We start from the raw sequence: 1,029,691 nt of genomic DNA on the forward strand, positions 1-1,029,691 counted from the left end.
TGGAAAGGCGGGAGTGCTAACACTTGTGCACTTTATTTCACGGGAGCCGGGGTTAAACGGCCACCCTCACCTCCCCGCCCACGCAAGGACGACCTCGGCGAAACTGACATCCCAAAGCCCACATTCCGAGAACTGTTGGCCAACAAAGATGAAAAGCGTGCAAGGGGTGGAGCCTGAGAATCAGATACCGCGAGAAGTGGTCTCCTGAAGAGGCTCCGACAAGCGCAGGCGCACTACAGCTCCCGCCCCTGCCGCAAAGGTGGCTGCCACTGGAGAAGGCGGAGCCGGGCCGCTAGCATAAAGCTCGCGAGATTTGGACGCGTCACTGCACCTCCTTCCGGTCAGGAACCGGAAGTGCAGTGAGCGGGGCGTCTCTGGCGCTGGCTCTGCTGTGGCACCGCGCCGCTGGGCCCGGTTGCTGCCGCGGCTCCTCGGGTCCCGTTTTGCCTCGCCTACTCTGGGCCGAGGTGATGGGGGACTCCAAGGAGGCTGGGGCCGAGTCGCCGCCGGCCGGGGCCGCTGCTCGGGGAGGGCTCAGCCTCCTGTCCCAGGGAGAATCCGAGGAACCTTCAGCACAGGTGAGTCCGCCCTGGGGCGGGACCTGCCGGGCTCCGGGGGCTTCGGGCCCGCTTCGCCGGGGAGGGATGTCACGGTTCCCGGCGGCTTCGGGTGCCTTCTCCGCGCCTCCCGGGCAGTCCCCCAAACGGAGTGGAAGCCCGCGTGTCTGTCGTCAGGTATTCGGGTTTTTGCGGGCAAGTTACTCCTATCGCAAGCAGTTCTGGCTTTCCACTTGGCTGTAACCGAGAAGTGAGTTAGAGACGATCTCCGCTCTCAAGGAGCGAACCCGTAAATACGTGGTTCCAGAATGTGACACAGTCATGCAAAGCTGGAGGGCAAAGAGAGGGTGTCGGGGGCTGGGGGGAGCTCGCCGACATGGGAAGGAGATAATCCTGGAAGGGTTGCAGAGTGTCTGCCGGGCCGAAAAGGGAGCGCGTGAAAGGTTAGTGAAATCGGACACTGAGCTTGCTTGGTGTGCGAGTGAAGAGTGTGAGGAACCCCCAGCGCCTTCCTATGAAGTTAAAGGTTGAGAGAGTGTGTGTAATGAACTGATGACTCAGTTACCAAACGTTTGCTTGACAACAAAAAAAGCCCCAGGGATTCCTGGCTGGTTCAGTCCGTAGAGCATTTGACTCTTGATCTCTGGATCCTGAGTTCAAGCCCCACGTTGGGCGTAGAGGTTTCTTAAAAAAATGAAAACAAAAAAGCCTCAGATACCGTGTAACAAGCTACTTTCTAAATGATATTCAAGTGAAAGTAATACATCTTGAATAATGAGCAGAGATTTTATCCAATCTCACATTTCATTACTGTAACGCTATTGACTCTTCCTGGGTTCCTGCTTGACCACTGTCTTAGCTGATAACCGTAAACATTATACTCACTGACTCTTGTTTTTCTTTGAAATTATGTGAAAAACAGCTAAGTAAATGCTTGCGTTTCTTGCCATTAGAAACATGTAGCACATAGTCTTGTGAAGCCTGACGTGGTGGGATTTCTTTTTCTTTTTTTTAAAGGTGGCATTTTAAATTCCTAGTAGTGTCATTAAAGTTTCGTCCAATGTGTTAATTAGGGATCAGCTTTATTTCTTGGAGGCAATGAAGTGAAGAGCCGAGCTGTGGTGAAATACTCTTCTGCCCCTCCTCGAACAGCATTTGCACGCCTTGAAGAGAAAACAGACTTGAAACTCCCACCTGCCAACTGGTTGCGAGAGAGTGCCAAACTAGGGCCGGCAGGAACTACCATTCTTGGCAATAGTAAGAAAAGCAAGCCATTTTCAAGGTAAATATTAATCAGTGGCGTTTTTACCTGTCTCCCAGCAGCACCCCCCCCCCCCCCCCCCCCCCGCCACCCCGAACTCTAATATTTGCTTTTTCAGTTTAACTTATAATGCTCATCATCTTGGTGAGATTTCCCTTTAGGAAGAGGTTGTATTTGACTTTCAAAGTCCTCTTCCCCCTCCTAGAGGGCTTATGTTCCAGTCTGAAGATATTAGTTGCGAATACTTCTTTCGGGTCTGCATCATGTTCTCAACAGATCTCAGTTTTAGCCACTAAAATTCAATCAGCTGTTTTATTTTTAGCCAATCTGCCTACCTTTTGACTATGTGGATACCAAGCATCAGGGGTGGCACCTGAGGAGGAAAACCCTTAACACTACCTAATCTGTCCTGGGGAGTTTTCATTAAATGGTGCTGGATTATTTGGTCTGAAAAAGCCTGATGTAGAAACCCAGCATGTTGGGTGACCTACACTCTGACACTTGCTGAGTCAGTTGCTGGAAATTCTGCTGATGGTATTTAAGGGAGAGAGTGGCCTGGATTCTTACAGAGAAATCTCTACTAACATGTAGACTATTTAATGTGTAGGATTCTCTTATTTTTCCTCTCTGTGATTGAACCTAAAATATGTCCATATAACATACAGCAAGAGCCATAAATGCATTAATACCTAATGAGTTCTGGGGCGCCTGGGTGGCTCGGTCAGTTAAGAATCTGACTTCTTGATTTTGGCTCAGGTTATAATTCCCTGGTTAATGAGATTGAGCTCTGGCTCCACACCCAGCCCAGAGGAGTGTAAGATCCTGTCTCCCTCCCCCACCCCCTTTTGTCCTTCCCCCTGCTGGATTTCTTTCTCTCTCTCAAAAAAAAAAAAAAAAAGAAAACCTAATGAGTTAGTAGTTTAGAAATCATCCTAATGCCTCAGAAGGTAAAAGTTGTGTTCGCAAAATGTTGCAACATTATTTATACTGGCAAAAATTTGGGAGTAGTCCAAATACCTTCCTCTAGGAGAACGACTTAATAAATTATATGTCAACACAATTAAATATTATGAAGTAATTTAAATTTTAGTTACATCGATTGTGTGCGAACAGTGCGTTGAGTACTTTATATGTTTATCTCTTTTAATTCTCAAAACAGCCCTTTGAGTTAGGTTCTGTTAACTGATTTTTAAATGGAAAAACTGAAGCTTAGAAAGGTTAAGTACTTGCCCAGCCTGCATGGTAAATCATCAGCATGTGAAATGAGGTGGTCCTAGGTAAGTATTCTGAACCTCTGCCGCTTACTAACTGAAATGTGGCGACCTCAGCTGCTGTTCAGACTTAGAGATTATAGATGTGCCTCACGTGGTACCTGACACAACATTTTTTTTCTTTTCTCCTTCTGGCTGAATTAGTGTCAGGTTCTGGTTTTTTTGTTGTTGTTTTGAAAAAGTAGTATTGATTGTATATCCCTAGCAACACAATCCTAGAGACTAAAATCCTGATAAATGTTTCTGTTTATATTTTTCTTATCTCCCCACCTAAAAAAGAACAGTATCTTAAGGTGTTTTTGTTTGGAGGTTTTTTGGGGATTTGTAATTACAAAAAAAAAATTAATTTTTTTCTAGATGTTTCCTATTGCTTCTGACAAGTATTACTGTATTCTATCAAATCTAAGACGTGATTAAGTCGCATCATTGTTCTGTGTACCACTAAGAAGGAAAGGCTACTCCACTCTAATGGCTGTAGGCAGACTGATTTCAGAGATGGTAAAATGTGGAAAATGTGTATCCTGGGAGTGATGAAATACTGTATTATAAACTCCTACTTATGTCGTCATGGGCATGACGGTTGTGGCCTTTGTTCCCCCCATTAGCTTTGGAATGGCGTACGACTTTATTGATTCTGTGGGAAATGATGTGGATGTCGTTTCTGACTCTGAAGTAAGTGTCTTTATTGGGGACTGTAGTTGGGGTGTTTATGCCCGGGATTTGTAGCATGCTGTGTTCTGTAGCCTTGAAAAATTACTGGTGAAATAAGGTACAGTCATCTGATTATCGAATATCTCTTTTGTTAATAAAGTCATGCTCGGCCACCTCTCCTTTCAAAAAGGAAGGAGCAGTGCCCAAAACACTGGCAGTGGCAATATAGTGATATTGGTGGTTGTATTTTTATAGTAGCAAGTATAGGTGATTATAACGTTTGGGATGATTTATATAATGTTACCAATTGAGAATTAAAAATGGTACTTAGAACAGAATCTCCCACTCCTTAGTTGGGCGGTTTTATTTGATATGCTGAAAGCCTAGGTCCTTGTGAAAGTGTAACCTACACCCTTAACTTTAGGAAATTCTTTTGTGTAAAAATAAATCTTTGACTGTCATTTACATTAACGTAGCATGACTGGTAAAGTGTAGGTGATTGTGTTTGTAAAGCTCTGTTTGCTGTATGTTTGTATTTAGCTCTTCGTGTCCAGTACAGTTTGTATAATGTTAGGGGAATGAAGTTTATTATGCTTTCAAACCATGAAGATTTGAAAGAGCTCAAGTCACAGTAATAAGGTCTTTTTCTTAAACTGTGTCTTCTCTTAATTTTTCAAAGAACATAAAAAAGCTCCTGAAGATTCCCTACAGCAAATCCCACGTGAGCATGGCCGTACATCGCATCGGAAGGACTCTCTTGTTAGACGAGTTAGATATTCAAGAGCTCTTTATGAGATCGTCTCAGGTAATACTTTTTTGTGGAAAAACAACCATTAAAGCATTATTTTAATCCAAAGAAAGGCTTGGGTGGGCACGCAGTCCAGCACTTCGGCAGCTAAGAAGTAAGATGTTGCGCAGAATGTAAAGAAGCTTTACTAAAGAAAAAAATAGAAAAGAGAGTGAACGAAGAAGAAACTTCCTGGTAACCAACAGCCAGGAATCTTGCAAGGAAAAGGGAGGAAGCCAGTGAAGAAAGTTGTGAAAAAAATGGAAATTTAAGGGAATAGTTAAAATTTTTGAAAGATCCTTTGATGTCTCCATTGAAGAGACTCTCATGAAACATGACTGCTGGGAAATGTGAAAAAGGTTAGAAGTTCTTCCAATGAAGACATAGTTATTGGAATTAATTGGTTTGCTGAAAGCAGAGCTTCTCAAACTGTACCTTGATAAATGCCTATTCCCAAACCCCCCATGTGTTGATGGTGGATACTTTTTATATAAAGCGTAATAGCAATGTTTCAGTTTCTCAAGGCTTGCGGTCCGTTTCTGTACTCAGACTGTTGGCCGTTCAGTCTGTACGCGTATGCTTGCCGCTGGTCAAGCTCTCGGGACGTGACAGTAAATCACAGTGGTCGTTTGCTGGCAGCTTAGAGTTTTGGTGTTGCAGACACATACGCAGATAATTTCAGTGTGGTATACACACTGGGGCTTATTCCAGGTACCGAGGAACGTGTTACAAAGAAGAATCACTTGTCTTAGCCTGGCTCACAGAGAAGAGAAAGACAGATTTCCCAAAAGAGGTGATAGACGTTGAGTCTAGAAAGATAGTGTTTGAGTATGTGTTTAGGAAGTAGCATTCAAAAAATAGAGTATTTCCTGTAAAAGAGTAGCGGGTGACAAATTGTTTTGACTACGAGTTTGCTGTATTTATCGTTTTCTCTTGTCACTCAGACTGGTGACTGGACGTGGCTGAAGGAGTTTTATCAGAGACTTATCGATCAGAAGTGGCAGAGGAAGAAAAAGAGCAAAGAGCACTGGTATCAGAAGGCTATTCTTTCCAAGTTTTTATATTACAGGTACTTGGCGACTTGTTTGCATTTCCCTTAAGGAAGGGGAAACTGATCCGAAATTTAATTTTAAGCTCGTAAAAGTAATAATTGAAGTTTTGCAACTGGGGTATTGTTGACCTTGCAATGTCTCGTCTTCCTTTTTGTAACGGGATTTATACTTGATCGTGGGCTTTGGGTTTTAAAAGCTGGTAGACCGTTCCGTGAGGTTAACTTTAGTAACCGTGCGATACTTTTTCTGACTGGCCAGTATCAATGGCGATGGAGCTGCTCAGCCCGTCCCCTCTGCTGCGGAACAGCAGGGACCGTCCAGTTCAGATCAGGCCACTGACTCCGATGGGGCTTCCTGGCCCGCCCCCTTTGAAATGCCTTCTTCAGTCTCTGAGGATCCCAGTGCTTCCAGTCAGGTTAGTTAGTCCTTAGATGTTAATTCGGTAAACTCATTTAAGAAGACAAAACCGGTGATCTTGTTAATAAAAATAGATGAATGGGAGTAAAAAAAAAAATGCTCTAGTTTATGGCCTAAAATTAGGAAAAATACTTTTTTCAGACTCTCAAGACAGAATCTACAAAAAATACTATGAATGGCTAGATCAAATTTTTTAAGTCACAAGATTTAAAAATTTTTACCAGCATTTAAAGTAGCTTGCCAGTATGTTTATCAGTACCAATTATCTCCTGGAAGTCCTAAGGGTAGTATGTAATCTGGTATATCTTACACTTTAGATTTATAATAAATGCCTGTCAAATATTGAGACTCACAGGCCTGTTTGTAAGTGAATACTGACCTTCTTATCTTAACTTGTAGATTGTTAAGCGTCAGACTGCCCTTAGGATTTCCTGGATGAAGTTCCTGATACGTAACCTGCGTTAACGTTGTAAAGCTTTTAGAAGCAAGAGAGAGTAGGGTGTCTGTTTTGTGTCTTATTTTCTGGGATTCTTCTTATTTCTTGTTTAGTCTTTTTTACTGTGTCTATCAAAGAATAAGGTAACTGCAGAGATGTAAACTGTGCATGTCTGTTTTTAGGAAAATGTACTCACAAGGTTGAAGAAGATAAAGTAGGATTTTTAACGTGGTAAATTGTGTTTTTTCTCTTGTTCTATACTCCCAGGTATTGAACGTTATTTGTCCAGATTGGTGCTATCCTCCCAAACTATAGGGTACAGGAGGCAAATAGATTTAACTTGATGTGAGTTTTAGTAGGTTTTAAGATGGAGAAAGCTAATTAAGTTATGTAATGTATTTTAAGTTTTTTCCAAAGGCAGGCAAGCTATAATGAAAAGGAAGGAAATCATTACCGTGCAAGTTCACATGGTGCTGACCTCCAGGAGGTGAGGGTGTTGTGTACATGAGAAGGGGCTGGGTGCTTCGTGCCAGCAGGGTCCCATGTTCTGACCTGCATAATGATTACATGGATATTTTGTCTGATAGTTAGTCCTTCTACCATCGGATTTTGTTTATGCACTTTCTTGTATGTGACTGTATTACACTGACAGAGTTTTTAAAAACTCGTCGAATGTTCCTTGACTTCAAACCCCACACATTACAAAAGGACCACATAACGGAAATACCTAATCTGCCACCCATCTGCTCGTCTCCCAGCCTCCTCATTCTGTCCTTCCCTTGTTTAAGGCTCACTGTGAAAAGTCAGGGAAGCTTTTGAGAATCTATAGACTTGTATGTGGAGGAAGCGACCTGGCATCTGCTTAATGCCTTTTACGCCGCATACTCTGTGCCGTGTGTATCCGTATGTGTGTACGTGCACGTTTTTTTCATCCTTGGAGCTTTGTGTGTATTAAGCGTTGGTGGTATCGTCTTATAAATAAGTAAACCAAAGTTTGTACAAGAGGATGTTTGCCCGCGGTCACAGCTGGTGAAATCTGAGTGAGGATCTAAACCCTGAACTTTCTGACTTCAACCTTGCAGCAGCACCCCACACAGCATCCGTGTGCTCCACGCGTGTTTAGAAGGGCCCTGGGAGCAGTAGGATTATCTGATTATCCTGGCCATGGCATGGCCCTGAGCACTGCTAGCCTGCCATAAAGATATTCTTTGACAGAATATTTGATACAATATTACACTGCCTAAATTTCAAATTTAGAGATTTTTGTGTGTGAATTCTTGTTCCCAAAACAAACCTTGCTAGTTTGAGGCCTGTGTTAAGCAGGATGGAGTTAAATAGGTGTCTGGGTGGCCTTGGAGCCAAACTTTGAGAACGTTATAACCTAGAGCCCGGACTCCCACTAAAGCTACTACCTGACGAGTACAATTTGGGGATTTGGTCCAGAGGTTGATAACTTGTCTGGATAAACAAAAAAGTTTTGAAGTTCTTTTGGGACTCTCGAAAGAGATTACAAGACGCAGCGAAAGCAGTCAAAGTTCTCCCCCACTGCCACCCACCCCAGCCTCACTGCGCTTGTGGTCGAGTATACGCACTTCACGGGCAGGTGCTGAGCCAATGAGCGCGCACGTAGGCCAAGAGGTAAATTCATAGAGCAAGCAGTGCACGTGGCACGTAAGCTTTCCGAGCTTGGGATCTGTTGCGGCGTTGACGGTAGTGCTTGAGGCAGTTGTCCCCAGTGGTTGAAATTTGAGTGGTGGACTGAGTTGCCAAAGATTCCTCTGCCTCAAATTTTTTTTTTTAAAGAATATATTCCACAGATTGTATTAAGAATAAAACGTATTCGGAGATTAAAGAAGTTTGAGAACATCGGGTTTTATAGAGGGGAAGTTGATTTTTCTACTACAGAATCTCTTAGAGGCTTTTTTTTTACATAATAGGCATTGTTATTCTCCAAAATCAAGCCTGTAGTGAGCGGCAGGCTTCAAAGCATCCTCTGGAAGTTCTTCACCGAGTATCCTAGGGACTCGTATTCTGTGAAGCACACATTAGACAGCAAAACTAGAGGCTGTTCTGATGACGATGTCTCCAGGATAATACGGCTGAGGGTCGCCTGGCTGGCTCAGTCAGTAGAGCATGCAACTCTTCATCACGGGGTTGTAAGTTCAATCCCCATGTTGGGTGGAAAGATTACTTAAAAATAAAAAAAAAAAAAAAAACCTATATATGTATATATATGGCTGAGGGTGTTTTGTTTTTTTTTTTTTTAATGTTTTTTAACGTTTATTTATTTTCGAGAGACAGAGTGAGAGCAAGGGTGGGGCAGAAAGAGAGGAAGACCCAGAATCCAAAGCAGGCTTTAGGCTCCGAGCTGTCAGCACCAAACCTGACACAGGACTCGAACTCACAAACCATGAGATTATGACCTGAGCCGAAGTCAGATGCTTAACCAACTGAGCCACCCAGGCGTCCCATATGGCTGAGGTTTCTTAAATACTTTAAATTCAGTAGAGATGGGGTGGGCTGAAAGAGCAGTGGTATTCAAATTTATCCAAAAAAGAGAAAAATGTTAAACCTTTGAAAGCTGCAAACAATCTTTAATCTTTATTTGAGATCTAAGTGTGATTGGCTTATTAGAATAGCTGTAATACTTAAGAGCTGAAGCAAGCCACCCAGTGGTGAGAGTTAATGATTTGTAGTAGCTTTAATTCACAAAAATAGATTTGAGGTTTATGTTTTGAATGTTTAGGTAATAACTCTTTAAAAGTAGGCCGTTTGTAAGAAATGATGGCAGCGGAGTCACTCCTATCCTTGCACTTTTCACAGGGAAGTGAGCCTCTTGAACCCTCATACATAGTGGGGCATGTGGCCTCAGCACCCAAAGAACAAAACCTGACTACTTTATTCAATGACGGGGAGAACAGTCAGGTATGCTTTCCATGGTGTCCGAATCGAGACACCTAATCCCCAGTCTACTTTGCCATTTAAAAACTAGTCTGAATTGGAATTTGTAGGGGGAAAAAAATCCACTCGATCCTGAAAATTGCTTTCTAAACATCTCTGTGATCTTCTAGCTCTGTGACTTTACTTTGTCTTCTTTACCTTTTTCTAGTCTTTCTGTGACTCATGGGGGGAAATTATGGATCTCTTGTTTACTATGTAATAGTCTTTCCCATTTTGTTTTAAATCAAAGGGTCTTAAAAACGATTTCGTTCGGAACATCTTATGGACATTTGAAGATATACATATGTTAGTTGGCTCCAACATGCCTATATTTGGAGGAGGCAGATACCCAGCAGTCAGCCTACGTCTCAGGTAAACCAAAATGATACTCCTTTAGTGTCTGTGTTTCATCTGCTTTCACTAAATCTCTTTGGGCATTATCACCTTTCTCTGGGTTTTTTACCTTCCTCCTGGGCCCCATGAATTGAGATGGGCACGGTAAGGAAGAGGGGTGCTATCATCAGCAAATGCTGAAAGCCCTGTAGCTGGGTTTTCATTCCAGTCCTTAGTGAGTGGAGTTGGAGATCTGTTGCACAGGCTTAGTCTTCTGTCTGAATGTATAACTTGTAAGAATAGGCTATCATTAGTCAAGGGGATAGTTTACCAGCTTCCTACTAACTGATGGTGAACACTTGAGTTAGTACTCCGGAGATATTTTGGCCAGTGTGAATTATAACTTGGGCACTATTATACACGGGTGGTTAGTCTTTCACCTCGGGTTGTATGAGGAGCATGCTGTAGGCTCACAGTCATCTGCTATCGTATTTACTTCTACTCTTAATGAAAACTTGTATGGATTCCTGTTAGAAACTCAAGCGAAGCTTATGGAAAGATGTTAACACGCCACGTGAGCTACATGTGTGTAGCTCATCAGAAAAGAAAGCGTATGTGGCATTTTTCATCTGGGGAGAAATGGTGGAAGTCAGTCTCAGGTGGTTTTATTATGGAACATCTCAAACTGAATAATTGGAATTGTGTATTTCTAGGGACAACAACAAGCCGATTAATGTGCTAACTGGAATTGACTATTGGTTGGACAACTTGATCTGCAACGTACCAGAGCTTGTGATGTGTTTCCATGTAAATGGAATTGTACAGGTAAGTAAGATACAGTGTGACTTTTCTAATTTTCTCTCAAATGCAAATGGGTGTGGAGAGTACCTCGCCAAATTTCCCGAGGCCCTTAAATACCAGGCTGTCTTTTCAGCAAGGAAGATGGCTGTAAATAAATGAATAAGCGTTTTCACATTTGAGTGGGTGATAACAGAATTCCAGATATTACAGGAGTATAATTTTACAGGTAATTTGTGGGAAGGTCATCATACGTGGAAACCTACATCTGTAATCATAGATCTCTGATTTTAACGCCAGGCACTCATAGTAGTTAATTACCTAAAAGTGTCTGTACAGTGGAGATATTTGTACACTGAACAGCTATCTACTCCGTATACGTGGAGTTTTAAGGAAAGACTACAGCAATAGTGTGTAAAATCAATTGCTTATATAGCAGATTGTTATGGAGCTGGTGGTATTAGGCACTTTATCCCCATTGCAAATGTTGGGGGAAAACCACTACCCAGAAAGGTAAAATACTAATGGGAAATAGCAGGGTGCAAAGGAAAAGATAGGAGACCATCGATTATGTGTTCGAAGTGCAGTACACACACAGAAGTCTGGGTGATCGGGGAAGGTGAGATCACTTCTGTTTTGGTCTAAAAGAAGGACTTCCTGGAAGAAGTGGCCTCTCAACTGGGTCTTGAATGATAGCGTCTCGGAAGACAAGAGATGAATGTTCTAAAAGACTAATGTAAGGTGTAAGTAAATGAAGGGATTGATGATAAACACAGCTGGGGGACACAGGATTCACGTAGCAGAATGGCAAATAGATTAGAAAAGCTGGGGTCAAATGATGGAGAGTCCCGGATTCTGAGTTAAGAAGTGTGGGCTTGGTTCACTTAATAATCTGGAATCTGTGAAGGCTTTGTGTCTGGGAGGTGAAATTCGTTGTGTTGGAATCATAATTTGGAGAAGGCACGAGAAACAGACACGGAGGACTTGGAGACAAGACTGGGGAGCCTCGCGTTATCGCAAGCACCAGGATGGACTTCTACAGAGGGAATACTCAGAAGTGACAGCAAGAATGGCTAGCATTTACTGAGTACTTGTTTTGTTCCAGATACCTTGTTAAATGCTTTACGTGCATTACTCATTTGATCTTAGGTGCTCGAATACCATTATTCCCTCTTGATGAAGAGGGAGACTTGAGGATCAGGGCACTCAAATGAGTCGCCCAGGGCCACATTGCTAGTTAGCGGTGGTGCCAGTATTTGAACCTGTGTCTGGCTGAGGCCATCCTTTTAACCATTGTGCTCCAACCCAGGGGCCTGTTAACACACTTGCTTGGGTCCCTTAGTGTATCAGGATAGGTGGGATCTGTGTATCTGTCAAAGAAAGGAAAAGAAAGGGGGCGCCTGGGTGGCCTAGTCGGTTCAGCGTCCGACTTCGGCTTAGGTCATGATCTCACGGTTCGTGAGTTCGAGCCCTGCCTCGGTCTCTATGCTGACAGCTTGGAGCCTGGAGCCTGCTTCAGATTCTGTGTCTCCCTCTCTCTGCCCCTTCCCCGCTCATGCTCTGTCTGTCTGTCTCGCTCTCTCTCTCTCTCTCTCTCTCTCTCTCTCTCAAAAATGAATAAACGTTAAAAAAAAAAAAAAAAAGAAGAAAGGGAGCTTGTATATGATTCTGATCTGCACCCTCGGTTGGGAAACACTGTACTGTTACCCTGAATGGCAGCCTTTAAGGAGAGGCTGGGGCAGGAGGGGGAGGTGCGTCAGAGGGAATCCCAGAGCCTGGGGACTAGAATAATGGTGGTATCCTTGCCTGAGATGGGACATTGAATTGGTTTAGGTGAGGAGGGGGGTCTCTCTGTGATCATGTGTTCTGCTTGAGGAAAGCATCGAAATGTCCGTGAGCATTTTGAAGTTGCAGGCTTTAGAGAAGGTGGGGCTAGAAAGAGAATCTGAGGCGCCATCTGCTTGGATACTGTTGAACTTCATCACCATGGGAATCTTCACCTCCAGTGTTGGAGCCTTTCCCCATGTGGGTGAAAGGGAAGGGGGCATTCAGAGGGAACGAGATCCCCAGTAGCACGGTGTACGATCCAGGAGAAGAGCATCTTAAGGAAGGAAATTACAACTTGGGGCTTTAGGTGAACGAGAGGGATGAAAACCAACCTTGGGAGACTGTTGGTCTTATTTTCCAATTGCTTTGGAGTTTCTTAAAGTGTGGTAAGAGGCATTTAGGGAAGTGTGAACAGAAGAGAAGCTAGAAAAATGGAGATCCTTTAAAAGTCGTGGTAGTCGTGTCCACGCAGCCTGTGCTCTCCCTGCTGCCTCCCAGCCCCGTCTCCCTGTCTGCAAAGGGGTAGAGTCTGTAGCCTCAGGGAAGAGGACGGTCTACCGAGGAGACTTTCCAGGTGAGTCTAGTGTCTGGGGGGGAAGAGCTTGCTGGGTGAAGTCCGCCTTGTCTGCCACCCTCCCGGTGAAAACCACTAGGTGGAGAGAAGAAAGGGTGTGCTATGAGCTGCTGCACGTGAGGACCGGAATAGGATCACGCCTAAACCTGTGGTTCTAAATCGGTGGTGATTCTCGCTTGAGACTCACTCCTGTGGCAACCGACGGCATTGCCGACAGGTGGGTCCCATTTCCTTCAGAATGCTGGAGCCGTAAAAAGATGGAGAACCAGCGGTTGAAATTCTTCCAGGCTGCAGAGATCTCTGACTGCAGGATCTATGTATTTGGTTCCTTTTTAGTAAGAGAAGTGTTGCCGTCTAGGTGTTTTTCTGAAAATGTATTCTGTGTTTTGCAGAAGTATGAAATGATAAAAACAGAAGAGATTCCCAATTTGGAAAACTCGAACTTCTCTACGAAGGTCATAAAAGACATTGCACAGAATATTTTATCGTTTCTGAAATCTAATTGTACCAAAGAAGGACATACCTATTGGCTGTTTAAAGGTAAACGAATTCTTGAATGACCAATAATGATTGAGTGACTCCAGTAAACTGAGGTTTGTTTTCCTTTTCAGCAAGTGGGAGTGATATAGTGAAGCTCTATGATCTCACTACTCTTTGTGAAGAAACTGAAGACAAGTACCAAAATCCGTTCACAATGCCGGTGGCTGTTCTCTTATATAAGTGAGTGCTTGGATAAGTAAACCTCATTGAATTTTAAGGCGTATGGCCACACTATCTAGGTTAAATCTTTTAAATACCCTTTCGGTTTTTGTGGCTTAAGAGACGAAGTATGTGTGTATGTATACAGACTCTGTCAGTGTCCACTTGTAGGGGATGAATGCCATATTCAAAAGATGCGGTAATGGTTTCTTGTATTTCTCATACTATTAGAAGGTAGGAGGAGTATGCTTATACTTGAGTCTTGCAGAGAATGAGGAATGGGTGTGAAATGATACAAATATTTTTCTAGGGTTGCTTGCAACATGATGATGAAGAAGAATCAAAATAAGAAACACTACGGAACTATTAGAACATTGCTTCTTAATTGTGTTAAGTTGTTGGACAAAAGCAGACATCCTCAAGTAAGGTTAACGTTTACGTGTTCTTTGAAAACAGTCTAGCATTCTGATAGAGAATTGTTGCCTACACATTAAAGCTGCTTAACGCATAGTCTGAACTGCCCCATTACGGCAGCCAGTAACCACATGTGGCTGCTGAGCACTGAAAATGTGCTTCATCTGAATCGGGATGTGTTTTAAGTGTAAAATACACATTGAATTCCACGTGTTGTGTGTACACGTTGCATGTTGAAATGATCATGTTTTGTGCAGTGGAACAAATACATTAAAATTAATTTCCCCAGATTTGATTTTTTATAATTTAGGCACTAGAAATTTAAAACTTCCTATGTGGCTGGCTTCCATTACATTTCTCTTGGATAGCCCTGTTCCCTAAATTTAGGACTCCCGTAATGTTCACTGAGTAGTGCTGTTTTTTCCTTTTGTCTTACCACGTCTAGAAGGTAGAGAAACTATTTTACGGTATTTACAGTATCTTTTAAAAGATCCATTTACACACGTGGACCTTGTTATCACTTTGTTGTGTAAATTAGGTTCGCACTCCATACTTAAATGTACAAAGCCTCTCTCAAAACAATCGTTGAGCCGTGTGCCCCACGATTTCCCATTCTCTTTACCCTCTGGTGTCTGAATCCGACAGCGGCTTTGTGGTTACTGCTAGTTGTATCCCATTTACGTTAGAAAAAGTTGTGTCATGTGCACTTTTTTTTTAAAGGCCCAAGTTAATTTTAATTGTCGCCACATCCAGTTTGACTATAAAAGTTTACCCTAGAGATTAAACCAAGAGAACTTTTTTTTGAAGAAAAGTGGCAAAATAATTTCTGACTTAAATATTTAGTTGATGGAGGTGGTGATATTTTGTGGAAATTGGATAGTTTATGTGAAAGTTGGAAACTGGTGTTAAAATTATTGAATGTGATCAAGAATTAACAACAAATAATAGAGTGGAATAATAATGGTAATACATAAACACTAATTTTACAAGATGCCCGGATGGACTTTTCCTTCATTAAGCTAGTGGAGGTTTTTTCCCCCCTAGAACCAAGGATCCTGTAACATGTATTAGTTGCTTATTAAAACCCTTATTAATTCATAGCTTATAAAGAGAAATTCTGGTTTCTCAGTTAATATGGAGTGTTCTCTTGCTAATACTTCAGTTAAAACACTACACACGTGAAAACTTTTGTCACCAGTTGCCCCCTTTTTTAAGAGGTGGGCTGGGGATGGAATAATTTCGGGAAATAAACATACCAACCCAGGGAGATTTTTATGGCAGACCTTTGACTTGGGACCAGTTCTTTCTGAGTGTAACGGTCTGGTGGAAAAAGCCTGTTGCAGACCTCCAGAAATCTATTAGTACAGTAGTAACATTCATTCTGCTTTAGAATGCTCAGTTCTGATGACAATCACACACATTTCCTTTTGTTTTTTTTTTCTTTTTGTAAGATTATTGCTTCAGCCAATTACATGCTTTCAGAACTTTTTCAATTAGATGAACCTAAAAAAGAAGAAAGTTCAGAATCTCCTTTAAATGAAAATTCTGATGAAAGTTACAGTGAAGAGGAGGAAGAGCTGGCAGACAGCGATGAAAATGGATCCTATGGCACCGGTTCTGATCCATCAGATGATAACAAAGCAGTAGCTATCATTAAGTCTGTTGGAGAATTGTCAGTTCCGGAGAAATACAAATCCATTCATCAAATCCGAGTAAGCGTTTTTGTTAAAGTTTTACCAGTGGTTAATTGAATACAGCTAGCCTCTCAAAAGAAGGCATTACTTCGGGAGATCCTTTATGGTCCAGGGTCAAATTTGTAATTGCCCCAGGGTAACTGATCCAACATGCAGACCGATGGCGGGCAACGTGCAAATCGCACATCAGTATACTAATTTTTACGTAGGAGACTTTCCTTTGCAGTGACCAGCAGGTAGTCATGTCTCCTCACTAGGGTCTTCCTTCTCCGTTTCTGGGTTGCTGGGAAACTGCATATATTGCTTGGTGAACGTAGAATAAGTAGACAGGAGGTGGCTCATTGGTCCATTTACGAGGAACCCGGTACCTTATCCCAGGGCGACAGGACTTTTTCAGTGGCTGGACCATGTCAGCTCGATTGAACGTATCTCTGTCCTGGTCAAGGTCTGGTAGACTCAGTGACTGGGCCATGTCAACTAGGTTGGACATACCTCTGTCCTGGTCAAGGTCTGGTAGACTCAGTGATTGGGCCATGTCAACTAGGTTGGACATACCTCTGTCCTGGTCAAGGTCAGATCGACCCTAACAACTTCCCACCCTTCGATTTCTGGTGATGTGGATTGCATTGACTATTCTTCTACCGTCAGTCTTTCTCCAGACATTAGAATGAAGTTTCTGTTTTCTGAATCGTAACTACCTTCCAGTCCACCCTGTGATCAGATCCAAGTCAGCCTTAAAAGACACTGGCTATTCGCTGAACTGAGATATGGTCCTATTTACAGATCATCTCTTAACGTAAGCTCAGAGTTTAAACTTTCAGGTGGAAACGTTATATCCAGGGAAGCTTTTAGAGGACCTCGCTGTCTCCATAAAACATTGCCTAGCTTTTTGACTTCCTGCACTCTCCCTCTCCTTTACCTTCCCCTCACCACCTTTTTTCCTGCCTCAAGCTCGTCAGGATCATGCCCAGTGGAGGCATCTGCCATTGCTTGTGCTCAGCATGTCCCGGAAGTCTGCGTGGTTGCCTTTTTCTAAGCCTTAAATCCTGATGAAAGTGTCGCTCCTTTCAGAGACCTGGACCACTCTAGCTAAAACCATGCTGTATTTTTCTGTCCTTCATGGAGGTAGTGATCTGTCCCTGAGGTTTGTGTTTGTTTCCTTTCACTAAAACAGAAGCTCCCTGTAGGTATGGACATTCTTGTGTCTCGAACACATAATGGGTGCTCCGTAAATACTTGATTAAATGACCGTGGGAAAAGTTACTGTCCATCCGAGTTTTCGTGCACTTTCAGCTTGAACTCCACAGTAGAATTGAAAAAACTGTTTTCTCTGATTATGAACAGAACTTCTGCAACCAATAATTTTATGTATTTGGGGAACTGTGTTGTAAAGACCCTGGATTTATGGGTCTTTTAATTAAAAGATTTTAAGTAGATGATAATTAAAGACGTAGTGATACGTTAGTTGACTTTTTTTTTTTTTTATACGTAGACCGTGATTTTTATTGCTATCCGAGGCACTCAAAAATACAGTCATGGTATTCCTGTAAACGTGTCTTTAGTGAGCCTTGCCTTATAAAACGTACTGTTTGAAGTACAGTCAGCATGGCTTCCACGCCTCCGTTTCAGTCTCCTGTGTCTGTGGACAGATTACTTCACATCTGTGCTCGCTGTAAAATGAGAACAGTGATTCCCGCGTTGCAGGAGTCCCCAAAAGTGACCTGCCTCGCAGAGGCCCCTACACGTACTATCACTTAGTAGATGTAGGTCATTAACTGGTTCTGCTCCTACTTAAGCACATAAATTATACGCCGAGACCACTGGCGATCCTCGTTAACTTACTGCCAAATTGGGGTACTGTTAACTGCGTGTTGCCAAGTAGCCGTGCTGACCAGGGGCCACATTGCCCTCTGAGATGGGGTACGCATTTACCTGAAACATTACGTTCTTGCTGTGTCATAACAGAATTATGTTTAAAACTTTAAGAATTGAAAGTCACATACACTTGGGAAGATCTTTTCATCAGGCAAGATTTTTGTTGATGCTTATATCAATTTAATGTGCAGTTAAGGCGGCACGTTACCTCACGAAGCTGAATGCGTAAGCAAATGTTGAAGTTATTGACGTGTGGAGTTTTAGTAATTCCCAGGAGCCGAGAGCTGTGGAATTTGTCATGGGGGCAGCCTACTAATCACTTGAAATGTCTGTTTCTGAAGCCCAGTTGCACCTTTCCGGTTTGCCATGACACCGAGGAGCGCTGTAGACTTGTGCTCAGCTATGTTCTGGAGGTAGGCCTTCGTTTGGTCTTCACTGTTTCGGTGAACTTGCACTTGGTATGCACATAGCACTTGTTTGTTGGTGACTAAAGTCTATTTTCAGAGTGTACATTTTCCTACATGTGTTCAGTGCCTTGTATCTCGTTTATAGTTGACCTTTCATTATGTGTGTGATAACTGTTTCTCCTTGCTTAAAGGGGCTAAAATCTGTGGATAGCAGCATTAAAAAAGAAAGCGACCTTCCTGCAGCTGACCCCAACACCCCGATCCCATTAAAATATGAAGATGAGTCCACAAGGGGGGGTCCTGAGGGTCTGGAGAAGCAGATGGCCTTGTTTTTGGACAAAAGTAAGTTGGATTGATGTGCAAATAAGGACTCTTCTATAGAATGGTGTACTAGTCCTTTATCAGTGGCAGACTTCTGTCAATTAAGGCATTCATTGGAAGGAATTCAGGAAAAGGATGCCATGTGAATGGAAAGTAGGGGGAAATACCGTTTCATTCAAAGTATAAAACAGAGGATAACTTTGATCCTTTATAGCTACTCCTAATAAGTTCTGCTCCTTCCCCCTGCAGCAAAGAGCTGATGCCTTCGGCCCAGTAGGGTTCTCCTAAGAAATGACTTCAGTTAAAGCAGCTGAGTGTTGAAGAGCAGACTTAGGAACCAAACTGCCTCGCTTCAAATCTTGGCTTTGCTAGGGCAAGTTCCACTTCTTTGAGCCTTGTTTTCTCTCCAACTGGAGACAATGGTGCCTGTTTTAGAGGGTTTTATATGGATCAAATGAATTAATACATGTCAAGTGCTTAGAGCCGCGGCACATGTAAGCCCCATAGAGTTGTTGGCTGTTGTTACCCCGTGGTTCTTGAATAAACCAGAAAGGTCACTTATACGTTGTCTGGTTGGTTCCTCAGGGAAGTCACTTCATGAAGAGCATGTGGACTTTTGAAAAGTCTTGTTTTGTTTAAAAAATGTTTTGGAAGCCTGTGTGTATGAAATACCAAATGCTTTCCTGACTTTTCTTCTCTTCACGAACATAAGTTGTAGGTGGGGAAGTAAATTTATTTCCCTAGAGTTTATGTAGTGCTTGCTGTGTGCCAGGCTTGAGCCCCTTTGCAGTGAGAACACCAGGACTTGAGACATCGCTGCCTTTTTTATGGTATTTTTTTTTTTTTTGAAATGCCTTTTCTTCCTTCCTTTCTCCCCAACTCGGCTGTTGAAAATCCCATTGATGTATGTTCAAGATCTTTACGCACCCGTCTCTAGTCAGAATTGATTCTCTTAACCACTTTATCCTTGAGCACTTAATTTTGTCTTCTGCTATAGTTAGTTGTGCCGAATGGTTTTCTGCGTGCACACCAATATGGTTGTGAGCAAAAATTGTGTCGTCTTCATCTCTGGTGTTCTCACAATACCTCAGATGCAGAAAGTTCATGCAGTAGCAGAGGGAAAAGAAATCCATGCATTAAAAAAAACCATAATAGAGATTGTGCCTTCATTGCTTTGAAAGACTTGTGTCGTTGCTGATCGAAAAAAGAGAAATCTTGAGGCTGAGAGACTGGGGAGGGAGGGTTCCTGCAGCCATTTTGTTTTCATCTCTGTACTTGCACTTAATCGATTTCGCTGTGGTTTATGTTAGCAGCCCGTCTGCACCTCTACTCTGGGAGATCTTCAAGGAAGGAGGCCATACAACAGCATGTCACTGTTGCTGGTGCCTAGGACAGTGCTTGGCACAAAAAATGACCGTTTGTTAGATGAAGAAGATAGTAATAGGCTGGACTTTAAGTAAAGAGTGTTCCTGGGAGAGGAAATAGTCCACTGCGGGGGGTGGGGGGGGTGTGGAAAAAATAGGCCTCTGTGTAGGCAACAAGCAGTAACTTGACTTTGGCCGATGGGTAGTAGGGGTGGAATACTGCGGAGGCAGACAAAAACGTCCTGTAGGAAGTGGGGCTAAGGTGCATAGACAGGATTTAGTAAGTGGTGAGAAACCATTTCAGTGTTCTAGAACAGGGGTTCCACCGCAATTAAAGTTTGTTTTAGAAGGGTAAACTTTCTGGCCGGTTGGCATGTAGACTGGAGAAAGGACAGGCCAGTCATGAGTTTAGTTACATGTGACCCTGAAAGAGAATGACAGAGTTAACGGCTGCAGGGAGCAGAAAGCCTTCAGAAATCCAATGAGGGTCCATTGAAACACTGCCATTATTCTCTATTGTTAAGTAGTAAAGCACAGTATTTACCGGTCTTGTTGTAGTTATGGTACCTAAGCCTGGACTGTTTCTGTCAAGAAACAAATTATTTTTTTATGGTGAGACTTAGGTTCAAATAAAACGTGCTGCCTTCTCTCCCCCTCTCCTGTCATAGTGGGCTCCCTTCAGAAGGGTAATTATTCCAGTCAATCTGGAATGATCCCTGGTTCTTGGCAACATAAAATGAAACTCCAGCTGATTCTCAAGTCATCAAAGGCCTATTATGTTTTGTCTGATGCTGCCATGAGTCTTCAGAAATACGGAAGAGCGTTACGATACATTAAATTAGCTTTGCAGAGCCACGGTAAGTTGCTGTAAATTAATATGTTTAATAGGCATTGGGAGGGAGAACAGAAAAGGCATTTGAATCACAATGGAATTTCACTCCTGTTTCTGTTGTAAAACTTAATTTTGAAATAACTTTCTGTTCTTGAGTCTGTTACTCAGGATTTTATTTTCTGCTCTGAGTGGTTAATTATCCCTTCCTTTTGACACCCAGGAAGCCATATGTAACGTAAGAAACTTGGGTACAGTGGTACAAAGCTTTCAGCTAGTAACAGATTTTCTTAATATTCATCATATTAATTTTTCACGCACCAGTGTCTTTTCTCTTTCCCGTCCTTTCTGCCTAGATACTTACTGCTGCCTCTGCACCAATATGCTTTCTGAAGTGCTGCTGTTTCTTTCTCAATATTTGACGCTCTGTGGTGATATCCAGCTAATGCTGGCCCAGAACGCAAACAACAGAGCCGCACATCTTGAGGAGTTTAATTATCAAACAAAAGAAGACCAGGAGATCCTGCACAGCCTCCACAGGGAGTCCCCGTGTCAAGGTGCGCCGGCCAGGCGTGTGACGCGCACCGGGCTCTTTCTTGGGTCCAGCATAGGTGACCGGGGTGTGTCCGGAGAGGTGGCGGAAACGTTAGCGTTTCAGTGTTGCAGTTCTGTTGTTCTGCTCTCTTAACTTTAAAATCGAGTGGGATTCCGTGTGTATTTGTGCGTAAAGTGGTTTCGAAATCGTTCTAGTTGTAAAATTAGAAATTCTCAAATAACGATAAAATAAGCTCTAAGACCGTTGTGTTGACCTTTTACTCCTCTTTCCGTCCAGGTTTTTCTAGGTGACCTTGCAGTCCACTAACCAAGCCATGATTTTCTTTTGAAAAGGAATTAACAGTTGGTAAAAGGGAATGAATTACCTTCTGAATGATTTCCAGGGGCTCAGATACAGAGATCATTTTTTAAACTCCGTTCGTAGCTGACTGTCTTAGTGAATATATATATATATTTCTTTGTTCTGGAGTTGCCAGATATTAAAACTCTGAAATCGGAGTATTATTCCTAGCGGCTGTATCCCTGCTTCTTTCGGTACAGTCGTCAGCACACTGCAGTTAGGGCAGTAAGTGAGCCAAGAGATAAGTCCTTTCACTTACCATGGAATTGTCTTCTTTTGCTCCTGAAATGTTTACTTGATATCCACCTCCCAAAAACTTTTGGACATGTAATATCTAGAGAAGTACATTGGGGAGAAGTGTAGTATTTCTTCATTTTTTTGCCCTCTCTCTTCCCCTTCTTTCCTTCTGAGTTTCTCAAATGATCATTTTATTTTCATAGACACAGTGAGAAAACCTTCAGTGTGTTTTTACCACTCCCATCAAATTAATTTCATTGAAAACACTTGTTGGTGAGCGTGGCATTCTCTCATGTTCCGGTGTTAACGGCAGTAGCACTCCCTTTTCCCCTCTTGAATCTTGAGCCCTGCACTTAAGTTTACTCCATTCCCACTCCATAGCACGCTGAAGTCTTTGAGCTTAAGTCTTTGAGCTGGTAGTTTCTTCAATGAGTTAAACTTACATCGCAAGCCATCATGTGCTTAAATAGCATCTGGTAGCAATCAGAGCTTTATTTCAAGAACTATTTCCATTGATTAAAAAGAAAAAAAAAAAGATTTACTCTGTATCCACAAACAACTTTAGGCTTGTACCAGTAAGCAGGTGTACTTGGTAAAATCCAGGTCTTGGGAAGTTTTTGGTATTTTTAGGGAAATATTTCTTTATTCAAACATTAATATCCCAGGAAAATATGGTTTTTTAAATAAAGGATCTTTACTTTGAAACTTAAAATTTTAGTTGCATTGATTGAATCTTAGGTTTATACAGTATTATATTTATTTTGTGGTCTTAAAAATGTGAGATTATGTAGATACTAAGGAAGAAGGGTTCATGTGACTCACGGTGATTTTTTTTTTTTTTAAGGATTTGCATGGGCAACTGATTTGTCTACAGACTTAGAGAGTCAGCTTTCAGTTAGTTGTAAGTGTTACGAAGCTGCTAATGAAATCTTGCAATTTAGTGACTTAAAAAGCCAAAACCCAGAACACTATGTACAAGTATTGAAGAGAATGGGTAATATCAGAAATGAAATCGGTGTGTTTTACATGAATCAGGCAGCTGCACTGCAGAGTGAGAGAGTAGGTGAGTATCTCTTTGGAGTCCTCTCTTTATTGCCTATTCTAGTAGAAAATCATGCTGGTTTTGTGGTTTGGGCAAAGAATTGTGGCATTTGATTTTATGTATAAAGGGGTGCTCTCTTAAAGAATCTTTTATTCTTAAGTTCTCGAGAAATAAACAAAAAGCCATTGCCCTTTGAGAGTCCTCATTTCCATGTCCTCCATTCTGCATCTGATCCGTTCAAAAGTGAAGCACACAACCAGCGATGCTAGGCTCTCTGCTGGGTATGTAACTGAAACCTAGTTTCTCTTCCGTGTCAGGAAGCCAGATAGAAATGTAAATCTTTGGAAAATGCCATGAGCACAAGTACAGTCCAGAAGAGTGGGGACAGAGGTTCATTGAAGATGTGAGGTTCTTGGAGGGCTTTTGGGGAGAAGGTGTGGTTCGAGCAGGTTGGTACATGATACACAGGATGTCGGCAGGCAGATATGGGAAAGGGGGTGCTGTCCACACAGAGTAGGCAGCCTAGAGAAGGAGCCAGAGGTGGCACGGTCCAGTGGGTGGCGAGAGTTAGTAATGCAGGGGCCTTGTGTGATTCAGGCACAGGATAGTGGATTCAGCTGGGCCCATATCGCGTTTGAGATACCAGCGGACATGTGAGCAGAAGGTCTCGCTCAGTTGTTGGACTTAGAGCTATTTGGGATAGCAAGACGCAGGTTGAGGAATCGCTCAGATGGAAGGTGGGGGGATAGTTGGAGCCATGAGAATGATGGAAATGTAAAGACTGGACCCAGTGTGAGGAGGCAAAGAGCTGAGAGGAATGAGGACAGCAGGTAATCCGAGAGTGAGAGAGAGTGTGAGTGTGTGTGTGCGCATGCGTGCGGTGGTGTGTGGACTGTGCTTGGCACTAGAGATACAAAGGTTCATGGTTTTTACAGTGTTGCCGTATTGGGAGGTTTGGGTGGCTCAGTTGGTTAAGCGTCCAACTCTTGATTTCAGCTCAGGTCATGACCTCATGGTTCATGAGTTCAAGCCCTGTGTCGCTGTTAGTGCGGAGTCTGTTTGGGATTCCTCCCCCCCCCCACCCTCCCCCCCGACTTGCACTTGTAAAAATAACTTTAAAATTTTAAAAGGAAAATGTTATCATATGTATATATTTTAATGTTTATTTTGAGAGAGAGCTAGCAGGGGAAGGGGCAGAGAGAGAGGGAAAGAGAATCCCAAGCAGGCTCCCGGCTGTCCGTGCAGAGCTGACACAGGGCTTATCCCAGGAGCCGTAAGATCATGACCTGAGCCGAAATCAGCCGTCTTAACTGATCGAGCCACCCAGGAACCCACATGCGTATTTTTGATTGAGAAGTAAGAACCTGTGCTTTTAAGGTGCGTTTGGAGGAGGAAGTTGGTGGTGAAGGAGCATCAAAGCGATAGAAACCTAGGAGGGTTGGATACAACACACATTACGCCTCTCATAACTCCATGGGACCATGTGTTTTGAATCTTCATAACATTGTGCTTTGTCAGATCATTTTATTGGCGTGTTTTATTAAGAGTGAAGAAGGGCCACGTTTTCATATTGTGTTAGTCTGCTCAGGCTGCCATAACAAAATAGCATAGATCGGGTGGCTTAAACAACAGAAATTGTATTTCTCACAAGCTGGAAGCTGGAAGTTCATTATCAAGGTGCCAGCAAGGTTGGGTTTTTCTGAGGCGCCTCTCTGTGGCCTGCAGATGGCCACCTTTTAGCCATGTCCTTAGTTGGTCTTCTCTCTGTGCAAGCCCTGGTGTCTGTCTCTCCTCGAAAACCACCAGTCATGTTGGATTAGGGCCCATCCTATCCTCCTCGAGCTGTAGTTGCCTCTTTAAAGGCCCCGCCTCCCAATACAGCCACACTGGGGGGTATGGCCTCACCGTGAATTTGAGGCGAGTGAGGACGACGATAGCAGCTCAGCCGCTCGCTGTGGTGACTCCACTTGGCTGCTTCCTTAGCTGTCCTGTCCCTGCCCTCCTCCCCTCGTCCTTCCCTGGGACACACGGGGTTTACACTGATGTCCGCTTACGTGTGGTTTTTTTCTCTTTTGTGTGAAGTGAGCAAGAGTGTGTCTACTGCGGAGCAGCAGCTGTGGAAAAAAAGCTTTTCTTGTTTTGAAAAAGGAATTCACAACTTCGAGTCAATCGATGATGCTACAAACGCTGCCCTTTTGTTGTGCAACACGGGGAGACTCATGCGAATTTGTGCGCAGGCGCACTGCGGTGCCGGTGATGAATTTAAGCGGGAGTTTTCACCGGAAGAAGGCTTGTATTATAATAAGGTAACACACCTGCTTCCATGTCGGGCGTCGTCCACTTCCACCGAATCGGCCCTCGGCTTTGCCGTGGCTCCAGGGAAAGACCATACGTCTAACGAGAGCTGTGGCGATGGTGTGTGATGAGACAGTCACGACGCTTAGAAACCGACCCTAGGATGGGGAGAATTTAGTATAGAAGCTGGCGTGTTGAAAAGACGATCGGTGGGTTGTGTTGGCATAACCAGAGAAGACATCAGGTGGCAGGCGGGGTAAAGGCTGACACGAAGGGAAACTGGGAACGTGCCAGGAGAAGATGAAGGAAGAGCCTTCGTGAGGAGACGGGACGGGACTTGCCTCGCACGACACAATAAGCAGGAAACAGAGTAAACGATGGACACGTGTAAACGTGTAAAAAGAACGGTTTTTAAATGTATAACAGAAAGCAGAATTGAAAAGCACACCACAGTCTCTTGAAAACATTTGTAACCTATGACGGATCAGAGGTTAATAAATCCTTCATATATAGGGAAGAGTTAAGAACCGTTGAAAATAGGGGCGCCTGACCGGCTAAGTCGGTAAAGCACACTACTCTTGATGTTGGGGCTGTGAGTTTGAGCCCCACACTGGGCATGGTACTTACCTCAAAAATAAGATAATCATGGAGAATAAACTGCCCCAATAGAAAAAAAGGCAAATAATCTTGAACAAAAAATGGGTGCACGTTAAAAAAAAAAAAAATGGTTAAGATGTAAGAAATTTCAAATTTTACATTTTTATGAAATTTAAAAATTGAGTTTCTTTTGTCTATCAAATTACCTGCAGCGTAGGAGAGGGGGAAGGAACAGGCGTGCTTCCTTAACAAGTACTTCAGAGCTCTCAGAGCATGCTAGTGAAGCATGGTCACGGCATGCGAGGTTGTAAAGGGAAAGTGACTGTATTTCAGGGTTTTTTTTCCCACTTTACAGATACACAGAGAGTAGATAGTTACAAGACATGTAGAAATTATTGCCGGGTGGTGGAATTAAATGTGATTTTATTTGCTTAAATGTAATGAGCATGCCTTTCAGGCAGGGGGCGTGGGGGGCTGCTTTTTTGTAGTCAGGTAGCAGCGATTTTTTATCCTTAGACTCTTCTAGTTATTTTTTCTCGTTTACTAGTTATACAAACAAATTTTCATTTAAGAAGGAGAAAAACCAGGGGCACCTGGGTGGCTTAGCCAGTTGAGCGTCCGACTTCAGCTCAGGTCATAATCTCTTGGTTTGGGAGTTTGAGCCCCGTCGGGCCCTGTGCTGACACCTCAGAGCCTGGAGCCTGCTTTGGGTTTTGTGTCTCCCCCTCTCTCTGCCCCTCCCCTGCTCATGCTCTGTCTCTCTCTCTCTGTCTCGAAAATACACAAACGTTTAAAAAAAAAAAAAAACTATAAAAAAAAAAAAGAAAGAAAAACCAAAGGAAGAAAATGCATCCTCATGCATGAGCAGAAGTCAGAAAGCATCAAGGCTTAGGGACTTGCCATGGAAACGTGGACTGGCATGCGGCCAGCCACTTTGAGTAGCTTTTCTTCATTGAAACCGTTTCATAGATCGTTTTTTCCTTTCATAATATTGCCCTTCTGTAAGTTGTCCCCAGATCAAATCAACTTCTGGGTGACTTTAAAGGATATTTTATTTGATTTTATTTTTTTAATTTTTTTTTTTTTTTAACGCTTATTTATTTTTGAGACAGAGAGACAGAGCATGAACGGGGGAGGGTCAGAGAGAGGGAGACACAGAATCCGAAACAGGCTCCAGGCTCCGAGCCGTCAGCCCAGAGCCCGACGCGGGGCTCCAACTCCCGGACCGCGAGATCGTGACCTGAGCCGAAGTCGGCCGCCCAACCGACGGAGCCACCCAGGCGCCCCAAGGTTTTATTTTTAATCTGCTGCTGGCATAGATTTAAACTGAGTGAGAACTGTGTCTTTCCCTCCCTGCACAGGCTGTTGATTACTATTTGAAAGCGCTAAGGTCCCTGGGAACGCGAGACCTACACCCAGCTGTTTGGGATTCAGTGAATTGGGAACTGTCCACTACTTACTTTACTATGGCAACTCTCCAGCAAGACTACGCGCCATTATCTAGAAAAGCTCAAGAGCAGGTAATAATACTTGCTGGGCTATGAAAGAAGTCTGCAACTTTCAGCCTTTAACAGATACTGAACATATTTTCCTTAACAAGCAGTATTTAAATACTTTTAAGATTATAGGCTTGTCATTGTTTTCTCCTCCCCCTTAAAAAAAAACCCAGATCGAAAAAGAAGTCAGTGAGGCTATGATGAAGTCCCTGAAACACTGTGACGTGGACTCCGTGTCCGCTCGACAGCCTCTTTGTCAGTATCGAGCTGCGACCATCCATCACAGGCTGGCGTCCATGTACCACAGTTGTCTGAGAAATCAGGTACTGCCTTTCCAACCTCAGTTCGATGCCAAGTCCATTTAGAAGCGTTCTGGGTGTTGGTCTTACATTTCAGTGTGTGTTTGTGATGCCGTGTGTTCTTTTGGCTGCTTTAAAATAATTTGGAGTGTAGGTAATTTTTCCCTCTTGCCTGCGCTGCATTTTTTCCTCTTATAAGTTGAGTGGGTATTAGCTGACCCAGTTAGGTCTCCTCTGTGTGCTCCCCCTCCCTGCTGAGTGTCCCTCCACACCCACCCAGAGTAACTGCCGTCCTGGACTTTTCCGTTATGTACCCTGTTGGACCACTTAAAACAGTGTGTTTACATTTTACCTGGTTGTGAACTTTATAGATCAAATCATACTGTACACAGTCTTCTGTGGTTTATTGCCTTTCCTTGGACATTGTGTTAGTGAGATTCCTTCTGGTCAGTGCATTTTCTAGTTCAGTAGCGCTCATTTAATGACTGTACCACAGTTTGTTTATCCTCTCTGTGATTCCTGAACTTTTGGGTCGTTTCAGTTTGAGGCTATTAGGAATAATCTGTGATTGTTTATTATTTTTCATTAATTATTGATAGCTGTGAACAGCCTGGTACATGAATCCCGGTACTCGGATGCATGAGTGTCTTAAGAATCCGTTGCAGCCCAGGTTGATGGTGCATTCCTCCAGAGAGGTTGTGTGGCTTCTACCAGGAATCTTGTGTTGGAAGTTTCTCAGGGATGTTTTTTGTTTGGTTGTTTCCCCTCCCCCCCCCCTTTTTTTTAAAATTTGTTTGTTTTGTTTTTTTTTGCTCAGGACCAAGATAATTTATCTTGCAGTCCCTTGGGCATAGGCTGCGTTCTGGGTACCCTCAGCCTGAGAATATTGTCCTTTTGAGGTCCAGCTTAACCACAGAGGATTTCTCTTCATGTTCCACTGTCCCTGGACTCTCTGGCCCTTGCCCCGGGAGGTCCTAATCAAAATTCAGGCGTGTCCAGGTGGCCTAATATCCCCAAGGCAGAAGCAAGCCTTAGCGTTCCAAGACCACGTGATGGGGAAAGAATTTTCTTTTCAGCACATGGTGCTGGCACAGCTGGATGTCCACATGCCAGAAGAATGAAGTTGGACTCCTACCTCACATCGTATACAAAAATTAACCAAAAGCGAATTAAACACCTAAACGTAAGAGCTAACACCGTTGAAGACTTCTAGAGAAACAACACTAACGTTTAGTGATCCAGAGACTTAGTTAAGTAGTTATTGTGAAATAACTGAAATACTGTGAAATAACTCAAGGCTTAGGATTGTTTTTGATTCTAGGTTGGTGATGAACATCTTAGGAAGCAGCACCGGGTGCTTGCAGATCTTCATTATAGCAAAGCTGTTAAGCTTTTTCAGCTTCTGAAAGATGCTCCTTGTGAACTACTTAGAGTGCAGTTAGAAAGAGTGGCGTTTGCAGAGTTTCAGATGACCAGTAAGTCTTACGTTTTCATTTCTCGTGTTTGTGGGCATCGACTTAGTGTGGGATCCTCTTAGAGTGAGGCAGACCCGGGGATCTCTCTTGATTATAAATAACGTTTTCTTTTTAATTTGCCATAGTTGATGACTTTGGGTAGGGGCCAGAAGTCTCTACGCTTTTTGAAGTTTAGAAAATGGATTGGATTACGTTCAGTGACCTATTTATTTCATAGAAATAGTGAAACGTAGCCCCCGCTCCCTTATTTGAAGAAATGGGGCAAGTCAGTTGAGACCATCAGAGATTAAATCCTCACGACCGACTTAGGAAGGGAGAAGCGGTGGTAACGGAGCAGTGAACCCCTTGAAACACGGTGGGTACGGGCAGCGGTGGATTGTGGCAGCAGAACTGTGGGCCCGCGCAGGGCACAGATCTGTGGGAAGGGAAGGGCTGGACGAAAGCGAGCGCGCCCTCTCTGTCCGGGCTCAGCCACAGCAGGGAGCAAGCTGCTGCCGCACACAGAGGGTGTTTGCCGCGTTCTCTCACTCGCGCCCACCTGCTCCCTCGTGCAGAGGGGTCCCTGGAGACCTAGCTCTTGTGCGGTAGAGACACACGTTCATTTGAAGTACGGCTGCTCATTTGGTTTTCTTTCAGTTGTTTTCTTGTATAAAATTAAAACAAATGTGCTACTTACCCACGTGGAGGACTCTTCCAGGGGAGTGTCCCCCGAAGGATGCACAAGGAAGTCGCGGCACTGCGGGCGGGTGGCCGGGAGGAAGTCTCTCACCCGGCTCTGGTTTAGACTTGGCGCATCTGTGAAAGCATGGCCGGTTCAAAGCCGGTTTTAAAAATCCTGTTTACTGAGAGTACGTCTGTTAACCTTTTGCCATCCTACGGCAGGATTAACCGCCACACTCTCTGGGAGTGGGTTTTGGGTGACCTTTCTTGATTTACATCTTCGAATTTTCTGCCATGTTTGAATTCCTTGGAGAGAGCAGGCGTCATTTTCATAAGAACAGTAGACAGTGGGAACAAATTTGCTGAGATAGGATAAGTATGGTTAATTTCCCTTTAAAAATTGAGTACCAAAAAGAGAGAGAGACAGAGAGAGCGCGCGCGCCCGCGGGAGGGAGGGAGAGAGAGAGAGAGAGAGAGAATAGAATAGAATAGAAACATTTGCTTCCAGCTGGTTTCTTTGCCTTAACACTCAGGTCTTTCAGGGAGATTGGGTTGTCACCCTCACAGAACCAAATGGTACAGCAGGGAGACCGTTGTGATTTTTGCTTTGTCTAGGGATAATTACTAAAAGCTGGATTGAGAAAACCTGTTGAGATTCTCATGAGCTACCTTTACGGGATTCGAAAATCAACGTTCAGTAATACATTGACATTGGAATGGTTTCTAGATTTATATTGAAAGGGATGATCATTTTGTGCTTCATACTGTAGGTCAGAATAGCAACGTTGGAAAATTGAAAACACTATCTGGGGCTCTTGATATAATGGTGAGAACTAAACACGCATTCCAGCTCATCAGAAAGGAGCTTGTAGAGGAATTTGACCAGGTAAATGGAGAAGTATTTATCTTTGGTTTTTGTGTGCCTTAAGCTAAATGGTGAATGTATATGGTGGGCGTATGGTGGGGGTGAGGTATGTATATTGTGTGTGTATATGCATATATAAACGTATGCATACATATATGTGCTTTGCATAAAAACACATTAACAGTGATGTATTATATTTTCTTGGTGGAATTATTAAACTCTTTAAGTTGGAACTATAGCTTTGTGTTAAATACTTTTTTCTTTAGCCACGTAGACCTTAGTAAGGCTCTGATAGTGTAACGTCTCTGTTTTCTTTTATGGTTTTTTTTTTGTGTGTGTGTGTGTGTTGTCTTTTTTATCATTGTTCTGGTTTTGTTTTGTTTTTTTTAAAGGAAGTTACTGGTTGTTGGTTTTTTTTTTTTTAAGTTTTTTTTGAGAGAGAGAGCAAGTGCCAGAGGGGCAGGGAGAGAGTGAATTCAGAGCATCCCGATGCGGGGCTCAAACTCACAAACCGTGAGATCGTGTGAGTCCAAGTCAAGAGTCCGACACTGGGGGCGCCTGGGTGGCTCAGTCGGTTAAGCGGCCGACTTCAGCCAGGTCACGATCTCATGGTCTGTGAGTTCGAGCCCCGCGTCAGGCTCTGTGCTGACAGCTCAGAGCCTGGAGCCTGTTTCCGATTCTGTGTCTCCCTCTCTCTCTGACCCTCCCCCGTTCATGCTCTGTCTCTCTGTCTCAAAAATAAATAAACGTTGAAAAAAAATTTAAAAAAAAAAAAAGAGAGAAAAAAAAAGAGTCCGACACTGAACCGACTGAGCCGCCCAGGTGCCCCTGTTGTGTTTGTTTTTTAAGAAAGAGGCACGTAGCTCTTTTATAACTTCCGGTAAACTGCCAGGGAGCAGTTGAACGATGAATGGGCTTCAGCAAGCTCCTTGGAAAGCATCTCTGGTTTGCCTGGCTTTCCAGCATTCATGCCACCTTCTGCTGGGGCGAAAAGCTTCCCCGAGTCCCCATCGCACGCCAGCCTGTCCAGCCCCGTTCTGTCACACCCCGTCGAACATCCGTTTTCCTCCTGCTCCGTCAGTGTGCACTCGGGGGAAGTAGGTTTCCATTCAGGATTAATTCCTACGTAAGAGCCTGTTAGGTGTGAGACATTTTCTCGGCTTTTAGTCTGTCGGATGATCTCCAGGATGAGGGACTCGTCAGGGCCCCTGCCACCGACGGGCTGTGCCTGGGGGAAAATGACCTCGGGTCTGCTTTTGGTTTGTTTTGTTTTTTGGCTAAAACGTTTACTGGGTGGACAGCACCGCAGCCCCATCCCTGGGTGCGGAGCCGTAATCGTCCGCTAGCTGAGGTGAAGTGACCTTTTGTCGTTGGTAGCCGAAGAGTGACGAGAGCGCTCCAGCTGCTGATCCTTCGCCTGGTCTCAGTCGAGAAGAAGTGATCAAGCTCCTCAGTATATTTGAATCTCGGTTGTCATTCCTTCTCCTTCAGTCCATCAAACTGCTGTCTTCAACTAAGAAGAAAATGAGGTAAATGGAATTGTTCTCTGGAAGTTTCTTCTCTAGCACCTTACTTTGTAGAAAGGTAATTTCTACCGACCCCGGGAAAGGATAGGTTGTATTTGTTCTTGTTTTGTATGTGGGCGACCAGGGATTTAAGTGGTGCTGTGACCTGTTAAACCAGATGAGACTCCTCGCAGTGTGGCCTATGATCCAGCGAAACTGTAGAAACAGATCTTGCTTCCAAGAGTAAATACCCTATTGGTTTTAATATTTGCCCTGAGAGACATGAATGACCCTGGAATGAAGACCTCGACTGTTTCTAGTAACGCTTCTGAGCATTGTCTTTAAATGGGAAGTCAGGACTACAGTTTTGATACCCGGCACCAAATGCACCAGTAGGAAGGAAGCAGATGACAGAATGTCAGGATCCTTGTAATGCCCAAGAACTTGGTGAAAACAGTGAACGTCTCGGCAGAAAATGTTCTTCTACACCTGTATCAGCTTATACGATTCTGTTGTTTTACCAGACTTCTTATATTGGCATTATTAATTTAACTTGGAATTCTAGCAGTGAGTAGTGGATCAGGAAGGTAACATAAATAATGTCTTTTTTTATTAATTTTTTTTTTAATGTTCATTTATCTTTGAGTGAGAGAGACAGAGTACGAGCAGGGGAGGAGCAGAGAGGGAGACACAGAACCCGAAGCAGGCTCCAGGCTCTGAGCTGTCAGCACGGAGCCCCGACGCGGGGCTGAAATCCACAGACTGGACTGTGAGATCATGACCTGAGCCGATGTCAGACACTTAACCGACTGAGCCACTCAGGAGCCCCAATAATGTCTTTCCTTTTAAAATATACGTACAATCTGGCCATATTACAAAATTTGGAAAATAAGGGGAAAAAAATCATTCATCTTAACACCTACATTGTCCGTTATCCCATGCATATTTTACCAATTTATAATCTTCAGATACAGGTAATTTTTGTCTCTATATTTACTTTATTTTTTATTATTATTATTTTTTTAATGTTTATTTATCTTTGAGAGAGAGGCAGCAGGTGAACAGGGGAGGGGCAGAGAGAAAGGGAGACAGAGAATCTGAAGCAGGCTCCAGGCTCTGAGCTGTCAGCACAGAGCCCGATCTATATTTGTTTTAATGTATACATAGTAAAATTTACTTTTTGTGGCATACAGTTCTTCAGGCTTTAACAGACACTTAGAGAACTGTGTCTCCTGCCAAAATCACCATCCGGAACCGCTCTGTCACTTCAAGAATTCTCTTTTGCTGCCTCTTTGTGGTCAGCCGCAGGATTTCAGGGAGAAAGCGTGCTGTCTTTTACCATTAAGTGTAGCATCACCTGTGGGTTTTTTATAAATGCCCTTAGTCAGGTTGAGAATGTTCTGGGGTGCCTGGATGGTTCAATGAATTAAGCGTCTGACCCTTGGTTTCAGCTCAGGTCATGTGATCTCACAGTTTTGTGAGTTTGAGCCCCGTGTCGGGCTCTGCTCTAGCTGGTGGCACGGAGCCTGCTTGGGATTCTCTCTCACTGCCCCCCCACCCTGCCCTTTGCCCCTCCCCCACTCACACTATCTCTGTCTCAAATAAACTTAAAAAAATTTTTTTTAAGTTGAGAATGTTCTCTCTGTTCCTAACTTTTATCATTAGTGGACGTTGAATTTTTGTTAGATGCTTCTGGTCTAAGCATTGAAATGACCACATTGTTTTCCTTCTTCAGTGTGTTAATGTGGGGCTCATTGAGAGTTTTTGTTTTTTGTTTTTTTTTTAAGGTTAAAGCAGCTTTGCATCCCTGATATACACCACACTTGGTTGGGATTCATCATTCTTCTTAATATCCCTGGGGTTTCGTGTACTAATAATTGATTTTTGTGTGTGTTTGTGGGATGATTCTCTCCTGTTAGTGGTTTTGTCTGCTTTTGGGAGTAGAGCCTGCTGGCCTCATGAAATCAGTGTACCCGTGTTTCCTCATCTGATTTTTAGAAGTGTAGAACTATTTCTTCCCTAAAGCTTTGTTAGAATTTACCAGTGAAAGTATCTTAACCTAGACTTGGCTTTATTGAAAATTTTTCACAAAGAGTTTAGCTTCTTTTCATAGGTAAAATTTTCTGAGTGAATGAAAGTCTTTTGTCAGATGTATAGGTTCTATTTTGTCTATTGTCAGATGTATAGGTTCACAGTATTCACTTATTATCCTGCTAATGTCTAAAGGTGTTTGTAGTGCTAGCTTTTTTTCATTCCTGATATTGGCAACTTTGATCCCCACCCCCTTGGTCAGTTTGGTTAGGAATTCATCGGTTGTATTGATTTTTTTTTTTTAATTTTTTTCTAATGTTTATTTATTTTTGATAGAGCATGAGAAGGGGAGGGGCAGAGTGAGAGGGAGACACAGAAACAGAAGCAGGCTCCAGGCTCTGAGCTGTCAGCACACAGCCCAATGCCGGGCTCAAACTCACAGACGGTGAGATCATGACCTGAGCCGAAGTTGGACCCCCAACTGACTGAGCCACCCAGGCGCCCCTCCCCCAGCAGTTTGAACCTGTTGTTCCTGGGTGCCTTGTGATGGTTTCTTCCCTCTTCGGTGTTCTTATTTCTCCTGCTCCATTGTCTCCTGTTTCTCCGTGGTTCCAGCTGTTCCTGTGCTAGACTGATCTTCTGCATACCTGTTATGTGTTCCCTTGCCTTTGCACCCTTTTTCGGGGCAGCAAGGGTTCAGTGTGATTTCTATTAACCTATCTTCAGGTTCGCTGATTCTTGATTTTAGTCACTTACAGTTGAACTTGTTGAAGGCATTCTGTTTACTGTGCTCATTTCTGCTATTCTTACTGGGTTCTTTGTGTGGGTTCCACCTCTCTGCTGAAGTTAGCCAGTCTGTTCTTACGTATTGTTTTCCATTTGAGCCTTTTGACATAGTGATCCCTGTCCTTCTAAATCCCCTGTCGGAGAGCTCCAGCATCCGTGTCATCTGAGTCTGGTTCTGCTGTCTTACACGTGTGGTTTCCTTACCTTTCTCCATCTCTTATTTGTGGGAAACTGGACATCTCAGACTGAGGGGCATCATTTTCATCTCTCAGGAGTTTTTACACCTTTAGGAAGGGGGGTTGAGTTCAGTTTCCTAGTCTGGAGCGGAGCTGTGATTGAGATTTTTTTTGTCACTACGGTTACTTTTTCACGAATCACAGGCTTCAAGTTCTCGAGCAGTGCCTGGGCTTAGTGTGGAGCGGGTCTCCTGACGTCTTTCTTACCGTCTACTCCACCTTTCGTTTTAGCATTTTCGTGAGGAAGGTGTGTGGTACTTCAGAGAGGCTCTGTCTGCACCCTCTTAGCTCTAGTCCAGAGTCCATGTTCCGTTCCTACTTGTCCATCCGTGCGTCTAGTCTGTGTGGCGGGAAGGGCGTTGGCCAGGCCTTCTCCTTTAGTTTGGGTAAACCTCTCTTAGGCAGAAACTGGGTCTCTGAGTCTCAGCGTTGGGCCTCACACTGCCCCTGCCCCAGGGGAAGAGTGTGCCCACCTCCCCCCCCACCATTCACTGCTCTGTCTGCATCGACTCTCACCAGTGCCCGAAGGCTGACATGCCTTATTGCCCTCCTCTCCCTCCTACCCGCTCCGACTCCACCCTGCAGATTAAGGCTTGCTTTTTTTTTTTTCTTTTTTTGCAACTTGATTTTATTTTTTTTTTAATTTTTTTTTTTTTAACGTTTCTTTATTTTTGAGACAGAGACAGAGCATGAACGGGGGAGGGGCAGAGAGAGAGGGAGACACAGAATCTGAAACAGGCTCCAGGCTCTGAGCGGTCAGTACAGAGCCTGACGCAGGGCTCGAACTCACGGACCGTGAGATCGTGACCTGAGCTGAAGTCAGCCGCTTAACCGACTGAGCCACCCAGGCGCCCCTGTTTTTATTTAATACAATTTATTGTCAGATTGGTTTCCATACAACACCCAGTGCTCATCCCAACAAGTGACCTCCTCAATGCCCATCACCCATTTTCCCCTCTCCCCCATCCCCCATCAACCCTGTTTGTCCTCTGTATTTGAGTCTCTTATGGTTTGCCTCCCTCCCTCTCTGTAACTTTTTTTTCCCCTTCCCCTCCCCCATGGTCTTCTCTTAATTTTCTCAGGATCCATATATGAGTGAAAACATACGGTATCTGTCTTTCTCTGCCTGACTTATTTCACTTAGCATATAATACCCTCCAGGTCCCTCCACGTTGCTACAAATGGCCAGATTTCATTCTTTCTCATTGCCAAGTAGTATTCCGTTGTATATATAAACCACAGCTTCTCTCTCCATTCGTCAGTTGGTGGGCATTTGGGCTCTTTCCATAATTTGGCTATTGTTGGGAGTGCTGCTATAAACGTTGACCATTCCCTGGAGGGGAGGATCTGGGTGGGGTTGCCTGCCCCTCTTGTAGCCGTAGCTCGTCCTGTTGCCCGGCCCACACGAAGGGCCTTTTTTTAGGACTCTCACCAGGTTTTTTATGTGAGCATCTGGTGGGGTCCTTGAAGAAAAGCCTACAAGGCCAGGTGACCTCATCCTATACCTGCAGCTCCCAGGGCCCCACGCTCCCTCCCTCGGCCTCTCCCGGCTCGTTCACTGTTGTAGCTAAATCCTTGGCAGTTGCGGCGTGCGCCGCAGGCCAGGACGTTCTTCTCCCTCTCCCTGCCTGTCCTCAGTCTGCAGCCTCGGTGGCCCAGCAGCCCCAACCCTTTGATAGATCCCAGCAGTCCCGAAGTCCTGAAGTGGTAGTTTGTCCTGCTCTGTGCTGTTGGGTTTGTCCTAAGCAGAAACGCCTCCAGTAAACGCTTTCAAACAATCCTCTGTGGCCTTGAGGAGAGCGTCTGTGGGGCGGAGCACTCCGCGTGCGCCTTCTCCGCCCTGTCCCTGCTTCTCAGCAGGGGGTGGTGGTCCGGGCAGCGGTTGGCAGACACCCCACCTTCTGAAGAACCAGAGGAGGAGAAGGCGGAGGGGACCGTGCATGTGGGGACACACGCAGTTGAAAAAGTTAGCGCCTCTCCTGTTTAAGGGAAGCGGGTAAATCTTGAAATGTTTTACCGGTTTCCACAAGGTGGCGACATAAATATGTGTGAGAACCACCAGCTCTTTGTGGGTTTTCGCAAATTGGTGGTCTGAGTAGTTGGCCAACGGGTGACCGTTCCGTCCTATGGTACCTTTTGTAAACATACCTGTCCTCTCCTCTGTGTGTGGCCTAAGTAGTTTTATTTTAGTGGAGGGTCTTCTGACCCGTCTTCTCAGGTTATTAATATCCTGTCAAAAAAAACCGCTTAAAGTTTTTGGGTAGGATGCACGAAGTCCTCTTCCTCTAATTTGTGTTAATTTTTTCAAAATGTATTGAAGACTGTTAAATGTGGTATTTGTGTGCATACAGTTACCATGTTGATAGGGCTCCAAAACAGACTGGTTCCTAAGTCAGTGTGTCTCTTGTGTGTCACTGGCTGGCACAGGAGATACACGTGACTTTATTGCTAGGAGGGAGACCTGTGCTGTGGCCCTGCTACCTCACCAGGAGTCCGGGAGCGTTTCTGTCCGCAGTAAAAGGAGATCAGAGCTAGACTTGAAAAGAAAGGAAATGCTAGTAGGTTTCTGTTTTGTTGATTATTTTCTACCCACCCCACCTGTGCTTTAAAAAAAGAAAAAGAAAAACTGAGCTTAGTAGTTAAAAATCTTAATTGTTTCGGGTGTCTGGGTGGCTCAGTTGGTTAAGCGTCGACTCTTGGTTTCGGCTCAGGTCATGATCTCGTGGTTTCATGCCCCACGTTGGCCCCACATTGGCTATACGTGGGCAGCACGGAGCCTGCTCAAGATTCTCTCCCTCCCTCTCTGCCCCTCCCTCACTTGCACTGTATCTCTCTCTCAAAATAAATTTAAAACTCTTCTAAATAAAAAATTTTAATTTTCTTTGAATCCTTTTATGACAATTTCCTCTTATGACAACCATATGGTTCTGTTAGAAATGTTTTTTTGGTGGGGGGGAGTGGGGCTGGGGCCTGGGTGGCTCAGTCGGTTAAGCGTCCGACTTTGGCTCAGGTCATGTTCTCATAGTTCGTGGGTTTGAGCCCCGCATGGAGCTCTGTGCCAGCAGCTCAGATCCTGGAGCCTACTTCGGATTCTCTGTCTCCTTCTCTCTCTACCCCTCCCCTGCTCATGTTCTCTCTCAGTCTCTCAAAAATTATGCGTTAAAAGGGGCGCCTGGGTGGCGCAGTCGGTTAAGCGTCCGACTTCAGCCAGGTCACGATCTCGCGGTCCGTGAGTTCGAGCCCCGCGTCGGGCTCTGGGCTGATGGCTCAGAGCCTGGAGCCTGTTTCCGATTCTGTGTCTCCCTCTCTCTCTGCCCCTCCCCCGTTCATGCTCTGTCTGTCTCTGTCCCAAAAATAAATAAAAAAAAAAAGTTGAAAAAAAAAACTATGTGTTAAAAAAAGTAAAAATGCTTTTTTTTTTTATGTTTATATTTGAGAGAGAGCGTTTATGTGAGTGGGGGTGGGGCAGAGAGAGAGGGAGACAGAATCGGAAGGGGACCCCAGGCTCCGAGCCATCAGCACAGAGCCCGACGCGGGGCTCGAACTCACGGACTGCGAGATCATGACCTGACCCGAAGTCGGACGCTTAACCGACTGAGCCACCCAGGAGCCCCCAGAAAGGAGTTTAAATTTCTTATAAGATTATCAGAGGTTTTGCAAATGTCAACCCCAGCCCAGAACTAAAACCTAGCCATCTTAGGCCCAAACTGTACATAGTGAATGCATTTTAAACAATCACTTTACTGTGCCATGGGTGGTTTTGAGAGGAAGAGAGATTTGCCTGATTAAAGAAGTTGGAATAAGAGGGAGAAGAGAAATGAGGTTCTACAGAGGGTTCTCCAGGGAAGACCTCCCCACAGTCGCGTTACATGTGTGCTTGTTAACAGGGCTGAGGGGTGTCAGGCTCAGCACGGAGGAGGGAGGAAATCCTGGGTAGCTTTCCAGGCCCCAGGCTGCCCCAGGCTGGATTTTCATCGTAGCATATCATCGGACATGCTGTTTTCTTCTTGTTTAACGCACCCCCCCCCCCCCCCCCGCCCACTGCTACCTCAGTAGCCCGCAGATGCCGTGAGCACAGGGACTCTGCTTGGTGTGTTTTGTTCACGGCCACGAGCAGTTCCCAGTACATAGTAGGCACTCAGATATTTGTGAAGAGAATGAACCTTGTTTTTAATTGACGTATTGAAGTAAGTATCTAAAAACGGGCCTGGGAACAGTGACTGCGAGAAGGTAAGCACGGAATAGGCCTTAACGGACCACCCGCTTCCCTGTGGGCAGTGACGGTCTGGGACTGCTTATTTGGGTTTCTTTCTGGATCGTCGGTGGACCTCACTGTGCACTTCTGTTTTGTTTTTGTTTTAACGCGGCAGTAATGCTGAAGAGGATGTAGTCCTCAAAACCAACAAGCAGATTTACTCCCAGCTTTTGAGAGCTACCGCTAACAGAAACTCCACTCTTCTGGAAAGGATCGACGTCCTCATCCAGTTGCTGGATCAGCTTGCTCGCGGCGGCAGTGGCGGCCAGTGAGTCGGGCCTGAAGCTCCGTCCGCAGAGACGCTGTCAGTGCCTTCTGCTCTTGGGGGCCGGTTTGTCCATTCGGTGCTTCGTGTCATTAAATAGGAGGGAAAGACTCTCCTGTCACTAAAGACAGGCACAGCAGTGGAAACACAGTTCTCTTTTCCCGTCACGGACACATCGTGGTTGAGTTCTTTGCTTCATTTGAAGTGGAGGCAGAACCAGACTGAGAGCCCCCGGCGTTGGTTTTTCAGAGACATACGTGGTGCCTCCGTGTTCACACCCTTGCTGTGATGCAGCTGCACTTGTAAACAGGTTTCAAGTCTGTTGGGCTCCATGGGTTTAAGACAGAATTATTTTGGATGATGTTACCTTGGTCAGGGGAACTTGAATCCAGATGCCTTTAGTGGTTCAGGTGGGTTCAAGAAACATCCTGTCTCTACGGCGCTTCCCGGTCGCACGGAAGGCGGCCCGCCCTCCCCCCGTGTCGCGGGCTCCGCGGTGTTGAGTTCGGGGCGTGCTGTGAGAGCGCCCGCTTCTCTCTGACTGGCTAGGACAGCTGATCGAGGATAGGTACTGCTCCCTCTTTCTTTCATTGTAAACTGGAAACTGTGAATAAGGTAAGAAAACTATTTTGAATAAATAAATTATTTATTTAAAATGTCTGTTATTTTTCCTGAATTTCACATTCTGCACTTTGAGTTTTGATTTGAACTGGTTTAATCAATCTTCCAAAGTGAAGATTAAAACATTAAAAATCTCTGCCATTCACCGCATCGTCACAGAACGGGACGCTGCTTGCAACCGTCACGCACGGCTCTCGTCTGGGCACCTGTGCGAGCTCTGCTTTCTCCGTGCCCACCTCGCGCTGCCTACCTGCCCTGGCACCACAGCCTCCGTTTCAAGGAAACGGAACAGAAATCGGGCATGCCGTCTCCCATCGGGTTGAAGGCTGGGACGTGTAGACGGGAGCCCGCTCTGCCGCCACGTCCGTCGGCCTGGCCCCGAGTGCGGGCTCACCCCTGACCTTCAGCGCCTCCCGCAGCCCCTGCGCCTTGGCCAGTAGTCCCTCCGCTCAGTGGCTGTGCCCTCTGGAGGAATCTGAACCGTACCGGAAAGTTGTCTGGAATAAAGCTGGCCCTTTACAAAGTGCTTTGTCGAAAGCGCGCCGAGATATTCAGGTGTTTTCCTTGGCGGTGAGTTGACACCTGTCCCAGCTTGACGGGACTGTCGCTGGCCCTGTCCTTTGTCTACTTCTTTGTTATCTGGTTTGCGTTTCCTTGGGACAGATGTGTATCCGTTCTCAAAAACCACTGAGGCATTTAAAGTTTTAACTAAGTCGTGAAACAGATGTACAAAAGCAGACATCGTCCGTCGGGACAGCCGTCCCTCCGCTTCCCCTGCGGCGAGTGCTGTCCTCACTGGTCCAGCCCGCACACTTCCCCTGAGAAGATCCGGTTTTGAAGTAAGCTGGCATCAGGATGTCGCGTTCCTGGTCTTGTCTTCCGGCCTCTCCTTGGCTGAACAGCCTTTTAGTCGAGGAATATTCGTTTCTAAGCAAGAAGATGGCAATTCTAGCCGTCTTCACTTGTCGAAACAATAATAGGAACGTTCCCTACAGGGGGAGAAAAAAAGTCTGTCTAAATGTTGTAATTTGCTGATTTGAAATGAGTGCTTCTTAAAGTGCTTGAGCTTTGGCTGGTAGGTGGGCAGAATTGGGCTACTTGTGGCCTGGTCATTGAGACGACTTGTTTTTCAGTTAATTTCAGGGCAGGGATGGAGAGAAGGTGCCAGGGCCCTGGGGCTGGAGTCAGAGTCGGGGGTCACCAGCAGCCACTGCGTTGACCCTGCTGAGAAGGACACAACGGTGCACTTCAGTTTCTAGGACTAGAAATGTGCAAACTAGTGTGGGCCTTGGCACTCCAACGGAGTTGTGAAGATGGAGAGAAATGCGTGGGGAAACCTTCCATACGCTGTCCGTGAGGGAAACGTAAGTTACCACGCCAGCAAGTGTGGAGCACAGTAGTGGAGCTTTTCCGATGAATCCCTATGTTTTCAGGGAGCCGTATCTCCTTCCGTGATTGGATCCTTTGGCCACGGCTACGTTCCCATCCAGCCATGAAATCGGTACAGGGGTGACGGGTGGCAGAAGGACAGGGATGTGTCAGGATTTGTTTTTTTTTAACCTTTCCTAAAAATGTCCTAAAATCATTCGGTAATTTTTTTTTTTTTTTTTTTTGCCTGTAAAACGGACTTCTAAACCACGTATTTGAAAAGTTCAGGTAATAGCTTTTTCCACTGGGTTTTAGCCCTATTTGTTTCGGTTACTAAAGATCTGGTTTATTTTCTTTGTAAAAGACCCGACTTTCTCTCAGAAGAGAAATCCCTTTCTCCACTTGCCTGTTTTTCTCCTTACATGTTCAGGGTGGAGGCATGGACGTCACAAATGTCAAACCACCTCCCTGAGATGGGCTGCTTTGGAAATAAGCCATTTGAAGGAAGCCAAGGCTGGTGCTGTTTGTCCTTGGCATTAACCACTTTCCAGTACGCATTGCCTTTGAGCAAGAAAACGGAGTTGTGTGCGTAGGAGTAATAGGCTGAATCTATATTTCTGAAAGGATGGTTTTGCGGCTCTATTCCTGGAAATACCTCAGTAATCTTCATTGGATAAGAATCAAGTACTTGATTTCTGTTGACATCAAATGCAAACACCTGCAAAGCAAGTAAGAAAGTGAGACCGGCATTTCTGAAAACCATTGATTTTTTAGATTAATTTTAGGAATGAGCTAAGTAAATCTGTAGCTTTGCACCAAATTCTCTGGGCTTGAATTTCTTAATTTTCCACATGATGGGACCCGCCATGGTCCTACAGGGCCGAGGCAATTGAGAACAACTTTTAACAACTTGGCCCTCTGACAGACCTCAGGGGTGATAGAAGCCACACCAAGCTGGAAAGCCTCTACTTACGAGGGACTCTTTGAAGAAGTAAATTAACTGTTTTCCCCGGTCATAAAAGGCAGTGTCCAGAGGACTTGGAATGCCAGGAAATCCTTCCGAAATCAATCTGGGGTAGCTTCTCCCTTGTTCATCCTCTGTGTAGGCCTGATCCTTGTCGCTGTCGTATCTCCAGTACTGATTTCCTGAGAGCCAAACAAAACATTCTTATATGGCTTATTACCATTTAATTATGGACGACAAAGAGGCCCACTTTCAATCTAGGTCTCCGCCAACTGTGATGTTTCGCCATGACCCCAGAAGAAGGCAGGACCTCAGCATCTGAGTGAAGCCTCCACTCAAGTGAATGATTCTCCAGGTCTTGAATTACTTCTAGATCGGTTCTGACCATCATTGGCGCTATTAAGATGTTGGTTGCCTTTTGCAGGGCAGGCCGGCCCCCTGGTGCTCCTCAAAAGCAAAAACAAAATGACAAATCGTACGGTCTTTTTCACATAAGCATCTTCTGTTTTTTTCCCTTCTTCCTATGTAGTCTCATGATCTTCCTTTTACGTGTTAGGATCCCAGGGGTTGCCGTGAATCGTTTTCCCACCATAATAAATATAAGCCCTCTTTTTACAGAAAACAATCACGATGCTTATGATCAGGTCTTTTAAAGATTTTGTTTAAGTAATCTCTACACCCAGGGGGGGTTAAACTCAACCCCAAGATCAAGAGTCACATGCTCTACCAGCTAAGCCAGCCAGGCACCCCAGCTTTTTGTCAGGGTTGTAGAATTCTGCAGTTCGACTACCATCTCGGTTGTACAAATGAGGAAACCGGAGAAGCACTGAAGCACTTCATCCGGATTCACGGCCCAGGTGGGACCGGTGCGGCCCGAGACTCCCTTATCCCACCCCAGCGACTCGACCCTCTGTCCTGTGAAGGCACAGCTTGTAATGTTGCTCTGTTGCAGTTCACGATCCAGATGCCTCGTTCGTGCTCTGAAACAGCACAGGACTCTTCTGGACTCTCCTTATTAGTTGCCCATCCCGAACCCTGGCATATGGTCAGCATAAAACAGAATAAATCCACTGAGCTAGAGGTTTTGGTGTTCACAACCTACGTCACCTCACAATCAGTTCCGTTCCGTAGCGGCCGCCCACGCGAGCTCCCCCTCGCCCTCGGCCCCTGCTTCTACCCCGTCCCCAAAAGGTTTGCCTTTGAGAGAAAACAGTGACGTTTGTCCAGCCAATGGCACAGTTCACTCTAACTGGAATATTTGAATTTAAAGTATTCTCGGCCAGTTAAGAGGTTTTTTACAGCTCCGAGACTAAAATACACGTGTTATTACAGCAGTCCCCCACGATGACCTAATTCTGTAACGAAGAGTCTTTGTTGCCCGTGGAAGCTCTCGTCCAGGACTTCTTAGGACCCTGAGAGATGTGCTTCCAACTCTGAGAGCCCTGAACTAGACAAGTCCGCCCTGGGCAATTTGTTTCTGTAACTGCACTCCATTCTTCCTTTGTGCGATGTAAAGAAAATTAAGGCCAGATTCATGCACTGGTTTCTTGCGGCAAAATCTGCACACAGCTTCCTTTGGGTTTGGCTCTTGCCTCTCTGACTCCTGAGCCATTTAAGGCCAGAGGGTCCTATTGCCAGGGCTCAGGCAGACCGAGGGCACACGGCTTACCTCTGTGGCAGTTCGGGGAAGGGAAAGAAAAAGCAGCCACAGAATCTTGTTTGTGCTTATTAGACTCCGGGCATTTGGTTTGCAAACAGCCAGCCTCCGTGACACGGGCAGAGGCCCCCGGGCAAGGCGGCCTGTAAGGGGAGCGGCCTGTCTTCTCTGCGCATCCACTGACCCCAGACCCCCGCCTTGGTCTCTGCCTCCCAGCAACACGCTGATCCTCCCTGCTCAGAAACTGCCACCGACGCCTCACTGCCTGCTGGCTGAAGTCCAGCCCCCGGCCACGGTGCTCGAGGCTCTCGGGGCTCAGGCTGACCCTGTCTTTCCAACCTAATCTCGTCCCGTGTGAGTGCCCTGCCCCTGCACCCCGCGGCTTCAGCTGTCTCAGACATCTTTTCCCCTCCCTCTAAAGCCTTGCTTCCACTTCCTGTGTCTTACACCCCACCCCTCACCCCCGTCCACACTTCCCCCATCACACCCCCGCTGTCCCGGCGGGGCTCCCGGGGTCCCACACGGCCTCTGGGTCTGGATCAAAAGCCCTGACTTCTGGGTGGCTCCAGCCTCTGGTTCCAGGTGGCCGTGGTCACCTTATCTGCTCTCCTTCACCACAGACTTCTAGCGGGGGGCTTCTAAGGCTCCTCCTCTCCAGAGGAAGGGTTAACTAAAACTGCTGTCGGGGGGGCCCCTTTCTTATAGGTCTCCGGCAACCACCTCTGCCTGGCACAGCCGGTTCACTCATTCATTTGTTCATGTGACGCATTCGGCGCCTTCATACCCTGTGCTCAGAACTTACAGTCCGTCCGGTGGGACAAGCCAGTCAGGTGAGTCACTGCAAGAGCACTAGAAGATTCCCTGGCACGGGGCTCAAAGCCCTCGTTCCGAGTGCGCCTGTGTGATACAAGAAATCGAGCCATCCGGGAGAACCTCTACCTTTAAAGAAATAGCGCTCGTCTCTTCTCCACGTCCAGAGGTGGACGAAAGCGTCTATGTTTTGTGTTGGGATTCCGCGCCAGCCGCTGAGGATTTGGATGGGGTCCCCGTAGCGTGTCCGGCTGTTTCGATTTTCGTAAAGCCAGTACCAGCCGTTGCGGAAGAAATACGTGCTAAACCTCATCATCACTGCCCCGTATTGGTTTCTCTCTTTGCGAATCCAGTCAAATGCGGTATCAAACGATCCTTCACATGAACCTTCGGAAAAAAAAAAGTCCCTTGTCACCTGGGGCAAAAACCACCTGTTGCTACTTTCACGTGTGATTCAAATAGAGACCATTGCAAAGCTGGAGTTTTCGATTAAACTTTTTTTTGTGTGTGTTTATTTTTGAGAGAGAAAGAGCGCGTGCGCGAGAGGGGGAGGAGCAGAGAGAGCGGAAGACGCAGAACGGGAAGCAGGCTCCAGGCTCCGAGCTGTCAGCACAGAGCCCGACGCGGGGCTCGAACCCACGAACCGCGAGACCGTGATCTGAGCTGACGCTGGACGCTTGACTGACTGAGCCAACCAAGCGCCCGTCTCTTCAACGGTCTTAAAGCAAGACGCCACACAAGGCTGGAAGTAGGCCTGCCCGGAGGTGGCGGGGAGGGGGCCTGCAGCACTGCTGGCCCACGTGGGCTGTTCCGGCTCATCTTGGTTCTCTCAGAGGTTTTCTCAGAGGCGCTCCCGGGCCTCTAAGTGTCTCCATGCGGATGCTGGTCATGTGATCACCTTCACCACAGCTGATGCCTCCTGACGGCTGGCCTGACCTCATTAGAGGCAAGAAGCTTGGTTCTGGGCACACACCAGAGTAAGACCGCCTCTGAGGGAAACACGTGCCGTCCTGGCACCGCTTACTGTCCCCAGAGGCCCAGGGCCAAGAACATAGGGTCGAGTGGAACAGAAGGGGGGTGGTCTCTGTGTTCGGTGGAAAAGGGGAGGGCAGCTCGCTTTCCCTTCAGCCTCCGGGCTAAGCCATTAGTCACTTCAGTTAACTAACCACTCACACCTTAGCCTGAACAATTAGAGGTGAAAATTGATCCTCCCTGCTCTTTGCTTTGGGACGGCAGGAACCTTCTCCCTGGGGCACCTTCTCCCTGGGGCTTCCGGGATCTGTAGCTCCCGGGGGAGGGGGGAGGCCACCCCTTGGGCGGCCCAGTGCTGTTTGGAAAACTGCCAAGCCCTGTTCCTTCCTCCCAGAGATGTGATGTAGCACGCGAAGCAGAGGCCACAGGAGGGAATATCCATGCCGGTGGCCACCTGCATCCCCGAGCTAGAAGGCAGCTACTGCTGGGTGCTCTTGGAGTCGTACTGTTCCGTGCTCTTGGGGGGCCCGGCCTCCCGATAGGGAGCGGGGTCCTGTTGAGTGTCCTCTGGGAGCTCTGAGGAGGATCTCCCAGAACAGTCTTACCGTACAGCTTCTGAATGGCTTTTCTGTCCGACCAGTCCAGCTCAAACGCAGGCTCCTGGGGAGTATAATTCGGCCGCATTATGGATCCTGTCCTGTACGTGTGAGGCAGGCCGAGTACGTGGCCAATTTCATGGACGGCCACCTAGAAGGGGACACAAACCACGGGTGCGGTGCCGACCGTGGGCGGCCGAGCGCCTGCCAGCGGCGGGCCTCGCCAAGGGGAAGGGGGACGATGGTGAAAATCGGGGAACCTTCCCAGAAGGCTGTCCGCTCTTCCCTGAACTCCAGCCCACCCTGTACCGCCCTCTGCCCGGTCACTCCCCGCGGCCTGAGACCACTTACTTTGAGAAGGCTGATGCCCGCATCACTGCTGGGAGGCGTGAAGTGCTCATCATCGTCAAAGTGGATGTCGCCCAGGCGCCAGGCGTGTGCAAACTCCTGCCCGCTGCCATCAAAAACCCGGGGACAGCCCAGGTGCCGGCCTGGCAAGGGGACAGGGAGCACAGACACGTTCCCCAAAACGGTCACGGCCTCGAGGAGCTTGTAGTCCAGGAGCGGAAGCCACAACTCGCCTGCGCCACAGCGTTTTGAAGTCTAAACACTAAACACGCAGATTCTGTGGGAGCCCAGAGAAGGGTGCGGGGCATGGGGGTGCTATCAAAAGGCGAGATCTGAGTTGGATCCTAACAGCGGACGGGTCAGGACAGGAAGAAGGTGCAGCCCAATGATTACGTCCCCTTGCATGAGTGCTGGGGACTTCTCACAGCAGGGAGTCAAGGGAGTCAGCAGGGCAGCCCCTAGCACCCCTCGATCCCAGCGGGGGCGCCTGCAGAGAAGTTACTTTGTCCAAACCCACCTGGCTAGGAGGGGTCAGTGCCCTGGCTCGTACCCTGCTGAGCTCGCTCCCTGCCACAATGCTCACTGGGCTGACCTGCTCCAAGACCAGCAGTGAGGGGCCTTCACTGATGTCCCTATGTGACTCCCCCCCCCCCCCCCCCCCCCCCGTCCTGTGCAGGGTGGCGTGCCCGCACCCTTCCCGGTGAGCTGTACTGAAGCGCCTACACAGGGTTTACGACATGACCACGCCGCCGCCAGGGGCCATCTCGGGACACCCCGGGAGGCAGCGGTCCTGGGACCGCTGGACAGGTGACCAGGGCGGGGCTCCCTATGCTAACCGGGCCCTGCCTGCGGCCGTGGGGGCCAGTGACCGGGAGCCCAGGGTTGGCTCGCCGTCTTCGCCCTTCTCACCTCGTCCGAACCCCAGTTTTATGTCCACCGCGGCCCCGGGGGCTGTGAGGTCCTCCCGGAAGTCCAGCGGCGTCACCTCGCTCCACATCCTGAAGGCCAGTCTGAGGATGTGCCGCTGCTCGTCCACGGACAGCTGGCCGCTGGAGCCCTCCCCCAGCAGCCGCCACGTCAGCGTCCTCTTGGCGAAGGCCCGGGTGTCCCCGCGGGGCGCGGCGTCCTCGGGCCGCGGACTCCGTGGCGGTAGCGGCCGAGCGAAGCGCTTGGGCCGCACCCGGGGCGGCGGGGACGCCGGCGGCCGCGTGTCGGGGACGCCGCAGCGCGGCCTGTTCATGGCCGCCAGCGTGGCCGCGTCCAGCCGCCCGCTCGCAGGCAGCGCGTTGACCTTCTGGAACCTGCGCACGGCCTCGGCCAGGGTGGCGGCCCGGGGGCCCGCAGGCGGCGCGGCGGGGCCGGGGGTCCGGGAGCCGGGCCCGGGGGGCGCGTCGGCCCAGCCGTACTTGGACAGGAAGCGCTGTGGAGAGAGGCCGCGAGCGGTGGGGCGCGGGTGTGTGGGGTTTACGGAATGGGCAGGCGGGGTGGCCTGTGTGTCGCTACGCGTGTCTGTAGCCACGGGGCGTGGTCACCCGTGTCGTGTGGCACGGCCAGCCTGTGGTTATGGGTCGTTTGCGGGAGGCCCTTCGCCCCCGACCTGAGGTGGCGTGGGTGTGCACGGACCTGCGTGTGCGCGTGCCTGCGCATGCATGTGCCCAGCTCTGCACGTGTCCTAGTGTGCACATGCTTGCGTGTGCGCGGGTTTGCACGTGCACGGGTCCGCCGGCGCACGTGCCCCTGTGTGCACCTGCCGGCGTGTGCACGTGCCTGCGTGTGCTAGGGTTCACCTGTGCGCGTACCCCCGCGCACACCTGCCTGCGTGTGCTAGGGTTCACCGTGCACGTGTCCGCCCGCGCACGTACTCCCGTGCCGCTGGTGCCGGGGCTCCTCCTACCTGCGCGGCGAGGACGTCCGCGATGGGCTGGGCCCGGCGCAGCGGGGGCGGCTCCAGGTCCGAGCGGTCGCGGCTGTGGAACAGCGGCTCCGGCCCGGCGGCCCGGGGGGTAGCGAGCCAGCAGAGCAGCAGGCTCCGACGGAGGATGGAGGCGGCCAGCATGGCCCGATCAGCACGCTGCCCTCCGGCTTCCCTCCCGTCTCCCTCCTGGGGCCCAGGCCCCCGGGGATGCTTTTATAAGCAGCACCCCCGCTCTGGGGAGCCGTGCGTTATCCGAGGCCTTCGCAGCCAGGTCTGAAGTGTGCCCGCCGGGAGGCCCTGGCCCTGCTGCCCTTTGAAGACCCCAGGAGTGCCCTTCTCGTTGGGGTGAGAATGTTTGCCCCGTCCTCAGGTAATTACATCCTGCCCTGGCAGCCTCATGTGGATTCCGTTTCTGTGGTGACGTGCCCCCGGGCAGGCTGGCTGCCCCGGGGAGCAGTGGAATGTTCGCGAAGTCCGGGGGTCCTGTCGGTAGAAGTGCAAAACCTGGCCGCCAACCACCTGCTGTCGCTCACTGCACCTGCGGCCTAACTACCCGATCATCAGTTTGCTCACAGCGTGGGTCCTTTTTTTTTCTTGGCGGGCCTGGGTTGCAGATCTTGTTTCTCCGATCTCTTCTTGTTCCTTGTTATACAAAGGATGCTTCATCAGTATGGGAAAACGTAAAATTAAAAAGTACTGAGAATCAAGGAGGAAATCCAGTGATTCAGAGGGTGACGTTTGATGAACATTCTTGCAGGTACACGTATTGTGTACGTTCACGGGGAAGTACGTGTGTATAGTTTTACGTAAACCGTGTTCTCCATTAGCTAAAACTCGGTGATTCGAATGTCACGGGCAGCTTCGGTGTTTGTGAACGTAGGCGTTTGTCTTCCTAGCAATGGCTGTGTGGTGTCCTAGTCTGTGGGTCAGGGATTTTTATACGAGGGTAAACTAGGATCCCTGGAGGTTCTAGAACTGGCCCCTCTCAGTTCACCCTCACAAAGGAGTCTTTTGAAGGAGGGGAAGGGAGGGGGTGGGGGGTGGAGGGTGGAGAAGAAAATATTAAGCAGGGCCAGGCTCAGCTGCCTGGACCTTGTAACTAGTCACGTCTGGAGAGGCTGGGAGACGTGAGTAAGGCCCTCCAGGCACTTGGCTGCAGGTGAGAGCTTGGAACGTCAGTGTCAAAGGTCTGAAAACAGCAAGTGTGCAGGTGTGGGGCTGGCCCTTAGCTACTCATTCATCAAATCCTCATGACCGTTTTAGGGACAGGGAACCTGGAAATAAACGTGGTGGACCCATTCTTTGCCCTCAGGGAACTTTTTTTTTTAATATATTTTTTTTAATACTCATTTATTCTTGAAAGACAGCACGAGCAGGGGAGGGGCAGGGAGAGAGGGAGACACAGAATCCGAAGCAGGCTCCGGGCTCCGAGCTGTCGGCACAGAGCCCAACGCGGGACTCAAACTCAGGAACCATGAGATCATGACCTGAGCTGAAGTCGGACGTCAGGCACTTAACCGACTGAGCCACCCAGGCGCCCCCATGGAACTTCTATTCTAAGTGGAGGAGACAGACAATAAACCAAACAATGAGTGAAAAATTCAAATAGTGACAGGAGCTAACGGCATAAATCAGAAAAGCGAATGCTTTGGAGGTGGGGAGTCCATATTAAGATGGGCAGGAGAGACCTCTTGTAAAGATGAAATGGAAGCAGTGAAAGAAAAGAGAGACGCTGTCACGTGTGACTGGGGATTCATGTGTGGTGTGGACAAAGGAAAGGACAAGTGCAAAGGCCCTGAGGCAGGATCCGGCGGAGTAGCAGAGGGCCGGTGGAAGGTCAGTGAGGGGGAAGGGCGAGGGGGAGGTGAGGATGGAAAAGAGAGGGTGGATGGGAAGATGACGAAAGACGTGGAGGTCAGGTAAATTGGATTCTACCCTAAGTTCAGTGGAGATCTTTTGAGCAGGAGAGTGACTTTATTGATTCGTTATTTAAAGAATCCTCCTGGGGTGCCTGGTTGGCCCAGAGGACCAGGCGATTCTTGATCTCAGGGTTAAGTTCGAACCTCATGTTGGGTGTAGAGATTACTTAAATAAACTTAAATCCTTCCAGTTGCTCTATGGAAGATAGATAAAAAGGGGTGCAGCCCAGAGGCAGGTGTAGACGGCACCGGCTGGCCTGGCACTCCTTCCTGGGTGTTCCCCGCCCCAGCAGCCCTTCTGTGCCAGGTTGGTCTGTCTGATGGCCCTGTAGCCCGAGACCTGTCACGGGGCTCCAGGACATTGGCTTTCCGAGGCAGGGCACAGTACTAGGCTGTGACCCAGCGGGATCCGTTCCTAGTGAGGTCCCAGGAGCGGGTGTTTGGCCTCACACGGGGGCTGCGGCGGCGAGGCCAGCACCTGTGACATCAGGGTGTTGTGCTCAGTCAGCTCCGGTCAGCTTGGAGTCCTCTGGGGCCGGCCACGCACCAGGTGGGGACACAAGAGCGAGCAGGGTTGGGGGGGGGGGGGATGTGATTAGAAACCCTCCCAGGGCTTCCCGGGTGTAACCGGAAACCCACCGAGGGAGGGTGACGGGGAGAGACGGAAGAAGGAGGCCCCTCCGGGTCGGGAGGTGGCAGTTTTAATAAGCGAAGGGAACGTACATTCCAGGTTCGTCCTGGGCAGCGGGCGGGACTAATGGATCCCTGCACCTGCCCGCTGGATCTTGAAAGCTTATCAAGAGGCTCTACCTGGGCCGAGTCCTGCGTACCCTGTGGGTGTTTTCAACCCCATGTCACCTTTCAAGGCTGTGTCCTCGGAGCAGCCGCCGGGAGCGGGAAAGGCAAGAGGAACAGAACCCACGTTCCAGGGACTGGGAGGGGTGAGGGGCCTCCGGGTGCCTGGTCCCGCTCGCGGGTCAGTCGGCAGTCACGTCTTTTAGATGACCTTCTCCAGCAGGGCCCTTCTGGTCACTAAGGGCGGCTTACCCTCAGCTGTGTCCACAGATCCCCACCCCCACCCCCACCCCCGACTAAAGCCCTCTCCCCGTCTCCTACCGACGTGATCTCCCAGCTCCCTGAGCCGGCACCACTGGGGTGAGAGGACTCGTGGTCACCCCTCTGGGAGGAGCCTGGCGGAGGGGAGGGAAGCCCGGGTCCGCAGTCAGGAGACAAGTGTGGTTCAGGGTGTGGAATTTCTCATTACCCTCACCCCCACTTCGCACACTCAGAAGCAAGCCCCAGGCACCCTGTATAATTCTGTGCGTGAAGATCCTACTGTGGGTCTGCACAAGATAGACGCGATGGGAAGCAAAGCAAAGCATCATCCTGCCTTAAGACGGAGCAACAACCCTCTGTTATCACATTTCCCCGGGCAGCTTTCACGGTTTCAATGCTGGCCTCGTTCTCTGTTAACTTCTAAGTGGCCTTCCGAGCGGAAGGCCCATCCGAACGCTTCTGTAAAAAGCGAGGAGGGTGAAAGGCAGGCTCGAAATGACGCCAGGCGGCACGCAGGCCCTTTGCCCTTCGCGGAGCCGGGCGGCTGCCGGTCCCCACGGCCGCGCCCACGAGGTCCGCTCTGCTCCCGTGCGTGATTCCCACGACAGGCCCCGTGAAGCTCCTCTCGCCTCGCCTAACTAGACCTGGCCTGGCAGGCGCTCCGTTTCTCGCCATCAGGACCCCTGCCGGAGCCGGCGCCCCACTCCGGTGGCTTCTCACTGCGCGGTGTCCCGCCTGCCAGAGTTTTTGTCAGTTACGTGCTGGTGTGTGTAGAACGTATATAAGCACATACAGTAAACCCTTGGGTCGCGAGGCACTTGTTCGGCACCTGTGTCCGCAAGACGAGCAGACGTTTCGAATCGATTTTACCTTGATGAACGAGCGAGGTCTTGCAGTAGGAGCCCCATGATCGCAACTGAGCCAGTGGTGGTTCTCTCTCTCTTGCTCGCTCGCTGTGGGATTATGGGTGATCATCTCCCACGCTCAGATGCTCGGCCTCAGGCTACAGCTTTTGTCAGAAATCGGTGATTTTTCGGATCGTTGGAAGGTGCCCACAGCTGGCGTTAGTGTATCTTTTTGTCACTTCAAAGCTCCTCTGGACGGTCCTTTGCTTTTCCAGACAAGAGTGAGCTTAGGCACGCTTTGCTTCACTCTAGGTCATTGGACAGGTTCCCTGTTAAAGTTGCACGAAAAGAAAAAGAACCCATTGAGCCAACAGACGGCAGTGATTCCGTTAGAGTGAAAGTCGTCCTACACAATAACCCTCCTCTCTCTTGTCCCTCCCACACCAGCCACGAAGGTTTTCAAAGGGAAGTGCAGGTTAATTTACTTTTTTTATATTTTGTGTCTTCTTTATTATTTTGTATTACAGTATCGCAGTTCTTTTTACCTGAATATTTTTGGGTTGTGGAACGAATCATCTGAGTTTCCTTTATTTCTGCTGGGGAAATTCGCTTTGATGTACAAGTGCTTTGGATTATAAGCAGGTTTCCGGAACAAACGAGGCTCGCAAATCAAGGTTTCGCTGCGTGTAACTGTGACACGTCAATCACGTGTCCATTTACACGTGTCCCTCATATTTATCAAAATAGTTCACGTGTCTGTATATGGTGGACGGTGAACACACATCTGAATAAATGGCTACACAGTGTTGCCCGTGTGGCCAAAACCAAGTGTAAGGGCACTGTTCACCTTCCCACGTGATTGTGGTTCTTTTCTGTTTTTTTTTTTTTTTTAAATTGAAATCGCAAATTGTGTTTTCATTAGAAGATCAATCCTAAATGTTTTCTCTTGGGGAAACAAAAACCTGCGAAGGCACAAGATTTAGAGCAAAATGTTTCTAAATGTTACGCGTTTCCCGGGAGGCTGACATTCTGAACATGGAACAGAATGGAGAACTCTGGATGAGTGAGTGCGGGTGTCCCGAGAGCTGATGTCACACAGCCTGGGTTCTGCGGGGTCAGAGAGACCCATCAGTGACTGTTCACCCAGCAAGCTCCGGCCGGAGACGGGGCATCGGAATGTCAGGTCTTAAAACGTGCACGACAGCTGTCCGTGAAGATGACAGTGGGATCGTTAGGGCTTTCTGACGCAAGGGTCTTGTTCCGGGACATTGTTCTTTTCTGCTGTGGTGTGCGGTTGGCCTCGTGCAGCTCAGGGCCCCGGGACTCAGGGGTTGTTGCTTTTTCTCTGGGAGTGTTCCTCTCCCCGATCTTCAAAGCCTTTGAGTAGACTGACTGGCTTCGCGAGGCTCCCAGTGTTTGATGAGCTAAATCGCTTGCTCCAGGTAAAGTGGATTTTGAGGAAATCAGTTAGCTTTAGCAGGGAAAATGGCAGAGAAGAGCGTGCGATCTACAGTACAGACAGGAGCGGCGGGCTCCCCGTCGGTGTGGGACACTCCTTGTCTCTGAGCTGGGGGAAGGGTTTGGCTGGAGGCTTCCAGAATCTTCTGAAATGTTCAGGTGTCGTGATCCGGTTGTCAGTGGGAGGACCGGAAACGTTTTTCCCCCTCAAGTATATGTCATTTACGAAATGGGTTTGCATATTCTCAGCCCCTTACCGCGTGGCATTTTGAAAAAAGACCTTCCCTTCATTATTCCCATGGGAGAGTAAAAAAAAAAAATTTTTTTTCAATGTTTACTTTTGAGAAAGACAGTGCAAGTGGAGGAGGAGCAGAGAGAGAGAGGGAGACACAGAATCGGAAGCAGACGCCGGCTCTGAGAGCACAGAGCCTGCCGCGGGGCTCGAACTCATGAACCGGGGAGATCACGACCTGAGCTGAGGTCGGACGCTTAACTGGCTGAGCCGCCCAGGCGCTCCCTGGGAGATTTTTAAGCCTGATGTACGGTGAGGGGTCAGTTCTGGCTCTGAAAGTGCATACACCTGTCATGGGCCCGGGTGTTTGGGAAACCAGTTGCGCGAGGATGGGCCTCTTGTGACTTAGCAGCCTGGGAAAAGGAAAGTTCTTCCTGCTCCCCGACCTTCTGCCTTCCTGCTCTCTGCACTGGGCATTTCAGTGGATTTCCATCACGAATAAACCTTCTACCCCCATGGCTGCCCCCCCGCCCCGCCAAGTTCACGCACGTTTTAAACGCATGGAGGGCTCTGCGGCTTGGGGCTCGTGGTTCCCCGGCCGAAGGGGGCGTGCTGAGGTGGCCGCGTGGGAGGGAAGCCACGTTCACTGCTTGCCTGTGCTTCTCTGCCCAGGTGGGTGTGAGATGCTCCGAGATCATGATGGCTATTGATTTGGAGATGATGATCGCATCGGCGTCTGCTTACTGATGGCCGCCTGGGTGCTGATGTGCTGTTTCCTCTGTCTTTGCTGCAAAGTGTCCAGATCGCTGGAGTGGGTGGGAGAGGCGGAAGGGCAGAGAGGTATGTGTACTCGATGGTGTGATGTGCCCTGCTGACGGCCTCCAGTTGTAAGAAACGGGCTTTAAAAAAAAAAGACACCTAATCTCACGTTTATCATAAAATCTCCGAAGGGAAATAGGACAGTGGCATCGGCACAAAAGGCAGGTGACTTGGAGAAGGCCATCCGGGGACTCGGCTGTCACCTGGCTCCCTACTGTCCGGCTCCCAGCAACAGAGCCTCAGAGAGCGGTCCTATGGCAGGGGTCCGGAGAGGCGGCCTGGGCCGCGTCTCCCGGCCCCAGACGATCACGTCTGCCATCCTACCAGAGACGCCTCTAAACTCAGACGTAGCAGTAAGTGCTGAACGGTATTATCTTATTTATGAGGATATGTGACACGCTGCTTATCCACCACCACCTCTCGAGGGAGCTCCACGGGGTTCCAGAAGCAGTTTTCTGAGCTGCGGGGGCACACGGCCAGGGAGGCGGGAGCTCACCCCCTCCCGACAGCTGGGGAATTGCAGCCCAGAAGGCACGAGTGAGTCTCAGGAGGTGGCAGGCAGTACACGGGTGACGGGGAGATGGGGCTCCGAGAGGGTCACTCCGCCCCCCGCCGGGTGCCATGCTCCCCCCACCCCGAGCTTCCTGGACCCTTGGGACTGTTAACTTGCTCCCTGTCCCCACAAAGAAGGCCAGGCACGGTCCATCGTGGAAGGGCTGGTTCCTGTCCTCACCCGGACACCCTACCTGAGTGGGGGCAACTTTGCAGGAGTGTGGGGGGGGGCGGGGTCAGGGGCCGTGTGCACACGGGACAAGGGGGCAGGGCAGCAGGTGGGTCAGAGGCAGTGACGTCGTTTTCTGGTGTATCGTGCAGCAATCTGGCGTGGCTGTGACCTCCAAGCTCACGGTCAGGGGGCCGCCTCGCCCAGCCCGCACGACAGCCCGGTGTGGCACAAGCCGTGCCCTCCAGTTAAGGCGGGTTTAGCCAGCTAAGTGCGGGGGGTGGCGTTCTGTCCGAGGCTGGCCTCAGGACATTGCCCCGGCAAGCCCGGCGTGGTTGGCACAGCTTCCTGGCAACTGCGGGCACCCGCACGGCCGGGGCAGAGACCTCAGGGAGGCTCAGTAGGCGGGCCTCGGGGCTCCTTGGCCACAGGGGCTGCCGGAGGGCACCACCGCGCTGCCTGGGGCCGGGCTCTTCCCCAGCAGAGAAAAAGGCTCCTTGAGAATGGCAGGGATTCCGAGCTCCTGACTCCAGATTTGACCTTCTCATCAGAGAGAAGCGGTGGGACGGATTCTGGCCTGTTTTCAGAGAAATGACTGCGGAGGAGAACCACGGGGCCACCGCGGCACCTGCAGAATTCTTGTTCAGGTCACGCCAAGACTTAGAGAACTAGGTGTTCCCGGGTTCGTACTCTTCTGCTAAGGTGACTTTGATGTGAGGTGGCTTGTGAACGCTGCTGGTCTGGGCCTGCGTGCTTACGTACACGAGTCCCCTTTGTCCGCCAGTCCCCCGCCAGCCATGTGACCCTGAGCAAGTCCTGCGATGCCCTGAGTCTCCGTTCCTTCCTCGGAGAAATGGGAATAATAGTGGCGTCCGCTCCTCAGGGCATTAAGAGGAACGGGGACAAGGGGCAGAGCCCCGTGTGTGGGGCTGTGGCACGCGGGAACCGCCCACTATCGCACGCCTTCCAAAGAGACAACGGGCGGGTAACGCAGTCCTCTTTCCTGCACCAGCTCCCATTACTGAAAGACAGACGGAGGTTTCATTCAACCCCCCCCCCCCCCAAGTTCCCGGCCAAGATTTTAAAAGCAGAAATAAAGTTGGGGGTAGATTTCTGAAGCCTCTCTGCGGGGCACTGTGCCTGCAGATGAACCCTTCTTAAATTTTTTTTTTATGTTTATTTTTGAGGTGGGGGGGTGGGGAGGGGCAGAGAGAGAGGGAGACACAGGATCCCAAGCAGGCTCCAGGCTCCGAGCTGTCGGCACAGAGCCCGACGCGGGGCTCGAACCCACGACTGTGAGATCATGACCTGAGCCGAGGCCGGACGCTTCACCGACTGAGCCCCCCAGGCGCCCCTGGACAAACCCCTTCTAAGTAAACTGAACGCCCCCCGCCTGTCAGATGCCCGGCCTGACCTACGCTGCGTCTGGTTTCCGAGGGAAAGGACCTCTCCCCATACGCGGACCGCAAGTGTCCACAGCGCACACAGCAGGAGCCTGAGGGTCCTTTTTAGAAGACGAATGAAACTACTTCCTACGCGGCAGATTTCATCATTCCCACCAGGGCCGGCGGATCTCAGGACGTGGGCACATCGGTTTCCTCGGCGAACACGGCTTTGCGTGAAAACAACAGGCAGCAAGTGACAACGCAGTCAGCTCGGGGAGCCGGTGCTTTATTTGGTTTCCTTCCTGCTGCCGGAGGAGCCCCGGCCGGGCCTGGGAGCCGGGGGCGCCGGCCAAGCCCGACGCCAGCCCTGGGGCCCACCCTGCTCCCGGTGTCCCCGCGGGTCCGCGGAGGCATGAGGCAGAAGTCCGGGGAGCCCGCTGATGCCTGGCTTCCCCGCAGCAGTGGTGGTGCGGTGCCCGGGTCCGGGACAGCCGCGCGGCCGGAAGTGCCAGTGACTCAGCAGCCGGGGGCCTGAAGCGCCAACCTGAGGCCCTTGGCCAGGGCTGGTGGCGTGGGGCTCTCGGCCGTGCAGCTCACAGGCAGGCCCTGGGCGGCCAGCGCACGGGCGGTGCTGGGGCCGATGGCGGCGAACTGCAGGGGGAGAGAGAAGGGACCTCAGTGCACCTGCAGGCCGGGCCGGGAGCGGGAGGGCGGTGGGGCAGGGCCTGTGGCCTGTCCGGACGCCACTGCTCACCCGTGAGCTCCTAACGTGTGTGCTCACGCCTCCCGATGGGAATCCAGCCCCACACCCGTGCAATGCCTGGCCTGCACAACCTCCTTACAGCCTCCCCGCCAGCCTGCGGCTCCGGTGCGGGGCCGGGGTGCCAGACCCCGGCACTGGTGCGCGCCGCCTTGGCCACACCTCCGCACGCCTGGGTGGGGCCCAGTGGAGCACAAAGTCTGGAAGGCACCCGGGGCACGCGGGGGCCCCGACGCGACGCCCCCAGGAAAATGGAGCAGTCGAGAGGCCGGGCCCTGGAGCCAGAGGGGCAGGTTCCCATCCCAGCTCCGCAGGATCGTGGCCGTAGCAAGTGACCCTCCCTCTCTGGGCCTCTGTCTCTTCGTTTGTGAAACAGCAAGGTGAACAGGCTTCGTCGGCTGCCGTGAGGGTCACTTGGGGCAGCGTGTGTAACCACTGGCGCCCGGCACCAGAAGTGCTCAGTGACCACCAGCGGCTGCTGGGAACCCTGGTGTTGTTCCCGACTAGAAACTCCGACGGCACGAGCCTGTCGGGATGCCGACACAGAGCGGCTGTGAAGCCGCGACGCTAAGTGAAAGAAGCCGGCCCTGAAATCCCACAACAGGCAAGTCCGTAGACACAGGAAGTCGGCTACTGGCTGCCAGGCCACCCAGGCACGGCTACCACGTCCGGGGGGGGGGGGGGGGGGGGGCGGTGTCGCGCAGGGGGACGAGAACCGGATCCCAGCCTCTAAAACGGTACCCGCTCACTCCGTGCCAGCCGCTAACACTGAGCGCTTGAGGGTCTAATCTTTTTAATCTTCTGTCCCCAAGAGTCAGACAACGTTCTCTTTCCCCAGCGACCTAAATGCAAGTCCTGGGCCTCCCCGAAACTCACCATATGACTTTGGCAAGTCATTTAACTTCTCTGGGCCTCAGTTTCCTCGCCTGTAATAAGGACAAAAGTCCTGATTCTGCTTGATTTCTACCCCTGGAACGGTGTGAAAATCCTACGAGATATTGCCTAGAAATGTTCCGTCAACGGGCCATGGCTCATGTATCACCGAGGCTAACAACGTGGACTCAGGCTTCCTCGGTTCAAACTGTGGCTCTCCCTTCTTCCTGGGAGACCAAGGGCGAGGCGCACAACTCTGAGCCTAACTCCAGCTGCAAAATTGGGAAACGGTGCCGACCCCGCAGGTGTGCTACGAGACATCCTGTGATACAAGGGAAGAGCCCTCACTCCGCGTGAGTTGGGACAGTGCTGGCAGCCTCTGTCCCGGGGCTCCAGGTCACCTCCGCCCTCTCCTCGGTCCCGCTGCAGCTGGCTCAAGAGCATTCCCATTACCGGCCCCCTAGGCCTGGTGATACGTGTAGACTCCTGACAAACAGAGCCCTTAAAATGTGGGACTTTCATCCTTTGAGTTAAAAGACACGAAAAAGGGGAATGGCTTTTTGAATAGATTCCAGGATGAATTCCAAGATGCTTAGATGGGAAAATGGGAAAGGATGCTCACGTGCATGCCAGGCTCTGGCTAAGGACTGACTTGAATTTTCTCATCGAATCCTGAGACTAATCCATCAGGAAAACCCCTTACTCGGGGTTTTGCTTTCTGTGGTTTCAGTTACACACGGTCAGCCGCGGTCCAGGACCAGATGACCTTCCGTGTCCCGTGTGGTCAGGTCCGGAGTAACCTCATGCCTCCGTCATTCACCCCCCTCTGTTCAGCACGTAGGCCTTTCTCATCTCTCGTCCTCACAAGAAGGGTGTGGTAGAGGAAGATATTTTGAGAGACCACGCTGACAGAACTTTTATTACACTGTATTGTTAAACTTTTATTGTTATTGTTGTTAATCTCTTACTGTGCCTAATTTATAAATTACACTTTACCACAGGGATGTCTGTGATAGAACAAAACCTAGTATATTAGGGTTCTGTATTAACCGCAGTTTCAGACATCTGCTTGAGGGTCCTGGAACGTACCCCCCACGGGGGGTGGGGACTACTGTATACACCTGTACAGGCCACAGAGGGATAAGCATCATGTCACAAATGAGGAAACAGGCTCTGAGAGGTTAAGTAACTTGTCCAGGAGCACCAGCCAGGAAGCGGTGCTTGGGAATTCTAGAACCCTGCCTTTCCAGTGCTCCAGAGCTGGCATCAGGGTGTCTCCTGGGTCAGGAGTGCTCTGACTTTACACGGAAGCTCTAGGATAATTAGTAAAAATTTTTAAAAATCCGAAAAGACCAAAAGCCCACTGAATACCTCACCTTGATTCGACCAATGTTGTCACCAGATAACTCTTGAATATGCTTGAGGCTGTGGGTGAGGCCAGAGGGGCTGAAAAACGTGATGCTCGCTGGGATGCCCTGCAGGGAGGAAAGATCAGCCTGTTGTCGTAGGCCAAGGGGAGAGAATGTTCCCCTAGTGCCGTAGCTGGGCCCTCGGGCCACATGAGGCAGACCCGAGGATCCACAGCAGGAGGGTCCCTGGGGGACGTGGCCTTCTCTGCTCCCTGGAGGCCGAGTTCACGGGAGGCCTGTGTAGAGAGCAGGGTGCCATTGGGGAGGCTGGACGCTGCTCCTCATGGTGCTGCCGGCCGGAGGACAGGGGCCTATGGACCCACATGCCCGGCCCAGTGGACAGTGTGCCTCTGCTCATGTGGCCAAAGTGGCACTGATCAATAAGGCAGCAGTCCAGCCCAGCTCCCTGTCCGCTCTGCACCCCTTCTGAGGACGCAGAAGACAGGCTAGCTGTGTGGCCTTTCGGTTTGCACTAAGGGGACATCCAGAACCAGCAAGGCATCTAGAAGCCTGTCCTAGGAGAGGGACGGGAGATCTTACTGAAAACAGGAGTGGAAAACCTTGACTCAAACAGGCGCCGCCCACTCTCCTGTCTGAAGCCTCCAAAGGTCCCTGTGACCTCCCAAATTCAACATAGACCCCTCCGAGGGCTTTGTGGGCCTTCCCAGTATGGGCCCAGCCTCTGCCCCTATAGCTCCGCCAGCCCCCTGCACAACATCAAGGCCCCCAGCTGCCCAGGCTTACTATGTCTGGGATGCCATGCATATGGCTTCGTGTAAATTATCTCCTTTAATCCTTACAAAAACCTTAAGAGAGCGGTCCGGTCCCATTTCACAGAGGTGGAGATGAAGTCACACTGCTGGGGATGGGGGAACAACGTGCAGGTGCCCGCCCCGCTGGAGGTCTCCTGGGGAGCACCACGCACCTGCTGAGAATAGTAGCTGTGGAGGTTCACCTGGATTCCTGGGTGTGGGACCTTCTGATAGACGATGATGCTTTCCATGGGAATCCCTGGACACGAGCAGAACCAGGAAACGGGCTTTATTACACGAGGAAGGCAGCGGGGTCCCTGCTCTGCAGGGCGGTCCGTGCAGACGGGACAGCGCAGCACAACTCTCCTGAACAAGCAGCCGGGAGCTGAGGTGCAGACCGTGCCCGGGCGCCCGGCCGGCCCTCGGCAGCCCGTGATCCTGACCCCCCGGCCTAACGTCCTCTGCCGTTATTCCCGGTAGCGTTCAGGAGACAGAGGACGACACCAAAGACACACGATCTCTGCTTTAACGCAGGGGGAATCGTTACTGGGTCTAAGATCCTCCTGGGGAATATTCTTTACGTGGGTCACTGGAGATCGAGGACAGAGGGCGGGAAGAGGAGACCCGCGGCGCCACGCATTTCTTGCCTTTGGAGAGCCAGGCCTGGTGCCACCTAGCGTCACAGCGGCCCTGGGCGGCAGGCTCTGTGGTTGTGCTCATTCCGCAGGCGGGGATGTGGACACGTGCACCGCGTGTGACCTGCCCTTGCTCACACAGCTAATGAACAGCAGAGGGAGAGTTCAAACCTGGCTTAGTCTCTCCTGAAGTCTGCCCTCCAACCTGCCGTTGACCCTCTGCTCTCAGACCCGCCCGTGACAGAAGGTGTGCGGGCCACACCCCCTCTCCCCTGCCCCGCCCCCGCTGCCCCAGCACTTGAGTGGCTGGGGCTGACGTGCCGCCGGGGCAGAGGGCTGGTCTCTAGACCGTGACAGTGGAGTGGCGAAGGCTCAGTGACACTCTGTGGGCTCCTGAGGGGCAGCCCGCCACTGCCCCCACCCCTGCTGCGGCCTCCTCTCCCCAGGGGGCTCTACGGGGCTGACCACAAACACTGACCACGAAGGCTCCCGGTAGACCCGAGGAGGCGGACAAGGGAGGAGGTGACCACGAGCCCCAGGGCATTCTCATCACCTTTGTCCTTGAGCATCTTCGGCAGGATTTCCCCTTTGACGGTTCCACAGGGAAACAGGAGAGGCAATGCCGGTGACTCCCCTGCAGATAAATAACCGGACTTTGTGAACGCTTTTGAGAAGGGGGTGCGTCTGCACAGGGGTGGGGAGGAGCTGCTCCGGGCCACCCGGCATCTGAGTGGGAAGAAGCGCTGACCTTGCCGTAGGAAGATCACAGGAAGTTTGGCTGAGGCGCTCAGAAAACGGGCGTCTCCACAAGCCGGGAGCCACCCCCCCCCAGGCCCCTCTGGCCCCCCGGTGCTGACGAGGCGCCTGAGCAGCAGGCATGAGCTCTGCCTGTCACTGGAGTCAGAAGGCCAGAGGCTGGGTGGTGTCGGCACTGCAGACGCCCCCCAACTCGGGAGGAGCCGTGGAGGCGACAGAGGTGGCTGGAGCCAGGGCTCATGCCCCCGAGGTGGCAGGGTGAGGGCAGCCACCCACGGCCCGGCAAGCACCCCCAAACAGAGACAAGCTGCAGGCCTACTGTCCCCATCAGAACGGCGGCCACCCGGCCAGGGGCCCAAGGGGCTGCTGGGCGGCCATGTAGGGGCCCCGTCTGCTGAGAATGGCCGGGCCTCTCACCTCCGCTCCCCATGTTCGCTCTAGGAAGACCTAAGGGTGTGTTCAGTTCTAAGCTCTCTGCAGAATCGTGAAGACGGCGTGAAATCCAAACACCAACTCGAGGTAATACCAGCCAAGGAACCAATAGGCTGTCACATGTTAGAATCCTCCCCATATGTGAACATTTTCATAGAACTAACCATTTCCCCCCTATATCCATCCATCCATCCAGCCATCAATTGGAAGAAGTTTTAATGGCTGTTCCTTATGCACACTTCTATATCCATAGACCTCCCTGAACACCTCTTTGGAGACTGCAAATACAGGAGGGAGCAAAGCAAGTTCTTTCCATCTAGCACCATCTCCATGAACACCCAGTTAAACAACAGGAATAACTGTAGACTTCTTTTGAGTTATTAAATAACTATATATTGGTGAATGTTTTCTTTGAACTGTTCTGTAAATATCAGCACTGATATAAAAGAACATAAGGAATGGGGAAAATTTTTAATGTAGATGATAAATGCCCACTGATTTCTTTTTTCCAGTGTGAAGAGATGTTACATGCATGACACGTCCGATCCATAAAGGCATATTTCCAAAGCCACGTTCAGGTGCTATTTTCTAAACCAGAGCCCAGGCATCCCTTCAGCGTCTGTATCTCTGTGGGTGTTAGGTGCTGGGGCAGGATTCCAGGGGCCAAAGCTTTCCCACAGACCCCAACTGCCTGTTCTGGGCGGCTTCAAGAATCCAGCAGGGAAATCATGGGCCCGCCTTGTCAGCAAGCCCAGCCCTAGCAGTGTGCAAGGGTCCTTCGGAAGATTACAGAATCTGCCCTTTGAAGCATCTCTTCTGAAAGTAGCAGAGTATTGAGCTGCTCATATGCTCATATTCTCTGATTCTTGGCCACTAACAAGGGAGATGGGAGCTTAGCATGTGTGTCCTAGAAGAGGACAGACGCCTGTCTTTCCAGGGCCTGGAGGGCCAGGCTGCACAGGCCCAGTCAGCCCAGCTGCCTTCATGAAAACCTGAGGCACCATTATCCAGGGAGGAAGACCACCACTGTCCTGGTTGAATCCTCTCCTGCTGCTGAGCGGAGATCTACCACAACTATCCTTCCTGGGACCTAACCCCCTTCGAGCCAGTGGCAAAGAACTCATTCTTTTCGGGGGATAAGTTTATTGCCTGCAGAGTTTTAACACAAATAGGCCAACGCTAAATAGGTTAACGCCGAAGCTGTCTGATTTCGCAGAGGCGTGACGTGTTTCCTGGGACGATAAGGAGAGATGGGGCCTGGCAGGGGTCTCACCCGACACAGAAGACACAGAATGGGGACTCACACGGCTCCGAGGCTGTCCATCCCTTTAACAGGAAGGAGGCTGGACTGCGGGCTGTGGGGGCTGAGGACAGCAAGGGTGCTGGAAATCCCAGGAGAGGGTTGTACGGTGGGATGGGGTGGGCGGGGACTCCGTAAGTAGTCGCTGTAGTGATTAAGGTAACAAGGCTGATTTTTTACAAATGCCATTTCACTGGAGGACACATGAGTGACTATAAAGCTCCAACAGTTGCCGGGTGAGCAGGGATTTCAGCCTCCTAGGCGCTGCTGTGAGAAGCAGGCCGTGCGGGCAGATGCTCATGGTGCGGAACCCGGACAGTGAGGCTGATGGCGAGGAAGGAAGAGCCGAGCAAGTCTGCGAGGCTGCGGGAGCTGTCTGCCTGCCAGCGTCGAATCCAGAGGACATTTCAAATAGCTGCGCTCCCCTCTGACTCAGGCGGACCCTCTCTCCTGCAGAATGTTGCAACTGTCTTCCCCCTTTTACCGTTTTAATTGCTGCTCTCTCTTCCATTAGAGGAGATACCCTGGGAGGGCAGAGTTTTCTATCATAACAGTGAGCTATCTGGTACACGTAGGTGGCTCAGTTGGTTAAGCGTCGGACCTGTGGTTTTGGCTCAGGGCATGATCTCATGGTTCCTGGGTTCAAGCCCCACATCAGGGCTCTCCACTCTCAGGGTGGGATTCTCTGCGCCCCCCTCTCCCTGTCCCTTCCTCTCCATCTCTCAAAAAAAAAAACAAACCACACACGACAGATGAAATGAGTTCATAGCTTTAGTGCTCACAGTGGTGTCTGTCACAGAGTAAAAGTGTCAACTAAGGTAAATAAGCAATAACTATGAACTGGCCTGTTCACTCTAAATACTGGAAGTAGATTCTTAGCTTTTCAAATCAAGCTTCAGATCTTACTGGGGAAGGAAATCATTAATGCCTTGGTAAAACCAAGGTTAAAGTATTAGCAGTCAAGAAGGATTCTTATGTGGTATTCTAATTGCGAATTAAAAATTTATTAGGACACACAGGCATGCCGGTAATGAACGAGAAGTCACAAAGGCTTTGCAAAGAGTGTGGACCCGTGTCTGCTGAGATAAGGGCAGAGTAGGCTCCTATCTACCCTCACGCCGTGAGGCAGTTAATTGAAACACCAGTGTGATATCTCAGAAGTGACACGGATCCTTCCTGCCTTGTGTACGCAGAGCAAGGAACACCAGCTTGATGGCTTTGCACCTGATGATGAAGAATGACTCAATTTCCCTCCGTCTCTTTCCAGAACTAGTGCATCAGCTGTGAGGACGGCCAGATGGTCTGCCCTGGGAGCAGGCGGCAGCCACCTGTTCCATTAAGGAGTAATTGTCGTGCCACCCACAGAACCCATCATGAGTCTTCGTAAACCAAGGCACTTGATTCCACGGGGAATGCCAAGAGCTACCGTTCACAGTGATTTCTACATGAAGACATTAGAAGGGCTCGGTTACCACTTAATGGTGACCATTATCCCCTGAAAACATCAGAAATAAAAAGCCTGGAGTTGGATCCTTCTGGAACATATGCACCCACACTATGAACGGCTGGGGAAGAACCCAATCGTGACATTCTTCTCGCCCCAGAAGAGATGAGGCTCAGTGACCCTCGAAACAGTGCCACGGGCCTGAGGACCCCGAGGTGCCTGGGACCGTGCTCACCCTTGGACCCCGGCATAATTCCCACTGCTGTTTCAACACCTGGCTGGGCAGCGGTGGGCAGCGGCACACCCATGCTGATGCTAAAGGGCTTCTCAGCCCCGACAGGCCGGCCGGCATTGGCCAAGCCCTCCCCTGCCTTGCCCTCCACGTGCCCTCCCGTCAAGCTGGAACAGTCCAACAGCATTCGGCAAACACCGTGTGGGAACACCTGTGTGCCAGGCCCTTTGCAGGGCTGGGGGGGGGCACCAGGGAGGAGGCGACACAGACCAGCGACCCTCACAAGGCCGGAGCGGGTTAAACAACAGAGGAGATACGAACGGCATGTGTACAGTGAGCAGGTGCCCGAAAGAGGGCTGGGGTCTTTGGGACAGTAATGGGTAGAAGGAGCACAGCCTATGGCAGCCCTGCCGTGAGGGGCTGTGCTTAACGGGAACTACACGAGGGACGGGACGTCCACGGGCAGCACCGTTGGGGGAGGGGGGGACAGGCAGAGGTGGGAGGGTTGTGCAGGAGGCTGGACGGGACAACGTGCCGGGAGCAGCCATGGGACCGGCCACTAGAGTTGTGGGCCCTCGACTGTCGTGTCTGAGAGCCCCCGAGGCACCGCGGTTCGGGTGGCGTGGTGGATCCCAGACCCGAGGCAGGAGGCCCCGCGGTGCTGCCCTGGGACAGGAACACAGTGCTGGGTGCCCGGTCCTCCTCCCCGGCCCAGGCCAGCACCTGCTTCGACCAGGCTTGGGCCCAAAGGGTCACTGGCTTAGGGTCACATCCATTGTCCCCGGGGCTTTTGGGAGTGTCTGGGAAACACACTCCTTTAGTAAGAAGAGCGTTTCTCCAAACTTAGACCTCACCGAACTAAACGGAAGAGCAGGGCTGGGGTGGCTGCGACCAGAGAGGAAGGGAGCACCCTCGGTCCTGCTGCCCTGCTCCCTGGCCCCCGGGGGGCCACCACGCTGGCATCTGGCACGTGTTGTCTCTGCGTACGTAATACGTCGTTGTGCTGGGCCCGTGACGTGGGGTGCTTATTCGACCCGCTTTTACCAATGGGGAGGGGGCCGGGGCAAGTGTCTGCAGCTGGGTTAGGCTGGGGGGTGGGGGAGATGGTGAGGAGGACTGCCCTGCGGGCACCCCTTAACTTTCCCGCCCCCCTCGCTCCAAGTTCCCCAGAAGCTTTACTTCCATCAAGGGTGAACCCCTCACGGAAACGCAACATGTCTGCAACCAGCGACACCTACAAACGGCGGCCACACGCCGTCCGGGGACGTGCTCGTGGGGGTGGGGGCCGCTCTGAGGAGGGGAATTCAGAGAAGGAAGCAGCCCCTAGGAGAGAGGAGGAGACACAGACACAGGGACGGTGCCCAGCGGCACCTGCCTGCCTCCACTCCCTCTAGAATCACCGCAGATGGTCTCCCTGTACTTGTCGCCAAATATTTTGTTTTGTGTAATGTTCGCATTGTCCCGAGTCCTTTGGTGGAGGGGGCGGAGAGACTCGAATCTCAGACAAGCAGAGACACACATCGGGACCAGGAGCCAGGGGTCCCAGGAGTGGCTTGCACACGGCACACCAACCCCCGTCACCACAGAGGATGCACAGGGGAGACGGGCCTTTCCTGGGGCGACGGTTGCGAGGCCAAGAAGCCAACATAAATAAATGGCCTTCACTTGGGGGTGAGCTTTTTCTACTTACTGGAACAAATGTATTCTGCGAGCTTTTCTGCATTTCCACAGCTCTCTCCTTCTGTGTCCAGGCCGATTTTATTCACTGGAAAACAACCAAGAAATGCATGTTTTCACATGGCTGTCGAAGACCTCTGTTCCCGTGTTGTTGATATGCGAATACAAAGGCACGTGCTTTACGAATCACAGAGAAAGTCTCTCCTGAAGGCTGGTACCAGAGGCCCACGGGCACTGTCAGAGGTGAGGGTGCTGGGTCCTGGCCCCACCTTTCCTGGACGTGTGACTTTGGGTCACGCCCCCATTCCTCTGCACCCCACTGAGCTCATCTACCAGACAAGACGCCAGCCATGTGGGACCCGCTTTAAGGAATCCAGGAGAGGGTGGGAGCAGACCACGGCCACCTAAGGCCTTTCTCATCAGCCAGTAAGCAGGTGGTGAGCATTTGGGATTTTTTACTTCTCACAGGCCAGAGACAGCCCTCCTGTTGTTAGGGAGACAAGGCCAGCCCCCATCCAGAAAGGTGTCGCGGGCTGACGTGGCCAGACTGAAATGGAAGGGACGGCGGGAGAGGTTTCATAGTGACCCGCCGACGGGGACCCACGGCACCGCGAATGCGGGTCATCTGGGGTGAGGGGCATCCCAGCTGCTTTGAGAGACCGCTGTCACGAAGGGAGCAGAAGCAGACACCCAGGCTCCCCCCGCCCTTTGCCACGCGGGGAACACTGGCCACCGCGGAGGATGCTGATGTAGGAAGGGCCAAGGGCACAGCTCCGTCAGCTCCCATTACCCGTTCACAGGGTGTGGGCCTTCCCGGACATGGGTGCTGTGGGCTTTCCACTTAGGCCACGAACTGCAGCTTTAACGTAAGCACCATCAGCTTTTAATTTACAGGTCATCTCAAGTGTCCTGAGTCCGGGGGACAAAAGTCACATGCAGCTGTGAACTCTGCTCAGGTAGAGCCCCTCTGAATGCTGCACGGCCAGCCCAGGCTGGGCCACCTCCTCTGATTGAACTGGGGAGGTCTCGGTTCACCAAAAACCCTGAAAACCTCCCAGGAAGTGAACTGGGACATAAGTACTTAGTGTCGACATTCATACGCTTTCTTCCTGAGTTAACTAGACAAGAGGAACCAGGCCCAGAACTTGGCCTCTCCCATTGCAGCCTGGCTGTGCGGAGCGAGGCCTGACGCATTTCGTCCCCGCACAACCCTGGGACGTCTGGTCCCGAGAGGAGGCAGCTGGGACCCTGAGCTGTCCAGCGCCTGTCCTCTCTGTCTCTGCGAGCACAGGGACTGGGCTGTGCGGCCTGCCTGCAGCCCACAGGGGCTCTCAGTAAAGATTGGGTGGGGAGGTGCCTGGGTGGCTCAGTCGGTTAAGTGTCCAACTCCCAATTTCGACTCAGGTCATGGTCCCACGGTTCGTGGGTTCGTGAGATTGAGCCCCACATCAGCCTCTGTGCTGACAGTGTGGAACCTACTTGGAATTGTCTCTCTCCCTCTCTCTCTCTGCCCCTCCTGTGCTCTCTTTCCCTCTCTCAAACTAAAAAAAAAAAAAAAAGATTAGGGGAATGAATGTTTGCCAGAAGGTCTCAGGTCATGATCCCACGGTTCGTGGGTTCGTGAGATTGAGCCCCACATCAGCCTCTGTGCTGACAGTGTGGAACCTACTTGGAATTGTCTCTCTCCCTCTCTCTCTCTGCCCCTCCTGTGCTCTCTTCCCCTCTCTCAAACTAAAAAAAAAAAAAAAGATTAGGGGAATGAATGTTTGCCAGAAGGTCTCAACCCCTGAGGCGGCAGGGCTGGCTCAGCTCTCAGGGGTACGAGCATTTCAGCCAGCACCTGGGCCAGGCAAGGCCACCTTCAGGGCCTCCCCAGGTGACAGGGACAGTGCAGCTGAAGCTTATTCACAGTGGGGGTGGAACAAGCCAGTTTGATCCTGGACAAACCTGCCATCATGTTGTTTACATTTAGGAGGTTGAGGCAAGGACTGCCACAGCGCATCCAGTCTTGGGGGGGGAGGGGGGGCTCTTGTAAACCAGGGGGTGAGCCCCCCCTGCTGGCAGAGGCCTATGGCGAAAGGTACCGTGTGGTTATGTGAAGGTAAGACAATTCTTAGTGCGAAAGCACATCCGTAAGAGTCAGCACATGGGCTTTGAAGACATTTTAACAAGGTTAGGGGTAAGAAGACCTCAGTATTCTCCCAGAATGAGTGGGAAAACAGAGCAATGAAAAATACTAAAAAAAACAGATAGGGTTTAAAAGTGGAAGGACGTCTGCGTGCTTAGGCCAGTGGGTCATGGTCACTTTGGAAAATGCAGTCAGGGATTTGAACGATGTCTGTACCACTTGCTTTTCTTTTTTTTTACACGTTTGTTTTTAAAGTTTATTTATTTATTTTGAGAGAGAGAGAGCATGAGTGGAGACGAGGCAGAGACGGAGACAGAGAATCCCAAGCAGGCTCCGCACTGGTAGCAAAGAGCCCGATGCGGGGCTCAGTCCCACGAACCACAAGAACGTGACCTGAGCCGAGATCAAGAGTCAGATGCTTCATCAACCGGGCCACCCAGGCACCCCATCTGTACCACTTTCGAGGCGTGTGACTGGTAAATCACACCTCCTCTCTTAGGCTTGGTTTTTTTAAGTCAGGAAAATGGGCTTAGTAAGACCTTCCTTGTGAAAAGACATACATAAAGTGCACGGCGCAGTGCCTGACGTGCGACGGGGACGCAGAAATGGCAGTAGGACTTACACGAGTAGGTGTAGACGGTAATTCTTTCTGACGGTGCACATACACACCTCAGAGTGAAGTTACCTTACACAGCGTCTGTCCGAGTCCTGAGTTGTTCAGTGCTAAGCTGTGTTCCACGGAGGAATTGTTCCGGGTCGACAAGGCCAAGTAATGAGGGCCACTCAGTGGCTCCCAGGTACCAGACTGGCAGTCAGATGGGGGAGCTAGGGGACCCCACTTCTGGGCGGCCAGGGAGGCGGCTTCCCCCCGGGGAGGCCGGCTGACCCGCAGGGGATCAGCCCGCAGCCAACCAATGCTGCTTTTTCGATACAAATGGAAATCTTATTAAAATAAGCAGAAACTTTCCAACCAAAATGACGTTCTCAGAGGTTTTATGCAGACCAACAACAGACTTACAAAATAGTCTCCATCTATTAGTAGTTAATAATATCTACAGGATTGTGAGTCAAGTCAGTATTTATGAAGAGACACAGACACGTTTCCCTGATGGACCTTGACTACTTGCTGCTCACCGGACCCGGTTTCCATTTCCACTGTGAGACACATCCCTACCTTTCCGTCTCCTGCCCTGATTCACAGCTTCTGGGGGGAGCCAGAGGGGCTCCTGTGAAAAGGCTCCCAGTCACCTCGGTGTTCACACCCCTGTGGCATCCCCTCCCCTTGGGTGTGGGCTGGACTGACTCCATTCACACAAAAGGAAGGTGGCAGAAGGGAGATAGTGTCACTTGCAAGCCTGATTATGGAAAGACTGGCTTCTGGCTTGGATGCTCTCTTTCGCTGGCTCTTGGACTGTCTCACAGCAGGGCCGGGAGGTAGCCCTTTAGAGAGGACCACGTGAGGGCTGGGGGGTGGATCCACGTGCAGGGTCTTGGAAGCAGAGCCCCCGAGTCAAGCCTCGAGGTGTCTGCGGCCTGGTGACAGACACTGAGCCGGAGGGACCCAACTAAGCCATTCCCAGATTTCTGCCTCAAGGAAATGGTGAGCAATTAGATGCTTGTTGTTTCTAGCCACTACGTTTTGGGGCAATGGGTTACGCAGCAGATGATGACTAACACACGGGCCTGGATTCCTCCGGCTGTCAGTGTTTAACGTCCTCTAACTCTCCAGTCTCTTGGCTGAGCCTCAGGATCAACAGAAACATCCAGGCGTTCAAGGAAGTCCTCTTCCCTGCACCTGCCAGAGAGAGCTCCTTGTGCACATTGTGTCTGCAAAGTGAACTAAGAAGGTTCCAAAATTGGGTGATTGACTTTCATGTTAAGACCGATTGGTTTCTCCAAAGAGATTTTTTTTTCCCTTCTCTTTCAAAGTAATCTCTGCGCCCAGTGTGGGGCCCAACAGAGCCGGCCAGGGTCTCCTCTCCCAGGAGATTTTTTTTACAGCTGCGAAATTCGAATTACATCTCTCCTCTGGTCATAATGTTTCTAGCATTTAGAACGCGCCCTTTTCCTTCACAGCTGAATGAACCGGGAGCAGGCTGGGGCCAGCGGGTCCCCATCGGACCAGGCCCTGCTGCCTGGGCCACACGGGATGCTGGCGCACGCCTGCCAGCTCCGTCTCGGCTTTCTCTTCCCGTGTCACCGCTTCCGCTGTGGGGTTTTCTTCTCACTTGACAGAACAGTGAGATGCAAAGCACGAGACCAGACTGAAGGCAGCACGAGAATCAAAATGGAACAATTTACAAACACACTGTCTTTGATGGTCGGAAATTGCCTCTATGATTTGCTTCCCTCTTCTACTTCAGAAAAGAGCGAAAGAAGGAGCAAGCCAAGTCTTAACTGATTGGGGGGGGGAGTGGGGGCGGTTTCCTTGGCAACCAAGGCCTGACTCCCCCTCTGCTGATCTGCAGGACTCCCAGGCGCAGGTCGCACTGTACTGAAAAGCTAAGCATCAGCTCTTAATTAGACAGGCAGCTCGCAGCTGGTGTCCGCCTTACGTCGTTTTGTTCTCTGGAAAGAGGGCTTTTCATTTTTAAACTACTTTCACTCATGCCGCAACTTCCCCCAGTGTTTCAAAATTCATTTGGACAAACTGAACTGTTTTGCAACAAAGCTGTACATTGATTTACTCATAATTGCTAAGCATTGTTTAATGCTTTAAAAAAAATTTTTTTTTTAAACGTTTATTTATTATTGAGAGACAGAAAGACACAGAGCATGAGCAGGGGACGGGCAGAGAGAGAGAGGGAGATGCAGAATCCGAAGCAGGCTCCAGGCTCTGAGCTGTCAGCACAGAGCCTGACACGGGGCTCGAGCTCACGAACTGTGAGATCATGACCTGAGCTGAAGTTGGTCACTTAACCAACTGAGCCACCCGGGCACCCCTAATGCTTACTTTAAAAGAAGTTTTTTTAACGTCTATTTATTTTTGAGAGAGAGAGAGAGGGACAGAGAGAGAGGAAGACACAGAATCCGAAGCAGGCTCTAGGCTCTGAGCTGTCAGCACAGAGCCTAATGTGGGGCTCAAACTCTCGACAATGAAATCATGACCTGAGCTGAAGATGTATGCTTAACCGACAGAGCCACCCGGGTGCCCCAAATGCTTAATTTTTATGTTCATTTGTAAGGTTGACTTTTCATGATTCACTGTTTACCTCTGTGCTTTAAAAATAACATATGGGGCACCCGGGCGGCTCAGTCATGATCTCAAGACTCGTGAGGTCGAGCCCTCCGTCGGGCTCCGTGCTGACAGCTCGCAGCCTGGAGCCGATTTCAGATTCTGTGTCTCCCTCTCTATCTGCCCCTCCCCCAGTCACACTCTGTGTGTGTCTCCTTCAAAAATAAACATTAAAAATTTTTTTAAATAACAATTTCAAGACTGGATAATGTTGAAAGTATTTTAAAAATGATAAACACCATTGTAATACCACCATCTGGAGATAAATACCTTTAATGTTTGGCTATTTCCTTTCAGGTTTTGTTCTTACGGTAGTAAAAATACATAACATAGAATTTACCATTTTAACCATTTGTAAGTGTATAACTCAGCGGCATTAAGTACGTTCACAACCACCACCAGTATCCACTTACAGAACTTCTTCATCCTCCCAAATAGAAACTCTACACCAAATTAAACAATAATTTCCTACTTCCCCTGACTCAGGCCTTGCAAACCTCTACTGTAACTTTGGTCTCTTTGAGTTTGACTGCTCTATGAGCCTCATATAAGTGGAATCGTACGGCATCATTATCTTTTTGCATCTGGCTCATTTCACTTAGTGCAATGTTTTCAAGGTTCTTCCATATTGTAGCATATGTCAGAGTTTCCTTCCTTTTTTTTTTTTTTAATGTTTATTTTTGAGAGAGAGAGAGAGAGAGAGCTCGAAAAAGGGAGGGACAGGAAGAGAGGGAGACAGAGGATCCAAAGCCACAGTGTGGGGCTCAAACTCATGAACCATGATCACAACCTGAGCCAATGCCAGACATTTAACCAACAGAACCACCCAGGCACCCTTCCTTGCTTTTTATGTCTGCATGATGTTCTGTGGCCTGCATATGCCACATTTTATCTCTCCATTTATCTGTCAATGGATATTTGGGTTGTTTCCACCTTTTGCCTGTTGTGACTGATTTGGTTATGAACATCATACTCCGGCAAGTATCTCCGTGAGGCCCTGCTCCTTTCAGGCTCCTTGGAGGATAGAGAGGACTCTCTGGTATAGTATAGTCCCTGCATTTTTTGATTAAAGTGAAATTATATCAGATATCTATCTGTATTGCCTCCTGCTTTTTCCTTAATGTTATATACTATATCTTTCCTATGCTATAAAAATCCTTCAAAATCATTTAAAAAGACCCCCTAGCCTCTCTGCTCCCCCCTCTCCTTTTGAACATTTCGGTCCGAAGGCCCTTAGGTGGGGCAGAGTAACGTGAGTGTCATTGTGGAGGAGTGACTGATGTGGGGTGTGAGAAACCCTGTGAGGGTGGGGCCAGGGGAGACTGATTCCTTACAGGGACACTGGTCAAATAGGTAAATGTATTAGGTTTTTCCCTGTCAGAGATGGGGGCCACAAATATGGAAGTGAAAGACCCAGAATAAGCCCTGTGGTGTCGGACTGTAATTGGAGGTGGTGGAATAAACTCATGGTTTCCAATATAAATGAGTATATGTGAACATTGGGATGTGTGTGTGTGTAAAATTATGTATTCCCTGTCTCTGTGTGCTGAAAATGACTGTGAGCAGTGAAGTCCAAGGGTGATGAATACACTGCTGCTCTCCACTAATAGGAACCCTGGTTCTTAGGGAAAATGCTTGATTTCAGGGCTGTGACAGGAAAGGCAGAACATACCGGGAACATCTTTTTGTACCAGCAAAGGAGGAAGTATTCAAAGAATGATGGGACATGCCAAAAGGACACAGAAGTCACCTTAAAGGGGTTGCCAATGGCCACATCAGGGATAATTTGAGCAATAAAATAAATAGACTTAGTAATGGGTTGTAATCTTTAAATGAGGAAACCACGAATCCATACGGATATAAATAAGTAATTGAATAAATTGAAAGTGTGATGACAATTAATCAGGGGCACCTGACCGGCTCAATAGGTACAACATGTGGCTCTTCATCTTGGAGTTGTGAGCCCAAGCCCCACACTGGGTGTAGAGACTACTCAAGAAAAAAAGAAAGAATACATTATCATATATTCTCAAAGTACCTCCCCACAAAGCACTTATTAATTTCAAGGGGAAAAACAGTAGCTTCACAGTGGAGAAGCCTCACATCACCCAAATCAAAGGATGACAAAGGACATTCCCAGTACGAGAGCAAATTGGAATGATGGGTAAGCGTCAAGGAGAAAAACAGCATCGCTTGTGATATTCCTGCCAGACATATATAACCTGAATGAATGTAATGATGAGAAAAATATCAGACAAACCTGAATCGGGGGACCGTCTACAAAACAAATGGTCTGTACTCTGAAAGTGTCAAGGTCACAAAGCCAAAGACAGATGGAGGCATCGTTTCAACCTGCAGGCAACTAACAAGACCTGACGAGATGTATGACGTGATTCTGAACTTAACCCTTCAGCTATGAGAGATGTTAGTGAGAATTAGGAGGTACCAATGTATGTGTGTTAATTTCTTAAATTTGATGGTTGTGGCTATACAGAAATGTCTTTGTGGGGAATCTACACTCAAATATTTGCGGGTGATGGGGGCATCATGTTGGCAACTTACTCTCCAGGAGTCCAGGAAAGACTGAGTTCTTTGTATTGTAAGTTTTCTGTAAATTTCCTTCCAAATAAAAAGTATGTAAAAGAAGAAGCTACATAATCATCACATAGATGATTACTGTTTCCCTATTGGGGGCTTTCCTTTTTTCACGACTATAACTAATGCTAGGATATAGTCTCACATAAAAACCACTTCAAGGGTACCTGGGTGGCCCAGTCGGTTGAGCGTCCGACTTCGGCTCAGGTCATGATCTCACAGCTCATGAGTTCGAGCTCCATGTTGGTTTCCGTGCTGACAGCTCGGAGCCTGGAGCCTGCTTCAGATTTTGTGTCTCCCTCTCTCTCTGCCCCTCCCACACTCATGCTCTGTCTCTCTCTCCGTCAAAAATAAACATTAAAAAAATAATCATAAAAATAAAAACACTTAATTTCTATTTTGGATTATTACCTTTGTCTAGATTTATCAGAAAAGGGATTAGTGGGTCAAAGGGTACAAACCTTGTAATAGAGCTTTTAAAATTTTTTCTTATTTCTTAAAGATTTTATTTTATGGGTGGGGGGATGGGCTAAATAGGTGATGGGCATTAAACTTGCTGGGATGAGCACTGGGTGTTATATGTAAGTGATAAATCACTAAATTCTATTCCTGAAATGATTATTGCATTGTATGTTAAGTAACTTGGGTTTAAATTAAAAAAAGGAAATTTAGTTAAATTGAAAGAAAAAAAATGAATTTCAATATGGGGACAAACCCAATGCAGAACGCTGTGTGAGTTTATAGGGTCCTGCCCTGAACCCACTACATAAGCCTAGTCAGAGTTTTCTGGAGCCAGGGTACCATGCCTCTTAAGCCGATAACTTAGGCACCAATGAAAAATTCAAAATTTCCATTGTAATAGAACTTAAGAACTACAGTGAATAAATATTTAATAACTGGAAAAAAAAGATTTTACTTCATTTTTTTAAAGTAAGCTCTATGCCCAACATGGGGCTTGAACTTACAACCCTGAGATCAAGAGTCCCATGCTCTACCTACTGAGCCAACCAGGTGCCAACGTAATAGAGCTTTTGATACATACTGATCAAGTATTTCTGAAAACATATGAACCAATTCTCAATGCTACTTAGCAATATTTGAATATATTTGTTTCACTGTACCCTTACCAGCGGCATTCTATACTTAACTAGTTATTTGTAAATTTAATAAGCAAAAATCGTATTTTGAACTATAGTGTTTTTTTGTGTGTTTTTCTTTTTTTTTAAATAAACAAGGCTAAGTCATTGCAGAATGAAAAACCCTTGGTTTTCTCTCCTGTACTCTCTGCTACTACCATAGTCATGCTTCGGTACTCTGGTTAGCGAATGTGGGTTGGGTTGGATCATTTGCTCACAGAACTCAGGCAAATGGTTTGCTAACTATTGCCCACTTATTACAAAGGATATTTCAAAGGACACAAATGGAAGAGATGCGCAGAGCAAGGGGGGCGGGTGCAGAGTGCTTCCACACCCCCTCCAGGTGCACCACCCTCCCAGCACCTGTCTGGGGCACCATCCTTTTGGGTTTTATGAAGGTTCCATTACACAGGCACGATGAATTACATCACTGGTCGCTGATGATTAACTCAACCTCCAGCCCCACTCTCCTCCTTGCAGGTGGGGGAGACAGGAGACCACCCTCTCTAATCCCAAGGTTGCTTCCCCTGGCAACCAGCCCCCCCATCCTTTGCAGTTTTCCAAAAGCCACCTCATTAATATAAACTCAGGTGTAACTGAAAGAGGTCTGTTATGAATAACTTCATCTTTCTTATCACTTAGCAAATACCAAGGGTTAAAACCTCCTAAAGGAGCTTTGTGCCAGGTACTGGGACAAAGACCAACAAATACATAATATCGCAATAATTCTGTGGTGTTTTCCCTTTACCTGGATTGCTTACCTAGAGAAGACGTAGCACTTCCAACCACGTACACTGACTTAGCATTCCACTTTTCTTTCAGAGAGTGTTTCCAGACTGTAAAACATGGAATGATATGTGAGCTGCAGATATCATGGTGGCCATTTGCACTGTTGCCCGAGGCTGCCTGTTCATCCTAAGACGCTTGTGAACAAGGCAAACTATTAATGACCAAATATAAAGAGAAGCATCTCAAACTAAAATTCCATTTTTATTCTGTTCGTATTCAGCAGGCAAATTTTTAAAAATCACCTTGGTAAATGTTTCAGTATGCCTTGAGTAAAATATTAACTCGTTTCCACAGTTGGCACTAGAAGCATTTTTAGTGTGTACCAGAGAACAAATATGACTTGAAGAATTGATTTGAAGGGTGACATTAAAAATTTAAAATCCAGCGGTGCCTGGGTAGCTGGGTAGGTTGGGTGCCTGACTCTTGATTTTGGCTGAGGTCATGATCCCAGGGTCGTGGGATGCTCTCTTTCCCTCCTCCTCCTCCCTTACTCACAGATTCTCTCTCTTTATCTCTCTCTAATAAAAAAAAATTTTAATGTAAAAATCTAGACTTACAGTTAATAAAAAAAAATTTTATTAGTCACATCTACACCCAACTTGGGGCTCAAACTCATGACCTTGAGATCAAGAGTCGCATGCTCTTCTGAATGAACCAGCCCCTAAAAATTTAGACTTCTCAAGAAAAAGTCACTGGTCATTGAAAGGTGGCAACTTAATATCTAATAAAGCAATAAAACTGGTTTTATTTGGGACCTAAATCTAGAAGCAGTCAAGAAGCTGTGACCTCCGAGGAGAGGACTCCTGTTTCCATTAGGTCAAAGAAAGATAATAAATTTCAAGTTCAGAGCAGACACACTTTAATGGAGAACACTACCATTTTATGACAAAAACAAACATCTCTAAATGTGGATTAAAGACCTACAAAGAGAAAATGGGTTGTACGAATACATCAGGCCACTGGGGGTTCAATATTGAGCAGTGTTCAGTATCGAACACTTTTTTAGAAGACAAGAAAATATGCGCTCTCCCTTCTTAGAATCCAGTTATGAGCAGAACTCTCCCTTATATTTAAGTGTGACACAACCCTTTGCACTCCCATTGGAAATCTCCTTTTCTTTTATTTACCTCTTTTTAAAGATTTTTATTTTTTTTTTAAGAAATCTCTACACCCAGCATGGGGCTTGAATTTACACCCCACTGTCGAGTTGGATGCTCTACCGACTGAGCTGGCCAGGTGCCCTGGGGGTAATTTCTTTTGAAAAAGTAACCGGAGATTGAGTTTCACCTTCTTTCCTCCCCGACCCATGTAAATAATATTTATCTGAAAATTACCTATCTCATGTGAGCAAACCATTCTCCGAGCCTCATAGCTGATATTTCTCTTTAGCAGGAGGTGAATGTGTATACACCATCAAGAAGGTGATTTTTTAGCTTATAACCGAAGCCTAATTAACTGTAGAGAGACAATAACCATTCACCACTGCCACTTATTCCCCACTAGCCTGCCATGTGCCAGGGAACATCCTGAATGCTTCTTTTTGGGAGACTGGTAGCTGAAATCACCGGTCTACAACTTACAGACCCTGTGGTCTTTGCAAGCTTCATACCCTCTGCTCTTCAAGCTCTGGTGAGTCATATTCTACCTCAGGGGTAAAGCATTTAGTATGGGGTCTGGCACAGAGAAGGCACTTGGTAAGTTTAGCTAGCTAGTAGTTAGAAGTGATGATCCTGGGGGCACCTGGGTGGCTCAGTCAGTTGAGCATTTGACTTCAGCTCAGGTCATGATCTTGCATTCATGGGTTCAAACCCCACATCAAGCTCAGCTCTGTGCAGACAGCTTGGAGCCTGGAGCTTGGAGCCTACTTTGGATTCTGTGTCTCCCTCTCTCTCTGCCCCTACCTTGCTCGTGCTCTCTCTCTCTCTCTCTCTGTCTCTCAAAAAATAAAACTAAAACGTTAAAAAATTAAAAAAAAAAAAAGAAGTGATGATCCTGGGATGGAAGGATTATTTATTATGCCCACTTTACAGACAAGGAAAGCAAGGCTCAGTGAGGTCAAGGAACTCGCCAAGGACAGAGTGGCCATCTGAACCCAGGCCTAACTTGCCGCAAAGCCATTCTGTAATGACCCCTGACTGCTGCCTCCACTGCTTAGAATAACTAGGGCTGGTCACGCCTGGGTCTGAAGCCTGGCTGTGCACCGACTGGTTCCATGGCCTTGGATAAGCGCTTCCCAAGCCTCAGCTTTGTCATCTGTAAAACAGGACCACCGTACATATGCCTCTGGCCAGCAGTCTAGTGATAAATGAGGTAACAAATGGAAAGTATTTAACAGGGCCTGGTACGCATTAGGCATTCCACAAATGTTGGCCACAAAGTGGTCTGACTGCAAAGACTAACGTGGCTGTTCAGTTTGAAACCTGGGCCCTGTTCACATGTTCTGATGGCGAGAGAAGGAGGTAGGAAGAAGGGTTTAAGGGATGGTCCTGTCATTAAGTGCCTGGCATGCACGGACCATTTTCTCAAAGTTGTTGGGTCTTCCCATCATCCCCTTGAGGAAAGAGACTGCAACCAGTATATGCTGAGGACAGAGAGGTTCACCTGGCAGGTGAACTACCCAGGGACTGGGGACTTCAGGAGCCAGCCCTGTCACCTGTGTCCCAAAGCAGTATCTGTGACACGGCGCCACTAGGCGTAGTGGTAGAAGGCTACCGGGTTAATGTGTCACTTTGTGTGGGACATTAAGAGTCAGCTTATAAGGAGAAAGGTCATTTTCTGCTTCCTCCAAAGTTTACACGAACGTGAAGTGACTTGGTACCTGAATACTTTTTTGAACTAAAAGTCATTGAGATTTTTCAAACCTGAAGGGCAGCTATTTCTGGAATCTGATATCCCCAGTGGGAAGAATTGGAGTAAAGTCCAGTGGAATTCACAACAGTGTCTCCCCTACCTTTAGGTTTTAGGTTTGTTTTTGTTTTTGTTTTTTGAGAGCAAGAATGCTAGCAGGGGAGGGGGAATGGAGAAGGAGACAGAGAATCCTAAGCAGACTCCACACTCAGCGCTGGAGGCCCATGCGGGACTCAATCCCACGACCTGAGCCAAAATCAAGAGTCAGGTGCTTAACTGACCGAACCACCCAGGTACCCGCCCTCCCCCCACCCCCACTTACCTTCAGTTTTATTGTCTTTCTCCAAACACAGTTCCACTGCTTCCACTGCTCTGGGGCTGGTAAAAATGAGGCCCCCGTAGCCTTCAGGATGAGACAGCTGCACACCAAGCAGTAACAGAGGCGTTTTACATAAAGATCAAGTTCAATATTTCCCAGAATTCCAATGTTTTACAAGAATAAATTCCATCCATCCATCCATCCATCTATCCACCCACCCACCGGTCCACTCAGCACCTGTTGGGAGCTTACTAAATGCCTGGGACTGTGCACCATTCATGTGAATTCACCATTCATGCACTCAGGCGAATGCAGGTGAATTCACTGTTCATGGCATTTCCCTTGAGCAGCTCACCATCTAGGGGAGGGACAGGAAAGAGAACTGTAGGGTGGCAGGTATGACAGGTGCAGAGAGGGACAATCTGACCCAGCCCGTGCTTGGGTGGGGTGCAGGCAGGAGGGCAGATTGGACCTGCGTCTGTAATAAAACTGGAATCTTCAAGGGGCAATCTCCATGCCGAAGCACTGATTTTCAAAGATAATATGATAAAATCTACTAAACATTGCCGTTTTTACCTAGTCTCTCCCTAAAATCTGTGAAAGTACCATGTGAGATGGTGGGGTTATTGTCATCTCATAGATGAAGACAAAGCCTAAGGAGCTGGCCCAAGGTGAGTGGCAGGGCCAGGGCTCAAGGACATGCCCGTGCCCCTCCTCGCTCCGTAGGGGGCTTCATGAGGGCTCTGGAAGGCCCCCAGGGAGCACGCTGGCTGGTGGAGATGGGAGATGACCGTGTGGAAACTCTGGTATCTGTGTGAGCACAAGTCGAAGACGTGATCTCAAGCGATGAGGCCTTTGGTGCCTTTCGGGGCTGCTTATGGAAGAGCATGTCTCTTGGGGCCCTGCTTACATGGTTCCCTCAGCACTCAGCCCAGTGCCTTGGACAGAACAGATGCCAGATGGATGTTTGCCGGGTAAATTACTGAATGAATAATGCAGTATTCGGCCCAAATCAAAAGGAAGAAACAGGCTTCCGTACAGAGCTGCTGGCAGGGTTGTGCTGCGCACAGCAGGAGGGGTGACCCTGGTGCTCACACAGGTGTGGGGCCCGGGAGCAGGGCTGGGCACCCCAGTCCCATGGAACCTCCCTGGCTGTGGGCCTGCGTGTCTAGAAAGGAGCTCCAGGGGGAGGCGCCCCGAAGGCGCTCTGCCCCTGGGGCCGGTTGCACACTGATGAGGTGGCCTGAGCACTGAGTCTTTGATCTGAAATGTTTGTGAGTCTTTCCTGAGGCTTTGTCCAGCAGGATCTACGACGGCATCACCGGCAGCAGAATGGACGCCCTGCGCAGCAGCCTTCTTATTGCTGGAGGCCTCGGCCGAGTGGCCCAACCTGGGGCCTGGCTCTAAAACGGGATGGTAACACCCATGTGGCGCGTGGTCAGGGCGGGCGGGTGAGTGGGAGGGCAAACTGGAAGGGCCCCACTGCTGAGAGCCCCCTGCAGCCTGCTCTCCCGGCCCCCACAGACCCCACCTCCGGGACAGGGAGGCTTTCTGGGGGAGCTGGTGGGGACTCACAGGCAGTCCAAGAGCCACCTCCCCTGGGGCCAGGTGAGGCTGGGCCACCCCTGTTTCAAGTTTGCTAGTGAAATGCGGGGATGGTGAAGAAATCCTTCCGGTTTGGGTGGGCAACGATTCTACAGAGACTCAGAAATTATGGTACTCGGACACTGACAGACCTTACCTTCTCAGAAAAACTGGAAAGAGACAAAAACTCAAATGATAAAACAGGGATCAGAGTGGCTTCAAGTCCATATAATCCTAGTTCCTGCAAATACAAGAATATAGTTCTGCATTGGCCAGGGTTGTGTGGAAAATAAGGAAAGGGTCACAGTCACGACTTACTTGGTGTCGGCCCTGTAGAGGGTTAGCAGATACCCGCCCCCCCACCCCTCACCCTCGTAGTAAGACAGTGTTAGGCCTCGCGGGACCAGGAGCCTCAGGCACTTACCCTGATATATGGATCTTGGCCACAGTCATCCTCCTTAGGGTCTTTTAGTAAAAGAACCTTCATTATCGCCTGGCAATCCTTACAGGGTGCTGTGACAGAGCAGGGAGACAGATGGATCCTAATTAGAGCTCAAGGACTCTTCCTGAGCAGTTATCGATGGGACAGAAGCAGGGGAAGAAGGTAATCAACTGCTGGCTGAGGGGAACTGTCCCTCGCCCACAATGACTTAGCGTTCATGTGCTTGTTCCTTCTGAAGACCCTGTCGCTGATAAGGCCAAGGGACAGCATGCTGGCACTTGATATCACTCGGAAAGGCAGATGGAAGCCATTAGGGAAAGCCAGTGTCCGGGCCACACATTTAAGGCTCATAAAGAGAAGCAATGCAAATTTGGGGTCGTATTGTCAATAATAGAGAAATTATTTTAAGGAAATAAACAATTACTTCTGTTTCAGGGTAAACATACTAAATAGTTCATAAGCTCTTTAGGAAATAATTATATTGACCTTTCTCCTTTTCAAATGATGGGTTATAAATGTTGTCAAATATTATGAGAAACCTTTCAAAAGTCATCTAACGACCTGGAAAATAATTCGTTGATATGTATCAAGAGCCTTGTATATTTCATACTCTTCCTTCCTATAATTTCACTGCTAAGAATAAATACGAAGGCACTACTCATAAATGTGTGCAAAGATTAACATGAAGATGTCCATCTTGGTATTTTTTTTTTTTTGAGATATAATTGACATAGGACACTGTGTAAATTTGTAAATGTCCGGTGGTTAGCTGTTCATTTGATACATTTCTATACTGCAGTGTGATGACTACAGTAATGGCTTTACCGTGCCTCCTAATTATCTTTTTGTGGTGAGAACAGTTGAGGTGAACTCTCCTGGGAACTCTGAGGTTTATAATACAGTATTGTTGACTATAATCACCATGTTGTGCATTAGGTCTCCAAGACTTACTCCTCGTCTAGTGGTGAGATTGTATCCTAGTATTAACAACGGGAAACAAAGTAAATGTCCAACGTTGAGAGAATGGTACATCATTAGATGAAGTCATTAGAAGAGTCATTAATAACTTAATTACATGGATCACCAAGTAATGTTAAAAAAATAGGACGCATGAATAGTGTGACTTTATTGATCTCATATATACATATATATGAAAGAATATGCATCAAAATACTACTAATAATTATTCCTGGGGGGCAGGTTAGGGTGATTGTTTTCTTGTTTACCTCTTTCTGTATTATCCACGATTTTTTTTTTACAATAGACATTAAATTCTTTTGTATCAAGGCATAGGGTGGGGGTGGAATTTAATATGACTACCCCAAAGGCCTCAAAATAAATGCTGCTGGAGAAGTGTGGAATAAATCCTGCCCGAAATGTGGATTACTATCCCGTGAGTAGCATGAGGCCCACCAGTTACTTACTAACCACTATACAAGTGGTTGGTAACAGTCAAACAGCACATATTGTTTCGAGCAGAAATGTGTTAACTTTGAGAGCCATTACTTGTTATTACTGAATAGGTTCCGGAACATTATAATACCTGCGGGGCGTCTTAAGGAAAATCTGGCTCAAAATGAATTGCTTTGTATCTAAGCAACCAACCCTGGGTGAACAAATAATAATTATGAAATCAAGTTCTAATTACTGCTGCCACTGAGCTGTTAGCTACAGAGACTGAGGAAGTAGGCAGGATTGTTTCTATTGTTTCCTGAGGTCGTTTGGAATGTGTCTGTCTTTTGGGAAACCGGGAACCCGCCTTTCTGAGATGGTCATGCTCACGTGTCAGCCCGGCTAGGATCTAGTCCCCATTTATTCACGAGCGCTGACCTAGGTATTTTGGAGACACAATAAAGTCTATCATCAGGTGGCTTTTAGCCAGGGAGATTATCCTAGATGATCTGGGAGGGCCTCCTCCAGTCGGTGGAAGGCCTTAAGGGGCACATCCCCGCCACAGTTGTAGGCTCTGGGGTATGGAACCCCAAGTTTTCCAAGTGTTGCTTTCAGATTCCAGGAGCCAGTCTCTCACAAAAATGTTTCTATGTTGTTCTCAGGCAGTGACACCTGGAATCTGCCTCAGGGGCATTAGGTCTGCATTATTTACTGGGGAAGGGGGGACAAGTTCAAGTACTACCAAGTGCTATAAGGTGATGTAGGAGAGTTGACCGGATGCTGATAGCTGGTTGCCTCCCCAGGGCCACCTCTGAGATGGCGTCTTAGTTGAGATCAGAATGACAATGGCAGTGAGGAAAACTGTTCCAGTGTCAGGAAGGGGCCGGGCATGTCCCCAGGAGAGAAGGGTAAGCGTGGCTCCAGTGCGAAGGACAAGGTGGACTTGGGCCCCACGAGAAATGGGAATCCACAGACGGGTTGCAGCAGGACCAGAAGCGATGACACTGGTTCGCGCTTTAGAAGGGTCTCTGGCTTCCGTGGCGGGGATGACCACCCAGGACACTGGGCAGTGGCGCCATTAGGAAGCGGCTGGATCGGGGATTCATAGTGAAGACAGAGTTAACAGGGTGCAGTGACATAATTCAGGGTGAAACCATCTGTCCGTGGCCTGATGGTTGCCGCTAGGCGAAAATGTCTTTCTTTGAATCCCACCTAAGCTTGAGGTGTGTTCAATGTAATCCTATCAATGAGGCAACAAATATTTCTAAACAGTTACTGTGTACTAGGCACTGGGGATACAGTATGATTCCTGCCTCATCTTTACTGGAGGATAAAACTGACATTTTACACGTAAAGACGATGACAAAGTCGGTGTAATAAGCATAATAAGCACGACAAAGAAAAAGTCAAGATGCCATGGAGGCCTAACTGGCCATGTCTTACTTGGAGTGGCAGGTGTGGCCAAGGTCGCCACTGGCTCCCAAATACCCAGTCTGCCCTTTTCTCTCATAGAAATGGACTCCCTTGTTGTTAACAGGGCAGGGCACGTGGTTGCCCCAAATGAAAACGTGCCTGGATGTGGCCTGGTGACTGGGTTCTGGCCCTCAGGACACAAGCGGAGGGCGGGGGGGGGGGGGGGGGGCGAGGCACACACTTTGTGGGTCCTGCCCTTAGCGGGAAGTGACACGCCCCTACTCTCTCCCCCTGCCTCCCTGCCGGCTGGAATGTGGATGGGAATGTTCTGGACCTTTCCTTGGTCTGGGAGAAGTTGCAGTAATGCCATTCTCTAAACCCTGATGATTGGAGAAAGAAAGCCATTTAGACAGAAGCCATTCCAGGCACAGAAGTCATCCCCCACGTGTAGGGCAGCTGATGCCATGCACACGAGTGCCTGTGGAAACACCTGCACCTCAGCTGCCCCGTGAGCCAGGCCTCCCCCTGGTGACCATTTCCTCTGCTAAGGGCAGTGTCTGTCACCCAGTCCCCAGGCCTTTGCTGCAGATCCTTTGGCTCTGCAGGACCTCTTGGGACTCCCCCTGTCCACTCCCCTCCACCCCCACGCCCTGTAGACCTTTCTCTGAGCCCTGGGATTCTGCCCTGGGCCGAATGTGCTTAATATACAGTGAATGGTACTAGCCAATTAGTGGGGAATCTATTCTCGAAACATGATCAACTTTAATTCTTAAATGACTAAGAAAATGAGTGATGTGTTAGCAGGACTATCTCTGTGCACTTATCAGGTGATGGGTTTCTCACTGAACTTGATGACACGGGGCGCTAGCCGGGCACAGAATCATCAGCAGTGGTTTCTCCGAATGTTGCATTAGAGGTGCTGTGAGCACGGGCAGAGAAGGAATAAGGGTAATAATCTGATTTTTAGTTCTCAAGGCCAGTAGCACAGCTCACGGAATCTCTTAATGGTTATTATCCCAGAGCCATCAATTTTATTACCTAAGACAACCACAGAGAAGGACCCAGAAGATATATTTTCTCTATTTGCGGTGGGTAGATGGGCTTTGCTTTCGCGTGTCTGCGTTATTAATCTAAGCACTCTGTACCAGAGTGATACTTTTTATTTTCTGTTCTCCCAAACACTGGGTGGGGTCTGCAAAGGATAGGAGAGGCAGCACAGCCTAGGCGTTGGGAGCACAGCCTTGAGAGCCAGCCCGCCTGTCTGTGAATGCCACCTGGCTCTGCCACTTGTCAGCTCAGGGACTCTGGAGGAGTTCTGTCCTCTCTACGGCAGCTTCCTCACCCATAAAACGGGCCGACCTCATCGTTTACATACAACTGAAGCATTCAGTCAGTCTTTGGTGTATGGTAGGTGCTCAGTAAACGTGTTAGTGGCCATTGTTATGTCCTCTGAGTCACTTGGCACCCGGACAGCTTGGTAACGCCGAGGTTTGCCCCACTCAACAGAGGAGAACAAGATCACATCGTGGGCGGTAAAGCTGGCATCAGATCCCTTGCCCCCCAGTCCTGTGCCTGCTCTGTGATACCACACTTCCCGCCTCCTGTTACCCTGCAGGAGGAAAGGGCGAGCAGAAATGAGAAAGGGCCAGGAGAAGTAAATCTGTCAATAAGAACCTTCCCACTCCTGTCGAGATCAGATCCAAACTCCCTGATACGACCCAACGAGGCCCGGCAGGGTCCAGCCCCGGGGTCTCCACTCCTGCCTCTGCACTCCGGCCGCCCCAGACTTCTGTCTCTCAGGCTCGCCCTCCTCAGGGCTTCTTGTGCCAACTCCTACCCGCAGGGCCTGGGTAGGCGTTGGCAGGCGAAGTGGGGAGGCGTCCCTTCGGATGCGTTCTGAAGGTGGGGCCAACAGCATTTACTGGGGCTGGTGCAGGGTGGAGGAGAGAGGAGTTGGGTTTATAACCCGAACAGCTGGAGGATGGGAGCCCTGTCGGGGCATGTGAAGGGATGCGGACAAAGATTCATTCGGGACGTACCGTGTTTGAGGATGCCCGTTCCACACCCGTGCGCCTCAGCCCATTCGTTCGTGTGCTGTGAACGGCCTACAGGCATGCCTGCGGGCTTGGTCCTCTCGGCCCCTGGGGCAGCTGGTGGGGCCCAGGGCAGCCAGAACCACGGCAGCCCCAGCCAGGGCCGGCCACCTTTACCTGGGAACTGTACACCTCATCTGTTTACCACGATGTGCTGTACGAACGTTAGCATTTACTAGGTCTGCTGCAGTGGTAAACGAGTCGGAGAGTCGTGGCACCAAATGCCCAAATGGAGAAACTGGGTAGGCAATCTGGGCTCAGGGGGGAGTCGGGTCAAAGGACAGGGATCTGGGCGGTGTCAGTGTGTAGAGGGAGTCTTCTGAAGTCCCGGGACCTGGGTGACGGGGGAAGGAGGCCCAGGTCAGAGCCCTCCAGCACCCAGGCAATGCCAGGTCAAGTTGGGCAGTGGGCAGGGGAGACCCTAGCAAAGGAGAAGGAAGACACCTCTGCAGAGTGGAATCCCATCGATACCGGAATTCCAAAGACTCGGGGGGCTAAACAGCAGACATTTATTTGCTCACAGTTCTGGAGGCTGGGAGTCCAAGATCAAGGTGTTCTCACGGTTGGTTCCTGGTGAGAGCTCTCTTCCCCGCTCAGGGGCGAGTGCCTTCTGGCCGTGCTCACGTGGTCTTTCCTCTGTGCACAGAGAGAGACTGCTGATGTCTCCTTTTCTGTAAAGGACACTGGACCCACAGGATTAGGCCTCCACCTGGTGGCCACTGTATTAGGGCTTGACCTCCCAGTGACCTCATCTAATCATTACTGCTTTTTTTTTCTTCCTTTTTTGAATAGGCTCCAGGCCCAAAATGGGGCTTGAACTCATGACCCTGAGATCAAGAGTCACATGCTAGACCGACTGAGCCAGCCAGGTGCCCCTCTTCAATACCTCTTTAAAGGCCCTACATCCAAGTAAAGTCACATTGGGGATTAGGGCTGGAACATATGAATTGGCGGGGGGGGGGGGGGGGGGGGCGGCACAATTCAGTCCATAATAGAGCAAGTGCCAGAATAAAGTGGAGGGAAAGATGTAGGTACAGGAAGGGAAGATGACTCAGTCTTGCTCTGAGGAGGAGAAACAAGGCCATCACTGGCAAGGCAGGCAGTGGGGTGGAGAGACGTTGCAGGGGTACCTCCCCACCCCAACGCACACGTACGGGAGATACCAGAGCCGAGGCAGGCACCGAGCGGGCAGTTCCGGATGATGGGCAAGTCAAAGAGAACCATGCGATGCGCTTGGGGAGCAGCTGAGCCTGGTTCTTTGGCAGGACTTACTCTTTGGAGTTCCTGGTGTGCCGCATTCTGCCTTGCTCACCTTGCAGAAGCTCCTGGATTTTACCAACAAGGGGAACTAAGAAAGGACCGGCTGGCCTTCCAGGCCAGAAACGTGGCTCTCATCGAGACAGGGAGGGGCTCTGCAATCCTACTTTCGTTTACCCAAGATACACTGAATCTCTTCTGTGTGATGCTGGGAACTGGGTGCTGGTTAAGGGACAAATAACACTTAACACCCACTCTCAAGATGCTCCAAGGCTGGTGGGGGGAGACTGACAACCACAGAATTGTGAGCTAAGTGTCGACAGAGAGAGAGAGAGAGAGAGAGAGAGAGAGAGAGAGAGAGAGAGAGAGAGACTGACTGAGAGAGAGAGACAGACACACACACACACAAGTACTGCCTACCGCAAACTGCCAGCACTCAGAAGAAAGGCTTTAAAAGTCTGCTTCTGGGCCCAGGGCTCCTCTGACTCATAATTCATACTCTGCTGTGGCCGATGACCTAGGATGATGTGTGCACATTCCAGCTACTTTGTATGGAAGGTCTGGTGACATTAAAACAGGAGTCCAGCAGCAGGTTGGTGCCGAACAGGTTGGAGATGGGTGAAGCCAGCTGAGATGCTTTTGTTGACTAGAGCCTGGAGTATTCTAGGGATTGGGGCGGCGAGGGGGGGTTCTCAAAAAATGAACGATGCCCTTCTCGGCGACGTGCATCTCCACACAGGCTCCTTCAGTTGTTCCCATCAAGAAGTTCACATACCCGTCATCCGGTCGCTTGCTGTGGAGAGCTAGCAGTGAAATGGTAGATCCCTGCCTGAACTTGGGCTGTTAGGCTTTGAATCCAAGATTTATGTGCCGAAGTCCTAACCCTCATCCCTCAGAATGTGACCTTATTTGGAAACAGGGTCCTTGCCATGTAGTCAAGTTAAAATGAGGTCATTAGGGCGGGCCCTAATCCAATAGGGCTGGTATCCGATGACAATGACAAGGGGAGAGGCGGGCGCGCGCGCACACACACACACACACACACACACACACACACACACGCACTGGGGGAAAGACCTGTGAAGATAAGGCTGAGATCGGGGCGAGGTATTGACAAGCCGAGGGATGTCAGATGGCCAGAAAGCCACCAGAACGGGGGGGTGGGGGGGGTAGAGGCACAGAGCAGATGTCTCCTGACAGCCCTCAGAAGGAACCAACCCTAATGACATCTTGGTCGTAGAATTCTAGTCTCTACCACTGACTTTTTCCACCGTATATACCGCATATACTGCCCAGTTTGTGGCACTTGGACACGGCAGCCTGGGGAGCCAGTACAGCCTCAGGAATTCTACTATCCCTGCATTTGTCCCGGACCAAGTTGAAAGCTCCCTGCTTGAAGAAACTCCTGCTAACCTGCCTCGCAGCAGGAATAGGAGGGAACCAGGAACAGGAAACAAGAGGGGCTATTCCCAGGCTTTTAAATAAGGAGGATTGTACCTGAGCCGCTCTGGACTTTGGGAAGAGGCTCGGGGGAGGGGAAGGGGTTTGCGCTGGGGGGGCGGAGGCCTGTGTTCTGGTCTAGGCTGCTCTGCTCTTGGTCTCAGGCCCTGCGATCGTGCAGTGGACGGGCCCTCTGGACTGCTGGCTGTTTGAGGGACTTCCTTCCCCACAGTGGATGCTCGGTAAATATTAGTTCACACTGAGGGAAAACAACACTTCAGATTTACCCAGCATCTCCGGAACAGGGGAAATGATCTCTTTTCCTTACACAAACAGAGAAAATGACTTGATCAAGACCACTTTGCTGGTAAGAAAGAGCCAGGTTCTCGAACTCACACTTTCTAGCTGTGTCCTGCTGCTCTCTCAACAGTAACAACAGCTGCCCTTTTATTAAGCACTTACTCTGTGTTATTTAAGGGGCCAAGCATTTTACATGGCAGGATCTCCACCCCCATTTAGACCAGCAAGGTAGGTATTATTATCCGTATTTCACAGAAGAGGAAACCAACACTCTGAAGGACTGAGCAATGTACCCATAGTCACACAGCACAGCGAGTGGCAGCGGTGGAATTTAATCCAGGCCTACCATCTCGGCTCTTTTAAGATACTCTACTCTACACCCTGACCATGACCTCAACCTGGGAGCTAGTCTGAGGGTGCAAGTAAGGCTTTTCCCCCGATCTCTTGTCAAAGCCATGCCTGCTCACCGTGGAAACTTTGCAAAATACCAAAAAGTATAGGTCCTCAAAAAACAGTAAACGCAGAATTATTGTATGATCCAACAGTTCCACTTCTGGGTATATACACCCCAAAATTTAACAACAGGGACTTCAACAGGTATTTTTATGTCCAAGTTCACAGCATTATTCACAAGAGTCAAAAGGTGGTGGCAACCCACGTGCCCACCAATGGTCAAATGCATAAACAAAATGCGACATATACGTACAGTGGAGTATTATTCAACCCTAAAAAAAAAAAAAGGAAATTCTGACACCTGCTACAACATGGATGAACCCTGAGGACTTTACACTCAATGAAATGAGCTGCCATAGAAGAATACACATTATATGATTCCACTACAATAGCCCGAATTCATAAAGGTAGAGAACAAAGTGGGGGTTTCTGGGGCCCGTTGTGCGGAGGGTAGGAACTGAGGAATTACAGTTTAATGGACACAGAGTTTGGTTTTTGCAAGATAAAGAAGGTCTGGGGATGGATGGTGGTGATTGTTGCACAATAATGCGGATATACCTGGTGCCACTCAACCGTATACTTAAAAATTACCCATGCTGTCTGAGCGCAACTCTGTTCGTACACTGGCACCACGCCTTCCGAGTCTTTTTTCTAATTTGAGCCTTGTGATAGGTGTTTTTTTCCCCCCCTACAGCTTCCTGTCTTGTACGTTACAGGAAGATGTTTTTACACAGCTGTGGGACCCAAAGGGGTCATTTTAAGCTACCCCATCAGATGTGAATTCCTGATATGCGGGTCTGCCAACATCCATATGGTGGCCTGGTAGCGGAGACTCTCAGGAAAGACGAAACTTACAGAAAACAGTCATGGGGACTTGGGCTCTGGCAACCCTTACGTCACCCTGACTCCATTTCCTGCTGCCGAAAGATCACTGAGAAAGGGTCTGCTTAACCCTCTGGGCAGTAGCCACCTCACTACTAGGGGCAGTGCCTTCCATTTTTAGGGTCACAGCTCTCCAACCCACTTTCCTCATTTTACAGAGGAGAGAATGCTTAAACCATAGACCTTCTGCTCAGAAAGCTGATGTCTTCTTCAAGGACCTTCTTTCCGAGTCATCTTTACAATGGCTGCATACTGGTGGTCCAGGTGAGAAATCTGATTAGGAGCTGAATTTTATTTGGCACAGGTGTTAACAATCAGGATGGACCTTGTAAAACTCCAGAACCCCGGGGGCTCTTGCCACATAAAGATCTGACAGCACTGGGCGGGGAGATCGACTGGGCCACAACCGGCTGCAGCAGCACCATAGTCCCCTCCACTCTCTATTCTCTCAAAGTAGGCTCTGGTCTGTAATTCAGATTTCCCCACTGGACCCGAAGCATTGAAGGTTAAAGACACTTTCGGGTCCAGAAATGCGCTTCAAGAGCGTTGGCTAGGGGCAGGGCTTAGGGGGGGATTCGTTCAATCGCTGACATGGTTATGCCACTGACGGTGTTGGGGTGCCCCCTCGGGACCGGGCCTGAGCCTGGCGCGCGGGCATCTGTACGCATCCGGCGACCTTCCGTTCGGGGCGACCGCTGCCCCGGAGGCCAGGGACCCTCGCCCAAGCCAGCAGCGGCCTCGGAGCTCCGCTCGCTACTCGTCACCCTCCCGCTAGGCCTCGGTGTCATCGTCGGCACCGTGGGCGGCGACACCTACCTCGCCGGGCTGCAGAGGCCCGAAAGGCTAGGGGCTGGGGCACTCGGCGGGCGCCCCGTCGGGGGCGGTATCTCGCGGTGCCAAGGAGCCGGAGATGCAGCTGTGGGAGCTGGGAGCCAGGTGGGAGGCCCCCTCACCGCGTGGCCTCTGCTGCCATGGAAACGGTCTGTGCGCGGCCGCGAGGCACCAGCGGCGCGGCCGGGGTCTGGGAGCCAGAGCAGCGCACAGCTGGAGTTCGCGCATGCGCACCGGCGCCCAGGCCCGGGGAGGTGGGGCCGAGAGGGGTCGAACCACTGAGCGAAGGGGGTGGGGAGCGTTGTAGGGAGTAAGGGAGGATGGAGGCGGGGGAAGGAAATGCCAAAATAGGACCCCAGACTGGACTCGACTCCTAGGTATCAGGGCCGTGGAATCCAGCAGGGGCTCTGAGGTTGACACCGACTCAGCGCCGAGGTTCTTCGTGGTCTCTCACCCCCTCGACCTGCATGGGTGGGTCCGGTAGGGCGGGTTGGAGGGAATTGCGCAGGCGCAGTGAGGCTGGTATCATGGCGTCCAGGGCCAAGCGGCGTGCCTTGGGTAGTGGGGCTCCGCGGGTTCCAGGTGTTCCGGTCCCGCGAGACGAGGAAGAAGAGGAAGATGAAGTGGAGGACGAGGACGAAGACGATGAAGACAGTGACGAAGAAGAGGATGAAGACGACGAGAGCGTCGACGAGGTGAGAACCACAGTCGACCCCAGCTTGGTTTACGGCTGGGTTCAAACTTTCTGGCCGCCAAAGCCTTGTTTGTGACTGTGAGCTGCTCGGAGTAGCGACCTCCAGTACCTGAGGGTCTCTAAGCAGAAACTGGAGATGATAAACTAAGTCTTTTTGCACATGGCAGACACGGAAGTTATTTTCAGAAGTCCTACTCCGCCGGGTCGCCCCCCCCCGCCCCCACCTCTCCGAGAAAACCCGCCGCGACACTTCTCAGTGGCTTTTTTTAATTTAGTTCCAAAGCTAAAGCCCCAAACCCGCAGTAGACCAACAAGGGCCTGCAGTTTTTTTTCTCTGCCCACCCCGCGGTCACTCCGGCCGGCTCTTGTTCCGTGGCTCACTCACAGCGGCCTTCTTTCCTTGAAGGCCTTCTGTCCGTTCTACCAAGACCCGTATCAGAGGCTGGTCTTCATCCTGCAGTGTTTTCCATCCTTGTTTAGATCTCCCCTAAACAGTGTTTCTGCCCCCGGGGCGCCTGACCTTGTTCCGTTCACCAAGTCCGGGTGATGGGTTCTCCTAGAACTGGGTTCCTGTGTTTCAGAATAGCTCCTACCGTGCTGCTGCTGGACATTATAGGTACTTAATATCTGTTGAATGAGTAGTTAGGATTGAATGATCCTTAAGAGCACTGAATGCCCGATGGATACCTAAAACTTAGTAACGCCCAAAGCAGAATTTGCATTTCATGCTCCCGCTTCTAACCTTTGCCCTCTTTCTATAAATGGCCCCCATATTCGCCAGTTGCTCAAACCCAGTAGTTTAATTCCTCCCTTTTGTCATCCTGCGTCCAGTCTATCAGTAGATCCTGTTAGCTTTATCTTTGTATCCAGACGCTTTTCATCATTGATTCTCCAGCATCTTAGTGCACACTTCATCACCACCTGCCTGGACTCCTTCAGTAGCTTTTTTCCATTCTTGTTCCTGAACCGTCTCTACACCTGAAGCAGGAGAGATCTTTTATTTATTTTTTTTACAAGATACTGGGAATGCTAAGTACCATATTTTGAAATTTATCTTTTTTTTTTTTTTTTTTTTTAAATAATCTCTAAGGCCACGGGGCTCAAACTTACCACCCTGAGATCAAGAGTCACACGCTTTTCCAATTGAGCCAGCCAGGCACACCCAGGGAGATCTTTTTAAAATGTAGGTCTATTCCCTCTTCCTTGTTCAGAGTATTCCAGTGACTTTCCATTTCATGAATAAGAAAATCAGAAAGGCAGCTTGAGTGGCCACAACAGAATAATCAAGAGTGATGGGAAATCAAGTCAGAGGTAAACATGAGTCAGAAGGGTGGATTCAGGGTTAGGGCTGAGACTGGCGTGGGTATATGATAAATCTTTTTTTTTTTTTTTAACGTTTGTTTATTTTTGAGACAGAGAGAGACAGAGCATGAACAGGGGAGGGTCAGAGAGAGGGAGACACAGAATCTGAAACAGGCTCCAGGCTCCGAGCTGTCAGCACAGAGCCCGACACGGGGCTCGAACTCATGGACCGTGAGATCATGACCTGAGCCGAAGTCGGCCGCCCAACCGACTGAGCCACCCAGGCGCCCCGGGTATATGATAAATCTTGAGTGAACAGAGCTTTCTCTTACGAATTAGCTCTTTGGCCCCTTGCCTTGAATGTGGTCTCACCTTTTTTCACTTAGAGCTTTAACTGGCTATTTTGCTAACTTTGGGTTGTAGAAATCAGTGCTTCTTGCATTAACATGGATAATCTGTTGCACTCTGGTGGTTAAAATCAATGTGGTAATCGTCATTGCCATAGTAGTATAAGAAAATAGGCATTTTACATATACCATTGGAGTATAATTTGTTGCAGTGTCTTTGGAGGACAATTTGACGGTATCTATCAAAGTTTAAAATTGTATGTATTCCCTGATTCAGTAATTCTACTTGTAAGAATTTATCTTCTGATAATAATGATAATACATGCTGTTCCAGGATCTGTATACGTTGTATTAACTCATTTAACGTTTATGTCAACTCTGAAGTTGGGAATTGTCACCATTTAAGACTGAGGACACACAGAAAGTTTAAGACCGCAAGTGTAGTGCAGTCTATGTAGGGGAAAGAAGAAACAGGAAATAAATTTGGTGATGTGTTGAAAACTTCCTGAAAGATTAACTTACTATTGGTAGTGACCTCTCAAGAGTAGGAGTTGGGGGGTGGGTAATAAGAGTTCAAGCCCTAATCTCTGTGGTCTTCGTAGTGTTTACCAATGACCTGTATCACTTTTTGGCTGAAGAAATTATAAGGCTTTCAGGGCAGTTCCGCACACTTAGTGGATAGAGTCCTTTATTTGAAGGGGGGGGGGGCCTTTTAGTTTCTGAGATGTTCACTATCCACAGCTCATTACTGTGATGAAGAAATCCATGGGAGTTATTTTTGGAAATTCAAAATCTGCCTTAGATCTGTTTAAAAGGAAGGAAGTGTTTGTGTGTGTGTGCACGTGCGCACACTCGTAGGCAATAAGCCCGATTTAAAAAGCAGAGTGATTGGCTTTGAGGCGGCTGGCAGAGATAGAAAGTGGGTATGCGAACTTCAGGAAATGGGTGGGGGTCCTGAAAAGATGAGAAGAAGAGCGCTAGGCACGTTCAGTGCTCCCGGCCGTGTGGTTGGGGCTCTTGTTCATGCTTATTCGAGACCCTCAGAGGATAGCTTCAGCAGAAAGGGGAGTTTGTGGTAAGGGTGCAAGGGCATCGTAGACCTCCAAGGGCAGGAAGTAGCTGGGCTTCTGGAACCAGCTGGGGAGCCTGGGATGCCGTGGAGAACACGAAAAGTCTTTCACGTTTGTCTTTGCTTTACTGCTCTTTGTTGCATTCAAGATATTTGGTTCTTTTTCTGTTCCTACTCCATATAGCAGAGAATAGAAAATCAACAGCTTCTGAGATTTGTCGTATTTCGTCTTAATTCTAAATCCTGTCACTTGGGAGTGAGTGGCAGGGCTCTGTTTTACAAAGATGGGCCGTTTGCCCTGAAACCTGGCGGTTGGGGAGGCCGTTCCCAGGGAAAGTGGTGCTGGGCACATAATCCATCGGGTATCTGTAGCAGTGGGGCGGCCAGTAATAGCCTGGGACAGATGTCTGAGGCTTCTGTCCAGACGAGAAAATAGAAAACAACACCGGAAGGGTATTGTTTAGAGAAGTATTCCTTTATAAGGAATACCTGACTAGTGATGAATTGTTTCGTGGTTTTGTTTGGAACACCCTCCTTCCCTCCGGGTTTTGCCGCTCACATCTGGCCGAACCTACCTCCGAGGGTCAGGATTTGACGTTTATAAACTGACCTTGATATCCAGCCCTTGGCAAATTTGAACAGCCAAGGGAATGCTTAAATATAGGCACAGGCAGGGTGACTAGGCAAAAGCACGTGTGACTTTCCTCCGCGGCCTTCTCCGGCTAAGACCCAAATTCCAGAACCTGCTAAACTTGGAAGTATGTGGGAAAACACTATTTCATCAGAGCCCCCAAATAAGTGTGTCACTTAGCAGGCAAGGTATGACACAGGACTGACCTTGTGGCAGTTTTAAGTCTAAGCCTTCTCACTAAAAACCAGGCCTGATGTTGTCATTGTTTTGCAGAGGATCAAGGAGCCCAGCCACACCCAGCTTCCTTTAGTCTCTTGCACTCACTCACCGATTTCCTCCTGCCTTGGGGCCTTGGCGTGTGCGGTTCTTGGTGCCAGGAACTCTTATCCTCACCCCCAGCTCAAGCATCCCTTCTTTTTTTTTTAAATTTTTTTTTTTTAATGTTTATGTATTTTTGAGACAGAGAGAGACAGAGTGCGAGTAGGGGAGGGGCAGAGAGTGAGGGAGACACAGAATCCGAAACAGCCTCCAGGCTCTGAGCTGTCAGCACAGAGCCCGACGCGGGGCTCGAACCCACGAACCGTGAGATCGTGACCTGAGCCGAAGTCGGTCGAGCGTCCCTTCTCTAAGGGAAGACTTTGTTACCTGTTTTCCAAGCTGTTATGGCACCGTGCTCCTGTGTTTTATAGCACGTATAGCTGCAACCTCACATTTATTTGCATTCATGTTTTCTTCAAGTCTGTATTCCCCCCTAAACCGTACCCTCCACGAGGGCGGGACCATTCCTGCCTGCTTTGCTTACCTCTCCATCGTGAGTGCCTGGCACGGTGCTTGGTACGTGTGGCACTCGGTCAGTACCTGCCAAGGAAATGAAGCGTAGCCTCGGGGCCGTGGGCTGAACCGAACTGTAGGTCCTGCCAGGGACTTTTGAAGTGATTGTGCTCTTCCTTCGCCCTTGCAGTCAGGTACATAATTTCTCCTTTGCGGCTGCTGTGGTGGTTTTCTGTGGGGCCGACTTGCTCTACTTTGAAACTAGCTCACTCAGTTTTTTGTTTCTCAGACTTTTGTGTCAAATGAGGAGATAGTGTGAAGGTGCTTTGTAACCTGTGCAGATGGCTGTCTTGGCACTTTTCTTGCCTCCTTAAAGCTCAGGCAGCGATAACACTTTCTTTGCGTCCTTTTTCTGGCATGTTCTGTAGATAGACATAGAGCCCAAAAGAATGGAGGGAGCAGGAGAAGAAAAATCTGCCGAGTAGAAAATAATGCCTGAATTATCTTAGGAAGTTATGTGTGATGACCTATTTTGTGTGTTATTTACAGGAAGTGAACGTTGAATTTGAAGCGTATTCCATCTCAGATAATGATTATGACGGAATTAAGAAGTTACTGCAGCAGGTATGGTCTCTGACTCTACACAGAACTTTGCTCTTCTGAGAAAATCCAGGCCATTCAAGCAACGCCAACTAGGTCAAATTCCACCCTTTATTTTAGAATTCCGTTCCTGTCCTCTGGACCCTGCAGAGGAGGAAGAATGGTTTCCCTTCTTTACCAAGGCTAACAGACCCTGTTTTTTTGCCTCATTAATATGTTAATAAGTATCTGTTGTCGTAAAATCTTTTCCTTTTCATGTGCTAACTACTTGAACAACTCTTCTGTTTTTCTCTAATTCACATCCAAACTTGGTGGGGTAGAAGTTTTGTTTTGTTTTGTTTTTTAAGTTTGTTTATTTTTGAGAGAGACTAAGAGACTAGAGCAGGGGAGGGGCCGAGAGGGAGGGAGGGAGGGAGGGAGGGAGGGAATCCTAGCAGGCTCCACGCTGACAGCAGAGAGCCTGATGCGAGACTAAAACTCCTGAACCTCGAGGAGATCATGACCTGAGCTGAAGCAGGACGCTTAACCAGCTGATCCACCCAGGCTCCCCGGGGCAGAAGAATTCTTGCGGAAGAGTCTGTCCAGAGTGCACCAGCTGGTGCTCCAAAATCCATGCTTTGCTTCTGCTTCCAGTCTCCCTTACCCCGTTTAAGGTGGCTCCAGTGTCCTAGTCACATTCTTTGGCCTTATGTCCTCCTTCTCCTCTCTCTTTTCCCCTCTTTTGTCTCCTTCTCTCCCACACCTCCTGTATTACCACTGCCTCTTACATTTCAGTGCTTTTAGCTTGGATTCTCCTGGGCTTTTCCTTTCCTCCTGGGTTGTCTTTGTGGTCACATCATGGATATTGCATTATTTGAATGTGGATATTAGAAGTTTTATTAAAATTTTTGCTTTGATTTTCATTTAAAGTAAGTATTTTTCTCCTTTTAGCTTTTCCTGAAGGCTCCTGTGAACATTGCAGAACTAACTGATCTCTTAATTCAACAAAACCACATCGGGAGTGTGATTAAGGTAAGCGGGACAGTTATGTTTGTTCTTATCAAATTAGTTCTTTGGTCTGTTAAGATCCTCCTGGTGTTTAGTTGGCAGGCCAGGGGCTCAAACTGGAAAGAGGTGTAACTTCAGGAAGAGAGACTGGTTAGAAGCCATTCTAGCAATTTCCAAGATTATTGAATGCAGGTACCCAGGAGTGGCAACGGATGGTGAGAGAAGTGGGTGATTCGGAGGGTGTTTGGGAGATGAGATGTGATGGGGTTTCGTGAGTGGCGGGAAAGGAGTCGAGGGTGGCTCCCAAGTGTCCGGCTCGAGTGACCGAGATTGCAAACATGGAGGAGGAGGAGGTCGGGAGGGAACGTGAGCTTGGGAGTGCACATGTCATGTTAGGTTTGCCTGTGACACAAGCACATGAGGTGTGAGCCTGAGACTTGGCCCCTCTCAGCAGATGGGCGCTTGCCAGGGAGGGCGCAGGCAGACCCTGCTGATGCCACCGTTACTCCGGAGCAATTGGCAGAGCCCGAGGAGGCGCCTCCGGTGGGGGCGGGGGTGGCCTGGGAGGGAGCATTTGGCAGGAGGGTGAATCCCACCTGTGCGCCCAGCCCCTGGCGGTGCCTTCGGTTACCTGTAGCTGCCTAAGTGAAGTGTCCGCAGTTTAGTGTCTTAGAATAGTAGGTCGTCTGTGTAGCCCATTTGGACAGAGTTCAGTGAGGACAGCACACACCTGCTCCGTGTTGCACTAGCCCAAGAGGGTCAGGGGGGCTGGAGGGTTCCCTTTCAGGATGGCCCCCTCACACGACTCGCGGGTTAGTGCCGGCTGTCCACTGGGAGCCCGGCTGGGACTGTGGGCTAGGGGCCTCCCTTCCTCTCCAGGGCGGGCCCTATGGGAGTGGAGATGTGGCCGTTGGTGGGAAACATAATCGCTACAGTGAGGGTAAGGTCTGGGCTTTGTGGAGAATAGCTTCACAGCGTGAGACTGTTTGTTCACCTGATCCCTCAGACAGGAAGCTACCCAGAGCAAGACTCTGTAAGTGGTGTGGAGTGGCTTGCTTCGGTTTTCCGTCTCGTGTGCCTTTTCAGTCTGGGGGATACGTTACTGACCCTCCTCTACCTTCTGACCCTGTCCTGTGACCTTCCAACAAGCAGTCGCTTTTATCCTTGACACCGCTTACTGTGAGTGACGGGATTCAGCCCTCCCTTGGATGATTTCACAAATAGCCCCATGGCTTCCGCGGAGATACTTGAGGTGTCCCAGGGACAGAGGTTTGTGTCCTGAGGAGAGGACTGCCCAGAACTTTCACTGGAGCCTCTGGGACTGGGGACGTGATTTAGACTTTTCTAGAAAAGACGGTCCGTCTGTTAGGCTGTGGAGGCAAAAGGGCGGTGGTGGGGGAGGGCCATGAACTGCACTCGTGGTTTGTGTAGAGGCTCCGCTTGTGGTGGAGTTGCTCAGGACATAGGTGCTAAGAATTGTTTTGAACCAGGAGGCTTCAGGGGTGAAGGGAGGCATGCGGGGGGGGACTGTGAGTGGGCCAAGCAGATGGGGGGCTCTTGATGGGGGGGGGCATGTGGAGGAGACCGAATGGGATTGGGACTCCAGCCCCACAAGAGGCACCCCCATGTGACGTTGATGGTTGACGGCCTGTCAGGGAGGAACACTGAGCATGCTCCAGGGAATGCTGACTGCTTATGAGCCCAGTGACCATTTGGGGGTTGTTTTTTTTGTGTTTTTTTTTTTAAAGTAATTTTGGTGCTCAATCTGGGGCTTGAACTCATGACCCCGAGATCAAGAGTTGCATCCTCCTCCAACTGTGCCAGCCAGGTGCCTCCGTTTTGGGGATTTCTTAGGATTTGACACTGAAGGTTCCTTTTTCGTCCCCTGGCGTTCCATCGGTCGGTACTGCGTGTTTTGCCACGGTAGCTGGGAGACCTTGAAAAGCGGTCTCGGGTTGATCTTAAGGGACCAAGGCTGGCATACCTACTCTTTTCTTTCTTTCCCTCTCTCCTTCCTGACCAGACATGGCCGGTCCTCTCACGGGCTGTTAGTGCCCTGAGTTACCTTCTCAGTCTCCATTAGTGTATCCACGTGATTACCTGAAACATCTCTCACCTTGGCATATAGTTTTATTTCCTAGGCCTTTGAGGCCTTACCTGAGCCACCGCCCCCTTCCTTGTTCCCGCAGGAAGAAACCGGTGGTCGTTTACAGCCCGGGCCCGCAGACGTGCAGGCCTTAAAGCCTGGTGGCCCCTTTGCCCGTCTCCTCCGCCCCGCTCAGCGTGGCCGGGCCCCTTTCAGTCACTGAGGTGTGACTTCCGGTGCCCACAGAGGCAGGTCCTGCTGTTCTCCACTCTCGCCCGGCGGCACCCTGCCACCGGCGGTGCATCTGCTCCCTCGGCCTCCCCTCCGTGAACCGGTCGTGCTGAAGCGGGTGGCAGAGCCCTGTAAGCCCCTTCCCATGGGACGGTTTCCAGGACAGCGGGCAGCTGTGGGTCCCTGCTGTCCTTCCGGGGGAGAGCAGCAGCCTCCTTCTCATTTTGTTCAGCACATGGTCCCCAAGGACTCAGTCCGTGCCGGACCCCGCGCTCGGTACTGGGGATGCGCGGAGAGTTCGCAGCTTGAACAAGCAAACAAGCAGCGTGAGGCGGTCCGTGTGGAGGGCGCGCTGAGGCCGGCAGGGGAAGGGCCGTCATCGAGCCGGGAAGTGCAGGGTAGAGGCCGGCATTTCATTCTTAGTTCTCGGTTCTTAATTCATTTCCCCTCTGGCCCTTCCTCTCCCGCGCGCGTGGTAGGTGTAAGTGGCACTCAGGCCTTGTCCTCCTTCACCAGGGCTCCGGAGTGTGGCTGTAGGTGAGCCAGTGTCGCTAGGGCTGGCTGCAGCCGGTTTGCTTGGAAGACAGAGTGGCTTCTTTCAAGAGGCTTTAATTGTTCTGGGTTTTTTTTTTTTTTTCTTTTTTTTTTAACGTTTATTTTGGGGGGGGATGGGGAAGGGGCAGAGAGAGAGGGAGAGAGAGAGAATCCCAAGCAGGCCTCTGTGCCGTCAGCCCAGAGCCTGACACGGGGCTTGATCTCACGAACCGTGAGACCGTGCCCTGAGCTGAAGTCAAAAGTCAGACGCTTAACCTACTGAGCCACCGTATCTAGCATGAAGAAACCTGGAGCAGGAAGGGATCATCCACGGTGTAAAACAGGAGAACAGAATCGAGGGAGGTGAGCTGGTAGGGCCACGGCCACACGGTGCTTAGCGTGCGATGCTTCCCTACGGTGACGACAGCCGAGGAAAGTTTGTGAAAACCGAAAGAGGACTTCGTATTCTGCTTCTTCCCAAACATAACAACTCTCATTGCTTTTTCAAACAGCAAACGGATGTTTCAGAAGACAGTGATGACGATGTGGACGAAGATGAGATTTTTGGATTCATAAGTCTTTTAAATTTAACGGAAAGAAAGGTTAGTTTCACTGGATGACTGTTCATTAGACCGAAATCGCTTGTATTTAACACACGATGATAGTTTTTTATATCAGATAGCGATGCTATAAGGGTATGTGCCCTTGTGAAAGCTCACTGTAATCTTTTTTTAATACGAAAGTGTCTGTGTTACGAGTAATCTATGCCGTTCAGGGCCTTGAGTCCCTGTGGCGTAGAGAACCATCGGGCACTGGTGGCCTGGTGTCGGTATTGACACGGGAGCCGATGGTGCTGCTGTCCCTGCGGCCCTTGCTTTGACTGTGAGGCTTCGTTGCTTCCTGCCGCGGAGGGCGCTTCCTCACCTTCGCTTGGGTTTCCATCCATCTCTTTGTTGACGGGAGTTCTGGCCGAAAAGGGAAAACCGGCTGTTTACGGAATCAGGTGCAGGTTACACTTCACCTTCAGGTTTTAGATGGATTGGAGTTGCCATGCCAGTGTGTGCGTGTCCGTGTGCCCCTCTCTCACCGCTGCTCACGGCCGGTACGCAACCTGGGTGGCGATGCTTCCGCAGTCAGCACTGAGGAAGTGTGGGAGACCGAGGACGTGGCGGGAAACGCCTTTGCCGTGAGACAGAAGTCACAGCTCTCACTGTCACGTCGCCTTGTCTTTGCTTTGCAGGGTACGCGGTGTGCTGAACAAATTAAAGAGTTGATCCTGAGCTCCTGTGAGAAGAGCTGTGGGAAGAGCTCGGTTGAACAGCTGGACGCGCTTTTCAACGACGCCTCCAAGCCCGTGGGCTTTCTCCTCAGCGAGAGGTTCATTAACGTTCCTCCTCAGATCGCGCTGCCCATGCACCAGCAGCTCCGGTAAGAGACCGGGCCGCGCGCCTCTGCACGGTTTTTCCCCGGTGGGTTCGGCAGAGTGATGCCAACCGTGTGTGTGTGTGGGGCGGGGGGCAGCTGGAACAGCCAGAGGGGAGGCCGTGTCCCACCAGCCCTTGATTACTTGCGGCTGTAGTCTGAACGGCCTTACGAGATTGACAGGGGTACAGGAGCAGCTCATGTGGCCTTCTTACCCGTTGGACTAAGGTTTCCCCCCTCTTCCCAGATTTCTGTAGCACGGGTGAGGTGCCAAGCGATGTGCCAGTGACGAAAACTGGGTACAATTCCTAGATTCCACAGGGACGTTTTGTAACTAAGGAAGCGGTCCCGACACCGTGTGTCTGGCTTCTCAGGGTTTGTTGCTGTCGTGTTTTTATATTACGGGGGGGTGGGGTGTAGTGTTAGGTTTCCACCATTTTAACTGTAAGCAGGGCTCAGGCTCGGCATTGACTGGACCTTGAGGTAGAGCGGGGCGGAAACACAGACCGGCCCCCGTGCCGCGCAGACGCCCCCGCTCCGGGGCCACGGCGCTCGCGCGCTCCCGGCGGTGCTTGGCGGGAAGGGAACTGCCGGCCACGAGGACCCCCAGCTGCCGTGCGACGGGCTTCTGCCGCGTGTCCTTTGTCGCGCTTCGCCTTTTTTCTGATCCGCTGGAGCTCGTGTTTGTTTGGGTTCACGGGAGGGTGATCTCCCTCCTGATCCTCTGTTAAGGCAAGCCAGAGGCTTTCCATCTTTGTTCAGCCAGATGCAGAGGGACACTGTGTAGTTTCCAGAAGGAAAAAAGATTTAGGCTGCATTGCCACGCCACAGACTACTCTAGAATTTAGGGCACCTGTGTCCTACCGTGCCCTTTGTGCAGCAGGTCAGGAGTGAGTTCCAGACTCTAGTGCCAGGAGCCTAGTAGTCACCTGCTCCGAGGGCTTTGGTTATGGCTCTGTGCCTTTGTGGCTTTTTGTTAAATATCTGTCCTTAAAAATGCACCTTCTTACATGTTGATGTCGAGTGAATCTGAGACTCGTTATTTACCGTGTATCCACAACTCAGCATCATCTGACTCATCAGACTACTTACTATAAAACACTGCTGTAATTAATGGAAAGTGCAGTGGACTACAGAAATAACACTCGGTGCTTTAGAAGTGTCCAGACCTAACGTCGGTTCATTAAGCCTGTGTCAGACACGACAGAACCCACCGAAGAGGCCTCACTGGTTTTCTCTGTGCTCTGGTTCGTGGATTTCATGGATTTCACCTGACTCAGCAGGCAGACCTCTGTGTTACACCTTTTAGGAAAGAACTGGCAGAGGCACACAGAACGAACAAGCCGTGTGGAGAGTGTTCCTTCTACCTTCTGATCAGCAAGACGTTTGTGGAAGCTGGAAAAAACAATCCCAAAAAGAAATGGAGCAGCCAAGAGAAAGATGAGTTAATGTTTGCAAATGCAGAGGAAGAATTTTTCTATGAGGTAAGACGGGCCTGTTTTCACCTATTCGTTTAGATGTCAGTAAGGATCTTCTTGACAATCAGCAGGATTTGTTGCTCTCCCATTTATGTCAGAGTCCTTTGAGTATGGCCACTCTTCCTCCATACTGGCAGCAGCTGGCAGCTAACACAGGGCCTACACCTAGTAGGTTCTCAACAGGTTAAGTCGCCAGCTCCCCCTGGCCCCGTTGGTGACGAGCCTGGGGAGGAAAAAAGCTATGAACGCTCAGTGGTGGTCAGGCACTTACAATATGCTGACTAGAAGATGTTTAGTTCTAGAACCACTCCGTGAGGTAGACGTTAGTCCTGGTTTACAGATGGGGACGTGGAGTCCGAGGGAGATGGGAGCCATTATCTGAGTCACGCAGCTGGTGGATGTGGAAGCGAGGGCAGGCCCATTCTCCCCCATGATGGCTCACACGGCTTCTCCCTGCCCTCAGTCCTGGATGTCCTCCCGCTTTTGGGCTTTCTGGGACTTTCTTCCTGTAAAGGTATATTGTGCTACGATGGACCACCAGACACCAGAGAACATGCTTTCTCACCCTGACCTCGTCTCAGTGTTGAATCTGAAGGGTAACTTACTTTCCTGGATTAGAGGATATCTGTCGCTATTAAAAAGACACCCACTAAATACTAAAACACTACCAGATTCAGCACTGCCCTGGTTTTTCAGGAATAAATAGTGAAAATGTTTAGGCCTAAGCAGCACCTTAGATAGATTGTTTCAGGGAAGTATGTATGTATGGTTGGTTTAAGATGGCCTGGTTACGCAGACTTCCCTGTCGTCACACGACAGCTTTATGCCAAGGGAGCAGCCAGGACAGTGAGGAAAGACCAGTGTCTGAAGACCGTGCTCGTTAATTGTCAGACGTTAGGAGTCTTTCTTTGGCTTTGCTGTTGCAAGATTATTTTGAGAATCAAATGAGATCATGAATACGAGCAGAATTATAAATACTGATAAATGATGGTGGCAGTACTCTCACTTAGCTGCCGTTCCCCTCATCGCGATGGGGCACCACTCTCCTCGCTCCTCCTGTGAGTTAGGAATTTGGTAAGCATTTTGTAACTTCTGCCTGACTGCCCCGTCTGAGCTATTTCTGTGTTCTGCTTCCGTTCGCCGTCATTCTTAAACATGTACCAAATACTATTCCTGGCTGCCACGTAAATGAGTTTTGCCTTTAGGTTGGCTGAATTTTTAACTTAATATATTTGCTTTAGAAGGCAATCTTGAAGTTCAACTACTCGGTGCAGGAAGAGAGCGACACCTGTTTGGGAGGCAGGTGGTCCTTTGACGACGTCCCGATGAAGCCCTTGCGAACTGTGATGTTGATTCCAGGTGACAAGATGGACGAAATCATGGGTGAACTGAAAGAGCATCTCTCTCTCTGACCCGTTTCCCATGGGCAGCAGGGGGCTGGTTTTCGTTTTTGTAAAATTACCAGAAAACAGCTCAGATTTACTGAAAAACTCATCACTTTATTCAGATTAAGGTCCTCTACAAAAAAGTAGGGTTCTGTCACCTGTGTCTGTGACACATTTACAAAATAGCCTTTTTTAAAAAAAAAAAATTTGGTCGAATTACGAACGGTTGATGAAGAGCTTTTCCAGTAAGAAGGAAAATGTGGAGTAGTAATTTAAAGAACTCAATAAAAACTTCCATTTTTTATTTTTAAATAATGTACAAAGTGTAACTCTTTTCGAGACTCTCTTGTGTGGGGTATGATGTCCGTATTCAAGTTGAAGGTCCTCACCTTGCTCCAGTGGATCAGCCGTGCGGCCCGGCTGGGGTACTGGCTACACAGCACGCTCTAAGGGGAAGGTGCAGACGAGTCACTGCAAGGCGCACCTTTGCTCTGCGGTTTCCGGGCACTTCTCACACATGTTCTGTTCCTTCTTCGTTGTTGACATGGGTGATAGGTGATCCATCACCTGGTGTAGAATATCCTTACTCTCACTGGGAGGCAGGTTACTGAAATAGTATTGCGGTGCCAGTTGCATAAATCTGTGGAAAACAGAGAAATGAGACTCCTTTCTTCTTTGGTGAGAGATGCCAAACGTTACGAGTGGGTCCTTCCCACCCCCGGAGAATCTGCTTGTGGAACTGCTGTTTAATTTGAACTCCTCAGTCTCAGTCTGCTTTTGGAGAGCAGATACTTCCTGTGGTATGCAGGGAACCAGTCCAGCTGCGTTTCTAGAATCTCTTCTCTAGGGTTATGCCACACAGTGGAAGACGCCCACCGCTAACCGCCAGGGGAAACCCGTACTCGCCCTAAGGCCCATCATCACAACACGTCACATCGGGTGTTTGGGGAGCACTCCGGGTGAGTAAGAGAGGGAGTGTCTTTGCCTCTTCCTCTTATTAACTGATGCCACTCCGCACCCAGCCACTGGCTACTTTGGGTTCCTGCCTCGCACGTCACTCTGTCCGGGTCCAAGTGTACGTTCAGGTGGACCCAGCATCTGCAGTAGCACCCGGGAGAGGATGCACTCCTGCTTAAAACTCTCTAGTCGGTTCCTACTGCACTTAGGATAAATTCCAAACTCTCGTGTGGCCCGGAAGCCCTCCACCTCTGGGTACCTGCCCGTCTTCCACCTCCCCCCTTCACCCCTTCCTTCCCCACCAGCTCCAGTCTTGCCACATCCGTTCCGAGCGGTGGCTAAGCCGTTCCTCCTCAGGTTTCCGCCTGCAAACACCACTACTCTGTACCTTTTTGTTCCTCTTAAGATACTTTATACTTTGTTTTGTACTTCTACACTGTGTTCTTTTTTAAATTTTTTTTCTTAAGTAATCTCCACACCTAGCGTGGGGCTTAAACTCACGACCCCAAGATCAAGAGCTGCATACTCCACCACGGAGCCAGCCAGGCGCCCCTCTGTGCTGCATAGTTTATGCTGTGTTCTCAAAGGCAGGAACGTTTAGATAATCATCCACAGAGACCTGCCATTAGTAAGTACTCTCCATGGAAATTCAGATTGGTGCCAGCATAAACTTCTACCCGAAAATGTAATAAAAACTAAATTTGTCATTTACTCAGGTAGGAGTTCAAAAGAACCCCTTTTTTGTCCATTAAACTTACAGTTCAGGAGAGATTTCTGAGGTAATCCTGATGTAGTTGTTCTCTGCTATGCTGAACTTGTGGAAGAGAACCCACTCTGGCATCTTCTTGGTGATGGAGTAACCGGACCGGGGGTGCAGCTGGGCAACCTGCTTGTGGGTCAGCATCAGGTAGTTACCCGATCCGTCCACATCCCGAGCAATCTACAAGGCAGAGGTTTTAAGAACAAAGACTTTGTGTTAATATGGAGATTGACAGACAAAAATGTTTTCTTTTAAAGATTCCTGACTATTTTGGGGCGCCTGGGTGACTCGGTCGGTTGAGCATCCGACCCTTGGTTTCAGCTCAGGTCATGGTCTCAGGGTTCATGAGTTCGAGTCCCACATTGGACTCTGTGCTGACAGCATGGAGCCTGCTTGGGATTCATTCATTCATTTTCTCTCTCTCTCTCTCTCTCTCTCTCTGTCTGTCTCCCCGCCTTCCTCTTCTCTCCCCTCTCTGCCCCTCCTCAACTCACTCTCTGTCCCCTTCAAAATAAACTTAAAAAAATCTTTATGTAAAAAAATTCCAAAGTCTTTCATATAAAACAGTGAAAACTACAAATCTGCCACCCAAGTTTCCTATTTTCAGATCTAAAAAATAAGCCAAAACTGTGTTTTGCCCAAAACTTTGAGACAGTGACGATACTAACTTTAGTATGGGCAGGGCAGCAGGTGAAAGACAGCAGTGCTACAAATGTTAAATGTTTGGGTCAAGGAGTAACCTTGCCACGTGACGGGCAATGTACTCAAACGTCAGGTGTTTTGTGCTGGATGTTCTAGCTCATCTGACACAGTAACGCTGATGTAGGGCCTTTTCCCACACAGGTGAGGAAATCCACGTTGAAGTGCCGTGTTTTTTTTTCTTTATGAAGACTAGAGTTTGAGTGGAAATACCCCAGTGTTTCTCTTACTATGATGGGAAGAGCATGCTTACACCTGTAACGTGCTGTAATTTAGGGGAGCTACATTCGGCAGCCTTCATTTTGGAAAAGAAAGAAATGAGATGTTATCTTTATTTCTTTGTTGGGTATTAGTATCACCCGTTAAGTATGAACTAATTTGTGGGGCACCTGGTGGCTCAGTCGGTGAAGGGTCTGACTTGGGCTCAGGTCATGATCTCATGGTTTGTGAGTTCAAGCCCCACGTCGGGCTCTGTGCTAACAGCTCTGTGCCTGGAGCCTGCTTCCCATTCTGTGTCTCCCTCGCTCTCTGCCCCTCCCCCGCTCACGCTCTGTCAAAAAATGAATAAACGTCAAAAATAAAATATGAAATCATTTGCAAACCGGTGAAGTGAGGGACTGTGTCTGATGTTCAGCCAAAAAGTGTTTTAATAACTTCCCCTCTGTAATGAAGAAAGACCTTTTGTCCTTTTGGACCAAGTGAACATACTCTGTCTTGGTCCTTCAGTTCCCTCGAGAAAATGTATATTTAAATATTAAATCTTTAGTAACCTAGAGGATTCTCGGTTTTATTTTACTTTTTTTTTTTTTCAATGTTTATTATTTGTGAGACAGAGACACAGCATGAATGGGGGAGGGTCAGAGAGAGAGGGAGACACAGAATCCGAAGCAGGCTCCAGGCTCTGAGCTGTCAGCACAGAGCACGACATGGGGCTCGAACTCACCAGACCATGAGATCATGACCTGAGCCAAAATCGGACGCTCAACCGACTGAGCCACCCAGGTGCCTCTATTTTACTTTTTATTTATTTTTGGGACAGAGAGAGACAGAGCATGAACGGGGGAGGGGCAGAGAGAGAGGGAGAGAGGGAGACACAGAATCGGAAACAGGCTCCAGGCTCTGAGCCATCAGCCCAGAGCCTGACGCGGGGCTCGAACTCCTGGACCGCGAGATCGTGACCTGGCTGAAGTCGGACGCTTAACCGACCGCGCCACCCAGGCGCCCCTCTATTTTACTTTTTTAAATAAAATTTTATTTGAGAGAGAGAAAGAGCCTTCACGCATGTGTGCGGGGGAGGGGCAAAGAGAGGGAGAGAGAATCCCAGGCAGGCTCTGTGCTGTTAGTGTAGACCCCAGCGCTGAACCCACGAATGGTGAGATCATGACCTCCAAATCAAGACTAGTATGCTTAACTGACTGAGCCACCCAGGTGCCCTGGTTTTCGGTTTTAAAGTTAACATCAATCAAAGAATTATCCTAAGTGAGAGATTCCTAACCGAATCATGGGAGATTTTGTAAAGACCCACCCCGAAGACGGCCCTCCCCGTTCTCACCTGCATGAAGTAGCCGGACAGAAGAGCTTTCTTTATGTTCAGAGCGTTTTCCTTGGAGCCAAAAGCAGGTTCTGCGCAGGGAAGCTCGATTCGCTTGACAATTTCTAAGAGTTCAGCTCGGATGACATCCGCCATCCTGAGTGCGCAGCAGTTGAGGAAGTAATCGTGACACCACTTTTCAACACAGTCTGGGAGGGAAAGAGGAGTAAAAGAAATCACTTGTCATAAGCTGGAAGAGCCCAGGCCGGGAACAAGGCATGATCTCCCGTGTCCTCTGGACTCCTCCCCTAAAGAGGTGGTCACCTAAGTGACTGGGAGGGAGGCTGCGGTGGTTCCGGGACCCCGGTGAGCTCCACGAACCGCATGCTGCTGGCACTGACCAGTGAGTGGGTCACCCTTCGTCTGCAGCTCTGAAGGGGCACAGGAGGCTGGCCCCGACTGACACCCGTCTTGTGTACACGGCAAGGATATACGAGGCCCTAACGTTTGATCCAACTAAGGAGAAAAGCATACGGTAGAAGTCCCCTGAGCCGTGAAACTCTCTCTGCATGTTTATAAGAAAAGGATCACTACTGGGCCGAGTTGGAAATCGTGGGAAGCTCACCTTCCTGCCCTAGCTGCAAATTTGTATTACAGTTCAGTCACCTGTTCAGTGTGAAGTTCTTTCGTGCCACCTGCAGTCACTTAGGGTGGATCCGGCATTCTGCCTTGCCCTGGTGGTGCCCCCGGCCTTGGCACAGTGGGCAGAAGAGCCCGGCCGTGCACTCAGGCCCACTCAGCGCGACAAGAGCACGTACTTGGGCAAGCAACGGCCACCCACCCCCCTTGCTCTCAAAAGAGGCCACCAAACTCCCCGGATCTTTTCTGGCTCCACCGACAACTTTTTCTTGTCAGCTGTGAAAAATGAGTCCCCCACTCTACAGAATTCTGCCATTCAAGCGGCTGTCCTGTCTTCCAGTTCACTTCCCATCCTATCGGAGCAAAGGAGGTATAAGATGCTTCATGGAAAACGAAGGTCCCCTTGCAGGAAGGGAACTCACCGGCTGCCTTCGGGGGCCCAGCCTTCACCACACCACCCTAGCCTGTCGGCCCCTCGGGCTCCTCTTCCTGCCTTTATTAATGCCGAGCACTGGAGTTGCCCACGTACGTGTTTCCAGTTCCCTTTCCACTGGGTCCCTCTCCTGGAAACCCATGCACTCGTCCTTTCACATCAGGACTTCTGCCTCCGCTTTCACACGCGCCCTTCTGCTCTTTGCACAAGTCCCCTCCCTCCTTGACCGACCTGTGGCCTGGTTCTCTTCTCCGGCCTCCTGCGGCACACCTGTCTACTCTTCCTGTTATCTGGAGCGGGGATGTGTTCGGCTTTGTTCTCCATGTCTGTGTTCTCTCTCCATCTAGCGAGTGTGCGAGTCAGGGAATGCACAAAGCACAGCTCTGACCCAAGGGCACTGAGAGATGGCAGTGCCCTTCTCTCCTCCCTGCACCCTGGAGGACGGGAGCTGTACTGTGCAAGACTCTGGGTCCTCACGTCATCGTGCCCAGGCACAGCAGCCAGTGCGTTTAGGGACTCGGGCGCCATCGGCTAGGTGACCAGCAGGGCCGGAGAAGGTGAGTTACCAGCTCGGTTTTATTTGGGGAGGGAAGGGTGGTAACGAGTAGGTTTCTCAGAATCGCGAGCATTCACTTACGTTCGCTGGTGGAATTCAGAGCCGTGTCCTGGTAGGCCTTGTAAATGTTGATGAGGGTAAAGTGATCTCCTTCAGGATGTAAAAATGTCTTCCAACAAGTCAAGGCAGCCTCCTCAGCTCCACGCGGCAGATTAGAAAAGCAGTTGGGAGCTTTAAGACACAAGAGGTCACGAGGTCAGCAACCCTGGAGCCCGCTTCATGACCTTAGCACAACGCAGAGGGAGGGGCTCACGACTGTGTGCAGAACCGCTCCTGTCTGCTTCCCTGAATAAAGGTTATTCTTGCTTACTTAGAAGTCAAAGGGATGTAGGGCGAGTTCTCATGAATGTGTCCCTCCCTTTTCACGTTTGCTTCTCGCAGGTCTGGTTAGAGAGTTAACAGCCTGCTGGTATTACCATCAGAGCAGGGGCACCCGAGACGCTTCGAGGGCAGTGGCTAGAACAGGATGGGAACTTTGAGGTCTAACGCGGCACGGCCTATGGCCTGTTCTGCCAGTAGAAGAACAAACTAAAACCTATAAACCAAGAAGAATGAAGGTGGTAGGAAATAAACACCTAATTCTTTGGAGGAGAACACTCCCAGCAACGCATTTTTACTTCAATGTCTGATTAAGAAATTCACTGGGGTTTGATTTTTTCTTATCAAGATAATCCTTATAACTTTCTACTTTTCAAATCTAGTAAAATACTTCATTATCACTTCAAAAGGTGAAATGGATTACTGCCTCTGTTAGGTACTTCGTAAAATACTTCAAACGGACCTGATTTAACTCTGTCCCCGGGACAGCCTCACAACACGGAAGAACAGCCCTTCAGGGGTACCTGTCACCATGGCGGCGATCGTCAGCATCTCCTCTACGCAGTCGAATTCACAGGACGCTAAGATCGACTTTGAGAGTTGGGGGTCAAGAGGAAACTCCGACATGATGATCCCAAACTCAGAGAGGTTCCCGTCATTGTCCAGCGCCGCCAGGTAGTCCAAGTCTTCCAGAGCCTGCATCAGACTTTCCGGCGCTAGCCAAGAAAAAATCAGCAGCAGCTTACGTCATCTACAGCCAAGAGGGTGTAATGTACTGGACCTCCCTTCCCGCACGAAACAACCATACGGGGCAAAATATGTGAAACAACCATTTACGAGACAACGGACGTCAGGCCGTGAAGGACAATGATTCCTGAGAGGGGGACACTAATGAAGTGAGCCCCGTGGCTGCCCAGCTTAAGGCCTGGGGAGAGTTTCCCGCCTGCAGTGCCAGCGGGGACCCAGGTGGGGCCTGCCAGACTCCCTGAGTTATAAAGATGGTGCTGAGCGTGTGGGGAGACTCAGGCAGCCAGGGCCTGCAGGTGGGGGAACACCTGACAGGAGAGAGCCATAGAGAGACAGGACTCAGAAGATCTCTGAAAGGTCCCCTCGATGCATCGGCAGAGCACGTGTAAGAAACTACGTCAGGCCGCAACAAGAACCATCCAGACAATTAGACAGACAGTGCCTGATGCTCACACGGGATCTAGGATACTGTCCACTTCTACCCACTGGGCTGGGAAACCTCACAACTCAGGGGCCCTGGGCAGGAGACCTGGAAGGGACGAACTACCCCCTGGACGTGCACCGCTCCACTCCGCCGAACAAACAAAACCAGGATCTGGAAGGATCATCCTGCAGCCAGGATAAAGGTCAGGCATATTTATAGGAATACAAAATATCCAATACCCAACACAGCAAAGTGCACAATGTCTAGCATCCGATAAACAATTATGAGGCATGAAGAACAGGAAGCTCCAGTCCCATAATAAAGAGAAAAATTAACCAAATGAAACTGACCCAGGACTCGGATGACAGAAATAGTAGACAAGGATGTTAAGAGCTATTTGCCAGTGCACAGATGGACAGAAGGCTGATTTTCTCTGTATCTGTGTTTCCCCTTTAAATTTATATAATGTCAGTAATGGTGTGTTCATTATATATGCTTAATCTCCACCAAAAAAGATAATCCACCTATTCAAAACAAGATATTCTTGCCCTTGTAGAATAAGATTATGTTAATAAAAAATACACGTGTTTTTCACCTCTCTAGTAGGTGACAAAGCAATAAAAGCCACAGAAAGAAGCAAATCACACAGTATTAAGCTGCTATCACATTCTGTCCCCGAAATGGAAGGATTTTTGAGCACGACTGGATAGCTTTCCTTTGTCTGAACTCCAGCATGTGCCCGCTGAGGAGACAGACCGTGGGGACCTGAGAGGCAATTTTAACCTACTGGCATCAGGGAGTTCGCGGTAACAGTAGAAATTTCCTTATTTGCTGTTCAAACACTGCTAAGCTACTTGTCAGAATTTCAGGCAACTCGCGTGACTCAAAAGCCAGTCCGTCACCAACTCGGATTTGATAACGTCCCCTCTTTCCTAACAAGACAACGCTGAAAACGCCGGGAGACACTACTGTGGGTTTTGGCAAACAGCTCGCTGCGGCTGCCCGCGATTCAGCGCGTCTCCAGTCCTTTCACTGCAGAGCAGAGCAGGTGACGGGCCTGCTCTCGGCCTGTGCCACCTGGGCTGCAGGCAAAAGCAGTGGCCCCAGCAAACGTGCCCGGACCTGACATAGGTTGGAGCACAGTTTTCATTCCCAGCTGGGAGAAGAGAAGTTGAACGTCCCTGTTGGTTTGGAACTCTGTCACTGAGACTGACTGCGGAGCACAGCAGGGCTGCCCAGGAGGTCCCCCACCCTCCCTGGGCCCTGACGCCTCGGTCCCGCCTGGGTGCCGCACGGAGCTCTGGCGTGCTCCTCATCCGTTCTTGGGGACCCCCAGGCAAAGAGGAGACCTCGAGAAGACGGTCCTGGGAAGGAAACAGATGGGCTGTTGAAGGAACAAGTCCGAGGGTTCTGTCAGTGAGCCGTGAGATGGAGGAACAGCTGACTTGCCGGAGAAGGTACGAGAAGCGGGAAGGGAAACAAGCCTCGCAGATTAAACGCAGCTGGAGGCGTGAGGAGCTCACTTAGTTACAGAAAATGGTGTAGGAACAGTTCCTATAAATCAGCGACACTGGTGCAGTGTACATTACAGGACCTTCAGCAACTGTCCCTGTAAGCATCTGGCTTCACGACCAGGCTCTGTCCCCAAAAGGCACTGCTTGTCCCCGTTTTTATGCCCTGCGGTGGAGGCTGCACATGGGATTACCGGCAGAAATGACTTCTTAATTCTGCTCCCACCCTCACACCAGAAAAAGGGTGTTCCTGAGGCTTGATCATATTAGAAGCAACAAGTTAATGAATGTAGATTTTACAGGTGAAGGAACTAATAATGAACCGAATAGAATTTACCGATATTGCATGCCACGCTTTAAGACCTGTCCCCAGTGTGGCTCCTAAAATTGTCTTAGCTAAAGATCAGGCTTAGAAGAGGCTCTTTGTGGCAGTGTCGCTTAAGTGTGACCCATGGGAAATACTGCTAACAGATGTCTCGGGCAGAACAGGGCAAGGAGCCTCTCCCGGTAAGCGGTCCCCAAAGCCAGGGCCGGTCCCTCTCCTCCTGCCACACTCCTTACCCTGCTTTCTATCCGGTAAGGATATAGCATCAAAGTTCAATCGGAATCATTAGAATCGGAAAGGATTTTCGAGACAGGGTGGCCTCCACTGGTAAACGGAAGAGACCCATTTTCAATGCCACACCCACTCCTTTCTGGCAGGAGCCGAGGTCCTCTGTACCCAGCCTTGCTGTGGCCGGGGCTTTTGGGCAACGGCAGTGCCCGCCTGGCACCGTCTGCAGCATGAGGCGGGGGCGGCCTGGCCCCTCCAAGCTGACCTAGCTGTGTGCTCAGACTTCTCACACGCCCCTTCTGCCCCTGACCGTGCCGTGGAAGGAGACCCAGACGAGACAGCCACGGGCACCTCCGTCACTGCCACCCCGGCACAAGCCTAGTGAGGGACCACGAGGGGAAGAAAGGAGCCGAGGCTGCTCTGTTGGCTGTTTGCTGACTGACTTACTCCCTTATAAGGATGACACTCAACTCATTCACTCGCTTCCTCCTAAGCCACTCATGGCTTCTCGTGCGGCTGGCACTTGCAAGGCCCTGGGGGCAGGTACACACGTGGACGGGCTCAATCGTGGCCTTCCAGAACTGGCAGTCTGAGGAGGGACATCGACACAGAACCCAACAATCCCTTTCCAATGTGCTGGGAATGCGGTTTTACCTAGGAGCGTGCCTCCACTCCCAGAGAAGCATGTGAGCTGTACCGTGTGACCGCCTCCTACACTGCCACCAACCTCCACACAGGGCTGACCGGTTCAGGGTGGGCCCCTTCTCAAACAGAGCCGATGACTCTATGGTGGGAGTCTTAGGAGTCTGGACCCAGAGAAACCGGGATTTCCAAGGGCTGACTCAGGACATTGTAAGGCTCGAGGCAGAACATGGCCAACTTTCTGCCATGTGGACTGAAAAGAGAGCAAAGGAGAAGAACCACGAGAGAAGGACATGGTTCGTTGGAGCCATGTTGGGCTCTGCGCGGAAGTGTGGAGCCTGCTTGGGGTTCTCTCCCTCCTTCCTCCCTCTCTCTCTGTCCCTCCCTCTCTCGGCCCCTTCCCTGCTCGCACTGTTTCTCCCTCAAAATAAAAGAAACAAGTAAACGTTTTTTAAAACTGTAGCTTCTGGTCCCAAGTGGTTTTAGGACTGGGACTTGGGCATTGCGTATGCTGCAAAGTCCACAGAAGGAAGAGACTGAGGAATCAGATGGCTCTGGGTTGACACCATAGACTCTCAAGTCAGGACTTTTAGGGAATAGGTTAAGAGTTTGATTCTGAAAATAGGAAGGAAACACTTCTGCTTCCCTGAGTTTCAAAGGACATGCTCATAAAGCCTGGCATTTGCCTACTTCCTACCCCCTATACACTATACACGGCACTTTTGCATAATCTCATTTAAATCTCTTTTCCCCAAGTTCATTTATTTTGAGACAGAGAGAGCGAGAGCACACAAATGGGGGGGGGGGGGGAAGAATCCCAAGCAGGCTCCACACCACCAGGGCGGACACTGATGCAGGGCTCAGACCCGCGAACTGTGAGATCATGACCTCAGCCCAGATCAAGAGTCGGACACTTAACCAACTGAGCCACCCAGGCGCCCCCTCATTTGAACCTCTTTGTAACCCCCTGACACAAGAGGGCAGACACTGTATCCTCATGCTACAGATGAGGAAAAGGTAAGTGACCTGCCAAAGGCAGAGGCCTGAGCGGCCCAGTTCGGCGAAACGAGGATGTGAGCCCAGGCCTCTGCACCTGCAGCACGCCTCCTGGCTCCACGTCCAAGCTCTGCTGTGACCCACCGCGATTCCTCAGAGGCAGCCTGGTGCTGCCTCCCAACGCCTGTGGTCTGGTATCTGCTTTTCCCACCGTGGAAACCGCTTTGTGTGCACCCGTCCGCAGCTTAGGGCCCACGTGCCTGTCGCAGAGTGTGGGTAGGAGTCATGCAGGTGGTGACAGACATAGTATTTACCGTGTGCCTGTGCGTTTCTTAAAATTTTTTTTAACGCTTATTTTTGAGAGAGACCAAGCATGGGCAGAGAGGGAGGGAGACACAGAATCCGAAGCAGGTTCCAGGCTCTGAGCTGTCAGCACAGAGCCTGATGTGGGGCTTGAACCCACAGCCTGTGAGATCATGACCTGAGCCCAAGTCGGACGCTTAACCGACTGAGCCACCCAGGTGCCCGTGTGCCCATATTTCTAAGGCCCCACGCATGGCAACTAATTCATCTTGACAATTCTATGAACCAATTACTCTGATTACACTCCCATTCAGATGAAGAAACAGACCCTGAGAAAGTGACATAATGCTGGATGTGACACAGCGAGCCAGGGGAGCGGGACTGGAGCCCTGGCAGTCTGCTCAGGAGCCTGAGCTTTCAGTGTCCCTCTGCCCTGGCTCCCCAGGGACGGCCCGCTCCCATGTCTCGTCCCAGCTTAATCGTGCACCCCCGAATGCCCCTTTCACCCTCGAACGCCCTGGCCTGGCTAACAAGTCACTTGCTCACAGGACCTATGAAGAGCCTAACGCGGATCAAGAGCTGAAAATGCTTCCTTCCATTCTGCGCCTTACAAAATCTCTCCCATTCTCAGCTTCGCTTTCTGAAAAACTACTTTGTTGCTTCCAGCATCTTCCAAGATCCTCATTCAGCCGCCCCTGGGTGGTTCTACTTTATCTGTGCCTCTTTTTCCCATTCCCACCCGGCCACCTGAACACTGCAATAAACTCCGCGTGGCCTCAGACACTCATTCACAAACCTACGCTGGGCCTTCCTGCCGGGATGGCGCCAGACCACCTGCTCACCTCTGGGGCTGTCTGGGGGTGGCGGGCAGCGGACGGAAGCGTCCTTGGCGAGGCTCTGAGTGCCACTGTGAGCGTGGAGTCTGCAGCCCACACTCCCTCTGTTCTCCTCTCAGTACAGACTAATGTGTAAAGACCCTTCTGCGAACCCCGAAGCAAAATACCATGTTTCCAGTGAACATAGAGACCTGCACACGTGCTTCTCCAGTGTGCGCACAAACAGCTTTACCGTGGCGGCCAGAGTTCCAGAAGATCCTGATTTCTTGACGCCTGACTCCTCACCGCAGATCAACCCAGTGCAGCATCTTTAATCCCTCTTTCTGCCCACACCGATGCTGGCCTCTGCAGCCCCGACTTTATTCTGTCCCTGCGTGCTCTCCCGTTTTCTTGAGCTCTCATCCTGCACATGATGTCTGGCAAGTCTGTGTGTAGGGGTTCATCTCTCCTAGATCATTCTGAAGCCAGTGGTCTGGCCACCCCCAAAATGGGTTCTGCCTCCTGATACACAGATGACCTCTGATGTAGCCCAGTGCACCGCAGCTAGTTTGTCTCCAGTTGCTGTGCGGGTGCCATCGCCTTCCCGGAGGAGGAGACGTGGTCAGTCGGTCCGACGCCTCCGATGCAGACTGCCAGTGATGGCGTCGCTCATGATGGAGGCCAACAGTCAGCAGCACTAGGCAGGAAAAAACAACTGGTTCTTTTTTTTCTTTTTTAAGAGATCAGTATCAAGGGAGTTCAGTGAATAGCCGGTAGCCTAGTTATGCCAGATTCAGTTTCACATGGCTCATGAACCCTGAAAAGGGTAACACGTTTGCTGCATTTGCGTATTTCAATTAGCAGCTGAATTAATGCAGCAGCTGCAAGCGTCATCTTTATTTCCTTCTAAAACGATGAGTCAGACTTAGTCCACAGTTCTCTTTTCCCCGAACACAGCAGAACACGGGTGTGTGCATGCTGTCAGGAGACAAAAAGGAGCTGCCCCCCAACCCTCTGTCCCCAGTTCTCAGCTCCAGGCAGCGCAGCGGGAGGCTGGCGGGAGGAAGCGGGGTCTGCCCTGCTGCGGTTTGCCGTCTGCTCTTTGGAATCTTTGACGTTACAACGCCTGCTTTTCTTCTCCCTTCCTGGCAAGGCCACCAGACACCTACTGTCTGGAACGGGAAGATACCCGGGGACCCGACACGTGGTGACTCTGGGGCCGGAGCGATGAGTGGCGCAACTGGAAGAGTGGGTTTCAGAAACGAAGCATGTCTCTGCAGAGCTCGGTGCCCGGAAGCTCTCGGCAGGGCTCACTGTGGCCGCCAGGCTCTGACAGAAGCCGAGCTGTCTGAAGCTGAGGTCACCGTGAGAAACCTGAGAAATGGGGGCGCGTGGCCCAGACCCTCGCTTGCTTCCTCAGCGACCAGAGGAAAAGCCGGGAGAAGGACGGGTGGCCGTTTGACAGCCCCGGGGTGGAGGCTACCGGGATATTGTCCCCCCGGCCCCGTCGGACTCCCCACGATTCCCGTGACCCCACACTGTCCAGTAAGACAAATGCGCCGAGCCGAGGTCGCCACACACACTCTACAACCTTGCGTCCCCAGAGCTCCTCCTGCCTAGGCCGGTGCACCCAGCAGACACGCATTCCTCGCTTTGGCCGGTGACCCAGGAGCCGGGCCCCAGGAACGCTCTTCTCAGGCAGGGAGGCCGGAAGCCAAGCAAAATTGGCTCACGTCCCCCGAGGCCCGCGGGAGGGTGGCGCCGCGTGGCCGCCACCCAGGTGCTAGCCCATTTTCCCAGGTACGTTTCCTCGATGCACATCCTACTCCGACTTCTTCTCTGTCCTGTCTGCGTCTCGGCTCCTCTGCTGCTCACCCTGGAGAAGGTCTTCCCGCTGCCCTGTGCTCTGGCACCTGCATCCTCTAGGCCCTTAGGGAAGCCAGTCTCCCTCCCAAGGACAGCCTCTCCGGGGGCTCCGTGACCCCCCCCCCCGGGTCATGGTGGCTTCCAGGGGCCCCGCACATGGTCCTGCAGACTTGGCACAGTGGGCAGATGGGGCAGGGGCACGGACACTGCAGAAGAGCTGTCCGCAGTCCTTCTTCTGGAAGGACAGAGAGCTCCCGGGAAGAAATGGCTGCAGAGGAAGTAGACGGATTTCAGAAGGAGCAGCTCGGGTCCCTCTCCCTCCTGGAGATCCCCCTGCTCCTTAGGTGAGAAAGTCTGCACTGAAAATCTAAGACCCCAAAGGGTTCCCCAGAGTAATTGATTTTTCACGGTGTTTACTGGGAGAGTTTTGTTGTAAAACTCTGAAAGGCTCCAGGGAAGGACGCAACACTGGTGCAGAGTAAGGTGCACCTGCCGGGCCCTCAGGGTGAGGAAACTTCTGGCGATGCTCCTGGGGCGCCCTGAGGCGGCAGGTGCCGCTGGTCCCGCCCACGCCGACTTCTCACACCCTCCGCACAGGGCCGCGCCACTTAGAAGGACAAGCTGTCTCCACTGTCGACTTTGCACCTGTCACCTTTAGAGCACCTTCCTCTTAACCCACTCCAAATCCTACCAGTCATTTTCGGAAATATTTGAGAAAGAGTTACTCTAAAATAACGTACTTCTCGGGGCGCCTGGGTGGCTCAGTCAGTTGAGCATCCGACTTCGGCTCAGGTCATGATCTCGTGGTTTGTGGGTTTGGGCCCCATGTCGGGCTCTGCGCTGACAGCTCGGAGCCCGGAGCCTGCTTCGGATTCTGTGTCTCCCTCTCTCTCTCTGCCCCTCCCCTGCTCATGCTCTGTCTCTGTCAGTAATAAATAAACGTTAAAAAATAATTTTAAATAACGTACTTCTCAAGTGCTTGTAAATCCTACCAGCACTGCTGGATAAATGACAGAAAAACAGGAACAGAGAGAAAACATCCCAAACAAAGAAGAAATTCCACTGTTTCCAAGTATGCTCTCTGCTCTCTCGGTCTTTTGTGACTCTCTTGTGTGCATGTGATACAGAACCCGGATCAGTAGGTTGTCATCCACCGCCCCCCCCCCCGCCCCCCACCTGCCACCGTCTGATACACATACTGAAAATTTCAACCACTGGCCTAAAGTGTGAAAAAAATTAAGGACGTTCTTTTTATCAAAGCACAAGTGAACTAAGTTATCAGTGAAGAGCAACCAATCCTTTCAGTCAGGACCCTCCATGGGGGACTCACGTACCCACTCTGTTTCGGTGAGGTCAAGCTGCTGGTCCGAGAACAAAGCAGCGGTTCCCAAGGTAAAGACGCCTGGACGCGGGCAGGGGGCAGGGGGAAGGGGCTGCCTGTGGAAGAGGCCACTCTCGGGCTGGGACTGGCCACCCCTGCCCAGCCGCCCGGGCTCCAGGGTCCAGATCATTCTCCAGTGTCAGGGCAAGAAGTTCCTACAGGTTTGTCGAAAAATGACCTCAGAGGACATGTGCCTCTAACGGGGACAATGCTTGTACGACCAAATCTCCACGCGCCTGCCTGTGCCACTGAGTGCCACCTGCTCTCAGGCCCGGGCCCGGGCAGGGGCACACGTCTCCGCCACGTCTCCGCCACGCGCCCCGAGAACACTCGAGCACACAGCTACCTGGTCTGTTGATGAAGTCACAGTGGCCTAAGCCCGCGATGTCTATTCTCTTCACGAACAGCACCATGCTGGTCAGGTTCGCCTCCTGCATCTCGGCTGGCTTGAGCGGCCGCATGTCTTTGGAGGCGAACTCCTCAGAGTACAGACGGAAGAGTTTTCCTGGAAGAAACCAAGGGACATGGTTACGATGGCTCCCGGTCGCCTGCCTCCGGGGATTTGCAGCCGTGTTCGTGGCCATGGTGCTACCTGGAGAAGACGAACCGACAATCTGCTTGCGTATCTCCGCTTGGCTTTGGCTGATGGGCTGCGTGACGAGTGAGTTCGCTCTGATTCTAGGGTTGTACACCTGTGAACGGAAACACAGCATCTTTAGTATCACATCGCTCAAGATTTCGCGGGCTCGCCGGACCGGAGGGGACTGTGTGGTCCAGGGCGCTTTGCGAAATGCCCAACTACAGACTCATTTTCTCGGGATGACATTTGTTATTGTTTCGCTTGCCCTGAGAGAGAAACGGCTAGTGGCTTGATAAATGGATTTAGAGACTGTCTGCTTTCAGTGTAGGTTCAATAAACACAGGGCCTCCACACCATCTCCTGAAATACTGGTGGTGTCGCTTCTCAAAGCACGACCCTGTGAACGATGACGGATCGTCACACGCCACACAGGGAAAGGATGATCACCCACCGGTGCTGTGTCTCTTCAAGGTTCCATTCTAGTTGTGATCTCAGCGGTCTGACCTTGACAACAGATGCTGAGCCCTCCCAGTGCTAGGGGCTCAGACAAAAACGGCATATGGCACCAAGCGGGATTTTTCCTACGGGTGGTTTGAGGGGGAAGTGACAGCCCTGGGTTCTCTGAACGGTGGACGAATTCAGTTAAGAGCCCAAACCGGTTCCCAGGGAGCCTTCAGAACGGCTGGAATTGCTCTGTGACAGTAACATACTGCGGGGACCCAGTTTCCTAAAGGGGTAAAAGCTACGTAAACCTCTAATGATGTGAAATGGATCAATACCCTGGTACGTTTCTTTTCAAGTTCTTAAATGCTATGATTCCTTAAGTTCCAGTGTCTTTGAGAGTTTGAGATAGTCTACTTCCATTTTCCTAATTTTTTTTTTCTTACAGGTAGTTATAAAAGTATTTTTAAAAATTTAGGATAGGATTTCATCCTGTCAATATTAAACCCAAAATCTGATAAAATTAAAGCCAGTGTACTCGAAACTAAATTCTGGTAAATCACCAAGATGCTAATTACTTTGAGAAAGGGGGTTCCTCCAAGACACTCAGACGATGTACATAGGAAAAGACTGGTTCAGGAGTCGGATCCTTTGCCTTGCTAGCACCTTAGCTGAAGAAAAACCACTGACAAGAGGAGCCATCACTTTTCTGCTTTAGTAGCTGTGTCTTTTCTCAAAATGTTTTCCTCTGGCACCTCAATTAGCGTGGGGATTACCGACAAGCTAACGAAAGTCAGTAGTGGGTAGGCAAGACTGGTCACCAGCCGCGATAATCCTCCTGTGTGCGCATGGGCAACTCAGAGACTCATCAGATCGCAGAGTTCATCCTCACTTCCTGCTCGATACAATGGCAGGAACCCAAGAAATGGATTCTCGATGCTCATCAGCAGGCTATTTACGCACGTGACAAGAATTTACCTTTCTCCTTTCCACACCCACGTCGATGACAAATTTGACTGTGTTACTCCAGATCAAAGACTCTCCAGAGCTAGTGGTTAGCACCACTCTCCTCTGATAAACTTGGCATCTTTTTTCTGTTTCCTCATTTGGCTTGAACAACGCACATTTCTCTTCTGGGTACAGAGGAACCACCACCAGCTCCCCTAGATCTGGGTTCAAGTTAGATCCTTCTTGACAGACAATTTCATAGGCCTTTTCAATATCCTAAAGTAAAAAAAAACATCATCCATGGGAATAAAATATGTTACAACTTCATCACTTTAAAAAAAGATGTCTAAGTTAAATAAAACTACAGGCAAAAGGTACATAATGTATGCAGGGGAAAGAAATACCTGTGTTGTGGTCTCTGTGAATCATTACATGAAAAGAAGACCCGACTAGATGAGTACATTTCTTTGAGGAAGTTAAATGTAACTTATAAACAATTTCATTGCTTTTTGTCCAAAATGGTCTTCCTCTTGGGAAATGTACTGCCCGTGCCTTTTTATGCATTTATCTTATTTTTCTAGATTGATGCAATTTCTCATATCCATTAACAATGACAGGTAAACAGAAGCTATCCTCATATTGATGGTGACGCATCACTGTGCTTTAATGGTGGAAGAACTAAGAATTCTAAAACAATCTCTGGGTCTGTAATAAAAGCATATACACACCCATTCTGTAACCAGGGTTTCTGGGTCACTGACCCATTAGCCTTTAAGATCATGTAAATGGAATGAAGTCGGCAGGAGACAGTCACTGCTGATTTACACACTGTGGCATGATTCAAGCATGTAGAAATATCCTTTTAAATTGTTTCACTGACAGATGTATTGGGGGAAGAAAAAGTAAGTTATTGCCCCTAAAACTACGCATAAGTAAGGGGGCAAAATGCTCCAAAGGCAAGGCATTTTAGATACTATTTTTCTTTTTTCTTTTTTTTTTTTTTTAACATTTATTCATTTTTGAGAGTGAGAGAGACAGAGTATGAGCAGGGGAGGGGCAGAGAGAGAGACACAGAATCCAAAACAGACTCCAGGCTTCGAGCTGTCTGCACAGAACCCGACGCGGGGCTCAAACTCACGGAGTGCAAGATCATGACCCGAGCCGAAGTCGGATGCTCAACCGACTGAGCCACCCAGGCGCCCCTAGAGAGTATTTTTCCATTTCTCAAATACAACTAGATTTTTAGGACCTCAAATAAAAGAGGTGTCATTTAATGTAACTCTTAAACCTTTGGAATTTACGTTTCTGAAGTTTCTACTTTCTTCAGGGCCCAGCTAACCAACTACCGAACGGAAGAAGTCTCATTTCGTTCATCAGATTGCACTAAAAATCTACGCGAAAAAGGTGACTTCTCGTGACCACTAAGACTTTTGAAGACCTAAGACCTATTCCGTTTTCCAGTGTCCAGCTCGTTCTCCTTCCTTCCCTTCATCTGTAGAAGAGGGTTGAGTTGACTCAGGGTTTTGTAGGGGACACATCTGCCTAGAAAGATGGCATCACAGGTCTCTAAGGCCTGGGGAGAGCAGTTTGAAAGTGACTCCCGGGCCTCCAGGAGGCCCCAGGAAGCAGGGCAGAGGCTTCCACGGGAGCAGCTGTCAGGGACACCCTCCCGTGTAGACCCCCCTGTTCCGCACAGAGGTGGCGTCCTCGGGGCAGATTTCTACCAAGCCAAGAGAGTACCTGCTGATCATAATAAATGAAAACTTGCCAGTTGGAACACTCAGAACAAAATGATTTCTCCGTATTTCTAATTCTGATCACATCACCATTCCACGTGCGGACAGCCTATTAGAAATTACCAGGAGGAGGACAGAGATGTGAGCTTCGTCTCCTGCCCCTGGCTGCTGCTCGGCCCCCCAGGACAGGCCCCATTCCATCCCTCCCGGATGACCCCCCCCCCGCCCCGCCGCCCCTGAACAGGCTGCCACAGGCGTTCCTGGAGCTGGAAAAGGAGGCTGATTCCAGCAGCCCGCTTGTGGGCAATTATTTTTCAAAATAAACCTTCCAACTGCACTCAAACATTTCTTATTCTCTTCGGATACTCTTTAAAAAGTGATTTGGGCCACTCAGTTTTTATTTGCTTCCCATTGCTAAAGCTTTGTGGTTGTAGGTGGGTTCTAAGGTTGAGTTTTGTTCTGAATGGAGAATGAAAAAAAGAAGAAAAGAACTCTTCAAAAGGGAAAAAAAAAAGCAGAGCAAAATAGACACTGACAGTGTGCACAGTGTAGGCGCTTCAGGCTCAGCTAACAAAGGATTTGAGGCCATAACCTGCAGAATTTGAAGGAAAAAGACAGCTTAAAATACTGTTCACTTTTTTTTTTTTAATTTTTATTTTTGAGAGAGAGAGAGACAGAGTGCAAGCAGGGGAGGGACAGAGAGACACAGAATCTGAAGCAGGCTCCAGGCTCCGAGTTGTCAGCACAGAGCCCAAAGTGGGGTTCGAACCCACGAACCGCGAGATCATGACCTGAGCTGAAGTCGGACACTCCACCGACTGAGCCACCCAGCGCCCCAAAATACTGTTTATTCATTTCCTTCTTACTCAATGTGTCTGTGCACTTACCCATGTGGGGCCTTCCTGAGTCACCTGCAAAGCCACGGAAAGCACGGTGACACATGCAGGGAGATCCCCGGCCCCAAGACGAAAAGGCCCACAGCGACGCAAATACGCAGGGCATTTCCCAGAAAACCTTCCAGGCGACAATGCCGTCCTGTTTAAAGCAGCACAGCAATCTGGCTGCTGGCACCATAAATCCCAACTTCATTTTCTACTTCACGTATTTCACTTTTTTTTTTTTTCAGGTTAAAAGTTAAAGGATAAGGAACTATAAACACTGAGGGCTCAAAGTCTCAGTTGAGTGTCAAAACACAGGACAGCCTGTGACGATGGGGATTAATTCACAGCAGGTTGAGGTGCTGAGCGAGCGGTTACAGACAACGGGAGGTACCCAATGCTCACCAACCCAAAATGTGTGAGGGCATTTCTACAATTTCCACTGTATCTCTTTAGGGGTGCCTGGGGGGCTCAGTCGGTGGAGCGTCCAACTTCAGTTAAGTGTCCAACTTCGGCTCAGGTCATGATCTCACAGTTCGTGGGTTCAAGCCCCGCGTCAGGCTCTGTGATGACAGCTCGGAGCCTGGAGCTTGTTTCAGATTCTGTGTCTCCCTCTCTCTCTCTGCTCCTCCCCTGCTCAAGCTCTGTCTCTTTCTCAAAAATAAATAAACATTAAAAACAAATTTTTTTTTAAGTAATAAAGTTTATTTGAGAGAGAGGCAGCATGAGTAGACGAGGGGCAGAGAGAGAAGGAGAGAGAATCCCAAGCAGCGCAGAGCCCCACGTGGGAGTCAAACTCAAAAAACCGTGAGATCATAACTTGATCCAAAACGAAGAGTTGGATGCTTCACGGACTGAGCCACGCAGGCGCCCCTCGGTGATACATTTCTAATTACTCTTTTGAAACCATATTTTCCAGAATCCATGTGAGATCTTTCTCATCCTTTTTTAAAAGGACCCCAGTGCAGGGAGAGAGTCCTCTGGGTGGGCTAGACATTATACTTTCCCGCTAACACTGCAGTGACGACTGGAGGGACATCTGTGGGATGGGTAGAGGCCTCGTCTCCGGCACACGGCCCTGGTCACACGGGAGACAGTGAGAGCATGACGGGAGTCGGCGTGCATCTTCCCTCCCGAGACCATCTGGGGCAGACGGACACTCGGCCTGAGCCTGGTGTCAGCGGGTCAGCTCTGGGGACCACGGGCTGGAGACCCCCAAGCCGCCCCCGGGGCCCTCTGTCCTCACCGCCTGGGACTGCAGAAGCACTTCCGTGCTCTCCTTCCAGAACACGTTTTGTTTACCCTGCCTGCGTGTCTTCTCAAGTATTTAAAACAGGCAAGCGTTTCAATGGCGACTCAGCAAACTGAAACCCGTACGTTAATTATTAACAGCCTCGCCACAGGGTCAAAAGGCTCCCCCCTAAGTAACCCAGCTCCGCCCTTAGGTCAGAATATTACTTACTTGTTCACAGGCCAGAAAGACCACAATGTCTCCCTTCTCACCAGACTGGTGAATTTCAAAGATAAGGCGTAAAATGGACTCAAAAGACTCCTTCTGGGCCCCGCTCAGGTACACAACCTCCACGGGGTGCTGCTTCTTCACTTCTATGAGAGGCACGTTTCCGTAGTAAGACATGAGTCTGCTGATCAGGTGAGGGGAGGAGTTAATTATAAGCTTCAGTTCGGGTCTCGCCATTAAAACGTCCTTAAGAAGGCCAAGTAACACATCCGTGGCAATGCTTCTTTCGTGGACGTCGTCTAAGATGATGACCCCGTAGCTACCCAGAAACGGACTGGACATCATCTCTCTCTGCAACATGCCGTCAGTGCAGTACCTACAAAGAAGAGGCGGTCAAGTTAGCGGCTCTTGGGAGACACCAGACGACGACTCCTGCCGCCACCACAAACGCCTTTGCCGTCCCCTAACTCACTCAGGAGTTAGTGTGATAGAATCACAAGTTACTACTGACTCTCGTCCAAAAGCAAGTTATTTAAATCTATGCCTCTCCCATCATGTCAGACGAATTATCTATCCCCTTCTCAGCAAATTCCCTCCTCTAAGCACCGATCTTCTAGGAAGAAATGTTCCCCGCCAGGAGGAGGCAGTGTGTGGGTTTTGTACATAACATCGAGGCTTAAATAAAAAGGGGAAGATGGGGATTTATTTAAAACTCCACTAGACTCAGCAAAGCCTGGCCTTCCAGATTATATAATGCTAAAGGAACACTAAGGCTCAATCCTAAAGCTATATGGACCTTCGATTTTCCCTATAGCACAGAGATCTACTTCCTACCTTGTGTTCATAAGATCGCATACACAGTGCTTAAAAAAGCACTGTTCTGATGACTATGTAAAAAATTATATATATATATATATATATATAGACACTGTTAAAGTTTCATCAAATGCAGTTTATATTTAAATTCCTAATACAAAACTCCTGAAGGCTAAAAATGAAATCTAGAAAAGTTTTATTAGTAGTTTCTGAAATTAAATATATTGAATTTGACCTTGAATGAAAATCTGAGTAATTCTTTTAAAACCTGTGTTCTAGAGGGTCCATATTTGAAATTTATGTGTCATTCTACAGAACATCTTCATACATAGTTCAGAAAGACTATTCTAGGTATATAATATTTAGGTATATCTACGGTTTCAAAAAGGGCCACCAAAAAAGCCTAAAGAAGAACTAAATTGTTACATATAACGTGGGTGAGGGGGGAAGACAGTGGTAGGCATAAAGATTGTATTTACTAAGTGTCTATTACCTACCTAAAAGATTAGATACTAAGGGGTTACAAACAAAGTGGAAAAGACCATACCAAATACAGGACCTTGCCTTCCATAATCGGTAGTTAACCTTAAACCCTCTCATTCAAATAGCCATTCACTCTGAGCTTATTAAAAATTATGGCTAGAATTAGATGTCTTGCCCCCGCAGCCCCCCTGTGAACAGGGAGAGCAGGCACCCCATCTCACGGACGGGGAAGCTTAAGCACAGAGAGGTTCGGTGGCTAGTGCGGGGCTCAGGTGAGCAAGTGGCAGAGACACGCATTTGACAGCCACGTCGCCTCCTTTTCAGAGCACGGAAAACCGAGGGGGAAAATGGGGGATTGCTTTCTTTGATCGGAGGGGGCTTTGCACTAGCTGTGGCCTCTTTGCTGCCACTCCCGCTCTGTTAGCCACAAATCAGAGTATCTGCTGACACCGCACCGGCTGGGGGCTGGGGGCCGGGGGAGGGGGTGGTCGTCAGGGTGGGAAAGAAAGAGCAGTCTCCCAGCAACAAGAAAAACTGCCAAGTGAGGATAAAAAGGCAATGTGAGGGCCGGGCCCCCCAGCAAAGGCAGCAAAAGGGGGCCAAAGCGGGACCCCAACTCCCATCCACCTCCGGGATACACCTGCAGTTCAGCCCCCCTGCAGCCGAGAGCTACTTTCCAGAAAGAATGCTACATGCACGTAAGAACGAAACAAATGTCAACATAAGTTGTAGTTCTTCGTGCGGCCGCCAGGATTGAATGCTTGGGGGGCGGGGGCTCTGCCTTACAATAATCCCCTAGAAGCTACGTCCCAACACATAATAGACGTTTAAACGGGGAGATGGGTCTTCCACCTGCTCTGACAACATTGTTCGATTTCTCCAAAATTATTTATCTCCATGGCTTTCTTAAAAAAAAAAAAAAAAACTTAATTAAATTTACACTTGATCCATAAAAGATAAAAATACTGTAATACTTCATTTTGGAAGTAACTGTAACCGAGAGTCCCTGCCAAAACGTTTCCAGATGGCATTAAAGATATAAAAATACATACATTAACTTTAGAATATAGTCAGAGCTGTCCTTTAGTTACTACCGCGAGCATGTGAAAGGCCACTTCAAAATGTGAAGGGTAAAGAATCAATCTGTCAAGGTCAGGGACCCTTTACTCTTTCTCGGGGACGTAGGTCCTGCCCTGTCTGCCACCGGCAGGGAGGTTTTTACCTATTTCATCTGTATCGTTTACAGACCATTTGCATCATAGAGTTTATGCCTAGGTACTAATTTGAGGCCCTGGCTATCAAAGCAGAAGGTGACGAGCCTATCTTCGAGAGGTTCAAGTCATAGCGCTGTTGACGGAAAGATCCCTCCTGGTTTAACACTAGCCTGACGCCCTGCGTCCTCTGTTTTTGAAGATAAACACTTGAGGGGAAGTGGCTCAGCACCACGCAAATGAGTCACACGGGCTTTCTGAACAGGAGAAGTCCCCAGACTCTTCCACTGGAGGATCAGGGCCCTCTGGCTGGCTCGGGGAGGGCACCGCTCCTTCCTTCCACTGGCAAACTTGCTGATGTGAGATGCTGGGGAGTCCGAGGAGGAGCACGCTGGGACCGCTGTCCCATACCACGGCACCGAGCACCGCGTGTGCCCCCTCCCTGCTGGGGCAGATCTTCTCCCCCCCCCCCCCCCCCGTGGGCCCCACAAAGGAGTTACAGGTGTGCAGATACACTGTTCCCAGCACACTGGTCTCCCCGGCCCTCGGAGCGTCCAGGCCGCGCCTAGCACGGCCGAAGCCCACGGGATGGCCAAGCAGCCTTGACCATGTCCTTGAGGTGCTGCTAACTACTTTCCACGTGGGCTGTGATGCAAAACTCCTTGAGCAACATGGCCTCAGGGGAGGGCTCTCCCCCCACTTATCCTTTCTCTTGTCCCTTTTCCTCTGTGTGCCAAGCCCTTGGAGCCCCCGGGGCAGAGGATATCTCCCGATAAGTAGAGATAAGAAGAGGTCCCCCTCTCGCAACTTGTGGTGGCTGCTGAGAAGACTCTCTGGAACCGGGGAGGCTCCGACAAGTGCGGCCCGGAGAACACCGGTCGAACCTGCCACGAGGAAGGCTGGAATCGAGGAGAGTCCGGCAAGCACCGAGCTTTCTAACTGACACTCCAGGAGCGGGAGGGAAGCCTTCCTGGAGGAGGTGACCCTTCGCGGCTGGAGGGAATCCGCCCCGCCCGGAAGAGGCGTGGGCATGCCAAGCACAGGGCGCGTGGGCACACAGAGAACCACACGGACTATGTCAACCCAGGTAACTGGTACCGACCCGTCCCGGGGAGGAGCTCGAGAAGCATACGCCGGATGGTCTCTGGGTCCAAACGAACAAGGTCGTGGCCGTCCCCCGCGGGTTACGGGGCGACGTGGGAGGAGTGGAGGCGGGGGCACAGCAGAGCGACCCCCCACCCCCCACCCCCCAACACCGACCTCAGGATGGTCTCGCTGGCGCAGCAGTTTTCAAAGGGGATCACGTAGCCGACTTCGTGCCCGATGTTAACGTCCATCTCGTCTGCCACCCGCAGGGCGAGCTGCACGGCGCTCTGGGGGCGGACCTGCGTGCACACCACGCCCCCGTGCTGGTAGCGGACGGACAGGCAGTACTCGGCGCACCACTGGGGAACCTTCAGCGGGGAAAGAGGACACGGGATCAGCCTCCTCCGGAAGGAACTCGCGCTCTCCTCCGCCAGGGAAACCGCGGGTCGTGCGGCGGGGCTGCAACGCACCCGGGTTAGGGACACTGAGGCACAGGGTGATTCCTGGAAAATCACTGAATAAAGTTAGGACCAAACACGAGGTTGCAGGGGCTGTGAGAGTCTGACCACTTCCAGATGGGGGGAGAAGAAAAAAAAAAAAAAACACAACATAAAAATCAAAGGCAAAGTTAAAAAACAAACACACACATTTTCAACCTCAGCTATGTTTCTGAAAAGACTAATTTTTCTTCCCGTTGCAAGAAAGCTCCATGAGACCTATGGCTTCTGGTATCGACTACTGTGTCTTAAGCAATGGAAATATTAAATAGCACCTCTGTGACTCCAAATTAAAGCATTTACATTTAAACCTAAATGGCCGTAACAAAATAACCAAATAAGCCTCAACATATCCCTGGTAAGAGAAGCTAACGTACACTAGCATTTATCATATACAATGTAAAATGAGCCCGGGGAGCTAGTCAACCACTCCATCCAGGTTTGGAAAGAGTCGATTCCGACGCTGCTGCTGAGTCATTTACACTAAAAATCCATCTACTGTATCAAGTTCGTTTGTGCGAGAATTAGTATACTAGAAAGTACCTGTTTCGGGGTGCCTGGGTGGCTCAGTCAGTTGAGCGTCCGACTTTGGCTCAGCTCATGATCTCGCGGTCTGTGAGTTCGAGCCCCACGTCGGGCTCTGTGCTGACAGCTCAGAACCTGGAACCTGCTTCGGATTCTGTGTCTCCCTCTCTCTCCCTGCCCCTCCCCCGCTCATGCTCTGTCTCTCTCTCTCTCTCTCTCTCTCCGTCAAAAATAATAAACATTAAAAAAAAATTTTATAAAAAAGAAAGTACCTGTTTCATCTGTACGCTATAACCTGAGGTGCTATCAATAAATAATACTTTGTTACATGTTTTTTTCTTCTTTTTAATGTTTATCTCTTTGAGAGCAAGGGAGCACCAGCAGGGGGAAGGGCGGAGAGAGAATCCCAGGCAGATTCCCCACTGTCAGCACAGAAATAACACAGGGCTCAAAACTTCTGAACCATGAGATCACGACCTGAGCTGAAAATCAAGAGTTGAATGCTTCACCGACTGAGCCACCCAGGTGCCCCGTGACATGTGTTTTTAAAACAGATCATTCTAAGAGTGTTTTTAATTTTTTTTTTAACATTTATTTAGTTTTGAGACAGAGAGAGAGAGAGAGCATGAGCAGGGGAGGGGCAGAGAGAGGGAGACACAGAATCTGAAACAGGCTCCAGGCTCTGAGCTGTCAGCACAGAGCCCGATGCGGGGCTCGAACTCACGGACCGCGAGATCATGACCCGAGCCGAAGTCGGACGCTCAACTGACCATCACCCAGGCGCCACTCTGAGAGTGTTTTTAAATAGCTCTAAGATCTTTAGAGGTTTTCACATGTTTAATTATTTTGAGGTTTGCTATTTACTAGACCCGTCATAGAACTCTTAGATTATAATCCTCACTGTAATTTGACACTCGGCCAGAAATCATCAGTACCTCCAAAATGAGCCAGTGCTGCGCACTGCAAATCCCTAAACGTCAACACTGCAAGTGTACTTCCTCCATTTAAGATAGGGGTCAGCCTTGTTAACAGGTTGAAACCTAATCAGTAATTAATGGGTTCAGTGCCCACTCTGTCCTATGGAAGATGAATGTTTAAGGTACCAGCCTCAGGAAATCTAGAATCAAGGCACACGAGGAAACAACAAGGCACTACAGGGGCCAAAGGCCAGCATTCCAGGTCTGGTTTGTTACTAGTTTGTTCTGGTTTTGTTTTGTAATCTCTACACCCAGTGTGGGGCTCAGACTCACGACCTCAAGATCGGGCATCGTGTACTCTTGCAACTGAGCCATCCAGGTGCCCCAGCTAGTTGGTTATTTGTAAGTCACAATTTCTCTAAGCTTCAGTTTCCTCTCCATAAAATGGGTTGCACAGAGGAATTACCCTTCAAGTCTAAGCTCCTGGGACGTTTTCTACACAATGCTTACTGTGCCCGTGCCCCCCAGAGGCAGAAGACCCCCTAGGGTGCTACCCAAGACCACACATGGCTCACACGTCCTGCAGCTCCTGGGCTGTTCCTGGTGTCCACCCACCCCGCTAGACCATGAGCCAGCCCTGGGAGACCACAGGCTGTCTCTCTTGGTCACCAAATAATTGCAAGTCATTTTACTCAATAAATTTTTGATGAATAAACAAATTCCTTATACTTTCCAAAAATATTTTATTTTTATTTATTAAAAAAATTTTTTTTTTGAAATAGAGAGAAGGCGAGGGGGGCAGAGGCAGAGAGAGACAAGGAGAGAGAATCCCAAGCTGGCTCTGCGCTGTCATCACAGAGCCCGAGGTGGGGCTCCATCCCATGAACCGTGAGATCGTGACCTGAGCTGAAATCACGAGTCGGATGCTTAACTGACTGAGCCACCCAGGTGCCCCCGAAATATTTCAAAAGCCCACGGTTCTGTATACTCTACCTTGAACTGCTCACCATCCCAGGTCACCTAAAAGGGAATTCACATAAAATTTTCTGTCTCCCTCATTCCCCAGCAAATAATTTTTAAGTCCCTACCAAACCCTTACTTTTTTTAAACCTGATTGCCTTCATGTCGGGATCCACTCTCCAGGTCGCTAGCTGAGACTCTACACAGCATTCTTGTGAAAACGTATTAAAACCATTTGTTTGAATTTTTGTGTCTCCATCAGACTGGAGAATCCTTAAGCTGGACATGTGTGGTTCATAATTTCCCCAATACTTAGCAGAGGACCTGACACATAATAGACATAATAAATATTTGGATGGATGGCTAGTTAAGGGTATCATCATAATAGAAGGACGGGAAAAGTCCTGGACTCAGAACTCAGCATGGGAGAGAAGTAATAAAACCAAGGGACGTTAACTGCAAAGGAAGCTTGAGCAGTACTCACTAGCAGACGAACTGCATAAGAAGAAACAAATATCCGGGGCAACTGGGTGGCTCAGTCGGTGAAGCGTCCGACTTCGGCTCAGGTCGTGATCTCACGGTTCGTGAGTTCGAGCCCCGCGTCGGGCTCTGTGCTGATAGCCTGGACTGCTTCGGATTCTGTGTCTCCCTCTCTCTCTGCCCCTCCCCTGCTCATGCTCTGTCTCTCCATAATAAATAAATGTTAAAAAATTAAAAAACAACAACAACAATAAAAAAGAGCGCAAGACTGACCACACACACACTGTGTTTAATGTAAGGACGTTTGCGGACACAGCCCAGTGACTAGATGAGCACAAGTCGTGGCTAATTGCAGGGAACCCCCTCAAACGTGGCTCTGACCGCGGACCACGCACAGCCCCCTCGGGAACAGCCACACGCAGGGAGCAGCAGTGAGCGATGGACACGCCGAGGGAAAGGAAACAGGGAATCATCTGGCCCGTTGTGTACAATTTCTCTGGTCCTACACACCTTCTGGATCACTCCAAGCCAGCTAGGGCTCATCGAAAGGTTTGGTGCCTTAGCAAATTGTGGACATTTCATGATTTCAAGGGACGCCAAGAAGACTGCTTCACAGGGCACGCCCGCCCGCCGCCCGCACCTACAATAAACCCCGTGCCATTCCTGCCCGGATTCTGATCCTCGGGAAGTGGCTTTGGCTTTGTCCTAATATACCTTAGCCTCTTACCAGCGAAGTATGCACCTGTTCGAGATTTCATTTCTCTCTTCCACTGTTTCTCTGTGGGAGAGAGTCCCCCTACCCCCCCCCCCCCCCCCCCCAGTATTAAGAACGTATCTAAGTTGCAAGTGCCAGAACTTGGAGCACTTAAGTACCCGCACCCTTCCATCCATCATTTGGCTTTACTCCTTCCAGAGAGAAACACTGAGTTCTAGGCCACTGTGTGCCTTAAGTATCCTTTTAGAACTTGGCATAAGCTGTGCAACCTGGTGAACAAAATAGGAAACTGCCCCTCTGACACATGAATAGAAGAAAATAAAATAAACCCATCTACAGATTGATCTGGGAGTGCGGGCAGTAGACAACACCCAAATTCATACATTTGGTCTAGAAACTCGCCCTACTAGAAATTATGACTGCAAATAGTTTCATTCTGAACTCACCGGACAACCGTTTCAAACTCCCTCAACCCAGGTTTTGAATGCCATTGCCCGGACTGCGTGACGTGCCACACGTGTGAAAGCCCGAGCCGGGAAGCACGTCTCTGTTCTGTCCCAGAGCCTGGCTGGGCCGCCTCTGGGCCGGGCGCGGTGGGCCATCAGTGCCGCAGTGCGCGGTGAGAACGTGCGTCCCCGGCTCTCGTCTCCTGCCTGCAAGGAGATCCCCGGGACGCTGGCCCAGGTGCAGCATGAGACTAGGTGAGGACTCAGAGTCCTCTGAGTAACCAGAGTCTAATCTACCTCAAGGCTCCATCAACGCAAGTTAGTACTGGACTTCTACGCTGTACAAAGTCACAAAGGGAAGAAAAGACACTCTGTATTCCAGGCAGCGGGCACGGAGGCCGGTGGCTGGACCTGGGAGAGCCGGGACCCGGGGTCCTCGGGGGGCCCGATCCGGCAGGCCCAGGACAGCAGCGGCAGTGGCATCCGTGTGCGGGCCCACGGCTGCCACTGTGGCGAGAAGACAGCCACGTGAATTACATCCGTGGAGCACCTGCTGTCCTTCCACCCACTGGCAGAGATGGTCTCACCTCATCGAATGGACACATGCAGAAATGAAGTGAGCCAGACACGGCTCTACCCCTGTTAATATAGCCTAGTCCCGAAGGCCTCCGAGCCCTCAGGTTATGTCACTCACCTGTCAGCGACAGCCTGGTTCCCCTTCTGCTCCGTAGGACCACGGAAGGCGCAGCCAGAGCCATGGCTCCGATCGCTCACTCTTATTCCGGTGCCAGAATCATAGGGACCCAGAGTTGAAAGGCACCTAGAGGACCTCCGATTCACCCCAAGGTATGCATCCCTACAGAAACATTCCCGCAAAGTGACCACCCCTGAGCACGCTCCTAAGGCCGCCCCAGGGGACCCACCATGTCGGGACACACTACTGAGCAGTGGGTCCCCCGCTGAATTAAATGTCACACGTCCCTGGATACCATAATTTGTATGTATCTCGACGGTGAGTGAACACATGTAGAATGAACCAGCAGAAAATGGTGGACAAGTTTGCTCAGTTACTGGGGTGGAGATGTTCTATACCATAGAGTTTCTGAATTTAGGTTAAATCTCAGGTACATCACGCTTACTCCCCTCACTAACTCGTCCACCTCCTGGGAAATTTCAGGACAAAAGCCAGAAAGCGAGAAGCAAAGAGAAGAGACAGTTCTAAAAATATTCCGTTCTCTGTCGGGCTTTTGCATAAAGCTGCCCCCAGAAAAGGCAATAGGAAAAGGTCCTATAAATGTATGAAAGGTTGTCCTATTTTTCCCTCGGGCAGTCACAAAATGCCAGCCGCACCGGAGAGAGATGGAACTTTTTGGACCCTGCAAAATGTCTGTGGTCCTCTTTAGAAGGCTTGGGTCTAAAGACAAACTCTTGTTTGAAAGGCTGAAACTCTGAGGAACCAGAAAATCATCTCGGAAGCTAACAAAAATAACCGGGCTGTTTCCAGACCGAGAAAACAACCGATGCTCCCGATACGTAATTTGGTTTGGAACAGGCCCACTTTCCCATCTATTTAGATTTCCCATGCTACTTAGATTTCTCTCACCCCGAAGATACACACCGACTTCCCGATGAACAGAAAACAAGCATTATTTGTGAAAACGGTTGAGAAGTCGAAGACAGCACGAGAGACCATTGCTAGCTATCGACGTACCATATTCCACGGTGTAGGGTGACAAGTCTTGCCTTTAGCGGTCGCAAATTCTAAAAGAAAACTCAGAGGGTATATATTTGGTGTTTTCCTAACCAAAAGAGCGGGCTAAAGCAACTCTGAAACTGCACGGAGCGTGCATTCCAGGACTGAACAAGTAACGATACCACGTATCGTGATCACGGGGCAGGTTCCTCAGGGTTAGAGAAGGGAGTTATTCAGAAGCAGCAAGGCGGGCCACAGCGAGCCCTGTGCTGTGCAACTGGCATCAGAGGCACCGGCACGAATTCATGGTTTTGGAGACTCGGAGAGACAGAGATAAAGACGGAAATACAAATGCAGAGAAAGAGAGCTACAGACAGAGAAACAGTTACAGGGGGAGACGGGGAGGTGGCACACATACCCACACACCTGCCTCCTAGCTCTGTTACCTGACGGGGCCTGGAAGCAACGACGAGCTGATGGCAACGCCACTTGGTGCCCAGATCTTGATTTCTAAGTACAGTTCTCCACCTAAAGGGACCAGGTCTCCCTGAGGAAAATGGCTGTTTCTTTTTTTTTTTTAATGTTTGTTTATTTTTGAGACACAGACAGAGCATGAGCGGGGGAGGGGCAGAGAGAGAGGGAGACACAGAATGCGAAGCGGGCTCCGGGCTCCGAGCCGTCGGCACGGAGCCCGATGCGGGGCTCGAACTCGCGGACCGCGAGATCGTGACCTGAGCCGAAGTCGGACGCTCCACCGACCGAGCCACCCAGGCGCCCCGAAAATGGCTATTTCTAAGACTGGAACAGGGAACACACTAGATGGGCCTGTCACGTGTTACGGGGCCAGAGAGCAAAGAAACGCGCCAAGAATGACGGGGACCGTCAGAAGGACGCAGAAGTCATCCCGCAGGCCACGTTGGGGACAATCCGCGCAACAAAATAAATGGGCTCGGTACCGAATAAGGAAAGAATACTTGAGCCCACACTGAAACGAATAAATGAGCAAATAAACAACGAAGAGGAAGTTTAGCTTTACAGAAGAATTCCGAATGCTAAACGTAGAAGGAATGTCAGAATTAGAAAAGTCACCACTTCGGTTGGCACCTGGCACCAGTGTCCTACTGTCAAAGAGTAATCTGAGGATAGTAACACCAGCAGGTGCACGTGTGACGAGAAGCGTACTTTACGTGGTCTCAAATTGCCTCCTGTATCTTTTACTTCCATTTTTTTAAATGTTTTTATTTATTTTTGAGACAGAGAGAGACAGAGCATGAGCAGGGGAGGGGCAGAGAGAGAGGGAGACACAGAATCCGAAGCAGGCTCCAGGCTCCGAGCTGTCCGCACAGAGCCTGATGTGGGGCTCGAACCCATGGACTGTGAGATCATGACCTGAGCCGAAGTCGGCTGCTCAACCAACTGAGCCACCCAGGCGCCCCACTTTCATTTTTTTTAAGTGAAACACTGACTTTTTAAAAATTCCATTGTGTAAAAACTCTTGAAAATATCTCACAGAAGACTTCTGCAAAATGCTCGTCACAACACTTGGGAAAAGCAAAACCCCGGAAGCAACCCAAATGCCCATCATCAGGAGAAAGGATATATAAACTGCAGTAGATTCAGGCAAGGGGCTACCCTCAAAGGGAAAAACAAATGAAGCCCAGCCATAAAGCATCAGGATCATTTGTGGTTCTCAAAGCTCAGTTTTGAGACTGCCAGCATCACCCGCAGGTTTGTTAACCATGCCAGCTCCCCTTCCCCCACCTATTGGACTAGAAACTGAGGCCGGTCAGGAGGGTGGGAAATGGCAGGTGGGTTTTAGGAAGCCTCCAGGTGAGTCTGATAGGCTCAAGTTAGAGAGCCACTGTTGTGGATGAATGTCAGTAACACCTGGGCAGGATGGGCTGGTGTCAGAGCACAATAATATGTCCCTTTACAAGTGAAACCTGGGGACACCTGGGTGGCTCAGTCAGTTAAGCGTCCGACTTCGGCTCAGGTCACGATCTCGCGGTCCGTGAGTTCGAGCCCCGCGTCGGGCTCTGTGCTGATGGCTCGGAGCCTGGAGCCCACTTCGGATGCTGTGTCTCCCTCTCTCTCTGCCCCTCCCCCACCTGTGTTCTGTCTCTTTCAAAAATAAATAAATCTAAAAAAAAGTGAAAACTGGCTAACCAGGATAACAGTGCTCATAACCAAAAAATATGGTAAGTCTATAAAAAGAAAAGCAAGAAATAATGAATCCAAGTTACTCCGTGGAGGAAAGAGAGTAAAATATGGGGAAGGCAGCCTCTGAGAACGACGGTGTTTTACTTCTTCAATTAGGCAGTGGGTACGAGAACCTCCTCACATCTCTTTTTTTTTTCTGTTTTATTTATTTTTGAGAGAGCGAGCAAGCAGGGGAGGGGCAGAGAGAGCGGAGGACAGAGGATCGGAAGCAGGCTCCGTGCTGATAGCAGAGAGCTCGATGCGGGGCTCAAACTCACCAACTGTGAGACCACGACCTGAGCTGCAGTCAGACGCTCAACCGACAGAGCCCCCCAGGCGCCCCGCATCTCCCCACCTCCTCAAGGATGGGGAATGATGGTGACTTTACAGCGAAGCACAAGACAGCCACCACCCTACCGAGGCACCAAACTTCATTAGCATCAGGGACAGAACCGTTATGCCTCCACAGAGGCTGCACCGAGGAGGCTGCCACAGCACCTCCACGGTCTTCTTGCCGCAAACGCACAACTGGAATTTAATCCTAAGGAAACATCAGACAGACGCCGGCTGAGGGATGTCCTACAAGACACTCTTCCAAAATGTCAAGGTCAGGAAGGACAAGGAAAACCTGAGCCCTTTCAGACTATAGGTGGTTAAAGAGAAATGACCATTGAGTGCAATGTACTTTGGATTCTAGACCGGAAAAATGTTTTTTTTTTTATAAAGGACATTAAAAAAAAGGAGGTGAGAGAGGGAGGGAGCCAAACCGTAAGAGACTCTTAAAAACTGAGAACAAACTGAGGGTTGATGGGGGGTGGGAGGGAGGGGAGGGCGGGTGATGGGCATTGAGGAGGGCACCTGTTGGGATGAGCCCTGGGTGTTGTATGGAAACCAATTTGACAATAAATTTCATATTTAAAAAAAACAAATAAATAAAAATAAAGGACATCAGTGGGAAAATCGATGAGATTTGAAAGTCTGTAAACTAGAGCATCATGAAATGTCAATTTCACATTCCTGACTTGGATCATTACAGTGCGGCTGTGCTCTGTTTTTGGTAAATATTTGCTGAAAGATTTGGAGGCAAAGGGCCTCGTATCATCAACGTTTGAAGGGTTCAGAATAAAAACTGTGCGTGTCTGTAGGTGTGTATGTGTGTGTGAGTGTGTGTGTAGGTGTGGGTGTGTATGGGAAGAGAGAGAATGGTAAAGCAAATGTGGTGAAATATTAACATCTGGGGAAGCTAGGTAAACAACATGTGGAAAATCCTTGTCCTATTTTTGCAAACTTATTCTAAAAATCTGAATTATTGCAAAAGAACAACTTTAAATCATTTTTCAATTTTTTTAACGTTTATTTCTTTTGAGAGAGAGAGACAGAGAAAGAGGGAGACAGAGGATCAGAAGCAGGCTCTGTGCAGAGCCCGATGCGGGGCTCGAACTCACCCTGAGAACTGTGAGATCATGACCTGAGCCGAAACCAAGAGTCAGCCGCTTAACCAACTGAGCCACCCAGGTGCCCCCAATTTTAAATAATGTTCAACTTGCCATTTGTCCACAGTAACCAGGAATATTATTTCAGCAGGAGCTTCTTGCCGACATGCCAAAAGCATTCATTGTAACAACGACTCACCCTAACGAGTAACAGTTCATAGCAAACCCTTGACATTGGCAGCTAAGTGAAAGAAGAACCACCTCTTGTCCAGCCTTCCTCCCTTCAAGTTAGAACAAGTAAGCCCCAAAGGTAACAAACAACCTGAATGTGGCACTGTACTGTAGAAAGTCCTCTTATAATTCCAACTCAGAAAAGTATGTGACATTAGTTAGACAAATTGTCCAATCCCTCTGGGCCACTGTCAGATCATCTTTATGGTCTATTTTAATTCTCATTTTTCATAAGAATCCATGCATGAATTTTATAACAGAAATATTGCTTGCTTTATAATTTAAAGGTAAAATATAGATGCCACTAAAATCAGATCTAGAAGTTCAAGCAGAACAGCGGCCTGGACATTATACATTTTTCATGAGCTATTTACCCTGATCGATCCCGAAATGTATGACCTCAGGCCAGGATGATACGTGACCACTTCCTTATTTCTCATAGTCTGGAAAACAAAAATTTTCTTGTGCTGTTGGATTTCTGGAGCTTAACCAGCTGCACCAACAAGCATGTCCAAATGCCTCGATCATCAGACTGCTGGACATGTAAACAGAGCAATCAACCCCCAAGTCTATGACAAGCAAATGACATTGATCTCATCTTTTAAAATATGTAATGAAACAATTTGAATGGATTTTTATCTACCATTCTAGAGAAAATGTTGTGGTACGCTAAACACAATCAACACCCGTATATAATTAACTGTTATTCAGCTGGCTTTAATAAATAAAACTAGGTAAGTCACAACTGCTGTGTCTGAATTGCTAACGCTTTGTTTTGTTTTGTTTTGTTTACATTGCAATCCAGGCCTATCTCCAGAAACAAGAAAAATCCCAAATACAAAATCTAGCAGCACAGCTACAGGAACTAGAAGCAGAACAACAAAGAAACCCCAAACCCGGCAGAAGAAGAGAAATAATGAAGATCAGAGCAGAAATTAGCAATACAGAACTCAAAAGAGCAGGAGATCAATGAAACGAAGCGTTGGTTTGTTGAAGAAAGAAACAAAATTGATAAGCCTCTAGCCAGGCTTCTCAAAAAGAAAAGAGAGAGGAAACAGATAGAAGAGAGAAATCACAAATAGATAAAATCTCAAACGAAAACGGATTTGTCACAACCAATCCCTCAGAACTACAAGCAATTATCAGAGGATACTGTGAAAAATTGTATGCCAACAAACTGGACAACCTGGAAGAAATGGACAAATTCGTAGACGACCAGATTATTACTAAAACTGAACACCGTGCTGTGACACTATAATTACTTAAGTGACACAAAAGTACCCCACATAAGGCAAATGGTATTTCGTAGCGGCTACTCACCTGAGAGCTCTTGCCACATTTGGCATCTCCTGAAACGATCACAATTTGATTTTGAAGCAGATTCTCCATAAAGGAGTATTTTTCTTTCCATATTGGCAGATCCTCTCTTTCTTTTAGGAGTTTGTAATAACGTGACGAATAAGGCAATCCATCAAAAGGGTTAAGTTCCAAGTCCTCGCAGGCCAAAACCCCCTCCTCATCCCCATCGCTGGAATCAAGGGATTCTGGGAAATAGCGCTTCTCGGACGCAGAGTTGGGACCTTCCAGCTCTTTTTCTTCCATCTCGTCCGAGAGGGAGCTTAAGCAGCTGGCATCCTACATCGGGTTCCTCCGACAATCACCCACCGCCAACAGGGTTGAAAGTCCACGGACACAGACTCCGGTGTCCTAACTGCCAAGACTTCAGTCCGTGGTCTGGGCAAGTTGAGTGCCTCAAGTCTGCATCCGGTCGCCTCCGCTGGGTCCTTTACGGTCCCGGCTCACGAAGCACTCTTGAGCACGTTAAATGACAGTCAGTAAACCACGCTACCAACAGACAAACAAAGAAGGAAAATCAGACATAAGGTGTTCAGGAGAAAAAGCACCGGTGTTCAAAACAAAAGCGTTAACTGGTTTTTTGTTCTTCTTTCCTGGGAACTGGCTACTGTCTGTCATTTCTGTGGCCTATTTGAAAGCCGAGGAATAATTCAAGGTTCGCTCTTCAAGTTGGGGCAGCTGCGGTTTCCTCCCCGCCGGCCTGGAGACGGTGCCACGCTGGACCTCGTGCTCTCGGCCTGACCTCGATCACAGGTCCTGACAGCAAAAGCAGCAACCAGGGGATGCGGTGGCCATTAGGCCCCACCACAGGGTCTCTAACGCCACTACGAGAGATGCTGGGCCCTGCGACAGGGAAGACTGTCAGGGCCCAGGGGGTGATCCCCTAACACTGGTTACCAGTCTCTCTCTCTTTTTTTTTTTTTTTTTTTTTTAGTTAAGAAACCCTCTAGTTTAAAAGAGAGTATTTTTTTAAAACTTCATTTTCCATTTGCCTGTGCCAGTTGACAATGTCAGGCGAGGGAGGTGGATTTCTTTTTTTTTTTCCATTTGAGGCTATCACTAGCTTTTATTAGTAAGGTCGTGTCTGTGGAAGCGAACCAGAAATCTCAAGCCTGTTTCTTGAGGTTCCAGGGTCTGCAGCCCAAAATGTCAGACTCAAGAGGCAGTAAAAAGAAAACATTTATTTTAAACGAAGAAGAGAAACTCCCCCGGCCAGGACAAATCGACACCAGTAACGTATTCCCTACCTGTCAGGTAAGTGATCTTCCACTCAGGAGTGATTTTTAAAAAAAATCCAAATCAACATTGCTGAAAATAAGCGTCTTTTCACATTAAGCAGGTGAACACACGAAAAAGTCAGAAAAACTCATGTAAAAAAAGAGCAGAGCATAAAATGCCGTTCATGATACTGTCAGTGAAATTACTCTTTTTATAGCACTCCATTTATCCTCACTATTGCTTTAGACTGTTGGGGCTCAAAGGGCCAACTCCTCAACGTACATAATAAAAAAGGCTTCCCCAATGGTCAAGCCAGGCTCCAGGGAAACAGTCAAACACTCCAGAAGCCCCTGCTGAGTGCCTTCTCAGGGCCTCCATTAATAAACCAGCCATGAGACACACACATAAGGATACGTTTGGGGTCAGGACCAAGAGTTTTAAAACTCACACAAAAATAGGCCAAAGGAGGGAGAAACTAATAACCAGAGGTGGGGGGAGGGGGGCGGGGAGGGGAAGGATGTTGGAGCTCCTCAAAGGTAGAGTTCTTCAAAATTCATTCTGGAAGCCATTGTTTCCAAATTAAACTGGAGTTACAACGATGTAATAACACAAATGTAACATGGATTAACGGCCCAGCTCTTTGCCACCCCCCTATGAGTGGCACAGAATAGATCCAAGAAACACGATGGCTTGAGATCACAGGACAAGCTAACGTTGAGAAGGTATCCAAGAATCAGAAAATCCCAATGCTTAAGAGAAGTTAACATTTAGTTTTATGTTCAACTTTTGCTTTATTCTGATTAGAATCCCTTCTAGGGGGTTCTCGTTTGACAGGTAATTTAAATTGTTGCCATGACCGATGATTGTTGGAGGTACTATTTCTGAACTGTTTTACTTCAAAAAAGAAAAAAAGCACAGCTATTATTTTTACCAGATATACACCCCTGAAATGCTTCTCTTAGTTTTACAATACTCCTTAAAGATGAAATTATCTTGTACTGAGAGTCACATTTATAAAGGATCGAGCGCTTCAAACCCCCAGGGAACAGTCAAGTTTTCTGAAGAGTCATCTTTCTAGAGATCTCAGGGTCCCCTCGCCCCTTCACCACACATACGCTGTACAGCTCTATCACCCATTTCTCTGTCACGGTGAATTCAAGATGGCGGCAGATGCTCTGCCCCTGCTCCCCTGGAGAGGTGGACTCGATTTCCTCTCCCTTTACTCTGAGCTGGCCCTGTGAATCTCTGCCGTCAAAAGAAGGCAGTCAAGTGATGCTGAACCACTTCCAAGGTATTCACATGCCTGAATCACCCCCGTTGGAGCCGGCTGTTATTGGGTGAGACGCCCAAGCCACGTGAAAAGGTCAGTGGGAAGAGACCAAAACTGGGCTTCTGCTGACAGAAAGCACAGGTATGTCATGTGGGTAAGCCACGGATAGTGCTCCATTCAGGTCTCCAGATGCCCACAGGCCCAGCCAACACAACAGCCAGCAAAAGCAGCACCCACAGGAACCCAGTCAACCCAAAGAATTGTGAGAGGGAACACAGGGTCACCGCTCCTGGAAGCTACTACGTTCCAGGGTAGTTTGTCGTCTTGCAGCAACAGATAACCAAAGCTCTGCCTACTAAAACGATCTAACTTTCTCTTCATGACTCAGGGTCACCATTACGTCAGTTCCTAAACAGAATGATGTCCTCAGACTTCCCTTAAGCGTCCACGGGTTAAAGGCCAGACTACTGGTCTGAAGAGCCACTTTTCTGCAGATTCAGTCCCCACGTCCCACTTTGGTCAGTGAGCTTGCCCCGTGAGCCCCCCCCTCTGCTTTTCTAACCTGCTCTCCTACCTGGCATGTTAGAAACCAGTCAGGCTTGTTTGACAGGAAGACCTGTCAGGTCGAGTCCTCAAAGGGTTCTATGTTGACTCCAGTAAGTCTGAGCAAAGCTATGAAGTCTGTGACATCTATTTTCACTGCTCAGATGCACTTCTTGCCGCTCTATAGTTCAGAGTTCGGGATTTCGACGGGGCAGTGGCTGAGTCTTCAAGATGGAGGACACCTCTCTGCATTTATCCTGCAACTGACATGAGCCGTGTCAATATTTTCTGGGATATAATTAAATACACATACAAGAGATCCATGTTTCGGCCTTTGGCAAATTTAGTAATACCATCCTAAGTAAGGGAAAACAAATATGGTAGGTTACGTGCCACTCAAAATAAAATTTAGTAAAAATTGTTCTGTTGCCAGTAGCAACTATGTTGCACTCCAAAGAATCTGAGAGATTGGTAATTTGCTCCTTTTCAAAGCTATCTTACCTATAAACTGGGGACTGCATAATCTGTCAAGGACCGCCCTTTGAAGTGAGTCTATTACAACTTTTAAACGAGTACTTATTAAAATACTACAGACCTAACGTAACACGAAACCACCTCAACAACAAAGAATCAGAAGTTGATGTAAGAGGAGCTACATCTTAGTCATTCAGATGCTTGGCTCTGGTGCAGTAATTCTAGAAATACAGTTCACAGAAACGGAAAGATAAAGTTTGCAAGGGGCTAAGTAAAACAAGGTCGTGAAACCTGTCCGGAGAAACTCTGGTTTAGGTTTCACAGTTCAACGCTCCTCTTCTGCATTTTTCTCCGTGTTCAATTTACTATAAATGTATATTCCTCACACCGATCAAATTCTCAGATGTACAACTTTAGGACTTCATGGAGATCTAAAAGGGCCAGTGTGGTCTCATCCGGTCTCACGGCTTCAGTGCCATCCACACATGGGGGACTCTCACTTATAGGTCCTGTTAATCCTGGCTCTTAAACTTCAGTCTCCTGTGCTCAACCACCGACTGGTCACCTCCACCTTGGATATCTGACAGGCATTTCAACACGTCCTAAACCGAGCTCCGATGTTTACCCCAGAGCCACAAACCGGGTCCTGCCCTTCTCGATGACTTCCTCCCTTTCAATGGCTCAGACCCAAAATGCTGAAGTTATTCTAGATTTCTCTTTATCTCAAATTCCCCTGCCTACAAAGATGTGCACATCCTAATCCCTAATCCCTGGGACCTGTAAATCTGTACTTTGCATGCCGTCTTCGTGAAGACGTCATGAAGCTACAGACTCGAGACAGGGAGCCCACCCTGGTGAATCCAGGGTCATCTTGAGTCCTGAAATCAGACGACCTCTCCCAGTTATAGTCAGAGGGAGACAGGACTATGGAAGAAGGGCCAGAGGGATGCCGTGTTGCTGGCTTTGAAGATGGAGGGAGGGCCATGAGCCAAGGAGTGACGTGGGTGGCCTCTGAAAGCTGACAAGGAAGTGGATTCTCTCCTAGAGTCTCCAGAAAGGTACACAGCCCTGCTGGTCCCTCGGCCTTAGCCCGGTGAGGACCTTGATGGACTTCTAACCCACACAACTGTCAGATCTTAAGTTACCACTAACTGCGGCGACTTGCCCGACCACCCGATCACGTCAGTCCTACTTCCAAAACGCCTCAAGCACTGTGAGCGGCTGGTCACCTGGGCCGCTACAGCCTCGTGACTGGCCTTCTGCTTGCACCCTTAGCCCCGCTGTCACTCCTCAACCCAGTCGCAGCGACCCCGTTCAAGTCAGCTCGTGGTTCCTCTGCTCAAAGTCTCTACCGGCTTCCCGGCTCCTGACTCCAAGGAGAACCCCAAACACTTAACAGGACTGATGGGCCTGGTGGCTCGGTGGCTCCGGATGGGCCTGGTGGCTCCGCCCTCATCTCCGACTGTCCCCCTCGCTCCCCCCACTTCTAGCCCCGTGGCCCCCTCCGTGTTCCTCGGACACCCTGACTTGTGCGGGCCTGGGGACGTCATGGCTGTTCCCCTCTCGAAAGGCCCTTTCCGCAGGTGTCCCCACAGCTACCACCCTTTCTTTGTGAAGGTTTTCTCACACGCCCACCCGGCGAGGGCTCACCGGCCACCCTAAACTTTGACCCACCCCCCCCATGACCCAGACCCACTTCCTAGCCTCTCTTCCTGCTTTGTTTTTTGCCCCTTCATGCTCACCACCATCTAACAAGGTATGTATTTTTACCTGCTTACCTCGTTTCTGGTGGAAGGCCAGCACCACTCAGCAGAGCTGTGTCTCTCTTGCTCACGGCCGTCTACAGCACAGTCCGCATGCTAAGCCTGTGTAAATATTGGTTGAGTGAATCATGTTAGCACTTCAGAGATATTTTTGTTCAGCTTCCCAAGTTGCCCCACGTTGTGTCAGGGACAAAGTCCTTCAAAGCGCCTCAGGATCTGGTTCCTCCCATGTGCCTGGGCCTTCATTTCATGCCGAGATGCTGGTGACAAGCTATTGTCACTAGGCTTCCAGGTTTCTAAAGGCTCTGGCCCGAAATGCTGGTGAATTCCCAGGTTCCAAAACTGAAACGTTTGTACGGGCTCTTGGTTTTCCCTTGAATCACACACCCAAGCCACAGTTAACTCTTGTTTCCACACCGAAGGTGGGTTTCTCTCGAGCCTTTCCGAAGAGTCGCCGAGCTGCCCTGAGTGGTGATGGAGGTGCACACCATGCTTGGGGCAGGCCCCTGACCTTCAGAGCTCCCGGAGATGACCAGTACTGGGGAGCAACGTCCTTCTGGATTAGGAAACTACTCAACCATCTGTGCTTATTATCCTTTCCCCACGTTTTGACTCTCTCTACTCAGACTGTTATCGGAGCGCTACCTACCCTCTCGGGTAATTTCCACAGTCTGAGCCCACATACAGTGGGTGCTCAGTTAGCGATTAGAGGCTGAGCAGATAATGACCGAATCGCTTTCTGTTCTTCAGGGATCTTCCACTTTTAAGACTAACATCTGTTTCATTACAGGTACTATTCATGATCTAAAAGGTTCGCCCTGTCCTCAGGTTTTCTCATCCTCCACGCCTAGATTTTTGGTCTTTCGTTCACTTATTCGGCCAGTACCTGAGGGCCCACCAAGTGTCTGTCCTGTAGACACAGTGGTGCCACAGAGACAACAGGCAGGTTTGGGTCCTGTCCTCAGGGAGCTCACCGTCCCTCGAGGCAGAGCACGGGGTGTGAAACACGGATGGTCTGGGACACGCGGACTTAGTCTTATGGTCAAGGAACTAAAAGAAGGAGGATGGGGCGCCTGGGTGGCGCAGTCGGTTAAGCGTCCGACTTCAGCCAGGTCACGATCTCGCGGTCCATGAGTTCGAGCCCCGCGTCAGGCTCTGGGCTGATGGCTCAGAGCCTGGAGCCTGTTTCCGATTCTGTGTCTCCCTCTCTCTTTGCCCCTCCCCCGTTCATGCTCTGTCTCTCTCTGTCCCAAAAATAAATAAATGTTGAAAAAAAAAATTAAAAAAAAAAAAAGGAGGAGGATGTGGCTGGTACCTGAAAGGAGAGAGAAGGTTCTGGTACAGATGCGCTCACAGAGGAGACGTGGCCACGTCACCAGAGACTCGATGTGCTACAGAGATGGCGTTTTATTTTAAGTGCCATGGGCCAAACTCACCCGGTCATTTCTTAACCCAAACTTTTATGTTTTACACTTCTGGTTTTCTTTATAATTCTCCTCCTAAATTTGATATATTACTCTATTTGTTAATACTAAAAATTATAATTTTCTTAAAGTCATTAGTGAATCAAGTTGTAGGAGAGCTGGTAACAGTTGAAGGCAAAGGGCAGAATGGAACAGAGAGTGGGGTTACGATCTGGCTTAGCAAGCAGGGCAATAAATCATTTTCACATAAAAAAGTCTTAAGATTAAAAACTAAATAACATCTCTTGAGCATTTTAAATCATTTTCCCATAGTCTATGAAAATAGTCTGTTCTGTGTGATCTAATTTACAGCCAGTCCCTTTCACATCCACTCTTTAGAAAAAGGGTTGTGGGAGAAAAGGGAATGAACACACACACACACACACACACACACACACACACACCCCTTACCTTTCAAAAAATTATTCTTTTTATAGGACTCCCAAATCTGTTGTGACCCTATTTGACCCATGAATTTTTCTTGAAGAATCACTGTTAGTTTGTATCGAAACCTTAAAAATAGTTTAGTATCTATTTAATGTCTCTTCGTATTCTGTACAGCAGTAAATGTTTTATTACTAATATATTTGCATATAGGATCAAACAGAACCAGTCATAAAAAGAAAAAAAAAACCCTAAGGATGAATCTTCTATAAATACTAAGCTTCATAAGTTGTGCTTTTGTCATTTGTATCCCCAAACTCAGATATTCCCCAGTGTCCCAGATTTCGGGATCTCCTAGGAGAAACACTACCCTTGATAAAGTGAGCTCTGATCTCTATTATGATAGTCTAAGGGCTGAAAAATAAAAAGTATTAATTCTGGCCATTTACGGGAGCAGCGTAGTAAAAGGAGACCTCTGTCTATGCGGAATCTTTGGAACCAAGCTGTAACACTAATGCAAACACTCAGAACACGCACTCAACACGTTTACTCGGATTTTCATTTTGCCCTCTTGCTCTAGGTTCACGGCAGACTTCCTAAAGTCAAGATCCATTTCCAAGCCCTCTTTACAATTCTATGAAATAAGACAGAAGGCTTTGTACAGATGTGATCAATAAATATCTGCCGAACTAATAAACAATATCCTTGTAACCCATAATTATAATGTTTAGAACACAGAAGGCTAATGAGGCATTACGAGTGACTAATAACTGTCTTCAGGATAAAAGGCTATTATTTTTTAGAGAACAGGATCACTGATCCAACATTCCATGCCAATTCTATTCAGAATGCTTATTTGTGGCAACATAAAGAGCTTGCACCGCATGTAAATCAACCCATTGCTTCCTTCATTGAAGAAGTCTTGCTATTAAAAATGTCAGCTCACCAGAACAGTATGATTAGTGCCACAGTCTACTGACATCTGGCACAAGCCCCTTATCTCACTGCAGACCAGTAACAGTCCGTGGATGGACACCGGTTCGCAGACCACACTTTGAGAAGCACGGTTCGATACTGCTACTAAAGTTGGACCAGTAACAATAATGGTAATGACGATAATTCTATCAATTAGCCTTTATAGAGTGTGCTTATTGGGTGACAGATGCTCTAGGTACTTAAACACTTTGTATGGATTATTTCATTTACACTCTTAAAGACCCCATGAGGGTTCACTTTATTATTTCCATTTTTCAAGTGGGGACATTTAAGCCATCAGAGCTTTAGTTAATTTCTCCGGCTTCTAAGAGCTCATCTGTGGCAGAGCAGGTGCGTGAAGTCGGGAAGTCTGATCTCAGCTTCACCTCAGTTAAGTGTCAAGCGGGTGCCTGACCGTGTTGTGCCACACTGCTTCCGGACTGCACACAAGAACACGGGCTCATGCCGGAACACTGTGGGCTGAAGAAACACTTGACGCTATGGGGGATGTCAGGCAGGGTGGTCTGGAAGAAATACCATACAACAGAAAATGTGTAGTTCCCTTATGGAAAGAAAAACGTTGAAGATGTTTGAAAACCATGGTTGTAATCGCCCACGTGGAGTTACAAATATTTAATATGTAAACTTTATCTCCCAGGCCTGTTATACTTTAATTGACACAACGGGCTTATCATTACTAGGACTTTTAGAAGGTTACCCCGTTGTTTGCTTTTGTTTTAATTGGCTCGGAGCTCCCCAAAGCACATCCCTTTGGTTTCTAGCATCTACTTGAAACCTTTCTTGGACGAGATAAAAGCTAAACATTTATTAAAAAAAACAAACAAACAAAAAAAACTTTACTGCCAGACTTCTAACAAGTTGACTTTGTTTTGATCTTAAGTAAGCAAATTAAATCAACTGACTTTAAAAACACGCCAATTTCAAAAATGATTCACTTTTAACTCAATATTGGTTCATTCCAAATACTGCTTGGGGGCGCCTGGGTGGCTCAGTCGGTGAAGCATCCGACCGGCTCAGGTTCATGATCTCGCTGTTCGTGAGTTTGAGCCCCGCCTCGGGCTCTGTGCTGACAGCTCGGAGCCTGGAGCCTGCTTTGGATTCTGTGTCTCCCTTTCTCTCTGCTCCTCCCCTGCTTGTACTCTGTCTCTGTCTCTCTCAAAACTAAGTAAACATTTAAAAAAAAATTTTTTTTAAGTTAAAAAAAAATACACCTTGAATAACCAGTCCTGTGCAATTAATATAAGAATCCTATGTTCCACTGGTAATTTAAGTTTTTTTTAGACTTATATACAGGAAGATCTCCCAAGCGCAATCAATACTTACGTATCATAACAACCTATCACTTCTTATATGCAAATTCAGAAAGGGTTTTATTAGAATCTCAAATGACTGGGCCATTTCATGCTTTCAATATGGCTTTGTTTTACTGAATAATACTCTAGAAACTAATATCTGAGTAAAGGTCTGCTAAAATATTAATTTGGCTTATTTATGCAGTCTAGTTAGATATCTGAGCAAACGGGTGAGATCTAGTAAAAGCTGAAATCTTAAGAACAGGTTACTGCAGCCTTCACTAGGAAGTTAACATTGTTATTTTACCTCCAACAAATACAAAAGGAACTTACACCCACCTTTTTGTAAAGACCGGATTCGTTTGGGGTATCACCATAACTCCTGAAGCTACGTTTTGCTTGAATTATTCCAAATGGAGATTGTGAAAAACCACAAATATCAGGAAATTGTCTTTTCTTAACAAAGTAATGGATAGTCACTTTTCAGTAACTTGAATAAACCAATAATAGTTTGATAAACTGTGTCATGCATTCTATGGCAGGTGGAAGAGAAGAGAATTATTCCAGGCAATGCCAATGCATGAACCCCTCAAGAGTAGGGATTCTGTTTTATGAATCCTCCCACATTTTGAGCTTCCTTTTTTGGCCACGCCTCTTTCATCCCCTTGGGTTCTTCCCCTGCACCCACCGCATGTCAAATAACCGTGCACCCCAGGGTTCCATCCTCGACTCTCTCTTCTCGTTCCACATCCTCTCCCGGGGGAAAAATCGTTCATATTTTCGCTTCGATGACTGAATGCTTCATCTCAAGTTCTACCTTAATCTCAGACTTCTTTCTTTAGGTCCTGACTTACATGTCCAACTACTAGTTAAGGGACATCCCCAGTTAGAACATGGGCATTCAAAGGAACTGAACTCATCCCGTCTGCACTTCTCACACTCCTTAAAAATAGAAAAGCCCTCTTTCCTTCTTTGGTGTTCTGGATTTCAACAATTAGCAGAACAATTCCCCCCATCACCTGGGCATCATCCCTCTCCACATGGCTTCTGCCTCTTCGCATCCTACAGCCCCAAACTGGCTGTTCGGACCTCTCTCCCTATTCATGGCCCTCCCAACTGCCACTGTGATTTGATCATTTCTTCATGGGATTACTACAAAGCCTCCAACTTTGTTTTTTTCTGCCTCTAGTTCTGGCTCTCCACCAATCTGTCCTTCACATGCAGCCAGCGGCCCCTTTCAAATGAAGAAGTGATCACGTCACTGACCCAAATCCTTCTCATTACCTTCACGATAAAAATCTCACTCTTTGGGTTCTTTCTGATTTAATGCCTATCTGCCCCTCAGCTCCACTTCCTTCTGTGCTCTTCTAGTAAGTTCTCTCTGCTCCAGCCACAATGAACTCCCGCTTAGAGTTGCTTTCCTGTGCCTCTGCGCCTTTGCCCAAGCTGTTCCTCTGCCTAGGAAGCCCTCACACAATCCGTCAGTCATTTCCTAGTCCCTTCACGAAGGGCGATCCCCAGGAAGGACCTAACATGTTACGGATGTTCCATAAACGTTTGCTATACTCCTGCAATGACAACCATTTATGTTTAAGGAGTTCTTTACAATATAGGAGATATTTTCACTCACATCTATAATCACATTTAATTGACTTTGATTTTCAAAACTGGACCGTGAAGACAATCACTGCAGATCTCATTCTCCCCAGTTATCCACGAGGAAACATGGCTCCGAACTTTCCAAAGTGGCATAGCTCAAAATTAACGCAATCATCCCTGACTGAAAGCTTGTCCTTTTGTATTATTATCCTAAATTATGAGCTGAAAACCCACGATGAGCTAAAAGGGGGTACTGGACTTAGCTCCCCAAATGTTTAATCAGAGGCACAGCCCCAGGCACATCAAATGACAGAAAACTCTACAAGGGCGTATAGTACAGGGCCCGGTGCCAAACTGGCTAGTGCCCCCAGTAGGCGAGAGACAAGTGCATTTTGTGAGCATTAGCCTAATCCTGGAAGACTTTCCAGATGCGGGGGCAGCAGCATGGGCCTGATGCCCAATTACACTAAGAATGAGTCAAAACTGAAAGAGCATTCCTTGAATCCAACTATTTGAGTGCGGACCTCTACAGGTCTGAAGGACAAAGAGGAAACAAGCAGACTCAAATCTGTTTTCCTTGACTGAACTTTTGTTAAGTTTCAGAAACGAGTGGAGATGGGGGCGCCTGGGCAGCTCAGTCGGTTGAGCATCCAACTTGGGCTCAGGTCATAATCCCGACTGTGTGTTGATTTTAGGGGATAGTGTGCTTAGGGGAGAAATAACTGGCTGAGGGGGTGAAAGTGGGGGAGGGAAAGGTATAAACACATCTAAAGACGATTCGTGGGTTGGAGCCCTGTGTCAGACTGTGTGCTGACAGCTCGGAGCCTGCTTCGCATTCTGTGCCTCCCTCTCTCTCTGCCCCTCCCCAGCTCGCAGTCTGTGTGTGTGTGTCTCTCTCTCTCAAAAATAAATAGACGTTAAAACAACTAAGACAAAAAAAAAAAAAAAGTGGAGAAAAAAGTACCCTCCCTCTGGCAAAACAAAAAACAAACAAAAATCCAGTAACAAAAATGAAAACTTCCTCTGACTTATGATCCTAAGGCTAGGAAACAGCAGTAATTTGCTTTTCTTTCTTTAAAAAAAAAAATCATCCTATTTGCATTAAATAACGTTAACTTCCTATGACCATTATGTTTACTTTGAATTGCTGCAGCTGAGAGATTGAAGTAAGGAAAAGAGAGGCTCTGTCTGTCCCTTCACTGCCACCTTATTCCCTGGTGACAGTGCTTTGGTTTGCTATGTTTAGTTAAGCCATCAGCAAAGAACATAATGTAACTATTCTATCTAATTTGATGAGCTTGGCAATTTCATTAAAAATCAGGACTTTATTGTTTTGCGCCTGGCCACCAATTACATCCTGAGCAGGCCAATGAAAGAAATAGAAAACATGTGGCCGGAAATCCCCAAAAGGGGCAACCAATACCTTTACCGTTCATCTCAACCCCTATCCCCTTAGCAACTTTCTGACCTCAGGATAATGAAACATATCCCTTTATCTAAAGCAATTTCTCTAAAACGCTCTTTTCACTCGTTGGACAAACACAAGGACACCGTACCAGGTGCTGGAGGGAGAAAGAGAAATGAATGTTGTCTTTAGATGTGTTTATACCTTTCCCTCCCCCACTTTCACCCCCTCAAGCAGTTATTTCTTCCCTAAACACACTATCCCCTAAAATCAAATGTGGCTTTTCACAGTTGCCAACTATTACCTGAAATATTTCAATGCAAGATTTCCTCAATGTCAAGTTCACAGCTACTGATAAAATCATTTTTTCCATACCGCTAAGCATAAAGTACTTTTCCAACACACATTTCCATTTTTCCAACCTTAAAATCTGCACGCAACCACCAAACTCTTGAGTCCTTGTTACTTCAGCATGGAGATCTACAATATTGTTTCTTCGTTCTTTTTAAATGCAAATACCAAATCCTTTCCTGTTTGAGAAAATACAACCCTACCTCTTTTATGTGTTCATAAAGACCAGGTTTTTACCACTCTCTTGTCACTTTGATTATGATATTACTAATGGACACCGCTATGTTGGTTTCTTGGATGAAAAGACCAATTCACAATGTTGCTAATGGTTTGAACACTAGCGTTTGCAAACACGGGTACTCCAGAAGCGCTGTTGACCTTAGATGCCTTTCGTCTGAAAATGCATCCCCTGTCTCTAAGTTTCAGGGAACAGGTAATTAAGGTGCCATGAAGTGTTTACTTTCCAATCTGAATTTATTACTTCAATATTTTAGTTCATGAGTTATGGGTTCTGTAGAGATCACACTGCTTGTCAATATCCACGCATAAACCTTCTAGCTTTGACAATTAATCTGAAAAAGGCCCAATACAGTCCGAGAGAGGAACAGCCTAGTTTGGTGGAACATAATAAACGTCCACTCCCATCATAGAATATATGCTTCTCAGGTTCAATTAACCTCTGAACGATTCTCTTTCTAAGAGGAAAGCAATTTACCTTGGCGTCCTTGTCATCTACGGAGTGGAAATCTCTCTAGTGGCAAAGAATGAGTAATGGCTTACACGACCCAAAAAGGGCTCTCTTCATTTCCCTCCGGTGCTGTCTAGAGCAGCGGTAGGAACTGGCAGAGGAGCCATAATCGGCAGATACGAGCACGAAATCAATCATGCAGTTTCCACCCGCCCGCACTTGCCTTCTCAATCTTTTTCCTGCCTCTCCTCCATTTTTCTTCCCTCTTTAAGGCTGCTCGTTTTTCTTAATCTTTGACTCTCTCTCCTGGTTGTTTGCATTTTTACAACCTACCAGACACAATCTCCTGTGATCCTCAAAGCTTCCTTAACAGCACAACGGGCACCAGGACTTCAAAACCCACTTATTAGGATACTATTGTGTGGGATAACGTTACGTTTGTTTAACAGCCCTCTAAAGTTTTGGTACAAAATATGTGGACTCCGCAGCTCAACCGAAAACGGGGAGGACTGAAATAAACACACACACACACACACACACACACACACACACACACACACACGATCCAACCGGAAAGATCCAACCCCAGGCCCACTGCCTGAAATGTGATACTTGGGATGACAGTGCAATGTGGGGCACCGGAATTCTCCTGGGTTTCATGATTCCAGGGACACACTTGGCCCACCGCCGACCACAGAAAAGGCTCTCATTGGCTTTACGCTTCCCATAAATGCGGCCCCGGGGGACCACCCTCCCCGGGCCCGGCCGACGCCCCGGCTGCCCAAGGAGCCCCTGTTAGGAGGGCTGGGGTGCCACGGTTCGCTCCTGCCGCTGACACGCGGGCTGCGGGAGGCAGCAGCGGGGACGCGGCCCCCACCCGGGCGGTTCCAGGAGTGGGGGCGGGGTCGTCCGGGGCCAACGGGCGGGCAGGGGGGCCCCGGGGGGCGCGCGGAGCCCCGGCGGCCGCAACAGGTGCGCCGCGGCCGCCCACCCGCCCCTCCCGCCGCCCGGCCGGCCTTTACCTGCAGCGGCGGCTCCCGAGTCCGGGGAGGGAGGCCCGGGCCCGGCCGCCCTTCCCAGCCGGGCAGGCCGAGCTCGCCGGACGCACGGACCGACGGACCGACGGACACCTCGGAAAGGAGACTGGGGGCCGGAGGCCCCCGCCCCGAAGGCCCGGGCACAGACCCCGCCGAGGGCGCGAGGGCTACTGGGGGGGGGGGGTGGGGGGCGCGACCGCCCGACCGGGCCTCAGGGGCAGAGTCTCCAGCCGACGACCGGGTCGTCACCCTCGCTCGGTGCCCCCGGCGACGCGCGGGCCCTTGGGTTCGCCCGCGTTTCTGGGCGGTTTTGGTCCCTCCCTCTCGCCGTCCTTCTGGCCCCTCCTCCCCGCCCTCCGGGTTGTCAAGGCAACCCGAGCGACGCCGGCCGCGGCGGAGAGGCGTTAGGAGGGGCGGCGCCGGGGGCTCGGCCCTTGGGGGCCCGGGAGCGGCTGATCATGGAGCCCCAGAGTAAGGGGGCCCGGCGGGGCGGGCCGGGGCCTCTCGGGGGCAAGGGTGGGCGCCCCGGGCGCGGTCCGCCGGCTTTTGACACGGAAACAACGGTTCTCCCCCGTCGCGCTTTTCTCTCCCGGAGGGAGCAGAGGGGCTAAAGCCGCGGCGGGAGGCCCGCGGGGTCAGGAGCGCCGAGGGAGGGCGCTGGGAGCCGGAGGGACGCGAGAGCTGGGGAGTGTGGCCCGGGGGAGGCAGCGCCCCCGCGGCGTGCTTTCCTGAAATTGCAACCGAGCAAATCCGTGCACTCTCAGGACCACGCTCGTTGTTGTCATTTTAGTTTAGTCCGTTTCGCTGTAAAGAGCCGTCCTGCTTCTAAAACGTCAGCAACTGAGCAGGCAGCGAGGCTGGGTCTTGCATTTAGGACGGAGACCCCGTCCTCCCCCGCCCCCTCCATAGTCGCTGATTTAAAGGAGAAAAAAATGGGGCTTTTGTCCAAGCTTATTCGATTCATCGCTAGGGGTCCTACGAGGTAGGACTCTCCAAAACCAAACAAAACAAGAATCCTTTTCCCGTTTCCCACATTGTTTGGCAAAAGGTGGGCAGTCTGGAGTGGCGAGATCTAATACGCGCTCCGACTTATCTGGGCTCCCCAGCCCCCAAACCTCTCTAGGGCCGTTGTGCTCTGTCCTCCTTTTCCAAGCTAATGCCTTGTTGCTCCTTTTGCTCTTAAAACAAGAACAGTGTTTTCTACGGACACTTGGAAGGCCTTAAACCTTTATAGAAGGATACATCCCTTTTGACTCTCAAAACCAAGTCGTCTTTTCTTGGACAATTTGAGAAATGGAAGTAATCAGACCAAATCATTCTCTGGGAGAAAGGCTGGCATTTAAAAAAGTCATTAGTTTCCAGCAAGAAGGTTTTAAAGGTTGGTTTCCTTTCTTTTCACTCATTTGCTGGGGCAAAGCTTACAAGTTGTGAGTTACAGTTGCTTGAGTTGAATTTATACACTATTTCTGCCATTTGCATGTATCTCACTGGATGCTACGTCTTTAACGCAACTTGTTGAAAGATGCTGAATGTGCAACAGTGCTAAAATGTTTGCGGTCAAACTGATGCTGGGCTGTGTATGTTCTCTGTTTAGGGAAGAGATGAAATGCAATCTGTCTTTTAGAAACAGCCCCTCTATTCCTTCAGATATATGTTATTGTTTAAATGTGTGAAGTTTACATTTCACTTAATTCAGTGCTCACTGTCTTTATCCACTCACTCATTCATAGTATCTATTATGTTCCAGACACTGCTCTGGAGATCGGGAGTGGGACGATGAACAGGGCAGTGGTTGGGTCATCCCAGGAAAACCCGGGAGAGACCCGGGGAACAAACCTCGCCTCTCTGAGGTCTGAGACGGGTGGAGAGGAGATGGACAGAAAGCTTCTGGGAGGATGTGATAGCAGGCCTGCATAACGACCCAGTGAAGGGTAAGGGAAAAGGGTGGACGCAGAGGGAACCCCTGATATATAGGCCCTGAGACTTGAAGGGTGGTGTGGGTTTGAAACTCAAGAGTAGGAAGATGAGTAAAGCTGTAGCCAGGAAGACTTGGGCGTTACAGTGGTGTAGAAAAAAGACAAGTCTGGAAAAGCCAACAGGAGCCAGATCATGAAGGCTTTATAAAACTATGTAGTAAATGTATTATGTGTATGAATTATACACTTACATCCCGTCGCATTGGGTTTTGAGGTGGGTGGAAAATTTTTGTTAACTAATCCGTGCCTGGGGAACAACTGTACGTTTATTCCTTTCCACATATTCTTAAATGCTTTTATCAGTTTAATGCTTTTATCAATTTAATGTTATAATCCAAACAATCACCATTTACCTTAGGAAATTTTTTTTCTTTTAAGATTTTCTTTTCTTTTTTATTTTTTTTTTAATGTTTATTCGTTTTTGAAAGACAGAGAGAGACAGAGCACAAGCAGGGGTGGGGCAGAGAGAGAGGGGGGCGCAGAATCTGAAGCAGGCTCCAGGCTCTGAGCTGTCAGCACAGAGCCCGACACGCGGCTTGAACTCGGGAACCGCGAGATCATGACCTGAGCTGAAGTCAGATGCTCACTGACTGAGCCACCCAGGTGCCCCAAGATTTTATTTTTAAGTAATCTCTACACCCAAGTTGGGGCTCTGACTTAGAACCCCAAAATCAAGAGTCACATGTTCCACTGACTGAGCCAGCCAGGTGTCCCAGGAAATTCTTTCACAGTCTAATGAGCACCCTTTTGGGTAAATATTTACTAAATCATTTGCTGTTAGTTAATATTTAAAGGACACCATTAAACGAATTTTGTTTTTTAAGTTTATTTATTTTGAGAGAGAGAGAGAGGAAGGGGCAGAGAGACAGAACACAAGTGGAGGAGGGGCAGAGACAGAGGGAAAGAGAATTCCTAACAGTGCAGAGCCTGATGCGGGGCTCAAACCCACGAACCTGTGAGATCATGACCTAAGCCGAAATCAAGAGTTGGACACTTCACTGATTAAGCCACCCAGGCACCCCACCATTAAATGATTTTTAAGGTTCCTTTTAACTTCAAAATTCATACCTAACTTTCAAAATTCAGATTTTACCTGAAACTCACAATATTTCATCCTCTCAAAGATATTGGAGAGCACTGAAGATACACTATTAAGTACTGTAATTATCTATAACTACAATTAAACTATTGTCAGTATGATATTAACAATATGTTGTCATTATCTAAGAAATTGTAAGCCTTGTGTTTACATGACACCTTTTGTTAGTGATGGGTTTCAAAGAACATTTTACAGCTACAGTTGAATGTACCATCAGTAAATTGATTGAAAGGAAGGATCCTTCTTAATTGCTTTAAGGATCAGACATATACCCAAGGACACCCCAAGGAACTGCGAGAGTCAGTCTTATCCATTCTGTTTCCACACACTTAGGTTTCTATTACTCTTCAGAATGACCTTTATTAACTGAATCATTAAAATCCAATAAACATAAACTCTTCAGACCTCACAACTGGTTCATACTCTGGCCATGGGCAGAGGAGGACAGGGGCTACCACTATTATACAGAATAATAATAAATCAATGAGCCGAGAAATGACTCCCCAGGGTAATGGCAAATTAAGTTCACAACCTTGGGCTGTTCAGAGTGGTTTTGGCTCTTGGCTTACACATTTACATCTTTAATTATTTTCTTCCTAAACTAACTACACTGTTGGAAAGATAACCCACGTATGAAATAACATGGGAAATATACATCAAATTTTTTTCTTGATTTGTTTTTAGAAAATATTGAAGTTCAACAGTACTGTCTCTTTCCTAATTTCCTAGTGAGTGACAATACCAAAAGGTAGCTTTGGGGTCCTTACCCTGGCTTTCATGATCTTTCCTAACTCCACCAAATCACCCTAAGCAGACACACAATCGGTGTTTATCAAATGCAACATCAGGATAAGCCCCCAGCTCCCACTTAGGACCCTGTTGAACTGCCTACTCTCTGTATAAAAAAATCGGGGTCCAGTTTAGACCAGGCAGCAGCTGACTGACACATACCTGCCCTTTAAAAGAAGTGCTCCATGGGGATCTAAGTTCTTCCAATGACTAAGAGACTGAGGCATTCACTGAAAGGACTGAAGCCTTCTCCAAACCTGTTTTTCTACTGGTCTATCATCTTTGATGGGGTGACACCATCTTCCCAGTCATTCCAGCTGGAAATGCAAGAGTCATCCTTTACTCCTCCATTCCACTCACTACCCCTCGCACCACCCCACCCACCAGCGTGCCTGTTTGTTGCACCTTTAAAATACACCCGAACGTGCACCTTCCCCTCCCTGTTGGAATCACCGGATTCCAAGCCACCATCTTGCCAAAGCCATGAATGGAGGCTTCCCTGATATCTGCAGTTCCTCTCCTCTGCCCCGTCTGTGCTCTACCTGGAAGCCAGAGTGACCGCTTCAAAATAACACGTTACCTCGTGCCACTCTTCCGCCAAAAGCCCTCTAGAGTTGTTGTAATGATCTAGTTGCTTCTTCAAACCCACCAGGTGTATGATAGATAATTATGCTTCAAGCGTATGGGTGTTTTACTCCCTTAAACATAACAAGCTCCTTTCAGGGCGGTGAGTCTTTGCACAAACTTTTCTCCCCTCCTGTTCTGAGGGTGTTCCGACAGGTCTGACTCAACATCCTCTGGTCTAAGCTTAGCCATCTCCTCCTTTTCTTCTTCTTCTTTTTTTTTTTTTTTTTTAAGATTTCTTTTTAAGTAATCTTTATACCCAACGCAGGGCTCGAACTCAAAATCCTGAGCTCAAGAGTCACAGGCTTTACTGACTGAGCCAGCCAGGCGCTCTATAGCCGTCCCCTCATTGAATCCCTCCCTTACACCCTAAAGTAGGTAGTGCCCCCTTCCTCATGTTATTCCTACCTTTGCGGTTTTTCTCTTCCTGATCGCGATTGTAATTCTTGTGTTAATTAAAAAAAAAAAAAAAATCTGTTTTCTCCACCAGATTGTAGGATTGTGGAAAAGGGCCCTGCCTGCCATTCTGGCCCTGGTGCCTGACGGGAAGTAAGCCCCGAAGAAGCATTTATTGAATGGCTGGCACGGCTGTTAACAGCTGAATGCCTTATCTAACTTTATTTCCTTGAGAACGAGGTGTAGTTAAAAGCAAAAGCCATTTTGCTCTGCCACAGAAAGGGCTGTGCTCCAGAGGAATCTGAAGTGGAGATTGTTTCAGGTCAAGTTCATTCAACTCAGGCGCTTGTAAATGTTAGCTTGGTTACACACACGGCCTTCCTTTTCACCAGCCTCAAGGAGACGTTTCGAGAATCTCATTTTATCCAATAAAATTAAGGAAATGGGCAAGCCATCTTATTTTTGAGACCAAAGGCTCCCCAGATCATCCACCCAGCAAAATCTGCTCACTGCCATGAGATACTGGTGTGTTCATTACCTAAGAGACTGGTACGAATTTAACAGTAATTACATAAGCCCAGGAACGTTTGTTTTAAAAATCTGTTTAGCAGGGTTTTTTTTTTCCTCAAGTAGTCTTGACCCCTAAAGAATATTAATTCTATCAATTAGGTTGTAATTTAAATATTATCATTAAGAAATGCACATATCCCTCTCTCTGCCCCTCCCCCCTCATGCTCTGTCTCTCCAAAAGAAATAAATGTTAAAAAAAAATTAAAAAAAAGAAATGCTTATATAAATCAAGTTCAAAACTTAGAAAAAAAAAACAATTTCAAAGCAACATCTTTTAAATAGCTGTAGTTTCAAATCCCCATCAAAAGGCTAAAATCATGGCAATCCTGACCTCCGGATGCTCAGCCAGCCCCGGAAAGGGGGCAGATCGACTTGATGGTTGCCGCTGGGTCGCACCAGGAGCTCGGGTTCACCTCAGCATTATTCCTCGGCCAAGTCTATTCCTGCTAACTTGGATTTTACCTCCTCTGGACGGGAAAAGGGAGCGCTGTTTGGACGCACCTCCTCGCCTCCTCTCCGGAGGACCCGCCCGGTCACACCCAGGAGCAGGGCGAGCCAACCAGGCTCCAGGAGGGGTTTGTGCACACCCGCATCAACCCGGAATGGCCTGAATGACTCATGGAGGACCGAAGGTGGTGCGAACTCCTCACCCAGTAAACAACTCACAACCCTGTTCTTGCATTTTTGTGCTCGCAGAGCTGGTGACAAGCCAGGGGCGTAAATGCTTATGGTTGGGAGCCTCCAGCTGCACTGGGGGGTTGGGGGGGGGCATTTCTCTCCTGGGAGGTTGAAGGAAGGGAGGAGGCATTCCTTTCTCCTAGACCCCAGGTGCCAGTTCTTGTAGCTGTGCCCCGTCCCCTTTCAGGTTGTCAGGGACCCTTCTCTGGTCTTGTGTCTTAGGAACACGGTGTCTCGTTCTCCTCTCCTGCCTCCCAGTCTCAGTCTGGAATGCACTCACTGCCCACCCGTCTATTGGTTAAAAAACAAGTCTTGGGGCCCCTGGGTGGCTCAGTCGGTTGAGCGTGGGACTTAGCTCAGGTCATGATCTCACGGGTTCGTGAGTTCGAGCCCCACGTTGGGCTCTATGCTGACAGCGCAGAGCCTGGAGCAGGTTTCGGATTCTGTGTCTCCCTCTCTCTCTGCCCCTCCCCCACTGACACTCGGTCTCTCTCTCTCTCTCTCTCTCTCTCTCAAAAATAAATGCTTAAAATTAAAAAAAAAAAAAAAAAGTCTTGCAGGGGCCTGGGTGGCTCAGTTGGTTAAGCATCCAACTTCCAGCTCAGGTCATGATCTCATGGTTTGTGAGTTTGAGCCCCCCACCCCCACCCACTCCCACATTGGGCTCTCTGTTTCTTAGCACAGAGCCGGCTTTGGATCCTCTGGCCCCCTCTCTCTACCCCTCCCCCCCCCAAAATAAACATTAAAAAGAAAATTTTAAAAACGGAAAACAAGTCTTGGACTTCACTGTCTCTTGGAAACTTTGCCTATTTCCCATGTCCCAACCTAAATCAGAGTGACTTTCTCCCTCTTGGGTTCTGGGTCTGGATTTTATTAATACTTTTATTATTCTAACATGTTGTAACCAATATATATCTCCCATTAGAAGTTAACTTGAAATGGATCGAGAGATCAAACATAAGACCTGAAATTTTAAAATTCCTGGAAGAGTGGTGCTGGGTGGCTTGTTGTTAAGTGTCCAACTTCGGCTCAGGTCATGATCTCATGGTTCGTGAATTTGAGCCCCGTGTCAGGTTCTGTGCTGACAGCTCAGAGCCTGGAGCCTGCTTCAGATCCTGACTGTGTCTCTCTGCCCCTCTCCTGCTTGCTAACTTGCGTGCGTGCTCTCTCTCAAATATAAATAAACATTTGTTTATTTTACATTTATTAATTTTTGAGGGACAGAGAGAGGCAGAGCACAAGTGGGGGACAGGCAGAGAGAGAATGAGACACGGAATCTGAGGCAGGCTCCAGGCTCCGAGCTGTCGGCACAGAGCCCGACGCGGGGCTCGGACTCCCGAACCGTGAGATCATGACCTGAGCCGAAGTCAGACGCTTAACCGACTGAGCCACCCAGGTGCCCCAAGTTTTCTGTTCCTTTTTAAAAAGCTTTTGAGGGGTGCCTGGGTGGGTCAGTCAGTTGTGTCTGGCTTCAGTTCAGGTCATGATCTCATGGTTTCTGAATTCAAGTCCTGCTCAGTGTACAGCCTGCTTCAGATCCTCTGTCTCCCTCTCTCTACTCCTCCCCCACTCTCTCTCTCTCTCTCTCAAAAATAAACATTAAAAACATTTTTTGAGATAGATACTAACCTTATTGTTTTTCAGCCTACTTTTTCAAATATGTGCACTGAAGACTGTGAATTTCCCTCCAAGCCCAGATTTAACCAAAGTCCCCACGTTTTTATCTTTTGTGAAGTTGTATTAAAGCATGACGTGCGCAAGAAAGTGCCCGGTATTAAATATACAGGTTGATGAATTATCCCAAAGTAAACACACCTGTAACCAGCTGATAACCACACTCGTAACCCAAATCAAGAAACAGCTATTAGTTATTTCAAAGCTTGAGTCTCATAATATTGCCTGTTCCTTTAAAGTTCATGCCGGATCATTCCAACACCTGAATCACTTATAGGTTCGTCTCTCTTTTCTGTTTTTCAGTTGTTTGGTCACGTATCTTGGCATTCCTGTTTTGTTTTGTTTTTGTTTTTTTTTATTGAACACTCAACACTCTTTGTGAAAATCGTAGAGGTCTTGGTAGTCGTTATCCGTAGAGGATTTCATTTACTTTCGTCATCAGTTAATTTAGCTGAGGGTGGTCTATTTTCAGTTTGCATTTATTCTTAGGATGTAGCCATTTCAGGGATCTGAGCTGAAAACTCGGGGTCTTTACTAGTGCCCTTCCCTTTCAGCAGGCCTTCTGGTTCATTTTGGCTCCCAGCACCTAACACCGCCCAGACTTCTGCTCTTCTGTGGTCAGCAAGTTCCTCAAGTGGGTCTCAGGGGGCTCAATGGCTGTGCTCCCTTTTCTCTAGGGAGAAACCACCCCTTAAGCCTTGGTTGTTTGGGGGGAATTCAACCCAGTGTTTTTGTCTCCCAGCTCAGTGCACCCGTTCAAAGCTCTGCGATATTGCTTTGTGTTTGTCATCCACGACCCAGTGATGATTTAGCAAATGCCAAAGGTCCAATGTAGGGGGATGTATGGCCAACTTCACTATGAGTTAACAGTGCAGAGCCTGCTTGGGGTTCTCTCTCTCTCCCTCTCTCTCTCTGCCCCTCCCCTGCTCGAATGCCCCTCTCTGTCTCTCTGTCTCTCAAAATAAATCAACTTAAAAGATGGGGCGCCTGGGGACTCAGTGAGTTGAGTGTCCGACTTCGGCTCAGGTCATGATCTCATGGTCTGTGGGTTCGAGCCCCACGTCGGGCCCTGTGCTGACAGCTTGGAGCCTGGAGCCTGCTTCAGATTCTGTGTCTCCGTCTCTCTCTGCCCCTCCCCAATTCCCACTCTGCCTCTCTCTCAAAAATAAATAAACTTTAAACAAAATTTAAAAAGAAATGAAAAGATCTACGTCCTGATTTCAGTGGCTCAGATAGTTGTAATGATAGAATATTTCAGGGTTAGCTTGTCCCCTCTGTGAATTGTGAGGTGGGCTTTTCAGCTTGGACGTAGTCTCCTTGGGCACTATAGCTACATGAATATGCACCTTGTCCTAACTTATGCTTATGCATTCTGTTCTGTGTGTGTGTGTGTATGTGTATTATTTTTTTTTTTTGAAAATGTTCAGAGCCGTGGAACAGTTCAAAGTCATACAATGAACACTTCCATACTCTTCACATGGATTTGACTGTTTACATTATGCCAGAGTTGATTTTTCTCTTTCTCTTCCTTCCTAGATACACACACACACACACACACACACACACACACACACACTTTTTGAACCATTTGAAAGATGCACACACCATAATACTTCAGTCCTCAACACTTTAGCATGTTTTTCCTAAGAACCAGGACATTTTCTTCCGTAACCACAATGCCACAATAATACACCCCCAAATTTAACATTGATACAATAATATTATCTAATGTTCCGTCCCTATTCGTATTTTCCCAGTTGTCTTAATGTGCTTTATGGCTGTTGTTGGGTTTTTTCTTTTTAAATGATCAGGACCCTTTTCAGGATTACACTTGGCATTTAATTGTCTTAGTCCTTCAGTCTTCTTTAGAGCAGTCTCCGTATTTTTTTGTTTCTTTCATGACACTGATATTTTTGAAGTGGCCGGGCCGTTTACCTTGTAGAAGGTTCCGTGCTGGATTTGTCTGATTGTCGCCTCGTGGTGTTTTGAGTCAAATATTTGTACCAGGAATGTAATGTTACACAGACGACGCTCTGTCTCTTTCGTTGCGTCTTATCAGGAGGTCCGTGATGTCAGTTCTGTATCCTGATACAATGTCACTGCTGCCACCGAAACGGAAGAGACGAATGTTCTGGAATGAAAGGTACTTAGGAGTTGGGGAATCAATCCGTTAAGAAGACAAAGACTCGTTTCTCAAGGCTGCTGGGACTGATGCTGCAGAAGCCGGTCAATTTGGATTGCTTAAGCCACAGCTTGGCTCTTCTTACAGGTAGAGGGTGGCAGGTAGTATGAAAATGAAGGACATGCCCCTCCTCCCTGAGGCACCTTCTAGCACAAGAGAGACGCGAACATGTATGAAAGAATTTTCCAGTGTGATGGGAGAGAATATTTTTCAGCTTAGGACTAGAACCCAGATGTGAGCATGGCAAGAATAGTGACTCAGGGGGTTCGTAAGACCCACTCTCCATGTTTTTATTTTCACTGCTTCCCAGTATGTACTTACGATTCTAATTACGTCTGTTTCCTCCTTGCCTTCCACATTCACCGGAGTCATTCACATTTCTATTCCCTCCCTCATGTTGACTCACCGGAGCCCTACCCTGCACTGCCCCGCAGGACCTGTGGTAGCCTGCCTCCAAGATGGCTCCCTGTGAGCCTTCCTGCCTCCTGGTGTTCTCACCTGTACCCTGCCTCACTGTGCCAGAGCGGGTCTGTGTGACCAATGACATATGGCAGAAGTGGTGTGTCACTTCCAAGATTAGATTATAAAAGGCTGGGGCTTCTGTCTTGGGCTGGTCTTCAATTTCTCTCTTTCTCCCTCCCTGCCTCTCTCTTTCTCTCTCTCTTTCTTTCTTTCTTTCTTTCTTTCTTTCCTTCTTTCTTTCTTTTCTTCTTCTTCTTCTTCTTCTTCTTCTTCTTCTTCTTCTTCTTCTTCTTCTTCTCCTCCTCCTCCTCCTCCTCCTCCTCCTCCTCCTCCTTCTTCTTCTTCGATCACCTACCAATTGCCATGTCATGAACACACTCAAGCATTCTATGGGGAGACCTACATGGCGAGGAACGGGGCCAAGGATCAGAGAGGACTGACTCCTGCCAAGAGCTCAGCGAGTGAGCTGGTGGGCAGATTCTCCAGTCTCAGCCAAGCCGGGAGAGGACAGCAGCCCCAGCTGTCAACTTCACCGTAATCTCTGAAGAGACTCTGAGCCAGACCCACCCAGACTGAGGCATCCCAGACTCCAGACCCTCAAACACTGTGAGACCATTATTTATATATGTATATGTGTGTGTATATATCATATATCATATATATATATATATAATCATATATACGAGCATATTATCTATACTACATTCCTCTCTGTTCTGTACTTTCCTTTTTTTTCACCTAACGTTATATTTTGCTTTCTTTTTATTACCATGGTTTCTCATACTTTAAACAACTATATAATATTCCATTCTATAAATTTGCCATAATTTATTTAACCAGTCCACCACTGATAGGCAGTTTGTCTTTAGTCTTTTGCTACTGTGATAGGGCGAGTAAAAACATGTCAACAGCTTAATCCCCTGAACCTGTGAATGTGTCCCCTTTCATGGCCAAATGGGCTCTGCAGCTGTGATTAAGTTAAGGGTGGTGAAAAGGGGAGAGTAGCCTGTATTATCCAGGTGGCCCCCATGTAACCAATCACAAGAGTCCTTTTTTTTAAAAGGGAGGCAGGAGCTTTAAAGTCAGGATGAAGGTGTGAGCGGCGCTTCGGGTGATAGAAGGTTGGAACCAGAGAATGTGGGTATCCCCCAGAAGCTGGAAAAGGCTCGGAAATGTACTCTCCCCTAGAACCTCCGGAAAGAATAAGCCTTTGATTTTAGCTGGGCAAGACCCATTGTGGACTTCTGGCCTCCAGAACTGTAAGGTAACGAACTTGTGTTATTTTAAGCAGCTATGTTTATGGGAGACGGTTACAGCAGCCGCAGGAAATGCACAGCCACTATTACGATTATAAACAGAGGTGCATTGAATTATCTCGTACATTGCACATTTTGCATTTTGTGCAAGCATACTTGCAAAAGAAATGCCTAGATGTAGAATTGACCAAAGGCAGTGTTAATTTGGTTCAGTCCCACTTCCAATGGTAATTTTTGTGAGAATGTCTTCCACAGCCTCTCCAATGAGTGCATAAACTTTTGGATTTTTACCGTTCAGCAATTGAAAAACCCTAATTTCTTTGAACGAGCTAATTATTACTACGTACTCCTCATCTGCACACCATATTTAGAATCTCCGTCAGAGGTAGGACTAAGCCCTTGTTTCTATTTTATTCCATGCTGTTTGCCTGTGTCCCTCCTATTACCTTACATAGAGCGGGTTCTCCTCATAGAGTGATAAAAGGATGTATATCCAAAGGTATCCATTCTACAATAGTGGGCAAGAAACGTTATATAGAATTCATTTTACCCATCTTTCTATCCAACAAATACCACATATAAAAACATTTTCTCTGTTTTGGACAAAAACATCCTTCATGGTAACCGTTGCTGAGTGTAGAGTTAAGGAATGGTTGCCTGCCCTCATTGTGTCCCCTGCCCCCCTTTTTTTGTTGCTGTTTGACTGATGGATGGAAGGTGGGATCACCAACGGGTGGCCTCCCCCTGCCTCTGTGCCCCAGACAGCTACTGCAGACCTTTCCGCTTTAACAGCAACACGATCCCCGCTCCTGGAGGTAGCCCATCTTATTGATTATTTGCACAACAGCTAAAACTTGTTTGTGCCCTATTTAAGGATGCACAGCCGCGCCGCAGACTGTAACCTTCTGGTTTTCCGGTAAAGAATGAAACCTCTAGAAACTTCCACCTCCTTCCTTCTCTTAGCTTGGGAACGGTTCCTTAGGTTTCTCCCTATCTATTTACACTGCCAGTGTCTTTCCTGTTTTTGAGACCTTAAAACTTCACAGAACGAAAAAGCTGTCCCTTTTCTTAAAAAACGTTGGAGGCTTTTCGTTGTTTTACATTCGTTTCTTTTGTTTATAATGTAACCCGGTTGGTTTGAAATTTAATTAAAAACGTTGTTTGGCAAAAGTTCTGACCGGAGAAATCTCCTGGGTCATCACTTAAGCTGTTAGCTAAAACTTAACTACATAGCGCTTAGCCTCAATGCGAATCAGTGTGCACATTCAGAATTTTCAAAACTTGCAAGAGACCACAAAGCTTAAGTATTTTTTTTTTTAATGTTTATTTTTGAGAGCGCTAGAGGGGGGACGAGGCGGTGGCCGAGCTGTCAGAGCGAGCGATGGGGCGAGGACGCGAGGCAGAGAGCAGACGTAGGGAGTGACGATAGGATCCGGAGGCGGCGTGGTTCCCAGTGCTCCGTGAGCTCGTCCATCGTCAGCACACCGATACGATGGGGAACGTGGGTGACGCGCAGGGAGAACGTGTGATGCACGGCAGTGAGCACGGAGGCGTGTTAGCAGCGCGAGCGAGGTCGGGTCTGTTTGTCCCAGCTGTTTTTGTAGAGCTTTCTCCCGGTGATCGTGCTGGCCACCACTGCTTCCAAATGGCATCTCTTCAGCTTGAGTTAATTTTAGATAAAGATGAGCTAATATCGGGATAAGCCCTGGGTGTTGTATGTAAGCCAGCTTGACCATCAATTATATTAAACAATAATAAAAAGGAAAAAAAAATGAACTAATGTACAGACATGTGGTCGTCCCAAGGACATTTAAATTAGCATTCGAACTAGTATTTCTAAACTCCCTGCCTCCCCACTACAGTGTGGGACACTACTCTTCTCCCTTAGGAAATCAGTTTCCTATGGACGGTATTTTTCCCCCCAGCACAGAATGTATAACAGCCCTCATTCTTCTGTGATGTAACCATCTAAATTCCCATTGCTTTTTCGTTTTCCAAAGCTCCACTGTGCCTATTTTTATGCCTTAAAAAAAAAATTCTCTGTAATCTCTTATGTGGTAATTTCCACACCCCACTCCCTGCCTCAGCTAGGTGGTAAGCCCCAGGAGTACAGGAATCACACCTGCCTGTTCACTGTGTCACCAGCATTTTCGCAGTGTGGACACTTCGTTAGGGCCTTAAGGATTGAGTAAGTAAATGGAAGTGTGGGCAGGATTGAAAACGTCCAAGATTAGAGAAAACTTCTAGTGCTATGGATAAAGAAACATTGACCCAGGGCAGTGTTTCTTTACCATATTTTCATCATTTTTCCTCAGGGAGAAAAATTCTGAGAAAAATTAAATACATTGAAGGGAATTAAATATTCAGATAATGTTGAGTTTTGAAAGGCCACTGTAATAGCTAAGATTCCCCCCACCCCCACCTCCAGGAATTAATTTGGGACCTGTCGTTCAAGTGGAAGGTCTATGATTTGAGGTCTGGTCTCCTGTTTCTCTGTGGGCTTCCTTTTACTTCCTGAAGGTTTGATTGACCGTAGAAGGGTAGGGGAGGAGGGTGGTTGTCCTCAGAAGTGTGGTTTGCAAGCTCCTGGGTTGGGTGAGGCATGGAGGTGAAATGAGAGAATTTCTGGCAATGAACTTGTATCCCATCTGCGGGAGGTTTGGTGAGAAGGAGCCAGGGAGACTGGAAGCGGTTGGCAGAACCTTGGGAAAGACTGGTGGATCCAGTTCTACCAGGACTCAATCCAGGAATATTAAACTTGACAACGATGCAAAAGTGGCTTTGCCCTGTGTGGGGAGAATTACCCCTCTGGGGGACAGATTCATCTACGTCCCCTGTTACCACTGGTTCTGTTCAACTTAGTGTGAACCAGGCTGTGCAAGACAAGACTGGAAAACCCAAAAGGGCGTGATGTGAACGTTGCATATTTTTTTCCCACCGAAGCACAGATTTTTTTCCCCCTATAATTTATAAGTGACTGGTGTTTTCAAATTTTAGATTGCTCTCTATTAACTTCACAGTTTGTAATAACTGTGATTAGCCGTTTGCTTCTTTCCTCGCGGTTATACTATTTTGTTCCTCTGGGCATGAAAAAGGAATGAGAGGTTTTTAAATAAGATTTTTATCAATGGAAAGTAGGAGCTGTGTGCATTTCCCTCACCGAGGTTTGTGGAGAAGGTAGTGTAAAGGACAACCTTTAGGGACCCGGGGCAAACTATATTGATTGTGTAATGTGTATATTTGGGGGGGGGCGGGGAATCTATAGTTAAAAAAAGCTTGCCACTTCATTATTTATAACAGCCAAAAGATGAACAACTCCGGTGTCCATCATCAGATGAACAGATAAGCAAAGGGTTTATACATAAAACGGGATACGTTTCAGCCTTAAAAAGGCAAGCGGGCTACAGCCTGGATGGACCTTGAAGACCATACGCCAAGTGAAATAAGCCAGTCACAAAAGGACAAATGCTGTCTGATTCTACTGTCAAAGGGCAAAAATAATTTAGGAACGCTTGTCCTTTGTTTAAGAGCAAATAAGCCACCGAGGGGGGACTATAGTGTCTCTCAAGCAGTGGGATACTCTTCCTGAGGGATTTTGGGCGAGAGTGAGTTTTATAGAGCTTTAGAGGAACCATGCAGAGCAGGGCGTGATTGGCTGGGGTGCATAGGTGACCTTATTTAGAAAGCTCTAGGAGGAAATAAGTAGAGCCCAGACCTGGCTCAGCGTTTGGCATTTCTGGTCCAGTGGGAGCACTTACTGGAACACAAAAGTTTGGTTTGCTGATCTGGCACCTGGGGCTGGAAATTTAGTTCTCCTCTTCCCTAGGGCAGTCAAATCCATAGACCTAGCATGTAGAGTAGAGCTTGCCAGCAGCTGGGGCAAAGGAGGGGGGTGCTGTTTGGTGGCTAAGCGTAAGATTTTAGCTTAAGATTAAAAACGGAAGTTGTGGAGACGGGTAGGAGTGACAGTTGTATGGTAACGCGAGCGTGCAAAACACCGCTAAGCTGTATACATACAACGGCTACAGCGGGGGCGCCGGGCTGGCTGAGTCGGTTGAGCGTCCGGCTCTGGATTTCAGCCGAAGTCACGATCCCGGCGTCATGGGCTCGAGCCTCGGGTCAGGCTCCACTCGGAGCGCGGAACATGCTTAAGATCCTCTCGCTCATGACATGAGCTGAAACCGAGAGTTGGATGCCTAACCCACCAAGCCACCCAGGTGCCCCGACGGTGACTAGAGTTTAGATTTCTCAACCGATCGAGTCAACAGACAGAGGACGTTGAGACCATGTCTCAGAGTGCAGGGGAAGCCTATAGACTCGGGCGGTAACTGCTGCCTCTTGCACAGAACTGTGCTTTAAAAAAAAAAAAAGAAAAAAAAAATTCCCCCTTTTTATAGAAAATCAGGAAAATATGCGTAAAAAACTTTTGCCACTTAATGGGAGAAACTTAAGCTAAATAATGTTTGGCATCTTCATCCTTAAATGAAAAGATGATTTAAAAATCCCTAAGATTACTGCTTTGTAACTGATCAGCACAGAACCATTGAAACTTTGGATGTTCAAGAAAAACATTTTTAACTCCCTGTGTTTTGTCCCCTTGCCGAGGGGCGCTGGCGAACATAACAAGTAATTTCGGACACTGAACAGACTCGGTACAGGATGCAGGAGAAGAAAGCCTTACATTTAGTCTGTACGTTTTGCCTTTTATTTTTCTGGAATTCAAGTGCAGCCTGAACCTTGAAATCTCTGGCCCCTGAGTCCCTCAGAACCGCGGTGGTACGTTCGCTCAGTGGTAAAAGTGAGATGTGACTTTGGTGTAAAAGTGAAATGTGTCCTGATAGCCATTTTCATGAGACACCTGGATGAATTGTTTTTCAGCCCTCCCTATTCGGTAGATTTATTAAGTAGAAAATTTCAGGAAGGTTTTGTTTGTTTTTTCTGAAAATGTTTTCCAGGGTAAAACTTTGTAATCTTTTTTTCTGTCTCCTGGAGTAGTCCTAGTAATAAATGCAGCTACTAGGGAATGATTGTTTTTGGGCAGAAGGCCATATAAATACTTTGGGTTTTCTATGTGACTTATGTACAGGGTCAACAGACACCGCTAAGACCATCATCCTAAATAGCAAATGTGTCCGAGTTGGGCTCGGCCACTGTGGTTGCTGTGGGCCCAGAGCGAGCCCTGGGAAGCAGGTACGCCAGGGAGCAGTGGTGCAAAGCCTCCAGCGATGGTTTTGCACGCTGCTTGCCAGAACTCCAGTCTATCAGCAGATTAAGGCTTTGGTATTAGGTGAGGCTTTTTGGTTAAGGCTTGTATGGGTTTATATCCAATTAAAAATCAGCTTGCAATGTATTAAAGAACCCTGTTTATTTCAAAGCAAATTTGGGGGATGCTTCCTTACATATGTCCACTTTTGTTCTTTCGTGGTGCTACGTACTAATTTCACGGCCCATCTGATTATTTCCTCCATGAATCAGAAAATCCTTGTGTCCATCTCCCTGCTTCCCCTCTCTTGATCTTGGCTGCCCTTGGCCTCTTGCACTTAACTGCGAAGTCGATTCTAAAATTTGTATTTTCACAAAAGTTGTTGGGATTTCCATTGGGATTAAATCGATAGGTCATTCTGCGGAGAGCTTCACGGTAGCGAATTTTCCAATCTCCGAGCTTCATTTAGTTCCTCATTTCTTATGTCTGTGGTACATTCTAAAATGCTATGATTTTCTCCATTAAGGCCTGACACGTTTCATAGATTGATTACTAGTTTCATTGCATTTTCAGTGCTATTGTAAATTGTTTGAACTGTTAACATTTGGTTTTTTAAAAACGTGCATTATTTTGAGAGAGCATGCGTGTGCATGCAAGCTGGGGAGGGGCAGAGAGAGAGGGGGAGAGAGACAATCCCAAGCAGGCTTGCATGGTCAGCACAGAGACCGACATAGGGCTCAGTCTCGTGAACCATGAGGACATGACCTGAGCCGAAATCAAGAGCCAGATGCTCAACTGTCAGAGCCACCCAGGCGCCCCCAGTAATTTGTCGAAAGACAAGGAGCTGATCCATTTCATCTAGTCTGTAGGCTTTCTAAACAAAGTTCTTTTTAGTAGTATCTTTTATCAGTCTAATGTCTGTAGGGCCTGGAACATGCCCCCTTTCTTTATTCTGGGTGTTGGTAATCTGTGTTTCTCCCTTTTTCTTGTTCAGTCTGCCTAGAGCTTTAACCATTTTATTTCTTCAAACAACCAGCTTTGGATCTCGTTGACTTTTCCAATTTTCTGTTTTAAATTTTACTGATTTGTCTTCTATATAGTCTTCTGCTTGACCTGGGGTTTATTCTGCTTTTCTCTGCTTGATGTAGATACTTAGATGATACTTTTCTGATGTAATAACTTAGTGCTATAAATTTTCCTCTTAGCACAAATTTGGATAAGTTGATTATGTTTGTTCAGTTCAAAATATTTTCTAGTTCTCCTTGAGATCTCCTCTTTGACCCACACAGCCTTTACAAGAACATTGTTTAGGTGTGCCTGGGTGGCTCAGTCGGTTAAGTGTCTGACTTTTCCCACCCCACCCCCCCAAATTTTAATTTAAATTCTAGTTAGTCAACATACAGTGCAATATTGGTTTCAGTAGTAGAATTTAGGGACTCATCACTTGCATACAACACCCAGCGGTCATCACAACAAGTGGCCTCCTTAATACCCATCACCCATCTAGCCCATCCCCTGCCCACTTCCCTCCATCAACCCTCAGTTTATCTCCATGGTTCAGAGTCTCTTGTGGTCTGTTTCCATGCCCTCCCCCCCACACCCTGCCCTTTTACACTATATACAAAATCCTAGAGGAGAACACAGGCAGCAACCTCTTTGACCTTGGCCGCAGGAACTTCTTACTAGACATGTCTCTAGAGGTAAGGGAAACAAAAGCAAAAATGAACTACTAGGATCTCATCAAGGTAAAAAGCTTCTGAACAGAAAAGGGAACCATCAACTAAACTAAAAGGTGGCCTACAGAATGGGAGAAGATATTGCAAATGGCATATTGGATAAAGGGTTAGTTATCCAAAATCTATGAAGAACTTAACACACTCAATACCCCAAAAACGAATAATCCAGGTAAGAAATGGGCAGAAGACATGAATAGATGCTTTTCCAAAGAAGACTTCTGGGAGACACATGAAAAGATGTTCAACGTCGGTGATCATCAGGGAAATACAAAACCACAATGAGATACTATCTCAGACTTGTCATAACGGCTAAAATTAACACGAGAGGCAACAGGTGTTGGTGAGGATGCAGAGAAAGGGGAACCCTCTCTTGCGCTGTTGGTGGGGATGCAAACTGGTGTAGCCGCTCTGGAAAACGGTATGGAGTTTGCCCAGAAAGTTAAAAATAGAGCTACCCTATGATTCAGCGATTGCACTAGTAGGTATTTATCCAAAGGATACAAAGATACAGATTTGAAGGGATACATGCGCCCAGTGGTTAGAGCAGTATCATGTACAATAGCCAAAGTATGGAAAGAGCCCAAATGTCTATCGACTGATGAATGGATAAAGAAGATGTTGTGTACACACACACACACACACACACACACGCTGGAATATTACTCAGCAATCAGAAAATTTTTTTTTGCCATTTGCGATGATGTCGATGGAGCTAAAGCGTATTAGGCTAAGTGAAAGAAGTTAGAGAAAGACCAATCCCACATAATTTCACTCATACGGAATTTAACCAACAGAAAAGATGAACATATGTGAGGGGAGGAAGCGTCTGACTCTTGAATTCAGCTGAGGTCTTGATCTCAGGGTTGTGAGTTCAAGCCCTGTTTTGGGCTCCCTGCTGGGAGGGAAGCCTACCTTAAAAAAGAGAACAAAAAGGGGGCACCTGAGTGGTTTAGTCAGTTAAGCATCCGGCTCCTGATTGGTTAGATTGAGACCACATTGGGCTCTGTACGGACAGCATGGAGCCTGCTTGGGGTTCTCTCTCTCTACCCCTCTCCTCTACTTGTGTGTTTTCCCTCTCTCAAACGAACAAACATTAAAAAAAATTTTAACGTTTCTTTCTTTCTTTCTTTCTTCTTCTTCTTCTTCTTTTTTTTTTTTTTTTGAGAGAGGGTAAGTAGGAGTGAGTCAGACACAGAATCTGAAGCAGGTTCCAGGCCCTGATCTCTCAGTTGTCAGCACAGAGCCTGACATGGGGCTCGAACTCACGAACTGCAAGATCGTGACCCCAGCCGAAGTCGGACACTCAACCGACTGAGCCACCCAGGTGCCCCTGAATAGACACTTAAAAAAAAAAGAAAGAAAAGGTACATTGTTTAATTTCCATGTACTTGGCAATGTTCCAGAAACATTTGTTGGTTTCTGGTTTAATTCTGTCACCAGAAAATGTACTTGGCTTGATTTCAATTGTTTAACATTGGTGGGGTTGGTTTTATGACCTAGAATATAGTCTGTTGGTTGCATCCTGCCCTAGTGGTAATTCTTCCACGTTTTGACTTTGTCTCCGTTTGCTTGCTACTTAATTTGCTTGCTATTTCCTTTTTAGGTCCTTGAGCCATTGCCGCTCATATTTTGTCTAGAGTTTCTCATTGTAATCAGGGAGAAGGATGGGCTGTCACATGAATCCCGCATCTTGGCCAGCACCATAAACTCTCAACACACTTTATTTTTTTTTTTATTTTTTTAATGTTTTATTTATTTTTGAGACAGAGACAGAGCGTGAGCAAGCCGGGGGGCAGAGGGAGAGGGAGACACAGAATCGGAAGCAGGCTCCAGGCTCTGAGCTGTCGGCACAGAGCCCGAGGCAACACTCGAACCCACGAACTGTGAGATCATGACCTGAGCCGAAGTCGGACACTCAACCGACTGAGTCACCCAGGCGCCCCAACACATTTTAAAAATACCTTTTCATCCACATTGAATAACAGCAGGCCTATAAGTATCTTTTCTTACACTTCCCTTGTTGGGTTTTGGTATCAAGGTTATTTTTATTTTAACCTGATAAAATGAACTGGGGAGTGTTTCTTCTTTTTCTATTCTCTGAGAGAGTTTGTTCGTTTTTTGTTTTGTTTTGTTTTGTTTTTTTTATACTTGTATGTTTCATGGACCATTTTGGTGAAGCCATAGGAACATGGAAATGTTAAGGCAAGATTTTGACTACTGATACAGTGTGTTTGCTATGTAGAAAATTTGTCAGTTTTTCTACCTTTTTTCTGGAGAAATTGTTTTTCATCTATACAATCTATTGGCGTAAGATTATAATTGCATATTATCTTTTGGAAGTCTTCTGATCTAGAGTATGATCCTCTTTGTGTGCTGTTAATTTTTTTTTTCCTTGCTAACTCTTGCTAAAGGTTTGTGAATTTTATTCTTCTTGAAGAACCGATAGTTAGCTTGGTTGATTCTATTATGGGTTTCTTTTGTATTTTGTTCATTTCTGTTGTGTCTTTCCTGTTTCTTTGGGAGTTTATCTTGTACTCATCTACTGACTGATGCTTAGTTCATTGATTCTACTTTTCAGTGTTTTTCTAAAGTACATGTTTAAGACTATAAATTTACTTTTAAGGATGGATTCGGCTGTATCCCACAATTTTTAAATTTTTAAAAATGTTTTTATTTATTTTTGAGACAGAGCATGAGCAGGGGAGGGGCAGAGAGAGAGGGAGACACAGAATCCAAAGCAGGCTCCAGGCTCTGAGCTGTCAGCACAGAGCCCGACGTGGGGCTCGAATTCACGTACTGTGAGATCATGACCTGAGCTGAAGCGGGACGCTTAACCGACTGAGCCATCCAGGCATCCCATACAGTTTTTGATAGGTAGAACTGATAATGAATTTTCCTTGTAATTTGATCTTTGAACTATGGGTTACTCATAAGTGTGTGTCTCAATTTCTAAAATGCGGACCTTCTCACTCTTTGTTTCTCATTGTTAGCTTATTGTTAGAGATTATGACCTGTATTCTGCTTGTTTAAAATTTCTTTGCCACTGAAATATGTGGTTAATTTTTTGAAATTGTTTCACACTTACACGAAAGGAAGTCTCTTTCTGCTGTTGTTAAGATACTGTGTTCTATACGTGTCCATTGAGTCTTTTTTCGTAATTTTGTTAAAATCTTCAGTATCCTCTATTTTTTACTTTTTGTATTGCCTATGAGATGTTAAGTCTCCCACTATGATTATGGATTTGTCTATCTCCTCCTATTCTGTCAACTTTGGCTTTCAGTTTTGGGACTATATTTGGGGCATAGGATTTCAAATAATATGTTTTTTTTTTATAATTTGAATTCCAATTTATTAATTTTTTAGTGTTTATTTTTGAGAGAGAGAGAGAGAGACAGACAGGGAGTGAGTGGAAGAGGGGTAGAGAGCAAGGGAGACACAGAATCTGAAGCAGGCTCCAGGCTCTGAGCTGTCAGCACACAGCCCGACGCGGGGCTCGAACTCACGGACTGTGAGATTATGACCTGAGCTGAAGTCGGACGCTTAACTGACTGAGCCACCCAGGTGCCCCTTGAATTTCTATTTAAATGTTTTCCTTATTGATGTATCCTGTCAACTGTGCAAATGATTAAAATAGCTACAGTGGCTTCAGCTACGCTCTACTGTGCGTGTGTGTATGTTACATGTATATTACAATATTCTTCAACCCTCCTTTATCTTTATATTTTAATGTTTACTTATATTTGAGAGAGAGAGAGACACCAAACGCAAGTGGCAGGGGGGCAGAGAGAGAGGAAGACAGAATCCCAAGCAGGCTCCAGGCTCCGAGCTGTCCGCACAGAGCCCAACACGGGGCTCGAACTCACAAGCTGTGAGATCGTGACTTGTGCTGAAGTCAGACGCTTAACCAACTGAGCCACTCAGGCGCCCCATGTATCTCTATATTTTAGATCAGACTCTTGTAAACAGTATGGGATTGGATTTAACAATTTTTAACTGAATCATTTAGTCAGTTTGCATTTATTACCTATCCTGCTGTTTTTGGATCCTGTCTATGTGGTTGTTTGATGTGTATGGTACATGTTTGATCATCTTGTTTTATGTTTTCTACTTGTTTTCCCTCTCCCCTGATTTCCTACCCTCTTTGGACTGGGTGGGGGGGATGTTTTTTCTTCTCTAGTCATTTGGAAGTCCTCTGTTTTTTAATTTTTCAGTGGCTATCCTACTAATCTTAAACATGCATATTTAAGTCCTGAAAGTCTCAAGTTTACCTCCTGGGTGATACAAGAACTTTAGAATACTTTAATTCCTCTGGAGTTATGCTATTATAGCCTATCTAAATTTATTTCTTCGCTTTCCTCTCATTTTGAGACAATGTAGATTCACATTCAATTTTAAACAAATAATACAAGGAGATTCCTGCACTCTTCACTCAGTTTCTCCCAATGGTAACATCTTTCAAAACTCAAATACAACATCAGAGCCAGGAAACAGACAGACATGAATGCGATCACTGATTTTGTTCAGGTTTTACCAGGTTTACATGCACAGGTGTGTGGGTGTACTTTGTTCTCTGCTCTAGCACATATAGGGCTATTGTCCAGATCGAGAACAGTTTCATCAGAAAGATCCTTTGTGCTGTCCTTGTTTAGCCACAGACCCTTGCTTCTCTAACTCCTGACAACCAGGAACCTATTCTTCACTTCTAATTTTGTGTTTTCAAGAACTTGATACAAATGAAACCATGTAGTATCTAATCTTTTGAAATTGACTGTTTTCATTCAGCCTAATTTTCTTGAGATTCCTTCAAGTTGTTTTGATCTATTTTAATTTTACCATTGTTGTTTTTATATTTCGTTGGAAATTACTTTTATTGTTTTACACCCTTCATATTTACTTTTAGCGACAGGTTCACTGTTCTTTTACCTTGTTGCTCATTTCTTATATCACTCGGGGTCTCTTTCTTCCTGCATGAAATACATCCCTTAGTATTTGGTTTCTTAATGGTCTCCTGGGGCAAACTGCATAACCTTCTGTGCCTTGTAAGGGGTTTTTATTTCATTCGTGTAATTTTTTTTTTTAAAGGAACTTTTTAATTGAAATATAAGCTACATATAGGCAAGTGCATACAGTTATGAGAAACATACAATTAAGATGATGAAAGTACAACTGGGTGAATTTTTACATAGTTAATATAAAAGAAATGGAGTATTACCAGCACCCCCACAAGCCTCTTTTATGTTCCCTTCCAGTTGCTACCTTCCTCTCTCCCCCGCCCCCAATTCCCATCCCATCCCTATAGGATAGTTCTGACCATTTTTGCTTTTTATAAATGGAACTTTGCTTTTTTTTGTCTGTCTTCTTTCTGTCAGCATTAGCTTTGTGAGGCGCATTCATGGTGCTGTTCATAGCAGTGGCTCGTTCATGTTGTATACATTCATGTTCATTGTTGTATAAATTCCATTTTAGTAATATTCCATAATTACTCTGCTGGTGGTAGAGATTTGGTTGTTTCCCCTCTGGGTCTATTATAATCAATACTGCTGTGAACTTTCTTGTACATCCCTTTTGGTGCACATGTGTATACTTCTGTTGGCTACATGCCTGGGAGTGGAAGTGTTGTTTTGGAGAGTACATTTAGGAGATCTTGCTAGATTTTTCCCACACTGGTTATGTCAGTTTATGCTTCCACAAGTGGTGTATGACTGCATCAGTTGCTTCCCATACGTCCCAATAATTCCTATTGTGTCAGCTTTAAATATGGTTTTAATTTAGTCATTCTGTTGGGTATGTAGTAGTGTCTCATTGACTTAGAATTTCCACGATGCCTGCATAGGTTGAGCATCTTTTCATATATTTTAATATTGGCCGCTTGGATATTCTCTTTGGGGAAGAGTCTGCTCATGTGTCTTGTCTCAGTTTCTCTTGAGTTGCTGGTATTTTTAAGTTTTTTTTTTTTTTAAATTATTCTATTTATTTATTTTCGAGCCAGAGAGAGAGCAAGCAGGGGAGGGGCAGAGAGACAGGGAGGGAGAGTCCCAACCAGGCTCTGTGCTGTCAGTGTAGAGGCCGACGTGGGACTCGAACCTACAAACTGTGAGATCGTGACCTGAGCCAAAACCAAGAGTGAGATGCTTAACCAACTGAGCCACCCAGGTACTCCTCTTTTTATTATTGATGTGTGGGAATTCTTAAATCTACTCTAAATCCAAGTCTGTTGGTTAGATTTTCTTAGTGCTTTTTCATTCTCCTAACTGGTACTTTTTCATAGAAATAGTTTTAATGTAGTCGAATTTATCAGTCGTTTCCTTTATGGTTAATGTTTTTGGCATTCTTGATAAATTTCTTTTGCCTCCCTGTTTTTACATTATTTTTGTTTCCCTTCCCTTATGTTCATCTGTTTTGTCTCTTAAATTCCTCATATGAGTGAAGTCATACGATTTTTTTCTTTCTCTGACTAATTTCACTTAGCATGATACCCTCCAGTTCCATCCATGTAGTTGCAAATGGCAAGATTTCATTCTTTTTGATTGCCTTGTACCCATAAATACAGAGAACAAACTAAGGGTTGCTGGAGGGTTTGTCAGAGGGGGGATGGGCTAAATAGGTAAGGGGCACTAAGGAATCTACTCCTGAAATCATTGTTGCACTATATGCTAACTAATTTGGGTGTAAATTTAAAAAATAAAATTAAAAAAATTTCTTTTGCCTAATCTGAAATTATGAATATATTCTGTTAGGCTTTAGAAGCCTTTTCACATTTACATCTATAACCTGGATTTTCATGTAGGGTACACATTTTTTTTTTTTCATCTGGCCAATCAGTTGACTTAGCGCTGTTGTATTAAAATGACATCCTTTCTTTACCATTCTTCAATGTCCCCTTTATTATAAATCAGGCACCATAGACAGAGATGGGTGCTTTTAGGGCCTCTGAGACCTTTACTTGATTTGTCTGTAATTTGTTGTTGTTGTTTGTTTTTGTCCTGGGAACAAGAAGCATAAAACACAGGCCCTGCTCTTAAACTGCTTACAGTCTAAGGTAGGAATCCCTTAAATTACTAATTTCAACATGATGTGGTGTGGAAGCAAACCGTGTTAAAACTGTGCTCATGTTTATGTTTTTAGAATTAGTCTGTTAAGATTCACTTGAGTGAAGAAATTCTATAGGAAGACTGTTCTCATAACTGGAAGGTATTTTGCATTTCATTACTTGGATTGTCTTCCTAGTGCACCATACATGAATATATCCCTAAACATACATTGTTTAGTTTTACCTGTTTGGTTTTACTACGAAATGGCATTAGTCCACATGTATTCCGTACTGGTTTTGTTACGGTTCAATTTAAGCTTTTAAGACTAATTACATTTTAGTGATAGAATTTCCAGCAGTCGGAAAAATTTTGTGCCAGATGGTTTCCATTAAATCGGTAGTTCCTAAGATCTCATATACGGCATCATTTTAGATGGTATTAAGGCCAACATTTAAAAATGATCACTCTATATTTTCATAGTGTCTGTTGGTTAAAAGCATAGTGTTGGTTTTCCAATTACTTCTAGCCCCAAATTTCAAGTCAGTGTAAGAACATTTAGGTCAATTTTCCAGGTGGTAGATACTTTGTTCTTCTTTGTAGCGTGGCAGAAATGTGAAGTGGTGTGGGATACGCTTGGATAACTGTGCCGCATTCAGTGCCTTTCCTGGCCCAGGGAATGAGGGAGGAGGATTCATCATTGTTGCCTCCTTTTGGTCAGGGCCACTCTGCAGTCAAGGCGACGTTGCTTCCTAAAAGAAAGTTACCGTTGGCTGGGACAGCAGCAGCACACTGGGCAACACCATGGAAGAGGTGAAGTCTGTCTCAGGTTCACTGCTCTTCTTAGGCTGCGAATGCCTACTTGCCAACTCAGCATCTTGGGGATGCACGTAATTCAATGTCAACAAATCTATGATTTCTCGGATTATAAGGTGAAGTCCCACCCGTGTCTGGTGGTACCACCCATCTTCTCTGACAAATGGAAAGATAAAGGGTGGTATCAGGCGTGCTTGTTGGGGCTTTGGATTGAGAGGCTGGCGATCATACTATGCGCCGTATCCTGAGAAGGGCTTCAGTTCCAGAAAGAGTATGTAGCCAGGAGGGTGGGTTTCCAAGGACAGAAGAGCAGCAAAAGGCAAGGCGTAGAGCCAGAGTTGGGGGTGGAGGCGAGTGAGCCTGGGGAATATTCCTCATCCAGAGCGAAAGCGCCAGGCCATAGTACATTTTATGGTGGTAAGTGGGGCAGATTTTGTCAAGTCGCACAGTCCTCTGTCTCTGGGGAAGAAGCAGGAATCCACAAGACCTGACCGTGCCTGTGGGAGAAGAAGAAGCACCGATAGTCCGGGAGAGTTCCACAGGAGTTCAAGTGTGGGAGGGTATGAGGATGAACTATCCGTGACAGCCAAGGACCAGGCTAGAGGAGAGTTGATCTGGAGAAAAAGTAAAGTTCATTTTTTAACCTGTTAAGTTTGAGGCGACTGGGGCCCATGCAGGAGGCTGGGATGAACAACAACAGAAAAGCTAAGTGACCGTGCCAGGGGCATGGGGCCTTACCAGGCTGGGGACAACAGCCCAGAGCTGTCGGGGAGAGCGTGGGAGAGAGACAGAATGGCTGATTCTGCACATGGCTAAGGAGAAGGGCAGAGGCCACAGTTAGTGACGTTGCTGGTACAATATGGTCTTGTACGTAGCATTTCGTAAATATCTGTTGAAATATTTTTGAAATACCGGTGCAAACACTGGATGGCAGAAATTTAAAAGGTGTAGTGACATTTGAACTTCAGGAGGTGGCGCTTCTGGTACACTTCACCTTGGAATATGGTTTTATATGCGGAGGTAAAGGAAAACCTTGCAGCAGTCAGTCGACTTGAACTAGAGCCCAGCTCTTTACTTCTCAGCCTCCTACCTTGTATGGCTGCTGCTTAGTATATAATTTTTAATAAGCATGGCTTGAGTTCCCGCTCCCACCGTAAATTAGAAATCAGCAATGGCTGTTTAAAGGCTTATCAGTGCAACTGGAGGCAACAGCTGGCAAGCTGGCTTGGAGGGAGGAGACTGGAAACAAACTAAGTTGGTGCTAGAGTACCGTATGTTGCGAAAGAAACGGGCATCTTTCAGACTGTGTGAGTGTGGCAGGGGTGGGGGCAGGTTATACGGTTATATGTCCAGTCGCAGGATGAACAGCGGGCCAGGTCCTAGCTGGTGCTGCATCTTTCCCACAGTGTTGAGTAAAGGCTGAGAGAAACCTAGCCCTGAGGGAATCTAGCCATAGGCAGGAAGTATGGCGGTGGTGGGCAGGCAGCTGAAGGCCTCAGGGAAGCCCGGCTGTTCGTCGGGATGGAGTTGTGGGCAGAATTCTAGTCTCGGATGAATCAAGGCTGATCCTAGAACTCAGTGGATGGAACAAAACTGACTAGAGGAGAAGAGTGGGGGAAGGGCCATAGGAGGGCAGCTAGTACTGATTTAGCACTTGTGTACTGAGCTCTGTGCCAGAGCACCCAGTAGCTGGAAGGTGGGAGAACCAGGATTCCATCCCAGTGTGTCTCCAAAACTCAGGCTCTTCACCCCCAGGCCACAACAGTGGCTGGAACTGCCCGCTGTTGCAGCTTGGGTACAGTTGATGCTGGCCCTGCAGGCACACTGCCATGGGTCTTACTGAGCTGTGGATCCCAGCACCATGCAGCTTCCCCCTCCGGGGCAGCTCAGTGCTGGAGTCCAGCTGGGCCGAGACCATTTGCCCAGATCCCAGGTCTCCTCTGCATGGGCGTGTGTGGGCAGAGCTTCTCTCTTCTTGTTTCACCAAAGACCACTTCTCTTCTAATGGAGATAACCTGTCATGGGGCATCCCCCTTCCCCCACCCCCCACACCCAATTCGTGACTTTGCTAAAAGTCCTCCTGTTTCACTCTGTGATTATCTTCTCTGTAATCTTTATTGCATATGTCCTCGTTTTTAAGGGGGGGATTATCCAATTCTTCCCTCCCTGCCCCATAGAACTCTAAGCTTCATGAAGGCAGAGGCTGCAAATCCCAATTATACAAAGAATTGACACAATTCCACTGAAAGAAAAAAAACCTGATTAAAAAATGGGCATTGCAACTGACTAGGACTTTTCTTAAAGAAAATATACCAGTGGCCGACGGTTATAGGCCTACCTCGGAGATATTGTGGGTTTGGTTCCAGACCACCACAATGAAGCAAATATTGTAATAAAACAAGTCAAAATAATTTGGGGGGTTTCCAGCGCATATAAAAGTTATTTTTACCCTATATTGGAGTCTATTAATTGCAATAGCATTGTGTCTAAAAAAAAAAAAAAAACCAACAATGTACATAAATCAATTTAAAAAATACGATTGCTAAAAAACCCTAACCATCATCTGAACTTTCAGTGAGTCTCAGTCTTTTTTTTTTTTTTTTTCTGGTCCAGATCTTGCCTCAGTGTTTCTGGCTGCTGACTGATCAGGGTGGTGGTTGCCTGGGGTGGCGGTCACAGTTTCTTAAAATAAGACGATGAAGTTGGCCGCATTGGTTGACTCCTCTTCCTTTTACAAACAATCTCTGTTGCATGCGGTGCTATTGGACGACATCTCACCCACAGGAGAACTTCTTTCAAAATTAGAGTCCGTCCTCTCCAACCCTGTTGCTACTTTATCAATTAAGTTTATGTTCTATTCTAAATCTTCTGTTGTCCTTTCAACAGTCTTCACGGCATCTTCACCAGGATCAGACTCTACCTCAAAAAAACGCTTTCTTTGCTCCTCCATGAGAAGCAACTCTTCACCTGTTAAAGTTGTGTCACGAGATGGGAGCCGTGTAGTCCTGTCTCCAGGCCCCACTTCTAGTTCTGGTTCTCTTGTTATTTCCACCACATCCTCGGTCACTTCCTCCGCTCAAGTCTTGAACCCCTCAAAGTCATCCAGAGGGTTTGAACCAACTCCTTCTAAACTCCTCTTGTGACATTTTGACCTCTTCCCATGAAGCACCAATGTGTTTAATGTCCTCTAGATTGGCGATGCCTTTCCAGAAGGTTTTCAACTACCGTTGCCCAAATTCATCTGAAGAATCAATGTCTATGGCAGCTATAGCCTCATGAAATGTATTTCTCAAATAACGAGACTCGAAAGTCAAAATTACTCCTTGACTGATGGGCTGCAGCCTGGATGTTGTGTTCACAGGCATAAAAACATTAATATTGTCCATTTCCAGCAGAGCTCTTGGGTGACCTGGTGCATTGTCGAGGAGCAGTAATGTTAGGAAAAGAATCTATTGGTCTGTTTTTTTGAGCAGTAGGTCTCAATAGTGGGCTTAAAATATTCAGTATACCGTGTTGTGAACATGTGCTATCATCCAGACCTTGTTCCATTTATAGAACACAGGGAGGAGATGTAGCACAATTCTGAAGGGCTCTAAGATTTTTGGAATAGTCAATGGGCATTGGCTTCAACTTAAAGTCACCAGCTGCATCAGCCCTTAACAAGAGAGTCAGCCTTTCCTTTGTTTTATTTTTTTTTAATTTTAATTTTTTTTAATGTTGATTATTGAGAGAGAGAGAGCGCGAGTTGGGGAGGGGCAGAGAGAGAGGGAGGCACAAAATCTGAATGAAGCAGGCTCCAGGCTCTGAGCCATCGGCACAGAGCCTGATGCGGGACTCGAACCCACGAACTGTGAGATCATGACCTGAGCCAAAGTCGGCCACCTAACTGACTGAGCTGCCCAGGCACCTAGAGAGTCAGCCTTTCCTTTGAAGGCTTTCCATTGACTTCTCTCCAGCTCTAACACAAACAGTCCAAGATGGCATTTTCCTCCAACAGAATGCTGTTTTGTCCGCACTGTAATTTGTTCAGTGTGGCCACCTTCGTTATCGTAGCTAGACCGTCAGATGAGTTGCTACATCAGCACTCACGCTTCACCTTGTATTTTGATGTTATGGAGACCGCTTCTTTCTTAAACCTCATGAACCGACTTCTGCTAGCTTCAAACTTTTCTTCGGCTTCCTCAGCTCCTTGTTCTGGATTAGGCTTTGGCTTGGGGCAATGTTGTGGCTGGTTTGATCTTCTGTTACCACTAAAACTTTCTCCATGCGGGCAATGAGGCTGTTTTGCCTTCTTGTTATTCATGTGTTCATCAGAGTAGCACTTTTCATTTCCTTGAAGAACTTTACCTTTGCATTCACAACTTGGGTGTTAGGCTGAAAGCTAGGACTCTTGTGCCAATCTTGGCTTTCAACCTGCCTTCCTCATTAGGCTTAATAATTCTAGCTGGTTGTTTTTTTTTTTTTTTCCAAGTTTTATTTGAGTAATCTTTACACCCAATGCGGGGCTCAAACTCACAACCCCAAGATCACACATTACATGCTCTACTCACTGAGCCAACCAGATGCTCTGGTCATTTTAGTTTTTGATTAAAAGTGTGAGATGTGGGGCACCTGGGTGGCTCAGTTGGTTGGGTGTCTGACTCTTGATTTCTGCTCAGGTCATGATCTTGCGGTTCGTGGGTTTGAGCCCCCCGTCGGACTCCACACCGACAGTGCTGAGCCTGCTTGTGATTCTCTCCCTCTCTCTCTCTGCCCCTCCCCTGCGCATGCATATATGTTCTGTTTCTCAAACCGGTTTTTAAAAGTGAGAGATCTGTGACCCTTCCCTTCACTTGAACACTTATAGAGGCTTTTGTAGAGTTGGGCATTAATTAGCCCAGTTTCAGTATTGCTGTGTCTCTGGGACTAGGGAGGCCCAAGGTGGGGGGGTGGTAGAGAGAGAGAGAGAGAGAGAGATAGGAACAGCCAGTCATTGGAGCAGTCAGAACACACACAACATTAAGTTAACCTCAGTTAAGTTTGCAGTCTTAGATGGGCGTGGTTTGTCATGCCCCAAAATAAGTGTAATAGTAATACCAAAGATCACTGATCACAGATCGCCATAACCCATGTAATAATCATGAAAAAGCCTTAAGTATGGTAAGAATCCCCAAGAAGTGAGACACGGAGACGTGAAGTAAGCAAATGCTGTTGGAAGAATGGCGCTGATAGACTTGCCTGACACAGCCTTGCCACAAACCTTCCATTTGGAAAGACCACCGCCTCCCCCGCATCCCCCACCCAAACCCTCAGTATCTGCAAAGCGCAATCAAATGAGATGCGCTTGTATGTGGAAAGGTGCTCAAAGTCACTACTCCTCAGGGACATGCAATTCGAAACTGCAGTGAGACAGCACCTCAGACCTGATAGATTGGCTGTTATCAAAAAAGACCAGAGCGAGCAAGCATTGGTGAGCATGTGGAGGAAAGGGAATCCTGTGCCCGGTTGGTGAGGACATAAACTGGTGCAGCGACAATGGGAAACAGGATGGAGGTTCCTCAGATTAAAGAGGCCCCTGGGTGGTCCAGTTGGTTAAGCATCTGACTTCAGCTTAGGTCAGGATCGCACAGCTCATGAGTTCGAGCCCCACGTCGGGCTCTGCACTGACCGCTTAGCCTTGAGCCTGCTTTGGATTCTGTGCCTTCCTCTCTGCCCTTCCCCTGCTTGAGTGCTTGTGCTCGCTTGCTCGCTCTCTCTCTCTCTCTCTCTCTCTCTCTCTCAAATGAATGTTGAAAAAAAATTAAAGGAAAAAAAAAAGAAACAGCAGGGCACTTGGCTGGCTCAGTTAGTAGAGTGTGTGGCTCTCAGGGTTGTATGTTTAATCCCCATGTTTGGTGTAGAGATTACTTAAGAATAAAATCTTAAAAAAAATCCAGCAATTTCACTGTTGTGTACATATCAGAAGGACACAATATCACTATCTGGAAGAAATGTCTGCACCCCCATGTTCATTAGAACATTATGATAGCCAGACACGAAACGACATAAGCTTCCATTAACAGATGAGTGGATAAAGAAAATGTGCTATATATTTAAACATACAGTGAAATATTCGGCCATGATAAAGAAGGAAATCCTATCCTTTGTGACCCCATGACTAGACCTTGAGAGCATTTTGTGAAGTGGCATAAGTCTGAGAAAGACAAAGATTATATGATCCCACTTGTAGGTAGAATCTGAAACTGAACTCCCAGAAACAGAACAGGTTGGTGGTTGTCAGAGGCATAGAGCTGGGGAAATGGATGAAGGTAGTCAAAGGTATAAACTACCAGTTAGAAATCCTGGGGGTGTAATGTAGGACATAATGACTATAGTTCACTCTATCACATTGTGTATTTGGAAGGTGTTAACCTTCTCATCACAAGAAAAATTGTAATGATGGGAGATGGTGAATATGAACAATCTATCCATTGTACTCCTGAAACTAATACAAGGTGAGGTCAATCATATGCCAGAGAACTAGGAAAAAAAATACTATTTGATGAATGAATACATAGATGACTGTCTTCAATTAACTTTGATGAGTTCTTAGTTGCCATGTAGGTTATTTGATCACAGTCCTGTCTTCTAAGCTGCATTCAGCATGGGAAGAGACTACAGGCTTGCTAGGAACTTAAGTCCCATTCAGGGGCAGACCTAGGTTTTGTGAGTTCTGGAGCTATTTGGGGGGCCCACTTTGAGAAAAAGAATGGGAGTTATAGTCTATGTGCTGCCGAAGTCGGCACCAGAATGGAAATTATGAACATGAAATTGGTTATGAAGGTGTATACTTACTTAGAATGACAGAAAGCACAACTAATTAAAGATATAATAAAGCTGCCCAAATAAAAAATGCCATAGAAATCCAGAAGGAATAGCATTTTTATTAACTGTTATTTCTGTTGTTTTTCTTACATGTTCTGGCTGCATGATAATGTATCACCTTTTTTGTATGACCGTGATCTTGGAGTTTTGCGGCTAGAACAGAAAGATAAGTTAGTCTTTCTGTTAATGTGGTTATTCAACTTCTTGTTCTAAAATCATTAGACTTTTTGCTTAATGTTCTTGCTATAACTGTGTGTGTGTGTGTGTGTGTGTGTGTGTGTGTGTGTGTGTGTGTTTTAACCTAATGAGGGTCACCAGGAGGAGAAAGTTTTGTATACTTTATCTTCTCTTACACACCTAGTAGCTAGCACGATTGATTGGCGGTAGGTTTTCAATCCACAGGAAGCCACCATGGTCCTTCTTCCTGGAGTAGCAGGTGTACTTGTTAGTATATACATTGAAACACTTTTATTGTTTAATATAAAATTTTTTTTTTGAGAGGAAGAGCAAGGATGATTGGGGGAAGGGGCAAAAGGAAAAGGAGAGAGAGAAATCTTAAGCAGGTTCCATGCCGTGCATGGAGTCTGATGTGGGGCTCAATCCCATGACCCCGGGATCGTGACCTGAGCGCAAACCAAGAATTAGCTGCTAAACAGACTGAGTCACCCAGGTGCTCTGAAACATTTTTATACTAAAATAAAAACAGGAATATCATAGAATGGAATGAAAAATACATTAGTTTTTAAAGCTCAAAGACTAGATTTCATAAGGCTATAATTTTGAGTTCATATCTCAACACTTTAGAAACCAGATGACAATCTTAGATTCTCTTATAGTGCTTCCATTTGTGTTTAGATTTACTTAATGTAGTGATTTTTTTTTTTTACTTCATTACTTAACTGGAATTTAAGACACTTTTTATTGAAGTACGCCATAGACACAGACATTCAGGTTATGGCTTACTGAATTTTCACAAAGTAGACATACCTGTACATCCAGCACTGAGGTCAAGAAACAGAACTTGAGGGGTGCCTGGGTGGCTCCATCGGTTAAGAGGCCGACTTCAGCTCAGGTCATGATCTCATGGTTGGTGGATTCGAGCTCTGCGTGGGGCTCTGTGCTGACAGCTCAAGAACCTGGAACCTGCTTTGGATTCTGGGTCTCCCTCTGTCTCTGTTCCTCCCCCCCTCTCTCTTTCTCTTTAAAACAAAACCAAAACCAAACAAGAACTTGACCACCATCCCAGAAGATCTCCTTACAGTCCCTTGCACATACAACCTCCACTCCACTGCCTCGATTTCTAACAGTATGGTTTAGTTTTGCTTGATTTTGAACTTTAAGTAGAGCCGTTCAGTCTGTATCAGTTTGCCTCTGGCTTATTTCCCCCAGCATTATATTTATGACTCCTTTGTATTGTTGTGCATAGTAGCAAATCCTTCTTTCTTACTGCTGTTTCTTTGTCTGAATATACTACAACTTATTTGTCTGTTTCACTGTTGGGCATTTGGATAATTTTTGTATCTGGGCTACACAAATAAGTACTATGATCCTTCTAGTTCATGGCTTCTTGTGAACATGTGTCTGTGTTTGAGTCTAAAACTAAGTGGAATCGTTGGGTCGTAGGGTATGCATGTGATCACCTTTGGTTAGACACTGCAGTCTACACACTCACCAACAGTGTGTGAGAGTTCCAACTCCTCCGCCTCTTCACTAGCACTTGGTAGTGCTTTCTGTCTCTCTAATTGTAGATTTTCTGGTACCCATGTAGTGGTGTTTCATCATGGTTTCAATTTGCACTGCATCTTTTATAAAGGATCGATGGTTCAGAAAAGATTCTTCTTTACAACTTGTTTTGGTAATGTGAAATTTTCAGCATTGTTATTAGATTTGGGAAGACCTCTAAGGTTTATTTTATGCATGAACTTTAATATTTCAGGAAATTTTCAATACATAGATTCTAGATGAATAAACTGTGATACACCCACACAATGGAGTGCTATGCAACCATTTTTAAATGTTTAATTATTTTTGAGAGAGAGAGAGAGAGAGAGAGAGAGAGAGAGAGAGCAAGCGAGAGCAAGCCAGGAGGGGAGAGAGAGAGGGAGACAGAGAATCTCAATCAGGCTCTGTACTGTCAGTGCAGAGCCTGGTGCAGAGCTTGAACCCACGAACCGTGCTTAACCAACTGAGCCACCCAGGTACCCCCCCCCCCTTTTTTTTAAAGAATGAGCTGTGTGAAATGTTAAGGGATAATATATTTTTTTGGCAAATGTTAGGATTGTCTGCTAAAATGACATTATATTATACCTTATAGAAACTGAAGACAAATTATCATCAGAGTCTCACAATGTGGTTACTAGAAGATCAACCTACAAACATCAATGGCTACATTTCTATATACTAATAACAAATTGTGAGGAAGCATAATTTTAAAATGCCATTATTATATACACTTCAAAGAACGCTAGGAATACATCTAACAAAATATGTCCGTCTTATATACAGAAACTTTCACAACTTCATTGAAAGCCTGAGACTCAAAAGTATAAAGGCTTAAAGGTAGTTAGGCTGAGAATTGTAAAGTGACCAATTTCTAATCAAAATGGTGCTGGCTATTGTATCAATGAGTGTGTGGGGGGGAATCCTATGAAATTGGATTGTTATCTCACTTTATATGTAAAAATCAGAACCAAATGGATTAACGGCTTAAATGTAAAAAGGGCAAAACTTTAAAACATTTGGAAGAATATGTAGGAAAATGTATTTCTAAGCTTGGGATAGGAAACAACTTCTTTCAGAAAGGTAGATCATAAAGTCAAGAAATAAGATACAATCTTGCAGAAATTCCACGTTTGCAACATCAGACAAAGGATTAGCCTCCAGAATATATAAAGAATTTCTACAAATGAATTAGGTATAAGCAACCAATGGAAAATAAACAGCGTATAGAAAATGAACATTTTGCAGAAGAGGGAACAATTTTTTTGGCAAATAAAATTACATGGAGGCATTGAATCTCTTTGGTTAACAAGGAAATAAAAAGACTGTAATGAGATGCCATTTTACATCTATAGGATTGGTGATAATAAAGAAGTCTGATAACATGTTGGATAGACTATAGATCAACAATTCTTATACTTGTAAGAGCGGAAATTTTTATAATCAGGTTGAGAACCAACCAGAAATAAGGGTGGACATTTATTTACCTACGGACAAGCAGACTTTATTCCTAGATCTAGACTCCTGAGAAGCTCTTGTATGTGGATACCAGGAGACCAAGAATGTTCATAGCTGGACTGTTCACAGTAGCAAAAACCTGGAAAAAACCATACGCCCATTGTCAGAATGGCTAAGTAAATTATGGCATATTCACATGATAGATCATAATACAGCAATGAAAAGCTATTCACAACTTGATAAATCATAATAGCAAAATTCAATGAAAAAGCAAGTTTTAGAAGACCATACAGTTTAATATCCTCTAAAGTTAAGATAGCAGCAAAACTAAGTAAGTAGGGCTTCATATAAACAGTGTTAAACAGATCATAGGGCGGGGGTGTCTGGCTGGTCAGTCAGTGGAAGATACTACTTTTGATCTCAAGGTCATGAGTTCAAGCCCCATGTTGGGCATGGAGCCTACTTAAATAAAAAAAAATCCTAGGAATAACAAACACAAATCGGTGGTCTTATCTCTGGAGGATTAAGGGATGGGATGGAGACAGCACACAAGTCAATCCCTGGTATTTGTGCTTTTCTAAGTCTTTCGCTGGTGGTTACTTTACAGCATCTGCTTATGTTTATATATACTCTACATACTCCAGTGATACCGAGGGTTACCATGATGAAAAAAGCAAAATTACTAAGAAAGATTTGGTCTTGAAATATATAAACAACCACCAATTAGAAGAGAGAATATAGGAAAGGAACTTCCTACGTGACGTTCCAGGAATAAATCTCATCGGAAACCTGCAGATCTATGTGAAGACAATTTTGAAAGTCTACCGAGAACCATAAAAGGAGACCTGGAAATGGAAAGGCTTTTTTTTTTTTTCTTAGAAAAACTTATTTCATAAAGGTGTCAATTCTCCTTGAGTCTATAAATTTAATGCCTTATGAAGTTTCTGAAGTTTTTTTTTTTTCTCAGCCTAGATAAGTTAATTCTAGAATTCATATGGAAAACAAAAATAAAAGTGACTAGAACTGAATAGAAAGCTTAGTAAACCTGCCTGGTACAGGTATATGAATGGACATAAAGGCCAATGAAGCAACCAAAAAGGACAAATAGACTATTTATTGAAGAAATAATTATTATATGCTATATATAATTATTTCCAATCAGGGGTGACCTTGGGATTGTTCAATATGTGATATTGGGGGAGCCAGATAGCCATATTTAAAACCTAATTTCAGGGGCTCCTGGGTGGCTCGGTCGCTTAAGCGTCTGACTTTGGCTCAGGTCACGATCTCACGGTTCGTGGGTTCCAGCCCCGCGTCGGGCTCTGTGCTGACAGCTCAGAGCCTGGAGCCTGCTTCAGATTCTGTGTCTCCCTCTCTGTGCTCCTCCCCCACTCATGCTCTTTTCCTCTCTAAAAAATAAATAAACATTAAAAAAATTAAAAAAACCCTAATTTCAGAATGATCCGAGATTTAAATGTTGAAGAAGTAAATATAAAAAAAAATATGAAATTCAAAAATAACCTAGGAGTGGGAAAGATCTAAGTGTGACTCAAACTACTGAAGCTATAGATGAACTTGACTGTCTAAGGAAGAAAATGAAACTGTGTAAAAACGGAAAGGTGGAAAAATGTTAGTTCATCTTACAAAGAACTTAATATGTGAAGGATTTAATTTGTAAATTGAATATGTAAAGAATTTCTACCATTAATAAGACCGATTATGCAATAGTAAAATAGGCAGAAGTTTCAAATGGACATTTTGTATATTTTCTAAAAGCAAAGGCAAATGGCTTTTAAACATCAAAAAAATATGTTCTATCTTAAAATGTTCACTCTTAGAGAAATGGCAATTAAAATAACAAGAACTGAAAAATTAGCAAATGAACAACCCAGTTAAGAAATGGGCAGAAGATCTGAACCGACGCCTCACCGAAGAAGAGCATGAAAGATGCTCATGCTCGGATGGAGAATAAGCAAGTGAAAAGATGGTCAGCATCCTATGCCATTAGGGAATTGCAAATTAGAGTGCCAATGAAGTAAAACCAAAACAAACCACTTCATACCATTAGAATGATGAAAATCCAAAACTCCAATAATACCAAATGCTGGTGAGGATGTGCGGTGACAGAAACTCTCCGTCGTTACTGGTGGGAAAGCAAAATGGTGTGGCCGCTTTGGGAGACGTTTTGGCAGTTCCTTATGAAACGAAACCTGCTTTCACACAGTCCAATCACGCCCCTGGGTATTTACCCAAAGGAATTGACAACTTATGTCCACGTAGAAATCTGCACGTGGATGTTTATGGGAGTTTTGTTTATAACTGCCAAATTTGGAAGCAAATCCATTTGGCAGGTGAATGGATAAATACGCTGTGACGTGTCCAGACTATGGTATGTTATTCAGTGCTAAGAGGAAATGAGTTACTAAGACACGAAAAGTCACGGAGAAACCTTCTGGGGGCGTGTTACTAAGTGAAAGATGCTGATCTGAAAAGACAAAACCATGGAGACTGTAAAAGGATCAGTGGTTGCCAGGGGTTGGGGGAGGGAGGAGGGATGAGGAAGGGGAGCCCAGAGGATTTTTAGGGCAGTAAAACCGGCAAATCACGCTGCATGACACTGTAACGGTGGTTACACTTCATTCTACATTTGTTCAGACCCACAGAATGTACGGCATCCAGAGTGAGTCCTAATGTAAACTATGGACTCTGATGACGACGTGACAACGCAGGTTCATCAGTTGTAACAAACGTACCGCTGTGGCACCGGATGTTAATAGTGGGGAAGGTGTGCACATCTGGGGTCGAGGGTGTGTGGGAACCCTGTACTTTCTGCTCCATTTTGCTGTGAACTTAACCCTGCTCTAAAAAACCAGTATATTTAAACGATGACAAGAAGATACCATTTTGAACTCCTCTAAATATTTGGCACCCTGTATTCCTGAGGGCAGGGGAGTAGGGATGATTTTTGCAGGGGCACGGAAGGAGCGTCTTATCGATCCAACTTAAAAATGTATAGTCTCTGACTTAGCAATTGCACTTCTAGGAATTTACCCTACAGACCCATTCCTAGGTGAGTGAAAATGTATACGAACCCAGGAAAGACATTGCGTCACTATGTATAACAGGTAAAAGACTGGAAACGTTCTAAATGTCCTACCCAAGGGATTGGGTTAAATATGTACATTCATAAAATGGCATCCTTGTAGGTATCAAAAGAAAAAGCAGAAGGATAATTCAGTCTCTGGTTGATGGCATGAAAAATGTTTGGCAGAGTTTTCGCTCTGCCACGCGTTAACTGGTGATGCCGCGTACGTTTTTGAGATTTTGCTGTCCAGTTTACTGTGATTTCCATCAGGTTTCCTTCCTGTGGAATCATTTCACCTTTTTGTGGGCCAGGGCAATCACAGATACTCAGTATTAAATGGTTTGTCCTCGAGGTGTTCATGATAGTAACAATTGTGAATTTCCTTTGTTTTTTTAAAATGAGAATTTAGCAAAATATTCAGTATTTTCCCAATCTTCCTATGATTCACTTCTCTTCATTAATTGGGTTATCAGAAATCCAGAACCTTTATTTGAGATTTATCCCTGCCATTTAATCAACTGCTGTATTGAGATCTAAAAATTTTTCTCTTACAAGTTGCTTCCTAATGTCAAAAAAATTTCTGTTAATTTCATTGCTCCTTTTTAATCACTTATTTCATACTCTGATAATTTTATACTTTTCTTCTGTACATAATGGATTGGAATCCTTCCTCTATGTCCAAATCTGAAAATTTTAATTTACTGAACTAGTCTAAAATGACTTTTCCAGATTGTAGTTAAGAAGACATAGTCAACCTTTCTTAATTTTTACAGCCTTAAAATATTTAAAAATCTACATATCATAAAGTATATCTTTTACATGTTTATTTTGAGAGAGAGAGAGAGAGAGAATGAATGAATGAATGAATTAATGAATGAATGAATGAATATATGAATCCTAAGCAGGCTTCGCACTGTCAGTGCAGAGCCCAATGTCGGGCTCAATCTAACCAACTGTGAGACCATGACCTGAGCCAAAATCAAGAGTCACTTAACCAACTGACCCACTCAGGTGTCCCTAAAGTATGCCTTTAAAAAAATGGTACAGTCCAGTGTTTTTTTGCTCTCTGTCTCCACAGTTATCCCTATTCTGGACATCCCTTATAAATAGAATTATACAATATGTGGCCTTTTGTGAAAACTTTAACTTTTTGAATAAAGTCATGTCTTGTTTTCAAAGTTTTCTTCTCATAGAAAATATATTTCAGAGTGGTTGAAATGTCCTTGTACTTTAAAATGTGCTGTAGGGTGCCTGGCTGGCTTGGTCAGTGGAGCAGGTGACTCTTGATCTTGGGGTCGTGAGTTCGAGCCCCACGCTGGGTATAGAACCTACTTAAAAAAAAAGTTCTAAAATGTTGTGCTGCAAGAGTTCTCTGCTTTGTTGGTAATGGGCAAGCCATCTCACTTAAAAAATCCTTAGACTTAAAAAAACAATCCAATTTAGCGTAGGTGTTTAAAATACTGCATCTAATATAAGAAAGAATAACTGTTGGAAAATCCCAAAGTAGTCAGCAACTTCAGGAATTGGGAGGATCTCTTCCTGATGTGATTTATGGATTAGTTTCATCCAGAATATGTTGTAAATGCTTGCTAATGTTGTTGAAGGGTGCTTGAAACGGTCATCCTTCCTGAGAGTGACATCACTGATTGCAAATGTGCAACGTGGGTTACGGTGGTCCAGAGCTTCCGTGAGTCTGAGCGACTGCCAAAACTGCATTTGAATTCTTCTTGTGTGTGCCTTAATTCCGGAGGAATTTTGGCAGACAGGTTAAAATTTGGTTTCCTGCATAACGAAGTGGGGTTTTTTGTTTGTTTGGGGTTTTTTTTTGTATCTTAGAGTAGTATACACATAATGGCATATGGGAAACAATTCTCTACTGCAGAATTGGCATCAGTAGAGGGTTATCTGATGTCTGGTTTTTTTTCTTTTAATTTTTTAACGTTTATTTTTGACAGAGAAAGAGCACGAGTCAGGGAGGGGCAGAGAGGGAGACACAGAACGCGAAGCAGGCTCCAGGCTCTGCGCTGTCAGCACAGATCCCGATATGGGGCTCGAACCCACGAACTGCGAGATCGTGACCTGAGCTAAAGTCGGAGGTTTAACTGACTGAGCCACCCGGGCGCCCCTATCTGATGTCTGGTTTTGATTTCTCCGTTCATTTTGTTCAAGTTTTCCCTTATTTTGATTTTTCGTGAGCTGTTTTGGAAAAATAAGTCAGTGTTGTCCTTTCATTTTGACAGTTTTCCAAGCACTCGTGTGAAAACAGATCAAATCTAGCAGTTTGAGGGTTTCCCCATATTCTGAAGGGCGTCACTTGTTACTGTCTCTGATGGGTAGTCCTCTTTGATTTAACAATTTAATACCCTCAACTACTCCTTTTAGTATGTCAGAATAATATCATGTGTTCTTTCTTGTCTGTTCTTCAAGGCAATGGTAAAGCACATTTTAATTTATGTGTAATCCAAGGAAACATAGCCTCCTTGTGTTCTGTAACATCTGATTTCTGAGAGTTCTTAATATATGTAATTCTGACAACTTACCTGGTGTAGGTAATGGGTGTCTTGTTAAAAATATTTAATCTCAATTAAAAAACCCCTAATACATACATTCATCTGTTGTGGAACAGACTAGCCAAGATCTCATAACCATTTCATCTTGAAATTTGTTTTAGAATACCTATTTGAGAAGCATTTTAACAGATTTCTTGTTTTGATTCTCTGTAAATTGAGATCAGGATTTGGCAGGCGAAAAGCTGGCATGCAGAGTATATATAGCAGAGGCTGAGAGTTCACGCTGCTCAAGAAGTCAACACATTTATTCACGTGAGGCTGTGCTGACACATTGTTTTCTCTTTGGAAATTCTGTTTTGTGTTTGATTCTCCTAATCTTATCTATTCTGTTGTTCTTTTTATTATCAGGATTTTCCGGACTATTAGGATTCTTTTTGAAATAACTTAAATGGGAGAGGTTGTTTTTTCTAGCATTTTGAACATCCTGCCAATTTTTTTGTTAATGTTTGTTTCCTTTTGATAGAGACAGAGCACGAGTAGGGGAGGGGCAGAGAGAGAGGGAGGCACAGAATCCGAGGCAGGCTCCAGGCTCCGAGCCGTCAGCAGAGAGCCTGATGCAGGGCTCACACTCACAAACCATGAGATCATGACCTGAGCCGAAGTCGGATGCTTAACTGACTGAGCCACCCAGGTGCCCCCAGGGTCCTGCCTATTTTTATTCTTTCAGTCCTCTCTTTAGTTTCCAGTAGGATCCTTACTTTCCAGTGTATTTGAATTTTGGAATGACCAGTAACCGTAGAAAATAGCAAATGTATCTGAAATTAAGGCAAACACAGGAGCAACACAAATGCACTTAAAAATTGCCCACCGTGTTCAATCGAACCCCATAATTATGTGATCAAATTATTCTCCTACAAATAGTGAATTATTGATGGGATGTGTGCAGGAGTTTTTCACTGGAACATTTGTTTCTTCAGGCTACTTTGCTGTATTGGTGGCAATTTTGCATGCTGTTTTGCCTGGAACTGTCAGACTCTGCGGACGGGATGCCTCGGATAAGTGGAGGTGTGCATAGCCATGCACGCAGCCTCCTGTTCAGTTCTTCTTGCTATTTGAAGTAAGGCTTTGTGCTTGTGTCCCACAAGCCAAGAACGCTGACGTTTCGTTTCATGTGATCTACTGCAAAGAGAGAAAAGTATGGTGTGTTTAGAATTTGTACACATGGCTTATTGGGTCTATTTCTGCCAGGTGAACACTTTGGTTTTAATTAGTTATCAACAAGATCCACATCCCCGGCTTCAGATTTTAAATGTTGGATGTTTGGGAGAGTTTTCCGCAGACTAGCTTCTGGCTCTCTCCACCTCACCCTCTTTCCCTGAAGGGCCCATTCATAGGGCAGCAGCCCTGCTCACCCTGAACTGTGTGATGGGGGGGTGAGTCCCGTAAGAGCATCCCCGGAAGTGACCGTTCCGGGGGGTGGGGGGCTAACATTACCACCTCACTGGTCCACAAGAGTGACTTTGAGCTGCATAAACACCTTCCCAAACCAAATGTGTTTCCAGCTCAAGGCCCCTTTGCTAGAAGGAATACCGGTCCCTGCAATACCACCAGACCTAGGGGAGGTGGGCGGAGGGGGAGTTGGAGTAGGAAGAGGGCGCTCTTCTAACAATTTGGAGTTCTGACGCCATTTGCAGATTTTACCAGAAAACGTCTTGCCATGTGAACACATTGCTAAGACCCCTTGCAAGGGGCACATGTGCGTACGAGACCCCAAAGATTTAGGCTTCGTGAGCTTTGTAGTAAACGTCCCTCTGGGTCTAATTATTTCATGGCTTTGGGACCCCCTCCTAAGTATTTAATAAATATGGGTTCATTTGGACAGTGTTTGTCTGTTGGGCCCACACCATGTGCAGAATCGCCAGTGTGAGCATTTTGTGGGGGCTGCCTCTGTGCCAGGGAGGCTCTTTCCTTCATGCTGTCCCGGCCGCTGCAGTAGCCATCTGAGTCTGCCCCAGTGTTAGTGCGGTCAAGGTGCCTTAGCCCAGCCTGGGGAGCAAAGGAAAACCATTTTCTGTAGCCAGGGAAGCCCCTTCGATGACCAGATTCCTGGGTGCTGTGATTGTACTGGGTATAGCTGTGCCCCGCTCTTGCATCTTGGTGGAAATCTATCACCTCATGAGGACAAAGGTCCACATCAAGAGTATTGGAATTTGGGGGCAGACGTTCTTTGGTCCTTTTTCCCACTGGATCCAAACTACGGCTGATGACACACGCGTTTACGAAGGTCTTGCTCAGCTAAGAGCACTTTCCTGAAGCTTTCTGTGCCAATCTAGTTAAACGGTCAGGCCCACTGGCCAGTGAGTAGGCCGAGAGTCGACCTTTCTGGCCCAAGGGCCCCACTGCTAACTCAAAAGCTGCTTTAAAAGAGGTTTGAGGGGCGCCTGGGTGGCTCAGTCGGTTAAGCATCCGACTTCGGCTCAGGTCATGATCTCACGGTCCGTGAGTTCGAGCCCCGCATCGGGCTCTGTGCTGACGGCTCGGAGCCTGGAACCTGCTTCAGATTCTGTGTCTCCCTCTCTCTCTGACCCTCCCCCCTTCATGCTCTGTCTCTCTCTGTCTCAAAAATAAATAAAACATTAAAAAAATTAAAAAAAGAGGTTTGAAATGTTTATACTCTGTGAATACACTGAAAACCTCTGAACTGTATGCTTTAGATAAATGAATTTTATGGTATATCAATTCAATCTCAATAAAGCTGTTTAAAAAAAGTTTAACAAAAAGTTCAGTCAGGCTGCTGAGTCGTGAGATAGTACCAGCAGAGACCAGAGGCGATGTCCACACGTCTCCAGAGTAAGTGCCTGATGAAGTGGACTCGGCAAAGGGTAGGGTGATGGCCCTGTGGGATATTGGGCAACTTTACCTCCACAGAGATGTCTGTAGAAAATGCCAGGTTCTCTTCTCCTCAGCTGCTGTTTCAGGGCGTATCTTACCATCTATTTCTAGGGTGGTTCTGAGACTTGGGTATATGCTGGAATCACCTGAAGCCTGTAAAACTCTTGAGGCCCCAGCCTCAAGAGTTTCTGCTTCAGTAGGTCTGGGTCAGAACGGAGAATCTGCATTTCTCACAAGTTTCCAGTGATGAGCCGGGAACCACACTGGGAACCACTTGGCCTATGGCTGCCAAAGCTCACTGTCCTGAGGTGGGGGGTGGATGGCTGCTAAGTCTGGCCTCTGCTGGGGCAGCTCATGGTTTGCATCAGGCTCTTGGTTGAAGTGGAATCTCCAAGAGGCCCCCCGGATCCAGCGGACTGGTGGGAGCTGAGGGCTATCGAGTGATTTTCAAACGGCTCTTCATGCCCCGTTAGTAGAAAGGAGCTGCCTCGGGGCCTCTGGGAGATCTGGGAGGCTGTGTGGGTTGTGTGGGTGGTCTTCAGACCCCTCCTTGCCTACTTTTCCACCAGATCAGCTCTGTTCTTATGCCAAGTGTATTGGGATCCTACAGATGAATTTGTTTGAAGAATGAGTTCCATTGCATGGGCAATAGTATCTATGGTAACAATCTGGATTCTGGGCTCTGGAAGAGGAGGGCTCCGGAAGATTCCTCTGAGGGCCGGGTTCCAGGGAGCCAGCAGGACCGGGATGCCCCTTGGTTGCCGACTTGTACGCACTTTTCCGTTCCACGTAGAGTCACGCCTCCATATCCAACACAGCTTTGTGATTAAGAGCTCGAGTCGGACAGAGGAGGGTCCAGCCGCTCCCGGTCGAGTGTCCTCCTACCTCCGGGAGGTGTCTGTGCCAGATCTAGTCTTTCTTTTGGGCAAGGATTCTGCCATCATCCACGGGTGTTTGTGAGCCTGAGATGAGACTTGCTCTAAAGCCCTCAGCACAGCATCTGGCTCAATGTCAACACTCACACAAGTATGAGTATTGCCATACTGGTTTGGTTATGTGGTGAAAAGTATAACGTTATTCTAGAATCAAATAATTACACGTAAAATCAATATGGATTCCATATCACAGAAGAATTTCAATAGTTAAGGGATTTTTTTTCTCCTGTAGTGGGAAAAAATGGGTTTTTAGTTTTAAAAAATAGGAAAACTAATTAGAGCAACGGGTAAAAAATAGTTGAAAAGGAATAATTGCTTGAAATGATAACATTAGCAGAAATCACTCTGGTACTTTTTGTCACTTGTTCTGCTTGACAAAGGATTTCATTGAAACACTTGTAATACTCCTATTTGCTATATGTATCTTATTTTTTTAATGATGTTTTAATAAAAACTCCTGCTTCATCTCAAGTGATTATTCAGCTCCCAGACAAATTCAAGTTCATTCCAAGTAAGAAAGAATATATGTTCTACAGCAAGGCAACGCTGGGGCTTGGGGACAATTACTCAAGGAATATTCAAGGAATTTAAGTCTTGAGTTTTTTATTTAAAGGAAGTATGATCAATTATCCTGTCTCTGGCAGAGTGCCATGTGAGGCCACATTCTTATTTCTTCACATTTAAAGTTCAAATCAGGAGGAAAATGGAGATACAGTAAAACCTTGGTTTGCGAACATAATTCGTTCCAGAAACACGCTTGTAATCCAGAGCACTCGTGTGTCAAAGTGAATTTCAAGAACCATTGGCTCAGTTGTGATCATGTGGGGTTCAGTGTGACGTCCTAGTCATATTGTGAGACATCACCTATTAAGTTAAAATGTATATCAATTTTATATTTATATATATGTAATAAATATAAATATAAAATAAATATATATAAATAGAAAATATAAAAATATAAAAATATAAAATATAAATATAAAATAAATATATAAATATAAAATATAAATATAAAATATATGTAAATATAAAATATAAATATATATCAATATAAAAATATATATTGATATATATTTTGTATATATTATATATATATATAAAAGTACTGGTTTTAAAATGTTTGTACTTTTTAAAAATGTTTGTTTAGTTTTGACAGAGAAACACAAGCGGTGGAGGGGCAGAGAGAGAGAGACACACACACACACACACACACACACACAGAATCCGAAGTAGGCTCCAGGCTCTGAGCCATCAGCACAGAACCTGATGCGGGGCTTGAACTCACGAACCTATGAGATAGTGACCTGAGCTGAAGTCGAACGCTTCAGCAACTGAGCCACCCAGGTGCCCCTAAATCAGTAGTTTCATAGTAATTTTTTGGTTGGAGGAGGGACATCAGCCAGGGTGAGGATTGAATATATTTGAAAGGGGATTCAAAGTGTTATTCTGTTGAGGATTTCACTGTAGAAAAGTGAAAAAAAAAATCAGAGGCTTTAAGTTTGTACAGAAAAGAAAATTCTTTGGAGATTTCTCTTGCCTGCTCTACTGTTGAGCCATCATCTATAATGCAGGTTGTACTAGCATAGAAAATGGGAACGAGTAGTCAGGTTGACTTATGTATGAGCATGAATAATCTTTAGTTTTCTTTCTTTCCCACTTCAGGTCAAGTTGAAATTTTTTACTCTAGACCAAAGGCCTTTGTTGGGTTTGCAGAAAATATAGCACAGGTGCATGGGCTGTGATATACTTACTGTATATGCTTGTAATGGTCTGAAGTAATTATAGCAATTTTCGTGTTTCACACTTATGGTCAGGTCTTTTGAATAAATTTAAAGTGGTAATAATTACAAGGGCGAAATGATTGTGTGGTAACCTGTGGGTGTGTTCATTTAGCAATTTTTTTTGTGCCAAAAAATTGAAGGGACTCGCTCAGGCTCCTTAAGAAAATATATGGCACACTAGAGGGAAGATGGTTCTAGTAAACCATTATGAAGGAGAAACGGGAACGCATCGTGAACTTGTGTATCTGGGTGGCATAGAACTCACCAAAGTCTTCAGGTCGCGCTACGCGACATTATGGGTGGGAACCTTATGAGCTGTACTTCTGCCCCTGCCCTCTGTGCCGTCACAGCATAGGTTTGTTCTTCATGTACTGTCAACCCCACGAGACCCTGTTGCTCGCTTTAGGCAGATGATACCTTTACCCACATGTGTGCCGTTTTTAGCATGCTTTATTCCTTTGCGTAGACCCAGATTTTTGTCTTGTATGATTTCTCTTCTGCCTGAGAAATTTCCTTTAGTGGTTTTTATAGTTCAGGGTTGCCGGTGATGAATTCTTTCAGCGTTTGTTAGTCTAAAATAACCTTGATTTTGCTCTTATTTGATAAAAAAATTTATTTTTATGTTTATTTTTGAGAGAGAGAGAGTGAGTGAGTGAATGTGAGCGGGGGAGGGGCAGAGAGAAAGGGAGACATGGAATCTGAAGCCGGCTCCAGGCTCCGAGCTGTCAGCACAGAGCCCCACCCTGGTCTCAAACTCACGAACCACGAGAGCATGACCTGGGCTGAAATCGGATGCTCAACTGACTGAGCCACCCAGGCACCCCTTCCTTGGATACTTTCTATTTTGTGATTGCCTAGATCATTTCTGAGGAAAGGTCCTCTGTCCTTGTTTGTTCCTCTGGGTTGGTCCCCCACCCCCACCTCCACCTATGGCTGCTTTTAAGATTTTTCACTAAATTGCTGGGTACGTGGGTGGCTCAGTTGGTTAAGCGTCAGACTTCGGCTCAAGTCATGATCTCACAGCTCATGAGTTCGAGCCCTGTGTCCGCCCCTGTGCTGACAGCTCAGAGCCTGGAGCCTGTTTCGGATTCTGTGTCTCCCTCTCTCTCTGCCCCTCTCCCACTTGCGCTGTCTCAAAAATGAACAAACATTAAAAAAAAAAAAGATTTTTCACTGAATTTCAACCATTGGGTTAAAATCTACTTGGCACGGTTTTCTTAAGTTTATTCTTCTAGGGGTTCTTGAAATTCTGGATCTGTGGGTTTATGTGGGAGATCTGTGGCTATTATTTCTTCAAATAATTTTCTGCTTATTTTCTTTCCCTCTTCTTCTTGAACTGCAATTACCTGTAAGTTAGATACTTGATGTTTTCCTTCAGTTCACTGATAACCCTGTTAATTCTCAGGGTTTTTTCTGTCTACACTTCATTTTACCATTGAAAAAAAAGTTTTTATTATTTAAGTAATCTCCATACCCAGCATGGGGCTCACAGCATGGGGTTCAAACTCATGACCCCAAGATCAAGAGTCTCACACTCCATTGACTGAGCCAGCCAGGTTGCCCCATTTTACCATTTTTCAAATTGCTATGTCTCCTAAGTTATTGATCTATTTTTCTGCCATGTACCATCCGCTGTAAATTGTATTCAGTTTATTTTTCATTTCATATTGTATCTTGAATTTCAAACAAGTCCAGTTAGGCATTTTTTTTTGGTCTTCTTTCTTCATCACGCTCGTGTTTTTATTTTCTTGAACACCTAGAGCATACTTCTAGGTCAGTGTACTGCTTATGAATTCTATTATTTATGTCATTTCTGGGTTCATTCCTATTGATTTTTCTCCCTCATTATAAGTAATAATTTCTGCTTTTCATATTGGTGATGCCTTTTTCTAAAATAACTTATTTTTTATAATCTAGATTTACAAAAAAAAAATCACAAAGCTAGTACGTGGTTTCTACATAGCCCACACCCAGTTTTCGCTATTAAAGTCTACACTTTAGTTATCTTTCCTTAGTTTTTACCAGATGCCTTTTTTTCCTCCCATGATTCCATCCAGGATACCACGTTATATTTAGTCGTCTGTCTCCTTGCCTCTTTAAGTGGTGGTGGTTTTTCCAGACTTCCCTTGTTGTGGATGACCTCGGCACTTTTGAGGGACGAGGGTGTTCTGTAGAATGTCCCTCGATGGGATTTATCCAACGTTTTTCTCAAGATTAGGTTGAGTTTATGGGTTTGGGGGCAGAAGACCAGGTAAAAATGCCATTTTTATTGCACTGATGTCTCGCTGTTGATGTTAATTGTAACCACCTGGGTGGAGTAACGCTTCTCAGGTTTTTCCATTAGAGTCCCCTTCGCCCCTCCTGTCCCTCCTGAACTTCACAGATCACCAGGAACGAGCAGTTATAGTCACCTCCTCCAGGGCGGATCTTTCACAGAAGTTATCTGGAGTCCTTCCGCACGGGAAAACTGTTGCTTCTTTCGCATTTGTTGATCCATTCGTATCAGAATGGACTCATGGGTATCTCTACTTTGGGTTATGGACCGTACTTCCATAGTGTTGCTCAAATGTTCCAGCTTGAGTCATTGGGAGGTTTTCATTTGATGCCTAGGTCTCTATGGCATATCCTCACCATTGTGGGCTCTTTGTTGGTTTTTAACCCTTAATTTAATTTCCGGTGCTATAAGATGCTGCTATAAGACTCATCTTGTATGCTTCCTGCCCCGTTTCTAGAACCAGCCCTTTCTCCAAGGGGTCCTGGTTTCCTTAATTGAAGAATGGCATTAGAAACCAACATCTAGGTAGTGCTTGTGTGTGGTTTCTTTTCTCTTTTGATTTGAGACTCTGCATATTTCAAAGTTACCTAGGGTGGAACCCTTTCCCCCTACCCATCAATGAGGTGGTTGCATACATTTGTAACAGAATTAAAGACTGTTTTGTCATATTCTGCATTCCATCTTGGGAATCTCCAACTATCTAAATGATTAAAAGTGCATACAGGTGCATGTGGGTGGCTGGGTGGGTTGAGCATCCGACTCTTGATTTTGGCTCAGGACATGAACCTAGGGTCATGGGATCGAGCCTCAGGTCTGCCTCTACACTGAGTGAGCCTGCTTAAGATTCTCTCCCTCTCTCTCTCTCTCTCTCTCTCTCTCTCTCTCTCTCTCTCTCTCCCCGTCTCCCCCACTCACACGTTCTCTCTCTCTCTCAAAAAAATTTTAAAAGTAGAACGTGCATACGTTAAGCTTTGCTGTTCAGTAAAGTCCTACAGTTTTTGACAAGTGCGTAATATCATCCATCCACCTTTACAGATTCACAAAGAATAGTTTCACTATCCTAAAAAATCCCCTGTGTTTTACCTATTCATCCCTCCTTCCCTCCCCTGACCCCTCTGGCAACATCCTATGGGTGTATCCTTTTGGGACTGGCTTCTTTCTCTTAGCAGTATACATTTGAGATTCTTTCCATAGCTTGACAGGTCATTTCTTGCCTTGTTGAATAACATTCCCCCGTAGGGCTGTACCATAGTTCTTTATCCATTCCCCTATTGAAGGACCTATAGCTTCCAGTTTTGAGCATGAGTATACCTGTTATAAAGATTCTCACACACGTTTTTACGTTGACATAGGTTTTCGAATCAACTGGGCAATTACTTAGGCTCTTGATTGGTATATCAGATGGTAAGACTATGTTCAACTTTGAAACACCCAAGAAGCGCACCCCCCCCCGCCCCCAAAAGCGCTGCCAAATTGTTTTCCAAAATGGCTGTACCAACAGCAGTGAATGAGCATTTCTGTTGCTCTAGGCTCGTGTGTGGTATTGTCAGGGTTTTGGATTTCATCTATTCCTGTAGGTGTATAGTGGTTCTTTTTAATTTTCAGTGTCCTATTGAGTGATGTGGAGCGTCTTTCCGTATGCTTATTTGCCATCTGTATGTCATTTTGGTGAGATATTTTTAGATCTTTTGCCAATTTCGGAATTGTTTTCTTAATGTTGAGCTTTAAGAAGTCTTACTATATTTTGGATACGAGTCCTTTATCTGATAGGTTTTGCAAATATTTCCAAATGCCTTCATTTAAAAAAAAATATGTAATTTATTGTCAGATTGGCTAACATACAGTGTGAAAGTGTGCTCTTGGTTTTGGAGATAGATTCCTGTGGTTGATCGCTTACCTACAACACCCAGTGCTCATCCCAACAAGTGCCCTCCTCAATGCTCATCCCCCATTTTCCCCTCCCTGCCGCACCCCCGCCCCTGCCATCAACCCTCAGTTTGTTCTCTGTATTTAAGAGTCTCTTACTGTTTGCCTTCCAACATCTCTGTTTGTAACTATTTTTTCCCCTTCCCTTCCCCCATGGTCTTCTGTTAAGTTTCTCAGGATCCACATAAGAGTGAACACATATGGTATCTGTCTTTCTCTGTATGACTTATTTCACTTAGCATTAACACTCTCCAGTTCTGTCCACGTTGCTGCAAATGGCCAGATTTCATTCTTATTGCCAAGTAGTAGTCCATTGTATACATAAACCTTTGTATGTATAAAGAAGATAAAATCTTCTTTATCCATTCATCAGTTGATGGGCATTTAGGCTCTTTCCACAATTTGGCTATTGTTGAAAGCACTGCTGTAAACATTGGGGGTACATGTGCCCCTGTGCATCAGCACTCCTGTATCCTTTGGATAAATTCCTAGTAGTGCTATTGTTGGGTTTTAGGGTAGTTCTATTTTTTTTTTTATTTTTTAAGAAATTTATTTATTTTCAAGAGACAGACACAGTGTGAGTGGGGGAGGGGCAGATAACAAGGGAGACACAGAATCCGAAGCAGGCTCTAGGCTCTGAGCTGTCAGCACAGAGCCCGACGCGGGGCTCGAACCCACGGATGACGAGATCATGACCTGAGCCGAAGTCGGAGGCCCAACCGACTGAGCCACCCAGGTGCCCCAGGGTAGTTCAATCTTTAATTTTTTGAGGAACCTCCGCACTGTTTTCCAGAGCGGCTGCACCAGTTGGCATTCCCACCAACAGTGCAAGAGGGTTTCCGTTTTTCCACGTTCTTGCCAGCATCTGTTGTTTCCTGAGTTGTTTATTTTAGCCACTCTGACCGGTGTGAGGTGGTATCTCAGTGTGGTTTTGATTTGTATTTCCCTGATGATGAGTGACGTTGAACATCTTTACATGTGCCTGTTGGCCATCTGGATATCTTCTTCGGAAAAGTGTCTATTCATGTCTTCTGACCATTTCTTCACTGGATAATTTGTTTTTCGGGTGTTGAGTTTGGATACTAACTCTTTATTGGATATGTCATTTGCAAATATTTTTCCCCATTCTGTCAGTTGCCTGTTAGCTTTGTTGATTGTTTCCCTTGCAGTGCAGAAGCTTTTTACCTTGATGAGGTCCCAATGGTTCATGTTTGCTTTTAATTCCCTTGCCTTTGGAGATGTGTCAAGCAAGAAATTACTGCAGCTGAGGTCAAAAGGGTTGTTGCCTGCTTTCTCCTCTAGGGTTTGGTTGGTTTCCTGTCTCACAGGTCTTTTATCCATTTTGAGTTTATTTTTGTGTATGGTGTAAGAAAGTGGTCTAGTTTTACTCTTCTGCATGTTGCTGTCCAGTTCTCCCAGCACCATTTGCTAAAGAGACTGTCTTTTTTCCATTGTATGCTTTTTCCTGCTTTGTCAAAGATTAGTTGGCCATATATTTGTGGGTCCGAGTCTGGGTTCTCTATTCCATTGGGCTATGTCTCTGTTTTTGTGCTAATACCATAGTGTCTTGATGATTACAGCTTTGTAGTAGAGGCTAAAGTGTGGGATTGTGATGCCTCCCGTTTTGGTTTTCTTATTTCCATATTACTTTGGCTACTTGGGGTCTTTTGTGGTTCCATACAAATTTTAGGATCGTTTGTTCTAGCTTTGAGAAGAATACAGGTACAATTTTGATTGGGATTGCATTGAATGTGTAGATTGCTTTGGGTAGTATTGACATTTAACAATATTCTCCCAATCCATGAGCGTGGAATGTTTTTCCATTTCTTTGTGTCTTCTTCAAGTTCTTCATAAGTTTTCTATAGTTTTTAGCATACAGGTATTTTACATCTTTGGTTAGGTTTATTCCTGGTATTTTATGGTTCTTGGTGCAATTGTAAGTGGGATTAATTTCTTGATTTCTCTCTCTGTTGCTTCATTGTTGGTGTATAGAAATGCAACTGATTTCTGTACATTGATTTTGTATCTTGCGATTTTGCTGAATTCATGTATCAGTTCTAGCAGACTTCTGGTGGAGTCTGTTGGGTTTTCCATGTAGAGCATCATGTCATCTGTGAAAAGTGAAAGTGTAACTTCTTCTTTGCCTATTTTGATGCCTTTTATTTCATTTTGTTGTCTGATGGCTGATATGAGGACTTCCAACACTATGTTAAACAACAGCGGTGAGAGTGGACATCCCTGTCGTGTTCCTGATCTCAGGGGGAAAGCACTCAGTTTTTCCCCATTGAGGATGATATTAGCTGTGGGCTTTTCATAAATGGCTTTTATGATGTTTAAGTATGTTCCTTCTATCCTGCCTTTCTTGAGGGTTTTTATTAAGAAAGGATGCTGTATTTTGTCATGCTTTTTCTGCATATATTGACAGGATCATATGGTTCTTATCCTTTATTACTGTGATGTATCACATTGATTGATTTGTGAATATCGAACCAGCCCTGCAGCCCAGGAGTGAATCTCACTTGATGATGGTGAATAATTCTTTTTATATGCTGTTGAATTTGATTTGCTAGTATCTTGTTGAGAATTTTTGTATCCATATTCATCAGGGATATTGGCCTGTAGTTCTCTTTTTTTGCTGGCTGTCTGTCTGGTTTTGGAATCAAAGTAATGCTGGCCTCATAGAATGAGTCTGGAAGTTTTCATTCCGTTTCTTTTTCTTTCTTTCTTTCTTTTTTTTTCTTTTTTTTTGGAACAGCTTGAGGAACTGCTTTAAATGTCTGGTGGAATTCTCCTGGGAAGCCATCTGGCCCAGGACTCTTATTTGTTGGGAGACTTTTGATAACTAATTCAATGTCTTCACTAGTTATGGGTCTGTTCAAATTTTCTGTTTCTTCCTGTTTGAGTTTTGGTAATGTGTGGGTGTCGAGGAATTTGTCCATTTCTTCCAGGTTGTCCAGTTTGTTGGCATATAATTTTTCATTGTATTCTCTGAAGATTGCTTCTATTTCTGAGGGATTGGTTGTGATAAGTCCATTTTCATTCCCGATTTTATCTGTTTGGGTCCTCTCTCTTTTATTTTTGAGAAGTCTGGCTAGGGGTTTTTAAATTTTATTTATTTTTTCAAAAAACACTCTTAGTTTCATTGATCTGTTCCACTGTTTTTTTTTTTTTATTCTATATTATTTATTTCTGCTCTGATCTTTATTATTTCTCTTCTTCTACTGGCCTTGAGGTTTCTTTGTTTTTCTGCTTCTCGTTCCTTTAGGTGTGCTGTTGGATTTTGTATTTGGGATTTTTCTTGTTTCTTGAGATAGGCCTGGATTGCCATGTATTTTCCTTTTAGGACTGCCTTTGCTGCATCCCAAAGGGTTTGGACTATCCTGTTTTCATTTTCATTTGTTTCCATATGTTTTTAAATTTCTTTTTTAGTTGCCTGGTTGACCCATTCATGCTTTAGTAGGATGTTCTTTAACCTCCATGCATTTGCAGGTTTTCCAAACTTTTTCCTGTGGCTGATTGCAAGTTTCATAGCATTGTGATCTGAAAATGTGCATGGTATGATCTCAATTCTTTTCTATTTATTGAGGGCTGTTTTGTGACCCAGCATGTGACCTATCTTGGAGAATGTTCCGTGTGCGCTTAAGAAGAATGTATATTCTGATTTAGGATAAAAAGTTCTGAATATATCTGTCAAGTCCATCTGGTCTAGTGTATCATTCAGGGTCATTGTTTCTTTATTGATTTTCTGTCTGGATGATCTGACCGTTGATGTACGTGGAGTATTAAAGTCTCCTGCTATTACCATATTCTTATCAATAAGGTTGCCTATGTTTGTGATTGTTGTACATTTGGGTGCTTCTGTATTGGGTGCATAAACATTTATGATTGTTAGCTCTTCTTGATGGACAGACCTGATAATTATGAGATAATGTCCTTCTTCATCTCTTGTTATAGCCTTTAGTTTAAAGTCTAGTTTGTCTGATATAAGTTTGGCTACTCCAGCTCTCTTATGACTTCCAGTAGCATGATAGATAGTTCTCCATCCCTCACTTTTAATCTGAAGGTGTCCTCAGGTCTAAAATGAGTCTCTTGTAGACAGCAAATAGATGGGTCTTGTTTTTTTTTTTTTTTTCCAATATATGAAGTTTATTGTCAAATTGGTTTCCATACAACACCCAGTGCTCATCCCAAAAGGTGCCCTCCTCAATGCCCATCACCCACCCTCTCCTCCCTCCCATCCCCCATCAACCCTCAGTTTGTTCTCAGTTTTTAAGAGTCTCTTATGCTTTGGCTCTCTTCCACTCTAACCTCTTTTTTTTTTCCTTCCCCTCCCCCATGGGTTTCTGTTAGTTTCTCAGGATCCACATAAGAGTGAAACCATATGGTATCTGTCTCTCTCTGTATGGCTTATTTCACTTAGCATAACACTCTCCAGTTCCATCCATGTTGCTACAAAGGGCCATATTTCATTCTTTCTCATTGCCACGTAGTACTCCATTGTGTATATAAACCACAATTTCTTTATCCATTCATCAGTTGATGGACATTTAGGCTCTTCCCATAATTTGGCTATTGTTGAGAGTGCTGCTATAAACATTGGGGTACAAGTGCCCCTATGCATCAGTACTCCTGTATCCCTTGGGTAAATTCCTAGCAGTGCTATTGCTGGGTCATAGGGTAGGTCTATTTTTAATTTTTTGAGGAACCTCCACACTGTTTTCCAGAGTGGCTGCACCAATTTGCATTCCCACCAACAGTGCAAGAGGGTTCCTGTTTCTCCACATCCTCACCAGCATCTATAGTCTCCTGATTTGTTCATTTTGGCCACTCGGACTGGCGTGAGGTGATATCTGAGTGTGGTTTTGATTTGTATTTCCCTGATGAGGAGCGATGTTGAGCATCTTTTCATGTGCCTGTTGGCCATCTGGATGTCTTCTTTAGAGAAGAGTCTATTCATGTTTTCTGCCCATTTCTTCACTGGATTATTTGTTTTTCGGGTGTGGAGTTTGGTGAGCTCTTTGTAGATTTTGGATACTAGCCCTTTGTCTGATATGTCATTTGCAAATATCTTTTCCCATTCCATTGGTTGCCTTTTAGTTTTGTTGGTTGTTTCCTTTGCTGTGCAGAAGCTTTTTATCTTCATAAGGTCCCAGTAGTTCATTTTTGCTTTTAATTCCCTTGACTTTGGGGATGTGTCAAGTAAGAGATTGCTACGGCTGAGGTCAGAGAGGTCTTTTCCTGCTTTCTCCTCTAGGGTTTTGATGGTTTCCTGTCTTACATTCAGGTCCTTTATCCATTTTGAGTTTATTTTTGTGAATGGTATGAGAAAGTGGTCTAGTTTCAATCTTCTGCATGTTGCTGTCCAGTTCTCCCAGCACCATTTGTTAAAGAGACTGTCTTTTTTCCATTGGATAGTCTTTCCTGCTTTGTCAAAGATGAGTTGGCCATACGTTTGTGGGTCTAGTTCTGGGGTTTCTATTCTATTCCATTGGTCTATGTGTCTGTTTTTGTGCCAACACCATGCTGTCTTGATGATTACAGCTTTGTTGTAGAGGCTAAAGTCTAGGATTGTGATGCCTCCTGCTCTGGTCTTCTTCTTCAAAATTCCTTTGGCTATTCGGGGCCTTTTGTGGTTCCATATGAATTTTAGGATTGCTTGTTCTAGTTTTGAGAAGAATGCTCGTGCAATTTTGATTGGGATTGCATTGAGTGTGTAGATAGCTTTGGGTAGTATTGACATTTTGACAATATTTATTCTTCCAATCCATGAGCACGGAATGTTTTTCCATTTCTTTATGTCTTCTTCAATTTCCTTCATAAGCTTTCTATAGTTTTCAGCATACAGATCTTGTACATCTTTGGTTAGATTTATTCCTAGGTATTTTATGCTTCTTGGTGCAATTGTGAATGGGATCAGTTTCTTTATTTGTCTTTCTGTTGCTTAATTATTAATGTATAAGAATGCAACTGATTTCTGTACATTGATTTTGTATCCTGCAACTTTGCTAAATTCATGTATCAGTTCTAGCAGACTTCTGGTGGAGTCTATTGGATTTTCCATGTATAATATCATGTCATCTGCAAAAAGTGAAAGCTTGACTTCATCTTTGTCAATTTTGATGCCTTTGATTTCCTTTTGTTGTCTGATTGCTGATGCTAGAACCTCCAACAATATGTTAAACAACAGCAGTGAGAGTGGACATCCCTGTCGTGTTCCTGATCTCAGGGAAAAAGCTCTCAGTTTTTCCCCATTGAGGATGATGTTAGCTGTGGGCTTTTCATAAATGGCTTTTATGATCTTTAAGTATGTTCCTTCTATCCCGACTTTCTCGAGGGTTTTTATTAAGAAAGTTTGCTGAATTTTGTCAAAGGCCTTTTCTGCATCGATTGACAAGATCATATGGTTCTTATCTTTTCTTTTATTAATGTGACGTATCACATTGATTTGCGAATGTTGAACCAGCCCTGCGTCCCAGGAATGAATCCCACTTGATCATGGTGAATAATTCTTTTTATATGCTATTGAATTTGATTTGCTAGTATCTTATTGAGAACTTTTGCATCCATATTCATCAGGGATATTGGCCTGTAGTTCTCTGTTTTTGCTGGGTCTCTGTCTGGTTTAGGAATCAAAGTAATACCAGCTTCATAGAATGAGTCTGGAAGTTTTCCTTCCCCTTCTATTTCTTGGAATAGCTTGAGAAGGATAGGTATTATCTCTGCTTTAAATGTCTGGTAGAACTCCCTTGGGAAGCCATCTGGTCCTGGACTCTTATTTGTTGGGAGATTTTTGATGACTGATTCAATTTCTTCGCTGGTTATGGGTCTGTTCAAGCTTTCTGTTTCCTCCTGATTGAGTTTTGGAAGCGTGTGGGTGTTTAGGAATTTGTCCATTTCTTCCAGGTTGTCCAGTTTGTTGGCATATAATTTTTCATAGTATTCCCTGATAATTGCTTGTATCTCTGAGGGATTGGTTGTAATAATTCCATTTTCATTCATGATTTTATCTATTTGGGTCATCTCCCTTTTCTTTTTGAGAAGCCTGGCTAGAGGTTTATCAATTTGGTTTATTTTTTCAAAAAACCAACTCTTGGTTTCGTTGATCTGCTCTACAGTTTTTTTAGATTCTATATTGTTTATTTCTGCTCTGATCTTTATTATTTCTCTTCTTCTGCTGGGTTTAGGCTGTCTTTGCTGTTCTGCTTCTATTTCCTTTAGGTGTGCTGTTAGATTTGTATTTGGGATTTTTCTTGTTTCTTGAGATAGGCCTGGATTGCAATGTATTTTCCTCTCAGGACTGCCTTCGCTGCCTCCCAAGGGTTTGGATTGTTGTATTTTCATTTTCATTTGTTTCCATATATTTTTAAATTTCTTCTTGAATTGCCTGGTTGACCCATTCATTCTTTAGTAGGGTGTTCTTTAACCTCCATGCTTTTGGAGGTTTTCCAGACTTTTTCCTATGGTTGATTTCAAGCTTCATAGCATTGTGGTCTGAAAGTATGCATGGTATGATTTCAATTCTTGTATACTTATGAAGGGCTGTTTTGTGACCCAGTATGTGATCTATCTTGGAGAATGTTCCATGTGCACTCGAGAAGAAAGTATATTATGTTGCTTTGGGATGCAGAGTTCTAAATAGATCTTTCAAGTCCATCTGATCCAATGTATCATTCAGGGCCCTTGTTTCTTTAATGACCGTGTGTCTAGATGATCTATCCATTTCTGTAAGTGGAGTGTTAAAGTCCCCTGCAATTACCACATTCTTATCAATAAGGTTGCTTATGTTTGTGAGTAATTGTTTTATATATTTGGGGGCTCCGGTATTCGGCGCATAGACATTTATAATTGTTAGCTCTTCCTGATGGACAGACCCTGTGATTATTATATAATGCCCTTCTTTATCTCTTGTTACAGCCTTTAATTTAAAGTCTAGTTTGTCTGATGTAAGTATGGCTACTCCAGCTTTCTTTTGACTTCAAGTGGCATGATAAATAGTTCTCCATCCCCTCACTCTCAATCTGAAGGTGTCCTCAGGTCTAAAACGAGTCTCTTGTAGACAGCAAATAGATGGGTCTTGTTTTTTTATCCATTCTGATACCCTATGTCTTTTGGTTGGCAAATTTAGTCCATTTACATTCAGTGTTATTATAGAAAGATATGGGTTTAGAGTCATTGTGATGTCCGTAGGTTTCATGCTTGTAGTGATGTCTCTGGTACTTTGTCTCACAGGGTCCCCCTTAGGATCTCTTGTAGGGCTGGTTTAATGGTGACAAATTCCTTCAGTTTTTGTTTGTTTGGGAAGACCTTTATCTCTCCTTCTATTCTAAATGACAGACTTGCTGGATAAAGGATTCTCGGCTGCATATTTTTTCTGTTCATCACATTGAAGATCTCCTGCCATTTCTTTCTGGCCTGCCAAGTTTCAGTAGAGAGATCGGTCACGAGTCTTATGGGTCTCCCTTTATATGTTAGAGCACTTTTATCTCTAGCTGCTTTCAGAATTTCCTCTTTATCCTTGTATTTTGCCAGTTTCACTATGATATGTCGTGCAGAAGATCGATTCAAGTTCCGTCTGAAGGGAGTTCTCTGTGCCTCTTGGATTTCAATGCCTTTTTCCTTCCCCAGATCCGGGAAGTTCTCAGCTATGATTTCTTCAAGTACCCCTTCAGCACCTTTCCCTCTCTCTTCCTCCTCTGGAATACCAATTATGCGTAGATTATTTCTCTTTAGTGCATCACTTAGTTCTCTAATTTTCCCCTCATACTCCTGGATTTTTTTTATCTCTCTTTTTCTCAGCTTCTTCTTTTTCCATAATTTTATCTTCTAGTTCGCCTATTCTCTCCTCTGCCTCTTCAATCCGAGCCGTAGTTGTCTCCATTTTATTTTGCAGCTCATTGATCGCATTTTTTAGCTCCTCCTGGCTGTTCCTTAGTCCCTTGATCTCTGTAGCAAGAGATTCTCTGCTGTCCTTTATATTGTTTTCAAGCCCAGCGATTAATTTTATGACTATTATTCTAAATTCACTTTCTGTTATATTGTTTAAATCATTTTTGATCAGGTCGTTAGCTGTTGTTATTTCCTGGACGTTTTTCTGAGGGGAATTCTTCCGTTTCGTCATTTTGGGTAGTCCCTGGAGTGGTGCGGGACTGCGGGGCACTTTCCCTGTGCTGTCTTGAATAACTTGCGTTGGTGGGCGGGCCTCAGTCAGACCCGATGTCTGCCCCCCGCCCACCGCTGGGGCCACAGTCAGACTGGTGTGTGCCTTCTCTTCCCCTCTCCTAGGGGCGGGATTCACTGTGGGGTGGCGTGGCCCGTCTGGGCTACTGGCACACTGCCAGGCTTGTGGTGCTGGGGATCTGGCGTATTAGCTGGGGTGGATCGGCAAGGTGCACAGGGGCAGGAGGGGCAGGCTCAGCTCGCTTTTCCTTTGGAGATCCACTTCGGAAGGGGCCCTGCGGCACCGGGCGGGAGTCAGACCCGCCGGAGGGACGGATCTGCAGAAGCACAGTGTCGGGTGTTTGCGAGGTGCAAGCAAGTTCCCTGGCAGGAACTGGTTCCCTTTGGGATTTTGGTTGGGGGATGGGCGAGGGAGATGGCGCTGGCGAGCGCCTTTGTTCCCCGCCACGCTGCGCTCTGTCGTCCGGGGCTCAACAACTCTCCCTCCCGTCTTCCTCCAGCCCTCCCGTTCTCCGAGCAGAGCTGTTAGCTTATAACCTTCCAGATGTCAAGTCCCGCTGGCTCTCGGAACACACTCCGTCCGGCCCCTCCGCTTTTGCCAGCCGGACTCGGGGGCTCTGCTTGGCCGGCGAGCCGCCCCTCCGCCCCGGCTCCCTCCCGCCAGTCCGTGGAGCGCGCACCGCCTCGCCGCCCTTCCTCCCCTCTTCCGTGGGCCTCTCGCCTGCGCTTGGCTCCGGAGACTCCGTTCTGCTAATCCTCTGGCGGTTTTCTGGGTTATTTGGGCAGGTGCAGGTGGAATCTAAGTGATCAGCAGGACGCGCGGTAAGCCCAGCGTCCTCCTACGCCGCCATCTTCCCAGGATCTTTGGGTCTTGTTTTTTTATCCATTCTGATACCCTATGTCTTTTGGTTGGAGCATTTAGTCCATTTGCATTCAGTGTTATTATTGAAAGATATGGGTTTAGAGTCATTGTGTTATCTGTAGGTTTCATGCTTGTAATGATGTCTCTGGTACTTTGTGGTCCTTGCGACATTTCACTCACAGAATCCCCTTAGGATCTCTTGTAGGGCTGGTTTCGTGGTGATGAATTCCTTCAGTTTTTATCTGGGAAAACCTCTATCTCTCCTATTCTGAATGACAGGCTTGCTGGGTAAAGGATGCTTGCTGCATATTTTTCCTCTTCAGCACATTGAATATTTCCTGCCATTCCCTTCTGGCCTGCCAAGTTTCAGTAGATAGGTCTGCTACTACCCTTATGTATCTACCCTTGTAGATTAAGGCCCCTTTGCCCCTAGCCGCTTTCAGAATTCTCTCTCTATCTTTGTATTTTGCCAGTGTCACTATGATGTGTCGTGCAGAAGATTGATCCAAGTGGCATCTGAAGGGAGTTCTCTGTGCCTCCTGGATTTCAATGTCTGTTTCCTTCCTCAGATCGGGGAAGTTCTCCACTATGATTTGTCCAAGTACACCTTCAGCCCCTTTCTCTCTTCTTCTTCTGGAACTCCTATGATATGGATATTACTAGGTTTCATTGAATCACTTACTTCTCTAACTCTCTCCTTGTGGTCCAGAATTTTTTTCTCTCTCCTTTTCTCAGCTTCATCTTTTTCCATAATTTTTATCTTCTAATTCACCTATTCTCTCCTCTGCCTCTTCAATCCGTGCTATTGCCACTTCCATTTTATTTTACACCTCACTGATAGCGTTTTTTAGCTCCTCATGACTATTTCTTAGTCCCTTGATCTCTGTAGCAACAGATTCTCTGCTGTCCTCTATGCTTTTTTTCAAGCCCAGGGATTACTTTTAGGACTATGATTCTAAATTCTTGTTCAGTTACGTTGCTTATATCTGTTTTGATCAATTCTTTAGCTGTCGTTTCTTCTTGGAATTTCTTTTGCGGAGAATTCTTCTGGGTTGTCATTTTGGCGAGTTTTCTGTCCCTTATGTGTTTTAAAAGCTTGTTATGTGCCCTGCACCTGTGAGCACTACTATATTAAAGAGGGGTCACACACTGTCCAGGGCCTGGCCCTTCAGGAGGTGTTTTTGGAATGTGTTACTTGCTCTCTGTTGTGACTCTGGTTGCTTTATCTCCCTACTCGTAGTGATGTTTTGGACCCTCCACCCGGTGTGCTTTGATTTGTTCCTTGAAGTAGCCCTGGAAAGGAAAACAAACCAACCAGAAAAAAACCCAAAAACACCAGCTGCAGCAAAATAACAGGGTGGGGGCGTTGTTCATGGATGAGGCCTTATCCCAAACAAAAAGAGAAATGACAGGGGCAGGGGAAAACGAAAAGAAAATTGACCAGGCAGAGAAACTACAGGACTTCATCCAGAGAGAGACAGAGAGAAGGGAAAATAAAGGAGATCTAGAACAGGTATAAAGAGAATAGATTAAATATGTCTGCTTACACAAACCAACAGCCAGACTAACCAGACTGGAGGAGGGAAGAGATAAGAAGAAGAGGAAGGGAGAATATATACACATAATAAGAATTGTCTGAGAATTAAATCAGGCAATGCAGCGGCGCTGGCCTGGGAGGGGCCTCTGGTTTGTCAGCATCAATTCTGCTCCTGTAGATACGCAGTTAGTTAGCAGGTGCCCAGGGGTGTGGTTTGGTGTGGGCGGGGCCCGCCTCTGCTGTGGGCCCTGCTGTCGGTTCTCTGAAGCCCCCCCTTGTTGGTGATGGGGAGTAAAATGGGGACACCCCAGTCTCTCCTCCACGGACTGGGTGTCCCAAACCACTCTGTTCAGGCCGTCCTCTCAGTGCCATGGGGGCAAAGGAGGCGGTTTGTCCTGCTCCACTGACTCCTGTGCCCTCCTGGCGCTCAGCTGGGATTTAAACCCGGATGCCTTAAAGGGTCCCGCTCCATGCACCCCGGTCCTGGGGAAGTGCCACTCCGTGCCACAGATACGTGGCCTCTGGTTGGCGGGTGCAAGCAGTCTTTGTCCTTTGAACGGTTATATACCTTCTTCCCACAGCACTCCAGGGAGGGGACTGCCCTCTCCCACTGGGGACTGTGCCTCTGAACAAGTTACCCCCCTCCTCCACAGGTACCCGAACTGGGCAGCTGGCCCGGTCCAGAGAAAGCCGCACAGTTAGAGATGGGATCTTTGTCCATCCCAGTCTGGGGTTTTTCTCTTGTCCAGATACAGTCCTATGTTTCCCTCTCTTTTTCTTCCCTTTGTCTCTGCAGAAGGGGATCCCTCCCATCCATGCCTACGAAGCTCGGTTTCTCTCTCCCAGTTCAGAAGTATGCACTGATGGCTCACCAGGTTCTCCCTGTGAGCCCCTGGAGATGTCTTTGTCGCTCTGCAGACTGGACTCTTGGAATTCAAAGTCCTTTGGTCTCAACACTGCTGTGTTTGAGGGATGAGGGAACTTTGCCCCCCCCCCCCCAGTTCTCTGCCATGTTGGATCTTATGCCTTCATTTTTTTTTTAATGTTTATTTATTTTTGAGAGACAGACAGACAGAGTGCAAGCAGGGGAGGGGCAGAGAGAGAGAGGGAGACACAGAATCCGAAGCAGGCTCCAGGCTCAGAGCTGTCAGCACAGAGCCCGATGCGGGGCTCGAACCCACGAGCTGTGAGATCGTGACCTGAGCTGAAGTTGGACGCTTAACCGACTGAGCCACCGAGGTGTCCCACGGTATTTTTAATTATAGGTGGGGCACACAGGGAAGTGCCAGGTCAGTCAGGAGGCAGAGGGAGTGAGGAGGACCCTGGGAAAGAGCCTTTATTGTGGTCTCTGTGGAGGAGGCAAGACAAGGCAGAATCAATGGGTTAAGATGGCTGCTTTGAAGAATTCGCATGGACTCTGGGGCGTAGGGGCTGACCCTGGGTGGCTGGTATCTGACAGGTGGTTCGGGCAGGTGGATATTGGCCTAGAGGTTAAGAGTCTAGAGGAGGAGGGAGGAAGTGTGTGTTCTGGGATGGCTAGTTTTCATATGAAAGGTGTCCTGGGAGGGACCGTCTCCCTGGGGTCAGTGAGGGCCCCCCCCACCCCCCAAGTCAAAACCTCAGAATGACAAAGGCGTGCCTACTGCGAGGGTCCATATCCCCCCCTGGGTGTTGGCTTGCCTTCCTTTGAGTTTGCTGATCTTTGTTGGATCTTAAACTGCACGGCTAATAACTTGGGGAGTCTTTCCTTCAGAGAGCATTTGCTTCTGCCCTCAACATAGTTGAGGGGCTAAAAGGAACCAGGGCCCCTTTGGATCCCCTGGAGAGACTCCTTTAGAGCTGGAGAGTCTGGCCCCACCGCTGCTTTCTTGCTTCTCGCTGAGTCCAGTGCCCCAGCACACGGCGGCTGTATTCCTCTGGCCTGGTGGCGACTTTATGTGCCGCTGGCTGCAGATGAGGCCGACTCGGGTTCTCCCCAGTGCTCGGACTCCCTGCTTCTCTGCCTCTGTAGGTTCCTTCCTTCCTGATTCCTGGATATTTCTATGTTGGCTTTGGGACAACGAAGCACAGGTCTCTGTTCCTGTTGGTTCCGGATAGATCTGAGCCCTGTGCACATTTTATGTTCCTTTTAAATTGGGCTAGGGGCGAAGCAGGGGGCTGTCTCTGGATAATTCTACCTCTGGTGAGACCAGCAGTGCCTCAAAGGGTGTGTCCCATCGTAGCTGCAATGATTGTGGAGTGGAGGGTCCTTCGGAGAGTCACGTGGGTTTTCTTGCTTCATGACCGGCCCCTTACCTCCCTGGCGCTCACCTCCATCACAGCCCCACCTGGATTTCTGCAGTTGTCTCCTGATGGGTCTCCCTGCTCCTTCCCTTACCCCACATTGGTCTGTTTCCAATATGGTAGCCAGAGGGATCCTGTGAAAACATACATCAGATTGTGTCGCACCTATACTCAGAACTCTTGAGTCACTTCCCATCTCCCGCAGAACAAAAGTCAAAGATTTTGCAGCGACCCAAAGACCCTGGAGATATTCTCTCCTGTCGACCCCCTCACCCGCACCGACTTCTCTCCTCTCATGCCTCTTATTCTTGCCTATGATCCTGTAACAGACTGGCCTCCTTGCAGGTGAGGAAGCATGCTGGGCTTGCTCCTGACCAAAAGGTTTTGCATTCGTTATGCCTGAAGACTGCAGCACCCTTCTTCCAGATGTTTCCACGACTCTGCTCTCAGCCCTCTGGGTTCTTGATCCTTGCTCAAAAGTCACATCCTCAGTGGAATCTTCCTTGACAACCCCAATCCTTAGCTTTATTTTCTTCCTTAGCACTTGGGATCACCTTACATACCATATATATTTTTTTTAAATATCAACTTGACTGAGATGTAGTATATATATAATACAGTAAGTATACAGTTAGGTGTGTTTCAACAAATGTACTCACGTGTAACCACCACATCAGTCAAGATCTAGAAGCCAATTTGACAATAAATTATATTAAAAAAAAAAAAACAAAACAAAACCTCTAGAGCATTTCTGTCACCAGAAAATCCCCCCAGGTGCCTGTGTTTTCTTGCAGGCACGTTTCTAGGCCATCACTGATCTGAATACTGTCACTGTAGGTCTTTGCCTCTCCTAGAACTTCATATGCAATAGAACTTCACTCAATATGAACACATACATCTGGCTTCTTTGACTCAGCATAATGGTGTTGAGTTTCATCGGCTACTGCGTGTATCGATAGTACAATAACTATTCGGGGGCTCTTATGAATTAACTATTCCCTTTTATTGCTGAGTGATATTTCATTGTATGGACCTATCACAGTGTCTCCATTTACCCACCGGTTGGTATTTGGCATGTTTTTCAGTTTTGTTGGTTATGAATAAAGGTTCCCTGCACGTTCATGTAAAGATCTGTGCGTGGACAGAAGTTTCATTCTCTTTAGATAGATACCTAAGGGTGGAACTGGCGTTTCATTGTGTAGTTTCTGTATTTCACTTGATCAGAAATTGCCGAACAGTTACACAAGGTGATCGTACGGTTTTAGATTTCCACCAGTAATGTAGGAGCGACGGTTCTGCATCCTCGCCAATACTTGGAATCCTCAGGATCTTTTATTTTTTGTCATTCTGGGCATTTCGTCGTTTTACCGAATAGCCAAAGCAATCTTGAAAAACCAGGGGCACCTGGGTGGCTCCAGTTGGTTGAGCGGCCGACTTCAGCTCAGGTCATGATCAGTTCGTGAGTCCGAGCCCCGCGTCGGGCTCTGTGCTGACAGCTCAGAGCCTGGAGCCCGCTTCGGATTTCGTGTCTCCCTCTCTCTCTGCCCCTCCCCCTCTCATGCTCTGTCTCTGTCTCTCTCTCTCTCTCTCTCTGTCTCAAAAATAAAAAAACTGGAGGCATCCCAATTCCAGACACACTCTCTCTCTCTCTCTCTTTCTCTCTCTCTCTCTCTCTCTATATATATATATATATCTGTAACATATATACCTATATATATCTATACCATATCTATCTATCTATAACAAAGCTATAGTCATCAAAACAGTATAATACTAGCATAAAAATAGACACGTAGGTCAATAGAACAGAATAGAAACAGAATAGATAAACCCAGCAATAAACTCCCAATTATATGGTCTTTTACCAAGGAGGAAAGACTAACCTTTGGGAAAGAGACAGTCTCGTCAACAAATGGTGTTGGGAAAACATGCAAAAGAGTAAATGTTTTTAAATCTTCTATATCCATACTAAAGAAATCTTTGAATTGTTAGTGGTCATCTGTGGGGAGGAGATGATAGGAATAATTTTATTTCCTTTTTCAATATTTCCGTATTGCTTTTTTTTTTTTTTTAAACAATGAGTAAGTATTGCTTTTATATCAGAAAGAAATGCTATCACCATTTTTGGAAAAAATGTGCTTAATCCAGAGAATTCTTTTCAAAAATTTCCAATATCTGAATAACTATCTTTTTCTTTTTGTTTTTTTGAAGGCAGTATGGCATACTTTATAAAACTCATTTGACTGGATGTTACTTTGCCTTTAAAAAAATGTTTTATTGGGGCACCTGGGTAGTTCAGTCGATTAAGTGTCCGACTTCAGCCCGGGTCATGATCCTGTCGAGGTCTATGGGTTCGAGCCCCATGTCGGACTCTGTGCTGACAGCTCAGAGCCTGGAGCCTGCTTCGGATTCTGTGTCTCCCTTTCTCTCTGCCCCTCCCCTGCCCATGCTCTGTCTCTCTCTCAAAAATAAACATTAAAAAAAATTCATTCTTAAAAAAATGTTTTATTTATTAAATTTTTAAAAATGTTTATTTAAAGAGAGAGTGCAGGTGGGGAGGGGCAGAGAGAGAGGGGGACAGAGGATCTGAAGTGGGCTTTGCACGGACAGGCTGATAGCAGCAAGCCGGATGTGGGGCTCGAACTCACGAACCCTGAGATCATGACCCGAGCGGAAGTGGGACACTCACCCAGCTGAGCCACTCAGGCGCTCCTTTATTTATATTTTAAAAGTCTGCTTATTTATTTAGAGAGAACACACAAGCAGGGGAGGGGCAGTGAGAGAGAGTCCTAAGCAGGCTCTGCGTTATCAGTGCAGAGCCCGGTGCAGGGCTCCAGCTCACAAACCGTGAGATCATGACCCGAGCAGAGATCAAGCGTCAGATGCTTAACCCACTGAGCCACGCAGGCGCCCCTGTTTTGCCTTTTAATTGAGGTTATGCTTGAATGCTTACACGTACTAGTTTTCATTGGCAGGGTTAATTTTGTAATCTCTGTTTAGAAAGGGGATCTACACTTACATACTCTAGTAAGATGGTGTGAATGAAAGCAAAAGCTTGTGGTTGAAGGATAATTTCAAGTCAAGATCTTCTAAGCATTTTTTTGAAATTTAAGGGAAGAGTCGGGGTGGGGTGGGGTGTGTGAAGAAGGAAAGATGTTGAGGAAGGGAGCTGGCGAGGGTAGAAGGGGGAAGCTACGCTGGAGGCTGGCCAAGAGGATGCAAGAAATTTATTTGCCTTCAAGCTGAGATCAAAGCTGTACATTTGTAACAAGTGAAGGGAGGGGAAGGAAATCTATTTCAAGCTGTTTCTTACACATGGGAGGAGAGAGACTTTGGAAGGACAACCATGGCAGCAGCTGCTTCTGAATTTTGTTTGCTGAACAGTGAACAGACTTAGTTACCGTTTACAGTGAAGTGTCTGATCATGAATCTTGGCCATGGGCACCTGGTGGGAGCCAAGAAACTGGTGATCTGAAGAACCAGAATCACAAATCAGGCATTAATTACAATAATGGTCACTGTTCCTTGCATTTGTCAGAACAACGTCCCGAGGTAGAAATCCCTTTCCCATTTCCCTCGTCTGCAATCAGCAGATTTCAATTTCCAATTTTTATAAATTCGATTGCTGTGAAGTCTTTTAATTGCTCTCTCTGTTTGTCGGTGGCCGGGGGGTGGGGGGGGGGATAGACTTCATTGGCATTCTACGCCTGCTCTCTGAAAGCACGTAAGCTAAGCAGATGCGTGGGAACGATTTTTCTACTGCTACTATTAAAATATCCCTCCATTTGAAAAATATCCTGCCATCGCACTCTAAATGTATCTGAGACGTCAGGGGCATGCTCTGCGCCCAAAGAACGTAAACAGCAAGTTGACCTCTCATACTGGGTTTGGGAAGACTGTGGTTTTACAAGGATTCATTATTTGTCTCCACCGAAAAGCTCTGGAGCGCCACACGGTCCCGCACGTGGGGAGGAGCACAGACTTCGGAGTTAGAGACCTGGGCTGAGACTCCTCCCCAAATCCCAGGTTCGTGGCTTTCAATAAGCTGCTTTACCTCTTAGATCCTGTCTTTTCCTCTCTGTTCCTCACCTGTGTAGAGGGAGCATCGGGTCATGGTGACGTTTAGACCCACCGTAGCTCGGGCGTCTGGTTCAGTGCCTTGCGCAGAGCAAGCCTGCAGTAAACCGTAGTCATCATATTAGGCCAAAGAAATAGTTCTCCTATTTAGTCTATTACTTGTGACCCATCTGGGATCCAAGCAAGGTTTCCACTTAGCAAAAAGTACAAAGTAAGTGAACATTTTCAGAAGCGTTCCCTCTGTCTCACGTGGAAGCCCCTTCTACATTTTCAATCACTTTTCGGTATTTCATGTTGTTTTTCTCTTCGTAGGAAACCCGAGAGGGAGGCAGGTGGGCATCCGTCTCTAGCCCCCTTCTCCTGAGGAGGGACACCTGTGGTGGAGCCGGGACGCGAAGCCGTGGTTCCTGATTCTTACTCTGGGAGGTTTTGTCTCGTTGTTGTTTGTTTAGTTTTGATTTTTGTTTGGTTTCTCTTTTGCCCTCTGAAAGCTTATGAGCAAAGTGGAGAGAAGCAGCTTTAAGCAGTTTGCATTTCATATTACTGATCTTTTTTTTTTTTTTTTTTTTGAGACCGCGAGTAGGGGAGGGGCAGAGAGAGAATCTCAAGCAGGCTCTGCACTGTCGGCACAGAGCCCAGTGTGGGGCTTGAACTCACGAACCATGACATCATGACCTGAGCCGAAGCCAAGAGTCACACACTTAACCGACGGGGCCACACAGGTGCCCCTACATTATTTTCTCTTAGTACATGTTGTCTTCTCTGCCCACAGGCTCTGCTCTATTCCCCCCCACCCCGACCCTTCACACCTCACTCGAGAGCATTTTACTCCCTCTCCCCCACCCCCCAGATGCACCTGCCACCTATGGTTTGTGTGTGCTTGGCGTCCCTCCTCTCAGCGTCCTCCCCCCTCCGTCAGGGTTAGGCTTGTGCTATTGGGGTGTAGAAGGTGTCCCACAAGGATGCTGAATGAATGGATGTAAAGTAAACTTATTCCTTAGAAGTAAGTGCAATCCAGAAAATGTGCTGGGCTCTAAAATGGTCAATAAATTGAGCCGGAGTGTAATTGAAATGTCTCAGGCTGTGAAGCATCTGCATTGACTTACTGGCTTACTTTTATCAGGCTTGTTTCTTCATATACATGTAAGCTCACGGACAGAGAATCAAGGCTGATAGTTGATCTTAACTGAATTTTGTTTTCTTTAAGAGTAAGTGAAAATGTGCAATAGCATTTTGGTTTTTTTTCCCACATTCAGTGCTGTAACGACAATAAAACTTACCCCCCAAATCAGCCATAATTCTGCTCTAGTTGCCTTTCATTTTTCTAAGTTTTTCTGTATATGTATCTGTATATTTTATATCATTAAAATCCTTGTCTTTGCAAATCTGTATTCTTCCCTGAGCATAGCAAACATACTGACATTAGTCATATTCTCCCATGTGGCTTTTTAGTGGCTGAGTTTTCTTGCATGTAAATGATGTACCACGGTGTATACAACGCATTTCATATTCTTGAACATTTAGATAATGTTTGCGGTTCTTATGGCTATCGATGATGCTAAGGTGATTCTCTTGGTTTTTATGTTCTCATTTGGGTATGTGTGTGTATATTTAAATGTAGGGAGGGGGTGCCTGGGTGGCTCAGTCGGTTAAGCGTCCGACTTTGGCTCAGGTCATGATCTCGCGGTTCGTGGGTTCAAGCCCCGCATCGGGCTCTGTGCTGACAGCTCGAGCCTGGAGCCTGCTTCGGATTCTGTGTCCCCCTCTCTCTCCACCCCACCCCTGCTTGTGCTCTGTCTCTCTCTCTCTCTCTCTCAAAAATAAATAAACATGAAAAAAGTATTTAAAAAAATGTAGGGAGGTAGTAGATGGTTCTAGAGAGGTTAAGGGCGTGGCTCTGGTGTCGTGTGGCCTGGGTTCAAAGCCTGCCTCTGCTGCTTCCTGGATGCCCTTCCTGGCAAGTTATGTGACCTCCATCCACAGTCCATTTGTAAACTGGGGGAAATTCTAGGATTTCAAAGGGTTGTTATAAAGAATAAGTAATAGGCAGTATCCTAGATCCAGGAGATGAGATGCGATCTATAAACTGCTTAGAACATGGTCTGATACAGAGTGAGGGCTCATTAAATTGTAGCTATTAAGTAATCCAGGTGTAGGGCAGGGATGGAGAGAAGTGGGAGCACACACGAAAGAAGACCGGCCACGGTCGTGCTGATAATTGACGAAGCTGGGTGCCAGGTGCGAGGGCACTGGGCTTTCTTTCCACTCTTGTATGTGTTTGAATGTATTTTTTTTATTATATTTTTACAACATAAAGCAAAAAGCACGCACGATATAAAAACACTGGAGGTTTCAAATTTATTTTTTGGTTTTGGATTATTTTCTTTGCACATGTTTCTAGGAGAGGGGTCACGGAGGGGGGGGGGGTGTTTTATAATCCTTGTTGAATATGGCCAAATTGCTCTAGTGAAAGCATCGTTTACAGGACCATCCACAATCTGTAAGGAAACCAATTTTATCACAGTCTTAAAGACTGCAGGGGTATTAACACTTCATTTTTTTAAGTCGAATTTTATAAATAAAATGGTACCTTCGTTATTGTAACATCCCCCCCCCCCTTCTTTTTTTAATGGAAGGTATCGTTGACCCACAATGTTACCTTAGTTTCGGGTGGACAGCCTAGTGATGGGACAAGTTGATACATTATGCTGTGCTCATCAGGAGTGTAGCTCCCAGCTGTCACCACAAATGCCGTTGCAGCGTCATTGGGTCATTGGCTATATTCCCTCTGCTGTGCCTTTTATTCCTGTGACTTATCCTTTCCATAACTGGAAGCCTGGATCTCTCCCCTTCACCCACTCGGCCCGTCTACCCCCTCGCCTCCGGCAGCCGTCAGTTTGTTCTCTGGACCCATGGGTCTGTTTTTGCTTTTTTGACCTTCCCTTTTTTGATTAGTAGTAACTTTTTGAACATTTTCATAACTGTGTTTACTGGTGGTTATAATTTTTAAAATTTCTCTGCTTCTGTCCTTGGTCCTTTCATCTATTAGGGTTTTGTAAGATTGCATTTTATGAAAGTAATATGATAGTTTGGTAGAACTAAGCTCATTTGGGCCGTCACAGTTCATTTTTAAGTTAAAGGAGAAACAGTCATCACTACGTGGCTATGGTGATATTTGATTGAAAATTCCTTCTTCGGTACGTAGTCACGGCACACATTTTTGAAACTTCCAAAATCCAGGGTGTAGAAATGATTACGATCTCCTTGTATTGATTTGGAAGATGTTTTTGATTCATCGTTGCTATAAATATATGGTCAAGCCATGATGAATTGCTTCGAGGTGACAGCCTCCACAGTCGTTCTTTACATAGTGTCCCCCTCAGTGTGCTGTCATCTTCATTACAAACCATCTGCCACCGGAGACCAGGCTGCAGATGTCCCTTGTCAATGAAACTTGACCTCCGTAAATTTGCAGGTGTCTTTGGAAGGACAGGGAAATGACCGTTCCGTTTTTATGGTATTCTGTATTTGCCGTGAATATACTCCTGTCTGTTTTCTCCACCATTTTCTGCTGCCCATCCCACTAATCACAATTTGCCGATTCCAGTATGGACCGTGATCACTGGTTTTCTCTGTAGCCTTTTATTTATTTATTTTAATGTTCATTTATTTTCGAGAGAGAGAGTAAGAGCACGAACCGGGGGAGGGGCAGGGAGAGGATCCGAAGTAGATTCCGCACTGACAGCAGAGAGCCTGGTCACGAGACCATGACCTGAGCCGAAGCTAGACGCTTGGTTGACTGAGCCACCCAGGTGCACCCCCTCCCCCCCTACCTTTTAAAACACTACCGTGTGCCTCTCGTTGGGATACTAGATAATGTGATGTTTTTACTAATTCATCTTGTGAGTTTCTTTTTATAGGGCTGGCACATTTCTGTCGCATTATATGACTAAAAGCTTTTTTTAAATGTTTATTTTTGAGAGAGAGGGAGAAAGACCTTGAGTGGGGGAGGGGCAGAGAGAGAGGGAGACACAGCATCCGAAGCAGGCTCCAGGCTCCGAGCTGTCAGCACAGAGTCTGACGCGGGGCTCGATCTCGTGAACCATGAGATCGTGACCTGAGCTGAAATCGGGCGCTAAAGCTCTTGAGCTACCCAGGCGCCTCATGTTGTGCTGTGTTGTTACAACCCATATCTAAAAAAAATTAGGATCCCAAGGCCTAATACTGTGCAGCGGTTTACTTAAACTTGACAGTGTTCTGTGTTAAAACCTATAATTTGTAAATGATAGCTTTTAAAAATGGATTTCTGGTGTGCTCGAGAGCCGTATTTTATGCCAACTTTGTAACCATAGGGACTGAATGGTGACAGCATATGAAGGCCTCTATGTTTTATGTTCATATTATTTATTACTTGACAAATGGCAGGAGGGGCATAAAATTGTTTTATTTGTCAGATTTGCATAAGAACTTTCTTACGAAGAGCATTTATGGCACACGACGCATACCTAAATCCTCATACAACTGTCCTTTGGCGGTCTGCCTTGTTTTTTTCCCTTTTCATATTTCGGAAAACCTTTTTTTTTTCCCCTCTTTTGTTTTTTCATCGAGGTGTAATTGACCTATAACATTAGTTTCGGGTGTACAACATACTGATTCGATATTTGTGATCCCCACAGTGAGTCTAGTTAACATCCGTCCCCATACGTAGGTAAAGATCATTTTTTTTTTTTTTTCCTCCTCTTTTAAGATCTACTCTTAGCAACTTGGAAGTTGCAGCACGGTCTTGCTTCCTGGGGTCGTGGTGTGGTGCGTTATATTTCCATGACTTATCTTATAGCTGCAAGTTTGTCCTCTCCTCCCCTTTACCCACCCCGCCCCATGACCTCTGGCAACCACCAGCCTGTTCCCTGTCGGGAAGCTTCTCAGGTGAGATAAGTTTGCCACGATGGAAAGAACCTACCAGCTGTTGAAGGGAACCTCACAAAGTCGAAGGTAGGGTTTTTTCTTTCCTTCTTTGTTGGTATCTTTAGGAAAGTTAAAGTTTAAGCCTGAGCTTGTGACGTGAGATTATGTGATCGGTTAGATTTTGACCCTGGCGGGTGCCTGGGTGGCTCAGTTGGTTAAGCGTCCAGCTTTGGCTCAGGTCATGATCTCATGGTTTGGGGGGTTCGAGCCCCGCACTGGGCTCTGTGCTGACAGCTCGGAGCCTGGAGCCTGCTTCAGATTCTTTGTCTCCCTCTCTTTCTGCCCCTCCCCTGCTCCCGCTGTCTCTGTCTCTCTCTCTCAAAAGTAAATATTAAAAAAATTTAAAAAATGTTTGACACTCTTTATCAGACTTAAACAAGCAAAAACACCTTCTAAAAGATCTGATACTCTTAATCAGGAAAAAGAGTTCTCTCTCTTTTTTTTAAATGTTTACTTATTTTGAGAGAGAGTACGAGCAGGGGAGGGGCAGAGATAGAGAATCCCAACCGTGGTCTGTGCTGTCAGCACAGAGCCCGACGCGGGGCTCGAACTCACAAACTGTGAGATCATGACCTGAGCCGGAACTGAGAGTTGGATGCTTAACCAACTGAGCCCCCCGCCAGGCGCCCCCGGAAAAAGAGAGTCCTAAAAGTTCTGTATAAAAAGTAGCATCTAACACCGTATCCCAACTATGCTGGAATTAAAATAATAAAAAAAGTAGCATCTAATTTGTGTCTCTTAATGTGTGTGTGTTCGTTTTATAAAATTTATAAAGAACAGTTCCCCAAGTAGTGTTTCTTACGGTAGAAGAGAAATACAAATGTGGATAGGAACATCCCGGTGAAATAAACCGCAAAAAGGTGAGCTTTTGAGGTTTTCAAAAATGTTGATTTTAGTCACCTTCAGAAAGATGATTACTTATCATACCGCCGGTAGGTTAATCCTGGAGTAGAGTGAGCCGGGCCTGTGGTCCTAGATCTGCTTCCCTCCCTGTGCAATTCTCGGTTCCCTGTAAAGCGTGGGGTGACAAAATGTAAACCTAGAGGAACTTGCTCACCTACTGGTAGTGAACTCAGGTCAGCACGTTTCTCCAGTAGGATGTGTGCACCCTGCCCTGGTACGAGTATTCATATAGGGTCGTCTCACTATTTAACCCGTGTTCTATAACCTTTTCTTCACCTGTTACTGCCCTCCTCCCACCTCACCCCCACATCTCGTGCTGGATGGAAGGAGGCCCCTGGCCGGCTTCCTTCCCACACGTGTGGTGTCTAGGTGGACCACAGCCAAACCTCTCTCTCGTCTTGGTGCCCACTCCTGGTCCTGTGCTCTTCTTAGACCACGTTCTTTTTCGTGGACCGAGTTCCGACCCCGGTGCTGTGAGGGGGTTGGCCTACTTCTCCCTCCTCCGTGCGCCCTCCCTGCGCTGCGTTGAAACAATGATCGTCTGCCCTCGTCCACTCTTCTTACTAATTTTGAAATTTCCTGGGGGTTCAAGTTGGTTCACAAGTGAAACCTTATTTAAAAAGAATGGTTTGACCAAAACACACTTGGTTTTTTTGTAAAGTTGATTTATTTATTTTGAGAGAGAGATGCGGGAGGGGCAGAGAGAGAATCCCAAGCAGGCTCGGCACCATCAGCCCAGAGCCTGATGCAGGGCTTGAACTTGAGTCGGGAGCTAACCGACTGAGCTGCCCAGACGCCCCCAAAATAGACTCTTATCTAGAGAGAACAAAATGGTGGTCACCAGAGGGGAAGTGGGTGGGGGATGGGTGAAATAGGTGAAGGGGACTGAGAGCACACTTCTGATGAGCCCTGAATGATCTCTGGAATTGTTGAACCATTACGTTGTACGCCTGAAACTAATAGAACGCTGTTTGTCAATTACACTGGCGTTAACATAAAAATAAAAGAATGGTTTGAAGAAATCTGTAGCTCTAACGAATAGATTATTCACCCAGCTCTACATTTTATGTCTCTGCTCCCAAGTGGCAGTATGGTATAGGGTTGAGAGCTAGGGACCCTTGGGTGCCCGGGTGGCTCAGTCGATGAAGCAGCCTCTTGATTTCAGCTCAGGTCATGATCTCACAGCTCGTGAATTCAAGCCTCACATCAGGCTCTGCACTGACAGCTCCAATCCTGCTTGGTACTTTCTCTCTCTCTGCCCCTCCCCCGTTTGCATTCTCTCTGTCTCTCAAAATAAATAAATAAAGTAAGTAAGGGACTCCTGAGCCAGACTGCCTGATTCTGCCGATTACTACCGTGTGAACCTGGGCAAGTTCTTTAACTTCTCTGTGCTCAGATACTTAAAAACAATTTTTTTTTTAACGTTTATTTATTTTTGAGAGAAAGAGAGAGAGGGAGGGAGGGGCAGAGAGACAGGGAGACACAGAATCCGAAGCAGGCTCCAGGCTCCGAGATGCGGGCACAGAGCCCGACGCGGGACTCGAACTCACGGACCGCGAGATCATGACCTGAGCCGAAGTCGGACGCTTAACTGACTGAGCCACCCAGGCGCCCCTGTGCTCAGATACTTTATAATGAGAATACTAAAATTCCTTGCACCATATATAGCTGTAGTGAAGTTTAAACAGATAAGTATGTGGAAAGCATCTATGAGAGTGCCTGGCACAGAATGAGCGCTATATAATTTTTGCTGTTCTGCCGGCCACCAGGCCCATCACTTGCCATTTCTGGCAGTTCTCACGCAGGCTCAGTGCTGACCCAGGCCTCTGTTCCCTTGGCATGCTGATGGTTTGCACTTGGGCTAGTGATGTGTTCGTGTACATATTTTAGGACCCTAAAGCCAACGTCCTAAAATATGTGTATGATCAGGTCACGACACAAATACCAGAGTCTTTATCAAAGAGAAAATACAAACTACATAGTATGTATATTAATATATATGTATAAATGTGTAAGTATATATAATGTTGTAAGTCACTTGTCAAATGACTGTAGGTTGTTCAAAGACCAAAACGAGCTTGCTCTCATCTGTTTATTTTTGGGTCACCTGAAAAACCCTCAGGTCTTACCTGGCGAGAACACTCATTCGTATCCTGACCATCCGAGTTCTGTTTGGCATTAATTGCTTTCTGCCGAAAGCATCTCTTACCCAGGTTGAGATTTGCATCGTGGGAAGTTTTATTGTTAAGCGAGGAAGACGTAGAATATCCCCACTGGTCGGTGCACGGATCTTCCCTGTTCTGGTAACTAAAGCTGGTGCGAAGTGGCGTCTCTATCACAGCCCGTTGCTGCTCCGACGGCCGTGCATTCGTGTGGGGGCAGTGAAGTCTGGATTGCTCCCCCCCACCCCCAAAAGGGGGGCAGCCCCTCAACTTTTCCAAACACCACACCTTTTCCGCTGAGCCAGATCAGGGGGAGGGCTGGCGAATAGTAGGGGGTCCTGTCCGTGCTGAGACTGTAGCCGGATGGGGACATGTTGCCAGGTCTGGTGGCTCTGGGGCCGAGCTCAGGGATAGAGGTCTGACCATCTGTGGCCAGCGCTAAGCTCACGGATGGAGGTCTCTGGTTATTTGCCTGTGTCAACGATTCGCTTGCGTAACTGGGAATATTCTCTCTTTATTCCTCCTGTCAATTTGTGGCGAGCCATTTGGTTTTTCCATTTCGAAATTTGGTGTTCATTTTGGTTTCTCACCCAAAAATCTTGATTTTTAGTGGGATTCTAAGCCGGGCTTCTTTGGAATAGATGTATTATGTGGCTTCTACTTATTTTGGGGGTTATCCATAACAGCCTGTCAGTCCTGGTCTTTGGCTGGTTTTAGAAGGTTCTGGAAAGAAAAAAAAAAAGTTACTCAGCAATGGTGTCCTAACCTCAGGTGTGAGTCTTCAGGATATGTCAGGCGGTGTTGCTGGGATTAAATGAGATGCTCATACAGAAGGGCCATTGGCTGGCATGTGGAGGGTGTGTGTTCCTTTCCCCACAGATACTAACATACTAGTTAGTACGTTAACATTGACATAGGTTTTTTCTAAGGAAGCCCGGAGCCCCGTAAGAGTAACGTTTATCATTTTTATACTTTTTAATATTGCAAACATTTCAAAGTTATTGAAAATTGTACACCCCCCATATACCATATAGGTTTAAAACGCAAGCGTTTTGCCAAATATGTCTTAGATTCTCAAAGAACTGAAACCCTACAAATGTAGAGGTAAGTGTCCCCTCCCCATCACAGCTCTGTCCCTTCCCCAGCTTCGAGGTAACTCTACCCAGGTGGTAGGCATTCTTCCCATCCACGTATTTAACTTTTATGCACATGTGCGTATTCATAGATAATATCTAGTGTTGTGTTCCAAACACTAACATAAGCGGTACAACGTAGTGTGTCCTTTAAGCTTGTGTTTTCCACTCACTGAGGTTTACGTGTGTCACATGTAGCACTAGTTTCTTTCAGGTGCCGTGTAGGATTTCATTGGACGAAGTACGCCAGAATTTATGTAGCCACTTCCCTTTTTTTTTTTTTTTTTTAATTTTTTTTTTCAACGTTTATTTATTTTTGGGACAGCGAGAGACACAGCATGAACGGGGGAGGGGCAGAGAGAGAGGGAGACACAGAATCGGAAACAGGCTCCAGGCTCTGAGCCATCAGCCCAGAGCCCGACGCGGGGCTCGAACTCACGGACCGCGAGATTGTGACCTGGCTGAAGTCGGACGCTTAACCGACTGCGCCACCCAGGCGCCCCGCCACTTCCCTTTTTTAAAAAAATGTTTATTTTTGAGAGAGTAAGCGAGCAAGCGGGGGAGGGGAAGAGGGCGTGGGGGACAGAGGGTCTGAAGCGGGCTCCACACTGACAGCAGTGAGCCTGATGGGGGGTTCGAACTCACGAACAGTGAGATCATGACCTGGGCCAAAGTCGGACGCTTAACCGACTGAGCCACCCAGGTGCCCCTCTTGAGCTACTTACTGTGTTATTTAGTCATCACAAAAACACTGTGTTTTTGACTGTTTCAGAACATGAATTTAAACCCAGGTTTATCCCATTCCACCATGCCATGCTTTTAATAAATATTAGGAAAATGAAGTCGAGAAACGTGAGCTTGCAGGCTGCCCCCGAGAGTATCTCTGGGAAGTAAAGGAAAGTGGTGTTGTCTTCCTGGCCGGGAGCAGGCAAGGCCAGGGCAGCCCTGCCTTCCTCAACGAGGGCCACGCTGCCAGGAGGCCCCCCGGGTCTGCGGAGCCGGTAGTGGGCCAGCTACCCCAGGACTGGCTTAAGGGAAGCAAAAATCCTTTCTTAATAACAAGTGGGCGAAGTCAGTGATACTTTGGAGGCCCGAAAGGCCCTGCAGGATGGGCAGAGGTCTTAGAAGGAGTTTAAGAACCCAGCCCTCCAAGAATTTAACAGTCTCGCCCGAGTGGGTGAAGCTAACATGAAACACAACCCCCAAGCCCTGACCAACCTGGTGTGTGCTGGGGCCCCTTGTCATCTTTCATAGCAATGGGATAGTCTGTGTTTTTCTCTGCCTCTTGCTTTCTCATTCGGGAATACCTTCTGGAAATCGTCTCAAGGCATGTAGTATAGAACTACCTCCTTTTGTAAAGGCCATATTATATTCCACGCTATGGACACGTCATCATTTATTTGTTCCCTTAGTAATGGGTCATCTCTCTCTGTCTCTCTTTTGCTGTAAGCTGCTAAAAACTGTAGGCCTTAATGCCCTCGAATAGATGTCCCTCTGTGCTTTGATTTCTGCAGGCGTGGGATGGCTGGAGAGAAGGCTTACATGTCTTTTTAATTTTAATACATGCTGCCATATTGCTTCCTAAAAAGACTAGAATTCCTATTTCTCAACCACCAATGTGTGAGAGTGTCCCCTCCCTGCATTGTCACCGCCAGTAGTTATGATAGGTCTTCTTGAGTGTCTGACTGGATATAAAGTTATACACCATTGTCATGTGGCCAGTAGGGAATACGAATGTCTGTTTGGACATTATGCTGGCTGTTTTTGACATTTTTTGGTGCACAGCTCATCTTTTGCCTGGTTCGTTATTAGCGGTTGGGTTTTCCCTTTGGTTCGTTTGTAAGAGCTGTTTGTATAGAATAGATACCAATCCTTTGTCATCTGTGCTACAGATACTTGGACCAGGTATATTTTTCTATCGGCTCTGTTAACCGGCCATTTCACCGATGGATTATAGCGGCATACTGAGTTTCATTAGCTCAAAAGGAACCTAAGTAGTCTGGTATGTTAACCATCATCGTGGAAAGGTCCATAAGTGAAATATGGTGTTGATGGGTAACGGTACTATCTACTCGTTCAGGTGTGGGGTAGCTCACTAACATCACCTGAATTTTGTGTCACTTAAGCTTTTCAGATGTTCTCCAAGCAGGGCAGGGGGCGGGGTGGGGGGAGATACTCACACGTGTGCTTGATGTGTGGGAAAACAGTCTGATCTCTGAGCAGCTATAGCGCACTCAGAGGATCTCTGGTCCTTCCGGAAATGGAGTCCTGAAATTCTGTATCATTCTTTTTTTAGAAATCACACCATCCTCAAAGCCTCATCCACCTGTTGTGGGCAGAGTGACTCATCACAGCATTGAATTATACTGGGATCTGGAAAAGAGAGCAAAACGGCAGGGACCTCAAGATCAATGGTTCAGGTTCTCGATCGAGGAAGAAGACCCCAAAACGCACACTTACGGTATCATTTATACGTAGGTGCAGTGTTAAATTGCTTAACGTTTTGTTATGATTTCCTGATGAGCTGGAATGGTTTCTATCATTTCTAAAAGGACTTGTTTTGGGGCGCCTGGGTGGCTCAGTTGGTTAAGCATCTGACTTAGGCTCAGGTCATGATCTCACGGTTCGTGAGTTCGAGCCCCACGTCAGGTTCTCTGCTGTCAGCACAGAGCCTGCTTTGGATCCTCTGTCTCCCTCTCTCTGCCCCTCCCCCTGCTTGTGCGCCTCTGTCTTAAAAAAGGAAATAAAAACTAATAAAAAGAGAGAGGCTTGATTCTACTCCTATTTTAAAAGGACTCATTTCAAATGAAAGAAAAGAACGAGTCACACCATCTGCACGACTTTTGCGAATTCTAGAAGCACGGATTTGTGCTTTTGCGAATTACAATTTTTGGAAGATAAGTGTTAGCACCAACTTTGAAATTAAACCTCCTATACCTTTGAGAGCTTCTTCGGCCTCTGTAATATTCTAATGGTATATTTTAAAACTCTGAAACGTAGAGACGGAATCAAGAGAATCTGAGAGGAGGTTCCGTCAGGCTGCTGGGTTTGGAGATGGCGGCTGGGCCCCCAGGTCTACCCTGGATGCCTTCTGGACCACCTGACACATCGCTGTCCTTTGTTCGCTCTTTCCAGGCCATGCCGGTTCCCGGGTCAGGGCCTTTCTCGTTACCTTTTCTTTGAAGGCATTTCCTTCTGTTCTCGTATGGCTGGTTCCTTCACACCACGCAAACGTCAGGTCAAGTGTCCCCTCCCCAAAGGTCATCCAAAGTGGCAGTCCTTCCACCCAGCCATCCCCTCTGTCAGGACTTGATTGCTTGTGTCTTACGACATTGGGCTCTGCTGGCTTTGTCCAGTTTGCATGTTCATTTTGTCTCCCCACCAGTATTTAAACTCCATGAGAGGCAGGAAAGATTTCTGCTTGCTTAACACCCTGTCCCCCAGTTCCTAGGCAGTGGAGCCCTGACACACAGTGGGTGCTCTAAATATCTGTCGCACGAGTTAGTAAATGAACATCCCTTGGGGGCAATCAGGAAGTCCTTTATTTCTTAGTCTGCATTTCAACTCTTATTCCTTTGACAGCTTTGCCACTTGCAAAATGACTATGTTAGGTGTACCAAACATGAGATAATTATAGGGTTTGGAACTGAAATGAATTTTGAGGTCATTGTAGATTTCGTATCCGGTCGTAAGCAGTAACACAGGAAGATCCTGTGTATCTCTGGCCCGTTTCCCCGGGGCTAAGGCTATGGGAAACTTTAGCACAGCCTCACAGTCAGGATGCTGGCACTGGCCTGGTGAAGGGACAGACTGGCTCCAGCATGTTGCTAGCCTTTCCTCAAGGTGGCATCATGAGCATGCGAGGTATTCACAGAGCCTTCCACTGCCCTGACTGATGATAGCCCTGAGATTTAATGAACAATTCTTTGTATCTAAAACAAAAATAAAACAACCCCCCCAAAAAACCAACCAAAAAAACATCCCAGAAAACAACCCCCAGACGCATTTATCTGAAATGCAGTTAATCTGAAAATAATTCCTCGCCCGACTACTTAAAAATGTTCTTTTAATTACGTCAGGTCGTGTGTTATTCTCGATCAGGTAGTTTCCATCTAAAAGCATGAATTCTTTTTTTAATGTTTATTTTTGAGAGCAACACAGAGTGCGAGTCGGGGAGGGGCAGGGAGAGAGGGAGACATAGAACCCGAAGCAGGCTCCAGGCTCTGAGCCGTCAGCACAGAGCCCGACGTGGGACTCGAACTCACGAACCAGGAGATCCTGACCTGAGCTGAAGTCGGACGCTCAACCGACTGAGCCACCCAGGCGCCCCTAAATGCATGAATTCTGATATTAGAAGTGATTTGTATGGAGAAAGGAAAAGACTTCATCCCCTCCCCCCCACCCCGTTTCCCTCACACACACTTGCACTTGGGCAAGTGGGGCCCTGCTGGATATGTCTCTACTTGCTCTGGTCTCCCTTGCGGGGTGGCCAGGTAGAGAATGTCCCCAGCGAGACCGCAGCCACGCGCCCTGGTTTCCAGGCGGAGGTGTCTGTTTCCCCCGGGGACCTGAGTGCTGTCTGGCTGCGGGATTCACCCGGACGAGGTCCTGACATTGCGGAGCTCACAGCGAGGCCTTCCAACCGCCACCCCCAAGAGCCTTCTGAAATGCTTGCCTTCCCTCGGAGGACTGATGCCAAAGCCTGACGCTAGGTGGCAGAATCAGACTGTGTTAATCTTGACCTCTTTTGCTCCATTATACTTTCTCTCGGTGTCCTTAAAGCTGGCAAGGCCGGACTTCAAAAAAGCGGTTTCGAATATCTGACCTTGGAATGATGGATTTGAGAACTTCTTTTTGACTTGTCAGTGTCCGTTCCCGTTCACGGCCAGCCAGTGCTGGTGTCCTCTTTGACGTGGGCTGTCCTCACAGCCAGTTACCCAGTTTTGTGAGATTTCCCTTTGCAGATGCTCCCCCCCCCCACCCCGCCTCTGCTTCCCCTGATGATACTGTGGCACTTCCCCGCCACGAGGGTGCCAGCTCTATCTCCTGGACCATTCGTCTCCAGGTCCTACGACCATCTAGCACATTTGCTGACGGCATTGGCCTCTTGCCCTTTCTTCTGGCCTTTTATCCTTCCCTTCTGTCTTGCTAGGTTAGCTTTGTTAATCTTGCTTTTTTCAAATTCCCTTCCGTGGAGTCTCCATTTCTGGAAGGATGAAGGTCCAGCTCTTCAGACGATGCCTTTCGCAGTTGGCCTGAACCTGCCTTTCTGGTTGTCTCTCGTTTCTGAGCACGAATCTTCCAGTGAGATCTGTTTACTGTCCTTTGAATAGGCCTTGACTTCTCCTGCATCGTGGTCAGCTGTTTTCCCTGATCGGACCAATCTCCCTGCCCCTCCCTTTCTTCCTCACAGTCAGACTCAACCTGGACTGAACAACACTTTACTAGCCTATTGTCTACCCCTCTAAATTCCTATGGCAACTGTGCATTTTGTTCATGAATCATTCATTCATGGTTATCATGCATTTCATTCAGTCAGTCAGCGTGTATTAATGAGTATCTACTGTGGGCCAGACATCGTTCTGGATGCTGGGGATGCGCACTGAACAGAGAGACACCCTTTCCTCCCTCATGCTCAGAAAAACAATAAATAAGAGACAGAAGTGAAAATAGAGGGTAGGTCAGATGGTGATAAGTGCAAGGAGAAAAAGCATAGGGGAAGTTGGGGGTTTGGAGCAGAGGTAAAGAAGGCTTCCCTGAGAAGGTAACATCTGGGTAAGAAGGGAGGGATGTCCGGAGCCTTGCGAGGATCTGAAAGAACATTCCAGGCAAAGGAAAGAGCAAATGAGATGGGCCTGTGCCTGGTATGCATGGTCCAGGAACACTGAGGAGTGGAGTGAGTGAGGAGAGCCACGTAGCGTGAGGTCAGCGAGACGATGGCAGGTAGTCACCGGGGTCCGTGGGCCGGACAGAGCTGTGGCTTTTACCCCGAGAGACGGGAAAGCCAGTGGAGACCATTAATCTGAGGAGGGGCGGCCTGGCAGATGCTTTCCGACAATCACCCTGGTTGCTGAGGCGGGAACAGGCTTCAGGGAGGTGCTCTTGCCCTAAGTGAGGTGGGGGGATGATGGAACAGAGTGTGAGAAGTGGTTGGACTCAGGATGGTTCTAAAGACAGACTGGAAGTCTTTGCTGGTGGCTCAGATACGACACGGGAAGGAAGGAGCGGCTTCAAGGGGGCTGAAGCTGTGTCTGCACCTCTGGGACATGAGAGCTGTGCGGCGTGAAACCTCAGAACCTCTGTGCTTTGGACAACAGTTTATTTCCCCGCACGAAATCCCCACTGTGTCGGCCGTGGCTCCCTTCCACGCTGTCCTCCTCCCACATCCGCCTGGGCTGACGGAGCCGCCTCTGCCTGACTGTTGACAGTCACTGTGGCAGTGGGCAGAGGCCAGGGCACGCTGTTTCTGGAAGCTTCCGCCCAGAATGACACGTTTCACTCCTGCTTCTGCTTCATTGCTGGAAGCAGATCCTACAGCTATGTCTGGGTTCAGCAGGACAGGGTTACGGAACCCTCGGGAGGGCACCGAATACTGGGGAACGGTGATCCAGTCTTCTGCTGATGGCACCGAGGCGTTGGGCCACAAAGATGGGAAGACGGGGAGGAGCAGAGCTCAGTTGGGACATGGGCTGGAGGTGGAGACATCGGAGCAGCTGGGGAGATTGGGCTGCGGGAGGGTCAGGGCTACAGAAATGAATTTCAGAGTCGCCAACAGGAGGCTGGATTGGAGCTGGGGTGGGTGGGGGGAGCACAGAGAAACGGCAAGTCTGGCAACTGAGTCCTTAGGTGTTCCAGTATTTGGTTTCTTTTCTTTTTTCTTTCCTTTTTTTCTTTTCCTCCCTCCCCTCTCCCTCCCTCCCTCCTCCCTCCCTCCTTCCCTCCCTCCCTCCCTCCCTTCCTCTCTTCCTTCCTCTCTTCCTTCCTTCCTCCTTTTTTCTTTTCTGTTTTATTTTCCTTTCTCTTTTCTTTTCTTTCTAGACAGAGACAACACGAGTAGGGGAGGGGCAGAGAAAGAGAGGGAGAGGAATCCCAAGCGGACTCCAGCTCAGTGCAGAGCCCAGCACAGGGCTTGAACCCACAAACCGTGAGATCATGACCTGAGCCGAAATCAAAAGTCAGACGCTTAACCGACTGAGCTGCCCAGACGCCCCTGGGATCTTGTTCCTCACGTTCCATGTTTGCTGAGCTGCTGTGTCAAATATTTGCTTATTGACTGATAACGAAAATATGGGTGTGCGTTATGCTTTCCTCTAGATTGTTTTGTCTGTTTAGGTACTGCGCCTGGGCCGTGGGAAGTTATGCTTCTCCCACAGGCTTGCTGCGCGGCCTCTGCTAGTCCCCCCCCCGCGGCTGGGCTGCGGTCCTTGTGGAGTACGGCCACCGGCAGCGGTGTCCCTGGGCCCCTGTGTGTGTCAGGTGCTCTCCTTGGGGTCCTCTCGATGGAAGCGAGAGCCTCCAGCCTTCCATTAATGTGCTCAGTAACTCCTGCTTTCAGAACAGTTGTGTAATTTCTCTTTCCAGGGGTTACGAAGGAGCTGCTCGCTTCAGGGCGACCTTACGATATTTGGCAACATTGGGTTTTATCGGGGGCACTTTTGGCTTCATTTTGGCTCAACTATGTTGAGTCTTTGACCCTTGACATCGAATTCCACCGAAGCTGGGGTATTATATTCAATTTGAGCTCCTAAAGGTCTTTTCATGTGCCACAAAGCCAGGGTTCATTTTCTGATTCACGTACCTATAGATATGGCTTTACGTTCACCTAATGACAAAATCCACTTAACTCTTGAGACCATGTGCCAGCCTGATACATTTTAGGTGGTGACGACGATGATCTTTGGACCATGCGGTTTTTCTGAATATTTACCTTGGTTTTAGAGCTTTCACTTTGATGGCAAATATATTTATACCGACTTTCAACCCTTCTGTTTTCTTGGATTCTTAATTCAGATTTTTTTATTAAACATTTTTTTTTGACGTTTATTTATTTTTGAGAGAAACATGGAGCGTGAGCCGGGGAGGGGCAGAGAGAGGGAGACACAGAATCCGGAGCAGGATCCAGGCTCTGAGCTGTGAGCACAGAGCTCATGGACCTGAGCGAGATCACGACCTGAGCCTAAGTCGGATGCTTCACCGACTGAGCCACCCGGGTCCTCCCCTCCAATGTTTTTTTCTTAATGCTGTTGGTATCATTTCTTCACTGTCTTCCTTATCGTTTCTTCTTTGTTGATGTGTATCAGTTACCCCTTGCTGTGTAACGAACCGCCCCCAAACTTAGTAGTTGTGCTTAAAGCAAAAAAATCATGTGTTTGCTCCCGATTCTACGATTTGGGCAGGGTGGGGAAGGATGGATGCGTGACCTGTCCTTTGCCCTCAGGGCCCTCGCGGTCTAGCCTTGGAGACCGACCACAACCAAGATGGGGTCGTAGTAGATGCCGCCCGCGTTCACAAAGCACTTCTGCTTGGTCTTTTAGGGATTCTCAGAGCGTGCCGATTCGATCACCTGGTATCATCATGATGCGTGTCTCCTCTCCTCTAGGGGATATGCGACAAAGCATGTTGTGGAGGGTCTGGAACCACGCACGCTGTACAGATTTCGGCTGAAGGTCACCAGCCCCTCTGGAGAATATGAGTACAGCCCGGTGGTCTCGGTATCTACGACCAGTGAGTACACGCACGCGGAACTCATTTACCTAAAAGTCAGCGAAGACGATAAGCGGTGCGGCAGTAAAAAGATCCGGCCTGTTGCCCGGCCTTCCTGGAAACAGACACGGGTCCACTTTTGAACACCGGGACGACATTGTTTATGGGCCGGGCCTGGCCGGCGCGTTGAGGGAAGTCGGCTTGTGCTTTGACAAATGGGGAGAACCGTGCTGGGGCCGGCACCGCCCTGTGAGTGCACATTCAGTACCAAAGGGTGGGGTCCCCTGTCTTGGGAAGTGGGCCGCAGGGGTGTGGGCTGAGAAACAGGCTGCCTGTTTGGGTGTCTTCAGCGGAGGAGGTCTCCAAAGCGGTTTGTCCGTTTTGGACAATTTCAGTTCTACGTCTTGACACACACATCTGATTTCCGGTGATGCCGTGAGTGAGGAAGACTGAAGAGCGTGGCTTCCACAGGTGGGGCGGGTTGTGCCGCCTCTGACCAGCGCGTCCTTTCCCCAGGTCACGTTTGAGGGTGTGAATATTTTCTGTGATCGGTGATTTTTTTTTTTTTTTATTATGAATGAATGAGTGAATGAATGATTTTTTTTAATTTATTTTGAGAGAGAGCGAGTGGGGGAGGGGAAGAGTGAGAGGGAGGGAAAGAATCCCAAGCGGGCTCTGCTCTGTTAGCGCAGAGCCCCCCACGGGGCCCCAACTCACAAACCACGAGATCGTGACCTGAGCCGAAGTCAAGGGTTGGAGGCTTAACTGACTGAGCCACCCAGGCGCCCCTCTGTGATTGCCACTTTAAAACGTTTTAAAGATGTGTGTGTGGTAAAGATGAAAATGGTCAGGAATGTTCTTCGTGGCCTGCTCGCTGAAAACACACATCTTTTTTGAGTTGCACGAAGAAAATCTTCCTCTTGTGAGTAAAAGTAATTTAAATGTATTCACTTTGAGAGAGAGAGCATGAGCAGGGAGGGGCAGAGAGAGAGAGAGAGAGAGAGAGAGAGAGAGAATGAACCCCAAGCAGGCTCCATGCTGTCAGCACAGAGCCTGATGTGGGGCTTGAACTCATAGGCTGGTGGGATCATGACCTGAACTGAAATCAAGAGTCAGATGCTTAACTGACCCACCCAGGTGCCCCTCGTAAAAGTTACTTTAAAGTCTTAGTGAATATTGCATTTGGCATGTTTGTGTACACGCACACACACGTACGTATATATTATATATATATATATCATATCATATATATATATATGATTCAGGTAGTGAGCCTCTAAGATCTTCATTTGCAAACAAGGCACTGGGGGACTAGGGTCTTAGCTTGGCAAACTGAGAATTTAGTGACAGCCGTGAGTCCTGTACCTCCCCCAAGGTGCTCCGCTCACTGAGAAGGCCCAGAATTTCAGAGGAGACTTTGGAAGGGAAATGGTCAGTTACAGAGACACAGGTCCGGAAAGAGGGCTCGTCCTTAATGTGGTGGCCACGGAAGCATTTTCTTCATGTGGGGGTCCGGTTGCTCCTGGAGCTTTTAGGGGAAAGAAAGGAGGCAGAGCGTGGCCTCTGCTGTGTTGAGGGCAGGCACGGGGAAGGGAGGAGCAGGGACGGGAGGAAGGTTAGCCAAGGAACCTGCTGTTTGAATAGAGTCTCTGTAGGGGATGCTGGGCCAGCATGCTCCCCGCCGTCCTCTCTCCCCAGCCGCCCACAGGCCACCCCCACACCCCACTGCCTTCGCCCCTTCTCTCTGGAGCGTTCCCACCTTGGAGCCCCCCGTTCCTGGCACCCCTTCCCCTCCTGCCTGCTGAGCCCGCTCCACAGGTAGAGCCTGGGTGGTTCCTCGTGCTCCCCACCGTCTGCCATGAGCCTCCCTCAGCACACAGCTTCATCTCACCGCTTCTGATAACACTCTGCATCTTATTTTATGTATTTTTCATCCTCTTTGTCTCCCACCAACTTGTGTGCTTCTGAAAGGAGGCTGGGATGGGACGGTCATCTAGCATGTAGAGGCCCATCTCGCATAGTGAATTGTTTTTAAATGTTTTTATTTATTTTTGAGACAGAGAAAGAGCGTGAGCAGGGGAGGGGCAGAGAGAGAGGGAGACACAGAATTTGAAACAGGCCCCAGGCTCCGAGCCGTCAGCACAGAGCCCGACGCGGGGCTCGAACTCATGGACTGCGAGATCATGACCCAAGCTGAAGTTGGACGCTTAACCGACTGAGCCACCCAGGTGCCCCCCATCTAGCATATTAAAAGTACCATCTGGAGTCTTAGAAGTCCTGTCTACCCATCCAGCATGTAGAAGTCCACAACAAATGGGTGGATGGGCGGTGGGTGGAAAGGCCCAGGGGCAGGATTAGGATGAGGAGAAACACTAATTGTCTCAGTTCACCCTCGCGTCTCTCGGGAGATGGGCGTGTTTCCCCCCTGGCTGGGGCGAGTCCACGTGAACCGGCAAGGTGAGGGTGAACAGGACGCAGGACCCGCCACGGTGAACCTCGGGTGGCACTGGCATCTTTCGTCATATCGCGTCAGGGCAGGGGCTTCTGGGCCTTGTGGCCAGAATTGACGGGGTGTTTGGGTACCATTGGGAGCTCTTTAGGAAGGGCAGAAACCTTAGTCCCTTTCAGCTGATGGGGATTGTGCCGCCTTCTTGCCAAGCTGGCTCCCGAGAGGCGGCCACGGAGAGCTGGTCCAGTAGTCCAGGGCATCTGTCACTGCAGTCCATGGCTTCCATGGGTCATTAGACAAGACCTGCTGCGGGGACCAGGCGTGACGGAGATGTGGTTCCTGGTGATGACCGGGGTACTGGGGCTTGCGGAGCATTTCTCTGTCAGGTCACAGCGCAGTGCTGCAGCCCAGACGCGGCCTCGGGGGCTCTCCTGGGTGACGAGGGTCAGGTACCGTCTTCCTGCTGGCTGCTGCTCTCCTGTACTATTATTATATTTATAACACCCACAGCAGACTCCCTCCAGGAGGGCAGATCATGCTAAACAAAGAATTACAAATGTGAATATTCTACAAAACCAGTAAAAATGCTTCTGTGGGCTGATCATTTGCATTTAGTTTGAAAGTGTTTTAATGAGTCGCAAAAGCATGTACTTTGTTTGAATAAAGGATGCTCAGCTTTTTTTTTTTTTTTTTTGAATTCCAGGTAAAGTACACGAGACTCTTGCTTAAATGAGGCATGCAATTTTAATCAGTTGGGCCCTTAAAAAGAGAAAAACAGCTGCTGCTTGCTAATTGGCAAATATCTCCTCCAATGAGCTCATCATTTATTCACTGCTTCTAATAGAGACTTAAATTCCACCAAGAAAGGTGTTCCCCCGTTGTGATATCTGCTGGCATTATGTGTAGCCGAATGACCCTTTTACAGAACAGGGCGATGGCTTTCTGCCTTCTCCTCCTGGGTGGCCCCTCATGTGGTGCTGCCTGATGAGTTCCGTCCAGCGTAGGTGAGCATTCCCGGACATCCTCCCCACGGGCAGTATCCATTCTGTGTCTGTGTGTTTGTCATCGCAACACTCAGGGTAAACATTAGCTAAACAAGCCCACAGAGGCAAAGCCTGCCTTCTTTATTTTTTTTTTTTTAATTTTTTTTTTTCAACGTTTATTTATTTTTGGGACAGAGAGAGACACAGCATGAACGGGGGAGGGGCAGAGAGAGAGGGAGACACAGAATCGGAAACAGGCTCCAGGCTCCGAGACATCAGCCCAGAGCCCGACACGGGGCTCGAACTCACGGACCGCGAGATCGTGACCCGGCTGAAGTCGGACGCTTAACCGACTGCGCCACCCAGGCGCCCCGACATTTATTTATTTTTGAGAGAGACAGAGACAGAGTGTGAGCTGGGGAGGGACTGAGAGAGAGGGAGACACAGAATCGGAAACAGGCTCCAGGCTCTGAACCATCAGCTCAGAGCCTGACGCGGGGCTCGAACTCACGGACCGCGAGATCGTGACCCGGCTGAAGTCGGACGCTTAAGCGACTGTGCCACTCAGGCGCCCCAAAGCCTGCCTTCTTTATGGTCAATTGCACTTGACTGATGGCAATCCCTTGGGCCAGGCCCACAATGTCTTTAAGGATTCAAGGGTAGGAGGAGTAGAACATTTGGCTCACCTGGAATTTCCTTTTTTTTGGGGGGGGGGGAGGGACTCCCGTTTATGGGGGGAGATAGAAATGCTCTGCACTGCGAACATGAGCCTTTTCATTTCTGTTTCTCTGTCAAGTTCGCATAAACCGGGACTGTTCCATTCCTTGGTTGATTCACGTCTGGTGCGAACCCTCAGAAGCTCTTTGCCTTCCTGGCAGTTTTCTGAGACGGGTGAATGAGTTAACGCTGCGGATGATAGTTTTTTATGCCCCTAATGATGGTTCTTGCTTCCTTTTGCTGAATGAAACTCAGCAAGGAATGATGAACAATTTTGCTGTGTTCCTTCTCTTCCGTGAGACGTCCTTTTGTTTTCAGATCAAGTTACGAGGGCACTGGTTACCTCTTGCAGAACCCGGACTAGGCGATACGTTCATTTAAATTATGTCCTACTCTCAAAGTACTCCAGTCTTGGCTGCACGCAGCACTCAAGCTTCTAAGCCCAAAATGAGCTTCTTCCATTTCCGGATATTTGCACGCTGCGGGGCTTTGTGGGTAGGACGCACCAGGGGGTGCCCCCTACTGGGACAGCTGTACAGGTCATGTCAGACAGATGATGCCGATTGGAGGCGGTCGGTGCATCAATATGCTGGGATACCGCGAGTGCTTTTAGAGCTTTCTTTAAAATCTCAAGAAGTTAGCACTTTTCTGGAGCGTTTTAGTCTCTGGCATTCCCTTTCATCGAACACTTTGTGAGGGGGATCATAGTTGTTTATTTAAGAAGTCTGCTTATATTCAAGGTTTAATACGATTGGAAGCATGCGATGGCTTGGTCAGCTACCTCCCACCCGAGGAAGGAGCGTGGCCTTGTGAAAAGACTCGTTTTGAGGTCCGATGTTGCCCACTCCTACCTGCTGGACCTTGGACAACTTGCTCAGCCTTCCTGGCCCTCCATTGTGTGTTCTGAAGAAGAGTCTAGGAAGCCTTGTGTCGAGTCCTAGGTAGAGCTTACTCAGTAGGATTTGAGTTAGGATGCCATATTCTAAAAGTCAGTAGGACTAGGATGAGCTTCCTGTGTTCTTCTGGATGAGTCTATGCAAATTGCTTGTTTTTGTATTTTAAGTGGGGATTGAAGTTTGAGAGTCACAGGAGGGGGGCTATTTGGTGGGGTAGCAGATGCACAGTTGCCTCCTGCTCTTCTTCTCCTATCTGAAGAAGAGAGGGAAACCTTCCATGGGTTTGTCTACTCAAGTATGGATGGGTCACCTAATAGATCACTTGAAGTCCATATTACTCTAGCCCAGAGTTTCTCAACATTGGCACTTTTGACATTTGGGGGCTGGATCATTGTCATCCTGTGTGCTGTAGGATGTTTGTCGGCATTCCTGGCCTCTAGCCAACAGATGTGACAACAAAAAAACGTCTCCAGACTTTGCCGAATGCCCTCTGGGGGCATGGGGAGGGTGTACAAAACCCTGCTCCCTTCCCTAGCCCCCAGGTGGAACCCCCAGGCTAGCCATGATCTTCCTGGGAAGACCCGGGGACAGCGGTAGGTCCTGTCCCTTGACATTTTATCACGATACTTTTATTTGAAGCTTTTGGCCTAAAAATATGTGCGGAATGATGAAAAGGAAGTACAATGTGGCTAAAAAAAATCTTTAGGAGATTGGCAAGCTCTAGCAGACAAAATTGTTATTTCAGAACGGTTTTAACTTGGCTTAACTTTATTTTTACCAGAAGAAAGGGTATCAGTTAAAAGGTCACTCTGATAGTGATCCCTACATTCTTCTGTCCCCGGTTTCCCAGCAAAAATCCTCCAAGGAAACCGGTAGGAAAGTGGCTCCAGTGCCCAGGAGCTGACATCCCACAGAGTTTTTCTACCATAAGGAGCAGGAGCAGGGAGTTTTACTTCCCACTGGGCAGCGATGCGCAGGGGGCCTCTGCAGAGAGGGCGGTGAGGTGGTGGGTGGGCCCCAGGAAGCAGTCTGGGGTGCAGTGTAGGGGGTGGGTGTTTTAGGGTTTAGGATACTAAAGGGAGGGGAACGTGCTTGTCTTGTTCTCTCTGGTCAGTGTCAAGACCGGACGTGTGAGTTACTTAATGAACGTTTGTTGAATGAATGAATGAATGAATGAGACCTTTGAGCTGCCGGAACTGGGGATTATCAACTCGGTACCCATCTGGGTCAGGTGCTAAGTGCGTGTAGGGGGCTGGGCGTAGGCAGAAGAGCATGGTGGGGCTGTGCCGCATAAGGGCAGCCGCCACGCCCTAATGCCACCAGCTCGACCACAGACCCGTGTTGGATATTAACCGGGTGCCAGGTGCTGTTCTGAGTGCCTCCCTTGTGTCTCATTTAAGCGTAAGTGTTCACACAATTAGGACGTCCATGTGAAACAAGTCAAGTCGTGGAACAAATGCCTTGAAAGATGGGCTTCCCTCACCTGGTCCTTTTTCCTCCCACTCTGCTCATTTCTGAACTTCAAGCCTTTTCTCCTCTCTGAGGAGTTCCTGTTCTCCAGCACAGAGGGACGCCCTCCCTTCTGCCCCACTTCCCGTTGTGCCTTGAGTATTTTGCAGAACCCTCTTCCTCGCTCTTCTCCACTTGGCAGGCTCTCCCCCACAATCGGGCTTTCTCACGGCGGTCCCCCTCTGTGAATGAGCCCTTCCTGCCCCCGGAAGCTCGGGAGAGACCGGGCCAACCTGAATGTTACATTCTTGGGAAGAACTGAAATTTAGGATTTCAAGTATCAAAGCAATTTAAAGCAGATTTGTTTTAAAGGTTTTATTTTTTAAAATTTATTTTTGAGAGAGAGAGAGAGAGAGAACATGGGAGGGGCAGAGAGAGAGGGAGAGAGAATCCCAAGCAGGCTCCGCCCTGTTAGCATAGAGTCCGACGTGAGGCTTGAACTCCCGAATCGTGAGATCATGACCTGAGCTAAACCCAAGAGTCGAACGCTTAACCGACGCAGCCACCCAGGCGCCCCTATATCGAAGCAATTTATTTTTATTGTTTCTTCAAGCAGTTTAGTGACTCTTTGGCAAACAAAACCATATTGTGACGATAGTGGGGCTTTTCCTGGCTCATAAGAGGCGTGTATTAAGTCTTAGGAAATCTGAAAGCATTATTTTCACATATCAAAACCACACTCACAAAGTAATACTCTTAGAACTCGAGACTATCCCCGGTCCTTAGGACCATCTAAATGTTCTTAATCTACAGAAACAAGGTCTTTTTCAGTAAAAGAAGTTCAATAGGAAACCGAAGATCTACTTAACGGAATAGCCAAGTGCCTTCTTGGAGGTGAACGTGTGAGCATCCACTCCAGTCCACTGGGTGGGGGGCGGCGGGGGAGGTAGCCAGGATGAATCTTCTCTCTGTGATTTTGGATGACTGCTTTCCATCTTCTTTGTTCAGGAGAACCCATAAGTAATGAGCACTTTCATCGAGCTGTCAGTGTGAATGATGAAGATTTGCTGGTTCGAATACTTCAAGGAGGGTGAGAGAAATCTGCCTTAAATTTTTTTTTTTTTTTAATTTTTAATGCCCAGCAAGTGCGTAAAATCACACTTACTTCCCCCAGATTTTCCATGCCTTCGACATTGCTCCAAAGTTGATCTCCGGTGACTAGTGTGATTCAGCATAGTTAATAAAGATGACCTTTATGCCCCGTGTAAATCCTATATTTTATAATTATCTAATGAAAATTGAAGATGAAAATGAGAAGTCTGGGTGTCCTGTGTTCTTTCCCAGAAATAATTTCTGACTCTGGCTTCTCTGCCATAGCGTTTAGGCACCTTTCACCCCCAAGGTGCCCATATTTATCTCATTCCTGATGAAATTAAGGAATCATGACATCAGCTGTTTCTTATTCAAAAGGTTGGTAAAACGCTCAAAGAAAGGTAGCCAATACAGTGGCTACCGATGGGACGTTGAGGCTGCCTCCTAATGCAAAGGGGACGATGTAACTTAGATTCTTTTTGAGTATCAATAGTTTGGAGTGTGTGAGAAGACAGGTCATTTGCGAGTAGGGCTCTTAAGTTGGAGAAGAGAGGTATCCCACAAAAAGCCAAGGCTTCTAAACTGGTATTTAAGAGCTCTGCTTTCCTCCTTCAGTGGCAGCGTTTCTTGTCCGTTAGGTGAGATGGGAAAGCATGTCTCCCCCAGTGTAGGCTCGTGGTGGACCAGTGTCTGAACCGAAGACCGTGTCCCCTGCTATAGGCGGGGGAGGTACTCCTCATAGAGTGTCCCATCTGGTGGCATCATGGTTCTGAGTTGAAGGGATTGCTTAGTCTAAGTGAAATCACAACACTTTTCTCTCCTTGTGCCTTTGAATCCTTTTAAAATATTAGGCAGGGCAGTTGAAGACCACAGAAACTTAATGGCCCCGAAGAAATCGGAATTTTTGGGAAAGTGAATCATTGTGGCCACCTGTGCCCTGCGCGAGACATCAGCGGTGACTCTCCAGGGAGCCATGCCAAGCACGTTAATCTCTTTTCTCCGTGTTTTTCCCAAGAAACGTTAAGGTGGATGTTCCCAATAAGTTTGGCTTTACCGCCCTGATGGTCGCTGCCCAGAAAGGATATACCAGGTGGGGCTCCTCCTCTCGTATCTCTGAGTGGTTGAACATTTGTCTTTCCCCAAAGGCTCCGGTCAGAATATGGGCAGGGAGGGAACAGAGCATGCAGGAACCCCACTTCTTCTCCCTTTCCAAAACCGTGCCATGTAAGGGCGGAACAAAAACTAAGCTGTGTTTTTTTCCTTTTTTAACTTTTTATTTATTTATTTTTCTTTTTTTAATGTGTTTTTTTATGCCTTTATGTGTGTTTTCTTTTTGTTTATTTTTGAGAGAGGGAGCATGTGTGTGAGCGAGTGGGGGAGGGGCAGCGAGAGAGAGAGAGAGGGACGGAGGGAGAGAGAGAGAGAGGTGGGGACAGAGGATCCGAAGCGGGCTCTGCGCTGACAGCAGAGAGTCCGATGTGGGGTTCGAACTCACGAACTGTGAGATCGTGACCTGAGCCAAAGTCAGATGCTCAACCGACTGAGTCACCCAGGCGCCCCTCAGCCGTCTTAATCACGAAGTTCTACAACAAGCAGGAGGCCATGTAAAAATGTATAAATCCTATGGTGAGGAAGAGAGGTAGTCACTTAATTGTATTTTCTAATATATTTTATATGTCCCAGGAAAACTGGTTATTGGAATTTGAATTTCGTTAGAAAAAAATAAAGCGGAAGGGATATTGATTCTGGAAAACCAACTTTCCTGATAGGTTGCTAAGATATAATTTTCACTGACACACTCCATTATCTCTATGCCACGCAGAAGCATAAATACGAATAGCCTATTTTTCAATCATGTTTATATTGAACTACTTAAGTGCCCATTTTGGAAAAAAAGACCTATATTTTATCAAATGCTGCCGTTCGAAAATCTATTTAAAAGGGTCATTAAAGTGACAGTGGATTAGTTTGATAGTATAATGTGTTTCATGTGATATACTTTGTTCCCAATGAATAGTTCATGTGAGGGATAGACTCCCCCTCCCCCTTTTTTTTGGTGTTGAAGGGGTAGTTTTCTGGTTTAAAAACCTCCTGCCTTCGAAGCCAGCTGGCCTCTGAAGATAGAGAAGAAAGTATGGAGATGGGTCTTAAATGTAGTGCTGTTTATGGTTAGTGCATCATCGTGGGTTCCTACCCATCAAAGCTACAGATCTAGTGACATTCAAATTTGTCTCCTTTAGGCTTGTGAAAATCCTCGTTTCTAATGGCACAGATGTGAATCTGAAGAACGGGAGTGGCAAGGACAGGTAGGTGGCTAACGTGCCCTGAGATGTCCCCCGACTTGTGTGACTAGGCTTGTGCCCAGCGGGTTTTTGATCCAACCCAAATATTTGATGCAGCTTCTTTCAACAGGACTGTATCCCAACTGAAAGATGTCGATGACAAAGGCTGGCTTGTTCATTGGTATACTCATTCCTTCGTTCAGCAGGGTGTTTATGGGCCACAAATTATAATGCACGTACCCTCAGTCAAAGATACGACCCAAGAACTTTGTGCGGCAAAAGCTCGGGGTGCAGTGTGGGAGAAGTTTTCGAAAAGATCGTGCAACTTGGCAACCTATATTTAGAGAGATAAAAGAATGTTCTACAAGGACTTAAAAATAATCACCGTTCTAGCGATTAGGTTTAATTAACTGATTAATTCTAAGCAACCCGTATTTGTCGGGTAGAACGGTGTGGAAAACGCAAGGGCTTTGCTCAAGGAGCTTAGAGTCACATCAGAGTGCAGCTCAAAGGTGTGTGCCCTACAGACTAGTGTCTTAAGGGTGGCTACAAAACACTGGTCACCTTTGGTGGGCCACAAGGGAAAAATAGCAATTCCTAAGCTCAGAAAGCCTAACCCACTACAGGCTATGAACACACACAGTAATGGATTTTAAGGAATGCTTAAAAAAATCCCTTAAAAAGTTAAAAAGTTTTCTGAGTAACCCTTGGGTTAATTTGGAATTAAGCCTTCAACTCAAGAAGTTTGAAAAAGAATAATACCAACTTAAAGAAAATACGGACCTTGAGAGGTAGGAAAGAGGAAAGAAAAGGAGAAGTTGATCAGAAAACTGAAGGATTGTTTGGGGCACCTGGGTGGCTCAGTCACTTGAGCGTCTGTCTGATTCTTGGTTTCGGCTCAGGTCGTGATCCCAGGGTCGTGAGGTTGAGCCCTGCATCGGGCTCTGCGTTGAGTGTGGAGCCTGCTTAAGATTCTCTCTCTCTCTCTCTCTCTCTCTCTCTCTCTCTCTCTCTCTCTCTCTGTCTCTCTGTCTCTCTCTGCCCCTCCCCTGCTTGTGCTTTCTCTCTAAAAAATAAAGTTAAAAAAAAAGAAAATAGAAAGATCGTTGAATAACGTAAGAGCAAAAAAACGCAAGCTGCTGCATAAAAAAAGCTACACAAGAAAATGGACCAATTTATTACAAATCTGAGAAAAATTAGAATTTTGAAATGGTACATAGCCATAGTTAGAAGATCTTTTGGAAATTTAAGAAGAATAAATAGAATTTTGGAAGGGTCCGTAATAGTGGCGATAGAGGAAATCTCCATGTAAAAAGAAAATGGTGCACTTGTGTCTATGGTAGTAGAGTTGAAAATTTCATGGAAACTATCTTTTCGATGATACCTTTCCTGAGAAAATTTACATGACCAAAACCAACCCAAGGTGCAGAAAATCTGCAACAACCAATATCCATGGAAGACATGAGAAAATTATTAAAGGCTTACCTCCAGCACAGGTTCTGTGGCTTGACGGTTCTACCCATAAGCTTGCTCAGATTTTAGGTACCGATGACTTTGAACTTTTCCAGAGCAGAGAGGAAGTTGGAAAGTTACAGAGGATAACCTGACTGCTAAAGTCTGATACAAAGAAAGCTGCTCACGTGTTGATATGTACACAGGTATTGATGTCTCTTCCATCCCAACTCAGAGGATCATGCAGGAGGGTAAGGAGGTCTAGATTAGGAAATTTCTTAATATAATGCTTCCTGTTAGTAGACCAAAGGTGAAAACCTGTGTATGTGTAGACACAAAACAAAAATTTGGTGCAGCTCGGCCCCTTTACTAGTTAAAGTATCTTCGTCTTTAAAGTGCAGGATGCTGGGGCGCCTGGGTGGCACAGTCGGTTAAGCGTCCGACTTCAGCTCAGGTCACGATCTCGCGGTCCGTAAGTTCGAGCCCCGCGTCGGGCTCTGGGCTGATGGCTCAGAGCTTGGAGCCTGCTTCCGATTCTGTGTCTCCCTCTCTCTCTGCCCCTCCCCCGTTCATGCTCTGTCTCTCTCTGTCTCAAAAATAAATAAACATTAAAAAAATTTTTTTTAAAGTGCAGGATGCTTTCAGTCCTGTCATAGTGTCTGGTACATGAGAGGACCTGCCTCTGCTGATGAAGTGAGTCCTTTGATTCCATCACACCAAGTTGTGTATCGTGGAAGACGGTCAGTTGGTATCCTTCTCAGTATTGACAGATTCCTTTTAAAACTTAGTAGTGAAGCCCACGAGAGTGGGTGAGAGCCAGATAGCTTGATGTCAAATCCAGATTCCTCTATGTTCGGGCGTAGGACATTGAGCAGGTTACTTAACCTCTCTGACCTCAATTTCCCCGTCTACAAGATAAGGGTAACAGAAGTACTTCGAGAATTGTGAGCCCTTAACAAGTGCATATATGCATATATGAAATGCATAGAACGGTGCTTTGGCATCTGGTAACTACACATTGTATGTTACTTCGTGATCGGTATTCTGGAACACCGATCAGTCTGGCGAGATATGAAATGGAGTAAGAGTTCTGCACCTTCCTTGCAGTCCCCAAGAGAATCAGCTTTCAAATACTTGGACTTGATAAGGAGGTTCGGTAAAGGGGCCAGCTACAAGATAAAGGAAGAAATCGTCTTAAATAACAGCAATAACCAGTTAATAAATATAATGAGGGAAGCAAAATAGAATAAAAGTATCTAAGGAAAGTGAGAAATTTGTATTCAAAGCCTATAAAAAGTACTGAGAGATCTAAAAGTTTAAAAAACAGGGACATATTCCATATGCTAGGATGGCAAGACTGGATCCTGTAAAATTTTCAGTTTTTCCCAGATTAATAATATATTGACCCAGTATAGCCTCACAAGGAATTATTCTTGGGAGCCCATCAAAATGGTTTTGTGATTCACCTGGAAGAACGAAGGGACGACAACAGCCATTACCTTTGTTGGAGAGAAGTGTGGCAAGACTTTGGACAGTTATTAAAATGCCTTATAAAGTTATAGTAATTAATGTAGTATGATCCTGGCATAAATACTTGGAAACAAAGATCTATAGTGTGAAATAGAAATAGGTCCCCATGGATGTAAGAAGTTTATGATGATGGGGGCAACACAGCCTAATGAGGAACATGTTAGAAAAAGCTATTTGAAGAAAAATTAAATTCTGGCCTTATATAGCCATGCACCCAAATAAATTCCAGATGAATTAAGAATTAAATGTAAAGGGCACCTGGGTGGCTCAGTTGGTTAAGCGTCCGACTTTGGCTCAGGTCATGATCTCACAGTTCGTGGATTCGAGCCCCGCATCGGGCTCTGTGCTGACAGCTCAGAGCCTGGAACCTGCTTTGGATTCTGTGTCTCCTTCTCTCTGCCCCTCCCCTGCTTGCACTCTGTCTCTGTCTCTTTCTCTCTCTCTCTCTCAAAAATGAATAAACATTAAAAAAAATTAAAAAAGAATTAAATGTAAAAAACAGAACCATAGAAAACACAGTATATATCTATCAGATCTTGCAATGGGAAAGGCAAAATCATAGATGTATATAAGTCCCTAAGGAGAAGATTAAAAGCACCTAACACCTTTTAAAAAAGCTTAATGACAAAGTTAAGGATAGTCCGGGGGAAAGATTTGCAAATACATTATAGAGAAATGACTGGCATCTTTAATCCAGAGAAGATCCACATACAACCCCCCCCCCCCAAAGATACACAGTAAAAAAGAGCAGTTTACACAAAATGACAATTCATAGCAGAAAAAATCAAAAAGCTAACATGCAGAACTGCTAGTAATAAAAATTACAAGCGTATTGTCATATTGTTCATTGAAAAATGATAGTAGGGGCACCTGGGTGGCTCAGTCGGTTGAGGTCAGGCCTCAGCTCAGGTCATGATCTCGTGGTCCGTGGGTTCGCGCCCCACATGGGGCTCACTGCCGTCAGCCTGTCAGTGCAGAGCCTGCTCTGGATCCTCTGTCCCCCCTCTCACTGCCCCTCCGCCGCTTATGTGCACATGTGTGCTCTCTCTCTCTCTCTGTCTCTCAAAAAATAAAACATTAAAAAAATGTTAGTGGTGCTGGTGTAGGTGAATAAAATGGGCTCGTGTTACTCGAATGCAGTTGACCAAAGTGTAAGTTGATGTACTCTCTGTGGAAAGCGATGCATCTAAAGGGAGCCTGAAACAGCTGCATGAAGCATTGGCAGTCTATGTACTCAGCAAGCCCCGCACGTCTTGGGCAGGTCAAGGGCCCGCTGGCCCTCTTCCAGGAGTCTCCAAGAAGTGAAGGCCTGCATCAGGATACAGAAGTGTGGACGTCTGGTTCCAGCCCAGCCTAGGCTTGGGTCTCAGAGCTGGACATTGTCTTTATCACTCAGAGACTTTGTAGAATTGCCCTCTTGGGAAGACCTTCCTCCCCCTCACCCCCGCTCAACTCTTTGTTTTGAAAAGTTCAAACATTTAGCGAAGTTGCAAGAACAGTACGAATGAATTTCTATATACTCACCACCTAGGTTTGGCAGTTGTTGAATCTTAGCCGTATTTGCTTCTCTGTCTACATTTTTATTAGCTTTTAACTATTTCGAGGCTGGTAGGCACCATAACCCTCTACCCCTCAATGTTTCAGTTGCCTAAAAACCAGGCCGTCAACCTGCATAACCTAAGACACTTCACACGAATTCCTGGACATCGCTGATGCTCCCGTCACTTATTCAGGTCTCCTCACTTGCCCTCCGAAAGGTCACCATGGCTTTATTGGGGAGGGGGCTATGGGGCAAGACCATGATCCAACTAAGGCTCATACGTGACATCTGGTTGTCCTATCTGCTTAATCTCTTTTATTCTAGACTGGTCCTCTGTCCATGTTTTTTTTGGCTTAAATATTTTATTTTTCTCCTAGCAATGACATTTTGAGGAGACCAGACCAGTTATCCTATAGAATGCTCTCTGTCCTTGAGTTGCCTAGTTGTCTCCTACTTGTGGAGGCAGCGTTCACCTTGTTCATTTGTCCCTTTATTGCCAATGAAGTTAAAATTAGGTTTAAAGGCTTGATGAGGTGCAGGTTAACTTTCAGAGCTAGTGTTGTGACTATCCATCAGGAAGGCATGTTGGCCCACAGTTGGTGATTCTAGGTTTGCTCATTTGGTTCAAGTGTAATGACTAAACCTCTTCTTTGTAAAAATGTGGTTTCCCACTGAAATCAGCAAATTATCGACGGGCTGATCATTCGGCATGGCGTGAGTGTCCTGTGCTCCCTTAACCTTTTACCCAGTAATTTTGCCATCCACTGATGGTCCCTGCCCAAATCAATTATTTAATTTGGAGTTGCAAAAATGTGACTTCCTGATTCTGTAATTCCTTCCATGTTGATTAGCTGGCAGGCTTCTATGAAAAAGGGCTTTCCCTCATCAACTGAGGATAGTCTACATTTCATTCTACAAAGGCAGACTAAATGTTTAATTATTTTCTTTAAATACCAAGATTTAGAGTATGGAATTGGCCAAATAGCCATCTTCAATAATGTCAAAGGAGTTATTTTCTCCCCTCTATTTTTTTTGAATATCTTCATGGACTCATGGATATTTTTAAATCCAATGTCTTACTCAGTTACAGTGATACTTTATTTTTTTGTAATTGCAGTATAATTCACACACTCCTTTAAAATTCGGCACTTAAAGAATGTATTAACAAAGTTGTGCAACCCCTGCCACTGTATAATTCCAGAACATTGTCAATCAGCCCAGAAAGAAGCCCTCTACTCCTTGGCAGTCCCTCCCCACTTCTTCTCCCCCAGCCCCTGGAAACAGCTAATGTTCCGGTTCTATCCCTGTGGGTTTGCCTGTTCTGGGCATTTCACGTAAATGGAATCATAAAATATGCCTTTTGTGTCCAACTTATTTAGTGCAACGTCTGAAGGCTTTTTCAACATTTCACATGAATAACCTTCGGGGCTCTTCTACTCACGTTAGGATTTCTTGGTTTAAGCCGTGGAGGGTGAGATGTGGACCTGAGTTTGGCAACTGCACTTACAGCTAATGCTGCTGCTTCTATATGTTGCAGTCTGATGCTTGCGTGCTATGCGGGACACCTGGATGTGGTGAAATATCTCCGAAGACACGGTGCTTCTTGGGAGACCAGAGACCTAGGAGGCTGTACGGCTCTGCACTGGGCCGCGGATGGAGGCCACTGCAATGTGATCGAGTGGATGATAAAAGATGGCTGTGAGGTACGGGATCTTCCTTGTCAACTACACCTGTGTCCTTAAGACCTTGAAACTCTGTTCCACAGGGTTGAGGAGAAGCAGAGTCTTATGTGGATGCCCTTGATTAGTTCAACTTAGAAATGCTGCAGAAAGTTCTCTGACTTCTCAGTGAGAAAGTTCCGGAAGCCTTGGGAAAAGAGATCACCGTAGAATTGATAGGATAGTGAAGCTTCAGATTGTCATGGAGGTTTGTCTTGTGTAGGAAAAAACAAAACAAAACAATTGATGAATCCAGAGCTGGACTTGACCATGCTTCCATTTTGGTTGTTCCTTTGTTCATTCGGTCATTATCTGTTCACTCGGTCTGTCAGCAAAACTTTACTGAGCACCTGCCACGTACTGGAGACTCTCTTAGGTGCCGTAGACACAGGATGTCAAGAACCCTCACAGCCATAGGGCTCTTTGTTGCCCTTGGAATTAGACTCTCTTTATTCTTGGGTTGCTTTAAAGATTCTTCATCACAAAACCCTTCCAGAGAGCAAAGGGATCATGTCACAAACAGCATTTCAGCTCCTAGGGCCTTTATCTTGAAGCAGGCAGGTGGGTATCCTTCTGGTATTTTCATGTTATCAGGAAGTACAAATTTGGTTTAGCAAAGAGGATCGGCATTGTTTGGACTTCTGTAGCTGTTTGAAGGTCAAGAAGAAGGATTAGCTCAATCATGGTGATTGCTGATAACTTTGAGAACTTTAGTGCAAGACTGGAAAGAAGTTAAATAAAAATTTCAAGGCCCGGAAGTAAGGAATCGTGGCAAACAAAATGCTGTCCTCACTGAGATTGCCAGATGGCGGAGAGCACTGAGAATTGAAACCGTTGACCTGGAAAATAAACCCAAACTGGGAAAAGTCATGTCTCTTGGAAGATGTGGGCAGATTTGTTCCAGCTTGTCCCTGAAGCGTGTTTGAGGGAAGCCCAGGCCTAATTGTGGGGTCTCACTGGCCCCTGCTGATGCCTTCAGTGGCCTGAGGAAGGGGCCCCTTGAAGGAAAAACTTCAGTCGTTAAGGTAATTCCTTTTTATTACGTTTCTTGTTATCTTTGTTTTAGAAAGCTGCACAAGAGGTCGGAAGGATTAGCCTGTGGGCCTTGGTGGCAGGGCCAGGCCCCACCTGCCTTGTGTGGTAGTGAGAACCTCAGTCTCCTCGTTTGGTTTATGATGAACTCTGCTCATGCTTTGGTCCCAGTAAAAGTCTGTAGTTAAAAATGGAGGTTAACCTTTGCTGAAAGAAGGGCGTGTCTCCGCCATGATCCTTTAAATACTGTAGTTTTGGAAACATAGACTTTCTGGGCTTCAGATACGAGCACACTTATTGGGGGTAAATTCTCTTTCTGTAGCGCTGGAGTTACATGAATGTGTCCACTGAAGATCTCTACGTGGCTGGTGGAGGGCGGGTAGATGATGTCAACATGAGTGCCTCCGTGTTTTTGCCAGAGGGGTCACCCGTTGTTTGGGTGACTTGGCTACAGGAGGGATCTGGGAGCCAAGCAGGGCATTGGGGCCACCCTTCTGGAATATGATGATTTTATACCAACAGTGGCTGACTTGTGTGGGGAACCATCTCCGCATTTAATGAGCCATGTGACCTCGGGAAAGGCGTTTGACTTCTCGGAGATTTGGTTTCATCATTTGTAAAGCATCAATAAAAGCACCTACCCCTAGTTAACCCTCAGAACCAAACGAGAAAATGTGGGTCAACGTTCACCGGAAGACCGCATAAAGCACGATGTAAAACAAGGCGATTATTTTATTATTTAAACATAATGGAGTCTGTTGCTCCAAGGTTATTTGTTATTTGCATGACAAAGAGGTGCAAATCCTAATGATGTTGCAGAGGATAATCTCATACATACAAATAACCTGCGGCGTTCCCAGGACTTACTGGCAGTTTCTGGTTATGTTATTCCATTCTAGTGTTTTACTAACATCTTTGTGTAATCCTTCCGTAACACAGTTAGGGGTGTTTGTGCGTGTCTGTGCACACACACACACATTTTTTTTTTTAATGTTTATTTTGGGGGGGGGGGGAGAGGGTGGGGGAGGGGCAGAGAGAGAAGGAGACACAGAATCCGAAGCAGGCTCCAGGCTCGGAGCTGTCCGCACAGAGGTCCGTGTGGGACTCGAACTCACGGTGAGATCATGACCTGAGCCAAAAAGTCTGACGCTTCACCGACTGAGCCACCCAGGCGCCCCAGGGGCGCTTCATTTTTTCTATTCCGTCTTTCAACCATTTGAACGAAATGTAGATGAAGATACCAGTGTGAGGTCCCGGGGCCTCCCCGCACCCTGTACAGGTGCCTGAACACAGCACCTCACTGCATGTGAGTGTGCGGTCTGTGGGCACGGTCCCCTTGCTCCTCCCCGTGTCTCAGTCCTCACCAGCTCTCCAACTCGGGGGCAGGGGGGTTGGGTCAGTCACCATTCCTTTGTAAGTTTCTGATGAATGCTTTTAGGGAAAAGAGACTGGACTCAGGGCAGCTCTTCCTCTGGCATAAAGGTAGACGCTGCGGACACGGGCTCGGGATGGACCCCGCTCATGAGGGTGTCTGCGGTCTCAGGAAACCAGAAGGTAGCCTCTCTGCTGATCGAAGCGGGAGCGGATGTGAACATGAAGGATAAAGACGGAAAGACGCCTCTAATGGTATGCCACCCTTCAGAAAACAGCCCGGCTTTGTGTGCGCCATTGGGAGGCGAGGCGCTTCTGTAATTAGCCAATTCTGGTGAATTCGGCCGTGCGCGAGCCCTGGGCCTTGGCTGCCTGTATGTATTCCCCACCGGCCTGTAGTGAAGGCATGACAAGGTCACTACAGTAGTTTTGTTGTCTTCCTACAACTCTTTCCTTAAGGATTACCAGCCCCAGCCCCCTGGGCCTTTGCAGGGTCCCAACAGATCTGTTAAAGTAAAGGACGTGCTGCTTTCTGTGCTGGTCCCGCCTGGCGTTTCTCTCTCGTGTCATCTTCTTGGGGAGAAAGGCAGACTCTGCTTCCATGTCCCTGGCGCTCACCTTCGCCCCAAAGCCGCGGTGGCCCTGGCTGGCTCTGCCTTCCGGAGAAATCGGCTGGCCGATTTTCCGGGCCCGCCTGCACGGGGTCCACCCTGACCGCCGGCCGCGTCCTCCGCAGGGAGGGCGGCCTCTCTCACACCCCGCTGACTTTTGTTTCTCAGGTGGCCGTGTTGAATAATCACGAGGAGTTAGTCCAGTTACTTCTTGATAAAGGGGCAGACGCAAGTGTAAAAAATGAGGTAAATAACTCCTTCTTTATCTAAAGTCTTTCCCTGGAGGAGAAATATATACATATATATGCATATATACCTATATACGTATATACATATGTATATACGTGCACATATATATATACGTATATATGTACACGTATATACGTATACACACACACACACACATGCATATGTATAATCTTTGTTGTTTTCACTTTCAGTTCGGCAAAGGTGTCCTAGAAATGGCCAGAGTTTTTGACAGACAGGTTGGGATGCTCTTGGTGATTTTCAAGGCTAATTTTGTGGTACTTTTAACATAAAAGAGCCCCGGACCCTTGGATTACCTTCATCTGTTTTTGTTTCTCTAGAACGTGGTCTCCTTATTAGAAGAAAGGAAAAGAAAACAAATGGCGAAGAAGCCCTCTGTCTGCTGAGCCGGGCCCCACGTAGCCCGACAGCCCCGGGGAAACAACGTCCCACGTTTGACTATTTGATTTTATTTCTTTGATTGGTTTGATTTTTTTTTATTTGATTATTTATTTTCGTTGAAGGTTCACCGTGACTTTTGTAACGTACAACTGTTTCCCACTTTGAAATACATCTTTTTACCTATGCACGCGGGCCTGTGGTGTCCTCACTGGGCGTCTCCGGCACGGGGATGTTTTCTTGCACTTGGGCCTTTTGGAGTGAGACACGAAACAAAATATTTATGCACTGGAGCTGCACAAACATACATGGATCTCCCACTTTCCGCTCCCCCCCCCCAACCCCAAGGCTGTCCTCTGAGCCGCTCCGGGACCTTGTGGACATTCTTCCCCTCATGTGTTTTCAATTATGACCTCCCCTCCCGACTCCGGGCCTTCCAGGCTGCGTGGTCAGGCTGGTGTTCCCTCCTGGAGGGACAGCTCCTCCCGAAAGCCCAGGAGGCCACGTGCAAAGCTTTCTCCTCAGCTGTTGGCCTCACATCAAAGCACAAAATCCATATTTCAAGACTCCAATTCCGCTCTATTAGAGGTGTTTGGTGGAGGGTCAGTCTGTTTTAGAACAGACCTGTCTGAGAATGTGTGTGCATATACTTCGGCCCTGACAATGAAAGGCCCAGCCTGCTGGCACAGTGACACCTCTGCCGAAGAGAAGAGTCTTACGTTCTGCCTTCAGAGCAGCAGAAGGGTTTTTGATGCCGATCACGCGGTTGGGAGACCAGTAGGAATGAACCAGAGGTAGGTGTGCCGGTTGGGAGCTTAGGCACGCGTGCGTGGGAGCTTGAACATGGCAGACACACACGCGAAGCGGGCCAAGTGGGCTAGCGGACCGCGTGTGTTTCGTGGCTCCGGGGACAAGCGGGTTAACTCAGCCCCATGAGAAGGCCAGCTACGAAGGTCTGCCCAGGAGTGGAATTTTCTCTGTAAGGAAACACCGATGAAAAGGTAATTAAAGCTCTAAAGCTTTGGGGGGAAGGGCACAGAGAAAAAGCGCAGTTTTCTTGATGTTGGCAATGCTCAGCTTTATTCCACACAGTTTCTAGAATATCCACCTCAGGAATTGGATTCGTGGGTCATAGATCGTCCCTCTCCTTACGTACTTCATCAGTGTTTTACCTTTTGTACAAAAGCACATTCCTTTAAATTTGCCAGGTTAACTTTTTATTTTTTAGAGAAATCGTGAGCTGGGGAGAGAGAGGGAGAGAGAAAGGGAGGGGGAGAATGTCACAGGCTTCATGCTCTGTGCAGAGCCTGATGAGGGACTTGATCTCACGACCCCAGGATTATGACTTGAGCCAAAATTAAGGGTCAGACGCTCAACCGATAAAGCCACCCAGGCGCCCCTGGATTAACTTTTTAAATCTCTCTCAAAAATCAGAGCACAGAGTCACAACTCTCCCAAGGCCCCCGTGTTTCGCCCCCCAGGATCGGTGTTGAAATTCATCTCCATTTCGTTTCTCAGTCTGCCGTAGATCATAGTCACAAGCCCCCTCTGGGGCAAGAGTACGCATCCCTTCTTACTGACAAAACCTTGGCAACATGGTCCCATCTTCCTCACAGAAGCCTTGGCCACATAATGGGGGGACTTTGGTCGATGAGATGTTAACGGAAATGGCTCCTGCCCCTCTGAGCAGAAGTTTAAAGAATCTCCACGTCTCTCTTCTGCCAGGAGACCAGCTGTGACTCAGAGGGAGGCTGCACCATCAGCCCAGGGCCCCAAGGAGAGCAGAGCTGGCGCAGAGATGGGCGTGACCCGTGCGTAAGCAATAATCCTTGGGGTAAGTCACTGAAACTGACGGGTGGTTTCTTATCCCAGTGTAACTTAGCCGAAAATGACTGCTTCCGGGATCCTGTCATACACTTGTGAGTTTAATTTTCCACAAATGACATTCGCATCTCTCAAGCCCTATGGTTTCTGGCCTTACTCAGATTCTTAAAAATTCAGGGATAGAAACTAAATCTCCTCAAACGTCTTTTCAGCGTCTCTGGTAACCCTAATAAGGCATATTTCCCTGAAGTCGGTCGATTTGGTGACTTGATTAGATCTTAAAGGATGGAACCATCCTTCTTAAAATAATCTCACTGGAGATTGCAGTGGACTGCTGGATTCTTCTTGCTGGTGCTTTGTGTCTTTGCTTCTTATTTTTTTTCTTTAACGAGATTAGTGACTTATCTTGTGTTTTAATTTTCCCAAAGAAGCAACATATGGCTTGTGTTCCGCCATTTGGAATTTATTTTGTGGCTTAACGTACAAAATTTTATATATATATATATATATGTATGAAATTTAATATATATAGCATAATATATATTATTATATAATGTATACATAATAGTTTTATGTATGGTTCTGTGTACCTAGTTTTCCAGAAGCACTTTGAAAGAAGGCATATTCCGTATGTGTGAAGTATCCCAATTTGATATCAGTTTGATGACATTATTAACTGAGGTCTTCCAGGTACTTATTTTTTGCCTACTGGCTTTGATGTGGGTGAAAGGTGGTAAGAAAGAGAGACCCCTTGTTACCATTCTCTAGATCTATTTTTCTTTGTATTTTCTGCAGTTCTTTTTGAAGTTGGATTCTATTTTTCAAAAATTCATAAATTTCCATTAAACTTAGGTTTTCCTTCTGGGTAAGTCTGATGTCCGCATTTCTACCCCCGCATGCTTGTGTTTTTGAATTTCTCCCCTTTGTAAATAAGGTGACTTGAAAAAATTATTTTGCTCGGTTATACACTTGACATTGTTCAAAACGAGTGTCTTGTCCTCCTCCCCTGTTTAAAGACACCTTTCTTGTGCCATCACCTGACTGGTTTGTGTAGACTGGCAGCACCTGTCCCCTGACCCCCCCCCTCCGCCCACTCATTTTAGTGTCTTATGTACTGTTCCAGAATTTCCTTGTGCCTCTTTAAGTGGGTGAGATTATAGACACATTTTTTTAAACTTTATTTTTGAGAGAGAACAAGAGGAGGGGAGGGGCAGAGAGAGAGAGGGAGAGAGGATCTGAAGCGGGTTCGGCACCGACAGCAGTGAGCCCGATGTGGGGCTCGAACTCACGAACCTTGAGATCAGGACCCACCCTGACGCTGGACGCTCCCCCAGCTGACCCACGCAGGTGCCCCTAGTCACGTTTTTCCACACGAGGGTTTTTCCCTTTCCCCATTTTTGCAACGTTGTCAGTAACGAATGAGACACGTCTTTACGTTTACTGTATACCATTTATTGGATATAATATTCTTAACAAGAACTTTTTCTACGGAAATAGCAGGTTGTCACCTGTAGAGCCCCAGTATGAGAACTGTGTACAAAAGTAACAGACTGTAACATAAAAGGTATGTGAAAAAAGTTAGCAAACCGAAGCATTATAAATGGACGAAGCACTATGAAATTAATGGACTGGTTTGTTGAGAAGCGGTAACTTTGTACTGTGCCGAACAGCCTATAGCCACGAGTTAAAAAGACTTGGACTTAACGGTGTGCCACGGGCCTTCCTGACACCCTCCCAATCTGACCTAAGAGAAGGTCAGAGAACAATCTGCTCTGCCATCGCTTGTCCTGCTGGGACTGTTAGAGGGTTTTCTGTCTTTCTCATTTGATGCTTTTTTTTTTTTTCCCCATCACTGCCCTACTTAAGTACTTGCTTATAGGCCATGAACATAGATGTTTTTCGGTTTCCTTGTAAAACTAAAAAGATCACAAGGTATTTATTATTTTGCCTGGATTTGAACTGTGCTTCAACTGAGGACTGAATTATTTTATGGAAGGAGACCCACGGCGGGGGGGGAGGGGGGAGCCTAGAAGACATGTTTTTTTGCAGATGATGTGGAAGGTCAGGGTGGGTTCCAGAATATTCAACCTGAAAGAGCCGAATCCACTGAGCGTTCCTTTCAGTGTGTGGTAAATCTCCTGGCTGTCACTGCCCACGATGGACTGCTATCGCGATTCTATACGCACTGTTTCTTCTTCTAGGTTTTCCTCACATGCAACACTCTTATGGCTGGACTGGCTGCTGTCGCTGCTGTCCCAAGAGGAAAGAGGGGATTTTCATCCACGTGGAGGTAGATTGCTTCTGGAAGCATCCTCAGTGCCCGGAACTGGTTCTTGGCCCGGGGCTTACCACTCTTTCTTAGAGTGTTACTCGTATCGCTATCAGAGGTTCCAAAGTAGGTTTTAAAGGGACAGATGTCAACAGGGACTGGAGAGGGTGCCCAGGGAATCGTGCCATCCTAGACAGACGGATGTTCTGTGGCACGATGTTGCCTGGAAGGGGGACTCTTGCTGGGTTCAGAGCTGGGGGCATAGCTGGTGGGCTTGTGCCGTGCTGACACTCTGGAGAAGGCTGGGCTCGTGGGGGTAGTGACACAGTGTCACGGTCCCCGCTTTGGGCGACCTAAAGTAGCTATGACCACAGCAATCTGTCACCTTGGAGGGTCCTCTGGAAAAGAGGCTTGCCTCTAAGTGATGAGAAGCAAACAGATGGCGTAGCCTCCTCTGCCTTGTGTCCAGATGTGTTCACGGGCCTGCTCCTGAGTCGTGGGGGGAGGAACTGTGGCAGCCTAGGGACGGCCTCCGTGGGGTGGGGGGCGGGGGGCCATGAAACAATGGTACCTGCACTGTCCCCCGCCTGCCAGCCATAACGTATGAAGTCTGCAGCTTGAGAATCACGCCTGAGGGTCAGCAGCTGGCTGCGTGAGACTTCTGGGGAGGGTCGGTATGACGTTTATCTGGGTCACTTGTGGTTAGCTGGGGTCCTACGGATAGCAGTGAGGAGGGATCTCCGCCCTGGGCCAGCTGCTCCCAGAACACTGGAGAGGGAGCCCCGCCCCCCCCGTCCCCCCCGCCCCCCCCCCCCCCCCAGCACACGTTTTACATGAAATCAGCCTCACGAGGAAAGTGTGCGAAGGGGTCAGCTTGCACGAGAAGGCTGCGGCCTCCTGCCCAGGCATCTCGTCCTTTCCGTTGTCAGGGTCTCATTGGCTCAGAATGCTAATTTAGTAAACATGAACGGAGAGACGGCAGGAGGGGGCCGGGGCCTTCTCAGCTGGCCCAGCACCAGGGGGGATCACAGGCTCCTAAGGACAGCTTGTCACTGAGCAGAGCATTAGCTGCTTTTCTTTTAGGGGATGCATTGATGTGTTGTATTGATTTGCCAGAGAACAAGAGCCTGTGGGTTCAAGCCTGAGAACTCATACTAAAGTTAAGAAGGCATAAAAGTGTCCCCTCGGAGACCAGTCAGGCGTATTTATTCGCATGTAGTTTAATTTGTTGCTTTTGTGGTTTCTGTGACGTCATCCCACATGCGTAAGCTGGAAAAATTCACACTGGGAAGTATAACCTCCGTATGCATATTTTGACAATGGAAAATGTTATGCATTGTTTCTCTTGGTTGCTACCCATCTGATTCCATGTGTCAGGAAAACAAACTGTCACCAAAAAACTCAGGAGGTGAACTCTTAAACAGAATGCCTGGAAGATTAGCCATCTATTTTCCAGTAAGTGGGGTCAGAGAACTACACGTCTAACGAGACAGGGGAGAAAAGTGACCAGCCTCAGGGCCTACTTCGTGCCTAGACACGTTGAATTTCTCAGCGGCAGCCTTATAAACTCAAACCAACTCTTATTCATGCCTATAAAACTTTAAAACCATATTAAAAAAATAGACTGGCACTGAAATAGAAATAGTGATTTTTGTTGCCATCCTCTATAAGGCTATAAAAAGGGGGGGGGGTTCATCTTTCCCCCACCCCCAAAATACCTGGCTCTTTTCCTGTGTTCTATTAAAATGGAAGTTATTGCTAAATATAATTCTGCATCTTGGGAATACTGTTCCTTTAATAATATCTGTGTATTGTAAGGGGATGTTAGGTTTAAACAAGTATCCAGAAATAACGTGTATGGCTCTAGAAAAGCAATTACTACTATAGAGATACAAATGTGTCATCAGCTGCGGCTCCTAAATGGCCATCGATGATATTGTGTAAGATCACAGCATTAACCTTTTTTAATACCAGGCTATTCCTGGTTCTCCGAAATGGAAGCACAGGAATTACAGTTAAGGACAAAAAAAAAAAAAACAACAAAACAAAACAAAACCCAAAAAACAAAATTCACAGCCTCTTCCTCCCATAGGAGGAGGGGCTAAAATGACAGATCCAAGGGTTTGGGCATCTGTAAAGACAATACCCACACAATGCACCATAAAAATTCTGTAAACTTTTCACTAGCATCGGGTTTGGCCTTGATGCAATTACTAAGTGTAATATCAGTTACCGTAATTCTGTAGGTACTCATCAGCAGTAACATTTTCTAACATGGCTTTACCTTTTTCAGAAATTAATAATTGTATGATACAGATGCATGCTGTAGGAGTTGGAATGTTTTAGCGCTGGGCTCCCTTTTGTGTTTGTGACATGGCTTTAGTTAGTTTATCCGCGATCGTGATTACCATGTTGCCTAGATACGGTGGGGGAACACGGGGAGAGTTCACTGCAGTCTTGTTTTCTGGAAGGCAAACTGATTCTTGGTATATTTGGTCTCTCTGCTTCAAGGCCTGGAAAAACCGTTGAAATGACCCCAGTTGAAGTCTTCATCACAAAACACTCAAGAGTGAATTACAGAACTGTTGTCAGTTGCCTTCCAGTGTCAAAACGAGTCACATATGACCCCACTAGAAGACAGAGGCATAACGGCATTTTACCTTGTCTGAGTATTTTTGTCAATTTCATGCCGTTAGATGCAGGCAGCTTCAAGATCGTGTGGAGAAATGGCTCCCCAGTCAGACATTTGAAGAGTAAAAGGTTAAAGGGGACGCGGCCCAAGAATGCATTTCATGAATATTTAGGATTAGGAAATTGATTTCCTCATCACATTCTGTGCCGCTCAACAGGTAGGTTGCAAATGTTTATACTAAAAATATCTTTTCGAGATTCCTGCGGCCAAGCTGGGAAAATAGAATGCCCCCCCTAAATAACTTACGAGTAACTTAGGATTCTTTGTCCTAGGCGAACGGCGGACGCAGGCTGCCTCATGGCATCCATTCGGTTGTAGTTTTTGCAGGCATACGGAGTCTGCCCAATTTTTAGTAAGTTTGAACCTTGCAATAAAAGATTTTTATCTACAGGATTGATTCGCTAGATCTCGTTACTGGTTCACAGCTGAAAATAGTTATGGTCCCATGGAAAGCCTCATCCATCCGTCTGAACACAGAATCACTGTATTACGGTTGAGAAGGCAAGGTGGTAATTTGCTCAGCGCCAAACCGTACAGGGAGAGATTCAGGTTTGTGGTGCCTGGGCAGGAGCCTCCTTGTAGAAACGCCACCTTTCCCCATCTAGATAAGACGCGGAGGCCAGCACTGTGCGGAGGGCAGTGTTTCTGCAAAGCCACCGTCTTTGCCTGCTCTCCAAATGTGCTCACGGCTGGTGAGCTCACGGTCAAGTTTCTGCCTGGCCTCCTGTGTTCCAGGCTCTGTCCTGGGGCGGCCACACCTTAAAATTCCTTCCTGCAACTCGGGTTCTCTTCCAAGCTTCCTGGCCCCAAGCCCGATCCTTCCCTGCTCTCCTGGAAGTTCAAGGTGTAGCCGCTGGTGGGCGGGGCCAGGGTCTCACCCAGCCTGGACTCGAAGCCCTTGGCTCTAGCTCGAGATCAGGGGTTCCAGAGAATCACTCAGCATTCATTCTACCTGGGGTCTCCTGGGCTGTGTCTGTACCATAACCACAGCCACGCATGGCTGGGGAACGGTTCTTCGATAAAGCCTCGATCGGAAAGTGAACCTCCTGTCCAGAAGCCCATAAAGCATGATATTTCAAGTTCACTAAACTACTGAAAGCACACAAGCCTTCCTTCCGTGGAAAAAACTCAGTGATGGTAAAAATGCCTCCCACAGCGCACTGCACTGTAACAAGCATTTGGCATAAATTAATAATTTACAAGTACCTGAGCAAGTATACAGAGCACCATAGCACAGCACAGCACCGACGGCAGTAGCTCGAAGTTCTCAAAATAATGGTGTTTTAAACATTAAAAAAAAAAAAAATTCTAAAAGTTGGTACAAAAACACAGAACTCCCAACTGGAGTTGAAAGATAGTGCAAACTTCTGTCTTCACTGTTGAAAAAAGATGGCGACTTGCTTCTCACTTCGCGTAGGCAGCGTGGGTAGGTCTGGGCACTTGACGTGGGTGTTTCGGAGCGGGTCTGCAGCGAGGGAAGAGGAAACGAGAGGGTGGGTGGAGGCCTTGGAAATGGCCTTTGTGGGTGTACAGATGTCTGCAGTTGGGTGTCTTTTCCTGCCCTTCGCTGAGCCTTTGGGAGCAGACCTCCCCCCACCCCTTCCCCCCCAAAGAGGGCTGCAGGTCACATCCGGGACCTTGCTCAGGGCTGCAGGGTTGCTGGTGGTTTATGCCAGCTGGCCACCTAGGGGAGCCCTCACCGAAGCCATCCCTCCTCTCTGCAAGCAGACTCTAGAACAGTGCGCGTTCAAGAAAAATGGGAGCCACGTAGGTAATGGAAAGTTTTCCAGTAATCACACGAAAAAAGTAAAAAGTAAATGAAACAACGGGGCGCCTGCGTGGCTCAGTCGGTTAAGCGTCTGTTTCTCGGTTTCGGTTCAGGTCACGATCTCAGGGTTTCGTGAGTTCGAGCCCCGCATTAGGCTCTGAGCTGTATTAGGCTCTGTGCTGACAGCTCAGAGCCTACTTGGGATTCTGTCTCTTCCCCTCCCACTCTCTGCCCCTCCCCCACACATGCTGTCTGTCTCTCTCTCTCTCTCTCTCGGAAAAAAAAAAAATAGATGAAACAAATTTTAGCAATGAATTTCATTTAACTCCATACATTCACAGTTGCAGTATTTTGATATGAAAAGGGACGCAGCACGAAGTCGTCCCCATCCCGTGTCTGCCTGTGGGGACCTGACTGGCCTGTGCATTTCCAGGGAGCAAAGCCGGGCATGAGGGATCCCTCCCAGATGAATGTGCAGGACATTCTTCTCCTTCAAGAGCAAGACCAAGATGGGCTTGCCCTGGGCTCAGCGACTGGCAGAGGTGACGATGGGCCACTGCCGGATGACCTTTACAAAGAGAGCCCTCCACTCGTCGTGTCCACGTAAAGCTGTGCTTTTCCCTTTTGAGCAAGTAACTTCAAGATGAGCACACGAAACCACAGCCAAATAACTAGGATGGTCTGCAGTCTTTCCGTATTTCTGCCCTCGAGAATTACACCACTGTTCTACCCCCTTTGACCAGAGTTATCTTTGGGATTTATTAGGCAGCTCTCTGAGGCCAACCATTTTTCCCAAGAGCGGTAATGACATCACGAACGTCTTCCCCTTTCGAGACACTGAATTATTGAGCCCAGGGCCTGGCCAACACACGACCTTTGGTTCTTTTGAGCTCATATAGCAAGCTTCCTGCCAAGGCGGGGCAGTGTATGTCCAAGGAGTGTTTTGGCTGTGGGTTCGATCTACCCACTGCAGGGAAAGAGGTCGGGGGTGGGGGGGGGGGCGGCCCATGTGTAGCCTTTGTCTCTTCCCACGAGCACGGAGGAGCTGCCTGGTCGCCACCCTGCATGGCGTTTCCACTGTCCAGAAACAGCTGCACGTAACCTCCAGAGCACAGTAAAACGTAAGAATAAAATTGTGAGCACTTATTACATTTGTTTTCATCTAACTTCTATCATGAGAAGTTATGCATAGCTATTTAAATAGGGGCTCGGTTTAACACCCATCTCGCAAAATTCCTGGAAATTGATTAGCTCTCAAAAAGCAGTGTGGGTCCGCCCCGGCCCACGGCCCCTTCAACCCCCCTGGGTCAGGAGGCTGCCTTCCCGTCCTCTGGGACAGGGTGAGCGGCGGCCACAGCTGGGGTTTCATTAGCTGTGTGGAGAAGCTCCCCCTGGGTACCACGTCTTCGGGAGCTAACGCCTCACGCCCTCCTTATTCACCTGGGCCCCTCCAAGCTCACCTCCTTTCTCGGGACCGCAGGGGTCGGGCAGAGTTTGTGCGGGTTGAAGACTGCGTTGGAGGCGTGCTCAGCCTTCGTGGGATCATGCCACTTGGAAGCCACTAATGTGCATCCCTTTGGGGGACACTGCCTGGCCCCTATCCGGTTCCACTTGATCTTGGTTTAATCTCTTAGGGACACTGGGGCCCTTGCTAGAAGCCGCATGGGGATCCTGGGGAGTAGAAGCTCATGACGGCCTCCGGGTAACGCTCCTATCTACCTTTGCATCGGTTTTATGCTGTTCCCAGGTACCAGAGGTAGAGACAGCCCGGCCTACACCATCAGACCCATGTCCTGACGGGGCGGAAAGCACCGGGGGGTGTAGGTGCCCCACACGGTTGTGGGGAGAAAGAGGCCGGCTGTTACACCAACCTGAGCGGCACCAGGCAGAGCCCAGACTCCGGCTGCCCCAGGGCCCTGGCGGAGGGGCTGGTGAACCGGGAGGTCTTACTCAAAGGATCTGCAGGCAGAGGCTTCTGAGGAGGGTTTGGCTTCCGAGTTCCCTGCAATAAACCACAGAATTATGATCATATGATCACCCGTCTCCGTGAACTGGGACACGACCTTGACTTCAGAAGTGGGAAACAGAGCGTGTAAGCAGGTGCTAGGCCACACAGTTCTCACGTCCAGAATAAACTTTCTGAACACCTTCTCTCCCCGTACAAGTTGTTGATCTGTGTTAATCTCCTTGCCAACATCTGCTCTGACATTTCAAAGGCTTAGCCACAGCATCGCATAGTTGCACACACTCAAATGAGGTCTTCGGATGGCACACCAGTCACAGGCCTCGGGGGTGCCGTTGACACTGGCGTTTCTGGGCCAGCGCTACCTGCAGGATGTAAGCTTTCCTGTGTCCTTAAGCTTCCTTTCGATCTGTAAAGGCCTAAAATCAGAGATTGGTGAAAAATCTCGTTTAATGCCATTTATTTAAATTTCCCAGAATCTTGTAACAGAACTCCTTCAACTCTGGATGAAGTCGCCAACTTTTCGTCTGTCACTATGGGGTCCGAATAGCAAATGTTGATCCAGATTGCTGAACGAAATGCACTGAAATTCTACCAAAATCCTTACTTCAAAGAATCACAAGCTCACATAGGAAGGGATGCTGAGAAGGAAAATCTAAGACCAAGTGTTTTGAGGGACAAGTGTAACTCTACAAGGAAGAGAACAGAAAGGTGTCACATTGATCAGAGCCTAGCGAGGGAGCCAGCAATAGAAGAGCGAGCATGAACTTGGGCATTACATTGGGTTTTATTCAGAGACCGATGCTTTGGGACTGTGTCGGCCACTTGCCAACTCGAAACCTATCTCAGAGCATTGTCATGTAGACTAAAAAAAAAAAAAAAAAAAAAAAAAAAAAAAAATGCAGGGCACCTGGGTGGCTCAATTGGCTAAGTGTCTGACTTTGGTTCAAGGTCATGATCTTCCAATGCATGAGTTTGAGCCCTGCGTCAGGCTCTGTGCTGACAGCCTGAAGCCTGGAGCCTGCTTCAAAGTCTGTGTCTCCCTTTCTCTCTTCGTTCCTTCCCTGCTTGTACTCTGTCTCTCTCAAAAATACACATTAAAAATTTTTTTTAACATAATGCCTTGGAAGCTCCCAGAACATAATTATTAATAACATAATAATGAGCCTTCCCTCAGGCCACAAATTTTAACATGCTTAAGGGAAATCAGAGAAACAAACAGTAAAACCAACGGTTTTCAGGGGACTCTTTCCCTGGTTACCCTGAGGAAAGGGGGGACAGAGGGATACCTGGGGTGGGAAGTCATTTTAGGTGTTGACAATTCCCTCCCCTTGGCCCATGGTGGACACAGGTGCCGAGACACCTTCTTCTCTGGTGTTTGTGGCCTAGAAGCAGTCACAAATGCACCGAAAGCTTACAGGAAACTTTGCTAGGACCCAAGGGAGACGGGACATCCTAATAAGCAGATGATCTACCTTACTGTCCCATGCCACCCTTCCAAGGCCACTCCAGATGATTTAAAAACCCTCGACTTGAATTTCTCACAGCACCCATCCCATTAAAATGACGTTTCCTCAGCACACGGAGCTCAGTTGAATGCAAACGTATCAACAGCATGTAGCCTGTCTTTGTAAGCGAAGGTAGCAACCCCAGAAGCGTGTGTGGAATCACAGCCGTATGGAAAATATGCCAAGTTGAAACGACGGGCAATGGGCCCGGGACCAAGGGAAAGACTTAAAAGTGCCATTTCTCTACCAGCTCACGTGAAAAGAAACAAACTAAAGCAAATTCCTTGACTAGGCATAAAGACCGTCTAACGTGCCTGAGAACTGGAGCACTGGAGCCAGGCTGGTGGTTTATTTGGCCAGGCTCTGCAAACGCAGGTGTTACTTAGCCTCTGGAAGTTGTGGAGAGGGGATGCTAAGAGTGTCTTCCTCCTGACATTGATGTGAGGAGTGCGAGATGCTACCTAGAAAGCAATTAGCACAGGTGCTACTGCTATAGCCTAGCGATTACCGATGGAGTCAATTTACCATCGAAAGGTACCGTCATCCTACCGCCAAACTTTGGGTAATGAACTATGGGAATAACGCAAGCAGATGTAAGATGGCAGAAAACCACGGGCAAGATATTAGTGTGTGACGTACAAGTGAATGCACGCACCTATAAAACGGAAAGGCTCTGAGGTTTAAAGGATCCATTCCTAAGTGATACTAGTTTTGCTGCGAAGAATGAATGAGTATCTGGTCTTGGTAATAAAGATAACGTCGGGTTTTTACGGCAGTGCTGGAGAAAAAGTGAGATCCATGTTCTAATGCATCGTAATGCATTTGGCTCTATCATGGAAACTTAGGACATAATTAGCTTGGCCATTCATCCTGGTTTGTTTGGGACATTCGCGATTTACATTCATGGCCTTAATTATTAATCGCAACTCTCAGATAGGTCCTGGTTTAGAGGATAAATTGGTTGGTCGCCATAGTGACCAAAGCCCCAACAGTAGAAATGGTGATTGAAATGTTGATCAAACCCTGGGGTCCGCGAGGCTGCAGTCCGCTCTGAAATCGGTCCCGCTCACAGATGCTGTCTAGGTGAGATGCCCACTTGTTACCAGGGCCAAACTGGCACAGGGCAACAGTGAAGTCAGTGCAAGATGAAGGCAGCCTCCCTTTTTAAGGTATCAGAATATCTCTAATAGTTGGGGGGAGGCATTAGCTGCACAGGCTGGGACCGTGGAGGGAGGGGTAGAATTCCTATGCTGCCTTTTAGGCATTGCTCTTCATGCTGCCTTTACCTGAGCCTAGGTTTTCCAGAAAAGTCCAGTCTGGCCATGAAGCATCATCAGAATGGAGTGGAGAAAGGACTCCAGGCCAGGTTGTACACACTCAGTAAACATTAGGTTTACTAATTGTTTACTAATGTAAACAATAGGTCCCATAGACCTATTCTCATGTCATTTTTAGAACTTTATTTTTAAAAATATTTTAATGTTTATTTATTTATTTTGAGAGAAAGAGAGCGCGAGCGAGCATGAGCATGCAAGCAGGGGAGGGGAAGAAAGAGAGGGGGAGAGAGAAACCCAAGCAGGCTCCGTGCTGTTAGTGTGGAGCCTGATGCAGGGCTCGGACACACAAACTGTGAGATCGTGACCTGATCCGAAATCAAGAGCTGGATGCTTAACCAACTGAGCCACCCTGGCGCTCCAGGCCTATTTTCCTTTTAAACAAAATCAGGAATTCAGACCCCCATTTCTCTCCCTTTTCAACTTCCAGATACTGGAGGAAAATCGAGATATGCTATAAAGTAGAATCGTCTCATCTCTCCATGTTTGCTCGTGTGTTAGCAGCAGCTACACATTTCAAAGTTTTTAGAGGGTTGCGAACAAATTTTTAAATCCAACGGGAGCCCTCTGCCTTGACCATCATCATAAAGAATTCTCAACTGTTATCAACCTCCGCGTAAGCGAGAGTAAATGCATCCTGCATATCCAGAGACCTCTCCACAGGAAGGTCAGATGTTATCACAGGAAGATGCGAGAGACACCCCTGATGCTGACACCGGGCCAGGGGCAGCGTCAACCCCACCATCCATACTCGGGCTCTCCGGCTCTGTGAGGAATATGCTTCAAGATGACTCCAAGGATAGCCGGTTCTCAGGAAAATGTGCAATACCTTTTCTTTCTTCAGAAAAAGCAGGGGTCTTGACAAATCTGCTTTCAACACTTACACCTGTCTGTAAGGTGACCCTTCTTTCTGAAGCTACCTGAGAACAGTGAAGTAAAGGCACATAGAGGGGCAATACTCCATCTCCGAGGAAACCTTACAACCCCAAACAAATACATATGAAAAGGGTGCCAAGTGTCCAGCAGCCTAGGGTGAGCAAAGGCCAAGAGAAAGGAGAGCATGGCCCCCGTGGCCAACCTGATGGAGCATTGAGAAGAAAACCAGCTCCCCCTTGCTTGGGACAGGCGTGGGGAGGAAGCAGATACCGCAAAGTGTCCAGGGTGAATACGCAGCAGTGTAGACAGGCCCAGCCATCGGTGCAAGCCTGCAGCAGGGCCGGGGCCCGCAGAGTCTATGCTGGAAGCAGGGAAGGCCAGACCGCTGTCATCCCGCAAAACCCTGAGCAGTGGCCTAGACTTCCCCTCAGTTGTCCTGCGACTGGTTTTCCAGGAAGAACTCCCCACCTTTCAGGAGTTTGGACACACTAGGAAAAGGAAGACACGCTAAGTACCCACCCTGCCAAAATGTATCTGCACAGAAATGAAAAGGGAGGTGGTGAAACTCAAAAGAAAAGGGGAAGAGAAAAATAAAACAATGAAACCCAAGGATGAAGATAGAACTGAGCAAAGGGCTGTGAAGGTCCTGAGGGAAATGAAGAAAAGTTCGAGGGGGTTCAACAGTAAAATGCAGACCATAGCAAAGGCTACACAGCATATATATAAATGGTGTCACTTAAGGGATCTGAGTAGAGATAGAAAAAAAAATACCTAGATTTTGTAAAAACCTTTCTGAAAGAAAGAGTGTCAAATCTATGGATTAGAAGGGCACACCATTTCCCTGGGGGAATTGAATCAGACTCTTCAATATTAAGACACAACCTATTGAAGTTACTGGACAGCCCGGTACAAAATCATATCACTTAAAAGGGCAGAAAAAAGCCAGCTTCTGATTTCTCCAGGGAAGACTGAAGAAGCCCATGTGTAAGAGTTTGGGAAAAACTAAGTGTGATCCATTAATTTTATATGCAAACTATTGCTGAAAAATGAAAGCAACAGTCAAATGTCTTTGAGCATTTGAGCAAAGCTTGAGCAAAGCTTGAGCAGAGCTTCTGAGAATACACTTTTCTAGAGCTCTTGTAGAAGGATGTACAACAGACTGGGCACCAGCTAGCCAGGAAAGGAATGGATAGGTGGCACAAAAGATCATCACTGAGCATTGAATCCTTTCAGTGTAGACCTGAGTCTAACAAAATCGTGGCAATTATGGGTATAGAACAGAATGTCACAAACCAGGATAATGGAGACACTATAGAACTAACCACAGTTGGGAACTGAGTCTCCCATTTCTGGTAACATGGCAGGCTGGTTATTTTGACCTATTCTCTCTCTAAAACCACTGAAGTTGTTGGATGAAATATATTTAATTTTTTTTCTTTAAAGCAACAAAGAGCTACAAGATATATCAGCAGGTCAGCATCTAACTGGAAGCAGCAGCTAGTAGTGGTAAGTATCAGACAGATGCTGAGAAGGCATCTGCCAAGTTAGGAAAACCTAAGTTTTGATTTTGATACCCTTTTACGGTGAGGGATGCAAGAGTCAAAGGTCAGCACCAGCCCAAGTTTAATAGGAAACTATTCCCTTCCCAACCTTTCCACTCTAAAGCCAGGCTCTGCAAAGACTCTACCTCAGGTAAGAATGTTGGAAGGGATATTGCTTATCCCCAGGAGACTGTAAGGAGGGTTCCCTTGGTGCTAGGCAGATCAATGTAGGAAAATAAACCTCTAACCACAAATTGCGCTTGAGGACCCGAAGCTGAAATCACATTACCTGGGTGGTCACTAAGTCCCCAGCCATTTAAAGGGACCTCAAACTGAGAATGCCTCCAGGGCACCAGGCAGAGGCAAAATACATCCTCTCCAGGGGGTCACACCTTCATCCTAGATCTCAAAGAACTCTCAGAGAGTTTTCTAGATAATTTTCCAGAAAAATGAGCAGCTCATAGTAAAAAATTACCACGCATGTGAAGAAGCAAGGAATTGTAAAGGAAACCCCAGGAGTGACACACTCAGAGACTTCAGATTTTGGAGTTATTGGAACAAATTTTCTATGTTTAAGGAAATGAAAAACAAGCCTGAATATATGAATAATAAAGAAAATTTCTAGAAACAAAAAAGTAAAATATAATTGTACCAAAGATAATAAAATACCTAGGAATAAACTTTACCAAGGAGGTAAAAGACTTGTACTCTGAAGACTATAAAACACCGATGAAAGAAACTGAAGATGACACAAACAAATGGAAAGGTATACCATGCTCATGGATTGGGAAGAATACTGTTTATAAAATTTTTTTTCTCTTTATTTATTTTTGAGAGAGAGAGGCAGAGTGTGAGCAGGGGAGGAGCAGAGAGAGGGAGACACAGAATCCAAAGCAGGCTCCAGGCCCTGAGCTGTCAGCACAGAGCCCGACATGGGGCTCAAACTCACGAACCGCGAGATCATGGCCTAAGCCGAAGTCGGATGCTCAACCGACTGAGCCACCCAGCTGCCCCGAATTAATACTGTTAAAATGCCCATACTACCCCAATCTGCAGATTCAATGCAATTCCTATAAAATTATCAATAGCATTTTTCACAAACTAGAATAAATAATACTAAACTTTGTATGGAACCACAAAAGACCCTGAATAGCCAAAGCAACCTTGAGAAAGAAGAACAAACCTGGGGGTGCCACAATCCAAGATTTTAAGATATACTACATCAAGCTATAATAATCAAAACCGTGTGGTACTGGTACAAAAATGGACACATTGATCAATGGTATAGAACAGAGAACTCAGAAATAAACCCATGCCTATCTGGCCTATCTATTGACAAAGGAAGCCAGAATAATTAATGGGGAAATGAGTCTCTTTAATAAATGGTGCTGGGAAAACTGGACCACTTTCTTATACTATACACAAAAATAAACTACAAATGGGTCATAGACCTGAATGTGAGACCTGAGATCATAAAACTCCTAGAAGAGAACAAAGGCAGTAATCTTTCTGACACTGGTCTTAGCAATATTTTTCTAGATATGTCTTCTCAGGCAAGGGAAGCAAAAGTCAACTATTGGGACTACACTCAAATAAAAAGTTTTTGCATAGCAAAGGAAACCATCAACAAAATGAAAAGGCAACTTACTGAGTGGGGGAAGATGTTTGCAAAAGACATATCCAATAAGGAGTTAATATCCAAAACATATAAAGAACTTACACAACTCAAAACCAAAAAAACCTACTAAAACTCGGGCAGAGGACTTATAGACATTTTCCTAAGGAAGACATACAGATGACGAACAGACACATGAAAAGATGCTCAACAGCACTGATCACCAGGAAAATGCAAATCAAAACCACAGTGAAAAAAAACCCACGATGAGATACCACTGCCCATGTCAGAATGATTAGTATCCAAAAGATAAGCAATAACAAGCATTGGTGAAGATGTGGAGAAAAAGGAATCCTCCTGGACTACTGGTGGGAATGTAAATTGGTGCAGCCAATCTGGAACAGTATGGAGGTTTCTCAAGACATTAAAAATAGAAATACCATACAAGGGGTGCCTGGATGGCTCATTCGGTTAAGCATCTGACTCTTGGTTCTGGCTCAGGTCATGATCTCATGGTTCGTGGGATTGAGCCCCACATCAGGCTCTGTCCTGAGAGCACAGAGCCTGCTTGGGATTCTCTCTCTGCCCCTCCCCTGCTCATGCTCTTTCTCTCAAAATAAATAAACTTAAAAAAACCCCATATGATTCAGTAATTCTACTACTAGGTATTTATTTACCCCCCCCCCAACCCCAAAACACTAATTTGTAAAGATATATTCACGCCTATGTTTATTGCAGCATTATTTACAATAGCCAAGATAGGGAAGCAACTCTGTGTTCATTGACAGATGAATGGATAAAGAAGATGTGGTATACGTGTACAATGGAATATTACTCAGCCATAAAAGAAGAATGAGATCCTGCCATTTGCAGCAACATGGATGGACCTAGAGGGTATGACGCTAAGTGAAATAAGAGAGAGAAAGACATATACCCTGTAATTTCACTTGTGGAATCTAAATGTGTAATCTAAAAAACAAATGACCAAAATATGCAGAAACAGATCCGTGAGTACAGAGAACAAAACTGGTGGTTGCCAGTGGGGGGAGGTGGGAAGGGGGATGGGCAAAAATGGGTAAAGGGGAGCGGGAGGTACAGGCTTCCAGTTACGGAATGAATGAATCATGTGGATGAAGGGCACCACACAGGGACTACAGTCAATGGTGTAATGGCAGCGTATGGTGACAGATGGGGGTGGCACTAATGAACGTAGCCTAACACAGAGAGTTGTCAAATCACTCTGTGTGTGCCCGAAACTAACGTAACATTCTGTCAACTCTACTTCAATGAAAAAGTTAAACACAGTTGAATGTAAGTACAAATTGTGCAAAGCTAACGGTACCGTTTTACCCTTTGTGTAAATCAAAAAACATGGCATCCTATATGTTCATTGGATATCCAGGTATGTAAAATACCTAAAAGGTTCTATAAAAAAATCAAGACCAACCTACAAAAGTGATTGCATCTGAGGCAGTCATGGTGACTTTGTACTGCTTTGTTTTTACCTTTTTTAACAAAAGGAAACGGTATGCATGTCATATCTGAGACTTAAGTAGGCGCATGCATAAAAAAATGTAGCGATGACAATGGTTGTTTCTATGTACTATAAACGTGGGTGACTCCTAGATTATTTTCACTTTTCTGTATTTTAGACATCTTGAAAATTAATGGCAACAAAAAGAAAAATACGTTCAGCCTCTGGGCCAAAGTAAAAAACGAAAAGCAGAAGGCGTAGGTTATGTGAAAAATGCAAATATTGAGAATGGTACAAATCAGAACCGATGAGCACAGATAAAAATGCAGTGTTTGGAGGGAAATCCCTAGAATTCTGTGCTTATGTGACAGCGTACGAATAAAATAAACAATAAAGTACGAATAGAAATGGAGTAAGGGTCTAAAGAGTTAGAGAAATAAACCTAAAGAAAGAGGGAAATGATCGAGATAAATGGAGAAAATAATACATTCGAAAAATGGCTAGCTATCATTTAGCAAAGACGTATTACACAGGCGCACTAATAATATTAGCTATTTTCATGTAACGATCCCAGAGCCCAGGGATGCAGGTGTGCTCTCTAGCGTGTGCTGGGGAGCAGGAGGGAGCACTACCACGGCCTTGTGGAAGGCACACTGGCCCCGGGAAAGGACGAAGCAGCGAACACATGGGGTTGAGGGTAACTCGGGTGGCCCTCTGAAAAACGGGAGTTGGGTTCCTACTTCAGTTTATACACCAAAATCAGGGGCAAATGGATCAAATGTTTCAGTGAGGAAAAAAAAAAAAATCACAAAAGAATAAGAAAGAGACAAAAATGTATTCTTTGGGAGGACACGCCTTTCTGAACATGACCGTAAGAGATGGCAGAGGAGACGAAAAGACAGTTGACGAAAAAGGAAAGTAAACACAAATGGATCTTAAACCAGCAAAAAGAGGCCCGGTCTCATTTATGGGGAGAGAACCGTGGATAGCATTTATTGTTGTTGTTTTTTTTTTACCTATCATTTTGGCAAAGAGAAGCAAAATCTCTGAACACCGTGTTGGTGGGGACTTGGGGAGTAGAAATCAGCGTGACTCCTTTCGAGACTGGTCCACCTCTCAGGTCACAGGGCCTTTGAACAGCAATCATGTTCCTCAGATGTCACCCCACAGACATCCTTGCTCACCGGGCCCCAGGTCCTGGGGCAAGAGCGTGCCTCTTTGATGCAGCAAATGACTGGAAACAACCCATGTGGACCTCAGCACAGGTTAAATAACTGAAGGGATGGCTCCACAACGAAATTCAAGGTAGCCACTGAAAAGAATGAGGCGGACCCCCGTGTCATTGCCCGGGAACAGGTGAGTGGAGGGAAGGCCAGGCTATGCCACCATTTGAGTTCCAAACAAGAGTCTGCAATAAAACAAGACTGACAGCAAGCTGGCAGGTGCTGAGGGTGGCTGTCGGACAGACAAGGTTTCTCTGCGCTCTTTTCTCCCATCTTGCGTGTGTGAAAATTTCCGAATTTTCAATAATCCCTCTCTGCAGAGAGAGACAAAGTGGCAGTGAAGCTTTCCTCTGGATCCGAAGTTGTCTAGTGACAACGACTGCTTCTGAGAAAAGAAGCCTGGAGGCAGAGGTGGGAAGGAGACCAAGAGTTTTCCGAGTAACCCTTTGTACTGTTGGAATTTGTAATAATGGCTACACATTACCTATTAACAAATGCAAAGGGTAAAACAGGCATCCGTTGTTTTTTTTTTTTTTTCAGTATAGCTCACGCGCTTATGGGAAATGAGAAATGAGTGGGGAACAAACATCCCTTAGAATACTGTTACCGTGTGAATGGCTTCCCTCTCAAGTTATTTCTCTCCAGAGCGAAATGGGTGCTTCTGCGTGCAATACATGCTTTGAAAGACATCCGATGGGTTTGTCGCGCGAAGAATTGGCGTGTGATATGAAACCAAAGAAATTTCAGTTAAGATTTCTGGAAGTACTGGGCGGGTGGTGGCAGGGGAGAGGTGAGCAGGAGTCCGAGACCTTGGTAGCTCCATTTTAGACTCGCGGGAGGAAGGGACTCAAAGTTTTATTAAGTCATGACTCGTGGAGGATGGCAGGCCCATGGGAATAACGGATACTGTGACGAGGCGTACTTTTTACTATTTAAAATTCGCATCCATTCTGCGTTCTTTCCGACGCACCTACTGTGTTCAAGGGACTGGACGTGGGTGTTTCTGCAGGTGCGTAACTCAGTCCGTGCCTTCTGAAATGGGCCAGAGAGAGTATCGAGGGGACTCCAGGCCGAGGCAGCAGGTGAGCGAGGAGACTCCCGGGAAGACTGCAGGAAAGCTCAGGGCGGAGGCGGGGTTGGAGAACATCTGGGCCAAAGGGGGAAATCTGGAAAGCAGTGAGCAGGCATGGGAGGGCTCTTTCCAGCACGTTGGCTCAGCTATTAGCTTTTGGGTTGGGCCTGGTGTAATGAAGGCTTTTTATAAAGATCAGTTTCCTCGTATTTCATCTCCCTTCCTTGGGAGAACATCTTGACAGACGGATTTCCTTTTCTCATTACACGTTGGCATTTCTGATGAGCAAGGACCTAAATCATCAGATTTCCAGGCCCCGTGAGTGCTGGTTTAAATCTCAGACACCCGCACAGGCCAGAAGGGTACAAGTCCTTATTCATTCGGATGCTGAGTTCATTCCATTGAAGGAGGACTTTGAAAGTCAGGGCTCAAGCTCTGAATTCATTTGTCTCGTGCACATCTGTATCCTGACAAAGCACCCACGAATGAGTAGCTATTGTTTACCAGCCCGTGTGAACCGTTCAGCACTCTGTTGGGGGGGGGGGTGGCTGGGGCGGGAGCGCCATTGAGAGCTTCTCGAAACAGGCCTCTCCTCCCCCCGCGGCCACTTGAGCAGAGTTTGGTTGCTTGGCAGCCTTTTCTCCGTCAGAAGAGACTGCACAAGGTTGGCTGTTCCCCTTTTACAAAACACGGCTCGTCGTATGTTCTACAGACACCGACAAGGTGTTAGAGGAGGGGAAGCGTCCTGCCAGAAACACCGAACCGGCAATCTCCACCGCCACCGAAAACGCACGCGGCCTTCTTCGTGTTCAACACGCAGCTCCGATGCCATCATGGTCCTGAACAAGGGCTGGTTCCGGGAAAGACCAGCGAGGACAAGAAGGACCACCGTGTGCAAGCAAAAGGCAAGAGAAATGCAGACCGAAGCCTCTCCATGCTACCAGAAGGTTTCCCCCTTCCCCCCGATCACCTTGTATCTCCGTGGCAAAGCGGGAGGGGAGATGGATGAAAGATTCCGGAGGTGCTCAGTGGTCCAAACTATGCAAACCAGAGCGGCCCTCACTGTGTAACCAGAACAGTGTCCGCTTCCTTCCCATCCAGCTACCCTCCGCTTTCAGACCGCAGGGGGCACACGTGTGGCTTTGACAACGCACTGGCTTCCCCACCTCTGGGGGCCTCACTAGACAAGCTGTTTGGCCTCAGTCTGCCCCGTTTCATCCCCTGTAAAATGGGGCCAAGGAAGGCATCGGCTCCTCGGCTCCGAGAGAGGGTCAGAAATGCCCGTAAAATGCTTCACTCAGGAGCACCAGCCATACGTTTGGTGTTCAATAGATGTTTGCTATTTTAGAACAACTTAAAATACAAAGAGAAAGCTCCTTATGCCAAAAAAAAGTTAGTAAAATAACACAGTCAGACACAGACATGCACACATAAATGCATTTATACACTATTAGGTTATAGGAATAAAAACTGAAATGAATGAATCCCGTCATTGCCGTGTGGATGAAATTTGTGTCGTGCCAGAAACAGGGTTGGCAAATATTCTCAGGGGCCTAGCAGCAAAAGTCAGTCTGAGATATGGGTCCAAGTGTTCTTTTTTGGTTCCTATTGTTTTCCTAAAGAAGCTGATCTGGCTGGAAAAATAAACTTGGCCCGTCAGTTCAGTAATCTAATTCACCGATGAGACTGCACGGAGGACAAGCACTGCCTAGCATTTTCCAGGAAACCAAGGACTTAAAATAAGCAAAAGTGACCCGAAACCAAACAGGACCACACATCAGCATGTATAGTTCAAATGCTACTTTAAGGGGCAAACCTTAAAATACAGACGATAACGCTAAGAGAGTGACGCTTTCGTGAAGTTCTCGCTCTCCTGAAAAATGGCCCATCCCTGAATTGAAGGTGCCGCTTCTGCTCTCTTAGAATCCTGGCACGTTTCAGTCTGACAGCAGAAAATTGTGTTTCAATCTGCTGCTACTTAGCACAGGCCTCTCTAGCTGTAATTTTCTGGGAGCAGAAATCTTTTTTTTTTTTTTCTCTTCAGAAATATCTATTTCTTAGATGTGACGTTGAACATGTTTTTCTTCAAATGAATTCATTAAACTGATTCATGGGAATAAAGCACAGAAAGGATGTCAGGTGGAAATGTCTAGAAATCTAAGGGAAACCCCGAGGGTTTAAACGTCCCTATTGGCCCATCTTCTCTTCCAGAAGCAAAATCATACACACTGGTGTTTGGCAATTAAGAACAGGCGTGTCCTCATATTTTCTGCTCTTTTGAGGGTCACACTTATCGTTACGTTCAGCTTGAATGGCTGGAGGCCCCGTCTGATGGGACAGCAGGACGCCCCGTCCGCGCCCAGACCCATCTTGGTTCCCCGCCTGGCGTCTCTGTTTCCGGCTGCTACCTGCCTCCTCCCCCACTGGGCGTCTCTGACCTGACCCTTCAGGGTGCTACTCTCTCCCTGGACATCAGCTTCTCCTTCATTCTCCAGCCTACTGGGGACTGACTCTAGGTCACAGTGGTGATGGTGTGCGTGCTTCCCCGAAGGTTTGAGGACATCATAGGGACCAGCCCACAGAAGAGGAAAACGCAAAACTTGGTGTCAGACGTTTTCACTCCAGGGGCCCCTAGCTCACCCTGTGTTTCTGGCATCTCCCTGTCTCCTTCCTGGAAGTCAGGTCAGTTGACTTCACGAACAAAGCCTGCAGTCGAGAAAGGGCTTCTCTGGGGCGCCTGGGTGGCTCAGTCGGTTACGCACCCGACTTCGGCTCAGGTCATGATCTTGCGGTTTGCGAGTTTGAGCCCCGCATTGGGCTCCACTGCTGTCAGCATGGAGCCTGCTTTGGATCCTCTGTGCCCTTCTCTCTTTCTGCCCCTCTCCTGCTTGTGTTCTTTCTCTCTCTCTCGCAATATTAACGTTAAAAAAAAATTACAAAAAAAAAAAAAAACAACTGCTTCTTTCCCTGGATTATTCTGTGTACCCTTCTGCAGCCAAGCGCTGGTCTCTCCTCTCCCGCGGCTGGTGTCTGCTCACACCTGCCGTCTCAAGCGGCTTCTTCCCCAGAAGGTACTTTCAGACTTCTGCTCAAGACCCACACTTGCTAGGTGCTTCTATCTTCTTCCCTGAGTACACATTACTCTTTGTCTTTAAAAAATTACCATAATGGTAGAATTGACTTTTTGCGGGGGGCCGGGGAAGGGGGCAAAGCGGATTGATTTTTCACACTATTGTAGTCAGAGACAAACCACATAAAATATCTTCAGAACAACCATCACCAGAAGGTCTCTCAAAGCCTTCTGGGGTCCACCCACAGCCACCTCTGGAACTTCCCCTGTTTTTCTTTCCTCTTTCTTGCCTTCCAGAGTCTGAGATGAACCCTACTGGCAGCAGCAGGCGCAGGAAAAGTCCCTTGCTGCTTTGAAAGATACATGTAATATGCAAATGTATGCCTATTGGTCTGATCCCCTCAAGAATGTGTGTTTCCTTTAGGGCAGGGCAGACTCAATGCCACCTAGAATGAGGGCATTCTAGGATGCTCCCGCCTACACATGCACACAAGGTGATCACACACCTCTGTGACCCCTTTGGTTTTCATTATTTTACCCTGTTCCCAAGCCCGCTCTTTGCCTTTCGTGCTGTGGGGGATCTTGGCTGCAGTCAGCTAACAGCTAGATGAACGCCCTGGATTAGTTTCCTCTAAAATAGCTGACAGGATGAAAAGGAAGCGGAAGTTGGTTTCCTTGATCAAGGCTGAGGAGTTAGGTAGAGAAGCCTGCGTGCCGAGGGCCATTACCCCGCGAAGGAAAGGGACACAGGAAGGGCACGTTCGTGGACAAGAGACGGAGCTGATCCCAGTGTCTTACATTTGTAGAAATCAAATAGAACATTTGCTGGAGAGATCCAATGTTTTCTATAAAGAACTAACCCTTTCGATGGGACGTACATAGCACGTTTGTGATAACGTTTTCCTTCCGGAAAGTTTGGATGGTAAGTTTGGACACACGAGGCATGGCTAACCACAGTGTGTTGGTCAAGCTGCGTGGGGCAGGGCACGGGGACTCTAAGGTGCCACATGTCAGTCAGTGGATTCAATCTGTGATGCCAAGTAAGAGCCACCTCCAAATATGCGCCACACCTGCATGGAATTAATTTCAGTTTCCTATGTGTGACGGGAGAGAAAGCGTGAGCTTAATGTCTATCATATGTCTCGGAAAAGCTCCAGACACACACCAGCCTGGAGTGAGAAATGTGGATTTTTCAGTTCCTAATGTTTAAAGGGTAACATTTCCTTAGTTTCACAAAAACAGAATGGCCTTTTTGGGGGGCCTGTCTTAAAGGAAATCTTGAGGGAGTGACTTCTGTAGGCATTCGCTGCTGTCAGGAAAAAGGGATTCCAGCAAGTAGAAATATCTTGCCTCAGATCTCATGGTCTGTTAAAGACAGTCCCGGTTTGACATGGTGGACTGATAAGTTGCTTGAAGATACATAAAAAGGCTTTGTATAAGGGACTCCGTGGGGAAGAGGCTTACGGGCTCGGCAGAAATCTGAAATCTGCACACAAAATATTGAGGTGTGGCGCGTTTTCTGAAGGTTCAAAGCTTTCATCAGATCTCGAATAAGTCCACCGCCCAAAAGGTTTAGGACATGCCCACTGCCTTCCACCAACGTAAATCCACGTCAGGTTAGAAAAACAGATGTAAAAGGGCTCTCAACAGCCATCGAAACAAACAGAAGAAACGGGAGGTAGATCTTGAGTGGTATTGAAACGGAAGGGGACTTTGCAAGCACAAAGAAATGGAAGAATTCACAAATACTGAATACATTTAATGTTCAAAGCTGGAAGTCCTTTTACAACCCAAAATATCATAAATAAAATTCAAAGATGAATTAGGGAAATGTTTATAATAAATTACCGGAAAAGGATGAATAGTCCTCATTAAGAAAATAAACTCTTACAAATCAGGAAGAAAAACTCTCAAGTAGAAAAACATAGGCAAGGGGTAGGAACAGACAGTTCACAGAACAAATACAGGTGATAAATAGCAGCTGCATGTTGGAGCTGCGGGTACTAGCCCATGTCAGCCAATCCCTGCTCCTCCTTTAGTGACATCACGTTGATTGCTTGAAATTGGCCATGGTGGGATTTTTCATTATGGCAGAGAAATCGCCGAAAAATCAAGGCTTTTCATGTTTTATTTGTTGACAGCAATGTAATGGCACACTGTTGGTTAAGAGATGTATAAAAAGCAGTTCAAGTGTAGCAGTAATCAGAGAAATACAAAAAGAAATGAGGTCTGGACAAGATGGAATAAGCACACTACAACCTACACCTCCTGCGAATTACCTCCTGCACCTCCTGCGAATTACCTCCTGTACCTCCTGTGAATTACAACAAGAAAGTTTCGAGAAAATCCACAGAGCAACTTACAGAGACTCTGAAAGCTGGAAAAAAGTAAGCGGACTGCCTACAGACCTTAGAACCCACAGAACTACCCAATAGTGAGTTCTTGTTTTTGGTTTTGCCTTTTTTATGTCCCGGCCTGGGCTCTGGAGAGGCTCCCAATCTGGAAATGCCAATGGCACCAGACCAAAAAGAGGCTCGAGGAAAGCCTGCTGTCTCTAGCCCAAAGAGGTGGGAACAGGGTGACCCAGTAAGAGTGAAACGTTTTGACCACACCTGACCTTACTCTCACTCCAGGTGGGCACGCAAAAGCCATCCCCTCTGCCCCCCAGCTGGGCGCCACATCTTGGAGATGGTAGAGCCCTGCCTTCCAATCCTGCTTACGATACGTGGCCACCTCTCTTCCCTGGAACAGAGACTGTGGGAGGAACTTTTCGGTGGATGTCTCATCGCCACAGAGGCCAGAAGGAGGTGGAACAGCGTTTTTCAATTGTGGAGAGAATAGTCAACCCAGAATTCTATATCCAGTGAAAATGTCCTTCAGGATTAAAGGCGAGATAGACATTGGATGAATGAAAAGCAAAAGAACTTGTCGGCAGCAGACCTGCTTTAACAGAATAGCTAAAGAGAAGTTTTTCAGACAGAGAGGAAATGATAGTAGAAAGAAACGCAGAATATCAGGAATGAAGGAAGAAGAGAAAGGGTGGATATATAAGCAGATGTAGGAGACCACTCTTAAGTTTCCAAACTTCTGCTTGATGGTCGAAAGCAAAATTACAGTATCTGAAGTGGTTCTAAATGTACAACACGCAAGACATCGATGTGATAAAGGGAGGAAGGAGGCTAAAGACACCTTGAAGGAGGTAACGTTTTTCCACTCCACTTGAAGTGATAATGTACTAACACCAGTAGACTATATTAAATTAGGCACATGTGGTGTAACCTTTAGAACAGCAGTTTTTCAGTGAGATGACTTTGTCCCCTTGGGGACGTCTGGCAATATTTGGAGATATGGTTACACATGCTACTGCCATCTAGTCGATGGAAACCAAGATGCAGCTAAACATTCCACGACACACAGGACAGTCCCATTCAACAAAGAGGTATCCAACTCCAGATGCCAGCAATGCCGAGGCTGAGAATCCTGCTTTCCGGCAAGCGTAGACAAAACTATACGAAGACAAATCTCAAAGAAAACTAGAGATAAATCAGCACAGAATACTAAAAAATGTTCAACTAATCTATCGGAGTTCAGGGAAGTGGAGCACAATAAACAAAAATCAGAGGGAACAATATGAAAGTGGTAGACAAATTCTAACATCAATGATTGCATTAAAAGTAAATGATCTAAACATCTGTTAAAAGGCAGTGACTGATGGAATGGATGACCCAACTACATGTGGTCTCTGAGAAACTCATTTCCAATAAGATGACACAGGTACATTAAGAGTAGAAAGGGAGGAAAAGATAAACCTTGCAGACACGAATCAAAAGAAAACTGAAGTGGATATATTAGTATGAGATAAAGGAGATTTTGGAACAAAGGTAATTACCAGAACTAAAGAGGGACATGACATAATGATAAAAGGGTCCATTCACCAAGAAAACACAACAATTCTAACTGTGCCTACCACAAACACCAGAAGTTCAAAATACATGAAGGAAAAACTGATAGCCTGAGAAGAGACACATTTATAGTTGAAAATGTTAATATCCCCTTTCAGTAAGTGATGGAACCACTAGACAGAAAAAAAAGAGATTTTTTTAAATATCAAATTGGCAAAGCTTTGAAATGGTAATACTTAGAACTAGCAAAGTCGTGGTCTCTGTAATAATGTGGAAACATAAATATACAGAGTAGTCCTGAAAAAATATTTAGTTTCTGTATTAAGAGGCTTAAAAGGGTTATAGCATTTTTCCACCCAACATTTTCACTTTTAGGAATCTCTCCTAAAGGAATAATTACAGTTTCCCAAATTTATCTGTCTAGACCTTCACAACAGAGCGATTTATCACAGCAGAACTTAGAGATATCTGAAATTGCCCACTAATCGGCAAGTGCTTAAAAAAAAAAGTATTCTTTATACATGTAGAGTGCTATGGTTCAAATAACATTTCTAAGAATTTTTAATGCCATGGCAAATAGGAATGATTTTAAGGCAAAAAAGTAGTATATAAAGCACTGTGCACAGAGCACAATGTAAATTATGTCAAAATACACATCATAGTTCAGTACAGAAATCATAGCAGTATGACGATAGCAAAAACTTGCCAGGGATTATTTCTCTGTGTTTTTCATTTGCTTGTTTTTACTACCTGTTCCCCCTCGAGTTTTCTATTGTTAAATGATGTCTTATTCATGGTTATAACAAACAGAAACTGTTACTACTGAAACAGCATAAAAATGAGTTGATATATAGAGGGTCTAATACCATGCTGCATCTGGTACAGAGAAACTCAGTGGGTGAATTCTTGCAAATAGTTTTGAAAATGAAATATGGGGGGGGGCACCTGGGTGGCTCCGTTGGTTAAATGACTGACTCTTGATTTCGACTTAGATTATGATCTCATGGTTCGTGAGATCGAGCCCCGTGCTGTCCATGCGGAGCCTGCTTGTGATTCTCTCTCCCCCTCTCTCTGTCCCTTCCCTGCTCACAATCTCCCACTCCTCTCTCTCTAAATGAATAAATAAACTTAAAAAAAAAAGAAAATGAAAAAGGGTAAGAAGGGATGCCCATTAATATTCCTAAAGTGATCATCTTCATTTCATTGTCCAGGCCTATTAGCAGTGGCCCCGCCATTCTCAAAAGCGTCACGGTGTAGGTGGTAAGTTGCACGGGGACCCTTACCGTTCTGAACAGAAAAATATTCTAAGGAAACGAGTACGTGTTGCATCAGGACTATACATCAAGCACTAAATGCTTTATCTCTCAACCATCTGAGGAGCTGAATTATCTCTGATTCGTAACGGCCCCGGCAAGTTAAGCAACTAGACGTGGGCAAGTGGCAGGGTCTGGATTTGAATGGCATCCATCACAGCAGCGGCGGAAGGCATACCTGGGCCTGCCGAAGAGCAGGGTTGGCCGGCAGGGGTCTGGCGGGGACGAGGGGTGCACGGGGAGCCTTCTGGAGAGGCGGGAGCACTCGCTGAGGCGAACTGGGCAGAGGGGCGTCGAGGGCTCTGAGGGGTCCGCTGATGTCAAGATTCTGACACTGTGGCCACCTCCTGGCGTTGTCCTGCAGGGACGGAGCAAAAGCCATGGTGTCACGGGTCTCGCCTCCTTAGGAGACAGGGGGGCTGACTGGTCCGCTATAGCTGAAGGGGCCGGCGGTGCCACTGCACGAGAGGGAGTCTATCATCATTTGTTTAAACTTCACAATTGTAGCAGAAGCACCCCTCCTCCCCAGCGTGGACTAGCAGGATCGATTTCTACGTGAACTGTAAAAACTGGTTTCATTCGTTAACAGATAGGCGCAAGGCAACTAAGGAAGCGCTAATGAGTTTGAGGACACACCCTAGATCTCTTGGAAGCGATGAAGGAGTTGTTCAGCGAGGCGTAAGGATGCCTTCAAAGCTCAGGGAGAACCGAGGAAGCCCCCGGCAAGGAGGATGGAAGCCTGTGGAAGCTGAGGCGAGGGGCCCACACCTGGAGCATCATGATGTCGTACACGGTGCCCCTGCTTTCAGGGCAGACCCGAGCAGATGCAGTGTGGGCCGTGTGCCTCAGGCCCCGCCTCTTTTCTTCCTTTCTCTCGTTTTAAAAAACGGCTTTTTTAAGGATCCATGGACATATGGCTAACGGCACATACTGAAACCGGACAACGTGGAAAACGGTGACACGTGTCCACACCGATGAAACCATCACGATGTGCAAAATAGTGAGCGTAAAGCCGTCCCCCATCCCCCGCTGCCCTCCCTTGCAACTACTGATATGCTTTCTGTCCTCATAAAATAGTTTGCATTTTCTAGAATGTCTCACAAATGGAGTTAGGGGGTAGGTACTCTGTCAGGCTTCTTTTACTTGGCATAATTATCTTGAGATTCATGTTGTGTATATTAATAGTCCGCTTTTTCTTACTGCTGAATAGCATTCCATTGTGTAAATATACCAAAGTTTGTTTATCCTTTTACCTGTTGATGGAAATTTGGGTCGTTTCCTATTTTTGGCTCCTCAAAATTAAGCTGCTTTTTTGGCTCTCTCGGGTAAAGCTAGCTGTTCTTGCTCAAGTCCCAATTTGGGGCTCAGAGGTGGTAAAGCCTGTTAGGAATGACAGCTTCCTCTTTGGAGCCCAATCCTCCACACTTGTAGATCAGGTAAGACATGGGAGATCAGATAGTTTATTTACGGCTTACTGAATGCGTGACGTTAATTAAGAATAATTTTTTTTAACGTTTATTTTTGGCAGAGAGAGAGAGACAGACAGACAGAGCATGAGCAGGGGAGGGGCAGAGAGAGAGGGAGACACAGAATCCGAAGCAGGCTCCAGGCTCCGAGGCATCAGCACAGAGCCCAACGCGGGGCTCGAACTCACAGACTGCGAGATCGTGACCTGAGCCAAAGTCGGATGCTCAACCGAGCCACCCGGGTGCCCCACCGTGATGTTAATTTTTAAAATCATTTGTCATCAGAAATACTTGATGGGAAAACTAAATATTGGAATGAAGTCTGGTGGTAATTCATGAGGGAGCCGGCGGGTACTCTGGGTTAAGGAGCCGGTTCTTTGAAACCAGAGGGTCGACAGGGTGTCCACAGCCCGGAGCTGGAGCAAATGGGGTCCGTCCACAGGCTCAGCATAACTCCTAGAAATGCACTGGGAGGTACAGGGCCAAAGAAGTTCACCCAAACCTCCCCAGCGGCATCTGAAACCGGAGGAAGAGGAGGACCCAGGAAGAGGAAGACTGGGAACCTCCTTGGGAGGCAGAGCCGGTGGGCTCGTCTGGGCGATTGGACGGATCATGGCTCACAATGTGGCACACACATCACACAGGGGTCCCTGCCCCTAAAGGATCTAGTGGGGGATCTAGTGGGGCATCCATGGGGCACAGCGGGCCTCCTTCCGGCCCTTGACCATCACCTCACCAAGCTTTTGTGGAACTCAGTGTGTGCACGCTGCATTTCAGGGAACTGTTCCCGCTGCCGATCTATCTATAGATTCTCTGGGATCGATTCCCGCTCAAGCTCTTGTTGAAAAACAGTGAGATACAGGTCTCTCACTGTGCACACCGACCTCTCATGTCTGTTTACAACTTACCTTCGACATGTTGGAATGTGGTGGCTTCCTCATCAGGCCTTTGCTGAGGTGGCTGAGGTGAGCCTGGCCAGGGTTCGAGCCACGCGATGGCCGAGAAGGGCGCACACACCTGTGAGCAGTCCCGTTAAGCGTAAACCAGAGCTTTTCTCCCTGGGTTGACTTAACTATTTTTCTATTTGGTTCCCAGTCTCAAAAAACAACTTACTTACTTTAACTCAGTGTGGAAAACACGCAAAGGACAAATTATCTAAACATTCTCGCAGGATTAAGAAATAAATATTGATCCCCGCCCCCACCCGCCCCCTGTCCCCCAAAGCCACTATTCTGTTAAATTAGTTCTTGCAATCTGCACATACATGGCTTTGTGACACCTGGGAGACATTTTATAGAAAGCTGGCATTTCACAATAATGCCTTTGAATATATTTGGGTCAAAAGCTACCCCGGCTGATGAAAATATTTTAACATCCCATGTCTTGTAAACATTACTGAGGTAAGGGTGGGAAACAATACAGTGGGACTCATTAACACCTTGCTTATTTATATAAAAAGCAGCAAATCGTTGAAGGCAAAGGAAGGGAGGCAGCTGGTCTGGCAGAGATTTAAAAAAAAAAACCCCAAACAACAGCTTCACTATCTGAACATCTGACCTCTTCTTTGCTAAGGAAAACAGAGTGCAAAGAAGGTTGGTTGCATGTTCTTTCAAATGCCATTTCTGGAAAAGAGGACCCATCGCCAAGATACCTTAGCTTTTCGATGGTGGTTTTTTTATCTGTAAACAGCAGGCGTATTAGCGTCTTCCTTTTCAGATAAACTACAAATCCAGCAGCGAGAAGACACAGGATCGTCACCAGGACTCCTATGGTCAAACCTTGGTTGTCTGAAACAAAACGCATTGATTGCACTCAGGGAAAGAGGCAGGGAGAATGAGATATGGGAAGTGTCAGATCGTGACATTTACGGCAACGCGAGCTTTGAAGGAAGGCACAGCATCGGAGTGAGTCCCTGAATGATGTGCTGACAAATTAGTCTTACTTCAAAGGTCACTCCTGAGGTTCTGTCCGTGTCACCCTCCTTCATTTCTGACAACAGGAGTCTAGCCTGGCAGGTGGGACCGCAGCCCTGATCACACAGCCCCGCCCACCCCCAGCAGGGAGGGGGGCCCCAGAGGGGTGGCAGGGAACCCGCACGTCCCCAACCGTGACCTTCCCAGCCCCCATCACAAATGTGCCCCTCCGGGCTCTCTTCTGTCATTCCTTAGCGCTGAAGTCTGTGTTTCTGTTTTGTTTCCTTGTATTTTTTTTTTAGACCAAGACTTTATTTCAGGACATTGTCAAGCTGGAAGGTGAAGACAAGGGGCGCCTGGGTGGCTCAGTCGGCGAAGCGTCCGACTTCGGCTCAGGTCGCGATCTCACAGTTTGTGAGTTTGAGCCCCGCGTCGGGCTCTGTGCTGACAACGCAGAGCCCGCTTGGATCCTCTGTCCCCCTCTCTCGCTGTCTCTCTCTCTCTCTCACAACTAACTAACTAACTAACTAACTAAGTGACTAAATAAATAAGAAAAAACAAACCTCACCCAAACTCCTCGCTGAAAGGAAACACCCACAGGTTTGGTTTTGTTAGATTTTTGTTTGTTATGTTCGCTAGAGCCTCGAAATACAGCGTTTGGAGGCAACCCTCTCTCTCTCTCCGGGAGTGGCTGCTTATTTTCTCTAAGGAAACATCCCCCTTCCTGTGATTGGCTCCCATTTTGTTCAGTACAAAGACACCGAGGTCCCTGGAGGGTGCAGGAGAGAAGGAAAAACCAGACTTTGAGGCTGGTTTCTGAGCACAGCCGTGTCGGGGGCTGCCCGGAGAGGGCTCTGCCTGCCAATGTGGAGAGCAGTCGGGACCTGCGACAGTCGCTTGCCGCTCCCACTGCTCTGTGGCTTCCTTGAGAGCCGCAGATGTGGGTTCATTCGTCCCTGTGTCCCCACCAGCGACAGTCAGGATGTGCTTCCCACAGCAGGCCACAGTCGCCTGAGGCTGCTGGTGATGGCTGCACCGGTGACGTCCCTGCCCAGGCCCTCCCCCGCCGCCCCCACCCCCGCCCCCCACCCCGGTCCCCTCATCCGGTGCAAGCACTGTGTCCTCGCGGCCGCCCCCCGCGTCTCCCCGCGTCGGCCCTGAGTCCCACGGTCCCCCTGCCCATCGCGGCGCTCACCAGGCCACGCTGGACCCCGGAAGAGCGGCAGGTGCACGGCAGGTGTCCCGGAAGCACTTGCCACGTGAACACCGGGCCACGGCAGGCTGGCGGGCCGTGGGGGCAGGGGGGCCTGGGACATGGCGCCCCGCACCTGCCTCTGGGCTGGGTGTTTAGATGTCCTTTCATGAAGGGACGGCGGCAGTGGGTGGACTCACCGCCCCACCCGTGCCGATGGATCATTGAGGTTTGCTTACTTGCCACGGGGAACAGCGGACGGCCGTGAACCCCCAGCTTTTGTGAAGCCCCCAGACCCGAGACCCACGGGTCGTGCGTGTTGACACTGCAGACAGACCCAGAGCGTTCCGGCCCGTCCTCTGCAACCCCCTCCAGGTGCCATCCGCTGGCCTGCCGCGGGGGGGGGGGGGGGGGGCGGGCAGTGCCCCGTCGGATGAGAAGACTGGCACCCCGCTGGTTTTGCACGACACACGTCAACGCCACGTTAGAACGTGGACGCGGGGCAGCCGGAACGCCGCGGTCAGGGCAGAGAGGTTCGGCGAGGGCCGGGGACACGGGGCCGGGCCCCAGTTTCCTGCCCCTGGGAGGGATGCTCACTGGAGGCCAAGACTTTCTGGGCCTTTCTGTAGCTGCTGCAGGGCCGGAGACACACCCGTATTTAAGCCGAAGGAGGACAGGAACTCACGGCCCCTCCTCGCGACACCGTCCCCACAGATGTACCCACTGGCAGCTCCCGGGCCGAGCGAGCCGACGGCGAGCACCGCACTGGCTGCCCGGGCTGCAGCGCACGGTCCTGTCTGTCGTCCGGGGGACTACGGTGACGCCACTGCCGGTCACAGCAGGACTTGAGGACACGTGACGTCTGCTGTCGCCGCATCGGCCACCATCTGGGGGGGCCTGGGGCTCAGGCGAGTCAGCACAAGTGGGCTCGGGGGGTGCGGGCCCTGTGGACCCCCGGTTCCTTTCTCGTCACAAAGGACACTGTTCAGACTTGCCTCTTCACTGCCTGACAAGTGCTCAGACAAAACAGCAATGCCCCGAAGGACATTTCCCAAGGTCATCCGGGGAGAAAAGAACTGGGGCGTCGAGCACGGCCACGATGAACTTTTTAAGGGGGAGACGGGCGTGGTCTCCGTGATAGGTGTGTGATGCTGGGTAAGTGACTGCGGGTGAGTGACTCCCCTGAGCCTCAAGTCCTTTATGTGAACTCTGCCCTCAGGGTCAGGCAGGGATTCGAGGAGGTCATGCACGTAAAACGCCCCGCTCCCGGGCTTGCCCCTGACAACTCAATAAATAGAAGCGGTTGCTTTTACTACTGCTGCTGCGGGGAGCGGGGCCGGGGACCGTTAGCCTTCACTGAGGGGAGGCGTCTCTCTAGGAAGGGCTTTAAGGGACAGTCGCCTCCACACCGCCTGGCCCCTTCACACCTCTCTTGGGAGGGAGAGGCTGGCCTTGACCAAGCCCTTCCGTCTCAGTCGGGAGGATCCCCGCCTGGCTTTCCACTGCCCCCACCCCCCACTGGCTCGGCGCCCACTCCCAGGGACGCCCTGGCCCCACTCACCTGCCTGCCGGATGGGGCCGCTGTCTGTGCTTCCCCCAAAGCCAACCTTGTCGCAGAAGGGAGGCGCCCAGTGGGCCTCGCAATGGCAGTTCTTCCTGTTGTTACACACCTGTCCGGGCAGCAGGGGAGAAGGACAGCGAGAGGGAAGCAGCATTAGGACCCAGCCGGCACACGGGGCGGCGGTCAGTCTCCGAGCCCTGATCGGCTGCTGCACCGAAGCAAAGGCCCTGTGGTCAGAGTCCCCATCAGCCCCGATACAGCCGGGGGCAGAAATGTCGCTGCGAGCCTAAGCCCCAAACGCAGCACAGGTGAGACCAGAGTCCGAGGCTGCAGATAAAACATGACCTGCCTGGTGGGGGGAGGATGGAGGTCATTGGGGTTCATCTGCTACGTCCACCCCTCTCTGTCCCAGTCAATTGCCGTGTCCCTCTTTTGCAGTGCAGCACTCCCCCCTCCTCCCCATCTGACCATGATGAGGAGCCCCCTCCGTGGTGAGGAGTGACCCTGCTGCAGGGGTGCGGAACCTGAGCTGTTGGGCACAGCCCCGCTTCCTTCGGACAGCAGGCTCAGAGAGGCTGGTGACCTGCTCGGACATCTCGTGCCCGAAACGCCCACCTCCGTCTCGCAGGCTCCCAGCGGCTCCTCCTTGGCGCCCGGCTGTGAATGAGCACTGGGCACGGTCTACCAAAAGCTGGTGTCCTCGTGACATGAGAGGGTGGCCCTCGCCCGTCGGGAAAGGGGTGCCCGAGAAAGCGGGAGGGCGGGCGTTGCTCTGGGTGGGGGGCCCCTGAACGAGTAGCCTAGCTTGGAGACCAGAGCACTCCAGGGAGGAGCCAGCTCCGGCTCTCCTGGTTAGCAAGGGTGACCGATGGAGGCTGGTCCCCATCCCGCCCTGGCTGTTCGACTTGCTGCTATCACACATGGAACTCACCGAGCCACTGCATGAACCCGCGGAATAGGAGCATGAACCCAAGAGGATACTATTTCTAGAGACTTGGAGTGCATGCTTTGGGAACACGGGATACAGGCAAGTGGCTACAAAGAATTTCTGACCAGTTTGGAACGGGTGGGACAATTGGGAACGGCTGGGAATCGCGGCGCAGGCCGGAAGGGTTCTGAGCTCAGATGGCTTCTGAGGGTCCGAGTTTCTCTTCCGCTTAGGGAAACAGACTTTACGTCGTAGATGATGCGCTTTGGGTGGTTTATAGAAGGAGGTCAGTGCGGAGCTACTGGGGTGCACACGCCCCGAAGGCCTCAGTCCTGCATCAAAACACTGCTGGAGGGGCCAAGTGCATATTTTAATATTTTAAGGCAAAAATAAAATGCTTGCAGTGTATGTCTTATTTGTAATGTTCCCCTGCTTTGCACTGATTTTTTTTTTTTTTTTGTGATGAATCAACCACCTGCCCCAATTGCTTAAAATAAGACCGACAGTCAAGATAACCCTCGAGAAGCTGGAAAGTATATTCCTGATAAGCTGAAGCCATGCGGAATTAACTACTGAGGGGCACGGCCTGTGCCGAGTCAGAGCACAGATTACCGAGTGTCGCCTGTTCCTCAGCGATGCCGCTGCTGACGTAACACCCACCAGGATTCAGGCACCGTCCTGGCCACACCGTTTCGCACAGTCTCCCAACGCAAACCAGAGTCGTGTGCCCTGTTTGCAGCTTGTGCTAGAGAGACTGAAACCGGGACACCCCACTGGGAGGCGCTGCTGGTGAGCCTGGCCTCACTAGGGGAAGGACCATAGTCAAGTTATTCGTCACCAAGTCATGGCGGCTACTCCGCCTACCCAGAAAATATGGGCCTTTCCTCTCCAGATGGATGGGCCCCCAGGGCTGTTGCGAAGCAAGGAGTCCAGGGACCCCGCCCTGGCGTTACTACGAACCGGTCATGTAAGCTTGGACATGCACTCTTGCCACCTGGGTCTGGGCGTCTTCATCAGTAAGATAACAAAGCTGTACCAGATCATCTCTCACAGCCATTAGAAAGAAATCTCTGATCCCACGAAGACATAAAAGGACTTCCTTTTACACTGACGGTCAGCAAACCCATCTGAAATGGCATCACGATCCTTTCCGGTTCCAACACAATAGTAATTTCACGAAAACCCCCATAATTCTGTGTTAGGATCACTGGCGAGTGTGTGCAAGTTTTAAAAATAGAATTGGGAGCATGATTTCTGCAGAAAAGGTTTCAGAAAAACAAATGAACCACTGGCGTGGCTAATCAAGATTAATAGGGTTCCCTGGGAAATAATTAAGCCCATCAGGAAAAATAAATTATGTTTGAAACAATTAGCGTCCTCTTCTCTCCTAAAAAACTCTCTGAGCTGAACTAACAGCCTTCTTGAGTTGAAATGCACACTGTACGTGATTTCAAGAACATGTGGTCAGTATGTTCTGTCTTCTTGGTCTTAATTCCTTCTGGAAGTATTTCAGTTCAGACACATATTCTGAATCGTGGTTGAAAGGAGGACAGCTCTGCTTGAAACGTTAAAGCAAAATCCTTCACGAAGGAAGGTTAGTTTTAAAATCCCTTTGAAGATGACAAAGTCCTTTTTTAAAAAAAAAATCACAGGATGTTCATTTAAAAGATCATTACTGCTCAGTCTGATTCTCTTTGTTAAATAAAAGTCACATTTCTTATGCTATGTAAAGGGCAAAGAAAATTAGTATCTTTAGAAGACAAGATCGAGGTGACTGCTGTATTTCTTAGAAGTTAAAAAAATAGGGATTGCAGAGTCCTTTAAAATGAATGATTGAGTGCTTAATGTGGACTGGCTATAAAAAGGCAGTTCAGCCCACTCACCCCTCTGCTGTGGCACTGCTTGGCACATTCATGAACGCCGAAGACACTTATGTTTTGACATCGACGATTGAGGCAGATCTGCAGGAGGAGAAAAACACGGTAAATTTCTCAGCCCTTTTCCGATCACATGCACAGGCACGTATCTGTGATTTAAAAAGAGAAGGCAAGGAAAGCTCGCGGAAGACCCTCTCCCTTCAGTGAACACGGCCGTAGCACAAGGACGGGCTTTCCATTTGACTCTGACCTGGAGTCTGATGCCTGCCTCCAAACTCAGCACGTTTCAAGACTCAGGTCAACGTGACTCAGGGTCAGCGTGGCACTTTTATACGGTTTCAGTCAATTATGAGATTACGATAACTGATTTTCTCAGGGTTTTTGTTTAGGGCTTGCAGTGAGACGTGTGAGTTACAGTGTCCGTCGCCTCCCCTCCCCCTCAATGGCCCCTTCCGTTGAAAGATACAGGATGGGAGAAATGCACCAGCCCTTAACCTAGGGCCTGTGCAGACTCAGAGACTCCAAGAAATCCAAGGTCCAAGGACCTTTTGAAGGCGATATCGAAATATGGGAACTTTTCCAAATTACTGACTGACAAGTACTATCATCGATGACATAAACCATCAACAGAAATGCTCAGCAGAGGAAAACAGGCAGTTCCCTTGTGTTTATTAAACTTTGCATAGGCAGTAATTTGCTGAATGACACTGGGTTGGTTGCAAGAGTTTAGTCTCATTTTAAAGGTGCATAATATACACCAGACTCAAAGGAGCAGGCCCTTTATCTCCCATAAGATGTTACAAATTGGTGGAGTCAGAGGAAGAGAAGTCTAAGTTTTAGATTCCAGAAGCAGATTTAATCAAGCACAGCCTTCCTATGGGAAGTTCACCATCTGACCCCAACAGCTTGTGGAAGGCACTCAAGCGACACCCTTTGACAAAAGTGTCGGCTTTAAGCAGCTCCAAAGGCTGGTGGGAAACCTGGCCAAGGGGACGGTCACATTCCAGCCGAGACAAGAAATCGTCTGAAGTTACAAAGGACACAGCAGGACCCTGGTCAAAATCTCCTCCCAACCCATGAGCAAAGGCAAGCGTGGCTTTCAAAGAACCCGTGTTCTGCAGAAATAAAGAGCAAAACACATTTATTTTTGTACATGGAGAAAAACACTCATTGATGAATTGAGTCCTTGGAATTTCAGGGTTCAGATGTACCTGGCTCGGGCTGTTCAGGCTATAGTTTCAAAAATCAACTTGATCCTATCCAGGGTCAAGGCCAGAATATAAGCTAACGTGTGTGGTTAAGGAGACCCTGGAATGTACGTTGTGTTTCCTGGATCATCCCATTTCCTTAGAGATGAAGCACTTATGGGTCAGAGTAGATGGCGGAAAGGGGGTGAGTATACAGAATTCTTGCCCTAGGGACTCTGCTCAAGGGGCTGAATCCATATCTTTCTATTCTACTATGTGGCCTCTGTGTGAGTTCATTTCATCATCGTTTTGAAGATGGGATCCTTTTTTTTTCATATTTTTGTTATTTTCATTTTTATTTATTTAAAAAAATTTTTTTTAAATATGAAATTTATTGTCAAATTGGTTTCCATACAACACCCAGTGCTCATCCCAACAGGTGCCCTCCTCAATGCCCATCACCCTCCCTCCCCTCCCCCTCCCACCACCCCCCCCCCCCCAATCAACCCTCAGTTTATTCTCAGTTTTTAAGAGTCTCTTATGGTTTGGCTCTCTCCCTAACTTTTTTTTCCTTCCCCTTCCCCATGGTCCCTTAAAAAACTTGTGGGGGTTGATTAATCTCCTTTCCTACCATGCTGTATTAACTTGCTTTCATTTAGCCTGATGAGAAAGTTTGGTGAGAAAAATCAACATGGCAGCATGTTAAAATCTCCATTTCACTTTTTTTTTTTTCATTTTTGACTTTATTTCTAACCCCCCAGATATCTCAGTCTACCTTCCCCTTGGTCTCTGAAAGAACTCTCTTTGGCTTCAAGCTGATCCTATCTCTTCCCCTCTCCTAGTCTCTCGTTGGGGGTCTCTGAAAATACACGTGACTTCCTGTTCTGTCCAGGTGAGAACAAGCCCTCGCTGTGCCAGAAACCAAACCCACGTTTCCAAAAACAACGTAATACGCTACTGCGTTTCCTTCCAAAGTAATTTCCTGGCTGGAAATACTCATGACACCCAGAGTGCAGAAATGACTTCTTCACACCTAAAGGCTGAGAAACCAGGCTTGATTTTCCCAAATCTGCATCTCCATGGTCTGGCCAGGATCCAGGATTTATTAACGCTTCCTTCTAGGTGCAAAGAACTGGATGCCAGAGACAAAGTTGCAGGAAGGAGTGGATTTAGGAAAACAAACCAACCTCCTAAGTGGGTTCCTGGATAGGACGCTTCTCAACGGGCCCCCCTCCAGACTTATATTTATGATGCAAGAGAGCCCCGGTGTCTTACTTTTCCGTCCGCACACTTTGTGCCCGCAAGCACAAGCCCGGGGTCCGGCATGTCATTGCCCAAGTACACGTGGGTCCCACGGCACAGAATCCGCCCTCCTTCCTGCAGCGGGATATTCGTTTCGATGGAAACGGCATTGGTACCGATGACGGGCCGGCTGGCGCCTCCTTGACACTGGATTTTCCCGCATTTAGCATCTCTGGAAGGGCAAGAACAGAGAGTCCCAAAGAGGGAAAGTTTGGGAGCAGCCCTTGGCGACGGAGGAAGTTCAGAGTGATGGCGTGGTCCGGCCGCAGCTTCCGTACCTCATCTCGCATTTGGCAAAGGAACTCTTGAAGTCTTTGCCACAGTTGCCGTAAGGGTCCCCTGCGGAGTTGACTCTCTCAAAGCAGATCCCAGGGGCCGGTTTAGCACCTGAAACAGAAGCAAAGAAGCAGAAGATGTTATTTCTAGAAACGTCTCTTTTATTTTTTGATTTTTACAAATTTATTTATTTTCAGAGAAACAGAGACAGCGTGAGTGGGGGAGGGGCAGAGAGAGACGGGGTGGGAGGAGAGAGAATCCCAAGCAGGCTCGCCGCTGTCAGCACAGAGCCTGATGCGGGGCTCAAACCCGCGAAACTGCGAGAACATGACCTGAGCCAAAACCGAGAGTCGGATGCTTACCTGACTGAGCCACCCAGGCGCCCCTAAACACGTCTCTTTCTTTAACCTGTAGCTGATTCCTTTTCATCAGCCAAGAGCAGACGTGATTAGCATCTCACTAAAACCCAACAAAACAAAGCAAAGAAACAACAGACCCTCGCAACAGCGGCGATCAACACTGGGTTCAGACGTGGACCTCCACAGGAAGCTACCGGGGGAAACTCCCATTTTCCCTTTCTCTGTTTTTCAAAAACCATGTGGAGCGGCCTCTCCAAACTCCCTTTGAAAGGCATTATCCCGAACTGGACACACTTCTCTGTCATGGAACAAGGCAAGGTCTCTGGCTCAACAGTATCACGTTCCTGTTTTTTTTTTAAAGTTTCTTCATTTTGAGAGAGAGGGAATGTGGGGGAGGGGCAGGAGGGGGGGGGGTTGAGAGAGAGAGAGAGAGAGAGAGAGAGAGAGAGAGGAGAGAGAATCCCAAGCGGGCTCCGTGCTGTCGGCACAGAGCTGGACGTGGGGCTCGATCTCCCAAACGGTGAGATCATGACCTGAGCTGAAATCGAGTTGGACTTTTGACCGGCTGAGCCACCACATCACGTTGTTCTTACAGCACCCACCCCAGAGGCCCCCTTCCACCCACAGTGTGGTTGCGCCACTGACATACCCAGCCTCTGCCCGCTACCCACCTTCTTCCTTCTTCCTCTTTTTCATCTATTTACTGGAGGTCGGGGGATGGTAAGGATGAGTCTCGGCGTTGACCCGTACTTCGCACTTAAATTAATCCTATTCGATGGCGCTTTGATCAAAATACCTGGATCTAATTAATCAAAGCAGCTGGGAAAAACCGTCGTCTAAAATATCAACAACTCAACGGTTGTCTGCATATATGCAGTGGGCCCTATCTACTTATTACTTGGCTGTCTGGCTTTGTCTCTCCTTCATTCTTCCCTCCCATCCATCCTACCTGCCTACCAACCCAGCTGTCCGTCCGTCCGTCCGTCCGTCCACCCACCCACCCATCCACCCATCTCCCGTCATGTGGCAGACTTCAATCGTACACAGATTTATCCGGTACTTACTATCTGCCAGGCACTGGGGGTACAGTGTTGGCCCCATGAGGACAAGACTTCTGCTTGCTTTCAAATTGCAAGAAGAAAGAAAAGCAAACAAATGAACGCGCCTGAAGTCCAGTGGAGGGCAACGTGATGAAGGAAACGGGAGAGCGAGAGGGGCCAGGGGGCTGTTGTTCTAAGCAGACTGGTCCCTCCTCTGAGAGGGGGGGACCAGGAGCCGAACTCCATAACTCAATCCTACCAGGGATCCTACGACGGAGGTCTCATTTTCCCATTTTATGGACAAGAAAACTAGGACTGAAGAGGTTAAGTATGTTGCCTAAAGCCAGACGGCGGGGCCGTCTGAGGGCAGGGCTCAGCCTGCCCCCTCCGGTGCTCTCAGGTGTATCGAGGCCTCACAGGCACTGGGCCCTGCGCGGGCCTTGAGGACACAGGGCAGAAGAAGACCCCTTCTCCCCCACACTGCTGAGGGGAGCGACAGGCAGGTGCACACGGGTAACAGGGCAAGCGCCATGATACGCACTCACGTGCAGCCCAGGTGATCCCAGACGTAGGTGGATAAGGGGTTCAGTGCTACTGCCGTGTATGGAGAGGGTGACCAAATGAGGTTATGATAAGATGGCTTTGTTCTTCTCTCCCTGCCTCAGAACACCAGGATACAGGAGACCAGCAGTTTGCAGCAGATGCTAAGCCCCTGGAACTGGGTAGGCAGGGTTGATATCACTCTGCCATGATGCTGTTTTGATGCTATATAGGTTCTGTCGTTCTTACTATTATTAAGTAACTTATCTCCTAAGAAATGTGGCCACGTTAAAAACAAAAACAAAAACAAAAAACCAAACACTGTTGCAATTTGAATGTGTGAATTGATGAGTTAGTTTTCCTTATAGGGCAAAAAGAGATTTCTACACATATTAAAAAAATTTTTTTAATGTTTATTAGTTTTGAGAGAGAGAGAGAGAGAGACAGAGAGAGCGAGACAGAGAGCAAGCAGGAGAGGGGCAGACAGAGAGGGAGACAGAGAATCGGTAGCAGGCTCCAGGCTCTGAGCTGTCAGGACAGAGCCCGAGATGGGGCTCGAACTCACGGACCGCGAGATCATGACCTGAGCCGAAGTCGGCTGCTTAACCGACTGAGCCACCCAGGTGCCCCAAAGATTTCTATATGTATATATGGCTGTATGTGTGTGTGTATAAACAGATCTCTGAGCAGTTTCAGACACATGAGCTTGTAAACAGGGTCACAAGGATGAGGGTTAGCCTGGGGTGTACAGAAGGTTAAGAACAAAAAGGGAGGAAGACAGAGAAAGAGACGGGTGTCCACAATGATTTAAAACAAAGAGGTAAGTTAGATATATGAATACGAAATAAAGTGGGTAAAATAGGACAGGGAATCAAGCAAAGGTATACAAGTGGTATTTAAACAAGTATGAAACATTTTCTAAAAGAGAACCGGATCACTGCTGGGGAATCTGGACCCAGAACACAAAACTGGGTCTTCTAGGGTAGGGTGGGTTTGGGATTTAACGTCCCAAATGCCAATGGGCTGCCTGGCTTAGAAAACCAGGTGTCTGGTCAGCGCAACGACTGTAAAATCACGAGAGGCTATAGAAGCCACTGCACACGTAAGGAGAGCTGCCACTTTCCCAAAGAGAAAATCGCACAGGAAAGGTGATGGCCAGTTTGAATGTGCACATTTGGAGCAACGTGGATGATGGGGTCAAGAGTCATAGAACATACTGTCGGTTAACTTGATGAGAAATATTGAAAAGTCACATTTTAATTAAGAGATATTACTTTTTTCTTTTACTCTCCTATATCGTGAAACAATACTCCCAGCTTGTTTACATTTCTCTTTGGCCTTAAGGTCTTTGGTCAACTGATCTTTGACCAAGGTGCCAAGAATACACAACGGGGTAAGGACAGTCTCTTTAATAAATGGCGCTGGGAAAACTGGTCATACACATGCAAAAGAATAAACGGGACCCTTATCTAATAATACCAGACACAAAAATGAACTCAGAACAGAGGAATGACTTCAGTGTAAGACTTGAAACTATAAAAAGGTAAGAAGAAAACATAGAGGAAAACCTTCCTGACGTTGGTCTTGGCAAAGATCTCTTGGGCAGGATGCCAAAAGCACAGGCAACAAAAGCAAAAAGAAAGTGGGGCCACATCAAACTGAGAGGCTTCTGAATGGTGAAGGGAAAAAATCAACAAAATGTGAGACGACCTACAGAATGGGAGAAAATATCTGCAACCCATACATCTGACAAAAGGTGAATATATAAAACATATAGGGAACTTCTACAACTCAGTAGCAAAAAAATCCCAAGTGACCAGATGAAAAGATGGGCAAAGGAACTGAATAGACATTTCTTCAAAGAAGACGTGCAAATAGCCAACAGTTACAGGAAAAGACACTCAACATCACTGATTATCAGGAAAATACAAGTCAAAACCACAATGAGCTATCACCTCGCACCAGTTAGGATGGCTGTTACTAAAAACATGAAAGATAACAAGCGTTGGCAAGGATGCTGAGAAAAGGGAACCTTCATACCTTTATACCATACGTTGTAAGAATGTAAACAGATACAGCCTTTGCAGAAGACAGTGTGCAAATTCTGCAAACAACTAAAAACAGAACTACCATATCGCCAGTAGTCCTGCTCCTAGGTATACATCCAAAGGAATTGAAATCAGGATCTTGAAGAAATATCTAAACTCCCATGTTCACTGCAACATTATTCACAATGGCCAAGACATGGAACCAACCTGTGTCCACTGATGGATGAATGGATAAAGAAAATGTGGTATATGCATACAACTGAAGATTACTCAGCCTTAAAAAATAAGGAAATCCTGCCCTTTGAGACAGCCTGGATAAACCTGGAGGACATAATGCTAAGTAAAGAAGTCAGACACAGAAAGACCAACACGGCATGATCTCACTTACAGGTGGAATCTAAAAAGTCAAACTGACAGAAGCAGAGAGTAGAACGGTGGTTGCCAGGGGCAGCAGGGAGGTGTGGGGAGACGTGAGGAGGTATTAGTTGAAGAGTACAAAGTTTTCATTGTGAAAAATTAGTCCTAGAAATCTACTATACAGCAGAGTCTCTAGTTAATATAAAATTTTGCCAAGAGGGTAGATCCTAATGCTAAGTGTTCGTTCTCTCTCTCATACACACGCACACACACACACACACACACATGCACACACATGAAGAGAGGTATGACCTTTTAGAGGCGATGAATGTGTTTATGGCATCAATTGTGGTGACGGATGTACACTCATCTCCAAGCTCGTCAAGTTGTACACATTAAATACCTACAGCTTCGTGTATGTCAACCACACCTCAATAAAGTGATTACAAAAAGTCTGTTTCCTGCAGCCCATCCTCTGTATTTCTAGCTCATGTTGATGCTGACCTTTTTACTCTGTTGTGATGTTGTCACTGGAAATCTTATTCTTAGGTTCAAGTACCCATTCCTCCAACAGTGAGTCTTCTGATTTTACTTTTTTCTATTTGCTCAGAGGGTATATACTCAGGATCTCCAGAAGCTGATCATTTATCCTGTTGCTTGTCAAAGTGATCTTTTCAAGGATCCTTTACCAGAACAACAACAACAACAACAACAACAACAACAACAACAAAAGGTGGAGGCATGAAGTCACACCCTAGGAACAGTAATTAAACATACGACAAACGTCCCGGTCTTTTCATAAACCCAATCTCGTCCATCAGCCTCAACCAGGCTCCTAAACAGCACTGATAGAGGCTCCCGAGGCCCGATGTACCTTTCCGACAGGACTGTGAGAGTCAAAAGACATGATCGAGAGATGAATAGGTCAGTAGTCAACCAAGCTTTCTGATGGATAATTTCTGCGGGGGAAACCATGCTTTATATCTGGGCATGTATGGGATCCAAGAAAAACAGTGACCGTTTATCGAATTTCAATTGCTTTTGGAAGGCTGCCTGCCTTCTCTGGTCTCTCTAAGCAGCCATGCTGCAGAGTTGGAAGGGCAAGAGACTTGGGCCTGAGAATAATGTAGGCTGATCTGGTGTCAACCCTACATACCAAGAGACCCGGTAACATGGGGACAAGTACATCACCTGACTCAGAGGTGCTGTGAGACTCAGTGAGGCCCCAACACACGGCAGGCTCTCAGTCAAACTGAATTATAATAAGGACAGCCATCGATCACGGGGAAGGGGAAGCCTGGCTCCTGGACATTAAGAGTGGGAGAATGTGTGAGGGAGAAAGAGAGCTCCTCGTGCCTGGCCAGGTTCGCGACACTTATTTACTTGCAATAGTTCATGGTTCTATCAATAGGAACTTGACGTCTGTCTCCTTCACCGAGGATTGTCCCCAGTGCCTCGCCCATCAGAGGAAACCAATGAAGTGTTGAATGATGGGATAAGTAATTTCTGAACCTACCTTGGGACATGAGGGGGAAGAGAATCTCCGAATCTGAAACACTGGGAAGTTTTGTACATACTCTGTATATTAAATAACAACTCTAGTCGCAGCTCAAGGACTTCGACTTCCCTACACCTCTCCCCTCCCGACTCATTTCAGGGAGTGAAGCTCCCCATGGCTCCAAATCCCGTGGTCGTTCTGGGCACCCTCCCAACCTGTGCTGGGTGAGCCCCTAGAGCGTCATCTCACTGCACAGGCACTAAGCACCATCTTGAAAGAGGTAGTAGGAGATCTCAAGTACAGACATTTGGGTCTGAGTCATTTTTATACTCTGGGAACCAAGGTCATCTTCCCTGTAATTCCTTTCCTCGCCCTTAAACAAACCAGCACACACATCTTAAACGAATGAACATATTTTAGATCACCAACATAGCATCGGTTGAGTACCCCCACTATTGGGTATTGTGCTGGGTCCGGCACGCAGGATCTTTAATCCTTACAGCCACCCCTGTAAGGTCTACGTACCCCGTTTCACCGATTTAAACACCAAGGCTCAGTGTTCTGGCAACTCGCTGAAGATGATAATGTCGGGGAAGTGGTAAAGCTGGACTTGACTCATGGATCCAATGCCGAAGCCCACGGTCCTTCTATTCAGCTGCAACCTCCCTCTTAGAAACTACCTAACTGGCAACACACTCCTCTCCCTGTGGTTCCTTTCTCTCCAGAACCACCAGATGACTCCTATAATCTGTCCATCCTCAGGCTTGGCTGCATCTCCACCAAATCTTTTTCAGGGAATAACTTGACAGGCTGTGACACTGGCCACCCGTGCTTATTCTCAGGTAATGGTAATGAACGGAGTTGGGTGACATGCCCTTGAGTCTGAGCACACCAGTTGGGGCGGGGGTCTTCCTCCAAGAAGGGGGCAGTGGAGAGAGTCAGTAAACATTTTTATGTCTCTTTGCTGAATCTCTACTGACTCAGGAAAAGAAATGAAAATCCCTGACTCTGATAACTTGAAAACTGCTGCAGGCAGAAGTCAGTCCATAAAGAAGCAAAGCTGGGTAGGGCTTGCTCTACTCTGGTATTAATCTGCCCAGTGGCTTGAAAAATGCAGCTTTCTAAAAGTTAACTTTCTGTTTTTCCCAGGAAACCAATAACGGTCTAGATCCAAGACTTATTTATTTTAGTTCTCACCCAGAACTTGAGGGAGCAAGAAATGCCATGTCACACTTTACCACTGGTGTATCATCACTGGGACATGTCAGTGACATGGCTTGCTGCAATGTGGCAAAGAAAACTCACATTTGGAAGAAAATTAGGTCATGCTTTCATCAGCTACGTGAACTTGGGGATGGGATGGATCTCTCTCTGTGACATCAAAGACCAGAACCCATACTCAATCCCTTGTCACGTGGCTTCTTCATCTGTTTATCTAGAGAATCAATACAAAGCACATGATCATGTGTACTTCTTGGTCAACCTCCACGGATAAGATCTTTGGCATTCTCCATCCTCAAGCACTTAGGGGCTGACAGCTTTCGTCAATGCTCAGAAATGGCTGTTTTAATTTGGGTGGGGACATGGTGCCTGGAGGATGGGGCAGAACCCTGCTTCCAGTGCTTGTTCTTGGGGCGCCTGGGTGGCTCAGTCGGTTAAGGGTCTGACTCTTGATTCCCGCTCAGGTCACGATCTCACGGTTGGTGGGTTCGAGCTCTGTATCGGGCTTTGTGCGCACAGCGTGGAGCCTGCTTGGGATTCTCTCTCTGCCCCTCCCCTGCTTGCTCTCTCTCTAGCTCTCTCTCAAAATAAATCAATAAAACAAACTTAAAAAAACAAAAACAAAAACAGAAACGACGCTTGTTCTCATCCAGTTGGGCTGGTCTTTCCTGCCCTGGGGTCTCTACTGTTGGGATGAGAAATCGTGGCACGAGAAACACGGAGGTTTAAAGGCCAAGAGGTTTAAAATGACCGAAACTTATTTTAGAAGTACAAAAGCAGCTGGGACTGGATTCAGATCATAACATGCCCGGCCACCTCCCCACCTGCCATTTCAGGCTGTAGGCGGGGCCGCGCGGGGTTCTGTGCCACCTCCGGGGGCCCGGCAAGCTTCCGGCTGGAGGCGGGGCACTGCTCGGCACCACCCCTTCCAGCACAGCCCGCTGCACTGGGGCCAAACCCCTCCTGGGGAGGAATCTCTCCAGCGTGGGAGAGCCTGTGCCTACAGCACAGGAGGAGACTCCAGTCCGGCCACAGTGCTCCGTCCCACAGGTCGGAAGATGGGTCAATGATGGATGATGGACCAAAGCCAAGTAAATCAGCGTTTTCCTTGGAACCTGGCTGCTGGAGCCCATTGCAGAAGGGTCCTGGGCTGCTGTGTTCCTCCACATTGCTGACTGTGTCCTTCCAGGCCTTCTCTCACCACCACCTTCCCGTGAGGCTGGACCCGGCCCTCCTTCTCTCAACCGTGCTGTGGGGGCTGTCCCCTCCTTGCATTCACCGCGCTTGCTCTTTTGCCTCCTGTGATGTCCCAAGGCTCCTTCCTCCCACTGTAAAAACCCAGCAGACAGGGACAGTGCCTCAGGCCCGCACAGAGCAGGTGCGTGCCAAGAAGAAGGAGTGCAAAGCCACAGGGAAAGCAATCTGGGGAAGGCACATCATGTCTCAGCTGCCTTCCCCAGAGGAAGTCCATTATGATTTCTGCCGAACAAGGCATCTCTGGTAAACGGATGCGGTCTCCTGGCTTATCTTTTCTGTGACTCTGGATTTTCACTTACTCATTTACATCAAAGGAAGTATTACTGTGCGGTCGGACGGGGAAAGAAGATCTAAGGTCATCAAAAGACAGACATCTTACAAATACAGGCAAAGTAAGAAAGCTTATCGGCGGGAAAACCGGAAAGGGGGCTCAGGGCTGACCTTGGGAACAGATACAGCTCTTGCATTAAAAGAAAACATTAAAAGCAGAAGAGTGGAAGACCCAAACCCCAGAGGCAACATCCCGCGCGCCCTGGCTGTGTGCAGACCCAGCAGAGACCAATTCCAACAGCGGACCAGGACCCAGGCAAGTGACTCTCGTGGCTTTTGTGTGCGAGTGGCCGTCCGGCATTTCTCTCAGAGCCATAGTGGTCAGTAATTTCAAAAGTGCAAATGACTTCTACCCACTGGTAAGAGGTTATAAAGGCACAGGTTTGGGTTCAAAGTTGCCACGCTTAAAAACATCTGTCTTCCCGTTTTCACGAAGAGACTTCACGTCTGTCTCTTGAGAAGCAAAATGACAACCGTTTTCTCATCGCCACTCTATCACATCCATCTACAGCCTTTGAATTCTTAATAATGGAACACTTAGAGGTTCTGCCATTATCAAGAGATAAAATTTAGCCTTTCAGAGGGAATTCTGACATCATGCTGTAGTTTACAATGACACAGAAAGTGACGGGTTTTAATTACCAGTCTTATCTTCAGAGTGATAAAACTTATATTCGTGATTGTAGTTTGGAAGTTTGAATGTCATTATGCCTGTTGAAAGGGAGATGATGACATCTCGCAATAAGCCCACAATTTACTTGATCTAATCTCTTCCTTAAAATGACTTTATTATGCAAATGATCTTCTGCCATTTGGGCGGATGGGCTCCTCCCTCCGTCACTAACTGTCCCAGCCCCCTGCTGCTCACTGCTCCACCCACAGACAAAGGCACTCTTATGAGCAACTGAAGGTCCTGTTGGTCTCCTCGTATTTCTCCCTCTCTCTTCTCCAAATTGACCTTTGTGTTCAATGGAAAATGGAGCCCAAACGAACAAATCTTATCATTGCTTTCTCACGCAGCGGGACAGAAGGGAGACCTTCCTGACTCTTGGACGATAGGACTCTTGGCAAGAGCGTCTCTTCGCTTCCCGTTGCTCGTCACCAGAGTGGTAGACGATTAGCAAATGTTCCGCTCCAGGTGTATCATCATAATGCAAACTCATTTAAACCAGCCTTGCAGATAAACACTGAATATTTACCAGCCCATAAAAATTGTCTGGCCAGCTCACACTGCATAAATCAAGCGACGCTATTTTCTGGTGAGTGATAAAGTAGATAAAACTAACGTATTTCAGGACTCCCCTGATGCAAATTGTTTGTGGCTCTCGACGTGCAGTTATCTGTAAGATTAATTTCCAAGTCACGCTTTCAGTCACCATGGTTCAGATAAACAACACTGGCAAAAGTGAATTTTCTGCCCGAAGAAAAATACCCGGCTTATTTCAGAAGGAATAAAGGTCATCTCACATTGACAGAAAATCTTTGTGGCTATTAAGACCAAACTGGACTAAGTGAGCTAAATACAAGTTACAGTTTGAACTGCAGATAACATTTCTGTGTTTGACACCAACATATAAAGTCTTGAGATGTAACATTTGTGGAAGAAAAATTGGGGACAGGGAAGAATTTAAGCTCCTCGCCAAAAAGAACATTACCGACATTAATTAGGAAAGGAGACAAATGAACAAAGACCCCAAAAGGTATTCTAGAAGTATCTTACATTGGGGGCACCTGGGTGGCTCAGTCCGTTAAGTATCTGACCTCGGCTCAGGTCATGACCTCAGGGTGGGGGAGTTCGAGCCCCACATTGAGGCCCACATCGGGCTCTGCCATGACTGTTTGGATGCTGCCTGGGGTTCTCTCTCTCTGCCCCTCTCTCTCTCTCTCTCTCTCTCTCTCTGCCCCTCCCCCATCTTGCACTCTGTCTCTCTCAAAATAAATAAATAAACCTAAAAAAAAAAAAACAGAAGAAGAAAAGTATCTTACTTTGCTAGTTAGGGTTTGGAGGCATATGTTTTGAATTTTCTATCATTCTATTTGTAGAAAGATTTGGAAGCAGGATGAATTTATTGAAATATGATGCTGCTTTAAGAAATGTCCATTTCAAAAGGGAATAGTTAGCTGGAAGGAAGGGCTTTCTCCGGTCAGCGTTTGGGTAGCCAGGTCTGGAGAGTAATGGACTTCCTGAGCGTAAATGGACACTTCCGGATGGCTCCACAGTTCAGTTGGGTCACTGGGGTACGCGTGGCACAGGCCAGGAGTAGACGCTCAATGAATCCTGGAGCTCTGGGCTACTGGGGCTCGTGGGGAGCCTAAAATGACCCTAATGCAAATATGCTTCAGCTCCCCAAGCATTTGCTAATCATGGTGAAACGAAATATGGCAAATGTGTCCTTGACAGTAAGTTTTACTTTTCTGAATGGTGAAAAGCTGATTCAAACCAACCACTGTAACACGGCATTAGAATATTCCCAGCCTGGTCCCTCTAGTTGGCCAGGGGCCTGGCTGAGGAAGTCACCCCCGCCCCGGGATTGTGACGGTCACATCCTGACTCCACTCCGGGTCCAGGAGATAGTGCAGAGGGACTGTGGGAAGTACGTCACTCTGGCAGACTCGGGCTCTTGAGTCAGCATCTTAGACTAGCAGGCCATTGATGAATATTTAATAAATGAGAGAACGGGGTGAGAAATGAGGATCTCTACTCTCCAGGTCACAGACCAAGCTCTGGACAAGTAGGACTGCCTGAAGTTCCCTGGGATGGCCCCTTTGCACCTTGACCGCTGCTATTTCGTATGCAGGAAATACCCTTCCCCTCCCACCCCTGCCAAACGACTTCTCCAAGGCAACCTCATCTAGGACGCCTTCCTGGCTGGCTCCATACCACACTCCGGGTTGAGCCCTCTCTTGACCATGCCTCACCACATCACGGCACTCAGAGAATCTTGCTCACTAGTCCCTGAGCGTCCTGTGAGCACAATCCCATCTTATTTGCAGAGTTCGGACTTACTAGGAGCCACGCATCTAGCATGCTACTGCATGGGACACCTTACATACGATGGGTAACAGGCTGGGTTAGAGGACGATGACATACCCACAGGGTAGGCATCTGACAAGCCCCATGTTACAGATGAGGCACAAAGGTTGAGTAGACCTGTCGAAGGTCACCTGGCTAGTAAGGGGTCTGTTTAGCACCTGTGGCAGGCAGAAAAAGGGCCCCCCAAAGGGGCCCGCATTCTAATCCTCGGAACCCGTGAATATGTGACCTTACGTGGCAAAGGGACTTTGAAGATGTGATTAAGGATTTGGGGGGGTGGGGAGGGTACTGAATGGTCTGAATAGGCGCAACGTAATCACGGGGCCCTTAGAAGAGGGAGGCAGGAGGGTCAGACTCGGAGAAGATGTGAGCGAGGAAGGAGGAGCCAGAGAGAGACAGAGCCTGGAAGATACGTGCTGCCGCCCTCGAAGATGAAGGAGGGGCCAGGGGCCAAAGAATGCGGGGGCCTCAGGAAGCTGGCGGAGGCGCAGGGATACGCTCTCCCCTACGGCCTGCAAAAGTAACGTCCTCCTGCCAACGTCTCGGTTTTAGGGTTTCCAACTCGCAGGGCCAGAAGACGACAAATCTGTGTTGTCGTAAGCCGCTAAATTTGTGGTCATTTGTTACAGCAGCCGCAGGAAACTCATACAGCGCCCTTGAACTAGACCACAAGACAGCTGCACTGCCAGGGAAGGGAAGGAACCCACTGCGTTTACCCAGGAGGCGGTCAGAGGCCCTTCTGAGAAGGTCCCTGGTGTGGAGGGCCCCCGCTGGTTCCGGCGCGCTCGTCCTCCGCCCTCCTGAGGAAGTTGGTGCAGCGACCTGAAGTCCTGAGAAGGAGTTGGCTGGAGTGCACTGAACCCCCAAAGCCCCGAGCCTGAGGCGGGTGCCCAAGCTTGTCATTTCCAGGAACGCTGAGCCTCCCTGATGCCAGGAAGTCTCGGTCCACATGCACTGACCCTCTCACGGCGACCGCGCCACCGCCCCGGCACAGGCCTCCTCAGCCCTCAGGGGGGCGGCAGGGGAGAGGGGAGGCGAGCGAGGAGCTCCGGGGGAGCGGCCCTCCTCAGGAGCTGGTGCGGGTCCCCGGGGCCGCCAGGCTGCCAGCCTCACCGTCAGCCACGAGGACGCTGAGAATCCACAGGAGGGAACTTCCTACTGCTCTCGCTTTTGAAAAGCTCAGTCCGTGAGTCAGGCTGTCGGTTTGCCTGCCTGTCTGGCGCGCGCGCTCTCTCTCTCTCTCTCTCTCTCTCTCTCTCTCTCTAGTCAGGCAGCTTGAGAAGGCCTGATCCGATGAGATAAATACCCGCCTCGGTCACCAGGAATCTAAGGCGCGCAGCCAGCTGAGTCACACGGTGGCGATGGCTCAGAGAGAGCCGCGGAGTTCAAGCTGACCTCACTTTGGAAACGGGGCCAGACGCTGCAATACAGCGGGACATCGGAGAGCACATTGGCCTCCAAAGGCTCCAAGTGCTGTGTGTGCTCTGGCCACAGAAGGCCGTTTTGGAAGGGAGCGTCATGACTCCCCCTGTAACTCGAGAAGCGGGGAGACTGCTGAGTCCGGAGAAAGGCTGGGGAGGAGCGGCCACCAGGGATGCTTGAGGCCACGAGGATGTGGCCTGCAGTGGTAGCCGCTGTCCCAAAGTGACCTCGCTTGACTGAAAGCTGTCTGAAGTCGCTGACCCGCTCAGAGCCCAGCCAGGCATCTGACGCGTGTATCGTTTTTTTTTTTAATTTTTTTTAAACGTTTATTTATTTTTGAGACAGAGAGAGACGGAGCATGAATGGGGGAGGGGCAGAGAGAGAGGGAGACACAGAATCGGAAGCAGGCACCAGGCTCTGAGCCGTCAGCCCAGAGCCCGACGCGGGGCTCGAACTCACGGACCGCGAGATCGTGACCTGAGCCGAAGTTGGCCGCTTAACCGACTGAGCCACCCAGGCGGCCCTGACGCGTGTATTTTGAGGGCCTCCCCCTTTGTGCCCGAGTGGACCCGCAGAGCCTGAGGAGACCCGGGAGCGCTCCTCCCAGACACGGCGAAAGGGCCGCACCAGCCCCCGGCTGCACCACGCTGCTCCTTCTTGCCCCTCAGGGCCGTCCAAGTACAGAGGGCCATCTTCGGCTGGTGGGGCCGCGGGCTCAACGACGGGACCCAACCCTCAGAAACACCCGTCCTTGCTCTCCCTGCTTGGCCACTGCTTTCACACCCCGCTGAACACCCGAGCTTTGATGACCGGCCACCATTTTCTGCCCTCGTTTACTGCCCTCATCACCCCTGAAACCGAAACCTCACACGTGAAAGTCTGACAAAGACCCAATATCGGATTTCCCTTCCTCTAGAGCTCGCCTGGCTCTCTGCCTGGCTGACCACGGTGGCCGTGCCACAGCTGGTGTCCCCGGCCAGCACTGAGGTCACCTCCGCAGGCGGAGGGGAGGAGGGAGAAGGACAAGACGGGGTGGGGGCCGCACTCTTGGAAAGTGCTCTCTGGGGGACTGATTCGCTGCTGGAATCCCGGGGGGGGGGCAGAGGCAGCAAACGCTGGGGTGAGGAGTCCTCAGGGTCCCGGCTGCCCCACGGGGGCCCTGGACTCCCGGCCCCAGAAGATGGGCAACAGAGAGCCACGTCCAGGGGCCCGATTCTGCCTCCTGTGGCGTCCCAGCATCCACTCCACCGTGGAGCTTCCGTGGAAGTTTTGTTCTAGGCCTGGCTCTTGGGCACAGCCGCACAGCGTGCATTACATATGGCTCTTGGGTCTGTGGGCCTGGGCGCCAATCCCAGCCCTACACCATCAGGAAGCTGACTTCCGGTCTCGGAATTTCAGCTGCACCTTCTCTGAACCGTAGTTATTTCCCCTACCTCTCTCCTGTTGGAGGGCTGGAAGGGATGAGTCATACGGAGCATCTGGCCCAGCATCCTGCACACAGGAAGCACGGAGTGGACAGCCCCTAACTGCCCCAGCAGCTGCTTCCTGGCCACCTGCCCGTCTGGGTGCCTTTCTCGGGAACGCACACGTCCACCACTCTGCTTTTAGAACCCGGATGCCTCGCGAGGCCCTCCAACGCCTGTCTGCATGTTCTTCCTCTGCACCCTGGGGTCCCGGCCTCCCGCCCCGGCAGCCCTTTCCACACGCCAGCTCGCTGCTCCCTGCGTCGGGAGTGACCCCTCCTTGTCCTTCCTGGTCACAGGCTCCTCACGCGGCAAGTCTGCCAGGACTTTCTCTTGCCCGAGCACCAAGAAGCACTTACGTGATCAGAGTGGGTAGCGAGTTCTATCTGTCTGCCCAACGACTGTTAAGCCATCTGAGGGCAGGGGTCATGGCTGGTCCTCCCCATCGCTCCACAGGGCGCACAGCAGGTGTTCGCACCTCTCTCAGTGGGCCGCGCTCCGGGCAGTGCCCCTTTCCGCACGCCCAGCGCCCGGCACGGCCCCAGGTCTTCCAGGGAGCCAATCGCTCCAGCTGAAGGGAGGGAAGCTTTGCAGACGGCGCGGCGGGAGCGACGCTTACGGGAACCGAGCGAGCTCCCCAAGCCCCACGGCCCCGCGCCCACCGGGGGCGGCCACCTACCTGGTCCCCAGAGCGTGACGCACTGCTGCTCGTGGGTCTGACAGATGCCGTTGTAGCAGTAGCCGTCGACTCCCTGACACGGGTGCCCGTCGTGCAGGTACACGTTGGCCGGGCACTGGGGGCTGGCCCCCGTGCAGAACTCGGGGAGGTCACAGGAATTGCTGGAGTCCCTGCATGCCGTTCCCGCAGGCTTTAGCTGGAAGGAGAGGCTGTTTATGGCCCGTGCCCTGCAGGAAAGGGAAGCGGCTTCCCGGCAGTGCTCCTGGGCCGGAGCCGGGGCCGGGCCATCCTCCCGAAGCCTCACATCAAGGGGCAAGGATCCCAAGGGAAGAGAGAGACACGGAGAGTCGTTAAATACACAGAATCTTGCTCTGGGCTCTGGGGTTTACCTTTCCACTAGGGAGGGGGGCAATCAAGCGCTGCCTCTTTTTTTTTTTTCATTTTTTAATGTTTATGTATTTTTGAGAGAGCGTGAGCAAGGGTGGGGCAGAGAGGGAGACACAGAATCTGAAGGAGGCTCCAGGCTCTGAGCTGTCAACACAGAGCCCAATGCGGGGCTCGAACTCATGAGCCATGAGATGGTGACCTGTGCTGAAGTTGGACGCTTAACCAACTGAGCCACCCAGGAGCCCCAAGAGCTGCCTGTTTTTAATTTCATGCGGCATTGGGGTCTTCTGATGAGGAGACAGGCTGGTTGGTGGTACCTGTCATCTCAAAGGAGGCATGGGAAGGGAGTACCAGCTGATGGGCTCCTTAATTCTGAAGATCTCTAGTCGCCACGTGTTTTAAGATGAGGTTTGCTCTTACAGTGTTAGCACTTGTGGCCAAGAGGACAAAAATCATTCCAAGGGCTCAGTGACAATTGTATTTCATTTTGTCATCAAATCATGGACTTGGAAACCTGTCTGTAGGACTTCACGGAGCAGAAGTGAAGCAAGGGAGCTGTAAAAGATGTTAGGAACCATCGGCCAATGCCTCACCCTTCTGTGGTTGAAGAAACCGAGGCTCAGAATGGCTTGTCAGAGGCTACACGGCCAGCGACCTGCCCCACCCCCGCCCGCCCCCTTCCATGGCTAGCAGCTGTGTGCCCGGGGTGGGGGTGGTGGTGGTGTCAGCTTCCTTGAATGTCCCCCAGAAGTTAATCACGGAGAGAAAGGGCAGGATGGATATTTTAGGCTGAACGTAAGATGCTGTAATGCACTTCTGAATCACGGGGCTGGGTGGGGAGCTGAGAGGGAGTTTCCTGTGAGCAGAATGCCAAGATCAATCGCTTAATTGAAAAAGAAAGAAAGTCTACCCTTGGAACCTTTGAATCAAAAGCTCAGGCTTCTCCTCAGTCAGATCTCAGCTCTGAATGACGAGACAAACAATGGAATTGCCCAAACAAATGGCAATCTGTCATGGCAGCAGCAATGACCAAAGTATCAAAGGGCCGCCATTGTTCGGGCTGGGTGGGCCAATCCTTGTGTTGGGAGGACATCAAGATCAAGGTGGTTACATATATTCCCTGGAACAACCCGCGTGGCTTCTCAGCCCGGCAGGTAGATGTTCTTGGGATAGAGCGGAGGCTGAGTGACCGGGGTGGAGACTCTCTCTCTAGCTGCTCCCATCATGGTAATAGGACCACGCATCTTACCAGCGTCCAGCAGCACAACTGGAGTGTGTCACAGTGAGCCAGAGTTTTGGGGAACAATTCCTTTCCAACCCGTAAATAAATGACTGATCACCGATGACTTAGCATTCAAGTGTGCATTTCACACGAAGATTGGAGGGGGCGCCTGGGGGGCTCAGTGGGCTAAGCATCTGGCTCTTGGTTCCGGCTCAGGGCCTGATGGCACAGTTCGTGAGTTCGAGCCCCGTGTCGGGCTCTGCGCTGACACTGCAGAACCTGCTTGCGATTCTGTCTCCCTCTCTCTGTGCCCCTCCCCTGCTCATGCTTTCTCTCTCCCTCTCTCTCTCTCAAAAAAAAAAAATAGATACATAAATAAAGTGTGCATTTCACACGAAGACTGGACAACAGTGGGGGACACCGGCTTGCACGGTGAGGAGTTACGGTTTTCACAGTAGAGGGGCCGGGAAGCCATCCTATTGCCTCGCTCGTCCTGTGTCATTGTGGAAGCACCTGAACCTGGGGGTGGCCTCGGGGCCGAGAGAGCTCACCCGACAGTCTTCACAGCACAGCCCGTGTGCGCACACAGCGTCCGGCTTCAGGGTACAGGTGGTGGCATTGCAGCAGACGTTCGTACATTCCTGGGGAGGAGAGTGGGACTCGTTTGACAGGGTCTCGTGGGGCAACTACTCATGGAAGGCCCGGGCCATAAAGGGAAGGAGCTGAAAACCAGCCTGAGCTTATTTTCACATCTAGCAAAGCCAAGCTTCTGTGAAGCTTGCCAAGGTCTGTGAATCCCTGGGAAGAATCAACAGCACTCATTCCGTGCCTTTCACAGAGGGTAAGGGAAGCGTGCATAGGAAGGCGGGCTGCCCGATCCAGTCAAGTGGGCTGTGGCTGGGAGTCTGTGGGGAGGCCTCTGATTCATGATTCATGCAGGTCTTATTGTAGTGAACGGTCTCAGGATCGCCAGAACACTCTGAACTCACTTTAAAAATATACACAGGCGTGTACAAACTCAACTCTTCAATACTGACCCTTTTAATCTGGAGCACGCCGGCAGGGAATGGGGTCCAATCAATCGTGGAACCACAGTTCCCCGCCCTCCAGCCCAATGCGGTAGCCAAGACTCTTGCTCAGCACAGGTGGCTGCCTCACCCGGACAAGGCACCTCTCAGGTCCGAAACGCACAACAGAATGACCAAGAGGCCAGAAAGGAGGTCTGTGGGATGTGACCGTGGATTTGCAAGGGATTTCAACAGAGAGATCACATATTAGATGGACTGCTCTCTCTGAAAGGACGGAAAATGACCTCCTCTGTTAAGTTGTTCTTCACAAGTGCCCACGTTCTTCTAACAAAAGCCCTACAAGGGACTGGCACCTTTGCTCGGCTCTCCCCGAAAGGTCCATACATATTACCTACTGCATTTATGAAGTCCTTGTACTTTAGAACATCCCAATAACCTAGAGTTTACACATGTTAGAAGAAAATGAATTATCCGAAAGAAGAGTTCATGGGGTCATTAGTATTAACTCGTGTTAATTAATTAGTTAATGTCCTTTTAGTATTAACTAATGCCCTTTTATTTAGGATGTGACATGAGCAGAAGAAGATATATACCATTAGAGTGAAACCAATCATGTAGTATTTTAATAGTATAATATTTTACTCCTGAAAACCATGTTCTGGTAATGAAGTTATCATCAGTATTACAAACGCAATGAATAAAATTTTGTGGATAATCCGGAAGATTTAGGACGATCCTGGATCTCTGAACTGTGTCCTGTGTGAGACTCTATGAATCATGCTCTCATTTGGTGTTTATGATTTGCTCCCATTATACATCCATCCAAAGTTATGAAATTTTAAATTTGCTCAAGGACCTTATAAACATCCGGAGCGTATAACATATACAGTAAGACGAAAGTGCCAACCAGAAGTCATAGCTGTAACTTTGATGACAGGAAGGGTTTCTAACTCATGGACTTATATAAGTTTAGGAACGTGCTTTGTTTTTAAAAGGAGTCCACTGATTGATTGCATTCCTGATCAGTACCGTCAAATACACAGCAGTGTTGTCCTGTTCACTGTGGTCTAAATGGCTCTACTAATGACCTACTAACCAAATGACACATTTCCTTGAGCGTCTCCGTTAAATCAGCCATCTGAAAACTAGGTCCTAAGATTCTTTAAGAACTACCTCCTCACCCCCGACCAAATCACTAAAAAATATAAGCAGCAGTTCAAATGGAAATGCAGCCAAGTAGAATGGCTTTGACTTCAAAGGGGCTTGATAATGTGAGAAAGATAACTAAGTTTAAAAGATATTTGCAGGCTACTGTCATTCTGTTGACTTTAAACAAGGAGATAAGGCTGCTTTCCCAACCCCGTTAGCTGGATGAATGAGTGAGTTGTCAGGATATCCTTATGGTTGATGTAAATCCAATGCCCTGTACGGAAGGCTCCAGAAATCACTTGCCTTTTTAACTACCCAGAATCTATTCCTTCTGCAGGACTATACGTATCAGAAGAGACAAATTCTTCATCTGTCGATACATATATTATGTTAGTACTCAATAGGAAAGTTCAACAGAGCCAATGAACAGTAGTTCTCCAAAGAAAAAAGAATAATGAAGCCGTTAGTGAACTCTCTGCAAAGGCCATGTCATTCTTGGGTTGTGGGCGGTAGATACAAATTCTTAATCACAGTGCACTGAGATTAAGTCTACAATGCATCCTCCTGAAAACAGTGATTATTTCTGAGAGCAAGGGGGCAGAAGAGGAATCCAGTTATGAGCTGGGGAAGTTCTGGTCCCGTTCGCTCCCCGATGTGGTGACACGTTGAGTCCCTCTGGGGGCCAGGGAACGCACGGGCTAACACGAAGCAAAGGCGTGAGGACTATTTCCAGGGCCTGAGCGCTGGGCAGGGGCCTAAAGAGCGCAGGTGAATTAAGCCCGGGGCTGACTAAAAGTTTTGGTCAAAGCACTTTGGAAACTGGATATGGGTTGTTATACTCTTGGACACAATTTGAAAAGCAAAAACTAAAAAACTACAAATTGAGGTAAGAGGCTTGCCTAGAACTTTGAAAGATTGCTCAGACTTTGAAAGAAATGTCGATGGAAAGAATGAGAGTCGTCTCTTCGGATATCAAGAATCAGTGCTGCCCTGCCATGACGTCTTGCCTGGAGAGATCGCAAGCACCCCGTCAAAGCTGAATGACTCCTCGATGGAGGCGAAGTTGAGGACCATAACATCAGTGGCTGGCAAATTTCAGGTCCTCAAACATTCGTTGACAGGATGGTGGTGGTGTTGGAATATGGAGCCAATGACTGCGGATGATCATTCTACACCTGAGAGTTCGTGACTCTAGGGAAGAGCTGTCAAACTTATTCAGAGTAAATAAACAATTACAAGGAGTTCCAATCAAAGGGAAACCATTTTAAGTCCACATGGCCTCTCCTGAGAAATACGGGCAATTTATCCTAATTTTGTTTTTCTTCTGCAGGTAATTAACAAAGTCCCCAAGGACTCTCCCCTTTGTATCCCCCATCCCATGACAGTTTCAAGTTTTCCTCCACCAATCTTCAGAAGAGTTTCTGTAACCCCGTGCATGAGGACTGGCTCCCGTACAGCAATCACCCCCAACACACCGTGAGCAAAACCATCGCTGCCGTGGACAGTGCTGGCATCGCTGTTGAATCCCGGATTTGGAAAGGACGCACAAGCATTTGATGGGACCACCTCTACTAGCCCCATCCCCCAGTGCTTATTCATTCCTGAAGTTCTTGCAGAGCTGGCCAGACTGAGACCAAGATCGTTCCTGCTGGTATGGGAAAACGCAGAGCCTTGGGAATTACAAATATGAAGAAGGTTCTACAACCGGTTGCCTGTCTGACGAGCACAGGAATCTGACGGATATCCCAGGATCTCTGCACATTTCCTTCCACCCTAGACTCCCCTTTTCGGAGCAGCCCTCCAAAACATGCTCTTCCTAAGCCCTCACCAAGCCTGTCTGCGAATCTAGCCAAGCCCGCCTTGAACCGGTCTACCATTTCCGCTTGCATAAGCTCTCGGGGAGGGAATCCCACATGCAGACTGCTTGCTATACAAACTCCTTGCTTTGATTTATTCTAAACACTGCCTCCTCCAAGCTTCCAGGAGACACCTGTTTTACCAAGAGATCTCACGGTGTGCTCTCTTTCTCCTTCCTTCTCAAGATCATTCGGAGATTAAAAAGTGGCTGTTAAATAATTTTTTATGTTGCTGAAGTTTATCTTGGGCCCTACGGAAACAAGACATTTGCCTGACACTGGCTGGAAGACAGGGTTAAATAAGCCCTTTGCTGGATACAAATGTTCCCTGCTTCCGCTTACTGCTTCTGAAAGCTAACAAGCAAAGAGGCAGGAGACCGGAGCCTCGGGTTGTGCATACAGAGAAGGCTGCGGCATCAGGCAGTTTTTCTACTTGGGTGGGAGCTCTTGGTTAAAAATGAATGTTGCTTATTCAAATTCCCCTCTGGTTGCTCGCTTTGCAAAGAGAAAGAAATGATGCTTATTAGCCATTTGAAGCTAGCATTCCCCAAGCTTTCTTCTCTGTTAAACTCAAAGCTAAATGCTTTATTTATTGTTCTTGTCCTCAGCTGGCCTCACCTAGACCGTGTCCTTCAATAGAGAAGATTCTTTCTTTTTAAAACCAGTGATACAACTTATTCTGAGACTCAAGAGAAGGCCGCCCTGGCTTGCACAGCTGTTCAAGGCGGGGTGGGGTGGGGGCTCTTTAGGACTTTCCGGGGGGGGGGGCGCTGTTTAGGACCTTCCATCGTGAGCTTCTAGCACTTTCGTTCTGCCGCATAATTCTTCCAAGTCCCTACTCCTTTGCCAGCCACAGATGCAAGGCGGCGGTCCCAGGGGGTATCTCTTACCTCCGGCCCGCCACAGTCACACTCCTCTCCTTGCTCCACATATCCGTTCCCGCACTTCTGGCCCCCGAAAGACTGCTTCACTTCCGGCAGGTTGAAGAGGCACATTCCCATGCCTTTCTCCAGGCTGGCCTCTAGGTCCTCCTTGCTGCAGCTGCTGAACACCATGGGGAATGGGAACCTGCAGAGAAGAGCTGAAACGGTCAGCCGTCGAGGCACAGAGTGGCTCCTTGAGCCTTTTCTCGTACAGAGGTTCACGGGGCTCGCTGGTGAGCGCTGCCCACATGTCCACCCTTAGTCCCAGTGAACCAAGGCTTAGTTGCCCGGCATAAAACGAGGCGCACTCGGCTACATCCTGAGATCTATCCCCATACAGCGCCCACGCTACCAAGGAAGAAGTGCTCTACCAAAAAACAAATCCTCTTCTGACCGTTTTCAAATCGACAAATTTGTACAGCATCTCATGATGGACAATCATGAACAGTTCCACACGAAACGATACAACAACAACAACAACAACAAAAAACGAGTCCTTGGGACCTGCAGCTTGTAATACGAATGCACACCGGTGTCCTCATTGGAAAGCACAAGGAAGAGACAGGTACAAATGACTGTGCGTATCACTTCCTCGGTTCCATGGACACAACCCCACTGTAGGTGAGGGCCGGCTGAGGCTGGCATTCGGGTCTACGAAGGGCAGATCACTGCCTCTGAAAGCAGAGCTGTAAGAAAATGCAGGGGACTGAAGTGTGGGCCCTGCTCTTGCCTCAAAACACCAGGGCTACAGTGGATGTGGCAAAGTTGGCCAACCTTCCCGGCATAGTCCATGTTCCGCCTTCCATGGTCCAGAGGGGCTGCCCCACCCCCTTGCTCCAGGATGAGCTAGAGGACTAATTCTCGGCAATGGAACGTGAACAGAGGTGAAGTGATGCGGAATGCTTCCAGTTGAAGGTAAGGGGACTGTGGCTCTTCAGGTCCTTTCGTTCCCCTCGGTCAGCTGAGCTCAGGGCATTGCAATGTCCTAGGAGGGGGCGTCTGGTCCTGACTCCCTGCAGGGAGGGAAGCCACCAGCAGCTTAGAGCCTCGGAGTGTCATCTGGGTGGGAAACCCACCTCTATTATGATAAGCCACTGAAAATTAGGGGCTTGTTTCCTACAGCAGTTAGTGTTACCCAACACACATAGAGTAGCTCACTCTTTATTCAGATGCATTTTCTCTTATCTTGAGGCAGCGATGGTTATGAGGGGCAAGGACGCCAGAAACTCAGAAGGTTCGGCTAGTTAGTGAGGAAGTAGGGCCTGTTGACCGGCAAGCCTGAACACCCTCTTTCCATGTGGACGTTTATGGGGTGACATTATGACCGGATTCTAATCAACTGGCCAAGCCAGTGCAAGCTGGATGTATCCCTAAAGATGTCAGACCAGCCACCATTCAATATAATTTGGCAAATTTTGAGATCAGGATCATTTCCTGCTAATAAACTGGTAACACTGTCTTATCCCCCCCTAATGTGTTTTATCCATCTCGGGTGATTAACTCTGGAGTAGAATTCGAATCTACAAATAAATGAATAAGCCCATGTCTTGCATTGGATGGAGAGGTAATAATAATAAAGCAAGGCTTACTTCTAGTGCTGTCACAAAGTTCCTTTCGAAATCTTTAGAACCTCCCTTGGCAGACAGATTACTCTTGATATCAAAATGATGCCGAATAGCTTCAAGTGATGATCACCTGAAAATTCTAATTTTATCCATTTAGAAGTGCTTTGTGCTGACAACGGTATGTTGTGCAGGGAATCGAGAGCTGTTCCCTTTGCAACAGAATACGTTTCATCAAGGCAAAGGATCAGACCTCCTTCTGTGTTGACAGTCCTAGGACACTTACGTAGCTCAGGGCCTGATCCAGACACTAAACCTTGTTCTCATGTGCTATGCAGCCAGGTGTTGTGATGAACTCTTATCAGTGCATTCTGGAAAGGAACAGATTTCTAGAATGTTTTCACAGTTAACTAGAAAAGACAGTAGGGTCACCGGTGAAGCTCAGGAAGGGTTGAGAGCAAGAACAACACTAGTTGAGAGAAGATCAGCGAACCACCCTGTTTCACAAATGGGTGGAGAACGTCCACCAGTGTTCGGAGGCTAAAGGCTTAGGGGCCGAGGCCAGCCCCAGACCCGCCCGTCTCACTGTCTTGCAAAATGTCAAATGCATATTGGGCTTTGGAGAGATGAGACTAAAGAAGAGGGATAGACAGTAAGAAGATGGATGGGATTAGTTTAAGTCCAGGACTTAAACTTCAGAACGTTTGGGAGAGGAGAAGAGATTCTTGTCGGCACAAATGCGTTCGTGTGTCTGCTAGATGTCTCAGAAGTAGAGTTACCTGCATGATGGTAAGTTTCTATTTCTCTTAGAAATGGTGGGGGGTGGGCAGTGAACAAAGCATTGAAAAATCCTGATTATCATGGAGCTTCCATTCCAGCCGGGCAGGTGGGTAATGCATAAGGTAAGGGGGCCAATGAAGTGTGCTAGAAAGGGATGTTAAAGAGAAAAATTAAACAGGCAAGGAGGAAAGGATGTGTGTGGGAAGAACTGAACTTTTAGGAAGGGTGGTAGAGAAAGACATCACTGGGTGTGTATGGGGGTAGCATTTGAAGCTCTCATCTGAAGGAGGTGAGGGACCACACTGTGGGTGCATCTGGAGGAGGAACATTCCAGGCAGAGGGAAGAGCTGCTTCAAAGATAGATGGAGAGATAGGACTGGTCTAGAGAAATGTGCTAAATAGAAGACCTCTCGGCCACCCAAATTCATGCTGATGCTAAGCAGACTACCAAGGAGTATCATTAAATGGCGGGGAGCTTTGCTCTGCACGGACCAGACTGATAATGGCTGAAGGTATTTTTCATAAGAACTCTAAACTCTTACTATTTCCCCCCTTTTCAGGAAACTATTTTTGAATGACAAGCAAAGGTATGCTCATCATCTCCTTTCTGCTGAGGTCCTGTCAGTTGTAAGAATGAGAATATTTAAAAATTATATCTAGGGGCGCCTGGGTGACTCAGTCCCAAGGTTGGGCGTCCGGCTTCGGCTCAGGTCACGATCTCCCAGTTGGTGGGTTCAAGCCTCGCGTTGGGCTCTGTGCTGACAGCTCAGAGCCTGGAGCCTCCTTCGGATTGTGTCTCCCTCGCTCTCTGCCCTTCCCCCACTCGTACTCTGTGTCTCTCAAAAATAAATAAACATGAAAAATTAAAAAAAAATCATATCTAACCCAATGGCCCTTCCTCCAATAAACAGAATTTAGTGATGGTAAAGGATTTTAAATCTCAAAAGGGAATTTGATGGCACCAAATATTAGACTCTCCTAATTACAATACAATCCTGATCTATACATATTTGAAAACGTTTGACGTCCCAAGAACCACTGGTTGCCTAGCGAACCACTGATGTCTTGCTTTAAGAGCCAAAGAACAGTTCGTTCACTGGCATAAAAAATATGCCAGTGAACCATGAACAACGTATGGAGTCTACTCCCCAGGACAGCATCAAGAATCCATGGGTGGGATCGATCAGCACGGCGATTATTAAGATTGCTGTTTCCTCAGTGGAGTCACACGTAAAAGAGGGTCACCAGAAAGTGAGTGTCACCCTCCTTTCTAACTTTGAAGGAGGTTAGGATGACAGAATTAAACCTTTTGTGTAGTGTGGTCACTACTCTTTCACTTGTCACCCATCTACTTACTTAGGCAAGAAGCAACTTTCAAGCGTCTATTACATTCGAAGCTCTGAGGAGGATCCCAAGATGATTCAAATATGTCTTCCCACTGTTGCCTCATCCGACCTTTGCCCAAGGAACTACCAGACACGCCCACGCCCCACACTGCCTCTCCACCCATAGAAATAAAATATGGACACGTGTTTATGTATGCATAAAATATACCATGCATACTCATCGATATAAATAATGTAGAAATTATATAAAAATATAAATGATATTTAATTATAACGTATATATTTAGTTGACATAGACAGATACATATCTAAAAAATAACTATGTATTGACAACTAGCTAGGTGGTATGGTGGGTGCTTTCTCACAGTACTATTTTTTTTAATGCTTTTTTGCTTTTAAATTTCAATGTATACAATGGAGTATTACTCGGCGATGAAAAAGAATGAAATCTTGCCATTTGCAACAACGTGGATGGAACTAGAGGGTCTTACGCTAGTTGATTTAAGTCAGTCTGAGACAGATAAATACCATATGATTTGTGGAATTTGAGAAACTCAATAGATGAACGTAGGGGAAGGGAAGGAAAAAGAAGATAGAAACAGAGGGAGTCAAACCATAAGAGACTCTTAAATACAGAGAATAAACTGAAGGCTGCTGGGGGCGGTGAAGGGGGATGGGTTAAATGGGTGATGGGCATGAGGGAGGGCACTTTTCAGGATGAGCACTTGGTGTCATACACAAGAGATGACACCCTGGGTTCCACTCCTGAAGCCAAGACTACACTGTATGTTAACGAACTTGAATTTAAATTAAAAAAAAGTTCAAAGCAGTCTAGAGAGACAGGTATCGCTATGCTCATTGTGCAAACAAGACGAAGGATTGGATTGAGAGTGTACAGTTAGGGGATGGCAGATGCTAGATTTGATTCCAAGTTCAGTCATTTAAAAACCCCATTTTCGTCATTACTGATGTCAGTTCAGCGCGGCACTACCTGTAGTGAATGGCCAGAACGTGGGCAGTGATCAAGAAACCCTTGATGCACGGATGTAAACACGGAGGACAAATCCCCCCACCCAACAGATGCCTGGATGAGTGGTCCTCCGAGTGTGGCCCCTGCATTAGCATCACTTTGCAACTTAACCAGAAATGCAAATGCCCAGGCCCCACCCAGACCTACTGAGTCAGAAAACCTCAGGGGTAGGGCCCAGTAATCTGTGTTTTCACAAGCCCTCCAGGTGACTTTTTACACCAAACTCCACACCCGAAAAACAAATGATCCAGGGAAGATATGGGCAGAAAACACAAATAGACGCTTCTCTAAAGAAGACATCCAGATGGCCAACAGGCACATGAAAAGATGTTCAACGTCGCTCTTCATCAGGGAAATACAAATCAAAACCACACTTAGATACCACCTCACGCCGGTCAGAGTGGCTAAAATGAAAAAATCAGGAGACTATAGATGCTGGAGAGGATGTGGAGAAACGGGAACCCTCTTGCACTGTTGGTGGGAATGCACACTGGTGCAGCCGCTCTGGAAAACAGTGTGGAGGTTCCTCAAAAAATTAAAAATAGATCTACCCTCTGACCCAGCAATAGCACTGCTAGGAATCTACCCAAGGGATACAGGAGTGCTGACGCATAGGGGCACAGGTACCCCAACGTTTATAGCAGCACTTTCAACAATAGCCAAATTATGGAAAGAGCCTAAATGTCCATCAACTGATAAATAGATAAAGAAGCTGTGGTTTATATATACAATGGAATACTACTCGGCAATGAGAAAGAAGGAAATCTGGCCATTTGTAGCAACGTGGAGGGACATGGAGGGTATTATGCTAAGTGAAATTAGTCAGGCAGAGAAAGACAGATATCATGTTTTCACTCCTATGTGGATCTTGAGAAACTTAACAGAAGACCATGGAGGAAGGTGGGGGGGTGGGAATCGTTACAGAGAGGGAGGGAGGCAAACCACAAGAGACTCTTAAATACATAGAACAAACTGAGGGTGGATGGGGGTTGGGGGGGAGAGGGGAAAATGGGTGATGGGCATTGAGGAGGGCACTTGGATGTTGTGAGGAATGTGGATATTGTGATCATTGAGGATGAGCGCTGGGTGTTGTATGTAAGCCAATATGACAATAAATTTTATTAAAAGATAAAAATTAAAAAATAAAAATTAAAAAAATTGGGGTAAAACTCACATCATGTAAAATTCTCCATTTAAAAGTATACAGTGTAGCAGCTTTTAGTACATTCATAATGTTGTGCAGCCCTCACCACAATGGAATTCCAGAACATTCTCCTTACCCCCCCCCCCCAAATGAACCCCATACCCATTAATTAAGTGGTCACTTCTCGTTCCCTCCTCCTTGCAGGACCTGTCAGCCACTCATCTGCTTTCTGTCTCTTTGGAGTTGCCTGTTCTGGGCATTTCATATAAATGCAGTCATACATTACGTGACCTCTTAGGTCTGGCTTTTTTCACTTAGCATAATGTTTCCAAGGGTCATCTGTGTTCTGACACTACCAAAATTAAGGTTTGGGAACAACTGACCTAGATTTAAAACTCAGATGTTGTAAAGATAATATAGGGACAAACCCACACCTACTCATGTTGAAAAATAAGAAACACAATCTAGGTGCCTCACTGGTCACCTGTCATGCACTGTTATAAATTAGAAACAGTTCTGTTTGGGGCACCCGTGTGGCTCAGTTGGTTGAGCATCCAACTCTTGATTCTGGCTCAGGTCATGATCCCAGGGTTGTGGGATCGGGTCCCATGTCAGGCTCCATGCTGAGCACAGAGCCTGCTTGAGATTCTCTCTCCCTCTGCCCCTCCCCCACTCTTGTATGTACTCTAATAAAAGACATTAAAAAAAGAGAAATGGTTCTGTTTTACACTGTGGTTCCATTTTCTAAGAAAAGCCCTACGTATAGCATTTTGAAAACGTGGTTAGGCATGTGCTAAAAATTCCATGAGTATCTGTCTTTAAAAAAAAAAATTAAGTTTACTTATTTATTTTGAGAGAGACAGAGCCAGTGCAAGTGGGGGAGGGACAGAAAGAGAAAGGGAGAGAGAGAGAATCCCAAGCAGGCTCCGAGCTGCCAGTGCAGAGCCCGACGTGGGGCTGGAACTCACAAAACCATGAGATCACCATGTCAGCCGAAACCACGAGTCGGAAACTTAACTGACTGAGCCACCCAGGCACCCCTTTATTTTTTTAAGTAGGTTTCATGCCCAGTGCAGGGCTTGAACTCATGACCTGGAGATCAGGACCCAGGCTGAGATCAAGAGTTGGATGCCTAACCGACTGAGCCACCCAGGTGGCCCTATCTGTCTCTAAGAGCCAAACTCAAATCACGAATAAATTTTCAAATACCTATCAGTGTTATCCCAGAATGACCAACTACTCGTCATATTATATGCTAATTAAGGTGCCACGGAAGGTTCTGGTTGTGAAAAGTGAGGTTTCCGTCCTGAAGCAGGTTCCTTCCTCTTGCTTCAAACTCCAGTGTATGGGATTCTGCCTTCCTTTGGTCTATGCTGTTTCTGTCTCATATTCCCCGGAAGACTGATGGAAAGAACACTAACTGGGCCATACAGTTGCCCACGACATCAAAGATCTTCTGCAGCCCAGGGTCGGTAGCTTTAAAAGACAAGCCTCTGTTTCTCCCATAGCTTTCAGGAAGTTCACCACAACATGCATTTTAATACATCTTGTACATTATCCCAAAAATGCCAGGCCAGCAGCTAATTGAATTGACATATAGCAATGATAGACTGGGGCAAAGCAATAAAACAGGAGAATTAGACGAGAAGCCCTTCTGCAAGATACCTCCCCTCCGCACAAGCACGCTTCCAAATGATTGTATGTAGGACCCAGAAAAAAAATCGCTGCTTCCCGCTCACGGGCAGATGCCACACCAGGGTGACGGGTCCTGCCCAGATGTGACCTCTTCCGTTACATTTCCGCCTTTGCCTCTAATATTTAACAACCAAGGACGCTTGGGGACAAATTTACCATGCAGAATGCAAGGTCAGAAATAAAACGTGGATGAAACGGACAGCTGGGCGATTCTGGAAAAAACCAAAACACAAAACCCCCTTTTCCAAAGAGGAACGCTTCTCACGGTAAATGCAGCCACGGCTTAATATTTTAGCCGTCACAAAGCTGCCAAGTAAAACATTATTAGGGGTTACTTTTACGTTGACAAATCTGTAGTCAGAAAATTCTTTGCTTGCAGAAGTCTATTGTGAGATTCAGTGCTATATTCTTGGGGTGAACCACACTAAGCCAATCTATCAGCCTTGACAGTAGAAGTTGGGAGTTATCTGCCTTGCAAAAGCTCTCTGGGTATTATCTGGGGACAAAGGCCTTTCTTGTGGGAAAGGAGGCAGCCAGGGAAAGCAGGTGTAACCAGGCTGGATTCACGGGGACCACAGGTCACCACGCACCGGGTTTCCTGAGACGCTGTTGCCTCATTAATAAATGTGTGCCAGGTTCCCAGCTCCGCACTCTGGGGGTGACATCAGTCTGTGGTGCTGCCCGCAGGAACGACACTGAAGTGACCCGGGAAAAAGCAGGGGGAAATGGCCTGGGCAGCCGCTGAGAACACCATGGAGCGGACACATCGGTGTGACAGAAAACAGCCAACGTCGCAGGAAACCAGGATGGATGGGAAGCCATCCAGATTTCTCTGTTTAAATCGATTGGAAAAGAAAAAAACCCCAACGAACAACAAACAGGAGGCTCGCTTCTCCCACAGCTGATAAATGATTAAGGCATAGCTGGTTTTGGAAAATATGTTGTCGACTTTCCGCTTCCCACCGATTTCTCTTTGCAGGTGACAGATTCCACAGGCCGGCGGGGTGAGGGGGGGGGGTGGGCTCTTTACCTGGGCGCGTTGCACAGAGCAGGTGGAGAAGAATCGAACGGGGAAGCTGGAATCTGAGCACCCCGTCTATCAAAACTAAAGCCAAGATTTAAAACTAAGCCTCAGTGGTCACATCTACAGATCGGGGTAACAATAACAGCCTCACACTCCACGGGTCAGGATCAGTGAGCTTGTAACAAAAATGGGGAAGTCGCGAGTTAACATCAAAGCATCGTGGGATGCTCGTTGCCAGTATTCCCAGAAACAAGCTGTGTATTTCTTTCTAAGAGTTGTGTCTTAGTGCCTTGAAATTACTGACTGTCAGTGCCTCTTACATTCGAGGACTTAGAAGCATTGTCCACAGGGTGCAGAATTCATCATCGATTGGGGCCCGAACGTAGCAATCGTTAAGCTGTAAAACCACAAGTACACGGAAGCTGGAGAGGAAAACGATTCAGGAGGCCCGGGAGGATCAGGCAGTTAAGTACGAGGCCTCATTTTGATACATACATGGTGTGAAAGAAGCAGAAAGATGCACGTCAGGAATGCAAGGGCGGGGGCTCCTGTAGCTCAACCAGAACTTAGGAGCGTAAACAACTAACACAAACAAAAAAGGCATCTGGACGACTCTTACCTGCCACGTGGTCATGGTTGTGATCAGTTCCTGGAAGCTTGTTCCAAGTCTCTCCCAAAGCGCACATCCTGTGAGCACATTCTATGTACCTGTCCAACCTTGGACTCCACAGCTGAGGCCAGGCCCCGAGCTCAGGGTGGAAGAGGACACCAAAAAGAGCCAACCTGGCCTCTGTTCTCTGAGAACGCGATCGAATGGCTCATTCTCCCCATGAATTCCACAAGGAGCCCGATGACCTTCTTTCAAAAACAACGCCTTGGGGCACCTGGGTGGCTCAGTCGGTTAAGCCTCTGACTTCAGCTCAGGTCATGATCTCACAGTTCGTGAGTTCGAGCCCCGCGTCGGCCTCTGTGCTGACAGCTCAGAGCCTGGAGCCTGTTTCAGATTCTGTGTCTCCCTCTCTCTCTCTCTCTCTCTCTCTCTCTCTGACCCTTCCCCGTTCATGCTCTGGCTCTCTCTGTCTCAAAAATAAACGTTAAAAAAAATTATTAAAAAACCCCCAAAACCAACAACAACGCCTCAAATTCACCCAGTTCAGAGCTGACGTTCCGTGTTCCTAGTCCCTCCAGGAGCACAAACCCCACACTATCACCGTCTTCTCTTACCTCCTTGAGTATGAGGCCCATTTATGGCGAGAGAGGATGCCCGAGGTCACCTTGGGGATGGACTTTACTCGGTCAAGTTTCAAAGCCTAAATCCTAGGGACATCTTTAAACAAACCTTTAGGTTTTCCACAGTTATGCCCAGGAATGAAAACTTTCGATCACCACGCACAGAATTCAGGGGTGGGGAGGAGGGGGTGCTGTTGGGACCGGCCTGGTCCCCAGCAGCCTGGCCGGACGGAGGAACAGCTCAAGGAGGCCCATTTCGGGGGCTTGGGCTCCATTTTGCCTTGCATGTCGGCGATAATGAGCATAATTATTCACAGCGGTTACCACTGGTGGGTGAGTCCCTGCTGTGGGCCGGGCGCTCGGTGGGCACTCTCACTCACCCAGCCCCCCCCCCCCGCCCCCCGTGGGTCAGAGGACATCATCTCTATTGTGCAGATGAGGAAACTGAGGCTCAGAGAGGTTGGGTACCACGTCATAGTTGTTTCACGTGTGGAAACACTGCTCTCTGACCTGAAGTCCCACGTTCAGTGCAACCACGGTGCCTCCACGACAGTCACGAGGCCTTGAGAAGCGGCTTCCGGGAGGCACCCCCTGGGGAAGGGCCGCAGGGCAGTCTCAGGCTTGACCCGAGTCAAGGACGGGTGGCTGGAGTCAGGTGGAGGCCGAAGCCAAACCGGCCACACGGCAGGCACGTTACTCCAAGGAGACCCTCCCGGCCCCTCCCCGAACATCTCCGGTGAGACGGGAAACAAAGACCAGGTCTGGGGATTCATCCAGCACCTGAGGTCAAGCGCGGGCCAGAAGGCACCCACCTGGGGGAGATTGTGAGCCTGTTGGGGCCCCAACAAGCTGAGGGCGGAAGACTCCTCGGGCGGTCGGGGGGTGGGGGGGACCGAAGGAAGCCCGAGTCTGCATTCTGCCCACCTGCGCGTGCGCGGGGCGTGACACCAGGAGCACTGGCTCGCGCAGCAGAGCAGGACCCGGGGCGACCGAAAGGAGTTCCTCCCGTCAACTCCGGGAACGGAAAGCGACCCAGCCTTGGGCCCCAGCGCTGACCCAGCGGGCCCACCAGATGGGCTGCAGAAGGCAAAGGAAAGCGCCAGGCCAGGCCCAACTTGATCAAAACCGTCCTTAGTAGGGCAGTTCCAGCGTTAATAGCAAACACCTGGGATTCAGAAGGACGCCATCTGCGGCCCATTATAATTCATGTTGCTACATGTGAACTTTGACCTCTGCTCCTCCTCCCTGGAAACCAATTAAAGCCCAAATGTAATTTCCCCGAATTCTCAATAAAGAAAGATGCCCGCTGAGCTCTGGTCAGTTGAGGGGTGCGCGGGAGGTCTCTGGACCTTACCAGAGACGAGACCTTTCGCTCCTGTGTGCAGGCAGCTGTTTCCTCCTGAACCCAGTCCTGGAGGGCCCTGGGGAGCGAGGGCGGGGGGGCCCCGGCCCATCAGGGGCCGGGTGTTGGCGGAGCTTCTCAGCTTCCTTACGAGAAAAGGCCTCTGGCTCTGCGTGGGGCTCGCCAGGGACCGGGCTCTGGCAGAGGCAGACAGATCCAGAGGTCAATGAGGGACAGGGAGCGCGTCCAAGATAACTCCGTTCTTTCCCCCGACCCTAGCAGACAGACCTGCGAAGATGATGCCAGTTGCTTCTGCTGACTCTGAGTCTGTAACAGGGAAGACACGTTTCATCCAATGTGATAGAGGAAGGCGGTCACGGCCAGCCACCTCCGAGCCACCCAACCAGGGCTGAAGTTTGTACGAGCCCTGGTCTCACCTCGCTGGGCTCCTTGACACGGGAGTCGCCATCAGGGCAAGCCAGAACTCAAGAAGGGTGAAGGACTGGCCCGTGGCCCCACCGCCACCCCCGTGATTGGGAACCAAAGTCCCCTGCGCTCAGAGACACCCGGGGAGGTGTGAAGGAAGGGGCCAAGAACCGGAAGCTGTGGGCTGACATCTAGAGTCCGGGCCTGACCCGCTATGGGGCCACTAGGCTCCTCAAACTTCAGTTTTTTTCATCTGTAAAATGGAGGCGATTGTATTTGCCCTTTCCTCTCAGGCACAATCAAATGAGAAGGAGATATGAAAGTTCTTTGCAGACTGGAGAGTGGCCCATAAAGTCTACAAGGCATTACTCTTACTACTACTTTCATTCATTCATTCATTCATTCATTCATTCATTCATTCATATTTTGAGAGAGAGAGAGAGAGATAACAAGCCACGGAGAGGGGCAGAGAGAGAGAGAGAGAGAGAGAGAGAGAGAGCGAGGACCCCAAGCAGGCTCTGCATAGTCAGCGCAGGGCTGAACGTGGGGCTCGAACTCATGAACTGTGACATCATGACCTGAGCCGAAACCAAGAGTTGGACTCTTAACTGACTGAGCCACCTTATCATGGAAGGCATCCCTTACCACTACTTGTAGATTTTATATTTTTGTCCCGTCTCCTCTCACTTCTGCTAAATTAAGCAAAGGCTTTCAGGGGAGACGCTTCAGAAAGGACCCCACTGTTTGAAAGCAAATTGCTCTGGTCACTCTGATCTCCATGGAGCATGTACGAGAAAAGCAATGGACCCAGCCACCGATTTGCCACCCATTTCCCTGGGGGTTCTCAGCTCTCATTTCTTTTTTATTTTTATTTTTCATTTTTTGCTTTTCTATTTATTATATCATATCTATTCTTGAAGCTATTATAAATCCACTGTAGAATGATGTGGGTATACAACAAATGAAAACGGCAGTGCTGTGAAGGCTGGTTAGTGTAAGAGACCACAGGCTCAGCCTTCACCCCGGAGGTTTAGCCGTTACACGGAAGGTGGAAAGATGGCCTCACTCTGCATACATCTGATTGTGCTGCAACCACTTTCCATCCATCCGTCCATCCGTCAGTCCACCCACTGTTCTCCCTTCCTTCCCTCCTTTTCCTTCCTTCCTTCCCATCCCTCTTTCCCTCCCTCCCTTCCATCATTCCATCCATCCATCCATCTGTCCACCCACCATTCTTCCTTCCTTCTTTCCTTCCTTCCCATCCCTCTTCCCCTCCCTTCCTCCCTTCCATCATTCCATCCATCCATCTGTCCACCCACCTACCTTCCTTCCTTCCTTCCTTCCCATCCATCCACCCACCCACACGCCCATCATTCCACTCACCATTATCCATTCATCTACTGACCCATCCTTCTATCCATCCATGCTTTGATTCAAGAAGTATTTACTGCACCTCACTATGTGCCAGGCACTGTTTTAGGTGCTGGGGATGAGGATTTAGCAAGAACAAAACAAAATTTCTGACCTGGTGGAGCTTGAAGTGGGTCCTGCTGGATGTTGCTGGGTGGCAGAGAGGCCCAAAATTTACCCTTGACTGCATGTCGTGGTCTCCGTGCCATACGCCCGGGGCAGAGGAGGAAGCCACGTGTGTGTGTGTGTGTGTGTGTGTGTGTGTGTGTGTGTGTGTGTATGCGTGTGGTGTGTGGGAGGGGGGAGGGAAGCACTGGCAGAATTTCAGCTGTAATGTTTTCGCACATGTTCTACCACAAATAAAATGCTGGATTAACGAGCAATGACAGGAAATAATTCTCTGCTGTTGTAATATAAGTTGAAGGGAGTTTGTAGAACTAAACGGTTTAAAACTGGGGCGGTTTTCCTGCCTCCCAGAAGTCGTGCAGGGACACTGCTCTCTACTGAGAAGGCTTCAGGCCACAGACGAAACCCAAACACGGCTGTGGCCACGTCCATGCGGCAAACACACCAGTAGGACTGAACTGCACAGCTCCCGCACTTGTCCTCAGCCTCGATGCGTGGAGCCCAGCTGCACGGAGCTCCCTCGAAGCCTGCAGCTGGGAGGAAGCCCAGCACTTTTCTCTGACCACCACCTCAGGATAGGCGCCCTTCTCCTCTTCCTGAGGCTTAGCTGCTGCAAAGCAGTGGCATTTTGATTTGAGGTAAGTAACAGAAAAGCAGAAAGGCAGGGGCTTGGGACCTGGGGACTCAGCCTTCTGTCCTGGGGCTTCCAGTTGGGTTGTTTTGAAAATGTAGGCAGTACATTTAACTTTCTGAGCCTCAGCTTTCTTATCCTTAGAATGGGCATTTTAAAGATATGTGCGATACCCGACAAATGACACCCAGGTGACTGATGAACGAGGACGGTGGAATCCAATCCTTGAGGGTCAAAGTCAAGTTCTCCCATGTGCATTTCCCCCGAATGGGATATTTAAGGAGCAGTGGCCATGCTGACCCATCTCCCCAGCTTGACCTCTCTGTTTTGTGCCCAGCTTAAGAGAGGAGGGTGATTCTACTGGGCTCTCGGGCAGGGACTCTGAGTATTCCAACTCGGCATGAATTGCAGACAAACGTCTGTATTTTACAGTGAGCGACACCCAATTACACAGAGAGGAACAAGAACGTTCTCCATAGTGATGGGCCCTCTTGGACTTTTTCGAGAATCTCTCCTGCCAGTTCACTTCCCTCTTACGATAATGTCGGGAGGCAGCCAACTAAATTACTCTGGCTGGGTAATTAAACTGGTTCTGGGCGGTAGTGTTTTAATGTTACTAGAGTTCTTCATTTTGTCGCTGTTCCCCCTTTGTCCTCTCCGTGAATAAAAATGTCCATGTATCCCCCTATACTTTGAAGAATGACGTGAAGCCTTTCCCAAACTTTTCATTGAGAAAACAATAATCACCTTTCAATGAAGAGATAATATGGGGAAATGATTTCCCACAATCCCCTTCTTACAAAATCCCCTTCTGATAAATGTGTTTCATGATCTCAGTTCCTCAGGGCTCGGGGGCGGGGGTGAGTTTTAATTACACGGATCCTGCACTATTCTTCAAGAAAGCAACTTCTACATAGAGTAGAGACTTCCCAAATACATCCAATTTCTATCAGTTCCCACCACATCCCCAATTCTGAGGAATCTTTCACTGAGCAGTTCATTTTAGTTCCTTGAAACACATTTTCAGAGAGAAGTCTCCTCAAACAGAAATCCAGTTTCCCAGCAATGTGAGCTAGAAATCCCCGGGGGGAGTCCTCCTGACCTCATTTGGTTCTTTAGGGTTCAGACTGGATTGTGTCCCAGAATGTGTTCCCTGCCCACCATCCCTTCCAACTTTTTTTAAAAGAATGTTTATTTATTTTTGAGAGAGACAGAGAGAGAGACAGAGAGAGCAAGTGAGCATGAGCATGGGAGAGAGGGAGACACAGAATCTGAAGCAGGCTCCAGGCTCTGAGCTGTCAGCACAGAGCCTGACGCGGGGCTTGAATTCATGAACCGCGAGATCATGACCTGAGCCAAAGTCGGATGCTCAACCGACTGAGCCACCCAGGCGCCCCAGTCCCTTCCAACTTCTGCTCCCAGTTCACAATGAATTAGTGTTGTTGTTGGTGGTTTTCTGAAAGTGTGAAATGGTCTTATAATTATGTTTAGACATGCCTCCTTATTTTGTACAGGCATACGCTTCTAGAAGAGGTGCCACGAAACCCAGGACCTTATAAATAGATCAGATCAGGCGCCTCTGCGGTGAGCCTTACGGCACCAAAAACGTCCCCTGTCAGAGTCCTGAGGTTCTGTTATGTAATCAGCAGTCTACTTGCCTGTCACAAGTTCTTAGAAGTCAAGGTTCCTTCTGGGTCTGTGCCCCTACTCTGCTCCCTAGGACCTGGCAGGCACACAGGGGCACAGTAAATCCTAGTTGAGTAAATGAGTGGTTTCACTATGCTTGGTTGCCTCACCCCATTTCCTGGCAGCGGGCTTGTCCTGAGTCAGAGTCACGGGGGGAGGCCGAACCTGGGCGGAGGCCATCCAGATGTGCTACACGTCCAGACAGCTGTGTAGCGAGCAGGTATGCAACGAACGTTTCCTGAATCGAATTAAATGGAATTGAAGGAGCCAATTATACAAACTTTTGAGGACACAGAACGGCAGTGCTTTGTGCTTAAACACGGTTATCTGATCCAGTTGTGGACGTTATTCCTGAACGTCCAACCTCAGCTTAATGTAAATCGTTTACACCGCTGGAGAGCAAGGGGTCATGCTCATTTGAGTTTCTTAGCCTGCAGTCTCCTGGGTGCACACCCTGTGGCTCTCCACTCTCTGCTGGCAGCTGGGGAGCACATCCTTTGCTTCGGAGCCATTTGCCAGTCTGGATTAAACAAAACCCAAAGAGCCCCAAGCCTCACCCTTAGCATCAGCATGACAACTCTGCAGTAATTCCTTTCAGATACCCACCCACGGAGTGTGAAAGGGCTCTTCCGTGGCTCTTTGAAGTTGAGCCCTCAAAGGATGCTTGGTGTAAGGAAAGCAAAGCGACATCCTAGAGAGAACAGCATTTTGTACATCACGTATGCAAAGCTGGGAGGCGAGAGTGTGGGGCGCGCAGCCTGGGGTGCTGATGTAAGACGCCTCTCATTGAATCCCTCATGCCTGTTAACTACAGCAAAACACACCAGACTTTACACCCTGTCGCGCTTACTTAGGTTTTCCAAGAAGCATGTCCTGCCTTTATAAAAATAGACACAAACCGCTGAATTTGGCAAGCCATAATAGCTTGAATGCTAGTGATCTTAAAAGTGAAGAAATCTCGGGCTGCCTGGGTATCTCAGTCAGCTGAGCGTCTGACTCTTGATTTCATCTTGGTTCATGATCTCCCGGTTCGCGGGATCGAGCCCCACGTCAGGCTCCGTGCTGACAGCGCAGAGCCTGCTTGGGATTCTCTCTTTCCCACTCCCTCTGCCCTCCCCCTGCGCGCTCTCTCTCTTAATAAATAAATAACCTTAAAAAAAGAAGCGAAGAAATCTTAAAAGGGAAGTCAGGTCATAGTTTTGCTTTGCCTAAAACCCTCCAACGACTTCTCATTGCCCTGGAGACAAAACCACGTCCCTGTCTGGTGGACTGGGCTTTGCTCGCTCGGCCGCCCCCCACCCCCTTCGTCTCCAGCAGGCACCAGCTCCCCAGGCCCCCAGGCCCCACCCCCATCCGGATCCAGCCCCACGAGCCCCTGGTCTCCGGTCCCCTCCACCCAACTGCACGACCTCCCCCCTCTCTGGGGACTCTCCATCCCTCTCTTCCTTTTGCTTTTTGCTTAACTGTCACCTCCAAGAGAGCTTTGCCCCAAACCCCCTAATAAAAGGGGGGGCCCCTAGCCCACGCGTTTCCTTTCCACCCTCTTCCTGTGTGTCCTTCAAAGCACTCCTTTTAACTTGTGGTTTTTAACTTATTGTTTTTCAAGTCTGTCTTCCCCAAGAGAGTGCAAGCTCCAGGAGGCAAGAAGGGGGTCTGTCCCGTTCACGGTTGTCACGCTGATATCTGAGCATCAGGGCGTATGATATCCCGCAGGAGCTGGGTCGGTATGAGCCTCAGACTCAGCTACATTCCCACCATGAGAGGCTCTCTGACTCCAACTCTTTTTAACAGAAAACTTCCTGCCAACAATAAAGGAAGCTCTGAGAGTAGGTTTTGAATGCCAATACTGCTTTGTTTTTTTTTTGTTTTTTTTTTTTGGTCCACTCTGGGAAGTGACATTTACAACGACGCTAAGTAATCTTTTCCAAAAGTGTTCAAACTCTTCACATTTTTCTTCCTCCCATAAATGTGGCATGCTTTGTCCTCAAACCCTTTCAGACCAAATGCTCCACGGAGCTCATTAATGGATGGTCTCAATTGAGTTTAAACTCCCACACGAATCCCCAGAGACTGCTTTTGCCAAAGAGTGATTTCCAAGGCAGGTCTTCATGTTAACTATCCACAGACATAAAACACATGCTCGCACACACGGCCAGCCTTGCAGTAATTAATGGTACAACCTGTACGGAACCCCACCCCCCCCTCCAACTAGCCTGTAAGATGTGACCCAAGTCGTAACACCCCTTTGTAGCAGGACTGCATGCCAGCATAGTTTTCCCAGGGCTTTGGGTCCCATTTGTCAATGACGGCAGGCGGCGAATGTTTCGGAGTTGGGATTCTGGAATGCCTCGATAAGGAATAAACACAGTACATCAAGGGTTGTGCTTTTCCCCTCGAAAACATCCGAGATACTTGGTTCTTTGTGATTCGGGAAGATCTGAGTATCATTAAAGCAGTCACCGATTCGTCTCTGTTCGAGGCTCACCTTCGAGGCTACGACTCGAATAACATTTTTTAACGTTTGCTGTCGGTGCCTGAATCAGTGGTGCAGAGGAAGTCAGGAGGAGGGCTGGTGTTTGGACGTGGGCCGGTTTACAACGAGCCATTCACAGAGAAACCGTGGGCGAGTTGCTGAGGGACCTTTAGTGGGAACGAAAGTGCTTTCCAGCAGCTGAGCACAGGGCTTCTGGAAGAGGCCCTCAACGTCTCGATGGTTCCAACACCCCTGTGAGCTAAACAATAATAGCAATACTACCACCGTGTATTTGTGGAGTGATTTACAATTTACAAAGACACGTGATCTCATTTAATCCACTCTGCTGCTCTCGAGGGGCCCCTGTGAGGTAAGAGAATGACCACGTTGAGATAATACCGCAGATTAAAAGCAGCCTGGAAGGTCTCTGATGGGTGATGGATGGCTGAGGGTTGCCTGGGCGGCTTGACCTCCCCCTCACTGTGGACTTTTGTGATTAATTCACCCACTTGCTTTAGGAAGTTTCTTTCCATCTGAGAAAATTAAAAACACCACTCTCTGGACAGGAATGTGGGATCATAAATGAGAACCAAATAGAAGAGATTTACGCAAAAGCACAAGCTCAGCAAAAGAGAAAACTGAGAAATTGCTAATAAGATATAAATCAAGTAAAGGCTATTAGCAAACCCCTGGTAAGGGGGGAAAAACCCTTTGAAATGATTTGCTGAGCTCTTAACAATAGGATTTCTACCTATGAATTTCGAGTATCTCCAGGGTCATTTGGCTCCTATCCTTAAACACCGCCATGAAGACTTTCTCAGTTGAAGGGGTTTACACAAAATTATAGGGAGTATCCGAAAGTAGGTCTTGCTGTTTGTGCCTCTGGAATCATATAATTTTTAGAGCTGTAGGGTTTCCCTCCTCTGTGTGTTCCCCATGACAATAGGCCCAGGGGTCAAAAATATTTGTTGACTATGTGAACAAGTAAGTGGAAGGATGGGTGGAGGTATGGATGAGATGATGAAAAGATGGAGAGATGGATGAATATGGATGGATGGAGGGATGGATGGATGGATGGAAGGAAGGAAGGAAGGAAGGAAGGAAGGAAGGAAGGAAGGAAAAAGACTAGCTCACTCATTTTCCTGATGAAGAATGGGAAGACAGAGGGGTTACCCATTTGCCTGTATTACCCACAACAATTGGTATCAGAACAGGAGCTACTCGATCTCTTCAATCTCAGTCCAGGGTTCCCAGTCTAGATTTTCCTCTCCTCCGTCTGCCAAGTTTATCAAGAGTTGTAAAACATACACAATATTAGTCACTGGAAACCACTTGTGAGGGGAATAGAGGCTAATGTTTGGTGCCTATTTGATCATCAGGGAAATTAAGGAAACAGAGAATTTTCTGTAGCCACTTGGAGTTCATCAGGAATGAGAAAGCCTGAAGACCACTCAGTTGTATGTTAATTTCCTACCAGCTTCCTTGTCTGAGATTCACGCAGCAAGCTGGCCAGTGATGCTGGGGTCTGTCTGGCCAGTATTCCACGGGAAAAAGGAGATACCTACAGGCCCCTGGCCCAACCGCACATCCTAAGAAGGAATTCTTTGCCCCAAATGCCCAGCAGATAGTTATCTTGCCTCTGCCTGGACTGTTTACATGACAAGAGTCCTACACACTTTCTCAGAGAAGCCTGTGTCCCTCTTGGGGAGCTCCCTTGTTAGTATCTAGGGTTTTGCAATATTTCATTTCCTGTTGCTGTTGGCCTAAGGTACTAGCACTTTGGGCTCAGGTTCTTGGCTTCTGTTATCACAGACTCAGAGCAAGTTCCTCTACAAGGTCTTGGTGACTCCCTTGAATCATGCTGAAGACAGAACCAGAGGCAAAAAGCATGCATCCCCGAAGGCTCCGTGCTAATGGCGGTGAAGAGAAGCAGTAACTTGCTAATAAGGTGACAAGGAGATGCCTCACGAACACTTCTCACGCAGGGACGATGTGCAGCGCCGCCCAGTCTTTGTTTTTGGGGGGAATGTGATGCCCTAGGACCCAGCTGAGGAGCCCCCCAAAGCTGCTGCTTGCCAAAGCATAACTGCATTTTGTAACAATCCATCCCTCTCCTGGGGCCTTTATGCCTCTGGCAGGTGTCCCCCCCTCACGCCAGGCCAGTAGGTCTTCAGAGAGGCCAGTCTTTGGGCTGTAAGTCCGGACTGGCTTCCCATGGTAGTGCGGCCTTCAGCAAGCCCAGAGAGCGAGCTTCGCCGGGAAAGTGCCGTGAAGACAAGCGCTGGGAAGATCTCATTCAGATATAAAAAAAGGAGATGGTAACAAGTGCGTGTTCTCCTTTCCTAATGAAAATCTCCCGACATCAGCACAGCACTCGGGTTTGGGATGGGCTCGTGGAGGCATCGGGATCTAATCAGAACCTGTACTCAATCACTCCACGTGGTGTCTCTTTCCACCTCATCTGAATGGTCCCTTAGTGAAACTATCTTCCTTTTTTCCCGGGCGAACCAAGTCTAGAGTTTCTGAAAGGCATTCCATGAAGAAGAAAGATGTAATTTACTGAAAGGGAGCAGTCACGTCATTGAAACCTCTCGGATCCAATAAGGTGGATGCATCAGATGTAGGGACGCTGGTACCTGCTCCCGCCCCCCCCCCCCCCGCCCCCGTGCTATCGATGTATTTCAGAGACGTCATTGGGCCAACCCTGAGGGAAGAAACACTCCCCAACTAGCACGTTCTGAAGGACGTGTGACCCATCTAACCTTGACCCCTTTGCCCAGCGAGTTTCCAGGCCCTAGGATGGCCGGGGCACTGGAGCTGTGGGCTCAAATAGAAAACGTGTGCTCAGATTGTAGGATAATGTCTCAATTTCTAAACAAAGACAGTGTCTACCCCTCCCCCACCCCCGCCACTTCTCAGAGAAGTCCATCCTTATGCCATGTGGCATTGCCATCTGGTTGCCTATGACCTTCTCAGAGGAGTGCAGTTCACTCTTGCTACTTAGGAAGGGACTTCTTTCTGGAAGTTTCCATGGGTGCTCTTGCCAGGAAACCAGGGAGATTTTCGCTCAGCAGTTTCCCAATATGCACTTCCACGTCAGGCCCAGCTCTACAAGTAGAGAAATGTCGGTACTTGCCCGGTCGAAGGGTTCATGATACAGCCTCCTTTGTCAGCAGCCACACTGCAGCCACAGCCTCTCTCCAGAGTGTCATGGTTCATCCCGAAATTGTGGCCCAGCTCGTGTGCCAGGGTCACAGCTGCGCCAAGGGGGCTGTCTGAATGGTCCTCAAAGCAAACACAAGAACACAATGTATAGTTCACATCTCCTTGGCCTTTTCCCCAGCCCCTGTCTACTTCTCTCCCCTGCCATTGACCACTTGACCGAATTTTGTCAACACTTGACTGAATCCAATCCCCTAAAAGGAACAAATATAGAGCCCCATTATTTAGTTCAAACTTAAAAAACGATCTGACCTATTTTATTAAACCAGTTTGGGGTCCCTTCTGCAGAGGAATGCCTACATCATGGACACATTTAGGACTCCTTATGTCTTTATGTGAAATACTCAAGGCAATCATCTCCATTCTCTTCCCCACAGTCTCTTATAAAACACCTTTCTTTCTTTTGAAAGTTTATGTATCCATTTTGGGGGGGGGGGCTGGAGGAGGGACCAAAAGGGAGGGAGAGAGGAAATTCCAAGCAGTCTCTGCACTGTCAACACAAGCTCCAACTCCGGGCTCGATCCCACGAACCACGAGATCATGACCCGAGCTGAAGGTGGACGCTTGAGTGACTGAGCCACCCAGGCGCCCCTATTCTTTGTGACATTCTAAATAAGACCTGAGCAGGTGTTACTGAGCACACCCCTCCTGTCTACTTGGTAGAGAAGGATACTTGAGGGGCGCCTGGGTGGTTCAGGTGGTTAAGGGTCCGACTTCAGCTCGGGTCACGATCTCGCAGTTTGTGAGTTCGAGCCCCACATCTGGCCCTGCGCTGGCTGCGAGGAGCCTGCTTGGGATTCTTTTTCTCTCCCTCTCTCTCTGCCCCTCCCGTATACTCTGTCTCTCTCAAAATAAATTAACTTAAAAAATTAAAAAAAAAAAAAAAGAAGGATACTTGGAAAATTCACAAGAATTCACACAAAAAAAGCTAACCACATTGAATAACCTGAAGATTCACTGAATTAAGATGGTAGACCAGTTATGCCTCTTTCTTGCTGGTCTCTTGCAGACTTTGGAAATGGACCGAAGCAGCCTTATTCTCTCACTCTTGCTTCCGGGGGTTCGTTCTACCCTTTGATGGGTTTTGGAAGGTGGTCTCTCCGTCTAGCAAGCATTGTATGGCCACCCCTATCTTAACGGAGTACGTGGTTGGCTTGGCTAAACAGATACTGGAAAGTATTGTTACTTACAGTATCATTACTAAATGATTCAACGCTAATTATTAAAATATCGTTCCTTAACTTGAACACACGAAAACTGTTCATTACTAAACGTGATTTGCAGAAATTGGGCCCATCGGTGGTGTTTCTGAAAAGGGCTGCACATCGCAGAGCAAAGAAGGTCCCTTATTCAAATACTGCTTTGTGCCTCCCAGGAAAGAGATAAGGGGTTTTCCAAGAAACTGCCAGGAAACAGTGACACCGAGCTTTGGAGAAAGCATCATTCCTGACACAGATAACCTTTGCGGGGCCCCCTGTAAAGGCGTGCTCCTAAAAGATTATTATAGGTTCTTGCTTATAGCTGTAGCTTCCCCTTTTCAGCCCTGAGTCTAAGAAGAGAGCAGCACATCACGGAACCAAGTAATTCTTAGAATGGATGAAATTCCTAATAAATTACTTTGTTTAGATTTTACAGTTTCCTGTGTAGGAAGCTTCACAAGTATGTTTCAGGAAATCAATTCTCAAGAATAACACAGGTTGGCAAAGGGAAAGTCGTCAACCTAGGAATGTGGAGGGCCACATTTCACATGCTCTGGCACAAAATTCAAGGAATTCGTCCTTTAAAAACGATTATTTGATTCTTTTGTATCACCAAATGGCCTGTGTTTGTTTTCAATTGCCAAATTGTTTTACACTGTCTCACGGATAGGTGATTATGAACAGAATTGTCTCTCAAGGGACCCTGACAAACAGTTTAGGTTTGTAATAAGAAAAAAAAAACTTCTTTTTAAATTATTTTTAAAATATATTTTAAAATATTTTTTCAAGTTTATTTATTTTGAAAGAGAGAGAGAAAGAGTGAGCAGGGAAGGGGCAGAGACAGAGGGAGAGAGAATCCCAAGCAGGCTCCGCACCGTCAGCACAGAGCCCGATGCAGGGCTCGATCCCATGAACTGTGAGATCATGACCTGAGCCAAAATCCAGAGTCAGACGCTTAAGTGACTGAACCAACCAGGCGCCCCACCTACCTCTTTATTTACAGCATCATCCCTAAACCTAGATTGTTTTAGTTCAGTTAGATACAAAGGCATGGCTTTAAGTTACTGAATTAATGATTTGCTCTATCTTTAAAAAATAGCGAAACAGGAGTGGAACTCATCTTTTCAATTTGATAGGGATTCTTGCTTCTTTGCTACCTGATTTCCTTCCTCTTAGATTTGTGAGTCCTTGAAGCAGGCATAGTCACATGGAACACCCATGAACTTAATTCCAGAGACATAACAGGAGAATGTGAGTCTAGAAGTTTCAGGTCTGGCCAAAACATTGAGCTCATTTATCTCAGGAATTTTATAGAATTAAAGGGGCTGTGGCCTTCCGTCCCACTTGACGCCTCTGTCCTAAGTGGAGCAGACAAAGGATGTGTCTAAGGATGACCTTCACCGCTGCCATGTAGGTCAAACGTATTTCCTGTTGATGAACTTTGATCTCGACCTGATTGCCTCTGCCGTCCACATATTTGCTTATATCTGCCACGTTCATTTTCATCCATTTGAAAAAAAAAAAAAAACAGGCTTTTCCGTACGCTTTTTAAAGGAGGAATCTTGATCAAGCGCTTGTATGGAAACAGAGTAAGGGATACAAACCGAAGAAAGCCACTTAAATATGATCAGAATGGTTATAAAAATGTTTAAACACCCCAAACGGCAGAGTCTGCTATGCTTATGAGGAATTCAGTTTCAGCTCTAAAAAATATTTATGCCCATTTTAAGTGGCAAAGTCAGGAGCAACTGACCGTGGAGCCATGAAACAGAAAATTATTCCCTCTTAAAATTTTACAGGCTCCTCTGTAAAAATATAGTCAGGATCTGACTTGAAATTAACCTGGCACCAACAAAAAGCAATCTTTCCAGGGACTTCCACGGTGGAGAGCACACACAGGGCTTGTAAGTTCAAAGAAAACCAGAGGGTAGCTTGTACAAGCCAGAAATCCAGAGTGACCACGCTTTTCCCAAAGGCCTCTCCGGCTTATATGTTCAGTGCGTGTTTATAGGAATTAGCAACACTTATCAGAGAAGAGACAACATTTGTCATGTATGTTCACTAAGAAGATTAGGTCGGGCAGTATGGAAGGAAAATAAGAGTCAGCAGAACATTACTCCTTCAGCTCCTTAATACAATGGAGTATTCAGAAAGGTTCTGTTTGGAAAAAGAGTGTGGAGGAAACCATGGTTTCTTAGAAGGGCAAGGTTCTGTTCGTTCAACGGAGATGTCAGACTGGTCTCCGAGAATACGCCCTGGCTGAGGGCTGGTGCAAAGGGGCCGCTATATTTTCGGAAGAGGGACAGCACCAGCATGAGGTGAAACCTCTTCTCTAAGTAACGGATGGAGTGGAACAGGAGTCCCCTGTTGGGTAGCATATCAAAGCTCTTTCCCTCTTAAATTCGTAAGAAACAAGCCCCAAATATTCTTCCTGTTTTGCTCCCTTGTATAAGCGTATAGAGCCCACATATGACAAAAATATCCTTACAAATCAATAAACGTAAGTATCTGCCTTCCAAGATTAATGTTATTATAAAGACAAATTGGACACTGGCTAGGAGGTGGGTCAAGCATGTGCAGTGGTAAACAGTTAAAAACCTCAGACTTTTGGCTGTTGGGCCTTGGACGCAGAACCATCAGAAAACCATTCTGGTAGTAATGTTTGGTGAGACCACAGTCTGTCTAAGAAACCGAATGAGGAGGGCAACCCCGTGTCCTGGCTCATCCCAATGCCGGGAGGCATCCTGGACTGAAATGCTTGGACCAAGACCCCAGCTGAAACTTCTTCTCCAAAAAAGGGGCAGACGGGCTTCCACTGAGTTATTTTTACACACTCACCTCACTTGTGTGTGACTTGGTGTTTTTAATAAAGAGTCCCTGAAACATTATGGGGAGGGAAGATCATCAACGGAGCTAGAAAATAAGGTGGAATTACATCTAAAAGCCATTTAAGAAAAAGGCCTCATTTTACCGAGTCTGATAAAAGTGGGGCTGTCCCGAGACAGCGAGGGAAGTGTCTGGGGCACCAACATCAGCCTGCTGGTGCCCTTGACTTACCATGACGATTCCTCCGGACTGCTCTGCTGTGCACATGCTCATGATGGGTGCCATGCCAATGGTGGTCCCTTGGAAATAAACCCCACTAGGAAACAGACAAAAAGCCATTCTTAAATTAATACGGGATGAAGTCATTTCCTAACGTTTGAGATTCTGTTGGACATTCCTGCATCCCAGTAAGAGTCAGAGCAAGAAAAGGTACCCAAATGAAAACAGCCACATGAGGGGGTGTTTGCAGGTGATTTGGAGCCTCGGTTCCTTTAAAATTGACTTTGTATCGTGGTCTCATACTCCTTTCAGATTTCTGTTTGCAAGACTCGGCCAACGACCAGCTGTGACCTTTGTTCTTACAAGTCGTAGCCTGCCTATTCCCCGTGGACTGGAAGGAGCTGCTCCTTTTTGTTTTTGTTGTTGTTGTTTTTCATGATTACTTATTTATTTTTGAGACAGAGAGAGAGAGAGAAACCCAAGCAGGCTCTGCACAGTCAGCACAGAGCCTGACGTAGGGCTTGACCACAAACCATGAGGTCGTGACCTGAGCTGAAACCAAGAGTCAGACACTTAACCGACAGGGCCATCCAGGCGCCCCAGGAGCTACTCCTTTTGAACAATGCCTGCTAATGAAGCGCTGAGGCCATCACAGAGAATCACTGGTAACTAAATGAAATGCATGTGGTGGTTCACTAGACTTCCTGTTGTAGCTGAAGTTTGCTTTCCTGTGTGACGTTACAATTAGGCCAGAAACCTGAACTCTTTAAAGTGTGATGCTAACGTAGTTGGCAAAAGGGGAATCAGCAGAGAAATGACTGCTCCTCTGGAGTCAATGTAGAATAAGCAGCCACAAAGCCTTACTACACCAGAAGGAAGCTTCCAGAAGGGGACGTTATGGCTCAGGTACTGGCTCCCCCCCCCCCCCCCCCCCCCGCCCCGTGGATTCTTAACCTGATCAGTGAGTCCAATGACATCAAGGCTTGTTTCATGCAAGCGTTATTCATTCGACCCTCTTGCGTTACAAATTAAACATTGTTTGTATTTGTCAGGGGTGTCTGCGTGGCTCAGTCAGTTAAGTGTCCAAGGTCATTCCCATCTGTTAGAGAGAAATGGCATTGTGGGGCACCTGGGCGGCTCAGCCGATTAAGCGTCCGACTTTGGCTCAGGTCGTGATCTTGCGGTTTGTGGGTTCAAGCCCCGCGTTGGGCTCTGTGCTGACAGCTCAGAGCCTGGAGCCTGCTTGGGATTCTGGGTCTCTCCCTCTGTCCCTCCGCCACTCACACTCTGTCTCTCAAAAATAAATAAACATTAAAAAATTAAAAAAAAAACCCCACATTGTTTGTATTTGTTGAATCTTCTTTAAGGGAATCTCTTTTAAATCTTTAAATGACTTACTCATGTTATCTTGGCCATGTACATATGTAGGCATACACATACTGTTTGAAAAGTTAGTTATTTTGACAGCATTCAACTGGACAAAAGGGAGTAAGTATATATAAAACCTCATCTGTGTATGTATGCATATATCTATCCATCCATCTGTCCATCCGTCTGTCCTTCATACTCATATGTACAGCAGTTGGGGTTACAGGTTTTGTATTTACATCCATATAGACCATTTTAACAGATACCATTATATATGCATATAAATAATAAGGTTATATAAGAGGCTAATTTATTTCCAGATGTTCAAGTTGGACAGACTCCGTTTGGTGAAAAAAAATCAAACCAAAATACTCTGACTCAGAATATCTAAAATGTACTTTTAGTAGTTCAGGATTAATCAATGCATAAAATATGAGGCGACCACAAATATCCAAGGCGGGGAAAAAAAAAAAACAAACAACCCCGTGAAAATGGCCAAAGTAAATTATCAGGGAATGCCAACAGCCTCGGTTTGTATGCAGGCATTTTCTAAAGTGAGGACGGGGTAAGAATGGTTTTTAGCTTTCTATAAGTTTTTAAGAAACTAGATACAATTTGCCTAAGACAAGTGTCTCTGACCCTGAAGCTTTCAATTCAGGGAAGTGAGCTACATGAGAACGTAAGAATAAGGTTTAAGGGTCTTAAAAAAAGTTTGTCACTTTGGGAAAAACGCACTCCTTACTAATTCAGTTTATGATTACACTTTTTTCCCTTTAAATATAAAGGTGTCCGAATATCTTCCTAATATAGTATGTTACATTATAGCTGTGTTTTCCCTCATTTTATTATCTCCGTGACACTTAGCGCTCTCTGCAATTTCCTTGTTCGTTGTCACCTTCTCCCAACGGACTGGGGACTCCTGAGAGCAGGGAGCCTTACAGTACTGGTCACCGTTATGTTAAAAGCACCTCAAGGGTGCTGGCTTCCTGATGGATGCTCAGTCCACAGCGATCGAAAGAATGCAGACCGCTGGGGTCCTCTGATCTAGAAAACCAGAGTCCTAGAGAAACAGGAGGAGGAATGAACATTTCCTCTCTCCAGGCATCTGGCAATAATCATCCTAATACATCGTCCTCACATCTTGCATAAACATTTTTCAGTAATAATGAAAGAAAATGAGCTTTTTTTTTTTTTTTTTTTTAATCGCCTACTCGGGACAATTTTATATCAAGACAAAGACTAGAGAAATTTGCATAGAGGAAAACATCCAGGTGATGGAAAAAGAAAATAAGACGTCTCTTGGAGGGATAGGTTTCCTAGGGGGTTCAAAGGGAGACGTTCCCAACAGACCCACAGTTTGGTCAGGATGGCGTGTGCCCCACTGCTGTGGGCTGGGAAACACCCTTGTACAAGCCAGTGAGCTCTGTAGAGAGGTGTGCAGCTTCAGTGAGTGCCAGGACAGGGGGCTGCTGAGGTCATGCGTTCTTCAGGCAAAGAACAGGCCACGAACACCCTACCTGATAAGCTGGGCGTTGTCATGTGATTTTCGAGGTAGAAGCTTCATCTTTCTCCAGTCCAGGAATTCGTGGAGGCTTGTGAACGGGTCCTGACTAATCGAGCATTTGTCGATGTCATTCCATACCTCGACGCCCACCAGCACTATCCGAATGTTCAGTGGTCTGTAAAACTGACCGAGACAGGCATCCTCTGGGGATCACATTCATAAGAACTTCAAATGAAGGCTAGTACATATTTGCATGTTGTGAACCTCACTGACCCGGGTGAGAAAAATCCCTCTCTGCTCCCTTGTTCCTGTGGCGTTAGAATTTAAGAAATATTTGCAGTGTCTGATACAAAGTGATGTGTTAACTGGGTTTCCAATGTGGTTGGCCAGTTAGATGCCAAAGTTAATAGGCTTTCTGACGTCTGCCCTTATTGGTATGGAAGCACACGTTCCACACAGTTCACTGGTGATTTAAAATGTGCATATAGATGTGTTACTATTGCTAACATAGTCACATTATGCCTAAAGACAGCCAGTTAATAAATATGGCAAGAAAAACAATGAGGGAATTAGGCTTTTTCAGACACTGCCAAGGACAATAATTTGTTCCTTTTAAGCAAAACGTTCTACCTACGAGTTGCTGAAAATGCATCTGTATTAATTTTTCCGCAAAGACTCAGACTTGGCTGACACGATCACATTCTGTCACTTGTAGCCAACCTAGAAGGTTCTAATCAAATGAACAAATCAATATCTTTCGGAATAATAAAGGGATAAGCAGAACCCTTCTTCGGGAACTTCGTTGACCATTCTCCTCACAGCCAGAAGTTAGCTCACCAGAGGTGTCACAGGAAAGATCTTCTAAAGGAAGTTCCTCTTTTACAGCCTTGTGATAGAAAGTCTCGGGTACCCTGCCCAAGGCAAGTATTGTCATTGCTATTCTGTCTCTCGTCTGTACACATCCCTGACTTCAACCTATAGCCCTCCCTCCACAAGCAGATCATCCTGGGTCAGAGGTAGGATGAGCAATTCTTCTAATGGCTAAGGGATAGTTTTATCCAGGGCGAGATGAGTGGTCAGGGCAGAGGGAAGAACTCCGTGTCGCCCCCAACTACTTTCCTGCCCCCTAAGTGCGTTATGCTAAGGAGGTGGCTCTGTGCCCAGGACCCGGGGGGTGAGGACACGGGATCACCTGGCTGGCTGTAAAATCTTCCAACGCCCATGAGGGGTGAGGTGGTACACAATGGGAAGGTCCTCATTTTCTGAGACGCCCGGTAACCAGGCAGAAACAGGTGACTGATGACAGCAGCCAAAGTTAAGCTCCAGGTGTGAGCTCGTCCCATTTTTCCTCTACCAGGATCCGGGCCAACAAGTAACACAAGTCACAGAAGCTCCGCATTTGATGGTTAAGCCCCATTCCAATGTGGTGAGCCAGAGGGCAATCAGCTCCCCAAGTGTGGGCCTCTGACCCTGGTGCTGAACCCGCTGAGGGCAGGCTCGCCGTTTCCCCTGCTCATCTCCCCGCGGTCATCTGGTGAGCACAAGGGTATGACTGGGACACAAGCTACATCGCAGAACGTCAACTGGGTTTCAAGCAGATGACAATTATGGGCATTACATTAATAAGTTCATGAGACAATGCTTCGACCCAAATGCTGCCCAACAGCTTGTTTTTAATCAAGAATTGCTCGGTCTGTGATATGTGGAATTTAAGAAACAAAACAGATGAACATATGGGAGGGAAGAAAAAAAGAGAGAGGGAAAGAAACCATAAGAGACTCTGAACGACAGAGAACACACTGAGGGTGGATGGAGGGAGGTGGGTGGGGGATGGGCTGGGTGGGGGATGGGCAGGAAGGAGGCCACTTGTGATGAGCCCTGGGTGTTGTATGTAAATGATGAACCACTGAAATCTACTCCTGAAACCAATACTGCAATTAACCAATAGTTCATTAAAGGAACTAATTAGAACTTAAAGTAATTAGAGAGAGAGGGGAAAAAAAAGCATTGCTTGGTCTTGTCTGTGGTATCCACTCGTAAGCTCCCAGCCCAGGCTTCCTGGGCTGAACGAAGTTCCCGGACTCCTCTGGAATCCTGACGGCATGCGTCTTGGCTGCTGCCTTTTGACAGAGGGACCACACTTCCCACTGTGTCAGGCACAAAGGTAACAGTGATCAGGAGGCAGATGGGTAAGAAGTCCAGTGCCGATGCCCACACCGCCTTGCTATGCGACAACCTCAGAGCCAATGCCCTGTGTGGGCTTCAGGGTTGTCACCTGTGAAGGGGACACTGTGTTTGCCTCCGGTGAGGGCTGTATGGAAGGGACACTAAGGTTTGTATGGGACTACGTGTCATTGTTTCTCAGAGCTGACGTTGGTGCTGGCCAACCAAGGAGCTTTTCGTACCATGACGGGTTACCATTTCTGCTGGCTCTCTCGGGTCACATCCTTACCACAGACTTCACACATCAGCATATCACACACGGTCCTTCCTCTCCAAATCGGCGTCACTGAGCAAGTGTCATGCGTGCTACTCCTCCTGAGTCATCATACACAATCCTGCCTGCTGGGAGCGTTCTTCCCAGGCTGCTGATGGCTGATACCCGTAACCACAGCGGACACTCAGCGAGCACTTACTACGTCCTCGGCGCAGCACTCAGGACTTTCCACGCCGCGGCTCTCTTAGTGCTCACGACAGCTCCATGAACCAAGAGTTAGCATTAACCCCGTTTTACACTCAGAGACACCGCGACCTGAAGGCTCGAGGCACGACTGGCGTGGCCGGGATGTGGACACGAGCAGAGTGGGCCTGGCGCCCAGATTTAAACCGCTATGTAGCACGGCCACTTCTGTGCGAGTGCTCAGGCTCCCTTCCAAGATGACCCACTCTGACTGCAGGCCTGGGGAGACGCTCGACGGGGGCCTGGCGGCTGTCTGCCTGGCCCACGCAGCCCAGGATGGGGGTGGACACGATCCAAGAGCGGTGGCATCGAGTCGCCCACGAACGCAGCGGCGACAAGGATTTGCTCGGCTCCTGCTGAGTGCCGGGCTCAGCAGGGGCACCAAGAACAAGGACGAGAGTCCCCTTGCCCTTGCTCAGAGGTCAGCAAGAGGCTCAAGGCTGGGGACTCCTGGCCATTAGGACAGTTCACTCCAACAGACTGAACTCCCAAGAGAGGGCAGAAACCAGGGATTCAGAGGGGGCTGTGCTTGAGGGCTCGAGGGAGGCTTTCTGGAAGAAACGGATCTGAAAAAAATGGGTGGAATTAAAGGGAAGCCCCTGCGGGGTCCGACACGAGAACTCGCATCCTTCAGGCAACCGGCTCGGGAGAGGGGGAACAAAGACTCCCGTGAGAGGGGAGGTACCTGCAGAAATGAAACGCACGGAAGACCAGCCCTTCCAGAAGTAGGTCACAGAGGGTCAGCGCTAACGGACCTGCGGCTGGTGCTAACTTCTTGAGAAGACGTGGGACAGACTGGAGGTGAGAGGTTAAAGAGGCCAAGCGTGGGCGATCACACGCGTCAGGGCTCTGCCCTGCCCTGCCCTGCGGGATCAGGACCTGGGGAACATCCCTCGGCTCCAGCGCCCAGGCCTCGCTCTCGCCTCTGAGCATCAGACCCGCCTCCTGTGTTTTACTTACGGGGGTGGGGGGTGTGGGGTGGGGGGAGTGGCCTGGAGGTTTCAGAAGGTCACCTTTGCACTAAATCACTGCCTGGTCTTTCGGCCAGGGCTGTCGTTCTCCCCCTTCCCTTCAGGCCAACGCAGCCGGCCGGACAGCTGTTAACATGAAGTTGCCCCTGGAGCGGTCGTCGTTTTGGGGCCGAGATGCTGTCACTTGCAGCAATGCAAAACTGAACCTTGGAACACTGGCCAGAGCCCAGGGCTCCTCAGTGAGCAGGTTCGGAGGCACAGAGCATCTGGAGGAGCCCGCGGACCCCCAGCAGGGGCCTCGGGGTCTGCTGGGGGCGGCCCGCCTACGGGTGCTCAGCAATTGAACTCTCTCTCGGCCAGAAACACAAGAACAGCCAGGCTGGCAAATTCCATGCAGTCCGTCAGGTCTTTTCCGAGGTATGTTGTTCTCTGATTACCGGTGCAAGTTATTAACAGCTCCCCAGTTGCCAAGGTGCCCGGGCAGCGGTGCCTTTGGAAGCTTCCAGGCAACTCCAACGTGCAGGCGGGTGTGAGAAGCCGTTTTAGACCGAGAGCCAGCACCAGACAGCTTGATGGCTCTGTTCCGCGGGGTGCGTGGAGAAGGGCAGGTGCTCACACAGCTTCGCCCTCTGCTTGTGGACAGGTAGTGTAGGGAGTGTTGCTGAGCACACGCTCCCGGGATTAGACCAGGCTTCTGGGGTCTCCTCTAGGTCTGAACCACCTTTGCCAAGGTTGGTTGCCAAAGCTCCCAACCTCTTTGAATGGGGGGGGGGAGGGGAGATATTCCAACAGCCGAATGAACCAAAAGCCAATGGCCGTGTCTCCGGACCTTGGAGCCCGCGTGTCCATTATAAATGACAGCCTGCCCTCGGCGGGGGGGGGGGGGGGGGGGGGGGGGGGGCACTGGGGAGCAACTCGGGGAGACCTGGGAGGAGACGCACTTAGGAGTTCCCCAGAGGGTCGGATGCGTCCTACAGGTTTTCCAGCTCTGATGGAGGAGGGTTCCCCTCACGCTGGGTCTCTGGCCAGAAGGGAGTCTGGAGGGAGATGTAGCCCCAGGCCACCGCGGTCCAGACAGCGTGCATCTCCTGTAGCCATTCCAGGCCCGGGAATTCTGTGCTCAGAGGAAGGGGAAGTCCGAGTTCCAGCCCAGGACCAGAGGCAGAACCGATCTCACTGCCAAGTCAGACGAGGTGTGCTTCATTCCCTGCAGCTCGTTTCTAAACATTTACGTGATTTGAGTGATTTAATTACCCCAAGAAGAACTTACCTTGTCAACGTGATTAGCGATCTCTATTAATCGCTGCTTAACTTTTTCCAGATCTTTTCCTTGCCTCTGAAACTTAATAATTTTAAATGTCAGCATTAATAACGGCAAGAATATCCATCGAATCTCATCTTCCCAGCTCCTGGAAATGTGAAGTCTTGGGCTTCACACACCACCCGGGGCCCTCCCCAGTTTACGGTGAAATGAGTTCCTGTCCTGATGAGTAAATTTCCCTGTCTGGGGACTTTCTGAAACTCCCTGAAATTTGCCCAAGCCAAGCGCTCAGGAGACAGCCACTTCTGCGATTTTTCTAGCCTCACAAATGGTGGAGGCTGTGACATGTTTTGGCGGAGAGAACAGACAGCAAGAAGGCAGTCCAAAGCCATTTTTCATATCATCAACTTGATTTTAACATCCTCAGAAATTTCCTTTATATTTGTTTTTAAAAAAGAAACAGTAAAAGGAATAGAAGCTCACGGCCACCAGTCAAACAAGGCAGAGGAGGAGGGAGAAAAGTTAATGAGGTCCCCTTCTCCCCTCAAATCTGACCTTCCTGAACGGGAACAGTTTTCTGAGAAACGGTCGAGCCTGTTTCATTCGTAGGTGTCGAGTGAGTTCACGAGAAAAAGTCACCTCATCCAGACCATGTGGCAGAGGTGAGGAAGGAATTCAGAGAAGATCATCTCAAAACAGCTCACCGGAAACCAACGAAAGGAAGAAAGCTAACGTAGCACCGAAGCACACGTCAGTTTTTCTGCCGTGTCCCTGCAGCCTGCATTCGTTAATTCATTTCGGTTTGGGATGCGTCGGACATTTTTAAACCCAACTTTCCCCCCAAATGCTGTAGAGTACCTTCTTAAGCCATCTGCCATTTCCCCCGAATACTTCTGTTTGGGGACCTTAGCCACAGGGCAGTCCTGCCTTTACTGCAGCCTTTGTAATTATTTTGGATTATCAGGTGCATTTGTAATATTTCATACATTGTAATACTAGGAAACCGCTTCAACGGGTTGTTTCCAATGCTTTTAAGGGCTCATAGAGAATGAGGTTAATCAGGGCGAGGGATAACTTGCTCAATATTTTCTTCTCCCTATTTCTGTTTTTAACCAACTGTACCGAGAAGTTTTATAAAGCTCTTACCTCTCGGTTGTCCGCGACAATAACCAGCTCTACGTACTTGGTCATCTTGAGGGTCTCTCTTTTATGCTGCCAAAAGTAAACACGGACTTTAATTTCCCATAACACCTCTCCGCGGCTTCCAGAACACTGCCTGTATCTCTGGACCCACACCCTTTAACTGAGGCGAGAGACTCCTCACCACCGCCACCGGCCCTACCCCTGTCCCCTCTGAAGTTCACCTCCAACCCCGACAACCTCTGGAAAACCTTCCCCACGTGGGTGACCGGCTTCCATTTCCATCCGGGAAATCCTTCAAGAGGAATCCCGCCTGCCCTCTGACTCATTGATGGCGGCAGGACGAGAACGAGTCAAGAACGTTATTACACGAAACATGCACGTAGACGAGTCAGACCAAAGCAACTCTCCGGAACCCCAGCCAGCCGATGGCCATTCATTCTGAGCCACCTGCGGCACATGTGAAGATCACTACAGAAGACGATGCCATCCAGTGTCTCATGTGTGTCGCCTTCCCCTCTATGGCCTACTTTTGGGGGCAACACTGAATAGCCCGTTTCGGGCAGCTTACTCCTCGGGGCCGATCATGCGAAAATCTAGTTAGAAGCAAAGGACGAGTGGTCCGGACAATGGGGGACGGCCAGGCTGGAACAGAGTCGGGCAAGAAGGAGGTGCTAAGGGTAAAACCAGAAAGGATCAAGAGTAGCAAGAAACAGTGTCAAGAAAGGAAGAACGGAAAGACTGAACTCCAGGCCCTGGAGAAGGGGGTTTGGGGAGGGTGAAGGAGCGGAGAGGAATAGAGAGACTGTGCACCAAGGGGCAGGCACGGAGGAGAGGGCAATGGCAGACGTATGACTAGTGAAGGCAGCCTCTGAAGTGGGTTACATTTTAATCAAGCTTCCTCAAAAAACATTTGCACTCTTCCATGAATTACTGGGAGAATCCCAAAGGCACTTTTAGGAGAAAAAGAGCAATTCCTGGAGGGTGGTCTCAAAAGCACACATGAAAAACAAAAAAAACAAAGCCTTCTGCTTCTGCAATGAAAGGCAGTTGGAGGAAACGGGGGTCGAGCTGGGTTTGGTCCCCGCGACGGACGGGCTGGTGTCTGCGTTAACGATCTTGCTGCCCAGTTAAAGCTCTTGTGCTCTGACCATGCTTTCAGACAACGGCACAAATGACCAAGGCATGCTTTGAATCAGCTTTCCAGTCACATAAGCCCGAGGGAAACATCTTTTATAAAACAAATCCCCATCAGTCCGGGATCTTCAAAACAGGATTTTTACAAGAAAAATGTTTGTATCATAGCAGTGTTCCTGCTCGCCGCCCAGCTGTGCTGATTCATGAATTTAGGTATCCCTCAAGAAATCTGGAAACCTTATGGAAGAGGGAAAAGGTATCATTTCTCATATTTTTACCACGTTATGAGAAAAGAAGTCAAGCTTCATGACCATGTGTTACAGGCAGGCTTTATGGTGATAGCTGTGGACTCAGACGGGAGAAAAGATTAGCCCCGGCTGTACCCGCTCGTGTACCCCAAATGCGACACCTTTGGAAGGGGTGAAGATCTGGCCCTTTTCCCTTATCGCGGTGTGAAAGACGCAGAAGTCTCCTTTTCTCCCACGACTCTGCGATTAATCATGAACAGATTCAGCGAATCCTCCAGGAGAAAATACAGCTCTATCACAGAAGAAATGAATTAATCTCCTGTTGAAAAACTCGCAGGAAGGGCCTTGGTTGTTCAGGCACTTACACCTTTCAGACCACGAAGGGGTGAAATGAATGACCAGGGGATTTTTCCAAGTGGCCTTGGATCATCATTTAGAAAATACACAATTCCAGATAATGAAAACAAACACATGAACGCAATTTTCCTGTCTCTGCAGTTTTCAGAGGAGTCCAGATTTTCTCATGAATTCAGAGAATTGCAAGCTCAGAGAGAAGCCTAACCACATAATAATAAAAAGCCATGGGGGAGGGGCCGGCTCATGGCCGCGAACATTCATTCCTCCGTCAGCGGCACACAGAGAGGCTTAAATTACCTCCGCATGATTTTGACCTATCTGGGCCGTCCAGTTTAAAAAAAAAAAAAAAATCGTATGTAAAATTTTTGATATGCAGAGCAACATTTGAAACTGGTTGCTTGATTGAATTTTCACTCTCGGGGTTATAAACAAAAGCCCTTCCCCAAACAGACAGGAACATAATAAGCCCCTGAACGTGGCCCAACAGTCTCGGTTCCAAGGTGGAGACCGAGGCGTTCTCGGAGTCTTGCTCAAGAGGGAACCAGTTCCTGGGCCTCTTGAAGTTGTCACAGCCAAGTTCCCGGAGACAGAATATCCCCCAACATGCTACAGCAAGAACTTTGGCCCTGGGGACTTAACCCAACCCAAGTCAGAAAAACAAGCTGAGATTAGGGTTTCGATAAACTCTCATCGAACCTCCTTCCCCATAGGGGCCAGACTATTTGTGTATCATTACTCGCCCCACAAGTATTTACTGCAGCTCTGTGTTCGGCGTGATGTTAGGTGCTGGGGATACGGGGACGGACAAACAACCTAAGTTAAAGTGCTCACGAGGCTCACGTCCCAGGAGGGGCCGGGGGATGGGGTGACAATAAAAAGTTAGCAAAAATACAGCTGAGTCTGTGGAAGGTGCTGTTGCCATGAGGTTAAAGATGGGGGCGTGCGACTAAAGCGGCTGCGACCTAAGGAAGAGAAGTAGGTATGTGTGGAGGAACAGTGTTCAGACAGATGGAACAGCAACAGCAGAAGTCCTGAGGCTGGGAGATCAGGCGGTGTTAGAGCAACAGGCAGGACGGCTCTATAGTCTAGAGCGGAGGGAGGGTTGCGGATGAGACGTGCATGGGGCAGGGGCCACGGCAAGGAGGCTGAAGGTGACCTGAGAGCAACAGGGAGTCCCTGCATGTGAGGTTCTAAAAATATCACTCTGGCTGCTGGGAGAACGGATTATTGGAAGACGATGGTGGAAGCCAGGAGTGCAGGTGATGGCTGGCGACCGCTGGGACAGCAACCATGGAGATCAGAGAACGGCCTCCAGCTGACTGGGCTAAAACCACCACCAAGAGACAGTAACAACGGAGCCCGGGCCAGTGTCTCCAAGGGTGGCAAGATCGGCAAATTAAACAGATCAAAAGTTTGGTGTATCTGCCTCTGAGTAGAGAAGGGTCATTGTTGGCTCGCGCGAGGCTCTTGCCTTGACTCCGAGGTCACTTTGTGAGTATTTAGAAGCTGAGCCCTGGTTCCCGCTGTGTGAGGTCTTCTCCTGCATCCTGGCAGTGACTTGCGTGGGGGTGAAGCACACGGGCAGCGTGGGGGGACAGCCTCCGGGGCCCAGCCAGGACGCGGGCTGCAGAAACGACCAGCCGAAGAAGCGAGAAGCAAGAAGAACGGGCTCAGTCCGGTGAACTGAATGTTAACGGGACAAGTGGAGTTGAGTTCAAAACGCCAGTGGCACCAGCGAGATCTGTTATGTATTTATCCAGGGTCTTCATCGATTTGGGTCTTAATAGGAATCCACACCTGGAGATTCTGGGGGTTCGGCTCACACTGATGGATGCTCAGGACTCAGGGCCAAAGAAGCAGCTGTGGAACTGCCTCCGTTACCTACCAGCAAGATCTACGAACGAACGACCAAGGGAGGGATGGATATGCAGATGGTTATGTCAGAGAGGAATTACGTTACGCCTGCTGCAATCAATGAGGTCACGTGGTTCTGGCCACTTCCGGATACTCCACTATCCTTAGGCTCTGCGGAGGACGGGTAGGATTATTGCCACTCCTGTCACCACCGCAACTGTGTCTTCTACCAAACCAATAGGAGAGGCTGTCTAGAAATCAAAAGCGGTAGCCCTGGCCCGTTTCCGAATGGCTACTTTTTTCTTTTTCTTTTTTTAATGTTTATTTATTTTTGAGCGAGAGAAAGAGCGTGAGCAGGGGAGGGGCAGAGAGAGAGGGAGACACAGAGTCTGAGGCAGGCTCCAGGCCCTGAGCTGTCAGCACAGAGCCCGACGCGGGGCTCGAACCCACCAACCCCGAGGTCGTGACCTGAGCCGAAGTCGGACGCTCAACCGACGGAGCCCCCCGGGCGCCCCCGAATGGCTACGTTTGAGGAAACACGGCAGGGTCTCCCCGACCAGCTCAGCAGCCTGAGCAAACACTGTTTGCCAGAGGAACTATCGCCTTTTGCATCTGACTCATAATTACCCACACTAACAGAGGGGAACCTCAGCACAGATAATCCCCAAAGAGAGGATAATTCAAACACAATTTACATGTGCCTTTGGGCCGTATTATGTGCTTTTCCTCCTGTAGCAGATTTACCAAGCCTTCGCCTATAGCTTGCTCAGGCCGGTGTTCAAATGAGCTTGCATTCTCGAATGGCTGGTTGATGGGCAGGGAAGGAGGGCGGTGAGTCTACAGGACAGCCGAGCGGCAGGGGCTCCGCGGGTTGCGGGGGCGCGATCTGACTGCGAAGCTGGAGACGGCAGGCGCCCTGCCAGGAGCAACCTGGGTCCTCACTAACACCGAATGTAGAGCCTTGTAAAAATGACAAACAATACCTCAGGCTCACAGTATAGCCAGTGCAAACCCTGAGCGCTGATTTATTCCTGCTGCTCCGGGCAGGAAAACGCACGTATCTGCAGAAAAATCTCAGCCTGCAAACCAATCTTTGCAACAGTCACCAGAAAATGCTGGGCGAAGCCGAGGGCGGTCACCGTAGTGCATACACAAGAGGAGCAAGCCGCAGTGACACTGATTTTGTGGAGCATAAAAGAAGGCGGCTGTAAGTGAGGCAGGTGAGCGGCACGTGACTCGAATGTGCCCCTTTTGTATTTACCCGAGAGGCCGTCCCAGACCATCTCGCCCGCCGTTCCAGTTCCCAAGGATTCCCCTTCTTTGAAAATGACGTTTTTGTCTCATTTTCATTATGTAGATGGACTTGAAGTCACAGACATTTTCTCTTCCGTGAAAACAATCGCAGCGACTTCTAGAGCAAAACGTTGAGGACGGAGCCTTCGCTTTTCAATTTAAAGGTCCACTTACACCCCAATATGCATTGTTAACAAAACGGCGCTGCTGGTCTGGTTTTCTGCCTTCCTCCTGAAGCCAGAAGGACTGGAGATTACGGTGCCAATCGCAGGTCGAGAGAGCCCTGAGTTTAAAGAGTGAAAATGTGGCTGGCGGGCGGAGACCCAGGTCGTACTTCCGCACGAAATGGCAAACGTACTTGAGTGTCATTGACGCCGTCAGGTTGTAAATCTCGCAGCACGGGTGCCGGGGTCTCAAAGCAAAGCACCTCCAAAGCCAAATGCAAATGTTCTACTTGTTTACGACTGGAAGAGCTACCGATGCATCACCTCCTCTCTGAGGTCTGGAATGGAAGGCAAGAGTGTCGCAAGAGTGAAAGAAACGTGCCCTGGGGACCACAGAGGCCAGACTTAGTGACTCCAGCTCTTAAATTTGTCACTCTACCGTGCGGGTGGGGGGGGGGGGGGATGCAAAAAAGCAGGATGAAAACTCCCTGGAACTGCCGTAGGCAGGTGTGTGTAGGGGGGCGGATTTTTCAAGCTTTGCTCCCTGCGGGGGGGGGACGTTCAGTCTCCACCACTGAGTCTCAGTGTCAAGGTGGGCCACAGTCCCAGACGGGGGTTCTTACCCTTCTGCGTGATGCACAAGAGAAGGAAGAAGAGTGGCAAGCACCTGTCATAGAAAATCTTGTGAACAGGAGCTCCCGGGAGGCTCAGTCGGTTAAGCGTCCGACTTCAGCCTAGGTCACGATCTCGCCGTTCCCAAGTTCGAGCCCTGTGTCGGGCTCTGTGCTGACAGCTCAGAGCCTGGAGCCTGCTTTGGATTCTGGGTCTCCCTCTCTCTCTCTACCACCCCCCCCCCCTGCTCATGCTCTGTCTCCCTCTGTCTCAAAAATAAATAAAAACATTAAAAAAAATTTAAAAATAAATAAACATTAAAAGAAAGAAAATCTTGTAAGCATATTAAAAATTTTTTTTAATGTTTGCTTATTTTTGAGAGAGAGACAGAGAGAGAGAGAGAGGTGCAGAGAGAGAGGGAGACACAGAATCCGAAGCAGGCTCCGGGCTCCACACTGTTAGCACGGAGCCCAACTTGAGGCTCGAACCCACGAACCGTGAGATCATGATCTGAGCCAAAGTCAGACGCTTCACCAACTGAGCCACCACAGTGCCCCTAAAATCTCGTAAGCATATTAAGAAATAGAGGATGTTAGGGTCACACGGGCAGAAGACCAGGATGGAGAGAATCAACGACATCAAAATGAAGGCGAGGGGAACACTCTCTAGTCACAGCTGCGAGGGATATTTTACGAAGGAGAAGAAATCGTTTAGGATAATGTTTACTGGTGGAACTCAGACAAATGACTGGGAATGAACGAAGGGGAATGATATGTGTGGAATGTTGAATGCTAAGCAGTGTAACATTCAAAGTCAGGAAAGACAAAATGTGCTGTCTGTTAAGTGGGACCCTGAAGAACATGTCCCTGGGCCATCTAATTATCACACATTTGACATCATATTTATGAATTCCTGATTTCTTGTCAAAAGGGGGACAGGAAAGCCAGAGATGAAAAATCAGGAAGTTGTTGACAACTTCCTATCTGGTTGTGCTCATTGAAAGGCAGGGCCCCAGCCAAATGTGGCTACCCTCCTCCTTTTTTAAGAGAGTTCGCGGGGTGCCTGGGTGGCTCAGTCAGTTAAGCATCTGACTTCAGCTCAGGTCATGATCTCGTGGTTCACGAGTTTGAGCCCCGCGTCGGGCTCTGTGCTGATGGCTCAGAGCCAGGAGCCTGGTTCGGATGCTGTGTCTCCCTCTCTCTCTCTGCCCCTTCCCTACTCACACTCTGTCTCTCTCAAAAAATAAACATTAAAAAAAATGACACCCCAGTAAAAAATGAATAAATTTGTGCATGTTTAAAAAAAAAAAAGAGCGTCCGCTCTGGCTCGTGGGGCCCACATGATGCTGGACGTAAAAGGGTCAGGCAGTCATTTGGGGTGGAGGTTTCGTGGCATTGCCCACGGGCTGTTGAGGCCTCTGTGTTTCTGTCCACTTAGTGGGGAGGGAGGTTAGCGGCCCAGACTCCATCAGGCAACGACTCTTTCCATTTCTGTAGAAGAAGGAGAGACCTTTGATGAGCAGGCCCAGGAGCAGGTGGCCAGAAAACACAGAGAGCTTGGACGGTCTTGGGAAGGAAGGCCAGGCATTGGCATCACGGACCGGGCTAAGCAAGGCTCCTCAGCAGCCCTGCGTGGCCAGGACTCTGGTCACCTCTGCACGGGCACGCAGGCAAAGACTGGGAATGGTACGCAAATCACAATGAAGACCCTATTTGTAAACAGACTGGTGGATGAAGAAACCTCCAAATTGTCTTTCTCCTGTAGCAGCAGAACTGCTGGCCAAGGGCAGGTGAGGGCCTGTTCTTGCCTTGTTTACGGAGGCGGGTGCAACGGTGGGGGTGCGACCATGGGTCCGTGCCCCCGTAGGTTCAGACACGTAACGAAGGGTGATTTTGTCGGCCTCTGAGCCCGACTTTATCATAGGTTAATGACACCAAGACTGACATTTGCAAAACAACGATGGAGGTTTCAGCATCTGGGTTCGCTCTGCACAGGTGATGGCAACCGCTCCAGATAAAGCGGGTAACTCCATCCCGCAGACACAACACCCAGACAGCAAAAGTCCTCCAGATGCCCTCGCCCTGGGTGCCCCCAGCTGGAGTCCCCACGCCCCCAGGAGCACGGCCTTGGTTTCCCCTACCCTTCTTGCCCACATCTGGGAGGGCGGCGGGAGCCTGGTCTCTGCAGCCGGGGCAGACGTGCCGTGATGTGATCCGCAGGACCCCCAGGTGCCTCTCAGGTTCTCCACCGGGAAGAGCTTGTATTCATTGGTTTCATTTTTCATTGGTTCCAAGAGATACGTGTTATTTTCAAATGTAATAAGTCCCCTGTTGAAAAAGAAAGAAGGAAAAAAGTATATAATTTTTAAAGGTAGCTTCTTGTCTACGGCCAAGGCCCTGTTCTTAACAAGGGAAGGAATGGCAGGAAAAGGCCAATTTATTTATATCCTCGGGTTTTAAGGCTATTTCTGCGCAACATGTTTGCATGGATTTTCTTCTTGCAAATGTTTTGAAAACAATCTGGGAAATTTTTTTGTTTCAAATATTTCATGGTAAAGAATAGACTGCATTTAGCCTCTCTCTATTTTCTTTTTTAATTTCAATTTACAATTTTTTTTTTTTTTACTGGCAAAAAGAGTTGAGAGAAACGATGTTTCCTCTGCCTTGGAAAATAACTCTATCTGAATTAGCAGGTGTGATTCGGGAGGGAAATCTTTTTCTTTAAAGGCAAATTCCTGCATGTGAATTATTCAGTCTGGTCCACTACGTTTCCTAAATATTTGAAAGGATTCTGATGTAAGGTTGAGCACCCACTTCTACTTATTTGTGGGAGACGTGTCAACAAAGGAAGCAGTGTAAGGGCACAAAGCATTAGGACTGCTTCCTGAAGGCTGAGGTCTGTGACTTGGCTAAAGGTGGATCTCTCTTTATAGGAGAGAGGACTGCTGGGAAACATCCTGGGCCTGAGGTTGACAAGGCGGCCTTAGGGGTCTGGCAGTCTGGGCCTAAGGTCCAGCTCTGCTACTTACTTATAGTGTGAACTTGACCTCTTTGACCTTGGTTTCCTTACCTGGCAAATGGGATAGTAATACCTATTTCTCTGGGCTGCTATGTCATCTAATGGAAACTTTTAGTCCTGTGGACGCCATAGATCAGTGCTTAAATGGTAGCTGTCCTCTTTGTTATTAACAAGGGCAGGTCTGCGGTTTAGGCTTCTTTCTATTAACGTGTTATTCCAAAGACTGACAATTTCCGGAAGGTCCTGTGCTTTGATAACACATTTGCCCACACACTGGCCATCCGTGACTCCCTGATAGGAAATATAGCATTAATATGATAAATACACTTCTGCGAATGACAGTAACTCCTTAATTACTGAAGTAACTTCAATACTTCAATACAAAGGAACTTTGAAGTAACTTTTCGATCTGGGAATAAAGGTATAAATTCTTTTAAAAAACAGACAACTTTGTTACACATTCTCTGCCTTGCAGAGAGAGAAGGTGGCATCATGCCAGGGACCACGATGCGCGTCTGCCCTTCTGGAGCACGACAGAGCCGAGGCAATGTTCCGCTTTCCAGAAATGAGCAGCGCTAGCCTAAGGCAGTCAGCTTCCTTCAGGTGTTAGGGGAACACTGCCCTACATGATGGTTTCTGTTTCTCTCTTTTCCAGTGTGGGACGATAAAGTAATTTAAAAGGCTCTTCTTGGTGTTGAAAGAAGGATTTTCTTTGGAGAAATGGCAATTTGAGTAATAGTAAATTGGCAGCTTTAAGACTCTTCCCACGCAATAATGGAAGCTTCTAGAGACTTCCATTATTTAGCAAGGTAACCACAACCTCTCCGCTAGAGAAATGCCTACCACGTCATGTGAGATTTATCGCATTGTAAACAGACACGTCTGACAGAGTGAGCCTTAACCTTTTTGGAGACCTGAACCTTTTTATACCCTTCTCGCAAAAATTCACACAGGCACATGTCTACGATATTTTGCAGGTCACGTCAGAAGATTCAGGACTATGGATGAGGTCCACAGGCTCAGGTTTCAGGCAGTAGTTCTAACACACGGTTCACACTGCCTCAACTCAAGGACGCCTCAGTGCTGAAGAAAGAGTTGAAAAAGCGCATTGCTCCATTCCTCTTCTCCAGAAAACCTGAGCCTGTTTCCACAAGAGGGACCTTAGAACATGTTCCTATGTCATTCATTACTGCTTATTTCGGCTCTTCGTTCGTGCTGTGCTTCTCGTTTCAAAATTTTAGCACATGCGCTGTTAAAGCAAGTGCCATCTTATGCTTATGGATGGCCCATTTATGGGTGAATAGTCACTCTTCGAGTTGAATAGAATGACAGTATTTCAGTACTCACATAGGATGGAAGGAAGAGGTCTGAGTCACATACCTATGTTGAACACAACTGGTGAACAAATACACTCTACTCAGTTCATTATTATTCAACTGGTTTACTCTACCAGTCCAATGGAATGAAGTTATGGGCAGTGGGAAAGAGCAAGTTCATGTCTGGATGCTTGTGCCCCAATTAATGTCTTCACGTGTCTCCAGTAGACCGTACAGATAAGACTTTGGCCATCCTCTCTGTTGGGGCAGCTTGTATCTCTCTTCTTAAAAAGTTCTTCGTGAAACAAAACTTAGGTTTTGAAGTTTGGAACGGGTAATGGGGGATTTTTGTTTGTTAAAGTTGACTTTAAAGAACCTAAATTAAGACAGAGTACTTAAAAAAAAAATAGGCCAAGGGAATGCAGAAAACAAACACACTTGAAGGGAAAGCACAGATTTGCTAAAATACTGACTTTCTTGCCCCAAAACGAAGATGATCCCAACATTTCACTTCATACACCAACGTCTTCTATTTTGCGTTAGATTTAAATGAGCTGAACCCTCACAGTAAAACATGTCACCAAGTTCTAATCACGAGAAACAAATTACTGAAAAAGTTTTTCTACTTTATGGAAAAATTTTAGAAATTGTCTACTTAGTCATAAAAATGTTCTCATATCTCCTTTTATCTTTTAAGTCATCCAAGGGCCAGACGTTGAGAAACTGGGGTGAAGGCTTTCCCTTTGCTCCAAACAACTCGCAGCCTGTAATGCAGCTTAATTAAATAATTGCCTTGGGCTGTCTTGAGTATAATTAATCATTTAGCCCTAGAGGTTGCTGGAAACAACAGTGGACACAAAACTCAAGGATTCAGGGTTTGTGAGATGTAAAATTTTGATGTTCTCACAGCCCTTGCTGGCCCCGAGCTAGATAAGCGAGTGTAATTTAAGCTGAATGTCATAGATATTTAGTTGTAAACTTGGAGCTGGAAGTATCTCGGAGTATGGAATTTAAATCCAGCAGACTCTGGAATTGGGGCTTTTATCCCCGGCCAGAGTCGGGGCAGGAAAATGAAGACCATGGGTACCTTTTCCAGGGAAAGACAGGAGGATCCTGGACCGGCCTCCATGGTGGGGAGTGAGGCCGAGTTCTTGGGCAGTGAGTTGAGTATATGAACGGAGGAAAGCGGAAGAGAAAGGCATGGTTGGGGGGTGATGAGGGCCACCTGATGGCACTCTGTCTGGGCTGTGCTCATTGCGTTGACCACCCAATGGATCTGCACCCGGCTGTATCTCTGGCCGTGATCTTGACTGTCAAGGACACGCAGGAGGCAGAGCTGGGACCCGTGGGCCCAAGCCCTGCGCCTCTCAACCCTCACGCCTTCTTGCTTCCCTCCAGCACTGTTGTGAGAGGGAAGTGAGGCCTCTCGTGAGAAGCACGAGAAGGAAAAAGAGCCAGAGAAATGGAGTGGCTGCTTTGAATACAGGCAGCCTTCCTTAAAAGTTTAAAATCGTGGTGTTTTTCCTTCAACGGCAACGAAGAGGAATCTATTAAAATTTTAAATTGACTTTGTTAGCTCTCAAAGTGAAAACTCAGGAGGCCTATATTTCCTCCAGATAAGTTTTTGTTTTTCTCAAAATTCAGTTTTTAATCTCCAAAGCAGTGGCGCATCAGGCAATAACACAGCCTCCTGCTGTGGTTCTTAGTATGATCTTTCTTACGACTCCCGGGCAATTCAGAGAGTGGCGCATGGATTTTGACTACCTGTAATAAGGCAACGATTAGAATATGTGAATTTTCCGGACCCGGTTCCATGTTCAACTGCTAATTGAATTTTCGTGGGAAAAAAAAGACTTCTGGTCTCAATATCAGGCTGTCAGTCATAAGTTAGAACCGCGGTTGGCATGAAATCTAATTTCAGTCCTTTCCTGGGGGAGCCCATGGGTAAAAGTAATATCCCACCTCACGCACGCTGGATACAGCGATCGCAGCGATGTTACTGAACACGCAAGCCCCGTTGGGCTTATTTCCAACGAGCAATTTCCATGAGAACGACTCATGTACAATCAAAACAAATAGGCAGTGTCCCCTACTGCATGCAAAGCCCGGGCTAGCTAAGGTAGAACACACAAGGATATCTCACCCATGGTTCCCGTTTCAAATGTAATTCACGTCCGGGTTTGGGAGGCATGACAGAAGAGGTAAAACGTTAAACTATTATAAAAGATTTTAATAACAGTTGTGACTGGCACATCAGTAATAATAATAGCAGCTTACGATTTATGAAGAGACCACCCCGTGAGTCAGGCTCCTTTCTAAAAACAACAGCTTTATCGAGAAATGATTCACATACCATTAAGGTCACTCTTTTAAAGCATGCAACTCGATGACTTTTAGTACGTTCAGTGAGTTGTGCAAACATCACCACTGATTCTAGAATGTTTTCATCACCCCCCAAAAAACTATGTACCCATCAACAGTCACTCCTTATGCTCTCCCGCCCCATGAGCCAGGCTTTTGAATCCCTCTGTTTTCTCTAATATTTAGAGCAATCTTTTTAGAGCAGGTATCATGAGCCCCTTTCACTAAGAGGAAGCCAATGATAAGAGTCCAAGGTCACTGTAGTGGGTTGAATAGTGTTGCCCCAAAAGATATGTCTAAGTTCCAACAAAGGTACCTAGGAATGGAACCCTTGGAAAAAGGGTCTTTTCGGGTGTGATTTTTGCTCACGATCTCAAGGTGAGCTCATCCTGGATTCACGGTGGGCCCTAAATTCAATGACATGTGTCCTTAGAGAAAAAGGAGAAGACAGGGACATGGCGGGGAGGCTACATCAAGGTGGAGGCAGAAACCAGAGTGACACAAGCCAGGAAACGCCAAGGGTTGCCAGGAGCCGCCAGGAGCCAGGAGGGACCCACGGTGGATCCTCCCTCCAACACTGCTGACTCCTTGACTTCAGACTTCCGGCCTCAAGGACTGTGACAGAAGAAATCTCTGTCGCTCTAAGCCCCCAAGTTCGGGGTCGTTCGTCATGGCAGCCAGGCAACTCACCCAGTCACACAGCTGGTCAGCGGCACAGCTGGGAAGCCCCAGGTGGACGTGGCTCCCAAGCCCATCCCTCGTCCTTGGCCACACGGGGTGACCGGCCTTCTCGCCTTAGTCACCAAGGACTTACGCTGGGGAGGCCACAGCGGAGCTCGAGGGCAAAGGCCGCCCACGGGATGGGTGGCCAGCCCGGTGCTGACAGAGGGAGGGATCACAAATGGCCTGTGTGAAACACGGGGCCTTGAGGGGAGTCTGGGAGGATGGGGAGGGCTTGGAGGGCAGGTGAGTGGCCTTGAAGCAGCAAGAGTCGAGGAGAGAGAAAGGTCAGAGAGTGCGGGCGAACACTGAGGACATGGGAGCGTGGGTGCAGACGCACGGTGGGGGCCGCGGAAGGAAGGCAGGACACACGATGCAGGCTTTGTCTTCTGCCTCTCCCTTCTCCCTGGCTTTGGCCTTGGCTGCACCACGGCCTCGTCACGTACCGGTCCGCACCCTCCGTGCGCACTACAGTGTGCCTCTGATGCAGCTTCGGCCTCCTGGCCGCCAGGACTCTGCTCTTGCTGCGTGTCCCCTCTTTCCTCTGCCTGCCCCGCCCCCACCCCACGACGCTCTCTCAGATTCTGCAGTGTAACCGTTGGCGGCCACCCCTCTGACCTGCTGGGATGCCAGCTGCTTTAAGGCCCGGGCCATGTCCCCTTCCTCAGCGTCCCCACCTGAAGTCTTGTCACCGTTCCCGTGGCTGCCCTTGGCTGCAGTGACCTTCCGGGCTGGCGCTTACCCCTCACGGCCCAGCCCAGCCAGACCTTCAGGATCGCCCGGCATGCCGGTCCCTTCCGTGGTTTCCCCTGCGGTTTTGTGGACGCCCCCGCCTCACAGCCCTCGCTGCGCGGCGGGCAAACGCCATCTGGCTGCTTTCCATGCCCAGGGAGTACCTTCCTCGTTTGTTTTGGTTTTCCTGGCCCAGCGCGGGGACTGGCATGACCAGTGGGCGACCAGTACGTGAGCTGGTGAGCAGTGGCGTGTGCGGGAACCCTGGCACAAGCGCGGGAGGGGCGAGTGGGCCACGGGGAGCCGCGTGGCTTTGCGTGCAGTGGGGTGGCAGGACTTGCGTCAGGCTCAAGCCGCGTTTTTGAAACATGACCTTCTGGAATGTGCAAGATGGCTGTGAAGGAAAGGGCGGAGGCAGGAAGCACGGGTGGGAGGCACCGAAACATTTTTGGAGCAAGGGTTGATGCAGGGTGGGGACGGGGAAATGGGAACAGGAGACACTTTATGCGGAAGCGTGCGGGGGGCCGTGAGCACGACGGGGGGGGGGGGTGGTCATCAAAGGTCACCGGGGGCCAAGTTGAGGCGCCAGAGGCGGGCTGGACCTTTCATGGAAAAGAGGCAGGAGGGGAGCCCATCCGGGGACTGAGGAGTTTGGATTTGGAGGTTTTGGAGTTTCGAGGCAGAGTGGAGCAGGGGAGAGCCCACACTTGACCTTGGGTGACCTTCGGGAGGGACACTGGTGCCGCCCTGCAGAGGGAGCGGAGGAGCTGTGACCCCAGCACTGGCTGCCACAGATGATCCTGCAGGACTGAGGACTCAATGTCCCCAGGGGAGGAGGAGGCAGGGACACGGAGAGCCCTGGCCTGCAACGGTAGGCGTGGCCATGGGGTGGAGGGCAGGCCGGGGAGGCCAGCCCCTAGAAGAAGAGCGAGCAGAGGGTCCCAGTGCAGGGCTCAGGGCCGGGTTGGCTTCACCTCTACTCCTTGCCAATTTCTCCGTTAACATGGCCTACTGTGCTCCGGAGATTTTTAAAACAATTTTGGACAGGCTAGGACTAAGTGTCACCGACCACTTGATGGCTTGGGGAGAGCACGTTTATGCCACCAAAGGTGACTGGACACCTACAACAGGGCAGGTTCTACGTTGAGCCCAGGGCCCTGCCTGCCTGGAACTCACGGTCCAGCAGACCGGAAAGTAAAGGCAAGATCATCTCCGCGCACCTGACTTCCTGGCCCGTTAGACCATTTCGCCGCAGGCCATTTAGGTTGAGCCGTGAGGTCTGTAAAAAGCCACATCTGCCCAGGTGAGTGACCAGAGTCAAGCGACGAGGCGCCGGGAAGGGCGGTGAGCACACGGCACCGGACGGGGTAGAGGCCGTGGCTCATTCCCAGGCTACCTCGCTCTCTCCGTCTGCGTTTCCTCCTAAGATTCCTTTCCCTTCTCACCTCCTCAGCTGAGATTTCCGCTTCCTTTCTTCAAATGGGTCAATTCAACTTGTTTGTTGAGTTGCAAATAATACAATAAGGATTCCTCCATTAAAGCAGAGGGTTTGTTTGTTTTCGTTTTTGTTTTTTACAGTGTCTGTCTTTGCCTTAAATTGCAAATGCTTACTTTCCTTAGAATGGTTATTTCTGATTCCGTGGATCACGACACGGTCAGTGTTGCCCTTTGAAAACTAAGTTGACTTACTATCTTTCGATAGCAGGTGGCAAGAAGTATGTCTGCATTTCGTGCTATATTTGATTTCATTATATAAAATCTAGTGTGACGATTTTATATCACACGGTTTAAAGGAACACAACGATGTGTGCGTTTATTGGGGGTAACACATAGACTTGCATCTGAATATTTCTATGGAATTGGATTTTTGAAAGCATTTTGTACTGTCTCCCCCACTGACGGCCAGTGCTACGAGCTTCAGGTGCTACAAGCAACGTACCAGAAATGTTCCCCATCCTGAAGGTCCTTACAAGGTATGCAAACGTATAGCGAGATATACCAGTCAACTATCAACGGAGCGAGGAAGGATGGGTGCTTTAACACACAGATGTGAGCAGATATTTATAAAGTGTCGGCTCGCCCCTGCTCCACTCTCCCTCAAAAGTCCAAAATGTCCAAATCCAAACTCCTGGGTCCCCGGATGGGCTCTGGGGTCGGGGCGGGGCTTCGTGAAGGAGGCATCATTTGACTTGGTGAACCTTCCAGAGCCAAATGGGAGGTGGGGAGAGAAGCACATCCCACGCAGAGGGGCAACCAGGGATACAGACGGCAAGAACTGTGAGGCATGTTCTGGAAACAGCTAGAAACCAGTGCGGCTGGGAAGGGGGAGCTTCCTCACGGTAGAGGACGACGGGGCTGCAAAAGAAGACAGGCTCCAAACTGTGCAAAAGGCTTAGCAGGACTAATATGGAACGAGGGGTTAGCCAGACTTGGGACTGAGGTGGTTTAGCTGGACGCAGCCGAGCGACCCCGGGACCCCACTTCTGCATCTATCACCTGAGGAGTGTGACACCCACTGGCTCTGGTGAGCCAGTCGCACGAAGAATGCAGAGCCCTGCATAAATGCAGGAGATGCCTCCCTCCCTCTCTCCCTCTCCCTCAACAGAAGCTGGGAGGAGGAAAGCGGGGACAGTGTCGTTTGCTGTGGGATCGGCAGCTCCCAGCCGGGGCGTCAGGACGGGGCCCCGGGTGACGGAGCCTCTCAGCTGCTCCGCACCGTGGTGGTGATAACTCTGGCCTCCCCGTCGTGAAAGCAGAAACTGTAATGATGGACGCAGTCTGGCGTCCCCTGAATGTCACCACCACCCCACAGGATATGTGTGCATGCACATGTGTTAGTATGTGCGTGTGAGCATGCAAGTGTGAGTGTGCAAGGGCACGGGTATGACGGTGTAAGTGTGCGTGCATGTGCACGTTGCGCCCCAGGATCCTAACCCCCATGTCGAAGTACAGTTATTCTCATAACCAATGCTCGTCTGCAACTCTAGACGGCAGTTTCCTCATCTATCAACTGAACGGTGGGCTTGAGTTAGGTTTAAGCCGAATTTCAACCACCACGCCTGCAGGCGATGGCAAAACTCTTGGCCGATCCCCAAAGCGGGAGCCCCCAAGACTTGTCGTGCCAGACGCGAGTCGGAACCGAGCGAGCGGAGCGAGGGAACCGGAAATGGTGCCAGACGGTCCCTTCCCTCAAGGAGCTCCCGCTGCAGGCAGAGAGCAGGACGGGGATGGGAAGGTGGCATTTACGAATCAAATCAGGACACGGGGGAGTGTTCCGGGGCCGGGTGTCTGTCCTGGCAGCTTAGGGCCTCTCGGGCGGGAGCAGAGTTCTGTCCCCGGCAACGCGACAGCTGGGTCCCCGCGCTCTGCAGCCTGGAGGAGTCTCTGATGCTCACGGGGGCCCCCCCCCCCACGCTGAGGCAGGTGAGGTGAGGGGTGGGGGGCGAGGCACCGAGCAGGGAGAGCAAATGACAGATCAGAACGTCAAAGGAGAATCCCGCATCTTCGCCCTGAAACTGCACCGATGAGGACGGGGCATTTCGGGGCCACGTGCGATGTAGTAGAAAATTAACTTATGCCTGAACTTTGCACTTGGCTTGGAGTCCTTTTGAAGCAGGGACAGACTCCGCGGCTGCACTCACTTTTATGGCCTGTTTTCCACGTGGCACTGCATTCCCCTCGATTAAAGAGCTCTTTCCTTTTTTATCCTGCTTTCTACCCGGATCTTCAGGCTTCTCTCTCCTTATCGTCCTCCCCACTCAGCTTCAAATGAAGAAGGCTGACTTGGTGGCTTGTCCCCACTCTTCTCTCCTCCGGGATTGAGTTCTCCTGGCCGGCCCAGGTTTGATCGAGCCCGTTGGAAGCAGAGCAGGGTGTTCCTTCTCCGCAAAAGCAATCTGCTGGCCTCCAAGTCATGTGTCCCCTAGGACATTTGAGCTTCCCTCCACAGGCCTCAATCTGAATGTGTTTTGGGGTCACACCACACTGAATTTAATTTTGAATCCCTATTTTCTTTCTCAGAATCCACCGGCTGGGGCCGTGCTAGCTGCCTTTCTCCTTTGGTTCTTCCTCCAGTGAGAGCAGTTGATGGAACACAGCCTTTTCTCTGGTCTGATTCTCCACTTACGGGATCTCAAGGTTGACCACATGACTCCGGAATTTCTCTGTCCATGCACGGTCTGCTGCTTTTGTAACAACGGCACAACGATCTGGGAAGTCAAAATTCCCAGGAGCGCCATCTCCCCTCGGGGCTCCCCACCGCCGCTCCCACCCCTCTTGGTGGTTGACCCCAGATGGCCCAGTACCTGCTCTTCCGACTTTTCCTGAAACCCCAGCCGCAAGTATTTGACAGGGTTCCTCTTGGTTGGAGGAAGGTCTGTGCCAAGCGCCCGGGAGGGAACACTGTCCAAGTGCTGGAGACGAGGAGGGGTGCAGGCTGGGAATCGGACACCGCACAATCTGGGCAGAGAGGCTGACCTCTCTGTGTGGGAGGACAGCGACCTGCCCTTTTGGGGGGCAGCCCTGGGAAGTAGGATGGGAGTTGTGACCGAGGGGCGTGGCCAAGCACAGAGGACAGATTTATCCCATTTGAATATCACTCTGGGAAATACTCTCCAATTTTTCCTTTTCGTTTAAGAAAATTAGTTAATGTCACTGGTTAGGAAATCGTTTTTATCACAAAAAGGAGCTCTCAGGAATACCTCGGAGATACCCCTGTTTTCTTTACCCATCAAGAGTTTGAGGGACGCCTGGGTGGCTCAATTGGTTGAGCATCCGACTTCGGCTCGGGTCATGATCCCACAGTTCATGGGTTCGAGCCCCGCGTCGGGCTCTGTGCTGATGGCTCGGAGCCTGGAGCCTGCTTCGGGTTCTGTGTCTCCCTCGCTCGCCGCCCCTCCCCCACTCACGCTCTGTCTCTGTCTCTCAAAAATAAACAAATGTTGGGGAAAAAAAAAGATATCCTTAAAAAAAAAAAAGTTTGAGAAGCCTATGAAAAATCACCTGAAAATTATTATCAGACCGATCCAGATACGTCTGGACTTTGACGGTCTGAAACTTCTTCATCAATGTGTGGAAGGGGCTCATTCATTTCCAAGGATCCTGGCCCTCATTCGTCCTTTCTCTGGCAAAAGCTCACTGGTTTCCCTTGATGCACGCACTCTCCCCACTTTCCATTCCCAGGGTTGGGGATGGCTCACCCCCAGGTTGGCTCAGGGAGTTAAACCAGAGCATCATACCTACCACTGGCCACTGTGACTGCTTCAGGGATGGGCCTGGGACCCAGTTAGGGCCAATCAGCTGTGTTTTGGGGAACTCTGCTGAACTCAAAAGACAGCCCTCACTCTCTTACCTGCCCTCTGAGGATGTAAGCCCGGAGCTGCCTGCTGCCCACAGCCTCTCTGTGACCACAAAGATCAGCTGTGCATGAAAATAAAACCAACACAGAAGAAGGTGGAGGCCAGAGTAGAGACGGGGTGGACTCTGGTAGCATTAGTTAGACCCTGGATCCAGCCATGCCTGAAGCCACTCCTGGCCTTTTAAGTAGCATGAGACTACCTCCAACTTTTGCTTGTTGTTGTTTTTTTTTTTTTTAATTTTTTTTTAACATTTATTTATTTTTGAGACAGAGAGAGACAGAGCATGAACGGGGAAGGGGCAGAGAGAGAGGGAGACACAGAATCGGAAGCAGGCTCCAGGCTCTGAGCCATCAGCCCAGAGCCTGACGCGGGGCTCGAACTCACGGACCGTGAGATCGTGACCTGAGCCGAAGTCGGACGCTCAACCGACTGAGCCACCCAGGCGCCCCAGTTTTTGTTTTTTTTTTTTAAGCCAGTTGGAATTAGCTTTCCTGTTCTTCATTCACATTGGCCTTTATATTAACTTGAAGCCTTGAAGAAGCACCTGGTCCTCCATAAATGGCCTTTAAACAAACAGATTCATCTTTTAGGCTCCAGAGAGAAGCAAGGGTAAATTTTGGACTTTCCCTTTCCACGTGTGTACTAGAGATTCTCCTTTCAAGACTACTGGGTACCCCACAGGGCAGGGTGTCTGTGAGTCCCACATGTGATCTTTGCCACTATGGCCTTGCGGGTGTCCAACCCCGTTCCCTCAGGAGAGTACAGCTTTGCATAGAATGAGCCCAGAGCTACCGCGTGAGCATACCTCCCGCCTGGCCCGGTCCCAGAATCAAAGAACGTGAGACAGTCTCGAGTCTGATGGTGTTTCCGCCGGCTGCTCGCTCACGGTCAGGCACAGGGCTGGCTCTCCGATAGGTCGCTGCATCTGTTTTCAAAGCCACCATTTCAGCCGGAGACTTTATCTCTATCTTCACACAAGGAAACTGGGGCTCAGAGAGGCCCGGTGACCTGTCCACTGTTGCACAGCTGGTTCACTGCTCGGGCTGTTGTGTGCGAGGGCAGAAACATCTCGTGGTGGCCCCCGATCATCCGCCTTGAACTGGTCATCCGCCTTCGTCCCGGATGCCATCAGGTCTGACCCCATCCTGTCCTTCACCTCTGCTCGCCTCTGTCTCCCCCAGGAGCCTGAGCTCTGGCTTTTGCATGAAGACTGGGCCCTGGCCCCACACAGCTCTTAAATCTCCTGACCCCCAGCCTCATTCTCTTTGCCCCTCGAACCTTCCCACTGTGCTCTTGGGACTCACGGTCCATCCCCAAAGTACCCTCCCCCCGACTCTCTCCTGAATATCCTTTCACCTCCCCGCCCCAGCTGACACCTGGCTGGCACCACTTCCCCCAACAGCCTTTCAAGACAGATTTCACTGTTTGAAGTCCTTCCCTCGGGACCTCGGTGCCTCTAAGGTGAGCCATTGTCCTCGTTTCTGCATATCGTCACCTGCCACTGAGGTGCTTTGTCACCTCTACTGGTGCCCACCACGCCTGCTGGGCCCGCGTGTGTATGGCCGCCCCTGCCTCGTCAGTGACTTCCCCACGGCTTCCTCCGCCGTCACTCAGGAGCAGGGACTTGGTCCTTTCGTGTAGCTGTGCCCCACGCCACCTCGGGGGCGCGAGACTCAGACACAGAGCACTTTCGGTGGAGAAGGCAATGGTCAGAAGTGTGCAGATGCTACAGTCACCAGCCTCTCCAAACCCCCGAAGACGTTTCTGGATGTCTCTGGACGTCTCTGGACTCTTGCACGTCTGCAGGTGCCGGCTCCGTCCAGGCCCCCGTCCAGGCCCCCGCTGCTCGTCAGGATTACTGGGAAGGTATCTAGCTGAGCTCTGCTCTCACATGTACCCCCTACAGCCTGTTTTCAGTACGGTGGCCACACAGTGACCTGTGGAAACGGTAAGTCAGACCTCAGCACGAGGTTCCCGTGACACCCGTTATACAGAAGAGGGAGGCCAAGGCCCCTCCCGATCCCGCCCTTCCGTTCTTCCTCTGACTTCAGCGTCCGCTGCCTCCTTTTCCTGCTTCACTCCAGCCACACTGGCCCCCGACCTCGGGCATTTTCCGGCTTCGGGGGCTTCGCGCATACTGTTCCCTCTGCCAGCAATGTGCTTCCTGCAGGCGCCGCACGGCTCACCCCTCACGTCCTTCGGCGCTGGCACGGGGGACGCGCTCAAGGAACGTGTGCCGAAGAACGAGTAACAGCAGAGCAGCAAATCCAACAACAGCAAGATAGCTCTGTTCTCGTATCAGATCGGCGGGCGTTTCTGAGCTCCGTAGCGTTACTCGGACGGGATACCAAAAGCGCTTTCTAAAAGCAATCGTGCGCAGAAGCGTGCGTGTGTGTGTGCCCTCCACGGAGTGAACCAAAAAGAGATTCGAGTCTCTGCCTCCTGACTTGCGGAGGCAGAAGGATCAGGGGACAGAGCAAGCCGCAGGGTGAACTGCGTGATGTGGCTATTTTTATGAAGATAGACACACACACGCGCGCGCGCACGCACACGCGCAGGGCTTTGCATGCACAGGACAGGCCACAGCTGGCATTTTACCCAGGGGGGGGGGAGGGGGAGGGGGGAGGGTGCGCTTGTTTGTACATATTGTCGGAGTCCAGTGACAAACACTGAGTACAGCAGGTATTTCAGGGATGGGGGAAGATGTCAGGAGAGACGGCGCTCGCCTCCGAGGGCCAGAGTGGAAAGCGAGGTGGCCACGTGGAGGAACAGGGTGGCGGGACTGTCACAACAGCACTCGCTCCTCCGGGGCCTGCGCACGGAGGCACAGAGCGTCCGAGGCCCCCCCGTGCAGCGCAGCAGCGTTTGCAACCGAGAAAAGCTGGAAACCACCTCCGCGCACATGGGGGAGCGCGCGGAGGGGCGCGGCGAATTCAAGCGTATTTGTCAAAGGAAGGAGCCAGCCCCACGTCAGCCGGAAGGGATGGGTGTCAAAGGAGCCAAACACAAAACAAGCTGCTGAGCGAGGCAGGATGCTCTCCGGTGACCTTTGTAAATTGTGCAGGTGGCCGGGGTCAAAAAGCGTGGGTGGCGGCTCGGAAGGACGCACGTTGCGTGTTAACGGAGGGCACGTGGGGGCGGGGACGGGACGGGAGAGGGGGGTGGGGTGGAAGGGGCCGCTCGGCTCTGTGCACCTGACACGCGAGTGAGAGTAAGGGGCGGGCAGAGGGGACACCAGGGCGCGCGGCGGGCACCGGGTGCCCCACGCGGGGACAGGCACCTGCCAGCGTGCCCCTGGGCGCGCGCCGGGCCCCGGGTTCTGGGTCGCGCTGGAGAGCTCCTCACCGCTGCCAGTGTGGCCAGGAAGGCACAGGCCACCGCCGCCCTTTATTAGTCCAGGTGTGTTTGTTACATGTGTCGGGGTTAATGGGAGGCACCGCTTCTGAGAACGCGCCCATTTCCCGCTAACGTTCACTGAGGCTCTGTCTTCATCTGCGGCTAACACCCTGACGAGGGCCAGTGTGGTCACCACCTCCCTCAGATTTGTGGGAGCTTGACTGACCTGTGTGTGTGTGTGTGTGTGTGTGTGTGTGTGTGTGTGTGTAGGCTCCCACATGGGACTCCCAGAGACGTGGCGTTACAGCTGACGCAGGACGCAGCCCTGGTCTCACGGAAGCTGGCACCCAGGCCGTCCTCTCTCTGTCCCCGAAGGCACCCCGGGGCCCAAGCAAAGCAGGGCTTGGGGGATTCAAGCTGTCGGTTCACAAAGGCAGTGAATAAACCCAGGAAAAAGGCCGAGGCAGCTGGAAGTTTGTCAGACAGGCTGGTTTTGCCGGGAAGCGCACGAGAGCCAGCTGGTGGCCAATGAGTGTGGTCTGGAAGGATGAGCTGTACGGGCTCGTCCAGCCACAGAAGAGAACGGTGTCCTGACACGGGCCACAGCCTCGTAGCAGAAGCCCCCACACCCCACGCCTGTATTCAGCTCACCTTGAACTCTGTTAAACTGGTTCCTCTGCTTTGTCTCTTAGCGACAGGAGGCCTGTGCCTGTGTACCAAGCAAGCAGCCCGAACGCCAATACCTGAGGTCCTACCTCTTAACACCGGGAATTACTGAGCACACGGGCCACATAAACGAAAGACAGTCACAAAATCCTAGGGTGGAGTAACTCCGCCGGTTCAGTGGCTCTCGACTGATCAGGCCCGTAGAACCTTCTAGAAAGAGTCTGTGGTGGCAGAGAAACTAAAGCCCCCGGGGCACGCTGTGCTCTTGCGAGCTGTCAGGCGGGCCTTCTCTGCCTTTGCCATTTACTCTCGATGCTCGAGAAGAAGAGGTCGCAGTTGTGGGGCAGACCAGAGCCGCTTACCTGAGGCCAGAGCAAGTGCTGAGGCTGGCTGTGGAACCGGAGGATCCTTGCACGTGTCCGTGGTAGTAACAGTGACCCTGGAAGGAGGAGACAGGAGGCTCAGTCTCGGTGCCTTCTCGCCCGCTCACAACCGCCCCCAATCACCTTCACGCATTGGCAGCTACAGGTGTCTCTTTGGCATGAAATATTGAACCACCGGTCTTAATATTTATTTATTTTCAATTCTATTTATTTTAGAGAGAGCGAGCATGGGGGAGAGGGGCTGGGTGGGGGAGGGAGAGAGGGAGGGAGGGAGAGAGAGAGAGAGAGAGAGACAGAGAGAGAGAGAGAAGCCCAAGCAGGCTCCACACTCAGCACCAACCCTGGGATCATGACCTGGGCTGAAATCAAGAGTCAGACGCTCGACCAGTAAGTCACCCAGGTGCCCCTTAATATTTCATGCTAAACCCAGCGTGACCGACCCAGCCAGGATCTCTGGCACGAGGGCCTGATTTACTTCAGGGTGATCAGTGGGGTGTTAGCTGCGCCCCAGTCCTGCTCTTGTCTCTCTGACACCCTTCGGGAAAGCCCTGACGCGGGGTGCCTCACGAAATCCGGCGGCAGAACAAATCTCACAGGCCCCGCCATTTTTACCCCCCTGTAAATTGTCTTTCGTGACCAGATGGGGAACCGCACGGGGTATTTAAGCACACTGCGAAATGTGATAAAATGAGGCCGAAGCCTAGGGCTTGTGAAAACAGAAAAGCAGATGACAGAGGAGGTGGAGGGGCCCCCCTGCACTGCCCAGGCGGGAGCTGGGAGCCTCTCTCAGCAGGAAAGACAAAATAGGAAGGTCTTCTCCATCCGTGACGAAAATCCCCGTGTGACATGCCTGCAGAACCCACGTCTCAAATAATGTCGCCGTTTGCAAAAAAGAGACCGTGGCACGGACGCTTCCTTACTGAGACGATATCCGTCCAGAATCAACAAGGCAAAGGTTGTGTTGCAGCCTCAGCTAAGAGGCTGACGGGCAGGAAGTGCGGGGCATACTCAGCTGGCCTCATTCACGGCCTCCACATGCCAGCTGCGGGGCCTGGCAGCCAAGGGCAGTGTCGTGGGTGGAGGAGGAGAGGGGGGCTCGTGGGCTCCAGGCCGTCCCTGCTGAGCCCACCTGGGCACGTGGCCCCTCTCCTCATGGCAGGCGGCCCGCTCGCTTTCCCCAGGGCACAGCTTGGTGGCCAGCAGTCCTGCCCAACAAAACCCCAAATTCCCAAGACCACCTTGACTTTGCTAAGAAACAGGACCCCAGGGGTTTGAGTGGCCAATGACATCCAATAACACTTCTTCAAAGGGGTCAAGTTTATCTGTCACTGAGGAGAGGACAAAACTCTGAGACCATCTGAAAGGCAATTCAAGACGGGAGATGAGAAGGCCAGCCACTTGCTGTCTTGACTTTTGTTATTGATTCTAGAAGTTCTCCAAAATTTCAGGACGTTCATACTTGGCCTACTATTATTAACTTACGGTATCTTTTGTTGTAGGAAACAGAAGTCTCCAATTCTTACGTCAAATTTTCCATCTTTCTCTCTATGAAGTTTGCGCATTGCTTAAGGAGACTTTCCTCAAGGTCACGCAGACGTCCTTCTTTATCGTCTATTCCCGTAGTCTTATACTTGGCTCTTTAATCTATCTGGAATTTAGTTTTTGAGGGGTGTGAGGTGAGAATCTAACTTTCCCCCCTAAACTAAGACCCAGTGCTCCTCTCCCACCGTTGGCCCTTTTCTTAGGTTCTGAGCTGCTACCTGCTATATACGGGATGCCCACACATGTACGGAGCCCTGCTTTTGTGTGCCACGAGCTGCTCCACTTGTGACAAACCTCCACTTGTCCCTTCCTGTGCCAACACCACGCTGTTTTAGTTCCTGTTGTTCCATCATACATTTTGATGTCAGGGAGAACGAGTTCTCTGTTTTTGAGTAAGATTAAATTCACATACCATAGAATTCACCTTTTAAAAGCATACGGTTAGTGTGTTAGCACATTCACAATGGGCAGTCACTTCCCTGGGGCCTCCCTTCCTGTCTCAGCTGCTGGCAACCACCAATCGACTTCCTGTCTCTACGGATTTGCTCACTCATTCGTTTTGTGGAAGTGGCATACGACACGTGGCCCTTTGTGCCTGGCCTTCTTTCGCTCAGCATGATGTTTTCAAGGCTCCCTTAGCTGGGAAAGAAATGGGTCATTTCTTTTTATGGCTGAATAATATCACATGGTATGGAAATGCTGGATTTTGCTTATCCATTCATCGGTCAATGGGTATTTGGGTTGTTTCCACTTTTAAGCGAGTGTGAATAGTGCTGCCATGAACATTTGTACACAACGTTCTGGGTGGACACACGCTTTTGGTTCTCTTGGGTACATGCTATGATCTATGATTTGCAGATATTTTCTCCCATTTTGTGGGCTGCCTTTTCATTTTCTCGAGCAGGTCTTTTTGATTTTTTTGATGAGGTCCGTTCTTCCCTTTGGTTGTTTACGTGTTCGTTGTCATACCTAAGAAACCATGGTCTGACCTAGGGTGCTGAAGGTTTCCACCTATGTTTTCTTTTATTAGTTCTACAACTTTAGTTCTTACATTCACACCTTTGATCCGCTTTGTTTTTTTTTTAATTTTTTTAAATGTTTATTTATTTTTGAGACAGAGAGAGACAGAGCATGAATGGGGGAGGGTCAGAGAGAAGGAGGCACAGAATCCGAAGCAGGCTCCAGGCTCCAAGCTGTCAGCACAGAGCCCGACGTGGGGCTCGAACTCACGGACCGTGATATCATGACCTGAGCCGAAGTCGGACGCTTCACCGACTGAGCCACCCAGGCGCCCCTGATCCGCTTTGTTTTTTAAAGCTTATTTATTTACTTTGAGAGACAGCAAGGTGGGGAAGGGCAGAGAGAGAGAGAGAGAGAGGGAGGGGGAGAATCCTGAGCAAGCTCTGCACTGTCAGCATAGAGACTGACGTGGGGATTGAATTTGCAAACTGTCAGATCATGACCTGAGCCAGAGTCGAGAGTCAGATGCTTAACCAACCGAGCCCCCTCCAAGGCTGTTTTTTTTTTGTTTTTTTGTTTTTTTTAATTTGTATATGGCTTGAAGTAGGAGCCCAATTTCACTCTTCTGCATGTGGAGATCCAGGTGTCCCGGAACCATTTATTCAAGGGCTGTCTCGGCAACCTTGTTGAGGGCAGGTTTCCTTCGGTTCTGTTCTTCGCTTCGAATGTTTCTAGGATATTATTGCCTATTTTCTCTTCCAAGTGAATTTCAGAATCAAATTTTAAGCTCTGTAGTAATCCGTTGAGATTATATTGTTAGTATATGAATAATGTGGTTAAGAATCCATCGAGATCCATGTTTCCTGTTCACGTACATGGTATGTTTCCATTAATAAGGCTGTTTTAATGTCCTTCAATCTAGTCCTAGATTTTCTTGCATATTGCTGTTGGAAAGTTTTCATTAGGCTTATTCCAAGGTAGTGGGTAGATACCACAAATGGGATCTTTTTTCTTTTTTCTTTTTTTTTTTTAACGTTTATTCATTTTTGAGACAGAGAGAGACAGAGCATGAACGGGGGAGGGTCAGAGAGAGGGAGACACAGAATCTGAAACAGGCTCCAGGCTCTGAGCTGTCAGCACAGAGCCCGACGCGAGGCTTGAACTCACGGACCGTGAGATCATGACCTGAGCTGAAGTCGGACGCTTAACCGACCGAGCCACCCAGGTGCCGCAGGGATCTTTTTTTCTATTATGTCTTATACATCTTTCTATAACGTCTTCACATTATTTTTATGTCAAGGAAATTTATTTTTAATAAATAAATTTTTAACTTATTTTCCTTTAAAAATAAAGCAATTATTTTTATATAAAGGAAAACTTTAGTTTTTTTTTAAGTTGTCTTGTGTCAGATCATCTTACGAGCTTAGCTTACAGTTTGTATGAACCTGTAGCATATCTTGGATTTTTTAATGTTGTTGATGATATTGACTGCAAACAATGAAGGTTCTGTGGCTCGCTCTGGCCCCCAGACAATGTCGAGGGGTGGGGTGGCGAGGTGCCCAGGGGTGAAGGCAGGTGAGGGAGCTACTCACGGAGGGAAAGCACGCGCAAAGACAGGAGGCCATGGAGGAGGGGTTGGCAATTCAGGGACAAGGGTTAGTTCTCCCTGGCTGGAAGATTCCAGGGCAGGAGCACAGCACTCAAGGCCATGGTGAGGCTGACCTGACCTCTCCAGTGTGCCTGTGGCTTGGGAAGGAGTGCCCAGGGTTGGTGGTGGGGGGACACCTGCCCAGCCTGCCACATCAGGTACCCACCCAGACCTGCTGCCAGCTTGCCTCTTTATTTCCACACGAAATAACTTTTGAAAGGCTCCACGGTCCCCTCTCTCTAGATACTTGGACCTGTTACATGCGAAGGCATGAGAGCAATTCTGTAAACATGAGGGGTCTGTGTACCTGGATTATAATGCCCCAGGGCACCAGAGGGATCCCAGGGAAGGGATTTCAGTCCTGGGTGCCCAGCGTGCATGTCCGAGTGGAGAAGACTCGGAAGACAAAAGGGCAGTAGATGACGTCCAGTTTAGGTGCCCGGGGCCCCCGGAATCTTCGTTTTTGTCTGTTACCCATCATCCATTACAGAACTTGCCTCGCTTTGGAGAATCGTGAAATGTTGCGTTGGCAGCTGAATCTTGGTTAAATAGTGAAAAACCCAATAGTGACAATAATCTTAATTACTGACCTCAGAAATTTCAAACTCATTTGTTCTCAGTCTCCATTTATTTTGTAACAGAGTATTAATCAAACGTACTTTCAAATTAAACACCCAGAAACACAAGCTCATTAAAGCATGAGCTGAGAACAAATTAGTATGAAATTAATTTCCAGTTCACCAACGAGGTTAGAGTACCGCTGACAGAAGAGGTAGGGGTGGATCCTCGCTCTCAGAAACTGATCCCCAAACAATCCCGTCTCTCAGTCACTACCAGAGTTAAGAGCTTATTTCTTGGCCCTAAAACTGCTTTCGTTTACCTTGGGACAGCGATCAAGCCTGCTGTTCACCGCTGACTAATCTAAGAAGTAGTTACCTTCCTCGATTACCAGGCATAATTACTAGCACCCCAAGTTCCAGATTCTCCAGGACAATTATAATATCATGAAGTCTTAATTTTTTTTCAGCAGGATTCATTACGTGCTCCGACAAATGGGGTATCGTTTTTATCACGCAGTCAGTCATGTGGATAGACTCACAGCTAAGAGAGACGTGCCCATCATACCACGTGCCACGTAATTGGCTGGGAATGTGATTACAAAGAGTAGGAGAGAGGTGGCCTCCTGCTCTCTGGGGGGTTTTGCCCTCGGTGGCCGAGGTTGGGGGGGGGGGAGCTGTGCCTGCTCAGGTATCTCCAGGGGACTGTTTGCCCCCATATCCATATCCAAGGGCCATGTTGCCTCCCATCGACTGATGCTAAGAGACAGGAATCCCCCAGGCCTCGTGGACTCGCCAACACTTGGCCGGTTGGATGTGAGTGTGGCCACACCAGGGAGAGACCCAGCAGGCGTCCATCATGCCCAGGGAGGTCCTGGGTTCCTCCTGCAGCTACAGGATCCCAACACTTCCCCTTGCAAACATCCCCAAAGCAACCCCTTTCAACAGCCTCAAGAGTGTCAGCGACCGTCTCCTTTTATCACACTCTTGTCTGTAAAGGCGTCGCCGAACAAGACATTGTCCCATTAGCACGTCGTCTCTGCCTGTTCTGCTGATCCAATGCATTCTCTTTCTACCAACAAAACATAACATAGAAAACAGTCCCAAACATGCATAACCACAAAATTACATCTTTTCCTTTACAAAACCTCTAACTATGTATTTTATATACTTATTACTTAACCTAATGCGTTTCCCCACTCCAGTAAAATAAATTTTCCTTCTGTTTAATCCTATCAATCAAACGTAATGGTGGGTAAGAGGAAGATCGAGTAAGAACCCTTGAGCTCGAAAATAGTAGCCCTCAGCTCTCTGCCATATGGGAAGTGAAATACAAATTCTGTTATCCAACTCTCAGTGGACCAGAAAGAAAGGAATTTTATCTGCTAAATTGCTAACAAAAATGGCCTGACCTTGTGATTAAAAAGGACTGTGAGCAGACAGTCTGTTAGGGAATATGCTGAGTGAAAATTATTTTCAATGCCTCTTTTCTTTGGGAATTTTATAGCATCCCCCCACCCCCACCCTGCACCATATGCAATGGGCCAAACTATCTTGATTTAGTGTTTGAATCACACAATGTTCTAGTCGTAAGGGAGCTTCAGGCCGTCTAAGGCCAGTCTTCCTCTCTTAGGCAGCCCCTTTCCCGAGCAGATGTGGAAACTGAGGCCCTGACTGGTTAAGTGACTGCCTTAGGCCACAGAGTCGGTCGGTGGCACGACAGGAACTGGAATATAGGCCTCTTAATTCCAGGCCAGACGGCTTCCCCCCCGTGTCCTGTTGCCATGAACATGTGCCCTCGTGAGTCTCTCTTTTGGAAAGAAAAACTACCACCTAAAGCCCAAATGCAGACGCACGGCCTTCTCAAGTTCAGCAGAGGCCACTGCAAAAGGCGTTCAGGGAATCCTAGGAAAGTGAAGTCATTTCCAAACCCGCAGACAGTCCTGTGGATGGAAGGGGTACGAGGGTGAGTGTGTGTGTGTGTGTGTGTGTGTGTGTGTGTGTGTGCGTGTCCGAGTGGAAGCACGTGCACACGTGTGTATGTATGTGGGCATACGTGTGTGCACACGTGTGTGTGTCTGAGTCGTTGGCTCGCATTTCCGCATGGCCGTGGTCTGGGCTTTGCTCTCTCGTGTGGAACATCAGGCCCCCACATACCACACGTTAGCTTGAGACTAAAACAAGGTGACAGTGCGTTCAAGCAAAGGAGAAAGTGATTTTGCAGCCCTGCGTGTGTCTCTGGCTGGGCTACGTTACGCTTAGCCTTGAGAGCGTGCGGGACGGGATCGCAGAGAAATAAGTCACCACACCCACACTCCCAGGGCTACTTCGGCTCTCAGCTCTAACAAGAACCACGTCTGGTTAAACGACTATAAAGGACGGACCTCAGGGGCCATTCACATTATTTTGCTGCGCTGGAATTCTGCATCAGAGAACAGCACATGCTTAAGAAATCATGTTCACGTTCCTCGGGACCTCCCAGCCAACTGGGCCTGGAAACAGCATGTCTGCAACAGAGAGAGCACGAGATGGCTCTTGAGTTGCAAGTCTGGGGATTTGAGACTTAAGAGGCTCAGTTTTTAATCTGCAAAATGGGAGTGACCCTTAACTGCCCAGGGTTTGGGGGGATCAAATACACATTACACAGGGAAGCAGTCTGAAATGGAAGGCACCGTGATAGAGCTCGACTATGAAAATACGTTATTTGAAACCCATTAGGCCATTAACTCGATTTTCCACTGTGCTAAGCCCGAGCTCTGCGTATTTTTGCTGAATGAACGTATGTGAGAACAACAGGCACAACGGACAGAAGGGGGCTGATTTTCCGCACGGGTTTCTAACTCTCAGCTCCAAATCCGCTTGCATGCTGTGTGGGACTTTACAGAACACATGAAAACGAGCAGAAGGGGCCTGGTGAGAGCCAGGGTGGGGAGACGGAGGGGCCGGTGGCCACTTTTCAGGGACACACGCACCTTAAGATCTGTGCTCAGCACAGCACAGCACATCCCCCGCCCTTCCTGCCTGCAGCCCGCAGTTCACTTTCTCATCCCGCTATCACGATATAGAGGGACTTCCAAAGGGACATATGGTCCAGGGTGGTTACGAATTGTTGTGGATCGATCGAAACAGAGCAGTGGCTGCAGCTGGCTTGCTTTTCCAAAGGACTGTGTGCCAGGGTCAGTGTCTGTTTCATGTTCAGATTCACGGCCGGTTAAGCGCTACAGCTGGGATGTGAACCTGGGCAGTCTGCCTCCCTGGCTTGTGGTCCTAACCTTGCATATACCACCTCCAGACAGAAGGCCTCGCTCAGAGCCTTCCCCTTCGGACAGCTTTAGCAAAGGAAAGTCACCCAAACCTGGGATTCCTCTGGGAACTCATTCCAGATTCCACATGGATTTGGCTCTTCCGTTGTTTGGCTCCTGAAGTATCCTTGCCATGAGCCCATCATGTCATCTGCGGTCAGACTCTGTGCTCCCTGAGGGCAGGGATTGTGTCCTCCTCCCTTCTATAAACTGCCACGAAGCACTGGACCTTCACTGATCTCGGTTCAGTCCGGGCTTTGAAGCGATGCACTTGGCCAACGCCCAGAGGGCTGTTTGGACCCGTCCTTCTCCCACATTCCAGGACTATGGGCCAGCAGGACATCCTCTGCTCTCCCCCAGAAGCCTTTGCTGGGTGTCTCCTTGCAAATGAATGCTAGTCCATTCCCTAATTCACTTGCTACAGCTTTACAGACTGATTCCATTGCAACAGACGTCAGAGCCAGGAACCCATAACAGAGACCCTCCAACGTTCCAAGTGAATCAGAGGCAGTTGTATCACAGAGGCTGGGAGCTCAGATGCTAGAGTCAGACCACGCGGGCTTGAATCCTTATTAGCCGTGGGCTTGGTCTAGTTACCGAACCCCTGTAGGTCTCAGATTCCTCATCTGGGTATAAAAATAGCCAAAATGGATTTATTGTGAGGATCAAACCACAAAACACATGAAAAGCACTTTATACCATGCCTTGTGTATTGCTGATGCTTCCTCAATGTTAGCTGGCATATCGGACACCCAACACACATTTGTTGTTGAGCAAGCATGTGAATGAATGAATGAATGAATGAACTCACACATGCAGAAGAGGAAGGTATGTCACCATTGATGAATGTGAATACTGGTCTAAGAAGTTTGGCCTTGATTGAAGGAGGATTGGGGAAGCTATTGGCGATTTAGGGTCAAAGTAAGTGCAACAGGGAATGGCATACAGAGAAAGATATCCTAGAAGGACTGGTGAGGCAGGAAGAGGGGCCGGATTGAACCTAGGTGAGACTGGGAGTGAGGGGAAAATGTCGGGTGGCTCTGGCGTCTTCCGGCTGGGCAGAAGGCAGGACCTACATTGGAAGAGCAGGAATGTCCGTGGACAGGGAAAGGGTGGTATATGCAGTGGGACAGGGTCACCATGGGATGTGGGCAGCACCTCCATCGGTGGGAGAACAGAGCAGCCCTCTGGGAGACAGGCAAGTCGGGAAGAGTGGATGGACGGGATGAGTATAGAGTTCAGTGAAAGCAGGGAAATTAAATCCATTTCAAAGCGTTTCTTGAGAGCCCGGTAACGAGCCTTGCTCACACCTGCTACACTTACGGGATGTGAATGACCTGGGACTTCCCTCCTACATCCAGAATCATCTCTTCATACATGTCTGCTGGCCTCTGTCATGGAATGAGGTTGACTCCTGACATGCTCAGTCCAAGCCAGAGATTCCACTCCTCTTTGAGAGGAAACATTTGCCATGGAAGTGGATGGGACATCACCCAAATGATCCTTCTGACCAAAATATTGGATTCCACACCTATCTGATGCCCAGCCTCAGTTAACACTGACTGGTCTCCCATTGGCATCTGCCAAGCAAATGTTTTCATAAGTTTTTCCAATGAGAAACACATACAACAAATGGAATCTTTCTGGGTATGGCTCACGAGTATAAGGTCAGACATTTTCCCTTCTCCGTCTCCACGGTCCCGGCCCCAGCAGCCATCTCCTCTCCTCTGGGCTTTAGGCTTTTCCACAAGAACAGCTGCCTGATCTTCCTGGATCCCTGCTCCTGCTTTCTCTGAGGACCTCTTCATGTTGTGGCCAGTGGCTCTCTCAAAGCCTGCCCTGGTCATGACACCCCCAGGGTTGAGATCTCCTATGGCTTCCCAATGTTCCTCCATGACAAACAAATATATCACCGTGGCCTCCAAGGCCTCCACAGTCTGGCCCCTGTCGCTTTCTAAACACTTCCCCGCCTGTAAGTAAAGCTCAGCATCACACTGGAATATCCTTCCCTCTCCGGCCCCCGCCCTGGTTCGTCCCTCCTCAACCTTTAGATCTCAGTTCACACGCTCCTTCCTCCATGAAGACTTCCATGATCGCTTAAGACCAGATGGAGACCCTCAGCCTTCCCTTCAGCACACTTAGGGAAGATGTCGATTAGGTTTGATATGCTTAGAAAAATATCAGTCTCCTTCCTCCAGCCCCACGTGGGTCCCCTTGTCTATTCTGAACCCTTGCTGTACCCTCGGTGGTGGTCATAGTGCCTGGCCCAGCGGGGGTGCTCAGTTAGCACACGTGCAGCAGCTGGGTGCATTTCTACGGAACATTCAGGAGGCTTCTGGAGGGCTATTCTGGCCTTTCCCAGAGTCTTCTGGGATGCAAGGGCACAAATGTCGTGTGCACAGTCCCTCGCAGCCCTTATGAAAAGTAACAATATAAAACATAATCTTCCCTCAGATGTGGTCAACAAAGGATAAAGCCACAAATATTTCATCCTGTCAGGGCAATAGAGAGATAAAAGACAAGCGATTAATTCCAAAATTAAACTCAGCCACTACTCTGCCTGTCAACCAGCTTACACTGATGGTTGAGAGATGAAATCTAAAAAAAAAAAAAAAAAAAAAAAAAAAAGATGGTACCATGGCCAAGAGTGGTTCTTATTTTATGTATAATCTTAAATTTAGGAAAATTCATTGTGTGCTGACTTTAGGGGATAAGAAGATGAGTCTGCAGATTTCTTTTTTTGTTTTGCAGCCTGATTAAAAAAAAAAAAAAACAAAAAACCCAAAACTGTGTCTGTCTCCTCACCATGAAAGACAAGACAAGGTCATGGACTCTCCTAAAGGGGTTTCTGCTGGAATGAGCAGCTGTCTGGGGCTGTGGGTTCTCTTTAGTGGCTAAGGCTGTTCACTCCTTATCTCTACAGTGACGTGGCTGGAGGCTCAGGATGGGATCAAAGGAATGGGAGATAGGAGATGCTCGATTATAAAACAGGCCCCTCTTTTTCTTTTCAAAAAAATTTTTTTTAACATTTATTCATTTTTGAGAGACAGAGTACAAGCGGGGGTTGGGGCAGAGAGAGAGGGAGACACAGAATCCGAAGCAGGCTCCGGGCTCCGAGCTGTCAGCACAGAGCCCGACGAGGGGCTCGAACTCACAAACCACAAGGTCATGACCTGAGCCAGAGTCGGACACCCAACCGACTGAGCCACCCAGAAGCCCCAAGTCCTTCTTTGTCTAACTGTAAAAGCAATACTTGCTTGTTGTTTCTGGAAGTCTGGGGTGGGGGTGGGGGTTTGCCAATTAACCTCCGGTTGTGAGATCCAAAGAATCAGATGAAGATCAAAATATACTTCCGGCTTCTTTACCTTCAACAAAAGGGGCTTCTGGTATATTCTGTTAGAGGATACTGCTTAGGTCTCGGTAGAACTGAGGCATTGTGCAATTTCCAACCTTCATCTCTACTGCTCTGTCCTTGCTAGCCAAGCCTCGGGGCCCATCCTGAGGAGGGTCTGGGTTGCACAATACTGTTGCTGAGAACACTCCATGGAGGAGTGGGCAAGCCTCAGCCACCATGAGGGACTAAGGGAAGACAGCAAGACTAGGCTCATGGCCCTTCCAAGCACGGGCTCCGCTGCTCCCCAGTGAGCAGAGACCAGGGTTCTCAGGCCTGCTTGCTCCTACTGCCCTTTCCTTAAAAAGAGACTTCCAGGGGGGCTCAGTCAGTTAAGCGTCTGACTCTCGATTTCAGCTCAGGTCACGATCTCGTGATTTGTGGGTCCGAGCCCCGTGTGAGGCTCTGTGCTGATAATGCAGAGCCTGCTTGGGATTCTCTCTCTGCTCCTCTCCCTAAGACCCTCTCCCTCCCACCCTTTCTCTTTCTCAAAATAATAATAAAAAAGGACACTTCCATGCAGAGGAGTGAGGGGTGGGTAGAGGGATGGGGCAGACATTTGCCCATCTATACAGTGACCTTGTAGACAAATGAGAAGAAAGAAAAATACAATCCCTCCCCCATATACACACAACAGTCACAGAAAACAGAAAAATGCACTTTCCCCCTAGAGAGACGACTACTGTTAGCATTCTGATACACCACCATCCAGCTAGTCTCTAAAATGCCTACATTCCAAGCCTTCTGCTCCCACCCTCCGAGTCCCTAACCAACCCGGCAGCTGTCAGGCCCTTGTTCTTGTTGTTGTTTTTTAATGTTTATTTATTTTTAAGAGACAGAGAGAAACAGATCACAAGTGGGGGAGGGACAGAGAGAGAAGGAGATACAGGACCCAAAGCAGGCTCCAGGCTCTGAGCTGTCAGCACAGAGCCCGATGCGGGGCTCGAACTCACAAAGCGCAAGATGATGATCTGAGCCAAGGTCGGACGCTTAACCGACTGAGCCACCCAGGCGCCCCTGTCAGGCCCTTGTTTACCTAGTCCTGTATCTCTCCTTCTCTCATAGCATATTTGCCTTCTCAAATGAGAAGAAAGGGCAAAAAACTGCCCAAGAATAGGAAAATTAGGAAGAGATTGAAACTAAAACCACCAAACTGGTAAAATGATGTTGGAAGCACATCTCACACGCTCTGGGTGTGTCCATGTTAGCTGAGTACCGCTCGCCCTCATACATGACGGATGTGTGGAGAACTCAAGCCTATTGCCACGGTATTTCTAAGCTCTCTTCTTCCTGCTTCTATCTGGAACAGCAATTACACTGTGGGGATTGCCTCAGAGATAACTACAAAAGCATATTTTAAATGAGAGCATCCTAGGAGAAAAAAGAGAGAGAAAAAAAGAGAAAGTCAAGTGTGAAGTTACGGCACTGATTATTACTTATATCTGAGGTCAATCCTCAGGCCTTCTTCATTTTTGACCTCCAGCTTTCTCCTGGACTCCAGATTCATGAACACCTTTACTTGGCTGTCCCACGACCAACTCAACAGGGACAAACCCATCCTCATTGTCCCCTATGCCTTCCCAAGCCAACAAGTGCTCCTTAATGGTGCCAGAGAAAATACATGGTCCAGTGGAGAGCCCAAGCAGAAGGAACCAAGCCCTGGTGGCACCTCCCTTGTTCACTGTCACCGGATCTTGCCTCTTCAAGCTTTCTTGCCTCGAACCAGCTCCATCCATCTGTCGGCGAAACCTTCATCAACCACCTTGGGCCCCTAACAGACTTTCTTGCCTTCGGCCTGCCAGTAACTCTGCCAATCTTTCTTCCATTCTGCCATCAGAGAGCCTTTCTAAAGCACAGAACCGAACAATGCCATTCCCCTGTATGAAAACTTCCCATAGCTTCCAATTTTCAGTAAGATAGAGTCAAACCTCTTTAGTACCAAAGGGTTTCACCCAACCTTTCTCTTCTATACTCGTTCTTAGAGAGTTAGATATCATTTCTTTAGTGAAATGGTTTCCAACGAGTTAAAACTAACCATGGCCTTGCCGAGGCTCCAGTGGTATTTTGTACATACCTCCTATGGTAGCAATTATATTAAAGCATAAGTATTTTCACATCTTGTAAACATCCTACCTTTTGAGTAGAATTTATATGCCGAAGAATATGTTTTATTCAACCTATATCCTCATATCCTAACAGTTTCTGCACACAGAAGGTGGCTAATAAATGTTTGCTGGGTGAATGAATACATGAATGAATGAATCGTTTTTGGAAAGTCTAGTCTATGTAAGATGACGTGTGAAGCTCTACGGGGTTAGAAAGGAGATACAAGAAACATTCCCCACCCACGAGAGCTCTTATAATCTACATAATAAATACCATGGACTATATTTGAAGAAATAATATCAAACATAATAATATTTTTCATCTAAAGATAATAATACATAAAACTGTATTATTAGATATACTGATATTGAACTATCTTTGCATTTCTCGGATAAGTACCATTTGGTCATAAAGTATTTTCAAAAATATGTGCTGGACATGATTTGTAAATATTTTACTTAGGATTTTTGCCACTATGTTCATAATTGAAGCTAGTCTATAATATTCATGTTGTGGATGTTCTTTTTCTGATTTTCGTAGTTACTCTCTTTTCCCTTAAATTTTTTTTTTTTAATTCTTAGTAACTATTTCTTCTTTATAGGTTTGGTAAAAGTTACCTGAGAAAATATTTGGGCTTGATATTATTTTGGGGGGTGGGAAGATTTAAAAATCATTTTTCTCTTTTAGAGGGCCAGCGGGCAGGGGAGAGAGAAAAAGGGAGACGGGGAGAAAATCCCAAGCAGTCCCTATGTTCAGCGCGGAGCCCAATGTGGGGCTTGATCCCACAACCCTGGGATCAAGACCTCAGCTGAAATCAAGAGTCAGATGCTCAACTGACTGAGCCGCCCAGGCACCCCCAGAATTTACATTTTTAAGAAATGGTTAGTATTGTCGATAACATTCTTGTGATTCTCAGAATCTCTGTACGGCAATAGTGACATCTATCCTTGTGTTAATACCGTTGCTTGGGAATTCTTCTTTCTTCTTGATTAGATTTAGGTTTTGTTCGTTTTATTAATATTTTCAAAGAACCACCTTTTGGCCTAAATAATTCTCTCCATCCTTTTGGCCTTCCTTCTCATTAGTTTCTGCTCATCTATTAAAATCTTCATTTCTGAGAGAGGTATATTTAAATCTCCCTCTCTGGTTGTGAATTTGTCAGTTTATTGTAACTGTTTTGATTATTGCTTCACATGTTTTGAGGCTATTTTATTGGTATGTGTAGTTTCACAAGTATTTTTCCATCCTTTCGAATTGCTCCTTTTATCGTTAAGCAATCAGTCCCTTTATCCATAATAATGTCTTTTTTTGGCCTTATGATCTAGGTTGCCTGATGTTAATACTACGACAGTAGCTTTCTTTGGGTTAATATCTGTCTACTATATATTTTCCATTCCTTTCAGAACCATGTTGTATTTTGAGTGTGAATCTTGTAAAAATTATGTAGCTGGATTTCATTTTAAGTTCTAAGCAGATAATCTGTTTTTACTTTAACAAACAGATTCAGTCTATTTACATATAATTAGAGTAATATGTTGACTCATTTTTAGCTAATTATTTTGTGTTTTATATTTACTCTGCCTTTCAAATCCTTTTCCTTCTTTCCTGCCCTCCACTGAGCTGATATACTATTTTTGTGACCATCTATTGTTTGGAATTATACATTCTGCTTTCCTATTCTTTTAGCGGTTATACTTAAATTAGCAAGATACATATTTATCAAAATCTCAAGTTAATCAGTGTCTCTATTATTCGCCAGCACAATACAAATTCTTAAACTGTTTTAAATGTTTGCTCATCTTGTCTTAAAACATCCAAATTTAGTCATTATTGTTGTAATTATTATCTTAAATAGCTTACTTAGATTTACTCACATGCAGTGGCTTTGTTTCCTATTGCCTCTAACGGCCTATCCTTGGCTCTTGTGTTCTATTTCTTTCTTACTGCAATATTCTTTGTTAGTTTTTCCTTGGTAGATACTCCTGGTGAGAATCTGAGAGCAGCACATTCTCTTTCTTTGTGTGCAAATGTATTTTCCTATGATTTTTGTAATTTTCCCGTGGCTCTCTGAATTCTAATTTTGTAGTTGCTAACGAGAAGTCTGTTGTCGGTGCAATTGTCATTTTGCCCAAGTGTCTCTTTTCTCTCAGGTGGTGTTACGATTTCATCTTTAGGGGTCTGCCGTTGTACTACAAGCCATCCTGGAGTGAGTCTGCTTTTTGTTCTTCCTACTTGGGGTGCATATCTTTCTCCAGTTCCAGAACATTCTCATCACACCGTTTAAACATTACTTCTTTCCCATTTTCTTTCTTTCTTTCTTTCTTTCTTTCTTTCTTTCTTTCTTTCTTTCTTTCTTTCTTTCTTTCTTTCTTTCTGTATTTTGACTCTGGAATTTCTATCAGGCCTATTCTGTTCTCTTTAAAATATTTACAAATTCCCCTGATTTTTGTATTGTCTTGCATTCCCTGAGGTGCTGATTCTCTTGTTCCCCTTGTCCACTGACGCTCACTCACCGTGGCTTTTCTCACTGTGTGTTTTGCAATTTTGGTTTGGGGCTCATTGCTAATATTTTTATTATTCTTTGTTTTTGGCATGGGCATCTCATGTGATCGCAGCTGTAGACATATCTCTATTTCTACTATTTTGGCTTGGCTTCAGCTTGGGCCCAGGGGATCCAGGATTACTGATTTGGGACCAGTTTGGATGTTAACGTATTGACCGGGAATTGCATTTCTATGTAGGCGTCAGACATATAAACACCAGTCGACTCCACTGCAAACATACGCTTATAAGGCTAGCTGGGCTCTCAATTCTCTTTTTCTTATGAACTATTTCTTCAATCCAGGATACCCTGAGACAGTTCTCTCTGTTGTCCCTTCTCCAGACTAGACATTCTTGTTCTTTCCCACAGAGGAAGCCACTTCCTGGGGGCCCAGCTTTTGCAAAACCTCTCAGTTGTAGACACCCACTTCTCTTGTCCCCGGTCCCAAGCACCAGTCCCTCTCTCGGGACCTGAGTAGCCCTTTGAGGTCCCATGACCCCAACTCACCAGTTTACTGCTCTGAGCCTATACTCTACCCCTTCTTTGTCTTTGCCTCTTGGGGATTTCTTGGACTCTCCTCTAAACTTGACGAGGTAGTAACACAAGTTCATACATGGTTATATTATATCCAGGACTCCTATGTGCTTTCTGCAGGCTGGAAGGTCAGTGTCGGGTCATTCTACCAAATTGCTGGGGGTCTGAAGGCATCAGTTTGTAAGTGCCACATGCACACAAGTGATAGAGAAAGGGGGAAACCTGGCAGGTCGACGACGGCTGCTTGACGACACTTCAACTGCAAATGTAAAGCCTTCCTCTAAGCTAATTCTTGTTAAAACAAATATCCACAGCTTTTTGGAAAAAAAAAAAAAAAACAACTAGCTTTCCTAGTCCTCAGAGGGCAGCAACTCTTTTTAAATGCCCATGTTCACGCGGGCTGAGCACACAGAAAACACAGCAAACACTTGTTAAAGGAACAAATAAAATTAGCATCTTTTCCAAGATACACATAAAACTTCGAATACCGGGAAAGCTAAAAGTGATAAATGTCATATGATGGTAACCACCATAATATAGGATCGTAAGTGTTTATGGTGGATTTATCATTCATATAGATAAATGGCTTATACATTTATTTCTGGTGGACACGCCTATAATAGGTAGGTTACATTTATAATAGGCAGGATACGTTTATAGGTTAAGCAGAGTCAGTTTTACTTCGAATTGTTTTTAAGGGACTTAAAGTATAACACAGCTAAATTCAGCCCAGGGACAATTGCTTTCCAAGCCATCTTGAAACGTGGCTAGGTTTTCTAGAAAGGATTTGCCCAACCGAGCATCCCCTAGTGGTTGGAAGGTGGTTTCGAGGTCGGCCACATCTCCAAGGATGATCCTCGCACAAAGCTGGCCAAGGCCAAGTTCTCCTGGAGTTATAACGGAATGCCTACGGCCTAAGTGATGCATAGGTGCCTTGTGGTCCCTAAGTGAAGCCTCTGGGCATGTGGCTTCACTGAGGATGAAACAGCTACAAAGTTTAAGCACAGACGTGACGGCGTGCGTGGTGTTGTGGTGGCCTTGCCGCCAGACTTACCGTGTAATTTCGAGTGAGGGAGACATCGGTGCCATCCAGCAGATAATGGGTTTCTGTGAAGCTGTTAGCGATGAGGCCTCTGTGGAAAAAGAAAGACAAACGAGATAAAAGGATGAGTGGAGAAGCATACGGATATGTTGCGAACAAGGCAGCCAGCAGCTGACCCGCCCTTATGTGACAGGTGACCCCGTGAGGCTCCCAAAGGACCTTCCACCTATTCGGGAAGCAGTCAGGAGGAGACCCAGACAGGCAGGACTCAGACACGTGGGCCTTGAACAACAGCTCCCACGGTACACGTGGAGCCCTCACCCATCCCCCCTCACCTCCTTCTTCTAGCACACTCCAGGCGTGTGCGCCCAGGGACCCAGGCCCCCACGTGGGGACACACACACAGGCACACGCTCTTCTACGGACGGCACATGCCGATTTGCAAGCTGGGAGAGTTACCTGCCTGGCAGTCACAAAGGCCCCCGCCATCTAGAAGCAGGGGCGAAGCCACCTGTTGGGACAATAATTCTGGATCCAGGATATCACCCCTGCGGGGACACCCTCCGGTGTCAATATTAACATGTCAAAGAAGCGTTTGGGACAACAGCAAACTGTTCAAAGCAGTGGTGCGGGAGGGGAGGAAAGTGGGTGAATGGAATGGGGTAATGGAATGCTGTGGAAGGAGAACCTCACACAGGAAGCCTGCAGATGGAACAACAGCTGGCCGGACAGAGCAAGGTGGGAGCAGAAGGGAATTCTGGGTAGACGATGGCGAGGCCAGGAGATCTGAGCTGTGAAATCTGGGGAGCCAAGCTGGTGTCAGAGGGGAAAGAGTCCTACACGGACTCTGGGCAACGTGTCGTTGACTTTATTTTATTTTATTATTATTTTTTAAACTCAATTTAATGACATTTAGTTATTTATTTTGAGGGAGAGAAGGAGAGTGGGCAGGGGCATGGGGGAGGGGCAGAGGGAGAGAGGGAGAGAGAGAGAGAGTGAGAATCACCAGCAGGCTTCACGCCGAGCGAGGAGCCCGAGGGGGGCCTCATTCTCACACCTGTGAGATCACGACCTCAGCCAGATCAAGAGTCAGATGCTCGGGGAACCTGGGTGGCTGAGTTGGCCAAGCGTCCGATGTTTGATTTCGGCTCAGGTCATGATCCCGGGGATGTGGGATCGAGCCCCGTGGTGGGCCCCTGAACTGAGCATGGAGCCTGCTTGAGATTCTCTCCCTCCCTCCCTCCCTCCCTCCCTCCCTCTCTCTCTCTCTCCCCCCCTCTCCCTCTGCCCCTGTTCTCCCCCCCCCCACCCCCAACTCACATACACACTCTGTCTCTCTCAAGTAAAAAAGAGTCAGACGCTTAACCAACTGAACCACCCAGGTGTCCCAGAGTTGCTGTAAATACTGGACTTTGCGGGGGGGTGGCAATGACTGGCAGTGGCTGTCTCCCCCTCCCCAGCCTCCAGAGAATGAGCCTCACACCATCAGCTGGGGGCGGCCCCGTCTCCAGTCCAGAGATGAAACAGGGACCCCAGCTGGCCAACCACAACTCTCCCCTATGGCACGCTGTGAGCTGGGGCTTCCAGGGAAGAAGTCTTGCCTCTCTGTTCTCAAAGCTCCAAGAACATGCTCACAGGGGTTCCCTCAGCCTGGTGCCTTGCTTTAGAGGACGCTGCCCAGACACAGCCACCACTCAGCCCTGACAAAGGGGACAATGGGGGAGACTTTCCACATGTGCTGGGGACCCACTGTGCCTCTCCCCTTCCTCAATAGCCCCCTCTCCTTTGCTTCAGTTGGCTTGAGTTAGGATTTGCATCCGGGGTGCTGACAAATGGGTAGAGTTGAAACGGAAGTGGGAGGTTATTGATGTAACAGGCGAGGAATACTTTCCTCATAATCGATTTCTTTAGCTCCTCTCCCAGCCAAGTCCAGAACTGAAAGCAATTTCCCCGTTTTACATGGACTTCAATATATTTCGGAAATGCCTGGCTTAAATCAGTTAGACCCTCACGGAGGTCTGACTTGTGCTCTCCTCACCAGCGAGGGTGGAAGAAGATTGTGCCAAAACATAAAACAGATGATCTCTCACACTCACTGATTAAGGTACCAGGATCCTCCCGCCCCGCCCCACCCCTCCCTCTGCTCAGGAATACACGGATCATGCTGGAGGGGGCCAGCCTCCGTGTTGCTTTTGATCTCGAATCCCCATCCTCTACGTGTCCCTCCTGTGACCTTTCCCAGGATCCTCTGGGCGGGTTCACCCAGGTTCGCCCTGCCAGGATGGGCAAGGGCAAGGGCAAGGCAGGAAGGTGTGGGAGGCTGGCGGCCTTGACGGGGGCAGCTGCAGGGGAGGCCGAGGGGAGGGGGACAGAAATGGTCAGTGTGTCTTTCCAGATGGTGGTTCTAAAGGGAAGCAGGGAGATGGGAGGTGAAATCATGAGGCAGGGACTTGAGGAAGTAGAGGGGCTGGAGGAAAATGGGGCAGAGAGGGGGTGACACAACGCGGTGGGGGGAGCAGGCAGAAGGACGCACAGAGCAGGGGAGTGGGGAGGAGGAGTGGGAGCCCTGGCTACACGAGGAAGGGCCTGGAACAGCCTCAGTGCTCCTGGGGAGAGAGGGCTTGGTCAGCTTCGAGATCACAGAGGAGAAGAAGATTTAACACAATTCAAGTTATATTGTTATTACTTATATTATTTACTGTTCATTCATAATTTTATTATTTTGCTTATATTTTGTTAACACTTTAGTAGTTCTGTGCTTAAAGGTGCTGGATCCTTATATGTTTTAATGTTTATTTATTCATGAGAAAATGCAAGTGGGGGGAGGGGCAGAGAGAGGGACAGACACGCAGGATCCGAAGCGGACTCCAGGCTCTGAGCTGTCAGCGCAGAGCCGGACGCAGGGCTCAAACTCATGAACTTTGAGATCACGACCTGAGACGCTCAACTGACTGAGGCACCCAGGTGCCCCAGGGATCCTTATTTTGAATGAACCTAATACTAAGAGGAGTAACACACATAGGAATTTGTAGAAATATAATTTGTAACACAAAGCGTAGAGATATAATTTATACCACAAAGAGATAATACTTTAAGGCTTTCTAACTGAAAGCTAGTTTAGATGGATGTCCAAGGAGGAGACTTGCTTCATGTATGGGGGACATGGGAAATCCACCAGGAAAGCCAGGAATTGGACAATGAACTTTTGGTAGAGGACAGTCAGTAAACTTGTGGACAAGAGGAATAACAGATGGACGAGTGGATGGATGGATGGATGGATGAAGGACTGAATTTCGGGCAAATGCTGTAGGCATATTCTTTTTGTCTAGGACTGTCCCCTCTCAGCTTGGGTAACCCATGCCCCATGTCCTTCCCAGGGACCACGACTTGTTGAGAAGCCACGGCTGAAACCGAGGATGTGCTCACTTGAGACTTTCTCAGACGTGTGTCTGATTTATTTTTATTTTTTTTATGTATATTTATTTTTGACAGAGAGAGAGACAGAGAGAGAGAGAGAGACAGAGCAGGAGGGGGGAAGGGGCAGAGAGAGAGGGAGACACAGAATCCAAAGCAGGCTCCAGGCTCCAAGCTGTCAGCACAGAGCCCAACGTGGGGCTCGAACTCACAGACCGCGAGATCATGACCTGAGCCGAAGTCGGACGCTCAACCGACTGAGCCACCCAGGTGCCCCAGACGTGCGTCTAATTTAAAAGGGGCTAGCAGTCAAAGGTCCCGTGAGAAAAGAGCGGAGGTGGACAATGGCCACATTGGAAATGGAACAGCAAGGGACCCATTTCCTTTAGATTTCCCCAAGGAGAAAAAATCCAATTAGATGGATGCTCTATGTCAGCAAATGAAAACAGAAGGTGAATGCATAATTTCATGAGAACATTCTTTTTCTCTGCTTATTAGATTAGCTGATCTAACAAGGAGTTCTGTTCCTCCCTACACCAGAAAATGAAACGCCGGGAGTCGATTTTGCTCTTTTCCATATGTTTGGCTATTGTAAGTGACACCTCGGTATTCTCTCATTTAATATTTATTGTGCTGGACACTGGGAATAAGACACCCCCCAGGCTCATCATCTGGTGAAAGACAGACCCGAAGAGTGATGAGAGCTCCATGATACGGAGATGCCCGAACACTGCAGGAGTTCAAGGAGAGGCTTCTAATCCAGAAGGCAGCCTGAGGGAGGTGGTACCCAAATGGATTATGAAACATGGGCAAGAAGAAGTCACGTGTGAAGGGGTGGTGAGGCAGGAGATGGAGAGGAATGAGGAAGAGACCATTCCAGATAGGGGTGCCTCCATTCTCAAAGGCATGGAGTGTACAGGAAGAGCATACTAGTGGGGGCTGGGCACCGGAAATGTGAAGCCCTGCTGAGTTCCAGGTGGTGGGTGCAAAGTTTGAAGCAGGGCGATGCACCGTGGCTCAGAGAGGCATGCCGGGGACTAATCCACCAAGTTGCAAGCATTGCTGACTTTACTCCGTGTAATGGGAGCCATTAGATGTGGCAGTGACCCGAGCAGACACAAGCTTTGGGGCCAAAGGCCGCTCTGACGGCCACGTAGATAAGACTTCGGGGGCAAGAAACAAGTGCGGCAGGAGGGCTAGTTAGAGGAAGCCGGTGTGAGCGTCCAGACAAACGGCCAGACCAAGATATAAGCCTTTGGGATGGGAAATACAGATGGGGGGGGGGGGGACAGAATTAGGAACCTCAGTTGGCACCCGAGATGGGTGGTTCATCCAGGAGGGAATGGAGATGGTGAGTTCCACCTTGGCCACGTTGAGTGCCGGGTACCTGAGAGACATGCTCCTGGATGTCCGGCAAGCAGCTGACTCCACGAGTCTAAGGTCAAGGAAGTGGCTTGGGGTGAAGACAGAGATGGAAACAGACAGCACATGCTTTCTTTACGGGGGAATAAGAACATTTACGTCCCCAACTTGGCAGAACCCGAATATACACACCAAAAAATCACAAACATAGGCACTGATAATAACACAATAACAGAAGAAGACTTTAACCCCCCACTTACCGCAGTGGGCAGGTCATCCAAGCAGAAAATCACTGAGGAAACAATGGCTTTGAATGACACGCTAGACCGGAGGGACTTAACAGATCTATTCAGAACATTTCGTCCTAAAGCAGCAGGATACGCATTCTTCCTGACTGCAGAACTGATCACATACGAGGTCGCAAATCAGCCCTCAACAAGTACAAAAGGATCAATATCACACCGCGCACATTTTCAGACCACGCTATGAAACGTGAAATCAACCACAGGAAAAAAATTTAGAAAGACCACAAACACTTGGAGATTAAAGACCACTGTACTCAAGAATGAACGGGTTAACCAAGAAATCAAAGAGGGAATAAAAAAGTACACGGAAGCCAACAGAAATGAAAACACAACAGTCCAAAACCTTCGGGATGCAGCAAAGCGGTCATAAGAGGGAAGTAGACAGTGATCCAGGCTTTCCTAAAGAAGGAAGAAAGGTCTATAGGGCAATAGGAAGAATCTCATCCTTTCCAGCCGAGCACTGTATTTCTAATTGCAAAGTCTTTGGGTGTATATGACTAGAAATGATCATTTATGATTTACGTCAAAACACTAGGATGTAGGGGCGCCTGGGTGGCTCAGTCGGTTGAGCGTCCAACTTCGGCTCAGGTCATGATCTCGCAGTTTGTGAGTTCAAGCCCCGCGTTGGGCTCTGTGCTGACAGCTTGGAGCCTGGAGCCTGCTTCGGATTCTGTGTCTCCCTCTCTCTCTGCCCCACCCCTGCTCTCTCTCTCTCTCTCTCTCAAATAAACATTAAAAAATGTTTTAAAACACTATGATGTAGATAACATTTTTCCTGATAAAATTTCTTACATCTCTGAAATGATTTGTGTTTGAAATAAAAAAAATCACCCCCCAATTGCCCTTTTAAGTCAATATTGAAATGACCCCACTCCAAGTTCACTATTATATAATTTAGTTATATTGTTTGAGATGGATTCCATTAAAATGAATATTTTATTCCCCCAAACATAGGAGAGCAGAAAGAAACACCTACTCATTTTCACCTCTGGGATCCCTTTCTCCATCCTCCTTTCGTTAATGTTTCCCTGTGCTGTGCCAGGACTCTGTTACAGGACTTGCCTTCTGCTCTACCTTGTTTCTTGGTGTCTTGTCTTCTCCCACCCTGGGTTGAGCTAAGGGGCAGAAGCTACACCCCTAAGCTAGCAGAATGCCTCGCACACAGGAAGCGCTTAATAAATAAACAGACGACAAACACGGAATCATTATAGAAAAGCAACCCAGTTGGGACAGAATGCGTTCCAACAAACTGGATCAATTAAAAATAAAAAACATGGTTTCAAATTGTGGTCACTGATCGTGGAGGGGGTCTGGGGAGGGGACAGTCACATTCACTCCCTTGTCATTTCAAGAATTCTCAATGCTGTCAGGTCCTCAAGACCAACGCTGACAACTTGTCCTCAATTTCAGAACTGCTTTAAGGAGGGAAATAAGGAAAAGAAAGCTAAGAGTTTGGCATCAATTATTTAGAACATAAAAAACTCATTGATGATATGTCAACTTTTTCCTATTATTTCTTTGAAGAGTATACATATGGTTTAAGGGTTTAATTATTCTGTGCAACATATTCACACAAACGCATCACGAGACGGCTCTTATGTGTCAGTTACACCAGAAGGCACCACGGATACTCTCTGCAATTAAATCACACACGCACTAGTGATCTCTCTAGGAAAGCCATTTGGTATTCAGAGCATCCAACCCAGTTTTCTGCTGAAGATTGACTTTGCTACAAGTTATTATTCCACAAATTACCAAGTCATTCATATATAAATTTGGGTAATGGTTTTCTTTACAAGAAGTTGGAAATACAGCTATGAACACGTTCATATGAGGGATAAACCATCTGGAGCTTCAACAAAACATAACACATAATAAAAAGAGTAATTAAAAATCATGATCAGGATTTTCCTAGTTACGAGAATGAAGATCCTTTATTGAAAATGGTCTATTCCTCAACCGGAGCTAAATAAATACAGAGAAAAAATCGAGAGGAAAATCAATATGTACCCAGACTGGATGCCTCACACACTGAAAACTCCTTGTGGTTTTCAGTGAAAACTACACTGGCTGGAATCATGGGACTCTTCACCCTCGTATCATTGGCTCTTCTGGACTCTTCTACAGAGAGATCAGACAACTGAATAATTCTCTATAAAGACAGTGCACTGAGGTATGAAATGAGAGAAGGAAAATGAAAAATAAGAAAAAGAATCCAAGATCTGGCATTTTCTACGGCTCAGCCTTGTTTGGACTACTTTTAGAGCTTAGCCCTTGTAAATATCTATGCTTTTTGTTTTCCCTATGGGGAAAGTTATCCTGGTAAACAGCTTATGTTCTGGGTTCGTGATTTGGGGAGTGAAAGCAACAGCCACTCCCTATCGCCACTACCATTTATGACTTGTCTTCATGACCCGCATGCCACCTCCCTCCTATTGTTTGCCAGGCCCTGGGACACCTGCCTTTCAAGTGCACTTTCAACCTTGATGCTGGTGGAGACCCTGTGGTGTAGGGACTGTTACCATCTATCTGCTTAGAAATGAAGACGGAAACACTCAGAGAGGTTAAGGGATTTGTCCAGAGCCACACAGCTGAGCCAGTGGAGACTGAACTTGGCTCCATTTGGCTCTAAAATCTACCTCATCCCAACCACTTGGTCCACACTGCATTGCCAGGCAGAAATGTCAGCACATGGCTCTTAAGGTTTGAAGATAAGTAGCAGCAAATCACATTCCAACTTTCCCCGAAATAACTTTTTCCACCCTGCAAAATGGGGCTTACGCTGTCTCCCATAACACTCAATTCAACTCGGCTACAAAATTCAAATTATTTTTGGTCGTAATTTCGGTATTTGGGGATCCTAACTATTTAGAACTGTGCGTCTGTAAGAACAATGAAGCATTTACATTCAATTTTCTTTTGTTCTCCTCTATTCGCTGAACTACTCGAAATGATTAAATAACTTTCCCCCTCCCACAATAAAAAACAAGTTCCTTCTCCCCAGCTCTTTCTCATTTAGTTTCACAAACTGTAATACCTACAACCGTTGAGACAGCATCTTGGGAACCATAGGGGACAATTAAGTTTCCCTGCAAAATAATATCTTAATGCACTGCTTTCAAATATGCAGAATTTTGGATCAAATCACGGGCCATTTCCACTGAAATATGTTACCACTGTCGTTTGGGGCTCTTCAGATGATCCCATCCCGCCATAGAATGCGCGAATCACATGTGCCACCACAGACAGTTGTAAACTTGGCCAGAAATCTGTGTGAACACAGCGGGGCCATGTTTGACAGCCGCATTTTCCAGGTGAGTCATGACAGCAGGTGAATAAGGTCGGGTTTCTGCCACTGACACCCCTCAGCTGTCATTCTACGTGGGCTTAAAGCTTTAGGCTACTCTCTCCCCTTTTAAAGGAGCACCTGTAGTTTCCAAGTCTTTTGAATGTGGGTTTCTAACCATTTGAGGCGGTTCTCAATGGAACAGGACTGTCTTCCTAGTATGGGATTTACCAAGTTTAAGAAATGGAAATGGATTATATCCCGTAAGTAAATGGAAACCCAACACACCATTCATTCCAGAGGTAAATAAAGTCCCAGAGCCACCTTCTGTAGATGCGACTGCAAGAATAGAGTTTACAGGTTAGCTAACGCTGTCCTTCCTCTTCGAACGTTTCTGCCAACACAGGTAAAACGGCTATGTTTTCTAGGCTTCAGAATTTTCTTCCTTCTTTTTTTTTTCATCTCTAGGGTTATTTCACTACCTTTATTTTATTTTATTTATTTTTATTTATTATTTTTATTTTTATTTATTTTTACTATGATTTATTGTCAAATTGGTCTCCGTAAGCAATAGTAGGAGCAGTCGCTAACATTCGTTTGAGCCCCTACTAAGCCAAAGCACTTTAGGCGCATTATTTTATTTAACTGTTACAGTAACCCTAGTGGGCTGGTGCCCGTTTGGAGGTGGGCAAGCTGGCATCAGAGGGGTTCAGTACTTGTCTAGGGTCACACGGCTGGTACTGGGCAGGTGGTCCGATTTCAGAGCCCCAGATCTCATCGTTAAGCTTACACTTGCCTTTTCTGCTCGTCTCTCTTGCAAGGGACCCTATGTTTAATATGCCAATTCCTGCCTCTGAAAACAATTAGAAAGCAACTGCAGTTTGGGTTGGGTGGGTCTGTTTCCCCTTTATTGCCAGAGGTTCAAAACGGAAAGGAGCAATGAGGAGCAGAGTACGAATCAGGTTCTGTTCACCTCTAGCGTGAGGAATGATCACCCAGGAGTAGCTGTTTTACGTGTACTGGCGTAGAAAAGGTTGTCACTGCTCGACACATAAAGGTGAAAAGGTGAGCAGTGTAAGCGAATGAGGAATGAAACCCACTCAGATGTTTTCACTGGTGCTACACATCACCCGAAAACCATCGGGTGCGTTTGACCCCAGAAGCCAAGTCAGCCTTTATTCATGTTCTAATTACCCACAGCGCCCCACACTGCAAGTGGTGTTTACGTCCGCAGCTCACTGAGCACCGCGAGGTCTACGATGTGGCAGGATGCGGGAAGACGAGTTATAATGAGTGGCTCTTCAAGTCTTCACGACGACCATTTCGTGCAGGTGAGAAACTGAGGCTCAGAGGCGCCAAGTGGCAATAGGGTGAGGTTGTTAGATGCTAAGATGCCTTATCCTCCGCCTTTGCTCATCACCTGTATACGGAAAAACATGCTTCTGTTTCCTCCAGCCCAACAAAATTCTTGGCTGATTGTTTTATTTATTTAGTTATTTTTAATTTTCATGTTTCTATTTATTTTTGAGAGACAGAGAGAGACAGAGCACGAGCGGGGGAGGGGCAGAGAGAGAGGGAGACACAGAATCGGAAGCAGGCTCCAGGCTCCGAGCTGTCGGCACAGAGCCCGACACGGGGCTCGAACCCACGAACCGCGAGACCAGGACCTGAGCCGAAGTCAGACGCTCAGCCGACTCAGCCGCCCAGGCGCCCCTCTTGGTTATTTTAACAGATGCAGGTCCTGAGGGACCAACTGAATACGGCGCACAAGGGGATTACAGCCAAGGGAAGTGCCTTCGAGGGCTGCGAGGCTTGGGGTGGGCCCTCCTTCTTCACTTTTGAGGCTCCTTCTCCTGGCCAGTTCCTGGCTCCCAAAAGGCTTCCAGGCAATACCTGCAGAATGCTTGGGCTGACATTTCCAAGTAATAAAAATTCAGATGAGAAGACAAATCTACCTTCGACATAGCTCTGTGGCGAGCAGTGCAGAAGCGGTTGAGAACAAACCCGGTTCCGCTATTTTCTTTTTTGTGACCTTGGGCATGCCATTTGACCTTGTGGGATGAGAGGTTCCCCAACCAAAACAGGGATAATAGTACCTACTTCAGAAAGTTCCTGTGAAGAGAAGATGTGCTAAATGCTGAACGTACGCGCCTGGCCCAGATTACGTGCTCAGTGAATGTGAGCAACCAGGACCGTTAATGAACCCCTCAGCTTCTGTCCCCCCTCGCCCCCCATCTCCCTTTTCCAAGACATCGTTTTCTCCGGCCCGACCTTCTGTGACAGCCTCCACATCCCCATCCAGTTTCTACACGACAGCCAGAGTCAAATTTCTACGACAACAGTCAGACCCTGTCATTCTTCCACTTAAAACCCTACACTCCCTTCCTACAGAGCCAGGAGGGAGAGCAGTTCAAACCCGGGAGTGTGGACCGGCCCCGCCTCCCTCTCCACAAGGCCCAGCTAGCCTCACTTAGGCTCTGGGGCCCTCTTTTGGTTTCTTTCCTTTCTTATCTCGGTCTGGAACGCTCTTCCCCCTTTTCCTGCCTGGCCAAACAGGGGTAACCCTCACGCTAAATGGCGTTTCCTAGAGCAGCCTTCTCTGCCTGCCCCTTTTTACATCTGGTTCTCCTCGTAGGCTCCGCTGTAGGGTCCCGCCCCGTTCCTGTCGTTCTCGCTGCCATTGGTGGCTTATCTGCTCTGTGACTTGTTCGAGGCTACACATCCTCCACCAGGGCAGAGGCCTCATCCGTCTGATTCTCTCTGTATCTTCAGCCCTTCGACTACGGCCTGGGACCTAATAGGTATTCCATAAACACTTTTTGAAGGGATGTAATAATTGAGAACGAGAATAATACATCAAAGGCACTCAGACACAATACACCTTCCTTACTGGTTTGCTGCACTTCTGCTGTGTGAGGAGGTTCCTCCTGCTCCAAAAAACAAAGCCCACCACCACCACCCAAAACACACAAAACCCGATAGACAAAAGATGCTTAAAACTTCCGTCACCCTGACCGGATCCGGCCTTTCGTCCACGCTGTGGAGCAAATAAAATGCTTTTTTTTCCTTTCAGTCTTCAAAGAGCAGCTTCTCAATTTTTAGCATTAGAACAAGTCTAGCCAGACTTGGAACCACCAAATCAAAACACCTTTTAATCCTTGGACAAAGGGCTTTAAATGAAAAATAAAATGACTCCAGTATGCACGTACCGTCCTCCCGGCGGCGGATGTTTGAGAGGCTGCTGGTGTTAGCCAGCACTTTCTACGGAGCCCAAGGCTGGGGGTCCAGCAACCCTGCAGGTCTGATGACCTGGTAAAGCTGTTTCACAGAGAGCTGGATGCATTTCAGCCCATTTGCCTCACCCACACCGCTCGATGAAGAACTTTTATTAATTGGTGCTCTGAGGCAAAAGAGGGAATTTTCTTGGCCTCAGCGGAAGCCAGCCAGCTCCCAGGCAGACTTGCAGACTGGCCAGCTGGGCTCTCTTAAAAATTGACCTACATTGAACCAAGCTCGCAGAATGTGTGTTAGATCAAATTTGTTCCCTTCTGCTTACTCAGAGACAGTTCTGCTCTGCAAATTTCCACACCATTGCTGCCAGGAGACAGATGCCAGGAGTGACCTATGATGGCAGGGCAAAAAGACCCCGGCTTTCTCAAGTTTTCTCAGTCAGCCACCAGACTATCCAGACCTTCTTGCTGACACTAACAAGTGATGTGCTGAGGTTTTGAAATGAGTGTGTTGCTCCCTTTTTAAACAAACAAACAAACAAGGCCCACTGGCTGTGAACTTGGGTGTGCAGAACTGTGGTCAGCAGAAGCACACCCTTGTGCCCATGATGGCCCATCGCCATTGCCTGCTCATGTCTCTGAGCCTGGGTCACAGACATCCTCCCCAAAAGCCACAGATTTCTGCCAGCACCAACAGGCACCAACGTCTGCGAGAGATCCGGTTTAAGAGAACGGACCTTTGGGGGCAATGAAGGGTTGTAACATGTAAAACTGTAAAGTGAAACCATAAGTCCTATCTGAATTCGGGTTGCTGTGTTCTTCATAGGAAGTATTCTGTTTTCCCACTTTTTCTTTTTAAAGAAACCACAATATGAAGTACACGTAATACCCAAGGTGAATGTTTCTGATTCCCAGTAACTGTTCTTTCAATGCTTACCTGGGGCTTTTTTTTTTTTTTTTTTTTAAATATCTGGAAGGGTTTTGCATTTAAACCCAATGCTTTTGAGAACCTGCAGGGAAGAGCCAAAGAGCAGACACCAGGGACAATGGACCATTGATGGATTTCTCTCCTGGACAAAGGCCATCCTGATCAATATTCCCCCAGCTGGGCCTTTGAACTATCTGCCTCCTCCACATGGGTTCTCCAGGGGTAAATGAGCACTTTCCACGATGCCTTGATCTCTTATGCAATTCCAGCCCCCAGGTTTATGAAGAGCTTGGCTAATTCTAACCGCTAATTTTCCATGAGCACTTAAATGGTTTCGTCTGAACGTGGTTGGGAATATTGGTTACTTCCAGCATTCTTAGGGTGGGGTCATAGGAATTACCTCGCTGATTTCATTAACTGCTACAACACAGGACAAACTATCACCCAGGGTCATGAAAAATTGAGATCTTTGGTAAGCATCGCAGTCTCAAGTTGTAGAACTGGTTAAAAGCCACGGCGGGGGTGCTGAGTTGGTTTCGGATTTGACTGAAGCAGTGACCCACGACATTTATGGAAACTTCGGGGCTCACCTGCCGTCAGTATCCCAGTGGATTACTTGCTTGGTGCTATTTGAAAAAGCTGCTGGCATCACAGCCGTGACAACGCTTAGAGCACTCAGCTAAGAGAGCTTTTCCCCCCGAGATGTACCTTCCGTGCTGCTATGCCATCGAGCTGTCCTGGGCACAGGGCAACAACGGATACCTTCTCTGTGCACCGGACCCAGAACATAACTTCCCTTCTCTGGACAGACTTTGGGCTGAAAAAAGACAAATATGCTTCCAACATTTCTGGCTTCCCAGCCACGAATCTGTTTCTCAGATGACAATATTGTGGTTTCTTAAAAAAAAAAAAAAAAAAAAAAAAAAAAAAGGAAAACAGAAGAATACTTCCTATAAAGAACCCAGCAACTAGAATTCAGATGGGATTTATGGTTTCATTTTTCCACAACAATCTTGCACGCAAAGTTGGGAATTGGGATTACATCATGTATGCTACTAAACTCATATTCTAAAAACATGCTCCAGAAAGGAGTTCTTCATTAAAAGCTGAAACCTTTCCATGTGTCTGGGGAAAAAAATAGCAAACTATATTGAGGAGGAGGAAGGCACAGCTTAATGATTAAAAAATGTCATTTACAGTGATCTGCTTCAGTAATCTTTCCCAAACAGTTTCATGGAAAAAAACAGTACTAGAATCACCTACAAGCTTATTGAATTAATCAACACTTCTCTGGGGTCAAAAAACAATTATGTATCCTGTATGGTAGAAGGCTGTGGAAACGGACCAAACTAGGAAATGGATAACATGTCAAGTCAGTGCTTTCTACTTTTCCCGTAAGGGAAAATAAGTAAGGGTGGATATTCCTAAAGTGAAACAATCCCACCGCGGCTCACTGGTGGTCAGAGCATTGTCTGGCCCAGGACATGGGGATCCGGACGGGCTGTTATCTCCCCCAGGCCTGGGGGATTGTTATTCATTTTGCTGGGTGTGACAGTGGCACCATGGTCACATAAAACCCCACATGTAGATGGGGGAAATGTCACGATATTGGGTGTCGGTTTAAAATGACCTCTGAGAAGGGGCAGTGATAGAAGAAACAAGTGTGGCAATGTGTTGAAGCTGACTGAATCTGGGTCATGGCCATGAGGGCAAGACTCTCAAGCTTGGCCCTGTTGACAGGTGGCACGAGGTAACTCTGTGGTGAAGGCGGTCCTGTGCCTGTAGGATGTTCAGCAGCATCCCCAGCCCCTACATGCCAGTCACAATCCCGGGTTCTTTCAACCCAAACTGTCTCCAGCCACTGCCCCGCCTTCCCTGCGGGGCAGGGCCCCCTCAGTCGAGAACCACTGATATGTGGGAGGATTAATACGCTATTTTCCCTCCTCTTGAATACATTAAAACGGTTTTAGAATAAAAGGTTTATAAAGTTAATGGAGGAATAAAAGTGTGAAAAATCATGGTGCCGGGTCAGCCTCTTGGGCTGTTTGGAGAACATTCCTGAGAAATGTGACCACAGAAGTCTGGGGCCCAGACACCAGGGAACTTCTGACTCTGGTCCTGGGCCTCAGCCTCAGAACCCACCAGGGGCATGGGCCCATCTCAGGCCAGAGGGTCAGATGCTGGGGGTGGGGGGGAACCTGGGCCCAGGAACGTGCATGTTAAAAAAAGCAGCTTTAGTCTATTGTTACGTTTCATTCCATTTTCTTTATCCTTTGTGCATGTGCTTGCTGGGGCTCACTCTCTATCTCCACCCAACAACCCCTTATATATATATATTTTTATACCATCTGAGGGGAAATCACAACATCATCGCCTTTCACCCCGTGTACTTTCAGGGTGTATTTCCTGTGAACAGGCATGTCCCCCATGGATGACGATGCAGCTGTCCGCTGCGATGTCACCAATGCGATGCCCTTGTCCGCTCTTCCGTTCATGTCCTCACAGCCACAGCTCGCTCCAATGCGATGCCCTTGTCCGCTCTTCCGTTCATGTCCTCACAGCCACAGCTCGCTCCGCAATGCTCTTTGCTCCGGGACGGGCTCCAGTCTAGGATCAGGTGTTGGACTAGGTGGTCACGTCTCTCTGCCTCTTCTTACTTCCTATTAACAACGCTGAGAAATAACGCACACACCGAATGACTTACCCACTCAAAGTGCGATTTTTAGCATACTCCCAGAGCTGGGCCACCACCCACCACAATCTGATTTCGGGACGTTCTCCTTCTCCCTCTGTCCTTGGCCCTGTCCTCATCACCCCTAGCCTCTTTGGATTTAGAACACTGCTACTGCTTTCCTTTTAGTGTTGTGATGTTTTAATAAAATGCTCCTTGCTGGCGGTTTGTCTGATATTTCCTTGGGATTCCATGAGGTTCTCGCAATAAAATCCGTCCCACGTGATGCGATGTCCACCTCAGGGTAGCCCATGTGGAGACCCGTGGTGGCCATCTGTCCCCCCCGTGCTGATCATCCGGTCAAGGTGCTGTGTGATGTCCACGCTGTATAGTTAACCAACGGGTGCTAATCTAGGGGGAGATTTGGAGGAGGAACAAGATAACCTGTGTGGTCTTTAAGCGCCTCCACACGGACAGCTTCTGATGTGCAAGGAGAGAAAACCAAAGGCTCCAAAACTTCCCCGGAGGCCCTTCACACGTGGGAATGAGGACCTAGCAGGCCGGCCTGGCCTCACGACCGATGTCCCTGAAATGCTCAGCTCACCTGTGTGGAGCCCGGGCCCCCCGCCTCCAGCGGCTTCCGCTTCTCGTTTGCTTTGCTTCAGGCCTTTCGCCACATTCCTGAAATGTCCACAGCAGAAGTGGAGGCCCGCGGCGGGACGACTGGCTGTCTTCTCTTCCAAAGTGAGAAGGTGGCCGCAGGGAAGGTGGTACTGAATCAGCCCTGGGTAGACTAACGGGGGGCAGGAAACTGGCTGTGGAGGAAGGGCCCCGGATGCTTCCTCCGGAATGGCTTTCTCTCGGGGCCGAGGCAAACCCAGTCCCCACTGTTTGTTGTGCTTGACGCAGACGAGCTCCACGGAAGGGGGGCCTGGCCCAGGCGGGCAGGGTACCTCTGCTCAAGAAGGGTGGGTGTGGGGGGACGGGGCAGGGCGGCAGGCAGGGGTGGGGGCCGCCTTCAGTGCCAGAGTCCTTCCAGAAGAGTCGGGAACACGATGGCATGGCCATCTCGTCACAAGGAACCATGCAAAGTAAACAGAACGGCACACACGAGGGACGGCGTGTTTACAAATGGGAAGGGACACCAACCAAATGGCAAACACGACCTTCGGGAGACCAGTTGACATAGAGGCCATCGGGCCACACAGCCAGGTGCCGAGCATTTCAACTCTCCTTGGCCCCGGCCTGCTGCTCGTGGGGCAGTGTTAAAGATATTACTATTATTTCATTGTAACGATAACAATTGCTCAGAAAATCAAAACCGAAACAGGCAAACCATTAGAACACCAAGAAGAGATTTCTAACGCTTTTTTATTTTAAACATATGTTCCTAAAGCCGTCGGCGGAGAGTGCCCAAAACACAGTATCGAGTCTATCTTCCCTTTTCTGTGTACAGGACTGGCTTTGGAAACTGCCTACAGGTGCCCTAAAACTTCTTCCCTCATCAAAAACAACTGAGGGACAGTACAAGGAGTTCTGAAGCATTATCTACTTACTTCGCTCACGGGGAGTGAGGGAGCAGTGACATTCGCGCGGCCTGGACCTAAGTTGTAGTGGGGAGACGTCGGGACACGGCTTTGCTCACCCCTTGGATGGCACAGGTGAGGCACCTTGTACCGCGTCTTGGAAAACCAGCCCCACCCACTTGGCTGCCCTGAAGGTTGGTTGTGGAGGGAGAGGAAAGGCTCTCCCTTCCCATCCCAGAATTCCACGGGGGCCATGGCTTCTTGCAAGGGACCCCAGCTGGCATTCAATCCCCAGAGGCCGGCGGCAGATTCTAGTCCCTTCTTTTGGCATATGGGCCCTGGAAGGTCTCTCCCCAAAGCTGTGTGATGAGAATCCCCATGCCCTGTGTCGAGCTGATGGGAATCCACACACTCCCTGGGTCGAGCTAAGAAGATGAAACAGACCATGCACTGAGTTAACTCAGTGATGCCATCGAGCATTCGTAACCATTGCCGAACAATCCCGAGAAAGCAAAGAGTATTCTTGGGGACTCCGTCTGAAAGCATCATGAGTTAATGTGCATTCAGGGCCTCCGTGGGCCCCCCCACCCTTTGCTTCAAAGATTCACAACCCAAGTGAGAAGGGTAGACAGTGCTCTCTGCCCAAAGCCACGATTCAAAATTCTAGCTTTGTTATCCTTCAGTGTGGGATTAATTATCACAAGGCCTTGTAGGGGACTCATTTATATATGATATAAAGTAGAGTTTACTGTCATTTTAAATAAAGACACTAGATGAAGTTGAAGCTATATAGAGAGACTATATTCTCTAATTCTGAGGAGACCTGTGACTCATGGTCTAGGACATATTATGTCTGGTGTTCAGAATAAGTAAATAGCTGTTAAGTACGTCTCATATTATTTTATTTCAGGGTAATACAATTCTTTTGTTTCTGCCGTATAGGAAGCAGTTGTGTAACTAAAATACAATAATCATCTTTTGGTCTAAATAATGATGACCTTATAGACAATAAACTGGAATAAAAACTGAATTCATAAGGGCTTTCAACAAAATCTCTCATTGTCTCCTACAGTATGGAGATTTACATGGATACACATAGGTGGCTCTTCAGTGTGATGTCAACAGACCATAGAATCTTTCCTCCAAAGGTTTACCACCAAAGCCCCAGAGAGGAGAAAGTATAGAAAGAAATCTGCAGTCGAGGCTCCTAATATTTCAGAAAAGAGCTCCCTTCATTTAAGTAAGAGCCACCATATTTGTGTAATGCTATAGTGAGTCTGTCATTGTATCATAGTTTTAAAGTAGGGGTGTGCTAAGCAGAGAGAGAAAGAGAGGTACAGAGGTTGATGGGGGGAGAGAGGAGAGAGAGAGAGTGAAGGAGGGAGGGAGGGGGAGAGAGGGAGAAGGTAGCTTGGTTGAACGCACAGATGCATTGGCTCTTCATTTAAGGCTTTCTGCCATTGCATTATGGGAAATGTTTATGAGAGACTTTTATGAAAGGGCAGGACAGGTTGTTAAGAAACATGAAGAAACATGTAGAATTACTTTACCTGGGAGGAAAATTTTTAAATAACATTAGGTTTAAAAAAAAAAAAAGTAAGAAAGAAAAGGGTCAGAAGGTAGGAGATTTGATGCTGGTGAGGTGTGGAACATTGGTAATTACCGATTATTAAAATATTGTATAATGATACTGGACACTGAACTCCTACTATGTGTTATGAAGGGTGCTAAGCACGCTCGTGTTTACTACTTAAAGGGCCTTATAAGGTCCCATAATTCTGCCCATTTTACAGAAGAGATAACTAATGTACAAAGAGTTACATAGTTTGTTTGTAGTGAACAGCAGACAGAGGATTGGGAACAAAATTAATCTTTAAATTTTTTTTATGTTTATTCATTTTTTGAAAGACAGAGAGAGACAGAGCACAAGCAGGGGTGGGGTGGGGAGAGGCGGGGCGGAAACACAGAATCTGAAGCAGGCTCCAGGCTCCAAGCTGTTAGCACAGAGCCTGACGTGGGGCTCGAACCCATGAACCGTGAGATCATGACCTGAGCCAAAGTCGGACGCTTACCCAACTGAGCCACCCGGACACCCCAGGAACCAAATTAATCTGACTCTAGACCCCGTTTCAAGATTTTCTATGAAGATTTGAGACTCCAATAGGAATAGGTTTTTTTTTTTTTCTCAACTGATTATTTAAAAGACAAAAGTAAATAACATTTTGGCTTAAGAATACAGGAAGGAAGTCTGGAGAGAACCTAGATACAAATCTATGAACAAACAAAGCGTAAATACAATACAACAAATGAAATAAAATCTCAAAACCGAGAGCTCCTCGTGCTGGATTATATTGCAACAGAGGATGGGATTCCGTTGCTGCATTAATTCTTCTTCAGCACCAGACTTTTGGCCAAGAAGGAAGGAATGTTTTGCACTTAGTGGGAGGTACTAGGCTTCAAGCAATGTGCCAATCAAGTCTTTGGTATTTTTTTTTTAATTTTTAAAAATGCTTTTATTTATTTTTGAAGGAGAGAGAGACAGAGCATGAGCAGGGGAGGGGCAAAGAGAGAGGCAGACACAGAATCCGAAGCAGGCTCCAGGCTCGGAACTGTCAGCACAGAGCCCATCGTGGGGCTCGAACTCATGAACTGTGAGATCATGACCTGAGCCGAAGTTGGACGCTCAACCGACTGAGCCACCCAGGTGCCCCAAGTCTTTGGTATTTTAATTCAGATTCATTGAATAAGAATCTCTGTGTTCATTCAATTTATTAACCTTCATTTGAATAAAATTTTAGTCTTTAATTTTGGTAAGTGTTCTTGCTGACAATAATTGGGTAAACTTTTGTGCTCTATGGTTATCACTGAGATGAAAAATGGCTTTGTTAATATCTCAGCATCTGTGCTAGACAAAGTCAAACATTACAGACATATAAAAAATCTTTTCTATATAAATGGGATCTACTCTCTTATGTAGAGAATGAGCATAGTTTCGAACATCAAGAAACTCCTTATCAGAGGGTTTTTGTTCATGATAAGATAGTACTGTTATCAATTCATGTTTTCGTGGATTTAAGAGATTTTTAAAATTCAAATTCAAATCAATCAAACAGTTTAGAAAACCTGAGAAATACTCCTTATGCTTCTCTTTTGGCTTTAGTCAGTCCTTATTGAAAGACAATTTTTTTCCCTCTATAAACATCTTCAAGATGTTTCTGTAAACAGCAATTGAAAACTTACACAAGTGTCAGAGTCTCTTTTATGTACCAGAACAATAAAAAAAAAAAAAAAAGGAACACATTTCTCTGTCTGCTCATAAAAGTAATTGTTTATTTCTTACTCTTTTTTTATGGCATCAAAAGTGCTAGAGCACAACAAAACCAGGGGACAGGCAGAAAAAAGAAATGAAAGGACATAAGAAGGTGAAGTCAGAACATTTTACAAAGCATGTTCCTTTAGGTACCTTGTAGAAAAGCAAAAGCAAAAATGTGTCCATTGCATGGGGACTGGAAAATGTGACCTGCGACTGTCCACATCCACTCAGGCGGCACCCAATCAACACGACTGGATATAAGTGGATTTATTTCATGGATATAAGTGGAGTGTGTGGGAATCTTTCATTGTCCCCGCCAAAAATTCTCATAGATACCCATTAAAAATGTAGCAGTTCTGAGAGGGAAGTGTAGAGTGATAAATGCATATACTAAGAAAATACACCTAAAATAAAGAATGGAACTTTACACCTCAAGGAGCTAGAAAAAGAATAAACTAGCCCAAAGTCAGCAGAAGGAATGAAATAGCAAAAACTGGAGTGGAAATAGATAAAATAGAGACCAGAAAAACAATAGAAAAGATCAACAAAACCAGGAGCTTGTTTTCTTTTTTAAAAAAATTATTTTTAACATTTATTCATTTTTGAGAGACAGGGAGACAGAATGCAAGTGGGGAGAGGGAGAGAGAGGGAGACACAGAATCCAAAGCAGGCTCTGGACTCTGAGCCATCAGCACAGAGCCCGATGCGGGGCTCGAACTCACGGACTGTGAGATCATGACCAGAGCTGAGGCTGGGCGCTCTACTGACTGAGCCACTCAGGTGCCCCCCAAGAGCTCCTTTTCAAAGAGACAAACGGGCACCTGGGTGACTCAGTCAGTTGAGCGTCCAACCGATTGGACCTGAGCGTCCAGCTCAGGTCATGATCTCATGGCTCATGAATTCCAGCCCCACATCGGGCTCTGTGCTGACGGCTCAGAGCCCGGAGCCTGCTTCAGATTCTGTGTCTCCCTCTCTCTCTGTCCCACCCCCGCTTGTGCTCTGTCTCCCTCTGTCTCTAAAAATGAATAAACATTAACAAAATTTTAAAAAACGACATAGAAAATTGATAAAACTTGAGCTAGACTAAGAAAAAAAAGAGAGAAGCCTCAAATAAAGTCAGATATGAAAGAGGAGGCATGACAACTGGAATACACAGAAATACACAGGAAATACACAGAAATACACAGGAAATACACAGAAATACACAGGAAATACACAGAAATATACAGGAGCATAAGACACTGCTATGAACAATTATATGCCAACAAATTAGACAAGCCAGAAGAAAAAGATAGATTTCTAGAAACCTACAACCTACCAAGACTAACTCAGGAAGAACTAGAAATTCTGAATAGACCAAGAATGAATTAAAGAGATTAAGTCAGTAATAAAAAATCTCCCAATACAGAAAAGCCTAGGACCAGATGGCTTCACTGGTGAATTCTCCCAAACGTTTAAGGAAAAATTAACACCAATCATTCTCAAGTTCTTCCAAAAAATTGAAGAGGAGGGTACACTTCCAAACTCATTTTACAAAACCAGCATTACCCTGATACCAGAGCTAAAGCCAAATACCAGCTAAGGACACTGCAAGACAACTATAGACCAAAATTCCTGATGAATACAGAAACAACAATTTTTGACAGAATATTAGCAAGCTGAATTAAACAGCATATTAAAAGATTCTACCATAACCAAGTGGGAGCTATCCCTGAAATGCAAGGGTTGTTCAACACATGCAAATCAACAAATGTGATATACCCCACTCACTACTAGAATAAAATGAAAAACCATATGGTCATCGCAATAGATGCAAAAAAGCATTGGACGAAACACAATGTCCTTTCATGATAAAAACCCTCAGCAAATTGGGTATAAAAGAACATACCCCAACATAGTAAAGGTCATATACAACAAGCCCACAGCTAATATCACACCCGGCAGTGAAAGTTTGAAAGCTTTTCCCCTAAGGAACAAGATAATGACGCCCAGTGTGACTACTCTTATTCAATGTGTCCTGGAAGTCCCAGTGAGGGCAATCAGACTAGACACAGAAACAAGGCATCCAAACCAGAAAGGAAGAAGTAAAATTTGTAGGTTATATGATCTCACATGTAGAAAATCCTAAAGATTTAACCAAAACATTGTTGGCTGAATCCAACAATTGTAAAGTTACGGGATATAAAATCAACATTTGGAAACTAGTGATGTTCTATACGCTACCAACGAAATATCTGAAAAACATTAAGAAAACTATCACATTTACAATCCCGTTAAAAACAATAAAATACCTAGCAACAAATTTGACCGGGAAGTAAAAGATCTATGCAATGAAAACTACAAGACTTTGATGAAGATATTTAAGAAGTCACAGACAAATGGAAAGATGTTCTGTGGTCATGGATTGAAAGAATTAGTATAGTTACAACATCCATACTTCCCAGAGCTATCTATAGAGTCAGTGCAACCCCTGTCCAAATTCCAATGGCATTTTTCACAGAAGTAGAAAAAGTGATCCCCAAATTTGCATGGAACCACGATAAACTGAAACCTGATTGCCAAAGCAGTCCTGAGAAAGAACAAAGCCAAAGATATCCACCTTCCTGATTTCAAACTGTACTACAAAGCTATAGTAACCTAAACAATACAGTACTGGCATAAAAATAGACACATAGACCAATGGAACAGAAGACACAACCCAGAAACAACCCTCCACATATACAGCCAACTAGTATTTGACAAGGGATCCAAGAACGCCCAATGAGGAAAAGATAGTCTCTTTAACGAACTGTAGTGGGAACACTAGGCAACCATGTGCAGAAAAATGAAATTGGACTCTTACCTGACACCACTCACAAAAATTAACTAGGAATGGGTTAGCAAGTTTAATGTAAGACTGGATACCATAAAACTCGTACGGGAAAACGGGGAAAAAACTCCTTGACATTGTGGCCTTGGTAATGATTTTTTTTTTTTTTTTTTTTTTTTGCATAGGGTACCAAAAGAACAAGCACCAAGCAAAAATCAACCTGGGGGATGACATCAAACTAAAAAGCTTCTGCACAGCAAAGGAAACAATCACCAAATCAACCTTCAGAACGGGAGAAAGTATTTGCAAACTATGTATCAAAAAAGAGATTAATACCCCTGATACATAAAGAATTCATACAACTCAAAAACCAATTTGGTTTAAAATGGCAGAGGACCTAAACACACAGTTTCCCAAAAAAGATATCCAAATGGCCAACAGGTACATGAAAAGATGCTCACCATCCCTAATCACCAGGGAAATGCGAATCAAAACCACAATGAGATATCACCTATTGGGATGTCAACCATTTAGAAGACAAGACATAATAAGTGTTAGCAAAGATGTGGAGAAGAGGGAGCCTCTGGGCATCGTTGGCGGGAACGTAAATTGGTGCAGCTACTATGGAAAATAGTATGGATGGTCCTCAAAACATTAAAAATAGAAATACCGTATGATCCAGCAATTCTTTCATTGCAGTATTATCCACAATAACTATAGAAACAATGTAAGTGTCTGTCAGTAAATGGATAAGGAAGATATGGTACACACACACACACACACACACACACACACACACACACACACTGGAACATCACTTAGCCATGAGAAAGCCACAAGAAGGAAATCCTGTCATTTGCGACAACATGCCTTGAGGGCATTATACTAAGCAAAATAAGTCACAGAGAGAAATATAAATGCCACATGATCTCACTTATATGTGGAATCTAAAAAAGCTGAACTCCTAAAAACAGACCATAGAATGGAGGTTACCAGGTTACCAGGCGCTGGGGGTGGGGAGAATTGGGGAGATGCTGTTTAAGGGTATGACTTGCAGCTAGCAGATGAATAAATCCTAGAAATCTAATGCACGGCATAGTGACTAGAGTCAACAATACTGTGTTGTGAACTTCAAAGTGACTAAGAGACTAGATCTTAATGGTTCTCACTGCAAAAAAGAAATTATAATTATGTGACGTGTCGGACTATAAAAGTAATTGTACTGCGATATGTAAATATATCACATCAACAGGTTGTACACCTTAAACTTACACAATGGTCTATGTCAATTATATCTCAATAAAAAATGTAGTGGGCTTAACGCCGTTCTTCTTTCCTCTTTGCTGCTTTCTTTGGCATGACTGTAGTTATTGTAAGGGCCACCGCAAGTCACTGTGCCATCCATCTGTCGTTGCCCAAGTTGTTTCTATTCTGGCCTTTTTGCTGTAATCAAGTCATTCCACAGGATACAATCAATCAGCACTGCCTTCTTTATCCACTTGACTCAAAATGAGCTGGTTGGTTGGGGCGCCTGGGTGGCTCACTTGGTTGAGCGTCCGACTTCGGCTCAGGTCATGATCTCACGTTCTGTGAGTTCGAGCCCCACATCAGGGTCTGTGCTGATGGCTCAGAGCCTGGAGCCTGCTTCGGACTCTGTGTCTCCCTCTCTCTCTGCCCCTCCCCTGCTCATGCTCTGTCTCTCTCTCTCTCTCTCAAAAATAAATAAACATTAAAAAAATTTAATAAAAAAATGAGCTGGTTGAATTGGTCAGAATCAAATTAAATCTCTGAGTCTTCTATCTATCAAGAGTGGCAAGGATCGTGTGATAGAAAACGAGAAACCATTCCTAGAGAGAAAGCTGAAGTGAACGGGAAATATTTTGACCTTGTGGGAAAAAGTAGATCATAATTTGAACGAATGCTAAAAAACGTTGCGTTGCACGTACACACTCTGTCTTTTGACTACGTTCAACTTTAGGTCTGAATTAATTCCACAGATATCGAGTGCCTTCGAACGCCAAGCTGGATGCTGGGGTTACAGAGATACAAAGATGAATCAGACTAGTTCATGTACTCAGGGATGCTTCTAGTCTAGTGGGGGTGACCTAGATGTATACAAATATAAACGAAACGTTGTGGAGCCTGGGCGAGCAATTTATGCACGGCACAGCAAGGCTGCAGACAGGAAGGAGCATCATGTCACTGGGTAGGACGGGGGCAGGGATGTGAACTTGACAGTGATGCTCCTTCTAAGTCTGACTGTTTGCCTTCAGAGATACTCTTTCAAGATATTCTACAACCCACGTATACAAGTTCTTCTTCAAAGAGAAATATTCGTTAGGTTATAAGGTCCACATGATCTTATATCTATCCATCTAAATAATACAGATGTGATACAGAGAGTATTATTACATATAGGAGAAATTCTTTGGGCTGATTTCCATGTCCTGGGTGCTATATTAAGCATTTTTAAATCCTTACAATAACCCCAGGCACTATTCTTACCTTAATTTACACATGAAAACTCACGCTTGGAAAAGATGAAGAGTGTTCTAAAGGTCATGTATCTAGTAAGTGGCTGAAATAAGATGAGAATCTGAGTGTACTGACCCCGGACTTTAAGATCTAAGCCGCAGCAAGGCTTGTGGTAAGGAGAACCTTCCGGAGTGTTCTGCAATCCAATAACCAGGCTTTTTGAATCTGGAGGGACATGCCAGCAATCAACCCCAGGTATCGTTACATGGGTTTGGCATGTATAGATGTGTATGTATGACTGTACATGGGTGATGTGTAACACTGATCACCATACTCGGGAAAAAGCAAAGATAAATCAATGAAATGTTAAATGGGAAAAGTAGGGCAGATCTGAATATAAAAGGGAAGCTTGATAATTCCTACAATGTGTGTCTTAGTCTGTTTGGGCTGCGATAACACAATACCACAAACTGTGTGGTTTATAAATAGCAGAGATTGACCAAAATCATAGTTCTGAAGGCTCTACGTCCAAGATCAGGCTTTCAGCATGGTTGAGTGAGAGCCTCTTCCTGGGTCATAGCTGGTGATTTTTCATTGTGTCCTCACTTGGTGGAAGGGGCTAGGGAGCTCTCTGTGGTCTCCTTTATAAGGACACTCATCCTGGGGGCGCCTGGGTGGCTCAGTAGGTGAAGCATCCGACTTCGGCTTAGGTCATGATCTCACGGCATGTAAGTTCCGGCCCCCGTTGGGCTCTGTGCTGAGAGCTCAGAGTCTGCAGCCTGCTTCAGATTCTGTCTCTCTCTCCCCTGCCCCTCCCTGGCTCATGCTCTGTCTCTCTCTGTCTCTAATATAAATAAACATTAAAAATTAAAAAAAAAACACATGAATCCTGTTCATGAAGCTTCTACTCTTATAACCTAATCACCTTGTGAAGCCCCCTAACACCATCACCTTTGTGAGTTAGGATTTACACACAAATTTGGTGAGGATGCAAATATCCATAGCAATATGTATCAATTTTTTTTTTCTTCAAAAAAAGATAAGCCCCAGTATCCATCTGTCTAGCACCTGGTCCAAGAGGATTTAAAACAAAGTAGCAAAGTTCCTCATAGTCCTCATATAAATATTTATGAAGTTTTAATTTGCTTTGGCATTGGAAGTTATCGATCCTTTTCCCTATTCGATTATAAAACCTTATCACGTACAAAGAAGCTTCTCAGAAAGAAAGTTAATGAAGAGTAAGTTTGTTATTTTGTTGGTTTCCATTTCCCAGTGTGGGGCTGAAGTTCTGGAGAGAGGGCCATTGCTACTGTAATCATATTAAGCATGCCTGCATTGCCCAACAATTAGCCAGACACATTCTGGAAGAGGAAGAAGTACAGACACAGTTTGAAGGAGGAAGTTTCAGATGTTACTTTTGGCCCCATCATTTAAATCACGGATGCTACTTTATGAACAAAGCTATGGTAGCTTATGAACATAAGAATGAACAAAGTACCCAATAAACACCAAAGCAGATGATGCCATATTGGGATTGTAGTCATGGTTTTACTAATTCCTCAAAATAATTCCAGGAGTTATATTGATTTACGTACATGGCACCTATTCCTACTGTTTAATCAGTTTGTATGGTATTTGCATGCCTAGCCATCCATCCGCTTGTTTATCCAAGAACCTTTAAATAAGTGCCACTGAGTATCAGGCATTGCGCTGGAGAGTGAAAGACAAGTCGACTCAGAGAAGAAACAGGCGGAAGGAGAGGAGAGGCAGGAGAGAGATGTATTGTGGAGTTTTTAATCCTTATTTCTTATTTGGTTAAAACAGCAGCTTTGTGTTTGTCTTAACTGACAGTTTACTAATTCACCTAGAAATTAGCAGGAAGCTTTTCACAGTCAATAGATATCAGGCCTTGAGTGGCAGTCCTTCCGGCTTCCTGAGTTGTAAGAATGTCTGCTGGTTTGGAAGGAGCTGAGGTCCATGGGGGACCTTTAATTGCATCGCCTGGCCAGTGACCATCAATCTGCTGCTCACAGAATGACTTTCTGGGGCAGCAGCAGAGCATCACCCTTCAGAAGGCATTTAGAGAACTTAATTAGGGAACGAAATCAGGATTGAAATTCAGCCTCACAAGATGCTGACGATGCAATTCATCCCATGAAAGTGATGGCTGGCTGGATGGCACGCATAGGAAATGGCGGCCATATTGGGACTCACTAATCTGCCTGTTGGCTGACGAGTTTCCTTGGACATGGCTTGTCAGGAACGTTTCCATTTCAAAACATTGGAGGCAAAGTGCATGAGACAATCACAAATCTGACAGTTAAGTGTGAATTAATATCATAGCAGAGAGTACTTATCAAGTGTCTCGAACATAATAGACATCTATTAAAAAAAAAAAAAACAAAGTCAAAGAGACTGAACCCGCTTTCATATATTCTGGTAGAGACAGAAGATCTTTAAAGGGATTTCTCCAGTAAAATAACAAAAAACGCACTCTACAAATTATTCTCCCACATGTATTCACTAAGTTAATGAGGACTGACTGAACTCTTTGTCTTTCCAAAGTACACCTTTCATGTGGATGGGGAGGAAACAAAAGATGTAAAAAGATCAGATCTTGTCTATGGGAGGTTTAAAACATCAATAGAGCTGTAAGACCTATCATCACACACATGAGACAAAGAGAGAATCTAAGCAATGAAGAGCCCAAACTTTATGCAAGTTGCGGAGGGGATTCGAGGTCAGTGTTAACCATGGAAGGGCAGAAACCCTCAGAGGCCTCTACAGGGGCTTGGACGAATGCACCAGAGGGATCTTGCCCACACAGCATCTCCTCTACCAGTCTGATTTCTCAGGACAGCATGGATTTAGGTAATCTCGGGGCAATTCAATCCACTACCCAGTGCTCTAACCCTCATATCGCATGAACATGATGTTCTAGCCTCTGCTAGAACACCACCATATACAATCAGGGCTTTACATGTTCATTTCAGCTGTAACTGAGGTATAACTGACAAAGAAAATTACAAGATATTTAAAGTATATGATGAGTTGATACACATATACACTGGGAAAGGCTTCCCCCATCAATTTAATGAATGTATCCATCATGTCACAGATTTATAAACATCTACTCTCTTTGCAAATTTCAGTGCATGATACGGTGTTATCAGCCAGAGTGAATGACACGACGTGTTATACATTGGATCCTCAAATCTTATTTATTTTATAACTGCAAGTTTGGACCCTTTTACCAACCTCTCCCTATTTCCCCCTCCTCCCCACCCCCAGCTCCTGGAAATCACTTTCCTACTCTCTGTGTCCGAATTTGACCTTTTTTTGTTTGTTTGTTTTCAGATTCCACATGTAAGTGATACCATGGCAGTATTTGTCTCTCTCTGGCTTATTTCATTTAGCGTAGTTTTCTCCAGGCTCATCCGTGTTGTTGCAAATGACAGGAATTCCTTCTTTTTAAGACTGAATAATATTTGCTGTTTATACGCACCACATCGTCTTGGTCCATCCATCTCCCAAGGGATACTAAAGTTATTTCCGTACTTTGGTTATTATGAATAATGCTGTAATGAACATGGATGCTCAGAGATCTTGTTTGATTGAGAAGAGCCGTCCTAACAGCTCTGAGGTGATACATCATCATGGTTTTGATTTGACTTTACATTTCAAAACACCTCACCCCAGTCCCGGGATGTGACTTCAGACAGGATAGTTTGGCTCCTTGCCTTGCCATTTAAACACGCTGTTAGCAAAGCAAAATAAAGGTGAAAAAGGCATTTGGGGGTAAACGCTAAAGCAAGGCTTTCCGAAGATGTATCCAACAAGTACGTGACATTCCCTACACTTATGCATTCATTCCAGACTTTTAAGAAGTCCATTTTTATTAACTTACTCAACTATTTCTCGGGATGTCTCCTCTGTTCCCACATACTACCCCAAGTGCTGAGGACGTGACAAAGATAAAGAATAAGATGTGGTTTCATCTTCCCTCAAGTGGTAGAAACAAGAGTTGTTCTCCCAGAGCCTATAAGACAGGCATCCAGCAAAAGTTCAAAGAATGGATGGATAGGAAAATGAATAAATGATGGCATGTTTTGAAACGCAAATAGAGATGTTAGTTACATCTACAATTTACAGGTAACTGCAGAAGAATCTAGTATTGAGTCTTGTGACTAACATTGAAACACTTGGCATTACAAAATGTCCCTAAATCCACATTTAAGAAATGACAGGATAACATAATGAATGATCTGATATTCGTTCCTTACATTATTGCTATCCTTATGTTACGCCTCCCTTTTCTCCAAAACGTCCATGAAATCTTTTTTTTTTCATGTTTACCTATTTTTCAGAGAGAGAGAGAGAGAGAGAGAGAGAGAGAGAGAGAGAGAGAGAGAGCAGGGGAGGAGAAAAAAGGGAGGGAGACACAGAATCTGAAGCAGACTCCAGGCCCTGAGCTGTCTGCACAGAGCCCTACACAAGACTCAAATTAAAAACCATGAGATCACAACCTGAGCGGAAGTTGGACGCTTAACCAACTGAGCCACCCCGGCACCTCGGGGCCATGGAATCTTTACTGAACATCATAATCATGAGCCAGGGAATCTGGATTCAGTCCTACCAAATCTATCCCAGAACCAGAACTCTGTCCCACGGAAGGGACACGTTTCAGCTCTTTCCAAGATTTGCCCTCCCCCAGCACTTCCTCAATACCCTCTTGATCCAGGAAGAGCAGACTCGAACTACCAGGTACAAGCAGAGTTGCTCACCTATACTTCCGTGCCATTAAACTGGTTTGTTACATCAGCAACTTTTAGATAGTACCAACAAATTAACCTACCGCAGGCTTTATTATTTTTCCCAAGTATTGAACGGATTCTCTACAGAAAACCCACAGCTCTTGAATGTTACACAAAAGTGGTCTCAAATTTTTAATATGACACAAAGCTTATTAATCCTGCTCGGATTTCATGCTTCAACATTCATCATTACATTAGCCTTCCAAATAGGATTTATTTAGACTTAAGTACACCCAGTTTTTATGAAGAGCTGGAAAATGCTGTATCATATTTCACAAATTACGAGTGGCATTTTCTGGATTAGAATGAAGGGGTTCAGCATGGGACTTCAATTTTATAGCACGTGGTTTTGTCAAAAGTATGGTATTCAAAACCCAGTGACCTTTCTGTTGGTCACCGCGCATCAGTTTTGTCTCTCCAGTATCTGTGCCTTTGTTTCTGCAGGAGAAACAAACCCCAGGGCAGCGCTGGGCAGCACAAAGTACAGAAGATCCACCCAGGAAGACCAGAGTTCAAGTCCTGCCCAGCCATCTCCCCTTCCCTCTGCACAATGTACGACAAGGATAACAAGACAGCATCATCCTGGATCCCTCCAGGGCCACGTGAGGATCAAAAACTCCATGTCAGTGACCAACACCATCCTACCTGGTGGGGGGTAGGCAAGGAAAGAAGCCTCCCGAAAGATTTACAGACAAAAGCCAACAGGGCAGCCTGAACAGGATCTTCTATTGGCTTTGATCCCCCCTCATCTAATAAGGCACGACCTGGATTCTCATAGGTTCTCTCTGAGCCCTACATCTTACTCAGGACTGCCTTACACAATGGTCTGGATTTCACAATGCAGAGTCCCAGCTCACGTCTACGGGTGATGATGTAGGATTGCTTGGGCGTGCTGGTTTATCTGTCCTCTGTGTCATAAAATACCACGTATTCTGGTGTCCATGAAGAAAGGTGTGACGGCCACACTGCATTTTCAAACGTACTTCCTTTCTCAACAATGGCGCAAAACGAGAAAAGTCTGAAGTTACTCTTGGCCTTTCATTTTTGGAGTCTCTGTTTGCCAGACGGGGCTGTATATACCTTGGGGTGTAAATGAAATTGCTCTGATAGAGACGCAAATGATAGCACCCTTTTCTGCACACTCTGCTCCCAAGTGGTGAGAGCCAAGGTTTGCTGGAGCATCTAGGTTCTATTCTGGTGTGTTTTGCAGGACAAAGGAAAGGAATTTTTAGCAAATATAGAATGGAGCCCGCTGTGCTCTCTTATATGCTTAATGTGAGTACTGCAAGGGGAAATTATCGTGTGGGCCATCCCAAAAGGTCAGACTGATGCACAGAACATGCTGGGGGGAGAGCGTCTGCTGTAGTGGAAGGATCAGACACCATCTCGTGAAGGACAATGAGAGAAACAGAGAGAATGTAAGTGACAAAGAGCAGACAGAGTCCAAGGGGGTGGGAACTACACTGGCCCCATCAGTTCCCCTTAGGTGATCATTTTATCAGTGCGGCTACTGTCTCATGAAACAGGCCATCTCAAATGAGAACAAGCTCCCTGTCTCTGGGATGAATGAACCCTTGGAGGGAATGTTTTAAAAGATATCCACAGAGTGGCCAGGGGAGTGAACCGGGTTGCTGTCAACCTCCCCTGTAATTCTGAAGTTCGATGATGACGTTTTGTTCAGACGCTCTGTCTGGATTTTGCCGCATAATGGCGAGCCACTGACCTCTGTCTGGAAGGTCGCTGCTCTGGCCCCAGCAGAGAGGAGGAGCCCAGAGACGGCTGGTGTTTCTGCCCTGCCTTCCCACCGATCCCAGCAGGAATGACAGTCTGTTAGCGGACACCAGCCAGGCCTCTATCGGGAAACTCATCTCTACAACTCTGTCTTGTTGTCTACAACATCTCCCTTCCAGTGGTCGGTGTGTAGCGTGTGGCTGGTGGATCTTCCTGCTGTAACCCTCTTGAGACCGCAAAATTCTACTCGTGTACTTAGCCACCATCACCTTTGGGCAGTCATCGTGCCAGTAAGGAGCGAACCAACACCCATGGCTGGAGAGCAGTGACACAGTGCTTTGTCAATGGAGAAGTTAAGTGACGTGTCTGGCTGGGCAGTTATCCGAATGAAGGAGAGTTGACTTCCCTAGAACTGTACCTCAAGCTCTTTAAATGGAATCTCGGTAAATGAGGTGACATTTTGATAGGAGTGACAACATCCATGCACTTTCTTCCACGTATTATCTTCCTCTCATCTCCAAGACAGCTCCGAGACACAGGCACCAACATCTTTGTTTTATGGATGGGGAAACTGAGGCTCAGTGGGTAAATATGTTTTCTGAAGGCCACAGTCACCGGGTCTGGGCAGATCAATGCTTGGCTTCGGATCCCAAACTGCATGGTCTTCCCATGGTACCAATACCTTTCCGGTCATGGTGGCTTCTCCCTGTGCTGTTTTCTAGCTAATTATGTGAGTGATATAATAATCAATTACTTCATTCGTTCTAATGTGTAGGTGCTGTTGACATGTACAAATCTTTTGCATCGTGGGAATTGATACATAGGCAAACTTTTTTTAATGTTTATTTATTTTTGAGAGAGAGAGAGAACGATCAGGGGAGAGGCAGAGAGGGAAGGAAACAAAGGATCTGAAGCAGGCTCTGCACCGAAAGCAGTGAGTTTGACATGGGGCTCAAACTCACAAACCACGAGATTATGACCTGAGCCAAAGTCGGACGCTTGACCGACTGAGCCACCCAGGCACCCGCTACATAGGTAAACTTTTTGTATTTCATCTCAGTTTGCAGGTATAGCAAAGGACAGGCATCCCCTGGTAAATGGTTATCTTTGGTGAGATAGTCTCTACATGACTTTATTGTTCTAATTCCTTCTCCTTTTTTTCAGCTCCCCCCAACTGAGAAGGAAATGAAATAAAAAACAAATTTAAGTCTGTAAATGAAATATCAAGTGTCTTTCCGCTGCTTGGGGGCACTTCTGTAAATGATCTTGACCTTCCTTCTAGCTCCTTTGGAAAGCCAAGGAAACCAGAAGGCATTCAGGGGTTCAGCCAGTGGCTGTATACCCTTCTGTACACAGAGCCTGTGGCAGGTGCCTGAGGGATCTCCTGCAGGAAGGCCCTGGCCAGAGACTGTACCCCTGAGGCAACCCTCTTCTGGCTCTTGAGGGCAGTGGCAAAGCCACTAGCCCTCAGCCATTTCAAAGTGACTTCAAAGAGACCATCTGTAGGAGGGGAGCTGCTCCATGCACACAAATGAGGGCAGCAGGTGGGAATAAGCCAGATATCGCACACCTACCAGTGTCATGGGTTTTAAGTTCTTGCTGGAGCTAGTTAAAGGTGCTTTGAAAACCCCTCACTTCCTGTTCCTCTAGGCCAGAGTAAATGTTCATGCAGCAGCTGCACTGTACCTGGGTCCAGCTGATAGCGTCCTCAAAGCCTGTCACTCCCCGTAACAGCTGGGGCAGCCAGGTGAGCAGGGCAAGCATCCGAGGAGAAGCATCCATCTGATTTAACTCAGAGACTGCTCAGCTCTGCTTAGGCATCTAAGGAAGGTGGGTCAGGTCTCCACAGAGGAGTTTAAGGTTCTGAGACTGATGTCACTGGACACACCAGACTATGAAGGGGCCAGTGAGTAGAGCTTGGCTGGCCCTATGTAGCAAAAGCTATTAGATGAACACTGTGATCTGTTCTCAGTCTTCTCTGTCCTCTTCTTTCTCCTGACCCAAGTCCCCATATCATGTACCACTTGGTTTCTTTTCCCTGACCAATCTGGCTCATAAGGAAAAATATGTTGGAGTCAGATTCCAAGAGCCAAAAGTGGAATTCTAGTCTAAGTTTACAGCCCAAATCAAGGCCCTCTTCTGTGGACCTTTGTTAGACACCATATATATCACTAAGCGTGCCCAAATTTTCTTGGCTGCATCACTGCTGAAAAAGTCTTCAGGATTCAGGGTGATCTCATATTGCTGCACACAACAAAATGCATATTGAAACTCCTTCTCATCCAAACTTGCTGGGTGGGGCATCAACACGTCAGTATGTCCACCTGTCTGTCATTTAGGGTTACTTTGGATGTATTATGTGTCAGGAATTCTTCTGGGAAGAAGACTGCCCAGGCCTTGCCTGGGTGTGACCTTACATTTTGGTACTAAAAAACATTCTTATTTTCCAACTTCTATTTCAGGGAGTTTAAGCAGTCATAAGTATCTTCTGTGTATGGAAGTACTTCTCTTATATTTGATCCCATGACATCTCTTTATATACCTTTTAACCTCTCATTCCATCTTTGGGTTCCTTTGTTCAATACTTGAGTTTTCATCTCTATTCCATCCACCACCCATCTATCACCCATCCATCATCTATCCATCCCTCATCTGCCCATCCATCATTCAACCATCCATCTCCTATCTTCCATCCAACCATCCATCCATCCAACCATCCATCCACCACCCAACTATCCATCCATCCATCCATCCCTCCCTCATTCATCCATCCATCCATTCATCTACCCATCCATCCATCTATCATCCATCCTCCATCCACCATCCATCCATTCAACCATCCATCCACCATCGAACTATCCATCCATCTATCCATCCATCCCTCACCCATCCATCCATCCATCCATCCATCCAACCATCCATCCAACCATCCATGTATCTTCTATCCTCTATCCATCCATCCATTCATCCCTCATCCATCCAACCATCCATCCATCCATCCATCCCTCATTCATCCATCCATCCATTCATCTACCCATCCATTCATCCACCCATCCATCCATCTATCATTCATCCTCCATCCACCATCCATCCATCCATCCATCCCTCATCCATCCACCCATCCATTCAACCATCCATCCACCATCCCACTATCCATCCATCTATCCATCCATCCCTCACCCATCCATCCATCCTTCCATCCATCCATCCCTCATCCATCCAACCATCCATCTACCATCCAAATATCCATCCATCCATCCCTCATCCATCCATCCAACCATCCATCCATCCATCCATCCATCCCTCATCCAACCATCCATCATCTATCCATTTCTCATCCACCCATTCGTACATGTACATGCTCTATGCACCAGGTGCAGTGTGAGCCCAGGTTGCACAAAGGTCCCTGTCCTCAAGAAGCCTGCAGTCTACAGCAGGGAGACACACATGAAAATGCGGGGGTGCTTTAGGAACACTAAGGAGGGAGCCCTGGACTTACTCCAGGAATTTGGGAAGGCTCCACAGACCAAATGCCATGGAGAAGAGTCATGATGGAGAACCCACTAGTGTAGAAGAGTGAGTGGGAATGGCACACACCAAGGAAATGAAGCAGGAAAGAGCACGGAGCATTCAAGGAACGGGGGGTGCTCGGTTGGGATGAAGCACAAGGTCCACAGTGGAAGGTGCAACTGAGGCCAGAAGGACAAGTTGGGGCAGAATCTGAGCAGCCTCAATAGCCAGAGTCAGTCTGCACCCACGGTCTTCCTTATCCTTTCTGTGATCCTAATTTTCCCATTGTGACATCCGCAGCCATAACCACGTCTGTCCTACTCTACTAATACCAGCAAATATTATGACTATTTTTCAAGTGCTATGAGCCAGGCATGGGCTAAACATGCGTTACCCATTTACTCCTCTTAATAGCCTATGGGGTACACACTATACTCATTCCCCCTTTAGGGTTGACAAAGTGAGGACACATGGGGCTCTCCGTCCTAGGCCACGTGGCTAATGCCCAGTGGCACTGGAACCTACCCATGGCAGGCCTGCTGCAGAGCCCACGGGTTAGGCTGGCACAGCTGCAGAACCTTCCTGAAGGTGGCACCATGGTGATTCCCCTCCTCTGACTGCCTGCACTGCATGGTGGCTCGTTTCACTCTGTATTTCAGGCACATGCTCCCACTCAGCTCTGAGTATCCTATAGTCTTTCCTCTGTCCTCATCAGATGGCCCCTAAAGGCACGGCATTCTGAGTCGGGCTGCCAGCTCCAAAGGGCCTATGAGAGCAGCAGCCGTGCCAGGAGGGCACTGAGGACCTGGGTCTCACCTCCCCACCCCCCCCACCCCCCACCAGCTGATCCTCACTGGCATGGATGCTCTGCCCACTGAAATGTGATGTGTCCACTTCTGCGTCCCACCCAGCTCATTCACTTAGCAAAAACCACCCATGCGCCTGCTGTGTGATGTATGCTGGGGGAAGGGAGGTGGAGTGGAGGGGGTGGGGGAAGGGAGGTGGAGTGGAGGGGGTGGGGGAAGGGAGGTGGAGTGGAGGGGTGGGGGAAGGGAGGTGGAGTGGAGGGGTGGGTGAGGAAGGAGAGGAAGCACACAAGGGTTCCTGATGTTGATGCTCTGGTGTGAGGAACACTGGAGATAACCTGTTCCTGAGTCAGAGAAGACTGAGCTGGGGGGAATGGGGGCCCACTGCCTGGGTTTAAACCTTGGATCTGCTAATGACAAGCTGTGTGTCTCTGGGAAAGCTGAATAACCTCTCTGTGTCTTGCTTTTTTCATTTTAAAGAGAAAGATAATCTTTTTGTGGTCCCTATGAGGATTACATGAGTTGATATATGCAAGGGACTTAGAAAAGGGCCAGGTACACACGAGAAAGGGCAACCCAATAAATGACAGTTATTATTACCATTAACAGACACAGGATGAGCCCCACTCTGCACGAGGTACCCTGTTCTGGGCGGACACCAGTTTTACGTTCAAGGGGCTTACATCCTATTAAGGTAACAAACACATTTGTGCATCTGATACATCTTCCGTTACTACGTGGTAGAGCCAGTGGCCACTTATCAGAGGCAAAGAAGATTATCAGGATTCCAAGCAAAGCATGACAAGGGAGTTAATGCTACTAATCAATAGCTGTCTATTCCCGACTCATTCACTTGTTACTTTCCTGTCTCAAATCTCCATTTTGCACTTCAATAGATGTGATCCCCCTTGGAGGAGTTTTTAAAATGCCCTCCTCCAGCTGTTGATCCTGTGACTTCTGACCTGGTCGCGAAGCCTTAAAAAAAAAATCCGATTGAAGCAAGGAGTCCAGCGGCATTTTGCTCCATATGACAAAGGCCCATTTCAGCACGTGACTATCCGGTCCTGCTCAAACAGCATTAACTTTACTGATCTAGAGCTATGGGTTTGCCCCACGTAGCTCTGCAAGAGGCAAGAACATTCAACCTACTTCCAAAAGGAAACAGTAGGCAAACTTTGCTGAAGGATTTACTGTAATAGTTTTACTGTAAAAAAAAAAAAAAAAAGAAAAGAAAGAAAAGAAAACAAAAGGAAGGCAGAAGATACACTGTCTACACGATCCGGTAAATGATTCCAGGAGGCAAGGAACTCAGGTAACCAGTCTGACGATTTCCGTTCATTTGCAAAGTCGCTGTTACTCTGACAGCAATGAAGGACGTACCTACCTGATTCCTACCATGGCTTCATTTCAGCAGGAAAATGCACTCGCTACATCTATTTACCGCGCACGATAAAACTACATGCTCGGGACAAAACTGGGTCATGAAACCCAGAGAAGGGACAGATTCTTTCAAAAGACGAAGGCACGACAATGGCATTAACACGTCTTAGGCGTGTGGGAGATGCCAGAAAAGGGAAGCCAGTGTGGAAGGACTGATCTGGAAGTGGGGGTGGGGTGGGGCATGGGGGGTGGATTCTGCTGTTGCACAGCCTGAGATGCCTTAAAACCAGTGCTTCTCTTCCTGGAGAATTTACATTTGTGAGAGGAGGAGAATACTATTTCGTAAGTGCGCGAGGTGCTTATCAGAAGAAGATTTAAAAAAAAAAAAAGGCTGCGGATACAGAGTGCCATGGGAGCAAATGTTAAACGGAACCTCAGAGTGGCCCAGTTTCAAACAAGGAAGAATCCTCTGCCAAAAGTTGCAGACACCTAATAAGAGGCTCGCACGCTCGAGAAAATGCTTTCCGGAGGCTGTCAGCCCATCTGTGTGAAGACTGGAAAGGAGTGCTTTAAGTTTTCAGGGACAAATCAAAGACAAAGGGGTGGGAAGGAGACATACACCTCGCCATTTATCGGGAAAGAGACTCAGGTCATTTTGCTGAGCCAGTGACAGATGAAACACATAGCTGACTGCAGTATTTCTCACACGTAGAGAAAGAGTCTCCAATTTTAAGAGATGACCCCTGATGTTGACTCACGTTATTTTTACTCTAATGATATTTAAATGCATACAAGCATAAAACAAGGTATAAACGTTTGCTTATAGCTCTTAGCCCAACCAACACAGATTTATAGGTTGAGTAACTTATAAAGTTTCGCTATTACAGTAAATCTTTTGGCAAAGTTTGCCTACTCTTTCCTTTTGGAAGTAGGTTGAATGTTCTGGCCTCATGCAGACCGCCAACCCAAGAATACTCCATTGGACAGTATTGATTCAACCTAATGAATAATGGGGTTTTGTTGAAACAAAACTGCTCCCGCTAAGTTTCAGGAAAAAATCTGACCCTGGTTCTGGTTGTACACGTAACTTTCTGTGTTTGATTTGAGTAACACCCTTGCACACGGCAGTCATTTACATGCTTATGGGATACAGAACGATGTGAAAATCTTGAGAGCTTCGTTTGTCTGAATAGGATATTCAGGCCTCATCTGTCTCTGAAATTCTGCCAGTAAGTAGTCCTTGAATACCTATGTCGTGGATGTGGAATCTGATCCCTCTGTTATTTGAAGCTAAGGCCGCATGACTATGGTATGGAAAATCTGCATTAAATATGGACCCACCTTACATACTGTTGGACTCCTGGGAAATCCTTCTTCACTTTTACTACTCTACTGACAAGCGATAAACTTCCGGGAACTGGGATCTAAAAAATGGAGGTCCAGGAAAGTGTTAAGAACAATGACCTAAAACTTGGGAATAAGGCAAAAAGCCAGGTATGCGCACTTTCCAAGTCAGAGCAGAGCACCGCCTGGCAAGGCTGCTCGGGACTCATGTGGCTAACTAGGGCAGAGACCAGCAATCTGCCACTCAGGGGCCCGTTTCTGGTAAATAAAGCTTTACAGGGACACAGCCATTTACACGTTCCCGACGGCAGCTCTGTGCTATGCCAGTCGAGTAATAGTGACAGGGGCTGAACGGTCTGCAAAGCCCAAGGTATTTACTCTGTGGCCCTTCACGGAAGATATCTGCTTGACCTTCATTCGAGGGGATGCTACTGGGTGGATTTACTATTTGCTCTTGATTAGGGACCGGATTCTGTAAAGTCAGATGCCAGCCTGTAGAGAGCTCATAAATTACAAGCAGTTTCATCAGGTACAAGAGATGACCCCCTGAAGTTAGGGGGGGGGCACTGACCTGCAGGGTGAACGCTGGTTTTACGTCGAAGCCAGTCTCTCAACCGCCCGTCCCCATCCCCGCCCTGCGGCCTCCCTCCTGAAGGAGCCACACCCCCCTCGGACAGATGCTCGCTGCACATTTCTTTTGAATCACGTCTTGAACCTTCTGGAATGTGTACTTTGACCTCCCTTACGTGTTCACACTTGATCAGTGAGCACACACTTACTGACCAACTCAGGTTGGTTCAACAGCCACCGGAGCCCTTTCTAAGCAGGAGTGTGGTGTTGGGTGCCGTGCGGGATACAAAAGTGAGTGAGGACTGCAGTTGATAGAACAGTGTGAAAACGAACTCATCATTTCCAATAACTATTAGACCTCAGACGTGCGTGCTCAGTAAAGACTGTGTGTGGCACAAGCCATGGCTAATTGTCATTGCTCGGTTATAATTAGTTACCGGAGGGTGAGTTATAGGTGCTTAAAGCTTTTCTCTGTGTACCTGTGAGTTTCTGTATGTTCTGGAAAGACCATCTGTTGCTCCTTACAAAGTGTTTTAAAGGGAGAGGGGGGAAGAGGATTTTAATTTTATAAAACTTTTGGTTCAAGGGAAAAACACAAGAAGAAAGTACTAGCAAAACCACAAAGAGTTGGCTTAGTTTCAGTGGGGGAGGGCGGGGAGGTGACTTGTGTTCTTAGACAATCATGGAAGGCTGAGGAGTTTCAGGGGGAGATTAGGAGGGCAGAGGAAAAAATCAGACAGTGCCTGGCAGCCAGACTGTAGAAACCTTGGAAGCCAGGCTGATGAGTTTGACTCAGCATCTTGGGTTAGATGAAACTATAGAAGCCTTAAGATCAGAAGGAAGAGACACGGGTAGAAATGTGTTGTGCTGTCCAGGCCTGAGGTGAAAAGGGCATATTTCTGGGCGGAGGCAGGGGTGTAGGACAGATAAGGATAGTTGAGGAGCTATTTCTTTCTCTTTTTAAAAAAAAAATTTTTTTTTTAATGTTTATTTATTTTTGAGAGAGAGAGCATGAGCAGGAGAGGGGCAGAGCGAGAGGGAGACAGGGAATCCAAAGCAGGTTCCAGTCTCTGAGCTGTCAGCACAGAGCCCAGCGTGGGGCTCGAACTCACAGACCTGAGATCAGGTCTGAGATCAGGACCTGAGCCGAAGTCTGACTCTGCACCGACTGAGCCACCCAGGCGCTCCCCCGAGGACCTATTTCTAAAGACAGGCCTAAGAACGGCTGAAGATGCTCTGTTGATGGGCTGGTTGGGAAGGATGCGTATGGGGGACGGGAAGGGACAAGGCGACTCTTGGACACACCGAGTTAGAGATGAAGCCGACACATCCCAGCGGCGCGTCCTCGGGAAGCCAGCAGCATCTCATCCTTTCTCGAATCCCTGAGGCTTAGCTCGGGATCTGGAATGTGACACATGCTCAGGAAGCACGTGCCGGGCGTGGGCAGCAGGAAGGGAAGTAGAGGGTTTGGGTGATGCAGGCTACAGGCCATGTGCTGTGAGGAGGCTCAACACCGGGGAGCGGGGATCCCGGGGGCGATCGCGGTTTTCCTGCTGCTGTTGGGCGAGGGAGGGAAATTAGCCAGGGGTCTGAGGAGAAGCATCAGAAAGATCAGACGAGAACCAGCACAGCGTGGCAAGTGCCTTGCGAAAGGCCGGCCTGTTGAGCACCGGGGACAGAGGTGTCCTGGGTCGGCACGAAGGACCTGCCTGGCTGTATTTGGCATTTACACCCTCCTGGTGCCCAACGCAAGTTCGATCGGTGAGCTTGGACATTTGCTCCTTCACGTAAAAACCATGCGCCGAGCGTCTGCTATGTCCTAGGCACGGGGAATACAGCCGCGAACAAACAAGCGACCGACCGCTCGGTCTGCGTGTCGTTTCCGCTGCAGCTGGGGAGACAGATAATCAGAGGAAGCCTGTCTGTGGCACAAGGTGGTGCGTGTTACGGAGACGAAGAGAGCCAGAAGGGCGAAGGGATCGCGGGCTGGGGTGGGAGAGCGGCTCTTTCATGCAGTGGGATTGGGGACAGCCGCTCTCACGGAGGGACACTGCCCCAGGGACAGGAAGAGGGAGCTACGTGGACCTCCACGACAGGACTCGAGTTTGCTCTGGGCGAGGCGTGGCACCGGGAGTTGTCGATCTGTCTTTCTCAGGCTCGTGCTGGCTGCTAGGCTGGGCAGAGGCCACGGGGGATGGCATCGTGGGTGGTGGAGGGTGTGGTGCCGCAGAGGGGAAGGTTGTGGGTCCCAGTAATAGGATATTTAAGATCGGACTGATAGATTCGCCTTGTGAAGGGAACAGAAAGAACTCAGAGATGTTTCTGGAACGTTGGCTTTGATGACTAAATACATAGACTTGCTTTCCACCGAGCTGCAGAAGATGCGAGAGATGAGGACTTCTGTTTGGGGCCTTTGAAGGTGGCGATGCCTTTTCCTGGTGCAAATGGAAAGGCCCGGTAGGTCCCTGGACATGAAGCCTGAGAGCCACCCACCGGCTTCGAGCTGGGGATACAAGCTGGTAGCTGAAGGAGGTCACGAGGCAGCCAGGGTACAAAATAGGAGTTTGGGGGCTGCAGACTGAGGTCGGGTGCCCGCGCCTCAGGGGTTCTGGAAGCCAGGAGAACAAGCAGGCATGCTGAGGACAGTGACGAGGGCGGATGGTGAGCCAAGAAGGCAAGTGAAGAAAGCGTTTCTGAGTCGTGGTTAAAAAAGGTCAGGACTGAGCACTGACTTTTTCATTTAACTACTCAGAGGTCAGCAGCGACCCGGTTAAGAGCTGATTTGGTAGAACGATGGGGGCGGAAGAGAAGAGGAGGGAAGGAATCATCAAGGATTGAGACAAATCAGGCGTTAGGCTCTAAATGGGAGCCATGGCTGAGACGGAGGTCAAGTGAAGGGAAGTTTCATTTCTAAGATGATGGGTTTCAGAGCACGAAGAGCTGCTTAGAACAGAACTGACGCCTGGTGACGCCGGAGGCAGTGGGGGGTGGGACGGTAGTCCTGCAGGAGGGAGAGGACAGGTCCCAGCACACGTAGCCTGGCCTTGGACTGTTGCGCAGGTGGCACACAAACCAAGGCAGCAGGGCTTCCGGACAGAGAGACAAGCAGGGCTGAACAAGGAGATGAAGCTTGTAGACACGTGGGGAGGAGCCTGACTGGCCCAGGAAGGGGGGGGGGCACCTGGAAGGCCCCGACGTTCTCTGCCAAGCATGAGGTGACATCACCTTCCGTGAGCTACCGGACGAGGAAGAGAAGACCCTGGGGCCTTGGGGTGCTGGTGCAGCTCACATGTGACCTCACTGGTTCATGAGAAATACAACGATGCAAATGAGATACCCCGGCCCGTGACCGGCCAGCCCTAAAGCAAGACGGAGAGCGGGACGAGGACAGTGGGTTCAGCTCCGGTGGGTCTGCAGTCCTCCCTGACGGGCCCCTGCTCACAGGGCTCACCCACCGGGGACCCGACAGGGCTGAGGCACTACCAGCACAGGCCCCACGATGCCCAGCGACAGACACGTTTCAGAGATTGTCTCTCAGCCCTGCCACGGCTGCGAAGTCACCCTCTCCGGAGCGAGGTCTAATGAAGTGTCAGATGAGAGTCTACACGACCAGGAGAAGGACCGGAAGGGCCGCTGACTGTTCCCAGCGCCTGTGAGGGAGCCGCCGAGGGGCCAGATGTTCTGGATCCCACTGGCTCTCGCAGTGAAGTGCGTGCCATCTGGTTTGCTGCGGCGAAGTCTGCAGCCGGGACAAGCACAGCCTCTGGGCTGGACATGAATCCCCGTCGCTCGTGTTTCTGGGGCCTGAAGACCAGGGTCCCCCCCCCCACCACCACACACACACACACACACACACACACACACACACACACACACCGGGCTGCACGCACCTCCGCGTTAGGGCCGAGCGCCTGGCATCGGTCCTTGCAAAGCAAATGAACAACCCATTAGAAACAAACTCGGTTTTTGTCTCAAGGTACGTCTGGGCTTCAACCTGACAATACGCTCTTTCAATTCTATTTTTCTTTAAACCCCACCAAAATTCATGTGTGTTTGTGAATATACTGTGACTGCCAAATTCCTGGCGATTTATTCACATTCAAAACTCCCAGCTGTGGCGAGAAAAGAGGAGCACGGTTTTCAAGAGGGGGAGAAATGACTTTTCCCAGTATATCAAAAATACGTCCCACTTTATTGCCTGAGATCTGATCTCAAAGAGCAAAGGAGGCAGGGTGGAGGAGACGGTCTGCAGGTTCCGGAGTTTTCCGTCAGGGGAGCCTGCCCCTTTGCACAGTGAGCTTTTGTGCTTTCCTGCCCGAGGAAAAAGTCCGGTCCTGTCTCACCTACAAAACCACCTCCTTGCTGGGCGGAGGACCCCAACATGCTCAGACGGAGTGCAGGAAGGCTTGGTTTGGGGCGGTTAATCTGGACGATTCCATCCAACGTATGAAAATGTGACTTCAAGGACCCGGATGATGTCAGTAAAGTGAGGCAGTCCCATGACACTGGCAAAGCATCCCACTCACCACTGCCGTGCGGACAAGCAGAGAAAACTCTGCAGGTGGAAATGAGCCACGTCAGGGTGACGCCAACCAGCTGGTCTGCTCTCGCGGGAGTCGTTTTAGGTGCAAGGGCAGCTGGCCAATCTCTTTAAGGACTACGGGTGACTTAACGTACTGTCCGGTTCACAGCCTGTTCTAGCTTCCACTGGACACGTTGGCACACCACTGGATGCGGGGGAGGTGCATTTAAATCCTGCCTGTGCCTACCCACCCCCCTTCCGCGCCATAGGGGCCCTTCCCTTCACCACAGGAAACCTCTGGCCCACAGGCTGTTAGCAGCGACACGCGTCTCATGTATCATAAGACCCTCTGTCCATGGGAAGGTACCAGCACTTCATATAGTCCCAGCACACGGTACGTTGCATGTGTGTCCGGTAGATCTAAACCGACTCATTTCATTTTTGCACTTTGATGAGTTATTTTTCATTAAATCAGAGAAAACCCAGTATCTTAAACTATAAATGAAATACAAAAAAAATTAACATGACGTGTCCCTCTACCTGCCACTAATATTTCCTGGTAACAAAATGATGGGGATGCATTCTTCTTTTTTTTTTTTTAAGTTTATATTTATTTTAAAGAGAGACAGCACAAGCAGGGTGGGGGCAGAGAGAGTGAGAGGGGGAGAGAGAGAATCCCAAGCAGGCTCCGCACTGTCAGCGCGGACCCGATGCGTGGCTCGAACTCACAAACCACGAGATGGTGACCTGAGCCGAAACCAAGAGTTGGACACGTAACTGACTGAGCCACCCAGGCACCCCAGGAATGCATCCTTTCAAAATAAAGTGTACTCCCCTTCTTCTAGCGAATGGAGATGGTACATGATATGGAAACAAGAATTAAGGCTTGTTCTGTCAACGAACATAGGCAGTGACCATCTAGGAATACTTTGTGGTCAAACAACTGACTAATAAAAACAGAAGTTCCGCTAACCCTATCCTAGCACTAAATGCAGGCACTTGACGGGGCCACATAGGATACATGGCTCAGGTCTTCACGCACATCATGATCCACACCATCCGTCAACAGCAGGACTTGTAATTGGAACACTGTCGCCTATGAGACACTCCTTAATATTCATTCTATTAATTAAGATATTCTGCTAATTGGCACTCCCACGAGGGGGTCTAAGCTGAGTCACAGTGAGATGGGACAGGTGCAAAGTGTTGGCTGAAAGGAAGGCCAGCTCGCAGGGACTGGATGGGCTGGAGGGGCCGGGAGAGCCCGGACCTCCTGGGTCTTCAGTTAACCCAAAGCTTGTGTCTTTTGAAAAGTCTGGGCAACCTACTAAGAACCATCATGTTGATCCTCAAATAAGATCGGATCCCTTGTGAATCACCAAAGACTTCTGGTGCAGTATCACCACTAGAGAGCTCATGCTCTAATTACAGAAGTTAAACCCAGCACATGGGAAGGTCACTGGCACCGGTGGGAGCCGGTGTGAAGGTCAAGAGTGAGGCTTTGGAGTCAGAAAAATTTGGTGGGCCTCCTGGCTCCACCTCTCACGAGTCTGTACAATCTTGGGCAACGTGTTCACCTCTCTAAGCTGCACTGTCTTAATCCACAATGTGGGGACATACACGTACTTTGTGGAACTGTTGCAGGACTCACATGAGATAAAGTGTGCAAAGTGCTCGGTCCATGCCGAGTGAGGTCTCCGAGAACATTGGCTATTTACAGTAAGAGCAACACCAGCATCAATGAAGCACTAAGTGAGAAGCTCTAAATGGTTCAGAAAATTCAGAGAGAAGGATCTCCCAGTGGGTGGCAGTCCTCAAGACCCCAGAGAAAGAGACCCCAGGGCGTGGCTTTGAGACAGACCTCGGAGAGCAGCTGGGACTTAGATGTGGCGGGATGGGGGAGGGGGGCGTTGGAGGTAGTTAATTCAAGGCAGCAGGGAAGGATGCTGTGAGCAAAGACACAGATACTACAAATGCATGTGCAATGCTCTGGAGACAACCAATAGATCAGTCTGGGCAGGGCATAGGGCTCTCCAATGGGGATGATGGGAAGGAAGACTGGAAAAGTGGGCTTGGCCAGGTTGGGGAAGAGTATGATCACCCAGCTAAAGTAGTCAGAATTTCTCCCATAGGCAAGAAGGTTCTGAACAACAGAGTGATAGGAAGAGGGGCATTTGAGAGAGGACAACATGGTAGATGCTGTGGGTTCGGTTGTGTCCCCTGAAAAAGGTAGGTTGAAGCCCTAAACCCCAGTATTCGTGGTTGTGATCTTACCTGAAAACAGGGTCTCTGTGGATGGGCTCGAGTGAAGATGAGGTCAGGTCGGAGTAGGGTGGGCCCTACCCCAGTGACTGGTGTCCTTCTAAGGAGACAGAGGCAAGTGAAGATGCTTCCCTAGAGCCTTCAGAGGGAGCGAGGCCCTACCAGAAATCAGAAGCCCTCGATTTTAGAGTTCTGGCCTCCAGAGCGATGAGAATAAATTTCTGCTATTTTAAGCAAAGTACCAATTTGTGGTACATTCTCACGCCATCCCTGGGGGATGAATAACTGTAGGGCTGTGCATGTTAGGGCAGACTGAGAGCCTGAGCATAATAACCAGGTACGATGGTGGCAGTAACAATGGACAAGAATGATGGCAAATCAGCAAGACGTCGAGACTTCACAGCCCCGTGCAGAAAAGGAGAGGGAAACAGTAAAGATCCAGAGGGCCAAGGGGACACCATTGATGGGAAGACCAGGAGTGAGGGCACTGCTTCTGTGAGCTGGACCAGCCTTGGACCAGGGCCTTGGGTCCAGCCCTGCCAGGTGGGTGGTGTTACACTGGTTTAGCGACTACGTAATTAACCTAAAGGACATCTGGGAGAAGGGGTGGGGGGGATGGTCCTCTGGATTTGTAAGGACAGAACTCATCCAGTCCAGTGGAAAAGCAAACAATCCGTCTGCTGTCTAAGCATCTCCTGGCCTCCCACATATGTCCCCTCTTGGAATGCGACATGGTAAATCACAACCTCCAAACTTCTTGGTTGAGCTCTTGTTTTGCGGTGGCTAGAGATCTACCCCATGTGGAGAAATCCGGCTCTAAAATGCACTCACGTGGGTTTCCAGTTATTAGTACCTGTGGAGAATTTTGCTTTATTTCAAGAGTTTTAGAAAAATAAACAAGGCCTACCATAATTGTTGGTTAATTTGTTTTCAGTTAATTGATTCCAGATTTGGGGCTTTCTGACTATTGGCACTTTTACCCCTTTTGGCCCACCCTTAAGTTCACTGAACTGTAATTTTGTGTAAATTTAATGACTATCAAATGACATTACGAAGCCTGCAAATCTTCCTTTTGCATTTTGAGGTGTCCCACCCTGTAATCCAAGGGCTTGAAAAAAAACCCAAGTGCTCTATTTCTTCTTCTCTCTTTCTCTCTCTTTTTTAACCAGGAGAAATAAAGGCCGTTCCCCAGTCCGAATAATTACTAGCGTGGAGAGAAGATATTTTTAAAAACTTTCTCTCAAAATTACAGATTTAAGACGACAAGGAGAGTGAAATTGCAGCTGAACTCCAAAGCAAAACCTTCAACTAAAAACACAAGCCACTCACAACGGTGCACCTTGGCTGGGGCCAACAGGCAAGAAGTACTTTGCTTCCACAGAATTCTCATCATCTTGGAGTGTCTGCAGAATTCAAGTGACTTCAAGTTGTATAAGGTCCCCAAGTGACTGAGGGTTCGCATACCTGGGTGTCTCTGTAATGTTGTTCTAACGTTTTCCCGAAGGTCAAGTTGACAATCTTCAAACCACCCTCAAGAAAAACATGTCTCCGTGCGAGACACTTTCATTCCACGTGAGGCAGATGGCAGAATGCAAGGGAATTATGGGTAAACTTTTGTCTTGGTTCCTTTTAAAGGTGCCACGGTAAATGGCAACTTGAAAACCTCTTAGCCGAACGGTTCTTGCCCTGTGACATCTTTCTTTAAAATTTTTTTTTGATGTTTATTCCTTTTTGTAAGACAGAGACAGAGCATGAGCAGGGGAGGGGCGGAGAGAGAGGGAGACACAGAATCCAAAGCAGGCTCCAGGCTCTGAGCTGTCAGCACAGACCTCGACACCGGGCTCGAACTCACAGACCGTGAGATCATGACCTGAGCCGGAGTCAGATGCTCAACCGACTGAGCCACCCAGGCGTCCCAAGCCCTGTGACATCTTTAACTAGACATCTTTTGTGTTAACTGGTACCCAGTGATAATCAGGTAAGGGGTGAGCGAAGAGAATGGGTATATGGAGATAGAGACAGGCGTGCCATTAATGTAGCAAAGAAACCACGCGGAACACTCATTTCTAAGTGTAAAGTTCCTTACCTTAATACCTAACAAGAAAACGAATCTTATTTAATCTGTAGGAATCATAACAGTGGTTTCCTATAAGGAACAGGAAAGCATTCTTTGTTTGATACGTATATTAACGTTAGGTGTAATCCTCCAACATGTACTCAAAAGAATTACAGTTTGAGGGAGGAAAAATACCTCGGTTCAATTGTAACTAAAATCACATTTAAGGTAAATACTGCAACAGACGTTTTAACTTTACTTTATAAAAAGCAAGTATAGTAGAATTCCTGTGTGGAATGTAGACGCTCCGGCCAAGAAAAATTATGTTTTACAGATTTCAGACGTTCTTTTTTGAACAAATATAGAAACATAAACATGCGGAAACGCAGAAGTCAGTGAGAAAAAATGATTTAGGCATAAACTCTATCAAAGCATCAAATACCATTTTACTGAAGAGCCATTCCATTTTTCGATAAGAAATCATTTTTCACAAACATACCCTGAATATCCTTTACTTATCTGACAGGATCTGACCAAATATCTTTCCAGGTATAATTTTCCTTCCCACTCCCACAAATTCCTCAGAAACTATTCAGAAGCACTTACAAAAGTTGCATAATTTGGGCGGCGAGAGGCTCTGCCCCACTGTGCTATGCCCGGCCCCTCTCTTGGGAGCCTGGCCGATCCTGATGGGCCTTCCTGTCTGTGGCAGATGTGTTTCCAGAAAAACTGAGTAAATCAGATTATTTTTTTTCCTTTGGTGACCCAAGTCACCTTCTCAATGCCCGTCGAGTTTGCTCAGGGACTGAAGGAATTCCAGAATGAGGTCTTTGCAACAGAAGCAGCGACTGCACCTCGGCCTGTGATGGACGCCGGGCCAGGCTGTCAAGCTTCCAGCTGCTAGTGTTGGCCTGCCTTCCTCATGGTGGAGCTTCCTCCTGCCCGTGAGGCTGGAGATGGCGGTCTCCCCACCCCTCTGATCTAACCCTGGTCAGCGTTATGCTGTGAGGGGTTCTGGAAAGGCTTTCTCTCCCAATGGAAAGGGCAATGCAAGGGAGGAAACATGGCTTCCTTTTCTTCTCTAACCGTGAGACGCCGCTGGGTGAAAGTGTGATGCTTAGAGCAACAGCATCACCTGTAACTACGAGAAAAATCTCAAGAGAATCACTGAGTGGCCACCCCGGGTGGTGGTGGTGTTCAGTGGCTACAAGTGTCTGTCTGCCCGTTTACATGAGAAAATAAACTCCTCACCGATGAAGCCACTTTGGGTTGGGCCCTCTAGTACATTGGAAGGGACATCCCCACTTTGTGCTCTGTCTTCATGGACGAGGGCTCCCAGAAATCCCTCTCATCCCTCAGGGCTCAGCCAAGGATCCAGTCGAGGGAGCCTCGTCTGACCTTCTGAGGCCGGGCTACTTACTCCTTCCCTGGAAACCCGTGCACACACGTGGCTTCGGCTCACGGTACTGAGATGACATTTTGCTTCCCAGCAGGACTAGCTAGGAACTTGCGTTCTCAGTGCGAAGGGAAATGTGGTGCCCCTTGTTGACAACTTTGTAAGAATTTCAAGACAAGAACAGCAGAACATTAAACCAGGGTGCGGCCCTGGGGGACTACTCGGTTTGCACACCCATGAACTTGGCATTGCTTCTGAGAAGTTTTTTTTTTCTCTCTCTCTAAACGTCCAGGCAATAGGTATTTCAGGCTTTGCAGGCCACGTGGTCTTGTCACAACTGCCCAAGTCGGCCCCGGGGAAGTGTCAAAGCAGCCACGGGTAATACACAAGCGAAGGGGCAGGGCTGTGTTCCAATAAAACTTTATTGAAAGTTGGCCCAGGGGTCCTTGCTGGCTAACCACCGTTCTAGACCAGAGCCTCCTAAACTTTGATGTGCTCCTGAAGACCACCTAATGTGTCACCTGAGGATCTTGTGAAGACAGATTCAGCAGTACAGAGGGGTTACTGTAGCCTGATCTGCCTTCACGAGCTCCCAGGCGGGGCCGATGCTGTAGGCCCTGGCGCCACACCCTGGGATGCACATCAGTGTGTGAGAAACACTGGCTTAGCCCGGAGGGTGGGACCATGCGATTCTCTCTGTGATCAGTGCCCTTCACGGAACGCCCGTCCCGGTCTCAGCGTGGAGCCCAAGTTCTGTGACGGCATGGACCAGACCTGTTTTGTTCATCACCGCCATGTCAGCAGCACCCAGAACAGCACCCGGCATGGTTAAATATATGTTTGGAAATGCAAATGAACTACAGGAGATCCATAAACATTTGCTGCGTAGATTTACTAGGATGCAAGTTCTCAAGGGGCAGGAATGATTCCTTATATTTCTAGTATCTTCTAGACTTCTATCTTCCTAGGAAAGAGCCTCCTGCATTACAGATTTTAAATAAATGTTGAATATCTTCTAGCTGTATCTTATCCAGATTCCTTATTTATTTAAAAATTTTTAAAATGTTTATTTTTAAGAAAGAGAGAGAGAGAGGGAGAGGGAGAGGGAGAGGGAGAGGGAGAGAGGGAGAGGGGCGGGGCAGAGAGAGAGGGAGACACAGAATCCGAAGCAGGCTCCAGGCCCTGAGCTGCCTGCACAGAGCCCGACGCGGACCTCAAACTTGCAAACTGTGAGATCATGACCTGAGCCGAAGTCGGACGCTTAACCAACTGAGCCACCCAGGTGCCCCTATCTTATCCAGATTCTATGTCTGCATTGCCACCACTGCTGTTCCTGTCATCCTTTCCCACATCCCCCACCCATCAATTCCTCCCCCTTTGGCTGGCACCATAACCCCCACTCCTGTGGATACTCTATGCTAAGTGGATTAGGTAGGACGCCACCCACAGTCACAGACATGGGCATGAAAACCGAGTTCCCACAGAAACCCCCATTTTGAAGCCGCAGTGATTGCTCAGGGGACAGGCACATGATGAAAACCAAGCCAAGTGGACACCACCTCAAGATTTGCCCACAGGTTCCTGAGAGCTAGTTTCATTCGCCTGCAGTTCCAAAGCTAAAAGTGTAGGAGTCTGGGGATGCTGGTGGCCTTCTGGACTGTCATAGCAAGAGAGCCTGACCAAGAGACAGTCGCAGAGACACAGCCCTCACGACATTCTGAGCCCTTGGCTCCGGCCATGCCCGAAGCAAGTTGTAGCTTGCTTTCCAGTTGTGCGCTGCAAAAGCTTCTTTACATTTTCAGTAAGCAAACTGACCGGTGTTCTGTCACTTACAAGCAGAAGAATCCCAAGTATATAGGAAGAAACTCCCTCTGTACTTTGGACCAACTCCATTGCTCTTATGTGAGATTAGTTTAATCACAAGAACCCACTTTACACAGGGTAGCTAAAGATTCGATTCAATGTAAGTAATCACTAGACAACTAGAAATAAATGGGACCGCCCACATCCACTGACTTGTTACCGTTTCCCGAAACCCGACTCAATCCATACCGGTTCAGGATCAGTCTACTTGTTAAACATGATCTGGCCTTCATATAGAAAGTCCTTCTGAAAGAGACAGGCTTTCACGGGTCAGGTGGACACTGGCGTCTGATGGGTGAGAAGCACACTCACGCTGTACTTTCCAGAAGGGAAGACAAAGCCCGGGCTAAGACATCTTGCCTCAGACTTTGCAAACTCCTTGAATCTCTGCCCTCCTATCACTGTTGACTATGCATAAATGTTACTGCTTGGGAAATGGCTGTTCAGTATGTTGTGATTTATTTTTACTGTTGATATTTAAAAAAAATCTGAAATATCCTGGTCACTAGATGATCAGGTTTATGAGTAAAAACATCACTGGTATCTGGATAAATTCTGACAACACACATCAATACGTACACTCATCTACATTTAAAAAAACCCACTGCATCATAGTCTAAAAATTTTGGTGGGACGGCTCTAATCTAGACTTCCCAGCAAGATTTCATGTGTCCAGAGAAATGCCCATTTTTTTCCCCCAGCAGCACCTAAACAAATGACCTTGAGTTCAGCCAAACAGGATCTAACTTGAACTCAAGTAACTAAACGTCAGAAATCTCTGCCTCTGTGTTGTTGTTAAATTTTCTTTAATGGGGGGAAATAGAAGGCAAAACCAAGGTCATTCTGCAACTTAAGACCACTAGTCTGTAGAACAAGTACATGGACCTTGAATTTCTTTCTCGCCCTTTTGAAAAGTACTTGCCACACATCCTAGCAATGCTGACCTCAAAAGACATCAAGGCCCTAAATCCCAAAACAGCTATGTGCCATTAAATTACACTCAGTGGAGACACTCTCCTACTGGTCTAGGGAGGCAGGCTCATCCATTTGTAACAGTTTCAAATGCAAGCATTAAAGTAGAAGAGTTGACTCGTTAACACGCTGCCAGGGAATTAAGTTAATCGTAACATCTCGTGAATAAAGAGAAACACGGTCTCCTGCCTTCCAGAATATGAGTATTCCTATCTAACATTGACAAACACACCAATTTGTCTGTTATCCAAAAAAAATGTATCTTTTCCCATTACAGGATGTTTGTCTGTATCTGCTAAGACAGAATACTGGATAGTTATGAGGTTATCTGGCTAACGCCAACGTTTAAAGAAAGAAACAGCAAGAATCATGTTCTAACTGTGTTCAGTATGTGGGCTTCCCTTCTCCTGAAGGGTTTGCAATTCTCGGCAGACACAGAGGAAGGAAAACGGGGACGAAGAATACAAACCAAAAGTCATTGCAGATGGACGTTTTGTGATCTTGGGTCAGAAAGCCTGGGGAGGAGGAGGAACGGGGAGAAAGCACCCAGAAAAGGGAGAGGGTTTCTGACGCCTCTCTGTCCGCAGAAAGCTGCCGTGTGGTGCCACAAATCTGAGCAGAGTTGACAGACTTTTGGTTTCATAAGAAATAATGACGCATTAGGGTCTTTCCTTACAGTCTATGCCGTGTTACAGCAGATTACGTGAATTACTGTAGCGCGGTTTGAGGTTAGATATTGAACATGAAACTACATGGAAATGATAATTTAAGAAATGGTTCTCAAAGAAGAGGTCAACGTGCGTCTGTGTACTTCAAGTACCGTTTTAGCAGATTAGAAATGCCGTCGGCATTTTAAAAAATCTTTAAATCGGTGGTTCTCAGTTGGGGCGATTTTGCCCCGCAGAGGACATTGATAATATGCGGAGACACGTTTGGTGGTCACCATTTAGGGGACAGATTTTGTCTAGGCTCTTGTCTACCAATAACAAACCCAGTATAAACCACGGTTGCTTCCACACTAATTATACTGGCTCACATGGCAGCTGGTTACTAAAACATAATTTCTTCTGTGGTTCTCTCATATTTTTGTAAACCTCTCCAAGTTTATCCTGCTCTAGATTATTTACTGATACTAAGAGGATGAGAGTTGTGGTTACTGAAATGGTTTCTCAGATACTGATATTCTTGTTCCACTCATCTTTTTATCACCAGCCCTCAAAATTTAGAGATTAAATTCCAGAATATGTTGTTAGATAAGATTACAAAAATATACAAGACCCTTACATAGTTTGCCATGAATAGCAGTAAAAGGAAAAACAGTGGACACTGAGACTTCCATGTAAGTAACAGATTTCAATGACCTCTGTGAACTTTTTTTTCCTGGTAATGTATGTTTTATATAAAGACAGGCACAGATTTGCATCTTATGTGTGGGATTACGTAGACCTGCACACTCTGTGTTTCTTGATGAGAAACACAGAGAAATACCTTCTAGCTGTGGACTGAGACCAGGGAAGAAAACCCATGGAGGATTTGAAGAAGCTGCCTTTAAATCCCTTATTTTACATCATCAGTTCTTGGGGCGCCAGTCAGTTAAGCGTCCGACTTCGGCTCAGGTCATGATCTCACAGTTCGTGGGTTCGAGCTCCGCATCGGGCTCTGTGCTGACAGATCAGAGCCTGGAGCCTGCTTCAGAATCCGTGTCTCCCTCTCTCTCTGCCCCTCCCCTGCTCACACTCTGTCTCCCCCTGCCCCCCCCCCCAAATAAACATTAAAATAATTGTTTTTAAAAATCTTTAAATCGGTGGTTCTCAGTTGGGGTGATTTTGCCCTGCAGAGGACATTGATAATATGTGGAGACACGTTTGGTTGTCATAATTTAGGGGGCAGATTGTGGGCAGAGACCAGGGATGCTGTTAAACATCCTACAATGCACAGGACAGCCTCCCTCAACAAAGAGTTACCCCCCTCCTCTGCAAAAGTCATCAGTGCTGAGGTCCAGAAACCTGTCCTTTCATCATCAGGCTCTAGTCCTTGGTCGGCTGGATGGTTCTCAGAGCTTTCAAAGATTCATATGTGGGGGCACCTGGGTGGCTCAGTCAGTTAAGCACCCGACTTCCACTCAGGTCATGATCTTGAATCTCTTCAGTTCGAGCCCCGTATCAGGCTCTGTGCTGACAGCTCAGGGCCTGGAGCCTGCTTGGGATTCTGTGTCCCCATCTCTCTCTCTCTGCCCCTCCCTACCTCGCGTTCTGTCTCTTTCTCTCTCAAAAATAAATAAACATTAAAAAAAATCAAAAGTGTCTGGTAACAAGACACAAGATTAAGGTAACAGGAGAAAATCAAGAAGTAGAAACGGAGATCAAAAACTTGTACCTGGGGCACCTGGGTGGCTCAGTCGGTTAAGCGTCTGACTTTGGCTCAGGCCATGATCTCATGGTTCGTAGGTTCGAGCCCTGCGTCGGGCTCTGTGCTGACAGCTCGGAACCTGGCGCCTGCTTCAGATTCTGTGTCTCCCTCCCTGCCCCTCCCCTGCTCATACTCGCTCTCTGTCTCTCAAAAGTAAATAAATGTTAAAAAAAACAATTTAAAAGCGTTCCTTTGTTGCAAGAAAAGTCTACGAGGCCCAGTGGGATGGGTCAACTTCTCTGAATCTCATCCATCTATTAAGCTACACTGCAGCTTAGAAAGAGAAAAGGGAAGAGGTTCTTTTTTCCCTCTGCTCCCTCCCACAACTTTCTCGGCGATCACATCTGCTAGCCCATACAAATTGAGCTTTTCCTCAATTACGAGCCAACTTTTTGTCATAAGACTATTCTCTGAGAAATGTCAAACGACAGAACGTTTCTTTTCAAGAATTAATGAAACTTTTCTATTACTCATTATGCTGCTGTCAAAAGTGAGAGCAGGGAGAGAGCAATGAAAGCTGGAATTCTGAAGGCAAGAACACTGTCAATCCGCACTCGGGAATTCTGGCACAGAACCCGACTGCTATCAACAGAGGAGGCGCATTTTTCATGCTTTAATTGCCTCTCATGGCTACTTCCAGAAAATGTAGACTGTTCTCACCTTGATGAAGAGAGTGAAAAACGAATGCAGCTTCTGAAATCTTTATTACGGTAGCAACCCTGGGTGTAAATTTCTTTAGACACCTCTATAAAATTCTGCTGGACGTGTGAGAATCGTTCCAAACGGATAGAAGTGAATAGAAATTACCTGATTGACGGTGCTGTTCCTTCCTGGTCTTGGCATAAAAGACAAAACTGTCTTAAGCTGTGACTATTCTTTAGAATACATAAGGACAACTGATGGTGATAAATACTGGGGTGTCCCATTTTCACCTAGAATTTATGAGGACTTGACGTCATGATATGATGATTTGTCACACCTTTGACTGTGACCAATGAAGCAGTCAGAATTTTACAGCTGTAGAGTTTCAGATAGTGGTCATATTATTATCAAAATCATCCAGATAGTTCAACTGTATTCTGTCACAAGCTATTCGAGAAGTTTTCGGGAAGAGGATGACGAAACAAGGACGGTCTTGTCACACTGGGTGCAGGCTTTCAGCCAGAGAGGATCCAAAGCACAGATCTGATAAAACAAGAAGCTCTTTCCACTTGCCTTTACGATGGCTTCCAGGCTTCCAGTCCAGTTAGCATGGAGGTCGATAGCAGAACACACGCAATTCAACACATTTTGGGGGCTGGATCCATGACAGTTCAGAGTACAGTTAGGTAGCTATCCTACTGAGCACCCGATGTCACTGGTGGATGTTCTAAAGTAATGCATGTGTAACTTATTCCTTAATGCTTGTATTAATGCGTAACTACATCTTGGGATTCTCCGGACCCCGGCATCATTCAGAGGCTCGATGCTCAGTCTTCCCTGGCTACGATAGAAACGCTTTGTCTTCTCCCCACCTGCCAGGGGTATCCATGCCTGCTGGCCTCCTCCCGGGCTGACCTGCTGTGGGGAAGGTCTTTCCCTTCATCTGTGCCTGGTGAACTCCATTTCATCCTTCCAGAAACAGCACATGACAGAGCTGACATGACAGCAGCTGATGCTGACTGACGCTTTCCTCAGAATCAGGGCTGTGCTGGTGCTCTACAAACAATCTTGCCTTTTATCCTCCAGTCCTCGCCCAAGAAAGGGAGCCCGTTCCTTCCTCCCGCTCCTGGGTGCCAGCCCCACTGAGTCACCTCGCACCTGCCCCTGGCAGGTCCCTGTCTAATATTAAGGCAATGACCACACGGCATGCCACATGCTAGACGAGAAAGAGCGAAGTGTGACGGGGGAGGGAGGGGCATGAGGGAGAACATCCTGGAAGGTGTTCTGGTGACAGGATGTATAGGGCGGGTCTCTCTTAAAGGCTGAATAAATGAGTCCGGCGAAGAGGATGATGGAGGAGGTGCACATTAAAAATGACTGTGTGGGCAATGATGGCTAGGACACGAAGGACACCAGGGGCGACATGTGGACATCGGTACGAGGAAGAATGATTTCTCTCCGTTAGTTAACTCTGCGCTTTGGGAGGCGGGGTTGATCCAGAGCTAGAGCTTTTCTGAACATCAGGGGTAGGTTGACAGGGAGGGAGGAAAGCCACGAGAGGTCAGACAGCCTGGGGGCTCACGGGAAGGTTACAGCGGGCGTTTGTGGATGACTTCCAGGCACAAGGTACTCTGGCCCCTGTTTTCCGCCAGTGGGTCACTACCGTTTTCCCACTCTCAGTCAGTATGGTTTTGTGGAGTCCACTCCACCAACAGTGGATCTTGAGGCACTTTCTCCCCCCTGTTGGGGGGCTGTGGTATCACAATGGGAGACATGAAGCTGAGGCCGCCATTTGCAACCACATGGGGCTGCCCAAGGAGACGTTTGGACAGAATGGGGGTGGAGCGGATTCCCCAGAAGGCACCCTGGCCAGAGGGAGAGAGTCTACCCCCGTGACATCAGGTCACTGCATCCAAACCTTCAGGAAGTACGTTTCCTCCCAAGCTCCCTTCACAGATCAGGGGGAGGGGGACTCTTGCTGTGGTCTTACTTCCTCTCCACCCCTCTTCGCAGGGTGAGACGAGTGGTTAGCTTATCTTCTAGGCAAGGGTTGAGGGACCATATAGGGGTACATGCACACCTAACCCAGGGCAAGTTCCCCAGGCTAGATGTGCAGAACACCCCACTGTCCTGGGCTCAGTGAGGGTCCTCAAGGGGCGGATTCCCCACCGATTGTCACAGAGACTGTGAAAGAGAGCTGACATTCTCAAAGGAGAAGGGATCTGAGACCACATGACCCCGGACCTGCCAACAGCCCTCCATGCTTTCTGTGGCCAGGTGCACGCACATGATGGAGCTCCCAGAGAGGGAGGTACGGAGCCAGGGAGGCCATGTGAGCTGAGGAACACGCTTTGCACACAAGCTATTTTGAGTCAGGTTTTCTGTTATTTGAAACAAACTAACCCAAATAACACTCTCGGGCTGGAGCAGTTGTGAAGTCCAATGTGCAATGCAGAATTCAGGAGACAGAAAAGGAACAGGAGTTATCTGGGGCTTTGCCTGTGTCCCTAGGAGATGGACGTTGGCTCCCATGTGCTCCCAACCCCACCCTGATGCAGCTCAAGAGCCTGGCTACGTATCACGATGGCCAGCACCGGGCTGTTGATGAGGATTCAGGCTCGGATTCTTACCTTCCAAACGAGGATTCTCTCCTCCACAGACTTGAATTTTTTTTTTCACACACAGCTGTGAAAATTTAGTCTGAGAATATGGTGTCAGCATCAACGTAACACAGCTTTGGGCTCGTTAATTAGAATTTTGAAAAAGCGATTCGTTCTAATAATGGTCAGGATGCTGCATTTTCCGGGTGACTAAATTCTACCAGCCTCACCTTGAACTGAGGAATAAGAGGCGTGTTCTGGATGCATGTGTGCAAAATTAAGGTATACTTGTCTTGATCAAGCATTAGTTTATCTTTCGGTAACAATCCCCAAAAGAAAATAAAATTAATGATGGAAAGTTATGTGGCAGCTCTTCTCACTCTCTCTTTTTTGGGAGGGGGGTTCATTTGCTGTTTGGGCCAATATATTCGCTTCCCCTACATATGAAAAAATCTGGGTTTCCTTGGTGTCTTGCTCGGTCCCAGGCTAGTTTTGCTGATCTAACTGTATCCACCTCAGGGACTGATATACCGATCTCCAAAACATAAGCATTGGGGGCCTTCTGAACTGAACTGTGGTCTTGATTACGGAGAGATTGATTCTTTTCAATTTTATTGCGATATCAGGCAACGGGCTTTTTTTCTTCGGTCATGACCAAATACTTACAAATGTATTTGGGTCTCTGGGGTCAGTCCTACCATCTGCTTCCTGTGTATTTTCCCTTAAGAACCCAGAGGGATTTTTTTTTAAATAACAGCATTATTAAAATATAAACTCACACACCATAAAATTCACCTCTTTACAGTACACAGGTGAGTGGTATTTTAGTGCAGGGAGAGATCTTTTTTTTTTTTTTTTTTTACAACCCATGCCAACTCTCATCCCCCAACCTCAGAGCCCCTCAAAGCTCTACAAGATTTCAGGTCTTACCTTTTCCCCCCTGCAATTGTCTAGCACATTGGCAGATAATAGGTGCTCAATAAATACTTGTGGAAGGCATATATCCATTATTTTAGAGGCAGGCTAAGCTCAAAGATATACTACAAACAGAAACTCTTGTGTTCTGGTAATGGTATTATAAGTCAGAATTTTATAAACAGTAAAATGCCATGGGTTATTCTTTGCCATTTGACAGTATCTTAGATTGGATATGATGTGATATATACGTGCTTTGTCCTTGAAAAAGAACACACTCCTTTATCCAATTTCAGACTAGGGAATTTCAGAGATGATGCCCAGATGAGGTGGCCAGGGGGAATTAGTTGAATATCACAGATTCTTTTTTTTTTTTAAGTTTTTTAATGTTTGTTTTTTTATTTTTGAGAGACAGAGAGACAGAGCGCGAGTGGAGGAAGAGCAGAGAGAGAGGGAGAGACAGAATCCGAAGCCGGTTCCAGGCTCTGAGCTGTCAGCACAGAGTCCTACGTGGGGCTTGAACTCACAAATCCTAAGACCATGACCTGAGCTGAAGTTGGACGCTTAACCAGCTGAGCACCCAGGCGCCCCAAACATCACAGATTCTTAAGTGAGTGTTTCAGGCACACGGGCAGGAAAACAAAACAAAGCAAAACAACAGCCAATAATTGATGAAACATTTGCTTCAACAGGACTTTGTGGAATAATATGCTGCATGTTGCCCAATAAATAAATAAGCTGCCTACTGATTACACTCAAACATTTTTCTCTGAGGGTTGAAAAATAATTGCTGAGTATAAAAATATGCATGGGCTAAATTACCCACCAACACAAAACTGAATATTTGTTCTTAATATTAAATCTCCATGTGACAAACACTAATTATGGTTATGATTGGTAATCTATATTTTGAAAAGCTCCCAGGACACCAAAAGCACTCGGATGGATGCAGAGCCCACGAGGGCGTCTCGACAATGTTCTTAAAAGTTGCCCTGCCAAAACACCAGCAGGAACTCTTGCTGGCTTTCCGCTCAAAGGAGAGACCATCTGTTGCCTCTACTTTCCGTGGATATAGTAAAAGCAATTTAGAGCAGGTTCCTTCTTCCAAAAACCAGCTTTCTGCACTGAGGTGACTGTTCGGTTCAGTGGTAAGCAGCTTAACAAACATCTCGTTACGACGCTTGAGAAAATAACGCAGCGACTACAAAAGTCCAAATTTATGACTTGACCCAATGAATCACTGCGAAAATATGATGAAATCAGAAGACTGGAAACAACCTACATGCCCATCAATAATAAAAGGAAGCTGGCTGGGGGAATTTGAGTTCATCCAGCCCGTGGCGTGCCACACAGCACTAAAAACACAAGCACAATCGCGTGGCTGATCACAGGGTGACCGCCAGCAGGTAAGTACAGGGGGCCAGATGCCAAGGGACCAGCAGCGGGCAGTCCCTTCTCTGCTCTGCCCTCCAGCAGCTGCGCGACTCAGGGAAGTCACTGCCTCCTCCGTTTCCCCATGTGTAAAAAGGGGGGACAGTAACAGTTCCTCTCTTAGGGTTGCTAAGAGCTGTTTTTTCGAGAAGACGTTTGCAAAGCACTTAGAATGCCGCTGCCTGACGTAAACACCGCAAGTATTTCAAGCTCTTCTCGTCCCCACACACAGACGTGTTAACAGACGCATGGAGTCTCTCTGGAAATGTTTACGAGGGGCTGCAAACAGGGGTTGCCTCTGAGAGAACGTTCTGGAGGGTCTGGGAGGAGGTGGTCAGAAGAAGATACAGTTATTCCCAACACCCTTTTTGGAACGAGTTTCTTTTTACTGTGGGCATTTCTGACTTAAATGAAAAGCCTTATGTTTTTAAAAAAGGAAGCAACAGGGCCCCTGACAGGAGCAAATATTTTTGAGATGAGTATCTGATGTTCACAATGATTCAACTTGGACTCCTACTTGAATGCAGGTGGCCACGCAGAGGCCCCTGGATCAGCCAACTCCCAGGACCGGTGCCCTCAGTCCCACCACGGGCTGTGAGCCACTTTCTGTGGCCACCGCATGGGTGAGGCCATCGCTCTTCAGCCGGCCCACACTTTCCTACCCCTTCCCCTCACTGCCAACTCCTGTCTGCCTGAGCGACTTCTCCTGAAACCCTCTACTGGGCCATTTTCCTGCTCAAAACCCTTGTCTCTATCTCCTGTCCCATGGTACCAGGTCCAAACTCCTGAATCCACCTGTAGAGGTCCCCTGGCTTGTCTGACTCCTCTCCATCTGTCTAGCCAGACATGCCTTGACCTTCTGAACAGGCCAGTGCAGGCCAGCCTCACGCGTCTCCTGACCTTACCTTTCCCACCAGCGCCTTCTGTGAGGGACCACGTGGCTCCCAGCTCGGGCACAGGCCACCTGCATCTGAACATCGCCCGGCTGCCGGCAGATGTGGCTGTCCAACCTGGGTAAGTGCCTTCCCCTTTCTGGGCCTCCGCCTCCCCAGAGGGACACAGGGATGCCACCAGCCATAGCCATGGGCCCCGCTGGCTGGAGGGTGAAGGGCGCTTTTGAATCTCTGGCTCGGGGACAGTCCCGCAGTGTTCCTCCGGCTCCCTCCCTGGCTCTGATCGCCTCTCCCCTTCTCCTGTTGACTCTGGGTTTCAATCTATGCTACACACGTGGGGGAGATCTCAGGACAGGGCCTCCCCCTTGAGGGGTGTGCAGTTCAGTTCAGGTTCAGTGAAGCGATTGACTGAGGGGCTTAGGTTTTGGGACTGCACGGCAATCACAAGGGAGAGAGCAGGACGAAGGTCCCAGTGTTGGGGAAGGACCGGTTCGCAGCCCACAGCAGCAGGTTGAGTAGGACGGAGCCAGCGGAAGGTCCCCCATTGGCAGGCACCGTGCCATGCTGTCCCTGGCGGGGTTGGGACTAAACGGGCCAAAGAGAGGACTCAGCTCAGGCATGGAACTCAAGCGCATGACAAAGGTCTAAAGTGCTTGTGTAAACAGTACAGGTTGGGTGTGTCACCCAAGGGCCAGGGCCTCCAAGAACACAAGCATCTTCTGACCGGTGAGGGCTCACGAGCTGCCCTGCTTTTCTGCCTAACACCCTCCCTCTACTGGTCGTCAGAACACCAGTTCTGGGCAGCCTTGCCCAGAAGGGACCCCACCTGCAGGCGGCAGCAATGACCACATCCCCCAGATCATTCTATTTCAGCCTTTTGTTGTCCCCTTCCCATGCTTGCTCTGCTGTTTGGTGCTAAAAATATTTGCTCACAGCCTGTTCTTTTAAACAGTTTGGATGATTATAAGGGCTCCTGGGTGGCTCAGTCAGTTAAGTGTCTGACTTCGGCTCAGGTCATGATCCCACGGTCCATGAGTTCGAACCCTGCGTCGGGCTCTGTGCTGATGCCTCAGAGCCTGGAGCCTGCTTCGGATTCTGTGTCTCCCTCTCTCTCTGCCCCTCCCCCGCTCACACTCTTTCTCTCTCTCTCTCTCTCTCTCTCTTAAAAATAAATAGACATTAACAACAATTTAGAGGTGCCTGGGTGGCTCAGTCCGTTAAGCGTCTGACTTCAGCTCAGGTCATAATCTCACAGTTCATGAGTTCAAGCCCCGCATGGGGCTCTGTGCTGGCAGCTTGCAGCCTGGAGTCTGCTTCAAATTCTGTGTCTCCCTCTCTCTCTGCCCCTCTCTTGCTCACACTCTGCCTCTCTCTCTTTCACAAACAAATATTACTTTTTTAAAAAAATTTAAATAGTTTGGATGATTAGAGAGAACAGAGCGGCACCCCACCCCCAATCACACACTGATGACTCCTGGGCAGACATGTCTTCATCCGTCCCGCAGAAAATTCCAGTCCTCACTCCACCCCCCACGCCCCACCCCCACCAGTGTTCCAGCACCGATCCCGTGTGAAACATCGGGCGGGACTGGGGAGCCGAGGCTTGTCTCCTCCCAACGAGGACAAGGCGGCCTTTCCTGAAGTGGTAAATCCCACTCAGAAGTTAGAAGGATTCCCACGAAGACGAAAACGCAAACTCTACGCAGGCACAAGTCAGCTTGATGAGGCTGAGTCACGGTGTCCCAGCTCTTACACAGCCTCGCCTCTGACAAGATGCGTTCCGTCAGCGCTGGCTGCATAAATCACAGCTCGTGGTGGGCCTTTTGCTTCAGCCTCAAGAAACCGTTAGGCCTGAGCGGCTCCAGGAAAAGGGGTTATCCGCCAGGATTATAAATCTCCTCTTTCTACCGTAATGTGAAAGGTATCGCATCGCTGCAACTGTTACTTCGGGCGCGTCCTTTATTAACCAGGCCTTTCGTTTCGACCATTCGGAATGCTGAACGTGTATCAAAAAACCAGAGGGCTCCGTGGGTTGGGGAGGCAGCCTCCCTCCCTTCCTGGAAGCCAGCCGGGCCGCCAGGATGACCCTGGCAGGAGGCCAGAGGGCACTGCCTTGGGCCAGAGAGAGAATTCCAGATTTTGAAAGATGAACCTCGAGATGCCCCCAGAGGAGTTCTGGGTCTCATCCACATCCACACCCTGCAGATTCGAGCCTGCCGTCTCCCTGTAAGTTCCCATCCACTGTGTTGGCACCTGAAATGCAGTGTAACATGAGGGAGAAGATTTGTGTTTCTCCTGTTCTCCTGGGGCTCTCTTTTCAGACTCTGAGCTCAAGAATCAGAGATGCTGGCAAACAAATCTTTGTACCTGAGGGGAGCTTAATTAATAAAATAATGACAGTTAAGTAACAGTATCTTTTACAACAGAGAAGAATGAAGAAGATTGCAGATTTCTGATAACGGCTATCAAAGGCTACATGTTACGTACCTAATGAATGTCCTAAATACATCTTTCTGGGTGGCTTTAGTAGCTTAAGTGTCCAACTCTTGATTTCAGCTCAGGTCACAATCCCAGGGTCGTGGGGTTGAGTCCCACAACAGGCTCTGTGCTGAGTGTGGAGCCTGCTTAGGATTCTCTCTCTCTCTCTCTCTCTCTCTCTCTCTCTCTTTCTCTCCCCCCCCCCCCCCGCCCCTCTGGCCCTCTCCCCTGCTTATGTGTGCATGCACGCACTCTCTCTCTCTAAAATAAATAAAAATCTAAAAATTAAATGCATGTGATCTTTGAAAAGACAGACTAAATTTTACCCAGAAGACTGCATAGCTTCCTAAGAAAAAATAATTAGTCCCATTGCTTTCTACAGGAAGAAAACCCAATGCCCCCAATCTACAAAGCTATCCTAGGAAAATAGCAAAAGCTTATGTCTTTGACACATTTTTTGATCCACGCAAATCACCATATTTTCTAATAAGAAAAATTAGAAGCTTTTCATTGCATGGAAGCATAATACAAAAGGACCTTTTTGGGTTTAGCAACATTATTATGATCATAATCATCAGTCATTGCCAATAACCAAAGCAGAGTCAATTGTTGGGGTATCCGTATGGTTAGGGTAACCGCCATCCAATTTGAGACACCCACAAGAGCGCAAAGGACTATCATTAGTAAACATGACCTGACTATATGCATAAACCGGACCGTTGCAGGCAAACCTGGACACATAGTCCCCCTGACTGTGTGCTCTTCTGACACACTATGTGCATCTTGGTGCTTTGTTCTGCCAAGGCAGAGCACATGAGAAAACTCTCAGGCTTCATGAAAGGGTCCAGGAGCAGGGGCGATGGGCAGGGGGCACGAAGGCCACTGGGCAAATGGGGTGCCTTGCTGTAGACATCGTTCATTCACCCCATAGCCCTGGGTCTGGATCAGCTTGTTTGCCGTCTGTTCCAACAACACCCTTATCCGACGTTTGACTGGACATAAATCCAACCCCGGATATAAATCCTCTAAAGGGAGTATGTCCTGTTCTATCCTATTTCCCAGGTGTCACTAGGATGATGGCATCCGCCGAATGAGGATCAGCGGAGACGTGGGGGGTGATGAAGAAAAGCGAGTAATTGAGATATTCGCCGTAAATATTGCTATCAACACCTTCCATCAACTACATGCCTGCTCCAGGCCTGGCCTTGAGCCTCACGCTTTATAGACATCATATTCAACCCCCTCAATCGTGCATGGAAATGTTATCACAAATTTACAGGTGAGGCAAGTGAAATGTAGACGTCACAGGGCTAGGATGTGGTAGCGAGGTCTGGAAAACTCTAGAACCCATGCACTTTCCTCCACAATTGTACCACCCAAAGGACTCAGCCTGTTTGGGGTTGGCCCTGAGTGAGAAAGAAAAAGACGAAAAGCAAACCCATTGCCGCAAGCCTCCAAAAGATTTATCAGTCCAGATGTGATGGCCGGGATGACATTGTCCACGTTTTATAGAGAAAAGGAGTGTCCATAAATCCAATTGTAAGTGGTACTATGGTATTATATTTTAACAACTCAGAGGAGTCTGGTGAAAAATCCTTACAGCCTTGGTCAAATACAAGAGCTTATGATAGAAACAGACACTTGAGATTTCCAGAGTCATCCTTTCTCACGCAGCTCTGGGTTCCAGGAGATAATCAGCAAATATCAGTTAAACCATCAATGTAACAGGCTCGATGTGTCAATTAACCCCACCTATTAACAAAACGTTTTTCGGTGGACTCTCCTTCCTGCCGCTATTACCAGACAGCTCTGGGTAACTGGAGCGTTCTTGTCAGTTTACAGGCAAATCAGAAATAGGGGTTTTGCGCTGACTTGGTTAATCGATGGGAACGGACCTGGATCATATCTGTCAGAACTGGGCCATGGGGAATTGGAGATAAGGCGAACAAATGGAGCGACAGGAGCTTGATAATTCTGGAATTTGCCATGGTAATAAACCATATCGAGCAGGAGGTCTGCAAGCCACGGCGGAGACCAAGCCGAAGACTAAAAGATAGGACGACGCAACACATTTCTATAGAAGCTCTGAAAGGGGCAGATAAAATAACAATTATTATGCTCAGGTTCTTGGCTCGTGGGCGATTTTAACATACGCCCGTTTCCACTCTTTTTATAACGTTACCACATGTGGACAAGGTTAAAATACCTGAAATAAACTCTCGCCATCTGTCTTTTCTCTCTCACTGGCGGAAAAGGAATTTGGCTACGAGTGGCTGCTCATTGTTCATACCCAATGCGAGCAGAGAGACAGGTGCCAAAATCCATCGCGGGGGACGGGGAAGGGGGGGCAGGTCTGAGATTCGAAGACCTGGAACCTCGCCCTTCGCCAGGGAGATCCCACCGAGCACGTGGGCTGAGCCAGGTGCTACGAAACCCTACCAGGTTAAAGAGGTACCCGATCACCGACACTGTCGCCAAGCAAATGTGAGAAGTGGTGGCATCTTTACTCTCCCCCACGTCAGTGTTTATTTCTGAATTACAGAACACATAGAGATCCTCAGAGCCAGAAGGCCAGACAGGGTCTCAAGAGGTCATCTTGTCCTGGGCGACCCAGTGGACACCCCACCGTCCAGCAGATGTCCCCTCCTCTAAGAGAGGGCTCTCTCTCAAGATCCTCAGCAGCCGCGTTCAGCCTCTTTTGAGCTGGGATGCTGGCTAACCCAGCACCTGCACACAGCCGCGTCATGCGGACTTGTGGGCAGTGCTATTCTTTCAACTAAGTTGGGGGGGGGCACTCAGTTACAGGGATGGCTCACAGGCTCCTAGCCCCCAGGATTACGGATTGTATATTCTGGGTTTCTGCACAAAGCTTTAGTTTGTAGAGAGGATGCCAGGTTTGGAAATCTCTGTAGCGCAGCAGTCTCCCTCTTAAAAAACAAAAAAACAACACAACACAACACAACAAAACAAAAAACACTGCATTCAGGATAATTTGCCAGCCAAGTCTTATAAGAAATTGAATTGGCCGGTTCATAAGGAGGGGCCCCAGGCCTGTGTGTCCTTGTGCAAATCCCATAAGCCTCTGTGAGTCTGCGTCCTCATCTGAAAATGCGGACAAGGCTAGCGTTTGTCCCACTGTGTTTTTAGGGGGAGAGCTGAGGACAGCCCCATTCACAGCAAGTGCTCAGCACACAGGCTTATGAAGTCTCTTCCAGGCAAAGTGCTGTTCCTAGGGTCCCGGCCACGGAATGGGCTGGTGTCCTACAGGCTACAGCCCTGCGGTGGGTCTGTCCCATGTGCTGACCTCGACACTCCCCTGAAGCTTCCATTTGGGAGCTCTCGGCTCGCATTTTTGGGTTGTTTTCTAACCATAAAGAAGACAGGCGTCATGGTAGCGACTTCAAGTTTCAGGAACAGTCAGTGAAGGCAGAGGCTGTTGAGAAGCTACAATTTCACACCTACAGTGACGGAGGCAGAACACTCACTAGCCAGCCTAGTCTTCCCGTCTTCCCGCGTTCACCCTCACAAGGATTTCTGACTCTCCTGAGAGACCTCAGCCTTTATTCCATGCATACTCCAATTCCTTGGGAAATTAGACTGGCAATGGGAAATGTTCCATCATTTCACACAGGGACAAGGGAGAAAAGCCCTTGTCAGCCGATTCATCATGCTTGCTACTTGTCCCTCTGCTTCCTAGGGATTCAGAAACAAACGCTACCAAATCGACCACAAATGCTTTACTCAAATAAAAAATAGCTTTCGTGTTGCCTGTCATTTCTTTACCAATTCACAGTTTATACATTTTCACGAGCCCATTTATCTATCTCATTTTTTTTGAGGGGTCATTGGCATTAGTTTCAGGCATACAACATAATGATTTCATATTTGCATGTGAAATGATCACCGTTAAGTCGCCAGAGTTAATATTATTGATTATATTCCCCATTCTGTACATTCTGCCTCCATGACTTATTTATTTTATAACCGGACGTCTGTATTTCTTGATCCCCTTCATTCACTTTGCGCGCCCCCCCCCCCAAACCCCATTTCTCCTCTGGCAACCACCAATCTGTTCTCTGTGTCTATGAGTCTGGGCTTTGTTTTGTTTTGTTTTTTTTAGATTCTTCATACGAGGGAAAGCATGCGGTATTTGTCTTTCTCTGGGTGATTTGTTTCACTTAACTCAAGGCCTGTCCATGCTGTCACAAAATGGCAAGATTTTCATTTATTTTTTTTATAGATGAATAATATTCCATTGAATATGTATGCCACATCTTCTTTATCCATTCATCTGTTGATGGGCACTTCGGTTGTTTCCATATCGTGGCCATTGTAAATAATGCTGCAATGAACGTAAGGCTGAGTATTTCTTTTCACATTAAGGTACCCGTTTTCTTCAGGTAGATACCCAGTAGTGGAATTACTGGATCGTATGATAATTCTATTTTTAATTTTTTGAGGAATTCATATGGTTTTCCACAGTGACTGAACCAATATCCATTCCCACCATCAGTGGACAAGGGTTCTCTTTATTTCCACATCCTTGCCAACACTTATTATTTCTTGTCTTTTTGATAATAGTCACTGACTTGATCATATGATTTTTATCTTTCATTTTGTTTATGTGGCATATCCCACTGATTGATTTGTAGCTGTTGAGCCATCCTTGCATCCTCGGGACAAATCCCTCTTGGTTATGATGTACCATCCTTTTAATGTATCATTGAATTTGGTTTGAAGATATTTTATTGAGTACTTTTGTATCTATGTTCATCCGGTGTATTGGCCAATAATTTTTTTTTTTTTTTTTTTTGATGGTGGTGTCCTCAGGTTTTGGTTTCAGGGTAATGCTGGGCTCATACGGTGAGTTTGGGGGCGTTGCCTCCTCTTTGATTGGAAAAGTTTGAGAAGGATAGGTATTAAATCTTCTTTAAAGGTTTCATAAAATTCACCCACTGAAGCCATCTGGTCCTGGACTTTAGTTTGTTGGGAGATTTTTGATTACTGATTCAATCTCCTTACTAGTAATTGGTCTACTCGTATTTTCTATTTCTTCATGATTCAGTCTTGGAAGATTATTTAAGTTTATAGGAATCTATCCATTTCTTCTAGGTTGTTCAGTGTTGGCATATAATTATAGAATGGTCTCTTTTGATCCTTTGTGTTTCTGTGGTATTGGCTGTAACTTTTCTCTTTCATTTCTGATTTTATTTATCTGAGCCCTGTCTCTTTTTTCTTGGTGAGTCCAGCTAAAGATTTGTCCATTTTCTCAATCTTTCCAAAGAACCAGGTCTAGTTTCATTGATCTTTTTGATTGTCTTTTAGTTTTTTCATTTATTTCCACTCTGACCTTAATTATTTACTTCCTTCTACTAACGTTGGGCTTCATTTGTTCTTCTTTTTCTAGCTCCTTCAGGTGTAAAGTTAAATAGTTTATTTGGGATTTTCTTGTTTCTTATGGTAGGATGTGTTGCTATGAACTTCCCTCTACTTTTGCTACATCCCATGGATTTTGATACGTCATATTTCTGTTGTCATTTACCACTAGGAACTTTTTAATTTTTTCTATGACCAAGTAGTTTTCTCGGTATCATGTTGTTTAATCTCTACATATTTTTAGTTTTTAGTTTTCCTCTTGTATTTGACCTCTAGTTTCATACCACTGTGGTTGGAAAAGATGCTTGACACGATTTCAAACTTCTTGAACTTTCTGAGATTTGTTTGGTGGTCTAACGTGTGGTCTGTTCTGGAGACTGTTCCATGTGCATTTGAAAAGAATGTGTATTCTGCTGCTTTTGGACAGAATATTCTGCATCTAACTATTAAGTCCATCGGGTCTAATGTGTCATTTAGGGTCAATGTTTTCTTACTGATTTTCTGTCTGGGTGATCTATCTATTGATGTAAGCAGGGTGTTAAAGTCCCCAATTATTATTGTATTACTGTCAACTTCTACCTTTAGATCTGTTAATATTTGCTTTGTTTATATTGGTGCTTCTATGTTGGATGCATATTTATTTATAAATATTATATCTTATTTCTGGATTGATCCCTTTATTATTATGTAATGCTTATCTTTGTCTTTTATTATAGTCTTTGGCTTAAAGTCTATTTCATCTAAGTATAGCTATAATAGCTTTCTGTTTCCATTTGCATGGAATATCTTTTTCCAGCCCTTCCCTTTTAGTGTTTGTGTGTCCTTACTCTGAGGTGAGTCTCTTGTAGGCTGTATACAGATGTGTCTTGTTCTTTTATCCATTCAGCCACTCTGTCTTTTGATTGAAGAATTTAGTCCATTTACACTTAAAAGCAATTATTTAAAGGTATGTATTTTTTTGGCATCTTGTTAATTGTTTTCTGGGTGCTTTTGCGATTCCTGTTTCTTCCTTCTTTTTCTCCGTTCTCTTGTGGTTGGATGAGTTTCTTTAGTACTACATTTACATCCATTTCTCATTTTCTTTTGTGTATTTACTAGAAGTTTTTACTTTGTGGTTATTGTGAGGTTCACATATATCACCTTTTGTATACAATGGCCTGTTTTAAGTTAATAACAACTTAAATTTGAACACTTTCCAAAACTCTACATTTTTCTCCCCCCTCCTATTTTATGTTTTTGATGTCACATTTCACATCTTTTTATTTTATGTATCCCTCAACTAATTATGGTTTCAGTTAATTTTAGTACTTTTGTCTTTTAACCATAAGAATTGCTTTATAAGTGATTAACCCACTACCTTTACTATGTATTTACCTTTACCAGAGAGGTTTTTACTTTTGCGTTTTCTTGCCAATTCTTTTAAGCTTAACCAAGTACCTTTAATATTTCTTTTAAGGCTGGTTTGGTAGTGATGAATTCCTTTACATCCTTTAGCTTTTGCTGGTCTAGAAAACTCTTTATCTTTCCTTTGATTTTTGAACAATAACCTACAAAGTTTCTGCTGAGAAATCTGCTGATAGCCTTATGGGGTTTCCCTTGTACATAACAATTTGTGTTTTTCTTTCTACTTTTAAGATTTTTTAACTTCAGACATCTTTAATTATAATGTGTCTTGGTGTGGACCTCATTGAGTTCATCTTCTTTGGAACTCTCTGGGCTTCCTGGACATGGATATCTGTTTCTTTCCCTAGGTTAGGGAAGTGTGCAGCCATTATTTCTTCAAATAAGTTTTCTGCTTCTTTCTCTCTCTCTTCTCTTTCTGGGATCCCTATAATGCAAATTATGTGCTCTTCTCCTTCTGGGATCGCTATAATGCAAATGTTATACTGCTTGGTATTGTCCCGTAGTTCTCTTAAGTTATATTCATTTTTTTAATGCTTTTTTTCTTTTTGTTACTCTCTTTGGGTGAATTCCATTGCTTTGTATTCCAGCTCATTGGTCTGTTCTTTCACTTCATCCAGTCTGCTGTTGACCCCCTGTAGAGCATTTTTCAGTTCATTATTGTATTCTTCAGCTCCGTGACTTCTGTTTGGCAGTTTCTCATGTCTTTTATGTCTTTGTTGAAGTTCTCACTGTGTTCATCTGTTCTCCTAAATTCAATGAGCATCTTTAGAAACATTATTTGAATTCTTTATCAAGTAGATTACCTATCTCCATACCTCCATTTCTGAGGTCTTGTCTTGTTCTTTCACTGGGAACATATTTCTGTTTCTTTATTTTGCTTGACTCTCTGTGTTTTGTTTCTTTTTTTTAATGTTTATTTATTTTTGAGAGAGAGAGAGAGAATGGGGGAGGGGATGAGAGAGAGGGAGACACAGAATCTGAAGCAGCCTCCAGGATCTGAGCTGTCAGCACAGAGCTCTATGTGGGGCTTGAACTCGTGAGCCCATGAGATAATGACCTGAGCTGAAGTTGGATGCTCAATTGGCTGAGCCACCCAGGTGCCCCTCTGTGCTTTATTTCTGATAGGTGAAAGAGCCACCTCTCTCACTCTTGACACAGTGGCCCTGTGTAGGTGATGAACCTTCTCATTAGACCTCCCCTAGTTCTTGGTTGTCTTTGTGATTGTCTATACTTATTGCCTTTGTGATTGTCTACAACTATTCTTAGTAGGTCCCCACTATTGACGATGTGCCAAGACCTGTCCATGTTCCAAGGGGAGGAATCTCATTTAGCACCTAGTTTCAGGTGGACTGGAAGCCAGACCCTCGAGCAGCAGCTTTTAATACATGCAAATATATACAGCCAGTGAGATCATAATCCCTGCTGGCCTCCATACCGGGAGATCTAGAGGTGTCCACTGAGCGACAGTTATAAAAATCAGGACTCCACATGAGTGTATAAGCTCCTTTCTGGGAGGTCTTGTCAAGCTGTATTCAGGCCAAGGCAGTGAGAAAGGATGGTGTCTCTTGCTTATGTTCTCTGCCTCCTTAGCCTGAAGATACGTGGGAAACCTGAAGCCTGTCCCTCAGGAAGCTCCTGGCTAAGTAAATATACTTTTTTTTCACAGGAAGACCAGGGTTGTGTTTCAGTCTGTTGTCTGTGCAGTGTCCTGGCGGTGGAGATCTGTTGAGAACTATCTTTCTAATTGTTACTTTCCCAGGGGAGCTCAGGAATTCCAGCCTTCTTGGTCACCAGGGCCAGGAGATCAAGGGGCATCCCCTGTGTGGACTGCATGTACATGGAGGCTTTAGCTGGGCAGCAGGAGGATGTAGAAGGTGGGGCACACTCCCTGGCTCCAGAAAGGTGGCGGGAAAATAAATTCCCTGATGGCCCGTGTGCCCATAGGCTTTAGGAATGCAGTGGGAGAGTGGTTTGTCTGTGAGATGAGACAGAAGGATGCTACCACCACTGCTTATACTCGCCAGCCTAAGCCCAGGGATCGAGGGAAGTGTCACACGTACCCAAACTGGCCGACTTTAGCTAGCTGACGGGAGGTTGCATCAACCCTTGATACCGGCCGTCCCAGCCAGGGGCTCTCTGGCTTTGGAAAGGCGGTGGGACGGTCCCACAGCCACCTGCCCCTGCTTCACTCAGCAAGGTGGTGGGAGGATGCCACTTCCAAGCTCGCCAGCCTCTCCATCTCCAGGGAAAGTTTCAACTATTCCCTGACCCTGCAGTGGATGCTTTTGGATTAGCAAATGACTTTTCCTTCACACATAATCCAGGCGCTCTCCCATCTGCAATCTTTTCCGCTGGGTCTTTGGGCAAGTGAGACCACCGGCAAGCACTTTAAAAGGGGAATCTCAGTGTCCTGTAGCACTTTGGGTCTCTTGGACATCAGCCCCATTGGTTTTCTTTTTTTTTTTTTTTAATGTTTATTTATTCTTGAGACAGAGACACAACATGAACAGGGGAGGGGCAGAGAGAGAGGGAGACACAGCGTCTGAAGCAGGCTCCAGGCTCTGAGCTGTCAGCACAGAGCTCAATGCGGGGCTCGAAGCCACAACCTGTGAGATCATGACCTGAGCCGAAGTTGGACGCCCAGCCGACTGAGCCACCCAGGCGCCCCAGCCCCATTGGTTTTCTAAGCCAGATGTTTTGGGGGCTCATCTGTCTGGTGCAGGTCCCAGGGGTTGGAGACGTGGGGTACCCACCCCTCGCTCTGCTCCTCCAGGAGAGGCAACTGTTCTACCTCCTGGTCTGTGACATCCCTTCTCACTGCACATCTCTATGCTGGGGGTGAGGTTTTGCTGAGACCACATCTCTGCCCTTTCTACCTGTCTTGATGTAGTCTTTTCATCCTTTGTTGTAGAAAAAGAGCTCATCCACTTTTCAGCTCTCTTTCAGAAGGAAACGATCCTTGTGTAGCTGCAGGAATGGTGTGTCCATGGGAGATGGTGAGTTCAGAACCTTCGTAGGCTGCCATCTTGTGGAAATCCCCCAAGTCCCTCCCTTTAGGTAGGATACAGTTTACGGGGGAGGTACTCTGTCTATAATAAGCACAACTCGAAATAACCTCGTATAATTCAATCCAAGTAGTTCTTGCTTCCCTAGTCTAAACTATAACCCTCTGACAGAGTGAAATTTGATTTCAACGAAGTCTTTCTCACCTTTCAGCTTCTGCCTGCCACATTCTTCTGTTCTCCCAAATCAGTCAAGGTTACAAGCACCAGGAATCTGAACACTAATCGAGGATGGGTGTTATTCCTCCACGGAAACCACTCCCTTGTCTACCTTTGCCATACACACCGCGTCCAATAGAATCAAGAACGGCCTTCCATTTTAAACGTCCTCGAATGTTGGAGTTGAGAACCTCTTAGGTAGCTATATAAGATTTTTAAAGGGACGCAACTCAAATCTGAGAAAGAACAATAAAAGCGATTTTAGAAGGGTTTCTCCAGCAGCACCAGAAGACCTGTACCCCACACATACAGAAAAGCAGCCCACAGGTTCCCTTCTTAACTCCGTTACGGTGTCGGCGAGTGGCCATGTCAGGCCCAGGCACAGGTGCTCGCCGGGCAGAAGCAAGGTAGCCTCGCACACGTCCCAGGCAGGCCGCTGCAGCAGGAGAGAGGGAAGCAGCTGTCGGGGAAACTGGGCATCAGGGATGTACCAGAGGCAAGCCAGCCCCTGCCAGCCTCCCTCTTTGCAAGGCTGGCTTTTGTTTCGGGCACAGGCTGGCTTCCCACACCTGTAAGGCATGGGGGTAAAGAGCAGCCCTTTATAAAGGAAGCACCCCCCCCCCCGGACGACGTGGGGAGGCATCTCATCTCTCTTCGTTCCCACTGGCTGAGGCAGAAGCTTCTCTGTGGACCAGCAAGCTCCTGGCTGTTCCCATCTCACGCTATCGGCCTCAACCCCCCGGGTAAGGGAGGAAGAGAGCCGGCTGCATTTGGTAAAGCACAATTCCCTTGTTACGTGCCACATCCCGAGGTTACAAAACATGGGAGTGGAGGTGGAAATAATCGGAATTACTTAAAAATACGTCACATGCTCAAGGACTCCACTCGGGCAGTCACAGAGTTTCAAAGCTGAATTGATCTCTGCACGGTTTTCCAGTTAAGTGCCCTTCGTTTTACAGGTGAGGACGCCCAGAGAGGCAAAGAAACCCATGTAAGGCACACAGCAAATTCACGTAAGGTCAGCACAAGAGCTTCCTGGGTCCTTGGGTTATCTTGCGTGATGATATGGAGAAGCAGTGGGCTTTTCCTTTTCACCTGGGAGCCGGACTTCTCCAAATAACCGGGGGGAGGCACGCGTTGTTTCACACATGGGGTTGCAAAATGAGCATGCATTCGGGATGCGGAGTGGGGGTGGGGGAGCCCCCTTCACAGAGCGGGCTGGTCTTGTCTGCCAGCCTGATAAACCAGCTGAAACCTCAGGACACGCCATTCTCAGCTTTTAGCACCCAAACGAGCAAAGGCTTCAAGAGGAGCCACGGTTTGTGGAAACACGGCTGGAAACACCACTCCTCTCCGAGCTCTCTGGAATTGCAGCTGGGAATTCCCAGGGTCCCAGAGCGACTGTTACCATAACCTCCCAACAGGGTGTAAGAGTCCACTGCACGATAATTCTGGCTGCCTCCCAAACGGAACGGTATCGAAGCTTTTCCTAACTTTAACAGAAACGGGGGTGTGGAGCGAAGTTCCCCTCAAAACCTGAAATGGTCATCTCGGGTGTGGCCCGAGCACCTTCAGACGAGGGCAGCAGGGATGAGCATCCTGTTGCGTACCAGCCATCGACCTAGGACCCCGGCACAGACAGTCCCTGCAAGCCAGGATCACGCTCTGCGCACATGCACAGAGGAGTTAGAGATGACGGCCGGATAAGGGAACAATAATCTGTGTGATTCCCGGGGGTCTGAGGCTGTTCTTTCAGCCCCTGGATGTCTGCCTGAACACATCTCTCCAGGACAGAATCAGAACCATGTGGGAAGGAAGGATGAGTTCAGGGACAGGAGCAAAGGGAGGGCAAGGGTGCACGCGGGTGTCGCCGATGAGAACTCTGGTCGGAAGATGCCACGTGAAAGAGGAAAGTCTTCCCGCCTGCTGACCACGTGGGCAAAGGTTTTGAGGGTCCCTTGGGCAAGGCTGATGCACACTTGGTGGCAGCCCTCCTCCCAAATCCTTCCGTTATCACGGCAGGACCAGGAGGGCCCGGGGGAAAGGGTTTGGGCCGCAGAATCCGATGGGCCCGAGTTTGAATTCGGCCGTTGCCCCAGCCCATTGAGTGACCTTGGCCAAGACTTAGTTTCCACATCTGTAAAAGGGAATTCACAATCACACCCTCCCAAGCCTGCTGTGAAGGTAAAAGGAGAAAAATGCATGGGGAGTGCTTGGCATAGAGTAAGTGCTCAGCAAATGAAGACAGGAGCCAACATTTATCGAGAGATTACTATGTGCCAGGCACTTTGGCCAAGGCGCCATGACACGGGGATAACAAAGACTGGCTCAGCATCTGCCTCTGGAACTTACAGTCTAAAGAACTTGGGCTGGCTTGCAAGCCGTGCTACATTCCTGGGCATCACTATGAACACATCTTTACTGGTCAATATGAATGCATTCCTGCGCTCTGTTTTCCTTGATGCTCGCTCCCGGAAAATAACCCCTTATCCTGTGGCAGAACCGACAATGTTATTTCTATTGAGATAACAGTTTTGTGCTATTAGCCTCATCACCATCATCGCCACAGCTCATCATTAAGCACTCACTACCCACCAGGCCTTTTGCTCAGCCCCTTACATGGATTCGTTCATCCACTTGCAAGAGCATCCTTTGCAAGCAGCACCACTGCTGTTCAAAACGTGGGCCAACCAGCACCTGTGCCTCACCTGGGAGCCCGCCAGAAACACAAGTTCTCGGGCCCCACCCCAGCCCTACTGATTCAGTATCTGCATTTCACCTATAATACCCCCAGTGGTTCCTAGTCATGTCCAGGTTTGAAGAAGCACGGATTCATGAAGGAGACCATCTCTTGGCAAAAAGCGGGCTGGTTTGGAGAGATGTCCAATCATCTCTCTTAACTCCTCCTTCCCAGGACGCCACTGTATAATCCTGACATGCTCACAAGGCTAAGAAAAAACCAAAGGGACCGGAAAACAAACATCACAATACTTTTGGGAGACCAAAAGAGAGCTGGAAGCAGGGAAGGGGGCGAGAGGGAAAAGGCCCAGGCAGAGGGCTGACAGCCCCCACACGGCCCCACCCTCAGCACGTCCCCGAAGCCTCGAGGTCCCTGGAGGAGGTGTGGGTGGGCGCCTTCCTGTGGTGACATCCCTGAGTCAGGGCTTGTGGTCTGGGAGCAGAAGAGCTTCCACAAGCCAGGGGAGGGAGGCCAAGTCCTCACTCGAAATATAGACAGAAGGATGCCTACCAGGGACTGCCCGCCAGCTGGCCACTTGGGGGCCCCGCATGCCCTGACGCTGCCCAAGTCCTCTTGGCAGATCAACATTTACCGCAAGTTCACAACGTCTTGGGAATGCCCCCAATGCACCAGCAAATAATTGCTGTTAACAAAAGCTTAACACTTAGAATGGGAGAGTTCTTGATACATGAAAGTGTGTCCTAGGGTTTCTCCTCCATTCAGCTTCTATTAAAGGCATGATTCCCGGAGATCATTTCATTCAAGCCCAAGATCTGGCAGCTGTAGGAACAGAAGCGAAACAGATTTTCTGAAAGTAACTTCAAATGTACAATGTTGGGCTCAGATAGAAGGATTTAATTTTTCTAAAACCCTGAGAAGGTTTAGTTATATTTTTTAAACACATGTGTTTTGGAAATACTTAAATGGAAACCATCCTACTCCTAAGTCTATTTCATACTAGATGATTAGAAGTCATGTTTCTGGTAGGTATTTTTACACTCTAGAAATGCAGGACAATTTCATACTAAATGAAATACTTAGTTACACATATTTGTCCTTCCCCAGAGCACTTTCAAGTTCTCATTATCAAGAGGAAGGGTGAACTTTATATTTGTTTTTCCGTCCATAAATCACGATCTACAGTAAAGACAGGTCCCACCCGCACACCATCTACTCTGCTGTGTCCAAGCCTCCTCTGTTCCTTAAATGAAAAAGGCTGCTTTCCTTTCAAGTACATAATAAATCTATTTGTAAATCCAGTGATTATGTGAAGTGAGATTTTATGGGATATTTTTAGGATACAAAATCTTATTGGCAATGCACACAGGAGTTGTCAGAGGCAATAGAAAAGCGATGGGTGTAGGAGGAAAGAAAATGCAATAACTTTTGGTGATTATCCTGTTTGCCCAGGAAAAAAAAAAAAAAACAATCGAGGGTGACCACATGCATGGAAACACGGGGCCCAGAGGTTTCCTTATTCAAGTGATTGCACATGTGGATGTCTTTGGCTCATCCCCCCTTCCCTGGACGCAGGTAGAGATGGGGTGGAAAGAAAAGTGGGGGGGGGGGGCAAAAACTATTCACTGATCCATAGGCTCTTAACTTTCCTTTTGAGAAAAGCCTGTGGAAATCAAATCCAAGTCGTTTTTGGTTTCTGTGCCTTCGTGGCCTCAGTTTTGGGTTTGTTAGGTGCTTCTTCATGGCGTAGCAGGCTGAAGAATAAGTTACGTTAGATGCACTAAAGCTTTTACTCATTTTAATGAAGTCCTAAGTAGTACTCGTTAAAAAAAAATTTTAAGATTATAAAATTAATATATACTAAATACAGAAAATTATAAAAGAGACATTTCAAGTTCCTAATAATGTACTCTGGAGAACATTACTTAGCATTTTCATGCCTGTCTTTCCGTCCATTCTTTTTCTATATATGTGCATCTTCCACTTTCCTCCTTCCTCTCCCCCCTCCTCGCTGAACTTCCCTCCCCTGCCCTCACTCTCTCTCCTTCCAGTTGCAAAGCTCACCTTTTCCTTTGGGAGCTACACCCCTTCTCACGCCCAAAACTCTGGGTGAGGTGGGGTTCTACCTTCTGGTCTAGTAAATGTGCTGAGATGCGACTTCTAATCTCTCGCAGGTTTCTTTCTTTTGCTCTAATTACGGAAGGGCAAAAGCAGGCCTTCCGCAGCCTTCAATGCCTGGTTCCTGGTTCCCACAATCCCAAGATGCACGGCACCCCACGGCTTATGGTTCCCCAGCATCGTTTTTACTCCCAACATGGCAGTCTACATCCTTGCCCCTGGCTAATCCCTACCTGTCCTTTATATGTGGCTAATTCTTACTGACCCTTCTCATCTTGACTGAGATGCAACCTCTTCCAGCCTTCTCTGGATGCACCCTGCTCCTGCTCCACCAAGCCCAGGGCAGGTGTGTGTGAGCTCTGGGTGAGCCTCCAGTCCTCCAAGCGCCTGTGGCACTGGGCTGTCATGGCTGACTGACCTATTGGTACTCAGATACCAGGTGCAGAGGGAGGGAGGGCAAGGGCTGGGTCTGTTTCAACCCCCCCCTCCCCCCCAGTTATCTCCCCTGGACCTAACACTGCTCCCAGCTCTGAGTTGATATGCAATAAATATATCTTCAGTGAATATCATAACCTGACTGCAATGGATATACTTTTGAATACACTTTGGAATACACGAGCTACTCTCCTTAGAATAAATCCCTGCTGTGAAATTGCTCAACGGGTATAAAGATGCTTAATATTGATTGCCAATCTCCCGAAGGGTGAACAAAGTTTCATTCTGCCAAACTGGGTGGTTCAGAGTCTACCCGCGTTCCTGTGGCCTCATCAACACTGAAGAGGAGTCTTTTTTATGTTTGCCAATGTGATAAATGAAACACCGTCCCTCATTGGAATGCTCATTTTAATATGAATCAGCTTCAGTGTCCACCCTCCTCTTCATTAGTCATTTGTACTCTGTGATCATCTTAAGCCAATCTTTATTTTAGTGTGAACGTCTTTTGCTTCTGGGTTTAGAAAAGTTCTTTCTACATTGTCTATATTTATGCTGACAATAATTTTTCCACTGCGTCATCTGCTCTTTGTCCTTGGCTTTTATATGTTAACAGCTCTGAGTATCAAAACTTTATTGAATTCAGTGTTACACTCTTACCCTTTAGCGTTTTTTTTTTTTCCCTTTACTGTTACGTTGAGGAAGGACATCCGTACAATGTTAGTGGATTCTGTCCTATGTAAGTTGCAAAAGATTACATTTTAAAAGACTGCAAGTTGGATTTTAGCAACCAAAATCATTGTATTAAGAACGTAAGGCACCAATTTAAGAGGGATTGTTGGATGTATTGTTCTGTAAATGGAAGCATTCTTCTGTGAGTCCCTTGTGACTTTTGCCTGCCATATACAGTAAATCTGCATATTCTTCTATCTTAATAGCTTTAGCTTAAAAAAATGATTTCTTCCACCTACTAGGGGTTGAGTTTTGCTACAAGAGCACAGTCTCTCCACTAAACTGTGGCCACTGAATGTCTGCAGGACACTTAAGTCACCACACCTGCTTCCCCTTCTTACAAAATTTGACCTCCTTCTCTCTGCATTTTATAACAGTGAGGCTTTTTCAGAAACTTAAAAAATCTTTGGAAGGAGGAAAGAGGGGAACAGAAACAGGAGGTCAGTAGTAAAAGGCAACTCGGGGCGCCTGGGTGGCTCAGTCGGTGAAGCGTCAGACGTCGGCTCAGGTCATGATCTCACAGCTCGTGAACTTAAGACACGCATCGGGCTCTGTGATGTCAGCGCACAGCGTGCCTTGGATCCTCTGTCTCTCTCTCTCTCTCTGCTCTTCCCTCACTCTCTCTCAAACATAAATAAACATTAAAAAAACGAGAGAGAGAAAACTCAACTCCAGCTAATAGGTCCTTCCCCTCATGCACTTGTGCCTTCATAATACCCACGTTCTAGACGAAAGTCCTCTCCTCCAGCTCTAGCTGCCACTCCATTCACAGGGCCTCTGCCCCATTTGCTATACCTGCTTCCTCACCTTTTATTCTCTCCATGCCTGCTGCAGTGTGGGGGGAGAGGGGTGCTGCTGCTTCCACTAAAAGGGCACCAAGGTCACCAATTCGCTGCCCAGCCAAATCTGGGGATCACTTCTCTTTCACCTCCTTGCAACACTGCCTTCCGTCCCGATCTCCTTCCCACTCACTGGCTGCTTCTTTTCCTCCTTTGTGGGACCTTCGTCCTTCTGCCAACCTCATCATGGTGGGGACACAGAGGGATCTGAGGACTCAGGCCTTGACCTGCTTCTCTTCCATATCATCTCGCCTTCAGTGCCTCAATCTAGCCTTCATTTATATTCTTTTGATCCCCAACTGTTTTTGTCCAGCTCTGAATTCCAGATTTACAACCAATTGCCTCTTGACATCTCCACTTGAATGTCGAACAAACACTGGAGACTTCATAGGGGCAAAGGAGCCTCTTGGTATTGGTACCCCTCACCCCCTCACCCCCTCACCCCACTATGCCCCGTCATAGGCTGAATCAAGGCCTCTCAAAGATGCCCATGTCCTGATTCCTGGAAACTGTGGATATATTCCTTTTCCTGACACAGGGTCTCTGTTGATACGATTAAATTAATGGCTTTGGGATGGGAGAACTCATCCTGCATCCCCTGGCTGGGCCCAGCGTAATCACAAAGGGTCCTTGTAAAAGACTTGCAGGAGAGTCAGAGCCAGAGAGACTGGAAGGTTCTACACTGCTGGCTTTGAAGAAGGAGAAGGGGCCAAGAGCCAAGGAATGTAGGCAGCCCGCACAAGCTGGAAAAAGCAAGGAAAAGGATTCTCCCCTGTAGCCTCCAGAATTAGAAGATAATAAACCTGTGATGTTTCGAGACACTAAATTTAATTCGTTTAAGCTGCAGTAGGAAACTCATATGTCCACCTCCCCCACAAGCAAAACAAAACAAAAATCTGCCCCTTCCTTGGTCCCAACTAGCACCTGCATATTCCCTCGGCCACACAGGCCAACAGCTCAGGCATCAGCTCTCCGCTGCTGATGCACGGCAAAACGGGCTGATCACGTGAGAACCACCCGCACTGTAGTCAGGCAGCTATCAGTGTAGTCCCAGGGAAATCTGCTGAAGGTCAGAACTAGGGAAATTGCAGCAGGAGTGAGAAGGAGGGAAAAAATACTTATGATGTAAAATGCGTGGGATGTCAGGAAATGAGAGGGTCAGAGGGCCAAGTGGGTGGGTGGGTGCCGGGATCCTTGGTGGAGACACAGAACACAGAGGAGGGTGTCTGCGGGGCAAAGCCGTGGAGTCCAGATATCTTCATGCTGCATTTGCGGTGCATGTGGGAAGCACCCAGGCAGAGACCTCAATGTTCTATTCCAGAGGCCTGGGGCTGAGCTTCCGGGCTGAGCTTCTGGGGGCCCAGAGATGTAGATTTGGGCTCCATCAGCAAAGCAGTGGGGGTTCACATCATGCCAGAGGATGTGTCTCCCCAGGGGTCATTTCAGACCTGAAAGGATGAAGGAGCAGCCGAGGAAGAGGCAGGAAAGGAGTCCTGTGGGCCACCAGAGGGAACTAGGAAAGCCCAGGGTCATGGAATCAGGTGAGGAGGGCACTGAAGAAGGAGAAACTGAGGGGCTGTGCCAAACACAGATCACAGAGGTCAGCACCAGAAAATTTCATGGGGGTCGAATGAACAGAAGTAGCAGAAATAGAGAATAAGGGCCGGTGTGGGTGAGGAGGGAAGAGAGAGGGACGGTAGGACGGAGGAAGGTGAGCTTGCGAGGGGGCACTGCAGGATCCGTGGGTGGGTAGATGGGGGAAGGAGGCACGTTTTCAAGGCTGGTGTATTTTATGGGCTACATCGGAGCTGGCGAGGAGAGAGAGGGTGGAGACACAGGAGGCAGACCCACCACGTGATGAGAGGTATCAGAACGTGAAGCTCCACGAGCGTCTAGAAGTCTAGCAGAAAGGAGAGCGTCCTGTAGTTACTGAACATTTGTGAGTTCAAGGTTCCCAGCAGGGGGAATCCCTTCACTAGCCTGTCGCACGGTGTGCCCCATCTGCATCGGAACCACATTAAAACGCTGCGGTAAAGCTTTCTTGGATTGACGATCACAGATAAAGTGGCAACGGCATTCATACATTGCACTTGGTATTCCGTGTCCTCTGTACCCACAATTCTGTATCCCAAAGGCTCCATAAAGGAAAACGAGAAGAGATTAAGCCGGGGGCAATATACCATTGTTGTCTTTGCATGCATCAGAAGAGAAAATAAATACACCAATTCTATGGTAAAGAAAGTGTAAGCTGCCATAGCTACCCCTCCTGCGGGAAATAGTGACGGGGCTGGTAACACACAGCAGGCTGAACACAGCAGAAATTCCTCAGCTAATCGGGACGTGCACTAATCCTACCCAAGGAAAACCGCGAGTCAAAAACTCATGCATGTCACGGAAAAAAAGACTGGAAGGAAACACACCAAAAAGTGATGAGATTATGTGCCATTTTTTTTTCTTTTTTGCTTATCTGTGTTTTCTGTATTTTATATAGTTCTCAAGAGTCGCGTTTATAATAACAGCAGTTATGATAAAACGTGCATGTCAGTAGAAACTGAAAACTACTCTTTAAGCAGACAGAAAGCACCTGAGTGATGTTTGTTTCTTTGAAGGCAGTTAGACGGCTGTTGCCAAATCTCAAATATACAAATGCGGAGAACACTTCGTGAAGGCAATCATCTTGACAGATATTTGCATGTATGAAGGAAAAATGCACGCCTGTTTCTCTTTTACTCTCCCACAACTACCACACTCACAACACTCCTGATATGTGGGGTTTTTTCCCCCATAGATCAAGCAACCCGCTGGGTGTCCTTCAATTCAATTCAATTCAATTCTGACAGTAACCACAGTTAATGCAGACCCCACAGGTGATGAGCTCAGGCCCATAAGACTGCCACCCACCTCCGATGCCAATCACGAGCCACGGGTCCCCAGCTTAACCCACAACTTGGGTCCAACTCAGCTACAAATCACAAGTTTCCACAAGCCCCTACCTTTGGATTCATTTGCTAGAATAGGTCACAAAACTCAGGGAAACGCTTACGTAATGCTTACCAGTTTACCGTAATAAAGGATGTGATAAAGGGTACTGATGAACAGCCAAATGAAGAGATACACAGGATGAGGTCCATAGGGTGCCAAGGTCAGGAGCTTCTTCCGTGTAGTTGGGGTGCATCACCCTCCCAGTACATGGATGTGATCACCAACCCAGAAGCTCATACAGTTGAACCCTATAATGTCGGGGTTTTTTTTGCAGGGTTCATCATGTACTCACGATCGATCAATAACTCCATTTCTAGCCCCTCTGCCCTGAGGGGTACGGCTAAAAGTTCCAAGCTTCTAATTGTGATTTGGTCTTTCTAGTGGCCAGCCCCCATCCCTGAGTCAACACACAGGCCCCTCATTAGAACAAAAGACATTCTGGGACACCTGAGTGGCTCAGTCGGTTAAGCGTCCGACTCTTGGTTTCGACTCAGGCCATGATCTCACGGCTTTGTGGGTTCAAGCCCCACAACGGACTCAGCACTGATTGTGTAGAGCCTGCTTGGGATGCTTTCTCCCTTTCTCTGCCCCTCCCATACTCATGCTGTCTCTGTCTCTCTCAAAATAAATAAATAAACTTAAAAATAAAAAAGAACAAAAGATATTCTATCACCCGGGAAATTCAAAGAGATTTGGGAGCTCTGCATCAGGAACCAGAGTCAAAGACCAAGTATTATAACAAACGATGTGTCTAGCACTCTTATCACTTAGGAAATTACAAAGGATTTAAGAGCCCTGTGTAAGGAACTGGGGCAAAGACCAATGTAAATATTTTCTATTATTACACAGCATGTAAGCCACATGATCCAACACACAAACACAGGCTTAGACAACAGATCAGATTGCAACATTTATAGTTCAACAATATGATTCTTTCATTGCTTATGGAATAGCTTAGTCAGTGCCAAATAATGAGCTGAGTGCCACGAAGGATATAAAAACACGGGACAGTATCGAAACTCAAGATGTGCCTGGTCTCGGGGAAACAGAAACACACATAGGTATCTACCACACATAGGTATCTGTTGGCCCACTTGGATGGTTAGTCTTCAAAGTATAGATTTGTACGTGCCTCCATCCATGTAAGTAAGAAGAGAGATCCAAGATTGGTGGTGAGTCAGCTAGTTCTGGAAAACAGGAATAACCCCCCAAAGAGGAAGGGTTGATGACATCAATGTTCATACCAGGAAACAAGCAGGGATAGTCTGACCACGGGTTACCTGGGAGGAAGCCCCCCAACTCAGGGGTGCAGAGCCGTGTGTCTGGCCCGCTAACTGTAGCGGGACATTAATAAGGCATCATGCCGTGGGTGGGAAATTCAGGCAGGGCTCCTGTGACTAAGGCCAGAAGGACATGGGAGGAGAGGGAAAGGGTCACCAAGGAGTTGGAGGGGGGGGATGGGAAGAGCCAGAGGCTCCATCCATGCTCCATGGGACCACTGTAGTGTGGTCCTTGTCTGTGAGATGATATCTGCCACCTCACGGGGCTGCGGGGTCCCAGGGTAGCCGAGGTCCAGAGCCCAAGTGGCATAGCGACAAGCTCAGCTCAGGCTCAATAAACATGCAACTGTTTACAATTTACCTCCTCCCTCTCCTCCTCCAGCATCTTCCTCAGTTCCTGCTCCCTCCCCACTTTATGCTCTGGGTTTCCCTTGAAGGAAGGGACTCCACTGGCTTAAAAACGTTTAAAAACAACAGGCTCGCATAAAAAATAATGGAGATGTTCGACCAGGGCGGTGGCACCAGGAATGAGAGAGTGGGATCCTAGGACCCGGATGCTTGCGGGATGGGAGGAGGTACAATGTGGAGGCACGGAGGTTCGCGGGAGCTGAGCGATGCGAGGAGGTGACAGCCACCCTGCACGGTGGCGGGACTTGGCCAGATGAGGGGCCGTGGGGAGTGTGGTACAAGCAGGGGCTGCCCAGGGGATGGCCCGAGTTCAGGGTCAGATAGGGAGGGGAGGGCTGGGGCTCAGGCAGGCTCTGAGTGCTGCACCAGAGGGATCAGTGTCATCCTGGGGTGGCACATGGCCTCCCTCAGGGAGGAGGAAGAACACTTTGTGTTCAGGAGAGAACACTTTTGTCCAGGGTGGAGATAACCTGCAGGGTTAACCTGTCCAGCTCCCAGAGGAGGGGGGCGGGCGGGACCAGGCGAGCAGCAGCGGAGGCGAGAAAATCAAAGGAATCAGGAAGGTGTGCCGAAGCCGGCATCGGCACGCCCTGTGCATGCAGGTAGCACACCGGGCGATTCCAGAAACTCTCCAGGGTCTGACTCTGAGCTGCTGGGTGAGTGGCAATGCTGGAGCCTGAGATGTGGAGCCCCAGGGACAATGGGGGTTGAGGAGAGCAAAACTACAGCTTAGTGTTGGATTTACGGAGGCTGAGATCCTGTGGGACAGCTGGGTATGGGCAATCCGGTTTCCAGAAACTACCAGACTGATCTGGAACTCCAGAGAAATCAGAGCTGGAAACACCAGTCTGTCTGTAGGGTGGAAGGGTATGTGTGTGTGGTGGTGGGGGGGGGGGGGCGGCGGAGCACCGGCAAGGAGGAGACCTGGGAAGGGTCTCAGGAGCGATCAGATCTCTGAGGACGGACAAGAGCCCTGGAGGTGGCATCACCCAGGCGGAGGGACGGCCCCTAGAGACAACGGTGGCGGGGGCAGGCAACACGGGGCCTCCTCTGCAGAGAATCTAAAACAATGCAAAACTGAGCACAGCCCGTCTGCATTTTATCACCCATGCGTGTGGGCAACTGCACACGGCATGAGGGACAGCACGTGGCCCCCACCTGCGGCTGCATTTATTAACACATTTCCCAGCACTCTTTAAACAAGTACCCTCTTGGGCTATTTAATTTGGAGATTTTCGGGGCGCCTGGGTGGCTCAGTCGGTTAAGCGTCTGACTTTGGCTCAGGTCATGATCTCGCGGTTCGTGGGTTCGGGCCCCGCATCGGGCTCTGTGCTGACAGCTCGGAACCTGGAGCCTGCTTCAAATTGTGTCTCGCTCTCTCTCTGCCCTTCCCCCACTTGTGCTCGGTCTCTCAAAAATAAAGAAATGTAAAAAAAAAAAATTTGGAGATTTTCTTTACAGCCACTATGCCTCCTTTTCTGGATGATGAGAGATGCGGAACCCACTACCCTATTCCTCGTTCTAGTAAGAACACTAATAGAGAAGTTTTCCCAGGGTTGTTTGCTGGTCTGCAAGGATGGCCATTGGCCACACAAAAAAGTCATCCAAAACAGTCCTCTGAAAAAGTCATTAAAAGGGTTTTCTTTGTAAGAATTCAACTTTCGTTCTTTTTGACGAGCACATATGTTGTGGAAAATGAGGTCCCCGAACTCTTGCCACCATGGTATTTTAAGTTAACTCCTGAGAGTTTAAGCGATAAGTCTAAAAATTGGTAGAACGTTCTAGAAATTAACACAACATGGAATATAATCTCTACAATAGGAATTGGTGTGGTGTGATGCTTAAATATCCATGTCAATACTACTTCCAGTCAATAGATCCTAAAAGAAATCCATAGTTATGTGCTAAGAAGCCTCGAGAACCAAAAACTCATTTTCTCTCTCAAAATCTTAGCTTAGCTTCCAAGGGCAAACCTGAAACTTTACCGGCATTTATTCTGGTCTATTACGTACCCCCCCCCCCCTTTTTCTTTTATAAAGGAGATCTGCTTCAGAGGCTATGCAGACAAATGAATTATTCATTGACAAGGAGATAAAGGAGAAGGTTTCAGGGACTTAAATATTTAGGCCTCAGGTTCTGTGAGTTTGATCACATTGACTAAGTGGGCACCTTGGGAGCTGAAATAAACCAAAATTAAGAAGTGAAAACTGTGTCAACATTTTATTCCTTTGTTGTGGGAGTAAGGGAGAACCATTTCCAGCAAAAATGTCAGGGTTAAAGATTAACTTTTGAGGCTGAACTAATTCAAAGAGCCCTGCATGTATCTATCATTTGTCAATGTTTTCTAACTGGAGGTATGAAAATTGCGGAAATAAAAGGTGTATGGGGAAAAAAAAACCACATCGTTTCCATGGACCTCTGACGTAATCAGCGGTGCCCTACTGAGAAGGTAGGTGCGGATTCAGCCCTTTCTGTGTGACACGACCTAACAGGGAATCTGCTGGAAATGTCTCCAGTGCAAGGTCAGCAGACTTCCCCTCACTGCTTTTGCAAAAATCTCTTTGGACTTCTAACCACCAACCTTCTGAGTAATTGGGGACATCCAGCCCAAAGCTTTGGTGCACTGAGAACGAATCCTACCTTTCTAAAATAAATGACTGTATGCAATGACATGCACTTTTTAGAAATCAATTTAAAGCGTAGAGTATTTATTCAGCTTTGTATTTCCAACAGGTACGATCTGATTCTGGATTAATGATTCTCTTATGGGAATCTCTTATGGGAATGGGTACCAGGGACGTAATGTGCAACAGGATCAACATAACTAACTCTGCTAGACGACATGTAGGAGCGGTGCTCTCTCAGGGGGTCTGGTCGTTTCGTTTCTCAAAGAGGTGTGTCCTTTGTGCCTGAGAGTCCCCACGAGTTCTGTTCTCTGCCTGGAAGGTTCTGCCTGCCGGGACCGTCTGCCTGGCTGCCACCTGTTCGGCCTGAATGTGGAGAGTGCACAGCTGACCAGCCACCCCTCCTCCTTCCTACTGCTTCCTTCCCTTGTGTTAAAAGTACATTTCTCACTGATAACTGTGTGTTTATTGTAAATGTGTGTGTCCACTCATTTCCTGTGGGTCTCCTCCTCCATCCCGAACCACCTTGGACACAATAAACACACAGCAAGAGGCTGACGGTGGGAAGGTCTCTGTCAGGAGTTTCCATGTTATTTCTCGAACCACAAGAAGCCACTGGAGATCTGGCTGCCGCAGGTGTTGCTAGACGGACGACGGCCCATGTTTGCTAGGGGCGGACTCAAGCTTGCTGGTTTGCTAACCAACCTAACCTTTTGGAACAAAATTTATCGTGGCATCAAAATCATTCAGAAACTGATGAATGGAGGGGCGCCTGGGTGGCTCAGACGGTTAAGCGTCTGACTTCGGCTCAGGTCATGATCTCACAGTCCTTGAGTTTGAGCCCCGTGTCGGGCTCTGTGCTGACAGCTCAGAGCCTGGAGCCTGTTTCAGATTCTGTGTCTCCCTCTCTCTGACCCTCCCCCGTTCATGCTCTGTCTCTCTCTGTCTCAAAAATAAATAAACGTTAAAAAAAAAAAAAAAAAAAACACGGTGAGTTTTAGACCGTACCTCAATTTAAAAAGAAAAAAATCACAGCTAGGAAATGTAACAGCGACTTCTAAAAAAATGTCATTCAGTAAATTGTTTCCTCCAGTCTCTTAGAAAACGTGCCTTCGCTCCGACCTGCAGAATCTCTGTCTCGGGCAACAGCTCTCCCTCCTGAAAAGCATAACATATATGTTGGGCCAAGGTTCCGTCTGCTGTTTGAGGCCGTGGCCAGAACTTGGTCCCTGCGGCCCCTCACTTGCCTGGGGGACGCTGGGAAGGTGTGGGAGAGCAGGTAGGTTTAAGGCCAGGATAAACTGAGTCACCTCTGACGCTGTCCCCCATCGGCCGCGGGGCCTGGGCTGAGCTGTGGAAACACTCTGAGAATGCCCCCGTGTATCAAATGGGGGGAAGAACGCTTGTAAGATTACCGTAAGGAGTGGAGACAATGTGTGCGCAGGATAAATATAAGCGGCAGATACCTAGTAAATTGTGTAATTAACAGTCTTACTGATGCTCTCTACAGCGTCTTGGCAGTCAGTGCGTTTTATAAACGCTCACTGGAATCCCCCATGGCAAAGAGAGCCGGTGGGGTATACTTTGTAAAACGCGGTATTTTTTTTTTTTTTTTCAAATCCAATAATCATCTCCTGACATACATGTTTGGAATCTTAGACTGATTTTTCCCCCCCTTACATGAGTCAGTCTGCTTGCCTCGGTTTATGCTTGCAAGGCTATGTTTCTGAGAAGTTGCATGCAAATCAGATTTTTACAATTCTGATAATATTTTCCCATTGTTCCACGTTATACGCTCAGGGGTGATTTATCTTCATTTGTGATTCATTTTCAATTGGCGGCAGCAACGAGCACTTCAGTTTTAAGTCTCTTTTCTCCCCAGACTCTGTCAAGTTGTAAAAACATACTTTAAAATACCCTTGACATTGTAAGGAACCCCCCACTCACCTATTTTATAAAATCAGACTTGTAGTGCTAAGGCTTTTCTATAAGCAGGGGATAGAGTTGTAGCTCTGGTTCAGCAGTAAATACTGAACAGCCTTGCTCATTCTCCATGGAATCCCCCAAGGGCTTTCAAAATCAAGGCCAAATGATGCAGAATTAAGCACGATGTAAGCAGCCTGGCACTGCATGGGGGACGGGGGAGGGTGAGACCCTGGGAACGCAGCAGTTCACAAGTCATGGGCTCCTCCCCCACCAGCCCACAGCGGGTCCCCACAAACCCTCTGATAACATGCCGAGCAAACCCGTTTAGGGGGGATCGGCCCTGCTTCACTTGAGTGGGAATCAGTGCAAAAATTCCCGCTCGCGGTTTTCCACGCACACAACAAAGAAAACCATGGCTGGGGTCCCAGGTGGCTCAGGACGCCTACGTTTGGGAAGAAACAAGTAGATGCAGATCATCCCAGCTCTGGCCTTAGACACGCGGAGAAGGAGCCTCGCTTTGACATCGGTCACAAAGTGTCATGGACTAGTATGATCTCACGGAAGGGCCCCTTCCTCTGCTCTCCACATGGAGGCTGCCCACCCCCACCCCCAATCCCCCAGCAAAAGGGGTGGGACCCAGGCCACCCATCCTCCCATGTGAAGCAGGCCATGACGTCATCCTTTTTTTTCTCCCGGTTGACATTCGTCCCGTCTCCACACTGCAGAATGTCGCAGGAGGAGGCCAGCGTGACCGCGTCACTCAGCCCGCAGCTGCTGAACAGGCAGCATCCTGGCCACCCTCTGTCGCAGAGGAGCCCGGGCCTGAGGTCCCTGCTCCAAGGAGCTGCCACCAACAGCCACCAAGTCCTTGTCAGCAGACTTGGGCCCAGCTCTTAGATGTTCAAGCGACGTAGAAGGACAACTGGTGACAGTTTCGAACTGCAATCCCGAGTGTGTGATTATAACCCAGCTGAACCTTTATGGATTTCTTACTGTGTGCCCCACATTGAGCAAAGCTCTTTTTGTGCTCATCTTATGTGCTTCTCTTGGCTCCTTCTGAGGCAGGGACTAACATCACCCTCGGTATAAACCAGTGGGGAGCAACTTTCTGTGTCTGTGCGTTTGGGGAGGTCATCTAGGCCCAGCTGAAACATTTAAAGGATGGGTTTTTGTTGTTGTTGTTGTTGTTGGTTGGTTGGTTTTTTACTTTCAGGGTGAATATGTTTTTAACGACTTCTTTTTAGGGGGGATAAAAGTGATACTTTTACAGATACCGGCTTTATGAATAGAAGAATACTAATTTTATTTTTTTTTTAATTTTTTTTTTCAACGTTTATTTATTTTTGGGACAGAGAGAGACAGAGCATGAACGAGGGAGGGGCAGAGAGAGAGGGAGACACAGAATCGGAAACAGGCTCCAGGCTCCGAGCCATCAGCCCAGAGCCTGACGCGGGGCTCGAACTCACGGACCGGACCGCGAGATCGTGACCTGGCTGAAGTCGGACGCTTAACCGACTGCGCCACCCAGGTGCCCCGAAGAATACTAATTTTAAAAACACTCTGCTTCTTAGACAAACATCTAGGCATTTCTGAGAAGTAGTGAAATGAAAGCAGACTCCAACATCTTTTGTCCTGGCATCAGACTCTCGCTACTCTGCAGAGCTCAGAGGGCTTCTGACGGGCCCAGGACACTGCAGACGTGACATTGCATAATTCAAGGCTCAGCGCCAGTGACGGTCCCCTACATGTGGGCTCTTTTCAATTCTAGAGCAAGCTGGTTTAGAAGAGATTTGTGGCTCTATTAAAGTCTAGTGAAGGGAACACTACCAACTGAATCAGACTGGGGGCAGGAAGTTTCTCTATTGCTGAAATTCTAGTCATTTCCAGACTCCTACTCATGTTTTGGCAACTCCGATTAGAGCATCAGGGTTCAGCCTTTAAACTGTGATGCTGATGGTCTTGAATACTTGGAAATGAACTATGAGATATCTAAACAACTCATCAAGTATTTGATGTACAGCTATGTGCACGCCATGAATCCAGATTCGATGGTGTTCAAAAAACCGTCTAGTGTGGCCTCTGTCTTCATTCCGCTCACACACGATTCTGGGAGATAAGACAAATTTAGCGAAAGACAGCTGGAGAACACGTTCAAGTACTTGACCGTGCAGGGTACCGGCTGTATGTGAACGGTAACTGTAGACCGCATGGAGGAGAGGAGGGCAACAGACGGCGAGGGAGACGGACAAGCTCTGGAGGCAAAGAAAAGGGAGGGCACACGCCTCCAGGGTTTTCTGGAGAGCTTGAGCCGACTGTGTGTTGGAAAATCAGGGTAAGTATGGTGCAATGCCTGCCCTTGGATGAGCCAAGTCACAGGGACCCAACCCCGTTTTCTCAGCAGGAAAGTGTCACTTAACGTTTCATTCAGTCGGTATTTATCGGCATCTATTAACTTCTAGGTCTCGTGCTGGGGATTCAGAGAGAAGATGCCATATGTCGGATCCCAAATAGCTCCCACTCCATAAGTATAAGCAGACCGATGAATGGATTTAATGGAACGCACACGTGATGACAGGGTTGTAAGGGAATAAAGAGCAAAACTTGCTGAGGCGGGGCAGGGGTTGGGGAGCAGTAGATTGTGAACAGGAAAAGCTTGGAGAAGATGACGCTGGGGTTTTACGTTAGAACACGAGTGGCTGCGAATTCGCTGTACGAGCAGGGACGTGGGGAGGTCAGTGTCCAGGGGTGTCTGAAATGAGGGATAACTACATGTCGGTGAAGCCGAGGGTGCGTGATCTGGGAGGGGGCTGAGTGGAGGAGGAGGGCGGTAAGCAGCAACAGAAACAGGAAGCTGCCGTCATGAAATAGGGACTTATGAGCTACCCTGAGGCCCCAGGACTTCCGCTGCTCAGAAGGTGAGTGAACAACAGGGACATGCTCCAGGTTGCTCCGGCAGACACAGCGAGGGACGCGACAAGTCCGGTACCCGAGTCTGGCATCTTTATAAGGTGAACTGGTGGCGGGAAATTTCTAGAAGCTCATCTAGGAGACTTGGAACGCCCTACATGCGAAATTGGAGCCGGGCAGGGACACGCCCAAGAGAGTCTCTGAAGGAAGAAACAAGGACGCAGACTGGATGTGGACAGTGAAAGGAGAATGGGGTCCTGTCACCCCGAGACGGCATGCTGTTGGGAATGGAAGCCGCGGAGGGCAAGGGGGAACCAGGAACTCACATTTGGAGAGGCTGGCGTTAGGGGGACATCCCTGGAGGACTGGTCAGTGGGTGAAAGGTCAGGGCCAGAGGCACGCATCTTGGAACCCGCAGCAGTGGGAGGTAGGCCTCAGAGAAAGCCTAAAGAAGTAAGGCCCTGGGGCCGAGGACTGCATGCCCTCGCACCTACCCACACTTAGAGGCTCGAGGAGGAAGGGGATGAACAGCGAGACAGTTTGGGACACTAGGAAAAAGGGCACCATGGAAGCCAGAGAAGGGCGTCCCTCAAGGTCAGGATGATAACAGTGCCGGAGGGCAAGGAAGATGTGGACTGAGAAAAGAGGCTTTGGATTTGACAAGAAAGTGGCCCTGCCTTGGAGGTCTCTGAAAGAAGAGGGCGGGGAGGCGGGCGTTGGAAGCAGAAGAGGGTGGGCGACAGGACCCCAGTTATACACAGCGTGGCTGTGAGAGGAAAGAGAAAAATGCGACGGGGTGGATGGACAGGTGCATGAGTAGATGGGTGGATGGATGTAGACTCTTCAACAATGGAGAGGTCAGGGCGCATTTAGAGGGAAAGGAAGGAGCAAGTGGGGGAGGGCCCAGGAAAGACGGTAAAGGCAAAGAGAATAAACCAGGACACAAAAATCCTGGAGTCCTGGAGGAGAAAGTGATAAATATGATAGGCAAAAAATAAAGTAAAAGAAAAGAAAACAAATAAAATGGCCCCAGGGACAAAATGGTACCCCTGTTTCTCAGACAGTGGGAGACGGATGAAAAGACATCCACGGGCTGTTGATCTATCAGTGCGAAGTTGAGAGTGATTGCTTATTTGTCGCTTTATATTTTTCTTTAAGTTTTTTTTGAGAGATAGAAAGAGAAGGGGGGAGGGGCAGAGAGAGAGAGGGAGAGAGAGAATTCCAAGCATACTTTGCACTGTCAGCTCAGAGCCTGATGTGGAACGCGAACCCACGAACTGGGAGATTAGGACCTGAGCCGAAATCAGGAGTCAGCGGCTTGACTGACTGAGCTACCCAGGTGCCCCAACTCCTTGCTTTATCTTGAAGGTATCATAAAATATCCCAGATTTAACCGTTCAGAACATCGTCAAGAAAATGCCCATGGACAATCCCAACGTAAACTCTGCTAATATCCAGCCATCCAGGTGGGTACATGTTTAAGATTTTACTTTCCTATGGCAAAGAAGTTTTGCACTTAATATTCCAAGGCAAATCCTTTCAAAAGTGTATAAAATCATTTCTCTTTGGAAAATAACTCCAATCATCCTTTAAAAGATCTGAAAGTGATTCCTAAGGAAGCCCTTTCTGTGTTTAGCCTCAAACTGTCCCTCTCAAACCACACCATGCTGCATACGGAGTCAGAACGGAAGGATGCTTAAGGAGAATCTGGTGTGTGCTCTATCTAAGCATTACCGTCTTTGGAGACGGTTCTAAAATATCACCACCTAAAACGCTTGTGTATAATATTAACTCTTCTCACCCTTTCTCCTAGACAAAATGGCTTTGATTCCACTCAAGTACGATGTCAGCAAAGCCAGCAATGAGAATAATTTCACAGCAACAGAGTTGGCTATCCGAATTTCACTCACATATCGACAGCAGAAACAGGAACTCGGAAGCCCTCGTCCCCTTGACAGATACTGCGAGATATTCAGGGGAGAGCCTGCCGTCCGTGACACATGGGCAATCCCAGGGTCTGGATCGGTCCTGAGAAACTCACGAGCTTCCTGGCCCCGAGTCATGGTGTTCCATAGCCAAAGAAGAAAGGGAATTACTTAAGACAAGCCTGGACGCCGACCTTGAGAATAAGTCACCAAGCAGGAATTCTTTGTGGCTATCTAGTTATTGGCACCAATAAAAACATCAACCATAAATAACGAACGCGTGACTCTAAAAATCCCTCTCAAATCAGCATGGTGGCAACGAAGAGACAAAAGAGTCAGCACACAGTGGCCATAACTTCACCTCCTTTTCTGTCTGGCCATTCAGGAAAATTCCCAGAAATACAAATGGGGCCTGCTTCCGGAGTGCCCGCAGTGATCCAGTGACTCAGCGACAGGCTCTTGGAACTCGGTAATCTCTTCAAACCAGAGACTTGAGAATCAGAAGCGTCTCTGAGGGCCGTGAGGTTGGCAGGCCCTGGGAGAGCACGGCAGGAGAAAGCGTCTGACATGGGTTCGAGTCCCAGGCCCTTACCCTCTGCTGGCCCCAGAGTGCATCACTGACATTACTTGGGTGATGTACCGTGCTCCTTCAGGCTTCATCTCTTCATCTTCAAAATGTGGATGGCAATCACAGATCCTACACGTCATCGGGTTACGGAAAGAATCAAAGCCCAAAATTCAGTCATTCTTTTCAAAATAAGGCCTATTCTATGTGCTAGGTTCTTACCTACACACTGGGACTCACACAGATGGGATGAGCCAAGTTCCCCACGCGAGAGCACTCACACAGAGGCTGGCACGCGGTAAGTGATCACTTCTGTCCTTCCTTGTGCTTCTGACTCTCACCTAGCACACACATGCCACTGCGTCACCATGGGGCCCGCCCGGATGCCTGCCTTGGCTTCCCCAACTGTACTCCATACCTTCCACCCGCTGGCCCGTCGCTGCCCTCTGGGGCCAACTGGCAGACATCTCTGCCCTCTGACCGGCTCGCCAGCATGCAAAGACGTGTGAGTGTTTGGGGACATCATTCAGCACGTTCCACAAGCTAGGTCGTGCCAGGAGTGCTTCTCAGGTGTTCACGTATTTCACTCCCAGAACCACCCACTGAGTACAATTAACTACTGCTCCATTTACGGTTTAAGGAAACTGAGACACAGAGCAGTTAAGTAATCTGCCTGAGACCACTCAGCTTCGGTGTCTCCTGAGTCCTGACTCCTGGCCTCCTCTCTTTCCAGTTGGCTCTGGAAGACATTTCTAAATCCTGTAACCCATTCCTCCTAAAATCTCGCCACGTCTGATGGTTAATAGAGCCAAATGCAAACACCCAGGTCTCTACTGCCTCTAAACCACAAAGTGGGTGTGCCAGCTAGTGGTGGTGGTTGGGGGCACAGCGTGTTTAACTCTATAAGGGGAAACAGAGCTTACGAGTCCGTAGAGGTGCTTGGGAAAACCCACCCCAGTATGTAGCCTTTGCCTACAACATAAGTCAAACTGCAGGAGCTTGAGGTGTTTAAATGGCTGCATTAGCTTTTTTCCTCCTGAATTCATCCAGCACTTAGTTATATGCCCAGGACACACAGACCCACTGCCTTGACTGGTCATACTGGAGCACTTATCGTGACCCTCTATCCAGCTGTAAATTTCTTCAAGTTGGGACCTGGATCTTGGTGTCCATTCTGCTTAGCACAAGGACTCCTGCCCAGTAGATCGTTGATAAATGTCAGCTGGAGGAACCAGAAAGAGAAAGAACGAATGAGCGAGAATCTGGTGCGGGGCCAGATTCCACCGCCACCAGGGCAGGGGCTCCAGTCCATCCAGGAGGACCACAGAAAGCAGGAAGCCAAGCATACGGACCACAGGGCTCTTCAAAGGGCCTGGAGGAGGTTCCTTCTTGCAGCATCATCGCAGAATGTGTAAACAGGAATTCAAGGACTCAAGAGACCGAACAGGACCCTCATGAGCTGACACTCGCTGTAAGTGAAGGGGCCCACCTTTGCTTAAATAAACTGACATTTTGGAGAAAAGACTGGAGGACAAACAGCCCTAAGATAAACCATTGGGGACAAGCCAGGCTGATGTTTTGTTCACATGTTTATTGGGAGGGCGGTGCGTATGTGTGTGCTCCTCAAATGTCCAACAAGGAGGATTTTTAGCAAGGGAATATTCTGCCCTGGCCTTGCACTTTTGTTATATCCTATGTTTTTCTCAAATGCTTAAAAATAATTTTTAATCCTGTCAAGAGTCTTACATGTAAACAGCTTTTTTTTTTTTTCTGGGTGGGGGGTTCTTTTGGTGGGGAAGGAGGGTGTGGATGGGGAATTGAAGAAAAAACTCCAATGGGGACAAAAAACTTCTTAGGATTTGGGAGTAGTTAGCTTTCTTCTTCTTTGTGTTTTTGTTTGTTTTCTTGCTAACTGAAATTTTTATCGAGATCCTTGTAGAAATACATGCAGGTGCCAAAAAGTAAGACGGAGAGGTCCCTCTGTACAACTTGCCCAGTTTCCCCAATTGGTGACATTTTTGCAGACCTCTGGGATGATAAACATCACCACCAGGCTGTTGACATCGATGCGGTCCGCCGGTCTCATTCCGATTTCCAATTTCAATTGTACTCATTTGTGTGCGTGCATCATTAGCTTCTTACTTGGAGTAGCTTGTATTATTGACCTGCTATCCATCATTCCATGCATAATGGTTAATACACAACATCTGATTTTTCAGCTCTTGCCATGTGGCGGGCACAGTGCCAAGGACTTTACATGCATGATGTCCATTAATCCCCATAACATTCTTGCCTCCTTTTTCTGGAAATAGAAGCCCTGCCTCCCGCCCCGGCCAAAGTAAGTGCCTTGTTTTCCTCCAGCCAAGAGGTGGGGGCGTGTCTAAACAGACCTACTGGATACTCTCTCCAGGACTTGACCCTGAAAGAGGACACAAGGACTGGCCTTATCAGACCCTGATGAGCTCGTCGCTGGGCCTTCCAACAAGACTTGAGCGGCCCTCATCCCATCTGAGACCCGGTGCTTCACACTTTCTTCTCTTATCGACTCCACATCCTTCCTGTAGATCCCCTTTCCGAGGTCAGCAGGGTCTGTTCCTGCTGCCTGCGGCCACGCCCACCCAATGAGTGGGTGCTGGGATCACGAGTCTCTGTTTAGAGCAGGAAGCAGGCTGAAGGAGTCGGGGGACTTGCCCAGGCCACCTGGCTGCAAAGTGGCAGAGCAGGGACACAGAGCAGCTTGCCTGTGTCCAGAGCTGATGGCTTAGCCATTGGGCCACTGCCTCCTGCTGCTCGTAGGGCTGGAGAGAGCTGGCATCTGTCACCCCACAGTTCCTTCTTTGGGGCACGTCAAGGTGGTGAGTTCATCCATGTGCTGAAATGCGTTCTCAGGCCTCAGAGCGGACATTCTGCCCGGGGGCTATTTTCTCAGGACAGGACACGCCCCCCTAGGACTGATCCCTGTTTCTGATGCCATTACCTAAGTACTGTGCCAAAAGGCATCTAGCACTCGCTGATGAAACGCATCCCTCCGGATCCGTCCTTCCCTGAACCTCTCTCCCAAGGGTCCGAGCACAGGAAATGTTGTTTTACCACTCGTGACATTTACTGCAGCAATGTCTTGAAAATAAAAAGGGAGAGAGACAGAGCAAGGGGGAAATGCATACATTAAACTTTTGGGTCACCACCACGCATTTCTTTGGCATTACTCGCGCTTTCACAACTGGTCTTCATCAAAGGGTTTTCATCTGCTCGCCAGTGTGTCATCTGTCCTAATGACTCACGATGAGGGCTCGTTCCTTTCAGCATGATTTATACTAGCTTATCATTCCCTTGTTCTCCAGGGGGAGGCTGCTCACAAGCGAGCTTAGCCCATGTAGGAACAACTAGCCAACTTCTCATGTTAAGGAAACCAGCGAATATGCTGCCCACAAATGAACCCACTGGAAGGCTAGGAGGAGACACCTGTTTGCTGTCACACAGTAGACTGGATAAACGGGGCACCTCCCGCCCCCAAGACAGAACTCTGGGTCCCCCAAGAGCTCTTGGACTCACTTTCCATTGGAACATCTTTGGAGGAGGGGTGCCTGGGTGGCTCAGTCGGTTAAGCCTTCAACTTCAGCTCAGGACAGGATCTCGCAGTTCGTGGGTTCAAGCCCCACATCAGGTTTTCTGCAGTCAGCCCAGAGCCTGCTATGGATCCTCTGTCCGCCTCTCTCTGTCCTTCCCCCACTCTCTCACTCTCACGCGCTCTCTCTCTGCCCCTTCCCCGCTTGTGCACGCGCTCTCTCTCAAAAATAAAATAAACATTAAAGAGATTTTTTTTTTTTTTAAAAAAAAGAACACCTTTGAGGGAAGGATGATGGGGGCCTTCACATCCCACCCAGGTCACCCTTGTGGAGGGGCTCCCGGGCGTTGGGTACTAGATGGGGGCTGGGCTAAGCCTCAGCCTCCCCCGTTTCTTTCCCCAGCAGGTCCACAAGCCCCCCCACATCCTGCCCTTGGAGGTAAGCCATCACAGGGCACAGCCAGAGCTGAGGCCAGTCCCACAGGGGTGAGCCCGACCCAGGGCTCTGCTCAGGGGGAGCTGGGGGACTGCTTGCCCACGGCTCCCTGGGTCCCTCTGCCACCCTGTCCTGTCTGCAGAAGCGCCGCTCATCGTGTTAGTCTTGTCCCTTCCCCTGGGAGACTCCCGAGGGATGGCCAGGCCTCAGCCATGAACACAAGAGCGGCCAGGGCCCTGCAGGCTGCTGGCCTGGGTCTGGGCACCGGCTCTCTCACTTAATCAGCTGTGTGACCTGGCAGGAGTCATTCAATATTGCTGTGCCTCAGTTTCCACCTCTGTGCAATAGGGACGGTGCCAGCACACGCCTCACGGGGGTGAAGTAAGCACTAAATGAAGGTGAAAGTGTTCAGCGGAAACGACGTGTTCCGGCCATGTCGGCTGCTTCTGTTTTCTTTAAGCCCCAAGGCTGGCCTGCAGGGCCCACAGCCGTGACCCAGCCACAGCCCCCCACTCCTGACAGTGGCTCCTTCCCTAGATGGGCTCTCAGCCCCTACCCTCACCTTGCCTGGGGGTCCGCCTTCGAGGGCCCGCTGCCCAGTGTCCATCTCAGACTTGCCCGGGCCCTTCCTGGACTGCTGTCATTCCTTCCCTGGGCTGCAGCCACGCCCCCAGGCCACCTGCAGCCACATTCCCAGGCCACCTCTGAGCCGCTGGGTGCACAGTCATCTCGAGGGAGCTGCCCTTCCCTCGCGCATGTTTCCGGACACCGACAGAAAACTGTGTCAACGCAAAAATGTCCCCGCTGGGTAAAACCATAATTAGATGCAGCCTCTCCTCCCTGGCTTGGGTCCCCTCTCACAAGGCACAGAGGGCACGCATCTGGCCGAGACTCACCCTGTCCGCCAGCCCTAATGGCGTTTGGAGAGATGGCTGCCGTATAGGCATTCTTTGGCCACCAGAAGTGGGGATCATCTTGGGCAGCTTCGGGTGCTCCCTCTCTGAGCTCATCTGGGAGCTTCTCCGGCAACGCTTCCCTCCGTGGGGCTCCCACCTTGGAATCCAGGCTCAGAGCGCTTGGCCAGAGGCAACATGGAGGGCAGCGGGTGAGGTTCATGGTTCACTCCCCGTGGTTCCTTCGTTGGGCTCAGCAAGGGTTTGAGAGGCCCGATACAAGAACAGACTTGGTTCTGACTCGCAAGGAAGTTAGATGTTGCTCGTTTGTATCCCAGGAAGTAACCTCGGGTACGTGACCACTTTGGATGGGGTCTTGAATGCCCTCATCTGCATTCGGTCCCAGTTCCCTGACTCCTACCCTGACCCTCAAATCACACACACCTGCCCTTGAACCTCAGTCCCTTTATGACAGAGGACCCAGAAGGTCGAAAAAGGCTCTTGAAACTTTGATAAGGTGTGGATGGCCATGCGATTCACTTTAAGAAAACAAATAGCAAAGGTGTCCAGGAAAACCGGTTTTGGTACTGTTGGTATTAACAAATACCCAGACGTGGCTTCCCTTGCGTAGTAAGAGCCCCTCAAGATCAGGGCTTCATCTTATCCTTCTCTGGGTCCCCAGCAGCACCTGGCTCCTGAAGGGCTGTGTCTGGGGACAAGGGAGAGACACAGTCTGGAGAAGGGTGAAGCTAACTGCCCCCACCTGAAGCTCAGTGAGTGGTCTGCACAAAGGCAGAGGATGTCTGGGGGCAGACGGGGCTGAGCACGGTGGCATTGTCTCTGCCACCTCCACCAGGAGCCAAACCCGCACAGCGTGGACTGTCCAAGGGCGTCCTGAGTCAAGGGCACGGTGGGGGGCAGGGTGGGCACGGGCAGGCTCCATCGGCTCTGCTGCCTCATCAAGTCGCCTGAATACTTAAAAAACAAAAACCCACTGATAGACAGAGAGAGGTAAACCGAATCAAGCATCTGACCTAGGGATTCTTTTTTTTTTTTTTTTTAAGGCTTTCCAGGTGATTCTAATGGGCAAGCAAGGTAGAACACCACTGGTCTGGCATAGAGCAATCATATTTTCCAAATGAATGAAGGGAGAGGCATTGAGCACTGAGTCCCACGACCCCGTTAGAGTGGAATCACAATTCCGATGTATTAGTAAACAACAACTCTGGGTTTGTCGTCTGGAGCTCTGTGTCAATTTCCAACTTGACCCCCCCCCCCCCCCCGCCATGTGACCTCGGTGAACTGTGGCGTGTGCCTCTCTACTCTTCAGGGCTCCATCTGTAAAATGGACGACTTGGACCACATGGCCCTTGAGGTCCTTGCCGCGAACGTGCACTCAAGCATCCAAAGCCATGAGCACCCACTGTGGTACTGGGTGCCGGGGATTCAGCCAGGGAGCCAGGGACCGGGCCGGCACCTTGTCCTCCAGGAGCTTATATTCCAGGAGACATTCTCCCTTCCACCCACTTCCATTTCGGAAACGCTCCAATACGACTCGACTTCATTTATCTGGAGAATAGCCCGGTTCACAGAAGCAGAGATTATACCAAATTAAAAAAAAAAAAAAAAAAAAAAGACTAACTGGAAGCAAGTGTCCCCTTGAGTCACCGGCTGGCTGTCGGCCGCTGTCCACCGGCTGCCCCGTGGCTCCCAAACTGCTTCCCAGTCCCTGTCCAACCCCCGGCCCGCGGCTCCCATGCTGCCCCTTCTCCCCCCAGCCTCCTACCTAACCCTACAACGTGTCTGCAAAATGCAATGACCCACGACCTGATGGCAGCCTCCGCAGACAGACCAGGAAGGACTAACGTGAGACAGGGTGTCCCTTGCGCCCGCTGCAGTGTTCCCACCAGCACCTCCCGAGTAAGAAAGCCCGGAGCGTCCTCATCATCCGTGGTTCAGGGATCAAAGCGGACCGTTTTAGGGGCGCCTGGGGGGCTCAGCCGGTTGAGCGTCCGACTTCGGCTCAGGTCATGATCTCACGGTTTGTGGGTTCGAGCCCCATGTGGGGCTCCGTGCCGACAGCTCGGAGCCTGGAGCCTGCTTCCGATTCTGTGTCTCCCTCTCTCTGTGCCTCCCTCACTCGCTCTGTCTCTCTCTCTCTCTCAGAAATAAACATTAAGAAAATTATTTAAAAAAAAAGGGCCCTGTGAATTGAGGTGGCCTCTTCGCCGCTGAGAGAAAGCAAGAACCACACCGACATCAGCAGCGGTAACGCTTTCGGACCCAAATAAACCTGGAACCCAGAAGACCTTCATTACGCACACGAGAATCCATGATTTGAAACCAAGTTTCTCAGGTGCACAGAAGTGGTAACGTACTTCTGTGCTGCATAAAAAGAAATTTTTTTATTGACTCTTCAAATAAAACTCTATGCACAATAATAAAAGAAAAATGGGGAAATATGACCTGTCATGGCAATTGCGAAAGAATTTACATCTCATATAAAATACTAGAACTGATTCAATGAAATAACTTTCATCCATCGACTGTGGAGATGGGCAGGGAAATAGCACTGTCCTCATTTTACGGAGCTGAGAACAAAGATAAAAGTATGTGAATGCGTAGGTTAGAATAAAAAGGAATCAGTCATTCCAAGGATTCAGGCAAGACTCAGCGGAGCAAATGATGCCGGACATTGATGAGCAGGCGATTTTTTTTAGCCAAAAGTCATGGATTTCTGGTCAAAGGGAAGTGTCCTTATGAGTGCCGTGCCTGGGATAGCTAGGAAGTGAGGTATCTGTCATATTTGCTAAAGATAAAGGCAATCCCAAAGAGAATGGCTTCTCAATTTTCACAATGAGAAGATACCAGAAGGATCTTTGGCCATATATCCATACACAACTTATATAAATATACACACACATTGCGGACGTAGTCAACTGTTTACTTATGATATTTGTTAGTTCGGTTACATATTTAAGATGCATTACAGGGGTGCCTCAGTGGCTCAGTCAGCTAAGCATCCAATTTTTGGTTGCAGCTCAGGTCATGATCTCACGGTTTCATGAGTTCAAACCCTGCATCGGGCTCTGGGCTGACAATGTGGAGCCTGCACAGGATTCTGTTTCTCTCTCCGCCCCTCCCCCACTTACACTGTTTCTGTCTCAAAATAAACCTAAAAATTTTTTTAAAAAGATGTATCATCAAATTCATTTTTTAATGTATTTCTTTTCATTTTTTTTACGTTTACTTATTTTTGAGGGAGAGAGAGAGACAGTGAGAGCGGGGTGGGGGGTGGGCAGAGAGGGGGAGACACAGAATCCAAAGCAGGCTCCAGGCTCTGAGCCATCAGCACAGAGCCCAACGCAGGGCTCGAACTCACAGACCGTGAGATCATGACCTGAGCCGAAGTCGGACGCTCAACCGACTGAGCCACCCGGGCACCCCATAGGGAGTCATTTTTAAAGCACACATTTCATTCTGTCGGCATCCCACTTACAGCCTCTCGTGGCTCTGCATGGCGTGCGGGACAGAGCGGGGACCCGTCCGAGGCTTGGTGGGTGTGCTCTCTGTCCGTCCTCAGCTGGTGCCAGGTCAGCCTCCAAGCCTCCTCCTGGCCCTGTAAGCCACCTGGTGCCCCCCGAACCCTTCCCTCCTCTGCACCTGGCTTCTCTCACAGGTGGCTGTGATTCGGGCCTGTCGGCCTCTCCTGGCGGACACCAACTCCCTCCTTCCCCTTGTTCGCGCTCTCTTAGGTGCACCCAACGCTCATCACCGCCTAATTCACTGTTGGTAACCTCCCCTCTTTGACATCTCACGACCCCACTAGGCTGCAAGCTTTCCGGGGCCAGGACTGCATCTCCTCTGTCCCCCACTGGCCCCCAGTGTTTGTACAATGCTCCCTACGTGGTAGGAGGTCAGAGATACCGAATCAATACCAGCAGCACCAGCTGATGTTTAAGGGACACTCCTTGCGCCTCAGGCTCTACACTGACTCCTTCCACGGATTATTCATTTAATTCCTAAAACAACAGGATAGTCTTGAGGATCCCCATTTTACAGACATCAAGCCAAGGCTTTGAGAGGTTAATTCCTCAATTCACGCTGCACAGCCTGGGCTTCATCAGGATGATCACATCCCAGCCCGAGGCTTCCAATTTATCTAGTAAAATAAATAACCTTCTTGGATATCTGAGCATATGTGACACGGAAGAAAAATACTTTTTACCAAAGCTCGCAGAGGATCTAAGCGGACAAACCAAGCTCTGCAGAGTCGAACAGTAAGTTGTTAAAATGAGCTGAGGTCCATTAGTGGCTGCAAAATCCCTGTTTTCGAGAGTTTTGTAAAGTTTGTTTACTGAGAGAGGTAGCCCGTGCTTTCCTTCACCACAATAGCACTAAGTCGCATATATATATATGTATACATATGTATATACACATATGTATACATATATATACACATATATATATACACATATGTATACACATATATACACACATATATACATATGTATACATATATATATACATATATATGTATATACATACTTTTTTTTTTTTTTTTTTGGGGCTGTTCACTTAAAAGTTCTCAGGCACATGATCTGCTCGGAAATAGCTAAATATTGTGCTGTGGGAAAACGCTATTCTAATACTTGACTTTTACACGCGACTGTGACATCCTGATTTCTTCTCTTGTCCACCTCATGGCTCCTGGACCAGTCAGTGACTGTCCCCCCTAGGCCTCTCTGAACAGGTCACCCTTGCCCTTCCTTCTAGTCTGATTGTGGACATGGCTGTCCACAGCTGTTGAGAATAAAGTTCTGGATGCGATGTCCACCACAGGTGAGTTTGGCCATTGTGATTCAGGCCTCTTGGGTTCCGTCAAGAATAATTTCTGGATATGCAATTACTGGATGACCTCCCTGAGGTCAAGGCCCTGACTTTGAGGCCAGCTGCCACCCTAGGTGACCAGGTGACACCTGGGTCCCACCGTCACAACAGCACCAGCAGTTCGGAGGTATGCATGTTGTCTCCACACCCCTCTCCAGATCTGTCCTGGGAATGCAGGCCAGATTCCTGGGAGCCAGCGCTCCAAGCTGACTACTCAACCATCTGCACTCACAGGCAAACCTGGATGCAAATTTGCATTTGAAAAGTTGATCTCTGTTCCTGCCTGGGATTCTCATAAATCAAAAGTGGTCAGTATTTACAGCAGAGTCCAAAGGAAGAACTTCTGGGAGAGCCCCAAACATTTAAAAATTCTATATGGGAACCAAGAAAACTTCATCTGAAGACAGGAGATTGGAAGAACTAACGGGCCCGCTTTTCATCTGCTTCTCATTTAGAAAAATTGGACTACTGGGGAAAGGGGTAAAAATAAAAATTGGAAGCAAAAAAAAAAAAAAAGTCTTGAAAGGCAAGCAGATCACCCATTCCGAAACACGTAGAGTTTGATACAACCCTACCCTTTCCCGAAGGCCAGTTAATTGTTGGGGTAACTTATCAGGCCGTGGGGGGATGTGACGCAACACGGGAAGCTGACAGAGGGTTAGTGATGACGGCCACACTGCCCGTGGGAAGCGGTGCCATTCAAAAGCAGAGGCCGTCAGTCTTAAGACAGATTGAGTTCGCTGTTGCAGCATGACAGGGACAATATTTGCCTCTGTCACGGCATCACGGCAGCAACAGACCACCCATAGGCTGCCCTGGGAAATATAGAATTACATGACACGTAATGGGAATTTAGTTATATGTTTATGCAGATATAGACACACATGCATATACACATGTATACACAAACATACTGGTGAGTGTAAACCAATTGGATTATACTTAGAAAAAGGCAAAACAAACAATCAAACAAAGAACCTCAATTCCTTGGAGAAGAAGGCAGGGCAGAGATGGAAAGAGGAAGAAAAGTGTATCACTTACCTAATTTTTCCCATTATGTTAATTGGAGATCTTAATTTACCAATACCCCTTAGGGACTATTTGTCTTAAATCAATTCAGACGAGCCGATCCCTTGCTGGTCTATAAAATGGAGGTGGGGGTGAGCACTGTCAAGAATAGGAAACCCATACGACCTATCTTTGCATCTCGCTCCCTGGCACAGTGTCTGAAACACAGTTTGTTGAATGGATGAACAAATGAACAGACGTGAGCAAGACAGCAGAATGTTTGATGTGGAAATCAAGTCCCTTGATGTCAGGGCGCCCGGGTGGCTCAGTCGGTGGAACGTCCGACTCTTGATTTTGCCTCAGGTCATGATCTCATGGTCGGTGAGTTCAAGCCCCGTATCTGGCTCCGCGCTGACAGTGCGGAACCTGCTTCCGATTCTCCCTCTCCCTCTCTGTGCCCCTCCCTTGCTCATGTGCACACCCTCTCTCTTTCTCAAAATAAATAAGTAAAGTTTTTAAAGGCTTTAATATCAAAATGTGAAAAACAAAAATGGCAAGACACATCGCGGATCAAAAGTTCTTTTGTCCAATAAAAAGGACTGGTATTTTTTAATACTCCTCATGGAAACGCTTGAAGGAATTGGCATTCAACTGTGACCTTCTAAGGAGCCCTAATTTCTGTGTTTAAATCAAGACCTACAGATTATTTTCAGGGCATCAATCAAGCTTGCACTGCTATGGAATATTTTTTGATGAGTCACTGAACTAATAGTCTGAACTAATAGGTTTTTCTAAACATAGTATATTGGTTACTAGTTCAACCTAACGAAGTCAACTATTGTGTACTATGATGACTGATATTTACAAAACATTATAACTACATAACACATTAGGAGACATATTTCCGTATGTTCATGTCCGTATAGAAATTGAATTACAAATACATTCTGGGAAATCCCACTGTTTATACAATATTTGTTTTGGCTTTCACTATTTCCACTGCTAGGAATACCATGCCAATGATTATTTTAAAATACGATATTGATTCACTGAAATATTTATCCAGCTCCAGTCATTGGCAACAAAAGGTACTCACTTTCCAATGTCATTCCAATGACACTGTCCTCTGCTAATCAATCAGAATTTCTATCCAAGGAGGTCAGAGGGAAGAAGAAAACAAACAATGAGGTTCAAAAGGACTAGTACAATCGCTCTTTGTGGACAAAAGGAAATGGTGTTAGGTTCTGCCACAAAAAAAACGGTGTTTTATTTTTGTGACCTATAGTGCATATACGAAAGGTTGTGAAAAAGGAACACTCACGCCCCCATCCTTTGGTTTAAGAAACAGAACACAACTGCATCCTAGAGGTGCCTCGGTGCCTTTCTTCTGTCACCACGTTTGTTTTAAAAACTATTTTCAAAGACATGAAGGGGTTAAGGTGATGATCATGCATCATCGTGTGACAAAGGTTCTCCCACTTCTATACCTTCTATACCTGAGGTCTATACCTCAGGCCCAGGGTTGATGCTTCCTGCCGTGTCTTCATCCCAGTGTGGTATTCCATGCTTGTTCTATTGGTTTGGCCATCGGCTTCCCCTGAGCACACTTATCTCCCTCAGATACGTTAACCTTACCTATTTAAATCTCCCAACAGAACAGAATGCTTAGTTCTCCAGGGAGCAGAGCTCAGAGCCCCACGGAAGGAGCTACTCACTCAGGGTTTCCTGGTTCACTAAAATACAGCTAAATACGAAAGCTTGGCTCTCACAGGAATTATCTAATTGGTCTTGATGCTTAAATATAACATGCCGTACATGATTCCTCATCTAGTATCATGAGTGCAATTTCTCCCAGTATGGCCAGTTCAAGAATCCCTCTGGGACAAGTAAGAATGCATTCTAATTTAGGAAATTACGGAGGCCATGGATCTTAGAGGGGAAATGTGCCCCTTGGCAACTACCCAACCCAGTTCCCAAGCTGATAAGCCATTATTATTATTATTATTTTTTTTTTTTTTAATTTTGGGAAATATAAGATTTAAAATTTTTAAATTGAAGTACAGTTGACATATATAAATTCATTTCAAGTGTAGAGCACAGCAATTCAACAATTATATACATTATGAAATGTTCACCATATGTTACAATACTATCAACTCTATTCCCTATGCTGTACTTTACATTCCCGTGAATTACTTAGTTTACAGCTAGAAGTTTGTACACTACACAACTGGAAGTGTGTATCCCCTTCGCTCGTTTCAGATTACAGATAAGAGAAATCAGGACTAGCGCGGTTAATTCATTTGCTGAAAGTCACGAAGCTTAGAGATCCAGAAATTTCACGTTTCCTTCTTGATTCAATGCTTCGCCCCTATACCATACTACACCTCTTTGCTCTTGGCGGGGGGTGTGCAGGGAGAAAAGGAGGACAACGATAGACATATATCCTACTTCCCTAAATGCTCATCCTCGTGACTTCTATCGATATGGATTAGAATTGCTGCTCTGGAAACAGAGTGAAACGCAGAAGCATTAGTTGGTTGGTGGTGGGGATAGCCTATACATCTAGAGGAAATCAATTGATTAATTTGTCAGTTTGTTTTTTTGTTTGTTTTTTTTTTAGCAAACTTGAATCTTTTCTGGGATACAACAGAGCATAAACTGATTAATTAGCTAATTAATAATATATGGCCATCTACATCGGTGATTGCATTTAAATTTTACATGCAAAGGTTACTTTGGAGAAAGCATCAGTTCTGAATTAGTAACTTGGCAAGCAAAAAGAGGTTTGTGGAATGTCTATGCAGGTAATTTATGGTCCACTGTAAAAATACGGACTTCTGATTGAAGAAGTAATCATAGAGCATAAGAAGTAATGTAATCAAGCCATCAGCATGACCCTATTTGGTATGGTAATAAATTCGATCCAAAATTTCAGTGTATTTCATTTTTTACTATGAAATTTATTGTCAGTTTGGTTTCCATACAACACCCAGTGCTCATCCCAACAGGTGCCCTCCTCAATGCCCATTATCCACTCTCCCCTGAAAATTTAAGTGTATTTCAAATGTATTTCTTAAAGTATAGGGATAATGCTATTAGTAAGTTTCTAAAATCATTTTTTTCATATATACATAAGATGTTTAATACCTATTTTTTCATTTAACCAACTTCCTAATATTCTATATATTTGGTCAATATGAATGTACAATACCACCAGGACTTTACTAAAAATGTTACTAATTCATTGCCTTGTGAAAACCATGCATGAAGACCATATCCCACAACTCCTGAAGGAATTTCTGTGGTATTGAGATTTGTCACCTGGGCACTGCTTGGTCACTAACATAGCACAGAGGGAATCTCCATTGGAGAATGTCAGATTTTTAAAGAAAACCAAGAAACTGACCAACAAAACCCTCGGGCCAGTGGAGACCGAAGGGGTAGCCTTAGAAATGCCATGAAATTAATATGATGCGTAAATAAATTGTCTCCCAGAATAAGTCTCTTGCTGCGAGGGTTGCTCTTATATCATCTTCTACCTGCCCACATGTTTTTCATAAGGAAGAAAATCTCGAAAGGAAGGAAGGAAGGAAGGAAGGAAGGAAGGAAGGAAGGAAGGAAGGAAGGAAGGAAGGAAGGAAGGAAGAAGAAATTCTGTTCTCCACTTATGTTTAGCCCACTTCAACCCACAACGAAATCCACCAGTACACTGATGGGAAAGAAGTGCCTGTTTCATAACATTTTTAGATAAAAGCCCTTCTTCTATTTCTGTCAGCTGTACTTGCACAAGTGTGGCTGGCGTGTCTTTTTGGGCTGTGGGTCTTTGAAGAATTTACTGCCACTTCCTTTTTGTCTGACTCAGTCTGCTTGCCGGTGACACAGTTGCCTTAATTTGCCATTGTCGTTGGCATGGAAACAGCCCTTGAGGGACAGGTGAGGTCTGGACTCCAGTTCAGAGCCCTCGTTTTCATGCCAGCAAGGCTCAGACCAGTTCCTGCTCTCCTATTCTGACCCCCAAGTATCTACTGCCATGGAGGATGTAGGGACATGTTCGCTTTAAAAGAAAAGGACATTAAGGTCTCTACAGCGGGGTTTCAGAGTCAGGCTTACAGCCTGTATCCCATCAGCTGCTTTAGAGACAGGCTCTGGTATACCTCTGCACCCCCAGGGATCCTGGCATGAATGCAGGTGACCATGGAGTGAAGCCCCAAGTGTGAGGTGCTATACTTGAGGAATACAGTCGCCACCAAGAGGCAAAGGCCAAGCCTTTCCCTCAACTTCAGGGTAACCAACAGTTGATAAGGGAAAGTTCTTCTCTATAGAAGAATTCCAGGTAACAAATGAAGAAGAAATGATAGAACTAGAACATCACCTAAAGAAAGAACTGATCTAAGAAGTTGTTGGTGAGGGCCACTGACCCTGGAGGGTAAAGGCTCAAATTGAGCTTTATGACAGAAGCCTCAGGATGAGCCCTGAACCCAATGTTCAGTCCAACATCACAAAATTCCCGATGTGATGCCAGAGAAGGACACAGAACCACCCATGATGTAGTCCTACCAAACCAAACCCAGAACCTGAGTGTGCTCAAGGCTATAGATGTAACGCCTGGTTAACACAAAACCCAGGGGCCAGAGGAACAGGCTAGATGACACCATGGGGATGAAGTCAGCAAGCTAGCATATGAAAAATCCTACTGGGCAAGCAACCTGGTTTCATTCACAAGGATTGCAAGACTTCAAAGGTAAAAATTAAAAAGGAGGACCAGGAAAAAAGACTGACCATTAAAAAAGCTGCACAAATGCAATATGGGGGGTGTGTTTATACACTGATTCAAGCAATCCAACTGCCAAAAAAGGTTCCGAGCTTTCTGGAGAGTTAGTCTTTTTGTCTTACCCGATCAATGAAGAGTCATTATATCACGTAAACAGAAGCACTGTGGCCTTCCTATTGAGGATGTGCCAACTAGAAAAGGCAAGGGACCAGTCATAAATACACCAGCCTGCACAGCATCCACGTGTCACCACACCGGCCACACTGCAGGGGAGGGGCGGTCAGATGACAACCACGACAGCAACCCTGGATCACCCCCTAGGCACCAGAGACCACCTGGACATAGCCAAGGCAGCTATCCGTTTGGGATGTGGTGTTCTGGAAAGGAGTCCTGAAGATGTGCAAGATTCTCGTCAGAAAATCATAAACCCGAGGCACAAGAAGCAAAGGACTGGAAGTGATGTAATTCGACTTGGAAATCCACGTCCATCTCAAATGACCTTGTCAAACCCTTCAAACTTTAAAGAAGTCCATTCAAGGATGCCATACTCTCAAACTGGAATTATAGAGGGGCACCTCTTTGGAAAGGTTGAACTTAACCAGCTCAGGCACGTTAAAGGTTAAGTCAGGCTGGGGAGCCAAAACTTCTAAAAACGGTGGGCTGACCTTTTCCAATGTCTGTATAACTTCAAAGACTGAGATGAGGAAGGAAGTTCAAGGGGATGCAGTTCTTACCCAGCAAACAAAATTTAGCCCAATTAGAAAGAACTCTTAAATGTTAAGAGACTTTAACTTAATTCAGAAGGGGTTGGGTCTAGTTAGAAGACCCCTGAAGTCCATCAACTGCAGGAGTCTACAGTCATGGGCAGAGGATTTTCCACTGTCCTTTCTCCACCTCATCCAAGGGCAGAGGCGACCCATCGGGTACAGCCCGAAGCTGCAAAGCAGGGGATGGAACATGCTGTACCGCAGGAATCAGGTAGCCTGGAGAGGGGTGGTCACTCCCTGTAGGAAAGACCATTCTCATGGGCAATGCATCAGCTAAGACAGGGACCCCAAACTAGGAGGATCTAGTGGGCTGGCATTTCCCTGCCCACCCCAGCACCTCCAGCACAACTTTCAGCCATAACGGAAATGTTCACACAGCTCTAAGTGGCAATGAGCACGTGAACTGTGGCTGGTGTTACCAACTAACTGAAGTTTGAGTTTTATTTAAATTAACGTCAATGGCTTCCTGTGGCCGGTTATGAAGAGAACTCCTTGTGGAATGTATCCCAAATACAATCCCCAGGCCCTATAACTGGCAATTCTCATTCAATAGAGAGACACGGGGCCCGGCATCTGCCTTGGGAACAAGCTCCCCAGGTGATCCTCGTGCTGGTGGTCCCACGAAAATGCCCCAGACAGAGTTGAAGGAGGGTCAGGTTGTCTGTAGGCACTCCTGGCAGAGGGACACCCGCTAGATGGAGACAGACTATAGGAAGGATGTGGAATAGGTCCCGGAGCAGGCCTCGAAGCTACAGGCTCGCCCCACTGTGCTCCCACCCAGATATCACAGGAAACACTGACAGTGCCTTGGGTTGTGACAGCCACCCAGACACTCTCAGGGTCATGGCCAAGGCCTCACGATGTCCCATCCACCGCAGGCTGGTGCACTTCAGCTCACAGCCCCCGGACATTGCTATACTTAGGCCAGCCACAAACATCCACAGATCCCAAAGAAATGTCATGCCCCATTCCACATGATAACCTTCCACAGGTCACCTCCCGAGGGGATTCTGTTAGGCGCAAAAGTCCACGCTTCTGCAAGACTTTAAGGACCGTGCCCACCACGATCCACGTCTTGGTGTCCCCGGCCATTGCCCAAAGGGCGAGTTTTGGGTTCTTTCCTAGGGTTCTCTATTCTGATCACAGATCATCAATGTTCTAGCATTTCCTGTAGAAGAGTCGCCCTTTCCATTCCCCAGGGCAGCCAACTGCTCATCACTTTCTGCCCATTCTCGCCGCTGAACGTCTCTCATCTACCCCTTTCTGCGGGCTCTCTGTTGCTTGGAGCCATTACCTGCTCCTTCCTGTGCACCGGCGATAAACAGCCTCCCGTCCAACCCCACTCTTCAGCTTCCCCAACCTCATCTTCACGTGTAGCCAGAATGCTATTTTAAAACCTGAATTTTATAACGTCATTGCCCTACTTACAGGCCTTGATTCCACGAGGCACCACTGTCCCTACGAGAAAACACTGAGGTCCTTATCACAGAGCACGAGGTCCCGCACGGGCTGACGTCCACTTCTCTCACCATCTCCCTCTTGCCCAGTAGCACACCGACTCTTAGTTTCTGAAACGCTTCAAAGCTCCTTCGCCCCTGCCCCACGACGTTTATGCCAGCCCCTCCTTCTCTGGGAACCCTCTACCCTCTGCCCTCCTTTGCCTGGCTTGGTCCGATTCATGTGTAGTTCAAAATGTGCTTCCTCACATGCCTTCCTTCCCTAGGCCATGCCGGGCCCCACACTGTCTTCCTCGCTCTCAGCCCCACTCACTGTTTTGTGATGGCCTGTGTAGCATTGGGCTCCTTGACTGGCCTCCAAGGGGACAAGGCCTTGACCTTGTTCACTCTATCTCCAGTGCCAACCCCAAGTGTCTGGTACTAAATAAACATTTGTGAACAAACGACTAAGTGAACAAAGAAATGATTTCATTGATTTATTATTAACTCATTATCAATCATTTGAGTTAATAAAGATTTGTAGATGGTGGAAGGGAAGCAGCTGAGAGACAAAACCAGGCAAGTAGACAGAAGACTTTCTGAGATATGGTTTTGTCCCTGGTACTTGAGTCAGTAATTAGACACCCGCCCCCCCAAACCGGCAAATTAAAGCTGGGGGTTCTAATAGGCAGGCTGGGCTTCCTCTGCAAGAGTAGAAATTTTTAAAAAAAACAGCACTCGGTGCACCAAAACTTAAAAATTTTTAATTCCTAAAGATGTCAAGATTGTGAAATTAAGAGCCAAAAGCTTAGCACGCTAATCCTTTCCAGCTCTTGTCAGAATCAGGCTATTTGGCTATCATCAACTCTCACAGGCAAGATTAGGCATGATCTGATCTCCACTAATTTAAGAAGTTTGAAGTAGATCATAGTTTCGGTGAACCCAAAATATACTTAGGCGAAGTAACAAATATCGCTGGGTGCACAGGAATGGGTCACTGAGTCATCCAAACCTGATCTCGAAAACCAACATGAGCTCGAATCTTTTAGCGCTGAGCGTGCACAGACTCGTCTTCCTTCTCGCAGATGAGAAAACAGAGAAGGCAAGCTTGTGGCTGGAAGCAGAGCTGGGTTTCAAAGCCTGGTTTCTTGACTCCAAGCCCTGTGTCTCCTTGAATAATTAGTTTCTTACACCACCCAAGACAGACCCTTAACCTCCTGGTGACTCACTTCTGGCTTGGTCCAGACTGTCTGCATTCCGTCCTTCCCTCACATGGTAAGTGCTTAACAGGTGCCCACTACCAGCCAGACCCTGGGGACGCAGGTGGAGGAGGCAGCTGAGACCCTGGCCTTAAGGACATCGTGGAGCGGCACGGGGGGGGGGGGGGTGTTCTGGAGGGTTCAGTGATCCGACAGGGTCACCGCGCGGCAGGACAACAGCCACTCTGGTTTAGGGCCACGGCACCCCTGCACACACACGGGTGGCAATCACCTTAGAGCAGCCACACGGCCTCAGGGGCTCATGTTGAGTTTGTGGGTCTCATTCATGAGAACTACGAGTAAATTTCCTTCTGAACTTACGTTTGTTTTCCGCTAACCCAAGCATAGGACTTTACATTTATCCTCATTAAATCTCACCTTGTTGGTTTTGGCCCATTGAGCCACACTGCTGAAATCTCTATAATCCGGATTCTGTGATGCAGAGCAGTTAGCCCTCCAGCCTGGCGTTGTTAAGAAGTGTGGTCAGTGCACCTCTGATGTCTTCATAGAGATGGCTCAGGAAATTGCGGGCCAGGACGAGGCCTCGGACACAGCCCCGGGGCCACTGAGCGCATCTCAGTCCGGCTGTCCAACATGGTTTGGGTCAACATGAACCATGGATTCGTATCCTCTGGGTGACTATTCAGCCCACCCCTAACCTATCCGACGCTATCTCTGCACCGGCCACGTTTCTCCCTCCTGCATCAGGATGCTCCAAGAGATGCTATCAAATAAACACCTGCCCAAATATTTACTCCCATGTCTGACAAATTTAAAATGCCCTTTCTTCTACCGTTTGAGTGAATATTAATTAGATTGGCCCCTTAAGAGAGGTCTGGAATTATTCCAGACGGAATAAAAGCCAACGCCGGAGTTCCCCTAGCGCGAAGACCGGCAGATATAAATTCAGCGGGCCGTGGACCTTCCTGCAGCACCTGCCTCCAGTCAGTGATGGGCCAAGGCCTAAAACACAGAAAGCTCGGTGGATCTGAGAGACGGGGGGAGTGTGATCTCCCGCCATCACTTCTAATTATCCTAAACTGGAAAAACGGATGCCTAAGCTGGCCAGCCTGTCCAATAAAGCATTTTGATCAAAGATGCAGTTGCACAGAGCACCTGTTTGAGGGATGGCCTGAGAGACCACGGGGACCCAGGAGAGTTACGATAAGTCATAAAGCGGTCCCCGCAGCTCTGTAGGCAGACAGCATCACTGTGAAAAATGCTTCTCCAGGGAAGCTTTGAGTTTCTTTAAACATTCAATTATGGCTATACAAACACAGATTTTAAGTGAACAGCATCCAATCTTTGCACAAATTAGGGATGCTAGGAGGCAAATAAAAGAGATTCCCTGAAACAACTATTGAATACAAATTCTGCCCTGCTTCATGTAGAACTGGTGTACGTGCTGAGTTTTTGAGGAGGGTTAATTAGGTGACCCTCTTTTAGTATTAGCTTTGGGTTATATGGCTCTTATGAGTTGAGACACTGAGGCTACCTTTATTTTAGTTATGATTTCCAAGTCGGTTTTTAATTAAAATAGATTTCTGAATACTTAAAGACCCAGGATTCGATGAACAGAGCTTTGTAGCCATTTGAGAGTTGCTGGAGGCCTTTCTAAAACACAGCATTTCCTTTTTATGACTAATAAATACTCCAATATTCTTCTTTTCAACCTTTAAGCTTTTTACAAATGTTTTTCCTTCAATACAAAAAGTTTTCCTAATTTTAACAGTAATATTTTCTTGTTGTAAAACATGAATAAAGTAAATTTCTTCCATAATCTTACTGCTCAGAGCTACCTGGGCGTGTGTATAATTTTTAAATCAAAACTGAATAATACCATGTAAAATATTACCTAACATGCTGTTCACATTGATTACATCGTGAATGCTTTTTACAATAAGAAAGATCCCCATCATCACCTTTAATTGCTGCACAGTTCTCTATTTCATGGCTGGGTCCTAATTTATTGCATCTATCTTCTATCAATTTAGGTAAAATATTCTGCAGTGAACATCCCTGCACGCAAGGCTGATTCCCAGCCTGCAGGCATGATACAGGGTACTGACAGGTTACCTTCTGGTTAGCCAGGCTCTCTACTGTGCTGGTTAAATATTCACGTTTATCTTGCGTGAACATTTACCTTTGAGTTCTTATAGCTTCATGTGGATAAACTCTCTAATTGGATCTATTGGGCCAAAGGCTATGTGAATGAAAAATTCTACTTTATCCTGGACAATGGATTATATTTTGTGTCTAACAGCATCAAGGGCTAGAAAGATGCAAGCATTTCGCTCTGCCTAAAAAATGGCAGATTTTTGGTATTATCTCAAAAATGAAGTCGACATGGAACAGACATGTAATTTTTCTCAAAAAAAAAATATTACTCGGAAGTATTTCAGGGAAATGCAACTTTCAAATAGTAATACCGGCATGCTCTAATTATAAAAATGTTATTTTTAGGAGAACAGAATCTCTACGATTGTAGTATTAATAAGTGGTATAATTAAAATAAAGCTGTAGAATGTCGTGGAAACATACCCAACACTCTCCATGTACTTTCTAAAATGTCAGTTGACAGGGAGGGTGGGAAGAGAGATATCAATCAAGAAGCGATCGTTTTGTTTTCAACTTTTCTAATCTTGAGATTATTTTGTGAAGGGCCCAGAATCGGAAGTGAACAAATGAAGGCTCCCTTCAAAATGATCTTTTATACAAACTAGCCACTGTGCCACAGTCACTGCGTATCATACTATCCGCCTTAATGGCCAGTGAGTCATTTTCGAAAAGAACCACGAATGAGGCTAGTGAGCCACTTACGGACTCAGAGAACCAGATGGGCACTAAGGACTGCATTTCTATATGGAAACGCCCATTATAAAGCTAAAGGAAGAAGTACACAGACTACGATATCCACCAAGAAGACAAAAAACAAAAAAACAAAAAAAACCCCTAAAGCCTTATTTATAAGGAAAAAAATGTATTTGAACAACCCTTGAAATATTAATCAGGATTGTGTTTGGTGGTAGAAGTATTTTATTTTTGGCTCTTTGTTCTTTTTTTTCTCCTGCAATTTTCAATTTTCTGCCGTGGACATGTATCCCTTTTAGGGTAAAAACAAATAACTTAAGGTTTTCATTAAGTGGATTTCCGTTCTCCTATCTGGAGTCCTATCACCATCTGAAGGTCTGGGATGGGCACCACTCACACTGTTCCCCGCATCTCCCAAAATTCTGACAAAAGGAGAAGCCACCAAAAGCCAGCAGCAATCCCAAAACCCCACTGAGGACACGATCACCACCAGAAGCCTTACTCTCTTTTGCTCTTTCAGGGAATGCCTAGTTTCGTCCATTGAGATAGTTGGAAACCACCTACGAAGAGCAATTTACAAAACTTAAAATGTCTCACGGCATTCTTACGTGGAAAAAAAAAAAAAAGACAGGTAACATATTTACTTCGCTAAGAGAAACACAGCAAAGGCAGCACAGTTTTCTGCCCAGCAACCTGCTCATCCAAGATGCGTGCCCGAACCTCTGCTCTAAGGCCACCAAGTCACGAGGAAGGCTAAAAGCACATTATGTACTGCTAACCAAAGCTTTACCTTTCTTAAGTCTATCTCTTTCAATGTTTAATTATTTTTGAGAGAGTGAGAGAGAGAGAGCGCGCGCGAATGGAAGAGGGGCAGAGAGAGAGGGAGACAGAGGATCTGTAGCAGGCTCTGCACTGACTGCAAAGAGCTCGATGTGGGGCTCGAACTCACCAACTGTGAGATCATGACCTGAGTGAAGACGCTCAACCAACTGAGCCACCCAGACGCCCCTTTACAAAAGCTTTCACCCCATTTAACGGTGAGGGGTAAACACGCAGGAAACATGAAGAGGCAGGTTGCAGGTCCCCACGAACAGCCCATGCTATCCTATTTGCTTGGGACCCTCAAATCAAAGCACGGAGACAGTAAGCGATCTGACCTGCTCACGTGGAGACACAGAGTCAGATTTTTGCGACACGTGTCTCTGGCAGAACTCATTCCAGGGAGGCTCTCTTATCTACTCTGTCACTGCAGAAAAAGTCAGCACTTCACTGATACGTGACGAATAGGACCCAGTAATTCTAGAAGACAGAAACTCCTTTCTGAATCATGTGGCACTTGGTAACTTGATTTACAGCTTTAGCTACAGATTGCTTATTAGGAACACACAGATCTTTCCTGATACTAATCAAATAGCATAGTAAGGGGTCCTTTGGGTCTGAGGAACCCATGGGGAGAGCCAGGGTATAAAGGATGACAGGAACAGGGTTTGTGTTACTTTACGCCTTGAGGTAGACACAGTTTTCTACTGGGAAGCCATACAAAATATGTAATAATATTCATCTGCTCCAGGAAAAGAAATAGAATACCATTTTTGGAAATTCGTATAATTTTGCAAAAAAAAAAGGTCAAATTTTTAAACAGAAAGATAAAATAAATACTTTGTACCACTGGAGACAAGCTCTGAAAGATAAATAAACCCTTGGTATTTCTCAGGGGGAAAAAAAAAGAGATTCTATTCATTTGAAGCAATTTCTCCTTATATAAGCCAGGGATTGCCAAAAGCCAACTAATTATGGAATGCTGTTATGTGAACAGAAGATGCTTAAATTCTACCCCTGACAAATCAGGCTCTGAAAAAAAAAAGGAACATCAGAACTCGGAGAAAAACCTGCTGATTCACAGACTTCTTTCTTAGAGTGATACAATTCTTTTGTTTTTCCATTGGAATCATGTCTTCAAGTTAATTCCAGCCTCAGATCCAAACTGGATTATGAACCCATGCATTTCATTCTGTTTCTCTAAATGCCAAGGCGGGTGACACAGCACGTTGAGCCCACGGCTCCTCACTTTATCCTGCGGCGCGGCAAACAAGAATTAACGTGACTTACTCGTTTCTTTCCAGGTTTACGATCAGCTCTTTGCTTTCCAGTTGTATTCGAATATTCAACGCGTCCGGATGATTCTGAAAGATAAATAAGAGAAGTCAGCCGAGACACGTTTCACATTCACTTGTCAACGTTTGACTCTGCTCTGAAGGCATATGCCACGGAGGCAGAGAAAAAACACATTTTCTTCTTGGGACCGGTCTGAGACCCCCAAGTGGAGGAGACCAGGTCAACCAGGACCAGAGTCTGGAAGACGCAGCGCCTTCTGGGACAGCGTGAACATGGCCTGCACCCCTTTCCTTTGGCCACATACCCTTGAGACCCTTCTTCACTCTCCCCACCTTCCACGATTAAACTCCTTCCTCAGTTTCCCTGGCATCTTCATTTCCCCAACTGCTCGTGTCAGAAAGGTGAAGATCCGTCTGAAACCTTCTTCTCTCTCTCTAGTTCCTCCTACTCCATGAAGATCTCCTTCGGGGCTGCCCTCCAAACTGCAACTCCTGTAACACCTTATACACCTCTCCACCCCTCTCCAGGTCAATGTGCAGTCACTCTCACCGGGATTCCTGCAAAGCCGTCCTAACCTGGGTCTGTCCACCTCTGCCTTCTTCCCATTCATTCTCCAATGGCAACACGAGCGTGTTTTGAAAAACACCTCCTCATCAACCCACCCCCTTTTGCAATGAGCCCGCACTGGCGCTGGGACTTCAGGGTCACCGCACTGGCCTTGCCAGCTCCTCAGACACACCGAGCTCCTCTGCAGGGCTCATCTTCGTGCATGCTGTTCCCGCCGCTTGGAACGCTTCCCCTCAGCTATTCTACTCAGTTCCGGCTTAAACGTCGGCAAGTTGAGGAAATCTTACCTCACTCCTCAATCCCACTGCAAGCCCATCTTCCCCGGTAGGCTTTCTTCTAGCCTCCTGCCCTTTCCCTCCCTGTAAGGAAGAACTTCCTTCCTCCTTGCGATAACTCAGTATGTTGACTTCCTCTTACTTATTATGTCCACAAAAGCACCAGAGAAATAAAAGCAGCCCAATTAATAGTTGGTGAAGGAAGGAATCAATGAATAGGGCACACATCTCTGCCAACCTCTTCTTCTTACGAGGCAGACACTCTCCTCCTCTGGGCTCCAGGAAACCCAGTTCACGTGTGCCCATCTATCAGTGGGGGGCAGGCACCTATGTTCTCTGTTGTGTCCCAGAAATCCCAATGAGTTTCTTGCCCTGCCCTGAGAACGCACCTGTATGACAGTGTCCCTTAACCCATGCCCTGCCAACCCAGGGCAGTCACGTGTGCCACACTCCCACTTTTGAGCCCAACCATTCAAAGTCCTTACCCAAATCAAAATTTATTTGCTAACTCAAAGGTATTCTATGAAGCCCCTCTGTGCTCCCTTTACTGCCGTGCACCCTTAGAGATTCTGGTACAGTCACTTCCAACTCCCCTTTATCTAGGCCAGCATGTTTCAAATGGGGGGTTTACATAGCCATGGGGCATTTCTCACTGGGAGAATTTAAAATTCTTTAATTTAATTTTATAGAGACAGAGTGAATGGGGAGAGGGGCTGGGGGAGTGAGGGAGAGAGGGAGAGAGAGAGAGAGAGAGAATGAATGAATGAATGAATGAATGAATCTTAAGCAGGTTCCATGTTCAGCATGGAGCCCTATATAGGTCCCAATCCCATGGCCCTGAGATCATGACTTGAGCCGGAATCAAGAGTCAGACACCCAACCAACTGAGCCAACCAGGCGCGCCATCAATGTTGTTTTAAAAAAATTTTTAACATTTATTTATTTTTGAAAGACAGAGAGAGACCAAGCTCACATGGGGGAGGGGCAGAGAGAGAAGGAGACACAGAATCCGAAGCAGGCTCCGGGCTCTGAGCTGTCAGCACTGAGCCCGACGCGGGGCTCGAACCCACAAACCGTGAGACCTGAGCATGAGTTGGACACTTAACCGACAGAGCCACCCAGGCGCCCTGTCTAATATTCCAGTTTTAAAAGGCCCTATCATAACTCCAGATTTCAAAAGGCTGTTCTTACAACACAGCATTTCATCTACACTGTGGATTAACTAACCACATGTTACTATGTTACAGGAGAAAATGGATTCTAAGTTCCAGCATCCAACATGAGTCAAAATGAAACAAAACACTCGAGTTTTGGGAAAAGGTTAAAACATGCATTCACCAGTGCCATGTGACTAGGATAGCATCATAAAGGGTGAAACAATACGTAACTTTATTTTCAGGGCTGCCCTTGGCACATGTGGGTAGTTTCCTACTTCGAATATGGTCACCATTAGCCACATATGTATTTAAATGTAAATTAACTGAAATAAAATTTAAAAATCAGTTTATCAGTCTCACTGGACTCATTTACATTTTTAAAAAATTTTAATGTTTATTTTTGAGCGAGCGAGCGAGCGAGAGAGAGAGAGACAGAACGTGAGCAGGGGAGGGGCGCAGAGAGAGAGGGAGACACAGAACCCGAAGCGGGCTCCAGGCTCCAAGCTGTCAGCACAGAGCTGGACGCGGGGCTCGAACTCGTGAACCACGAGATCATGACCTGAGCCGAAGCCGGACGCTTGATGGACTGAACCACCCAGGCGCCCCTTCACTGGACACATTTTAGGCTTAGCAGCAAGATGTGGCTAGTCACTGCCACCACTGGACAGCAGAGCAAGAGAACGTTCCTACCTTGACAAAAAGTCCACGGACATTTCCGTCTTCATTGAGCATCTCTGAGTCAGTAATAAAGACCTAAAATTTGCATCATTCAATTGCTGCCCAAGCAATAGATGATTGTAAATATTGGTGCCTCAGGGGATATAATTAGGTGCAACCCCAAGTGTTTTTGTTTGTTTCAGTGCACATTAAGAAAGCTCTTCTCGATTTTAATTGATGAGTGATACCATTTTTGAAGAAGTTACTTAAGCTTGAGAGTTAAAGTGGCAAATTTCCATGTAAATGAAATGCTTATATATATTTTCTGGGTTTAAACAGACCTTGTTTTGTACAGATTCATTCCAGCTAATGATGAAACAAACATCTAGCGATGTTGTAAAAATTACACGTCTTAACTGATGTGTTTTGACACTATCTGCTGTTCATAAGAATCGTATGGATTTCTGAGTGTTTGCTGGACTTTTAATTTTTTTTTTAATTTATTTTTGAGAGAGAGAGAGAGAGAGAGAGAGAGAGAGAGAGAGCACGAGACTAGGGGAGGGGCAGACAGAGAAGGAGACACAGACTCAGAAGCAGGCTCCAGGCTCCGAGCTGTCAGCCCAGAGCCTGATGCGGAGCTTGAACCTACAAACCTGTGAGGTCAGACCTGAGCCGAAGTCAGACACTTAACTGACTGAGCCACCCAGGCGCCCCTGTTTGCTGAACTTTTAAAATTAGTATTCCTATTCCAAACTTATGCAACATTAAACACACGTCACTTCTTTAGATTTTAATAGTGTAAAAGTGCTTGTAAGTCCTGGATTTGCTCTTGAGTCTGTCACGGGGATTTTTGCCTAAATGCTCCTATATTTTCTGACCCTGAGATTTAATTACAAATATGCATAGAATGTGCTCTCCAGGGCTTGCAATGTGTACTTATCTCAGAAAATGGAATTATTAGTTATGTTTACAATAAAATATTAGAACAAAAATACGTCTCAATATTTTGTCAACGTGTCCCCAGCGTATGTATGTATGTCTATTGGCATGTATCTAATATATGTGTATGTGTCAATAACTTAGTTACTTTAATTATAAATTGTCTTTGCCTAAGACATTGACACATGCATCATATTTTAAAGGTCAATTCTGACAATTATATTTGTGAATAAAAATAATATGTTTGCAGTCCCACTTTTTTCCTTCTCCCAAATTTAACTAGCTTCAACATTAACATTTATACTAATTCCACATGAAGGCTCTACAGGAGCTGTGATAACATTCCTATGTCAACATCTTTCAGATGAATACATTTTTCCCTAGGGAGGCAAAAAAAAAATATCTTTATGTGTACATTTTAGTTGAGATGATGATACAGGAGAAATCAATGGGGAAAAAGAACAGAGAGCTATTTTCATGCAAAACCACTAAATGCATTAGATTGCTTAGCTTAAAAGCATGTATTCATTCCATTTTCTTTTGATTTTTATGCACTGGAGATAATGAACTTAGTGCTGGTTAAATACAGCATCCCTTTTCTGAAAAATGATATATTGATTACCCTAATGGAACTGTGTCTTTTATTGAATGCTTCGAGAACTACATTTGCTGAATAAATCAGTTCGATGCTAATCAGTAGGGGCCAGAAATGTTTTGATCGTCCCCGTAATTCTACTTTTCTAATTGGAAAGAGCATATCCAAATGGGTGTATAAAATGCACCACTACAATGTTAAAAGAATAAAATAGTTATTCGGGTGCCTACCCCGCAGCTGCAAAGTCAAAATACTGCCAATATCTTAGAAGCCCCCTGTATCAGTTTGTGAAAGTGGCCGTAACAAAGTACCACAGACTGTGTGGCTTAACCGACAGAAATTTATTTTCGCACAGTCCTGGAAGCTTGAGGTCCAAGGTCAAGGTCAAGGTGTCTGCGGGTTTGGTTTCTTCTGAGGCCCTTCTTCTTGTAAATTCCTCACGGAAATTGGGCAGCTCCCCCACACGCTGTGCTCGGGTAGTTCTGCAAAGTAAGGCGCCAGCCAGAACAACACCGCCCTGGTTTTACGTATCCACGGGCATTTCTCACCAGGAGAATTTAAAATGTTCTCGCGGTCCGTGAGTTCGAGCCCCGTGTCGGGCTCTGTGCTGACTGCTCGGAGCCTGGAGCCTGTTTCAGATTCTGTGTCTCCCTCTCTCTGACCCCTCCCCCCTTCACGCTCTCTCTCTGTCTCAAAAATAAACGTAAAAAAAATTTTTTTTTAAATAAATAAAATGTTTTTATTTTATTTTTTATTTTATAGAGAGTGGGCGGGGGACAGTTGGGGAGAGGCAGAGGGAGGGAGAGGGAGAGGGAGAGGGAGAGGGAGAGGGAGAGAGAGAGAGAGAGAGAAGTCATCTCTGGAACCCTCACTGTTGCCCTATTCTCTCTCTGAGGTCAACCACAGTACACCTGCCCAGCACACTGTACTTAACTGTTAATATGAACAGATGTCTAAAAGTGACTTGCTGATTAGCTACAGTTTCTTCCTCGTTGGCATTATCCACGCTGTGCTGCCTTTCTTTTACCTGCGTGATTGGGAGCTCACCCAAACTTGAATTTAAATTACTTCACCCGTGGTGGATACAAAATATCTCAGCAATAAATGTAGCTTTCCATGGATGCAGGGAAGCCACCGGCTGCTTTTTCTCTGATGGACGGGGTGACACACAGCATCATCTCCTTGGTGTGTCTATGTCCTTAAAAAATAGCCAATTTTTAGTGATTAAAAAAAAAATAAGATGGCAGGGAGACACCGGAAGGAAGAGAATCGCATGAAAGAAAGTATCCAACGTAGGGTCAATAGCCAAGTCCTCTCCCGTCCTGGCTTCTAGGTTACCCTTTCAAAGAGGATGGTCAGTTCTTTTTTGTTTTTTTTAATTGTTTTTTTTTTTTTACATTTATTCATTTTTGAGAGACAGAGCGCGAGCGGGGAAGGGGCAGAGACAGATTGGGAGACACGGAATCCGAAGCAGGCTCCAGGCTCCGAGCTGTCGGCACAGAGCCCGACGCGGGGCTCAAATCCACACACCGTGAGATCATGACCTGAGCCCAAGTCGGACGCTTCGCCCACTGAGCCGCCCGGGTGCCCCGAGGATGGTCGGTTCTGACCCAGGCTCACTTATCTCAACCGTTGTTACTGGAGGCACAGAGGGATCTAGTTTTTCAAGCAGGATGACAGTATTAAAATACTGCATTTGAGGGACTGTGAAATAACTTGATCCCTCTCCAGCACTAAACAAATGCTTCAGGCAACAGCCCTGGCACTCGTGGGGCACGAGGCAGTCATTTGTTACTATGAATATTTAGAGGCAATCTTGATTACCGCTTCAATATTAGTGGGCTGGTTCCACAGCTGGGAAGATACGCACACCGTGGCCTGCGAGAGGACGGAATCGAATTAACCGCAGAATCACAGAGGAAGGAGTGAAGGCATTACAGTGCCATAATGGGGCAGGGGGGGATGCGTGACTTGGGGCCTTTCACTTATTACATAAATGATGATAATGTTTACTCATGAGTCATTGATCTTTTTTTTTTTCCCCCTGATGGAAACTGACCTTAGCAGACACCTTGTTAAAATGTGCTGAATGGCGCATATCAATCTCAGGTAAAATCCGCTTTGGAAATACATGTAATGTCATTTTTAAGGTTTTCGTGGGTTAAAATGTTGGATGATTTTTAGCACAGATTCTTCTTAATGTGCGTCTGTGACGTGACGGGGTTTGCAGATTTGCAGCCTCCTCCTCCCTTCCCGCCACAAAAAGTCACAACCTCGCGCGCCTCTGGCATGGGTGATGCTCAGAGTTCAAGCTCTTTATCCTGTTGCTGCTGGACTGATCACTAATGCTTAAGTTTGCAGCAAAAGGTTTCGATTTTCATTTCAGATGACGTCAGCGATACACCCAAACCATCTTACGAGCCTTATTGATCCACTGAAATGATGCCGGTCCCCGCTCCGGGCATCCGTACGCAAGGGGTCTGTAGTCCCCTGTGCCCGGCGTCTGGCTGGGGACAAGGGCTGATTCTGAAGCAGACGCAATCATCTGCCCCCTCCTGGACCTCACCATTGGGTTGTAAGAGGACAGTGACAACATGACTTGACAGAAAGCAATCTGGAAAACGCCACGACGCAGGTTTCTCGAACTTACCGCATCTCAAATTCAATTTTTATTTTACGGCGCCTCCTTCCATTCCAAAGAGGAAGGTGGGAAAGATCAATGCTCCCTCTCCACCAGGACCAGCCCAGTGACCACACTCTCTCTTAAAACCCTTCAATGGTGGCCCGTTGTACCCAGAATAAAACCATGGCCTTTGCACCATGCGGGGTCTGGACTCTGCTCACCACCATTGGGCTGGCCAGGCTCCAGCCAGCTTCCAGGCCTCTCCGCCTGCTGACCCTCTTCCTACAGGTCCTCCCTGGGCTCCACTTCCAGGTCTCAGCCTGGACGTCACTGCCTCAGAGAAGCCCCCCGCCCCCCCCACCCCCATGTCAGTGGGGCTCTGAACTCACAATCCCAGGTCCTGGCCTGCCTCGTGGACTTCCTGTGTTGTGATCACTTATGTATGGGTGTGTTTATTTCACTTGTTGACTGTCTATCATCTCCTAGTAAAACAGAAACTTGGCGGGGCGGGTGGGGAATTTTTCTGCCTTGTTCCCCATTCTATTCCCAGCACCAGAACAGGAGCACCTAGAAACATCTGTGGGATGATGGAATCAGGTACAAAGCCTGTCAGAAGTAAGGCTGTCTGAGGGGGTAGTGAAGAAACCCCGAAGCCATAAGTGTCAACTCAGGGGGCATGAAAGGGACGTCAGGACTCTCCTCCTCCCCAGTTGGATCTGTCCCCGGGCAGAAGGCGACAGTCTCTCCCTCTGCCCTCGACGGGCTGCCTGCCTCAACCCTGGAAGCTGATGTCCACCGTGGACACAAGTGACCACACAGAGGACCCCCGTGACACCGAATTAGGATAATAACTTGTGTTCTGTTCCTTTAAAGAGGGTGGGAAGGGCTTGCCGGAAGGTGAATTCTTCACATCTATTCTTGGGACTGATAAAAACTTCCAGGGACTCCCCGCTCCCAGCCTGGCTCCCAGATTCCCCTGTCCCTCCTGCTCAGTTTCTTTGGACCTCAGTGATAAAGAATCTAAAACAGGGCAGAGAGGTGCAGAGTGGGCGGCAGGAGGAGGAGGGCATGTGGGGGAGTGTAAATCAATGTGAAACATGGGGCAGACCGGCAGGGTCGGGGGTGGTAGGGAGGACCAGAGATCAGAGCCACGTCCGGATGCGGAAGGTCAGGGTAGGAGAAAATTGAGGAAGGCCCATTTTACCGCTTACTGGTTATTAACTGCCCCTGGCTTGGGGAACCGTACCCTGGACACATGGTGACACAGTGGCCTGGGGACAAGACGGTGTGGTGGCATGGAGGCCTGGGAGCAGGTGCCATGCTGGTGAGATCACGTTGCTGCAACTGGCCTGTGACCAGGGCCCAGGGGACACCAGGCCCCACCTGGGTGTGGCGCCATGTCCTCAGGTCTCCGCTGTCTCCCAGCCTCTCTGCCTTCAGACATCGTTATTGGAAGGAAGGAGAGAGAACCTTATCTTTGCGCCTGGCTGCCTGCTGGAGGCTCAGGAGCGTCAGGGCACGGAAGGCAGGAAGCCAATGGCTACGATGGGACTCTGCCATCAGCCATGTACCCGAACGACTCGCACGACTGTCCCCCACCCTGCGCACAAGGAAATGGCTTCCGGTGAATGTCAGTGTGGGCTGCACCTCCATAAAACAGGTCTTGGGATGAAGGATGCTGACGTGTGGACAAGGCCTTGGCTGGGTACCAGGGCCCAGATTCATGTTAGCATTGTCACACCAGCTCCGGCACCCTGGAAGGACATCATAAAGCCTTTCTCTGAAGGGCATCCTAAACTGGAAGTTTGTGCACCTGCAACAGTTTCTCCTCTTCTGATTGCAAAGGAATCATAATTTTAAATTAAAAAATGAACTACTTAATTTCATCTTGGAAATAAGTGTTTTTCCACTGAGGAGGCTGTGCCCTGGAAGGGGTGTGGGGAACTCAGGCTGGGCATCTGTCCACAGACTGGCTGGATGCCGCCACTCAGATCGCAAAACTGTGGGCCGGAGGCCACTTAACTCTGCTGGGCCTCAGTTTCCTCACCGGGGAAACAGGGCTAACTGCACTTTTCCTGTCTCTCAGTGTGGTCAGCAGAATAACGTAATGGGTCCTCAAAGATGTCCTTGTACCGATGCCTGGAATCGGTGAACACGCGGCTTTAGTTGGAAGAGGGGACTTGACACGTGTGATTAAAGGCAGGGCTTTGAAACAGGAAGATGATCTTGGATTCTTCAAATGGACTCAGTGTAATGATGAGGGTCCTTAAAGCAGAAAATACTTCATCGCTGGGGTCAGAGAGATGTGGCACGCAGCGGCTGCTAGAAGCTGGGAATGGCCATCAACTCACAGCCAGCAAGAAAAACACTGCTACCTGGCCCTCCAACCTCAAAGGGCAGAATTCCGTCAACATTTCAAACGAAATAGAAACAGATCCCCCAAAAAAGGCAGCCCTGTGAACAGCTTGATTTTACCCTGGTGAGGTCTGAAGCACAGGACACAACCAGAGGCTGCTGGTCACGGCAGCAACACAACACTGATATAATCAGGAGCGATTGCCAGGAGGTTCAAATGGGATAACGTCTGTTTGGAAACCATCATGCGTGATGAAATGAACACGCATTTCAGTGCTAGAAATCCAATCACAGGTGAAGCCGCCACTTTGCTTATTATTTATTGCCACATACCCAAACAGCTATCCTTTGAGGTTTTCTGTATTTAGATCGAAATAAGCATAATAGTTTTCAAGTTAACAAGTTTTAAAAAAGAAACATCATACATTCATTAATTGGAGGCCTATCTCGGGGAGATGGCTGAAGGTGCCTAGCTCTTCCCTTCCATACGGAAGAAGATCTTACCCCTGTCTGATCAGTACCGTAGAAGGAAGGGAAGAGTCTGTGAGACCCACGTGGCTACCGTACAAGATGGCGAATGCGCTCCATTGTGACGTGACATATACTGAAGGAAATACTTCCTGAGGTTTGCTTACTGCTATAATCAGCGGCCGGATATTAGAAAACAGCACAGAGCATTGCTTTTTGGGGAATGACTTGCCTCGTCTTAAAAGACACAGCCGTAAAAAAACACGCACTGTGTTTATTAACTGGAAAGCTTGGCTTTTCAATTCAAAGTTCATTTGTCTAACTAATTTGATGTCTGGAAACATTCGTGTACCATATTTGCCTACAACACCATTTCAGAACTGTCATTCAGAAGAAGCTAATGGCGTGAGTTGCTAGTTTGTTTGCATCCAAGCTGTCTTCCAGAGAGAATACCCCGCTCATATGTTCACTAAGGGCCATTTATAAAGCATCACTGTAATCTCTTCGAAATAAACATTAACAGGATATAATAAGCCCTTTAAAAAGTAATCCTGCTATCGATCGGAGCCACTGTCAAGTCACTGTGTATTAACTGAAGCCCAGTGCAAACACGTTTTTCTAATACAAACAGAATTACAGCTAATTGCCAACTTTTTATGAAACACGCTCTAAATCCTCCATGAAAACTCACGCTAGAAGCTTCACAGAGACGTCAGAGAATTCGTGTTTCAAGCGTGACTGTCATCAGCGCTTCCCGTCGTTTGGCCTCTCGTGTGGTTTCTTGGGGTGTCTGAGCCTCAGAATCGGGAGGAAAGGGGAGCACCGGAAGGAGCACGGCTGGAGCAGGAGCTCCTCCCAGTCAGGAGAAGGAAGGCGGGGACAGGCTAGGGGCCCGGATGGTGCAGCCCAGTGACCGAGGACTCAAGGAGAGCGAACCAGGAGGCCTCCCAGGGCCACCACACCGACCCTCACTTCCCGAGGCAGGCAGGACTTGATACCCCTCGAGGATATCGTTTTCTATCTTCAGCCTGGCTCCGTCTGGGACAAAGAGGGCCTCGACTCGTACCCTTTGCTGAAGGAAAGTTCGAGTCCAACTCTCTTCCTGTTAAAATATTCGGGAAACCAACCAGTCATACATCTAGTGACATGGCAGACTTTGTCCTCTGCGCTGAAGATTCCCGATTACAAATCCCTAACTCCGCTCCTTCTCTTGAGCCTCACATGGGTTGCAAATGCCCCCCAGGTCACGTCCGACGAATATCTTATCGGCAACCCTAACGTGCAGGTTAAAACTCAACTTACGCCTCACATCTCCCCTACCAGGAACACTCCCTCAAGTGACCCCCCACCCCCCGCTTCATATCTCTAGTGTCATCATCAGCCTCAAAAGTCACACCGTCATCTGCCTCCTTCCTTCCTCTCGGCCCCATGTTGAGTTAGTGGTCCAGCTCTGGATTCTTCCCCTAGAGCAGCTCTGCGGCTCTGCCTGTGTCTGCTGCGTGGTCCCCACCTGCTCTGCAGGCTCTCACGACAGCCGGTCCCCCTCACTGCTCCCTGGCTACGGTGCTCAATTATACTTCTCTCCTCCAGCCTGGGCATGACACGGAGGTTCCCCGGCGTCCCCAACTCCCGAGTCTGCCCAGTCTCCCTTCACCCCCCACTCACAGTGTCGGAGCAGGCCGACGTTTTCTGCAAAGGGCCAGATGATAAACAATATATATTTTAGAGAATAAATAGTGTCAGCTATGGCCCCTGTCCTGACGCTCCCACTTTGCCCGTGCAATGCAAGGACAGCCAGAAACAAAAGGTAAATGAACCAGCACGGCTATGGCCAGGAAAACCTTATTTATGGAAACTGAAACGCGACTTTCATATCATTTTACATATCATCAGATATCATTCTTCTCTTTTTTTTTTCCCCAGCCAATAAAAAATGTAAACAAAACAACATGCTCGAACCTGACTGAGCCCCAAAACCACCTGGAGGGCTTGCTGGAACACAGACTGTAGGGCCCATCACAGAGTTTCTTACTCAGCAGACCCGGGATGAAGCCCAGGCATCTGTGATTCTACCAAGTTCCCAGGTGGTGATGATGCAGCTGGTGCAGGGACCACGTTTTCAGCACCGCTGTGCTAGGACGCAGTGTGGTTTCCCAGGGTGGCAATTCGTGAGGCCCCCTCGGCCTGCAACCATCGACGGTTTGGCCCCAAGTGCACGCACCTAGTGCCGTCAGGCTGATTCAGTTGCTAACATGAAGACTCAGGAGAATCCTCAGACAAATCTGGACGCGGAGTTCTCAGCGGGGAAAAACAGGAGGAAACCGGCAACCCTGGGCTTGCCCATCGGGTGGTAACGATCGGCCAAGATGGAACAGAAGCTGCCAGCTCTCCCGGCCCCCACCTAGTGGGTCTGCCCATAGCGGCTGCAGGGCAGAGGTAACAGACCATCTTACGCCCGGCCAGCCTCACTCGTTCATAACACCAGCCTGGCTCCTGGTGGCATTCAAGTTCACCGGAATCTCTTGTCTAAAGTTAAAAAGGATGAGGACAGAAATAGGATGACTGTAAACATACACAGAAGGATGGGATGAGCACACCTTTCCTTCTCTCACCTTCCCTGCTACTTTGTGAGCTGCGCCCCATCCCTTAGGGTCCCTGAGACGCTCCCCGCTTGGTGGCTTAGGTAGAACTCTCCTCTCTACGCTTGAAGCCATACATCCACATTCTGCCGGGGGTAGAGTTGGTTCTGTCCCCTGGCTTTATGATCACAGAACTATAAGCTCCTTGAAGCCTGAGCCAACTTTGAAACCCCATCAAGATGCCTCCGGCACCGCCTTCTTGTAGGTACGAAGCACAAAACCAATGCTTGTTGCTTTGATTACCTTGATCGATACATTTAAAAAATATTGCTCACGCATTCCTTCACCAATTATTTACATGACTTAAGTACAGGCCGTCTGTCCTGCTAACCAAATTTTGCCCTTGGCTACCAAGCTCAAATTCATTACCATATCTTGTTTGCTGAACAAATGAATATATTGGCTATTTTGCCATTGATGCTGTGTTGACAGAGTTAGGCATTTAATCTCATCCTTGATACAGAAAACAGTCTTTGAGGAAGCATCACCAAATCCTTAGCCTGTTTTGGGCCCCCCTGGACTAGCCTGTCTTAAACTAAACCATGGAAGACGGCACTGAAAAGGGCCACTGTGGAAACTGTAGGGTTTCTACAAGGACAATACTGGCTGCCTTCAAGTGGATATGAAACTGAACTTCACAGTCAGTCCTGTGCCTTCCCTTCCACCACTGACACTGGCCATGGCTTTGCCTTTGGGATGACAGCCAAGAGCGCACAAGGGGCTCGTTCCCGGTCCTACGGGAAGTGGAAGGAGTGGCTACATTTCTATGAACAACAACTGTGCAAAACTGGACAAAGAGTCAATTTACCTGGACTTTAAAACTAAGTAATGTTGACTTGACAAAAAGTAAAAGAGAAAAAAAGAAGACAACGCAGCTAACAGACCAAGCACATGGAGTATGAATAATTTATGACTGACCTACAAGATTTTTAACCAAGGCCAAAATCCCATTATTTTCTAGAGACAGGATGTCATACAGGGATACCTGAAACCCTGCTGAAAAATCTCTTATTGGTACCCCAGAAAATAGCTCAGAAAAGATTTCAGATGAGTTACTGGTTAGAAGAAATTTGGTACAAACAAAATTGTGTGTGTGTGTGTGTGTGTGTGTGTGTATTTTTCTTAAGTATAAACCAGTGTCTTACCTTAAGGTGCACTGAAATAAGGAAATATATAACTTGCTGCACGGTCATAAGGTTTAAATTAAGGTTTTCCTGCTAATTCTGATAAATAGGAAATCTACTTAGTGGAAGATAAAGGGAAGTGATCAGTTAAGCCCACCAGCAGCTTCACACTGAACTAGAACTCACTTTTTCATTACAGCCTCCTCAGCTCCCCCAGTAAGCCAGGCTCACACAGACCTGAGGTCAAACCCAAGCCCCATGACTAACTACCTCTGTGACTTAGTCCTAGTTAGCCTCTCCGAGCTCCAGTTTCCTTGCCTATAAATCATAGTAATACCAGCCGGGAGGATCAAGAGGCATGGTTTATGTCCGTATCTGGGCAGGGCTAGCACATGGGAGGCACTTAGCGTGACTGACAGTAAGGGGTACACTACGTAGACATTCGTACTGAGCCTACCTCCATCTCTTTGGTCTACAAATATATTTTTGCCCTCCAATCCAGCAAAAAATCCCCATTCTTACAATCCAGTTTCCATCTTGTTAACAAAACAGAACATCAAAATACACGGACACACATATATACTGCCATTCTTCTGTTGGAACTGTTAGGAAAAAAGAATTATTCATAAGAACCTCATCCAAATGGTCCACCATAGTTTTCCAAGAAAAGAAGGGCTAATAAATCCCTTTGCAAGAATTCTAAAGGAGTCTCTCCCTCCTCACAAAAGCATACACATACTCCTGCCCTCATTCCACGTGTACTTTTTTTTTTCCTATCTAAGAAGGGTACTGCTTGTAAAGAAAAAATGGGGGCATCTGGATGGCTCAGTCGGTTGAGCATCCTACCCTCAATTTCAGCTCAGGTCATGATCCCAGGGTCGTGGGATCAAGCTCATGCTGAGCATGGAGCCTGATTACAATTCTTTCTCTCTGCCCCTCTCCCCTGCTCATGCTTTCTCTCGGGAAGGGAGGGAGGGAAGGAGGGAGGGAGGGAGGAAGGAAGGAGGGAAGAAAGGAAGGAAGGAAGGAAGGAAGGAAGGAAGGAAGGAAGGAAGGAGGGAAGGAGGGAAGGAGGGAGGGAGGGAGGGAGGGAGGAAGGAAGGAGGGAAGGAAGGAAGGAAGGAAGGAAGGAAGGAAGGAAGGAAGGAAGGAAGGAAGGAAGGAGGGAAGGAAGGAGGGAAGGAGGGAAGGAGGGAAGGAGGGAAGGAGGGAAGGAAGGAAGGAAGGAAGGAAGGAAGGAAGGAAGGAAGGAAGGAAAGAAGGAAAGAAAACAAAACAAAACAAAAACATGGACTGTGGAGAAGACAGAAGGCAAGCCAATCTCTCTTCGTCTGACAATAAAAGGTAAAAATAAATCACTGTGATGACGCACTGAACAATAGGGACACGTGCACGTGCTCTGTGGCGAAATCAGGCATCTACACACCCTGTCTGCGAGAAACAATTCAAAGTGCTGGCAGGCAGGTTTCACGAGAGGCAGTGGCTGGAGAGAACAGCAGGCTCATATCCATTCCTGTTGATGGGATCTCTCAGGAAATGTGCACCAGAATATTTTTTTAAAATAAAATGCTTGGTAGGTAACCTCTTTTTCCTTGATTTTGAATATGCTGTTGAAAAGAACTACATTTTCAAAGTCATGCAAAGTCATCAGTCCCTCCCCCAAATACATCTTTTGTGGGAACTACACACCCCTGTCCCTTCCACTCCTTTCTACCTGGTATGGTTATAGACCATTCACCATTCTGGGACCCTATTCTGGAACCATGTCAAGTGGATCAGGTTCTTAAAACCCAGCCGTGGTTGCATTATTTCAGATACAAGACACCTAATTTAGAGTTCAGTGAGACTCCTTCTCCTCCTTGATCTGTACCTTCAAGGACTATAAATTTGGCCCAGGATTCCATTGACTTTTCATCTACCAAGATCCCGCCCCCTTTATCCTATCAATGGCTATTATCCTAGACCTGCTTATTATTTTTTTTTGAAACGCAGGCCTTGTTATTTTACTTACTGATTTATTTTTATGACTTTTGACCCATTGTTTCAAATTACTGAGAACTTTAAGAGCCATAACTCTTTGCCTAACCTGGTAGCTATTTGGGGCTGTGCCAGGCTTATTAAAGTAGGATATTCCAGTGTTGGTGAAGTGCCAAGAAATGGGCACTTTCATGCACAGCTGGTACAAGTGTAAATTGGTACAGCCTTCCCTGGAGCAATCTGGAAATAGTTATAATACTTCTCTAAATTATACATATATTTGATTCAATAATTCCTCTCCTAAGAATTAATCTAAATGAAATAACCAGCAAAGTAGGCACAAATAGAAACTGAAAGACACTTCGCATAGTTCATGCCGAAAAGTCAGAAAACACCTACATGTTTACCCCAGGGGAATAGCTACAAAAATGACACCGGAACCACAGGAAATGATATTACAAAGTTATTAAGTTGCTAGAATGAGAATAGGGAGGTTCTGATTCTGATGACGATGCTCTGAATAATTTGGACTCGTCCCCCCACTGAAAACAACCAGAAAAGGTGGGCAAAATATATATAAATTCTACTTAAAGACAACATAGAGTTTCCAAAATAATAAAGAATTATGGGACCATTACCCAGGTAGAAAAAGGAAACCCATGGTGTGATACCAGAATTGGAGGTTAACTTTTCCACCTTGGGCGTCTGAAGAAGCAGTTGAGAGGTTGAAACCTGAGCAGGATCTCCACCAGATTCACCAGGGTGAAGGGGACAAAGAAAGGATATCAGAGTCTGCTACAAGGTGGTACTGATAAACCCCTTGACTGTGGACTTTGGGTTGGGATTCTGAAATGCTACACTCTAGGAGAAAGGGTGAGTCAGAAGTAGACTAATCCTCACAGAGATTGAAACCAGCTCAGTTCCTGATCACGAGTGCCCCAGTTTAGACGTAAGTCATATCCAGTGTCTCAAACTATTTTACACATTCATACACAATGTCTGACACATAAAATAACCAGGACTAAGTGGACACCAAGAAGAAGACAGCAAAAAGCAGAAGAAACAACGGGAAAGAGAAACTGATGTATAGGAGATTCGGCTAATGGAGCCAACAGAAACAGACATTAAAGCTATGATGCTTAATAGGTTCAGAGAATTAAAAAACAAGCCTTTCAGGAAAGAACTAGAGCCCCCTGAATATTCTACAGTTGGAAAGTATAACTCAATGAACAGGTTCCGCAGCAGTTTCAACACAGCTGTAGAGAGAAATGGTAGAGTGGAAAACAGGTCAGAAGAAAATATGCAGGACTAACGTATAAAGGGACAAAGGGATGAAGCTCTTGAGAAAGGGGCTAAGGAGACACACAAGATCTGGTGAAAGGTCTGTGCGTGTGCAATCAGAGACACAGAAAATGAGACAGGAGGAAACACAGTGGAAGCAATATTTGAATAACACATAATGAGGAATTTCCCAAAATTGGCAAAAGACATCAAGACCCACATTTTAAAAAACACCATGCATCCAAAGCACTACAAATAAAAAGAAACACTGCATCTTAACCTAGTAAAATTTCTGAAAAACTGAGATGAAGAAAAAATATAGTATTTTAAAAGGAGCAACGATAATTGGCAGATGATATCACAGAAAACAACGGAATATATAATAATGCTTAAAGAAAATAGTTTCCACCCAAAGTTCTATATCTCATGAAATAGCCTTCAAAATTGAAAGTGAAATAAAGATATTTTTAGATGGATAAAAATTGAGAAAATTCAAACGCAACAGAGTGCATTAAAGGAATACTCGGGGCTTTTCTTCAGGTGAAAGGAAAATTTACCCTTGACGGTTACTTGGAGATGCAGGAAGAAATGAAGAGGTAAGAGTTAAATAAGATTTAGATAAGAGTTAAAGGTGGGAAACTTTAAATGAAAGTTAAAGGCAGTTTGCAACAATAACAAGAGAGAGAGGAAGTATCTATAACCCGGTCAATGAGCACGTAGGAGTTTACACGTTGCTCATGTCCACTTCCGATCGCTGTCACTTCTAGTGACATATTATTCAAGTGGAAGAAGCCCCATGACCCCAGCCCTGGGTGTTACTGTTTAGAACAGCATCACTAGAGATAGAGTCCAGACGTCTTTTGGCTGCACCTGTTTCTTTGTTTTCATGTGTTCATTCAACAAATCTATAGAGAGTCTATTATATGCCATGCACTGTGCAGGCACAAGGACCACAGAGATAAAGACGCCCACTTTATGGATGAAGAAGAAACCCTCCGGGAAATTCGGCAACTTGCTCAAGGTCACCAGGCTCGTTACTGGCAGAGCTGAACTCTGGTTCTATTTCTTTGGCACAAATATACATATTTTTTTACAAAACAACCCTGACTGTTAATAAAAAATAGCACATAGATGAATGTTACCTGGAATTTATGCATACTCTTCTAATATTTTATTGCTGTTAACACACGGCTTTTTTCTCTCCTATCCCTCCATCACTGTTACTCTCTTTACCAACTTCAGATTATTCCCTTTAACTCTGTTTCCTATTCTCCAGGCCTTTGTTGTATAAAATATTCTGAATTTATTCGTGAAACGTGCAATCTTCTATTTCAGATGTCAGCATGCTGCATTCCGGGACTGGAGGAATTTTGCTAGGATCTCTAACCATTGAATGCTACGCACCATCTACAGCTGCTGTCCCCTCGCTCTGGCCGAGAGCTGAGGTCAGGTCCAAGGTGGCCTAGAGAAGAAAGAAGGAGACTGCTGCTTCCCTCCGCCTGCCTGACCCCATCCCACCCCATTAACCTTGGCACGGCGTTGTGGTGATACAGCCGAGAAGGTCAGTGCTTCTGCTGTCACTGGGGCCTCTTCCCGCTCCCCGTTACCACTTCAGTAGCTCTGAGCTAAGAGTTACCCCCCCTTGACCCAGGCAATAACTTCTGCACATATCTGTATCACAACTTGGAGGGGAAGATCATCTTTATAGAGCAATGATCGATCACATGTTTATATATAATATTTGGTCGACACACACGTTTAGAACACTGACGTTCCACTTCAGTGGTTCTACTAATAACGTAGACTCTGATTTTAGTTACTACAGAACGTATTAATAAAGCATCTCACATTTTATTAATAGGAAACACAAAAAACTGACCTGACTAGAGAATCAAACTCTAAACAGACAAATAAAAATAACTTTTTAAAGCCCTGACCTAACAGTCTCCGCAGGTTGCGTGAACAATTCTTCTCACACATCTGCACAGAAAGTGCTTGCTGCTCACATACAGAGGCTGCTGGCATATTTCATGAGGGTCCACAACCTCAGCGTGACGAAAAGGGCCAACTTCTGAGGGGGCCCACAGGTTTCCTGTCAACAAGTCTTTCCCTCTCCATCTGTTGGATAAAAACCCAGTATTCAAAAACAAGCAACTGCTTCAGCAGGTAGGTTGAAATCCGTGGTTATGGACCCGGGGTGATTCTGTCCCCAGAGGACATGTGGCAATGTCTCAGGACAATTTTGGTTGTCATGACTAGGTGAGGGGTGGTAGAAACCAGAGATGCTGCTGAACATCCCAGAAAGCACAGGACAGCACAGCCCCTGCCTCCCACCAAAGACTTCCCCTGTCCAAAATGTTAACGGTGCCACAGTTGAGAAGCCCGGGTATTATATTTTTCTTCAGAAATAGCAGTATTTAACCAGACAGTCTATAACTTAGTAAGCACTAACAAACTCCTCGACTACATAGCACTCTTTCTCATTATTTTATTTAAATATGTAGACAGATGTGTTACGTATTTTTAAGACCACCTTTGAATGGGAGAAAGCTGACCAAAATATAGCTACATTCAATCTACATCAGTGTGAATGTAGTTTCACACGGCCCTAGAAATGACGGTACGTTGGAAAAGAGACTGATACGTATTTAATCCGGGGAGGTTTTCTGTAAGAGACAGTCTTCAGTTCTCATGAGGGCGTGCTGGGGAGGGAGGAAGGAAAACTTTAATGTTTCTGAGTCAAATGTGCAAATGCTTGGAGACAGCCAAAAGGAAGGGGTTGGGGGATGAGGAGTCGGGTGGCTGATATGGCTGGACAGTGGATTTTGGGAGGGGGAGGTGTATTTTTTTCAGATCAAGACTTGTAGGGTGTGACCATTTGGCAGGAAGATTTGAGGGCAATCATCAGAAGTTTGTATTTAATCCTGAGCAACAGAAAGCCGGGGGCCGCCATGGGTTCACTGAGAAACCCTCAGAAGAGGAAAACACATTGGTCGAGTCTCCTCTCATCCAAGTAGATGACATCGCCCTTTGCAAACACTGTGGTCTTTCCTAATTTCAAGGAATAGTTAATACTCTGCCTCTTTAATCCTCATTCATACTCTGTGACCCGGGCCTAATCACTTAATCTAGTTCAAATTTAAGGAACATACGTGGATGCCACGTATCATGACCATGGGACAGCTTGAGCCACTTAAGAAAAATTTCAAGTACAAATCGTGTGCAAAAACATCCTGGCCTTATCTAAAATTTCAACATTCTCCAGAGAAGCAGCAATCTGCAGTGTGTTCTCCAGAGGGATTCTCAGGGTCATCCAATACTGATGCTTAAATCAAATAATCATTTGGCTTAATTCTTTTATTGTTCTTCAAACCCGACCCCCACATGCTTTCATCTTTCCAAACTCTTCATGCTGCCTCACCAGGTTTGTTTCTGTGCCAAACTCGGCAAGCACAGCCTCCAGCCTACAGACTATCTTTCTATAAGATGGGGGCTCAGATGAAATCCTCACTAACTTGTTATTGTGATCACAGATGTGCTTCTGGACCCGTCTTCCTTTTGCATGCAATCTCATGGACTTTGGGCTGAAGATAGAAAGTCAGCATTTTTTTAGAAAATAATTGGCCTTTTATGATATTTTGAGGATGACGAATGAGTTTTAGCACAAACAGAAATTATTTTAATGAAAAAGAACGCAGATAGACGGGAAGAATTTACCCCTTGCATGAGGACACTTAGGACAATGAGTAGAGAGGCCTGAGGTACAGGAGGGCAGAAGAGGTCTTAAGAATTTGAAATGATCTCTACCAGTGTAAGTAAAAGCACAGTTGTCTCCTGTCTAAAGTCAGTTTGTATTCAGTTGTTTTTAAAAAGGAAACCACCAATGAAGAGAATCCTGTTATACTCAATTATAAATCACCAATGAAAAGTGACTTTTAGGGGTGCCTGGGTGGCTCGATCGGTTGAGTGTCCGACTTCCACTCGGGTCGTGATCTCGCCATCCGGGAGTTCGGGGCCCCGCGTCGGGCTCTGTGCTGACAGCTCGGAACCTAGAGCCTGCTTTGGATTCTATGTCTCCCTCTCTTTCTGCCCCTCCCCCACTCATGCTCTGTCTCTGAAAAATGAATAAACCTTAAAAAATTGTTTTTAAAAAGTGACTTTTAGAAACAAAGAGAAAGGTTTTTAAATAGGCAACACACACCATTACCAAGGAACAATCTTTCCAGAATTGTAAATGTCTGAACTGTATTTTTGAGTCTCAATGCAATGAAATCCTCATAACTTCCTAATTCTACTAGTTGAATGCACTGGCTGTAATGCTAGGAAAAGAGTGATCGATACAAGAGAGGAGGGAGGGAGGGGAGGACACACCAGTGGAGCAGGCTGGCGCTTAAGGATAAATGGAGAACATAAGCCAACGACAGAGCAGAGTAGAAAAACTGAGGGCCCGGGAGGGCACTGATGTGTGGCAGACATAGGGGTGTGGGAAGGGGGGCTGATTTGATAATTTCTTATATTTGATGTGCGAAGCACTTTTACATACATGAAATTAATGGTTAAGCACAAGGGGACCACTGCTGCATCAGGCAACATAGAGATTCCTTTTCACATGTTGCTATCAAATCCCCATTCATCACGGTGTGCTTTTCATCCTTTTGGTCTTTCCAGTTGCTCATACTAACCTATATATGTCCCTAACAGAAGAGAAGCTGTTGTCATTGTTTTTGGAAAAGGGCAAACATCTTTGGGCAGCTTTTCTAAGCAAAACTCTCATTTTCCCCCTTATTAAATTAGACTTGATTAGTGGCAACAGTTACATAACTGTAGAAATCTGATTAGAAAGAGTAATGTGACAGCTGATACAAGGGTCCCAGGTCGTTTCCCAAGACAGGTCATTAAATTCTTCCCTAAGACGAGAAAATCCACATACAGCACCTTCTGCTTAAGATACTCAGGACAATTAAGAAGGTCTTACCCTATTCCTAGTTTTTGGGAACATTCTGAGGTAAGGTATAATGGTTTGAGCAAAACCAGGGAACATGGGAAAGGGAGATTATTTCTATCCAGCAGGACAAGGAAACAAGAAGTTTGAGTACTGGCCTCTACACACACACACACACACACACACACTTTGAGACAGACTCATGGTGCTCAGCAAAGCATCTTTACCCGTGGTGGCTGGTGTTCCTTAATTAACTGCAACATAATGCCTCACCTTGCTTCTCCTAACTAGGCGATCACCTTACATTATACTTCAAATTGGCTTGTTCACAGGAGGGTGAAGACCCTAGACTAAAGATAGACTTCATTCTCCCACCATGGTATAATATTAGACAACAGACTATAAATACATTAAAGATGTATATTAGTAATTCCACAGGTTTTCTCAATCACACTTCCTCCAGAGATTAAGTTGTAATGCCGTCAGATATCAATTATCCGGGATGAATTCACTTCTCTCCTCTACACTGAGAGTGGTGCTGGTTATGCACCATTCTTGGGAGAATTGAGAAAACAGACACCGAACTCATTTTTTTGTCTTCTGTGGTTCAGAACTGTGAGAAAGACTCTGTTTCACATAAACGCCAAAAATGAATAAATAAGACAATAAACAAATGAAGACAAAGAACTAAGAAACCAACCGTGTAGAAACATGGAACACACACACACACACACACACACACACACACACAAACATGCCAAAACTCTACATTAATCTAAAACAAAGTAGGAAAAATAAGCATAAAACCAAATGGAGAAGTAGAAAATAAATAGCAACTGTTACAATAAGAGGCAGAGGTGGTCAGACTGAAAGAAGCAGGACTTAACTAGACGCTGTCAGCAAGAAGTCGACTTTAAATATAAAGATAAAGACAGGTTAAAAGCGAAAGGATGGAAAATGACAGACCATGGAAAGTGAAATACTATTATTTGATAAATTGGGTTTCAATTTTTAACAATTCTTCTCCTTGAAAGACATTATTAAGAAAACAGATTTTCTCACAGGGTGTGAGAAAATACTTGCAATGCAAAGATTTTGTATCCAGGACACGTAAAGAACTGTTACCACCCAAGAGGAGTATAAACAACCCAGTTAAAAAATGGGCAAAACACTCCGAACAAACATCTACCTAGTATTCCCTCAAAAATATACTTGAACGGCCAACAAGTGTATGCAAAAATGGTCAGTTCCATTAGATATTAAGGAACGAAAACCACAATGAGGTACAAATATTCATCCGTTAGAATTACTGCAATTAAAAAGACTGAGAATACCAAGTGTTGGTGAGAACTGGATCAACAGAACACACGCACACCGCTGGTGGGAAAGCAAAATGGTGCAACCACTTTGGAATCCAGTGTGACAACATCTTAGAAATCGGAATTTCCATTTGAAATGAGAATTTCACTCCTAAATGTTTTCCCAAGAAAATATGTCCACACAACAATTTACATGGGGATAATCATAACAGCTTTTTCCTGATAGCTCACATCTGCCCTTTCAAGATGTCTTCTCATTTTCTTCTTGCTAGCATATTTCCATTCAAAGTCAAATGAAAGTCTTAATTTTGCTCCTTTGAAAGTCTTTTTTTTTCCCCCTCTGGATGTTTGAAAGATTTTCTTGCACTTTAATTTTCAACAGTTCTATGGGCTTTACTTTGTATTTATCTTCATTGGAACTAAGCTTGATTGAGCTTCTGGCAAGTATGGGCTGATTCTCATCACTTCTGAAAAATTCTCAGCCGTTATTTCTTTAGAGGATGCTTCTGCCCCAACCTCTCTCTCCTTTCCTTGTGGGAAACTTCATACATGCAAGTTGGACTTTTGGCTGTTCCATATGCTAAGTTATTTTCTTTCCATCTGTCTTTATCCGTGTTTTATTTTCTTGTATTGCTCTGTCTTCAAGTCTGTTATTCTTAACTTCCTCTGTTTGCATTCTGCTGTTAAACTTTCCAATGAATATTTTAGATAGTCCTTTATTCAGTCAAATGATGTCCATTTGTTTTGTATACTCCAAACTGTTGAATCTCTACATATTTTTCTCCATTTTTAGCTTTTTCTTTTTTAAACCATACCAATCCTAATTATTTTTAAGTCCTTCTCAACTAATTCTAGTATCTGGATCATTCATTACACTGCTTTTATTATTTGTTTTTGTTTTCTGATTGTCAGTCACAATTTATGGCTTCTTTTTGCATGTCTAGTCAATTTTTATTTCATGACAGCTATTGTATATGAAAGTACCACCGAGGCTCCAGATGATATTTTTCACCCGGGAGAGGGCAGATTGGACCAATGAAATCAGTCCCTCACCTGCTTGGAAGTTGAGCTGAGTCAAGGCTGGGTTGCACTCTTAATAAGACCCAGCCCACCTCCAGTGAGTGCCTATGCCTTGAGAGTGACTCTCCTAGGCTTCTGATGGAGAGTCTGGAGGTCCTTATAGACCCTGAAAGACTGTAGAAGAGGTTCCTTTCTATCTTTTGGAGTTTTGAAGCTTACTCTTTAGCTTCCCTATCTGGCATGAGAGGGGAAACCAGTCACGTGATCGTTGCAAGCCTCATTCCTCTTGCTGGATCTCATCCCTGAAGCATGGAGGATTTTACCCCGCCTTCCCAACCCCTTTTAAGCCCCTCCTAAATTTACGTGTAAATTTATATTACTGAAGTCAAGGAAACTTGACAACAACACAGACTTTTTCCTTGACTACTTTAAACACCCCCAGTAGTGAAATCTTACTTTCAATACTGATTGACTTAGCATTTTTAACGGAGAGTATAAAAGTGAGCTTGTATACAGTCATGGTTTAAAATTAATTTGGGTGTTGAGTAAGCGCTATTTTGACTACTTTTTCCAAATGTTAACTTCCTATGTGAGGAAATGCCCTCAAACTATAGCCTAGAAGTTCAAAAATACCCTCTGCAAAGTGACTGATGCCTGGTGTACTTTATAATGGGGGCACACTGGAACATCTCTTCTCAGATAAGAAGTATTATCATCTCATAGTTAGCAACCGAAAATAACAGCTGTGACATGTTGATGTCCTTTTAATATTATATCCATAGCTGAAGGTCAGACCTCATCACTTATCAGCCCAAGAATGATGCACGTCAGCTGTCATGAAGCCTCATCTGGGACAATCGCAGAGATGCATTTATACAGTTGAGTAGACGGCTTGCCATTTTTTCCTGCTTCTCTTCCATTCTCCTCTCACACAGTCCCAGAACCCAGGGTTCTTTTGGGGAATCACCACTCTCCCGTTCAGTCTTTGGGATTATGGTTGACGATCTCCTCCTCCCCATGCCAAAGGTGAACATACGGCCCAGGCTTTATTCGTCACCTATTCCCTGCTTCTGGTTACACTGATCATTCCCAATGTAGACACATAACCCAAATTAGTTCGCAGAGACTCAATCTGAGGACTCATACTTTGCAGAGGATGAGAATGTCTGCAGCTGGCGTTGCAGAGAAGGGGATACAAGACTGGAGTTGTTGGCAGTCATCTTACCACTATGAACTTAAGGTCTCTCTCAAAACAAAGCTAACAGGAAGGCGCTAAGAGATGTAGGGAACAAATGCCAACCTTGAGGACATTGGTCGAGTCCCCGGATGGAGCCTATCATGGCTGAAGCCAGGAACATGCCCCAAGACTTTCCAGTTTGGGAAATAGAAAAAAAAAATCGCTGTTCAACATAAGCAGGCTTTAGTTGGTTTTCTGTCACTCGTAACCAAGAGTCAGTTTGTTCATCAGGTAATTTGTGACAATGGATCGTCCTTCTCAGCTACAGTCCATTCTAAGCTAGAGGCTAGATGGTGAGCTGGGTTCAGAGGGTGGAGACATAGTTAAAGGGCTCCTACTGTATTACATGAGGTGGGAATCCGTGCTTAGGAATTGGCTGTATCACAAGCCAAATATGGGCTTCAGCAAGCCACTCAGCTTTCAAGAGGAAACAAACAAACAAACAATTCACTTCTGAGGACTAGCAGCTGGAGAGAATGGCATAATATCCAGACTGAAATGATCGAAGACAATTGGAAATACGGACCTGAATCTTGCAGAAGATCAGGGCTGGTGGTGAGGACTTTGTCACAATAAAGGTGAGGGTAGCACCCCTCGAGAAGGTGAAGGGTTCTAGAGAGAGAATGCCATGAGAGGAAGTAGGCAAAAGACGGGACCTCGTGAACTGCATAGATTCAGAAGGCTGGTGGGGGGAGAACAGGAACAGCGAAGGAGGTAGGATGAGAATAAGGGAAAACCAAGAGCCAAGAAATCCAGGGGGCAGCAGTTGGAGGAGACAGAGATCAGCAACTACAAATACGCAAGAAGCTAAAAATCCTACAGACTACGAGAAGGGCAAGGAATTCACCAACACCATTGCCTACCTTGCCAAAAGCTCTTCCAGGCAAGTGGTAGGGTCAAACCAGGCTGCCACAGTTACCCAGAAAATCCAAGGTGAAAAAGCAGATTTCAGGAGCCACAAGCTGCTTCTGAAATGGCTGGTGGCTGAGGCAGGGGCAGAAAGCCAGGAACGTAGGGTTAACTCCAAAAAATAGAAATGCCTTGACATTGCCTTTGATTGTAAATCACCACTGGGGATGCCCTGTCTCATTTTCAACAGGAAGCTATAAAACACTGACTCCATTAATAAAGGTGTAAGGCTATAATGCAAAGTAGCACATGCCCAGGAAATTTTTCAAGAGCTGAACTATGTCTGTTTGGGGAGAAGCGATCAAAATATGAAACTGTGGGCTATGACGAGAAGAGCTACTACAATTTTGCTCAGCAGCTACTGCGCATCCTAAAAAGATGAGGTTCCTGCCTTTAGGGGGTGTCCATCCACACTGAGGTTCACTAAAAGACAAAAACCTCCAGGAAGCCTTCTCCAAGCTGTATCCCTGAAATATTACGATCCCATGTGCACTGGATTTTGGGGTCCTTCTCATTCTCCCCATGATGGGTGTGGTTCCAGCACAGTCGTAGGGGAAGTGTTTTCTTTAGGTAGGCTGTCTCTTCCACCGGGCTGACAACCCACGGGGGAGGGATGACATTTTACTCATCTTTATATCACACGGTGTGGCACAGAGCGGATGATAAGGGTTGCCAGATTTAGGGAAAAAAGACAAAATAAACACAATCTAGTTATATATGGATGGCAAATTCAAATACCTCATGGGACATACGTTTAACTCAAAAGCTATTTGTGGCTTATCTGAAATTCAAATTTCACCGGGCACCCTGTGTTTTATGGGGCAACCTTACACATTCTATCCATGTTTGCTGAATGAAGGTAGCAGCTTAACCGGGGAAGGAGAGACGGAGAGAGGGCAGTTCACTCCTTCTGAACCCATTCTCCAAAGATGCTGATTCAAAAAACAGCACAATGCTAGAGGTGATACACTGGCAGTACAGTTAAGACCACAAGAAGAACTGGGGACACTGGGTGGCTCAGCCGGTTAAGAGTCCAACTCTTGGGGCATCTGGGTGGCTCAGTAGGTTAAGCATCCGACTCCAGCTGAGGTCATGATCTTGCGGTCCGTGGATTCAAGCCCTGTGTCGGGCTCTGTGCTGACAGCTCGGAGCCCGGAGCCTGCTTTGCATTCTGTGTCTCCTCCTCTCTCCGCCCCTCCACTGCTCATGCTCTGCCTCTCTCTGTCTCTCAATAATAAATAAATGTTAAAAAAAAAAATAAAGAGGGGTGCCTGGGTGGCTCAGTCGGTTAAGCGTCCGACTTCACCTCAGGTCATGATCTCACCATCCGTGAGTTCAGGCCCCGCGTCGGGCTCTGTGCTGACTGCTCAGAGCCTGGAGCCTGTTTCGGATTCTGTGTCTTCCTCTCTCTCTGACCCTCCCCCATTCACGCTCTGTCTCTGTCTCAAAAATAAATAAACGTTAAAAAAAAAAAATTAAAAAAAAAAAAAGAGTCCAACTCTTGATTTTGGCTCAGGTCATGATTTCACCGTTGGTGGGATCGAGCCCCAAGTGAGGTTCTGCACTGACAGTGTGGAGCCTGCTTGAGATTCTCTCTCTCCCTTTCTCTCCGCCCCTCCCACGCTCTCTTTCTCAAAATAAATAAATAAACATTAAAAAAAAAAAAGACCATAAGAAGAAGATGTGAGAGAAGGACCAAGAAACCTGTAGCAGGAACACCAGCTGGGGGACCCCAAGATGGGTGGAAGATGGGTACTTGGGTATACCTGCCCCCCACCCCTCCACCCCCAGGAGATCACCACTCCTGATGTTAGAACCCGACTGTGCCTCTGGATGAATGTGGCCGAATTTAGATCACGGTCTTCCCTCAACACACAAACACTAAAGGAGAAGCACTATGTGCAGCCAGGTGGTCTTGACCACGTGGTTGAGGGATTCAGAGACTGTGGGGTCAGCAGAGCCTGGGTGGTCAGGGAAGGCTTCAGGGAGGAGGCGTGCCTGTGGTGAGGCCCGCGAGAAGGAGGGAAACACACACACAGAAACCTCTTCTTAGGTTCTACCTCTGAATCCTTTGTAATTAAATCTAAAAAATAAGCCAAACATGAGACCAAGATCGCGGCCGCCTTCCTTAAACACTAGGTTTGTTTGTTACTTTAGCCTTTCCTCTGCCTCAAGAACAAGTGGCTTTCCTGTCTTCTCCCAGGAGACATTAGTCTCGTCCACCCTGTTGGGATCAGCGCGACTTAGTTTCTCACAAACCACGAACCGCGCCCTCTCGTTGCCGGCCACGTTCACCCGCAACCTGTACCTGCGTGGACGCACCGTCGGGAATGGCGATTTGCAGTCGAGGCTTTGGACTTGGTGTTGGCTTTTTTCCTTTCAGTGGATGCTTTTCCCCCAGTTCCCCGCCTCCCTTCTATGTGGGAGGCGGCCGCTTTTGTTCAGTTGAAGTCAGCATTCCAGCTTGCTACTTGGCTTACAGTTTCTGTGGGTAGAAACTTGGCTCAGCTCAGCTGAGAGGTTCTATCTTGCGGTGTCTCAGGAGGGTGCAGCCGGAGGCCAGCGGGGGCCGCCGTCACCCGAGGGCTTGACCGGGGCTGGAGGACACGCTCACACACCCGGCTGGTGGTGGTGCCCGTCGGCCGGACGACCCACTCCCCCACAGGGCCGCTTAAGTATCTTCAGGGCGTGGCAGCCGGTTCCCCCCCAAGTGAGAGGTCCACGAGACCAAGGTGGAAAGCGTAAAATCATATGCCGTCACTAGCACCTCATTCTATTGGTGACACAGACTAACGCTGACTCCGTGGGGGAGGGGGCTTCAGAAGGGCAAGGACAGTATGGGAGGTTGGCTCTCACAAAACCAGTTCCGGAAATTCAATTTGGAGAATTCAGAAGATGCTAACTGGGGCCAATGTCTCCCTCCCTGGAAATAGGAGGACATTAGGACCTTGTAAGGAAGGGCCAGATGCCCAAGAAGACAATGCAAAAGGGAGGCAGAGAACACAGGGGTCTCATCAACACCATCTGCTTCAAGGGGTTGGCCCTAGCCACCCCCACCTATTCACCCTCCACCCGTCTACCCCCCATCCCTCATCTACCCACCCAGATGGCATTGGTACTTCTCACACAAGCTTCTGTGCTAGACTCTGGGCAACAGTGGTGAGCAAAAGAGAGAGGTCTCCACCCTCTTGGAAGAGACAGTCTTGTTGGGGAGGCAGACATACAAGCATATGAATAAAATGGCGAGGCATGGTGTGAAAGAAACGGAGAGCAAGGACAGCAACTAACTGAGTTTGTACCTACTTACATGAGATGGTCGGGGAAGCCTTCCCTAAGGAGGTAGTTTTGAGGCAGGGCTGAGGAAAGGCTCTCCCGGCAGGGATCAGATGGGTGATGGAGGGCCTCACACATGGAGGTCAGGAACGGGCACTCACAGGAGGGCTCCTGCGGCTCTTATGGATGGAATCCCAGAGGAGAAGCCAAGTGTGGAAGAGGAGACCATCAACTCTGTCTTAAACAGCTTCAAATAGAAGGGCTGGCGTTTGCAGCACCTCCTTGGGGCCACTAGAAGAGAGGTGGGTAGGGAGGGGGCCACGCTTGGAAGGAGTGGGGGGGACAGCAGTGCCAGGAACATGGAGGGGGGAAAGCTCGTCTGATTGCTGGAGAGGAGGCCGGATGTCTGAGCGGGGGCAAAGCAGAAACCAGGCAAGGGTGGGGTGAGGACAGGATATGGCAGGAGGCGGGCACTCTAAAGGGAGTTTTCAGGCAGACAGAATAGAGCAGGGATAAGCATGAGGGCTGCAGGCCAAAGCCTGGCCTCTGTTTAGAGCATCATCTCACTGAGGCCACACGGCAAAGGGCTCTGCCCTTCATCCTGGACAAACTGGGAGCACCATCCACTTACAAACCGGGGCACGCCTGAATCAACCAAGAGATACGACACATAGATTTCTGGGAAAAGCAGACCTGCCTAAGAGCCCATCGTTTATACCAACATTTTCAAGCATTTGAAAATGCAAGTACCTGAGGGAGATCCTTGACTGTGAACCTATCTACGGAAATGATTTTTTTTAATCTTTTGTAGCCTTCGTCAAACCTAAATGAAAAAGCACTAGACCAAAACAAAAGCCAAGGTAAAAGTAAATGAAATGGAATAATTGAAAAGTGAGGGACTCTTATAAATATGAATTCAAACATCTCTGGGAACCTACTATGTGTCAAGTACCAACAGACTCTGAAGATGCTGATATGAGCTGTGCACAGTATCTGCCCTTAAAGATTTCACACTTTGCCTAGGAAACCAACAAGAAAATCAACTGTTATGCGTGGATAGCACACACCACGATGGGCATACTGCCCGGGTGCTTGGGTAACATAATCCATGATGGGGGTACTGACTGAGTGTTTGGGTAACATGCGCCATGATGGGGATACTGACTGGGTATCTGGCAGCTAACCAGACGGTGACAAGGGGTTGTGTATGTGAGTTCAGGAAAACCACTGTCTTGGTCTGCTTTACAGACAGGGGTGCTTAAACAACAGATACCTATTCCCCGTTGTTCTGGAGGCTGGAAGTCCAAGATAAGGGTGTCAGCATGGTTGGGGTCTTGGTGAGGGCTCTCCTCCTGGCTTGCGCATGGTCACATTATCACCGCATCCTCACAGGGTGGAGAGAAAGCTCTGGTCTCTTCCTCTTCTTATAAGGACACTAATCCCATCCTTGGGGCCCCAGCCGCATGACCTCATCTAAACCTAATCACCTCCCGCAAAGGCCCACCTCCAAAGACCATCGCACTGGGGGTTAGGGCTTTAACATGCAAACTTTGGAGAAACAAACATTCAGTCTGTGACGCCAACCAAAAAAGGTAACTTCTGAGATCAGTCCAGGAAAATGGAGACAAGACGTGGTAGGGGAGGCAGGGTCCTAGGGTAGGGAAGGAAGGAGGGTGTAGAAATACTGTGCAGAGCAGAGGCGGGAAGCCGAGCCTCTGGGAAGCCGTCAGGGAGTTGGAGGCGAAGCACAGTGTGAGGAAGACGGAAGGGGCTCAGATCATGGACAGACGCATAGGCCCCCCATTAAAGGTTTGGGTCTTCTGCCGAGAGAAGTGGGGGTCACTGACGTTTTTTAAACAGTTCGAAGACACAGTCAGATTTGTGTTGAAGAAACACTCATTCTGCAGAGTAAGGGTGGATTTGAGGGGCCAGAGAGTGAAGGATCCACTGAGATGCTACCATGGCACGTGCCATTAGAAACCAGGTTTCTGAGAACATTTCATGGCACAGGAAGTATAAACAACAAAATGGCCAACACAGCGAGTCTCGGCATGTAGCACATACACACTTAAACACCACCTTTGCAATAGCTGTCTCAACTAGGTAGTTTTTAGGGTTCCTGTTTTTAATGGGGAAGCGGAGGTTCAGAGAGGTCATGTAACTTGCCAAAGTCACAGAGCGAGGACGACCATCCTGTGAGCCATCAGCTCTGACAGCCTCAGTGCCGTGGACACAGCATGCAGAAGACAAGAGCCCCTAAACCAGCTCTCGCTCTGGTCTCCTCACAGGCCTGACACACGCTGTCTCTAGCAGAATCTATCTATGGCCTTGCCACCACTTGCCTCCCTAAAATGGATCCTCTATCTCAAATCGCTTCTAAAACGACTGCCCCAAGTGTCACCTGACCGCTCAAGATCATAGGCGGCTTCCCACTGCCTTTGGAATGGAGTTCCCACCTTCTTAGCACGGCATTCAAGGCCCTGCTTCATCTGGAAACCCCAATCCAGATAGTGCCTTAACTGTTACAGGTGTTTAGGAGTCATCTGCGGGGCACCTGGAGGGCTCAGTCGGTTAAGCGTCCTACTCCAGCTCAGGTCATGATCTCATGGTTAGTGACTTCAAGCCCCACATCTGGCTCCCTGCTGTCAGCACGGAGCCCACTTCTGATCCTGTCCCCCTCTCTCTCTGCCCCTCCCCTGCTCTCTTTCAAAAATAAACATTATTTAAAAAAAATTTTTTTTTAAGGAGTAGTTTGCAAAAACAAACAGAAAACTACAATTTGCCACCCAACACGGACGATGCAGAGCAGGTTTCCAAATCTCAACCAGGATCTTCTGGACAGAAGGACGCAGAGTCGCGGAGGGTTTCCACGGGCTGCCTCAGTTTGCACAGAAGCTAGAGCCTGTCACTTCCTGTGTCTTCCCATGTGATTCGGAAATACCAGCAAGGAAATCGCAAGGCGAGCTCCTCCAGCCTCGGCAGCTTCAAATAAAAGAGCTAAATCCATTCGCCGCCCCGGCTGTAGGAATTTCTTGAGAGGCGGTGCCTCCGAGGTTAATGCGTGCAATAGGCCAGTTCTGCGCATGCTCCAATTCCTGTTCTCCGCCAACACCGGCAGGTGTCGCCGGAAACGTTTCACCGAGCGATGGACACGTGTCGTCTTTGAGGGTATTGACGTCATGAAAGACGTGCACTTCCGCAGCTTCTGGACATTTATCTTATAGGAAAAGATCTTTAAAGCCCCTCCAACCCAGTTCCCCACCTGCCAGCCCCTGTGGCCAGCTCTCCCCCGGCAACGCTCGCGGGGGCCAGGAGAACGTCTCCGCGTTCCCGTCCGTTGTAACCGACAAAAATACACTCGACGTTCTGTGTGTGACTTCGGGACGCTGTTTCTGTCCTTCCCCACCGACAACCGATGCTGCTTGGGCAACTGGGAGCGAGATGGGAATCCTGGTGTCGCCCTCGGGCCTCGGAGGGCGACGGCCCGTTTGTGGTATATGCCCATTGCAGGCGTTTTCCCGTGGCAACTGCCTTCCCAGAAACGCGTCCAGACTGAACGAGACGAGGCCCCGATACCTGCTTATGAAACAGCAGGCTGGAAACACTCGGCTCCGGGACTCCCCCCGAGGCTGCTCTGGAGGTGAATCTTAAAAAGCTCCCTTCTGCCCTTACTTAGGCCGGGAGGCAAGGGGGTCTACGGACCCAGAAAACCTCACTCTCCCCGAACAGCCCAGACGTGAAATCTGCAAGCCCACCAATGCCTGCTCTCCGGGCTCCAGATGAGCAGGGACACGTACGGAGGCGGCCAGTGCCAGGCCAGCCAACAGGTCCCAGGGATCCGACGGCTTCCCACATAGCCCACCTAAGACCAAAACCAGCGAGAACTTCTGGCCATGCACACATTCCCGTCAGCTGAACAGGCACGACCAGAGATCATATATATGCTCAGTGGTCTTGTTCTGAACTCTGAAAGAAGGGACTCGATTTCAAAGGAGCCACAAGAGAATTCTCTACCCCTTCGTGGGCTCTCGACTCTTAACTTATGCTTCACCTCCCAGAGCTCTGCTTGAGCAAGCTTCCCAGTAGCTCTGCCAGGAAATTGCCAGTTTTTAACGCATTTTATTTTCTTAAGTATCTCCAGCACCCAGCATGGGGGCCTGGAATGTGAGGGGTTCTCAATAATTCCTTGCTGATTAAATGAGTATACGGAAAGAACTCAGGGGAAGACGATGTTTAGTCGGTAAAATTTTTCCCCTCAGAAGTGAGACGTCAACAAGTCTTAGATGGAATCCTACTGGATGGTGCTTGTTCCTGGCTGGGCCACTGGGCTCGGCCGCCAAGCAGATGGACTTTCACTCCTCAACTCTGGGGATCCGATGGCCCCAGCCCCCCTGCAAGTGAGGCAGGGCTTAATTTGCACAGCTGTGCACAGCACCCCTGATGAGGTGCTCAAGGAGCATCTATCGGAGGGAGAAAAGGAAGAAACTGTGAGAGGTCTTCAACTGTTTTCAAATGATATAACGTCTTCTCCGATGACAGACGGATGCATTTAGAGAGGTACACAGCACACTTTTCATTCACATGCCTTTTATGTGGTTGTGAAAACAATCAGTATATCAAGCATGAATAAACTGTGAAGTGTGGCTGTTTCTACAATTAGGCTGAGATCTTTCATGTGGATCGTGGGTGACCGATGTTTGGGAAACACAGGTGTGAAACATGTCACCTGCATATACAAACGTAGCCCTGGAAACCCAGCAGTGATGGGACACAGCACATGCATAACATTTTCGAATTTGGGCTGTCTGCCCTCATACCTTCAGGGGTGTCCCCTGTCAGATGCCATGGGGACACACATGCCAGGAAGGCCACGGAATGGAGCCCAGCTAATGGCTCCCACGGGAAGAGGGAATCCTAACAGACATAATCTACAACCCTGGGCTCATTAGCTGTGCTCTCACCAACTCCGTTTGGGTTTATGACCATGTCTTTAAATTACATGCTCGGAACATTAGTGGGTTCAAGCAAAAAAAGACCCTTACTACCTTCAGTGAGTAAAACTTGCAAATGAAAACGGTTACGCCTGTTGAATAAAATCTTTTTGTGCGCCACTTTTAGGAAAAGATCAAATAAATTTCCGATAATTAGCAGAAAGACGGCCTTTGAGGCAGGGATCAACTCAGGGAATCTGAAAAGCCAGAATTAGGTCAACTGCTGGAGAGTCGGGCATTCATTTCTTAAAATAACATTTTAGGGAAAAGAACTTAATGATTAGGTTTGATTCTCAAGGATTGATTGAGGTTACTGAAAACAGTCATTCATCATTTTTGGCTGCATAGGTATAGCCACAAAAAGCCAAACTCCTGGTGTATTTTCTCTTATATAACTTTTAGAATTAAAACTCGAGCACCTGGGTGGCTCAGTCGGTTGAGCATCTGACTTCAGCTCAGGTCACGATCTCACCGTGTGTGAGTTCAAGCCCCACATTGGGCTTGCAGCTGTCAGCCTATCAGCACAGAGCCTGCTTCAGATCCTCTGTCCCCCTCTATCTGCCCCTCTTTCACTTGTGCTCTCCCCCAAAATAAAGAAATATATATATATATATATATATATATACATATATATATATATACACACACACACACACACACACACACATACATGGTGTGTGAAAAGGTATGGTGTGTCCCAGTCTTGACCCAGAATTTGAAGTCTGTTTCCTTAAAATCTAGCAGGAACACACACAACTATTTCCTTACTCTGTCAGCTGAGAAGACCAACAAGTGACACAGCAGTGTGGCTGAGCACACCCAGTGCCCAGATTTTGATGTCTAACACCATTCTCCACGGAGCCAGGGCTCTGTGGGGAAATGGCTGATTTTAGGACTGGGCAGGAAATACAGACCCGGTGCTTCTTGTAGTGACAGAAAGTTGGGGAGTGATAACACACACACACACACACACACACACACACACACACACTCCACAGGGAGCATGTCAAAGGGACACAGGAGCCAACTGAAAGTGCTCCCAATGGCCAAAGCAGGGATAATTTGAACAATAACATAAAACAGTTTTGGATTACAAACCAGACTATAAATATCCATGAGTCCATCCTGATACAGAAAAATAACTGAATAAATAAGTAAATAGGGAGAGGAGATAAATCTCCCCTGCAGGAGAATTAGAGCTAATTAATGCAGCCACTTCACCCTCTAGGGGGTGGAGCAGAACTGCTTTGAGCATGAGATGTGCACAGTGACGTCCTTCCAAAGAATCCAGTACGTAAAGGAGACACACCTGACAAACACGACCTCAGCCAGACGATCAAGGTCAATAGCAACAGTCATAAGGCCCGTCGATAGCACTTGCTATGGTGTAACAAGAATAGTACTTGACTTCTGGGGTCTCCTCCCCAACCTAGGTAAGCCCAGCTCAATCATGAGAAAAAGATCAGACAAACCCCAAGTGAGGAATGTTCTACAAAATCCCTGACCAGTACTTCTCAAAGCTATCAATATCGTCAAAAACGTAAAGTCTAAGAGACCGTCAGAACCAAGTGGCAAGATGATGAGTAAACGTAATGTGGTCTCACAGAAAAAGGACATTAGGTAAACAACTAAGACAATGTGAATAGGGTACAGACTTCAGTTAGCAATAATGTACCAATATTGGTTCTTTAATTGTGACAGATGCACTGTAACATGAGATAATAGTGGGGGGACCATTGGGTGACGTATGTGGGACCTCTGTACTCCCTTGGTGATTTTTCTGTAAATCCAAGATTGTTCTCACATGAAACACTTACTTTAGAAAGTCTAGCAAGAACAAGACTTTGAGAGAGGGAGAAATCAACTTTTCTTCTTACCTGCCCCAAATCTCCAATGGGCAGATTGCTGTAAATACATGTAGTCTGGGGAGACTTACATTTCCTTTTGCTCATTTACGGATGGTGCCCATCACCTGTTCTCAGTAGGTGGCTATTGCCCTCAAGGGGGCAAAACTTGGTCCTTGGGGTAGGGGTTGAAAATTCGTAGATATTACAACAATTTGTTTCCTTCCAAAGCTTAACTCTAGCTAACAGATCTTGTTTCTTAGCATTTCATTTCTCCCAAAAGAGAAATATAATTTAAGGTAAGCTAAACTCAATTAAGATTAATTCAAATTAATTTTTCTCTTTAGTCAGGCAATAACAAAACAGTTATAAAATACTGGTGTATACCACTCAAAAACACATGCCTGACTCTTACAAGGAAGCGTGCAAGAAATGGGGGAGTCCATAGCACGTTAAATCAATACAAGAGGAAAATTTCACACAAGCTCTCTACACAGTTATTATGTTACAATCACAGCACTGTATTCAGTTGTTTTTCACATGATTTTACATACTTGGTTGTAGGCATTCTTGTGATAGGTTTAAAAAAACCTCTCACTTTTTAAAGACAAATAGAATTTTAAAAAAAATCTGTACTTTATGGGCCGCCTGGGTGGCTCAGTCGGTTAAGCATCTGACTCTTGATTTCGGCTCAGGTCATGATCTCATGGCTTGTGAGTTCGAGCCCCATGTCGGGCTCTGTGCTGACAGTGCAGAGCCTGCTTGGGATTCTCTCTCTTTGACCCTCCCCCAACGTGCGTGTGCATGCATGTGCACACACACACTCTCTTTCTCTCTCTCTCTCTCTCAAAATATATAAACTTTAAAAAAAAAATCTGAACTTTAAACTTTGGTTGAACGAACCATCATCACCAACATGACTGTTTCCTGAACAACTAGGAAGGAACCACCATCTCATTGGTTAGGTTCCGACTTCTGAGAAATTCCAGAGTAAACGCATAGGTGAGAGCATCTTCAGTCGTCGCATGATGTAAGACCATTAAACACAACATTAAGTCTCTCTTGGGGAGATATGCTCTTTAGTCTAAACTGTGATTTAAACATCATCAGCCTTCCTCTGGGCACCTGGGTGGCTCAGTTGGTTGAGCGTCTGACATTGGCTCAGGTCATGATCTCGTGGTTTGTGAGTTCGAGCGCCGTTATCGGGTTCTCTACCGCCAGCGCAAAGCCTGCTTCAGATCCTCTGTTACCCTCTCTGCCGCTCTCCCGCTCACGCTCTTTCTTTCTCTCTATCTCAATCTCTCAAAAATAAACATTATAAACAAACAAGTCATTAAATAAAAATAAATCATTAGCCTTTCTAGACATTTTCTTTTCTTCTAAATGTCCTCCAGCCCCAGAAACTTTCCTTTTAGTGAAAGAGTTCCGGTTAAAAATCTAAAAAGGCCATACATCATGAATTGTTACAGATGTGTCATACCAATATAAACGTGAATCACAGGGAAAGTGGGGTGTGGGGTATATGGGGGTGTCTGTACTATCTTTGCAATGTTTCAGTAAATCTAAAATGACTCTAAAGTCACTTATTTTAAAAAGCACGTATCTCTTATTAAGTACTTATTTAAATTTATTATAACTGGTCACTCATCTGTGAGTTTCTTAAGGGCGGACAGAGGCTCACCCATCCTTTACCACAGGAAGTTGACCTAGGACCTGGATCACAGCAGACACTCACAGGTGCTTGGATGAATGCAGAAAAACTGAAAACAGAACTCATCAGACTCCTTTCCTCCTCATACCAAGCAGCTATATACCCCACCTGTCACTCAAACATGGAGAGTCTTACCTAAGAACCATAAAGCAAAAAGAAATTTGTAACTCTGTTTAAACAATGCAAAGCACTCCATCCCCTGATATTACCTAAGTTTGTTATTTTCTATTAAGATCTATTTATTTTTGAGAGAGAGGGAGAGACAGAAAGAGCACGTGCGGGGGAGGGGAAGAGAGAGAAGGTAACACAGAATCCAAAGCAGGCTCCAGGCTCTGAGCGGTCAGCACAGAGCCTGACGTGGGGCTCGAACGCACGAACTGTGAGATCGTGACCTGAGCCGAAGTCAGACGCCTAACCAACTGCGCCACCCAGGCGCCCCATAAATTTGTTATTTTAAAAACATATTTTCAAAAGTCCCAGGTCTGTGATGATGCTAGAGGTCTGAGGTGGGGAAGGCGGGGCGGCGGGGGGGGGGATCGCAGTAACTGTAGGGATACCTGATTCAACAAGCCAATTTTAAAACAAATGACATCAGGGCCTTGCTAAGAGGGCACAGAAATAAACGAGCTGGCAGTGAGCCACGTGAAAATGTCATCCCAGAGCCCCTCCTTGACTGAGAGGTGTGCTCCCAAAGGTGGTGGTGGGGACACAGGTGAACCAAGCACAATACCCCGGTTTGCTTCGTCCTTGTTGTGTGTCAGCTGCAGGATAAGAGTGCATAAAAATGCCCTGGAGGGTTGGGAATAGCACTCACATCTCGAGAAAGTCAGAGCTTCCTTGGTGGCAAGACAGCCGGGGAGAACACCTGCCCTCCAAGCCATGCTTTCGGAGTCTGGATTTATGAGCCAGTCCCGATACGAAGCACAAGAGGAAAAAAAGCTAAAGATATTCCGGGGGGGGGGGGGGGGCAGCAGGGCGCTAAGGAAAGAACACAAGACTTCAGAGTCTGACCGACTGGGCTTGGTCGCCAGACGGGCTACTTCCCGTTCCAAGTGCTTCCGCACCCTGGTCTGCAAACTTACACAACACCCACCCTGCCGGGCCGCCGGAGCACCTAGTGGGAAATATCTATAGTATGGACATCTAGCTCAGGGGTTGCAAGCTACAGCCTGTGGGCCAAATCCAGCCTACTGCCTGTGAGCTAAGAATGGTTTTATGTTTCTAAATGACTTTTTCTCTTTTTTAAAAAGGAGACTATTTCATGACACGTAAAAATTCTATTAAATCCACATTTCAATGTCCACAGGTAAGTTTTATTAGAACTGGCCATGCCTGATTGTTTAGGCATTGTCTAGGGCTGCTTTGAAGCTTCAAGGGCAGAGCTGAGCAGCTGAGACAGACGGCGTGGGACCCACACAGCTGAGTTACTGACCGTCTAGGTCTTCCCAGACAAGGTTTACTAGCCTTTGGTCTAGTTCCATCTGAAGTCAAGGGAAGGTTCTTAGTAACTGTCCTTATCCTTCCTAGTCTTTCCCCCAGTGCAGTGGCTCTTACGGGGCAGGTGTTCACCACCTCCCCCCCGCCCCTTCAGGGGACATTTGGAGTCGACATGAATGGAGGGGAAGGCACTACCAGCATCTAGTGGGTAAAGGCCAGGGACGCGAACACCCTATGGCACACAGGACGGCCCCCTGCCTGTACACACACAACAAAGAGCGACCCAGCCCCACTGGCGACAGTGCCGACGTCGAGAGGCCCTTCCGGAAAGCCCAGAATGAGTTACGAGAAAGGAAAGAGGCGGACACTCAGCGTGTCAAGCGTGCTGGGTCAGGCAGCAAGGGACACGTTCACACCTCGCTTGTAGATAAGGAAACAGAGGCTCAGCCAGGGCTAGTCACTGGTCCATCATGATACGGCAACAGAGGAGCCGGAATCCACTGTCCCTCCTCTGCTTGCTCTCTGTCTCTCTCCCTCTCAAAAATGAATAAAGATCAAAGAGAGAGAGAGACAGAGAGAGAAGGTATAATTCAAGCTGGGGTTTCAGGTGTCAGGGACACAGCATATGCCAAAGCTGCCCTGCCCGGATGACCTCGATGGCTGGGAGGTAGAGTGGGGCCTTCGGCATCGGGACAGCCCCGCCTATAAGGCATCTTGGGCATCATCAAGAAACCTGGATTTGGAGTCAGAGATCATGGGGAGCTTCTGAAGGGGCTGGGAAGCAGGAAAGTGACAGGCTAGCTCTGTGTCTTAGACAAATCACTCTGCTTGCATTATGTATGTCTGTAGCAGTAAAGGACTAATAAGCCATGGTGGGGAAGGGGCATGTGTTAGACATATTGGGCCAGGGGACTCGACAGATGTGTCCAACCTCATGATCTGAGGGGGGCGGGGGGAAGGGGATGACAATGTTATCCTCTAGGGGCTATTAAATAAAATAGAGAAGATTGACAGGGGCTGTGTCCACTTTGGGGCACAGCGCAGTTAAAATAATTGGGAACTTTCAACTGGAGGCTCCTGGAATCCACTGGATGTCAGGCCCAAATCTCAGAAGTGAAGGCAAGGGGAGTGATGTGGGTTTTAAGTCCGTATATGTTAGAGAATACGTACTGGGGTCATCATGTGAAATGTTTTCGGCGGGGCACTTCCCACACAGCAGGAGTTGAGGGGCGGTGGCTAACGCCACTAGAGTTATTCCTGTGAACAGCCCCCCACGCCGCTCTAGGCGGACAGTGAGGCCACAGAAGTGAACGGCACAGCCAGCGGGAGCCCTCAGTCAGAAGAAAGTCAGCGGAAACCAACCGTTAAAGGACAAAGCCAAAAAGAGGAATGAAAAGCAAGAATTAAAGACATATGGGGAGAAACAAAAGAGAACAGGGTCTTGGGAGCCAAAGGAAAGTGAGAATTTCAAAGGAGGGTGAATCACTGTCAAGATAAGTAAGACACAGAGTGAAAGGAAGGGCTGGCTTTGGAAGTTGGGAGGCTACCTATGACCTTGGCAAGAACCGTGGTTGTGAGGAAGTGCTGGGGGGGGGGGCTGCTACTGGGGTGGGGGGTGGGAATGCGGGGGGTGGGGTGAACACCCTGCCCCCCCGCCACGTGAGGAGAAGTCTCCCCAGAAGGGCTGACACAGATGGTTATTTGAAGGAGAAGCAAGGCTCCTTTCAATGTATGGAGCAGAATCTACTTCTGCCGTTTTAATTAGTTGCCATTTGATATTTGATATTTGAGACCCACAATATGCAAAGGGAAGCTTCGGTTGCACGTTCTAATCTGCTTGCCTTTCTATTTTCCATTCCACACACTATTTCCATACATTCGTTCTCATGTGAGCAGGCTGGTGGTTGGACATTTCCTGGAGCATTCAAAGGCTGGGCTCAACGCAGGTCATCTCCCGATCTGTCACATCTTGACATGCCTTCCCCGGGCTTCGTTTCTTTCAAGACATGAAATTGGAGATGGGTCCCTAAAACACTTTGTACTTGTAGTATCACCCTCCATTGGTGTAGCGGGTTTTAGTTCCCCATGGGATTTTACAGCCATTGTTTCATCACACTCATTCCTGTAACAGCCCTGAGACGGAGGGAAAGCAGACAGGCTTATCCTCATGTTATAGACCAAAATAACAGTGAGCAGACAAATAAAATGCCAGAAGCTCTCCAACGCGGGCAAGGTCACGTTCTTTCCCAGCCTCGTCTCTGTCAAGTAAATTATCAGTGGCAATGATGGCTTGGTGCTTCATTTGAAAAGGACCTAATAATATCTCATCCAGATATATTTCAATCACAGCGGGGAGAAGGAGGTGTGGAATGTGACAGTACTTCTGCCTAAATCAGCTCAGTCGGGTTGACCAGCACTCCAGCGCTTTCCAACAGTGCAAGGGTTCTAATCTTGTGTGCTCATGAGAATCCCCTAGGAGCACTTTATAAAAAGGAAGATGCCTGGGCCTTCCCCAAACCAAGCACACTCTCAGGAAAGACACTGGCTGAACAGAAAGATACAGGAGAGCAAAGAATAAAAGAGCAGGGCAGAAAAGCAAGAATCTAAACCCACAACTCCATATTCTCAGGTACAGCAGGCAGAGTTGTGTGGCAAAAATATTCATGAATGTAAGTTTTGCATACCTGAGGATATACTCTGTTAATGTGAAATGAAATGAGAATGAAAATGTCTAACATGAAGATGTGGGCAGTCATACCTGATGACAAGGAAAGACACACACATACACACCATTAGTCAGAATCCCTATTCTCCCAACACGTACACGCATCTCCCTCGTGGAGAATTATGGCACGCATGTACGAGCGTGTCATAGGCGCCCTTTCTCATGCAGGCCCTTAGTGGTTAACTACCACATATGGGCACACATCGTAATGACAGAGCCATAAGGCTGATTTCACGAGTCCCATGGCATTATGACAAAATGCTGTCCCCCAAATCTCTTAAGTCCCTATTCCCTTAAATAATGTCGGTAAGGTGGAGTCCTTTGAGTGTCCTACGCATGTGTCTACCACCTGCATGGTTCCAATCTGGAGGTACAATTGCAGAGGAGCTGAGACAGTCATCAAATAATAATGGTTTTCTCCGTTTTCTCTAAAGCTGGTGCGGGTGCCCCATAGTCATCGGGTTATAAGCTTGGCCAGAAGCAGAAGACGCGCCGCCGTGCCTCGGGATGTCCGCCAGATGGCTGGCTGGCAGGAAGGATGAAGCTGGAGGTCAGAAACCAGACCCCACCTGAACTGGTCCATTCCAGTGGCGTGCCAAGAACACTCATCAGGTTTGGCTCTGATACGCACCCCAGGTAGGGTTGCCAGACAAAGGGCAGGGCACCAGTTAAATGTGTATCTCAATAAACAACAATACCCCAAATACTGCATGGGACAGATTGAAAAAAAAAATTCTCTGTTTATCTGAAGTCCAAGTTTACGGGGATATTCTCTACTTTTATTTGCTACATTTGGCAACCCCCACCCCCCAATCAGGGAAAGCTTCCATAACGGCTTCTACCCCCCAAGAAACTTTAGATGGTTCCATATTTTTGTATTATTAATTAGCACCTATAAATATTTTAAAGGCATACTTTCTGGTATAGTATGCTTCTCTTTTCTGCATCTATCATAACATCTCTATTTTTTCAGATTAATGACACAATGAAATATTCTTTAACGTCTTAAGTTTTTCTTCCAGGAAACACCATCAATACCACCGCAAGTGACTTATCCGTTGCCTGTTAAATTTGCAACAGTTTCCATGAAACAGAAAAATCCAAAAGAGTAGATTTGGCATCTGGATCCTTTAACCAAACCTCCTACCTTTCCGATTGCTCACTTTCAACCAAAAGCTTCTTTAGAAAATAAATTAGTGATGTAAATCATATTATCATTACTCACATTAAGGGGGCCCACTGCAGCCCTTTCAGAAAGCCACAGAGGATTTTCACAATCTCAACTGTTCTTAAAAAAAAATCTGTTTTCTATTATGAAAAATAATCTAAAAATAGTTCCACATAACACAAGGACAAAGCCATCTGTGTGATCTCTCCAAAGAGCTCATATTTCTATAGATTTTTATCACTCTCCAACTGTTCCAACAAGTCCTGAAATTTAAGAAAGTCGCGTAGATTTGGCACCTAAAACTCATCGAAATATCAAACTTAATCGCTAATAGTTCAATTTTGTATTGTTCTTTTACATCATAGAAGGCTCAAATCAAATATGTATCAAAGTCAACAAAGCACAAAACTGCATTAAAACTCATTACAAACTTTTTAAAAAAGTCACATTAACATGTTTCTACCAATAATCGATAACATCAAAATGTTGATGAAATAGACATGAATATAGAAAAATACCCAGCCCTCGAGTAACACACACACAGAAACTGTATACCTGGACACGTTATCACCTGTGTGTGTTTGAAAAGTAACTTTTAGCAGACGTAAACGACGCTGGGCCCCTCATCAAGACTGTCCCTCTACAAAATTTCACTCTGTAAGGATAAAGTCAACATTAAAACAAAGACAAAGCTTGGACCAAAGAAAATGAGTGCAGTTGACGTGATTTTCAAACTTCAGCCATCACACAGTCAAGAAAACGAGAAGAGACAAGACAACTGACCTTTGAGTGGATGCTCTCCGTGGGGTCCCAGAGGGCTCCGTTCAAGACAGAGACCTGAACTATTTCGTAAGCTCCTCCCCGGCCCCTTCTTCCGGCCTGCTGGATGGAAGGTGCTGATTTGCTTCCTGGGTTCACCCCTGCGTCAGAAAGAAAACAGCCCCATTCTTCATTCTTGTCAGGAAGAGTTTGACATCAGAAACTCATGACATAAACAACTCCACGAAAATATCCAGAAGTTGAAGGAGACCAAAGAAACAGCATTCTCTATTAAGTCACGGTCAGTGTTGCAGGTGATGAATTCTCTGTCAATCTGACCAAACGATGTTGTGACTCAAACGAAAGCTCATTTTCCCCTCCAAGTCCTATGGCATGTGCTGGGTGATAATCAAAGTCAAAGTATATATAATTCTGTCCTTCCACAAGCAACCAAAACACAGCAAGTAGTGACTTTTTAAATGATGAATGAATGCTTTGCTTAAGACCAGCTCTCCATTAAACATCTCAAGGCTTTAGCTGTATTAAGACTAAAGCCATTTACTTAAGTCCCAGTGAATCAGCTCAACCCGATGCCGAGTCTCCTCTCTGTACTTACGGAGGCTAATTTTATATGCTTCAGTGAGTGATTCTATAGACAAAATTAATTTGCCAGTTCAGACTGACGAGGCTGGTTTATGTAAAAAAAAAAAAACTAAGTAATTCAATAAACTATTATATGATCTTGTTTCTTGGGGTCCTGTCGAACCAGTTAATGTCCCGACACAGGTTCAATTTAGCGCCATATCCATAAACAATCCTAATGGAAAGTATAACATTTTTTCTCTTCTGGAGTGTGTATCACTTTCTTAACAAGTACGGTAATTTCTCTGGGCTCACTCTCCGATGAGGTCACATTCCTGCTATGTGGTGCAACCACAGTCTATCCCTCACGGTAAAGGATGGGAGCAGATTCCCTCACATGTTATTCCCATTTCTTCAACCAGGACTCATAATTTTCAGACCTGAGTCATAATAGCACTGTTTTAAGTTACTAAGGAGTTCACATTTATTGGGCACAAATGGTATTGAAATTTTAATCCTAGACATTTTACAGTTCCCCAAATACTTTTAAATCCACACCATTTTATCATTCTCAATGTGGAAGCCTGCAGTTATATTCAGGTTACAAAAGGATTACTACTTGAGTATTAACTGTCTGACACAGCCGATCGGGAAGATTCTCAAGCTGCTCACAAGGCATTTAAAACTCCCACTGGTTGAGGGACCACAGGAACAAGGATGAGCCAAAAGTTGGGGAGATGGCCAGCGGCAGAGGAAGTGAGTGGGCCTGGTGGCCACAAGCAGTGTGTGGCGGGGAGAGGACCATGAGCCACGTGAACAAGAAGAGGAAATCATGTGGTGCTCAGGGCTGAGATGAGCTGAGTTTTTGGGGATGAACCCGCATTCAAGTGATGAGGGTTCTGGCCATGCACCCAGAGGGGCCCACTCCAGGTGGTGACATCTGTGGATACTGGTGGAGGGCTGGATAGAAGTGGAAAGAATCGCTACCCAAAGGGAAGATTCCAGAATCCCCTCTCCTGACTGCAGAGGGGGCAGCCATTGGCAGCATAGAGATTGTGCATAAATGACCCTCGTCCACCAGCTTGATTTCATGCCTTTCGATGTACTCCCTGGCAGTGTCACGTCACTACAAGTAGGGGCTTGGGGATGAGACATACCCAAGCACCTGTACTGACTCTTCCATGTTATCAGCTGTGGGTCTCTGGTCCAGTTGTTTGCCCACTTGTTGGCTCGTTCACTCACTCGCTCATTCAACAACTGTTTAATCCCTGCCTACCTTCTGATGGGCACTCTGATGTCTCCCATTCAAAAAGCCCATTGTTTCTGATTTGGCCCAATATGCCCTAATGTCACCTAGAGTCAGTCCCTCTGCCTATCCTGGCGGGACCTTCATTTCATAAATGTAGCTTCACCCCAGAAGACTCAGTTCTCTATCCCGTGCATCTAAGAGAGGGACATGAATACGTGTTCTTGTATTGAAAGCAAGATGAACAGACAAGACCATTTCAGAGAGCAGGCAGGTCAAAGAAGGCACAGGGCTACAGGGGCTCTGTGTAATCCCTGTGCCACTCCTGCAAATCTGCAATGGTTTCCAAATAGAAGGGAATAAGAAAACACGAGTTGATGGTAGAGCGGTGGGGAGGCCTACTCTTGACGGATAGGCCAGGAAAGATCGTTATTTGTTGGATGCATATAAGCCCAGCCGTGAAGATGAGAATATTCCAGGCCCACACAGAGCCATGGGAAGAACAAGTCCACAGAGGCACAGCAAGTTCTCTCCCTTTCCATAAAATGAGGCAGAGCGTGGCGAGGCTAGAAGGAAAAAATACACATGAAGCATAGAGAACGTCATCCACTGGTGACATCGACATCACTCTCTGAGCCTTGCCAGGACCCAGATCTCTTGCTCTGGACCCTCGGTGGGACTCCCGAGTTGGAATTTACTTGAAAGTGTGTGTTAATTTAGTTATAGAGCTCCTGCTGAACCAGACTACAGAGTGCAATTAGCTGAATTTATCTTAAGAGAGAGGTGTATTAATTTGAATTGGACTAAGAAAGCTTTGAAATACCAGCAATTATGGAATAAAAATGGGAAATCTGTCTGAACTTTCCCCTAAACTGATGAAAGCCATGCCACATGCCAAGAGTCACTGTGGCCGTTACGTTAATCTTTTGAAAACTCGGGCAAAACTGTTAAGAAAGTGATTGCAAGCATCAAAACATTTTCTCTACAAAAGCAAAACAATTTGATTAGAAGCTACTCCAGGCAGTTAAATTTCCAACCCAAGTGAGTGGTTCACTTGAGTAGTCAGTCACAAATCTGGTTGTCCAAGGGCTCGTTAAATCCAAAACAGGAGTTCTGCCTCACCCGCCACCCACCACCCAGCCACAGTGGGGAAGACCGGATGCTTTCCAGGGTATTCCAGCCACACTGCACAAAGACCTGGAAGAGATCTTCGCCCAGCCCCAGACACTTGGATGACAGTCTTTGTGTGTGATAGAACGCCCTTGAGAAGCCATACGTCTGGGAAGGAAGGAGACGGCGCCACACAGCCCAGGTCTCCTGGGTGAATCATTCGCGAAAGTTGGCCAGCAGGGGAGCAGGAGGGGAGCAAGTCCACACCCTTGATTTGGGGGAAGCTGGGGAACCTTGTGGGGCCTCCTAGTTGGTAATCACGCTGAAGCTGCACAAACCAAACACGGGAACATTCTCAGTCCTCTGCACCTCTTTCCTCCGAGACCCTTGGTAGCAGAGAAAGAGTTATCTACTCTCCCGAAGGCAAAATGTTCCAACCACCGAACATTTCCCTTTTCACCTACATATTCCATCATCTTAATCCAAAAGAAGTCCTTTTTGGCTGAACCGTTTTCGTCTACGAGGCTCTATTTCTAAATATTCCGAGGAGAATTTAGAGGCAGGCTCTGCCGGCACTAGGAGAATGTTGTGCAACCTTTTTAAGAAATTGAGTAACGGCACTGTTTGCTGTGCACGGTATTTATTGTCTATGCACATGGATAATGAAGCCCTCCCTCCGCTTTTTAATTGGTTGCACAATATCCCCCCAGCAGTATCTGTAGGCAGAAGACCGTTTCTTATGAGCTTTGCTTATGTATTTACACACTGCTCTTTCTTTTAGACGATGCAAATAAAAATTTTATTTGTGCTGCATGGATAGACAGAATAAATTATACACAGCTGTGAGATATCAGAATGTATTTTATGGAGTGATCTTGTTGACAAACCATAAAAGCAGGTCCTGAACGATGCGTACATTCGAGTCCTAGAAACCCAGGGGAAAAAAATAGGACCTTATAAAATAGACAGTTTGCATACATTTTGTTTTTCCTAATATTTAGGCATCAACAAAACTCGGTTGCCTAGGTAAAAAAATAGGACTAGCTTACAGTGAGGAGGGACTTCTGGCTTTTTGTCTATTGGGTGACCAGACACACTGCTGGCCAGTTTGATAAAATGGCCAGTTTTCCTCCGTCTCGTGGTGGAAAAAAAGGATATTAGATAGTTTGGTTCCTCACACAATTATCTTCTGCAATAACACGTGTGTTTGCTTTGCTTGTGTCCTCATCTGAGGTTTTCATCTTCAGACCTGACTGTGGCCGGTCAAGAGGGGACATAGAAGACCCGATTCGGCCGGCAAGAAAGAATCTTCACAGGGATGGGTTCTAAGGTCTTGGAAAAAAACCAGTAATGAAGACCACCCCCCCCACCCCCCGCCCGCAAAGTGACTTTGGATCTCTCCCCACCATGTGAATCACCCAGAGCCTGGCTGCCCATGGCCCAGCCTCCTTTGCCTGCTTTGCTAAGGGAACAACTTTCCAATGGCCAACCAAGGGCTTCAGCTCCAATAGAGGTGGAGACAGAGGCGGAGTTATGAGACAGAGAACAACAGCCATCTTGGAGCAGCAAAATCCGGCCCTGCGCTTGAGTTCTCACACCTCTGCTCTCCAGGCCTGCCCCTGAAGTCCTGTCTGCCCTCTGCAGGATGGGAAGCACATTCTCTCCCTTCTGGATTCTCACAGGGTTGAGGAAGCTCAATGCAGTCAAAGAGCTTTCAAAAAAGCTTATTGCATGAAGTCAGTTTAGGATGTCCAAATCCACGTTTCTAGACTTCCAGACGGTGTCTGACCAAACCACACTGACAGCTGGAAAATGACCGTGGGCTACTGATCGTTAGAAAACGCTGGTTTTAGGGACTGGTGGGGATCTGCTCAGGCTGCCCTGGGCCGCTGGGGAAGCAAACTCAGATGAGATTACTCGTCAAGGTAAACCTTAAACATCACACCTGGAGTTCTGCCTTTCCCCTACGTGGACCTAAGAGAGAAGAATTGATCTGAGTCACCAAAAATAGGATCAAGATAAATATTCTTTTGAAAATCCAGCTGGGAGTGGGTGAGGTGGGGCAGAGAAAGGTCGAGGTGGCCATTACGAGCTGCGTAACAATCTGGGGACACGGGCTTAGGAAACTCGTAATGCATTTTCCTTAGCCCCAAATATGTGAGAGTTAAAAAAAATTTATAGACCGGACTGAAGTGCTCCTTGCTGCAGGCAAATACAGTGGCAACATTCCCATAAAGCACAACTATATTTCCTTGGTTCAGATCCCTATCTGCAGCCTTACTGAATAATACTGTCACTCTTGCGTTTCATCTACAGACTCCCTGGATGGAAATTAGGAATGTGATTTTAAACCTGTTTTTCCCTAAGTTTATTTTATTTTTATTTGGGGGGAGGAAGAGAGACAAGAGAGGGAGAGAGAGAGAATCCCAAGCAGGCTCGATGCTGTCAGCGTGGAGCCCGATGCAGGGCTCAAACCCACAAACCGGGAGATCATGACCCGAGCTAAAACTGAAAGCTGGATGCTTAACTGACTAAGCCATCCAGGTGCCCCAGGAATGTGATTTTAAAACGACAGCCCAGGGATGCTCAAAAGAACCATGGCAAAAGTCAATCTGAAAAGAGTAATTTTAGATTTTAAGAATTTCAGGGAAAACCTGAAAAAGCTACTTTAGCCAGAGGATCAAGGGCAAATAAACAGTCCCGTCATGTTGGTGGCATGTACGTTTCATAAGATGTGATAAAAATGACACTTTACCTCTGTAGTCTTGCTCTCCCAGACCCATGACCCCAGTCTGACCTGAGACACATGCCAAAAAAGGTGCATCCTACGATATACGTAACCAGCACACCCCGAAACTGTCCAGGTCATCAAAGACAAGCACTCTAAGAAACCCTCACAGCCAGGAGGAGCCCAAGGAGGCAGGATGACTAAATGTCATCTGGGGCCACATGCTGGGTGGGATGGAGAAACAGAAAAGGACGTGAGATAAAAAGTAAGGAAATCTGAAGAAGTATGAAGTTCAGCTGAAAAGCTATCAATTTTGGTTCATTAGTTGTAACAAAGGCACAACTTTAACTTAAGATGTTTATAACAGGGGAACGTGGAGGTGGGGAAGGTGTAAACAATCTACACGATCTTCTCCATTTTCCTACAAATCTAAAACTGTCCTTTAAAATAAAGTCTACTGGGGCGCCTGGGTGGCTCAATAGGTTGAGCATCCATCCAACTCCTGATTTTGGCTCAGGTCACGATCCCCAGGGTCATGGGATCGAGCCCTTCGTCAGGCTCTGCAGTGAGCGTGGAGCCTGCTTGGGATTCTCTCTCTCTCTCTCTCTCTCTCTCTCTCTCTCAATCTCTCTCTCCCCTCTGCCCCTCCTCTCCGCTTGCTCTCTCTCTAAACATTAAAAAAAAATTAGATATGTAAAATAAAATCAAGTCTACTATGTATCATTTTTAAAACTTAATCTGAATCTCACAGGACTAATGTCCTTCTGGAGAAATTCAGTATCAGAAGTTCAGAGACGCCTGGTCACCATGGAGGGCTCCAAACACCGCTGACCAGAGTGCTTGCCCTTGACTGTTACATTGCTCTTCGTTCAGGCGGAAGATGAGGCAGCCACAGTCAAGTGAAAAGCGTCAAGTAATTGACAAGGTCTCCCAGAGTATGAAAAGGCAGAGGGCTGTGCAGAAGCAGTTGATCCTCAAGCAATTGAAAGGCCATCACAGGCCACACACGCATGACCTTGGGCAAGTGTCCCCTGCTCGACACTCAGATTCTTTGTGTGTCCGGGAGGCGATGGGACCATCACCCACCACAGAAGGCTGGCAAAAGGACCAAGTGAGATCACAGATGCAAAGTGTACATGGGTGTCATTTAGCTTAGTTTTTGTTTGTGTTAAAATCAGTGTTTGGAAAGAAATAAACCAAAATGCTCTTTCAGGTTTTTTTCTGGGTGTTGGGGCTATGAATTCACTGTTTTTCTTCTTTATGTTTTTGTATGTATCTCTGATTTTTCTGTAGTCAGCACATATTACTTTTATGATGGATAAACTTTTATGATGAATAAAAAATCAACTTAAAAACATCAATCATTCAGACTCATGACAACAAACCGACTGTTTGCACATTTTACTTTCTTACCAGCTTTCCTGGCATCACAGATACACAGACTTAGGCATGCCAGCCTTAGGCAGCCCATTTGGAAATAAAAGCAACCAAGCACTAGGGAACAATTACAATTTTGAAAAGATGTTTTATACGTCATTTCAAAACCCAAAGAAAACTGGTTATAGCTTCCCATAAATGCTTCAAATGGATTCATACCCAAAGCATCCGTTGTCTCTACTACACAGAAAAATGATTCTTCGTGCCCATAGTGTCTCCCTTCCGTGGGGAGCAAAATCATTTACAACATTAACTTCTTTTTATACCCTTTGCTGGTCAGTGGAAGCTAGTGGAAGGACCATTTTACAAACGGTCAGGCCGAACGACACGATTATTCTTAATGCTGCCTCACAACAAATGGCAGAATTAATGGCAAAACCCAAGCCCTTTGCATTTCCAATACATTCATTCACTTTGCCCTTCACCCCAGGGACAGATACGTGCTGCAGGAATTCATTTGATTACTTTTGAGGGCTGGGATGGAGTCAGAATTTTCCCAAATTTACTTTGCAAGAAATGATCTAAACGGAAACAAATGGAACCAAGGGTTACAATCCATACTCTAGAAGCCAGTTTTGAAAGTTAACAGCAAAACAGACAAAAGTGAAAATGAGTTTATTCCACCCACTACCGTAAACTTAGCAAACAGAAGTGCGCCACAGTGAGGGAGCGGTCACCTTACATCTCTGCTAAAAGTTCTGTCCCATCTGAGGGCTCTTTCTCATATCCTTGCTGCACCATCGGTCACCGCGGACCATCTTCTGCTAGCATAGACACTGACTCGGCAGCCCCCGAGTGCTCTCTGACCAGGTCTTGCCTTGCTGCACTCATCCCCCATTTCTCCAGCCTTCCTCTCTCCCTGGGGGCCTTGGACAGCTCCCAAGTCACAGCTCTGGGCCATCTTCCCTCTCTACACTGTCCCCCACAGCACTCATTAATGTTAAGCTGATGTTGCCCAAATCAATATTTTCCCATCCGACCAACTCAGCCAAGTGCAGTCTGTAATTTTAATTCCTGTGTCTGATCGCCATCACCTTCTCAAATTTGGCACGTTTCAAAAGCAAAGCTTTCCTACCCTACGACCCAGCATTTGCTCTACTAGGAACTTACCCACAGGATACAAAAATACTGATTCAAAGGGGCACGTGCACCCCAATGTTTATAGCAGCGCTATCAAAAATAGCCAAATTATGGAAAGAGACCAAATGTCCACCGACTGATAAATGGATAAAGAAGATGTGGTGTATATACATCAGAGTACCACTCGGCTATGAAAAAGAATGAAATCTTGACATCTGCAACAACGTGGATGGAACTAGAGTGTGTTATGCTAAGTGAAGTAAGTCATGCAAGAGAGAGACAGTTACCATATGACTGCACTCCTATGTGGAACTGAGAAACTCAACAGATGAACATAGGGGAAGGGAAGGAAAAATCAGATAAAAACGGGGAAGGGGCAAACCCTAAGAGACTCTTAAATATAAAGAACAGATTGAGGGTTGCTGGAGGGGAGGTGGGGAGGGGGATGGGCTAGATGGGTGATGGGCATTAAGGAGGGCACCTGCTGGGATGAGCACTGGGCATCATACGTAAGAGATGAATTACTGGGTTCTACCACTGAAGCCACAATTACACTGTATGTTAACTAACTTGAATTTAAACTAAAAAAAAAAAAAAATCAAAGGTTTCATTCCATTCCCCAGTCAGAAAACAAGGCATTCTGTGTCACACGTCTTGCCAATGCTACCACCATCCAGTGACCCTTAAGTCTCATGGTCACATGGCCGGGCGATCTGACACAGCCCTTTCTTATGACCCTCAGTCAACAACAAATCCAAGGAGCTTCTTTGTGCTTTTTCTCTCTTCGTCTTCCAAAAAATTTCCCACTTCTTAATTGAATCCTTCTTGGTAGCCTCATCACCTGCAGGTCTCCCTCTTCCAATCTTAAGGGAGGGGGACACTTGAGAAGAGCAAAAATCTACAGCATGGTCATCCACCAAGCGATACCTGAGCCCAATGGGAAGGCATTTTAGAGTTTTTAAGCAGAGTAAATAATTCGCATCGGAAACATTCGCGACGCGAGAACGGAGAGTATGAGGGCTGGAGATGAACAGACGACCGGGAACCATTCACAGGACAAAGAGGCGCGTTGAGCTGCAGGTGACAATAAGCACTTATCGATCACAAGGGTGAATGCTAACTGAGCTGCTACGCACCAAGCCCCACACGAACCCTTTAAAGTTTGGCGTGTTTAAACGGCACAACACCCTCTGATGCTTACTGTTGTTTAATACATGAGAAAACAGGCAGAGAGAAATTAAGCCCCACGGTCAAACACATCGTGAAGCCAGGAGGTCACCCGCACAGCCACGTTCTAGGATCCGTGCTCCATACGTTAACAATCGCTCCGGCCCAGGAACACTCGGAGTGAGTTCAACTCCTTCCTGTGTCCTAAAGCTCCAACCCTGATCCCTCCATGTTGCTCACTCTGTTGCGACCACACCGACCACCTTTCTACCACCTCCATGCGCCCGGCTAAGTCGTACCTCGTGTGTTTTCCATTCGCTGCTCCCTCTGCTGAACACGCCAGCCCCGAAGCCTGTGCGTGACCCCAGATCTCATTACTCATGTCTCAGCTCAAACGTTACCACTTCAGAGAGGCTTCCTCCCGACCCAAGATCTTCTCCAGACCATCATTCTATGTTTTCCTTTCCCACAACTGTTAAGTACCTAAACTTGTTTTATTTATTTATCCTTTTGTTCTGCCCTCACCTCCTTGACCCCCAATCTAAAACCTCGAGAGGCTGGGCGCCTGGGTGGCTCGGTCTTAGGTTAAGTGTCTGGCTCTTGGCTTTGGCTCGGGTCACCATCTCACAGTTCACGGGTTCGAGCCCTGCATCAGGCTCGGTGCTGACAGCAAGGAGGCTGCTTGGAATCCTCTGTTTCCCCCTCCCTCTGCCCTTCCCCTGCTTGTATTCTATCCCTCTCAAAATAAATAAGTAAATATTAAAAAAAAAAAAAACCCTCAAGAGGTAGGTGCCTGGTTTGTCAAATTCACTCCTACATCCATGTGCAGACAGGTATTTATTTCATGGATTATCATCAAACAAATGAAAAGTTCCCACAGCCTTACTGTGATCCTAATGACAAAGGGGAGGGGGCCAGGTCCTGGTTCTAATCTTGGAGGTTCTGACAGGCGGTGTTGAGCTCACCCAGCAATGTCCAGGCCATTGCAGGTCAATGCACAGAACCAAACCCACATATGTCTTATTTATAAGCCAGAATTCCAATTTACTTATTTATAAGGAGAAAGAACTGGCAAGTCAATGCGAATCCCCATCTAAGGCATTTTGCTCCTGATCTTCCCAGCAGGAGATCTTCCTTGAAAAGCAAAATTAAGATCAGAACAGAGAACTGAGGGACCCTAACAAAAACTGTGATCACGAGAGCCTGATGTTTCCTTCTCTCCTCAAGAGTGTGTACCTGCCATCGAGCCAGGGGAGAGCTGTCCCTCAGCAAGCGTGCCGAACACCAAAAATAAGCAAGCACAGGCTGATTATCCGAATGGGACGCTATCGACTCTAGCCGTTCTCGAAGGCTGGCTCTCGAACACTTACTAACTCATAATGTGGTGGACTCTTCTCCCACCATTTGAAACACTTCCTCTTTTTTCATGAGAAAAAAAAAAGCACTTTGAGTTTTAACTCAGGTAATGGTTTATAGACCTGAAACCCCACATGTGTTCATGAGAAAATATGTTCAGAATTCCAAAATGCGACACCGGGGGCACAGCCTATGCCTCGTGCCCCTACTACAGGAACTTTTCCTCCCCCTCCTCTGTCTGCTGGACACTCAACCATAGGGACTCCTGTGGCTCAGGCAGTTTGGGGGTGGGGAATGCGCAAGACTGGGAGTCCTGTGCCTGGAGGAAGTAAGGACGGGAGATGGGTGGGAATCAGCCAAGGAATTCCTGCCCAAATCCCAATGACCAAGGGAAAAGCGTGGCTATCGGGAGGCAGGCGCAGACAGTATTTTTACAACTTTTCATCTTCCAGTTGTTGATTTTGCCCATTGAATTTTAGGGACCCAAATGGGAATCCTAATCTAAATGGTCAAACAGGATACACAAAACTATTATAAGACAGGGTCAGAGCCCTGAGTTCGGGCAAGTTTTAATTCCATGCAACTTGATAAATATTTAGTAGGCATACAGAAATGACTTAGGAGCATTTTTAACCATTTCAATTAGAAACCCTTCTGTTCTCAGTTTTTGAAACTGAACAATGTGCTTAGTTATCTTTAAATCCTGGCCTCATCTTACACAGAGAAAGCCAAAAAAGCAAAGAAAATCACCCAGTTTAGGAACTTTTAAACAATTTCCTCCCAGTAATACCTAACCATCTTTAGTCTGATCTATTCCCACAAGACGACAGAACTGGCCAATCTCTCGTAAGGGCCAACAAGTATCTTACCAGAGCGAGTGCCTTTGTGGGTGAGTGCCATTGCGCTGGTTTAAAATTCATACTAATGTTGCATTAATTGTTCTAAATGGACTTTTGCCCCTCTATAAAATCAGCACTTATCCGCCATCCACGTGGCGTATCCTCTCACCAAGGGCGTTACTGGAAGCTTGCCTCGTCTTTCCCTCTCTAGGATATCAACAGTGGCATCGACAAGAGGAGACACAATGTTCCGTGGCCTCCCTGCTCAAAGGAATCCTGGAGACAGGGGAGAGCATGTGGGGAGTGGACAAAGGCCCCCCCGGCCTTTGTTGGACATGAAGCATGACTGTTTTCTATTTATTCAGCAACGACTGAGCCCTGGCAGGTTGACAAGTCAGTAGCCAACCATAGCCAAAAATGCTCAGGAGCCAAAAGTTCCGAAAAAGCCCTCTAAAAACCATGCGAGCATTTGAAAACAAACAAACAAACAAAAACACCTCACAATCTCTTGGTTGTTTTAATGTGCACTTGTCACTGAAGTTAAACTTTTTCATATTTTTATCAGTTATTTTTCATTTCTTAATTTGGGGATTATGTTTTCACATCTCTTGCCCATTTTTAATTGTTCTAATTTATTTATATGAAACTTTATGTGTTAAGAATATTAAACAGGCTGGGGAGCCTGGGTGGCTCTGTCGGTTGAGCATCCGACTTCGGCTCAGGTCATGTTCCCACAGTTCGTGGGTTCGAGCCCCACGTCGGGCTCTGTGCTGACAGCTCGGAGCCTGGAGCCTAGTTTGGATTCTGTGTCTCCCTCTCTCTGGCCCTCCTCCACTCACGCTCTGTCTCACTCTCTCTCTCAAAAATAAACATTAAAAATGTTTTAAAGAATATTAAACAGGCTTCTTTCTAAAGCGAACAAGCAAACAACTACCGAGCCAACCAGAATCCTCTCCAGTCACCTCCAGTGAGTGGTGATCTCCTGTCTGTGGCAGGGAGGCGGTGCAGGGTAGCAGCTGAGAGCACTGCATCGGTCCATGTGAGTCCAGACCAAGTTCAACCTCTGCCTTTCTGGGACTTTTCTGACGTACATAACAGAATACACGATGCTTAACCCTTGTCAGAACGGAGAAAATTGTAGAAGAGGCTTCATGGAGAGAAAGGCTTAACACCTAATCCATGGCAGCGCTCAATCTGAAGCAGCCGTTTTGGAGGGAAGAAAAAAAGTTCTTCCGTCAGTTTCCTGACAGCTTCCATGCTGTGTGTCCTTCCTCCTATCAGACTCGATTCTGCCTTCACGGAGCACAAGGTCTGCCGAAGACAACTGGAAAGGAAAGCAACTATAAGAGTGCTCAGAGTTGAAGGAGGAAACTGACCACAGTAGAGATGGCCCAGGAGTCTTCGCGAAAAGGGTGCCAATTATCCCAGGCTTCGAACAGGTGCGTTCTGGGCATTCTCATGTGGGGAGAAGTGGGGGTGTAGAGGGAGGAAGGGTGGGAGGGAGAAGGCGGCTTCTCAGACCACATCCCAGGTCTGCCTGCACAGCGAGGCACAAACCACAAGGACAGCAACTGTGAGGAAGGGGACGCCCAGAAGGAGACAAAGGTATTGTCTCGAGTCCAATCGGAAGCGCATCCGACACGCTCTATCGGTCCGCTCTTAGACTTTGTTCTAACAGACGTTCGTGTTTATCCTGTGGACCGACACCGTCTCCGTCGTCTCCATTCCCCACGGGCTTCCAAACTCACAAAACCTTCATCACCGAGGAATTTTCTTTGACAGCCACTGTTTATGAGAACTGACAATAAATCGAGATCTACGCAAAGTTGCCAGAAGTAGCAAACAAAAACGTGCCGTCCAGTTCGATCTGAATTTTAGAGCAACAACCAATGACTTTTTTTTTTTTGAAATAGAAATATGTGCCCTGAAATATTGGGGCCATACTTACACTAAAAAATTATGCGACGCTGATCTGAAATTTAGACTGAACGAGGAGTCCTCTGTTTTATCTGGCAGCCCTGAGATCCAGGCTTCTTGAATAGCTAGCTCACTGGCCCCAAAAGCCAAAACATGTCAATCAATTCTTAGGCACACATCCTAGTTTCAGAATTTGAAGTTAACGCAAGAATGCCAGACGTTAATTATTGTCAATCAGTTCAGACTGAATGACTGCATCTACTGGGGCACAAAGTTTGAGACCAAACAACCCAGCGGCATATTTCGAAGGGGAAAGAGGGATTGTAAGCTCCCTCGAAAACACACCTCTTAAGTAACTGGATCTTCTTCATCTCACAGCCTGCCTACCCCAGCTGCTGGAAGACAAAATCTATACACAATAAAGAGTTTCATTCAGGGGTCCACATGACTCCATCCGTCACCGAAGCACATGTTTGGCACGGATTGAAAGCCAAAAGCAGCCTAACAAATATTTCAAAACTGAATTTATATCTTTCTAACACATGGTTTATATACGGATGTAATACCTAGAGAGCTTTCAGTTCTCAAATAATATCCTGGCTAAACTACAAATGATGTCTGTAGCAGACCACAATACCAAAATTATTTGCTCTTTAAATATGTTAAAGAAAGCTAAGTTTATGGGGGGGCGGGGGGGGGCGGCTGCCAGAGATGCCTGCTTTAGTATGCAAGTGTTGTAAGTGAGCAGGATCCAGATATATCCACCGTAAGCTAAATATTTGCATCATTCCTTATACAAAGAGGGAGCTCCTCTCTGAAGCCCCAGCTTTAGGATGAAACTAGATGCCTAACTCATATTTTAAAAGTTCTGGGGGCGCCCAGGTAGCTCAGCAGGTTGAGCGTCCGACTCTTGATTTTGGCCCAAGTCATGATCTCACGGTTCATGGGATCGAGCCCCGCATCGGGCTCTGCGCTGACAGCAAGGCGCCTGCTTGGGATTCTCTGTCTCCCTCCCTCCCTCTCTTTCTCTGTCCCTCCCTTGCTCGGGCGTTCGCTCTCCTTCTCTCTCAAAATAAACAAACAAACTGAAAGGTTCCGTATATGTCCTCCATCCAGGAAAGCCACCTGACCATCACCGCTGTGACAATGCGCATATGCTGTCTCCTCCTTCTATATCCCAAGGCAGAAAAAGTTAGCATAATGGCTTTCTCTACCTGTGAGTGAGCTCAGGTATACTGGCCCATTCGAAGTGGTTTTCCCTGGAGACACATTTCCAGATGCAAACCAAAAACTACTGAAAGACAAATATTTGGTTTTCAGCCTCAAGAAGCCACATGACCACAGACTTTCTGGTCTTCGTCTTTTTCTTCCCTCACCCACCCTGTAAAGACTTCAGTACCCTCTGTGCTCCCAAGAAGAAGATAGAAAAACTGAGACTGACAGGAAGCAGGGTCCCCACGCTGGTACATGCTGGAATTCTACTAACTTTTCCCGTGTGTCCCCAAAGATTACTTTCCGAGAGGAGGGCTGGGTGGGGAGCAAAGAAATCATTGCATCGATTTTCTGTGGAAGTAAAGGAATTTATATTTTTTAACTCGAGAGTATCAGCATAAATCGGAGCCACATGGAGCGAAACTCTCCTCCTGAAAATACACGTGCGCACGTACGCACACACGTGCACACTTTAGAGCTCTAGAAGGCAGACTTTGAGAAAGGGAGGGGGAGAAGGGACAGGAATTCAGGCCCAAGACAGGGATAGCTGCCTGTCGTCCCCACAGCAAGGCTCACCTGTCCCCCCAGGTGACCGGCACGTGAGGAAGTTCCTGCCACAGGGCCTGACTGTGCACATTTCTTGAAGAACTGTGTATAGCGGCCTTGGTGTAGGAATGTGTGTGTGTGTGTGATAGATGGCGGTCTTGTATCTGACGTCTCCCAGCAGTCGGCACTTTACGGTTCACAAAGTGCCTTCTGCGGGTTACCCTACCCAACTCAAACTGCCGCGGCCAGTTGTGTGCACCCCATTCTCCCGTCATGCACGCGTGGGATGGATGGATGGGAAACGAGCCTTGGGGAGGCCAGGCTCCCTGGCCACCCCTGGCAGGTGGCAGAGGACTGGCTCAAATCCACCTGGCGCGGTCACCTCAGACCCAGAGTCCCTCAGGGCCACAATCCCGCTCTGCAGTGGCATGATCCAATCAGGGGTTCGGTTAGACGGAGCGGGGCTGGAGGCAGGCAGCGGTCAGGCTCTCAGCAGAAGCTGGGCTGTGACAGGGCACATCCGGGGCCCAGCCCCCACTCTCAGCCAAAGCTGGCACCAGGCGACCTGGGCCCACTGACCCTTCGCTCTGCCCCCGGGTCTCCCCTCTAGCTTCAGGTTTCCCATGTGACCTGGACCCCACCAGATGTGGCCCGGTGGTGACCGGAGCTCCCGGCAGCCCAGCCCCACCCAACTCAACAGGGCCTCCCAACTTGCTGCACAGCCAGTTCTCTGTGTCACTGGAAGTCCCTCTGCACCCTCCAGGTACAACAGGTCCCTGTCCCACCTGGAGCGCTGCCCAAAGCCTCCCACAAGGCCCTCCGGGCACCGTGTGCACTCTTCCTGACGTGGAGCCTTGTGCCATGGCATGTGGTCATTACCTGGCCACCGGGGGCTGGCCTCTTGACAGAGGGGCTGTGTGTTACCCTGAGCCCCCAGCCCTAGCACTGGGGACCTACTACATGCCAAATAATCGTGTTGAATGGATGTGATAGAGGGGATAAAGTCCAGAAGGTGTCACGTGAGATGCGTGAAAATGCCCTCGCTGAACTATCAACAATAGCCAACTTACGGAAGGAGCCCAATGTCCATCGACTGACAGACACATAAAGAAGATGTGGTATATATACGCAATGGAATACTACTCGGCGATCAAAAAGAATGAAATCTTGCCATTGGCAACAACGTGGATGGAACTAGAACGTTTTGTGCTAAGCGAGACAAGTCAGTCAGAGAAACATACATATCATATGGGTTCAGTTGTATGTGGAACTTAAGAAAGAAAAGAGAGGAACATAGGAGAAGGGAAGCAAAACTATAAAAACTGAGAGGGAAGCAAACCGTAAGGGACTCTCAAATGCAGAGAACAAACTGAGCATTGCTGGAGGGGAAGTGGGTGGGGGGATGGGTTAAATGGGCGGTGGGCGTTAAGGAGGGCACTTTTCGGGATGAGCACTGGGTGTTGTATGTAAGGGATGAATCACTAAATTCTACTCCTGAAATCATTATTACACTACATGCTCACTAACTTGGATTTAAATAAAATTTTAAAAATATAAAAAAGAAAGAAAACGCCCTGGCTAAAAGTGTGGGTCAAGGGAGAAAATGCCAACCTCCTCATCAACAAGACAACGCCTGCATCTGCACACTGCTTTCCCAGCAGCTTCCCCTCCCCTCCGGGCACTAAACCCCCCAGGGCTGCTACCTGGTTCAGGTGTCATTTATGTATCCCCCGATTCAGGCCTTAACCCTCACCTGGCCTTTGGACTCACATCCAGGAGTGCACAGTCAAAAGCACTTCTTGGTCACTGGAAGGCTCTGGGCCTCCTCCCCTCTCCTTGAGATAAAGGGTCACCAAACCATTCTGGGATCGTCACCGAAGGAATCCAGACCTTGAGTCTCTCAGGACCCACACACATCAGCACCCCTCGACGTCAGACCCAATGCTGGGTGGGAGTGAGATGCTCTAGGACAGGACACTGGTCAGAGGGGACAAGTTATTTCTTAGACCCCTTCCAAGACCTTGAATTAGGGCGATGGGCAATGTCTGTTTGGTGTAATATACCTAACACCTCCTCAGCCACCGGCTACCCTTTTCCACAAAGGGGGCAGGGCTCTAGCTCAGGGACATCAACAGGCACTACTGTCTGGCTGGAATTTAATCACACCGCTTTGGTTTCCTTCCATTTATTTGTATACTGTTTGTGACAAGTGATATTGGCCTTCGACTTATAATATGGAAGCACAATTGCCTCCTTAAATGTAAGTAAAATGTGTATGCATTGACTTAAAGGAAACTTTAAGATAAAGTAAGAAAAGATGCTATTTAAGTAAATGATAGCACAGGTGATACACGTACATAAAAAATGTCATGAAGTTCTCAACACCAAGTTGGGAGACTTGGGAGTTTCCTGGGCTGCTCGGATCACAGCTGGTCTACACTGCTACGTGCTGAATTACTGAAGCTGCTGGATAAATAAGCAGGTCCCCATCCCAGCAGAGATAAGATCCTGATTCGGAGCACAGCAACAGGTGGGGTATGAATCTGTACTCGCGACGAGCCCCATGGATGATTCTAATGCAGGCCACCTGGTAGACCAATGGGTCTCAGAGACCCTGGCCTTCGAACCAACAATCCCTGAAATCAAAGCACAAAGCCTGCTCCTACTGCGGGCATATCCCTGATGGCTGACTTCTATTGGCGTCAAAGCAGGCTTCACTCTACTGCTCCGGAACATCCATCGTTTCATCCATGGGACAATCGGGCATCTCCCACATACCACGTACAGCCCACAGATTGGAAAGGAACCACAACTCACTCTCCACGTTCAAATGGGTGCAACACCTAACGAGCAGAAACGTATGAGACATAAACTGATAACAGTAAGCTCACACCATCACGAGGCCATCATCGAACCCACCGGCCTTTACTGAGCACCTGCAATGTTGGCAGGCCCCTTGGGGTTCGAGAGGCAAAGGTCACAAGTTCAATTATGAAAGATTTCAGAGTATAAAGGGGAGAAGACAATGGTGTCAAGACCAAGATGGCCTCCCATTGTCCCAGGGAGAATGCCTCCCACAACTTGGAGAAAGGAACAGAGGGTGGAGGTAAGAGGACAGTGGCCAAGGAGGTGTCCCAAGGGACAGGGGTTCACAGGCACAAAGGGGAGGCACGCAGAAGAGCAGCCAGGGCTGAGAAAGCGACATATGTAGGAAGTAGCCACATGGATGATAGAACCCAGTGGGGGGGGGGACACTGTGATTACATTAGCATATCATTGTTTCCATTTCACGTGCAGAAGGTCTCAACCTGTTTATGAAAGAGCTGAAAGTTCTAGGAGGGCCTCCGGTAAGCTAAATGAAGTAAATAAGAGATTGATGAGGTCTAAGCTAACCGCTGCTTGTCAGTGGACAAAGGCAATGGCATCCAGGTCTAGCCTGGCCCTGCCTTTTGGGACATTTCATAAGGAGCCTGGAGTCCCTAAAAAGAATGGGAACCTGCCTTCTGTAACCAACTGACTGCTCTGACACAGACAGCCAGCCCTAGGCTTCCGACTGCTCTGCTTTGGGAAACACACCCCCCCCTCCCCCAGGGGTAATGTTCCTTTTCAAGCCTACAGAATCTTGACCCCAGCCAGGGGAATCATGCTCACGGCACACTCTGCATGCCTACACGTAACACCAAAAAAAGGTAGTGCATTTAAATTTAAGATGACACATTTTAAATACTTCTGATACTGATTTAAAAAAAAAAAAAGCTGTTTTCAAAGAAAAATATATTTAGGGCACCTGGCTGGCTCAGTTGGTGGAGCATGCGACTCTCGATCTTGGGACTGTGAGTTCGAGCCCCACGTTGTGGGTAGAGATTACTGAACAGAAGTTTTAAGAACAAAAGAAAAAAGATATTCACGTGTATTTACTTATTTTTCCATCCACACCCCATCTGTGCCTCCATGAAATCCCTGCCCCTTCACTAGGTTGGTATCTCTCTTTGGACAAGTCACTTGACCTTCTCAGGCCTACCTTCCTCATCCGAAAAATGACAGACTGATGGGTCGTCACGCTGGCTTTTTGGCGTTCCAGGAATGTAGTATTATGGTTTTAGGGGCAACATCCCCAGACTGTGTCCCATCGGAATGCTGGTATATTGCGCTGGACTCCTACCCTCCATCAACCCTTGGCTTTTAAGTAACTGGCGGCCCTGTGTTCTGGGAGGAGGGTCGAGGGAAGATTCAGGAGTGACCGCACACACACACGTGGTAGGCACTCCGTGAACATCTATCGAGGGGAGGGGGAAGAGGGCAGTAGCCACACAACTGGGCGGGCTTCTGCATTCTCATGTATCTCTAAAATCCTGTAATCCTTTACTCCCTGTATAACTTACTAGCAATTATACGTGCAAATAACATTTAAGTTTAGGTTGATTTTTTTAAAAAAATTCCTTAAAGGAAAAGACGTGTAATGCCGAAAACAAAATTGGTTATTTAAAAAGAAAGCTTTGAGGGAGGAGTCTTTGGGGAGAAAAAGTACTCAGGAATACCTACCCAAGTCTTCCAACATGTCCATTTGCAATGCGAGCACCACGGGACAGTGACAAGATCTCAGGTAACTACTGCTGAGGCATCCTGTTGCCTTTTTTTTTGAAAACGGAATACTTAAAAAAGATGATCAGGGATACCTGAGTGACTCAGTCAGTTGAACATCCAATTCTTGATTTTGGCTCAGGTCACGGTCTCACTGTTCGTGAGTTCGAGCCCCACACCGGGCTCTGTGCTGACCGCACGGAGCCTGCTTGGGATTCTCTCTCTCTCCCACTCTCTGCCTCCCCACTACTCACGCCCTCTCTCTCAAAATAAATAAATTAAAAAAAAAAAGATGTTGTATCATTGAAATTCTAAAATACCTTTTTAAACTGTATTTATTTATTTTGAGAGAGGGCACAAGAGGGTGAGGGGCAGAGAGAGGGGGAGAGAGAATCTCAAGCAGGCTCCACACTGTCAGCACAGAGCCCAGTGTAGGGCTCAAAGTCATGGATGATGCCCTGAGCCAAAATCAAGAGTCAAATGCCCTGCCCGCTGAGCCACCCAGGCGCCACCCCCTCCCCAAGCAGCTGTGTTTCTAAATCTACACTCTTTTCATTTTGGGGTGGTGGCACCGTAAGGAGATAGAAGTTTTTCACATATTTATAATAAAACTTGCACTGGTCTTGGAATTCACAGTCTCTCACAGAAAACCTGCACCACAAGAGGTCATATGTCAATCTTCAAACAGCAATCTTCCCCAGACAACAGAAACATTTTTAAAGTAGAAAATGTTTTAAATTCTGTCTATAGAATACTACCCAACAAAATATATGGGAGGGAGGCAAAAATGTAGTAACAGGAAAATGTACGGTTTTAGACGTGTTTATTACCAAAATATATGAAAATAAATGAACTAGAAGAAAAACCAAAGCCAATAATGAAGAGAGGAAGATGTTAAAAAATTAAAAAAAAATAAAAGGAAAAATTACCACCTTAGAAGCCATAAATATAAGCAATAGATTCCATTAATAAATCCAAGGCTTAATTCTTCAGACAGACCAAATCCATATCTAAAGTTCTGAGAAGTTCCAACAAGGAGAAAGATCAGTTGCAGAGAACGAGAATGGGGCATAATTATGGGTCCAAAATTTAAATTATAATCAAGTACTACACATTCTTTTTACTAATAAATCTGAAAACACGGATAAAAGATTTTCCAGGAAAAGATGTTACTAAAACTGGCTCAGTAAAGAAATAGCAAAACCAACAGCCATGTAAGTTGTTGGAAAATCTGTAAGAGATTTATGTTCCATAGAGATTCTGGGCCCAGATAGTATTAAGGGAAAGTTTTGAAAGCCCCAAAGCTAGATTATTCTCATATTATTTTTACTGTCCCAAAACACACACACACACACACACACACACACACACACACACACACACAGTCAAAAGCAGGACAAAGGGAACTTGAGGACTATGGCTGCTTGCTGAAAGGGCCCTAATATTTCACTCTCCCCCTGTTGGGGCCCCAGTCAGCCCCTTTGCTCTAGGGCTGGGATTTCGTATTGCAGCTCCTCTCTCCAATCCCACAAGCCTTGATTCCGGGTTTGGCTACCTGACGTGGTAATGAACACTAGCTGGTCAGACCTAAGCAGAGGCTAGAAATGGGCTTGATTGAGCATTAGGGCTTCTTGGTTCTTGTATCTTCCCTCCCTACGAGAAGGAGCCTGGGCTAGCCTGCTGGAGAGACAGGAGAGACTCGTGGAGCAAAGTCCAGTCACTAGATCGACACTCAGTGGGCCCGCAAACATATGAGCAGGCCTCACTGAGTTCAGAACTGTCCAGTGTATACCTCTGACTCAAGACTCAATAAATGCTTTATGGTTTTAAGCCACTAAATTTGGGGCCAATTTATTGAGAAGTATAGTGTCAATAAACAACTGAAGACCACTTTGCCTTCTTAATAGGGATGTGAGAAATTGTAGTTACAACACTAGAAAATTAACTTCAGCAGCATATTAAAAATACACACCTTGACAGATGTCCCCCAAATGTAAGGATGTTTTGATACTGGGAAACCCATCAATGAATATTAGGTCCTACCCTCAGCAATCAGACAACACAAAGAAATAAAAGGCATTCAAATCCAGCAAGGAAGAAGTCAAACTTCCACCCTTGGCAGAAGACACGATACTCTACGTAGAAAACCCAAAAGACTCCACCAACAAACTGTTAGAACGATACACGAATTCAGCAAAGTCACAGGATATAAAATCAAGGTACAGAAATCTGTGGCATTTCCATGCACCAATAATGATGCAGCAGAAAGGGAAACCAAGCAATCGATCCCATTTACAATTGCACCGAAAACCATAAAATACCTAGGAGTCAACTTAACCAAAGAGATCTATACACTGACAACTACAGAAAGCTTATGAGAGAAACTGAAGAAGACACAAAGAAATGGAGAAAGCTTCCATGCTCATGGATTGGGAGAACAAACACTGTTAAAATGTTGACAGTACCCAAAGCAATCTACATATTCAATGCACTCCCTACGTGAAAACCAGAAATAGACTCTCCCTTAAAATAACAAACTTGCATCGTAAATCTACAGTCAATATCACAATCAATGATGAAAACACCAGGGGCCTTTCCGTTAAAGTCCACAACATAAAGAGAGATTCCTTCCATTTGCACAAGTTTTTAAAACTTCTTTATGTTGGAGAGACTGCAAGAAAGGAATAAAAAATTTCAGAGAAATAAATGTAAGAGAAATTATTTATAGGTGATATGACTAGTTACCTAGGAAACCCAAGAAATCAACTGAACATCTACTAAAACCAGCAAGACATTTTAATAAACAGGCCAGTCCCAGGATGTATATATATAAATCAATACAAAAATACTATTACTAAAATAAAATTGAAAATTGGATCCCATTTATAATGACAAGAAAAGAGAAATAACTAAGGGAAAAATAACATCCAAAAAAGTCCTTAGTAAGAAATGATAATGCTGTTCATCCAAAATTATGGCTCACAACAGGACAGTGTCATAATATATATAAGCAGCTGTTAACAAATCATTAAGAGAAGACAGACACCTCAGTAACAAAGTGACCCAAGGATATGAATGGGCCACACACACACACACACAAAAAGATTCATAAATTGTTGATAAATATAAGGGGAAAAAATTCAACTGCATTAGTAGGTACTTAAAGAGAGTCTCCTTCCCCAATTCTTCCGCCCCAGTCTTGCCCTTGCTTGTGTGTGGGGGAACTTACTCCTGGCCTCCCTCCGTGCTCAGCATCCCTAGGGAAGGGACAGTGACTTCTATGATCCAAGAAACCATTAAGAGGAACCTGGCTGGTAGGGCTCATTTCCCTCCAGGCTCTCCCTCTCTTCCTGGATCTGACTACGACACATTCCTTCTGGCCTGCCCTATGTGCCGTGTCAAGGGTAGTGGCCCCTCGAGGAAGTAGAATCACAGCAAGCCCACTCAACCACAGGCCAAAAGCTCAATTCTCCCACCAACTTCCCAGTCATAAATGATTGATCCCTAATGTTCACCTTCCTGGGCAATCAATTAGTGAATCTAAGAGGGGAAGAGTGTGTTGCTTATTAGACTTCTAAACCCAGCAATGCGTGAAAATGTGAAAAGCCACCGCCTGGGTGGCTCAGTTGGTTAAGCGTCCAACTCTTGACTTTGGCTCAGGTCATGACCTCGTGGCTCGTGAGTCTGAGCCCCACGTCGGGCTCTGAGCTGCTTGGGATTCTCTCTCTCCCTGGCTCTCTGCCCCTACCCTGCTCATGCTTGCTCGCTCGCTCTCTTTTCCTCTAAAAAATAAATAATTAACTTAAAAAAAGAAAATGTGAAAAGATTTTAATCTAGAAAATTGGCCAAGAAAAGGCGATGGTGGTTGACGACAAGAATGCTGCTGCTCTGGAAAAGGAAGCAGGACACAGCCTTCAGGAAGGCAAACCGCAAAGCTCAGCACCAACTTCGTAAAGTGTCTGCTCCCCTGTGAATGCATCTGCAATTTCGATGCAATCCAGTTCACATGTACTGTGATACAGAAAGAGTCGGAAAAAATTGCGTAAGGGGCTTCAGATCTACCACACGTCAGAATCATCAGGCAGCGATCACTCAGCGCACGGCACTAGTACGTGGAAAAGACGGGTCAATAGGAGCGAATACAAGTGAGGAGATCAAACCAAATACACACAGACATTCGGGACATCATCAAGGTAGCGTTTCAAGTCCATTGAAACAAAGTAGCGGCCACCCTGGGCGTCCATCTGAAAAGGAAATGGATCCCTGTTCTCGCTCTCCATCAAAATAAATGCTAGATGGACCAGTGACTTCCATGTAAGAAAAGCAAACCTGTGAAGCTCCCGGATGAAAACACTGGCACGGCGCTAACCTCAGGAAGCCTTTCTGGGTCTCAAAGCAGGGGCTATGCTCCTTTCTAGGACCCCCGTGGTAAGCGCAGGAAGTGAAACATAGGTATTCTGTTCCTGTAGCAACCTTTAACAACATAACCATAATCCAATTAAGAAATACAGCCTTAAAAATGGAATATGAAAACTACTTCATCCAAAAGAAAACAGGAAAAGTATGTATGTGTTGGGCCTGTATAAAAGAAATAGAAGGATAATGAATTTAACTCCCATGTGAATAATTAGATTAAACGTAATTAGATTAAGTGTTCCATTTTAATGGAAGAGACCTTCCTCTGAATGGATTAAAATGTAACTAGTTACTGTTTACGAGAAATGCACTTTAAATGTAAATACTATAGGGGCGCCTGGGTGGCTCAGTCAGTTAAGCGTCTGACTTCAGCTCGGGTCATGACCTTGCAGTTCGTGGGTTTAAGCCCCACACTGGGCTCTGTGCTGACAGCTCGGAGCCTGAAGCCTGCTTCGGATTCTGTGTCTCCTCCTCTCTCTGCTCCTCCCCTGCTCATGCTCTCTCTCTCAAAGATAAACATTTACTTTAATTTTTTATTTTTTAAAATTCACATCCAAATTAATTAGCATATAGTGAAACAATGATTTCAGGAGTAGATTCCTTAATGCCCCTGACCCATTTAGCCCATCCCTTCTCCCACAACCCCTCCAGTAACCCTCAGTTTGTTCTCCATATTTATGAGTCTCTTCTGTTTTGCCTTCCTCCCTGTTTTTATGTTATTTTTGTTTCCCTTCCCTTATGTTTATCTGTTTTGTCTCTTAAAGTCCTCATATGAGTGAAGTCATATGATTTTTATCTTTCTCTAATTTCACTTAGCATAATAAAATAAACATTAAAAAATTTTTAATGTAAATACTATAGACAGGTTGAAAGTAATAATAATAATAACAATAACAATAATAATAACGGGAAAAAGGTAGTCCATGCATACCTATGTATCATTAAGCCTAAGAAAGCTGAGGTGGCTGGCTGAATATCAGAGTGGACCTAAAAGAATTTCTACACAAGATACAGAGGAGATTTTGTGCAGACATAACAAGGTGTAAAACCTACTGAGAGTTTCAACATACATGAAAAAAAAAAAAAAAACCCAGATGGAACAAAAGGGAGAAATAGACAAATTGACAACACTAGCTAAGGTCACACTACTCTCGCAGCAACCAACAGAAAGGACGAACAACAAGCCAGTGATCTTCTAGAAGATTCGATCGCACTGTCCACCAACTCTGCCATGTGCAAGAATACTGCTCCATCCAACAGCTGCAGAAAACGCTTTCCTTCCCACCCTGCTTGTGGAACACTGGCTGATACAGACCACGCGCAGGGGTCAAAACTCGTCTCAACTGATGTAAAGATCAAAACTGTAAACAATGTGTTATCTGATCACAAAAGGAAACTAGAAACTAAAAACAAAACGATACCTTCTCCCGTTCTCAAACAGATAGAAATTAAGCAATGCATTTCTACATAAGCCATGGGTCAAAGAATTAAATTACAGGGGGAAATGTAAAATATTTTTAGCTAAATGATAATACAAACATAGCCCTTAAAAATTTGTAATATGCAGCTAAAGATGTGCTTCCGGGGATATTTATATTTCTAGACGGTTCTGTGGGAAAAGAAGAAAGGTTTTGTGTCAGTAACCTAAGGATCCGCCACAAGAAGCTAACAAAACAGTAAAATCAAAAACAAAGTAGAAATACAAAAGGGTAGATAGAAGGCTGCCACAGAAGACAAAAGATCTTTGAAACCAAAGTTGCTTGCAACACGGATAAAATTATTAAACCCTCAGTGAGGTCGAAGAAAAAGCGACAGAAAACACGACTTAACCAATTTCAGGCATGAAAGAGACTGGCATCACTATAGAGAATAAGGGTGTTACAGTAAGAAAATACTATGAAAAACTGTATGCCAATAAATTGAGCTCAGATGACATGGACAGTTCTTTGGAAGACACAGATGATCCACCTGTCACAGAATGAGAAGTATCTGTCGGCTCCTGTATTTGTTACGGAAACAGACTTCACCATGAATGCCCTCCCCCCAACACGCCCACACACCCGCACTCTCCAGGCCCAGAGGACCATGCCGATGGATGCTATCAGACATTTCAAAGGGACATGAAAATAATAATCCTACCTTCTTTCACAAACTACAGGAGGAAAGAAAACCTCCCTAACCCTTATTATAAGGCCAACATAACCCCTACACCAAAAGCAGACAAGAATATAATGAGAAAAATATTATAAACCAATATCCCCTGAACATAGACTTAAAATCCTTAATAAAGTATTAGGAAATCACAGCCAGTACTTTCTCTACACCTACACTCACACACACACACACACACACACACACACACACACACACACAGGAAAAGAATGGGCGGCTCATTTGTGGACCTAAATTGTCCATATTCCCAGGACTATACCTAATTAGGCCACCCTGTTCTTATTTATTTAAAACTCTTCAGCCCACATGGATTTCACTATTCCTTTGATAACCTACTTCAATATTTCGCGGGCTTAGCTCTTAAGCTATTTCTACAAAAGACTGGTGGTGAACCACCAAGAGAAACATGCATTACAAAAATAAATAGGGCACAACCTTAAGAAATGTACTTTTAAAATTACTGTGAGTTTATCGCCAGCGAACTTTGATGTTCCCAAACAGTTGTATATAAAACTGCCTTTACCCAAACCGCTGAAATCATCCAGTGTGCACATAAATAAAAGAATACCCAAGGTCAATGTAAGGAGACGATATGAAACAGAGTAAAATCAGCAAATTAGCCTGATGTGAGGCTTTAGGTTTTTTGTTGTTGCTGCTTTTACAGTTGCTGTGGTTACCCTCTGTTTCAGAGTCATTTTATCCTCCAATTGAATTTTCTCTTCAAATCAAAGGTTTAACATGGGGTAGGAGAGCATGAAAAGAGAAATGTGAATATACAGCTGAGATGATCTTCACGAGCTAGTCACTAGGTGCTAGCTAGAAAAAAACCCCAAACCCAACGCAGCACACAGACATTCTCACCCACCCTTCGATCTGGCTGCTTTTCTAGGGGGTCACAGGAACAAGCTAAAGCAGTGGAGACCTCTTCTGAATTTTATTAACTGATTGGCTCATGTCTTCATCTTCTGCCCAATACAAAAATAACATTCCAAGTCGAAGTTCATATATTCTGCAGAGAGATTTCTTTTGCACCAACTATTAGGACACATGGTCTTTTTTTTTTTTTTTTTTTTTAAGAGACAGAGCACAAACAGGGGAGGGGGAGAGGGAGAGGGAGACGCAGAATCCGAAGCGGGCTCCAGGCTCCGAGCTGTCAGCACAGAGCCCGACGCAGGGCTCGAACCCACAAATTGTGAGATCATGGCCTGAGCTGAAGTCCGACGCTCAACTGACTGAGCCACCCGGGCGCCCCAGGACACGTGGTTTTTTTTTAAAAAAGTTTTTCCAAATGTGCTGATTCATTTACATGCAAAGTTGGGCACAGACAAAAAGTCTAAGGAGAGGGTAGAGCTTTAGGGAACCACGTTTGCTGAAAAGAAAAAGCAGCACGTAAAGCGGGGCCGTTGGCTCCCTGTGTCAGTATTTACCGAGCAGCTGTGACACATTCGGCACGGGGGACAGTGGCGGGTAAGGTGGACGCGGTCTCTGTCACCCTGGAGCTTAAACACTGACCAGGAAGACAAACAGGTGACACAACGTGATGAGCTCTTGGAAGAAGTGGCACTTGGAGCACACTCGGCAGGGGCGTCGCCCTGACCGCAGGCGGGTGGCGAGGACCGAGGACTGGACACCCTTAGAAGCGATGTTACGGCTGGGTCCCACGGTGCGGAAAGAGCTGTCCGGCAGAGACGGACGGGAGTGGAAGGTCAGAGAACTAAAGGGCAGCAACACAGAACCACTTCCCTAAGGACACGCGGCTACTGATGCTGATGCCCAACATCTCTACAAACAAGCTGCCAGCTGTCAAAGCCACACCAGATTTGAACGATGCTCATTACCATCTAATGACTGTGTCGCGGTCGACAGATGGTTAAGACGGCTCCCCGGACTCACATCCTGGTGCCAGCCCTCCCCTGGAGAGGGGTCTGACCAGGCCTACTTGCTTCTGACCAACAGAATATGGCAACACTTCCGCGATTAGATTGCACAACTTGGGGCTTCTGTCTAGCGGTCTCTCTCTCTCGCCTTCTGAGCTCGCTGGCTTGGGTGACGCTAGTTTTCGTGCCGGACAGGGAAGGGAGGGAGTCCTCCTGCCAAGGGCCAGCGAGGGACTGACCCCCTCTGTCCAACGGCTCTCGGGGAACCGAAGTCTGCCTGTAGCCATGTGAGCTTGGAGGCCGACGCTCTCCCAGGGCGACCTTCAGATGGGCGCCTGGCCCTTGGGTACCGCCTGTGACAGAAGCAGAAGCGGAGGGCCATGCTGTGTGCCCACATTCCGGACCCACAGAAACTGTGAGGTCATAAACGCGTGTGACTTGAAACCACTGACCTGTGGCCACTTGTTATGTGGCAACAGGTAACTGATGCAGGTGCACCTATAGTTCAAATAATTTTTATAGCCATCGTGGATAAAGGTGATTAGGGTGAGTCCTACATTTGATTTGTGACAGAGAACAGAGGACAGATAATTATTTTTTTTAAGTTCATTTATTTTGCGAGAGAGCACGAGCAGGAGAGGGGCAGAGAGAGGGGGGAGAGAGAGAATCCCAAGCAGGCTCTGCGCGGTCGGTGCAGAGCCCGACGTGGGGCTCGAACTTACAAACCGTGAGCTCATGACCTGAGCCAAAACCAAGAGCCAGACGCTTAACTGACTGAGCCATCCAGAACAGCTAAATATTAAACAGCAAGCTTCCCTGGCAGAGAAAATATATTTGGGCTGAGGCCACACATGTCCTTTTACTGCAGATATAAAGTGTCAAAAATGCCGGACCCAGAAAATGGGTCCCTAGCCCTATTTCCCTGCCAGTCCCTGAGGGTCAGGACCCACCCCAGGGGCAGTCCCCAGGATTGACACAGTGAACGTCTCAAGCATCTTTCTACTCAGTGTCTTTCTGGAAAGATGAGCTGCTATCTCCTCAAACTCTGATCCCCCCGGGAGAGCTCTGACGGGTTCCAAACCTGGAAGGGCACTTGGGAGTCATGGCTCTTTCCAGGGTAGCCACACAGTAAACCACCGTGGGCTCTGAAATCAACCATGTAGTATGGTTGGGGCTGAGCCTCCCAGGAGACAGAGGAGAGGCAAATCGCAGGCGCTCTGTGCTTCAGTCCCTTCCTCTGTAAAATGGAAATAATTACAGCACACCCCTCCCAGGACTGTCGCGAGACTTCAATGAGAGAATTCCCATGAAGGGCTTAGCCCAGCAGGTGCTGAATGTTAGGCTCCGTGCCAGGGTCATCACAAGGGCTGGAATTAGTGTGTCAATTTCTTTATTGCCTATTTGGGCAGTACTTCCTGGGTATAATCTTCCTGTGCCACCTGCTAGCTGTGTGACCTTGTACAACTTGAACTTCCTGACCTTGGCTTTCATATCAGGAAAAGAGAGTGGTCAGAGTATCTCCTGCCCAGACCCATGGTGATACACAGAGGATGCGTATACGCTCTTGGCTCAGTGCTGGCACGCGGAAGTTACAAAAGCAAATATGCCTCTAAGAAATTCCTTAATTCTGTCTGTCTTCAAAGGTAGAGCAAGGACCCTCAGGAAACAGGACTGCTGCCCAGGTACGCAGGTAAAAGTGGTCCCATAATGTGTTGAACTAAGACTAAATGAACATATATATATATATTTTTTTTTTTTGAAAATTCATTTGCTTCTTTGCAACTCAACGGAAAAGGTAGCCAGAACCAACAGTTTAAGATGCAGGAGATAAACAGTCTTGGCAGTGAGGGAAAACATGTCTTTCCATTTACTGATTTTTCTTCTACAAATTGGGGCAATACCGGCCACATTCAGTCTTAGGGTGGAACATTTTTGTCAGAGTCTGGAATGTTCCAAGTTTTAGTGACTAGAAACGCAAGGATGCAGGGCCTCTAACTGGCTGTACTACTGCAATCACATAGTCTAATTGGTAATTAGCACAAAAGTTAAGAGCTTATATATACGCTTCACCCACAAAATGAGAAAGATTTCTATTTCTACAGAAATGCTACAAACACCTACCCAAGCACCTTGATAAGCGTTTTGTATTTTGCATTTATTTTCCTTGTAATTCTACTCAGTCCTCCTCCCCAATCCCCTTCTCCACAAGCCAGTGGAAGGTGAGGGCTGGGAAAATCATGCCCCTGACCTGGGTCCCTGACATCACTCATGCTTCCTCCAGCTCTGTTGCTGAGCCTGCAGCATGTCCCATGCAGTGGAGAAAGAAACGGGGATGATCGTTTTGTTTGCTATAACCAAATGATATCTGACATTATTAGGACACTCTCAGACGGTCCTCGTTAGCAAAGAGATGCCCCAGCCCAAGACCGGGAAAAACAAAGACTGAACCGGTGCGCCTGGGTGGCTCAGTGCGTTAAGCATCCAACTTGACTTCAGTTCAGGTCATGATCTCGTGTTCGTGGGTTTGAGCCCCCGTCAGACTCTGTGCTGATGGTGCAGAGCCTGCTTGGGATTCTGTCTCCCTCCATCTCTGCCCCTTCCCCAGTTGCTCATGCTCGCTCTCTCCTTCTCAAAATACATAAACATAGGGGCACCTGGGTGGCTCAGTCTGACCTCTGCTCAGTCATGACCTTGTGGTTCACGAGTTCCAGTCTGGCATTGGGCTCTGTGCTGACAGCTCGGAGCCTGGAGCCTGCTTCGGATTCTGTGTCTCCCTCTCTCTCTCTGCCCCTCCCCACTCGTGCTCTGTCTCTCTCTCAAAAAAAAAAATAATAATAAATAAATAAAAATAAACTTTACCAAAAAAAAAAAAAAAAAGACTGAACCATGAGATTTAAGACCGGAGAAAAAGAAACAGAAGCATCCTGCCCTCCCAAACCTCCGCTGCTCCTGTGTTGACCTCTGGGATTAACCTGCACACACATCTTCCAACAGAAGGAGGGATGGGGGCGGGGGCCACAGAAGCTGAGTACTTTGTGCTTCCCAAGGCGCGACCCCAAACCTCCATCGCTGAACTGACAGTGGTACCCAATCTAAAAAAGAACTCAAGTCACAAAACTTTCTGCCCAACCTGCCCGTAATCCGATGCTCACAACAACCCAGCAAGGTAGGCTGTGTCCTGATTCTCCCTGGACAAATCAGGAAACTGAGGTTCAGTAAGATTCCCTAGTTTCCCCAGGTCACGTGGCTGTAAAGAGGCCAAGCCAGACCTGTGCAGTCCAAGTCCCAGGTCTGGCATGGCCCCGGATACCTGTCAATGTCATCACTGCAGTGCGAGAACACACAGCACCCTCAACGCACTAACCCCGCATGCAAGTGACATCAGGGGAGGGAAGTGAAGATCTCTCTTTACCTGATGGCATTTATGCCCCTAAGAGGAGCAGAAGCGTCCATTAGGGATTTTTTCATGCTATAAGACAGTTGTCTTGACGTGGCCTTTCAAACTCTGTCCTGTCTAGTCCCTCCGGCCACTCCTTTGAAACCACTTTCCTACTCTGTCACCAATGCTGTGGCCCTCGGCTGTGCTAAGAAAGAAGGTTGAAAAGCACTGTTTCAGGGTGGGCAGAGATAAGGAAAAAGAGAGACGCTGAACCACGTGTCAGTGGGACAGGAAGTTTCAGGAGGACACCTACTGCCGCTGAGTAAACTATATGCTCCAAGGAACCGACTCTCCCTGCTAAGAAACCGGAAGTAAAACTTCATGAACTGAGTACACTAAATCCAAGTTTTAGTGACAAACCAGGCATCTGATTTCTCGAGCTAAATCAGTAGAGAAGTCATTCTGCATGGGATCATGTTATTCACTGCAAGAGTTACAAAGACACACAGATGAATGTTTCAATCACCGGCTTACCCCATTATACGATCCGCTCTCGATATGAGAACTTTAAAGTATGGAACAAATTCAATATACGCTCCTGGACGGCTCACACGAATGGAATTCTGTGGACACCTCTTCTGGCAGAGGAGCGGCTTCTGGGAGTGTATTCCGGCCTTGTTTCCCAGCTGTTCGCCTTCTGCCTCAGCCAGAGGGAGACGGGAACAGCTGACGGCTTCACCCCCAAAGCTCAGCCTGGCCCCATCATTAGCACATCTCACCCCTGCAGCTGCCAAGGCAAAGACTAACATGCCAGCAGGAAAGCAGCTGACTTGCTTTTCTGACCAAGCTTTGGAGTCTTGGAAGCTGAGAAGCAGGGCGCCAGGTGGGCTCAACTCATTTTCTGCACGTCTGTAGGATCCGCTCGCTCTATGTGCCGGGAGGTGAGCAGCTGTGTCTGTTTTTCTCGCCATCATATCCCCAGTTCCTGGCACAAATCTGAGATCACTGTAGGCAAATAAATGTGATGACTAAGAAAACCAAAGCCTCAACGTTGGGGATTCCCAGTTCTGAAAGCATGGTGGACTGAGCAGATTCAGAGAGAAAACTTTCTCACTACAAACACAAAACTGTGAAATAAAATGTGGCATGTCTGTAGTATAGACATATCTAAACTGGAATGAAAGGAAAGGAAATTGCCAGGATCCATAAATTAAAAAAAGAATTAAAAAAGAATACCCAGAGCATTCAAACACTGCCAACGCCATTGATGCCACGAAGACTCAGCAGATACAGGTCTTTAGTCTAGGACCTGTCAGTTTAAGGACAGGCAGTATGATTGCATACATAGGACATGGGGAACCAGAGCTGGGACTCCTGTGTAAAGCCAGGATCCTTCGGGACTGCCCTTCCCAAGTTCAAGGGCCTAGAAGAACTCTACCAAGTGCCCTAGGGAAACCACAAAGCGGCACGTCTACCCAGAGAACTCGTGAAGGTTAGGGGGTGTCCCAGGAAAAATCAAAACCTCAAGCCTTCACCGCATGGGTGTAAAAACCAAAAAGACAATCATCGTATGGTACACAATGCCCCAAATGAGAAATTAACATAAAAACTGAGCTCAGATGAGTGAAATCTTGAAATAGCCATCATAAGTAAATAAACCAGTCCACTAGACCCTTCATAATCCCAGGTGCGTTGGATTCTCATGGAAGCAATAGTAGTGGATGTGAAAGACTGAAAAGGAGCTCAAAATCTGAAATTGAAAGGCACTGGAAGAGATAACTCATGACAATACAGATTCAGCACCCTAAGACACAGAAATAATAGAATAATCTAAAAGGGAAGATGGATAAATAAATACGTGTATATACTTTGTACGTTTTATAAACACACACACACACACACACACACACACACACACCTAAAATCTCCACCTCGCCAAAACTTTTAAAGACACAGAATACACAGAAACCATAATAGCATAATAGAGATAATGAAAGGACATTATTGAGAAATTATCTGGCAGTTAAAAAAAAAAACAAAATAAATCTATAAATGAAAAATTAAAGGCATTGGAAAATAAAAGTCAATCCATAGACAATTTCAACAGCAATATAGACATTGCTTGAAAGAGAACTGGGAAATGAACTTTAGGCCTGGAGACATCACCCGGAGTGTAAAGCAGAGCGATAGAAACAAAGAGAAATTAAAAGCAGTATGACTGAATAATAAGGTCCCATTACATATACTAGAAGTCCAAAGAAGGTAATGGAGAAAATAGACACAAGGCAGTAATTGAAGAGACAATGGTGAAGAATTTTTAATAATTGACTGGATTCAAGACACACATCAAGGGCAGATATACACAAATTAAAAATAAATCTGTATCAAAAATCCTGATCATAAAAACTACAGAACCACAATACAGACAACCAACCAAACAAACAAAAAAACCAAAGAACAATCTTAAGAGCAACCAGAGAAAACCTTAGTGCAAAGGAAAACATCATTAAAGACTTCTCAACAGTAATAGAGACCAGGATACAATAGGTAGTATCTGTTAAAGGACAATAACCATAACCTGGAATTCTATATGTAGCTAACATTCATGAAAAAGAGAAAAAAAAACATTTTTCAGGCAAACACAGAGAATTTGCTATTCATGGATCTTCAATGAAACACTACTTTCATAAGAAGCAAACTAAATCCGGGAAGCAGAGGAACTCTTAACACTGGACTAATCAAAATAAGTCAGGAGTATTAAAAAACAAACAGAAAGCCTACCACCACCCTATGACATTTTTTGATAGTGTGTTTCAATATAGTAGAATAAAATGCTAGGTAAAAACCATCAGTGGGAGAAGAGATGAAAGGCGTTAAGCATTCTTAGCCTGTAGTACTATGTGAGAAAAGGGTAGAGTTATTGACCACCTTTACACTTTAGTACCTGAGGTGCAAATGTTAAAAATTTAACAGTACTACTAAAATTGTGGAAATGGAATATATAACCTCTAAATTAACGGAACTGGACAGAAGTAGGTGTAAATAACCCTTCAGTAATATAATATGATACAGGAAAAGAAAAGTATCTAAAAATAGCGATAGTAAATAGAAAAAAAATGGAGGAAGAGTTCAAAATTATCAAAGCTACAATAAATGTAAACGGATAAAATTACTTGGTTAATAGGCAGCAATTACAAAATTTTAAAAATCCAGGCATATTTTGTTCATGATGGATACTTGTGAAATATAACATGGAAAATTTTAAAGTAAAGAGATAGGAAAAAATATACCAGAAAAATTTTAACCAAAAGAAAACTGATATAGTAATTTTCTCTTAGACAAATCTGAGGGTGTACACAGTGGAATGGACCAAAAAAAAAAAAAAAAAAAAAAAAAAAAAAACAAAAAACCGAACCTCCAAAAGGAATAATGCAAAAATTGACAGAATTACAAGGAGAAAAAAAAGAAAACTCATGATTCTATTGGAGTTTCAAAACCTTTCTTGAAAACAGAAATACTGAGCAAAAAAAAAAAAAAAAAACCTATTTGTCATAGTATGACTTGACATCAGTTAATAAGCTTAATTTAATTGACATTTCTAGAACCCTATACCCAATACATTATTTTCAAACACATACGTAATTTTTCCAGAAATCAACCATGCATGGGCTCATAAAGAAAACTTCAAATGGATGAGAATCGATAAGACACAGATGACTTTTTCTGACACTAGTGTGATAAAATCGATAAATAACAAAGAAACTACCATTCCTCAAGCATTTGGAAAGTAAAAGACAAACACACCAATCAAAACATATGTCTAAATAACTTAGTAATAAAAAAAAAATGCAAAAAAAAACCCCATAATGCAAGTTATAGACCATTTTGGGTAGGATGATAGCACAAAACTAAAAGCAAAATGTGTGCAGTGGCAAATGCAGCAATCAGAAGGAAAATTTTACCCTTTGTGAATACAACAGAAGAGACAGATGACTGAAAGTGGAAGAGCTAATCTTTCACAGAGCAGTGTAAGTTCCAAGAAAGTAGAAGAAAGGGATGAGAATTTAATGAAATGGAAAAAAAATAAATCTATAAAAGAAAAACACAACAAAGTTATTTAAGACAGAGAAAATGCAAATAGCACTTCATCCATTGAGGAAATTAAACTGTCAAATTTCTCGTAAAAAAAGCACCACACCCTGATATGAAGTGCCAACAACTTTCAAGAAAAAACTAACCTTGTATACCTAACCTCTCCTAGGAATTGAAAAAGAAGCAAGGAAGGCATGCTAATTCCCTTTCTGAGGCTAATGGCAAAGCTTTGAAATGAAAATTAAACATATTTACAGAAAGGAAAATTAGAGATTAAAGTTGGTTATGAACATTGCTCTATAAGGAGCTAAAGTCTTAAATAAAATATTAGTAAATATAATCCAACACTGTATTTTAAAAATGCATCCAAATCATAGAGGACTTATCCTAACCATTCAAGGATGGTTTAACAACATAAAATCTATTAATACAATGCATTGCACTAACAATAGAGGAGAGGAGGGAGGAAAAATCAACAACACATAAACAAGTGATCAACAAATGCTGAGGAAAAGTTTGAATAAATTAAGCAACGATTTATATATGTTAAAAGGAAAACATTGTAGCAAACTAGCAGTATAGGGAAATGTACTTAACCTGATAAAACATATCTAACAAAAATTCACAATAAATATATTAATGGTAAGAAGCAGCTACAGTTACTTTCACTAAAGTTGAGGAAAAAACACCCAAGGACATTTGCAATCACCATGCTTGTTTATCATTGTAATGGGCAATGCTAGTCAATGAAAGAAGAAAAATAAAAGAGGTAGAATGCATAAGAACTGTAAAGAAAAAACAAAATTTACTATCATTTTCAGATAGTAGTTCTTTTAGAATTTTTATGAACTCAACTTACAAACTATTGGAATAAAAATCAAGCAAAGTCTCTGAATTCAAAACCAAAACACAAAAATCAGTAACATTAATTTATACTGAAAAGAAAACATCAATGAGAACTTTTCTGGTGAAGGGGGGAGGGGCAGAGAGAGAGGGAGAGAGAGAATCTTAAGCAGGCTCCACAACCAGTATGGCTCAATTTTACCACCTTGAGACCATGACCTGAGCCAAAATCAAAAGTCAGATGATCAACCAATTTAAGCCACACAGGCAACCCATGAACTTTTTAGAAAGAAGTAATTCCACAAGCAAAACAAGAATAGTCGTAAGCTGGTATTTGTAGAAGCTAAATAATAGAATTAGACATACGTGTGCTCATTATACCAGTCTGTCTACTTTTGTGTGTGTTTAACATTTTTCATATCAAAAAGCTAAAATCTAAAAATAAAACTAGTGATACCATTCAGAATAACAAATCTATTATGTACCTCAAAATATATGTCACAAAGATATGCAAGAGCCGTAAAGAGAAGTTAATTAAAACTTACTGAATAACATTAAAAAACACATGAATAAAGAAATGACCACATTCATGAAGTGAAGCTTTGATGTCATGAGGTAGTCAATTCTCCCTCAAATTAAGCTGTAAGTCCCCATAGGGTGTTTTGCAGAACTTATCAAGAAGATTCTAAAGTTCATATGAAATATTAACGTTTCAAGAATAATCAAAATAATTTTAAAGTAGAGTAGGGAGAGGAGGAGGGGAAATCAATGTTTTCTGAGCACTTAGCAAGAGCTGTCCAAAGCACTTTCCATGTATTATCTCATTTACTCCTCTTCACACCGCTTTAAAAGTAGCACATGCTATTATTGTCACCATTTCATAGAGGGAAAGACTGGGGGAAGAAACTGCACAACTTGTGTGGGGTTTAGGGTGACCAATCTTCATGGTTTGCCCAGCACTAAGGGCTTCCTGCAACACAGGGTTCTCAACGTGAAGACTGGGAAACTCCTGACAATACACGATATTAACCACCTTTCCAAGGTCACAGGTCAGTAACTGGGTGACAGAACTGATATGTAAACACTGGTAAGCTGACCTCTGTGTCTGTCCTCTATACACTCTATGCCAACCAACCTAAACACTTAGGACTGATTACAAAGTACAGAAAATTGAATCCAGGAGGATGCTGGAAATAGGATAAATAAATGTGCAACAGAACAAGGAACCCAGAAGCATATCTGTCTATACTTGGTATTTTACCAAAAGAGAGAAAGGATTCAGTAAATGTTAACTAGGATGATCGGTTATCTATATGGGAAAAAAACAGATGCTGGCTTCATACAATGAATAAAAAAGAAAGTCCAATTATACTAAAAGTGAACAGCCAAAAGTTAAAATTTAGAAGAACTTATTTTTAAATCTCTATAGGAGCTTAGTAAAGAGAAAAAGATTTACTGAACTCAACCTAGAAAAATCGGCAAATGATAAGAATAAATAATTCAAAGAAGACTCTCAGAGGGGCGCCTGGGTGGCTCAGACGGTTAAGCATCTGACTTCGGCTCAGGTCATGATCTCACAGTCCTTGAGTTTGAGCCCCGCGTCGGGCTCTGTGCTGACTGCTCAGAGCCTGGAGCCTGTTTCAGATTCTGTGTCTCCCTCTCTCTCTGACCCTCCCCCGTTCATGCTCTGTCTCTCTCTGTCTCAAAAATAAATAAACGTTAAAAAAAAAAAAAAGACTCTCAGAGTCTCTAGTAACCAGGAAATTGACAATTAAAATAATGAGATATTTCACCTCCAGCTTAGCAACATTTAAAAGTCTGAAACTGCCATTTGCAAAACCATAGGTAACCAGAACTTTTTAACAAATAAGCATCTAAACTGGTACAACCAATTTAGAAAGTGACAGAGCAAAACATAGGAAAGTGGAAAATGGGCATACTCTACTACTCAATTCATTTGTAATAGAGTCCCTAGAGCTCATACCTATATAAGGAGATAGGTACAAGTATCTTTGAACCATTGCAATATCAAGAACGGGGAAAAACAGATATTTATCAACAGGAATGCACAATTTATGGCTCATTCAATTAAAAGGAATGAAGCAAGCATATGTACCAACATGAATAAATCCTTAAAATATTGATTTACAAAAAGTAAGTTGCACAAGCCTGTTGTATATAGTTGGGTACTGTTTATGTGATGTTTCAATATAAAAAGGGTGTGTGTATGTATGTGTGTGTGTGTATATATATATATGTATATATATAAAGTTTTCAGAGTAACAGTTGTTTCTGCAGAAGAAGGAAGAAGTGGATGGGTAGGGAGAACAGGGGACTGATATAAGTAGATCTTGAACATTTTACATCTTTAAATTTTCAAAATTCTGAAGCACATATAGTAAAACCTGTTGGGATGAGCACTGGGTGTTGTATGGAAACCAGTTTGACAATAAATTATATTTAATATAAAAAAGTAATAAAATAAAATAAATAAGAAAGAAACCTGGTTGATAAGAATATGGGTGTATAACTTATTCTGGATCCTTTTCTCAACTTTTGAAATATTTTACATTTTATAAGCGAATGGATGATGGGGACGAAAAGTCTTTTTCAATCATCTTTTTCATGACCACAACTTATACTGAAATTGGCTGAAAAAATGATTTCAGTTTAGAAATTTTACTTAGTAGGTCACACTTCTGGAATGCAGCTATCCCATCAACCTGAGTACAGTTGCACTTTAAGATATAACACAGACTCCAAATTCTAATGCAGGCTAGGCTCTTACGAACACTACCAAAAAATCCAGGATTTAGAATCAAAAACAAAAAGCCAGACCCAGGTTCTCAGAGACTATTCAGATTCATGTGGACACAGAGTTCATGCGAAACGCTTAAATCCTATTCTGGCTTTAATTACAAACCTAGCAAAACAGAAAACAAGGAATCTATTGGTCAAACTACAAGCCAGTGCTCACCGTACCCTGCTGAGCAACCTCAGTAGTTCTAAGAATGGATCCTCCGAACGGATGCGGGAAGCCAAAGCTTCCAGGAGCAGGTGAATGGATGGAAGGTCCAGAGTTGGTCCAATGAGACTGCCCAATTTTTTAAGTAGTTGTCTAGAGCCTGAGCTCTTGACGTAGCCTTGGGAGGACATAAAAGCTTAAAAGATTAAAGATATCAATATGACGCTGAATTATTCAGGTTCTCCATTCCATCATCTGTCAGCTGGAGGCCAGGCATACTGGACGTTAGATAAAGCACAAGGATGCAGAGTGAATAATGAGCTGGAGAAAGTATGAAGATTGAGACGGCAGCCTGTTGGAGAGCATGACGTTCGATCCAGTTCAAATAAAGTCGATTTGAACTGCATCACCATTCTGCTTAAAACTAAGCTAAATTGCAACCTCATTGCTATAGATGTTATTATTATTCCAAAGACAGAGTACGTAGACTACCAAACGTTTGCCAGGGCTAGGGGAAGACCTCGTCTCCATCACGACACTGCCTAGAGACTGCCCTTGCACCCGCAACTTCGCAGATACTCACCATCGGAAGCCACGGTCTCCTTCTCTGCCGAGTGAGGGTAGCAGCAGGAACGGACTGAGGGATTCTCACACGAGAAGGGTATGAGATGGGACATGTAAAGATCTTAGAACTGCTCCCGGCACCAAAGCCCTCAATCAATGCCTTTTTAGGCAACTACGTGCTGGTATAAAAACTTCTGGTTTAATAAAATACTAAACAAACACAGAAAGACATAGCTGCTAAAAATGCACAGTAACGATTTCTTGAAACGTTCGGTCCAGATTATATCAACTTCACTTTCTCAATCCCAGGGAGCTGATAATTGAAGAATTGTACATACTACAGAGTTGTCTAAAACAGCTCCCAGTGGGGACATGGCTAAAGGGCTACAGGGCTAGCCATGTGGTACGGAAGAAACATCTGAAAATGTTTCTCATACCTGTCTTTGTAAATCATAGACGCTGCAGGAACAGTTCAGCTTAAAAAGGCTTCTGGAATGCAAAACAAAAAATTTGTTTTGCAGTTGTAATGAGTTCATTACAGCATCATCCACACCCGGAAGAAATCTGTTTAGCATCTTTACATGATGCAGTTGCATTGCTTGAAAAAAAAAAATCTTCAGTTTCCACAGCTGTAACATCTACCTAATTAGGTATATACTGACTTCAAGCATTTGTAGACTTTAAAAAGAAAGTTTTAAAACATTTAAAAATGGATGTAATTTTTGTTTCCACAAGGAAGGAACAGAAAGAGCCAAATGACAGTTAAGAGAAAGAAAGCGTGTCTATATGTAGGGTGCGGTAACAGAAGCCATGGATGTACATGGCAAACCCACAGGTGTTTATCTGCACTCTCTCCAAAACCCCACAATAAGGAATAATAATACCACTAATTTAAAAAAACAATGCATTGGAGACAACAGGTAAGAGAGAGCAACAAAGCTTTGGAAGATGGAAGAGGATAGATGAGTGGTCCCCTACTTGGCAGAGAAGAGAATGTGGGAAGCCAGCTGCTTAGAGAGGAGGGGAGCCACTGAGAAGGTGAGATGGATGAGAAAAACCTGTAAGTGCTTGGGAACAGGAGTCATGGGCACCTCTGACAGCCAATACAGGCTGGGCTGAAATACTGTCCAAGGAAAGAGCCCCAGATCCCTTGAGAAGCCGCCATGGGGAAGGGATGGCCCCTTCCTCTCTGATAGATGAGGAGATGTATCTTCTGGAAACACCGAAGCAGGGAAGTTCTGTGCTCAATGACCCCAGGCATAGCTGAGGGAGGGAGGGGAAGCAAGGTGTCAAACTGAAAACAAAAGAGTTAAAAAAAAAAAAGCAAATCACACTTAATCACCTTAACCCTATCCCCCTTGCTCAGTTCACAGACCCTCTAATCAGGCTTCAATCTGCTCAACAGGAGGGTGCATGGTTCTCCTTTGGAGAAACGGACCAGCCTAAGAAAGAAGCATAGTCAGGGATGTATGAAGGTCCCTGCAATAAAGTTGTGCTTTGGAAGCATGCAGAACTGTCAATCAGCCTCTTAGTGTCTCATTATGAAACGGAAACAACCAAAACTCAGACATTTGAAGAAAGTCAGAGACTATAACAAATGGGGGTGGGGAAGAATCTCAGAGCTAATGAGGAGAATGAAGTGAGCAAAAGAATGCTCAAAAAATAAAAATTAATACACTCCAAGAGTTTGCCGAAATCTTACATATTTTACAAAATAAAAAGGGACAGAGCACGAAATAACTTGAATAGCGAGGTAAAGAAACTCTCCCAGAAAGAACACAAATGCAGAGATGAAAAATAAATAACAAAATTAGAGAATGTTTTTGGGAGGTTGGGAGAGCCAGCTGATAGCAGTTTCATTAAAAGCATGACAAAAACCAGTGATGAAGAAAATAATTGAAGAACACAAGGAAGTCGACTAGAATTGTATAGCTTAAGTGTTCAAACTGAAAGGGTATACAGAGTCCCCAGCACAATTGCTGATAAGAACTTAGTTAAAGCAAGTCACCATGAAATGTAATAGTACTAGGGATAATAAACGATGGTAATAGGTTCCAGGAAAAAAAAGTCTACATTTAAAGGATCGACAGAGTGCCATCAAGTTCTCAAACAGCAATGGGCATACAGACAATTAAGATCTGTCTTGTAAAATACCGAGGAAAGAGGATTTTCATCTTGGAATTTTATACCTAAACCAACTAGCAGTCAAGGGTGGAATATATGTACATATTTGTACACAAGGTATGGCAGGCACACATTTCAACCTTCTTTCTTATTCACATGTTTGCGATACCAATGTGTACAGATAAAAATACGTACTTACCTATTTTCCCAGGCAGTTAGCCATGGCCCTGTGTCCTACATCGACAAAGAGAAAATCTGCTACGAAGGCGTCTGAAAGTATCCTTATTTTCCTGATAAAAGAGACTTGGCTGGCTCTGCTTTTTCCCTCTTCTGCCCTATCACTGCCTAGAATTCAGATATAATGCTAAGAGGTAGAGCAGCTATCATGAGACCATGAAGCAGGAAAGGCAAAAATCAACATGTAAGGATGCCAGTGACAAACAAAAGTAAAAGCTTGGGTCACTGGTAGTCTCGCAGACCCACTGTGCCAGCTACTACACTGCTTACTTCAAAAGTGTGTATCATATAAAGAAAAAAAAAAACTAAAGAAAAAAAAATTCTGTAGTCAGGTTTTCCATTATTTCATGCCGAAAATATTCCTAACAAGTTATCAAATGGTTTTGCCTCCCACACACCCTTCCTCAGAAAGTTACTGGAAGGTGTGCTCCACAAAAATAAGGAATAGATTAAGAAAGACAAAGTTATGGTGCTCATAAAACAGGTGATCCAACAGAGGAAGGGTGCAGAAAGAAATGAAAGTATCTTAGTATTACGGGTAGTCTTGAGACACCAGCCGCACTGTATGCTTAAAAGTAACCAGTTCATATTGGCACAAAAGAATAAAGGGCTCCAGGAGAGAGAACATCAAATAAAAATAAATAATGCATAGGGTACCTGTACCATCTTGTTGCAAGAAATTTAATAGTTCTTCCAGAAAGTTTGGGAGGTAGAGATTGGTACACCAGAAATAAAGCAAAAGAACAGGTTGTTTGTTTTTTTTTTTTTTTTCAAAAAAGCAATGATTAACTCTAGGAAAAACAAAAAGTTGCAAGAGGTATGAAATGCAGTCATAGGACACGGCGTGGCTCAACTGTGAACAGTATTTGCAAAACCTTCAGAGTGCAAACACTGAATTTCGTTTTTTAAAAAAAATTATGGCAACACTATACTGGAAAGTTGGAAAGAAGGGATGCCAGTGTGGCTGGAGTAGAATGAGTAAGGGGGGAATGGGGGTATGGTAAGAAAGGATATCATAGAGGAAAACAGGGATTAGGTTATCCAGAGGTTTGAATTTTCTTTCCTAAGAGCTGTAGAAAGCCACTGGAGAGTTTTAAACAGGAAACCAGCATGATCCAACTCATGATTGAAAATGATGACTTTGGCTGTAGCACTGGGAAGAATACACTGTGCAGGGGCAGGAAGGAGAGCCAGCAGACCCGTCAGGAGGCTACTCTAGCAGGGATAAGTGGCTCCTGCAGAAGACAGAGAAGAAGAAAAGGAGGGCTGGGTTGCGGAAAGCACACCTAGAAAGTGAGGGCAGAGGGTAGATGGAAATACATGTTGGAGGTCGGTGGGTTTTAGGGAGAGAGGGATGGCTTTCTATGTGTTAGTGTGAGACATCTGGAAAAGGCAGAAGGTGTTATCACTGAGTCTGGAAGAGTGGGGGACGAGTGGATTCAGGAGTTGGGGGTCTGGGGTCTAGGGTTCTGTGTTGGACGCGTTGGGGGCTAAGATGCCACTAAAGAGCACCCAACAGGCAACTCTTCTGGGGCATGGGGTCCACACACAGGGAGACAACCCCCAGGATATACTCTGCCTTCAACAAGCAGTAATTTCTCCTTTTCTCTTGCCAACGCAAATGAATGTTTTATTACATGCTTGGATTTTTAAGCAACCTCAGTGCTATGATTTGGGGCACTGATTGATTTAAGAATTGATACTGAGAATCCAAAGATAAACAAGCAGTGAACCCTGGGATCTCACAACATATAACCCATTCAAAATGTTTAGGTCTAACTGGTTTTCTATCTGAGGCATCTCTATCCCAAGGAAAAATCCCATATTTGTCTCTAACAAGCCGGCCGTCAGAAAATAATAAAAGTCCCCCATTTCACTAAATAATTTCCCATTGTTATTTGATTTAGTAAACATTGTCTTCTAAAAAATGTAATATTATCCACGCTCAGTGGATTTCTGTCTATGCGTATAGAGCATATGCAAGTTAAAGACCACCTCGGGCACACTTTGAGATTCTGTAGGAGTTTTAAAAAGTTCTTTCCCAATAAACATTCAAAGGGACCAATTTGTACAAAAGTCTTTCAAAAACGCTTTTGACTACCATGATTTTGATCTGCAGGTCATAGAGCTCCTTCAACAGTCGGCAGAATTCTGCCTTGGCTTCCACACTGCTTTGTGCAATCCTTCGATTTAATCATTACTTCCCAGACTGGTCTTCATTGCCGTGTGGATTTTAACGAGAGCTGGGTTTTAGCCACATTACAGTAGACGTGGTGGGGGTGGAGGATAGCAGTGGCAGCTGCAAAATAAAACGTACCATAAAGTGGTAACGGCTCATGATTGAGGCCAGTTGTTGAAAAATAAATGCCTGTTACAGTAGAGAACCATAGACACTGAGAGTTGGAGGCCAAGGCAAGTCTTTCATTGGTAGGCCGACAGCGCCTCTAGCGGCAGAAAGACCGCGGTGGCGGCGTCCAGGGGAAGCTTCCGAATTTGTAACAAGGCACCTGCTGGGTGAGCCCTCATTAGGCAAAAACAAAGGACTCACAGGTGCCCCGCGTTAAGGGGATGCGACTCGAGGACACGCAGGCCTATGAAACAGCCATAATGCCTACGTCTCGGTTTAACTTCGAAGTGAGTTGTCACTTTACACAGGTTGATTGAAGGATTATTTACAGCCCAGAAAGTCACGGAATGGCGGGAGGAGGAAACATTCTGCTGAAGTTTGGCCGCCGCCGCCAACTAAGGGAGCGATCCGGAATAAAAAAGAAGGAAAGGAAACCACAGAAGTAGGTGAAGAGGCAATTAAAAAAAAAAAAAAAAAGAACGCTGTGGCACGCAGCACACCTGCGGAGAAGGGAATGGCTCACCTGTGTGGTTACTGCGCACCCTCCAAGTTTAGGGGGGCAGGGCTGGAAAGGAACAACCCCCCCAAGTTTAGGGGGGGCAGGGCTGGAAAGGAAACTTCACGGAGGGTTGACCCAGAACCTGGGGAGGGTGGGGAGTGGATTCGGTAAAGGAAGAGGGTCCGTAAGAGGACGCGACGCATGCACATCATCCCCAGCGACACGTGTAACTGTCAAGACCCACACCTTGGCAAATGACACCCGAAAGGGGAGGGAGGGGAGCGGGCAGCGGCCCCGAGGCTGTGCTGTCCGGGCTACGCGCTGGCGTCTTCCGGGCCCCGAGCCAAGTGCTCCCTCTCCACCCCCCCCCCCCCAACCTCCCGGGAATTGGCACCTCGGGCGGCGCGGGGGGGTGGGGTCCCCTCCGCGCCGGGAGCCGGAGCCCCGGGGCTCTGCACAAGCGCCCCCGCGCGCCGCCCGGCCGCCAGGCGTCCCCCCCTCCCACCCCGAACCCCGGTGCCGCGCGAGGTACCCTCCGGGGGCGGGGGCGATCCCCAGCCCGCGGAGGGGAGCGGAGGGCGGGAGCGGAGGGCCGGGGCCCGGCAGGGGGCCGCCCGGGCTCGGCGACTTACCTCGGGCCGCGGGGGGCGCCAGCAGAGCCCCGGCCAGGGCGAGCAGGAGGGCGCGGGCGGGGGGCGCGGGCGGCAGGCGCGCTGCCATGGTCGCCGGCCTTCGGTGCAGCAGCTCTCGGGGCCCGGCGGCGAGCGCTGCACCATCCCACGCGGGCACCGAGCGGGGACCCGGGCGGCGCGACCCGAGGGACTTCCTGCCGCCGGGAGTCAGCGCCGGAGCCCTCGCGCAGCGCCCGCGCCGCCGAGGAGCCGGTCTAGGCTTTCATTTTTTTTTTTTTTTTTTTTTTTTTTTCTGAAAGTTTTGCCCCCCCCACCCTCGGTGTGTGCGTGTGTGCGCGCGCGCGCGCTGCGCTGGCACGAGCCAGCCTTGACCGTTGCAGTGAGTGAGCAAACTGTCCGAGTTGGCCCGGGGACGAGGAAGGTCGTTAGGGAGAGGAGGCCGGCCTGTGAAATGGACCCGCGGCCAACAGTCACCGTTCTCATTACCTCGGAACAAATTATCGTCTCCCCCGCACCCCCGCCCGCCGGCGGCGTCCCGCGGGTCCTAGAGACCGCTCAGCGCCCCCCCCCACCCCCCCCATCCCACGCCGGGGTCCCGCCCAGAGCCCGCGCTCGCCCACCCCCGGGGGCGGCTCGGGGCCCGGCGCCTCGCGGGCCGCGCGCCCCGGCGGCACAGACGTGGCTCGGTGGCGGCGCGGACGCCCGGAGCGCACACGTCCCCGCCCCGGGATGATGTGGCCGCGGGGCCCCGGGCGCCCGGCTGCCAAGAGCACACGCGGCTGCACGGTCCAGCTTTCCAGTCTGAGGCTGGAAATGATGACTCCGCCGCTCGCTTCCCGGCTCTCCGGGAACCCGCGGACCGCCGGTAGCAGGTCTGAAAGGTTGTCTGTCCCGCGCCCGGACGGGCGTCCCCCGGGCCTGTCCCCTAGACCCCCACGCGGACACCTCGTGCCTGGGAAAATCATCTCGGACTCGCGGGCGCGCCACGTCTGGGCAAACATTATTACGCTTTGGGTGTATGCTTTAGGTTTTACGTTGATAGAGGTTGGCTCCCGTGTCTTTTCCTACGGCATGGACCCAGAAAAGGGGGCACTGTGTCGTCTCCCAAACTTTCCTGGGCGTGAGAAGCCTCTGGGTTTGTCTCTTAGAAATGCAGATTCCCCGGCGCCCTTCCACGCCTTTGGCACGAGACTCTCTGGGCCGCAGGAGAGCGCCTGGGGCCCGCGTGCCAAACACCGGTGAAGTCAATGGACGGCCTTACCTCGGGTCCTGGTTCTTGGCGGCCTCACCCCTTCCGCCAGAGAGACGCACAGAGCCTTGATGCCCCTTTTGGTGACCCGGCGTGTTGCCCTCTCAGAGAGGGTGGGGATCCACCTGCAGTGAGCTACACTCGCTGAAGGAGCCGGTGTAGCAAGCATGGTTGCCACCGCTAGGAGAATTCTGTCCTGTAACTCCCCACCAATGCCTGACAGTGTCCCCGTTCCAAGAGGCCTGTGGCTCATGTTAGAGGAAACTCCCTTGACCCTCTTTTGCTACGAGGAAAAGAGGGTGAAGGGAGTCTCGCAGTGTTCTCCAGAACCAGGTCAACCCTCTCAACAAAGTACAGGCCTTTTTTAAAAAAACTGAAAGGGAGCGGCAAGGGCCCCTTCTCTGCCCCCAGGAATGGCTCATCGCTCCACCTGGAAACAAGGCCCCTGTGGAAGCCCCAGTTTAAATCCAGCTCCGTTTACTGCTTATCCCTCTGCAGAACCTCTCTGTTCATTCATTCGCTCAAAACGCAATTGGCAATGCTGTGTTAGGGACCTGGGAAGCCAAACTAGTGAGAAATGCCTTTTGCCTTCAAAGACTTTTCTGACTGGTAGGACAAACGGATGACTCGGGACTATTGAACAGTGTTGATTGGTTACTTAACCTATTTTAATCATCACTGGGCTGTTTGTGAACTACGACGTTATTTACAGATGCACTTGATGTGATCACAGTATTGTGCGAACGTAATGCGGCCATTCAATTTAAAGTCCCGAATCTATGGAGGAGGAAACTGTCGTGTATAAAAGTTAAGTGACTTCCGCATGGTCACAGGGCAAGAGGTGGGTCAGAGCCCACACCAGACCTGTTGGCGAATACAGCCTGTGGCTTTAACTCTGACTCCTAAGCTTTGGGTTCAGCATCTGTTAAGTGAAAGTAAAGTACAAATCTCCCAGGTGATAGTGAGCACTAAATAAGCTAATAACAGTGCTTCCCTCACCCATGGGATTCCTGGTGTTTGTTAAGATTTCAAGTCCCCTGGTATTTGCACTGGACATTGTTATTTGGAAGGTCTGGGAAGTTTTCTCAAGTACTCAAGTGGTTCTGAGTTCCCAGAACTTTCAGAAAACGCTGTGTAAGAGAAATAAAAATTGATTCCTTTGAAGTCAGTGGGACAGCCTAGTTTTAGGATGAGTCCAGCTGCTGGCCTCTCGAATCTTTCTGACTGGGCAAATTTTTTATTTATAACGGACCTCATCTGTGCTCCGCACTGGGCTAGGGGCTTTTTTCTCTTCTCATGATTCATTTCTTTTTTGTTCTTTTATATTCAGCTGTTACTCTTGACTGTAGAAATCCTGTGTGTGTGTGTGTGTGTTTTAACCTGGAAGTTGCAAAACTCTTTCCAAAGGGCTAAATGTACCCCCAAGACTGTCTTTGCTTTGTTTTTGACTGAATGAAAGAAAACAGCCAATGCGGGGGGGTAGGGGGTGGGGGGGGGGGAGAAAGACAGGAAGGAAAATCCTAGCCACAGCCCTGGTTTCTTAACCATTTAATTTCCCATGTCTGTGAAGCAAGGAGTCTGGACTGACACTCTATCCATAAAGACTCCGTGCCCATCCATAACAGCCAGCTAGGCAGACAGAATCTTACGTCCGGCAGATGGTTGGCCTTTGGATGGGAACTCTGCCTCCTCGTTCACAGGAAATGGAAACCGACGTGGCATCCAGTATTGGATTGTTAGGTCAGGGTACGGGGTCAGAGGCCAGGATCTGCTCATTAAAATTTCAGATAGATGGTTTCTTGTCCCTTCCTTTCCAGAAGAACTGACCTTTGCAATACCGTTTCCTGTGTGCTATTTTTGTTTAACAGCCTGGGCATTCATGAACAGGGCACTTATTCCTTACCCAAGCTCACATTTAGTTCAAACCGCTCTGAGTAAAGCCGATGAGAAATGGAGGCAGATTTTCCTAAGCCAGGATTTTACAGGTCGCCACTCTGACTTCTGTGAAGGGTCAGCCTCCTCGCAGCTCGACCTGTTGATGGAGCTTCAGACACAGGCTTACAGAGCAGCTTTTATCTATCCAAGCACAGCTCCCCAGGCTTGCTGCAAAAGTAAACAAACACAGTCACCCCACGATTAAGATTCTTGGAAACCTTTTTAATTCCATCTCGTGGCGGGGGCTTGAAACTCATGACTCTCTGTCTGCGATAACGTGGAGTCTGTTTGCTTTTCATAGGTCTTGCTTCCAGAACCCATGCCCCACCTCAAGAGGCTGCTCCAGTTCTCACTCAAGAGCACTGAACAAAGAATGCTTTGGTGGAGGGGCGGGGGGGGGGGGGGGGAATCAGGGACTCGAGAGGGCTCCGGGTCAGAAGGGACATGGAAGGTCATTTGGACCAGCTCCCTCCACCCCCATCTACACTCAACTGCAGTGCCCAACCGACCATCCACGACTTCCTTGTATACCTACTGTGACGGCGAACTCATTCCTCATTACTCAAGAGAGACCATTTTAAGTACCCCAAGTGACTGACAATATCCAGGAGGAACAGAGAGCCACCCCATGGCCAGAATGCCAGCTGCTGAGACATCCCCCTCCACCCCCACCGCTGTCCCTTCCCACTGTCACTGGGCCAGGGTGAATAAAAAGACGGCACTCAAGAAAAGGTAAACAGAGAATCTCAAAAATAAACACAAACTCACGAGAATGACCAAATATTTGAAGGTCCTCCTTCATTCAAGAAATAAAGCTTAATCCCCTTCTCTTTTCGTGTGGGCTGGGCTTGGAGATTCGTTCTAATGAATAAAATATGGCCCAAGTGCCCGTGCAGGACTGAGACTATAGCATGAAAGGCTGGAGTGACTCAGGTCGCTCACTCCGAAGAAAACCAGCTGTCACGAAGACTTTCCAGCAGTCCAACGGGGAAGAACTGAGATAGGAAAGGGAGGTCTCCTGTCATCAGCCACGTGAATGAGCCTTCATGGAAGCCATCTTCCAGCCCAGTCAAATTTTTCAATGATGGCAGGCCCAGGGCAGTATCTGAAGGACCCCACGGCCCAGCCACCCTCAGGCACAGACACTGCACGAGATAATGGACGTTTATTGTTTTGAGCCACTTATTGGGGAGGGGGGCGGGGGGGGGGAGGGTGATTTGCTGAGCAGTAATAGTTAATCGGCGTTTCACAAAGCAAACATTCCATTTCTACTAGAAAGGATTTCACTATGAAGGGCACCTCCCTTGTTTGAGCTTTGAGTACAAGTTACAGACAGATGGCCCTAGGCCTCAGCTAAATAGCAGCATGACTGTCGAAGTACCTTCCATTTACTGTCACAGGCGACCCGGTTTGTGAACAAATTGTACCGTCATCCCATCTGTAGATTGACACGCCTTTTATGTGGCGAGAGGGTGCAGGAGGGGGAGGCGAGCGCACAAGCTTGGTTCTACAGCTTGACTCAGTTCCTTCTATGAAGGACGGTTGAACATGTGATTGAAGCCACAGTGACGGACGGTATACCCACCAGGACAGCCATGACCAGCAGAGCATGCCATCCAGGGGTATGGAGTTTCACCAGCTGCTCGGAGTATTTGCGAATCAGATGGCAGTGATCTGATCTAAACAGCCACTTTCCGGAAGTTGTGATACATTTTTTACCAGCTGCCTAGGAACCTGCAGGCGTTTGCTGTCGACGTGTCTTGAACACATCAAAGAGAAAATGAGATGAAAAGGTCATGCTTGCTCTTGGATGGAGGGACCCATCAGGAGAAGCACAAAAGGCTCCCACCCGTCAAGGCGGGCCACTCCCTCCTCAGGTTTCTGCTCTGGAAAGATGCATGGGTTCCCAGAAGCCAGGCGAGCTGGGATTGGTGGGGCCTCTGGAGACAAGCCAGGCCCTCCATAATCAGTCTGGCCTAGTCCCCAGTAGGCTTCCTCCCAGGGAGGGGCCGGCCCTATTTTACAATAACCCCAGGGAAGGCCATTCCAAGACGTGCACATGTTTCTGAAACTCCTCCTTTACCTAATCTCTCTTGTGGCAAATTAGGCCGTTTGCCTCTTAGTCTGTGCTCTTGAAATTGGAAAATAACTGGGCACCGGCCCCCCTCTATGTATTGGAATACAGTCCCCCTTTCGTCTTTACTGTTTTAGGCAAATCAACCCCAATTTCTTTAACTCGCCCCATGGGTCCTATCCTTGCTCTCTTTAATCATGTTTTTTGCTCTGCTTTGGAGCCTCTCCAGTTTCCTGATTTCTCTTAAACTGTGGAGGCAAAATGTGGCCACGGAGCTCCAAGACGGGTCTGCACGAGGCCACGGGGAGCGGAGGCTGCTTTATTGTGTCGGCTTTATCGGTGGTGGGGTCTCTCCTCTTCGGAGCCGGACTATTTTCTACTTTGGGGGTGAGGAACTATTCTGGGCAGCACCGGGGAGGCCGGCTGCTCTGATGTGGGTGAGGCCGGCCCTGCATCGCATCCACGGCATCCCTTAACTGTGGCAATGCAGCCCTCCTTTTCACTGTATCTACTTCGGCCGGCGCCCTGGATCTCAGTTTTCTATGCTTCTTTGATGGGCCTCCTTCTATGCGGGCCTTTCTCCCATTAACTACTCCTCACCGGACTCATGCAGAAAAGCCAACTCAGAGTTCTAGGGCCTTAGGTCCATTGTTCTTCCTCCCGCACTGAGCTCTGGTCTAGGATCTGATGGAGCTTTAATTTTGTAGCAGTTACCCAGCACTTGACATTTGTCATTACCACCGTGTCCTGGTCCAGGAGCAGCCAGCCCCACTGCCCCAAGCCTGCCAACTTAGGTCCGTATCAGTGAGAAAGTGCGCCCCGGCCTCCCCGTATAAACACTGCCAGGGTTCCTTTCCCTGAGTAGGAATATCGCCTAATATTCTTAGGCAATATTCCCGAGGGGGTATTCAGCTGTCTTTGTCCTAGGCTGAGCTGAAGAATAAAAAGTAGTTAAGCAAACATCCCCAGAGCTCCTTCGGTGTCCTGTGCTGGAGGCGAGGGACACAGATAACAGCCCCCACTCTCCTGCCCCACCTGTGTGACAGAATGGCTCTGAGCCTACCTAACATAGTCGTAATGGACAGCCTCTGTCCTGCATCTGTCTGCTCTGCCCCCTGGCCCCCAGGATCTCATCGACCTCAGAGTCCTATTCATTACCCTTCTTTTGAAGGAGGAGAGGGAGGCTCTGAGGAGTGACTTGGTCAGATTTAAAAGCAGTGCAGCTGGGATAGGAAGCCGGGTGTGTCAGACTCCAAGGATACTCCATCTCATTTCCTCTCTGCCGAACCCTTTCTTTCTTCCTCTCTCCCTCAACCACACCCTTCCAATTAGTCATAAAGTCCCATCCACTCAGCCCCAGGAATCGCTCCTGAGTCCGTCACCACCCCCCCCCCCCCACCCCAGCCCCAGGGCCAGATAACCATGGCGCCTCCCCTGGATGACCCCAGGGCCAGGTAACCATGGCGCTTACCTCTGATGAGGCTCACAGTGCTTCCCCTGGATGACCCCAGGGCCGGGTAACCACAGTGCCTCCCCTGGATGACAGTCTCAGGCCCCTCGAGCTTGATTTGCTCTCATTCCAGCTCCTGCTGTTGCAAAAGCACCTTTAAAATGAAAATCAGACAAAACTTCGCTGAGTCCTCATGGCCTTTAGTAACACATCAAATCTCCTTCGCGGGATACTCAAGGCCATTTGGGATTTGAGAACCGCCAGAGTTCCCAACCTCATCTCTCTCCTCCCCCCACCCCCTCCCCGGCCCCATCCTTTAGCCACGTGGGACCACTGGACATTTTCATTGTGTTTAACATTTCATGGCTGTCCATGCTTCTCTTAATGTCTGAATGTCCTTCTCCTCCTTTCTGATCCGCCCTTCAAAGCCCAGAGTGGCGCCATTTCCTCCGCACTGTTTTTTTTCTACTACTCCAAGCAAAATGGAGACTTAACTCTCTTTCTGTGTCTCCACTGCTGACATCAGGCTTACCACTTTGTACCATAATTATTGTTATGCGAGCCTGCCTGCCTTACTGGATGGGGAGCCCCTCAGAGGTAGGGCCCCTTGACCTGTTACTGTTATATCTGATATGCCCATGCCTCGCCCAGGGCCTGGCAAAAAAAAAAAAAAAAAAAAGAAGGCCCAGCAATTTCTGGTTCAGTGGATGAATGAACCAATGCGTGACTGTGTTCCCACTTGGGTCTTTAAGACCTTTGCTCCCCATACAGCCTGCCAGGCCAGGCTCAAGGATAGTGATTCCATGTAAGCATATTTATTGCTGAGGTCCAAGAAGATAAGTAGGCAATATTTCACTTCTTTCCCAAGCCATTCCCCCAATAACCTCTGTAATTAGTCCAGTTAAGGCCCATTACCATTGCAAATCAAGTTAGGACTGATTTCCACAGTGCTAGCAGTCTGTATCAGGACATGTTTTATTTTCTCAAATCTTCCACTTTTAACTCAGTCTGTTACTTCCGGTGCTGTTTTTAAATGTAAGAGAAAATCAAACCGTTTCAAAACTCCAAACAACCTCAAACTGTTTTGTGCTAGTAATCAGACAATGGATAAAGACTGTGGTTATGTAGAGCTATTGCCAACAATGGAAAAAATAAATAACAGCATGAGTCAGAATAATTCGAAACCAGAAATGTGTGTTGGTAATAACTCAGAAAGTCACATGGAAGGGCCGTGGTCACAAAATCAAAGTTGATGTGTTTGTTTTTTGTTTTTCTTCATTATAATCCATTAGAGAGCCCCTTCTACCTGGTAGAGTGCCAAGAAACCTTACAACATCTAGTATTGGGTGGGAAATCAAACCCCGGCACCTTCAGGAAAATGCTGTCTGTCTTGGGGGCAGGATGCAGACAGTCTTGTGTGCCATATGGAAAAATGACCCACAGTGATGAGGAAGCAATGTATCATTGAAGAGGGGACCGTTAAAGTCAGGGAAAAGCCATTGCCGCAGCCTAATCCTTCTAGGCACATTTCCAGCAGCACAGGGGGAATGGCAGCCTCACTCTGGGTGGGGGTGATGTGGAACCGGATCCCATGACCAACTGCACTGCATGGGAATACCAGAAGCATTACCAATAGTGTGGTTTTGCTACTCAAAGCCAGCTGCTTATCCACCTTCACGGAGGCAAGAAAGTACCCCGCTTCATCATCCCCCGAAAGAATGTTGTCCCCCGTCCTGTGTTAGGCATCCTAATGACATCAGGCTTCAATCTGCCGGCTTGGTCCCCATGACCCGCGACCACGATCTCCATCCTGGAGGTGGCCATCCTGGAGAAAGAAAGCAATGGGACAACAGAGTGTCAGTGTCACCCTCCCACCCCCTAAAGGGCGGTCCTTCAGGCCTTAAGAGAAACAGGCATCAAGGGTCTAAACATGCACCCTCTCTAGAGCTGAACCCCACCCCCTTCTTCTGCTTCGATTTACGGCAACTGACCTATTTCACTGCTCCTTTACCGACCTACTTTGGAGTTCTATTTTGGAGAGTGACACAAAAGTCCCGTGCATCCCTGCAGAAGAAGAAACGGGCGCACGGGCACACGCGTGCACACAGCCCAGAAATCAAGGCCGGAGCGGTCTTCCACACAGGAGCCTCTGCTTCCTGTCACAAAAACGCTTGCCAGCACTTTAAAAAGGGTCAACGGTGCTTTCAGAAGTGAAAATACATACATGATCATTTATTAGATGCTTACGTTCTGGGAAAATACCTTCGGGGCCATGTCAGTGCGTGTTGTTGGACAGCCTCCTGGCCCAAACAGAAGCCAGCAACGGATACCTGAGTCATGGCAGATCTGGATGCGAATGCCCTCCCTGAACGCGCCTGCTGAGTGTCACTTGAATCGGAGGCTGTATATCTGAGCTGTCACCCCGCCGTAACCGGTGGACTAAAATTACGTATCTGTTCTACGAGGGAGAATTATAGTCTGGGTAGCAGATGACCAACATGTGGTTCCCCAAGTGCTAGTTGTGGGTCCACTGACAACCATCTATGGTAACAGCCATTACCATTTGCTGAGCGCTTCTTGTGGTCCACACACCTCACCTGTATTATATATAAATCTCTCTACTACTCTGTGAGGTATGTTTTAGTGTCCCATTTTTACAGATGAAAGACTAACGCCCAGTGACACTAAATAAGTCATTCCAGACCTCCTAACCACTAAGCAGCAAACCCAAAGAAGGACCCACACCCAGGTCTGCCCTGTACGAACATCTGCATCTTCTTCCCCTAAACCAGATTGCCTCTTCTAAAAGCAGATTCCACCCAGATTTAGAGTTAAATCCTGTGATCATCCCGCGGCCAGTGAGCCATTTGGTTTCTGTCCCTTACCACCTATAAAAATGGGAGGGCTCTTTAACATTGATAGATTTTTAGGTCAATTAAAAATGGAAAGACATTAAATGCCATGTGGTGTCCTGGATCACATTCTGGAAGAGAAAAAGGACATTAGTGGAAAAAACTAGCGAAATCCAAATAAAGGCTGGAGTTTAGTTGATAGTGATGTACCAGTGTTGGTTTCCTGGTTTTGACAAATGTACCGTGTTATTTTAGGTGTTTATAATAGGGAAAACTGTGTAAAGAGGACGTGAGAACACTCTGTACTATCTCTGCAGCTTTTCTGTAAGTCTGAAATGATTCCAAAATTTAAACGTTGACTTTTGTAAAAAGGGACATCTAAATAAATAAAAGGAAAAGAAGGGAGAAAATAGTAGTTCTCTTCCTGTGGTTTCTGACTGTCGAGATTTGAACCAAGTATTTATTGCAGGCTGGACAGATGTGTGGACTGACACTTTCAGCTACACATCAGTACTCTCGGATTAACACAGTTATTTAAATAAATTCATTTAAAAGTGCCACCAAATGCATTGTAGTTTCTTTGTCCTTGTAGATTTTCTTAACAAGTTCCTAAGGTGGAACCATTTAATATAAAGATTTTTAACATTACAAAGTGATTTCAAAGGCTAAGTGGAACAAAATGTGCATAGCATGTTACCATTTATCCAGGAAGATGTGATATGAAAATATGAGTATGTGTAAAATGTTATGCTATTTTTATATTGTTTTGTAAACAAAAGGATAAACCATAAAATTGTTTAAAACTATTCCACATAAGGGGACAAAGGATCATGACAGAGAAGGAGTAGGTTAGACTTCTCCGAATATACTTTGGTTTGTACATCTGATTTTGAAATCGTGAAAATACTTACACAGTTATAGAACAAATTAAAATATTAAAAAAATCAGTCCTTAAAAGTCGAAAGCAAAGTGAAACAAACTTAGCTATATACTGATTTGTGGCCTGACCACAAAGACAGAAACTATTCCACGTGACTTCAAACATGAACTTGACTGCACACCCTTCATTTAGACACAGACTAAGAACAAAAGAATGTACAAAAAGGAAAAACAAAGGGTTTTTACTGATCATGTCATGGACTATAGGGTTAGGGTTGTTATTCTGAGATTTCCAATTGATGGGATCAAGTGAAATGCCCCTTAAATTCTAATTCAGAGTATTCTTAGAAACTCATTATACATTGTGTTTTAAAAAAACATATCTTCCAGGGGTGCCTGGGTGGCTCAGTCCGTTAAGCGTCGGACTGCAGCTCAGGTCAAGATCTCACAGTCTCTGAGTTCAAGCCCCTCGGGCTCTGTGCTGACAGCGCAGAGCCTGGAGCCTGTTTTGGATTCTGTGTCTCCCCGTCTCTCTACCCCTCCCCTGCTTGCTCTCTCTCTCGCTCAAAGATAAAGATTTAAAAAAATTTTTTAAACATACCTTCCAGCTTTATGCACTGAAAAGGTCTGGAAACAATGACCATCCAATCACTAAAGAACGTGTCCAGTGCCTAGACTACGGTCTCCAAGGGCCACGTGCATTAAATGCCACCAGGGCTCCTTGGAGAAATGGTGGAATCCAGACCTGGGAGAAGGATTATAGGAGGTGAACCTGGAAAATCTTGTCCTATCATAAAAGGAAGCTATCAAACACCACTGGAGTCAAGCCAAAAGGAACCAGGAGCTAACCTGACCAGGTCCCCATTAGTCAAAGATACAATAATTTGAACATCAAAAATAAAAACTTAGTGGAATGCCTGGGTGGCTCGGATGGTTAAGTGGCTGACTCTTGGTTTTGGCTCAGGTTATGATCTCACAGCCATGGGATCGAGCCCCACATCGGGTTCTGGGCTAGGTGTGGAGCCTGCTTAAGGTCCTCTCTCTCCCTCTCTCTCTGTCCCTCTCCTCAACGTGTGCATGTGCGTGAGTGTGTGCTCCTGTAGTCTCTCAAAATAAATACATAAACTTTAAAAATAATAATAATTGGGGCACCTGGGTGGCTCAGTTGGTTAAGCAGCCGAGTCTTGATTTTGACTCAGGTCATGATCTCACAGTTGGTGAGTTCAAGCCCCACTTCGGGACCTTCACTGTCAGCACGGAGCCTCCTTGGGATTCTCTCTCCCCCTCTCTTTCTGCCTCTCTACCTCTCTCTCTCAAATAAATAAATGTCAAAAAATTAAAAATAAAAATAATAAAACCTTAGTAAATTGAACATAAAAACACATTTGTGTTCATGAATTCATTAGAATAGATAAAAACAAACAAAAACCACCTCTTTGTTTGCTCAGGACGCTAGGGAACCAACTCACTATTTTGAAAATAGGTTAATGAAGACAAAGATTATCCTGACTGCTGTATGAACTCTCCCTTTGGGTGTTGAAATAGTTGATGAAGGGAAGTTTGTGTCTAGAGAAGTAGACAAGGTAATCAATGAAAAGGGGACAATACAATTAGAGTGTCACTGGTTTTGCAACCCCCAGTGAAATAACAAATCTAGGAACGATCATGGCTGCTAATGTTTCTGAGATGACCAGACATTGTGCCTCCTGATGAAAGGACACAGTACTTTGTCCGAATCCAGCATGGATTTTAAAAAATATAATGAGCAGAATGGCGCCTGGTGGCTCAGTCGGTTAAGGTCCGACTTTGGCTCAGGTTATGATCTCATGGTTCATGGATTCAAGCCCCGCATCGGGCTCTGTGCTGATGGCTCAGAGCCTGGAGCCTGCTTCGGGTCCTGTGTCTCCCTCTCTCTCTGCCCCTTCCCCACTCATGTTCTGTCTCTCTCTGTCTCTCAAAAATAAATAAACATTAAAAAGTTTTTTAAAAATATAATGAGCAGAGAAAAATACTCACAGACACCCTGGGGATGCAGCTAGCTAAGTCTGGACAGTGGGCAACCAGGGCAGTGTCATCCAGCAAGGGTTCCCAGGCTGGCAATCGGCATCACTGGGGAGCTTGTGAGAATGCAAATTCTCAGGCCCTACCCCAGAACTACTTAATCAGGAATCTCTGAGGCTGGGCCCAGAGATCTGTATTTTAGCAAGCTCTTCATGTTTGTTAATTCTTTTGCATGCTAAAGTGTGAGAAGCACTGATATCCAGGGGAAGCAATCTGATTACTTCAATAAATGAACTGCAAAAAAAAAACAAACAAAAAAAAACCCAAAAAAAACAGACAAGAAAAAAACTTCTGGATTTGTAAAGATTTTTTAAAAAATCAGCAATATGCAGTATGCGAACTTTGTTTGGCTCCTGATTTGTAAACACCGACTTGATATTTGATATTAAGAAGTTATTGTTCATTTTTGAAGGTACGATAGCGGTCTTGTGGTTACATTTCAAAGAGTCCTTTCTTTAAGCAAAAATGTACTCGTATGTTGTGCATGAAATGATGTCAGTATTTGAGATTTGTTTGTAAGTGATTCTGGGGTGGGAGGAGGGGAAACAGGCAGCGATAGGCCAGAAACAATATTAGCCACGTCTTCGGAACTACTGGGGCTGGGGGTTGGAGGCATGGGAGCTCCCTATACGACTCTCTCTCTCCCTTTTTCAATATTTTTCAAGCTTTCTATAATAAGATGGTTTTTCAAAAAAGGACTGGCTCAGGAAAATAATATAGCAAATATAACAAAATGTTACCAATTGTTACCTGGATTGATGGATGTATTAGGGTGGTTATTACATTTTTTTCTGTACTTTTCGACGTGCTTGAAAATGCTCATAAGTCAATAAAAAAACTTCCCTGGAAAAAAATCTGAAGTAGGTGCTCATGCTTAAAAAGCGGGCATCACTGTAGAAAATTCACATCACCGTGCTGTGTGCGAGACGAGCTCCACGCGGTCTCTGCCCAGTTCTGGGCCCTTCCTGCTCCTCTGCCTTCTGGAACCAGAGCATCTGAGAAGAAAATCTCTGCCCCAGCCGATCTGCTCCTAATTCCAACAAACGTGAGGGTCCTTTACGCGTCCTGGGACGTTAAGTGATAACGTTCTGTTCCGTGTATTTGTTAGTTCGTTTGGTAGCTTCGTCTTTTTTGCTGCATACGATTCCATCGTAGGGATATACCTCAAATTATTTAATGGAAACTTGGGTTGTGTCCAGTTTTTAAGTGTTGTGAGTAGACCGTCAACGAGCATTCTCGTGAGTGCCACGTGCCGGGCATGGGCACACACCTACCTGGGGTGTCCACCCAGGAGTGGGGTTCCTGCCTCGTGGGAACATCGTGACCCTATATTTACCTTTAGCAGGTACCTGGCAAAGCAGTGCCGAGGTCGTGGCCGCCGCGCCTCCCACCAGCAACGCATGGACGTCCCAGCTGCTTCCTCTTCGCGGTGACACAACTGCCACCGTATTTTGCCATTCTGTTATCACCCTGGTTTAGAAGCCCCCCTCGAAAGTGTCCCGTGTTCTTCTGCAGAACTGGCGCCCCTCCTCTGGCTCCTCCCTCTGTCGCAGCTCCTAACGTCTCCGCGGAAGCATCTGGTTGCTGAGGGTCACCTGTCATTAGAGTCCAGACCCCTCAAGCGCAGGGCACCGCCTTATTCCTCTCGGCATCCCGGGGAGGTGTCGGCCCGGCCCGGCGCACAGTCCCTGCTCAGTTGTTTGATTCAATGAGGAAATGAATGGATTCATCGGCCAATCCGTCAACGTTCTTAAAGACCTAAGAGCCTATTTACCTGGCAGGACTTGGTACGCATTTCATATAAACAACTAAACTCCTGGGGCCATGTGAACCTGTTTTCCATAGCTATAACACACAGGAAAATTTGGCCTGAAATTCAGAGGAGTCTCAGGGATCGGACGTGTTTTCCCTCTCCAAGGCCTCCCGTGCACCAGGACGGGAGGCACGGAGAAACAGGGCTCACCTGCCAGAAAGGTGCTGCCATGCTTGGCCCCAAGCTTCGACAGCGTGGATCCCCCTGGCCACCATCTTGCCACGAACACAGAAAACAGCATCCGCACACTCACGTCTTCAGTCCTTGCACCGACCGGCAATCTTCTCTTCGTGGAGGTTTAGCGACGCACCAACGCCACCCCGCGCTGACCCCGTCTCTGAGTCCAGGAATTCTCAGAAGCGACCTCGTGGTCCAGACGCGCACGCCACGAGGAGAATGATCGCGGAGACGCCACGTGGGTCATGTCCGACAGACACGTGCACGTAACGGCTGCCATCGGGCGGAGGGGGGTGGAAAATCCACTGCCGGGGGAATACCCCGTGTAGATCGTTGTAACCACCAGCAACGAAATGACAGAGCCCTTCTCCAGGCCACTATCTGGCTTTCGCTGAACTTCTGCAAAACGATTACACCAGTGGGCTGACCCCTGCCACTTGGGTTGTGAGCGTTTCTGTATGCAGAGGGTGCTGCAGAATGGGAAAAACATCACGGAGACCGAGTGCTGACAAAAGCAGAGCCAGGAGAAAGGTTGCGGAGGTCAGAACGTGTTACCTGCATCCCCTCAAGTCACACCAGCCTGGGGGGGAGGGGGGAGGCTGCATCGTGGCATTTATCTGCGTTTCCACTGCATTTGCAATGGCGGCTCTTGCGCCCTGAAGGCACAAGACTCAGCCCTTTACCTCCACGTGGCTCCTAAGACTGTGCGTGTGTGATCCGAGCAAATGCCCTCGGCCTCCACTGGCCCCCTCCCCTCCCTGGTGTGGTCCCCAGCCCCATCTTCCTGCAGCTGCGCACAAGAAAACACCAGAAGGGCCAGATGCCCTGTGCCGGCCCCAGCAGCATGCGCTGCGACAGGTGACCCGTCAGGCCACCTCGTCTGCAAATGTCCCCTGGGGATTGTAGTGTCAGTTCAGGCTGAAAAAAAAAAAAAAAAAAAAAAAAAAAGACGGCGGTGGGAGTCTCCCCATACTTACCTGCCCTGTTCCCCCAAGGAAAGCAGGCCCTGCATGGCTGGCCCTCGTTTCTCCGGCTTGCTGGGTTAGCTTACTTCTGCCGGGCAGACTCCTGGGCTTCGTGCTACAGGAGGAGAGAATGGGCAGAGGAGAACGGGAGAAAGGCCAGCAAGAGAGGTGACGGCTTCACCTGAAGCCTGTGACAGGGACACTGGGGAACACCTATGTAAGAAAGCTGGGGAGTGGGCGGAGCTAAGGGGTTGGGAGGGTGGAGCAAAGGTGCCTGATTTGGGAGGCAGAGGACAGCTGAATTGGGGGAAGCAAAAATGGGGACTCCAAATAACGGGGTGAAAGTTCCTGTTATGATTTAGAGCCCCCAGAAGGACTGGACTTCCTACGGATTCGTTTGTGGCTTTGAAACCATACTCCTTGAGAGTGACGCCAGCTGTGGCCTGAGTAGGGCACATCCACAAGGCATGTCTCTTCCTAGGACTCAGATGTGAACAAATCTAACCACGGGGCGGCCTGCGTACTCAGCCTGGCCCGTCCTCTCAGATCTAAGCCAAGGCTTCCTAGGAGACCTGCAGGCTGAAGGACCCTGTCCCCCCCCAAGGATGATTCTGGGCAGGAGGGCTGCCCCTACCCCCATCTGCCCGCCCAGGTCAGTGTTCCCTCAGTGAGTAAGGCTGGGGGTTAGGCCAGAACAGAAATAAACATCCAAGAAGGGTTTCATCCAGCAGCTTTTCTCGCCCACCTGGGCTGGGCCCTGCAGCCCTGGAAAGAGCCCTTTCCCAGGAAGGCCAGAGTCACAAGAACTGTTCTCTGTCTAGTGACAAATCTGGCCAAAGCTCAAGCCCTAGTCAATTATTCAGATAAATTCGAACAACATCACATGGGCAGTTAGGTTTAGTTTAGTTTTTTTTTTTTTTTTTTTTTTTAATGTTTATTTATTTTTGAGAGAGACAGACAGACAGAGTGTGAGTTCGGGAGGGTCAGAGAGAGAGGGAGACACAGAATCCGAAGCAGGCTCCATCCAGGCTCTGAGCTGTCAGCACACAGCCCTATGCGGGGCTGGAAACCACAAACCGCGGGATCATGACCTGAGCCGAAGTTGGACACTCAACCAACTGAGCCACCCAGGCGCCCCAAGATTAGTTCATTTTAACCCAATTAGGCTGAATATTTACGCTGCTTGGATTCACAGGCACACACACCGATGAAGGAACGTGAATACGTGACTGATGGGAGGGAGACTGTGGTGTTTGAAAGGTGTTTCCAAGTCCACGAATGTCTTATTCAATCGCCAATGACACAAAATGATGCTAGCTAGTAGTGATGGGGGGAAAAGCAAGACTTAAATTACATATCCCAGAAATTTTGTGTTTCTATTATTGTCCTATTTCCCTCTTTTTCTTTCTCTCTCTGGAGCCGTGTAACTAACTGAATATGAAAACTGAGAGAAAATACACCAAAATATTCACACTGGTTACCTGGGGTTGATGGAATCGTGGGTGACTTTTGCTTCCCTATTAGAATTTTTTGCTATTTCAATTTTTTCTTAAATTATATTCAGTTAGCCTTTGCTATATACCAAACTACTCCAAAATGTAGCTGTTTTAAAACAAGGAACAAGAGGGGCGCCTGGGTGGTTCAGTCGGTTGAGTGTCCGACTTCCGCTCAGGTCATGATCTCACGGTCTGTGAGTTCAAGCCCCGCGTCAGGCTCTGTGCTGACAGCTCAGAGCCCGGAGCCTGCTTTAGATTCTGTGTCCCCCTGTCTCTCCGCCCCACCCCTGCTTGTGCTCTCTCTCTTTCAAAAATGAATAAGCAATAAAAACATATTTAAAAATAAATAACTAAAACAAGGAACAAGAAATGCTATTCCTCATGATTCTGCGGGCCGGCGGGCTGGTCATTGGGTGCAGGCCAGCTTGGTATGTTTCTGTAGTCACCCATCAATGAGGCTGGGTCAGGGTGGCCTCGCGTGAACAAATTCGAATTTCTGATGATCGGCAGGTTGGTGGTTTTCAGGGCTTGAGGTGGGTCGGGCATCTCTACATGGAGTCACTGCTCATTTTCCATGGGCCAGCCGGGGCTCGTCGTGTGATGGTCTCAGGGGTCCAAAGAGCAGGAGGAAAGGCCAAGTCCTACTGCCAACACTCTTTCCGAGCTTCCGCCTGAGTCACACTTGCTCCTGTCCATTGGCCAAGGTAAGTGACATGCCCACCTAGGATGGCAGGGTGAAACAGACCCTGCCCCAGGCAGCAAAGGCCAGGCACACGGCGGGGGAGGGAAGCCATGGCTGTGTGGCAAGACATGCATGACCTTTGAAATCAGGAAGAAAGAAGCTCATTCTTACAGAAAGGATAGAAGAAATTTTTATCAAGAGATTTGGAATTTTGGTTGAGAGTTCAAAAAGCCAGGGCTTTCTAAGGAAATGAGATGTTCACAGAAGTGTGAGTCATTTGTAGGCAAGATCAATTACCATTTATTTTCAAATGACATGGCAGATACTCCTTCACCTCGTTTAAAAGGATTCCTTTTTCAAGGACTTCTTCATCAGTTAAAAAGAAATGTTTTTGGGGGGCGCCTGTGCGCCTCAGTCGGTTGACTCTTGATTTCGGCTTGGGTCATGATCTTGTGGTTTGTGAGTTTGAGCCCTTGGGCTCTGTGCTGACAGCAGAGAGCCTGCTTGGGGTTCTCTCTCCCTCTCCCTCTCTCTCTGCCCCTTCCCCACTCACTCTCTCTCTCTCAAAATAAATATACACTTAAAAATAAATAAATAAATTAATTAATTAATTCAAAAAAAATGTTTGTGGGAGGCAGGATTTTGGTCCCCCGTGTTTATGCCTGTGAATAAGTTCAGTCACAAAAGGAGAGAAGTAAGCTTGCAGAAGGAAGTAAGGTTGCTAATTAGCTGACCATGAAATAGTGAGGTTATCCTGAATTTTCTGGGTGGGCAAAAGAGTCCGAGAGATGCAAGGGGAGAAGAGGCAGGGGGGATTTGAGGTTTCACGGAGCTCCGACTCACCGTTGCTGGATCTGAAGACAGAGGAGTGGCCACGGGTCAAGGAGAGTGAGTCAGCTGTCAGCTGACAGCCAGCAGGGACGCGGGGACCCCAAGGGAACCCACACGCAAGAAACTGACTTCTGCCAACAGATTGGATGAGCTTGGAAGTGGGTTCATCCCCAGAGCCCCCAGAAAGGAATCCAACCTCGCGGACGCCTTTGTGTTCTCCTGCTGGGACCCATATCACACTTCCGACTTATGGAACTGCCAAATAATAAATCTGTGTTGCTTTCAGTTTGTGGTAATTTGTCGGAACGGCAGTTGGAAACCAGAGCAAGGTTCAGGATAAAAATTTTAGAAACTATCTAAAAAAGCACAAAGAAAAGAAAAAAAGCAAGAACCCCCCACCTATACTATTGTTACAGTGATCACATTTGACTTGAGATATATTTTTATCTGTTTAGCTATCTTAACCCAGTTTGAGAGCATACTGGACATACATCTTATAATTGATTTTTTTTTTGTTTTTATTTTACAGATATCAATAGTATCCTGTGTCAATAAGTTGCTTTTTCCATCCCTGAAGACAGAACTGTCATCAGATACTAGAAGCATCCATGTGGAGGTCACACAGGATGTGGGAACTTAGCAGTGGTGGCCAGGACCTGCTTTCTGGAAGAGAGGGGGGTTTTGAAGAGTGAGTAGGAGTTTGGTAGGTGAAGACATTTAGGATGACTTTCCCAGTAGGAGGAATAGTGTGGACAAAGATTTGGAGGAATGAGCCCAGAGCACGTTGCCTGCAGCTTGCCCTTCTAGTCTAGAAGGTAGAGAAGGGGCTGGGAAGGGCAGGAGGAAGGCTGGGGTCAGACCACCGCCCCCCAGGCCCCTTGACACTGCTGTGCTTAAGCTCTGGGAAAGCAACACCTGAAAGACCATCCTCTTACCTGGGTCCTGTCGCTGTTTCCTTCGGGAGATGCCTTGTGGACAAGTGACTTTGGACTTGCCTGTGTACAAGGGCTGTAGGTGGGGCGTCTGGGAGGCTGTCGGTCAAGCGTCCGACTCTTGACTTCAGCTCAGCTCGTGATCTCACCGTTTGTGAGTTCGAGTCCCCCGCACTGAGGCTCTGCGCTGACAGCATGGAGCCTGCTTGGGATTCTCTCTCTCTCCCTCTCTCTCTCTCTCTCTCTCCCTCTCTCTCTGCCCCTCCCCCACTTGCATGCATGCTCTCTCTCTCTCTCAAAATAAATAAAAATAAACTTTAAAAAAAGAAAAAGAAAAAGACCTGTGGCTGTTACTCCAGGGACGATCTGGGCAAACCGGGTTTTCCTAGAACGACAGTCCGACACCAGCAAACTGCATTCAGTGACAGTGGCTTCAATACGGTTCTTACCTTGCAGCCTCTTTGGAAAAAGGGAGAAGATTCGAATCCCTTCGCACCAAGTGACTGCAGAACGGGGATCGCTGCCAGGGACAAAAGCACGTGTGATTACCACCAACTTACAAGCGAGCTTTGGCAGACAGACTTCATCGGGTGCAATGTGCCCACCTGACGCGTTCCGGAAGCGCTGTGGCGGGGCGTGTTTTCTGGTCTGGGGTTTGCTTGTAAAAACTCTCGGCTTCCAAGCAGCTGCTGAAATGGGCAGCAGATGGTTGTGTGGGGAGCCCCCTTGCCCTCCTCGGGGACACAGGGAAGACTGGCAGGGACCCTCCGCAAATGTCCCCTCCCTCCCAGGCCACCCCTGCCCAGAGCTTGGGTGCTGGAGTTTCACTTCTTGCTTGTTTGCAAGCAGAAGACGGGAAGAACAGGGACCGCTCCCGAAAGTTCCGAGACTTTCTATCCTGGAAGAATGAAGTAATTCCCACTCTTGTCTCCAGCCGGGGCGGGGGGGTGGGGGGGGGGGAGAGTCATGTGAGCCGCCCCCTCCTGCGTTTCCCCAGCACGGCATCTTTCCAAGCCGGGGAGATGGCTGAGGGTTGCCATGGCCCTGGCTTTCTCCGGGGCCCCCAGCGTGTCGTCCACATCCGCGTGTCACAACGTCTGCAGACCCAAGCCTGAAACATAGAACGCGCTCTCCCGGCCTCTTCCCCAAACTCGCCTCCCTCCTAATCCAGCCCTAATTCCACCTGGGCACTCCGTCTGCTGCCCTTGAAAACATCAAAGAACAGCTGCTCGCTGGGACATAATGGTTGTCTTTGTTACCCCTTGAAGGACTGGAACCTTTAAAATGTCACTTCCCCGCAGATTTCACTCGGCCAAAGTGAAACCGATTTTAAAGTTACAACTTGCACTTGGAGGTTTACTTGCTGGGGGTCGCGTCCCTTTCTGCCTTTCAGCTGGCTCACCCCTTGGGGCTGACACAGACATACGGGGCTCTCTCGGAAACCCTAAAATGCTTGCAGTTTCTAAATCTTTCCTCCCGGGGCTTAAAGAAGGAGGCACCCCCAAGGATGTCCTAGAGCTATGACCGAGCACTTTGGCATTAAGGACATTTGGTATTCTTCCTGACTTCCTTGTGTCTCCAAGCGGCAATTCTGGTTGTGTTCGTCTTAGAAATGACTGCTTTTGTAAGACTGGACGGATCACCGGAGAGAGTAGCCAATTCCTTTCCTGTCCTGGCCTGGCATCTGCTGGCGAGTAGGCCTGCTCTTTGGGGCAATGAGCTCAGGCCGTCGTCTGCTCAGGACGTAGAGCCTGCGTTTATTCTGGATGCCGGCAAGAAGGTTGGCAAAGAATCGCATCCTGCTTTTCCAAGTCGAGGCTAGGTCCTGCCCCGCGCCCCACCCCGCCCCCCACCCCAGGCTTAAAAGCCCATGAGCCTCCATCTGCATTTTTTGCCTCCAAGGCTTGGCTCAGGGGGGCCCCTAGGTTTCTTCATAAGGTCACTTCCAGATGGTGCAGTGGCTTCCAGAACGATTCCGAGGGTGCACGTGGGCTTCGCAGGAGAGAAGGCAGCCGTTGGTTACGGAATGGCCTTGGGCATGCAATGGGGAGAAAGTCCTCTTTGCAGGCCCCCGAGGAGTCTGTGCTCCCTGTCCCTATTAGAGGGGTTCTCTGGCAAGTAGTGGTTGAGACTCCCGGGGTCTGGGCTCCCTCTTCTCAGCAGGAGAGGTGAGCTTGGCCTGCAGACCAGATGGCTTCCCCATTTAGTGGGGCTTCTTTCTCAGGGGATTCATTGACCACCCCCCCCCACCGACACCCCCATGCACACATCCCACCCACCTGAACCCTTAGTCTACAACATTGTTGTTCTCTCCCAGCAGTAATGAGTACTTCACACACGACCTCTTGACAGGCGTGTTAAGATTTCTTCAAACGGATGTACGGGTTTCCATAGCCATTTCTCTGTTGTTGGACATTTGGCTCATTCCCATTTTTTTTTTTCCTCTTAAACAGAAGACTGTAGTTAAATTTCTTTCATAACGCCCTTTCAAAACTTTCGAAGGTTCTAGAATTCTAGCGTAGGATTGTTAGTTCAAAAGCAGCTTAGATATACACGTCTAAGTTGATTTCAAAAGAGTTGTAGCAATGTATTGTCCAGACAGCAATTTTTTTTTGTTTTTATTTGAGAGAGAGAGAGAGAGAAAGAGAGAGAGAGAGAGCGTGTGCCCACACAAGTGGGGGAGGAGCAGAGGCAGAGGGAGAGTGAATCTTAAGCAGGCTCCGTGCTGAGCGTGGGTTCCATCCCACCATCCTGGGATTACAATCTGATCCGAAATCAAGAGTCTGATGCTCAACCAACTGAGCCACCCAGGCACCCCCAGACAGTAATTTTTAAAATTACTTTAAGAATTTGAGAGGTAAATAGTTGTGATTTAGATCTTAAGAGAACATAATTTGTTGTTTTCATCTAATTACAAAGGTAGAAAAATTGGAAAATATAAAAAAAACCATAAAAACGTACAAAGGTCACTATTTCCTGGGAGAAGATGAGTTCTGCAACATACTATCAAATCGTTCAGAAAAAATAATATTTAAAGCTTTACATGACGTGTGTGATGCGACAGGTGTATACATCATGTTATAAATGTGTGTTGTGGGTATAACAGGTATGTTATATACGTCATACATGTGAAATAGAAATGTTACACATTATATATATATCATGTACAATTATATCTAAATTACATAATTTATGTGTATATACATATTATGCATAATATAAAATATTTTATAGACAGAGTCACAATTTGTAGTGTGTGTGTGTGTGTGTGCGCACATGTGCATGTGGAGAGGGAGGGAGGGAGAGAACAATAAAGAAAATGTGGCAAGATGTTAACACCGTTGGTGAGTCTGGGTGAAGGTACGTGAGCACCCTTCGTACTATGCTTGGAATTTACCTCTAATTGTGATTCTATTTTAAAATATAATTTATAGCTTTTGGATAATATACTTTCTGGGTTTTTTCCCCTCTGCTTAAGAACACTGTTTTTCTGCCAATTTAGGGTTCATATTATTCAGCTTTTTTAGCAGCAGCTTCCTCGCCTCACACTCTACCATAAATATGTTGCCATGACCTCGGTACATCATCTTATGGATGTGAGCAATTTCCTTCCTGTGGAACTTTTAAGTTGTTTCCAATTTTTCACTATTAAAAATAATATTTCAGTAAGTGTCCCTGGACACAAATCTTTAACCACGTCTTTGGTAAACTTCCCTGCTGGGAAGGGCTGCTAACACAAATTGCCCAACGCCGCTGGACGGGTTGCGCTCATCCGCTCGGCCACTGGACATGCAGGGGCACGGCTTTGTCAGGTGCCAGAAACAGAACCCTGTTCTGAGCAGCTCAGCGGGGAAGCGGGCTCTCCTGTGGGCCTGTGGAGGGTTTGAGGGGCTCCAGATGCAGGAAGCAAAGCCTGGCATTGCGGACCTGCCTGGAGTGTCTCCGTTTTGCAGCCATTTCCCCTGCTTCATCCACTCTCAGCAGGCTGGTGGCTTCTTTGCAAAGCTCTGAGTTCTCACCCTTCTTCCCTTCCACCAAGGGAGACTTTGATTCCTGGGGGCGTCAGCTCTGGCTTCAGACCGCGCACTTGAGGGGCTCTCCCCGGTTTAGGCAGGTGGGCTAACGTGTGGTGGGCGCCGTGTGGACAGAGGACGGATGTCCTACAACTGACCAGGACCAGAGAGGCAGCGCCCACACTTCGAACTCACACTGTTCCCCGTGCATTTTCCTACAGTTTGCTTTCACTCGTACTCTTCAAAAGAAAAAAGAAAAAATGGAAAATTGGATAGATCGAAATGTTTCATGATTTGAAGTGCATTTATATGAATGCTTGTGCATGTTTGTTCACCATTTATCTTTCTTCTGTGAAAGGCTTGTTCACGTCCCGCCGCCCTATTTCTACTGAATCCCTTTCTTCCTTCACTGACCTGTATCGGGCCTTTATAAAAGACGTTTTCCTTTGTCATAGAGTTCAAGTATCTGTCCCACTTTGCTATTCAGCTTTGTACAGTGTTTAGGGTATCTTTTAACATCCAGCAATTTCTCGTTTTTGAGTAATCGAATCTAAGTGGGTTTGCTTTGCTTTGTTTTTTGCTACAGCTCAACATTTCTAGAAATGCTTCCTCCTTTGCTTTCACTAGAAAGGTTTGCCTTCCGCGTGTTATGCGCTGGTGTTCCACACCACATCTCCTCTCGCTCTACCCACACGGTACCAAGCACAGCACCCCAAGCAGGTGCCCAATCGATATGTGGTTGCTGTGGACGTGAGTGAAGGGTAACGAAAACTCTTTATGCTCTAATGATTTTGAAGATTATTTGCAAGGCGGCCAACGGGAATTCAAGAAGCAATGTCCTAAATGGTACCCTCGTGCCTCTCGGAGGATCTGGCAAATTGAATTCAAACCATATGTGGGGGCTGCCTTTCCCAGGACAATATATTGCTCAGAAGGCAGCGGAGATGAGCTCCCTTTCCATGGCCTGGGAGTCCCATAGCAGGACCAAATGAAGGTTGAAATCGACATCTTCCTTCTCTCCCTTTAGAGATTTGGAGGATGATGTGTACCTTCTAACGTTAATGATTTCTGAAAATTCATAGAGCCGGAACACAGGGCTCATCTGCGAAGAGTAACACAAGTGCCTTGTTTTAAAGTGGGAAGCGGTGTCCACAAGCCCGAGGCAACAAACTGACTGTTACCGCAAATCTGTTCATGATGTCTTTAAGCACATACATGGAGACAACAATAAAATCATTGCGCGGGGCCTCCCGATGGCCCCAGGACTTTGGATCTCATTTTAGAAGGTGCCCACGGAAAACAAAACAAAACAAAACAAAACACCACGTAGTGCACATTTCTAAAAACAAGCCCGCTCCCACAGCGCCCCTGTGCTTTTTCAATTTTGGGGGGCAATCTCTAGTCTGAAATCTTGCGTTTTTGACAGAATTATTGATTCCGTGTTGACCCCTGGACTACAAGATCATGAACTCTCTTGGTCGTAACAAATCAACATCTGTAGAATTGTCTCTTTCACCAACGTCAAGAGAAAGGGAGCCTGGGTTTTCTAAGTAAAGTGTCCGGAGAAAAATGGATATGATTGCACAGATTAGGTCGTTAATAATGCATTTTTAGACGAAGTTAATATTTTATGGGCTGTTAATAATATATGCGTTTGGGGAAATGCAGATATTCTATAGAAGGAAGAGAAAGTAATAAACTTTGAATCTCACATCTTTGTATCACACTGTAGTTGTGACCTATATTTGATGAAAACTTGTCATGATTTTGTATCGAGAATAAAGTTTGATGTAACCTGGAAGGTTCAGAATGCAGGTTCGTTTCTGCTTCTGGCTGAGATTGCTGTCGACAGCACCCCTCCCCTCCTTACCCATCATGCACTTCAGTCACAGCACTGAGCACAATTGCCAAAACGTGGGCTTTGAGGCATCAAGCTGGGGCACGTGAATGGTACTTACCATGTATATACATAAGAAGTCTTTCTCGCCTCTTAGCATATGATTTACACTTAACGGCAATTCTTGCTCAAAACTGGAAAGGGTCTGTCTCTCCCATTACCTTTGGGTTTGAAGAAGAGCTGACTTAGGCGATGTTCGCTTTCCCAGATGGAGCGAGGCACAGAAGGGGGACAAGTAAGGGAAAGCCGGTGAGGCCCAGATGTAACGAAAACCTGGCTGGTGACACTGAGATGAGGACATCCTGACACCCGTGGGTGCCAGGCTCCCTGCCAGTTGCTGAGGAGGAGAAGCAGAGCACGGCTGCTGCCCCCCGGGGGTCCTCGGTCTAGCTGGAACATCACATTATCCCATCATTCTCATGTCAGGAGAAACCTACTTCGTTCCTCCTTATTCTGTAGCACCTGACGTCTCGCTGAGAAGGGTGCGAGTATCCGCGGCAGTTGTTTTCTGATTTTGTTTCCCTGAAGCTCGGAGCTATCCTGTTCCGTAAGTTAAGTCTGATGGAGCTGAGAACACGCAGTCCCCAAATACGGCGTCCGACCATATTTTAAGCATACGTTAAGCGGAAGGAATGTGAGAAAAGCAGGTACAGGAAACACTCCCTGACCACCCCCCACCCCTTCTCCCTGAAGCCGTCGTAAGACCCTGGTGGGAGAGGTGCTTCCCGGGACCCAGAAGAAGGGAGCAGCCTTATCTCGGGGAGGAAGGACACCAGGAGGATTCTGGGTGAGCAGGTCTTCCTAAGTTTCCCGCCCTTTAGTACCCTGAGCTCACACTACCCTTGGTGCCACCATGTTTTCCCATGACAGCGCACTCTCCATCAGAGCTAGGAGAAACACACTCAGCCAACCATTTCTTCAAGAGGTCCTTCCCTGACGACGGCCCCCGTGTCACAGCACATGTATATCAAGTAAATGAGCCTGCTTGTCTCCCGTGAATCCGTTCGTATTGGTTTCCAGGCCTGGCCAAGGGACCCCCAAGAGGGTGGAGGACAAAATTTTCCCCCAAGGGGCACAAGTCTCTTCGGTGTCAGTGAAACGACGTACAACCTTAGTGAGATTTCGTCCGAAAGCACGCCTTTGCTCTTTGGTGCATTCACGCACGTGCGGCACGGGCAGCATAGAGGCTTGGGGTGGTTCTGGAAGGCGACAGGTATGGTTTCCACCTCAGCCCCAACCACCCACCCTCCCTGGGACCGCGCTCCCTCACACCGAACGGAGCTTAGTCCGTGGGTCCCGGCACACTGGCACGCTTCTTCCAGTACAGAGAGGGGCTCCGAGACAGGAGCGCGGGAGGAGAGTCACGGGCATTTGGGGGTGCTCACCTTTCTGCTCTGAGCACCTGCCCTGCAGGAGGACCAGATGGGAGATGGGATCCACGATCCCTTGCCTCACAAAGTACAGCCTTCTCTCTGTGCTGAGTGGGACTCTGGGATTATAAAAGAGCATCCAGGCCCCCAAACAGGCCAGTTTCTTCATCTGATGAAACAGTCGATCTGTTTCGGAGCTGCAGGAAACCGACCTTCACCGAGAGAGGTTAGTCTGCCTCACGGTGGTACCGAAGGGCTTTCCTCAAGAGGGATCCTGACGTGACAATATTCCATTCTTATCTGACCTAGAAGCTCTTTCTTCTCCTTACACCCACACGCTGCAGCCCTAGCTCCCATTAAGAGGAAGCCAGTCCAGAGCCTATCTACCTCCTACTTCCTAGGGCTATTCTGAGGGTAAAGAATGTGAAATGGGCAGGATTTGCAAATGGGTAGATTTTTTTTTTGCCTCAGGAAGAAAAAAAGACAGGGGGAGCTCAGAAAATGAAAAGAGACCACTGAACAGCTTGGAATCGTAAAGCCCGCTCTCTGAACATCTTTCATGAGACAATGGTCTTGAAGCCACGCTTTGTGGGGGAGAAGGAAGTAACTTTCTAAATTCCTTGAGTCTCACGAGCACATTAAGTACTCTGCCTAAGAGACTAGATCCCGCAGATTATATGCCAGGGACAGAGAGAATCCAGGATATGAAATCCACTTCCTCTAGGTTAGACAGAGGAAGGGTTTTCATTTGCTTCTCCGCTATGTTTCCGGGCCTGTCCAGGAGGCATGCAGGAAGGGTGAGGAAGTCCTGGTACCCTGTGCCTGAGAACAGGAAAGCAGAGCCCGGGCAGCAGGGAGAACCAGCAGACCCAAGTTCAGAGAGCACACCTGCTGTAGACCGGGGTAGCTGGTGCCAGCAGCGTGGGCAAGGAATGGTGTGGCTGCAGAGGACGACAAGGGCCCCGTCTTCATCTACTCGGGCTGCCACAAATACCACGGGCTGGGAGCCTTACACAACAGAAACGCTGCACAGTCCGGAGGCTGGGAAGTCTGAGATTGAGGGGCCAACAAGCCATGTTTCATTCTGAGGTCTGTGCTCCTGGCTTAGAGGCAGCCACCTCCTGGTTGTGTGCTCAAATGACCTCTTTGTGCACTTTGTGGGATGGAGTGCAAGCTTTCTGGCGTCTCTTCTTACAAGGACGCTGACCCTGCTGGATCGGGGGCCCATCCTCATGACTTCGCTTAGCTCTAATTACTTCCTCAGGTGCTCTATCTACAAATGCAGCCACACAGGAGGTTAGGGCTTCAACATGTGAACCTGGGGGAACACAAACATTCAGTCCGTAACAGGTCCTTTGCAGTCTGAGGACCCGGGAAGCTGATCTGAGACTGGGTCTTACTGCTCCCAGAGCTTGTCTCATGGGCATAGATGAGACATGAGATACACAGATCGATAACCTTCCGTTTGTCTTTCTCTTATTGCCTTACAAGCCTTAGATGAGAACCTAGGACAGAGTGAGGGAAATCTCTCCTCCCCTACAACATAAAGCACACGGCACGCGTGTGCCATGCAGTTAGCACTCAGAAGAAAAACATTCCAAGCCAGTATTTTTAGAGACATTTGAACTGGGTCCCACGCTCAGCAGGTTTCTGTCCGGGTTTCCTTCTGTTCAGAGGCTGCTCATGACCGACCAATCAGACACCGCTTCGTGTGCGGGGGGGCTGGAAAGTGGGGGAAATCTCACCCAGCCGCTGAGGATAAGGGCTGAAACACCCCACTCTGAAACAAAGACTTCATCACGTTTCACAGATCTGAATCAGTTCCACCATCTAGAAGTCCCGAGGCCCACACATCCCGGTTTCATCTACGCAAAAATATTTGTTACCGATTGGAGAGGCGCAGGCTCAGCCTTGCTAACGAAATGTCACGGGCTACCAAAATCCCAGCAAGCTATCCTGAAGCATTTTGTCATTTTGATTTCACAAACGCTCCGGCTGAGAGAGCAACACTTGGAATTATAATTACGTCAGCATAGAATAATTAAACCCGCCTAACCAGCCTTCACCGTATACTTTTCAACAAAAACAAGCACAAAACTTCTCTACAGGCACTCAATAGATTTCAGCGTTCAGGACAGATTTGGCAACGCGGAATCGTTCAGTGGACCATCGCCGCACATTCCTTCGGTGTCCGTGTAATAACATCGGTCACAAGGAACCACAGTGGATACGACACATACTGTGGTTTTATTTCCTTATAAATCGGCAGCAGTGAAAAGATTTATAATTTCCCTCTCACTGACATCAGTGGGCAAGGAGGCAGGCAGCCTCGTTGGCTTTGATGAAAGGGTATTACACATCGTATGTACTTAACATGGGTGACGGTTGTAATATCTTTTCCCTGATGTCAGTTACAGCTGCTGTCCCATTTCAGGCAGGTCAGGAAAGCCCAGACACCCAGCAAAGGAAGCGTGCTCTGAAAGTCAACCACAGGATGCTTTTTTCCCCTACGTCTTTTACTCTTGGTGCCGTTTCATAAAAAAAAAAAAGATTTAAAGAAACGCATGACGGTTTTTCTCAGCTGCAGTTTGGACCATAAACTTCGCTCTCTTCCATTGTAGGCTTGGGTAAGACTAAGCCAGCATTTTTGAAGATCCCAGAGGCAAGAAGGGGCTCTCTCTCTCCCCCCCTCCCCTCCTCCGAGCTCCCGACGTGCTGAGATCTGAGAGAAAGGCCACGGTTAGGCTGCAGCCTGGCAGGTGACAGCAGCATCCAGAATGTGGACGTGAAAACCTTCTGAGGGAAGCGAGAAGAAAAAAAATGGCACTTTTTCAACGCCTCCCCCTCTAAGACCCACACCCCAGACAACTACCTCAGACAGTCTCTTGGGGTCTCAGGATCAGAACTGTGCCTGAGGCAGCCGACTGGCTTGAAAAAAAAAAACCAGCCCTTGATTCTAGGGGAGACTTGCCAAAGTTGTTGCTAGGTTCCATGTGGAGAAAACATTTGCGTGAAGGAGCCCGCCGCTCCCGGACGAGCAGCCCGACGGCGAGGAGAAAGGAGGGGGGCCCCCGTGGAATCCCGGGGAATTTTCGGACAGCCTGGCTCTCCCGATGAGCAGGGAGACGTCCTGGCAGCCCGGGACAGACAGAGAAGGAGAAAAATCTGGACGGATTGCCAGAGTGTTTCAGTCCTTGGTGCGCTTCCCAAAGGCTCCCGTTGAGAGAGACACCGCGGGCAACTCTCAAGCAGCCGCAAAAGTTCACGCAACATACAAGCGCTGCTGATAGACTCGTTTGAATCACTTCACAGATCATTTCCTTTGCTTTTAAACGGGCACACCAACGCTCCCACACGAAGCCACCGTGAGTCACTTCTGTGCCGCGTTCTCACTTCCTTAACCCACGACGCCTGTGTCCCCGCCGCCGGGCACCTTCCTGCTCATCTTGTCCTTCTGCATCCGACCTGCCTCCTACGCAGACCGTTGGTCATTTGATACAGTCGGAGACCGGGTCCGCTGCCTGCGATTTTTACCCCTAGCGTCGAAATCGGATAACTGCCTAAGGAATGGGGTTTTCAACCACTCTTCAGCAACTGGCGTTTCACAAATAGTTCTTTCAAAGAGCCTCGTTTCATCTGAGCAAGCATTTGCTGACTCACTCGGGGAGCACACAGCTTCCAGGAAGTTTGGTTGGCAATAGATGCTGGCTAAAAAAACCAAGGCAATTGTTTTTCCATTATTCCATTACCAGCTGGCAGAGAGGATAAATACCGAACTAGGAATTTCTCCTTCGACATGAAGTCATGGAGACCACAGTGAGACGGGCTGGTCCTGTTACCGTCTGTCCCTCTCAAGTTATTGCCAGTGCAGCTTGGTTCGAGCTCACGGATATCGGCTACGAGTCTTCAGCTCTGCTCCCTGCTGTATCACTGGAAAGCAGCTCCACGCCAGAACCCAAAGTACGCTCAGCGGTAGAGACATCAGCTCCAGGGGCACCTGGGTGGCTTACTCGGTTGAGCGTCCAATGTTGGCTCAGGTCATGATCTCCCGGTTCGTGAGTGCGAGCCCCAGCTCGGAGCCTGGAGCCTGCTTCGGATTCTGTGTCTCCCTCTCTCTCTGGCCCTCCCCTGCCTGCACTCTCTCTCTCTCTCCAAAAAATAAATAAGTAAACATTAAAAAAAAGAGAAAGAAATCAGCTCCAGAACAGATTTGATCACTGAAGATACAAAGGTAGATGCTACTTAGAATTTCAAAATCATTAAAGTCTTTCCTGAGGTCTGATTTTAATAAGAGAACCCAGAAAGTAAGCAACCCATTCTGAGAGAAATATAAGGGATGGCTGTTATGATTCAAGCCTTTACGCCCATATTTATTATAACATGATTGTGTTTCCATTATAACCTTATTAGAACAGAAAGGAAATGCTGGATATCTGAAATTTACTCATCAGCGTTACAAGACAAACAAAAACAAAAGGAAAAAAAAATTCAGTTCAGCAGAAACCGGGACGTTTTTATGTAGCCTTGTCCTGAGCTGGCTGTCCAGAGAAAAGATCAGCTCCAGCCAGACATTACAAATTCCTCAGAATTACCCAGAACTCCACCTCAGGCTGCTTAGTTAAGAAGTGTCCTCAGAAATACCTCATTCAATGGCATTCGATCCCAAGTTGACTTTTACTTATTGTGTGTGTGTGTGTGTGTGTGTGTGTGTGTGTGTGTGTGTATACATTATATGTTTAAATATATACATATATATTTAAGTTTATTTTTATTTATTTTGAGAGAGAGAGAGAGAGCAAGCAGGGGAGGGGCAGAGAGAGAGAGGGAGACAGAATCCCAAGCAGGCTCTGCACCATCAGCTCGGAGTCGGAGGTGGGGCTCAAGCTTACAAACGTAAGATCATAGCCTGAGCCCAAGTCAAGAGCTGGACACTTAACCGACTGAGCCTCCCAGGTGCCCCAAACTTACTGCTTACATTTTAAGACTTGGCATCAGGTTTGCAGAGGGGGTAAGCTCTTCATGGGCAACTTTCAGAAGGTGGATCTATCTAGGAACTCTGAGATACTTGGTTGTTAGGTGACATAAACCCAGTTCTTAGAAAGTGTCGGAGAACAGTCTAGAAGTGGTTGGACCCTGAATTTAAATTTTTGGCTAGGAAAAGCTTGGGAGACTCTCTGAAGATATTAAAGGAAAATAAGAAAAGGTGTGGCAGGATCTTTACCTGAGAAAGACTGTCCTGAACTAATGTAGATTTGACCTAAACTATTTAAAAGAGCACTAAACGTGAATAGAAATTCAGTGTACCATCTTGGAAGTTCAAGGAAGCCGGAATTAACCTCAAGGGTAAGCATCAACCACACTGTTGAAATTGTTTCTAAGGGGGAGAAGAGCTTGAGAGAAAAAGTAAGCTTGCGAAGCATCCTCTTTGTAGGACTGACTGTTGCTGCGGCAACCCACAAAGTTAACGGTCTTTCCGACACACCTGAGCGCCAAGCTGAGGCATGATGGGAAAGAACAACTCACGGCCCCTGCGCCCAAGGTCTCCACTTCTGCATCCGCGTGACAGGACACACTCGGGGTATGCTTGCTTCGGGTCGGGCATGCTTCGCTTCCGAGCACCTTATTCCCACGGATGACTCCGTTCCCATAACGACCGCGAGGAGGTGACGTTTTCTCCGTTTTATAGGTGAAGAAACTGAGGCTGGGCCAAGGAACGTGCTGGGCCAGCGTTCGCCTCTGTCCTCTTGCCCTCGCGAAGCCGCCCTTCTTGCCTGCTCCGTTGAAGTGAATCTGGGCCCTGTGTTTTCCCTCCGCTCGCGGGCACAACGCTAAGCTTTGTCGGTAAAGGAGACTGAGACACTGTGGGAGAGAAGGGTGTCGCCTTCTAGGCCTGGGGCAGTTTGCTCAGCGGGCTCCTGTGGGTCAGGCTGCGGCTGCTTCCCCAGCATGCCCCCCCCAGGCAGTACCAGAGCAAAGTAACATGGCTCCCTGTGCATCTTAGAGATCCGGCTTCTGGAAAGTTCCAGAGGGAGGATTTTCAACCAGATCCATCAGCAGGGCATCGCAGGAACGCCTGTCACCTGCGGAGCCACAATCATCCCTCTGCATCCTATCTGCTCCTTCCAGGACACTGTCGCTGCCACCTGCACACTTCCGAGTTCCCTTGACGTCTCACTCACCAATCCCTCGTTAGTCCAGTCCCGTTATGGTAAATGGTTGTGGACATCATGCTTCCCTGTCCGAGTTGCCGTGTGGTTTCTCTCTCCTGACTGGATCCAGACCGACACCCTTGCCTAAGGGCACAGACCGGGGAGCAGTGCAGCCAAGACCTGAATCCAGAGTCTTCTCCTGACCGTGTTGTTCGATGGTCTCCGGCTGGTGGCTCCTGATACAATGCCCCCAAAGGACAAAGCACCAATTCATCCCGGAGGGCAGGGCAGAGGGGACGGTGTCAGGAGAGAATCTGGGGTTTTTAAGCAGTTTTCTGGCAGATACAGAAATGAAAGGCATTCCAGAAAAGGGGATGGTCTATGCAATATTGGAGGAAGGATGGGGACAGGGGTGCCGGCAGGGCCTGGCTTCTCCCAAGCCTGCTCTCTGGGGACGACCTTCCTCCCCCGGGCATCAGGAAGCACGGGGCTCCTGACCTGGGTGCTGGGGCGGTAAGAGGAGCAGGTCAGAGGCCATTTCTCACCGAGTGTCATCCATAGAGGCTGCTCGGTTTATAAAGCAGAATACACAACAGCGATACTTTAATTTTTGTAATAACTGCATTTATTTCCATTTTTGATAAAAACTAGTTAGGTTCTTAACTCCCCGAACACACATTTATAAATATTGAACAATGTCAATCGTTGGAAGGACAGACGGCAGAGCTGGAGCCATCGGGCCATTTTTGGCGACCTGGCCGGCTTTTGTTTTGGGAGGAGGGGGGCTTTGTGGTAAACACTGAGGTCACCTATAATTTTTTTCCCACCAATTCTGCTCTCCTGGCTTCTGTGGAAACAGAGTCTTTTTCTAGAGGAGGACTCAGAGTGGGGTGGGGTAGTGAGGGTGCCCTGGCCACCCCAGGTCACAGAGGAGCAGGCTGCGTGCCCCCTGGCCTCTGGCAGAGTGCCCACTACCTTCCAAGGTCAGCTTCTAGCATTCTGTGGCCCACACAGCCAGGGAATTTTGAAGAATAATGGGTGCTAACTTGGAGTTTGCAGAACTGGCAAAAGTTGGGATTGATACTTAAAAAGTGATAGATTTAGGTCCCAAAATTTGATTAAAAAAAAAAACAAACCAATAACCCCCCAGGATCTAGGCCCATGTGAACGGATAAGGCCTTCCCGCCTGGTGGGATTTGGCTGAAACTCCAAATCTAAAAGTAAGTCCCAAAGTGGAAAAATGAAGGGACTGTGTCTAGAGGTTTGCATCCCACCGGTCACCCCTCTAGAGTCTGGGGACCCATTTCCTCAAGGGTTACTGTTCTTGTGTGGTTTGGGTAAGCAATTCAGGAAGCTAGGTTTTCCTTTCTGAAAAAAAAAATCCAAAATAAAATAAGTTTTCATTTCATGAAGATGATGCTACGTTTAATGGTTGATCCAGCGTTTGAAGTCATCTCGGGTCCAGGTAGGGGGTCAGCAGGGCGGCCTGTGTTTAGACCGCGTTCCTTTGAAGCAGCTGGTCCAGTAATTGCTAGGGAAGCAGGAGACAAACATGTGAAGTTCAGGTTCAGCATCTGTGAGCCACGCACACATCACACCTGCTGGGGCCAGGCCATTACCTTTTTGAAGACTTCAGCACGGAGTCTGTTACTCTGTAAGATCACTCTTTTCTTTTGTTCTTCTTTTTTCCTTTTAACTTCCGGCAAGTTATTATAGATTCTGAAACAGATTCAGAAAACCTGTGGAATGGTAGCAAGACAACGTGTGCCTGTGGGGGAGCTGTGTCCTGTCTTGTCGGCAGGCTCTCCTTCTACAAAGAGGAGCCCAGCTGGGAGCTGGGAGGCACCCGGACCCAGCGCTGCCCTACCGGCTCTGTCTCCAGAACAGGCGGTGGAAGCTGGGACATCACCAGTGGGCAGCCCACCCCCCCTCCCCCCGCCCCGCCGACCCGGGGTCAAAGCTGAGAAGCCAGCTGTGGGAGTGACCGTCCCTTCTTTGCCACCTCCCCCTCCCACTGTCTAAGACATGCTTGTTTAAAGCGAGAGATTCCAAACCTACTGCTTTGCCCCTCCGTGTAAACTTGCCCCAGGTACCATTTTCCTACAATTTATTTTTACCTTCCTGTGACTCAGAAACAGAGCGCTGAATACATGGAAGTAACAGGAATTGTGCTGGAATAACACACACATAAATGTGTATTTACCTCTTAACGTGATGCCTTCCTAATCAAACTGCTTCCAAATACGTCTCAGGCATACATATTATGCTCTTGTCCTCGTGTAAAATGAGCAGTTTTCAAGGGAAGTGGGGCCCAAGAGACCTTCTTCTGGACCTTTCCTTCCTACCTCCTAACGGGAGCTGTTTGCATACTGACACCAAACAATATTTCTGCGAGAATCCACAGACACAGTAGAGCGGCTGCGCCTGGGCTTTTGGGTTTTGCTAGATACATGGCACGTGGGTCAACACCTTTTTGTCATGTTCTTTCATGTCTGAAAGCCAGACAAAATTTGTTTAATCGGTTCCACTGTTAAAATAGTAATTAACAAGGTATAAAAATATTAATGATGACAAAATTAGCAGGTGACGTTATCTTGGTTTCTGAGCACCGGACTGACCACCTGACGTGAATGTTCTCAATCGTCACAACAGTCGAGAGAGGCACGCAGTGTCCTGCTTCCATAGGAATGAGGAACCCGAGCCCCAGCGAGGCCGGGAGACTCGTGTAAAGTCCGTCAGCTGGAGGATGGGCTGGGCTTCGAACCTTGGTCTGTCCATCCCCACACAGCACTGTCCCCCGACCAGGTAGCAGAAAACGTCCGGGAAAAGCTTATGCCGTTGACACGGTTTGAATGAATAAATGAACACATGGTTGCCATATCCAGGAACTATTCTAGAAAGGGCCAGGGAGAGGACTGTAAGGAATCAGTAGGCAAGCTGAATGTCCCAAAGTTCCATGGTGGAAATCCCTTCAGATGCACAGAGACCGTCTTCCTGACACCAACCATCTGAATCATGTGGGCAAATTCAGATAAAAACTCCGGGTCTCACTCTTAGGGGCCTGGATGCAGTATTTTGTTAAAAGGACTTTCTAAATAACCTACGGTATATCCATACGATGCACCCCGTGGCAGATATTTAAGTGAATGAGGAAAATCATCCATAACTGTATCTTTTGACATAGAAAGACCCCGCAGACATAAAGTGAAAAAAGGCTATGGAAAAAATATATATAATATGATGCCATTTATGGTTAAAAATTGGACAACTGTAGGGGCACCTGGGTGGCTCGGTCAGTTAAGCGTCCGACTTTGGCTCAGGTCATGATCTCGCGGTTTGTGAGTTCCAGCCCCGCGTCGGGCTCTGTGCTGACAGCTCGGAGCCTGGAGCCTGCTTCGGATTCTGGGTCTCCCCCTCTCTCTGCCCCTCCCCCACTTGTGCTCTGTCTCTATCAAAAATAAATAAAATGTAAAAACAAATTGTAAAAAATGGATAATTGTAGATGTATAAATAAAAGTCTATTTTCAGGCACAGAAAGGACACACAGACAGCTGATAACCGTGGGTCTCTGAAGAAAGGCCTGGGTGCAGGGACGTGATGTGGGGGGAAGACAGTTGGTCATGGGGGACTGTAGTTTCATCTCCACTGTTTGAGTTTTTAAGATAAAAACTACTAACAAAGAAAACAAAAGAAAAGAAAGCTCTGGTGAGACTGAGGACTGAGGGCCAGGGTCAGAGCCCATTCAGGGCACAGAGTGAAAACCCCAGCACTGACTCCTTCCAGGGGAGGCACCTTAACCTGGCTTGTGTGTTCTCTCCGAACCTCAGTTTCCTTTTTAGTAAAATGATAGGACGATCCTGTCCACCATGAGAGCCGCCTTGAGCTCTATTATTTTAATTGCAAGGCGCCATAATAGCAGTTTGGGGTTTGGAGACTGGGAGGGAGAGAGTTGGCTGAATTTTTTCACTGAATTGAAAAAGGAACACTTTTGGCCTGAGGTATACACAACCCTACACTTCTAAATCGGCAAGTCTGAAAACCCAGTGGCCCTGTAAACCCCCAGCTAGAAGGCGGTGAACCAGGTTGCTAATGGGATGGCCCCCTTTCTCCTCCCTTGCACCTTTTCACTTACAAAGGGGTTCCCTGCAGATGACCGAAGTTGGCTAATTATCACAGAAGCGATACAGTCATGGTAAAAGCAGAAATGCTGTGCCTGGGCCGTGGAGAAACACATTCTTCCTATTTCCGTAGTTTCTCTCAGCACACTATCAGTTTGGTTTAATTATTACAGCTCCTCCCAGCGCTAGATACTTTATGATAAACTGATGACATTTTACTGGCACGAACTTGGCTGACACTGCTGAGTTATAACATTTTGGTGGCGAGGCCGGGGCTCAGAAAGAATGGCCCCCTTTGTGTGCAGCAGGTGGGTGAGAATTAGTAGGGGTCTAGGGCAGCAACCAGCCACACAGAACAGGGAGAGCTAGCTTGTGGACAGCGAGGCCTCCAAGCCCGCCGGGGATGGAACAGCGGGAACACCCAGCACGTGGCCCTCTGTGGCTTTGCGGACTCCCACACGCCAGCAGCCTCCAAGTTTGGACTCCCTTCGGCAGGCTCCGCCACCGTCCAGGCCCTCAGGAGAAACCACCTCTGTCCTCCTCCCGAAATTACCTTCAAAGGTGCACCGCGACCGACGGCTCCTGCCCACAGAGACGATGAGAGCGTGCAGAAGCGCTCCCATTACGAGCCTGGGGATCTCTCAGAGACCAGTTACCGGATCAGTTCAGAAGCCAAGACCCACCGCTTTCCCAAGGCTTTTCCAAGAACGGCATTAACGTTCTGAGGTGCGATTGGACAGACGCACTTCTTTCAGCCAGCTTCTCAAATTCACGGCCAAGAAGACCTCAGACCTTAGAGGCAGAGCTGACAACAATGGCCGCTCTGGACGGCACTTGGATGCGTCGGCCCCCCCTCCGCCATCTTCCCCCACAACTTCTTGACCTCCAACCACCACCAAGTACCTTTTAGATCGCAGGTGCATCTCCTTCTCCGAAATGTACCTTTCTTTGGGTTTGAACAAGTTATCTGGAAAGAAACAGAAAGATTAGTTTCAGAAGCTATGGCTATTGCACATTTCTAGAGAAACATTACAGTGGGCCCAGGACGCACTTGGTTATTGAGCCTCAGTCTAAGCCCCCACCTGTCACAAACACTGCAGGGCTCAGTGGACACTCACATACCACGAACAGACTGAAACTGACAACCAGCAGGTTGGTCTTGATGACAGTTAAACGCGGGCGTGAAGTACAAGGTCAGCATCTAACATACCTTGTAGACAGTGACTCCTTCGTGTGCTTCATCTAGCAACATTCCTAGGGTGCGGGGGGCAGTGCTATGGTGGCCCCAAAACGTGCTTCAGGGTCACCTTGGGTACGGGTGTCTGGTCATTTCACCCACAAAAGATCTCCACACTAGGTTTTTGGTACCTCTGAGGACAAGGAAGTCTCCCAGCTATCACTGGAGCATTTTGAGAGCAGGGGTTGATACTCATAAGTGGCCCCCCACCCCCAGGGACATTCAGCCTCTGAATCCATTCTCACGGCAGGAATACCCCTTTTCAGAGTCAGAAAGGCAACGGACAACAACATAGTAGGAACGCCTGTCTAGGGTCCTTTGAGAAAGTGCACAGTGACTGAGAATCACTATGAGTCTGGAATGTTTTCAGTGTAAATACATATTACTAATTACAATGAGGTTTCTAGATTAAAAGTGGTATGTATTTATTTAACAGTTTATTTATTTTGAGAGAGAGAGTGCATGCGCACGCAGGCGGGGCAGAAAAAGAGGGCGAGAGGGAGATCCCCAAGCGGGCTCTGCACTGTCAGCACACAGCCCAAAGCAAGGCTCGAACTCACAAACCGTGAGATCGTGACCCGAGCTGAAAGCAAGAGTTGGACGCTTAACCGACTGAGCCACCCAGGCGCCCCAAAAGTAGTATGTATGTTTTCAAAACAGTGTATATGTACCTTTTTGCAATAACTTAAATCCCCACGATGCTCTCCACCCTATGGATTAACCAAGAGTCGGTCACGCAAAAATACTCTTGGGGTACGTGTTACATGGAGTTACAGCTGAGAAGGTGCCATGCTTTCTGAAACACCTACACAGTGACCAGTTTACCCCTTCCATTGAGCAAAGAGGCACACGACGCAGCAGCATCCTAGCTAAGTGTCACAGAGTTGAAAGGGGCTCCTTGGGATCCCCAGCAAAGACCCCACGTGTCTCTATTAATCTCCACGTGGATCTATCCCCTCACTCAGTGGAGCCACGCAAGACTTCTCGGGCTTACAGAATTTTCCATGAATATACACGAAGGGGGGTGGGTAAAGAGAGGGATGCTAACAAATTTGTCCCCTCTGGAGAAAGAAAACACTGGTACTGATCTACAAGTTGGAAACAACACAGTGGCTGAGCTTGTAGTCTGTCTGGTTACTCAACGCAGAAGAAAAAATGGCACCATTGCTAAACTTCAAAGGGAAGACTCAGAGAAGAAATACAAGAGGGGTCAAAACAATCAGAAGAATGTTCCCAGCTAGAGGGAAATGTCCCCAGTGTTTGGAAAGGTATGAGAAAGGAGCAGCCAACATCACCGCGAAGATCTCCAGGGTGCCTCCCAGCAGCCCACACTTGGCCTTCGCTCCAGGTAGGACCAGGCCAGAGTGGAGAGCCTCAGACACAACCTAATCACTTTCCCAAGGAAATGGGGTGGCACCTCAAGGTGGGCACTTATGCGCTTGGGTGAGCACTTGTATGACTGGTTGAAGACTCCCACTCAGGCGAGGAGAAGGAACCTCTACAAAAAATTAGCCTCAAACCTGGATTAGCACTCGCTCAGGAGGCACTCAAGAGTAGAGGGAGGTCAACCCAGACAGACAGACGGACAGACAGACAGTGTTCCAAGGGAATACGAATACAAATTGGAGTTGTGACTTTTTTTTTTTACAATCTTAATCCAATTGTACGCCGTCTCCTCTGGGAAATCAGATTTTTTTTTTTTTAAAGTTTGTTTCTTTAGAGCACCTGATACCACAATGGAGCTTCGGTTTTGTTTCCAAGAGGAAACAAAAGCAAATGCGAGCTCCTTGGCACCTCCACTGTTTTGTTTTCTGGACTCTTCGTGGCCTGCTGTGCCTCAGCGGAAATTTGAATTCGGGGCCCAGCAGCCCCGTTAGGTACAAAAAACAAGCAGGGCTCCGTCCAAGAGGGCGCGCCCCAGCTGGTGGGCTCCACCCACGCTTTGGGAAAGTGTCTGCTCCTCGGCTGCTGACTTGAGTTTTCCTAACAGCACCAAACACATCGGATGAACGGTGAGACCTTTTGTTCTGGTGGGGAGGGAAGAGAGAGGCGGCAGGTCTATGCCCCTGGAGGAAGTTGCGTGAAATAAAACAAGGGTGTCGCTAATGGCTCCCAACCTCACCGGGGCGAACAGAGCCCGGCCTGGCACTTTGAGAGCCGTGTGTCACATCCGAGGGGTCCACGTTGTTATTTATAGCAGGACCGCTAGGGTTCACTGGACGCCTTCCAACCTGATCTCCCCTGACCTGCACACCAACCCTGTGACATGCACGTGATTTTTTTGTGCTTTAGCGTCCGGGTAATCGGACTTCAAAGAGCTGGGTTTCAGCCCGAATCAGTCCAGCCCCGTCCACACAGGCTCTTGACCTCAGAACACTGCTGCTAATTCGTACTGCAGAATCCATATTTTGGGGCATGCTGATGAGTGCCAGCTCCCTTCCCATGAGATGCACCCAAACTTCGTTTCTCTTATCCTTCCTACATCTAATGAGCAACTCCTACGTCACCAGGGGAGGCTCAGAAGAAAACAAAAGTAGGTAGGATCCTGCCACCATGAATTTCATTTGTGGAGGGGGGAGGCCAGATAATTTACAAACTGGCCACAAAGCATCAGGCAAGTGCTCTGATGGCCACATGGTCGAGGGGGGCCGGGGCGGTCGGGAGGGCCCCTCGGGGGAGGAGCTATTTAAACCACAACCCAAATGACCACAAGACCAGCAGTGGGGAGGCCTGGTGGGAACCAACGAGGGAGGGAGGAGGGCACGAGGCGCGAGGTGACGTCAGGCCAGTGGCTGGCCCAAGATCAAAGACAGCAACGTTCTCCCCCCAGGTCACCCTTGACAACCACCAGGGGGCTTTGACCACGATGCCCGCGCGTGGGCATTGGAAACGTGAACCCCAAGCTCCAGGTGATGCTAACGTGCACACAAACTGGGAGGCATCTGTACTGTGCTCTGCAGGCCTGTTTTTAGGAGCTTTTTCTCCACAGTGAGACAGAGAGCCACGTGGGGTTCACACAGGAGATCCGACGTGTGTTGTTAGGAGACGACCGGTGGCTGTTCATACACAAACCAGGTGGAGGAGGTACAAACAGGCCGAAGGGAGGCAGATCAGGCACCTGGGGGGGGGATCCTGGAGACGGCGGTGCTCCCGGGGTCGGGAAGCAGGTGGTCTCCAGCCTCAGGGACACTGCCCATGTGCAAAGTGAGGTGCAAAGAGAGGAATCAGGGTGACGTCCAGGCTGTGCGCTGCACTGGCCATTCATGTGATGACTGTTAATGCTTTCACCTCTTCGGCACTCTGGTGAGACACCCGGGGAACTAAGCCCAGGGTGAGAGCCAGATAAATGAGGCCTTTAGGGGCCAGAACCGAGGGTCTGTGTGGGGTCCAGGGCTCTGGGGGAGACTTCTGAGCAGCAGACAGCTAAGCCGAATCTTGAACAAGGAAGAGCTGTCCCCAACGGTGGAGAGGAATGAGGCAGCCCCACTGGGACCCGCCTGCAGCCAGAGATGGTTTTACAAGGACAGGTGCAGGGGACCCGTCTGGGACCTCATTTCAGGGAACAGAAGCCATCCTGCATGAGCGTTGCTCAAAAATACAGCGAAATCGCATCTATCCGCTGTCTTGGAATGAAAATTCTGCCTTTATGAAATTAAAGTGACGGGCGAGAACAATTTTCAGCCTGCTTACTGGTCTTTTATGGATTTTCCTTGAAGCTTTGTTGTTCTAACTCACTGATACAGAGGAAAGAAAACCATGGCTGTAGTCACTTCTCATTAACATTCAAATCGAGGAAGTTTGGGGTTTGTTTTCAGTTTTTTCAATAAAATGACTAAGGTAAATTGCCCATTTCTGTATTTCTAGAAAGTCGTGCCCTGTGCGCCCCCCCCCCCCCCCCACTCCCAATCTCTTGTGTCTGGCTCATTACCGTGACCGAGCCATAGGGCCTGTGTTGATCATTTATTTTGCAAGGCCAGACATGCTTCAGCCCTTGCCTGTTTCAAAGTCAGCCAATAACCAGCTACCAAGATTTTGGTGCTTCGGAGGCTGCTCTGGGAGAGCAGCTGAGTCAAAGCTGAGTCCCAATACCCTGTCAATCTCTATAAATACCTGTGGGCGTTTATTACAGCCCTCACCTCCTACATGTGAACACACACACATACACACACACATATACACACACATACACACAGATGGGTGGACTCCACATTCAGGGGGCTGACAGTATTGCCAGGAGGCAGCAAGGATCACCCAGACGCCAGCAGATTGGTTGTTTATGGGGCTGAGGTTCTTTTTCCTCTGCGCACAGAGCCCTTATCTACCGCTCTGATTGCAAAGCTTCATTTTCCCTATTGAACAAGTAATCTAAATGATAATCAAGTTCACACTGGATTTATTACTACGATGCCCTCCCAGAAGCTCATTTTCTGCAGTCACCCTGAGCACTTTGAAGAATCCTTCAGGCACTTGCTTCCCCTATCTTAGAAACACCAAAACCAAGGGATGCCTGTTGGAGAGAATCCAGCAGGGAGCCAACAAACCACTTTGGAGTGTAGACACCAAGTCTACACCTCTCAGAATCTTCTATTAGAGACAGGGCCTCCCAAAAGGAATGAAAATGGGGTTTGTTTGGGGGGAACATCTCTGAGGATGTTCTCTAAAAAAAGGCCCTCCAAATCTCGTGTTCTGAGATCACAAGGCTGCTCATTTTGCCAGTGAGTTGTTCAGAGCCAATGAGCAGCTGAGCATCTGGCCGCTGGAATAATCACATGGCGGTTTTCAAGAGTTGAATCTCGTTACTTGCGCCTCATTTCTATTCAGCTCCCTTCAATGGGACCTCTAATCTGCCTGACAGAGGCAACAACAAAGGGGTCTCGCTTGGACTAATTAGCCCTCCAGAAATTAAATGATACACATCACACCAGACAAACGCAAGTGGAAAGACTCTTAGGCCGCTTGCTTCCGAAGTGCTCTTGAGATGATGAAGTCTTGGGCTGGATAACCGTTTCCCATTTTTCTCAGACCTGTTCTAGCCTTCGGTGGAATCCAGCTCTGAATGACAGCTCCACACCGTGAACAGCCTGCTCCGGGGGCCCGGAAGGTGGTGGACGCGGCCCAGATGCTGGCATTTAAGTGAAAGTGATGCTCGTCCCAATCACCACCCGGCCACACAACAGAGAGGCTGCTATCAAAGTGTGCGAGTGTAGTGAGGCTCTCAGATCCTTCTGGCGAAGGCATACAACATTCAGAAATGAAAAATAAACCAGAGGTCTCCGGGGATCATCCGTTTCTCTTTGCAGGCTCAGTGTGAGAAGCAGAGTACGAAGCCTCCTGGTTAGAGAAGACTCACTCGTTCTCTTCATGGAGAGCTCAACTCCTGCACAGAGATTCACCCCCGAGTTCAGAGCCTGAGTGCGGGGATGGCGCGGTGATGAGAAGGGCTCACCAAGAACGCAGGCGGATCTTCGTAACTGAACACTTTTTTTTTTTTAAGTTTCTTTTCTTTTCTTTCTTTTTTTTTGAAAGAGAGGCAGAAAGTGAGTGGGGGAAAGGACAGAGAGAGAGGGAGACAGAATCCCAAGCAGGATCTGCACAGTGCACAGCCTGATGTGGGGCTCGAGCTCACCAACTGGGAGATCGTGACCTGAGTCGAAACCAAGAGTCGGACACGTAACTGACTGAGCCGCCCAGGTGCCCCGTGATGGGAGAACTCTTGATTCAGCATGGCGCAGACGGGGCCCGGGGACCACAGCTCCAGCTCCCCCAGCTGAAGGAAACAGATCCCCACGTCAAACATGTCTATTAAGAACAGTTTTGGAGATAAATGGAGTCTTTACGCAATTCCCTGGTTAGATCCTGAACTCGGACCAAAAGCAGCAGCACAAGCCCTCAGGGGCTTTTCCGACGTGGCTCTAGAGTTGGTTTCCAGCCGTCTGCCAGACCAGCTCTTTCCCCAGGTGGCACGAAACCCCTTGAGGACAAGGGGGGTGGATTTCTTCTACTCTGTTTGCTTTCTCACCACCCCCCGCCAAACCCCTGCCCCTTTCCATCCACACTCCATCCCTGCGGCCAAAGACAAATTTCCATTTATTACTTAATCACTCCGCAAAGACCCCACAAAGGATAAAGGGGCCCAAGGCTCTCTGTTGGCTCCCACAAAAGCCACGGGGACCACAGAGGAAGGCGAGCCTGTGTCCGCGAGGTCTCTCCCCTGCATCACTCCTGTCTGAGCTCTTGGTATAGACAAGCCCCTTCCTTCTCCCATTATGTCACACGGTCATGCTTGTGACATACTTTCCAAAGGGACTACCTGGCTCCTCTTGTCTGATGGACATCGTGCTGGGTACCAGCATGATGGCATTGGTGCAGATGCCAGGGGAACCCTCATGGTCTAGGCAGGGCCTGTCAACGCACAAGCATCCAGTGGGGCAAAGTCGAACACAGACTGCGAAGCCGGCACCACAGTCTGCTGCCCAGAGGTCCCCACGGCCTTCCACCCTTGCTTCCTGGCACTGCTAGACCAAAAGAATACAAGCAAGGAGGGTAAGGCCCCCTTCCCGCCGTCCCAGGTGGCTGTGGGAAATGGCAGACTTACACTCTGGTTGGGGTTTCCTTAGCAAAGCATATGGTAAATCTTTCTATAAGCAAAGATTCCTAGAACAACATTTCCAAAGTGAACTCTCAAGAAGTAGATCAAAGCATTCCAAGGTAAAAACAAAAAAAAGTTTAGGGAAAACAAGGGTAAACAAATGTAAGCAGTCTTCATTGTTGCACAACTTCTCAGTGCCTTTAACAGTTGTAATGCTGTTTTCAAAGTTATTATTTGTAGCTAGAGGATTTAAACTCTATTAGAAAGAAAATCTGGTGTACTCGCCCCCACGTTTTCTTTAAAAGGTGTGTGTATTCAAAGGCAAGTTTAAATTACTCATTTATTTATTTTTATTTTTTTTTTAACGTTTATTTATTTTTGAGACAGAGAGAGATACAGCATGAATGGGGGAGGGTCAGAGAGAGGGAGACACAGAATCTGAAACAGGCTCCAGGCTCTGAGCTGTCAGCACAGAGCCCGACGCGGGGCTCGAACTCACGGACCGTGAGATCATGACCTGAGCCGAAGTCGGCCGCTCCACCGACTGAGCCACCCAGGCGCCCCTAAATTACTCATTTCAAGGAACTTTAACAATGGCTCAAATCACACTCTTCCCCATAAGACAGCAACAGTTGGTGAAAGTCCGAAAGATTAACTGTTGATACGAGAGTCATTGTTTGCTCCAATTCCAGGGTTTCCCAGGATTTTTTCGAGAACCACAAAATATGGTGATTTACAGACGATGAATAAACTTTCCTTCTCATTGCCAAGTAGATTTATGTCCTCAGTGTCACTGCAAGGTTTACTACTGCACTGCATTGTGGGATAAGAGGGAAATCATTTGGAAAATAAAATCCAGGCAATTGAGAAAAGGAATATCTCTGAACCAGGGAGAATCTTTTAGCTAAATCATGCTCCTTGTTTTCTTTGCAGGCTGATCAAGTAACAATTACTTTTATCTGATAAGCGCATTTAAAAACTCCTTTGTGAGTAATGGCGGGAGAACTACCCCCAAATATTTATTCAGATGTCTTATGGAGAAACATTCACGAGATCAGACCAGGCAACGACGTGGGACAACGGGGCTGGTGCTCAGCTAGCTGCGTGATGAACAGCACATTTTTATTACCGCGATGACTTCCCCAGCCATCTCATATCTGCTGGGTCACTTCTCCAGCTCGATGCTCTGGGAATGCAAATTAATTTTAACGCTCGCTCCAGCCAAGAATCATCACTGAAGGCAGATCTGCTGGAGAAGGAATTCTGCAGCGCCTTCCGGAGAATTCCGTCCCTCTGCTGGTCCGTGATTTGCATGGCTCTGACTTGGATCACCTTGGGAAGTGTGGATAATGCAATTCAGATTAATTCGGGTGCGGGAGGGCTGCCCAGAGTGACTCAGGGCGGCAGGCGCGCGCCCACCGGCATTTACAATCTAGGGCGATTTGACTAGCACGCCCGCAGGACCGTAATCCAAAGTGAAGACAGTCAGGAGGGTGGGGATCCAGAGAGGTGCAAGACCACGAGCGCTCAAATGGAAGAGGGAGGGGGCGGGGGGGAGTGGATGGGAGTATCAGGGAGAGCTTCATGGAAGAAGGGGCTACTCCTCGTGGGTCTTCCACACATTCACGGGTTGCGGGGACAAGCTGGGAGGGCCACAGCCACAGCGATTCACAAAGAGCGAAGTGTGCATCACCACAGCGTCCAGGGCGGGCACGGCAGGAGGAAGTGCCTTGGGGGCAAGAGATTAAGGAAGAGGCTGGATTTTATAGGGCAGAGACAAGTAGAGACAGATAAGCCTTCTACCAGCGGGTTTAGGGACCCTGAGGTAAGGAAGGACAGCCAATGAGACCAGCTGAGCAGGGTTGGGTGCAGGGGGGCAGAGTCAGGCTAGGAGGGGTCTCGGTCGTAGGGGTGAAATCCAGGAGGCTCTGGGCTGGGTCCACAGAGGATAGTGAGGGTTGCCGCTGACTGAGCACCTACGAGCTACAGGTTCTGTGCTGTCTATGCCTGTGGGTGCCAACCCACCTACCCCACCCTATGTCTGAGGTCGCCATACCTGATGCTTTTGGTTCATCCCGCCCCAGATTCATTCTGCAAGGGGGAAGCAGGGACTAATTCTGAAACATTCCAATTCCCTGGTGAAGGTCGGCCCGTGAACACGACCAACCCCCGGGACCCAGGGAGCTGCATGGGGATGATGGTCCACACCCTGGGTAACCATGGTGACGTGGGCAAAAGAGCCCTGACGGGGGAAGGGAGGGGGGAGGCCCTTAGACGGGAGAGTCTGTACCCTCAGAGGCCGAGAGCAAAGCCTGATCCCTGCCTTCCTCCTTCGGCTGCTTCTCTCACCTTCTCTCCTCCACACTTCAACAGTGACCGCAGTGTATCCATTCTGCCCAGTTGCCATCATCCCGCATCCCCCTGCCCTGCCCTGGGACTGCCTACCATGACCCGCCTGGGGCTTCCGACCTCGAAATGAGGTTCAATTTGGAAGCGGCATCTATGGTCACCCCCCTCGATCCGCACCCCCACTTGGCAGTCTAGTCCTAGCCAAACTGACACCCTGACAATTCTCCCTGCTGACGTTATACCCTCACCCGCACCACCGTGCGCGGTCTCTACCTATCCCAGCGTGGCTCCGAGGTCTCCCCATCAGAAGGCACCCCCAGCCCCAAGTATCGCCTGCACCCTTTCCCTACGAGGTGGGGAGGCCCATGAGACCTGGGACTGTACTGGGCACACAGCGGGTTCTCGAGAAAGGCTTACTAACAGGTGGATGAAAAGGCTTTTCATGTCACTTGCCACAGCCTGCCCAGAGGTGGCCCAGGAGGCTCCCGGCGAGCAAGTGGATGCGTCCCCACTTTGAGAATTCAAACTCCAGCCAGTGAGACAGTAAAGACAGGCCGGGCTGTAGGCAGGGCCTTTATAATGCCACATCCTTGTGGCTCTCTAGTCTCAGCTGTCCACGAAAATCCCCGTCTACAAAGAGGGAGCCCCGATAACGCTCACACACGTGTGCACACACATGCACGTACACGCTTGTCCCCGCTCTGAGGCTTCACAACTGCTCAGAATCCAAGGGTCAACAGGAAGCCGCATTGCGCCCCCCCCCCCCACCCCGCCGGCCTTCGCTGTAATAGTCCCTGCAGGTCAGGCGCTTCCTGGGGCGGCCCCTGCCGGAGCAGGTGTCTTTCTGCCAACAAGAGCACCCACCCGCGCCTCTCCGGCCTGTCCTGGGCAGACCCCGCCGGGAGGCAGCGACCCCAGCTCAGAAAGCAAACCCGAGTCCTCCTTCTAACCGCCGTCTTCAAGCCGTAGCTGGAGTTCGTGCACGCATATGACCTGTTAACTAATTTCGCCTGTAAGAAAGACATCTTCATCTCACTTTTAGCATCTTGCCAGCGGACAGGCGGAAGGCAAGATGTGCAACGGAGACTCGTTTCATGGGGCTTAAACACTTCCTCTCACTTGCCCCAGCTCACACGAGGCTCTGGTTTCAGAACTTGTCTGATTTCACTGACCCAACACAAACAAACAGGAGCCTGAAGCTCTCATCGACACATAAATACCGCAGGGACGGGCAGAACGGCCATAAAATCCATGCCCCAAAGTCCTGCCCACGGCATCCTAGCTGCTGGGGCGAGCTCAGAACTGGGGACTACAAAGGGTGCTTCGGTGATTTAAAGCTGTGGACTGGGTCTGATCACCTTTTATTACATATGATTTTAAAATGTTCATGTGAATATTTAAATATATTCATAAATGTATAGATTTAAAATTATAAATATATTTTGAATATTTGAATATTTAAATGATCTAAATATCCTTTAAAGATTTCATTTAGGGGCGCCTGGGTGGCTCAGTAGGCTGAGCGTCCAACTCTTGATTTCTGCTGAGGTCATGATCCCGGGGAATCTCGGGATCAAGCCCCACATTGGGCTCTGAGCTAAGCATGGAGCCTGCTTAAGACACATTCTCTCTCTCTCTCTCTCTCCCCCCCTTCTGCCCCCTCCCTCACTCGATCTCTCTCTCTCTCTCTAAATGAAAAAGTACGTATATTTCATTTAATGTGACCTTGTAAGGAGACCTGCTTAGGGGAAAACACCACAGTTGGATACTGTAGTGGGTAGAATTATGTCTCCCCAAAAATATATGTTCAAATCTCACCCCCCACCCAGTCTGTGATTGTGACTTAACTCAGAAATAGGGTCTTTGCAGAAGTATGCAAGTGAAAATGAGGTCATACTGGATTAGGGTGCATCCTGATCCAGTGACTCATGTCTTTCTAAGATGAGGAAATTTGCATGCAAAGACACATAGACAAGGGGAGAAAGCCATGTGAAAATGGAGGCAGAGAAAGCAGTGATGCATCTATAAGCCAAGGATTGCCAGAAGCCACCAGAAGCGAGGACAGGGGCATAGCCATGAATTCTCCCTCTAAGCCTCCAAAAAAACCCCAATCATTTTAGACACCTTAATTTTGGACTTTTGGCTTCCAGACTCTGAGAGATTAAATTCCTATTATTTTAGCCAACCAGCCTGTGGTCACTTTTTTAAAGGTTTTTTTTTTTTTTAATGTTTATTTATTTTTGAGAGAGAGAGAGAGAGCACAAGCAAGGGAGGGGCAGAGAGAAGGGAGACTCAGAATCTCAAGCAGGCTCCAGGCTCTGAGCCGTCAGCACGGAGCCCGACGCGGGGCTCGAACTCACGAACCCTGAGATCATGACCTGAGCCGAAGTCGGATGCTTCACCGACTGAGCCGCCCAGGCGCCCCCGGCCTGTGGTCACTTCTTAAAGCAGCCCTAGGGATGACCAACGGGCATCTCCCTGATATTTGAGATGATGGTGGTTCTAGACCATTCGGCACCCACAGTGTGGCACAGCCAGTAGGTAGCTGGCCCCGAGGATGAGAACCCCAGCTCTACTGCTGCTGAACAGCCCCGCCCAGAAGAAGCTGCTGAGCGTCTCTGGCCTTCCATCTCTTCCTACGCAAAGGACGGGACTGATTAAAAAGGAAGCTGATCGGATGCCACCTTTTGTATGTGGTTCTGTTGGGCTCTACAGTGGCATTGCTCTATGTTTGTCGGCAACATATTTGTTAACTTAACCATTTTGAACAAGCAGGATCTTCAAAACTATCAAGGCCAGCCGGCCCGCACATCATGAGCACCCCCATAGCCCTTCTCCACACAAGGGGAGACGTCAAAGTCCCCGGGGCGGGGGGGGGGGGCTCCCACTGGTGGCCGATGGCTGGTTCCTTGTAGTAACTTGAGAAGTCTGCACTGAACCTAGGTTTCTCTCTGTCGAGCCAGAGATTCTGGTCCCTGGGGGAACACGCCCAAATGCAGCCTGGATCTGCCAGGCAGCTTGAAAATGTGAGACACATGTTCAAAGAGGGGAACTTTCCGCACATTCATTTTGTCGACTTTTTTTTTTTCTCTTTTTTTAAGCACACTGGGAAACAGCAGCAGGTGTTTTCCTGAATCCTCTGCCACAAGAAGGATGCATCCTTGCCTGGGTCTTAGGACCCACAGTGCCCCGGGTGGATGAAGGAGATAGCCTGTCCTCGAGGACTGCAGAGGTGAGCAGGAATTCTGGGATAACACCCTGTGTCCTCCGTCGCCCAGGCTCCCCTGAAGGATCTTGGTAATGTTTGCGAAGCTGCATTTTATTGAATATGGTTATTTCCCTAGAGGACTTTTATCCAGATTTATATGCATGATTTCACCTCCTGGGGGCCAGAACATTTTCCTAGGAAGAAAGATCTTGTTCCTCTATCCAAAGGAATAAAATGGAGGTTTCCCCAGGCCCCCAGATTTTAAGATTTGAGTTGGCAGGCCATCAGTATGGGCTCCGATGTCTCCACTGTTGCCCTCAAGCCTTCCTGTTATTCTTGCTGGTTTAATAGTCTGTTTATAAGCTCCACGAAGGAAGGACCAAGTCTAGTCTGGCTCACTGTGCTATCCCCACCTCCCAGCATGGTGCCTGGCCCAGAGGAGATTCCGGAGAACCCCCCGTCTAATGAGCGTTCGAGTGCCGCCCCTCACGGGGCCAGCCTGACACTGGCTACACCGTGGGGGGGGGAAAGCTGGCCATCCGCGCTCTGCGCTCACAGCAGGAAAGGGGGTTTCAGGATGACAAATGTTGATGTAGACAAGCTGGAGTCAACCTCTCACCCTGAGATCTGTTTTGCAATCTACAAAGGGCAAAGGGGATCTCTTGCAAATGTCTGTTAGGAGCCAAGAATTTGAACTTGCTACCCTGGCTGCTAGAGTTATGTGGCTTCCTTCCCAGCTGTAGTGGTAAATCTGTGTCCCAAGCTGGTTCTGCTGAATTCAGCACCCTGTATCAGCTCCCGCCACGGGCTGGCTCCCAGGGCAGGCTTCAGGACAACACGGAAGTTTGGATGTGCGGCACAAACCCACGTCCTGTGCGTGTCAGGGGTATCACGTGCATCATCACCTTGGATGAAGGTCCTGGTCCTCCCAGACACCCCGTCCCACTGCCACCCCCCCAAGCCACCTGCAGCTTACCGCTGAGAGGGTGGGGAACCGTGAACTGCTTCTTGTCGGCGCGGACAGGAAAGAGACTCTGCTTCTGTGCTAGGTTCTCCTTCCGCTGGGCTTTTCTCTGCTGTATCATGTGTTCAAGCTTCTTCAGCCGTTCTTGTGAGCGAGAGATGAACTGGGGTTTACGGACCTCCAGGGCTTCCTAATTGCAGCGAGAGAACATCTTATTGTTAAGAGAAGGGACCCAGAACGGCAATATATCCTTCTGATTTGTTCAAGAATCTGATCAAAAGTACAACACTCGGGGCGCGCCTGGGTGGCTCAGTTGGTTAAAGCACCTGACTTCGGCTCGGGTCATGATCTCACGGTTCATAAGCCCAAGCCCCGCATCAGGCTCTGTGCTGACAGTGCAGAGCCCCCTTGGGATTCTTTCTCTCTCTCCCTCTCTCTCTCTGCCCCTTCCCTGCTCTCACTCTCTCGCTCAAAAATAAAGGTAATAAATAAACTTCTTTAAAAAAAAAAAAAAAGTACAATGCTCAAAGACCGATAGCCCCAGCGTGCGAGCACACCACAACTTTTTTCCGGGGCCTTGTGTAAAGACCATCACAGACGTGTTGATGGTATAGGGCCTGGTGGTCAGTCCTGGCCAGCGTCAAGCATGACTACCAACCGGCAGTGAGGTTGTGAGTGCAAAGGCATTCCTTCTCTCTGTCAACTCATTCGCTTTCCAACAGACCCAGACCTGAGGGCCCTAAACTCCATATTCCATGGGTGGGGAAGGAATGAAGGCATTATGAGTCACTTGCTTCTGCTGGGGGTTGGAAACCTCAGGCACAGACCTAGATCATCCACCCAGTGTGAAATATGTGCCTGTTGAGCAGAAACAGTAATCTTGGCTAACGGGAACAGCATCTCCTTCCAGGAAGAAAATGTTGGCAAGGTATCTTTGCCTATGCAAAACGGCCCCGCAAGCTCCAGAGACGGGGTCAGCATGCCCACGTTTCCAGCTCAGCCACATCCCTCACTGTCCTCCCACCTCCACGCGTGCACTAAGCCACCTCCCCAGGTCTGCTGGAAAAGAGTGACCATCGCCACTGCATTCTGATGGTTTATGTGGCTTCACTGTGTCGGGGAATCCCCACATTGCTTCTGAAAGGCAGGGAATATATTCCCATTTGACAGATAGAAAACCTGAGGCTCACCGGCGGATCCCACGGTGACCCTCAGCTGAGAGACCCCTACGTTTTTCCCACGCTGCCTTTCGTGCTCTTAACTTGCTACTCCTTGATCACCCCGGTTCAGGTGGTTCCTGGGTCTGGAGCAACACGCCAGCCACGCCCGTCAGTCAGAGTTCTAGCCACTGGGGCTCCCCGTTCACCCTGAGCATCGTGGCACTTCACAGACCGCCTCGTACAAGTGATTTGCACACACTGCCAGCCATGCTGGGCCATAAGCTCCTGGAGGGCGGGGGCCGTGTCTTACCCCCATCGTATCCCTTGCAGCCGCTACCCTGAGGTCTGCACATAGTAGGTTCTCAGCAAAGACCCTCGGGACATGCTGCCGTGTCTGACCCGTTCCTCTGCCCGACTCCTCCTCTGCCCAGGTTCCCGGGGGAGGGCAGCTCAGGTTCCATCTTTGTCATGGATGTGGCCCTGGCAGCTGTGCCCGGGAAGGAATCTTCTCGGCTGGTTGTTCTCTATGACGCACTGGGGCCTGCAGAGATAGCCCCTGGGGACAGCTTAGGGGCCCAGCGTGGCTGCTTTGGGGGCATCCAGAGTCTCCTGCCATGGACCTACCAAGGGCCCCAGGGGTGCAGGGACCAGCCGATGGCACCATGTCCACATCTGCAGGGAGGTTTATAACGTATCAAGTGCCTGCCTAGAAGGTGTGCCTCACTATGTGACACGCCGTTAACAGAGGCTTTGTCTTATTTGTGTGCCCTTCTCATGTTCATATCTCTAATTCTGAACTTTAAAAAAAGCAAACATATTACGTCGACGACCACAACCCGAAAGAGACACCAAAGGAAAGCTTTCATATCCTTGAGCCTGTGGCCGTGTGATTTAGAGCAACCTCTTTAATCTTTCCAAAGCCGAATGTCCTTACATGCAGACGGGATTGTAGGGACCCCTGCTTCATGAGGGGTGCTGGGAAGATGCCCGCTCAGCATCACTCAGAACCGCTCAATAAACGCAGTCATTGCTGTGACCATTGTCACTGTGGATATTACGCAATCCTCACTCTAGCTCAGCAGAATAGGTATCGTTTCTCCATTACTCACACCGTGAAACGGAGGCCCAGAAAGGTTAGGGGACCTGGCCAGAGTCACAGAGCCATTATGAAGGGGTGGGGTCAAGGCTCCAGGGTCAGAAGCGGAAGTAAGATCGGGCCCCCCACGCACTCCCCGGGGAAAGGTCTGCCCTTGGTGGGGATCAAGCCGGGGTGCACAGAAGGCCTTACCTGCAAGGTCAAGGAACCTGCAGGTGTTTGCTGATACTCAGAACAGTCTTCTGACAGGTCAGGGGTCTCTGGTCGCTCGGGGGGCGCTGGCTCAGGCTCCTCCCTCTTCCTGCACTCCTTTATTTTTACAACCAAGTCGCAGCACTTGTAATCTCCTGGGAGAGAAGATTGAGAATTCCATTTAGAGGGGCAGCAGGATTTTTGCCTGGCTTCTCGGTGCCATTAGACACAGAAGACAATTTCGAGAAGAGAGACACCAGTAGGTCACTAATGGGCCTCGTGAAGCTGATGAGATCATGCCTCCCTAGACGCCCCCAGCTGCCCTGGTCACGGGGAGGAAGGTCTCTAGGCAGCCAGACTTCACGACCGGTTAATTACCCCATGGAGGTAGTCCCCTGGCTTCCAGGGTTCAAAATGCCTTTGTTCATAAGAGAAAGAAACTTTTCCACTCTGTGCTTCACATTAAGTGTGTACAATTATCACAGCTCAGTTGTTTGGGGGCAGCGTATTAATTTATCTTCTGTTTGCTACACTAATGATGTAAGACGGAAAAGCGGTATTCAATTATTTATCCCTCCCCCTTCATTTGCCAGGGACTACCACTGGCTTCCCATTTATAATTGGAATTATCTCTCTCTCAGTGCTGGATCTGGCCACCTCCTCCGGCCCTTTCGACATCCTCCCTGTGGAAGAGGTCAGGGGAGGCCTTGATTCACAGGGCAGCCTCTGGCGTGGGGAAGGAGGGATTAACGTATGTTCACCGAGCTCTCACTGACCAAGGCCGCTGCCAGGGACACAACGCCCCTTCAGTCTCGTGCTAGCCCACGCTTCCTGTGTGAGTTCCCCCACCCCCACCACACCGTCCCCATACACAGCCCCCCCCCACCAGACCTCCCCAATTCTGAAGCTCTGCAGCGTCTTACTCGCTCCTCACCTGCATCCCCTCCTACGGCCACAGAGCCCCTTTGATTCTGCACCCAGTGACCTCCAACCTCCAGGCTGAGCCCCAAGCCTTTACGAAGGCCTCCTCTTCCCAAGGCAGGTACCATCCCGCCAACTCTTGTGTTCCCGCAGCAAGAACATACTTCACACACGGGGGCAGCACAGGTGGCAGGATGGGGTCATGACAGCATGTTTTAACCCCACGAGCCTCTGACTTCCTCAAGGGCTAGACCGGGTCGTCTTCACCCTGTATCTCTCCCCGGGGGCAGCCCAGGTGCCCAGGAGGAGCTGGTTCTGTTGGGAGTGGAAAGGCAGCCATTGGGAGGCTCCCCGTGGCCACAGGAGGCATCTCCATGGGCCCTGGAATCTCTCATCGGAAGCCCCTGTGACGTCCACTGTTCACGCCTGGATCCTCTCTGGCCTGGACCCGCTGTCCTCCCTCTACTCGAAATCCACCCGTTCCCTAAAACCCGCATGTCCTGCGGGCAGATCAGACTTCGGTAGCTGGTTCCTGGCGGGCATTCCACTTCCAACGATTGCCTTTGATTCTCGACCAACAACACACTACTTAGCGGCCCTCAAATCATTCTCTCTCTTGCTCTTTCTGGAGGATTTCCTTGTTGCAGCCCCCTTCCTGCTTTAGGCCTCGCCGACCAGCCTGGATACCCACCCCACCCCGTGGGAGGTAATTATGCCTTCCACCACGCCGTTCCCATTTCTGGCTGTGAACTTTCTTCTGGCTCACCCCGTCCACAGGGAAGCCACAGGGCCTTACGCCCGTCCCCATCTGCACCCCACCCACCAGAACCAGCAACCCGAGGGTGGGCTGGGCAGGCCCATCTTTCTTCCAGAGAGCTCACCAGGGCGTTCTGTCCACTGTATCTTGAAAACCTTCTCCTCCCCAGGGACAGTCTCTGCTCCTCCCTGGTAGGGCCTCAGCGGCCCCAGCCTGGCCCTCTCCCTTCTGCCCCCCACCCACTGTCCAGGAGAGGGTCTCCTTCAGAGCAAATCTAATTAGATCTCTGCCCCTTCAAGGGCTTGGCCCCGCCCTCAGATCGCACTCCCTGGGTGGGCTTTGAGGACTTTCCAACTTGGGACTCACACTCGGCCCCTCCCCACTCCCCTGTACTCCGGGCCCCTGGACCCCAAATCGACCATGCTCTTTCCGGCAATCCTTGGCTTGTATGTGACTTGCCCTCAGTCTGCAATGCTCTTTACCCTTAAGTCTGATCTGTAAGCCTCTAATCAGCTTTCACGCCCCTGCTCAGAATCATCTTCCTTGAGGAAGAGGGCTCTGTCCAGGCCCTCCCGGGAGCACCTGTGCCCACCTGCAGCTTCCTGGAAGTTCTGCCACACATAGGTCTCCAGCACTGGACTGACGGTGCTGGAAGGGCAGGGAGCACTGAGCACAGTGACTGGCACACAGTAGGTGCTTTAATAGATGCTTCTTTAATGTATTAATGAAGAGCTAGGGATTAACTTGGCTCCCAAGTGATATTATTTTCTACTAATTACAAAACCCATTTTAACCTTCATATCCCAAAGCGATATAACCCAGTGGGTTTCCTTCCATCCTCCTCCATAGCTGTTCCGGAAAATCTCTAGTGATAGGAAATCTAAATTTTCCCACTGAAAACCGGGCACCACGGATCTCTTTAAGTCTATTCTATTCTATCCTTATATTCTTTTATATTTCAGTGCTCACGGCCACATGAGTAGGGGTCAGCCTCTTGGCCTTTAGAGAAGGGATGGCCTGGTTGGGATTCTAGGTTCCCTCATCTTCGCGAGGCTCACATTGGGAGTTACCTGGCCTCGTGCTTGTTGGGTGCCGGGCACATGGGGGGCCCGCACCCCTCAGACATCATCCTTGTTAGTCAGTCACAGGGGACCACAGGCAGCCTGGGGGACCTCAGAGCAGCCACATCAGCATCTCAACCCTTCCTTAGCTAAGCCTGGGAGGCTGCCCCACACCCAGGAGTGGCTCTCTTCCTTACTGACCTCACACACAGTAGGGCTGGAATGCCTGACCCACATGGGGCTGTCTTCTCCATGCTTAGGAGGGAGAATGCACCCACCACAGAAACCTGCTGGTTCTGCTTGTTCTCAACTCACATAGTGGAGAAGGGACAGCTTTGTACGGTGAGCTCGCATGAGCCAAGGCTCAGGAAGACGTCATACCATTTTCCATATGCATATCAAGGAGGTATCGTCTCAACCCTACCTCCCTTGCTCCTTACCTTTGGGGAACTCTCTTTCTACCTGAACACCATTGTCTTCCTGTGGAGAGGTGCATACATCTTGTAAGGGGCAAAAAAACCCAGGAAAAAGGATTCTGGATTTCAGGACGCTTTGCTGTCGACTCTCTGAGGGCTCAGAGAAGTTGCTAGATTGACAGGTGTTGCTTGGAGAGCTACACCCCTCGGGAAGGAAATCTTTAACCAGCTTCTGTGCCACCGGGGGAGCAGACAAGGTTGTACGTGCTTCTCCTTGTTGCTTCTTGCTGCTTCCAGAAAATACTTTTGTTTCTACTAAAAATAAAATGAGAGCTGTGTTCAAAACATCTGACGAGGGGCACCTGGGTGGCTCAGTCGGTTGAACCTCTGACTCTTGATCTGAGGTCATGATCTCACGGTTTGTGGGATCGAGCCCCACATCGGGCTCTACGCTAACAGCCCGGAGCCTGCTTGGGATTCTCTCTCCCTCTCTCTCTGCCCCTCCCCCGCTTGCATGCGCGCATGCTCTCTCTCTCTTAAAATAAATGAATAAACTTAAAAAAAAAATTAAAAAACCCACATCTGACAAGTGCACATCGAATGTATTGGCTTCTGCACACCTTCCTCTTCTGGAGACAGGGACATAGGCTGCAGTACTGCCTCGGGAGCCCTGGAGCCGCCGGTGGCCAAACGTGCGTGTGCTTTTGCGGGCACCTAGCACGTGGCCACCATTCCGGGTAGGACTGCCCCCCGGCTCACTGAAAAGCTCAGGTATATACACCAGCCTCACGCATTTGGTCTAAAGAGACTGCTCGCTAGTGCCCTTCAAAACTCAGATGTCTTTCTCTACAACAGGCACAAGAGTGGGTGTCAGTCCCCTGACTGTGGGGCCAGAGCACCTGGGTTCAAATCCTACCTCTCCTCCGGATAAGGTAGGTGGCCCCATCTATAAAATCGAGGTAATGCTATCATAAGGTATAACACTAAATATGATTTCATCTGTTTTCATAGTAAGTTCATCTATGTATGTTATGAACCACGCATTTATACAATTTACATAATTTTTATAAAATATTATATGAATTAAAATCGAAATTAATTAAAATTAAATAAAATTCATTAAAATTAATTAAAATTGAGGTAATACAAAAAAATAATGATCCATGTAAGGTGTTTAGTGCGATACCTGATTACAGCCAGCACTTAACAAATGGTAGCTCCCATTATGACTATAGAAACACTTATGTAGGTTGTGTACTATGGCAGGTACACAGATAGGAGGTAATTGATGAGGTCCCGGGGATACTTCTAATACGGCAACGGATGGAAAATGTGTACAACATGGTGCTTGTTGCCACACCGTAGCTCCAAAAGTCTGGAAATCACCTCATGCCCCTCAACAGGGGACCGCTGAATCCCCATGCATCCGGCCTTCGTAGCAAGGGAAGAGAACAGGGTAAACGCTCTTGTCTAGATGTGGAATGGTCTCAGAGGTACACAATCAAGTGAACGAAGCAGAACGCAGGACGGTGCATCAGGCTGCCGCTCGTAAGAGCGTACATACTCAGGACATCCCTGGAAGGACCCAGAAGGTGCTGGAAACCTTGGGAGAAGGCAGTGCAGGACCAGGAACAGCGAGTGCGGGGAGAGACTTTCTTTCCACCGTTTGCCTGGTTTGTCCTCTTGGTTTTTAGTTTACTTTTTTGCTTTTGGAATACCCTATACATTTTTCAAAGGTATTCATCTTACATAAGGCAGTGACTCTTCCGTCAGGCACCAGCTCCTTGCTATGTGAATGCCCCCCAAGGGGCAGGGCCCCACCTGGGCGAGGGGGCCCCTGCTGCCAGTAACATGTGTCCAAACCTCCTTATGCACCAGGGAGGAAAAAAAAAAGTTCTAGAAACCACTGGAGTAATAAGGACTCTTAGAAGGTTCTAGCAATATTTTCTCCAACGTCATACACAAAAAGGAAATAAGGCCATGACTACCTGGAACTCATTGGAACGGGGACCTCTCTTAAAACATCTCAGTTGTCTGTAATTCGTTCCAGCCCCTCGGTCCCCGAGTCCTGGTGTCCCTGGCAACGAGAAGAGGTTGAGCGTGGTGATGCGGTGCAGGGCGGCGGGAAGAACACAGGGCACAGAGCGTCCCCTGCGTGTGCTCCCTGGCTCTGGCATCTGAGGCAAGCGAATCAACGGGGGATGAGGCCGGTTTTCCGTGTTCTCACAAACAAACGGAAGGAAGTGAAGCACCCTCCTGGGTCCCAGCACATTGGACGTACTAAGAAAATGGCAGTTATCGTCGGTCCTGCGTTTGGAGAAGACATATGGCCTCCTCTGGCAAAGGCTGGGCTTTTTGTAATTTGTGCAGAAAGTATCTTTCTGAATGTTGCCCATTCTGTTTAAGTATGAAATGTCATAAGCAAAGAGTCTCAAAATAGTTACTCCTTTCCACATTGCTTCCTTCCATGAGAAGCTCTCTTAAAGAACCAAGAACTAAATCAACGCTCAGCAGTGTGCTTCCCAATCTGCTCCTTTCATTCTGGCCCCCGGCTCTTTACGGGGGAACGACCTACCTACCCACCTATCAGTTACCTGTCTGTCTGGCTTAACGTAAATTCCTTTTATTTGTGTTTGAGAGACGGAGTGTGAATGGGGGCGGGGCAGAGAGAGAGGGAGACACAGAATCCGAAGCAGGCGCCAGGCTCCGAGCTGTCAGCACAGAGCCTGACGCGGGGCTCGAACCCACGAGGCTGGAGATCATGACCTGAGCCAAAGTCGGGCACTTAACAGACTGAGCCCCCCAGTCGCCGCTAGTGTAAATTCTTATGTGAACCATTCTGTGCAAGTCAGGTGGTCCACTCGTGACCTGAAAGAGTTAACGCAACTCCCAGAAAATAGAATGTAGTTGGTTTACTGGAGAAGAGAAAACTACGCAGCCAGAGAAGGACCCTCCTGACAACTTATTGATCAGATCTCTTTTTGTGGATTCTGAAAAGTACAATCAATCAGCAGCCATGAAATTGTCCTCCGGCAGGCCTTCACAAAGCAAGGAAGCACACGCCGTCTTTTTTCTGTCTTATGCCCTGAATGTGGGTTGGACTGAGAGCTCTCGATTCACGCCCCAAATTTTAAACTCTATCACCCCAGTGACAACCCATGCACTGCAGACTGCCTGTCTGAAGAGTCTTAAGAGAAGCATGAAGAAAGCAGCAGCCTCTGACAGGCATTTCTATTTCTTGGACCCAAACTCAAAGCCTCCTTCCTGAGCCCGAATTTGGAAGAGCTGGGGTATCGCAGGTTCCCTTGAAATAGTAACGTTCCCTCTGTTCCCTTCCCTAAAATGCATTAGCCTGTGGGTTGATCTTCTATAGCTCAAGTATCCCACAAACTCAGCTATCCAGAACCGTGCCATGCTCTAGGAGGTGAACAGAAAGTAACCAAAGATCCCACCCAGCAGTCACCAAGTCTTGTCTAGGATTTGTCCACCCGTGTCAGTATCCATAAACAATACATCTCCAATACCAATAGCAAGCTCAAGGCCGGCTGTTTTCAGGTTGTCGTAGCACCTGTTACTCAAAAGCTTCCAGGAACAGAGACATCAGCCGGCTGGCTTGGCCACAGCTTCCCTGAGAGCTAATGGGGCAGGATTCTGGGGAAGACAGAGCTAAGCCACGAATGAGTACGGAAGACAAGGGGCTGACCAGAGTCTGGGCAGTAGGCAGGGCTGGCCGGCAGGAAGAGGGCCAGGGGAGTGAGCTACTCTGGACTTTGTTTCTGCCCGCCCCCTGTGTCACTGTGGGCCTCGGGGGGAGCTACAGCAGGATGCCTCTCGGATGTGGGCTCTGAGCTGACCCAAGCACAGGGCAGGCAGGGGAGCGGGGGAGCCTCACGGACACACACGGGGTCACGGCCAACCGAGAGATGTGAATTTGGGCCAAGGTAAGGGTGCCACCCGCCCACGCAGATACACTAGCCCATCCTTAGTACAAAATGAAGAAAAGGTGTCCCTTCCCCAAGACACTTTACCTCCACTGTCCAGAAAATATCACAATGAAGCAATTTGATAGAACAAGACACTCCACTGTTTCTTTCCAAATATTTAGGCAGTACATACTCTTTTATGCTCTTAGATGAGGCCCCATTGAGCCACTGGCCCCCTGTTGCATACAATCCTGTGACAACTGGGCTCACGACAGAAGCTAGAAAGTGGACAGTGGTGGCCAAGGAGAAGAACCAGTACAGCAGCCAGACTCTATCGGTGAATTGCAAAGGAAGAGTGAAAAGACACGAAAACACACACATGAGCCAGGGAAGATAGCTGTCCTGGGACCCCGAAGAGCCCAAGGCTGGTAAGTCACACACAGAATACGATTTAGAGTCCTTCATCTCCAAATTAGTTTAGATTTTGTCTGAGGTGTTTTGGGGTGGCAGGTGGAACCCAGCTCCCAGCAAGGTCCTCTTGAAGGGTTACCTCTGCACCCATTTCTGCCTTCTTCAAACAGACTGAACCCGCCAATGAACCAAGGAAACATTTCTGGACAAAGCCGGCTTCCCTGAATCCGAGGCATGCATTTCCTCCCGTTTCGACGTTCCTGGTGGTGATATTTCTCCCCTCAAAAGTTGGACCGTATTACAAATGACTCGGTCCTAGAAATGGAGTAACTGAAGCTTGTGTGGATGTTTCTGGGTCACTGACATAAACATGAGTCTCTAAACTCAACGGCCGGGCGGGCCTGAGGGTCTCGTAAAGGACAATGTCATTTGCACTGTAGCCTGGGCCACCCTCCCCCATCACCACCTTTTTAGAGCCCTTATGTCTGCATTTTAGGTACAGTGAACCGAGCTCACCTTCCTGCCTCACCTGGGGGCTCTCCTCCGGCAAACCCGTGAGGCTGCGGCTCACTGGAAATCAAAGAAGTGAGCTCAACAGGTCTGTGCGTCAATCAACTGGAAAGCCACTCTGAGAAGCACCGTGGGGTCCATCTCAGACTCTCCTCACTTTAAGGTAGGACTCTGCTGTCCCCAGTGTTGGCACGGGGACCCAGAGGGCTGCTGCTGAGGGGAACGACAAGGCATCCTCTGCATTGACGCATGCTAATTTTGGGACACAGAGACTCTTACAGAGAGAGGGAGGCAGTCCCACAGGCACCCAATGGCACACAACTTCTCCAGCGAGTGCTTTGTTCCTTTCACGGGAGAGAGGAAACTTCCCCCTACATCCAATTACAATGCGCAGAAGGGGAAATGAATGAAAGTCAAGTCACTTGCTGGCCCACAGAGACACTACCAAGGGAGAAAATAAAGAACGTTCTGCAATGAGCAAGGCTGGTGGATATTTTCTCATTTTTACGGGTCAAGGCTTCACCTTTTGGCTGCAGGTTCAAGTGGCCATGGGTCTCTACGTGGTAGCCTGCATCCCACCCAATCCAGACTCGGGTTTCAAAATCAGCGAATAATTGTTTCCGCGAATTTCTGGTAAGTTTGTGGGGCGCCCTTGCAGCCCAGGAAGGAAGTCAGGAGGGGGAGGGGGAGGGCAGCAAATGCCATAAACGGCTCCCCCAGCGAGGGTGGGGGTGGAGACAGTCCACACCGCAGGAGCCCAGCCAGCGCTGCTGCCTTGGGGAAGAGAAAAGGGAAGGAAAAGGAGAGCCCAGGAGAACAGACAGCAACCTAAGACTCAGAGGGCAAGGGTGAAGGGCGTCCTGAGACAGCTGGGCCAGAGGACACACACGAGGAGGAACGAGCCCTCTCCTTTGCTGGAAATGAGACTTCCTGCCAAGGCCAGCCCTTCCTAGACAGTCAACAGTCCCCTCTGCTGTACGCATCACACATCAGAACCCTGTCTCTCCCTAAAGAAGTAGACAGAACGGGGCAGAGGGCCGCAACTGACTCCTAAGCCGGAGGCAACAGGTCCCAACTATGACAAGAGCCTTCCCTTTTTGCAACATCCGCGCACAGAGGGGGAGGTGAGAGCTGCTGTTACCTTGCGATGTCCATATGATGTCAGAACAAAATATGCCCTTGCAGGCATCTCTGAGGACCTCTGTATTCAGAAGAAAAAAGGGCAAAGCACGGTGTATTCATTACGACTGTTCTACGGTCAAGTTCCAAAATACCACGTGGGGAACTGTGCAGGCAACGCTCACCTACAGTGAAGGCTCAGATAATCGCTGCAGAGAGAAATGACTGGTAGCCCCCCTCTCCCAGACACTAGCTAGAAAGGACACCGGATACATAGAGCTGTTTTTCCAATTCTGTCATAATCCTAGAGGTCTTAAGGCTGATGACCAAAAGTCTCAGTACCTACAAAAAGTATCTGCAAGGCAGAAAGAAAACAGACATGTGCACACGTGCCTGCACACACGTACGTGTCTGTTATCTGCAACACACAGGTAACACATCGCAAGTGATGACCAAGAGACACGAGTCCCAGGTGATGATTCGACCACACCTTTCTACCCTACACTCAGGAAAGACAGCCCCAGGTTATTGGATTCTCCTTACTCCTTTATCCCAAAGCATGACTCTGGTTCCTGAAACACAGGTCAAGCACATTTTAAGCTTTTTCTTAAAACTTGAGGGGCGCCTGGGTGGCGCAGTCGGTTAAGCGTCCGACTTCAGCCACATCACAATCTCGCGGTCCGTGAGTTCGAGCCCCGCGTCAGGCTCTGGGCTGATGGCTCAGAGCCTGGAGCCTGTTTTCCGATTCTGTGTCTCCCTCTCTCTCTGCCCCTCCCCCGTTCATACTCTGTCTCTCTCTGTCCCAAAAATAAATAAAAATGTTGAAAAAAAAAAGAAATTAAAAAAAAAAACTTGATGCTAAAGGTCCCCAAAGCAACCGTCTGGGAAGATAATTTTCTCACCAAGGCCCATTTCCTTTAAACAAGGCTTTTGCCAATTTACAAAAGCAACAAATGATCAAATTTGAAATATAGGAAAGCATATAAAAAATGAAAGTCACTGACAAGCTGTCACTCAAAAATGTTCACAGTGATTTTCTCTGGGAAGTGTGGCACATTTCTAGGGGAGAAATACACTTTTCCCTTTATTTCTTTCATTTCTATTATGGATCTCACTTATAACCAGACAGGATCACCCACTTCCACACCGGTGCTACATAAAAGTACAAGTTCACTCACACAGTGTCGTTTGGGGGTGCGTATGGCTGTCGATGCCCACTGTTTCTGTTTCGCTTGTTAATTCTGGCAGCCTTTCATCTCACTTCCCCCTCTTGCTTTTCTCAGGGGCTCTGACAATTACCAAGCAGGTAATGCTGCGTGTTAAAAAATTGATTAGAAAAAAAAAATCTGGCTGATCTGCCAGGTGCCAAAGGGAGCCACAGAGGAGAATCTCAGCCAAGGCTCCTGCAGAGAAAATGCCTGCTGGGCGTGTGTGCGCTTGCGTGGGTGGGCACACGTGTGCGTGTGCGCGGCGGGGCCGGGGGCTTCTAGGTCAGAGTCTCACCGCATCACCTCCATCCGGGTCTCGAGCACTCCAGGGAGGAGAAAGCAAGGTTTGTTTACAGTCTCTCCTGCTCTCCAGGAAAACGCCCGACCTCTTTCTCTTCAACAACCCTTCACTGAGCACCTGCTACATGCCGGGCACTGTTACAGGGCACTTGGGATGCGGCAGGGAAAACAACAAAATTCCTGCCCTCATGCCAAGGGCCATCCGTGTCAGCCCCCCTCCTATAACCAATGACCGTCACCGTCCTCTTCCATAACCAGTGACATCACGTCCATCATAGCCCATCACTTCTGTAACCAATGACCGTCACCCTCCTCTTCCATAACCAGTGACATCACGTCCACTGCAGCCACCCCTGTTACAACCACATTCCAAACCTGGAACGTATCTGCACCCAGAGTGCCCTGCTCTCTGACTGCATCCACTAACTCTCCCAGCTCACGGAGCACTGCTCCCTCCACGCCTTTTATTCTTCATTACCGAGACCTCAAGTGCCCACCATCTCTGTGGCAGACGTGGCTGGCTTCCTACCCAATCTCCATTTGGGTCTTTCTTCTTAGAGAACCCTCATTTTGTTCAACATGGCAATGAGCCCAGCGAACACCACGATTTTGGTGTCATAGGCTACTGCCCTGGCCAGTGAGATACAAGCCGAGCTCCTTTGTGAGAAGTCCTGTAAGGTCTCAAGAGGGGATGCTCAGCTGGCATTTACTGGGGATGTGGATGTGATGCCTGGAACCCTGGCAGCTATCCTGTGAGCGTAATAATGAGGGTCAGAGCTGAAAGAAGGTAGACCAGAGAACCAGAGGCCTGGGCTCCCGATGACATGGTCAGCCTGCCATACCTGCCCCAGACTGCCCACCTCTGGACTTCCTTTACCACAAAAATAAACCCTTACACTTTAAGCCACAGCTTTATGGACATCTGGACATCTAATTCCTCAAAGCTACACACGAGTCCCAAATGATACCACCCCCATCTCTCAAGTATGGGTCTGGAGTGGCTGGTGACATGCACATGAGCCACGTGGAAGTCTTGCTAAAACCCAGAATCTGGGGCCCGGCTCCAGGGTTTCCAACCCACCAAGCGCAGAAATGTGCATTTCCGAGTTCGCCGGTCATACTCAGGGAGCTCTCCACGAACCACACTTTGAGAGCAACCAGATTAGGTTATACGGAAGTGAAACAAAAAACACAAAAATTCATACGGCTCAGCACCTTGCTGCTGAAAATGTGGTCAAGGAACTCCATCACTGCTGACACAGAACATCCCACCCTGCCTCTAAACCTACTGAATCAGCATCTGCATTTGAATTGATTCTCAGGTGGGTGCAGCACAGTCACAAGCCGAGGGCCAGCCCCGTGGGCTCAGCCCATTGCTGTCCTCTGGAAGGCTGGGGGACACCTCACCTTGACATCTGCTTCATGGCCACCGAGGCTGGGAGAAAGGAGGGTGGGCAGTCTGCCCTGGCCCATCAGGAATTCTACTCACAGGCCCTCAAATCACTCAGATTTTTATTAGCCAAAGTATAACGTCCAAGTGGAGGGGCACGTGGTCCTGCCATGTGCCCATAAGAACAAGAATGTGAGGGGTGCCTGGGTGGCTCCGTCGGTCGGGCTTCCAACTTCAGCTCAGGACATGATCTCGCGGTTTTTGAGTTCCAGCCCCACATCGGGCTCTGGGTTGACGGCTCAGAGCCTAGAGCCTGTTTCAGATTCTGTGTCTCCCTCTCTCTCTGCCCCTCCCCTGCTCACGCTCTGTCTCTCTCCGTCTCAAAAATAAATAAAACATTAAAAAAAAAAAGAAGAAAAAAGAACAAGAATGTGAAAGCACAGTCTTAAAAGACTCCCACAGTTGGCCTCCTGGTTTCCCGGCTTTTCCTACCCGCCTTCAACTATTCTCAGACCAGGGACTAAGGACATTTTAAAAGGCACAAGTACAGACGTGACCACCAGGACAAAGATATAAACCTTCTTAAATACTCCCCAAATATTATAAACCAAAGAGCCAAGAGTGTATCTGAGAAAGAAATACAGCAAATACAACAAAATGCAAATTACAAGATTAGGAAATTATGATGGAGATCCCATCAAACATCAGTCATATCAATAAATGCAGAAGGGTTCAACTCCTCTATTAAAGGAAAAAGACTTCCAACACAAAGACTTGAAAAATGGGAACTTTAGCAATGCCCAACAGAAGCACATGCGAACTCAACCTGCGGCCTAGAAATCCCCCCACTAGGAAACCGCTCTAGGGGGCTCATGAGACGGGTGTGCCGACTTCTCCTGTGTCGTTGACCCATTCGCTCTTGTCTGATCGTGGCAAGCAGCCCAGGGCAGGCGGGACAGATCTCAGGGAGTAACGGCCCTGCCATGGTAAGGACAGAGACATCGCTTGGATTCGCATTTGGGCGGACCATGGGCAGATGCCCCGAACAACCAGATCCGATGCGAGTGCTGAGCTGAGGGTGCGATCACCTGTTCTGAGAAGCCCAAACTGACGAACAGTGCACGAGTTCTATATGTGGCAGCTGGGTGACAGAGCCCCCAGCAGGGTCTTCTAGCGAATGAACATGGTCAAAGTGCTGTGGGAAAAAAGACACTGAAAGCCAAAGGCAGCAACACTCAAAACATCTCTAATGATACTAACACGTCTAGGCAGCTCAGGGGGTGGTGGAGGGATGCCAGTGAGTGAGTGAGTAATCTGGCGTCAGCCCCTGGCCAGTCCATACACAGGCCGATCTCAACAATCCTACGTTGAAAAATAATTTTTTGATAACATTTATTTATGTTTGAGAGACTGAGAGAGACGGAGCACAAGCGGGGGAGGCGGAGAGAGAGGAGACACAGAATCCGAAGCGGGCTCCAGGCTCCGAGCGGTCAGCACAGAGCCCGACGCGGGGCTCGAACCCACCAACCGTGAGATGATGACCTGAGCCAGAGTCAGATGCTCAACCCACTGAGCCACCCAGGCGCCCCACGATCCTACGCTTTAGAGCCCCCCGTCACAGCTTCCATACTTCGATGCCTAATGCTGGCAAGCAGAAGGCACACAACCTGCACAATGCGAGGCTGCCATCAGCATTCACAGAACGGTCCATTCTTGTTTGGACTTGCTGTTTTCTGGCCATAATCTGAATACATACCACATTTTCCCCTTCTTTACGAAAAGGTGTAGAAAAGGAACCTGCTTAGGACTCATTTAATACAACGATCATGAATATGGACGCCATCAGGTCCTGGAAGCAGCAAATCTTTAACCCTCACTCTGTGGTCACTGGACTAAAGCCAGAAACGGATTGATTTCGCGCTGAGTTGTAAACGAAATAAACACAATTAAAGTGCCGATTTGAAGCGCTCCATGTATATGATGAAAGACCGGGACGAAAGTGTGGGATCCAGTTAGAGGTCTGCCTGCAGAATCCCCTTCCCCGAGATGCTTTCCAGTTTCTAGACAACTGGCACAGGAACTCTCGGGACACTGGCTGTAAGGAATCCCTGCTTTGCTGCTCCGTGGGGTTGGGGCCAGGAAGGAGCCAGGCTTGCGTGATACACGACACCTCTACTCCCTGCCTCTCCCTGTCACTCCTGTCCCTCCCTCCAACCCCAGACATTCGTTTCCATTCCAAGGTCTGGAAACATCATTTGGGGAAGATATAAATACCTCCAAGGATTCCATGTCAGGAAAGGAAGTGAATTCCAAGACTGCAGGATTCCCGTGGAAAAGGCTCTGGGTTCTACTTCTCAGTGCCGGAGGCACTTCCTTGCCTGGCTGACATCATTTTTCTGGTTTTCTCAGACACTCTGTACAAACCTCGATCATGTCAAACCAAGCTCACTTGGAAACACATGGTCCCGTATGCATCTTCTTCTAAGAATGCTGTGCCCTTTGAAGAACTATTTTTGAAAATCAGAATTGGAGAGACTCCCCAGGGCCTCGGAAGAGAAGCACATGGCACCCGAAAATAGTAACGAAGGATAAATCAAGCAACACAGAGAGCCTGAATCAGAGCTGGCCAGACCGCAGTCAATGCGCAGAGAGGGAGACCCTGATGGCGGCTGGCTTCCTCTGCCCTCCTCTCCCGGGTTCAAGGCTGACGCACTTCACTTTGGGTCCCAGTTCCCTCCCGAATGACCACCATCGCCCAATGAAATAAACAGGTGGTGTCACACCAGACAAATGCTGTTTTCCCATTCCTCCCATTTAATGTGGATTTCCTGAGTTATTTATTTCTTGACTCAGAGAGCAATTCATAAGAAACAAAACACACTTAGCTTATGGGCTTGCCCCAAGAGATCACTTAGGTACAGAAAAATGGAAATATGTTTAACTGTTTCTCAAAGGCTACGGTGAGTATTGGCAGCTAGTAAAAACACATCTTCTTTATGCCCAAAAAGGGGAGGGATTTTTTTTTTTTTTGGTAAAAAATAAACTTAGCATTGTCTTATTAAAAATTGTCATTTTGGAGCCATCTAGGCAAAATCGCTAAAAATATGCACGCTCTTCTGAGCAATGTCTGACATACGAGCCTGGAGAAAGCAGAGAGACCCCATGGAGTTTCATTCTTTCGGTCTCATGTTGGTGAGGAGAGAAAATAACTTCTTTCTGACCATTTCAAATGTTCAGCTAATACGGCTGGGCATTGATTGTTTCATATAAACTTGCACTGTTGGCAGTGAATTATACTGAATTTGAGTGGGATGCACACTTTTTTTTCCCCCCCATACCACCTCCTTCCCCTCTCTTTTTGGTCAGGATATTCAACTTATTTTTTATTTCAAAATATGAAGGGAGAAAAAAAAAGATGCACCGATTGGTTCTTGTTGGACTTTTAAACTCCTAAGCATGCAACCAGGCTTTCCAAAGCTTCTCATAGGAAGGGAAGTCTCATTTCCCACGGGTTCCATGCAGTTCCTACAAGCTCTGAGCCATCTTTCTTCTCATCCTGATGCCTTTCGAGGAAATCTTTTGGGTCACGCTTTAAAGTAACTAGTAGCCTTTAAAAAGTGAGTCTTCAGGGCGCCTGGGTAGCTCAGTTCATTGAGCATCTGACTTAGGTTCAGGTCATGATCTCGTGATTCATGAGTTCAAACCCCGCGTCAGGCTCTGTGCTGACAGCTCAGAGCCTGGAGCCTGCTTCCGATTCTGTGTCTCCCTCTTTCTCTGCCCCTCTACCACTCATGCTCTGTCTCTCTCTCTCTCTCTCTCTCTGTCTCTGTCTCTCTCTCTCTCTCTCAAAGATAAATAAACATCAAAAAAATGATAAAAATTAGAAAATAAAAATAAATTATTTTTAAATAAAAATTTAAAAAATCGTTTTCTAAAATGGTCCTTGTTAACATCTTACCTGTTAGCAGTAGGGGAAGCAGGGTGAGCTGTGCAAGGAAACTCTATTCTATCTGTACCGTTCCTGTAAGTCCAAAGTTGGCTTCAACTTAAAATGCTTTCAAAAATGGTCATTTGTGATAGGTTGAAAAACCCTCCAGAGCCGCAGTTTTTCATACAGTTTAAAGTCATTTCTCACTCCCTCTGTAATGTGACTCCCTATCTATTTGTTGATGTACCAGAAGCGGCAGTAGTGTGTTTGTAAAATCCTGTTCTGTATTTATTAAAACATCCTGATGTGTCTCAGCACAGTTTACAGTTGCCAGTGATCTGTTGGTGAGCGGAGACGAGACATCAGCTACTGAGAATCCCCCAAAGGTCAGCTCTGTTAACAGGGTAACTGCACGGTCCCTCGGAGAGAGCATGGCATAAACTCTCCCAGGATGGCCAAGTTGGCAACATGACATCATTTCAGAGAAACAGAAGGCATTTGGAATACAAATGACAGGAACAGGGGCGCCGGGGTGGCTTAGTTGGTTAAGTGTCCAACTTCAGCTCAAGTCATGATCTCGCGGCTCATGAGTTTGAGCCCCACATCGGGCTCTATGCTGACAGCTCACAGCCTAAAGCCCGCTTTAGATTCTGTGTCTCCTTCTCTCTCTATGCCTCTCCCCACTTGCGCTGTCTCTCAAAAAATAAACTTGAAAAAAATTAACAAGGGGCGCCTGGGTAGGCTCAGTCAGTTGGAAGTCCGACTTCAGCTCAGGTCATGATCTCGCAGTTTGTGGGTTCGAGCCCCGTGTCGGGCTCTGTGCTGACAGTTCAGCCTGTTCCGGATTCTGTGTCTCCGTCTCTCTCTGCCCCTCCCCTACTTGTGCTCTGGCTCTCAAAAATAAATAAATGTAAAAAAAAAATTTTTTTTTTAATATTAACAAATGACAGGAATAATACGGACCATGCACCAAAGATCTGTGATCTATTCCAGCTTGGTTTTGCCTCCCATTAACTGGGTGAATATGCAACAGATCACCCAGCCCTTCTGGCCTCAGGTCGCTCATCTATACAATGGGATAATAACCATCCTGCACCATGAGGAGGAAATGGGACAGTGTGCAAACTCTAAGAGAACAGTGCACTGTGCAAGGGTGAGCTTTGGTTATGGTGTGCCCAGCCCTAAGGTGGCCCATGTCTAAGGCACAAACTTAGCAGTGACATGGATGCACTTTGTCCTTTATCGCAAATCTAGGGGGGGAAATATACACCCAAGGAGACAGAGAGAGGCAGGAAGACAGCTCAATCTTTGACCCATGTCCCACCCTCTTGCCCAGACTGCTATTTCCTGCCCATTGTGCCAAATTCACTAGAAGGCAGCCAGCGAAGGTCAACGTGCATTATGTTTTGTGGTCACTCTATCTGGTGGGATAAGAGTTGACCTTGGGTGGCGCCAACTCAGCCATTTTCTTGGGCCTGGAGGGGCTCTGGAGGAAGGGGCTGTGCTCTCCAGCCCCTACTGACCTCGGTCTGTCCCTTGAATGTGCCATTCCCTCTCCTATGCCACATCGGGAGCTTTTCTGCTGGTGAGCAGGTGAGAAGAAAGGATGTGGAGCCACCCGCAGGGGCTGGAGAAGATCTGAGACTCGCGGGCGAGCTTCACATGAAAAGCAGGTGGAAGGAAGGACACCAGCCCCTGGCCCTTCTACACCTTTCCCTTTAATCTTCTCACCTGCATAGATGCCCCGACCACTTCAGTCAGATTCAGCTGGAAACAAACACCTGCACAGAATGGGGAAAGGGGAGAGGAACATGCAGGGTTCGTGCTGAAACCTCTACCCGACCCAGGCACTGAGAAACAACACACAGTCTTTCAAGGTCAACCCGTGCATAAAAATATTTGGAATTTTTCAGAAAAGTCTAGGCACAACGGGACTCACCCTAGGGTCACACAGGTATGCCCTGGAGTTGAGGAAGAGAAAGCACTGAAAATCAGCAAGGCATGGGCTTTCCTGAAAGATATGGCAGATCCCACCCTGCCCCGATCTGGAGGCTTCAAGGGGGCCCCAGAGGAGGCGTCTCTGAATGCTGAGCTCCCAACAGACCCTGATGGTTCAAGCCCAGCTCATCCCAAGTAGGGTCGGACTTGGACAGGACCAGCCCCCAAGGACACAGCTGATGATGTGTGCTGTAGTGAGGCCTTTCTGTGGCCCTGGGCTGGCTGTTATTTATGCACTGTGTGATGATTCTTTTCCTTCATGAAGATGTCTTTCTCCCATCAAAGCTAATGGGAGTCATGTGGCTGAACTGAAGGCATTTCATTCTCCAGATTTTCTAAAAATAAAATGTGGAAAAGGGAAACATATGTATTGTTTCTATTTGGGCTGACAAAAACACAAACAAAAAGGAACCAGAGAGATTCAGTGTCCAAGAGATTCAGTTCTCTCTTGATTACAATAGCAAAGAGGTTGTCATCAAATAGGTTTAGATCTGAAATCCTGCTCAATTTATTAGATGAGCACAGTGTAACGAATGCCCTTTTTATCCCTTGAAGACTACATCCCATCTCATCTTGGATGCCCTGAAAGGCCCTTCTTAGCTAGTAGACTACGGAATGGTCCTGTACTACGGTTCAAAGTAAGTTTGCCGTAGAGAAAATTACTAAAAAGGGAATTTTGCTTTCCTAATGAGTTTCATTATTCACTTGTAATTACTTACGGTTAAGGGTGAAAAAAAATACCTCTTGGATATAATAAAATCACACGTAAAAACACAAATATCCTTTTAAAGCTACAGGCTTAAGAAAAAAAAAAGATGGTAATGCTCACAAAACAGCAACACTGAAAATGAACTTCCGGTCTGCCTGGTCTCACTAAGGGTAGGAGTATCTAAAATTGGCTACATTTGCTCAGGCTTCGGTTGGCATGAACATTTCTAATTTTCCATCTAGGACCCCTTCTGTTTGTTTTGCTCTCCCATCACTTGTTTGCAGGCATCTTTAAACATGGCCACACCTCCACGCACAATTTGGTCCAGTGCTTGGAAACCCCAATGTCTGCCTGGCAATGAAGGTTTTCCCCAAGGGGTGGTGAACGGACAGCAGTTTGCTCACTGTCTCATGTATTTGAAAAGAATCAAGTGGGACCTGAGCCAGCCATCCTGCCACTTAAGTCAGTGAGTTATTTACTCCAAAATCTAGGCATTTCCTTCTTTCCTCCTTCCTCCCTCCCTCCCTTTCTCCCTTCCTTCTTTCTTCCTCCACAAGGAGTCCATGAGCGAGTCCTCTTAACTTTACCTAAAACACCTCAAACCATCCATTCTACTCCACCTCTGCTGGTGCCACTCACTCGTTGACTCCTGCTCTACGACCTTCCTTTCACCTGACATTCTGGGAAAATGTAAGTCACATCATGACGATCCTCCACCTAAATCTCTCCAATGGCTTTCCTCCCATCTAAAATAAACCACAAACTTCCTCCCAACATAATATGTCTTTGGCCTGCCTCCTTGAGCCCATATGGCCCTCTCCCACACCCTCGGCACCCCCACTGGCCTTGGCCTTGTCCCTCACCAGCTCCCCCACTGGCCTTGGTCTTGTCCCTCACCAGCTCCATTCTTTATCACATCAGGGGCTTTTCATCAGCTGTTCCTTCTGTCTGAAGTGCTCATCTTCTCCACCTTCACAAAGTAGGCTCCTTCTTATGCAGATCTTGGCTGAAATGTCACTGACTCAGAGATGCCTTCTGTGACCACCCCATCTGAAGGAGCCAAAAAGCAGCCAACCCCATCACATCACCTGATTCCAGTGCTCTGCAAAAGCTCTTAGTGCCCTTTGAACTTTCTCATGTTGAACTATCTATTTGTCGTGCATCCCTAACCACTCAGTAGGGTGGGCTCCATGAAGGCAGGGGTGTTGCATTGCTTACTGCAATGCCTAACATACCTACATGGTACCTGGCACCCTCAATAAACCTTCATCAAGTGACTCACATCATGTAAGTGATGGCTCATGTCCACGAGGAGCCCAGTAAAATCCTGAAGACTCACTTGCCTACCAGATAATAGGAGATGATGGAAGAGATACAGAATCTTCACCCAAAAGTATCATCATTTTGACAGTTTCTTGGGGGGGGGACATTAATTCAGTAACTTGATAGTATCTCGTAGGTACCCACTATGGTCTGGATTCCTATTATGAATGACAGATAGAACATGAACAGAGACATAGCTACTGGCCCCACAGCGTGGCCAAGGTGGGGTATTTGTGACAAAAGGATAAATGCCTTCAACCTGAGGACAGTGCATTCCATCCACACTCTCATGGCAACAAAAACATGTAACGCTAGAGGACCCTGGGTCCTCTCAATTTCAGTGACCTCAAGGAAAGGAAAAATTGTTTTGAGACTAAGCTGAATATGTGAATGATAGAGCCATTTCTGCACACTTACAATCTTTTTTTTCTTTTTCCTAGAATCATTCGCTCTACTCAGGAGGGTGCTGGAAGCCTTGTTTCACTGGACCACCCTATTGGCAGGTACCGCAAATCCGCAGGGTTGAAAGCGAAGAACGGAGAACGTGGTGGGTGTGCCTCCCGGGCCAATAGGACCTGGACATTAGCAAACATGCGAATGTCCAGATCCCACTGTCACCACGTCATCATGGCCAATAATTCCTGCCCCTCCCTACTCCACAATTTAAAAGATAAACTCAGCGGCAAACTTGACCGAATCCAACCTCACAGTCTCTCTCTGCACACGATCCTAGCCGAAGCACAGATGATAGAGAATTAGACCAAAGCCAGGTGGGGAGAAGAGTGGAGACAGAGAAGCAAAGAGCTCAATTACACTCTGACTGCAATCATGTACTTCCTAAATAGCGAGGAGTTGTCGCTATGGCTTTCCCCAGGATGTGAAATTACACATTTTCCATTTCTGACATGACCGCCAGTTTAGCCATGTGAGGGCCATTTTCAGGAAGGAAGCAGCAGATGGGCTTGACAGGCCACGTAGACCAGACAGCAAAGCCTGGTGTGTCCCCAGGGAGAACAAGATGGTGAGACTTTGTCTAAGACTAGCAGGGGGGAGGGCATCTCCTTCCAATTTTAAGGGGAAGTTTCTCTTCTGGAACAGGAGTTACGGAACAACTTTGGTTTGGGCGACCCCTTAATTTTAAACTTCCTGCACCTGTTACACTAGGCACTCTTGCCGAATAACCTGTAGCAACACGCAACCGTCAGAAACTCACAGCATTTTTAAGTTACCGTCTGGAAGACTGTGCTAGCTGAAATGACACAGGACAAGACAGTTACGGTATGTGGATTATATCCCAGTGAAGCCGTTACTAAGTAACTCTTTTTTAAAAAGGCAGGACTGTTCACCACCATGCTGATAGGCACGTGGCTGGCGGGTTTCGAACAAGGTGGGGACAGCTGGGAGTTGCCCCATATTAAAGTAAGAGCATTTCATGCTTCGCAGGTGGGGCCCAAGCGAAATAGGCTGTGGTACGCTTAGCATTCTGGTCTTTGCTAGTCTTTTGACTTGTAGTCTAATTTCTTTGGGTTGAAGAACTAATTCAACTCAGCTGCAGCGACTCGGCTTTTTGTGCTTTGAGTTTCGTGATGTAATTAACAATTCACATCCAATTACATCATGTTAAAAACCCCCTTCCAATCCTTTCTCTACTAATCCGGGACTCTGTGTCTGTGTATTGACTTGATCAAGGCTCAGGAGGAAAGCAGAAGGCTCATTTGCAAGCACCGAGCTGAGTCTGCGATGATCTTAAGTGATATTTTGGTCAAAGTTGTCTGAAAATACACGCGTGCTTTCGGTTTGTGAGTTGAGATCATCGGACGTATCTTTATAAGAAAATCCTCAGGAAACAGGCTATCTTCAGAATAAGGCTTTACATCAGCCCCATAACCACGGCTTCCATACCAACGGGATGCAGGTATTTGCCATGTCACTCCTTGTGGCCTTGGAGAGCCTCGCGGTGCCCCGGGAGTGAGGCCTGCGATTTCTGCCGTTGACTGCCCTCCGTGCTGGGGCCTGGACTTCTTTTCCATTCCCATAGCCTGCTTGCAACCCATCAGGCCCCCAGGGATCCGAGTACATGTTCTATTTGTCATTATGCAAGGCCTGAATTTCTGTGTCTGCTGTGTGCTGCTTTCCAGCCTCTGGGAGGTCCTTCCCCACCCCACCAATGCCAGGTTCCCCCCGAAACTCTGCTAGTCCTCTCGCCGGAAGCCAATCCCCCTTACTCCGCAGGCTCAGCACAGACTTTGACTCGTCTTGCATTTTTTGTACGTCTCTCTTTCCCACTAGCCCGTGAGTATCTTGAGGCAGAGAAAGTTCTCTCTCTCCCCGCCGTGTCACCGACAGCACCGAGCACAGTCATTCACCTGTACTCCGTTCTCAGCAAAACTGTAAAATGTGTTATTTCTGGTCTCTTCGTGCACGTGCCGGTTGTCTGAAAACCCATCATTATTTGTACCGTTACAGCCATTTCAATTCTCTAAAGACAAAGAAGTCAGAGTACAATAACGGGACCGTTAGAAGTTCAAAATGACTGAGGGGTCACAATACGCTGGCCCAAAGGGTACAGGCTAGCCATCATGGTCTGCGTGATGTAAAAGACTTTGTACATTAAAGGCTCCTAAGGGGAAGCCCAGGTGGCTCAGTCAGTTGAGCGTCTGACTCTTGGTCCCACGGTCCTGGGATGGAGCCCCGAGTGGGGCTCTGTGCTGAGCCTGGAGCCTGCTTGGGATTCTCTCTCTCCCTCTTTCTCTCTGCCCCTCCTCTGCTTGCTCTCTCTCTCTCTCTCTCTCTCTCTCCCTCTTTCTCTCTGCCCCTCCTCTGCTTGCTCGCTCTCTCTCTCTCCCTCTCTTTCTCCCTCCCCCTCCTTCTCTCTGCCCCTCCTCTGCTTGCACTCCTCTCTCTCTCTCTCTCTCTCTCTCTCTCTCTCTCAACAAAAGAAAAAAAAAAAAGAAATGAAAGTCTCCTAGGAAACTCTAATGCTCAAGGAGCTGACGGGGAGACAGAATACAAGTCAGTTTCCAAAGCAGGAAATATACATGGCCAATAAATAATTCTACCTAACTTGAAATTAAACAATTTGAAATTAAACATGATTAAGATACTATCTTTCACCTATCAAATTAGCAAAGCATAGGGGCGCCTGGGTGGCTCAGTGGGTTGAACATCCGACTTCAGCTCAAGTCATGATCACGGCTCGTGAGTTCGAGCCCCACGTCGGGCTCTGTGCTGACGGCTTGGAGCCTGGAGCCTGCTTCAAATTCTATGTCTCCCTCTCTCTCTGCTCCTCCCTGGCTCATGCTCTGTCTCTCTCTCCTTCAAAAATAAATAAAAACATTTACAAAAATTAGCAAAGCATAAAAATACATGCACTCAACTCTAGAGAGAATATAAGGAGCCTGGTTCTCCCACAATGCTAACAGCAGCACAATGCAACATTTTTGTGAAGTAATTGGTAATACGGACTCAAAAGTCTTAAAAACGTTCAACTATTTTTTCCAACAATCCTCCCAGGAATATAGTTAAAGAACACAAGCAGAAGTGTGGCCAAAGAGACACACACACAGATGAACAGTAGGTATTAAGTATTATTTATAGAGGTGAAAAATTAAGAATCTGTGAAATGCCCAACATTACAAATACGGTTAAAAAATTTATGTCACTATATGACCTGAATATTAGACTAATATGTTCCCAGAGAATTTTTAATAACATGGAAAACAAGTCACTGTGATTCATAGCTTGAGAAAAACTGTAACATTAGAAAAAACCTAATAAGGTCATAAAAAAACTCAAACACGACGAAGTCTACTTGTGTAAATGAAGAGGCCCACGATATACGTGCGTTAAAAGTTAGTATTGTAATGATGACCGTTAAATTAGTCTATAAATTTAATTTTTAAAAATACCCCAAAATCCCAACATGTTTTTTTTATGGATGCCCAACTTAAGAAAATTCTGAAAAAAAAAAAAAAAAAATGAAGACGGTCCTTTATTTCCACGACATGGCGAACTAGATACCCAAAACACCCTTATGCTAAAAAGCGACTAAAAACCTCAGAAATAGGGGTGTCTGAGTGGCTCACTCAGTTGATTTTGGCTCAATTCAGGTCATGATGCCAGCCAGGGTCATGGGATCAAGCCCTGTGTTGGGCTCCACACTGATCATGGAGCCTGCTTAAGATTTTTTCTCTCTCTCTCTCTCTCTCTCTCTCTCCCCCTCTCCCTCTCTCCCCCTTTCCTTCTGCCCCTCCCCCACACTTGCATGCACGCACACTCTCTCTCTAAAGCAACATACACCTTGGAAATAAACATAAACACATATTCTATATATATGGGTCAGCTTGCAGGTGAGTAAGAAAACCCTTCAGAGACAAAAAACAAAAACAAAAAAAAACACTGGAGACCAATCCACCTTCCATAAGGCCAACTGCTGATCTCTGGTCATCTAGAGCTTTGGATTTCAGGACAAACAGAGGTAGCAGACAGACCCTGGCAGCTGAGAATGTGGGAAGTCTGGCTGGAAACCCCTGCGTGATCCCCTCTCGGGCTGAAATCCACCCAGCCTGCTCGGTGCAAAGAGCCCCAAGTTAGAATCTTAGCATAATGTGAGCCCATGTGATAGAAGCAGGAATATCTCTGGAGGCACTTCTGTCCAACTCAGGACTTGGAATGTCCCCAATGCACATGTGCTCAGAATCAGAGTAACCCCATAGGAACCATATGTGGTAACTACGGTTACCATAGTACCCGTGTATGAACCAAAAATCACAACACATGCAAGAAACCACCACCATTAGCGGAAGTCAGCGGATAAGCCAGGCTAGAATCTGACTCACATATACCTCAGATATTAGAAATATCAGACACAGAATATAAAAAAGAAACTGAAATGTCTGAGGGAATAAAAGAATTAGTGAAAATTATCAGCAGGGAATACATAAGAGACTATAAAACTGACCAGAGCAATTAAAAACAAACAAAAAACAAAGAAACACTAAAAAGCACTCCCCACAATGAAAAACGCATTAATTGAAATTTAAGCCTCAGACAAATTTAGATAGCGCTAAAAACAGAAGAAGTAAAGTGGAATACAAGCCTAAAAAAAGTTTAATGACTGCATCACAGAGTCAGATAAACGGCAATGGTGAAAAGCAGGCTGGGCGGAAAGAGGATGGGATGAGACCATATAAAATCCATTTGATCAGAACTGAAAGATGTTAATAGGGGAAATGAAAGACAAGAAATAAAGAAATGGCTGAACGAATAAAGAGAACAAATAAAAAGAATCGTCAGATTCATGAAGCACAACAGATCATGAAAATAACAAAATGGAAATCCACATCTAATAACATCATGGTAAAGCATAATCCCAAAGACAAACAGAAGATCTTAAAAAACAGCTCAAAAAAAGGACACAGAGGTCAGCTATCTGACTTCCAGCTGCCTTCTCCAACTGGAAGCCCAAAGCACTGGGATAACATATTCAAAGGGCGGAGAGAAAGTAATCATAAACATAGAAGCCTGTACCTTGCAAAGTCTTCTTTCAAGAATATAACAAAATAAAGATGTTTTTAGAATTCCCACCTTCCCTGCCCACAAACAGATTTGCAGTTTACCGCCACAAGTCCCTCCAGTTTGATGTGCCCCCAAAAAGGACATCTAAACACATATTTTAGGAAGACGGAAATTGGTATCAGCAGCAAAGACCTGACATACATAAAGGAAAGGGGAGCCCAGGAAGCGGTAAACAGGAGATAAATTGAACACTGACTGTTTAAAAGTAGCATTTGATTGCAGGAGTCACAAAAGAAGACAGAACTATAACATATAACAGAACGAAGACATAATAACCGATCTGAGAGGGTGATGGGAGGTAAGATTCTAAATTGTTTCAGAGAGGATTAAAAACATTAACTTTCAGCTCTATTAAGTTCATGTTACAATTTCCAGCAGGTCAAAGAAAGAATAAAAATAAAAAGTACAACTTCCAAACAGCAGAGAAAAAAATAGGATAGGAAGAAATTAATTCATTGCAAGGCTACGAAAGAGATAAGAAGAAAGGGCAGGACAAAGAGAAAGCCTAAACAACATGACAGAAATAAATGCACAGACACCAGTAATCAACATAAGTGTAAATGGAGTGCCTGGGTGGCTCAGTCGGTTAAGCATTGAACTCTTGTTTTGGCTCAGGTCATGATCTCACGGTTCGTGGGTTTAAGCCCCGCCTCAGGCTCTGTGCTGACAGTGCGGAGCCTGCTTGGGATTCTCTCTCTCTCTGCCCCTCCCCTGCTCACATGTGCACTTGCTCTCTCTCTCTCAAAATAAATATTTAAAAAATAAGTGTAAAGGGTCCAACTTCTCTAGTTAAAATAAGTAAGAATAGCTAATAACATTTTGCCAAAAAAAGGAGTAGGGATTGTACTCTTGCCCTATCAGATATTGAATATCATGAAGATACATGAAACAAAGTGATACTGGTATGCAGAAAATATTTTGAACTGAAGTACAGTAAAAAATGTGTATCAGGATTAGAAGGCAATTCATATCTTGAAATAATTATATGAAAATATTTGATATGAGAATTTGATCTAAGCCTCCCCCTCAGGCTAAAAAATGAAAAAGGAGAAGGAGCAAATTCAGGACGGAGTAAAAAGACACATGGAAATAATAAAGCTAAAAGCAGAAATCAGTGTAACAGAAAATTCACAAACAATAAAAAAGTATCAATGGAACAAAACCTAGATCCTTGGAAAAATGGCATAAGGAAAAGCAAGGCACAAATTACGAAAATCAGAAATAAGTAAGGAAACATCATTACAGATCCTATGGCAGTAACAAAATATTATGAACTTTATGGCAATGATTTCAACAACTTTGATGAAATTGCAAACTTCTTCAAGGATACAAATTACCAAATAGACTCCAGAAGTAGTAGAAACACTGACTAGTCATATAATGATTAAAGAAATTGAATTTGTAATTAAAGCTGTCCCACAAAGAAAACTTCAGGCCAAGATGACTTCACTGGTGATTTCTACCAAACATTTAAATGAAGAAATAGTATCAGCCCTCCAAGTCTCTTCCAGAAATAAAGAGAATAGTTTCCAGTTCTTTGTACAAAGCTAGTATTTTCCTGATACCAAAAGCAAAACATTTCTTTTTTTTAAGTTTATTTATTGGGGTGCCTGGGTGGCTCAGTCAGTTAAGTGTCCAACTTCAGCTCAGGTCACGATCTCACAGTTTGTGAGTTCGAGCCCCGCGTCAGGCTCTGTGTGGACAGCTCGGAGGCTGGAGCCTGCTCTGGATTCTGTGTCTTCCCCTTTCTCTGTCCCTCCCCCGCTCACACTCTAGCTCTCTCTCTAAAAAATAAATCAACATTAAAAAAAGTAAAATAAACGTATAATGCATCCTGACTAAGTAGAGTTTAACCTGGAAATAGTTAATTGATCATGAAAATTAATGTAATTCCCCATATTACAAAATAAAGGAGAAAAACCCTATTATTATCCCAATAGGTACATACAAAGTATGTCAGTATTGAACAATAATAAAAAATTGTATCAACTTAGGAATGGCAATGATGAAACAACCCATAAAAAATGGGCAAAGGAAGAGACATTTCTCCAGAGAAGACATACAGATGGCCAATAGGTGTATGAAAAGATGCTCTACATCACTAGGGAAACATTAAGAAGACGCACATCAAAACCAGAATGAGATACTGCTGCATACCCACCAGGATGGCTATTACCAAAAAAATCAGAAAATGACAAATATGGACAAGGATACAGACAAAGTAGAGGCCTTGTGCTTTGCTAGTAGAAATGCCAAACAGTACAGCTGCTGTGGAAAATGGTACAGTGGTTTCTTAGAAACCAGCAATTCTAGTTCTCGGTGGACACCCCAAAGAATCAGAGGCAAGAGACTCGAAGGATGGTTTGTACACCCATGTTCACAGCAGCATAATTAACAATAGTCAAAAGGTGGTGTCCATCGGCAAGATGAATCGGTACACAAACTGGTCCATCCATACAATGGACTATTACTCGGCATGAACAAGGAAGGAAGTTCCGACTCAGGCTGCAATATAGGTGAACCTTGAAGACATTATACTATGGGATAGAAGCCAGCCACAAAAGAACAAATACCGTACAATGCCACTTACACGAGGTGCCCAGAGCGGTCGAATCCCTACAGAAAGTAGGATGCTGGTTTCCAGAGACTGGGGGAGAGGGAATGGAGAATTAGTGTTTTACTGGGCAGAGTTTCAGTTTCGCAAGATGAGGAAACCTTTGTGGATACACAGTAGTGATGGGTGCAAAACAATGTGAATGTTCTTAATGCCACAGAATTGAACACACAAAAATGGTAAAGGCAGTAAATTTTATGTTATATATGTTTTAGCAGAATAAAAAAAATAAGGGAAAAATATGAATAGAATGATGAATCTTTCTCAACCTGGTAGACAGAAACTACCTACCTACCTACCTTCCTATCCATCTACATTTTTAAAACCCTACAGCTAACAAGGGAATGATATAAGTCAAGGATACTCACCCTCATTACTGCTATGCCACATTTTAATGTTAAGTCTTATCTCGTGCAATAAGGCAAAAAAAAAAAAAAAAAAGGAAAGGCATCAAGATGGGGAAAAAAGTAAAATTTTAATCCTACATAATACTATTGTGTACACAGAAGATCCTAGGGAATCTACGGAAAGCACTTCTAATTATTAAGTGCTTCTAACAACATTGCAGGATTCGAAGTCACTATACAGAGATCAATTATATGCCTACGTGTAAGCAAAAAAAAAAAGGAAATGTTTAAAAGTCACGATCATCCCTATAAAGTAGCATTCAGCCTGTGAAATAAGGAGGGATGCATTTAACAAAATACAGGAAAGATCTTTTTGTGAAACGTACAAAACATCATGGAGAGAAATTCAAGATCGATGTCGTGATGTGGAAGAATTTTAAAAGCATTAGTCTAAGTGGAAGAAACCTTCCACAGAGAAAGCCTAATCTGCTTCAATTATATAGAGTCTAGAACAGGGACAGAAGGAAGATGGGAGGTTTTCTGGTCCCAGGGGCAAGGGGAAGACTGGAAAGAAGCCAAATATTCTTCTGAGGTGAAACATTCTATATCCTGCTGCGGTGTGGGTTACACGGGCACATACATTAAACGTGTGCACTTTAAGGTAAGGAAGTCAAACCTCCATATAGCTGATTAAAAGCAAACAACAGAGTGTGGGATCAGACTGAGAGGGCTTTCTTAAAATTTAAACTGAAAACTGCAAAAAGTATGATGGCAGCCAGAGCCTCTCCACACCTGACCCCTGCAATAATGAGATATCTCACATGCCAACGCGACTTTATACTTCAGACTATCTGAAAGATCCCCCATCTTTCAAATCCCTAGGTGGTAAGAGGGCAGCTTCTGTGAATCACATACTATCCAAACAGCATGGAAATTTCTACAAGGAAACTGCAGGAGTCAGGGAAATCCTCGTATAAACACAAATTCGATTATAGGATTGGCATTTCCAGCCCGTAGAGGAATGGATTATGTCATCAACAGTCCATAGACAATTGGCAACCGATTTAGGGAAAATAGATCCCAAGCTTATAACCATCCGAGGAAACGCATCCACAGGGATTACAGACTTGAAGAAAGGAGCAGGAGAAGAGTGTAAGGTAAAGGAGGCTTTCGAAGCCTGTCGGTGACACAAAGGGAAAGGGCTTAGGAAGATAATAAAAACTAGTGAATGTCAAAAATTACCATAAACAGACATGATAGTCACAGGCAATGTGGTATCCTGGATGGAATCCTGGAACAGAAAAAGGGCATGAGTGGAAAAACTGGTGAAATCAGAATAAAGTCTGGAGTTCAGTTACCAGCCCTGGACCAACATCGATTTCACAGTTCAGGTCAGTGATTCTCCACTGGGGGTGACTTTGCTCCCCCAGGAACACGTGGCAACATCCGGAGACATTTTTGGTGGTACAGCTAGGGAGACAGGGGGAGGCCAGGGATGCTGCTCAAATCCTGTAACGTACAGGACGCCCCACAACCGGGAATCTCCCAGCCCCAGTGCCAACAGTGCCCAGGTTGAGAAACTCTGTCTTAGAGAAAGGTGCTGTGATGACGTGAGGTGGTAACATAAGGAGAAGCTATGTATATGGGATATACAGAAACTCTCTGTACTACCTTTGAAACTCTTCTGTTAATTTAAACCATTTCAAGATTCAGAGTTTCAAAAGTTATGATAAATAGCATTAAAAATACAAGAGGATGTTTTAACATAAGTAAAAATTCAAAAGAGAAAAGACCAAAGTGGCCAAAGAAGATATATAGGTAATTCACAAAAGAATAGAGGTATATCGCATGGCAAAATTTCACCACCAAAAAATATGCATTAATAGGGGGCACCTGGGTGGCCCAGCCGGCCAAGTGTCCAACTTTGGCTCAGGTCACGATCTCACAGTTCGTGGGTTCCAGCCCCGCGTCGGGCTCTGTGCTGACAGCTCAGAGTCTGGAGCCTGCTTCCAATTCTGTGTCTTCCTCTCTCTCTGCCCCTCCCCTGAGCTCGCTCGCTCTCTCTCTCTCTCTCTCTCTCTCTCAAGAAATGAATAAACACTAAAAAACTTTTTAATATGCATTAATATGTTGTAAATATCATTTTCCATTTATCAAAATGGCAGGGAAATTTTTGTAACGCCAATACGGAATGCCTGTGTGTGTTCAGGAAGCTGGTGTTCATGTATTGATACTATAACTTGGGATAACTGTTGCATTGGAGCTCTTGGAAATCTGCATTTAAAAACTTTAAAATTGTGCCTATCCTTTGGCCCAGAAATTCTTAGGCAACTGGGTTAAGGAAATCATAGGAAATGCCCGCAAAGATTTTTGTACCGGGACTCTTACCGACACATTGTTACAAAAATGTAAAAATGTTAATAATCTATTTACCAAAAAGGTTTAAGAAAAAACAAACAAACAAACAAACAGGTAAATCCAGGCAATGAAAGCCTGGGCAGCCATCACGTGATTAACAGGGATACTGTAGCACATGACAAGGAACTTCACAGTCTAATGCTGAGAACGAGAAGTCTCCTAGAATGATGATTTACAGGGTTCCCCTTTCTGCTAAAAGGGCCACCTGGGGGTAGTAGGGTTATGGTTGCTCTTTATTTTTCCTCTTTCTGCTTGTCTACATTTTAACTTTCACAATGTGCATTTTTTTTTTTTTTAACAGGAGGGAAAGAAAACATTACACAAGCAGAAGAATTGAAGGAGAAACGTTACATTTACAGCCTTTTCTAAGCATTTACGTGGGAGACGTAGTCAGACCTGGGGAGGAGTCACAGGGCTCCCAGTAGTGCCCACAGCCAAGGAGGGCTTGGGGCTCAGACAATGCCAAAGGGCGTCTTCACAGTGATTATATCAACACACATTCTCCCTGACGTCTGGGTAAGCCACACCTCCCAAATGTACAAACCTGGGACCGTCCAGGCGTTCTAAGGACCACCTCTCCCCAACTCTGCTGGCTGGGGTCTGACACACGGTGGTCTTCCATGCACATGTGTGTCGACGGGGATTCGGGACAGGATGCCTCTGGAATCCAGCGACAGTCTTCACCATCTACAAGACCATCCAATCAAAATCACCTGCACGCAGTCCACGTTGACGCAAAAATGGATACGCCTCTGTCTTCGTAAAATACCGCAGTCTTTCATTTGCTGCGTATACACCCATCTTGCGACGCAAGCCCGGGTCTTCCGTCTAATATCCCGCCCAGGGAGGGAGCAGATTTTAAGTAAAACTATTATTTTAAGTAAAAATCGTTCCCCTCATTTCGGCCAACTTAGATATCTGTCCGTGGGAAAGACAGGACAAGAAGCCAGAACAGCAAATGCTTCCATAAGGTTCTGCGTACTTAGGAGCGATGGGCCTCGAAGTTATCCGGATTTTCTGGTACTGTGGAAGGAGAAACATCAGGTCCTACGTGGACCAAAGGCCCAGAGAGGTAAGAGTTGCTCAGAAGACCCACAGCCCTGGGAACAGGGAAAATGGGGGTGTTATTCTTTGTGGGGCCCACATAAATGGCATTGTCTGATATGAATGATCCACCCCCGTTAACGGGGGCTCGTGACCCAACACACGAAAGGCATAACGAGGACAAAGGCAGCTGTACAGAAGAATCAAAATGATGCAGTCCTTGCATCCAAACGTTTCAATTCAGAAAACCTGGATTTTTGTAACTTCTGATTCTACAGACAACCATCACCTAATGGGCCAATTTATACACTCCTCGCCCAAGAGTTTTACTGAGTTTTACCGTTCCTACAGGGCATCTATCCCAAGAATGGGAGTGGGCAAGGGCAGGCATTTGGGGGGGGGCAGCTTCTAATTGTACTTGTTCTGTAAAAGAGAATACTTGTTCTGGGCACCTGCCCTTCAGACAGGTGAATCTCTGCCTTGAAGAGTTTGGCCAGTACCCCCTAAAGAGCAGAGGGTCAAGATGCACAGTCGAAGGGACATGCTGTCCTCTAGACAGAACTGTCCCTGAAAGGTAGCAGCATAGGCCACCCCCAAAGATGCTACTTTGCATTAGAATTATTTTGAGCTGAAAGCCACTGAGAAAAAAGCAGAGAGAAGCAAAGCTCTCTGCCTTCTCCCTACTTGCCCAAAAGCAGGACATATATTTACAAAGATGTCCCTCCTCCCCTCTCCACCAGGAAGGACAGAACTTAATCACCAGAGAGAAGTGTAGACCGATCATCAGCCTGGAGACAGCACCAGGGGAACGGACATAACAGACGTCGGCCTTTATCTCTATCTGCGACTGGTTTCCCCTCATGTATCTACCTTCCTGCTTTGCCGACCTTGGAAGTCTGAAATTGCTTTCTTTTGTCCTGTCATTTCTTCACAGAGTCATCGTTCTTGGTGAAGATCTGTACAAGGTGGGATTCTAAGCCACCGTCCAGAGTCAGATTTCCCTGCGGACTTCCCGACAACCATTTTCCCATGGACACATGTTAATAAACTGATTTGCTTTTTTCTTGCTAGTCTGCCTTTTTGTTATAGGGGCCCCAGAGAGCACTTAGGAGGGGGGAAGGAAAATTATTTTCCCTCCCCTACATCCTCCAGCAAAGGGCTCTTAACCAGGGAGACACCGGATTCCAGCACAGAATCCAGGGTGGGCATTTTGGAAAAGCATCCCTGGTGTGTGTGATGCCCTCCCCTGGCTAAGAACACAATTTTCACACTCCAACGGCAGCCCCTAAGCCACGTACAATCACTGGAATGCCCCCACCCCGTGTGAACTGTGTGCTTCATCCAGAGTAATGCCCTCACGGGGCTGTGACCTGACCTAGGAAGTAAATGAGCCCGTGTGGGGACAATTTGTGCATGACTGGGGCAATGTGGCTTAAGATGGCTTTCCACGCTGGCCCCACCATCTTCATTCATCTCTCCTTTTCCCAAACTTAGTCGGTAACACTGAAAATAAAGTCACAGTTTTTAGAAAGATCTGAGCTTCTGTGTTCAGACAATGGGGGAAATAGCAAACCTCATCCAGCCAAAGGAGTTAAACATGCCCCCCTATTTCTCATATTCCTTCTTCCCCTTTTCTCTGGGTCATCTATACCTGGACCATTTTTCCTTACAGAACTCACGGCTGTGACCATTTCTTTTTGCGAGATCACGTCTACGTGGGTTTCCTACCGACAGCTCAGGGGGGTGCCGAGGACGACAGATCGTAACAAAATGGACTGAGATCCCCCTGCACCCACACAACGCTCAGTGTCCTCGGGACACGAGGCCAGCCCCTAGCAGAGCCAGGACTGAAACCCAGATAGGTCTCACCCCCAAACCCACGGTCTTCTGCTAGGTCTCCCTGACGATCACCGTTTCTCACGCAGGCGTAGACGGTGGCTTTGCAGCCTTATAATTTTAACAGATCGGACCATAATCCCCTCATCGCGCCACAGCCCTTAATCCATGTCTCTTAATTGATCCCTGGCCAACCTGAGCAAACGGCCCCTGAGAAGGACCATTTCCTAAACAACACGGGGATGGGGACACAACCCACTCCTACCACTGAGGGAGTTACTCAGAAAAAAAAAAAAAAAAGCCCTTTTTTCCATAAAGACAGCTGGGGTTGCTGACATGAACAGCTTTTAGAGATCGTGTAGACTCTGGGGGATGATCTGAACATCATATTCCAAGATTATGGGGAAAATGATACAATCTCGTCAAGACTTAACCAAGAACTAAATGAACAGACACACACACACACAACGAAAACCCTTGAAAATGCTTTTGCAACATTGTCCATATGTTTTCTCTTTTAACATTAAATTTGGCCATCTGAAGGATAATAAAGTTGTTCCATGACAATACTTACTGAGTTCTTGGAGGGAAACAATAGCTGGAAACTTTTTCCCCCTAAATTCTGAAACCCAGTGGGAATGCCATAGCTTTCACTTTACTCTTTCACAACCCACCTCTGGACAGCGAATCTCACATGGCTCCCCACCCTTTCCTGGCCAGAGAGGTTTCTGACAGGACCACAGGGAGAGGTGGTTTGTGGAAAGACAAGACAGCTGGCTCCTAAGTGACCCTGACATCAGCAAGGCTTTGTTGGGTCATCCGACAAAGGACCTAGCACACAGGTCCTGAGCCAGGGCTCTGTACTCTGTGGCTCTCTGCCGGTCGTGGAGAGGTCAACGCCAAGACTCAGGCTTGGATCCTGACCTCAAGGAACATACAATCTAGAGGAAGAAAACGGTCCTCACAATGTAGCAAATGCATCACGTGAAAACGACCTAAAAGCCCTGGGAGCCGAGACTTGAGAGAATGAGGCCGGAAGATGCATGGAGACTGCGGCATGGCCTTGTGAGCAGGGAGGGTTGCTGAGAAGGGTGATCCACAATCACAGTGGGCTGTAGCGAGGTTTGGGCATGGTCTGGGCCAACGGTTCTCAACCAAGGGTGATTCTGTCGTGCGCCGCCCCCCCTCCCCCCACCAGGCAACGTTTGGTCACAAACAAATGGGTTATTTGCAGAACCCAGGGACGCTGCTGAACACCGTACAACGCACAGACAGCCCCCACAACAGAGAATGATCCGGCCCCAAACGTCTGGCTGCTGAGGTTTACCGAAGGCAACAGGGGGAGGGGCACTGAGACAGCTCCAGCCGAGGTCAAGGTGAGAAGCAAGAACAATGAACACCTACCAGCAATCACAGAAATTCCAGCTCAGACCACGAGGCTGTTTTTTTTTCATCTTCTTGGAATTTGCAGAACTCAGCAGATGGACACCTCATCTTGGCCAGGCACCTACAGCAAAGGCCTCCGCAACGCTGAGGAAAGAAGTTTTCACCTCGGCCTCTCCCAGAGTCTAATTTGGTGCCGTGCCTCAAGAACCTCACAAGGATTGATAATCTCTGACCCAGACGTTCCAGTTAAAGGATTTTTTCCAAAAGACAATAATATAGCAAAGCCTATACACCAAGTGCTCACATTAATATTATTCCAAAAAGTGAAAACGGAGTAACAACTTGAAGGGCCAAGAATGAAGAAATAAATAAAACTATGATATGGCCGTAAGACACACCCTTTCAGTCAATAAAATTTCCTTTGTAAAGTACTGTTAGTATCAGGAAATATTTATGATATAGTTCTAAGTGGCAGAGACCCAGAGGGAAATTACATCTATAGCAGAATCTCAACTATTTCAAAGAAAAAATAAGTATGCATAAAAAACAATGGAACAAATACACCAAAGTATTAGCCATGATTATTAAGCTTTTTATTCTGCTTTTTGTTATTCTCAGTTCCCTATAATGTATTCGTCTCATGGTCAGAAAAATAAATTTGGATATAGAAATTCATGGAGGCAGCATGGCTCAGTCGGATGGGTATCTGAGTTCGGCTCAGGTCCTGATCCCGTGGTCCTTGAGTTCAAGCCCCGCGTCAAGCTCTGTGCTGACAGCTCAGAGCCTGGAGCCTGTTTCGGATTCTGTGTCTCCCTCTCTCTCTGCCCCTTCCCTGCTCGTGCTCTGTTTCTCTCTCTCAAAAATAAACATTAAAAAAAAATTTTTTTTAACGGGCCAAGATCTTAACAGACACCTCACCAAAGGAGATACACAGACGGCAAATAAGCATACGAAAGGGGCTCCATATCCTTTGTCATCAGGAAAGTGCAAATTAAAACCACAACGACCTACGACTAAACACACCTACCAGAATGGCCAAAATCCAGAACACTGACAACACCAAATGCTGGTCAGCCCGGGGAGCCACAGAAACTCTCAGTCGTGGCTGGTGGGACCGTGACATAGCACAGCTACTTTGGAAGACGTTTCAGCAGCTTTGCACAAAACGAAACATACTCTGGGAAGGCTTCTTGCAAAGGCAAACAAACCAACAAAAACTAAACATGCTCTTGTCATGGGATCCAGCAATCATTGTCCTCTGGTATTTATCCAGCTGGGCGGACAGCTGAAAACTCCTGTCTACCCAGAAACCTGTGCCCAGATGTTTATAGGAGCCCTGTTCACAACTGCCAAAACTTCGAAGCCTCCAAGATGTCCTTCAGTAGGTGGTAGGGAAACTGTGGCCCATCCACACAAGGGACTCTGATTCAGTGCTCTAAAGAAATGCGCCATGAAGCCGTGAAAAGACACAGAGGAATCTTAAATGTGTATTACTAAATGAAAGAAGCCAATCTGAAAAGACTACATACTATGTGATTCCAACTATAGAACATTCCAGAAATGGCAGAACCGTGGAGACGGTCAAATCAACGGTTGCCAAGGGTTAGGGGGAGGGAAGATGCACGGGTAGAGCACAGAGGATTTTTAGGGCAGCGAGACTATTCTCTAGGATACTATAATAGTGGATACATGCCATTATACGTTCGTTGCAACCCATAGAACATACAGCCCCAGGAATAAACCCTAGAAGAAAGGCTTTGAGTGATTATATCAATGTAGGTTCGTCGATTGTGACAAATGTACCACTCAGGTGGGGATGTTGATAGCAGGTGAGGCTGGGCATAGGTGGGATGCAGGATATGTGGGAAATCTCTATACTTTCCTCTCGAATTTGCTCTGAGCCTAAAGCTGCTTTAAAAAATAGTCTCTATAGGGGCACCTGGGTGGCTCAACTGGTTAAGCATCTGACTCTTGGTTTCGGCTCATGTCATGATCTCACGATTCTGTGAGTTTGAGCCCCGCATCGGGCTCTGCGCTGACAGTGCGGAGCCTGCTTGGGATTCTCTCTCTCCCCCCTCTCTGTCCCTCTCCCACTCCCACTGTCTCTCTCTCTCTCTCTGTCAAAACAAGTAAATAAATAAAAGCAATAGTCTATATTAAAAAAAAGAAAACAACATCATCTCTAGATGCTCAAGCCAGAAATCTGGACGTCCACCTTGCCACTTCTCCGGCTCCCTCCTCCTGAGCTCACCAGTACTCAAGGCTTGTGAGCTCCGCCGCCAGACTTCTCCCATCTCCCCAGCCTCCACGATGGCTCTCACCTACTCCCCAGCGATGGTCTCACCTGCTTCCACCTCTCAGCCTCTGAGAAGCAAGACAATCTTCCGAAAGCGTATGTCACATCATCGCTTCTCGCTGCACTTAGGATAAAATTGTAAATCCTTATTCTGGTCTCTAAGCCCCTCACCCTGACAGTGACTCTGGCTCCAGCTCACGTCTCCAGCCTCACGTGGCACCACTTGGTATGTTGCAGGGGCACCAGCCTTCTCAGCAACTCACCATTCAAAGCTTTGGCACATGCTGGTCCCTCGACTCGGGCTTCAAGAATCGACTTAAAAGCGTCTTCAGCAGAAAGTCCTTGCTCACGCCCCTCTTCTGAACAAAGCCAACCCTGTTAAAGTCTCTTGTGGTCCTTACCACCCCCCTAGAGCACTGACCACAAGCTACAATTACACACGTATTTTAAGGGAATCAATTGGATGCCTGTCTTCCCACTAGACTGGAACCTGCATGTCAGGAGACCACACCTAGGTTCCGTTTCAGCTGTGTGGAGTGATAGCCTCACCCAGGGCCTGATACCATGGCTGACACAATAAATGTCACGGGGGTGAGGGAGGGGCACTGGTCAGGCACTAGCAGGGGATGCCAGCACTGGACGCATGCCCAAACCACTCACTGACACGGGCAGGTGGCACAGAAGTACCTGATGCCAAGGTTGAACCTCAGTGGCACTTGTATCTCTGGGGGGGGGGGGTTGGAAGAGTTAAAGAAAGCCTGGAAGGTCCTGGTCAGAAAAGGTGGCAGAGAACCCAGAGTCATGAGGGTGCTGGAGGTCCAGGATGAGAGAGCTCCTCCCTTTGACTCTGAGCACCCTTTCTACACTCTGGGAATTACCCTGAAAGCTGGACTTCTCCAACCAGCTTCCGCAACAGAAAACCACAGCCAGAACAATACACGAATTAACAGGCTGGCAGAGAAGAGTTCAGGACGCGATGTGTCCACCTCCCTCCTTCCACAGGTGAGAAATGGGAGGCTTTGGGGGCAAAGGACCCGCCAGCATCCTCCAGAGAGCTGGTCCCTGAGCAGGGAGCGACATACTCTTCCTGTGAAAGCCCAGAGAGCTAATACTGTAGGCTTGGTGGGACACGGGTCTCTGTCCCCACCGTCCAACTCTGCTGTCCAGTGAGGAAGGAGCCATGGAACGGCGTGCGGGTGAAAAAGCAGGGCTGTGTCCCAGGGAGACCTGATTTGCAGACACAGGCGGAGGTTTGAGTTTGCCCCCCACCCCTCCCCGGGCTGCAGTTTGCTAATTCCTTCTCTCCATCTGCTGCTAGATACCACAGGTCCCAGGTTAGCTGCTCATTCACCAGCTGACTCGATCACCGGCTGCCTTAGTTTACTGTTAACCATAAAACAAAACACAAGGGGCTCCGGGGTGGCTCAGTGGGCTGAGCGTCCGACTCAGGCTCACGTCATGATCTTACGGTTCATGGGTTCACGCCCCACGTCGGGCTCCGTGCTGACAGCTCAGAGCCTGGAGTCTGCTTCAGACTCTGTCCCCTTCTCTCTCTGCCCCTTCCCCGCTTGTGCTCTCTCTCTCTCTCTCTCTCTCAGGAATAATAAATGAATAAACTTAAACACACACACACACACACACACACACACACACACACACACACAAAAGCTCATTCCACCCGATTCTTCTTTTATAGCTTCACAAAACGTAAGAAGACATGGTCCGAAGACTGTTTACATGGTCCTCAACCACGTTCCTTCAGTACGAGAGAGTGCGGTCACAGTAGAAATGTGGGCCAGCCACTGGGACACAAACTTCCCATCCAGATGGCGGAAGAAGCCCCTGGAGACCACAGAGGGCTGGGCAGGCACTTCCGGCCACGGCGACACCACCAGCGCACCTGACCATCAGCCACCCTGTGGGCTCTTCCTCCCAAACAGCCCCACCCCTGACCAGCTCTCAGCATACCCACCACCGCCGCCTGGTTCAAGGCGCCGCTCCCACACCCGCAGTGCCCAGCCTGCATCTGCTGAATGAGTAGACATCAAGGGTGGGGGGAAACGAGTTCTCCCCAGTCCTCTTTGGACAGGGGCTGAGGGCCACGCCCAAGCCTACGCCCCCACCTCACTGCCCCCGGGCCAGCTGTGCGAGATCCCCGAGTTGTTCTGGAGAAGTATGAGGTCACAGAGGGGCAAGGGAGATTGAGCGACATGCACCGCGATGCCCTCCACCCACCCTGGCTGCTGGGGGTCCACCACGACTGTAGCAGCTGGCGGGTACAGAGTTGCCTCGCCCACGGTCACATCCCCTCCCCAGGGGGAATAAAGGCACAGCCCCCTCGCCTCAACTCGGAATAGCTATGATGGGCCATCCCAAATTCAGAGTTCCCTAAGGCCTTCATTACAACTGCACCCCAGAGTGACTTCTCCCTCTGCCCATTCCTGCTTTTTTCCCTTCCCATCCACGGATGCCAAGACCACTCCCTAATGAACGTCCACCAATCTCCATCTCGGAGTTGGGTCTCCCAAGGATCCAACACGCAAGACTGGCAACCAGGGTGAAGTCTGTTTGGGAGGATGAGTGATTCGGCGTCAGCAAATGACAGCCAGTAGGGCCAAATCTGGTCCACTGCCTGTTTTGGTAAATAAAGTTTTATGAGGACACGGCCACACTCATATATGTATGCCTTGTCTGTGGCTGCTTCTGATCTACAACAGCAGAGCTGAGTAGCTGCTGTGGAGACCATCTGGCCCTTTACCAAAAAAAGTCTGTAGACCCCAGCTCTAGATCGTTAAAGGAAAATCACATATGTAAAATAAGGGCTCCTCAAAGGTCTTCTGGCCCCTCGAGGAAGCAGCGCTCATGGGACTGAAGAGGCTGAGCCTGATGCAGATTTCTCTGGCAGGTCTGGCCTATCGGCATACAGCCTGTCATTTTCCCTGAGTGACGGAAGAGCTTTCGTCATGCCCTAAACCCCACTCGCTACCCACGTGTTAGATTACAGCAACAGAACAGTGGGAGGCACAGCCCTCACTCTGTGACCCGGCAGGGATCCAGTCGCTCCTCTCCAGTGAATCCCCTCCAGACAGTCACACCTTTGATCACCAGCAGTGCCAAGAAACACCGCACACGTCTCAGACCAAGGCCACCAGCAGCCTGAGCACGGACTGGGGCACGCTGAGACGGAAACTCCACCACAGAGCATCAACCTTTGGGACACGTGAAGAAAAGGACCTTCGTAAGTCTCTTCTCCAAGAACATCTAACAAACTTCGACGGATGTCTTGGGAACAGGGGAAAGCTTCAGATCTAGGCCACATGCACAAAATGAAACCGGCAATAAGTTATGGATCAAAGTCAATCCTGTTTCAGGCAGGCAACACCCAGCAAAGAGACAACTACTCAGATCAGCACTGTAGACCCCACGGAACACCACGAGGAAGGGGGTTTCAGTCTGGGAAGGACTTCTGAGCCAATAAATTTTCACTGTACCGAATCACGTGGTTTATTACATTTGATTAGAAATTAACTGCGCATCCCCCTCTCCTGTTAGGTTCTGGCCACCAGATACTACTACTCTGTATGTCCGTGAGTGGTCTTCAAACATCCCCTTCGCGGTGACAACGGAAGATGGCGACTGCCACCGAGAGGGTTCCCCACCCATCAGACTCCTCTGCCTCGGGCTGCTGCTGGGAGGGTGCAGAGGGGGGGAAGCCAAGTACCCAGGACTGTTCTCAGTTCTGACATTTCATGGCCACGTGGACTTGGGCCTATCATTTTATTTTCAAGACTCATTGGTCCTACCTAACAGGGATAGCGACAGGGAAAGTGATACTGTCTTTACAGAATGGTTTGAAAGATTCCACGACGGATGTCGGCCAGGGCCTGGGCCTGGTACCTGCTGTGGTTGTTGGTAGGATGGCCTGCTGGTGGCAGTGAAGCCTTCCTTACGGCGGGGCAGGGAGCTGTGCCACGTCCCTCTAGCGGGTGCCGGCAGGAGATGCCCCGACAGCAGAGATACAGGGAATAAACCCACAGGGACTGAGGAGAGAGGCAAAGCAGGAACCCATTCCTAAGCCCCCAGCCGCTAGAAAGAGAACAGGTCCCCCTCTGTCTGTTAGAACGTGATGCCCCAGTAGACATGGCCTATCTGTACTGTATCAAATGTCTGCAAGTCTCACAGTTTCTCTCATCTTGGCCGTCTTTCTGGGTGCGTCCGGGAGGCTCATTCTAGAATACAATTTGGAGCACTTCCTGTCTGATGACCTAACCACTGGAACCGAAGCCGCCTTGCTTCTGTTTGCGGAATCTCCCAGGCCGTGCCTCCCTTGAGGCTGAATGTCACTAAGGCGGCTCGAGCGGACGCTGCTCACCTGGGATTTGGGGATCCTTCAGATAAAAAGAATCAGATTCAGTAACTATGAAAACATGAAGACCGCTCACGGCAAGTGGAGCCACGGGGGGCTGTCGAGAACGCCCCGGACAAGATCCCAGTTGGGGACAGGAAATACAAACAGCTCCTCAGAGTTTTAATGAGCGTTGCCCCTGTCAGAAAACACTTGCCATAAAGCTCGAAAAGCTCTGTCAAGATGAAGGTCAGCGAGCTCCCCCTCGAAGTGCTGGGTAGCTTAGCACACGACAGACTGTGATGGTTACAGCCCATGAGTCGTGCTTATAAATCTCAGGCAAAACTTCAACAGCCTGGACAAGAAGCACATTCTTGGCACCTGGGAAGGCATACGCTCCATCGCAAACTAGGTTCTGAGTGCGAAAGTATGAAAGTACGGGGCGGGTCGTGTGTGTGAATGAATGCGTGTGCCTGTGTACACATCTGAGGCGTGTGCCCAGAATGGCAAGCTCAAGGTTCTGTGGCTTTGAGCTTGATGACTGAGGGATCCAGAGTCACAAGGACACTCTCACTCACAGATTTCACCTCAGGAAAATAGAGCAGAGGGTTTTTTTTCCAGGCTAGAGGGGACCTTCCAGAACACCAAATGCCCCTCTTCTCTAGCTCCCCAGACGCAGAAACAGGCTCGGAGAGCCAGGGCGGCTTGTCTACATTCCCTGCGCTAGAAAATACGAGATCAGTAACTCTAAAAAAGGTGATCTGGCCTCCGTGAAGATCTTTCCTCAAATGATCCAATGAGACCACGTGATTCAGAGCCACTCATATCCTGCATGTGGACTCTCTGGGATATGGAGTTGTTCTGAGGGAAGTCGGCCCACAGGAAGTAGAATTCATTCATACTGTTGGCCTAAGAACATCAGTTGCACGAGCAGCCATTCCACAAAGTCAAAATCAAATATCTTCTCTGCACCAAAGCCAAAAATAAGTTGGGGTGGGGGTGGATTTTCTCTGTTCATGCTCCTCTATTCTGAAATCAATGTTTGAGACCTTGCTCTGGTGATTTTTAAAGACCCTTTCGCGAAGGTGCCATAAATCCGAATGATTATTTCACACCATGAGACACAAGAGACACAACCTAAACACCAGGATATGCTCTGGCGTGGGGGTGGCAGGCATATAACAATGTGGATTGTATGCTTCCAGTAATCTGTATCAACAAGGAAAAGGAAGTGGTTGACTTGAACAATTTCTTAAAACACTAAATTGAGGCCCAGTTTTGCAACACTGAGAGAGGCTTACATGTACTTTTTGCAGTAAGCCTATCAGACTCAGAGGCATTTCAATGGTCTAATCAACCTGAAAGCCATGTCAAATTGCCTTAAAAATCTCTGAGCATTCAATATATACACTCTTGTTAAAATTAATTACATCATTTACCATTTCTACGCACATTATTGCTTAAAATGTTTTACAGCCATTTTTATTAATTAATAAAGCCTTAATGGACAAAAATTACACTATAAAATTATGGTGCGTATGCTGCATTTCCAATTTTACTACTATTATCTTTAAATATTTTCCCCAAGTGGAAAGTCACCAATTCATAAATCAGAGTCTCTCGCAAAAAGTAAAACTGAAAATTGGAAGTTTGAACAGAGAACGAAATCTGGCCTGGGGCTAAGACCTGCTCTCCTCTTCCCTGATCTCCTAAGAGAGGTGAAAGGTACCCAGGGCGGCTGTCCTTGCGAATTCTCCCTGGCCTTCGCAGTGGTAGAAATAGCAACAAATTCTAGCCGAGTTGCCCCAGAAAACACAACCAAGGAAGCAGAAAACTGCGGTTTTTGCTGTTTCGCAGGTAGAATCCCCAGTGTGCTTCTTTTTGAAAATGTCCCAGAATTACTAATCTCCCCCTCACCACACACACACACACACACACACACACACACACACACACACACAAGAATTCTAAGACCAATCCATAAATACCAATTATCTGATTGAAAGACAAGAAGTACAGCCCTCTAGACGCCTCCAAACCCTCAGATGTTCAGACCAGAGAGACAAAAGCCTCGGGGAGCAGACAGCACTTTGCCCTCTTCACCCTGTTTTTGGAACATCATGGACCTAAATTAACTTCATTTGGGGGCTATCGCCTCCTGCTCGTTACATGGCAGGGCGCGGCGCTACCATTGCAAACAAAACTCTGAGGGAAGGTCTCTTACAATCTAGAAAAGTATCTGTGCATATCTAAGGAGGACATCAACACTGAGCCATCAGTCGCCAGTTGAGAGCCGAGCAGACAAAGCAATGCTCCTGAGAAGCGCTTTTTGGAATAAGTTACGTAGAAGAAACTCACTATCCGCCTTGGCAGGGCACTTGCATAGATTACCCGACGGATGGGGATCTGTCCTCGGCGGCCCCACCTCCCGAGGAGGGGAGCGTCCCTCACCTGCTGTGTAGCTCCAGCCAGGAATGTGAATGGACAGCTGGTTGGCACCATCACCGGCGTGTCGAGCTGCGCAATCCCCTTTCCCTTTTCTTCCAGTGACCTGGTTGGCTCCCACCTCCGAGAAGGCTGTATTTTCCAACAGAGGTGAGCCACTCCAGGCACAGGCGCTGGGCCGCAAATGCACCTGCTCCGGCAACGGGTTCTCCTTCAAGGGACTTTTGTGCAAACCTGGGTTCCAGCGGGGGCCTAGGAGGGTCTGGTTCCCCTCCGCGAGCTCCGGCTTCAAGGCTCTGCTCATTGGCCCTCCGTTCTCTGTGCCATCTACTCCATCTGGTGTCAATCTGTGTGAACTACACTTTAGGTGGAACGACAGGACCGACCTGTGCATTTTAGGGCCAGCAAGTTGAGGTTGCTCGATGGGGACAGAGAGGGACCGGTCTAGATAGTAAATGGAATTCGGACACTGCTGAGACACCCGGAGATGGATGCAGGAGCTGAACACCAGCGGCCTCTTTCCCGACCGCGGGGCCCCTGTTGGAAAACCGTCCTCTCGGTTGTCCACATTGGTGACCCAGCACTCGTGACCCCCGCACGGCCGGGGATGGGTCTCGGGAAGCTTCAGCGTCACAGCAGAGCAGTTTCTGGAGAACTCCGCGCAAGCGAATGGTCCATGGTGCGGGCGGGGATAGGTACCCCCGGCCGGAGCAGAGGGGTCCCCGAGCAGAGCGCCCTGGGCCGCGCACTTGGTGCACAGAGGGTCCCCCACGGCCTCCCACGCCAGGGCTCTGGCTGGGGGGCCCACGCGCCTGGCCGTGATGGTGATGGACGCAAAGCCCCTTTGGGGGCCGCTGCACGGCTTCTCCTCATTGGACGGCAGCTCGGGGTCAGGTCCCGGCTTCCGCGCAGGTGTCTGGATGGCCCGCTTGCCGGGAAGGAGGGCGAACGCCCGGCTGATGGAGACCCCGCTGCGGGTCGCCCGAGATGGCTTCGCGGGACGTGCGTGCAGAGCGGGCGCGCAGGGCGCGGGCAGCGCCGCCCGGTTTGCCTTTGATTTATTCTCGTCAATCAGCTGTGAAATGACTACGGATGAAATCATTTTTGGGTTTTGCGATGCCAGAGTCTCCTGCAAATGGGAAAAGACGGCAATTATTCAAGCAGTCCATGGTAACGCAGGCAGCGCACTCTCTTTCAAGGCCCAAGAGGACGTCCGGAACCGTATTCTCGTCCAAGGCCGTCTGCCCCACACACCTGACACCACCTCTGCGTGCTCGGGAAGGCAGAACACCCAGATCCGTTTACGAAATGGTTATACCCTCTGGAAATCATTCTTCTGACTGGGGAATGGGTTTTCTCTGCTGGGTACCTAACCATGTTTGTGTCCCCGGGTATCCTCGAATTTCAATAATTGCCTCCACCAGGCCCAGGAGCACCTGAAAAGAGGCTCACAGCCTCATGGGGGAGGCAGGACCCAGTTCTAGAGCAGGGCTGGGACTTGGGGGCACCGGTTTGTGTGAGAGAGTCCTCCTCCCTCCTCCACGGGGAGCCCTCTCCCTGCCTGGGTCCCTAACCCCCCTAACACAATCTCCCGCCTTTACTAGTGTAGACTGCATTTCGGTGGTTCCCCATGCATGCCATCATGGGGGTCAAATCCCAGACAGCAGAACAAGAGAAATCAGACACCCAAGCTGGGCAGGTACCTAGACTAACACAGCGACCGTGATAATCACTTATCAGCAAGGGGAGGGGCACTGAACCAGACAGGTGGAGCTTTGCCGCATGTCAGTGCCCAGGGGCGTGTCAGTGCCCAGGCACGGTTTCCGTCCGGTAGAGGGATCAAGGTGTTCCATGCTTCCTTACCAGCAGATCTACGTCCAAAACAACACGCTGAGATTTTTAAGAAAGCATCTGACCAGGTCAACACCAGGCGGAGGAAGCTCTTCCGTCCTGGTTTTGTTTTAAACATGCGTATGCGTAAACCATCGCAGAAAGCTACGTGGGCGACCGCCTGCAGGGTCACGGGCCCCCATTTTGATGCTCATTATGCCACACGATTAGGACAAACCCTTGCCTGGAACTGCACAGGACCCCAAATAATACGGTAATGACTCAATTCCCACCGCGTGCGGAGCCTGGAGGCTTAATTGGTGCTCAGCAGGTAGGCGGCAATTTCCAAGCTCCGAGGGGCCTGAGAATCACCTGGCCTGTTACAACTGCACGTTCCCCAGGCTCTGGAGGTTCGGAAGGTGCGGGTCTGTGGGCGGGGCCCAGGCATCTGCAGTTTAACCAACACCCCGGTGAGCCTGGGGTAATTGATCCGGGGAGCACGCTTTGAAAAACACGAACAGAGGGGCACCTGGGCGGTTCGGTGGGCTAAGCGTGTGACCCTCGGTTTAGGCTCAGGTCATGACCTCACGGTTCGTTAAGTTCTGTCGGCCTCTGTGCTGACAGCGGGGAGCCTCCTTGGGATTCTCTCCCTCCCTCGCTCTCTGCCCCTCCCCCCCTCAGATTACACATTTAAAGAACAAAAAAGAAAAACACGAACAGACCGTGAGACTGCCAGGCTTTTCAAGGATGGGAAGCCCTTGTGTTTGATGACAGAAAATGTTTCTCTTTCCCTACGATGTGATAAGAAAGCACAAAACTTCCTTTTCTTCAGAGCAGGATTAACACTCATTTATGCAACTAATGTAATGCTTTCCTCCACCCGGACTTCTGACGAGGGGCCCAGCACGTGTGATCTTAGCACCCTGGGCTCATTGCATTCTTACTGTTCGACGCGGGAAGACGGTCCGCTTCTCTTTCTTGGTTTTTTTCTTTTGTTTTTCCTGTTTCCCAGGGCAATCTCTAGCACCTTACCCATGATTCGATGTGAAAGATACATGGGAAGTTGGACATTCAAAAGACCACAGGAGACAGGTGACGAACACACAGAGCCGCCTTAAAATTTACTTCGGTTCCTTAAAAATCAAAATATCACGCTACCTTTTCCCAGATGGCTAATGGGAGCTCTGCCTGCGTCCTCGTCCTCAGCGCTTCTCAGCCCACGTTGCCCCCAACAACCCGGGAGCTTGTAAAAACCCTCAAGCGCAGGTCGCATCCCCGCACCATGACGTCAGAATCCCTGGGGGTGGGGCCCAGGCATCAGCGTTCTTGAAGTTTCCAGTGTGATTCCAGCGGGCAGGGGATGCTGAGAACCATTGCCAGATGCTTCTACGACCCCTCTGCCTCTGCTTCCAACGGTGCCCCCTCCATGGCTATAGTTTGCATACAAGAAAATTGCAAGGCCCCCGGTGCCTGCTGCATGCAGTTTGACATGGTACGAAGCCCCTCCCACCTGACACTTAGTTCTGATAATAATTGAGCCTGTGCACCCCACCCAGTGTATAATCATCCCTACTAGGAATTCCTCTGACAACAGTCTCTGGAGGGAAAAAACCAAATACTCAACTCGGAAAGCGTGCTGTATTGGTCTGATTTTATACTTTATTGCAATGTCTCCCAAAGTTTGGGCCAGTAACCACTTGCATAAAAAACACCTGGTATTGGTGCGGGGGGGGGGGGGGGGGGGATTTTAAAAATGCAGACTTCTGGGGGCACCTGGGTGGCTTAGTCGGTTAAGCATCTGACTTCGGCTCAGGTCATGATCTCATGGTTTGTGAGTTCGAGCCCCATTCGGGCTCTGTGCTGACCGCTCAGAGCCTGGAGCCTGCTTCGGATTCTGTCTCTGTCTCTCTGCCCCTCCCCTACTCGCTCTCTGTCTCTCTCTCTCTCGCTAATATAAAAAATAAAACATAAAACATTTTTTTATAAAAATGCAGACTTCTGGACCCTTCCCTCCCCCTCTCTAGACATAGGTGAATCAGGATCTCTGGGGTAAGACCCAGAAGCTATGTATTTTTTTGTTTGTTTTAAAGCTATTTACTTATTTTTTTAAAAATTTTTTAACACTTATTTATTTTTGAGAGAGAGACAGAGCATGAGCAGGGGAGAGGGGGAGAGAGAGAGAGAGGGAGACAGAATCCAAAGCAGGCTCCAGGCTCTGAGCTGTTTGTTAGCACAGAGCCCGATGTGGGGCTCGAACTCAGGAACTGCGAGACCATAAGCTGAGCCTAAGTTCGACGCTCCACCGACTGAGCCACCCAGGTGCCCCTATTTACTTATTTTTTTTTAAGAGCAGGGGAGGGGCAGAGAGAGAGAGAGAGAGAGAGAGAGAGAGAAAGAGAATGAATCCCAAGCAGGCTCCTCACTGTCGGTACAGAGCTGAACTCAGGGCTCAATCTCACAAACTGGGAGATCATGACCTGAGCTGAAATCCAGAGTCGGATGCTTAACCCACTGAGCCACCCAGGTGCCCCCAGAAGCTATGTTTTTAACCACAGATACGGTGAAAGGAATGCCAGGACTCAGACCTCCTGGGGCCCATCCTGAGCACACACTGGAGGGACACCCTGGGGCTACCCTGGGGGTGGCAGGTGCCACTGTAGGAGGTCCTAGAAGCCCAGGAGGATGGGATAGAACCAGCCGCCATCTCGTTACCTCGGGCCCGGCAGACACAACTGCGACTCTGGGTCCACCAAATGCAAACGGACGAAGGAAGAACAACGACGACTGGTGTGAATTTGAACTTAATTCTGAAGCTGGGGCATCGCTTGGTATGTCAGAGCGATGCCTGACATACCGCTGTTCTTGAGGGAGAAATGCTAACAGGAGTCCAGTCCAAGCAAAAGTCTGTTTGCCTTCTCCACCTTACCGGGAAGTTTGGGACATCAAAAACAATGACAGATGTGAAGGTATACGCCCGAAAATATGAACATGTTCTCTAACTCCAGGGTATGACTTTTTCTGTGATTTAGCAGAAATCAGAGGATACCTGAGGGACTCAAACCTCTGGAAGAATGAGGGGGGCATGGGGGTATTTATGAGGAAGGCGTTTGCGTTTATTGGAATTACGTAAACGGAATGAACCCGTTACGCACCCAGTACATTGCAGTTCTGTCAATGGGAATGTAGAATGAATGAAACCTTTTTAGATGTAAAGTCTGTCATTATAACATAGGGTCGCGATCGAACCCTTTATTAACTCATCAGAAATATCTCCTGATCATCTACTACCTGCCAGGCTGAGGACACCTCTTGGCCCCATGGCGTTGACAGACTGGCGATAACACCAAGCAGGTACTCCAATTGTCAGGACTGCGATTATTGGTTAAATCTTACTGTGTTTTTTCAGATGTTTACACTCAGCTTTGACAAAAGCCCCATTGGATAGACTGAGAAACGTTAAAAACGAAACACTATACTCTTTGCCAATTAATATGCATCCTAGACTCATATGGGAAGTTCTCTCTGTCAGATCCTATTTTCTCATGAAGATCCATTAAATAATTAAAGTTGAGGTCCAACCCCTTAAAAATTCGGGCTGTTGGGGGTGCCTAGGTGGCTCATTCGGGTGGACGTCCGACTTCGGCTCAGGTCATGTCTCACAGTTTGTGAGTTCGAGCCCCGCCGTCGGGCTCTGCTCTGACGGTGCGGAGCCTGGAGCTTGCTTCAGATTCTGTCTCCCTCTCTCTTTGCCCCTCCCCTGCTCACGCTCTGTCTCTCCCTCTCTCAAAAATAAAATAAAAACATAATGAATAAATAAATACCCGGACTGCTGTAACAAAGCACCACAGTCTGAGTGGCTCCAACAACAGAAATACTATTTCCTCCCAGTTCTGGAGGCTGGAAGTCGGAGGACAAGGGGTCAGCAGGGATGGTTCCTTCTGACTCTTCCCCCCCGCGCCCCCACCCACCACATCTTTGCATTTTCTCCTTTGAGTGTCCTAAATATCCTCCTCTTACAAGGGCATCAATCATATTGGATAAGGCCCACCCTCATGACCTCATTGAACCTAAATTACCTCCTGAAAGAGTCTGTCTCCAAACACAGTCAGACCCTGAGGCACTGAGAGTTAGGGCTTTGGCACATGCATTTGGAGCTGGGGGGAGACACAATCCAGTTCGTAACAGACGACAATACACCACTTTGTGTCCAGATCTTCTTCCGGGGCCGGGAAACCAAGAGAGACAGGACACACAGGTGCTAGTCGATGCTCCTAACTTGGCCCACTGCTGTTAAATCAGGGCAACTTCTCAGAAAAGCAATCCCTTCTTTCACATCAAATATCTTTCCCAGTGAAGCTATCCCAGGGTGCCACTCCACTGTCCTTTATATTGGGTTAACTGAACATGGCTTTGGGGAAAAAAAGGTATCTTTTATCTAAAATAAGATTAACTGATGTAAGATTTGATTTGAAAAGAAAATAATCTTGCATTTAGAGTAGAATGGTCAAGGTCAGAGCAAGGTCGAATGAATAGCTGCGTGTCGCGTCTTGCTCTGGCAATAAATCACCCGTTTCCTGACCATCCTCACACAATACGGGCATCTGTGCATTTTCTTTCTCATAAATGCTGCTTTAAGACATTGATTGCTTTTAAATGTTTCAAACATGATCTTGGAGGGCTGGTAACTGCTTTCCCAGTTTTATTCATCTTATTGACTGCTTTTAACTTTATGCCTTAAGGCATATTGCTAAGAAAGGCACCATCTCATAAACCGAAGGAAGAAAGTGATAAGTGGCGGATGGTCAGAGACATCGGATCCTGAGCCGCTGGAATGGGGATGCTTCCATTCTTGTAGCAATTTATTTCTCCAAAGGATAAGCATCTAATCCAACCTGTGGCTTTGAAATCTATATTTTCCTCCACTTGACAATTCTTCCCTTTTCCAGGGTTGCTCTGCAGCCTACCGCTATGCTCTCCAGATGGATTCTTTGGCCCCGTATCTGCACGGATACACTCCACAGTCACCTCCGTGCTAGCCGCAAGCATGCTTACTCCTATTTGGTGGATCCAGAATCATCACCACCAAGTCCTCTGTCAACCTAGTGGTGTTTCATCAGGGACGTAAGAGTGTTTTCAAACATATGAGTTCTCTCTGGCATGTAGCAGTAGGGAAAGGCCGTTTTAAGATAAATGGAAGAAATGGAGTCTTCTCCATTTCGTCCTGAAACTTCTGTCTTTCCACGCACTTGCAAGAAACCAAAGGACTTGGTACAGTGTAATATACAGCAGTGAAAAGCTGGAAGGAATCCAAATGTCTTGCTTAAAAGGGGATCGGGTAAGTAAATCATGGCAGGCACAACTGCATCGTATTCTGTAGAAATTAAAAATAAAGATTACAAAGAATTTAAATGCCACGGGAAATTGCCTGTGATAGAATGTTATGTAATAAAAGAGAGCTATAAAAGTTGATATACATTATAGTTGTATGTAACAAAAAATTGCATGGGAAAAAGAAGGGAGCGAAATATATATAAATATTTTCTTATGTATTTCTATATTTTCCTAAGTGTCTACATGGAGCTGCCATTACTTTTGTTATCGGGAAAATTTACACGTTGCTTTTTTAAAAGAAGAAAACTCTGTTCCATATTTCATTCCTTTTAAATAATCACTTGGTTGAAGAAGTGCCTGCATATCATTTCTATAGCTTCGACGAATTTTGAAAGGGAAAGTGATCAATCTTGTGCAGGCTCGGGAGGAGAGGCGGAGATTTATGGCAGTTACCAAGGAAGGGCATCTGTCGGGAGTATTCCATCATCGCACACCGCCCTTATAACAAACACACGGGGACAAGCTTTAAAAGCTCAAAGTTGGGAGGGAAATTTGAAAGTCACGCTACTGATCTGATCAAAGTAGATGGTCCAGATCATTCCAAAGCAGAGGCTTAGAAGGTGTGATTTCTCAGAGTTATTGAATTCTGTCACAGATAACGACCGTGTGTGTGTGTGTGTGTGTGTGTGTGTTATAGGGATCCAACCACATAGCGCCAACGATCTATATCACTAATAACCAAACTGATTAATTTTAGCATCCGATGCTGGAATTTGCCAGCTCAGTGTGAACATCAAGTGGGAAAGATCTTCAGCTGGTATCTTTCTTCAAAAGAGTAGCAATCGACTTGATCATTATCTTGCCCTTCTTAACTGGGTACCTCCTTTCAGGGATGGTTCTCAATGATCCACTGTTCCTCCTACTCATTTCCCTCCCTGCAACCTGAGGTTCCTGCTCTTGCTTTCCGGGAACAAATTAATTATAGCCAGGCATCTTTACATCCTCAGACAGCGAGCTCGGCGCTTCCACAGAGAAAGGACTTTCAATATTGATGACTAGATCTCAGCAGCCAGAATAGCATCCTTTCTCCATCGTGTGGGAGTTCAGGCTTGGGGTCTCTGAAGGAAATGTCAAGTTTCGTTACGGGCAGAATGAAATCAAAGGATAATACCAAAGACAAGTATTTTCGGGGGAAAGATATTTTTCACAGATACCCTTGCTACTTTAATGGGTCATGAGACATCGATTCTTATAATTCCACAACCTCTTAGAATTACAAAAGTTCATGGACAGCATATGAGCTAGGAGATTCAGGGCAAGTCAACTACTGGAGCTATAGAACTTTAGTTTCCTCATCTGCAAAATGGGTATAATAGTAATACCTCCCTCCCAGGATTATGGGAAGGATGGAATGAGTCCATCAATTAGCCAGAACCTGGTCTGTGATACATTGGTCACATTAGCCCTTGTGTACAGAGTTCTTTGTTCTCTAGAATCAGAAACATACCATTTTATAAACATGACCTCTGATTTTCTCCCTATTTCGGATTCCTGACGCTTTTTGCAGTTATAATGATGTGTACTAGAGCTTGTTAGATTTCCAATTATCTCTTCTCCACCTTCAAAATGCTGCACAACATCATTCTCTCTCTCTCACTCTCTCTCTCCAACAGATAAATTTTGGTTTAAAATTGAGATTCAGGGGTGCCTGGGTGGCGCAGTCGGTTAAGCGTCCGACTTCACCCAGGTCACGATCTCGCGGTCCAGGAGTTCAAGCCCCGCGTCAGGCTCTGGGCTGATGGCTCAGAGCCTGGAGCCTGTTTCCGATTCTGTGTCTCCCTCTCTCTCTGCCCCTCCCCCGTTCATGCTCTGTCTCTGTCTGTCCCAAAAATAAATAAACGTTGAAAAAAAAAATTAAAATTGAGATTCAATCACCGTACTCTCCTATGATACTGCAAATTTACCAATTGTTGGTGAAGATTATAAAAGACTGATTAAATAGACACGGCATACTTTAAAATTTTTTTAATGTTTTTATTTATGTATTTATTTTTGAGAGAGACACAGTGCGAGTGGGGGAGGAACAGAGAGAGAGAGAGAGAGAGAGAGACGGAATCCAAAGCAGGCTCCAGGCTCCGAGCTGGCAGCACAGAGCCCGACGCGGGGCTCGAACTCACGAACCGTGAGATCATGACCTGAGCCTAAGTCGGACGCTTAACCGACGGAGCCACCCAGGCGCCCCTGCCTTAATTCAGTTTTGACTAAACTAAATAAAATGCAAACACATCATAAGTAGGCCCATGAGCACGTTTTATAGTTGGCTGCATTTTACTGGCTGGTCTAGAAGTTAGAAACATGTTACCTCGGTGAAGTCAGATTTCTTCTCTAGAACATCAGACTGAAGATTTTTAAGGGCAATTTGATCATTTGAACTATACTGGCTGTCCCGTAATCCTAGGCAAAAGGAGATAATACGGCTACTTTTCAGTAAATGAGAGGATATGATGGAATCTAGAACTCTATGGTTTCATGGCACCCCGTCAGGTATTATGTACTAGCCAAGGGTGTATCCAGTATATTCTGACTCGTGATGAAACCTTGTACATTTCCTTCTTTTATTCCATCCCCCCCCCCCACTTAGGCTCTCTGGCTTTATTATAATTTAGTTTATAATTAGGCTGCAAGATTCCTTCTTCCATGCTGTTGTTTAGAGTCCTAGATTCAGTAATAATTGAACAAGTTCAGACCGCTCACATTCTCCCTCATCCTGAGTTTATACCCAGCAGGAGAGAAAAACACACGTAAGGGGTTCCCGGCACCACCAGAGTTAAGAAAAGGCTGAAACTGTACGACGAACTTTTATCCAATCTCTTAACACCACAGTGCTCGAAGGAGCTGTGAGTGGCCCAGACGCTGACAGTGAAACTGCTTCGGACCGGCTGAGGATAATACCTGTGATACCACTGTGGGGATAAGTAAGACACTGTGGATAGCCCTCCACAGAGACACCTGCCACACTGACAGCAGAGCCTATCATCAGAGCCAAGGGCACACGGCAGGGGGCCGAGAATCGTGAACCTGGGTTCCAGCTGCCCCACCAGCAACGAGCTTGGTAGCTGTGGACAAGTCTGTGGAACCACTCTGTGGGATTTTCCTGTCCACCAAAGCCGCCCTGCACTCCTCTGCAGCACCGAACAGGATCCACAACCCAGCACCGAACAGGATCACAACCCAGCACCGAACAGGATCACAACCCAGCAGCATTATGATGCCCGCCTGGGTGCCTGTTGCTAAGTCAGGAATGTATACCAAACACAGGAAGGAGGGTGAAGAGAAGAAGAGCCTGCGTGGTCCAGTCTCTGCAGCCCAGGGAACAACGTCACCCTCACAATACAGATATTCTGGGGAGAGTGATTTTTCCAAAGCCTACGAAGAACGGTTCCCCAACGGCTAGTGCTGGTGATGAGGTTCTCTAAGTTAGAGAAGAGGGAGAAGAGGCTGTCTTCGTCAACTCACGAGAAGGGCTTATTAAAAATTTACAATATAACTGAAATAACTCGCAGAATTTCAAGCATTTTACGGAGAAAATGGTACACTATAGCACTTTTAATCTTGGCAGGTTTGCAAGGGGATCATGGGCATTTCAAGGGCCACCACTGACCCATCCAAAGCCTGCTCGCGTCCCCTCTCATCCTTGAGTGACGACGGAGCCCCCATCAGCTCCAACGCAGATGCGTGACTACACCTCCATCTCCTTCCATTACTGAGGGACACAGATAGTCATCCAAGGTGACGCGCACAGACCACTTTCCATGAAGCACAAACGTAAGACCTGAAAGATCTCACGGATTTCTCTGCAGGGTCGATGCATCACGACGAGCTGACAATAAAGCTGATGAAGAAGGAAATCTCCCGGCTCTAGTCATGTGGCCTCGTGTTAAGAAGTCTGAAGTCAGCACAGGCTTTGGGGCCAGCTAGACCCAGAGCTGCAGCCCAGCTCAGCCCCCAGCTCACCTGCAGCAGGTGAGTTACTTGGCCTCTCTGAGTTTCTCCAGCCATGAAATGCACAGACGAACATCTCTCGCCCAGCCTTGCCATCAAGGCCCTGAGGGCAGTGTATGTAAAGGACTTGGGCCGGGGTGGGATCTGGGGTTGATGTCTGATAACCCGCACTGGTTATGACTCTTAATGAGTCTGACCAAGACAGCACCGCCTCCCATCCCAGCCTAGATGGTCGCTAGAGTCAGACCACAAGGTCCCAGGATCTCGAGCTACACGCGTGGCTTTGGGAAAGTAACTCCGCATCCCTTGGCTCCTTGTTGTGAAATGGGACATAATAATGGAGCCTACTTTAGAGAGGTCCTGAAAGAGATTGAGTGGCCTACCTAACCTGCCCTCAGCACAATGCCCAGAACATAATGACATGTGATAAACATGAGCTACGGGGCAGGGGCATCCCCCCCAGCAGGGAGGAGGGCCAGAACTGGACCCAGACAAGCAGGGGCTGAGTCTCAGCACTCCGCGGCTGCTGCAATATTGCCCACCACCTTCGGGGCTCAAACAGCACAGATGTGTTATCGTCCAGCTCTGGAGGTCGGACGTCCAGTGCAAGTCTCACAGAGCTACAGTCAAGGGACTGGCTGGCCGCACTCCTTTGGGAGGCTCCAGGGAGAATGTGGTTCCTTGCCTTTTCCAGCTTCTAGATGCTGCCGGCTTTCTTTGGCGTGTGGCCGCACGTCACTCAAGCTCTGTGTCCATCATCACTTCTTCTCTCTCTGACCCTCCCGCCTCCCTCTTATGGGGACCCTTGTGCTTAGATTGGACCCACAGATAATCCAGGATCACAGTCCCGTCTCAAGGTTCTTAACCACATCTGCAAAGTCCCTTTTGCCATGAAAGGTAGGATGTCCACCAATTCCGGGGACTAGGATGCAGACATCCTAGTTGGGGAGACTGAGGTAGATGCATTGGATGAAATGTAGGGCCTTTAAAACAATAAATATAAGGTCTATGTAGCAACACGGGTAAGTATTCACAATGCACTGTTTATCGAAAGAAAGGGCTCAAAAACTCACGAACCACACGACGATCAAACGTGAAGACATACGTACGAGAGTTCACAAAACTGGTAAAGTTGGAACTTACAGCCACGAGCCTATTTTGGAGTGAAAATGAGGTAAGACTAAAGCCACAAAAGAGGATGTCTGATACAATGACCTCAAAGGACACAAGGAGGTGAGTTACGAGAGTGGTTAAAAGCATAGAATTTGGGAAAGAAAGACCCTGAATCAAATCTGTGTCTGCCATTCACCACTTGGTCAATTTAAGTAATTTGGGGGTAAGTTGGTTAAATTGTCAGTCTTGTTTTCCCAAGTGTCAGAGGAAATGAGACCCTGTAAGAAATAATGGGACGATGAATAGCAAGGCTGTTAGCAGAGTGCCTGGCATGCAGTGAGGACACATCCCCTGTGCCTTCCCGCTTGACCACGGATGGAGGCCCCCGCCATCGGGTGACCCCGTGCTGGCATCTCCAAGTAAGACAAAGCCAGGGGACACGTGGGGCAGGTTAGCAAGAACTACAGTAAATAGGAGTTTTGGCTTTTCCAGTAGCTGGAACCCATGAGTTTCATGGGAAAGTGGTTCACGTCTCCCATACAGAAGATGCATTAACCAGACCAGATTGCACGTGGCCTTGGTCTTGCTCCTGGTGCGAGGACAGGAAGGGGCCAGGCCAGTCTGCTCCTCTCCACAGTGGGAGCTGGCCTGGCCCAGACCTCCCCCAGGGGCCGGTTGAGTCCACTCCGCATCAAGAAATCGTCCTGGTTAAGAGGAAACTGGCAGACGGCGGGCAGGCCCTGTGCACCTGCAGGGCATATACACCAGCCCAGGTGCCATCCCAGAAATCTCGCAGCCCGGAGCCAAATTCCGGCTGTACCGCTTTGGGTAGTGTACATGACCTCCCTGACTCCAGTTTCCCCTCTGTGACATTAGACCTGGAGCTGTCTCCGTTTGCGCCCTGCTGTGGGGCGCCGTCCCATCACCCAGCTGTTGGGAGGGTAGCTGTCAGGGACTCACAGCTTCACTCTTCTCTGACAACAGTCCTCTGTGGATGCTGCACCTTTCTGTATGTTGGCCCACAGCCAGGGGTGGGACACAAAAGAGGTACAAAAGCCAGGAAAGCTCTATTGTGCATGCTCCAGAGGGTAAGCCAAGGGCCAGATTGTACCCCGTCAGGCCTCCCTAACTCTCTCACAGTCCTTTCCTGGGGCACACCCTCACCCACATGTCTCCCAATCCCTACCTCAGGCTCTGCTTCTTGGAAACCCAATGGGGTCCTACTGCACAGCACTGTTTAAGACTGAGAGCTTTCAGAGTGGGGCTCCTGGACCACAACCTTCTGCATCATGGGCGAACTTGCTGGAAGTGCCCATTCTCGAGTCCCACCCGCCCTCCTGCAGATCTACTAAATCAGAGAGTTGGGTGGGACTTAGCAGAGAGATTTTAGCAAGCCCTCCAAAACATTCAATGCAGCTCGGGTCCAAGAACACTGCCAGTCTTAAGCCAACAAGCTCTTCTACAAAGGGTAAGTTTAGGGCCCTGGGAGGAAACCACATGCTTTTGATCGCAAAACCACACCATGGCTTTTGGAAAACTGTATCTAGGGGGATCTAAATGGGACCCTTAACCACTTACTTCCACTAAAATAAAGCCATCAACACCACCAGCATCCTGACTTTTATTTTGATATTAATTTAAAAATCAGCCTGACTAGGGGTGGGGTCCGACTTCGGCTCAGGTCATGATCTCGCAGTTCATGGGTTCAAGCCCTGCATCGGGCTCTGTGCTGACAGCTCAGAGCCTGGAGCCTGCTTCGGATTCTGTGTCTCCCTCTGTCTCTGCCCCTCCTCCATTCTCTCTCTCTCTCTCTCTCTCTCTCTCTCTCTCTCTCTCAAAATTAAATAAATAAACATTAAAAATTTTTTTTTAAAAATCAGCCTGATTTTAGCCAACAATCCATTGCGGGTTTATGGATCAGTTGTGTGGTGCCCAGTGCTCTGGTCCTCTGGGCCCCAGGGAAGGTGTCAATGCACTGGCATGTCTGAAGAAGTTTCCTCTCCCGAGATGGTTGAAAGGTCTGTATATGCTTCTGTCTCCATCAGCCTTAGCCACTCATCCAAGGCCATTCACCCTCAACTTTGAGCCCCTTTCCAGAGCCCACAAGATTCATGAGTGACATTAAGTGAACACATCAAGAGACCCTGAGCCAGACACTCCTGAAATTCAGATTTCCTCTCTGGAGGAAGGCGTGCTTCAGGCATGGAGTCCAGAGCAGGAAGTTATGTAGCACTCGGGGTGTTGGGGGCCCTGGACTGAGGCAAAGGCAATGAGAAGCTCTCCCGCCCATGGCTCTGCTGTCCCGGCCTCCGCGAGCCACGGACAGAGCCCTGCCAGCGAAAGGGACCCCAGCAGGGTTTGGGATGAAATGGCCCTATAGGATGGGGTGAGTTTAGACAAATATAGAAGTGGGGCGGACAGAAGGTGGCACAGCCTGAACAGAGGTGTAAGAGAAGGTGGAAATGGCTTAGAGTAGAAAAAGCAGAAAAATCCAGCATATTTGGAGACCGGCAGGTAAGCACAATGGGTGAAGCACAGGGTAGGAGCAAGGAATCACCCACAATTCCCATACAGCACCCAACAATGCTCGAGGCGTCGCTACAAAAACAGCGGACGAGCACCGCCTGATGAATCACTCCATCAAAGTCATGTGGAAATGACGTGCCCAGCCTTCAGTTAGTTTGGCGAGCACGCGTGTTTGCATTCCTCCATCATCCACATCAGGGACAAGAAGGCGCATCCAGATTCCCACTTCTGGGTCCATAAACGCCTCTCCTCACCTACAGCCTTAACAGGAGCTTCTGCCACGTTGAACCATACCTTACGAAAGCATTTCAAAATGGATGTTTCTCAGAACCACTTCTCCAATTTAAGTTAAACTAATCATCTCTGTGGGGTTTGACCCTGTTAGCTACCCAGTGTCTCTGGGAGATCTTTCCATCTTTGACTTCTGGAACAACGGGTCTTCTGTCTTCCTCCCTTCTGGCCACTGTGTCTTACTTTCCTTTGTGGGTTCTCTCTTTGACCATCCTGTTCTCCCTCTGGGCCCTCGTGCCAAATCTCAGACACACCGTGGCCTCTGCTCACTTTATAAACCCATGCCAAGGAAAGACCCAGATCTCCTCTGTGAGCACCAACCTCTAGAACCACCTAGCCTCCAAATCACCTAGTATGAAAGGGAACCAACTCTCCCCAAGCTGCCTCCTCTCTTCCTCCTCCTCCTCTTCTCCCTCCTCTCCCTCCTCCTCTTCTCCCTCCTCTCCCTCCTCCTCTTCTCCCTCCTCTTCCTCCTCCTCCTCTCCCTCCTCTCTTCCTCCTCCTCCTCTCCCTCCTCCTCTTCTTCCTCCTCGTCCTCTCCCTCCTCCTCTTCTCCCTCCTCTTCCTCCTCTCTTCCTCCTTCTCCTCTCCCTCCTCTTCCTCCTCTCTTCCTCCTCCTCTTCTCCCTCCTCCTCTTCCTCCTCCTCTCTTCCTCCTCCTCCTCTCTTCCTCCTCCTCTTCTCCCTCCTCTTCCTCCTCTCTTCCTCCTCCTCCTCTCCCTCCTCCTCTTCTCCCTCCTCTTCCTCCTCTCTCCCTCCTCCTCCTCTCCCTCCTCTTCCTCCTCTCTTCCTCCTCCTCCTCTCCCTCCTCCTCTTCTCCCTCCTCTTCCTCCTCCTCCTCCTCTCCCTCCTCCTCTTCTCCCTCCTCTTCCTCCTCTCTTCCTCCTCCTCCTCTCCCTCCTCCTCTTCTCCCTCCTCTTCCTCCTCTCCCTCCTCCTCTTCTCCCTCCTCTTCCTCCTCTCTCCTCCTCCTCCTCTCCCTCCTCCTCTCTCCTCCTCCTCCTCTCCTCCTCCTCCTCTCTCTCCTCCTCCTCTCCCTCCTCTTCCTCCTCTCTTCCTCCTCCTCCTCCTCGTCCTCTCCTCCTTCTCCTGCCAAACCACACCCATTATTTCGGCAAGTGGCCACCATCCACCTATCGCCCACAATAGAAACTGAGGCGTCCCTTCCTACCCCCCTCTTCCCCTCCAATGTCCAGTGGAAAGCCAAGGCCTGTTTTCCTTACGAGATAGGCTCTGTTCCGTCCCATCTGGTTAATCCTACCAGTACTGCCTGCTCCTGGTGAGGTCACAGTCAAGCCGGTGACCCCACACCAGCCTCGTCTCCTGTCTGGCTCCCCGCCCCCAATCTCCTTGACATCACCAGTTTGTGACCTTGTGGCTCCCTTGAAAAATCTAACGAAAGGATCCCCAATCTGCCCTCCCCTCCTCGAACAGGGCGTGAGAAACATACACATAAGAACCTGAGCTCCTGTGTTGGGGCCCTGGGGCTCTAGGAGACTAGGCTTAGATGCCCTTAAAAGAAGCCTGCTGCTACTTCCCCGAGGTGGCAGCTCCCGCGTCTCTACGATCCCGGGTGCCACCTTTCCGATCTTCCCGTGCGGCTACCTCCTCGTGCTCTGAAACAGCTCACGACTGTCTCCTCTGGGGAGGGCTCCGTGGCTGACCCTACCCTGCATGCCCCCCGGTCCAGCATGGCACCCACGTACATTTCCTGGGGCTGCCGTGACAAGTTATCACAAATGAGGTGGCGACAGGAATTTATTCTGGAGGCCAGCAATCTCAAATCAAGGTGCTGGCCGGCCATGCCATGTCTGAAGGACCCAGGGGAGCATCCTCCCTCGCCACTTGCTGAGTGCTCGCGGTTGCCGGCCGTCCTCATGTTCCTTAGCATGTAGCAGTGTGACGCGCAGGTCTGTGTCCATCGTCACATGGCCATCCTTCCTCTGTCTCTGTGTCTGCAAATCCCTCTCTTTACAAGGGCACCAGCCACTGGCTTTAAGCCTCCCCCCCTCCAGTCTGACCTCATCTCGACTGTATCTGCAAGGACTCTATTTCCAAATACGGTCACGTGAATTCGCAGGTATTGGGGGTTAGGACTCCAACGAATCTTTTTGAGGAACACAATTCGGCCCGCATCTATGCCCCTGACAGGCTGTCACTACCTTCTGTCCTCACTACACTCTTCTGTAATGATCTGTTCACGCGTCTGCCTCCCCAAGCGGACTGAGGTCTTCAGAAGACATTCTCCTATTCATCTCCCTCCTCCCGTGCCTCGTCTAGCACCTGGCCAGCTGGGGACACTCACTGCATGGTGACTGAATGAACAAATTATTTTATATTTGGACAAGAGTTACACCTGTGGGGCAAAAAATCACAACATACCTTCCTCAGGCACTTTTATCGTATATATCACTGGCATTTCAAATACATTTTACTCCGTTTCAAAGGTCTGTTAATGACAAGGAGGTGTTTGGCTAAGAAAAAAGAAAAGAAAGAAAGAAAAACCCAGCACAGTTTCCATCGGTAACTACTCTTGGAATGAGGCAGGTTCCCACCTTCCGCCTTAGGCTGGAGAACCTCTAAAGGTTGTACTTGTGATGGAGTCACTGGAATGTGTACACGGCAACCAGGGGCGGGGCAGGGATTCCACCTTGGCTTTGACAAGTAAGGAAAGTTCTCATGACCACTATGTAGAAGCTTTCCAAGGAGCACTGTCAGGTGTGAGACAAGGAGCTGTTTCGTCTACCGCCTACGGTCAGATACCCATTTCTCCACCTCCTCCCCAGCTTCTCAGTACTTTATTTTTCGCCTGTTTTTGACGATGCTGGTCCTCTCGCCAAGCACCATTTTTACCGTTTAAAAGCGCCCTGACTAGGAACGTGCATTCAGAAAACATCACAATGTTCATGTGAATAACCCGCTTTTAATACGTAACCAAATTCTGCGAGCCAGTGTATCTAAAATATTGGGCAATGTAACAGTCGGTTTACCATGCAAGCTATAAGAACAATCGGTTTTCATACAATTTAATAAAACACCTTTGACACTAAAGTATAATGAACGCTGGTTTATCATTTATGCCCAACCACATCTGAGGTAGCTTATAATGAGCAACAAGGATTTTTGCCAAAAGATAGAACACGCAGGGGCACCAGGATGGCTCAGTTGGTTAAGGCATCTGACTCTTGATTTTGGCTCAGGCCGAGATCTCACGGTTCGTGGGATCGAGCCCCACGTGGGGCTCTGCGTGCAACGACGGTGCAGAGCCCGCTTGAGATTCTCCCTCCCCCACTTCTCTCTGCTCCTACCCCACTCTCTCTTTTGCTCTCTCAAAATAGTTAAACTCTAGAAAGGGAGAACTGTGATAAACGAAGCAAGTGGGGACCTGGAGAAATCACCGAACCATATCGCCTGGACTGAAGGTGACGCTCGTGCAGAGGAATCGCAACCTAAGGGCGAGTGTGCAACAGCCAGGTCCACGGGGGGACACAATCCACCAACTTCAGAACTCCTTACTTTTCAAATGAAATATGCCGTTTCGTAAGGAAAGTGGTTTCATCCCTGGAGACAAGGCATTGGCAGCATGGGTCTCTATGTAAATGGACAGCACCTTGGTAAGCCTTTTCACAAACACCAAACCAATGTAGATTTCACTGGCTGATCCCAAGGGGCATGGAGTCTGGTCAATGTCACTGGTACATCTTCACGCCCAAAATTTATTTTCCCCTCTTTACGAGACAACCCATGCTGGTCACAGTGTTACCTCCTTTAATGCTCAAAATGGCCTTACGAGGAGGGCACGGTTACTACCCCAGTTTTACAGGTGAGGAAGCTGAGGCTCATTGAAGAAACCCGCCAGGGTCACCCAACCAGTAAACCTCAAGCTAAGACTTTGCAATAATTAATGATCACTGTCCCTGCAGAAAGGGTAGAAATGGGACAGGGTCTGTAGACCTGGTAACATCTCTGAAGCGTGAGAAAGCACCTGGGCTTTGGTAGCAGGGCCCCGGGTGACACCCCGGAGCTACCGTGTTCTAATGCTACAACCTTGGACGAGCCACACAACCTCCAAGCCCGTGTCTGCTCCTCGGTCAGAAAGGCATACTGACACAGGCATTGTCGGGCTGGGACGTATGAAATGAGCCGAAGGAAGGTTTTTGTGGGCTCGGCACAGCGTCTGGGACACAACGGGCCCTTGAGAAAATGGACCGTGTTATCAGCCCCAGTTTTACATCTAACTTTCATCTCAGAAAATCAAGGCCATAGAGATGTTTTGAAAGCCTATCCGCGGGTCTTCCAGCCATTTCACAGCTGATTTCCGACAGGTCTGGAACCTGATGCACCGTGTCTCTGGCCCTCGGTGTCCAGGCTGGCTCCCGGTTTGCCCTCATGGGCTGATCATTTGCCCTCATGGGCCGTCTTCTTTTGAGCCCCTCAATTGCGGTAAAACACACATCAAGGTACGACCGTCGTCATTTTTCAGTGTCCAGTTCTGTGGTGGTTCAGTATGTTCCCCTTTGTGAAACCATCAGGACAGCACCACCCCTCTCCAGAACCCTTTACCTTGTACACCTGAAGCTGTGCCCACAAAAGCTCACTCCCCCATTCCACACCCCCGGGCTCTGGGCGACGCTATTCAACTCTCTGCCTCCCTAAATGTGACTGCTCCAGAGAGCTAACATAAGCGGACTCACACAGCGTTTGTCATTTCGTGACTGCCTTGTTTCACCGAACGCGTCCTCAAAAGTCACACATGCTATAGCCGGTATCGGCATTTCCTTCCTCTTTGTTTTTTTAAAACCCTATTTCTTTATTTTTTTTTAATTTTTTTTAACGTTTATTTAGTTTTGAGAGAGAGTGACATAGCATGAGTGGGGGAGGGGCAGAGAGGGAGGGAGACAGAGGATCCGAAGCAGGCTCCAGGCTCCGGAGCTGTCAGCACAGAGCCCGATGCGGGGCTCGAACCCATGAGCCGTGAGATCAGGACCTGAGCTGAAGTTGGACACTTAACGACCGAGCCATCCAGACATCCTGTCCTTCCTCTTTAAAGCTGAGTAATATTCCGCTGTGTGTATAGACCACATTTTGTGTATCCATTCACATGTCGGATGTTTGGGTCGCTTGTACCCTTAGCTATCATGAATAATGCTGCCGTGAACCCAGCTGTACAAATACTCCTTCGAGTTCCTGCTTTCAGTTCTTTCTGCAGGTTATCTTGTGCCTTTCGTTCTGAACTCCTGTTGGTCTTATAAGCTAATATTTTCTTAGTAAACGCTTGAGTTCTTTTGAGGAGTAGATAGGGCAAAGAGACACGTGGATAGATCATTTTAGTAGCCCTCTTAAAAGCATCTCTGAAAAGTAATCGTTCCCTCCACCTTTTGTTCCCCCATGTACGGGGAGAGGGGAGAGGGAGGGGGGTCATTTTAAGTCCCTCATTTTAGGTCCATGACAGAGGTAAGCAAGTAAGCAGAAATGGCCTCTGTCGTGTAATCCAAATCCCTTCAACGGGGGCTCCAGTGTGAAAGGGAGAGAACGCACCTCCCCTCTCAAAAGAGAGTCTTGTGAGCTGGAGGGCAGCCCAGGTCAGCGGAAAACCGGGGGGCCTGGGGCTGGGGGGACAGGGGTTCTGCTAGGTTCCCAAGGAATGTGCAGCCTCCCCTAAGCAGGGGGCCTGGGTCTCGGCCGCAGGGAGGAGGAGTAGGAGAGGTTGAAAGAGGGCGCTGTTTCCTCCTTTCTTTTGGCTTCAAAAGGGACACAGCGTGGGGCACCTGGGTGGCTAAGTCGGTTGAGCGTCCGACTTCGGCTCAGATCATGATCTCACAGTCCTTGAGTTCAAGCCCCACATCGGGCTCTGTGCTGATAGCGCGGAGCCTGGAGCCTGCTTCGGATTCTGTGTCTCTGTCTCTCTCTGCCCCCTCCCCGCTCACGTTCTGTCTCTCTCTGCCTCTCAAAAATAAAGAAAATTAACTAACTAACTAACTAACTAAATAAATAAATAAATAAAAGGGACACAGCATGATGTGGCCTGCAAAGCCCAAATGGGCAGCAAGGACGTTGGGCCCAGATCCCACCTGGCCCCTCAGCTGTGACCTTGAGCCGGTCAGCCCCTTCCCGGCTCAGCTTCCCCATCTGTGACACGTGGACTGTGCAGGGGCCTGCGTGGCCTCAGGGACACCGTCTAGGTCTGCCATGCGGCCCTGCCCCGAGACATCAAGGGGATGTCAAGGTCACCAAGGAACATCAAGGTCACCAAACGAGCCGTTATTATCTTGTATTGAGAGTCACAGGGTGGTTTGATTTCAGAGGGGCCATTGCTGCCTTCACAGGTGGTGCCAGCAACCTGGGACCCTACTCTGGACACCAGTGAGCAGAAAGAGACCCCTGCGTGGGCGTCCCCCCCCCACCCCGTGTGCCCCAGGCTGCAACGGAACGCACTCAGCCGACTTGCAGCCAAGGCAGCGTCCTGCAGGATGAGCAAGGGGGAGTTGTTTGTTTGCTTTTAGTTCAGGCCTGGAGAGCAAGCGCCACACAGGGCAGAAAACCGGGCGGTCTTCGAAACCTCCTGCAAAAGAACCCGGAGTGACGTCCCGCCCAGCCGTAGAGCCACACGCTCCACGAGACTAAGACAACCTGTCGGCTCAGGGCGCGTTACGCAAACAAGCCGCAGGAATATTTTCATGAGCCGTCAGCGTGGATTTCTTCTCCTTCCTGAGGAGCAACCTGACTCCAGTCTGTGGGTCTGTGCGGCTTCTCGTTTCTTGCCCTGCGTCCGCCTGACCTGGCAGGAGCCCGCGGAGAGGCAAACAGGCTCCCCTGTGAGCTGGACAGACGAGGGTGGCACGGCACCCAAGGGCGCCCGGTCGTCAATCTCTCATTTAGGTAAATGGCGTGTAGGAGCCATTGGGCGCACACTGTACCTCGGGGCCCTGTCGGGGGAGAGAGCTGCCGGCCCTGACCCAGGTCCGAGAGCCCAGGCTCGGGGATGCTCACGCACACTCGGCCCTGCTCCCAGGTGTCTGTGCAGGAAGCCGAGTGGCCCCTCGTCTACACATCTCCCTGAAAGCTTAGCAGCTGCGCGGGCCAGATAGACAAGGTTGCTGTGTTCGCTGGGCACTGTTGGTTTTGAATGGTGTGGTTTTCCCATTTTTGTTACCACTGATGCTCCTCTTTAACGGGGCAAAGATCCAGAGCCCCATGTTCCCTGCCAGTCCCTCCTGATCTAACAGACCCTATACGAGACCCAGGAAACCCACCCCCTTCAACGTGGAGGCACAGAAGGAGAAAGGTTGCCGCAAATATCAGCTCGTCCACACCGGCCGCTTTACAAGGAAAGGACTCGGAGGCTCTGAGAGGGGCAGGGCTTGCCAGAGCAGCTCCAGCTGGGGAGCAGCAGAGCTGGTCGGGCTCCTGGGAGAGAGCCCTGGTCTCCAGCTCTCCTTGTCTTCTAACTCACCCCTCCCGGCTAGACTCCCCTCTCTGCAGCTGACATTTTCTACTTTATTTTTAATTTTTTTAACATTTGTTTATTTTTGAGAGAGAGAGAGCGAGCTCACGAGCAGGAAGGGGCAGGGACAGAGAGAGACACACACACACACAGAATCCAAAGCAGGATCCACGTTCTGAGCTGTCAGCGCAGAGCTCGATGCAGGGCCAGAGATCACGACCTGAGCCAAGGTCGGACACCCAACCAACTGAGCCACCCGGGTGCCCCATTACTGTCCATCTTTCTGACTATAGGGTGGGTAGTGCCATCTCATTGTGGTTTCAATTTGCATTCTCTTAATGACTAAAATATTGTCTACTCTTTCATGGGATTGTTGGCTGTCGGTGTATGTCTCTGAAGAAACGTCTATGCAGACCCTTTGCTCATTTTTAAATTGGGTTACTTGTCTATTTATAGCAACTGTAAGAAAAAGATGTGTAATGATGCCTCCCTTTCCCCCACCCCCCTAAATGTGTGAACTGAACAACAGTGATTCTCAGACTCCCATAGACAGGGTTTCAAATTAATGGACCTTGAATGAGAGAGACATTATTTCATGGAAGCTAAGAGAAGGCCCTTTGGCATTCCATAAATAAGAACTTGAGTTTAGTTTGACCACTTAAAATGTGTAACTTCGAGAGAAAAACAAAAACATGGGCGCCTGGGTGGCTCAGTCGGTGAAGCATCCGACTTCGGCTCAGGTCATGATCTCACGGTTTGTGAATTCGAGCCCCGCGTCGGGCTCTGTGCTGACAGCTGAGGGCCTGGAGCCTGCTTCGGATTCTGTGTCTCCCTCTCTCTGCCCCTCCTCTGCTCACGCTCTGTCTCTGTCTTTCAAAAATAAATAAATGTTAAAAAAATTAAAAAAAAAAAAAGAAAAACAAAAACCCAGACTCTTAAATACATAAAACGAGTGGTTGGCAGAGAGGGGGTGGGGGGGGTAGGGGGTAGGTGAAATAGACTAAGGGGATTAAGACCTCACTTAGCGTGAAGAGCACTGAGTAATGTATAGAATTGTTGAATCACCTGAAACTAACATTACACTGTATATTAATTATACTTCAATAAAAAATAAATAACAAAAAAGTTTGTGACTTAGACAAGTTCCCGAACTCTCTGTGCCTCAGTTTCCCCATCTGCAAAACAGGGATGATGGTATCTGTTTCACTGGGTTATTATGAGCAGTGAGAGGGAAGACACACTGAAAACCATTAGGATGTGGCTTGGTATATAGAAAGCACTCGATAAAATTCATTTATTTCCCCAGAGAATATTTATGTATCGCCAACCCTGTGCCGGGCACTAGTGTAGACCCTGAAGTCACAGAAATGAGCAAAACAGACAGAACATCTCTGTCTGTGTGGAGTTTATATGCAGCTTAACATTTTAGCAAAAGTTAATGATTCTAGTTATTATTATAATTCAACATTTTTACTCTTGATTGCAAAATAAGTACCAGCTCATCAGAAACCAGAAACTAGAATGACAAGATAAAGTTTCACTAATGAACTTGAACTTTAGAGAGAGCTGAAGCATTAGCTTCAGTAATTACCGCTCTCCTGCCGGCTCCCCAGAATAGCCTTTCCTTTCTCTCTACTTGCACAGAGACACAAAGGAGCGGTGCCTAAGGAGACACCTGGCCATGGGTCCACCGGCTCTTAGGAAGGTGAAAAAAAAGGAGCAAACACCAAGATTTAGCACTTTTAGGTGTCTGAGCAAAGAGAGGGAGAACACACCAGTCTAAGGGAATTTTAGAAGCTTAAGAGCAGATATTTTTTCTAAATAGGCTAGAGACGTAAATGAGAGGGTAGTTGGGCAGAAAGAGCAAAAGCAGAGCAGCTCCAGCTTCTTGAAAAACAGGTCAGGCGGGGCCGGGTGGGGCTGAACCTGAGACCGAATGAAGGGTAACACTGCGGAGCTCGTCTGGGCATGAGATGCACAACTTACCCGACTAAGCTGGGGCTGCATGATCACAGGAAACCCTGCTTTGTGCAGAGGGCAGTGGAAACCCATGAAACTGACCTGCACTGAAGGCCAGATTCACCATGGACTAGCCATGTGAACCGAAAAAGTCACTTGCCTTTTCTTAACTTCCTCATCTGAAAAATGGGCTCATCAATCCCAACCTCATCCATCAGGTTAGACTCTCAAGTCCTTCTAAGAGAATATGCCCACCATCTGGGATGGGAGGCTTCTAGAAGCACCTAGTTGTCGATGCCCCACTTCCTGTGGGACTGTCTAAGATGCCCAGATGACCCAAGCCTCTTTGTGTGTGTGAGGGGAGATGTCAAACCTAAGAGGACAGGGTTATCGATAGGCTGCCTTTGGAAGACAGACAGACACACAAATAGTCAGGGCAGAGGAATTTTCCCTATCAGATATCAAAATTTAAAAATGTAGAGAAAATGTCAGTGTATCGCTACAGGAATAAACAAAAAAATGACTAGTGGAAAAGAATAAGGAACCCAGAAAGAGACGCTCCCATATATGAAATGTGAAAAATAATGAGGTGGCATGGATAAAAACAAACCATAATAAACGATGCTGGGACAATTAGTTGTCAGTAGTTTAAAAACCAAAATCCATTCCCTACACCCTCCCATGCCCACAAATCAACTCCAGATAATCTAAAAACTTAAATTGGAAAGGTAAGGCTTTGAAACTGTTAAGAGATAAAACAGTCATGACCTTGGGAAAGACACGATACCTTTAAAATGTCCCCAAAGCAAACATTAGCAAATAAAAGTTTGGTAAATTCAAGTATTTTTAAGAACTTCTGACCACTGATAGATGTGATAAAAAGAGGAAGCTATAAATTAGAATAAGGTATTTGGAACCCCCCAGAGAGTTAGTATAACAATAAGAAAAAAACTTCCATAAATTAATTTGAGGAAGACTGGCAACCCAATGGAAAAAATAGGCAAAGACAGAACATACATTTCTCAGAAGAGGAATGTTCCCTGAACAACTGAACTGAATAGATAGATATGGATACATATATCTGTTCGTTGAATAACCTCATCAGTAAATAGAGAAATGGAAATAAAATCATAATAAGAGACTGGTTCATATCTACCCAACTGGTAAAAAATAACAATGCTAAATATTGGTAAAGACACAGGGCAACAGCGACTCCCATATTTGGCAGATAAGCATCCGCTGACACAACCACTGTGACCGTGACCTAGGGAAGGTGAAGATGAGCTCGTTCTGATTTACAGTATTTCATCAAAATTCAGCACTTCGTTGAGTATAAGATGTACCATTCTCTTATGTATCACCACGAAAGAAAAAGCTTCCAATTATGCTCTGAGATGCCAGGAATTTTAAGACACATTCCGATTTCAGACACATTAAGATATAAGAAATTATGCGTCTTAGAATAAACGACATATGGTGTGTGTGTCTAAGAAACCTGCTCGTTGACACCAGAATTTCCAAGACTGTCCACAGCACCATTGCTCTTAATGACAAAATCCTGAAAACAACCACAATGTACTCAGATAGGAGAACTTATAAATAGTGAGACAGTCAACAACCCAGCAGTGAATATAAATAAACGACAGCTGCACACATTAACATGGATGACAAAAAGCAAATGAAAATAAGAGAAGAAATGAATGAAAGCACAGGGAAAAAAATGAAAGAAAAATTAGCAAAACCAAAACTGGGGTTTTTGAGGGAAAGAAAAACCAACAAAACCAATCAAGAAAGCCATGAAAAACACATACAAGTAGCCACTTCCAGGAATGGAAGAGGTGTTAAGACGACAGGCGTGAAAAGGACAATGAACATGTTTTATGGGAATAAATTCAACACAGAAAAGATGCACAAATTGCTTTTAAAAAATACGACTTTACCAAAATTGACGCGAGATAAAACAGAAAATCTTAGGAGTCCTATAGCTCTTATAGGAATTCAGGCATTATTAAAGACACCTTTTTATAAAGAAAACTCCAGGCACCGATGGCTTCACTGGAAACAATGAACAGGATGAGACAGCAGAAAATAAAATCTTAGCTCAGGCAGCCTGTAGGCATATATCGCAAAGATGAACTTCAAGAAGAAAGATAAGGCCAATACTACAAGACTCTTGGGAAATTAGAGACGGTCAGCACAACCTACCACAGACTACCAGTAATATCTGCTAAAGACATTACAAAACATAGAGAGGAGGTACGAAAACTACAAATCAGTGTCCCTCCTAAACATAGACCAGTGGTTCTCAGCTGGGCTAATTGCCTCCTGAGAAATATCTGGCACTATCTGGAGACATTTCTGGTTGTCACCACTGGGGGAGCAGGTGCTGCTAGTGACTGCAGATGTTCCCTTCCAAGAAGTCACAGAGCTGGGCTCCGAGGCCCCCCTCCCAGGGGCTGGCATCACGGCTACATCTTTGTCCCATTCATCAGCACTTGCCTTGGCCCCAGGAACTCTCAAACCCTGAGGCTGGAGCCTTTACTGGGTTCCATCCAAGCTGGGTCACCCTGGGTCAGCCCCCAATAAGTGGAGTCAGGACTCATATACAGAGTGAGCACAAAGCAAGCATTCTGGAAAGGAAGGGGAAGGGGAAGGGGAAGGGGAAGGGGAAGGGGAAGGGGAAGGGGAAGGGAAAGGGAAAGGGAAAGGGAAAGGGAAAGGGAAAGGGAAAGGGGAAGGGGAAGGGGAAGGGGGAGGGAAGGGGAAAGGAAAGGGAAGGGACAGGGAAGGGAAAGGGAAGGGAAGGGAAAGGGAAGGGACAGGGAAGGGACAGGGAAGGGAAAGGGAAGGGAAGGGAAGGGGAAGGGAAGGGGAAGGGAAAGGGAAGAGAAAGGGAAAAGAGGGGAATAGAAGGGAAGAGGGGAAGGGACAGGGAAGGGAAAGGGAAAGGGAAGGGAAGGGAAGGGAAGGGGAGGGAAGGGAAGGGAAGGGAAAGGAAGGGAAGAAGGGAAGGGAGGAAGAAAGAAAGAAAGGGAGGGAGGAAAGGAGGGGAGGAAGGAAGGAAGGAAGGAAGGAAGGAAGGAAGGAAGAAAAGGAAAGGGAAGGAAGGAAGGAAGGAAGAAGGAAGGAACGAAGGAAGGAAGGAAGGAAAAGCTTGCCACTGTATTGCCAAACCCCATTCATATAAACCCGGAACCCAACAGTGTGATTCTGAAGTAAGTGCCTTTCAACTCAGGGCAAATCTGTCTTATCATGTAAGGCCCAGCTCGAACCATTTCCCTCTGGAAGCTTCTGCCCCCAGAAAAACAAACCAGCTGCTCTGGTAGCGGTCAGCGGTTGCTGGCCCGGATGGATGGGCTTCCCAGGGGCAAGAGCCTGATCTGGCTCCTGGGGAGACAAAGCCACGAGAAATGAGCTCGGACGTCGGAGCACCTGAGAGCGACTCTGAGTTCAGCAAAGTCAACCTCTCACCGTGTAAGAGCGAATGAAAAGTTTGCTCACCTGGGCCCCATTACAAGCACTGGTTTCTCCGGGGCGGGCCCAAATCAGTGTGTCCACGTGGGACCTCTTCTGAGAGGCCAGAATCCCCAGAAGAGCTGGGACCAGATTAGACCAGAACCCCCAAGGGTGGTTCTGCATCTAAAGAAGAGGGAGGAAGAAGCACCTGGGGGGTGGGGGGGGGGGGTCAGTCGGTTGAGCGCCCAACTTCGGCTCAGATCATGATCTCATGGTCCGTGAGTTCGAGCCCCGCGTCGGGCCCTGCGCTGACGGTCGGTCAGCGCAGAGCTGGCTTTAGACGCTCTATCCCCGTCTCTCTCTGCCCCTCCCCCGCTCACACTCCCTCTCTCAAAACGGAAAAACGTGTTTTAAAAAGAAAAAAGAAGAGGGAGGGAGAAATGCAACGATTCTCTGTGAGCAGGCAGCCTCTGCTCTTTCTCCCTCCTCACACCCTCGCGTAGAGCTCCGAGCCACGGTGCCCCCTCCTGCCGAGGGGTTTCCTTCTTGCGCCCACGAGATCCGCTTCCCTGGGGAAGACCTGTGCATTGTACCTCCAGGGTGCAAGTCCTGTCCCACCAGCCCTCCTGCCCCCATGGGACTCCCAGGTCCACCTGCTTGTGCCAAATCCACTTCTGTGTGGTACCTGATCACCTGTGTTTCCAGCGCAGGCCTCCCTTCAGCGCTTCTCTGGTCCTGTCGTGGGAGAGTTTCCCTGTCATTTCCTTTTCTTTGGTGTCACATTTGCCATTCTCCACGGCGCCTGCCCTTACGGTTGTCACGAGGCATGTTCCTCTCCGATTCTCCCAGTCCTCTGGGTCTGGCCGGAAGGCGTCCTCCCCAACAGAGGCCGCTGCCGTGTTTGGGATACGGTGCCTCCTTTCATGGGTGTGTCTGTCACTGGTGTCATAAACCAGGACCCAAGAGACATAGGCAGCCCTTTTATGATGTCTACAGAGATGGCTTTCCCGGGCCTCTCATTCGCCCCCAAGGGAAGAAAACATGATAATCCCACAGGATCCCTACAACCTTCATTTTCCTACTGAGAAAGATCGAAACCCCTAGAATGAATTCCAGGTCTGTTTGTTCCCGTCATGTTCTCATTCGGCTTCCCTCCTCCCCCAGCAAACTGACAGAATCGGGGACATTCCTGGAGAAGCTGGAGCCTCTCAGCGAGCTCCCGTCCATCTGCCACACTCACGGTGGGAACACGGTGCTGCCTCTCGACACCTGGCGGGGTCTGCACGGGGCTGTTGGCCGTGGGGAGTCTCTGTGGACTCACCACCGCCCCCCCCCCACCCCCGCCTTGCATCGGCTCCCTGGGAGCAGAAACCGGCCACCCCCACCTCGCCCAGGAACGGGTGCCCGGGTGGCTTGCTCGCAGCACCTGAGGTCACGCTCCCACGAAGAGCTGCGTATTTTCACGTCGGACCCAGGAAGCTTTCAAACAGATCTCCAAACCTCTCAGACGTTCCTCATAGATTCCTGCGGCCAGATTGCGAAACGTGAAGCTGTGCTCAGACCTTTACACATCTAGTCGTATTGTTCGAAATCCGTGGATGTAAAGGAAACGGTGAGAAAAATATTTACAATTGAAACCCACAGCAGCAGGGATTCAGATTCTCTCTCTCTCTCCATATATATATATATATATAATTTTATATACGTGTGTGTGTGTGTGTGTATATATATATATTTTTTTTCATTTTCCTCAGAACCTCCATGTTAGGGGGGCAGGGCCTGGACCACCATGAGCCATACAAACCCCCGTGGGCGGCATACCTGCCCTCGAACCTCCAGTGTGCACCGACTCAAGCCCACATGAGGTACGAACGCTGTAATCCCTGCTAGGGGCTCCTCTTCTCCAAGAACAATCTGAGCTGTCACTGCAGGGACCACGAGTAAGTGACAGGTGGAACAGAATCTTGACTCCCACTCTTGCTCCCATTGGTGTGGAACGAAGCTACAAGCCCTAAAGAGCCATCTGGGCCACCGGAGGCACATGGTTACAAGAGAAGCTCACCCTTTGCATGTCAAGGGTTCCCCAAGGGGCCCCTTCAGGGGTGCGGCCCTGGGAGTCGGTGGGCACTGACCTAGGAACCCGGTCTTTGGTCTGGAATAAGCGGTCCCACTGTGGGACACAGAGCATCCTCCATCGATGGATGCGGGCGGGGGTGGGGGGTGATGCAACCTTGAACCTGGGAAAGGGGCGGCTGGGGCGGTAGTGGTTTGAGGCAGTGTTCACTAAACGCTCTTGGGCAAAGACTTGGATGCAAAGCCCGTCCTGCCCGACGTCACCCCAAAGCTCCCCCACCAGGCTGCACCGGCTTCCACCTGTGCCCTCCACACTCAGCCCGCCCACCGCAAAACGATGCATGAAGCCATATTTGTGTTCTTACAGACAAAAATGCCCTTGAATTCTTTCAGCGCCCTGCCCGAGTCTGATAAAAATGTCTGCTGCTCAAAGGTAGCCCCGAAAATCCTGCAGCAAGAAGTCTGGCCAGGTGAGGAAACTTGGGGTCCTGGATCACCAGCCTCGTGTTTCCCCTGAAACAAAGCTTCCAAGGGCTGGATCTGGCAAGTCACCCATTCTCCTGCCGAGTCCTCAGAATAAAAACACCTGACATTCAACAAACAGAGGGACGTGAAAATAAAGAGAAATGTAAGTGGGTTTGGTGCTTATCTGTCTTTCCAACAAAAGATAACAGGTAATTGCTTTTTTATCACCGGCACTTGAAATTTGAAAGTAAAGGAGGAGCCAGGCTTGATATCACACCTAAACTTGGCAGTCCATTGATCCTTAACTTCCACTTCTGCTGAGGACCAAATAGTCAGACAACCCAGATGCTCGTAGGCGATTCAATAAGAAAAATAGCCAAGAAGCAGCAGAGGCAACGTCAGCCATGTCGTTTCCAACAGGAGGGCTTTCTGTTTAGATTTTGTTAACTGATTACATATATGCATGCCCCCCCCCCCCCACCGAAAGTTCTAAAATGTCACCGATTCTCTAAATCCAGACTTTACCAAAGAAGAGACATCTGAACAAGGGGAACAGGATGCTTCATACCTTCCCCGGGAAAGGAGAAAGCTGTTGCCTAGCAACCCGGCCCCCCAAAATGCCCTCCAGTTACCTGGCTCTTGTGAAAACTGAGCATCTTTAACAGACACAGCCACTGCCTCAGTTGCCACAGCAAAGCGCTTTGCAGGGAGCACCCCTCTCTCCTCTCTTTCCGCCCCCGGGGCTTTCCCAGGTAGTGCCACAGAGTGAGCCAACAAACCTCGTGTCCAGGCTTCCCGGGTTGTCTCCCTCTGAGATGAAGATCCCCCGATTCCTCCCCACCTAAATCTCCTGCAACTCAATGCAACAGAAATGTACTTTTTTTGTGTCTGAAGAATTCTCTGGATGCTCAAGAAATTGCATGGCTCAGCAGAGAATCGTGGTCTCTTTCATCTGGAGGTAATTCTCCAGGTTTCAACTGGTTATTCTTTATTGAACATTTTTTTTTGAAATCGAAAAGATTTATTGAATATTGTCATGGGTTAAATGGTGCCTCCCCCCCTGCCCAAATACCTATGTTGAAGTCCTAAGGTGATTGGGTTGAAATGAGATCAGTAGGGTGGCCCTGATCCAATATGACTGGTATCCTTATAAAAAGGGGAAATTTGGACACAGACAACACACACACACACACACACACACACACACACACACACACACAGAGAGAGAGACCATGTGAAGATAAAGGCAGAGAGCAGGGTGATGCATGAATGAGCCAAGAAATGAGTGGGGAACGAGAAGGACGGAACGGATCGTCCATGCGTCACAGTCTCAGAAGGACCCAACTCTGCCAGTGACACGTTGATTTTGGATGTCAGGCCTCCGGAGCTGGAAAGTAATACGTTCCTGCTGTCTAAACCACTCTATGTGTAGTCCTTTGTTTGAGTGTCCCAGGAGACCCTTACTACGATTCCCCACATGCCATATGCTGCTATGGGTGTCACTCCCTTTCTCATCGAGCCCCCACGGCTCCCCACGTCTGATTCACCACGGTTAGCACACAAGCAAGCCGGGGCTTGGTGAAATGGTGCGAACTTGCCCAACACCCCATGGCTCCCAAGTGCAGGAACTGGAATTCCCGCTCAAGTCAGATGCCTCGGGAGACCACACTCTGAACCTCCTTCTTGTTCTCCCTCTGCTCCTTCTGGATGTAGCTTCCTTCACCCCGCAGACCGGGGCTTCCCCCAGAAGTAACTAACAGCGAGGCTAACTGCGAACCAGGACAGGGAAACCCGAGAAGACCAAGGTGGCTGTGAAATATTTAACATGTCGATGGGAGGCACATTGCCAGCTGAGCTCCAGCCAGGAATGGTCCTTGGCTGACGGGCAAGAGATTTCTGCTGTAGCAAGATGAGCCGGGAGCAAAGTTAGCCTTGAACTTCATTAAACCTCTGTGTCTCTAGGGCCACGGGGAGAAAGAGCCTGGAGCAGGCCCTGCAGTCCCAGCACTGAGCAAGGCGGTGCAGAGGGACCTTCCCACCGCGGTGGCAGAGTAGAGCACTTCCGGAAGTATTTTCTCACATTTGCAACACTCAGCAATTCTACTGTAGCTTGGATTCGTGCATTTACCACGGATAGCAAAACATCTACCAGGGAAAGCAAACTTTGGTGAATAGAGGAAAACCCCACAGTAGGGCTCTGTTCCACGACAGAGAGGGGCTAAAATTACCACAGGCAAGTGATGGCGAATTGGTATCCCCAACAAGGTCACCATGTTCAGAAAGCTAACCGCGTGGGCATGTGTGTGTGTGTGTGTGTGTGCGTGCCCGCGTAGAAGGATTCTTTGTTGTTTGTGGAGTCTCTGCAGTAGCATTTCATGACCTGGTGAAGGTTTCCCATCAAAGAAGTTGCCTCTGTCTACAACATTACAAATCATAAATAAATGCATTAAAAATTTTTTTTAATCTTTATTTATTTTTGAGAGAGAGAGACAGACGACAAAGACAGAGACAGAGTGTGAGTGAGGAGGAACAGAGAGAGAAGGAGACACAGAATCTGAAGCGGGATCCAGGCTCCGAGCTGTCAGCACAGAGCCTGACGCGGGGCTCGAACTCACGAACCAGGAGATCATGACCTGAGCCGAAGTCGGACGCTTCACCGGCTGAACCACCCAGGTGCCCCTGAATAAACACATTTTAGTGATTCTTCCAGTCACACAGACCTTCAGCCAAACTGCTACAGAAATAAATTTGTTCAGTAAATAGAGCACCCAGGAAATGATCAAATATTAAAATTTGATTAAAATGTTTTAATGAAGCAGAAGAAATGTAATGCTTACTTTGTGATTTTTATAAAATGGGCAAAATCTCTAAGACCACTATATTTGGAAAAGCTTACAAATTAAATTTCTCCAGCATGTACTTATTAAATAAGTACATAATTAAAAAAAAAAAGAAATTTCTTATGATAAAATATGAACTTCCAGACAAGGAAACCTTAGGAGCTGGGAACAAGGCAAGCATTCCCAAGATCGCGGGGGCGCTGCCGACACAGTAAGATAAGGAGGGAAGAGACAAAACTCTCACGACTTCAGACGATGTGATTGTCCACTTGGGAACCCAAGGGTCTAAGCTGAAAACCATTAGAACCAATGGCAGAGCTGAGTGGTTAAAGCACAATCAAAAACTACTTCCAAGCATCACAAAGAACAGCAATAATCAATTACAAATCATCAGGAGAAAAAAGTTAACACTGGCAAGAAAAGGAATGCATCTAACATGAAATCTGCTACACCTAGGTTGAGAAAATCCTAAAATTGTACTCGAGGAGACAAAGGAAAGGCTAGGTGCGTGAGGAAGCACACGTTTCCGGATGAAGAAATCAAATTGTAAAGTCAACACTGTCCAAGTTAATTTATATATTCCAAACTTAATTAAAAATGGACAATAAATAAATATTAAATGAAACTTCAAAGTATGATTCATAAATGTATGTGGAAAAGAGAATACATAAGAATACCCAAGTCAATTTTGATAATACATACTAAAAGTGCGATATTGCCATAATAACGCTGTGTTAATAATTCAAACAGTGTGGTCTCAGCAAAGGAAAAGATGGACAGATCAGTGAAATAAAACAGAAAGTCAGACACCCTTGTACTATCAACAAGATGTTACAAATCAAAGGGACTAGGATTGGTATTGATAATCCATTTACGGATAAAATAATGCTATGGTCCGTATTTAAACCCATTCATGGGGCGCCTGGCTGGCTCAGTTGGTGGAGTGTGTGACTCTTGATCTCAGGGTTTTGAGTTTGAGCTCCACGTTGGGGGTAGAGATTAGTTAAAAATCCTTTAAAAAAATAAAGCTATTCACAAAACTAAATTTAAAATAGATCAAAAGTGTAAACATAAAAAGTGGAATTTAAAAAAAATAAAAGAATATTTTTTTAAAATTTTTTAACTTTTTTTTTTTTTTATTTATTTTTGAGCCAGAGAGAGACAGAGCATGAACGGGGGAGGGTCAGAGAGAGGGAGACACAGAATCTGAAACAGCCTCCAGGCTCTGAGCTGTCAGCACAGAGCCCGACACGGGGCTCGAACTCACGGACCATGAGATCATGACCTGAGCCGAAGTCGGCCGCTCAACCGACTGAGCCACCCAGGCGCCCCAAGAATATTTTTTATAATATTAGAAGTCTTCTTAAAGAAGAAAAAATATCCAGAGGCCATAAGAGATAGATAGTCAAAGTGTAAAATAATGAATAACTTGTATACGACGAATATTATTACATACAGAATTAAATGACAAGCAAAAAAAAAATTTAAATAGCAAGCAACAGACTGGAAGAAACATTAAAAGGATACATACACAGGACATAATATTAACTTCTATGATTATATTAGAAGAACATACTTTATAAAAGTGAGTTAGTGATTTGAACACAGATTTCACAGAAAAACAAACACAATGGGACAATATTCAATTAAAAGGAGCTGGAGGTTTTTAGAAATTGAGAAAAAATAAAGTAAAACAATGTTTAAAGAAAATAAAATAATACCTTCTGCAGTAAAGGATATCATCAAGAAAGTGAAAAGACAATCTACAGAATGGAACAAAATGTTTGCAGATCATATACCTGATAAGGATCCAGAGTCCTGCATATATAAAGAACTCTACAACTCAACAGCAAAAAGGCAAGCAACCCCATGGCCCAAGAACTTGAACAGACATTTCTTCAAAGAAACTATCCAATGGCCAATGAGCACATGAAAAGAATCTCAACATCCTCAGTCATGAGGGAAATGCAAATCAAAACCACCGTAAGACACTGCTTTATATCCACTACTGTGGCTATAATTAAATCTAAAACAAAACAAACATACAAAAAAAAAAACCCAGAAAAAAATTGGTAGTAGTAAGGATGGGAAGGAATGAAACTTCCCATACATTGCTAGTGGGACTGTAAATAGTATGGCTGCTATGGAAAACTGTTTAGAAGTTCTTCAAAGAGTTAAACATAATTACCATATGACCATGTTATCATATATATGTATACACATGCATGCATGCATGTATGCATATGTAGATACACACACACACACAAAAGAACTGAAAACAGGTACTCAGATAAACACTTGTATGCAAACCTTTGTATCAGTACTATTCACAAAAGCCGACAGGTGGAAACAACCCAAATATCCACCGACGAATGGATAAACAAATTTGTACATTACACGAGCGATTTTATATATATATATGTACCTAGATACAACGGAAATATTCAGCTGTGAGAAGAAATGAGGGGCTGACACACACTACAACATGGATGACTCTCGAAAACATCGTGCTGAGTAAAAGGAGCCAGACACAGAGGATCACATAGTATATGATTCCCTTTACATGAAATGTCCAGATAGGTCAGGCCACGATGATGAAAAGTAGATTAGTAGTTGCTAAGAACTGGGGGGAGGTATGAGTAGGAAGGGCTTTCATTGGGAGTGGCGAAAGGTTTTGGAACTGGAAAGAGGTGGTGGTTGTGTAACATCGTGAGTGTTCATGCAGTGCATGCTTTAAAATGGATACATTTTTTTGTTATGAGAATTTCACCCCAATGAAAACAACAGCGAGATACCTTACCTTTTTCTTAGTTTGGAAAACGCGCGCGCGCACACACACACACACACACACACACACACACACACACAACTATAAAAATCCAGTATCAGGGGGCGCCTGGGTGGCTCAGTCGGTTAAGTGTCTGACTCTTGATTTCGGCTTAGGTCATGATCTCCCAGTTCGTGAGATTGAGCCCCATGTTGGGCTCTGTGCTGACAGCACAGGGCCTGCTTGGGATTCTCTCTCTCCCTCTCTCTCTGCCCCTCCTCTCTCTCTCTCTCAAAATAAATGTATTTTTTCAAAAAATCCAGTCTTAGGGTGTGGGAAAGTGGGTTCTCTCCACACTTGGCTCAAATATAAACCAGTAGAGCACTTTTGGGAGGGAAATTTGGTGATATGTATCAAATTTCAAATGTATATACCTGGGACGCCTGGGTGGCTCAGTCGGTTAAGCATCTGACTCTAGGTTTCAGCTCAGGTCAAGATCTCACGGTTCCTGAGTTCGAACCCCGAGTCAGGCTCTGTGCTGTTGCAGAATCTGCTTGAGATTTCTCTCCCTCTCTCTCTGCCCCTCCCCGACTTGTGCACAGTCTCGCTCTCTCTCTCAAAAAATAAATAAAATAACCAAAAAACCCCAAAAGTATATACCTTGTGACCCATCAATTTCACTTCTAAAATTCAATTCCACACATGCCCCAAGATAGATGTATATGTTTGCTGGTGCTTAGTTGTTTAAAAAATAAAACAAAATTAAAAATCTGGCAAATGGGTGTCGTTGGTTTTGTTGAGAGCCTCAAAGAAGAAACTGAAGGACCGTTTCGTCTCAAATTGCCCTTAAACATCCCTTAAATCACCTATAAATTACATATATGTGATTCGTGTAAACAACTCTGTACGGCAATAAAAATGTACAAATATACAGTTTACACTGTAACGTATAATCTCTAGTTCCATAAAGTGGTCGTAATAAAAATTAAGTCGTTCAAGTGCTACACTGCTTAGACACACTTCAACAAATCTGTAAGTGTTCAAACTTGCCGGCTCCGTCTGTTGGTGCATAATGAAGTGTCCCTGCATTTTGGTCTTCTCATCTGCAAAGTAGGGATGACACACGCCTACCTCAAAGGGCCGCTGGGAGGACACGCGGAGTTAATTCAGATAAAGTGCCCGACACCGTATGCAGTGCACCTTCAGCCTGCGGTAAATGCGGGATGTTATTAGGCAGTCAAGGGGTTGACTTTCTAGAAGGGAGGTGGGTAAGTCACAGATAATTTTATAGACTACAAGGTGAAGAGGGTTCGGACAGCTGTGGGCACAGAGCAGGGGCACTTGGGGCAGGCTGCCCACACAGAGGGGCCTTACCCACCACCTCTCAGTCCATTTGGAAGTTGGTTATGAACCCATTTTCCGAGACTGGAACCAATGGCGCCTAAGACCAACACTACTATGCTCTTCCCTGGCGATCACAGATGGTACTTCTGCATGCCTGTGCTATCGGCCATTAGCACCTGTGTTTAAGAATTCCCTGTGTTTGTTCTCGGGAAAATAAACTTTTAGAAAGGAAAATCAATTTTCATTAGCAGTGCTATTCCTTTTGAGAAAGTCCTTTCGCAAAGAAAAGTGGTGGAGGACACTCTGAAAGCTGGTGTCACCTTGACATTCTCTACAGGACTGAGTGAGCTGCCAACTCCGGCCTCGGGGCTGTCTGCTCCCCTCGGCCCTAGGTCAGCATCCCGGATGACCTGTCCACAGAAGCCACAGCAGGTGCCGTGGAAGCAGAGAGCGGGCTGGGCGGGGCTGGGGTGTACCGAGAGCCTCCCCTCGGGCCCCTTACTTCAGCTCATGGGAACAGGAGTAGTGTTGCCCAACCCAGTTTTTTAAGAGAAACTCGATGCCTGAATTTTTAGTTAAAATCTCCCAATTTTTTTAATATTCAAAGTATGCAAAGACACTCTTGGGCCCAACCAAATACTTCTGTGTGATGAATCTGGCCCAACGGCCCTAATTGGTGGCTTCTGTGACACACATTTGGCCTTGCAGGGTTGAAACTGTACATCCAAAGGAGCTCACAAGACTATGGCTATGATGTCATAGGAAGATGATCTGCCGTGTTCTTTGGATCCGGCCAAGCCCATTGTTGGATGGGAGTCAATTTCCCACCCCCAGCCTGTCAATCAGCTGCCTCCAGGATTTGGCCCCATTCTCCCCTCCACACCGCGTCCCCCTGCGGGGGGTCATCCTTTGAAATAATACCTGTCACTCTGTGCAGTGCTTCAGATACACCTCACTTAACAAAAGTAAATCACAAGACACATTCTCTGCCAAGAAAGCAAGCACACCGAGTTTTATTCTTCGTTTCCACTTAAAGAGTCAACAGGATTTGTGCCGTTCAGCACCTCCCCTTTGTCAGTGGAGCTTTTAGAAAGATTATCTTAAATGAAGGTAAAGAGAAGGATGGAATCAGGGAAGGGAAGGTACAGAGCCACCAGGCAATGCTAGAGCAGAATCGATTTTCCCTAAGTGAGGGGAGTGAGCGCAAAGCATGGCCTGGCAGAGTTACTCGGAAACCCGCTCTTTCCCAGATGGTGGGATGCCCCCGCCTTGCGCTATTGATCTCACCGCATGCACGGCCAGAAGACAGGAAGACCTCTGATTATCTGGTGATTTTAGTATTTTTCCCTCCTTCCTGATCAGCAGGGTGATGGGTTCTGAAGACAATTTCTTTATTTTTTAAAAATTTTAATGTTTATTTATTTCGGGAGAGAGGGAGAGACAGAGCATGAGTGGGGAGGGGCAGAGAGAGAGGAAAACACAGAGTCCGAAGCAGGCTCCGGGCTCTGAGCTGTCAGCACAGAGCCCGATGGATGCGGGGCTCGAACTCACGAACGGTGAGATCATGACCTGAGCCAAAGTCGGACGCTTCACCGACTGACCCACCCAGACGCGCCTAAAGACAATTTCTGGGCTTGATTTCTCGTTATCTGGCATGGGCAAAATGACTTCTAAACAACACACTCATCTTTAGAAGAGATAAATGCTGACCCACTATGTAAAACACGTGGTGCCTGCCATCCTGTGTCTGAAAGTGACTCAGAGCCTCGCTGAGGTCACGCACAACGCACCTTCACCTCCACCTTCCTCCCACGTCATGGAGGGTGTGACTACACTCCTAACACCCTCCTTCATCCATCTAGTCACTCCTGGCCCTCCTCTGATCTCTCTCACCCAGAGCCAGGTCCCAGCCCCCCAGGGACCCATGGTAACTGACATGACACTGAGCGTAGTAAAAATCTCCCATAAATTACCATTTGAGTACAAAGTGTACAAGCTATGGTTGGTTTTCCAATATCCCAACTCTTAGTTAAGGGGGGGGGGGGTCTCTGTGGCCTTAATTAATTCCTTGTCCCTTCCCTTTTATTATGTCAAGGAAGGTATCATGACCTGTATACCTGGCCAAGTGAATAACACCAAGGCCTCACTCTTTTTTGGTCAGTGATAAAGCAACCTTTAAAATTACTCTCATCAATATGCTATGACTTTTTCCTGCTGAATTCTCCCCATTGCCTATGATCTCAAGATGGCTGAGAAACGTGGAGGCAGAAATTTCTCACAATATTTACATAGCACTCTCTCTTTTTCTCCCTTTGGTAAATACATTTACTGGAATCCCTAAAACCACGGAGAGGAAGTGACACGCTATTTTTTACGTGCCAAAAAAAAAAAAGAACTTTCAACCCAGAATCCTATATACCTCGGGAAAATATCATTCAGAAACGAAGGGGAAAATCAAGACATTCTCAGATAGAAAAAAGAAAAAAACTAAGAAAATCTGTGGCCAGCAGACTTACCCTAAGAGAATGTTAAAGGTAGTTCTCTCTAAACAGAAAGGAAAAGATGAACGAAACTTGGAACATCAGGAAGGAAGAAAGAACACAGTGAGCAAAAGTATGAATAAATACAATAGGTCTTCTTCCCCTCTTGGGTTTCATGGGTTATGTTGAATGGTTGCAGCAAAAATCACAACACTATCTAACGTGGTTCTAAATGTACATAAAGGAAGTATTTTAAATCCTTGCATTATAAATGGGGGAGGGTAAAGGGTTGTACAGGGAGGTGAAGTTTCTGTACGTCACTTGAACTGGCAAAATGATGACAAGAGACTATGATTTTATACGTGTAGCTACTTAATATAGCTAGCTGCTCTCCTTCAATTAGTGTTTGCATGATCTATCTGTTTCCATCCTTTTACATTCAACCTGCTTAGATTGCTATATTTAAAGTGAGTTTCATGTAGATAGCAAGCGTTTGGGTCTGGTTTCATAGTCTCGTTCATAAATTTTGCCTTTGAATTTATGCATTTGCATTACATACATACATGAGACATATAAATACATAAATATACACATAGATAGATGTTATAGATCACGTATATATCATGTATATATAAATATATATCTCAGGTAATTTTATGTAAATAGTATGTATACATGATATAGTTCATGCACGATATAAATTCATATTATGTGTGTATATATATCATGTATGTATATATGTGATGTATGGAATATTACATCTAATACCTCATCCCTAGAGTAACCATCAAAAAAGCTATACAAAGACATTCTGAAAAAAATTATAGTTAAATCACAACGAAATTATAAGAAATGTTCAAGTAACCCACAGGAAGGCAGGAAAAGAAAACAGAGAAATGAAAAACATAAGAAAAAGCAGAAACACAACAAATAAAATGGTTGACTCAAGCCTTAACTTCTTTATGATTATATTAAATGCAAGTGGTCCAAATACACAAAGTAAAAGACAGAAGTTTGTGGAGTGGTTTATAAAATATGACCCGACCATTTGCTATCCACAAAAAACTCACTTTAAAGATAGCAAGTAGGGGTGCCTGGGTGGCTCAGCCAGTTAAGCATCTGACTCTTGATTTCGGCTCAGGTCATGATCTCACATTTCAAGGGATCAAGCCCCGCGTCGGGCTCTGTGCGGGCAGCATGGAGCCTGTGTGGGATTCTTTCTCTCCCTCTTTCTCTGGCCCTCCCCTGCTCGTCCTCGCTCATACACTCCTTCTCTCTCTCTCTCTCAAAATAAATAAAAACTTTAATAAATACATAAATAAAGCAATAGAGGCAGGCTGAAAGTAAAAGAATGGAAACATGCATCAAAGGAAAGCAAGAGCAGCTATGGGAACATCAGACAAATAGACTTCAGAGCAAAGAAAATCACCAGAGTAAGGGAAGGACAATGTATGATGATAAAAGAGCCAATCTACCCAGGAGACAGGAGAATCATAACTGCGTATGTCTCATACAACAGAGCTGCGAAATACGTGTGGCCAAAGTGGATAGAACTGAAAGACAAACCCAAAATCATCCTAGGAGATCTTAACACCCCTCTCCCAACTGTGGACAGAAGGAACAGACACAAAACCAGCAAGGACACAGAAGAACTGAACAATACCCAACAACCACGAGGAGCGCATCGACATTTATAAACCACTGGGTCCACCGACAGCAGAACACGCATCACTTCCAAGGGGCCACAGAACATGTACCAAAATACACCACGCCCTGAGCCATAAAACAAACAGCAACACATTTTAAAAAGTCATAGTCATACCTAGTGTCTTTTCTGACTATAGTGGGATCAAACTAGAAACCAGTAACAGGAAAATCCCCAAACACTTAGAAACTAAGCAACGTACTTCTAAATAATCAACGAGTCAAAGAAGACACCTCAAAGAAAAGAAAAAGGGAAGGGAAGGGAATGAAAATAAAACTACAACATATCAACGTTTGTGACACAGCTGTGGCAGTGCATTTATAGCACTAAACGCCAACAACAGAAAAGAGGAAAAGTTTCAAATCAACACTCTAAGCTCCCACCTCCAGCAGCTAGGAACATAAGGGCAAACTAATCCCAAAGGAGGCAGCAGGAGGGAATTATAAAGGTAAAACAGAAATCAGCGAAGTCAAAACCAGAGAAACAATAGAGAAAATCAATAGAACAGAGCTGGTGTAAATAAAGTTGACAAACTTCGAATAAGAGAAAGAAAGAGAAGAAACAGATTACCAATATCAGGAATGAAATAGAAAGATATCACCACAGACCTTACAGACATTAAAAGGATGATAAGTAAATACTATGAACAAGTCTATACATGTAAATCTGACAACTGAGATGAAATGAACCAATCCCCTGAAAACGCAAACTACTGCAACTCACCCAATATGAACCACACAATTTGACTAGCTCTGTAACGATCAAGAAAACTGAATTTATCATTAAATCCTCTGCCCCCCCCCAAATTTCCAGGCCCAGCTGGTTTCACTTGAGAATGCTACCAAACATTTAATGGAGAATTAAACATCAATTCTACAGAAATTCCTTCCAGAGAAAAAGAATACCTCCCAGTTTATTTTATAAAGCTAGTATTTCCCTACTACAAAAAAACAGACTGGAAAGAAAGAAATAAAATTGTCCTTATTTATATATGACATGCTTGTCTACCTGGAATATCCCTCAAAATATCTAAAAAAAGCTCCTAGAACTAGTAAGTTCAACAAGGCTGCAGGAGACAACATAAACATACAAAAATCAATTGTGTTTATTTATTTTATTATTATTTTATTTTATTATTTTTTAATATGAAGTTTATTGTCAAAGTGGTTTCCACACAACACCCAGGGCTCATCCCAACAGGTGCCCTCCTCAATGCCCATCACCCACTTTCCCCTCCCACCCCCATCAACCCTCAGTTTATTCTCAGTTTTTAAGAGTCTCTTATGGTTTGTTTCTATATAACAATGATCACATGGATACCAAAAGCTCAGTTACAATCCCCTGTTATAATTGCTCAAAAAAATCAAATACTAGGTGTGGCTCTAACAAAACATGCACGGGACTTGGGTGCTAAAAATGGCACAACATTAACGAAAGGAGTCAAAGAAGACATAAATAAATGGGGAGACATTCTCTGTTCATGGATTAAAAGAGTCAACATAGTAAAAGATGTCAGTTCTCTCTAAATGGATATATGGGTTGAACACAATTTCTATCAAAATTCCAGCAAGATTTTTATACAGACAAAATTATCCTAAAATCATACAGAAATAGAGAGAATCTAGAGTAGCTAAAACAATTTTTTAAAGGAACAAACTGAGAGAAACCAATCTACCAGATTTCAAGAATAATTATATACCTTCAGTAATCAAGACCATGAGGCACTGGCAGATCGTTGGACACCTTATCAGCGCAACAGAATGAAGATCTCAGAAACAGATACACACAAATATGTCCAACTGATCTTCCATAAAAGTGCAAAAGCAATTCAGTGGAGGAAAGATATTGTTTAAACAAATGGTGCTGAAGCGATTGAATACTTACAGGTCGAAAAATTACCCTTGAACTCACTCTCACGGCTTATATAAAAAGTAATGCAAAATGGGATATCACTAAATGTAAAATGCAAACCTATAAATGCTTTAGCAAAAACAAAGTAGGAGGATATCTGTGGGATCTAGGGCTAGAGAAAAGAGTTCTCAGACTTGATACTAAAATAATGACCCAGTAAAGATACCTCGATACACTGGACTCCATCACAATTTAAGTATTTTGCTCTGTGAAGACCTTGTCCAGAAGACGAAAAGGCAAGTTACAGAATGAGAGAAAATATTTGCAACCCACGTAGCCAACAGAGGGCCAGTATCTAGAACACATAAAGAACTGTCCAAACTCAGTAGTAAGAAAAACAAACAATCCGATTAGAAATCCGTCAAAAGGTGTGGAGCTACATTTCACCAATGAGCACCTACAGATGGCAAATGAGTGTGTAAAAAGGTGCTTCACAGCATTAGCCATCGGGGACATGCCAGTTGAAACCACAATGAGATACCGCTATGACGCTATCGGAGTGGCTAAGATAAAAAACAGTGGCGACACCAAATGCTGGCCAGGAAGCAGAAAACTCCATCACTCATACGATGCTGGGGAGAATGTGAAATGGTGCGGCCACTCTGGAGAATCGTTTGGCAGAGTGTTTTGAATTAAACATGCGGCTACCATCCAACACACCATTGCACTCCCGGGCACTTATCCCAGAAAAACGAAGACTTGTGTTCAGACACGCGCACAAGCTGTGCATGAGTGGTTCCAGCAGCTTTATTCATTAGAGCCAAAAACTGTGGTACATCCATATCATGGGATACTACTCAGCATGAAAAAGGAATGAACCGTTTACACATGAAACAACCTGAATGAATCTCCAAAGAATTCTGGGTGCAAAAGCCCACCCCACGCTGTTCGATTTCATTTATGTAACATTCTTGGCAGACCAGAGGAGAGAAACGAAGGACAGATACGTGGTTGTCAGAAATGAAGGAGGGGTGGGAGCAGGAGGGAAGTGGGTGATGCTATAACAGGTCAACGGCAGGGACCCTTTATGGGATGGAAATTCTGTGTTTTGACTTGTACCAAAGCCTGCACACTAGTTGTGATGCTGCACTGTCCGTTTTGTAAGATGTTACCGTTGGGGTAAAAGGTCCATGGTATGTCTGTACTATTTCTTAAAACTATATGTGAACCAGGGCACCCGGGTGGCTCTGTCGGCAAAGCGTCCGACTCTTGATTTCGGCTCAGGTCGTGATCTCCCAGTTCATGGGATCAAGCCCGCATCAGGCTCTGTGCTGAGTGTGGAGCCTACGTAAGATTCTCTCTCTCCCTCTCTCTGCCCCTCTCCCCCTGTCCCTCTCTCTCTCTCAAAAGAAATAAATAAACGTTTAAAAAAAAAAAAAACTACAGGGGCACCTAGGTGGCTCAGTCGGTTAAGCGTCTTTTGATTTCAGCTCAGGTCGTGCTCTCACAGTTCATGAGTTCAAATCCCGCGTCGGGCTCCACACTGATGGTGCCAAGCCTACTGAGGATTCTCTTTCTCTCCCTCTCTCTCTGCCCCTCCTGCTCATGCTCTCTCTGTGTCTCTCAAAATAAATAAACTTTAAAAAAATAAAATGAAATATTAAAAAAAAACTACATGTGAACCTCCAATTATTTCAGAGTAAAGAAGTTTAATTAAAAACACCTCCCATGTCACCGTCTTTCTCTAAATTAGAATTCATCTGGCCCCCCTCTGTTTTCTCCCTCTTGGGTTAAGGGGCGGGGAGGGGAAGGCAGAGCCAGCCTTGCAGCCAGGTGGTCCTGGATTTAAGTCTTTGATCTTCATATGCCAGCCCTCCAAGCCTCAATTCTGTGAAAGAGGGATAATTAAATCTACTTTGAAGGGCTGCCCTGAAGTTAAAGGGAACATTTGCAACATGCAAATGGGGTGCCTAGTGCATAATAAATGCTTACTAACTAGTCACTGCTTCTACGGCAGCCACCACCTCTATGTGGATTGATTCCATTTTGCTTAGTGTGATAGTTGATGGTATATGGGTTCCTCCAAGAGTAGGTTGGAAACTCTGCACAAAGTACTGAGTGCTAGTCATTCATTTTCCCCCAGTACATATCATAGTCTGTCATGTGGTATATACCTCATAAATGCATGCTGAATTGAAATCATGGAATAAAGTATTAGAGGGGAGACCTGGGCAAAGAAAAAAAGGGGGGGGGCAGCAAAACCGAATATCAATAAGAGAATGGAAACAACCTTGTTCAATACAACCTGCTGTATCTCAACAGATCCCAGGGTCATAAGATTCCAACAGCAGGCACAATTTCTCCAAATTCATGTCTCAGGCCACAGGCTGCATTTGAAATCATTTATATAATGCCTACAGGAAAAAGGCCCAGGAGAAGAGAAACCAGTGCTTTGCAGGATTAAGTCCAAAACTGATTTCCTTATTGATAAGAAGGGACTTGGATCGTTGCCGAAGGCAATTTTGAAAAGGTCCGCCGAATGCTGATGAGGACAGCCGTGTGTGTCTGTTGGTGGTGTAAGCACAAACAATAATGCCTAAATTGACCTCATCCACTAGAAAAGATAGGACCCACTGCCTTTCCAAGGCACATCAAGCTGCTTCTTCCACTTTTTAAAGTGGAAGTTACTAGAAAATGGAAACATTGGAAGACTGCCTGTGGTTACAGTCTAGAAGAACTGGGTTCTCAAAATGTCTGTGTGGGTGCAGACTTTTCGCAGAGGAGGGAAGGAACGTGCTGGAGTTCAACTGATCTTTAAACAGAAAAAGCTTCTGGCTCATCGGCCAGAGGCACCTTTACGACAATATTCTCCTCTGAATGTAACCTCCTTGGGAATAGGGGTCCCCGTCTCTTTTGCTCACTGCCATTTTGCCAGTGCCTGGGACCACACAGTATACACTCAATAAATATTGTTGAATGAAGGGTTCACCTTTATTACCCCCCAGGTGTCTCAGGGTACTGATGGTATAGCACTAAACAGAGTCTGCCTTTGCCTTTGCTAAATCCAGTCCCAGGACAGAAGCGTCCATCCTGACATCTCTACACGGGCTTTGTTTCCACAAAACTGGAGGAAACACAATGGCAATGAAACGGACCATGCTCAGTCAGGGAAGTCTTTGCGGTGTGTAGGGGGAGACTGGACGAGTGGTCCTTATCCAGATGTCTCTCTGCAAGGGTGGAGCCCAGCTATACCTTCAGGCTGCTGAACCCGAAGAAGATGCTTCCTCAGGATGCACATTTACCAGCGTTCACTTCTCCAATGTTGAGAAATCACCAGGTCGGCTTTGACCTGAGTCTGGGCTGAGCCCTGCCAAGAGACACTGTCCGTAAAGGACACTCACCTGAGACGTGCTGATGCAATCCATTCACCCTGCACCCTGATTATGTAGCGTTCTCTGCTCATTTTGTCATACCATTTACCCAGCATGGAAAGAAATGCAGGACCAGCATGTGTTTGCAAAGGCAGAGAGGGAAGTTCTAAACCCTGAGCCCTTGCTGCATGATCAGGATAAGTTATCTAACCTCTCTGTGTCTCCCGTTTCTCATAGGTGTGGTAGGGATAGAACCAGGAGACCTATTTGGGGGTTATTACAAGAATTAAGTTACAGAGAACATGTGAAACAGTATACCACTGAACTGTAGTAGTGGGAAGAAACTATTTCCGATAAATGGTTCTGGTCAAATGGATACCAGTTTGGGGGTGGGAGGAGGGGAACAAGCAAAGCTTGATCCCTGCCTCACACCATAAATACAAATCAATTCCAGATAAATTGTAAGTCTAAAAAAGAAAGGTCAAACTATAATGCTTCAAGAAGAAAGCATAGGATAATACCTTCATGACTTTGGGGCAGGCAAAAATTTCTTTCAAAGGGTACAAAAAGCTCTAATTTTAAAAGAAAAGATGGACATGCTGGACTTAAAAAAATCAAGAACTTATTCACCAGAAGATACCACTAAGGGAATAAAAAGTCAAGCGAAATATGGAGAAAAGATATCTATAATACACATATCTGTGTCCTGGATATATAAAGAGCTCCTACAAATCAATAAGAAGAAGATAGAAAACACTCTTTTGAAAATTGGGCAAAGGATTAGCAGCAACATGGATGGAACTCGAATGTATTATGCTAAGCGAAATAGGTCAGTCAGAGAAAGACAAATCTCATATGATTTCACTCCTATGTGAAATTTAAGAAGCACAACAGATGAACATAGGGGAAGGGAAGGAAAAATAAGATAAAAACAGAGAAGGAGGCAAACCATAACAGACTCTTAAATACAGAGAACTGAGGGTTGCTGGAGGAGAGGTGGGTAGGGGGTAGGCTAAACAGGCGATGGGCATTGAGGAGGGCACTTGTTGGGATGAGCCCTGGGTGTTGTATGTAAGTGACGAATCACTGGGTTCTACTCCATGAAGCCAATACTACACTATTCCAATCCAAATTTAAAGAAATGAAAAGAAAATAAATAAAATTGGGCAAAGGACTTGAAAAGGTAGGATATCCAGTGTCTCGCAAGCATATTAATAGGTACTCAGCACCGTTAGTCATCAAAATAACTAAACTAAGAAAATATTTTTGAAAAATTGAAAATTTAAATATTTGATGGTACCAAGACACCCGGGTGACTCAGTGAGTTAAGTGTCCAACTCAATTCTTCTTCAGGTCATGATCCCACGGTTCATGGGATCGAGCCCCACATGGGATTGAGCCATTAGCACAGAGCCTGTTTGGGATTCATTCTCTCCCGCCCCCCCACCTCACTCGCTCGCTCTGTCTCATTCTCTCAAAAATAGATAAACATTTAAAAATAAACAAATAAATCAATGTTTGACAGGACCAAGGGTTAAAGATCATGCAGAGTGACCACAACTCCTATATATTACTAGTGTGTAGGTAAATTGATACAAGCACTTTGGAAAATCGGTGGATATTACCCACAAACCTAAACAAACAGACAAAATCCTATGCTGACCCTATGATGCGGTCATTCCACTTCTAGGGTATACATAGAAAAGAAACGGATGGGGGCGCCTGGGTGGCTCGGTCAGCGAAGCGTCCGACTTCGGCTCAGGTCACGATCTCACGGTTGGTGAGTTCGAGCCCCGTGTCGGGCTCTGTGCTGACCGCTCGGAGCCTGGAGCTTGCTTGGGATTCTGTGTCTCCCCCTCTTTCTGCCCCTCCCCTGTTCATGCTGTGTCTCCCTCTGTCTCTCAATAATGAATAAACTTTTTCAAAAAATTAAAAAAAAAGGAAACGGATGAACATGCCCACTGAAGACACAAACGAGAATATTTATGGCGGATTTCTTCATAGTAGCAAACACTGGAAACAACCCAAATGTCTACCAACAACAGAACAGATAGTCAAGAGTGGTCGATTCATACAACAGAACACTGTGGGGCTATGAAAGAGAGCACTATTAAGACACTGAAACACGGCAGGACATGGCTACATCTCCAACATGATGTCAAGCAAAAGAAGACAGACACCAACGTATAGGTTGCCTGATTCCATTTCCATCAAGTTGAGGGGGCAACGGAAGTCAGAATAGCGGTTACCTTGGTGAGGCAGGCACAGAGGGGGTAGGTATGGATGCAGAGGGGACATGAAGGAGCATCTGTGTCCTTCACTGCATGTGCGTGATATCCCACTAAACATGAGAATAAAAATCCACTCAGTACAGCGCAAGACACAAAGTAATCACTCAAAAATTTAGTGACGTACATTTATTGTTAATTTTCCTATCATAACGATAGATCCCTTCCCGACCCCGTTCCCTGCTACGAGATTTCTTCAGAAACACTGCAGGAGCATAGGGTAGATCTATTTTTAATTTTTTGAGGAACCTCCACACTGTTTTCCAGAGCGGCTGCACCAGTTTGCATTCCCACCCACCAACAGTGCAAGAATTTACCCAAGGGACACAGGAGTGCTGATGCATAGGGGCACGTGTACCCCAATGTTTACAGCAGCACTTCCAACAATAGCCAAATTTTGGAAAGAGCCTAAATGTCCACCAACTGACGAATGGATAAAGAAGTTGTGGTTTATAGACACAATGGAACACTACGTGGCAATGAGAAAGAATGAAATATGGCCTTTTGTAGCAACGTGGATGGAACTGGAGGGTATTACGCTAAGTGAAATAAGTCAGGCAGAGAAAGACAGATACCATATGTTTTCCCTCTTATGTGGATCCTGAGAAACTTAACAGAAGACCATGGGGGAGAGGAGGGAGCCAAAACATAAGAGACTCCTAAAAACTGTGAACAAACTGAGGGTTGATGGGGGGTGGGAGGGAGGGGAGGGTGGGTGATGGGCATTGAGGACGGCACCTGTTGGGATGAGCCTTGGGTGTTGTATGGAAACCAATTTGACAATAAATTTCATATTAAATAAAAAAGAAAGACACTGCAGGAGCAATTACAGTACCATTTAAGCTTTAACCTAGTGGGTTTTGAACTACTTCCCTTTTCCCTTTTGTCTCACAAAACATGTATGAATGTCAAAGACGCCTTTATTTCAAATGACTGCTCCTGCTGATTACACCTCGCTGAGATACACTGCAAAGCGAGCAGCACAATCAAGGCAGCACGAAGACTGGGAAGGAAGGCTGCGGAGGACGCTGGTTACCATGGGCATCGAGGAACCCAGGACTGGCAGAAGCTCTGAGCTGCTTGCTTAGCTCTCATGGAGCTTGCCTTCCTTGGCAGTCTTTTATTTTTTAATATTAAAAGAAAATTATGTTTATTTATTTTTGAGAGAAAGAGAGTGTGAGCGGGAGGAGGGGCAGGGAGAGAGGGAGACACAAAATCCGAAGCAGGTTCCAGGCTCTGAGCCGTCAGCACAGAGCCCGACGCGGGGCTCGAACCCACGAACCGCGAGATCATGACCTCCGACGACGGATGTTTAACCAACTGAGCCACCCAGGTGCCCCCTTTGGGAGTCTTAAAATTTTGGAAACTCTCCCGCTGAATATCCCTTTTATTCAGGAAAGACAATCTGACTGTGACCCACACAAAAGAAGCAACCTCGTCCGCCCGAGACGTGTCATCTGCACATTATCGTAGGCCTCCACCTTAGAACCAGGAAATCAAATAGGGCAGGTTGAGGTGGTGATAAGCCAGTCCGACCAGATTCATCAGCCTTTCATTTCTTATCAATTCACAGCCTGACTTTGAGTTAACCTTGAATGCGTACAGGATAAATGGATTGGGCTTTTCGGGGGAGAGGAGGTGGAGAGTGGTAAATAAAACATAAAATACAGCAACATCCAAGCACCAGCTTCCCAGAAACGGGATGGCAGAGGTTGACACATTAGCTTACGTGTCTCATCATACGCTGTTGAAAATAAGCTAATCCAACCCTTCAGATTCACACTTGGGTCAACGCAAAAGCAATCAGCATCACGTAGAAATGCCAACGGGAACAGGCACACAAGTCTCTCTCCACGTGAACGGTTCGCTCCCTTCGGAAGTTGCTGCCTCTTAGAAATGGAGAGAAATGATTCCATTCCACAAAGATATCACTCTGTCTATGCCTGAGTCAATTTCACATTTTAACCTGCCATAAAACTTCTGTGGAATTATACAATTTTGGTGAATGCCTGTAAATCTGTGAAGTGAGTCGTCCTCAGGTTAACGCAAATCGGTTGAAAACGTCTGGCTCAGCCTGCCTCGGATCAGAAGTGAATCTTTGCTTTCTGATATTATCGAAACCAGCTGGTTACCTGGCACTTAGTCAAAGCAACGCATGGGCCAAAATGACAATACGAATAATTTTGGGTCCCCTGTCACGATAAAGAAATGACACCTGACTTGCGATACATGCTAGGTGGCAAAAATCGACAGCAGGTAGCAAAGAGGTACTGAAATGGACAGAGAGGGGAGACTCTGCAAGGTGTCAGCAAAGGGAACCAGGTGACCTCATCTTCCTTTACCCTCAAAGGAGAGCACGGATGGTTTCTCCTCATGGTGTTCACACCTTGATGTTTTTCTAGGCGCAAACTCATGAAATGATCCTTGAAATTGTATTACCAAGAGAAATTTTCCTTCATTGCTTATTTTGATATAATTTCGATAAATGTATAGCAGGTGAAATTATGTCGTCATTTCATCCTGGTCCTGGAAATGAAATCCAATTTAGGAGCTGGTCTGCGGAACACCAGCTGAGCACAACACAGCAACAGCACCCTGCTACCAGCAGGACTGGGTCCCGAGGCAGTGCGTTTTCTTGCCCAGGGCAGAACAGCCCTTTAGGGGCAAGGTGGTCTTCAAGGTCATTCTCAGTGGGTTGACTCATGGATCGTGGATTCTTAATCACTAGTGGTAACTCAAACACTCTATTTCTTCAATCTGTTTTGTGATCTCTGAAAAGAGGACCATGAGAGATCCCACAGAAGACAAGAGAGTCCAACGCCAAGGACGCTTCCGTGCACCCCTCAGCTGTGACCCCGGACAAGCAACCTGTGTGCAAGCATTAAACTCTGACCTTGAGGTGGGCAGGCTGGGCTGTAGGGCTTGAGTATCTCTGCTTAGGCTCTGGATTAGACAGGAGTGCAGGGTTGTTCCTAGGGATATGTCAAAATGGTGGTCTGGGGTAATGGGGTTTCTGATGACATTAAAAAATTAGGACACAATTAAGGCATGCAGAGGTATAATGAATAACAAATTGTACAGTGGCATAATCACTACTACTGAAGAACTAAATGCTATCGAAACAGTTGTTTTTTTTCCCGAATGATGTCTTTCCCCAGTTACACCCTCTTCTCCGATAACACCTGAATTCGGTGTTAATCTTTCCCATGATCTCTGTTCATACAAACGTATGATTCCTTTAGCAGCGCGTGGCATCATCTGGAATGTCGTCGAATGAATATAGATAGTACATCAGGCCAGAACTTGCGTTTTTGCTCAACGTTTTAATTGAGATTCATCAATGTTAACACACGCAGTTCCAACTGATTTCTTCTCACTACTGGGTGGCACGAACCGGCAACCTCTTTCTGCTCCCCTTGCGTTTTGTGTTCTCTTTCCAGATTTCCGATGTCAGACAGGCATGACTTTTGCCCTCAGAAGAGAATGAAGTTTGACGAGGAAAGACAGCTTCCCCAGGACGGCCTCCTACCCCCCTCCTCCTTCCAATTTCTCCCTCGGGGGACAAGAACAGTGTTGGAGTCTAGAATCCTCCTCCTCGCCCCCAGCCAATGGCCAGGCCTGGGGTGTGCTCCTTCCAGCACCCCTCTGATGCCTCTCCTATCCTGCCTTTTTCTTTTTTTTTTTTACATCAGGAGCCCGCCCCTCTCACCTGGATTGAGGTGATGTATCTGCCCAGCCTCCTCCTTGCTCTGCCCTGGTTCAATCCACTTCTATTAACAGGTTTCCTTCGTCTCCTGCTTGTGTTACTTTACCAGCTTCATTACCGGGCTCCTGCCTCTGGTTCCATCGCCAGAAGTACCTTTTTGTAAAACAGAAACTTGAACCCTATCAAACCATCCCCTCCACCTTAAAGATCCTTCAGGGACTTCTCATTGTCTTTGGGATGAGGTCCAAACGCCGAAGCATGACGTAGGAGACTCCTTGTAAATGCAATCTTTGCCCATCTGGCCGGTCTCCTCTCATCCACCCCAAGGAGCTGTTGAAATTCTCCAGACAGGGTGCACGCTCTCTCACTTTTCCTGTGGTTTCTTCTGTCTGTGCTCTCTCCTCTCTTTTCCAGTGCTGGCTGCCAGCACTCCAAACAACGTCAGGACATCTTTTCTCAGCCCCTACTCCATCCGCGTGGGGTCGCCCCACCCTGTGACCCTGGAGTCTTTCCCATTGTCTCTCCCACAGCATGCCCACGATGGTCAGGACGCACACGGAGCTGGGGTCCGGGGCTGTGCCATCAACCCTGAATCCCCAAGACTCAGCTCAGCCCACACCTGGGGACGGGTGAGGGACATGTGCCTGCAGGGACCCTGAAGGAATTATTGGGACATGTGGCACTCTGAAAAAGAGAACTTCCTATGTACCTGAAATTCACCCCTTAGAACCAGAAACACTTTTACTTGGGCATTTATTTAGAAATTGTTCTAGGGGCGCCTGGGTGGCTCAGTTGGTCAAGTGTCTGACTCTTGGTTTCGGCTCAGGTCACAGTCTCATGGTTTCAATGAGTTTGAGCCCCTCATCAGGTTCTGCGCTGACAGCTCAGAGCCTGGAGCCTACTTTAGATTCTCTCTCTCCCTGCCCCTCTGCCACTCACACTCTGTCTCTGTCTCTGTCTCTCAAAAAAATAAATAAACATTTAAAAAATAAAATTTTCAAAAATGAAATAGGCCCCTGATACTTGGCCCATATCTCTGGTACACTTGGACCAAGTTGTCTCTAAACACCTTTATTCTCATACGTCAGTGCCTGTGCCCAATAGTCATCAAATATTTTGAATACTCACTCCTGATTTATTTCCTTTCTTGAATTTTTTTTTAAGTAGCCAATAAAGAGATTTCCAACATTTCCTGATGCTCCATTAAAATGAGCCTCCAGGGGCACCTGGGTGGCTCGGTCGTTTAAGCGTCCCACTTCGGCTCAGGGCATGATCTCACAGTTCGTGGGTTTGAGCCCCGCGTTGGGCTCTGTGCTGAGAGCTCAGAGTCTGGAGCCTGCTTTGGATTCTGGGTCTCCTCCTCTCTCTGCCCCTCCCCTGCTCACGCTCTGTCTCTCAAAAATAAATAAATGTAAAAATTTTCAAAAAATTTTAAATAAATAAATAAATAAATAAATAAATAAATAAAATGAGCATTCATTCTAAAATGGTGAAACCCACACAAGGCCTTGTCCCTACATCAGTGGGCCCCATATGGCTGAGCTTTGATATGGACAGTTGATATCCCTTCTGCCAATGGCCATCGCTGTCCTCTGTCACTTCTCTGTCAATAAGACAATGTCCTGTGCTTGCATCATGCCTCTCACTGTGCTGCTCAGAACTGCCCTGGGAGCAACCAAAGGGCAGCAAGGAAAAGCCATCCACCCTGGCATAGGTGCGGGTCCTCTCCACCATCCCAGAACCCTCCCTTCCTCTCCTTCTGCCTTCTGCCCAGAACCTGGCAGTTTTGTAACTGCCATACCGGGCCAGTGCCCAGTGGGACCGATCTAAAGGTGGGTCCCAGGGGGAGGTGAACCATCTCTGCTGCATCTAAGCACCAGCCCGTTGGCTGGAAATCCCAAGCAACCAACCAACAAGCCTTACCTCATTCCTCCATGACACCAACTTGGCAAAGTGGGGATATTTGAGCTAACGGCATAATCCAGACTTGATTTCCTGGAGCAAGCAGGTCAGGAATATTTTTCTTGGAGCTTATTAACAACTCCTGGTCATACTTTAAATACATGGTGGGAATTCTACTGAAATTCGACCCTCAACAGTTTCAGGGGAAGTACAGCCTTATGTTACCCACACTCGATTAACCATGTGAAATTAGAACCGCGTGATGTTTGGATCGTTAAAGTTCTTGGTCCTTGTCATGCTTTCTCACGACAGCAGCTTATATGAAGTTAGGTTGTCTGAAGGTTAAGTTGATAGTATTTGCTGTTAACAACCCATGTCATACGTCTATACGACCAGTTCATTTGATTCCCCCCAGACAATCTCAAGTTTGTCCTTTGAGCAAAGCCACACATAAAAGAGAATTTTCCCCTTCTCATTGGACAGTTCCCATTGGCCAGCAAAAACCACTTTCAGCATTAAATAAGCAAAGCCCTCCCCGCCCCAGACAAAGTGGGTAAGACGCAGCCTAAGATGAGACATACCAGTGAGTAGAGCCTTCATTTTTAATTTCTGCATTTACTCGCAACAGGAGGAAAACCGAAATTAATTTTCCACTTTAGTTCATTGGCAAACTATTTTTCACTTTGCTGAACGTTCAAGGAGCGGTGATAAATGGCAAATAATAAGCCTCCAGCGCTCTCAACGCACGGTTGGAGGCCGCTCAACTTAGCCTTAATGGACACAGTCGCGTGGCCTTCCGTCTGGGATGAGACCTTGCTTCCATGTTTGGCTCTGCCTTGCAATGGCCTTCAGTGACACCAGAGGACCAAGGTCTTGAGCCAGAGTTGCTTCGTGGATAACCCCCCAAATACAGCTCATCACTGAGTAAGAGACACCAGCCCAGCCTGTGTTTGGCGACAGCTGAGGGACCAAGGCCATGCCCACCTAGGCACCTGCCCTTCCATACTGGGGCAAGCAAACGATTTCTGCCAAGGGTCAGAGGGTAAACATTGTAGGCTTTGCAGGCCACACGGCCCCTGCTGTGACTATAGCTCTGTCACTATGGCACAGACGTGGCCGTGGACAGTGTGAAAACCGATGGACCTAGCTGGGTTCCGCTAAAACTTTATGGACACTGAAATGTGAATTTCATATAATTTTCACATGTCACAAAACACTTGTCTTTTATTGTTTTTCAACCACTTAAGAATGTAAAAAAAAAAAAAGTCCTTAGCTCAGAGAGCTTACAAAAACAGGCAGTATAATTTTCTAGGACAGGAGCTACAAAGCCTGTGTACAAAGTGCATCCCTCAAGCCCTCTGGAGTAAACTGAACTCTGGCAGATAATTTAGGACACGCGCATGATGTACTGGCTTTTACTCCGGCTGCTCTCGAAAAAGTGTTCAGAGTGGACAAAAAAAAAAAAAAATGAGTCAACATGTGTAGTCAAAGATATCAGATCTGCCGGGGGAAAAAAAATCGGGAGACGTGGAGGGAAGAATCTGAAAAGTACACTGAGAATATAATTCATAGCCTGCCGCCGGTTCCAAAGGGTGGGCCTCGCCCTCTAATTAATCTTCACGGCAGCACCGCCTGCTTCTGCTCACAGAACCGCGATGAAAATTCACCGTGCGTTTCACCGAAGCCTACGTGAGGCTCCAACACCCGAGGAAATGGTGCTCTGCGGGGAGGCCAAATTGCCAGTGGCCAGCTCGCCAGGAGGGACTCTGCAGCGAGGGTGGGGAGCATGGTCGGGGACGCGGCAGGCGATTGCCCTCTGTCACCGCTGTGCATGCCGCTGCCGGGTTCATTAAGGTCTGCGCTCCGGATGGGGCGGTTGGGACTGCGGCATTTCCGTGGTCCCCATGAAAACCGTAAAAGCAAACATTCCCCCTCTGTGCTACGGAGAAAACGGCGGTGTCCGCAGTGCGACGAGGCTTGGATGTGACTGGCAGATGTCACCTCCTGGAGCCTCCCCGCCCCCCCCACCGCCGCCCCCGCTGGGCATTAAACACTCCGAGAATCAATGCCTGGTTGCAAGCGGGAGAGAAGGGCAGAAGGGCGCAGACCCAGGCCAGGCAAGCAGCAGGCAGAGAGGTCTCTGGATACAGATGGGGAGCCAGGCCCCTCCCCCGGCTCCCGCTGTGGCCCCGCTAAGCACCCATCAACACCTCCAGATAGGATGCCAGGGAGCCCTGAGAGGTGTAAATTTGGAAGTTAAGTGAGAAGGAAACCCCTACCGAGAGCTGAATTAGGAGGGTAAAAGCTGTGACGAGGAAGGTCCCTGCAATTAGGAAAAGCCCTCAGGCCTGGGATGAAGCATTAATTCCTGGCATCGAGGAGCCAGAGGGCCACCCCCCACCCCCAGCGGAGGTGCTGGCAGGCTAAGTTGCAGGTGGGTGGTGGGTGCCTTCCCAACAGTGCTGTGCAGAGCACAGCCCAGAGGGGCCCTGAGGGCGGGAGGGGAAGGAGGCCCTTCTCCCCACGGGATGCTCTGCCCGCACCCACAGCTTCCTGGACCCAAAGGGGTTTGCCCGGCGGCCAGCCTCTCCTCCCCCCGGCACAGTGACCCTGAAGCCCAAAGGCCTGGCACACCCAGGACGGACAGCTGCCGGGGACAGACATCTTTAACGGACGCTCCCTGCATTCTTCTTCCAGAAGCTCCGAAGGGCTAGCCCAGGACCCGAGCCCCTGGAGACATTCTTCTAAACAGAACCCTCCTGGGTCTCTGCACGCCACCGCAGACCCGCCAGATGGGAATCCTGGCTCCATTAATTGCTACCTTTGCCACCCCGGGTAGACCGGGAGACCTTGCTGACATGCAGAGTGGTCTACCTGTCAAATGGGCACAAAGCAACCTGCAGACAGGGACCACTTTAGGTTCAGAAGTCACCTCCAGTGCTAACGGGCATCAGTTGCATGGTTACAGCCAATAGGCTGAGAGCCTGCCGCAAGGAGCCCTATAACCCATCTGAGAGCCAGCACCATCCAAGGAACAAAGCTGCCAGAGGTCCCCAGGGAAACCACCAGGAGCTTCCCTCCTTCGGTAATTTACCAAATGCACGTGACGCCATCGCCAACGTGGGGCTGCGGTTTCCTCACTTTGCAGAAACGGAGATTCCCGGGGACTAGGACGTCTGACTCGGCTCCCTCCTCAAGGCCACTGGCAGGGTGTCCCACGGACGAGGGGCTTGCGAGACACAAGCTACTGCAGCTCTCCCCCCGACCCCACACCAACTCCGCACTCAGTGGCATCGTGTGGACGTTTTGGAACCTGCCACGGTGGGAGCGTTTGCACCACAGAAAGGGCAAATACTACGATTCAGGGTGACTCCTCCTTCTCGCTGGTTGCTGTTACAGATGGACCAGCCCGCCACCGGACCTGCCTGGGCACTGCGGCATACTCCGTGGAGACAGCACATTCAGTAGCATGGCTGTATGGGGCCAAACACAGCAGACCCTGGCCCGCAGCACGCGTGCCACGTATCTCCCATCTACCATATGACAGGATTGGCCCCGAGGCCACAGCTCCCACTCCAAATGGACAAGTGGATCCAGGGCAGCGCAAGTAGAGATCTGCTTTGGCTTTACTGGGGTTTTACCAGGAGCCACAAGTGGCCAAACGCAAGTGCTCACTAGATGTACAGCTGTGGACAGGAGAGCTGTGACCTCCCGAGCCCACTTCCCCGTCTACAAGAGGGGGACACTCACGGTCCCTTCCTCAGAGGGCAGTTGTGAGGGTTAAATGCGACCACTTAAGTTGCAGCTGTGCGGCTGGCACGGGGCCCTGTGCCCAGTGCACACTGATGGGTGTGGCAGAGGGGGGCTGTGGCGACAGGGCGCCTTGCCAGCCTGCACTGGCATCGGCGAGCTTGGAACAGGAGGAACTCAGCCCAGGCTGTCCTGCTGAACCGGGTCTCTGCTCGTTCGCCTCCAGTGACCCTGCTTGGTCCTGAGACCAGAACAGCTGGCCACAACAGCTGATCCGCTGAGATGCACACTATCAGTCATGCCGCTGACACTTGCCAAGGGTCAGCGAGATACAGTCCCTGCCTTTAAGTGACTCACCATCCAGCACAGGGGCCAGAATGCTGAAGTCAAGGACAGGAGAGCTCAGAACAGGCCTTCTCCACCGCGCCACTGCCGACCTCTGGGCCAGAGCGTTCTCTGTGCAGGGCCATCCTGTGCACTGTGGGGACTCAGCACTATTTCCGGCCTCCACCCACTGGATGCCCGTGGCGGCCCCCATCCACCCCAGTTGTGGTAGCCGAAACTGTCTCCAGACAAGGGGAAACGTGATCCGATGGAGAGCCATGGTTTAGACAGACAGCTGTCTGCTCCAGGGGGGCTGGGGGCAGGGTTCTAAAGCACCAAGCTCCACAGAGCTCTGTGCTCAGGAGAAATCTGGAAATACATCATCAAGTGTTGGTGGTGACATTCCTTCCCACACGGAGCATTTCATTTCATTCATTCATTCATTCATTCATTTATTTTAACATTCATTCACTTCTTGAGAGACAGAGACAGAGTGTGAGCAGGGCAGAAGCAGAGAGAGAGGGAGACACGGAATCCGAAGCAGGCTCCAGGCTCCGAGCCGTCAGCACAGAGCCCGATGCGGGGCTCGAACCCACGAACCGCGAGATTGTGACCTGAGCCGAAGTCGGACGCTTCACCGACTGAGCCACCCAGGTGCCCCTCAAACTGAGCATTTTAGTATCATTGGGCCCCTGGAAACATCCGTGTGAGTAACAAGGTTGAAATCCCTACCAGACTGCGGTAAGCATAAGAAGATGGTCCAGAGGTGATGTGGGTTCTAAAGGCCAAGACCTACAGGCAGCAAGGGTGGCCTCCACTGAGGTAGCAGCAGGGACAAAGTCCCCTCCACAGGGGCCATTCCCCTCCGTCCATCCCAAACACAAGCCAACGATCAAGCCTCAAAACTGTCAGTGAGCAAGAGGCCTGGCTGTCGGAGGGGACAGGCCTGTCCCAGCAGCAGGAGGGCTGGGTCCCGTCAGGTTTCGCGTCCCAGGCGCCCGCCAATGCCTGCCTGGCTGTTGGCACACCAGCAGTGTTTGCTAAATGAATCCTGCCACCCTTCCTTGCTCAGCAGACAAGGAAACCACGGTTCCCAAAGTGACTCTCCCAAGTTCTCGGAACATGTCAGCAGCAAACAAGGGTAGGAAGGGGGACAAGAACAGCGACACCCAATGGCCACCTCCACCAAGCACTCACCAAGGGCTGGGGCTGGGCTAAGGGTATTGAAAATGTCATTGTATCTGGTCTCCAAGGCCCCCTATGAGTTAGGCGTGGGGTTATTCCCACCACGGTCTGTGGTATAAGTGAGCTGTCAACGTCCCACAGACAGACAGAGCCACAGCTGGAAATGAGACGTCAGCAAAGCCCCCATTCCTGACTCCAAACCATATATACCTTCCTGCTACGGAATGAGGCGATGGACCCGTGGTGCCGGATGAAGGGGAAGGCTCCCAACCAGCCCTCACCCTCACCTCTGCCGGAAAGGCCTTCTTCCTACACACACTCGGAGCTCTCGTCTCCAACAGGAAAGAAAGGGTCTGCCTTTTGCAGCCTGGAGGAGTCGGCTGGTGGAAACCATAGCAAACCTCCCCCATCTCACGCAGGAACGGCCAGGCCTGTTCCACGTCCACTCTGGCACACAACTGGCGTTGTTCTCGCTTTCCTCTGCTTCCCACTCGTGTGTGGCGTGACTGCTAAGTGGTCTCCCCAAGTCATCCAGTTCAAAGTGAAGATAACTGTGTATTGTCTCAATTATAAATTTAGGAATAAGAGTCTAGAGCCAAGGTTTAAAACCACACACACACACACACACGCACACGCGCGCGCGCGTGCATGAAAGATGTATATATCTTTCAGACTAAGTGCACCAATCAATTTACTGTCACTCCCCCTAAAAACAGGGCCCGTGTAAGCAGCCCCAAGCTCTGCTTTAAAAAATGTCCTTCTGCATCAGCATCTGGAAAACTGGCATGTTTCCAGGGAAACGGGAAACTTCTCACCACTCAGCGCTCCCAGGCCCTGCACTGGGCTGCTTTAAGGCACTTCAAAGCTCCTTGTCATTTGAACAAATTGGAAACAGAAAACAAAGAGATGAGAAAAGAGCCATCCCCGTGCAAGCAGTCTCCATTCCGGGGAGGAAGCAGAGTCCCGGCAGCCTTTGATGTGGCCCTGTGGCCACATTCCTCCTTGAAAGCTCCAGACTCGGGTCCCAGCAGCCTCCCCCCACCCCCCACCCCGTCCTTTGAGCCCGGCCAGCCTGGCAGACACTGGCCTCAGCGGTGCAAGCGGTACTGCGGCCGGCCACGAAGGAGGCTCTGGTTAAAATACGCCTCGCCCCTCCATGCCTCCCCACCATCTCACGCCATCTCAGCACCCGCGTCGAAGGCCATTTCCCTTTCTGTGTCTCTACGCACCTTCATACTCCTCAGGAGTCATTGTCACTAATTTCCCTCAATAGCCTGCGCGTGGATGAGCCGGCCAGCCAGATGCAGGCCTGAGAGACGGCCCAGAGCCAGAACGCCTGCCTTCGGGTCCTGATGCCGGCTCTGGAACTCAAGCAGGCGTGACCTCGGGGAGATTATTTCCCCCATTCCGGTCTGGTTTCTTCACCTTTTAAATATTCATGATCATAATACCGACGTGATGGGCTTACTGAGCGGCTCAGGTGGAATAACTGTGCTTGAAAGACAGCAAGTCAACAATTGATGTTCTTTGTTACATTTTTAGTTCAACTACTATTAATTGAGGGCCCCTATGGGTCAGGCATCGTGCTCGGTGCTGAGACAGAATCGCGAAGGGATTGGAGTGAATCCATGCCCTTCAGGAGGCAAGAGGAAAGGGGGGGGGGGGAACGGGAAAACGTGAGAATTACTGTTAAGACTCAGAAAGTTCTGTGACGGAAATCCCGAGGGGCTGAAAGAAAGGCGACGAGGCAGGCTCGCAGGACCAGAATGGGCCTGGCCTCTCTGAAGAGCTAGCTGAAAGGCGGGAAGGGCTCAGCTGGAATAGAAAGGGAGCACACGCAGGGAGGATCGGAGGGGAGGAGGGACGGATGACCTCCAGGTTCCCTACTGAGGCAGGAGGCTGGAGAGAAGACTGCAGGCAGGGCAGAGGGTGTGGAAAACGCCACTGGGACATATGCAGACCGAGAGGCGTATTACCCAACCTAAGGTGGCACCGAGTGCAAGCAACTGCAGCCCAGAGGAGAGCCCAGGGGGCAGAAGTACCTGGGAGTCTCGGCAGACAGGGGACACGACAGCCACGGGAGTGTGTGAGAGACACAGAGGAGAACAGAGTCAGGGCTGGGTCAAGGAAAGGAGGTTGACCAGCAAAGCAGACCCCAAAAGCCGTGGCGCCAGCGAAGTGAGGAAAACCAACCAGGAGAAAGTTTTTTGAGCCGAAGGGAGACTGTCCTCTGCAGCTAGGAGGTCAGGTAACCCCGGGGCGGAGTGGTGCCGCATCGCCGACCTCGCCAGGGGCAAACGCCAGACCACAGCAGGAGGCATGTGCGATGTGCACTTCTGCCCAAGCGGAAGCAGAGCACCGGAGTGGTTTCTTGGGAGAGATGTGTGGTCAAGAAAGAATCTTCCTCTAAATGGGACGTGGCCATATGCCGATGGGGACAGCCCAGGAGAGAAAAGATGAGTGGTGTATGAGCCATTGTACGAGCAGCCGCAGGAGAGACCCTCCTCACAAGGTGGCGGCGAAGCCAGGTGGAGGCTTAGGTCCCAGAGGAGAGACGGGCAAATTGCCCCGGCCATAGAGAGAACATGCTAGTTTTCTGTCGCTGTGTGACAAGTAAACACAAGCCCAGGCCTCAGAAGGACGGTGTGTTCCCTCACAGTCACCTCAGTGCAAAGTTGGGCAGAACCAACCGGGCCCTCTGCTCGGTCTCCCAAGGCTGAAGTCGTGGTCAGCCAGAGCTCTGGAGCCCAACGGCTCTTCCATGCTGAAGAGAAAGGGCTTCAGTTCCACTCTTCCATGCGGCAGTAGGACTGAGGTCACCGTTGGCCGGGGGTCACTCTCAGCTCCTGAGGGATTCTCTCGGGGCCTCCCCACGATGCCCCTTCATCTCCAAAGTCAGCGAGGAGGCGCTCCCTCACATCAGAATGTCTCTGACCTCAGGGAGGGCCTGAGCTTTTTAAGGGTTCACCTGATTAGGTCAGGCCCATCGAGACACTCTTCCTTTTGATTCACTCGAATCCAACTGATCAGGATCCTAACCATGGGCGTGACATTCCATCTTGTTCACCGGCTTGGCCCACACTCACGGGGATCATCCAGAGCATGTGTCCAGGGGGCCGGCAGTCTTGGTATTCTGCCCACAGAAACAGGGAAGAGATGGGGAAGGGCAGCAGCGTATTTGGGGGCTTGGAGTGGGGAAGAGGGAGATTTTGCAGCTCCCAGTGTCTCTTTCCCAGTGCAACATGAAGCACGTTTGTCTGTGAGGAAGGTGGGAGGATGAAGCGGCCCCACTGGCAGGACGAGGGCTGGGGTTGGTGCCGACTTGAGGGTGTAACAGGTGCCGTGGGTGCTGGCAGCTGGAGAAAGGGACGCGTGGCCAAGCCAGCGACAAGCACTTCACTCTGGTCAGGCTTTGCAAAGAGGGAGGAAAAAACCATCTGGGAGGAATAGCGGGGCACAGAGGGGTCCCCAGCTTGGGCGATGGTACACGGGAAAAGTCACGGCTATGGGGGAGCAGAAGGACAGGGCAGCCACGGGAAGGAACAGGGTTCTGGAATTGGTAGTGCACTTGATGCAAAAAACAACAACAACAACAACAACAACAACAACAGCTCTTCCTGGCATTCACTGAGATTCCTGCCGCCTTTATGACAACACGAATTCTGACAATAAACCGTTTTTGTGTGAAGGAACCTGAGTGCATTTCTGTTTGTTCCTTATCACCAGAAAGCCCACCCACCCTGGCCCACGCCAGGCTTTGTGTCGGGCACAGAGGGAACGGAGCCCCGGGTCCTTCCTCCGAGGATCCCACAGCCTGATGCAAACTGACCTCAGATAATCATTGCGCTGGTCAGACCAAGACAGAGCACGACGGGGGTATGAACCAAGTATGTATCCTGGCAAAAAGCTGTGGGGAAGGGCATGAACATAAGAAGTTAGGGTGAGCGGAGAGAAGGGTGTGTCTTGGGAAAATGACAGGCGAGGGGAGTTTAGTGGAGGCTTGGCGTCCCCTGCTGCAGGACAAGCTATGGCCCACCCATGCTAGTGGCTGACTGTGACAAACACGGCACCAAGACATTACAATAGATGATCTTGTCGTTGTCCCCACGAAAATCAACCCTTGGCACATGAAATCCAACTTAAGAAGGAGCCCCAAAACTCCTGAAGTATTTCTGAACCACAGAAAAAAAGCAGGTATGTGCCATTTCCACACTGTAGAAGGAGGAGGAGGAGGAGGAGGAGGAGGAGGAGGAGGAGGAGGAGGAGGAGGAGAGGAGGAGGAGGAGGAGGAGGAGGAAGAAGAAGAAGAAAGGAAAGGGATGTTTCCTTCTAGGTGGTAACCCAGTCCATCGATGGTGGCTGTACTCAAAGATTCACTGTAATCCTTGTGAACCAGAGGCAACAGCATGCATCTAAAGAAATATTTCTTTAAAAATTAAATAAAGCAAGAGCTCTCTGCGAGTATTGGTGTTACCCTGCGTGCCGAGCTCGGCACTAATCATATTCTACTTCATTGCAGACCCTGGTTTATGCTGCATTATCTCCCTTCTTTTAATTCCTGGGCACAGCATACTTCATGCCCGCAGACTCAGAAACTCCTCAGGGCAGGGACTTCATTAAGGTTTGTGTCAATCAAGGGAGAGTTATGTGCATTTTCAATAGCACCGTGAACTGCCTGCCTTTCCTCCTGTAACTTCCCACCATGCCCGCTTGTCCTTTAAGATCCAGAAATCAGATGCATTGAAATGGACCCCCAGAAGTTCATATATTATTACCCAGTTAGCACAATTTCATGGCACTATAATAGAAGGCTCAATGATTTTTAGGCCATAAAAGGAGTTACTTTAAAACTTAATTAGGAAAATTTAGAGAGTATGTAGGATTCTTACTGAATTTCTGAAAACTTGGAAGCATGCACTGATATTCCTGAGATTTATCGAATGGAAATCCCGGAAAGGGTTTTGTGAGCTGTTGCAAGATCATTCTCAAGCGTACTATTTCTTACGGCTGCACCAAAGGCATCTTGCTGAAAAGAAATAAGAACCCGAACAAGAAGCCCCGTTCTCCCGAGAAGCGAATCCTTATTACTGTCTCACTCCTGCGGTCTTCGAGGAGGTCCCCGCGCATCGTCTATGTTTCATTACGCCGGACACAGCTGTGTTCTTCTCCACCCTTCCATTTCTCTCTTTCAAACGAACGTGATCTCATTTAAAAGGAAAGAAAAGCAAAACTATTTGAGCCATAGAGGAATCTTTACCAGGACCCCAGAAACGTTGTGGTCCCACTGGATCTTGTGCAGGGAAGCCAGAGACCGCAGCTCCAATGCCATTTCCGTCCCTTTCCGCTACACAAACCCAATCCCGGCCCACAGCTTTGTCCACTTGCATTAAAATAGATGTGCCTGGGGGCGCCTGGGTGGCTCAGTGGGTTGAGCTTCCGACTTTAGCTCAGGTGACGATCTCACGGTTCGTGAGTTCGAGCCCCGCGTCAGGCTCTGGGCTGCTGGCTCAGAGCCCGGAGCCTGCTTCCGATTCTGTGTCTCCCTCTCTCTCTGCCCCTCCCCCATTCATGCTCTGTCTCTCCCTGTCTCAAAAATAAATAAGCATTAAAAATTTTTTTTAAAAATAGACGTGCCTGCCTGCAGGAGATTGTCAGGGGAATACGTGTTGGGTTTGAATCCAGTCCCTCTGAAGGAAGTTGGATCAGAAATGGAAAGGCAATTTGAAGATGCAACCGGTGAGCTCAATGCACCGGGCCCCAGACCCGCCACGTCCTTCTGGGGACACTGAGCCTTAGAAGCAAGGGTGAGTGATCGCTTTTCAGAGACAGAAATCCTTCATTTCACCCTGAAGGGGCTCCCACAACCTCACTGCAAACCAGGGAGCGGATGAGACTCACCAGGGCGAGGGCTCTCTCAGGAGTGCTGGGACCCAAGGCACCCGGGACCGGGCCGGACCGGATGCTCCTGCTGCAAAGACCCTGGGCAGTGGGGCAGGGAATCACCTGTGACTCAGCTCAGAGGAGGCCCAGGGGGGAGGCAGCACATGAATAATGAACAAGCTCCACCTCCCAGGATTAGCATTCTCTTCAAGCCACGCAAATGAAGGATCCTTTTCTCTTCTGGGCTTCAAAGGAGAAGGGCAGCCTCTGCCCTCGGGCTGGAGAGGAGCCAAGGCACCTGGGATGGCAGGAGCCCACACCTGGGTTCACCCTCCACCCACCACACCGGTGGTCCACCAACAGCCACTTAAAAGGAACACCGCCACGGGGGTGGAGGTGGGGACTTGGGACCCCGGGCACCAATAACCCCCACACTTGAAGCTTCTGTCTCCCAGAACAAGGGGGTACTAAGCACATCCATCAGGACAAGTAGTCAGGACTATGTGCCAGCACCTAGAACCTGTGTCACCTCAGAGAAAGACCTGTCTTAAGATGGTGGACAGGTCAACCTCAACTGGCCGCGTGAGTAGTGCCCTGATCTGGCCTCTTTTGTCAGTAGCCTCAGCTCCAGAAATACCCCACAGGACCTACATTCACACTACGTGTTTGCCCACCTCTGAGCACACAGGGGACTTCCATAGTTCTAGTTGGCCCTTGCCTTCATCTCTCTTCCGTGGGCATCTTCTGTGCAGATTCCTGCTCCCCTTTCCTGGCTCTGAGGAGTCTCAGGGAGAGCGACTCCGTCCAGAACTCCCCATAGCTTGGCCCAGTAACCTCTGCTGTTTGCCCGCCTGTCGTCAGCACCCAACAGCAAGTTTACACAGAAGCACTTAGAAAGTATCTCACGAGTAGGGGGTACCTGGGGGGCTCAGTAGGCTAGCGTCCGACTTCGGCTCAGGTCATGATCTCACGGTTCGTGAGTTCGAGCCCAGCGTCGGGCTCTGGGCTGACAGCTTGGAGCCTGGAGCCTGGTTCGGATTCTGTGTCTTTCTCTTTCTCTCTGCCCCTCCCCTGCTCGTGCTCTATGTGTGTGTGTCTCTCTCTCAAAAATAAATATTAAAAAAAAATTTTTTAAAGAAAGTATTTCATAAGCAGAAGGATGTTTAAATGTTGCCTTTCTAACGACCTTAATAAACAGTGGTTGCCATTTTGAAAAATGTGTTCAAATTCTACCTGTCGGAAGCAGTGTGTGTGAGGATGGTGTCATGAAGAAAACAAATTCAGTCCTGTCCTAGGAGAACTTATTTCATTTTAGTTTAGTTTTTTAGTTTTTTTAGGTCCAAATATACCGTAGGTCACTTTGTTTTAGCCAAAATGCATTATGTTCCTTGTTCCATACAAATGCTACTGATCAAAGACTTCAACAGTAAGAAATGAAGCCTTACAGGTATGAAAAGAGGAATATTTTAATAATCTGAGAAAGAGCACCCTTCAAAGCTAGACCCCAAATCTGAAAGTCATGAAAAACTGAAAACTTGGACTATATGAAAAATTAGAATGTTCTGCTGCATGGTGACAAAAACACATACTATAAACAAAGTCAAAGGATAAACGACAAACTGGCAGAAAGATATTGAACATTCATATCTTAGGCAAAAGATTAATTTCCTTAATGCATAAAGAGGTCCTACAATCAATAAGACAGGGATCAAAACCAAAGAGGAAAATGGACAAAAGACATAAATGGGTAGGACATAAGTGGGTAGTTCACAGGGAAGAAAAAAAATAGAAGTGGCTCTTAAACATATGGAAATATGTTTAACCTCACTATAAAAAAGGAATACACGTTATGACAGCCTGAAAAGCATATGACAGGACAAGAAAATTAGAGACCAGTCTTTCTCTTGAACATAAAATCAAAAATTGTAAACAAAATATTAGTAAATCAAAGCCAGCGATATGTAAAAAAATATATAAAAATACATCAAGATCAAGTGAGGTCTATTGCAGGAATATAAGTGTGGTTGAACATTTAATAAATCAATCTACACTTAAAAATAAAAAATAAATCTACATAATATACAGCATTTGCAAAGGAAAATAAAGAAAAATAACACAAAAACCTTGAAGATGTAAAAATAATGTGACAAGTGGTATAAAAACATCCAAACCAAATTTCATTCTTGATGGCAAAACAGCAGAAGCTTTCTTTCTCTCTGAGTATCAGAATGAGATAAATGTGCCTCCTACAGCCACCTTTATTCAACATGGTACTGGAGGCCCAACTCCATAAAAGAAGTCAAGTAAAAGAAATAAAATGCAGAAAGATTAGAAAGAAAGAAAACTCCACTTAGAGATAACATGGCTATATATATATAGAAACCTAAAAGAATTTAAAAAAACTATTGGAATTAATAAGTGAAACTAATAAGGTATCTGATTGTAAGAGAGCAGGATACAAAACTTGATTGCATTTCTATTTACTTTCAATAAAGAAATAGAAAACAAATTTTTTAAATTATGCTATTTATCATAGCATACTTTTTAACCCTAGGAATAAATCTAACAAAATCCGTGGAAGACGTCTGGGCTAAAAACTTTTAAATATTATTGAAATAGTATAGACGCTAATAAATGGAGAGATATACTATGTTCATGGAACAGAAGACCCTATATTTAAAGATGTCTATTCTCCCCAATGGACGCCCAAATTCATCACAATCCCAACAATATTCCAGCAAAATTCCAGCAAGATTTTTTTTGTTTTTGTGTTTTTGGAAATTGACACACTGATTCTAAAATTCATAAGGAAACTCCAGGTAATCTTGAAGGACAAAACTCTATCAGACATAAAAACTCATCATAAAGTAATAAAAATTAAGACAGTGTGATACTAATGAAAGAATGGGCAAACCAGTAGAGATGAACAGTCTGGAACCTGACCATCACCTGATTAATGACAAATGTGATACCTAATGCAGTGGGGGAAAAGATGGTCTTTCGGTAAAAGGGACCAGGTCAAATGGGTATCCAAGCAGGTTGAGTGAATGTATCTGGAGCCCTATTTCACACCACACAACCAATTATATCACAATTATATCAATTCCAGATGGTCAGGACCTTAATGTGAAAGGTAAAAATAAATAGAGCTCCCACACAGGCAATAACATCTTGGTGACATCAGAGTAGGTGAAAAATGTCACAAACAAAAAATAACTCCATTATTTGTAATGCATCCATAATGCATAAGATGTTAATAAATTGAGCTAAGAAGTATTAAACTAAGTATTAAACTAAGAAGTATTCATGAGAAGACATCAGTAAGAGGGTAGAAATACAATCCGCAGAATGGGAAAGGGTATTTATAATACATATATCCAACAAAGAATTCGTGTCCAGAGTATATAAAGAATTCCAACAAATTAGTAAGAAAAAGACAAACGACCCAATTTAAAATGGGCAAAGGACTTAAGCAGGCCTTTCACAAAACCAAATATCTTAATGGCTTGTAAACAAAGGGAAATGTGCTCACCTTCATTAATCATCAAGGAAAGGCTAATCAAAACCACCAGACACCCATCAGAATGGTTAAAGGAACACAATTGCAGAATGCCACATGTCCATGGGGCTATGGAGCCCTTGGGATTCTCAAACAGTGATGCTGGTTGTGTATATGAGTAAAATCGCTTTGTGGAATTCTCTGGCATGCCCTATGAGCCGCCAAGTCACTCCCGAGTATTTGCTCAACAGAAAGCCTTACGTCTGTTTAACCAAAGACCTGTATACGTGTATAAGTGTGTCCAAAACAGCCCCAAACGGGAAACTATTCAAATGCCCAGCAACAACAGAATGGATAAATTGTACATTTGCACAAAGAAATCCTACTCAGCAATGAGAAAAAAGGGACCACAACAACATACAATAATATGGATTATTCAAACACGGTGTGGGAAGGAGGCCAGACGTGAAACGTACACACGGCGAAATTCCATTGGCACAAAGTAAAAACAAGCCAACCATCTGGCCAGTGTGTTGATCCCAGGAAGGGGACACAAGGGAGCTTCAGGGAGGCTGGTCAGGTTCTACGTCTTGATCTGAGTCCTGGTTCCATAGGTGTGTTCATTTTGTGAAAATTCATGGAACTGGATACTTATGATACGTGCATTTTTATATAGAGATAGTGCACTTCAATTAAAAGTTTTTAACAAGAGTCAGTTCTGCTCTTACGGGCAGGTGTTTAGTGCCAGCTGCGTGGGTAGCGACCACACACATTGCGTTCTTTTCTCTAAGGAGGCAGTGCCACTGGGTCAGACTTATCAACCGCTCACATACAGGTGTTTCAGCGAGATTTCATTCGGAAAGGGTTTTACAAATCTATATTTCACGATGCAATTTTACACTAAGCAAATTTCACTGAACTCTGTTCAAAGCAAAGACTGTTTGAAACTTGGGACAAGTTTAGCATGTGTATTATTCACTGCCGGGAATGACAAAAACAACATAAAGTTTTTTCAGGAGTGGTCTCTTATTGAAATCTACCATCAATTGATTGCAAACTCTTTCACATACAAGTATATGTCGGTGAAGTAAGGGGGAAAAGAGCCAATTCTTACCAAGCACTCATACGGAAGGTGTGGTTACAGGTACTCGCATGTGTGAACCCACAGTTGTCCTCAAGACAACCCCATAGTGTAGGGTTATCATTAGCTCCATTTTACAGATGGGGAGGCTGAGTGGTTACGGTTTGTTTACACTCACAGATCTCTTACAGGAAGCTGGTGAGAACCAAACTCAGGCACCTGGCCCCTGTACTCATGATCCTACCTGGGAATAATCTTTACCCACAAAAGTGAGTCTGTGGGTCTCGGCATGCCATCAACACGCCCCTCCTGGACCATGGCAGATTTCCTAGGAGGGGACACCTGATCAGTGGGAACTGATCCATTCGCTGGCCAGCGTCCATAATCTGATGTCAAAGCTAGCAAGTAAGAGGAGAGGGGGTGAGATGCGTTAAAGTGAATGCCTACCTGAATTCTTACTGCTGGGGTCCCAGGATGCCCTAGCTCTCTTCCCAGGACCTGGATTTGCAACTTTTCTTTAGATCCTAAGAGATTTATCTTTTCTAATAAACCTCTTTGTCCAAAATCTAACTCAAGTTGGTTTCTTTCACTGCAGTGGAAAGAAAGAAAGAAGGAAAGAAAGAAAGAAAGGAAGGAAGGAAGGAAGGAAGGAAGGAAGGAAGGAAGGAAGGAAGAAAAAACAAAGAAAAAGAAAGAAAGAAAACGAAAGAAGGAAAGAAAGAAAGAAAGAAAGAAAGAAAGAAAGAAAGAAAGAAAGAAAGAAGGGAAGAAAGGAGGGAAGAAAGGAGGGAAGAAAGAAAGAAAGAGAAAAAGACAAAGACTATTAAGACGAGAGGCTAATCCTCTACTTGCCCGTGGTAGAAACAAGAAGTGGGTGTGTGAGTGTGCACACATGAGCGTGTGTCCGGGCACGACTACTTCCGGACAGATTTCCGCCCTCCCTCCATCCATCCATTAGAGTGGAGCCAGTGGAGCCAGTTCCACTGTCCATCTTCTCCCCCATTCTCCATCCTGTTTTTCCGACAGTCATGAGTGGCATTTACTGTCGTTACAGGAGGCACTGATGGCGAAACTACAGGTGTCCGGCCAAAGAACTCACTCACAGCTTGGCTGAGAAATAACCCGAGTTGCACTGCACAGTGAAAACTCTGAGAACATGCTGAATCTTCTGCTCTTGCTTAACTAGGACCATCCCAGCTCAGCTTCCCTCCTCCCTCCTCCGCCTCACTTAGTTCCTTTGGCAAAATGAAAGGGGCAGGAATATTCACGTGGGTCATTTTTTTTCCCCCCGGAAGCACTCAAAGGAACTGAAAGGAAAAAGCCCTATTAACGGTGGGAGCTCCAGTCCCAGAGTTCGTTTGACCAGCAGGGGTGCACGAGGGGAGAACAGACAGACCCACTGGCTGTTTTCCCAGGAGCACATCCTTCCGTTGGCATTTCCAGGAGAGAGAGGGCTGTAGAGGTCTGTCTCGGGGTGCGGAATCCCAGGCCAGCCGGTCTGGCCCCAGAGCCTTCCGTCTGCACCGTGTAGCCCTGTGGGTGGTCTGGGGTGCTCTCCTCAGGTGCTCCTTTATCGTGTCACCCATATTTCCCCTCCCCTCCCTCCTTACAGGCAGATCTTTGCCCTGTGTCCTTTCACAGGATGGTTTGATCATCCTCTTCATGGGCACAAAACTGACGGCCAGGGTCAAAAACAACAGGAGCTCACATATGCCAGTGTCACACACGGACTGGTGGACAGCTAGCCCATGTGGCAGCATAACATAGGATCAACACCTCCTTCAAGTTTTGAAAATTGCCCATATGGTCAATCCTAGACCCATTGAATGGAACCTTACTACAGAAACAGACGAAACTACATTTCCCAGCATACTTTGCTGCTAGGACGCAGGCATGGGACTCGGAGGGCCACCAATCAGATCCACCCCTGCAGGACCTCGGTTCAGAAACCACTACAGATGGAAGCTCACGGGGCCTCTTACTGGGACACGGGGGCAGCATCCCAGTCTCAGAGGGCAGCGTGATCTTGAGGTTGGCAGACGTTGACGGCCAACATCTGTCTGTAGCAGGGACAGTGAGCTCCGGGAGGCAGGGAGCCGGGGGGGACACAGCAGCTTCCTGGCTCAGCTGGGTCTCTTCTCCCAAGTTGTTCTTCGGTGTCTCGGGAACTTGTTCCTGGAGTTGGCCTGCAGCCTGCTGTCGGGGCTCCTCCGGGGATGTCCCTTAATAAGTCCCCTGAACTGGCCGCGGGGGACTTTGTGGTCTGCAACTGAGAACCCTGGCCGATGCCCCAGGTGTGTGCTAAGGTGCTTTGAAAGGATGGGGCTTCTTCCCTATTCCCACGTCCTCACCAGCTTCTACCCTTTTGACTCGAAGCATGCCGCTGACCACCTCACTCTGCTTCCCTAACTGATCGCTTGTGATTTTCCTTTATCCTTTTCAGTAATTCTGATGAAATCTAAGGACACCTACTAGGGCTTCCATAGAAGGTGTGCACAACAACAGGGTGTAGACGTGCACGTCTGCAACCTCGTGCAAGACACCAGCACTCACTGTGCAAAGTATCTGCTGCGGAATAGCAAGGGGGGGGGGGTACTCCTTTCCAGAGTTAAAAGTGAGACAAAGCCCTTCAACTCATGTGAGAGAGGGGAGGACACATGTATAACAACGTACCTATGGAAATGAATGAGGAGATGTGCACCTTCTGACCTGCTACTCTATTTTCTTCTCATGGCTATATGTCTTTCCTATTTTCTATACATCAGAAAAATGCCATAATCAAGGGTATCCCATGGTACCTCCCGTGATCTCCGGGAGTGAGCCAAAAGTCTTGACTTAACAGGTGCACTGGACCACTTAAAACTTGAAAATATGTACCATGTACGACCCTTAGGAAGAGGGGCTGATACCACAAAATCACAGATCCAGAGACCGTTCCCTCAAACAGCTCAATGTCATTCTACAGGAAGGTTTCCCAACCTTGGTTGACATTACTGACATTTTGGGCCGGATAACCCTCTATTGTGGGGGCTGTCCTGGGCACTTGTAGAACATTCAGCAGCATCTCAGGCAGGACTCTACCTACTGGAACCCCACCCCCTAATTGCAAAAAACAAAGACGTCTCCAGACATCACTGCCCCAAAGCCCCTGGGGACAAAATCACCCCTAGTTGGGAACTACTGCTCTAGAGGCAGAAACAATAGGCCACTTTGCCAAACCAAAGTATGGAAATGTGTGTGTGTGTGTGTGTGTGTGTGTGTGTGTGTGTGTGTGTGTGTCTGTAGTAACATAAGTGTTTGAGCTCAAGGAATAATGTTTTTCATCCGAAAACCCAAGAGTTGCACATTAAATCTCAAGGTAATTTTCTTTTATCCCTGAAACATTTAGAGAGGAAAAATCGTTATGAATTCTAATACAAAGAGCTCAAAAAATCTCTCCACCTCAAAGTCATCTCCCTCTAGTTGAGACTTTATGTCGAAAAGAGATTCTGGGTTGTTAAAAAGACCCCTTATCCAACTTTACATTTCAGGCTTAAAAGCATCGAATTTCTATTCTTAGATTTCGTTCTGTTTCATATTTATAAGGCTAGGCATTATCAGTTCTGTCCTTTTAAATAATCACTTCTTGGCATTATGCTGCTCAGACCGGAGCCTGGCACGGCGGGCAGTCTCGCTTGGCGTCTGCAGGGAGCAGTGGCCTGTCAAAGCATGAGGCCTGTAAGGACAGAGGACTCGGGCTGGCTCCGCATCTGAACGTGCCCCAGCTGGCCAGACTGCCGCACGAGGTCCCCCCCGGCTCTTGCAGCCACGATACCCTCTCAGGAAAGACGGTCCAGGTGCGTGCCTCCCTGGTGCCCCACGGGCTGGAGGAAACGATCAACCACACGGAAAACCACTCAGTGCTCTGCCCCAGAAGGGAACCCACCCCCACCCCCCAGCAACTACAGCCTCCCTTTTCTAGATCTGTCCACCATACCTGGTGAATGTCTCCACCTGCCAGGTGAGGCCCAGGACCAGGAATGGAGTCACGTGCCCGCCGTGGCCGTGCTCGGCGCCCTGTGGGAAATGCCACACGAAGCTGCCTGGACCTGTCTGCCCGTAGCAGCCGTTCACTGCTTTTGTTTGCCCCGAGTTTTGCCCCTCTCCTGGTGGTAACAGTAGAAGAGACCCCTGCAGCCTGCTCTCAGAATCCAGCTGACCTGGGGGTCGCGGACACTCCTGGAACCCAGGGATGACGGTCGAGGGTTATTACTGCTTTTTAGAAATCTAGAATTTTAAGGGCACGTGGGCGGCTCAGTCGGTTGAGCATGGGACTCCTAGTTTCGGCTCGGGTCATGATCTCGTGGTTCACGGGTGTGAGCCCCACGTTGGGCTCTGTGCTGACAGTGTGGAGCCTGCCTGGGATTCTCTCTCTCCTTGTCTCTCTGTCCCTCCCCTGCTCTCTCTCTCTCTCAAAATAAATAAATACACACAAAAAAATTTTTAAGAAATCTAGAATTTTATTTTATTTTTGAATTTTAGAAGAGTATTACTTTTTTAAGAATTTTTTAAAAGAATTCTTTTAAATGTTTGTTTATTTTTGAGAGAGAAAGAGACAGAGCACAGCAGGGGAGGGGCAGAGAGAGAGAGAGAGGGAGACACCGAATCGGAAGTAGGTTCCAGGCTCCAAGCTGTCAGCACAGAGCCCGACATGGGGCTTGAACTCATGAACTGTGAGATCGTGACCTGAGTCAAAGTCAGACGCTTAGCTGACTGAAACACCCAGGTGCCTCCTTTCTTTGAATTTTTTATAATTCTCATGACCATTCATCTCAATCCCTGAGAGACACTGTATGATGTTTGTGCATTTGGGTCCAACAAGACGTCCCTTACCCCTCCCATCCTGTACGGGTATGTATGCGCGCGCACACACACACACACACACACACACACACACACACACACTCCCCCCCAGGATGGCAAACACTGCCTATGGCCAAGGCAGCCCCTGGAGGAGCCTGAGCAGAGGAGCCATGTGGTGCTGGATTTCCACCCAGAGGTGCTCCTCCCAGCAGAGGGAGGGAGGTGGGGCACTAGACTGGAGTCAGGACTGCTGCTGGGATGCTAGACTCCAGCGGCTCAGGACAAGGATAACAAAGATAGGCATCAGGGTGATGTTTCAGTCTTTGAAGGTGGGATTTGAGCACAGGAAGGAAGGAAGGAAGGAAGGAAGGTAGGTGGGGAGAAGGGAAGGGAGACAAGGAAGGAAGGAAGAAGAAAAGAAGGTGAAAGACAGGGAGAGGGAGCAAGAGAGGGAGGGAGGGGGGAGGGAGGAGGAAGGGAGCGAGGGGGAGGGAGAGAGGAAGGAAGGGAGGGAGGGAGGGTGGAAGAAAGGAAGGGAGGGAGGAAGGAAGGGAGGAGGGAGGGAGGGGAAAGGAAGAGAGGAAGAAGGGAGGGAAGGAAGAAGGGACAAAGGGAGGAGGGAGGGGAGGGAAGAGGAGGGGAGGGAGGAAGGGGGAAGGGAGAGAGGAGGAAGGGAGGGAAGGAGGAAGGGACAAAGGGAGGGAGGGAGGGGGAGGGAGGAGAAGGGGAGGGAGGAGAAAGGGAGGGAGAGAGGAAGGAAGGGAGGGAGGAGGGAGGGAGGGAGAGAGGGAGGGTGGAAGAAAGGAAGGGAGGGAGGAAGGGGGAGGGGGAAGGGAGAGAGGAGGGAGGGAGGAAGGAAGGAAGGAAGGAAGGAAGGCAGGCCGGCCAGAATCAACACGTATGGGGCAAGTACAAAGGCCAGGGAGCGCTCCATTTGACTGAAATAAAGGATTCATGAGTTGGAGACCATCTGGTTTGGAAAAGCAAATGGGGGCCAGATAAGGGGGAGAGTTCAGCATGGGGTAAGGCACTGGAACCTTCTGCCAGAAGCCGGCGTTTCTCCAAGCCGGGTCCCCAGACCGGAGCATCAGCGGCAGCTTCAGCAGCCCACCCCAGCAAGCAGATAAAAATGCCAATCCTCCAGGGACCTCCTCCTGTCTCCAGACACCCCAGCCATGAGGCCCTGCCATCTGAGCCTCAAGAAAGCCCCCGGGGAACTCTGAGGCCCAATAGAGCTGGAGACCCGCTGCCTCAGGCCACAGGAAATCAACTGAAGGGTACTGAGCACATGAGCAGCTTGACTCCGCCCTAAAAACGGAGGCAACTTCCTCCTCTTCGGCCTCTCAAAACATGAGTGGCAGGTTCAGAGCGCAAGGGCGACCGTGCCCTGATCCCCCAGCTTTGCCTGCGGCACATCCGGCTTTCACGGGGTCAGGGCAGGTGGTTCTGCTACCACAGGATTTTCAGTGTGGACACCACTCTTCTGGAGCATGATCCAGGTATGATGGCGGACAGCCACGGGAAACCAGGTCGAGGAGACCAGATGTGAGGATACCATCTCGAAACCCAAGCCCTTGGCATCCCCCTGGCTCCTGCAGCCTGCGAGACCTTGGCTTTAATTAAGCAAAAGAGGGCTTTTGTGGAGTGGGGTGGGGCGGCCCCGTGAGGCGCTGACACGCGAGGTCAGGCATGGGAGAAAATTGGGCAGAAAGTGCCCCAAGCAAACAGGACCAAATTCAGCGTTTGCGCAGCCGTGTGTCTTTGCCTCACGTTCTGCTCACAGAATAACAGGGCAAAACACCAGGTCAGGAGTTACTGCAAAAGTAGCTGCAAAATGGCCATGTGCATCTGTTTCTTTCCTGCAGGGCTTAAGTTTCACAGGCTGCCTGGAAACTGCCCCTAGAACATTCTCTTAACTGGGTCGCCTAATCCCCAAAAGTTAGGAGGAGGAAGTACCAGATGCAGAGGGTGAGACTCGAGACCGCGTTCCTGGGTACAAGTGGGGAGAGGGTAAAACATCAAGACAGAGCCAGAAACGCTGGCTCAGGGGGGAAGGCTCTTCTATTTAAAAGATGTCCTGCTTTGGGGGCTTCTGCTCCTCAGCGATGTCCCATTACCACCCCTGTCGCCCCACACCTCGGGGATCTGACTCCAGACAAAAGTCCAAGAGGAAGGGGTTCTCAGAGGCCAGTAGGAAGGGACCCCACACGGCTCCTTGTCTATCAACAGAGGAGGCATCCGGGCTTCAGCAGCATCAGAACAACAGGACCAATCCAAAGGTGAGTCTATAATTATCCCCTCTATACTCACACCGCCGTAATGGCTAAAGAAGGGTTGGTTAGCCGTGAGCTTTCGTGCCTACCGATGATGGAAACCACCCGTCTAGGACTGCTGTGATGTCACAGCCCAATGACAACAGCAGTGACATCAGAGAGGCCTCACTCTTCCTGGCCCTGTTTATGTGTTATTGGATAATTAGCGTTTTAGGGCATGGAGGGGATCCGGGATGTCTTAAGACCTGCGTGAGTCACGTCCTAGGGAACATAAGAAAATGCCCCCACCGAACCTTAAGAGTTACGTGGAGATGTGGTTAATCAGTTGACACGATGTGATATTTTGCAGACATTTCATTAGCTATTAATTATTTTAGACTTCTTCTTTTCACATTTTGGAGCCACTAAAATGTGGGTTCCTTTAAAGGTTTTCATTTTCTTTGCGAGAGAGAGAGAATGCAAGCAGAGGAGGGGCAGAGAGAGGGGGACAGAGGATCCAAAGCGGGCTCTGCACTGACAGCAGAGAGTCTGATGCGGGGGCTCGAACTCACGAACCGGGAGATCAGGACCTGAGCAGAAGTCAGACGCTCAACCGACTGAGCCCCCCGGGTGCCCCCAAACTGTGGGTTCTTTTAGGCCCCAACCATTTCACAGAGCTCTGAAAAGCAGTCGGCTGAATCGACGGAGGCTACAGAATGTAAGGAAAGGCCTTCGTGAGCTGCGATTGTAAGGTGCATGTTACACACCCCAGTCCCCAGTCTACGCAGGAAATGAGTTACCAAGAGGATGGACAGAGGATTTCCAGGGAGGAACAAGTGACAGCAAGAGAAGAGCTATGTGCTTCCTACGCAGGGAACCGGAAGGGGCTGAAGAAATCACAGGGAAGGGGAGCTCAAAATCATCAGGAATATGGTGTTTTCTAAGCTCTATGTCGGGTTTACTCATTTCCTGCCATACATGGCATTCTCTGCTACTTTGTAGTCTGAAAAAAATCCTTTTCTGTTTAAAAACACTGTGTTGGGGGCTGGGAGGTGGCGGTTATAATATCTAAGTTCTAGAAGTAGCCTCCTTGTCATTCCGGGCCAGATATCGTCCACCTTGATTCTGCGTGGGGAGGGTAGGAATGACCAGAGTGGGGCTGGACTGTGAATGAGCTTCCACAGGGAAAGGTGAAACCAAGCCAGGGAAGGAAGGGCTGGGGAAGTTCGGGAACCCCAGGTGCAGAAACAGCCCGGGCACCCTTGGTAGACGGATAGCAACCCAATCGCGGGAGACCAGGCAGACGTTACCAAGGACGAGGTAGGTCTCTAGGTGCTCAAGTGGATATAATTCTCTGAGGCACATTCCTCGCGTCCAGCTACAGGGCAGTTTGGATGGAAAGGTCGCATTTACATAAAAAACAAGAAAAGAAGCCCCAAACACACAAATCGTGTGTGTGTCCAATAAGAAGTATGTATATACGTATGTAAATGTCCACAAAAGGATTAGGAGGTAACGCATGAAAACGTGAGCGATGATCACGGCTGGGGAGGGGGTTTGGATTGGGAAAACGAGGGCTGCTAGTGGGTTGTTGGCTCCTCTACAGCAGTCGGCACACGTCAGCACCTCGCCTGTGCTGGCTACCGTTGTCGCTGCTGGGTACGGAGGCCAGCCAGATGGAGAGGCACCACCCTCTGGACAGTGATGTTCACATGGGAGGAGACAACAAACAAACACACAAATGGGTAAAATCGGGCGCCAGTCAAGGCTACGGAGAGAACAGAGTAGGTGACAGAGAATGGCAGGTGACGTGCGGAAGTCCTCTCTGAGCAGCTAAAGGCCAGTGAGGTCCATGGAAGGTTCAGAGCAAGAGCATTTCAAGCAAGAGGGTCAACCAGAGCAAAGTCCTGGCACAAGAAGAGCTCACCATGTTCAAGAGATAGAAAACAGACCCAAGGGCAGGGAGTAGTGGACAGAGAGGTGGGCAGAAAACCCCACAAGGTAGACAGGAGGCTTGCAGCACGGTCAAGGGCTTGGACTGTAGTCTCAGTGACACGGGAAGACTCTGGAGAGTTCTCAGGTGGTGAAGAAGAGACACGATCAGGTTGGTGCTGAGGAAGTTCACACTGGCGGCTTCCGAGGCTGGGGGACAGTCCCGTGAGGAGAACACTCCAGTAGCCAAGGCAAAGGAGTGACGTGGTTTGCCGAGGGGACTGGCAGTGGACATAGTATAAAGTGGTCTTCAGAACCTATTTCTGAAGGACAGCCTGGCAGGACTTACACATGCACTCAACGCAGGACGTGGCAAAAGAGAAAGATGGACTGGGCTCTTGAACGACGGCCTGATCAACTTGGTGCAAGACACTTTCATGGTTGAAACTGGTCAGACTGGGGAGGGAGGGGCAGAGAGTGTGGGTGAGATTCGGAGGGAAAATGGACAGAGGTGCCATCCGAGAGGAGATGCTGGGGGAGGTCCTGTCGACGGGGGGTGGGATACGAGAAAAGGCTCAGACAGAAGCCATGAACGAGGGAGGCCGTCATCAGCCCCAGAGGGTGTCCCAACTATGGGCTGAGATGATGTCACCCGGAGGGACAAAGCAGGTGGATAAGAGAACGGGGCTCAGGGCTCAGGGGCATGCCAAGACCTAGAGTCTGAGGGAAAGAGAAGAAGCCTTCAAGGAAGGCAGAGAAAGAAAAGGAGCCTCAGATGACAGAGTAGCCTTGAGGGCTAGAGCAGAAACGAGCCCAGGAAGAAGGAAGTGACCTGTCCCTGATGCTCCTGAGCCTGGGAGCATGGTGAGGCAGCGATGTGACAACACGGCTGTCACTGGTGCCCGGGACAATGGTGGGTTCGGTGGTGGGAGGGGAACGATCTGGGTTGGAATGGGTTGCAAAGCGAGCGCATCATGTTCTCATCGGCCATTGAAAAGCCCTCATTAAGGGCTCCCAGAATTCTCTGGCCTTGAACTACTGTGCTTCTGCCTGCACTTATGGTTATTAGTTAGGCTGCAAGAATACAGAGTCTTTGGAAACCCAAGCGGATCATTAGGATGTCAGGCTGCATTTCACAGAGTGGACCAAAAAATTCTAATTGATACCCACGAAGCTGACCTCTGCTCCACATTGATTGATAGATTGGGCACTTCCACTAAGATCCAGAATGTGCTTGCATAGCCTCTGGATGGCCGCCACCCCTCCTGACAAACCCATCGTTTATCTGCCCCACAAGTGACAGCATCAGAAAGAGAGGATCTAAATTATTTAGCTTTACGGGCTGCCCGTTTCCAATGTTTGAAATGCTGAAAAGGCAATCTGAAAATGAGGGATTTTGTGGAATCTCTAGCAGCTCGGAACTGGGCGCAGCACGGAGGCGGGGCAGGGGAAGGTGCCCGGTAGGCGGCAGGAGGCGGCTAGCCTCCAGGTCTGGTTCTGGCACAGACTCACCGGGGCAAAGCACAGCCTTTCCCCATCTTCTAACTCAGGGAGTAGACAGAACTCTCACAGCGTTAGATGTGGAACACTTGGTTCAAATGAAACCCTATGCAGAAGAGCAGTGAAGGCAGGGACAAAGGTGGAGGGATCACAGTTGGGATTGGAGGACAATCCAGGGTCCCCCAGACCTAGCCCAGCACCCCTGTCCACGGACACCTATCCCAGCATGGTTCCCAATCCGGAGCCCTGGGAGCCCTCAAGCTCACTGGATGGTTCCATTTAGAAAATAACCCACTGGACTAGCCATTTAGGAAAAAAAAAAAAAAAATGAGCCTTACCCCCTACTTCACACCGTACACAAAAATTCATTTGAAATGGATTATAGATCTGAATATAAAAGCCCAAACTGTAAAACTTACAGAATAAAACATAAGAGAAAATCTGAATGCCTTGGAGTGGCAAAGATTTCTTAGAACTCCAGAAATACTGGCCATAAAAGGAAAAAAAATGATAATTGGACTTCATCAAAATCAAAACCTGTTCTTTGAGAGACACCATTAAGAAAATGGAGAGGCAAGCTGGAAGAGAATATCTACCTCACCGATATCTGGCCAAAGACTTGCACCCACATTATGTAAAGAACTTGTATAGCCAACTCAATAAGAAGACAACTCAATTTTAAACCCTTCATGAACAAAGAGATAAAAACGACGAGCACATGGAAAGGTGCTCAACATCTTTCGTCATCAGGGAAGTGCATGTGATATCCCTAAACATCTATAAGAAAATGGCTTCAACTAAAAATACTGACAATGGCAAGTGTGGATGAGGATGTGGAGACATGAGAACGTTCATACGTTCCTGTGGGGGAATGTAAAATGGTACAGTTCACTCGGGAACGCAAGGATAAACGACAAAGGTTCCCTACACAACCCGGAAGCTTCAATCCCAGGGATTTATCCCCCTCCCCAAATGAAGACATGTGGGGTCCACACAACGACTTGCGTCAAAATGTTTACGACTGCGTTAATCACGCCAGTGGCCCATCCACACATGGAATATGACTCAGCAACAAAAAAGGAGCAGAGGGGCGTTTGAGCTGGCAGCGTGGGGGTGCTCAGGAGCAGGAGGTGGGAGAACACGGCGAGTTGTGGAATCGCATGGCTGGGGCCAAGAGGCAGAGGACAGCCTGGAGTCCGGGAGGAGGCTGGTACCAGAGGCCGCACAGCCTTGGGAAGCAGCGCTAATTACCCGGATTTGTTCTACGGGCGAGAAAAGGGCTACGGCGAACCAGCAGACTGGCATTTTTAAAAGACAGTTGGCTGAAAAGGAGAGAAAGGGGAAGGGGACAGGAGTAGAGGAGCAGAGACCCGCTAAGCAGACACCCGATGACCAGGGCTGGGCTTAAGTGGCCATGCAGCACGTCACTCAGCACATAAGCAATGCCTCGCAAATCTGATCGGGGACCGTGTCATTGGAGTCACTGCCACGACGCTGAAACAAGACAAGGCAGGTCACAGCACGAGAGACCCCCCCCCCCCCCGGCCTCCTCCAAGTGGGGCTGGAACAAGGCTCTTTGCTCCTCCGTGAATCCACCCAGACCCCATTTCCTTGCTTGTCCCTCAATATCGCCAAAGACCCGGTCAGAGGCCTCAGGAGCATCGAGATGTTTCCCTTTCGGGCCATTCCTGTGAGCTGCTGCTCTCGTGGAAGCATATCGGAGAAAGAGGAAGGGTAGGCTAACGTGACTTGCTCTTTTGTAAACTGGCCCAGTACCTCCAAGGACTTGCCTGCGGTCTTGAAGCATCGTTACCGACCAGAGGCAGGTCCCGTCCCGCACACAGGACACCGGGCGCCACTCGCCCCTGCCCCTTCTCCAGCACAGAGATGACAGATCGGGCAGAACCGGCCTTTGACCCTTCTGTGCGCTGAGCTAGAAACTCGGGTGAGCAATTACGTTCAGGGTGCTCTTCTTGGAAGAGAAACAGACACCAAATATCCCAAATATCACCAAATGCTTCTTTCCCGAGCATCCCATAATCTGACCGTATGGGAACCAGTATCTCCAAACCCGAGTCCACTGGAAGCAGGTATTTAGACCAAAACCGACCCGGTCCTCCAGGTCTGCCATCCAACAGGTTATGATTTAAACATCCATCACGCCTGCACGACTTCATACCCCTGGCCTGCACTCTCTGGGTTCTTCCACGTTTTCTGTGTCCTCCCCTGCCAGACCTGGAATTAAGCCACTGTTTCAGCACACTGTTTTCATTTGCAGCTGGCATGTGAGCTGGTCTTTAGGACGGAAGCCGTTATCAGCTCATGGACGGGCTTATTCAGTGGTGGCATTTCTGAACGGATTGAAGCAGGCTGTCAAAACTGAGCGAAATTAATAAGTTTACCAGGGAGCATTCCCAGCTCTGGCACCGGGGGTGGAGGGGGGGGGATGAAACTAGGGCCTACTGTTTCTCCTTTTTCCTTCCCTCTATCCCTCCCTCCTTCCTTGCCTCCCCCTCCTCCTCCTCCTCCTAACCCCCCCTCCTTTCCCTCCCTCTCTCTCGCTCTCTCTCTTCCGTCTCATTAAATGATGAAGGATTTGCTCGTCGTGGCTATCTATAAATTCAGTTGTGCTCTATCTTGGAAACCAACCTTCACGTGTATCTACTGGCAAACTCCAAGTCCCTACTTTGTTGGCCATTAGCTTAGACACACCAAGACATCTCTGTTGGGGTCAGTGGGCCTCTGCTTAAGCCTGTTTCACAGGTCCCCGGCCTCTGCTCTTTCTGGTAAAAGACCCCTGCGTGAGAAGCAGAACTGTGTGCACAAAGAGATAGGATGCTGGGGCCCACTGGAGCTCTACTGTTGGGAAGCCATGGCTCAGAGCAGCTCCTGGAGCCGCTCAGTAGATGGAAAGGCAGCCTCCTGGAAAGACCAGGAGACAGAGGCTGGCCAGCACCCATGCACACTCCTCTGAGCCACCGGGGAGAAGCACCACCCTGGTCGTCCCCTCTGCTTTGTAGGGTTTCGAGTGCTTCCCTGAGAGCTGCGTGCACAATTAGAGTTGGATTCGAAAAGCTGGTAATAGGGGATTTGGCACTAATCCCCTTGCAATTGTTAATATTAATTAAAGTGCTTTTTTTTCCCCTTCATTATGCAACAAACACTCATACTCCTTTAAAAGGACGAGCCAGAGAATGCGGTCTGGGAGGGTAACACTGGCTAGGGTTTTCCCATCCAGGAAAGCATTATGCACTTGTTTTCATTCTCAGAACAAAGCCAGGGGATGGATGTGAAATACAGGAGGAGGAAGAGAATACCGCTCTCTTTTCACCATTTCGTAGATGAGATATTTTTAAAGTTCCAAGACGTAACTGCCTATCACCTCCCCTAAGAAATGGCCACTGCAGACAAGTTATTTGGATTAAAGCACAGGGAGGGCTCAGCTAATGGGAGGCAGGGTGTGTGTTGGGGGGCAGGGTGTGCAGGTGGGCGACTTTCCTCGCGGCCGAGGGGGCCAGCAGGTATACAGCTGGCGTCCGAGTACAGGCGTTCGGAGCCATGTGGGTCTTCGCTCCCCCAGGAAGATGCTGTGCAAAATCCCAAGGGCACTATTGTCCTCTCCTCTTGTGGCCAGACGAATACACCCACTGAGCCCTGGCGCGTGCAGAAACTTGTGCTGTGTGCGGGGAAGACATACTCAGGGAACAAAAGACAGGTGCAGTGAGAAGCTCATGGGAGAACTCACAGCAACCGAAGCAAAGCCAAGCAGCACCCAGACTCAGGAGGCACCAGGAGAGGCGAGAAACACCCCCTCCCCCCCAGCTAGGGAAAAATGCATCTCACTCACAGAATTTCAAACCAAGAGAACAAAAACAAACAGAAGAGATACCTACATCCTCCTTTCTGTTCAAATCAGAAAATCTATAAGATGCAGGCCCAGCGAGACACTAAGAGAGAGAGTGTATGTGCGTGTCTGTGCTTAAATGCAATGTCTTACATTTAGTAAGGGACACTGACGTTAGGAGCTATGTTAGTATTTCTCTGCATTTCTTTCCCGACGCATCATATACAACGTCTGACCTCGAGCAACCAGTTTCTTGCCATTTTGGTGCATTTATGCACTAACTATCTCGTTTGATTCAAATGACTAATTTTTTATGGCCGCCTGGGTGACTCAGTCGGTTAAATGTCCAACTCCTGATCTCTGCTAAGGGCATGATCTCACGGGTTGATGAGTTCGAGCCCCGCATCGGGCTCTGTGCTGACAGCATGGAGACTGCTTGGGTTTCTCTCTCTCTCTCTCTCTCTCTCTCTCTCTCTCTCTCATTCTCTCTCTCTCTCTCCCCCTCCCGCTCTCTCTCTCTGCCCCCCCCCGATCATGCTGTCTCTGTCTCTCTCGAAAACAAATAAACTTAAAAAAAAATTTTAAACAACTAGTTTTTAAAATTTTAATAAAATAAGAGGGCTTTTCTAGTTACACCCTAGAATTCAGAGGTTGAATAAAGTTCCATGCCCTAAGGCCCCTACCACACATTTGAGGGGGGGGGGCCAGAATAAGCAGCAAGCTGCCCTCCTCAGGAACCACGAGGACATGTGACAATGCCGGGGGGGGGCATCTCACCCACCAGGCAGGGGAGCAGCCTCAGCGAGCTTTGGAAAACACTCCACTTTCCCACACCCCAGCTCTCCCTCGTGTGGAACCACTTTCAACTCCACATGCCGCAAAGTATCCTAAAGGACAAATAGACACGGAGCACGCACCTCGCAGAAGCAAAATGCCAAAATGCATCGCTAAGCAGCCATTTTTCATGTTGCTAGCAAATGTCCTCTCCACGGTCAGCTTCCTCCAAACTGGAGAGCAGATGTGTTCCTCTCAATGAGGCCCACAGACCGAGCTCCAGGAAAAACGCCCCCTGGACTGTCTGCTCACCTTCCAGGACGAGCCCTTTTGATGAATCACATCTCTGGCAGAGGTAGAAGCTGTGTTACTAGTCGCCCTTTCCTGGGTGTTGAGCTGCAGCGAGAGCGCTGAATGCACCTGCTGGGAAACCCTTCCCTTAACCCCTGACCGTCCACCGTGGTGAGCAAACAGCTGTGAGCACTAGCATAAAACAGTAATGAAAACTAACGTTTAGGGAGCAGTTCCTCTGCTCCCAGCGCTGTGCTTTTCTCAGAATGTCTCACCTCCTACCCACAAGGGGGAGCTGGGCAAGGGCAAGACCCCTGGGCTCAGTGGGCTGCGAGAGGGCTCACCTGGATCTCAACGGGGGTGGGGGTCTGGCTGCAGACCCCTGCTCCTACATGCCTCCCGAGGGCACACAGCGGGGTCCCAGGAGCACACAGCCCCTTAGGGGCCTAGCCAATCACTGCTTCCCCGGTTTGTCAGGCACCATCCACACAAGGGCTTGGGGCGTTAGGTGTAAGCAAATTAGCCCAAATTGCTGGAAGCAACTGAACCTCTCGCAAGTCCGAGGGATGGTGTGTCAGAGTTGACATGCTTTTGGTTTTCTTTTCTGGTCTTTCTCAGCTGCGCATACAATAACAGTGCATCTTACCATCAACGGACCTTGGATTCGAGGAAACACGGTAATGTCTAAATCAATGCACTCTCAACGGGCAGTTTTCAAGATTCAGAATAACAATCGCTCAGTGATACGAATGCTGCAGCACTCACAGAGCAACAACTCTGGGAGAGGGCCACAGCAGGGGCACCAAAGAGAGGAAGCAGAAGATGGGAGAGGGGTGGTGTTTTATATCAATCATGTCCCGTCGGAGAAACAGAGGAGAGCTCCAGCCTGGAGGCGGAAGTCAGGGCATCAGCTGTGTCCTACGTATTGCCTAAGACAATATGCCAGAATTTGCCTCCTGGCTGCCCCCCCCCGCCCCCCCGCCCCGCTGACCTTAGATGAGCTGCTTAAGCCCTCTCTGCCTCACTTTCCCTTATGTGTAAAAGGGGCCTAACAGTTGTACCTGCTTCCTAGGCTAACAGTGAAGGTTAAGTAAGTGCTGAAAACAGCCCTCAGCAATTATTCCTAGATGGTATCCATCTGTATTTACCTTTGAAAAAAATCTTATACTAGGAAGAAAGAAAGAAAGAAAGAAAGAAAGAAAGAAAGAAAGAAAGAAAGAAAGAAAGAAAGAAAGAAAGAAAGAAAAAGAAAGAAAAGAAAAGAAAAGAAAGGAAGGAGGAAAAAATAAAAAAAAATCTTATACTAGGAAGAAAGAAAGAAAGAAAGAAGAAAAAGAAAGAACGAAAGAAAGAAAGAAAAGAAAAGAAAAGAAAAGAAAGGAAGGAAGAAAAAATAAAAAAAATCTTATACTAGGAAGAAAGAAAGAAAGAAGAAAAAGAAAGAACGAAAGAAAGAAAAGAAAAAAGAAAAGAAAAGAAAAGAAAGGAAGGAAGAAAAATAAAAAAAATCTTATACTAGGAAGAAAGAAAGAAAGAAAGAAGAAAAAGAAAGAACGAAAGAAAGAAAAGAAAAGAAAAGAAAGGAAGGAAGAAAAAATAAAAAAAATCTTATACTAGGAAGAAAGAAAGAAAGAAAGAAGAAAAAGAAAGAATGAAAGAACGAAAGAAAAGAAAAGGAAAGAAAAGAAGAAAAAATAAAAAAAATCTTATACTGCTTCCAGACCTAAAAGGCAGTCACAGAAGTGTGGTTGGATCCATACATTATTAGGATTTGGGGGAAGCTTCTGCTGAACGCCAGAAAGAACTGGAGGCAGAGGAAGATGCCAGAAGGACAAGAAGGCCACCCATGAAAGCCTGACATCAGAGGCTGCTTCATGGCCGTCCTCTCCTTTGGATTCAAAGTCAGGCAGGGGGGCGGGGAGACACAGGTTTGTCAAGGGCAGGTGAGTACAAAGACTGAGATAAAATTAGATCGGATAAGCTTGAGAAGAAATGCTTGTGTTCATTTTCCCTGAACATGGCTCTCCACGGCACTCAATTCCTTCATGATGCTTTTATCTCCACCCCCGGCCCTGAAGCCAGCCCAGGCTCCTTCCAGAAATGCAGATTCGGAGAAGACATCTGGCCTGACTCAGCTCTCCTGGTGGCAGCCTGGTCCTGACCTTCTGCCTGACTATCCCTTGACATCTAAGTAAAATTGAGCCACGAGGGAACCATGAACCTTCTGTGTCACCCGGAGCCCTCGCCTGTGCCGCATTTTCACAATGGGAATAAAAAAAAAAAAAAAAAGCCTTCAAGTAACGTATCCAATGTTTCTTGCCTGGGTGTTCGGCTGTCTTGATCCTTTATTTTCTTTCTCAGACTTGATCTTTAGTTGGGGGCGGGGGGGCGGGAAACCCTGGATATATGCACGTTTTTAAAAGAGACAATCGCTTGAAGAAAAAGTCTCTAGTCTTCAGGGAGAACCTCATCTCTCCTATTCAAGTCAAGAACGATACTCCATAAAACACAGAAATGCAGATGAACATGTGGTATCTTCCCCTTTCCCCAGACTACTAGCCAAGTTCGTTTAGGGCGTTTTAAGATTTTCCTCAGAAGCCACAGAGTGAGACAACTGGTTTTGCCACCCAGCTCTACTTCCTAAGGGTCAGGAAAGCTGGAGTTCTGATAATAGACCCAGATTTTGCTGAGGTAACAATTTATCTACACTTCTCTGCAAGCACCACCAAGCTTGAGTTTCTCTGGATCCATGAATCCATTTTAATAAGAGCTGACAGTTTAATCAGGTAAGATAAGGTGCATTTTCATAATAGGGCACAAGAGGTAGGCATACTTTTCCATTAATGGATCTTGGGATTTGCTCACATAGACTCTGCATAAAACGTAGGCATTTCACTCCAGCGTAGCCTTTTGATCTGGTGCCACACCAGGAAACCTCAGGAAAAAAAGGAAAAACTGGCTGTAAAGGACACTTGATAATAAAATGGATTGCACACATTAAAGGGAACTCGACTTTCAAATGAATGTTGTTCCCTGACTTGAGTCAACGCTGATCACTTAATGGCCATTTTTAACCTTATAACCAAGACATGGGGGGAAAGAAACCCTTCATCCTGAAAAACGGCTTCATATTTATTCTAAGTAGGGACAGAATTTGGGCCAACAAGTCATGAATATGGATGAGTGTAAACACCCCCAAAGAAACAAGCACCCTGAGGGGCCAAACCAAAGGCGATGCAGAGGAGGGAAGGCATTTCTTGGACTCCAGCCCTCTCCCCTCCAACTCCAGGACAAGCGCGGCGCCCTCCGCTCAAAGGCCCCGCTGCTGGGCCTGGGGGGAGGGGCAGGGCCAGCCCAGCAGGGTACAAGGGGAGGTTGATTGTGGGAGACCCTGGAAAGGTCCCAGGGTTTCTGTAGTCATGACGTTCCTGCTCCTTGGCGATCCCTGGGTCCCTGATGGGAGTAGCCTGTGTAAGTGGCCCTGGGAAGACATCCAGAAGGGAAAAGACGGGCTGCGTCCCCCCCAGATCCCAGCCCTACCCTAGCTTCTGTAGCCAAGGAGAAGTAGGCTCCCAGGTCTCCTCGTGTCCTGCCGGTGCCTTAACAACACCTGCCCTTAGAGCTGGAACCCACTGAGCATCCTGCCACCTCTGGGGCTCTGAGCCTAAAAATGATTAGGACCTGGAACGGAAGGACCCAACAACCCAAGAAAAGAGGAACCGCCAGAGACCCCGAAAATGTGGTTCCTTAAGAAACAGAGCTGCAAGACGATACGAAGGGAAACTTAAAATAATAAAGTTCAATCGCAGTATGTATTTTAAAAAGACTTTAAATGCGATCTTTGAATTTAAAAAGCCCATCTATAAATTGAAGTACAGTGGCCCCTTCTGTGACCCAAATTAGTAGCCTTGAAATTAAGTGGAAGAAATAGCCCCAACTACAGAATAGCAATTCAGAGGCAACGCAGTTTCGGGTTAGAGTATGTGAACACTGGACCCAGGGGGACCCACGGATTCTTAAGAGTTCTGCCTGCAGGTGCATAAAGCAGCTTCCAAGACAGGAGAACACTCACCAGGGATCGTATCGATGTCATGATTAAAAGAATGTCCTTTGAGACATGAAATGAAATTAAGAAATGAATAATGCCACTCTTGCAGGTTATAATCAGTATGAGAAATGGTTTTGGATTTTCAGACACGTAGGGGAGAAAACAAGTGTAGCCCATTACCATAACATCATCGGGCAGGCTGGTTCGTATTAGTGGCTGCGGGCTGCCTCGTGTTGGTTGCGACCTGGGACTATCTCATCTGTCTCTTTGAGCAACACGATACTACAGGCCATCCAGGTCATTTCCGAAGGTTATTCTGGAGCGGGCTATTCAATATCAACTTTCTTGGCAAGTAACATCGGGAGACCTACCACTACCAGGAAAATAAAAACGTCTAGGCATTCCACCTGCTATAAAGTTTACCCCCAAGAACATTGAGAGGCTCTAAGGATTTGCTGTTAGGATGCAGATTAGCAACATGATATCCTTTTAGAATCTGGGAGTGAGGGGAGAGAGAGAAGCAGAACGACGGTTTGCATAATTCCTAGCTGAGTCGGGTTCAAAAATTTCAGTGACGTCACTGTTCTGGTCGGGGAGTGTATCTTGGACTCTTTGTGCACATCCTGGAGAACATCCCTGCGTTTCTGCAATGAACCCACAAGAACCAGAGAAGCCACACAGCTCCTGGATTTCATTTTCCAAATCTCATCTTCAGTGACATGATGAAGAACATAATCCAGGGAGAGAGCCATCAGAATAGTCAAGGCAATGACCTAAGTGCTCCAAGAGGAACTGCTTGAAAGGAGGTCTCTCTTAAAACTGTGCTTCTCAAAACTATGCGGCTCCTCATGATCCCTTTAGAGTTCCACGAGTTTAAATTATTTAAATTGTTTCTATAATATTACCCAGATGTAGATGCTATTTGCCTTCCCCACTGAGTAGACATTTGCACCGACGGTCAGAAGTAATGGCGGCAACCACTGTATCCTTCAGCACCTCTCAACACAGACTCCTAGCACGAAGCCAAACGCAAAATGCCAACGTCCTTTGGCATGTTTTTGATGAAACCAGAACATTACTGATTTTGTTATGTAGCTACCCTTGGGGACTCACTTCTTAGTATCCTGTGTGACAAAATGAGCTCACTTGAGCTACAGTGCATTGGTCGTCCAAGGGAACGCACGTGGGCAATTGTTAACTGTCATATTGCAAATGGAACTAGCCATCATTTTCGGGAGACGCCATTTTAATTTGAATGCACTACTGACTGACAAACTTTGGCTTTTCAGACACAAGTATTTATAAGTTTATTTACTCGAGAGAGAGTCAGAGAGCACAAGCAGTTAACGGACAGAGGGGATAGAGAATCCCAAGCAGGCTCTGAGCCATCAGCACAGAGCCTGATGTGGACCTTGAACTCACGAACAGTGAGATCGTAACCTGAGCTGAAAACAAGAGTCGGACACTTAACCAACTGAGCCACCCAGGTGCCCCCATCTTTTTTTTTTTTAATGAACAAAGTTAACCTGTTACTTTAAAGAAAACCACTGATAATCTTAGTTGCCAATGACAAAATTTGAACTCGCAAGTGAAATTAGAAGGTTGAAAACTTGTATATGCCTTCTTGACCTCGACAGCTTCTCAATAATTAAAGTTTTCTGATGAAATCAGTGGTGTTATCGATGAATTCATTTTTTCTATTGTAAAACAAAATGTGCCAACATTTAAAAGATCTGTATACTCGCGATCAGTATTTTCCAAATCACCCATGCATGATGTTACACATAATCATATGTGGATAAAACAGCCATTCAAGTATAAGACCAACACATGTGTTCTAAGTAACAAAGTGGGGCATTTCAAAGATGGTTATTTCTTAAAAAAATTTTTTTTAATGTTTATTTATTTTTTGAGAGAGACAGAGACAGAATGCGAGTGGGTTAGGGGCACAGAGAGAGGGAGACACAGAATCCAAAGCAGGCTCCAGGCTCTGAGCTGTCAGCACAGAGCCTGATGCAGGGCTCAAATCCTCGAGCTGTGAGATTATGACCTGAGCCAGAGTCAGACGTTCAACCGACTGAGCCACCCAGGCGCCCCTCAAAGACAGTTATTTTTCATAAAAAATGTTATTATGTCAACATGTAATAGATGTATTACTGTTCTGTTAAATGAATCAGTGAATTAATGTTTTAAATTTTTCTTAGTTTTCATTTCTAATTCAATAAATATAGATGGATATAGCCTTCACAAACAAAAGGGGTCCTCGATAATTTTGAAGACGGCATTATTAGCAGTCCTAACCCAAAACTTCCAGAACTACTAGCTTAAAAGGTTCTGTCTCTGCCACTATACAGACTGAATCACTTTGGGCAAGACACTTAATCCTCTGTGCCTCAGTTTCCTCATTTGTAAAATGAGGGTAATAATAACACAATGCATGTAAATCATTTAGTGCAGCGCCTGGCCCATAGTAAGCCCTCAGTGGATGTTAGCTGTTACTGTTTCCTCAGTAACTATTCATCAAGCATCTACCAAGTTCCAGGACTGTTCTGGGCACTGGGAAAACAATAGCAAACAAAAGAGACAAACATCCTCAGCCTTATAGTTCTCACATTCCGCCAAGAGAAGCAGACAGTGAACCAAATAAATAGGTGAAAATGTTGAGTATGTGTGATAAGGGAGGGAGGAAGGATAGGGAATGTCACACAGAGCAGTGGTGCAGGGCAGGGGGTCAGGGAGCGTGTGGCTGAGAAGTAGGTGTGATTGAAGACACAGAAGGCAAGAGATCAAACCAGATGGCTCCTGATGGCCCATGTGGCTGGAGCACAGGCGAGGGAGCCAAGAGCAGGGGACCAGACCCTAGTGGGAGGGTATGAGGAAGACCATGGAGGGCACCGTAGGCACTGGCAAGACTTTGGGTACATTCTGAGCAAGATGTAAGGCTTTGGAGACGCTGAGGTATGATGTGAGCTGATTACCCATTTAACAAGCTCACAGTGTGATGCGTGCCCCAGGATTGCCCTCTTTGCCTGAGAAAACCTTTCAAGGACTGCTCACCTTGGACCTTGACTTGGGGTCTTCTGAGAAGCCAAGAAATATGTTAACTCTTCATCTCCATGAGCCTTAAAGATCTCAGGTGTGTGGGTGAGAAGCGTGGCCTTCTCAGCCTTGTGTCCCCGATGCTGGACGTCACCCATCCACCTCTCCAGATCCACTCCATCCTTCTCTGCCTGTGCTGTGCCCTGGCAGGCTGACTCGTGTGGACTGTGCTGACGGGATTCCCTTCCCTCTGGCTTCCAGGTGGGTTCATCCATAAGGGACCACAGGTGGGATGTAGAAAGGAGAGAATCTGGGGTATTGACCCCCCCTGGCTCCTCCCTGGGGGTCCTTTATGGGCTAGCTGGGTTCAGTTCCTGTAGGTGGTCCCGTCTCTCCACCATCTAGAACCTGGCCTTGCCTCACCACTTCCGGCAGGAAGAAGCTGCTAACACACGTCCTAGGGTTCTGCACTCTCCCCTGTTCACATGTTAGAAATGGCCCTTTTTAAAACTCTCCTAAAATTACCCAAACGGAGTGTGCTGTCCGTCTCCTTCCAGGGCCCTGACCAATGGACTCCCATGTGCAGTGCATGGGTCCAACCCGGCACCTTGAGTTTGGATGGCCTTCAGCGAGGGCAGGGATCTCCTCTGTCCTGTTCATGGCTGTTCTCCAGGGTTGAGAAGAGTTTCAGGCACAGAGGATGCACTTACTAAATATTTGCTGGATGAGTGAATGACAAATGAATTTTCATTTTCATTTTGTCCACATATTAAATCAAGGGCCTCAAAAACACTTTAGATTAGGAATTAATTGCCTCTCCTAGACATTATTTTAATCCATAGCTATAATCAAACCTCTACCCACCCACAGTTAATAAATGAAAACCGACACATAACAAGTTAGCAGACAGAAAGCAGTTAGAGAGCTCAAATGAAGCGTCATCTGGAAATCTCTCCGAGGATTCTGCACACGCTCTTGCATCTGGGGGAGTGGGGGGAGTCTCCATACTTTTTCTGTTTTCCTTTGCTTGATTCCATTTGCCCTTTAATTTCACTTACGATAATTTTAAACTGTGTTTTACGTTTACTTATTTGAGAGTGTGTGTGTGATTGGGGGAGGGGCAGAGACAGAGAGAGAATCCCAAGGAGGAGGCTCCGTGCTGTCAGCGCAGAGCCCGATGTGGGGCTCGATCCCATGAACCATGAGCTCATGAGAACCATGAGCTGAAATCAAGGGTCAGACACTTAACCAACTGAGCCACCCAGGCGCCCCTTCATTTACAATATTTCTAAGTGTAATAACTTGATTAGGATATAATCCACATACATTCACATACAATACAATCCACCCATTTAAGCCTACACATCAATTGTTGTTAGTATAGTCACAGAGGCACTCAACCATACCCACAGTTTTAGAACTTCTTTATCATTCCCAGGACAAACTCCACACCCATTAACAGTTTCTCCCTACTTACCTCTCACCCCCCCCCCTCCCCCACCCAGGCTCTAGGCAACCACTGCCTATATCTGGACATTTCATATAAATGGAATCATACAACATGTGGTCCTTTGTAATGGCTTCTTTCACTTAGCGTAATATTTTCAAGAAGCATCCATGCTATAGTATGTATTGGTACTCCGTTCTTTTTCATTGCCAGATAATATTCCACTGTATGGATACGGCACATTTGAGTGATCCATTCATCAGTTGATGGACATTTGAGTTGTTCGAACTTTTTGGCTATTACAAATAATGCTGATAATCAACAGTGTACAAGGTTTATGTGGTTTACATGGGTTTCCTTCTCTCTTGGGTAGGATTGCTAGGTCATATGGTAGCTCTATGTCTAACCTTCTGAGAAAGTGAGGGGCTGTTTTCTAAAGCAGCTGCACTATTTTTCATTCCCACCAACAGTGTATGAGGCTTCTAATTTCTCCACACTCTACATATTGTTATCTTTTTTTTATTTTTTATTTAAAAAATTTTTTTAACGTTTATTTATTTTTGAGACAGAGAGAGAGACAGAGCATGAACGGGGGAGGGTCAGAGAGAGGGAGACACAGCATCCGAAACAGGCTCCAGGCTCCGAGCTGTCAGCACAGAGCCCGACGTGGGGCTCAAACTCACGGACCGCGAGATCGTGACCTGAGCCGAAGTCGGCCGCTTAACCGACTGAGCCACCCAGGCGCCCCTCTTTTTTTTTTTTTAATGATAGCTCTATATTTATTCTTAAACACTTCCAGGAGAGGGGATTTTTGTGAAATGTGGCTTCAATCAGCTCTCTAGGTCCCCTCACTGAAATGATCCTGTTTAACGTGCTGTTCTAGAATTGCTTCCCCAGCACAATTTCTGGAGTCCTATCCAGGATCCAAGAGCAGTAAGTAAATGTGGCCCCAGGTAGCACATTGAGAGTCCAGAAACACTCCACAATGGCATGAATTCTCCATGCTCTAAAGCTGTCCTGTCCAATATGGTAACCACTAACCATATGTGGCTATTCACATTTAGATTAATTAAAATGAAATGCAATGAAACATTCAGTGCTAAGTCACACTGATCACATTTCAAGTGCTCAAGAGCTGTACTGGACAGTGCAGATACAGCACATTTCCATCACTGTAGAAAGTTCTATTGGATAGCACTAAAGAGGAAAGACAAAAGACACTGCACATCACTACTCTGTGAGAAATGTTAACCGCAGTGGCTTTGTCTCCAGACCCCCTTCACTGAAACACCTTGTGACATATACTCCCATTACGCCAGTCAACCAAAGAAGTTCAGAATTCTTAGAACAGGGATATGGATGTGTACTTTGATGTAGAAATGCAGAAATTTTGACCTTGAGACCTTATAGGTGGACTACCATGTTTCCCAATCAGCTCAACAACTTCAAGCTATTCTCTTCTTTCCTTAGGGTCCAACTATCCAAACCTCAATGACTCAGATGAGAAATATTTAACAGCTGAAATGATCTCTTTCTGAAAACTCTTCTGTAAAGGATTGCCGACATCCATGCATTTCTAAAACAAAGAATTTGCTGCGTATGTGCTATTAATAATTTGCAGTCAATTAACACTTTTCAGCTTCCAGCGTGTTGAAAATGTTAACCAAGTGGTTCATAGGAGAAAAACTTGCCCTCGAAGCAGCAATGGCGTGCTACATACTAAAGCAGAGTCGGCCTTGAATTCTGGGGGCTGGTATGTGGTGGGGCATACCAAATGCTGGATTTCACCCATCTTTACTATTAGTAGTATTCAAAGAGTATATTCATTATACCTTGGAAGGCAGGCAAATACTCCTTACTCTTTGGATATATCAGTATCTCTACAGTCATAATCCTGCACTTTGCCACAAGTTCAATGATGTCCAAGGACCAAAGCTATAGGTGAACATTTCAATCCACTTATACAAAAGCTTGCTATTACTAATTCAATTCTGAAAAACTCCACAAAGCAACTTAAAAGTCAAGTTCTTCACAGAGCCTTCCTCCCCTTTAAATCACTGAAGACAGACTAGCTCTTACCAGGTCTTGTTTTAAGGAAGCAACCAGTAGCTTCTCAATCAGGATAAATCAGATTCACAACGATGTGACCTTCAAGTAAAGACTGAAGGGCGTCCGGGGAACTTTTTCTCTCTGGATATGAGCCTCCAGTTTACACACGAGCCAAGGTTTTCAACGTTTTACATCTGAACAGAATACGTGGTACCCCATGAAGAGGCTGCTGATTGTCACAGCCTGACATCCATGTTCACTTGTTCAGTAAAAGTGAACAGAAAGCCTAGCGCTGCGCTCTCTTGAAGGCAGTCAGGAGATCATGGACTCCACTGAAGCCGGTGCCATTGTCCTTCCTTAAAAGCCTAAGTTTTATATTGTACACGGGCGGGTCCCGTGGTCCCATCACACATCTGTGCTCTTTGTGCTGTGGGTCCCCACAGCAGCTGCAAGCTGCAAGCAGGCTCAATGTAGTTGTGAAGCGGGCTCAAGAGTGGGTGCAGTCTAAAGTCTTTTAGGGACAGAGAGAAAGCTGTGAGACTGTAGAGGTCATTTCACTGGACGCCCATGGCTCCACCTGCCCACTGCTGAGGAGGCAGGGTCTTACCATCCCCACTTTACACAGAAGGCCACAGAAATTGAATGACCTACTTAAAGTCACTGGGGTGGGATGGGAAGTGAGGCATCTGGTCACCATAAACGGAATAAAAACATTCACAAAATGTGGCGAGCACCTCCAAGAATATTACAAGGGCAAGGACAGGCATAGATTGATAGATTGTGTTTGATGACTGGATCCAGGGCCAGAGAAAGGGACCTGAAGTCTGTAGAGCCTTGTAACACCTTCTGCTCAATCCCGAGGCTAGAGTATCAACTCCTTCCCATGTTGGGATTGAGGTTATCGTGTGGGGGTGGACATGGGGCACTGGGGATTTGGACAGAACACCAGTTGTCCCATTCTTCAGGTGGGTCCCAGCCTGGTGCCCCTCCACAGTTTCCTACCCTCAGCTCAGCCTTCTAACATCAATGAAGGTTCACACTTGATGACTATGAGTCAGTAGGAAGGAGCATTGCTCAGTGACACGCAGGCCATCATTCCTCTAGAAGGCGTGACATAGAACCAGAAAGAGACACAGCATTAGCTCCTATTTAATATATTTACATGCTTTGATAGTATCTGAAATCATCTGTGAAACAGAACAGCAGGAATACTGTTTTTTTTTATGCCAACTATTGGGCTCGATTCTGTATGGCACTTAACGGCACCACAAAGTGCTACAAAACTCAGTGTCCTGAAACGATGGCATATTTATGACTTCTCAGATTTTGTGTATTGACAGGATATGCTTCTGTTCTTGGCTGGCTTGGCAGAGGTCCGATGGTCTAGACTGGCCTCACTTTCTTGTCTGCATTCTCAGATGGGATCCCGGGGCTCTCTTTACAAGTGGCCACACTGAGCTTCTTCACATAGAGGCACAAAAGTTCCCAGAAACTAGAGGGCATGAGCCCCGCTTCACAAGGACTTTGCAAGTACTGTTTGCATTACAGCTGTTAATGTCCTCTAGGACAAAGCAAGTCACATGGTCCATTTCACAGTCAGATGGGATGAGCTACCCAAGGGCGTGGCTGAAAGTGTAGAGCCTGCTTGGGATCCTCTCTCTTCCTTCTCTCTCTGCCCCTCTACCACTTGCACTGCTCTCTCTCTCTCTCTCTCAAAATAAATAAACTTTAAGAAAAATACTAAATACAAAGACCTGATTTGACCCATACTTTTAATTTCCTTCTATTTTATTCTCTAACCAAATCTCCTTAATATTTCAGTTTTCTGCAAATACCTCTTTTTCCAGTACCTATGATGTATAAGGCATGGTGAAGATCCAAAGATTAGTGGAATATGATCTCTTCCCCACTGGGAGAGAGAGAGAGTCTCTACCCAGATCACTGTAATATTTATCATAAGAGAGAAGGAAAACATCTCAAGAGTAGAGAGGCAGAGGAAAGTCCACATGGAGTCAAGCTCAGGTTCGATGTATACCTCGTTGTTGTAACTTCATGAAATTCCTGACAATCTTCATCTAATTCCAACTTGGACGCGTGCTGGGGACCTCCCATCAGGGCACTACCACCTTTACTGGCTTCAGCGATAGGGGACTTCCAAGTGTTCCAGACCACTGGACAGAGGATTGACCTCTGGGATGGCAGATGTGGGGCTGAGCAGTGTCTCAGGGCACAAAAGAGCTTGGACAACTGAATCACAGGCCCCCCACTGCGGATGCTTGTGGTCCGCCAGAAGCTGATAGTCCCTTGGTTTTGTGCTCTTGTCTGAATGTGCCCTCCTTCAAAGCCTGGAACCCTTTTATCTAATGTGGGAGTGGAATAAACCAGCTCTGTAAATATGCACCCAAATCTATCTGCTTCACACTTAAACCAATGGCTACGGAACCTCATAATCAAGTATTTGCCACCGTCTACATTACTATTTCTGCAGTGGCCCTCTTCCAACAAGCGGTGGGTGACCCATGTCTAGCTGTCCTCAGGGAAAGGTTTTCGGGGCTCACCTGAAGGTCTTGGATGAGCACAGGGGTAGGAAGTGGGGGGAGACACACACCATGTAATGCTTCCAATATGATCCCCGCCCCCCGACCCACAGAATCTACCAGAAAGTCTTCCACGCAGCTGTCATTTGTTCAGGTAGGAGGCGAATTGTGAGCTGGGCCTTGGGATGGTTTCAAGAGGCAGGAAGTCACTGTAGATGGCGCAAAGGCACAGAGGTGGTCACCCAGTACGAATTCTCTGGTAGTTTCTAGGAACCCCTTGGGAGGCAACATGGCAGCTCTTTGTGCGCTAACTTCACTCTGGAGGTCAGGACAGGGCTTTTAGATATTTGAGCCTTGTCTTCCTGGTCTGTCCAATCCATCTCCTTAATTAATAGCCATTCATGACTAAAGCCAAGCTTGGGGCAATCCGTGCCACTGGAAGAGCAAAACCTTTGATCTTTGCTCTTTGCTTGTCTCCTCCTAACCGAATCTCAGGCAGAAAGAAAAATAACTGCATGCCTCCCCTTCTAGTACAGTGACCTTCGGTGCCCCGGCAGCGTAGGGCCTGCAACATTGACGTGACTCAGCCTCTTGCTTTCTGCACCTCCCTTCCCTAACCAGAGCTATTTAAGCGAACTCAAAAGACAATGGGAGACGTAGATCCCTGATGGTGTTTCTGCTAAATCTGTCACGTACATTTGCTGTCAGAAAACTGAACTGACTTCACTCCTACCCATAGAAACTTCCTCTTGTTTCTCGTAACCTAAAGAAGGAGAAAGTTAAAGACACACCGCGTAATTAAATGGTACAAATCTCTCTGTGTACAGACCTCTGCCAGGCTAGTGTCCTTTCAGCTACCTCCTCTTTGACGTCTCCCAAATTACTCTCTATGTCTACACCCAACACCAAGTGAGAAAACTTGGGGTGTTCCTTCCAATTTGATCTCCAACCAGGGAGTGACATAAGGTCTCCACTCCGTTCCCCAGGGTGCCAGAGAAAACAATGTTCTGCTTGCTGATGGGCAAAAACAAGCACCCCAGCAAGACAATACCACCAGGTCCAGACACCGGCACACAGACGCTGTGCCTTCCACTCACAATGACTGGTTTGGATTCTTCTGCCATCATGATAGGCTTGGGTTCTTGCACTTCTCTAGCTCAAAGGCAGTCTTCTTAGCAGGTGCAACATTCAGTCTTTGAGTATGAACACGCATTAATACACAAGCCCTTGCATTCATTCTCTGCAGGAGAAACATTCCCCAACACTGCGCCTCCTCTGCATGAATGGCTTCTGAGATCTTTGCTAGACAACAAGCTCTGATATGAAGACTTGTCCTTGCTCTGTCCTGGGCACCTCTCTGTCTTCCGGGCTGATCTCCCTCATCCCACCCTCTACCAATGCACAGGAAAGCATCATCCACCATGGGCTCTCCCTCTGTTCTACCTTGGTGGGGTTTGCCATTATGAACGTGGGTTATACAGAGGAGGAGAGAGAGAGAGAGAGAGCGATCGTTAAGTCACAAAATCCATGAGCAATAAATGTTAACGTATGCCAATTTTTATTCAGAGCTGGCTGTGGGCCACGGCCGATGCTTAATATTTATTGAGTGCCTATAATGGATGAGGCCCCTTCTGACCCTCATGGGGAACAACCCTCGGGATGAATAGAAAATGCTTTCCTAAGGGAATAAGACTCCCTCACTGTGAGGCTCACAAGGGAATCTTAAAGCTCGAAGGGGTTTTATTACCATATTTCATCAAATTGAAGGTGCCTTTCCATCTTACCAACTTACATTGATGTGCCATTATTTCCTGGACCTAAGAAAGACAGACACTACCATTAATTGCAAAGTGCTGTGGACTCCACGATGCATCTAGGTGTCAGACATGTTAAAACGTGCATCTTAGAATCAAATAAATAGTTATTTTATCTGGCTTTGTTCATGACTTTGACATGGAATCTCTTTGGTGCCGTGACACCATTTGTTTTACCCTTGAAGACTCTAGGACAGAGGACCCCCATCTGCCCACAAACCATTACTGTATTTGATCAACCTTATTCTCAACAAGTCCTTCTTGTTGCCTGGCGAGATCTTCTTTTACTTATACTTGTTTGATTTCCCACTCACCTGGCTATAAGCTAGACTTCCCCTCCCTGATTTTAAATACAACCCTGTATTTGCTTAAAGACAAGAATCAAGCACCCCAGTCTTCCCTCCTGTAAGTCAAACAGTTTCAATTTCTTTTTATAGGAGTATGACATACACACACACACACACACACACACACACACACACACACACACACAAAGCACAAAGCGCAAATGTATAGCTTGATAATTTTTACAAAATGAACGTGCCTTGTAGAATCACCGTTCTGATTTTTCAAAAGGATGAGCCTCCTTTTATGCCTTGCCCTTTCGTCCACCCCCAAGTTAATCATTCTGACTTCAGTCAGAACCAGAGGTTTGTCTGGTCTGCTTTGAATTGCATATAAATGGAAGCATTCAGTAGACAATCCTTTGCGTTTTGTTTTGTTTTTCTTTTTTTTTGGCTTAACATGATGCGAACCATCTTGCCAAGGGCAGCAGTAGCTTCTTCCTTTTCATTTCTGCAACATCTTTAACCATTTCACTCTTGATGGACATTTGGGTCGTTTCCCACTAATGCCTGTTACAAATATGCTGTCATGGATATTCTTATCAACACGCGAGCACTCCCACTGCTCCAAACCCTCACCAACACTTGGTCGCGTCTACTTTGTCAGCCATGCTGGTGGGTGATATCTCATTGCACTTTTAATTTGCATTCCCCTGATGATTAATGATCTTGAGAACCTTTTCATACATTTTTCGCCCACTGGACATTCTCTTTTGTGAAGCATCTTTTCAAGTCTTTGGCCCATTTAAAAATTGTGTTGTGGGGCACCTGGGTGGCTCAGTGGGTTAAGCGTCCGACTCTTGGTTTCAGTTCACGTCAGGATTTCAAATATTATCTTCTAAAACCTACTTGTGTTGTCTGTTACATTTAGGTAAAACACCATACGATCCACCTGGAACCGAACTGGTATATTTCCTCACATCACTGCCGTAGCCCCTTTGTCACTCCTCAGGCGACCGTGGGATTATGTCTGCACTTTGCATTCTGTCCTTTTACCAATTCCAAACTGTCTTAACTACTTCAGCTTTATTGCTTTAATGAATAAAAAAAAATTAAACCACATTAAAAATGTATGTTATAAAATTGTCACCCATGTGATTCATCCCCAGGACAGTATCTTGATCAAATGAACACCGTCTGCTGAAACTAAAAGAATTTTAAAATAAGGCAACAACATGATTTGTATTTCTGGAGCACCTTCCTCCTCTCCACCTCAGGCCACTCTCCTATTTCCCATTATAGAAGTCAGAAAAGAGAAAAGACCCTCCCTGGAGGACGGAGGGGGCAGAAGGGAGAAACATTCGGCCAATCTATAGTCTTTTGACTGGTTGTGGGGGGAGGAAAAAGCTAGCGAGACTCACTGTTAATCATTTGTTTTAATTTTCTTTGGTTTTAAACTTACAGAAGCCATATAAATATTTTATAAACTTCAGTAAATGAAAGGAAGGGAATAATCTATATCCCCAGAGAACTCAACAATTACAAATTCTTTCCAGTTTTATAGGGAAGTAATTGACATACATCACTGTGTAAGTTTAAAGTCTATGCCATAATGACTTGATTTACATACGCTATGAAATGATCACCATGATAGATTCAGCTGACATCCATCGACTCATATAGATACAATAAAAAGAAACGAAAGAAGAAAAAAACTTTTTTTCGTGTGATGAGAACTCTTAGGATTTGCCCTCTTCGCAACATCCCTATACGTCATCTTGCAGGGGTTAGCCATAGCCACCCTGCACGTTACAGAGCTGCCCCTTATTTATCTTGCAACTGGAAGTCTTTACCTTTTGACCCGCTTCCTCCAGTTTGCCCATCCCCTCCCCTCCCCTGCACCTTTGGTACCCACAAGTCTGATCTCATCTTCTATGACTTTGGTGATGGTGGTTGTTTTATTCACATACAAACAAGATCATACGGTATTTGTCTTTCTCTGTCAAGGTCCATCCATGTTGTCACAAACAACTATAAATGTATCCCTGCCTGGTCTTTATTTCATGTGCTTAATTAGTCATTGCTTTTTGTCGTTGTTGTTATTGTTAATTTTTTTTTAAGAGAGACAGACATAGAGCATGAACAGGGGAGGGGCATAGAGAGAAGGAGACACAGAATCGGAAGCAGGCTCCAGGCTCTGAGCTGTCAGCACAGAGCCCAACATGGGGCTCGAACTCACAGACCACGAGATCATGACCTAAGTCGAAGTCGGATGCTTAACCGACTGAGCCACCCAAGTGCCCCTTAGTCATTGCTTTTTAATTTGACCTAGGCATTCTGTTTAATATTTATCGAGTGTCCATAATGGATGAGGCCCCTTCCGACCCTCGTGGGGGAACAACCCTCAGCAGGGATAGAAAATATTTTGCATGTTTTACACTACTGCAACTCATTCATAACTTCTATTGTAAATTACCAAAACCTACACGATTTTTCCCTCCTCTCAAGGCTGCTTCTGGTTTTTCTTAGAATAGATAGTACTACGATGAACATCTTCAAGGATATGGTTGTTTCCTTTCTGTTGAATTACGCCTTCCCAGCTGGGTTTACTACTTTATGTGACCACAGGCAATGTTCAGTTTTACTATACACGTTGTGCATTAATTTACGTTTTAATGGGGTGGAATATTTTTCTATGTATTTTTTAGCTTCATCTCCCTTTTTGTCCTTTTTGCATTGTCCTAGTGAGATCTTAACATGCTCCCTTTCAATCTGTGCGACACATCTCTGGACGACAAAAACAGTAGCTGCCTTTTGTGTAAACCTTGTGCTCCTGTCAGGTCAGGGACAGCGTGGAGTTTATCTACGTATGTTCAGTGGGTGGCACATTCAGGCACACGGCATGTGCTTGATCAATATTTGCTGAGTGAATGAAGTCATATTTGTTTCAAGCATTCTTCCCTATCTATTGTTGCCATCTGTGCTTTGTGCATGGAAGGAATTAATAAATGTTGATGGTTTATCATGATAATGATGACATATGGTGTATTTCTTTTTAGTGGCATCTGTCATGAATAAGAGTCCCCCATGTAGTTACTTCAGAATGGCAATCTTATGGATTGTTTTCTCTGAGACCATTTCACTCATTCTTGATATTGATAAAAATCCCTGCATATGATTAATGTAGTAAAAACAGGAAAAGCTAGAGAGAATTCTCTGACTTCACTTTAACTCATCAAGACCCATCTTTTCATACTCTACAATTATTGGGCACTTCAGTGATATTGAACTACCTACAGTCCTCTGAATGAACTACACTCTCGCTCCTTGGCCTTAAATGTGCTGTTCTCCACCATTTTGGCCACCCTGTCCCGTCTCCATCCCCTAATTGGCTTATGCTCAGTTCCTTCAGATTTCTAGTTTAGCAAACACCCTCCCCATCCCTGCCCCATGTGCTCACTGGGGTGTGTCTCCCCATTTCCTCCTAGAACTCTCTAGTTTCCCCCTATGATATCATAGGGGGGATTACGTCCGGTTCATTCTTATACTCACTGCAGGACTGTGTCTGGTTCGTTCTTATACTCACTCCCAATTCACCCTTGAACCCACATAGTCCCTGGGACATAGTAGCAATTGGCTTTATTGTTGAGTTAACGAAAACCATTGAAATAAACTCCATGGATGTCAACTTTCTCTAGCTCAGCTGATCAATGATTTTATGAAGGAGACCCAGAGCCTACTTTCCACTCTTTATGTAAAAACCAATCCCAGATCTCTCTTTCTATTAGTGTTTTTTTTTATTTGTTTGAATGTTTATTTATTTTTGAGAGAGAGAGAGCGCGCTAGCATGAGTGGGGGAGGGGCAGAGAGAGAGGGAGACACAGAATCCGAAGCAGGTTCCAGGTTCTGAGCTGTCAGCACAGAGCCGGACATGGGGCTCGAACCCACAAACTGGGAGATTATGACCCAGGCTGAAGTCAGACGCTAAACCAACGGAGCCACCCAGGCGCCCCTATGAGTGTTGTTTTTAAGTCTTAACCCCCTATAACAGTGGTTTATGGCTGGGGCCATCTTACTTCTAGGAGACAGTTGTCAACGCCTGGGGACATTTCTAGTTTTCATCATTGGGGGAGGAGGTGCTGCTAACATCTAGGGGGCAGAAGCCAGGGATGCAGCTAGCATCCTCCAATGCCAGGATGGCCCCCACCACAGAGAATTATCTGCAACAATGTTTGTGGTGCCGAGGCTGACAAGCCCTGCTCTTGAGAAATCCTTCCCAATGATTTCAGCACCCCAATGTGCCACCACTCAGCAGTCTCCACTTCCCCGAAGCCTGAATGACAGACAGGGTTTCACTAGGGGTGGCGAAAATGCCCCGGCATGCAGCTATGGTCCCTGGCACCGACAATGCTAACCGCGCTCTTCGAAAGGTGCACACACTCCCATTATGCAAAGAAACCTCAACAACCCTTCAGATAGCTACTTGACATAAAATTATTTAATTTCCATGTGCGAGCACATATTTTCATACACACTTACCATTGCCACAAATTAAGTAGCAATATTGGAAAGGCTCACATGAAACATTAACAACATAATTTGATTTCAAAACTCACTCTGCAATTGTCCTCCATGGGAGACACAGAAGTTAGAGCCGACAGCACAGCCCAAGGCCTCGGGCCCTATCCCTGCCTGACCAGCAAGTCCAAGGGCTGTTGGATGAGAGCTCACAGCCGGATGTCACTGCAGACCTTAGAGTAATACTTTTAAAACCCAAGACGAAGCACGCCCTCCCCTACTTAAAACCTCCCCTGGGCTCCTGACTTCGACTTGAGTCACCACGTGGTTCCATCAGTGACACCACCCCCCCACTCTCCCCTCATTCGTCAGCTCCTCGGTGCCATTCTCAAACTCTCTATACGTGTCCCAGACTCAGGATTGTGTCCTTCGCCAAATTTCTTACAGCTCTCTTCTTTCTTTCCTTCATGTCTCTCAACTGTCCCTTTATCCCAGAAGTCTTCTCTGACCATCTGTACAAGGTAGTGCACCTCCACTCTTCTCTACCCCCTTCCTTCAGTTTATACGTCTTTGAAGAGCACACCACCACCGGGCAATTTTCTCTCTTTGTCTGTCCCCAAGGAGGACAAGGGCTTCCTGTGGCAAGGTCTTTGATTGTTCGTGGCTATAGTCCCAGCCCCCAGGATGGTTTCTAAAACAGTGTTCATCTAATAAATGTTTGTTGAATGAATAACTCCATAATTGCACTTTTAGGTCTACCCCCATAACACAAAGAGGTGAGGAACTTCCCTGGTCAATTCTGCAAGTAGCTATTAAAATCTTACTAGGTGTTTCGCCAGCGCAAGCCCTGGAGGAAGATTACAGGATGAATGAAGCTGGATCCTTTTTTTTTTTTTCCATCCAGAGTTCTCACCAGGAATTGCCTCTGGCTAACCTAAGCCAATGGCATTTGGGGAGCTCACAGAATTGCTGAGCGAACGTGGACCGTGGCAGGAACTAAGTGGCTCCTGGGGACTAAACAGCAGGGAGAGTCCGGGATGGTTTCATAGCTGGACACACATCAAGATAAGAACTTAGAGCCATGTGACCTGTGAGGGTTTCTCTTCTACGTATGTTTCTCATTCCAGGGTCAAATTTTTAGGAAAGAGCATCGGGTGGGTCACCTTTAGGATTTATGCTAAAAGTACGGAGCAGGAAGAGGAAGCGTCTGGCAGGCAATCTGCCTATAGGGACCACTTGAGCTTCCACGGTGGGAAACAGGCATCCACAGTTATTCCCAACGAGGCCGGGTGCAATGGCTTACAGCTATCCCCAGAAAGAACATGGCATGCTGGTAAGAGACAGAAATGGACCTTGGGCAGCCAAAGATGGACAAACACCCAAACACCTACCCTGACTTTGCCCTCAAGGAGCTTACAGTTGTTTGTTGTTCAATCACAGGTGACAGATGCATCAAGGTCAGTGGCCCAATGGCCATGCTGACGCAGAGGGCGTCAGGGGTTCCCAGGAGGGTGCCCGATGGGACCCTAGAGTCTCCCACCCACACTCTTCCTTACTGGAAGTAAAGAGATTATATCTAAACAGACGCCAGTCTATCCTTTCCCACGGGGCCTCAGGGCCTAGCCTTCTAGGGCAGGCATTCAGTCAATGTCTCGGGAGCCCTTGAGCCGACCAGCACTTCCTAATGCACGTTCCACAGGACACTTGTCTTGCAAGATGCTCACCATGCAAAGGTCAAGCAGGTTTCCAGAGCGTGCACAGATATGCCTTTGGCATACTGGGGGCCCTAAAAGCCCTCATGAAAGAAAACAGCTCACCTGAGTAACCCAGTGTTTCCCAAGTGAAGTTGACCTAGTGGTGTTCTTATAAAATACAACAAGTATTTAGCATCCTACTTAACTGGTAACCAATGGAACACCACTTGGGACACTTGACCCAGAATACGATGGTCTTGTAGGCCGTGTCTCCCCTATTACTCATCTCACATATAATTGGTTCCAACGTGTTCTGAGAAATAAGAGAAATTCAGAGGGCAGGAGTGGGGGGAGGGAGGAGAGAGTATTGGGGGGGTATTGGAGAGAGCTGGAGCTGGTACACATTCTTTTTCAGTAGGCTACCCTTGTCTGGGGACATCTTTAATTTCTCTGAATGTATCAAGGACTCAAATGAAGTAGGGTGCTCAAAGTAGACATTAACTTGAGGATGGAAATTCAATCACTTAATGTCTTTGCTTTGCTGGCCAGAATTTTTATTGCAATCTTTAATTCCTACACCAAATGGTTTTGAGATTGGCGACTTCCCACGGAATGGTGGATTACTTCTCAGAGTGTGAGAAGGCCTCAGACACCTTTCTCTTCCTGCTATACAACCCACTCTTCTCTACCCTTCTCCTCTGTAAAGACAGGTTACCATGGAAAGTGGATCATTCCCTCAACCTCCCTGTCTGTTCCACCTCCCTGCCTAGCCCAGGCGAATCCTGCTGAGAGCATCGGCCTCCCAGAAACCCCAGCTGTCCCAGCAAGGAGGGAGGGACAGAGGTCACCTGGCTGGCTGAATTGCTGATTGTGGCAGCTTTGGGTAAGCTCAGGGGTGTGGCTGCTTGGGTTCAGTTCAGGAACGGATGAGCCTCCTACCTTGCCTTGCCTGGGAAAGGCTCATTACTATGATAATAAAACCTCTTCCTGGCTTTAGATAGGTTCTTCCAATTTAAGAAAGGATTACTGCATCTTTGATGTCACAATTAAAATGGATCAGGAGGAAGAAGTAATGATTGATCCTTGAACTATTGTGCTGATGTGTTAAAAGCGCTAAAATATGCCTTGAGCGGAAACACTGAATCACCGGGATCAATAAACTGAGTTATACTGGTGCCACTGCCAGCCTTCCCAGATAGACAGGTGCTGGCAATTAAAGAATCCGGGCTGACTTTAAAACCACTTCGCCAGGAGTATGTAACCTTGATTTGTAGGTGAAGGTGTAATTGTCCTTGGGGTTGTCAACACCTCCAAACTTTTCTCTGGCTGTCTGCAAGGACATTTCCATCTAGCAAGCGATCTCGGCTGCCATGACAAAGGCCACCTTGCTAAACCGAAATCAAGGTCAGTGAAACCAGGTTGGCCCTGCAAAAGCAGTGATTTTTTTAAATAATGGAGATACACCAGTTATATTCATTTCTAAGGAGTAGTTCCACTCTGTTATACCTTGTCAATGATCAGGAAAACCTCACGGCGGTCCACGTTGGTGAAATGTCGACACCAAAGCATCTCATTTGCTCAGGGTGCTTCCTAAAGCAGAACAATGTCTCTATGTGGCTCATGCCTCCAGTCCTGAAGCCAGACTTAAACTCCAGAATTTTGGCTGCTCCGTGGTTAAGGAAAAAAAAAAAAGGTAGAGGGAGAAGGCAAGGGGTAGAGGGAGATCCACTATTAGAGAAAAGTCACTGCTAGTTCATTTCTGTGTTTGGCAGTTACGGGTAAGAAGGGGGAAGTCTGACAGGCTCAGGTCATGTCCTCTCATTATCTCTTGGGACCCCCAGCGAAGAGAAAGCTCAGGTCCCAGCTGCTTGGCAGAGCATGGTTTCATGTCAACATGAAAATATCTGGTTTATTTCTGAGCATGCTGGGCCAGTTCTCTCTGAATAGGGGGGCCCGCTTGTTCTCCTCGTTCAAACAAGCAGTGGTCTCTCAGAAAAATGTATGGAATTTTATCCAACCTACAAAGCACAGGTTTGTTCTTATCATGAAGACGGGCTCCTCACTGTGGTGCATGAAGACGCCTTCAGCCGGCAGTTACAAAGCCTGAGCCCCAGCCCAACCTGATTGCTCAGTCACTCATCTATTCTCTGATCAGTTTTCTCATTGGTCAAACAGGGCAAGGAGGTCCCCAAAATATCTCTTTGGCTTTCATGTTCTTGGGGTCTCCAAATGTCCATCTGTTGTAGTAAATTCAAAATACCAAGGTCTGTGTCTTATTTATGTATTTTCAGGAACTTTCACAAACTTGGAGCCTATTAGATGTTGGGGGGGTGGGGGTGGATGGAAGGATGGAAGAATCAAAGTTTGGATGGATGGATGGATGGAAGGAAGAAATGAAGGAAGGAGGGAGGGAGGGAAAGAAGGAGGGAAGGAGGGAGGGAGGGAGGGAAGGAAGGAACAAAGCAAGGAAGGAAAGAAGAGAGAGGGAGGGAGGGAACGAAGGGAAGGGAGGGAGGGAGGGAGGGAAGGGAGGAACAAAGGAAGGAAAGAAGTGAGAGAGGGAGGGAGGGAAGAAAGGAAGGGGGAAAGGGAGGGAGGGTTGGTGGAAAGAACAGTGTTGGGTGACTAGATGCTTTGTCACTATTTCACTTGTTCCTTATTTGTGGAGAATTCCAGCACTCACAAGGAGCACTTTCCTTGAGTTTCAACTGTCACTGGGAACACTGAGCCAAGCCAAGGGGTGTTGATCTTGCTAGAGGTCAGCCTTCAGGATGAGGTTCATTGGCTCCTGCCTCTCAGCATTGAGAACCATTCAATAATAAGTAATTTGCAACCGATCTGCCGAGTGGATAGTTCTGAATACTTGGCAGTCACCACGTCTACACTGGGTGTGTCCTTGGCCATGCAGCATCACCTTCCTGTCCCTCCTCTGGCCCCTGGGGCTTCTCCAAGACCAGGCTTCCCCACCCAGCCCTCACTCTCCACTTCCCCCACAGGAGGGCTGGGCTGTGGCCGGACGGGGCCTTACAAACACTGAGTTCCTTCCATGTCCCCCACCACGACCTTACAGGTAGCAACACCCACCATTCACCCCTCGCTGCACCCTATGCCACACCTGGGCCTCTGAAGAGACCTGCAGACGGCCCCTGTGTAGGAAGCCGGGCCTACACAGGACTCTCTGCGACACCGATACAGAAATTAAGATTCCAAACACAAGCCGGTGTTCCGTAGAGTTACATCCTCACTGAGATCGGAAGACAGAGGCAGCCTTCTGAGGTGGCATTTAGGGCCCTAACTGCTCATGAACGATGAAGGCTGATTTCGGCAGCATTAATTTACCATCATTGACCTCTTCCTGCATTAATTGCGAAGGGTGAGAACTTTCATGACGACAGCTTCTTAAATGCTAATGCTGTCTTTTCAGGGTGGGAAGAGGAGCCCAGCTTATCCCGGCTAATAGGACGGTGGAGGCAGACACCCTCCGGCAGAGATGTCTGATGGACACATTCTAATGAAGGGAAAACATCTGGCCGGAGACCATCTTCGGCATCCTCAAACGAGACCCCTGCTCTGTGCACGACACATCTCAATTATCAGGGAAAGCCAGCCCAGAGACAAATGGCAGGTGGTGACAGCAAGACCAGGAGACGCGGCTTCCAGCTGCCCGACAGATGCAGACATCTGAGGGGATCTATTCTGGACGCGATGGCTTGAAAGGGGGGAAGTTTTCAAAGTAATTTGAAATTCCACATACTTAAAACTTTTAGTTAAACTTCATCAGAAAAACTGATACCCACAAGGCATGAGAAGCCATTTGTAGAAAAATGGGCTTATAAATAATAGGGCTCTGCAAGCTTTGTATTCTTGGCAGATAGGACATCCTTCCCCATTAGTAAACCCACATACTTTGTATTCAGGAAAGAGAGGAGACACCAGCCTTGCAAGGCTCTGTCCAGGGACGGGGCCAGGCAGTGCGGGGTTTGATGAATGCCAGGTGCGAGGAGACGTGAGTGGGGGGAGGGTCTCAGACCCAAAGACTGTCTATGAACCTCCCTGCTAGAGGGCCTTCCTTTTGCATTCACCAACTTCTCTTTTTATTTTAAAAAAAATTTTTTTTAATGTTTTTATTGCTGAGAGACAGAGCACGTGCAGGGGAGGGGCAGAGAGAGAGGGAGACACAGAACCCGGAGCAGGCTCCAGGCTCTGACCTGTCAGCACAGAGCCTGACGCGGGGCTCGAACTCACGGACCACGAGATCATGACCTGAGCCGAAGCCGGATGCTCAAGCGACTGAGCTCCCCAGGCGCCCCGTGATCTTGAGACTCTATTTCCAACACCTATCTGCCCACCACCCTCGTCACACACTCCCTCCTCTGGACAGCTGCTGTGGGCCTTCAACGTGTCTCCCTGCAACCACACCTGCCCCCAGCCCACGCCACCAGGGGGCCCCAGCTGCAGGCTTGCGGCCCAGCCGGACACCCTCCCGCATCTCCAGCGGGGGCCCCGGGAGAACAGGTACTTGCCGCTGTGTACCCCATTTCCCAGACAGGTTTGCCCTGCGCAGGTTGGCCTTCTCACAAAGCCAAACGAATCAGCATTCGTAAGTTTCAACCCCTCAGCTGCTTCCGCCTTACACAGAAGGCCACCCTTGTCCGGCCGGCCCTCGGGGTTCTGCCTGATCAGTCTCCCGGGTACCTTCCAATCACGCCTCCTACCCCGGCCCCTTCCTCGAGCCACGCCCACTTTCCTTTTCCCTCCCTCCCTCCCTCAGGAACTTTGCACATCCAGCTCCCTCGGCCTGACACAGCCCCTCCTCCCCCCACCACCGCCGGGGCCCCTGGTGGGCAGATTCCTTTTCAACTTTCCTGACCTGAAGCAGGTGCCCTGTTTTCTCTCTCTCTCATCTCCTTGTTACAATAATTTTTCTCCTTTGTTTACTTGCTATTTGTCCGTCCTGAACCTCTAGAATACGATCTCAGGACAGCACGTTCCCTCGATGTCGTGTTCAACAATGCGTACCCCGGGACACACAGCAAGGGCTCCGTAAAAGAGGGGGCTGCCATCCTGATTTACCCGATCTCTCTCTTCCAGGGCTCTGAGATCTCCGACCTTCCTTGATGGCAGGGATCTGAACAAGGGATGACTGAAATGGAGGACAGGCAGCGTAAATAACAAGGCCCAGGATGTATAAACAGGAGCACGAAGGCTTTGAAACCGTCTTGAAGGAGCCTCGCGAGGTGCAGCTTCCTCTGCAGACCAAGGACTGAGCCACTGCCTCGGGGCAAGAGCAGCTGGGGCAGGCATCCTTGGGGACCACGCACTGTCCTTGTCCGTGTAGCTGCAGGTGCCCCAGGAGAGCTGGAATCTCCAAGGACTCTAGGGAGCAGCATCCCCAGGCACGTAAACTGACAAAATGCAAAGCCGAGGATAAGAACCAGCAGCCTAGATCATCAACCCGTGCTTCAAGAGCTAAAGAAACGCTGATGGTTCTATGAGCCGCTGAGTCTGGGACATGGTGTGGTTTTTGGTGTCACTCTGGCAATGGCCATATGAGTCCCATCGCCGGTCTTCATACCTTATCCCCTCCAGGTCCCCTGACAAAACGGCATTTCTGCATCTACCGGAGCCTGGTCTCACTCCAGAACCTGCTGCAAACATCCAGATGTGGCCCCCACCTCTGTCGCCCACATGAGGGCACCTGCCCACAGGGCTCAGCACCCAAGCTCCACAGGCATCTTCTATCATCTCTCCAATAACTGCCCAGAGACTCACGAGACCCGTGAGGACCCACGAGGAATTCTGCTGATTGGGCAGGAAATGCAGAAGTGGGGACGCAGGACATTCCCCAAGTTGCTAGGAGATTCCCCAGGGAAGGCCCGGCAGTGTCTGCCTGTCATGCAGCGGCACAGGGCAGGGAGGTCAGCAGACACCTGCCCAAGTGCTTAGAGCACAGGCCAGAGGGGTAGCCTGATCCAACCTGGGGGTGGCCTTCCAAGGTGGCCAAGGGCAGGGACAGAGTCGGCCACTGCAGGGCTCCCGGCCAGGGAAGGTGTGGGATAGAAGGCTCTGTGGTAAGCTGGGAGGAGAGCACCCCTTGACCGGGATAAAGCTGTGGGGATAAAGAGGAAGGAAGGCAAGGGGACAGGCTGACGGGGGACCAACTGTGTGTGTCACACATGGAGAGCAGCCGCCCACTGGCCAGTTGTGAGCCCACAGGGCGTCTGGCGGGTTGTCCCTTTGTCCTCATACTCCGCCTCAATCCCGACCCCCTTGCTGTCCCCAACCTCACCTCCTCTGTCCTCAAGCAGCTCGAATAGAATGCTCCAGAAAGAAAGTAAGAGCCTAACCTGTAAGCATCTGTGTATTTCTGGCAGTGGGGGTGGGGAGGGGGCACTGATAGCATACAATGCTGATTTAAACATCAATGACTGAGATTAGTCCCTCCTCATCAGGGAAATGCAAATCTAAACCCTAATGAGAGATCTCCTCACACCTGTCAGGTTGGCTGTTCCCCAAAAAAGTAAAGTAACACGTGTTGGCAAGGACGGGGAGAAACTGGAAAGCTTGTATCCTACTGGTGGGAACACAAAATTGCGTAGGCACCATGGGAAACGGTGGGGTTTTTTGTTTGTTTGTTTTTCAAAAAATTAAAAATCAGAATTACCATGGGATCTAGAAATCCCACTTCTGGGTATTTATCTGAAGAACTGGAATCAGTATCTCGAAGTGATATCGGCATCTCCCCCCCCCCCCCCCACACCAGTCCCGGCCACGCCACTCACCGTAGCCGAGACGTGGAAACAACCCAAACCCTGCCTGACCCCGCTGACATGAGGTGTGTACAAAAGGGTCAGCTTCCTAGAATCAGAGATCGGGATGGTGATGGCCAGGGGCTCCCGGGAGGGGGTGCTGGGGAAATACTCATCAATGGACATGACTTTTCAGTTAAGCAATTGCTCTAGAGATTTGCTGTACAACATAGTATCCACAATCAGCCACAACACCACAAGAAAATAAAGTTTTAAAAAACGGTTGGGACTAGCGTCCTCTAGCTATTATAACCACTCCTTGGAACAACGATGCAAGGTAGGTATTACCATTCTCAGTTTACAAATACGGTGAAACTAAGTCTCACGGCGCTCAGTTATCCAACGTCCCAGGGTGAAGGGTGGAGGAGAGGGATTGCCCAAAGCCCTCCAGTTTCGCCCCATAACACTGACTCCAATCTCGTCTCCAAAGGCGGGAAGATTATCCTCTGATCCAAACTTGAATTCACGCTCAAGCAGCCCGTGCTCTGAACCCCAGCGCCCCAGCCTTGTCACCTGCGGCACGTTCTGGAAGAAAGGCCCCCTGACCCCCCCCAGCCCTGCCTGTTTCCAGAGGGAACGAGGCTCGCCCCCTCCCCAGGCTGACGTTCTCGGTGTTGAACCACCCTCAGAGACGGTCTCCTAAGTCCCGTAAAAAGAACATATCAAACCAAAGTGCACGCAAGCATTAGAGAAAGCCACGTTCGGAGCTGAGTGAGTAGCTGGAGTCCCGCCAGGGCCCGTAGGAAGGATCTGAAAGAAACTAGGAGCTGAGGGTCATTAAAGCAAAGCCATTTAATACCGGAAAGGGAAGGGGATTTTAAAAGCACAGACCTATTATAGACTCTGTTCCATCCCATCTTCCAGTTGAAATCCAGGACACGTTCCCACTGCTTCTCCCTCGGCGGGACCAGCAACCGCCCCCCCCCCCCTCGGAGAACCTGTCGGCCCCCAGCTCAAAGGCGCCTAGAGAACCTTCAGGAGAGCCCTAAATTAAGCAGGATTTAGGAACTCGAGGGCCGATCAATGTGGAAGCAGGGGTGGGGGGGGGTCTCTCGGTGCAAATGGACTCTGCCCACGGGGCATTCCACGGGGCTCCGGGTTAACTGTGTGAAGTCTCCACGTTCAAAGGGAAAGCAATCAATGTGTACCCAAACGCTCTGGGCTCTGCCTCCAGTCCTGCCTGGTTTTCAAAGCCTGCTCGGTGGCCCGACTGGACCCCCAAAGCCCCCCGGGGGGACGGGGTTCCCGGAACCTGAGCGCCCAGGGCCCCTTTCCAGCCAGAGCACCTCTGCTGTCTCCCAAAAGGGCTTCCCAGACGATTCCATCTTACGCAAGAGTTCCATTTAAAAATAACATGAGCTGCTCTAAGGAAACTCAGCTGTCTGTGGTCCAGGAGAAACTTCTCGGCTGAAGCTCCGAAAATGAGATGCAGCTGTTATCCTCAGCACAGAGGTCAGGGAGCAGCGACGTCATATGCCAGCCTAAGGGGAAAACGTTCCAGAAGGCTGTACAAACGTGAGGAGTCCTCCTGTGCCCAAGGCAGGCATATGACAGGAAGCTCAGTCTCCTTAGGAACAATGGCATCTTTGAATGCAGAAGCCAGATCTCACCTGTCAAATTGCTCAAACGCAGAAATGCAGTTTTTACCGGGAAAGGAGGTGTCTTTGCGCTCCCCTGGGAGCTGGAAAAGGGTGTTGGCCCTAATTTTCTTTCTAAGGTTTATTTATTTATTTATAGACAGAGGGAGGGGGAGAGAGAGAATTCCCAGCAGGCCCCGCAATGTCAGCGCAGAGCCCAACGCGGGGCTCGAACCCACGAACCAAACTGTGAGATCATGACCTGAGCCGAAACCAAGAGTCGGACGCTCGACTGCCTGAGCCACCCAGGGGCCCCTGGACTTAGGTTTCTTAATGGCATTCCACCAACAGGAGCTCCTTTCCAGCAAACACATCCAGGAAGGGAGAGAGAGACCACTCTTGGGAAACAAGAGAGGAGGAAGCAAGTCAGGAGATAATCTGTTCAAAAGAAGATGCTTCATGGGAAGATCTCATGGCCAGCACTGGGGTTTCCACCAAGATGTGAAATAAGCGATGGGGGTGGACAGTTTTGCTTTGTGCAGGGAACGTTTTACTCTGTTCTTGTCCCCTCGGCTCAGCCCCTTTACAGCTGCCGGAGGGACTTTCCTCTCGTGCTGGCAAGCCGGACGTTAACGCGACCATTATATTAAATAACACGATAAGCTTCAAAACTACGTTTAATTCCACGTGTCACTTTCAATTTGTGTTTCCTTTGTTTATATACTTTTCCCTTCTAGAGAATCTTATCTTCACATGGCCAGCTGGGCACAAAACTACTCAAAAATATAACACTTCAGCTCTCAAGCAAGTTTATTCTCTCTACGCCCTATTGACAATATTTCACCCAAAAAGCAACGCTCTGCGCGGTAGGGCTCACGGAGTTTGGGGTTTGCCTTCTATTTGCAGCCTTTCCCCAATGACATCAACCTTTGCAAGGAGTGTGTGACTTCAACAATTACCGGTAAGTGTTCTTTTCCTCTCGGGGGGCTCTGGACGCACAACTAACAATAAGGAAGTAGAAACCGATGAGCCTCTTTAACTAAACCAGCTTAAAATCACACCAATAATAATGTGTAAACTCTGGGGTCATGGCTCTGGGGCAGGCAATGCAACTAGGAGAGGGGTTCATGAAGTTCAAGGAAGGAGCGTGAGAGGCCCGAGGTTGGAAGGGAGGGTCACAGCCACTCAGAGAGGAGAAAGAAGACAGGGCAGAAAGGGGAGTGCACCCAGTGTCCCAGGGTGCCATTCAAAGTCCTTTTGAAGTCATGGGGTGCCTGGGTGGCTCAGTCGGTTAAGCTTCCGACTTCGGCTCAGGTCGTGATCTCGCGGTCCGTGGGTTTGAGCCCCGCGTCGGGCTCTGTGCTGACAGCTCAGAGCCTGGAGCCTGTTTCAGATTCTGTGTCTCCCTCTTTCTCTGATCCTCCCCTGTTCATGCTGTCTCAAAAATAAATGAATGTTAAAAAAAAATAAAAACAAAAAACAAAATAAAACAAAAAAACAAAGTCCTTCTGAAGTCAGCCACAGTGACCAGCCCGATCCCGTCCCCATGGTTCTCCAGGCTCCACGGGTGACTTAGCTCCTTCCTCTACCCATCCGGCTCATTCCCCCAACAGCTGTTTCCGGAGCACCTGGCTTGGTACAGGGGCTGGCAAGCAAAATCCAAGCTCTCATGCAGCTTTCAGTCTGGACCAGAATGCAGATGTTTATCAAGTGCAAATAAATGTAACATTATCGTGACAAGTGCAGCAAAGAAAAGGAAGGTGGACTCCAGGTGCCTGAAGTGGGGATTGGTCTCGAGATCAGGGATGTATGGCAGAGGATCTGCGGGGCAAGTCAAGGTTACTTAGGGACACAGGTTCAAGCAAGGAGATCAGCTTGTACAGGGACCCTGTAGCAGGAAGCACATGGAGAGCATGGGTGGAGCAGAGAGAGGGAGAGAGAGAGAGAGAGAGAGCTCAAAGACCAGTGCCCCCAGAGCCTCTCAGACCATAGTAAGAATGGTCTTTAGGAGCAACTGAAAAGTATGGAAGGGTTTTAAAGTAGGGAATGGCCTGGCCCACACAGACCAAACAGAGAAAACACGGACCATTGCAGTAGTCAATACCAACATGGCAGCAGGGGTGGATCCCAGAATTGATTAGGAGGAAAATCAGAGGGACGTGGTCATGGATTGGAAACGGGGGTGTGGGAGAGGCAGAAAGACGTCTAGGTTCCCAGCTTGGCCGGCCACGGGGATGGTGGTGCCACTCCTGGGATGGGGACGGCAATCCTGAGCTTAGAGAGATGCTTCTCATGCCTATCTAGAACCCAATCTAGAACGTGGGTTTCTGCCTTGCTGGGGAGTGAGTTCCCGGCTTGCACTGCATTCCTGTACCTGAGGCTGGACCTCAGGCACTCTGGACAGGACTTACCCTGAGTCAGATCCAGCCACACCACACTGTCCCTCCCTGCGTGGCCCCCACTCTACATTCCCAGGCACCCAGACGTACCTCCTCCATCTGAGGACACGGCATCCTCTAGTCACGTGTCCCTGACACTGACCTCATGCCTGGTGTCCACACCTGGCTCTCACCGCACCTTCGGAAGCTGGGCCCCAAGCTCTCTCTCTGTTCTCCCCACCCCAGCGGGCGTGTTAACCCCCCAGGCCTCCGACCACCTCATTGTCCTCATTCCTCCACATCTCCACTCCGTCCAGGCCACGGCCTCATGGTGTAAGGCCTACAGATAAGACCCCATATCATATGCTGATGTGACATCTGGTGCAATCCAGAGGGCTTCATCTGGCCAAACTGCGAATCCCCTCCTATCCCTGCCGATAAGATCCCCTGGCCAAATGACCCTCCTCATGATGGGGTCCAGGAGCAGCGCCCGCATCTCCCTGAGCGGTGGGCTTCGTTTCCCTTCCAACCCGTGGAATTACTCGAACAATCTTGCTACATCCTCCTGCAGGAGCCAGGGGTCGCCCCACCCTCCCAATATTACAAAGCCTGCCTCCACTGCTCCCACTTACTCACGTTGTTCTTGAGTGCAATCCTCACGTGGCCCTACAGGGGATACATGGCAGATGGTGTGCTGCTCCCCAGTGCTGTAAGTGTCTGTGACTCACAAACCGCTAGGGACTCATCTGTCCGGGGTCAGGTGTTGTGCACGGCCACCCCCATCACCCTGGGGGGGGGGGGACCCCTCCGTCACCAACAGGACAAAGAGGAGGCAATTACAAGAGCCCTCTGAGTTAGGGCTCTATGCTGCGAAACTCCTGGGGGTGAAGGAATGACCATCGTGTTTATTTCGTAAAAACCCAGCCGACTCCAAAAGACCCACAGCGGCGGCTCCAACAAGGGATGCCCAGGACAACTTCTTGGGCTCCATACCCATAGACTCTGACGCTGTGGTCTGGGTGGAGCCTGGAGACGCGTTCCGTTCTAGGATCCATGGGTGATTCAGACGCCCTCTTCTACCTGGGGACTTCTGCTAGAGCAGAGCAATTTTCCTTACACTGTGACTTCAGCAAAATCTTGTCTCCATGCGGGATGGGCTAGGATTGCTGCTCAGCCATTGGACTTGGGCTTCTTTTTTTATTATTTTTATTTTTATTTTTTGAGAGAGAGAGAGAGAATGAGGAGGGATGAAGGGCAGAGGGACAGAGAGAGGGAGAAGCCCAAGCAGGCTCCATGCTCGGCATGGAGCCCAACACTGGGTTCGACCCCACAAGCCTGGGATCATGACCCGAGCCACAATCAGGAGTTGGATGCTCAACTGACTGAGCCACGCGGGTGCCCTGGACGTAGGCTTCTTAAAGCCATTTCATCAACAGGTGCTCCTTTCTAGCAAACGCATAATGTTGGGTGTCTGTCTCTCAGACTCATGCCCTTTGTTCAGGTCAAAATACCGACCCCCAAAGATGCCCACCCTGGCACCCATGGACGGTAGAAGGGCTCATAGGCTTCAAGGGAAAATGAACAGAAATTGTGGGTAGTTCTCCCTACTCCACCTCTGAGAACGAGATGCGGTGGCCCTCACGGACTGCCGACCTCACGTCCGCCCCGGCATCTGATTTCTTCACTTCGAAGACAAGAGGCAAGGACTAAGCTGCCATGCCTTTGAGAGGAGGCAGCTAAATCCGGCTGGATGCGTTTCTTTCCGATTCAAAGCTACACCGACTGGGGAATCTTCAGCTGTGCTCTTTGCCTAGCACATTATTCTATCAATCATTTTTAAAATTAGATTACGTACCAGGTGATGGGCAAAGACGAAGCTAGAAACAGAAACTCAGAGAAGGGGGGACGTTGCTTATTGCACTGTTTACAGGTGATTGCAACAAACCTGAAGGTCAAGACCCAGGCAGCCACTACACAGACCTCAGGAAGGGCCGTGCGCATCAGGGTCATCCGTTAGACAGCAAACAGGGAACTGTCACATGCCCCCGTGACAAAGCGACGCGGTCTGTTTTCTTCCCAGTAATGCTCTACGCCAGGAGGCCCGACAGACCCAAACGCGTCTCTTTACATCTTGCGCAGAAAGCGGGAATAAGTGTTCTCTCTTCTGGGGAGGGGGGCGGTCAGAGAAGTGATCCTGCCTTTTCCCACCTCCCCTCTTGCAGAGCGAGGTGGACACTGGGCAGAGCGAGCACCCAGCAGGCTCACAGGAGCCCCCTGGGAGGAGGCCTCTGTCCCCTCAACAAAGGAAGCTGAGTAACAGGACAGGTGTGTGTCACGCAAAGCAGTTGGAAGGGTCTTAGAAAAACCCAAAGGGAGGTGCTTCCCCCACAGGCTCTCAAGTGCCGTCACGCGATCCGATTCCCAGCCTGCTCTGCGGGCTTGCCTGGGAGAGTCAAGCAAGATCCCCGGATGTACACTTGGTTCCACATGGTGCCTTCGGACGGACAGATAATCCTGGGCAGTCTAGTGAATACTTGTGCGCACCGGTGTCTAACCTTGGGAACACAGCGATGAGCGAAACAAGGCCCCTGCCCTCCGAGCCAACAGTCTTGAAGACCACAACCCAAGACAAGTCCACGAGGGAAACCAGGCAACGCAGGAAGGACCGTCCTGTGAAACCATTAAAATCTGAAGCACCAAGGGTGGGCAGGTTGAATCAGGGAATGCGTCCGACAAATGGGAGGATCTTCACAACTGAAACACACAGAAGGTGGCTTCAGGAGGGTCCTCGGGGGCCGGGAGAGGGACAGGTAAGGGTAGAGTCAGATGCGGACTGGCCCCAGGTGCTGTGCCGTGGAGTTCACACTCCGCCCTCTCTGAGAACTGGTGGGAACACAGAGAAGTTGGGTTGATCAAAGACACTCTTTCACACTGTCCGATAGATGAGCCTCCTCACGGGCAGGGAGGAGTCTGTGAGAATGAGGCAGGTGGCAACGTGGCACAATGAAAACGGCTTCTGGACAAAAAAGAATCATGCGTCTCCGCTTCAACAATTAGAGCCTGAATAAAACAGGGCTTTTGCCGTGCCCGCTATCTCTGGCTCACAGAGAAACTACAATTACAAATGACTTCTTCCAGCAGAGAAAAGAAACACAACTCACATCAGTCTCAGGGTGGTTTTTAAGGGACGACAGACCAATCCTTCCGTGAAGGATGGTCAGGCATATGTGTCGTGTTGGGGCCACTGTCTCGGCACAAATGAAACCAAAACGACGGTTATTGAGGAAGTGGATCGCCGCTCTTGTAAAAGCTGGAATGGAGACACGATGACCCTCAAGTTTTAAGTGAAATATAATAACTTCATCCCCCTCATCCATCAAAGACCCACCCTTTAAAAAGTGCCAGTTGTAAAGGTCAGGCTTAATTGATCAGGAGGGAGAAAATTTCATGCCGCCCCACCTTCCTTCCTAAGCCAAGTGAATTAGCAATTAAAAATTCCAGGTGACCCTTCATCAATTACCTTTCCATACATTTCCCATAACTGATGGCCCCAGAAATGGCTTAACTAAGCACCAAATCCTCCTAATCATTGCTAAATCCTCAGATTAAGCAGTCTCCTCGGCAGACAGGTAGCACAGCGATGGGGGGATGGGAAAAGGAATCTTTTAACAACACGCAGAATGGAAATTTGAAACGGACTTCCTACCGTCCACCGATTTTGAGAACGGATGCGAGTTTGGGCAGATACAGTCATCGTTCCCGCGTTTTTTTCTCTCTTAGTGTTTGGATCCTATGTCACTGTAAACTGAAGTTTTACACAGGCCCACCGATTTCAAAGGGCTTCCCAATGGGACGATTTTGCCGTATGATATCTGCCCCCGGTCTTTCCCAGTCCTGGGATTTCCAGGACTGAGGCAGTGAACAGTTGCTGTGTGCACGTGTAAGAAGCAAAAATAGACATCCGGAGATGATGTGCATTTCCAATTTCGTGCATGAGCACAGGGTCCACTCTGCCTGGGCCAACCACTCCCCTGATCTAGCTTCTGCAACAGAGGCTTACCGCCCACAGCGCTGAGTTCTAGAGCAGCCGGTAGACCACCATTGTCCTAAACCACCATCGTCTGAGAGCAAAATAAGACCTGGGCAAGTGGAAAGACTTATCCAAAGATAAAGAGCTAAGTGAGGTCAGAGTCAACCCTGGCACTAAATACCTCACCTGAGAAGACAAAACCCCGATGCCGGGTCTGTGGTTCCTTTTACTGCCCCACCCCCCACACCCAGCCGGCACCCCGTACATGTGGGTCCTCGGGTCTTGCAGCCCACCCTCGTCCCAGCTCACACATTTTCTGCTGCAATGATCTCAGCTGTTCTCATGGTTTCTCACACACTGCCTGTAAATGAGAGTCACATTGATAAACGTGTAAATATTGTAAACGATGGTCATATCTATGACCCTAACCTGTCTCCCGACGTCAACACCACCCTGCCGCATGCTTCCTGGACATTGAAGGCAGGCGGCCTCTCACAAGTAGAGGGTCCAAACCCCACAAATTCAGGGTCCTCCGACTAGCACCGCCCCCCTCACTCCCTGAGCCTCCCGAACCTTGAATTCCCTACCCGACTACTGGTAGCCCTGCCTGCCCAGAAACGTCTTTAAACATCCCCCTTATTGCAACCCCTGCAAATAACTGGGTCATCACCCAGCGTCCCAGTGACCAGCACGCCCACCCCTGCCCCAGAGGAAAGCGCGCCATCACCTGCCTGAGTAGCACAATGGAGTCGCCTTCCTAGAACCCGGGACGAGATGACACATTCTAACAAGTCAATATGTAACTGTAACAACTCTTTGCCTTCTCACTACAGACTAAAAGCAAATGAATAAGTTACTTTATTTTGGCTCAACACGATCTGAAGGATTTCTAACAATTCCAGCTGTGTGAGCAGGTCATGAGCCCCCTGCCCTTGGGGCTTCTGTGTGGTCAGCTTACCCTGCAGAGGCTTTCCCGCTGCTGTGTGGAAATGAGTAGGAGGGTTTCAGACAGGAGACATTGGGAAGAAACTGGACAAAGTGACCCTCTGGCCCCTCCCAAACCTGAGATTCCGTGAGCTCCGTCTGCCTGGCCCCCTGGACTCCTTCTGGAAGAGCTGTCCCGTAAGCCGGGTACCCACAGGATTAGATCCTCTGAAGCCACGTCTCTAATACCCAACCTTGCTTCCTGACCTGAGATGACTGAATCAGGATGTAGCCTGAGAGGTTAATTGACAGACACGAGAAAGTGTCTCCTGCACTTTCTGTAAGCTGGTGGCTCTTCCTTCCGTGAAATTGACTGGTTTCCTTACAATGGTTTCCCTTTTGTGCGTTTTTGGTCCTTCCGACACCAAGTTGGAACTAAAACTCTGCTCTCTGGGTCTCCTGCCAAGGCCAGGGACGGGATTGATGAAGATTTCATCGTGTGTGGGCCCTTCCCCTTCTTGGGAGTGTGGGGCGGGGAGTCAGATCCCTGATCCAAAATGCTGTTCTTCCCTGAGGCAGTGAACCAGGACCACAGAGGTCCCTGAGGGCACAGGTGGCTTCCCGGGCCCGGTTTTCAGAGAAAAGATGTGTCTGTAGGCCCTCCTTGGCCTAACTTTAGTCAGGCCCTCTGAGTGCTTTTCCTAACTAGGCCTCATCCTGGGCCTGCCTTTGGTGGCCTGTCAGGCCCAGTTCTAGCAAAGAATCCTTTTGGGTCTGGATTTAGAGAGAATCCTGCTGAGCCGGCTTAACAAGACTTTCCCCAACCCTTGACCTCTAATCACATTCTTTTTTTTTTTTTTTTGAAGTTTATTTATTTATTTTGAGAGAGACAGACAAAGTGAGCATGGGAGGGGCAGAGAGAGAGGGAGACACAGAATCCCCCAGCAGAATCCGGGCTCCGAGCTGCCAGCACAGAGCCCGACGTGGGGCTCGAACCTACAGACTGTGAGATCATGACCCGAGCCAAAACCAACTCAGACACTTAACTGACTGAGCCACCCAGGCACCCCTCTAATCAAGTTCTTCTTGGTAATTTTTCCTGCCCCTAATCCCTCCCCCTGCCATCGGTTATGAATCCCCAGCTTCCCTGACGTTGTTCTGGATTAGGGGGCTCCCTTCTACCACAGGAACTCCCATGTCCTGCCATTTTTAACCAGTTGATAGTGCCTTTTCTTCTCTTTCTTTTTTTTTAATGTTTATTTATTTTTGAGAGAGAGAGAGAACAAGCGGGGGAGGGGCAGAGACAGAGGGAGACACAGAATCCGAAGCAGGCTCCAGGCTCTGAGCCATTAGCACAGAGCCTGATGCGGGGCTTGAACTCACAAACTGCGAGATCATGACCTGAGCCAAAGTTGGATGCTCAACCGACTGAGCCACCCAGGTGCCCCAACAATGCCATTTCTCTCTAACAGATGGGAATGACCTTACAGGAAGACGCACAAAGCCAGGTGACCCCTTCGAGAAGCAGCCATCAGGGAAGTATTATGCTCCTCGGCCGTGAATTCCTCCTTTCCCTTCTATTCGGAGTCGAGCCCAGACTCTCTTTCCTACTCTAAGACCTCACGTAGTAGTCTCCCTGAATAAAATCTGCCTTATTCTCTTTAACAAGTGTCATGAGTGATTTTTTTCTTCAACAACTGCTTGCCTTCTGTGCGAATACCCAAGGTTTCAGACTATGTCTAAAATATCCTTCCATAATTAGAACTTGGAAAATAGGGAAAGAAGGGGAGGGGAGGGGAGGGGAGGGGAGGGGAGGGGAGGGGTGGGGAGGGGAGGGAAGGGGTGGGAAGGGAAGGGAAGGGGAGGGAAGGGAAGGGAGAAAGAAAGGAGAAAGAAAGCCAGAATATATGCGTCTCCCTCCTCGCCCAGGCTTGCTTGGGCACATTCCCTGCAGCCTGGACCATTAACCCCTGGCCTCTGGGCCAGCATGTACAGGTTTCTAAGTCATTAAACCACTAATACAAGCTCCACTGCACAAGTGCCCCATCAGGCCCATTTCAAGCTAAGCTAGTCCTGGAGAAAAGCAGACTGGCGGGTCCACATCTAGGTCACCCAGGCCAGACTGCGCTCACTCCTGCGCTCTGAGAAAAACCTGGCATTCTCCTCCACGTCCCCAACCTCCCCGCAGGGTGCAGGTGGCCAGAGGTGTTGCATGAGACTTGCCATTCAGGCCACCAGAAGCGACTGTCAGAGGATTCACGTTCTTACCACAAGCAATTTCTGGGCTAGGTTTTTAAAGGATCTGGTCAAATATCTGCCACTATGAAAGAATAAGCCGTAAGCCATGCTTTGGGGCTCCAGAAAGGACGAACTAGGAGAGCTTCTTCCAAATAATATATTTGTCCTGGGCTGACAGTGTCCGTTATGGAGACGAACTCAGGTCCCTGATGCCTTTGGTAGAGGTGAGCGGCAAGGGGAAAGGAAGAGAGAAGCTACAAAAGCATCTGTGTATAATCACACGCAGACGCACAGACACACATACATTTTTCTCCATAGATACAAATTCATCTACCCCATTTACAAACTGAAATTGAGATGCGGATTCAAAACTAAAATTTGCCGGGGTGCCTGGGTGGCTCGGTCGGTTAAGCATCCGACTCTCGATCCGACTCAGGTCGTGATCTCACGGTTCGTGGGATCGAGCCCCGTGTCAGGTTCTGTGCTGACAGTGCGGAGCCTGCTTGGGAATCTCTCTCTCCCTCACTCCCTGCACACCACCCCTCCACTTGTGTGTTCTCTCTCTCTCTCTCTCTCAAAATAAATGAACATTTAAAAAAATAAAATAAATTTTGCTACATGACAACATGCTTTAAAAAAAAAAAAGTCCGTTTAATTGAAAGTCAGTTAAGTTGGACACTGAGCCAACCAGACGCCCTGAAAACACGCTTTTAAAGCTTATTCTCTGCTAGAGTCTCTGAGTGAAATATACTAGCCTCGGAGTCTTATTACAGAACCATCAGAAAAGGTGAGCGAAACCCATACAACTTCTCTCCTGGAAGGGAGAAAAACAAACTGGTTCCCACACCACTTATGTTAACAAACTTCATAAAAGTTACGAACTGTAACCACCACGCCTGGTGTTGTTGTTACAATGCAGGAGCCGGGAACTGAAGCTTCACGAGGAATGATTTATGTTTGCACAGATACCAGGCCTGTATTTAAATCGCGCCTGCTCCGTTGCGAGAATATTCCACACGTGTCCCATTACTCATTCCTGGCGGAACCCCGCACCACGCTGGCCTGAACCCCTGCCAACTGCGGGACCCTTGGCTTCCAAATGCACTACCTGAGGCAACCAATATTTCTGGGGCATCGTTTCCTTCGTCAGGGACTGCGAACCTAAAAGCCTGTGTGTTTAGAAATTCTAATCAGCTTCAAATCTTGTCAGAGCCACTGAGCTAGCATCATGGGTCGGGGACGGCGGGGGGAGACGAGGCTCCAAAGCACATCTCATTATTAATAAAAATAAAGGAGAGAGATAGTAAAAAAAAAAAAAAAAAAAGGCTTGAACGGGACAGTCACCCGATCAGCGCCCAGCTCTATACCTGCTTTGAAAGACCTTCATTTCTTTCCCAAGCAGAATGACCTTTGGGGGACGAGAAGACCCGACTGTGAATCTAGAAGATAAAAGAGAAACCTTCCCAGTCTTTTATTTTTATTTGCCAGATATGTAATCTTCAATAATGTACATTATTATTCTTAAAGAACCGAGAAATGTCCCTAGAATCTCTCCAATCTCCCAGGAAAGAACTACGGATTTTAACGAATACGCGTCTCCATTTTCTCCCATGCTACCTCTGCACATGAATAAAGAGTAGGTTTCCCATGATTTCAAAATACAAGAGGCAGCGGAGGAGGGGAAGGAGAAAGACCAATCGGCTAACATGGATTTTGCCAGTAGAGCAAAGAACCACATCTCATGTTTCCTTTCTAGCCCATCAGTGCCGAATGGGTGTTGAGCTGAAATCGGACATTCAATAAATATTGATAAATTGATTAACCACAAGCAATCAGATTTCAGGAATCAGCCTGCAAGGCCCAACGAAAATAAGATTAATAGATACAAAAGTGTTGTGCAGTCTGCGAGGATGATTATGGTGCCGGCTCTCTCTGCCTAGAGGGCAAGGGTCGGTTTCGTAAGTTTATTCTGAAAGCCGTTTGCTGTGGGCGAGACTTTGGGTTTGGATGTGTACATTTAGAATCAGACTCCGGAGCACCTCGTTCCACACTGGGTCTGCCCTGTGGCCCCTCGCTGACCCCAGGGACTCTCCCCCCAAACTGAAGAGTGACTTTTCGGACACGCGTGCTGTAAACACAGCGGGATCGGAAGAGGCAATGGCCTCACCGTGGACAGGTCATAGGGGATGCTGGGTAAGACACGAAAGCTTTTCAGGAAGGAAATAAAAAGTGCAGCGACATGAGACATGGGCATGGGACATCGTTTAAATCCCAAATTCCGCAGAAGGAGCAAGCTACCTCCCTGCTGCTTCAAACACAACCAAGCAGGGGGGTCTGGAACCTGCCTTGGGGGTGGGAAGGGGGCGCAGACGTGCAGGGAGCCGGCCGAACAAGGATTCTAAGCCTCCCGTTTCCTGGGCTGTTGGCTTGTGTGACTCTTCCAAGAAAGATATGTATGCCTGCTTTTCAAAGTAACTCCACCAAATGTAGCCAGATAATTAACCTGGGACATGACAGCACAGGATTCATTCTGACCCAGCAGATCCCTCCTCGCACCCTGTGCCGTCCTAGTCGAGAGCCCCAGCCCCACGGCGAAATAACAAACACCCAAGTGCACTGCTCTGGACACGGGACTGTTCCCCTCTCTCTCAGGTCCCAGCATTTGGCAGCGAATGGCAGGCTGAGTAGGCTCCATAGCCGCCTGCTTCTTCAAAGCCTGGAACCATCACGAGCAGGCTCTGGGCACTACGGGTCGGAGAATTCCCAGTGCTGACTCGGGAATCTCTATCGTCGACCCAGGTCTCAATCCAATAGGGACATCCTGGGAAGGCTTGGCTGTGACTCAACTTGCTGCTGGTTGCTCACTGTACTTCCTTTCTATAGAACAGCAACACTTTTCCTTGCCCTGAGAACAAAGCGTCAAGAAAGCCCCGTGTGGTCTGCACCAGGTATTCTCTGTGGCATCCCCAGACGCCTCTCTCCAGGCCACATCCTCTGTATGAGCTCCTCTCATGCCCTTGAACACAAATTCTCTTCCCCACCGCAGGGCCTTTGCACATGCTGTTTCACCCACAGAGCATGTTGTTTCTTTGGTCCTCCTCTGGATCTTGGCTCACATGACCCGTTCGTGGGAGTGTCCCTGCAGACACCAGCCTCAAAACCAGGTTTCTGATTTATAAGCTCTTACAGAAGCACTACTTTTCAGCACACTCACTTTGAATTATAAATCCACAGGGACTCGTGTGAATCTACAGGGGATGGCTGCTCCTCCCCTAGAGTCTAACTGCTCTGAGAAGAAAATTATTTTGCCTTGCTTGCCAATATATTCCTAGCTGCTAGTATGGGGCCAGACATAGAGGAGGCTTTCAATAAATATTTACTGGGGAAAAAAGGATGGAATGAAGAATGAATGAAAGCAAAGCCCCTTCTCCAGGGTAAATTACGCACAGTGCCCTTTGGTATCTACTCTCCTGTGTCCTCAAGGATCCCTGTTCTCTCCTCAGTCTTCACCTCTGCCTTCCTCACATTGCTAAGTCCAAACCTTTCTTAAAAACAAAACCAAAAACCTGCCCCCCCACACACACATTACCTTCCTCCCTTCACCTCACCACTGGCCGCAAACCTTCTTGGAGGAGACGGCCATGCTCTCTCTGTCCCATTTCCTCGCCTCCCATCAGTCCTCCGTTTACCGCAATCCAGACTGAACCACTGTGATCTGTGCCTCTGAAGCTTGTCACTGTGCGATCCAGCGGCCACCCCGGGGCCAGCCCCAGCGGCTGTGTCTATCAACGACCCCTGTTGGTTACGCTTCCTAAATATCCGCCTCTCCCCACCGCCTTAGTGGAAGCCCCCGTTCTACTTGCCGAGCCCACAGCAGCCCTCCTCATCCTCAGCCCCGCAGCCCCCGGACCCCACCTCATCGCCAGCCAATGTTCCCAGAAAGCAAATCTGGTCATGTCCCTCCCCAGCTTGATACAATCCTTGGGTTTTTAACTCATCCAAAATACAACTAAAGCTATATTCACAAAGACGTGTTTGCAGCATGGTTCACAATGGCAAAACATCGGAGGGTTCTGCAATATCCAATGCCAGAGAATAGCTCTGGAGGTCAGAGCACATGTGTTAATACATCCATTAACATTATAACCATGTTCGTGGTCCAAGTTACCGTCTCCACAGCTACAGACTATCATAGAGGATCATGGGCAGCCTTGAATGCTATGCTAATGTGGATATTATTTCCTAGGTGATGGGGAAGCTCTGGTGATTTCTGAACAAGGAGAGCGAGTGCTTAATGTTCAGTTATGTGTTAAAGCACAGACCTGTGTACGTGTTTGATTAGAGCCTTACCTCTGCAGCCTTTACTCACGGGCTGGAACCGGTTGCTGCCCGTATGCGATGCAACGTTTTGCAACTCCGTTTTACCAAGCCTAGTGTGGGACGGGGATTTCTTTTTTTAATTTTAATTTTCTTACTGGAATAAAATATACTTAACATAAAACTTATCAACGTGACCATTTTCAAGCATGTGGTAGGTGGTGTTCAGCACATGCATCATGTTGTATAACCATCAGCACTGCCCTCCGTAATTCTTGTCATCTTGCAAAACTGAAAACTTCCTCCCTTCCCATCTTCCCCCAGCCCGTGGCAACCATCATTCTATTTTCTATCTCCGTGATTTTGACTACTCTCAGTACTTCGTGTAAGTGGAATCATGCAGTATTTGTCTTTTTGTGACTGGCTTATTTCCCTTAGCACAGTATTCTCTATGGCCATCCCCATTGTAGCCCGTGTCAGAATTTCCTTCCTTTTTAAGACCGAAGATTCTAGTGCGTGGGTATGCCACATGTTGCCTATCCGTTCATCCTTCGAGGGACACAGGTCAGTTGCTCCCACGTTTTAGCTATCGTGAATAATGTTGCTATGAAATGACTGCACGAATATCTATCTCTTCGGCCTCCTGCTTTCAATGATTGGAATTATTATTCAATTATTTCAATTATTCAATTACACCAAATAATTGAATTGGTGGATGGATGGCTGGACCACGTGGCAAGTCTACTTTTAATTTTTTGGAGAAGCACTACACTGTTTTCCTCAGAGGATTTACCATTTTGCATTTCCACCAACAGTGCACAAGTGTGTCCATTTTTCCACATCCTCACCAACCCTTGTTATTTTGTGGGTTTTTTTTGTACAGTAGCCATCCCAACGGATGTGAGGCAGCATCTCACTGTAGTTTGATTCGCAGTTCCCTACTGATGCGTGATGTTGAATATCTTTTCACATGCTTATTGTACGTCTTCTTTGAAGAAATGTTTCTTCAAGTCCTTTGCCCTTTTTTGTTGTTGTTCTTAAGCTTTGATTCTCTGTATATTCTAGTTACTAATCCCTTAGCAGATACTATTTGCAAATATTTCCTTCAACTCTGTGGGCTGCCTTTTCTCTCTGTTGGGATGGTCTTTTGGTGTTGGTGCACAATTTTTTTTAAATTTTCATTAGTTCCAGCTTACCTATTTTTTCTCTTGTTGCCTGTCTCTTTGGTGTCATATCCAAGAAGTCATTGCTAAATTCACCATCATGAAGCTTTTGCCCTGGGTATTCTCCAGTGAGTTCTGGAGTTTTAGGTCTTACATTTAGGTCTTTGATTCATGAGAGTTAATTTTTGAATATGGTAGTAGATAAGGAACCAACTTAATTCCTCGGCACATGGATATCCAGTGCCCCCCCCCTTTTTTTTATGGTGCCAAACCCAGCATCGTTTGTTGACAAGACTATCCTTTCCCCATTGATTGGTTTTAGCACCCTTGAAAAAAGTCACGTGACATATATGAGAGGGCTTATTCTAGTTAACTGGTCTAAATATTTGTCTTTATGCGAATACCACACTGCTTTGATTACTGTAGCTCTGTAGTATGTTTGCAAGTCAGGAAGTCTGAATCTTCACCTTGTTCTTCTTTTTCCAGATTGTTTTGGATATTTGGGATCCCTTGAGATTACATATGAATTTTAGAATGTTTTTTTTTTAATTTCTGAAAAAAAAAAGTCATTGGGATTTTCACTGGGATTGCATTGACCCCATAGATCGTTTTAGATGGTATTGATATCCTAACACTAAGTTTTTTGATCCGTGACTATGGGATATGTTTCCATTTGTTTAAGTCTTCTTTATTTTCCTTTAATTTAATTAGTTTTCGTTGTGCACGTCTTTCACCTCTTTGGTTAATTCCCAAGTATTTTATTCTTTTTGATGCTATTATAAATTGTTTTCATAATACACTTTTCAGATTGTTCGCTGTTAGCGTATAGAAACACAACTGATTTTTGTGCATTGCCTTTTTATCCTGCTATTTTGCGGAGCTCATTTGTTAGTTCTAACAGGTTGTTTGTGGGACCTTTAGGGTTTTCTACACACCAGATCATATCATCTACAAACAGACATGACTTCACGTCTTCCTTTACAGTTTGGATACCTTTTATTTCTTCTTCGTGCCTAGTTGGTCTGGCCAAGACTTGTACCGCTATGTTGAACAGAGACGGGAAAAGCAGTCACCGCTGTCTTGTTCCCAACTTTAGAGGAAAAACTCTCTTTCACCAGCGAGTATGATGCTCATGGTAAGTTTTCAGACACAGCTTTTATGCTTTTGAGGTAGTTTCTTTCTAATCCTTGTTTGTCGGGTGTGACACATATTTATTGATTTGTTTTCCCCCTAAAACGTGAGTGGCACATAGCAAGTTCTTTGCTCATTGCTTTGATAGTGACCCTCAGAACAGCACTGGGCCCACAAGATGTCTTTGAAAACATGTGCTGAATGACCGGGTGGGTGAAGGGCTATGAAATCACATGAGTAAATGCACGTGCTGGATGTTAATGCACCACATGACCTTGGTGGGTGTCCACTAGGATTTATGGGAGTTATGGAATTATGGAAAGAAAGAACGGAAAAAGCATATGCAAATCAATACATGCGGCCCTCCTTCCACATGCAAAAATGCATTCCCTAATAAACAAAAGATACTGTTGAAGTTCTTCGGGATTTACCACCCACTGGGAGACACTGATCGGCCCCCAGCTATTTCTTTTGTGATCATCAGGTGGCTCCTGCCTCAGCCCTTCCAAACCTTTGTCTCTCTTAGGTCTCTGAAGCCATTAGTATGCTATTTACTGAGTGGTGACAGTAACTGACCTAAGCCATACAATGGGGCTTAGACTCAGACCCTGTTTTCCAGCTCTGTTCCCAGAGGCTCCTGGGTCTGGTTCAAGCCTGGGATCACACAAGGAGCTACCACGGAGGCCTCACTGCATGCAGGCAATTACCTCGCTGGATCCTACAACGACTCTGTGGGAGAAAGAGATTTAATATTTCCATTTTACAGGGAGGGACACTGAGGCACAGAGAGGTGAAGTAACTTGCCCCAAATCACACAAACCTAGTAAAACGAGTAAAGGAGCCCAGACTGGAATCGAGGCGATTAAGATCACTTATTGAGGGGTGCCCAGGTGGCTCAGTCGGTTGAGCGTCCGACTCTTGATTTCAACTCGGGTCACGATCCCAGGGTCCTGGGGTTGGGCCCCGCTTTGGGCTCCGTGCCGAGCATGAAGCCTACTTGGGATTCTCTCCCTCTCCCTCTGCCTCTCTCCTGCTCACAACCTCTCTTTCTCTAAAACAAAAAAATAAATCAATCAAAAAATAAAACGAGTAGTCCTTGAAGATAGAAAACTGTGATTAGGATCCAGGACATTCAAAGAAACATGACATCTCACAATCCTAGGAAACGCTCCAGTCTGCAAAGTTCTCTCATACACACTCCGTCATTTCCATCTTCTAAAGCCCGAGAGGTGAAGGAACACATACAGTTCTTAGCTTATAAAGAAACAAAGGTCCAGAGAGAGACATAAGTGCCCATGGACAAAACCATGGGCCTCCGGCACCGGCACCAGCCCTCCTGACCCCAGTCTGGCACACCATCCACACCATCTCACCACGGGCTACCTCACGGGGTCCACCCAGCCTTACCAGCCACGCTACCGGCAGGAACTCTGTGGTCAAGCCTGCCACCAGCTAGGTCACTGATAACACGGACGAGAAAATCATCTGTGGATTCCACTCGGGAGCCAGGAGCTGTGAACCAGCGAGAGCTGAACATCGTGGGGACGATAATACTAGAACCACCCATCTAGAGAAGACTAAACGCTTCACAAACCATGCTTGACCTCCCAAGTCCTGCCGTAAGAGTTGGGCCCTGACGAGCACATATGCTGTTGTTTTTGCTGGGTTTGTTGTTTACTGACGCTCCCTTCAAGATACCTGAGTGCTCACCCTGGATCCATAATCCCTTATCTGCAATTCTAAAATCCAGAAAAGCTCTGAAATTTGAGAGTTTTTTCTTTCCTCTGAGTTTGCAGGAAACGAACCTGACAGGCAAACCTTACCTCAACTAACCTGAGGCTATTTATAATATTAATTTATTCCATTCAGTGTGAATATTCATACATTTTATTACAAAAACATCAGTGAGCTTAATTACAGGGTGCTACCTCAGATCCCATTAGAAATGTTGTAAAGTATTACTTTCCTGAAATAAAATTAAGAAATCATCGTTGAATCGCATTTGGCCCCAAGAGTTCTGGATGGAGAATCGTGGATCGGTGCGACAGACATTTAATAAGCTTACCAGTCCCTGAGATTGGGTTTTCTGTATACCCCCCTCGTCCAGACCCCACAAGACAGGCAGTATCTCTGTATTTGATGGACACGGACGCTGGGGCACGGAGAGATCTAGTAATTTGCTCTAGGTCACAGAGCTACTAAATGCCACAGCCAGGACCCTCTCCAACTGGAACATAGTGTTCTCAGCATCCGCCATATTACCGTGTCTGTGTGCATGTTTGTGCATGTGCACACACACGTGTGTGGAGGGGGGGATGCTTTGTAAAGCACTGAGCAAGTAAAAGAGGGACCCAGCAAAAGTAGAGAAGAGAGAGAGCAAACATCTGGGAACTCCTAGGCCTATGCAAACCCTCCCTGCCTCCAGAACCTCTCCACTCTGCCTCTTCTGAACACATGCGTGGTTTACAGAGAAAACAGAGGGGAGATTCCAAATCTACTTATATCCTACGGATCAAAGACCAAGGGTGGATTTTTTGGCTGCGTCTTCTCCTTAGGATGATGGCAGACATTGTCAGAGTCCAAAAAAAAGAGAAAGCCATTTCTTTTCAGCATCCAGGGTCTTCTCCTGGGGATGTCGGAGGTCTCGCCAGAAGGCTGGAGCTGCATCTCAAGGAGGATTCCAGCACGGACTGACGAGGGGTTAACGCAACCTATTTGGGCGCTCGGACACAGTCTCCATGGTTAATCTGGGTGCATGATTGATCTTTGCCAGAATTGCATGTTTGCATTCAATCTTCCGAATTCTCTTCTGCAACAATAATTAATGTCAGAGCAGTTTCTGGATCAACAGTGTATTTTCTGGCGAACGCAACCCTGTACCTCGAATAACTCAAAACGGAGATTTACCACTCTGCCAAGATTCCTTCTTCAGGCTTCATCTCTTCATGTTTACATCTGGTTTAACTTTTTCTAATCTAAAATAAATCAGCATGAAAAGCATTAGATTTTTCATTTAGATTCTCAATTGCCTTTGATTATGGAGATAATATCCCTTATCTGATTGCAAATGGCGGGATGGTTCCCTTGTTAGGAGCTGAACGGAGATGCCTCGGTCTCTCCTTGCTTCTCCTTCACTTTTGTTAAGGGTGGAGTCTGGCGGGGTTCTGGTTTGAAAAGGAGGCAAATCAGGATGTAAGGGGGAAGCATGATTTCAATCATTCCTCTTCTTGTGAGACTCACAGAGGAAGGCAGCCTCTCCTGGCTGCCTGATGAGAAGTGGTCTACAGAGATTTCACACTCTGTTTTCCCACCACGGTGACTGCAGACCCTGTCTGTTTGCAGGGATAAATGAGAACAGCAATGACGAAGCACTTGGCTGGAGATTTCCATGCAAACATCAGGCGTGGGGGGAAACTAACACCGTCATACGGGCATGTTAATTACCCAGTTACAAAGTCAAATTTAGCCGAACTATTTTGTATATCAAAGAGGCAGATTTCCCCTGATTCCTTAAGTATTCCTTTCAGCATGTTCTATTATGTTTCCTATCATTTGCAACAATTCCTCTTCACTATAAATGGGAGCGGAGGATTCCAGAAACTGAATCCATTTCTTGGACCAGGTGGAAACTTCTCTCCCCAGCAATTGTTTACTGTCATTGTCTACTTTCCCTCAATTAGAGTCCTGGACGATCCCAAGTACTTCACAATCGAATACAATGGAGTCACCCTGACGGCGGAACATCTCAGAAAGTTCTGAGGATTCAATCTCCCACTCAACCCTACAGCTTTTAACTCCATTGCTCGTTTTTCTTCTTTCAAAAGAACAGAGACAAAAAAAAAAAAAAAAGACTAAGGTATTTCCTGTTCTTTGGCTCACCTGTTCACACGGAACTCCCCCCCCCCCCCCCCGCCCTCTCCCGGGGCCCTTGGGAGAAAAGCCTCACTATCTCACACTAGTGGCTGCTTTCTGTGGTTGGGTTTTTTGTTTTTTTTTTTCCCCGCCTAGACTGGCAGCAAGCAGTCTAAATGGAGCCCTTTCATGCCTTCTCAGAATTAGAGAAGATGATGACTTTTACTTAGTGAGGAATAGCAAACTAGGGTCCTCGACGGCTGGAGAACAGAATAATAACAACAACAACAAGAACCATAATAATACACAACAGAGTGCTTATCAAGTGCCAGGCGCCACGCTCAATGCTTCATGGGAGTTGTGGGATCTCCATGGCAACAGCAGAAGAAAGGTACCACTGCCATTCTAGGGGTGAGGAAACGCCATTCTTAGAATTCTGCTTAATGATGCACCAATAATCGTAAGATAAACAACAAAGCGTTACTGAGCCATCTCGATGAGCCAATCTCTGCCCTCAGCACTTTTCGTATACCACTTTATTCCACCCCCACAAAGGCACCAGATGAAGGGACTATTATCAACTTCATTTTGTCTAGGAAGGAATCCTGGAGCAGGTAAGAGTTCATGCAAAGTCAGAATTAAGAAATGGCAGTCAGGATAAAAAAAATCTACATTTACCTGAGTCAGGGCCTCAGCCCGCACCTCCCTGCTGCCCCAAGAGAATATCATCCATTTAATGAAGATGCCAAAAGTTGTAATGGAAACTTATTATGGACACACACACACACACACACGCTGACTGATTTCAGTTACAGACGTACCAGACTCAGCAAAAGTAAAGTGGCAGAAAGCAGATCAGTGGTTGCCCAGGGTGGAGCTGGGGGAAGGTGTTAAGTGCAAAGGGCACGAGGGAAATTTCTGGGTCGTGGACGTGCCCTCCGTCATGGTTTGGTGCTGGTTACATGACTGGATGCATTTGTCAAAACAAAATGAACTGTACACATATAGAATGTATGAATATTAATGTATGTAAATTGTACGTAAGGCTGAATTTTTTTTTTAAGTATCATGAATAACCTCCAATTTAGCTTAGAGTTTCAACTCAACACAGAGTGAGTGAGAGAAAGAGACAGGGACCCTGACCTCAGAGATCTCATCTAGTGACAGAGAATCATCTTAATGCATTTATAAATACAAGTTAGGGCAGGGGCAGCTTCACAGGCGTGAGACCCAGGCAGCGGGCACAGGGACCTACACTCAGAAGGGCCACATGTGGCTTTGATGTCACCATCTTGAATTTCTTTTAATTGTGGTAAGATATACATAGTATAGCAAGGGCCTAATTCAGCAGAACTAAGTACATTCATCAGGCTCTGCGATCATCACCACTGTCTGTCTCCAGAACTTTTTTTTTCATCCCCACAAACTGAAACTCTGTGCCGCTAAACAGTGATTTCCCACTCTCCCCTCCCCACGGCCCTGGCAGCCAGCCGTCCACTTTCTGTCTCGGCGAATGTAACTATTCCGGGTAACTATACCTCGTGAAAGGGGAGTCCATTGATACTTGTCCTTTGGCGGCTGGCTTATTTCACTTAGCGGAACATCGTCCAGGCCCATCCGTGTCGAAGGCGGGGCTGCCTCTCGCTGTGTTGATGATGTCCTTTCATGTACACAAGTTTTTCATGTTTGATGAAGTCCAATTTATCGGGTTTTGTCCTCTGTAGCCAGTGCTTTGGTATCGCCACCTTGAGTTTTTAAATAATTTTATCTTTGAACTTGTGTTTTGTAAATGAAATCCCAAGGGACGGGGGGAGCACACGTGGGAGCAGAAGACAAGTCAAAGGTGTGTGTTTCCTGATTTCCTTGCTGCCCCAGGCACAGATGGCACTCGGGCGTCCCTCACGCACAAAACTCTGGTGACCCCTCACTCCGGCCTGAGTGGCTAAAGTGAAAAATCAGGAGACTATAGATGCTGGCGAGGATGTGGAGAAACGGGAACCCTCTTGCACTGTTGGTGGGAATGCAGATTGGTGCAGCCGCTCTGGAAAGCAGTGTGGAGGTTCCTCAAAAAATTAAAAATAGATCTACCCTATGACCCCGAAATAGCACTGCTAGGAATTTACCCAAGGGATCCAGGAGTACTGATGCATCGGGGCTCTTGTACCCCAATGTTTATAGCGGCACTTTCAACAATCGCCAAATTATGGAAAAAGCCTAAAGAGTCCATCAACTGACAAATGGATAAAGAAGTTGTGGTTTGTATACAAAATGGAATACTACTTGGCAATGAGAAAGAAGGAAATCTGGCCATTTGTAGCAACGTGGAGGGACCTGGAGGGTATTATGCTAAGTGAAATAAGTCAGGCAGAGAATGACAGATACCGTATGTTTTCACTCTTATGTGGATCCTGAGGAACTTAACAGAAGACCATGGGGGAGGGGAAGGAAAAAAAAAAGTTAGAGAGGGAGGGAGCCAAACCATAAGAGACTCTTAAAAACGGAGACTAAACTGAGGGTTGATGGGGGGTGGGAGGGAGGGGAAAGTGGGTGATGGGCATTGAGGAGGGCACCTGTTGGGATGAGCACTGGGTATTGTATGGAAACCAATTTGACAATAAATTTCATATAAAAAAAAAAAAACTCTGGTGACCCTACCATGCATGGAAGTTCAGCTGACCGCCCCAAGAGGCCACACTTCCCACTGCATTCTCCAAATGTGGAAAGAAGGCAGTGGGTTTCTAGGAAACACGAATGACCAGGCAACCTTATCATATCCTTTTTTTTTAATGTTTATTTATTTTTGAACCAGAGAGAGCACTAGCGGGAAAGGGACAGAGAGAGAGAGAGAGAGAGAGAGACAAGAGACAGAAGATCCGAAGCGGGCTCTGCACTGACAGCAGAGAGCCCCATGTGGGGCTCAAACCCACAAACCACGAGATCATGACCTGAGCCAAAGTCAGATGCTTAACTGACTGAGCCACTGAGGCGCCCTTGTATCATATCCTTTCTTACTCATGTTACGTCCCCGTGTTAGCCACCTGCTTATGCTGGAGATGATGGCTCCCAAGGAGAGGGAGAGACAGGGCTCCGATATGTCCCTTTTCTCTCAGCCCCTCCTCACTCAGCAGACAACTGGAGGAGTGTTGGTCGAGTGAGATTATATCACAGAATGAGACAAAAATTTGAGTTGATTTTTGCAGTGTTTCCATTGTTCTAGTGAATGTGAGATAGATACATACATACATGCATGTGTGAGATTAACACAATAAAAACCGTGTCATTTCAGTGATTCCACATATGAGTGAAGGGCTTTTCTATTTGTGTTAGAAATGGCATTAGGCAGGGACAACTGGGTGGCGCACTGAGTTAGGCATCCAACTCTTGGTTTTGGCTCAGGTCATGATCTCAGTGGTTCCATAAGCTCGAGCCCCGCATCGGGTTCTGGGCTGACAGCACAGAGCCTGCTTGGGATTCTCTCTCTCCCTCTCTCTCTGCCCCTCCCCTATGCTTGCTGTCTCTGTGTCTCTCAAAATAATAAACTTTAAAAAAAAGAGAGAGAGAGAGATAAAAATGGCATTAGGCCATATAAAGATGAACATTAAAATGCATGGAAATAATTTAAAATCTTAATTTTTCTTCACTTACGCCAACATTCAAAAGCACGTTAAAAACCATCAGGGCAAATCAAGAGAGAGACAATGGAAGGAAGGAAACAGACATACTTTTGTACCCTATTTCCCCCCACTGTTCTAACATGAGGATCATGCATTCATTTTACCCTGGCCCCCACAAAGTACATAGTCACACCTGAGGGATTGGCCATATACCATGGAACTATTTCATGCAAAGTCTTCATATTTTTGTTTCCATTTGCTCCTAGGCCCCTCTTTGCACATCCATCAACCGAGACCCCTTCCCTTCGGCACACGTGGCCCGCGTACCACCCCCTATAACAGGTGTCCTCCAATGCTATCCCAGAACCAAGTGTTGAGAAGCCAGCAGTGGCCAGAACTCATTAGTGAGGAGTTGAGCACATTTGTAGCTAAAATGATGGGTGTCGTGAACTTTCTGTGACCAGAGGGCTGGATCAGAGGCATCTGACCCCCATCAGAGAGCAGCCACTTAGCACTAACCCACTCGCCGCTGGAGGCAGGCTGCTTTGCTGGGAAGATGCTTCTGGTCTTCAACAGAAAACAGCAAGCGATCTGTTGTCTGCTTGAAGGAAATAATTCCCCCATCTGTCTTCAGCCCTATTTGTTTCTCCGGCACATTATTATTCCTAAATTCTACATGCTTTCCAAGGTACTTATTTTTGGAGCTGTCTTAAAGTCCGTTCTGGATGGAGAAGGAGATGAATTAGAACCCCCGAGAGAAAAAGAATTTCTCTATTTGGAAAAGGGTGATGAAACAAAGGACCTCCACTTTGGACCTTCACTCGGGCTACCTAAAGCCGAGGTCTGTCGGTCTCTGCAAAAGGAGCGCATCTGTAAGGAGCCCAACAAAGGAGATTTTCTGCATCAGAGAAAGACCCTTGCATGCACAAAGCCCTCAACTGTCACCTACTCTGGCCCCAGCTTTTCATCTCAAACGCACCTCGTGCATTTTTGTTTATCCATTCACCCTTGTGCCCATTCAGTCACACAGGTGTCCCACAATGTTCTACGTGACCTGGTGCTGGGGACACAGGGCTGACCCAGAGCAGATCAGAGACACCTTTCCTCGTGGACCTCCTCCTAGACAGAGGCTCCAACCTATGTGCCTTCAATTCCAAGGCCTCCTTCAATTTCCTTTTCTCCACAGATACAAACATTTAAAATATAGTGTAGCCAGAATGCTAAGACAGCCCCCAGGATTCCCACACACGTCCCACACATTCTCTTTCCTTTCAGGGTGAGTGGAGTCTGTGATCACAATGGGTTCTCACTTCCACAGTGAAGTTATATTATATGGCACAAAGGGCTTTGCAGGTAGAATTAAAGTTGCTGATCAGTTGATGTTGAGTTCATCAAAAGGGAGATTATACCAGGTGGGCCTGACCTAATCAGGTGCGTCTCTAAAAGCAGTCGGAGAGATTCAAAGCAGCAGATTGTCCGTGTCTCCACGAGAAAGCAAACATGTTGTGAACTGCCTGTGGCTGGAGCCACGTGGCAAGGACCTGAGGACAGTTTCCAGGAGCTGAGAGTGCCAGCTGACAGCCACCAAGAAAATGGGGACTCAGCCCTACAACCACAGGGAACTGAAATCTGACAAGAATCAGTGATATTGGAAGAGGCCTCCAAGCCTCAAATGAGATCACAGCCTCGTGTGACATCTTGACTCAGCCTGGAAAGACCTCGGTGGAGGGGCTGGCCAACCCACCCCAGCACATCTGATCGACAAAACCGTGAAATAATAAATAGGTGTCATTTTAAGCCACTTCTGTGATCATTTGTTTTGCAGGAATAGCAAAAATAATACAGATAGCATCTGTCAGATAGTTTTTCCCTTTCCTGATAGCCCATCGGAGCTGAAGCGACCCTACACTAAGTTGACATTATCTCAGCCATAAGTAAATAAGCAAACTGCCTCAGTTAATTACACGTGATGACCACAAGGAAACAAACACACTCCTTGCACTGGAGAACCCTGATTGATAATGCTGTGACCACCACTGGGAAACAATGAAATATATAGTATTTATCAAGGCATGGGCCAATCTTGATGATCTGGCCTCTGCTAATACGTATACCTGACAAGCAATGTGTTGACATGCGTCCCATTAAAATTGGAAAATTTTCAGCCATTATTTCTCCAAATCATTTTCCTGCTCTCACCGCCTCCCCACTCTGAGATTCTAATTGTATGTGTGTTGGATCTCTTGATATGGATGTTATCCTGTAGGTCACTCAGGCTCTGTTCTCTCTTTCTCTCTCCCTCCCTCCCTTCCTCACTCCCTCCTTCTCTCCACTCATTTTCTTCTCTATAAGTTCTGTTTGGTTCATTTTTTACCATCTATTTCTCTCCCCATGATGTGACATGTTTCCATAAACCCCTGAATTTAAAAGCAAAACAACAGACCATGATTGAACCGCACATCGGGCTCCTCACTGAGCGTGGAGCCTGCTTGGGATTCTCTCTCTCCCTGTGTCCCTCTCCCTAGCTCATTCTCTCTCTTATTCTCTCTCTCTCTCTCAAGTAAAAAAATAAATAAAAATAAAGGGAAAACAACAGTCTTATAACAGCTTTTTAAAAAAATCCTTGCCTGTTAATTCCATCACCTCTGTCATTTATAAATCTGTTTCTATGAATCACGACGTCTCCTGGTTACGTAGCGTGCTCCCCTGCTCCTTTGAATGTCTAGTAAGCTTTGTCTGGATGCTAGATATTTTTAGTGTTATATTATCACTTGCTGAATTTTGTCATAATCCTTTAAAGAGTGCTGAACTTTGTTGTGGCAGGCACTTAGACTGCTCGCGGAGGAGCTCAAGAAGTGCTTCTAACACTGTTATAGGATGGAGCTAGACTAGCCTTTACTCCGGGGCTAATTTGGCATACTTCCAAGGCCTGACCCTTTTAGGGTCTCTACCGAATTTACCCTGTGCTCCGTGAGGTCTCTCCATACTGGATGGTGAGGAACTTAATGATCCATTGCCCTGAGTGAGCTCCAAGAAGCGTTCATCTTCTAGCTTCCCAGTAGCTGTTCTTTCTTTGTGAGCTGTTCTTTGTCTGGCCTCATGATTTCTCAAAGCACAGGTTAGTTTTTAGCCACAGACCCAACTTCCCCAACTTCTGAACCTCTTTCTCTGCCTGGCTCCCTCCTCTCAGGAACTGTGCCGTGCAAATCCTAGCTGCAACTCTAGACCACTGGGCCCTGCTTAGGTGTGGTCCTCCTGTGCCACTACCCAGGAGCTGCCCATCTTTCAGCCTGAAATGTCTTCTCCACCTGTGCCCCACATTCTCACTCTCCCTACCGGTCATAGGAGACGCCCAACCTTCCGTGAAGAACATGCCCAAATGTCTCCTTCCCTGTGCATCCTTGCTGAGTTCTCCGGACCCACAGCTCAGGGTAGACAGCCTGACTCGGCACTCACTGGGGTGGCTGCCTCCCTCACCAGCATGGGCAGGAAACCTGCCTTCCGGACCGCTGTGTCACCAGCACCTAGCACAGCTCCTGGCACAGAGTAGGTCCTCGATAAATATTTTTAAAAGCAGATCAGCCCAATATTTCCTCTTAACCCACCGGAAAGGGACCTGACATGGGACAGCACAGAGAGGAGTGAGCACCCGTGAGGGACCGAAGGACCAGAAGAAAGTGCTTGGCAAAGAGCTGTAGGAGGGGAAGATTCCTACGGCAGAGGGAGAGGTGTATACCTGCCTCTTACCGCCCAATCCCAGAACAGTTGGTTTTGTCCACAGTCAACCCTGAAGACCCCTGGGCTCCCACCCTCTGCTGTCGGGACAAGCGCACCTCCCCCATATCCCCACTCCCCAACAGCACGCCGGAAGCACAACCTCAGAGTGGGACATAACTGAGGTGGACCCTCCTTCCGCCTCTGTGTCCCCATGCAGCCTGCATCAGCTATCAGGGCTCACAGAACTTTCTCTTTGGAAAAACAGGGCTCATGTGCCTTACACAGCTGCGGTTGAGGATCAATGAGGCAATTCAGGGACCAAACAACGGCCCCTTTTGTTCCATCTCTGTCTCTCAGTGACCCTGGCACACAGCGGCCCAGCCGCTCTCCTCTAGGACCGTGCCTCCCCTCCCCCACTCCGTGCCCCGTCGCTCCTGCCTTCTCAACACAGGCGAGTCCCTTGGACTTCTTGGTTGTTTCCTTGGTTCATGCAGTTAGAAAATAACAGTCTGGACATTCCAGATCACAATTTTAGACCTTAATTGGAATCACCTGCATTTCATGTTAAAAACAGAGGCGTTTCTGGACCCCACCGTTCCCAGAGCCCGGGGATATACCTTCCTAGAACATTCTCTGGAGGATCCTGGGGGACACTAAAATGTGAAGGCCATTCAGTCCTTCCTGGGGTGGCAAACTCCTTTCCCGCCTTGCAGATCTTCTAAGGGAGGGTGCAACTTACATGGAAAACGCCCTGTTAATCCTTCTTGCCTCAGCCCCGGCTCGATCGGGCAGGAAGCAGATGTGTATGGACCCACATTCTCAGTAGTCTCTGGTCAAAGGGGGAATTTGCAGCTGACCGCAGAACTAGCTGGGTTCTGAGTAAAAACTGTACATTCAGCTCAGGGTCAATTTGCTGACTGATGTCTGAGTTGCTTGGGGAGTGGAGGGTACCCTGAGCCAAGAGCACAGAAGGTCCCAAGTCCCTGTCACCTGGCACTCTGAGCGTGGGGAAGAAGGATTGCGGGTATTCACCCCAATGTAAACAGGACTGCTTGCCAGGAGCAGCATCCTCAAAGCACCGGTTACAGTTAGGTTGGTCCCAGGGGCCACATCTTGGTGCCGTGTCCTTGGCGCAGGGTTGGGGATGGCAGAAAAAGGCATGCTGGAACTTGAACAGCCACAACTCGCTTGTATGGAATGCTGCCTCTCTGCTAGACCGGAGGCTTAGCCCTTTATATAACCTCTTGTAATCCCTACAGCAAACCTAGGAGGTAGATCTCCTCATGGTTCCACGAACATAGATGGGGAAACCAAGGCTCAAAGATGTCAAGAAAATTTCCAAGGTCACTCATCTAGCAAGACCCCAGAAAGACTCAACCCAACGCCCTCACACTTAGCCACACCACCCCGTTCATCTTCCATCAGCCCGCCCTTGCTTTGGCTGAGACGTGGACGTGGGGCCCCACCCATGCCCCATTTCCTGAAGGACGTTGGTCACAACAGTGTCAGATCTCAAGAGACTGCAGGTGTTCTGGATCCAGCTGCACATCACCGACAACAAAACATTCAGAGCGCAGCTAGTTTGGAGACCTCATCAGCACATGTGCTTCCTGATGCAACAAAACTGATTTCAGCCCTCGGACCCCTTGCACCTCCCGAGAACCTTGCCCTCTGACGTGCAGCCTCCCATTGACATATGCAGGGAGGGGCTGGAATGGTAGGCAGCACTGAGACCCAAGGGTGGTCGCTTCATCATTTCCCTCTTCCTGCATTTGAATGGAGACTACCAGCCACTGTCAGTGGAGGTGAGTCGTTGAGGCTTCCGGGAGGAGCACCAAGGATGCGCTCAGGCACGAAGCGGGTCCCGGAGATGAGGCAGGGGGTCCTGATCTGTCGATGGGGTGGCAGAGCTAATTGAAATGTTTATTGTCCTGGGGCGCCTGGGTGGCTCAGTCGGTTAAGCATCCAACATCGGCTCAGGTCATGATCTCACGGTTCATGAGTTGGAGCCCCATGTCAGGCTCTGTGCGGACAGCTCGGAGCCTGGAGCCTGCTTCGGATTCTGTGTCTCCCTCTCTTTCTGCCCCTCCTCTGCTTGCGTTCTCTCTCTCTCGTTCTCTCTCTCTCTCTCTCTCTCTCTCAAAAATAAATATACACGAAATGTTTATTATCCTTTGTCAAATGGCCTTTTCTCAACCCTTTTTACATGGAGAGCTCGGTGCCTTCACTATACCCAGAGCCACCAGCAGATTAATCTGGCGAAAATCTCATGTGGAGGCCAGGACTACTGGAAGAAAAATGAGATTCTGAAGACTCCAGTCTGCCTACACCTCTCCAGCTTGGTTGGGAAAAGGTAAATCATTTTGCCCCCTCTGATAACTGTGAGAAGAAAGGGAATGTTTGTTTTACTTCCTGTCTTATCTTGCTGACTGCTTCATTCCCTAAAGAAAGTGATCTTGAAGCCCAGGCACTGAAAACTTGAGTATTTTCATCTCCTATGACCTACGGGCTCACCCCAACCACTGGAAAACATTCAGCAAAGCCCAGAGTGGCATTTCTCAAAGCCAGTGGGACATCAAAACCACCCAGGGAGACACTGCTTCCAGCCACGATGGAGTAAACAGACAAAGGCTATGAGGCAACAGCATTCAGACACTGGATACAAAGCAATGGGGTCTGCAATCCTGGATGGAGGGGACGTGAGAGCAGGGAGCCCTACGACTGTCCCCACCCAGAGGAAGCTTCCAGGCTGCAGAGCAGAAAGGGGAAACTTAAGAGAGCCCAGGAGCCTCACTGAGTGGAGGAGGCAGAGATCAGGACTCAGAGAAGCTGAGGCAGCCAGAATTGGGGGGCTAAATACTGAAAAGGAGTGACCTGCAAGGAAAGAAGAGATCCGACAACCAGTAATGGGTCCCTCTAGCCTTTGGCCGAATACTGGTCTTCGCATGCTTGAGGGAAAACTTCACGAATCCCAGAAAAAGAATCACCAGGAAGTAGTAGGTCAGACACTTCCGGGACTTAACCCAGAGCTGGAAACAGTTCACATTCCTACTGGCCCTGGTGGAAAGATGTCGCATACACAGGGCATTAAGTAGAGTCCTTGACAGTGGGGCTAAATTAGCCCTAGACCAGGGCCGGGCAATTCCCGTTGGTGTTGGCAGAAGACTGTCCCAGATGCTGTAGTACATTCAGCAGCATCTCTGGGCTCTACCCAGAAGGTACCCGTAGCATCTGCCCCAAGCTGTCCAAACCAAAGCATCTCCAGACTTTACCAAATATCACCCAGGGGAAAATCATTACTGACTGAGGACCAATACTCTAGACTAAAGTCTGCTGAAAGTAAGCCTCAAAAGGATCTGACCGTTTTCAAGTAACTTGACCTCATGCCAGAACAAAGTTCAATGCTCTTTAAAGGAATACAACAAGATCAGACACCTGAGCTGGGTCACAATGGCCTTGGCTGGGCCATAGACATATGTAGTTTCTTAAAGTTTACCGAAAAGATAAGCTAAAGAAGATGTGGTATGTACACATAATGGACTATTACTCAGCGATCAAAAAGAATAAAATCTCGCCATTTGCAACAACTGGATGAACCTCGAGTGTGTTATGCTAAGTGAAATAAGTCAGTTGGAGAAAGACAACTCACATATGATTTCACTCATTTGTGGAATTTAAAAAACAAAACAGATGAACACAGGGGAAGGAAAAATAAGATAAAAACTGAGAGGGAGGCAAACTATAAGAGACTCTTAAGTACAGAGAACAAACCAGGGGTTGATGGAGGGAGTTGGTTGGGGTGATGGGCTAAATGGGGGGTGGGCATGGAGAAGGGCACTTGTTGGGATGAGCACTGGGTGTTGTATGTAAGAGATGAATCACTGGCTTCTACTCCTGAACCAATATTACACTGTATGTTAACTTGAAGATAGATAGATAGATAGATAGATATAGATAGATAGATAGATAGATAGATAAAATTAAATTAAAATTTAAAAAGTTCACCATAAAAAAATAACCCAAACGTCTATTGACAGATGAACGGATAAAAATATGTGGTATTTACATGCAATGGAATATTATTCAGGCATAAAAAATGAAGACAATCCTACCATTTGTGACAACATGGATGAAACTCGAAGACATTATGCTGAAATAGGCCTGTCACAGAAGGACAAATGCTGCATGATTCCACCCACATGAGGTATCTAAACTAGTCAAACTCACAGAAGCAAAAAAACAGGATTGTGGTTGCCAGGAGCCGAGGAAGGGGCAACGGAGAGGCTGGCTGAGAGGGTAGAAAGCTCCAGTTATGCTGGACGGTCCGTCCAGATAAGTGCAGAACTCTGCCATGCCACACTGCGCCCGTGGTTAACGGCGTGGCATTACACACTTCATGGTAAAAGAACACATCTCATGTTAAGTATTCTTACCAGCAAAAAACAACAAACAAAAAATTAACATGCAGAAGAACACAAGGAAATATTTCAAGGTGATGGGTATGTCTATTACCTTGATTGTGGTAATGGCGTCACGGGTGTAAACGTATGCCCGAACTCATCAAAATGTGTACATCAAATGTGGGCAGTTTTTGCATACAAAAAAATCAGTTTGCCATGATTCTTATATGCAGCCAGAATTGAGCATCACTGCCAAACCCAAAAAAAAAAAAAAAAAAAAGATAAGTAGGAAGATAAAAATAATAGAGGTTTGGGAAAATCTTGAAAAGTATGGCCAAAAGGCGATTACCAAATACGGAAACTTTCTCTGGCTCCTCTAATGATTAAATGTAAGAAATACATTTACAGGATGAGACTTGGCTTGCATGCCCCAGCGTGTGTCTGTCATCAGAAAGTTCTCCACAACCAATTAGAAGATACAAGCACATCTCCGAATTCCATATGGTTCCCTTCCCGAATCAAGTGGAAACCATCCATGCTCTGCTTTTGCAAGGACTCTCAGTCAGGATGTGGCCGTGCCTGCCACACTGACAGCAACCAGAGCTCAAATTACTGAGTTCTGGCTATTTTTATGTCTGAAACTTACCAGGTATCTAAGCAGGGAGAGAAGGACCCTCTGTGTTTTTAATAGTTTGGGGCATTCTGGAGTCAGCAGGGACCAAGGCTTTGCAAACCAGGATCTCCAGCACCCTCACTGCCATCTGCTTCCCACCCTAGTTACCTTTCAGACAACAGATCGGGTGTTTGTTCCTATTACAAGGCAGATTAAGTAAGGGGATGAGTGGCTAGACCATCGCTGGGACAGAGCTAGGCTGATTCACCGCTTATCTCGGAGGAGAGGCAGCGTCTCCAAGCATTAACACAGCCAAGACCAAGGCCACGGTTTTAAGGAAATGCCAGTTTCGGATGTTAAACTCAGCTCCAGCAGATTCGTGAGTCATCACGGGAGGGACTTGAAATCCACAAGGTTTTTGCAGAAACAAAATTTCCAAAACTCATTTTTACTGGAGAAGCAGCTAGTTTCTTTAACCTAGTGTATCTTTGTGCATGGAGAGCTCATTTTAGTGACCCTGTTCATCTCCCCCCGCCCCCCCACGAGGTACTTTATGGTCACAGTCCAGGCAGATTAACTGATGGCCTTGGAGTTGGCAAGAGAGAACGAATGGGTGACTGGGGCCAAGTCTGACAGGGCCCAGAGGCTGTTAATTGGGCTCTCTCATCAGTTCAGCTTGGAAATTGAGCAAGGAAGTTGACTTCTTCCTGGATCTCCTAAACTAAATGATATTGACATGCCCTAGTGGGAATAATATGAATAGTTCAATGGATATGGAATATTTTAAATCGTGAAATGTTTGCTTCTAACAGAGCAGATCTCGGACGTAAGAAGGGCAGGAGGCATGGATCCTATGTTGGTTTTCAAACTTGGCCTGCCCTTGAACAAAGAGGGCCCTGCCCAGACCGCTTCCCAAATCATTCTAGACACAGTGAGGACCACCCAGCTGAACAGCCTGCTGGTTGTGGGAAGGTCTCAGACTGAGTTTAATGTAAGATTTCAGACTCCAGGTTACTCCCGAGCAGTGGGCCCACAACTTCCAACTGTTGGCTGTCCCCGGTAGTTGCAGGAGGGGAAGGCGGGGGTTGTTGGGGCCACAAAAAAGTGGCGGCTGTGACTGTCAGTATACTTAAAGCGTTCTACAATCTCCTGCAAAGATGTACTTTTCCACATTGTTACCTTCAGCGTTGCTATAAATGAAGTTCTATGCATAAGAAAATAGGCACACAAGAGTTGCTCTTTGTCATTTACGGTTTAAACTAGAGCCAGGAACACTTCTGTAAAATGCATGAGGCTATAATTCAACAAGTTTTCCTCTCTCTGGAGGACCGAAAAATAACCTCAATGAAAATTATACCATGATAAAATTCTGTCCCCATCCGATTCATTACTTGTGAATAATAATATCTCTGGTTTCTTCCAATTATATTCTAATTGCACACCTTTTGCTCTGGTTGATTGGGCGATGAACTAATGAACAACTATTACCGACTTTAATTAACACCATTATTTCTGTGGCCTTTATATCTCTGTTGTGAACATGGAAATTCACAATCCCAGGGCTGGAACTGGAAGGAGCCAGCCTTTCACCCTGCAGAACAGGTTCTCGCATTGCCCTGGAATAAGGAAGCCCCGGGTGGGGAACAAAAGATCAGGGGTATTTGCCAGCATTCATGGGCAGGCCTTCCTAACAACAGCATCCACATTCAGAAAGCCTACCGTTTGGTAAAACATTAGTAATTTGCATACTGCGTTTATCAAAAGAGGTAAGTAAGCTCTATAGGAGTCAATTACAATGGCATTCGTGATGCATTCCATGTACAATAAAGAGCTGTCAGATTTCACGCGTGTTTACTTTCTGACAAGATAACCGCTCGTGGCTTATACTAGCTTCGGAATGCAAATATGTCTCAGAGCGATGGGTCTGTCTCACTTTGACATTCTAAACTCCAAACTTCTCCTTCCCCCCCCCCCCACCCCCAGAGTAGCTTCTGTTTGAAAATTAGATCTCGCCCTGGGAAAAGAAAAGACCATTCTTACAGGCCTAGCTCAAATCATTCTATTTTAATTCGACCAAGGCAGGTCAAAAGATGTTTTTCTGCATAACACACAGAAAACAAACAGGAATCTGTTTTTAAAGACAGGGGATTACTAACTCACAGAAATGTACCGCACTTTCTAGACGTGGATACAAATGAACTCGGTCACTATTAAATGTTGGCAAATGCGGATGTGTGTCCTGTGTAAATCACACTCATCCGATACGCGTCCCCCTTTCCCAAACTCAAAGAGATGACTGCCTCTTCTCCAAATTTGCTGGGGAACACTACAGACAGATGATGAATTTATTAGACCAGATACAGCACCTGAACTGTCTGCTGGGGAGCACCTCCAGGTCCTCCAAATTAGGTTGTGTGCCCACCTTCCCGCCCAGGTTCAGCCATACCTCATATCTGCCAGCTGTCTGCTCAGCTGTCTTCAGGCCTTGGTACATACGGATGACGCAAACTTTGGCTCTTCTCTGGGAGGGGAACCACTTACTCTTCACAAAATCCATGACCATCACATGGTTTTTCAACTCTGTACTAAACGCTTTTATCTGGAAGGTCCGATGCACAGCCTCTTCCCCGTGGCGGGTGGCAGACCCCTTCTGATGACTTTTGGTAGGAATTCCAGAGTGCTGCATGATACCCGGAATCTTGTGACTTCAGCTGGCGAGCCTGGCAAACACAATTTTCTTTGTTTGATCCAGGTATCGAGAGCAGCAGGAGGGACTCGGGAAGGGCGCTCGCTGGGACCTCTCCCGGTGCTTCCAACTCCAGAGCTGGTTGTGCCCAGATCCCAGCTGCCAAGCGTGGGGGATGTGTATGTGGAAACCTTGAGGGTGACCTTTACGTGCCTTAAAAATACTCCGTCTGGCTGCTGTCCATCTGTCTCCGGTGCCTCTACCTGTGTTCTCAGGTCACTCAAAGTCGTCTCTGATTTCAAAGACCCATTTCTCTTTCCGCTGGATTCAAGTTCTGCACGCAGAGCTTGCCGGTTACTGCGAGGTTCAATGTGTTCTCAGCGTCAGACCCCTCAAGTCCAGATGAATTATTTTCAGGACTGTACAAAGGACCCAGGAGTGATTGCTGCTGCTTTTTAGAATTCCTGCCTTGTCTTACCGGGACCAAAAGGAACGAGTGCAGACTCCTGCCGACACAACGAGTGACCTCAGCCCTGGAGAAGATACGAAACACGTCCCGGTGAAGAAGAGAGCCGGGCACAGAAGGAGCGACGGCTACAAGCAGGCATTGGAAGGCAGTGCTCTTGTTAGGAAGCACTGTGTCCCTGGGGAGGGGGGGTGGTGCACTAGCTTAGTGACGGCTCTGGTCCCAAGCCAACCACGCAAAATCCCGTCACCACCCTGAGCCTCAGTCTCCGGTGAGGAAAATTGGGATAATCGTACGTGCCACTCACAGGGATGCTGGGAGGCTCAGGTGGGCAAGATCGGGGGGACAGAGCAGTGGGTCACAGAGTCACATAGGCTTCATCTCCAAAGTGTGGTTGCGTGTTTTCTGCACAGTTCTCTCTGTACATAGAACGTAGTGAAGGTTTACACGATGCTGAGAATCATTGGCTCGTGAATCATTTGGCAATGCAGGTGTACGATGTAGTCCTTTTCCATCTCACTTCATGTTTTGGGACCACTTCTGTTAACGCAGTAATTCAGAGGTGAAAATTACAAGCCTCGGATCAAGTGTTGGGCCAGGAGAAAACTGATGACAAGCACAGTGGCCGTGCTCCATGCACAGCACCCTCCTCTGCAGGGGACTGACTCCCTCTTGGTTTTCAGCACAGATGCCCCTTGAACAACCCTCCAGCCCCACCTGAAAGCTGTGGGGGAGGCCGAATGAAGAAGTGACTCCAAATGCCTTTCCTGAGACAGAGCATCAGTCCCTGGCCCGGGACCACACCCCCTCCTGCTGCAGGCAGGGACTAGCACTTAGGCTGGGAATGCTAAACATCCACCTTTTGAGGCAATGGGAATGTGGAAGCCGAGAACGAAAGCAAAGAAGGAGAGGGAAAGACTTTAGAGATAATGGAGTCCAACCTTCCCCTTTGAGTGTGAACATACCAGACCTGCAGACATTCACTATGATCCACACAATGAAGTGGGGTTTACTGTGCCTTAAGCAGAACACTGTGGGTTCTCCCTGTGGTCCTCCCAGGGACATCGATAAGATTGTCCAGTCCCAACTGATGGCAGCGTGGTTCCCACGCGAAGTGCCACACGCCAAGATTCAAGCCTGAGAGTCATGCTGGACAGTCCCCAGTGAGTCACGCCATGGGGCGCCATCTTAGATTTGGAAGTTCCATGATAAAGACAGCCAGGGAAGAAGTTTGAGCAATAACGAAAGAAAACTAAACAAGGGCAGCAGGGGAAGAGGGCATCTGCTTGGTTCTCTGGGGGCTGTGAAGGCCATTCCTAGGTCCAGACAGTCACCATTTGAACCTGCTCGTGCTGATGCCTATCTGCTCCACCCAGCCATTCTCTCAAGCCTGGAAGTAAGGAAGTGAGGAGGTGAGGAAGGAAGGAAGGAAGGGAAGGAAGGGAAGAGAAGGAAGGGAAGAAGGGGAGGAAGGGAAGGAAGGGAAGGATAAAAGGAAGGAAGGAAGAAAGGAAAAGGAAGGATAAAAGGAAGGAAGGGAAAGGAAGAATAAAAGGAAGGAAGGGAAAGGAAGGATGGAAGGAAGGAAGGAAGGAAGGAAGGAAGGAAGGAAGGGAAGGAAGGGAAGGGAAGGAAAAGTGAAGGAAGGGAAGGAAGGAAGGATAAAAGAAGGAAGGAAGGAAGGAAGGAAGGAAGGAAGGAAGGAAGGAAGGAAAAGGAAGGAAGGAAGGAAGGAAGGAAGGGAAAGGAAGGATAAAAGGAAGGAAAGGAAAGGATAAAAGGAAGGAAGGAAGAAAGGGAAGGAAGGGAAGAAGGGAAGGATGGAAGGAAGGAAGGAAGGAAGGGAAAGAGGGAGAGGGCAGGGGGGTGGAAAAAGGGGGAGGGAGGGAGGAGGGAACGAGAAAGAGTCTTTCCTGGGAGCACAGCATTCCAAAGGACCCTGTGTGATGCAAAGGCCACCGAACTGCCCATCTCACGGCCTTGAGACCAGCAACGAGAGGTTTGCTGTCTTCCCTGGGTCCAGAGTTGTCTGGCTCTAGTGACAGCCGCTTGCCACAGCAACGTCCGCTCCCTGGGGCCGTAGAGACTCCCAAGATCTCCGAGGCCGGCGGTGGCTCTTACGTCCCCCAAGGCCACAGGCAGGATCTGGGCTTCAACCTGCCACTGCAGCCACAAGAGAAAGCAGTAGCATGACCTCGTGCAGGTCTCCAGAATTCCTGGCCCACCGCCCTGGCAGGAAGCCTCAGGACCCTCAGATCCGATCCCTCCTTAGGCGGAGCAGGAAGCAGAGGCCCAGAGGGAAGGAACGAGCACGGCTGGGGGATGGGCCCCCAAACTAGCATGGGATTACAGACAAGCCCCCTCCCAACAGCCTTCGGTCCCTTTGTCACCAAGCTTCCCGGCTGCTGTGGCTTCGCTGCAGGTGAGGGCCCGGGGATCCAGACTGTCTGTGGACAGAGCAGAGAGCCGCCCCCAGCCCGGGACGGGCCTCCCCAGGAAAGGTAGCGGGCGCTCTGCAGAGGGAGGCCTCCTCCCGTCTGGGCGTTGAGCAGGGTTGGGGGGCGGGGCTCACACCGCCCTGGAGCCTTGGAAGCAGCATTCCTCATCCTCACCGGGCCCCTCCCCGAAGTCGTTACCGCACTGCCCAGAACACGGTCTCTGTGTCAGAAGCCCGCCCCCCCCCCGCCCCCCGCCACCCCCGCCGCCCCGGGTCAGTCGCAGCGCCAGCCCCACAACCTGGGGAGCACTGCACATCACCTCTGCCTCGGTGTCCCCATCTGTTTAGTGGGGTCACAACCGGCCCTTCCTCTTTGGGCTTCTGTGAAGACGGAAGGAGCTGGAACACACAAAGTGTTCGGGACAGCCTGGCGCTGGACGTGTGCTCGACAAATACCAGCCGTGATCGCTGCGAGAGGGCAAGTGCTTTCAAAGTGGCCAAGAGCCAGGCACCTTCTTTTACCCAGGCGGGAAGACCGCTCGGGGGAAATAGGACGCCAGCCGGACACGGGAAGACGCACATTCCAGGACTCGCTCCACCAGGCGGCCCCGATTCGCCCAAGCGGGGAAAGGAGAGAGCATCCCCGGGGCAGACCCGTGTGACAGCACCGCGCGGGGCAGTCAGAGGTGTGTGAACGCTGTGGAAAGTGTGCGTACTTGGAAGCCATTCAGATGCAAGTGTGTCGTGAAGGACGAAAAAACAGCGGAAGGAGGAAGTGCCAGGCACAGATGCACATGGAGCCCAAAGGACAGAGAGCCAGTCACGTCTAGCATCACAAGAGAACGACATCCGACAGTGTGACGCCGTCTCACGTGCCCGTGTGGCCCAGAGACACCGGACACTTTGGTCTGCCCAGAGCCCCGCGCCACGAGCTCTCCCCCCAGCCCCCACCCCGCAGGAGCCGGCCCGTCTAAGAACAGCGTGTGTCTGACCCCAGTTGACTCGCTCAGGGGTGTGCACCAGGCCAGATGGAGCCAGTCAGAGTCTGTCCTGGAGAGTCTTGGGTCCCGGAACCGAATAAGAGTGGTGGCTGAGGCCACAAGACGGCACGCATCAGCCACTGCTGGAGGAGACGGCAGGTGTCCAGATGGCTCTGGAGCCCTGGTTCCCGCCTATGGGTTCACTGAGAATCTCCAGTATCTTTTTGCTTTTTAAGTTTATTTATTTGCGAGTGAGACAGAGAGAGCACCAGCGGGGGAGGGGCGGAGAGGGAGGGAGAGACAGAGAATCCCAAGCAGGCTCCGCACCGCCAGCGCGGGGCCCGACGCGGGGCTTGAACTCATGCAACTGTGAGACCATGACCCGAGTGGAAACCAAGAGTCGACTTTAACCAGCTGGGCCGCCCAGGCGCCCCGAGACTCTAGTACCACTGCACTACCTTCTCCGTTAGGCTTAAGCTATTCGAAGTGAGTTTCTGTCACTTGCAACCAACAGAGTTTGGGTTAAGTCTCGGAAGTTAATTCATTTATTAAACAAACGCATGCGATGTGCTCGCATGTGCCAGGCTCCAGACACAGGCACACAAAACGAACGCTGCTGTTTCGAGGAGCTTGCTGCTCGGCACCCAGACAGACACCTCCACAAGCAGTTCCTCGTGGCCCCGTGAGCGCTTGCCAGGAGGGGAGGTTTGCACCACGCTGATGGAGACCCAGAGAAGCCCTCCCATAGGGAAAGATACGGCACGAAGTCTTGAAGGAGCAGGGATGTACCGCTAAACCCCCGTGGCTGGCCTTACGTGGGCCAAAGTCAACTGCAGGACATCACTTTTCACTTTTAGTTCATACATTTTGTCATAAAGCACATGGCCAAAAATGGGGAAGCACTAACTGAAACCATATTTACTGCAAATAATCCCCCCGCTCTGGAAAAATGACTTTGAGTCTTTAGCTGTGTTTTTTTTTTCTCAACCAAATAATTCAGTCAACTATAAAAGTTAGATCTCTGACCTTATTAATGTCCTGCAGAAATTCTATTTAATTTCCCTAAATTGGTCCCTGGGGTGACTGACTAAAACTGAAACATTGTTAGCAATTGCTATCCAATGACACCAAATCAACATAAACGAGCCTGGAATGTGTTTAGTGTTGAAATATATGTGAAATTAATCTCTTATTTCTCCCTTGCCCCTGATACAGCATATGCAGGGCTGCAGAGGATGTGCAGTGAAGTATTTAAATAATGAATTATTCAAAAAGAAAAGGAACTGCAGGTACCTGATGCCAGAAATTCATGCCTGTGAATTCTTAATCTGTTCTCCAATGGGATTAGCATTTACGACTATGAAAGATGTCCTAATTATGCAGAGTTTCAGAGCTGATTTTCTGCAGGGCCTGCGCAGATCTAAAAAGCATTAGGCAACAATAAAAACAGATGACTATGAATTTCTGAATTCATAATTTGGTTTCCCTTTTGGGGGAAATGGCATTTTTATTTATGGGTGCTTCACTCATCAGGTGGGAGCTGAAGTTTTCTCTCTTCTCAAAGGCGCCGCGCCTGCTCTAAGCGCATCTAAACCATCGTCTTTTCAAAACGGATGTGTGCAATTCACAGGGCTGCCGTACATATGGCTGATGCAGGGTATGTCTCCTCTGACTTCCCATCCGCTGGGTTCTAGGACAAAACAGAAGGTCTGAGAACAGCTGATCATGGGATCTTGCGCCTTTTAACCCTGTTAGGAAGGGACGGCACGTTGGCTTGACGAATGTCATTCCCTTGCCACATCACTCAGCTGGCTGGGCTGGTCACAGCACTGCGGATAGCGGTGGAAAAAGTGTACTCATCTCAGTGATCAGTGATCGGTGAGCGATAAATATTTGCTCAATGGATGAATGAAATGACAAGGTGCCAGCTACCTTTTCTTATATGTATCCCTTTTCCTTGTCCATAAATGGAAGACATTTTTTTTTCTTCTTCTGTAGACGATGCTGGAAACCGCGGTAATTCGATAGGTCTGCCAGCTTTCCGAGGTACGGTGGCAAAACCAGGGAGGAAACTGGAGCAGTGGCCCAAACCATATTGCCAGTTCCCCCACAAGGCTCACCTCCTCCCCCTTCGGCAAGCGATCGGTAATCATTCACTTGGTTCAGCTCTGCAGCAACTGTCCTGATTACGCATTCAAAGCCACTTCTAAAACCAAAGCAACCCACCTTCAGGGAGAAATCATATATCCCTCTTTCAAGCTCACTGAAAGGGGTACATTATTTGAGGACAATGAATGGCACTGTCACGTTTTGTCTCCGATGTCTGAGCAGATTTTGAATAAAGGAAATCAATGACTTTGTTGGAAACTATGCTTGATTTCAAAGCGATATTTTGGCAAGCAAGAGTGGGGGTGAAGATTATGGTTGAGATTTTAAGGAAGCAGCAAACTCAATTTGCTATTTACATCCTGGGGCGATTTTACCCAAAAGGAAAACCTGGAGTGTTGGCCACCTGTCACTGCCCTCCCACGAGAAATGGAAGCCAGCTGGGGCTGTGGGCAGCAAATGGCCGAGTCTTTGGCTGTGACCTGAGCGTAGACACTCGACTTTCTCCATGGGTACTAGTTGCCAGTGCACTCGCTGTTATTCTTGGCCATGTTTCTTTCCTTGCATGAGTTAATTTTTCAGTGAGTGTGTTGAACAAATTCTTGAAATGAAGTATTTACCAGTAAAATCCCCAAGCCCCAGAGGAAACCACAGGACTAACACCCACCGATAGTACAGTTTCGGCCAAACCCCCAGATTTGCCCAGATCCCTCCCTGCCACTGGGGCAGCGGGTAAGTGGCTGCTTGGGTGGCATCCAGGCTCTCACCCTTAATGGAGAGTGGCAGGCACCTGTGGGCACGAGGCCTCAGTTGGCACTCGTTGAAAGAGAACGGCCTTCTACCTGCACACCCACCTGTCAGTCAGGCTCATGTCCTGTGCTAGGCAGTCCTGTCCTGGGCAGAGGAGGGGCTCTCTTTGAGCCCCCGGAGAATCCACTCACTTGGGACCAAGGTGGTTCCCTGCCTGCATTATGGAGGGAATACATGTGGCCAGCTGGGTCATCCTCAAACACCAAGACCAACAACCAGGAGGGGCAGGTTACGGTTTTCCCTAAACATTATTAAAATTGGTTCTATCTAAATGATAGTTTGTGCATGCGTGTGCACGCATGCACACACGCAGACGAAGATGTGTACTATTCCGTGTGTTTTCTAAAAATAAAATAGGCCCAGTACAATTTACCTTTTAGGTCATTTCATATAAATAGAAGAATTTTCTAGCCACCTCACCTGTCAATAAATGCATATGAGGTCAGCAAACTACGGCCTGGGAGCCAAATGTGGCCCACAGCCAGCAGGTCCGCCATGGCCAATGGTGGTTGGGGGCTGGCAGATCCCTCACTTCACAAGGCTCCATCTGCAGGGCCCACGATGGAACATTCCATGCCAGCGGCGGCCAGCCTCATAGTGTCCTGGCCCGGCCTTTCCACCTTCCCGGTTTCATTCGCTCCGGTGCCCGGGGTTCACTTTCTAGGTCAGCTGCTACTGCGAGTGGTTTCTCAAGTTCTGCTCTCAGGAGAACCGAGGCTGAGCCCAATTCCAGCCCCGCTGTGGTACCCCCTCACGACTGCTCTTCATCGAGTTCCAGTTCCCCCCTTGACGTTGAACGCTAATGCCCCAGACGCTTTGGTGGTGCCCATTCTGCTGTCAACGTGTAAGTATCAGAATCTCCACTAGGTCCTTCCAAGGTCCGGCTCAGTGCCTTGCTCATTACAGAATCCCAATAAATGTTTGCTGCGTCCAACAGCAAAATCACAAATGCAGCCACATATAGGACTAAGAACTAAAGCCTATGTATCAGGATCCTGCCAAGGGCCACGAATCAACCCAGGACGTTGAGTTAAGCACCATTTAAAGCAGCTGGTGTGACTCAGAAGTCAAGGAACTCTTTCCATGGACCCACCTGAGGGTCTGTGTCACTCTCCTGGAGGCATCCCAGTGAAGGACTGTCAAAGACTCAGGCAGATTACAAAGAGGCTAAATGCCATGCTATAGGCTTTCCTCTGATTCCAACCTGTCTTCAAGGGCACATAAGCCTGATGAAGTTTCACAAGGTGTTATGTTTAAACACATGCCAAAGGAGTATAAGGCTATCTTCTGTTGTATTCAAAAGCAGGTGAAGGGAAAGGGTGAATATAGACCAAGCAGCATTTGCCCCAGTGGGCATCACTGTGGGCCATCAGCCAAAAAAAAATGGGCTTGTGGGGCACCTGGGTGGCCCATCCAGTTGAGCATCTGACTCTTGGTTTCGGCTCTGGTCATGATCTCACAGTTTGTGGGTTCAAGTCCCGCGAAGCCTGCTTGGGATTCTCGCTCGCTCGCTCGCTCTCTCTCTCTGCCCCTCCCTGGTGTGCTCTCTCTCTGTCTCTCTCTCTCAAATAAATAAATAAACTTAAAAAAAATGGGCTTCCTCATGGTGAGCTCCTCTCCCCCACCATTTCTCCAAAGCCTGCAAGCCCAGGTGCCTCGAGCCTTTTCGAGGCTCACCCCTACTAGAAGGTGGGCACAGAAAGTGTCTGTTGAATGAATGATGCTCCCTCATTACAGCAGTCTCCTCATTGGGGCAACAGGTTTCTATTAAGAGGTTTGGATACGACTCAGCAAAGTGCACACGTCTTCGGTAGAGGATTCCATTTCTGTGTTGTCTTTGAAAGGATCTCACTGCGAGGATGCCCACAAGTCGTCTCCTCAAGTGTGAGTCATCTCCTCAAGTGTGCTCTCTCTCTCTCTCTCAGTCTCTCTCGATCACCTGGTGGGCCAAACTCCCCCAGCCACTGCCAGCAACTGTCTGCGAGGCCTCCAGAGAGGCCACTGCACCCAAAGAGCACAAAAGGATTGTGGCCCCCACCTCAACAGGAGAGTGAAACCAGCCGGACGAGTCTGTCCAGGATCTGCGTATGGCACACACTATCCACCTTCCCCACTTCTGTGCCCAGACACCCCGCCATGGGCGAAGCCACCTGCCTGTGCAGATGTGCTCTCCCCCCACCCCCGGCGGCCCCCCCAGGTTCTCAGCCCTGTGGCTGTTCATTCTTAGCCACTCTGCCCGGCCTGTGTCCCCAGCCAGCCGCTTCACCGAGGGGAAACAGACCTCGGATTCCATTTCTCCTCCCTGAGGGCTGACCACAAAGTGCACCCTCTCAGGTTTCCCGCACACTTTCTCTCCCTCGGCTTTGGTTTCCCTCCGCATTTGCTAAGGTTTCTCTGGGTTCCTCACCCTGCAGTTAAAATTCGAATCGGATAACAGCCCTATTTTTAAGCAAAGGAAAGAGCCTTCTGTTGGGGAACCAAAGTGAACAAGGAATACAGGGCCTGACCAGTCCGGTGCCCTCTTTGAAAGGAAGAAAATAAAAATTCCGAGAGTTTTTTTTTTTAACGTGAAGAATTCATCCTGTCTGCCCACTGAAAGAGCTAAAATAGTTTTAGAAGTTATAGACGGAGGCCTCTGACAAAGGGACACTCTCGGTGTCTGAGCTAGAAAATGAGTAATTCGGAGTCCAAGACCGGGTCCCTCTGGGCAGCCGTTGGTCGAGCCTCCTGTTGACCACGGAGCCCAGACTCTCCCGCTCCTGGCCCTGTCTCGTTCCTGCTGAAGCCGACACAGCTCACCCCCTCGAGCCCACCGGATTCTCAGCGAGGCCTTTCTTGCTCGTGCATTTGCTCCATAGACACTTTCTGAGCACTCCATGTCCAGACGACAGGTACAGTTCCAGGCGGTAGGAACACAAAGTTAAGTAAACACAGATTCTTGATTTGCACACTGTAGGCGGGAAGGTAAATGGTGCAGCCACTGTGGAAAACAACATGGTGGGTCCTCAAAAAATGAAGCACGCAATTACCCTGTGATCCCAAGAGCAATTCCACATCCGGGTATGTATCTAAAAGAACTGAAAGCAGGATCTTGAAGACATCGTACACAACGTTCACAGCAGCAGCATCCGCAAGAGCCAAAAAGCAGAAATAACCCAAGTGTACTTTAGTGGATGAAGAAATAAAACGTGGGTGGAGTATTACCCAGCTACGAAAAGGAATGAGGTTCTGACATGTGCTTCAATATGGATGAATCGTGAGGACATTATGCCAAATGGAGTAAGGCCGACACACTATGAAAGATACGCTATAATTCCACTCATCTGAGGTACCTGCAGTGGTCAAATTCATAGAGACGGAAAGTAGAGTGGAGCAGAATGGAGCTGGGGAAGGTGGGGGAGGGGAGTTATTACTAACAGGGAGTTTCAGTTTTGCAAGATGAGAGAAGGGCTCTGGAGATGGGTGGACATGACGGCCGTACCACGATGGGAACATACTTACGGCTGCTGGTCTGTACACCTGAAAAGGGTGCAAATTGTAAGTCTGATACTATGTGTATCGTACCACAATTAAAAATAATTAAAAAGGGGCCCCTGGGTGGCTCAGTCAGTTAAGCATCCGACTCCCGATTGCGGCTGAGGTCACGATTTCACCGTCTACGGGATCGAGCCCCACGTGGGGCTCTGAACGGACAGCGCAGAGCCTGCTTGGGATTCTCCTTCCCTCACTTTCTGCCCTCCCCGTTCATGCTCTCTCTCTAAATAAATAAATTAACATTAAAAAAAATATTTAAAATAATATTTTTTTAAAAACGTTTTTTAAATGTGGTCCCTGCTCTCAAGGCTCTTAACATCTGCTGGTTCTGGGACGGTGGTCTCCAAAGCTGGTCTAGGCATTTGCACAGATATTCTGTTGTCCACAGGGGAGGGGAGGTAGCAGGTGAGATTGCAACTTGATGTGTGCTGACTTTTGTCTCATCTTTTAAAATATCTTTATAGAACTCATTCTATAAAAAACTATATTAGTACAATATAGTTCACAGTCACAGTTTATAGATAAAAACTGGGCCTATCTGGAATGCCCTAAAAATTCCTTACTGGTGAGGATGATTGACTGGACGCTGTCTGGAACCCACTGTCTTAAAAGATGGGCCTGGGGAGCCTGGGTGGCTCTGTCAGGTGAGCATCTGACTCTTGATTTCAGCTCAGGTCATGATCCCAGGGTGGTGGGAGCGAGCCCTGTGTTGGATTCCGCGCCGAGCATGCAGCCTGCTTGGGATTCTCTGTCCCCCGCTCTCTCTGCCCCTCTCCCCCCACTCTCGCTCTCTCTACAAACAAATGAATAATTAACTCATTGAGAAATAGGCCCTTGCATCTCAGCAGGGGGCAGGTAGACCCTTCCCATAATTGGAATTGTTTCTTCCTCAGGGCGGGGTAAGGGTGGTAAGCAGGGTAAGAGTGTCATAATCCAAGTTCTGACGACAACCACAAGTGGCAGTGGGATGTGGCCCCCACTCACCAGGCCACCAAACCCAATTGAAAAGGGCAGTCAAGGTTTCAGCGCAGTGACCCTCTTCTCCCTTTTCTCCAGGGGAGTCCCGGAGAGTTCGTGCACTGTTCTTTCTGGGGGCTTTTTCTGCTGCTCCTGGGACTGTCACCCTGCAAGACTGTGGGCAGCTGAGCCTGGGAGACCCGTTGCTACATCACCGCCAGCTCTGTCCCTGGGGCCAAGCTCTCCCATTTGCCCCAAGGTGATGGGGTGCTCTCTCAAGCGACCAGGATCAAAGCCTGCCTTAGGTGTTCCACTGTGGTTGGTTTTCTTACGGCCCCTACTCTCAGGGAACGCGCACCATGCTCCTCTGGGACCAGGGGGATGGCACTCCCTGGGGCTGCCTTCAAAACGTGCCTCCTGCCAGCCCCAACAGCATCTTAGACCCAGCCACTGACCATTTCCTGTCTTGGGTAAATCCTAGGTCCACCCTGAAGGCAGAATTTTCTGAGACTTTCAAGAAAGATGCTCATCCCTGATCTGGGCATGCCCGGAGACACTTGTTCCCGGTGCATGGAACAGGAGGGGGACGTGAAGTTTGGAACTTCTAGTGCCTTCTCTCCCCCTGGGGTCAAAGCTGACAGCAAGGGAGCCATTGTAGACACACAGAGAGTGATCAGATCTGGACGACGGGGAGCAGCCAAATGAAAGTATCCCTGACGACCACCACACTCTGGACTTGCCAGGCCCATAGGCAAACACTGTTTAACCTCAGCCTGAATTCACGACTGCTACCCAAAAGCATTCTAATTACGTGATCTTTGATTTGGTCCTATCTCATTTTTATTGCTGGCTTTCATAGACCAGGGGACTCTTCTTGGACATTACTCTGCCTGTTACCACTTCCAGTAAGCAACAGTGGGGCAGGAGAGAGACGTCGGCTTGGGTGCCCCACCATCTCTCAGGAGACACCCTTGGTCGTGCGGTCATTACTGGCCTTCTGATTCCACCACCATTTCTCCCCACACACGGACCCAAGCCCAGCTGCAAAAGACAACAGGAGGGAGGGACAAACAGGACCCTGTGTATTTACTTGGTGCGGAGGTAGGGCGGATCACCATGACTTCAAGCGTCTCTATTTCTGTCACTTAGTTCCCCCACAGTTGTCTCATTTTCTTCCTATCTCACTTGTCTGTCTATTAGGGGACACAGGGACATTTTTATGTTTTCTTATATCTCAGCCAATTGTGTTCACAGTACGCTTCCTACCCTGTGATCTTTAATCTGATTAATAGGCTTAAGCCCCATTTTTATGTTATCTTGTCTTGTCCTGCCTCTGTTCTATCAATCACATCACTGTGTAGAAAGCAACCAAACTAACACAATAGAAGCTTATTCTTCTTACCCAACTCGTTTATCCTGGTCTCATTCGTCTTGCTGTTCTCTTTCACCTGACTTCTTTCAGGGATTACATGAACACTCACATGTGTTAAATTAGAAAAGTCTACAACCTCGTAAGAGGGAGTTACGTTTGCACAAAATACTGACACCTGACAGCCCCACAAGCCGCTGTAGATAAGGCAGGGCTTACGCGTGAAAGTCAAGGGCAATGAGGAGGGCACGTGTTGGGATGAGCACTGCGTGTTGTATGGAAACCAACTTGACAATAAACAATATTTAATATTAAAAAAAAGAAAAAAAGAAATTCAAGGCTACCGTGCCATACACAGCAGATGTCCTTCCAAGAAAACTCACTGTGCACCAAGAATACTGTACCAATCTTTTTTTAAATAAACTGGTGATGAGTTCTTTTCTACAGTTACGACTGTTTATGGTAATGCTAATTACTTGCAAAGTTTGTTCCAAGTTTGTCCTTGCAACGTTCTCTCAAGAAGGTTCTAGCCAATGGATAATTTCTCTCTCTAAAGAGAGCTCTTTAAATCACATGACCCTACTGTCCACAGATGATGGGGTAAGGGGTGGAGCCTCGATTCAAGCTTAGCCAATCAGATTGCCTCAGAGAAGCTTAATGATCAAAAACAAGGAGACAGAGCCAAGTGGACAGGAGTAACCGACTAGAAGAGTGATAACACTGAGGGCCGCCATTTTGGATGAGACACAACCATGGGCATGGGGATGACCAGAGAAGTAGGGATGCACAGAGCATAAAAAAGCAGACTGGCAGCAAAGATGAAAGGGGAGAAAAAGATGCCAGGACACCCAACTCAGGCTTGCCTGTCCTTACTTAGGATCCAAGGAATACACTTTTATTCTAACCATAAATCCCACTTTTTTGCTCTTTCACAAGTAGACGCTTGTACCTTGCAGTCAGGCAATCACACTGGCTAGGATGCAGCACGAACATCTGGGGGCCTCTCATCAACCCCTCTTTCTCAACACCAGGGGTTTCTCCCAGGCAGTTGGCTTCACACACTCTGCCTTCTTTTTTCTTTCTTTCTAATTTACCAACTGTTCATGAATGGCCTCTGGAGAGGGCTTCAGGGACACACTGCCAATTATCTTCCAAGAAGAAGCCCAAGTCCTCATGATGGGAACTTCCAAGGCTTAGTGCACTCATGCTTTGGTTATAACTAATAGAATTTTCAAGTTGAAAGGAACTGTATATTAAAGAACCATATGGCCCAAATTTGCAAGATAATCCTGATTCCAAATATTCTGTTCAACGTTCAGCCAACCTATTCTTATTTTAGAAAATGTTCTCCTTCCTTCTTCTGTTGGAGTCAGAGAATAAGTATGGCCCCAGTAGCCAATCTCAAGGAGTCACAGTCTAGTGGAAGGTTAAAAACGCAGTGTGTTAGGATTCCTTGGGGCTGCAAATGGCACAAACCTCCCCCTACCCTCCTACACCAGGCTGGACAAAGTGAGAAACCCAATGGCTCAAGGAATCCTAGGATAGATTAAAAAAATCAAACTGCCAGAAGGATAGGGATTTATTAGAAATCAGGAACAAATGGATCCTCAGCATGGACTCTCCTACTGCCTGCCTACTTATCAATAAAGCAGAAGGATAACATCTCTCATAAAGGACTGGGACAAAAGATTAAATTTTAAATATGTCAGAAAAATGCCTAGAACAAGGTAAGAAAGTTGGGGCACCCGGGTGGCTCAGTCAGTTGAGCGTCCGACTCTTGATTTCAGCTGAAGTCATGACCTCAGTTCGTGAGTTCAAGCCCCGCATTGTGGAGCCTGCTTGGGATTCTCTCTCTCTCCCTCTCTCTGCCCCCCCCCACTCTTGCTCTCTGTTTCTCTCTCTAAATTAAAAAATAAAAACTTAAAAAAAAAGAACAATGTCAAGAAGGAGCTCAATCAATTTCCCTATTTCCCCTTACAGATGTCTCATGGCAATTACGAAACAGTGGGGACCAAAATGGAGGAAAGCCCACCAACATACAGCTTGTTACCTGACATGCCTTGGATGGGGTGTAATGGAAAATGGAAGACCGAGGGAAACAGGAGGAAGCAAACAGAGATAAAGCGGCTTTTGAACGACAGGGGAGAATCTCCCAGGCATCTCCGAGTCCAAGACATATACTCTTTTCTCAGCAAACCAGAGAGTTCTCCCCCTCCCAGGACAGTTGCAGAAATTATCTTGAAGAAAGTGTTATCACTAAGGAAGTCACACCTCCTAATTTTCCAGCAAACACACAGATACATAAAGTGTTAACATGGAACATCTAAAGATAGAAAAATAAAAACATAATGTGCATGGAGCTGATTCAGAAGATCTCTGTAGATTCAAGGATGAATTCGGACTCACTCAGAGAAACTGATACCTCTCTGGAATTCGCATGTAACTATTGATTTTAAAAATAAGTGGGCATTCTCAAATCAACTGGCATGGATGGATGCTGATTAGATTTAAAGTACAAAACCTCAAGGAGACAACAGAAGATACAAATGGACCCCCAGATGGAACTGCCCTCGCCCTGCTAGTTAAGGCTGTAGCAAGACCATGCTGAGGAGAGATCCAAAGGAAATAATCTGAAATGAGGAAAAAGAGTTATATTTTCAAGGGAAAAAGTACTAACGATGACATGAAAAAAGAAACAACTGGGATGTCTAAGTAAAAACAACCAAATTGTAAATCATATACCAACACCATACACACACACAGAAAACCATACGAAGGGAATACGATAAAATATTAACCGTGGTCTGCTTGTGACCACTGTTCTTACTACTTTTCTTTTCAGCAACAAATATGCAGTGTTCTTCAGTAAAGCCAATTTTAGGAAAATTTTTCAAAATAACTTCTCTTATTGAAGAGAGGTACCTCAAAGATAGAACTGAAGTTTGAAGAAGAATAGCCAGAGCAGAAGTTGGACGGTGTCAGGCCAATAGTGTGGCTGACACTCACCAGGCGTAACGGTGTGTCCGGCACCACGCAGAGAACTTAATGCAGAGTAGTTGCTCACAACCAACCCAGCTGGACACCACAGTCCACCCCCTGCCCCCAACCTTGACAGCAAGGTACAGTGAGTCAAGAAAGAGAACGACACGTTCACGGTCACTCGCCAGGGCAGGGGCCCAGCCCGGAGGTAGACTGGAGTCTGACTCTGAGCCCACCCTGTAAACCTCTAGGGAGGCAGGCCACCTCATCAAAGCCCCTGCTCTTCAGATAAGACGCTCCACGAAAGCTGACACAGAAGTTGCTCATGTAGTTTTCATAAGGGTCCTGCCCGAGGTGTAGAAACCAGGTCTCAAAAGAAGGCATGCAACTAGACCACAGCCACACAGCTGGTAGGAGGCACAGGGCAGAGGCAGCCCTGCTTTCCTGACACCACGGTCACACCCCTCAGCGCCGGGAGGGCTGGGACCCCAGCTCTGCTCTTCTCACCTCTGGTCTGGGTTTTTCCAGGAAATTGAATAGTACGTTCAACAGGTGTTCATGAAGTACTTCCTGAGGCTCAGAGACAATGTCCCTCCCTCAGGGAACACACATCCCACTGGGATGTGGGCATGTATATGCTCACAACCTGTGACAATGACTACAATGGTGGTAGGTGTAAGATTCAGAATCTCCCGTGGAAGAGCCAGGGGGATTGTCTGCTACATCTCCCGTGGAAGAGCCAGAGGGATTGTCTGCTACAGGCCTGCACGTGGAGATTAATTCCCCTGTTGAATTGAGGCCAGTCACTCTTGACTCTGGGACTGGGGCACCGGTGAGAGATTCAGCTGAACACAGAATCCAGAGGTGTGTCCTACCTTATCTACCTCCTATCATCCCCTGAAATCTGGTTAGCAGCTGTTGATGTGAAGTTCTCTCATCAGTAAATGCATTATAGGCTGCATGTCATGTCCAATGCTAAGCCGGGGCACAAGTTGGGGAGCCAACCTTTCTGCTAATGATCAAACTCCCCTGATGTTGCTGAACCTGGCATCATAGAAGGGCCCACCACAGCCATCGCTCAGGCTATGGAGTCAGATCGACTGACGGCCCACAGTGAGCTGCCGCGGGCAGGCAGAGAGGAAAGAACAATCCAAAGAGGGAGCTGAGCCCTGATTCCAAATTCTGTCCATAATTGGATTCTCTCCCCTCCCTGTATCTTGTCCCCTCTTTTCCGCAGTCGGTGGTCCTGAATACTAGACTCACTGAATTTTATAACTGGAATTAGCCTTAGTGCTGGCTGCCTCCAAGAAAAGGCCAAAGCACAAAGGAGCTAAGCAACTCGCTCAAGGTCACATCGCCAACTAATGATGCCCTTTCTCTTTATGATAAATGGAAGCCATTAGGGATCACCTTAAATACAAGTTAAAGGCTCCACCCTGAAGATTAATTCCAGGAGCAGAAGCAGAAACTGGCTAAAACTGGCTAAATCAGCAGCTTATGGAAGCCTGTCACTAGGGACACCCGGAGATCAAAGAAGGATTTGTTTTCTCCTTCTCTCCCCTCCCTACCCTTTCTGGGATGGGTGCCTTTCCCCCTGCACAACTCTAATGGGGTTTCCCGCACACACAGAGAAAAGTCAAGTAAGGAAATTCAGACCTCTGACTTGAAGGGATAAGGGTAAATTGTGTGGTCTGCAAAGCCAGAAGTCAGGGCCCTCTGGCTCTAGACCCAGTACTGTCACGTGCTCAGCGGAGCTGAACACCTGGGGCCTCGGTTTCTCTTTCAGTAAAACAGGGGCACTCTTTGCCTTACTCGCCTTAGACAGTAGCAGTTAAAGCAAAACGGCTCTGACACTTGTTACAACAGCAAGGAAGACTTTGTTCAAGGCTACCGCAATAGAAGAGATCAAGTTCACCTCCAAGTACAACAAGACAAGTGGAGGATTACAGTGACGGAGCAGAGAGAGGGGCTCAGTGGATGGAAACTTCCTAAGGCAAGACCTCAAGAGTCCGGGGGATTCTTGCCAAAGGCAGCCCAAGGTGATCAGATACCAAGGGGTGGGAGATTCTTGCTAAGATGGGCTGGGCAGGCCAAAGATAGGGAAGGGGCCAAGGCAAGACCTAGAGGAAAGGAAGCATCAGAGGAGCTTGAAGGGAGGCCAAGGAGAGTGTTTTCAAGCCACAAGAATCAAACGAGACACCATAACCTACGCATTTGGGAACCGTAAAGAATGATTCACACCACTTTATGTGTCTACGCTTTATAGTCATTTGCTATAAGACTTATTTAGGAAAAACTTGTGTTTAATAGATGATAAAAAAAAAAACACAGTTGGCATTGGAAGTCTACTCAAACAAAGCACATAATCTTTAGGCTTCAGAAACCCTGAGAAACTAAAAAAAAAAAAAAAAAATTCACACAAAAGTCACCACCTGGCTACTCTTTGGTCACCATCAGCATAGGTAATGGCCAAGTAGCCAGTGGGTCACGGGGGGCGGGGGGCTGTTCTACCAGGCGTCTGAGGGATGGGCCCAGCCAGTCACCTGTAAGACTCCTGGATGGCCCTAAGACCCCTGTACAGTTGGGATGTGGCTCACAGTTCAGTCCAGGGAGGGCCATGCTGGTCAATCCTGTACTTCTAGCCCAGGAGAAAACACAAGCAGAAATAACTCCAAGAGGAACTTGTTCATTGTAAATCAAGTCTTTCTGGTCATTTTAAAGACTGCCAGGATTGGGGGAGGGGACTTCAAATTGCTCCCCAGATTTGAAAATGTCGGTAGGCAAGATGTTTGGATGGCTTCTTCTGCGATGCGCAGTTTACATGGACTTGCACCTATCCAGGAAGCTTTGGTATGTCCCCAGAAGCACAGTAGCAGATGAACTTGGGAGGGCCCAGAACCAAGGACCCGGCGAAGCAAATTAAATCTGACCAAGGGCAGACCAGTGGAGGCAACATTCCAATACAACCCAACATAGACCGCGCGGATGTGAGTGTGGGCCACAGCTGAGCCCTGGGCCATTCTTCCTCTGCCCAGTAAACCACATGGTTTCTTCCCTCCAAGGCTTCTAGCTTATGCTTCCTCAAACGTGAACGCCTGGTAGAAACAGAGCTGCCTGTCGGTACATCACTGGGGAATGAAACATCATCACGGACTCTGGACGCACTAACTCGCATTGCAAACTACCTTTACAAACACATGAGGTAGAAAGTAAGGCATTAACCCTAAACGAAGCCCTCAGTGATTCCCAAACTCAGCGCTTGCTCTCTCTCACTCAAGCCTCTGATTCTGCAAGCTCTCTTTAAACGCATTTTATTTGTTTTGTTCTGTGGCTATTTCGGTCCCACCTGCCGTATTCTACCACCTCCCTTGAGGACCTTTTGAGACCTTTTGAGTCAATCAAGGCATAGGTTCTACTGACCTTGGACACAGCCTCACAATCCCCAATGGCGTCCCCAGGCAGACACAGCTGGTGGGCCGGAAATGGGAAGTTTAAATCATTTAAATGGGAAGTTAAATCTATTTGTTGCCATTCCGAGTCTAGACAGAAGGGCAGAAAACACTCTTATTCACCCTGGTTTCTCCCTCCTGTGCTGAATGAATGTTTCAGCACTTAATTTCCCTGCGTTCACCTTTTGTTCTCACCCACATTCAAATAAAGTGAGAAGCCGAACCCTCTCACCCAAAGCAAATGGAGGTTGGAGATGCCCCAATCCTGTGCCCTAACCTTTCAGAGAAGAGAGAACGTAGATGTCGAGGGGCCCACATGCCGCGTACCTTTTTCTCACTCCATCCCCGCATGACCCCAGCAACTGCTCTCAAGAGGGTGTGGATATCACACCAGCCACTCCAATCAACCCGTCAAGTGTGGTCAGCCTTTGGGAGGGCCCTGCCAGAATCCCGCCCTTGGCAGACATCTGGTCCTTTGAGTTACAGTCTCTCGAAGCCTTCAGAGATCGGAGCAGGGAGGGCTCCCGCTTATCCTCCAGAGTAACACTGGAGGTGATCAAAGCCAAGCTTCAGAGGTACCTGAGGTCTTGCCCCCCTCACTCCTGCAAGGATGAAGCCCCGGGCATTCCCTCTTGGGAAAAGCCTTCTTCCTTCCGGATGTGAAATTTCCAAAAGAGAAAATGGGCTCCCGCCCTGATGGGCACGACTGAAACCCTCTACCCAGTCCGTTGAAGGATACATACTCTCTGTGCTGAATCAACTGGCGGGGGCCAGGGGCCACTGGTCCAGCAGTATCAGAGTCACTGGGGGAGGTAGAGACCAGGACAAATCAGGGATATGGTCTTTGGAATTGTTTTGAGCACGAAAGATCTTATTCCAGTACTCTGCTGAGTCTAATAAAAGGGACCCCTCTTCAAAAAGAGGCAACACAAATATTTATACAAAGGGAGAAAAACCGTCCCTGGGGGGAAGCAGGCAGTAAGTGGGAGACGTGGTAAGTGAACGTAAAAGACCCTGTGCCACGCTCAACGGTGGGGGTGGTTGGTGGACTCCTCCGGGCCCCCACGTCTGGGTTTCTAGTGTCCTCCGAGTTCCAGAAGCCTCAGGCTTAAAGTCCACCCACAGACTGTTGAGGCCATCGGGCTGTCCCTTACAGTCGCAGAGGACCTGGTCAGAGAGCACCCGGGGCTGCTGCCGAGACCACATTAAGAGTCAAACAGGCAGAGGTGGAGTCTGAGCAGGGTGGGCTTGACGACAGAAGCGGGGGCTGCTCCAAGGGCAGAGCCAGCAGGGCCAGGCTGGGAGGGGGCCAGAGATAGAGAAGAGCTTACTGGCAGGGCCACCGAAACTGCTGGGCTGGTACTTGCCTAAATCCCTGTGACCTCTGTCTCCTAAGACCAGCGGTTCATGACTGGGGACCATTCTCTCCTTCCTGCTCCTGGGGAACAGGTGGCCATGTGTGGGGACATTTGCAGCTGTCACAATGCGTGACGTGGCATCTGGCGGGTAGAGGCCACGGATACAACTACACCTCCAGCAATGCGCAGAACAGCCCCCGTGACCGCCCCACGTGTCGGCTGTGCTGGGGCTGGGAAAGCCTCCCCGAGACCAGCAAGGAGGACATTTGAACTGTCAACTGCAAAGCGGTACCGTGCTTCTCTGTGGTTTGCACACTGCTGGAGGTGTCTGCCTTCCTAGGATCCCTACTTGGAATCTCAGATCTGCCGACAAAGCTTGCAAAGCTCTTCGTCCTCAGTCACACCATGAACGAAGCGATCTAAGGCCCACGGGGGCCCGAGAAGGGCTGTCGCCGTTCTACCCAGCCAGGCGGTTTTCTCAGAAGTGCTCCTTTGTAGGGGGGAAGATACCCTGAAGAAAACCAATTTAGGAGAAATGAATTGTTCCCTCCTCTTGCAATGAAACTGGAAAGCTGCCATTTGAATAAACAGGGGTCATTACCCTTTGAAAGATGTCTTTCCTTTTGTCTGATTCAAACTAGCCATTTTTCATGTAAAATATAAGCTAACTGGGAAATTACATTTCTACTCCTTTATAATACAGATTAGAAAGATGAAGAAAAATCTGCCATAAACAATAGAAAAAGCCATTAGTCACATGAAGAGTAGCCTGCAGGAGGCCCTAAAATCTGCACACAGCTCCAGCAGCAACTCTCAATCTTGGCTGCACACTGGAATCACCTGAGAAGTTTTGAAAAACTCCCAACGATCAGGCCACGGCCCCGACCAATTACATCAGACACTCTACCATGGTTCGCAACAGTGCGCTCCAGCATCCCCTGGAGACCTTCTTCAAATCCAGGGCCCCACCCCCAGAGTTTCCAAAGTCTGCAGGTCTGGGGGGGGGGGGGGCTAAGAATCTGCATTTCTAACAAGATCCCAGGTGGCACCGTGGCTCCCCCTGGAACCACCCTTTGAGAACCACTGCTCTCACAAAGGACCCAGGTATCCCCAGGTGTGCAGCCAGCCAGCGCTGAGAATCACTGCCAGGCGCCTGCCCAGGGACTGACTTCACCAAGGAGGGGGAAGCGAGGAGGAAGTTAGGTGGGTCCTTACCCAATCAGTGCAAGCCTGAAGATGAGAATCCTTTACCAACAGAACACGAAAAGGGGAAATGGTGACTGTAGAGTGGCCCCACTGGGAGACACCAACTCAACCAAAGATCAAGGTCAACATGGCCAATGATGAGTCATGTTGTGTCAGGTGCCCCCTAATATGATGTGACAAGGAGAGCACATCACCTTTGTGGTGTTTGCACCCCAAACCCGTAACTTCAACCGAATAGGGAGAGAACATCAGAGAAACTCCAGCGAAGGGACATTCCACAATATGAAGGATCATTACTCCTCAAAAGTATCAAGATTGTGAAAGTCAAGGGAAGACTGAGGAAGTGTCACAGATTGGAGGAGGCTGAGACATAAGGGCTCAATGGCACCTGAGATCCTTGATTAGATCCTAGAACAGAAAGGACATTAGTGGAAAATCCAAGGAAACCCAGATAAGCCCATAGTTTGGTTAATAGCATTGGACCAATGCTAACGTCTTAGTTTCAACAAACGTTCTGTGGTTTTATAAGATGGTAACACCAGGCGAAGCTGGGTCAAAGGGACCCTCTACTATCTTTGCAACCCTTCTGTATGCTCAAAAATATTCAAAATAATAAGTTGAAAAATGAGAATCCTAGGACCATACGATTTTGTGACTCATTTCATAATGTGGAATTTATGAATAGATCCATGCAGGAGATTGAGGGAGTTACAGGCACATCATTCCTAACTCAGTCCCCACTGGCTGCTGGTGACATGAACAAGATGGGGGGAGGGGGGCCTCACAGAACTGGGGGAAGTCCATGAGCAAATGTTTTCATTTTAGTTAAAGGTACTTGACTATCAGGGAAAGTGATTACCAGGATGTAGGATTCTGAAAATACTGAGAAAAGAATGTGGGAGTGGCACAATTTGTGGAATTCAGACATAGTGCAGAAAGCTGTGCACTCCTGAGTGGGTGCCTCAGTTTACCCAGCCACACAATCAGGGCCTGAGACAAGATGTCCTTGAAGGTCCTTTCTCCTCTCAAGTTCACCAATTCACATGTATGTGGGGATTTTTTAATAACCAGCTTTTTCAGAAAGTGAGGCATGCCTATTTCAAACACCCTGGGAAATTTGAAGGAACATCTTGTGGTTATCTTTAAGTGACACTATTGGTGATTTAAGTTTCTTCTTTTTTTATTTTTTTTTAATTTTTAAAAAATACTTATTTATTTGTGAGAGACAGAGGGAACAGGGGAGAGGCAGAGAGAGAGGGAGACGCAGAATCTGAAGCAGGCTCCAGGGTCCGAGCTGTCAGCACAGAGCCTGATGAGGGGCTTGAACTCACAAACCGTGAGATCGTGACCTGAGCGGAAGTCAGATGCTTAGCCGACTGAGCCACCCAGGCGCCCCTTAAGTTTCTTCTTTATACTTTCATGTCATTTCCCCAATTTTGTAAAAAGTGACATGTTGTGCTTTTGTAAATCAGGGAAAAACAAACGAAAACACACAAACAAATATAAGAATATCAGTGTTTTCAAGACCCACCGAAAACAAATCACATATGAGAAGGCCACTGATGATTTGGAAATGCTAATGACGCTCTTGGCTGGGAGATATCACAAGTTGATAAAATGCGTGAATATGAACGCCTGAAGGCTCCACGAGATGCTAAAAGAAATGAGTTTATTCTGTTTTCCACAATGCAGAATTGATTTTTCTCTTGCCTTGAAGTCCCAAATTATGCTGTTTTGAATCTATTCCACCCACATGTTGCCAGGCTGTGGATGTGACCAAGAGTTAAAATGCACAACAGTCCCATCGGAATGCAGTGTTTCCGAGTGTTAAATAAAAACTAAACTGAGACCTCCATGCTTGGCCATGATACAGCAACTGCCCTCAGATCCCCCCGTCTTGCTGCGAGGAGCCGTGACAGACTGATATTTGTGGCCCCCAAAAACTCACATGCTGAAGCCACCCCAACGTGATGGTTTTTTGCAGGTGGGGTCTTTAAGAGGGAATTAGGTCTAGATGAGGTCCCGGGAGGAGAGCCTCCGTGGTGGGATCAGAATCCTTATAGGAAGACGAAGGGACAGCAGAGCCTCCTCTGTCCGCGCGTGCAAAGAAGAGGTCACGCGTGAGCACCCCAGTGCCCCTGAAGCCGGGTACGGCCAGCCGCCGCCAGGAGAGGGCGATGAAGGTCTGGAGAGCAAGCAGAGAAGCAGTGGAGGGTGCCGCCTCCGTTATGGGTGGCTATTTGCCAGCAGGGCCAGCAGCCGTGGGGGGCGGAAAGAGCTGGAATAGGGCAGGAAAAGCAAGGAGCAGCCGGCACCCGCCGTGCCTCCCAGCTGCGACTCCTTGCCGTCACCGAGCAGAGACTTCACTTCTCCCTGCTACGGTCACCTGCAGAGGCAGATGGGCCCCCGCCCCCAGGTTTGGTTCAGATGTCAAGACTGATGATGCCACATTCACCCCAAGGGGACACGGAAAGCCTGATGACTCATACCACAGAGGTCTCTCTAGGGGAGGTGGCCGACATGGTTTGGGAGAACCAGGAAGGGAGCCTGGCCCGGGGCTTGGGATGGGGCCAACCTGAGGGTTCCTGAGCACAGGCAAGGGCTTTTGTGGCTCTGATCTCCCACCAGCACCACGAGGAGGGAGCACCTGACTTTCTCATCAGCTCTCCCTGACGTGGAGCAGAGGGTGAGGCAGGGGCGAGGCTCAGAAACTGCCAGCGGTCAAATATCAAAACACGGAGTTAGCTTCCTCGTCGCCACCTTCCGGTCTCGCGCGAATGTTCCTCGACCAACCCTGACTTAGGATCACGCGGGAGAGTGTGGAAAGCCACGCCCAGCTAACACCATGCAGCAGCACCAGCAACATCACGTGGCATCTTTAGGATTCACTAGACCCAATTTTGTGAGATGAGCAACATTTCTGTGGCCCGCGAAACTAAAACCCGCCCTGGCGAAGAGGATGACAGGGACGGGGAGAACAGTATCCTGGGGCGTGGCTCTTGAAACGCGAGCTCTTCCTTTCATCTCCCACACAGAATTCTACGGTCCGCTTCCTGGCTGGGAGACACTCTGGCCTCTCCCCTCTCTGCTTCTTGCAAGGAGCCCCGTTTTCGGTAACCGAGATTTGTGGGGGATGCCGGAAAGAGAGGACGAGGCAGCCCATCCACGCCTCAAGCTTTTCCAAATTTTACTCCCACATCAAGTCAAGCTGACCGGGGACCTGCACACCTGGCCATTGTCTGGGCCCCTGCAGTGGATTAAAAATGGCCACATATTTGTTGCTAGTTCTCCCGTCAAGAGGGGAAGTCAAATTCCCGTTCCCTTGGAACTGGGCTGGCCTTAGGATCTGTTTTGACAAATAGGACGTGATGGAAGTGACCTTATCTAACTTCCGAGGCTGGGCTTTGAGCGGTCCCCACATTCCAAGATGTCTCCAGCTTTCCCTTCCCTCTTAGAATGGTTCTCCTGGGAGCCAGCTGCCGTGTTATGAGAACCGAGCCATCCTAGCCAAGAGCCCAGCTGAGCCCCCAGCTGACAGCCAGCGCCACCAGCAGCCGCGTGAGGAAGCCACATTGGAGGCTCTGGCCCCAGCCAAGCTCCCGGATGACGCAGCCCCAGTGGACACGACATTGCCACTGCCCAGCTGCACCTGATCAACCCGGAGAGATAACAAATTGTGGTTGTCGTGTCAAGTCATGAAGCTTGGGGTGTCTTTTATTATTTTTTTAATGTTTATTTATTTTTGAGAGAGAGAGAGGCAGAGAGACAAGAACACAAGTGGGGAAGGAGGAGGGGGAGACACACACACACACACACACACACACACACACACACACACAGACTCCGAAGCAGGCTCGAGGCTCCGAGCTGCCAGCACAGAGCCGGACGTAGGGCTCGAAACCATGAACCGTGAGATCATGACCTGAGCTGAAGTCGGACGCTTAACAATCTGAGCCACCCAGGCACCCCAAGTCTGGGGTGTTTTAATGCAGCAAGAGATAAGTGAAACACTCCCACCCCCACCCCCTTCGTGGTATCTCTCACAGAAAGATGCTTTGGTATTCATCATCTGCTCGCGTTAAGGGACGCTGTAGGAAACTGGTGTTCATACAAAGGTCATTATAGTGTCCACGAGCACTTTTTCCCAAGGACAAAGTTTGCAACAACCAACGCTGTTGCTCACGGGGACCCCTGCAACAGAAAATCTTCTCATATGTCAGCCCCAGAAGAGGCTGGGCATCGGCTACAGGTGGTAAATGTCACCTGTATTTATCTTACTGATAGGCTGTGTCACGAACCCTGCTTCTCTCTCTGCTCTGTGGGCCAGGATGCTTGCGGCCAAGTTCATGAACCACCTCAGTCAGCAATGAACTAACTCTCTAGCTTCATGCTTCTCCTACTTACAATGTCCCCTTGTATTTCCCGCAACTACTGATTCCAACATCATGCATTACTTGCGTTTCTGGAAGTTACATCAAATCCTCTGCGGACTGAAGCAAAATATGAATCATATGGGCAGAGCACAGGTAAGTAAACATCACAACGTACACTTCTAAATTTGCCATTCTGCATTTTTCTGTAGATATCATAAGGTGGCATTAAAATAAGACTGTAAAATAAAAACGAATCGTTGTCTTGTCCAGCCTGAGGGGCAGAAAAAGCAATTCCACGATTCTCTTTGCAAACTTGCATCCACGATCATCTTTCTCAAATGCTGACATGTTACTCCTCAGCTTAAGAACCTTCGGTGATGATAAGACACAGTGGAACGAGGGCCCCCAACCATGTTCACACTGGGGTCCCCAGCACCTGTGACTATGTTAAGGTCCATGGCAGAGGGAGTTAAAGCTGCTGACGGAATCAGTGTTGCTCGTCAGCTAATCTTAAAACAGGGAAGTTGTCCTGGATTATCAGGTGCACCCAACATAATCACAACAGTCCTTAAAAGTGGAAGAAAGGATGAGAGAAGCAGTCCGAAGAAGACCCACCGCTCCTGCTGGCTTTGAACATGGCGGAAGGTGTCAGGAGGCTAGGAACGCAGGGCAGCCTCTAGAAGCTGGGAGAAGAAACAGACCCTCCCCTGGGGCCTCCAGAAGGCATGCAGCAGCCCTGTGCACACCTGATTTCAGCCCAGTGAAACCCATTCTGGATTCCGACATCTAGAACTCATAAGATAATAAAACCGTATTGCTTAAGCCACCAAAGTGCTGGTAACTCGTTATGGAGGTCCTTGAAAAGGAATACACAGGCTGAGGAACATTGCCTAGGAATGTGGCCACGGTTGGCCCAACTTTTCCATCTCGTCTCCAGCATCCAAGCCCTTCCATCTCCAACCCTCCCCCACCCCGCTTCCCACCTCCCTCTCCCCAGGCAACATCCCCTCGCCCACAGGGCCTGGAGTACTCACGATTCAGGCACCGGCACTCCTCCTCCAACCCGTCCACCTGCTGATCTCCCACGCATCAATCAAGGTCCAGCTCAATGGTCACCTCCTCCCTAGGGCCCCCCTTGATTCCACTCCTGTCCCCCACTGCTCTACAACACACAGAAAGGGCCCCTGACTGAAAACACTCATGCGTTGCGTTGTCCCTTCAGCACAGGTTTGTTTTCCTACAGCCCTTTCCAGAACCGACGCCTTGAAGGCAAAGACAGCGTCTTGGCCACCTTTGCCTCCCCAGGGCCCAGCTCTTAGCAAATGCTGTCCTAATAGCATGGAATTGGACACAACCACACTGACACAACCGCATCGCCCACACCAGCAGATCCTTCACCATCTGTAAAAATTCTGTGTCAACAAATTGGAGGCAGCATGGGGTCAAGAGGCTGGCTCTGCCACCGGGTTCCCTGGACTCCCTCCAGCTCTGCTGCCACCAGCCGCCTGACCGCGGGCAGGTTCCTGGAGGTCTCTGGGCCTCCCTTTCCTGACCTATACATCCCGGAGCAGGGTAGCAAGTGTCTACATTTCAGAGATGCCAGGACAAAATGTAAGCCTACTCACCCGATAAATGCTATATATTATTTATTCGTTACCCATGAAAAGAAGCCTCCACGTTTACTGAAGCCCAAAATGACGGCCAAAATGACGGAGTTGCAGCCTTTGCCAGGAATGGAGAACAACGCGTTTGCACCCTACAGGCCCGCCTGGCTGCTTGCCCAAGTGCAAGGGCCCTGACTAGGCTCTCACCTCCCCCATCCCACCTTCCGGCCTCCATAGCCCCTTGTGTCTGGACGCAGTTCCCCTCGACGTGGGCATCCCTGGGACATGATCCTTCTGATCAGAGAGGAGCCCTCACGTTGCTCTTGGAATCAAAGAGCTTGAAGGGCACGCTGGGTCCGAGACGAAGTTTGCAGAAAATGCCCAGGGAGATGGTCTGGCTTGCACTCTGAGCCCACTCAGCCCCTGAGATTCTGCCCCTGTGGGAACGAGCTCCTGGAGCATCCTGATGCCTGCATCCAGGGAGCACCTTAGGAGATGCCCTGGATCAGGATCCTTAAGTCCTTTCTCGCCGAGTGTCTTGACAGAAGTCGTACAGGAGGGCTGCACGCGTCCTGACTAAACGCCGAAGGATTTCTGGGTAACGCTCACACATGCAGAGGACGGCAGGGGTGTTTGCCTGCCTGTGCCCTTCCCCTCCTGCTGCAGGAACAGCTGCACTTGGCCTTCGGGCAGCCCTCCAACGTAGGGTGCAGCGACGGTGGGATTGCCGGTCGAGGCCCCCAGCCCCACCACCCTGCAGCTAGCTCTGGGTGTCCTTGCAGAAACCACCCATTCGCTTCTGCTCTCCAGTCGGACACGACAGCCCCTCTGAGGTGGGATCTTCAGCCTTTCAATTGTCTGGGAGCCACCCTGCCCCCTTCCAGCAAATTCCTTTCTTGGTTTTATGCCAGCTGATGTTAGTTTCTGTTGCTTGCAAACAGACACCTGAACCACTGCTCTGGCTGTGACCTGGTCCCCACCTCAGGCACCACGGGCAAGAGCGTGACAGGTGTTTCCTAGTAAGGGCTGCCTCCAAAACAGGAACGGAAGAAAGACACCTGCGTCACGTTCTAGGTTTCTACAATAACAGCTATCGATATTCATGCTGCTTCCAGATGATTTAACATGAAAAGAGCAGCCCTCGAAGGCAAAGACCTGCCCCTCGTGAGCAGCATTTTAAGAGGATGAAAAGCACCCAGAGAGCCCAAGTGAGGACGACAGGCACTGTGACACGCAGCTCGACCAGCAATAAGAGAAACCCAAGGAAACAAAGGGCAGCTTTCTGGGCCAGCTCTTCAGCAGGCACGGGGCACATTAGAGACCACAGGACCTTTGCAGCATTGTTCAGCAGGTTGATGCCCGCTTGGCGACTGCAGGACGGGACCCCGGATGGAGGAGACACCCAGGCTGGAGACCCCAGGGAAGAGCTACCCTTGCTCCCAGGAAGGGATGGGCCTCTGCAACTCTGTGGGAAAGGGTGGAGGAGGGTGACCATCCTCAGAGTCACCCATGCAACTCAGAGAGTCTGATGGAGTGCAAGGTGGCCTTTTGTGGACCAAGTTGAGGGGAACGATGATTTGTTCCTTGGGAAGATCCTTCCTGAGGTCCTCGTGCCTGCTTGACAGTATCCTGAGACCTGGGGGTCCAACTGTGCACCTGCCCATCACACCCCCTAGGTTAGCTATAATTTTTTTGAGCATGTGGATAGTAAGGGCAGATGGGGATGTTGAGGATAGAACCCTTGTCTACTGCTGACAGGAATGGTAAGACAGTGCGGCCGCTGCAGACAACAGTCTGAGGATTCCTCCAAAAGCTAGACACAAAATCACCCTCGGCCACAGCAATTCTGCTCCAGCGTCTATACCCAAAGGAACTGAAACAGGAGCTCAAACACAAACCTGTACACGAACAAGCACTAATCACCAGAGCCAAAAGGTGGAAACACTCCAGATGCCCACGAGCAGATGAATAGATAAATAAAACATATTCCTACAATGGAATATTATTTGGCCATAAAAAAGAAATAAAATACTAATGCAGGCAGCAACAACATGGGTGAATCCTGGTAAAGTGCTAAGTGAAAGAAGCCAGTCACGGACGGCCACACAGTGTATGACTCCATTTATACGAAATGTCTAGAATACGCAAACGCATAGGGATGCTTGGGTGGCTCAATCGGTTGAGCATCCGACTTTGACTCAGGTCATGATCTCACACTCATGGGTTCGAGCCCCACGTTGGGCTCTGTGCTGACAGCTCGGAGCCTGGAGCCCGCTTCGGATCCTGTGTCTCCCCATCTCTCAGCCCTTCCCCTGCTCATGCTCTGTCTCTCTCTGTCTCTCAATGATAAATAAATGTTAAAAAAAAAAACAGATCCCTACCAGCCAGAGTTTATGGTTTAAGGAGAGCAACAAAAGAGAAGCTAGCGATGACGACCTATGTGATAAAGGCATCAGAGGGGGAAGGTCAGATACTATGGCCACAGAAAAGGGGTTTTGGAATGTGGATGAGGAGAGGGTGCCAATATGGAAGGCTTCCTGGAGGCAGTGATATCTCTACTGGGAAAGGACATGTTGGCATTAGCCAGACCTGGACTTGGGGATACAGGGTGGAGGTGTGAGAGGCCTGTGGGCATAGAGGGTGGGGAGATCCCAGCAGGTGCAGAGGCCCAGGAGCACAAGAGTCTTGCCATCTTTGAGGGGGTTGGAAGGGCAGAGGGTGAAGTGGGGAATGGTGAGGAATGAGTCTGGGGAACAGAGGCCAGGCAGAGCACAGCTCTCAGGGCGTAAATGCCCTCTAGAAGGGATTATACGTGTCCACATTTGGCCATCCTGTCCCCGCCAACCTTGAAGCAGAGAACGAGGGGGGGGGGGACCTGCTGACTCCATCTTCAGCAAGAGCCCAGAAGAAAGGTGTGCAGAAACCCAGAGAACATTCTGATCTTCCCAGTACCTCTGTACCTCCCATCGACACCCGCCCACCTCCTGTCCCCATGCCTGGGCCCTCGTCTGAGGGGACAGAAGGCAGAAACAGGAGTAGTGGAGCCCTGTCCAAGGAGCAAATTACAAGGACATTCAAACCTTGGTTGATGCTGACTCTCCTAGGATACCATCCCTGCTTTAGAGAGAAAGAAACTGAGGCTTGGGGATGTTACACAGTTTTCTCAGAGCGGATGGTGCGGGGACAAACCCAAACAGTCTGATCTCAGTCCTGTGCCTAACTCCACGGCCAGTGGGCAAGGGGGACGGGAGACAAGACAGCCTCAGAAGTGGACAGTGTCTGGGACCGAGCGGGCACCTGGGACTTCCCGTGTGTTCTTCCTAAGGGCCTCTGCTCTGTGCTCAGTCTATCCCTGTTATCACCACCCCAGACTCACAGAGCAGATGGCAGAGACCCTCCCCTTTGATCCCACCCCTCCAGAAATCATCCAGAACCAGTCAAAATTCCAACTTCCCCTGTGCCACCTGCCGGCTGCCTCACCCGGCCAACGTTCAGCGTCTGGCAGGGCCTGGCCCACGGCGGTCATCTCCCCTCCTCTCCCTCAAGCTCCCGCCAGGCTGGCCCACCCCTGTGCCTGCTGGCAGGCCTGTCTCTCCACGCACTTGTCAAGGGAGTGCACCCTCCCCCCACCCCCAGAGTCCCAGGGCGCTGGAGTGAAGGCCCTTGCTTCTGGGATCAGGCAGGAATTTTCCAGGTCCCCCATGATTTCCTGCTGCTCTGGGCACAATCTGCTTAGTTAAAAGCAGCCAAACTACTCCACTTTGCAAGAATCTGCTGCTGTTGGGATCCCTGAGACAACGCATTCTGCATCACTGTTCCCGGGCATCATACCGGATGGCCTCAAAATGTTAACAGTTTCTGAAGGTCACGGAGAACTTCCCTCTCTCCTGCCTGAGGCAACGCCTGACCTCCTCTGCCTCCCCACAGACAGACACTCTGGGCTCAGCCTGGATGCGTTATCTTTATAAGACAGGAGATTGTTGTGAATCTGCAGAGGTGGGAATGGAGTCAAAATAATGAGAGCTGCCATCATGCCATAATTATTTAATTAGAGAAACTGAAAGTTAAGAACCTTTATCTAACACTTGAAAACAAGAACCAGAAATCCACCCCCAAGTATCAGGCAACTCAGATCCCCACGCTCGTGGGAGGGGCTCCAGCTGCCCTGACCGCCCCGTGCTTCTGGAACAAAGCACCTCCGTCCCCTTGCACGCGCTGTTCTTTCCTCCAATTCTCCACCTCCACCAGCCGCCGGATCCGGCTGGGAAAATTCCATTCAATTACCAAGGGCCAGCCCAAACGGCCTCTCCGCTAGGAAGCCTACTTGGGTTTCCCCTAGCGGAACTGGTGGTTCCCTCCCCCGAGCTGCCTCAGGACCATGAACACGTCCTGTTACCACGTTTCCTGAGCTTTCTTATTGCCAGCTACCTCTCCGGCTCCCCATGAAAGTAAGCCCTTTTTGGGATGAGCACCGGGTGTTGTATGGAAACCGATATGACATTAAATTTCATATTAAAAAAATTAAATTGAAGGAAGGGAGGGAGGGAGGGAGGGAAAGAAAGCCCTTTTGCAGCAGAGACCTGTTTATCTTTCACTTCTCCTGCTCCCCGGGCACAGCCTAGGAGAAGGTCCCACGCATGACTCTTGGGGCGAACAAAGCCAGGTCTCCTGAAAAAGAGAGCAAAGATCTTCCGGCTCCTAAGGAAGCAATTTTGGAGCCAAACACTGAGCCCAACTGTGTAATTCTAGTTCAAAGCTCTGGCTTGACTGTCCTAGGCAGAACGGCCAGACTTGCTGGGGAAGGCTGAGGAGTGCCACGGGACTAGCTAAGCAGGGGCAAAGCAGGTTCCCGTCTGTAAGGAGCTTCCGTTCCCTTGGACGTCAGGCAGGAAAACACACGTGAGAATTTCCGCAAGAGAAAAAGCGGCCACGTGCGCCAGGTCCCACGTAAGACACAAGGATAGAGAAGTAACAGCCACGCCCTTACCCAGATGTTATCATCAAAGCCGGGTTACAAGAATGACATGATCCCCAGAACCAAACTTTTCAAGCGACAAACTCGGGCACTGCGTGAAGGTAAGACTGGTTTGTTTGGTTTTTTTTTTCACACTTGAACTGAATTTCTAAAATTCTATTCACCAGCGGCGGGAACTTGACTTCAGATCACGCAGGGTAAGCCCAGCCCACGAAGGCTCCTCCTTCTCCCTGCTTTGTAGGGTAGGCTCTAAATTGGGGGAGGGGAGCTTATCTTGTGTCCAGCAGAGAAGTAGGGAGAGATCCCTGGTGGCATGTGTCTGACTGTGAGGGTAGGGCTGTGAGCGAGGATTAAACAAGGGAATGACACAATGGATCTGCGCGCTTTGAAAAATGGCTTTGGCTGCCGTGCGATGACTCGATGGGAACACGGGAGAGGGGAAGAGTTCGGGAATAAGAAAAGGAGCTTACAGACCATTGCAGAAGTCTTGGCAAAAGATAAAAGTAACCTTACGGGGGAGAGAATGAGAAAGAGTCATGCATTCTGAAGTTAAAGCTGACAGGAAATGCTAATGGGTCAGGTCAGGATTCGGCGGTAAAAGGAGAATCAAGAAAGACTCCAAATGATCAACAGGTCTATGAAAAGGTGCTCAGATCACTAACCATCAGGGGAAATGCAAATCACAACCACCTGTTAGAATAATTCTCCTCAAAAAGACCAGAGATGGGGCACCTGGGTGGCTCAGTGGGTTAAACATCTGACTTCGGCTCAGGTATGATCTCACAGCTCGTGAGTTCGAGCCCCACGTCGGGCTCTGTGCTGACGGCTCAGAGCCTGGAGCCTGCTTTGGATTCTGTGTGTCCCTCTCTCTCTCTGTCCCTCCCCCGCTCATGCTCTGTCCCTGTCTCTCAAAAATAAATAAACATTTAAAAAATTTAAAAAAAAAAGACCAGAGATAAGAAGGGTTGGCAAGGATGTAGAGAGAAAGGGAGCCTTAATGGGAATGTAAACTGGTTCAGCCACTTCAGAGAAACGTACAGAGGCCCCCCAGAAAATTAAAAAATAGAGCTGCCATATGATCCAACAATTCCATTTCCCGGTATATGTTTAAAGGGAGTGAAAACAAGGTATTGAAAAGCTACCTGCACTCCCATGTTCCCTGCAGCATTCGTCACAATAGCCAAGATACAGAAACAACCTAAGCACCTGACAATGGATGAACAGATAAAGAAGAGTGAGACACACACACGGGCACACGAACTGTGGAATATTATTCAGCCACGAGAAAGACCAAAATCCTGCGATCGCAAAACATGGATGAAACATGAGGGCATTACGCAAGTAAAATAAGCCAGACAAAGAACGACAAAGGATGCATGTTATCACATATATGGGGAATCACAAAAACAGTAGAAACAGTGGTCACCAGGGGCTGGGAAGAGGGGGAGGTGGGAGAATTTGTCTAAGGATACAACTTGCAACTAGAAGATGAATTGGCTTGAGATTTAATGTACAACATAATGATTAGAGTCAACACTACACTACGCTATACTTCCAAGTTCCTAAGAGACCCGATCTCAAATGTGCCCATCACAAAAAAGAAGTGACAATTATGTGACGTGACAGAGGTATTAGCTACTGATACGGGAGGAATCATACTGTAATATGTAAGTGTATCAAATCGACGGGTTGTACACCTTAAACTTACACAATGTTACATGTTAATTATATCTTTAAAAAAAAAAAAAAAAAGAGGGGCGCCTGGGCAGCTCAGTCGATTAAGTGTCCTGTCTGACTTCGGCTCAGAGCGTGATCTCACGGTTCGTGGGTTCGAGCCCCGCGTCGGGCTCTGTGCTGACAGCTCAGAGCCTGGAAGCCTGCTTCCGATTCTGTGTCTCCCTCGCTCTCTGCCCCTCCCTCGCTCACACTCTGTCTCTCTGTCTCTCAAAAATAAATAAACGTTTAAAAATTTTTAAAAAGAACAACTGGTGTCCTAGATGAGCTCTACAGGTAAGAGAATACGGTCCGATGAACTCACATGGAGATTTTCAGAACCTGGCAAGCTGGTGCACATCTGGGGAACCTCTTCAGGCTTATTCTTCACCTACGAAGTCAAGGGCCTCTTTCTTCTGCGGAATGCAGGCGAGGCCTCTTCCAGAGAGAAAGGGAGAAACTTTCTCTTTATGAAAAGTCTTTCCACATGCTTCTCACAAGCCATCGGGGCAGTTAAAAATGATGTCACCCAACCACCCTTCAATTCAAAGTCTCAGCAGCAGGAAGGGGTCACCCACGTGCACCCAGCAGGGGTAAGGTGCCTGCAGGGGTAAGGTGCTTGGGACAGAAGTCAGGGCTCCTTCAATGCCACAGGCATTTTAAAAAATCATTCATGGAACACCTGGGTGGCTCAGTTGGTTGAGCATGTGACTCTTGATTTTGGCTCAGGTCATGATCCCAGGGTGGTGGGATCAAGTCCCACACCGGGCTCCACACTGAGCGTGGAGACTGCTTAAGATTCTCTCTCTCTCTCTCTCTCTCTCTCTCTCTGTCTCTGTCTCTCTCCCTCTGTCCCTCACCCCCCTGGCACACACACACCCTCTCTCTCTCAAAAATAAAATAAAATAAAAAATAAAATACAGTAAAATAAAAGATTCACAAAATGTTTCTCAAAGAAATGTCATCTGCCCTCTCCTTGCCCATGTCCTTCCATCCTTGCTTTTTGCTTTAGCCTCTGGTTCTAGTCCGCTTTTCCAACAGTGAAATACTTGGCCCCAATATCCACTGAACTATCTAATTTTCTTGTTTTTCTTTACAGCTCCTGCACTGGGTTGAACAGGATCCCCCTTCCCCCCCCCCCATTCATGTCCTTCCTGGAACCTCAGAATGCGAGCTTCTTTGGAAATAGGGCTGTTGCAGATACAATTAGTTAAGGTAGGATCATACTGGAGTAAGTTGGACGCTTAATCCGATAGGACTGATGTCCTTACAAGAAGAGAAGAGTCACAGACACAAACACACAGAAGGCTGCCACGGAAAGAGGGAGGTAGAGATTGGAATGATGTATCTACAAGCCAATGAAACCCAAGGGTCTCCAGCAACCACCAGAAGCTGGGAGGAGCAAAGAAAGATCCTTCCTTTGAGCATTTGGAGAGTGCATGGCCCTCCTGTCACCTTGATTTCAGACTTCTGACCCTAGAAATGTGAGAGAATAAATTTCTGTTGTCTTAACCCACGCTGATTGTGGCAATTGGTCGTGGCAGCCTAGGAAACTAATATCAAATGGCCGAACGAATGACAAGGTCTCATTCATTCATTCATTCATTCATTCACAGTCCTTACCTAAGAAGCTCACAAGCCTGAGGGTAAAACAGGCATTTAGGAAATAAATACACACTGGGAAATCTAGTTAATTCCCATCATAATGAGCACAAGGAAAAAAAAGCACAAGGTTTCGCACAACTACGAACAGGGACACCTGAGATATTTGCTGACTTCCGCGTTAAATATCAGGCATCGAGTACCTCCCCCGCTCCTTTGAGGCTATCCAAACCCAAGCATGTGCTTGCTTCCTTTAGGGCCATTTCTGAAGCATGAGTGAATGGCACAGTAGCAAAAAGCAGACATTCTAAACTTTCTGTATCTTAGACTGCAACATTCACTCTATCAAAAAACTGAGAATTCCCACAATGAGGCTACTGGCACGAAAACCACAGCGATCCACTACATCTGGAAGCAGGGGAAACGATAATATTATGGAGGGAAATTCCCCCTGGAAGTCTCCTTGCCCCGCTCCCCCCCCCCCCCCCCCGCCTCCCCAGACATAAGCACGGCTAACAACTGCTGGGTATCTCTCTACTTGGCACTTGGAAACCTCAATCTCTACATATGGAAATACACAGAATTCTTTCTTACATAAACACTGTATTGTTTGCCTACAAGGTGCCTTTTCTTTTCCTCTCCACCATATGCCTGCGAGACCTTCCCCCGTCGGTAGATATGGGATAAGACCCAAGAAGCAACCTCATGGTCACAGGTGGTGCATATCTTAATTCTGAAAGACCATGGCAACTTGACCTCCCAAAATCCCAAAGGACAGAAGTAACAAAACAGCACTGAACTCTGGCAAGCCGCTCAAACTTCCCGTGCCTCAGTTTGCTGACTTGTTAAAGGGTACTTAGTAAGCCATCCCCTGCCCACCTCCGAGGATGCTGGTGAGAATCAACTCAGACCGAGTGAGGGTCCACACTGCAAACAACAGGGCAGGGAGCCCAAGGCTGGGGATTAACACAACAAGGGACTTCAAAGGAAGCAGAGCCGAGAGCTGCAGCCCGCTTTCTCCCACTGCCTGCCTTTGAAAGTCACAGGGCCATTTGTCACTGGTACTGTTAAATGAGCACCAACCAATCCTCCTCAACTGCAGAAAGCAGGAGAGAGATCGTAGGCTCAGCCAGGCATACAAATTACAGGGCTTCCTTAATATATTCAGAGCATGTACACTTGGCATTAATTTAAAATCATTCATTGCTCTTCTTATCAGGGTAAAGGACATTGGTGCATTTTAGTGTTATCTTGAAGTTAATTTGAGGCTTTAAATATTTAAGTGTTTGATAGCTTGTAGGCTGGAAGGATGAAACACAGAGAACCACAGATTGTATTTATTTATCTGCAGGTGAGATACAGGACACTTTCCCTTCTTGAAAGAACACTGACTTTTTTAAATGTCTTTTTAAAAATTCATTTTCAGGCTATTGATTTGTTCAGCATGAAGATGCTCGATCCAAGAGGTAAAGAAATAATTTTTGAATAGCTTCTCATTCCACAGAATATTTGGGTTGGAATACTCAGTGATCTACACAAGTGGGCAAGGATGTACATTTGTAACATGAGCTGTTGGCATCTGAGAACCCAGCCCCGGGACTTCTGTCCCTTCGGCAGAGCATCACCCACCACAGCATTACCGTCACGAAAACAGAGTGCACCAGGGAGCCGCTCCTTCTGTTAGAAGGCATATCTTCCACTGTTTCCTAGGATGAGTGGTGATTTGAACAAAACACTCGCCACTTCCCAGTCAGGTACCCTTTGCACGACTCATTCATTCATTCATTCATTCACTCACTCGCGAAGTCTACAACCAACAGCTGACAGCACAGCCTGGTGGATAAAATCTCCCCACCCAGGTTCAATCCCAGCTCTGCTCCTCACCAGCTGTTTGACCTTGGGCAAGCCTCTCCTCCACTCACAGCAAAATAGGGATTTCTAAAAAGCACCTTCTTCACACACTCTTTGAAGACTAATACGATGTACCGAAGCACTGAGCACCCGGCCAGGCACCTGGAAGTGTCCCATGCACCCTGGGCACTGCTGTTAATACTCTGAGCTGAGTGCGAGGTCGAGCAAGGCGCCAGGATGGGGGCTCCAAGAGGAAGAACAAAACTGCACCTACAGCCTGAGGTCCGGGTAACTACTGAAATGTGAGAAAGCCGTGACATCCCTCAGAGGAGTTTCAGAATGTAGACTAGGAGGCAGCACTGGGAGACCCCAACAGCCAAGGCTGCACCGTGTGCAGAGAAGTAACACCAGCCGCTGAGACCCTGGAGGACACATCCCTGAGGTTTCCTGGGAACAGACGTTAAGTTTAGAGGAACTGGAACCAGGGATCCACGGAAGGGAATATGTGGTTTTGAAACGTGAACAGGCACCGTGCGGGACACTTTCACAGATGCTGCCCCATTCCACGGAAAGATCAGTTGGGACCAGAGTGGGTAGCACCATAAAGACCCAGCAAGGCATGAGGGCGTGACTGGGTTAGAAGTGGGACCACTAATGGCTTTTGAGCAAAGCAGGGCAGTGATGGAATCAGAGCTGGGCTCCAGGAAGGGTAATCTGACAGCAGTGTGAATAACAGGTGAGAAAGCAAAAATGGGGAAGCAGGGAGACCAGGTGGGGCCTCACAGGTCGCTCACGGCTACGTGACGAGAATGGGGCTGGTTACATAAATCACAATCTGATGCTCCTCTGTCTGTGGGACCATTTCCAGCAGTCCTCACACATGCTATCCAGGTCTCCATGGATGGGGGTGGGAAGAGACCCATTTGGCTCAAAGGAAAAAAAAAACGTTAGAGCAATTAGACAACAAACAGAAAAATATAAAAAATGCACTTTTGATGGGGCAACCTAACATCAACGAATCAGTTTCAGGAAAACATCGTCACCTGTCCTAATGCTGCTACGATTCGAACTTCATCCGTACTGTGCCCGGACATCGTCAGTGTCTAGAAACGAAACAGTAGGTGCTCAAAGATGCTATGCAATGGTTACGTTCAAGCGAGAGCTAACACAAGCTTGAACCCAGGAAAGGCATGGAGAGGGCAGAACGGTGTGATATCTAAAGATATCAGCAGCACCAGCAGTATGTGGGCAGGCACGGGAGGCTTTGGGGACAGAGAAACAGGGATGTGGTCATGTTTCAGCAGACATGTCTGTGCGCTGACTTCATGCCCGTTCACCACACCGGTGCCTGGGGACAAGGAGATGAACAGTGGATGGTGCAACCAGACCCTAAGGTTGTCAGCATCATGAGCGGAAACATAGGATTCCTCAGGAATCCAAGAGACCTGAGCTTGGAAAGGAAAACAAGGAGCCCCCTCGTGAAGCACCACATTTGTAAAGAGGGTCCAAGCCACATACCTGGGAAGGCAGCAAAGGCTCAGAGTTGGACTCTATGTGTTTGAAGCCCTTACTCACCAGGACTCACTGCTTACACTTAGCATTGACAAAGCGACCGCCATATTGAATCCCAATTTAGGGTACAAGACTATTAACCTGGAAATGCCTATCTTCTCAGCCCAGTAATGGAGCATGAGAAATGGACGGAATTAGACCTGGACAGTGACGTCTTTCTTCTCGGGAAATCAAACTTGTCCTGGGTCCCTGATGATACCCTATTACACACACCATTATCTACACATTCAATCTAAGAGACATTTCTCTTCTATTTTAAGGAATCATGAGAACTCATTATGGAAAAGAAAGAAAAAAGATCAGGCACACTTCATTATGTGTTCTCCCTCAATTAGGTAAGGATCTCAGGGGATTAATATTCAGAATGATGTAGGTCTTTCTTCTGACCTAGATTTTTCTCAATACTAGGCAGGAGATAGCAAGATAAAATCAATGATACACAATAAACAACCACATGCATTACTGCATTTTCAAGTTTCCCCAAGACAATTGTTTTAGCCATAGTAACTTGATCAAAATAAAGAACTTCCCTGTACTGGTTTTTAATGATTTTCTTCCTAGACATGTGATGGGTAGGATAGAAACAGTCTCAAGATTGGTATAACCAGCTTGCTTCTGAAACTAGCAAGTCATTTGATCCCTATTACTCATTCTCTCATCTGCAAAAATGGTTAGAATGATAATCACTTCCCATGCTGTCATGGAGGTTAATAATGTACTCTACAAAATCATTATGACATATTCCAGCAAGAGCAATTATTACTTGTATTCATGTGTTAAGTAAAAGAGTTTTAGTTGTATAAATGTATTATTAAAAATAATTGTCTTAAGCTTGTTGTAACTACTAATTACACACATTTTCCTGAAATTCCTGCTAAACAACCTGCTTATTAAAAAAAAAATCCAACATGCAAATCATATTTATTTTCCTAAATGGCCTTAGCCAATCATTATTACCACTGCTCCCAAAATTTTGTAAGTGCCTCCATCCATTGTAGGAACATCCCGGATATGAAGCTCACATTTACCACATTCCTGGTCAATTTTTAAGTATTTTATACTCTTTGGTGGGAAAGAATACATAAATAAAATGGAAAAGCAAGAACCTATCCAGCAAAAGCACAGATGTCTACTCACGAACAAAGTCTCCCTGGGTTAAGCTGAAGCTGGTCTAAGAACTCGGATTCTAAGGAAGTGGGTTTTCTTTCATCCTGAGCAAAGGGTTTCCATGCATCCAATTTTGTCTTAAAGGAGAGCAGCCCAACGTAGACAAAGCAGGCAATAAAGCCGAGTGAAGACGTTTGGGACAGTACCATCTCATCAGTACTCAGGGCCAGAAGGACGATGGCCTGAGGATGGGAGGACTTTGGTTTTTTTCCACCACATAACTCCCACTCACTTTTCTGGAGGAATGAGCTTTGTGCCCTGCGGATACCTGCCTCTTTTTCTCCGCCTTAACTCCTCCCACACTTCCTTCCTTCCATCTTGTACTACCCTTCCCGCTTCCAAAATTTATCCTCCAAAATGCCAGTGTTTCAGGGAAGAATTAAGGGTTGGTAGGGAACGGGGGTGGGGGTGGGGGTGGGGGTAGAATTTTGAGTTGTTCCCATCATTCTGACATTTTTATTCATTGTTGTGGATATCTTCAGATTTTATCCATTTTCCCACTGAAGTCCCAGCTTCTACCTGAGTTTCTCTTCTCAAAAGGTTGCCATGCATTTGCATTCAAATTATCTACACCTTAGCAAAATGTTCATCTTTTATAGTGACCCTCTTGTCCTTGGCCTTCATACTAAATGCAGGTGAGGATTAAAATTCACCTCTTTCCGCCACTGCTTTCTTTAATGAGAAAAACAAAATTGGGTTTGAAGTAGATTAAACAACCTGTTCGATGTCATTCGAGGTGAAGCTGAAACATGAGGCATTCACTAGAAACAAATACGTGTTTTTCACCACTTAAATGTCCTCAGGGTTTGAATCATTTAGCCTTTGGTGACACGCTGACCTTGTGACCCTGTCCATCAGACTGGATGCTGAATACTCCAAACTTGCTATTATCTCGTCTCATTCCCACAATCTATAGCACCACACACCATGTGGGGCCTTTGGAAATATCCAGATTCCTAAACTTTAACGTACTTGAGAATCATCTGGGAGGTTTGCTACAAGATGCCCACTCCCCGGTTCTCCCCCAGAAACCCTCTTTCATTAGGCCTGGGGGCAGGAGGTAGCCCCCAGAATCTACTTATTTAACGAGTTCTGTATGTAATGCTGATATGGATGGCCCACAGAAAATACTTAGGAAAATACTGAGTAATGGAGGGAGGCATTTTCTAGTTAGGGGTTCTCTTCACCCACCCTGCATGATCAGTGCCTTAGAAACATTTCATGGGGCCTCTGGGTGGCTCAGTCAGTTGAGCATCTGACTCTTGATATCAGCTCAGGTCATGATCCCAGGGTCATGGGATCGAGCCCTGCATCAGGCTCCATGCTGAGCGTGGAGCCTGCTTAAGATTCTCTCTCTCTCTCTCTCTCTCTCTCTCTCTCTCTCTGCCCCTCTCCCTCACTCGCTCTCTATCAAAAAAAAGTATTTTGGGGGCCGCCTGGGTGGCTCGGTCGGTTGAGCGTCTGACTTCAGCTCAGGTCACGATCTCACACTCCGTGAGTTTGAGCCCCGCATCGGGCTCTGTGCTGACTGCTCAGAGCCTGGAGGCTGTTTCAGATTCTGTGTCTCCCCCTCTCTCTGCCCCTCCCCTGCTCATGCTCTGTCTCAAAAATAAATAAAAACATTTAAAAAAATGTTTAAGTATTTTTTTCAAAAGAAACCTTTCATACTTATGATTGATTTATAAAGAAAACAACCCCAACACAAAGAGAACTCAAGAGCATCAGCTCTTTCCAGGTTTTGAACATTGCTATTATCTTCCTTGCCCCATACGTCATTACACAGGACTTGACGTATTAGATTAATATCATACACATCTATTTATTTCATCCCCATACAAATTCCTTATCAGCACTTCAGAACAGAAGTGAACTAATTTTAGTAAATCACTCATTGTGTGGCTAAACCATAATGTTTGCCTCCTGGTCTGGCTTGAGAACATATGAAGGAGAGTGACAATTAGCAGGTCCAAAGCACATCCAAGGTGAAGCTGAATTTGGGCACCCGTCACATCTACCACTCTGGGGAGGGTGGGGGGTCACGGCTCAAAAGTGGGGAAATTTCGGGTTGGAAAATTTCCCAAGCCGATGTGATCAGCCACTGTCTCAAATATTAAATCAGCAATATAATTTATAATTGTAGAAAAGTGTACTTGAAGTGTATGGAGTTTGACAAATCCTTTGGTTGTGCTTTGTCATTTGTTAGTATCTCCCGAGCACGTTAACGTAATACATTTCTGTTGGGGGCCCAGAGAAACTTGCGCTCAAATCTTTGCTTTGTCGGTGACTCACTGTTGGGACGCCCAAGGCTGTGGGTTCCCATCACTAACCTTTAGATGTCTTCCCCATAGTGGCTCTTGTCCTTGACACGTTTTTAAATGAAACTGATGTCCATGTAGAGTGGTTGGTTGCAACACGGTTACTATAAGAAGAGTGTGCAGTTTTGAAAAGCCCATCAAAGTTGCCTCTAGTCTGAAACTTTCTTGGTGTTGTTGACAGAGGATTTAAGAGGAAAAATTAACCCACCAGCTCCTAAGCTGCTACCTCTCAAGATGGAGATTCACACACACTGAACGGGCTTCTGCTACAGCTGCTTTTTTGTGCACTCTGCCTTTCTCACTGTCTTAACCAAAAGGAATCCCTACTGCTCTCTTTGAATGTCAGGACCACCTTGATCTAGGGCCCCATGAGTTCTTGTCCCTCTTGCGAGAATGACAATCATCCTTTAAACAACATACCAGAAGATCAAAGATCTGTGTAGCACTCCACTAAAACCAGAGTGTCGACTCCTGGGGGCATGAAACACACTTTTCATAATTCCTACTGACAACATTCCAACTAGACGATTTCGTCCTTGTCATCCTGGTGGATTTGCTGTAGGAGAAGCTCCTGAAAGCAGAACGGATGGGCCACCTGCCATCTGCTCAGTGGAGACAACCCCCATTAAGGGTATTGGGCTTGAATGCATTTGCCTGCAAGATGAGTCTCTCAAAGTGGGATTTCACTGAATCAGCATTAATCCCACTTATGTAATCCACTACCGGGGCTTTCTGGAAACAGCGTGATTTAGCAAGCTGTTCTGGGATACGGAATGGGACCCCTGTGTGGGGGGGAACTACTGGTGTCAGCCTCAGCAGTGGCACTTAAGAACCTGTCCCTAATGAACCTTCCACACACTTACTCCTGGGCAGGTTGACAGCTGAGCAGGGTATAGAGGAGATTCACTCGACTACAAGGCACATACCCAAAGCCTACAAGGCACAGAAGTAAAATAAATGAAGAAAGCTGACCTGTTTGGGGCAATAGCAAACTCAGAAGGACAACTCTTATCCAAAAGGATGCCCAGCTATGGAGCTTCATCCAAAGCTCCCAGGCACGGTGACAGCCCTGAGCTGGTATTTCGAAAGAAGCCAGATGTCCGTGTTTTAGGTGAAAGCCACTGCATTTTTCTTAATCAACTTAATGCATGCCTATAGTTGGAAAATCAAAGACTTAAAAACTACAGAGGCAATGAAAAGATTAGTTCCCAGGGGAGAGGAGTGGGAGTTGAACAGGCAGAGCCCAGCGGATTGGCAGGGCAGGGAAGCTACTCTCTATGACATCATAATGGTGGATACATGTCACCACACATTTGTCCAAACCCTTAGAATGCACAACACCAAGAGTGAACCCTAATGTCAACCACGGACTGCAGGTGACTAGGACGGGTCCATGCAGGATCATCAGGTGTTACGTATATACCACCTGGTGGGGGACGTAGATTGTGGAGGAATATGTGAGGGTGGAGGGTATGTAGGAAATCTCTGAACCTTCTGCTCAGATTTGCTGTGAACCTAAAACTATTCTAAAAAAATCAAAAGTGGGGTGCCTGCATGGCTCAGTCGGTTGAGCCTCCGACTCTTGATTTCAGCTCATGACATGATCCCAGGGTCGTGGGATGATCGAGCCCCATGTCGGGCTCCACACTGAGCGTGCAGCCTGCTTAAGATCCTCTCTCCCTCTCTCTTTGCCCCTTCCCCACTTGCACACACTGTCTCTCTCTTTAAAATAAAATCTCTTTTAAAGAATAAAAAATAAATTAAAAAATCAAAAGTAAAGAAAAACTCAAAAAAATCAAAGGCTTATAACAACAGCAGCCCCTGTCGTGGCCCCTGCAACCACCATTCCCATTCCATGACCACCACTTTTAACTATTTCTTCTGGTAGATTCTTCCATATTACTGAAAAGTATGCTTATTCAGCTGTTTTCTAGTTTCATTATTTACTGCATTCACAGAGGTTGAGGATTTTTTTTTTTTTTTTTTTAGCTCTCACAGCACCCAACCTCTCCCCACATGGCCACATCCTTTTTCAGTGATCTCGGTCTCCCCCCATGGCACCCCCAGGCCTCCTCCTGGGCTGGGTTCCCTGTTTTGGGGTTCCATGTTTTTCTCGGTTGTTGTTCTGCTGAAGCATATTTCTGACTGTTTCCTAAAAAGGGTGCTTGAGAGGTAAACTGTTTGAGCCTCACATGCTTGAGATGTCTCTCTTCTACTGTCACACTCAATTGGGAATTTGGCTGGTATAGATTTCTGCCTTGAAAATCATATTCCCTCAGAATTTTGAAGGCATCTCTCCATCATCTTCCCATTTCTAAGACTGTGTTAGATAAATCCGATACTCTCCAATTCATATGCCTTTGGCTGTGTCCCACTTCTCTGTCTCTTCCTGCAAATGTTAGGGTCTTCTTTTCAGGCACGGTGTCCTGACATGTTATGGTGACACAGGCAGATGTTGTTTAGAACACTGGGGCCCAAAACCCCACAATGCCATTTATGAACCATGTGATCCTGGGCACGTAACTTAATAGTGTGTTTCTTAAAACAGGCATGAGTGTCCTTCTTGCAAGGCGGTTGTGCAGATTAATGAGATAATACATCAGAGCCCTCAGAACAGCACTTGGCACATAGTGCAAAATCAATAAATATTGGGTTTTATGACTATTGATAGTATCGTCATCACTCCTGATTCTGCTTTGGTTTTTTAGTAGAGCGGTTCATGTCCTTCAAATCTGTTTCTTGAGTTATATCTTCAGGAATTCCCTCCCTCCATTTTCTCTCTTCTTTTTTCCTGGAATTCCTATGAATCAGATATTGGACTCCTAGCCCCACTCTCTCCTGCCCCCACTCTTACATATTTTCCATTACTTTTTTTAAATTTTTTTTAACATTTATTTTTGAGAGACAGAGTGTGAGTGGAGGAGGGGCAGAGAGAGAGGGAGACAGAATCTGAAGCAGGCTCCAGGCTGTGAGCTGTCAGCACAGAACCCAATGCAGGGCTCGAACCCACAGACCACAAGATCATGACCTGAGCTGAAGTTGGACACTTAACCAACTGAGCCACCCAGACGCCCCTCCATTACTCTTTTCTTAGTAGTATTTTACCTTGGGAGATATTTCCTGGATTCTTTATTGTCCACTTCCTCTGAGCTCACTGATGGCTACCATATTTTCAGTTTCCAAGAGCTCATTCTATCTCCCTGAGTGTTCCTTTCCCATTAGCCCCTGCTCCTGGTTTCTGGATGCAGTGTGTCTCTGATCTGAGAATAGTAAGTAAATCGTGAAATTGTTTGCTGATTCCTACAATCATGTTTCCTTGGGATCTCTTTCTTCTACTTGTTTGCTGGTTTCTCTCACTTTCATGGTGCAGGATTTCTTCCTCAAGTTCTGGTCGTCCTCTGCTGTTTGTTCATATCCAAGAGGAAGGCCTGAAAAGGCTATACCTAAGGCTTGTGATTGTTGACCGGTGGGCTTCAGCCCAGGGGATCAGGGTCTTTTCTCTGGAGCTCTTCCTACACCCCTACAGTAGAATCCTCTAGTGTCCTCTCTGGGGACACAGCCTGGCTGCAATATTCCAGAGAAAGCTCCAGACATAGACTTTCACATAATCCCTGATGGCCAGCTCTGTGCCTCAGCCCTGCTGTCTGCAGCCTAGATATTTTCCATCCCAGCTTCTTTAGAGAATGAATTTCCTAGCTCTCCATGGATCCAACTGCTCTCAGTCAATCCCAATATCCCACCCTGCCCCTCTCAGAGCCTCAGCTCTTCCAGTCCTGAGCATCAAAGGGTCCCTTAGGAGCACTTTGGCTATTTCTCTAAGTCACTTTACACCCTTATGCACTTTAAGACTCAGGAAAACAAAATCCTGATCTTTAAAAGTTGGTAACTAACTCAAATTTTATTATATTCTTTGGAAGGTAAGGGGGAAAGAACATGTCAGGAGGTCACAAGCAGCCCCTTGGCCAGTCGTCAACCTGGGACATCCCCACCCCAGCCCACTGGTAATAAGAATGACCTGACACGTTAAAGACATGGATTCCTAGACTCCATCCCAGAACCACTAAACCACAAGCCTTGTGGTTGGGGCCCAGGAGTCCTCATGTTTAACAAGTTTCCCTGGGAGATTCAGATGCAAGAATCCTGCCGTTTGTCAAATTTGGATGAACACTATGCAGAGGGGTCAAGTCTGGAGGTCCCACCAGAGGCCAGAGGGGTCAAGCACGGAGGCCCCACCAGAGGCCAGAGACTGCTCACCTGTATGCACAACTTGGCTTCCCAGTTAGTCACTGCTAGTCTGTGGCCAGTCAGCCATGATGTACTAAGTGTCCACTTGACATTGACCTCACTGGGTGGTTCTCGTGCACTTTATTAACTTTAAGGCCCAGCCCAGGGATGCACTGATTCCACTGGAGCAGCCAGTGGGGGTCTCATCAATGTTCTGCACTAGGAGATGTTCTCAGCAGATGCAAAGATAAATGCCATCTTCAATGGTGGTCTCCATATAGGTGAGTTCACCTATGGGCAGGGAGAGCTGGATGGACCTCACCTAGCTACAGGACCACATTGCTCCAATGGCATATTTTTCAGCTCTGAGAACACAGACTGTCTTCACCATCTCTGTATACTGAGCACTTCACCATGTGTGGCCCTTAGTAGGCACCCTATAAATGGTTTCATCGACACATCAACTAATTAAGCTTTGCCAGATACCATTGAAACTGACTGCTCTGCCTTCAACTTTTCCTGTTGGTGTCATGCCATTAGAAGGTGCCATCTTGGAAAGCCATTTTAGTTCACTGGAAATGTGGCATCAGGTCTTACAATTACAAAAATGTGCAAGTGTGAGATTATTCAGGCCTTTTATGAGGTGTAAGATAGGATGTGTGATGTCACAACCCCAAGATCAAGAGTCACATGCTCTACCAACTGAGCCAACCAGGCACCCCCTAGTGAATCTTTTGCAATCAAGGGGGTGGAAGATGGGTCCGTGGACATGTAATGGTTCCCATCATAAGCAAAGGGAGCACACTGCAGATTCCACCGTTATGGCTGAACAGACACCCTTACTTACCCTAGCAGGCCAAGAGGCCACCATTTTCCTGCTTTGCCAGTAGGACCAGCCTCCCCTAGCCTGGCACTCAGCAAGCCCAACCCACTGCTTCACAGTCACTTTTCTTGGCATTAAAACTTCTCCTCTTCAAAATTCCTCTACTGAGAATACATTGGGACTGTTTTGGTAAGGCCTCATACCAGTAACAAAGCACAGCAACTCCATGCAGCCAAAAGTATTTGTTTTGTTTACAACGGCAAAAAAACTGGAGACCTCCTAAAAGCCCACCCATAAAAACTGGTCCATGAATTATGATACCCCCCCCCATGCTATGGAACTCCATGCAGCAGTTAAAACGAACAAGGTAGCTGTTTCTCTCACTTGGATGGGCACCCATGCCTGGTTATTGGGCGAGGGGGGAACCACTATAGAGAATTTATACACAACTTTGTTAAAAAACAAAAATTAAAAGAATATGTGCCAATGCATAATAGATGTTTCTATGTGCACAGAAAATGTTCTGGAAGAATACACACTAAACTATGAATAGTGATTATACCTGGAGAATATAATTGACAGGTAGGGGATAATAAAGGAGATTGACAATTTTATTAGAATGGACTAATTTTACAATTTTGAAAATTCCTAAATCTCCTATTAAAATGCAGATCTCTATGGAAAGGGTCATCCCATGCTGAAGTCCAGTACCTTGACTGGAAACTTGGTGAGCCATGGGAGGGAGCATTTATTATATAATCTGCTAAGAATTAGCCCAAGGGTTTTTGACAAGAAAGGGAGTGGTGCAGCCCAGGCAGAATCCACATGGTGAGGGTGCCCTATTCAGGGCAATTCCCCACCGACAGACCAGAGCATCACGTGTCAAACGGCAGGACTGGTGGAGTGTTGCCCAACGGCATTGCCTCTGTTCTTGGATGGACAATGACATACCACTGGCCAGTGCCAGTCATCTTGTGTGATGTCTTTGCCAAGATTTTCCTTCCTCAAAGATGTTGCCCATGAACAGAGTGTGAAAAACAATGGACCGAATTTTGGCTGAACTGGCCCGTTACCCATCCCCTGTCTTCCTTTCCATAACGTTCAAATCACATTATAATTTTAAACATCAGAGTCTCTAATCCCTTCTTGGTCAGAAGAATTTAAGCCAGTTACATAGGGGCTGCTTGATACGAGAGGTGATGGTAGTTCCCATTACATAAAGGAATCTTTGCTTTCCCCGTCTTGGGCTCTAACTCCCCTTCTAGTCGACTGAGCTTCTGATACTTGAACACTATATTTAATTAAAATCAACAAAGGCCAGGATAGCCTAGGGTTTTGCCTCTGATCCCAAGCAATCTTGGGACCTTTCTCTGAGACCACTTATTATATTTTAGTGTTGGAATCAGTTGAACGGCGGATTCTAAAGAGAGCCCCTGAATGCATTTGTGCTTTGGGAAAAGGCAGCCTCAGCCATCCTCATCCATCATTGGTAGGTGGAAGGGGAAAATGCGTCAACGTGGCTCGTATCCTTTCAACTGCAATATACCAGCAGAGCGCATAAGGATTCTATAACATGCAGCAACCACTGTGATTTATCCTCATAAGGCAACGTCTGGGCCAAAAGAGAATGTAAATCTCAGAGAAATCACCTTTCTCTGTTGCGAGAGTGGCTGGGGCCATTTGTCCTTCAGGTACCAACCACTAAGGGTCACAGTGCCCTCTGGTGGTGGCTGCTTTTTCCTGCGCTGCGCACTGGCCAACTTCTCTGGTTGGCCCCACCCAAGAACAAGGTAACTCTGTTCACTGATGGCACTGGAAAATGGGAGGCCCAGTGGAAGAGTACGTGACATTGAAAGTAAAGCAACCAACATGTCGAAATGGGAATGGTAGGTCCAAGTCTGGCTCCTGGGTGCCATACTGAGTGCTGGCACCTTAGGCGAGTCAATAGGCTCTGTAAGTTCTGCTGGCCTCTCCAGATCTGCTGGGAAACTGTTCCCAACACTGTCCAATGGAAGAACACAAACTTGGGGGTCAAAGAAGCTGGGTGTGGGATGCTGCCTGGTCACTTACAGGATGAGTAACATAGGGCAAGTCATTTAGCTTCTACAGTTTGCTCATCAGTTTGCTATCTATGAAATGGGGAGAAGACATCCTACCTCACGAGGTTAGCGTCCAAGCCAACAAGACAGTATGCATCATGGCTTACGTCACAGTGTGGTCCCACCATGGCAAGTGTTACTAATGCGTGTTTGTGTTAGGTTCTTCACGCAATCTGATGAGATTGCAGGAGACAAGGGACGTCTTTAAGTCACAAATGTTATAAGTTGTGGCCTCTCTCCTCCAAAGATGGAGCCAAAAACTATGAAGAATCTGAGCTGAACAATCACGGATGTTCTGCACTTTTCCTTCCTCAGTTTCCCCACTGCTTCTTGTCCCTCAAAACGAGCAGACCTCAGTAAGTCTTTAAAATCTCTCACAAATTACTTCCAAGTCAGAGAGTTCTTAAACAGCCGTACTTGCTCAAGGTGATCCAAAGTCTGTCAAGGAATCGAGATCATCAACAACGTGCCCACCAATTTTATTTTAAATTACAAACAGGTAACTGGCCTCTCTGGCCGCAATATTCTCATCAACTGATCATTATGTAACCTTGCTTTATGTGCGTTTCTGTTTAAAGATACCTCATTTAATATATATATATATAGTTAACTCACTAACATTGAACTCCTGGGCAAAGCACTTTATTTCATGCCCGAACAAAACTTATCTAACATACATATTTTCTCCAAAAAGCACATCACAGCCTACTTGTGCTCGGAAACACAAGACCATACTTTAGCACTACACTTGGGGGCCATTTTAAACAGTGAAACTAACAACAAAGAGCACAAAACTAAAAGAATAGAACTAAATTAATTGCATAGGGGATCCCTGTTTATGGTATAAGCCCCAAAACAAGAAGGCAGAGTGTCCACCTTGTCCCGCCTCAGCTGGGAATGCGCACATCGAGTCACTCATATTGAAGCCACTATGGGCACGTGCTTGTCCACAAACAGCCACAAACATGCCGTGAGTACTGGCTGGGAGTTAAATCTCAGTATGTAGATGAACTCACAAATACTGAAGCCATGAATAACAAAGACCAACTCCACCAGCACCTCACCCAGTGGGGTCTGTGGACCCCTGGGCGTGCTGAGGTTCTTTCAGAGAGTCTGTGAGAGTAAAACAATTTTCAAAGTACTACCAAGATACCATTTACGTCTTCCTCTCTGTTGACATTTGCGCTGATGGTGCAAACAGTGGGAGTAAAACTATTGGTGTGTCAGCAACCAGTGGTCACATGGCACCAAACACCACCACTCGGCACTGTGTTGGTCACCAGCAGCACTCAAAGAAAAAAGTTAGCCAGTTTCACCCAAAAATGTTCTTGAAACAGTAAAGATGATTAATTTCGTCTTTCCCTGTAAAAACACATCTTTAAATATCCCTTGGGGAAAATGTGGGAACTATATATCCCCAAGGATAATAGTTGTCTTGAATAAAAGTTCTCAAATAATTATTTGAGCTGCATGCTGAACTAGCCATTTTTTTTTTCATGGAACACTGTTTCTACTTGAAAGAGCTTCTAACAGACTATGATCGTTCAGACTTGGGTAACTGACGGATATTTTCTCTGGGGTGAATGAAATACACCTGTCACTTCAAGGAAAACAACTGATACTCTTTGTTGCCAATAATAACATTCAAGCTTTCAAGTGAAAATTACATTTTGGAAAACGTGCATATGCCACCATGAGATGGAGAGCCTTCCAATATATTTAAACACTCTTCTGATGTGATTGGTGCTGATATTAATAAATGTAATTCTTGATAGTGTCTAATGAAATATATCAACATCCAGAAGAATCGTCTAACTAGGTGAGCCAACATTTTCCAAGTGACCAGTGCACCGTGTTACAAAATCATGTATGGGTAAAAGATCCATTTAAAGTACAAGATAGAAAAATGGATTTTAATATAACAGAGAATGAACAGTTCATTGATATCATTCCACATCCCACACTGCAACTAGCTTTTGAGAAACTACCTTCAAGTTTTGATATAGAAGAATTGCCCCAATTACTTGTAAAGACTATTAGAATAGTCATCTTTTTTCCAGCTATTTACCTGTGTAAGTCAGGTTTTCCTCATAGGCGTCAGCCAAGTCTATCACATGAGGCTCTAGCTCTCACTCCTCAACAGCAAAAGGGAGCAGAAGTAAGCTGGGTGCTTGACGAACTTGGGATCCTGAAAACAAGGTGGTAGCCTTTACAGATTTCATGCCACATGGGCTTTGCTTTTTCTGAGTCAGTGCAGAACACGAGAAGATACACATCAAAGCACTTCGATCAAGCCACGGAGAGAACAAGGATCTTCCCAAAGATGCAGGCTCCGCAGAGTCACTGACAGCAGGTCCTCAAGGATTGGTGGCTGGAGCATTTGGCGAGCATGAGATCCCTAGGCTGTGTCCTCACCTGGAGCTGTGTCGTCAACTCACGGACATCCAACCACCGTCCACAGCAGAATGTCTCACCCTATCTCTGAGAGGCTGTGAGATCTCTTCCAGTTACCCCAGTAGAGATGTAACAGCAACAAAACGACAGCCAAAACCTGAAAAGCCATTTTGGTGGTTAGTGAAGGCTCCCAAGTGCAGTGCAAATAAGGGAACCACATTGCCTAGCTCTGACTGGGAGGATTTGAATTCCTTCCAAGTCCCGCCCCTCTGGGTGGCTGCATCCTCTAAATCTCTCCCCTTCCTCTAATTTGTCCTGTGCATCCTGCGCCCCCCCACCTTCCCCCTAAAAACCCTTCCAGCCCATCTTGGCTTTAAGCATCCACCTTTCCTCCTTTCCTCCACAAATCTCTCTCCCATTTTCTTATATAATCAATCTAGCTTTCCTCCCTCCTTCTCCACTCACAACACAGACGAACACAGCAAAGACCCACAAACAAAACATCAGGATCCCTCTTGGAAGGGGACAGGACAGGTTGAAAATACTTTTGTGCAAATGGTTTTGTACAAATCACTTTCTTTTCTAACAGGCAAATGGCAGGCAGTTCCAAAGTCTTTTATTTTTATAGGACAAAGAGGTACCCATGAAATGTGTTTCTAAATTTGGAGTTCTTAAACTAAATCAGCCCTGTATTACAATTTACTGAGGATTTTGCCTAACAGTATTGCTTCTTTCCCTCTTCCTGTGCAAATGAGCCCTTGGAATTTTCAGGGACAATGCTTTGTCATTAATGTATTGTCAACACTGCCTTGAGTTGTTGTGGTCGGTAGTTGCTATTATTCCATTTTAATTAGAAATCTTTATTAGTTTGAGTTCATCATTATCACTTTAATTTCTTACAAGCTATTTGGTTTGCTATATAATGAGATGCCTATTAGCACCCATAGCATTTTTGGCCCATAATTTTCCAGTGCTCAGATTTAGGACAACGTGCAATGGTACAAATATGAACCCCTCAGACACCTATCGCTAAGTTTTGTGAGATATTATAGATAATTATATAATCATAAATATGTGTATTTTGTTATTATATAAATAATCTCAGAATGTCTTTAAACAGTGAAATTTTGTGATTATTACAAGTGTTTCGTCGACTGGAAAGGTGGAATGGGGCAGCTTGTGGCCCCTGTGTCTGTGTCTCAAATAACTGCTGTCAAAACTGTTAAACATGCAACGGTTTGTAACATCTGCTCATAATTTCCAAATCAGAATCTCTAGCCCATATTTTTTCCTAAGCTCCGGTTCCATGTACTCAACCAGGTTTCACAAACAAACTCATCGCTTCCAAAATAGAAACCACCCCTCCTCTCGCGCACCACGCTTGCTCCTTGTAGCTACTCCAGCCTCGGGAAACGGCGTCGCTGTTTACTTACACAGTCTACAAACCTGGCTCCTCTGTCTTTCCCAGGATAATTTCCAAGTTCCATCAATTCTGCTTCCCAGCTACTTCTTAAATCTGTCCTTCTCTCCCCATCCCCTGCTCCCACCCCAAGGCACTACCATCTTTCATCTGGATTTTTCACTGCTTTATTCTCAGCCTCTAAAACCATTCCTGGCACAGAGTAGGTACTTGTGTCCGATATCTTGTGTCTGCCTCTTTGGATCCGCCTTCCTCCTGCTCCCAGTCCCTTTGTCCTGGGCCCAGGAAGCTGTCATGATGGACAATCTCAGCAGAACGGCCTGCTCTCTGCCTTTTTCAGCAGTGCTGTTCCACAGAAATAAGTTAAGCCACCAACGTGGGCCAGGTGTCATTTAAAGTTTTCTAGTAGCCATATTTTTAAAAATAAAACTCACAAATAAGACACAATTTTTAAAAAGTGAAAATAAATGGGTGACCTTCATTTTAAGAATATATTTTATTTAAGACAATATACCTAAAACATTACCATGTCAACTTGCAATCAATATTTTTAAAAAATGCTGATGACGTATTTTACAATCTTTTTTTCCTAAGTCTTCACAACCCAGGGTGTATGTTACACTCACAGTGCATGTCAGTCCGCACTAAACACATTTCAAGTGCACATTAGCTGCACGTGGCAATGGCCACCATACTAGATAGCTCAAAGCGAGCAGGGGAAGGGAACAGGATCAAAGTATTTATGCCCCTGACTCCCTGCCTCCCAAGGTCCCCACAGGCTGGCAGGTCCCAGCTCTTGTGGAGTAGCCTTTCTGTCTTCAACACCCTGTGTATTCCTGTGCTGAGGCCACTGTAACGAAACCGTCACACAGCAAGTGGCTTATAATGACTGACAGCCTCCCCAAGTTCTGGAAGCAACAAACCTAAAGTCAAAGAGTTGGCAGGGCCACCGTCTCTCTGAAGGCTCTAAAGGAAGAATCCTTCCTTGCCTCTTCCATCCTCTGGGGGTTGCTGGCCATCCTTGGTGTCCCTGGTTTGCAGACACATCACCCAACTTCTGCCTCCATTGTCACACGGCCCTCTCTCCCGTGTGTCTCTGCATGCCTTCACACAAGGATACCGGTCATGTTCACTTAAGGGCCTACCGTAATCCATAGGCTCTCATCTCAACGAATTACATCTGCAATGACCCTATCTCCAAATAACATCACACTGTGAGGTTTGGGGAAGGGCATGAAATTTGGGGGAACAGTATCCAATCTGAAACACCCTGTAATCGCAAACTCCTCTGACCAAAGAACTAACAAGTTCTGAGGACTCTGGCGTGAAATCCCATCTTTCTCAAGCACTAAATTTTCATATGCTAGTGGGCCTATTTCCAGATTTTTCTACTCTGTTCCATTCATCTATGAATGTGCCAACCCCACTCTGTTTTGGGTATAGAAGCTTTATATCATGTCTAAGTCTTTTAATTCTAGAAGCTTCATAGCGTGTTTAACCTCTGGTCCTCACCCCTAGAACTCACCTTCCACCAGTTCTAGTGAATGTTCCTCATTTGTTGCTCTAAATAAACTTCATACATGACCTGTCTCGGTCCAGTTCAAAAAATCATCACTGAGTTTTCTGAGATTACCTTTGCCTTACAAATTGACCTGTGAGGAACTGACATATTAGTGGAAATGAGTCTTCCCATCCAAATCATGGGACATTTTCTCATTTGCTCATGGCCCCTTTAGTATCCGCCAACAGGGTTTATACCCTCCATACAGGTTTTGGACATTTCTCACTAGGTGTACATCTACACATTTCATTGTCTTTCTTGCCATTGTAAACGCAGTCTTATCTTCCGTTATGCCCTCAAGTTGGTTTTTGTTTACATACGAGACATCTGTTGATTTGTGTGATTTTATCCCTTGTTAATTTACTAAATTTTCTTACAATTTTATAGCAGCTTCTCATTGGCTCTTCAGGTTGTCACATAACCATATTATTTATAAATGAAAATATTTTTCTATTCCTAATATCCATGCTGCGAGTGCTTTGCTTTGTCTGATCGCATTGGCTAATAACAATATTAGACAGTAAAGACAATGGACGTTATTTCTTGTTTCAACCTTTGGCAGCAAAGCCCCAAGTGTTTTCCCATTAAGTAGGAAGCTAACTTTGGTCTGAGGCATATATGTCTTACCTGTGATGAAAGCATCCATCAGTGGCTATATGACCATAGGAATAATTGCTGATAAAGCAAAGGAGTATTTTATGTGCTGAATCATGGCCCCCCAAATTCATATGTTGAAGCCGTAACTCAGTACATCGGAATGGGACCATATTTGGAGGAAAAAAAAAACTTTTAAAGGGGTGACTAAGTTAAAAAGAAGCCATGAGGGTGGGTCCTAACGCAATCTGACTGTTGTCCTTACAAGAGGAAGAAACTTGGACACACCAAGAGGCACCAGAAGTGTATGCACATGTAGGGAAGGTGATATGAGGCAACAAGGAGGACAACATGTACCAGCTAAGGGAGGAGGCTTCAGAAGAAACCCCCTCTGCCAACACCTTGACCTTGAACTTCCAGCATCTGTAAGTATGAGGAGGTAACTACCCAGACCATGGTCCTTTGTTGTGACACCTGTAGAAGCTACCACAGGTATTGAGTTTTGACCAGTGCCTCCTCCATATCTACGGAGATGGTCATATGCTTTAGCCCCTTAGCTCTATGGCCAGTATGGCATATCAATATATTTCCCAATACCGGACCTTCCTTGCATTCTGGAATGAATCTCCTCTGTTCTTAACACATCGTTCCTTTAATGTGCTATTGGGTTCTTTTGGATACCTTTTATTTAAAAACTTTATCATCACTATTTATAAGCAAGATCAGGGGCACCTGGGTGGCTCAGTCGGTTAAGCGTCCAACTTCGGCTCAGGTCACAATCTCGCGGACTGTGAGTTCGAGCCCCACGTCGGGCTCTGGGCTGACAGCTCAGAGCCTGGAGCCCACTTCGGAGTCTGTGTCTCCCTCTCTCCCTGACCCTCCCCCCATTCATGCTCTCTCTCTGTCTCAAAAATAAACGTTAAAAAAAAGTTATAAGCAAGATCAAATCAGAAGTTTTATTTTTCAACGAAATCTTTTCACATTTGAGGATTAATGACAGGCTCACTTTACAACAAGGTTTTCTTCATTTTTTACCCCCTAGAACCATTAGGGAGGTATTGGGATTATGTGAACTTGCAAGGTGCTTCTGACACCTGGTGCTTCTTGGGGAAGATAATTCTTTATTTTTCTATTTCTTCTGTGGTAATCATTCTGTTGAGATTTAGTGTCTTTCCTAGGTTCAATTTCAAGAAGTTGCATTTTTCTACAGATTTTCACATTTTATTTATGTTTTCATATTTATTCCCCTCGACTTGTAAGAAGTATTCTCAATTTTTTTATTTTTGAGTTTCACCCTTTGTCACTCCTAGGTTGTAAATTTCTGTTTTCTCCATCCTTTTCTTAAGTTGGTAAGTGGGTGGTTTGTCCATTTTGTTGGTTTTTACTTAACGAAACCCACTTTTGGATTCCCTCATGATTTCTATTGCTTTTCCATTTCCTGATGTACTAACTTCTTTATGTTTATCAAACCCTACCTTCCCCTCTCTTTTAGTCTGTTCTTTTTCTAGCTTTTTGCGTTGGTGCCTAACTTATTTATTGCCATGCTCAGTTGTTTAAGCATCTGGCTCTTGATTCCAGCTGAGGTCATGATCCCAGGGTCTTGAGATCAAGCCCTGCATTGGGCTCCATGCTGAGCAAGAAGCCTGCTGGGGATCCTCGCTCTTGCTCCCTCTGCCCCTCCCCTACTGGCATGCACATGTGCGCACGTGTTCTCTGTCTCTCTCTCAATAAATAAACATTTTTTTGATAAAAGATTTTTTTTATTACTACTGCCATATGGACTTAATGCAACAAGTTTCCGCTGGTAACTATTTTTGCTATGTCCCATAGACTTGAACAGGTCATAATTGTACCTGTACTTACCTTTAAGAATGTCTCCGATTTCATTTTGCATTTTCCCTTTGACCGAAGAGTTGTTTAACAGAGGACCTTTTGATTGTTGTTTTGGTGACGATGGTGGGGTTTTTGTTGATGTTGTTGTTCCAGTTATTTTGCTTATTAACCCATTATCAGAGACTATGGTTTGCAAGTATTTTCTCCCATTCTGGAGGATGCTGTTTCAATTTGTTTCCTTCGCTGTGCAGAAGGTCTTTAGTTCAGTGCAGTCTCACGTGTTGACTGTAGCTTTTCCTGCCAGTGCTTGTCATGGAAGGATGTTTTGGTTTGTTAATGCTGTCAACTTCTGGCTTTTTGTGGTCAGAGAATCTTGCATTATTCCTATTCCTCTAAATTCATTGAGATCTTCTTTATGGGCTAAGAGTCAATTCTCTTAATTTTCCATGTGTACTTTCATTTTTTTTTAATGTTTACTCTTAAGAGAGAGAGAGACAGAGACAGAAAGACAGAGTGTGGGCAGGGGAGGGGCAGAGAGAGAGGGAGACACAGAATCGGAAGCAGGCTCCAGTCTCTGAGCTGTCAGCACAGAGCCTGATGTGGGGCTCCAACTCAGGAACCACGAAATCATGACCTGAGCTAAAGTCTGATGTTCAACCATCTAAGCCACTCAGGTGCCTCTTCCATGTGTACTTTAAAGGAAGGCATCTTCTTTTACCTTGTTCTTTAGGTCATACGTAAGATGTACCTCAATGATCATGCTGATTGGGTCTTCTACAGTCTTACTGAGTTTTTGTCTACATGGTATTCCTTCAGTGGAGAGAAGTGTGTTAAGTCTAATGTTAACATCTTTGACGACTTCTCTTACAATCTTTCATAGATTCTACGTTATAAGATTGTTGCTGTGCAGCACCTGGGTGGCTCAGTCGGTTAAGTGTCCAACTCTTGATTTTGGCTCAGGTCCTGATCTCACAGTTCATGACACTGAGCCCCATGTTGGGCTCTGCGCTGACAGCGTGGAGCTTGCTTTGGATTCTCTCTCCCTCTCCGTCTACCTCTCTCTCTCTCTCAATACATAAACTTAAAAAGAAAATTCTAAAGATAGTTGCCGTGTTACTTGAGACCTAAATACTAGTAACTATAGTATCTTCATCGTGAACTGCAGCCTTGACATCATAACCTGTCTTCTTGGTCGTTTATCATGCTTTCTGATCTGGATGCTACCTTCCCAGACACCCAGGTTTCTTTCTTGCATTTTTATCCTTTTTATTTTCCTTAATCATGATTTTGCATACTAAATGTTTGTCCCTTCTTTAATTGCTAACCTCCCTAATCTCTTCTCTCTCTCTCTATTTTAGGAGTGTCTCTTATAGGGGCACAGTGTTAGATTCTCCTTTGGCAGCCAGAACTATAAAGCCTTCTTTTAATAGGCTAAACCCATTTACATTATAATCAACATATTTTGCCTCTTCTTCATATTGTGTATTTGTGCATTTACCCACGTGTATATATACCCCTATATACACATAGACACGTGTATTGAAATATATATAATGGTCTTTCAATATGTGGTCTCTCCATTTTTTTTAATCTTTCTATTCTTTATCTTTTGGAAATTAGGAAGGCTTGTGTTTTTGCAAAAGTAGTTACTTTTATACCAATATCGTTATATAATTTTTAATTCCTCCTCACTTAGACCTCTTGTCTATTGACCCCCTGCTACAAACAGTATCAAAATTAGCTAGCAGGCCCTTCTTCCCACTCCCATGCTTCTCCTAAGCATCTAATTTGAAATTGTATCATTTTACTCCCAGTTAATACCAAGAAGGTAACTAACTTTGGAATTATCAACTAAGGTCATCAAAGTTAATAATTCTAATTTCTGTTCAGTGAGCTACTTTAAAAAAAAATGTTTATTTATTTTGAGAGCGAGTATGAGTGAGGGAGAGGCAGAGAAAGAGAGGGAGAGAGAGAATCCCAAGCAGGCTCCGCACGATCATCTCAGAGCCTGACGTGGGGATCGATCTCACCAACCATGAGATCACAACCTGAGCTGGATGGAAATCAAGAGGCAGACGCTCATGAGCCACCCAGGAGCCCCAGTAAGCTGCTATTAACTGAAAAGTCCTGTCCTGCAGGATTTATCCAAATCCCCTGCATCCTGAATTATTCAAGGCATGATGGTCAAGGGCTGTCTCTTAGGAGCTTCAAACATTTTAAATGGGAGATGGGGCTCCCGGGTAGCTCAGCCAGTTAAGTAAATAGCTCTTAATTTTGGCCCAGGTGATGATGGCATGGTCGAGAGATCAAGCCCCACATTGGGCTCTGAGCTGGGTATGCAGCCTGCTTAGGATTCTCTGTCTCCCACTCTCTCTCTCTGCCCCTCCCCTGTTCATTCTCTCTCTCTCAAAAAAAATTAAACATTTTAAAAAAACATATAATACACCCCAGGAATGATTCCCTATATGCCTGATGGCCACTCGGTCCTTGGGGCTGTGTCTTTGAGCATCTTCAAACAGTGGCAAAATCCGTGGATTTTATCGAGTGGTCAATGTCGGCCCAGCTGGGGACTGTGCTGGGTACATACAAAAAATTAGTTCTGTGTGAGTAAAGGGCACGGGACAATGTCTAGCACAGAAAATCATCATCATCACCACCACCACCCTGAACAGACATCAAAGCCGACCTCAAGACATCCCGAGTGAGCCTATCCTGGCATATCCTGTTATACACAATCAGCCCTTTTGACGTGACCTCCTGACATCTATTCTGCTTTCCTTTCCATCCATACTTTCACTTCCCTCTGGGAAACCACCTCTACCAATCTCTCGCTCCTTGTTGTTGGACAAGACCCGGCCTCCTCCCAGAGGATAAGCTTCGATGGTGAAGCACGTGAACAAGATCTGAGGCAATCAGTGCGTAAGTCACATTCCCTTTGATGCACTGGATGGTCCAAGGATATGCACGTGACCGGTCAGAGGCAATGAGATGCGATGAGACTTTTTGGGAATATCCCAGGAAGGACACACTATGTTCTGCTGCAAAATGTGAGGTCTGGAGATGTTGCAGCCCTTCTGTAATCATGAAAAGAAGGCCTCTCTGGGAGGAAGCCTGTAAATGAAGCCAAGTGACAACATGTAGAGAAATAGGGTTGGGCCATATTTTTGAGCTGTGTCTAAAATTTTTTTAACATTTATTTATTTTTGAGACAGAGAGAGACAGAGCATGAACGGGGGAGGGGCAGAGAGAGAGGAAGACACAGAATCGGAAGCAGGCTCCAGGCTCTGAGCCATCAGCCCAGAGCCTGACGTGGGGCTCGAACTCACGGACCGTGAGACCATGACCTGAGCTGGAGTCGGATGCTCAACCGACTGAGCCACCCAGGCGCCCCTTTTGAGCTGTGTCTAAAGGTACCCTGACTTTTCCCTTGAGTGAAACAATAGGTCTCTCTTATCCTTAGCTGACTATTGGACTTTGCCACTTCCAACCAAGAGTCTTAAGTGACACACGATCTGATCTTTTCATTGTACTGTCATTTATTTGTGCTTCATAATTTTCCAAGTACTTGGTTTTGTCCAAATGAATCCCTTTCTCTGGGATTCCCTTTTGCCCACTCCAGATATCCAAAGTGTTCTCATTTCTTAAGATACAGGTCAATGCTGCCTCCTCTATAAAGAATTCCCCTAATTATTCAGGGAAAATGAGCATCAACTCAACAATTTCTTCTCAAATGGTCCAGGAAACCAATGTTCTTTGTATTCTTGCAACTTCTGCACAACTTTGTAATTATTTAAAAATTTTTTAAGTTAAACATTTAAAAAACTCTAAGCTCTTTGGTGGGCTTGTCATCCGTAGAGGCAACTTGACAATGGTATTATTAGTAACACTCTTCTTGTTGGGGTTGATCGATCGCCCTAACCGTGTCCAATCTCTTCAACAAGGTAGTTGCACCCCTTGCCAGACAGGCCAACGTACCCAGGATTTACCCTGGTTCCTGGCATGTGGTAGGTGCTCTGCAGAAGTTTTTGGAATGAGTGAGTGGACACGGATGGATCCTGCACACAGGCATCAACGTGCTGATGGTACAGAAAATCCACAGAAGATTTTCAATATTTTATGTGATGTTAGAAAAGATTATTAGTGTTCTAGGGTCTTATTCCTATCTAAATAGGAGAGTAAAAAGGAGATTTGCCATCGGCTGAAATAACTTTGCTTCCCACAGACTGTGGGATAATTGAAGATTCACGCAAGACTAATGGATTCCTTACCAAAGGAATGGAGGCATGAAGGGGACCTGATGTCGCACAATGACAACAGTAACAGCTATTTATCAGAAAATTAGATTGGATTGACTCGCTTGTGGCACTGCCCCCATTGTAATGCTAAGTACACGTTTGGCACAATTTACCTCCCTCTGCTCTGCCTTCCCCTTATTTGTGGGCACTTCTTCATCAGACGGTGGATTTGTGTGACCCTGTATATGAGTCCAGTCATGTACATGGTCGCAAAACCTGCCCAATGCCGTCGTGAGCATAACACCTGACAAAACAAAAGTCCCACTCTTCAGAGTAATTAGTAAGAGAACATACTCAGCCTGGCTGCTGCAGGCCTGACCCCAAATCCTAACCTCAACCCGAAGGCCTGGATTCTCCTGTCTCAAACCTGAGCACCAGAAAGATATCGAGTGTGACATCTAATCGCGCGACTCATGTTACAGAAAGAGAATTACATCAAGAGTCCATTCCTGGCCCCAGCTCAGTCCCTGTGTGACTGTGGTCAATCACTCAATGTCCCAGGTTCAGGCCACTGGTCAGACCAGTAGAGACAGTAACTGCCCTGACCCCCTCATACAGTCATAGCGAGGAGCAAATAAATAACATGTGGAAGAACTATGAATGCAAATCAGTTTCCAACACACAAAAAAATACCGATATTTAGATGCTAAGGCAGTAGTTAAAAAGATACGAGGCATCAGAGCAAAAAAGAACGTAAAATGGGGGACGCCTGGCTGGCTCAGTTGGTTAAGCGTCCATCTCTTGATTTCAGCTCAGGTCATGATCTCAACAAGGTTCCTGAGTTCGAGCCCCGCATTGGGCTCTGCGCTTATGGTGTGGAGCCTGCATGGGATTCTCTCTGTCCCTCTCTCTCCCAGAATAAAGTAAATAGGCATTTAAAAAAATAAATATTAAGAAGGTAAAATGGGTGAAGGGAATGTGTCCAGTCTCCAGGTGGAATGCAATGCCCGACTTTCCCCTCAATGATGAGGGCCTTCCACTCTACCTGGGGCTGACGGCATCACCAGGTAGGTCTATTGGTTAGACACAGCCACACACCGCAAAGCCTTATCATCTTAGCACACATTAATTCAACCCACATCTCCAGGAGATGACATCTGTGGCATGTGTACAGCAAAGAAAAGAGTGTTTATTCAGTCACTCAGATAGATGTGGCCTTCTCACCGGCATCTTCTCCCACCTGCTTTTGCTTTCTGCTCCACCATGGATCTCCCATTCACACGCGTATGTTCTTTCCTCCTAGCTCCCAGCCGCAGAAGCACTTAGACCTCCCAGAGCAGAAAATACTTCCTCCTACTGTGTGGTCTTCCAAGCAGAGGGTTTTCTTCTCTCTGCCTCCCCCAGCCCCATACCTCCAAGCGGAAGGGTCTTCTCTCCTGTCTCCTAGTGAAGATCCAGCTCCTGACCCATGTCTTTCCCATCTGCCCATACCCTCTCTCCTTTACTTTCTGCATGACCTGGGTGCAGCTAACCCCTCCCTGTGACTCCAGAGGCCCCCCTCTCCCGGGTACTGGGCCCATGTTGTCACTGTCTATGGGATATCCTCACCTGAATGTCCCAGCAGACCGTCCTGTTCACTCCAGACCCAACAAAATCTTCACCTCCCTTCTCAAACCACCTTCTACTTCAAAGTCCTGTAACTCAACCAGTCCAGTCATCCAGACTGGAAACCTTGGCATCACCCTTGAATGCTTCCTCCTCTTCCCTGCCAGCCCCTATAAGCCCTCTCCATCCTTTCTGCTGCCACCTTCTCTCAAGTCATTATTGCGTTTCTCCCAGACACGAGCCTCCCCCCTGCCCGGCCCCCCGCCAAACACCTCCTCTCCCTAGCACAAGTGCCCAGTGGTCTCCCTAAGTTACAGCATGCAACCCCAAATGTAAAAGGCTCCAGCTCCCAAGCCCACCTCTCACATCGCTTTCCATAGAGTTCAGTCCCCTCAATGTGGCCTTTGAGCCCCTTTCTGGCTTCGTCCTGGCCAGCACTGGCAGCTCTGTTTCCCAGTCCTCTCTCACTTGTACTTCATATCCCCCCATAACCAGAGTATCTGCCACTACCCAAGCACGGCCTGGGCTTTCTCCACTCTGGGCCTTTGCTCACACTGGCTCTCCTTCCTGGAACACCTTCCCCACCTCCCATCTCCCCTTGGAAAAATCACTTGAGCCCCAGCTGCAATCCACCTGTCAGGAAACTCTCCCAGATCCCTGATTTTCTGCTGCCTTTATTAGAACCATGGGCTTACATACCAATCCTCTCTGCTAGATCATAAATTCCTTTAGAGAGCAGACTCGCTCATTGATGAATGCCACACAGCATCTATCCACAGTAGCATGCGATACTTATTTGCTGTGATAAATCCATTTGTTAAAATAAATTCCCCAGCAGTGGATTCAATACCTCCTTTGAAAGGAACCTGGTTGCCTTCTGATGTCTTCATCCTCTTGAAATGTTCAGAAACCTTTTCTTCGACTTGAGGTTTCTCTTTTGAATCATCGAGATAGATTTGCTCAGCCGGCAACCACAACGCTAATCTCGAAACTTGTGAAAGAGCAGGCATCCAATTCTCACGGAATAACGGAAGAACGCTACATAAGGGTCTGTGTCTACGAAGTACAAAAATGCCCAAAGAAGAAAGAAGTATTGCTTGAATATTTAATTAGCAGCGACGTAAGAAAACTGAAGCCAATAGAAGGAAAGTCACTCCTGATTTCTCAACTCCTGGAAAGCTTGAGCGGGGGCTGCTTTCCACGGCCAGGAGGGGAGACACATTTTGTTTCCGCGGCTGAAACAGAAGATTTTTGGAAGGAGATTTGGCAAGCCTGGAAAGGTTGACAGGGCAGAGGGAGCCAAAACGGGGTCTGAACTGTTCCGACTTCAGGGGGGTGCACTCCAGCAGCCATGCAGAGCCCCGCGCCCAGAACCCTGGGCTGGCGCATAAATAAGCACTGCTCTAGCCATCTTGCCGTTCCTTGTTTTTCAACAACGAGCCCCACAAATTATGAGGCTGGTCCTGGCCTGGAGCCTCTGAGGTCAGAGGAGCAGCGGACAAAGAAACACCAGGAAGGTGGTGACATCAGCGAGGCACCACATGTCCAAGGTCACTTGATTGGCAGGGAGGAGAATGCATGTTCTAGCAGAAAAAGTCCCATCTTTGCAGGAAAAGATGACACAGGATACTTTTCTCTCCTGCCAGCCAGTCTCTGAAGGCATTTTTGGACATTTTTTTCGGTCTCAAAGAACGGGAAGTAGAACCTCCCGTGAAAATTTTCAACTAAAGGTTTCCATGCGGAATCACCAGACCAATTAAAAATTCTAATATGCAAATGTCTCTGGCATATATGCTAATGAGTAGGCTTACAAATACTCCAGGGTGGCACGTCTTAACTGCAAATTATGCAGCTGCTGGTTTTCTGAAGTATGTTTCTAATTCCCTTTTAGAAGATGGTATTACATGACCATAAATAGTTTATAACCACAACTTGAGAGTTTTCTTAAATGGAGTACCTTGGTAAGGGATCATATTTCTATCACACCTAAGAAAGAACTCCTCTGTTAATTAGAAGAACGAAGAAACCTATATTTTGTAGGCAAATGCCTACACTGGAGGAACTATAGGGTTTAACTACAATATTTGTCTTGTGGCTCATTTCGGCTTTGACGATTTGACTACAGTAATTATCGCTTTCTCAGGAAATATTTAACGAAGATAATAAGATTATCACATGCACTGCTGCACTTTCTCATTGAATCTTCTCAATCGATTATTTTAATTATAGAAAAATATTAATTTGTTACTAGCCTAAGCTTGAATTTTCAGACATGTTACCAAAAAAATGTATTTTATCATAAATAATTTTAAAGCGCAGATATCTGCATTTATTTATACAGTGAGGTTTTAAAAACTGTCTTAATGGAAACACCAACATTCTTTTAGGGAGAGCGGCTGTTCCGTTTATTTAGGAAGATACCCTGATAATACACTGATGAGGCTCAAAGGCAGAACTCTCCCCCGGGGCTGGAAACAAGTCAACGAAAGTTGCGGTGAAACTGCTCTGCATTTGGGGGCCAAGGAGAGGAGACAGAAAGACTGAAGCAGAGGCTCCCAGAGGCTTTTAAGAACACAGCAGGTGACACTTAATTGTGATCCGCAAATCTGTGCCTGCCCCTCAACTTGCCTTCAAGCCTACCGCCCACACAAATGCCTCATGTGCAGAAACCAAGGGAAGGGGCAGCTATCCACTCGGGGTGGCAGACAGACCGTGGGTCTGACAGAAGCAGAAGCTGAATGTTCCCAGCAGGAATTTACCCAAATCACGGGTGCACTATAAGAGGGAGCATGGTGGACCCCTCGGTGGCACCTGGGGATGTGCTTCATTTACGAGTCTCTATTTTGGGGGCGCCTGGGTGGCTGAGTCAGTTAAGTGTCCGACGTCAGCTCAGGTCATGATCTCACGGTTCGTGAGTTCAAGCCCCGCATGGGGCTCTGTGCTGACAGCTTGGAGCCTGGAGCCTGCTTCCGATTCTGTGTCTCCCTCTCTGCCCTGCCCCACTCACGCTCTGTCTCTCTTCTTTCTCAAAAGTAAATAAACATGAAAAAATTTAAGTCTCTTTTTTGGCATGACCATTAGTTTTCTTTTTCTTGTTTTTTTTTTTTAAATGTTTGTTTCTTAGAAAGAGAGCCAGTGAGCACAAGTGGGGGAGGGGCAGAAAGAGATGTGGGGGGCGGGACAGAGGGTCCAAAGCAGGTTCTGGGCTGACAGCAGAGAACCTGATGCCAGGCTCAAATGCATGAACCATGAGATCATGACCTGAGCTGAAGCTGGACGCTTAACCAATTGAGCCACTCAAGTGCCCCACCATTAATTTTCAAAAAGAAACTGCTTTTCCCTAGGAGATTTTTCCCATACGAATTTTTTCCTGATTTGGGAGATTTGCCATGACTCTCAACAGAGCATCTCACTAGCCCCCCCACCCCACGATCCCTACCCTGTCTCCTGAAAGGCTTTGCTTTGGGCAAGGCACATAAAGAACGAACAATGAAGTCCCTGCTTCTTCTGTCGGGTGTTTCTCTCACTTTCTCAGTATGAACTACAAGGTGTCAGATGTCCCAGCCCTATGGAATCCTATGGAATATTCTCTTTTTTTTTTAAATATTTATTCATTTTTGAGAGAGAGACAGAGTGTGAGCAGGGGAGGGGCAGAGAGAGAGGTAGACACAGAACCTGAAGGTCAGAGAAGCAGATGTGATGCAGCCAAGGAGCCTTCTAGAAGGTAGAAAAGGTGATGAAACAGATCTCCCACCCCCCTCCCCCCGAGCCTCCGGAAGAAGCACCAGCCTAGATTTTAGTTCCCTAAGACCCATTGGGGACTTCCCTTGTGAGTACACTAAGCCCACCCGGTTTCTCCAGGGGAAGCTCCCCATGGTTGAGTCTTTCTTGTGTTTTTAGTTTTGAGAGAGAGCACAAGCAGGGGAGGGGCAGAGAGTAATGCAGACAGGGGATCCCAAGCGGACACTGCCTGATGCAGGGCTCAAACCCACCGACGGTGAGATCGTGACATGAGCTGCAGTCCGATGCTTAACCAACCGAGCCAACGGGTGCCCCCACGGAAAGCAACTTAATCACATCAGCAAAGTCCCTTTTGCCACATAAGAGAACATGTTCCCAGGTTCCAGGGACGAAGGCAGCACGAGCCTTAGGGGCACCATTCAGCCGACCACAGCCTTCTTCCCGGGACCTGAGTAAACAGCAACAGCTCTCTGCCCAGCTTAGGAGCCCACTCACGGGTACAGCGCCACCAGGGGTGGGGGCAGCGGGGGCCCAAGTTGCAGGAGACCAGGGGTGGAAGGTCAGGGAGGGCTCCCCAACATTCTTTCTTTCAGATTAACAACAAATCATTTTTAGTAAAGGCAAAACCCAAATGTTTCATCGAACACACTTACACTAAAAATTATTCATTGTTTATCTGATATTCACATTTAACTGGGCAGCCTGTATTTTCATTCGCTAAATCTAAAAACCCTTGAGGAACTCACAGAAGTAGTTTCACGGCATCTGGAAGGGAAAGTACTTTGAGGGAGCTAATGTCCTACAATGATGCCCTCAGAGAGGTTTGCTATTGCAATTACAGTCTGTACAGAACTCATTGATTTTATAAATTACAATCAGAACCCCCTTAACACTTTCTTATTTCCACATTAATACTTCCCTGATCTTAATTTTATTATCTTTTCTAATGTAGATTTTCTACATTTTTGAAACTTGGCCAGTTTTTCCCAGGTAATAAATACGTATTTAAAAATGTTATTCTGGGGCGCCTGGATGGCTCAGTCAGTTAAGCATCTGATTCCGGCTCAGGTCATGATGGTACAGTTCGTGAGTTCAAGCCCCAGGTCAGCACAGAGCCCTCTTTGGATCCTCTGTACCCCTCTTTCTCTGCCCCTCCCCTGCTCACGCATGCACACACACACTCTCTCTCAAAAATAAATAAACGTTAAACAAAAGTTATTCCAACCAACATATCAAATTACGGTTTTTGTTTTCATAAAGCAGAGACTCTACCTGTCACCTTCAATACGCAGATGTGTGGCTCACTGAGTCAAACTCACGAATATTAAAGTTCCTTCAAGACATGAAGTCAAGCTAACACCATAAGCAGTTATATTCTTTATGCATCAGAAAGTTCCCAGAGGTCAGTGGCACCGGACCTCAGGCGTTTAGCGTGTTTAGTGGCATCTGGAGCTCAGTTGTTTAAGCGTCCAACCTCAGCTCAGGTCAAGACCTCACAGCTCATGAGTTCGAGCCTCGCGTCGAGCTCCATGCTGACAGCTCAGAACCTGGAGCCTCCTTAGGATTCTGTGTCTCCCTCCCTCTCTGCTCCTCCCCGGCTGGTGCTTTGTGTGTCTCTCTCTCTCTCTCTCTCTCTCTCTCTCTCTCTCTCTCTTTCTCAAAAATAAACAAACATTAAAAAAAAATTCCCAGAGGTCTTTTGTAAAATGCTAGAACTCTTCAAACAGCATTACAGGCTAGGCATTAAAAAGAGCTTCAAGTAAACTGCTGCAGCATGGAAGCTTCCCTACGCGGTGGACAGCCAGAAGTGTGAGCAAGCCCCAGGATGATTTGACATCAGTTCTGAAGAGTGTAGAGTGTTGCTTGAATTGAACAATGACCTGAATAGTCTAGACCATCCCTGTCCAACAGAAGTAATCTCAGTCACACAGTTATAAATTTTCAGGTAGCCACACTTAACAATAAAAAGAAACAGGGCAAGTTAATTTTAATGATATACTGTTTTTCACCTATCATATCCAAAGTGTTATTCTTAAAGCATATAATCAACATAAGCAATCTTAATGACATATTTTTAAATTCTTTTCCTACTAAGTCTTTTAAATCTGGAGTATATTTTATACTTACAGCACAGCTATGGGGAGGGGAGAAGCCTCATTTCCAGTGCTGACAGCCACACAGGACCTGCTGGGTTCCATATTGGATAGGACATCCCCACAGTATCCTAGACAACCAATCACATTAGGTTTCCTAAACGTAGAACCCCAGCGACTCAGTGATGGTCCACGCTGATGGACAGCGATAGGGTATTTCTGGACCCCCACGGCACCAAGGAGTGTTTTTTTTTAAATACCAAACAGCCACCCCATTTGTTTCCACCATCAATCTTTCAAACATAAAAGACCCTGCTCAGACACCCAAAGGGGATTAGCTGGAATCAAGCAATTAGCAGAGAGCTGTATGCTAATGTATTCCTTGACACCTACAGGAAAGGAGAAACGGTAAATTTAACAGCTCAGGGCTGAGGGCAAGAAGGGTCATCAGCTTTCTAAAACAGAGCAAGTTTCTGAACCTGACTCAAACATAAAATGATTTTCAATCCCGTGAAGAAGAGCTGTGACATTTTAAATCTTCTAGAATAAACTGAAGCCTGGGGTCCTAGGGCCCCTGGACTCCAGGGAAGAGGCATTCAGGTGAATCGTGATCTTTCTAGGCAAAAGCATTTGGAACTGGGAGTCCCATGGGCTCTTGGGAAAGATGAAGGGACTTTCAGACCCTGTGTGGTGGTGAGCCTGTGGCCCTCCCAAAGAGGAATGAGACCATCACCCTCTGCCAGATACCCGGGGGGACTCCAGGCTGCAGCTGGAGAGGAGAATCTGGGACAGGTGAGGCATCCTAGAGCTGCATGGAAACTCCTCTATCACAGAAGACCAGTGGCCCCAGTCAGCCCCACCCTTGGAATTCTCTGCACCGCCTGCATTAATGGTGTCCACCCACCTGTACAGGATGGGGAGGAAGCTGGCGCCCAGCTGAAATATCAGGTTTCATTCCTCTTTGGGACCATATATAAGAACTCAGCGATGTGTCCAATAAATGCCCGGAGTCTACAAGTTCACATGCTCTATTTCTGAGGTCAACAAAATATACGTTAGGAGTTGCAATTCTTTCTTTGGAGCATGAGATCTTAGGGCGTGAAGGTTTTCACCACTTACAAGACCACCGTGAACAGAGAGAGAATTGTATCTGTCCGAACATTCATTCGATGACAATGGGAGCGAAAGTCCCACAGTCCACATTGGATGCAATGGCCACGTTTGACAGAAGGGAGGCTGGTCTACTTTTCCAAACGCATTTTCAGCCCCAGTGACTTGTGCTCCCGATCGGAACTCCTCTCGCCAACACGTGTGACGCTTTGGCCTCTCACCCAGGGAAGAAAATGGAGGCAGCCAGCAGCATCGTTTGAATCTTAAGTCTTCCGAGCACCAACTGTGATTGTGCCAGGGGCAAAGAGCTGAGGATAACTAATGCTACAGCCCCCGGCTCACATCCTGCTCTAAAAAGATCTACAGGTATGAGCATCTGATGATAATGGCTGCGTTCTATTCAAATAATAACTTACGGGAAGCGGAACTTCTCACCCAGAAGACTCTCTAGCACCAAATGCCATTTCCAGGTCCCTGTCTGTACCAGGAAGAGAGGCTGATACCGAACCTCTGAGACTAATAATCTAAAATAGACATCTTCCTTTTGGAAGACTTGTGTTGAGGGGGATTTTCAGAAGAAGAAGTGTGAAAACATGATGCCCTGACTCCAGGCTGCTTCTTAGGACAACGTAGGTTCCAAAGTCCACAGAGTGACTGTTCCTTTGCTGGTCCTTCTGGGGTGTGGAGAGAGTCACAGCCTCACAGATGTCCTCATCTGGCTTTACATCATCCTGACCTTGGGGAGACCTGACTCGCAGTGGAAGCCCCCTCAGGAGTGCCAGTCACTTATACACGTGGTTTTAACAACCCCCGGGGGGGCCTAAGGGAGCCACTGTGGCCCAAAGGGGATACATGCCTTGTCCTCCTGCTGCTCCAGCTGCAACGCACCTGTACCCGGAAGAGCTTACTCACCAGACACCAGGCTGCTGCTTCACCCAGGAAACCCACCAGTTCTTGAGGGCATTAAATACAAAGCTGGAGAACGGGCATAGTCGGAGCCATGCCAAGTGCAGGCCAGCATCAGTATCGCCTGGGCGGTAGTTGGAAACACAGGGTCTCAGGGGCACCTGGGTGGCTCAGTCAGTTGAGCATCCAACGTGTTGGTTCCGGCTCAGCTCACGATCTCACAGTTTTGTGAGTTCGAGCCCCACATCGGGCTCTGCACCGACAGCACAGAGCCTGCTTGGGATTCTCCGTCTCCCCCTCTCTCCGCACCTCCCCCACTCGCGCTGTCTCTGTCCCTCGCAAAATAAATAAACTTAAAAAAATAAAATAAATAAATAAACGTAGAGCCTCCGAATCCGGTCCAGACAGGCACAGTCAGTTTTCACAACTCCAAGGGCTCCGGTGCTCGCTGACGTTCGAGATGCCCTAGGCTAAGTAACAAGGCTCACGGCGCTAGTCCGGAAAAAGTTAAAGCCAAATGCAGCCTCCTCCAACAAAGAAAAGCAAACCAGGTGTGCTTCTCTCCATTTATTCACTCAAGACTCAGTTGGCTACCACTCTGTTGGACTCTGCTGGGCCCTGAGATGCGGTGTGGAGCCCACCAGGCTCGCTCCTGCCTTGTTTATGTCACCTTTGTCCAGTATCCTGCAAATGCCACCCTGTTCGTACCCAGTGACGGCCGCACAACATCATGAACGCATGTCCTGCCGCGGAATTATACGCTTTAAAATGGTTACACTTGAAAAAAAAATTACAAGGCAAAGACAACACCAAGAAAAAAACACAGCCTGAAGAGAAAAAGCAAGTATCAGAACCAGATTCCGGTGTAACACAGAAGCTGGAGTTAGCAAAGAATGTAAAGCAGTTACCATCAATATTTAAGGGTTCTAAGGGAAAAAGTGGACAACATACAAGCACAGATGGGAAATGTAAGCAGCGAAATAGAAATTCTGAGAAAAATTGAAAGGTGATATAAGAAATCAAAAATTGTAACAGAAATGAAGAATGTCTTTGATGGGTTCATCAGCAGAATGGACGTGGCCAAGAAAAGAATCAGTGAGCTGAGAAATAGGTCAGTAATGGGGTGCCTGGGTGGCTCAGTTGGTTAAGCATTCAACTCTTGGTTTCCACTCAGGTCATGATCTCACAGTTCATGAGTCCAAGCCCCACATCCAGCTCTGCACTGACAGTGTGGAGCCTGCTTGGGATTCTCTCACTCTCTCTCTCTCTCTCTGCCCTTCCCCTGCTCTCTCTCTCTCTCTCTCTCTCTCTCTTTCTCTCTCTCTGCCCTTCCCCTGCTCTCTCTCTCTCTCTCTCTCTGTCTCAAAATAAATAAACTTAAAAACAATCTTAAAAAAAAACAGGTCAGTAGCTTTCCAAACTAAAATGCAGAATGAGATAAACACAACATCCAAGAGTGACAGCACAATTTCAAAAGGTGTAACACATGTGTAATTAAAACATCCTCAGAAAGAGGGGACGGAATAGAACATTTGAATAATGATGGTGAAGAACTTACCAAAATTAATAACAGATACCAAAGCACGGTTCCAGAATTTCAGAGAACATTACGTAGAATAAACACCAAAAAGCTACACATAAATAGTCATGTCATATTCAAACTGGAGAAAACCAATGAAAGAGAAAACTCTTGGAAGAATCCAGAGGAAGAGAAACAACCACCTCACCAACAGATGGCCCAAACCAAGAATTTGAGCAGCCATTTCATCAGAATCCATGCAAGAATGAGACAATGAAGCGAAACATTTTCTGTTAAAAGAACAAAAAACACCAATCTGGAATTCTGTAATCAGAGAAATTACTCCTCAAAAGTAAAGTGAAAGATCTTCTCGGATCAACATAACCTGAGGAAATTCATCACCTGTCCAGTAAAACACGTTAAGAGATTTCTCACACAGAAGAAGATGACGTAGGTCAAAAACATGTATCTACACACAGAAGTGCACTGGAGAAGGAATAAATGAAGGCAAAGCAAAATCTTTTTTATTATTCTTAATTGATCTAAGAGACAACTATTTGCTTGAAGTAGGGTGATTGCCACAAATGGATAAGTAAAACGGGTGACAGCGATGTCACAGGATGAGAGGGAGATCCTGGGAATTCCCTTTTATAAAATAACCTCAATATACATAAAGTGGAATCATGTTACTTGCAGGTAGACTTCAATTGTTTAACAACAAATGCTGTATTAAAAAAAGAGAGAATACTGTAACCTCTTAAAGCAACCATTAAAAAAATTTTAATGTTCATTTTTGAGACAGAGAGCACAAGTTGGGGAGGGGCAGAGAGAAGGGGGCAGAGGATCTGAAGTGGGCTCTGTGCTGACAGCAATGAGCCTGATGCGGGGCTCGAACCCACAAGCCACGAGATCATGACCTGAGCCAAAGTTGGACGCTCAACCAACTGAACCACCCAGGTGCCCCAACCATTAAAATTTTTAAGAGAACTATAATTGATACACTAAGAGAGTAGATAAAGTATAATCACTTGACATGCTCAGATAAGAAAAAAAGGCTGTGACAATGAGTGGGAAACAGTTACAAACACAGTAGATATTAATATTAACCCAAATACATCAATAATCACATTAAATACGAATTGTTTAAATACTATAATTGAAGACAGAGGTTGTCACAGGAAAATTAGACCCAAATACATGTGAAACTAACTATAAAGTTCAATGGAAAAGAATGGATAAAAAGACCACATTAATCACTATTCTAGGGGTGCCTGGTGGCTCAGTCCATTGAGTGTCCAACTCCTGATTTCAGCTCAGGTCATAATCCCAGGATCATGGGATTGAGCCCCACTTTGGGCTCTGTGGTGAGTGTGGAACCTACTTAAGATTATCTCTCTCTCCCCCTTGGCCCCTCTCCTCCACTCTGCTCTCTCTAAAACAAAATATTAAAAAAAAAAAAAAAAAGAAACAACTATTCTAAAAAAAAAGCTATATTAATTCAAGTTAATAGCTATATTAATTTCAAACAAAGCAGATGTTAAAACAAGGAAAATTACCAGGGGAACTACATAATGACATAGGAGTTAATTCTCTAAGAAGACACAACAGTCCTAAAGATTTATGCACTTAACAGCATCAAAATACATGAGGCAACATTTGAAACAACTGAACGGAGAAACACACAAATCCACTGTTAAAGTTAGAGCTAAACACTTCCCTGTCAGTAACTGATAGACCAAAGTGGACATAAAATCAATAAGGATATAATAGACCTGACTAATACCATCAATCAGCTTGATCTAATTGCCATTTATATCCCACAACAGCAGTATGGACACTCTTCCCAAGGTTGTGTAGAATATTCAGCAAGGTGGACCACATTCCGGGCCACCAAACACATCTTAATAAACTTAAAAGAATAAAAATCACAGGCCACAAAGGAATTTAACTGGAAATCAATAACAAATATAACTGGAAATTCTCAAAAATTTGAAATTTAAGCAACACACTTTTAAATAATAAATGCATCCCAGAAGAAATGTCAAGAGAAATATAAAAATATTTTTTTAATTTTTTTTATTGTTTCTTATTTTTGAGAGAGAGAGAGAGAGAGAGACAGAGAGAGAGCAAGCAGGGAAGGGGCAGAGAGAGAGAGAGAGGGAGACACAGAATCAGAAGCAGGCTCCAGGCTCTGAGCGCTCAGGACAGAGCCTGACGCAGGGTTCGAACTCACAGACCACGAGATCATGACTTCAGCTGTAGTCGGCTGCCCGACTGAGCCACCCAGGCGCCCCTAAATGTAATAATGTTTTGAACTGAACTGACAATACAACTTATCAAGATTTGTGGGATACAGTGAAATCAGTGCTTAGAGAAAAATACACAGCCCTGAACTGTACTTATTGGAAAAGAAGAAAACCATAATAGCAATAATCTATCCATTCATCTTAAAACAAACAAACAAACAAACAAACCTACTAGAGGGGGCGCCTGGGTGGCTCAGTCAGTTGAACATTCAACTCCTGACTTCGGCTCAGGTCGTGATCCCAGGGTCATAGGATCAAGCCCCATTTAGGCCTCCGCGCTGAGCATGGAGTCTATTTGGGATTCTCTCTCTCCCTCTGCCCCTCTCCCCTGCTCACATGCTCTCTCTCTAAAATAAAAAATAATAATAAAGTAAAAAAAAAAAAACCCAGAAAATGAAGAGCTAGTTAATCCTAAAGCAGGAAAAGAAATAATAAAAAATAGGGCAGAAATCCATAAAATTGGAAACAGAAAAATAAGACAAAAAAATCTATAATCCAAAAGACCAATAAAATTGCTCAAGCTTTCCTGGCCCCCTCCTCCAAGGGTGTGGGAAAAATGGCAAAGGTCAACTGGCTACTTCCCCAGGGAATAGGGATGTGCCTGCACTCACTAGGGGGCAGGGTGCTGCTGGTTAGTTGCGGGGGAGGGGTTGGGTGGGAATGGTGGTGGGAGGAGATAGAGACGCAAATGTGTGAGACTGCAGCCCCTCCTCCAGGGGCCACCCCAGGGGGTGGGGGAGGAACCCCCAGTGTCCTGCCACAACCTGCCTTGTATAAGCATGTACATTTTTTCATAACGTTTTGAACAAGGTTCATATTGACTCAAGTTTAAAAACAAAAAGTATGGGGCGCCTGGGTGGCGCAGTCGGTTAAGCGTCCGACTTCAGCCAGGTCACGCTCTCGCGGTCCGGGAGTTCGAGCCCCGCGTCAGGCTCTGGGCTGATGGCTCAGAGCCTGGAGCCTGTTTCCGATTCTGTGTCTCCCTCTCTCTCTGCCCCTCCCCCGTTCAAGCTCTGTCTCTCTCTGTCCCAAAAATAAATAAATAAATTAATTAAATAAATAAAATAAAAAACAAAAAGTGTGGCTGAAACATTTTTACAGGGTCTAGTGCACCAGTGCTGATGTGAGGGGTTGTGTATGCGAGTGAGAAAAAAGTGTGTATTCTGGTGGCCTGAAGCTTTACTAGACGAGGATGTGTGAACATGCAGAGATACATTTAGTGACACAGTGTAGAGAGGCAAAAAAAAAAAAAAAAAGGCAAAAATTCCAAATGTATATTTTTTTCTTAGTGCCCTTTCCTTGCCCCCAAAATTATCGCTTCCTGTTACTGTATTACCCTTGTTATTGGGAACTCTAAGCCATGTGGAGTAGCATCCCTCCCCTTCAACCGTAGATGCTGCCCTAGGTCCGCTGGCCTCTTGCAGTGACAGACAACTCCAGCTAAAAGTGTTTGGTGTTCTTAGCTTCATCCTTTTTCCCACTTTGCTCATCCTCATCCTCAGACAGATGCCTCTTGCTTTTGTAAGTCGGATGTAACTCTATGATTTAGGGTTCTCGGTCTCTGTAAAGGTAGAGACCAGGGAGAAGGAACTGAGCCAGTTGCTCTCCTGTTGAGCGATTTGGATGAGTCCACCAGAGGCCTGATTGTATGGCCCACAACTCTGAGTCTTCCCCAGCCCTTGAGGCAGTGTGTGTGGATGTGTGCACGTGCATATTTATATATGTAGCCTGCACTCGTGAATGTATGAACTGGAGGAAGTTACTACAGTGGAGGGGTTCTTAATAACAAGGTCTGCCTCGCATGAAGTATTTAACAATCTCTCACCCTTTAAAAATATACATTTTTAGGTGGCCCCTGGGTGGCTCAGTCGGTTAAGCGTCCGTCTTCGGCTCAGGTCATGATCTCGTGGTTTGTGAGTTCGAGCCCTGCGACGGGCTCTGTGCTGATGGCTCGGAGCCTGGAGCCTGCTTCATAGTCTGTGTCTCCCTCTCTCTCTGCCCTTCCCCTGCTCATGCTGTCTCTCTCTGTCTCTCAAAAATAAATAAACATTAAAAATTAAGAAAAAAAAATTTTTTTAAATAAATAAATAAATAAAAATATACATTTTTATAAAATAAAAACCATAATAAATGTTTTGGATATTTAAAAAATTAACCTACAGAAGAAAATTAATGGAGAAAGCTATTTGCCTTGTACTGTTTCCACAATTGCTGCTGCTGCTGCTGCTGCTGCAAGTTGTATGCATCTCTAGTTCAGCTCTTGACCATGGGAAACGCATCAATTAGGTTTTATCTTTATTTCTCTCCTCTACCCCCAGAAACAAGCCTGTTAGTTTTTGTTTCCTTCTCCTCTGGCGACTGTGTGGTGAATCCTTTCTTGCGTGATCAGGTTGCGGATAGACTTGTAAGGGTGTTTGCTGCATACAGTGTAAGCATTGTGACCCCCAACAAACTTCAATGGTTTCTACTGAAAAAAAATAAATAAAATAAATAAAAAATAAAATAAAATAAAATAAAATTGCTCAAGCTCTAGGCAAGCTAATCAAGGAACAAAGAGAAAATACAAATTATCAGTATAGGGGCGCCTGGGTGGCTCAGTCAGTTGAGCGTCCGACTTCAGCTCAGGTCATGATCTCACGGTCCGTGAGTTCAAACCCCGCGTCGGGCTCTGTGCTGACTGCTCAGAGCCTGGAGCCTGTTTCAGATTCTGTGTCTCCCTCTCTCTCTGACCCTCCCCTGTTCATGCTCTGTCTCTCTCTGTCTCAAAAATAAATAAACGTTAAAAAAAATTTAAAAAAAAAACAAATTATCAGTATAATGTGTTCAAAAGATTTATCACTACTGATCCCATAGACATTAAAATAAAAGAAGAAATAAAAGACTCTGTATGCCTACAAATTTGATAATTTAGATAAAATGTGGCAATCCCTTGAAAGACACAAACTCACACAAGGAGATATAAACAACCTGAATAGCCTTATATCTTTTAAAGAAATTGAATTAATAATTAATACCCTTCCAAAAAAGAAGCATCAGATCCACATAGCTTTATGGGTGAACTTTACTAAGTATTTAAGTAAGAACTGGTGCCACTTCTGCACAGTATCTTCCAGAAAATAAAAGCAGTGGAAACATCCCCAAATTCATTTTATGAGACCAGCATTACCCTAATAGCAAAATCAAATAAAGACATTACAAGAAAGGGGAATTACAGACTAATATCTTTCTTAAACATAGACTCAAAAATCCTCAAAAAACACTAGAAAATCAGACCCAACAAGGCATAAAAGTATTCTATTCCACCACCCAGTGGTATTTATCGCAGGAATGCAAAGCTGGTTCAACATCTGAAACTCAATCAATGTAATCCACCACATTAACAAACTAAAGAAGAAAAATCATATCATTTTATCAATTGACACCAATAATGCATTTAACAAAATCCAAAACACATTCATGATTCAACGACAACAACAACCTCTCGGCAAACAAGGAATAGTAGGAAAGTTCCTCAGTCTGGTAAAGAACATCTACAAAAACCCTACAGTTAATATCATACTTAATGTTGTGAAACTGACCAATTTCTCTCTAAACCAGGAATAAGACAAGGATGTTCTCTCTCACCTGTACTTCACACTGGAAGTACAAACTAGCAAAATGAAATAAGAGAAGGAAGTAAATGGTATGCAGATTAGAAAGGAAGAAATAAAACTCTCTGTTCTCAGTAGAAAATGCGAAACAACTAAACAAACAAAACAAAACAAAAAAAACCAAACAACTCTTGGCATGAATAAGAGAGTACAGCAACATTACAAGACACAAGGTTAATATACCAAAGTCAATTCCTCTCCTTATACCAGCAACAAACAATTGGAATTTGAGATGAAAAGCAAGATAATTTACAATAGCATTCCCAGAATGGAATACTTAGGTATAAATCTAACAAAATATGTATAGGATCGATATGTGGAAACCTACAGATTTTGTGATGAAAATCAAAGATCCATCCAATTAGAGAGATTCCACATTCGTGCAACAGAAGACTTAGCATTGTTACGACATAAATTCTTCCCAATGGGATCTACAAATTCTGATTAATCCCAATCAAAATATCAGCAAGCGAGTTTGTAGATATCAACAAAATAATCGTACAGTTTATAGAAAAAAGCAAAAGACCTAGAATAGCATACACAATATTGAAGGAGCACAAAGTTGGAAGAGTCACACTACTTGATTTCAAGAGCTACTTTACGGCTACAGTAATCAAGACAGCGTGGTATTGGTGAACGAATAGGCATATATGATCAGTAGAACAAAATTAAAAGCCCAGCAGGGCGCCGGGGTGGCTCAGTCAGTTGAGTGTCCAACTTTGGCTCAGGTCACGATCTCATGGCTTGTGAGTTCGAGTCCCATATTGGGATCTGTGCTGACAGCTCAGAGCCTGGACCCTACTTGAGATTCTGTGTCTCCCTCTTTCTCTCTGCCCCTCCCCCACTCATTCTCATTCTCTCTCTCTCTCTCTCTCTCTGTCTCAAAATTAAACATTAAAAACGAAAAGCCCAGAGACAGACCCACGCAAATAGAGTCAAACAGATCTTTGACAAAGAAGCAGAGACAATTTAGTGGAAAAACATGATATTTTCAATACTGTGTGCAAAAATAATAACCCAGACACAGACCTTACACTTTACACAAAAATGGACTAAAAATGCATCATGGACCTAAACACAAAATGCAGAACTAATTCAACTTCTTGAGAACACATAGGAGAACATCTACATGACTTTGGGTCTGGTGCCGAGTTTTGAAATACAACGCCAGGGGAATGATCTGTGCAAGAGAAAAAGTGGTAAGTTGGACTTTATTTTAATTAAAACATGCTCTGCAGAAGACACTGTTAAGAGAGTGAAAAGATCAAGCCACCAACTGGGAGGAATTATTTTCAAAACACACATCTGATAGAGGATGTGTATCCAAATATGCAAAGAACTGGTGAAACCCAACACTAAGAAAACAAACAACCCAATTAAAATTGGGCCAAATAGGGGCGCCTGGGTGGCTCAGTCGGTTAAGCGTCCGGCTTCGGCTCAGGTCATGATCTCGCGGTTTGTGAGTTCAAGCCCCGCGTTGGGCTCTGTGCTGACAGCTCAGAGCCTGGAGCCCGCTTCGGAGTCTATGTCTCCCTCTCTCTCTGCCCCTCCCCTGCTCATGCTCTGTCTCTCTCAGTCTCAAAAATAAATAAAACATTAAAAAAATAAAATAAAATAAAATTGGGCCAAAGATCTGAACTGACACCTCAACAAAAATGATATACAGAGAGCAGATGAGTGTATAAATAGGTGCTCAATATCATCTGTCCTCAGGGAATTGCAAGGTAAAACAATAACCTATGTGCATACCTATTTGAGTGGCTAAAATCCCAAAAAAAAATGACAAGACCAACTACCGGAAACAATTCAGGACAACAGGAACTGTCACTCCTTGCTGTTGGAAGTGTAGAATGGTACCACCCTCCGGAAGGCAGTTTCTTACAAACTAAACATTGTCTTGCCAGAACACCTAACAACTGCACTCATAAGTATTTACCCAAATGTTCTGAAAACTTGTGTTCGAACAAAAAAACTGCAGACATGTGCTTACGGCAGGTTCACTCACAATTGCCAAAAACAGAAAGTAACCAAAAAGTCCACTAATAGGTACATGGATAAACAAACTGTGGTACGTCATTGCAAAGGAATATTATTCAGACCTATCGAATCATGAAAAGACATGAATTAATTCTAAATGCATACTGCTAAGTGAAAGACGCTAATCTGAAAAGGCTACATTCTATATGATTCTATCTATATCTATATGATATTCTGGAAAAGGCATATAATATCCATATGATATTCTGGAAAAGGCAAACTATAGACACACTAAAGAGATCTATGGTTGCTAGGGGTGCCGGGTGGGGGTGCGAGGGTTGAGAAGATAGAACACACAGGATTTTTATGGCAGCAAAACTATGCTGTCTGACACTGTCATGGGGAGTACAAGACAATAAACACTTGCCAAACCCATAAACTGGACAGCACAAAGAGTAAATCTTAATGTATGCAATTGGGCAAAATTATAAAAAAAAAAAAAATCACAGGATGTTGGGGTATCCAGGGTGGAAGGCAGAATGTGACTGAAGAATCTAAATGTATTAAAAATATATGAAATGTGGGGCACCTGGGTGGCTCAGTCGGTTGAGCATCCGACTCTTGATTTCAGCTCAGGTTGTGATCTCACAGTTCGTGAGGTTGAGCTCCGCATCGGGCTCTGTGCTGACAGTTCAGAGCCTGCTTGGTGGGATTCTCCCTCTCTCTCTCTGCCCCTCCCCTCTCAAAATAAATAAATAAGCATTTAAAAATATACACGAAGCAAGCACACCGAATGGGGTGAACAATAAGGTATGGATCTAGAAAAGCCTGGAAATGAGTAGAGGCTGAAGACCAAAGACAAAGGCAACCATACATAAGCACCTAAGCTGATAAAGCTGTTTGCCATGAAGGTGTGTGTGAACAATCCCATTACACATTTGTATAAGCAGTTAACAAGTGGCAGGAGTCAGGTTTCTCAAGTGGGAGTGGAGGTGGGGGCTACAGGTGAGCAACGAAAGGCGGCCACTGTCCCTGTGGGAATAATTAAGGCTGGAGACAGCGTTCAGCTTGATGCAGATGGTTACACAGATATTTATTGCTGTGTGTGTGGGCATGGGTTAGCATACACACTTATATCTGCTGCTCTGTCCGCTGGGAGGATCTAAAAGAAAGCCCAGTAGCAACGAGCACACCTAGCACCCAGATGTTGGTTTCTAAAACCATTCTCCAATACAAGAACACAGGGCTCCTTAGAGAGATGGCTGATTCTTGGACTAGGACAGGAAATCGACCATCTCCTGGAAATGCGAACTGGTGTGGCCCCTCTGGAAACCAGTAATTGTATTACCAGGTAGTTACCCAAAGGATACAGGTGTGCTGTTCTGAAGAGACACGTGCACGCCGATGTTTACAGCAGCCGTATCGACAACAGCCAAAGTACGGAAGAGCCCAAGTGTCATTGACAGATGAATGGATAAAGAAGATGTGGTAGGGGCGCCTGGGTGGCTCAGCCAGTTAAGCGTCTGACTTCACTCAGGTCGTGATCTCACAGTTCGTGAGTTCGAGCCCCGCGTCGGGCTCTGTGCTGACAGCTCGGAGCCTGGAGCCTGCTTCGGATTCTGTGTCTCCCTCTCTCTTGGTCCCTCACCCACTCACACTCTGTCTCTCTCTGTCTCTCAAACATAAATAAACATTACAGAAAAAGATGTGCTATATATACACAATGGAGTATTACCTGGCAATCAGAAAGAATAAAATCTCGCCATGTGCAACAATGTGGATGGAATTAGAGGGTGTTATGCTAAGCAAAATTAGTCAGAGAAAGACAAATATATGACTTCATTCATGTGGAATTTAAGATACAAAACAGATGAACATAAGGGAAGGGAAGCAAAAATAATATAAAAATGGGGGGGACAAAACATAAGAGACTCTTAAACCTAGAGAACATATTGAGGGTTGCTGGAGGGGTTGTGGCTGGGGGAATGGACTAAATGGGTGAGGGGCATTAAGGAGGACGCTTGTTGGGATGAGCACTGGGCATTACACTTAGGGGATGAATCACTGGATTCTACTGCTGAAATCATCATGGCACTCACTCTTTGCAAACTAACTTGGATGTAAGTCAACAAATAACAATTTTTAAAATTAAAAAAATGTTTTTTAATTGAAACAAAATAAAGAAATGATGGAGCACATCAAAGGGATACAGGAGCCAACTGAAAGAGCTCCCAAAGGCCAAAACTGGAAAAATCTGAGTGACAAAATAAAGTAGTATTAGATTATAACCGGAAGTAGAAGATAAATATGTGGAGTCCATATGGATAAAAATAAATTAGTAAATGAGTAAATAACAAAAAGTAGACAAATCTTCCATGCAAAAGAATTGCAAATAATTCATGTAACTATTCCACCTTTAAGAAGGGGGAGCACAGCCCCTCCCCACCCCAAATGTGGGCTGCATATGGTGACTTTCTTCCGAAGAGCACAGTAGGGAAAGGGAGAAATAGAACCTAACTTTACAGTGCAGAGACAGCCAGCATGACCTCAGCCAGGTGGTCAAGGTCAACACCCACAGCGACAAGTCCTGTGGAGAGCGTGTACCCTCGATATGACATGATGAGAACAGCACTTCACCTCTGCAGTCTTCCTCCCACAAACCCATGGCCCCGGCCTGATCATCAGAAAAATATCATACAAATCCCAATCCAAGGACATTCTGAGAAACATACAGACAGTACTCCTCAAAGCCGTGAAGGTCATCGAAAACAACGAAAGTCTGAGAAACCGCCACAGCCAAGAGGAACCCGAAGACGGAGAATGACTAGACGTGACATGGGGTCACGGATGGAATCCTGGAGCAAGGGAAGGGCATTAGGTAAACACTAAGGAAATCTAACTAATAAACTATGACTTTTAACCAATAATAATGTAGCAGCATTGGTGCATGAATTGTGACAAATATACCGTACTAAGATGCCACATTATCAACAACAGGGGGTACTGCCATGGGTATTTGGGAATTCTCTACATTATTCTGGCAATAATTCTATAAATCTAAAACTTACTATAAAAGTTGATTTCTAAAAGAATCAAAGGGATAGGAAGCAGAGATCAAAGTTGAAAACACTCTTAAAACTCTGAAATCCAGGCACCTATTTGGAAAATAATAATTTAAAGTCTACCAAAATGTCCATCATAACAATATCATTGGTTAATCTAACTCGGTTCTGGGCTAAGCTAATTGAATTATATCCAATTATAGGCAAGATTCAGATACCTACCAAACTATTCAAGAGTCGGATGGGCTGGGGATAATATCTTAATAGAATGAGTGGCTTATTTTTTAAAATGCTAAATCAGAGCATGAAAAACCAGACCTGCATGCTGGCTAAATCCACACAGAGATGGGCAAATGGAATCTCAAACACTGGGCTGCTCATTTGTGGCATCCTTATAACTAAATTGGGCAGTTTGAAGAGCACCAGGGAAGAAAGACAAATAATAAAAATGGCCCTAAGGAGATTATAAACAGAGCCAGAAAATAAGAAAATGAGATTCCAGCTGGATAAATGCCAGGTAAAGCATCTGGGAAAAATAATCCCAAACCCAGATAAAGTCTCAGGGAACGAGATGCTTAAAAATGCCAAAAGAAATCAAGCAGTGAAAGATCAAATGCGATATGAACATGGTGTGTTAAACAGAGAGCATGTGCCTCTTCTGGGTATACAGGTGCGACGAGTCAGTGGCTCTCCTCCTCTGGAAGGTCAACTCTCTGGTCCTCCGGGAAGCTGGGGAGGCATGGATGTGGGGCCAGCTTTTCCCAAAGAACAGGGAGCTAAGGGATTCCAGTCTCTTAAAATTCTTGCCAAATGAGAAGGTGGTTTTCATAACTGAGCACGCACAAAGCAAGCCACAGAACACGAGAGTTGGAAAGGTCTCGTGAAACCCAGTGTCGGAAAATTTTATGACTCATGATGATGGGAGCACCAGAGGTCACTGGTAGCTGACATAGCTTAACACCATTACTTTCTTTTTCAATTTTCTTAGGTTTTATTTTTATTTTTGAGAGAGAGAGAGAGGGAGGGAGAGCATGAGCATGAGCAGGGGAGGGGCAGAGAGCGAGGGAGACAGAGTCTGAAGCAGGCTCCAGGCTCCGAGCCGTCAGCACAGAGCCCGACGCGGGGCTCGAACCCACCAGCCAGTGAGATCATGACCTGAGCCAACATCGGACGCTCAACCGACTAAGCCACCCAGGTGCCCCTTAACACCATTATTTTCAAAAAATAAAAATAACCAACAGCATTTCTTGAGTGCTTACCATGCACCAAGCTTCTTTGATGCATGGTCTCATTTAGTCCCCACGACACCCTCCAAGGGAGGAATCGGTATTACCCCCACTTTACAGATGAGGAAGGGGATGATCAAAGAACTTAAGGCACTTTCTTGAGGCCCCCAGGCAGCTGATGGCAAAGCCAGGACCCTACCCCGAGCTGCACGCTTCCTGAGCCTGTGCTCTCAACCACCCAAAGAGGTTGTCCCCTGTAGAGTAAGTGTCCCAAAGTAAGCCCCGCTACATACAAAGCCCCACGGGGAGGGGTCTAAAGACCTGAGTTATTGTTGGGCTGCAGACAGCGTGTTCCAGGATCGGGAAGTCCCTGGGGCAGAGCAGGGGAGGGGCAGTCTTCCGGTCTCCTTTGCTCTGCTCTCTCAAGAAGTAAGTGTGACAGGGCAGCACTTCTGGGGTGGGGAGAAGACCGGACGATGTCCATACAGCAGACGTGGGGAGCTCCGTGTGGCCGCACGCCTGAGCCTGCCCTCTTACTCTTTATCATCGGGAAACATGACATTCTGATTTCCATGTGTCTGACTCTTCCAGTGAAGAGTCTTTCCCTTCTCTCCCAGATTCCGTCAGGTACCAGGCTTGGCACACAGCCAAATGAGTGCCGCCGCTCCCCCAATCCGGTTGGCTGCTCTCTGCTCCAGAGAGGGGGCTCCCCCAGTCAGGGGACATTCCTGGGGCTCTGCCCCAAACACACAAGGCCCACTCTTTCCTTGAGCCTTATGACCAGCACCACCTACCAGCCAGAGGCCATTTCGGCTCATCTTTCTTGGACATCAGTCCACTGCTCGAAGGGTTCCTGGGAACAGCCTCCTTGCTGGGAGAGTCTCCACTGAAGGTGGCAAGTCCCTGCACCCCACCAGAAACATTCATTCAAGCATCTTCTATGTGCCCAGCGCTAGTCTGACACCTGCACAATCAAGAAAAGCGATATATTGCACCTACTGCAAGAAAATCAGTCTGGCAGGGGCCACCTTGTCAACAAATAGTGGGAGGGAGCTCTCTGTACAGAAGTAGGGAAGTAGGGGATGGCCTCACCAAGACGAGAGGATTTTGTGTCCACGTAAACATGGAGAGACACGATAGAAAATAGGATCAGTAGAAGGAGGCGAAAGTAATTGGGTCCAGACAGTAAGAGAAAAACAAAGAAGGAAGAAAACACAAGAGGTCATGTGAGCTAGAGGGTCAGTGAGAAGGCCGCAAGCAGCAGTGAGACTTGGCCACCTGAGCTCTAGGTAGGCCTGGATCAAAGGTATGGATGGGGTTCCACTTGGGGAACGTCAGGGAGCAGCCCAGAGCCTGAATCAGAACCGCCGCGGGGAGGTTTGGGAGACGGTGGAGGACAGAAGGTCACAGACAGCACCGTCCAGCCCAAAGGAGCATCAGAAAAGCGGGGAGAGGCCAGGTCTGAGCAGGCACACCTGTCTACTCCGAGCTAAAGGACGCTTGCCAGGTACCCAGGTGGGTTCTGCTCCTGAGCCGCCTTTCAGTGAGACAAGGGCAGTCAGGATGTGCCAGAAACGTCAGGTCAGTTCGAGGGAAAGGTAGGAAGTACCCTCCCCAGCCTCCGGGGCCCGCTGTGCAAAAGAGCCTATGCAAAAATCAGAGCAAAAATAATTCCACCTTAGATGTGATTCTTCACAGGGCCCTAGAATCCACCTGGAGGGGGGCCTTGACACCTATCTAATGCAGCCACATAGCTACTCCCGCAGAAGGTGGAAACGTTCCTGACAGTTCTATAAAGTGACAAACAGAAAGACAAGGCACTGCCGGCTCTAAACTCTGGCTCTGTTCTCAGACACATTACCCAGTGCCAGCCGGTATTTGGGGGACGAAGGATCTGAAAGTGAATAACACAGACAAAACCCCCTGCCCTCACCGAGTTTTTATTCCAGTGGCGTCTATAAACTGTGGATGAGACCAGTGCCTCCCTTACAGAATTACAGGAAGTCAGAATAAAGTTCTATATTGAATTCAATGATTGTCCCACGGTAAAAGAAACATTCCCCTGAGCCTGGAGCTTAACAAATGGAGAGCAGGGCATTGGAGCCTCCCTGCCCTGTCCCTGGATGTCCCCCCAGGGCTGAACAGGCAAGAACTAGCCCAGCCCCGGAAGCAGGTGCACCCACAACTATCACCACCACTACCAGCCACGAGCCTCCCAGGGCTCCTCTCCAAAGGCACCCCAAGGCATTCCAGGAACCTCGCAACCACATTCTCAGCCGGCCTGCATCCAAGAGCACCCGTGAAATATTTCTTGGTCAACCAAAAAAGGAAGGAAATTCGTTTTTTGCCCAAAACGTGTTATTTTTTTTTAGTAGTCTTCCTCTACAGATGCTTCTATTTACACCCTGTAGGTTTTAAGCAAAGATAATTAAGCGGATCTTTCAAGGCAAAGACCAACCGGTGAGTCAGAAAATTATACTTAAGCACATGCTTCTAATTGAAACCTGCAACTTAACCAAACAGACCGAGCATTTCCACCTGATCTGTGCCAAAGCCCGCAGCTGCAGGTTCGACTGTCACCATGAAATGCGGTAACCGGACAGCTGAAGGACCCCTAAGCGAGCCACAAGGTGATCCTATCTGCCTAACTTTGGGGCTTTCCTTCGAGTGCCACGCCTTCTTGCTTTGTTCTCGGACGATACTGGGCCTAGGACCACGGTTCTGGAGAGAAGGGCTCCAGACAGCAGAGGTCCGGTCACCGAAGCCACGTGCACAGGTGACAGGACAGCAAGACCACAAACACCCACCGACGACCTGCCGCTTACCTGGTGCGCGGCTGGCTAAGTCCTCCAGCCCAGGTTCACGGCCGGCCCTTCCCCGCTGCAGCGCTTTCCCTGTGTCTGCTCGTGGCGGAATGTTCCTGAGCCCTGCGTTCTGCAAGACAGCGATGGTTCCATCCGGCTCCCGCCACCCTTCAGTGTTCGCAGAGTGGCTTCCTGCAGAGAACCACCAGAGAATTCCGACCAGAGAACCCCCAAAAGGGCTTAAATAACCTTCAGAATAAAACTGCAGCTCTTTTACCAGCAAAAATGGTCTTTTCATTCCGGAATATGGGTTTATTCGGGAATAGCAGAGAATTGCAATCTGGAACAGGCAAAACCATAGGCAGGTTCCTACAACAGAGAGGCAGGATCCCTTCTAGAGGAAAACGGGATGTTGGGAGGGTTGGGTGGGCTGTCCCTAAACAACGAGTCCCCCGGGGTAAACTGGGAGTTCTAAGAATGGTGGCTTTTCATTGGCTGACTTGCGAAGTCTCTCATTGGCTGGGCAGTTGGGAGGCGGGGAGAAAGCCTTCCTTTGCTGCTGCGGAGGTAAACTTGTCACCAAGTGCAAGGCCCCCCTCTTCCTCTTGGATTTGCAATTGAGGACGGTGAGGGCGCCCCTTATTAATATTCACAACTCCCAGAAGACCCCTTGTTACCTACAACAAGGCCAGCTGATGACTCCTCTCCTCCCCCTCAATTCCCCTTCTTTGCCTCCTACATGATTGGCCCAACTATTCCTCGCAGGGACCAATCTGGACAAAAACACCTGCTGGGGCGCCTGGGTGGCGCAGTCGGTTAAGCGTCCGACTTCGGCTCGGGTCACGATCTCGCGGTCGGTGAGTTCGAGCCCCGCGTCGGCCTCTGGGCTGATGGCTGGGAGCCTGGAGCCTGTTTCCGATTCTGTGTCTCCCTCTCTCTCTGCCCCTCCCCCGTTCATGCTCTGTCTCTCTCTGTCTCAAAAATAAATAAACGTTAAAAAACAAAAACAAACAAACAAAAAAACACCTGCTAACCTCCCCTTCCCTAGGCTCCTGCATTTGTCCCTGAGCATTGGGACAATGCACAGCTACTCGGGGGCCCCTCCTGAGCATCAGCCGACCTCAAGGGAAAAAAACTATCCCCTGATCCACTGTCTGGACCCCCTCTCCTCTGAGTCCTGTTGTTTCCAGCCTGTTTCTTCGTCCCTCCGAAAGGAAAATCTTTTCACAGGGACCTTGGAAAGCTTGCAGATCTCAGGGTCCAGTGTTCTCCTTTACAGCCATGGCCCCCTCCCCGCCCCCATCGCAGTAATCCTTTCAAGCAAAGCTTCCCCAAACCTAAATCCAGATCCATTTTTATCCGACGCGTCTCCCCGCTCTCTCCTTGGTTACTTGGGAAAGTCCCAGGCGCCTCTCACACCTCCTCCATGGAGCCTTCCCTGACTCTGCCCGACATCCACCGGAAAGCGGATGGCATCTGCCAGCCCGGCTTCAGATCCTTGCATTTCTGCAGTAGCCACACAGCCTCAGGCAGATTCCTTCGCCTCCCAGAGCTGAGTTTGCAACTCTGGCAAAGCTGTTGAAGATTCTTCCCTCCCCAAGGAGGGGCTGGGGGGTGCAGCGCAGGTAGGGCGCCCAGGCGGTGGAAGCCAAAGCCAGCATACACGCAGCACGTGCGCCCCGACCCCGCTCCAGCACCCGAGGTCCACCTCACCGGCGGGGCGCAGCCACCTCGCCCTGCTGAGCGGTGGACGGGGCAGAACCACTGCGGGGCTAGTTACTGCTGGAGAGAGGAAACCAGCCAGGGCAGCTCCCAGAAGCCAGGCTCCCTATTGTCACCAAATAAATGCAAAGCCGCAGACACCTCTGCGCTCTGGCGCTTCCCACCTAGTGGTTCCCGCTGGGCCGGAGTCGGAGTCGGACAAGGTGGTAACAGAGGTCTGGTCTGTTTCCCGCGTGCTTCTCTGGTTAAGGCTACAGTCACTCATTAAAATATTCATTTTTAAAATGGCTTTGGTTGGTTTCCTAACAACTCCTTGTGGTGGTATTGACCTGCTAAATGTGCTTTGTCCGCAAAGTCTTTCCCAAAGTGGGGAGGAAAAGTCCTGGAAGATGTCCTGTGGCTGAGGCCCTGGAATGTTGGGGGGGGGGGGGGGGGGCGAGTGCCACGTTGAGGGGCAAGAACCATGGGTAACGTCATTTTCTTGGCCCTCCACACAAATCTTGTTTTTGGTTTGCATTCAGTTGGGGGAGCTGGCCATTCAAAAATACATTGTCTGGGGCCCTCTGGGTGGCTCAGTCGGTTAAGCCTCCAACTTCAGCTCGGGTCATGATCTCCCGGTCTGTGAGTTCAAGCCCCGTGTCAGGCTCTGTGCTGACAGTTCAAAGCCTGGAGCCTGTTTCAGATTCTGTGTCTCCCTCTCTCTCTGCCCCTCCCCCCACTCATGCGCGCGCGCATGCTCGCTCTCTCTCTCTCTCTCTCTCTCTCAAAACTGAATAAATGTTAAAATTTTTTCAAAAATGCTTCGTCCGCCTTTTGATCACCACCCACTGACTCATCCCCGCCAGATTCCCTCAGGGGTCAGCTGGATCCCATGGACACTTTATTCTGTGACTTCAATCAGGTCTCCTGCCTCTTTGACCAGTGACTTCTCTGTGACACAGTGTCAGTGGCCAACTGGAGACTTCAGCCATTTCAGGGGGGCAGGGCTTGGCCCCAAGTCTGCCTCCCAGACCAAGAGAACCCTTCAGGTGATCAAGAGACACATTCAAGAGCCCAAGATTCAGAAACCTCATTTATGTAACTTTGAAAGCACAATTTTCCTCTGACCTCACTTTTCTATTTCTAGAAACATATCCCAAGGAAACGTGGTCCAAAAAAAAAAAATTGTATAATATTCATCATAGCACTGATTTAAATACCAAAAACTTGGTAACAATATAATTGTCTAGTTATACAGCATTAATATATAATTAATAGTGAGAAACTATATAGTCTTTAAAAATTGTGTGTATGCTCTAAGCACATATTTGTTTACTAACCTATTAATGGCATAAAGTTTGGTGAGAAAATTAAACATCAGCTTGCAATGGACCCCGTTTACTTGGTCCCCTGATCTCCCTTCACCCTTGGGACTTTGGCTGCTGCCACTATGACTTATTCTCCTGACCCTGCCTGCCTCAGTCTCCCCAGGCCAGAGCTGGGCATGGGCTTGGGCTCAGGCCCTGTTGCTCTAGCCTCCGGGTCCAAATCAAAAACCCACGTGGGCCATCGCATCTCCCGCCACTGCCAGGCCCTGAGCTGTGGGGTGGGACTTGCTTTCTCCAATGGCTACCTGTAGAGCCTGGTAACAAAGCACAGAGATGCCGGGAAGTTGATGTCCCATGGGGCATAATTTCCCCAGTGGGGGGCAAGAGGCTAGAAGGAGCCCTCAATTAAACACCTCTCCTTTCCAAACCTAACAGATTCTTCTGCGACATGGCAGACAGCCAGCTCTGTTTTCTTAGGAAGCTCTTGATAGCTCAGTAAGGGGCGCCTGGGTGGCTCAGTCGGTTAAGTGTCTGACTTTAGCTCAGACCACGGTCTCACGGTCGGTGAGTTCAAGCCCTGTGTCAGGTTCTGTGCTGACAGCTCAGAGCCTGGAGCCTGCTTGGAATTCTGTGTCTCCCTCTCTCTCTGCCCCTCCCCTGCTCATGCTTTCTCTCTCTCTCTCTCTCTCAAAAATAAATAAACATTTTAAAAAAGTTTAAAAATGCACTACTTGACGTTTGGTTTTTCTCCTTCTCTGTCTCCTTCCCTTTCCTTTATTGGTGCTTCCCTGTGGTTGCCATTCCCAGGAAAGCCTTAGGAAATAAGCTAGGTACCTGGGCTAGAAGAAAAAATAACAACTCTGTGTGTGTGCTTGTGCGTGCTTGCTATGAGAGAGAACTGTGGTCATGGGTGATTTTCACTTTCATACATTTTAAATTCTCTGTGATTTTAACAATGAAAACTATTACATTTATAACCACTCAACTTTCTTTTTGAGAGTGTCGTCCAGTGAAAATTTTAACCACTCCTGGAAGGACTAGCCAGCTGCCAAATTGGAGGGCGCACTGTCCGCCCTCGCTTCTGACACCGACTGCAAGTTCAGTGGGGCGAGTTCCCCAAACCACCTTCAGGTCTGATTACTCACTAGGATGATTCACAGGACTCACTGAAAACTCATACTCGAGGTTACAGTTTATTACAAGGAAAGGATGCAAATTAACATCAGCCACGGGAAGAGGCTTGTGAGCAGAATCCAGGAAGATACCAAATGGAGAGCTTCCGTGGTCCTCCCCCTGCGGACAGCATGGCTTTCCCCGCATCAGTGTGTGACAATAAGCACAGTGTTGCCAACAAGGGACGCCCACCAGAGTCTCAGTGTCCAAGCTTGCGCTGGGGTGCCACGAGGTAGCCGTGATTGACAGCAGTTGGAGTTGACTGGTCACCAGCCCCTCCAGAGGCCAACTGATACCGTGTGACCCTGAGTCCCCACCTTCCACTGCATTGTTACCATCCTGCTTGGCCGGAAGCGCCCCCTCCCTGGGAAAACAAAGACACCCCCATCAGGCAGGACGTCCCCAGGGCTTAGAGATTACCTCCCGAGAGTTGAGAACAAAGGCCAGACCTCCTTTGGGGCAGGGTTGAATTCAAAAAAAAATTTTTTTTTAACGCTTATTTATTTTTGAGACAGAGAGAGACAGAGCATGAACGGGGGAGGGTCAGAGAGAGAGGGAGACACAGAATCGGAAACAGGTTCCAGGCTCTGAGCCATCAGCACAGAGCCTGACGCGGGGCTTGAACTTATGAACCGCCAGATCATGACCTGAGCCGATGTCGGACGCTTAACTGACTGAGCCACCCAGGCGCCCCATGGGCAGGGTTAAATTCTATACTACACGGCCCTACCGAATTCCTCACTGGTCCTCCACGGCCCTCATGGTACCACCAAACCTTTGGGAACCTCTTTAAGATCTGGAAGCTGTTTATCTCCTTGGCTGTGTCCGTACTTCCGTCCTGCCACGTGACAGGCACACGTGCCTGCTGTCTTTCACCCCAGGCCCTCGTACTGTCTATCTCCTCTGCCCGGAGCATCCGGCCAAAACCACCCGGAGCTTGGACACGCTGAGCACCTTCACCCTGAGCCTAGGAGTCTTACACCCACAGAGCCTTCTTCTTCCCTACGGGCCATCTCTCAGGCAACGGCTCTCCAAAAGTTATCCTTTTTAAATATTGTTTCTTTGGGGGAAAATAACACCAGAAGGAACATCGACACTGGTGATGGAAGTAAAGCATCTAAGCAATGATGGTTCTTGGCCAGAAATTGGAGGTTTGGGGTGGATTAGAGAGTGAAGTGTCAAAAATGGCAGAGCTTTGTATCTCTGCCTGTCATGATTTCAGCCTCATGGTTTTAGTCTGTCTGGAAAAGCAATTCTGGAGTCGATGCCATGAGTAGTTCTGCCACTGCAGAGGTTATACACTGAGCTAAAGAGAAAACCTCGGTGATGTTTGGAAGGACAGTGAGACATGCTGTGTCAACATGCAGAGAAAGCATGTAGCCATCAGTGAAGTAATTTACTTACTTGATATCTTCCTGGGTCAAGTATGTCCCAAGCCTTCACAAATAACTACTGAACCCTCTTAACAATCCTCTGAGGTCAGCTCTGTTATTATCCTCCATTTACCTGGGAGGAAACAGATACCCAGAGAGGCTAAGTAACTTGCTCAGACTCACATAGCTCGCAAGTGATGGGGCCAGGATGGGCATCTGAGTTCTGATTCTACGGTAATGCTGTAATACGCTAAGGTATAAGCTCCAAGACACCAGCAACTGAGATCGATTTGCTCGCTGCTATATTCTCTGTTATTAGCACAGTTCTCAATGCCTCATAGATATGCAACAAAGGTTTATTGTTAATTGATTAATTAAGAAGACTAAATATGTTTAAGTGTCCATTAATTAATTAGTCACAATGAGTGTCTAATATGTGGAACATTTAATGGACGTTTGAAGACATTAAATGATCTGCCCCGGCAGAAGGACTATACTTTGGGGAATGTTTTGTGGACTTGTGAGCGAGCAAATGAGTTAGAGACTCGGGGAGGGGATCCATGGAAAGAAAAAGCTTAAGAGCCGTCTCCTAGCAGATGACAGCTGGCAGATGATTTTCTGGAGTGAATGTAGCTAAGATACAATTAAATACATTTCTTGTCGAATTCTTGAGTATACTGTCAGGTTCGTGAATCAGTGCCCATGAGGCTTAGGTCAAGAGAATCACAGAATTTCAAAGATAGAAGCAACCTTAGAGGTCATCGAATTTAACTTTCTCAGTTGCCCGCTGTTTTCCTAAAAAGGAACCAAGGGACAACGTATTCAAGTGGCTCGCTTACGGTCATCGTTCCCCTTCCGTGGAAATCCCCTCCCTCCCCACCTTGAATGCCCTGGTCTGATACATTCTCCAGGGGTCTGCTCAACCCCCACCCACACCACACAGTCTTTCGGGAGCCTTCAAAGTCATCGGAAGCCATTGTGTCTCCTTCTGACTCCTGTAACACCCAGTTTGTCGTATTCCCGAATGCTTAGATTTTTCAGCAGCTGACTGTGTGTTTAGTGTCCCAGATAGGCATGGAGCCCAACAATTACCTGTTGAGTGAGTGAAACCACCCAGCTCCACAGTGGCGGACACAGTGGCACACACCTGGTTTCACATGTCATGGCACAACAAGCCCAGGGGCCTCCCCAGGGAGGGGGCCCGGGGAACACCTGTGTGTCCAGGCACTTGTACCATCTAGGAGGTCGGTTATCAGAGTGGCTGGGGTTGTAAGCTTCAGAACCTGGGTTCGCTTCCTTTCCCCATCACTAACAAGCTGAATTGCGTAGGCATTTACCTAACTCCTCTGTCCTCTTTGTCTGTAAAAGGAGGATAAAAATAAGCCATCCTTCACAGGGCTTTCGTGAGGATCAAAGGGATAATGTTATGTAAAGCATTCAGAATAGCGCGTAGCACAAAGCATGTATTCAGTAGATGCTAACAAATGTTGATTTCTTATTATTGTGTCTATTAATGAAGCCCAGCATACAGTAAGTGCCTAATAAATGGTAACTGTCATTCGTACCGTTGGCATCTGGAGCCTTTGTCGCTGCCTCTAACTACACTTCGGAATAGAAAGTTTCAAATTATGCGAAGAAGAATTCGGAATAGACTGATGCTCTACCCCAAGCAGCCGTCAAATACCCAGGGAATGGTAATGGCAGAAAATGGTAGGCAAGTTTATCTGTGCAGCAAGGAATGTGTATAACTACTACCAACTCTTAAAAATTCCATAAAGTTGCATGAGCAATTTAAACACGTCAGGGACCAATTCCATATTTGCTCCCAGAACCAAATAGGGTAATTGTGTCACTGTACTAATATCCTCATTTCCATTTAGCTGAAAGAGTTCTCAGGCCATAAAGACAAGGGTTTGCTTTCTACCATAGCTGATTTCTACGAGCGTAATAGAGACCTCACGACCCAGCCAGCTTAATCAAGACAAGGAATCTCCTCTCTAGAAGCTCTTGTCCCTCACACTGTGGGGTCTAAACCTAAAAATCATGGCACAGCCGTGACCCAAGACAATATGTGTTCACCTTTACGGAGCTTGTAGCTTGGAAGATTTCAAATATATTGGGCCAAATACTTTGAATTCAGGGAGAAAAGGGTCTCCTCAGTGTTCAGTCACAGGGTGATAATAATTACGAGGCATTATTAATTAACCTTCCCTGCCCTAGAACCACATTGCACGGATGGTAAGGAAGGATGGTGCTTTCTGCCCTTGACATCAGCGTCTCTGCTCTCATTTTAAATATTTAGTCTCAGGTTCTTGTAACCTGGGGTAAAATGACAAGGTGCCCAAATTGCATCATGCATTTTCATCATTCTTGTATGTCTGACATCTGGGCAAGTAGTCGAAATATCCGGTCACAGCAATTCACGGCAATCATGGGTGCGGCCCCTCCCTGAGCTCCAACAGGCTGCCACCGTCCTGTCCTTTCCTGCTCTGCATCAGCTGGGACAGAACAGGTAAATCTGCGACTTTAAGAAGGTCTCCGTGTCCACGTTTATAGGTCTGCTTGACATGTGAGCAGCACTCACAGCCAGAAGATAGAAACAGAAGCCCTTGTCGGAAATGGCTTCAAGCAGGGCGCTTTGTGAAAAGAAATGAGGCCATTTAATCCCATTGTTAGTTAGGCTGCACTGTAAGAGTTACTGCCTTCCTGCTCTTGGTGGGGGGGAGGTAGCGGGGGAGGGGGGAGAGGGGGGAGAGGTGGCGGGGGGCGGGGGGGAGCTTCATTGTGAGAGACATTCTTGATGTATTTCCGTCTAAATTTTCTTTGGAGATAATTCTTTTGCACTTGCAGGATGTTTCTTTGTTCTTCATTGAAAGAAGAGCAGGCCAGAAGCCTGGCCATGGTGTGCCATTCTTTCTACACATGGGGGAAGCCATCTCTCGCTTTGGACTTTCCTAGGGACCAGAAAGTCTGCGGAATAAGATAATTAGAAGGACACAAACGAAGAGCGAATGAATCGAGACCTCGTAAGGATGTATCAGCGTGAACTAGCTACACAAATGATGGCATTTGCCACAAAGCTGTCTAAAAGAAGGAGGCAGTTCCGAGATTGATACAGAACATTCTCCGATACTATTATTAACTGAAAGATGCAGGACCATGAAGAGTGGGTAGAGGGCGCTGCAGTGTGTGGAGGCTTTTGTGAAAGGAGACACATAGCCTTATACTTACAGGTGCACACAATTTCACAGGAAGAACCCACTAGAAATATGTAACAGGTGTTTTCTCTAGGGAGGTAACTAGAGAACTAGGGTACTATGGTGAAAGAGATATGCTTTTTTACTGCATAGTCTGTACATTTTTGCAGAACCATGATATTCTTTTTAGAGAGAGAGATTTGCATTTTTTAAAAGAGAAGGATGTTCCTATGAATGATGTTAGAACAATTTTGCATCCGTACGCAAAAAAATAAAACTTGACCTATATAAAGATTAATGCAAAATGAACCAGAGAGGTAAATATAAAATACAGATGATAACACTTTTTAGAGGAAAACCATCAAAGCCTGCATTAGACAGACAGTTTCTAGAAATAACCCAAAGCATGATCTGTTAAAAAACTAATTGATAGGACATCAGCAGATGCTGGAATTGGAGGTCTCATGCCCTTATCACCCTGAGCAACAATAATTTGGCAGGAATCCACAGAGAAAAATTTTTAAAAATTAGCAAGTTGGATTTCACTAAAATTTAAGGCTGTTGCTCATCCAAGGATGCTATCAAGAGAATAAAGAGACAAGCTACAAATTAGAAGAAAATATTTACAAATCACATATTTGATAAAGGACTTGTATCCAGAATATATAAAGAACTCTCAAAACTCAACAATAAGAAAGCAAGGACCCAAGTTGTCCAATGAGAAAAGCATTTGAAGAGATGCTTCACCAGAGACTATAGGAGGATGGTAAATAAGCCATGAACAGATATTTAACATCATTAGCCTTTGAGGGAAATGCAAATTAAAAACATGATAAAATACCACTATAAGCCTATTAGTATAACTGAAAAATTTTTAAATGCTGACCATACCAAAAGCTGGCCAAGATGTAGAAAAACTCAAACTCTCATATATTGACAATAGGAATACAGATAGGTATGGGCACTTTGGAAACCAGTTAGGCAATTTGTTATCAAGTTAAATATTCACTTATCATATGACCCAGCAATCCCATTCCTGGGTATTTGTCCGAGGGAAAAAAATAGAGAGAAAACAAACTTAGAGTCACATAAAAGCTTGTACACAAGGGGCACTGGGTGGCTCAGTCTGTTGGGCACCCGACTCTTGACTCCTGCTCAGGCCATGACCCCAGGGTCGTGGGATCGAGCCCCTGCTTGGGATTCTCTCTCCCCCTCTTTCTCTGCCCCTCACCGACTCGTGCTCTCTCTCAAAATGAATACAAATTTAAAAAAAAAGAACCTGTGCACAAATATTCATAATAGCTTTTTATGTGACAGCCAAATGCTGGAAACAGTCCAAATATCGTTCAGTAAGTGAACTGATAAATAAAGTGTGGTACATCCATACAAGGGACTATCACTCATCAGTAAAAAAGAAAAGGAAGAACTTACTTATACATGGAACAGCTTGGATGGATTGCGACACGCTGAGCAAAGGAAGCCACCCCCAAAGGCTAACATACAATTCCATTTCTTCAACATTCTCAAAAAGATGATACTATAGTTGTGGAAAACAGATGAGTGGTTGCCAGGAAACACAGATGAGGGGACGGTGTCACCGTGGAAGGACGGCATGAGGGCACTTGGCGGGTAATGGGACTGTTCCATATCCCGATTGTGCCAGTGGTCACTAGAAGATATGCACACGTCAAAACTCATAAAAGCCGACACCAAAGAAAAACAACGAATTTTACTGTCTGATTTAAAAGAGAAAAAAGGAAAGGTAAGTTATAGCTTGCAGCCATAGAACAGTAGATTCATGGAACTAGGATGCTGTTATAACATTCCTGTGTTATACGTAAGGTAGTAAAATGTTAAGTCGAAGCTGACTATGGTAGGTTAAAGACACATAATGTAATCCCTACAGGAACCACTAAAAAAATAACTCAAATAGATTACAAAAAAAGCCTAAGGAAGCACCAAAGGAAATATTGAACTAACTCACAAGAAGGCAAGAAAGGAGAAACAGAGAAACCAAAAGCAGATGAGACACAGAGAAAACAACAGCAAAATGGCACAGCTAAATCCAAACGTATCAATAATTATTACACTGATACAAACGTGATTATTAAATGAACTAAAGACTCTAATCAAAAAACATAGATTTTCAGACTGAATTAAAAAAAAAAAAAGCTGAGACCCAAGTATATGCTGTCTACAAAGAGTAAATTTAATATTTTAAAAAGATACAAACAGGTCAAAAATAAAAAGATGACAGGGCACCTGGGTGGCCCCGTCAGTTAAGCATCTGACTCCCGGTTTGGGGTCACATCATGATCTCATGGTTGGTGGAACCGAGCCCTGCGTCAGACTCTGTGTTGACAGCAAGGAGCCTGCTTGGGACTCTCTCTCTTCTCTCTTTGCCCCTCCCCTGCTCTTTCTCTCTCCCTCAAAATAAATAAATAAACATTAAAAAAAAAGAAAAGAAAAAAATGAAAAAGGATATACCATGCAAACACTAATCATAACAAAACTAGAGTGGCCACATTAAAATCCAACAAAATAGATTTTAGGACAAAAAGTATTACCAAAGATAGAACGAGATATTTTATGACGATAAAACAAAGTCAACATGCAGGGAGGCATGACATATTTATAACTGTGTCCCTAATAATAGAGCTTCAAAAATCCATGAGGCAAAAACTGATAGAAATAAAGGGGAAATACACAAAGCCACAGAGCTGGAGATTTTAATACCCTTCTCGAAATAATGGATAGAACACTTAGAAAAAAATTAGCAATGATACAGAAGAATTGAATGACACCATAAAACCCCTAACCTAATGGATGTTTACAGAATACAGCAGCTAATAGCTACAGAACACGCATCCTTTTTAGAGGTACATGGAATGTTCATGCTGTAGACCATATGCTGGCTATAAAACAAGTCTCCCTAAATGGTAAAAAAAAAAAAAATGGTAATCTTAGAGAGTATGTGTCCTGGCCAAATTGAAGTAAATTATAAATCAATAAGATACGTACATAAGTTCCAAGTGTAGGAAATTAAACAATAAACTTCTAAACAAACTACTAATCTGATAATAAACTGGAATGCTTATATTAATTACTTAAGTTTTCACTTAAGATGAGTAAACCCAAAGTAAGTAGACAAAGGACATAACAAAGAAAAGTAAAATCCAATAAAAGAGAAAAAACAGGGGCACCTGGGTGGCTCAGTTGGTTAAGCATCCAACTTTGGCTCAGGTCATGATCTCTCGGTTTGTGAGTTCAAGCCCCACATCGGGCTCTGCGCTGATGGCTCGGAGCCTGGAGCCTGCTTTGGATTCTGTGTCTCCCTCTCTCTCTGCCCCTTCCCCATTCACACTCTGTCTCTGTCTCTCCCCAAAATAAATAAACATTAAAAAAAGAGAGAGAGAGAGAGAAAACAACGGGGAAAATTTTAAAGTCAAAACTTGGTTCTTTGAAAAGACATATCAGGTTGATAAATCCCTAGTAAGACTACAGAGAGAAAAAAGAGAGAAAGCCAATCGCAGGCGACAGAAATAAAAGAAATAATATCACTGTGACTCCTAAGGACATGAAAAGAGCAATAAGAAGTTGTGAACAAATTATATCAATAAATTTAACAGCTTAGAAGAAATGGGAAAATTCCTTGAAAAACAGAATTGATTAAAACTGAAATTACATGAAACATAAAATGTGATTAGCTTTTTTTCATTCAATAATCATTTACTGAATATCTACTATAGGCCAAATATGATACTAAAAGTTTATCTCTACTGTGGAAAACAGATAGAACAACAAATAATAACAGCATCCACTTTCTCTGTTTCAAAACAGTGATTAGCTTTTATCTAGTCAAGAAAATTACATTTGTTTCTTTAAAAACTCACCAATGGGACGCCTGGGTGGCGCAGTTGGTTAAGCGTCCGACTTCAGCCAGGTCACGATCTCGCAGTCAGTGAGTTCGAGCCCCGCGTCAGGCTCTGGGCTGATGGCTCGGAGCCTGGAGCCTGTTTCTGATTCTGTGTCTCCCTCTCTCTCTGCCCCTCCCCCGTTCATGCTCTGTCTCTCTCTGTCCCCAAAATAAAATAAACGTTGAAAAAAAAATTAAAAAAAATAAAAATAAAAACTCACCAAAAAGAAAATGTTTGCCCAGATGTTTTCACTGGTGAATTCCACCAAACATTAAAGATGAAATAATACCAATTTTACATGCGTTCTTTCAGAAAATACAAAAATAAGGTACACTTTCTTTTTTTTTTTTTTTTATCTTTTTCAAAGAGAGAGACAGAGTACAAACAGGGGAGGGGCAAAGAGAGAGAGACACAGAATCCAGGCCCTGAACTGTCAGCACAGAACCTGACTCAGGGCTCGAACTCATGAACTGTGAGATCGATACCTGAGCCAAAGTCAGACGCTCAACCGACTGAGCCACCCAGGTGGCCCACTTTCCAATTCACTTAGTAAGATAAGCATAATTTTGATTCTGAACCCTAACAAAGACATCGTAAGAAAAGAAATTTATAGCACAATTTTCCTCACAAACATAGAGGCAAGAATTCTTAATAAAATATTAGCAAATCAAAGTAAACATACAAATCATTGTATATTGCTATATAAGATAGCATGTAATATAATGATGATATGTAATTACAAATATAAATATAGAATCTGTAGATATTATCATAATATGTCATATGTTGGAATTCATATGTGTAATATAATTATGGTATATGTAATATTGTGGGGTTTTTTTTATCTTTATTTTTTAGAGAGAGAGAGAGACACAGAATGTGAGCAGGGAAGGAACAGAGAGAGAGGGAGACAAAGAATCCGAAGCAGGCTCCAGGCTCCGAGCTGTCAGCACAGAGCCCGAAGCGGGGCTCAAACTCATGAACTGTGAGATCACGTCCTTGGCTGAAGTCAGGCACTTAACCGACTGGCCACCCAGGTGCCCCAATATTGTTATATATAATCATATAGCGTAGTAATTTTGTTACTATATTACATGACAATTTTAAGTATAATCATTTAACAAATAATAAAATCATTGGGGATATAATACTAATTATAATTATAAATTGTATATTATACTACGGTGGTTTAGTCGCACTATTCGGCAATAAGAAAGAACAAACTGACATAAAACAAGGTATGTGAATCTGTCCTACATGATGTTGACAGAAAGAAACTAGGTACAAAAGATTACATACACGAGTCCATCTTTAGGAAGTTATACAAGAGGCAAAAGTAATTTAAGGTGGGGAAATAAATCAGAACACAGCTGTCTCTGGGGGGGCAGGGGAGGGACTGACTGGAAAGGGGCCCAGGGGAATGTTCCAGGCAGACAGAAATATTCGACATCGTGTTAGGCATGCTGCCATTATTGGTCTATCCCTTGGCCAAATCACACAGTGAAGATTTGTGTGCTGCAAAGTTTATAAATTTTACCTCAGAAGAAAATTGTAAAAATAAGTAAGAGGAGAGTGGGGTGATGGAGAGTGAGTGGAACTACTAATGAGAACAATTATGGATGAATGTTCACAATCGTTGAAACCAGGTGATGGATGGGTATATGGCTGGTTCACGCCACAGTTCTGTGTACTCTGTATGCATTTAAAATTTAGCATAGTAAAAGCTAAAATGTAAGTTTAGGTCAGGATATATGGTCTTTCATGGACAATGAAAAAGAATTTTTTAATGTTTATTTATTTTTGAGAGAGAGAGAGAGAGCAGAGAAAGGGCAGAGAGAGAGGGAGACACAGAATCCGAAGCAGGCTCCAGGCTCCAAGCTATCAGTGACCCGGGGCTCAGACTCACGGACCGTGAGGTTATGACCTGAGCTGAAGTCGGAGGCTTACCCAACTGAGCCACCCAGGCACTCCTATGGACAATTTTTTTAACTTCACACACACACACACACACACACACACACACACACACACACACTGTCTCTGATGGTGGTTCCACAGCAATAGCACATCCAGGGAACAGTGGCACATGCCTTTATTGTTCTGTGTGTCTCTTCAGACCTTCTCACCCTCTAGGCACACCAGGCACAAGGCCACTTCCATAGGGTTCTCCGTATCATTCCCCCAATCTCCCCTTCTCCTCCACGTGGTTGAAGGCCGCCATGACTGATGCCATCATACTGCCCCCCAGGGACTTCTCCACCCACTCAGCCCACTTCATCCTGCGGGGTTGTTGCCCTTAACTTTCCGTGACACTCACCTGACAGCATATATTATCCAGCAGATTTAACTTTCTTCATCAAATCTAATAGTTCAAACATTAAATGTAGTAGTTCAAAAAATGGACACAAACTAAAAATTGTCAGAATCTCCACATTCTGGGTAGAAAGGTGGAGTTTTGTTTTGGCAAACACACCGGGAAGGCACACCCTTAGGCCAAGATAGCTCCCTTCCATTGACACTGCAGGGGGGAGGTTGCCATGTAGGGGTTAACGAGGAACAGGAAGCTACTGCTTCCTAGTGCCCACGCCACAGCTAGGGAATGGAGGGGGGTGCCCTCAATGGTTGTGGGGGGTGGGGGGAAAGAGCAGGAAAGAGATGGCCAGGACATGTCTCAGAGTTCCCATCCTTCTTGCTTTCCATTTCCGAGTTTCCCCTTCTACTTTCTGGGACAGCTAAGCTTTGGTCGAAACAGTTTGAAGCCTCCATTTCTTTTCTGATAATATAAAACATTCCACATGGGATCATAAAATACTGATCATTCTAACTTCTGAAACTGACCTACGCATCAGGCTTTTCCAAACATGTTTGGAGAGCGCCCTTCGTTCATGGATGGTCTTCAGCCTCCACTTAGCTTTTGGAGACAACAATAATAGTACCCAGAGAAAGAAAGAAACATTTTTAAAAAATTTCTTTGAGTTTATTTATTTATTTTGATAAAGGGAGAGAGTGCTCACACAAGTGGGGGAGGGAGAGAGAGAGAAGAGAGAGAATCCCAAGCAGGTTCTGTGCAGTCAGCCCAGGGCCTGACGTGGGGCTCGATTCCATGAACCGTGAGATCGTGACCTGAGCCAAAATCGAGAGCCAGACACTTAACCTACTGAGCCACCCAGGTGCCGCAGAAACATTGTTTTTTTTTAAGGAGGCTTCACGCCCAGCGCGGAGCTTGAACTCACAAACCTGAGATCAAGACCTGAGCTGAGGTCAAGAGTTGGATGCTCAACCCACTGAGCCACCGAGGCACCCCAGAAAGAGGCATTTTTACTGTGATCCCTTCATGCCTTAAAAAAAGATACAAAATGTAAGGGAAAATACGGAATACACTTACCGTTCTCATTTTAAAAACTTCCCAGAATGTACAGGCAGTCCTCGCTTTGCGTGGTGCCGTGTAATTGAAGTACATGCAGGTGGGGCCACGCAAAATCAAGGATGTCTGCTTTCCTGCTTACTGACTTGTGGCTCCTTAGAATTGGGAGCCATTGCTTTCTGTCCGATTGAAGGCAGGTGAGTAAGCCTACTTCTGTCGCTCTTTCAAAGCTACCCCAATCACAGGAAAATGGAAGGAAAACGTCACCCTCAAAGGGACAGAAAAAGAGCCATAACTCCAAAGTATCTGTGAAACGTGGTGCAGAAGAGCGAAACTGCCAAGAGATAATAAGACCTATCTTTAGATGTGAAGCTAGTCACAGATGTCCATAATGGTTAGTGTCACGGGCCTGAAAGGCCACTCCGGTCATCAGCCTTTGATTAGATCTGTGAATAGGACAGGCTGTGGGAGAAGCAAGCTGATCAATGATCAGAAGAGGTCAATTGCCAGAGAAAAAGGGGAAGGGGAGGAAGCCATGGCCAGGTCACAAAACAGAGGCGAGGACTGAGGACTTTATAAAAGCTCTAATGATTTTTTGGTTGCTGACAATTTAGACATTATTCTTCCTTCATCTCAAATATATCACAGCTGCAATGAACCGAGTGTTTCTGTCCCCCCCTTCCCCCAGCCGAATTCAGGTGTTGACGTCTAATCCCTAAGGTAGTGGTATCAGCAGGTGGGGCCTTTGGGAGATGCTGGGGACATAAGGGTGGAACCCTCACAAGGCGGATTAATGTTTTTATAAAAGAGGCCCCAGGGAGCCCGCAAGTTCCTTTCACCACATGAGGACACGGGAGAAGTCACCATCAGTGACCCAGAAAGTGGGTTTGCCCCCTCCCTGAACTGCCCCACCATGATCTTGGACTCCCGGCCTCCAAAACTGTCAGAAATAGATGTTTGTTGCCTATAAGCCACCCAGTCTATGGTATTTTTGTAATGGCAGCTCAAATGGACTAGAACAATAGGCAACCTTGAAAAGAGTTCCAAAAAGAGGCGCAAAGATTCAAAACAGATACACTAAGGCATCAGAGAAAGATAAGCAAATTGCAAGATCTAAGAAAAATCCTTTTAAAAGCATGTAATCATTCAAATGTACCGGAAACAACCAAAATTATTGTTCAGAAACATAGCAGGGGCAAAACAAAATGCAAAAAGTCGAGCTGTAAACTTGTCAAACCAAGCCTCATGCTGGTTATAGGAATTATGAACTCTGGACAAAATCTTTAAGAAATAATGTTCGAGGGCATTGGAGCACAACCAAATTCAAGCAGAAACTGGAAGTAATTCAACCCTTGAAAGAAAGGAATCGCCAGGTGTAATCCCTGCTTAATTGCTTTTCCTTCTAGAACACTCCGCTAGGCATGGTGAGGGTCATGTAGATCTCGAGGAGAGGCGGTCCTATTGGCAGAAGGAATCAGAGGAGAAATTGGGGGCTGCCAGGGTGACTAGAAATTAAGGAGGAAATTCAATAAAGGAGGGAGGCACAAGGAAGGAGCCCTGGCATCTGTGACTAATCTCCCCTCCAAAACACTGACTGGCCCTGAACAACCAGTAACGTGCCAAGGAAGTTGAGGGGGACAACAGGACTCTAAAGAGCAGAGAAGAGATTTCTGCTGCCACCATCCCTCAGGGAGACAGCTTGGAACTGGAGTCACCAAGTTAGGAAGACTAACCACCTGGCTTTCCACTGAAACCCCAGAAAGACTCCCCCTCCCAGGAGGGTAAAGTCCTTATCCCAGGACTAAGAGATTTGCTCTTAGACTAAGGGTAAAACTGAAATGATTTGCTCTAACAAAATCTAAAATCAAGCCTGTACAAGTTCTAGGTGGTCTGTCAGGAATCTAACTGCCTGCTGTCGCAAAAGCCAGCACCCTTCAGAGAAAGGAGAACCCAGCCTCTCTATCACATGCAAATCACGGTGTCCAATGTGAGTAAAAATTCAGTAGACATGCATAGGTACAAGAAATGTGATTCACAGTTAGAAGAGAAAAAAATCAGTGAATAGAATCTGCACATGGGGCATCCGGGCGGCACAGGTGGTTGAGCGTCCGACCCTTGATATTGGCTCAGAGCATGATCTCACAGTCGTGAATTCGAGCCCCAAGTCCAGCTCCGTGCTAAGTGTGGAGGTTGCTTGGGATTCCCTCTCCCCTTCTCTGTCTGCTTCTCCCCGGCTCATAAATTCTCTCACTTGCGCTCCCTGTCCCTCTCTCTCTCAAATTAAATAAATAAACATTAAAAAAAAAAAAAAAACTGCACCAAAGCTCAAAGGTTGGAATTAGCAGAAAAGGGGCTCAAAAAAGCTATGATAAGGATGTTTCTATATAATTTATATTTTACATACCTAGAAACAGGGGTTTTTATATATAAACAGGATATGACAGTATATACTTAAAAGTATCCGTAAATTTAGATATGGAGACTAAGATCACCTAACCTAAAACACAAAGAGAGAACAAAATTGCAAAAAATGACCAGAGCTTCAGTGACCTGTGGGTTAGGACCATACTCACTGAAATTTTTCGAGGTCTGATCAAAAACAGCAATTTGCCAATCCAGGAAATTCAGTGAATCCCAAACACGGTGAATACAAAGAAAACTACTCTTAAGCAAAGTCACAAACTACTGAAAACCATAAATAAAAATGTTTTTAATCTCAAAGGTTTTGTTTTCAAAGTTTATTTATTTATTTATTTTTGAGAGAGGCGGGGGGAGGGAGTGTAGGTAGAGAGAGAGAGGGAGGGAGGGAAGGGCAGAGAGAGGGAGAGAAAATATCCCAGGCAGGGGATTCGACTCAGGCTTGAATCACAAACCTCAAGATCACAACCTGAGCCAAAATCAAGAGTTGGATAGTCAACCAACCGAGCCACCCAGGCATCCCTAATTTTTTTTTAATCTTAAGAGAAGGTAAAGAAAAAAGACCTATTATATACAGGGGAAAAATGATAACAATGACAGCTTTTCAGAATTAATGGAGGCCAGAATACATTGGAATGACATCTTTAAAGAGCTGACAGGAAAAACAATCTCTCAACCTAGAATTCTATGTCCAGTGGAAATATCCTTCTGAAATGAAGGTTAAGGGGTGCCTGGGTGGCTCAGTCGGTTGAGCGTCTGACGCCGGCTCACGATCTCGTGGTTCGTGAGTTCGAGCCCCGCGTCGGGCTCTGTGCTGATGGCTCAGAGCCTGGAGCCTGCTTCGGATTCTGTGTCTCCCTCTCTCTCTGCCCCTCCCCTGCTCATGTTCTGTCTCTCCCTCTCTCTGTCAAAAATAAATAAACATTAAAAAAAGTTTTGAAATGAAGGTTAATATAAAAACTTTTTCAGATGAGGAAAAATTGAGGAAACTTGTCAATAGCATTCCTCCCAGAAATACTAAATAAAGAGACTAAAAGGAAATGAAACCAAAGAGAAATTCAGAACGTTAGTCAGGAATACAGACTACTGGAGGCAGTATTACATAGGCAACTATAAAAAACTCTTTTTGTATTTTCCTTCAATTATTTAAAAGTTAATTTGGTATTTATAACAAAAATTAAAATAATGCATTGGGGGATTTTTAACATAGGTAGAAGTAAAATAAATGACCATATTATCTCAGTACACAAAAGATTAATAGTTATATAATTATACTGTTTTGAGGTTCTCCATTATATCTGAAGTGGTATGGTCAGTTAACACTGCCTATGGTATTCCCTAGAACAACCACACAAAACCACACTTTTCTAGATAGAGGAATAGCTGAAAAGCCAATAGAAGGAGGTAGAATTTTAATGAATGTTCTATAAATACCAAAAAAAAAAAAAAAAGATGGTAAAGAGGAACTAAAGTGGAAAGAACAGAATCAACAAATAGAAAATAAGTAGATAATTTGTAGATTTAAACTCAATTATATCAGTTAACACATTAAACACTAATTAAGTGTTCTAAGTAAAAAGCAGATAATTAGACTGATCACAAAGCAAGACTCCACAATATGTTATAAGAGACCAACTCTATTTTTTTTTTTAAATAATTTATTGTCAAGTTAGCTAACAGACAGCGTATACAGTGTGGTCTTGGCTTCGGGAGTAGATTCCCATGATTCATTGCTTACGTATAACACCAGTGCTCATCCCAAAAGGTGCCCTCCTCAATGCCCATTACCCATTTTCCGCTCTTCCTCGCCCCCGCCCCCATCAGCCCTCAGTTTGTTCTTTATATTTAATAGTCTCTTATGGTTTGCCTCCCTCTCTGTTTGAAACTATTTTTCCTCCCATCTTTAAACATAAAAACACAGAGATTGAAAGTAAGAGGGTGGGAAAACATCCAGGCATACGTTACCTATACGAAAGGCGGCAGAGCTCTATTAATGGCGGACCTCGAACCAAGAAGGATAACCAGAGACAGAGAGAGACATTTCAAAATCATAAAGAAGCCAATTCATCAAAAAGCCATGACAATCTGAAAAACTGTATGCACTTAAAAACGAAGCTTAAGGGGCATCTGGGTGGTTCATTCAGTTGAGCGTCCAACTCTTGATTTTGGCTCAGGTCGTGATCCCAGGATTGTAGGATTGAGCCCTGGGTCAGGCTCTGAGCTGAGTGCAGAGCCTGCTTAAGATTCCCTCTCTCTCCCCCTCTGTCCCTCTCACCTGCTCGCAAGCACGGTCTCCCTCTCTCTCTCTCTCTCTCTCCCTCTCTCTCTCTCTCTCAAATAAAAAAAAAGAAAAAGAAAAAGAAAAACAAAGCTTACATCATATGAAGCAAACATCGATAGATTTAAGTGGAGAAAGGGCAAACCCACTCTGATGTTTCCCTTTTTCAGCCCATCACTTTAAGCCACATCCCATCACAAGCGGTAGGGAATGGTACTGAAATCTTTCTTTGTCCAAAGGGTCTTTTGCACATTTTCTCCTCCGTTTTGCTAGAGTGCTCATTGGGCAGTAACCCTTCTAACAACCCTTATAATATTACCCAGTTCAGGCCGTTTGTGCACATAGGTATTGGCTAAATACAATGCATTGGACCTCATGATGCAACTTTTCCCTTAAATGGATTCTATTTCCCCTACTAGTGCATGAGCCAAGATTCCTGAATATGAAGACCTATGTCCCCCCCCAATCATTCATCTTTTTATCCATCATATAATTGAATGCGCCACCTGGCACATCTTAGACCCCTGAGGGAATTTCTTTTTTTAAAGGAATCTCTACACGCAACATGGGGCTCGAACTCAAGAGTCACACACTTTACCAACTCAGCCAGCCAGTTGCCACGAGACCCTTAAGGGTACTTGACCCATTGAGTATCACTGCCTCCAACCAACCTCCAGGGAGGAATCGAATTCCAGCCCAATTTAAGGAAGAAGGGAGGCCAGTAGCTCTTGGATTATAAATTATCACTCGCTGGGCCTGACCAGCAAGGGGCGCTGTAGAACACGGTAGATGACAGGCTGACTTTGGTCTCAGGAGGTCAATCTGCTGAGGAGGGCTTTCCTGAGATGGACCTTCACCATCCCTCCCTACTCAGGCACAGGTTCGTGGAACCCGAAGCACTGAGCACTGTGTCCAAAGGCTCTGCCGAGCCTCCGTGGAGATGACAGCGAGGACAGCCACACGTCCAGAATCGGCTCCTGACGCTGTCCTGCTGATATTCCCACAGCTGCAGAGTGAATGCGGACGGAGAGTCACTGAAGCGCGGAACTAATTAAAACACAACTAGAAATCACTTTACCGATAGGAGAATGGTTAAATAAATTACGAAACAGACGTAAAATGGAACGCTATGCAAAGATCCCCCAAATATATTATTAACTGAAGAAAAGCAAAGTACAGGCCGTTTTTAGAATATAATCATTCTTGAATAAAAAAGAAAAGATATACATGTATATGATTAAGATATATATATATATATGATTATATAAAATATCTCATGTTTGCATATTCTGGAATATATAAAATGATTTCATACACACACACACACACTATATATATATATATATATATATATATATATTCCACCAGGATATATAGAAAAGTATACCTGTAACAAAATGGTTACTTTGGGGGAATGGGGGCTACGATCGATGTACAATAGAGACTTCTCGTCGCAAACTCTTAATTGTTTTTCTTATTCGACGTATGTTCTATTTTCACAAGTTTTAAAAGTTGAGTGAATTTTGTCACAAACAGTTTAGCTGGAAGAACTTACAGAATATTCTAGAACAAACCCATTGACTTGAGGTAAAGAATAAGGCAACTGGAACTCAGGAATTTCAGTCATCTGTCCAAAGTCTCGGAGGTAGTTAGAACAGAGCTGGGCTGAGAACCCACATCTGCTGCAGCACAGTTCAACCTTTCAATATATCTGCTCCTCTGAAGATTATATTCATTAAGTGTAGGCAATGCCCACGGGGGTTTCTTTAAACAAACAAAATAGCGGTGTGAACTTAAAATGGTACAGCTACTTTGTTTTCATTTCTTTAAGTTTTTATTTAAGTAATCTCGGCGTCCAAAGTGGGGCTCGAACTCACAACCCCCAAGATCAAGAATTGCACGTTCTTCTGACTGAGCCAGCCAGGCGCCCCAAAATGTAGTATGGCCGCTTTGGAAAACAGCAGCAGGTTAAAAATGCAGCTACAATTTGACCCACCAATTCCACTCCTATGTTACCCCAGCGAGAAATGAAACCTTTTGTTCACACAAAAACTTGCACAGGAGTTAGCAGCCTTATCGTGGTCAGAAAGCGGAAACACTGCAGATAAACCAAATGTGGTATCTCCATATATTGGAATATTATGTGGCCATAGAATGGAACAAAATGCTGATACGTGCTACAACATGGGTGAACCGTGAAAACAGCAAGATAGAAAGCAGACTAGTGGTTTCCAGGGGCTGAGGGAATGAGGGGACTACAGGGGAGAGTGATGGCAAAGGGAGTGGAAATTTCTTTGTGGGGTGACGGGAGCGTTCTAAATTGACTCTGGTGATGGCAGCACAACTCAGAAACATGCTAACAGCCACTGAATTATACAAGGGCTTTAGATGGGTGAATGTGAAATGTGGTATGTGACATCTGTGACAACAAAGCTATTAAAATAAAAGTCTTGGGGGCACCCGGGTGGCTCAGTCAGTTCAGTGACCGACTCTTGCTTTCAGATCAGGTCATGATCTCATGGTCATGAGATTGAGCCCTGAGTCAGGCTCTGTGCTTGGCATGGAGCCTGCTTAAGATTCTTTCTCCCTCTCCCTCTGCCCCTCTCTCCTGCTTGCATGCTCTCTCTCGCTCCCTCTAAAATAAAAATAAAAATAAAATAAAATAAAATAAAATAAAAAAAAACAGAAGTCTTGGATCTGTAACTTCCCATGGGCCTGGGAGAAAGGGCTGAACGTGGTGATTCTACCAGAAGGGGGTGATTGGCTCAGAGCAAGGCCCTGAGACTTTCAGGAGTGGCTCCACCATACTCCTTTCTGCTCTGGGGCATGGGAAAGGGAGTGAGCAGGAGGGGAGCAGGAGATCCACTGACCAACCACTGGAAAGCTGGTCCACCGAGGGTTCTAGTTCCAGGCCATCTACTCAGCGACAGAGGTCAAAGAACAAGGCTGAAGCCAGCTCAGAAGGTTGACATGCAGCCTCCCGCCATGGCAGGTGCCAGCGGCCTGGGCTTCTGTCACTGACGGCTCTAGGTGGACCATGTAGCCCCACTTTTATTCTGGAACCTTCCTCCTCCGGATGCAAGGGCTTCCCTTTACTGTAATACAGTCTCATTATCCAATCTCTAAAACCCAACCACTTTGCTCATCACCTTTTCCAAGAACTATTGAGTAGCTTCCTGTTCCAGGCCTCATGCATACTGCTGGGTTTCTTCCAGCTAGTTCTCTTTAGCTCCAAGCTTTGCTTTTGGATCCCCACACGCCCCCCCCCCCACCACCTCCAACCCGCTTCTGACAAGACATGGTCCTCCCTTGGCCACTCAATGATATGTCCTTAAACGCAGCCTGAATTCTTGACAAGGGCAAAGCCAGACTTTAGAACATGTGGTTAAGGTTTGCAAGACATGTTGCCTGGTGGCATGTGTAAATCCAAGTCGAGACAAGTACTGTTACATAATGGATGGGTCTGCTCTTCCGTGGGGCTTTGCCAGAATTGTTATTTGCTCCCACAGATACATCTTTCCCATTAAATACCAATCGACTGGGGATCTTTCCATGAATTGTAACACTATTTTTGAAATGTCTTTTTCTGTAATGAGTACAAAGAGTAGAAGGACGCTCTGGAGTTTTCTGAAATCCAGCTGATCTCATGACTTTCAAATATGTCTACATGGCTTCACTTCTAAGAATCAGAAAAATATATTTTTCTGAGACAACCCTGACTCATTCGTTAACTCAAATATCTGTGCTCTGTTCACAAGAGATTGATCTAAAATGATACAAGACACACTGGTCAGAGTGGCTAAAATTAACAACTCAGGAAACAACGGATGTCGGTGGGGATGTGGAGAAAGGGGAACCCTCTTGCACTGCTGGTGGGAATGCAAACTGGTTCAGCCACTCTGGAAAACAGTGTGGAGCTTCCTCAAAAAATTAAAAATAGGTCTACCCTATGACCCAGCAATAGTACTGCTAGGAATTTATCCAAAGGATACAGGAGTGCTGATGCATAGGGGCACATGCACCCCAATGTTTATAGCAGCGCTTTCAACAATAGCCAAATTATGGAAAGAGCCTAAATGTCCATCAACTGATGAATGGAGAAAGAAGATGTGGTTTATATATATGATGGAATACTACTTGGCAATGAGAAAGGATGAACTCCTGCCATTTACAACAACATGGATGGAACTGGAGGGTATTATGCTAAGTGAACTAAGTCAGTCAGAGAAAGACACATATTATGTTTTCACTCCTATGTGGATCTTGAGAAACTTAACAGAGGACCATGGGGGAAGGGAAGGAGAAAAAATAGTTTCAAACACAGAGAGAGGCAAACCATAAGAGACTCTGAAATATAGAGAACAAACTGAGGGTTGATGGGGGGGTGGGGGAGAGGGGAAAATGGGGGATGGGCATTGAGGAGGGCACTTGTTGGGATGAGCACTGGGTGTTGTAGGTAAGCGATGAATTACGGGAATCTACCCCCAAAACCAAGAGCACACTGTATACACTGTCTGTTAGCTAACTTGTCAATAAATTATATTTTAAAAATATTCATAAAGAAAGAAAGAAAATGCTACAAGACAAATATTAACTTAGCCGTGTGACCTTGGACAAGCCCCAGTTTCTTCTACGAAATGCGAATAATAATGTCACATACTTATTAGAGGTGTTAAAAACAAAATGGAGAATGTGTATGAGCATTTCGCCCATGGCTGGCACAGCAGAATCACTCAGTGAAAGCTAGCGCTCTCCTTACGTGTATTGTCATCCATCTCCCTGCATAAGGCTTAGGGCAGTAAAGGGTGGAGATTTGATCACAAGAATGCCCAACCTCAGGGCTCGGAATTTTGTTACACTTTCTGTAGCACCTAAAGCCCTCAGCCCAAGACCTAGTGCCCAGGAAACAACCTAAAAATACTGCTTTAGAATAATGAATGATGGCCCCTTCCATCCCCCTTCCCTTAATTTTGTAAAATTAAATAAACACATTATCAACAATAGCCAAGCTATGGAGAGAGTCCAAATGTCCATCATCTGATGAATGGGTAAAGAAGATTGGTCTATATATCTATACACACACAGATACATGGAATATTACTCAGCCATCAAAAAGAATGAAATCTTGTCATTTGCAATGAAGTGGATGGAACAAGAGTGTATTATGCTAAGTGAAATAAGTCCGAGAAAGACAAACACCATATGATTTCACTCATATGTGCCATTTAAAGAAACAAAACAGATGCACATATGGGGGGGAAGAGAGAGGGAAACAAACCATGAGAGGCTCTTTTTTTTTAATGTTTATTTATTGCTGAGACAGGGAGAGACAGAGCATGAGCGGGGGAGGGGCAGAGAGAGAGGGAGACACAGAATCTGAAGTAGACTCCAGGCTCTGAGCTGTCAGCACAGAGCCCGACGGGGGGCTCGAACTCACAAACCATGAGATCATGACCTGAGCTGAAGTCGGTCGCTCAATTGACTGAGCCACCCAGGCGCCCCACCATGAGAGACTCTTAAAGACAGAGAACAAACTGAGGGTTGCTGGGGGGAGGCGGGTGGGGGATGGGCTAAATGGGTGATGGCCATTGAGGAGGGCACTTGTTGGGATGAGCACTGGGTACTGTATGCAAGTGATGAATCACTGAATTCTACTCCAGAAACCAATAATGCACTGTATGTTAACTAACTCGAATTTAAATAAAAATCTGAAAAAGAAAATAAATAAAATTAAAGTAAATAAACACTTGGAAAGAAGGAAAGCGAGGTAATTGCTGGTTATAATCATTGTTAGTACAAATGGGGCATTTTGGAAGGCGTGAACATTCTTGGAGACAGTAACAAAATGGTGATACCCCAACGGAAGCCAAGGGGAAAGTCTGGTATTTGGTTCAAGTCCACGACCCTCATGATTGTAAGAGGCGACCTCTCTTTAGATAAGTTAACATCTAAAACAATGAAAAAAGAAAACCCAACAATTTCTGCCCACTTTTTTTTTTTTGAAAGATCGAAAAGTGCACCAGTTTGGAGGCAACAATCCTAAAGAATTAAAGATCATTTTCCATGTTTTTTCACGGAGTCACTATGGCCAACTCTCACTCACAGTGGAGAGAAGGAGGCCTTGTAAGCAAAAATAAAATGGATTAATACTTAAAAAAAAAAATAGGTTAGCTCCCTCAAGGCTCAGAACCAACAGGTTCCTGAAACTGAGGACCCCAACAGCATAGGTCACGCCCCTCCTTGTCTCCAAAACCCCCAAACGCTTCCCATTTCTTGACACGTGTCTAGCACCACATGGTTACTGTTCACTGAGAGCTTGTTGGGTGCTAGGTAGCCACGGTGCTAAGTGCTTCTCTGGCATGGCTCCTCCCACCCGGTCACAGTCATTACTAGTGCCAGAGCCAGCAGTCAGACCCAAGCTGCTCTGATTCCAACATGGGGACCTTCACCTCCACCCAAGAGCCGCTGCTTAGCCCCACTTCCTGTTATTACATCTCACTTCCTAGCAGCATCCCACACTTCCCTGCCTCTATCTTGTTGTTTCTGTGGTTCTCTCAGCAAAAATGCCACGCCCCCTCAGTCTGTGGACAGCCAATCCTCCTTCAAAATAACGCTCACAGGCCTCATATCTCTCCCCCAAGACACTGCTGCACTCCCGCCCCATCCCCACACCCCTCAGTCTCCCTAAACTGTGCCCGTATCTGCCTTTCCACACAGATTATACCTGACACCTCTCCTAATGACACCAGAAGGGTATATGGAGGCCCATGGTGTCCTAGAAAGTGCTTGGACTTTCCCACCAGACTTTGAATCCCAGCTCTGCTTTCCATTCGCTACATGACCTTGGATAAGCTCCTTAATTTCCCTTCTGTGAAATAGAGACAGCCACCCCCACTTGGAAGAGTTCCATGAGGGTTTGGTTGGATGACCTGTGATAATCCCCTGATTCCTCTCCCTCTCTCCATACAGCAGCCCTCTTAGCTGGCCTCCACCCCCGATGGTGAGCTGGCATTTCTCTTGCTACCTGGTTAAGGTGAATGAGACATGCCATGGACCATGTGTTATTGATCATGTGCTTCCTGCTCAGCCCAACACACAGTAGGGTCTCTACGACGACCTGTCAAACTGTAACGCACATCTCCCCCAGAGCACAGAGTAAATACTTACATCTCCCTGGTCTATTCAGCCTGGATCTCCTAATACACAGTTTTAATGCAATAAGAATTATTCAGAGTTATTAACTTTTAGTAACAGCCTTTGCAAAGAACATCTAAATCTTTAGTAGGAGCTGTGTTTACATAAATATGTATTGGTTGTAAGGATTCCAGTGTATATTGTAAGCAACACTTCCAGGCATAGTTCCTATTGTTATTTGCTAGGTTTCCTACGCTGTTCTTAGTTACTAAGGACACGTCACCCTGCCCTGGTGTCTCTGGAGCTACCAGCATGAAGAAGCAAGCAGAGAAAGGAGGAGAGGATGATTCCAGGATTCTCGGTCAGCATTATCATTCACCAGCTGTGGGATCGTAGAGGACCCAATAAATTCGTCCCAGCCTCTATTTCTCATCTGTAAAGTGGGGGTAATGCTAGCATTGCCCTTGCCGCAATGTTAAAAGAACCCAGTTGGAAACTGAATGCACAAGGCGCCTGCTATAAACATGAAAGAAACACGATGTTAGTCACAATTCTTGGCACTTCACCATCGCCGCAGTCTACCAGGCATAGCTCTGAGCTTCCTGGATATCTAGTCACAAGGGAGAACCACAATTTATATATTTAATAAGAGAAAGCTTAACGTTTCTTTCGGAAAGAAACTCTGTCCTTGGGGGAATATGCCATGCTGATACACACAGGAGACCAACAATTTCCTAATGAATGGTATGTTTGGGGCTATCTTGGAAGGAACAGAGACCTTCTTTTGGGGAACGATTCTCACAGTGACGCTTGAAAAAAGTTGAGAACATAATATCAGCTTGTCACTAAGTGGAGGATTTCCTGGCAGCTGAATTTCCTGCTCCTTGCAAAGCCTTTCTTGGGCTTGAGAATTTCTCAATATCAGAGCATGACTTCATTATCTGTCGGCCCTCCGCATGGCACAAAACAGAGAGAGAAAGAGAGAAAGAGAACATTCTTCATCAGGTGTCAGTTTCACCTACTCAAAGGGCAAAGAATCCAGGATACATGATTTCTTGTAATTGTCTCATTTGACAAGCTAGAAAGAGATGAACATCTTTACTAAGACATAGCAGTTCACAAAGAGAAAAATCCCTAACTAAAACACTTCCTCGTCCCAAAGGAAATTATTAAGCCACAATTTATCACAATTAGCACAATCCTCATTTGAGAATGCTCAAATATTCAGCAAACGTGTACTGGGCACCTATAATAGGCCTAATAACATTATCATTGATAAAAGCATGTAATAAACATAACAGCAAACAGTTACCGAGTGCTTTCTACAAGCCAAGGAACAATTCTGGACAGTCATGGTCTTAATTTTTCTTCTAATTTTAGAGAGAGAAAGAGAGAGTGTGAGCAGGGGAGAGGAGCAGAGGGAAAGAGGGAGAATCTTAAGAAGGTTCCATGCTCAGCATGGAACCCAACGCGGGGCTTGATCCCAAGACCCTGGGATCATGACCTGAGTCAAAATCGAGAGTCGGATGCTTAGCCAACTGAGCCACTCAGGCGCCCTGACATTCAGGGTCTTGAAGAAAACTGGGCCACGGCCCTGGAGAAGCCAGACCTTTCCATCCCAGGACCTAGAGAGCAGGGGCCCTGGTCTGCATCCCAGGGGAGGGAGTAAGGAGAATGCTGGAGGCTGGGTAGGTTACCTTGAGGACGTGAAACTACATCTTACAGCAAAGGATGGGGAGACCCAGTCTGCAGGATGGAAAATCCCTGCACGTGAGGCAAAACACGTCCAACTACTTCCTTTGAGATGAATACAGCCCTCATATTTTCCATGTAGGTACACTGTGTATTTCAGATGCTCCTTCCTCATGAGGTCTGAAATAAGCACCCGTAGGACAATATAATACATATTCTGGGCCCCCAGGATTTGAGGTTGGTTTTGGCTTTTGCTTTTTGGCCACATTTACGAAACCAAGTGACTTTCCCTTCAGTGGCTTATATTTCAGTACAGTCTTTCTCACTGAGACCACAAAACATGGACCTCTCAGAATTTTGATGTGGAGCGTTCACCACAAGTGAAAACGATGCAAAGGCCACAGCTTTACCTGCAATCCCCTGAACCTACCTCCCCTTCTCCACACGCCCACCACGTGCTCCAGGGATCTGAGCCTCCGGAGCGGGACTCAATGCCAAGTTTGCTGAACTGACAAAATTCACTGGGGATCTCAAGGGAAATGGAGAGACTCGCGCTCTGAATATGGTCAAAAAGTCTAAACAGGAAACACCAACGATGCCTTGTTTCCACACAAAACGTAGCCCCTCGGGAAATTACACTTGGGTGATTTATAGAACGTGGGTCTTTAGCTGTCTTACACTTTGCATGCCGACAAAGACAACAATAATGTATAATTGATTCCACTTGGATCTCAGTGAGTCAATAAAGAACTTTGTTTATACATAATTTTGTTGGGCAAATCTCCCAGATGGTACTGAAATGTTGCATTTTTAAGAAGTTGCGTTTGGTCCAGGAGGATCATAAATTATAAAGATAATGTGTCTTTTGTATCATTACAGTCATATAATTGTAATCACCATTAAAGTCACTGTGAAATCTAACTACATTCTATTTGAGTATCACTCTCAACATTTTTAAAGCTTCATTTATTTAAAAGCCAAAAAGTCAAAATAAGGTCCCCAGAATCCCAGAGTTCTGCCTGCTAATGCAAGGGCAGTTTTATAAACTAAAACCCTCATGAAAATAAAAATTTACTATTCTTATAATAGGAACCAACAGCACAAATATATAAACTTCAGTGGGTTTAGGTTAACTTTCTCACTCTATGGAAAGAGGCTTTTCAGCTAGGTTCCTAGAAAACTAACACTTTATCTCTGCAATAATTTTCTACTCATCAAAACATGTAATTTGTGCTTTTATTAAAGATTAAATTATATTTCTCTCTCTGATTGCTGCATCACACAAAAACGCTTGAACAGATTATTACAAAATTGGGAGGAGAGGTTTGGGACCGCGGAAGATAAAATACAAGGGTCCGGTTTATGCAATGTTTCTGGGGGCTCCTGGTGGGTTCACCTCAACCTGGCAGGCGTCCCGGTGCAGCTGAGACCGGCCCCCCAGCACATCCCACGTGATCCTCACCCAAGGGAGCCACAAGCCCACATACAGAGGCACTGTAGACAGGGAGAGCAAGCGGTAGTTTCAAAAATGAGCCCCCGAATGGAAACGTACCCAGGCAGACGCTCCAGATTGTGGACACTCGCTCCTAATCAAGCCGCTTCTCCCGAGGGCAACGTGAGTGACATCACCTGCTTCGGGTGACAGGCCTCAGGGATTTAGGTATCAGAGGATAGTTAATGATTCTCTCAAGTCATGGCAGGAAGCCCGGCTGCCCTCTGCGCAGATGGGAAGAGATTCGGGACAGGGGAAGAAGCCTTGGAGAAGGGACTAGAACCTCAGTTCTCAGACTTAAGGGAACATCCCAATCAGCGGTGAGATAGTCTGATCACAGACGGCAGGCCTGCACCCCCCAGCGACCCTGACCTGAGGATGTGCCAGGGGGCCTGAGTATCTGTGGTTCTAATGAGTCCCCAGGTGCTGCTGCCGGCCCAGGACCCACCCGCGGAGAGCCCAGAACCCACGCGCGGAGAGCCCAGGACCCACCCGAGGAGAGCACCGTGCTGGAGCCAAGCCGCACAGGCGGGTCCACCTGGGGCCCTGTTAGAAAGGCAGACTCTCAGACCCGCCCCAGACATGTTGATTCAGGATCCACAATTTAACTAGATTCTCCAGGTCGATCGTGTGCTGGTGAAAGTTTGAAAAGCACCATGCTGCGTGATATTTAAGGCACTTTTGGTCCCTGGGGTGCGTGTGCTCGCGCCTGCTGGGGCACAGGTGTTTGTTGTGGGAAAGGGAGGCTGTGGTTTACTTTTAGCCCCTGGCTGACTTCCCACTCCCTCTCCCCTTGGAAACACACTGAATAATGTAAGGTTTTTCATCCGTCCTCCCAGGTAACCAGCGGGTGCAAGTATAAAGCTCGTAATTTAGCCCTGAGCTGGCTGCACCAATCATAACACCATGACAACGGCTGTCTGACCTTGAGATGCACCCTGACCCTGTGCCTGAGGGCAAGGTGACAACTGTCCTGCCTCCTTGGTCCCGCCACAGCGTGGTCTAGGCCAATAGATGCTGGTGGGTTGACAGAAGGGTTGCTGGCCAAGACATGACGCACCTGTTTGTGCTGTAATAACCCTAAGCCCTCCCCAATCCTACCCCCTCCACCTCCACACCTAGCCTCCCTCACCCCCAATGGCCATGCTGAGCACAGCCCTCTTGCCCCAGACTCTCCTGACCCCCCACTTCTCTCTGGAAATGCCTTGGTGCTGATGCTTAGCCCCTGGAACCTGGATGTTGGGGTCACAGTGTAGAGAAGGAATGGACAAGCTTTTTCAGGAGAGGGCCACATGGCTAATATTTTAGACTCTGTGGGCCACACAGTCTCGGTTGTGCAACTTCTTAACCCGAGTTGCTTAAAACCAGCCATAGACAATATGTAAGCCAATAGGCATGGCCACATTCCAACAAAACTTTATTTCTGGGCACTGAAATTTGAATTTCATATAGCTTTCATGTATTACAAAATATTGTTCCTCTTTTGATTTTTTCCAACCATCTCAAAATGTAGAAGTTCTTATCGCATAGGCCATACAAAAAAACAGGAAACAGGCAGCAAGCTGGATTTGGCCCAGGGGCCGTTGTCTGACCTCATCTAGAGGTCAAGCACAAGGTTGAGGTCAAGTCCTGGCTGTGTGTCTGACTGTGTGGTATTAACCGACCCATTTAACCTCTCCCTGCCTGCCTCAAAGGGCGGCTGCCAAGGGGAGACGAAAGGACACAAATCTCTGCCTTAGTAAGTGACCAATAAATGGCGGTGGTTATTGTTGTTGTCACATCTAATGGAGGGGCACCTGGCTGGCTCAGTCGGTAGAGCACGAGATTCATGATCTCAGGGTCATGAGTTTGAGCCCCACATCGGGTATGAGGCCTGCCTAGTTAATTAAGCCAATGGAAGCCAAGTTCAGGTAAGACCAAGATGCTGCAGTCAGGAAATAGGCCCCCATTTATTAAACACCAATGAGAATATGGACTCTTCAGAGGAGAGTGGGGTCTCTCTGTGGTGCCCCAACGGCAGGGGCTTTGTGGCCGGTGAGATGCCTACACCGGGGTCACCAGGAAGCCACACTAAAGCATCCAGCAGCTACCTGGGACACGCCGGAAAGTAGGGCAAGGGAAGAGAGGGCCTAGAGTGGCCAGGACAAGCCCTAACCCAAACCTGACCCAGAGGTGAGAGAGCCAAGGAGTCTCCAGAGAAGTTGGCAACAGGGTTTGGCTCTGCCCTCTGTGAGCCCTATGACAACCCGGTAACTCAGTCCCTTTGAGCCTTGGCTGCATCATGTATCCTATATTTGTTAGTTGGTCTGACAAATATTTATTGAATATCCACTAGGTACGAAGTACGGTTCTAAGTGCTATAGAAACAAACGTAGTAGAGGCAAAAAACATATATGGATGATGGATTTGTAGATAGGTAGCTAGCTAGCTAGATGGATAGATAGATATATACACAGATAATAGTTGGATGGTGAGATAATGAATAGATTGAGGGATAGATAGATGATTGATAGATAGATAGATAGATAGATGATAGACACTGACAGCTGCCATCAGAACCACCCTGTCTTAGGAGGATAATTGGATTAGCCTGTTGGGTTGTGCAAGGTGAGTCCCAAAGGCCACAGGGTCAGCCTGCAGGGGATTCTCTAGCTGGCTCCTGCAAGGTGGCAGGGTGACAGCACTCTAGCCAACTGAACAGCAAGGACCCCCTTCAAGGGACAGACTGCTTTACCCAGGAAGGGGTCCCCATTTTGCCTGATTGTCCAAGTTGTCAAAAGAAACTAAAATTTTGGCAGTGTGCCACACGTTGAATATTGGACTCTTAATCAAAAATTTTAAATGCTGTGATCCAAACAAAGCACCCGCGTCCGCTGAACATGTCTGGCCTGCAGGCCACCAGCCTGTGATCTCTGGTTTAGGAAGAGGCAGCAGAACAGAGAAGTTGCCAACCACGCTCTAGAAAAGCAGATCGGTCGGGCAGAGGGGGCGCGGCAGGGGAGGGCGAGCTGGGAGGACAGACAGTGGAGGCTAATGGGGCGCGTCCAGGGCACCGTGGCCAGCAGGCTCTGAAGGACAAAGATGTCTCAACACATCAACGCTGTGCCGTTCCCCTTGTGCCACCAACTCCCTCGTCCCTGGACAGACCTCGAGTAGATCTGTCTCTCGTGAGTGTTTCCGGAAGAGATGCAGGAAGGGGGTGGGGCGCCTGGCAAGGCCAGGGACCCAGAGGCCGCTGGGAAACGGCGCAAACAGCCTGGATGTAGGATAGGGGATTGGGGTCCACTTAGGTCTCGAGGCCAGGGTCACACCAGCCCGCGGCTGAGTTAGGCAGAGGAATGCACAGCCTGGCCCCGTCCTCAAGGGGTCCCCCCGGAGAAACAGACAACTAACTCTGCTGACCTCATGGGGCGCAGGAGCTGATTTGTACGGAAGGAGGTGCTTCCCCGGCGCCTGCACCTCAGAACATTTGGTCGTCCAGGTCCTTGCGAGGCAGGGGAAGAGCTTTAATTTCCACATGGAAAGCAAGGCGCAGACAAGTGGACCGTGTGCCCACAGTCGCAGAGTCAAGAGCACTTTCTGGAATCCTGCCCCGGTCTGCCTGCCACTCCCTCGAGCGTGACGCTGTGTGTCTTGTCGTGTTGTGGTGCGCCTGTTGAAGCCCAGCGCCGTGTAGAGAAGGGAGACACCGGCACAGGGACCCAGAAGTTGGGGGAGACCTCACAACGGCTTCCGTGCGAGCGTCTCCCAGCCACGCCGGCCTTTTCTCTGCCCCCTGTCACTGTTGCCGAAGGCCGGCTGGCAGGCCGGGGCGGGACCCGGAGGCTGAAGCCCCCTTCCACTGGCACCTGTTGTGTGACCGCAGACACGTCTTTCTTTGAACCTCTCAGGGCCTCCGGGTCCCCGCATATGAAACAGGAGTGACAGCATCCCTATCTCGTCTGGGAAGGATTGGATGATCGAGAGCATTCCGGCCCTACGCAAAAGACGTTCTGTGCTCGGGCTGGGTTGGATTTCGTTAACGGTGCTGGGTGAACTCCTGCAGCATCCTGCACCCCCCCCATGGAAAGGGAGCCCTGACTCTGCCATCATCATGAACCACCTCGTGCGGCCCGACTCGGAATCTGTCGTGTGACTTGTCATCACAACATCGGGTCCCCTCCCGGGGGGAACCCATCATTGGCCTTTCGGATCCATCCTAAAGTCTCCTGGGCTGTAGTGCCCCGCTGCGGTGGGAGGGGGCTCCCAGGGCCCAAGAAAACCGGAATCATCTTGGAGGACGAGGCATCCAACAGTCGGGTCACTCAGTGTTTCTGCTTCTGCTGAACCCCCCATCTTATCCCACTTTGCTTCCAGGTGGGCCTCTGCTCTCCTGGCCAAAATGCCCTACACCTCTCCCATCACCCTCTACCCGTCCGGGGTCCTGGTTTTCACACGTAGGAGCACCAGCATGACCCCGCGGAGCCCTGTGTCGCTTCAGTAAGCCTCCCGGTGGGCACATTTACACTTCTTCACCCGGCGGGGCCTCTGCTGTCTGAATCCGGACGATAACTAGCGGTGGAATCTGAGACACAGGCCTGAGGGCCACTGGGCTTGTTCTTTAGGGGCTCCGCTTATAGGTAGGGTTCCGTCCAAGAGCACGGTTTCTGCAGACCAGGTTCTGACTCTGAGCAGGATTCTTACCGCAGCTCCTGGTAAGCTGCACACGTAGATAGATGCTCACCATCATAATTCCACGTGGACTGATGGAGAGAGAGAGAGAGAGAGAGAGAGAGAGAGAGAGAGAACATGAGCAGAGAGGGACAGAGACGAGGGACACACAGAATCTGAAGCAGGCTCCAGGCTGTGAGCTGTCAGCACAGAGCCCGACGACGGGCTCGAACCCATGAACTGTGGGATTACGACCTGAGCTGAAGTTGGACACTTAACTGACAGAGCCACCCACACACCCCTAAATATACCTGGGGTTGTTTTTTTTTGACTTCTCACTTTGTTTTTACTTGAGTAGATTCACTGGCCCTGGACTTCATGGCACATTGCAGCCCTGTCCATCCTGTGTTGAGTCCTGGACAGTAGCGGGGTGACCAGTCCCAAGCTCAGCGACTCTCATGCTGGGAATTTCTCTCAACTCCAAAACCTTGGGAACAGGGGCCAAAGTGTCTGGGCCCCTGTTCTCATCCTGTTCATAGTCTGTGACGCCAGGAGCGGCCAGCTCTCCTCACACGTGCGTTACCGCCACCAACCTGAGGAATAAAAGGTACTCGTCTTCATGCAACCTAAAAGCATTGCTTCTTCTGCTAATTTTGTAATTTAATAAAAAAAAAAGTAATCAACTTTGCTTGGTACGATCCATCCTTTATAAACCAAAGGGATAGACATTACTGCTTTAAATTAAATATAATTTTGAAATGTGCCACCTGGATGCCACCCTCCCCTAAGCCCTTTAAACTATATTGTCTTGGAAACAACATGACATTTGAGATGCACACAGTGCCTTTTTTTTTTTCAATTGTGAATGAGGATTTTATGTCCTGCAAAAATCAAAAGGATATTTTTGCTGTTATGATTTTATTATGCCACTTTATAGCGTCGTTTGCTTTTGTGAAGTTAAAGAAAGCAGCGAAGTGGAAACCAGTAACAAATAGGGCATATTGAAATCGGGCTCCATAGTTTAAAGTTTCCATTCATTTAATTGGGGAGAAAAGTGTGTGTTTGTTTGGATATCTAATTATTGGGAAAGGAGAGGTTCATTTGTCTGAGTTAATATCCCTTAACCAAGTTAAAAATTAGCATACATCTCTTTAATTACACCTTGGAGTGACAGCATTATGCATCAGCCACGCGCACGGGTCCATTTGCCACAGTTCCTGTTCGTCTAATCCCCGAACAAGGCTGGGGAGGGGATGTGCTGACCACCTGCCCCCCATCCTGCAGGACCTGGGGACCTCCCCAGGACATCAGGCCCCCTACCCAGGATCTTCCAGCTGCCCGTTGGCCGTCACCAGCTCGAAAGCCAGCATGGCCCTGGGTGACCGGCCTCCCTCAGCGTGCTGGGCCAGTGTATCCTCAAAGCCGCACACTGCTCAGTGCAAAGATGTGCACAATCACTGTGGAATGAATGAATGAGTGACAATTTAACAAATGCTTGTAGGCCCTCCTCTGTGACCTCACGAGGCACGTGGATTAATATTGATCCATGACACCAGGCTGTGATCGGCCACGTGGAAACCATCCTGGCTCCCGAGCCGCTGCCCCCGGAGGCTGAGAAGAGAAGGGCCTTTCCTGTGGCGGGCCGTGTGTTAATTTCTTAAGCGCATCATCTGGGGGTTCTGTTCGTTGACTCGCTTGTTATTGCCAAAAACAAATGACCTGTAGCTTAAATGTCCAGCAACTGAGAGACAGTTGAGGAAATAATAGAACTGCAGGGCACGAAGTTACTATTTAAAATGATGTTTATACGGCACTTACAATAACACGAGAAACGGTTTGTGATCTGATATTAATAGGAAACAAAATAGTCTGTGCCACATAATGTTATACGATGACTATTATGGCAAATGCATTTTTTTTTAAATCAGAGAATTCTAATATGATACCAGACAAAAATGGAAAGAATGGGTGATGAGTCTATGATGCTTCCTCCCCCTTTCTGCTTCTCCGTACTCACCAGGTTTTCTTTTTTTTTTTTATCAACATTTTTTTTCAGGAATAGAATTTAGTGATTCATCACTTCCATAGAACATCCAGTACTCATTCTGACCAGTGCCCTCCTTAATGCCCCTCGCCCCTTCAGCCCATCCCCCACCCAACACTCCTCCAGCAACCCTCACTTTGTTCTCTGTATTTAGGAGTCTCTTATGGTTTGTCTCCCTCTCCCTTTCTATATTATTTTTGTTTCCCTTCCCTTATGTTCATCTGTTTTTTGTCTTAAATTCCACATATGAGTGAAATAGTATGATAGTTGTCTTTCACTGACTTAGTTCACTTAGCATAGTACACTCTAGGTCTATCCACGTTGCTGCAAATGGCAAGATTTCATTCTTTTTCGTCGTCGAGTAATACTCCACCGTACACAGAGAGCACATCTTCTTTATCCGTCCATCAGTCGATGGACATTTGGGCTCTTTCCATACTTTGGCTATTGTTGATTGTGCTGCTATAAACATGGGGGTGCACGTGTCCCTTCTCATTAGCACTCCTGTATCCTTTGGATAAATGCCTAGTAGTGCAATTGCTGGGCCATAGGGTAGTTCTATTTTTAATTTTTTGAGGAACCTCCACACTGTTTTCTAGAGTGGCTGCACCAATTTGCATTCCCGTCCATACTTACGAGATTTTCTATGGTGAGCATATAATAACACTTTTATTGTATAAAGAAATCATAAAGCTTTTTTACTCTAAGAGAAGGGGATCTCTAGTCACTCTCTGCCCACAGCCAGCTTAGATTGCTATATCTGGTTTTCCTGAAAAGAGGGTTCTGGGGACATCTGTGTGGCCAGGAGGCTTTCCCAAACCTGAAGGGCCTTGGGGTCTGTGCCTCAGAGGAGTCCAAGGCCCCACGCCTCCCTGCAGCCTCCCTTTCTGGGGATTAAGGACTGAGTTCCCAGATAACAGGGTTGGTAGAGCAATGGAACCAGAGCTCCCACCTCTTCTTTTCTTGTTAATTATTCAGGCCCGTATGCCGCACTGCCTCCCGCATTACATTTCCAAGGTGCTTTAAAATCAATAACTAATTTATACACAGTCCTCTAAGAAATTGTTAGGTGGTATTTTTCAGATCATTAAAATGCAACCTGGTTTAAGCCAGGACTGACTGATGCTGGATTCGGCTCTGGGTGGGGGCTCCCGGGAGGAAATGACCAGGGCTTGAGGGTGAGTAGGGTCTCTAGATACCACTGGTGCAGGGAAAGAGGAAGGCAGTTGGGCAGAAAGTCCTAGGTCCCAAGAGCTAAGCCACTGCAGTCACAGGGGAGGGAGGGACCGGCTGGGGTCTCACTAGGAAATTTCTCAGTCTACCACATATGAATTCACTTTAGGGATTCTCGTGACCGTTGATAATTGTGTGTGAAAGTGTGCGTAGGAAGGATTTTTCAGAGGACCTGTTAGAAGTGGCAATGGTATGTGGACATTATCGTGTCCCCCCCCCCCCCCAGCATTGACATATATTGTCTGCCCAGGGAAACCAGCATATATTCACATACTTCCTCTAATGTTTCATTTGCATATAAAAATCTTGAAGGTTTTATTTAAAAGCATCTAAAGCATTGCTGTCATGGGGACACAATCCCTTTTTAAATTGCTTATTGAAACATTTGTCATTTGAGTTCACAAAGATATGATAACAATTTTTACCACAGTACCATTTAGCTATGAAGGCACTGGAATCCATCAACCCCCAAATTTTCACTACACATTTCCTTTGGTTCATTGGTATTTCTCTCTCTTTTTTTTTAAGTTTATTCATTTATTTTGAGAGAGAGAGAGAGAGAGCTTGAGAGCGGGGGAGTCAGAGAGAGAGGGAGAGAGAGGATCCCAAGCAGGTTCCACGCTCAGCGCCGAGCCCGACGTGGGACTCCATCCCACGAACCGCGAGATCATGACCTGAGCTGAAATCAAGAGTGGGACGCTTAACCAACTGAGCCACCCAGGCGCCCTGATTCATTGATATTTCTGAAAGCCAGCAATCAAACTTGCTTGAATAAGTGGCCACACACATGGTCTGGGTCGTTGAGTCTTCTCTCTACCTAAATCCCACCATCCTGTACACTCTGCTCTGATGGCACCTCCTCTTCTGTCCCCAGATGATGCCGGGGGCCGTGTCCTCTGGACGTCTTGGTTCTCTGTCTTCTTGGACCCATTGGCTCCCAAGATTCCCCATGCGGACCCAGTATGTCATCCCTCCTCTACTGGTGTTTCACGACAAGGGTGTCCCCACGCCAGTTTCTGGGAAGAGGAGAGGAAGAGAACACTAACGTTCAGGAAATGGACAGTGAGACCACAAGGTCGGGGAGGAAATGGTAAGAGGGAGAGGGTGTGACGTCATTCTACAAAGAGAACAGGGTCACTTCTGAACACCCTCGAATGCATCGCCAAGGCGCAAGTACTGCATTCTGCAGGCAATAGGGAGCCATTGATGGTTTCCAAGCATAGGCGTGAGATGGTCAGAGATTTGGTCTCTGAAGGTCTTGCAAGAAAGATGAGAGCTGGAAAAAAAACCCACCCCACCGTCCAGCTGGAAGTCAGATTACCCCCTTCCAGACCCCTCCTCGTTTCTTCCATTCTCTGTTTAGGAAGATTCCTTTCAACCTTGTGGCTCAGCGTCTCTATCCTCCTGAGTCTCCCCTTCCCGCCATCTGTTGGCATCTTGCAGACCAGGTTTGTGCCAGATGTAGGTTCCCCAGGTGCTGTTGGGATGCATACTACCTCCGCTGCCTATCTCTCGGCCTGATTTCAAACCTGCCTTATTTCAAAAAAGATTCTGGACAAGTTGTTGGTGGCAAAGCAATTAGATGAATGTATGGATAATGAACAAATGAAGGCACGAACAAATGCTTGAGGGAAGGCCAGCTTTCACCGTCCTGCTGCTCCCGCAGCCCATAGGGAGCACAGCTGGCCACGGCCCTGGAAACCTCCAGCATTCAAAGAAAATGATATGAAGGTGACTCTGGGACTCCTGCCCACATGTCACTGGGCATCTGCCTCTTGCAGCCGGCCTTCTGGCATTCTCCCTCCACACCCTCTTCGTCCTCCTCATCATATTCCTTTTAAGAGGTTTTTTGTTTTGAAGTTTATTTATTTATTTTGAAAGGCAGAGAGAGCAAGTGAGGGAAGGGCTCAGGCCGAGGGAGAGAGAAAATCCCAAGTAGGTTCCATACTGTCAGCGTGGGGCCCCATGCGGGGCTCGAACTCACGAACTGTGAGATCATGACCTGAGTCTAAACCAAGAGTCGGACCTTTAACTGACTGAGCCACCCAGGCTCCCCCCATCTTATTCCTAAGGATAGAGGCCTTCTCTAACACCAACTTTTGCAAAGATTATTAGAACAGAAGACCCTAGTCATGTCAAACCTTCCTCATTCACTCCTCCTTGACCACACTCCTTTAGATAAGTAGAAACCCATATTGCTTTGGCTCATCAAAGCGGGGTCCATGGAGATGCACACAGTTCTCTGTCAGCTAAGCCTCTGTACTGTGAGTTCACCCCAGATCTGCCCACCTTTTCCAGGCGAACTAGACCCTTGGGTGAGACAGCATTTGGTTAATTTCATCTTCATACAAATATCATTGAAGAAACCAAATGACGTGCATTGGAAAGATAAGTAGATACGGGGTCTCCAAGTTACGCATATTTTTTTAAAAGCCCGTACCCAAGGATCTTTATTTACGATATTGAAAAGCAAACTGTTTGGAAAGCTATAATAACTTTAACTACAGCATAAAGGAAGGTACTATGTAGCATGATTTGCTTGCCATTATGTTATTTGTACTGTATAGATACAAATTTTCAGAATCAGATGTTTTATGGGAAATCATTACAATTCGGAAAATGTGACTGAACTTTTCCTAAATATATCAAAACCGGAACAGCTTGTGAGCATACATAATTGAAAACAAAGTTTATGAGGCAGTAGATGTCTACAAATACCAACAGAAATTGAACAGAACTCTGTCAAAATTTGTATTTTGTATATTACACTCAGAGAAGCACTCCCCTGCATATACCCACTGTTTGTGTAGTGGGTGGCATTGAGCCCACTCACAGATGGGTAAAATGATTTGATGAGAGGGTCTATGGGACTTGAGACTGCTGGGGCTGCCATGGACAGCCATGTAGGTTGTGTACTGAACAAATGCAGGAGACCCCCTCCGACATAAGCAGTGACATAAAAGGTACTCTGGGAGCTTCATAGTGCACAGCCCATACAGCTGCAAGTTGATGAGACATCACCTTGAGGGAGAAGCAGAATCCACCTGTGTGCCCCCGAAGAACACAGCCAAGAAGGAAAGCAAACTTGAATTCCTATTTCAAACAAAAATAAAAATCTCTAAACTCTTGTGCACTCTTGGTGGGACTATAAATTGGTGCAGCCTCTATGGAAAACAGTATGGACATTCCTCAAAAAATTAAAAAATAAGACTGTCATATGATCCAGCAATCCTATTTCTGGGTATAATTCTGAGGAAAACAAAAACACTGACACTAAAAGGCACACGCACCCCATGTTCACTGCAGCATTATTTACAATGCCAAGAAAGTGAAACAGCCTGAGTGTCCATTGATGGATGAATAGATACAGAAGTTGTATATATACATATGTGTATACACACACACACACACACACACACACACACTGGAATATTATTCAGCTATGAAGAATAAACTCTTGCTATTTGCAACAACATGAATGGGCCTTGAGGGCATTATGCTGCATGAAATAAGGCAGACAGGGAAAGACAAATACCATATGATCTCACTTGTGTGTAGAGTTTTACAAAAAAAAAACCCAAAACACAGGGTGCCTGGGTGGCTCAGTCAGTTAAGCGGCTGACTTCGGACCAGGTCATGATCTGCGGTCTGTGAGTTCGAGCCCCACATCGGGCTCGGTGCTGATAGCTCAAGGCCTGGAGCCTGCTTCGGATTCTGTGTCTCCCTCTCTCTCTGTCCCTCCCCCAGTCATGCTCTGTCTCTCTCTGTCTCAAAAATAAACGTTAAAAAATAACTTAAAAAAAAAACTCATAGAGAGAGAGAACAATTGGTGTTGTCAGAGGCAGGAAGCAGGGTGTGAAATGAGTGAAGGAAGTTACTTCCAGGGCACCTGTGTGGTTCAGGTTGAGCGTCCGACTCTTGATTTTGGCTCAGGTCATGATCCCAGGGTCGTGGGATTGAGCATCACATTGGCTTCCCACTGGGCATGGAGTCTGCTTAAGATTCTCTCTCTCTCTCTCTCTCTCTCTCTCTCTCTCTCTCTCTCCCTGTGCTCCCTCCCCCACTTGCACACTCTCTCTCTCAAAAAAAAAAAAAAAAGGAAAGAAGGTACAAACTTCCAATTATTAAAAAAAAGAAAAGGACTCTTTAGCAATCAGAACCACCTTCGATTCATTCATTCACTCATTCACTTGTTTATTCATTCAGCTCTTAAAGTTGTGCATCCCCCAGGGATTCGGGTACATTCCAGCATCTATCAGAGATCACAACCCCTAGGCCTGCTCTCACTCAGGGATCCGTGACCTCCCCAGCAAGCCAAAGGTTTTTCATCCCGTGTTCCTGCCCCTGGGTGCATCTTTCTTTGACCCCAGGGTTTGTGAGTTGGAACCTGTGTTGCCTTCTAACAACCAGGAAGGTTATTTTTGCCGGTTTGGGATTTGTATTTGAGAAGAGGCTCAACCAGCCCCTCCCCTATCATGTGCGATGGGTTACTAACTCTACCCGGGAGAACATGAAATGGTTTCTTGAGAGCTGTTCAGGCTAATAAGCTAGAACAGCTCCATGAAGCGTGCTCCCATTTTAGGCCCAGCAAAACCAATTTCATTCCAACAAATGATTAGAGCTGACAAAAAAATCTCTCACAAATAAAATAGAAATGAATAAGCAATGAGTTGGCACCTGTTATGGCTTTTAAACTGTCCACTTGGGTATGGATAGACTCTGGAGCTACCAAAGTTTGCAATACTTAGAATATCTCCTTGAAGAAGATATTTGCAAATGACATATCAGATAAAGGGTTATTATCCAAAATCTATAAAGAACTTACAAACTCAATACCCAAAAAAACCCCCAAATAATCCAGAGAATACATGGGCAAAAGACATGAATAGACACTTTTCCAAAGAAGACCTCCAGATGCCAACAGACACATGAAAAGATTCTCAACATCACTCATCATCAGGGAAATGCAAATCAAAACCACAATGAGATACCACCTCACACCTGTCAGAGTGGCTAAAATTGACAACTCTGAAAACAGATGTTGGCGAGGATGCAAAGAAAGAGGAACCCTTTTGTACAGTTGGTGGGAATGTCAACTGGTGCAGCCACTCTGGAGAACAGTTTCAAGGTTCCTCAAAAAGTTAAAAACGAAGGGGGGTCCTGGGTGGCTCAGTCAGTTGAGCATCCGACTTTGGCTCAGGTCATGATCTCCCGGTTGGTGAGTTCAAGTCCCACGTTGGGCTCTGTGCTGACAGCTCAGAGCCTGGAGCCTGCTTCGGATTCTGTGTCTCCCCTTCTCTCTGCTCCTCCTCCACTAGCTCTCTCTCTCTCTCTTTCTCTCAAAAATAAATAAAAACATTAAAAAAAAAAAGTCAAAAGTAAAATGACCCGGGGTGCCTGGGTGGCTCAGTCGGTTGAGCATCCTCTGACTTCGGCTCAGATCATAATCTCACGGTTCATGGGTTCAATCTCTGCATCGGGCTCTGTGCTGACAGCTCAGAGCCTGGAGCCTGCGTTGGATTCTGTGTCTCCTCTCTTTGCCCCTCTCCCACTCATGCTCTGCCTCTCTCTGTGTCTCAAAAATAAATAAACATTAAAAAAACTTTAAAAAATAAAAGTAGAATGACCCTATGACCCAACAGTTATACTACTAAATATTTATCTAAAGGATACAAAAATGCTGATTCAAAGGAGCACATGTACCCCAATGTGTATAACAGCACTACCAACAATAGCTAAATTATGGAAAGAGCCCAAATGTTCATCGACTGATGACTGGATAAAGAAGATGTGGAACATACAATACAATGGAGTATTACGTGGTGACCAAAAAGAAGGAAATCTCACCATTTGCAATGATGTGGATGGATCTAGAGAGTATAATGGTAAGCGAAATAAGTCAGAGAAAGACGGCTATCGTATGATCCCACTCATGTGGAATTTAAGAAACACAACAGGTGAACATAGGGGAAGGGAAGGAAAAATAAAATAAGGTAAAAACTGAGAGGGAGGCAAACTATAAGAGACTCTTAAGTACAGAGAACAAACCGAGGGTTGATGGAGGGAGTTGGCTGGGGTGATGGGCTAAATGGGGGGTGGGCATTGAGGAGGGCACTTGTTGGGATGAGCACTGGGTGATGTATGTAAGTGATGAATCACTGAATTCCACTCCTGAAACCAATACTACACTAGAAGTTAACTAAGTTGAATTTAAGTTTAAAAATTAAAATCTTTTAAATTTAAAAACCCAACTCTGGTGTTGGGTTCTTTTAGCCCTGGAAATTTCTTTGCTGATTCTTTCCTGCCTAACTAGTATTTAATACTATCCCCCACATTAGCACACATTGAATGAATGCAAAACTTGAGTCTCTTCTGGAGAAAAGAAGCTCGGGTAATTTCAGAGCTAGAAAATACGACCTAAGAGGAAAACAGTTGATGGGATTAGGACAATTTAACCCAGGAAAGAAACAGACTACATGATGGGTCACTAATTCCGGCAAGTTTATTAAAAGTTATTTCATATGGGATACTGACCATCTGGTTTCCCTTTCCTGAGCACGGAGAGGAAATGACTTTCAATTGCATCAGGAAGGATTTAGGTTGGAAAATAAGGAAGGATTTCCAGATGCATAAGGTTATTAAATACTGGCTGTGGAGAGACCATAGCATCACCTTTTGGAAACGATTCAGGGACGCCAGCTGCTAAGGGTCCAGGCCAGTTTCGAAGCGGTCCAAACGGCGGATGCAGGACGAGAGAGGTGATCTCTCTGAAATGCCTTCCAGAGTGATCTGTTGTACTAAAAGTGCCTCTTGCAAGAGCACGCATAATTTCTAGGCGTCCAAAACATTCTTACTGTCTGGATTGCAGAGACCCTTCCTAGAGGCAGAAAGGTGGGGGGCGGGGGGGGGTATCTGGCCCTGGCCCCACGTCTATGGTGGGTGAATCATGGCACCTGCAACACGTCTGGGTCTCTAAGCCCCAGTTTCTTGTCCAGAGCTGTCTCTGTGGAGGCAAGCGCTTTAGTGAGCTGCCTGGTGTGTATCAGCTGTCACTTTCATCCCAGTGACATTCTCTCCCCTGCGCCTGGATGTGAAATCTGCTTCCCTAATTGCAGGGGAGGGCACCCAGCCCAGGTTGCCATCCCCTATCCCCTGTCTACTGTGACTGGTCTGGAGTTGCGTGTGTAGCCTGAGGCAGGTCAGTCAGAGCTTTGCCCAGAGTGTTCTACCTGAAGGTGTTGGGGAAAGGCCCTTGTTCCCTTTGTGGTGGCAAAGATGGGGCTCCGTGATACCTGAAGCCCTGTCTTCACTACCTAAAGGAAGCTGTTTTCGTGAAAATCCCAGAAGCTGGGAGGCTGAGAGGAAGAACGTGGAGAGAACTTTGCTCCAAGCCTCCAGAGAAGCCTCCCCTGCTATTTCCACCTGAGTTCTTTGAGTCAAGAGAATACTCTCTTTTTTTTCCCCTTAAGCTAATTTAAGTTGGGTTTCTGATGTTTGCAACCCAAAAGTCCTAATGAATATGGAATAGGAATGAGGTCCCCAGGATGTGGGTGCTAGCAAGAGCCAAGGGCACCAAAGGCAGGGCCAAGCTGTTCTGTACTAGAAATACTCATTAGCAGTATCTATTCACACCTCTAAGGAAGGGAAGAGAAGAGAAGAGAAGAGAAGAGAAGAGAAGAGAAGAGAAGAGAAAGAAGAGGAGAGGAGAGAAGAGAAGAGAAAGAAGAGGAGAGGAGAGAAAAGAAGAGAAAGAAAAGAAAAAGAGAAGAGAAGAGAAGAGAGAGAAGAGGAGAGGAGAGAAGAGAAAGAAAAGAAAAGAAAAGAAAAATGAAAGGAGCCAGGAAGAGGGCAGAAGGCAGGGTACCACCCTGGGTAAACCTGCAGAGGGTCCAGTGTCCTCTCAAGAACAGCAGGACATGATGGAGATTTCCGAACGTTTGCTGCATTCTGGGAAAGTGAAGGCTCGCTGTGACCCAAATACATTCGGAGGAAGCTCTACCTCATGGAAGCAGCCTATATTCATGGTAGTTGGAAGATGGGTGATGGATCCAGAAGAGGGGGTGTCACAGTTGGGCTCAGCATATGGAGCAGATAAAGAAAAACCACAGAAGGAAGAATCTGGAAGGAGAATTCTTTAAGGCAGGAAATCAAGAATTCTGGTCTGACTTCCTCAGGAGAAAGCAAGCCATGGACCATTTGCAGAAATCTAAGGGCAGGCGTTTGATTTCCGGGGTATTTGAGTCACTATTATCCAAATGCCATGGGGTCTAGAGGCCGTGAGTTACAAAGGAATAGGTCTTGTTATTGGTGGAGACATTAAAATGTGGACCGGATACCCTCTTCAGGTGTTAGGATTTACTCTAAGAAAGGTGAGTGGAGGCAAGAGAATAAAATGTTTTCCTCTCATAATAATGTTGTAGCAATCCAGGGTCTATACATGAGCACCCAGTAAGCCAGACCCTTTGTTCCCATTTGCCCGGAGCATTTTATAAGCAAAGGATGGGGGCAATAAAGGAAGGTTTTCCCAAGCCTTTGGGGGAGCTGAGCAGAAGCCAGCATCAGACAGAAATTGTGAACAAGATAGCGTCAGTAAAGCCAACACAATTATTGCCCTTAAATTGTGAAATGGAAGGAAGTAACTTTCAGAATGAAATTGATCTGGGCTACAATTACCGAGCACACTGTTTTAAGGAACGAGCCACCTTTTTTAAAATGCTAAGCTTATTCCGAAACTACTTTACCATTACATTTCAACAAAGAATATTTGATGTGAGAGAAGCTAAACTTCCATTAAGTCATTTCAAACACCCCCGATTCATATTTACTAATAATGATGATTTCCAAAAGCTCATTCCTGCAGCTGAGAGCAGGAGACTCAGCAGGCGTCACTGTGTGTGCAGCAGTCTCCGTGAATAATTGCCTGTCAGCATCGCATATTAAAGAGAAACAGCAAGCTTACGAGACAAGGCTTTGGTCTGATTTCTAACTTGAAGGCACAAAGCAGAAAACTAGGCTGGAGGGAAATGCTTTTAGATTTTCCTGTTTACATCGAATGTGGGAGTCTTAACCCCAAGAAAGGGGCTTAGAGGGATCAATGGATGCCCCCAAATGTGTACCAGACTTTTTCTGTATGTATATATTGTGTGCCTTTTCTAGGATGAGGGTTGATAGAAGGAATATGATCCCCAAACATGTAAGAACCACTGAGTAAATGTACCTTTACTGGTGCTGATAGAACTTTCTGGAATGATGGGAATGTTTTCTATCTGCACTGTCCAGAATGTTAGCCATTAGCCATGACATACCGCTACTGAGTGCATGAAATGTGGCTAGTGCAACCGACAAATGAATTTTGTATTTTGTTTAATTTTTGATTTAAATTCTAAAAGGCAAAATTAGAGAAATACAAAACAGATCAGTGGTTACCAGGGACTAGGTGTTGGGAGAAGATTGACCATGAAGGAGCAATGTGGGGGGATATCTCGTTTTATTTATTTTTTAATGTTCATGTATTTATTTTGACAGAGAGAGAGAGAGAGAGAGAGAGAGAGAGAGACCGTGAACTGGGGTGGGGAAGTGAGAGAGGGAGAGAATCCCAAGCAGGCTCCACGCTCAGCACAGAGACCAACATGGGGCTCGATCCCACCACCCTGAGATCATGACCTGAGCTAAAATCAAGAATTGGATGCTTAACCAACTGAGCCACCCAGGTGCCGCCCAAGGGGACATTTTTAAATGAATGAACTCTTCTGGGTCTTGACTGTGGTGGTGGTCTCTTGACTTTATGCAGTTGTCAAAGCAAAGGAAGCATACACCAAAAACATTGCATTGCATTTAGTATGTTTATTGTATGCAAAATTAAAATTAAAATTTTAAGGATTTAATTGCTACAGTGGTTATTGGCTACCAAGCTGGACGCTGAGCTCTTGACTGTCACTTAAAAAGGCCTACGGGATGAACATAGGGGAAGGGAAGGAAAAATAAGATAAAAACAGAGATAGAGTCGAACCATAAGAGACTCTTTTTTTTTTTCAATATGAAATTTATTGTCAAATTGTTTTCCATACAACACCCAGTGCTCATCCCAACAGGTGCCCTCCTCAATGCCCATCACCCACTTTCCCCTCCCTCCCACTCCCCATCAACCCTCAGTTTGTTCTCAGTTTTTAAGAGTCTCTTATGGTTTGCCTCCCTCCCTCTCTGTAACTTTTTTTCCCCTTCCCCTCCCCCATGGTCTTTTGTTAAGTTTCTCAGGATCCACATAAGAGTGAAAACATATGGTATCTTTCTCTGAATGACTTATTTCACTTAGCATAATACTCTCCAGTTCCATCCACGTTGCTACAAAAGGCCATATTTCATTCTTTCTCATTGCCATGTAGTATTCCATTGTGTATATAAACCACAATTTACTTATCCATTCATCAGCTGATGGACATTTAGGCTCTTTCCATAATTTGGCTATTGTTGAAAGTGCTGCTATAAACACTGGGGTACAAGTGCCCCTATGCTTCAACACTCCTGTATCCCTTGGGTAAATTTGTAGCAGTGCCATTGCTGGGTCATAGGGTAGATCTATTTTTAATTGTTTGAGGAAACTTCACACTGTTTTCCAGAGTGGCTGCACCAGTTTGCGTTCCCACCAACGGTGCAAAGAGGGCTCCCGTTTCTCCACATGAAAGACTCTTAAACACAGAGAACAGGGACACCTGGGTGGCTCAGTCAGTTGAGTGTCTGACTTAGGCTCGGGTCATGATCTCAAGGTTCATGAATTTGAGCCCCGCATCGGGCTCTCTGCTGTCAGCACAAAGCCTGTTTCAGATCCCCTGTCTCTCTCTCTCTCTCTCTCTCTCTCTCTCTCTCTCTCTCTTTCTCTTTCTGCTCCTTGCATGCGGGGCTTTCTCTCTCTCTCTCAAAAAGAAATAAATATTAAAAGCAAAAAGCAGAAAGCAAACTGAGGGTTGCTGGAGGGGAGGTGGGGGGGATGGGCTAGATGGGTGATGGGCATGAAGGGCACTTGTTGGCAGGAGCCCTGGGTGTTGTATGTACGAGATGAATCACTGGGTTCTACTCCTGGAGCCAAGACTATACTGTACGTTAACTAACTTGAATTTAAATGAAAAAAAAGGGGGGGGGGCTACATGCATATGCATCAGCAATGATGTGACTGAGTTTACCTGCCCGGCAGATTCATTAGCTTAGAAACTGTTCCCCAAACCATCGCTATAATAAACTGCATTCCTGCCTCACTGATAAGGGCCATAGGCTAAGAGCAGGGTGTGGACTCCTGTCCCATTCCCTCCATCCCTGCTGAGCGGGCCCGACCCCCCTCGGCCACCACACAGTCAGGCAAAGCCATTGTCACAAGCCTCCTGCCACTGTCCCAGCATCCAGTCTCCAGTCTGGGGGCTGAGCTCCTCTTCTGCACCACCCACAGATCCCCGCAGGCAGAGAACAGGTGCGGTGGCCTGAATGCACAGCGAGGGCCTGGGGAGCCGCCACTGGCATCACCACGCATCTTACTCAGAAGCCATCCCAAGCGCGAGGGCTCGTGCCCACCCCGACAGACACGGCCCAGCTCTTGCCCTCACGTCCCCGCGCCGCCCTGACACAGCGCCACAAATGGGTGGCTTCAAACAGCAGAAACTGATTCTCCCCAGGAGGCCAGCAGTTTGAAATCAAGGTGCCGGCAAGGTTGGCATCTTGAGCGCTCAGAGGGAGACTCTGTTCCGCGCCTCCCTTCCAGCCTCCAGCAGCTTCTGCACATGCTCCGTGTTCCCTGGCTTGTGGCCGAAGCGCTCCGATTGCTGCTCCCACCTCCCGCCTTCACGTGGCATTCGCCTGCCTGTGTCTCTCTGTGTCTCTGTGTCCAAACTTCTCTTTTCTCACACGGACACGAGAAATTGGTTTGGGGCCCACCCTAACTCGTATACTCTCATCTTAATTTCACCTGCAAAGATCTTTTGTACCCAAGAAAGGTCTAATTCCCAGGTAACAGGACTTCAGCGTATCTTTTGGAGGGGGACACGATTGAACCCATAAGAGATTCCAACCACCGTTGGGACAGAATCCCTTCCCCACAGTAGAACATTCCAGGCCAGGTATGGCTTCACCTCTGACTATCTTTGACCTCATTTGCATGTGTGTGCACGTGTGTTTTCCACTGCAGTGTTTTTCCCATCGTGTGAGTGTCCTGTTTGTGGCAAAGGGGGTGGTGCCAGGCCAGTGTCTGCCCTTAACGTTCAGGAGAAACTTCCCTTCGTTAACCAAAGGGCAGGCCCCCGACACAGAGACGTGGCACATCCCAGGTGGGCGGCCCTTGAGCTAGTTGGCCGAACTCTGGGCGCGTCAGCAGACGTGACACAGTAGAACAGAGAACCAGAACTGATTGTACAGCATGCTTCTTACAGGTGACTTTGAGTTACTTCACTTTTGAGCCTTAATTTCCTCATTAATCATGTGTAAACATAATGCCTACTCCTTGGGTTGTTTCGAGTGTTAGATAATATACATATTGGGCATGTCGGGGCTAACAGATAAACGTTACCTCCCGAGTCCTTCCCTTTCTGTCTGCCTTTCATTCTTCCCACACACATAACGCCTTATAATATAAAAATAATTGTCGTTTAATATAAAAATGAAGACAAATAAAAGAAGCAAATTAAAATATCTGTAATTTCCTCACCCAGATATAATTATTATTTAGATGTTGATGTATTTCCCTTACAGTCTTTGTTAACACACATATTTACACACATATTTCTGCAAAATTGGTTTCATTCTGTACATATTTGTTTTGTAACCACTCTCACTTAACAAGATAGCACATTTCATATTTAATTAAATGGTCTTCTAAAGCCTGGTTTATGATGACTGCAGAGCAATCCATCATGGATAGAACATCTTTCTTCAATTAATCACCTTTCGCCAACCGTGTTGGCTGTTGCCAATTCTTTACTATTTTAAAAAATATCGTCGGGGACATTCTTAAGGGTCAAACGTCACGCGCCTCTGTTCATTCCTTTTAGAAAAGTTGTAAGAAGTAGAACTACATCTTAAACCCACTCGGTAAGTGATCATTTGCTAATTTCTCCTTTCTTCTTCCTTCTCTTCTTCCTCTTCTTCATCTCAGCCGGTACCCTGCCCTCGGTGTTTCACTGAACCAGCAGAAGCCATCAGAACAGGCAAAGTTCCGCCCTTCCCCTCGGGGCTGACCTCTCTGCTCCTCGGGGACGTTGCTCCTAGAACCCCCTTGCCCTCCTGAACCCCCAGATCTCTACTGGATCCAGGTCACCCCAACCCCGTGCAAACATGCTGCTTCCTTCCTGTACCCATCTGCTATGCCTGCTATGACAAGTTACCGCGAACTTGGTGGCTTAAAGCAACGCCAATTTATTATCTTACAATTCCCGGATCAGAAGTCCAAAATGGGTTTTACTGGGTAAAGATTAAAGTGTCAGGAGTTGCATTCCTTGGGAGGCTCCTGGGAAGAATCCGTTTCCTTCCCCTTTTCAGCTTCAACAGGCTGCTTATATTCCTTGGTTCATGGTCTTTTCTTCCATCTTCAAAGCCAGCAATGTATCGTGTTCAAATCTCTCTCTGACTGACCTTTTGTCTCTCCCTACAAAGACCCTGTGATTACTGTGGGCCCACCCAGATAAGCCTGGACAAGATCCCCATCTCAAAATCCTTAACTTGGGCGCCTGGGTGGCTCAGTCGGTGAAGCATCCGATTCTGGATTTCGGCTCAGGTCATGATCTTACAGTTTGTAACTCTGAGCCCCGCCTCGGGCTCCTCGCTGACACTGTGGAGACTGCTTGGGATTCTCTCTCTCTATCTCTCTCTCTCTCTGCCCCCCTCCGGCTCACGTCCTCTCTCTGTAAATAAATTTAAAAAAACAAAAACAAAAACCGTTCACTTAATCACATCCGCAGTGGCACCTTTTGCCCTGTAGGGTAACATACTCACAGGCTCCAGGGATTCCTGTGTGGACATCTTTGGAAGATCATTATCCTGCCAACCCCATCTTGCATCTTTCTTCCAGAACCCACTCCAGTTGGACCTTTATCTCCAAGTGTCCTGCTCCTGCTAAGTCACCTGTGATCATGGTGCCACATCTAGTGCTCAAGTCTCAGCCCTCCTGTGCCCTGATGTCTCTGATACATCTGACCAACTGATCATTCTTTCCTTTGTGGAACTTCTTCTTTAGCTTTTAGGATGCCAGGATTTCTTGGTTTTCCCCTTATTTTATTGGTGGCTCCTTCCCAATCCCTCTAACTAAATCCCGTCCTTCCCCTTGACCACTGTGTACCTCAAGACACAAATCTTTATCTGCACTGACTCCCCAGGTGACCTCATTTGGTCCTATGTGGTAGGACGTTACCTGTTTACTGATGATGCCCAAAACTATATTCCCAGTCTTACCTCTCCTCTGAGCTTGTGGACTCAGAAAATTCCCTTTGAATTCTTTTTTTTTTAATGTTTATTTTTGAGAGAGAGAGAGAGCAGGGGAGGGGCAGAGAGAGAGGGAGACACAGAATCCAAAACAGGCTCCAGGCTTCTGACACAGGGCTCAAACCCACAAACTGTGAGATCATGACCTGGGCCAAAGTCGGACGCTTACCCGACTGAGCCATCCAGGCGCCCCAATTCCCTTTGGGTTCTAATAAGACTCTTGAATTTGACAAGTTCACGACTGCACTCAAGTTCCCTCCACCTCCTCGTGCCCAATGTGTTATTCTCAAGTCAACTAATGGCACACTATACCCAGGTGCTCAGACAAAAAAGCATGTCTTCGTCTTGATTCTATTCTTTCCCTCAAAACCAACGTGTGGTCCATCGGCCAGTCCTGAATGGGCTACCTTTCCCACGTACCCCTGGATGACCCCTTCCATCCCTGCAAGGCTCCTCATACTTCCCCTCTGTCCTCGGTCACTGCAGGTACCTCCAAGTTACCGGGATTACTGGTCTCCCTGCTGCGAATCCTGCCTTACAATCTGTATCCCATGCAGACTCTGGAATCAGATTTAAAATTTTACATCAAATTGTGTCATTCCTGTGCTCAGACGAGGGGGTGCACAAGATGGGGATGGTAACAGCGGTCCGTGAATCTCAGCCATGGAACAAGGGGCACAAGCGAACTGCGGATGACCAGAGAGCAGGCAGAGGACTTAGGTGTCACTAGTCCTGGGCGGGAAGTGAGCTACAAACAGGTGAGGAAAGAATGAGAGCACTCTCCCGAAGAGCTGCACATCCCAGTTTAACATTTCTGAAAAACACGGCACCCATGGGCAAAATTAAGAGATGAGACAGATTGGATGTTTGCAAATCTATAACTGACCAGGGGTTTAAAAATATATATACATTTAGAAGAGTTCCAGCAAGTGGCCAGGAACCCGGGTGTGTGGTGAAAACAGCCCAGGAGAGTTTTGATAATATCGACGCCTGGGTCCTCCCCAGATGACTGATCAGAACCTCTGGGTGCCAGCATCAGTACATTTTAAAAGCTCTCCAAACAATTCTATCAGGGCAGGGGTGGATACGGTGAGAAGGAGGAGGTAAAGAGCCATGAGAATGAGCTGTCGGGGTGATCGTTTAGGTGGCTGCTGAAGTCTCCACAGAGCTACAGAGCAAAGAAATCCAATTCTAATTACAGATGCTTTCTTGGGCTAGTCTCCCGGGGATTTGGTGGAGCTAAGATGCACAGCTTGTAGAAATCGTAGCTGGGAGTGTGGGTTTAGCAGGGGCACGTGAGCCTCTTAGGGTTTCCCTCAAATTCCTCTGTGGGTGGTGTTGAGGCCCAGCAGTGGGATGATCTAAGTAGCCTTCGATCTTAGATCTAAGTCACCTCGGACTTTGGGGGCCTCTGTCGTATCTGTGGCAGGCAGAATAATGGCCCCCGGAGTGAGTTAAATAAAACCCCCGCAAAATCCATGTCTACCCTGAAACTCAGAATGAGACTATTTGGAAATAGGGTCTCAGCAGATGAAGTTAAGATAAGATCACACAGGGGCGAGGTGGTCCTTAATGCCAATGACTGGTGTCTTTTTTATTTTAAATGTTTATTTTTGAGAGAGAGGGAGCACAAGCGGAGGACGGGCAGAGAGAGAGAGATTCCCAAGCAGCCTCCACACTGCCAGTGCAGAGCCCAATGGAGGGCTCGATCCCACGAACCGTGAGATCATGACCTGAGCCAAAAATCAAAAGTTGGATGGACGCTTAACTGACTGAGCCACCCAGGTGCCCCAGTGACCGGGGTCTTTATAAGAAGAAAGGACACAGGAGAGAGGGTAGCCACGTGAAGACGCTGGCAAAACTTGAAGGGATAAAGCTACAAGCAAGGAACAGCAAAGACCGCTGGAGCTTCCCCAAACTGGAAGAAACAGGAAAGGATTCTTCCCTAGAAACTTTGGAGGGAGCATAGCCCTAGGGACACCCTCTAGTCTCCGGAACTGTGAGAGAATAAATTTCTCTTGTTCTAAACCACCCAATTTTTGGTACTTTGTGAGAGCCACTCTAGGAAATTAATAGACCCCCCCAAAGATGTCTGTGTCTGTGTCCCCAGATCCTACAAAGGCATTATGTTTCATGGCAAGGGGGAATTAAGGTTGCAGGTGGAATTAAAGCTGCTAATCAACTGATTTTAAATTAGGGAGATTATTCTGGATCATCCAGGTGATCCCATTAGAGTCATAAGTGCTCTTATAAGTGAGTCAGTGTCAGAAAGTTGGAAAGACTCAACCGGCCATTGACATCAAAGGTGAAGATCCCATGAGAGGCATGGATGCCCCCACGCCCAAAGAACATAAACACGTACGCATAAAAATTTGCCATCATTAGGAACCTGCCATGATGTCAAGCCTGCTGCAGTTTCCTCCAGTGTATAGCAGGAAGCAAAGACCCGATTTCAAGAAGGTTTTTTGTCCTACTAACGAACGTGTCCCATAAGCAAAAATTGCAAATATAAAATGGAAGGCTTGTTTTCCCTCAGGCCAAAGTTTTCACCTCTGGAAAAGAAGGGAAGAAATCTCTTTTTCTAAAACGGATCCAGGGGCACCTGGGCGGCTCAGGTGGTTGAGCGTCTGACTCTTGATTTCAGCTCAGGTCATGATCTCTCTAGTTCCTGAGATCAAGCCCCACATCGGACTCTGTGCCGACAGCTCAGAGCCTGCTAGGGTTCTCTCTCTCCCTCTCTGCCCCTCCCAAGCTCATCTCTCTCTTTCTAAAAAATTAATAAAAATATGGGGCGCCTGGGTGGCTCAGTCAGTTAAGCGTCCCACTTCGGCTCAGGTCATGATCTCACAGTTGGTGGGTTCGAGCCCCATGTCGGACTCTTTGCTGACAGCTCAGAGCCTGGAGCCTGCTTTGGATTCTCTGTCTCCCTCTCTGTCTCTGCCCCTCCCCTGCTTGTGCTCTGTCTCCCTCTGTCTTTCAAAAATAAATAAAAATGTTAAAAATTTGTTTTTAATTAATAAAAAAACTTTTTAAAAAGTGTGCCTAGGTATCTGCCTTAAACAATTAAAAGCAAAGGCTCGGCCTTGTCCACCAGCGTTCACAGCATTATTCACAATAGCCAAAAGGTTACAAGTGAGCAATCGAAATGTCCATCGACAGATGAATGGGTGAACAAAATGTGGTCTATCCACACAATGGAATATTATTCAGCCTTAACCAGGAATGAAATTGTGACACAGGCTATAACATGGCTGGTTGACCCTTCAAACTGTGATGCCAGGTGAAATATAAACCAGACACAGAAGATCAAATATTACACGATTGCACTTGTATGCTGTGCCTGAAATAAGCAAATTTATAGAAACAAAAAGTAGAATACAGGTCCCCCGGAGCTGGGGGGAAAGAGAAAAGGAAGAGTAATGGTTTAATGGGTGCAGAGATTTAACTGGGGATGGAAAAGTTCTGAACGTGAACGTTGGTGATGGCTGAAAAACCATATGAACGTGACTGAAGCTACTGAACTACACACTTAACATAATTAAAGGAATATTTTATGTTGTGCGTTCTCCATCGTAGTCATGAAGAAAAAAAAATAGTACTCCTCCCAGGACCGTCCCAGGAAGCCCTAGGTGGAGAGGCTAGCAAAGACCTAGAATAACTTTCCGCATTAATACGCAATATTCTTTAAGAAGGGAACAAAAACGTTGGGACTAAGAAATTATTGGCAAATAAAAGTGCAGAATGACCCAGTTGCTCTGCGCTGCTCCTTTGTTGATTTATTCACTCCTTTAACAGCTATTTACTGAGGGTGCGCCACCTGCCGGAGGCAGCCCGCAGGCAAACACGCAGGCGTAGACGCGCTCCCTCCCTCCTCGCAGATGAGAGGCTGGAGGCTGGAGGCCGGAGGCCAGGTACACCGCCCGGGCCCCCTCTGGAACCACGTCACCCTTTCTCCCAACTACTGGAGATGGTGGCTCTCAGCGGAGTCCCTCCAAGCATCACAAGAGCTGTCGCCAGGCATCAAGATCATGCATCCCACCCGGAGACAGATGCATCCAACGACCAGTCCGTGATGGGTGATGGTGTGTGAAGGTCCAGCTGAAGGCGTCACCCAGCTCCAGCCCCCCATGTGACGGGGCTGAGGCCAGGGTGGAGACTGTATCGCAGATCAGCACCTTCCTTTGCCAAATCTTGCTTCCTTCCCTCTGCCCTCCCCCACCCCCCACCCTGCAGGAGGTGGATCTGAAGGATTCAAAACTTGCCGCGCACAAATCTCCTTCATAGGATCTGTTTCTCAGAACTTGACCTAAGACAGAGGAAAAGCAACGCCACTTCGTAGATCATGAGAAGACGAAGCACGAGTGATCCTCACGCAAAGGAGAGAGAAAAGTGCCTTCCTGCTGGATGGTCAGGTTGGTCTCGTCCGTGGGGGGAAGGGGAGGTAAATTTTATCTGCAGTGTGAAGGATGGAAAGGATGACTGGTGGCCGAAGACGGGAGGGCATTCCACCTGAAGGGACAGACACGGGCAAAGACAAGAAGGCAGGGAATGCCTAAAGACGACGGAGAGTCTGCTGAGGCTGAGCCACGATGTGCCAAAAAAAAAAAGAAAGAAAGAAAAAGAAAAGAAAAACAAAAAGAGCTCAGAGAAATTATACGTACTGACTATGGATGTCTGAGCAGTGGGAAAACTTACCTGATGAGATAAACTGTGTAAACAACATTAACATCTAATTCTCATGCTTCCCTTTATAAGTTCCATGTGGATACATACAATGACCTGCAAGAAAAGATGGCAGGCATTATTTCTTTTTAACTTTTTTCTTTTTGGGAGAGAGAGAGTGCACAAGCTGGGGAGGGGCAGAGAGAGAGGGAGACAAAGGATTTCAAGCAGGCTCCGTGCTGTCAGCACAGAGCCCGACGCAGGGCTTGAATTCACAAACCCTGAGACCATGACCTGAGCCGAAGTGAGATGCTTAACTGACTGAGCCATCCAGGTGCCCCAGAAGCTACGATGTCTAACACTTCTTTTTAGAGATGGGGACTCAAAGACATAGAGATTAAGCAGTTTGTCTAAGGTAACGATTTGTAGAATCTATTCTTCGAGGGCCGTTAGGGGAGTTAGAACAGCATATTCAACACTAACATTGGTAGAATTTATGAATGCATAGACTTCTGGGACCTTTAAGGATTCTCAGAAATAATCCATCCCATTCATGTAGCAAACAAGAGCGCTGAGATCCAGGGGGAGTCAAATAACTCACCCAAGACCACAGAGCTTTAGACTGGATCCCAGTTTGCAGGAATCCTTAGGACTGACCAGCTGTGGAAAGTTTTGCCAACAACACAGTGGAATTTGGCGTTGAATCCTCCTTTGGCTTCAGATCAGCTTTTTTTTTTTTTTTAATTTATTTATTTTGAGAGAGAGGGCACAAGCAGGGGAAGGGCAGAGAGAGAGAGAGAGAGGGCCCGATGCAGAGCTCGAACTCGTGAACCCTGAGATCATGATCTGAGCAGAGATCAAGAGTTGGACACTCAGCTGACTGAGCCACCCAGGAACCCCTGACCAGATTTATAAGCAGCCCAACAGAGAGTGCACTTGGCTAGGTCCCTATGACTGGTGAGCAGGAACTCTAGAAATTTCTTACTTCTGCATGCTCTACTGAGATCCAAAAAAACTTTTAATGTGTTCCACTCTTGAATGAGATGGCAGCAAAGTACAACCTTCACAATGTGACGTCTGGGGGCTGGGGGCCCTCTCTATAGCATATGGGCCTGTCATTGTCCCAGGTCACTCAGCTATCCAGCCTCATCACACCGTACTTTGTATGGCCTGCCTGGGTCCCAGCAACATAGACCCCCCCCCACACACCATCCCTAAGCCCCCCACATGGTCATAGTGTCTCTGCACAGGCCAGGCATGTTTCCTGGTCTCTGCTTTCCTCTGCTATACCAGTGAAATCTTACTTCTTCCAGACTCATCTTTATTTTTTTAATTAATTAATTTATTTTGAGAGAGAGAGAGGAAGCACGAATGGGGGACGGGCAGAGAGAGAGAATCCCAAGCTGGCTCCACACTGTCAATGCACAGCCTGACATGGGGCTCAATCCCACGAACCATGAGATCATGACCTGAGCTGAAATCAAGAGTCAGATGCTTAACCAACTGAGCCAACCAGGCACCCCAAGACTCATTTAAAAAAAAAAAAATCAACACTCACGTCTGTAGCAGTAATACTCACCATGGCCAAATGGTGGAAACAATGCACACGCCCATCCAAGGATGAGTGGATAAACAAAGTGTGGTACTTACATACAATGGAATAATATTCTGCCTTAAGAAGGAAGAAAATTCTGACATCTGCCACAACATGGATGAAGGTGGAACACATTACACTAAGTGAAATAAGCCAGACATTAAGGACAAATCCTGTATGATTCCATGTCCATGAGGTCCCTAGAGGAGTCAAATCCACAGAGACAGAGGTAGAATGGTTGCCAGGCACCGGGGAGGAGGAGAGAATGGCGAGTTATTGTTCAATGGGTACAATGTAGGAAGATGAAAAAGTTCTGCAGATTGATTGCACAACAATGTGAATATACTTAATACTGAACTGTATACTGAGAAATGTTTAAGATGGCAGTTTTTCTGTTATGTGTATTTTACCACAATTTGGAAACAAACAAACAAACAAACAAACCCATCCTCTGCAAAGTCTTCCTTGAGTCCCCGCATGGGTGATCCACTTCCACTCGTATCTGCCCAAGGTCCTCTGGACACACTTCCATTGATGCACAGGCACTGTCGCCATGTAATTACTTTCTGAGGTGCTTCCTTCAGCAAATGAGGGACCTTTTAGGAAGAGGATGGCCTGATTCCTTTGGTCTCTGTAGCCACAGCCCCTATGCAGTTGGTTGCACACGGCCGGGGCTCGGCAAGTGTTTGCTGATCAATTAGGACCCTAAGTAGGATGCTACCATGATGGTCAAGTCTTCCCAGCTCTTTGATGTGATCACGGGCCCATGGAGACTCAACCTGATGCCTCTACAACTGACAAGTCATTTATAAAGAAGTGGCCTGACAGATTGAACACTTTCCCCTTGAAAAATGGAGATGAATAAGAAAATATTGAGCATCCTGAAGCAATTGGATGATTTACAGAGACATTAACGAGGGCTGAGCCCTGCCCAGCTCAACTTTGCATTGTTGTCATCCAATGCACCTCCATGGCCTTCCTCCCCTTATCGAGATCTGCAATCCACAAGCCTATAAATATTGCAGGAGCATATGACCAGGGGTGACAGAGATGTCAGCCGCGGTGATAAAAGCGTCTATTGAAGAAGCTTGAGGGTGTATCCCGGTGAAGGATGGACTGGAGACAGGCCATGGCGAATGTTAATTACAGGGCTGGGTTTGGGATCTGGGCACAAAGGCAGGAGGGAGGAGGGGGCTGAGGGTCTGCTAGGCCAGCGGTTGTCCCTGGGCCATTCCTCCTCCTCCTGAGTAGTTGGCTGCTCTCAGTGCTAGTGTTTTGGGCCCAATCTTGGGGTGTTATTGGGTGCAACATGGGCCCCAGGATGTTTTCATAGTTCCCCAATCCTTAGGCTGCCTCCACCCTGTCCCAAGGCTAGGGATGTGAGGAGGAACCAGCTGGATGGGGGCAGGTGTGCCTTGGAGGCGTGAGAAGTACACCCAGAGATTTGAGAGGAGAATGGGTGGGAACTGGGTAAAGGGGTTGGGGCTGATCAGAAATCAGTATCTCGGAGCCAAGGTTGCCCAGAGGGTCCAGCAGGATTCATACAAGACCTCTGGGGAATAAGGCTTTGAAAGGAGTCTGAATGCAAACAGTAGTACCCACACACGGGTACGATGTGTGATGTCTGGATAGGGACAAAAAGGGGGAGACTGGACGGGACCCATCATACATCAAGATAAAGAGCCGCAACCCGGAGGCTGGGTCACTGCAAAAACACATGCTGGGGATGTGCCAGCGATTGTAGGCAGATGGTCAGAAGCTGGGACCGAAATACCATCCAGGTGCCAAGCATTCGTGTTAATGAGAGGCTAGATTGATATTTCGATAAAGGGGCCGTAGAGAAAGTGGGAGCAAGATGGGCTGGCTGCTGCTACCTCAAGACAGTGAGTTCCGAGCAGGGAGACCCCGGGCTGCACACAGGATGCCCTAATGACACACAGCAACTATGCAGGCTCCTGCCCCCGGGGGTTCACTCACACACACTCCGGCAAGACCTTGGCGACCCATAGCGGGTGTCCCGACCCGGCGGTTCGTTGACATCCACATCCCCGGAGACAAGGAGAAGGCAGTCCCTTGGCCAGAATCCCCAACCTGCCCCTCCTTCAAGGTCTGTAATGAGACCTGCCTGAAATTACAGACTTCATTTTTCACGATCACTCAGTAGGACTTGCAGTGAAAAAGACCAGTCACATTCCGCAGCAGATACGAGGGGAAAGACACTCCCTCAGATTATTCTAGCGGTGGGCATGTGCCACGTGAGTGAAACCCACACCGTGTTTCCCACTCTGCACACGTTTAGTTGATCCGGCTTGCGCCAGGTGCCGTGCTGGGCTCTGGGGTTACACCGGCCAATAAGACGTGAGCTCCGCCTACAAGGTGCCCGCCTCGCCCTTTCAGGGGCAATGACGTGTCAGTCGGGCTGCAAGGTCACGAGAAGCCCCCTGATGGGAAGTGATAGGCATGCACTTGGGGCTCTGTCGGAGCACAGCAGGGCATTGCCACTCGGTTTGGATGCATCTGGAAGCCGACCTTGAGGCTGGAATTAGCAAGGAGCCACTTGGGAGGTGCAAAGTATGCCGCTAGGAGAGCAGGGGACAGGTCAGGGGAGGGGAAGCACCCGGGAGTGTGCATTCTCCAGCCCCCCCCCCCGCCTCTCCCCCCCCCCAGCCGTGGGATGAAGGTGCTTCCTGGTGCTGGGGAACAGGAGCCAGTGTAGAAGGCCCGCCCGGGGAGGACGAGGCAGCCGGGGCATGTAGGCATCCGCTCTCAAGGGCTTTTACTCACTGGCACTTGGGACCTGCCACACCTGTCAGGTGACAGACAGCCGCACTGGCGAGCAGAACCCCTCGGGGGCTGCTGGGGAAGAGCTCATGCTGGCCCTGGGACTCTAGCCAGGCTGCACTGGAGGCGGAAAGGTGATGGGACATGGCGGGGACACTCACAGTGCCCAACCGAGGCCACACGCCTCCCAGTGGCTACTTATAAGGGGTCTGTCTTGCCTCTCACGGTAAAACATAAACCCATCCGGGGGACCTGGGTGGCTCAGTCGGCTGAGCATCCGCCTCTTGATTTTGGCTCAGTCATGATCTCATAGTTACGGATTCGAGCTCCAAGTCAGGCTCTGTGCTGACAGTGCGGAGTCTGCTTGGGATTCTGTCTCCCTCTCTCTCTGCCCCTCCCTCCCCCAATAAACTTAAAAAAATAGGGGTGCCTGGGGGACTCCGTCAGTTAAGTGTCAACTTCAACTCGGATCATGATCTTGTGGTTCTTGAGTTCTGTGCTGTGCCGACAGCTCGGAGCCTGGAGCCTGCGTCGGATCCTGTGTCTCCCTCTCTCTCTGCCCCTCTCCTGGTCATGCTCTGTCTCTCTCTCTCTCAAATAAATGAACACTTAAAAAAATTAAATAAATAAATAAATAAATAAATACAATACAAGCCCACCCAAAGACAAAGGCCAATCACAATCTGGGTATCCAATCACACAATATTGCCATGCCTGTGCCCTGCATCACACCAGGAGGGTATAATTCATAATTCCCCCAGAGGACTGTGCTGGGAGATCATCAGCTGTTTTACAGAGAAGGAAACAGACTCAGGGCCGCTGCCCATGGGCTGTTGTGCAAGCACACCAGGGGTTGCTATTCATGCAGACTTCTATATGAACGGAGCCTTCTAGAGTTGTGCAGTGTGCAGCCTGTGCAACACATTCAGGAGGCCTATATGGGCAAGGTTAAGCTACTTGCCAAGCATTCTACTACTAGGCGTAGGCAGTGTGGAACCCCCACGTGTCTGTTCCAAAGCCCCAGCTCCTAGTCCCTGCCTCTTTCCCTCCGCAGCCTGGGGAAGGCACTTCCTAAGTGCCTCCAACAGCACATCTTAAGTCTTTCATTCCCTCCGGATGCTGCTGAGTCAGCCAGCTTCAGGCCTGAAGAATTTGAGCATGGCAACAAGAAACCGGACCCGGCCAAGGGGTGGCATGAGTCGTGATAGGCAAAAGGAAAGAAACAGAAGCAAGAAACTAGAGAGGGAGGCAAGGCAGAATCAGCAGAGCTCTTCAGAAGACAATGAAGCAGCCTAAAGAGGCAAATGGACGTAGGAAGAAATGAGGGAGCTTTAGACCAGGGCCTCGGAGCCCCGCTAATCCCAGGGGTCTGCGATCCGGCTCCCAGGGCTTATTCCTCCTGAGGGGCCAGGGCCAGGATGGGTGCTGTGGTCAGGGGCTTCACCCCATGCTGCTCATGAGGAACATCTTCCAGATGAACGTCGGGGCCCCTGGGACACATTCCGACCTACACGCTTTCCTCCTCCTTAAACCCACGGTAAACTTCCCAAGTGATTCACTTCCTAACCGTCATCGGCTGGGAGCATGTTGCTCTGGAAGGAGCTGGGTCCCCCGAAGTACCATGGAGACAAGTCATGGAGGCTCCGAAACAGGACCCTGCCAGAGAGTGTGTGCCCAGACTAGGAGAGGGACACCCCGCCCCCTACAGATGTTGTACTGGATTCCCGAAGGCTCCACCTTAAACCATCCAATCCTGCATCCCAGCCCACGGCCACCACCCCCTCCTGCTCACACTGCTCCTAGGACGCCACCTTCTAGGCATCAACTCAGTGAGAGCCCCCCTGCTCTGGACCCCAGCCCCCTGGTTACAGTAAGGGCTGGGCTCCTGTACCCCTTCTCCTACTCCATCATTTTCTTCCCCACCAGGCTGCAAACCTGCACTTAAAATAAAAGTCTACGCCCTCTCTCCTGTTCCTGACCTCACTCCAAACAGGCCCCGAGAGTTCAGTAGAGTTATTTGTTTCAAGGTCACGCAGAGCTCCACATGGCCATACAAATGGGCTCTCCTTTATTCCATTACCAGCTTCTCAGTGACCTTCACAGCGGGCTGCTCCTTCCTGCTGAAACACCACCTTCCTCTGCCTCCCAGGGCCCCACTTTTTCTGGGGTGCCCTTTGGATCTTTCTGGTGCTCCTTCCCAGCTCCTGGCTCCTCCTCCCTCTTACCCTGACAGCATACCCAGGGTCTGCTCTGGGCCCCCTTCTCTTTCTCTCTGCACATTGTCCCAGGTAACAGCACCTTGTCTCTAGGCTCTGAGTGCTGTGTGTTTGATGCCCCGCTACCTCCTGCTCTCGTCTCCTCAAGGAATTCCAGACCCCTTGATCCGACTACTTAGTGACAAGGCTCCTTGGATGCCTAGGAGCTATCTCAGACTTAACAGGGCAGACAGAATTTTCTATTTGCTTCCCATGAGAGGGTTCCCTTCCGGCATCCCACCCATCTTTATAACCCAGCCCACCTCACCCAGATTTTCAAGCCAAAAAATCTAGGAGTCCTCATGGGAGTCCCCTCTGTTCCTCACTCCCCACTGGCAGCCAATTACTGGGTCCTGCCGTACCCCCACTACCAGCGTAGACCGGGACACCTGGTCCCCAGAGATCTTTAGCTCCTCCTAGTGGGTCTTCCTGCCTTGACTCTTGGACCCTCTTCAATCTACTCCCAGCAGAGCAGCTGGCAGATTAAACAAACAAACAAACAAACAAACAAACAAAAAGCCACACTAGATTTGTTGCTAGTCTCAGCCTAAACGCACAAGGCGTGCCACCGTGTTTACAATAAAACCCATCCCATCGCCCTTTCAGCCCTGATTTACTCCATCCTCCATTGATGATGCTTCGCCAGCCACAGGGTGCTGCCTGTTCCTTGAACACACCAAGCCCACCCTTCCCGCTGGCTCGTGGCCCTCCCCAGTCCCTGTCCTCAGAATGTGCTCCCCCGTGTAGGCATCAGGGGGTCCCATCTTAAAGGTCTTCCAGTCTCTCTTACCTCCCCACTTTGTCATTGTCCTCAGGGTCTGAACCCATCTGCTTGTTTTCTTGTTTCTGTCTGTTCATGGTCTATCTCTGCCCTCGCTGATCATGGTGGTCCTGAGAAGCACTCGAGTGGTTAAAACGGAGTGAACGTTTGAATTGATCCAAAGAAGAGGAACCAGGCTATGAAGTCTCTTTCAAAAATGGGCATCCTCAAGAAGTCTCCTGAGAACTAAGCGTCCTACAAGAACAATGAGATTACCGTTCTTCAGATCCCCAAAGACCAGCAATAAATGAAATTCATGCCCAGAAGTCCGGACAAACAAGGACACTTCTTTCTAATTCTCCTCTAAATCAATCACATCATTGCAATTAGCACATTTTACATTAGAGTCAACCTGAGCTTGATGGTAAGTCAATGACACCAAGAACAACAAAGAAGAAATGGGCCCCTTGTATGACCCTCAGGCTCAGAACTTCAAAAGAATGTTACTTCTACATTCACCCTTGACTCTTGGAGCTGGCCTCTCGGTGCTGTGCAGTGAGTAATAGCTTTATAATCCTGCCATGGATCAACCTCCTGTGTTCTCTTTCACTGGGATTTGGATTCTGATCTGTCATTTCTCTATAATTATATGTCAGGATTATATTTCAGGAAAGAAACCTGTTTGAAGCCAAAAGTATAGATCTTAAGTTTAGACATTTAAAAAATGCACCCACACAAGAAAGGTTTTGTGAGCCTCTATCAGATAAAAATCTAGAAGCCAGAGCAGCCCACAGCTAGGCAGAGTCAAAACTTAATGCTATGGGGCTATGGGGAAAGGGGAAAGTGGGTGATGGGCACTGAGGAGGGCACTTGTTGAATGAGCACTGGGTGTTGTATGGAAGCCAAGTGGACAGTAAATTATATTGAAAAATGTTAAGCAAGAAAATCTTATCCCCCCCAAAGAAACCTTAATGCTATCACTGCTCAAATGTGCAAATTCTTTTTTTTTAATGTTTGTTTATTTATTTATTTATTTATTTATTTTTGAGAGTGAGAGAGAGAGAGAGAGAGACAGCACAAGCAGAAGAGGGCCAGAGAGAGAGAGGGAGAGAAAGAATCCCAAGCAGGCTCCACTCTGTGAGCCCAGAGACCAACACTGGGATCAAACTCCTGAACCGTGAGGTCATGACCTGACCTGAAATCCAGAGTTGGACGCTCAGTTAGAATGAGCCGAAAGGTGCCCCAAATGGACAAATTCTTTAGATGTGGTTCTGTGAAAGGAAGGTATATGCAAAAAGATCTCAGAAGACCAAAAGAGCCATGTGACTGAAGGAAAAGGCCAAGAAGTCCAGCTTGATAAAAGATGGTTTATGAAGGGGACACGCAGACAACAGAGGGTGTTGTGGACAGGTCAAAGCAGTAAATCTCCGTGACCCCACCTTGCGTGAGACCTGTCTTTATGGCCCTAGAGGCTGGCGAGTACAGGGTCTTAGTCATATCTCCAGAGCAGATCAAGGATGTTATGCCCAAGGGTGTACTTAAGGGTGTGGTTAGACAAAAAGAGGAGGGGAGGTGGGGAGTCCGGGCTCCGGAAGGCTTCAGGTCACAGAGCAGTCATCATGGCAGATTTGTCCCAGGTGTCCCCAGCCTTGTCCACACAGATATGAAAGGAAGGCAGTATCATGAGGAAAGAAGGCCTGGGCTTATTACGTGAAATATGCAGGGCTCTGTCCCCCAGAGGTGAGTCTTGCCCTTTGGAACAGTTGGCACTCACAGACCCCATGTAACATATTGTTAGACTTTCACATTAAAATTCTGATTTTAAAATCTGAATGCATTTTATAATGTGTTGGCTTAAAGCCTGAGGAAAATAACATTATCTGTGTTATATTAAGTTCTACTAATCAATCTCTCAATACCATTGTCTTCTAGAGGTTAGTTCTGTGAAGTAGGGGTGGGGGGTGAATGGAGCCACCCTCCCTCCCCCGCCTGTGTGAGTCCTGCCTAAGGGCCTTCATTGGTCAGCAGCGGGAGATCTGTGGACACACCTCCGCTCTTTTGTGGTCTCCTATCTCACCTCCCGTATGTTCTACTTCTATCCTTCCCTGCCCGGAGTCAGGTCTTCAGCACTTCCCCCCTGGTGAGACTCCACTGCTTTCCTGCCCAGACTCCTCATCCTCCAGACAGGCATCTTGGGTCCAGCCTTCCCCCTGCAGCCCCTGCCTCTGTTCTAAAGGACAAACCGAGTCACAGCGATACTCACTCAACACGGAGAGGTGCATCCAGGGGAAGCCATTAGCGTGAAGTACCGAATCCGCCATAATGGCCACCTTGCCCACCTGACCTTTACCCTTCCACCTTTCTAGTTCATGGCCCCTCCCCCCCCCCCCACCCTTCTGGCTCACTTCACACTCCACCTCTGCTAGATCCCAGGTGGCTTCAGGGTTAAGCGGCTTTATTCACATTCATGTTTTCTCTTCTTGAAGGGTGTTTCCTCCCCTGTCCAGCTCACTTTTACTTTTCCCCCAAAGGGTCGTGTCACCTCTGCTGGTGAGCCTTTGGGTCTTCAGACTTGGCTCCTGGCCTCTCCTTGGTCTGCCCACCATCCCCAGTGCATACAATGTGTTTCCAATAAACCATTTACTGGTCCACTGACCCCACTCGACTGTGATCTCCTGGAGGGCAGGGTCAGGGAGCTTTTAGGGGAGGCTGCGTGGCTCAGTCGGTTAAGTGTCCAACTCTTGATTTTGGTTCAGGTCATGATCTCGAAGTTCATGGGATGGAGTCCTGCTCTGTGCTGACAGTACACAGCCTACCTGGGATTCTCTCTTTCTGCCCCTCCCCTGCACACATGCTCATGCACTCTCTCTCTCTCTCTCTCAAAAAAAAGGGGGGGGATGCTTTCTGTCACATAGCAATCATTCAATAATGTTAATTGAATGAATGTTGAGTAGATGAATGGACTGAATGGATGGACCAGGCCTGTTCTTTTAGTTTCACCCAAAGCTTTTTTAAAAATGCCAGCACCTATCCCCTGGGCCAAGAGGAACCAGAAGAGAAGCCAGTGTCCCAGCCTGAGACAGAACATTAAAGGGAAGGTGGATTAGCTCGTAAGGGCCATCATGGGGGTGGCCACATGAATTGATGGGAGAAACTGTCCTTGTGATGCAAACATGGGAGGCTCTAACTCGGGTTTTCACGAGGTGGACAATTTTCCCAATATGGATGTTTGCTCAAAGGCACCATGAACGGAAACGAACAAAAGGATTGGAAAAGGAATTTGAGAACAAAATCTGGTATTTAAACATAGTAACTGAAGGGGCACCTGGGTGGCTCACTTGTTAGGTGTCCGACTCCTAATCTCAGCTGGGATCTCGATCTCAGGGTTGTGAGTTCAAGCCCCGCGTTGGGCTCTCTGCTGGGCACAAAGCCTACTTAAATAATAATAATCATAATAATAACAGAATGAAAGGAGGGGGCCTGAGGTAACTAAACAATGTGTTCCCTCAACACATGACTGCTGAGGAAACATGCAGAGACACTTCAGTGCAGTTGCTTTGAGCAGGCATCCATCTCTGGGAGCTGGGGCACGGGCTTCCCCCTGGAGGAGTGACAGGAGGAATCTCCATCCATCTAGTTTGCCTTCGTGCCATCCTGGGGATCAACAAATCACTGACCTCTCCAAGTCCCTGCTGCACTAGCAAAGACAGGCCAGAACTATCACCTAGGAGGCCACCACATGCACCCACTGTACCTTGAAGGGACATGAGCCAGATATGTTCTGGCTGAGCTCCCCACGTGCCAAGTACAGGACATCAACCTTGCAGGTCCAGAAACTGAATCTAGGGTTGATCAGACATAAGAACAAAATTCACGTTAACAAAAATTTCCAAGAAGTGAATGTATAGTTGGGAGCAGTGCAAGGAATAAAATGCTGAGTAGCGTCTGAGGCTCATGTCTGTAGATCTGTCTCCCTCGAGGGAGAGAACGCAAGGGAAGCTCCAATGTCAAGTGAAGGGCCCTGGGGAACACAGAGTCCAGCAAAGGCTGCTGGTTTGGTGACCCTAAGCCTACGGCCAGGGGACTCTACCAACGAATGCCCGTGTCTCCACTGTAAGGTAGGGTCTCACCTACCCATCAGAAACTTGTATTTGAATGGACTTTTTTTTCTTTTCCTTTTTTTTGCTTTCTGCCTGCACTTCTTCTGGCCCCTCTCCCTTCCTCAGAACAGGCATAGGGGATTATAATTCCCAAACTGGTTGATGTCACAGTCTGGACTCCCAGAAGCAGAGACCATAACAAAGCCTTGGGTGAGGATAGTGTTTTGGAAGGTGATGCCCGGAAGCATGTCTTCATAGACATGAAGAAAGTGAGCCAAGGAAGGGAGAAAAGTCAATGAAGTTTCCTCAACGATAAGGCAGTTCCTTGGTCCCCACTAGAGTCCATCTGAGACAGTGGGTGAAGCATGTCCAGTAGAGCATGTACCCACCAATTCCTTTCTCCACTGGTTGCAGTTTATCCCTGGAAGCATTGGCTATCCCCTGCACCTCCAAGCTGTGCCTGTGGGCATCCATGCATATCTCAAGTGCCAAAGAAAGCCTTCGAACAGAGGGGAGGAGAGAGAAACCAGAGTCCAAGTAGGAAGTTGTCAGGCGCTGGGAATTGTCTGCGGGTGCCCGTGAGTTCACACGTGCCCTTGGAAGAGGTCTCATATCCCTCGAGGCCACATTCACAATCAGCTAAATTGGTCCACAAATGGCTAATTGTCCGAGACTTGGTTCTTTTTTATTCCCCTTGAGGAGTAATCTGCCAATGACCTTTGTTCAATCACTGCCCTGGGCTCCCGGTCCCACAGTGTTCAGCCCAGGAACTGAAGCTGGAGAATAAAAATGACACTCCATGAAAAGATTGTTCTTTTTTGTCCCCAGTGTTTTCATTTACCATGAACTGTAAGTGATTCATAACTTGGATTTTCCCCACTTGTCACAAAACATGAATTTTCAGTTCATTTTAAAGATAAATTTTTAGGGGCACCTGGGTAGCTCCGTTGGTTAGGTGTCCGACTTGATTTTGGCTCAGGTCATCATCTCCCAGTCCTGAGATTGAGCCCCGGGTCAGGCTCTGCACTGGGCATGAAGCCTGCTTAAGATTCTCTATATCCCTCTGTTCCTCTCCCACTCACATGTGCATGTAGATACTCTCTCTCTCAAAAAAAAAAAAAAAAAGATTAATTGTTAAAGTTAAACCAGCCCCTGAAAAAGTAGTGATATTTAAAATCATCTTTCAGTTAATTTCTGTTGTAATACAGAGACTAACAGACCAATTCAAGATTTAAGATTTTGTCTTTTTACTCAATTATTATCTTAGAATTAAATATTTATTATTGATATTGAGAAAAACTAAAAAAAATATATTAATTGCACCTAAATTATAATCAAGTCAAAAATTTCCAAATTAAGATGTAGTACTAAAACACTTATCATTCCCTTCAACTCATGATATAATTACAAAATCAACCTACTATTTATCTAGAGTATTTATTCAACCACATTATAAACCATTAATTTTTAGGAAAAGTTCAGTTGCCAAACACCCTTGGTTTATGCCACCTAGAGTATGATCTTCATTTTTCCTCCAACTGTGATAACAAGTGGCAGTGCACTGACAAAATTTCTGAGACCTGCCATGTCAAGCTGAAGGGCTACAATGAAAGAAGTGGGCCATAATTAAAAGCCATCAAAAAGCAAAGGTATAGGGGAATTTTGAGAACGGCATTTGAAACCAGAGTGGTTTTGCCCCTTCCAACAGCTAATGATTGCAAGGGGCTCTGGGGAAGAAGGTCAAAAGGGGCAGTAGCAGCGCGGGCCCTGTGAACTCTCAAAATGGCCCTGCCAAGGCTTGCTTCTAGAACAGGGCACACACAGAAGAGAAACCTCAGGAAATGAATCAAAATTGACCAGGACAGGGGCAATAGAGACAAAGGTAAGAGAAGATCCAGACCACAGTGGGGAAGGGGACTGGATCCAAGAAAGTTTGCTCAGAAAGCAACGTGAGAAATAAGCCCACGAACCCAACCAAAGGAGGGACGCAGATACTGGGAGCACAGGGAAGGGAGGCTTTAATCAATGTTCTTGCAAGAGTGGGCGTCCTATGGGCAGGCACCCTGGGGGCAATGACAGCAGACAACTTCTCTCCTAGCATGCTAGTCCCTCCCCTGGTTCCTCATTGGTTGAGCACCACAGAGGTAAGTCCCTCCCCTGGCCCCTCATTGGCTGAGTGCTACAGAGGTTACAGCCTTCCCCGGAAGTCCTCCGTGCCCAGGTAAGGCAAAAAGCAGCCTGACTGGAACAAATGTGCATTCCCTGAGGTGACGCAGACACTTCAGGTATTTGACGCATGCTCCTTGCAAAGTCCACAAAAAATAGGCCCCCAAAATGGAGAGGGGAAGAAGAATCAGGAAGTGAAGTGTCCAAGGGTTTGGGACTCCATTGTGGGTGGGAGTTCCTACATATTTCCAATAGGTTGTAAACCTGTTGTTAAGTAGACGGTACAGCTTCTTTTTGGTATTTCTGGAAATGAATCATCTCACTTCTCACAGCAAGGTGCTGTATGTTTTAACAATACACAAAAACAACAGAGTGGGGAGCTCTATGGGGTTAGAAAAGCTTTTCTTTTTTTTTTTAAATTTTTTTTAATGTTTTATTTTATTTTTGAGACAGAGACAGAGCATGAGTGGGGGAGGGTTAGAGAGAGAGGGAGACACAGAATCCAAAGCAGGCTCCAGGCTCTGAGCTGTCAGCACAGAGCCTGACGCGGGGCTCGAACTCACAGACGGTGAGATCATGACCTGAGCCAAAGTCGAAAGCTCAACCGACTGAGCCACCCAGGTGCCCCAGAAAAGCTTTTCTGAACACTGCCTGAATTGGAAAGTTTAGGAAAATGAATTCCACTTAAAAACAAGTGACAGACATGCTCATTTTAGCAGCACATATACTAAAAGTGGAATGATACAGAGAAGATTAGCATTGCCTCTGCGCAAGGAAGACACGCAAATCTGTGATGTGTGCCATAAGAAAACAAAAGAAGAGTTAACAGACAAATGTTGAGGTCAAATCGCATACAAAATGAGTGTAAAGAAAAGAGTAAGAAGCAGAATAAACATTCCTAAAGACTATCAAAGCATGCCAGAAAAATGTGACAACAGAACAGATCAGAATTAACCTATTATCTCAAAATAAGCTAAAATGATATAACATATGGGTAAAGAACATTTAGGAAAACTCAGAAATGGGATAACAGACTTCACAAAACAATTAGAAGTCAAAGAAAAGTTTCTATCAAAATTAAGTCTAAATTAGAAGGAACACAGTAGTGAATAGACAAAAATATTGCCTGAAAAGAAATATCTGATTAAAGAAAAAAGAACTTTAAATAAAAAAAATTCAAAAAAAAGGTTTGAGAAAAAAATAGCAAACATTGAAAATAGGCAAAGAAGATTAAACATGCAGATAGGAAGAGTCCATTAAGAAGACAAAAGAAGCAAGGGAAGAAAAATATTAAAAACATAATTCAACAAAAATTTCTGGAAATTAAAAAAAGGAGACGAGAATTCATACTGAAAGAGCATACCGCACACCTGAGACTTCTGACCTACAATAACCAACACCGAGATACTGCTTAGTAAAATTACTGAGCTTAAAAAATAAAAACAAAAGAAAAAAAAAAACCAATTTGGGCATGTAGAAAAAAGGACATGGCATTTGTAAGGAAAAGAAAATTAGATCATCTTCAGACTTTTCAACTGGAATACTTCCTGCCAGAAGAAAATGGAGCATACGTTTAAGAAACTCAAGGAAAGGGATGGTAAGCCGAGGATTTTATAGCCAGCTAAACTGACTCTCAAATATAAACACAAATTATCATGGACACAGAAGGAACCAAGGAATAATGTTCTCATGAGCTCTTCCTGAGGAATTTAATAGAGAATGAACTTCAGACCACCAAATATTGAGTCATCAGCATAAGGACAGGTGGTGAGCTTGGAATATACTGTTACCTGTAGAACTAAGTGAGGAGGAAGGGCAGGAGGTCAGACAAAGTAATGAGGATGGGCTGTAACAACACAGATAAAGGCAACTGCTTTTATTTTTCCTTTATTATTATTTTTTATTTTGGGGGGTGGGGGCAGAGAGAGAGAGGGAAAGAAAGAGGGAGAGAGAGTGAATCCCAAGCAGGCTCCACGCTGTCAGCACAAAAGGATGGAAAAGGAACCCAGAGATTAAAAGAGACGTTAAAGATAAACCTTTTTTAAAGTAAGCTCTACACCCAACATGGGGCTCAAACTCACGACCCCAAAATCAAGAGTTGTACACTCTACCTGCTGAGCTAGCCAAGTGCTCTAAACTTTTAAAAAAAAAAAATTTAAAGTGTTTATATATGTGAGAGAGAGAGAGAGAGAGAAAGAGAGAGAGAGGGAGAAGGAGAGACAGAGACAGAGACAGAAAGCAGGAGAGGGGCAGAGAGAGAGGGAGACCCAGAACCCGAAGCAGGCTCCAGGCTCTGAGCTGTCAGCACGGAGCCCGACGCGGGCTCAAACTCACGAACCATGAGATCATGACCAGAGCTGAAGCTGGACGCTTAGCCAACTAAGCCGCCCAGGCGCCCCTAATGTAAGACTACAGTTGTGGCATAACAAGAAATATGTTATCTGCTCTGTGCCCATTCCTGGCATAGAGCTAAGAGTCTTGGAATCTCCCGAGTGCTAGGAGTGTGTGGGGGCTGGTTGCCAGATTAGAGGGTAGGAATTTCAAACCCCCACCTCCTTCCCACCCCGACCACTCCACCAAATCTCCAGGGAGGGCAGGAGGGTTAGGGATTGAGTCAATCACCGTGGCCAATGATGGAATCAATCGTGCCTACATAGCAGAACCTTCACGAAACCCCTAAATGATGGGGTTTGGAGAGCTTCTGGCTTGCTGACCCATCCACGTGCCAGGAGGATGGTACATCCCAAATCCCAAGGGCACAGCAGCTCCCGTGTTTGGGACCCTCCCAGACATCACTCTCTGTACCTCTGGCTGTTCATTTGTACCGCTCGTTAAACCCTTTATAATAAGCAGGTAACAGTGTACAAAGCGTGTCTTTGAGCTCCGTGAGTGGATAAAGGAAATTACTCAAACTGGAGACAATCAGGCAGAAGGGTGGGTAACCTGGGGACCCGCTGCTTGCAATTGGCATCTGAAGTTAGGAGTAACTTTAGTGGGACCGAGCTCTCAACCTGTGAGGTTGGCGCTAACGCTGGGTCATTGGGGTCAGAACTGAATTAAATTGTAGGCCACTCAGGTGGAGTCGGAGAATTGGAGAATAGCTTGATGTGGAGGATCTGCACATTTGATGTCAGAAGTATTACGAAAACCAGTTTTCCTTTAATGGTGGATAGGGATGCGTGTTTGGGTGATAAAGATCCATTTAAAAAAGCACAAGAAGGGCGCCTGGGTGGCTCAGTTGGTTAAGCGTCCGACTTCGGCTCAGGTCATGGTCTCACGGTTTGTGGGTTCGAGCCCCGCGTCGGGCTCTGTGCTGACAGCTCAGAGCCTGGAGCCTGCTTCGGATTCTGTCTCCCTCTCTCTGCCCCTGTCCCGCTCATGCTCTGTCTCTCAAAGATAAATACACACACACACACACACACACACACACACAGTTCTCTAAAAAAAGCATAAGAAAGTTACTACCATAACAGTCCACATAATGGTCACTTTAGGGGCCACAGGAAGGGTTGTGGGGAGGACAGGGGCTGGTAATTGGATGGGGCTTCCGGGGTTACTGGCAAAGTCCTGTTCCTTTCTTTCTTTTTTTTAAAGTTAATTTATTTATTTTGAGAGTGAGCACAGGAGGGGCAGAGAGAGGGAGAGAGAGAATCCCAAGCAGGCTCCACCCTCGGCCAGACTCAGGGCTGAATCTCACAAACCGTGAGATCATGACCTGAGCCAAAATTAAGAGTCGAACGCTTAACCAGCTGAGCCACCCAGGTGCCCCCAAAGCTCTATTTCTTAACCTGATGGCATCTGCCTTGAAATAATTTGCTAAGCCAAGGATTTGATTTGTGAAGTTTTCTGGGTTTGTGATTTATTTTACAATGAATGGATTTTTAAAAGCAAAGACAGAAGCTTAGCCCATGAAGACACGTTCCTTTTTGAAAGCTAAAATCTGACTTGTCTCTTCTCTGTACACTAAGAGCTAACTATTTTGATAAAGCGAAGACATGTATAAACCCTCTCCAGGAACTTGCACCGAGTACCTGAATGAACACAGAATTTTCCTCTTGCTTAGTTTCACGAGGGCTCAGAGTGGCTTTTGCAGCCTGCAGAATAGAGAAACTGACCCACACAACTCCTGCTTCCAGTACGAGATTAAGTCACACTTCCCCATTAGAACAAACACGTACTTCTCTATTACCTGCTTGACGGTCACCGAGAGACAGTCTGAGATTCTAAAATTCCCTCAGAAAGCTATCGCCTGGTTTGGGCACTTATGGCCACCCATGCCCCTTTGAACTTGAGCTAGCCAAGGACTCCCTGCCTCTAATGAATAAACACCTAGGCAGCTACCAGCAGAGACTGCATTCCGGGGATGTCTTGGCTGTGCCTGAGCCTCCCTCTCATGCCCTTAGACTGGGTACTTTCATTGGCACCTTGTTCATATTCCAGAGTCAGTCACTTAGCAAACAAAGCCAGCCACGGGGGCTCTTGGGATATTGGGCTTGAACTTTGACTCCGTAACCCCACTGCAGAAGTCGAACACTTCCCCGTGCCTTTTTCAAGGAAAGGGAACCAGCAGAAGGGCATGATAAAGGTTTGCCTGGTCCATAGCCCCTTCTGCATTTGTGCTGAGCCAAACTCATCCAGGCAGACGCGGTGGCACCTATTCAGGTGACCTTACCTGCCGGGGCAGTCATTTCCCAGCTGCTGTGAGTGTGGACGTCAACTTTAAATACGACATCTATAAAGATTTCTAGAAAGTGGTACTGTACCTTTAAGATGCCCCCTCAACAAGGCTGGGGAGCCAGGTTCTAGGAGCTTCCGGATAGCGGAAAAACCCAGGTTTCCTGCACTCCCAGGCCCCCCAGCTTGCAGCACAAGCCCCGCGTGGCAGAGGGCCTCATGAATGACAATACACAAAAATATTTATATTGTATTAGGTATATAACGCACGCTAATAATGTAGTCATATAAGTAAATGATCATACCTACCACTTCGTAATTTTAGGGCTTCTGCCCTGGGCAGGGGTGCATGTTGGGTTGACGAGACTCGCACACGTAAAAGAAACAACTAAAAGCTGAACTATGCCCCCTGCCCCTCCCCGCCACCTCTGCCCCCACCTTCTACCATCTGGTCTCAATCTCATACTCCATGGTTTTTTGGATCCTAGCAGCCAGCCGTTGTGTTCCCGCCTCAAGACCTTCGTACTTGCTGTTTCCCCAATTCTACCTACTCTGCCCCCAGATTTCTGCCAAAAAAAAAAAAAGAATTCAGGTCTTGGCTCAAACAGCAACCTGTCCCACAGGCTTTCCCAAAAGCCTGTCACCTACCTGATTTGTTTGCTTACTGGTTTATGTGCTGTCCCTCACTAATTATAAGCCCCTTCGGAGCACAAATCCTTGTCAGTCGAGTATCCTGAACATCCAGAACACTGCCTGACTCCAAGAGTATTCAGGGGCCCAGATGTTGAGGGTGGTGCCCGTACTTCGGTGTCCCCATCGCCGTGTAGGGACCACCATGCTGTCCAGGTCAGCGCTCCTCACCCGGCAGGGCCTGCAATGTGTCCCAGAACAGGCAGCCTCATGCCGGTAACTCTGTGCCCATAAGTCTCTTCTCAGTTTGGAGGACCACCCTTCTGTCCTTGATCCTTCCTATCCAGGACACTGGCCTCCTTTTTTTTTTTTTTTTTCTTCAACATTTATTTACTTTTGAGAGAGAGAGACAGAGAGAAAGCAAGGGCTGGAGAGGGGCAGAGAGAGAGAGAATCCAAAGCAGGTGCCAGGCTCTGAGCTGTCAGCACGGAGCACGACGCAGGGCTCGAACCCACAAACGCCAGATCAGCTGGGTGTGGGTGCAGCTCCCGAGCTCCCACGAGGCCGGGGAGGGGGCAGCAATGCTCCCAAGGGACAGCCACCACTCACAGCCACTGCAGTTGGGTCACCAGGCTCTTGAAAGCAGCCTCTGCTTCCTGCCCCAGAGCCCCCCGGGGCAGCGCACTGTGGAGAGGGCCTGAGCGCTGCCCCCTAAACGGACACTGCGAGAACCGCGCAGGGAAGAACCCGCAGCCGCATCTCTACGGTCAGGCGGTGGGAGCCAGCGCGCAGTGCGGTCGCTCTCGGGTAGGTGCGCCCGCTGCCATCCTGCCCTCCCGCCAGGCCCCACGCCCGCAGAAGCTGGCCGCGCAGAGTCCGTGGCCGTGACCGCGGGGTGGCATGGAGAGCGGGGTGGGGGAGACCTCTTCCCCTGCTGGGCCTCTGCCTGTGTCACCTCCTTCACCGGTTCCTTTCACAAGTGGCGGGGGAGCCCCAGCTATAGATTTTACAGCCTTAGGAGGCCCCCCTTCAAGTGGTGCTGGACCGCAGGATTTCTCCATGACTACGTGTGCTCGAGGAAAGAGACTAGCGCACGCCTAAGATGTGCTAAGAACACTTGTTTCTTTTTTTAATAGCAAGTTATTTTATTTTTAAAAATTGTTGGACATTTATTTATTTTGCGAGACAGGGAGTGAGCAGGGGAGGGGCAGGGGGAGAGAGAGAGAGAGAGAGAGAGAGAGAGAATCTCAAGCAGGCTCTGCACTGTCAGCGTGGTGCCCCATGTGGGGCTTGCACCCACGAATCACGAGATCACCACCTGAGCCAAAACCAAGAGTCGGAAGATGAACCAGCTGAGCCACACAGGCACCCTTTAACAACTTATTGTTTTAAGTTATTTATTTATTTACTTATTTACTTGTTTATTTTGAGAGACAGTGCGAGAGCAAGAGGGCGGGGCAGGGGCAGAGGCAGAGAGAGAATCCCAAGCAGGCTTCACGCTGTCAGCGCAGAGCCCCGTGCGGGGCTTGAACCCACAGACCGTGAGACCATGACCCACGGTGCAGTCGGACGCCTAACTGACTGAGCCCCCGGGTGCCCCAGGAACACTTGTTTCTTAAAACAGGTTTATCCTGCTGATTACAAATGAATCGTCTTCTTCAGAAAACGAAGATGCCTTTGAAAGCTGCGTTCATCCGGAATATGAAGTTCATGCGTATTGCAACTATGATACAATTAAAATAGCCTGAAGCTTTAATTTTACACGGCATGATAAAAACCAGGCAGATTGACGCCGGAAAACATTCATGTGTCCACCAGTGGTCGGGAGGTGCCCGGGGTGGGGGCAGGGGGTGTGTTTTGCATCTTGGAGTTCAAGTGGAGTGTGGTGGGTGCCAGAACCCTTCCCAAAGGCCTGCTGTGAGCATACCTTACCTGGTCTCCCTCCTATCTGGGACACTGGCCTCTTGCCGGGGCCCCTGCAGCCAGGTCAGAGGGGGAGCTGGGGGCCAGGAGAGCCCAGCAACTGTTTCTTCAGGGTGTCTTCTCCCCATATCCAGAGATGCCGGGTTGTGCTGGGGTGCAGCATGGTGCTGGCTGTCTTCTGTGTACTGAGAAGGATGGGAGAGCTGGGCATGGCAGGCCCAGCAGCTGGCAGCCCAGCCTCGGCCTCGGGCAAACCCCACTCCTCCAGATGCAGTCTGCCCCGCTTTCTGGCCCTGCCCCCCCAGGGAAGCAGAACGGCTCTCTAACTCCTACCTTATCATGCACACCACCCCCCATTGAAAACTCTCCCCGGCTCCACCTGTTCGTAAGACAGAATCCCCGAGTCCCAGGCGGGCTCCTGACGTCCTCGAGGTGAGCACGACTCCACACAGCCCCCACCCTGTGAACATTCCTGCTAGGGCCTGAATGTTTGTGTCCCCCCCCCCCTTTTAACTGTTAAATCCTAGTGCCCAACATGATAGCATTAGGAGATGGAGCCTCTAGGAGGTGATTAGTGGGATTAGTGTCCCTACGAAGAGACCCCAGAGAGCTCCCGCACCTCTTCTGCCCTGTGAGGACACAGCCAGACAATGCTACGGACCAGGAAGCAGGCCCTCCCCGGATAGGTCTGCCAACACCTTGATCTTGGACTGCCGGCCTCCAGAACTTTGGAAATAGTGTCTGCTGTTTACAAGCCACTCCGTCTATGGTATTCTGTTATAGCAGGCCGAATAGACTAAGACAGTTCCCCTTGGGGAGTCCTAGGTTGTTTTTTAGCTCACACAGACGCCCGTCCTCGCCCCCAGAGGCTTCCCACCGCCCCTGCGCCCTCTGCTTCCCCTGCTGGCAGACTCATCTCTTCCTACCACAGCTGCTCTCTCTCTCTAACTCATCTGTTACCTCCACCGCCCCCATTTCTGCTGCAGGGGGGTCCCCCTCCTGCTCCTGGAAACCCTTCCCCTGTCCCCTGTGCCCATCAGCCTTGCCCCCTCTCTGTGGGGGGCAGGAGCTGAAGCTCCCCTGAAGTTCTCCTGAAGGGAACACCGGGTGTCCCAGAGTGTGGGACAGGAGGGGGTTTGAAGTGGACACACGAATGAACACTTCTTTCTCAAGGTGGTTAGGCTTTTGTTTTTAGGTACTTTTTTTTTTTTCTAACGTTTATTTATTATTGAGAGACAGACACAGAGCGTGAGCAGGGGAGGGGTAGAGAGAGGGGGAGACACAGAATACAAAGCAGGCTCCAGGCTCCGAGCTGTCAGGACAGATCCCAACTAGGGGCTCGAACCCACAAACTGCGAGATCATGACTTGAGCCGAAGTCGGACACTCAACCGGCTGAGCCACCCAGGTGCCCCAATTTTTAGTTACTTTCTACTGATGGCAAATAATACTGGTTCTCCTCTTCCAAAACGTCTTATTTTTTTTTCTTACATTTTTTGATTAAAAAAATATTAAGGGGGCAACTGGGTGGTTCAGTCGGTTAAGTGTCCGACTTCAGCTCAGGTCACAATCTCATGGTTTGTGAGTTCGAGCCCTGCATCGGGCTCTGTGGTGATGGCTCAGAGCCTGGAGCCCGTTTTGGATTCTCTCTCTCTCTCTCTCTCTGCCCCTCCTCTGCTCATGCTGTCTCTCACTCTCAAAAATTAATAAACATTAGGGGCACCTGGGTGGCTCAGTCGGTTGAGCGTCCGACTTCGACTCAGGTCATGATCTCACAGTTTGTGAGTTCGAGCCCCGCGTCAGGCTCTGTGCTGACAGCTCGGAGCCTGGAGCCTGCTTGGGATTCTGTGTCTCCCTGTCTCTCTGCCCCTGGCCCATGCACACTCTGTCTCTCTGTATCTA

General features: G+C 47.4%; 8 protein-coding genes, 4 long non-coding RNA genes and 1 other non-coding gene across 50 annotated transcripts; 6 read left to right on the forward strand and 7 right to left on the reverse strand.

Moving 5' to 3' along the window:
- Positions 1–328: 328 nt before the first annotated feature.
- EDRF1 (erythroid differentiation regulatory factor 1) lies at positions 329–66,185 on the forward strand. 6 transcript variants are annotated; one of them, XM_053207575.1, is made up of 26 exons: positions 329–578; positions 1,631–1,839; positions 3,695–3,761; positions 4,420–4,545; positions 5,472–5,596; positions 5,838–5,994; positions 8,370–8,588; positions 9,256–9,357; positions 9,623–9,744; positions 10,419–10,530; positions 13,297–13,444; positions 13,516–13,624; positions 13,914–14,025; positions 15,469–15,729; positions 17,928–17,999; positions 18,185–18,335; positions 20,347–20,535; positions 20,864–21,064; positions 22,484–22,702; positions 24,764–24,987; positions 26,935–27,093; positions 27,243–27,392; positions 28,690–28,843; positions 30,274–30,389; positions 31,746–31,897; positions 65,317–66,185. In XM_053207575.1, exons 1-26 carry the CDS (start codon positions 471–473, stop codon positions 65,387–65,389), a joined length of 3,837 nt encoding a protein of 1,278 aa, XP_053063550.1. In that variant the 5' UTR covers positions 329–470; the 3' UTR covers positions 65,390–66,185. The 6 variants fall into 6 exon arrangements, with proteins under 6 accessions (XP_053063550.1, XP_053063549.1, XP_053063548.1 ...); XM_053207574.1 differs by lacking the exon at positions 65,317–66,185 and adding an exon at positions 44,762–45,195; XM_053207573.1 differs by lacking the exon at positions 65,317–66,185 and adding an exon at positions 39,297–40,106.
- MMP21 (matrix metallopeptidase 21) lies at positions 41,498–49,717 on the reverse strand. The gene is made up of 7 exons (XM_027063357.2): positions 48,677–49,717; positions 47,692–48,202; positions 46,786–46,925; positions 46,444–46,585; positions 44,996–45,253; positions 42,409–42,581; positions 41,498–42,153 (listed from the first exon to the last, which is right to left on the reverse strand). Exons 1-7 carry the CDS (start codon positions 48,836–48,838, stop codon positions 41,854–41,856), a joined length of 1,686 nt encoding a protein of 561 aa, XP_026919158.1. The 5' UTR covers positions 48,839–49,717; the 3' UTR covers positions 41,498–41,853.
- LOC113600338 (uncharacterized) lies at positions 52,210–55,322 on the forward strand. Of its 2 annotated transcripts, none has more exons than XR_008292286.1 (3): positions 52,210–53,959; positions 55,003–55,047; positions 55,158–55,322. It is a non-coding gene; the product is annotated as an uncharacterized LOC113600338 (long non-coding RNA). The 2 variants fall into 2 exon arrangements; XR_003421348.2 differs by having other exon boundaries at positions 52,210–53,700.
- Positions 57,387–92,926, reverse strand: UROS (uroporphyrinogen III synthase). Of its 9 annotated transcripts, XM_053207578.1 has the most exons (13): positions 92,524–92,861; positions 87,897–88,046; positions 87,322–87,709; positions 86,625–86,891; positions 82,460–82,548; positions 82,193–82,276; positions 80,455–80,551; positions 77,258–77,332; positions 67,416–67,490; positions 62,115–62,195; positions 61,100–61,185; positions 60,142–60,240; positions 57,387–57,783 (listed from the first exon to the last, which is right to left on the reverse strand). In XM_053207578.1, exons 4-13 carry the CDS (start codon positions 86,644–86,646, stop codon positions 57,649–57,651), a joined length of 843 nt encoding a protein of 280 aa, XP_053063553.1. In that variant the 5' UTR covers positions 86,647–86,891; positions 87,322–87,709; positions 87,897–88,046; positions 92,524–92,861; the 3' UTR covers positions 57,387–57,648. The 9 variants fall into 9 exon arrangements, with proteins under 9 accessions (XP_053063553.1, XP_053063554.1, XP_053063552.1 ...); XM_053207579.1 differs by lacking the exon at positions 87,322–87,709 and having other exon boundaries at positions 87,897–88,011; XM_053207577.1 differs by lacking the exon at positions 86,625–86,891 and having other exon boundaries at positions 87,897–88,011.
- A 110-nt stretch (positions 92,927–93,036) lies between these two features.
- BCCIP (BRCA2 and CDKN1A interacting protein) lies at positions 93,037–106,390 on the forward strand. Of its 2 annotated transcripts, none has more exons than XM_027063377.2 (7): positions 93,037–93,233; positions 97,902–97,976; positions 98,883–98,963; positions 102,303–102,392; positions 103,031–103,218; positions 104,522–104,696; positions 105,935–106,390. In XM_027063377.2, the coding sequence occupies exons 1-7, from the start codon at positions 93,066–93,068 to the stop codon at positions 106,100–106,102; spliced, it is 945 nt and encodes a 314-aa protein (XP_026919178.1). In that variant the 5' UTR covers positions 93,037–93,065; the 3' UTR covers positions 106,103–106,390. The 2 variants fall into 2 exon arrangements, with proteins under 2 accessions (XP_026919178.1, XP_014925588.1); XM_015070102.3 differs by having other exon boundaries at positions 93,040–93,233; positions 105,932–106,390.
- DHX32 (DEAH-box helicase 32 (putative)) lies at positions 106,347–157,186 on the reverse strand. Of its 4 annotated transcripts, none has more exons than XM_027063361.2 (14): positions 156,825–157,186; positions 147,640–147,726; positions 145,419–145,650; positions 142,321–142,845; positions 131,079–131,272; positions 127,312–127,684; positions 123,266–123,511; positions 121,859–121,958; positions 121,613–121,771; positions 112,553–112,744; positions 111,732–111,881; positions 110,044–110,231; positions 107,791–107,972; positions 106,347–106,715 (listed from the first exon to the last, which is right to left on the reverse strand). In XM_027063361.2, the coding sequence occupies exons 4-14, from the start codon at positions 142,600–142,602 to the stop codon at positions 106,544–106,546; spliced, it is 2,238 nt and encodes a 745-aa protein (XP_026919162.1). In that variant the 5' UTR covers positions 142,603–142,845; positions 145,419–145,650; positions 147,640–147,726; positions 156,825–157,186; the 3' UTR covers positions 106,347–106,543. The 4 variants fall into 4 exon arrangements, with proteins under 4 accessions (XP_026919162.1, XP_026919161.1, XP_026919164.1 ...); XM_027063360.2 differs by having other exon boundaries at positions 147,632–147,726; XM_027063363.2 differs by lacking the exon at positions 145,419–145,650.
- FANK1 (fibronectin type III and ankyrin repeat domains 1) lies at positions 157,157–264,511 on the forward strand. Of its 3 annotated transcripts, none has more exons than XM_053207583.1 (11): positions 157,157–157,310; positions 238,148–238,312; positions 244,451–244,575; positions 252,057–252,138; positions 253,156–253,230; positions 254,381–254,446; positions 260,482–260,647; positions 263,177–263,320; positions 263,845–263,922; positions 264,117–264,161; positions 264,264–264,511. In XM_053207583.1, exons 2-11 carry the CDS (start codon positions 238,263–238,265, stop codon positions 264,327–264,329), a joined length of 897 nt encoding a protein of 298 aa, XP_053063558.1. In that variant the 5' UTR covers positions 157,157–157,310; positions 238,148–238,262; the 3' UTR covers positions 264,330–264,511. The 3 variants fall into 3 exon arrangements, with proteins under 3 accessions (XP_053063558.1, XP_053063560.1, XP_053063559.1); XM_053207584.1 differs by lacking the exon at positions 157,157–157,310 and adding an exon at positions 168,116–168,553; XM_053207585.1 differs by lacking the exon at positions 264,117–264,161.
- Positions 264,512–271,770: 7,259 nt separating this feature from the next.
- On the reverse strand, positions 271,771–613,440 carry ADAM12 (ADAM metallopeptidase domain 12). 2 transcript variants are annotated; one of them, XM_053207586.1, is made up of 24 exons: positions 613,259–613,440; positions 566,074–566,210; positions 522,052–522,125; positions 402,766–402,844; positions 385,109–385,185; positions 369,381–369,567; positions 361,582–361,647; positions 360,445–360,516; positions 355,537–355,706; positions 352,664–352,748; positions 348,322–348,470; positions 327,248–327,425; positions 322,876–322,965; positions 320,716–320,911; positions 305,470–305,578; positions 305,165–305,363; positions 302,709–302,786; positions 299,898–300,006; positions 296,883–297,018; positions 296,140–296,248; positions 293,944–294,123; positions 284,615–284,722; positions 274,746–274,876; positions 271,771–272,571 (listed from the first exon to the last, which is right to left on the reverse strand). In XM_053207586.1, the coding sequence occupies exons 1-24, from the start codon at positions 613,413–613,415 to the stop codon at positions 272,511–272,513; spliced, it is 2,937 nt and encodes a 978-aa protein (XP_053063561.1). In that variant the 5' UTR covers positions 613,416–613,440; the 3' UTR covers positions 271,771–272,510. The 2 variants fall into 2 exon arrangements, with proteins under 2 accessions (XP_053063561.1, XP_026919160.1); XM_027063359.2 differs by lacking the exons at positions 284,615–284,722; positions 613,259–613,440 and adding an exon at positions 611,998–612,494.
- LOC128312686 (uncharacterized) lies at positions 340,679–375,459 on the forward strand. The gene is made up of 3 exons (XR_008292288.1): positions 340,679–341,033; positions 368,737–369,029; positions 371,236–375,459. It is a non-coding gene; the product is annotated as an uncharacterized LOC128312686 (long non-coding RNA).
- A 1,172-nt stretch (positions 613,441–614,612) lies between the features above and the next one.
- LOC106987539 (uncharacterized) lies at positions 614,613–630,880 on the reverse strand. Of its 2 annotated transcripts, XR_001432217.3 has the most exons (7): positions 630,474–630,880; positions 627,465–627,567; positions 625,248–626,992; positions 620,378–620,530; positions 618,727–618,859; positions 616,767–616,940; positions 614,613–615,349 (listed from the first exon to the last, which is right to left on the reverse strand). It is a non-coding gene; the product is annotated as an uncharacterized LOC106987539 (long non-coding RNA). The 2 variants fall into 2 exon arrangements; XR_008292287.1 differs by lacking the exon at positions 625,248–626,992 and having other exon boundaries at positions 614,621–615,349; positions 630,474–630,874.
- Positions 630,881–645,424: 14,544 nt separating this feature from the next.
- On the reverse strand, positions 645,425–904,832 carry CD2H10orf90 (chromosome D2 C10orf90 homolog). 16 transcript variants are annotated; one of them, XM_027063379.2, is made up of 10 exons: positions 738,653–739,230; positions 727,491–727,557; positions 719,541–719,632; positions 710,024–711,146; positions 668,915–669,205; positions 665,736–665,890; positions 663,300–663,477; positions 649,844–649,907; positions 646,442–646,541; positions 645,425–646,353 (listed from the first exon to the last, which is right to left on the reverse strand). In XM_027063379.2, the coding sequence occupies exons 2-10, from the start codon at positions 727,525–727,527 to the stop codon at positions 646,315–646,317; spliced, it is 2,079 nt and encodes a 692-aa protein (XP_026919180.1). In that variant the 5' UTR covers positions 727,528–727,557; positions 738,653–739,230; the 3' UTR covers positions 645,425–646,314. The 16 variants fall into 16 exon arrangements, with proteins under 16 accessions (XP_026919180.1, XP_053063013.1, XP_026919184.1 ...); XM_053207038.1 differs by having other exon boundaries at positions 738,621–739,230; XM_027063383.2 differs by lacking the exon at positions 738,653–739,230 and adding an exon at positions 722,490–722,571 and having other exon boundaries at positions 727,491–727,886.
- Positions 904,833–1,006,044: 101,212 nt separating this feature from the next.
- Positions 1,006,045–1,019,487, reverse strand: LOC128312640 (uncharacterized). Its single transcript, XR_008292184.1, has 4 exons — positions 1,019,332–1,019,487; positions 1,018,052–1,018,139; positions 1,014,328–1,014,552; positions 1,006,045–1,007,024 (listed from the first exon to the last, which is right to left on the reverse strand). It is a non-coding gene; the product is annotated as an uncharacterized LOC128312640 (long non-coding RNA).
- Positions 1,019,488–1,021,266: 1,779 nt separating this feature from the next.
- Positions 1,021,267–1,021,373, forward strand: LOC113600425 (U6 spliceosomal RNA). The gene has a single exon (XR_003421419.1). It is a non-coding gene; the product is annotated as a U6 spliceosomal RNA (small nuclear RNA).
- Positions 1,021,374–1,029,691: the final 8,318 nt, after the last annotated feature.

The sequence above is a fragment of the Acinonyx jubatus genome, chromosome D2 (assembly GCF_027475565.1).
Source record: "Acinonyx jubatus isolate Ajub_Pintada_27869175 chromosome D2, VMU_Ajub_asm_v1.0, whole genome shotgun sequence".
In the NCBI taxonomy this organism is placed as follows: domain Eukaryota; kingdom Metazoa; phylum Chordata; class Mammalia; order Carnivora; family Felidae; genus Acinonyx; species Acinonyx jubatus.

Bases quoted from the DNA above. Each gene is read 5' to 3' on its own strand.
- DHX32 (XM_027063363.2), bottom strand. From the start codon at position 142,602: ATGGAAGAAAAAGAGCTGGAAGGTCCCAACTCTGCGTCCGAGAAGCGC. The intron at 127,685-131,078 runs GTCGGTGTTGGG...TCTTCTTTGTAG, and splicing joins GCCAGCGAGACCATCCTGAG to GTACTGCACTGACGGCATGT. The intron at 121,772-121,858 runs GTAGCACCATGG...GGTTTCTTCCAG, and splicing joins TGTCGGTTCGTCTTCTCCAG to GAAAACTCTTCCGTCTGTAC.
- MMP21 (XM_027063357.2), bottom strand. From the start codon at position 48,838: ATGCTGGCCGCCTCCATCCTCCGTCGGAGCCTGCTGCTCTGCTGGCTC. The intron at 46,926-47,691 runs GTGAGAAGGGCG...TCCCCTTGCCAG, and splicing joins AAAACTGGGGTTCGGACGAG to GCCGGCACCTGGGCTGTCCC. The intron at 45,254-46,443 runs GTAAGACTGTTC...TTTTTTCCGAAG, and splicing joins AGCCATTCAGAAGCTGTACG to GTTCATGTGAAGGATCGTTT.
- UROS (XM_053207577.1), bottom strand. From the start codon at position 87,397: ATGCCTGTAGGCCGTTCACAGCACACGAACGAATGGGCTGAGGCGCAC. The intron at 82,549-87,321 runs GTACGTCCCGAA...GCTCTGTCACAG, and splicing joins AACGGGCATCCTCAAACACG to CACCCTGTAAGGATTGCCAG. The intron at 62,196-67,415 runs GTAAGTAGAAAA...ATTTATCTGCAG, and splicing joins CGCAGAATACATTTGTTCCA to GGGAGTCACCGGCATTGCCT.
- FANK1 (XM_053207583.1), top strand. From the start codon at position 238,263: ATGGTTCAGGTTCTCGATCGAGGAAGAAGACCCCAAAACGCACACTTA. The intron at 244,576-252,056 runs GTGAGTACACGC...TTCTTTGTTCAG, and splicing joins GGTCTCGGTATCTACGACCA to GAGAACCCATAAGTAATGAG. The intron at 254,447-260,481 runs GTAGGTGGCTAA...TATATGTTGCAG, and splicing joins AACGGGAGTGGCAAGGACAG to TCTGATGCTTGCGTGCTATG.
- BCCIP (XM_015070102.3), top strand. From the start codon at position 93,066: ATGGCGTCCAGGGCCAAGCGGCGTGCCTTGGGTAGTGGGGCTCCGCGG. The intron at 97,977-98,882 runs GTATGGTCTCTG...TTCTCCTTTTAG, and splicing joins TTAAGAAGTTACTGCAGCAG to CTTTTCCTGAAGGCTCCTGT. The intron at 98,964-102,302 runs GTAAGCGGGACA...TTTTTCAAACAG, and splicing joins ACATCGGGAGTGTGATTAAG to CAAACGGATGTTTCAGAAGA.
- CD2H10orf90 (XM_053207035.1), bottom strand. From the start codon at position 860,792: ATGCAGCACTCTGGAATTCCTACCAAAAGTCATCAGAAGGGGTCTGCC. The intron at 669,206-710,023 runs GTGAGGGACGCT...TTTTATTTTTAG, and splicing joins TGGCTGGAGCTACACAGCAG to TAGAAACAAAAGTATTTTCT. The intron at 665,891-668,914 runs GTAAGGAGCAAG...CTTCTCTCCCAG, and splicing joins AGAAAGAGAGTTCCCCAAAG to GAGATTACAAGTGCTGCGAC.
- EDRF1 (XM_053207573.1), top strand. From the start codon at position 471: ATGGGGGACTCCAAGGAGGCTGGGGCCGAGTCGCCGCCGGCCGGGGCC. The intron at 5,597-5,837 runs GTACTTGGCGAC...CTGACTGGCCAG, and splicing joins TCCAAGTTTTTATATTACAG to TATCAATGGCGATGGAGCTG. The intron at 27,094-27,242 runs GTAATAATACTT...AAAAAAACCCAG, and splicing joins CTAGAAAAGCTCAAGAGCAG to ATCGAAAAAGAAGTCAGTGA.
- ADAM12 (XM_053207586.1), bottom strand. From the start codon at position 613,415: ATGCTTGCTACACCGGCTCCTTCAGCGAGTGTAGCTCACTGCAGGTGG. The intron at 355,707-360,444 runs GTAAGTTCTTCT...TGTCTCGGTCAG, and splicing joins TCGCTAATCACGTTGACAAG to TTTTACAGACCACTGAACAT. The intron at 300,007-302,708 runs GTGAGTGGGCTG...CTGCCCGGACAG, and splicing joins AGCAGTGCCACAGCAGAGGG to GTGTGTAACAACAGGAAGAA.